The sequence below is a fragment of the Chelonia mydas genome, chromosome 2, assembly GCF_015237465.2.
Source record: "Chelonia mydas isolate rCheMyd1 chromosome 2, rCheMyd1.pri.v2, whole genome shotgun sequence".
In the NCBI taxonomy this organism is placed as follows: Eukaryota; Metazoa; Chordata; order Testudines; family Cheloniidae; genus Chelonia; species Chelonia mydas.
The window spans coordinates 205,203,290-206,356,722 of record NC_057850.1 but is presented as its reverse complement, the minus strand read 5'-3'; the positions used below and the strand labels follow the sequence as shown (position 1 = coordinate 206,356,722).

At 40.9% G+C, this 1,153,433-nt stretch overlaps 4 protein-coding genes and 4 long non-coding RNA genes across 28 annotated transcripts; 2 read left to right on the top strand and 6 right to left on the bottom strand.

Annotated features, from left to right (window-relative positions):
- Nucleotides 1–74,538: 74,538 nt before the first annotated feature.
- SNX13 (sorting nexin 13) lies at nucleotides 74,539–230,156 on the bottom strand. Of its 9 annotated transcripts, XM_043541111.1 has the most exons (27): nucleotides 229,603–229,821; nucleotides 189,359–189,442; nucleotides 186,095–186,207; nucleotides 174,448–174,550; nucleotides 169,826–169,915; nucleotides 161,642–161,763; nucleotides 158,530–158,651; nucleotides 158,250–158,351; nucleotides 152,540–152,628; nucleotides 151,535–151,618; nucleotides 142,118–142,256; nucleotides 141,336–141,424; nucleotides 139,742–139,841; nucleotides 138,164–138,357; nucleotides 129,582–129,686; nucleotides 127,596–127,728; nucleotides 123,173–123,210; nucleotides 117,993–118,062; nucleotides 110,301–110,440; nucleotides 103,473–103,580; nucleotides 101,635–101,745; nucleotides 99,466–99,627; nucleotides 91,093–91,164; nucleotides 87,792–87,937; nucleotides 82,413–82,481; nucleotides 78,774–78,886; nucleotides 74,539–78,200 (listed from the first exon to the last, which is right to left on the bottom strand). In XM_043541111.1, the coding sequence occupies exons 1-27, from the start codon at nucleotides 229,612–229,614 to the stop codon at nucleotides 77,953–77,955; spliced, it is 2,958 nt and encodes a 985-aa protein (XP_043397046.1). In that variant the 5' UTR covers nucleotides 229,615–229,821; the 3' UTR covers nucleotides 74,539–77,952. The 9 variants fall into 9 exon arrangements, 8 of the variants coding, with proteins under 8 accessions (XP_043397046.1, XP_043397050.1, XP_043397047.1 ...); XM_043541115.1 differs by lacking the exons at nucleotides 189,359–189,442; nucleotides 229,603–229,821 and adding an exon at nucleotides 230,103–230,156; XM_043541112.1 differs by lacking the exons at nucleotides 189,359–189,442; nucleotides 229,603–229,821 and adding an exon at nucleotides 229,887–230,115.
- Nucleotides 230,157–308,567: 78,411 nt separating this feature from the next.
- Nucleotides 308,568–994,939, top strand: HDAC9 (histone deacetylase 9). 13 transcript variants are annotated; one of them, XM_043541099.1, is made up of 27 exons: nucleotides 428,995–429,077; nucleotides 447,408–447,542; nucleotides 645,340–645,402; nucleotides 710,256–710,497; nucleotides 711,540–711,702; nucleotides 713,417–713,543; nucleotides 715,899–716,020; nucleotides 736,411–736,542; nucleotides 741,613–741,728; nucleotides 750,801–750,923; nucleotides 753,505–753,715; nucleotides 754,134–754,351; nucleotides 767,972–768,241; nucleotides 811,400–811,577; nucleotides 816,792–816,925; nucleotides 829,552–829,672; nucleotides 835,473–835,522; nucleotides 854,461–854,568; nucleotides 866,728–866,783; nucleotides 867,027–867,114; nucleotides 871,122–871,241; nucleotides 871,555–871,652; nucleotides 918,630–918,748; nucleotides 960,604–960,737; nucleotides 972,710–972,794; nucleotides 978,121–978,274; nucleotides 988,611–994,939. In XM_043541099.1, exons 1-27 carry the CDS (start codon nucleotides 429,053–429,055, stop codon nucleotides 988,648–988,650), a joined length of 3,432 nt encoding a protein of 1,143 aa, XP_043397034.1. In that variant the 5' UTR covers nucleotides 428,995–429,052; the 3' UTR covers nucleotides 988,651–994,939. The 13 variants fall into 13 exon arrangements, with proteins under 13 accessions (XP_043397039.1, XP_043397037.1, XP_043397038.1 ...); XM_043541104.1 differs by lacking the exons at nucleotides 428,995–429,077; nucleotides 447,408–447,542; nucleotides 811,400–811,577; ... (11 more) ...; nucleotides 978,121–978,274; nucleotides 988,611–994,939 and adding exons at nucleotides 308,568–308,909; nucleotides 359,076–359,204 and having other exon boundaries at nucleotides 711,549–711,690; nucleotides 713,417–713,537; nucleotides 767,972–770,575; XM_043541102.1 differs by lacking the exons at nucleotides 428,995–429,077; nucleotides 447,408–447,542; nucleotides 811,400–811,577; ... (11 more) ...; nucleotides 978,121–978,274; nucleotides 988,611–994,939 and adding exons at nucleotides 308,658–308,909; nucleotides 359,076–359,204 and having other exon boundaries at nucleotides 711,540–711,690; nucleotides 767,972–770,575.
- On the top strand, nucleotides 396,805–415,813 carry LOC122464712. Its single transcript, XR_006289004.1, has 3 exons — nucleotides 396,805–396,814; nucleotides 407,309–407,312; nucleotides 414,553–415,813. It is a non-coding gene; the product is annotated as an uncharacterized LOC122464712 (long non-coding RNA).
- LOC122464714 lies at nucleotides 726,250–728,337 on the bottom strand. The gene is made up of 2 exons (XR_006289006.1): nucleotides 728,266–728,337; nucleotides 726,250–727,486 (listed from the first exon to the last, which is right to left on the bottom strand). It is a non-coding gene; the product is annotated as an uncharacterized LOC122464714 (long non-coding RNA).
- On the bottom strand, nucleotides 795,574–806,539 carry LOC122464711. Its single transcript, XR_006289003.1, has 3 exons — nucleotides 806,378–806,539; nucleotides 804,252–804,330; nucleotides 795,574–803,511 (listed from the first exon to the last, which is right to left on the bottom strand). It is a non-coding gene; the product is annotated as an uncharacterized LOC122464711 (long non-coding RNA).
- Nucleotides 983,963–1,007,789, bottom strand: LOC122464713. Its single transcript, XR_006289005.1, has 3 exons — nucleotides 1,007,739–1,007,789; nucleotides 984,515–984,519; nucleotides 983,963–984,063 (listed from the first exon to the last, which is right to left on the bottom strand). It is a non-coding gene; the product is annotated as an uncharacterized LOC122464713 (long non-coding RNA).
- Nucleotides 1,007,790–1,036,389: 28,600 nt separating this feature from the next.
- TWIST1 (twist family bHLH transcription factor 1) lies at nucleotides 1,036,390–1,038,781 on the bottom strand. Its single transcript, XM_007069518.4, has 2 exons — nucleotides 1,037,849–1,038,781; nucleotides 1,036,390–1,037,060 (listed from the first exon to the last, which is right to left on the bottom strand). Exon 1 carries the CDS (start codon nucleotides 1,038,450–1,038,452, stop codon nucleotides 1,037,892–1,037,894), a length of 561 nt encoding a protein of 186 aa, XP_007069580.2. The 5' UTR covers nucleotides 1,038,453–1,038,781; the 3' UTR covers nucleotides 1,036,390–1,037,060; nucleotides 1,037,849–1,037,891.
- A 23,964-nt stretch (nucleotides 1,038,782–1,062,745) lies between these two features.
- FERD3L (Fer3 like bHLH transcription factor) lies at nucleotides 1,062,746–1,063,243 on the bottom strand. The gene has a single exon (XM_007069519.1). It carries the CDS (start codon nucleotides 1,063,241–1,063,243, stop codon nucleotides 1,062,746–1,062,748), a length of 498 nt encoding a protein of 165 aa, XP_007069581.1.
- Between the last annotated feature and the right edge of the window lie 90,190 nt (nucleotides 1,063,244–1,153,433).

Below are 1,153,433 nucleotides of genomic sequence, written 5' to 3'. Positions count from 1 at the left end.
CTGCTGGAGTGAGATCATATGTACTTGTGAGTATGTGCATCTTACCCCTCCCCTCTGCCAGAATGAATCAGAACAGCTCAAGTGGTAAGAACCTCTACTTTTGGAGAGAGAGGATCTGAATTTAATTCCCCACTGTCAGTGTGAAATATTGAGTGGTGATGGCCTGGCATGGAATGACAGAGCTGCGAAGTCCTAAGTAACTGTGGTTCTGCTAAATTATTGCCATGAAATCATTGTGACAAAGTCCTAATTCCACTGGGGGGAGGAGGGGAGAGTTTCTTTCTTGCAGATGCACTGCAGCTACTTTCCAAAGTTAAGCTTCTCAGACACGTTAAAATAACCTGCAGTGTGTTGTGTGAGGCCATTGCTTCTTCACTTACGTGTGGCTCTGGTCTTGATGGAAAAATTTTAGCTCTGGCTCTTAAGTGAATGTCAAGTTAAGAGTATGAGAAAACTAATGCCCACTTTCCTTTCTGTTTATTGCTCAGTGTTTAAAATGCATGAGGATAGTACAAGCACATTACATGGGCTGCTTATGCAAAAACCAGATCTTTCCAACTCCCCAGCAATTGGCTGTGCAACGTGATTTAACCGTATCAGCTGTTGGTTGGCTGGCTGACTGTGAGTTAGCAGTGAGCTCCAAAGAAAACATGTCCAAGAGAGCAGAGTGCTGTGAGAGAAAAGAGAAAACTCCATGTCACAGTGTTTTCTACCTGCTGCCAACTGGTAATGGAATCCAAACATAAGGCACTTCCCATCTGTTTCTTTGGAAGATGATGGGGATAGGTGTGATCCCTGGATGAATTACATGAAAATGCAACTTGGCAAAATTATGCTATGCCAGAACCTGTTGACACATGTAATACAAGAAATAAAGTGGAAGAGTGGCAGATATTTTTAAGTCCAGACCTTGCTATGCTTGGCTGTATACAGTACAGTGCATAGTTGCACCATCAAAAATGTTACAAAATAAGGTTAAGATTTTGGCTTGTATATGCACAGGCAAAGGAAATGTAGAATTAAGGCTAACATTCCATCCACACAGTTATGTCTAGGAGACTGATTTGAAACACTTGGATCTGTCAGTGTAATCTGAAATGTATGGCCCTGATTATGGATAGAGATTCAGCCTGATATCTAAATTTTCCACTCTTTATGGCAAACCCCTAAAATTATTTTAATTTTTTGTATACGACTTACGTTCATGTGGAAAACTTGTAAACTCATTTGTCATTATTAGATTTGTCCCTAGCAGTTGTGTACCAGCATTAATTTTTTAAAATTCATTTTTATATAGCCATTTTATCTTTCAGGAAATCGTTACATGGATGTTGCAAATCAACCTAAAGGAGTTAGTTGAAAGCTGGGCCATTCAGGCTTAACAGTGTCCTTTTCCAGAATAACAATAGGAAAGGTCTGCTAAATTATAGTATATAAAAGATATAGGTAAGCCCTAAAGGGGGTTTTTAAGGGCCTGCTTCTGCTATCAGTTACACTGTGGTAAATCAGTAGTACCAACGTTCAAGCCAATGGTGTAAAACCAATGTAAGTAAAATCAAAATGAGATCCTGAGAGTTCAGGGTCCATTCTTAGGCCATTAATGTCTCATCTCCACACATGATCCAGTTTAAAAATTACTTGTGCTTTTGCTGGATGTACTGTAGTCACTATACCCAGCTAATTAATATCACATCAGAATTCGCATGTTCCCTATGCTTACTATAGGGAAAACTGAGGGGACTAATTACTTGCAAGCAGGAAAATGTCAAACATTTAGTGTCAAACACTTGGCTGCTAGGTGTATTTGTTTGCATCTCAATACTGACAGAAGCACATTTTTCTTGCTTGCAGCTTTCACAACGGTATTGGACTTTAGGAACAAATTGAACAGTATTATGATTTTTTAAAAGTAGCTCCCACAGGTCCCAAATATCACTGGGAACCCGTTGTCCAGATACTGGTAATACACAATGCCAGAGATAGTCCCTGCCCCAAAGAGTTCACAAGCTAAATAGACAAGACACCTGAAGGGTGGAAGAAGAAAGAGAGACACAGGAAAGTGAAGTGATTTAGGGCTGGTCTACACAGGGTGTTATTGTAGAATATTTATTCCTGATTAACTCCCTGGATTTAATCTCTCAGTGGATTAAGCTAACTCAGAATAAGGCACTCTTATTCTGGAGGGGAGGGGAGGGGAAGCATCCACACATGGAGTTATTCAGGAATAGCTATTCCTCTTTAAATTCACACCCTATTTTATAATCCAAACGAACTTCCCTGTGGAGACAAGCCTTTACCATGGCAATATAATGGGGTTGAAATCCTGGTCCCATTGATTTCAAGGAGGAGAGGATTTCTTCAGGATTTCACTGTAGGCCACCAGCAGAGCCAGGAGTAGAATCCAGGTCTCTGACTCCCAGTCCAGTGCTCTATCCACTAGCCCATGCTGCTTCACAATTTCAGCCCAGGTAACAAGGTCCTGTCTGTGGCTGTTGTGACTTTTTGTGTACTGAGAGATTGCTACAGTGGATTGCTGCTGCTTGATTGGATACTTCCGGTTCCAGATGAGGTGTGTGGTTGACTGGTCAGTTAGTAACTCTGAGGTACTACTGTATTTTAAACAGGAAATTAACAAGAAAGATTTTTTTTTAATTATCAAAAGTATTTTTCAATGTCTTTTTAATGAGAGCCTGACTTATTGTCACCTCAAACCACATTATTAAGAGGATCCTTACTGAATTAAAGGAGTAATCTCTCTTTATGTTACCACAGTCATATGTACTTATAATTTACAGGAAGGTTTGACATTTTACTACCATTGTATTTCTTTCACAGCATTAGACCTTCTAAAATCTTCCAAAATGGAAATATTTAATTGTCCCTAATACAGATTTATAAACTAAGACACTAATTCTATGGTCCTGAGGCCTTCATATCTGCCAGAGATGATATCCTGAGCATTATCATTTTAAATTTTTTTTCCAAACCACTGTAGGGAATTAGAGCTATCACCCTCCAGCATTTGTGCGCTCGCACACATACACATCCTCTCTTTATTGCCAAGTCATTCTCTAAATCTGATAACTGAAAGCCTTTTTCTTCCATCAGTGATCAAAGCTTTCACCAAAACTAAATAGCTTATGTCAAATTGGATGAAATGACAATCCAAAGCCACAAGGAAAACAAACTCCAGAAACAAAGTACACACACCAGTAGCTTTGGAAATTTGCTAGTTGACTGGACTCATAGCAGTCTGGTGGATATATTTAACCTGACATCCCTGTACTGCAACTGTAAACTTCTTAATGGAACAACTAGAACTGGGCACTTGGGTCCCATCTCTCCTCTCACACTTATGCAAATCAAAGGCTCCTCTGCCAAGTTCTCTGGTCTCTTATTACATCAGTCTGACACTGATGTTACTCCAATGTTGAGTAAATGTTTCAGTCAATTGCTCAAGTCAATCCAACATGAACTAGATGTAAGGAAAGCAATGCAGCCTTTCCTCTGGGGTAATATTTCTGTTTAAATTATGAACCTTAAAATCAATTAGTTTTCCTGAATGATTCCTCGTTAGATATTGGAAAACATCTTCAGCAAATTTGATAAAGTATTTAAAGATCTCTTGTGCATGGAGAAAAGATATTAAAATGAGCTTTAGGGAAACTCCAGACACTCACTTGCAAAGGAGAAATGGGTCTTTCTGATTAAACATAGAGCATAGCTAGACAGGCCAAAAAAAGAATTTGAAGAGCAACTATTGAAAGACTCCAAAAGTAACAGCAATGTTTTTTAAGTACTTCAGAAGCAGGAAGCCTGCTAAACAAACACTGGGGCCACAGGCCATTGGCAAAGGATGTGAGGAAAATTTCCACACCTGAGCCATTCTTTTTAGATGATATATCTGAGGAAATGTCCCAGACTGAGGTGTTGTGAGAGGTGGTTTTGGAACAAATAGATAAATTGAACAGTAAAAAGTCACCAGGACCAGATGGTATTCACTCAAGAGTTCTGAAGGAACTCAAATGTGAAATTGCAGAACGACTAACAGTGGTATGTAACTTATCATTTAAATCAGCTTCTGTACCAGATGACAGCAGGATAGCTAATGTGACAATTTTTTAAAAAGGCTCTAGAGGGGCTCACATCTGACTGATCTGGGTGAACTAAGCATGGAAAGTAGGTTTCCAGAGCACCATCCTAAGAACCTGATACAGTATCCATCAAGGTCAATGGAAAGTTTCCCTTGACTCCAAGGGCAATGTATCAGGCCTCTAGCCAACAACTTGAAGTCTTGGTTGATGAGAGTGATGGGTCAATAGTCAAAGCAATGATTGAGATTTTTCTCACTTAATGAAAAAAACCTGAACCCTATATTTAACAAATGAGTAATATGTAAAATATGGATTATGTACATCAGCAACTTATCACTAAATAAAGATGTTGCATTCTTCCTCTTCTGGGCTATGTACATAAGTGTTATGGCATTTAAGGCTCATTGATTCCTTCCTATGTGGGCTCACACAACTGTATCTCTTGTAAACTAAACAATCAGCCTTGTGTTATGTCTAGAAGTTGAGTTTAAAATATATAAGGAAAAAGGTGCCAGCATGTCCCATGGCAGGAATGGACCTAAAGTTAGAATTTAGAAATTTACAAAGTCTTATCAGAACAAGGGACTAAATTGCTGGGTCTACACTACCAGTGCTACAGTGGTGCTGCAGCTATGCTGCTGTAGAGTTGTAGCGTAAACACTTATTACAGCGATGGAAGGGGTTTTTCCATCGCTGTAGTAAATCCACCTCCAGGAGAGCCTGTAGCTAGGTTGACAGAAGAATTCTTCTGTAGACCTAGCAGTGTCCACAGTGCAGGTTAGGTTGACCTAACTACATTGCACAGCTAATGAAATTTTTCACAGCCCTGAGCATTGTAGCCAGTCCCACTTAAGTTTCAGATGCAGACAAGGCCACACTAGTAAGAGGATTGGATGCAGAATCTTTCACCTCTATGTCACCAGTCTAAATCAGTCTTTGACTGGTAGTCTGAAAGTCACGTGAAATGAGTTGACCACTTAGTAGTTCAGCTGCTGCTCAGGAAGTTCACTTCACAAAAGCTGCCATCACAGTCGGCACTGATTCTCAGCAATCTCCGCTGAGGCACCAAAGTTTGTGCCAGATTGTACAGAGTCATTTACTCTTGTATCTCGAGAGGTCTCCAGGTTAGGTTTGAAACACATTAGCTGGTTTGTGTGTGTGTTGTCACAGTCCATGTGGTTCCTGCTCTGTGGCTGGAAAAAGGACTTCAGTCCTGAAGGCTTGCAATCCAGCACCTCTTATGAGTACTTAAAACACGTCACTTACTATTTAAAGAAACAAAGTTTTGTTCAAGCTGCAGTACATTTCTCTCACAAAGATGAACCATGAAACAGAAGTACAAGGAAGTTAGAGGAGAAATGTGAAGGAATGGAAAGCTCCTCTGGATCTTAACTAGACACTGTGAAAGATTTCCCTTTCCTTTCTCCTTGAAAAGCCAAATTAAACCAAGCTGTGTAGTTGGCCAAAAGGTGCTAAATCCTCCCTAGATTTACTCATCTGTAGTCCAAGTACAAATTATTGACATTTGGATGAGATTACCTGAGTTCTTACCCCACGGGCAAAGAGTCTGAAACACCCCAGCAACCTGCCAGCAAGGAGGAGAAAAAAAAGATAGGTAAATTAAGATCCATTTTTATAATCTATAGTTTATTTTAATGGAGTTTCAAAATGCCATAATCATTTCCAAAATCATCTGAAAAAGACTTTGCTTCAGTCTCTTTCTGTTCTCCTTCTTTCTGAACAAAAAGAATGTGAACTTGCTGTGTCTGAAATTATTTCTATTCCATCCTAGTCACTTAATGAAAACTGTAATAAATGTCTGCTATTACTGTGACTAACTAAAGGAAAGTAGGAGGTTAGATCACGTCAAAGCTTCCATTGAATTAGACGGGCTTTGGACTGGGTGTCCCAGAAGGAAAAACAGAACAGTTTTTCAAGCTTTCACATTTACCAGTTCTTTTCACAGCTACAGGGTACAGTGATGATCATTCATTTTTACTTCCTCTCATCAAGAACTCTGTTTAAATGCTAAGAATACTTTTCACCCTTAAATGCATATGAACACGGTGTTAAGAGGTTCTTCTCCAGGCCCCCAAAAACTGAGGTTATGTAAAAATAGAAAGGAGATGAGAGTTATATGATTGAATATGATTACAAGAGTGTTTAAAGTTTCTTTTCTTCTTCATGTAAACAATTTTGGGAGGAATTTTACAGTTCTCTGCAGTATTATGTATCCAAACAAAACTGGCCTGATTCTCATTTACACTAAGGCCCCTTTTATATCTCTGTGGCAGTGTACGAGGGGCCTTAATGTAAATGAGAATTAGGCCCAACTTTATTGGACAATGCATGAGAACAAGAAATTGAAAGTCATTGCAAAGCAAAAGTGAAATTAAGGCCTGACCTGCTCTTACAGAAGCCAGTAGCAAAACTACTATTGAATGCTGTTGTGACAATTGGGCTTACTAATTTACCTGAATTGTGCGCTCAACCGTAAAAAACTATATAAACGTTTTTGCAATGTTATAACAACTTATAATAACAAATGTTTATGAGAAAGAGTACAAAAGGAAGACAGAATAACTGAATTAATCTAAACGAAAAGGCTACATTAATATACTTTAAGTACTGTGCTGAAATTGTGCTTGTTAAAAACAAGAAATGTAAAGCCAGAAATTAATAAGCCAAAACTGGTATATTGGATATTAGGCCTAGTTAGTAGACAAAATAATGAGGGAATGAACTATCCCATCCATCACTCCCTTTCATTTTGTGGGGAAAATATGAAAAAACACCACCACTGCCACCAATGGGGAGGACAGAAGCTACTGAAGCAATCTTCACCACCAAGGCTGCAACTCTCACTATTTCCTAAGAGCTGTGCCTTCATCATCCTGATCCTGAGCAGTATCCTGACCAGAATGGGCCAGAGAGAGAGACCCAGATGACACTGCCATTCCTACCAGCCCCAGATGAGTCCCAGGCACCACCTGGAATGCCCCTTTACCACCACCTAAGAGACTGTCAAACAAGGGGGCTTTTCCTTCTAACATTAGACTTTAACAACAGCAGCAATATCACCAGGCCATCTGACCTACTAACTTCTTATCTTTTCCCCAAAAAGATAGTTACCACCTTTGATACCATCTAAAAGACTGTCAAATAAGGGGAGTTTTCCTTCTAAAATTTTCTCACAGCTCAAAGGAAAGGGAATGAAAAAAGTGGTTAAAATAAAAACCTTATTTAATACTTTACCTTTCAAACATTTCCACTGTTTTTCCTTCTTTTCTTCATCTTTATTAAACATTTAAGAGAATTTTTAATAATGTGTTTGCCATGGTTCTAAACAGGCTGAAGTCTCTGTATACCAAGCCCTGGACCTTGTTTAATATTAGATAGCAACTAAGCCCTGGTCTACACTGGGGGGGGGGGGGGTGTGGAGGAGGGATCGACCTAAGATATGCAACTTCAGGTACGAGAATAGTGTAGTTGAAGTCGATGTATCTTAGGTGGACTTACCTCACGTCCTCACGGCGCAGGGTCAACTGCCACCACTCCCCTGTTGACTCCGCTTCTGCCTCTCAGCGCAGTGGAGTACAGGAGTCTATGGCAGAGTGATCAGGGATCGATTTTATCACGTCTACACTAGACGTGATAAATCGATCCCCGATAGATCAATCACTACCCGCCGATCCAGTGGGTAGTATAGATGTACCCTAAGTTATGTTAACAACTTTAGCCCATATATCCCATCTAAATTAATACAACTATGCAGCAGGACAGGATCAAGCCCTTAGTCAGATATTTTCACTACATAAGCTGTTAAATAATGTTAAAAATTAAGCAACATAAATGATGAAATGTAAATTATCTTTTTTAGAATTCCTTCAATGTTAGTTATCTAATGTGTTATTAGTAACTAAGGGTTGGCTATATCTTCTAGAGTAATTTTTTTTCTTCAGAGTATTCCTTTATATGCAGTATAAATGCATATGCATTTGTATATATATCTCTTTCATTTGTGTCTATGCAGAAGGGAGGAGTTTAGATGTAAATGGTCAGGAAACAGAAAGTGTTCTGTTTTCCAAGTTTATCTCTGCCTCCAACCACTACTCTGCCAGATTTTATCAGGAGCACTTGTTATTTTTTTTTTTTTTTAAGTTGCAGCATTTAAATCCCAGATGGCCTCTACAGTGATTGCTATAAAGTTTGTATAAAGAACAGAAAGCGTAACCATGTGTGCCATTTTTGCAGTGATGGGTTAAATTAGAGTAAAACTCTCCATATGCTCTGAAAGTTATAACATGGGCAGCAATGTTTTCAGACCTGGATAGATATTTTCCCATACCTTGTGAGTTTCCTGATTTTTACTTCCACTTCCATAGATTCATAGATTACATGACCAAAAGGTACCATTGTGAATATCTAGTCTGGTCTCCCGTATAACACAGTCCAGGGAACTTCCCCAAAATAATTACTATTAGAACTAAGAGTATATCTTTTAGAGAAACATCTAATCATAATTTAAAACTTCCAGAGATGGAAAATCCACCACAACTCTTGGTAAATTATTCCAATGGTTAATTACCCTCACTATTAAAAATGTCTCTCTTATGCTGGTAGCCTGAATTGTCTAGCTTCAGTTTTCAGCTCGTTATAGGTTTGTCTACTAGACCAAAGAGCTCTCTTATCAAATTTCTGTTCTCTGTGTAGCTACTTATAGACTGTGATCAAATCAACCCTTAACCTTCTTCTGGATAAGCCAATAATATGTGCCATATTGATTTTGTATCATTCTAGTTATCTTAATCAAAATATCATGCAGAACCAAGTCAAATGCCTTATAGAAGTTTACATATATTACACTAACATTATTACCTTTCTCAAACAAACTTTTAATCTCACCCCCCCCCCCCCCAAATCTATTTTCTATAAACTCATGCTCCTGAGCCATCTCTTTGTAGCCTTAGATAACAACAGATTCTTTACTCAGGCAGCTATGTCAGAAACTGTATTGAGCTGAGATTGGTGGAGCACACACAGAGACTTTGTGATGGTTTAGGTGATACAGACAAATATAATTGAAATAATAGAATAATATAGGAAAGCAAGGTAAGTATAAGTACAGTGAAATGATCTCCTGCATACTTACAGCCTTAGGCTGGCACAAGATAAAGCAATTCCCCAGTGTTGACCTATTTACAAACCTGTGCATAGTAACAACTTTATGGAGACTAGTAACAACAAAGATAGAAGGAAAGGTAAGTGGAGCTCACCGCAAGAGGGCTCATTCGTACTCAGACTCCTGGGTCTCAGGCTTCAGTCATCCCTGATGTCCCAATTAGGGATGTGTTTGACCATCTTTTACACACCTTTTTTTCATTCCACCCATATGCATTTGATCAGATATGGTCCCAAGTCTCAGTCCCCTATTCATATTTGGTATTTCAGGAGACCAGTTTTAGGGTTTCGGTTGTCCATATATGTTATTCCAGTTGGTCATAACTACATTTTTGACAGTCCAGTCATTCATGGCAGTCTTTTCCCAATATTTTTGGTATGACAAAGCAGTTCGCTTTTAATGCAAAAAGCCCCTAAGATGCTACCATCTATCATTTGTGGTTTACCTATTTCTCAGAAGATGCAATGCTAAACTATCACAAGATACATATTGCTAACTTCTAGGCCTCACTCTAAACTTTTAATGCTTAATACCTATAGCCAAACCTATTTTTAATACATACATTTTGGTTCTTCTACTTTCTGTTACATCTTCATTAACTTCCATTATTATTTCACCCAAAACTATAGACCCTTCAAGAGCAGTCCAAGTGTCAACATCTTTTTAAAATTCTTGGAGTCATTATAACCTACTGATTTAACAATGTCTAGCTTGAATAGCTCCTGTTTAACAGTCTCCCGAGTTACTGTCAGATTGAAAAGTATTTAATGATCATCATATATGAAATGTATACATCATGTGGCACTTTTCCAAATACAGGACAGAAGTATTTATTGACACTCTTGCCTTTTCTGCATTATTATTGACAACTCTATAATTTCCATTTAGTAATGGAACAATGCCATTGTTAGGATTCCTTTCTTCCCAATAAACAAACTACTTCTCATTGTCCTTAGCTCTGCTGGCCATGGAGTTTTCCTAATGTCCTTTTGTGTCCCTTATCAATTTTCTACAATTACTAGCTTCTAATTTATATTAATTACTATCAACTCTCCCTTTCTTCTACTGATGATATAGACTTTTAAAAAAGTTTACAGCTGCTTTCACTTCCCCTCTATGTCATTTAACCAGTGTGGCATTCTTTCTCTGTTGTGGTTTTTAGGGGGGCAGGAAGGGGGGTTGGGAGGAGAGATCTAGTAAAATGGTCTTAAACAGTTCCAAGTTATAATTTACATTTTTCTGTTTACAGTCTCTCCCAACTGATTTGGCTCAATCATTTTCAGCTTTGTGAAATTGGCCCTTTTAATACATCAACATATGTACGCACATACACACTACTAGTTTGGACTTTATTCTGTTTTCACATAGCAAATGTAATCAAGTCATAATCCCTTGTAACGAAGCTACCACTAATTTTTGGTTCTGTGATCAACTCCTCTTTATCTTTCAAGGTGAGGTCTCATATAGAATTCCCTCATGTTGGATGCAACCTTTTTTGAGTTAGGAAATTGTCATCTATAATATTTAGAAATTCTGAGAATGTTTTAGTACTGGCAGTCTGAGACTTCCAGCATGTATCACTTAGATTAAAGAATGCACCTCACGATAAGGTAGCATTTTTTCTATGCATTATAGATGAGTGCTTAAGGAAAGGGTCATCCTGTTCTCCAGTGTGATTTAGTAGTCTTGTGCTTTGTATGTTAGAACGTTGATCCTAAGCATTCAAAATCACTTGCTTCTGAGTGGTCAATGAATCAGAAATAGATGCCTTTTCAACATAGGGTGCTTTCCCCTACTTCTTTTGCTCACTTGAACCTTTCTAAATAAGTTACAACCACTGATTTTAATATTACATTCATGCAACTCTTCCTACCAGACTTCAGTAATACCTCTCAGGTCGACTTCATGCTTACAAATGAGCAATTCCAATTCCTCTTGCTTATTATCCAGGCTCCCAGAATTGGTTTATAGGCAATTTAAAGGAGCTAAAAAAATTATCGGAAGGGTCACAAATCTGCTTCTTCTAGGGACAGTTGTACACACAATTGGAGTAAACTGTGCACTTAAGAAAACAGACTCCTTTTTTTATCCAATTGAAGGAGCAAATTGAATTGATTGGTCAAGATGTCAAACCTGTAAAGTAAGGTTTAAATAAGAAGACAGAGCTTCTTGGGGAGAATCTAAATATGATTTTCCATCTACATACTGGGTCTACTCACCGGAGTAAGTTGAGCAAGATTTGACTTGTAATTTGTAACTGAGTGTGTATATGCATATTACTCCTGTAAGGGAACTGTAATACTCAGATCTCCTCTAATGAAGTCACATCTATGGTACCGAACATTTTCAAATTCCCCCTGAAACATGGCTGAGTATTGTAATTCTTAATGAATTCTGTGACATGCCATGGAGAGGATTTTAAATGAAAAAAGCAGAAGTTCTAAGGTGTTTTATGTGTGTGAACATGCATGGGTGTATAGATATATATATATCTATATGTATATGCAGAAGTGTATTTATGCACAGGGTGTGATTTTACAAAAGCACTCAGTGTTGGCCTAACTCTGCTCCAATTGAAGTCAATAGGAGTTTTACCATTTACTCTAATAAGAGCAAAATTAGGCCATGCTAAGATCGTTTGAAAATCACAGCCCATAAAGGCAGGCTACATCATCAGACCAAATTAGTCCCTGATGTAATTTCATTTTTCTCAACAGAAATACTCTCGGGAATCAGTTTGTTTATAGAGCCCATCCAACCACTGAACCTTATTCAGTGGTAACAATTTTTTTAAAAAAAACAGCTTCTTTGTGTTCATGACCAAAATTACATAGACTTGAAATTTATGTTAGTTGCTGACCCATTAGACCTCGCACAGCAATTCCTCCCAAGTGTTATATAATTCAATTAGAGACTTTGTTTAGTGATTCAGCATGAGCTTTAGATCATTTTCCAGTGAACTCTTTAACAAATTAATCGCTATTCTCTTCTTAACAGGATTAAAGGATATGTAGGAACTCACGTGAATTACAAGAGAATTAGTTGAACTAATCACTTGAGAATACCAGTGTGGAATAGGTGGAAGTAATTCAGATGCCATGGCTAATTTCCTTATTCTTGTAAAAGAACTGGTGTTTTTAAAACTAAATGACACTGAATTGAAAAATTGTCAAGATTACACTGTTAAACCATTCCAATAAATTAGGCAGGAGAGGTTGTGGAAAATATACCAAAACAAGTAAACTTCAGAGGTATTGGAATACCAAAAATGTTCCCAGGCAACATCTAAGAATATGTTTTAGGCTCCCTTTTGACATGTCAAGTTGATCTGAATTCATGTTTGTATTTTAGCTATTGTGAACCTCTGAGGCGAGAAAATCCGCCAATAAGTGCAGGACCCACCAAGGCAGAGGAGAAACTTTGTCACAACTGGTTTTAGAAGTGGGATTTGGTGTGCACAGCGTGGCGGAAGAAGGAGGGTGTTGTTATTTAAAAAAAGAAAAAAGGAGAGGGGTTTTTTTTTTCCCCACCACAATGGAGGAGGTAGCGTGGGCACTGATACAAGCCATGGCTGCCCAGCAGGAGGCTACCTGTGTCCAGAAAGCCGCCCAACAGGAGGCAAGAGACAAGGCTGCTGATGGACAAGGCTGCTCAAGACCATGTTATGTTGCGGGAACTGGTAAATCAAGTGAAGGCCCTTATGGAGATGAACCACAGTCATACGGGCCATACGGGCCAGCAATTGGCTGCAGAAAATGATGGGGGAGGATGACATAGAAGCATATCTCCTGGCCTTTCAGAGGACAGCCCTACAGGAGGCCTGGTCTCGAGATCACTGGTCTGGCATCCTCGCCCCATTCCTGTGTGGGGAGGCCCAGAAGGCCTACTGTGATCTGCCTGAAGAAGCTGCAGCAGATTACCCCCAGCTGAAAACCAGATCTGGGGTAATGACCACAGTGCAGGCCCAGTGGTATCTCAAGTGGAGGTATCAGGAAAACAAAATCCCGCGGTCCCAATTATACGACCTCATCCATCTCACACGAACGTGGTTGTGAACTGAGTCCCGGAGTCCGGAGGAGATACTAGAGGTTCTGGTCATCGACCGGTACATGAGAGGACTAACGCCAGACCTTCGCACCTGGGTAAGCCAGAACGAACCCTCCACCTATGACGAGGTTGTCGCACTGGTAGAGAGGTGAAGGATGGCGAGGGAGCTGACCCAACCAGTTAAGGAAGAATTACCCTGGGTTAAACTAGCAGCACCAAGCCCTAGACCTTGGGTGACTGGGCCACCAGGAGAGCCCAGGTGGAAAAAGAGAGGGGCTGAAGGCCCACCAGAAGCCACAAAGAGTCGGAGCACTGAGGGGGAAGGGGATCATGATGTGAGACTGCCCAAACCAAGAGACCGGGGAACGCCTAGGGCTCCACACAGATGTTACGCTTGCGGGGAGTGGGGACACATAGCTGCACAGTGTCCCAATGCTGAGGAGCCTATGCAGTGTAACCTGGGGAACTGGGCAGACCCATGCTCCCTAATCTACCTTGTGGGGGTCTCACTAACTCTACATATGTACATCAGACCAGTGAAGCTAAATGGGGTAGAGACCACAGCACTGGTTGATTCGGGGAGTGCTATCACGCTTGTCTCGGGGAAGCTTGTGAAGCATAGTCAGCTGCTGTGGGCTAAGCATGTGGGGATAACATGCATCCATGGGACAGTTGGTTATTACCCCACCATCCCAGTAAAAATCGAGATTCAGGGGAACACTACTGAGGTAGCACCAGGTGTAGACCCTAAACTCCCATACCCGGTATTCATAGGGAGGGACTTCCCAGGGTTTGGAGACTTACTTCCAGTAGGGGAATTGGAGAAATAGGGAAACCCTGAAGTCAGTGAAGCATCCACAGTAGATTGTCAACCCCCAACCTTCTCTGAAATATCCCCACTGTTCTCCACTCCCAGACAGGGTAGAAAGTTGAAAAGGAAAAGGAGGGCAGCTAAGGCCTTGGGAACCCGAATACTGACCCAAAGCCAGAGGGTCGCTCTCGTAGGTAGGCGGACCCAAGCAGCTGAAAAGGAGGCCACCCAAGAGGGAGAAGCACCCGAGTCTGACCCACACCCTAACGCTTCTGAACCAGTAGAGGCAACATAGACTGGCCCCCTAGATCTCAGGCAGATTAGCCCCAGGAGAGGAAATTTTGGACAGGACCAGGCTGAAGACCCAAGGTATGACAACATTAGGAAGGAGGTGACTGAAATAGATGGGGTCCCCGTGGAAGGGAAAACCCAGAGACCAGGACCCTACTTCATAAGGAAGAAGAATCTCTTATACCAGGTTGCACCAGTACAGGGGCAGAAAGTACAGCAGATCCTAGTACCTCAAAAACACCAGAATGCCGTATTAAGTCTTGCCCATAGTCATCTTTTTGGGGGGTATTTGGGGATAGAGAAGACCCTGGCATGGGTCCTGCAACGGTTCTTCTGGCCTGGAGTACATGAAGAAGTGCGGAGGTACTGTGCGTCCTGCCCAGAGTGCCAGCTGCACAGTCCCCATCCCCACTTGAGGGCACCTTTAGTACCCCTTCCCATCATAGAGGTCCCCTTCGAGTGAATAGCCATGGACCTAGTGGAACCCCTGGAGAAGACAGCCCGGGACCACCAATATATACTTGTCATTCTGGATTATGCTACTCGCTACCCAGAAGCCATCCCCCTGCGGAACACGGCCTCTAAAACGATAGCTAAAGAGTTGGTGGGGATCTTTGCCCAAGTGGGGCTAACAAAGGAGATATTAACAGACCAAGGTACCCCATTTATGTTGAAGCTAATGAAGGATCTCTGTACACTGCTCCATATCCATACCCTGAGAACTTCAGTCTATCATCCACAGACCGATGGGCTGGTAGAAAGGTTTAACTGAACCCTCAAGGCAATGATAAGGAAAGTGGTAAGTTGGGACAGGAAGGATTGGGACACCCTACCTTATGTTCGCAATCCGGGAGGTACCTCAGGCCTCAGTTGGGTTTTCCCCCTTTAAGTTATTATACGGACGCCACCCCTGTGGCATACTAGATATTGCAAAAGTAATCTGGGAAGAGGAACCAATGAGAAATATAATTGACCATGTGTTGCAGATACGAGAACGGATAGCCGGGTCACCCCTATTGTACGGGAACATTTGGAAAAGGCGCAGGAGGCCCAGCAAACCCATTACAATTGCCAGGCAAAAGTCCAACAGTTCCAACCAGGGGATCGGGTGATGGTGTTGGTACCCACGGCAGAAAGCAAGCTTTTGGCCCAATGGCAGGGGCCCTATGAGGTGGTTGAACTCGTGGGGGAAGTAACCTACAAGTTGTGGCAGCCAGGGTGCCGGAAACAAGAACAAATTTATCACATTAACCTCTTAAAGCCTTGGCACCAACGAGAGGCGTGTGTACTGGCCCAAGAGACCCTGATCCAGGAAAATAATATGCAGGAGCCGATCAGGATATCCACTGATCTGACACCAAACCAGAAGGAGGAGGTAACTGAGATGATCAGCCGATACCAAGACGTGTTTTCAACCAAACCAGGCTGGACCACTGAAGCATATCATCATATTATCACAGACCCTGGGGCAAAGGTAACTTTAAGGCCCTATCGCGTCCCAGCAGCAAAAAGGGAGGAGATCAAGGCAGAGGTAAAAAGGGTGTTGGAGCTGGGAGCATCGAAGAGTCCCAGAGTCAGTGGTCAAGCCCGATTGTGTTGGTGCTCAAACCCGATGGCACCACTAGGTTTTGTAATGACTTTCGCCAGCTGAATGAGATATCCAAATTCGATGCATACCCCATATTGATGAGTTAGTTGACGGCCTGGGCAATGCCTGATTTTTGACCACCCTTGATTTAACAAAGGGATACTGGCAGATTCCCCTTGCCAAAGATGTGAAAGAAAAGATGGCACTCTCTACACCAGAGGGTCTGTTTCAATATACTGTTCTTCCTTTTGGACTGCATGAGGCACCTGCCACCTTCCAGCGTCTTATGGACGAGCTCCTATGGCCCCATACCAGTTATGCAGCGGCATACCTGGGTGATGTGATTATTCACACCCCCGACTGGGAAACCCACTTGGAAAAGGTGGAAGTGGTTCTGGACACTCTAAGACAGGCTGGCCTCACAGCCAACCCAGCCAACTGTGCTATAGGGCTAGCCGAGGCTAAATACCTTGGCTACATTGTAGGAAGGGGCATGGTTAAGCCCCAGCTAAACAAACTAGAGGCTATCCAAAATTTTACACACAGATGCATCTGAAGTAGGATTGGGAGCTGTCCTATCGCAGATGGTCGGAGATGAAGAACACCCAATCCTCTACCTCAGCAGGAAACTCCTCCCGAGAGAGCAGACGTATGCCATGGTTAAAAAAGAGTGCCTAGCTGTGAAATGGGCCATGGAAACACTACTTTATTACCTTCTGGGATGACCGTTTACCCTTGTGACCGACCATGCACCCCTCCAGTGGATGCAGCGAAATAAAGAGAAGAACGAAGGGTGACCAGATGTCCCCCCAATTCCCTACTTGATACCTGTCCCTACAACATTTCCAATTCACCTGGGCTGGAAATCACCATGGCAATGCAGATGGTTTGTCATGGGTACGCTGCCTGACGTCCCAAGTTGCCCAACCCCATGGTGTTGAGCCGGGGGGGCGGAATATGTGATAGGGACGGGCCAGATGGGTACAGGAGAATGATAGAAGGCAGATATATTAGCCCCAGGTTAAGTAGGTCCCTTTTCCCTGGGTAAGGTAACAGGGAAGGTTCCAGAACAATCAGGAACTTTCTGGAAACAATTAAGGCAGTCAGGCTGATTAGAACACCTGCAGCCAATCAAGAAACCGCTAGAATAAATTAAGGCTGGCTAATCAGGGCACCTGGGTTTAAAAAAGGAACTCATTTCAGTTTGTGGTGCATGCGAGGAGCTGGGAGCAAGAAGCTGAGAGTGAGAAGTCATACTACTGGAAGACTGAGAAGTATAAGCATTATCAGACATCAGGAGGAAGGTCCTGTGGTGAGAATAAAGAAGGTGTTGGGAGGAGGCCATGGAGAAGTAACCCAGGGAGTTGTAGCTGTCACACAGCTGTTACAGAAGCCACTGTAGACAGCTGCAATCCACACGGCCCTGGGCTGGAACCCACAGTAGAGGGCGGGCCCAGGTTACCCCCATCCCTCTGTCCCCCCAATTCCCTACTTGATACTGGAGGAGTTGAACTGGACAGTGGGTTCCACCCGAGGGGAAGGTCTCTGGCCTGTTCCCCGGTCAACTAGGTGGATCGGCAGAGACTGTGGGGATTGTTGTTCTTCCTTTCCCCAGGCTGGCCAGTGATGAGACTGAGTGAACGGCAGATTTGAGCTACGAAAGTGGCCAAACTGAGGGCTGCTGTGAACCTCTGAGGTGAGAAAATCTGCCAGTAAGCACAGGACCCACCAAGGCAGAGGACTATCTCACCCTATCTTGATGCCATCTCATTATTTAGTGCACCCCAATCTGCAATAATATATAGTTGATGACATTTTTGCAGTATGTGGATGGAGGAGTATTATATTTTCAAGTTCCAAATTTATAAGTATATTAATGGTTTTGTTTAACCTTGTCAGTACTTACCTGAAAGAACCACTAAGGAAGAGGCAGTCTAGCTTACTTGCTAGATATAGGCTCAAATTGTTGAGGTATTTAAGCATTGCCCTGCTCAGTGGTTCAATGCCTATGTGATTTAGATGGCTAAATCCCATTTCCAAAAATTATTTTGTCACTTAGGCACCTAAGTGTCATTGAAAGTGCATGGGATTTAGACGGCTAAATCCCTTAGGACTTGCACTGCTGAGCAGCGCAATGCCTAACTGCCTTCAAAAATCTGGTTCTGAGCTGGTGAGTGGACCAGAAACCTAGGCTTGTGAGGAAGATAGAGGAACAGGACGTCTTGAAGAGCTGGACTCTGGGGACCAGGTCTGTCCTATAGGACAGCAGCTATATGGCATAGGGAGAGAGAAAGAGATACTGTCTGAGTGACAGAAGGAAGAGGAGACAAATTGGGAAGGCAGAGGGAGAGAAAGATGGGGAAACCAATGGAATGGAGAAAGAGAGATGTGGGCTGAAAGTGAGGAAGAGGAGTGAAATAAGAAGAGAACAAAAGAAAGGAAGTACAAAGGGAAATAGTAAGACAACAAAACTGAGATGGAAAAGAACAGAAAAGTGAAATGGAGAGGGAAAAGAAAGGAAGAAGGAAATGGGAGGTGAAAGAAAAATCAGTCACACTAAATAGAAATAATCTGAAAAATATCAACAAAAAGCATTTTTGTCAAAAATACATTTTTTCTGGAAAAACTGTTGATTGTCAAACATTTATTTTTTGTAAAAAACAAAATTAGTGCCTTTTTCTCTATTCCCCCCCCCCAACATTTTAATCAGAAACGTGTTCAAAATTGATATTTCATTTTACATGGAATGAAAGCACAGAATGAAACCCTGGCTCCATTGAAGTCAATGGCAAAACTCCCACTGATTTTAATAGGAAGAGGATTGCACTCCTGGTTCTTTAAAAAGGGACAAATGCATTTTCTGGGCTGATGTAGCCACTAGGAGGTGAAGAGGTGTGACAAAAATTGAAAACAATTAAATGAACTGAAAAATTGAATTTGGGATCGTGGAAGGCTTGTGTCAGTCTTTATTTTTTTCAAAATCATCTCTAATTTACATTTTAAATTGCACTGTATGCATTAATAAATAGTGGTCAAGCGAAAGTAGATCATCTACTCCACATTGTTAAGTGAGCCAGATGGCACTCCAAGAAATTAAACACCAAGAGAAGTTTAGAAGAAGAGACAGTAATTCATGTCTAAATATGACAGCAGTTTCAAAAAGATAGGAAAAATATAAATCATGTTTAAAAAATGTCAGCTACTTCTAAGTGGTAAAAAATATCCGCAAGTCAGAGCAAATGTAGCCAATATAGTTGAGAAAGTGAAGATTTTCATTTGAAAATGCCACCCATCTAATCAAATATGACATATATATTACCTCTTTGCTCCGCCGGCAATGGGTAGAGACAGCAAGGCACTGCATCACATCTATCTCATGTCAACGAGGACAGCAATGCTGTTGAAGACAACAGTATTTCCCTTGATACACAGAGTATCATGTTGCCAGATAAAAAGGAACTGTGTCAATGAACTGATAGTCGTGCTGAGAAACTTTGACAAAGAGAATGAAAAGGAAACAAAAAGTGGAATAGGCAATTTAGGTGAATTCATGGTCCCATTGAAGTCAGCGGCAAAATTCCCATGCCTGCCTATGTCAAGCTGCTTGCTCACACTGACGTTTCAGTATCATTGATCATAACAAAAAACACTCATACTCAGAGACATTTTAATTATCAAGGGGTCTAGTAATTTGTACCATCATTTGGCTTCTTTAACTCAAGATTGGATGTCTTTCTAGAAGATATGCTCTAGCTCCCACAAGTTGTTGGGTTTGATGCACTGGGTGAAATCCATGGCCTTAGTTATGCAGAAGGTCAGACTAGATGCTCATAATGGTCCCTCTGGCCTTAAAAATCTATGAATCTATGTTTATTTCATCCTGAACATGAAGTATAGCCCCACAGTACAGTGGAAATATGTTGAGAACAGCTGGTCAGAAAATCTCCTTTTAGCAATTCCCCCAACTAGGGATTCTCGGTTTCCCGAGGGACACTTCAAATATGTAGAAATTGTCTTTTGTTTATTTCTGTTTTGTTTTCCTCCCATAGTACCTTACTGTTTCCAAACTTCTTCCATTTGGGATACCGCAAGGGAATGTGGGGGAAGTAGGAATATTTTTTTTTGGTTAAAAAAACCCCAAAACGTTCACTTTTAGTACTAAATTAACATATGAAGAAAGTGTGACTTTTTCTCTGAAAGTAACATTTTCAGCACTTCTTTGCCAATTAGCAAAAGTTGGAAAACAGTAAAGTGGGGAAAACTCAATTTCAAAATGAAAATTTGGAAAAAAAATATCATTTTATTTTAAAATTTAATTTCCAACAATTTCAGTTTCCCATCTAATTTTTTTTTTTTTTGGAAAATCGAAGTGTTGGCAAAAATGACACATTCCCATTGAAAAAAAATCTTTTTTGATTAAACCCTATTTCTTGACCAAAAAACAAATTTTAATTGGAAAATTTTGTCTTCTCTAATTCTGGAGCTCACACTGACAGAGAAAGGCAGAAGGAAATCATATAAACCACCAGCACTGGGTTGGTTTACCTAGCATTTGGTTAGCACTGATAGAAATATGCAGCTGTTTCTTTGTCAAATTATTTTGCCCAGAGCAGTACAGTGATCACTGAGAGGAAGCCTATAGCTCCCCTCACACTGACCTCATTACAGCTGTACAGGGAAATGGATGGAGTAGATTAAATATCTTTGGCCCTGTTTCAGCTATGACAAGATGACTTATGGAGGACATATTAGCTGGTAATGGTACTCAGTTTTAAATACAAATCACTTAACCATATATTCAAATGTTTAAGGGAAGTTTAGCAGAACACTAGCAGTAATTCTCACCCCAGTGATAAGGAACTCTCATATGGGAAAGCCTCCGGTCCCATTAAAGTGAAAATTCCATAATGCTCCCCTGTACACAATGCCAAGTACAGTGGGCTCCGGTCACAGAAAGGGCTCTAGATGCTATAATAATACAAGTAATCACCAGTTATTATATAGAATACCCAACCCTATTCAGGATAAAAGTATTAAATACCCTTTCTAACCTACTAATAAAATAACCACAACCAATGAAAGACAGTTTGGGATGCAAGTATTGGATTCTGATTACCCAAGAGTTAACCTAGCTCCTAAATGAATTCCTAGTAGCAATTTCAGAGAACTAAAATCCAGCATGGTTTTTCTACTCTGCTTCCCCCCCACCCCCCGCCCTCGCTGCTGAAGAGACAGTGATTGATGTCCTCTCCCACCCAAAGCATGCTGTGATTATTGCTCCTTATGGTTAGAATTAAACCCAGCAAGACCAACAGCCCAATTCAAACACTCTTCCATTGAAATGAAGTATTTATTAGCCAGGGATCCCTCTGTTCCTACACCACCTCAAAGTTTTTGTGCACGTCACTGAGAAAAACAAAAGGCAGGATTCTGGCATTCAGCTGGAAAACTCAACTACCAAACTCTCTAATAAGGCAAACAGACATAAATTGACTCCTTCAAGCCAGATGTTCAAAAAACACATAAAGCTGCAGAAGAAAATGAGGAGCAGCTGAATTACATAGGAAGGAAGGCAAGATACAGTCACTGTCTGTGATTAAACTACTAGAAGTTTTGAAATCTATACTATGGAATCTATTATAAAACACGTAACTGATTTAAAATGAATAGTCTTAAGGTTTACTTCTCTATTTATGGTATAATGATAAAAGCACTTTATTAGGATCTCACACAGTAACTACATGGATTTTATTAAGTACTGCCCTGTCGAAAACTAAAATTAAAGGGAAAAGGAAATACTTTTTTTTTTAAAATGGCAATTTATTTTCATTAAAAAGCTTTCAGAAACAGAAACTTAGAAACTATAAAGACAATGGGAGGGTTTTTCATTTGCTCAGTAGTTTAGCAGGGAACAGGGAAATGACCCATTTCCAAACGCTGCCACATAAAGCGCCTGCCCACATGTTCAGGACATGCCTGTGGACTCAGAACAAGGTACTAATTTGATTCGGAGTGGATTTGTCAACACATTGGTTAAATCTGATTCAGACTTTTACTGCTAAGAATGCATAGCTGAAATGACCTCTGTGCCCTCCACTCTTCCCCGCCTGTGTCCTTTCTTCCCTCCATCCAACCGTGTGCCAAGTACAATTCCCTGCTCATTCCTGTCAGCCGTTTCCTCCCTCTACCCCATTCCTAGAGCAGAGCCTCCTTTTTTCTTTCCTTTTGGCTAGCTCCCACCTTCCAGCCATCCCTGGGTCCCTCCCTTTTGCCAACCTCTGCCGAGTGGCTAGAAGAATTGTGGATCCAGACTGAGGATCAATGTGCTCAAACTCCAGCCATAGAGATTGGGAATGGCTGTGCCTTAAAACTGAGGGCTTACTTCACTCCCAAATGTACAGGGCAATCCAATAGGTCTTGCCCTGAAAGGTTCCAGAAGAGGAGGGCAGCTTTAAACTCCATCAAAGCTCTGCCAGAGGATGCTGCCTTGGAGAGGTGCCAAATCAGGATGTGCCCCAGTTTCATTGGCCATGTCATCTTGTGATGGACTCCGTCCATATTCTGGGTTGTGCTGCTTGGCTGCTCTAGAGACTTCTGGTGAAGCTGGGGCTGCAGGTAGATTATGGCTCCAGGCTGCTACTTCAGACAGACTTTCTGCTATTGGGGGCCCACAAACTTTGTCTGTCAAGAGTGAATCAGGAATGAACTGGGTCCTCAATATCCACTGGATCCCATTAGCTACTCTTTGGTGCCCAGTGCGTGGCAAATAACGTGGACTTCTCATATCCAGACTTGTGCAAATAATGTAAAATGTGCTCAAACTCCAGCCATAGAGATTGGGAATGGCTGTGCCTTAAAACAGGAATAAATAATGCCATACATTCTTAGTGCCAGTTTTCATAAACTCATAAAAATAACTTTTGTATCAACAACTTCCCTGCCATTTTCTATTTTTTTCAAATTTTCTTTTTATCTGGAATTTTGGCAAAATGTCCTTTTTTCACCCTGAAAATGTGCAAAAGCCTGGGTTTTCTCAGGTTTTTAAATCAAAAGCCTGTTCTAGTTTATAAAAGGCACAATTTCACCAAGACTCAAACTCATTCATACTTAAAAAAAAAAAAAAATCTGCAGAACAATGAAATTTTCCCCAAAACTGACTTTAGTCCACTCACAAATGCAAACCCCCCCAGACATTTTAGCTGTTTTTACTACATTATGAATATTTTGCACGTGTGTGTGAACATCAGCAGAATTGCAGACTAACATTTCCCCATTCAGTGTCAAATTATTTGACTGGTAGTGAAGCAGCAGGTTCTCTGAGCAAGTATATGCTCTTCCAGATGTGCGCTCAGAATTACCATTGATAGGAGTATGAATTATACCTATGCAACCAGAAGAAAATAGGCCTCAAAATAATTTTTATTCATCAACTGTGCAATTTAAGGGCAGGTTCTGCTTTAGCTTTATTCCTATCTCACCACTTGTTCCACCTATTCATTTTTGAACCATCATTCTTAATTTTCCTTGATCTCAGGAAGATTCCACCCTCCATTTACAATATTTGTCTTGGTACTCATTTCTTTTTTGTTTTCTTAGTGATCTTCTCTGAGGAGTACTGTGATCAGTAAGTCTGATTTTTGTCATCGTACTAGCTCAAATGATCCAAATCCTTTGCCCCAACACAGGCAGCTGGTGAAGGACTCCAGTGGATGGCACATTGAAAAAAGTCTTTTCTGTTGGTTGATGAGTTGTTGTTACTCCACCTGACTGTGCTAGTGTCAAAAATAAAAGGAACGATCCAGCACTTACATGTGATTCATTCACTGAATTAAAACATTAGAGAAGAAAGGATAAGTAATACTTCCTGCCAAATGGCATTTTAACTGTCTACGAGCATACTTCATTGACATGTGGGGCATAAGCCTGCAAACCAATCAAATCTTATTGTTTTCTTTAATCCCTACTTCACACACATGTAAAATAAAAATGACTACCTTCCAGTTTGCAGAGTTTGGCTCTGAATTTGCACCTGTGTTTCATTGACACACACTTGCTTTTCAAACACATGCTTATGTGCACAGAGTCCATGCATTAAAAGATTATGCTTTCAAAATGCTCTGTCATTTTGGTGATTTCATTCTCACACCCATTACAATGGAAAATGAGAGGAAGGATTCTGATGGGATCTTATGGGGCCTAAGTAGTCTGTAAATTCAAGTTATTGGAAAACTTTGATGTTCCCATTTTATATTCCCCTTCCAATGTTTTTTATTATTTGTAATTGTTTATATTTTTGGTGTTGATTTATTTGGAGTTAGCTTATCACCATTGCAAGCAAATAAGGGTCATGAAGGCAAAGTCCCTTTTCATGCATTTATTTTGTAGTCTATTAAAGTCTCCCTCAAAAACTTTCTGAACAGCTCTGCCTTACAATGACACCTGCTGGGAAAAGCTGGGAATGGAAAAACAACAAAGTCTACTCAAAGTAGAAACAGAAAACCAATGCGTGCCTATACGCTGATTCTAAAATGCCTGTTTCGAACTGGAAGTTCTGTGTATTTAAAAAAAAAAAATCTCCCTGTATGATTGGCCTGGCCATATTCACTTTTTTACAAGTAGAGAGTGATGTATCACAATACCCTTGACTCACATTGAGAAGTACCTTAAACTACAAGGAGGCCTAGTGAGGTAAAAAACTGACCTGAAATTTTTTTTAATTGGAATCTTAAAAAAAAAAAAAAAAATTCAGATTTTCCCCTCAAAATAATTTTTTAAAAGGAGAACCTCTAGTCAGAGGGTATTAAATGACTTTGTTGGGGAAAAGCAACAGGAATTTGTAGGTTGCAGATCTCAAGTTTTGCTGTTCAGAAGAAACGATCAGATTCTAAGACAAAATATGAAAACACACAATCGGGGGGAGCGCGGAGACTGGCAGGAGACAGGAAAATTCAACTTCTCTCTCTGAGCTACAGTTCAATTGGTAGAAACCCCCCTGGCACAGCATACAGCACACAACATAATTAGTCACTCCATGAACTTGGACCATAATTAGGCTGTTCCAAGCATTTCTAGCTCGCTATTCCGGTCACAACAAATTTTTGCAAGTATAGAATTGTCCTGACTGGCTAAGCTAGACTCTTATTAGAGTTCAAAAAAAAAAAAAAAAAAAAGGACAGAAATGGTTATACAAGAAAGATTTGGGATCTCAACCATGAACCCATCATGGATGGCAACTTCATTAACTAGCAACCCTGAACTGAACAGTACTTTGGGGGATGTTTATTACAAAATCTGGCATGTATAGGTGATACCTAGCAGTTCATAGAGAACTGTGCTACTTATAAACAGAACAATGGGGTATTTATTTTCAGAATTCTAGTCTAAAGTATGTAACTTACAAATAGGAATTCCATTGTTTGTTAAAATTCCTACATATGATCTCATTGATGAATCCAGTTCTATGAGTTTACAGGCACTTGTACAGTAAGAGAATGTGATTTCTCTATCTTAGAATTCTGGGCTAGTTGCTCAGCTGGTGTAAAGTCAATGCATCTGTGCTGATTTATACCAGCTGAGGATGACCCGTTTTTCATGCAGAATGAAGCAAGAAAGGAAGTGGCATTATACCAGAAAGAATCATTACTAACATCAAAATGAAATGCTAGGAAGTTGATCTCAGTACTATTCCCAGAGAACATGATCAAATCCACCAACATAGTTGAGACTAATTGTCAACTGATCTGGCAAGCTGAGCAGAGAGCACAAATATTGAATGGACCATGGAGACCGAGCTATCTCTCAGTGCTAAAAAGTGGCACTTTGCCAGCATATTGTGGCGACACTTGCACTGCTCTGACATATGCTTTATTTGTTCTATGGCTTCAAGGCCTACTTACAGCACCTTTCATGAGTGCTACATTCAACCAAACACAAATAAAAACCTCCAAGAATAAGTTCCTGTGGACTTCAGATAACAAATACATGGCCTTTTAAAATGCTGGGGATTGGGGGTTTCAAGAGTTTCCCCCTTAGTCTCTTTTCAGTGGTCCAGCCTGGTAATGATACTTCTGTTATGTGTGATTCTATAGTGCCCAGAGGTTCCAGTCAGAAGCAGGGCACTGTTCTAGGATCTATACACACATTATAAAATATAGTCCCTTCCCTGAAGAGTTTGTAATTCAGAGTTAGATCCTGCAGCTGGGTGAGGAGGTGCTCTCAAGCAGGCAAGATAGAATAATAGGTGGGGGGAAAAGGATGCAACATGGAAGCGGAGTGATTAGGGAGAGTGACAAGCAACATGTGAGTTCCATGTTTTTAAAATTGTTCTTTTTAGTAGACAAAATAACAGTGTTACTGTGTCGATGAGGTGGATTGCTGGTCCATGGTACATTCACAAACAGCCCTAAAAAGGTGCAGGTTCTCCCTAGTGGGAAGTACCCCTCATCCCAGGAAATAATTCTGAAAGAGTTTGTGGGCATGCCTGTTCTTCCTGCCTGGGAAAGAAAGTGAAATTGTTTGGTTCAGCAACACCTGCTCAAGTAGGGGAGTTGCCTTGGCACCTTCCTCCAGTGACAAACGTATTGCCAACCTCAGTCATTCAAAAATCATGAGTTAGGCCTAAAAAAAATGAGATTTTAAAAATACATTTGATGCTCCTTTTATTTGCTTTCTGGAGTTTGAACCCTTGGGTTAACATCTTCAAGCTGTTCTTTGCCGCCAGAGAGGCTGGGAACTTACTTTTTTTTTTTTTCCAGCTGAAAGCTGAGGTTCTTATGTAATCGATCAGCTAATTGGAGAAGCTGGGGCTTTGAGAAAAACACCCAATATCACAAGATTCCTGATAAAACCATGAGAGAACTGGCAAAACTGTTAGATGGGGATCTGTTTTTACTGGGCTCATGTCTGTGTCATTATTCCAGGGACTCTTCCTACTTGCCCATACCCACTAATAAGGAGACCATGAGATTGTGTAACACGGGGTAGCTATATAAGGGAGGATGGTGTAATGTGGGAAGGGAGAGAGCATGAGTGAATAGAAGTAAGGGGACAGGAAAAGAAAAGAAGGCAAGGGAGGAGATGAGAATAGGGAGAGGAGGAAGGACAGAAAGAATATGTAGTGGAAAGGACTGAGTGCAAGGGTAGAAGCAAACAACCAACCAACCAGCAGAGAGGAAAACATATCAAGAATCAAAATATACTAGATTTTCCTTTTTTAAAATCTGATGTTCAAACGGTCATTTGTCATAAGCTCGTATTTTTTCTATAGACATGCTTCACCACCAATTGCTGTAAGCCACATGCACCCTTGCAGAATACAAGCAAACTCAAGAGTGTACAGAATACCAATTAAAATTGAAAGAGAAAAGGCTCCTGTATGGACAAACAAACTTTTTTTTAAAGGTTAGTTTTTCATTCCATGAAATAAATGAGATTTTGCTGAACATTAAGGGGAAAAAGTTATTCCAAGTGCTCGACAGGGTTTTAGCCCTGTGGTTCCCATTGGCGGGAGGAGAAGTCATGGGGTTAAACTACTAGCTGTTGATTTCAAACTAGATTTAATCTGTTGTCCCTGTAAACCATGAAATTAAAAAGGGAGGGAGGGAGGGATGTGTGTATGTGTTTGAGTGCACATGCAAGTGCTAGCCTGCACTGACTGGAAATGGACAAGGAGCCTTTTGTACTGTATAGTAACTATAAATTCTCCATCCTTTTTTTTTTTTTTTTTTTTTTTTTTTTAAAGTTTCCTTTGATTTCTGAAGCAGCTATCAAAAAGCTTTCTTTTGCTGTAACACTGAAGCCAGATTCATTTACTACTACAACCAGAAGTTGATTTCCCAGTTGGTGTTTTGCTTTTACTATAAAGCTTGAAATGGAAACTGTGGCCTTGATGAAAACAGTAAAATTCCCGTAAATGGGATTAGTCACCCTTTTGTGTGCCCCAGCATTGGATATCAAACAGCGAGCAATGATTCCCTGAGCTAACACGCAGAAGCAAACATTCCTAGGGAAAAAATAAAAAAGCCACAGAGGATGAGTAACATTTGACATTTTCATGTCTGGAATTTCTGTAAATGTCTCTCTCCCAGAGGAGAAATAGCTTCCAAAATATTTGGTTCATTGTGGTATCGCTCTTTGATACAGGAACCATAAAGTCCAGAAGGGGAATACACTTAATGAAAACATCTTTCTATTTAACTCTTTGTAGCCTGGGAACTTTTAAGGCATTTTAAATCAAGACTATGATTTAAAATGCCATCTGCTATCCTAGACAGGAAATGGGAATGGATTTAATTCTAATGGATTCCTGATGGGCTTGGATCCTTCACTACACACTCTCCCTGTCTATGAGTCTTGTGGGGCTTTTAATTTCATTCCCAAGAGATTAATTTCGTCATTACTAAGATCCTATTTTTCATGTGAAAAATTCCTCTCACTCCTGTGTCTGTTATGGCTGATGCAATCCTTATTCTTTCAAAAGTATTAATATCTCATCATTAATGCTGAAGATCATGTTTAGTTTGGAATGGATGATATTTCCCATGAAACCCCTAGAATAACTTTCCTGTTCTTTGAAGTCTGGGTCAGGCCATATAGAGGGCCAAATCCTTTGCAATCCCAGATGGGGTAATGGAATTGCCCAAGTTGTATATTAAGGTGCCAGATCAACAGTTTGGTCTTATTGAGCAAAGCACTTAAGCACATGCCTAACTTCAGGAACATGCAAAGTCCTGTCAAAGCCAATGGGACCTAAACACATGTTTAACTATTAGCATGTGCTTAAGTGCTTTGCTGAATAGAGATGGACTTAAGCACACGCGTCAATGCTTTGCTGAACTAGGGTCCAAGATTTTGGTCTATTGGTAAGTTTTAGCCAATAACATTATCACATTTTTAGTGCTAATTTCACAACTTGTCTAAAAATACATATCAATTGCAAGGGACCCAAATCCTTATGAATACTCAGGGTATAGAATGACCATTCTACTCCCACTAGATGCTATGGATTAAAGAACATATTTTTGCAAGTAATTCCTCATTAGCCTCAGTTAGATCATCTTAGTGATTGGTTTGGAAGAGTCACTGTATTGGAACCACTCGGTACAGAGCCTTTATTGTCCGAGTGCTTTTTTAAGAGGTGTGAAATGAGTTGGTGATCTTAGATGGGTTCTACTAAATTGGGGTCCAGAGCACAAAATCCAGCAGTTCATGCCCTTGTTGGGAGTCTCAGCAGAGAGGCCAGTAAGTTCAATTGTGCAAGAATCTTTGACAGATGACCAACAGACATCGACGGTGCTGAGCCCCTCTCAGGAAATGCTCAGTACACTGCAGAATAGTGGCCTAAAAAGGGCAAAGGAAATGACTTCACCGCTGCAAATCAAAGCTAAGGCACAATGAATGTCTAGGGAACAGAGGGAAGCTTCCACAGCAATGGTCTGAACTGCTCCAATTACGCAGAGGGAAAAGGCGGGGGAGGGGAGAGGGAGAGAGAGCATTTCCGTTTCCAGTGCTGTTTATCTGGCACTTATCTGATTTTTTTTATTTTATTTTATTTTAATAAATAGTAGTCCTGGAAGTGAGACTGCTGGAAGCTAGACTACCCAGACACATAAGTTACAACTTGATAATGTCTTCATATAACTGTTGTATTAACCCAGCAGCAAAGCATTAGCACTGCAGCCACATATCCATTAATACTTCTTGCAACACTCCTCTTCTCTCTTGTATTTTTTTAAGTAGAGCTGGTAAAAGCATACAGCCTGATTCAACCCTTCCAAGCTTAACTGCAGCCTGACTCTGGAATACTAGGAATTTCACACTGCTGCATTTGATGCACTGGGCTTAGGAACACAAATCCAGTAGGTCTTATGTCAGCTCATTAACACCGTTTTGAAATCAGTGTGTTATACTAATGCTCAAACAAATCTCCTATAATATTTACTGCTAAATAGCATTTGTTTCCATGCTGCGAGACAGACTTTGCTTAGACCCTGTACAAATATGAAACAAAATGCCCATTCCCCTGTCCCAAAGAGGTGACAATGTAAAACTCCAGCTGTAGACAAGAAAAGCAATGATTTTCACCTGCTGGCCTTATTCCTGCTTGAAATGGCTAATCTCAACCCATGCAAATCACCTGGTCTATACTTGGTGTAGCCGTACTGGAAGCAAACTCCATTTTCTAGCCAATAATAGCAGAATGGGGGCTAATTCCTAGTACAGCCAAGGCCTACAAACCATTCCCAATCACATGGAACATCTCCCCAGCCTTTCGTGACCACATATGCTTTTTATCATAGTTACAGCACTGCTTGCATGGAATATTAGGAAAGTCTTTTATTTATATATTTTACCTTCACTGTTAATGTCATTTGAAAGCTGGAAGCACAGAGGGGAGCCAGTACAGTGAGACCAACCAATCCTCTGCAGACCAACAGCAAGTGTACTGTGGATCACAGACAACAGGGGAAAACCCCTGTGCTACCGCATTTCATTGTTTGGTTCTTATAAATCTGCATCATGTAGTTGACCTCTACAGGAAGTTTCTGAAAAGGAACAGCAAGCCAGGTGCGGGAAAGTTAAGGCATCCTTCATTCCGTTCATTCAGTTACCGTTGTATATATTTGCTTGTGGAGGAAAAGTCCCTCCTGAGTTGTTTTGAGCGTTAGCTCTGCTGGCACAGCTCATATGGGCTTTTACAGTAAAAGTATGTAAGTAAATATGAAAAAGGTGTGTCCTCAGCACTGACAGGAATTGCCGTGTGAGGGGGAGAGAGCATGAGTGTGCTGCAGAAGGTCAGCAGCTCTCAGTGGGGTAGCAGTCCAGACATGCCACCACAAAACCTCATGCACCATCACAACTCTCAGAGTTAGTCTCTCAAGCTATCGCTGGGTGCCAGTGCCACTCAACAGCTGCATGCAGAAGAAGAGGAGTGAGGGAAACTTTACCCATTTCCCATTTAACAATTTATAGCTGTGCTGCAAATGCATTTTGGAGAACTAATACAGTAAGGAAGGAAATATATGAATGCACCTTTCAACTTTAGGGTTGTTTTTTTTGGGGGGGGGGGGGGGGTGGGGGGGAGTCCTGAAAAAGTTAGCAAAGAGTTGGCACAAATGACAAAGGCATTTATGAACATGATCTGTCTGCACCAAATGAAGATGCCCAGCAGTAACAGCCCAGCGCAGCCCAGCCAGAGCTGTTTGATAGATGAAAAAAGGGTTTGGAGATTAACTACCTTGGAAATATCCTAAAGGAGCTCTTTTTTGAACCCTCAAAAGTGTCTCACCCACTTTTTTTTGGTAAACAGAAATAAAGACAAGAAGCAGGGGACTCATGTCATGAATAAGTGCAGACAGCAGTAGAACTGTATTCATTCATAGTTCTTTGCATGTATCAGCCACCCATGGGAAGATAGGTTTCAGAGTAGCAGCTATGTTAGTCTGTATCTGCAAAAAGAAAAGGAGTACTTGTGGCACCTTAGAGAAATAAATTTGTTAGTCTCTAAGGTGCCACAAGTACTCCTTTCCATGGGAAGATATAATAGCCTATAATATAGCCTACCTAGGGAACGGCTATACTTTAATCCCAGTAAAGCATGGTACATCTCAGGTACATAAGAACATAAAGAATATAGGAACTGCCATACTGAGTCAGATCAATGGTCCATCTAGCCCAGTATCCTGTCTTCTGACAGTGGCCAATGCCAGGCGCTTCAAAGGGAATGAACAGATTGGGGCTACCATCAGGTGATCCATCCCCTGTCACCAGTCCCAGCATCTGGCATTCAGAGGCTAGAGACACCCTGAGGATAGAGTCGAATCCCTGACCATCTTGACTAATAGCCATTGATGAACCTATCCTCCAGGAACTTATCTAGTTCTTTGTTGAACCCAGTTTTGGCCTTCACAACGTCCTCTGGCAACAAGTTCCACAGGTTGACTGAGTTGTATAAAGAAGTACTTCCTTTTGTTTGTTTTAAAACTGCTGCCTATTAATTTCATCGGGTGACCCCTGGTCCCTGTGTTATGTGAAGGGGTAGATACCACTTCCTTATTCACTGTCTCCACATTAGTCATGGACTTCATAGACCTTTATCATATCCCCTCCCCCGCTTCGGTAGACATACCCACGCAAGTACTGTTAAAAATAACAGTGTAGAAGCAGTGGCAAGGGCTTCAGCACAGGCTGGCAAATGTGAGTATGTACCGTAGGGTCCCCAACAGGCTTGTACAACTTGTGCTAAAGCCTGTACTACATCTACGCTACTATTTCTAGCAATGCTGACATGGGTGAAGCTAGAACGGTTATGTCAATCCAAGATGCAATCGCACCTTGGATTGTAGTGTAGCCATAAGTTAAACTGCATTCTAAAGCAGTGTCTCCAGAGACACAATTTCCCTTATAGAAACCTTGGCACTGGAAATATAGACTGGATAGCTCTGACACAGCGGGAACCCCTTCTGCCATAGTAAAATGTAATATTAACTACTCCAGAGTGAAAGATGAACAGTTTCATATTCCCTAAATTGGCTAATAGAGAAATACTAATGGGAAAGACCAATCAGGGAAAAACCTGACCAGCAACTTATTTATTTTTACACACAGCTATTGGACGCAAATTTCATTCCATTTCATTCATTTGTCAGATTCTGATAACTTTACTCATATTGAGTAGGCACCTTATTCCATAGATGTTCCCATTGACTTCAGTGAAACTACTTGAGAAGTTAGTCTCAGATCCACAAAGGTACTTAGGAACCTAACCTCAGAATTAGGCACCTATGTCCCAGTTTTAGACACAACTGTGATCCACAAAACCCCCACTCGGTTGTCACATAACACTAATTCTCTCTCTAAAAGGTCCCTAAGCACCTCTGGGCATGCACACAGCTACCCTCAACTCAAGGCCTATCCCCTGCCTATCCCCCACTCCCTGTTGCAACCCATGAACTGGAAGAAGATAGGTGGACAAGCACCTATCTCACCTGTGGTGCCCAAGCTAGTAGGCATGCTCAGAGGTCACTGTGACAGGACACTCCATATTATTTATAGAAATATGCTTATGATATGAATATGGCATAACTAAGATATATTTTATGCAAGATGGCTCATGTAAGATATCATTGGAAAGGTTATGATAGGGACTAGGGACCGAATGGCTCGGCAGCAGTTCTGCAGAAAAGGACCTAGGGATTACAGTGGACGAGAAGCTGGATATGAGTCAACTGTGTGCCTTTGTTGCCAAGAAGGCCAATGGCATTTTGGTATGTATAAGTAGGGGCATTGCCAGCAGATCAAGGGACGTGATCGTTCCCCTCTATTCGACACTGGTGAGGCCTCATCTGGAGTACTGTGTCCAATTTTGGGCCCCACACTAGAAGAAGGATGTGGAAAAATTGGAAAGAGTCCAGCGGAGGGCAACAAAAATGATTAGGGGACTGAAACACATGAGTTATGAGGAGAGGCTGAGGGAACTGGGGATGTTTAGTCTACGGAAGAGAAGAATGAGGGGGGATTTGATAGCTGCTTTCAACTACCTGAAAGGGGGTTCCAAAGAGGATGGATCTAGACCATGCTCAGTAGTAGCAGATGACAGAACAAGGAGTAATGGTCTCAAGTTGCAGTGGGGGAAATTTAGGTTGGATATTAGGAAAAACTTTTTCACTAGGAGGGTGGTGAAACACTGGAATGCGTTACCTAGGGAGGTGGTGGAATCTCCTTCCTTAGAAGTTTTTAAGGTCAGGTTTGACAAAGCCCTGGCTGGGATGATTTAATTTGGGGTCGGTCCTGCTTTGAGCAGGGGGTTGGACTAGATGACCTCCTTAGGTCCCTTCCAACCCTGATATTCTATGATTCTATGATTTACTAAATGTGATTATCCAATTTGTATGCATTTATCATTTCTATATCTGGAGTTAGGAATATTGACTCTGTAACAATTACAACTGTGGTTATACTTGGAGACGGCCACCAGACAGTAAGCAATCAGCCTTAATGGGCCATTGGGAAAAAGACAATGAGTCTTCGAAGATGTGGATCCCCCATCTTCTGTGGACATGGCAAATAAACCTGGTTTCATGGTTGCTTTGACACTGCAAGGTCAGGTGATAATGTCACCTGGTAAAAAGTACCACCTTGGACACTTCTGGTACTTTTCAACTGGAAAGAAAGGATTCCCATCTTATGTAAATTCTACTTAAGGCTGAGGAGTAAGGCAAACAAGACTCTTCTCCATTACCTTCCTGCCCAAGAAGAAAGACAGCTGAAAGTACCTGAAGAGACAAAGGACCTGAGCTGAGGGAAAGGCAAGGGCTGAGTACAAACTAAGACAGGAGTCTAGTCTGTAATGAGAAATAACTAGAACTCTAAGCTAGAGAAACTCTGCAACTTGGCTAAAAACAACATTGAGGATAAGGAATTACATTTTGTAACCTGTTTCTTGAGTGTATTAAGCCTAGTTTGAGTGTTTTGTTTTATTTGCTCAGTAATCTGCTTTGTTCTGTTTGCTCTCCCTTATAATAACTTAAACTTTACCTTTTATAATTAATAAACTGATTTCTTGTTTATAACATAACACAGTTTGTGCAATTCATATCTGGGGGACGGGGCCAAGAAGCTGTGCATATCTCTCTGCACAGTGCAAGCTCATAAAAATTGCCCTCTCCTTCAATGTGGAAATCTTTCTATACAGCACAAGACAATATTATTTTGGGTTTACTCCCCAAAAGGGATGTACACGTGAGTGCTGGGTGAATCCCCGAGCTGCTTCCTCCCACACATAGCTGAATTCAGTCTGTGTCTGCAGCTGGGTGTGGCCTTACCTGTGTGTGTGCCAGAGAAGGCCTAGCACAGCTAGGACAGAGTGAGGAAACCCAAGCTGGTGGAATGGGTGGAACCATTGGGACCCCAGCACATCTGGTGGCATCCCAGATGGGGGAGGTCCAACCCATCACAGCCACCTGCTGGATCAGGTCCCATTCAAAATCTGTCCAGAAGAGGAGGCGGCAGTGCCCAGCCTGTAACTTTTAGGTCAGTGGTTAGAGTGCTCACCTGGGATGTTGGAGACCCTGGTTCAATACCCCTTTGTGGCTGAGGCGGAGACAGGAACCCCTGGTCAAATCTTACCTCTCAGGAGAGGGCTCCAATCACTGGGCTAAAAGCTATAAAGTGGGCAGCCCCACCACCATCTTATCCAGCCATTGTTCCTTTGATTTTCTAAGCACCCAAAACTGAGGCATTGCATTGCTGAGCGCCACCCCACTGAAGGCCCCACGTGGATCCAGGCCTAAGTTACTGAACAGCATGAGCAAGGGGCTCATAATCTGGCCGTTAACAGGAACATATTGATACATGTTCCACCATGTGGAACAAATTAGACATTAAATATAAAACTTGTTTTTCTTTTTAGAAGTCTGTGTAACTTCACAAAAAACAAAAATCCCACAGACTCTATATCAATCACATTGGCTGATCTCTGGAGAATATTAGTGCACTTTGAAGTCTGTCTGTTGTGCCAAGGCCCTGTCAGTTGAAGGCACACTCTTCCCATCATGCTTCTGGTGTAAAATTGCTTCATCAAAATGAAGCAAGTTTAGGATGGAGGGGAGATGCATTTTTGTATTTGCTTTATCATTGTTGCCTACAGGAGGTCATTGCAAAATGTGATTGGATGATTGATTCCACCTTGAAGTCACTTCCTCCAACAGCTGAATCATCTTTTCCACCCAGTTACCCCCACCCCAAATATTTCAAGAATCATGCTGTAACACAGGAAAAATGTTTCAAAACCACATATCCATCCCATAATATATCACCAGATAGCGGAGCTTCAGACATGAGGCAGTAATTCACCTTTAGGAGGCTATGTTCATAAAAGCACTTGAGATTTGCTTGGTCTCAGCATGTGTAATATATAATTAACATCTCCCCTCCCCCTTAAGTGAGTATCTATTGTGCATCTGAATACAAATCATACATCTCTTTCTATAGGAAAAACTGATTGTTAGAATAAGTGTAAGAAGATGGGTTGATAAAACTGTGCATGACTAGACAACCCTCTAACAGTTCCTGGCTTAAAGTACAATGCCATCTAGCACCTGGGAAAGGGATTAACCCTCTGCAGTTAAGTGGGCTTGTGCTGACCCAAATGCTGTTCAATAAAAGAAAAACAAAATAAAATAAGTTGGTCCAATAAAAGATATTACCTCACCCACCTGGTCTGTCTGCTGTCTATCTAGGCATTTATATGGTCCCTGTATTTGTTGATCCTGAGCAACGCTTGAGAGCCTCACTCTTGAGGCTTGAGAAAATTTCTGAGCCTCTAGCATGAAAATCATTGACTGAAAGTCAGTCAAAACATATCACAGCTTGATAAGGACAAGGTCAGGAAGGTCACGCACTTCGTAAAGGTGCAGGACAGAATCACTCCCTAGAACGGGGACCCTCATCATTTTTTACAACACCAAAGCGACATGAAATTCCCCATTTCCCTTTGGGAATGTTATGAGGTGTGACAAAGTTCCTCCTCTACCTTGGTGGGTCTTGCGCTTATTAGCGGATTTGCTCGCCTTGGAGCTTCACGGCAGCCCTCAGTTTGGCCGTTTTTGTGAACCCACAGTCTAGGTCAACTCCTCCTGTATCTGACCAGAAGTTAGGAGGTTTGGGGGGAACCCGGGCCCACCCTCTACTTCAGGTTCCAGCCCAGGGCCCTGAGGAATGCACTGTCTTGAGTGCCTCCTGGAACAGCTGTGCGACAGCTACAACTCCCTGGGCTATTTCCCCATGGCCTCCTCCCAACACCTTCTTTTTCCTCACCATAGGACCTTCCTCCTAGTTTCTGATGATGCTTGTACTCCTCAGTTCTCCAGCAGTACGCCTTCTCACTCTCAGCTCCTAGTGCCTCTTGCTCCCAGCTCCTCACACGCGCACCACAAACTGAAGTGAGCTCCTTTTTAAACCCAGGTGCCCTGATTAGTCTGCCTTAATTGATTCTAGCAGCTTCTTGATTGGCTGCAGGTGTTCTAATCAGCCTGACTGCCTTAATTGTTTCCAGAAAGTTCCTGATTGTTCTGGAACCTTCCCGGTTACCTTACCCAGGGAAAAGGGACCTACTTAACCTGGGGCTAATATATCTGCCTTCTATCACTCTCCTGTACCCATCTGGCCCGACCCTGTCACAGAGGCAAACAGAAAAACCTGAGTTTAGTGAATTTTTCTTTAGAAAAAATGAAGAAAAAAAATCACATTAATTTAGCCATTATCCCTTTTCACCATTGAACAAATGTGAAAAACTTCTAATCCTTCTCTTCTGCCATCCTAAATACCTACACACATAGTGGAGGAAAAAGGAACCATACAAGGCTCATGCTTACAAAATAAAGAAGTACAGTATGTCACATTACTCACTGTTACATGATCCCATTATGAAAGACCCTGCTTTCGTAACACATGTACAGTATGAACAAAGGGTACTGGTAATGTCACCACATTAACTCTGAATGTGAGTTTAACAGCTAAAATTTAACTGTCAGCAATATGATTTACTGCATTAAACAGAATATTTTCATTAAAAAGGTGCCCACCAGCGCTTCCATTTTTATTTAGTATATAATCATGTACGTGTCTATATATAAACACACACACACAATGTTTATGTTATGTATTCCCTCTATTCATAATGTGTTTGTGTTGCACACTCGTGCCCACACATACACACACACACACACACACACTAAATAGAGGTAAAACGTAAGCATCTCTTTTGAATGGTTCACTTTTTATTCTCACAAAAAAGTTGGTAGTTACTTATCAGGGCTATTATAAAATGTAAAGCTAGCTCTCTGTTGAAGCTGTAAGGGGCATCTCTCCCAGGCAGGGAAAGGATGTTATTTAAAGAGTTCCATTAGTCACCAAAGTATTTTGCTCTACATTGTGCAATTCTGTGACCTCAGAGATCAGTGACAGACTACGCTGCTGCTGTTGTTGGATGGCTTTCCTGGGGATTCACATCTAAATGCTCAGACTGACAGTTCCTTAATTGCATTTCCTTTTAGAATAGTTTACCATGCCCTCATTTGAAAGAGGTTCATAGTGGTTTGTAAGTGCTTTCTGAAGGCATTCAGGGAGTGCAGTACTTCTCTAGTACTGCTGGCTGAGCTGGACTTGCCAAACATAGCGATTACAATTTGTCAAATTCCAATAAAACCAGACAGAGGGATCCTTGCTGAGATGCATAATAGACTATCAAGTCACAGTGGTCTCAGATTAGGGCCCAGATAACATATACAGTGCCATAAGAAAGCATTTCTTTCCACTGTACTACCTGCAAAGGCCAGTGGTTATTTGTGGGGTGAGAGAGTCCCTTACTCCAACCTTTCCTTTTTCTGGTGTTCAGTCAAAAGCCTTATTGCTGTAATTACAGCAGCTGTATCTACTTGCTCTGAGTAGATATGGAAACGTTCCCAGACAAGACAGCAGTATAAAGGCTTGAGTGACTGCAAACAAGTAGTTGCTATTTCAGCACACTAGAGGGAGTATAGGAAGCTGCTAATCGTGTTCAGAAGCTGTTTTGAAGGCACTGCAGAAGTTTTCATTAAGGGCAGACATTCCTGTACATACATTACACCCTTAGTTAGAAGCTGTAAGCTCCTGACCAATCAATGAGAGAAACAAATCTGATAACCATGTTGATCCAACCTTGCCCCACATGAAGATGATAGAGCTACCGGGGTAATCCAGACTGAATCTGTGGGTACAGTTCTCAGTCTCAATGCAGTTTCCAGTAATTTTACAGAAATCAGTGGGATTAAGAGTGAGAAACCACAATAAAGGTGAAATCATAGACTGGTGGCTGGATGCCTTTGAGAGTTTTGTCACATTATTGAACCAAAGAAACCGTGTGAGCCTAACAGTTACAAAAATTGTCAAATTTTCATTTGAAGTTATGTATGTGCTCAACATTGTGGATGCTGAAACAAGTGGTTTTGTGGGACCACTAAATGTTTTATCTAGTTGTCAGTGTAATACCCAGGATGATCCGACGTGAAAACAAAAGACCTTCAATTGTCAAAAGTCCCAAACCCTGTATTTATTTTGTGAGATTTAAATATATATTGTGACAGTGTCAGGCCAGATGGCAACAGGAGATATATTCATTTCAGATTAAGTAGATCCCTTTTCCCTGGGTAAGGTAACAGGGGCAGTTCCAGAACAAGCAGGAACTTCCTGGAATCACTTAAGGCAGGCAGGCTAATTAGGACACCTGGAGCCAATTAAGAAGAAACTGCTAGAATCAATTAGGACAGGCTGGCTAATCAGGGCAACTGAGTTTAAAAAGGGCCTCACTTTAGTTTGTGGCGCGCATGCATGGAGCTGGGAGCAAGAGGCACTAGGAGCTGAGAGTGAGTAGGCATACTGCTGGAGAACTGAGGAGTACAAGCATTATCAGACACCAGGAGGAAGGTCCTACGGTGAGGATAAAGAAGGTGTTGTGAGGAGGCCATGGGGAAGTAGCCCAGGGAGTTGTAAATGTCGCATAGCTGTTCCAGGAGGCACTCTAGACAGCTACAGTCCAAAGGGCGCTGGGCTGGAACCTGAAGTAGAGGGTGGGCCCGGGTTCCCCCCAAACCTCCCAACTCCTGATCAGACACAGGAGGAGTTGACCTGGACTGTGGGGTTCAACCAGAGGGAAAGGTCTCTGGGCTGTTCCCTGACCCACATGGTGGGTCAGCAGAGACTGCGGGGATAGTTCTTCTTCCTTTCCCCATGCTGGCCAGTGACGAGGTTATCTGAGTAAATAGCAGATTTGAGCCATGAAAGTGGCCAAACTGAGGGCTGCCATGAATCTCTGAGGCGAGCAAATCCGCCAATAAGCACAGGACCCACCAAGGTAGAGGGGGAACTTTGTCACTATATATAAAGGAAAACAACAAAATCTCTAGTTAGAGATGTTAGTCTAGCTAGGGTGTGTTATAACTGTACTGTAACGGTTTATCTTCTGCAGCGTTATTCAGTAAAAAAGTGTGAAACTGCTAATATAGAGTGTGTTTGTGTGTGTAACTTTCTTATGATAAAGACTGGTACAGGATTCCTAATAGGGTGAGGGAGAAGGGGACAGTGAATCCTATTTTAATTTCTATCCTTTAGCATTTAGAAAGTTCGTATAGAAAATCCAGCTGTAGTCCCTTGCAAGGTTACAAATTCATGGTCTGTGCAAATACCTTAAGTCAGAATTCTGTAGCACAGAATTGGTAAGTAAATTGCAACCAATACAAACTTAGACTTACCTTTCCTCTATGCAGGTTACATGGGGTAGGGGGGGAGGGAGAGAAAGAAAGAGAAAAGCAGGATGGCAGAAAATAAGCATTACTATCACCAAAAATAGTCAAAAAGAAAAAAAAATACATCTCACCCTGTCTAGTGAACAAAATCATAGAATATTTACTTGCTCCATCGGGTACCCATTTTGGGTTGAAAGACAAATATGTCAGAGAAGGGGGCCAAATATGCAACAGATCAAGTTACTGATGGTAAGTTTCTGTTTTCAATAACTTTTTTCACGTTACATACATGGCTTCCTGTTTCAGATGGTTCGCATACTTTATAAAATCAGACCAACTGTGAACAGATAAATGTTTAAAGAGAAACACAGTGACGTGATTCCCCTCCCCTCTCCAATTTCATCTTACACAGTTAAGAGACCAGCTCATTTGCACAGGTATTCTAAAGCAACCCATCACCAAAGAGCTATTTTCTTTGACAGTCCAGTGAATCAAAAGTTGTTATTGAAAGAGAGAGGGAAAAATTAAGCATCCTGTGTGTGTCCTCTGGCAGTGATCAATACCTGATGCTTCAGAATACAAAACCCCACTATTCACCTAACTGCAATGTAATATAATTGGGACAAAGCGGAGACTGTAAATTCCTTTCTAATGGGCACAGAGTAGCATCTCACAATTAGCAATGATAGACCTTAAGATATCAGGCTGTAAATCTATCACTCTTATAACAATGACTATTGCCGTTTCTGATCTCTAGGTTAATGTCATTTTGGAGATGAGTGGTCAGTGAGGAGGTGATAAATACAACGTAGCCCAGGGAGTGTACATATATTAGGCATACAATTTCTAAAAAAAAACTTGATAAACTATTGGTTGTAATGAATCCTTGTGTCAGGCAGTGAGAACTGTTCTTTTTAAAGTACGCCTGTCCCCTCCTTGAGTTCTGGTATTGGAGAGTGTTCTTGAAGAAGAACAAATGCACATACAGTAGCAGAAAACAGATTTCATAACTAGATTTCATAACTTTTCAAGGATGTAATTCCCATTGACTTCACTGAGAGCCATATGCCTAATGCTCTGATATTTATCTCCTTGATGTACATATCCAAATAGGCAAAGAACCACCCTTTTCTAGGGGCATTGAGTATTGAGTCAGTCATTAGCACTAGTTTAGCTTACTGCCCAGGAAAAAACAACTTTTGAAAAGGTCACAAAGGTGTGATCTTGAATTATAAGGGGGAAGAAATTATCCTAAGAAATGTCAAAATACAGTTTAGTTCAAACGTGTTAATTAATCTCAGCACTCACTAGGTGGCAGTATTAGACTATAAATCACATCCTAGCCAATTTTTAAACACACTTTTTTAATAAAGTTTTCACTTGTAAGTTGCCGTGGCTGTTTGAAATGTGAAGTGAGATTTGATCCATTGTATTTTAATTCTCTCAATATTTTCTCATTTTCTTCTCCTTTCATTAATGAAAAAATGTGCTTGAGTTTCTGTCAAACAACTGCCTGCCAAACTAAGTTACACTGAAGTCGTCCAAACACTTCAGCAAAAGAGCAGCACTTAAAAAAGACCATATAAGTTCAAACAACAAATGTCATATTTATAATCAAGCAGGATATACATCACTTTATCTCATATAAAACAAAGCTTGGTGATACAATTCACACGTCATAAGATCTGACATAGCCAACTGGGGAAACCTTGGCTTTAAGCAGCACACACTACACACGTGTATGTTAAGACAATCCTGAAAAAAAAAATGCCTGCATAACCGTGGCATTTTTATCCCACTGTTGAATGCTCAATTATTCAGAATGAACAATAACAACATGTAATGCCTCTTCTGATAGCAGAAAGCCTACAAGGAATGGAAGATGGCATGGATCAGTAAGGTCAAAAAGTATAGAGATAAAGTGAGAACTGCCAAAAGCCAAGCAGAGTTGGACCTTGCAAGGGAAATTAAAACCAATAGTAAAAGGTTTTAGAACCAACTAAATAAAAAGAAAATCAAGGTAAGAAGTGTGGCCCATTCAGGGACACGATGAATGGAAGACAGAATGTTGCGGCAGCTTTGGCTTGAGCATCTTGAATCTGGAGGATGTTGTTGGGGAGGGAGCAGATGTGTTTGTAAGTATTTATCACTATTCATAGCTAATTGGTGTGTCATGGAAAGAACTGTCAATTTATACACACACACCTCTTTTCAAAAGACAGAGTTTCATGTGCGCTCAACACCCATTAGGTCTGGGAGTATAATGTAGTAAAATCTCACCCCATGGGTGATTTGATTCATAAAAATCTACAGAATCACGATTTCAGTGGTGTCACCCTCTGCAGCATGGCAGAGGGACTCTCCCCCTGGATCCAGGTCCTCTAGTTAGTGGAAATTTTGATAACAGAGTGTCGTTGGGAATCATTTGAAAGCCTTTCCTCCTATGAACACAATGGTACCAAGGACGACAATCATAGAATAATTATGTAGATATATATTCAAGAACATTTTTTAAAAATCAGTGGTTTTTAAAAATGGCCACATAACTTACATCAAAAAGACATTGACATTTGGTAATCCTAGGGAAGTTAGCCTTGGCAAATAGAGATAAATAAACGTTTTCAGTCCCATCTAAGGCACCACCGCTAGATGCATTGTCACACTGAGTCTTGTCTGTGCTGTACTTGCACATCCCGCTACAAGGCTGGCTGCTGGCCAAACATTTACAGGGTGGGGAGCATCTGGTCTTTGCATGTGAGAATTTGATTAGCTGAAGGATTGATTCAGGAGCGCCTGGTATTTCACACGACTAGTGAGATTAATCCATCCAAGACCCATCCGTGCGCAATAGGGGAGGGTAGTTTTGGATGTGCTCGATCATCCCCGAGTCATTCCATTGCTTGGTAATTTGTTAAGTATAAATGCATCCCTTGTTGGTGACATTTTTTTTGTTTATCTGCTAATTAGAAAACATCCACCATAGTAGCTCTCTAAGTGTTGTCATGTCCATCTTCAACTTGGCATATGAACACCTCCTGTGCATTTATAACCTCATCAGGGACTGTCTCAGCCATTCCAAGCATCTTCAGAGCATGAAGAGAGTCTTTAGAGGCTGAATCAAATGCCTTCCAGTAAGATAATTTGTTCTTTCCAGCCGTGTCACACCCTGAAAGGGCATGGAAACCTGGCAATGCAGTGGCTTTTAATAATCAGAGTGATGGGAACTCCTCTGGGATACACAGTAATTCTGTTCCCCAGCAGCAGGCACAAACACAGTCTTGCACAAGTCTTAGGTCTCACAGAGAGCACTAGAGCATCTGTGTCTGGTGCAAAAATCCAGAGTTATTAGCACCTCTCTGCGGCATTGATGGTCTGTGAAATAATTTTAGTGTCAGCCTCCTCGTGGGAACTACAAAGTCATTCCACTGAACAGTGCGAGGTAGCAGCTTCATTACACCGTACAATGACTAAATTGTTTTAAAAAGAAGAGGAGTACTTGTGGCACCTTAGAGACTAACAAATTGATTAGAGCATAAGCTTTTGTGAGCTACAGCTCACTTCATCGGATGCATGCTAATTAGAAAACATCCACCATAGTAGCTCTGTAAGTGTTGTAGCTCACGACAGCTTATGCTCTAATAAATTTGTTAGTCTCTAAGATACCACAAGTACTCCTTTCCTTTTTGCGGATACAGACTAACACGGCTGCTACTCTGTAAATTGTTTTAGCAATTCTTTGCCTGCTGGAACATTTTTTCCTGTGAGTTAACTCAGCCTTCGTGTTAGTATGAGACAGTAGCTTCTTCACCGCGATATTGGAGATGTATGTGGAATCAATGATTTTTGTATTAGACAAGTGCAATACCATGAAGTCTCATCTTTCTAGTAATTTTCTCTCATCTTTTTAGTTGATTCCTCTGCATACATGTCAAAGACAAGACTGGCTTTGCCATAGGGCCAGTATTTTCTCTGTAGCCTCCTAACAAAGTGTTCCGCCAAATCTCAACAGTTAACAATTTCTGCTTTGTTGAGCATTTGTGCCTCAGCCATACCATCTATGCTGAAAGGCCTCTGATGGCATAAGATGCAAGTCACATTGTTAATAGGTGCTGGCTTAGGAAGATCATGCAAGATGTGCATTAGTTTGCTTTTCACCTGGTACAAATGCCGTGTTCCATTGCACTCAAACATTTATCGTGGTATGACAGAAAACTTTTACTTCCCCACAGTCTTATATAGATCCTGGAAGCAGCGACAGCCCCCCCACTCTGGCTCCTACGCATAGGGGCAGCCAGGGAGCTCCGCGCGCTGCCCCCACCCCAAGTGCCAACTCCACAGCTCCTATTGGCCGGGAACCTCAGCCAATGGGAGCTGCAGGGGCAGCACCTGTGGACAGGGCAGCACGCAGAGCTGCCTGGCCATGCCTCTGCATAGGAGCCAGAGGGGGGACATGCTGCTGCTTCTGGGAGCTGCTTGAGGTAAGTACCAGCCAGAGCCTGCACCTCTGACCCCCTCCCATGCCCCAACCTCCTGCCCCAGCCCTGATCCCCCCCTCCCCCCCTCCAAACCCCTTGGTCCCAGCCCGGAGCACCCTCCTACACCCCCAACCTCTCATCCCCAGTTCCACCCCAGCCGGAACCCTCACCACCCCACCCTAACCCCCTGCCCCAGCCCAGAGCCCCCTCCCACACCCTGAACCGCTCATTTCTGGCCCCACCCCAGAACCCACCCCCAGCCAAGGGCCCATACCCCCCTCACACCCCAACCCCCTGACTCAGCCCAGAGCCCCCTCCCATACTCTGAACCCCTTGGCTCCACCCCCTCAGTCTGGGGCCCCCTCCTATACCTTAAGCCCCTCATCCCTGGCCCCAGCCATAGCCCTCACCCCTCCTGCATCCCAACCCACTGCCTCAGCCCAGAGCCCTTCCTGCACCCTGAAATCCTTATTTCTGGACCTACCCTGGAGCCCATACCCCCAGACGGAGCCCTCACTCCCTCCCCCAGCCCAGTGAAAATGAACAAGTGAGTGAGGGTAGCAAGAGTGAGTGATGGGGCGGGGGGGGGCGGGAAGGAGAATGGAATAAGAAGGGGGGGAACCTCGGAGAAGGGGCGGGGCAGAGGAAGGGCAAGGGTTTTTGGTTTTGTGCGAGTAAAAAGTTGGCAATCCTAATGTGCTGTGGTTCATTTCTGTGGATAGATTTGCTAAAAACGATGTCCGTATCCCACAGTTCACCTTCAATAAGTGCTTTAAGAGTCTCTCTGCTATGCTTTTGTCTCTCTTCAATCCCATTCAGAGCAGATATTTCTCTGTAATTACCTTCTGCATCAGCCATTAGTGCCTCTGCTAGGCAAGTTAAGAACTCCAGCTTAGTTGCACTGTTGGAAGTAGTAAAATCAGTATTTTCCTGTTACTTTCACCTTTTGATGCAACACATTATGTACATTCTTGATGTAACACTCAACGTAATACACTGTCGTATGCGTGGACGTCTTTTGCATCAATGCACCTTCTTAACTTTACTTCCATGCAACGTTCTCGCTAAGTGTCAAGGCTAATTTCCCACTCTGACACTTCAAGTGCAGAAGGTGGGGGCCCGCAAGGATTCAGAAAAGTAATACTGGCCACTCCAGGCTTGTATTAAACTCCCAAGGTTGCAGCTTCTCTCTGACCTTGGATGGGTAGATGCTGCCACTACCCAAATGCAAACCCCTTGGAAGGAGTACTTGGGAATTCCTCCCTGTGGGGTACCCTCAAACCCTTTCACCCCTCCCCCCCGGGAAGAGCTGAGAAAGAAAACAAAGGAAATTAGCTGTTGCCCCCCGCTAATTAAACAACATATGCACAAACCTCTTGGGACACCTTAAATCCAATCCTGTTCTTAAAAAAGGTAAATTTTATTAAAAACAAAAAGAAAGAAAATACATCTGGAATTTAGGCTTTTGCTAGATTTTAAAAGAGCAATTCCAAAAATTAAGCACCCAAAATAGCTTCCTTGGGGGTTCAGCTTAAAGGTTACAAGCAAACAAAAGCATCTGGGGTTAACACAGAGGAGTCCACTAGCCATAAGAAAATCAGAAATAAACCTAATCGCATCTTTCTAAACATTCCTGATCTACTTACATATTTGGGTTGTTAAAAGTAGTTCTAGATATGATCTGATTATTTTTATATCGGACTTAAAGCTTCTTACAGCATAACTGCTCCCTGTTCCCCTCTGTCCCGGAGAACCATAACAGACACAAAGGGGAAGTTTTTTCCCCATTTTAAAAAGTTCTAGCCTTCTCATTGGCTTTTTTGGTCAGGTGCCCACTCCCTTTCCTTTACGTGGGGGGACTTTTTTAACCCTTTACAGGTAAAGCGAGCAGAGAACAGCCACCAAGATGGACTTTATAGCTAACTGGCTAGCTGGGTGTCCATAAAAGGGAGCTACCCCTTCCCCCTTCATTTATCACACTAAGTGTGACTGCTTCATACTATTTCTCACCTGTCTCAGATATTGAAATTGCACTTAATGGATGCCTTCAAGCTTCTGGCTTACCACAGAAGAAGCAGGTGTTCTTCTTGAAACACATGCCATGGAACCTTGTAGAAGGCAAGTCTCTCCTCACAGCTGGCACTTGTCCTAGCATCTTCAACTTTTCCTTAATTCTCAATTTACTTCCTCTCCAACTTTACCAAATTCAGTTTATGGGTACACTTCTTATATCGCGTAAAGTGCCATCAAGCATTTCATTTAACCAGGTCCTTGGCAGTGGTATTCTCCAAAGATTCAGCTACTCTTCATCTCCAAATTGATGTCTAAAAACGGTCAAGACCAAAATAAAAAAAAAGAATTTTATAGTAAATTATTTTGTGATTGCAATTATATTATGTTATGTAACTATGTACATACCATTTGGGGATGGATTCTACTAAGTCCTGGCTCGATGCTGAGGTCTTAGCCAGTGCCTCATTACAACTCTTTTGGCATAAGGAACAAAGCTGATAATCAACACCACTGAACCACTTCTTATTTGAAGATGATGGCTACTCATCCTGAAGCACTCCTTCCATTTACGGTAATCTATAACATTAAATAAATTAATCAGGTGTCATGTTCTGAGCATTAACTGCTAACAGAGTACTATCAGTCAGGGGCCACAATTTAACTGGGCAAGGGCTGCCTGTTTGACATGCCTGTGTTAAAGCATGACTTTTAAAAAGTTGATTTTTAAGCACTTTCTCAAATATATAGCTACGTAATTGTTCTTGGTTTGGTACCACTGTGTTCATGGGAGAAAGGGCTTTTGAGTGATACCCAGCTTGACCAATTTCCAATGACACTGTATTTATCATAACTTTCCACAACCAGAGGACCTGAAGTTGGGAACCAGGGAAGGTGTAGATGGGGAGGGGAAAGGGCAGAAGCAAGTCCCCCTGCCACACTGCAGATGGTGACATCACTGAAATCATGATTCTGTAGATTTTGATTCTGTAGATTTTCCCTTACCTTTCTATCATTAATTTGCCTATGGAATTACACGTGGTCCCAGACTGATTATTGTGGCCAGACTTTCATAACGGTTTAGCACAATGGCTGCTGAACACTTCTGAAACTCTGGTCCTTATTTAGGTGATCAAATGGGAACTGAGTAAATCTGGTTCTGAGCTCTTTTAAAAATCTGACCCTAAGAAGGTGTCACAATCTTAGAATATTAGAGATGGAATACCCTCAATAAACCATCCAGTTACTCGCCCTGAAAATGAAGGACTCTATCCTATTGTATATTTCCTAGGGCTTTCCCTGTTATTGATTTTTTTAACAAATTAATATTTCAAGGAACAGGTGCCTTTAAGCACTTCATAAGTTCCTTTAAAATATTTATTGGTATGTGCTTTTTCCAGTTCATTCCTTGCTCACATATCTGAAGTTTAGTAAAAGACACAGAACATCACGGCATTTAGAACTAACTCTTTCAATATTCTCAGTGGAGTCGTAACTCGGCAGGAATGCTAAGCTGCTGGTCTGTGTTAATTAGCTGGCAGCTTTCTCCAAAGCTTCTAAATCCAAAGAAGCAGTAATACTGAGTGAGTCTGCATGTCACAGAAGTTCGTTCTTCAGTCTAACCTAACAAATCCTGGAAAAGGAGAAAAAATCTAATTTAATAGGCATTGATTCACTAATTTAAAGCTCTCCAAGGACAAGGAAGGAAAATCTACCTTTTTGTGATGTGTTTGATACAGATACAAGATGCCAGTAATGACATTTGCAAAGTTGGTTGGGTGGACTCAATCCAGTTCCCAATAGAAAAATGTCTGCAAATTACCAGAAAAGCCTCGTTGGCAGTATATGTAGCGAGGCCAAGGATTCAATAGACATGGAAACTAAACTACTTTTTTTGCCCCTAGAAGTGGTTTGCAGTTGTTCCATGCACTGTTCACAGGCAGCTTGGTTCGACCGTGTCTTTCATGCACTAGCTGTTTGGGATTTGTCACCTAGGGTCACGTGGGATTGTTTCTGCTCCCTTTGGAGATGACAAAACTTTTCAAATAGGAAAATTACTAATAACTAAGGGAAGCTATGTGGTCTAATGGATAGGTCGATGGACTGGGATTTGGGAAACGTGGGATTTATTCCTGGATCTGCCATTGGCCTGCTGGGTGACCTTGGACAGTTCAGTTTACCTCTGTGTCACAGTTTTACTATCAGTAAAATGCAGATAATAATACTTACCTCCTTTGAGATCTGCAGATGAAAGCTCCAAAGTGCTACCACAATAGAAATTTGAAAAAATATTATTGAATAGCTCACAATGTACTTGTAGCATAAACCATCTGTACACTAAAGTCCATTAAATGTTTGCCCACTGGTTACAGACATTTCCTTGAATAAACCAGCAGTCATCTGTAAAACAAAAATTATCCACAAATGAAGGCAGAGCAAATTTGCCACATTAATTGATGAAAATGTTCACAAGTCATTTGTTGTGCTGCTGCACCAGCAATTCTGCACATACCACACTTATCCAGGGACAGCTTGTGACATCCTTATACTTACCCATTTACATCAATAGGCCCACTCAAGGAGTAAGGTGCTACTCAGCAAGAGTCTCAGGGTGTCAGTGTCTGGTCCTTTGTAACGGGCATGTCAGAATCCAAATCTATATGATTTCAGTCTGTGATAAAAACACATTCTACATCTTTTTTAAACTGTGGGGTTTGATTTATACAGTTGAGTTTATTGAAAGACTCAGGGCGTGGGGAGAGACACCATCACCCCAAAGCTGCTAAGTACAGTGGCCAGTTCTCTGGGGTGAGGAAAGGGCCTAAGAGGGAGAAATGTACAAAAATGGGTTTTAAATCATTTCCAGGGTTGTTTTTGTCACTTTCTCCAGCACACATACAGTTACATGCAGACGCTGTGATCAGCTCTGCATGGGAAGGCTCCAGCTAAGGAACTTCCCAGCTACACAGGCACACACACCCCCCCCCGCCCCGGAGCATAAACCCAAAATTATACCATCTTGTGCTGCACAGGGAACTGTACAGCATAAGCTCGTGAAATTCACCCCCTCCCTCAATGTGGAGAGGAATATACAACAGCTTTCTGCCCCGAGCTATGAATCCCACACACTGGTTTTAGACAAAGTAAAAACAAATTTATTATCTACAAAAGATAGATTTTAAGTGATTATAAGGGATAGCAAACAGATCAAAGCAGATTACCTAGCAAATAAACAAAAATGCAAACTAAGCTTAATATACTAAAGAGATTGGATATGAATAGCAAATTCTCACCCTAAGTGATGATACAAGCAGGCTGCAGATTTTTAAGAGGCAAGCTGCACTTGCTTACAGCTTGGAATCCCTAGGTGTTCCATTCATAAGACAAAAATCCCTTTAGCCTGGGTCCAGCACTTCCCCCAGTTCAGTGTTCCTCAGGTGTTTTCAGGAGTCTCTTTGGGTGGGGAGTCAGTGAAGAACCACAATGATGTCACTCCCCAGCCTTATATAGCTTTTGCAAATGGGGGGAACCCTTTGTTTCAAAGCTTGGTTCCCACGCCAATCAATGGAAAAATACTGATATCCCAAGATGGAGTCCAGCACCAAGTGACCTGGTCACATATCCCTGTAGTGTCACAGCAGCCATTATTCAGAGGCTGTCAGCAGCATCCTCGGGAAGGCTCCCTCGGGGTGAGAGAGAAGCTTTTCCTAAGGCCTGTTGTTAATGGTTCATTAACTTGAATGGGCCCTTCCCAGCCAGCCAACTGGACTGAGAGCCTTTTTGTCTAGTGGGCATTCCCCAAGTATAAACACATTTGAACTGCAGAGACATAACCAATATTCCTAACTTCAGATACAAAAATGATACGTACATACAAATAGGATAATCATATTGAGTAAATCATAACCTTTCCAATGACCAATGTTTAACATGTTTTAAAGGCATAGTGCCTGCCTACATTAAGCTGCTAGCACATGTTGCCTACTGTGTGTTAGATTTAGAAGCTGTTAGCTAACACACATTAGCCAGCACATGCCAACAGCTCAGTGTGGACAAGGCATTGGGCCTTTAACACATATTACACATAAACCTTCCAAATCTTACTCTAGATAAGGCCTTCATAGGTGCAGCTACACTGATTGCTGGCTCAAGGCTATCACTGAGCATTGGAAATGTCTAACTCTGTAAAGCTTTATTGTTTTTGTTTCTTTAATAGGTAGAAGATTTATAAGGCCTCCTGGTATTATTTCTGCCTCCACTTTGATGAAGACCCTAAGGAACGTGTTTGTTCAACAGGTTTCTTTCACAAACATGTTCTTTCTTGCTATAATTTTGTATTACTGCATAGCAACATCTTGGCAAGTGTTCATTCTGTATTGTCACATGGGGAATGGTGTGGCTTATTCCTACAGACAGATTTCTCTGAAGAAGTGTTCTCATGTACAATAGCATGGATGTTACATCCTTGCAAGAGAGAGACAAAAAGGTAAATACAACACAAATTAAAATTATCCACCAGTTTTTAGGCACTGGGAATAATGTCACCTACGAAGCTCTATCTGTATGCATAGTGTGAAGTAGCAAAAGCAGCATTCCAAATGAAAATGGAACTGCAGACAATGGTAGCTATAAAAACAGTGCTGGCAAAAAGTTTGGCAATAGGGAAAAAAATTTAAAATGCTTAGGGCAATACAACAGCAGGACAGGGGCCTGTGGAGTTCTACCCTGCTTCCCACCCTTGCACTCACCCTTTCCCTGTTCAAACAAAGTGAGGGGGAAAGATAATCAGCTACAAAGTTACAAGCCATTGGTTGTTCACGCTGTATCAGCAGATACAAATGTGATTTGGTGTGGTTGTTTCGTACACTGGTTTTATTTTAAAAGTATGCTCATGAACATGGAAGATGGTGTAGCCATTGGGCTTCTGGCAAGTTATTCATGGGGCGATCAGTGTGGCAAAAGCCAGACCTGAGTCATTTTATCAAAGCTCCCGTCTGTACACTTGTCAGAAATAAATTTTGTATTAGCACTTAGCTTCAGGGTGTCCTGTCTGTTTGCTAAGATGAATTTTAAAAATATGGCAAAGGGTCCACAGTTGGGTTCTCTACTAACAGAGCCTCTGCTCAGTGCTTTTTAAATGAGATGCAGCTGACTTTGAAACAGCCCCTTCACAAGTTCATCAGGTTAGAAGACATGCTTTATGTGCCGTGGACCTAACTAAGGCCTTTACTCCATTTTGACTCCGGCAAACTCAGAACAAGCATCGAATACAGATGATTGGCAAGAAACATCAGCAATAGTTAAGTTACCGTCTCATTGCTCCTTATGAAAGCTTAAATCTGCTTCTGAATCCTCTTCTACTGAGCCATGTCAGAGTCAGAATACAGACCTATTGGTCCATTGAACTGATCCAGGACTGAAACCATCATCAACCAACCAACCATCCATCATCATCGCAAATCCCAAAGAGATGTGTGCTCCTTGTAAATCGAGCACCTCACCCAGATGAATCCCTGGCAAGGTGCTTCAGTTTGTCTAGTTGTAGAGTCCTTGTCATCATCATTGGCAATCTTGGACTGAAATGACAAAGCCTAACTCTCACTGAAATCACTGGAAATTTTGCCTGAGTCAGGGCTGAAGAGAGATTCCAAGATTGTATCTGCTTCTCTGTAAGATCTTTTTTATTGTCCTTTAGCACTCACCTTTGAGTTGTAACAGCTTCAGAAACAGCCTCTGCTACACTCATCTTCAAGTAGATGGCAAAGATTACATAGATTTTTTTTCTTTTTAACAAATGACCCATTTTGTAGTTATTTATAGGCAAAAATCGGTTGCAAGGTATGTGTCACTGTTTGATTTGCCAAGGCCTATTAAGGAGATGTAACAGACTTTTCTTTTCTTATATCCAAGGGGGATATTTAAGATTTAGCATCTCATTTTCAGTGGGTTTCTAAGAATCCAAGAAAAGCAATACCAACCACAAACAGCAATAGCAAATTACAGTTACCAACAGGCTACAGTTACCAACAATTTTAGGCAGCAATCCTGCAGGGAGCTCCAAATTGGCACAAAGCTGGACTAAAGCAACTGGGTGCCCTGCTCATACCATGATACCGGGACCCCATGGCTCTCCCCTGAGGCTCCACCCCACACTTTTTGGGTTTGTAGAGAAAACTCAGGATCAGTCAGCAACATAAATCAGTAATTAACTAGCAACCAGTGGCACATTAGTGTTTACCAAGATAGCCCAGACCTGAAGAAGAGCTCTGTGTAAGCTCAACAAACACCTGTCAGGGAGGGTTAAGGATGGGTATTTTTGATCTTACCTCAGAACAGGAGGCTGGACTTGATGATTTCTCAAGATTCCTATAAAAACTTGTGTCTTTCTCCAACAGAAGGTGGTCCAGTAAAAGGTATTACCTCACCCACATCATCTACAACATCACTGCATTTTCCAGGAGGTGGCACTCTTGCTTCACAGTTGTGCACATTCATAGTCCAGGTATGTAATCAGTATTATTGTACTAGAGAAAGACTTGGTGTATAGCTTGCAGCTATAGCATAGCAACCCAATCTGTGGAGGAGCGTAGGTGATAATCACTCTCCCACTTGGGTACAGGAAATGGTGGAGTATATATTAGTATTCATTCTCTGAGGGCCAAATCCCAATTCCTCTGTCTGCTAATAGCAGTGGTGAATTTGCACCTTCAGGGCAAAATTCTTATTGAAGTTATATGAGAGGTTTGCCTAAGAAAAACACTTTAGGACTGGACCCCAGGAGAACTGGAAAGAAATAGGCATATATCGCTCACCTATGACGGACCTTGATACTCTTTAATGATCAGCAGGGGTGGGGTGGGGGGGAGGAACAGCTCTTCTGCAGTCACCACCCTCCATAATTAAATATACAATTTTGGAATTGTTCCATAAGCCTGCAGATAGAGTCATGTGAAAGGAGCACCGAACCAGCCAGAAGTGTCATTATCAAACTACCTCTTCTAAGAGTAAAATATCAAAGGAAGGCACTTCTAGGAACATTTAAGTGACATGGACATCATTAGGATAGTTACATTGGTCAGAAGTGAATATTCCCTAGGGATAACTCACAGATTTACCCCATACCTCTTTGCCTATTTATGAGGCACGCTGAATACAAATGAGGTGTCAGCTACAAACTATGGGCCTCTGTATGAAAAAATCCTATTTGAATTCAATAGGAGTTTTGTGTAGAAATCTGTAGGATCAGACCCCATATAAACCTGATTAGAGCTGCTTAAATTGCAGGAGATTAAAATAGGGCATTTAAATTCTAAGGCGAGAAACTATTCTGCCTTTTCACTATACAAGGTATCTTGCTCCTTCTTGTCCTCTTATGCAATAATCAAGGGTTAGTGTAAAGATTTCCCCTAACTGAGTATTCATGCATTTGCAATTAGGGCACAGAGCTGGGAAATCCTAAATGCACTTACTGTCAAGATTTCTGAATGCTAAAGCACGTATCCCTCTGTAATGGTGACAGCTGAAATGAGCTGTTTTCTCTAGATCCTCAGCTGCTGACTCCCAGCAGACTTCTCTGTTGTAGTGCAAATGGGGATTTGCAGAAAATGGAGGCTAAGAGATGCTTTTTAACCATTCAGATTTTTTAAAAAAATCAAATGACACAAATGGAAAATGAGAATCTTGGTCATTTCTAACCAGCAACTCTGCAACAGTCATCATGATTCTAAGCCAGGCTAAACAGGGCAAAGTAGAAAAGTTCTTCTCACCTGCCCCATAAATATCATAGGACTGGATGAATTGTTGGCATTGCCAGCACAGGCTGACATTAGGAAGTCTGCAAGAGTATCAGTCTCTCCTCTATGAGATATTGTTTTTCACATCAGAGTATTGGTATTTTTCACATCAGGGTATTGTTTTCCACATCAGAGCAAGGCAGTCAGATACATGGGACTAAGTTGAGAATGATGTTGATAAATCACACATTCCAGAGTAAAAACTAAATTATATTGCACAGACCAGTTAGCTGCTAGTTTAATGAATTGGGACTGAAGGCCAAGAGACTGAGGGATGTAAATATTCTCTGTCTGCTTCAGATGTCTATTAGTGACCACTTTTAATCATCACAATGTCAGGCCAACATAAATCACTGAGATAAAGGAAGATTTTTCTCCTTAAGAGTGAAAAACACTGGGACATCTGGACTGGAAAAAGATTCAGTTGGATGTGTATTTTGGACATTGCATAGGAAAATATGTGTAAGAAAAGAGAGCGTCTTGTCTTTAAGCAATGATCATTGAGGCACAGGGCATTTCCTGGGGATTAACAACTAGCTGGGAGAGTTAATGACCCAAGGCAAAGCTGAGGGTCATTAAATCCAGCCAGTCATCAATTCATCAGGAAATGCCCTTTGCTTGAGATTGCTATTATTGCTTTCATAACTCCTCTCTCTTTATTAACACAGACAAAAATGAATTGATGATGTGTCTTTCTGCATACCCAGTAGCTTTGACGACAAATACTGCAAGGACACACTTTAGGGGTACTGCCATGATGCCAGACATTTCAAAGATGTCTGCCACAGCAGCCAGGAAAACACCTTCCTTTAAATTGCATGTTCTATCTGGGTTATAACAACAAACCACACGCCTCAGAGTTACAATCTGACAAACAGCTCAGTGGTGCTGGTGAACTCATAAGCTGCCAGAAGCAGATTTTATCAGCACTAAGTACAGCATATTAAAAATATTGCCAGAAGAAATCACATCATCCCTGGCTAATTATGAAATCTATACTAAAAAACAAACAAACAAAACACCACTTGGGAAGAAGAGTCCCTCCATCCCAGCCCAATTTTGTCTGTACCTTAAAAAAAATTAAGGGACTGTGAGACTCAAATTTTGGCCAATTTTAATATCTTATTACTGTCCATTTGAATTTTTGTAAGAAATCCTCAACATTACTTCTCACTTTCCTTCTTGCAGAGCAGAACCCACTCTTAACACCACACAACTTAATTTAAAAAGGGATTCTCTCCACACTTACCAGGTGCTCTCAAATGTAAGGTGCAGTTGGCTGCTGGAATGCATATATGTAGCTGCTCTTGACATTAGTTTATGTATTGGATGATCAAAGGGAAGCCCATGAATTCCAGGTCATTTCAATCGGTGTTCTCACACTAGGATTATGACACACACATGAAATGGAGATCTGAATAGCTGAAGAAGCCCAGGCCTCGTGTGTGACAGAATTGACAAAGAGCTGACCGTGATGCAGATTGTAATGGATCCATCCCTAATTTGATCATCATAAAGGGCATCCAGGCAGGATAAAAACAGAACAGCCTAACACAGTGGTTCTTAACTTTTCCAGACTACTACACCCCTTTCAGGAGTCTGATTTGTCTTGCGTACCCCCAAGTTCCTCCTCACTTAAAAACTTCTTGCTTACAAAATCAGACATAAAAATACAAGTGTCCCAGCACACAGTTACTGAAAAATTGCTTACGTTCATTTTTACCACCTAATTATAAAATAAATCAATTGGAATATAAATATTGTACTTACATTTCAGGGTATAGTATATAGAGCAGTATAAACAAGTCATTGTCTTTAGTTTGTGCTGACATCACTAGTGCTTTTTATGTAGCCTGTTGTAAAACTAGGCAAACATCTAGATAAGCTGATGTACCCCCTAGAAGATCTCTGTGTACCGCCAGGGGTCCGCATACCCCTGGTTGAGAACCACTGGCCTAACACATATGTGGCACTTTATATTTTGTCCAAAGTGCTGGACAAACACCACTCCTTCCCTGTCAGTATATCAACATTGTTAGCCACATTTTAGAGATGGAGAAAGTGAGACAGTGAGATGAACTGCCTGGTTTTCAAAAGTGAGAGTCCCAGTGAATTCAGTGGCATGCATTGAGTTAAGCAAGCACTTAAGTCTTTACAGCAACGGGGCCTTCATCTTTCTTTCCTTCAGTTTCCTCATCTGTAAAATGGCTTAATATTTACTTACCTGACCAGGGCATCTGTCATGACATTGCAGAGCACTTTGAGATACTCAAATGGAAGGACACACTGAGGTACAAAACATTACTATCCCATAATCCTTATTTATTAATAGCACCTTAGCAGGCTGACAGGATTGTACCCTGAAAGTTTCTCTGATCTTTTTGGTCAATAGCAGGGACACAAACTGTATTTTCCTATTTCTCTGTTATTCCTTTTCAAATGTTTCTTTTATAACTTTACTCTGTTTTTAGTTTCCATGTAAACACTGTTGTAAACAAAAAAACCTGGTTTCTGGGTAACCAGCAAGCATGTTGCTGTTTTAAAAGACTCAGAAGCTACTGTTCACCTGAAATATCTGTTTGTGCACTATGCTGGCTTAAAAGGATACAGTTAAAGTGAACATTTCATTTGCATCTGAAAATGTTGTATCCGTCAGAGTTAAAAGTAACATAAGATGATAACTGGCCACTTTGTACTTTAGGTGTAGTCAACTTTCACCATTTAGGGGGATCAGAAAATCCCTTTTTTAAAAATTGGCAATTAAAACTACCAATCAGGACCTACTCTGGAAAAGGTGTTCTGTCAGAAACTGGATTTTTTTTTAAATGCGTCAGATTTTAAAGATTTCAGGTTGACAGTGTCCTTTTCAATGAAGGTCAGAGTGTATTACGGATTTGTATCTTGCTCTGAGCAGATCATGCACGGGCTACAATATGTAAGGCCAGGGCTACATTACAAAGTGTCACTGGCATAGTCACGTTGGCCAGGTGTGTGAAAAAAGCACACACCCCAACCGACATAACTATGCCAGCAAAACTCCCAGTGTAAACACAGTTCACTGTCTCTTTTGCCACTATAGCTGATCTTGTTATGGTGGGTGGGGGGCGGGGGGCCGGGGAAGGGCGGGAGAGGGAAGGAAGTTAACTATACCGGCAAAAGAACTCCTTTAGTCAGTACATGCTGTGTCTGCACTAGGGCCCTTGGCAGCTATATTGGCAAAGCCTTTGTAGTGTAGACTGGACCTAGGACTTCGTTTGCCAAGGCCCAGCCGGTAAAGGAAATGTGACACCTTCTTTCCTTTTCTTACAAACGGGGGATATTTAAAATTAGCATCTTATTTTCAGTGGGTTTTGAAGAAGCCAAAGGCAACACCAGACAAAAACAACAACAACAAGCTACTGCTACCCAACAGGCTTCAAGTAATTAACAATTTTAGGCCTCCGTCCTTCAGGGAGCTCCACGTGGGCACAGGGCTGGATTAAGGCCATTGGGTGCCCTAGGCACACCATAGCACAGGGCTCCCCCCTGCCTCCCATGGCTCCGCCCATTTTTCCTGCATTGTGGCCAGGCCCCACTTGCACTAAAGGTGGCAAGGAGCCTCTCTCTCTCTCAAGGAGGCAGGGGCAGCAGCATAAGTGTTCCTTTTCCTTCTCAGGAGCAGCCACTGCGGGAACCACAGTATATATCCCAGCAGCTGAGGGGAACCAGGTCCACTGCACTCTTCCCCACCCACCATACACAGTCCTCTGTTGGGCTGCTATGGCTAGTGTCTCCCAGAGCTGTGGGGCTTTGTGTTAACAACCCATTGAGACACATGGGCAACTCCCACCTCTTGAGCAGACATCACTGCAGGGATTATGTTCCAGTAATATTCTCAAGCTTTTTTTATTTTTTGGTAAGTAAACATATGGCTGCAGGAGCTGGAGCCCTGGGCAAGGGCATATCCCTGACTATGCACCAGCAGAGCCTCATCAACTTCAGCATGGGTGCAGGGGGCTGCCCGTGAAAGCTCATTTTTGGATCACGGCCTTGGTCTCAAATAAGAGCAGACATTTGCTAACATGTAAAGCAGAATTCCGTGCTACCACTGCCCAGTATGAATAGTTTGACCAATATGAGTATTTAAGTGACATACTGGAAGAAGGTTGATAGCTCAAAGATCTCAGCACATCCATGGGGCCTAGTTATGAAGCAACCACAACTCCCATTGAAGTCACTAGCACTCACGGGGTACATGGCAGCTCTCAGAATGAGGCCAATAGTTTATTCCAGACTAGGAACCTAAGGCAGTTGGTTGGGAAGACAAAACTTCAGTGACACGCAAAAATGTGCAACAAATTACAATGACAAGGTATGAGCATGTGACCTTGGAAAAATGAGATCTCTGCTCAGACCATATCGACAGTGCTACTTTACGCATGCTGAACACGCTAATGTTGGCCCACGGACAGGTGCAGTCGGAAGAGATTACCACAGCACCCACGTCCCTGGTCAACCAGACTGTTTTACAAGCAAACAATGGGAAATACGAAGGGAAGCCGTAAGTATCCAGAACTCAAAACAAGCTCTTTGTGCCCAAGAACAATGAAAGGAAGGTTTGTTTAAAGCTTTTCAGATGTTGATCCTTTTTCTCCCTCCCACACAGGCACAGAAACACAGACCTTATTTTTCCTGCCTCTATCAAAACAATTTTAAAAGATTGATTTTTGTTTTAAAAGAACATGAAAAAGCCTATCTGAGTCACTACTCAAAATACCCTTCAACTGACTGGACATGGGCCCAGTCTGCATGGGCTTTATCTTTACAATGCCTTAGCCTTGAAAAATAGTTACACTGGGACCATTTTTTAAAGATGACCTCCAAAAGGCTTTTAAAAAGGGTATGTGCCCATTTTTGATTCTTTATCAAATATAAAACAGGCTGAAGGCTCATTTATTTTTATAAGGTTTTGTTTTCCAGCCTGTATAACCTAGAAATAGCAGGATTGTCACTTCTGGTCTTCCCCAGTTGTAATGAAAAAATTCAAGGGGTCTCAAAAGAGCATGGGTTTCAAAAAAAAAAAAAGGAGTACTTGTGGCACCTTAGAGACTAACCAGTTTATTTGAGCATGAGCTTTCGTGAGCTACAGCTACGATATGCTATGCATCCGATGAAGTGAGCTGTAGCTCACGAAAGCTCATGCTCAAATAAACTGGTTAGTCTCTAAGGTGCCACAAGTACTCCTTTTCTTTTTACGAATACAGACTAACACGGCTGTTACTCTGAAACCATGGGTTTCAAAGTGTCATATGAAAGAAGTAAGACGGCTGAATTTTATCATAAGCACTCTGTCTCCAAAGCATTCTTTAAGCACTAGAGTTAAATAGAAGTTAAACAAAAGAATTTCAAACTAAAAATCCCTTCCCCTCTCAGTTATTCAATTTTAGTCTCTTACGGTGCCAGAATTTCACTAGTTTTCCAGTTGCCTTCCAGGTACCTAAAACTTGAATTTCTAAAATTTCTAAATGTAAAAAGCTAGCTGGGCTTCCAAACCTACTCTCCTCTATCCCTTCTCCCCCCACCCACCTTAAAATGTATTTTAAAAGGCCTTAAACATTGTTCTCTTTTACAATTCATCTTTAATGTCTCAGTAAGAAAATGGTAGAAAAAAAAATCTTGATTGAGCGCCTTTTTGCATAGATCCCATCACAGGATTGGATTTAAAATCAGATTGTGTGTGACAAAGTAGGTATAATGGGATGGCATAAAGGTTTCATTAGCACTCTTTTGGGGTGACCCACTTAAAACCCATCTGGGGATTGGTCATGATGAGTAACTAGACACTCATGCCAAGAAAACCTAACTCCCCTCAATGTGTTTGCTATCACATGGGTGGGTTTGTACAGAATGAACATTCCATGGGGAAACGCACTTTGAACAAAAATGTAAATAATATAATTTAGAACAAAACCGAAATCATCATCTGACACAGAGAAGGAAATTAACATGCATGCTGCAGGGTCAACAATATATCAAGAAACAATTATATACTCTGTAGTAAGGAAGCAATTCCATTAATCAACGTATCTCATTTTATTTGTTTAGCAATTGGATGGCTTAACCCAGAGCTACCTGAATTATTGGCACCTGGGATGGATGTGTATTTTGTCCCCTGCAAAACCTTGCTGTACCTGCAGGTACTGAAACACCTCTTGTTTACTGTCTGTTTTATTGAACTTGTGACTCCTCCCAAGTGAATGTTTCCTCTCCCACGTTAAAAAGATAGAGCAGTGCTTTGTGCCAGATCCTGCTCTGGCACAACCACAGCAGCCCTTGAAATCATGACCCCTCTGGAAGAAGAATGCCTTTTCGGTGTGCTCAAGGGGTTAGCACTTCCTTTTCCCCACAAAAGTCTTGTAATCAGTTTCTGGCGGTCCCAGTGCTGAACCAGGGTTGAAAGCTTACTCCTTAATTATATGGCTTAATTACAGCCATCTTTGGTTTTAGAAAAATTTAAAAATTGCCAAGCGCTAGAGTGACCTTTGACCCCAGAGCTCCTGTGAGTACTGACTAAACAAATGCATTTTCCCAATGCTTCCCTACCTCCTACCCCCACTTCTAGTGTCTCATCTTTTGTCTTGCTGTGACTCTCTCTTAAACAGCAGCTTCTCCTCCTAAGAGACAAATGTAGGAAAAATTCAGCTGCTTTCATAGATTAAGCACCACATCTACTGGAGTTTTCCCAGACACTTCTGTCATCAGCTGTTGACTACCACAGTATGAGAAATATATAATTAGATCAACTCACAAGCCTTCTTTTTTCGAAGGGATAGGGTCACTGAAAGGATTAATGAGCAGTAGGGGTTGGGGGGGGGGGTGACCCCTCCCAAATTTGGGTCAGCACCTTATGCAAATTTTTTGGCTCTAGAAATCTGACTGGAAATCTTTCAAAAGATGCTGTTCTCATGAGATTCCTGGCTCATGATGGCTGCAATCAGGTTCTTGTGATATTTTGGTACTTTTGCTTCTAGCTGAAACCAGAAATCACAAGTACGAGAAAATATAGGTGAACAAAAGGTTAGCCAAACTTTTTCAAATGCTCCCTTGCCCATTAGTTCTATTTTGTAAATATTCACTGGAATGAGAGGGTTCCTCCTGATTTAAAATTTGCAGGTAATTTTGATTTTTCACTTGAAGCACACAATCAAATAGCTGGGGTCAAATGTGAGACAAGAGGCAGCAGAACAATGAACAGACAATGAGCATGATCATTTGTCACTCCCCAAATCGACCTCAATTGCCTTCATTGCAGTGGATAAGGAACAGACTAGATGATGTGAGTACACCCTATGTCTCTATTAATTATACACGGTTGGATACCCACCCACTCAAGAATTATATAGACTTCTCTTGGTTACCAGAATCCCTAATTCCAGACTTGTTTAGAGAAATGTCTGTTATAAATGTACTGAATTTATGCATGTTCACTCAAAAAAAATATACTTGGAAGATCTGTTACCTGAAAAATCCAATTGTGGTGGTATGCTTTGGGTTTTTTGAGGCCACATATGCCAATGTCTTGGAGACTCAAACACTGCAGTCCTGCATACTGGCTCTCCCAGTAACTTTATTTTTCCCTTTAAGGCTTGACTGGTGGGATGACAAGACAAAAATTACTTTCCAAAAAACAAAAACAGGACTTTTTCCTGGTGCATATTTCCACACTAAGAAAGCCTCCTGTATTCATCATGCTCTGGAAAGACAAGCTGATATTCACATTCCCTTTCTAATTTGAAAGAGGCTTCTGAAAGGTTCTTTGCACATATCAGTACTATGTCCATTAAACACTAGCAGAATGGTGGTGACTTCCCAACACACCCCTACGCTTGGCAGGGGAAGGGTTAGTGGAAAACTAGAATCAAATTTGAAGACTCCTCAACTGAAATGGAGAGAGAAGGGTTTGAAAGATGGACCCTACTCTGTATTAAATTTCAAATTTAGTTCCTTCCCTCGAACATAAACAGGATTCTCGTTTTTTATGGAGGACAAGTTGTTCAGCATTAGAGCTTCCCCACACTACGTGCTTCCTCACCTGGTGGGACTCGTAGCTCAAGTTGTCATGGCCATGCAATCCTTGACTTCTCTGCCGAAAGGGTCAGAAGCGATGGGGTCTGCCTTACAGAAAGCACCACCCATGACTAGGGAATGAACTCAATAGAGCTGCTGCCAAACTGAATGCCTCCTAGAGTTCCCCCATGAAGCCTCTTAACCCTCCATCTCTCCCCCAGTTCATCAGTCCAAGGCCCGATTTCGAAAAGCATGTTCTGTATGCAATGTATCAGCCAAGTGTATATTTTACAAAGGCAAAGAGATTATTTGCTGCTCAGGGGTAATAAATGTAGTGTGTGGGGAATGGGGGAAGTCATGTCAAACACAAGAGGAAAACACTGTACAGGAAGCTTGCATATTAATTTCTATAACAGAAATCTCACAAGTCCCACCCCACTATAAAAGTGACAATAATGTAATGCTGTTTTACAGGCATTTACAGGCATTGACAGGCCCATCACAATGGAAATATCTCGAGCACGTTATTTGGCTGCCGTGACAGAAAGAGTTGTTTGTTTTGAAACAGATTATTTATTTTTGTAATGCAGACAAATTAGCAACCTATTTAATGAACGACTGCTGCTTATAAACTTCATCTCTGAAAAGTCACAGGACTCAGAGCACATCAGAAATGTTGGCTCAGAAAGAGAACAGAGTCAGGCTTGTTTGTCCGGTATTGGCCTGAAGTGCTCTGAACCTCCATAGACAAAGCTTAGGGGATATTGTTGGCTTCTGTAACTTGCAAATTCATGATCTTTCAGTCTTCCAGTCTGTTAACTTCTCCAGACAGTCACACATCTTACTTTGGAAGATAGCTGTGGTAGAGGGGAGGGATTAAGTTATCACATCCTGAGGCCCAAGAAATTAAATTTGCTACTGCTGTGTATCTCACTTTGGGACTGCCTTAAACTTTCCTGGGGAACTAGAGTGGAATGTTCCATTTCACCAGACCTGCAGCTTTTTTTTTGGTTTTGTTTTGATGTGTCAAGTGTAACTCTTACACGCCACACATTTCAACAGTGCTGCTGTAAAGCAGCCTGTTCCTCAGATGAACTATTCTGCAAATACCATTAGGAACCCTTATGTTTAAAAAACAAACTTAAATCAACATTAGCATTGTAATTATTGCAAAGCCACTGAATGGGCCACTTTGTTACCTAAAGTCTTTTTTAATCCCAAAACAACATAGTTAGGATGGGAAAGACTTTCTGGAGGTATTTGAAATATGCTTATTCCATTTCAGATCCTGAGACTCAAGTTACCAGCATGTTGTGAGATAAGGCAGCCAGCGCTGGGACCCCAGGGTTCTATGCAACTTTGGTAATTTGCTTGGCTCAGTACATGGGCCATTTAAGCCCCTGATAACACCAGCTGGAATGTGTGCTCTATAGCCAGGGACAGCTGGGAGGAGAAAAGGTTAGTCACAAATTAAATTAAGAGGTGTAAAATGCTGTGAGAAGAAAAACAAATTGAGATGGTGAAAACAGGTGCCAACTGACATTTACTCAATACTCAGTCACACTTTCCTTTCTCTCTATGTAATTAGCAGCTAAGCTGAATTAGGGCAGATTTCATGCTTCTGTGACCTCCATGAACCACCCCCTCCCCCTCCTGAAAAAAGGAAAAACACCTGCAGCTAGAATATTTTCCATAGGAGTAAAATGAGAAAAATCCCAACTACTGTGGAGCTGGGTTAGTAACAATGAATTCTTTTGAAAAGGATAAAACTGGCTTTATCTGAGGAATTGCTGGTAAAGTCAAATAATTATTTGCCTTATTATTACATTTACCAAAACATAGCAATGCGGTGGTATGCTTTGGAGGGGGGAGGGTTGGAGGAAAAATACTAAAATCAACAAATAATAGGCTGGTAAATATTTAGAGGTCCAATTGAATGGCCAAGAGCACTGTGAAGAAGGAACTCCCAGCTATCTTGTTCATGTCTTCAGCCTTGGATAAGCCACTGACTTCAGAGAGCTTTGGATCAGGCCCATTTGCTCTCTGCTTCCTGGAAAATGAGGATAACATTTTCTTGCCTCTCTTGCAGGGGTGCCAGGGGGACTGAACTAGTTAACACTCAAACTATTTGGAGCTGCAAAACGCTACGTAGTTCTAAACACTATGTTTTAAAGTAGTATTAGACTTGACTCGTAATGATGTGACAGCTCCCTTCCAGTTTAAAGCCAACCTTAAGTCGGGGAATAAAGTGAAGACGGCCAATCAGAACCAACAGTAAGTGACAGTAATGGTTTAAAATCCATGGGTCCAATCCTGCAGCTCTTGCTCATGTGAACAATCTAATTGAAGTAAATAGGCCCAATCATTCCCCTGTAATTCAAAGGGTGTTTCATATGAAGTTCCAGTTTTGACCCATTTCTGTTTTAATTATAATGTTTACACTTTGGTACCTATACATTTCTGAAAAGATTCCCTTTCACAATTGCTTCAATGGCCTCATTGATTAGTTACACCAGGCTAGCTAAACCAGCAACACCCCCGATGGAGAGACAGCTTATACTGACAGTTCTTTTGCTGGCAAACGGACTTTTTGTGAATGTATTCCAGAAAATCCATCATTTTGTGTCATTCCTGATCTCTGTCACCTTCAGACAATAAAATACCATAATTTTATGTATGGTAAAATATAGGGATCTCTTCAAAATTGTTTGTTATATATACATATATATGTGTATTAAATATAGCTTCACCCATATCCATGCCTGAAGAATGAGTGACTAAGACATGCCAAAATAATGTTTTGCTTACGTTATCATTAAAACAGAAGTCACACTATTGAGGATTCATCATGCTGTGTCATTTGACCTAAGAAGTTGTATACAGAGAGGAATGGCTCAGATTGAGGCACAGTCAGAGGGTTGATAGCAAATAAGTCCAACAAGAAATTTTTGAATGATGCCATTAGAGGCAACAGTCTCACGAGGTTAAACTTTGGTGGCAAGGTCAGTGAAAAGATGCCAAATACCACCCCAGTTTTGGGTTGCACACATAAAAATGTGTCCCATATTATGGGGGAATATACAACATCAGTGAGATTACATTTGTCAAGATTGCAAACAAAGGTGTGATTGTAGCACAGGTAGGCATATTAGCATAGGTAGACATAGATTAAATCTAGCACAAATATGGCTACCTGCGCTACAATCACACCTTCACTTGAAGCATAGGTATACCCTTAGATATCCTGTACAGTGCCAGACTCCACCAAAGTAATTCATAGCTTTTAAAAAAAAAAAATTTCAAAGTACCATACTAATACTATTGATTTTTCACTGTGTTCTTGTGAGGTATTGCCCTGATTTTACAGATGGGGAAAACAGGCAGACATATAAGTGGTAAGTGACTAAAGCCAAAGGAGAAGTTGCTATCAGAATCAGGTTTAAAACTTAGGTTGGTTCTACTGTTTGTCAGTCCATTAAATCACTCCTTTCAAAAATAGGTATGGGAAATATTTAACAAGTCTTATTTCTGTCTATTAATGCCACACTTTTTAGTATTTTGATATTACTATTATCTCATAACCAGAGAAATGGTGAGGAACTGCAATTCAGGGAAAGCAAGATAAATGTTTAGGCTGGAATTGTCAAAGGGGCCTAGGGGAGTAGGGAGCTCAGCTCCTTTGAAAATTACGACCTCTGTGTGAAGAGGAATTTGCTAGGAAGGGGGAAAAAACCCTGAATTTGTAGAGCTTGATCAAACAGCTAAGAAGTGCTGTGTGATAATTATCTGAGGGGTGAAAATGCTGGACTAGTCAATTTGTATAAAAAATAATTAAGACAAAATGGCTTCCTGTCAAAAACAAAGCTTCTGTGGAAAAATTCATTTGAGTGTATTTTCTGGTGGGTTTTTTTCAGTTAAAAAGTGAAATCATATTTCTTCATTAAAATTGTTCAGAATTCTGGTTTTCCATTCTAAAGCTGAATTTATTTTAACACAGGAAATGGACAATTTTTTTTTTAAATTTCCCTTGAAAAATAATTGACATTTTTCTACCAGCTCTATTGAACATCAAGGAAGGAGAATAATAGACATGGGTTGAATTTTTTTGACTGTGGAATAGGAGAATGGTAGAAGTCCATCTTTTGAATTATTTGATTGGAAAAAGCAATGGAAAATATACTATAGAGAAAAACTGTATGTTGTCAGAGGCAAAGGCTTAAATGTCTTGCTTACTCTTTACTATCTTAATTTCTCATGAAAAGACAACAACTTTGCTCATCTAAGAAAGCCAAACTGGCTAACTGAGTTGTAATTCTAACCAATCCCCCTCAAGATGATCAACAAGAGAAATAGTGAAAGGTCGTTGGGCCTGAAAACAGATGACAGAATGTTTGAATGGCAAGTGTGTTTAAATATGATGCATCCCAAAATGTGTGTGGCTTGGGTTGGGGGGGGGGGGGCAGAAAGGGGGGTAAAATCAATCAAGAAATACTTCATCTCTAGTATTTTTCTGATGTAGAATATGTCTAACAGAACCATAATAAAATTGCTGAAAAAACAAGGAACTCTATTGACCTAAAATTTCTCTCAGCAGGTGCTAGCCCCAAACACTCAGAAACTCAGCGCTTGTAGACCCTAATTCTGTTTCATATTAGTGATGGGCAAACTTCAAAAGATTTAGAAGTTCAGTAAAGATCCAAAAGTTCAGTAATTTGTCTGACCCATTTCATACTAATTGGAGCTTGTGAATTTAAACTCGAACTCTGTCTCTTATAGGTTTTTCCTGCATTACAGTGTTTCAGCTAGAACAAGGGCAAGCAAAGGCCCCTCCAAGATCATGTTCAACCCCAAGAAAGATCCAGTTTGAATTTGGGTCAAAGGTTTGGGTCCATTATTTCACAAACCCACCGCTATTAACATCTTATTCTGCATGTTCAATCCTCCATCGCATCTACAAAACCTCACAACAGATTTGATTCAGGTTGTGGATAGCCAGGTTAATCTTGACTCTTTACTCAATTGATTCAATTCTTTCCTGTTTTGAGGAAATTTCATGTAATGTTGTAGGTGGATTTGAAATGAACTCTGCACCCATGGGAAGGAGAAAATGCTAAGTTTGCTCTGCTTGAGTTGATCCCAGGGTCCTGGAGACACTGGGAACATCCAGTGCCAGAAACTTCACCTCCACCAAGGGCACCCAACCCATGCATCTATTGGATGTCGAAGGCCAGTGGGAAAGACATAGGTCCATTGTTGGTAGAGACAATAATGACTCTCTTAGAGTGGGTTGGGGCTTTGGCTCAGGAAACTATTGCTTGACCCAAACAGTGCAACCAAACAACATCCAGTATCAAGTCTTCAGTCTTAGTGCTGAGATGAGAATGGTATGGAAATTACACTGGTCACAATGGTGAATGTTCTCTACCTAGCTGCACATTACGGAAGTGGGGGGACATCATCAACCCCCACAAAAAAGTGGGAGGACCTCATCACTACCCACAGCTGCTCATCCCCTTGTCCAGCATTTAATTCTGCCCCAACTGCCAAATCACATCCTTCGCTAAATTCTGCTCCCATACCTATTCTGCTCCTTGCAGCCCCCCCTTTAATTCTGCCTTCTAGACTCACATCTGCTCCTCCTGGGTTTCCTCACCCCTCTCTCCTAGCCTGAGTGGACTGCAGTAGGATCCCCTTTGCCTCTTTCCAGGTTTGGTGTTGCAGGAGAGGGGCAGAGGAGGCTGAGGTCTTTCTCCTCCCCCTTTCCTGCCTCTCATGAGAGTGGGGTCTGCTCCTGAGGGGACGGGGAGAGCACTCTGCATGCTTCCTGCAGCAGCCCTGACTCACTGTTCATCCCCAGGAGGCAAGCAAGCGGGGAAAGAATCTAGAGGGGTTCCCCCCCAGGCTGTACTAAACATATGCACCCCTCAGAAACCCAGGCTGCTCTTTAGAGCTTTTATTTGTTGGGTCTGAGACAGCACATTTTAAACATTGGATGGAGATCAGGGCAAAGTTTTTTAAATGAGCAGCTGCAGTTAGTAATCCATATGTAGGCACCAAAATAAGTGGCTTGATTTTTCTAAATACCAATTTTAGCAGTTAACTTTAGACATCCATTTCTGAAAATCTTAGCCCAACAGTCCATGCCAGTATTAAACCTACCTGTTCCTATTGACAACTGGTCGTGAGATATTGCTGACTTGCTTGCATATCTCAATAGGAATGAATGTATAGGCTTTGGGGCAACTTTGTTCCTTCCTGCTGAGCATCCCCAAAGGGAAGTTTTGTGCAATTATTTTTTCTCCTTAAGGACATTCTCATTTGAGGTTCCATTTGGTCTTCCCTCTTAGCCAGCACATATAGGGCAGCTAGAAGGACTAGTGAGGAAATGTGAGCTATGGGGCCTTCAGTATGCTAAACTTATTATTAATCTGACCTAATCCATCTGATTCACTTAATGTTTTACCATATATATAACTGCAATTGGACATGGCTGGCTATGATCCAGACTGGATAAAAGATCCTGGTCGGATGGAGGGAAACAACTGGAAGTTGGGGTGAGGATTTTAAACGTCCCACTGACATGGGTTGCATGTGTCCACCTTTTGTTACTCGGGTTCCCAGTTGGGGAGCCTGGCTAGATCCCCAGCTGTTGTGAGATGATCAGGTTAGTAGCAGTAGCTAGTTTGAGATTTTTCACCAATCTGTGTCTAGACGGGTGTTTGCAAGTTGTATACAAAGATAACTAGTGTCAATATATTTTTTGTTTGCTCAGCACAGAGTATTGTAGTGAATTATGCGTGGGGCTGCCTCTTTAATCCATTCAGAAGATGAAGCTAGTGCAGAATGTAGCAGCCCATCTGTTTGCAGGTGTTTTCTGTTAGGAATACATGATGCCAGTCCTCTAGTGCTGGCTGCCTGTTGGTTTGGCCTTATACACCCTAAATCACTTGGGTTCTGCCAATGAGTGATTGCCTCTCTCCCTGGGTGATACCTGCAGCAGTTGCCTCCAGCAGAGGTGCTTAGGACTGGAGGCCTCTTGGTTTCTAAGAGGGGGTTAAACACCTCCAGGGCTGGCTTTCTCTGGTTTCACTATTTCAGTTGGTTCAAACAACCAGGACATGCTGCAAAACCCTTCTTCTATTTACCCCTGCTTTCAGGGAGGGAAGGGTGAGATACAGATTGGTACTTGTGTATCAGATGGGCTATTGTTTAGTTCTGAGTTTCAGTTGCTGGTTGGTTATTTCTGTTTCTGCGAATGCTGCTGGTTTTACTGTTTGACAGTTGTGATTCAAATATACGTCATAAGTGCCTAAGTCTTTGTAAGGTGGTTGCGTTATGTTTAGGTCAAAACATCCAATACTTGTTACTGCTTTTGCTAGGAAACCATCTCCTTTAATTAGCATGAGCCTGCTTTTCCTTCATAACAAAGAGTGGGACTTCCCAGTGTTAGAGATGGCATGAATACTCTTCCCTTTCTATTCATTACCTTTTTGTAAGAGACAGATGACATATTATAGAATAGAGTTGGGCACTGAAAAAATAGCCTGCTAATATTCACTGGCCGAATGAATTCGCTTCAGCCATCTCCATGTCCTTTATTCACTTTCCACAAACATTTGTATGATCAAGTTTGACTGCCACGAACGTTCACAAAAGTTTCAAAATGACACGCATGACCATTTGCATTCAATAAGAGAGAAGTATCATGTGACTGATTTCACTGACCACTCAAAACTAACCAAAACAGATACAAGATACAACAGATACAAACAGATACAAAGATCTGTCTGTGATCAATCCATTGTAATAACATTCACAAAACAATCCACCTAATATTGACAGTAATGACTACATTTTAAAAAATAAGGAGCCTCATATTTAACCTCATTCTGCAGGTAGAGGCTAAATTCATATATCGTTTAATATTTGTATTGCTGTAGCACCAAAGGAGATCAAGTGTCAGAATCTCATTGTACAAAGCACTGTGGAGATGTGTAATAAACACTAACTCTCTAGCGCAAGGACTATCTAGGATATGACAACACAGGTGGATGAGACAAACTATGTCAAGCAAATCACACAGAGGTCTCAAATTACTGTCTAGCCAGCTAAATACACTAAGTTAAAATTCTTCCCTCATCTGTATTACAAAATTATTTATAAGGTAACTAAATCAAACTTTTATGTCTGAGTATTAAGAGACTTGGAAGCTATTTCTACATGCTTTCTGTTTGACAAATAATTTGTTAATTCTTTACATCAATCAGTCTTCCGTTTGCCAGATGGTTAGACAAGCAACTGGCAGAACAGATGCCAATGGCAATGACTTCAGCGTATGCCTGGATTAGTTTCTTACATCTAAGCATTCATTATAAGATAGTGGATGGCCAGTTCCGACCTTTCTATCAGGTAGAGAGCCATTTGAAACTAGAAATTGATTCAAACGAAAACATAAGAATAATGTTCATGCTGGGTCAGATCAATGGTTCATCTAGCCCAGTATCCTGCCTTCCAACAGTGGCCAATGCCAGGTGCTCCAGAGGGAACAAACAGAACAGGCCAGTTATTGAGTGATCAATCCCATTAACCAGTCCCAGGGTCTGGCAGTCAGAGGCTTGGTTAAATAGCTGTCTAGCTCTTCAATCTTTGCACTGCCCTGTGCATCTTATGATATTTTCTAAATTAATCTATGCATTAAGCCTATTATGTTTTATGTTTTCTCCAAGAATCTGTTCCTTGAACTATCAGCATTATTTACATAAGTGCATAATGTACCTTTCATACCAAGCAGTCTGTGGATCAATGAACAAACGATTCCATCATTCCACAGGGAAGACGTTCAACTCTCTCCCCCAAACTATTAACTTATCCACATCACAGGGACATTGAGACTTCCATAAAAACCATAAAATGCTCTAATATCTTCAAGTTGAAGACTGCTATAGATGTGCAGAATATTATTAGGAACAGGTTATCTAAGTCACTCTAGCCAAAAAAGGTCTCACAGCTTAAATTCCTGGTTTTATTATGGTTCCCAACTCATTGATTTTACTCTGGGACAATGTGCTGTGACTCCCTAATGAGAATCAAAAAGGGCAATTGAGCAGATACATGGCTGAACCATCTGGCTGGACTCTTAGTTCTTCAAGCACTTGACGTTAAAATACCTTGCTTGCCCCTCACCTCAGGAGTTGTGGGCATTTTCACTGAATTTCTCCCTTTGGCCTTTTAGCAATTTCTCCCAGGCTAAAGAACTGCTGCCTTTAATCTATTCCCAATATGTAACGTGTCTCTGTTGTCTGACTAGTTTAACGGCTCAGGCACTTTTGGAAGTCAGCCATAGTAAAACAGACCCATCTCACACATTTTGTTTCTGGAGGACTCACAGTAACTTTTCCTGGGTAGTCAGCTGCCCTCATTCCCATTCCCCAAATTCTCTTTCACTGGTTGAATTTACCGTTAGCAGGATGTTTGGGACATGATACCTAACAGATCCTCCGGAGGACTGGATAAAATGGAATTCTTAGGATCACTTAACAGCTACTGCCAGATGGTGAGGTTTTTTGTAAAACTTTGTGGTGTGTCTGGGACCCAATTCTCTGTTGCCATATGTACCAGAGTAAAATGGGTGTAAAACACCACCATGTCGGAATGATAGTAGCCTACACCCACCCTGCACTTGTGTAAATAACTACACAAGGTGGAGGGCAACAGAGACTGAAGCCCCTAATTTTTTTCCAAGTTTTTTCTATTGTTTCTACATTAGAAATCGAAGGCATTGTTTATCCTTGCAGGAGTATAGTGGATATAAGACTGCATAAGACCTGAAATCTGAGGGAGGGAGAGGGAGAATGGATTTGTAGACAATGTTTTGCTAAATACATAAATAGGTGTTTTGCTGTGATTTTGCTGTTTTGTTATTTAAGCTCCTGCCACTTAGAATATTCTCTTTTATAAAGATTTTAAACACCTCCATCCCCTTCACCTGATGCTCAGAAAACTTCCACTCCAGTTCACGACTCTTCCAAGGAGCCTTCCAGCTAAAAGGTTTGCCTGAAGTTTGTTTTCCTATGTCTGCATCCTTTAGGGCTTACACAAGGAAAGTTGTGCCAACCAAGAAAAAGTTGTTTTCTCCTATGCTCTCCCCATTTGATACAGCAAAACATGTCGTCATTCACAGTTGAGGGCATGCGTGGGATCAAACCCTTAATGAACATAACAGTGTTGCTAACCCACAATATTATGAATCTCATGATATTTGGGTATTGTCTTGTAGGCCTGGTAATTCTACGAGAATCTCTGCTTTTTTTTTTAAGCAAAGTAAATCTCTAGCTCTCATGGTTGAAATGAAAAGCTTGAAAACATGACCTCAGTGCTCCCTAAAGGCTCAAAAAAATCAGAAGGCCAATACCTCCTCTTGTCAACACATACACTTTAAAAAAAAAAAACACTCATGTTTTTATAGCCAGCTTCCTTATTTATTTTGGGCCAGACCCATGATTTTTTCAGTGCCTTGAATTGGCAATTCTGCATAAACACAGGGATCTAATTGTATAATTAAACCTATCCTTTGGAATTAAATTGTTCCCCATTCAGATCCTAAAACTATGTCAAGTGAAAACTCCAGTTAACCCTTCCTGAAGTAAGGTATCAAAATGATTAACAGAAATTAGTACGTGAAACTGTTGTATGTGAACAATTCCTAACATCAATGGACCATAGGAATTTAAAAAAAGCTTTGCAAGAGAAATAGTTATTGGAGATACTTAAATACTAAAGTATCCAAATATGGTGAATTGGGGAGAAAAACTAAAATAGTACAGATGGAACATTTCATGAAACTAAACCTTAATTAGTTTTGAAATATTTAGTAAAAGTAGAGTCACACTGTTTTCATTACGTAAGTTAATTTTCTTTTCTCTAAGGGATACAGCAAGAAGTTTGAAATTAGAAGAGTCAAGGTAAGTGATGGTTTGTGCATAATATAAATACCAGCTCCCCTCCCCCTTTGCCAGAGATCAAAGACCATATAAATTAGACATAATATGGTATCTTGGAGGGTAAAAACGAAATAAAATACATACATATACCACCTTAATGTAGCAACTAGCAGATGCATAATTTTGTAGATTCAACAGAAGGAATAACTTTTTAAAGAAAACAGTTCTTGGGCAAGTGTTTTTATTTTGAGTAATCTAAAACGATTAAAGTTCTTGTTGTGAAGTCTTACTATCAGTAGTGGTAGCTGAAATAAACATGCATATAAATTGTCAGTGAGCAGCGAATGAAATCCCTGAAGTGTACATTCTGTAACAAAAGTGTAAATTAGCTGAAAATAGCCACAGTAAATAGTTTACAACAGGGTCAAACAAATGATATCTTTGTGGCTCCAAGATCTCAGAACATCTTTATAATGAATGTGGAACAGCTGGAATATATATATATGTATCTCTCTCTCTCAGAGGTAACAATTGTGCTTCCATTGCAGACTCAGCTGCTGTGAAAATAAACCCAAGGGAAAAAGCCAAAGGATAAAGATTTTTTTTCCTAATATAGGTCCAAACATGTAGAATAGTTTGAGGAAGGCCTGCAGTTATTTGTATCTCACATGGCTTTATTGCTTCAATCTTTTTAGAATGTAAGTGCGAATATGAAACTGTGCCATTAACTTTTTTTTAAGAAGTGAATCTGTACCCAGTATTTACCAATGGAAATGACTTTGCAGACTTCTTCAGCACTACCTTTGGCAATTGTAACAAAAATATTCCTTTGGCAGATAGTTACAAATTATTCAAGCTCCTAATGTTACTAGGTAAAGCAGTAGTACTAAGTAGTGAGTTTTCAGACTGACATGTGATATAATGTTCATCTTCTGATGGGAAGGTTATTTTGAAACAAACCAATTACAGACTCAGCAAAAAAATATTGTTAATTCTTTATTAGTGTAATATTTTTTCAGCTTTTCTGTTGGACAGGGCATAATGCAAACTCCAAATAAAAATTTAGAGTCCTTTGCCGTTCAGTAAAAATGACCATAACATTCTGATTCATGTTCGTTCTTTGTTAGTCAAAAGGAGGGGACGGGAATATCATTAGAACAATTAGGCACACAGCTGACACTTACTGTACAATGATATGCACAAGTCATTTATAACAGCTATATTCATAAGATGTGCTCTTTAGATTTTCCCTTGTATTATACGAGCCATGCTCAGTTGAGCAAAGATCACTGATAACAAGAGAGATTACAAGGAGTGTCAAACAAGACTTTTAAAACAAGTCCTTAAATAAACTGATGCAACCACAACAGAATGTAAGTTGTTGGGTTAAGGAGACAACTTAACCTAGACCTCAGAACATTAAAAATGCATTTATTTTACAATTATTCAAATACACATGCGTTAAATGAAAATATTGCACAAAATTAAAATTTAGATTGTGGAATTTTTTATTTTTTTACCTTCTTAAAAAATTTGGTTCACATTCTGGTAGCATTAAAGTTAACTGTTTTGTTCTAGCAAACACCAGCAACACAAGCTTAGAATGAACCAAATGAAATGTTCAACTGTTCATTTTCTCTTAAAATGAATTAAGGCTAAAATAAGTGCATTTGTTGGTCCATGGCACAATTATTTTCAGCGGCTAGTAACAGCACGCAAATGTTAGGAGATAGACCTTCCTAGTTAAGTGCTGTATTTTAACATTCAGTTTTGGGGCATTTACAGGGTAATATATAACACAGATTGGCAGGATTGATTATTTTAAATGGTCAACGTGTAAACCATTTAAACAGCACACAAACATTGATAAAAATTATTTATCTTTGATGGTTCCTGCCTACAGTTAAGAAACCACATTCTGAAATAAAATAGTAGAAGACAAAGCCTTATATATATATATATATATGTATATGCAGTAAATGCATTAAGTGTAATGACTTTATTAAGCCTGGTACACAATGTACAATTCGTGTTCCTGAAGAAGTAATTGTAAAATCTCCTACAATATGAGCATGACCATTGTTCTTCCAGAAGTCTAGCCTGGGTGCCGGTCGAGAAGAGGCATCACAAGTTTCACAGACTACCGTATTATCTTTCTGATTTCAAAGTATATATGTAATTATTAAGTGATTTACAAATTTAACTCAAAAATAGAATTTGGTATGGTTATATAATTATTTTTTAGGTCTCTTTTCTAGTCTGTATTTACATACATCACCTTCCAATAGTTGATGTATTGTGAGGACTACAAAACACAAAGCCTGCATGATATCTTGTCCTTTAGATTTCAAGTGACACATACTGACATGGAAATAAGATTTAGACTGACATGTAAGCAACAGGAATTTCAACGATGGCCATATCTATTACCTTATATAAGAATGTGAGGAAAAATGGTTAATTCCAACAGCAGTGAATTACTATGTTTCTTTAGAACCTCGCAAACTATACATAGATGGGGCAATGGGGAAGGAATCTTCCACATGTGCTGTCTTTGCCTTCCTGAAAATCATAAGGGAAGGGACTTAATTTACAGTATGTAGATCTGCAAAAAAGAAAAACAAGTGCACTTGAGCACATGTATACCATATGACAATGACAGTGATACTCACTACAAGAGAAATACGATGAAAAAAATCTGATTGGAATCTAAAGAGAAAAAAGAAAATCAGTATGGAAACTTGATCTGTTTTGATTCCACACCCAACCCATGAGGGCTTGTTTGGTTCCTCCCCTCAGAACGCTCCCATAAAAGTCCCCTTCCCCATCCCTCAGACAATGGAACCATATTTTGTTCTCATCTGGGCATGAGTTACTACCTGAGGACCTTGGTTCAGTGATCCATTAAATATCCTACTTAGTATTTAGTATTAGTATTTAGAAAATATTTGTAAACATTTTTAAAAATGGAAAATAGACAATGGAGTGTATATGGTTCCCATCCTTTGCCCTAGATGGTGGAGCTCAAGATAGAAGGGGAGTCCAAAAAGTAGGATGCAAACTCTGTCATATACTAAGGTCAAACAAGTGTAATTAATCTTTATTCTTGATCAGACATTAATTTTTATGGAAGTAAATGGATAGACTTGGGGCCTTTGTGTAGAATAGGTTTATTTATTAAAATTTTACATTATGCAAAAAATAAAAAAGATTGTTATTTAAAAAAATATTGTAGTTGTATTTCCTTTTTCTATTTTCATATATACATTGTGATGCATTCAGGAATTTCCAAATGTTTGCACATGACTGTTTAATGAAGTCTAGAGGAATCTTGTGTAAGTCAGGCACCAAGAAATTCTAGCAACTTTTCATGTGAGGGGTACATAGCTATCCTGGGGCTATTTTAAATGAAGTACAACACAGTGGGCTTTTAAAAACAATTCTTAGTTTTACTGGGAAAAGTTGTGTGTAACTTGCTCTTCACTGCAAATTTCTACTCTTTTAGTTTGGTGTCTATCTTGCTTGGAGCATGTATCCCATCCCCTGTCACTGCCAACCTACTTGAGATATGTTTCAATGATAATACCAGTTGCACAATTTCAATAAAATTTGTATGCCCCTTTTCCATTTAAATTGCATGCAAACTGTATGCCATGTGCCATAAGAACAGAAGAGGGCCCTTAAAGCTACAAATTCATCAGAATAAAGGGTCTATTTTCTATTACACCTCTGCCTTGCACCACTGAAAAACAAAACCAACCAAGATATAATGTTAGTTTATTTTTTCAAAATAAACGAAGATGAAGTTAATTGAGGTGTAAAAGCCACGTTATCTCAACCTCTACTTAGTGAGTGTACTCTTGGGGACATACTGTAACATTTTTTTCCAGAAACCAGCTGTTCCAAAGACTTCTATTCCAAAGCTCAACATTTACACAAATGTTGATCAAGACCCACAATCATAATGCAAAACAAACCCCACCTGATTCTCACACATTGCACAATCTCCCAGTGGTAAACTAGTCAAATCCCTCATGGTCACTGTAGTTGTGCTTTGCTTAGCCCTCAGCAAATATAGTCTGGCACTTTTCATTGCTTGCAAACACCAGTTCAGTCAGGAATGGAAGAAACTGACACTCCTTACATAACTGGCCAATATTCTTCTCAATGTTGCATGAAGATGCACCAAATCATTTGAGAGACAAATCCCCTTGTGGTAGTGGTTGCAATATAAGTGAGGATGAGAAGATCCACAGGTCTTATGGATGTATTAATAATCTAATATGTGACACTAAAAGACTGGTGCAGAAACAACAGCAAGTGAGTTTTAAGCCCCAGAGAATATGCCCATGACACTAGTCCTGGACAAACAAACACGAGCTCAATAGTTTGGAGTGTCACCTTTTCTGTAAGGAAGGCGCTTGAGTAGATTGTAGTCTCTGCTTGTATCTCTGCATCTGCTCTGACCGTGAATGCAGTTTGCTGAAGAGCTCATGGAATTTATATTGTGGAAATAAGGTTTCCAGGAAGCCCTCCAGAAAGACATATACCATCCTCTTATTTAGCTGAGTATGCTGAAACATTTCAAAGACGCGAAGAATGCCTTTCCGTGTTGTCTCAGCACCTATGATGTGCTTCAGTTCATCTACACAAATGACAAGAGATATACAAGTAGTTTTATACATATTTTAAGTACATATAGGTTAACTAATAGGAAAGGTAGAACTCCTTGTAAATCAACCATTGCAATATTCAGACAGAACCTTATGGGAAAGGGTTTAAAAGGAATGCAGCTTGGAGGCGAGAAAAAAAGTCGTTCTATTACAGTAGTACAGATCTCTGAATATGACGGTGCACTTTTACTTACTGGTCACACACACATGCAAAACAATGCTGCTATACATTTTACTGTCCCTTGGTATCTACACGCAGTATGCATGTCCAAGACCTAAAAATTAAATCTTTAGTTTAAGTTAATACTGAACTGGTTCTAAGAGAAACCTCAAGCTGTCAGACTGAACCAAAAATATTCAATCTTCTGATAAACTGTTAAAAATATGGGTTCAAATAGATATTTAATTACTCCATGGATATTAATTTCAGTACTTTAGCTTCTTTCACTTTTAAATAAAGATTGAGACCCCCCTACTTCAACTTCAGTAACAATATAAAATCCAGTAATGTACAATATTAGTAAAAATATTCAAAGCTCACTCACCTGGCATTATCTCCAGGAGTTTAGTTTTCCCTGCCACTCTCGTTCGCATTCTAATATCTTTGTCTCTGCGTGGAACAGTTTCTGCTAAAATGCCATTGGGCCAAAAGGCATCTCTGTAACAAATACAAAAACAACTTTCAAAACAAGTTCTTTAAAAAAAATACCTATTTTTTAAACCCTGTGAGCTACCTCATAGCGTAATGTGAACGAACTGAAAGCATTCAGAGATTACATTAACCTGCAAAAATCTTTAATACTCAAAATGCTTTTGTTAATCATTTGAGGTGTAGTTCAGAACAGGTAGAACAAGAAAATAAGAATTTCTTGCTCGTCGATTCTCTTTAAAAGGAACATAACTCAGCAATGTTACTAACAGTTACATACTACTCTCTATGTACTCCAGTATGGGAGTCTGTTGCTTGAGCCTCTTGGGAAAATTTACACACCCACCCCTTCTCTGCCAGAAACATCCAAATACAGCTGAATTTATTAGCTATATGTAACTTGTCTACAAATCACTTTATATCAATGAGTCTCTCTCTCTTTTAGTAACAATTTAGGCTCAAATTTTTTGGTAGTAAGACACGAGACGATGACTTGCTTTGGAATGTTTAATCTGTGTGACAACAGTGCTGCTTGCATTTTTGACTTTTAAAAAGGGTCCAAACCTTGGGCTTCTTTTTATTTCTATTTACAATTAGAGGACATATAGACTCTCAGTATTCTTAATTGGACAATTCAAGGAGAGAAATGAGGAAAATGTAGACAATCCTGCTATCCTATCAATGAAAACTGCCTTAAAATTTTGTCTATTAAGAAAAAAAATTACTTTTAAGCTTGTAAAAAAAGTTAACTTCTTAGTTTCAAAAGTACATTATCTAAGGAAACTTATGGACTGAAAGTTCCAGTCTCTGTAATTGTCTGCCTGCCTAGTCAATCTGACTTTACTCTATCTAGTCTATTTGCAACTGCTCTGTTGGATAAAATGACAAACACTGAAGTTACCTCACACTTGGGTCCATGCTATTTATTAATGACCAGAGTCTGAACAATGTAAAATCCACATTTTGAGCTCTTACATTGCTGGCAAAGCAGTTTCAATTTGGTACATAACTGTATTCATGCACATAAAACATGGATCACAGTCTGGGGATCTATTCTACCTTTGGGGAGAAGCTATGAAATTCACTCTAATTCCAGTGAGAGATGAAACTTCTGCAACATCTTCAAATACAGTCTTGACCATATCTATACAGACTGGAAGAATGTCCAGAAGACTAATAAGAAAAGGAGTACTTGTGGCACCTTAGAGACTAACCAATTTATCTGAGCATAAGCTTTCGTGAGCTACAGCTCACTTCATCGGATGCAGTGAGCTGTAGCTCACGAAAGCTTATGCTCAAATAAATTGGTTAGTCTCTAAGGTGCCATAAGTACTCCTTTTCTTTTTGCGAATACAGACTAACACGGCTGTTACTCTGAAACCTGTCAGAAGACTAATGTCACAGAGCCTTTGTTATGGGGTCTGTTAGTACTGTCCTTTACATCTTTAGGTATTTCTCTCTTCAGATGAAAATACCGGTCAAATATCCATCTTCTTTGCTAAACAGGCAATCTTTGTGAACCACATTTCTGGAGAGCTCATCCTACGTATCTTATGACTATTTTAGCATGTTCTTGAGGCTTCTACAAAGACAGCATTCTAGAAGTGATGTAGTACAAATAGATTCCTTTAGCTCATAATTTTTTTTTAAAACTGATGATTACTCAATGGGCTGAAAGCTCCAAAGGAAAGTTCAAGTGTTATGAATGTATAGACAAATATTAGTAATAACCTGTGGCAAGGTTTTAACTGCAGTAATTGTTGCTGCTCCTGGTATAGCATATTATACACTTGCATGAACACAAACAAGCCACTTCACCCATCAATGGAGTGAAATTTAACTACTGTTTAAAATACACAACAATTATGCAACAGTTTAGAACAGGTAGTGAATAACTTAAAAAAGGAGAATCCAGGGAACTACAGGCCAGTCAGCCTCACCTCACTCCCTGGAAAAATCATGGAGCAGGTCCTCAATGAATCAATTTTGAAGCACTTAGAGGACAGGAAAGTGATCAGGAACAGTCAGCATGGATTCACCAAGGGCCTGACTAACCTAACTGCCTTCCATGACGAGATAACTGGCTCTGTGGATGAGGGGAAAGCAGTGGATGTGTTATTTCTTGACTTTAGCAAAGCTTTTGATACGGAAACACACAGTATTCTTGACAGCAAGTTAAAGAAGTATGGGCTGGATGAATGGACTATAAGGTGGACAGAAAGCTGGCTAGATTGTCAGGCTCAACGGGTAGTGATCAATGGCTCCATGTCTAGTTGGCAGTCGGTATCAAGCGGAGTGCCCTGACGGTCAGTCCTGGGACCGGTTTTGTTCAATATCTTCATTAATGATCTGGAGGACGGCGTGGATTGCACCCTCAGCAAGTTTGCAGAGGACACTAAACTGGGAGAAGTGGTAGATACGCTGGAGGGCAGGGATAGGATGCAGAGGAACCTGACTGGACCAAAAGAAATCTGATGAGGTTCAACAAGGATAAATGCAGAGTCCTGCACTTAGAATTGAAGAATCCCATGCCCTGCTACAGTCTAGGGACAAGTGGCTAGGCAGAAGTTCTGCAGAAAAGGGACCTATGGGTTACAGTGGACGAGAAGCTGGATATGAGTCAACAGTGTGCTCTTATTGCCAAGAAGGCTAACGGCATGTTGGGCTGTATAAGTAGGAGCATTGCCAGCAGATCGAAGGACGTGATCATTCCCCTCTATTCGGCATTGGTGAGGCCTCATCTGCAGTACTGTGTCCAGTTTTGGGCCCCACACTACAAGAAGGATCTGGAAAAATTGGAAAGAGTCCAGCGGAGGGCAACAAAAATGATTAAGGGGCTGGAGCACATGACTTATGAGGAGAGGCTGAGGGAACTGGGATTATTTAGTCTGCAGAAGAGAAGAATGAGGGGGGATTTGATAGCCGCTTTCAACTACCAGAAAGGGGGTTCCAAATAGGATGGATCTAGACTGTTCTCAGTGGTAGCAGATGACAGAACAAGGAGTAATGGTCTCAAGTTGCAGTGGGGGAGGTTTAGGTTGGATATTAGGAAAACCTTTTTCGCTAGAAGGGTGGTGAAGCACTGGAATGGATTACCTAGGGAGGTAGTGGAATCTTCTTCCTCAGAAGTTTTTAAGGTCAGGCTTGACTGGGATGATTTAGTTGGGGACTGGTCCTGCTTTGAGCAGGGGGTTGTACTTTATGACCTCCTGAGGTCCCTTCCAACCCTGTTATTCTATGATTTTATGATACCCCTTTCCAAAAAAGAAAAATTTAAAGAGACTAGCCACAGAATATCCTCTGTTCAAGTAATGAATAATTTATATATCATAAAATCTTTACAAATCAGGATATAAACTACCTATCTGAATCTTGTACAGAGGCAGAATTTCTGGTGTGAAGTGGACTTACTGTCTCTGACAGCTTAAACTGATTCCATTGCTGAGATAGGAGGACAATCATTAAATATTAGTTGGCCTATACCAGTATAAGTTTAATATACTTTTAAAATAAAAAAGGTATCTATAAAACGCACCTGAAGCGTTTCACTGCATCTGCTACTTGGTCAGGAGAAGTCATCGAGTCAACGTGATCAACTATTTTTCTAAAATCAAAGTGAGACAAATCAGTGATTGCTCTCATTTTACTTTTCAAAAGGGCATAAGGAAGCAGAGTTCTTTAAGTAAAGAGTGCTTTGAGGTAGTTAAAACTTCAAACAATATTCAAGAAAAAACAAAAAAGTGCCTCATCTCTCCTTTTCACCATTCCACAGATTACATCAAGTTATCACACGAGAAAGCCTCTTATTCATTCTCAGTCTCACTTAAGGTTTAAATTCACTCATTTTCCTTCCTCATTTTGAGTACTTCTAAAGTTAAATAGGTTTACCCCAACAGAAATAGGAAAGAAAAAGGATGAAGAAGGGTGGAGAAGAGAAGAAGCATACAACCCAGATTGCCATTAGGTAATTTACCCTCTTTCCCATCCTACAAACAGAACATTAGATCATTACATCACATTGATGCAGAAAGCAGAGCAATTAATGAATTTTCAATTTTCAGCCACTTGATATTATACCTTTGTTTGCTAGACTGAAGAGATCATTATCAAATTTCTGTTTCCCATATAGGTGTGTATAGACTGCAATCAAGTCACCCCTTAGCCTTCTACTTGATAAGATTAAATAGATTGAGCTCCTTGAGTCTATTCTTGAATTGTGGACACCACAATGGGACACACTACTCCAGCAGTGCCAAATACAGAGGGTAAAACCTCTCTACTACTACTCAAAATTCCCCTGTTTAGGTATCCAAGGATAACATTAGTCCATTTGGCCACAGCATCTGATTCATGTTCAGCAGATTATCCACCATAACCCCAGAATCTTCTTCAGAGTCACTCCTTCCCAGGATAGAGTTCCCATTATGCAAGCATGGCCTACATTCTTTGTTCCTAGAATTGTTTGCTTGTGCCCAGTTTATGAAACATCCAGATTGCTCTGTATCAGTGACCCATCCTCTTCTTACCAATTCCCCCAATTTTTGTGTCATCTGCAAACTACCAGTGATGATTTTCCATTTTCTTCCAGATCATTGATAAAAAATGTTAAATAGCATAGGGCCAAGAACCACATCCTTTCAATGATCATTCACAATTACACTTTGAGACCTTTCAATTAGCCAGCTTTAAACTAACTTAATTTGTGTTTTATTAATTTTGTATTGTTCTACTTTAATCAAAACGTCATTAAGTACCAAGTCAAATGCTTTACAGAAGTCTATTACATCAGCCAAACTAGTACTCTCACCAAAAAATTATATCAAGTTAGTTTGACAAGTTCTATTTTCCATAAACCCATGTTGATTTGCATTAATTATATTACCCTCCTTTAATTCTTTGTTTATCAAATCCCATATCAGGTGCTTCATTATCTTGCCTGGGACAGACGTCAGACTGACAGGCCTATAAATACCTAGATCATCCCTTTTACTGTTTTTTAAATGATGCCACAACATTAGCTTTCTTCCTGTCTTCTGGATCTTCCTCACTGTTCCAAGACTTACTGAAAATCAGCATTAACCGTCCAGAAAGCTCTTCAGCTAGCTCTTTAAAAACTCTTGGATGCAAGTTACCTGCACCTCCTTATTTATTAAAAAGTGTCTAATTTAGTAGCTGCTGTTTAACATCCTCCTAAGAGAGCAGCGGAATGGGAAGTGTGTTGTTATACAGTATGACTTCATCTGGCTTGTTTCCAGAACAAAAATATGTATTGAACAATTCTGACTCTTCTGCATTAGTTATAATTCTCCCATTTCCGTCTAATAATTGACCTATACCATTGTTAGGAATTTTTTTTGTTCCTAATATACTTAAACTCCTTATCATCCTTAACTCTGGTAGCCATAGATATCTCCTTGTGGTCTTTTACTTACTTTACCAATTTTCTACAATTCCTAGTTTCTGATTTATTTTCATTACTATCAACTTCCCCTTTCTTCCAATTGTTATATATTCTTTTTAATGTTTAAAGCTGCCTTCCTTTCTCAACCTGGTTGGTTTTAACTAATACAGCCTTCTTTTTTTGATTGTAGGACTGTGGCTTTTAAAGTGTTCTTAAATAATTCCCAATCATTAATCACATTTTTCAGGTTAAATTGTTCCTCGCAAATTGATTTGGCTCAACTGTTTTCAGCTTTGCGAAATTGGCCCCTTTAAGCAGTGGTTCTCAACCAGGGATCTGGAGCCCCCTGGAGGGCTGTGACCAGGTTTCAGGGGGGCTCCCAAGCAGGGCCAGTATTACACTCACTAGGGCCCAGGGCAGAAAGCCGAAGCCCTGGCATATGGGGCTGAAGCTGAAGCCTGATCAATATAGCTTTGCAGGGGCCCCTGTGGCACAGGGCCCAGGCAACTGCCCAGCTTGCTACCTCCTAATGCCGACCCCGGTTTTTATATGCAGAAAAACGGTTGTTGTGATGCGGGTAGGCCGTGGAGTTTTTATAGCATGTTGGGGGAAGCTTTCCCTCCCCCCCCACCCCTTACATAGTATAGGCAGGACACAAACAAGTAATACCAGTTTTAATAGACTGTCACTCATCCTTCCCTTTTGCCCACTCAATCCTTTTTAACTAGATTATATTGATTGTTTTTAACATTCCAGTCACGTGAATCATCTTACCAGGTTTCAATAATACCAGCTACACTGAATTTATGCTCACAAATGAGCAACTCCTAGCGCTGGTGCACAAGCAATTAAAAATTTTCTTTTCTTCATGTTCTTTGATTCCTTAGTTAATTTTGTTCTCAGCACCTCGATTTTGTAATGAGTGCTCATATCTCCTCCTTTCTTCTTCACCACACTTCTGAGTTCACTAGAGTCATCTTAGCTGCAAGATATCCTGCAATGCAGTGTCATTAATGCTGATATGAACCATCAGTAATGGATCCTTGCTGGTGAACTTCAAAAGCCTATCCCATCTTAGAGCGACATCTCCTATCTTGGCTCCAGGAATGCAGCACACCATCCTGTAGTCCACCTCTACCTTGCAGAATGTGCTTCCAATTCTTCAGAGTATTGAATCCCCAACAAGGATAATTTGTTTTGCCTTAGATGGTTGGAGATCTCGGTGGGCAAGCTTGATTTTCTTTCAGATTTTCATCCGTGTCCCCCCTCATCTCTCCCCGTTTCCTTGGATTGGCTGGATTTTGAGAGATATATTGCACAGTTTCTACACTGAGCTGGCCACTATGGAATTGGAGAGAGGGGAAAATCATAGAGGAGGTTTGACAGTTTATAACCACCAGAGGGAAGAGGTCAAGGTGGCATGCTATACAGCTGGAGACAGATGAGATGGTAGGCTGTGGCCACCAGAGAGAAGAGGATCAGGAGGAATTCCACACAGCTAGAAGGTTCCAATTGATTCTAGCTATGTGAAATTCCTCCTGATCCTCTTCTCACTGCTTGCCATCCTCATCTATCTGCAGTTGCATAGAATGCCACCTTGACCTCTTACTTCTGGTGGTTATGAACTGCCCAACCTTGTACCTGGGAGCTAACTCATCAGCTTTTCTGATTCTCAGTAGCATTTCTATTTCACCTTCCAATCCAAGAATCTTTTCTTCCATTACAGCCACCAACTTCATACAGAGGAAGTACCTCCTGGCTTCAGGCAGGCAAGAAAATATGGCATGTCTGTTGCAGGTCACCACTATGGTTCCATTGCTGGCCATTGTGGAATCATACATAGACCTGGAACTGGAAGGAAAGCCTCACATGCTCCCTCTCCAAACTCCCTCTGAAACTCTCCTGTTATCCGCCTTTGTTTGCAGCTCTCAAGTTTGCCTAGCAAATGACCTTTTATATTAAGTCTCCCTATTTACCTCAGCTCCACCCCTTACCACCAGGGTACGATTAACCACTCAGACGTCAAACAGCAGGGCTGATCAAAGGTCCAAGGGTCAAAGCACACAGCCCTTACCAAGGCACCAACACACACCTGTCTCAGCTGCTTACTCAGGGGCCCATGCCCAGCTACACAGCCCATTTGCAGAGAACAAACGCATCACTCATCAAGTTCTGCTACCTCCAAGCACATAAAAAATGTTTGGAGATAGCTATAGTCTCCCTGCTTCTAGGATGAAGAGGGTAAGTGAAATTATTCCTTATACAAGATTAATAATTTACAATTTGCTTTGTCTTCTGCTTCTCGGTGGGTGGAGTCATGGAATTATGTAATAGTGTCCTATTAGTGGGATGGGGAAATAGGATTTTAGAATAGTGCTATTTCCCCCCCAACTTTGAAACTATTTGCGAGACAGAATACGGATTAAACAGAACTGAGTTTGTCTCTAAAGTGATTAAGCTTTTTAAAAGAAGTATAACGGTTCATGTACATTTTAACATAATTATAAAACAAAAGTCTTGATGGTCTTAAATAAACCGCTTAAAATGCTGAAGTAGAAAAACTAATACAGTAAGTTCCCATATCATTACTTATTAGAGCTGAGAGGGGAACAGTTTTGCCATCCCACAAAAACTGGACATATCAAAACATTGTCCCATCCCAAATCAGATGAAAAGTCAAAATCTCATACTTTCATGAATGGAAAATCGAACACATTTTCAGTCTGAGCCAAAACATTTTGTTTCTATAATTTCTAAATACAGTACTTCAACCATTTAATTTTTCCCCATATTATTTTTTTTAATGAGCAGCCATTTCAAATGGGAAAACTGGAATTTTTCATTTTGAAAGCATCAAAATGAAATGTTGACATTATGATTTATTTTTCCAAATTATTTTTGAGTCACAAAGTTCATCAAAAACCACCCCCTTCCCATGAAAAGTTTGAGCTTTGACAAATGGGCATTTTCCAACAAAAAACATCTTGTTGACACCAGTTCTAATACATACTGTATAACTATGTACAATACATCCAGTCTGGTAGATTGTAAGGCTTCAGTTTTATGGACATTTGATTGACTCAATTGTTTAATAGTGCAAGAAGTAATAAATCTTATAAACAGTTGCACACTATAAAAAGTAAAGTTTACAAAAAGCTTACACAATGTCAACATTAGTTGATAATATAATGAATTCATACTTCTATAAACATATGCAAGAGCTTACTATTTTCTTGGAAATTACAAATTTTTAGAGAAGTTTAAATAAGACGCATTCCATGTCTTATGCAACAGACACTAAAAATGACCTTTTTAAAAAATCTGCTTCCATCTCATTCCATCTTTAATGATCTGTGTATAATCTCAGAAAGAAAAAACTGCATTCAAGCAGTGAGCTTACATTTGCAGATGCACAATCAGTAGAACATTACAACTAACTAATAAAGGATAATTTTCTAGACATGATTCACAAACTCTCATACAGCAATTGAGCATGAATAAAAAAGCTGGTACCTATTGATCGTGTCTCCATATGTTGCTCTAATAAGCTGTTGAAGTAGATTTTTTATATTTCTTCTTAACCACTGATTTCTCTCCTTTAAATCAAAGACTTCATCCATAAGGAGCAGCATTACTCTAAGAGGAATATTGTCATCCACCTAGATACGTAGAGTAAAAGGCAAAGTATAAACAGAAAACCTCAATTCCAGCTCAGGCAATTAAGGTAGCATCTATCACAATTGTTAAAGTTAAGAGTCTTAGTTCTTCCACACTACATCATACGCACTGTCTTTCTGAAAGAAGTCAATAATTAAAAGAGTTTCCTATGGTCTGAAATCTCTCTTCCCCAGGATGGAATCATGGTTTTTATTTTGAAATTAAACTAGATTTTTAAGTATGGTTTTTTAAAAATATGTCCTAAAAGAAGAATCTGCTGCATTACTGAGGCCAGAATGGTAGAGTTCAGAACCAGTTACAGAAGGTGGCAGCAGTATTACTTAGAGGAGTTTCTTATTCTTCTCTTCTTCAGATAGCAACAGTGCTTCCAAGAGCAGAGCTGATGGGAAACTCAAGGAGTGGCTTTCGTCTGGATACCCTTTCTTTTGAATGTAGCAGTAGCAACAGTGGCTCTGAAAGGAAGGTGCCCAATTGCAGACCACTCTTCCATTGCTACAGAACCCAAACTTTTATTCTTTGAGTTCAATCTGATCTTGATGCAGAAATAAGCTGTCAGTGTCAGATGATTCCACAGGACCTGTGTTTTTAACTTAGTGGTGGGGAGAGAGAAAGGTCTGTTATTTTCAAATGCTTCACTGTGGTTCTGTAGTAAAAACTGTGTTTATTTTTAAAAGTTGCATAGGCTGCTATTTTACAGTGACGCTATATTTACAGAGATATTGCAAAAAGATTTATAGCTCCAAAATACTAGATATTTAACTTAAGAGGCTATTGTGAAATTGCAGTAACTGTCAATCTTTATACTGATGTTTAAAATACATTGTTTTCAATTTTAATCTTAGCATTTTATATTGATATCCATCACTATAGTATCTGATGTCAAAAACAATCTGTAAAATCTGATAATAAATGTCTCTTTATAGGTGAGCAGTAGGATCTATTATCCATGTGCTGTATGTTATATATACCAAAATATAAGTTTACAGATTTACTGACACTATTAGGTAAATAACTTCATTTTTATCAAATACATTTACATGTAAGACAATAACTTATCTAGAGCAGCCATTTCAACATGTGAAGTCAACTCATACTAGATTGTGAGTCAGCCAGAAGTGGTTATTAAAAAACAAAGGAAATCCATGCACAAATATTAACTGAGTTTCTTGGTTTTTATGCCAATTAGTATTGTTTTAACAAACCTGTACCGACATGGAACGTAAGAAAACTTACTGAAAACTTTTCCTTTGTAAATCTCTGACGTAAAGGGTGAATTCACTTTGCTTCAGGCAAAAATTTCAAACTAAGCATACTATTCAGTCACATTTAAATATTTTACAGTTCAGCTTTCCTTTTAAATGGAATTACTTCCTTAACTGATATTACAACATTACTATATTCTACTCCTGCAAAAGTCAATTGCAGAGTCAATACAACTATGGGAAAATTAGTTCACAAGGTTCTAACTGCAGAGACAAACTGTTTTCACCTGTGCAACTCCATTATATTCAATGGGATAGTAAAGGTGTTTCAGAAGGCATAATTTGCCAAGAATGGAGTTGCACAACTATAGTTGAGAGCAGAATTTCCACATGCAATTGGAACTAAAGCCAAGATTTGAAAAATAGTTCCTTATGCTTGAACGGAGCCTAAAGGACTTGGTGCCCAATTTGCACTGAATTTCAGTGGGAGTTGGGCACCTAACTCCCTAAGGAACCCTTGAAAATCCCAGCCTAAATCTATATACTTAAGTAAGTGGCTAGATTTTCAAAAGTGCTCAGGATGCAGCACCAATTACTGAAGTTGGGTGCTCAAAATCTGGCCACATATTCAGGAACCTAAATATAGATTTTGAAGCGTAATTTTAAGTGTCTCTTTGAAAATGTTAGCCTTAGTTCACAATTCTGTAAGTGAGATATAGGCCAACTAAATCTTCCTTATACTATTGATTATTCGCTATGCTAACAGAAGAGAAATGCAGTATTATTATATTATCTAAAGGTTTAACTATGAATTTCCTGGCATTGTGTGAAGTTCAGGAAAAGTTCTAAATGTAAAATATCCTGAAATATGGTGCAAAATTCAAACTTCCAAACACTACTCTTTCAAAATGAAGTTTTAAGACTAAGTAGATGCTATATTTTTTCAGAAAAGTTGAACTGCAGAAAAAGGGAGATACAGTAATTCAAACTTCTGCTCATTTAGTGCTAAAATGGTGTACACGTACTTTCTATGTTAATTTGTTTTGGCTGAGCTCAGTGTTTCAGAATACAAGAATTTCAAAAGTAAACAAAATCTACAGATAAACAATTGTATTAGATGAAATCATTGCAAAACAAAAGAACTGAAGCCTATGTTGCTTGAGCAAAACGTCATTTACCAGAGTCCTGGTAGCAGTTATGCACATGAAGACAAACTGGAATGCTTTGATGTGACAAATAAAAATGTGAAGTGTGGAACAGGTGCAGATTTATAACCATGACAAATCTGCATATAATCACTAGTAATCTTAAGGGCCTTCAGTCCTAGTTACGGATAAAAGATTTTATTCAACTATGTTTCACACATATGATCAGTGTATCAATCAGAACACTGGGAAAATACCATAGCTTATGAGAACATCAAGAGCTTAACATTTTAAACTTCACTATCACGTTTCTAATATTTTTTCCTTTATATATTTCAGGGTCCACAGATTGAACATTTATTGTTTAGGAATTTTTTTTAAAGTTTTCTTTAAAACAATTCTCTCTGATCACCAATATTGACGATGTTTGCTAGTTTTAAAGATCTCAGGATCAGATTTAGCTGAATACTATTCATATTGCAATCCTATTCTATCTTTGAGGATAGTTACAGAAGTAATAATACATAGGTAACATTTACCACATTACCATGCAAACAATTTTGTATTAGAAGAGCTTCTAAACGTTTTAGAATGAAATATGTCAATTTTATTTAAAGTAAAAAATTTAAAATGTTCTGAAAGTACTGTTTCCAGTTTTCCCTCTGGTGTAATTTCTGATGCCAATAAAGTATAGCATAGAGCAAGTAAATAATACAATATGAAACAACACACACATTGGTACTTTAAAATTAAGTAGCTAAACAAATCTAAAATAAAAGTCAGACTCACATTGTCATCAAGCTGTGCTGCAACACGGCAGTGTTCAGGATCTGAATCAGTTTTCTGCATTAAAGGAGGCACCTATACTCAAAATAAAAAAAAGACATGATTATGGGGGAAAAATTAAAGGTCTCAAGGAAACCATCAAAGAGAATCTCTAATTATGACAGAACCAATTTCAAAATTTCGGATACAATTTTCATAACTGACTTACTATCAAGCATTTTGATTCCAAGTTAGTGACATATCAAGATATATCAATGGTTGCATATGGAATTATTTTCCAGCACAGCTTGAAACATTTCCCAATATAGTTATCAAAACTGTATAAATATCCTCAAGAAAAAACCCACATGCACATTTATATTAAAAATTATCACAGAAACTGTCAAACCAGAAGAAACTGATGGTTTGTCTAGTTCTATATCCCCTTTCAGATAGCGGCTAATTCTTCAGAGAAAGATGTAAAACCCATCAATCCATATTGTAGAGCCAACAGTGGACATTTCTTCCTGATCTCAGGCCTGAAGCATGAGGATTCATAATCCTAGATCTCTCTTTGTGAGTATAACTGTGTTATCCTTATTTATGTAATTGGGAAGCTTTCCAAAAAGAGAGGCTCAGGGTGAGGTCCAACCTTTGTTTTTTACAAGTAACAGTTTTGTATTTCATATGACCCCAGACTCAGTCTTGCCATTCCTGTTTTGAGGAAGAAGGGCCCTCACCTCAGCTCTTGCTATAGCTATAGATATATTAGAGGTGAGCTTTACAGACATAAAACCACAAAGTACCTGCTTTGAGGAGCTTACAATCTTAATTATTTGCAAAAAAAAAAAAAAAAAAAAAAAGTGGGAGACTAGAAAGGATAAGGATGCAAGAGGGAAAATAAAATATTTTCATAGGATTTATGGTTGGCATTCATCTTGTTCCACTTTTTATTTATACTTTTAAAAATGTGCTATATTTTAGGGGTATTAGATCAAGTGTGAACAGGAGCAGATAAAGAGCAATTTGCTGGAAAGCAAGATTGCTTGGAAAACTGGGGAAAGAACTGTTCCAACAAAAGCCCTGTAGAAAGTTATAAACTTTCCATATATCTTTAAACAACTGTATTAAACTTAATATAGAATTGTATCTCTGATAGGGTGACCAGATGGCAAGAATAAAATATCAGGACACATGACGCACAGCCCCCACTAGAGCGCACAGCCCAAGGAAGCTGCAGGTCAGGGGTGCACAGCCCCAACATCAGCCCCAGGCCGCGGCACCTGCCACAAGCCATGGGTCGGGGTAGCAGTCCCCGCCGTAAGCAAGGGGTCACGTCACACAGCCTCAACAGCAGCCCCTGGGCCCGGACCCTGACATGGATCGGGGAAGCACAGTCCCGGCTGCAGCCCTGCAGCAAGCCACGGGTCAGTGGGAGATGCAGGGCCCTGGCTCTGGCCCTGCTGCGAGGGGTCTCAGAACTGGGGGAGCGCTGGGGGGGTGGTTCAGGGTGCTGACTCCATGAGGGAGTTTGGGTGCAGGAGTGTATGTGGGCTGATGCTTATCTCAGGCAGCTCCCTGGAACTGGCCACATCTCCCGCTGGGTCCTAGGCGGAGGCATGGCCAGGTGGCTCTGTGCACTCCCTCACCCACAGGTGCCGTCCCCGCAACTCCCACTGGCCAGGAACAGGGGGCAGCACACAGAGCCCCCTGGCCATCCCTTAGCCTAGGACCCAGAGGGAGATGTTACCACTTCCAGGGAGCTGCACGGAGCCAGGTAGGGAGCCTGCCAGCCCCGCGCCAACCGGACACCATCGCCGGGCTACCTTACAATATTGGGACAAATGGCGTCCAAGTCATACATCCGTCGGGACGTGGACACAGAGTAAAATATCGGGATAGTCCCAATTTTATCAGGACGTCTGGTCACCCTAATCTCTGATAAAGTCTCTATATTATTTTTAAGCCACTATACAGTAAGTATCTTTTCATTGTTAAATTCTACAGGTTTGTAGAGTAATTCCTATAGAACCCCATGAAAACATCTAGGAGAGCCTGTTGATTTTATCTCTTTTGAATACTTTTCCATGAGGTTGAAATTACATGGGATTTAGGGTGGAAAACACGATCACTCATCTGTTCCTGCTGGGGCAGCTTGAGCATGCCACTGCTGTGCACTACTGCGTGTAGATATGAAGGGTGGAGCTGGCCCCAACTTCCCTCAATTCCTTCTTGTCAGAAAAGCTCCCAAGCAAAGGGATAGGAGGGCAGGTCATATAATGGCCATATGCAACACATCTCGAAGCACAACAGGTAAGTAACAGTTTTTTCTTGAGTGATTGCATATATGCATTCCACTCTTAGTGACTCAGAAGCCATGAAAGGGATGGGATTGGAGCCTATCTGAACAAAGACTGAAGGACAACTCACCGAAATCTGGCATTATTTCTAGGTTGTTGAGTGATAGCATAATGGGAAGCAAATGTGCACCAAAGACCAAATATCTAGGATAGGAACTTTGCCCAGGAAGGTCACAGAAGTTGCTTGTGATCTTGTCAAATGTGTTGTCACACTGATTGGCGGGATAACATTACCCAAACTGAAGCACAAGAAAATACATGAGAGTATCCAAGATTCTCTCTCTGAGAAAGAACTGGGAGCTGTGTCACACTGTCTTTGACTGCCAAGAAGAGCTGAGAAGGCTGATGGAACTGCTTGGACTTGACAAGCCAACGCTCTCCAAATATCCAGAGTATGCAGCAGCCTTTCCTGATCTTTATTTAAGTGTGGTTTGGGAATGAATGAGGATAGCTAAATCACCTGGTTGATATGGAAGTTAGATACCATTTCCAAGACAAATTTTGCATGAGGATACAGGTAAACTTTGTCTTTAAAGACAACAGTATAACACAGAGCAGACATCAGGGTCTGCAGCTCACTTAGCTTTCTAGCAGAAGCAATGGCCACCAGAACTGCCACCTTCATTGAAAGATGCAGTAAACCGATATATAAAGGCTCAAAAGGAGGACCCATAAGCTTTGACTATACCAAGGTTCGGTCCCATGGAAGAACAGATCTTGTTCCTGAGGGTACAATCTTTCCAGACCTTTCAAAAATCTTACTGATATTTTAATTAGAAAAGATAGACTGTTATCCACCTGAGGATGGAAGGCCGAGATGGTTTCATCAAGATCCACTTAGCAGCTTATGGCCAACTCTTGCAGTTTCAGGTACAAAAGACAGTCCAAGTATGCTGGATTGAAGAATGTAATCAGCAAAACTCCAGACTAATGAGACCAGATAGAGAAATGCTTTCACTTAGAGAAGGAAGTAAACCTAGTAGATAGTTTTCGGTATTCAACAGCACATCTAGAAGCTCTTTTGAACACGACTCCTTCCTAGCTCTAACCATAGAGCATCGACGCCATTAAATGGAGTGCCTTCAGGTTTGGGTGGAGCAGGCAACCAGGCAAAGCATACATCAGATAAGAGGGAAGGACCCCTCATGGATCAGTAACTCATTAAAAAATAGGAAATAAAGGGTAGAAATAAATGGCCAGTTGTTACAATGGACAGATAAATACCAGGATCTGTACTGGAACCTGTGCTGTTCAACGTATTCATAAATGATCTGGAAAAGGGGGGTAAATAGTGAAGTGGCAAAGTTTGCAGATGATACTAAATTACACAACATAAGTACAAAGCTGACTGTGAAGATCTCACAGAAGCGGGTAACTGGGCAACAAAATGACAGATGAAATTCAATGTTGATAAGTGCAAAATAATGCACATTGGAAAACAATCTCAACTATACATACCAAATGATAGGATCTAAATTAGCTGCTACCACTCAAGAAAGATCTTGGAGTCATTGTGGATAGTTCTCTAAAAACATCCGCTCAATGTGCACAGGCAGTCAAAAAAAGCTAACAGAATGTTAGAAACCGCTAGGAAAGGGATAGATAATAAGAGAAAATATCATAATGCCATTACATAAATCCATTGTACACCCACACCTTGAATACTGTGTGAAGTTCTGGTTGCCACATCTCATAAAAGATGCATTAAAATTGGAAACGGTACAGAGAAGGGAAACAAAAATTATTAAGGGCACATAACGTTTCCATATGAGGAGAGATTAAAAAGACTGGACAACAAGAAAGCATCAATTAGGGAACCCAGACTGTGACTTTTTGGGGACCAAAACAGTGGACATTTCCTGCTGCACCTCATTGCAAACAGAGTTACTTGGGAATCCCCCAGACCTGGAAAATGGACCTGGCTACATCTGGATGAAGAGACCACTCCTAATGACTCAAAAATGACCTGCTTAGGTGATCTGACAGCTCTATCTGCATCCCGGGAAGGTAAGAGGCTTTGAGGTCGATTGTGTTGGTAATACAGGAATCCCATAGATAACTGTGTCATAGCAGAACTGGGACGAGTGGGCCCCTCCTTATCTGTTGAGACAGAACATTGACTGTGTGTGGTCTGTAAGAGCGAGCAGGTTTTTTCCCTTGATATCAGTTAGGAAAACCTGGCACGCCAGATGGCTAGCTCTCAACTCTGACATCTACATGAAGAATCATGTCCTTTGTGGACCATAACCCCTATGACTGAAGGGAATCCAGATGAGCCCCCCAGTTCAGGAAAGACATATCCATTACTAACATTAGCGATGGTTGAGGACAAATGGAACTCCTATGCAAATTTGACAGGGTTTGTCCACCAGTCCAGACAATAAAATGTGAGCGGGCACTCTGAGCAGTGTTCAAATGGTGATGGCTCAGCAAAAATACTGAGGCCAGCCAATCTTGTAGAATCCTGAAACACGATCTGGCATACCAGACCACATACTTGCAAGAGACCATATGTTCCAGAAACCTCATACAATTCTGTGCAGTTGTAAGGGTAAACCTTAAAATCTAAAATGATGGATCAAATTGTCGGATGCCTTGACTCTGGAAAGAAACTCTGGCTTGGATACAATCCAGTACTGCTCCTATAAATTCTATCCTCTGAATTGGTGAGAACATAGACTTTTCTGAGTTAATCAACAGACCCAGTGACTTGAAAGCTGACTGAATGAGAGATAGACTGAAGAGTACCTGAACTGTGGAATGGTGCCTCACAAACTAGTCTTCCAGTAGGGACAGACATGTACTCCTAATCTTGTCAGAAAGGCAGCTACCATTGCCATACATTTTGTAATAACCCGGGAAGCTGCCCATGGGCCAAAGGACAACAGTGCAAACTGGTAACGAGATTAATTTACCAGGAACCTGAGATACTTCCTGTGGCCTTGATAAATCATCACATGGAAATAGGGGTCCTTTAAGTCAAGGGCAACATACAAATCTCCAGGATCCAGGGAGAGAATAATGGAAGCCAGCATGACCATGCAAAACTTTATCTATTTTAGATATCTGCTTGCTTTGATGCGGGAGGAAGAAAGGAGGAAGTTTGCCAGAGAGTCTTGATGGGTTCGTTTATTTGCGGTGCCACCCAAGATGGAACAGCACAGGCCAGGATAGCAGGCTTTGAGAAGATTCCCTAACCTCTTCTACCTGAATGTCCAAGGCCGATGTCTCCTGTAATCATCAGAAGGGGCAAAGACACCTCCAAGGAAACTGCTTCATTTGGACCAGATGAAGCTAGCACAGGTTGAGGTAGATGAGTCTCCTCTGTTAGTTGTCCCACTGAATGCTCCTGAACGTCATCTTCCTGCTTGGGATCAGGAGGCGCTCAACAATCTGACTCCCAACTTCTAGCCCAGGGAAACTGAATGCCACTGATGAGGTGAAGATCTGGAAATGGGAAAACCTTCATGGATTGCAGAAGGGTCACTGAATAGACGCTGGAGCCCAATGTCATGCAGCCCACGCATGCAGGCCAGCACTAGACACAGGGTCTCACAATTATCCCAGGAGATAAGATCTAGGAAGGGAGTGACAAGAGACACTGCAGCTGGGAAACATAGGCGGCAACCCCAAGTTAAAAGAAGAATTGCCTTCTCCTGACTATGGAGGAGCCATTCCAGTCAGTGCCAGGGACTGAGAGTCCTGGGAAGAGCAAAGAGAAGCCATCAATGCTGGCTTCTTTCTCAACAGTACTGGAGGGCAGAGCTCCAGGACCCAGGAGGTTGACTCAGTACTGGGCCCTCCACTGGTTCCAAGTGGTTTACCAGTACTGGAGGAATGATCTCCTGCACCGCTGAGGACACTGGCACCAATAAGCTTAGCAAGTCCCTTGCAGCTTGAAATGTGTCTGGCATGGACAGTACCACGAATGTCTCTGACCGGTGTGCAAGAGATTTAGATGGTGCCACAACCATGAAGGCACCTCTTCGGGCCTCAGACTTGATAGTGCCTGCCTCTGTGCAGGAGTCAACGGGTCGACTTAGCTGATGAATAAGTGGAGGAGTGCTTCGATTATGACTGCATTCTACTCACTTTGTCCCCTTTCCTGGCAGACTTTGGGGCTGAAGAGCTGCCTCTCCCAGCAGCGTCTTTGAAAGACTTCTGTTTCTTCCTGGACACAGTGATTCAGTCTGTATCAAAGGCACACATCTCTCAGATGCTGATGTACTTGGTACCCTCTCTGACCAAGAAGGTTCTGAAGGTGGTTTCAGAATGGCTTCCAAAAGAAACTTCAGCCTGGCTTCTCCATCTTCCTTGGTCTGAGGCTTGAAGTCCTTTCATTGATCCCTAATATGTGACTCATCCAAGCATTTCAAGCAACTAGAGTGTGGGTCACTCGCAGGCATGGACTTCGAGCATGCCAGGAAAGATACTTCCAAAGGCATTCTTTGGTACTGATAATGGAACTCCAAATGTGGGAAAAACAGACTAAAACTAACTCAAACACTAACTGACCCTAATAACTACACAAATATATAACTACATATATGAAAAAAAACATGCTGAGAGCACTTGCTAAAGCAAGACCAACATTAGTCACAGGTGATAAGAATGAAAGTGGGGGTGTGAATCATCTGTGCCCTTTATATCTACACACAGCAGTGTGAGGCAGCACAAGGAGCTCAAGCTGCACTGACAGGTACTAGTGAGGGAAAGTTTTCCATCAACTGTGGTTTGGGATGCACACACACCAAGAGTGGAATGCTCACATGCAATCAGTCAAAGAACGAAGTAGAGTTCCCACTCCCTACTTACAACCTTAGATACCTGGTACACTAGGGGTGGGTGAGATCAGGAAAGAAGTTCAAATTATCCAAAGATATAAGCTAGCCAAGGAGAAGAAAGAGAGCCCTGATAGGACCAATGCCAGCAAGCAGGCAATTAAATCACTGTTGAGTTTTCCCACTTCTAGTGCAGGATCAGATGAGTAGAATACTTTCCTCTATTCCTACCCTTTCAGTTGTCAAGGCAGCCCCTCTAAGGAAGAAAAATAATTTGCATGCCCGATGGGAGATTTGGTCAAGAGTGGGTGGTGTACAGAAGACCACCACAGCTTCTTCTTCCCTCCCAGCAACACCATAGACTTGGTGGGGAAGAGAGCAGAGCCAGCAGCTTAGGTGACACCGGCAGGAAGCTATCATAAAACCTGGCAGCAGAAGCAGGAATCCCAGCACTAGACTTAGCTCCTTATCAGTGCTCCCTTGTCTGCTTTCAATGTCTGTGGAGCTTAGGATTTCTTCACCTCTTTCCTGATGCTCAGCTGCCAGATGCAGGGGAGAAAAATGCACAGGATTGCCTATTGCCCTGTAGATTTTCTGTTTGAAGTACTAGCACCTTCCTGCCTCCTCTCTTCAAACAGCAAGTGTTGCTTCCTTGCTGAGGGACTTCATTAGCAATTTCAGCAGGGAGGGGAGTGGGGAAGCGTCTTCCTAGAAATATCAACTTCCTAGAAACATCAAGGAAGCAAGAAAGAGTAAATCAGGGCCATCTAAAAATTGGTTTGGGTCATAAAAGCACTTTTATTTACCTTAAACCTTATTTCGAAGAGAGTGTCAGTAAAAAATGGGATGCCAGTTGTGCGTTGGGTCTACTCCTTTTTCAGATTTTGCGGAGTTGTTGGCCTAAATAAATCATGGGGCAATATGTAATTTTTTGCACAATATTTCCATCAATTTGAAATATGATGCCTTTTAATTTTACCTAATGCCTTCTTTTTTTTTGTAGTTTAAAAGTAACTAGGTGTCTGTTTTATCTTCTCTATATCATTAATTACCTTGTATATTGCTTTCTTTTGGAACTCCAATTACTCTTCAACTTTCCAAAGTAAATAGAACCCTTGCATAATAGTCGTTTCGCTATTCTTAGCCTTTTATATTCAATAGGGTGTTTAACATTTGTTTTTAGATAAGGGGACCCAAACCTGAATGTCATCTCCTGTTAGACTCTACTATATATTACCTCACCAATACATTCTTACCTTGAAAAATGATTGCTTTATGTCTTGTCCCAATCTTTCTGACATTTTGCCCATGTTGTCTGACATTTTGGTCATCCCCTCTGCCAGGCTGTCAGGCAGGGACTTGACTGCATTTGAAACATTTCTCATGGAGTTACGCAGTGGATTTACAAATGTGTCCATCTGAAGGGGAAAACATTTACCACGATTGCATATCCTACGGAGGACACTAGTACAATCATCAAGTAAGAAAAAAGTCACACTGTTCTAGAGAATAAACCGATTTATAGTACAACTCTTACTTTGAATATTAAAATTCAATTGATACATGCACTAGATTAAAAGTATTTTTACTTCAGTATTTTCACTCAGATATACTAGAAACACTATCTAATGTGGACAAAAATTAATTGGCTATCAACGCTTAAAATTTTGGAACAATGTGTTAAACACAGAATAAGGAATTTCACCAGCTGAAATCAGACATCAGACATGTTTTACTGAAAGGTCTTCAAGGTTCTGCCCCAAGACTTATTAGTTAAAATGAATTCTGCATTTATTTTTTACAATCATGTATATTTGAAATGTTTGGGAAATCTATATGCAGTTGTTGGATATCTTTGTATCATATTATCTTAATATATGGACAAGTTTCCCCATGTGCATATCAAAACTATACTTTAAGCAACATTTCTATGTATTGCCACAAAGTGCTGAAGTTTGTTTCCCACTGAGTTCAGAGAAACATTTTAGCTTCAGTCTAATCTATATTAGTTTCCATTTCCTCACATTCCCACTCTAACTGCCTACACCTATCTAATCCTCATTTATTGCTCCTTCTTCAGTCTCAGCTTCATGCCTTCATTCATAGCACTCCCTTATGCTTTGAAGCGTTTTCAATTTTTTTGCCCACTAATTGTCCTTTCTCTCCTCCGAACTCACTTCTTCCAGAAGCGCTACCTCCCTCGTTCTCATCTCATCTCCAACCTGACTCACTGTCCCATATCTTGTCTAAATAGCATCATGGTGATTTGTTAAGTCTAACATGTTCAGCATTAGGCGCACACATTTGAATTATTTTTAGTATAATATTTCATGGAGACTAATTATGAGTGTTCTGGTATTTTCAATGTACACTATTTTTTAAGAACAGTGCAAGTAACAAAAGCACACTACCTAGTGTAATAGTCTACAAAAGGAAAAGATAAGGTTATGAAAGATCCAATACATTTGGAAAGCAGAACACTAAATCTTTATTCTTTTGTGGACATTACATAAAGCTGGATAAATTCAGAATGATGTTTTACAGTCAACTCTACGGACGTAAATTTTTAAAGAATGCAGTTTAAATAACTGAAAAGTAACTTTTTGAATAGTTTAAGACGTTGGACATGCAGGTCACTGGAAATTTGGCAATGACGAGGACCTAATTTGCAAAAGCAGCTGCCCATGCAAAATGGGCAATTGTAAACACAAGTATCTATTTGCAGAGACACCAATTTCACAAACACAACTGAGTTTTTTCCCCCATTATTCTGATGCTGAATTCAGCTGTCTCATTTCTAAGTGACTCACTGAGGAGACTGGTCTCTAAACTTTTTGACTCAACAGGGAACAGTTGTCTGAGAATTTTTTTTTGTGCAGGCTTAACGATGGACACATGACTTTGGTGCTTATCTCCATGTATTCTGTGCTGGCTGAATGTGAAACAGCATTAACAGCCGCCTTAGAAGGTAAACACATTACATATTTTGGGTTGGAGAGCAGAAGTCATGATAGCAGCAGCCATGTGTTCAGTTGGAGGTGGGTAGGAGATTGGGAAAGGAACAGGAGAACAGGAATCTTTGATGGGAAGTTAACTTGTCAACAATAGAATTAAAAGGCCTTCTGCAGCATATTCAACACCCACTCATTTCTTGGAAATTTGGTTTCCTTGACTTACAAATAAACACATTTTAAAAATGGCTAAGTTCTTAATTCTATACTGGTCTTATTTCCTGATATATTATTGTCGCTTTCTGACAACACACATTACAAATACAATGCAAATTCAAAAATTGCTTGCACATGAAATAAAACACTATGGTTTATAACTGTCTGCAGTCAGTTACTGATATGTTCAATTCATTTAATAAGTTATGGCACCAAACGCATCACTAAAATCTGCTAAATATTAAATGCCATTCTTACCTTTCGCGCAAAATCTCCTTTTCCTTTGCTGTAAGCTTTATTCTCCAGAAAGTCATACACACAATGGGCTAAAGCTGGGGAAGCTTTAATCATTTCAGGATTTAACAACAACTAAGAAAGAAAAGATTAATTGTAAACTTTCAGCTTCTTCCAAAATACAATACCATATTTAGAAAAAAGTCATATCATTTCCTTTCATATGATAAAGGTTTTTAATACTGTATGCAGCGACCAAATTTACATATTTGTACAAAGAAGTGTCAGTTTTGAATGTATTTTCTTCATTCTCTCTCTAAACATTACTTAAGATGAGTATTGTTACAGAGAGGGAAATAAGCATTGCATAATTAATTTTTTTTTAAGACGGATCTATCAGTTCCACACTATTTGTAAAAAGCATCTTTTTTGGCTATCTTGAAACTAGAGTCTAAAATCAGTAGTTACACTGTAATCAACACGTGGGAAAAATATTGAAATAAAATAAGGTACCATACATATTACAAATGCAGGTTGTTAGACAATCTAAACAGCTGTTAGATTTCATAGCATTTTGTTTACTCTCACTCCCTCTTAGAATTTTACTTAGGCCTGGTCAACATTAACACTGTAAGTTGACCCAAGGCACACTAGTTAAGTTACGTAACTAATGTAACTTAAGTCGACGTACCTTAGATCAACTTACAGTGGTGTCCACACTACGCTCTCCTGATGACAAAGCTTCCGCCTCTCATTGTGGTGGATTATAGACATTGACGGGAGAGAGCTTTCCCATCGACTTAGCGTCTCTTCACCAGATCCGCTAAATCGACGTTGCTGCTTCAATAGCAGCAGCACCGATTTATCGTGCCAGTAAAGAAGTGCCCGCTGAAACAAAAAAATTTCTCAGACAACCATTCCCTGTTGAGTCAAAAAGTTTAGAGACCAGTCTCCTCAGTGAGTCACTTAGAAATGAGACAACTGAATTCAGCATCAGAATAATGGAAGAAAAGAGTGGTTAAACACTTTTTTAAAAAAATGACCAAAAGACAGGAATATTGTTTCAGTCAAGTGAGCACAATTACCAGGACTGTATCTTCGCTGCAGCTGGAAGTATGATTTGCAGCCCTATGTAGACTTACCTATGCTATATTAAAGCTAGCTAGCTCACTAAAAATAGCAGCGAGGATAGGGTGGCGTGGACTTCCGTGCAGGCAGCACAAGCAAGTATATACCCAGGGGAGTCAGGCAGGCTTGTGCAGCTTGCATTACCATGTCCTCGCTGCTATTTTTAGCAAGATAGGTAAAATAAAGGTAGCATGGGTACATCTACACAAGCTACAAATCACACCCCCAACTGCAGTGTAGATGTAGACTAAGTTTGAAAGTTGAGCTGGGAGTGGGGAAAATGAAGAAGGATGTTGAGCTAACAGGAGGGGAAACTTTAACAGCTAGAATAAAGTTTTACTGTTCTATTTATGGTATAAGAGGAGGGATACTCTTCCTTAAGCAATAAACCACTTTCAGTCATTAGGATAAACTACTTCAGTTAATCCAACTCGAAACTCGGTTATTAACACGTTATAAAACTGAGCATCTGCATCCCCCACTTATACTTCAATTATTTAAGTTCTGGTCACTGAAACACAAATGATCAGAGTTAAATTTAGCATTTACCTTCAGCTGTGACATTTACAACATACTTGCGTTGTTCCAAATCAGGGTATTTTATTAAGACAATCTCATGGTGACTGAATTAACATTTAGTGGAATTTACTGAATTCCTGATGGAGAACTATTAGTTCAGGCAGACAGCCATAACTATGAAGGAAAATTTGAAACTAGACTAGTCAAGAACTTACCTGCAAATATGCATTTAAATCTTTTTTCCTCTTCTCTAAAAATTCTCTGTCCATGTTGTTAAATGTCTTTTTACCAGGAAGCTTCAATATACTTGCTAGGTTTTCGAACTAGGAAAACAAACAAAAAAGGAGGTTAAAATTTTTTTTATTGTGATTTTTTTAAAAAAAAAAAAAGATTGGATGGCCAGAAGGATCCATTATATCATCTATTCTGAACTCCTGCATAACGTGTCAACTTGATGCACCCACTTATTTTTAAATTAGAACTGTACAAAATATTCACATAGAATATTGCACATTGGGAGCATCTGCAAACCCCTTCAAAACGTCCTCCTGCCTCCTCTCCAAGTCAGCCAGCTTGCTGCCATTCTCCACAAGTCCTCAGAGGCCTTGCTTACCACTGTAGTCTTCTGGGGAAGTGGCCTCCTTCCTACTACTGCTGCTTCCATTCTTTAACTGTCTGGACCTATGCCAAGATCTTTTGGGATGTCACATGGCTGACTGCATACCGTATCTTTGGGGGAGCAACACCAGTTAGAAAAGTGAAACACCCCCAGACCTGAAAGTGACCACTGTCACATTAAACGCAGAGCAAGATAGGCACATCACAGCACACTTGCAAAGGAATCCACAGTTTCTCTAGCATTCATATGCTAGGCAATCAAGTCTCAAATTCTTGGCATATGAATTCTGGGAATCAGAGTTACCCTTAGTTATCGCACTAAAACTCAGAGGCCATTATCTGCCCTTGGGCTTAGGGTAGCAGCACATATTGGTCAGGCTAAAGTGCTTTTCTGTCCCACTGCTTTATATGGAGGAGGGGATTTTTAGACCCTCCAGAGAGACCTTGTATTTTAGGGAGATAGTGTCTTCCCATGGCAATACCCTAGAATATGGTTGTAAAAATAGAACCTGAAGACTCAGACAGTGCTCTTCATGCTCAGCAAGCCCGGATTTTCTACTAGAAACATCTAAGAGACTGGTAGGAACCTGTGTCTTCTGAAGGGGTAAGTGGAATTTAGTTAAGAACCACCTGTGGGAGTGAGGGAACGACTGTTCTCAGGATGTGTGAAGTCCAATCAAACAGGGGAGGGTTGGTTCATTTCCAGTTCCTGAAATGTGAACTCCAGGGTTGAGTCTGTGAAGACCACCAAACCCTGCAAGGTTCCCACAGCTCTAAATTAATTACAATGTGTAGGAAGAGCTGTGTAGAACCATTTTCCCTTTTGGCTTTAAGTCTAGTTCACTCTAAAAATGTGTGTCACATAGGAAGACTACTAGAGAGACAGACACAAAATATCCTGTTAAAACTATTCTAATCAGAAGCCCTGGAAGTGGAAGATAGGCTATCAAGCATGGTTAGTTGGTTTCAATGGCACGTCTCAGAATTTATTAAAATACTAACTTCTAGAAACTGGAAGCAACCCTATAGTATTTTCAAGATGCAACACCAAGGTCAGAAAACAAAAAATGCTAACAGAAGCTCAACCTAAAAAAAAGCACTAAAAAGTAAATATCTATACTATCTTATAGTCCGACAAACTGTTTTAAATTAATATCAGAGCTTTAAGCACTTTTTTATAACAAAGACATCTTTATAAATTTGTATCTCATGTACAGCAACTTTCCAATTCACAACTTCTTTACATTTCAAACAGACACAAACTATCATCACAAAAAAAGTCAATTACACAGCTAAAGCGAAGTTCAAGATCACAATCAAGTGCTGAGTTTCTACAATCCTACAAAAGGTAGTGCTAATGTTTAGTTTCTACATCCCTATTGGTCGAAGATGATATTCTTATTAACGCACCCAGAGAAGCTGGTTTCAGTAGCAGAAGAACTTTGAGCTCCCTCTTCCTGTCTTACACAGCCACCCACTACAAATCTTCTGCCCCTTGCTTCTAGGGTGGGTTGCTCAATCTGAAACCAATGCCACAAGCCAGCTTTGTGAAAGTTGAAGAAAAATAAGAGTTACCAAACATCCCAACCCTCCTTTATGAAGGCTCAAATACTTATGACTCATTTCTGGGCTCTTATTTATAATAAAATATTGGGCCTAATTCAAAGCTACCACAGGGAAGTGTAAAGTACCCCTTCCCTGAATCAGCTAAAACCATTGCACTACAGAGGAGATTAACTGTCTCAGGATAATTAAAGCTTTACTTCTTCCTCACTATTAAACCCCAGCTCTGGATGTTATTTGTTTTTAGAGAGTCTCTATTAATAATGTGATGGTTCTTCCTGCTAGCTAAAAATTAAATATAAAAAGGCAAAAACCACAGGACTAGGTTTCCTGAATGTACAAGCTGTGCTTGTGAATCAGGGTGTAGGTGGGCTGCAAGTCACTAGCTATGGATCCTTGATCTAGCATTGGCAGCCCCTGCACAAGTGAGAACACCTGAGGGGCTGCTTTAGCTTATGCCACTGTTGCAAAGTCCTTTAAGAACCTTACACAAGTGTAAGAGGATAGATGTAACAGAACTCTCGTTCAAACACCACTGTCGCATACTCCCATATTGAAGAGCACAGGAGATACATCAACATCATAGGTACTAACAAGTTACTTACCACACAAAGGCATCTAAAATATCTCATTTTTTCCAAATGGCTAGAATAGCAAATCTCACTGTGTGGTAATACATGGTAGTGTTGCTTTTTAAATCTGTAGATTCAAGATTTTAGATCTTGCAAACACCAACAGATAATGCATTATTTATAAAAGGTTAAAAAGTGTATTCAAAAGAAAGGCCACAGTATGCAAATATTTATAGTTTACACAACTGGAAGATATGCAGGTTAATGAAATACTCTGTGAAAGAGCAAGATTTGTTAGCTAACTTTAATACACAATAGCGTTGAACTGAGGTTTACAGCCTGTTCTGTACACACTTCCATAATTACATTTTATGGGTATTTATCTGCAGCTTCAAGAAACTCAATAAAGAATAAATAAAGAATTTGTAAGTGTCAATATTGTTGCTTTAAACTGTAGCACAAACTATGGTGATCTAGAACCTAAGGCAAAACCCACTGAAGTGAATGGAAAGGCTACCACTGACTTCCACAGGGCTTTTAATCTGTGTGTCTATATGTACAAACTACACTTTTCTAGAATACATTTTATCAGCATGGGGCCAACAACAACTACACATCTTTACCCACTGATGTAAGAGACTTAACACAGCTGTTTCACCTTCATGGATTTCAGGGTGTGATATGTCTTTTTTTTTTTAAATAGATATTAATCCTGCAGAGAGGAAGGAGTGCAGAATTGATATACTGAAATATATTATTCTATATCCCCTGCTAGTCAGAGTTGTCCAACTCTGATAATAGTTTTTATAATCTAAAAAAATATTTAACGTGCATATACAAATTATTAAATATAAATGGTATGTGTACAGTATATGTATGTGTATATTAGGGATGTAAATAGCATGTAAAAAAAGTAACTGTGTAACCTATTAAAATTGTATCGGTTAAATATTTAACCAGGGAACTAGAGGTGCGGGGGGCTGCTGCAGCACCCCCATGTTTTACGCGGAGTCCCAGCAGCTGGGACCCCAAGCATGTGGGGCCGGCAGCCGAATTTAATCGTTAACTGAAACCGATAAGCATCAAGCTTATCGGTTGATATATGCTTACTTTTCAAGAAGTTGGCCATTTCCATTTAAAAATGTTATTTTGACCCTATAAGAACATGGTCACAGATAACTCTCAGAGTATTCAAACCTATTTACACTTCTATTACCAAAAAATAGAGTAAACATATGTTACAGAGCAACAGTTTAGAGTAGTTAAAGGATTTATATAGTCAATAATCTCAACCGCTACTAAGATGTGGTTCAAAAGCATTTGACTCCTTTAAAAGCATTGTGTTGTTAACACTTATTCATGTGAACAGGTTCTACTTTGTACCAGCTGGTGAATTACAAGTCTTTGCATTTTTTTCTTTTATTTTATGGGGGTTAAGAGTATGAGAATACAGGCGAAGCAATAAAAGGCAGATTGTCTAATAGTATATAGAACTGCCAACAGCTGTCCCCTTCCTAGACCTCACAGATCCTTAGCATTTCACTTAAAAACCTAAATGGCCCATTTCCCAAGCTCAGTTTTTATTTCTTAAGCTCTGTGACAAATACAACAAATGAACTAAAGAACTGTTCCACACCGACTACACTTCTACTGTGAACATTACTTAACTTTCCATAGAAAAATTAAAACAGGTCAACCAAATCTTTCTGAAGATAATAAATTTTTTTTCATTATTCTTTTGGTGGTTAATTCTAAACACACCTGTAAAAAGCATCTCTTTACTTGACCAAATACAAAGGGTTCAATCACTAATATACAAAAACCTATTTTATTTTTAAAAATATGCAAGTATAAGGCTCAGTGCAAATCTTTCTTCATATTAATCATGAGAAAATGCAGTTATATATTACACAAGAGCACATCAATTCAAATAACGGAAATTCATTATCTAATACAATTTTCAACAGTTTTCAATAGTCCTACTTGATGAACACTTGTTTTGCCTGACAAGCTAGGGAAATGATGTTCATGCTATAGAATAAGTTTTGCAATATGCTACCAACATATTGGGGGGGCATGGATCAGCATTCATGTTGCGCTCCCAATCAGTACCCAGCCCAGGCCGGGGAAGCTAATGGTCTAACCAGCGGACCAAATTCTATGATAAATCCTGGTCACATACATTAAAAAGGAGAACCAGCATATATTGAGGACTGTGATCAATTGCTTTCCATGTCTACTGAAAGCAGGACAAGAATTAATGGGATTAATCTGCAGCAAGAGAGATTTTGGTTATATATTAGGAAAATCTTTCTAATGATAAGGGTAGTTAAGCTCCGGAAGAGGCTTCCAAGGGAGGCTGTGGAATCCCCATGACTGGAAGTTTTTAAGAACCGGTTGGGCAGACACCTATCAGAGACAGTATAGGTTTCTTGGTCCTGTCTTAGCTTAGTGGGCTAGACTAGGGGACTGCTTGAGGTCCTTTCCAGCCCTAAAATTCTACGATTTTATGATATGGTAAGAGGAGAGTTGAAAGCAAGGTGGACTGCGGATTTAATATGCAAATTCCTTCATTTGTGTTCTTTGTTCGTACAGCATCTGGTACATTGGGTCTAGGGCTCCTAGGCCCTACAGTAATCCAAATAATATAATCATCCTAAACTGACCTAACTGTGTAAATCCTAACACAGCATATACACTTTACCAAAACCAAAGCAGACATCTCTGCCCATACTAGACTGATTTTACCGCCCAGGTATGAACAATATTGTCTTAGACCACTCATGGTGATACACTTGATATTGCTTATTCTAATGACCTTTAAAGCACTATCATAACAGGCATAAAAGGGGGAAATTTTCAATCATATCAGTTCATTTGGGTTAATGTAATATTATTGAAAAGTTTCATTAACATGCAGGCTAGCCACATTAGCTGGCTGTTTTTTAGTCTACTGGGAGACTACAGGGTAGAGTTTGCCTTATTTGTAATTTCCACACCGTAGCATGTGGATATGAATCTCTTAAATGAAACCTTAATTCTGAATTTCCTGGGTTTGCAACACTTGGGTTTCAGTTAATTACAGCAACCGTGTAATGTTTTTTGCCCTTAAGTGACTAATACTCTTAACTTTAACTCCATTTTAACAATAGTTTTTTGTCTTGATATTTCCTTTTTAAAAATCATTGTAAGTTTCACGTATGAACATTAAACAAAGAAACAGAATGCTACTCATTAATATGTCTAATGATTTGAACATAAGTACTAACCATCTTAATTTTTTTATTTTATTTTAACTTATGGACAGATTGCTCTCTTCTGGTGCACAGGTCAAATAGCCAAAGTGCACTGGTGAATCTTGCCCTTAATGTGCAACTAATTGGTTTATACAGCTGTTAGTGAAACTGGTGCTATGTGAAAGAATGGCTGGGGGAACACAGTCATTGAGCTATGCACCTTTCTGTGTTCACCCCATGTTTTTGCCTGAATTCCCCCAACAGTGATGCTCCTATACACAAAGGGGTCTGGGGCTTGCCCTGCTCCAGCACTCCAGCTGGGGAGCAGGGTCGGGGGCCGCTCCATGTGGCTCCCAGAAGCAGTGGCATGGCCCCACTCCAGCTCCTACGGGTAGGGGCAGTCAGGGGGCTCCGCTCTGCACGCTTCCCCCCGCCTCAAGCGCCACCCCTGAAGCTCCCATTGGCCAGGAACTGCGGCCAATGGGAGCTGCAGGGGTGGCGCCTGCGGATGGGGCAGAGTGGGAACATGGCCGCTGCTTCAGGGAGCCTCTTGAGGTAAACGCCGCCCAGAGCCTGCACCCCTGAGCCCTTCCCGGACCCCAACCCTCAGCCCTGAGCCCCTTCCTGCCCTCCAAACTCCTCAATCCCAGTCTGGAGGACCCTCCTGAACCCCAACCCCCTCATCCCCAGCCCCACCCCAGAGCCCGCACCGCCAGCCGAAGCCCTCACACACACACCCCCTGCCCACACCCTGAACTCCTCATTTCTGGCCCCACCCCGGAGCCTGCAGCCCCAACCAGAGTCCTCCCCCCCTTCTGCACCCCAACCTCAATTTTATGGGCATTCATGGCCTGTCCATACAATTTCTATTCCCAGATGTGTCCTTTGGGCCAAAAAGTTTGGCCACCCCTGAATTAAGGCCACACAAGTGACAAAGTTATATTAATATAAACTTTTAGTAGCCAATTCTAAACAATGTGATAGCTGCTAAGACACAACCATGCCTTTCAAAGATATACTCATAAGATTAAGCAGTCTCTATAGGATCCGTTACCTGTTCAGTTATCCTCATGTGGAAGTCATGGAAGTCACTGTAGCGACGATACGTTTTCCATATCTCTTCACTAGTTGGATTTCTCCGATGTACAGTGATCGCATACAGTGCATATGTCTTGCCATGGTCGTTGCATACTCCTGCCACAGCATATGGGTTATAATCAGCATAGACTAGTAATTTAAAACAAAAATGAAGAGGGAACACAAACAAGGAGGAAGACGAAAGGACACAAGAGACATGAAATGGAAACATCTGAAATGACAGAGCTGGAGACAAAAATGGATGCAAGCAGAAGAATAAACCCTCTGTAGGTGGCATCCTCCGGATACTCCCATTTTGTGTAAGCATGATTCTTTAGCTTAGAAGAAAATTATACAAGTCTCACTGATGTATGAAATAAAAAATATATATGCCTCAAGGAGTATATAAGGTGGTCAGATCTTTAAATACTGAATATCTTTTTGATTGACAAATATTATTTTAGCCTTGCGGATCCCAGGGAATGGGTGAAGGACTCTACTGTAAATCTAGAAAGAGTACTACTCAGCACTCATGTTCAGGTAGTTTCTTCTCTCTAAACATACCATAAGTTTTTCCTTCTGCCTCTGCAGATTTCTTCTTTTGGGGTACACACAGAGCTAAAATACTACCAAGCAAAACATTTTAAAACTTTTAATAATATTTAATAGTATAGTTATTCTGTTCTTCTTCTTCTATTACAGATTATTATAATTGTTTACACCGAGGATACAGATACCAATATATTTTTGAAGTGTAGGTTCTCTCAAAGTGGTTATAATTCCAATAATCTATTTTGTACCTTTCCTTCCCCCTTTTCCCTTTCCACCCACAGATTTATAGTGTCTAACACCAGGCGGAAACATTAGATCATCTAGTCTGACCTCCTGTATATCACACACCATTAAATTTCATCCTGTTACCCCTGTATTGAGTTCAATAATTTTGAGCCCACTGCGAGAGCCCAAAATGCCAGAGACACAGTTATAGAATTTCCAACTAAAAACATTAACATGGATTTAAAGTGTAAAGACTTATCAATCAGTGGTAAAATCCACAATGTTAAGAAAGCCTAGAAACAATGCCAAGTTTATACTTAAACATACAATAGAAAGAATGCCATGTTAGGACGCCAACAGAACTTTGAGTTCCACATATCACCCTAGAAAACATCAAAAACCTTGGCACATTCATCCTACAAAACTCACAGCTTCATTTAATCAATGACTCCAAAAATTGAGAACACATCTTAACTGACAACTTTACTCAGTTGTGCACTTAAAAATACTTTATCATACCAGTCTTTTCATCACACTAATCCGCTTATTTCCAATTATATACAACCCACAGAAAAAACATGCATGGCAAGGTTTTTAGTTAAAGAGACTATGTTGGGGATAATTGTCCAAGAAACATTGAAGCATGGCATTTTCAGTAGGTAATAAGGCTGGGACCCCCACTTCCAATTTGGAAAAATAGGTAACTTTACGTAGGTCAAGAAACTTGGGCTCTGAAGACTGGTGGGGGGAGTGAATGTGTTAAGCAAGGAAGTTCCAGATTTAAAGATCTTTAACTGAGAACATCCTGCCTCTGTGCCTTAGAACAATAACTAGGAACTATGAGTTTGTTCCCCAGCGGATTTCAACCACTAGGTTAAAACACAGGGAGAGAAGCAGTCTTAAAATTAAATGTCACAACCAATGACTTTCTAGAGGGCAGTGTAAAAGGTTTTAAGTCATAGTAGTTTTCAAAGCATTTTGAAATGAAAATATTGTATTGTAACTTTTTGCCATCAGAATTGAAAGCTGCCATATCTTGAGCTAATAGGAGTCAAGTAGCTCAAGATGAAATGCAATTATAGGCAGGGTGCAGATAGTGATGCCTATAGATAAAGTTGGTTGACACTTTCCATTATAAGACCCTGTTTTCAGTTACTTATAACTTTCCCAAACTTAGATCATCTGGATTGGAACTTTTTTTTTTAAAGTTTCAGCTAAAACAGCTCAGCTGCGTCTGAGAACAAAGTTAGTGAAAAAATATTTTGACCATGTTAAAAAAATATCTTACAACAATTCATCAAGAAGCTCTAACATTGCCATGCCATGGAACAGGGACGTTAAATTTGGCAGGGGGTAGCATTTGTCAGGGAAGGAGTTTTTGTTATCCTCACAAAGATTCACCCAAATTTGGCTATGTCACAAGCCTTTGGAAAAAAATTACAATTTATACATGATCAATAGAAACCTGTTAGAGCTTGAAAGTTAAATTGTATGATTTCATGTGCTCCATCCCCTCATAGCCCCAACAGACCTCGCAGACTGCACATTTATAATTCCCACAGAATACGTGAGTATGCCCCATCCAGGGATAATAGGGGTATGCAGGACTTATCCTGCAATTGCTCCTCCCAGTTGCCAGGACCCATTGTGGCACTGGGCACAGGAACTAAGAGAAGGGACATTGTCTTTCCTGTGCTCTCAGTGAAGGGCGGGGAAGATGGGATGAGGGGTGGGAGGTGGCCAGAAACAGGGCAGCAACTGCCCTGGGGACAGGGGCAAAAGGAGAGAGGGAGAAGCTGGGTGAAGAGGGGATAGAAAAAGGAGCAAAAGATCTACTACTACTAGAGCACACTCCCCTGCAGAATCTGGACTTGAACGTACTATTCCCGAGTCTCAACTTTTTTTTGCTGTCTAGAAAACAGCTGTGAAACCCACTGGAAAATCGTGCATCTCCAGCCCACTTTAGTAACAGGGTACACACATAAAACAGCATTCTACTGCTACAAGTTATTCCATTACCCCCAGTGTTAGAGAACAGTGTGGTGGATCTAAAGATTCCAGCATTGCTGAAGGCCCATATGAGAGTAAATATGTTTCCACATGACATTTTTTAAAATCTTTTTTACAATTTTAGAATTAGAAAATGAGATTAAAAAAAACCATGTAAAAAGAATGTTCAGGTTGCAAAAGGCCAAGCACTCAAAAGCAACAAAATATCAGAATTAAGGTTACCCCTGCAACTTTAATTTGGCCTCCTTATGTATATGTATTATGATATAGTCTTTAATTACATGATCACATTCTATTTATTTCACAGGACTGCTGCCTCATTCAATGAGCAGAAAGGACGTGCTTACTGAATGGAAAACTATTCAATATTTTCTTTTATCCTCATCACTCAGAGTGTAGCATTATTTACTGCATGCTATCCAAACTCTTCTCTGAATATAGAAATATTAATTTCCTCACTGGAAATTCTTTCATCATAATGTCTTAATAAATGTGAATTTATTTTCATTACAACCTTGTGGAATAAGGAGGTATTATTCCTATTTTATACACAGGAAACTGAGGCACTGATATTAAAGCCAATATTGTCAGAAGTATCAACTAATTTTGGGTACCCTATTTGAGAAACCTTATTTGACATTTTATAGAAATTCATATGTTCAGGAAAGAGCTTCTATTGACCTCAGCTGCAGTTATGAGTACTCAGGTTTCAGAAGGTTGAGTTTTGCTGAATGTTCTGAAAGAGCACAACCTATCACCCAGCAACCTTAACTCTGTATTAACAATGTTTTCTGCCATTGAATTTACTAGCTTTTTAAACAGAAAGAGAAATGTTTGTTGGTAGGAGTCAGTGGTCATTTAAGCAGTTGTAGTTCTCACTTAGTTTGCAGCAGATTTGCTACTGTGGCGAGATAATAATAAAAAAGTCTTAGCTTTATCACTACTCCACAGGGAATTCTGTGCCAAAAAAATAAAAATTGGGCACACAATATTTTAAAGTTCTGCAAAATTCTACAAATTTTATTTGAGAATAAATAAATGTGGAGGCTCCAGCATGGCAGTAGGGAGCACAGGCCACTAACTGCACAGAGGTGGGAGATCACCATGCAAACCGGCTGTCCCTCCCCCGCCCCCAGACTTGGACTTGGCAGTGAGGCTGCACCTGACAGTGCAGGACCAGGACTGCCCCAGAAACACCCCAGGGCCCTGTCCCTCCATGCCAAGCACACTAGTCAGGCAGGCTCAGCCCAGCAGGATCCAAGTGTGAAGGGGCTTAGTGTGGGGAGATCCAGGTGTGGTGTGAGAGAGTTCTGTGCAGGGCTATCTGGGTGCAGCTTGGTGGATAGTGCGGGGGGGATCTGGATGAACCTCGTTGGGGGACGGGTTCTGAGTGCAGAAGCAAAGGGACTCTCGGGGAGTCCAGGTGAAGGTGGTTGGGGCTCAGTAGAGGTAGTCTGGGTTTGGAGGGCTCAGCGGTGGGTGGGAGGGTGTCCAGGTGCTGGCACGGTGGGGCTCAGTGGGGTCGGTTGGGGGGTCAAGTCAGGGTGATGCAGGTGGGTTTTGTTGGGGGGGGGGGTTCAAGTGCCGGGGGGGCAGATAGGCAGGGTGATCTGGGCATGAGGTGGGTCCAGATGCATGGGGGTTGGGTGGATAGGGGAGCAGTTCTGTACAGTGACCCCTCCCCCCTATGGCTGAGGAGTGATGGGGACCGGAAGCGGCGGAGGTGGGGGGGGGTACAGAGCTTCCTGCAGCTGGAGAGGTTTCGTAGGGGGTGGGGGGTCTGACTCAGCCCTGGCCACTCCTTGCAGGAGAAGAGGAAGTCCCATCCTCCCCAGCCCAGCTGGGACTAGCACCTGAGCCTGGCACAGGGCAGGAGCCACTGGTCGGGGCGCCCCATCCCATCCCCTCCCCCCAGTGATTTACTTCTCCTCTGGCTGCTCTGGACGCCCAAAACCACACACCTGTGCTGTTGGGAAGTGGTACATGACTGCTTTTGCGGCTTCCTTTGCTTCCCCATCAGAAAATCACGTTTCTGTGGCGAAGCAAAAAAATCTGCAGAGGACATGAATTCTGAGCATGTGCAGTGACGCAGAATTCCCTCAGGAGTAATTTAATATAGTGATTTTCATGAGTACGTCACAAAGAATTTTACATCATTATCCCCATTTTACAGATGGGAAACAAAGGCACAGAGAGGTGAAATGACTTGTCCTACGTCATCCAGCAGGCCAGGGACAAAGCTAGTAATAGTCCCAGTCCACACTGTTGCTATGTGATTCCTCATTGCTCCTCCCCCATCCTGTACATTTTGTTTGAGTGAAAAAGGGATAATGGTTATGCTTTACAATGTGTAATTGTTAACAGGAACAGTGAAACTCATCCACAGTTCATGTCCCAAAACCTTGACAGTTTTATTACATGGCAGTTACAATAACTTTAAGCAACTGAGAGAAGACTGATGTGTGTGTCTCCTTCTGTATCTCCTCCCGCACCATGCAGCCCATCCTCAATTCCAGTTCACCTTTCCGTCTCATTAAGCCAGTAGTTGACACTCTAGAAGCTATTACCATTTAAGAAGTTCCTCCTTGCTGTCTTCTGCCCTATGCTACTGTGTACACTCATTATAGAGAGCAGTTTACTGGAGGGCCACAAACTACCTCGGCTATGTGGCCTGAGTTGCACACTGAGATAGACCCCTCACTCCCACTGCCCACCCTAGCTGGGACACTCCTGCCATTGTTTCTGCCAGGCCTCCCCAGCCATGTGCCAGGCCCTCCCAGTTCACCCCTCCTCCACACGCTCTATCCAGCCCTCCCCACCCCACATAGGGTGGATGTATAGCTTAACTACTCATTTTCTGGAATTCAGATATTTAAATCTGCATGACCTTCAGCCTTTCCCTCCCAAAATATTGGCTTATATAGAGGCAAGGAGAGGGGCTCAGAGATCCACTGAGGGACAGGACCATCTAGACTCCAGCTCACAGAGGTGGGGCAAGGAGAAATGCTGACCCCCACAAGAGATTAAGTCCCCCATATTGGGGATTCTCACTTCCCAGTGTCCCAACCCCTCTCCATAATCCCCCTCTCCTTGCTGCACTCTAAATCCTTTCCCCCCCCATTCCCAAAAACTCTTCCACCCCATCACTTTCCCCTCCCAGAAAACATCTGCATATGTAATTTATTTTTGTTTCAAAAACAGTTTCAGCACCTTCTGAATATTCTGCTGTACTCTGACTACATTTCCTCAAAACAAAACCTTTGATAGAATCAGATGCCTCCTTTAATAATTTCAGATTTCTGCCAATGGTTGGATTTGAACTCTCAGTGCTTGGATGCTTTTCAGGTCTGATGGTTGGAACATTCCCCTTTGAGCCATTCAGTTCCTGTAACTCAGACATTAACAAGCTAATTAGCTTCGCGCTCTCTGCATGCACAGCATAAACTTTGTGGTGTGCCACCAAGCACTTATATAGCTGACATGTCCAAGAACCAAACTCTTTGGGTAATAATGCTGCAATATGATTTTCCCAAAACCGCTAAGTGTGGCATGCACTATGTTAGAGTAACTCAAGTGTTTGGGATGCTGGTGCTATGGAGACTTAGTTTATCTCTATCTGTGCACAAAAAATCACCACCAAAACATGACCACTTTAAGTTGTTCTTTCAGGAGATTGTCCCTCAGGAACTCCCTATTCAAATGGCCTCCAAACTGGATCATTGACCAATCCCCGTTCCCCCCATGAGGCAAACAAAATCTCAAGGCAATATGAGTCACTGTGAGGATTTTAGAGCACTTATAGAAATCAAGATGTAAAAGAAAAAGATATTTTTCTAACTATAGTGGAGCTGGTGTCCTGGTATAATAAAAGGGGAATTTCACTAAAGTCTACATAGGCACACAGAAAAACCTCCCAACCCAATAACCCAATCTAAAGGGCATACAAAAATACACACTTGTCATCTCTGGTTTTAAAGATATCACACTGCAATAGTTTTAGTATCCATATAGTGAAACCGTCAAATGCACTGAGGGAACTGTTGTCTGAAATCATGGCCAAGAAAGAATAAAATACTAACAGTTTTCCCAATAGCACCCTGATACCATGCCAAAAATCAAATATTAGTACTGTAATAAGATCAAATGAAGAAACAATGACAATCTTACCACTGTAGCAAAACATGAAGAGAAGATATGATGCATTTGAGAGCAAAGAGCAATCCTATTGAACACCTAAATTTTAATTGTAACAGCAATTAAACTTTCATTAATTTTTGAAGAGCTGATATGAAAACCATTCTTAACAATTACTGCAGCATAAGATTTAGCCCCTTCTATACCTGTGAAAGTCCGGCTCACTTAATCTTTACAACAAGATTGCTGAAGATGTTAATAGTACAGAAGAGAATACCTGAGAACAGGATTTGCTTGACTGAAAAAGAGACAACAACTGCTAGAAGTGGATAAATTAAATTTTAAAATAAATTCAAACTGAGCATAGTAAGGTATTGTGCATTAGTCAAGTGAATTAAAATTAATGGATGGTCATCTAATTATTAGTGGTAGAGAGACTTTGAAATGTATGATATGCTGCACAACTAAGTCTCCTATTTTAGTACATTAGGTGAATTGTCTACAATTACAATATGAATTTGAGGACGCTCTGGATTACAATGATTTCATCAGCAGCAAACATGAAAACAAATGTTTAAGACACAGAAAGGAAAGAGAAAGGATTAAGATTTAAGGGGGCCTATAATTAGTTCACTAACATTAGAACACTAGAATTAATTAAAATAAAAAATGTATATTAAATGGCGGAAGCTCAAAAACGGCAGGGGAAAAAAGACAAGTCAGCCATCACTACAATAAAATCACTTACCAGTATCTGAAATATATGCATGTAGCTGTGCTGACTCTTCAGAAGAGACGTTTGAAAGGTCATCTAAGGACTGGAGGGGAGAAAAAGATCATAGGTATAATCCCTCTAATAGGAAAGAGATTTTTGCTTATTCACCTATTCATTTAATTTTCAAGCTCTTAATTCATAGTTTTGAATGAAATAGTTTTATAAACATAAATAGAATTAAAATTATAAATATTTCCAGTATCTGATAACTATAATTTCTGTTTTTATGTTGAGCCCCTATTTTAGAAGTTTCACTTCTACTAATTTCTATTAGATCTTCGCTATCTTTAAAAAAAAAATTGATGACCCCCCACCCCCACGTTTGTCAAACCTTCATCTACTACCCTTATTCCTGGCCCCCCCCCCCCCCCCCCCAAAAAAAAAAATTAACCCACATTTAGGTTTTCATCTGATTAAGGCTGCGAGTCTCTCATGGAGGCCACGGATTCCGTGTCTTTTTGGGACCTCCATAACTTCTGTAGCTTGCCAATGCGCCTGACTCTAGGGCCAGCCGTACTGCTGCCAGGGCTAGCTGTACTGCCCCTGCCCCAGCAGCAGCAGGCGCTCCAGAGCCATCACCCACAAACATCAGTGGGCACCCAGAAGCATCCAACTCATCACCAGCGGGTGCCCGGACCCCCCAGAACATCCAAGCTTTAGTCATGGATATACAGTACAAATCATGGACAGGTCATGGGGCTGTGAATTTTTGTTTATTGCCCATGACCTGTGACTTTCACTAAAAATACCCATTAAATCTTAGCCTTATATCTGATCTACATGTACGCTCTTTTTATACAGCATTTGCAAATGCAAAATAATAATATTATGGACATAGTAGATATTGGTATCAAGAATTAATAAGTGTTATATACTTTTGCTTCACATGATTGCATTACTCTCTTTTCTACCAAAATAAGTAAAAAATATTACACAAAAGTTGATGAACTGGATGAAAGAACTGCATCATTTTAATTGAACTAAGAGTAGACAGTTTAAAAAAATTCCTCAGCAAGAGATTTTTGTCCTTATGTCATATATAGGAGTATATTGTCCTCGTCTCCCAGTTCACAACTGGTGCGCCCCAAAAGTGCTCATGTGTATTGGGGTATAGACCCCAAACTGGCCCAGCAAGAGCTGGGTGGAGCCAGATGGATCCAAGCTACTAATTAGGCTGCAAGCCAGGAGCTAATTGAGGAGGAATGGGCTCACCTGGGCAGGAACAGGCAGGGTCTGTAGAAAGCCAGATAGCTAGCAAGAGGGTAGAGATTGGCACCTAGGGAAGGGCAGTTATGCTCTGGAAAGGGGGAAGAGTGTATGAGTCTGCAGGAAAGCAGGCTGCACAGATTCTCTGAGAGGAGGGAGTGGAGAAGCTGGTGAACCCAGAGAAAGGGAGAACCAGTTAAGCAGGAAAAAGCCCAGGGAAACAGCAGCAAGGTCAAAGGCAGTTCAGGCCTAGGTTGCACCTTAGCTGGTCCCTGGACTAGAACCCAATGTAGAGGGTGGGCCTGGGTTTCCTTACCAGCCACTGGGTAGTGGCTCAGGGCACTGGAGACACCAGATAGACCGTTGGTCTGGAAAGACTGTGATTTCCCTAGAAGGGGGAGGAAATCGTGACCTGGCTGGAGGACCAAGCCATGGACCTGAAGCGGCAGCACCAAGCGTGAGAGAGGCCACATACAGAGAGAAGACGATGGATGAAGAGACTACTGAGGAGAGCGCAGGACAAGACGGAGCTAACTGTCAGAGTGACCAGCAGGAGGCACCATGAATGGAGAGGGAACCCCATCACACCATGTTTTCAGGATTTTTCTTTAAGAATATATTTTACAGCTATTTGATATTAATAATTACCCAGTTAATGTATTTGTTCTTGTATAGACTTCTAACGAACTAGATTTGGGGCTGCAAATTATCTGCAAGTGCAAAAAGTGTGGGGACAATTGTGTTCACAAAAAGAGAGAATGGAGCTCTAGACATTTTAAGTTTTAATGTTACTGTATTTTTTAAAAATAGGGAAGACAGAAACAGTACGTTAAAGGTATTTACATGTATTGGTATCCTTGCCTCCTTTGGACATTATGTCCAGATTTTCAAATTCCTAACTAATAAATGTGCACATTAGGTGTACATGTGTAAGTGCATATTATTCATCTATACAAACCAATAATCAGTTAAACTTCTGAACAGCTATGTTTGCACAGATATCTAGTTTATGTTCACAACTGTATATGCCTAGCTTTGAAACCTGATTCAGTTCCATTAAGCTAATATTTGTGCAATTTTTATAGGCACAAGAGCATACACTTCTGGAAGAGATATGATGTGAAAAGCCACCACCACCAGTGTAAATTCTATATTATGGACCCATTTAGATAATATCTGTATAACAACTTGAAAAATAGTTATTGTGCATGTACTGCAATGGTTCTGTACATCATCTCAAATCATTAGAATATATTTCAATATATCAGATAAGATTCATCTACAATATAAATCAATTGCAAAAAGTTAAGATACATCAGTATTGTATTTTAAAATTATCTTAAACATAAGGTATAAAAATATACTTTGCTCTAACCATCTAGAATCTAAAACAACTGATTTACAAAAATTAGTTCTTAGGCTGAGACGGTCCTCCAAATAAGTCTGAAATACATTCTTAAGATCAAGTTATAAACTGCTAAAAATGTAGTTTTATAATGGAAATGGTAGCAATCACTTAACTAGATTGGCCACGCTGGGAAGTGCATTGATTAATAAAAGTAAACTGAACACATTATGGTTATTCTATGATTACTTACCACAATACGTAAGAAGGTGTGGGGGTGTTGGGTGGGGTTGTTTGGCTTTTTTTGTTGGAGATATTAGGACATTTAAAATTAGAAGTAGTTTTACATAAAAAAAAATTATACAAATTACATTAGTGAAGCACAAATTAATCCAAATGCAAAAAAATATTTGTCACCAGGACAGTTAATGTATTGCCATGAGCTACAAAATATTGCAAGTCAGCGACCTCAGAAGTAACGTTTTTCCTATTCATAGATTGTTCTGTTTTATGTAACTAAGTGACACAAGGGAGCTGTATTATTTGAGTAGGCATATATTCCACGCATGGAGCTCAGCCAGAAAAAAAAAAAATCCACTAGTATTCAAACACCTGCACAAGCATTGCAAACCAGAAATAGCATTAAATGTTACAAACCCAGCAAAGTAAACAGTTCCTCCACATATGCAGACCTTTCTTATAATAGTGTATCCCACCATAATAAGTCCTTTACACTCTATGAGCAAATCATTTTTACAATAAGGTTATGAAATGTGGTAATCAAAGAGTAAATGATATTTTAAAAGCTTAATACCAAATGCACATACATGCAGATAATACATAATCGTGTAGCTATCAAGGTTTTATACCTGCTTTAGTTTGGGGTGGCCACTAATTATGGTTGGGGAAGCTATGATTAAGTTATGCAGGTAAGCATAAAGACTAATAAATCCACCATTCCTTACCCCTCATCAAGTATTCAGGATTTGCCAATATTAATAAAGTACCACCACCACCACCACACAGGAAAACTATTGCAGAAATGTTTGATTTTTTATTTTTTTTTTTAAGTAAAAGTATAGAAATCATAGTTGTGTGAAATTTTGTAACCTACACTGTACATGCTACAGTAAGATTACTTCAGCTGACCTATTTTCCTCTAGTTTTTATTTTATGTATTTGATGGCACTTTATGTATAGCCCATTTCCTTTTAACAGTTGATTAGTCAGTTTCCCGTTTTTGTGTGTTTTATATAACAGATAAGAAGAAGAGGAAGAAAATGAAAATATGATTGTAAAACCACAAAAATTGGCATGGGAACTCCAAGATATGTATAGAACAATAAACTACTCTCAATTCACTTTTTAAAATTGACTAGCTTTCAAGTTAATTGTGGGGACTAGTGTTTGTATCCCTCTCCCTTTAGAGCCTGGTAACTAGGTTACGATTAATCATACTGTAGAGACTCAGAGAATCCCCTAAAGAACTACCTAGAACATTTGCTAGGCATGAAAATGTAATGCCTTCAAATTCAGATTTCAGGCCTTTCCGGACTTGAGGTAAGGGCTGAGACCCAGTGTACAAGGTTCCCATCTTTTTGAGAACAGAGAGATGGGCTTCAAAGTCACCACACTTATATACAGAAAGCAGTCACAGGAGCGCAGCTGAATTTTGCTTGGGCCTCAGCCAGGTGTAATTTAGGGGGAACACACTGAGAGGAAAAGGAGGAAGCATACTTGGGCAGGCTGATTTTTTTTTTTTTTTTAATGGCTGTGGATTGAAGCTGTGGAATGTGCTTAGGGATTTCGAATGTTAGAATAAGTCCTGTTGGAAAAAATTAGTGGCAAAAGGGCAGGTCAAGTGCTCAAAAGTGTATGATAAACGAGTTTATCATATGACTATTAGCTTCACATACGTGGGAACACATACAAACTTCATAGCTACAAGTATTTATTAAAAATTACAGAGGAGTCAATTGAACTGGTTCTTTGGTTCTGATTAACTATTTTAAAACTTATTCTAAAAGGAATACTGAACTACTGAAATCTGCAAGATTGATATTTATGTATTTTGAACAATTATTTGTATAACTAATGTAAATCAGAATTTAGAATTTCATTTACAAACTACTAAATTTGTTCAAGCCATATCGTGAAAGCTAATAATCTCTGGCAACCTTACAATTTCATAGGTGCATTATTTTTCAAAAAATTATTCCTTTTAGATTTGCATGGTTTCAAGGTACGCCATCAATTTAAGAGCTATTTCATTTTCACCTAAGCTCATACCTATTTAAGAAATCATTTAGGAATGAATGTACGTTTCTACATAAATTAACATAATTGTAGATGAATGTGTCCCATTTCCATGAGAGACAGAATAATAAATTGTTCTTGTTTTAAAACACAGGGAAAGGGCTGAAAAGTAAATCTGTATTCTGTGGATAAATGAACAGTTTTAGGTTTGCTTAATCAGTTCAAAAGGAAGGTATGCTTATGTTTTCAGAAAAGCAACTGCAGTAAAATCAAAACTCTCATGTCTACATACTTTAAACTATTTTAGAAGGCTTCTATAACGTTGAAAAAAGCCCAAGACACTTACCAAATTTATGCTGCTTGTAGGAGACCCATTAAAAGATTCTGCAGGAAAAAAATAAATTTAGAATTCAGAAAATACTTTCTAAACAGTTGCTGCATCTAAGAGTCACGCAATAGAAATAAAATCATCTCAGCTGAAACACAACAAAACATTTAAAAAAATGAATAACTTGTGGCACACACCCAATTCCAAGTGTCTAAGCTCCTAAAGGCTCCAACCACAACATCTAAATGAAAATGCGCGTGCACCTGCAGCTAGAAAAGAACAGAGTATTCATACACTACAGAACAATTTGTGATTTTAGGTTCAGGGTATCACTTTAAGTTGTCTAATTATGGACGCATCATAGATGCTCAAGCGTTAAAAGTGCAGATATGAAAGTGACCTTAAGTTTGACTAAAATCCCTATATATTTTACATTAACTATTGAATTTAGTCTCCAAATATAACATACTAACTTTGCTTCGGACAACAGAGCTGCTTTTCTTTGGTCAAATGTTTACTACCTTGCATAAAAAATGTTTTTTGGTCAGTTCCAGTTGAAGAATCGGTCATTAGAATCTCCAAATATTCCATATACTTTCCTAACATACATCAAATCCAGGCCCCCTTTAAAATTTAAACACAGAAAGAATCATTCCCTTGTTTGATATAACAACCTGATTTCAAGGAAAAGCCAATATTCTGGTGGCTACTACCAGTTCTGCTCAGCAGAGATACTGAGGAGCATGAGATACGAGATGCTTTTGTGGTACCTATTGGTAGGAGGGCACAGAAGCAATGCTCACTGCTGTTGCCTCGGCTCCGAGAAGCACTAGACAAAAGCACCAGGAGTAGCTCTCGTAATACTGAAAATTTCGTGCAGAGGGAAAGAAACTGACTGACTATTTCTCTGGTGCCTCTATCTAGGTTTTCATACAGTCCTTGTTATTGTAGTATCAGAGCGCCTTGCCAGTATTAATGGACATTATTCTCACAAGAGCATAGTGACGTAAGAAGGTATTCCTCTCAATTTGCAGATTGGAAACTGAGGATCAGGGTACCACAGGATGACTAAGACTAAAGGCTTGATCTCTACAAACAGTTAGTGCATGACAAGTTGTGGTGTAAAAGTACCCTGCATTAGCCTGCTGCACGCTAATTGTCCATGTGGACCCTGCTACCACACACTAAAAGTTCTGTTTTGAAATGGCAGTAGATCAAATGGCAGCAGGCTATGGGAGATTTACACCACAGCTAATTGTTTGTGCAGTTAAGCCCTCAGTGACTTGCCCAAGGTCTCAAAAGGAAGTCTGTGGTTGAGCCAGGAACCAAACCTTGGCCTCCCATGTTCCAGTCCAGTTCCCTATACATTACGCCATCATTCTTACAAGGGTAGCACAGAGCAAGGAAACAGGGCTGGGGGGCTGAGCGCTTAGGGATAAGGCTATCCTTTAAGTCCCCAATTTTCTTGACCCATTCCTCCCAACCCGCATCCTCCCATACGCTCACAAACCCACATCAGCTCCCCAGGTACACCATACAACAGCATACAGAGGTACTGGCAGGGGTGGGACTGAGAGGGAAGCTGGGGCTTATAAGGGGAAAAGGAAGATTTGAAGTGGGAGTCTGGGATGGTGATGCAGAGAGAAACTTCGCTCAAATATCCAGTAGTTCCTCAGAACAGGTCTGCACTTACATGTAAGCAGCACAGCTGCATTGCTGTAACACTTCAGTGAAGATGCCACTGTGCCAATAGGAGAGCTTCTCCCATCAGCATAGTTAATCCACCTCTGCAAGAGGCAGTAGCTATGCTGACAGAAGCTTCTCCCATTGATATAGCGCTGTCTACACTGAGGGTTAGGTCGGTATAATTGGATTCCTCATGGGTGTAGATTTTTCACACCGTTGAGCAACACAGTTATACCAATGTAAGTTTGTAGCGTAGACCTGGCCTCAAAATGCAATTCCTCTTTCCCTTTTCATCCTTTAGCTGTCATCCAACACAAAGCACCACTTCCCCCACTTCATACATAAAGCCCAAATTCCCCATTCCTCACTTACCTGCCATTCCCCTTCCCCCCACACACATCATCACACCCTCTCTATAGCCACCCTTTGACATGCACATTTGCGTTTGGTTATATGTTAGAAGTGCCAGGGATTTTATCATGAATGTGAATAGCCAAATGCAGTTGGATCCGGGTGATGTTTGGCTGTTATGGCATGTGTCTGAAAGTTGCATTAACCTGCTATTTACTTCATGTAAAAACTATATTTGCTTAAAGTTTCTCAGTCTACATCCCACCAACAAAGGATTTTGTTTGGGGCTAGCATACACACAAAGGAAGTCCCATGCTACTGTCTACCTGGAAATGTTAACTCTTCTTTACTTTGTTATTGTTGCCTCATCATACAAGGACAAAAAAATCACCTTGTTTGTACCACGAGAAAGCCATGAATTGAAATATCTGGACAGTCTGTTAGCAGCAAAACCAAACTTGATTTGGTGATTCAATGAATGCCAAAACAATATCAGAACATCAGTAAAGGAAATTTCTGAAATCTATTCATCGTTATAGTTTACAAATAAACAAAGATTTTAAAATAAAGAATTTTATTCTGGAACCATAGAAAAAATATAAACATGGTATTGTCCAATTTCTAAATAAAGAGAATAAAATGCTAGCAAAACTGCATTCAATATCAAATTTGGAACTAACAGTTCCTTGTTTATATGGCACTGGTAAGACAACACCTTGAACACTACGTTCATTCGTGGAGCATTTCAATAACAGAAAGATGTCCACACTGAACGGAATTCTGAGGAAACAAAATTATTAATGGAACAGAGTCACTAATATGAATTGTAAGAACTAGATTGTGAAGCTGGGTCAAATAACTAAAACAGATATAATAAACGTGCAAACTCTAAATCACAAGAATGAGTAGATATAAAGGAGTACGTCAAATAGTTTGGGGATGAAGAAGAAAAGTTGACAGAATACCCTGGATTGTGTTTGACTGACATGACCTTCTCAAAGACAGTAGGGAAAGCCCCATCAACTGAGCTATTTAAAACTGGACAAACATTGGACAATATATTGTAGTGAAAAACTATTTTGGCAGAAGTATAAATGACATCATCAAACAGGTCTCCAATTTATTCTTCTATAGACATTGCTATAGAACACCACTAGAGGGCAGAAAAGTACACAACAATTACATTTTTCATCTTTAGCTGTTTCTCTACTTTGTGTATATGTATATAAATTTTAGCATCTAGATTGTTTTTTAAAAAAGCCTCCATTATATTGGTAAGGATAAAATGTGATGTAAGTTTATCTATCCTCAAACCCTGTATCATTTTGTATAAGTCATAAGAGAAACACAGGGCTAAATCTGTATAATCTAGAAAAAGACAACTCAGGAAACAGGATCATAGTCTGAGATAAAAATATAAAATAGAATAAAATAAAATAGGGAGACATTCCCAGGCCAGATGATACAGAGATGAGGAACAATGGCCTGAAACTATAAAAACAAAGTTTTTAACTAGTTATTGAATTAAGAGCTTTATTCCTCAATGGAATCTAGCACTTCCTGTTTAGAAGTGGCTACAGTAGTGATCATTTTTAAATTTTGAGAGAGCCTTCAGAACATTCCACATCGCATGCATTTTCATGACACATTTTATACTCACAAATAAGTGGTACACACACAATGAGTGTATAATCATGTGCACAACAGTGTACACACTTTCTTAAAATGAGCCATATTGCTTAATATGTCAGGACATAATGACATCACAATAGAGGTTGATTTGGTTTGATTTGGTTTGGAAGTGACTTGGCAAACTTCATCACTCCCCTTCACGCAATGTATCTGGAGAAAATCTGAGCTAAAGCCAGATATTTATTTTATCCAGTGCCTCTCGTGGGCAAGCTTTCACTCACCTTTATATAAAATCAGCTAAATCAGGAATCTAAATGTAAAAATCTCAAGCTTCAGTTCATCACAAGGATCACTGATAGCTATTAAATACATAGCACTAACTGGATTACAATTTATCTATAAGTTTGTCATCTGTGACATACTGTATACATTTAATTTAATTTAATAAAATTAATCTAAATACTTTTTAACACCAGTTAATAAAGTTAAATAAAATGTGTAACTCTTTCAGAACTCCACATATAGCAGGAATGCTTGTTTTTCTCTTCCATTCTATCAATTAAAAAACAGGTCCAAGAGAACGAGATCTAACTAGTTCTAAAATCTTGAAGGACATGGTGACCATGTAGAACGGAATGTGGGAAGGCAATACAGCAAACCAATATACATTTATTATTTGAAAAGTCAGACTGAAAATTCTGGTTGCTTGACTGCTTAATATTTAAGTGGAAATACAAAGCTAGAAAGGAAAAGTAACAGTTCATGACCTCACCTCCGTCCCCATCATCTGATCCTCTGAAACTAGGATCCTTCAGCATATCCAGTTCAGCTAACATGCGCACATACAGTGCATTTTGTTTGAATGAAGGGTAAAATCTTTCATCCCGCAGCATCAATTCATACACCTTATTGAATTAAAATACCAAGATTAACGTAAGTTTCTAAATACATATTTTTATTAAAATCTACATGACATTGTTTATGTGCACACAACATCTCTCACACACACTCCCTTTTGGGGGTTTTCTTTAAATCTTGTTACTGTATTATACAAATGTTTTGGTACATGAAGCACAGTTAATAATATACTTTTAAAACAAGGTTTGATATTACTGGTTCTAATAATATTTCCCTTTGAAAGTATAGAGAATATCTGCTCAACCAGACAAAATCTTGTTTACCAGCAAAAAGGTTAAAAAATGTCACCCCCTTTGTTCTATATATATTTTCCCTTGTTAACTGCAGTGCAATTAACTTTTTCACATCTAATATTTTATCAGTATTTCTGGAAGTTATTCATTGCAATAGCAACATCCTTGAAAAAAAAATTGCCTAAAAATTTCCTAGCTCAGGCACAAAAATCTAACCAACCCATCCTTACCTTGATGATATTATTAAAGTAGTGGGACTTAAGCACATGTTTAAATGTGGTCCTCAGTAAGGATGCTTTCCTAAACTGGAGCTTTAACACACAGATATCAATATCACCCTAATTATAACAATGCCAAAAAATTACTATCATACGTACATCTTTTTTCTCCACTTGCTTTTAAAACAATGAACCAGTTATGAGGTCTGTGCACTGGAACTGTAAAACAGCATAGGATGACTACTTTGAATCTTAGATACTTTGGAGTGACTCATTTAATGAAAATTGAAGAAAAGTTTGATTATTGCCAATAGAAGGGCGGGGGAGGTGGAAGGGAATAAAAATTAATATTTTTTTGTATTTAAATTAAATTACAGGCTTATTTAATCAAATAAAGGTATTCAAATTAAATTTGATAGCCTACATTAAGACCTAAATTTATTATAATTATTAAAATCATTTAAATTAAACACAAAAATAAATATTAAGCAGTATGTTTGCTGCCCAGTTGCAAAAAAAGTCAAACCCCTGAACAGGTGGGAGTCACTAGTTAAGCACCTGGAACCAGCCTTTAATGAAGGGCTAACCCAGCTTTTGCAGCAATAGTTTCAGGGGTAGAAAGAATATTTTTTTCATGTCAGATTATTCAACTACTTCAGTTCAATGACTAATCCATTCAAAGTTAAGAAACCAATTGGGATTTGAAAAAGCAGAAATGCTTGTTTTCTTCTTCTTCTTCTTCTATTCTATGAATAAAAAACGAGGTCCAAGAGGATTAAAGCTAACTAGTTCTAAAACTCTGAAGGACACGGTGACCAGAAACAATCAGCTCAATTCACTAACTACGGATAATACTTCTTTTAATATATCAGTTTTTGATACACTTTTATGTATCCAGCATATTTAAGGTAGTTTTATTTAATTCAACAAATTAAAATGCTGTTTGGACAAAAAAAACACAGGAAAAAAAATTAATAAAAACAGATCATTCACCATTTTCTAACAATAAAAAAGTAAAAATTAAGAATTTGAATAAATGTAAGTCAAGCTACATAGCTACTTAAATAAATGAGTATAGATATAGTATATCTTCCTGGTTGGTAACAAGTACCACTGAATTTAGTGTAAAGGCTGTATTCAATTGCAAGTCCATATGTTTTAATGATTACTACAAAGAAGAATCAATGTGGTTTTTTTTTGTTTTTCATCTTAACTAAAAAATACAAATGCAAAACACGATTAACATCAACTATTTAAATCAAGGTTTCCTGCTTGCTGATTTAAATCATTATTAAATTCAGCAATTTAAATCACTTTGATTTAAATCAATCCACCTTGCTGTAATAAGTCTCAATAATTCCTATTAAATAAAGAGTGACTATGTTATACCTTTCTCTGAATGTCATCGAAGATTTCAGGTGTTGGTTCCTCATGGTTCAATGTTTCTGCCAGTTTTGCTACCAAGGAGTCATCAATATTAACTCTTGGAGATGCCTATCACAGAGATCTAAATCAATGTGTGTACTGTTTAACTTAAAAAAACCAACACCACTCCATTTGAAAAAATTAAACCTCAAACTTAATACAAAATAGGGCTATAAATAAGAAACACAAAGTAATGACTCCGCATCAGTGATTGAAATCAAACCTAAAAATACCCTGTGGCATTTTACTCTTTAATGCATGCATACAGCTGCTATTCAGCTAATGAGAGTTATATGAATCAAGGGGACCGCAAAGAGAGGAGTTGAGAGGGAGGTTGGTGGGAGGAAGACATAATATAATTGCTATGGTTAGGAAGGGCTGCATCGCCAGTGCCAGCATTGCTTCTGTCTCCTCCACCTGCACCTGTATCCCGACAGACAGCCTAACCCAGATCCTGGTGTGGCTTTGCACAGACTATGGCCTGCATTTCCCACTCTCAGAAAGCCAGGCTGGGGGCAACCATCCAGTGCGAAAGGTGCCTGCTGGTGGAATCTCTCAGAAAGCAGGAGAGCTACATTAGGAGGTGACTAGGCTGAGGAGCATTCATACCCATGAGCAATTCCTTGAGAGTATTCATATGCAGACATCCAAGGCTGAGCAAGCCATCCAGCTACAAAGGACTGCTTTCACACCACCGGGGGAGGAGGATATGGCTCTGTCACAGGGAGGACACTGGCAGCTGGTTACCTCTGGCAGCAGGCAGTACTCCACCCCTACTCCCAACCCATTCACCATGGTGACGGAAAACTGTTATGATGCCCTAGCAACAAGCAATGAGGAATCACCCCCAAAGGTGGAGGAGAAGCCATGTACTCCCGAGGCTGGGAGGATCACAACCACCATTCCCAGGAGGAAACGTAGGATAGCAGTGGTTGGTGACTCTCTTCTGAGGGGAATGGAGGCACTCATCAGTTGCCCTGACATAGCAGCCCAGGAGACATGCTGCCTGCCATGGGCCCGTATCGGAGACGTACAGAGGGATTGTCAATGATCATCCAGCCCTCTGACTAGAACCCCATGTAACTCATCCATGTGGGCATTAATGATACTGCAAGGTATGACCCTCTGCAGATCACAAGTGACTAAAGGGGTCTGGGACTAAGGGTGAAGGAGTTGGGAGCACAGGGGTGTTCTCTTCGATCCTTCAGGTAAAGGGTAGGGCCCTGGCAGAGACAGATGAATCCTGGAGGTGAATGCCTGGCAGCGTAGATGGTGTTGCCAGGAGGGCTTTGGCTTCCTCGACCATGAGATGCTGTTCCAGGAAGGACTGCTAAGCAGAGATAGGGTCCGCCTACCAAAGAAGGGGAAGAGCATATTTGGATACAGACTGGCTAACTTAGTGAGGAGGGCTTTAAACTAGGTTTGAAGGGGGCAGGTGACCAAAGCCCACAGGTAAGTCAAAAACATGGAGACCTGAGAAAAGGGTTGCAATTTGGGGTGAGCATGGGCTGTTATAGCAGGCATAAGGGGGAGCCAAGACAGAACTCGGGGGGGGGGGGGGGAGGAGGAAGAGAAATCAAATCAGTATCTGAAAGGTCTGTATACTAATGCGAGAAGTATGGGGAATAAGCAGGAAGAACATGAAATACTAGTAAATAAATACAACTATGACTGTTGGCATCTGACTTGGTGGGAGAATATGCATGACTGGAATATTGGTATACAAGGATACAGCTTGCTCAGAAAGGACAGGCAGGGGGAAAAAGGGAGGAGGTGTTGCCTTAGATATCAAAAAAGTACACAATCGGATTGAGGTTGACATGGAAAGAGGAGGCAAACTTGTTGAAACTTCTGGGTAAGAATAAAAGGGGCAAAAGCAAGGGTGATGTCATGGTAGGGGTCTACTACAGACCACCTAACCAGGAAGAAGAGGTGAATGAGGCTTTTTTTTAAACTAGCAAAATCATCCAAAGCACAGGACTTGTTGGTGATGCGGGATTTCAAGGACCCAGACATCTGTTGGGAAAAAAATCACACAGCAGGGCACAGATTATCCAACAAGTTCTTGGAATGTATTGGAGAAAATTATTTATTTCAGAAGATGGAGAAAGCTACTAGGGGAGAGGCTGTTCTAGATTTGATATTGACAAATAGGAAGGAACTGGTTGAGAATTTGAAACTGGAAGTCAGCTTGGGTGAAAGCAATCATGAAATGGCAGAGTTCATGATTCTAAGCAATGGTAGGAGGGAGAACAGCAAAATAAAGATAATGGAAGGCATTCGGGAAGGCAGACGTTAGCAAACTCAGGGAGCTGGTAGGTAAGATCCCATGGAAAGCAAGTTTAAGGGGAAAAACAATGGAAGACAGTTGGCAGTTTTTTCAAAGAGACATTATTAAGGGCACAAGAGCAAATTATCCCACTGTGTAGGAAAACTAAAAAGTATGGCAAGAGACCACCCTGGCTTAACCAGGAAATCTTCAATGATCTAAAACTCAAAAAACTACAAAAAGTGGAAACTGGGTCAAATTACAAAGGATGAATATAAACAAACAACTCAAGTACGTAGGGACAAAATTAGAAAGGCCAAGGCACAAAATGAGATTAAACTAGCTAGAGACATAAAGGGTAACAAGAAAACACTCTACAAACATATTAGAAGCAAGAGGAAGACCAAGGACAGGGTAGGCACATTACTCAATGGGGGGGAGGGGGGAAACAAGAACAGAAAATGTGGAAATGGGAAAGCTGCTTAATGATTCTTTGTTTCAGTTTTCACTATGAACGTTGGTGGTGACTGGACAGCTAACAAAGTGAATGCCAGTGAAAATGAGGTAGGATCAGTGGCTAAAATAGGGAAACAAGTTAAAAATTACTTAAACAAGTTAGATGTCTTCAAGATGTCAGGGCCTGATGAAATTCATTCTAGAATACTCAAGGAGATGACTGAGGAGATATCTGAACCATTAGCGATTATCTATGAAAAGTCACAGAAGACAGGAGAGATTCCAGAAGACTGGAAAAGGGGCAAATATAGTGTCAATCTATAAAAAGGGAAATAAGGACAACCCGGGGAATTACAGACCAGTCAGCTTAACTTCTGTACCTGGAAAGATAATGGAGCAAATAATTAAGAAATCAATTTGCAAAAACCTAGAAGATAATAAGGTGATAAGTAACAGTCAAACATGAATTTGTCAAGAACAAATTGTGTCAAACCAACCTGATATCCTTCTTTGACAGGATAACAAGTCAACGTGGTATATCTTGACTTTAGTAAAGCTTTTGATATGGTCTTCCTAACTGTCTACATAATACTTAGTCCTGCCATGAGTACAGGGGACTGGACTAGATGACCTCTTGAAGTCTCTTCCACTCTTATGAGTCTATGTTTGTAAGGGGAGAACAGACAGTTCAAATTCCTCTCAATATCTTCATTTGTGTATTGTGAAACTTTCTGAAATATTATCCAGTATTAAATGTGGAGAATCATCTCAAGAATGCTTTACTTTTTACAAAAACAGTTTGAAAGTAACACTAAGGCATATTTTTAAAAAAATTTGAAGTACATATTAATTTTCATGTTTTTGAAGTGAATTTGCTATTTGTGAAATATCCCACTTGGAGGATACAGGAAACTGAAGTCTTCTTAATAATTATTGTACAAGATGGTCAACATGAATATAAATATGTCCCATAGAGAAAATGTGTCTCAGGGCAAAGACTAACTGTCTCCAAGTCAATTCAGTCATTGATTCCTACATGGAAGGGTTCTAATTATGACAGAGGTATTTTCTGTGTGTATCCAACCTGGACTACAGCTACCAGTTCATATCTGCCCACCAATTAGCTTCAAAAGGCAACAATTTCTTGTCAGCACCAACCTGGCATGTATTGAAAACAAGTAACTTAGAAGCGAAAGACTCATTATATAACTGAAGGAAAAAATATGCTGATAAAGAAATATTACAGAACAGATTTGGATAGAAATTTGTTGAAGACATCTTGTGGACAGCGGAGTGAATTTTATGAGCACATACGAAGAGTTTACTCATAGAATCATAGGACTGGAAGGGACCCTGACAGGTCATCTAGCATTCATGGTAGGACTAAGTAATATCTAGACCATTCCTGACTGATGTTTGTCTAACCGGCAGCGATAAATGGGGGGGGGGGGGGAGCTCCCTTTTATGGACACCCAGCTAGCCAGTTAGCTATAAAGTCCCTATTGGTGGCTGTTCTCTGCTTGCTTTACCTGTAAAGGGTTAAAGTCCCTCCAGGTAAAGGAAAAGGAGTGGGCGCCTGACCAAAAGAGCCAATGGGAAGGCTAGAAATTTTTAAAATGGGGAAAAAACTTCCCTTTGTCTGGGTGTTGTGGTTCTCCGTAGAGCAGAGACATAGAACAGCTTGTTGAACTCCCTGGCTTTCAAGCACCCAAAAGGAAAAATGTGTCCTTTTAAAATCCTTAGGTCTGTGCTTCTGGTTCAAAATGATCCCACCACTCTGCCACCATGTCAAGGCTGGTTCCCCACTCTGGCACTTCGAGTGCAGAAGGTGGGGGCCCGCAAGGATTTTAAAAATTAATACTTGCAATTCCAGGCTTGTATTCAACTCACAAGGTTACAGTTTCTCTCGGACCTTGGCTTGATAAACGCTGCCACCACCCAAATGCAAAACCCCTTTTGGAACCCAGGAAGATTCACTTGGGAATTCCTTCCTGTGGGATACCCTCAAGCCCTTTCACCATAGTGAAAAGGAACGGGGAACCGCGTCCAATGGGAGCTTCGGGGGAGGTACCGATAGGCAAGTGCAGAGCGCAGAGCTCTCTGCCCCCTCTCCCGCAGGAGCCGCAGGGACTTGGTGCCGGCTGCTTCCCGGAGCAGCCCCGGTGCGTGCCGCTGCCACCCCAGAATCGCTCCAGGTAAGCGGGGCCAGGCCAGAGCCCGAACCCCTCCTGCACCCTATACCCAACTCCCTGCCTTGAGCCCCCTGCAACACCCCTCCTGCTCCCCAGCTCCCTGCTCTGAGCCCCCTGCCACACCCTGCACCCCTCCTGCCCCAACCCCCTGCTGCACTCGCACCCCTCCCTGCACCCCAACCCCCTGCAGCACCCTGCCTCCCTGCCCTAAGCTCCCTGCATGCATCTCAGCTCCCTGCATGCACCCCAACACTCTTCCACTCTGTACCCCAACCCCCTGCCCTGAGCCCTGTCCCTCACTCTGCACCCCTCCCTGCACCACTGCCCTGAGCTCCCTCCCTCACTGTGCACACCCTCCTGCACCCTGTCTTCTCTGGACCTTCTCCAATTTCTCCACATCTTTCCTGAAATGTGGCGCCCAGAACTGGACGCAGTGCTCCAACTGAGGCCTAATCAGCACGGAGTAGAGCGGAAGAATTACTTCTCGTGTCTTGCTTACAATACTCCTGTTAATACATCCGAGAATGATGTTCACTTTTCTTGCAACAGTGTTACACTGTTCACTCATATTTAGCTTGTGGTCCACTATGATCCCCAGATCCCTTTCCACAGTACTCCTTCCTAGGCAGTCATTTCCCATTTTGTATGTGTGCAACTGATTGTTCCTTCCTAAGTGGAGTGCTCTGCATTTCATCCTATTTACTTCAGATAATTTCTCCAGATCATTTTGAATGATAACCCTATCCTCCAAAGGACTTTCAACCCCTCTCAGCTTGGTATCGTCCGCAGACTTTATAAATCTACTCTCTATGCCATTATCTAAATCATTGATGAAGATATTGAATAGAACCGGACCCGGAACTGATCCCTGTGGGACCACACTCATTATGCCCTTCCAGCATGACTATGAACCACTGTAACTTACCCTCTGGGAATGGTTTTCCAACCAGTTTTGCACCCATCTTATAGTAGCTCCATCTAGTTTACATTTCCCTAGTTTGTTTATGAGAAGGTCATGTGAAACAGTATCAAAGCTTTACTAAAGTTAAGATATACCATGTCTACCGCTTCCCCCCATCCACAAGGCTTGTTACCCTGCCAAAGAAAGCTATCAGGTTGGTTTGACACGATTTGTTCTTGACAAATCCATGCTGACTGTTACTTATAACCTTATTATCTTCTAGATGTTTGCAAATTGATTGCTTAATTATTTGCTCCATTATCTTTCTTGGTACAGAAAGTTAACTGTGCAGTAACTGGTTCTTCAAGATGTGTCCTTCTCCCTCCCTCAATGGGTGCTCCACATTAGGTGCCCAGGTGCCTAAAGCCCTTGACTGTAGATTTTCTGCTACCAATGTCCATTCAACCCACGCATGCGCTATATAGAACCTCGTGCCGCACGCCAAGGGTATATAGGGACTGCGTGGGTGAACCACCCTCAGTTCCTTCTCTATCTGAAGATCTAACAAGAACAGTCCAAAGCAGAGGGGAAATAGGGTGGGCAGTGGAGCACCCACAGGGTCAATCATCTTGAAGAACCAGAGTTACAGAACAAGGAGAGTAACCTTTTCTTCTTCAAGTAGAATACCTATGGGTGCTCCATTTCAGGTGACTCCCGAGCTGTATCCTCACAGAAAGGGAGGGAGGAAGGGAGGTTTGGAATCAAGTCCAAAACTAAAGACAGTACAACAAAACCAAGTATTACATCAGAACTGATGGCCTGGACCAAAGTATAGTGCAGGGATCGGCAGCCTTCGGCACGTGGCCCATCAGGGAAATCCGCTGGCGGGCTGGGACGGTTTGTTTACCTGCAATGTCTGCAGGTTCGGCTGATCACAGCTCCCACTGGCCATGGTTCACCGTTTCAGGCCAATGGGGCTGCGGAAAGTGGCGGCCAGCACATCCCTCGGCCCACGCCGCTTCCCGCAGCCCCCATTGGCCTGAAACGGCGAACCATGGCCAGTGGGAACTGCGATCGGTCGAACCTACAGACGCTGCAGGTAAACAAACTGTCCCAGCCAACCAGTGGATTTCCCTGACGGGCTGCGTGCCAAAGATTGCCAATCCCTGGTATAGTGTTTAGAAAAGGTATGCATTGAAGTCCATGTAGTAGGTCTGCATATCTCAGACATGGAAATGTTTTTGAGTAAGGCTGTGGAAGTTGCTTTTGATCTTTCTGCGACGCAGACAAAATTTAGGTGATTTTTTGGTCCTATCCCAATAAAAGGCCAATGCCCAGCCTACATCTAATGTATGAAGGGACGTCTCCTGCTGAGATTTATGTGGGTTAGGAAAAAATACTAGTAGATTAATAGACTGGTTAAGATGGAAATCAAACAGCTTAAGTAAGAACTTTGGATAGGTCATAGGGAGACCTTGTCCTTGAAAAATACAAGTGTGCAGTCTGACATCAAGACTCAATTTCTCCAACCCTGTGGGTTGATGTGATAGCTTCTAGAAAGGGTGTCTTTTTAGATATGTGAAGCAAGAAGTAGGTCTACATAGATACCTTATGGAGCCTCAGTTCGAACCTAAGTACCAGGCTGAGATCAAGTCGATAGTATCCTTAACCTGTGAGTAGAAGATTCCCCAGATCTTACTATGTCTCAAGAACATAGAGTGATCAAAAATAGAAAAAACCCTCTAGTAGGGACTGAAATGCTGATACTGCGGCAAGATGAACCTTAATAGAGCTAACTGATAAACCTGGTTGTTTTTAAGTCCAGCAGATAATCCAAGATGGCAGAGAGCAGAGATGGTGGTGGTGGTGACACCCGTGGTTGAACCTTTTCCATTTCTGAAAGTAATTCAAGTTGACTCCCTTCTAATGTTTAGTAATACTTATTATACTCCTGTCGAGCAGGTGGATTTTATTCCCATGAACCATCTAGGAACCAAGCTTGGAGATGGAGGACCACGAGATTAGGGAAAAGCTCACGACCCCCCTTTGGCATCGAAAGTAGCAGGAGTAAAACTCCTTGCCCCTTAAATGCAGTGGGACTTCTTCGATGGCTTGCACCTCCTGAACGAGCAGATGCTTGTGAGAAGGGTCCCTGAAGAGGGACGGGGAGGGTGGGTGGGAGGGAGGGATAGAAAACTGGAGAGTATATCCCCCTGCTACTGTGCAGATGACCCGCCGGACCAATGTTATAGAAGCCCAGGCAGGGAGGAAGGGGGACAGACGGGTGGAAAACAACAGGGGAGCAGGATCCAGGTCACAGGCTAGGTCACCCTCAAAGCACACCCTCAGAATGCCTGCTTACCACCCAGTTGGTTATAGGTGGAGCTCGAATGAGCAGAGGATGCCAGCTTTTAAGTTTTCAATTTGTTTTTCTTCGTTTAAGTCAACCAACTTTTGAATACCTTATATGCATTGCGTTTTATAGACCTGCTAGCAGGAACTATTTACCCTAAGCTTGATGCAAGTGAAATCATTCAGGTATCAACTGCAACGCATCTGTTTTCTTGTAACAAGTTTTTCACCAAATCTATTTCACAGGAAGTTAGCTTCTGATTGTTCTAAATTCAGCTAAGAGTTCTGACACTGCAGTGTACATTTTAAAACAATATTCCACAAATACTTACCAATTCAAAAATTAGTAAAGTATTTAAAAAAAGAATATTCTTACCTTCTCTGATAAGTACTGCTCATAAATTCCAACTGCAGCTGCTCTTAATAGGCCTTTGGTTTGATTAGTCTGATGTTTTCCATCTCTCTGCCGGCTTAGTAACACCTCCAGCTGTTGCTGTGCTGTAACCCTGTACCCTTCCACAGTCATCCAGAAGAAGAGATGAGCTTGGCCTCCAGTCTGCTGCATGTAATCTACAAAATCAATCATCATTATTGTAATTATACCTGTGAGGATAAAAAAAAATCTTAAGAAATCACACATCCTGATGTAAAAAAACAACTAGGTCAGAAACATTAAATTAGGAATAAGCTTCAGGATTTGATTATGGTTTTGGACAAAACTATAACATTGACACTCACAGAGTCACGGTCAGAAACACCCCCCAGCACGCCTAATAGGATACTCATAAGATTTGATCAACAAGCAAAGTCTGGAGGAAAGTATAGAACTAGGGCTCTGTTTTATATTAAAAAATGAACACATCTTAATTGTAGCCACAGCCATATGAGATGAAACAGGACTGTGTGCATCATGGTAGGAGCCAAGAGGAAATTGAGCCTGGGGTAAAACTGAGTCCCTTCACAGAAGTCTAAAGGTTAACTTTTATTTAATCCTCGCAATGTCAGGGCACAACAGAATAAACTGACACTATGTGGAACCTGTAAATGAACTTCATTCCTTTATCAATGTTGTGATTTAGTGCAGAATCCAACAATCTAAAAACAGACATTCTTATTCTTGCAAATGAATACATTTTAGAGATATTAAAACTCTAATGCTTTTTAAAAGTATTTTTAAACAAAGGACATTTTTTGAGCCTTCTACAAGTCCTGCAATCCTCCAAATTCTGGCATAGTGGATACTACCATAAGTAGTCTCAATAGAACTACCTAGAGTATGAGGCAATGCAGAGGCAACACATGGTGGTGCATGTGGGGTCATGTCCCGTCCTCGCCAGATTTCTGCCAGATTTTGCTGGCTGAGCCCCCTCCATGTGTGGCAGCTCCTGGAGCTGGTGAGCTGCAAGCTGCAGCCGTGGGAAAAGGCAGCAGCAAGACAGCTGGGAACTGCAGGGAGGGGCCACTAAGGGTAAGAGGGGACGTGACTCAAAGTGTTGCGGGGAGAGGGTGGAGAGAACCTTTAAATTGTGCCCCACCACAATCAGCAGGTACTAGTCATCTCTGAAGCAACGTGGTCATAATTAAAAAAATTTGTTCAATTTAAGAGATGTTACTAGCTCCAGCAATATTCCCTACTTAACAGGAAAGAAATCTCTCAGACCGGTAGAATCTCTCAAAAGAAACTTAAGTGACATCACTGTAAACATTCATTGAATCAGTCTTGCAGTTAAATCACTATGTCTGAAAACTCTTTCAAGCTGACTTCAACATAAAGTATGAAGTTAAGAATAATATCAGTTTAACCTACACTCATCGTGGCAAAGACTAAGTTTCAGTTCCCTCCGAAAAGGATCATGTACAGTTATGGCACACGACACAAATTTGTATTAGTTCACAGGCATGTTCTTACTTCACGAAAAATAATCTCCCCCCCCCAAAGTTAGCATTTTCTTACCCATAAAAAATTGTAGTGCAACATTGTCTACCAGAATGTTGTCCAGAGGGACTGTGCAAAGTTTTCCGAAGTTTGCTGCCAGTTTCACAGTATCTATTTCCTGTACAATATGGGATACAGCATTGATAATATATTAACTTTTATATTTTTTAAATTACTACCAAAAAGAAGTGTTTATATAATGTAAACAGATTTACTTTAACTACAGCAACCTGTTCGGTGTTTGTTTGGTTTGGTTTTTAAAATGTTAGTATACAGGATCACTGCTATCTCCACAATTTTTTGTTTGTGTAACTACTTATAACAGTGTTTGTTTACAGCATAGATGATTCATGCCCTCCAGGGAATTGGATTCTATCCCTGCCCCAGAATTCCTGTGTGCAAGTATTTTAAACCTAGCTGTTCACAAGTGGCCACGAAATGGGTAAATAAGAAAACGTTCATCACAACCTTCTGAAATATTTTCTAAAGAAATTATTAGAGCCATCTTAAAAATTACCTGAAACCACCTCAAATTCTGCAGTCAATTCATTAGCACTACATGATATAGAATATGATATAGATCTGTTTCCATTGATATCTGACTTCCATTGTTATTTTATTGATTGTATTACAGTAGTTTTAGGGGCCTCAGCCATGGACCAGAGCCCTACATGTTAGGCACTGTGTTGGTCAATAAGCACAACCCTCATAATCTTTATGCCCCATCCAAGCTTAAAGCTCAACTGATGGAGTTCCAAGAAACAGGACAAAGTCAGATATGCTACGGTAAGAATGTCAGCAGTTTCTCAAACGTAACAAAAAGTAGAGGTTAGAGACTAGATGGCAACTGGAGAGGCTGTTAGAACAGAGGAAGCAAGTCGGACGAATTTCTGACACACAAGAACTTCCAAGCAGTGCAAAATACCATTGGTACTTTTAAACAAGTGACAGTCTGAACAACAAACTGTACTTCAAAAGAGAACACTACTACCAATAAATAGGCAGCAACGTTATAAACTCCTACAGCTGAAAAACAGGGACTTGGTCTAAGGGCCTCCAGACTGAGCTGCGTGTTGCATGAACTTCCTAATCAGAGCCAGGAATTCAGTTGATGATGTAGAGAAGCTGAACTCATGTGTCAGAGAAACTGTTCTCTTAATTCTTAACTTCATTAGTTAGCTATGCAGCTTACTTCAGTTCTTTTCTAATTGGAAGAGTTTAAAACCAAGATCATTTAAAAATATATTCCAGATTTTTAAAGGTTTGAAAATAAATCTGAAATATGCAATAGTAATATGTAGCATAATAGCTATATATTTATAATATATATATAATGGATAACATTTTCTAACAAAAGCTCTGGTAGGTGAATTTTCCATATAAAATTGGAAGTATGAAGGTGCAACTTTAGCTACATAATTACTCAGTATACAGTTCAATATAGTCAGTATATATACTACACAGTATAAACTCAAGGGCTATAGTCATATTTTTCCCTTAATGAACTAGAGAGATCTTATGACAATCGCTAGCAAGTCTTTGACAATTTCACATTATCATTTATGATTAAAACAAACATCAGAAAGAGTATTAATAGAAAAGTATTACTTACTTTTCCTGACTGCAACCTCTGTATTCTTGAATCACATACTTTAACAACATATAATAAGCTGTTTATTTGATTTTTTATCGTATTGATATCTAGAGAAAAAAAACCAATAACTCAGATTAAAGAGGACTGAAGTAGAAACAAACTAGTGATCAAACAATTGATGAAGTATATTATCAATTTAAACACACTTTTAAAAGATACATATCATTTTTTCTTGTTTTGTTCTTATGTAAGGACACCTACCAGAATGAATATCACTGTCAATATTTACAGTGAAGTGGTTTTTTTTTTTTTGTTTTGAATACATTTAATTTCTACTGGAAGAACTGAATTGCATTTAAATAGTCTTTTTCCTTCCGTTCTCAATGTAATTTTCAGTTATTATTTAAAAAGTTGTGAGTAGTCCATCATCAATAGATGAAGTACTACTGAAAGTCAGAACCAGTCAGGCAGGTTTCAACCGGGACATTTGACTTTTATTAAAAGATAGAACAAAATCATAGAAAGTTAGAACAAAACCATCAAGACACATAATTACTGTTAAAACCATGATAACAGCCACCACAGAAAGGGGAATACAGATGGAGGCAATCAGTCTTGGATCTTGCACATCAGAGAAAACTCAGGTTTGAATCTTTCACATAACATTTTTAATAGCACTCACGATTAACACTAGTAAGGTAAGAGTTCACATTTTAACACTCTTCCTGTAATTACAAAAAAAAAAAAATCTTGTTAGCTTTTGCTTATTTTAAATAATTCATTAAAATAAAAATACTAACCATCTCCTGCTGTATCTAAGGATCGAAGATATTGCAGTTCTTCTCCAGCCTTATCTCTTACCGCTTCCAGCTCCCCTACATTGTCACTTAATTTAATAACATTCATGAAGGCCTCATAGTTACAATTGGAATCACGAATCTGAAATAGTCAGAAAATTTACAACCCAAATTATGCAGAAGAGAAAAATCTATGCATAGTGTATGCTTCTTCATGGTGAACTGGAATCGACAATTAAGGGAAAATTGTAAATTTAACATATACTGTATAGTGCCATCACTTTAAAAACATCACAGTTCATGGCAGCCATGAAATTCAAACTGTTTTCTCAGGATTGTGCCGTCTATGGAGAAATAAATCCTTGTGGCAGTTTAAACCTCTAAACCTGGTTTTCAATTAGGAACTTTTTAAATTAAAAGCTACATTTTAAAGAACTTTCTGTTCAGAAGAAACGAAGACCAGATTCTGGGGGCCCACAGTAATTGTGTTCCTGCCATGTTTAAAGCAACAGATTCTGTCATTTTGCTATCAGATACAGATCCACACTTGTATGTTTTGAATTGTTGTTCTTGGCATCAGGAATGATATAAAGACCATGCAGCATTTAAGGATTTCCCCACATTCTATCAAGGAAAAAGATCAGAACTGTAGGAGTGGGGATGTCTACAATTGTTTATTAATACAGGAATGGTCCCATGGACAACCAAGACATATTTCACTTCAGAAGACACACAAATTCTCAAAGTTTAAGACCTCACATTTAAAATCCCCTTCTTAGATATTACAGACTAGAGGTCTCTCTCTACATGTTAAAACAAAAGGTGAGATACTGAGAACTTGCAGTTCAGGGGGAGGGTGAGCTAAGGCACCTTAAGCCACCATGTTAAAAAAGTCTGGTGACGTTTTCTTTGAAAGTCTCTCCTGCCCCCTCCACTTGCTTTGGAGCAGGGGCTTGAAATTCGTAGGGACAGACATTGTTTTAGGGATGTGCCCTGGGTTGTCTCTGTGAAAATCTGCCTTAATTTGACCAAGTTATAAGTCTTGAAAATGAAAGTTTGAGCACACTCGGTAGAGACAACTTGGATTTCAGCAGCTAAAATTCCCAAAGGTTCTGTCTACTTTGCACATGGTCTAGCCTGAGGCTAAGCAGGGCTTTCACTGCAATTGCAGCTCTGGGCTGCTGTGCCAAGTCCAGACATTTGAAATGAGTCGAGGGAGACTCTCTCTCCTGTGCGGTCAATGCTGGCCCCAGACAGTATGCAGAAAGAAGCTGCCTGATTAGAAAGTGGAGGGGACAAGAGCCAGACCTGCAGGAGGATGAGGGGAATGGACTGGGACAAGGAGTCAGAAAGGGTGGGGCATAAAATGACACAGGGAGTCTGGCTGGGCAAGGAGTCTGGGGACAAGGAGCCAAGTATGTGGGGAACTGAGACTGGCTGGACGAGAAGACTGGGATGGGGAGTTCAGTGGGATGATACAATGATGAGACATCTGAAGAGTGGAGACTGGGGCTGGCAAGGTGATGAAAGTGGCACTCACTGGGACAAGAAATGAAGAGAAAAGAGGAGAGTAGAAGAGTGAAGACTGGGGACAGGTTGGGGGGAGCAAAAAGAGTTGAACTTCGAAGGAATGGGCAGAAAAGTCTGTGGCAACACTCCCATCCTGAGCCTGGAATGGAAACTAAGATTCCTGAGTTTCACCATTCCTCTGCTGTGAGCAAACATCTCCAAACCCCATCCCCATCTAGTGCTGTTCCACATAGAAGATGTGGACAACTTACTACTACCACTGTCAGTTACACCATGACCTCAAGTGGCTGAGGATCTTAAAGATCAGAAGGTTCCAATCCTGTTGATTACTTCTGTGAGTGTCAACATGACATGATGGAATTTCTGTTTGACTTTGCTTTTTTAAAATCCTATTATTAAGTTAAGATTTCGTCACGGTTATTTTTAGTAAATGTCATATCTGAGGTAGAAGCGAAACTCGAACAGCTTAATGGGACTAAATCGGGGGGCCCAGATAATCTTCATCCAAGACTCTTAAAGGAATTGGCACATGAAATTGCAAGCCCATTAGCAAGAATTTTTAATGAATCTGTAAACTCAGGGGTTGTACCATATGACTGGAGAATTGCTAACATAGTTCCTGTTTTTAAGAAAAGAAAAAAAAAGTGATCCGGGTAACTACAGGCCTGTTAGTTTGACATCTGTAGTATGCAAGGTCTTGGAAAAAATTTTGAAGGAGAAAGTAGTTAAGGACATTGAGGTCAATGGTAAAAGGGACACAATACAACATGGTTTTACAAAAGGTAGATCGTGCCAAACCAACCTGATCTCCTTCTTTGAGAAAGTAACAACTTTTTTTTAGACAAAGGAAATGCAGTGGATCTAATTTACCTAGATTTCAGGAAGGCGTTTGATACCGTGCTACATGGGGAATTATTAGTTAAATTGGAAAAGATGGGGATCAATACGAAAACTGAAAGGTGGATAAGGAATTGGTTAACAGGGAGATTACAGCGGGTCCTACTGAAAGGTGAACTGTCAGGCTGGAGGGAGGTTACCAGCGGAGTTCCTCAGGGATCGGTTTTGGGACCAATCTTATTTAATCTTTTTATTACTGACCTCGGCACAAAAAGCGGGAGTGTGCTAATACAGTTTGCGGATGATACAAAGCTGGGAGGTATTGCCAATTTAGAGAGAGACCAGGATATCATACAGGAAGATCTGGATGACCTTGTAAACTGGAGTAATAGCAATAGGATGAAATTTAACAGTGAGAAGTGTAAGGTCATGCATTTAGGGATTAATAACAAGAATTTTAGTTATAAGCTGGGAGTAACGGAGGAGGAGAAGGACCTTGGAGCATTGGTTGATCATAGGAGCCGCCAATGTGATATGGCCATGAAAAAAGCTAATGCGGTCTTGGGATGCATCAGCTGAGGTATTTCCAGTAGAGATAAAGAGGTTTTAGTACCGTTATACAAGGCACTGGTGAGACCTCACCTGGAATACTGTGTGCAATTCTGGTCTCCCATGTTTAAGAAGGATGAATTCAAACTGGAACAGGTCCAGAGAAGGGCTACTAGGATGATCCGAGGAATGGAAAACCTGTCTTATGAAAGGAGACTCAAGGAGCTTGGCTTGTTTAGCCTAACTAAAAGAAGGTTGAGGGGAGATATGATTGCTCTCTATAAATATATCAGAGGGATAAATACCGGAGAGGGAGAGGAATTATTTAAGCTCAGTACCAATGTAGACACAAGAACAAATGGATATAAACTGGTCATCGGGAAGTTTAGACTTGAAATTAGACGAAGGTTTCTAACCATTAGAAGAGTGAAGTTTTGGAATAGCCATCCAAGGGAAGCAGTGGGAGCAAAAGATCTATCTGGCTTTAAGATTAAACTCGATAAGTTTATGGAGGAGATGGTATGATGGGATAACAATCAATTAACTGCCAAAATCATGTTAACTATTCATGATAAATAGGCCCAATGGCCTGAGATGGGATGTTAGATGGGGTGGGATCTGAGTTACTACAGAGAATTCTTTCCTGGATGTCTGGCTGGTGAATCTTGCCCATATGCTCAGGGTTCAGCTGATCGCCATATTTGTGGTCGGGAAGGAATTTTCCTCCAGGGCAGACTGAAAGAGGCCCTGGAGGTTTTTCGCCTTCCTCTGTAGCATGGGGCACGGGTCACTTGCTGGAGGATTCTCTGCTCCTTCAAGTCTTTAAACCATGATTTGAGGACTTCAGTAGCTCAGACATAGGTGAGAGATTTATCGCAGGAGCGGTGGGTGAGATTCTGTGGCCTGCATTGTGCAGGAAGTCGGACTAGATGATCATAATGGTCCCTTCTGACCTTAATATCTATGAATCAATGAGGGCTTCCCACCCTCCACAGGTGGCAGCAGGTTCCATCACTTAGTGTCAGGGTGGGACATGAGGGCAAGGAATTGAATGGTATGGAGCATGAGTGCATACAGATGTTCTCTAGGTGCAGTTCACAGACAGACCAGCTGGATAGCCTTCAGACTGCTCAGCTTGTGTACCGGGGAATGAGGGAGGCAACGATAAGCTCCAGAAATCCATGGGTAAGAGAGAAGTACCTTCCCACAGGACCTGCTCAAGAAAAGCAAGAGAAGCAGGGGGCAAGGCTGCCCTCACATCTTGTAGCACACAATGGGGAACATGAAGGATAGGCAACCCCATGTACTGGCTAAGTGCCTTGGAAGGTGTATATTGAATGAAGCAGTGGTGCCCAACTTTATTACACAGGAGGGCCAAATAAACCTAAAAACAACCTTAGCAAACCTAAGCAAAACTGTGTGGGCCAAACAGATTCTATGTATTTTAATAAGATTTAAAGTCACTTGTATTGATTTATATTTTAGGTTCAGCTTGTTCTGTATGTAGACAGATTTCTGTACATAGAAACATTGTCTATTTACACACTTGTGTAAACTAGAATGATGTAAACATGATGACAAAATGCTAATGAATCAGCCATTAGTATATGTTGAAGCAGGCCGTGGGCCTTATGAAATGTTCTGGTGGGTGATGTACAGTCCGCGCACCATAAGTTGAGGAACCCTAAGGTAGGGATGAAAGCAGAGAATGGGCAGTCTAATGCTTACGGCAGTTGACTGCCTTTGAGAAACTGATTCAATCCCTGCCTCTACCACAGGGCTCCTGTGTGATGCTGGGCAAGCCATTTAAACAAACTTTTCACAGGTTGTTACTAACTGTATCGTCTTCATTTTTAAGGTGCCTGACTTGAAAGCCTGGGACCTGATTAGCAGAAGTGCTAAGTACTCATAGCCAAAATTGAAGTCAATGGGAGCTGTGATTTGAACATATAAAGTGCTACATCTTCAGAAGAATCAGGCTGTAGGTGTCTCAAACTGGGCCTCCAAAATTAGTGGATAGTTTTGAGTAGAGTGGATCAAAAAAATTTCAATGGAAGTTGATTATTTTGAAAAAATGCAGTTAGTTTAGATTGAAACATCTTGCGAGACTGAAAATTTTTGTCAAGAAAAAGGCAAAAAATTTGCAACTGACAGTGCTGTTCTAATTTTTTGTTTCAAATTATATTAAAATTATTTTATATTCAAATACTAAATATAATATAGAAAGTCTATACAAAATGACAGTATTGAAAAGTTGCATTTTGACACTAAACAAAATGTTTTGATGGTCCCTAATTGCATTTTTTAATTTTCATTTTGCCAGAAATTTCAGATTTTTGTTCTGAATCAGAATGCGATATCTTTCGAAGTGTCAGAATTCCCATGGGAACCAGAATTTCCATTCCAAGCTATTCTATTTTTGACCTTGATCTCTTTGTGCCGCTACTCCCCATCTATAAAATGGAGATAGTAATACTACCTCATCTCACAAGGGTATCGTGAAAAGAAATGAAATAATGTTTGTGATGCAGGAAATTAATAATTCTGTCTTCAGCACAGGTTTTAAATAGCATGCAGTAAACAAAGCATGGAACCATGAATTGAACAAGGAGTTCAATAATTGAAAAAAATAAAAAGATATTGAATAGCTACATAGGTGTGAATACCATCCATTCTGCGCACTGAGCTATGTGGGGTCCTGTAGAACAATAGTATGTGATCATGAAACTAAACACTGTCATAATTCATATGCAAGCAACCTTAATACTGACATTTCTTAACTTTTCAGTGCGTGACTTTGGAACCTTAATGTAGTGTTGAGTGTGTGTGTAACATATGTGTAGCGTGGAAGACAAGCTCAGGAAGATTTTCATTTAAAGCTGTCTGTCTTCATAGATGACACCTTACTGAGTGAAACAAACATCCATCATGAACTTCCATCATAATCAAGAGTAAAAACATTTTGAAGTTAATAAAATCCCATGGATGGGCTTTCTAACGCTATCAGAAAGTGGGGAGCACAACTTTGGTCTCAGAAATTGGAAATTCATCTTTTTAACCTGATTGGAATCTAAACAAATCAAAATTTCTCAGAAAGCATGCCATTTACTTATTTTTTGGAAATACTTATTTGGAAAGAGTCTGACTTCAGACAATTTATAATACAGGCCTTTCTGCCTAACATCAACTCTGGGCAAGATAATGGAGTGGCAAATACGTTATTCGATTAACAAAGAATTAGAGGAGGAGAATATAATTAATGTCAATCAACACAGGTTTATGGAAAATGGATCTCATCAAACTAACTTGATTTTTTTAATGTGATTATACATGTAGTTGAAAAAGGTAATAGTGTTGACATACTTTGACTTTGTACCACATGACATTTTGATAAAAAACTAGAATGATATAAAATTAACATGGTATACATTTTATGAATTAAAAGTTGACTAACTGATAAGTCTCAAAATGTAATTGTAAACAGGGAAATCATCACCACTGAGCAGATGTTTTCTCAGTTGGGTCCCATAGGGATCAGTTCCTGGCCCTACACTATTTAACTTTTTTATCTATTGCCAGGAAAAAAACAAAAATCATCACTGATAAAGTTTGCAGATAACACAAAAATTGGGGGAGTGCTAAATAACGAAGAGAACAGGTCACTAATGCGGAACACTCTTGATCGCTTGCATCCAGTTTACCAAGCAAACAATGTGTATTTTAATATAGCTAAACGTAAATGCATATATCTAGGAACAAAGAATTCAGGCCATACTTACAGGGTGACAGACTATGTTTTGGGAAGCAGTGCCATTGAAGAAATTTAGTGTCATGGTAGATAAATAAGCTGAACATGAACTCTCCCAGTGTGACGCTGTGGCCAAAATAACTAATACAGTCCTGCGATGCATAAACAGGAGAATCTTGAGTAGGAATAGAGAGTACCCTTGATTTGGAATAGACAGTACCCTTGATTTATATAGTGGCATGATGATATTTTCTGTCTTATCTTTCCCTTTCCAAAAGATTCCAAACATTCTGTTAGCTTTTTTGACTGCTACTTCACACTGAGCAGATGTTTTCACAGAACTATCCACCATAACTGCAAGATTTCTTTCTTGAGTGGTAACAGCTAATTTAGACCTCATCATTTTACATGTATAGCTGGGACTACGTTTTCCAATATGCATTACTTTGCATTTATCAACACTGAATTTCATTGGACATTTTGTTGCCCAGTCACCCAGTTTTGTGAGATCCCTTTGTAACTCATCACAGTCAGCTTTGGACTTAACTATTTTGTGTACTTTTGTATCCTCACCGTTTACCCCTTTTCCACATCTTTTATAAATATGTTGAACAGCACTGATCCCAGTATAGATCCTTGAGGATCTATATATCTAATATCTATGCTATTTATCTCTCTCCATTGTGAAAACTGACCATTTATTCCTATCATTTATTTTCTATCTTTTAACCAGTTACTGATCCTTCCTTCTTATTCCATGACTGCTTACTTTGCTTAAGTATGAAGTGGTGTTGTAGCCATGTTTGTCCCATATTATTAGAGAGACATGGTGAGTGAAGTAATATCTTTTACCATCTTTCAATATCTTTGCTTAAGAGACTTTGATGAGGGACCTTGTCAAAGGCTTTATGAAAGTCCAAGTACACTCTATCAACTGGAGCACCCTTCTCCATGTAAGCTGATACCCTCAAAGAATTCTTATATATTAGTGAGGCATGATTTCCCTTTACAAAAGGGACTCCTTTCGTGACTCTTCTCCAACATGTTGTTTTCATCTATGTACCTGATAATTCTGTTCTTTACTATAGTTTCAACCAATTTCTTAGTACTTAAGTTAGGTTTACCAGCCTGTAATTGCCTAGATGGCCCCTCTAGCGTTCTTTAAAAATCATTGTTACATTAGCTATCCTCCAGTCACCAGGTACAGAGGCTGATTTAAGCAATAGGTTAAATACCACAATCAGTAGTTCCGCAATTTCATATTTGAGTTACTTCTGGTTCTGGTGACTTATTACTGTTTAATTTATCAATTTGTTCCAAAACCACCTTGAACGATATATCAATCTGGGACAGTTCCTCATATGTGTCACCAAAAAAGAACTGCTCAAGTGTGGAAATCTCCATCAAATCTTCTGCAGTGAAGACTGATGCAAAGAATTAATTTAGCTTCGCTGCAACGACCGTCTCCCTTGAGTGCTCCTTTAGCATTTCAATCGTCCAGTGGCCCCACTGATGGTTTTGCAGGCTGACTGCTTCTAATGTACTTAAACTGCTGTTAGTTTTTGTTTCATCTGTCATTCTTAAAGCCCTTAAGAAAACTACTTCATTTGGAGGCATGCTATGAGAATCACTGATAATGTTACTGAATTCATCTTTATCATAGTATTATGATCTAATGTTACTGTTTTTATCTTCCATGTAAGGCTAAAACAATTCCCAAAATTCTTAAAAATATAGTTTTCCACCAACCAAATTCTGTCGCTCCATAAAAAATGTATCTACTCTCATTCCATTAAAAATGATTGAGAACATTAAAGTTGCAGTTAAACACTTAAAAGTCAAGAAACAAAAAGTATAAGGTTGCATATGCACTTTACCTATGCCCTTTTGTGCATAATTTAGGTGACCTCTCTACTGTGAGCCTTAGGAACTGTGCAGCTTTAACCTCACAGCAGGATGCATGTTAAATTATATATCAGCTCACAACTAAATGTTTCACTGTGTTGTGTGCAAGTGCAGACTTCCTTAGCTGTGCATCACGATTAGGAAAGTACTGTGAATGTGCAAAGTGTGATTTAAGATGTGTCATGTCTGTTCCAATCCAAAACTACATTTTTGATGCAACTCTCACAAGCATTTTTTAATTAAGACATTTCCACAAGAAATACTGACTACTGCAGAACTAGACCTCTCAAAACATTTTACCAGGGGTCGACACCACCATGTTGTGCAACGGACACTTGACAAAATTACCGTACTTAGTGACAGACATGGGGTGGGGCGATTATGTCATTCAGTCATTCAATTTTTTTGAAAAATTAACACAGTCCTCAAAAATTTTACCACGGACACTTGTGTCCGTGTACAGACACATTGCTGACCCCTGCACTTCACTATAAAAATCATGAAAAATAAATTCCTGAAGACAAATTACTTTCCTCCTTAGTTTGATTGTACTCAGTTTTTACTCAAACTTTTTTTAAAAGTTCACCAGCAGGTAGAGAGCAAGCTTAGAAACTATCATCCTGAAAAAACAAAGTTTGAGAAAGTTATAAAACCACCAAAGCAGGGGATTAGAATGGGAATTCTTATGCAACATCAACGATAGCATCACTACCACTTTTACTCTAATGATGTACTATTACAAATTGTATTTCCGCTAAACCAACCATGCTTAGAGAGCATAGGAAAAGAGAATAGGAATGTGCTTACAGATGAATATTCTTGAAATACTACTGAAGCACTAAAAAGCTTACCATCCATATGACATACTGATTAATATAATCAGGATCACTGAGCTGGTTTATTAATGGAAGAAGAATTCCTCGGGCGAGGATTTCCTGAAAAATGAAATGTAATACAATTGAAATCTGTCCTCTATATCTAAAAAGTGACAAATAGTTTACTCAAAAAACTATCAAATTTTACTATGAATTCAACGTAAAGCTTCTATTTGAGTAACAGGTGAAATTTCAAGCATATTAAGAACAAACTTAAAAACAAATTCTGAAACAAAAAATTTAGAACATTAGATTTATTTCTCAGAACTCACTCTCCCCACCCAAAGGTAAATTCTTGTGATAAATAAAGAATGTTAGCTCTCTTAGTCTGCTGTGTGCCCAGTACAGAAACTGACCTCAAGGAAGACAACCTAGATATCACAGGTTTCAGAGTGGTAGCCGTGTTAGTCTGTACCAGCAAAAACAATGAGGAGTCCTTGTGGCACCTTAGAGACTAACAAATTTATTTGGGGATAAGCTTTTTTTGGGCTAAGACCCACGCGATAGGATCCTTAGAGAAATACGACAAATGAAACACTCATCCCCATAAGATTTTAAGAACTTTAGTATTAGTCGGACAAGAATACAATGGTGACCACTGAAAAACATTTACCTTCTATAGTATCTACAGTCTCAGTTATTTTCCATTTTAAGTATATCAGAGTTACAGTATCACAAAAACCACTGAGTGATATCAGTAGGTAAATATTGACTTTTTAACAGTGACTATTGCACATCCAAAAGTCACTCATATCTCTAACAAATGTCATCTAGAATTGTTCACCAATGTCATATAAAAAGTCAACACCTCCATATGAAACATGTATCTAACCTATTATGTTGAAAAGTATCATCCGGTATTAATATAATAGCTGATGATTGATTTTATGTGTTGTATAAAATGCAGTGACCTATATCTAAATCTCTTTTATACTATATACGACTGGAAATCTTAGGGTGAAATATAAATCCTAAATTTACCCTGACAAAGTATCGCATGATCTTGTTCTGGAAGTCTCCAGGAGGTAGCAATAAATACAGTAACACCTCACACAGATCCCTTAGGAATCCTAGGGAAAAACAATAACAAAATATCAATCCAATATAGAGTAGTGACAACACTACATGTTCCTTCCCATTATTCTCATGTAACAAAAAAAGCTTTAGTTTATGGACTGAATTTGACAGCATTAAATATACTTTTCAATGATGCTCAAACTTTTAAGTTTTGTTTTTCTATTTTATATAAAGATATGTATCTGTCTTCAAATCTTACAATGCAGTAATTCCTGACTGACTTAATCTAGGCAGTAAATGACTTTACTGATTTTATATATATTGACTAGAATGAATGGATGTGTGCATTCTCTTAACTCTCACAGAAGCAGCTACTCCCCTTCAGTGCATTTTTTTCATACTTACGCATAGAGCACTTCAGGATTTTTTTTCAAACAAAACAGTGTTTTGTTGGAAAAGGCAAGCTAGCTGAAACAAACTCTTCGTAGGAATGAATCAGTTTCCATTAAACTTTTGTTGGGAAGTTTGTCAGGTCCAGGATATGAGAGAAAGACCCAGAATAGCTAATGGTCCGGTGGTCAGGACCACCCATGTGGGGACACCCTGATTCAAACCCCTGCTCTGAATCAGACAGAGCAGAGACGTGAACCTGGAAGAGAATACCTGGCTGCGAGGATGGAGTTGACAGAAGGGCTTAGGCTTCCTTGACCATGAGATGCTGTTCCGGGAAGAAGGACTGCTAAGCGGAGATGGGATCCGCTTATCGAGGAAGGGGAAGAGCATATTTGGATACAGACTGGCTAACCTAGTGAGGAGGGCTTTAAACTAAGTTCGATGGGGGCAGGTGATAAAAACCCACAGGTAAGTCAAAAAACACGGAGACCTGGGAGAAGGGTTGGAATCTGGGAGAGATCATGAGCCATTATAGCAGGGATAAGGGAGAGACAGGAGATAACATCCAGGGAAATCAAATCAGTATCTTAAATGTCTATATACTAATGCAAGAAATATGGGAAATAAGCAGGAAGAATTTGAAATGCTAGTTAATAAACACAGTTTGTTGGATCATATTAAAGAAGTTCTGTATTAAAATCACAAATGAGTTTGATTCCCCATAGTTTAAATTCCAGGGTATTACTAATTAAGAGGTTTCTTGGTTTTTGGTACTGTTTCTCTCCCTCTCTGTGTGAAACTTGCAAGCTGCTAATTGTGTTAGTACATCCTAAGACAGAGTCTGTTCTCAAAGCAATACTTTGTAACAACAGAAACAGCACACAGAGACTCCCCACCCTTTTGTTGTATTTATCTCGCTTTGTTAACAATTGTGATTAAAATAGAGATAGAGGATGTATGTGGATGGATGCTTGGTGTGGATAATAACTGAATGATCAGGGAGGCGCCAGCCTAAGAATCCAGTGTCCATCGGCCAAAGAAGGCGTCAAGTGGAAACAACCAGAGGACCCCCGGAGGGCAGACTGGAATCCACCCAACAGCCTCAAGAATGGGAGAACTGAAGAACAAGATAACATCTGGCAGCACGGAGCAGTCAGGAATGTGCCATCTGCTGATTGATTCAGCAACAGCATGATGAAGCAATTCCCATAGACTGGCATAGGAATAAATTCCTGTAAAAATGGACTCTAGAAACTGAGAACTTTGGGGTCTGATTCTGCAAACCAACCTCCAAGAACGTCAGATGTGCATCTGACAAGGCCCTGCTCCATCCTCGTGTCCAGGCCACCTGACCAGTGGCTTGGCACAAGCAACTCTAAGGCTGGTAACTAGCATAACAACCTTGCAGAACCTGTGTGTGTGTGTGTGTGTGTATGAATGAATGCGTGAATAAATATGAAATTGAATGGAATGTTATAGCTATAACTAACTGCTTACTATGATTCCTTCTGTATTCACAATAAATGTGGCATTTTGCCTTTTCCCCTTTAATAAGATCCTGCTGGTTTTTATTTTACTGGTATAACAAGTTGGCATCACAGATTAATATACATGACTGGAATATTGGTATAGAAGGGTACAGCTTGCTCAGGAAGGACAGGCAGGAAAAAAGGGAGGAGGTGTTCCCTTATATATCAAAAATATACACACTCGGACTGAGTTTGAGATGGAAATAGAAGACAGACTGATTGAAAGTCTCTGGGTAAGGATAAAAGGGGTAAAAAACAAGGGTGATTTCATGGTAGGTGTCTACTACAGACCGCCTAACCAGGAAGAAGAGGTGGATGATTTTTTTTTTAAAAAAAAAACAACTAACAAAATCATCTAAAGCACAGGACTTGGTGTTGATGGGGGACTTCAACTACTCAGAAATCTGTTGGGAAAATAATGCAGCATGGCACAGATCATCCAACAAGTTCCTGGAATGTATTGGAGACATTTTTTTTATTTCAGAAGGTGGAGAAAGCTACTAAGGGAGAGGCTGTTCTAGATTTGATTTTGACAAATAGGGAGGAACTGGTTGAGAATTTGAAAGTGGAAGGCAGCTTGAGTGAAAGCAATCATGAAATGGTAGCATTTACGATTCTAAGTAATGGTATCAGGGAAAACAGAACAATAAAGATAATGGATTTCAAGAAGGCAGACTTGAGCAAACTCAGGGAGTTGGTCATTAAGATCCCATGGGAAGCAAGTCTAAGGGGAAAAACATTTCAAGAGAGTTTGCAGTTTTTCAAAGAGACATTATTAAGGGCAAACTATCCCACTGTATCGGAAAGATAGGAAGTATAGTAAGAGACCACCTGGGCTTAACCAGAAGATATTCAATGATCTGAAACTCAAAAGCGAGTCCTACAAAAAGTAGAAACTAGATCAAATTACAAAGAATGAATATAAACAAACAACACAAGTATGTAGGGACAAAATTAGAAAGCTAAGGCATAAAACAAGATTAAACTACCTAAACACACAAAAGGTAACAAGAAAATATTCTTCAAATACATTAGAAGCAATAGGAAGACCAAGGAAAGGGTAGGCCCCTTACTCAATGTGGGAGGAGATGAGGAGGAAATGGCAAAAGTGCTAAATGACTTTTGTGTTTCAGTTTTCACCAAACAGATTAGTAGCAATTGGACATCTAACAAAGTGAATGCAAGTGAAAATGAGGTAGGATCAGAGGCTAAAACAGGAAAAGTACAAGTTAAAAATTACTTTGACAAGTTAGAGGTCTTGAAGTCACCAGGGCCCGATGAAATACACCCTAGAATACTCAAGGAGATGACTGAGGAGGTATCTGAACCTAGAGATTATCTTCAAAAAGTCTTGGAAGACGGGAGAGATTACAGAGGACTGGAAAATGGGAAAAAGTACTGCCAATCTACTAAAAGGGAAATAAGGACAACTCAAGGAATTACAAACCAGTCATCTTAACTTCTGTACCCAGAAAGATAATGGGGCAAATAATTAAGCAATCAGTTTGCAAACACTAGAATATAATAAGGTGATAAGTAACAGCCAGCATGGATTTGTCAAGAGAAAAAACCATGTCAAACCAACCTGATAGCTTTCTTTGACAGGGTAACAAGTCTTGTTGCCGGGGGGGAAGGGGAGAGAGAGCAGTAGATGTGGTATATCTTGACTTTAGTAAGGCTTTTGATACAGTCTCTCAAGACCATCTCATAAACAAACTAAGGAAATACAACCTAGATCAGAGGTCCCCAAAGTGTGGGGCACGCACCCCCTTGGGGGGCAGGGAGCAATGCCCATAGGTGCACGGCGGGGAGGGAGCACCACCCAGCCTCTCTACATTTGCAGCCGCATTCCCGCCTCCCAACCTCACACCCAAACGCAGCCCGGCCCCACGCCAGCTCCCAACCTCCGCCACTGGCCACGGCTCCATTCCCAGCCCAGGACCAAGGCTGGAGGCAAGGCCAGGAGTGGAGCTGCACCTGACCGCAGCCCCGGCCTCAGACCCACTCCCAGCTGCAGCCCCCTTACCCCCATCCCCCTCACTCCACCCCAGCTGCAGCCCCACTCCCGGCCCCAGCTCTGGGGAGATGCGACCCTCAAAAGTTTGGGGACGGTTGACCTAGATGGAACTACTCATAACTGGTTGGAAAACCATTCCCAGAGAGTAGTTATCAGTGGTTCACAGCCAATCTGGAAGGGCATATAGAGCGGGGTTCCACAAGGATCAGTTCTGGGTCCAGTTCAACATCTTCATCAATGATTTATATAACAGCATAGAGAGAGTACACCTACTACGCTTGTGGATGATACAAAACTGCTTTAGAGGATAGGATTAAAATTCAAAATGATCTGGACAAACTGGAGAAATGGTCTGAAGTAAATAGGACAAATGCAAAGTACTCCACTTAGGAAGGAACAATCAGTTGCACACATACGAAATGGAAAATCACTGCCTATGAAGGAGTACTGCAGAAAGGGATCTGGGGGTCACAGTGGATCACAAGCTAAATACAGGTCAACAGTGTAACACTGTTGCAAAAAAAAGCAAACATTCTGGGATGTATTAGCAGGAGTGTTGTAAGCAAGACACAAGAATCTATTCAATGCTGATATAGCCTCAACTGGAGTATTGTGCCCAGTTCTGGGTGCCACATTTCTGGAAAGATGTGGGGAATCTGGAGAAAGTCCAGAGAAGAGCAACAAAAATGATTACAAGTCCAGAAACACAACCTAGGAGGAAAAATTTTAAAAACTGGTTTCATTTAGACAGGAGAACAGAAGACTGAGGGCAGGACATGATAACAGTTTTCAAGTACATAAAGGGTTGTTACAAGGAGGAGGGAGGTAAATTGTTCTTGTTAACCTCTGAGGATAGCACAAGAAGCAATGGGCTTAAATTGCAGCAAGGGAGGCTTAGGTTGGACATTAGGAAAAACTTCCTAATTGTCAGGATAGTTAAGCACTGGAATAAATTGCCCAGGGAGATTGCAGAATCTCCGTCATTGGAGATTTTTAAGAGCAGGTTATACAAACACCTGTCAGGGATGGTCTAGATAATACTTAGTCCTGCCATGAGAGCAGGGGACTGGACTAGATGACTGCTCATGGCCCCTTCCACTGCAACGATTCTCTGATTCCTACAACCCAAAAGTACCTTAATCACTGGGCTACACAGTCAAACTCTCTCTCTCTCTCTCGTTCTAACCCAATGGATAATTATTTACTCAAAGTGGAATGGTTCCAACAGGAGAGAGAGACCCACCCCAGAAAAGCCAATAGCATGACATTTAGGGCACTCATGTGAGAGACCCAGATTCAAGTCCCTGCTCTGAATCAGGCAGTAACTGTACTATTAATGGCATAAAATTTCTTGAAACTATTATTCATTTTTTATTTTTTTTAAACAAAACAGATCCTTGTTTCCTCAACCTGATGATGGTCTGATATTAGATGTAGAATTAACTAGCCTCTCCCTCCTCCCACCACCACCTATAAAGGGATACCATGAACTTGAATACAGTCACATTTCCGTCAAATTCTTTCAGCCCTCATTACATATATTGTCACTGCCACTAAAAGTATAATACTGATATGCACCAATCAAGAAATATATGAAATATCATGTCATAACTGGTTGCAATAAAGTTACCGGCTTAGCTTTGAATCTCTTCCATGTTATTGGCTGATGCTGTAACTAACATTTCTAACATAACTTAATGTAGCAACACAACATTTAGAAAATCATTAGAAAAACCTTCTTCATCTTTGGAAGAAGTGCAGACCAGATCACGACAGACTTCCTTCTCCATTTCAACTTCAACCTTAAAGAATGTATCTACAAGGTCTTCTGCTGTACCTACATAAAAGACATTAGAAGATATTTGTGTACATGAAAGACTCTTTTGTAAGTCACTAGTAATTGAACACAAATAAAAAAAGTGTTTGGATGAAGTGAATAGAGAAATAGAATAGAGAAATTTGCTATGCAGGGTCAACAACAAAAAAGTCAAATGCATTTTAAATTATGGCAATACCTTTCATTTGATCATCTTTTTCTGTTATCCTTTGTTGAGCTTTTCTGAATACTCGAAGATGAGTGGCAAAATCATCAACAAGTCGTGTGGTGAAATAAGGCTGCCAGTCCATTTCTTTTGACCTTACAGAAAACAGAGTATACATCAACAAAAATGTTTAAAGCAGAATAAAACACTAATTTATTTTAATGCTATTGTAAACAGTAGTTATCTAAGGACATGAGAATTATAATTTGGTATTACATTTCTGAAAGCCTATACAATTACTATATGAACAATCAACAGTATGGTCCTGCTGTAACTTATCAGCTCAGGAAGGTCTACAGAAGGCTACACACTCAAATATGTTTCCATGTTTAGATGGATTGATTGTACAACACTAGAAAGCTTTATATCAACAAAAACACCACACACGGAGGACAAGAAAAACCTTAAATGATGTATGATTTCTTACATGCTATAAATGAATTTACAAAATCAACTATAACGTATATTGTACAACAGTAATTTCAACATTTGCATCAAAACTTTAAAAATGAGCATATTTGCATTTTTCATAAATTGTACTAAGCATAAGAAAACAAAGGTTGAACATTTGTACTGTGTCTCAATATAATACTAATAGACCTCTCAGACAGATCTGTGACATTGTGAAAAATGTTGCCAAATTATTTTCTTCTCACACCTTGCAATATGTAATCATATTAGAAATCACATTAGCTATAAGCAAGTTCAATATTATAAACAAGCAATCATTTAAAAAAAATCACATGAACTGTGAGGGAGCCAGTTATATTGATGACATATTATACATTTGGTAAAATAGCAGCCACCATTTTATGATATTTATGTATTAACATTTCATTAGTGCTCTTAGGGGAAAAAACGCTTTCTAATTGTGTAGACTGAAGGAAGTTCCTCCCTTTTGCTTTTAGTAAAGCAGGAGGTAGGCAATCACAGCTCCTCCTCGCTAGGCATTCCCAGTATGGGTTCTTTCTTAACTGAAAGAGCAAGAGTAAACTACTTTGGTACCTACTCTGCCTAAAAGGGCCCCACTACAATACTCTTAAGTAAAACCACCTTGGTTTCTGAACAGCTTTCCCACCAAGATAGGCAAGAAACTTTACAAATGGTTGAGCCTACAGCAAAGTCTAGTCTAAAAGTATGAACTGGGGGGAAAAGATGAATAGAAAGCATTATACCTTGAAGAGTATAACAAAGCTATGACTCAGCAGCCAAATTGTTCACTTGTAGTAAGTACCTAATAATCATACAAAGAACATTAGGTGGCAGCCTTACCTAATTCCTCTGACAAGCATCTCCCAAGAAGAAAAAGAATTCTGCCAAAAAATCATCCACCTACCTACAGAACAGCTGTATACCAAGCTATAACCACTGTAACAAACTTGAGCAGCCTTTTTTTTTTTTTTTGAGTTACAGCCTATTGATGGCTTTGCACCAATTCTATGAAATAAAGTTCTTAAAGATAAGAAACGAATAAATGCAATCTTCTCAATCTTACAAGGACAGCAAGTTCTACTTTAACGTCAAAGCAGGTCAATCTAGTTATAACTAATTAATTAGCACTCCTATAAGCTGTTACATTTTTTGCCTATACCCAAATAGCGCTCAAAAATCTGTGAATTTCTTCCCTCCCTGTAAAAATAAACCAATTAAGTAATTGCACAGAATCATAGTAGTTAAAAGATGGAAGCAAACAGCAATCCATCTCCTGCAAATGCAGGATTATTTCCCACAGTACACAGCCTCCCGTGTTGTTTAGTCTGGTTTTAAGTGTCCCAAGTGACAGCATTTGCAAGTTTCCACTATCTTATAGCCTAACAGATTTCAATGGTAAGACGTCTTCTTGATATTAAGACTAATTTTCCGCATCTATTTCACCCATTATTCTAGTTCCATCCCACTTTAACCCTACATTATTTTTCACCTCCATTGGCTACTCCTTGGAGCATTCTGTGCCAAAAAAATTAAAAATTCTGCGCACAATATTTTAAAATTCTGCAAATTTTGACAAAATAACATTACATAATCATGCCAGTTTCAATTATTTTGATAATTTATTTAAAAATACCTGTCAGCAAGTATGTCTGTAACAATACAGACACACTCAAAATTTCCCCCACGAGTAGAGAGTTAAAGAAATCCCTATGACAACCCAGTTCCTGTTTCTCTTCCCCCTTCTTCCCCCAACAGCCCAGCCGTGGGGGCAGACACATACAACCCCACCCCCGCAAAGCCCACCTGAACCCCCAGTACACCCGAACCACCTCCTCCCCAGAGTCCAACTGCTGGGATTCCCCAGCCGAGATACCTGCACCCCTCCTCCGCAAAGCCCAGCTGTGGGCCCCCCCACCCTTGCCCAGACACCCATTCCCCTCCCCCTCAGAGCCCAGAGATCCAGAGGGAGAAATAGCCTGATGCTCGGTCCCAGGCTTACACAGTTTCCTACGCACCACCCTGTCCTTCCCTCAGGGCATGCTGTGAACTACAGCAGCCAGGAACCCTCTAGCTCCCTCTCCCTCCCCACAGCAGTGTCTTCTATATGAAAGCTGGGCTCTGCTGAGTCCACTGGCCCCAATGGTGGCTAGCAGCACTGCAGCCCATTTCTGTGGGGGAAAGGAAATTCTGCATGCACAATGTAAAATTCTGCATTGTGCAATGGCGCAGAATTCCCCCAGGAGTAACTGGCAATAAAACCCTTACTTTTGAAATATAGGCAAATTAAATACAGTTATTAATCTTTCCTCAAATCACTGTCACTACCACTTGATTCTTTATATCACTGTTATCTGACCTTGCTCCAGCTTGATATCTACCCAGTATCTTTCTGGTAATGACATTGCTAAATTTAACAACATTCCACTCGATTTACTCAGATTAGAGGATGGCCAAATGGCTGAAGCTGTCTTGAACTATTATTTTTAAAAGCTATTGGCTCTTTCCACAAAATTCAGACACTCCTTTTTATATTATGCTTAAGAATTTTTGAAGTTTAAAAAAAATATATAAACTCCAGCTGTTATACTGCAATCTACAGATGATATTTTGTACTTGCTTAAACATATGTTTATAGAAACACAAATTGTCTTACCTAGTAGAAAACTGAATGAGTGCATTTTGAAGAGCCTGCCTGATTTCAAGAAGAAAGGATTCATCATCACTTAGTGTATAATACCAGTACTGGACATAGTCCCTCAGTGAAAACTGGATTACCTAAAATTTAAAAAAAGGATACAAAATATCTTTTAGCGTGTGAAGATGCAACAGCTGTGTCATTTAAAGTTCATATGATAAAGAATGCTCTCTCATATCCTTTACATTACGGTGATTGAGACACTGCTATACAGATAACTAAACCTCAACATTGTTTATGTTTAACTCAGTCTCTCTACTGTTGACTAACATTCACCCTTCTCTATTGTTACAATGGTGAAAACTCCAAGGCATCTTTCAAAACATACAGAGACAAGGCTGAGCATCAAAAAACAATCCCTGAAATCTTTGCTTTTACCAATATATTGTTATGCTTATACAGACATGAAACATACCTTAGACTATGCAAATTTACTCACAACTACCTGAAATTCTCAGACTTCCTGCAGTTGTGGAAGGCCCCAAACACAGTGAAACACCATTATACTGCTTGGCTTGGGGGAATGATAAGCAGAGAAGCTATGCAGAGGGACTCTGCAGTTCCTTGCAACTAAAATGCTACTCTCTCCATATTATTTGAGCAATGGGGTGTTGAGATGTTCCCACAGTGGATTTACCAACTACAGAGATCTACTGCCCACAAAAAGGAAGGATGTGCAAACCACAGCCTCTACTCATCACTATTACAGCTGTGGCTCAGACATATAAGTACCATGCCCCATGGTTGCAGAAAGGTGGAGAAATATTTCATCTGCAAATCATAACCCTTGTTCTCTATGACCTGTGTGTTGTAGACATGGTTAAAGGCATGGTGTGATGCTGGCAGATGAGGCTCTTGCCAAGACTGCAGGCATTAGCTAAGAACTGAAAAACTCATAGCTGGAGACCAGACCAGTTCAGCTCTATGTTAGTTTTGCTTAAAATAGGTATTAGGCTTATAAGAATCATAGAATCATAGAATAACAGAGTTGGAAGGGACCTCTGGAGGCCATCTAATCCAACCCCCTGCCCAGAGCAGGACCAATCCCAACTAAATCATCCCAGCCAGGGCTTTGTCAAGCCTGACCTTAAAAACTTCTAAGGAAGGGGATTCCACCACCTCCCTAGGTAACGCATTCCAGTGTTTCACCACCCTCCTAGTGAAAAAGTTTTTCCTAATATCCAACCTAAACCTCCCCCATTGCAACTTGAGACCATTATTCCTTGTCCTGTCATCTCCTATCACTGAGAATAGTCTAGATCCATCCTCTTTGGATCCACCTTTCAAGTAGTTAAAAGCAGCTATCAAATCCCCCCTCATTCTTCTCTTCCGTAGACTAAACAATCCCAGTTCCCTCAGCCTCTCCTCATAACTCATGTGTTCCAGTCTCCTAATCATTTTTGTTGCCCTTCGCTGGACTCGCTCCAATTTTTCCACATCCTTCTTGTAGTGTGGGGCCCAAAACTGGACACAGTACTCCAGATGAGGCCTCACCAATGTCGAATAGTGGGGAACGATCACATCCCTCGATCTGCTGGCAATGCCCCTACTTAAACATCCCAAAATGCCATTGGCTTTCTTGGCAACAACGGCACACTGTCGACTCATATCCAGCTTCTCGTCCACTGTCACCCCTAGGTCCTTCTCTGCAGAACTGCTGCCTAGCCATTCGGTCCCTAGTCTGTAGCGGTGCATTGGATTCTTCCGTCCTAAGTGCAGGACTCTGCACTTGTCCTTGTTGAACCTCATCAGATTTCTTTTGGCCCAAACCTCCAATTTGTCTAGGTCCCTCTGTATCCTATCCCTACCCTCCAGTGTATCTACCGCTCCTCCCAGTTTAGTGTCATCCGCAAACTTGCTGAGGGTGCAATCCACACCATCCTCCAGATCATTAATGAAGATATTGAACAAAACCGGCCCCAGGACTGACCCTTGGGGCACTCCGCTAGATACCGGATGCCAACTAGACATGGAACCATTGATCACTACCCGTTGAGCCCGACAATCTAGCCAACTTTCTACCCATCTTGTAGTGCATCCATCCAGCCCATACTTCTTTAACTTGCTGACAAGAATACTGTGGGAGACCGTGTCAAAAGCTTTGCTAAAGTCGAGGAATAACACGTCCACTGCTTTCCCTTCATCCACAGAACCAGTTATCTCATCATAGAAGGCAGTTAGATTAGTCAGGCATGACTTTCCCTTGGTGAATCCATGATGACTCTTCCTGATCACTTTCCTCTCCTCTAAGTGCTTCAGAATTGATTCCTTGAGGACATGCTCCATGATTTTTCCGGGGACTGAGGTGAGGCTGACTGGCCTGTAGTTCCCAGGATCATCCTTCTTCTCTTTTTTAAAGATGGGCACTACATTAGCCTTTTTCCAATCTTCTGGGACTTCCCCCGATCGCCATGAGTTTTCAAAGATAATGGCCAACGGCTCTGCAATCACATCTGCCAATTCCTTTAGCACTCTCGGATGCAACGCATCCGGCCCCATGGACTTGTGTACGTCCAGTTTTTCTAAATAGTCCCGAACCACTTCTTCCTTCACAGAGGGCTGGCCACCTCCTCCCCATGCTGTGCTGCCCAGTGCAGTAGTCTGGGAGCTGACCTTGTTCGTGAAGACAGAGGCAAAAAAAGCATTGAGTACATTAGCTTTTTCCACATCCTCTGTCACTAGGTTGCCTCCCTCATTTAATAAGGGGCCCACACTTTCCTTGGCTTTCTTCTTATTGCCAACATACCTGAATTAAATGTATTTAATGTTTAGATTATTAAATGCTTGTAAATTGCTGCATGCATTAATCTTACTTCTAATGTCCACATTCCATGCAATAAGAAAATATGTAAGTTTTACTTTATAGCTCTCTAAATGTTTGCTCTGAACTTGTGAACCCAAGCATGGGAATTCCATCCCCCAACTGCCCACGAAGGACAACAATCAAAATTTAACTGAGCTATTAAAAAGCTTTCCTCCACCATGGAGAAGTACATGCAGAAGGACTCATCCCATTGCTTTCAATGCTGGAGGAGGGAAATAAAAATAGCTGATGTGAAGATTTTTCATTTCTGCAGTTTGAACACTCACATGGCCGGAGACACCAAACTGCAGCCAGAGATCCCCAGGGGCTGCCCCTGGGTTTGCCCTGAATGACACTTTGAATTGACAGATCACTACAACTCTGCCACTCTTAGAATTTAGATTGCAACTCATTTGTGCATATTTGCTTGCTTTGTGTGTATATATATATATATACACACACATATATACACACACACACCTCTTATTTCTCTTCCCTAGTTAATAAAACTTCAGACTGTTTACTACAGGATTGGCTACAAGCTTTGTCTTTGGTGTAATATCTATGGTACCATTTGATCTGGGGTAAGTGACTGGTCTCTTGAGATTGGAAGCAACTGAAATGTTGTGTGATTTTTTGGTGTAAGTGACCATTTATCAGTAAGTTGAGTTTGTCTTGGTGGCAAGATAGACTCTCCAGTTTAAGAAGTGACTCCACAGTCTATCACTGTGACTCCATGAAGAAAAGGAGTACTTGTGGCACCTTAGAGACTAACAAATTTATTTGAGCATAAGCTTTCGTGAGCTACAGCTCACTTCATCGGATGCATTCAGTGGAAAATACAGTGGGGAGATTTATATACATAGAGAACATGAAACAATGGGTGTTACCATACATACTGTAACGAGAGTGATCACTTAAGGTGAGCTATTACCGACAGGAGAGGAAAAAAAACACCTTTTGTAGTGATAATCAAAGTGGGCCATTTCCAGCAGTTGACAAGAACGTCTGAGGAACGGGGGGGGGGGGAAGGGGGGGGGAATAAACATGGGGAAATAGTTTTACTTTGTGTAATGACCCATCCACTCCCAGTCTCTATTAAAGCCTAAGTTAATTGTATCCAGTTTGCAAACTAATTCCAATTCAGCAGTCTCTCGTTGGAGTCTGTTTTTGAAGGTTTTTTGTTGAAGAATTGCCACTTTTAGGTCTGTAATCCAGTGACCAAGGAGATTGAAGTGTTCTCCGACTGGGTGTTCCCCACCCCCCACTGTTCCTCAGACGTTCTTGTCAACTGCTGGAAATGGCCCACCTTGATTATCACTACAAAAGGTTCCCCCTTCCCCCCCCTCGCTGGTAATAGCTCACCTTAAGTGATCACTCTCGTTACAGCATGTATGGTTTCATATTTTCTATGTATATAAATCTCCCCACTGTATTTTATACTGAATGCATCCAATGAAGTGAGGTGTAGCTCACGAAAGCTTATGCTCAAATAAATTGGTTAGTCTCTAAGGTGCCACAAGTACTCCTTTTCTTTTTGCAAATACAGACTAACACGGCTGTTACTCTGAAACCTGTGACTCCATGGTAAGACTGATATAGTGATCCAAGAGTTCACATTTGTTACTGGCTTGGTAAAATCTAATTATAGAACATACCACCAGTTTGTGGCGTCTGCCCGGAGGTAAGCACTTATGGTTGTGAGCCACTACAGACAATGTGACATACTGTAATCTTTAAATCTTCATATAATGCTTAGCAGGAGTACTTGGCAAGTGCACAAGATTTAACATGTACTAAAGTGTATGATTTTGCCCTGCATCATCATAGCAAAAATTGTGTCAATGGGGAGAATATCAATTTCAACAAGAAATTTCAAGAGTGAAAAACTGGCAAGTTTCCTCTTTTTATACTATCAGCTCTGCACTCATAGCAAGTAATGGATTTTGCATGAAAAAACTCAGTAACAAAGGTGGCAATCCATTTGTCTCTCTTGCAAAGCTCACACTACTTTACTTATGCTGAGCAGCCGCCATCACTCTTTTTAATGGTCTAGTTCTATACTGTAGTTTATTGACTCCTTGCACTTTTACAAAGGAGAGAGATTGCCAGGAGTCAAACTACATCCATAAACTATAAATAAGGCTGCGATTTAGTCATGGAGGTCACAGAAACCACAGATTCCGTGAGTTCCAAAGACCTCCGAGACTTCAACCACTCCCAGCTGGGAGCTACAGGGTCCCCTGCTGGCAGGCGACCTCCTGCCACTCCCAGAAACTGCGCGCAGCAGGGGGCCCCCAGAGATCTCTGCCACCACAGACGGCAGGGGGACCCCCGGAGCTCTTCGGCAGGAGGGACCCCCGGAGCTCTCAGCCTCCCTGGCGGCAGGGGGAACCCCCGGAGTTGGGAGCTGCCAGCAGAGGGGGACCCTAGAGCTCCCAGCCTACCTGCAGCTGCCCAGGCTCCTCATTTTATCATGGATATTTTTAGTAAACATCAGGGACAGGTCACGGGCTTCTGTGAATTTTTCATTCTTGCCTGAGACCTGTCCATGACTTTTACGAAAAATATCCGTGACAAAATCTTAGCCTTAACTATAAATACAAATATTATGAAATATACAAGTATAATTTTTAATAAATGCATCATCATTAAAGAACTATTTTCATAGCCTCAACAATCACATTCTGAAACCTATTTTACATGTATAAAAATACAGCAAGCTGGCAATAAATACCATTTCAAAATGAGTATTCCAGGGTCACAACTAATCTTATAAAACCTTCTCCCCCCCACCCCCCCACACTCACTCTCTCTCTCACAAACACACACAGACACTTTTAGCAGGGTTTAATATAGATATAAAAACATATCTCAGACAAACAATGGAAAGGGGAAGTGAAGACAGCCTTGAGCCTGGGCTCAACATTTGAGAACTGTTAGGTACATGTGAGGGTGGTAATAGCTCTCACTTAAATTTTCCCTTCTAAGCAGCTTTCTGAATTACTGAAGAGTGCTTCAACTGCAATTTGCTTAGTCTGAATTTTGCAAGGAGATCAGAGAGAGGAGGCAGAAGGATATACAATTTATCTGTTGCACACAATCCTTGCTGTCTATGGAAAGCTAAGCATTGGGAATAGAATTCTGAGAGTACTTAGTGATTTGGCATACAACGAATCCAAGCTGTGAATTTTTCCTGACTGTGCTTTGTTGCAAGTGAACTTCTCCATGGTCAGTCAACAGCTGAGAAAGATAGGGATTAAGTTTCATTTATCAGCTCCTATAAAGGATATAGGGGAATGAAGGTGAACTAAGTAAATTTACAAAGAATTTGAGCTTTTTTTTTAAAAAATGAAAAAGTTTCTAAGCCTACATAGTTGCAAAGATAACTTCCAAATAGAACATAGTGTAAACAGATTAAGTGCTGCCTTCCTGAATCTGAAGACAAACAACTCTAGTGCCTGTTCTGTGGTTCAGAAGACTTCCCAAGCAATAAAAAAAAAAAAAAATGAAGATTCTGAGCAGGACTGAAACACACAATAGTATCAAATTCACTTTTTCTGTATGAGATGACTATGAGCCGAAGTAGAGGTAAGTCCTGGAGATATTCACAGAGAAGGAACATTTTTTTAAAAAAAAAAGGCAATTTGGAAGGAGCACCATAGGTCATCCCTCCAGAATCAAAAGTATTCTTCTGGAGGCAGGGATTGATGGGGAAACAAGGAGTTAGAGAAAATGCTCCACACCCTGGCTGAAAGCTAGATAGAAAGAAATCATGGAATTTGAGGACTCCAAATGATTCCAAAGTTGCCCCCTCACTTTCTCAACCTTCTGCAAAAAAGGCAAAATTAGAGACACGCTCAGAAATTGTATAGTTGATTTGATAGAGATCAGGATGACAATTTTAACTGCATCTTGTAACATACTAGTTTGGTACTATACATAATACCCAATTTGTACTAATTTAGATAGAGAATGGTGAGTTGTAGAGTACCATTAAAAGATGCGTTTTAGGGAGGAATGGATATAGATAAAGTAAGTACTCTCTAAGAATTATTTGCTGTACAGAGTTTGATAGCTAGTTCTGGGGTTTGAAAACCAGTTATAACTTTTTTGAAGAGTAAAAACTAAACTTTTAATCAGGCACCTTTTTTCCTGTGTTGCTACTACTCAATATTAAGCACAGGATCCAAAACTTTTGAAGAGCTGTATGTTATACCTAGGCTATGTCAGCTATCATTACATTTACTTTGGGAGAACAAACATTTTTAAAATAAGTCACCTTAAATTAAAAAAAAAAAAAAAAACCTCCTGAAAATGACATTGTTAATTATGTAGGTAGCACCAAAGGTATGCTAGAGGCTTAATCTTATTCTGAGTATTTAACATATTGCTACAGAACAACTATTTCACTAGATTGTCTGGGTTTGTAGCAGAGAGTTTGTATTCAGAATTCAAGATATTTGCAATCTGATGCCTGAAGGATAGCCTGTGCATCTCAGGTTTATTATAGCAAGTATATTTTCTAAATATGTCCAGCATTTTTGAGGGCAGAAAACAATGCTTTAGCTAAGCTCTAAAAAGTGAAATGTACATAATTCGGTAACATTTTATAATAAGTCACTTTAAATGCCGTTTATGACAGTTATAAACTTATAATTAACTCTTTGCTTTCTTCACTAAAAAGACCAAGATTAGATTACTTATGGTGATTGAATGAACTCTTTTCAACCTTTAGTCTTTCGTCTTAGGGTAGAGGCATATAGGCAAGGCAATGTAGGGAAATTTACAATGCCACTGCCCGTGTCATATTTGTTCTATAAGTAAACGAAAATGTCAAAGGAGGCTCAACCGAACACCTCTTAGACTTGTTTCTTGTTAAATATTGTGAATAATGTTCTATCTGCAAGTCATTATTGTGTTGACTATAACCACTACTCAAAAGACAAACTGAAAATGCTGCATTTGTCCACATTAATCATTTCGAATAAAATCTGCCAAATAAGTAACACAGTTCAAGTAAAAATTAAGGATTTAACAACACATTCTGCCACCATGTAAGTATAAAATTTAATTCAGGTCTTCCACACAGAAAATGTTTGATATTTTAAAAGTGAGCTCTCCAACCTGTAAATGAGACAGGAATTGTTAGAGTTATTTAGAATGGTCTTCAAGTGGGTTTAGCACTGTGCAATTTATATTAAAGTAGTATTCAATTATTGCAATTCATATGCAGTTACCCGTTTTGTGGATCATGTAAATATTTTAGTCATGAAGGCCACAAAAATACCACACCCAATACAAGAAAAAAAATTCAAATATTTTATATTAAAACTCACTTGTTGCAAAGGTTCATCAATTATATTGGCACCTGTCAATCTTCTGTCAATCTTAATAGGCCTGGCTTCACATTTCATTTCTTCTGTACACTTAAAAATAGATTAGGACAATTTTACTAACCCGATCTTCACTATGAATAAAAATTGTTGCATCTACTGTTCACAGTATATGAATATTTCTTAAGAAAAAATCCTATACTACAGTATTTCACTTATAATCATTAGTTATATAGTACATAAAATCATTTGAAAATATGTATCTTATGTATGTGTATATTTACACACACACACACACACACACACAGCCCTCCCACCCCTTGTACTATGTATTGAAATGAGCTGAGGGACTAATATTAGAAAAACTCTGCCCATATGGTGAAAAAATTGGTTCCTTTGAAATGTCATAATAGTCAAAGGAGACAGGATAGCCTGTGATTAAGACAGGACTGACAGTAAAGACCTGGGACTTGCACCTGACCATTAGAAACTGCAATCTTGAGCAAATCACTTCACCCTCTGTGTTGTGTTGAGCACACAAAATTAAACTTATTTGGAAAATGACTTAAAAGAATGTTGAACTATTATATAATAAACTCCAGAAAGCCTGTAAATCAAAAATAAAGATTTCTTTGTTAAATAGGGTACTATAAAAATGCATATAAACGTTGCACAACAAAATTTCAGTACACAGACCAGTTAACAGTTTAAAAGAGGACACACATGCACAAGCAACCAATATACAAACCAGTAGTAAAAGCATCAGGGAAGGTTGTGAGGACTGAGCTGTAGCTCACAAAAGCTTATGCTCAAATAAATTTGTTAGTCTCTAAGGTGCCACAAGTACTCCTGTTCTTTTTGAGGACACAGACTAACATGGCTGCTACTCTGAAACCAGTCATAGAAATGTCATTTATAAGGGGGGGAAAGTGCTCTACAAGTCAGGTTAGTCCACACATAAATTGATCAAAGTAGCAATTTAAACAAAAAACTGAGGGTGAGATCAGAGAAGGCAGAGTTTCTCAAAAATCTGCTCACAGAGCCAGATTAAGAGAAGCAGAGGTATTGCTTACGCAATACCATACACTGTATGCACTGAAGACTAGACAGCAACTCTGCACCCTCAAACATTAGAACTTTCCTTTTTTCAGTCTATGGTAGTAAAAACATGAAATTTCTATTGATTGACTGTGTCACTAATTTGCTGATTTGTCCTTCAGCAACAGCAGCAACTAAAAATAAAACCTTATGGTTTAACATTCTCATGGAAACTAAACAGAGGCTAAAAAAGGAGGCACACACAGAGCTCTGAGTACTAGGCTCATACCTCAGGCTAAGATGATACCCCCATAGGTTTAAATAACTTTGCCACAAGAGGATAAGTAACCAACTGGCCAACGACCCAGCTTCTGAAGATAAGAGAAGTTTATACCCTTAAAACACAGACCTGCTAGAACCCCACAACTAGTTTTTTATTTTTAAAATGTGCAATCTTGATAGCCATGGAATAAGCTTGTGCCTTCACTGAAGCATTGGGAATGAGGGAGGACAAGTCAAAGAGGAACAAGGAGAAAGCAACGGTCTCAGATTTCTTAGTGTACGCGCAACATGCCTCAGGTGGTACATAACAAGGATTCATTACTGAATTTGGTCCGCTGGTTGGCTCATTAGCTCCGCGGCCCAGTCACTGATAGGGAGTGAACGCTGATCCATTTCCCTGTCTCAGACTGAGGAGTTAGAACTAAACACAGGTTGTTTAAATTTGGCTGGAGGCCTTTGGGCCACCAAGGATCTTCTCTGTCTTGAAGTGCACACAATCAACAGGCTGAGATTCGTTTAGACATCTGAACCGATGAGACCAATGGCTTTAAGCATTATGAGGCAAGAAATACTTAATATTTGCACTATATGAGTGCCATTTACAATATTTTCTGTTTTGCTTCTCATTATTTGCATTACAGAAGCATGCAGAGGCTTCATTCAGACTGAGTTTCCATTGTGCTGGATACCATACAAACACCTACTAAGGGAGAGCTCCTGTCCCACAAAGTTTGGTTTAGAGACAAAACAGAACAAATGCATGTACCAGAAAGAAAAAAATAATAGGAAAAGGGAGGATGAGGGTAATAGTGATGGGCACACCTGATATCACAATCCACTCATGTGCACATTTTTCTGGTTTCTTTATTTTTAGAGATATAAACAAACGAGCAGTAATCCCTGCTGGCCATCTGCCTAAAAAATTCTGAAAGGAAAGAAGAAAAGCAACTCCTGCTGTAAACCCTATAAAATGCATGGAAAACATTATTCTGAGGGGAAAGAAGATGGATAGGGTTGTATAGATTGGAACCGTAACATTCTGCAATTTCATCAACACTCCCCTTTCTTTGTTGTGTGGGCTTCTCTATTTTAAAACATAAACATACCTCAACACACAGACACACAAGAGCCCAGAGTTTTGACTAACCTGTATTTAATGAATAGACAAAATTAACCTGAATGTGCAATGTGTGTTTACAACACCAAAAGTCGGCAAGCACCTCCAAAGAAAGAAAATTTGGCGTAACTAAGTATTAGAGCAGTAGAAGGACTTTTGAAAGTATAGAAGTGACCCAGCGATACTTAAGGCAAATTTTTAGTAGCTAATTTGTTTTCTGTGGCTCCATCAAGACAGCAAAGACTCTGGGGTTCCTCTTCCTCATTCCTGCTGATAAACAGGACAACAACTAACCACTACCCAGGATTCTCAGGCTCCCTCATCACTCTCTCTAGTTTGATTCCTTCTGACCCAAAAGGCATCTGTCTGCTCTACCTCCTTAACAAAGGAGAATCTATTGTTGAAGCCTGGCTTTGGAAGGCCTGGTATGGTGGAAGCCTTCACTCCCTTGCCAGAGTCACAAAAAGCAAGTTGGCTGATAAGTTAGTATATAATACTTTCTGTGGGTCAGTTTGCAATAGAAAACCATGAGCTTCACGGCTGAATTAGACATAAGAGCCTGAGGAGAAGAAAATGGCAACCTCTAGTCCCATACCCCACTCCCTTCAAAGGAATGTTAAACTGATGCCCAGTTCTAAGCACTCATCCATTGTAGAATAGCACTTGTAGGTGCCTGCACATTCAAATAGTAACTAGTAAAAGCATGGAATAACAGGTATCAGTTTTGCAAGGCTTCCCCAGTGATACTTGTCCCTCTTCAGCCCAGAGCCACAGCTCTGACTCTAATGGAATGGTCTCTCTAAACCTCATGAGACAATGAACTTCCTTCTGTGGCCTTACAAACCTTCATCTGGCCATGATGTATACAGAAGCATAGATGCCTCTCCTTGAAACCTGGAAGAGGATCCAGTCCCCTGAAGGCTGCAGATATATTTAAACACATTTTCAGGCCCAGGCTTCAACATTCCTCACTTAAGGAACAAAACTCTGAAATCTTTGTTAGGTGGACAGGATCTTAGTTTTTAACAAAGACAAGTGTAAAGGAACACTTATCACTATAGAACAGTGGTTCCTAAACTTGTTCCGCCGCTCGTGCAGGGAAAGCCCCTGCCGGGCTGGGCCCATTTGTTTACCTGCCGCATCTCATTGGCCTGGAGCAGCGAACCGCGGCCAGTGGGAGCCACAATCAGCCAAACCTGCGGATGCGGCAGGTAAACAAACCAGCCCGGCCCGGCCGGGGCTTTCCCTGCACAAGCGGTGGAACAAGTTTGGGAACCACTGCTATAGAAGATCAAATATGGAGACCTACTTGAGAGCCTGAAATACCTCTTCCATTGTCCATTGTATTTGTTACATTACCTTTAAGGTAAGGAGATGCAAAAAAATCTACCCAGTGAAGAGTCTTGAAAGGAGGCTCACACAACCAGAAGACCAGGTTGTTAAACAGAGCAAAGAAAGGTCACTAGCTTCAGAAAACATGACAGCTGAGGAGATGGTTTCACAGTTTCCCTAGCTGTAACTCATTTACCTGTTTGCTTTCTATGACTTGGCCAAGACAGACTCTCATCCTATCAAGCTTTCCAGACCCAATCTTCAATAATCTTTCTCAACTAAGTTAGGCAAGAAAAGTAAGCTAACAGATACTCTTCTGATCAGAGGGAATCAAACTGAAGATGCAGAGAGGAAGATCCTAGGAATGGAAAAAATACCGAACAGCAATGCTGATCCTGTCAGAGTGAGTGAGGAGCCCCAGTCTCTGCGGACTAAGACACAAACATTTATTAAATGAATACATAGGAAATTATAAAAGTTAATCAGAGAAAAAACTATACAGATTGCACATAGGAAGAAACTCCTTAGTATATACGTTATTCTGCTTCTCACACTGTAGCCAGAAAAATATAATCAAAATAAGCTGTTTCTTTAAAGTAGCGCACACTTCATAAAAATGTGTTTTTGAAAGGCCAGCGCAGAGTTTGTCCATTTATTATATTTCTTTGTAGCAGAAGAAAACCTGGCTCGAACTCCGAGAATATAAATGTTTATCTTGAGAAATATGCACTTAAACTGATACATTTCAATTTTTTGATAGTACAACATACTGAAAGACTCAAGTGGCAAAGTCTGAAATGTATGGATTCTGATCTTGAAGCTATAATGCTTTGTAAATTTTCCTTATGTTGCTTACCTTAAAAACCCCAACAGACGTAGGAGGAAGAAATGAGTGTTCACACTGTTCAAGGTACTTTTCTGAATTTGTTTTTCCAAATAAGAGAGTAACCACAAAACCCCTAAAAAAAGATACAAAATAAAATAATCAGCTTCCATGTTCTAAATGTTCAACTTAGATGTTCAACCTAAAACTTAAAAATTCAAAGGCATCTGGTAAGCAATATTTTCTAGCAAAAGTTTACACACATTGTGTAACGCTTGCCAAAGGTGACTGTTGTTCACCATATACAAAGCTGAATCTCTATATTTTTCAAGAAATATTTTTTTTAAAAAGAACCATGAAAACTCTACTTCTGTGTAACATCCCGTTTAATGTCACCAGTGTACTTTGTACTGGTAAAATCGTTAGCCCCTATCCAGCACTGGGATATGTTTTGATTCATTCCACATGGGGATTCTGCACAGGGCCGATGTCTATACTAGTGGATCCTGATGCAGGATCAGAACTAAAGATGGTAAATTTACCCACAGTATTTATGTTCACACAGAGATGTTAGCAAAATGAAGTAGGTTTAGAGGCAGTCGAGCCATTATAAATAAATACATATATTATGTATACATTTTCTTTAAACTCTACAAAGCACTAATCTCTTTAGAAATGCACTCAAACCGCAACATGAAAGTGTAAGACATGGACACACTAACATTTAAATGTATGAAAATAACTCTTTGTAGAATAACTTTTACCAGGAAGAAACTATATTATGTTATAGTAACACTGAACTCATTACTTAAATTAGCATAATGAGAGCTGAAACAGGAAGGGAGCAGTAAGTTAAGATGTAAGGTCAAACTAGTAGACTCATCGGGTAGCTTGGATAAGAAAAGAAAGCTAAGTTAAAAGCTTGAGGTGATGATGATAGAGCTTAGTAAGCAAGTGGTTTTATTACTATTTTTTTTATTTAAATATACAATTTAATCAATGAAAGGAACATTGTAAAGCTTTTTTATGGGTTGGCAGAAAATGAGGTTTTATCAGAAATTAACTTTTGGCTCTTCTTGAGCTTCTACAACAGGGGTGGGCAAACTACAGCCCGCGAGCCGGATCCAGCCCTCGAGCTGTTTTAAGCTGGCCCCCGCTCCGGTGAGGGCACAGGGTCAGGGCCACACCACGCGGCCTGGCTCCGGCCAGGGCGCTGAGTCGGGGCCGCACCATGCGGCCTGGCCCCGCACCGGCGCTCCAGATGGGGCACAGGGTCAGGATCGCAACATGCGGTTCCCGGAAGCAGTGGTATGGCCTCATTTTGGCTCCTACGCGCTCCAGTGGGCGCTGCAGGGGCGGTGCCTGCAGATGGGACAGCATGAAGAGCCACCTGGAAGAGTCTCCGTGTAGGAGCCAGAGAAGAGACATGCCACTGCATCTGGGAGCCACTTGAAGTAAGCGCCACTTGGAGCCTGCATCCCCTGAGCCTCTCCCCACGCCCCAAACCCCTGCTCTAGCCCTGATCCCCCTCCCGCTCTCCAAACCCCTCGATCCCAGCCCAGAGCATCCTCCTACACTCCAAACTCCTCATCCCCAGCCCCACCCCAGAGCCCGCACCCAAACCCCAATTTTGTGACCATTCATAACCCATACAACCGCCATACAATTTCTATTCTCCAATGTGGCTCTTGGGCCAAAAAGTTTGCCCACCCCTGTTCTACAATGATAAGATGAATAAAAGTGCAAGTAATTTTATTATTGCACATTATTATCCTGGTAAAAATGAAGATGGCAGGAAAAAAAAATAATGGTTTCAGTTGTGATGATGACAAATTCAATTGCTTTTTATGACGAATCAACTACTTAACCCTGGTGGATGACAGCAGAAAGACAAACACTGCTGCTTTTGATAGGAAGTGGATGAAACCCAAAAAGCTGTATTGTATGTTCTCTTTCTACTTCAGAATGGGTGAAATCAAAAAAGCACACACACACACACAAATCCACTCTCAGTTACACTTGTGAAAAGTCATGGAGGACAACACAGTTGCACAGCATAACTATGGATATTTGGCAATGCAGAACCTTTATTACTGTAGATGATGCAAGGGCTGGGGGGCAGAACTTAGCTTGATTTATACATCCCAGGTGGAGTTTGCAGTATTGGCAGTTAGAACATATCTTTTCACTCCCAAAGTAAGCATATTTGATATGGAAATCATTGAGGGCCAATAAAAAAACCTGAGCTCTACAGTGTCTTGCTCTCTGCAAGCAGAGCTGGTTTAAGAGAACTGTACTTTACAGCCACTGTCAATGACAATTAGCATAATTAACAGTTGAAATATCTTTCTTAGAACCTTCCCAAATTTGTTAGACTATATTAAAACAATTTCCCCAAAATAAATTTCACAGCATAATTGAAACGGTGACTATATAAACAGACAACTTTTGCCAATCATGATCATCAGTTATCCATTATCAATCCTCTCTCCAAAAGGCAAATTTGCAGATATGAATTTTAAAGCAACATTTTATAAAGGAAGGGAACCAACTATGTTTTAAAAGATGATGCATATAAGTTTTTATGCATGATAAACTAGTTTTAACTTGAAAAATAACCAATTTCAAAATTTCTCTATTATACTCTATCAAAAGAGAATCAAAATTAACAGTTTTCTATGCATGGAGGTAACAGACAAACTACATACATTATAGCTCTGTTTCAAATCTGTTAGAAAATCCAAGATGACACATTAAAGTAAGTTACTAAAATCATATGACTACCATGATATTTTCAAACCGAAAAAAGTGTTAATACGATTTTATAATTAAAAATATCCTCTGAACAACTTTTTAATGTTACCATAAATAGTAATTTTGAAACCCAGAAATACAACATGTTTTAGCAGGGTAGATTAATTTAAATCAAAGTGATTGTAATCATGATTTAAATCAGCAAGTAGAAAACCTTGATTTAATAACTGAATTTAATCTTGTTTTTCATTGTACTTTTTAGTTATTTTCCTAAACAAAGACTGGATTCTCACTGGCTGGTATAATTTGGTATTACTTTTTGTTGCCAGTAAGAATCCAATCTTTGTTTAGGAAAATAACTAAAAAGTACAATGAAAAACAAGATTAAATTCAGTTATTAAATCAAGGTTTTCTACTTGCTGATTTATATATTTTATATATATATACACACACACACACACATATATATATATACACACACACACACACACTTATTTAAACAATTATATAGCTTGATTTATACTTATTCAAATTCTTAATTTTTATTAAGTTAGAAATGGCGAATGACGCATTTATCAATCTTTTATTTGTAATTTGTATCGATATTGGAATTCAATTCAAATGCACAAAAACAGCATTTTAACATTAGTTTTATTTATTAAAACTACCAGAAATGTGCTGGGATACATAAGGGAGAAAAAAGTTAAATGCAAAACAGTTTTTGTATTTAAAGCTAACTGGTTTATTAAAACAAGGGAAGTATTTAGTAAATTGAACTGGCTGTTTCTGGTCACCATGTCCTTCAAGATATTAGAACTAGTAGATGATATCTCTCACAAAGTTTTTATTCATACATTAGAAAAGGAAAACAAGCTTTCCTGTTTTTTTCTATTCCAAACAGTTTCTCAACTTTGAATGAACTTGTCACTGAACTAGCTGAATAAACTGAAATGAAGAACATGTTCTCTATGCACTTGTACAAGAGGCAACTGTTGTCAAAAACTGGTTTAGCACTTCAGGAAACTCTGATTCCCTGTGCTTGGCCATTGAATTCTATCAGTTCAGTGGCCTTCCTTTCTTTAAAAACTTGAGCAGCAAATATAGACTGCATGAATATTTCTGAATTTACAGGCACCTAAGGATAATAATTATAGACTTTTGTAATGGAATTTTGAGATCCTCACAGATGAAAGCTGATATATACACAGAGTCTCATAATCCCTCTTTTTTTTTATACTGATCTTCAGGTAAATTTGTCTTGTTTCTTTTTCTCAGAAGTTGCACTGCTTTAGAGAATTTGGCCCTACATGCTGTACTGGAAGGAGGATGCAGTAGACTGCAGTTACTCATCCAAACATATACGCTTATCACTCATTTCTAGAAGTTAATAGAATATATATAGCTAAAATCTTAAACTTCAGGAAAATGAGAAAGAATTGGAAAGAAATCCTGTCTACTCACACCTACATAAAGTGTTGGACAAATTGATTAGGTGCACACAGATATGCATTCTTATCTCTTTCTGATGCATCAGGTATTGGCAACTGTCAACAGACTATGCAGATCACTGGCCTGATCCAATAAGACAACTCCTATGTGACTAAGTTGAATGCGCTTCCCAGTTAAAAACTTCAAGCATGAGAGAGGCATGTGGGCAATAGACTGGCAAATAAGGAGTATGAAAAAGCATTTGTACCACAAACTATTGCTAACTGCTGTTTTTGTCTTCTCTTTTCAATATCAATATGCCATAAACAGAGAAGGGAACTCATCCATTCCACAGCAGTTTGAAGCTTAACAGCAAAGGTAGAGGTTCACATGCCCACCTAGTGGGGACAGCAAATGGTGTCCAAAAGTGCCCACACTGTGTTACTAGAGATGCAGAGTGATAATTTCAGCCTTTTATCAATATGAAGCAGCCACCGTTTTACATAAGTTAAAAAGGACACTGACGCACTGTAAAAAGTAACGTTTGCCTCAACTCCTTATCAGACACCACAGAAAACACATTGATGAATACAAATGGGGAGACCCTACGGTTTGTTTACACTCAAAAGTATTAGAGAGCTGTAACCCTGCCATAAAGGAAACTGCAAGACTAGCTCTTCAGGAAAAATGTTTAAAACAGAATAGTGATGGGAGCTGAAATTCTCATCCATCTAGCTCCAGATTTATCTGGACTATTCTCTCCCTTAAGGAATTATAGCCCTAAAGGTGATAATAAATTAAGACTATTTAAGGATCAAAGGCAGCTTCAGCATCATTCCCAATTTGGGCTGCATCTAAAAACATAGGCAAACAACAGTTTTAATTTAAGATCCCAGCAACAAAAAGGGACACATTGATAAGATATTGATAGGTAGGCCTAATGGGCCACAAGACATTCCCTGCAGCCACAAAGTAAGAGTCAGATGGTCTAAGCACGTGAGCAAAAGAAATCCAAGATGTTAACTTCAAAGCCTATTGTCACGGAGTCCCCGGGCGATGCTCTGGAACTGCTCTCTATGAAGCCAGTCAGGACTCTGGGGAAGTCTCCTTTCTTTGAGCAGACTGTCTTCAGGACACACAGCTCACACAACTTCCACCTTCCTGGGTCTGACCTCGGAGCATTCAGCATCCTCTGCCCCTCCATGCACTTCCCACAGCGAGTCCGCCCAGGCGAGCTCCTGGGGAAGCCAGAGAATCCTGCACCCCAACTTTGCAGTCAGACGTGACTCTCAGCCAGCCAGTAAAACAGAAGGTTAGATGACAGGAACACAGTCTAAAACAGAGCTTGTAGGTGCAGAGAACAGGACCCCTCTGCCGGGTCCATTTCGGGGGCAGTGAGCCAGACCACCACATCTTCACTTTGCTCCTTGTCCCCAGCCAGTCCAAAAACTGAAACTCTCTCCAGCCCCTCCTCCTCTGGGCTTTGTCCCTTTCCCGGGCCAGGAGGTCACCTGATCCCTTTATTCTCCAACCCTTTAGCTCTCACCTTGCAGGGGGGAAGGGCTCAGGCCATCAGTGGCCAGGAAACAGGGTGTTGGCCATTCTCTGTGTCCAGACCCCTGCACACACCTGCCCTCTAGGGCTCTTCAACAATCATACACCCTTATCCCACCACTTAGATACTTAAGAACTATATAGGGGAAACTGAGGCACCCCCACACTATTCAGAGGAAACATTAAGAACAGTCCCGCTTCGTCACATCTATTCTCTATGTCTACACAATTAAAATTCAATTCCAGCGAATAACTGCCATTTTGCCTAGCACCACTTAGGATCCAAAGGAAAAAACTGAGGAAAGATGTTACTCCTGGGGAAATTCTGCACCAAAAAGTTAAAATTGTGTGCACAATATTTTAAAATTCTGCATATTTTATTTGTCAACACAACAACATAATCACACCAATTTCAATTATTTTGGTAATTTATTTCAACATACCTGTCAGCAAGTATGTCCAATAATACAGACAACAAAAAAGATTCAGGAAATGTTTTTTTGATAAACAAATTTCTTACTAGGCATACTAGTATTAATACTAAGTAATACTGAGTATTAATTTATATAAACTACAAGACAGAAATGTATTTCTTGCACCTCTCAGAAGCAGTCCAAAGGATTGCAAGAGTCAGGGGCAATGGAGGAACTGAGTGAGAGGAAAGTAATAGCTGGGAAGGAGCCTGGGAGTGAACCAGGAGGGCTGTTGGGTGTGGGTGGCAGAAGTATGGGACAGGTTTTATTTGGGGGGGGGGGCAGGGAGAGATTGTTAGGGAGCTGGGGAGCCTCTCCCATGCAGACCCTGGCTGACCTCAGCCTTTCCCATTCAGTCAGGCACATCTGCACATATCCCCATGTAGCCCTGCACCCTCCCCCCACTTCTATTAAGCCTCTGGCTCAGTGTTGTCACCCCACTAGCTCATATGCCCCCTCCCCAGTCTGTCATCCCCCCACTAGCCCTTCTGAAGCCCAGTCTGTGACTCCCCAGCAACCCCATGTGCCCCGCTCTGTTCATCCTCCCCATATCCTGTGCCTCCTCACCTCAATCTGAGAAAGGTAGCCTCTGCCCCCTTCCCCTCCTCAGCTGGCTGCTGCAGCCCCTGAGCCAGCTGCTCACTTGCTCTCTCTCTCTTCTGGTACCACATCAGCCCCGGTGGGCAAAAGGTTTAATTACAGCATGACCCCTCTCACAGCTTCCCTTTACCTACCCATCAGAATCAATTATTCTGCGGGGGGGGGGGGGGAAATCTGCAGGGACATTAATTCTGTGTTTGTGCAGTGGCACACAATTCCCCCAGGAGTAAAGATGTTCACATGTTGTTCGAAGAAAGGGGAGGTGGTAGAATTAGGGTCCAGCACATAGGTCAAAGGAGTTATCAATACTTGAAGTAGAGGCAAAAAATATTTCATGGAAACTGAGATGTTCTATGGTTTTATGTTATGTAACTTGCATAAATGATACCAATATTTTGCCTCTTGCTTCTGGAAATGCTAAATTTCCTAATGTGATAGCTTACCTGATCCTGAATTGATGAAGAGATGTACTACAAAAAAAAGCTAAATGTTTGTAAATCAGTCTGCAAATAAAAAAAAATAAATATCAAGCAGAAAAGGACTTCAGACTTATAGCATTTGTATAAAAACAAGAGTTCCAATATCATTCCACAAATGTGCTGAAGAACAACGGTTGTAACCTGACTACAGCATACTAAAATAAAATAAAATGTGCAGTTAGCTAGAGTATATCACATTTAAAAGGAAACTATTGCCATATGATTTAACAAAGTATTTTTATTTAACTAGAATATACAAAGAAGAAATAGACAAAGATTGATACTGTTCTGACATCAACATTGAAGGGACATGAATACATAAAATAAATAATGGTACTGCTTAAGTAGATAGGCTTTGAAATACTTGTGAGGAAAAAACTATACAAACTGGTAAGACTGTGCACGCCAAATAGGAAAAAACAGAGATATAAATATATACAGGAATCAAGCAAAGATCCATACCCAAAATTGTTGTGTGCTATGTGTTTTGTTCAGGATGATAAAGATGAATTGGGTGTAGGGAAACCTCCCAAAGTATTAAGGTTTGTTTCTTTCTGGTATAAAGGTAGATATACTACACAGCATATTATTTAATTACTAAGTATAGATGAGTAATTTACCTTAAACAACAGCTTAAAACTTTGTTTACTTTAATGAATCATGACAAGTACTTACATACCTTTGTACCAGAGGAAGAGTATTTGGAATCTTACATAATTTGGATCAGATTAATGTGACAAACCAATTAGTGAAGAAAATGCAGACAGGAACAATTCAGATACAACCTAGCTTCAACTGTTCCATACGCATAGCTCTGTTCCTCACACATTGATACAGTTTAATTTAAGCAAGTATCCTCCTCCTGAAAAGATTAACAACACTAAGTAAGGATAGGTAGAAAGAAAGGCAGGAAACCTCGTGCACAGAAAATTCAAAGTAATAACATTCCACTTGAGGTCTGAGATTTAACACCTACCAACATCAATAAATAAGTACCAGGAGGATGGCTGGAAAAATCTGCTATAACAGCATAGAGTATTCAGAGTAGCAGCCATGTTAGTCTGTATCCGCAAAAAGAAAAGGAGTACTTGTGGCACCTTAGAGACTAACAAATTTATTTGAGCATAAGCTTTCGTGAGCTACAGCTCACTTCATCGGATATTACCATAAAATGAAATTAGCTTTAAGGCGGATATTGATGAGGCTTGGTGAAATGTACAAGATGTAGCAGCCAAGCTACCTACAATAATGAATAATCAAAGATGGTAAATTGACTACGTGAGGAGTTGTCTTTGGTTCCTCAGTCTGATAGGTTTGACAAGCCAAGCAATTCAGCTTGGGAGCTGAAACTGAACACAAACTAGGGATTAGTGCAGTTTCCATTTCTGAGAATTTCTCAGACTACATTGTAATAAGGAAGTGGTAATAAATGAAGGAAATGAAGGAAAACATTTTTACATGCTGCAAATAGATTTTTTAAATGAACTAGTTTACACATTTTGTGCTCAGTGCCCCAAATATCAGTGGTAAGGGGGAAGCCGACACATACATGATTTCAAACTTTCAAAGATAAAGTTGTCAAAAGCAAAAACATGCTGCCTCAAAATATTGATAAGCTACTCAAGTGAAGAAGCCATACAGCACTTGGTGTGCTATCCTGTGGGCCAGTACTTCTTACTCAGTGGACCAACATCCTTAATACTGATAAGACAATAGATTTAAGATACTCACCGCACCTTTAAAGGGGGAGGATGTTGTCCAGCTGGCCGAAGGAAAGGGAACAGTGCTCTACGGGGGCAGCGGATGGGAGAGGTCAGAAGCTACTGCAACAGGGGGAAATGGGTCAATGTGGCCACGCTCACTCATCCCCTGGGACTGGAAGAGTTGAAAAGAGGAAGCCCGGGCGAGTTGAAAAGAGGAAGCCCGGGCAGAAAAAGCCTTTTCCACAGAGCAGGAGAAGCAGCATTCCCCTCCTTCCCCCTTAGGTAGCAATATACCAGGACCTGCTGTGGGCATTACTCTAGCCACCCCTTTTTTTGGAAGGGCTGGGAAGGAATTTTTCTTTCACCACCAGATTGGTCTGGGGGAGAGCGGGGTTTCGCCTTCCCCACAGCAGGTTCAGGGAGGGCTTTGCTGATGTGAGGCATGAAGGGAGTTAGGCTATATGTCACAACTTATTATATAAGCACGGAGCAAATATTCAGTGCAGGTACTCCATAAGAAAGGTATACAATGAGCGGACAAATGCCTTGGTAAAGGACTTAAAAAGCAGGAGTTGGATAAAGGAATGGAATGGGGGGAGGCTCGGGGCTCCTATGAATGTGTGAAAATAGAATGAATTATATTGAAATTATAATTCATTAAAGAAATGCTACTTGAAGGGTTTGTTGAAATATAGTTGTCAGGAAGAGAAACATTAAGGAGTGTGAGACAATGGGTCCTCAAACTAATTAACTTAGAGCTCCTACTGAGCTAGGAGATTGGTAAATGTTAGTATGCAAATAAGATATGTATGTATATTTGGTCAGTTTCTGCTTCCTTTTGTCTCTTATGTTAAATTGGCTTTGGCTTAGCTGTATAAATAAGTTAGCTTGAGCCTCAGAGAGGGGCTCACATATCTGGGTGCATTGGCAAAGCGCTTTGCTAATAAACAGAGTGGTCTGACAAATTATGTGAGTCCTGAATCTGACTTTGACAATTGGTACAGCAAGGAGCCAACCCTCCTTCCTTACAGCCTACCTTAAACTTGGGGGATGGTAAGGTCCCAGCCATGGGTTGGCTGGGGGACCTGGATGGAAAAAGAGGGGGGGCTGGCAGAAGCTCCCCAGGTAGATATTGAATGAACATGGGGTACACTTTTATCTACCAGTTTGTCCCAGATATCTAACAGTAGAGTTGAGGCTTCATTAAAACCATATAAAGTGTCTCCTGTCCTTCTTTCAGTATAGCTGGACAAAACTTTTCAGATCATCTTACGCATTGAGCAGTGAACCCATAACAAAACTTAAAAATATTAGTTTCTTTATATCAGCGCTCAACTGGAAGTACCAATAAAAAAATACTCTAGCCATACATGTCTAAAAGCCCACTCCTTCTAGGTAAGTGTTTTCTGGGAATAATTCAGTTTTAACCAGGTTGTACAACTCCATAAAACTGACCCTTATGTGCTCTCAAAGGGTCTAGACTCCAAAACGGTTAGGAGAAATACTGTGCCCTACTTTTAATTACTCTAGCCACTAAGCACCCTATCAGAAGCTACTACACCTGTCAATATAACCTACTGCCAAAACATCCTGCAGAAAGACTACTACAGTTGATAATATGCTAAGCAGACTAAAACTCAATACGTATTGAAACACACACAAAAAATATATAGCACTAATGCAACATCATAAATTGAAAAAGGAAGGGGGAATTTCCTGGTTGTTTACAACAGACAGGGTTACTACCACAACACGTATTATATAGTTTAGGATATACATTAACAAAATATATAATTTTGGTTTACATACAAGTATAGAAATAAAAACAAATTGCAACCTTAATTATATCACATGCTGTAATGCCCACTATAACACTGGAGCTAAACACAACTAAAATATCACCAGCTCTTTCCTCAGACAAAATTACACTCTCGTTCCATCTCTTTGGATATGCAGCTGAAAGTGTGGTTGCCAAGGAAGACTGCCATTCAAATAGGAGTTGCTGAGTTAACTAGCATATAGATAAAAAACTGGGGAAATAGGATTTTGATAAGGGAAATGGACAAAGTACAGTTATCTCATGGTTCTTGGCCAAGTAATCAGTACAGTAATTGAAGGTAATGATCAACTGAAGATAGTAAAGTCAGTCATTGCATGCCTATTTATTTTCAGTTTATTGCTAAAATGTAAGAAATCAATATGACATGTCATGAGTCAGAAAGAAATGGTTACTACTCAAACTTGGGTGAAGATATTGTAATAAGCACCATTCAGTGGAAAATAAAGTTCTGTTTGTTTTATTTCCAGTTTCCCTTTTTATTTCATAATAGTTTGTACATAAATTTTCAAGAAGGGAAATAAATATCTTAAGTAAAAATTTATCAGCTATGTAAAATACTGTAATGAAGTAAATAAGAAAGCAGTAAGCAGAGGATAATTTTATTTTCTTCATTTATTTAATACGAGAAGTAGGATACTTTTTCCATTAGCCAAAGAAAAAATGATAGATTAATGTACTCCACTGTGAACACGTGAAGCATCTGAGAAAATGTAGGATATGCTTCATGTCTTGATAGCTTCCTATTGGTGTATTTCTACCCTTTTCCTCAGTTTTAGTTCTCATGTGTTCTTTTTAAATGGTAAATTAAACTTACAAAATACACTATAATCCACAATAGAGTATACTTACCCACCCACAAAGCAGAGGATATAAAACGCAAAGTAAAATATAGCAAAGGGTCCAAAAGTTACTAGAAAGAGCACAACACCAAGGCTTCCCCATCCCCATATGGAAAGACTGGTCTGAAATAAAAAACAGAACAAGAATAATTAATACAATATTTGTACATTTTGGAGAATTTTTAGTAGATTAAATTTAATGTATTTGAAATGTCTTAAAAGATTTCATAATGACTGCCCATTTCCATTTAGTTTTCAGAGTTTTAGTTTTACTTGACATAAAGAGAAGAGGTTCCAAAGTACCAGAAAGGACGTTTTTATCACTGAATATTTTTCGGCTAACAATCCAATTTAGCCAACAATCCGACTGCATGATTCTTTTTCCCTTCCATGCAAAAATTAATTACATGTCCTTCCCTCCTTTACACACTGTGTCACCCCTACTCTGATTATGCATTTGTGCACTTCTCTTCCTTGGGTCCTCTTATTTTCATGTAACTTTCTACTTCTTCCTCCTCTGTTACAGTCTGTACACCTCTTTTGATGTGTTTCAGACTTTCTGGAGAAGGCAAGCGTGATGGTTCTCAGGTAACCCAGGATTGCGAGTCACCCGCTGCCTCCAGCAAGAGGAAGCCTTGGCCATTGTGGCTGGGTTTTAGCCACTCATGCACTCTCCTCTGAGCTATACCAGCTTTGTCTTCATCTTGCAGATTAAAAATAGGGGCACTCCAGCCCCTGAGTCCCTTTGAAGTGTTCTTCTGTGATCTCCAGCCCAACACTAGCTACTCAGAAATCCCAGATCCTCTGCCCCCAAAGGAGCAGCGTGCACCATAGTTTTCCGTAAATCACTGCTTCTGTAAAATCATATAGCACTTATAATAAAACAAGAGTAGGTTTATTTAAGAAAGAATTGCGAGTTAATTGGAAACAAGAGAGTGCAGTGGAAACAAATGGTCATAATACAAATACAAATCATAAAATGCAAACCTGGGTCTACATTTATTAATAGTTAATTTTCCCATCCCCTCCCCCCCAAACACACACACAGTGCAATCTGTTGCAGAACTGGCTGGCTTCACAGGAACCAGGATCCAAACTCATGAGAAAAACCACTTGTGACATCCTGGCAACCCAATATTCACCACTGTCATGTAATTAGGATATGTTTTGTACAAAGTATGCCTTGTATCATTCTAAAAGTCTTGATCTGCTAGACATTAATATCTCATTGGATTGTATGTGCTATCATTGTATGTGAAGTTCTGAAGTTTGGCTGTGTATGTGTTACTGAAAAATGTGAGGTTGAAAAACACCCACAAGGAGCCTTTCAGGTGCAACAGTAAAAAGGCAAAACAATGTTAATAGCTCATTGAGAAAATACACACAAGCACACGGATTACGCCAGGAACTTTGTACAATAGAAACCTCTCAGAGATAACACTACCCCCTCCCACACCCAAACTCTCCTGCTGCTGGGGGGAGGGGGAAGGCACAGAGCAGGTAGAGAGCCCCCCCAGCACCCATGGGGCCCCAGTGCAGTCCCTCCCCTCCCCCCCCCCCCCCCCCCCCAAGTTTTATTCACCAGTATTTTTAGTAAAAGTCATGGACAGGTCACAGCTGTGAATTTTTGTTTACTGACAGTGACCTGTCCATGACTTTTACTAAAAATACCCGGAAAAAAACGTAGCCTCACTTATAATCACTTAAAAATCTATCTTTTTTGGTTAATAAACTTCTTTTGTTTGGTCTAAAACCAGTGTGTGTGGAAATTATAACTTGGGGAAGAAATCTGTTGTATATCTCTCCACATTGAGGGAGGGGGCAAATTTCATGAGTTTATGCTGTACAGTTCTCTGTGCAGCCAAGATGGTAGAATTTTGGGTTTATACTCAGGGGAGGGGGGGTGCACTTGAGTGACTGGGCAGTTCCTTAGCTGAGCCTTCCCATGCAGAGCTGATCTCAGCATCTGTTGTAGAACTGTAGCTGGGTGTGTCCCTACCTGTATGTGTGCTTGTAAAGTGCAGTCTGAAGCCTGAGGGAGGGCTTGACTGGCTTGCCTCAGCAATACAGTGTAAAGGGAGCCCAGGCTGGTGGATCAGGCAGGCTCAGTGGTACCTCATTCCCAGGTGGCACCCCGAAGGGAACCCGTCACACAACCTCAATACACAAGATGTTTCTTCGGTGAATGGATACAGAGTGCCTTTCCTCATCCTGTGTTACGCTGAAACAGTATCTTGTCTTTATTCATAGGCAGGGTGATTCTCTGTCTGTTGCAGAGTTCCTTTTTTACCTCCACGTGATTTCGACTGTTTGCAGTTTCTCTGGTGGTGTTCCATTGAAAGTCTTGGGATGGAACAATGCTAGATAATTGAGCCTTGCATTATATCATCAATTAACCAGGACAGGGTGAAAACTCCTTCCTCCTTGAATAGGCAATCACCAAGACAAATTATCCTGGAGACTAACTTTTACTCCATGTCCGTAAAGTATACTTTCACTATAAATACATTATTCCTTAAATATTACCCTCCATACATCTTACAATGATTATGAATCCTGACAAGTTACAAGCTTTCTGTAGATACCTTATGGATACATATTCCGCAAGATATGTTTGGCTGAGTAAGTTTGTCAGGTCTCAGGTAAAAGTCCTTTGCCAAGGAGTCTGTGTCACAGAAATTTCAGAGTAACAGCCATGTTAGTCTGTATTAGTGTTAGTCTCTAAGGTGCCAAAAGTACTCCTTTTCTTTTTGTGTCACAGAAAGTATATGCTCAGGTCACACAATAACTATCTTTCGACTTGTGCACTACCTTCCATAGCCAACAAGCGCTACTCCTTCATTTAGGCAGAAGGAATTATATTAAACTAGGGACCAACACAAAATGGTCCATCCTCCACTAATACCACTGCATTGGCCAAGAGCTGCATCAAACATTCTGTTGAAGGCTTATTTGGAGGGCTAAGTTAATTGTGTGTGTCAAGTTCTCAATGACAGGATCATAGAATTTAAGGACAGATCTAGTCTGTATATCAAAGGCCACCAATACCACCCACACAGAAGTCCATTACAAGCAATCTATGTTGCTCCACAATATGCTCTCCTCAGATCACTTTACAGTCTCACATTTTTAGACGTCCTCCTCTTGTCAGGAAGTAATAAATCTGGGACCTGATGGTACCACTTTTGTATGTAATTAGGTGCTCCTCCCTCTTTATGAGGTATATATTGGCAACAAACAGGCCTTGGGCTGGTTAACCCGAACATATCCTCACCAGCTTCATTTCTGGTTCCAAAGGCTCGTCCTTCATGACAACTGTCATAGCCCTCACTGTGTTCTCCCACATGCCTGTTGAAATCTGCTAAAACAATCAAGTAATTAGTTTACGGTACTTCACTTATAACTTGGTTTAACGCTATCTGGAATTCCTCATCCTCCCTCAATCACACAACAAACCTGCAGCACCATATCTGCATATAACATTAAATATTTGTTCTCTGCTCAGTGCTATTTTAACTTTCACCAGCAAATCACTCTTCCTCTGGATGTCCACAACCTTATCCTGTAATATTTCTGATACGATTATTCCTACTCTATTCCTCCTTGATGCAGAGCCATGATACATCTTGTAACCCACCCTTATGTTCATGGATTTTGATCCTTCCATTTTGTCTCTTGTATGCAGAAAACATGCACTCTCCTTTTCAAATCTCATCTACTTCTCTTCATTTCCCAGGCATCATTCCCACGTTCAGGGAAGCCATATATAGTTGGTGGGCTCACTTCTTTAGCTGAATGCACCTGGAATGCAGTAGCATCTTCCCATTTCCCCAGACATCAGACAAAGCGATTATGCATCATTTCTGGCGGATGCCCTCACTTTGTACTGATACTCCCTGAATATGAAGACCCACAGGTTATGTCTACACTGCCTATGGAAGAAAGCCTCTTAGCTTGGATCAATAGACTTGGGCTAGTGAGGCTCACACTAGTGTTCTACAAATAGCAGTGTATACAGGGCTTTGAAGCTACAGCTCTGGCTGGAGCTTGGCCTTTGAAACCTACCCTCCTCCCTAAGCTTCAGAGACCAAGGTCCAACCTGAGCAGCAACTTCAAAGCACTGTCTACACAGCTATTTTTAAGAACATTAGCATGAGCCCCGCTAGCCCAAGTCTGCTGACATGGGCTGGGAGGCTTGTTTCCACAGGCTGTGTAGACATACCCATAGAGCATGTGTGATTGGCACAACTTTTGCAAATCCGTTGGCCAGGCCTGATGTTCTCCGATTTCAAATCAAGTTCCTTCACCCAGGTGGACTGCCTACGACAGCTTATGAGCCCCATCTGTCTGGAGCAGTCTGGTTATAAGGTGCCAGACACTCGCCTTTCCCACCCCCACCTCCCCCCACTTTCAATTAAGAATGACTCTGCCACAAAAAGGAAAGTGGTAGCAGCTTATCTGTCAGAGGATATATATATTATACCAGCTGCAGGAGGCATTTTCTAGGGCGTGAAACCCACCTCGACCACGAAAACTCTTTTGGGGGGTGGGGAATATATAGAACTATGGAAAGGAATATATAGATTAGCCAAGATCAGGCAAAGAAGCACAAAAGATTTGGGAGCTGTGAAGTATGTCAAAGATAAAAAGAGGAGAGTACCGGTGGAAGACAGTGAGGTCATTTAGAAGTGGCAGCAGTTTTATGAGAAACTGCTCAATAAATAGAATGTGAATAAAACACTGAGGGACGTATGTTTCAACCACCACCTCACAAGACCCGTCACTATAGCAGAGACTCAGTCAGTGGCAAGTGTGGCCGGGCGGAGGGTCCCAGAGCCCAGGATCCACCCCAAGTCCAAATGCTGTCCTGCAATCCAAGCTCTGAGGGTCCGAAGACTCTGAATCAGGCCAGCCACAGGTGTCTAACTGCTGTGTAGACATACCCTACATATTACTATGTTACACTGCTTGTGTTCCAATGTGAACACTCAGGAGATAGAGTAGCATATGATAGAAAACAGACAGAAAATTTTAATTCTTGCTCAAATCTTTTGCTGACAGCATTGTAAGATGAAGCCTAGTATATTAGTCTAATGAGCATTTGAGGAGTAAATTAATTCTAGACTTTACATAGTTCAATGGACAATTCTTCACCTTTTGCTGCTCATGAAGAAATTGCCAGAATAGTGGAATGAGATTTACGTTGTCACAATGCTCAATTAGTATTTACACTGTAATTTGTAATAGGTACCCAGGGTCCCCCAGCAACAAAGTAGCCCCCACATACAGTTTTAAAAGTTCAGTATAACAGTGGAGATAGGACCAAACAGTAGAACCCTAAAAATCTGAAGATACATGCTTTATATGCACAGACCATTTTTGCAGCTCACACCTTGGATGCGGATACAATTATCCACGCAGGGTTCTGTGGCACACACTCACAAGAACAGAGAGGTTGTCACCCAGCCCTGAAGCTGCAGCTCTGCTTTCTGAATCACACATCAGCAGCAACAGCTACCTGAGCATTCTGGGTGTTATAGTCCCCAGCTTGCTCAAATGGAGAAGGTAAATGACAACTCCCAAAAGAGAGCACGACTGCGTGCTCCTGCACAGTGAGCCAAGCACTGTGTGTGTTAGAGCTACTGAGCACCCTGTGGGATGGTGGTGCTGCACACATCAGGATGTAGCCTCCCTGTTGCATGGTGACTTGGGGAGCTCTTATGTAGAGCCCTGCAAATCTGCAGCTATCTGCAGCCAATTTATGCTGATCAGATGTGGATACAAATTTTTGTATCCACACAAGGCTCTACAAACTTTACTACACTAGTCACGACTTTTGCAATGCTGCAACATGGCCTATGAACATAGTTAAAGCATAGTTCAGTCCAGTCTACAGCCGAATATGGAAAGCATGCTTTAACCTGATCCCAAGCATTAAATAAAATTAATAAGGCAAGAATTTAGAGGCTTTCCAAGAGTTCTGCAATACTAAGGGGTTCTCAAACTTTTTCTGGGTGTGGATACATCTCAGAGTGTGTGTAATTTACCACCTCTTCTACTAGTAATTAAATGACATCCCTGTGGGAATTTGAGCAATTGCCTACGGGGAAGACTAACATTAAGTATTTACAAAAAGAAAAGGAGTACTTGTGGCACCTTAGAGACTAACCAATTTATTTGAGCATAAGCTTTCGTGAGCTACAGCTCACTTCATCGGATGCATCCGATGAAGTGAGCTGTAGCTCACGAAAGCTTATGCTCAAATAAATTGGTTAGTCTCTAAGGTGCCACAAGTACTCCTTTTCTTTTTGCAAATACAGACTAACACGGCTGTTACTCTGAAACCTGTCATTAAGTATTTAATGTACTTGTCTTCTAATGTGGTTTGACAGTGGTAAAACAAAAGGAGATCCAGCACTATGTTGTCAGCCGGCTCTCCTCAAAGAATGATGAAAAGTCTACCTTTAATTCTTATTCTCTGAAAAGAGTGATTAGAATATTCAGAGTTTACACACTTTGGCTTCGACTTTATGCATGCAAGTCAGAAAGCTCACTTTCTAGAAAAGGCATTTAGACCCTTAGGAGAGTCAAAAGCCATATAACCCAAGGGAACAGATATAATAAAGTGACCTCTGTGCCTTTCTGGAGGAAAAAAGAAAAAATTTCCACCACTCAGGATAGATTGCTGGGTGAGTAGGTATCTCAATCTATTATAAGATATAAAGAATTATATGTGATTCTAAATCCTATTGGAATGTTAAGAGTGAAGTTCTGCTTTCCTATTGGTTAAAATTACTTGTTTCTTCCTAAGAGAGAGACTAGTCCCCTAAATAAGTGTCCCAGTATTTATGGTAAGATGCAGTCATTTGCAGAAGGAAGGGCGGGGGGCGGAGGGGTGCTCAAGAGTTGGAAGACACATTTTTCCTTCTAACATCAGAAATTTTTATAGATAAATATTAATTAAAACATTAATACAATTCAAAATCTAGTAGCTGAAAATTGAAACCTCTACAGATTTTTTTTGGTTGTGAACTGCTTTGACCTTACTAGATAGATTTATTCTTGTCACAGAAAATGACAAGCTATTTTATCTCTCATTCTCCCCTTGATCTTCAGACCATACATGCATCTTTCTATCATGAAAAATCCACAATTCCAGCTCCCAGTCTCCTTCCAGGTAGATCAACCTGGTGGGGGGCGAGGGGGGGTTCAATAAGCATGCGGACAAAGGAGATCCAGTGGATATAGCGTATTTAGATTTTCAGAAAGCCTTTGACAAGATCCTTCACCAAAGACTCTTAAGCAAAATAAGCAGTCATGGGATAAGAGGGAAGGTTCCCTCATGGATTGGTAACTAGTTAAAAGATAGGAAACAAAGGCTAGGAATAAATGGTCAGTTTTCAGAGAGGTAAATAGTGGTGTCAAGCAGGGATCTGTACTGGGCCCAGTCCTATTTAACATATTCATAAATGATCTGGAAAAAGGGGTAAACAAGTGAGGTGGCAAAATTTGCAGATGATAGAAAACTACTCAAGATAGTTAAGTCCCAGACAGACCGTGAAGAGCTACAAAAGGATCTCACAATTGGGTGACTGGGCAACAAAATGGCAGATGAAATTTAATGTTGATGCAAATGCAATGCACATTGGAAAACATAATTCTAATTTTATTTATACACACACGCACAATGATGGGGTCTAAATTAGCTGCTACCACTAAAGAAAGAGACCTTGGAGTCATTGTGGATAGTTCCCTGAAATCATCCACTCAATGTGCAGCGGCAGTCAAAAAAGTGAACAGAATGTTGGGAATCATCAAGAAAGGGATAGATAATAAGACAGAAAATATCATATTGCCTCTATATAAATCCATGGTACGCCCATACCTTGAATACTGCATCAGGATGTGGTTGCCCCATCTCAAAAAAGATATATTGGAATTGGAAAAGGTTCAGAAAAGGGCAACAAAAATGATTAGGGGTATAGAACGGCTTCCATGTGAGGAGCGATTAATAAGACTGGGACTTTTCAGCTTGGAAAAGAGGCGACTAAGGGGGGATATGATAGAGGTCTATAAAATCATGAGTGATATAGAGAAAGTAAATAAGGAAGTGTAATTTATTCCTTCTCATAATACAAGGACAGGGGGCCACAAAATGAAATTAATAAGTAGCAGGTTTAAAACAAACAAAAGGAAGTATTTTTTCATGCAATGCACTGTCAACCTCTGGAACTCCTTGCCAGAGGGTGTTGTGAAGGCCAATACTATAACGGGGTTCAAAAGGGAACTAGACAGATTCATGGAAAATAGGTCCATCAATGGCTATTAGCCAGGATGGGCAGGAATGGTGTCCCTAACCTCTGTTTGCCAGAAGCTGGGATTGGGTGACAGGGCATGGATCACTTGATAACCTGTCTGTTCATTCCCTTTGAGACACCTGCCATTGGCTACTATCAGAGGACAGGATACTGGGCTTGATGGACCTTTGGTATGACCCAATTCGGCCGTTCTTTATGTTCTAACTTTAATAACCAGAAAAAAGTTATATTTCATCTACAATTTCAAAACCACTGTTTTTTCCCCAACGTTTTCTAATGAAAAAACAGATTCTTCAATTCTTCTTTCTGCCATCAAATTATCCAAAATGATATGCTTGGCTATGTTGACTTAACTTGTCATCACAAGGCGTAAAAACTAACCCCCACTGAAAAGAATATGGCAGTTCTCATTTTGCAGCATGTCTTGTGTCAGGAGACTAGAATCTTTTACAAAAGCTTAAATTCTGCAGAAAATACCAGAAATAGCAAAGATCTCTGCCACCCTAAAAGTTGGCATTTCCAGTGGCCCTTATTGTAAGCAAGCTCCTGTGTGCACCATAGCAAGGTGGACCAAAATTTTGTATCACATACACAGCAGTCTGGAAATTTTACAACAGCTTCATTGAATTAAAAAAAAGAGAGGTTTGTTAATCAATTTCTTTTGTATTACTTTCACTTATGTTAAATTCTATTTTACACTATCATCATATTTCAGTACACCACATATTTCTGTATGGAAGTTGCCACGTTTTGGAATTGGGGCCTTTGGCAGCTGAACAGAGAGTTTGGGATTGTGGGATAAAAACACTGGCCAATATTGTCACCTTTAGTCACCTAGAGATTTGAGGATTTGGTTGCCTCTTCTACTCATATTATTCCTGTACAGATTATTCTGGTATATCTTCCTGTATGTGTTTTCAGTAGTATCATCATAACTAGGGTTAGATATTTCAAAAAAATATGACAGTTCAAATTTTGAAGAACAGTTCTGTGACAAGAAATACATTTCCTGGTCACATAATACATAGGGCACTGATGCTAACTAATCATGGAATCTTCTAGCCAATTCAGTTCAAGATATAACTGTTTTCTCTTTGAGCAGAACACTATGGCCTAGCAGCAAAGTCAGAAATAAAAGTCTTAAAAATAAGAACACAAAAACAAAAGTTTCCATTACACAATATGACAAAACAAGGTTTCTCCAATTCTAGGTGCTCCCCAAATTTACAGAAAAGAAAATGCATTCACTGTGCCCTCAAAAGTGTGCTAGGTGCCATAACTAGAAAACAGACATGGGCCCTACTCCAAATAGTTTACAGCCTAAGCAACAACAAGAGAGGCCAAGGGAAGACATGACAGACAGAAGTCAGGGTATATGGGGACCAAAATTTATAAATACAAAATCAGACTAGATTTTCTCTATAATTTTTGAAGTCATACAGAGTGCTTATACTGAGGCTTTATTAAACATGGATTGCAAGATCTAATCTTAGAAGTCTGGGGGAAAACTTCACATTGAGAAGATATGAGACTTTCTCTATAATTATCAAATACACCTCCCTCAAAACTTTCTGGGTAGCCAGAACAGTGAACTTCTCTACCCCATATCATTTTTTGTAATGTAGCATACAGCTGCCAAGAGTCAAATCTCATTAGGCATTTTAATCGGATTTCTTAAGACTAAAATTTAACTGACCCAATTGTATAGCTCTCTCACTACTAGGTACCACTGTATTAATTTTAGCTGAGATTTTCACCCAAATTCTTCTATGCTTTACGAAATGGTACATAATCTTATTGTTTTCTAGCTACTCAAAAAAGCTAATCTTTAGAAAGGTACTATTTAGGCTTCTTGATAATGGAATTCCCAAGAACAATTTTAAATAAAGTTTGCAGCATTAAGACTCACAGCTACATCTGTTTCTTTAAAATTTATCTATCAGCTATTGAAATTATAAAAGACTTAATGCAAGGAAAGTCCATAACTCTACTGGGCTAGCATAAGGAGTCACTCCAGGAGAATTTGCTACAAACACATAATACCAGCTTAGTAGAAAATGCTGCAGAATTATTTACTTTAGCGTAAGCAGCTAATATTCAAATGCCAATATTTTTCAACTCCCACCCAAATGCTGAAGATGGACATTACTGCTAATGTTGCTGTAAATCACTGTAATTTACAATTCTGCAGATTTTTCAAGTATTTCTAGTTCTACTATATTTATTTTAAAGAGAAAACTATTCATTCTAGAGGGACCTGTGAACTGATTCCCTCAGGAAAGGAGGTTATGCTTTGGTTGTTAGATGGAGGCATTTCTCTAGGACTCTCGGGGTACATCTACACTGCAAAAAACCCTGCAGCAGCAGATCTCAGAGCCCGGGTAAACTGTCACGGGCTCATGATACAGGGCTAAAAATAGCAGTGTAGACATTCCTATGCAGGCTGGAACCTAGGCTTCCCTTCTCACCAGGTCTCAGAGCCTGGACTCCAGCCCAAATGAGAACATCTACAAGGCTTTATTAGCTCCATAGTCATTTGACCCAGGCTCTGAGACTCACTGCTGTAGGGTTGTTGTTTTTTTTGCAGTGTAGGCATACCCTCAATCTCAATGACTGAGAAGTTTTACTGTACCTTTTTTGTTGACATGTATACACATCCTGTATATACATGCATAGACATCCTATAGAAAGCTACTTAGATTCCAGCATATAATATAGGCCTCAGTCCTGAAAAGACTTAAACACACTTAATTTAAGCAGTTCAGTGGGATTATTCACTTGCAATTAAGCATGCAAATGCGGCTGCGGGAGTGAAACCTAAATTGAAAAAATTATGAAAAATTATGAAAAAAAAATAATCACAGCTACCCAGAAAGGGGGTTTCCATAAACATTATTTCTGTCACATAGCTCAGAGTTTCACAGAATTCTGTATTGTTCTATAGTTTGTTCTTTTTCTGGGTCCCAATTTAAGAACATAGCATGATCCAGCTCTCCAGGGAAGGAAGATGGGTCAGTGTGCAATTATAGATAAGTAATTCCTTTCTAAAAGTACAGAAGACATACACATCCTGCCACTGGCTGCATCAGCAATTTGTAAGGGAGGGGAAACAAGAAATTATGTTTTTCCCCCTACTTCCCTCACCTCCACATACCTGCTTCCTCTCCACGTAGTGGATAGACTAAATAAGGGTAAAGTTGCTATAAACATGAGAAGGGAAGGGCCAGGTTAATGGCTGGCACAGACAGAGCTGATAGGACAGTGCTGTTTAGAGGCACTCCTTGATCGTTCAGCTCTGTCTCCTGGTCAGATTACTCCATGTTTCTTTTTTAAGGACAAGAATGGTGACTGCTACCACTTTCTCCTAGTATGAAACTAAGATACTCACTGAGAGGTTAGAGGGTATGGAGGGCTGTGCTTTTTATGCTGGGTAGAAAGCCTAGGAGAAGGAAAGCATGTGATATACAGGTGCAAGTCTTGTGAAACTGATTAAGCGGGGGTTGTGCCCAGTTCCCTTTTTAACAATAATAGCAGAGCTTGTTTATGGATTTCCTCCTGCCCATGAAAGGCTTGTATGGTTTGCATCCTGCCTGGGGTGTCATTTAAGTGAAAAGATATTCCAATTTCTTACTAGAAGGTTGTGGCCTTCTCTCTTGCTACCATAATTCATTCCTTTGTCACCACAAAATTGGATTGCTGCAATGCACTCTATTGGGAGCTACATTTTAAATTCATTTGGAAACAGACTAGGCTGGTGCATTCTCTACCATTTGTTAAGCAAAGTCTCTCACCATGAACTTGTTATTAAAAAGGGCACTGTAATTTGCATTGGCTGTCTGCAGGTTTCCAGGTGGAATTTAAGTTGATGGTATGACCTATGGTATGAAGCCCGTAATGACCTCGGGCACACCTTCTTAAGAAACTATCTTTTCCTGTGCCAGAATGCCAGAGTGAAACCAGCAGAGGTACGCAAGCCAGACTCCCTTAATATAAAGGGAAGAAGATGCTAGCATGATGGACCCATAAATTCAGAAACTGCTCCAAAACAGCCCGTATTTGTTGATTTTCATAGCATAATGCAAAATACACCTTTTAACATAGTCTTTTGGGTAGGGAGTTTTGCAGTGTTGCTCAAGACAATATTTAGTAGATGTAATGTCTCAATTTTTCACTGTTAAGTTTAGTTATTGCTTTACACAGAGTTTGCTCCTGGATTCATCTTTAAGTTTTAAAAAATTTGGAAGGACAATGGGCACCTAGGATAAAGTGCCTTTTTACTGTTTTGTTCTCATAAAAGCAGAACAAAATACTCACATTAAGACCTTGTTCTACACCCCTGCAGCAAAGTGATAGACTTCATTTCTCAGAAACCTCCAAAAAGCTAGATTGCAAAGAAGGATATTTTAAAAGTTTAGGGTTATTAAGGGAAATGCACCAAACTTTTTAAAAAGGTACATTGTGAAAATTATATTCCTTGTATTAGAAGCTGAATGTAAGAATTTCTGGTTTTGCAGAATGATTCATGTTACAAATTACTAGTAAAAATCAACAATTTTGTTTTTTCTGCAACATACCAGCTTTCCACATTTTTGAACTAGCAAGTTCAGAGGCATACCAAAAGATATTTTAAGATGTACATGTAAAAATAGAATTTTTTGTTACATTTTTAGAATGGCATAAATCCCATAACAGGAGTTTTTATTTTTCCATATCTGTCGGAGTAGGTAATTCTGAAACTGAAAAACACAAAAATGGCAGACTAGGTTACTGAATATTTTGCTTCTGTAAGAATCTATTCTGTATTAAGTGAGAAGTGCAGGTTGAAATGGAACTTTCCTCCCTTTAAATAACTGAACAAAGATTAACACAAGGAGCATATAAAGCAGCGATTCTGAAACTGTTTTACAAGTTACATATTTTTAAATTACATAAATTCAGTTGGACCTGTAGCTTTGTAGGAAAGCCCTGCTTTTTTCAGGAGAGAAAGACTCGGCATGATCAGCTATTTGTTCCAGCTCTCAAATTCCACTAGTTCCATATTCTGAGGGTAGAGACAGTCTTGTTTGGAAAGTGTGGAAAGAAATAGGTAAGTGGATAGGGAGTTAGCCGTATTCAAAACGAGCCAAATAGTTAACAGTGTTGCGAACTCACAAATAATGTGATTTTGGACCCTGCCCCAACTGGTCTTGGGAAGACTGCAAAAGCTTCAGCCTTCACATGATTTTGTGATGCTCACGCTTTTACATCCCAATCTCCACAGACAACCTTCACAGGAGAATAGTTACATTAGCTATGCTGCCTAGCTCCTAACACCACAGTCTACTCTTAGACCCAGGTAAAAAAAGACCAAGAATCCTGACACCCAGAGTGTCAGGATCCTGACAAAGGCGGCTGGGACCAAGAGTCAGAACAGGGTGAAACCTGAGGCCAAGAGTAGCGGACAAGTTTGTAGTCAAGTTCCAACCCGGGATCAATACCAAAGATCAGAGTCCAAGTTAGAATGCAAGGTCCAAACCAAGCTTAGGTCAGAGCCCAGAGTTCAAGAGCATAAAGCAGGAATGGACGTGGCAACTACAGGACACCTATGCTGTTGACCAGATACTTCCTGGAACACCCTTTGGGTTTATATAGGGCGGGGAGCCAATAAGGAGCCATGAGGTTACTTTTTTTGTCTGTCAGACTCCTTGAGAAGGGACTTCCCGTAGACTGTCCACAGCAGGTCATGGGTAATGGAGCAAGGGTTGGTTACTGCTGCTGATAGATGGCAGAGTGGAGGTGTTTGTTGCAGGCCTTACACAGAGTATACTGCTGTGTCACAAATACAGCTGAGTGAATAATTTTTACAGTTTTGGTTTTGTAGCTGAACCAAAAAAAAAAAAAAAAATCCAAAAAAGAATCCAGCTCATTTTGAACAGACACTGAACTTTTGGTTTTTCCTCATCGAAATGAAAAACTGAAAAAACGTTGCTTCGAAGTGACACATTTCAACATTTCCAAAATATTATTTATTCAGGGTTTTTTTGACTGAAACTAAATGCATTTTTCAGTGTATTTATTGTGTTTTAGTTAATTGGAGCTATCCTTTTAAGAATAGGGTGTGGCACCATTCTAGAGTGTATTTGAGATGCAAAGCACTGTGAGAGACATTTTGCCTATGTCCAGAGAATGGAAGACTCTGCATGTGTAAGCTCCAAGAAGTTCAGATTGTGATTCAATAAACTTGTTTTTCCAAACAGCAAGTCTCAAAGATGTAACAGTAATGCTTATGAGGGACCAAAAATCACATTGCCAAAGGGAGAGTAGGCAACTAGGTGCCCCATATAGCAGTTTGAGATGGCCATCTTCATACTAAAATAGGAAATGAGGAAGTGAAACCACTTACATAGAAAGAACTGTCAGATGCACAGTGAAAGTGGAAAAGAAAATCCCTGATATTGTCATTTTAAATAACCCACGCATTACTTATAATAAAGAGTAAAAAAAATATTATCAGACAGAAGCATGAACTTTGTTGACAGCGTTTCTAAGTTGTTGTTTTTTTTATAAAGGGAAACAAAAATCTAATGGAAGTTGGTATAAAGATTCAGCTCCAGAATCATTTACCTGAACCTCAAGACTTCAAGAATGGGTTACCCCCATTACAGCTGTGGTAACTTAAGACTTATCCTACCACCACCAAGAAACAGACTGATTCACATAATTCTCCTTCCCACGCAGTGGAGTTGAGAGAGAGTGCAGGAAGGACGTATCTACTCACTACAGCATGGTGGCAGCAAGGGTTTCTTTGAAACACCTACATGACAATCATTTATTTTGAATAAACAGCTCTATTATAATATTTAAATTAAATTCCATTTAGGCAATGGTTTTATTTAGTGTAGTTTATGTGTAGCTACTATAGAGCAATGGCAAAACTATTCAGTTTGCACAAAGAATTATCAAATCAGTGTATTAGTTTTTAAATAAGAAATACAGTGCTTAATTTTGCCTAATATATTTAGCATCACTGCTGGAGTGACAGAAAACTCTGTCAATGGATGGGTAAGTTATAGCACATACAGTAGTTATCAGACATTGTATGACAACTAACCTACACGTTTGAGTTTAAATATTTAATTCCGAACACATCTGCCTTTTAAGTTTTGGTTTCCAATTCCGAGAGCAATAGAAATTTGTTCATGTATACACCTTTATATAATTAGGGTAGAGGTCATTTTCGTGATTAAAACAATTATTTGGGAATTTAAATTACTTCAGCTAGCATGGATGGACATGGTTGGACAACTAGAATCTGGAACATTGTAGGCGAAACTAGAACTCTGATTTACACAGCATATATCTTTAAAAAAACGTCAGTGAGGCACAACAATCATAACACGTGAAATAAACTGCTGAAGTCTTTACACCTCGATGACTTAAGGTCTTGACAACAAAGTGAAACTGTTGTCAGGTGGAGCTTTGCAGAGTCACAGCTCTGCAAATTACTTATTCCCAACTTCTTAGTAGCATAGAGAGGTGAGTAACTGTGCTAAACTGTAGTAATATAACAACACAACTATCAAGATTTAACAATTTGTCTTTTTAAAAGTCACTTCTGTGATCCATTCTCATCCTAGGAAGCTATAAGGCTATGAAAAATTACAGCAAGGCATGCACAGTAACCCAATTCTCTCATTACCTTTCCCATATTGCAAAGGAAAATCGACCAGGGGAGAATCTATACACAAAGTGACATCAGGTAAAGAGATTTAACTAATTCCCTTTGATCTTTCAAGTTACAATCATTTTAGGTGTTACAACAGTAGGAAAAATGTTTCAGACACTAATGATACTGAGTTGACTGTGTCCCTTTAAACACTGATTTTTTCCAGTAGAAGTATCAAGATTATAAAATAAATTAGACCCATCTACTTTCGCAGATCCTTTTAAATCCATTATAATCTGAGAAGAGACTAAAAGTAGTATAATGGGTTCTATGTTTACTATCCTAATAGCTTTAGACTGCAAGCTCCTCAGGACAAGGAATGTCTCTTTTCTATTCCAAAAGGAACACAAACATTGGTGGTAGTATCAAAAATATTAAATAATGTCCATATCAATTCTACTAGCTTGTAAGAAAAAAACAACTCCCCCTCGCCCCCCCCCCACACTTTTATTGTCAACTGAACCTAGGATCTGAGAGTCAAACTTTGTTCTTTTTGACACATGCATCGTCCTCAGTAAGAGAAACAATGCAAAAATGGCACCTTTTCACTTAAAGCAAATATTCCTTGCATATGGAGTATGTATGTTGAGCCATATTAATTTTATTTTCTAATAAATAAGATATTAAATGATATGATGAAGCAGAACCAACAGTATGGGAAAGAGATCTTGGATTTTGTTATGCCTTAAATTAGCAGAATACTTATTCATGTTCCAATAGAAAAATCTCTTTTCTGATCACAAACTGCACTATGTCCCTGATTCAGGAAAGCATCCTTATGTACAAAAGAGCTTGAAGATATGCTAAGTCCCACTGAAAACAATGGGATATAAGCATATGTTCAAAGTTAAGCACTTGCCCAAATGCTTCCCTGAATTTGGGCATAGGAGACCAACTTGTAACCCATTCAAAAAATGGTATTTTCCAGCTCTATAGCACCAAATGTTAAAAAACTAACCTAAATGTAAAAAGGCTGGATAAAAAAAACTGACAATTTTTTAAAAAAAATCTTTTTTTTAATTCAAATTGAATTTTTTATTGTTATTTAAATTATGTTTTTCTTTTCAAAGATATATTCATTTAAAATGAAACCTGAATGTAATACAAAATATGTTAAGGCTTAAACTTATTATAATCTCTTAAAACATTTACATAAAAAAAAATATGCTGACTTCATGAGCCTCTAACAAAAACTGAATTAGAGAGGCTACTTTTCTAGATAAAGAAAGAATCAGGGGGAAAAGCCACCTAACTTTTGAAGTCAAGCTTTATAAATATGGCACAACAGGTCATGTACTGTATTAAGGACAGGTTTCCTGTGGGAGATCCAGGGGCTCTGCTACTGGCATAGTCATGACTAAGGCTCTGTGTTTGTCAAAGAGGTCACAGAAGTCACGGACTCCGTGAACTCCATGACTTCTGCAGCAGCTCCATGCAGCTGGTCCAGGAGCCGCCTGAGAAACTCGGGAAACTGCCGGGTCAGTCACACTGGCTGCTGCTGGAGCAGTCTCAGGGTCCCCCCAGAAGCAGGAATTGGGGGGAGGTAAGGGGCTGAGGGCTTGGGCCACTGCTTACCTGGGAGGAGGGCGGGGAGTTTCTCTCCCTCAGCTCCCCTAGCTCCACATGCTGCCTCTGCCGGCAGCCGGCACCGTCCCTGCAGCTCCCATTGGCCACAGTTCCCAGCCAATGGGAGCTGCAGAACTAGGGCTTGGGACAGAGCAGAGGTAGCACATGGAGCTAGGGAGTTGGGGCCGCCGCTTCCCAGGAGGTGGGTAAGGAGCCCACCCCAGCTTCCCGGCACTCCCCAAGTTCCCTACCGTTTTAGTCAGCGGTATTTTTAGTAAAATAAGTCACAGGCCCGTAAATTTTGTTTACTGCCATGACCTGTCCATGACTTTTACTAAAAATACCCGTGACTAAAACGTAGCCTTAGCCATGACAGACATTGGGGCCCAGCCTCTGACTCCAGGAGACATCATGATGTATCTCAACAGGATCATCTGCTGAGCCTAACTGGGTGGTCTCAGATTCCTACTTTATCTCTTCTCCCTACCTGAGCTCTGATCATCCCAAATGATTAATATTTTTTACTTCACCAAGCATGGAAACGTACACTCCAACTCATGGAAAAACACTGATCTGCCCTGTTACTACAAGCCCTCGCTTCTGGACGGTTCTGAGCACTTCAAGGAAATGGCCTTGCTTTGTCTCCTTGCAGAGATACAAAAACAGAAATCCATTAATTTCTCAACTTCCTCCCCTCTCTGTCTCAAAACAAATAAAATGATATAGTGCAAAAGGCATGAGAATTACACAAGCAGAAGTTTTGGATTGCTGTTAGCTTTTTTGTTTTTCTGGAGGTGTGGTTAGGGCGGTGGAGTTACATAACAAGGGAGAAAAAGCAGAGTGTGAAACCAGAAATGAACAACACTGGTGTCAAAGCAGGACACTGTAGGATGAAACAATATTATGAAAAACGCCCTTTGGATGGCAATAACTTTGACAATGATGATGATGTGGACATGTCTGAACAATGTGGATAGTAAACTTATTTTTGCACCACTCTTATGGGCTGCCACTGTGTCTTTTTACGCTAGTAAATTATAACTTACATCATCAGAGATTCATGTTGTGGGTGGATTACTTATGAATTTCAAAATGACGGTGTTCAAAATATAATTGCTATGTTAATTTGTCAGAGTACAAATATAATTGATAAATTTTCCTATTGTTGCTGGACTTCTGAAATTATTTTTTATTGCTTAATATAATCAGACATTCCAGGTGAAGACTTCCTGTTTAAAAGTAAAGCGTTATTAGCCATTTATGAATTGTAACATTTAAAAAAAGGTTTTCCTCCCATGCTGTTTGGTATGTTGCTAAAGATCAGGTTTAAAATAGATTTAGATACTCTTTATGATTTCTTATTTTCCCTATTAAACTGAGTTTAGCAGTAAAAGTTATAACAAACTGAACAAAAATTCAAATTTCAAGCGTTGTCACACAAAATGCTGCACATGTAGCAAGGATAAGAAGAAATCGAGAAGAAGATAATGAAGGGAACCTGAAACTAACAACATCGGGTTGCAGTGATCATTTAATGCATCTTTTAGCCAAAGGGTTAAGTACAACTCCAAGAATAAAGGGAAAATGTTGTTTAAATTGGAAAATACTTTAACAACCACTTTGCTTCAGCTTCACTGAAGAGAGCAGGATGAAACTAATTCTCCCAAAGATGTACACTAGAATTCAGTAGTTGACAGTTTTGAGCTGTTTATTAAAAACTGGCCTATTCTGATGACAATTTGTGAAGAAATCATGATAAAATATATGAAACTATCAAAGCCAAAGTACTCAACATCGGATAAAGAAAAATGTAGAAGATATGGTGAATATACTAAAATCTATTTCCATATACTTGGACAAACTGCAGAAAGTTTGCTGCTGCTGTATTTTTTATGAAATTTGGAAAGAACTTCAAGAGACATTCCAAGGAATACCCAACAACAAAGTTAAACTGCAGGTGGTAAAGAAGCAGACTGATCAACTACTGTACTGCACCTTACTTTCCTGCCAATATTCTCAATGCAAAGTACCAAGGTAGATGCTTAACTGCTGCACATGGGCATCTAATAATCACCCTTCAACCATTCTAACTATAATAAATCTCAGGGCTGGAAATGAACCATTCAAGCAGAACATATTTGCTGATGTTTTAAAAGAAAGTCAGACCACCTAACTGGTGGAAGTCACTAGCTAAGCACCTGGAACCAGAGTTTGGTGAAGTGCTAAACCAGCCTTTGAAAGCAGTTAACTCTTCTGCAGACACAGAAGGAATATTTTTTTCATTTGAACTAATTCACTCAATGTTGAGAAATGAACTGGGTGTTGAAAAAACAGGAAAACTTGTCTCTCCCTTCCAGTCTGGGAATAAAAATGTGGAGGAAGGGGATCTACTACTAGTTTTCAAAGATTGAAAGACAACCTAAGTAACTTAGGTGACAGTCTCATTTTCAAGAGACTTTGGCAAGTAGGAACTTAAGCTCCAGTCACTTTCACGTAGGCATATTTGAAAGTTTTCCCAGGCTGACCTCAAATCAGTTTAATTCACTGTCTACAGTTTTTCCCACTGTTTAATAAATCATTTAGTTATAAATGAGAAACATTTTGAATCAGAAAAATATATATATCCAAAACATTTAAGGTTGTTTTGTTTAATAAAAATAAATTTTGCATGCTGTTGTACGCATTTAATTCAATTCCAGTTACCATCCTAATGCAGCTTTGACACAAATCATGAGCAAAATTTAATTAATAAATAAGCAATATATCATTCACCATTTTCTAACATACTAAAATGTACAATTAATATAAGTCTGAAAATATTAAACTATATAACTGCTTAAATAAATGTATATAGTTATAGTCATACCCTCGTAGGGAGAAAAAAAAAAGATAACAAATCTATTGTAAAGGCTCTGTTAGCTGTAAATCAATGTTTCAACCACTGAGAATGCAACTCTCTTTAACTGAAGTACAAATGGAAAAAGTTTATTAAAATTGATTATTTAAATCAAGACTTTCCACTTGGTGATTTAAATCAGAAAGGTGCAAACAGGAAGGAAATAAGTAAAACTAAAGGGGGTATAAAGAGTCAGACAAGTACTTTGAACCACACTAGCATAGGGAAAGTTTACCTACCCACTCAGTGTAGGATAACAGTGATCCTTCCACCTCAAGACTGAGTTCACACCAATGGAATAAACTTGTACTATTGCTGAACTATCCTGTATTTGACCTTTGGATAAACAAATTACATCTATTTCCCGGTTCTGCACTGAAACAGAATTCTCAAAACATTTCTCTTCAAGTAAATATAATACTATGGCTATATTTTACATTTCCTACAACAAAAACACAAAAAAAACCACATCTGCCAACATTAAGCTTTGTTCTGCTTAAAAAGCAACTATATGTTTGAAGCTCTACTGTTTTCATGTTGCAATAATATTGCAATTCTGTATTAATTACTTAATGGTTTATTTCACCTATATTTTCTTAACCAGTCCTGACAGTCTGGGATAGTCTGAACCACTTAAACTTCCTCCAGCTTCTAACATACAATTCAGCACCAATTCATTAGGTCAGCCTTCATTTACAAAAATCATTTCTAGTAGACTATTTGTATTCTACCAGGTTTAAAACTTGAGTGCTAAGCTCAGTCAGAACTATCACAGCACCGGCAAGATGACTTACAACTGTAACAAACTTTTCTTCGTAATTTAGTAGCTGTACTTCTTGAAGATGAAAAGTGGTATTGTAAAACAAATGGTGGTTATGTTTGTGTTAATGTGCCCTGAGGCTGGAATGCCAACAGCAAACTAGCTCATTCCCCTATAACACACCTGCACTGCACATTTCATTTACCCTTCTGCTTAATAGCAATAGCCACCTGCTCCTTGAACCCATTTCTACAGCATACTGCCCTGTCAGTCTGCACTCTCCCTGAGAAGTTATTAGATATATGAGAATCAGTTGGGTACAGCATATGGCCAACTCCTGGGGCGGGGGGGGGGGGGGGGGGGGACGGGACTGATGGTTGGCAGGTCCCCTTAAACTTGAATTTTTCTAAGCTTACAGACTATTTCTCCTTTAGAAAGAAAAATTTACAATTCCATAAGATATTCCTTATGTTGGCATAGCACACAAGCTGCCTAACTCCAATGCAACAACCTTGATGCTTTGCTTTCTCACAGCGTGAACCAGATTTTATCAGTTTCCAGCACAACTACTGAAATGGTGATAAAGAAGCAGGTGACCAAGGAGGAGGAGACTTGACTTAACTGCTATTCAAACAAGCCAAGCCAGATGATTCGTAAAAGTTGATAAGCTGCACCACAAAAGTGAAAATCTAGTCCTCTTATTGATATTTAACATGCTGTTTACCAAATCAACAGTGATGTACTGATTTCATCTAAAATATCCTATACACTGTGACAGTGATATGATGATTTATAAATTGCTTCAACAGTGTATGCTACTTGCTAGCAACAGTGTAGCTAGTGCAGATGACTCCAAATGCTTTTAAGAAGGTAAATAGTCTTAGCTACTATACGCAAGTTGTTACATAAATTCCCAGGTACGAATAATTTTATCTTATTTCTACATAATGATAGGCACAGTCAATAGTTTAATCTATGCCAACAATATACACTTTACATGCCTCAAAGGACACGCGATGTATTGAGAGCTGTATTGTCTCAGGAATAAGTGGTATTTCCAATGTGTAAACATGATTATTTTGCTATAGCTTACTTTCCTTTGGATGATAAAGAGATGACAATCTCTCTTTAAACCAAAAAAAAAAAAAATCCTCCACCAGGGCTTAACAATCCCCATCCCCATCTTGAGGAGCATAAAGCCTAAACCTGCCTCTGTAGAATTTAAAATATTATTTAAAGTAAAATTGGGCTTCTAGGCAGTAGAGTTGCACATTTAGAATTTTAATCCAATATAACCCAGTGTTTTTCTCCACATGTGCAAGTACTCCAGTTCTTTGCAGCCAGTTATAGCTTTGCTATTTAGAATACCAGGCACTGATTTCCCCCCCCCCCCACACACACACCTGTGCTTCTCTTGTACCTGATGTTCAGTTAGGATTTTTTGGTTTTGACTGGTTTCACATAGATAGTTACAATCTATGCTACGGAAACATCCCTCACAACCACCTGTACGCCAGTCAAGTAAGCCAATGAGAATAGTATTTAATGATTTCACTTTCTTAAGACTTTACATTACAAAATTTCCCATTTTTTAAAGAAAAGGGGAATCATTAAGCTGACATGATATTTTCTTTACAAAACTCCTAAAATCTTAGAAAGTGACAGTCCCACAAAGTCAGACAGTGAATTGTGACAAATTAGCTGAGTTTTTTAAGCAAATAAGGAAGTCAATGACAGGGACACTGAAGTACCATAAAGTTTCCATTCTTAGTAAAATTATGGAAATTTGAAAATTTCATACAGCACAAGAGAAGTGTATTGTATCTTTTTTTTTTATCATACATGAAGATACAATGCTCCAGAATACCTGTCATGTTTAATTCAGTGATTATTTATTCAAATCAAATTTTACATAAATTTGAGAACATTAAAATTTAAGACATTTCATTCTCTCTCAATTAATTTGTAGGTTTGTGAGTAAGATTCTTTTAACATACAACTCTCTTAAACTGTTTACAAGAGGCTTCTCTTTTAAATATTAGATTGACAAATCACCAAAATCTAAAGCCAGATCTACAGTTTCTTATGGCCAAGAAACACTTCTGTGGATACGAACAGAGCCCCCCACGCAAATGCTGCTACTACAATATCTTTAGTTTTTAAGATGGCAAGCTGCAAAAAGTTTGTGCAGGAATTACATCTATTCCTTTAGCAAGTGTCTTGGTTTTAATTACTGGTTAACTTTATACTACATTATGTGAAAGTCCTGTTTTATTTCTTTAGTATCCAATTTGCTTGTTACTGAAAGAAGCAATTACCAGAATTACAACATAATTATCAAATGAAAACTGAATTACTGAGGTATTCATTTATTATCGCATCCACCTGCATAGCTGACTTAACTGGTGCTTAGTTGTGGTAACTGCAGACTTCACATTTAAAAAAATATCTTTGAGTTCATTCACCTATGAAAATACATTCAAGCTATCATAGTTCTATGATAGGATGTTTGATGATATGTTTTAACAGTTCAATTAATTTTGTGCTCCATTACATAGATGAGCAAGGGTACAGTCCTACAACCATTTACTTTGCACAGTAAAGTGGTTCAATGCCATTGTTTAGACAAGAAAAAGAGATACTTTCTAAAATCATGTTAGCCAGCATGTCTTTGAAACAACCCTTAACACTTAGGATAGACATAGTTTAACACCTTTACAATGGTGTTATTTGGTCAAGCTGTAGCCTAGGTGTTAAGGGGTTCAAGTCATGTTAGCTAAATCAATCTTTTTTAAAAAGCACTGCCCAACTGTATATCTTGACATACCCAATGACACTAACACTAGTAAACACTGTAGTTGGTAATAAAAGTTTGTGGGATCAGACCCTACTACAGCAAGCAAGAGGTTTTGCTCCAGAATGAAATTTTTAGAATCCCAAGTCAAACATAACTAAGTATTCAATGTCTTAAATTCAAGCACAAATTGTCCAGATGATCACACTATGGAAAACTAAGTACCAGGTAGCATCTGTATGGTCACTTTTAGTACTATGAATCCTGTCTCATTGTGGGGACTTGTTTGCAAGGTTTTTTTATGCTCCTTTTCCCCCAAAAAAGTTCATTGAAAGTTCAACAGGCACTATTTACACAGTGGTGCATCACTTTACAGTGGGTAATAAACCAATAAAGGGGAAGGCCTAAAAATATATTTAACTAAACACCAAGCTAAACAACATATATTCATTTAAGTCGAATGGAAATTCAGAGTACCCACATACAAAAGACAAAGGATAACCAGAAACAAACATAAGTAAGAAAGCCATGAACCTTCTGACATAAATGTAAAGGGATGCAGTTAACTTTAAAAAATTAAGTGAGATATTATATCTATTGCTAAAAATACTACATAAGACTCCTCTAGCTGAGAGAGTAAAGGAAAATACCTATTTCTTCAAAGATCACCATGTCCATATGACACCACTTTGTGTATTGTCATTTTCACTCTATAGCAGGGGCAGGCAAACTTTTTGGCCTGTGGGCCACATCAGGTTTCCAAAATTGTACGGAGGGCTGGTTAGGGGAGGCTGTGCCTCCCCAAACAGCCAGGCGTGGCCAGCCCCCCCGCCCCATCCAAACTCCCTTGCTTCTCACCCCCTGACAGCCCCCCTGCCCCATCCACCCCTCCCTGTCCCCTGACCATTCCTGGACCCCCCGCCCCTGACTGCCCCATCCAACCCCTCCTCTCCGTCCTGACTCCTCCTCCCCCCCTGCAGATCCCTGCCCAATGCAACCACCCCTTCTCCCTGACTGCCCCCAGAACCCCTGCCCGCCCCTCCCCCATTGCCCATCGAACCCCCCACCACCACCTTCCTGCCCCCCAGGATCCCTGCCCCCATTCAACCCCCCGTTCCCCACCCTCTGACCACCCCGACCCCTATCCACACCCCCGCCCCCAAACTCCCCTGCCCTCTATCCAACCCCCCGCTCCCTGCCCCCTTACCACGCTGCCTGGAGCACTGGAGCCAGCCACGCACCGTGCAGCTCAGAGCACCGGGTCAGGCCATGCTCTGCACCTTTGCTGCCCCAGGAGCTCACTGCCCCACCGTGCAAAGCATTGCGCAAGCAGCGCAGCGAGGTGAGGCTGCAGGGAAGGGAAACAACGGGGGAGGGGCCGGGGGCTAGCCTCCCAGGCCAAGAGCTCAGGGGCCGGACAGGAGGGTCCCGTGGGCCAGATATGGCCCGCGGGCCATAGTTTGCCCTCCTCTCCTCTATACCCTCTGTAGCTCATTACCTAGTCCAGTTTTCTATTTATACTAATCATTCCCAGAGAGAAAAAGCAATTCATCATTGTGCACTTGACTATTCCTTCCTAAATGATGTACTGTGCACTTGTCTTCAACAAGATGAAATCAACAAAGACAAATGCAAAATACTTCACTTAGGAAGGAAAAAATCAAATGCACAAATACAAAAGTACAAAATAGGGAGTAACTAGCTAGGTGGTAGTACTGCTGAAAAGGATCAGGGTGTTATAGTGAATCACAAATTGAATATGAATCAGTGTGATGCAGTTGAAAAAAAGGCTAATCCCATTCTGGGGTATATTAAGAGGAGTGTCGTGTAAGACATGGGGGGTAGCTGTCCCACTCTACTCAGCATTGGCGAGGCCTCAGCTGGAGTACTGTGTCCAATTCCAGGCACCACATTTTAGGAAAGATGTGGACAAATTGAAGAGTCCAGAGAAGAACAACAAAAATGATAAAAGGTTTAGAAAATCTGACCTATAAGGAAAGGTTAAAAATGCTGTGTATGTTAAGTCTTGAGAAAAGACAACTGACAGGGGAACTGATAAGTCTTCAAATTTGTTAAAGGCTGTTATAAAGAGGATTCTGATCAACTGTTCTCCATGTCCACTGAAAGTAGTACAAGTAGTAATGCACTTAATCTGCAGCAAGGAAAATTTAGGTTAGATATTAAGAAAAGCTTAAGTACCAGGGTAATTAAGCTCCAGAACAGGCTTCTGAGGTCCATGTTGTAGAATGAAGACTTCAGCCATCTGTGTCATAATTTGACAACATGCCTTAGGATACAGCCCTTTTAAATATTAAGTCTTACTAGAATATTTACTTTAATATTACCAATTGACTAAGATCACACACATTAAGATTTAATGATGTCTGAAATTTCTGTCATTAGTTGCAATGAGCACACATTCTACATGCCATAGGACAACAAATAACAGGAGGCAACAAGAAAAGAAAAAGATTCAAAAATTGCAGAATAATGATGTTCAACTGGAGAATATTGTACTATGGAAATACAGAAGACAAATTTACTGAATTCCAGTCGTCTCTGGGAACTTGTTAAATTTATTAAGAGAGAATGCTCTATACTTGTTACTTTATTCATTAAAAAAATACATCAAAGTGGGGAAATGAAGTAATAGTGTATGTTAATGAAGCTATAACACTAACAAAAACTGTATCTTAAAACAACAAATAAAGACAAGTCAGGAAGACTTCAAAACTGAGGGGTAGGGAATATACCTCTTAGTTTCAGGATCAGTAAAGATGTTTGTGTGACTCGTTAAATGATGTTGCTGCTTAGCTATGCGTATGTAATACCATTTTAAAGTAGATACTGCAAAAATCAATTTAAAGGCAAACAGTTTTTAAAAGCTATTTTATTTTAAGTGTAAGAGGGCTTTTAAACACTTTGTAAACTATCCTCACACTTTTCAGTTCTGAAGTTCAGATTATGTATTTAGCCAACTCCCACTCTGTGGGAGCACCCAAGACAGACTGCTTTTGATATCAGACAGCCCTACCACCCTCCACTGCAAGAGCTAAAAGATGTGCCCACAAGACAATGGCTGGCTTCACCACGTGTGTCAAAACATCAACAATGACTGATTTTCAGAGATGTACCAATTCAAAGGGGGCAGTCACTTTCAAGGCTTTAAATGTTCAATTTCTAGTGAAAATTTCTTTGGTTATATCTACACTTTAAGTAAAAATCTGTAGAGAAAACATTTCAAGGAAACATCCCAATATCCCACAACTTTTCAAAGAAAAATAAAGCACATATTAAGTAACACATCAATTGTAGTCTATTATCTTCACCCACCCCATGTTAAGGTACAGATGGTCATTGTATACATCACTGTCTCCTAGAAAGAAGCATTTTTTATTCCTTCTTCCCAAATCCTTCTGACTGACCTCTTGAAACAGCTCAGCAAGAACTTATGTAGACAGCAGCCCTCCAGCAGCATTCTCCTTCTGCCATAATGACTTGTGCTCTGACTAATAAGGTTCTTAATCAGTAGGGCCACTGACTTTAATGGGACTACTCACATGCTTAAGAAACTTGATAAATCAGGGTCTTCATTAGGATACACTTTAAAAGGGTGGGGGCAGTGCACAGTGGAGAGGAAGAGAGTATGTTGGATTGCAACACATTTCTCTCCTTAAAGTATCCCAGTGATTCTCCACAATATGCATATTATGTTTGTTTGTCACCAAACATTTCCCTGTACCTCCTCTCAAAAACATCAAAAATTTACTAATTCAGTGAATTTTTTTTATTTTAAATTTATATCAAGAATCCTACTTTTCCCTCATGGATCACAAAGAAATCCCATTAATGTTAACCAATAGGATGCACCTACTTTTAAGAATTTATCTCGGTTCCTAGCTGTCATCAGCTTCGCTTTACTGAAGTTAAATACTTAATTACAAAGGTGGCAATGCATGTGCCACTTATGTACGTCATGTTTCCTAATCATATGAGGCATCAATGTAGCACATTCACTTAATATTGAAGCAAGAAACTCTTACCTCTTCTTGTGCTTCAAGCAGAAAATCCTAGTTGAAATAAATTGAGCAAATAGTAACAAATGTTACACTGGGCATATTGTTAAAGAATGACAACAAGGTCATCTTTATGAATAGAACTAACCACTGCTCCTACACTGCCAGGCACCAATATTATCTGACAAACAGAACTCCTACCTCCCCTCTTTTTTATGAGAGGGCTAGACTAAGGGCCCCAAAGCTTAGGAGTAACATTACACAGGTGAGCAGTCCCAGTTAACTCAATGGAACGAACTACTCATGCTGTGTAAGTGTTCATAGGATCTGGGCCTCATACCTCTCCCAAGGATTTAGATTCAGTCAAAGATCATGAATACTGCATTTTCCCGTGCCACCTGCAGTCAAGCGTTATGCCCATGATGCTGCTTCTGTTTAGGGACACAAACTGAGATTTTCAAACCTACCTAAGGTATATGGGATCTCGTTGTCCTTAAAATTAAAGGGAAAGTGTGTGGACAGCCCGTTCACAGAGTATTTTTGAAAATCTCAACCACAGTGTTTGCCCAGCAATGTTTCTAGTTAGTTTCATTCAGAACTCTACAGGCATAGTAACCTGAAGGAGTGGCAGAGTCAAACAGGAAATTTCCTACAACTGCTGGGACACTCAAAGAGATACTTCACTCTGCCACTCTGCTCATCCTGCTGTGCTAAAGAAAACTGACTAAACAGAGCAGAAGATTTCACTCTGCAACTTGTCCTGCCATACTCCTGGGTGAGGGAAAGGAAAGAAGAAGAAAAAAACACAAGAGAAAAGAAAAAACATCTGTGGGGCGGTGAGAGATGCACAAACAGAAAAGCTACACCATCAGCAGAGTGGAAGCAACCACCAGTATGGAACTAATGCAGCCCCGATTCTGTGGGTCAGCATGGTAGAGTCAATTCATTCTGTTCCTAGAGTGAGAGGTGGGACATCTTGCATCACTAATGATCCATACGCTCTGGGGAACTAAAGGAGCAGTATTTAGATTTCTAGTAACAAATTCAACCCAGAAGTCTGAGTCACTAAATCATAGCCAGTGGGTCATCTGAAACAAGTCTGATAATGAACTTCTGAGCATTTTCTGCAGTCGATCCATGTCTGTGAGAGTCAACAGGAAGAATGGAAATGTAGAATATCCTAAAGGATGTGTAGCAACTTCAAACTTCCTGTTGAAGCTCATTCCTTTACAGCAAAAATAATAGGAGTACTTGTGGCACCTGAGAGACTAACAAATTTATTTGAGCATAAGCTTTTGTGGGCTACAGCCCACTTCATCAGATGCATGCAGTGGAAAATACAGTAGGACGATTTTATATACACAGAGAACATGAAAGAAGGGTGTTACCATGCACACTATAAAGAGAGTGATCAGTTAAGGTGAGCTATTACCATCTTAATTATCACTACAAAAGGTTTTTTTTCTCTCCCGCTGGTAACAACTCACCTTAACTGATCACTCTCGTTATAGTGTGCATGGTAACACCCATTGTTTCATGTCCTCTGTGTATATAAAATCGTCCTACTGTATTTTCCACTGCATGCATCCCATGAAGTGGGCTGTAGCCCACGGAAGGTTATGCTCAAATAAATTTGTTAGTGTCTAAGGTGCCACAACTACTCCTGTTCTTTTTGCGGTTACAGACTAACATGGCTGCTACTCTGAAACCTGGCAAAAACAATGGCCTTGCTAACGTGGAATGGCCTTAAGGTACCAGCAAAAATCTTTAATACAGCTCATTCCTTAAAACTAGAGGGATATACTGCACAGTCTGAAATGGATGGAATTTAAAAGAATACTGGCATGATTATGAACACAAATATATTATAATCAGAGCTTATCCTAAAACATACTCCAGTAAAGCCTTACTCCCATAATCATGGAAAAATGCAAAAGCCAAACCTGTCCACAGCATTTCCTAATAGTCATTAAATAGTCACAAGCTCAGAAATGCTCTTAGAAAGCAAAAATTTTGAGTATAGCTTCCTTACCCACTGATGCAAAAATCTACAGTTAACTATAAACATGTGGAAGTAAAATAAGTGTTTTAAGAATCTAATGTCATAGCCAATATTGATGTAAAGAACATTTAACAGAGTTATTACCCAGTATTATCCATCACTTTCACTATTAACTCTGAATCAACCCTAGCTAGCTGTTGAACAAATGTAAAAAGCACTACACCAACAGCAGTTACGCATTTGTCCTGAAGTACATAAGTCATCTGAAAAAACTCATGTTTACATATACACAAGATGAAGCAACTCCTGATGATCCCCAACAATTCTACATATCAGAAACGGTTCTAATGCTCTTCTCAAGCCATGTCACATACTTCCTTTGTGAAGTATGACAAAATTGATGGTGATGGTATAGTCAGACAATCCTGTAGTTTCCAATATGAGGAACTAATAGTCTAATCACTATGGCCTGATCCTATAACACGTTCTGCGTGGATTGATCACTACACCTGTGCAAAACCCCATTAAGGCTCAGTTTGAATGGAACAGTTGTTTGCAGCTCTTTGGGGGAAAGGGCCTGTCTTTATTTCATATTAGCATAATGCCTAAGTGCCTGTATACATGTCAATAATGCAAAAAACAGTAACAACTTTGGGGCCTATATTTGGTCAGGTTATTTGAACTGTAGCATTGAGGTGACATTTCAACCACAATAAAAAACATGCAGCTGATTAACACAAACCGTACAGGCCTTGGTGTTGCCATGCAGCAACATACTTGGGAATTTTAGTCAACGGCTACACAAAACATGAAGAAAAACAAGACAACTGATTCACAGATATCCTTCAATGCTCATATGCATGGTACAAAAAAGCTCTGAAAATTATCCTAAGCACAAAGATTTAGTTACAGAAAAAGGCAACTCAGCCCAACATGCCTACCAATCTATGCTACCTCACACTGCCTAGTTTTGGTATGTATTTGCAAGTACTGAATTTTATCCGTAAGAAGATCACAGTTATGCCATTGAAATAGTGGTCATTTTAAAACTGTCAAGTGTGTTTATATGATTAAATTTAACAACTATGTGAGAGCATCCATAGCCCTGCCAAGATAAATTTTCAAAATGTTTTCAAAGTGGGACAGCATCCCAACACTGAAGATAGGGATCAAAATATTGAAAAGATTCAGACACCAATTGCTTTACCACTACCAGAGGTGAGGTGATTCAACCCGACTTTATGACCCCTTCTACGTCACCACATCTGACCTGACTTTTGTAGAGGCAGTGCTTCGAACCGATGACCTACAAATAAAATGTTTCCAACCAGAACCAGTGCTTTTTGGGACTCTATCACTCCTATTTTCTCTCTCTTTCCTCTTCTACTTTTTGATCTCTCTATCATACCAACCTTGCAACCTCCACCCAAGCAACAGTGTGAGATGCTAGAAGTACTTTAATTAGCCAATGCTTTAAGTGTTACCAGCAATATAGTTACTACTAGTATGTTGTGTCTAAAGCTAAAGCGAATGCTAGCAGCTCTCCTCATGGTCTCTGCTAGTACAGCATGCTATGTCATCTTTGTGTGGGGAGGGGAAAAGAGGAGCAAAAACTAGGATCAAAGGCATAAGGTCTCTGTTAGGAGCCAGTTCAGTGCTACAGACCACCTGGAATCATGGTTCAGACAGCTTTATCTATTTGCTCACATCTGACTGAACCACCATTTTAATCCACTTCTCACAATTTTTACATTTGCTTTTTCTTCAAGCTATACATACAGGTTGCTCTTCTACACCAGTCACCTCAGAATCTGAAAACATCAAAACACCATGTTTACTGTATAGCTTATAAGCTATTTTGAATGCACTTAGTTCATCTGGGTTGTCCAATAAGGCCAAGTACAAAAGTCTACAGCAAGGTGGCTACGCTACAACCAAATTATTTTAAGGCCCACTATATATTCTAGGCTATTCTTTTGGAGATTTCAATATTGTCCTTTAATACAGCTGTAAAATATTTTTAATATATTGTGTGGCAAAGATGTAAATTACGTTGGACACGTAAAACTCTACTTTTCTTAAAACTGTCTAAGAAATGTTAGAACAAATAGGACTGTAGAATGCAGTGGCAGCTTACAGAAGATAAAATCATTAAATCCTTGCTAAGGTAGTGCCCAGGAGCCCCTATCAGGAACAGAGTTCCACTGTGCTAAGCCTGGTACAAACATTCATGGAAAGAAACTCCCTTCCCCGAAGAGCTTACAAACTAACGCCTTGGTTCTGTAATCATATCTCCACAAGTGGATCCTGAACATGCACAAAGTCCCAGTGAAGTCACTGAAATTCCACAGAGGGTCATTCTTCCTATAACTTCAGGATCACAGCCTAATTGACTTATTTTCATATTCTAAGATATCTCTATTGTTGGGGTCTTGGGGTTTCCCCAAGACTTCTTCCACTCAGTTCATCAAGAACTCTGTTCGACTTCAGTCTCATCATTTAGAGTCCTTTATTTGGCATACAGCAAAGCTATGCTGAGTTGATCAGATGCAAGTGTAGGATAGCGGTATAGGACATATCATACATCCATATTACACAGCAAATCTCTTCTTTTACATACATTTACACATTACATTGCACTTACTACACACTGCATCATGTTTTGGGATTAGCTTAGTTACTTTGTAGGGACCAATCCCTGCACAGCATGCTCTGTCCATGTACTCTTTACCTCATCTTTACATTCCTAACTTATCTTATCCATTGTTATCTTGTCCATTGTAAATGATCTTAGCTAATACAGACATTCTATTTCCAACCTGCTGATTCATTTACCTCCCTAACTCAGACTCCCAAGAAATGAGGCCTCACCCACTTCCAATTACTCATGTCAAGCCAGGCCTACATTCCACTGCTTTTGTTTTTCTTTTCTATATTAGAATGGGTTTTATTTTCAGTATATCTGTTTTTCTGTGCTTTCTTTTTTAAGTTCATTGCCCTGCAACACATTCTCAAGATCACAGTTGTTGTAATTATTTGAACCACCACCGATATTAGGCTTAAAGTACAAACTGGGGGGTACAAGCTTATCTCTTATGGTATAGCCCGCCAGGGTATAATTCCCCATTATAAGCGTGCAGTGCCTTTAAAGCATCCTTCTATAATTTTAACTTTGTTTTTATATGTTGTAAAAAAGGCTAAAAATATAATCTTTTCATTTTCTAGAGGCAATTTAGGTGTGAAAGAAACCATAGGCCAATTAAAATAACATTCCCTTGGTCCATACCAGAAGTGGCCCTCTTCAGACACTACAGAATACTTATCACCAGCATATGCAATGTTTATTTTACAAACATCCAGTATCTCAACTGTACTGTACAATTTGGAGACTGTTCCCCCAGCGTGAACCCACTTGCCAGCATCTCTGTCTGTAAGACATTACACCTGCACATGTAAGTGTCCACCAGGTGCAAATGGCAGTACAAGGCTGAGGCTTTCCAGACCTTGCATTATCTTGGAACCGTATCTGAGGAGAAATAAACTTCTTCCACATCATATGGGTTTCACATTTAACGTCATGGTACTGGACCCTTGTTAATTTTCCTACCTTGCACCAACTGGCATTACCGTTCTTATACCAAAGTTTTAACTTTTCTGTGGTGATAAAAGGCAAGGTTTTTTGCTCCATAGAACTTGGCCTCTTTTACTTTCTATAGCACGTATCTCCTACATGCTACACAATATTCCTATTAGAACATATTGATTTAATGTTTCCATATGAGGAGAAATTAATAAGACTGGGACTTTTCAGCTTGGAAAAGAGACGACTAACAGGGGATATGACAGAGGTCTATAAAATCATGACTGGTGTGGCGAAAGTAAATAAGGAAGTGTTATTTACTCCTCCTCCTCCTAACACAAGAACTAGGGGTCACCATATGAAATTAATAGGCAGCAGAGTTAAAGCAAACAAAAGGAAGAATTTTTTCACACAATGCATAGTCAACCTGTGAAACTCCTTGCCAGAGGATGCTGTGAAGGCCAACACTATAAAAGGGTTCAAAAAAGAACTAGATAAGTTCATGGAGGATAGCTCCATCAATGGCTACTAGCCAGCATCGGTAGGGATGGTGTCCCTAGCCTCAGTTTGTCAGAAGCTGGGAATGGGCGACAGGGAATGGATCACTTGATGTTTACCTGTTCTGTTCATTCCCTCAGGGGCACCTGGCATTGGCCACTGTCAGAAGACAGGATACTGGGCTAGCTGGACCTTGGTCTGACCCAGTATGCCTGTTATATTATGTTCTTATGTTAATGTTATACTTTTGTAAAGCAATTACAATGTTATGTTTATTATATATATAGTTAAAGCTTTATTAATGAGTCCTTGGTTTTGCTCATTCAATTGATGCTCTACTTTTGTCGCTATCTTCTGTTGAAATGCATGGTTATGTTCCCACAGCATTTCTACGTCAGTTTGGTTTTACAATGAGATGCTGGTTTTAAACGAACAGTTTAGTTTTGTGCCAATCCTATTAAGTTTATTTTAATGTACCCATCCCCCAACTCTACCAGTCTTATGCATTTTTAAACATTTTGGTTTACAAAGTTTTTAAAAAACAGTTTTTAACTATATTTTACTAACTTTTAGTGGGCACAATTTTTTAGGTAAGTGCAGACTGGTAAAATTTAATAACAGTGACATATTTGTGCAATATTTCCTTTATCTTAACTCCTAAAGACATTCTGTTTCCAGACTGCTGATCAATTTAACTCCCTAATGTTGTCTCCCAAAAAAATAAGGCTTCACCCATGTCCAGTTACTCATGTCAAGCCAGGCCTACATCTACCAGCAATTTATAACCCAACCATGATGTCAAACTTCAAAAACACCTTTGGAAAACCTAGTCTTCAACTTTTCATAGCTGCAAATCAAGGAATAGACAAAAGAAATTAAACAAGTCTGTATGTTAAACTTGTTCCTGAATATTTCTGAATCGAGCTAGTATTATAGCAATGAGGTGGTAAACTGCAACATATTAATAAAGGTGATTATTTCAAAGCAAGTTAATAGCCAATAAGGCTGGTTGCTTGCCATAGCAAAAAATGGCTGACGTGCTAAATATTGCAAAAACACACATTTATGGGGAAAAGTCCCACAGTAATTATTTTCAGTTCAAAATCAATTATTTCACAATAAAAATGTAAAGCCATCAAAATACCAGGATCAAAATCCTATACTCCATTACACAGGAGCCAACTATAAATGATCCTAAGACTTTTTACAACTTTTCCTCCATAAATCTGTGGTTTAGCAAGGACAGTCCTTTTTTACCATATTTGGAGAATTGATAAAACTACTGTGCTTCTTTAACTTTGGCGTTTCTTGATCTGAACACTTAATTTTGTAAGCTTAACATTTACTTAATATAGATTTTACTTAATATAGTGTAATATAGGGACTTCTGAGGTTTTTTGTTTATTTTTTAAGGACATATCCATAGAATCATAGAATATCAGGGTCAGAAGGGACCTCAGGAGGTCATCTAGTCCAACCCCCTGCTCAAAGCAGGACCAATCCCCAATTTTTGCCGCGGATCCCTAAATGGCACCCTCAAGGATTGAACTTACACCCTGGGTTTAGCAGGCAAATGCTCAAACCATTGAGCTATTCCTCCCCCGCCATAAAAATGAGATTCACTCCCTTACATACAGCAAAGTTGGCTTTAAAGAATATTCTGGAAGTTTTGACTTGTTGCAATGGGAACTCTCTCACATACTAAAGAGGTCCACAGAAGTCCCCTTCTACTTACAAGCTGCATAACTGGGAATGGTGCATTGCTCTATTGTGAAACTCGCAAGGTGCTTCAGAGCAGCAGTTCTAGCAGATCCCTTTGCACCTCCAGTACACTTTTACCTAAATAACTAAGGGCTTCGCTTTAGCTTAATTCACTTAGGGCTTGTCTACACTGGCAACATTAAAGCGCTGCCACAGCAGCACTTTAACATGGCTTGTGTAGTCACAGCACAGCGCTGGGAGAGAGCTCTGCCAGCACTCTTAAAAAAAAACATCTCCACAAGGGCATAGCTCGCAGCGCTGGTGCACTGTCTACACTAGCGCTTTACAGCGCTGAAACTTACTGCACTCAGGGGAGTGTTTTTGCACACCCCTGAGCAAGAAAGTTGCAGCACTCTAAAGTGCCAGTTGTGGACAAACCCTTAGTGAACTAAGGCCACTTTACTTCTAAATGAGATCATCCACTCAGGAGTTTAATGTACTTTAACTAACACACTTTGAAGTCACATCTTTAAGCCTGGTCTATATTAAATTTTAAGTTGACATAGCTATTGTGCTTAGGTGCATGAAAAATCCTCACCTCTGAGCACCATAGCTATGCTGACCTAGCCCCTGGTGTGCATGCAACTAGGTCAACAGAAGAATGCTTCCGTTGACCTAGCTACCATCACTCAGGGATGTGGTGTTCTTACAGCAATGGAAAAGCCAGTTCCGTCGCTGTAGGCTGCATCTTCACTACAGGGATATGCCAGCATAGCTAGGGCACCCTAACAATGCCACTATAATCCCATAGTGTAGATACTGCCTTAGTTAATTTGGCTTAACTTCATGTGTAGATAGGCCCTAAGGATATATCTACACTGCAATGCAATGCAATCCGAGAGTTAGTAGAATAGCAGCTACACTCATTCGTAACCCCAAGTTAAGAATTGTTAAACCCTTGGTCCCTACCTGGGATTCTAGCACCTACACTGCATGGCCCACGTCCAGTCACCCATATCCCAGATTTCCGAGGGCCCTCCCAAATGTGGCAACTAGCTCTTTGTTCATGGCACCGTGTGGGAAAACTCGACTGTTTACAAACTTGACTCTCCAGAGGACAAAGAAATTCAGACCTTAGGATGGTGGGATGCTTTTGGCACACTCCCAGAGCATGAGTCCAGTGTGGCTGTGTCTACAGTGAAAAGCAATAGGGCTTGAACCATGGGTCCCGCTTGAGTCAGGCTTAGACAAGCCCCCTCTGGGGCCCTGGGTCAGTGTTGTGTTTGGATGGGAAGTGGGTTAGGCTTGAGCCTGAGTTTAAACCCTGGTCTTACACTGCAGCATAGACATATACATATCCACCATAGACTTCCATAACCGCTTACTTCACAGGCTTAGTAAGAAACCATGCGCAAAATGTGAAGCACGCAAGGAAGCACGCAATTTTCTTAGAGTCATAATTCAGTCAAATCAAACCTAATCTTCACCAGAAAACTCAAAAACACTTCTCAGAAAGCACTATTTCCAGCCATGTTTCAATTTTCTATGCCCAGGTGTTTCAGCTGAAGTGCTGTTCAAAAATTATTTAGCAAGAATTTGTAACGTCCAACTCCACATATGCCCACACTCTTTTCACAACTCAATAAACAGCTCATCTGTTTTTGCACAAACTTTAAAAAAAGAATCCCTTTTTAGCAGAACCCAAGCCTGGAAAATTTCATCCTAAAATAATGAAGAGTTTCAGAAAGTTGTAAGAAACTATAAAGGAGACTGGAATGGAAACCACTGCAGTCCTCTAACTGTCAAAACTTATGTACATGCTTCACTTTATTCAGTATAAGTAGTCCCAATTAAGACAAAGGGGCTACTCACAGTACAGAAATTTAAACATATGAAAGTCTTTGTAGGATTTGGAGCCACTCTAGTCACTGTTGCTCTCACTACAGCACTTACAAATTATATAGTGCTTTGCAAACATTAAATACGTTTTAAGATATCTGCAGCACAGATTTAATAGAAAGAAAAAATGAGCTACCGCATTTAAATCTACATCATTTAGATTCCAAGGCTAAGAAGGACCACTGTGATAATCTTGTCTGCCCTCCTGTATAACAGTCCATAGAACTTTCCCAAAATAATTCCTACAGCATATCTTTTAGAAAAGCATCCAATCTTGATTTAAAATTGCCAGTGATGAAGAATCCACCACAATCCATAGTAAATTGTTCCAATGGTTAATTACTCTCACTGTTAAAAATTTATGCCTTATTTTCAGTCTGAATGTGCCTAGCTTCAATTTCCAGCCATTGGATTGTGTTATAACTTTCTCTGCTAGACTGAAGAGCCAATTATTAAATATTTTACACTGTAATCAAGTCACCCCTTAACTTTCTCTTTTATCAGATAAACAGTTTGAGCTCCAAGACTCTTACTATAAAGCATGTTTTCTAATCCTTCAATTGTTGTCTTGACTCCTCTCTGAACCCTTTCCAATTTATCAATATCCTTCTTGAACTGTGGACACCAGAACTGGTCACGGTATTCCAGTAGCAGTTGAACCAATGGCAAATATAACCTCTCTACTCCCACTCAATATTTCCCTGTTTATGCATCCAAGGATCTCATTAGTCCTTTTGGCCACAGTGTCACACTGGGAGCTCATGTTCAACTTATTATGCACCATGACCACAAATCTTTTTCAGAGTCTGCTGGCACAGTTGAGAGCAACTGCACCTGTATTTCCCCTCAGTGGACCAGCCAGGGAACCCACTCTCAGGCTTCCAGCTCCACAGCTGTTGCCTCTCTTGAGTGGAGACACGCATCCCTCTCCCTTGTCACCAGAGTGTTTCCAGGCTGCCCAGCCTCCTCCTTCATCATGTATTTCCCTGCACATGTTTCCCAGGGATGCCTGCTTGCTTTCTCTTCAGAGATGGTTAGCAGTTGTACTCTCTACAGTGATAAGGTAACCACACAGCACTTCCTAGGAAAGCCGATTTTATTAAGTTAAAAAGCTTTACCGAGAAAACATATTAAAACATTAAAAGAATGCATGCTAATAACCTTACCAGAATTAACCCCAACGCTAACATACTCTGACAGGAGATAGGATGACCATATTTCCCAAAGGGAAAATGGGACATCACGGAATGCTGGTCCAAAGGCACCCCCCACCCCACATGGGGCTAGCCCAGGTTCCGCTTCCCACCCCCGCAACCCATAAGGCTGGGGCTGGCGTCGCTGCTTACATGAGCCCTGCCTCTCCCTCTGCACAGGGTTGGCATGGCTGCTCATCCCCCTCCCACACATTCCTCCACACTGCACTCCACCTTTGGTTTTGTTTGTTTGTTTTTTTAAAGTGGTCATTTGTCCCATTTGCTCTTGCCAACTGATCAAGTCAGCAAGAGCAAACAGGACAAATACCCATTTCTGCCAAAAAAGTGGGGACGGCCAGGACCGAGCTTAAAAAAGGGACTGTCCCAGGCAAAACGGGACATATGGTCACCCTAGCAGGAGCAGTCCTTCAACTCCACTATCTAATGGGATTCCTTCCAGTTACCACTTCATCACAGATTCATCTGAAAACAAGCACTCAATCTCCTGAACCTCAATAGTCCCAGTCCTCCAATCCTACCCTAAGCACTGTGGTCTTCTGTGGATAAGGGGTCCTGTCTGATCAGGAAGAAGGCCATGAACCAGTTTAAATCCAAGCTATTTATCCAAAAACGTTTTTGGTGTCTGTTGGTGCCTGGAGAATCCAGTTTGAACTAGTATATGCATACCTTTCAGGAAGTGTGGGGCAGATGTAAAGGTCTCTTCTCTGAAGATATTACCACATCTCCTCTTAATCTCCCCCTGCTGTTCTTTTTATCCTTCCATGGAAACACAGACAATTGCACAATAACACAGACAATTGCATTTTTAATAATTCAACAAAGTTCATTCAGGATACTGCAGGAAGTTGTCAGTCTGCCACAACTGTTTCAGGATAGAGTTCTCCCATCCTGTAAGTATGGCCTACATTCTTTGTTCCTGGATGTATACATTTAGAGGTAATAGTATTAAAATACATATGGTTTGGTTGCACCCAGTTTACCAAGTAATCAAAATTGCTCTGTATCAGTGATCTGTCTTCTTCATTGCTTACCACTCCCCCAATTTTTGGGTCATCTGCAAACTTCATCAGTAATGATTTTGTTTTCTTCCACATTATTAATAAAAATGTAAAATAGCAGAGGGCCAATAACCAATCCCTGTGGGACTCCACTAAAAATACCCATTCTATGATGATTTCCCATTTACATTTAAATTTTGAGGCCTACCAGTTAGCCAGTTTTTAATCTATTTAATGTGTGCCATGTTAATTTTATATCTTTCTAGGGTTTTTTTTTAATCAAAATGAGCTGTAGTATCAAGTCGAATACCTTACAGAAGCATGACTATATTTGTCATTACTAGGCCAAACTATATAGAATATTTGTTTTCCCAAAAGAAAAGGCATATGGGTACATGACTGCCTAAATAGCATCCACATGAAACACATTTTATAAAGTGGAATCTAGTGTCTGCTTAAGGAGAGATATACTATACTTGGGCCACATAAAAAATTATATTTTTAGAGTAGCATCTATAAAAAGCATCATGAATGTAGCAACATAATCCCGGAAAAGTTAAGGAAATGAAAGAGCAACACTAACCATTTAAAGTGGGTCCGTTCGGGGGAAATATGAGGGAGAAGAGGGTGCTCACTGACAAGCTGGTAATACTTAATAAGAATAATAGAAAACTATTTAAGAACATGAGTATATGAATGCAAATTGAGCCTTCAAAGTGTTTTTATTATTTTGATTAAATGTAAGTAACTATGGATTATTGAAATTGAAGGAGGAATGATGCTTCTTTAAAAAACCCAAAAACCAACAATCCAAGATCAAGAAGAATCATCTACATCAGTGGTTCTCCAAGCCGGTCCACTGTTTGTTCAGGGAAAGCCCCTGGCGGGCCAGACCGATTTGTTTACCTGCCGCGTCCGCAGGTTCGGCCGATCGCGGCTCCCACTGGTTGCGGTTCGCTGCTCCAGGCCAATGGGGGCTGTGCGCAGGCCAAGGGACGTGCTGGCCGCCCTTCCTACAGCCCCCATTGGCCTGGAGCAGCGAACTGCAACCAGTGGGAGCCGCGATCGGCCGAACCTGCGGACGCGGCAGGTAAACAAACTGGTCTGGCCCACCAGGGGCTTTCCCTGAACAAGGGGCAGACCGGCTTTGAGAACCACTGATCTACATGGCACTTACAAATATCTCCTTCTGACCCCAACATCAAGTCATATGTTTGGTTCAAAGGTTATGTTTTGCTTACTTAGCAAAGTAATTTATACTATTTAATTTTACACACTAACTTCACGTAAGGTGGGCTACTCTTAAAGTTCCCAGTTTTTGATACCGCCTGAAAATTTTAGGGAGTTTCTTTTGGCAAATAAAAAGGCACAACACATTTCTGTCACTTATTGATTTCCTCTCCAGTTAGACGTCTTCAGCAATGGCCTCTTTATGAAACTGATTATGAGCAGCATAAAGCGGACAGTAGGGAAACCTGGAGCTGTATGAATCTCTTTAGTATTAATTTTAGGATATAGTATTTGTGGATAACTCTGTTTTGCTGGTAGGATTTTAATCAGTAAATCAAATTTAAACCCAAAGTTTGAAAAACTGGTAATCTTTATTCGTTTGGGGTAGCATTCTTCACTTCACAACTCAAATTTGGAAAATATTATAAGCAACTATTAGTATGAATTCTGATGATGTACCTTGAAATATCACCAAGAGATATCATAAAAATCAGCAGAAGTTTCAACCTCAAAGCAGCTCACTGCCTCAGTAAACCCTTTTAGATATAAAGCCCCTTGGATATAAGAACATGCTAAATATGAACTTTGTACTAATCATTCACCCAAGATTGTATTTACTTTAATTTAGCATAGATTTTAAAAATCTATGGTAATATGGTTTTACTGCTGAAATACTGCACATAAAGCATTACATATACAAATCACTTATTGACCATTACTCAAAGTAGTCCATTTACTCCAAACAACAAAATACCACCACATAGCTCACGTTCAAACTAGGATTTTTATTTTACACGTATTATTTAGTCTGCAAGTTCTTGTCCTGTTACATTAACATGAACACTTCCCACAAATACTGCACTGCACCTTCCCCACTCAGGAACTTACATCTCAATGAGATAAAAGGATATGCAAATCAGAACTTAAAATATCTGTTTGCCTTCACGGCCAATAAAAATCAGATGCTTCAGCTGCCAAAAGGCAGTGTCACTTCCCTTTAATGCCATTTTCCTACACATAAGAACACGTGACAAAATTTAACTATATATTATTTAGAGGAATTAGCCTCTATCCCTTCCTTGCAGGTAGGTGGACCTAAATGACAGACCAGAATATGAACAGGGACAATGGAGAGGGATCATGCCTTATAAATGTTTGTACACTAGGCACACTTCTAGCATTCAGATAATCAATAATCCTTTAAAGAAAGGAAACTTACAAACGTATGAAACCCCTGTCACTTAAAGCATTTGATAAACTATGTCAGACATCACATTGCACTCCCAGCCTCTTGGTGCAGCAATCGTATCTTTTCTATGTTTTACACAACACCAAGCACACTTATGACACTCAGGCCTTGTCTGCACTTAAAACTCTAGAGCAGCATGGCTCCACGGTAGCTTCAGCATAGGCACTACCTACATATAGGTAATCCACCTTCCTGCAAGGTGGTAGTTAGCTGATAGAAGAATTCTTCCGTTGACCTAGCGCTGTCTACATGGGGATTTAGAGTAGTTTAACTATGCTGCTTAGGGATATGGATTTTTCATATCCCTGAGTGACGTAGTTATGCTGACCTAATTTTCTAGTGTAGACTGGGCACCAGATACTTTGGATTTACATTATATTTTATGTGCTATTACCTTAAACGTTACCTTAAGCATCAAAACACACTTGTAAGGAAGGCAAAACTCCCCAAATTGTCATGGGGAAACTGAGGCAAACACGTCTCAGGAAGTGTCTACAGCCATGCACCAAGACAACAGCAGAGCAAGACTGGAACACAGGAATTCCTGCTTCTCAGCCCTTTACCCCAATCAGCCTCGATGTCCAATTAATAAATACAAAAGTAAGTAAGGCAAAGCCTGTGCTAAGCCAGTGCACCAGGGATCCCACACAGGGTGCTTAACAGAGATGGGGTCCTATGGAAGCTGAAGCCCAATCGTGTGGGGCTGGGGGAGGCACTTTGACCTCTGGACAGGCTAGGCTGAGGGACCTCGGCCTCTTGAATGACTAAAGCCCAAAGCAGGGGCCACTGCACTTCATAACAACGTAACACCCCAGGCCAGGGCGGGGCCGGCCCAGCGGCTCCTCCAAGAGCCCCCCGCAGCCGTTAGGGAGGCAGGGACGAATCGCCGGTCCTGGTTACCGAGGTGATTAACGATGTGGACGGGCTGAGGGGCCCAGCTCCCGTGTCGGGCAGCTCAAGGGGACGGGAGCCGCTGGCTGCTGTCTGGGATGGGCTCAGCCCAGCCCGGAGGTGGGAAGGGGGCCAAGGCCCTGGGAAGACCCACACAGCGGGAGATTGGGGCTGCTCCTCCCGGCCTCGGTGGGCTCTTACCTCTGCTAACATTATTGCCCCGCTGCGGACTCCCCCGGCCCTAGCCCCGCTGCATGGTGCCCGCAGCAGCCCGGGAAAGACTCCCCCGCTCCGCTGCGGGCGGCTGCCGGCTCCCTGCCGACCTCCTCAGCAGCCGTTTGCTGCCCTCAGCCTCGCCGCCGCCGCCGCCGCAGCTCGGTCCGGAGCGGCGGCCATCTTGGGCGGGCGACGTGAGCCGCCGCCGCCGGCGCGCCAGCCCATTGGGGCCGCAGCATGCGGAGAGACGGGGAGGGAGCCGCCCCCACCTGGCCTGTCTCCGTCCCGGGCCTGGCCCTGGCCCTGCGCTCCCCACCTAGGCATGGGCGCGACGTGACCAGAGCGGCAGCCACCATAGGGGTCGCCCCCGTGCGGGGCAGCCTGAGCTCGTCAGTCAGGGCAATGGCCAGTGGCCCTGAGGCTACAGCGGGAGCCGGGGAATTTAGGACCCAGCGTGGAGCCAGGGCCTGGGCTGGGAAATGCACCTCAATGAGCCGCACCGCCTTCGCCCAGCCCAGGGGTTGAATACAAACAACTTCGGGGATGAGGATGGTATGTGGGGGAGGGGTCTTGAAATGTCCCACGTGTCAGCAGCGGGGCGGGGGTGGTTTGACTGGGAGCTTGCTCTCGCTCCAGAAAGTTGGTCTTTGTTTTACTTAGCTGGCTCCTTTTGAGTTTTGGGTTTGGTCCTGTTCCTGCTGAGTTTCGCTTGCTCGCTTACCTGGCTGCTGCCTGCAGGTGCAGCTGGACCTGAGAAACGCCTAGGACAACAGATCTCCTATGGGCTTAACTGCTCTCTGGCATCAGTTTTTAAGGCAGCAAGTATTTTCTTAGACGATTAGCACACTTCGGGAGGGGGGGGAGTAAATTGTGTAAAACTTCCGCAGATTTTCCTGCACTTTTAGGAAAGCAAAACTATAAACGTATAAAAGTATTTATATCCTGCTCTTGCAAAAACACACACATGTTTAACTTGGCCCACGTTAACAGTCCCACGGAAGTCTGTAGGAATGATAATCCCCAGTTAAGTGCACCAGTCTTTGCAGGATCAGGACCTTAAATTTCAAACAAGGACAGCATATCCCTATTTTCAGGAGAATCTGTCTTGACAGTTCAGTATTCGTCCAGTTTTATATGTACTAAAATTAAATTATTAAAGCCTTCAGTTTGTACTGAAAGCAAAATTCCATGATCTCTGGCAGATCTTCAAGGTATGTGAAATTAGGCATGGGTAAGTAAAGTGTAGGGGGGAGTGGATAAAGGGATATTGCATCACAGGTCTCGTGATGTGCATGAAGGGAAAAGTAGTAGTAGAAGTTAGAGAAAGCCTGGAACCAGAAATGGAAGAGCTTAGCAGACTTTATATTTGGTCTAGTTTGGACTTGGGAAGGGGAGAAAACCTGTTTTCTTTGTAGTAGAGGGGTGAGTGGGAGTGGGTAAAGGACAATTCCACTAGGACTACTGAGTTCTAGAATGACAGGTTTCAGAGTAGCAGCTGTGTTAGTCTGTATTCGCAAAAAGAAAAGGAGTACTTGTGGCACCTTAAAGACTAACCAATTTATTTGAGCATAGGTATTCCACTGCATCAGGCATTTGGATTTTCTTTACATGTTATAAAAAAGAACATAAAAGAATTTATCATAGCATCCGATGAAGTGAGCTGTAGCTCACGAATGCTTATGCTCAAATAAATTGGTTAGTCTCTAAGGTGCCACTAGTACTCCTTTTCTTTTTGCGAATACAGACTAACACGGCTGCTACTCTGAAACCTATCATAGCTTAATTTTCTTTCACACAAAGGATATTTGTTTGGCAGAACTAAAAAATTATGCATAGCAGTAAGTCTGCATTCACAACATTCAAGTCTTCATCACATATGTAATTGCACTCAGCCAATTAGCTGCACTGTGCTTAGAGACAGCTCTAAAGGGGGCAATAGTATACCAGAATGCTTGGTAAACCATCAGTTGTGTAATTATGCAAAAACAGAGTGTGAGCACATAGTCACATAGCTATTTTTATATTGGTTGTACCCAAATTAGGTAACATCCACAGGCTGACATTAGTGTGTTCTCTGTTCGTGAGGTATAGAACTATCCAAATGATAAGATAAATTACTGTATATAAAATGTAGGGAGAAATCATGAGCGAAACAGGAAGTGCAACTGTAGGGATTAAGTGAACATATATAGAGAAAGGGTCATTGTGTTTTGCTGTAATTGAATCATAGATGGTGTTCTAGTAAAATGGATACTTTGTGATTACAATCAAATTTCTCCTCTTTCTGCATCTTGAGTGCCCTTAAGAGCATAGAGTGGGATTTTAAAAAAAAAACAAATGAATTAGGAGCACAAGTCCTACTGAAGAAGAAAAAACACTTTTGAGAACCCCACCCTAATTTCTTAAGTGTGCTATGTGCAGAAAGAAGGGACACTTGGTTCTTATAAAACAAAACATCCATTTGAAAGTCAACAGAACTTGTGCTTCTAACTCATTTAAGCACTTTTGAAAATCCCAACTGTCAATGTTACAAGAGTAGAATATTAGGCTGGGCAACTGTACATGCTACTGTGTCAGATGTCCCAAATTCTGGAACAGTATCCTTAACCTCAAACTTTGGGGGGGGGGGGGGAGGGAGTGGGGAGGAGCAAAAACAGCCCTTACCTTATGGTAAGATCTTTTTTTCTCCCCTCTTAAATGTGTATATATTATGATATGCTATGCACACACAGGAAAATCTACTTCAGAGATTGTCAGTGACATAATAATCTTGGCTTAGTTGAACAAACAAACTCACTCCTCTTCCTTCTCGTAGTACAAGTAGCACTTCCTTACTGAGCTCAGTGCAGATGGGAAGCTTAAATTGGCCTCAATGCAACATGTATCATTTTCAAATTATTGAACCAGAGTTTAGTTATATAAATATATAGATATTTTTTCTTTTCATTAAAAACAAATCCTAACTAATACTTTATGCCTGACATCTTCAAACCTATTCCTTCTTCTGCCTGACAGTTGGCAATGGCAAACAACATGCTGTGCAGGGAACCACCTAGCATTCCTGTACTGGTGCAATGAAGCTACTGAATAGTGTATTCACTACTGTTCTTTATCCCTATATCAACAAGGATTCCGTGGACGTGAAACATCAATATTGATGCAAAAATTATCATCTATGAAAGTTATAGTATTCTAACTTTAGGTTATCAGTAGTTTGACTTCAGAAGGCAAGAATACTGTGGCTGCAAACCGCAGGAAGGAGGGTGCAAGGGAGGGCAGGACCACAAAGGCATTTACACCGTGGAACAGAAGACCCCCTAGCAGAGGAGTTATTAACATGGGGCAGCAGTGGGAGTGTGCGGTGGGGAAGAGAAATGAAGGTCTGGGAGGGGAGTAGAAATTGAGGAATTAGGAGAGGAAGGCCTGCTGAGATTAGAATTGAAGTGTAAGCAAGGGAGAGAACTGCATTTGCGTGGGTCATTGGTGGATTATGAGAAGTTGTGCAGTGAGGTTCTACTGCAATGCAGAAATTTACATTTGCACATCTTATGCACATTTTTTCTGGCTTTTTCCTGTGGCAGTATAAGACAGTCTGCAAACAAGGCCATTCACACTAGATAAATGGATGACAATATGGATGGTCCCTTCAACAAAACTACCAAAGATAAGCTCAAGCCCTGTCCCGTAAAACCCAAGGACCAAACACTTATTTGCTCTTCAACAGGAACCAGCTTCAAGGAACAATCCTGATACTAGGCTTGAGGAATCATTCACAAAATGCCAAGATCACCTGTGTGATCTCTCCAACTCATGGTACACTTTGCATATCACCAAAAGGGTTTGGTGTACCACACAAGATCATCCACAGCTTTTCCTGATCCAAGCTTGCCCGAAGGGCAGTCCCTGATTTTCTTGAACTCCTGTCCTGCGGCACTGAGACTCTGCAAAGCAATATTTAATGTATTCCTTGGTGAACTTTGCTTTTAAGCCTGCAGCCTACACACACACCACCAGGGGATGGAGCAGAAAAGAGAATCTGAGAGTCCTGCAGTTCTGTTCCTTTAGATCTGTTGTGCACCCCTGGGTACACTGTGAAATTTACCAATGATTCTAGTAAATTACAGTTGGTGAAAACATTGAATTTATCTGCCCCTCAACAAAGTTCAGATATGGGCAGGAGGACACAAGAAAGACCAAAGGAAGGAAGAAAGATGATAGAAGAACAGGGTGGAGTGTAAAGAAAGAGATCAAACAGAAAAGATGCAGCAGTAGAGGGAAGAGATGCTGCTCTGACCTGAAAATGAGACAACAGAAGGGAAAGTATTAATTTTTCAGAGACTAAAAGGAGGACAGTGGTGGTTGCAGAGCTGTCAACCCACCTGGAAGGCAAAACCCAACAAACTCAGCAAATCACTGGTCATCTGCATTTGGAGAGGGCATATACTCCAGCTCCATCCCAGAAACTCCGAATTACAGGAGAGAAGACCAAGGGGAAGGGGAAAGATCTGAAGATGGAGGAGACAGGAGAAGAAAAACACTAAATGCAAGAGGTGGAGACGGCCAGTCCAAAGAAAAAGGTCTACAAAAGAAAAGTGGAGAATAGGAAAAGAAGAGGAGACAACGTTTGTTCTATACGGCTCTTTGCTTTAATAGTGATTAGGCTTTTTCTAATTAGAACAAAAATCATCAAAAACAAAATCTGAAATTTCCCACTTTTCTAGGTAGGAGAACCTCTCCCTACTTTTACATATTATTGATCAGCCTCACTTTTTATTTTGACAGATTGATTAGTTTAGGAATGGATAGATCCAAGTTTGACTTGATTCAATTATTCAGCCACCTTTGTTGTTTTTGTGACCCTTTCTGGCAGTCTGTTTGGAAAATGTCCATCTATACATAGCAAATCAAATGCCTTATGTGATGGAATAGCTGTTGATGTGAGACAGTTTTCAAGATTTGATACTGTTGCTAATACCTGATTGCCTAAAGTGACTGTGCTTTTCTTTTAACAGAGGACCCAGAGGGTTGTGATGCTACTTATATCTCAGGGCACTCATATTCCAAATCTCACAGGATTCCCTCCTACCACTTATTCCTGCTTAGTGTGCATGGAAGGCCATTAGAGAAGACTGGAGGATGTTTTGGGCTCCTGTGCCATCAGTATGCTAGTGAGAATCAGCACTACAGCTTATTGAATAGAGATACCTCCCTCTCCTTGGTTTCCCACTGTTTAGCTGAGAAAAGGTATAAGATGAAAACTAACTGGTGTAACACAAGAGGTCATGACTGAAAGGATCAATCCAGACAAGGTTGATATCGGCAGTGAGAGGAAAGGATCTTGAGGAGGGGTTCTCAAACTGGGGGTTGGGATCCCTCAGGGGGTCGTGAGGTTATTACATGGGGGGTCACAAGCTGTCAGCCTCCACCCCAAACCCCGCTTTGCCTCCAGCATTTATAATGGTGTTAAATATATAAAAAAGTGTTTTTAATTTATAAGGGGGGGTCGCATGCAGAGGCTTGCTAAGTAAAAGGGGTCACCAGTACAAAAGTTTGAGAACTACTGATCTTGAGGAAATGACAGGTGTTATCATTGCTTCTTACGTTGTAAGGGGGATGCGATGCCCACCCTTCCTGTCAATATTTTAGCAGTTTTCTTGGAATTATCATTGCTCCTTGTGGGCTGAAGTGCCTTTCATCATGTTTGGCCTTTCCTCCCTGATCTAGATCTCACTACAGTTACACATACGTTTGTCAGCTCCGTTATGCTACGCTGGTCTACTCCAATGAGCCCAAAGGTTCTAGATTTTCTTTACTATTTTTACTTATTTGGAGCATTCAGGAGCTAGATTGTACTTCTGCATTTAGAAAAATGAATTTATTTTTATGGAGACAGCATAATTTAGAGATTAAATCGTTTCATTAGTCTATAATGACCGTGACTAAGATCATTTCAGAACAATGACGCAAGCATCAGTCACTCAGCTTCTGGCCATTCATTATCTGAAGAGCATGCAAACAGAGTGTTTCCTGCGCCACTTACCACGCTGTTGCTGCTATGGCAACAAGTAAATGAAAGAGAGTAGACAGCATGATTGGGAAAATAGGGATTTTAACTGGCCTGTTTTCATTAGTATTTTTTTCTTTAAATGGACTTTTAAAAGATCATTTTTTATTGCTTGTTTTCATTTTAAAGTGAAATCCTTCTTGAAGCCAGACACTTCAGTTAGTATGGAATATGTGGCCACATGTCACAGAAGTGGGTCAGGAGTTACAGGCATACATCTCTGTGCTCTGCAAATGCTCCCTGTCCCTATCAAGGTATTGGGTATTACCTATACAAATCTAAGTGACCTTTGACCTGGATGTCTGAGCGATGTCTCTCCTATGCCCTCTTGTGAAATGTTTGAATGCTCTTCCTCTTTGTCCTAAAGTCTGAACTCCTCCTGCCGGTGGCTGACAGGTTATTGTGGGTGAAGGGCCAACAGCTGTGAAATTTGCTTCCTCTTGAGCTCCATTTGACCATGACCATTTTTAGAACACACTGTAGCCTATATTTGTTTGCCCAGGCTATTTCTTTTGTCAGTGATCAGAGGAGCTAAAGACAGGGATGGGCTTTATTTGTTCCAGTGGTTAGCAAGCAGGATTTGTTTGAATCTTTGTAACATGCACGCATCTCCTTATGAAGATATGGACAATACCATTTATTAAAATAAAGTATGGGGCCAGAGTACGCATGTCAGCAGGTCATGAAATTGGTGGTGGGGTGGTGGTATGGAAGGAGTATCTAGTGATCCTCTATATGACAGAGAGAGCACAGGTGACAGGTCACACACAAAGATGCTGTAATCTAGTGCTTTGTAGGTAGGGATTACCCAGGATTTCTAAAGGAACTGGGAGATTCTTGGGTGGGAATGAAAGACTGAATCAATGCAATAAATTTGACAAAGAAAGGAAGAGAGAGTCACATTAATGACCCAAGGATAGAGGGAGCCAAAAGAAAAGGTGTCTTAAACTAAGTCTACACTAGAGAGTTTACAGTGGCACAGCTGTACCAATGCAGCTGCACCTCTGTAAGATCTCTCATGTAGCCTCTCTATGCTAATAGAAGAGAGCTCTCATGTCGACATAATTAAATCATCCCCAACAAGCGACAGTAGTTATGTCGGCAGAAGAGGTTCTCCCTCCAACATAGTGCTGTGCACACTACCTCTTATGTCACTCAGGGGGCTGGGGGATTCACACCCCTAACCGATATAAGTTTTGCTGACATAAGTGATAGTGTAGACATAGCCTCGCTCTGAGAGACACATCAATAAGTTGGTAAAACATATAACCACCCCAAATATTTTATTTTATCATTTTAAAAGGAAAACACTGGATTCTTAGTAGAAAGGGAAAAGAGGAAAGACCCGAGAACAGAGGAACTGGTTGTATTCTGGAGGCAGCTTAAATAAGAGTATATGTTGATAGTCATGTAAGCTTTTTGGATGACAAAATCCAAATCAGGGTATCTGTATTCTTATGCCAAACTATTATTAAAATTGAAATATTGCTTAGGAACAGCTGTAAAAAATAGCAGTGGTTGCTAAAGGTTTAACAATGGGGGACCAGTGGGAAAAAAAGACCGTGAAGAACCAAGCCATTCATTATGTGTTAAGAGAAGGAAATGGAGAATGGGGAGCATGATTCACCCCTGTAGTCCTGACTATGCCGGGAAAGGGACAAGGTCCTTGTTATGCAAGATCAGCTGTAAACACCATCCTGAAAACTGTTAGAACTGTAAGGAAAAATTAATCTCAGTGCTTTGACACTTCATCAGAGAAAGTGTTCTTAATTAGGAAACATGTTAAAAATGAGTTTAAGAAAGGCTGATTGGAGGATTAGCTCCTTGAACATAAATTCATCATCCTGGAAAAGGAAAATATTAATCCATACCAGTGACTTTCAAGATTTCTTATACTGTGGGTCACCTCCTGTCCCAAACTCCTAATCTAGAATCCACAGTTTTCCTGTGGCAACTAGCCTGCCTCCTGTGTACAAGAAAATGTATTATTAGGACAGTATTAAGTAGACAAGACGAAAAAACTTTCTAACCATAGCATTACCAAATCCAAGCATTCACAGATCATTAGTCAGGTCTTAACATTTATTTTTTTTAATCTCTTTTTTTTTTTTTTTACTTCTTTTTATTTGCCTTGTGGTTTTTGAACCTCTTAGGGTTCACTCAAGTCACATTTTCAAGCTTTTCTCCACAACCGTGAGGGCTAGAAACTTAGTTCTGGCTTTCATTTAAAGGAAAAAATATCTCCTAATTACATGACTCCAGGATCTGAAATTTTAAGAAAATACACCAAATACTGTGAGGGTTGCAATAAACTTGGGAGAACTAGCAGCACTAGTTGTTATGACTATAGCTGGTTGGTTGTAAGCCTCTCTTAATGTGTCTCTCTACTATTTATTTTCTGTCTCCGAGTAGAGAAGTTTATTATTTGTAATGTATCTTCCCTTATTGCCTCAAGCCCCCCACTGCTCCACTCTTTTCAGGACACTTTGCAATTTGGTTCTGTTTTCCCATGGGTTTGATACCCCTCCCGTTTGGCACTATTAGCAAAAATTGATCAAGGTTGAATTTATGCCAAAAAATCACAATGAAGACAGACAAAATAATAACATAAGGTCAGAGTTGTTTGTATGTTTTTAAGTTTAGTCATCAAAACCTCTGGAAATCCTAAGAGACAAATCTGGAACTGGGTGACAGTTTGCAATAAATTAGGGAAAAGACTGTCCTGCAACGATAGTCACTGACCTATCTGAAAGGAAATAACTTGTAAATTGTTTACTCAGACCTAAGCAGTATCCACGGCTTTGTCTGCACTAGAGGGTTTACAAGTCGTGCTGATCACCTTATTTCAATTTTTATCTATTTAAATTTTCACAGTTGTGCAAAATTATAGGGTTTAAGCATTTTTTATTTTTATCTGTTTACATTTTCAGTTGTGGGGAATTATAGGGGACAAGGGAGCAGACAATAATTTAGTGACAGTAGACACAGATTCAAAAAGTTGAAGCTTTATAACTGTTAAAACACAAATTGTCAATGTCACATCAAAATATACAAAGTAAATATCCTTAAGTGAAACTCTAAGAATTTCTCAAGAAACATTTTTCTTTGCTTATCTGTAAATTTCATTATTGATGGAAATATTTTTGTTGGTTTGTGTGTGTTTGGTGAAATCAATGTTTACTGACATTTACTGATAAAAATCTAATCCTTCCAAGCCTACTGATCATCCACTCCTGTAGTGTCTTCCTACAATTTTCTCTATGTACCCAGAAGGGCAGACAAGTTCTCCCACAATTTTTTGGTAAAGAATCACAGAGCTGCTCAGTTTACTGCAGCATAAAGAACCATGGGATATGCCCCAGAGGTGGTAACTCAGACAGAGGAACACAGCACTACTGAGGACAGAATAACTCAGGTAGGGCTTTGAAGTGTGGCTGCTCACACTCTGTAGTGAAGACTTACCCTAAAATAGCATTATAGGATTCAGTGTTAGTGTCCTGCTGCTCCTATATCAAATCCATTCATTTTAATAATAAACCGAAGTTCTTCTGTAATTACCAACCCAGCAAACTTAGTCTGAAATCTTTACTTGTTACCCATCATTACAAGAAATAAAGATGCTGCAGTCAAATGATATCCTCACTTACACCTTTGCAATCACACTGCTGACATCATTTGGAGACAATGGAATTGCTCAGGATTAAGTGAAGATGACATTCGGCCTGCAGTAGAATTCTTCTGGATTCTGAATGCCCAGAGTGAGTTTGCATAGCTTCAAACTAAACATGTTTCTTCTGGTATGACTTAGATACCTAGATACAATAAACACCGAACCCTCTTACATTCTACTCCTGTTCTGGTCCCCTTCCTCAGTCACTGCACTTTTGTGTTCCATCTTTGTCCCCCCAATAGGGCAAGCTATCTCCCTTTCCCCTCACAGAAGTACCTCTCTTCCCTTGGATTGGGAAGGGACTCTGGCTAGTGTCTCCACTCTTTCTTCCCCAGTAGGGTGCAGGCTCTGTGGGGGAAGCATGCTCTCAGAAGGCAGAGGAGACTTGCTTTCTATCACCCACTGCTGGCTGAGGAGAGGTCTCATTTCCAGGGATAAGGGAGTGCCCCTGCAAGAACCCCTTCTGCCTCTGACCTTTCTCCCATTCCCTCTAATTCAAGGGGAAGTACTATTGTCTCTGTCAGGGTTCCTTCCCCACTCTGAACTCTAGGGTACAGATGTGGGGACCCACATGAAAGACCCCCTAAGCTTATTCTTACCATCTTAGGTTAAAAACTTTCCCAAGGTACAAACTTTGCCTTGTCCTTGAACAGTATGCTGCCACCACCAAGCATTTTAAACAAAGAACAGGGAAAGAGACCACTTGGAGACGTCTTCCCCCAAAATATCCCCCCAAACCCTACACCCCCTTTCCTGGGGAAGGTTTGATAATAATCCTCACCAATTTGTACAGGTGAACACAGACCCAAACTCTTGGATCTTAAGAACAATGAAAAATCAATCAGGTTCTTAAAAGAAGAATTTTAATTAAAGAAAAGGTAAAAGAATCACCTCTGTAAAATCAGGATTGAAAATACTTTACAGGGTATTCAGATTCAAAACACAGAGGATTCCCCCTTTGGGCAAAACCTTAAAATTACAGAAAACAGGAATAAACCTCCCTCTGAACACAGGGAAAATTCACATAAAACAAAAGATAAACTAACCTGCCTTGCCTGGCTTACCTATACTGATTGCAATATTGGAGACTTGGATTAGGATGGGTTGGAGAAGATGGATTTCTGTCTGGCCTCTCTCAGTCCCAAGAGAGAACAAACGTGTAAACAAAGAGCACAAACAAAAGCCTTTCCCCCCCAAGATTTGAAAGTATCTTGTTCCCTTATTGGTCATTTGGGTGAGATGCCAGCCAGGTTAGCTGAGCTTCTTAACCCTTTACAGGTAACAGGATGTTGCCTCTGGCCAGAAGGGATTTTATAGCACTGTATACAGAAAGGTGGGTACCCTTCCCTTTATATTTGACAGTCTCCCTCTGCTCAAATTGAGAGAGGAAATGTCCTCCCTGCTCCTTCCAAAACTATCCAGTGTTGCCAACTCACATCGTAGCAAGTCTTGTGATATTTTTTCTTATTTTCTTAAAGCTCCAGCTCATTATGTCATGTGATTATTTGAGATTCTCAGCTTCAATTTGTTTGTTATCCCTCATGGCTGCAGAGAAGAGCTTAAAAATGTGAATTCTAAAGGCTTAAAAACCAGAAGGCAAATAAAAGGACCCAAAACTTATTTTTGAATAATGTTGTGACTTTTAAGCCAATCTTGTGTTTTTAGGGGCTGATCCATGATTTCTGAACACTGGGGGTTGGCAGTACTGAAGCTCTTCTGTACTGATTTGAGCAGGGTCAGAAAGACCCCTGGATTCAACAGCTATGTATCTCTGTTAGTCAATAGCGTCTAGATCCTGAAAACACTTATGAGAATGCTTAATTTTACTATCCCAGTGACTGCTGAAGTGATTTATTTTTGAGACTATATAAAGAAAAATACTCTTTTCTTACCTGAGGTAGGTAAAAAATGTTGTAAGTGAAATCCTGGTTTTACATTATTCGCCATTTAGCTGGTTACACACTAGCTGTCTTTATCTTTGTAAGTGCATTCAGAATCTTTACTGTCATGCCCACAAAGGCTTGATGCTATAAATACTCATGCCTGTGAGTAGCCTGCATATACTGTCTGAATAAATGTCTGGCCTCAACTCTGCAAACAGTAAGGATATGTAAATTCTGCTATTATGATAAAATATTTTCTGTCCTTTTTGCAGTCAACATTCTTATCACATTGAGGAGTTCAGGTGTCGATTAAAAGATTGCAGAGTGGAGAGCTAGAAGCAGCATTTTTGTGAACAAGCAGAGTGAACTAGGTCCTTTGAGTGGCACTTTGTGGAGGGCTTTTTCCAATTAGAAATTTAATTTTAACAGTTTTAAGTTAATAGCTTGGTGGTTCAGATTCAGGTGTGTTTTACTAGTACTATAATTACATAAAGTAATTTGCAGGATTTTAGAATGTGAGAAAGCCTAAGAATCTTTGACTTCCTGTACTATTTTAAAGGCTTCAGTAATAATGTTTATTTTCTGCTGAGCGCAATAAAAAAATGAAGTCATTCTGGTTTTATTTTTATTCTCTTCTTTCTAGAGTATGAGGTAAACTGTGGGTTTTGGCTTGCCATTGATTTTGGTATGCTTTGGATTTGGCCCTAAAGTAAGATGAAGATCAAGGGAAAATACAACTTCCATGGGCTTGTACATGATTGTAATTTGTCTCCAAAAGATCACTTTCAAGATCTTTAGGTATAAACATTGACTTGACAATTTTTCCATCTTGTTAATCTTACTTCAGAATTTTAAAGGTATATTTTTGTTGTAATTATTTTGAGCACCCAAAAGTACACTAAATGCTTCACAGAAATAGAAAGAAAATTTATAGTAATTGTGTTATTTAGTCATTGTTGTCTGTTTGACAGATGCTAACTCAGTTATGTATAGACTTTGTTGCTTTTAAATAATTTTACAGATGCATGCACCTATTACTAACTTCCTCGTTTGATTGTATAGATTTTTATTTTTAATTTGTAGTCATTTCTTAAACTGAGCAGTGAGAGTAGAGTCATGTTATGGAGGATTTAATACCCCAAATTAGCTCCCTACGGGCTTACACAGGAAAGGGGAAAAAAAGATAATGTGACTAATAAAGGAAGTTCAGACAGAGTATTGTACAAGTTGGCAAAATGAAGAAGCCTGATATATCACTATACTAATGTTGGAAGCATGGGAAAGCAGCAAGAACGACTACAGGTTTTCATACATGAAAGCAATTACAGTTCAATTGACAGAGACAAAGTTGGATAAGTCACATCATTGCAATGCATATATCATTCCATGCTCCAGTCCTCCCTATACACAGGACAGCTGTGCCAGGGACGTGGCTGACCGACTACGCTACATGGAAAAGATCTGCACACAGTGGGCTGCCTATGTGGCTAGATCGTGAGTATTTCAGTAGGCTGTGCATTGTGTTAGAAACGTTTGCTCAGAGCCTTATCCTGCAAGGGGCTGAACACCTGGCCTTTTTTTGGTATCACATACTTTTGTACAGGTCAGGATTATCTAACTAGCCTATTAATGCTACAGAAGCCAGTGTTCCTTCCCACAAAATTTGGTCCTTAAATGCCAGAATATTTTCCTTGCATATTCAAAACATTATGAAAACAGTGGAATAGAAGAATTACAAGTGATCTGCAAATAATTTATTTTAATTGGGCTTCTGTCCTTTTTTACCACTTCATGATGCAAATGAAGGCTTGCAAGTATTTGGGGTATTTGGCTAGGTTTTTTAACCTTAGGAATGTCAACTTTTTGTGGGTGTGTGACAGAGTGCTGGGAAGCAACAGTTGAGCCAGCACTCTGATCACTTAAACACCAATTAAGTCCCTCCAGTGTGAACCTCGCTGTGCCTAATTAATGGCTTAGATTGTGCTGGGCAGGACTAAAGAGCTAATTAGCCCATCAACACAGCGGATAGAAGGCAGCAGAGGAAGAAGGTGTAGGCTAGCAGAGTCAGCACTATGGAAGGCTTTCTTGGTGGTGAGATCTCTCCCTTCCTTGGCAGAGGAGAAACTGATGCTGTAGATGATGTGGTATATAGATCAGTTAAGGTGGTGGGAAGAGCAATGTAAATAAGCTACACAGTGGTGTCTTAACCATGGAGGATCTCTGAACGGTCTGCGTAGACAGAGCAAGAAGACAGGAGTGGGATCGTGCCCTTACCCAGGAGAGCTCAGCTGTTTTGAGATCTTAACTGAAGGAGCAGGGTACTGAATCTTTGACAAAGGTAACCTTTCTCTTATGGATTCTTTAGACATTGGAGTTAAACTGATCTTTATCTCAAACAAAAAATAATTTGAGCATGAATCCCTTCTCCTCTCACTTACTCATCTTTGCCTCCTTTCTTTCTTATATTGTAATTTCACTAGAGGCCTGGATCCAAAGATCTTTAAGCTAGGCTCTGATTCCCTGATCACCAAGAGTATTCCACAGTAGATCTGAATGTCTAATGTAAACATTTTTTTTAAAAAACCAACAAGCCTCAAATCCTTCTCCTCTTTTTTTTTTTTTTTTGAGGGGTACTGGGGCTACCTGGGTTCTGTTGTGATTCAGCTGTGTGGCTCAGGGGAAAGGTTGTGAGTGGGTAGTGTCCCTGGTCCTAGGGGGTGGAGGATCAAGAGACCAAGGGAGAGCTGAGGAGACAGATTGGGAGCGGGTTCCTGAAGGAAGGTTGTGGAGGGTGGATGGGAAGCGGGTGCTTGGCACTGGGGATGGAGAAGGAGGAGGCCAGGGGAGGTTGTGGAGGCTGGGGAGTTCTGCAGGACAGGATGGGAAGCAGCTTCTGATCAAAAGTATTCTTTTTACTCTGTTAGAATGTGTTTCTCCTAATTAGGCTAGATTCACTGGTGCACTCTAGCTCCTATGCAGTATTTTACAATGGAAAATGATTATCAACCTGCTCTGATCAAATTAACCCAGCTAAATTGGGTTTATAGAGTACCCCAAAAAGGAGCTGGAACATGCAGTGACTCTTGCTCCTTATGGGGTAGGATCAAACCCTATCCACCTAGTGTAACTCAGAAGATGTTACAGATGTTGGTGAGAACTGGCTTTTTATCTAGGTCACGTAACATTTTTATTACATGGAATCACACATAGCATAACTTAGCTAGTAATGTAAAATGGACTAGCTATCAGGATCTTTGAAAGGTGCTGAGGATGTAGTTGTTTTAAGAGAGTGTTGGGGTTTTATTTTATTTTATTTTTAATTCGCTGGCAGTATGGATCCTTGTTTGGTTTGTGAGACAGAGAATGTACTATTGAGAATGGTCTGGATATTTGTGACACTTGTTTGCATTTGGTGCCCAGCCACATGATTGGTAAATGCAAAGCAAATTGCAAGTTTTTCCCTGGGCAAAACTGTGTGTTCAGGTGTAAAGACTGGGGCTTGAGTCTCCCTTCTTACAGTGATGCAACTTCATTCATTTACTTCCAGTAGAGTTGCATCAACTTGAAAGGCTCATTGGAAGTGATGTAGTGCTAAATTTTATAGTGCAGGAACCCCACAGAAATAATCCCCAAATGGTAATTCTGTTACGTGAGACAGTCGACAACAGTGGTGGGCAACCTGCGGCCTGTGCCGCTTCCTGCAGCTTCCATTGGCCAGGAACGGCAAACTGCGGCTACTGGGAGCTGCAGGCAGCTATGCAAATGTAAACAAATGGTCTGGCGGCCTGCCAGTGGCTTGCCCTGATGGGCCACATGCAGCCCATGGGCTGCAGTTTGCCCACCAATGGTCTACAAAATCTATTATGTGTGCGATGCCATCAAAAGATTTTGGAGACTATTGTATGCAACAGAACTACCAACTTGAGAGAGAGTTTTTGTTTTGGGCTGTTTTATTTTTTTTTTCTTTCTTTCTTTAGGCATAACTGTTTTTGTAATACTATACAAACAAGTGATTAAATATATCTATATAAAAATTCCTATGTTAATTCCTTCACTATGATCATTCACGGTGTCTTTCTAATACTGGATATATATTCCTTGTTCCATTCTGATCTTTTTAGCTGAAAATATTAAAAATTTCATTTGCAAAGTGTCTTGACAACTCACTTCATTGAAAGCTCAGTGGTCAAAATATAGCCAATATTTTAATAATATGTAACATATCATTTCCTGTTTATTGCACCTAACAGTTTGTTTACAATGGGGTGCACAGAAACAAAGAACTACTTAACAATGTCCCAATCATACCAACATTATGCATGGGAGTCAAGTTATTCACAAGTAAGTGCTGGACTGAGCCCTTATATTGCAGACTATTAGGTGCAGAGACCATATCTTTATTTTCTGTTTAACAATTATTCTCCTTTATGTATTTCTAGAATTACTTGGCACAAATAGAGCTTTGGGTTTCATCAGCATCTCTTGAAGGACAAAACTCACAGCCCATCCTAAAATGTAAAGAGCAACTAACATCTGAGATGAAGAGTTCTTTCTTCATGCTCATTGTCCCAGGTTGCCCTGGTAATGGTTACAAATGTATACAAGTGTCCAGTTATCTTTTTAGGAAATTGTCAGAAATTCTCTGAGGTTCTCTTACTGACAGCATGTCAGAGGCAAGATGGCTCTTTAATTATACCAGCTGAGGCTTTCATCACAATACTTCTGAGTTTTGTTCCATGTGTCTCCCTACACTCCCACTGGGCTGGGGACTGTGCTATTTACAGGACTTCCTCTAATTCTAGGGCCACACTAACTCCCTCTGTGCATCCCCTGGATGAGAACAGATAGCTCATGGCTCAGCCTCTGGAACACCTTTAAACTTTATTTTAAAACCTCTTTTGGGGAGCCTGAAGGGGGGTTATAGCCTTCATGATGTTGGAGAGATGGCAAGTTTCCATCCTGGATTGCTTTGTATATGTATGTGGGGGAAAGGAGGGTGTTTCTTTGATCATCTTATTTTGGAAAGGTAGAGGGAGACCTTTGGCTGCGATGCCCCTTCTCTAGCAAGGAACTGTCAGGCAGGGAGATCCCAGTTAATTTGATCTGTGATGCCTTTATAAGTCTTTCCCAGCTGAGTGATAGCCATAGTAGAGCCCATTCTTAATGATGTTAGATAAATTGCTGAGCATAATTCTTAAGAGCCTTGTTACCAGATATACTGAGCAAGCTGGGTAATGTCTTCTCCAAGGATTGGAGGGCTAGCATAATGCTCTATAGCAGTGGTTCCTAAACTTGTTCTGCTGCTTGTGCAGGGAAAGCCCCTGCCGGGCCGGGCCGGTTTGTTTACCTGCCGCGTCTGCAGGTTCGGCCGATCGTGGCTCCCAGTGGCCGCGGTTCGCTGCTCCAGGCCAATGGAAGCTGCTGGAAGTGGGGCCGAGGGACGTACTGGCCGTCCTTCCTGCAGCCCCCATTGGCCTGGAGCAGCGAACCGCGGCCAGTGGGAGCCATGATCAGCTGAACCTGCAGACGCGGCAGGTAAACAAATCGGCCCAGCCGGCAGGGTCTTTCCCTGCACAAGCGGCGGAACAAGTTTGGGAACCACTGCTCTATAGAACCACTTGTATTATGCAGGAAGCCACAAAGGCTCAGCTTGGACTGATCAGTCACTTGAAGACCCTTGCGGCTAAGCAGACCTCAAAGCAGACCTCCCCTCTTATCTTATCTAAAGTAAAATCCTGTACCATTGACTTCAATGGGAGCAGAGTTAGGCTGATTCTGAGCGCTTTTGAAAAACCCACACAACATTTTTCCTGCTACAAAGTACACTTCCCAATACAAATAAAAGATATGATTCCTGTCCCAAGGAGCTTCCAAACTAAGGGCAGATCTACACTACAAATTTACATCAGCGCAGCTGCACCACTGTGGCATGTCTGGTGAAGATGCTCTAAGCCGATGGGAAAGACCTCTTGCATCAGCTTAACAACCCCGCCTCTGTGAGAGGCGGTAGTTATGTAGGCGGCAGAAGCTTTCACGATGACATAGCACTGTTGACACAGGGGGTTAAGGTTGGTATAACTGCATCGCTCAGGGGCGTGGATTTTTCACACCCCTGAGTGACATAGTTATACCAAAGTAAGTTTGTAGTGTGGACCAAGCCTAAGTTCTGACATGCTCTAAATGAGGACAATAACAAAACAGAAGGGAAGAAGAAGGACAGAGGTACCAGTAAAATAACAGTGACTCACTGAGAGCTAGTGCAGAGCAAGGTGAATCAAAGGTATTATGTAGATGTTTATTTTTAACAAAGTCTTAGATGGCTAATTTCTTGTAGGCTTCACAGAAAAAGTTGGCCTTAATAGGGGCTATGAATTATAATGACATCTAATCTATTTACTGTGTGCAATTCAGCAAAAAGTAACCAATTTAATAAGGTATTGAAGAAATGTAGTTCCTCAGTGTATAATAATCCATTTTGGAATGTGCCAAAACATAAGACTTGTCTTCCTTCTTTAATACAACAATACAGATAATTAAATCTAATTATACATTTTTCAGACTAGTTTCCCCTGCCTCCTGCAGAAGTGCCAAATAAATTGTGGGTTAGCAAAATTAATGTTATCATAGAATTGTTTTATAATAAGATGTAATGTACAAGTTAACAATTTATCTCCATTGTTTCCAGATTTGACAAATTACAATAACACAAAAATATGTTCATACATTCTGAAGATTTCTTCCTGTTATGACATTTTGGACAGAATCACTTATCCTAATCTCTCCACTTTGGGGCTAAATTCTGCCCTATTCAGCATTGGTGCAAAAGGGGGTGTAATCAGAAGCCTTAGAAGGCCATTTTTTCACCACTTTCCTCCTCACCCACCCATCCACAAATAGTTAGTCAGGATTGTGTGAAAATTACAGTTAACTAATAAAGCATCTCCCCATCTGTCAATGACAAGGTATATCTACTTACCCTTCCTGCATCTGGTTAGTCTATATGCAACTTGATACCAGGTACTGTATAGGCTTTGTTTGCTTATGTGGAACTTGTAGGCAGCAGCTCTGCTCCTACTAAATGATTCAGTCAGAGGGATGAAGGCAGGGAGAACCAACTGGCAATATGCTGAGCTTCCAATAAAGAATTTCATTACTACTAAGCAGTTGCTCCAAAACCTAACAACCTATGCAGTCAAACAACATGTAGGATAATCTGTAAGAGCACCATATAGTTACTTTCAGTGTTACACTGCTTCATCAGTTTCTGGAGTACATCTTCCTGTTAAGAGGGACAAAAAAGTGTGCCATGTGGAAATGGAAAGACCCCCATTTTAATCAGGCCTGTGGTGCATTTTCCTGGTCCGTCTTGTGGAAATCTTGTCTTGTACCATCAGGATTACACATCAAGTAGCATCTAATTTCTCCCATTCTGTGCCAGTCAGAGGATGGTTTATCTAAATTACTCATTACAGTTAAATAGTTTATTTTATTTAAAGGCTTAAGTAAGAACTCCAACAAAATTTTAATATTATTATTAATTGATAACATTGTACTACTTTATGCTTGGTAAAACAGATCCTGTCCTGCCTTGTGCAGTTAGATACAAAAGCTTCTTTGCTTGGCCCCTTAAGAAAGGGTTTATTTAAACAAACTAATTGTACTTTTTTTTCAGTGTTTTAAATAGACTTTTGAAATTCTAAAGCAGAAGTATGTGTTAGTACAGTGGGTACCTTGTTCTTCCCAATAAAGCAGAGAGTTTTTCTTTGGCATTTAAATTATTAAGACTATATAAATTTAGCACCAGGCATCTGAGCCTGCTATTGACTTCAGCCTGCAGCTTGTCTGTTACGCTGTGTAGTAACAATCTAGAGTCCCAGATTCCAATATGGAGGGAAATTTATTGACCTTTGTAGCCACACCTTGTATCCATACTATACAATAAAATCTCTTCCACACAGGGCCATCTCTGAAGTCACATTGATTTTGTGGGAGATAAATGATGAAGTTGGCCCAATATGTGAAGTTTAGTAACACAGTAATTGTTTTAGGGTACTGTAACATATGGCTAGGGTTTTTATTTATAAGCTATCAAAATTAGCAGGAATAGATGTTCTTGTCTGTGATGAAACTTCTCTTTGTAATGTTTCCCTTTCATTTGTTGAACTTTGCAGTAAATACTCAGGGATGTATATTGACTTTTATGCCTTAATTGCACATGCATGTTTGCTTTCTGCCAGGCTCTTGCTTGCAACGAAAAGTTCATAGACAAGTAAGCATCAGCCTGTGTGTTTGACAGATAGAGGGACACATTTTCAGTTAAAATGGTGTGTAAGTCCATAAGAATTTCATATCTTCAGCAGAGTTGCACTAAACTTACACCGGCATAACTACTAGAACTGTACAAAATTTGGAATTTTAATCCCACAGGACATTCTGATATTTCAACATTTGTCTTTATCCTGAAACGGAACAAAAAGTTGAAATGTAGAAATTTTCTGCAGAACAGAAATTCAAAAAAAATCTGCACAGAAATGCTGGAATGTTTTGTTTTGACATTTTCAAACAAAATTAAATATTTAGATATTCCCAAAACTGAAATGTTTTGTTTCAGTTTGCTGAAGTGATCCAAAAAACTTTGTTTAGATTCATGTCAACATTACAGGCTGTATTTCCTTATGGTGGTGCATTTGCCTTATCAGAACTGTCATTCGAGACCTTGATGCCCCCATTCGTCCTTATGGCCCAGTCTCCCTGGCAGTACTGCATTTCCCATAATGCATCCAAAGTCATGTGACTCCTATTACATACCACACAGCTTGGTCAGAGTGAAATCAGTGAACATTGCCTTAGGGAGACGTAATCCTCCAGGAGCTCAGCCCATTTCAGAGAACAGGGATCAGAACTACAACCATAAGGCAATGTACCCTGATAGAAAAATTCAGTTTAACATTTTGTTGAGCTAATTTGAAATTAAACAGGTCAGTTAAAAAACCCTAAATATTCCAGTTCATGTCAAACAGACTCAAAATGAAATGTTTCATTAGATTGAAAATTTTCAGCAAAATTAAAATTCTGATTTTGGGTCAACTTCATTTCCCACTGGAAAATTCCTGACCAGCTCTAAGCATAATTGATTGTAAAATTTAACCCTGTGTGTTTATCAGTTCTACTTCTCCCCCCCCCCCCCAGTCTCTCTGGAAGCAGATTTAATGTACACTTTCAATTTTTCTGAGTTCAAAAAACTTAGAGAATGAGCCAAATTTTCCTTCCATTGACACTACTGTAGCTCCATTAAAGTAAGCAGTGTTGCTGGAGTGTGACTGGAAGGAGATAGTGGCCCTATATGACTTGGTCATTTGAATCTGTTTACCCTTTGAATCCTTATTTACTTCCTTCTCTTCCCTTTTAAAATGAACATCTATACTTATGCACACCCAGCAATTTCTCAGGAAGTTTATGGGACCAACACCATCTGGCTCATCAGTAGGAACTGAACCCAGATCCTACATAGCTAAAAAGATGAGAGTCTGTTATGTGAGCTAATGGACTTAGGGCCAGATTTTTAAAAGTATTTAGGCACCTAAATATGCAAATAGGCACCTAGTGGAATCTTCAAAAGTGTCTAGGCACCTACTGCCAATGAAAATCCAACTGGGAACCTATCTGCATTTTTAGGTGCCTAAATATCTTTAAAAATCTGGCCCTAGTCCTTCAGGTGGAAGCCATAGCAAAATAAAAAAATTTATATGGACCAGCCACTAGAAGAGGACAAAGATCCACAGTCTCCTTGTGTGGCTTATATATTTCCCTAGCCGGGGATGTTTGTTCCAAGTATCTGAGGTCTACTAGACTTCAGCATCCACACTGAGCATAACTTTTGTAACTGAGGGCTATGACGGTTAGCGGGAAACACATTATGTGGACCAGACATTAGAGGGGACAAAGACCCACATGCTCCTAGTCTGGGTTAAATATACATAATTCTTAAAAGGAGAATACCTTATAGAACAGTGGCTTTCAAACTGTGGGTCACGACCCAGTACTGGGCCGTGGCGGCTCTGGTCAGCACCGCCGACGAGGCCATTAAAAGTCCCGTTGGCGGTGCTGCCCGGCTAAGGCAGGCTAGTTCCTACCTGTTCTGACACCGTGCTGTGCGCCGGAAGCGGCCGGCAGCAGGTCCAGCTCCTAGGCCCGGGGGGGAGGATGGCAAAGGGTTCCCCACACTGCCCCCACCCTGAGCACAGCTCCGCACTCCGGTTCCCAGACCATGGGAGCTGGGGCGGGCGGGGACTGTGGGCGAGAGCCGCTTGTGCACCTCCACCTAGGAGCCGGACCTGCTGCTGGCCGCTTCCAGGGTACAGCGTGGTCTGTGGTGCCAGAACAGGCAGGAAGCATGCCTGAGCACCCCCACTGCACCACTGTCCGGGAGCCACCCAAGGAAAGCCCATGCCCCAACCCCATGCTCCAGCCTCAGCCCCACCAAAATCCTGAGCCCCTTCCTGCGCTCCAAACCCCTCATCCCCAGCTCAGAGCCTTGACCATCTACTATACCCCAATCCCCAGCCCTGAGCCCCCCCAAACCCGGAGCCTCCTCCTGCATCCCAAACCACTCATGCCTGGCCCCACTCCAGAGCCTGAACCCCAGCCCAGAGTTCTGACCCCCCCACACCCCAACCACCTGCCCCAGCTCAGAGCCCTTTCCCACACCCTGAACCTCTCACCCCCTCCTGCACCCCAACCCTCTGCCCCAGCCCTGAGCCCCTCCCACACCCCAAATCCCTTATCCCCAGCTCCCTTGAGTCACAGCTGTAGTGGGGCAATTGCCCCACTCCAGTAAAACGGGTTAAAAGCAGCCAAGGTAGGCTGATTGGGGAAGCAGCCACAGCTGTGGCCAGCTTAATTAGGGCCCAGCTGGCTCTTATAAGAGGGTTGGGGGCCAGAAGCTAAAAGAGTTTCACTCTAGCCTTGGAGTGGGAAGGGCTAGCTGCCCAGGGGCAGGGCAGGGCAGGGCAGGGCAGGGCAAGGCAAGGCAAGGCAAGGCAAGGCAAGGCAAGGCAAGGCAAGGCAAGGCAGCTGGGGGGCTCCAGCCTGGTAACCCCCCAGGCTGCAGGCCTTGAGGAAGGCCTATGAAAAGGTACTGGGGCTGCAGAGGGGCAGCCTGAGGATAGGCAAAGGCAGCAGGTCCTAACCCCTTGCCAATGAAGAGTGGCTATTACAGATTGTAGTCTGCCCCAGTGGGTGGGGGCTAGATGATGACTGGCAGTAGCCACTGAGGCAAGGTGGGTTTAGAGGGGAGGGAGTTTCCTGGGAGGGGAGACCCAGAGAGTGGGGGTACTGCTGGGGCAGCATCCCTGAGGTAAAGGGCACCGGGGTCCAGGAGGGACACGGGGCCAGCGGCAGGCGAGACACTGGCCTGCAGAGGGTGCTCTGTATGGTGGAAAAGAGCTAATTCCCAAGATGACCAGCAGGAGGCACCGTGCCAGTGAGTTGTTGCCTTGCTACAGTGGGCATCAACAATTTTCTTCAACTGGGTCACCAGAAAAAAGTTTGAAAACCACTGTTATAACATTTAAATTATGCCAGCCTTTAAGGTGCACAGGTACAATTAACGGGCAGAATAGAGCCTTAAACTAATCATTAAAAAGACAGAAGAAACATTCCCTTATAATACTACTACCACTTTTAAAAAATGTGCTATTGATAAGCAATGAAACCTGACAAACATTTCCAAATGTATGAGATGTTGTTATCTGCCAACAGCTTTTCAAATCTCTTTTTGATGTCACCAGGTTATATAAAATTAAAGGGAGTACAAGAATATGTAGTGTGTATGTGCGTGGGAGAGGGAAGAAACACAGACTGAAAAGTATAGTAGAAGAGTTCAGTAAAAGTAAGGAAGCCATCATTTGTCACTGTTATGTATAGCTATCAAATGCAGAATAATTATATTTGATGTAAAGTGAACTGCAATGTGTCTTCCCACACAGTGAGCTGTCAATACTTTTATTTCAAAAAGAGCTACAACTCTCTGAGGTGATTAATTCTGTCCAAAAAGTAATTTACTGCTTGGATGAGCATGACATCATAAGCCTACACAAACCGTGATCACTGATCTATAGCAACATCCTGTCTTCCTCTACAGATGGTTTTTTTTATATAGTAACTTGCTGAATGCTTCAAAATGGCACTATTCTTTCTAACTGAAATGCTTTAGAGACAACTAGATAGTGTGGTTATAACATGTTAATTGCAGTTTAACTGTAGATTACTGCATAGCAGATGTGTATTACTTCTAAAATACCATAACCGAGGAATTTGTTTGAATAACAGTTTTCAAACTTTGAGTTGAGCCGCCGCCCCCTCCCCCCCTTAAGTTACAATTTTTGGTTGTGCCCTCCCCCTAATACCGGCCCCTCCCCCTCCAGTTTTCAGGGTTGGGGAAGGTGTGTGCGATGGTCTCTGGGGGCAGAGCGAGCACTGGGGGCGGAGGCTGCCGGGGGCAGAAATCAGCACAGCCGTGGCAGATTTTGGCATTGACCCACAGGCAGGGTGGCCCGCTGAGGTGAGTTGAGGTGGAGGTGGAGCTCCCTCCCTGAGCAGGGCTGGCCCAAGCTGCCTGGTGTCACCACTTACCCCACTCCCTGCCCCTGGAATGTTCCTCCACGCCCGCTAAGTGGGTTTCCCCACAGGTTGGAAATCTCTGTGTTTGAATAATTCTAACTCCAGCCAAGTTCTGTTGCTTTACAAGGATACAAGACAATGGAATTACTCCAGATTTACACCAGTGTAACAAACCCCCTTGCAGGGGGTCACTGCGAGTATTGTGGTGTACTAGTCCCTTACATGTTTGGTAGCATGTTTGCTATAACACAAGCTCAAAGGCAAAAGCTGTAGATATTCCAGGCACGAGGCTCTACAGGCTGTAGTTCCTGCAGTGGGTTCCTAAAAGATTCAGAGTGTGTGATGAAACAACAAAGAATTTCTTAGCTAGGGCTGCCCAAAAGAGGAGGTGCAAATACCCTGGGCACAATTGCTTTAAGAATGATAAAGAGATGAACTGACAGTTTCTAACCCAGCCCTTAGACACAGACCTTTAGACCCTGTTACTGGAAACAGTGTTATAACCTCTTCATTCAATCTTCCAGTCAGCAGGCCATAGCCCTGTGGTCTTCTGTTGTGTCTAGTACCGGTCTCGTGCCCTCACCCTCCCTCAAACACTGGGTCTAGGAAGGGAGGATGGGGTGCAGGGCTCCTGGAGCTGCCTTGAGGAGGGAGAGAGGGGGTAGAGAGCCCTGCAGCTGCTCCCCAGCCCTGGAAAGACAAGAAGTGAACCCTCTTCAGGTGCCCCCCAGACCTGCAGGGCCCCAAGAGAAGCAGAGGTAGGGCTGGTGAGAATGGGACAAAAAGATGCGGCACCTATGAGGTAGAATTGATACAGAGGCAGAACTGATGGAGGAGGGGGGTTGGGAATAGAGGCAGAATAATTGATGTGGATGCTGGGGGACCAGAATTAATTGCTGGCTGGAGGATAGGCAGGTGTCAGGTGGGGAAGACACACAATTAATTAAAATTATAAAGTTTAGGGATAAGCTGGCAGCCAGTAAGAGCTCCAGCAGCAGGAGACAAATTCACTTCACTCAATACAATTAGAAGTGCTGACAGCACTAATACACACACGCACTCATACAAACACACACAGGGGATGGGCAGGGGGAGTTCAAAAGTCAAAAAACAACCAAAACCACACTATGGTCTTCTTTTTAAAAAGCTCTGATTGAGACAATCATAATTTTTTGATGGTCTAACTCATGGGTTGGAGCTCTGGGGGTCAGTCAGTCCCATAGTTTGCATTACTATCTTGCTACTCGACTCTTGCACTCAGAAATGCAAGATAAGTAGCAAAAGGTATTTTTGACTCTAAAGAGGTAGTGTATAATACGTATGTTAGATGCAAATTGGATACTTTACTCTTTATACAAACCTCTGGATTTGCTTTAATGCTTGCAGTTATCTAGTGGCTTTTCACAAGCATCTGAGTATTTAGGAGTACAAGTTCTACTGAAAAGCAATAGAGCACTGGAGGACTGCACTTCATCTGAGTGCAGAGTAGCTGCCAGTGTTACATCAGGATGTGGGGTATGACTACAGAGACCAAACTCCATTCTATATCATGGAAGGCAGAGAGCTGCAAGATGCAGTCAACACAGCCTGTTGTATTAGCATTATGCAATCTATAAATAAAAAAATAATCTAAGTGTTAAATACAAACTCTCCATAGGTAACATGCCCCTGGGTGGGTTGTTGGCAGTGGGGCGTGTACCTGAGACCTTTGGCTCAAAAAGCATGAGGCTTTATGTGCCTGACTGAAAAGGTTCAGCCCTGTTAGCCAAGACTGTGGGAGGCCCATCAACCTCTTTAGATGGCTCAGCTAACACTACAGTGCTACACTGCTTGGTTGTAGGTTATACACTCACCGTAGCACGGTAAGCTCATTTTGAGCTTCAGAGGTTCACTCAGCTCAATTCCCTGTACAGGCCAAAGAATATCACAAACTCCTTCATAAGAACATAACTTGTGTTCCCTTGACCTTTAGGCAGAAAATTATAAAGCCCTTGAGACAGGACCATGTCATCCTATATGTTTGTGCAGCAACTAGCACAATAGGGCAACCATCTGGATTGGGGTCTCTAGATGTTACTACAATAAAAAATTTTAAAGAATGATAAATAATGGGTCCAAGAGTCAAAATATTCAAAAATTTGTAAACATTTAACAACATCTTAGATCAGTGGTTTTCAACCTGTGGGGTCCACAGACTATGTCAAAAGGTCCATGAAAGATTGTCATTAACCACTTCTCTATGGTTTCAACCTGCTATGTCTAAGATTTCCAAAGGGGTCAGCCACGTCATTTGAAATTTTGTAGGTGTCCGCAACTGAAAAAATTTGGAAACTACTGCCTTAGATTATTTAAACATCAATCATTTGAAAAATTCAAACTTCCTTATAGTATATATTGTTTATTTTTTGCATTTGGACAATGAACGTAAGGCTAAGGTCAGTGAATTTACATACACCAAAGTGAAAGTAGAATTTGGCCCAGAATGCTCAATTACGCTCTGGTTTACAGTCAGTTCACATGGTAGATCTATGTATTAGATCAATGTTGCTGATTTAAAAAATTCAATAAGAACAGTTTGATTCTTGTTTTGAAAATACAAGAAAGAACGTTTAAAGAATCATGTGAACATTTCTGTTCATTTCAGGCTTGGTAAAATGATAGGGACATGCACAAAAATTTAAATGTTAATCCCCAAAAGACACTCATTGACAATATCTGAAAAAGTAAGAATATTGGTTTGGGAGAAAGATGACACAGGTATAAACAGTTTACTATACAATGCCTGAAGCCAGTGTGGGTCTGATATTGTAGTGTTTACATCGATGACAGTTAATGGGAGCTTTGTTTGACTTAGAATGGCTGGATCAGGCCCTAGATTTGTGTTAACTGATTATTGTAAGTACAACTGAGACTAAAGCTAAATAGGAGGCATTACTGTTTATCATAACAATAGTATACTGGGACACTAAACAAGGATGACAATCTGATAGATTGCCTTTATCTTTGTGAGCTCATTCTGTATAGTTTTCCTTTATAATTTAGTTCTCTAAATAAAATAAAAAGTTCCACAACAGTTTTGTGTAAATATGCAAGCAAAGCACATTGCCCCCGCAAAAGTATACAAAGAATAGTTGTTTCAGAATGCCCCTTTTGACCCATGCACAAATAATCACCCTTCCAACTCACAGGCCAAAGTCTAAGGGCATACACACTTCTAGTCATCATTAACGACCTGTCAGAGGGGACTCCTAGAGCACCAGTGTACTCTTTGGTATCCTCGTTGGCCTTTGATTACAAGACTTACAGAGGACTACAAATTCTCTTTTAGCTCAATAACTAGTCCTGTGTTTGGTGCAAAGGTCCCTGGTTCATTTCCTTGCTGGCATGACTTCTTTACAAATACTTTTTCACTAGATTTCACACACTTGGTTATTATATACCATGCACACCAAACTGTGATTTGTATGTACTCTTGGTAGAATATGATTATGAATTAGGCTGTTTTGAATTTTTTAATTGGTAAGTGATACAGTCCAAAGCTGCTGTTTGATAAAATGGCAAAAGAATTAAAAGCCATTTTTTTACTTATAATGGTGTCCATAATAAACTTATTGTATTTGGCAGGAAAGGCAGCTTGTTCTGGTAGGTAGAGCAGAGAAGGGGGATTTAGGAAACTTGAGTTCTGTTTCCCACTTTACCATAGACTTGCTGTATGACCTTGGGCAAGTCTCTTAACCACTCTGTCTCCCTTTCCCCAAATGCAAATAATACTGGTCCATCTTTGTAAAACACCTTTGTTTAAAATGGGCAAAGTATCTCATGCATATAAGTTCTAGAACATTTCAAAGAAATGTATCTATAATCTTTTCTTGCTACTATGAATGGAAGGCAGCTGTGGCTTGCTCCACTTCAGCATGGTCCAGTTTAAGAAGAGGACCCCATCTGCCCTCTCCCAGGAGTTCTGGCCTGAGGCCCCAAAAAGGGATTAAATGTAACACTGACAGACCCCGGTCATAAGTGGCCAGGACTGAACAAGAGACCTGTGGAGCTAAATGCATGCGCTAAAAGCCTTGTGTCTCTTAGCTAAGGCTGTAACAGACTCAATCTCTAGCTCACTAAGTGCCACTAGAGGGGGACAGAGCACCACACCAATCAGGCATGGGTTACACAAACACCCAGGCCAAGCATCAAGCTCACTTTGAATATTTAATCATTTTGCCTGTGATAATAGTCCAAAAAGCTGGGGTTCAGGAGGTAGCCAGATGCTCCCATTACTTGAAGATTGTGTGTATTCTGGTGACTTTCCCAAATTTATAAAGCACTTTCCAACAGCAATAAATTGTCAACCTGTGTGGGCTGCAGGGAACACTTATAATCCCCCTCCTTTAGCATCATAATTAATGTCTCATTTACATATGAATGCATATATTCAGATTTCTTATTTAGTAGATTTAGAAGCCCGTAGGACTATCTCTGCTTCAGAATTCACCTATGGGGAAAAAAACAAGCAGCTGATGAAATTGTCAGGTCGTGACATATGTGTACGTCCAATCCCACTAGACTGAAATTTACAGCATCAAGAAATGCAAAATGACTGCCTGTTTTTAAAATATTGGTTCATTTTGCTGATCAGCTGTTACATTTGGAATCCAAACTGTTTGAGAAATATAGATTCTAAAAAATAATTCCCGATCCTGTTGTCTTTGAAACAGATTGACATCAGTCAAGAAATTATTCACATCAGACTCACATTTATTTGTGCTCAGTACCAAATTTCTAATCCTTTACCAATATTCAAAGCCTAGTGCTGACTAGTGGCACATAGCTCCTAAAATATCGTAATGCTGGAGTAGTCATAACACATAATACTAGTATCATCCTAGGCCTCAACTCTAGGTGGCAGCTTATTCCATTGCTTTTGTGAAACAAATATTGGCTGCAGAATATTGACTCACAAGCTTTTGCATTACAATGTAAATGTTTAAAAAGAAAACTAGACTCTTACACCGATTTGCTATCTTGATTTTATAGCTGAATGGCTAAATTCATCTCTGGTGTAATGTTTTGGATGCGAATGGGTTACAGGAGGAATGGATTTGGCTCAGAAATGTGATTTTAATTTAAGATGAATATTTTCTATAAACTCAAGTTTTCTTTGGTTAATCTAGAAAAAGGGTCACATGTAAGGCACCCAAATGTTATTTTAAGCATTATGAGATTTTAATATCATGGTGCATATCCAAGACAACCACAAGACAATTCTTGTACCATAATTGTATATTATTGAACTAAATTATTTAAGTTTGTGTCCTCCAGTGTCTTCATTTGCAGATAATGTAAATAAAGTAATTTAAAACCTCATATTAACTTTTATAGCATACACTAAAGAAGTGTAGGTCAGGTATTCTTATAGGATGCACAGAATAGGGGCTACTTTTACAGAAGGGACTTTCTGGAGGTGTAAGTTGCACCTGATGCTACTAGCAAGGCCCCTAGTCCCCCACAGAGATTCACTGCAGGTATCTACTAGCTGCCCTTCTTTGGTAGATCCTCTTGGCTTCCAAAAGAGCACTGCTGATAGAAGCTGCTCAGGGAATGCACTGAACCAGCACATCCCCTGACTGGTCTATTTACACCAGTGGTCCCCAACTTGTGGGGTATACCCCGCTGGCAGTGCTGGCCCCACTCCTGTTCATGGTCCTGCTCCTGACTGGTATGGACCAGGTAAGCATAAAAGTTTGGGGACAACTGGTCTACACTCTTCTTGGCCAGGTCCATCCAATCTTTGGTTGTATTGGCTCTCGTCAGGTAGTGGGGCAGCTACGGCTGCTTTTAGCTGCTGTACCCTGTTTGTTTCTATTGCTGCACCACCTATTTCTATTGGTGGTTTTTATGCTCTTGTCTGTAGTAGATGGGACAGGTTGTGTTTCACTGCAGTATCTTTATACTACTGGAGTAAGCAAAAATGGTGGAAAAAACCCTTACGAAACACTGTTGACATGAAGGAGTTGCCTGGGCATTGTAGAGATGCTGGAATAGTTGTGTTGCCCTTCTGACTCCTGCATGTCATTCCACCCCTTACAGTCCCCTGTGCAGGGCACATACTGGAGAAGGAAGGGGTCATAGTCAGACTACATTGCACTAGACCAGTGGTTCCCAAACTTTAACAACCCATGAACCCCTTTCACAAAAATGTCAGACCTCGCAAACCCCCTTCTAAAAATGAATATTTCCAGGGATTTTCTCCCTTACCCAAGCATAAATTATAAAAGCAGTGATCTTGGAAATATAAAATTTGTTTTTTATGACACGCTTATTACACACTTATTTATCATTACAGTATTCATTTTATTACATTATGAAAACGGCAACACTCTTACAAGCTACCAAAGTGAAATCTTGGATCACTTTGATTAAGCCTGTTATAGGACAAGGCTCCTATGTTTCATCAAGGAGTATCAGATGTGAAACAGCATGAAGGTATTTAGGAAACAAACTCAAATAAAGAGTTCCTCCAACACAAGCATTCAGGTCTTGAGGAGTCCAGGCAAACAACGAACGATTACAACAAAGCTTAAACTTGTTCTTCATAATTTTAAAATACTAGTAGACTATAATTTTAAAACACCAAAAATATCCCTTTCCTTTTCTCATAAGGAGCCTTGAAGTTTAAATCTCCTCCATGTGATGGATGCGCTTGCTTTGATCTGCATAGGTCTTGGAAGTCCAGAAGCACTGGAGAAAGATAAAGTCTCAGGTCTGGTTTGGCATTGAGTCTGCTTCGATATTTGGTTTTCAAATGTGCATTCAAGGAAAATACTTTCTTGCAAAAGTATGTTGTTGAAAACAGTAACAAAACTGTATAGCTTTTTGTGCCAGAAGGGGATACTAATTTCTTAAAATCAGCCTAAAGTTGATCAATGACAGATTTCTAAAACTACTTTTCAGTTCGTAATCACAGGAGATCTCTATCAATTTCTCTTTTTCCTCAGTGCTCAATAACTGCGTTGAGAAAGTGGTATCATCAAAGGGTTGCAAATCCAGTCATTATCCCCTGACATAGCTGGAGAGTATTCACTGGATGTTGTACAAAGTTTTTAGGTGTGCAGTTATATTGGTTTTAGTGCACTGATCCAACTGAAGTTTATGTTCTGCCAGGAAGTCATGAAGAGTACTGAAACACTCAGTTTGATTGTTTTCCAAACACCTTTCCCCGAACTGCAACTTCTTTATCATGGATTCAACTCAGCCTTGCACATTGAAAACTGTTATATTGAGGTCTTGAAGAGAGAAATTTAGGTAATTAATCCTCGAGAAAATGTCTGCTAAATAAGCTAGGCTCTGGAGCCAGACATGATTTTCCATACAGCTGACAAGGTAGAAAGAGTGACTGTTGGAAAAAAAAACTTGGATTTCCATTCTAAGCTCAAACAAGCACACAGGGATTTTGCCCCGTGAGAGCCATCTAACTTCTGTATGGGTCAACAGACAATTGTGTATACTACCCATTTCTTTACAAAGTATGTAAAATATTCTGGAATTTGTTGGCCATGATTTTATGACACTCACCATTTTCACTGCATTGTCCAGCACTTTCTTCAGTCCCTCAGGCATGCGTTTTGCCACGAGGGCTTGTCCATGGATACTGCAATGAGTCCAAGAGACATCTGATGCAACTTTTTTCGTCTGAGCTAAAAATCCGGTATACTTCCCCAACATTGATGTGGCCCCATCAGTGCAAGTGCCTAGGCAATGAGACCAATCTATTTCCTTGTCTTGAAAATATGCATTAGTCAGACTGAAGATATCTTATCCAGTTGTACATTCTTTCTGTGGTCAACAAAACACCAAGTCGTCTTCAACCATACCTTCATTCACATAACATACAAACAGTAGCAACATCAGTTGATTTATTCAACTGTATAGCATAATAGTGACTATTTTTCACTCTGTGTACAACTGTGGTCTCTACATTACTTGATGTCATTAATTCTCTGCGACAATGTATTGTTGGACAAAGGTACTATCTTTTTTGCAGACTTTTTTCTCCGAACATGCAATGAACTACGTCTTTTATACATAGACCAATCAAGATCTTTGCTACAGTATGGGCTTCTGATGATTTTGCTACTCAGTACAACTCTTCAAGTGCATTTTCATTATCAGTACTTGCTTTGGATACAAAACTGGTAATGTCACTTTTCCACTCGGCTAATTTTCACTTGAAAAAAATCAATAGGCTTCTTGAGTTGTGCGGGGTGCCTAGTTTCTAAGTGGTGTCGAAGTAGAGAAGGTTTAAGGCTGCTGTTTGCTAGAACATCACCACAAATTACGCACTGTGGTTTTGGATGCTCTTGATCACCAATGCATGTAAAGCCATATTTTATATAATTGTAGTAATTTTTTTTCTTCATAAGCAACTTTCCAGGTCCATCATGATCATTTGACTTAGATTTTCTACACTTTGGACATGATGAAACACTAGCTGAAGTCGAACGTTTGTTTTTTAGTGTCTTTACACTTTGCATTTTCAGCCACTTGTCCATTATTGGGTGTACAACAGTTCAAATAAAAGCAGACTGAGAATGCTAACAAATGAACAAACTAGTAAATGAGAAGATTCACTCACCTCTCACTGGAGCAAAACAGCACTCCACAGTGAATGACTGAGTATCGACTAACTGAGGGACATTACCGCCACTACATTGGCTACAATGACCTTGGTTGTGACTGGTTTGATGCGCAACCACTTTTTCTTCCTCCATCACGGCTGTCTCTAGAGGGGTGCAAGACCAGGGATGGCCCCCCAGGTACAGCGTGGCTCCCCCTCCCGCTCTGCTCCTCATGCCACCCGATTTCCCCCGCTGGCCCTGTCTGGGGTCCCGAGGGACAGCTCTGTCTGCCATTATGGATTTTTTTCCGAGAACCTCTTGTAACATGTGCAAACCCTCAAGGGTTCATGAACCACAGTTGAGGAACCACTGCACTAGACTCAGCTGTAGAACAGCCCTGAGATGGCTACTTGTGTGTAAATTACTTTACAGTGTAAGTGTTTGCAGAATTTGCACCTATAAGTTTGTGGCACAATTGGCAAAGTTCAGGGAGTAAGCATCATTGACAGAGTCAATGTGACCTGAGGTGCCTAGGGTATCCCACACTGAAAAATGCCAAGGTCAGAGCAGGCTGCAAAAAAGAGCAGATTCTCCCAGAACTGATGGTTGACACTATAATTAGATTCACCAGCCAGTCACAAACTGTGCTCCTAATAACCAGGGAGGAGGGGGATCAGGGAGGAGGGGATCAAGAAGCTTAAAAAAAAACCACACAGCCCCCTTATTGCATTTCATTCTGTGGCTCCCAATCAAATAGGTCCAGTAAAGTGAGAAGTTACTTAAAACTCTAAGGCTTAGAAGAATATTTTGTAATGTGAATAAAGGACCAGCCACATTACCAGATCAGTATTAATTTGGATCTTACCCAAAATACCATGCTGCCAGCCAATCCTTTAGTATCTAAAAGGAAAGGTTTATTAGACAAGAACAAAGAAGAGAATTAAATGATGAAAGCAATCAGATACATACATATGACTTCAGAGTCCATATATCAGGTTCTTAGCAGTAGTGGTGCATTTGCTGACTTGTAAAGTCATGCTGGAGCACATCCAAAGCCTGGATGGGTCTACTAGGCATTTGTTCAAAGCTTCCGTCTGTAAAAAATTTACTCCAGGAGGTGAGAAGTAAGATTGAAGACAAAATGAAGATGCAGCTTCCTTCTTATATCCTTTGCCATGTGGCTTGTGCATCCTTTGTCCCAAAACAAACTCACAGTACATGGGTCACAGCTGACATATAGGTGTATCCCCTAGCTTCTCTCAATGAGTTCACTGTACATCCGATTCCCCTTGATGGGCCATCAAGCAGGCTGGATAGTGCTGATGCCAATCTGGGGGTATCAGCCAGATGCATAGCACAAGTTTGAGATATCAGTATACCATACATTTATAACTCATGATACAAAGATGATACATACATATAAACAAGCTTATCATATTTAGCAAATCATACCTTTTCCAATACCTTATATGGCAATTCTGGTATAGGATTTATTACAGTTTTGTAACATTGGTATCGATAATATAAGTGGTCCCCCATATTCCATATGTCACAGTCAGTGTGAATAAATTCCTGCTTATGTCAATCCCCTCTTTGTACTTTCTGCACCTGTGCAAAGAGACAAAATCCAGGAGCACTAGAGGAAATTCCTAACCAGCGTGGCTGGACATTCACACAGTGTCTACTAGATGCATGGTTTCAGGAAAAAGGAATAGAGCTAAGCTAAAATCCTGTGATCACATATGCTGCCATGATTATAGTGAGCATGTTGCTCCTGACTTTGGAAGCAGTACTGTACACAAGCCTTGAACATCTGAGCATTTTTGCAAGACCAGGCTCCGCCTGTGGTATCCTGGATGTTTCTGGTATTGGACATGCTTTATGCTTATACAGCTGCATGGCTGCTGCCCACTCTGCAGGATTTTGGCCATAAGATTTGCCTCTACGTGGGGATATTTGGATGAAAACTGACTAACTAGAGCTACTTACTAATCCTTCATTGGCATAAGAATCAAATGCACAAATATTTCTGAAAAAATCTAAATAAAATTATACCACAGACAAGTCATTTTGGGGAAGGAAAAAAAGTGAAAAGAGCTAACATTTTAAAAATACCAAACGTGGGCTCTCATTTGAAATCTCTAATTTCCCTAAGAATTCTCAAGTGAAGAATATATGAATTGAGGATCAGCAATAAAAGACATCAAGAGGTTATAAACAGACAAACCGACCCACAGGAAAGACAACCTGGCACAGAGAAAATCAGGGCATGGCTACATTTGCAGATGTAGAGTTAAACTCACCTTCGTAGAGCGCAGTAGGGAAAGCGCTGCAGTCTGTCCATGCTGACAGCTGCAAGCGCACTGGCATGGCCACATTTGCAGCACTTGCCGCGGCATTGGGAGCGGTGCATTACGGGCAGCTATCCCACAGAGCACCTCTTCCCATTCTGGCACTGTGGCTGGTGGGAAGGGGGCGGGAAGTGCGGGGCATTTTGGTCCTGTCCCAACACCCCATGATCCATCTGTTCGCATCCCAGCATCCCCTTTGCTTCCGTCCACATTTGGCACCATCTTTCAATGTTTTTAGTACTGCGCCCTCTGTCTTCCCTTTTGGTCTGCGGGAATGGAGCCTGAATTGCTGAGGAGTATGCTGAGGAGTCTTGCCAGCACATCATGTTTGGCAGTCAAGTTATTCCTCAATGTGACAGTGAGGGCGCCGACGATGATATCGACTCGAGTAACGGATATGATGCGAGTTTGCTTGTGGCATTCACGGACATGCTCACCACCGTGGAACACCGCTTTTGGGCTCAGGAAACAAGCACTGAGTGGTGGGATCACATCATCATGCAACTCTGGGATGACGAGCAGTGACTGCAGAACTTTTGGATGAGAAAAACCACTTTCATGGGACTGTGTGAGGAGCTCGCACCCACCCTGCGGCGCAAGGACATGAGATTGAGAGTTGCCCTGATGGTGGAGAAGTGAGTGGCTATTGCAATCTAGAAGTTGGCAACTCCAGACAGCTACTGACTGGTTGCTAACCAGTTTGGAGTGCGGAAGCGGACCGTTGGAATCATGTTGATGCAAGTTTGCAGAGCCATTAATCGTATCCTGCTCAGAAGAACCGTGATTCTTGGTAATGTGCATGACATTGTGACTGGCTTTGCACAAATGGATTTCCCTAACTGCGGAGGGGCGATAAATGGCACGCATATTCCAATTCTGGCACCAGCCCACCTAGCCTCCGAGTACATTAATCGGAAGGGGTATTTCTCGATGGTTCTCCGGACGCTTGTGGATCACCATGGGCATTTCATTGACATTAACGCAGGCTGGCCTGGAAAGGTGCATGACGCACGCATCTTTCAGAACACTCGCCTGTTCAGGAAGCTGCAAGCCAGGACTTTTTTCCCAGACCAGAAGAACACCGTAGGGGAAGTTGAAATGCCCATTGTGATCCTTGAAGACCCCGCTTACCCTTTAATGCCGTGGCTCATGAAACCCTGTACAGGGAGCCTTGACAGCAGCAAGAAGTGGTTCAACAACAGGCTGAGCCAGTGCAGAATGACTGTGGAGTGTGCTTTTGGCCGTTTAAAGGGCCGCTGGTGCTCTCTGTATGGGAAGCTGGACCTGGCTGATGTCAGCATCCCCACGGTTATATCCACGTGCTGTACCTTCCATAACGTTTGTGAAGGGAAGGATGAAAGATTCACTCAGGCATGGAACTCAGAGGTTCAACACCTGGAGTCTGCATTTGAACAGCTGGAGAGTAGGGCTATTAGAGGCGCCCAGCTCACGGCTGCAAGGATTAGGGATGCCTTGAGGGAGCAATTTGAGGCTGAAAGCCACCAGTAGTGTCTAGTGCCCTGCACAGGAGTGAAGTGCCGTGGTTCCAATGTTAGTAGGAATTTCTGTTTGCTACGCTAACTTGCAGTGCCCGTTTCTTTCCTGGCTAAGGTATCTTTTACTTTATGCATAATAAAGAATGTTTTCAAAACCAAAAAATCCATTTATTGAAAAGAGACACAACTGCTTGGGAAACAGAAAGGGCAAGGGGGTGGGGAACAGTACAATCACAGATTTGCCTATGTCCTTTCTGGAGTGCTGTGCAATGAGTGCTGCAGTTCAGGATGGCTATACTGCATGGTGATGGGGTTGAGTGCAATGGGTAAGGGTCATAGTTTTCAGGGCTGGGTGGTGAAGCTACAGGTGTTGGAGGCAGCTGGTGGTGGCAAGAACCTGGATGTTGGGGAAAGTGGCTTGGAGGTGACATGGGGGCACAAGGGAAAGAGTTTTGGGACAAGGGCTGCAGGGGAAGCGGGCATGGTAGTGCTCCACCTGCATTGCTACGAGTGCCTGTATCGAGTCCACTTGGCGTTCCATGATGGTTAGCAGCCGCTTCGTGCTTTGGTGCTGGCGATCCGCATTCTGCTGGTGGACCCTCCTTTCACTCTCCCGCCACTCCTGCACTTTTTGATTTTCATTACTTGAATGCTGCATTACTTCATGCAACATGTCTTCCTTGCTTCTACGTGGCCTCTTTCTGATTCTTTGGTGTCTTTTAGCCGGTGATAACACAGACGGCTGAGATCTCAAGGTTACATCTGTAAAGGCAAAATGCAACACTTAACAGAGGCAGCATTGTTCACACCAGACAGAGTAATGATTCTCCCTTACTTAAGGGCAAGCACAGTCTACACAATAGCATAATTTGCCCGTCCCAAAGTGAGTGCACATAACCCACGGGAGCCCCAAAATGGTGAGTAAGCACAGGGTCAAGCGTGACTGATGGTTTCACGGCTGTACTGTCCTCTGGGTTTCTGTGCCTTGGGGAGAGCCAACAGCGGCAGGGGGCCCCTATACTGAATACTGTCCCCACATTTTCCACAGGAGTTCGTCCTGGAAGATATCTCGCTGACCTGGGAAGCAAGGGAGGGTCTTCTACTGCAATGCGGCTTCCGCCATGGCCCATATGCAGCTTGCCCGTGTGCAGCAATGGTCCCCCTGCCCCTCATGGCACAGTGGCGCGGACAAGTTAGCCTGACTGGGACAAGGATCACAGTGGTTCTCCCGAGAAACCTGCGCAAGTGCATTGTCCAAGTTCTGGATGAGACCTTTGAAGAGATCACTGAGGCCAGTTACCGCAATGTGAGAGAGCACATCAACACCCTATTCCACATCTAGTCATGCATGCAGCCCAAACCTTCCTTGCCCCAAGAGCCTGCACCGAATAATTTCCTTCCCAAAATAAAAGCCACTTACCAGGAATCTCCTCTGGTGTTTGTCCTTCCCCAAGCACTGGCCACCACGACTGGCTACCTTCCTCCTGGCTTGAGAACAGCTCCTGGCTGCATGCATCTGGGGATTCTGGGGTGTCTTCCTCCACCTCAGCACCCTCGCTCCCGCTTTGCTGCTCCTCCTCCTGCCTTTTTGCACTGGGCTCTGAAGTGTCCATGGTGGTCCCTGGAGTGGAGGTGGGGTCGCCCCCAAGTATCAGATCCAGCTCTTTGTAGAAATGGCAGGTCGCGGGGGCAGCGCTGGAGCGGCGGTTTGCCTCGCAGGCTTTGTGGTAGGCATTCCGCAGCTCCTTCACTTTAATCCTGCACTGCAGTGTGTCCCAGTCATGGCCCCTTGCCATCATGTCCCTTGATATCTGCCTGAAGGTATCATAATTCCTATGGCTGGAGCACAGCTGGGACTGGACAGCTTCTTCCCCGCAAACACTGATGAGGTTCAGCAACTCGCCATTGCTCCATACTTGGGATCGCCTGGCACATGGAAGCATGGTCACCTGGAAAGGTTCGCTGAGAGCACTCCACGCCTGGCTGAGCAAACAGGAAGGGGATTTTCAAAATTCCCCAGAGAATTTAAAGGATGGGTCTGACAGTTAGCCACCTGAGGGCAGGGCAGTAGAGTTCAAAGTGATGACTACAGTGGCTAGAACAGGCATCGTGGGATACTTCTGGAGGCCGATAAGAGCGCAGTAACAGACCAGGGCATCCACACTGGCATTGCGGCACTCCAGCAGGGGCGCAGCAGAAGTTATTCCACTCGCCAAGGTGGAGTACCAGGAGCGCTGTAGCCACGGAGTCAGACCGCTCTACGTGCCTTGCCAGTGTGGACGGATAGTGAGCTAGTGTGCCCGGGGTCCTTTATTGCACTGTAACTCTCAAGTGTAGTCAAGGCCTCAGTGAGGGAAATGCCTACAATATTTACTGTAGATGGCCCACACCCTAAGAAATTTTAAACTAGATATTTAATACAAAATGAAATTAAGACCAACTAATGTTAAACAATTTGGTTACCCCTAATGTAGAGCAAATGTTTCATGACAGACAACTGAAGAATAAATTATATAATCATAGAATATCAGGGTTGGAAGGGACCTCAGGAGGTCATCTAGTCCAACCCCCTATTCAAAGCAGGACCAGTCCCTAATTTTTGCCCCAGATCCCTAAATGGCCCTCTCAAGGATTGAACTCACAACCCTGGGTTTAGCAGGCCAATGCTCAAACCACTGAGCTATCTCCCCTTCCTTTGGGGTTGAAAAAAAAAAACTATGAATTAGTCTGAATCTGATTACTCAGCTTTGTGCCATAGGCAAAAAGCAAATGTAGAGCATGACACTCTTAAGCACTGAGCATATTGTTAGAACTGAGATGGGTCAACTGGGACTGTTCTCTCTGGGTGTGAAACTGTGGATGATCCAACAGCCCTATCAAAACTGGCTTTTAATGGAACAATGACTTTGTACTTGGTGCTGTATGTATGTAGATATGGTTGCTGTTCATGAGAGGTAATATTCTAAATTGGATTTTCATTACAGTTTAGACATACAAAGCCAGAACCTAAGTCTAGGAGCTGGCTGGAAAGATATGAAATGACTAGTTGGGAGGGTGGTTTAGGAAGTACTTAGGTAGTAGGTTGATGGAAAGAGGAAGCTAGAAGAAAGGTTTCAAGAAGGGAGTAACATGATCTGAATGCCAGGAGAGAAAGAGGCTTTTAACAGCAGCATTCTGTAGTCTGGTTTGTTTTGCTTTTAGCGAACTACTTACTAAACAGACCAGTCCTGTTCCAATCGAAGGAAGTGGCAAAACCTATACTGACTTCAATAGAAACAGGATCAGGCCTACAAATGATGTCAGATGGGAATGTGTGCTTCACCTTATCCATTTGCAGGCTGTACCATATGCTAATTGCTTGCTTTAGAGTTGATTGGGATGAATCCACAGCATAGACTTAAGCATTGGTTTTTTTGCTTACTATTCTTTGTATAATAGTATCTCCTCTCCATAAGCTTGTGTTTTTATCCTTTGCGCTAAAGCAGAAATTCTGAATCAATAGTTCATGCAACCCCAGACAGTCATTTTTGGGTAATGTGTTTTTTCACTGGATTACCTGAGAGTATTTTTGGTACCCATGCTGTTTTCCTGAAGATAAGGCAGTGCTCTGTTCAGTAGCTAGCAAAACACCCATATCTAACTGACAGAGAGGCTAATAAATGCAGGTTTTGCTCTTTCAGTAGCTAATAAAAAAGTGTTCACAAAGGGTGAGAAATCAATGTCCAAATTTTCATGACAACATAAAAGCTTAGTTCAGTATCACAACACATAATTACAATGCTCGAAAGAAAGTTTGTCAGATTCTACGCATGCAGAGGAAAATGCTTAAACCAAGATAATATTCTGTTGCAAAGTGGAACATTTGTAACTTATATAAGGGCACTGAAGAATTTCTCATGGGACAATAATTCAGACCTAATGTATTTTGTCAGTGGCCTGTAATTCTCAAGTTTGTTTAGTTTTGAAGTGAAGATTCTAAAAGTTGTAATTTGTTAGTACACATGAATATTCTGTTATGACAATTTTTACTGTAAGAGTAATTTACTTTTTGCAGCTGTCATGTCTAGAGCTCCAAAAATGCAGAGTTATTATTTCTTTATTCATAAAGATCTAGCCCACTATCTGTGTCAAATTGAAATTAAATACAAATAATCTAAGAAATAAAGTAGATATAGGGCTAGTCTGAGGGAATACAAGCTACAAGTCTGTGCTATTTACATACCTATCTTTTATTATATAGGGTGGTGGGGTTAGGCACATCTCTCAGGGGTGTGAATTTTTCACACTCTTGAGTGGCATAGCTAGGTTGGCCTAAGTTTTAGGTGTAGACCAGGTCTTAGTCTCTGTGATGCTCAAGGAAGTCTTTAAAGAGTGCTGATGTCTTATGGAAAGCTTTGAAAAAAACACTTTCTGCTTTCTTCCCTTTTGTACTCTGTTGCTAAGATCATTTGCATGAAAGCAGAATCATATCATCTGTTCCTACTGTTTATTCCATACATGAGGTCATTAATCTCCCCCCCACCCCGCCCCAATTCAATCCTTTTCCACTGCAACCAACTGGAATGGCAGAAACAGAGGATTATGGCCAGTTATGGAAGGCCTGAGTGCTTAATTTGTAATGGAAGAGATGCCAGGGCTCAAGCAATTTTTTTACATTCATAACTAATGCAGCAAGCTCAGAAGTGCCAGGGCTATGAACTGCCAAACCTAGAGATGTCAGGACTCAGCCCTGGCACAAATTAAGCCCCGGAATGCCTGATTCCGCTCCCATTGAACCCAATGAGAGTTTAGTTGCATAAAACTTTAAAAATCCCAGGTTTGTACATTTTGGCTTGAATGCTTTCAGAGTTTTCCATAGGGTGGGACACAATGATTGTTCCTTTTCTTGCTTTCTCTATTTAAAAAACTCTCCCACCCCCTACACTCTTATAAATAATGTATCTTTTAATTAGGGAGAACTGATGAAACACTAACTCTGGTATTCACCCCCAGGTCGCTTAAATACATGCACATGTGCTGGAAAATAAAAAGATCAAGATGATTTGAACAAGACTGTGGTATAGTGGACTGAGCACAGGCTTGAAGCCAGGAGACCAAGGTTCCATTCCTGACCCTCTGATTTTGGCTAAATCACCGATGCAAACATTTCCATTAACTTTGGATTTCTTCTTTTTTGTGCCCCCAACTAATTCACTTGATTTTGAGAGCTGCTAATGACATGCAGCTCCTATCAACTTTAATTGGAATTGAAGATTCTTAGCAACCTCTGAAAATCTGACCCTACAGTAGGTTTCTGAAGTTGAGTGCTCAAAATCATAGGCACCTAGAGTTTATGGATACTTGCATCTGAATATTCAGACCTTAACTTTGTGCCACATTTTCCCCATCTGTAATATGGACATAATGTTTACACACCGCTGTGAAGCACTTTGAGATCTACAGATGAAAATTGTTATAAATATTAATATTAAATTGCTAAGATTGCCTCACCATTTCAGTGCCATAGTGGGTGCCTTTGCTTGAAGCAATTTAAAACTTTCTATTTACTCAGCTTTTGAAAAGAATGGTGCAAGTTCAAAATACCACATGTAGAAGACAGCAAATTTTAAAATGAGGGGATGGTCAACCAGGGTTCAGATCTCCATAGAAAAGTTCATTTTAAATATACATGGCAATTCAAAATTATCTTGTGTCTAAGTTTCTATCTATCTTGTTTTTCCTGATGTGTCTCATCACCATGTTATCTCTATGCCTGCACTATAGAATTTGAGCACCAGCTGGATGAGTGTGTTTCAGAACTGACATCTATATAGAAGCATCCAGGCAAATAAAATAATTTACTTCAAGTATCACAGTACCTTTTTCCATAGTGTGAAGTCTCTCAGAAAGTGCAGATCCCCAAGCTTATATCCAGATGTCTTAGTAAAATATCCCATTCCTCTAATAGCCTCATAGTCCATGGTTCTAAAAGAAGTTTGGAAAAAACACATTTGATAATAAGAGAATAAAGAAGTTCATAACCTGAAGGACTCTTTGCTTACACCTCAGTACAGAAACACTAGACTGAGAAACAATTATCTTCTACCTAGATCAGTATTCTTAGTCTGAGGCTATCCATTGCAGTTAATCCTGTACTCTGTTATGGAAACAAGACTATTTAGCGGACCTAATCAGGCCATTGGATGAAAATGTTCTATATCTGAAATGATTAATTTTCATCTTTTTGCTGTTTTGTTTCTTGTGTATTTTTTTTGTAAATGTCATATTTACAAGTCCTTTATGTTCTATCCAACTGCCGTGTGTTATTGGACCTGATCCTGCATCCTTCACAACCCCATAACTCCCAGTGGTTTCAATGGGGGCTTTGAACGTGCAAAAACCTAAGATGTATGATATTATTAGTTATGCAAATTGATTCAAAGATGTCCTCAAGAGAGGAACTACAGCCAAACAGCCGCAGAGAGGCACATATGACCTCTCACTAAGGGCCTGATCCAAAATTCATTAATATCAATTAATATTAAATAAATAAACAATATTTATTAATTTATTAACTACTAAAATAACTACAAACAAAAGTTATGAGCCAACAGTAACAATGCAGAGCTATGAAAAAAACACAAGAAACCCCATTTTAAAAAGTGGGTCAAATTGCAAGGTCACTTATGCTAGTATAAATCTGGAGTAACTCCACTGACTTCAGATGATGATTTTTCTAGAGCTAATGGCAGCAGAATTTTTGGCTGGAAATTTAAAAGGAGCCATAGGCATCCAAATCTTACTAAATTTCAATAGGAGTCAGGCACCAAACTGCCATAGACTTCACTGGAAACCCCTGCCTTAAATTAACGTCACAAGGACTTAGAAAGGGTTTCTCTTACTGAAATATAGTACAGATTATGATCATGGACATATGATCATAATATTATCCTGCTAACTCTCTAAAATGAGCCTTTCTCCCTGGTAAAATGAGCAGTTATCTACATCACAGGAACATTGTGATGCATGGTTTATGTAAAACTATTTGTATGATCGGTTCTGTAGTGGTGCACAGTATTACTATAGCATAAGAAATAGCTTTTCATTTTTGTCTATCAAACAGTTTAAGTTTGCTTCACCCTGGTGAGAAATTCCAGTACAGGCTCACTCTGAAGCAGTGAATGCACATTGACAGTTGTGACAAGATGATGTTGTTGTGCTTATGTTATATCCCCCCCAAAATTCACTGAGACCATCAGCTCATTTCACTTCTTACTTAGCAAGCCCGGACTACAAAAGCTTGTTGCTAGTTCATTTCTCACTGTGCCACTTAGACATTCAGGTGTGTGAAATACAATCTTTAGACAGAGATCTAATGACTTATGGAAAGTTAGCCCTGAATTACTGGGCAATGTTACTACTAGACTAGTGTCATGTTAATTCCAGAACATGTTTATTTGAGTAAGTTTAAATATCCTCAACTGTTCTTTAGTTCATGGAGCTGAACGTATACAGAATAAGCTTTTCAAGAAAAACAACAATGAATAGCCCCATTTACACAAATGGTTTGTTTTATCTTTGTTTTGCCAAGTCACATTTCATTGTCCTCCTTGATGGTGCAAAACTAATTGACTCTTATCACAGTTACATTACCTCTAAAGGCAGATAAAATTAATGCATGAAGTGGGTATTCACCCATGAAAGCTTATGCTCCAATACGTCTGTTAGTCTATAAGGTGCCACAGGACTCTTTGCCGCTTTTACAGATCCAGACTAACACGGCTACCCTTCTGATCTCTGATCATGGTGATCCTATCTGGTTAAAAGGGAAATAGGTTTGCATAACATTGCTGCAGAAGCCCACAGCAGACTCTTGCAGAATAATAAATCAAGAAGTTCTCCAGGTTATCACATTGTGCTCTAGTTCATTATTTTGTATAATTTGTTTTAACCTTGGGTTGTCCCTAATACATCTGCTTTGCAGTGATTAATACTGCTGATGGAAATAAATTGTTGAAGGGCCGTGCTGTAGTGCATGACTAATTAGCCTGTCAAGTTGTGTTCACAAATTTAAAAAAAGATTGTTTCTATTCATATAAACACATCAAAGCTTGCTAATCCCTCATGTGTGGAGTTCTATCACCTGCTGATGTGACCTCTCCAAGGGGGTCCTTCACTTTCAGAAAGTGTGGGCTTGTATACACTACAAAATTAAGTCTACTTTATCTAATTTGACCCTGAGCCCCTGAATTAATGAAATAGATTGTGCATGGCCACACTATGCTTGTTGTCTCAATGGAGTGCATCCTCACTAGCAGTGCCTGCATCGATGCAAGCTATCCTAAAGTGCAACTTGCCGCAGTGTGTTTTGGGAAGTTTGTGCAGGGCCCCATGGGACCAACACATTGTCGCAGGGGAGAATGGGAACATTGCGTCAGCATCCCATGATGCCCTTTGCTCCCTCCCTTACATCAATGGCAAACAACCCAGTGGTTTTCGCGCCTTAAAACCGCTGTGTTTTTGTATGTCATAACCTCAGAAGCATGGAGCCTGCTCAGTTCTGTTCTCTTGCTGTGAGCATCTCAAACACCGCATGCCTTCTCCTGAAGTATTTCCAGAGCCAAAGTAGGGTCTGCCACGAGGAACATAGCAATGTCCTGCAAGCAGCCCTGGTGCAAGCCCATGCCAAGCACAGTAAAGGCACATTAGCGGCCATGTGGTTTGGCGATCCAGAATGAGAGTGTGTGTGTGTGTGGGGGGGGGTCTACATGCCCTTTTTTCCCCTATGTAAGAGCACTTTTAATGAGAACTTCCCCCGTTTCCCCTAGGCGACCCTATGTGATATCAGTCTCCTGAGGGTAACAGAGTCGGAAAGGAAGGAGATGCTGCAAGCGTCTGGGTATAGACCCAGTCCTTAGGCTGCTACACTGTGTACCATAATGATGCCAGCAGAATTAATTCAGGAGTTGTGTGGAAAAAAAGTGTCCTACCATGGTGGAAGAAATAAGTCTGCCCTGCCGAGAAACCTTCTGCAAAGGATTGCAGAGTACCTCCACAAAAGTTTCCTAGAGATATCCATGGAGGATTCATAGAATATCAGCGTTGGAAGGAACCTCAGGAGGTCATCTAGTCCAACCCCCTACTGAAAGCAGGACCAATTCCCAACTAAATCATCCCAGCCAGGGCTTTGTCAAGCCTGACCTTAAAAACTTCTAAGGAAGGAGATTCCACCACCTCCCTAGGTAACACATTCCAGTGTTTCACCACCCTTCTAGCGAAAAAGGTTTTCCTAATATCCAACCTAAACCTCCCCCACTGCAACTTGAGACCATTACTCCTCATTCTGTCATCTGCTACCACTGAGAACAGTCTAGATCCATCCTCTTTGGAACCCCCTTTCAGGTAGTTGAAAGCAGCTATCAAATCCCCCCCTCATTCTTCTCTTCCGCAGACTAAACAATCCCAGTTCCCTCAGCCTCTCCTCATAACTCATGTGTTCCAGTCTCCTAATCATTTTTGTTGCCCTCTGCTGGATGTTTTCCAAATTTTCCACATCCTTCTTGTAGTGTGGGCCCAAAACTGGACACAGTACTCCAGATGAGGCCTCACCAATGTCGAATAGAGGGGAACGATCACGTCCCTCGATCTGCTGGCAATGCCCCTACTTAAACATCCCAAAATGCCGTTGGCCTTCTTGGCAACAACAGCACACTGTTGACTCATATCCAGCTTCTCGTCCACTGTAACCCCTCAGTCATTTTCTGCAGAACTGCTGCCTAGCCATTCGGTCCCTAGTCTGTAGCGGTGCATGGCATTCTTCCATCCTAAGTACAGGACTCTGCACTTGTCCTTGTTGAACCTCATCAGATTTCTTTTGGCCCAATCCTCTAATTTGTCTAGGTCCCTACCCTCCAGTGTATCTACCTCTCCTCCCAGTTTAGTGTCATCTGCAAACTTGATGAGGGTGCAATCTACACCATCTTCCAGATCATTAATGAAGATATTGAACAAAACCAGCCCGAGGACTGACCCTTGGGGCACTCCACTTGATACCGGCTGCCAACTAGACATGGAGCCATTGATCACTACCCGTTGAGCCCGACAATCTAGCCAGCTTTCTATCCACCTTATAGTCCATTCATCCAGCCCATACTTCTTTAACTTGCTGGCAAGAATACTGTGGGAGACCGTGTCAAAAGCTTTGCTAAAGTCAAGGAACAACACATCCATTGCTTTCCCCTCCTCCACAGAGCCAGTTATCTCATCATAGAAGGCAATTAGATTAGTCAGGCATGACTTTTCCTTGGTGAATCCATGCTGACTGTTCCTGATCACTTTCCTCTCCTCTAAGTGCTTCAGAATTGATTCCTTGAGGACCTGCTCCATGATTTTTCCAGGGACTGAGGTGAGGCTGACTGGCCTGTAGTTCCCAGGATCCTCCTGGGCTATCCCAGTCCACATAAACAGTCTTTTCTGGGGGCCACTCTCTGCCTAGCTGGAGTGGTCTCTTGTAAGCAGAGAACCACAGCACCTCGCTTTTTCTTCACAGTAAACATGCAATACCACCAAATGTGTGTACCTGCTAAAGTTTAACTGGACTTTCATTTTAACTGTATACTTACCAAGGGTGCTTCCCCAGCATCACGGTTGGCCACCATGATGTCCTGTGGGGCTCCAGGGTTAAAAATATTTCCTGGTTCTCAGGGAGAATGGATCCACCACTCACCTGTCTTCTATTATCCTCCTCATCCACCATATAATTCTCCCTGTTGTCCCTAGACTCACACACCTTTGAGGTGTCCACGTTGCTGGTGGGGGTGCTGGTAGGGTCACCCTTGAGAATTGCATGCAGCTCGCTGTAGAACCAGCATGTGTGGGGTTCAGCACAAGAATGACTGTTTGCTTCTGTTGCCTTCTGGTACGCCTGGTGAAGTTTTTATTTTCACACAGCACTGCTGTGTGTTCCTCGTGTAGTCCTTCTCCCCCATTCCACAAGCGATCTTCGCATAGATGTCAGCATTTCTTCTGCTGGATCGGAGCTCTCCCTGCACAGACTCTTCTCCCCACACAGCGATGAGATCCGCCACCTACTGTGCAGACTAGGCTGGAGCGCATTTGGGGCATCTAGTTTCCATGATCAGCTGTCCTCAAGGTGGCACGCTCCCAATGCTGATCAAACAGGAAATGGGAAATCAAAAGTTCCTGGGGCTTTAGCAGGGGAGGGGCTGTTTCCTGTGTACCTGGCTGTAGTGCAGCAGAGTTGAGAATGATCTCCAGAGTGGTCACAGATGTGCATTGTGGGACACCACCTGGAGGCCAATTAAGTCAAATTACACAATGCTGTGTCTGCACTACCTCGCAGTTGGCCCATGAAAATCAAACTAAGTGCTACGCCTCTCAGAGATGTGGATTACAGAAGTATACATCAGAGGTGACGTAGCTCAACATAAAGGACCCGATAGTGTAGACACATACATTAACAGGTCGACTTAAGGCAGCTTTCTTTGACCTAACTCTGTAGGGAAAACAATTCCATTCTAAACACAGGCCTGGTCTACCCACTTTAATTTCCCTCCATTCAGCCCCTGTATCATTTGCCATCTTTCCAGGAGGCTACCCTTTGGAATCTGACAGTGCCATTATTTCCTTGCCCAGAGGCTTCACTATTGAGCAAAGCTAGGTAGTAAATTCCTTTCAGGAAATCTCTCCTGTCCTAGAGAACAAATATCAGGATTGAGTCTGAATGGAGTACGCAGCATTATCACTGCGTAGTCAGGATGGCCATTAACTGAGGAATTAAAAAAAAATAAATACCAGTGGTATTTTTTACTCTTCAGAAATCAGGCATAAAACTAAAACCACCAACAAAAATATTGTATTTAAGATAAAAAAAAAAGCTATTCCTCAGTGGCAGGCATTTCCATGAAGCGAAAGCAATCAAACTGTTCTACAGAGATCAGCATGAAAAGATGGCATATTTGAAATCTGGTTTAAGGTAAATTTACCTTAAACTTTAATTCAAAACCACATTTACTAACTAAATTCACTGGTTCCAGTTCCTTTAAAGGCAAAATGTGTCTGGGAGTTTAGATTCCAAATGGGGAGGGGGAAGTCCATAGCTGTTTGCTTTTAAAATATACTGTAACTAAATGAGAGACACTTATTAACAGACCACGAAGCTTATTACCGTTTCAATGGGGGTGAAGTGTGGGAGAGCAGAGATTTTGAATGCTTTGTTAAAAACACACCACAGAATTCTTCATCAGAGACTAAACCGCACATGTGGAATTTTATGGAATATCTATTTTGTCATACTGCCATGGTAGCAGAGAACCCAATGAAGGTGTAGGGAATATGGAGCAATGCATTCTGAAGAGTGCAGAAAAGGGGAAAAGAGGTTAGAGAAAACCTGGGCTCAGGATGGGGAAAAGGGCAATATTATCTGTCTTCAGATGTAACTTCCACATTCAACTGCTCTAGAAAAGTCCAAAAAGAAAAGGTAGTTTGCTAGAGGAGGGTCGTATGTTGAAACTATCCATTGCTATATAAGAGAGCGATAACTTTAACTATAGTTGAACTAAGACCAGCTTCCTGTTTAAAATGTGATGCTTCCAAGTGCTCTAAAATCCATTTGGTTACTTGGATTGCCTTGAAATGTGGCATGCCTTGTGGGAGCGTGAGGTACTGTCAATGATCCAGATTTGGGAGTCTGTAACAGGGTGGCTTGCCTTGGGAGTTGGAGAGTCTGGGCTAAACCAACCTGATTACAGAATAAGCCCCACCTGTAAGGGTGGTTTTGCCCAGCAGGCTGAGCTGAAAACATGCTGAGGAAGAGCCCCAGAGAGTGCAGAAGGAATTTTGTTTCTGTTAAAGATACTCTTGGACTTTTAGTTTGGGGCAATTTTGACCTTAAAGAGGGTAGACTAAAGTCCCAGCTCAATGGCTGAGTTACCAAGCAAAACCAAAACAAACAAAACCACATACACCACAGTGCCATACAGATCATTGGCGGGGGGGGGGGGGACTAGCCCTGTGAGAGCTACTATGCCACACAAGGTCATGAGGGGGCATCTAGTGCTGAGTGCACTCTGTTAAAGGGCCATTTGATCAAGGGATTTCTGAGATACAGCCCCCTCCCAAAACAGCTTTTTTTTAAAATGTGGGCACATTCTGGCAACCTTTTTTGTGCCCAGGTAGAATTCAAAGTGGGGCTCTAATCATTGCATCAAGGTCTCAGAAGCTGGAGCGTTACCCCCAAAAGAATGCACATCACCCACCAAGCCCTTTGCGGGAAACTAAATTAAAATGTTATTTGAAAAAGAGTTTACTTCTATGGTAAGGTGTGCGCTGAGCAGCTCTAAGGCTCAGTCTTATTTGTACACTTAGTGGATTATACTGTACATGTGCAGAGAGAGAGAGGCTAACTATCTGGAAAAGTACTCTGATATCCCAGGAGGTGTGTGGCTCTGAGATATGTCATGGCATTGACTCCACCCACCCCAAACACTGAATTCAAATTCAACTCAGGGAAGAAATCTGAAATAAAAAACCCCACATATTCCTCCAAGCTGCCTGTCTGAGGGGGGTTTTATTTTGGGGAGAGGTAATCAGTACAACAGAATATTCAAAAGGTGCTGAAACTATTTTTTGAAAACAAAATAGATTACACAAATGCTCACTGGGAGGAAAGTATGATTGGGTTGGAACAGCTAGTGGGAATGAGGGAGAAGGGTTGTGAGATCAGGTGATGGGGACTAGGGGCAGTGGGAAGGAAAGATGGGACAGAGGTATATGGGAGTGAATGACAGGGGATCTGGAGGAAAATAGGGCAGGGGCACTTGTTGGAGCCACTTTCTCCTCCTGTCTCATCTCCAGGGGTGTGGTCCCTCATGTGATCCAGGTTAAGGGGGCTTGCCTGTCGGAGGGAGGTCTGAATCCCTCCCCTTACCCCTACTATGTGAGTTGGGAGTAGGAGTCTCTGTCCCCCTTGTTCCAGGCTATGTGGGGCTGCCTATCTGAGGTAGTCTGAGCTGCTATCCCTGCCCCACCCTGATGTGAGACAAGTGGGAGCCCTTGTTTTTCTGGAGGTGTCTGAGACCACCCTCTGTGCCCCCTCTCCCCACTATCCCCTGGGAGGGCCCCAGGATCTGGGGAAGCCCTGGCCCTCTGAGTGGGAAGCTTAGAACAGGCATGCCCAGAGCATGCACTGCTGAGGGAGGTGGGGAGCTGAGAATGGGCATGTCAGAAACTCTACAGTCCTGGGGAGGGGAGAAGAGAAAGGCCACTGACTTGAATGGAGCAATTCATATCTCAGATCTAGTGTTTCATGCTATTTTCATCTCCACTGGGTATTCACTTTCAAATGAGAATATCCCATTGAGATGACTGGGACACTTCACACCTCTCTAAGTCTGCTAAGCTGCTGATGGATGTGTAGAGACCCTCTGCTCCATTCTCCTTTTAGTTTCATACAGTAGTATAATGAGGCTTGGAAGGATTAGGTTTTTATGAGTTAGTGTCCATAAACATCAATCTCACTGTACACACAAATGGAGGACAAATATTTCCATCAGTAGTAATCAAAAATTACAGATGGACAAAGAAAGGAAAATGCTGCTTGAGAATTTAGAGTTTGATTTAAGGATATTTTCTCTGTATTTTGACATGTGTTGTTGATCATTTGTATTTTAACAGTTACAAAGCTTTAACTTTTTGAATCTCAAGATCTATTATATAAATTGTCTGACTCTCCTAGAGGTTCCCATAACAGAATTTAAATTTATAGAAAAATTTAACATTTAACAGAATTCTGCCAAGCATAATTATAAAAGAGCACCAGTTTTGCTCTAGCTAAGGTGGGGAAGCCTTTCCTGCTTGAAGGACAACGCTAATCTAAGAGCTGTGTTTAAATGGATTGTCTTGACATTTGCTATGCCACCTGAGAGTTTAGGGTAGGGTTAGTGATCCAAATGTGGGGTCATTTGAGTAAGGGGTTCCAGAGATACAGCTCTGAGAACAGGTTCATTAAGTGCACCCTGACATTAGCAACTTTGAAGTTTGAAACCTGCCTTGGGCCTCTTCATATTGTGATGTTGGGTGTGTTTTTTAAAGCAATCTAATCTGAGTACAGCAGAATATTCAGAAGACTCAAACTGTTTTTGAAAACAATTACGCATGTGAATGCTCACTGGGAGGGGAAGGATAATTAGGGATTCAAGAGTAGCTAGTAATTGGGAATGAGGGGTTTGGGTCTGCAGCAAACGGCGGAGTATTTGGGGAAGTGCATAAATGGGAATGGGTGATAGGGGAGGAAAGAAGGGTTGGCGGGGAATCAGGTAAGAGCAGGGGTCATGACCCCTCAGGGGGTCATGAGGATATTATGTGGGGGTTGCAAATCCTGCTTTATGACTATTATAAATGCTGGAGACAAATTTAAAACTTTTATATTTAAGGGGGGTGTCACTCAGAGGCTGGCTATGTGAAGGGGGTAAGCAATGCAAAAGTTTTAGAATCACAAGGTAAGAGGAAGGGGTAGGGATTGGGAATGGAGAAGATGGGGGAGGTTGGAGAATGTGAGGGGTAGCAGAGGAAGTTGGGGGATTGGGAGGGGCTGAATTCTCCCCTTCCCTGTGTGCTGGGATCTGGGGAGCCCTATCCCTCTGCAAGGGTCTGAGTCCCTTTCCCTGCTTGCTGTGTGTTCTGGAATCTAGGGACCTTGCTCCTCATGGGGTGTCTGAGCCCCTCTCCCCATGTGAGCTGGGATCTGGGGTGGTGAGTGAAGGTAACACAAATTTAAACATTTGAAATCCAGAAAGTGAGTAGGTAAGATCTACACACACCCAGGGGTGATGTGTTAGTGGTGGTGGGGCTAGTTAGTGGAGGGGGAGGGACAGATTGGGTGGGCACAGGGGACATCTGGTTGAAACCAGGGCAGGAGTCCCAGCTCAGGGTGGGTAGGTGGAATAAGGGGCCCATTTCAGGCTACATAACCAAGGTAGCATGCAGCCCTCCAGTAAGCTGCTGCCTGTGATGTGTGTACTCAGTAGCATAGGACAAAAAGAAAAGGAGGACTTGTGGCACCTTAGAGACTAACCAATTTATTTGAGCATGAGCTTTCGTGAGCTACAGCTCACTTCATCGGATGCATGCTGTGGAAATCGCACAAGACATTTTATACACAGACACCATGAAACAATGCCTCCTCCCACCCCACTCTCCTGCTGGTGGGAGGAGGCATTGTTTCATGGTGTCTGTGTATAAAATGTCTTGTGCGATTTCCACAGCATGCATCCGATGAAGTGAGCTGTAGCTCACGAAAGCTCATGCTCAAATAAATTGGTTAGTCTCTAAGGTGCCACAAGTCCTCCTTTTCTTTTTGCGAATACAGACTAACACGGCTGTTACTCTGAAACCTAGCATAGGACAGGAGACAGCAAGGAGCAGCTACTTACATGTAGAGCTCCGCACAGATACAAAAATGTGTATCCACATCCGATCCGCAATAATAGTGTGTGGATATCCCTAGGTGCAGACTGTGATGCTTTATGGAATCTGGGGGACACCTGAGGATATCATAAATATCAATATTGTAAAATTGCAATGAGTTGTGCCAGATATGTCACGTAAGGTATCTGCAAAGATGTTATAATTTGCCAGCTACGATAATCTTGTTATATGTTTGTATCACCTTTGTATTGCAAGTTATATGTATGGTATCTCTAGTTCCAAACTTGTGCTGTGCATTTGGGTGGCACCCTCAGACTGATGGCAATTAGCACTGCCTACCCTGCTTGACAGCTCATCAAGGGATGTCAGCTACACAACTGACCCCTCGAGAGAAGGCAAGGGATACACCTTACGACTCAGCAAGGCATGCACGGACAGAACTCTAAGGCTTCCAGGCCATGTGCTGGGCAGCTTGTGTTTGAAACCAAGGAAATCAAGCTGCATGGCAAAAGACTATAAAAGGCAGCTGCATCTCCTGCTTCTTGTCTTCAGGCCTGCTTCTTGCCTCTGGAGTAACCTTTCCACAAACAAAGCTCTGATCAAAGGACTGAATGACCCATCCAAGCTGTGTGGATGTGTTCCAGAGGGACTTTCAAGCCAGCAAACTCTCCCATACTGCCAGGAACCTGATATGAGGACTTTGAAGTCATTGTATGTATGTGATTGTTTTACCATTTAACAACTCTCTTGTTCTTTCTTTATAATAAACCTTTAGTTTCAGACACTTAAAGATTGGCTGGAAGCATGGTATTTTGGGCAAGATCGAAACCTGTTCTGCCCTGGTATGTGGCTGGCCCTTTGGGGGTCAGAAGAACATTTTGTATATGTGAGCAGAGTTTAAATAATTTCTCACTGTGCTGGATCTAGGTGCTGATTGGGAGCCAGATAACTGGAATGCATTGCGGGTGGGGGTGGGGTGATTTCTCTTTTTGCTTCTTGATAACCAGTGGAAGGGATCAGAAGAACAGTTTGTGACTGGTTGGGGAGTTTAACTTCAGGGTTACTCACCAGTCTGACGCTTCTAAGACTGGTGAGTAACCCTGAAGTTAAACTCCCCAACCGTGGCATTTCCAGTGAGGGCTGCCCCAGACACACCAGGTCACGTGGATGTCTGTGGATTTGGAGGGCTCTATTTACAGTGGCTGGGCTGGGCTGGGCTGAGGCGCTGAGGCACACCCCCATGCACCAAAGCTAGGTTGGGGAGAGCTATGCAGGCAGCTGTGGGAAGCCATCATGGACCCAGGCAGGGAGTCTTGGGGGCAGGGATGCTGCCAGGGTCTGCTTTCAGCCCCTCCTCACCCACCTCACAGGCAGATGGAGGGTCTGCTGCAGCTTCCCACAGCTCCCCATCTGGGTTCCAGGTGGCCTGGCTGAGGGGGAGGGGGGGAGAGAGAAGAAGAGGGGAAGGGATCCACTCTTGTGAAGAGTGGACAGGCAAGGGCCCCCCTGACCCCTGTTCTGGCACCACAGGTCACTGCTGTGCAGGCCCCCCAGCCAGGGCAGGTGGAGGGTCCACCATGGCTCCCCACAGCTGCCCGCTCACCCAGCTCTCATCATGGCCAGACTGTAGCTCCAAGACCTTCCCCCCCCCCAGCCAGGTCAGGGAGAGCTGGGCAGGCAGGTGTGGGGAGCCATGGCGACCCTTCACCTGGCCTGGGCGGGGGTCCCCCGAGTAGCCCCCGGCCCATGTCCCTGCCAAGCGGCTATCCACAAAAATGGTCCACGGATATCCGCATCTACAGATGTGGCTATCCATGGATATGAAGTGATTATCCACAGATTTGTAGGGCTCTACTTACATGTTAATGGCATCTACTGTGCCAAATAATGGCTTAATGGGTCAGGGGAGCTGGAAATGTTGGCAGGAAATGTTCCCTACAAGTTGCAGGGAATGATGGGGCAGGGGATGGAGAAGGAAAGACACACACCAGTCTTCTCGCTCATGCTTCAAGTAACTGTAATAACCTTGTAATAAAGGCATCAAGATTTGGGGATATAGACCACAGATGAGATTTCTCTCCCCAGGCCTGTTAGCAACCACACATTGCAAACATTTCAAAGCACAACCATATCCCCATTGTACTATAACAAAACATACAGGAGCTGAGGGAGGAGCATCAAGGAAACACATAGCAACCACAGGGCATACTGGAAAGACCCCTGGCCTGGGATTATTCATAGTTCTGGCTGACCTTGAGCAAGTCACTTCACCTTTCTGTGCCTCAGTTTCCCATCTGTAAAAGGGGGATAATGATGTAAAATTCTTTGAGATCTAGGGATGAAAAGCACTGTATAAAAGCTAGGGCTTGGTCTATACTAAAAAGCTAGGTGGACATAGCTACATCAGTCAAGGGTGTGGAATACACATAAAACACTGACTAACACAGCGATGCTGACCTAACCCTTTATGTAGATGCAGCAATGTCAGTGGAAGAATGCTCCCATCAATGTAGCTGTTTGCTTGGGGAGGTGGTGTTCCTACACCAAGAGAAACCCCGCTTCAATTGTGTAGGATATGTCTATACCAGTGGCTCTCATCCTTTCCCAACTGCTGTGTCCTGTTCAGGAGTCTGATTGGTCTTGCATACCCCACGTTTCACCTCACTTAAATTATTAGCTTACAAAAATCAGACATAAAAATACCAGTGTCCCAGCACACTATTACTGAAAAATTGCTTATTTTCTAATTTTTACCATATAATTATATAATAAATCAATTGGAATATAAATATTGTGCTTATGTTTCAGTGTATATAGAGCAATATAAACAAATCATGGAATGACATTTTAGTTTGTATGGACTTTACTAATGCTTTTTATGTAGCTTGTTGAAAAACTAGGCAACTATCTAAATGAGTTGATGGCAGACTTCTACATGTACCCCTGGTTGAGAACCACTGATCTGTACTACAGGTTATGCCTGAATAGCTATGCCAACATAGCTATGCTGGTTGTCAGGTAACCAGGATGAGGGTGGTCTATCCTAGTGGTCAGAGCAGGAACCAAGTATCAGAACCAGGGACTAGGGTCAGAACCAAAGTCAGTAGTCAAGAGACCAGAGCCATGGCTCAAACTACAGCGCAGGAACTGAATACCAGAACTGAAGGTCCAGCCAGAGGCAGTAGTTAAAAGCCAGAGCCATGGGTCAAAGTGGAGATCTTGCACTGGAGCCGCAGGGTAGCGGGTAAAGAGTGATTCAAGGCAGGGGCAGAACCAAAGCAAGGCTGAGTACAATATAGGAGCAGCAGGAACAAGGTAACACAGGAGCAGTTACAGTGGTGGGTATGAGCAATGAACAGGCAGTGAGCTCCTGCTGGCTTAAGAGCCAGTCTGCTGGCCCCCTTGGCCAGTCAGGCAGCCTGCAGCAGGCCAGCTGTACTGACAAGGTTGCTTGGACACTAGCTCTTTTGCAGGCCCTGCTTCTTGACAATGGTATAATCTCTGCAGTGTAGACATAGAATAGGTCTTTTGATTATTATCAATAATAATCCCATTCCTCTCTTTCAGACACATCCCCTCTTGTCTGGGGCTCTCTCTCTTCCCCACCATTGATCTAAGCCTAACACTTCCTCATTCTTTCACCTGACCAGACTTGTGCATTTTCTTCCCCCCAACACCAGGGATGCCATTTAGGGAGGAAAGGGGAAAGGCTTCATACTGGAGGTCTGCTTGTGACACATGCCCCAGCTCTTACCTGGCAGCACCATCAGACCTCCAGGAGTCATGGTTCTCCAGCTGTCATGGTTCTCCAGCTATGGCTCCCATGGTCAGTTTCCTCCATTGTGCTAGCTCACCCACCCTGCCCCCTCATTTGCCTCCCCCAGTCAGCAGCTGAGAGGGTACAGAATGACTTAACTGGCCTGGTGTAAAGAGAAGGGGGTCACCCCCTTTTACAAAACTATGATAGATTTTGCAAGGTATCATTTGAAAACTCAATTTGCTGATCATTATTGTCATGGTAAAAATCTGTGGCAACATTGTATGTAAGGTTAAGATTCTATTGTAGGATATTACTAAGACATGTTCCACATCTGGAGAGCAATCACAAACCAGTTCACCAGAGACAAAAGGCTAACCAATGCCTCCGTCAGGTGCCAATGAAATCAAATGGACCATCACCTTGTTAAGTGGCCACTCCCTAGCAGGAAAGAGGTATGGGTGGGAAAAAAAAATCTACACCTGGAGAAACAGGTTGGCATTCCCACACACAGACTGTCTCCTGAACCTCAGCTGGAGATGATTCTCAAAGAGAGAGCTATAAGAAGGTTGAGCAAATGCCCCAAATTATGTCTCCCTTTCTCTCTCCCCACAGCATTCACAACACCTGAAGAACAAAGGCAACAGCTCTGGACTGGGGAAGAAATCCAGACTGAGAGATTCAGCCAGAAAGATTGCTGAAACATTTAGAGAGAGAGAGAGAGAAACCTTTGCTTTGAATTCACTTAGCTTGTTAAGTTAGTTGCAATTTACTTTTATTTTCTTGTAACCAATTTTGACTTTTATGCCTCATTACTGGTAATCACTTAATCTATCTTTCTGTAGTTAATAAACTTGTTTTACTGATTTTTCTGTTTGGATGGAAGAGTTTGGAAAACTCCATTGGGGATAACAGGATTTGTGCAAATCATTTTCTATTAATGACATGATGGACTTTATATGAGCTTGAATTGTCCTGGAGAGAGCAAGACAGTACAAGACGTACATTTCTGGGGAAAGTCTGGGGCTGGGTATTTGTTGGGGTTGCTCTGCAGTGTAATTCAGGAGTGGCTGACTATAGCACTCATACAGCATAGCTGGGAATAAAACTTACATCCTAGAGGTTGTGTATGAGGAGGCCCAGGAGTAGCTGCTCTCACAGCGAAGCAGTGCAAAAGGCACTCCAGGTTGGAGAACGGAGGAGACACAGCTATTCATTGGTCCAGATTGTGTGACAGATTTCTGTTACCAATCTGCCTGAAGCGTCAGGTGATCAGTCTGAGGCCACAGGATTGTTAAGGGAGGAGATAACGGAACACACCAAATGTCTGAGTTTTAAAGCTTTATTGATAAAATAATAAAATAACATCACTCACAGGAAGGAAGAAAGCATTAGTGCCCCAAGCCTAACCCACTTTCATACTCACACACGAACTACCCGAGGCTGGCCAGGCCCAGGTGTAACGTAAGAAGAAGAGGGGGGAAAGGTGGATGGGAGTTCTGTCCTGGGCCCAGGTCGTCCGGGGTCCACTGTGATCTCCAAGTTGCTCCAGCTCTCAGGAGGGTTTTAAGTCCTGGGCTCCTTGTGGGAGGGAGGGTGCTTTGTTCAGGGACCTCTGCTCCTGGTGCCCTCTGTGCCAGTCCAAACCGCCTTTCCATGTTGTCTTCAGTTTTCTCAAAACACCCCAGCTCCAGGGACGCAAGGCTTGGCTCCCCCTCTTGCCGTCTCGCCGGTATTTTTAATCTCTGCAGTCTTAGACCTTGTTTCCTTCTTTACTGGCCTTGCTGCCTTGCAGGTCTGTACAGTTGGGTTTTTCTCTCTCATGGCTGCTCCAGCACATTCACGCCCCCCGTCTTTCTCGGCTGTCAGCCAAGTCTCGGCTGTGAGCAGTGTCCTTGGGCTGGGGCCAGCGTCTTATCATTGGACTGAGCTTGCTAGCTACAGTGTTGAGTTAACCCGTTCTCTGCTCTCTTTCTCCTTCCCCCTTTGGTCTCTTGCAGCCCGCAAAAGAATCTTTCACTCTTCACTAACACCTTTGACCCTCCCCAAAATGCTTTGCGATGCTTGCAACAGTGTTAGCAACGTGCAGTGCTGATCTGCCTTCCCCAGGGGAACCCCTGAGGTTGTGACAATTGTACCCTGAGTAATGTAACAGTGAGTTCGGCAAGGAAGGGATCAGTCGGGGTTGGGGGGAGAGCACAGGAGCCCCAGAGGGGAAGGAAGACAAGAGGGTCCCTGGTGGTTGGGGGAGCAGAGGAAATACAGGGCCCCCTATGATGGCAGTGGGAAGAGGGGGGCACAGGGCACTAGTGGCAGGGCAGTTGTTGGAGTCTGGGGGGATAGTGGGTTGGGAAAGGGAAGTCAGTCCCCAGGGGAAGAGAGAGATGGCATAGGGCTGTGCCCTGAGGGAGGGGCAGTGAATGTGGGAGAAGCAGCTGAGGGGGAACAATCCCTGGGGCAAAGATCTGGAGGGAGCAAGAGCTGAAGAAGGGTGGGGGCTAGGAGGCACTAAGAGGGACTTGGGGTCCATTTGTCTTCTGAAAAGCAGGGAGCACCCTCACCTCTCCCTGGGAAGAGACGGGGACAGACCCTTCTAGTCCAGAGCCATCATGTGCACTAGTGGTTGCGGCTTCAAGGACAGGTTTGTACCCATCCTCTGCTGCAAATTCTGCCAGCAAGTGCTGAGCTCGCAGGGGAGGAGGGCTGTGCTGCAGCTGCTGGCCAACACAGATCAACCTGTATGCCACTGATATCCCACTCACCAGGCAAGTCCCTTCAGCTACCATCGGGCACTCAACAGCTGACTAATGTTCTAGTAGTGCTCAAAGACCTTAATCAATAGGAGTCCCCCATTGTGCTAGGCACCATATAAATCATTAAGATGGCTCAGTTCCTGCCTGTAACAACATCAGCACTTGCCTCTCATGAGCACCCCCTCTCTGGCTGATATGTGCCTGCAATCACTCAGTTTTGAGTGAGGTGGCACCAACCTTTTGCAGGCACCCCCTTTCTTGGTGGATTGTGAGCCTGTTTTTTCCCAGTTCTTACAACACAGTGCCACCTGCCTCTCATGAGTGCCTGCCCACACCCCAGCCAATAGTTCTTTTGGCAGGTCTTCAGTGACTCAACCCTCTGGCTGAGTCACACACACTGTCCCCCATTGCGGGGCATATAGTCTCTAGTTCTTGCTCACAACCCTCATATGAGGCCATAGTTCTAAGGCTTCCTCCCCAGAGGCAGTGCCTTCTTTAATCACTCAACAGGGGCCCCATCTTAGTACCCTCAGTTGATGTCAATTTAGCAGCCCGAACCTGGGCTCAGTCTTCAGCCAGACCATCAGGGCCCATTAGAGTACCCTCGCCCAGTCTGGCTAGGTTCTGGGCTCAGTCCCCTGGGCTTAGCCTACCCACATTGACTTGTCCATGGTCCTGCAGCTCTTCCAGCTAGCCAGTCTTCAGTAGCCTTCCCTGGGCTCAGTCCTGCTTGCAGTGAGCTGTCCACAGTCCTGCTGCTCTTCCAGCCACCCAGGTGCATAGTTCTACCTTTTCAAGTTCCAGACAGCAACTAACTACACAGCCTCTGCTACCCCTTTTTATAAGATTCTTCTGGCCCCTGATTGGCTGCTCCAGCAACCCCTCTGATTGGCTGCTCCCCTGCAGCCACTCTAGGCTGCCTGGAGGACTTCCCCTCTGCTCTTTTCTGAGGCAGGGTGAGGCAAGGCCATGAAGCCTCCAGCAGGGGGCCTCTGGACCTAATCCACCCTGTCACACTGCCCAACAGATCTCAATCTAATCCTTATAATTCCAGATGGCAGGCAGGAAAGTATTATTATTCCATTTTACAACAGTGGGAACTGAGACACAGTGTCCAAACACAGAATGGTACTTTAAAGAAACATATATACAAACTTTAAATAATAAACAATTTTTTTCCATTTTTTTCTCAACTTTAAAATGTGGAATTTTCTTGATGTTTGGTTTTAAATATTCTCCTGTGAGAACTGCAACTCAGTCATTCTAGTGTTGTGTTTAAGAGCCTTCTGGAAAGTGACTAGCCTTTAAACAGAAGTGAAAGTGACTTGAAAGTGTCAGTTTCACTTCTGTTTAAAGTCAGTTTCTAGTCTATTATTATTTGTAGTAGGGTAACACCCTCTAGAGCCCTGGCAGGTGCAGTATAAACTCATGGGGCCTTGCCCTAGTAGGATGTTTCCAAAAGTTAAATGATCTATTCCAAGCTTGGTGAACTGCAAAAAGTAAGCAGCCTAAATGATAAAAAGTAATCTAGATTTTTCTGCAATTGTTGTATTCAAGAGCTAGTAACAAAGTAAAACTATACATTAAAATTTAAGCCTAAGCAGTGTCACTTAAGTGACTTGCCACCAGGTGTCAGAGCATGTTAGTATTAAAGCTAGAAATGTATCTCAGCCCTGATTCCCATTCTGCTACTCTACCCTCAAAACCGCACACTCTCCTAGTTAATGATCTAGCCGTAGTTACAAGCACCATGAACTGTCTATTAAGGCACAGCAGGAGATAGGCCAGAAGGTACTTGAGCTAAGTAGATTGTGTGAAACTCGCTGGTCGTGCCAGTATAACTTCCTCTGAAAACTGCATGCAAGATATGGCATTGTAGTGGAAACACTGGAACCCATTATAGTTCAGAAAGCTGATGGACCATGAGCTAGCACTGCAAAGGTCTTGATGGCAAGGATAAAGAGCTATTCCTTTCTGTTGAGGCTCTTGGTTTTGTAAAGAATATTTGAGATTTTGAATAGTGCTTCAGAAGAATTGCAAAATGAAAACCTGAACTTGTCAAGTGCCATGGAATTAGTAGCAAGAAATGTTGTTGCTCTTAAAGAAATGAGAGCATCTGAAAGCAAATGGAAGGAGCTATGTGGTGAAGCTGAAATCATTGCCAAAGAACTTGAAATTGCTATTCCAGGTCAGGCGGTCACAACTGCTAAGCACAGCAATAAAACCTTACAAAATATCCTCCAAGCTGGCCTTGTTTTTTTGTTTCTAGTACACTGGGTCGGTCATCTACACATGATGTTCTCAAGAGCACTCAAGAATTTTTAAAGTCTGGTGTCTACTACCCTGTTATGAAAAGAGGTCTTGCTGAGGAATTAGACACAGTGTTCCTGTCAGCTAATTTCTAAGTTATTATCTGCAAAAAACAAACAAACAAACAAACAAAAAACCCTTGAGTTTTCAGGTGCCTAAGTATCCCCTGGAATGAAAGTTAAAGTTGTCCCCCACATAAATCTGAAATGTGCCTTTGCCCAACCCCTAACATTCCCCATAAATGAGACCATAGTCTACTTCCTTTCCTGTTCCCCTACCTGCAAGGTACGCTCCAGATCACATCTTCTCCACCCTTGAGATCCACCTAGATTCCATTTTCCCCTCCTTCACATCCTTCAGTACCCTACTCTCCTATAAAGACCCATCAGATCCCATCTCCCCTCTCTCTATAACTTTCTTTTCAATAGACCCCCATGGACTTCCTCTCTGAGAGATCTCCAGATCAGTCTTTGCAACCTCCTTGTCTAAATACAACCCATATCCCCTTCTCTCCTCCCTATGAAACCACCATATCCTAGCCTCCCATCCCCCCAAAACTTCCCTACCATATACCATCTTCTCTTGGAAGGGAAAGGAAAGAGAGAAATTATCCAAATTCAACTAATAGCTGAACTGAACCCTGACATCATGTAGCATCAGAACAGTGGATGCTCCAAATGCTACCAAGTGAGGCCATCACAAAGGCCACAAAAACCCTTATCTGCACATAAGAAAAGCATTTTAGCCATCAGGAAAAGAATCAGTGTTGTAGTTCAGCAAGCTGTTTGTCTTTTTAAAAAAGTCTATTTTTTCCCCATTGTTGTATGAGTGAGCTGCTATTTGAAACCAGGATTACCTTCTGTTTAGCCATTTCACATCAGAGAATGCAGCTGAGGTTGCTTATTCTTAAATACAGGGGAGCTGGGATTTTGTGACTATAAAAAGATGACTTTACAAAATGTTGGCACCAAATTTGCTTTGAACTTCACCTCTGCAGTTGATATATGTAAGGTGAAACATTGCATTTCATTGGAAAAATAGCCTCATGGATAAGTACAGTTCATATTTAACACAAGGTCCTATTTTAAACCTGATAAGTTAGATCCATTTCTCTCTCTTCTTGTCCACAAGAATATTTGTTATTGCTGCATATAGCCTTGCTTTTAATGGCTTTGAGCTACATTATACCTTCTACTGAAGAGGGGCAGGCCCTCCCCCCCCCCAGATCCCAGAACACACATGGGGCACTGAGAGAGAGGCTCAGACCCTACATAAGGGCAGGCCCCCAAACTTGGCTCACACAGAGGGGAGGGAATGGGGCTCAGCCCCCCCGCCCTCAACTGGCAGGGCCCTCCTAGATCCCAGCACTCACACAAGAGGAGAGAATGTTGGGCTCACAAGTCCCTACCCCTAATCCCCTGCTCCTACTTCCCCTGCCACTCACCCTCATGTCCCTTCTCCGTGTCCTTCGTATACCCCCATCCCCTCCCCTTGGCCTCCCCACAATTGCTCCCACTCCCCTACCATCCATCCCCTTTTATGCAACTTGCCACAGCCCCAAACCTCTCTCCCCCTAGGCCAGTGGTGAGCAACCTGCAGTCCATGGGCCGCACACAGGCCATTAGGATAATCCACTGGCGGGCTGCAGGGACATGCTGGCTGTCACTTCCCACAGCTCCCATTGGGCTGGAATGGTGAACCGTGGCCACTGAGAGCTGCGAGCCACCATGCCTGCGGATGGTCAATGTAAACAAACTGTATTGCAGCCCACCAGTGGATTCCCCTGACAGGCCGCGTATGGCCTTGGGCCGCAGGTTGCACACCACTGCCCTAGACCCTGCCTCTCCTTGGCCTCTAAATCTCTCCTCCCTGTACTATCCCAACTTTCACACCCACAGCGCTTCTCTCTCACACACACTCATTTCCCCCTCACTGCTTTGGTCCCCCATATTCCCCAGATCTCCACCAAAAAAGTTATAAAAATCTAAAAGTTTTCTGAGTACCTCAGAGGACTGTATATTAGGAACCCCTTGACCATAAACGCACTCAATCCCGTTGCTCAGGAAACATGATTACATTATCCTGTCTTTCATCTGTCCTATAGATAACGCTGACTCCAGGTGGAAAAGTATCAACATGCCCAGCATCATTCTCATATATCTGCCCAGTGCATGTGTAATTTATTATTTTTCAGAAAACAGCACTCTCTAAATTATCAGGGCACATTTAAAAAAAAAAGAAAACAAACAAACAAACAAAACCCAACAACATAACAGAGGCAGATAATAGCAACATGCCTACAGATTTCTGCTGAGGGTAAGGTTCAGATTTACTGTGCATGGATGTAGCTCAGATTCAATGATAACATATCCCATTGAGCCATCCAGTTACTATGCTGATGGGCTGCTTAAAAATCTTCTTACCTAGTCTTGCTACACATGTACATTTCGATCTCTTTGGTGCATGAGTGTTTGGCAGATAACTTTCTTGAGAGCCACACACTTCCTTTAATAACACTTTCAATATTGCTTCCCGAAAGGAGCAGTGAGTGCCATGCACTACATGAGGTAAAGGTCAACTGACTGAGATCAGTTGTAGGGACAATCAAAGCCAGAGTTTGAAACCCAGGAGTGTGCAGTTAAAAAATTAAGGATTTGTTGATTTTGTAAAATGCTGTTTTTTGTAAGGCAGTATCTCAGGAACCCATTGCTCAAATGAACCCAGATTTGCACCTCTAACACTACTAATGAGGAAAATCAAATGTCAAGACAATCTAAGTAAGCATGCATATTTAGAGCACTTAGAAAAAATGTTCTTTAAAAGACTTAACTCTAACAATAGCAGAGCTGGTGCTCTGCTATAATACTTCGGAGGGAATGAAAGTTTATCAGCTTTAGATTAATAGAAGTTTCATCTATGCAGAAAATTACTGCATGAGAGGAACATCACACAGTTCCTTTAGCAGGAACATCATGCCTCCTGCAATGACAACTTTCAACCCTGTAGCAATGAATGTATATATAGAATAACTCTACACATTTAAGTAAAACTTATATAACAGTACTATAATCTACTGGTAAGTGGGGGGGGAACACCAAACCCTGCCCCAAACCCGCATGGGTTTGCTACATAACTGTCGGTCAAGTGTATCAAAATGTCAAACACTGAGACATTATTTCCCCATTCTCACCCTTGCTCCTGTGATAGACAGCATAGTACCTGCCTAAATCAGCTTCTCAGGTCAAAAAACACTAATTAACTCTCAGAAGTACCAGTATCTTTGTAGAAGTACCTTTTAAATTGTTTTAATTGACATTACATTTTGCTCATTTTGGATTCCTCTTTTAAAAGTTCCAACTTCCTTCACTGGAAAAGTAGTGCAACGAAAAAAAAACCTGACTTGCAACCACTAATCAGAAGAAAAAAAATTGTCATCTTCCAGGAAGGAAAAAAAATTGGGGTGTGTGTGTGTTTAAGTGAAATAAATGCTTTCCCTAACTATGATCGCAGTTGACAAAATGCTGGATGTTTAGGTAGCAATTATAGCTCTTTCAGAAACTGTCAAATCTTGTCACAACATGTATTATAAACAAGGACAGATTTAGACATCCTTTATGACAGTTATGTGTAGGATGTGGATGGTTGGCAGTTAAATTTCATATGCAGGGAAATTTTCCTTACAATGTGTTGCTTGTTTATTAAGAGGGAGTTACTTTGTGCATTGAATCTTGCATCTACCATGTGCAACTCCTGATACTTACAGCATTTGATGTTTCACTTTAATGTTCTTCATGACAGTCATCTGAGTATAGTCTGAAGTAAAAGTAACCTACAGTGCTCTGGAGATGTATGAAAGTTTTAAAGCTCTGAGTGTTTTCATACTGAGATTACAGTTGAAAATATGTCATATTATGCATGGATGGGTAGACAGCAGGAAAGCAAATAACAGTGAGTGAAACAGCAAAAAGAGAAGGAGGAAGCTTCGTGATGTACACAGATGCTGGAATAATATATTAAGCCCCATATATCATGTCAGATCTGTAACTATACATAATAATAATAATTAATTAATTAATAATAACCATGTGCATCATATAGCATTTTTCATCTGACAATATCAAACTGTTTGAGAAGATTACAGACCAGATGATGGATTTTAAACCATTGCCTATGCTAAAAAGTCAACGGATGGCAGGGAGAAGGATGTGAAGAGGAGTGTGGAGCAGGAGGGAAATATCTGTGGTACTGTTTATGAGTATGATATGTTCTTCAGTTTAACTGTTTGATATTATCCTGCCTGGCTACTTAGAGTTAAATCAAAGGAGGCTGTTGGGGGCTGTTGAGGAAGGTGAGGAAGCAAACAGGAAATTAAACAAAGACACAGAGAAGACTCCCTAAGGGAATAATGGGGGGAACTATTAATTGGAAAATGTTCCTGCCTGTCTCCAACCAGGCTGGGAAGGTTTACTGTTCCTAGGCCTGGTCAAAAGGCATGTTAAAATCGTAAAGATTATTTTTACCCTTTGCTCTGCTTGCTATGTACCTCTGGGTGAATAAATAATGCTGTGTTTTGAAGAAGTTGTTTCTGAGTCACTTTAATCAGCTGCTGTGGCATGCTCCTGGAGGAAAAGGGCTTACACGTGCCAAACATATTTGGGCCTTTCAGGTTAACATGATTGGGAAACAAGAAACTGCAGCCTAGAGATCCCATATAAAAGTAGTCGGAACAGGTGGTTCCACCCAGCAAGGTGGCAAAATTTAACTCCAAAGGACTGCACTCGAGAAGGACTAAAAGGGGTCTAAAGTGCATGTCTCCCTGTAACCGTGACGAGGGGATCACATTGTTGTGGAACCCCAGAAAGAATTTTGGCTGAGTCAGCTTGAATTGTCATTGAGACTCTTGGGGAGCAAATACTGGAGCAACATCACCGCTCCAGTTTAAATGAGTGTAGCACATGCCTGCCCACCTGCACCAGTCCAGTTCTGTTATCCAGTGCCGGAAGAGTGGGTGGAGCCCTGCAATCACCCCACCTCCTTTTTTCTAAAGCTAGAGTCACCACTACTTATAAAAAGTGCTAACAATACTCCCTAACACCTGAATTATTCCTGGACAGGTCCCTGAACAGGGATGGGCAGGGAGAAGTATCCTTACCATACTTTTCCCAATCTTTGCACAATTCATGTATGATTGGCCGCAGTCTAGTACGAATGAATTTTGTTCCACAACAACCCAGTGAAATAGATAGTTAAGTGTAATTCAACCATTTACCAGACATCGGGAAATAGGGAGGTCATCGATGATATATAGCATCAAGGTCTCACAATGTGGTCCTACTATTTAGCTGAAGTATTTATATCAGACATTTTAAAAATAGCTAAATAGTTAAAAGTAGTTGGTTACATCCTGAAAAGTAGGAAAATAGTTTGGGGGCCAGGTTGCATTGATGTCAATGGGACAACTTAAGTGCTTAAAATTAAGTGGGTGCCTAAGTCCTTTGCTGGATCAAGGCTAAAGTGCTCTGTGCATTGGAGAATTGAGCCCCAAAACTGGAACATTGTGGGCAGTTATACTATGCTTTTTGTAGCATTGAAGTTTTGTACTTTCTACTGTCATAGAAGTGATAGTGTTATATAATTATGAAAGGGATGCACTCATGCTCATTCCTAAAGATCATAAAACATTTAGAAATATTTATGAAGTTCTATCTTGGCTCAGACAACTAAAGCCCTTGAATTTTGAAGGGAGGGATTTTGGGGGATTTTTTTCATTTTGTTTTGGTTACAGACCATTCACTTAGCCCTAATTACATGCATACAATTAAACGCTTACCACTTCACAAATGTGAAAACAAATGTACTGTTTCTATTTTTCTCAAGACATCAGCATTTATTGCCTCATTTGGGGAAACAACAGACAGTTCATTTATACTCTACTCAAATACTGTTTTGAAACATGGACTGACATCTTGCACCTTGGAGTTTCCTTACAAAGGCTGACCGTGGGGTTATATGCCCTCAGCCATCCTCCTTTCAATCAATTCACTTGTACAAAGGAATATTTAAGGGGAAGAAGACCACAAACCTCTTGAGAAATATACAAATCAACCTATGTACAAACTGCTAAAATCGACAACATGCTAATCTCTTCTGATTTGCTCAGCTGATCAAACTGATTTATAGCACGTTCCCTTTGTCTGTTATTGACTTCAGAAGTTTATTTAATGTTCAACCACCCTGTGTGTAAATAAATTCTGCTTGATATTCTGTTTCCTTTTTAACCATTCAATCTATGAGTTCTTGTTATAAATAATTTATTACAAAATGTTTGCTCTCCTGAGAAACCTCCTCTGTGTCTGTTTAAAACAAACAAAAAAGATTAATGACTTCAGAAGTAGTTATAGAGATTATAGATTTGGCACTGGCGTATTTATCGGCTAATTCTACACTCTAAGCCGCAGTGTTCAACAAATATTATTGTGATGTGACTGTGAGGAAAGACAAAATCTCTTTTCAGTTTCAGCCCCATTTATTGGTAGATTCAAAAGGGGACTTAGCCCAGGTCTACACTGCAAACTTACATTGGTACAACTGCATTGCTTAGGGGTATGAAAAATCCATGGCCCTGAGTGAGGTAGATATACTGATCTAACCCCCAGTGTAGACAGCACTATGTTGAGAGGAGAGTTATGTTGATGGGACATAGCTACTGCCTCTCCCAGACATCGATTAACTATGCTGACAGGAGAAGCTCTCCTTCACTAAAGCCCTTAAGTGTTGCAATGCTGAGTACTGCAGTGTCAATCTTTCAGGCACCCTTCCTCCCAATGGAATTCACAATCCTGACTTATGCACCCAGGATCCCTATATAATGCAGTGGGAAAGTTAGCTGCCTAAAAAGGAATTATTTGGTTTTCCTGTTGACTCAATATGCAAATACAGTTCCCATTATCTCTGGCTAACCTTGCTCCATGTACATTTAAGATTTGGGCAGACAGACAAGTCAACATTCCTTTGTCTGGGAAACCTTTGCTTATCAACCCTCCTTGGTTTGCTAGGTTTAAACATATATTCAGTATAAACACACAACTATTTAATTGTTGTCTGTACATACATCACACAATTATCATGATGACCAACATGATACAGGTATTTGTTTGATACCGTACACAATATTCTTTGTAGATAAATACCATGACAGCGGTGTTAGGTATAGTGAGTTGGTCAGGCCAGATAGACATTGCTGTTACATAGCAGCGAACTCTTTGCCAGTTGGCATTGAGGGGCTCTTAGGCTCACACGTGGTCATTCAGCATAAACAAGATTTAATTAAGTTATACAGATGCAGAGGTATCCAAACTCTACAAAATCCAAAAGCCCCACCTCACTGTTCTTAAATTGGAAAGATGTATTTGTTCTGGAAGCAGGCACCCACTCCCCACTGCAGAGAAGGGGGCTATAATTCCCTGCACTATCCCCGCTCCCCAGGGTCAGGTTGTTGGTAGAGGCCATCTGGAGCCAACCCGTGCTCTCCCCTGGGCAGAGGAAATGTAAAAAACATCCCTTCTCCAGGCTCTCTGACATCACCTCTGTGGCATGTGAGGTCATTTGGAGGCTGCCCTACCATTGGGGGAGGGGAGCGTATACCACCCCACCCTCCCTTAACCTTTGTCTCCTTGACGTCAGCTCTTGAGAGGGTAGAATCCAGGCAGGGGCCCTCTGGAACCAGGAGCTGCTCTTCATTGAGTTGAGCTCTAATTCTACTTTTGGGCACCTATATACAAGTGGCTTGATTTTAGAGATGCTGAGCACTCATAGCTCCTACTGAAGTTAAAAGGAACTATGAAGTCACCAGCTGGGACAGACGATGTTTATTTAGTAATGTAGTAATGTAGATTTACGGCCTAATTCTATCTGCCTATAGTTTAAAGTATTGGCATAAGCACCCAGCACTAGTACTACATCTCCACTGGTTGTCTGAGTTGATTATTTTTGCCTTCAGTGTCTCCTAAAAGGAAAATTGACTTATACTGTTACATTAGGATTTTGAATCAGATAGATCCCTGCCCCCTATATTAGTGAAGGCTTTATATATGTTCTTATTAATATCTTTCCATAGGACATTGTTAAAGGTAATTTATAATTCCAAGCCCTCTTCCGTTAATTTTTTATGGAATTATGGCCTCTTTGGCACAAAACTTGGACACATAATAGTTTTCAGTAGTGTTGTTTTTTTTTTAAATGTCACAAGTTTTAGGGAAAATGTAATTGGAGTATTCTCCCACCATCACGCTGACAACTCACAGCTTGAATTTGAAGGTTGCTTCATATGGTTGTTTCCAAAAATCAAGGGTCACAATAACAATATTGGAGGAAAGGAGAGGCCTTGCCTTTTGCCTCTAGTTAACTTCAAAGAATTTGAAATAGCTGAACTGGGTTTGGATTCCTGTTGGTTATTGTACAGTGTTTGGACACACACAATAAAATTGGCATAAAATCCATTTTTTCTAGTATTGTATTAAATGTGCATATTTCTATACAGTGTATTAAAAAGATGATTCAATTCAACACTATCAAACGCTTTAGTCATTGAGAGGTAAAGCAATGCATGAGAACAGCTCCTTTCTAACCAATGGGGTTCTAATGCAGTCAGCTTCAAATATTTTCATTATTAATCCTGTTTACTCTTGAGGAGTTATAGTGCCTATATCTTTTTGTAGTCTGCTCACAAGTATTTTTGACAGTATCTTACAATCAGGTTGAGAAAGTGAGATCAGTATTAAGAAAGTCTTTGCTAGGTTTTAGCAATAGGGGTAAAATGTGCCATGTTAGCAGAATGGGCAACTGATCTTTCATCAGAAACACAATTGGAATCTATGTGCCAAGACTTGTTTATTGGGGTGGGAGAGTGAGTTAAGGACCAGAGAACTTTTATTTTATATATGTGCTGGTGAATATTTATCTGTCAGGATGGGATAGGCACACTTTTATGTTGTGTTATTATTTGTGTATATATTTTTTTATATACATTTTTAACATATGGGATGAACATTCAATGCATAGATGGATGTCTAAAGAGGCTTTTATAAATGCAAACAAAAAGAAACATCAATATCAATAAACCTATATTTTCTCTAAAAGCTCACCAGTGAATCCATCTGAGATTTATTTAAAGTCAGCTTTTGAGTTTTTAGTCTCGTTTGTATTTCTTATGAATAGAGTAATATACACTTGTTTCATCTGAACAGACTATGTACAGGGAAAATGTGAGTTTAACAACCCATTTGCTTATTTACTGGTATTTATTTTTCCTTAATGAACTCCCTTCTGAAGAACTTACATTTGTACTCAGGCACCCCCTCAATAGAATTATTTCCTGAATAAAGAACATCGAGATTGGGTTCATAGTTCAGCTGCCTGACAAGAAAAAGACAGGGATACAGAGAGAATGGATTCTCTATTCTCTCATATTCTCCTATAATTCTAGTAGTTTAATTCAGTGCAACGGAAAAAGTTTAAAATCTCTTAGACACCAAAGATTACTCACAAGGTGAATTTCCATTTAACCCTAACCTCCTCTTCTAGGAATTTTAATAATTGTTGAGATAAAATCTCACACACATGCACACGCGCACACAAAGCAGCTATCAGCTGCACACAGGATAGGTATATGAAACAGTATTATAACATTTTATTTTATAACCTTCAATGTATAATACAGTGTTACTCAAGGGTTAGCATGAACAAAGACATAATTCTGAATCTGCCTCTTTCTCTCATACACATACACACACTGAATGTTTTACTCCAGCTGAATAGGTTGTATTCAATGGGCATATATATTTTAATCTAAAGTGCCTATTACATTTTGTGAAATCTTTCAGAAAGTGGGCACTCGTGCAGTACAATGAGGATGTGTGACCTCTACACCATTATTCAGTTTAGTGTAGAAGATATTGTACACAGAAGGCTGATAAAAGCTGAAGCAGAGGTTGTTGTCCAGGAATATTCACTGAATTGAAAATGGAATTCTTAGGGCAGAGAGATACTAATTGTGACAAAAAGCACAAAACTACCCAGTGAACCACACAAAGTTATGCAATATTTAAATAGTTCAAATATCAATGAGATTTCTGTCAAAGTAAAAGACATCCTTTGTTAATTTTGATCTTGAACTTTCTTTTGAAAGTCTTTAGTTTTTTGTCCTCCTCTCAGGTGTTTGTGCCTGCTTTTGTCAGACATCTTCAACATTTTTTTTATGTTGGGTCTCTAAGAATTGTCTGTAGCCTGCTTTTTACTGTAGCTTTGAGTTTGTGATGCATTGCACTTTAAACTACTGGTGCTATTAAACATAGAACCCGTTTGATGGCAATGTATGTTTTAGCATTTATTGGTATTAGCTTTTGGAACTTAGGAACTACTTAAGGGTAGGCCTGTTTCTACTACAGACTAAAAAGGTGTTCTTGTTTTTCTTGTCTGATGAATTTCCTCTTTAAAACTTCACGTAATAAAAATGAATCTGGTAAGGAGTTAAAGGAAGCAGACACCTTTTGGTCACTGTATGAACAATCTGAAAGTGGTGTTTTGTACCTTCATTAGAATGGTGGCACAATGCAACATAAAAAGGAACTCTTTTTCAACATACATTTGAAAACTGAGAGGTTGATGATGCAAGGTGCTGAGGTCCATAACTCCCACTAGATTCAGTGAGAGATGATGGTGCTTAGTACATCCTTTGATTAGGCCGCTAAGATATATTGCCCAGTCCTTCATGTGTTGAGTGCTTCCTGTGAGCTGTTCAGAATTCTCAAGTCTTACTGAAGTTGTTGGATTGGGCCCTTAGCAAGCTTGTGAGACTACAAAGATTGAGTTGCACTATTTATACTCTAACAACATATGCATACTGTACTATTAGTACTAATATTTTTATGAGAATATTTTTGAAAAGTAAAAAGTGACAAGATTTGTGGGCAGTAATCACAAAAAACAGAGATGATGGCTTGTTCCCTCTCTCACTCGCTGTCACACAAACATTTTCTTTTCAAGGTAAAATGTAAATGGAATTGATTATTTTCCGTAAATAATATTATGTTGTTGATGGTAGGTGAGTTCCAAAAGGGAGCTGAAATTTTTCAAACAGAACCCAATCACATGACAATATTTTATTCCAATTACTTCATTTTCATTATCCACATCAACTTATAATAATATATATGAATTTGTAAAATACTAGTGTTCATACCAAATTGCCCTACAAACTGAAGCCATATGTGGGGAGCTGTTTAAAGAAGCTGAGAACTCTAATGCTACTTAGTAGGGCTGGCTGGAAAACAAGAATTTCACAATTTTTTTGAGGTTTCAAAATGTGTGGCTCTACATCAGAAGGAAAGCAAGACTTTTTGAAAATGAGGTCAAGAGAGACCCAGGAATAGCCAATAGCTCAGTGGGTAGGGCACTCACCTGGGTTGTGGGAGACCCTGATTCAGAGCAGCAACTTGAACTTGGGTCTCACATTTGCCATCTGAGTGCCCCATCCACCAGCCTGAAGAGTCAATCTCTTACGTTGGAGCTATTCCACTTGAATAAGTAATTAAATACTCACTGGGATACAACAAAACTGACTCCATAGCCTAGTAGTCAGGTCACTCAGCTGACATGAAGGAGGCCCAGGTTACAGTCCCTGCACCTAATTAGGCAAATCAGGGACTTGATCCTGGGTCTCCCATAGCCCAGGTGAATGCCCTTACCATAGGGTTGGGTCTCTTGCTCACATGAAAGTTTATCTTAGATCTGATAAATCTTCTCATGAAAGGCTTGTCAAAAGCAATATTTTTCAGTGACAAGTTTGTTCTTACAAATCAGTTTTGTCAGAAAATTTCCAGCTGGCTCTACTCCTGAGAAGCATCCTGCAGTCCTTACCCAGGCACCGCTACCAAGCCAATGGAAGTTGTGCCTGAGCCAGCAGGAGCAATGACAAACAGCTGCAGCAGTTAACAGCTCCAACTTGGGAGGGGGAGCCAAGACCAAGCTGGGGATACCCCTCGCTCTAAGACACTGAATTATGCAGGGGAGAGTCCCTCTACAGGGACACCATGCCCCATATGGACCCACCTCTCCTCCCAGCCATGTGATCTCATGGACGAAAAAATTCTGGAAGAGGCCTTCTTGACACTGAGCCAGCAGGAGCAGAGCGAAGGAGTCACGCAGGGACCTGCAGACACTGATTATGTCAGCAGTGCCTGACTGCTTTTTACAGGAGTTACTCTGGCCATTCTCTCCCCTGCCGATTAACTGTTGGGTCCAACTCCCTCCTATCCCCTGCTGCATAGTCTTTTCAGCATCACTCCACCTATCTCCATGCTCCCTTCTATCATTTTTTTCTTTTCCCCTATCTTCCTTGTCCCTACTTCTTAGTCTCACTGTTCAGCTAATACCCCTCCCAAGCCCCTTCCCCCAATAAATAAATAAACACAAACAAAACAAGAACACTGAAAGAAAGCAATAACAGAAACTCTGGAACTATCATGACATTTGCATTTGTTCACTCTGTTATATACCTTCCCCCTTAATTCCTTGTCTGTTGTGTCTATTTTCAAATAAGGTCAGGCATGTAAGCCTGCTACTGGTACCACGTAACCCAGTACAACTTGCCATGGATCAGACACTTGGCAACTAAACCATGAATCCCCTACCAGATACCCATTGGAATGAAAAACAATATCCACAAAGGAATGCTGCCATCTGGTGCTGCTGCCTTACAGCAGGTAGTTCTTGGCTGAACAAAGGCTAGGGGAGAAAATCCTGAATCAAATCCACTGCAGAGAAAATGTCAGGTATTTGGCACTGCAACTCAGCTCTGTCCTCCAGCATCTCCTGCAGCCATGCAGACTTCCAAATGTCTTGGTCTCCAAGCTTTTGGGGTAAGTCGGTACCACAAAAGGGAAGGCTTTGATCCTAAGGCAAGCATCTGGCTCCTTATTTTTTCTGCCTGGGCGTACATGCCAAAGGTTTGTATACATTGGTCTCCCTCTTCGAAGCTGCTCGTTGGAATATGAAGACAATGTTCACCGGTATGTCAAATTATCTAGAGGAGGTCAATAACTCTAGAAAGTCTGTCAACATTGATAGAGAGATGGAGAAGTTAGACATGTATGTAACCACTCTCTCCGAAACCTGACTAGCTGACACAGGCTCTATACACAAGATGCATTGTACTTTTTTCTGGCATGGAGAAAGACCACTGTGAACACAGAGTGCATTTTGCATTCAAAACCACTCATTAACACTCATGTTCTAATGTTCTGTTGCAACATCAGAACATATCATGTCACTAAAAATATTTACTACAGATGGCTTTGCCAATATCATCAGTGCATATTCCCCACCACTTTCCTTTGTCTCTGAAGAGAAGGACTTGTTCTATTAGCAACTTGTCAGCATTATCAATAAGCTACCATTGAGTGAGCAACTATATCTACTAGGAGCTTTCAATGCTAGAGTTGGCTCAGATCATGAGATGTGGCCACCATGGAGGTGGAAAAATGAACAACAATGGGCAAAGGCTACTGGAATGCTGCACTCCGCAAGGACTGTGCATTACCAATACCTATTCCAAGGCTTTCATCGCTGGAAGGTCTCATGGAGACAGCGCAGATCTGGACACTGGCACCAACTGGATTTAATTGCCACCCGCAGAAAACACAGGATCTTCTCCATACTCTTCATTTTCACAGTGCAGACTGTGACACAGACCACACACTTGTATGCTAAAAACTAAAATCAGAAATCCCCCGCAAAACCCAGAAATCCCATAATGTCAAACAAAGCTGTCGCCCACACATTAACATCAACAACACAAAAGATAAAGGAAGATGTCTCCAATTCACTATGAATCTCAGGGAAGCTATGTCATCGACTGTACCTCCCCTGAATTCCAGTGCAGCATGGAACACACTCAGAATGAATATCCACACAGCTGCAACCTTAGCTTTTAGTAAAAAGACTGTAGAAGATACAGACTGGTTTGCAGCATACTCTGAATATATGCTTCCAGTAGCTGAAGCAAAACGCACAGAATATCTCCACCACAACATGAACCCCTTTCCTGAGGCATTTGCTAACCTCAGCATGGGCAAGAGCACATTGCAATGAAAAGCAAAGGAATATGCTGAGTCATACTGTCTCTATCTGTGCGAGAAGATACAAACATCCTTTGAGATTGGAGGTATGTAAGAGGTATGTAAAATGAAATCAAGAAAGCAACAGGTCCTTCAGTCAAGGAGACTGCTCCTCTCAGATCTTTTAATGGAGACGTCATAACTGATGGGAAGCAAATAGATGAAATGCTAGGGGGAACACTATCACTATCTGTTCATGTGAAACCACTGCTGAATTTTGAATAAAAGACTCAGGCCATGTCTACACTGCACTTTCGTCGGTAAAACTTTTGTCAGTCAAAGATGTGGAAAAAACACTCCCTTGACTGACAAAAGTTGTACTGATGAAAAGCACTGGTATGGACAGCACTTTGTCAGTGGGAGATGCTCTCCCGCCAACAAAGCTATCGCCCCTTGTTGGGGGTGGTTTTAATTTGTTGGCAGGAGAGCTCTCTCCTGCCAACAAAGAGAGGCTACACTGCATATCTTACACTGGCACAGCTGTGCTGCTGCAAGGTGTGCAGTGTAGACATAGCCTCAGTTACCCCAGATGAGGTTGAACTTCCTGAAGCAATTTGACTTGAGGGCTAAGTCACATCTACAGCGAAAGTGGGCTGAGGACCATGTGGGGAAGCTGAGGCAGAGAGCTGCTATATTGCTACGGCCCTCTATGAAAGGGTGTGCTGGAATGGCACCTTTTACAAGCCAGCTCTTGACTTAGGATCTGGGCAGATGGACTAGTGCTTAATTTGTGCCAGGGCTTGCCAGGACTGAACCCCAGCCCCTCTGTGCTTGGCAGTTCATAGCCCCAGCACATATGGGCTTGCTGCGCCAATTAATGTAAAAAAATTGCTTGAGCTCTGGCACCTAATTGCTTGAGCTCCAGCACCTCTTTCACCCCGACTGTGGGGATCTCAACTCTCAGAAGGGGTTGCTAGAAGAGGATCTGTACACTGAGAGTCTGTCTAGGGACCCAGAGTGAGAGACAGTGGCCCCTGCTCAGGAAGTTAAAAGAGCATACAGAACGCAGCTGAGTTTGGCCCCAGCCTGCTGAGTGTTCAGAGAGGGGAGCTCCACCGCAGGGTTGTGTGTATGTGATGGACATTCATGCCAAAAAGCTCCAATTCCCCTTCTCTACAACTAGCGGTTACCTGAACCAATTCTCAGGCAGAGTCAGAGACAAAAACAAGAATAAGGCATAGCAAGAAGCTTTTAACGTTTTTGTCACATAAAGAAAAAAAACTGAAAACAAGCTACAAGAAAACAAGTAAGAATCAAATAGAAACAACCAGAATAGATGAAACTTCTCTTCTAATCATCAACATAAATATGTAGATAAAATGTTTTTCCCAGGAACTTGAGAATTCCTCAGTAAAATAAACCAAACAAATATAAATCCAAATTAAAATTCTAAAGCCTGTATCCAGGCTGAGGCTAGTGAAAAATTTGAGGAGCTTTTGGATTGTTCAAATTTTTGAGGACCAAACTGCTTTGAGGCTATCCTCCTTCTGCAAGGGAAGAAATAAAAAGTAGAAGCTTGCTTTTTTTCTAAGCAAAAGGGAGGCTAAGATATAAACATAAATAAAACACATTCCCTCCCCTGAAGAGCTCCTAGTGCATATAAAACAATATATAGGACAATATTTTAGGAGAGGGAGGCTGTGGGGATTATTAATTATTAGAAAAGGAGAGATTTAAGAAAAGTTTTTGAGGAAGAGGGGCATCTTGTGGATGAAAATAGTAAGACTGTTCCAAACATACCACTCTGGCAGAAAGAATAAAGTTGAGCCTGAGAAAAGGAGGCAAAATTGGGAGGTGAAAAGGTCTGCAGGCATAAAGGCCCAAGGGAGTGAAGTTATCTACTCTGTAGTGGAAGGCAAAGTAGCTGGCTAAAATGGGTGCTTCTTCCAGAACTAGAAAGTCAGAGACGGATAGAACCAATGGAAGATGCCACCCAGGAGGTGACTTCTTCTTTGGCAACTGGTGTCTTCATTACACTCTATCCCTAAAACGTCCCACTGTCGCAGCTCCACCGGTTGCAGCACTGGTCAAAGTGCTAATGGGGGCCAGCTGCAGCGTTGCAAATCATCCCATGTAATCCTGCAAAGTGCAGGTCGACATAAGGCAGTAGGGGAAAGCAGGGAGGCTGCTGGTGCCTACTTTACATTAGCGCTCTCACGGTGGGTACCACCACCAAGACATACATGAAGAGAAAGCGCAGCATAGACAAAGCCAGCGGGTAATGGAGCGACAGACTTCACCAAAGAGAGGGTCGGGTTTAAAAAAACACCACAACAAAAAGCCAAGGTAAATCAGGTTCCCAGGGGAGGTCAATGAGAACTTTGTGGCACTTGAGTCAGCGCCCTCCCTTTCCGTTACAGGGTCTAGTGGGAAGGAAGATGGGATGATATCCCAAAGGAGGGGCTCCACTCCCAGTGCACCTGCCCTCAGCCAGGCCGCTTTCCTTAGGTACCCGTGGCTGTCCCCTGGGCGCTGCAAAGCGCAGGGCCAGTCAGGCCCAAACCCTAGGGGCTATGGGAGGGACGGGGCACTGTACTTGGGGAGCAGCCTGCTACACTGGGCTGTGCCTCCAGCCAAGGACCCCTGCAGAACAAGCTCCTCCCCCGCCCCCAACTCCAGGGCTTTAGCCAGGGCTGCACGACCCGGGGACCCAGCTCCCGTGGCAAGAAAGCCAGGCGCCGGGCAGCCGCCCCCTCTGCATAGCCCTAGCCCCCGAGGGCGCCTCTTCCCTCCCCCCGCTCTTGGACCATCACCTCCGGGCCGGGCTCCCCGACCTCTCCCCCTCCCCTCCCCGTCCGTGCGCTCGCCCCCCCAGCGGCGGGGCGGGTTGGCTCAGCCCGCCGGCCTCTCCTCCTCCCGGTAGCGAGGGGCTATTTTTAGCAAATCCTCCTTGTGTCGCCACGGGCTGTGCTCGCGTCGCTCAGCCCCTCGCTGGTTGCAGCCGCGGCTGCCTCCCTCCCTCCCTCCCTCCCTCGCCGCGCGCTGCCGCCCCTCAGCCCAGCACACACAGAGCCACCCCGGCTGCTGCCTGCGCGCCGCCCGGGCCATGGCCAGCTAGCCTCCAGCAGCCGCGGCAACTTTCCCTTCCCCTCCCGCGCCCTTGGAAGATGGCAGTTTGGGGAAGGGCTGGAAGTTGGAGCCCGGGAGCGGAGCGGTAAGAGGCAGCGGCAGGGAAGGTGAGTGGCATCAATGCCAGGGAGCGGCGGCGACTCAGTGCTGGGTGGCTCCTGTTAGCCAGGTTGCAAAAGCCTCTGATCCACCAGTCTTGCGAGCCAAGGGCTAGCTCTTCCCTGGGGCCCCCTCTCCATCCGTGCCCGGGCAGGCGGTCCCTTGGCTCTCCCACGCCAGCTGGATTTTTAGGACCATTTCACTGGGCTGTCAGAACTTCAGCTCTTGGTTGGGTCAAGCCTGGTGGGCTAGTTGCATGGCTCTTTAATGTTAGGGTGGTGCTGATGGTGTGGAGGGAGGGGTGTGTGTATGTGTGTGTGTGTGCGTGCAGGGCATGAGGATCTGTTGCTGGAGACGATTATTCCCCAACGCATTTTTATTTCTTTGGAGAGCAGATACATAATGAGAAGTTTCTTTTAATAATATAACTTGTACTGGGAGGGAAATCTTCCTGACTGCCTCCCTTCGTCTCCAGCAGCGGCTGTCACTGTGCTTTGCAGTGCTCTATCCAGCGACAATGTTAATAAAACAGCGAGGTTTTCATGAAAGTTCAAGAGCTGACAAAAATAATTTCTAGGCCGGTGGAAGGTGAATAGGAAATTATATGCTCGTTAAGGTTAACTGGGTAATTAAAACCTACACTGGGGTGTCACAGTGGGAGATGTTTTGCTACCCACTGCACAGGTGGAAGAGCTCATGTCTGTATCCACAGTATTAAGTGGTTTTTTCAGTCATTGTAACCTGTAGGGATTTTGTTTTAAGGTGTGCTTTCCTGGTGTAATAAGACATTTGGTTAAATAATAGGAATGGGCCAGATGTAGCTATTTTAGAAGTATTTGGATGATGCAGTGATAGGAAAACTAAAGATGCATTTCCTGATGCTAATTTGAATCCTCATATGAGACTCTTATACCCCTAATTTCGGGAAGATGTGAGTTTTTATTTTTTTATGACTAAGTGGTTGAGTGACTTCGACTCCCAAAAGCTTGTAAGACACTGAAATAAGCCTAGAATGACTGACTAGTTTTGGCTCTTTAGAATAAGGTAAAATTGTTTTGATATTTTGCAAACAGTGTAAATGTGCCTAAATTTCCTGTATATTACTGTACAATCTGAAATAGATGATAACGGTAATACTTGATGATTTATACTTCAAGTTACTTTAGAAAAATAGGATTTATGATTGTGAATACTGCAGAAAATGTATCCACCCTTGAAAGATTTACATTCATCATGATGGAGTTTGTAGTTTTAAGAGCCATGCAGCAGTTTCAAAACTTAAAGGTGTTATTAAAATATACAAGAATGAAATGAATTTATGGAAGGAATATTTAAAACAAGCCTAAAACAGGCTTAATGAGGTGTGTTTTGGGAACCTTTTGACATTTGAAAAGGTCTTAGCGTTCTTTTCTAATGCAATAGCTGTTATGATTCTTTGTCATAAACAACACAGAATAAGCACAGATAAAAATTATAATGTAAATCAAGCAATTCATATATATTTTTGCCTGTCTACTTTATGACACTTTTAGTTTAATGAAATGATAGAAGTAAGAACAGTTTTGGGACAAGCACGTAAAGCAGTTTTAATACATTTGTGAAGTACAAGGGCTTGCAAGCCTTACCATAAACTCTATGAGCAATAGAGGAAAAGCAATTCATATTAAGGCTTTCCCAACTCTTTCCTCTCAGCACCATCTTCCTTGATCTGCCTGAGTTGTAAAACTCTTGATTTTCACCCTGTTTTGTTTTCTAAATTTTCTGTGACAAGCCTACCCATTCCTTTCGGAAGGGCCCAGTCCCACATTTGCTTCGTACCCCAAACTCCTATTTAGTTCAGAATCATGCTCTAACGCAGTACCAAAGTAGTATTGGAAGGCAATTCCCTGCCCTCACGCAGAAAAGTTGTATCATTTTACAGATGTACATTATACAGTTCACAAGTGTATATATAACTCAATCAACACATTTGTAAAATTAATGTTACAACAATACACCATTTTCACACCTCCTTTTGACTATATCAGCAAACAGACCTGTTCCAACCTCTAGAAAAAACATGCCTTTACCCCAGCTGTATTGTGCCTGCCATTGGTGCTAGCCCCCTCATGTACACATTGAAATATCTCTGCTCTATGAGTGCATCTACACTGCACCCTTCTTTTGGCAGTGTGTAGCGTACATACATATATAGTCTACCTAGCATGGATATAAATAGCAGCAAAGACAGTGAGGTGCAGCTTAGGTGAGTAAAGGCATGCCTGAAGGTTGTGGGTCTGTACTCGAGTACATAACCTACATGCTTCTCTATTTGCCCAATCTGTGCATCCCTGTCTACACTGCTCTTCTTAGCAGTGTAGTGTCCCACTGTCTTCCCACTGCTGGAGCCTTTCCTCACCACAGAAAAAGACTCTGGTAGTGGGGAAAATCTCTGTCAGCAGGCAAGCTGCTGGGAAAGTCTCCGGCAGCTCCCTGATACTAGGCCCCTTCCAATACTCCCGCAGTGAGGAAAGGCTCTGTCAGCTCCCCATTGCTGGAACCTTTCCCCTCAGCAGGGAAAGGCTCTGGCAGAGGGGAGGCACTGGGAAAGGGTCAGACTTTTCCCTCTGCCTCCTGCCTGCCAGAGTCTTTCCTCCCTGCAGTGAAAGGCTCCAGCAGCAGGGAAAAGCACTCCATTCTACCTCTGCTGCTGTCAAGGTACTCTTACTTACAGCACTAAAGGTTGAGTAAGGTTAACCTTACTCAAAACACTGTTCTCTGTCTCATATTCCATTTCATTCTGATCATTTAAAAATGCACATAGAGATGCAGGTTTTCATCCAGACTAAAATACCAATTTTAGTATTTGGAAACAATGGTTCCTGGCCTCCTGTTCACCTTTACTTATCCACAAATGAGTAGCAGGATTTAGTGAAAACTCCACTAAAGACTGGAGGAACAGTAATTCCTGTTAAGTTGCTTTTAACTTACTACCACCACCTTTCTTCATCTGTCACGAAGATTCTAAAACAAAAGTGAACTAGTGATTTGACTTTATATGTTTGAGACAGATGTTTCTTTTGGAGTTGTAAATGAAAAAAAATAATTAAATATGAAAAACAAAATGAAAAGTCTTAATGTCAAATATCTAAAACATTTCAAATTTCTGAGGGGGAATAATATAAAAAAGGTCATTTTAAAAGAAAATGTCTAAATATTAGGACATCAGAAACATTCTAATAATGAGAAATAATTATCATTTACTTATCCCAGCACCCTAATTAATTTAAATGGAAGGTTTCCGGTATTGCTAAAGGATATAATTCACATGCAGAGAACCACGATCAAATTCAAGCACTTATAGTAGTGTGAATGGTTAATAGTCATTTATAATAATATGATCATTGCAAGCGAATAAAAATGTTAGGAGTTAAACTACTGGGTTAAGCTAAACAGGAAAAGACACTCATTTTGTGGAATAGGAGTGTTAACACATGGAGTTAAGTAGGAACAGTTAATCAGGAACAACTCCATGTGTAGACATGCAGTGTTTACTACCACCATGGTTGGGCCCACTGAATCAGTGGTACTGCTTGAGTTTACACTAGAGGATTAAGTGCTAGTAGGCAAATGCTGACTACCTTCCCTGTGGCCATGAAAGGCCTTGAATACTTGTGTCTGCTTGTGTGAGGTTCAGGAGCACCACACAGGGACTACAGCGGCAAGCTGTACTCCCCTGTGCCACCACATGCAAGGGGATTTCAAGGAGCAGCAGCAGCTACAGGGCTGGTGGATCCATGACTACACCGATTCACCTGCTTCTCCTCTGGTTTCTTCTGCCTTGAGGTTGCAATATTGGCCACTAGCCCTAGAGCTGCTCATCTGTTGCTCTGTTGTCTTTGGTGGGAGGAGTCTAGCAGGGTACTCAGGGTCCCCATCACAATGTGGCCTGATTACCCAGGCTGGGCAGTGGCAAGAGGATTTGCATGAGAGTGCACTCCTTACCCAGGCAAAGTTCTCATTTAAGTCAGTGCATTCAGAGTGCAGCGTGGAGCATTTTGCAGAAAGAAACAAAATCTTCCTCTTGTTTGCTAATAAACTGTGTGCAAGGGTGACTGGCCCTTTTAAGTTCAACCTATGACTAGTTAGTTGCTTTGCAGTGGGCTCTGATAGAGGGCACCTGGCTTCTGTAAAGAATCAGGCAGCAGTTGAGAAAGGGGAGTAGGGAGAAACTGTAGGGAGTTGCCTGTATAACACCTGAGAGAGCAGAAGTTGAGGTAACAGTGTAGAGAGCTAATAGGAGAGTGCTGTGGTTGAGAGCCGTTTGAGAGAATTGGACTGTTGGGGGAACCTACTAAGTAGAAGGCTCATGTCTCCCTCTGGGCAAAGTGGGAGAATCAGCCCAGTTGGGCCAGGCTGAGCCCAGAAAAAAGAGGGTTATATTTTTGTAGAGGGAGGTTCTTATGAGAAACTGCTCAGCAAAGGTAGTACTTGCAGGCAATGGAGGCCTGGAGGTGTAACATTGTGGGGAGCCCTCTTGCAGAAGCCTTGAATTGTGAACTATGGAAAAAGAGTCACAAGAAACATGAAGAACTGCCATAGGTGTGGAGGCTCTGGAACTGGGGCACAGGAATTGAAGAGGAATGATTGTTAACTCACAGGTAGATGGCATGGAGTTTGGGACTGGAACCGTAATAGAGGAATTGGACTCCAAGAGTATGTCTGCACTAAAAATAGTACAGAAGCACAGGGGGTTCTTCTATTGCTGTAGTAAATCCACTTCTCCAAGAGATGGTAGCTAGGTTGATGGAAGAATTGTTCCGTTGACCTAGTGGTGTCTGCAGTGGGACTTAGGTTGGCTTAATTACATTGTAAAGGGCACAACATTTTTCAAAGTCTTGATTGATGTAGTTAAACTGACCTACCTCTGGAGCGTAGACCAGCATGAGAAGGACAACATTGTTTTCCTGGCAGGGGAGGTAACCATCAGTCTGATCTGTGGAGGAGAAAATGGTCAACTTCCATCTGTAGGTAAAAACTGGAAGGAGTCACCTGTATCATTGCAGAAGGGTGTCTTCGCATGAGAAAGCTCTGTTTCACTGAAATGACAGTCAAAATAAAATAGATATATATCTTGGCTCATTCAAAATGAGGTACTTTGATTTATGTTGTTTGTTTTTCAACTCACTGAGTTTGTTCAGTGAAACTAGACTGGGCTGGTTAGTCAGTTCAACTTTCTGATTCCTATATGCTAACAGTCAGTGGCTCTGAAATTGCAGTCCATGGAGCACTTGCTGGTGGTCTGGGGAGAGCAAATATGTCACATGGTGCTGTCTTTTTATCCAGCTGCTAAATCATACTTAAAGACAGATAGAATACATTGCTGCTTCATATTACTTACATAGAAAAGTAACTGTCAGTGTTTGTGAAAGGTTATGGAGGCAGTTCACTGGAAAATCTCTATGCAGATGTGGTCCACACTATGAAAATAAGTGTAAGAACCTCTGCATAGCAAAATCCCATTGTTTCTGGAAGTCCAGTACTGCAGGAGTAACAGTTAAATTTAAAAACCAGCAGACTGGTTTTCATTGGAATTCTCAGAACTATGCAAAAATACAGTTTTTAAAAAACTGAACCCAAACTTTAGCTTAAAGTTACACTGTCCCTTTGCCATTTGTGAATAACCCTCACAGAAGTAAAGAAAAACAAATTACAGCAATAGAGAATAATGGACTGTATACTGACTAGGATAGGGAGGAGAATATAAAACAACTAATGAAAATATCTTGCATGCATATGTTGTTCTGGTGAATCTTCCAACTTCTGCTTTGAGTCCCCTGCGAATAATCTGTGTACTCTTGAGTGAAGAAGACCATCCCTAGTGTTAGCCTGTTTGTATGTAAAAGGTATATGTCTACACTAGGCAAAAAGGTATATTTTTAAACATGAGTTAACATATGCTAAAGTCCTAATGAAGAAAAGGCAATCATAGTTTTAACATGTCAGCTGGTCAAGGTAAAACTTATGGGGGAGTCTAGAATTTATCTTGACCAGATAACACCTTTTAGCACTACAACTGTCTTGTCTTCATTGGGACTTTAATACGTTGGGCTTATCTATGCTGGGAAAAAATACACCTTTTTTCCCAGCATAGATAAGCCCACAGCACACACAGTTCTCATGCAACATAACACATTTTAGAATGTTTTTGAAAAATTTCTATCAAGTACTATGATAAAAATTGTATTATTTTTAAAGGACAAGAATGTTGAGAAATTGCATGAAGATATGGATGATCTCTCAACTGCACAAATCTATAGGAGAAAAATTGTAATAATTGATTACTTATTATCTGTACCTCCTTGAAGGTACAATAGATGACTCACAAAACAAACAGACAAAGGCACTGACCTGAAGATCTTACAATCTAAAAAGACAAGAAATGGAAGGATAAGGGAAAGGAATATTTTATATAAGCAAAACGATGAGCGTGATCACTGGCAAAATTTTGGTAATTCCGTTTAAAAAATTTATTATGACAAAGTATCTACAATTTCCACTCTACTTGGCTATTGTTAGTTCCATTTTTAAAAATATAAACTCTACCTAGTTGACCTTGTTGCTACCACTGTAACCATGACTTGTCAATTCCTTATGGTAACCCGGGATAAAGGTTCCCTCTTACATCATCTCTTGTCCTCCTGCCTTCCTGCTCCCACAGTTACCTCCTGCTTAACCTGGGGCAAGGAAAGAAGGAAAACAAAAGAAACACTTTGTGAAGGAATGTACTACCCCTTTAAGGGACAGGCCGGAACACTCTGGGGTGTAATCAAGGATGCTGTGCCCTACCCTAGAGCTGAGCTATTTAAACAGGAAGAGCACTCGGTATGCTTAAGAAGCTGGGATCTAGAACCTAGGTCTGAAGAGCCTACAGTGGTTGATATTCCCCCAGTGCCACCAGAATGCCGAACAGGAAGCTGAGCGAGTGAGAGGGGAGTAGAGGCCATGCAAGGTGCAGTGAATGGTGATTTCTCTCTGTTTCCAGGAGACTTGCCTAATCACACTCAGGGATTTTGTTTTGTGGACTTTAAGTCTGGGAGCTCTGAACCAGGGTCCTGAGGTGAGGACCCGATGAAGTATTTATTGTCATTGCTCCTCTCCTGAAATCTTATTAAAACAGGATAGGCTGTTTTGTTAATGTGTGTTGGCTTCGCCTTACCCTGGACTGTTCAAGTGAACCTATTACTGCCCCAACTGAGAGAAATTAAGGCAGGGCATGTCCACATTCCCAGACTGGGCTGCAAAAGGGGTGCGAGGGGATGACATATGCTGTTACATACTCAAATGTTCAAAATTTCCATTATCTGAAGGTTCTTTCTGGTGCTGACCAGAGGCAGGAGGGAGTAACTTACCCAAGAGTAAATAGCCTGTCTCAGGTCTCTCCTGTCTGCTCAGTTCATCATAGACTTTCACACAAGAAGAGTTGCTTGAGATTGGATTTGCTGCTGTGAGCTTTTGACAGCTGAGCCTTGTCTACACAAGAAATCATAATTCCTAGCTCTTATAGAGTGTTTTTTATAAGTAGGTCTGAAAACAAAGGAGATAAGTATTATCTGTATTTCAAATATGGGAGGAAAACTGAGGCACAGAAAGGGAAATGACATGCCCAATGGTACCCAGTCACAGAACTATGAACGAAACTCAGGTTTCCAGAGTCCCAGTCTAGTGCTCTATCCAGGTTACACTGCCTGTTGAAAGAAAGTTGAGAATTCGTTTAACTTGTGATTTTAAAAAAAAAATTATTTTTTATTAAAGATTCAGTTAAAGCAGTATAGACACTCATTTCAGTCTGAACCCAGCTTACTTTGGTTCATTGTAAATTGATTAAGAGTTGGTTTATTTTGAGTCATCTTATTTCTATTTTTAGAAAGGGGTAAGAGTGCCCACATCAGGGGTTTCACTGGTTTCACTAAATTGTTTTAAATAATGATTTTAGGCCCGGTCTACACTTAAACTTTTGCCCCCATATCTATGTTAGTCAGAGGTGCAATTCCCTCCCATCCCCTGACATGGTTGTGCTGGCAAAAGCCCTAGTCTTGATGCAGTTATATTGACAAAAAAGTCCTTTTTGCTGTATGGCATACTCTGTTAGGGTAATTATGAGGGTTCTGGGTGGGCAAGTACATCCCATGGTGAAATAGCAGCAGCAGACTTCGGTGCTCCAGTATCTGTGTTAGCTAGATTAAAGCTAGCTCATGTATATCTATATGAGCTGCGATTGCTGTGTAGGTATATTGCTGTGTATGTAGTTCAAATGTCTTTTTGCAGGATGGCCATTCTCTTTTTAACTTGAGAGGAGTTTTCTCTGCAGTGAAGGCATAGCCTAAATGTCCTAACTGCACAACCGTGGGTTACTCTGCAAGTGTACATGCTGTTCATTTTTGAGGTGTTTTCTCCAATTAATATTTTAATCTTAATTTTTTTTAGGAAGTGGCCGATGGAAGGTTAGCACTAGGGGACTGATCTAAAGCCCAATGGATTTTGGATCAGACAAGTCTCTTCAGTCACTCCAAACTGAAAGTCTAATTTTCCTGATTTATACTTTCTTCTGTCTAGAGCTGAGTGAATAATGGATTTTCAGTTCTGGGACCAAATACGAAAAAAAAAAAAACATCTAGTTTGTTTCAAACCAAAACTTTCTATTTTAAATTTAAAAATTTGGTTCCACGTCAACTGAAATGTTTTGGGTCAATTTGAAACACAATTTTTTTTTTCAGTATTTTTATTCATTTTGGGTTGACCAAAATGTTTTGGTGAATTTGGCCATTTTCAGGTGTCTTCCACCGTGTGTGTGGGGTGGGTTAATTGGCCAGACTTGAATTCAAAATACTATTTTGAAAAAGGAAAAAGTCAAAATGAAACAATTGCTGAAATGAAATGTTTTGACTTTCAGGTTTTTTTTCTTGGCTCAAAACATATGTCGAATTTGACCTGAATTTATGAATAGTTTTGGAACCCTGAAAAATGCATTTTTTTGCTGAAAAATGTTTGTCGAAAAATTGCTTTGCTCTACTTCTGTTGCCTTTCAGCACTCTATACATGAACTATACATTTAAAATAAAAAATCCTGTACACATTCCTTCCTTACACTTCAGCACAGCACGTCACTTTGATGAATATGACAAGTAGTAAATAGATTAATAATTTGGTACAAGATAATGCACCATTATGGCATTGATCAAAACCACAACTCCTTGAAACCCATAAAGTTGATTTTAAAAGTTCATAATAAATTCCACTGGAGAACTTGTTTGTGCATCTTATCTACAGGAAACTCAAATGCACTGATAATTTTTGGCATGCAAAGGTTCCTTAATCATTTTACCTTGTAATATGAGGTGGTGTGACATAGGAATTTTATTTTGAAGCTCCTTACATATAGTACTATGACTCCTTTATAAAAGTTGAACAGGAAAGTTGCATAACACAAACATTGCAGTAAGCCTTGGTGTTTAACTGAACAAAACCCTAATTGTTCAGGGTTTTTTTTGACATCTATCATTAGGCCTCGAAGAGGCAAAGCTGTTAAACTCAGGCTTTGTTTTCAAGAGAGATGGATTAGCTTGAGGCAAGAGTATAATATTTCTAAGAAGGAGGGGGAAAAATACTGGAGGTATAAATCCCAAATAGAAAGCAAACCTTGGAGTTAAACAGCTATAAATATGGCTCATGTGGCATGCACAAACCAACTGCACTAAATAAATAATAAATGGGTGTGAAATGACTGACTGGTATTTAATTTGTTTGATTCACTTGAAGTAACACTTGAAATCAAGTAACACTTGAAAACAGTTGTCAGTGTATGCACAGAAAATTTGAACCTTTTCAGTCCTACACTCCTCCTCTGGCCTGTCTACATCTAAAATTTAGGTTGATCTAGCTACATCTCTCAGGGCTGTGAAAAATTTCATACCCTCTGCTGTGTAGTTGGGTTTACCCCCGTTATAGCTGCAACTAGGTCAGCGAAAGAATTCTTCTGTTGACCTAGTTACTGCCTCTCAGAGAGGTGGATTACCTACATTGACAGAAAACTCCCATCCACTGATATAGGAAATGTCTACACTTCAGCATCACAGCAGAAGTGCCATAGGTACGCTGCTGTAGTGTAGACGTACCCTTAATAAAGTCTGCTCTGTTTAATTATGTTTTCTCCAGAGGCTCTATATGCTATTCTGATTTAAAAGAAATGTTTAATATTCCAAAGTATTTGTTCCCTGACAGTATGCTGTAGGTATAATTACTTCTTTAACGTTACAGCTATCCCTATTCTATAGATCGTACAACCACCATGAATTAACAAACCAGATTATGCATTCCTTAAACTGAAAGCTAGGTATTCTACACTGAAACTGAAACTACCATTTTCTTTTTATATTTACAGTATAGACACATTAAATAAACTTTGAAAAGATGGTATGAATGAAAGGATCAGTGAATCTAAATGGAAATAATAGTTGAGTAGTGACTTTTGATTTGTTTTTTTTACTGATTAGCTTTTACCTAAGAGAATGTTTTTAAACCTCCACAAAACAGGGGCCCTATGAGATGGCAGGTATAAGACAGAGGTAGGCAAACCTTAAGGTCTGGGCCGGGGAGGCTAGCTCTGGCCCCTCCCCCGCAGTCATGCTGCTGTGCGGGCAGCGGAGTTGTGCGCTCCTGCCGCTCTGAGCAGCATGGTAAGGGGGCGGTGGCGGCGGCGCATGTGCGGCGGTGCAGGGGTTGGGTAGGGAGTCCCGGGGGGCAGTCAGGGGACAGGGGGCAGTTGGATGGGGCAGAGATTCTGGGGCGGTCAGGGGCTGGGGAACAGGGGGGGTTGGATAGGGCATGGGAGTCCCGGGGGGGCCTGTCAAGGAGGGGTGGATGGGGTCGGGGCAGTCAAGGGACTGGGAGCAGGGGGGCTGGATGGGGGGTTTGGGGCAGGGGGTCCTCGGAGGGGGCGGTCAGGGGACAAGGAGCAGGGAGGGTTGGATGGGTCGGGGGTTTTGAGGGGGGCAGGCAGGGGGCGGGAAGTGGGAGGGGGTAGATGGGGGGGGCAGGTTGTATGGGGGGCACAGACTTCATTACCCGGTCTCCATACAGTTTCGCACCCCGATGTGGCCCTCAGGCCAAAAGGTTTGCCCACCCCTGGTATAAGAGAAGCAGCTGCAAATTGTCTACATATTGTACTTTCCAATTTTCTGAAACATGGAGACTGTCTAGTCTACATCAGAGTATAGATGCCTATAATAGAAGCTGATTGGAGCATATAGTCATTCTGTATCATTTAAAGGGGATTTGTAGAGTGGATTGCAAAGAGTCTTAGTTGTCAGAATATAGCTAGTATAATCCTCCCTCCCTACTCATTCCCAAAATATTTCTTTTTAAACAATTATGTTTAATTAATGTTTCTAGATTGCATATTGCATTAGTGCAAACAGCAAGGAAATAAACATTTAAGTCATGCTGCACCCCATCTTTCATAACTATGTGGCTCCTCTTCCCGTAGTATCTGAGTGCCTCACAGTTCTGCTGTGAGGTAGGGAAGTATTATTGTCTGCATTTTACAGGTTTGGAAACTGAGGGTCAGAGTGTCTAAGTGACTTACCCAGTGTCACGTAGAAAGCCTGTGGTGGAGCAGGAAATTGAACCTGGATCTCCATAGCCTAGGCTGGTGCCCCTAACCAGTGGGCCATCCTTCTTCTTCCATCTGAACATGGTTCTATCTAAAACAAACAGTAGAAATAAATGGTGTGTTCATCATGGCAAAAACATTGGGGTGCCCCATTGTTAGACAAGTGAATGAAACCTTGCTTAGTGTGCATTGGTGATCAAAAACTGAAAGAAAATGTTAGGATATGTTCGGATTGAAGATGGGGATAGAAAATAATACAAATAATATTATAATACTATTGTTTAAATCAATAGCATGTCCTCACCTGGAAAATAGTGTTCAGTTCTAGTCAACCTGTGTATGTGTAGTAGAAACAGGAAGAGGTTCAAAAATCAGTAATAAAAATGGTTAGAGCCAAGGAGAGACTTCTTTATGATGACAGATTGGAGCGTTTAGGTAGAGACAAGACAAAAAAGATGGGACATTTACCCTTTGTCATAATACAATAACGGGAGGCATTCAATGACAGTGAAAGGCAATGAATATAAAATTAATAAACAAAAATACTTCTATATACAACATATACTTAACCTGTGGAACTCATTTCTACAAGATATTGAATTGCCTAACAGGACTTACAAATAACCTGGAGATTTATAGGGATAATAAGGATATTCAGTTACATTAAATAGGATACAAAGATTTTTTTTAAGGGATATAAATCCTTAGACTTCAAGATATAAGACAACTACTAATGGATAGGGTTAGGAATAAACTTTCCCTATGGTAGTGGTTCCCAATCTTTTTACAGGCACGACCCCTGCCAAACTTTTGGTTTGTTTTCACCAAAAATAACAACCAGAAACAACCAAAACATTTTTTCTTTAATAATAATAATAAAAAGTTTAAAAGTTTCAGTTTTTGAAAATGAACATTTTTGCCAAAACCCAAATGTTTTTGTGTTTCAAAAATGCATTTTTATTTTTTCTCTGAAAAAACTAAATATCTTTATGGGAAATTTATGTTTTCCCCTTGTTACAACATGCAAATGAAGTCAGGCTAACTTTTAAATTATCCCATCTCCCACTTGTAGCAAAGAGAAGAGAAGAAGTTGTTTTGGGTCCTCCTAATTAGGGTAATAGCTCATAATGTAGCCATCTGTTTGTCCTCCATCACAAACACAGCTCAGGTGTGCTGTGGTTCATGAATCATTCAGTCAATGTAGGTCAAGCTGGCTAAATTTGAAACCAGTTTAAGTGAACTACACCCCAGATTCAGTCTACTGTCTCCCTTCTGTGGGATGATTTTCACTTTTGCATGCCAACAGAAACTCCCCTTAAATCTGAATGTTTTCAAGTGACCTGGGGTGACTCCAGGCTTCAGCCTTCCTTAGATGAGTGTGCTGCCTCTCTGCTTAACCCCATCTAACAGCTGTGGGGATCCTTCTTCCCCTGTCTGAAGTGCTCCTTATCGCATTCTGGTAAGTCCTACAGAGCCTTATACTGTCCTTGATTTATATGTGGATTACTGGGGATAGAATATGCTGCTTTGTCAGCTGACTTCACTTTCAGTTCTCACCGACAGACACTACAATAATTCAGTCTTAGAGAAACTAATTTAGTTTTCTTTTTAAAACAAATGTTTAATTGTAGTTTGGCTAAAGTAAGGTAGTAGACCTAGTCACTTTAAACTTTGGATTATTACTGCAATACAAATAATAAATAGTATCACTTAAGAGTCCCCAGTTGGGATCAGGGCTCTGTTGTACTAAGAACTGTAAATGCAGATAGTGATTGTACTTTGAGAAAAGATGCAACAAGTGTGTGTATGACAGACATAAGGAGAAAACGGGGAAGAGGGATGAGGATAACAAAATAAGTTCACATAGCTCTACAAAGTTAGCTATATGCACAGCTAAAAGGGGCTTGATGGTTTCAAGTGAGTATGTTTGTAATTTTAAATGTTTCTCCAGCTGAAGTACAACCAAACCATTATTGGTTGGATGTTTTTGTATGTGTCACTGAAGAAGAGGGTTTTGAGGAATGATTTGAAGGAAGAGAAGGTATAAGGTTTATGGTTTAACTCAGGGAGGATGTTTCAGGCATCAGAGCCAGTGTGCAAGAAGGCATGAAGGTGATTGTGGAAGAATTGACAAATAGAGCCAATGTAATATTTGACTAAAGTGCAGTTAATCCCTGCAGTCCTTAAACTATTGATATCAAAGAGAGATTTATTGATATCAAAGAGAGATTTTCCAGGTAAATAACTGCCATTTAACTACATACATCAAAAAAACCCCAACAACCATGAATCAGATAAAGTCAGCCATTGAGCTAGTGTAAACCACACACCTCCTGGGTGTGGTGCTCTGTCCGATCTAGTGGCACCAAGACCACTTAGAGAGAGATTAATGGTAATCTCTACAGCCTTTGGTAAGGGCCATATGACTTTTAGCTCATGCAGTAGTGGCTCATGCACTAAGCTTCAGAGGCCCCAGGTTCAATCCCAACAGATGGTGTTACACTAGCAGTACAAATGCTAGTGAAGTTTGGTGAGCAAGTCAGTCTAAATTACTGAAAGCCATAATCACTTTTTAATGCTATCTCAGGGTATCCTTCAGTTAAGTCATCTAATGTACTCCATTTTATAAGCAGGGTCTGGCTTGCATGAGCGTGTTCCTAGTTTAGGGTGGATGCTTTGTGCATAACACACAGCACCGTTTGATATGAAGTAACACAAAAATTCAGTATAGTGTTTAGGCATGTTAATTCCAACTATTGAAAATATGTTAGCCTCATGTTAGCAAGAGCTTTAAATCAAGGAACAACTAGAGGAAAAAACTCTTCTTTAAGACCAGATTAATATGTAAATAGTCAGATGGAGGAGCACAGAGTTTCTGCACTTGGACTTTACTTTTAATCATTCCTTCACCACCAGTGTTCACTAAATATACCCTTTTTCCCCCACTGAAAGAATAGCAGTATCACCAGATATTAAACTATCACTACATTTCAATATGCTTCAGTTATCATGCAACAATAAGATTCAAACATCCTTAAGTTGGGAAATAAAGTTATCAGTGATATTTGGACCAGTAGGCTTTCATTAGGAACTGTTGGTACAGAAAGAGATGTGGAGCTGGTGTGATTCATCACTGCATTACTGTAGCTTTATACTCCATGGATTTCAGTGGAATTGCATTGCGATAAAACAGGAGCACCACCAGTGGTGAATTGGACCCATAGCTGTGATAAGATTTGTTCCACTGTTGTTCAAATAACTGATATACCTTTTCTCTCTTTTTGTCAGCCTAATGTATGTTGTTGGCACAGTTTTTTCAGATAGGTAAATAAGTTACAGAGGAAGGTGATAAGGTGAGAAATCTGTATGTGAGTTAATGTGAGCAGTTTATATTCTATAAAATACTCTGATTACAGTGTGTTTAGTAACTTGCTACCCAGTACATTGTTTTAAACAGTATAGTACTAATGTTGAGACGGTGACAAATGCGATCCCGGATTTCTGCCGGGTGTTCTACCATTGACTTAAAGGGGGTGAAATCCTCCTTGTCGTCTGGCTCCTTTATGCCAGGAAAAAGAAACTGGAGTGGTGAAATTTGGATTGTAGTTTAGGCTTTACAAACAGAAATGACAGGTTAGAGCAGGGGTGGGCAAACTTTCTGGCCCAAGGGCCGCATCGGCGTTGAGCAACTGTATGGAGGGCCAGGTAGGGAAGGTTGTGCCTCCCCAAACAGCCTGGCCCCCACCCCCTATACACACCCTCTCCCACTTCCCACTACCCTCAGAATCCCCGACCCATACAACCTCCCCTGCTCCTTGATCCCGACCACCCCCTCTCCAGACCCCCCCCCCCATCCAACCGCCCCCTGGGACCCTGCCCCCATCCAACCCCTCTGCTCCCCGTTCCCTGACTCCTCCCCCCCCGCCCAAACCTCCACCCCATCCAACTGCCCCCTGTCGCCTGACTGCCCCTGGGGACCCCCTGCCCCTTATCCAACCCCCCCACTCCCCGCCCCCTTACCATGCTGGAGCCAGGCACGCCGCCGCCACGCCTGACAGGAGAGGCGGGCCAGAGTGCTGCCCGCACAGCGGCGTGGCTGCGGGGGAGGAGGGACAGCAGGGGAGGGGTTGGGAGCTAGCCTCCCTGGCCGGGAGCTCAGGGACCAGGCAGGACGGTCCCGCAGACCATAGTTTGCCCACTTCTGGGTTAGAGCAATAGAAATGTTTCCATGAATTTAAAAAAAAATCTGTATGCTCTGATGTGTTTGCAATCCAAATACTGCAGCACTGAGAACGTAAAAGTCTATTTTCACATGGCTGAGGCTGACAGAAATATAAATGGCAAACAAGTGAAAAGTAAATTAGATTTTTAAAACCTCTTTCGGGGGCAAGTTCTCCTTGCTTATTCTGGTGAAAGCCCATTTTCTTGCATAAAATTGGTTAGCTTTAAGATATTGAGTTATTTATTAAAATATCAGATGATTCTGTCTTTCAGATATTTTTATGGTGCCTATTCCTGTGGTTTCTAGAATATAATTTTATACTAATGCATTTTGAGAAAGAGAATACTATGTAACTACCCACCTTCTTGATCCAGACATGTAAAACAGAAGATATTAAGGGCCAAATTCTGTCATCAGATAAGTGTATTTTTATACATTGAAGTCAATGGGAGCTCTAAGCACATATCTAAGGACAGAGTTGAGTTTTAAACTGTTTATCTTACTCTAAACTCCTTGGGAAATCAAATGTGATTCATGCCAAAGGGCAGTAGGATGGAGTCAAATCCACAACTCCCTCACCCATCATGGGTGCATAGTCTTTGATCCTTAAAACACTTACGCACATGAGTAATTTTACTGCATGGGACTTATATATGCATAAAGTTACTCGTGTCCCCTGACTTTTGGGGGGGTGGGGTGGGGGCTAACATTGCTGGTATTGTTAATCGTCCCCTGGTGTCACTGCATCATCTCCATTTTGTTTTCATTCTTGCTTATGTTCCGTTCTCTTGTATCCAAGCTATGGAATATTTGGCCATACGTTGTCTAACTCATCAGAAAATGTAAGATGAAATTTTCAAAGTTGCCTATAGAAATTCAGCATACAAATGCCCTTACTTTTAATGGGAACTGGGTTTCTAAATCCCATAGGCAGCATTTGAAAATCTCAGCCATAATGTAAATTTCTATTGAATTAAAAGCAAAGCCCTGTTTGTTTAGACAGACTAAATCAGCATTACCTGACACATAGCTGCATGTTTACTAGGGCAGTGGACTGCTAGCTGTGAGTATCCTTATGGCTAAATGTTGCTGTATTGCTCCAGAGGTACTCCAGATTAATTCTGCTGTGTTATATCAGGGTGAGTCTTGGCTACCACACAGCATAATGTTGTGTTCTCCTCTCCTGCAAAATTCAGCTAGAGGAAATAATTCTCTCGGAATTCAAGTGGGTCTAACTCTCTGCCAGGGGTCACTTGTTTGGGGCCAAAGTTTGATACTCTGAATGTATGCAAGAATCATTGAAGTTAAGTCTCAAACACCACTTGTAACCACTTATATTTCTCTTAGTTTCCATCTTGGAAAAATGTGTGTGTTTGGTTTTTTATACTGAGAAATCTGATGCCATTTAAAACAGAGATAAGTATGAGAGGAGAATGTAAAAGATAATTCCTAACTGGAATAGGTTTGGAAGCACTTAGGGCCACAAACTGCATGTTAGTACAGCACCTAGCACAATGGGATCTCATTTCCTAATAATACCTTTAGAAGCCTTAATGCTGATATTTCAAAGTAAGTTAATTGATTCCCTTTTACAACATAGGGATATTAATAGCGACTATTAGCATTTTCTTGCAGTACTATAGCATAAGAGAGAAAGTGTGACTGCTATTCAAAGAACTGTTTGCAGAATAATAAAAGCTGCAAAACACCTCATTACAAGAGCAACCAAAAAGAAAACTAAATGTTCCAAAAGATGGGGGAGGAGGAAAACAAAAACTAGAGGCTTTGCATTTGATCACTATCATCTAAAGCCTGTGGCCAGTGCAGTCTGGGTAATTGGGTTGGAGATGGCTGGGGAATGCACAATCAGTCTGCATTGATACCACATTAGTTTTTGCTTTTCCTGCACTCCAAGAAATAATAGCTAGTGGTTCTGTGTAATCAGATCCACCTGTCCCTGCTTCTAAACCCATTTTGATAGGATTTAGAGAACCACTGCAAACCTGTTCTCTGGTGTATGGGGAAATAGCCCTGCTCATAGGGTTTCCAAATCTTACCACTCTTCCTTGGGGAATTCCTGGGGAGTTAGGATCCTCCATGCTGTAGAAGGGAAAAATAACTGTTGTTCTATAACACATCGGTGAGATGTTCAGGCAACTAATGATGAATATACTGGCAAAAAGCCATAGTGTGTATGAGAACTGATGGCATTCTCATCCTGCTGTAAATAGAGAACACAAGTCGTATAAAGCCTTTACCTTTCCTGGAGTGGAAATTCCATAAAACTCCTGTTCTTGGACCAGGTCCTGGACTACTGTACCCTGTGTATCAACCCAGCAGATCTGACTGAGTTCTGGTATTCTTTCCTTCGTGAATCAGTGACCAGTGATTTCAGAGGTTTCAGAGTAGCAGCCGTGTTAGTCTGTATCCGCAAAAAGAAAAGGAGGACTTGTGGCACCTTAGAGACTAACAAATTTGAGCATAAGCTTTCGTGAGCTACAGCTCACTTCATCCGATGAAGTGAGCCACAAGTCCTCCTTTTCTTCTTTCAGCGGTATACAGACAGCCTTCTCAAACCAAAGTATTATTTGTTTTAACAGGGAACAAAGCATTTAGCAAAAAGGATTTTGAAACAGACTTATACACATGTCTGTCTTATCTAAAGGCTTACCATCCCCTGATGGTAACACCAGTAGGCCTAACTTCTTCAGACGCCCTCAGCGAGTCCCTGTGCTCTGTCTGGTTCTTGAGAGAGAGTTCCTCTTGAACCTTGCTGCTGTTGTTGTTTTGTTTTTTTTCCGCTCCGTTCTCCTGCTTTGGTCCTTCTGGACCGAAACAGTCCTGAATGCTCAGGAGGAGATCAGGCCAAGTCCTCAGAGCCAATGGTTCTGCCACTGGCACTTAACAACCCTAATGTGTATACTAAGGCTTGGCTTGAGCTTTTTTCCCCCTTCCTGCTTGTTTTTCCAACAGCCCCTAATTAAACTAAACTAATATATTTGTACAGTAAACAGGCCAATAACCATGTCAACATATGGTATTCATGAATTATTACAGAGAAGCTCCAAATGCATCACAGGTCCATTAATTTCATCACAATATCTAGTTTCTAACACATAGTATGCCACAATGCCCCAAGACATTATTTCTAAAAATCACCAATAGCAGTGCAACTTCTCTCTAGGTCTAGCAAGAAGTATGAAAATATCCCATGGTACCAGAAGAATTTGATTCTGTGTCCATAGGCCACACAGTATGGATGTGATTACCATGGTTTCAGAAATTCATGCATGGGTTCCATTCAGAAGCAGTGCAAAAAACTGTGGGAGTCAGGGTAATGGAGGAGCTGAGGGAGAGAGAAGTAATTGCTGGGGAGGAGCTTGGGAGTGAACCTGGAGGGTTGATGGGTTTGGGTAGCAGAAGTATGGAACATTTTTTTTTTGGAGGGCAGAGGAATGGATAGGTAAGGACCCTGGCTGATCCCTAGCCTCTCCCATTCAGTCAGGCACATCTGCTCGTGTCCCTGCACCCCCACCTCCCTGTCCCCATGTAGCCCTGCACTTTCAGCCAGACATAGCTGCCCCTCTGTCCATGTGTCCCTGCACCCTCACTCAGCCACTCCCCATCCCCATGTGTCCCTACATCCCCACTCCTATTTAGCCTCTGGCTCAATGTTGTCATCCCACTAGCTCCTATGACCCCTCCAGTGTATCCCGCCACTAGCCTTTCTGAACTGCAGTTAGTGTGACCACCCCCAGCAGCCCTGTATGCCCTGCTCTGTCTTTCCCATGCCTCCTCACATGACCCCATGGGCAGGGTACTGTGAAGAAGGCAGCCTCTGCCCCTCCCTCTCCGCATTTGGGTGCTCCAGCCTGTGAGCTAGCTGCTCTCTTTTCTGGTGCCACATCAGCCCCTGATGTGTGAAAGGTGTATTTGAAGCTTCCCATTGCCTCGCAGTCCGAATCAATTATTCTGGAGCGGAGGAATCTGTGGAGGACCTTAATTCTGTGCTTGCACAGTGGCGCAGGATTTCCGCAGGAGTAAATTGTAAAATATGTCTGTGACCAGTCATATACACCATTGATGGTGTAGAGTTACTCTGTGTATCTATATGGTTATGATTAAAGATTAAATCAGAACCCTATAGATATGCAGAGTAACTATACACCAGAAATGGTGTATATTTCCTGTCTCAGACATATTTTTAATCTTCGTCTCCGTTCGAAGTCTAAAGTCCTCAGGGTGTCCATTACTGATCTTCAGTATGCTGATGACTGTGCCATCCTTGCACACACTGAGAATGCCCTTCAGTCCACACTGGATTTTTTTGCACAAGCTTACAGAAGCCTAGGATTCTCACTTGATATTGAGAAGACTAAAGTGCTTTATCAGCCTGCTTCAGGCCTTGCACATGACCCACCACAAATCACCGTCAAGGGACAGACTTTGGGGATGGTTGAGCACTTCTGCTTCCTTGGTAGCCAACTTTCTCAAAACACAAAAATCAACAGTGAGATCCAGTGCACAAGTGCTTCCTTTGGGAAATTGCTCTGACGCGTTTTCATGGACCATGACCTATGGCAGGACACCGAGATCCAGGTCTATAAGACAACTGTTATCCTTACACTCCTTTATGGATGTGAAACCTGGGTGACCCATCAACAGCACATCAAGAGTCTGGAGAGGTATCACCAACGGTCAAGTGGGAAGATCACTGCACTAACGCCAGAATCCTCACTGAAGCCAATGTCACCAGCAATGAAGCAATGATCCTCATGCACCAACTCTGCTGGGCTGGACATTGTGTGTGGATGCCAGACTCTCTCCTCCCAGAACAAGTCCTTTACTCTGAGCTCACCCATGGTCAGAGATCCTGTGTTGGTTAGAGGAAACGCTACAAAGACACACTGAAAGCATATCTCAAGAAAACTGACATAGACATCACAAGCTGGGAGGAGCAAGCCACCAACCAACCCCAATGATGCCACATCTTCCATTAGGCAGTGGCCCACTTTGAGGTGAAGTGCCTTGCCCACAAAGCTAGAGAAAGAGAGAAGGAAGGAAAAAGAGAGAAATTTCTCCCAGCAGGCATCTGGCCTGCCAGGAACTGTCTGTACCTACTGCAGGTGGATCTATGGTTCCAGGATCGGACTCCTGAGTCATCTCAGGACTCATATGTAAATCCATGGTAGCGATCATCCTCAAATCAAAGGATCGCATATTATGATGATATTGTTCTACATCTTTCCTTCTTGTCTGTAGATTGATTTTTTTCTTTGTTGTTTAGCACCACTTCTTTCTTCCTTTTTCAAGTCTGATTATGAGATAAGTGGGGCTATGCGCAAGAGATCAACAATTATCGGATTTATTTAAGTCAAGCTTGCTTTCCATGGTTTCCTGGGAAATAGAACTGTAGTTAGAGCCTTACTAGGCTACGAAAAGCCCAGATGCTGGATACTGCAGACCTAGGCAGTCTCTGGTAGGAATCATGGGATGAAAATGGGGGTAGGGGGTGTCAGGTAGGAGTTGCATCTGTGGGGCAAAAGTGCTTCAAGGAGAATATGTTTTAAATTATTCTCTTCCTTGACCAGTAGGGATTTATAGGTGTTAAGGAGGCACTGTGAATGGCAAATAGGATCCAAGTGAGGGTTTGTCTGGGAGATCATATCTAGTTTATATTTGGATTCAGCATCAACCTGAATCCAGTCTAATGTTTTCATCCTGAAAACTTGTGGATAAAACCCCATTGGCGGGGTGGGGAGGCGTATTTGTACTTCAATACATAGCACAGTGACCTGTACTGAGTACACTAATACAATAAGTGAAGCTTGTTCAAAATGCATAGTAACCATTACAGCTGCTATTTTTTTGTTCTTCTACAAACAGGCTGAATGGACAAAATCAGGGCACAGCAAAATAAATGCACAACTTACATAAAGGAAAGATAGCACACTGCTAACAGAACAGAGGGAATCTAAGTGCACCATAAAAATATCTTGCAGTGGGAAAGTAGAAACAAAATGAACTAAAATTAAAGCCCACTTGAGAACACACTCAAACATAACATAGAAAGTTAACACTGAGTAGAACCTTCCGAGAGGAAAGCAGAGCCTCTTACTCAGTAGAGCAGTCAAGCTGTCCAAAAAGAAATGAGTACAAACATTCAATTTAGTCATTTTTAAAACATTAAGAGCACAAAGGGCCACACCTTTAGAGCAGTGATACTGAGACTGGCTTGCAAGATGCAAGTGATTTTTTTTTTTTTGTGTGTGTCTCCTGTGACTGAGTAGCCCATGATATTAAAGCATTGTGTGATTTTTTTTTTTTAATTATTAACCAATTAGGATGCATTTACTTAATGTTAACTGTTTGTAGTTGATAAAATAATACATTATATCTATATAGTATAGTAATATAAATAGTAAATGAAGCAACAAATTCACGTTACACTGGCTCTCTTGGGTAATGTTGATCACTGATTTGGCTCCGGAATTAGAGATCTGAGTATCACTGCTTTAGAGGCTTCTACCAGCAGCAGTGGAGGATTTCTTACTTGCTGTTCCCCGTCACACTCTGACGTGGATGTGAAGTCAGGCTTATAAGTGCCTGAAGTTTTTCCCATCCAAAACCGAGCACCTTTATATATCCTGTCTTTATGCACACAGATTCCATGGACTTCAGTGGGAGTTTGTATTCACTTAAGGATAGCAGCACTGAATTATTGTTGAATCGTAATAGTCTATTCCAGAAGAAAAGAATCTTGTGCATAGAAACCAGTTGGGACCACAGACAGTACCCACATTAGTTTTGAGGATATATACCATACCATCTTCTGCACAGTATACTGAAAGTAAATTATATTAATATCAAGGGAGTGGAGACTCTAGTTGTACTTTAAAACTGAAGTAGCAAGATCATGTTGGCAGCAATTTCCTTTCAGGCCTGCTATCAAGATTTAGCTATATTAAAGTTTGTAACTAACACAGAGAAAAGCACACCGAAGATGTCTGAAACAATATCGTCTGGTGAAGCAAGCACATGGAATTTTGGGCCCAAATCCAATTATGGGTTGGGTAATCAGTAGTATTTTCATTGACATTGGTCAAGTTTTGTTCTAGGGGCCTGGGCACTGGGGTTGCTCAGAACCTCACAGGATCAGGCGTAAGGACAGAAATTAAGCAACACCAATGACAATAAAAGTGATTGCTCATAACGTTACTGATAGCAGCTATTTCACCTCCATTTTCAAGCTTTACTTGGTCTAACAAAACGGCTTTATATAGTTTTACTGCCATAATATATATATTTTCCATTCTCAGTTTAAAACAAGCTAACACTTTCCTTCCCTCCCCTCTTCTTCACAGGGCTGAAGTAGGAGGCACTATATAAGAGCAAAGAGATAGTAGTATGCAATTTTAATTTTTTATTAATGATCTCAGTCCTGTTCTGAGTGGCTAATGCTGCACATCACAAAACCAACATCATATTCAGCACCAGTTAGCATTTACAGCCTGAATCACCATGGAGACTAAACTAGCTTCTTACCAGTTACCCATCAGGTTAGGTTTGAGGCACGTTGTCAGGGCAGTGCAGAGACGCTTGCACTGATATTGTCCCTGTTGTGTAAAAATAAGCAGTTTCTGTCCTTGGGATTGTCAATCCCATTATCTTTAATATACAGTAAAACTACTTAAAAATAATTGGGGGGAGAGGTGCTGTCAAGGGGTCTTTAAATTAAACTGCTGTTGGTGGGCGTTTCAAAAGCACTTCAGCATTTAGCTTAATTCAGGTCCCACTGAAGCAGCAGTTAGGCCAAGGCTGAGTGCTTATGAAAATCCAACTCTGTGGTCATTTAGCCGGAATCCATCCCTGAGAATGTAAAAGTAAGGTGGCTGAATCAAAAGCTAGAGGCTTCAAGTAACTTTCTAGTAGATTCAGGATGCTGGAAGAAGTCCACGAGTTGAGGTTGTAACACAGGTATGGGATAGGTGAGGAATATCCAAAAGATTGGGAGCAACTGCGGGGGAGAGGTGTGTGGAAATCATGAGGTTGGAAAACCAGTAAATAAGCAGTTGAGTGCTTTGGTGTGTGGGTTGGAAGGAAGAATATGCCACTGAAGGAAAATTATTTAATAAAACTTCCTAAACAGTGTAGGACAAGATCTGGCCAGTATTTTCTTGTCATGGCTTAATCCTCCCCTCTATATTACTCACTTCTTATAGCAACCTTATTTTTAGGCATTGAAAAATTCTTTCCAATAGTTAATATAATAATTAAAAAAGGTTATTGGCAGGCCCTTTAATTGCCTCCTTCAAATGTATGAGTACAATCACTTAGCCCATGCATGTTGGGTAATTGAGAATGCAAATCAACATTTGTGTTTTCAGGTATGTATTCTGTACTTATAATGGCTGTACTTGGATATTTTGCGGGTGCAATTCTTCAAGTGCCAGGCCCTCTGGGTATTCACTGTGGGGTACGCATGTGCTCTGTGTACCCAGTACTGGAAATTTTTCAATGCCAGTGTTCATTGGTCTGCATCTGCATGCTATGCTGCTTTGTGCTGCAATCTGAAAGCATAAGTGGCAGTATGGACTGCCCACCTCTCTTCAGTTCCTCTTCTATCGCTTGCGGGCTGGGATGGAATCCTCTTGTGTCCATACTCTCCAGCTTGTTCAAAACTCTACTCCCTATAAATATTGTAAATTGTTTAAATTAGCACTTTTTAATATCTTACTGTAGTTAGTGGGGTTTGGAGGGTTCTCGCCATCAAAGCCAGGGCACTTATGCCCATGGTCTCTAGCTTCAAGCCTTGTCTTGCCCGCCCCTGGGTCTTCCTGGTAAGCAACCTGGACAAAAACTGCCTCAGGGAATCACACATCTCATTGAACTGTAAGTTCTGGTGCTCTTTCCCCCTTTGCATTAGGCAGTCTCAGGAGTTCAGACTCTGCTGACACCTAATGGAGCTTGCTATGAAACCTTTCTCAGATCTGAGACCCACCTCATCAGCCGGAGCTGCTGAGCAATGCCCTGCCGGCATTGCTGAAATCCTCTAGCAGACCCAAAGATTCCATGAAATGGAAGCATGATGATAGTAAGGAGAGGCACCCTTGTAAGAGGTCAGACAAATCCTATTAATGATGGGTGGCTTTCCCCTTTCCCTCAGGACTGAACAAGACTCCACACTCTGGAGCTGGTGTGCCTGGAGCTCACAGGGAATGGGGGAAGGCATCGACAATAACAGGAGCTTCCTGTGCTCCAAGATTAATGTCCTTGCATGCTTTGGCTGGCAAACACCACTCAGCCCCTGCATCACCAGCAGTACCACACTGTGCTCCCAAGCCTGCACCGAAGGATCCCAGACTGACTCTACCTGTTCTCCTCTAGCTAAACATTGGCATGCCCTGCTCAAGGACCCAGCAATATACAGATCCAGAGTCTCCAATCCTGACAGACCTGGTGTTAGTGAGGGACGTCACTTCACCATCCACATGCTACTCAACTGGTATCGAGCTCTAGCAGAGCTATGGATGCTCGATCCCTCCAGGGCACGACTCTTTAGAGCCTACGTCAGGCCACGTGGCCTTAACATAGCTGGTGTCAACGGCTGAACAGTTCCAGTATTTTTTTTAAATTTCTCTTCATGGAAGCTGTTCAGTACCCTTAATCATTTTTGTTAGAGGTAGAACAGGAAGCAGCGAATATTGGATTGAAAGTAAATGCAGAGAAAACTGAGATAATGAAGGTAGGAAACTGGACAACAGATGCAAAGGATGGAAAAGAAATCAAACACGAAGAAGAGATGCTGTCTGGGGAGTGGTGACATTTGAAGGTGGCTATGATAAAGAGATTCATACAAGATTGGGAAAAGCAAACACTACTTTTGCTGGTGAACATCTGGTGAAACAGAAGTGTCTATACCAAACTAACCATCAGATTATACCATGTGATTGAAAGGAAACAGAGGCACTGGGAGCCAGGGTAAAGAGACCCCAGAAAAGAACACAGAGATGATACCAGAATGACCAAGACTTCAGGTAACAGCTGGGACAGTGCTAATGAGAGTTGGACAAGGTTAACACTGCATGAGGGAAAATTGTTGGCCAGCTGGTCAGGGTAGAACATGAGTTGGCCTGAGGACAGGTGGAAGCTGAGGGGCAAAGAAAACGACGCTTGGCTTTACAGGAAGCATTGGCCCAGGCCCAGTGGGAGAAAACTCAGAGGGCTACAACAGAGAGCCAGACAGATTTCCGAGTTCCAGCAGGATACTGGGGGACCCCAGGCTAAAATACCCATTTTGCTAACGAGCACAGAGGCCCAGACAGAATCTTTCCAACAGGGAGAGTTGAAATAGAAGGGCTGGAGTAGAAAACAGAATATTAGGACAGGGAAGAGTAGTGCAGGCAGGTTTTATAAGCTCCCTCCTAAGGGGTGATGGCTTGGCAAAATGACGTGAGGCAGCAGAGAGGGAATTAAAGGATCTCAAGCTCCAGAAGGAACAGCTGGCCGAAAATTTCGAGTTAACTGAGGATGAAAAACAGCACTTGCTCTATGCGGTATATGATTTTGAGACACAGCTAGAGGCTCAGCATAGAGAGACCCCCAAATCCAGGAGAAGAAAGTGAGTCAAGGGACTTCAGACATGCTCTCCAGGTAAGAAAGGCCTGGGAGAGTGGACCCTGAGAGACCAGGGCAAAGACTAGTCTGTGGGAGAGAGCTCTGATTAAAAAGGGGGCAAGGACTAAGATGAACTCTCAAGGTGGAGAGTCCTCAGAGAAAAAGGACCCTGCTTGAAAAGGGCATAGAAACTATGAATAGCTCTCCAGATAGAGATAGGGAGGGAGAAGACCCTACTAGAGTGGGGCACTGGGTAAGAAGGGACATTACCTGCAGCAGAATCAGCACCCTGATCCTGTGTGAGGGGGGAGGTGTGTGACAGGGTGTTGGAGGCCTCAGTGTCCTACCACACCTTGTCCAGAAAGGAGATGTGGAGCTAAATCCTCCAAACGACCTAAAGGGGCTGTTGTGGGGGGGAGCCAATTGGAGGGAGGCTGCAGGGAGCAGCCAATCAGAGCCCAGGAGGGCTATGTAAAAGGAGCTGCAGAGCTACAGATACCTAGTTCCTTGCTGGAGTTAGAGGAGTGCAGATGGTGCTCCTGGCTGACCCAAGGGAGGTACAGATGCAGAGAAGTGCTGGCAGAGACCGGGGGAGCAAAAAGGAGCTCTTGGCTGGCTTCTGGGACTGAAGATAGACAAGCCCTGGTTGGGGATGCAGGGAAGTGGCCAAGGGAAATGTAGAAGCATCGTGAGTGGTCAAAAGGATGCAGGGGACAGCTGCTATTCATATGGTCCCTGGGCTGGACCTGGAGTAGTGGGTGCGGCTGGGTCCCCCCATTAGTCACTTGGGAAGTAGTCTGAATATTGGACTTTGACACCCCCTAAGAAGGGGATCTGACCTGTGGGTGGCCTAGCTGGGGCCAGAAGGGCCCAGAAAGGGTGAAATCATTGCCTCCTGGGGGCATAGCCCCACACCAGGGCTGGGACTCTGTAAAGACTTAGAGGCTTTGTGGTAGGCCCTGTGGACTGTTGATCCTGGAAGGGGTCCGTTTTGTTTGTTTCACACAGATTGTGACTTGGCCAAAGGGCTCAGTCACTGAAACCACCTGAGAAACTACAGATAGCTGTTAGGGGGCTTATTCCTTCACCCACTTACTTCCCTGGTTCTTCTCACATGAACAGAGAGCAACAATTCCCGAAGTCCAAAGGTGCAAATAATTCGATGTTTATTGGGGTGAACTTCCAGCAAGCATGATTCCAGTTTCCTTCCTTAGTGTCCCCCTTCCCAGCGCGGACACCACAGAGCCTTACCTGTGTCCCTGTTCCCATTCCCCCCCTTAGCAAAACATGATTCCAATATCCCCACCCCCATTCCCTCCCACTCACACACTTCCTGATTGACTGCAGACTATATAGTAAAACGTGAGTTCTGCTTAGCTATACCTTAACCAATCATTTTCCTGAAATTTAAATAACCAATCCTAACTTATTGTAACATGATTATGTAACCAATTATATCCCACCACCTTAATTAGTTTACACCCAGCAAAATTAATTATACAGCAGACAGAAACAATCACAGAACCAGACTGAGATTATACAGACAAACAATAGCAAAGTGGGAACTATAATGACAAAACAATACAGAAGTGAGGATTTCACATCCCAGCTATTGATAAGTGAGTTCTTGCCAGACAGAATGCTATCAAACTAAGTTTCCTTTTACATTTTCTAGGCACTTCCCTTTCTCTGGAGGCGATAGGCATTATCAAGACAGGACTGTATTCCTAACAGCCCAATAGCACCTTCTTTCAATGTGACTAGTTTGGAATGTGAGGATGTGACCATTCACTTCCCAGCTTATGGCTGCCTCTGTTGCTTAGCCAAAAATCTTAGCCTAAGCACAGGGCCTCAGACTGTCACAGTAAGAGAAGGACCTTACACCGGCAGACAGTGATTTTGATTCTCTCTTTTATACCTCTATAACTAGCTAAGTGATAAGAATACACCTAAATTCTTAGAGTAGAGGCCTTTACAGACAAGCCTGAATATGTATATCCTAACAATAGCTATCACCACAGACTGCCAGAGGTGCAGACACACACCTGGGCAGGGGGTGCTCGGAAGAGGAGTGCCACCATGTTATACAGTGGCTAACAAAGAGGTTGGAGGCTGCCCATCACAGATGGCTGAAGATGATATTACACATGTCATGGAAAGACCAAATAATAACTGTGAGAGTAAGGTTGCTGACAGAGTGGGACATATTAAAAAATATCATCAGAGAAAGAAGGCTCAGGTATTTTGGGACATGTACACTGTATGGAAGATGGGAGGCATGTTAAGCAAGTATTGAATTGGGCATCTGAAAGAGGAAAGAGAAAATGAGGAAGGCCAAGGGAAGAACTGGTGAAAGACTGTGACAGAGGATCATGAATGTGTTATCTTCACTTGGGAAGAAGTATCACAACTAGAGAGAGAGACCATAATCAGTGGAGGAACTGGACTACTCAACATGTCAGTGGCACAGGAGGAGAACTAAGGTCTAAAGTGAAGGTGTTGGATCAGACCCATAATCTAGTAACCTGATTTACAGCTGGTGGTGATCTGCATCACCTGGTGTTTTAAAGGGGTGTGTGTTTCACAGCTAAATCAGCCATTGTACCAGGTCTCTGACTTCTAGGGACATTATAGTGGTCAGGGTGCTAACCTGGAACTTACAGAACCCTGATTTCCTGCTCCACCTGCTTGTGTGTTCTTAGGTAAGCTACTTTGTCTGCCTTAGTTCCCCATTTGTAAAATAGGAATAATAGTATTTCCTTTGCTCACAGGGGTGTTGTGAGGATAAATACAAATTGTGAGGCAATCAGAAACTACAGTGATGTAGTAGGCAGATAGGGTTTTCTAGTTCTGGTCTGCCTCATGTTTCCCAACTCTCAAGAGAATTTAGTAATTCCTGTTTCACATAGGTGTTGGGCTAAATTAATGTTAAAATGTTTTAAGATCCTCTAATGAAATATTATAAAAGATAAAAATATTTATTTCTTACGCTAATTGGTATCCAAAGCACTAGTGAAGAAAATTCCAATTGGAGGTGTTAAATCTGGAATCTATAGTATAATTATTGTAAGCTATTGACTTAGCTGATCTCATTTTCTGAAAACAGAGTTGTAGCTTTGCCTCTTTATCTGAACCCAGGTTTAGCTTCGGCAGGGAAACAATAATAGAAGGTGTTTTTCATCAAAGCAGCTGCTATAGTTTCATGCCTTTTTTTCTGGCAGACACTTATATTTAATTGTGACTTCCATTGCTAAATATAGGTCACTAAATTTTCTCCAGCTTGTGAGAAAGGTGTCTTGCTTATTGGCAGAGATTTAACAAGCTATTTCTGAGTTACAGAAGACTTACTATTTTAGATTAATCATTTATTATTTTTGCTTCTGGACCTTTAATTGAATTCTTTTGTTATATGTAGTTTTTCTAGTGCATCTGGAAAAGTTGTTTTAAATATAAGTTCTCAGTATCTGTTGTGTTTATTTATGTATCTTTTTCCTGGCGCAATCCTAATTATTCACTAGACTGCCAAACCAAAGAACACATGAGATTCTCTCTCTCTCGGTTTGTTGGCTTTTTCAATTGTAAGTACCTCTCCATAAAGACTTTTATTTTACTAATGGCAGGGTGGGGGGTGTTGGAGAAAACAAGGGGACAAAAACTCTTACTTTCTCTTTATTCATAATGGGGTAATCCTTTCTTGTAATACCTCATGTTTAATGAAACAGTTGGATAAAGCAAATAGTACACGTTCCTTATTGTCCATAATTATTATGTCAGTTAACACTTAATGTTATGAAACTAGAAGTAATCACACAATTTGGTTACACGGTAACTTGTGCAATTTCTTTTATATTTATGCTATTGTATACATGACTTATTAGTTAATCACTGAAGTGTCTTTATTCCCCCTCCTGCCCTTACCAAGTGTGTCACTTTACCTGTATTAGCTGGGGTGTGGAGGTGGTACTGCTTTAAGTATACTAATATACTAAAAATGGTACCATATCTCCAATCCCTACACCCCAATTTTTTCCTTTTGTGGAGAAAGCAAGACAATGTCTGTTTGCAACATTGCACTAGGGGCACACAACTTGTAGCCAAAGCTCTTATAGACTGTATTTGTTGCCAAATGGAGATCTGAAATTTGGAATGCTTTTCAGCTGTAAGTGTTCATAATCAGGACATTATAAAAGGAATATTCTCAGAACAAACTTGGTTCAAAACTTAGGTTTTGTGAAAATAAGATTTTTATAAAATCTAAGGCCAACTGAAATATTTCCATTAATTTAAAAAATTCTATTGCAAACAATTTTTTAAACATTCTTCTGCATGCAGTATTTGCAACTCACAAGCTTCAGCTTTGTGTGAGAGAAGCTGAAAATGAAATTAACTCCTCTGTTTTCATTGTTCAAGTTGGGAGAAATGAGCAGCATTAAAAAACGGTAAATTGTTTTTATAAAAAGAAAAGGAGTACTTGTGGCACCTTCGAGACTAACCAATTTATTTGAGCATGAGCTTTCGTGAGCTACAGCTCAGCTCACGAAAGCTCATGCTCAAATAAATTGGTTAGTCTCTAAGGTGCCACAAGTACTCCTTTTCTTTTTGCGAATACAGACTAACATGGCTGTTACTCTGAAACCTATGTTTTTATAGTCCCTGGTTCTAATCTAATTTTTTCATGTGCTTCAGTGTATGTTGAAGCATTAAGCACTATGGGCTGTAACATTTATCTTGAGAGAGTTTCAAGTTATGACTTCAGAGAAGCCACTGATTTACATTTTATGTCTTTTTTTTCCCTCCCAAATCCCTTATCTTTTGGCTATTATTTGTCCAGTTCCATGAATTCAGTTTCAGCTGCTGGTGTTTGGGGAGATAGTGGGGCAACTGAAGATCACCATCCACTGGGATTATAGTTGGCTCAGCTCCTTATCTTCTAAACTCTGTAGACTGTGAGGTCCAAACGGCTCTTACTGCTTAAGGCTCTGATCTGCACCACTGAGGTCATAGGAGCTTTGCCATTAGTTTCAATAGGCATAGGATGAAGCTTTAATACATTAACAGATTGACCTGTTCTACTTCTGCTTTCCCTGAAAACACTTTTTCTCCAATCTTCCCATCGATGAACACTGAGACATTGGCTGTATTGTTCCATTTAACATCAGAAAGGTGCAGGACACCATGCATGCTTTGATTCACTTACTGTACAAATTGCCATGAACCCTTTTCACTAATTTCCTCCACTTGTGAAGATCCTCTAATCTGTGAATGAAAATTCATGTTTGAAACCTTTAAAGTCTTACTCCCTGCTTCTCTACCTTGTCCTCTTACATTATCACTGTCATTGACTGTCTCAGCTGGAGGCCTGTCTCAGAATACAGTTGAGAACTGTCCTTCTGTTTTTGAACTCTCTCCATGGACTTACTCTAGTGAATTTTTTTGACCTTGTATCCACCTACTTTCCTGCCCATTTGCTCTGTTTCTGCAACTTTGACCTCATCTCTCCTCTTGACTGTCCACAATTGGAACTTTTTCCTGTTTTAAAAAAGATCATACTACTTCTCTTTACGAATGGTTCCCACCAAACTCTTGTGATGCCATATAAAGTGCATTTGTGTATGTGAGCCTTGGGAGGATCTTTTGTGCCTTTGATATAGGTTTGTTTCTATTTTCTGTATTTCTTGGAATATCTAGAGTGATGTATACTACTGTTCAGTTTATTATTTATTTATTCAATAATAGTGTTATGGAAGCAACAGGAAGGCCAATGGGGGATCACAAGATCATTATGCTAGGCACTGTGGCCCTGATCCTGCACCATTAACTCATTGACGTCAATGAGCTTAGGATCAAGCTCTAGAAACATATGTAGTAGTATTCACACACCTTCTATAAAAGTTAGATATGTGATTTTTAGGGTATTTCTGAGTCTCTCCTTTAAGCTTCTCTCTGAAATTCACAAACATCGTTTATTCCTGACAAAGTCTGTGATAATTTGAGAGAATTAAAGTGTGTGTGTGTGTTTTAAATCAGTTAGAAGGTAGACTATTACAATCAATATGCCTGGCCACTGCTCTCTCCTGGAAGTCCATCTTTACTTAGAGATCCCTACAAATTAGAGTTTCTTGGTGCTTGGTTTTGAGTCTGATTTTTTTCATTGAGATTTAACCATTATTCAACATTTCAGAGTGGGTTTCTTAAATAGATTGAGATTCCCAGAAGTGAGATGAGGCCAACAAATTCATTTCATGCAGGACCTTCAGGCATACATAGAGGTTGGGAAACAGGTTTTATTGAAGAATCATGCAACCATTTCAAACTGTAGGACAGTTTAACTGCTTATTCTGCAGTCACCTTTAATTTTTTGTGTGCATAGCTTTAATTCTGTTTCCCTAATAAACAAATAGGGTTAAAGTAAAGTCAGTAGAGGGTTGGAGTTCTGATGGTCTTTGTTTTCTGTGTTTGATTACATGATGGTGTCTTGCAGTTAATGTTTTTGTGTCTATTTCATATTTGAATTTTTCATTCATTGTGACTTGTTAATTTAAGGCATTTCCTGTGGTGTAATAAAAATTAGGGCTGCAAAGTGATTAAAAAAATGAATTGCAATTAATTGCACTGTTAAACAATACTACTATTTAAATATTTTTGGATTTTTTTCTACATTTTCAAATATTGATTTCTATTACAACAGAATACAAAGTGCACAGTGCTCACTTTATATTTTACAAATATTCGCACTGTAAAAATTTTTAATTCACCTCATACAAGTACTGTAGTACAATCTCTTTATCATGAAAGCGTAACTTATAAATGTAGGGTTTTGTTACATTGTTTTGTTTGAGTGCAGTTATGTAAAACTTTAGAGCCTACAGGTCCACTCGGTCCTACTTCTTCTTCAGCCAGTTGCTAAGACAAACATATTTATTTACATTTATGGGAGATACTGCTGACTGCTTCTTATTTACAGTGTCACTTGCCATGCGAACACCTGTTCTCACTTTCACTTTTGTAGCTGGCTTTGCAAGGTATTTGTGCCAGATGTGCTAAAGATTCATATGTCCTTTCATGCTTCAACCACCAGAAGACATGCTTCCATGCTGATGATAGTTTAAAAAAATGCATTAATTAAATTTGTGACCAAACTCCTTGGGGGAGAATTGTATGTCTCCTGTTTTATTTTACGTGCATTCTGCCATATATTTCATGTTATAGCAGTCTGGGATGATGACCCAGCACATGTTCATTTTAATACTTTCACAGCAGATTTGACAAAAACACAAAGAAGGTACCAATGTGAGATTTCTAAGGACAGATACAGCACTTGACCTAAGGTTTAAGAATCTGAAGTGCCTTCTAAAATCTGTGAGAGGGATGAGGTGTGGAGCATGCTTTCAGATATCTTAAGAGCAACACTCCAATGCGGAAACTACACAACCTGAGCCACCAAAAAAAAAAAAAAAAAAAAAAAAAATCAACCGCCTGCTGGTGGCATCTGACTCAGGTGATGAAAATGAACATGCTCTGCTTTGGATCATTCTCGAGCAGAACCCATCATCAGCATGGATGCATGTCTTCTGGAATGGTGGTTGGAGCATGAAGGGACGTAGGAATCTTTAGCGCATCTGGCATGTAAATGTCTTGCAACACCAGCTACAACAGTGCCATGTGAATGCCTGTTCTCACTTTCAGGTGACATTGTAAGAAGCAGTCAGCAGTATCTCTCATAAATGTAAACAAACTTGTTTGTCTTAGCAATTGGCTGAACAAGAAGTAGGACCGAGTGGACTTGTAGGCACTAAAGTTTTACATTGTTTTGTTTGAGTGCAGTTATGTAACAAAAACCCCCTACATTTGTAAGTTATACTTTCACGATAAAGAGACTGAACTACAGTACTTGAAGCCCACAAATGTTGTAGGGCTGGGTTGTTGCCCTTTGAAAACTTCATCCTATATATTCAAGGCACCAGCTGTGGTAATGATTATAGTTTGCTAATTACATTCAATATTTACATTTGGACATATGAAATGCCACTTCCAGTACTTGAACAGTTTCTTACTGGATGCAACACTGTCTAAAGGGATAGTCCCTGACTATAAGTCAGGAGGCTGGGTTTATTCCCAGTTGTACCATTAATTCACTGAGTGACTATGGGCAAATCAATTAACTTCCTGTGCCTCTGTCTATCAATCTATAAAATGCTTTACAAAACAAACTGGTTCAAAAAGGAAAGCAAATATGCTGTCATTAGGAACCAAAAAGAATATATAGTTAATATGGTTCCCTCATAACCTGAGAATTACTTATTACCATGTATTTAATACCAATATTTAACTCCTTCAATATTGGTTTTACGTTCTGAGCTATGGTCATTCACATTAATGGAATTACTCGGAATTCACACTGAAGTGATTAAGATCAGAATGTAATAGTCAGAATGGAGCTAATAGATTGTATATGTGTAGTTAACATGTCAATTGTCAACTTGTCAGTTTTTTAGGGTTTTTTTTGAGATTTTGTGGTTTATTAACCTTTAATTAAATTTTGGGGGAGGGGGAACAAGCCCACAGATAAAAACTGAAATAATTGTGCAGACTGCTATTTTCACAGGCCTAGTCAAAACTGGAAGGGAAACTGAGTCAGTGCCAAAATATGTCTGTCATTTGAAATAGGAAGAGGAATAGCCCAGCATTTTTCATATTTGTGGACTGAGATGCAGGAATCCTTACTACAGGCAAGACTCCTCATTTATAGGATGTGAAATTGTGTCCGGTTGATGGTTACAATTTTGTGGGCACAGCTTAATTGAGCTTTGCCTCCGGGGCTAGGACTTGAGATAATACTTCCATTTTAAGTATTCTTATAAAACCACTGGTTTGTATTTCTTGGATGAACAGCTGTATTCAGGGAAAAACTATTCAGACTACACCACACGATCCATTGTCTACAGCCAAGCTCTACGATACAACCGCATTTGCTCCAACCCCTCAGACAAACACCTACAAGATCTCTATCAAGCATTCTTACAACTACAATACCCACCTGATGAAATGAAGAAACAGATTGACAGAGCCAGAAGAGTACCCAGAAGTTACCTACTACAGGACAGGCCCATCAAAGAAAATAACAGAACGCCACTAGCCATCACCTTCGGCCCCCAACTAAAACCTCTCCAGTGCATCATCAAGGATCTACAACCTATCCTGAAGGATGACCCATTACTCTCATAGATCTTGGGAGACAGGCCAGTCCTTGCTTACAGACAGCCCCCCAACCTGAAGCAAATACTCACCAGCAACCACACTAAACCAGGAACCTATCCTTGCAACAAAGCCCATTGCCAACTGTGTCCACATATCTATTCAGGGGACACCACCATAGGGCCTAATCACATCAGCCACATTATCAGAGGCTCGTTCACCGGCACATCTACCAATGTGATGTGCCAGCAGTGCCCCTCTGCCACGTACATTGGCCAAACTGGACAGTCTCTACATAAAAGAATAAATGGACACAAATCAGACGTCAAGAATTATAACATTCAAAAACCAGTCAGAACACTTCAGTCTCTCTGGTCACTCGATTACAGACCTAAAAGTCGCAATTCTTCAACAAAAAAACTTCAAAAACAGACTCCAATGAGAGACTGCTGAATTGGAATTAATTTGCAAACTGGACACTATTAACTTAGGCTCAAATAAAGACTGGGAGTGGATGTGTCATTACACAAAGTAAAACTATTTCCCCATGTTTATTCCCCCTCTCCCCCCACACTGTACTGTTCCTCAGACATTCTTGTCAACTGCTGGAAATGGCCCATCTTGATTATCACTACAAAAGATTTTTTCCTCTCCTGCCGGTAATAGCTCACCTTACCTGATCACTCGTTACAGTGTGTATGGTAACACCCATTGTTTCATGTTCTCTGTATATAAAATCTCCCCACTGTATTTTCCACTGTATGCATCCGATGAAGTGAGCTGTAGCTCATGAAAGCTTATGTTCAAATAAATTTGTTAGTCTCTCAGGTGCCACAAGTACTCCTTTTCTTTTTGCGGATATAGACTAACACAGCTGATACTCAAAAAGAATTTAGAGTCTCTGTATTCCAGGGCATATTTCCCAATTCTGTAGGCATGGTGGGTCTGCATTCTCTGTTCTTAGATGTTAAAAAAAATATTTGAATGGATCCTGGTTAACAAGTGATCCAAGACTGTTCTGTCAATTATTTACCACTCTGCCAATCTGTGTCATCCACGTATATGCTGATCAGCAGTGATTTTGTAATTACTTCCAGATCATTGAATGTCAAGCCTAGTATGAATCCTTATAAAAACCCTATTAGAAACACCCCCATTTAGAGATGATTCCCTATTGACAACTACTTTTTAAGATCCATCAGCCAATTCTTAATTCACTTAACATGTGTGGTACTGACATTGTATAGTGCTACTTTCTTAATCAGGCTATCATGTGGTACTAAGTCTAAATATATAACTTTTGCAATTACATTTACCAACTTGTGATGGGGGTACCAGGCCCTTCGAGGCCCCCAGCTGGAGGCCCTATTATACCTCACCCCAGAAAAGGACAAGTGAAGGTGGGTCCTCCAGGCCTGCCTTGAGATGCTGCAGGGAAGCAGCCAATTAGTGTAGCAGGTTCACTTAAGTGGAGCTGCAGGGGCTGAGCAGATCTGACCCTTACTACCAGAGGAGTAAGGAAGGTTGCTCCTTGATGGTGGTTGGAGCTCAAGGGAGAACCAGAAGATGGTGACACTCTTATTCCATGAGGAAGGAGCAAGAACTTCAGCCCTGAAATAAGGGTGAAGAGGAAGGAGCTATGTGGGAAGTGGCTCAGGGAATAGCAGTAGCAGCTATTACATGAAGCAGCACATAGTTGCTATTTGTAGGATCCCTGAATCAGGACCTGGAGTAGAGGGTAGGCCTGAATCCTCCCACCAGCCACTGGGGAGGTGGCCTAAGCCCCAAGAAGGATATAAATTTTGTTTAGAGGCCCAAGTAAAGGGCAAGACTTAAAGGGACACTAGAGAACTGGTAAAGGTCTAAAGTCTCCAGGGAGAAAGCCCTGGGGGCACTACACTATACCAGGGCAGGCATAGACTTAAAGCTAGGCCAGAACGGGGCTAAGGCTTGAGCCCACAGGCAGGGCTAAAGATAGTAAGAAGGGTACAGGGATAGGCCCTGTTAGACCTTTGGCCCCAGAAGCAGTTCTTTCATGTGTTGAGATTGTGTGACTTAGCCAGAGGTCTGAGCCACTGACCCGCCCAACAAGGGCAACAGCGAGCATAGAGTGCAGGTTCACACACAACGAACAGGAGATGCTCACAAGAGGTGAGTGCACACTGACAACACCAAAATTATAATCTTATCAAAAAATCAGCTTTGACAGTTTTCCATAAAACCATGTTTACTGGCATTATATTCCTGTTTAATTTTTTTTATTGAATCCAATGTCTGCTTTTGTTGTTTTGCCCTACTCTAGGAATGCTGCCAAAGCACCCTTTTGCACTTGTGGCAGAGGCACAGGATTTTTCATTTAAGTTCTGCTCAGTTGTTGGATCCAGCACCCATTGAAGTCAAAAGGAGTCTTCTGATTGAGCCTGATACTGTACCCATTAGAGTCAATGAATGCTGACTGAAGGCTACCTTATCTGCAATATTCCAGAACTAACTTGTAAATTATGAGAAAATATTGAAATCCCAAATGTTATTAATATGCACAGGGGTGAATTCACAGAAATTTCCTTCTGTATTGAAAGTATTATTCCAGATCTCTCAGTGAAATCAGTTTCACTACCTGCTGCTGGAATTTAGATTTTCTTTGCTTCTGTTCCATGGCTGGCATGCCAAAGCATTGATTGAATCTTCCTGTGTTACTTAATGCCTGCCAAAGTAGCCATTAGCATACAGTAAATTTATTAGAATCATGGGGAGAGTGTGAACGGCCAGCTGGGGGAGGCTAGGCCCCAGCTGCACCCCTTCTGCCTGAGGGCCCACCCCTTCTGCATGCCCCCTGCTGGGGAGCCCATCGTCCCCCCACACCGCAGCTGCTGCTGGCCCCTGCCCCAGGCTATTGCCCGGAGCACCAGGAGGGTGGGCAGTGCAGCCCCTAGACCTCGGAGCTCTGGGAGGGTGGGCAGCATGGCCCCCAGCCTTGGAGTGCCAGGAGGGCGGGTGAAGCAGCCTCCAGTCCTAGCTGGGACCATGGCACAGGGGAACTGACAGGAGGGGGCCCGAGGGTGGACGGGGCCATACCTGGCTGTTTGAGGAGGCACAGTCTCCCCCAGCCTATACTTGTGTCCCATGATTAGATTATTATAGTTCGGACACAAGCCAACTACTGCAGAGAAACCCACAATTAAAGGGGTATTAATTTATATTTACTCCATAACTTAAATTTTGAGAGACCAAGGTTTATTTTAAATAAGACCAATAGATGTGTTTCTACAATTAAACAAATTGAATGCAAATAGTTGTGTTTACACCACAACTATTTATAAGTTTTAATCTTTCCTTTGCAAATTTGGGTTTCAAACACTGCAGCACTGAGAATCCAAAAGTGAAAATGACTATAAATAAAAGCTGACAAAGCTTTTCATCCTCCCAGTTTAGAGAAATTAAACGCAGTCTAATGACAAGTGGTTGAATTTTTAAAAATTTAAACTGTTCTTAATCCGAGGCATTTCTAATAAATCGGGATGGAAAATGTCTCTCCCCAATAAACTTCTACTTTGTCAAAAAAACAAATGTCATTTCCAGGAACCAAAAACCACACAGTTTCAGCCAAAAACTGTTGAAAACCAAAAATTTGGGAGTAATCTTTGCTTTCCTCAAAAACAACCAAAAAACAAAACACCCCCCCCCCCCACTTTCTTGTGAAAATTGTCATTTAGTCAAAAACCCAATTTTCCATTAAATAAAAGCATCCATGGGAAATATTTTGACTAGTAGCTATTGATTGTTTACAGCATATGAAACATTCCTCTAAGATTGAAAATTGGGACAAAATTTCACTTATGGGTTACTGGTATGTAACTCCTGTTGAAGTCAATGGGAATTGTATGTGCCTGTAGTTTGGGGGCAGAATTTAGCTCCTTAACAGTTTCTCATATCTTTCTCCCTCTATTAAATGTCCATCTTCTCCTTTTGACTTAACCCATCTCTTACTTTTCTCCCCATGTTTTTTTTTTTAAATAAGCACACATTATGAACAAAACAAAGTCAACATTTAAAAAACTTATGCATTTAAGATGACATTTGACAGCAATCACCGATTGTTTTTTGTTGTTGTATCCCTTTTTCACACCCTTTGTCTGTCTAGTCTATTTAGGTTGTAAGCTCTTTTGGGCAGGGGCTCCCTGTCCTATGTGTTTGTACAGCACCCGATACAATGGAGGCCCTGATAACAGTTGAGGCGGCTACATGCTATTGTAATATGAAAATAAAAGTAATTGGCCATTCACTCCTTGGTAAACATTTTGAGACATGACAACTTGTACCAGACTATTCTTTCTTAGTTCACGTTGTATCTATCTGTGCAAGCAGTTTCTGCCCCGTAGCCACATCAGCTTCTTTAATTCCATCGTTTTCTCAGAGTCCCACAGGACTCTGTTCTGAGTCCTTTGCTTTCTTTTATGTCAAACTATTTTCCTGAGTTTTTAAATATGATATAAATCTTAGATAGGAATTCTCGCATTCAGTATGAAAAGAACAAAATGCAGTGAATCATAAATCCAAATACTCATTGTCAGTTTGGATTTTACAGCATATCAATATTATGTTCTGTTTTCTTTGAAACAGCAGCAGTAATATCCAGCTGAAATAAGTGCCCCTCTAGCTTTCCAGAAGCCAGAAAGAAACAATCATACCAAACTAAATTAGGTTAAATTTGAAAAATCTTGTTCTATACTGTGGAAGGGATGCTGTGTCTAGGACTGGAGATAGTTCCTTTTAATGGGGAGGCAGGGCAGTTTGAAACATTTGCTAAGGGTGAGTCTCAACTTACTTTGCCTTTCTGCTTCTGAAAACTATTCCTCAGTCCTCAGACAGCAGACCCGCAGTGTACGACCATGTATTATAAAATGAAATTTCCCCTTCATGACATTTCATATTGATTTAGAGAGAGAAAAGGTAGCCTTGTGATTTCCACGTCCTTTAGCTGGTTTACACTGTCAGCTTTTTGGGGCAGAAATGATCTCTTAGAAAAGGGCTCAAATCTTGGTGGGGCATTCTTGGCACTACTTTAATAGAAATAACTGTTTCATTCAAACAATGAGTAGCTTGGTGGTGTATCATGGTTTCAGACAAAAACTGTGTAAACCGTGGCAGATGTGCTTGTTTCACATTGTTCTGCAGTTCAATTAAACTCCAAATTCAAAGCAAAACTTAGGTGTGAATGCACATGAATCTACTAACCTGTCCGAAAATATTAAACCCTTTGCATATCAAGACCACTGAATTTAGCACAGCTCTGTAAATAGTTATATTAAAAACAAAACCAAAAAACCCCCAGACACTTACCTGGTGTTGTAGAGAGATTTGTAGACGATCATAATTTAGAGATGCTCCCTCATAAGGGACAGTATTATGAACATAGGTATTTGGAGATGCAAATGGAGGCAGGAGTTGGGAACGCCGCCTGGCTCTGTGCAAGCAGTTCACCAAAGATGTTCTCTAGTTTGTTTTGTTGAAGTTTTATTCCTCTCTCATTCATTGGTTTGTTATTTAATGAACTCCAAGATCATTACAGTTGTTGCACTGAAATTAGAGAAATATATTTATTTTTATGCTTCTAGCATGGGATTTTCAGAAGCCATCAGCCTTGGTCCAACTCTGCTCCTATTGAAGACAGCAGTAAAACTTCTGTTGACTTCATAAGGAGCAGAGTTAGGCCAAACCTGAGCACTTCTGAAAAATCAATGTAAATGGAAGCACTGAAAATTCTGTATTAAATTTAACAACACAGGAGGGAACAGGGATAGTATGCGGGGGCAGGGGGAGAAGGCACTCTTGATAGCAATGAAGCCTAAAGCAAGATAACACTAAAGATTATTACACATGAGGAAGAACTACTAAAAAACCAACAATTGGAACCATTATTGACTCTCTCTCAAAGATAATTGTTGTTCATAATCCTTCTTGAAGTGCTCAGGCAGAGTACAATGTAATAAAATACATAATTAAAAAACTACCTCTTAAGTCAAAAGGGATAAAACGAATAAGGAGATCATGAAATTAAAATCATGTCACCTCAATATCCTCATCCTTCTTCCTGGGCTCTATGTTAGCTGCTCACACTGCTCATCGAGGTTCATTATCATGGCCCACCTTGATTATCACTACAAAAGGTTTTTTTCTCTCCTGCTGGCAATAGCTCACCTTACCTGATCACTCTCGTTACAGTGTGTATGGTAACACCCATTGTTTCATGTTCTCTGTGTATAAAAAATCTCCCCACTGTATTTTCCACTGCATGCATCCGATGAAGTGAGCTGTAGCTCACAAAAGCTTATGCTCAAATAAATTTGTTGGTCTCTAAGGTGCTACAAGTCCTCCTTTTCTTTTTAATCTAAAAAATCTGTTTCAATTCTTTTTTTTAAAAAAAAGCTTCTAAGCTTTTGATATAAAAGATGAGCCAAGGGTAAAACACTGTTGTGTGTCTGTTGCTATCTATTAGACTGTTCCAAAGAGTTCAATTTGCCTATCCATTTCCAGTTCCTTACAACTACCATTTTTTGCTAGCGCTCTAGACCAGTGGTTCTCAAAGCCGGTCCGCCGCTTGTTCAGGGAAAGCCCCTGGCGGGCCAGACCGGTTTGTTTACCTGCCGCGTCTGCAGGTTCGGCCGATCACGGCTCCCACTGATTTTTTGGGAGCAAGTAGTTTTTAAGTGAGGTAACTTGGGGGGTATGCAAGACAAACCGGACACCTGAAAGGGGTATAGTTGTCAGAAATGTTGAGAGCCACTGCTCTAAACAGATACTGTTGTTGGGCTTTTATTCAGTTTGTGTAAATCCTTAACAATGTTATGGTCTAAGACCCTACATTTTTAGGCATAGGGAATTATATCCCTTTCCCCTCCATTGTGTCTGTCTTGCCTATTTAGAGAGTAAGCTCTTTGGGGAAGGGGTTGTCAACTACTTTATTTGTACAATGGGATCCTGATCTTGGTTCATTCCTAGGCACTATTGTAATAAACACAATATCAGTGTTTAAATGATGTTTAGTTTCCTTTTAATTTTTCAGAAATCCTATGTTTTTAGGGCAATGGGCAAACTCCAAGACAAAGGAGAGGATAATTAGGTTGAACTCAGCATGAGTGTAAGCAGATGAGCTCTGTTGATATAGGTGGAGTTGTGTTCCTTGGACTTCAGTCCAGACTTGGTGCAATGTGCTTGCTTTGCCCGATTCCTGGAAAAGCAAAGCGGGGAAAGAAAAAAGATACATAGAGTTCTTCATACCAGAAATTCTTTCAAAATAATCTATTTGTAAAATATTATTGAGTTCAGTAGCCAACTCTGCCCTACCTCTTCTTCCTCCTTGGTGTGAAACTCAAGGAAGGGAACTACAGCAGAGAACATCTCTTCCAAGGTTCAGCTTGCATAAGTTTCTTCCTGATCGTTGTGTCAGGAGACCGGGGTGCCTCCATTTGGGAACATGCTGTGGGGACTGCCCACAAATCCTGTGGGATCTTCTGGATGTTGTGTGTCTCCCCCCCTCTCCCCACGCTGGCACCCTCCCCACTGTCTAATGTGTCTAGGCCCCTGTTCAGACAGGTGCTGAAACACAAGCTTAAATTAAGCATGTATTAGGAAGAGAGGGTGAAATAATGCTGTCAAACAGGGATAGATTCCTCTATATATTTTAGAAGCTAAAAGTCAAGCTGAGGAGATGGAAATCAAATACTTTCCCCACTTATGATTGGGCGAGTAGGTTGTTCAAATAGTAATAACTCACTGGTGCGACACCTCCTGCAGGTCATCTGGGAATTAGCTCTTTTCCAGCTTATAGAGCACCATCTGTAGGCCAACATCTCGCTTGCCACTGGCCCCGTGTCCCTCCCAGACCCCGGTGCCCTTTACCCTGGGGTTCTGCCCCAGCAGTATCCCCACACTCTGGGTCTCCCCTCCCTGGGGAACCCCCAACCCTCTAAACCCACCTTGCCTCAGTGGCTACTGCCAGTCATCATCTAGCCCCCACGCACTGGGGCAGACTGTAGTGTAATGGCCACTCATCACTGGCAAGGGATTAGGACCTGCTGCCTTTGCCTATCCTCAGGCTGCCCCAGTACCTTTGTAGGCCTTCACCAAGGCCTGCACCTGAGGTTTATCAGGCTGGAGTCCCCCGCCCCCAGCTCTTCTTGCCCTTTTCCCTAGCACTGCTCCACTTCAGGTACCTTACTCTCAGGCAGCTAACCCTTCCTACTCCAGAGCTAGAGTGAGACTCCTTTTACCTCTGGCCCACAGCCCTCTTATAAGGGCCAGCTGGGCCCTGATTGAGCTGGATATAGCTGCGGTCAGCTACACAGTCAGCTTCCCCCAGCTGTTCTCACTCCTCTCATTACCAGCCACAGCCTTCTCCAGGGCTGCTTTTACTATTGGCTGTCCCAGGGAAGCTCTCTCCCAGGGCTGTTTTAACCCCTTCGGGGCCGGAACGGGGTGACCACCCTGCTACAGTCCTCAATCCTACAATGACTAAGGTGCAGGTGCAAGAATCTGATTGCCCAGAGGTCATTGCAGAATTTGGGCCATAGTTTGTTTTTTAGAGCTAGAAATAAATGCATATTGCACTCTATGAACAGGCCTCATGCCTAATGGCTTTACACATACTTCATTCTTATCTTACTGTATCAATTTTGTTAATATATAAATGTAAAATATACTAAACCAAAATAAACACAGGTGTTTTTTAAAGCCAATTTGTTTCAGTTTCACGTATGCATTTCTTTAGACTCCTGACCTCTACCCTGGAACTGTTTGTCTCCATGCCCTTATACCATCTTATTTCCTAGTCTAATTTTTATGGTTTATGCAGGACTTGAGTGGTGTGGATTTGGAGTGCTGTCTGTCTGCACAGGGGTCAGTTTACCGCTATCTAAGTTTCAAAGTTTGCTGTAACCTGAATTGTAGTCTTTCTGTTGCTATACAATGTTGCAGTCAGTTTGATCCATCTTCAATAGATTTTCACTGTATCAGAGTATTTTATGAGCAGGTTCCACCATATATGACATTGATACCTCTTCATAATTATGGTGTTAACTTCCATAATTTGGAATAAGTCCGTTTTTATATTGAAGAAGCCTGTTCTTGCTGCCCTGTAGGGATAGTTGTTGTTGAAGGTGATAAGAGGGTAGGGTTTATTTTTGAAGCCATAGAATTTTTTAATACTGTATTTCCAACTATAGCACACTGCAAAACCCATTATATTATTGGACAATAGGGACTCTACCAGTACTAACAAAGGATTTGGGTCTAAAAAATTCATATACAACAGCTTTAGGAGGAAGGGTATTTTCTGTGCTACTTGAGGTCAAAGGGCCAGAGAATTTGTGGTCAAAATAAAAGAGAACTTTTGCAGCAAGTGATAAACAGAAGCTACTCTTGTAAAAGGAAAAAGAAAAGCAAAAATAGCTGGAAAGAGATTCTGATTACTTAACATATTATTAGGGATGCCAACCTGTTTATAATTTCAGGGAGTACAGCATGCCGTATTTTTTTTTTTTTTGTAAAATCTATGCATAATTTCCTCATGCACTTTTCAAAGGGAAGTATTTTAGAGAAAGGTGTAAAATCCTTCTGGAGGGGGCTCTGGAGATTTCCTCCTTAAGAAATTATTTCAAAAGTATATGCCACTGGGTGCATTTTGAAAATGTGCACACACACATGTTCATCTGCTTGGGGTGGGAGGGAATGGAAATAGATACATCTATTTTATCTAAATTCTGTTAATTTCTATTCAGTGCATCCTATTTTAGAAACCATATTATCTCAAATTTTGCAATATAGGCACAACATAAAGAATGGGAGTGAGTGAGTGGTCTGGGGAATTGGGGTGAAAGAAGAGGACAGTGCTTAAAGGAACAACGTTAACTTGAAATTCACATTTCTGTCTAAAAATGTTGTACCTAGTTACAGTCACAAGAAGCATCTAAGCTTTATGGTGACCATAGGGACAGGAAATCTATCACCTCTGAGGCTGGTCAGGATGGCACTAACCTTTGCAGCACCTGCTCCGCTGTCTTCCCTCTATGAAGGAAATGGCTGGTGAATCCACTGGGCCTACATTGAGCTGTCCTTCACCACCACCCACCATCCTGGGGCATGTGGAGTGCAGATCTGTATAGGATCCTAGCATCCTGAACCACTCCTTGCACATGGAACACTAATGGTTCTGCTGGGGTCAGGACCTTTGCACCTCTACTTGTGGGTGCGGAGGAGTTGGGGAGATGGAATTACCCTTCAAGGAGAATTAGAGTGCCCCACATAAAATGTTGACCTAATGCCAGCACTATTCTGATTCTCTTCAGTTCAAACACAACACTAAAATACATCTGGGACTGCACTTTATACTGTAGTTCACAATATGATATTCCCTCCAGTATTTCTCTGCACATACCATCTCACTAAGAGAAATGAAGTATACCCGCTTTTAAAATGTAAGTGTATTTGAATGAGAGTGATTGGATTGCATCTCTACTTCTGTAAGTGATGGTCTGGTATTTTTCATGGGACTAAATGGGAGCTCTGAAAACATGAATCTTGTTGTCCGGGTTTGATTTTAACAACTCTTCAAACCAAATATTGTACTATATTAGAAATAAAAACTCTGTATTTGAAAGAAAGAAATGGAAATATACTGTCTCTTTAAGCAGGATGCCAGTTGTCATTTTGTAAAATATATTACCAGTGGAGAGGAATTTATAAAAGACTTCTATGCAGGTATTTTATAAGGATCCTAGCAAAATACTTAGTTATACAAGAGTTATTTTCAGCAAATCTATCCTCCAACAAATATTCAGTGCTGATTCTCTTTATCGGTATCTTGGAATTCAAGGGTTTTCCATTTCATATCAAGGATCTAAAAAGAAGCAGTTTAATAATGAACATCGATGAAATGACATCCACAATGCAGATAACCACAATTGTTAACTTTTATTGATGAAGCACTGAATGTTAACTAAATACTTAAACAATTGGGTGTCGCAAAGTACATGTAAATTGCCACTAATGGTAAAACTCTCTCAAATACAAAAAGTAGTTTAACCTTTTTTTGGGGAAAAAGTCAAACACCTTTTGGTTTTGCCTCTAATATTAGATGCAGTTGATTCAACCCATCAGATCCATCATTCTGAAGTGATGGGCATTTTTCTCCCAGCTGGTGATAACCAAAATGGTGTCTGGATCTCTGGTAAACTTTTTTTCCTCTTTGGATGGGTTTTTTCTTTCAGTAGTTCAGTGGACATTCCTTGTAAACAAGGTGGAGTTGTCACTTGCTGAATTAAAAACATGACTTCTGGCAGCCTTCTCCCAAGTGTTAAGCAGGATCAGGACAGCACATCATATAAAATTTAACATATTAGCCCTAGATATGGTGGCTGAAATAGTGCTTTTGTAACATTTGGAGCAAATTAAAAGACCCCAATTGTTTTGTTTTATTTCATTTCAAAGCATGATTTAAAACCCCTCCTTGAAAACACTACAAAAGCACTATTTCAGCCACCATATCTAGGACTCCTTTGATAATGCCCACAGTAAATGAGTCATTACAATATATTATTTTATACCATTATGGTAGTTATTTCAAGGAACCCTCCCCCCAAAGAGAGAAACTTTATCTAAACTACTAAGAGATGCATGCACTTAAAATGAATCATTATGTAACCATAATTAGGGCTGTGATTCTTTCATGGCATGTGATGTTCCATGACTTCTGTGAATCATAGAATATCAGGGTTGGAAGGGACCTCAGGAGGTCATCTAGTCCAACCCCCTTGCTCAAAGCAGGACCAATCCCCAATTTTTGCCCTGATCCCTAAATGGCCCCCTCAAGGACTGAGCTCACAACCCTGGGTTTAGCAGGCCAATGCTCAAACCACTGAGCTATCCCTCCCCGCCTGGGGGAAGGTTGGAGCAGCTGCTAGTCCTGGGGCTTCTGGAACAGCTGACTGGCGCAGTGGCTGGGGGTCAGCCCCCTGTCGCAGGGGCAGCGGTGGACTGGAGCAGCTGCAAACCCTGGCAGGACTTTCTTTGTGTTCCTCCCTCCCCTGAGTATTTTTAGTAAAAGTCAGGGACAGGTTGTGGGCATCTGTGAATTTTTGTTTATTGCCTGTGACCTGTCCCTGACTTTTACTAAAAATACCTGTGACAGACTCTTGACCATAAGTGCTGTAAGACTCATTCATTCTTGTTCTATCCCCTCCTTGTTTGTCTGAAATTTAGGGCCTAATGTTCTGTGCATGTTACTTTAGCTATCTAAGCAGTTGTATTGAAGTCAATAGGAGTATTTGCTGTAGGAGTTCATATCTGAGTGTTTGCAGAATTTTGTGCTTAACTTTGTTAGTTTTCTGAGGCAGGAATTGTATTTTTATTTCTTTGCTATGGAGCCACTAGCACACTTGTTAGCTCTATGAATTGAATAATAGTTGTTCTGATCCAAGATACTGCCTTTTTGTTTTGTGTGAAACCTTCTATCTTGGATAGTACAGTGATTCCCCACAGTAGCATTTACTCTAGCCTTGTAAATGGAGAAAAAATACACAGCGCAGACTAATCTTAGGAACTATTCAGGTTTAGTAGCAGCCTTCATTGAGTTGAGGACACTTGTCTCTTGATGTGACTCATGGTAAAGAATTTTGATTCAGATATAATTTTGTAAAGTTTTAGCTTTTCATAACGTTCTGCTGCACTCTCCCCACCACCACCTTATCTGAATATTAGATATCTGAATGCCAGGTATATCCAAGTATCAGATCTGTGTGAATTATGTCTTTAATGGTGACACTAATACAGGTTCTTCATCTAAACAAGTGAGACTCTCTCTCCCTGCATAGCTAATGTTGATAATGCAAAATTACCAAATTTTGTCATTCTAATTTATTAGCTGAAATTCATCTCAGCTCTACTTGAAACCCCTTAGTGTCTAAAAAAACATTTTGACAAAAACTGCTACGATACAGCATTAAAATATCTTCAGACACATCTACAGCACTGATTGAATAAGGTAGTCACAGTTACAAAGCACTGCAACTGGAGATAGAAGGTTGTGCATTATGCTATTTGTATCATGGTGGAATGAAAATATACCTCTGAAAGTGTAATATATCTGCAACTTTCAGTTTTTAGTAGGTAAAGTATTACAAAAGCTTTGCTTCTTTTTGCTTTTGCTCTGACTGTAATATTCTGGAAGGGTATGAAAAAATTCAGTCTAACAGCAGAACTGTGTCCAATTTTGGGCGCCACAATACAAGAAGGATGTGGAAAAATTGGAAAACGTCCAGCGGAGGGCAACAAAAATGAGTAGGGGACTGGAACACATGATTTATGAGGAGAAGCTGAGGGAACTGGGATTGTTTAGTCTGCGGAAGAGAAGAATGAGGGGGGATTTGATAGCTGCTTTCGACTACCTGAAAGGGGGTTCCATAGAGGATGGATCTAGACTGTTCTCAGTGGTAGCAGATGACAGAACGAGGAGTAATGGTCTCAAGTTGCAGTGGGGGAGGTTTAGTTGGATATTAGGAAAACCTTTTTCACTAGGAGGGTGGTAAAACACTGGAATGCGTTACCTAGGGAGGTGGTGGAATCTCCTTCCTTAGAAGTTTTTAAGGTCAGGCTTGACAAAGCCATGGCTGGGATGATTTAGTTGGGGATTAGTCCTGCTTTGAGCAGGGGTTGGACTTGATGACCTCCTGAGGTCCCTTCCAACCCTGATATTCTATGATTCTATGACAGGTTTCAGAGTAACAGCCGTGTTAGTCTGTATTCGTAAAAAGAAAAGGAGTACTTGTGGCACCTTAGAGACTAACCAGTCAAATAAACTGGTTAGTCTCTAAGGTGCCACAAGTACTCCTTTTCTTTTTATGATTCTATGAACTTTCTTGACCTACTCTCAAGCCAGCCCACCCTACTAGCGGCATTCCCCTGACGGTGTCATAGATGTCATTAGTTAGTAGTAAGAGATCCATTCAGTGATGCTACACATTTCAACAAGGAAATTTGTCTATTTCTAAACAAGGTAAACATTAGAAATTAAGACTGTATATTTGCTGGAAAGAGTTCCCAATGTGAAACTGTTTCAGAAACCGAAAGCCTAAATTAGGAAACAGATTGTGAATTAGCCATTGTTTAACTGAAAGATAGTAATCCACCTACTTTATCCTCAGGCCTTTCAGTTTCCACAGTTAATCCTCTGACCTCATGGTAAGAGAAATCATGCCTTTGACTTTTTTTTTCCAAGCTAATTTTGAAACTAGAGATGGGCCTAAGCTGCAAATTTAGATCTGAATTTGAACTTTCCTAAAGTTTGAGGATGTTTAGTTTTAAAGTTTTGTTTTTTGGGGCCATAGCTACTTGAACCTACAGAGCATGATTGTAGACGAAATTTTGTTTAGAAGAATTGGCTAAAGTATGCACGGATAGTATATTGTTAATGCACAGATCTATGTTTTTCATCTTTAGATTTCATCTTCAGATTCACCTCATCTTGGCCAGAACATTCCAGCCTGGTCTACTGCCGCCGAGATTTGGGCTCAATCTGTTAACAATTTATCGTTTCATCAGCAACAATGAGCTCCACAACACAGCCAGGTCAGTTTTTTCAGATGTCACAGAATATTAATTTTGCAGAATTCTTCATTCTGTGTCTGTGTTCAAAGCCGAACTAGAGATGGCAAGTGACCCATATGCCAGTTTCATCTAATTAAGATTTGACTGTCATATAAAATGAAATACAGGAGTATGCATGAAGAACTTATATTGTGTGGATATCTTATCTCAGTTGGATTACAAACTGAATGATTCTGTAATTCTTGTGTAATGTTTTCCATATGACTTGTTTAGGAGCCAAATAATCATAATGAAACACAAATAGACATATTTAACATATTTTTATTCTTTCTTAATATTTGTATACTTGTGCATTAAATTACTGTGCACCTTTACATTATAGCCGTGTTTGAACAGTCTGAGTTTGAGCTTCATTGCTCTGTCCCTTCCATCATATCCCTGTGGTGGAAGGATACTTGCCCACACTGTCATCCTCTGCTATGTTTTTCTTTGTAGGCACATGCTTAGTTAATATAAGTCTGAGCACCTGCTTTATCTGATGTCAGTAGAATGAGCTAGTTCTGGTTCAGCTGGCAGGAGATGAACTGTGAGCGGTACAGCCAATACCCATCGTTCTAGAGAAAGAAAAGTTACATATGGAACACGCCTACTCTCCACGGCTTTGAGGAGTGAGAATCAAATCTGCACAATGTCCCATATAGCCCACACTCCAATTCACCTCCACTTTAAAAACATAACACTGTACAGGTGATTTTATTTATGTCTGCTTTTGGCTTTTGTGAAAATAGTTAGCATAAAACATCAAGAAAGAAATTGTAATAATAAGCAGGGCTCTTAACTGAATTTTTTGTGGGGGATATCATGCAGCTCAATTTAGGAATGTTTTTCAGTTAAGATTTTTTTTTTAAAAGCAATATCAGAGATATTGTGATGGAAATGAGGAATAACGGTATCCACATTAGTGCCTCAAAAAGTGGCCTGAATTTCAAACTTGGCCTCCATTTTTGCAAACACAATTTTGCATCTGCAATAATTGTCAGGAAAAAGCTTGAATGACCTGCGGTCAAAACTGATGGACGTAATTTATTGTGGATACAAAATATGCCTCTGATAATGGAGGACTGATTTAAAAATCAAGTCCCTATTGTTCTGGGTCTGAGCAGAATAAATTTTGTAGAAGAGGACTAGATGATCTGAACGTTAAGGCTGTTGTTGACTTCTCCTTCTGCTTTCTTGAAGGAGTCGTGCTCTGCTTTTTGGCTCTGTAGTCTCATGGTTTTGTATGTGTCCCCTTGGCAACAAATATGAAATGTATTACTGTGCTTTTCTCATATACCGTACATGTTACAGCCCTCCACTTTGCATGGTGCTTTTCTAATGTATATTGCTGATCTTTAGTTGAATTTATTCCTGGTGTAACTCTCTACTCCAGTTGGAGATGATTTGGCTCTTAATGCAAGGTGTCAAATTGACCCTCGTTACTAGGAGGAAGAGGATTATGGGTGCCCATTGAAGTTTCTACTGTCATTCCAAATGCCATAAAGGAGACCTCTTCAGTTTGATGAGCAGGGTAGTAGTGATATGAGTTCTGTATGTAGGGTCTGTTCCTGCTAGGTGCACAGTACTCAACTCCCAATGGGTCTTTATCTGACTTCCATTAACGTTAAGAGTTGTGTGTTTATGACCGTGCCTCATGCTGAATATTTACCCCTAATAGACTAAAACTGGAACTCTGATTTATTAAAAGAATTAGCCATTGTTGGGTGGTGGTTGGTGTTTGTGTCCACCCCTAATATAAAGAAATCTTTCCATTCTGTGTAGAGGTTGTTTTTTTTTTTTTATAAAAAATTGAATGTGAAGTCACCGTATGGTAATCTAGTGTCTCTAACTATTTGTAATTAGGTCATTCAGTAAAATTGTTTTGTGGCAAAAACGGCTATCTGTAAAATGGAATCACTGTTGAATTTAAAACAGCACTAATCTTACTACAGTAATCTTACTACAGCACTAATCTTACTTAGTACAGTACGAGGCTATAATGAACCTGTCGGGACCCAAGCCTTTTGTTCATTACAGCAAAAGGACAATCAAAATGAGTGGGTGGTAGAGCTGGGGCTGGGGCTTCAGGCTGTCAGCCCTGGATGGCTGGGCCTGGGACTTTAGCTTCAGCCCTGGGAAGTGAGGGAGACGGGCTCAAGGGCAGAAACTAAGGAGTTGGCCCTAGCCCCAGCGTATGAGGCTAGATAAAAATTTTGCATGCGTGTGCAACATATTTATATTTATTTATTTAACATTACAGAATTGTACTGCAGTAGGGATCCAGGGACCAGGTTCGTTATAGCTGAAGTTTTGTAATAATGAAGGGTGTTATAGCAAGGGTGTACTGTACAAGCATTGTAGAGTACCCAAAAGGCACGGTCTGGTTTTCAAAAGTTGTGGATGACTTATTGAAACTACCAGTCATGCTCCACTGCCCACAGTTATAGCATTCAATTGGAAAGTGGAAAAATTGAAAAGTTTCATATCTAACAATTATTACAACCCCAAGTTGCATAGCTTCCTTCCTTCTCCTGATGGGCTACACAATCAAAGGATGAGTGGGGGAAAGAAACCAAAACACTGCAAAATCTTGGGAGTAACAGACTGGATTGTATCTGGTTTGAATGAACAATTAGTGCCTCTCTCAGTTGACTTCTTCAAGAAATACGGTATGAACTATTCAGTGCACTTGACCTGTGTATAAATGGATTATCTCTTCAGTGGTTTCAGTTCTTATTCCAAATGGATAATAGAAAATGGTTAATTCTTTCTTACCTTCATATATATGGAGCATTTGTAAATTGTGTTAATCCATTCTAATCTTCATCTTTGTACATTGTAAATCTGCAGATCACATTGTTTTTACCTTATGTACAATACTGTAAAATTACATGGAGGCAAGATTGATCCATGGTATTTCTAAGGTACATGTCACCTTAATGTATCCGTGCCTCATCCACGGGAAAGCTCTTGTGCTTTAACCAAGATTGTATTGAGATTACACTGGGTGAAATCCTAGGTCCATTGAAGTTAGTGGCAAAACTCCCATTGACTACAATGAAGCCAGGATTTCATTCAGTAGCTTTTTAATGCCATGGGGTTTCACATTGAACAACAAGGAGAAAACAAAATATTGAATAGCTGCTTATTAAGTAATCACTGTTAATTCTGTACACTGAATGAGGCTGGGGTCCTGTGGAAAAAATAGCATGTGATCATGTAATTAAAGACTCCTTCATATGCATATGCACCAGGGGGCTGAATTAAGGTTGACTAGGCAGCCTTAATTGTGGCATTTAGTAACTTTTGAATGCTTTATTTGCAAACTTAATGTTCTTTTAACATAGGTTTTTTGAGTGTATGTAATTTCCTAGGTTTTTAAAAAAACAAACTGGAACACCCCCTTACCCCGAAATTCCACATGAGACACTGTATTGATACCCACATGAGTCATCAGCAGGGTTGGAACCTTTTGATCCACGACACAGACTTCTGCCGCTTGAGCTAACAGAGTAACTGATAGCTGTAGTAAGTTATCATCTTCAGTGTAGACTAGCTATAGAGGGGGATAAAACATGCTTTGCCACTGTGTTTCAAAAATATTTATTGATAGCAGAGGAATTGTGAGACTTGGGAATCTTGGGTTTAGGGTTGTCAACTTGCACCACCCCTCCTCCAAGGCCCTGCGCAGGCCCCACCCCTGCTCAGTCCATCCCCCCCCCGTCGCTCGCTCTCCCCACCCTCACTCACTCGCTTATTTGGGGTGTGAGGGCTTTGGCTAGGGATGCGGACTCTGATGTGGGGCTAGGGATGAGAGATTTGGGGTGTAGGAGGGGGCTCTGGGATGGGTCAGGGGATTGGGGTGCAGGCTCCAGCTGCTGGTGCGTGCTCTGATGTGGGGCGGGGGATGAGGGGTTTGAGGTGTAGGAGGGTTCTCCTGGCTGGGACCAAGGGGTTCGGAGGGCGGGAGATGGATCAGGGTTGGGGCAGGGGGTTGGGGCATTGGTGGGGGTGAGGGCTCTGGCTAGGGGTGCAGGATCTGCGGTGGGCTGGGGATGAGGGGTTTGGGGTGCAGGAAGGTGTTCCGGGCTGGGACCAAGGGGTTCGGAGGGCGGGAGGGGGATCAGGGCTGGGGCTGGGGTTGGGATGCGGGGGGACCTCAGAGGTGCAGGCTCCAGGCGGCACTTACCTCAAGCAGCTCCTGGAAGCAGCAGCATGTCCCCCTCCTGTTCCTATGCATAGGCGTGGCTAGGCGGCTATGTGGTTCCCGGCCAATGGGAGCTCTGGGGGCAGCACTTGGGGTGGGAGCAGCATGCGGAGACCCCTGGCTGCCCCTACACTTAGGCGCCAGAGAGGTGCCATGCTGGCTGCTTCCCGGGGGCCACGCGGCACAGAGGGTAGCAGGGAGCCTGCCAGCCCCACTGCGTGGTGCCACCAACCAGACAGTTAATGGCCCGGTAAGCAGTACTGGGCAGAGCCACCAGGATCCCTTTCTAACCAGGTGTTCCTGTTGAAAATCGGACACCTGGTCACCCTACTTGGGTTACATTCCAGACTCTGAGGGTCTCTGCTCTAATGGATAGACTCTTCTGCCCATATCCCCAAGCTTAACTTCCTTTGTGCTGTCCCCTCCCCATTCTGTCCCTCTTCCCCTTTCCTGGTCTCTGTCCCAACTATCATTCTCTGCATCCCAGTCGGTCCCAGTTTCTATTCCACAGACTTCTCAACCTAGTCCCAGTCTCCTTGTCCAGTCATTCCTATTTCTCCCTAGCTCCTTGTCCCCAGTTTTGTTTAGGGGTTTTTTCATGCAGGTCCCCACATCTGTACCCTAGAGTTCAGAGTGGGGAAGGAACCTTGACAACAGCAGAAACAGTCTGCTTGCTCTCAGTTCTGGTGTCCACCCTGGTCTTGCCTGCAGCAGCCCAGAGCTGCAGTTGCAGGAAAATCCTATTTAGCCCCAGGCTGGAGCATGCCCAGTGCAGATCGAATCTTTGGGGAATTTAGCTGTGAGACTTTGGTAAGTCTCTACTGAGCATGTGTGAACTGAGATTTTTTTTCCAAAGGCTTGTAACTTGTATTTTCACAGGAACAGCAAAAGGCACATATCTGACAGAAAGACATCCCTGGCAAATTTCAATCCATGCTCCAGAATGCGGGGGTGCTAGAGCTGTTCAAAGAAAAAGTCACTAGAATTTTTTTAATGTGGGCAAAAATATTTCCCCTCCCCTGCCTCATTCTTGAAACAGCTAGATTGTTTGCTGATTTCTTCCCCCTCCCCATAAAAATTCAGCTTGAGGCAGAGACACAGTGTGTAAGATTTCATCCCAACTGGTTAAAGATTGGCAAAGTTACAATGGGAAGTATCAGGCAACTTTAATAATGGCAGAACTACTAGCCCTGCCTATAATACACTTTTAAGTGTACATAATTCATTTGTCCCAAATTGTCACCCTGGAGATGGGTCAGGAAATATCAGTTTCTTAATTCAGAGAGAAAAAGGGAGAGAGTGAACGATGGTGCTATTACATTTTACTGCGTGTGTGTTAGTGGATTGGGATGTTTACTGACATCATAAAAACCTTCTGGCCTTGGTGCTGGAGACCTAAATGGGTATCTTTTTATGGCACTGCTTTGTGCTGCCACTAGACTGCCAAGTTATCCTATGGAACTATTGTTAATAAAAATATCCACAGGCCTCACTTTTCAGAATTGCACATGCATAGTATCTAATCCAACTTCCGTTGAGGTCATTGGAAAGACTCTTGTTGACTTTGATGGGAGTTGGATTATAAATTATTTCTATTACTGGTTATATTACAATAGTACCTAGGGTCTCCAATCCAGTTCAGGGCCATATTTGTGCTAGATGGTGTATAACAACATAGATCTTGCAGTCTAAATAGTCAAAATGGACAAGGGGCGGGGGGGAAGGGGAGAGAGAATGCCAAGGAGTGAAATGGCTTATCTGAGTTCATGCAGCAGGTCAATGATGGCAGATCCGAGAACAGAACCCAGATGTCCTAGCTCCTAAACACATGCTCAAGTTGCCTCTTAGTCTACACTTGATGTCCCTGATAGGTGAAGGCATGCCACATGTTCACTGGACGATGCTGGATGAGGTGTGATTCCTCCTAGTGTGCTCAGGCCTATAGTGAGAACTTGCTGCTCCTTAGGTAGATACAATGCTGCATGGCTGACCAGCTCTGACCTTTGTGTGGTAACTCTCCCTGAGGGGCCTTAGGAGGGAGTTTATTTGCACCTGTCTCTGTGCAAGGAGATGGAGGAGTAGAGGTAGGGGAAAGGGAAAGGAAAGCAGCCTACCTTTACTGCTCCCACCCTTTCTACCACCTACATGGCAGACCAGCCACAAACTGGCCCAACATGTGTCCATGCAGTTCTGGACTCTGGGCAATAATTGCTATGCAGGTATCATTCTTCCTGTACTGTGAATATGTGATCAGATTCCAGATCTAGACAATACAGGGGCACTGACTTCTTTAGGTCAAATATTTTGTATTTTTTTTTATTGGCGGAGCTCCTGGAGGTCAGGGCCCCACTATACAAGGCACTATACAAATATATAACAGAAAGATGGTCCCTGCCCAAAGGAGCATACAGGCTGAGTTTTAAGATGATAGACAGCAGGTGGATACAAAAGACAGGTGGAGGAGTGGGAGTATAAGGTAACAGTGAGAGCTCTAGGCCAGAGGTTCGCAAACTGTGGTCCACGAGCTCCATTCAGGTGGTCCACTGATAGTTCCCTCTAAGGTGTACATCTGGATGGCCGCACACTAAAGAATGAAGGGTCACCCACCTAATTAGTGGAGCCGCGCAGGTGTGGCTTCACTAATTAGGTGCCTGGACCCTGGAGAAGATACACATGTAAGGTGAGGTGGTGGCTTTGGGGGGGGGGAATAGCGGGTAGGTGGGAGGGGGCAGTGAGGTGAGAAGAGGGGGCGGGGTGAATTTGGGACATGCAGGGCTGCAGCGGTCAGAGAAAGAGGCGACTTTCCCCAGCTCCAGTGCTGTGGCTGCCAGGGAGAGATGGCCCTCCTTCCCAGTCTCAGCTCTGTGGCTGCTGTGACGGTGGAGAGACCCTCCTCCTTCCCAGCCCCAGCTCGGGGGCTGCTGCGGCAGGGGAGAGAGGGCACATCCATCGCATTAGAAAGGTAAAACTACTGATATTAAAATATGAGTTGTGTGCTTTTATTTGTAGAACAAAAAAAATTAATTATTGACGCTTTTTTATACAGCACTTTTATCTAAAGCGCTTTACAATAGTTAGCTAATGGTACAAACAACATTTGGAAAGATCATTAAGTGATCTGCTGAAACCCTCAGCAATTTTCAAGTGGTCCGTGAAAAAAAATGTGTGAGAACCACTGCTCCAGACAGTGTAACAAGCAACAATTACAGATAATATGGTAATGACTATGATATGACACAAAAGTATAAAATAGTTGGTCAGTGTTTCATGGGACCAGTTCTTTTACAATTTGACAAATGAAATAATTAAAAAAAAAAGGAGCTCTTAAAATAAACTGCTGACCTGATCCCAGCTTTCAATAGGGCCCGGCCTGTGACCAGGCTGCTTTTTACTATTTAGAGGTAGGTCTACACTTAACGGTGGCATTTTGAGTACAGACACTGCATCCCCAGCTAGCACAAGTATAAGTAGCAGTGTAGGTGATGAGATGTGGCTTAGGTGAGTAGAGTGCCCTAATCACCTGAACCCCCTAGTGTTTATACCCCACATGTCTCCTTACATGCCCAAGCCGTGCCTCCCACATCTACCCTATTGTTTTTAGCAGTGTAGGGTCTTGGTGACTCCATGCTGCTGCAGCCTTTCCCCTCTGCAGTGAAAGTTTCTGGCAGGGGACAGGCAGTGTGGAAGAAAATTAAGAAGGCTACAATGGATAGTTTTTTAAGACTCATTCTTGGTTTTAATTTAAAAAATGTTTCTCATCTCGAGGGAAACATGACTCCAACTGATGGTGGAAGTGACAGCTTTGTAACTTTCAGTAATTGTGCCTATGGCTGTGTTGCAGTATTAAGTTCCGCTTGAGTTAATTTTTTTTTTTTAACAAATAGAGTGTATATGTTTAGAATGACCTGTCTGCAGGTGGAAAGCAATTTATAACCTGTAGCTGCTCCAGCACCACGCAGGGTATCAGCAAAAATCTAAGAAAGTTCATATAAAAAGAAAGTGTGCTTTTAGAAACATAATTCCTGTACTATATATCAAACATAAGAGAATGAGAATGTAAATTTAAATGCTGCAAATAGATAACTTGTGATCTGCTGATTTATGCTGTTATTCCTGAAGGCTAAAATCTGCTCCTCCCAAATAAAGTCCCTATGATCAGGCTCTTGTTAGGCTGGAATGCAGAGAAGTTAGGAAGGTTAAATCTACCATGCCCCATGCCAGTATTAGTTCTGATTGAAAATCCCCACCTTCCCCATGACTGCTACCTCTTCCCATTCTTAGTTGCTGTTCCAGCCAGTGGGCTGGAATAACAACCTTGACCCCACTGCATGAGTTACCCCTGGGTTTTCAGTCCTTTTGCTTACGTGGATCCTTTGAACCTTCCTTTCCTGGCCTACTCTTGGTTTGCCTACGTCCCTCTAGGCTTTGTGCAGAAATAGTTTCCATGGCGTATAGGCAGTCCTGTGCATCCACTCCAACTTCTGTTCCCCATGTGTGGTATAGAGGACCTTGTGCTGGACTTCTGCCTACCCATAGCGTACAGTTATCTGTCATCTGTATGTGATGTTGAACTCATGGATTTGTATAGTGTATTCACTTAGTACTAAAAAACAGGAACTCTGTGTTAATAAGCATACTTGCTTGCACACATTGTCGTCAACCCTTGCAAATTTTCCTGCTTTTCATAAAATCCCGGGTCTTGGAGTCACGTGAACATGAAAGAACCTCAGCTTTCATTTAAAAAAAAGAAAAGGGGGAAAAAAGGAAGCTTCATGGTTGTGGAGAAAAGCTTGAAAACACCAACCCTAGAGGCTTAAGGGTCACAAGATAAATCAGATTAAGTCAATTTTGTGATGAGGGGGCCTGATTTGTGATTTTTGAATGGCTTGTGGTTGGCAACATTGGGATTCAAAGTGGAAGGAGCATACATCTTTTTCGTTACAGATGGTACTGCATACATAAACGGCATCCCCTTCTACCAGTGGGTGCAGCTATACTGGCAGCAGAATCCATCCCTGGGCATGGCCAGCAGTAGTACTACTGGTTCCCTCCCTTGGCAGTTGCACCTTGAGGAAGCCACTTTTAAGTTCTGTCAGGGGCTCCAGAGCTGCCTGACTGGCGGAGGCTCACAGGAGGCGTGTTGAATCGGGCTACAGTAGGCTAGCACAGGGCTTGCGGGTAGCTTGCCCCATTGCACTACCACTCCCGGTGGCCTTGATGCTTCCAGGGGCCCACGTCTGACCCAGGAAAGGCTATTCTGAAATAGAGTCAGAAGTTGAGAAGGATTTTAAATCACTTTTCAGTAGGGAATGATTGTTGGACTTAATCTGTACTGTTGTTTTTCCCTTGTGAAGGAATGGAATGCTCCCTCATTTGAAAACAAACCCACCATGAGGGGGCCATTTAGGGATCTGGGGCAAAAATTAGGGATTGGTCCTGCTTTGAGCAGGGGTTTGGACTAGATGACCTCCTGAGGTCCCTTCCAACCCTGATATTCTATGATTTTATGATTCTACACACATGGTTAGAAAGAACTGCAGGAATGCTATTGGCATTGGTGGTGGTTTGAGCCACTGGTGTAGATGTAGAGAAAAGTTGCCGATAACCCTTTTGAGTTTACATTTTATCTTTTATATAAAAATAATAACACACATGCTATTTACATAGAAGGTGACAGCAATAATAAGTGAAATATCAGTTTGTCACTTTGGTGTCATTTATGCATTTAAGTGGTACTGGTATGTAAGTGAATGTTTCATGCTGATCCATTTTATAGATGGGATACTCATTATTTATTAATCTTCTTTTAACATCTTTTCAGATTTTGTTCAAGTGTAAAATGTTCTGCTAAACTCATTTATAATTTCAGAACATGAGCTGTGGAAGTGTTCTGGGCGTTGGTATTGCTAGAAACTTTGAGGGCTGGAGCAATAAGAGGAGGAAATAGTTACTTTCTTTAGACGAGCTGGATTTTAACAGGCTTCCCTTTATATTGAGTTTGTAAACTCATTGTCCAACAAAACCATTGAAAGAACAGATGTGGACCAAGCAAGAGTTGTACATGTTTTATCCAGATGATATCCAAGGAACCTCTTTGGGTAGGCTTTGTTTCCAGAACCAATACACATAATAAATATTTCCTTACACTGCATGATGCAATAAATAGGCCTCCTGTGTAGCAACGTCTACTTACAACAACACCATAACCCAATAAGTTGAAAGCAGCTCTGTGAACCTTTAGGGACCAGGCCCTGGCTAAATGAGTGGCTAATTCATGTAGCTATAAAGTAAATGCTGAATCCCAGTAGGGGGTAAAATGCCTGTGTTTGATTGTTTGCTTTGCTTGTTATAAACTGTAAGATCATTAAGGAAGTGTTTACATCCTGTTGCTGTTACATGTTCTTAACCAATCCATGTACATAAAAGTGTTGGGGGGAAAAAAAGAAAATATTTGCTCTTAAAGGGTGTGGTTAACTTGGTATTGTTTGTGGAAAACTTTTCCTCCTTTGTTTGCTTGCCAAGAGTGGTTAAATAAGCAAAACCCCCAGTAGTGGATTAATATATACATGGATGTTTTTCATGGCGAGAGATGCTTAATGGTGTTTGTGTTTACTTCATAATACATAGTCATCAGCTGAGAGCTGGCTCTTCTTTTTTTTTTTTTTTTTAAATAATAATCCATAGTTATGTGGCTGGTTTTGTCTACATCAGATGAATGCCAGTTCTGTTTCTGATGGTTCTATCTCTTGCCAACATGCTGTTTTTATAAGTCTCAGGAGAACAGTTTAATAAAATTGGGTGACAATGAAAGGTAGTTATTTTATGTTAAAGGCAGTTGTCCAGACTTTCAAGGGAAAGAAATATGTGCACACCTGCAAAAAGGAACATACTTCTAATATGTCTGCAAAAAGCAGGGTTATGTAAAAACACTGGGTTTTCCCCCCAGTAGGTTTTATTGTTGTCCCCCATTTTTTTTGAACCAGTATGTCACTCAAAAAGTTCTTACATCAGCAGAATGTATTATTTGAAAGTTTTATGATATTAAAAATAGTGGCCCTAATTTCCATCTGTGAATGAAAACTTTATTCTGAAAGAAGGAAAGTGATGAAAACATCAGTTTTATGATGTTTTAAAAAAAAATCATAAAAAAAAACTAAAAAAAAAAAAAAAGGGTTTGGAGCTGTTTCGAGGCCAGGAGAAGAAGGGGATAGGATGGAGTCACTTGTGGTTGGAGAGAGCAGTGTGACTAATGTCATTACATGTTGAAGACAGGGAAATGGGTGGATTCTGAACTGTCAAGGGTCTTGATCTTCTAGAAATTACCAACTTCTGAAAAGTGGGCAAGGTGTCTCATAGCACAATTCAATATAAAGCTGACTACTTCTTATCCAATTTCACAGTAAATTTACTAAGCAGGTTTTTTTTATTCTCACTGTAGCACATGTGAAAGCTACTGATCAATACATAAAAGGGATGATTAGTAAGAGTTTTTCTACACCCCCAGAACCATGCCCCTTTTCCAAAAGCCTGTGAGCAAATGCTGAAAAGCTAGGGACACTTCAGAACATGGTTTTGCATCCCTGTCTATCCTGGCTAATAGCCATTGATGGACCTATTCTCCATGAGCTTATCTAGTTCTTTTTTTAAGCCCTGTTATAGTCTTGGTCTTCACAACATCCTCTGGCAAAGAGTTCCACAGGTTGACTATGTGTTGTGTGAAGAAATACTTCCTTGTGTTCATTTTAAAACTGATGCCTATTAATTGTGCAGTCTCAATGTTCCATTAACATAGTTTTTGTATTTAATCAGAAATAACCTGAACACCCTTCCTTTATGCACAGAGATGCTGGTTTATCCAGAGTTACATGAAAGGTTATTGTCATTGCCACCATGTGTTATTAATAGGTAATGCCCCCAGTTATATTTCAAATCTGCTTAATCAGGTTAGAGGGGGGGAAAGGAAATTTGAAATATGGGAAGAGAGGCCTCTTGAACAGTTTTAGATGGCTTCTTTTTATAGGAAGCAATTCCGTTCTTATGTCCATTCAAAATCCATTACATTTATCTCTGGCTGTGTGCAGGCTTCCTCCCCTCCAGTACAAACCCACCCCAGGCACAGCCCAGCCCACAGTTAGTGTGGCAGTCCCAGGCTGTTTTCCATGCTTTTGTTACAAATAGGCTTTGACCTTAACTGCTGCATTTTCTGCATCATCAGTTCACCAGTCTGGAGGCAGTGATTGTTCTCCACTTTAGGCAAGGGTCTATGAGAGTAAGCGGACTTTCCCCCTATCTGTGTACTATTCAGCTTGTTTTCTCCATCTCTTTCCTCACTGAAAGGCAGTAGCCTTAATAACATTCATGTGTGTTCAGGGGTGAAAGTAAGTTAGAGGACTTACTGGTACGCCGGAATCCTGAGCAGGGGGCGTGGCCTCAACCGGAAGAGGCATGGCCTCAATGGGAAGAGGCAGGGCCTTAAATTCCCGGGCCCTTTAAATCTTGATTTAAAGGACCAGGGCTCCAGCTGCGGTAGTGGCGGGGCTGGGAGCCTGGGGCCCTTTAAATCACCCCCGAGCTACCAGCTGCAGAGGCGGCTGGGAACCGTGGGGCTCGGGGGCGATTTAAAGGGCCCAGGGCTCCAGCTGCCGCTACTGCAGTGGAGCCCTGGGCCCTTTAAATCACTGAGGAGCCCTGGGCTGCCACCACTACCCCAGGGCTCTGGGCTCTGGCAGAGCTTTAAAGGGTCTGGGGCTCTGCTGTGGTAGTGGCTGCTGGAGCTCTGAGCCCTTTAAAACCCCGCTTGAGCTCTGCTGCCCGAGCCCTGGGGTTGCTGTGGCTGGACTCCATCGGGGATTTAAAGGGCCCCGGGGCTCCAGCCGCCGCTATCGCCCCGGCCCTTTAAATGCCCGCCGGCGCCCCACTGCCACTATCCCAGGGCTTTGGCAGCAGGGCTCCGGCGGGGATTTAAAGGGCCGAGGCAGTAGGGGTGGCTGGAGCTCCAGGGCTCTTTAAATCCTCATCAGAGCCCCCCACCCCAGGGCTCGGGTAGCAGGGCTCAGGCGGGGATTTAAAGGGCTTGGGGCTCCAGCTGCCGCTACTGCCCTGGCCCTTTAAATCCCCTCTGGAGCCCCGCTGCTGCTACCCCAGGGCTTCGGCAGCAAGGCTCAGGCGGGGATTTAAACGGCCCCGGAGCAGTAGTGGCGGCTGGAGCTCCGGGGCCCTTTAAATCCCGGCCTGAGCCCTGCTGCCCGAGCCCTGGGGTAGCGGTGGCGGGGCTCTGGTGGGGATTTAAAGGGCCCTGGAGCTCCAGCCGCTGCTACTGCCCCAGGGCCCTTTAAATCCCTGCCTGAGCCTGCCGCCGCTACCCCAGGGCTTTAAATTGCCCTCTCTGAGAGCTGGTCCTGGTACGGCGCATTGGCTCTTACCGGTACGCTGTACCGGGGCGTACCGGCTTACTTTCACCTCTGTGTGTGTTGCTTTTCTGTTCTCCATTTTATTTTTTCTAAGTTATAGCAAAACTCGTCTATTCCCTATTTAGCTTGCTAGTTTAGATTCCTTTTTGGTTACGGAAGCCACAACAACAGGGAACAGTCCACAGGTGGCATAAAGAATCTGGCTTCTATAGTGATGCCTGTTGGCTTAGCAGCAGAGTACAGGACAATGATTTTTTTTTTTCCCAAGCAAATCTAGGAAGTGGCAATTATACTTCTCACTCAGGCCAAACTTACTGATCACACTATTCTTTGGCTGTGGGGCCTGCTTCTAGTAGGCCAAATTAAAGTACATTTAAAATGCAGGTGGTGGGGTTTTTTTCCCCTTCAGATAATGCTTCCACATCATTTTGTTTATATGATCATCTTGTTCTTTTATATTTGTCCCACCTACACTTTCGGGGTCCTTTTCAGTTCCTGATTCCTGGCTTCGTTCTTTGTGACTGTTCTTTTCTCTCTCTCTCTCTCCTTCCCCCTACTTCCTTTCACTTTCTCATTCTCTAACTTAATGAGATGTCAGTAGCTATTTAAACAGTGAAAGTAAATTTTCTACAAAATAAAATTCCCCATGACTCAAACTACAAACTGTTGAAACACATGGTTTCTCATTGACCAAAGTCTCATGTTTCTGTGATTTTTGTGTGTGTTGTATTCCAGGTTTGGTATGGAAGGACTTATGACAAGGGTGTTTTACAGTGACACCCCTTGGAGGAAAAACATTGGGAACAACATGTAGAAGTCCCTGTTGGCTGGCTAGGATTTCTTCGTCTTTCCTCCTCTTTAGTGCTTTTGTCCACACTTCCTGCCTGGTCTCCAGTAACAGTGTTAACCTTTCAAAGGCTTTTGTACATTGCAAGAGCTTCTTGTTGTTACAAGAGTTCATCAGAATCTGACTTTTTCTTGATGGACTATGAAAACAGACAGAAGGCCTCTGTTGAATTGTTCCTCTTCCCACTTCTGCAGCTCCTCTGTGCCACCTTGCTCTTTTGCTTTGGTGGCAGTCTTGATTCTTAATGTTCCTGTCGTAGAATAGCTTGACTTGATCTCCTCCTCATAGTGCCCACTCCCATGTTTTTCAGTTGTTGACTCTTCCTTCTTGTTCTGATTTGCTTTTATTTTTAAAATCTTTTCTGTGGTCCCTACATGTGTAGAAAATGTACCTTAATCTAGTGTTAACATTCACCAGTAGAGGAAGGAAAACATCCCACTAGTAGAGGTGTGTAACCCCAGCCTGCTGATGCTATCAGACCCAGCAACAAACACCATGGACGGATGAAACCAGAGGAAGTTTGAGGGACAGACTGCATATGGCCACTTTTTAATATATCATCCCCCCCAGGTAATCATCTTCACTCATTTTGGAAAATATTTCAGAGAATTTAGTGCTCACAAAAGATGCTTGATGGATGGAACTGAAGAATGTCTTCTGTTAATACGCAGAACATATATAGCACAATTGCATATGTGCTGTAAGTTCCATTGCAGTCAATATAACTGATGCATGTGCTTGAGCAGTTTCTTGAATTGGGGCCTAACTGCACATTGAGGGAATCAAATGGGTTTGTGGTTTGCCATGATTTTTCATTTTGAGGTGGAATGCAAAAGTATCTTTGAATAAAACCTGAGCCAAACTTAGTCCTAGTGTAAGACCAGTGAGCTCAAGGGAGTTGCAGTGATTTACACCAGTGCTGAATTTGGCCCAGTAATTATCCAAATGAATAGATGCTTATTATGGCTTAACAGAATTCATGTCTGGCTTGCTATTGCATCTGCACTGTATATTAAAAGAAAATAAGTTCTGTAAGCTCCTGCAGATTGAACTAGGTTAAAGGAAGATTCATTTTTTAACTTTAAATGCAATGCACAAACTCAAGTGTTTTGACCTTTCAAATCTCCTTACAGACATCCAAAATAGCCTTAGTCTGACTGTGCAACCTGACTTGTCCCTTGGTGAGGTCTGAAAGAAGTTGCTGTTTATAGAGTATATATCTTTCTTTTTCTCTCATAGTGGGTTGAACCCTGAAGTCCTTACTCAGACAGTGTGGGAGTTTGCCTGAATAACAACTTGAGTATGAATTAAAGATTTGGTTGAAGATGTTGCATTTTTTTTATGTCTGTTCAGCTGCTTTTTCCCTTCAGTTCCCATAGAAATATTTTAGCAGCTTTCAAACAGGTGACTAGAAGTCTGCTTACCTAATACATGCATGCACACATATTATCAATAGTTATTTAATTGACCTTTTAATTCATTTACATTTCTCTTTCCATATGGAAACAATTCACACATTTTTTCACAGAAAACAAATAATCAAACAGTAAGATTCTCCTACTCCTTGCCCTTATTGTGCAGTTCTTTTGGTGCATGCTTATAGATTCCTTACCGTTGATTTCCATGCTCATTTTTCAGTTTTTAAATGCGTACTTAGTGCATGACAGTGTCTTGGAGGCTAGATTGCTGTGGGACATAGAATGAAACAATTCAAGGTTGGTGGTGTTCACGGGGGAGATGGTGGAGCGCTGGTTCTCAGCCCGAGAAACAAGCACTGACTGGTGGGATTGCATTGTCCTGCAGGTTTGGCATGATGAGTAGTGGCTGCAGAACTTTCAGATGTGCAAGGCCACCTTCCTTGATCTGTGTGCCAAACTCGCCCCAGCCCTCCAGCACAGAGACGCCAAAATGAAAGCAGCCCTGAAAGTTGAGAAGTAAGTGGCAGTTGCACTGTGGAAACTTGCAATGCCACCGGTCAGTCAGAATTCATTTTGGAGCTGGCAAATCCACTGCAGGGGCTGTTGTCATGCAAGTATGCAGAGCCATTCATCACCCCCTGCTATGCAGGATGTGTCTCTGGGCAATGTGTAGAATGTAGCGGATGGTTTTGTAGCAGTGGGGTTTCCAAACTGCGGCAGGGCAATAGATGGCACGCATATTCTTATTTTAGCAGCAGACTGCCTTGCCACAGAGTACATCAACAGAAAAGGGTACTTTTCTATGGTTATGCAAGTGCTGGGGGATCACCAGGGATGCTTAACATCAGTGTGGGCTGATCAGAGAAGGTGCATGATGTACACATCTTTAAGAGCACAGGACTGTTCAGAAAGCTGCAATTGGTGACATTGAAATGCCAGTAGTGATCCTGGGCAGCCCAGCCTATCCCTTGCTCCCATGGCTCATGAAACCATACATCAACCTCAGCAGCAGCAAGAAGCACTTCAGCTACAGGTTCAGCAAGTGCAGAACAACAGTTGAATGTGCCTTTGGTTATTTAAAGGGTCTCTGACATTGTTTACTTACAAGATTGGACTTCAGTGGAAAAAAATACCGCAATGGTTATAGCTGCCTGCTGTGTCTTGGGTAATATCTAGGAAGCAAAAGGGGAAAAGCTTCCACCAGGGCAGAGGTAGAGTGTCTGTCTGCTGAATTTGAACAGCCAGACACAAGGGCTATAAGAAGAGCTCAGTACAGAACTATATGGCTCAAGGAGGCATTGAAGGGCCCTTTTAATAGTGAGCCATAGTGGTTTGTGTTGATGTAGTATGCTCTATCTGGCCTTGCTCTTTTGGGAAGCAGAATGAATCTTGTAGTGATTGCTATGTATGTAGGCATATAACATTGTCAATGAACCTTTTAATATTGTTTGTGAATGAGGTTGTGGGTTCTCTGACACTGCACTAACAGGAAATTGATCACTATCAGATCTGCTCATCAACAGCCAGCATATGTTGTGAACTAATAAAGACAAATTTATGTTCCAAAAAAATAGAATTGTATTCTGTAACATGAACCAGGCAATTAAAAAGACATTTAGAACTTTCCATACACATACACCAACCCTGTTTTTCTCAGGTCGGTGTATAAGAAGCTGAGATTATCTTTAATGTCCCCCTGGATGGAGTGAAAGGGGTAATGCACCGACCTTTGATGCCACATGGAATGTTGAGGGGCATATATAGGAAGGTCCCAATATAGAGTTCTTTATGGGCTGCAGAGGGAGACAAGCATGGGATTGTTGAACCTGCAGGATCACCAGAATGTTTGGCATTTTTGTTTGCTGTCTGAGAAGCACAAGCATCTTGTGCACGTCCCTCTCCTTTTCCTGCCCCTTTCTCCTCTCCACTCTGCCCTTGTCCATGCTGTCTGCAAGGGTGATCCTCCAGGCTCTGCTCAGTCTCTGATGCACCACATCAGAGTATCTCCTGGAACTTTTCATCCAAAGTCCTCTTTCTGTTCTTTTTCTGGTTCAGGCATTCTGTGGGTGTGGAGGGGGAGACCCTGAAGGCCACAATGGCAGCAACTGCAGATAAAACACAGAGGTACCATTGTCAGTGTATTCATGATGGAAATCAAAACTTAAGATGCTGAACTGACTCCCCTTGTGCCCCAAAAGTTGTAAGCACCATTCTCATTTCTGCTTGAGATTGATAGAGCATGGTGCCAGTCACAGCAGCCATGGTGAGTATGGCCCTCAGGGGGTTTGGGACATGAGGAGGGACTAGGTCGCTTGCATTATTCGAGTTGTATAGGCAATAGAACTGGCACCATTTTCCACAGGTAGTGGTGATTTTAGCTGATATCTCACTCCTGCGGGTAACCGAGGCAAAGAGAGCACAGCTTCTGTTGGCATCCCAATTCTTCCTGCGCCTGTATGCTGCTAGTGTGTGTACTGTAATGGTGCCTGCTGAAGTAATTGCTGAGTGGCTTGGGAAAATGTCCTACTGTGGATGAAGAAATAAGTCAGCCCTCCCCAGAAACCTTCAGTGGTGGATTGCAGAGTACCTGCTTGAAAGTTGATCTCTACAGAGGATTCACAGGACATCCTGGTGCACATAAACAACTGCTCCACATGACCCCTACTGCCTAACTTTGGAAGGGAATGAAAAGCAGAGCAACTCAACCTCTCTTGGTTGTTCCAGTACTTCTTCTAGCAAATGTAAAAATAAATAAATCAAAAGATGTCCTGCTACTTTGGGGGTAGCTCCTTGGCCTTCTGGTTTGCCTACCACAGCTCATTGGCTTTCACTTGACACTGCTGCTGGTCCCTGTTTGTAGCCCTTTTTCTGCACCCTCTGAGCAACGTGCTTGTAGATGTCCACGTTCCTACATCTGGATCAGAGCTGTGCCTGCACAGCCTCTTCTCTCCATAGGCACAGGAGATCCAATACCTCCTGTCTATTCCACGCAGGAGTGTGTCTGGAGCATGTAGTCATCATGTTGCAAACAACAATGGAGAGTTGCTGGGTGGGCTTGCCAAGCCGGGAAACCAGGAAAAGAAATTTAAAAAATTTGTGGGACTTCGAAGGGGAGGGGCGGCTTCCTGTCTTCCTGACCTCTGATAGCTGAGTTCACAACAGTGACCAGAGTGGTCACTGGGGAGCATAGTGGGACAGCTCCTGGAGGCCAGTAACAGTTGATATAAGTAATGTAGTGTCAACATTAATATTGTCGATCTAATTACACTGACCCTGACTCTACGCTGCTTGGGGAGGTGGTGTTATTAAATTGTCACAGAGAGGCATTTACCAGGCATAATCACCAGGAGCCAGATTAAGCGAAGAGACTTCCACAGCTAGGTTGACGTAAGCTGCCATCCCTCGACCTAACAGTGTAGGGAAACCAGGCCTTAGTCACAATAAGGCATGTTTTCTAATCCTTTTTCATTCTTGTGGCTTCTCTTAACCCTTTCCAATTTATCAACGTCCTCCTTGAATTGTGGACATGAGAACTGGACACAGTATTTAAAACTGCTGGATGTAAATTATCCAGACTTGCTGATTTAAAAATGTCTAACTTTAGTAGTTGCTGTTTAACACTCTTCTAAGATACTAACGGAATGGAAAGAGTGTTATCATTATGTGATCTGACTACAACACCGTTTCCCCCCCCCCCTTCTGCCCTCCAAGCATGGAACAAATATTTATTGAACACATTCTACATTATTACTGATAATCCTACCATTTCTATCAAATGGTGCACCAATACCTTTGTTAGGATTCTTTTTGTTCATTATACACTTTTTTAAAAACATTCTTGTTCTTAACTCTGCTGGCTGTAGACTTCTCTTAGTGTCCCTTCCTTAGCCTCCCTTATCAATTTTCTGCAATTCCTAGCTTTTGATTTGTATTCGCTACTATCACCTTCCCTATTTCCCCCCACTTGTTATATATTATTTTTTATAGCTGCCTTAACTTCCCCTCTAAACCAAGTCTTTTTTTAACCAATATAGCCTTCTTCCTCTACTGTAAAACTGTGGGTTTTGGGGCATGTTTAAACTTATTTTAACTGAAGGGAGAGTTCACACCCACCAACCTCAGGGGAGTTTTAACCCCCCCCCCCAGACAAATTTTCACCCAGCTCATCACAATATATTAGTGGTCTGGACTGAATTCTGTTTGAACATTATATATCTGGTCAAGTCATGATCGCTTGTACATCAGGTATCAATTTTTAGTTCTGTGACCAGTTCCTCTTTATCTGTCAAGATGAAATCTGATGTAGAATTCCCTCATGTTGGATGTAACACTTTTTGAGTTAGGAAATTATCTGCTATATTTGGAAATTCCAAGGATGTTTTAGTACTAGCAGCATCAGACCTCAGTATCACTCAAATTGAAGTCCCCCATGATCACGGAGCTTTTTCTACTACATATTATAAATGGGGACTGATTGTCCTATTCCCTGGTGTGATTTTGGTTTAACAGATCAACCAATACCCCATCATGTACTTTATCTGCTAGGATATTAATCCATAGGCATTCAAGTTAATTTTCTTCTGAGTTGGAAACATTTTTTGACGTAGAGTGCTGCTTCCCTTTGCCTTTTTCCCATTCAATCCTTCCTAAATAGACTATAGCCATTTATTTTTAACCTTCCAGTCATGTGAATCATCCCACCAGGTTTCAGTAATACAACTAGATGTGGCATATTTCAATATAATAGTGTGATGGAATTCACTCACCAGAGCGGCACCTCCTGCTGGCCTTCTTGGGGACTAGCTCTTTCAGCTGACGCGCCCGCTCCTGGTGGTGCCTCTCTCCCTGCCTTCTCTTGTAGACTCTCCTCAGTCCAGGAACCGCAGCTTCCTTTTCATAACTCAGCCCTCCGGCCGTGCCACCAACTGTATTTTCCCCCTTCTGGGGGAAAAGTATCTCCCAGTTCTATAGTCCAGCCACTTCCCCAGTGGCAAATGGGAGGAACCTGGGCCCGCCTACTACTCCAGATCTTGGCCTAGGGACCCTATAGATAGCAGCTCCTGCTGCCTCTCCTTAACTTCTCCACAAGTGCTGCTTCAATTCCCGGGGACACTTCCCCGTGGCTCTAGCACCTTCTTTACCCTCTTCCCAGGGCCTCCAGCCATTGGGTCCCAGCAGCCAGCCAGGAGTTCTCTTCTGCTCCATTGGTCTATGCCAGCAGCTGCTCTGTCCAAGGTGCTATCTTCATGCAGCCCACTAGGAACACCATTCTCTCTCATTGGGCTCCCTGCAGCAACTGACCCTGCTCTGCCCTGCAGCTCCCTTTTATGTGAGCCCAATGAGCCCTGATTGGTTGCTCCATGCAGCCTCTCTCTGGTTGGCCGTCCCCTGTGTAGCCTCCCTAAGCTGCTTTTAACCTTTTCCTTTCTGGTGTGGGGTGAACACCCCCTTCACAAATAATCTTTTGAAGACATCATGCTTCCCAGGTCTGATATCTGTCACAGGTAAAATAATTAATGCCAATCAACATGGTTTTATGGAAAGCAAGTCTTGTGAAAGATGTTATCTTTTATTGATGAGATCACAAATTTGTTAAAGGTAATTGTGTTGATATAATATACTTACCTTTCTGTAAGGAATTTGATGTACTTCCACATGACATTCTGCTTATAAAACCCCAACATACTAAAGAAAATCAATAGCCCATGTTACATAGATTAAAAACTGGTTAACTGATAGATCTTAAAGTAATTGTATATGGTGAGCTGTCAGCCACTGGAGGTGTTTTTAGTGTGGTCCAGCAAGGATCTCTTCTCTGCTAATGTTGTTAACATCTTGAATGTTAATGATCTGGAAGAAAATTAATTCACTAAATTTTGTAGGTGACAAATTGGTGGTCTGGTAAAAAAAAATAATGGCCCGGGTCAATTATCCAGGGCAACTTGGTTTGCTCGATAAGATGGGATCATTTGAACAACTTCATTTTTAATACAGCCAATGTAAAATCATACATCTATGAACAAAGTGCATAGGTCACACTTACAAGACTGAATCCTGGAACGCAGTGACAATAATTACAGGTGTGAATAGATAACCAATAGCAAATGAGCTCCCAGTCTGATGCTGTAGCTAAGAGAATGGATGTGATCCTCGGCTGTCTGAGCAGGAGAATATCAAGTAAGAGTAGGGAGGTAATTTTACCTCTGGGTACTTCATTAGTGAGAACATTACTGAAATATTCTGTCCAGATTTTCATAAATTCATATGAAATAGCTAGAGGGTTCTGGTGTCCACACTTCAAAAAGGGTGCTGTAAAACTGGAAAGGGCTCAGAAAAGAGCTGCAAGAATGATTTGAGGGCCGGAAACCATGCCTTTATAGTAAGAAACTTAAGAAGCCCAATCTATTTAATTTATCCAAGAGAAAATTAAGAGCTGACTTGATCATAATTTAAAAACACCTGCATGGAGAAGAGATTTCTGATAGTAGATGGCACTTTAATCTAGGAGAAAAAGGCATAACCAGATCCAATTGTTGGAACCTGAATCTAGACAGTCAGACTAGAAATTGTGTGTAATTTTTTAAGGGTAGGGGTAATTAGCCACTGGAACAACTTACCTAGGGATGCAATGGATTCAACACCAGTTTTAAGTCCTTTAAAGTGGAGTGGATGTCTTTCTAAAAGATATGGTATACTCAAAGAGGGCTTGATGTAGAGCTCACTGGGTGAGGTTTTTTAGCCTGTGCTATATATAAGGTCAAAATTGTCTTAATGATCTCATCTGAACTTCAAATCCGAGTCCTGTCAGGGAACTGGAAACTGCTTCAACTGGGTTTTAATATCTGACAAAAATACATCAACCCCTGTGCTAGCCAGATGGATACCAGCATGCTACAACAAATTTGGCGAGCTATATAGGTAGAGTCCTGTGAAATTAATATCTTCTATCATTTTTCTTTTTATTTTCAGGAATTAATTTTATTTTGTTTTATCCCTCTGGGGGTGGGGGAAATAAAATGAAATAAAATGAAATTCCTGAAAAATTCCCAGGGAGGAGGGCAGCTTCTAGCTGTAGATGATGCCCTTATGCTTGATGACCTGTCTCCCAACAAATACTTAGTGAAAAAGTGAAGACAGAAGTAGCTGTCTCATGCAATTCTGGCCAATATTGTGTTGCTGTTCAAATTGGGAGAGTCTTGTTCTATTCCAGAAGAGAGTCACTACCACTGCATGACATCCCATTTGATCTTCAGCTAAAAAGCCTAGCCTTATTACAAGAAGCCATGGCTCTGATAACTGTATCATTTTTCCCTCAGTGAACAGTCAGGATCTAAGAGTGATCCAAGCTAGCAAAATGATCCCACAACATTTTATAATCCTAGTACGTGTCACACACATAATGAGCTATGATCCAATCCTCTTGTTGGGCCCAATGGATGGTGCTGTGGCTACTACCATCCAGTGAATTTTCTGTTTGTTCTAGCAGGACCTTCACATATGACTAATGTTCAGAATGTATCCTGCAAGACTGATCTTAATGAGCTACTAGGGTGTCCAACTTGATTAAACAGTGCATCCCAAAGTCTTTGAGGTTCAACCCACTAAAATCAATAGCTCTTTGTGGTACTGCAGTTAATCGCACCTTGGTCAGGAAATTGCCATGTCCACGAAGAAGCCTGACCAAGTCAGGAGACTGGAAAGGTGACTTCTCTGAGCCTTACCAGGGCATGCTTTCTCTCTGCACACTCCCATAGTACTGCATTCACCCAGTTTCATTCTGATTGATCTTAGAGAGAGGATGTACTCATTGGCTCCCTGAAGGTTATTTCAAAGAAGATCCTGGCACCAAAGTTGTCACATGATTATGCAGGTACTCAGTCTCCAATCCAGAAGTCCTCCCAGAAGCATTCAGACTTGCTAGATAATCCATTGCTGAATGCGGCAAGCAAGAGCTTAAAGGTTTGTGAGGTAATAGGCTGATACAGGTCCTTCCATAAGAATGCAACATATACCCAACTTTCTCCATGCCAGTGGATAGGAGAACCCCTACAGGGAATGGGGGAGCCGGTTGTGCAGGTGTAAGAGAAACTACCAGCAAGGCATGCTAGCATAATGGATGGTGATGACCGCATATTCACAATTGTTTTAATTCTGGAATTTAAAAAATTTCAGCCAGCTCCAATTGTGCCATGTTATTTCTCACACACTTTTAAAATTTTAAATTTATAAATATTACTTCTGATTCCCAGCAATCTGACTCTTACACACATGGGCGCACACATGCACAGCAAATTTATAGGGATTTTTTTTAAGCAAAAACATTTTTGCTTTGTTGAAACAATCACCTTGTGTTAATAAGATTAAGAAAATGTTAATTACCCATACAACTTTACCTTGTAACTAACCAAAAAAAAATCCTTATGTTTGTCCTTTAAAAATCTCACTTGAATTTTTTTTTCAGAACAACTACATTTCTTTTCCTAAATGCTTCCTTCTTTTTATTGTCTGCTGGTCCAGGATGTCTTGGGTCTAATACTACCCCTCTGGTATTTGGTCCCTGGTTGGCTCACTGGAATAAATGTCCTCTGTATTCTGTCTCACCCCTCCCCTGGCCCCAAGGTTTGTGCTAACTTATGGCTCCTGCTCTTCGTATCTGTGGATGGCTTTACAACCTCTGGGCAGGTTCCAGCATGTCCTTTGGATCTTGGAGCAATGATTTTGCAAACCATAATGGAGCCCATTAGAGTTTTTGTGGTACTGAAACTCCCCTGAAGTAGCTACACCTCTCTCTGGTGATTCTTGGCTACTCTGGGCTGGTTTGGTTGCTATAGCTCTACTGTGGCTTCTGTCCATTTCTGTCCATGTCCCTGGGTAGTGTTTCTCTGTTTTCCACTACAGCACCATAATAGGCTCTCCAAGACCCTTTTTATTTTTTTTTTAACCTTAAGGGACAGTCTCTATGGGACAGTCTCTAAGCTACAGCTCAGTCTTCCCAAGCTGTACAAAGTTAACTTGATAGTTCAACTGCCCACCTGTCCTCTGTACTTGTTGGGCTTGACATCTGCCCTTGGAGGAGCTGCTTTTTCAGTACCCAGCTTCCAAGGACTCTCCCAGGTCAGTGCTGATCCTATTTTCTATCTAATTGGGAAGATTTTTTGTCAGCCAGTGGAGCCAAGTCCAGGGACCTGGCAATGAGGCTTGGGTATTGCTAACTTTCTCTGTGAGGTTTCTTGCAACCAGGAAAGAGAGAACTAGGAATTGCCCAACATTACAAAGCCCCTATCCCAGACAGGCTGTGAACTACCAGGAATGAATATTGCCTTGCCTGGATCATGGCGGATGGTGGAAAAAGGAAACACTTCTTTGGCAAGTTGTTTAAAAGAAAAAGCAGGAGCCAGTTGCTTGATGCTGCTCAGAGTGCTGGCATGTCACAGGTAATCCTAATGGGCAAGGTGCACATGAAGTGTATTATATCTTTACATCCTTTTAAGCCAATCATGCCCTTTTAACTAACTACAAAGTCTTTTCATGGATGAGACTAACAGCAAGAAAACACAGTAACAACAAAAAAGTGTCATATGGCCCAGTATGTGGGTCTTTATGTACAAACTACATCATTCATTCTTGGGTTCCCTCTCCAACAACAATTGCAGCGGCTACCAAACGACAAGTCCTTTGAACTCTGCTACACAGAATGTTCTAGACCCCACACACATCCCGCAAGGTTCATAAAGCTTCAGTCACCACAAAACTGCTAAAGGTATGTGCAGAATGCATTTTTTTTCCTTTATCACCGGGACTTACAGTTCAGCACCTGGATGTCATAAACACATAGTCAGTGTACGTATATTTCTACAGATACACAGATAATTGCAGAAATAAGATGTTTTAAACAGAAAATTTCATAAAACACCCTAAATAAATACAAAGTAAAAAGTGTTATAGCGTCGCAAACTTTTTCTGTAGTTTCTGAATTCACTAGATTAGCTGCATAAATATCAGGAGAAATAATTGGAATAACAGATTAAGTTGAACAACCAAAGAAAGTATGTTTGAGAACTTTTAATTTTTTTCTACCCGCACACCACTTCTTAAGTTTGTCTCTGGCAGCCCAGATGTGTCTGCAGAATAAGTGATTCTGTAATGATAATGAGAATACTTATAACAGGTAATTTGCAGATTAACTCTCACAAAGTGGGGCTATTTTGTAGCACCTTGATGTGGAAGTTGGTGCAATTTTAAAACTGTACAGCACAGTGTAAAAGGATACAATGTATTGAGCATCATATTCTAGAAGGTGACACGAATGCTGGCTTATTAGTTAATTTTAAGCATGCTACCTCGCAACTGTTACTCATAACTAGTTTTAGACACAGATTTTATCTTTGTCCAAGTCGCCTCATGCCATAAATGGTGAAACATTAAACTTGTTACAGAAGGTTCTTTATGCGAAGGAAAGTAAGGAAAATAATTTCACACTCTTGTAAGATCTTTGCATTACCATGTCTGTCAAAAGCACATTTTGATGTTTTGTGTTCTCATATGGCTTTATGGAATCTTGTGTGTTGTGTAGGAAGTTATCAATGAAAATAATTAACATATACACATCCATCACCTGTTTTTTTTTTTTATTTTTTAACTGGGTTAAATGTTGGTCCATTTTCCAGGTGCACTCGTTGCCTGAGCTCGGGACTTGAACTGTTTTTCATCACTCACAAAGCGTTGGGGAAAGGTAATAGTTGAAGCAGAATTTCAATTTCACAGAAAGTATAAATGCACAGAAGTAAAACTACAGAGGTAGCTATTCATTAATATTATGCGTGTTTAAGAACACTATATTTGCGACCATGAGTATAAGATTTATGAATGACTAATGCTGGGGAAAGTGATGTGGCAAAGACATGCTGCATTTTCTGTAGATGCACAGTCCTGTTACTCATCCTGTTGCCTCTGTGTTCTGTGAATCAGTCATGCGAATCAAAAAAGAAATATTAACTATTACAGGAAACAACAAGCTCACTAACTTCTGGGACTACATTAGTAGTCCTTTTTCCTCCCAAGAATGTTCGGCAAATCCTGTTGATTTTACTCAGCTACAACCTGCATGGAGCACAGTGGGACTTGTGCCTGAATAAAGACTCCAGGGCTGTAGTTCATTGGAGATATTCAGTGTGACTAAGGGTGACAAATCTGATGGTTATTAAGCTGTATTTAGTTAATTCATATTAACTTCAATCAACCCAAGATTTCACCCTAAAACCTTACCTCTCAGAAATTCTGATTGAGTTCTTTTTTGTTTTTACACAAATATTTATCACAGCTTCCTCTAGAGGGCATATGGGTGGTGGTTGTCCCACTAGCCTGAGGGTATATCTACACTACGAAACAAGGTCGAATTTATAGAAGTCAATTTTTTTAGAACGAGTTTACACAGTCGATTGTGTGTGTCCCCACTTAAGACCATTAAGTCGGTGGAGTGTGTCCACAGTACCGAGGCTAGTGTTGACTTCTGGAGCCTTGCACTGTGGGTAGCTATCCCACAGTTCCCGCAGTCTCCGCTGCCCATTAGAATTCTGGGTTGAGATCCCAATGCCTGGTGGGGCAAAAAACATTGTCGCGGGTGGTTCTGGGTAAATGTCGTCAGGCCCCCCCATCCCTCCCTCCCTTCGTGAAAGCAATGGCAGACAGTCGTTTCACACCTTTTTTCCTGGGTTACCCGTGCAGACGCCATACCATGGCAAGCATGGAGCCCGCTCAGCTCGCCATCACCATACGTCTCCTGGCAGATGTGGGACTGCATTGCTACACAGCAGCAGCTCATTGCCTTGTGACAGCAGATGGTGCAGTACAACTGGTATCTGTCCTCGTCGTCTCCTGGATGCTCTTGGCCGGCCTCGGTGAGGTCGGTCGGGGCACCTGGGCAGACATCGTGCTCCTGGCAGACCTCAGTAAGGTCTGTCAGGGGTGCCTGGACATAAATGGGAGTGACTCAGGTCATTCTCTTCTTTAAGTTTTGTCTAATGGAGATTCAGTCCTGCCTGGAATATTGGCAGAGGGATAGCTCAGTGGTTTGAGCATTGGTCTGCTAAACCTAGGGTTGTGAGTTCAATCCTTGAGGAGGCCATTCTGCCTCAGGCTGCTCTTCCAGCCAGCAGCACCGTAAGCACCCAGGAGACAGTGACCGCTAGCAATCATACTGCACAGTGTGCTGCCAGCCTACCCCTTGCTCCCTCTATGAAAGCAATGGCAGACAATCGTTTCGCGCCTTTTTCTGTGCAGGCACCATATTGCTGTCAGCATCGTCATCCACCCGCTGCTTCTGCTGCCACTCTGCTCTCCTGCTCACGCCATACCGTGGCAAGCATGGAGCCCGCTCAGATCACCGCGGCAGTTGTGGCTGCTCTAAACGCCATTTGCCTTATCCAGCAGTATATGCAGAACCAGAATCAGAACCTGCAAAAGCAGGAGAGTAGGTGACGGCAGCGTGGTGAGGAGAGTGATGAGGACATGGACACAGACTTCTCTCAAAGTACAGGCCCCGGCAATTTGGCCATCCTGGTGGCAATGGGGCAGGCTCATGCCAGGGAACGCTGATTCTGGGCCCGGGAAACAAGCACAGACTGGTGGGACTACATAGTGTTGCAGGTCTGGGACGATTCCAAATGGCTGTGAAACTTTGGCATGCAAAAGGGCACTTTCATGGAACTTTGTGACTTGCTTTCCCCTGCCCTGAAGTGCCAGAATACCAAGATGAGAGCAGCCTACACAGTGCACAAGCGAGTGGTGATAGCCCTTTGGAAGCTTGCAACACCAGACAGCTACCAGTCAGTTGGGAATCAATTTGGAATGGGCAAATCTACTGTGTGGGCTGCGGTGATGCAAGTAGCCAACGCTATCACTGAACTGCTGATATCAAGGGTAGTGACTCTGGGAAATGTGCAGGTCATAGTGGATGGCTTTGCTGCAATGGGATTCCCTAACTGTGGTGGAGCGATAGACGGAACACATATCCCTATCTTGGGACTGGACCACCAAGGCAGCAAGTACATAAACCGAAAGAGGTACTTTTCAATGGTGTTGCAAACACTGGTGGATCACAAGGGACATTTCACCAACATCAACGTGGGATGGCCGGGAAAGGTACATGACGCTCGCATCTTCAGGAACTCTGGTCTGTTTCAACAGCTGCAGCAAGGGACTTACTTTCCAGACCAGAAGATAACTGTTGGGGATGTTGAAATGCCTACAGTTATGCTTGGGGACCCAGCCTACCCCTTAATGCCATGGCTCATGAAGCCATTCACAGACAGTCTGGACAGTAGTCAGGAACAGTTCAGCTATAGGCTGAGCAAGTGCAGAATGGTGGTAGAATGTGTATTTGGATGTTTAAAAGCGCGCTGGCGCAGTTTACTGACTTGCTTAGACCTCAGTGAAACCATTATTCCCATTGTTATTACTGCTTGCTATGTGCTCCACAATATCTGTGAGAGTAAGGGGGAGACATTTATGGCTGGGTGGGAGGTTGAGGCAAATCATCTGGCCACTGATTACACGCAGCCAGACACCAGGGTGGTTAGAAGAGCACAGCAGGGCGCGCTGCGCATCAGAAAAGCTTTGAAAACCAGTTTCATGACTGGCCAGGCTACGGTGTGAAAGTTCTATTTGTTTCTCCTTGATGAAAACTCACCCCCTTGGTTCACTCTACTTCCCTGTAAGGCAACTCTCTTCCCCTCCCCCCTTTGATCACTGCTTTCAGAGGCAATAAAGTCATTGTTGTTTCAAATTCATGCATTCTTTATTAATTCATCACACAAATAGGGGGATAACTGCCAAGGTAGCCCGGGAGGGGTGGGGGAGAAGGGAAGCACCGGGTGGGGTGGCGGAGGAGGGGAGGATGGAAGGACAAGGCCACACTGCACTTCAAAACTTGTTGAATGCCAGCTTTCTGTTGCTTGGGCAGTCCTCTGGGATGGAGTGGTTGGGTGCCTGGAGGTCCCCCCACCGCGTTCTTAGGCGTCTGGGTGAGGAGGCTATAGAACTTGGGGAGGAGGGTGGTTGGTTACACAGGGGCTGCAGTGGCGGTCTGTGCTCCTGCTGCCTTTCCTGCACCTCAACCATACACTGGAGCATATCAGTTTGATCCTCCAGTAGCCTCAGCATTGCATCCTGCCTCCTCTGGCATTGCTGCTGCCACCTCTCCTCTCGCTCGTCCCTCCTCTCCTCTCCTCGCATTCATTTTGTGCTTTTCTGGGCTCTGACATTGTCTCCCTCCATCCATTGGGCTGGGCTCTTTCAGCATGGGATGACTGCATGAGTTCAGAGAACATTTCATCGCGAATGCGTTTTTTTTGGCTTCTAATCTTTGATAGCCTCTGGGCCAGAGATGATACGTGGAACAATGAAACATTTGCAGCTGCGGGAGGAAAAAAAGGGAGATTAGTCTTTAAAAAGAGACTTTTAGAGAACAATGGGTAGACTCTTTCACAGTGAACCAAGCTGTTAACATTACATAGCACGTGTGATTTCTTTACAAGGTCACATTTTGCCTCATATATTGAGGGCCTGCTGGTATGGTGTAAGAGATCACACACGCAGGGCTGGTGGGCAACAGAATTCAGCTTGCAGGCAGCCATGGGAAGCCACAGTGTTTTGGCTTCTTTAACCTTCATAACATGTGGGAATCGTTTCAAACAGCAGCACCCTTATTTTACATACCAAGTACCCATTGGGTTGGCCCTTTAAAATGGGTTGGTCCTTTAAAAGAGAGGCTGCAGTTTTCAGGTTAATGTGCAGCACAAACCCAACTAACCACCCCCCCCCCCCCCACAATTCTCTGGGATGATCACTTCACCCCTCCCCACACTGCCTGGCTAACAGCGGGGATGATTTCTGTTCAGCCACAGGCAAACATCCCAACAGGAACGGCCACCTCTGACTGTCCCCTTAATAAAATTCCCCTATTTCAACCAGGTGACCATGAATGATATCACTCTCCTGAGGATAACACAGAGAGATAAAGAACAGATGTTGCTTGAATGCCAGCAAACACCGGGACCATACGCTGCCATGCTTTAACTATACTAGTATAATAAAGTGGTACAACACCCCTTCTCCCTCCCAAGTAGCAGAGTTATACTGGCATGGCTTATTCTCATATGAGAACATAGTTGCTGGAACAGGGGGTGCTGCTGTAATGGAAGTGGTTTCCATTATATACAGGGTTTACCGTTTGGTTCAATGGCTCTCAGCACCCCCACTATACAAATTGTTTCAGTCCCACTGTATGAGAAGGGAAATAAGCTGTACTGGCATAAGCCACATTTATGCTGGCATAACTGTGTCAGCAGTAGGGGATGTGCTGGTATAATGATCTTGGTTTTAAAAAAAATCACACCCTAACCAAAATAGTTATATTGGTGCAAAATCTGTGTGTCGACCAGGCCTAAGAGGCAGACAGAAACAGCAAAGAAATATAGGGAGGAATGGGAGAAAGCAGGGGAGGGGGAAGAGGAGGAAAACTCAGGTATGAAACAGAAAACAAGAGGAGATGACAAATGAAAGAGACTGGAAAAAATAGAATGAGGGAGGAGTGTGGGGAAGATGAAAAAGAAATAGATGAAGAGAGAGAGGAAGATGAGAGATGGACGATACTGAAATACCCACATAGGCAAGAGTAATAATAATTTTAAAAAAGATATGGGTAGGCCCTACCAAATTCACAGTCCATTTTGGTCAATTTCATGGTCAAAGAATATTATAAATCAGAAATTTCATGATTTCAGCTATTTAAATCTGAAATTTCATGATTTTAGCTATTTAAATCTGAAATTTCATGATGGTGTAATTGTAGGGTTCCTGAGCCAAAAAGGACTTTGCGGGAAGGTTGCGGTACTGCTACCCTTACACTGCCTTCAGAGCTGGGCAGCTGGAGAGCAGCGGCTGCTGACCGGGAGCCCAGGTCTGAGGGCAGAGCCGCTGCCAGCAGCAGCACAGAAGTAAGGGTGGCATGGTATGATATTGCCACCCTTCTGTGCTGCTGCTGGCAGGGCGCTGCCTTCAGAGCTGGGCGCCCGGCCAACAGCCGCTGCTCTCCAGCTGCCCAGCTCTGAAGGCAGTGCAGAAGTAAGGGTAGCAATACTATGACCCCCCCCCCTAAAATAACCTTCTGACCCCCCTGCAACTCCCTTTTTGGAGACCCCCAATTTGAGAAACACTGGTCTCCCCTGTGAAAGCTGTATAGTATAGTGTAAAAGTACACAAAAGACCAGATTTCCCAGGGGGAGGCCAGATTTCATGGCCCGTGATGAGGTTTTCATGGCCATGAATTTGGTAGGGCCCTAATTATGGGGAAATGCCTCAAGCTCCCTCAGATATTGATGTCATGAGAAGTCCTGGACCAGATTCTCTCATGTGCGAAGACCCACCCTATGCTGTGTCAGGGAGCAGTGTGGGAGCTGGGTATGCTGACTTTATGCCAACTCAGAGCTTCTCTGCTGGACGAATTCTCAGGTGGCCCAATGTAGCTAGCTTCTAGATCTTTTTTGTTTCTGGGGCAGCTCAAAAGGACTAGGTTGGGTGAGACAATCTTAGCAGCTATTTAATAAAGAACTTTCTGATTTTTGTATATGCTGTATATTTTATTGCAACTGAGATGGCATTTAGATGTACACTAAAATGATGAGGTTCTTGGAAGGGATAAAAATCTCAGGTTCCAGATATTAAAACAATCACTAACTATTAGAGATTAGGATGAGACTTTCATGGAGGGCAAATTATCCCAGTTCTATGGGGTTTCTTACACGTTCCTATGAAGCATCTGGTGCCGGCCACTGTTGGAGAGAGGATACTGGATTAAATGGACCATAGGTCTGATCAAGTATGGCCACTCCTATGTTCCTTGGTTCTTAAAAGCAGATTTGCCATCCAGATGAGAGGAGGGATTTTGTGTGTGTGGGGGGGGTTTGGTTTGTTTTTGTTTTTTTAAATTATAGTCTAGATGTTTGCTAGGTAGTTTGCAGGATGTTCCATGCAGAACAGGTTTAGGAAAACAGTTTTCTTACAGACTTTGAGAATCTTTCAAATGCAAACACACCCTTGCAGCAGTTATGACCTTGTTCTTGCCATATCCTGTGAAACATATTTTAAACATCTGGATTTTAACATGCATTGTTCAAGCGAGCAATACAGCACAAATCATAGATTGGTTGGTAAACTACCTAGCTCTCATCCCAACCCCAAAATACCAGTTCCTGATATTTGTCTCCAAAAATATCCATATTTGACTCCTTAATGGTAAAATGTGACAAAAATAATATATATTTTTAATCAAGAACACCTCTATTCTTTAGAAATAGTGTACTCTAATGCTAAACATGGTTGGTATTCTTAAGCAATGTGCATAACTTGCAATATATATGTAAATATTTCATTTGTTGCGTGATGCTGAAAAGCATGAAGATCTTTATTCATCTCAGAAGTATAATAAACCCTGGAAGTGTCTTATCATTCTGACACTGGATCTCCAAGTAAAATAAGGTTAAAATACTAAACTTGTGCATTCACTGGGATCATGAACAGTGACATGGATATGACATTGCCAAACATTAAGAGAGCTTAATTTGTGTCCAGAGTTCTGAAACCGTTGCCTAATAGTTATTACGGAGTATCCTTACATCACTGACTGTAGTGGTCAAAAATCTGTTGTCATAAATAAGGAAATCAGTGAGGGCATCAGAGTAACCAAGTAGCTCACATTCCTAGAAGAGCAGCACACAGTGTGAAAGCTGACCCCAGTGAAGTCAAAAACTGATTAGTGATTCAGATTGCTCCCCTACCTAGGTGTACTATAAATAGTTAACTTATAACTGTATTGAAGACCATAGAAAGATCAAGGTATTCTGATGGCACCTTCTCAGTCAGGAGTGGGAAGCCATATTCAGCTTTCAGTTTCCATGCTGCAGCACTTCTTAGATTGGCTATTCTTCCGTGCAGTGGCAGCAACCATTAGTGGGTATCAGGAGCACTCTGTCTCATGGTGCAACAGCTGGCAAATGGAATGTGAGTCAGCTCTGATCCCAGAAGACAGGTGCTGGGTTGTGGTAGCATGGGTTAGGCTTGTTTTCTGAAGAGGAGGCAAGGAAAGAGAATAAAGCCCCAAACACTTTTCAGGCTAATATGGGGTCCAGCTGAGATCTGAGTTGAAATGAGGGACTCAAAGCTGGTGCAATTTACACCTTCATCTGGAAATCTCAGCATCAATTAAGATTCCCTTAGGCACAGACAGCCCAATGTGGGTGCCATTTTGGTGACTTTATTATAGCTCAGCTCCAATGACTGGCTTCTAGCAAATATCTTCAGAGCTGGGGCAGTGCTGCCCACCCGTGTGCCCCCGCCCATCACAGCCCCTTGCATGGCAGTGTGACTGGGGGCCAGAGTGGGAGTGGCCAGAATGCTCTGTGCGCCATCAGTTCTGGATTGCAGAGCAGCCCATTGGTAGCTGTGGACAGCCCCATAAATTAGAGTAGTTCCTGATGTGGCGCTAACCAACGATCCCAAACTACTTTGTCCCGTTTGTCTCCTTTCAAAGGAAAACAATCTCTTTCCACATGAGAGGTTTTCTGTGCCGCAGATCATACTGTTGCCCATATCTAATTCCGCAATATCTTTTTTGAGGTGGAGTGTGTACTGCACAGTGTATTCCAATACTGCACAGTGTATTCTAGATGAGGCCGCACCATTGATTTATATAATAACATTATAACAATGCACATCAAAGGGATAGAAGGGAATGATGTATTAGGGAAGGCACTTACCAGTAGAGTGGAAGTACATGAAAGTTAAAGTGAGGTGCGTCTAACGGGAATAAGCTGCTTGCTTGATTTGGTTCAGTTGCATAATATACAGCATGACTAGCACTGTCTACCTTATATTATTCTTTGAATTGCTTAATGCATAAAGGACAATACAACTTCTAGATGTTAATTCTCTAATTTAGGGGTATAGTTGAGTATGCCATACCAACACTTCTCAATTATACATTTTTAAAAAAAGGTTTAAAATAGGGGAGAAAAAGCATAAATGTGAACGTGCTGTTTCACTTTTCCCTGAGTTGAAAGCTGAAATAAACCCAATTAGAGGGGCAGATTTAAGAAATTAATTTTTCTAAAACAAAGCTATTCGGATTGAAGATTTCTGGAGGCACTCTGGCAAGTTGGGCTTCAGAATTCATGTTTGTTGTGGTAGGGACTTTTCACTCCACCTCAACAGTTCGTGTTGTACAGGGCTGTTTACCACTTCCATTGGATGTTCATTCCAGAACTGAAACTGATTGGAATTTAAAATCCAAGGCAGACTGAAGTACTAAAAGATTAAATTCAGTTTTACTCTTTATGTATTGGAAGGAAATAAATCACGATTAAGGTTCTACTTCACTTGCGATATTGCAGAAATGGTGGATTCCACAATGTTAGGCTTCTTTGCACAGCCCACAATTTTGCATACATTTTTTTCCTCATTAGAGCACACACACTTTTTTCCTCATTAGAACATTAAATGATCTTGGAGAGTTTTGGGATTCACCTTCAGTTCTACAACATTTTCCAGAGTTAGGAGAGACAGCAAAGCAACCACTATCGATATTAATTCTGTGGATTCTGAGTGTGCAGTATCTCGGTACGGACAAATCTTCACAAAGCAAAGACAGGGCATGAAGGAGACCATTGTAGTAGGGTGTACTGCACTAACATTCAATGCCTGTAAAATGTAAATGGCTAAAGTGACTAGACTCTATTTCTACAGCAGTTGTGTTTAGACTTTTAGTCTTCTGAATTTTATAATTAAGCTGTCTTTTTCTTTTTAAATTAATGTGATCTAGTTGCACCAGATTTTCTGGTTATCAAAAAATTTGCAGGCATAGCATAATAGTTGAGTGTTTATATCATTCTAGCAATTTTTTCTTAAACCAGTAGGTCTACTGTGGCTTTTCCAAATTACTGCTATTAAGAAAGGTCCATTATTAATTTTCTGCAATTTTCCATGTCTTGTCCAAAACTCAGCCACAATTATTTGAAGATCATACTGTGATTCAGGTCAGGTCTTAATTGTGATGACTTATTTCTATTTGTTTTGCTCATTCTCCCATCATGTACTGTTCTTAAGGAAACAAATATTGCAATATAATATTGCATACGCAGAGATGCTGGTTGACTTTAGTTCTTGCTGCATTTTATTATAGCTACGTGTCTGCTTGATTTTTTGAATATATAATGATGAGGTCAGTTTGTATGTCTGTATTATACAGTAATAAATACGTAATTCAATGTCCTGGCTTGAATGTTTGGCTTCTGCATGCATTTGGTATGTGTGAAAATTAAGGCTTGATAATATTGGAAAGCCTTAAATTTAACAGGTCTCTGCATATTGGTCTGCTAATGCAAGTAAAGATTGAGGAGTAACACCCTTGCCCTTACAGTTCTGGGGTTTGTCTTGAACAGAGACTGCCAATCATTCTGAACTGTACAGTAGTTTTTTGCTTGGTACCAATGTCCTAAGGAGACAAAGATCAACCAAATCAATTTTCACTACGGAGGTAAACTATATGAATAAAGATCTTCATGGGAAAAAAAGGCTTTAATAGAGTTATCTAACTCAGGTTTTTTCATGAGTGTTTTGCTTCCTTCGTTGTTCAATTCTCCAGTCACTCCTTGCAATTTTGTAAAGAGCCAGGGAACAGACAGGTCTTCTAATTGGGCCACAAGCTATTTTATTCAGCCTTCTATCCATCTTGAACAGTTCCTGTTCCACAAGAATTGCACAAACTTCTTAACTGTAGGCGGTTGTTCATTTATTAATGTAAACACCATGTGCCTTGGATGTGTGAGCCCTAAAAATAAACTTAGAGATAAAAATAGATCTCTGAGAGTTTTGAGATGCTGCTTAATCAGAACCAGCTGCAAGCTGTCTAGAAAATGTAAGTTATATGAGCCAGATGGCTTTTGCCCTTTTTGCTTTAGACAGCATGTAATTTGGGTAACTGCAGCTATAGTAATATATTTTGCCAGTCAAACTGTTTGATAAACATATTTGTTTAGAACAGACACTACCAATTAGAGAGCCAGTAAAAATGTTAATTTATTTTAATATTTCCCCACATGGGTAAGTCAAAGAATGGTTTCATAATGCTAAATTCATAGGAACATACCATATATGTTCACAAGAAAAGCCCTATTTGAAATGTGCCAAATTTGCACATTTAGAATAATTTACTCCATGAATAGTCCCAATGAAGTCACTGCTTGTGGAGTAAGGTATTCAGGGACTGCTTGTGGAGTAAGGTATTAAGGGTAAAGTACTATTCAACATGAGTAGGGGTATCAGAATCTTGCCTAAGATAATTACTAATATTTATATTAGCATAGTGCCCAAAAACCCTAATCAAGATCGGGTCCCCATTGTAACAGGTATAGGTAGTTGGAACATTTTTGCTGAAATGTTTCACAGAGACTTAGCAATTTCCAGGAGACTTTTGTTGGGAAGGTTTCTGGGTCCAGGTCAACAGAAAGAGTGTGAGAGAGACTCAGTTGGGTGAGTGGGTAATGGCCTGTGATGTGGAAGATTAATATTGAAGTCCCTGATTTGGAGTGATCTGGGAAGGTAATCTCATTATGAATCAGGCAGAGCATGGACTTCAACCTGGTTCTCTCACATCACAGGTTGTTATCCAAACCACCCACCTGTAGTCACACTCTCCTGCTCTGTACCCATCCCAAAGACTTTCCCAATGAAAATATTGTGGAAAGCCCAGGCCAGCACTCTAAGACCACCCAGGTATAGTATCTCTTTCTCTCACACGCTCTCCTCTCTCTTGTTTTCATTTTCACAGATGTGGAATGAAAACCGATTTCAAAAGTTGCTGGGAAATAGAATTGTCATCTGGTGGTCAACTCAAATAATAGGTGCCATACATACGCAAGTTCTCTGTTTCAAAGAGCTTAAACATGTTTCAGTACGCCTCTGCGGCTAATCCTAACGCTGTATTATATCAGATGTTCCTCTGTGTAGAATCTGAGCATCTCATTATAATTGTACTTGCAGGTACAGATTTGAATATTTTCTGCCTTATCACACACAGAACTAACTGTCAAAGAACTCATGGTAATATACATCATAAGAACTGTATAAAATGCATTAAAATAAAAGCCAAATCAAAGTCTGACAAATATAATGAATCAAACAGGTCCCAGTATAGGAAAAGAAAAAGTGAAATACTATAGAGCCAAGAACGGTCAAAGTAAGAATAACCTCTACAATAAACAGTTGGTTTTTTTAACTACAGCGAGAGAAATGTAATAAGACAAATTCCTGGGGAGAAGCAAGTGAGCTTATTGTAGGAGCCATAATGGCAACAGCCAAACTGTGCACTTGCTTGAAACATGGTAGCAGGATCTGAAAACATTGATAGTATCTGAACACGGATACCCTTTATGTCCAAGTCTCAAAGAGAGGGGTCTTAAATAAAGTGAAGTTCCATACCCTTGTCCCATCATTTCCTTCCATTTTCTTTGACAGTTTGTTTTGTTAGAGCATTAAGATTTTTCTTAAATCTCATGTTCAGTTTCCTTTTACTTTTGATGTTTGGAATGCAATTTCTGCCCTAACTTTTGCTATTTGCTTTAATTAATTTTAGCTGTTGCATTTTACTTCATTGAGAAGACCTAAATACTCCTTTCCCCTACTTTAAAACTGTTTTCTGTGCCTCTCTGTGTTCAGCAAGCAGCATCTTTACTCCTTCCTTCTACTCCACACCCTCACTCAAAAGACTAACCGTGCCACAACTACAGTTTCTACCACACAAGTAGATTGAAATCAGAGGCACTGCGTCGGGGGGAGGGGGGGCGCTTTACAGGGTCACGTGCCCCCCCAGAGTTGCTGCTTGATTTATACTGAGCATGCGCACATGGACTGAGCATGCTCAGTAACATCTGTTGAATCTGCCACCCTCATTCTGCCTGCCCCTCCCCCTCCCCCCCCCACTGTCAGCAGGTACTGGTCATCTCTGATGAAACTGCCATTCTCTCCTCGACATGTAATTCTTCTGCATCCATCACAAGTGATGGGTTTGTTTTTTTTGTGAAATGCAGAAGAATCACATTAATCAGTCTTTATCGGGCCTGTAATTTTTTGTACTAACTGATACTAAGCAGAATTTTACAATTTCCAAAAGCTTTTGGAAGCATTTCAATATAAAAGCATGAAAATAACTTTCAAAAGTGACTTAGAAGTGGATGAATTTGTTTTTTTTTTAAAGAATTTTTTTTTTATCTTTGGTTGAAACAAGTGATTTAAGAACTTGCAGGTCTGACATCTCCTGCATGTGATTGCATGTTCCACTTACAAGTGGATCTTAAAATAGTATCACTTGTAGTCAAGTTCTAAGATGTCTTAGGGGGAAATCAAACTGAGTGTTTATTAGTTTTTGACAGGAGCAGCGATAAAGCTACGCAGATGTAATTTTTAAAGTAGATATATACATGGTTGCACAACATGGGGTCTTAAACAGATGAGTTTCCAGATTTAGATCACCCCAGCTGTAGGAGCAGTTCCGTGATTAGTATGATTGCTCCAGTTTTTTTAATTTAAATATTTAGTCAGTCAGTGATATACAAATGGTTTCCAGTCCATTTACTAAGGGATGATTGTGGCCCCATTCCCTAAACGGACATACAGGGGAGTAAGGCCCCCTGATGATCCTTGCATGGCCTTCATTCTGGCTGCAGGTGGAGGAGGGAGAGTAGGGGTTGAAGAGCTAGCATTCTACCTAACCCACTAAGCAGATAGGTAGAAGGGGGTAGAGAGGGGCTGGTTTTGGACAGAGCACTGGTTTTACTCGAGATGGGTTGGCCTACAAACCTGAGCCAGTACAAGGAGGGAAGTAGGCTGCACTCAGTAATTACAGCAAGTTACTTCATCCGCCCAGGAGCAGGGGGGTAATAGGGAATGTTACAACTAACAATTTCCTGCTCAGTGTTACATCTAACATGGGGGAATTCAATGTTAGACTTCAACTTGGCAGACAAAAAAGGAACTGCACACAGAACTAAAAATTAATGATAGGTTAGGTACAAGTGATCAAAAATGGGAATGATAAATGGGAATTATATAAAAACACTTTACTAAATGCCCACCAAAGCCACAATCCCATAATTGAGTAACACAAATTGTCAGGTTTAGAGGACAAGTGAAGGCAACTATTAAAAAAAAAAGGCAAATGGAAGAAAGGGGATAGAAAAATAAGGAAAGCAAAGGAATATAAGGAGAAATCTATGGCCAGCAGAGTTAAGGACAATAAGGAGTTTTTACAGTTATTAGGAACAGAAAGAATCCTAACAATGGTCTTGGCCCATTACTAGATGGAAATGGTAAAATTCTCAATAATGCAGAAAAGGCAGATAAAAATACAACTACATCCGTAGTTTTTTTCCAAATACAGAATAGAAATATTTATTATAACATTCTTTTCATTCCACTAGTATCTAAGAAGGATGTTAAACAGCAGCTACTTGGGTTAGACATATTTGAATCAGCAGGTCTGGAGAACTTACATCCAAGAGTTTTAAAAGAGCTGGCTGGATCAGTAACGTTGATTTTCAATAAGTTTTGGAACACCAGAGAAGTTGTGGAAGAAAAGAAAGCTAATGTTCTGTCAGTATTTACAAAAGGTAAATATGATGTCCCACCTAATTTATAGGCCTGTCAGTCTGACATTGATACTGGGCAAGATAATGGAGCAGCAGATACGACATCAATTAATAAAGATTTAAAGGAGGCTAATATAATACATGCCAATCAACATGGGTTTCTGGAAAATAGATCCTGCCAAACTAACTTGATATCTCTCTTTTTCTAATGAGATAAAGATACTAGTATTAATGTAATATATTTAGACTTCTGTAAGGCATTTGACTTGCACAACATTTTGATTAAAAAACTAGAAAGATGTAAAATTAAGATGGCACATATTAATTGATCAATAAATGGTTTGACAAAGTTCCTCCTCTGCCATGGTGGGTCCTGCGCTTTTTGGCTGATTTGTTCACCTCAGAGGTTCACGGCAGCTCTCAGTTAGGCCGCTTCTGCTAGAGGCTCAAACCTGCCGTACGCTCGGCTAACCTCATCACTGGCCAGCATGGGGGAAAATGGAGAACAATCTCCACAGCCTGTTGTCCCACCTAATAGGTCGGGGACAGGCCAGATCCCTTTCCAAATTAGACCTTACCTTCTGGTGTTGCTCACAGACCAGGTCAACTCCTCCTGTGTCCAATCAGGAGTTGGGGGAATGGGGGAAACCCGGGCCCACGCTCTACACTGGGTTCCAGCCCAGGGCCCTGTGGATAGCAGCTGTCTACATCTCCTGTATCAGCCGCATTACAGCTACAACTCCCTGGGCTACTTCCCCATGGCCTCCTCCCAACACCTTCTTTATCCTCACTGCAGGATCTTCCTCCTGAAGACTGATCACGCTTGTACTCCTCAGTCCTCCAGCAGATGCCTTCTCACTCCCTGCTTCTTGCATGCCCTCCACTAACGGTTGGTCCTTTTTAAACCAGGTGTCCTGATTAGTCTGCCTGCCATAATTGATTCTAGTATGTTCTTAATTGGCTCCAGGTGTCTTAATTAGCTTGCCTGTCTTAATTGGTTCTAGCAGGTTCCTGATTGCTCTAGTGCAGCCCCTACTCTGGTCACTCAGGGAACAGAAAACTATTGATCCAGTGGCCAGTATATTTGCCTTCTACCAGACTCCTGTACCCCACTGGTCTGGGTCTGTCAAATATCCTTCCCCCTTGCTCAACACCAAGGGGTTGGACAGTTTGGGACACCAGACAGTGCACACCTGACAAGTCATCGGCATTGCTGTGACGGCTCCCTGCTCTGTGTTGCACACGGAACTGGAAAGGTTGGAGGGATAAGAACCACCTGGTCACCCTTGCGTTCTTCTCCTTGTTCTGCTGCATCCATTGAAGAGGGGCATGGTCGGTCATGAGGACAAATCTATGCCCAAGCAGGTAGTAGCGCAATGTTTCCATCGCCCATTTTACGGTGAGGCACTCTCTTTCCACCACTGCATATTTTTATTCCCTCGGAAGGAGTTTCCCCCCCATTTGTGATAGAACGGTCCCCAACCCTACTTCCGATGCATCTGTCTGCAGGATAAATTCCTTGGTGAAATCTGGGGCTATCAGTATAGGGTTACTGCAGAGGGCAGCCTGTAGGTCTGTGAACGCTCTCTCTGCTGCATCAGACCATCTCACCAGATCAGGTCCACAGGCCTTCACTAGGTCTGCCAGGGGACTTGCCCTTGTGGCAAAGTGGGGGATAAATAGTCTGTAATACCCCACCACACCTTGGAATGCCCGGACTTGTTTCTTGCGACTTGGTTGGGGCCAATTTTGGATGGCATCTAACTTATTCAGTTGGGGTTTTACCAGACCTTTTCCCACAATGTAGCCAAGATATTTGGCCTCCGTAAACCCTACAGTGCACTTGGCAGGGTTTGCTGTAAGGCCAGCTCCCCTGAAGGTATCGAGGACTACCTTCTCCTTCTATGGTTAGGTTCCCAGTCTGGGGTATGGATGACCACATCGTCCAGGTAGGCAGCAGCATAATTGTTATGGGGGCGTAATAGCTTGTCCATGAGATGCTGGAAGGTAGCTGGGGCCCCATGTAGTCCAAAAGGGAGGACGGTATATTGGAAATGACCCTCTGGTGTAGAGAATGCAGTCTTTTCCTTTGCATCTTCAGCAAAGGGAGTTTGCCAGTACCCCTTTATCAAGTCTAGGTTAGTCAAGTACCAGGCATTGCCCAGACAGTCCACTAGCTCATCTATGCAAGTTATGGGGTACATGTCAAACTGGGATACCTCATTTAGTTGCCAGAAGTCATTGCAAAATCTTGTGGTGCCATCAGGTTTGGGCACCAGCACAATTGGGCTGGACCACGGACTGTGGGATTCTTTGATCCCCAACTCCAGCATTTTTTTTTTTACTTCCACTTTTATTTCCTCCCTTTTGGCCGCTGGCATCTGGTAGGGCCTCATTGTTACTCTGGCCCCAGGGTTCGTGACGATGTGGTGATATGTCTCAGTGGTTCGACCCAGTTTTGTCGAGAACACATCTTCGTTCCGGAAGATCGTCTCAGACACTTCATTTTTCTAGTCTGGCGTTAAATTGGGAGACACTGTCACCTGTTCGGAAGGTTTGTTTTCCTGCGGTAGGTCTTTTCGAACAGCTGCGCATGGCTTTTGTGCATGCCAGGGTTTCAGAAGGTTGATGTGATATATTTGCTCTTGTTTCCAACGTCCCGGTTGTCACACCTTGTAATTTACCTCCCTACGGGTTCAACTATTTCATAGGGTCCTTGCCACTGGGCCAAAAGTTTACTCTCTGTTGTGGGTACCAACACCATGACTCGGTCTCTGGGCTGGAACTGCTGAACTTTGGCCTGGCAATTGTACTGAGCTCGTTCGGCCTCTTGGGCCTTCTCTAGGTGTTCCTGCACAATGGGAGTGACCCGCGCTATCTGGTCCCTCATTTGTAACATGTGCTCGATTACATTCTTCCCCTCATTGGGCTCCTCCTCCCCAATTTCCTTAGCTATGTCCAAGATGCCCCAGAGGTGGCACCCATATAATAGCTCAAAGGGAGAAAACCCAGTTAAGGCCTGAGGTACCTCCTGGATGGCAAAAATAAGGTATGGTAGTAGGGTGTCCCAATCCTTCCCGTCTCAACTTACCACCTTCCTTATCACAGCCTTCAGGATTCAGTTGAACCTTTCTACCAGCACATCGGTCTGTGGATGATAGACCGAAGTCCTCAGGTATATATGTGGAGTAGGACACATAGGTCCCTCATTAGTTTTGACATAAATGGGGTTCCTTGGTCCGTCAGTATCTCCTTTGGTAGCCCCACACAGGCAAAGAACCCCACTAGCTCTTTGGCTATTGTTTTAGAAGCTGTGTTCCACAGGGGGATGGCTTCTGGATACCGTGTAGCATAGTCCAGAATGACATGTATATATTGGTGGCCCCAGATAGTCTTCTCTAGGGGTTCCACTAGGTCCATGGCTATTTGCTCAAACGGGACCTCTGTGATGGGAAGAGGTATCAAAGGTGTCCTCAAGTGGGGATGGGGACGGTGCAGCTGACACTCTGGGCAGGAAGCGCAGTATCTCCGCACTTCTTCGTGCATCCCGGGCCAGAAGAACCTTCGTAGGATCCTTGCCAGGGTCTTCCCTACCCCTAAATGCCCCCCCAAAAGATGACTATGCGCGGGGCTTAATACAGCCATCTGGTGTTTGTGAGGCAGTCGGAGCTGCTTTACCTTCTGTCCCTGTCCTGGTGCAACCCGGTACAGGAGATCCTTCTTTATGATTTCCCTTCCATGGGGTCCCTGTGTTTTCCCTTCCACAGGGACCCCATCTATTTCTGTTACCTCCTTCCTAATGTTGTCATACCTTGGATCTTTGGCTTGGTCCCATCCGAAATTTTTCCTCCTGGGGCTGGTCTGCCCAAGTTCTAGGGGACTGGTCTGTATTGCTTCTGCTGGTTCGGAGGCATTAGGGTCTGGCTCAGGTGCTTTTCCCTCCTTGGCAGCCTCCTTTTCAGCTGCCCGGTTCCACCTACTTACAAGGGTGACCCTCTGGCTTTGGGTCAGTATTCGGGTTCTCAAGGCCTTAGCTGCCCTTCTTTCCCTTTTTCTCTTTCTGCCCCGCCTGGGAGTGGAGAAAAAAATCTGGGGAAATTTCAGAGAAAATTGGGGGTTGACATTCTACCGTGGACGCCTCACTAGCTTCAGGGTCCTCCCCTTTCTCTAATTCACCTACTGGCAGTAAATCATCCAATCCTGGGAAGTCCCTCCCTATGAGCACCAGGTAAGGGAGTTTAGGCACTACACCGGCTGCTACCTCTGTAGCAGTTCCCCTGGATTTCAATTTTTGGTGGGGATGGTGGGGTAATAACTAACTGTCCCATGGACGCATGTCACCCCTGTAGTAACTGACTGTTTCATGAGCTTTCCTGAGATGAGCGTGATGGTGCTCCCTGAATCTATCAGTGCTGTGATCTCTACTCCATTTAACCTCCAGTGGCCTGATATATTTGTGTGGAGTTAGTGCAACCCCCACAATGTGAATTAGGGAGCATGGGTTTTCCCAGTTGCCTAGGTTACGTTGCACAGACTCCTCAGCATTGGGGCACTGTGCAGCTATGTGTCCCCACTCCCCGCAGGCGTAACATCTGTATGGGGCCCTAGGCTTTCCTCGGCCTCTTGGTTTGGGCAGTCTAACATCACAATCCTCTTCACCCTCAGTGCTCTGACTTTTAGTGGCCTCTGGTGGGCCTTCAGACCCTTTCTTTTTCCACCTGGGCCTTCCTGGGGGCTCAGTTGCCTGAGCTCTGGGGGTTGGTGCCACTAGTTTAATCTGGGGTGCCTCTTCCTTAACTGGTCGGGTCAGTTCCCTTGCCGTCCTACACCTCTCTACCAGGGCGGCGACCTCGTTGTAGGTGGAGGGGTCATTCTGGCTTATCTGGGTGCAAAGGTCTGGCGGTAGTCCTCACATGTACCGGTCGATGACCAGAACCTCTAGTATCTCTTCTGGATTCTGAGACTCTGTTTGTAACCGCTTTCGTGCGAGATGGATGAGGTCATATAATTGGGACCACGGGGTTTTGTTTTCCTGGTACCTCGACTCGTGATACCTTTGGGCCCTCACTGCAGTCATTACCCCAGATCTGGCCAGGATCTCTGTGTTCAGCTGGGGTTAGTCTGCCACAGCCTTTTCAGACATATCATAATACGCCTTCTGGGCCGCCCCACACAGGAATGGAGCGAGGATGCCAGATCTTGGGGCAAAGCCTCCTGTAGGGCTGTCCTCTCAAAGGCTAGGAGGTATGCTTCTACATCATCCTCCTGCATCATTTTCTGCAGCCAATTGCTGGCCCGTATGACCCATGTCCGATCATGGCTGTGGTTCAGCTCTGTAAAGGCCTTCACTTGATTTACCAGTTCCCACAATATAGCACTGTCTTGAGCGGCCTGGTCCTTCAACAGGTGATTGGTCTCTTGCTGCAGCCGCCCTGCCTCCTGTTGGGCGCCTGCCTGGACATGGGTAGCCTCCTGCAGAGCAGCTGTGGCTTGTATCAGTGCCTGCACTACGTCCTCCACTGTGGTGAAGAAAAATAATAAACCCTCTTTAAACAAACAAACCAAACACCTCCTTCTTCCACCACACTGTGCACCCAAACCCAAGCCTGCCACCAGTGTGACAAAGTTCCTCCTCTGCCTTGATGTGTCCTTTGCTTTTTGGCAGATTTGTTCACCTCAGAGGTTCATGGCAGCCCTCAGTTTGGCCAGTTCTGCTAGAGGCTCAAACCTGCCATTCGCTCAGCTAACCTCATCACTGGCTAGCATGGGGGAAATGAAGAACAAGCTCCGCAGTCTCTGTTGTCCCACCTAGTGGGTCGGGGACAGGCCAGATCCCTTTCTAAATTAGACCTTCCCTTCTGGTGTTGCTCACAGACCAGGTCAACTCCTCCTGTGTCCAATCAGGAGTTGGGGGGAACCAGGGCCTGCCCTCTACACCGGGTTCCAGCCCAGGGTCTTGTGGATAGCAGCTGTCTACATCACCTCTATCAGCTGCATGACAGCTACAGCTACAACTCCCTGGGCTACTTTCCCATGGCCTCCCCCCAGCACCTTCTTTATCCTCACCACAGGATCTTCCTCCTGAAGCCTGATCACGCTTGTACTCCTCAGTCCTCCAGCAGCATGCCTTCTTACTCCCTGCTCCTTGCATGCCCTCCACTAACTGATGGGAGGTCCTTTTTAAACCAGGTGTCCTGATTAGTCTGCCTGCCATAATTGATTCTAGTATGTTCTTAGTTGGCTCCAGGTGTCTTAATTAGCTTGCCTGTCTTAACTGATTCTAGCAGGTTCCTGATTGCTCTAGTGCAGCCCCTGCTCTGGTCACTCAGGGAACAGAAAACTATTCATCCAATGGCCAATATATTTGCCTTCTGCCTGACTCCTGTACCCCACTGGTCTGGGTCTGTCACACTGGTTAACTGATAGGTCTCAAAATATAACTGAACAAGAAAATGCCATTGAGCAGCTGTTTCTGGTGAGGTCCTGCAGGGATCGGTTCTTGGCCCTGCGCTATTTAAGATTTTTATCAATGACCTGGAAGTAAACAAAATAATCACTGATAAAGTTTGAAGATGACACAAAATAGGGGGAATGATAAATAATGAAGAATACAGGTCACTGTTATAGAGCGATCTGGAATACTTGGAAAACTTGGCGGAAGCAAACAATATGTATTTTAATGTGGCTAAATGAATACATCTAGAAACAAAAAATGTAGGCCATACTTACTGGATGGGGGCGCAGAGGGAGACACTCTATCCTGGGAAACAGGGACTCTGAAAAGGATTTGGTGGTTGAGGTGGATAATCAGCAGAATAGGAGCTCCAGAGTGACACTGTGGCCAAAACAGCTAATTCAAAACCCTGGATAAATAAACAGGGGAATCTTGAGTAGGAGTAGAGAGGTTATTTTACCTTTGTGTTTGGCACTGAAGTGACTGCTGCTGGGCTACCATTATCCACAATTCAGGAAGGGTGTTCATAAATTAGAGAGGGTTCAGAGAAGCCACAAGAATGATTGAAAGGTTAGTAAACATGCCTTATTGTGATTGAGCTCTTTGAGTCTCTATTTAGCTTAACAAAAAGAAGGTTAAAGGGTGACTTGATTACAGACTATAAGTACCCACACTGGAAACAAATGGGTGATAACAGTCTTCAGTCTAACAGAGAAAAGTATAACAGCATCCAGTGGCTTGAAGCTGAAGCTAGACAAATTCAGACTGGAAATATAAGTTATAAATTTTTAACAGTGAGGGTAATTAACCATTGGAACAATATACGAAGAGTCACGATGGATTTTCCATCACTGGCAATTTTAAAATCAAGATTGGCTGTTTTTCTAAAAGATTCTGTAGGAATAATTTTTGGGAAGTTATATGGCCTGTGGTATACAGGTGGTCAGACCAGATGATCATAATTGTCCCTTCTGGGAATCTATGCATCTATGAATAGGGAAGGAATTGTGACTCTGACCCCATTATTAAATGGCAGCATGCCAAACTGCGGTAAGCCAGGTTTAAATTGATAAAGGCGTGTCCACACAGTTGCCCCTATTTAACTAAATCAGTGTAACATCAGGCTTTAAGACATATGGTCTTGATCGCACTGGAGTTGAGGGTATCCAGCACCTTGCAGGAGTTCTCAGAATCGAGCACTACCCCTCAACTCAGACTCCCTCCCAATCCCTGGTGCATCTCTGCCTTCTCACTGGTGATTTTTTTTGCTACACAGAGTCTTAGGAACTATTATGAACTATACCTTCTGGAGGTTCTTGCAGGTAGCAGATCAGCTTAGTATTTTACAGCTTGCCCAAGTTTGCAAATGGAACTGAAGTATTTCTGTGTTGTACGTGTCTGACGCTAGTTTACACGCTTATCTAGACAAGGAAAGAAGTTAAACGCTGTGGAAGTTCCAAGATGACCACAGATTTCACACTTGCACTACCTCTTTTTCTGCAGCTAAATTTAGACTTTTCAACAGAAACACAGATTTCTATATTTCTCACATAAAAATAAGTGTCCAAGCACTTCTGCATATTGAATATTTTAACTGATTTTAGAATGAGCAGGAAATCCTCCTTCTAGTGATGAACAGAAAAGGAAATATGAAACTGGTAGAATGAAATTACTTTTATTATTCTACCAGGAGTGCATCTTTGTCTCCCTTTTAGTACAAACAAACACTGCTCTCTTTCTAAAAATATGATTAGTTTTAATTAAAATGTCCTGCTTCTAAAAAATATCAAGTTTTGCAGTAATTTGGGACAAATTCTGAGGACTCTAAACATGAAAGCAGAGATACTAAATATTTGTGCTCCTAAAACCACCCAGGATTTTCTCCCATGATCCCATTTCCCAGAATCATTTGCAATATGTCAGTCAAGATTTCTAAAAGTGCTATAATACATAACATGCTAGATATTTTAAGCTCATTGTGCCATGCATCGCTCAAGTAGGTACAGACATGCAGGGAGCCAAATTCAGCATTCATTTACAGTTCTGGAAATCCAGAGTAATCCCATTACAGCCAATGGAATTACTCTGAATGTGAAGCTTTGTAGCTGTGTGCAGAACTGGTCCTCTGCATTTAATGTTGATATTTTATTTACAGTATATGGGGAAAAGAGTATAAATTATGCGGCAGATTGTGATCACACAGAAAGGGACTCCTCAGTCCTTGCTCTTCCTTCTCTTGTCCCAAATTTAACCAAAAAGGAGGCAGAGAGAAGGTAAGGCAGCGGTCCCATGTGTCCTCCACATTGGCGTGCACAGTGAGACCAATGTACCGGGGGGGGCAATTTTCATCATCCCCGTGTACACTGAACAGTCTTAGGAGTAACTGCAGCTGAGGCACAATCACTGTTGAGGCTCCCTGAGGTGTGGTGCACCTCCTTGACATTCCCCTTCCCCATACAGAAGGCTTTGTCCAAATGGCACAGATTCACCCTGTATATTTTGGTTGAAAATATTTTGCACATTCGCCAATCTGGTACATCCAATTATCTCAGTTCTCTTTGGAAGTTTATCTTTGAAACCAGGTGGGGTAGGTTAGGAACATCCTATTACAAATCATTTCAAGTTATAACATTTTTGCACCTGCCCTATCCACCCAGAAAACAGTTTCATAACTCATCTTGGAGTTGCAGCCCCAAGTCTGAGAACAGCTGCACTGTTTTTTTTTTGTTTTTTTTAAACACCTGGCCCCTCCTAAACATCAACTGCACTTACACATTTCGCAGTTATTTAGATTCCTCCTCTTGCAGATTTACCAGTTGTCATTAGCAATAATTTTCACACAGGTTTGCTTCCAGCCCTTAAATTTAGACAAGGATAATGACTGAACAAATGGAATATTGTGATGTACATTTATAACTTTCTTCTATCTTTTCACTATAATCTGATGGATTTAGGGCTTTCAGAGGTCCATTTTCATATAAAATCCAATATTGTATTTCTTATTAAACATCACTAGGAATTAATGACCCTTTCAGATTTAGGGGATTGGTAATACTGGAATATGGTCTGTCTTTTCATATCTAGCTCTCTACTTTGATTTGAGCCAATGTTGGTATGGGTACAGTGTCATTGTCATCTGCTGCCTTTTGGTGACCTATAAGAAATAAACTGGGGGTGTCAGTCCCTTTTCTAGTGAACTATTGACATTTTATATAATTTATAATAAGAGATGTCCATAGAGTTACCTTGTGTTCAATATCTATGTACATGGATAGGTATTTGCGGGATTTTGTTTCTGGGCCTCTGTAAGGTCTTTAAAGTGACTGCTAGTATTATAATGTGGCTTCCCATAATTTTTGTTCTTATCTCTTTATGTTAGAAGTGATGTTGATCTTATGGCTGAGTTCATTGATGAGGGATACTGCAGTTGCCCTGTTACATTGAATTGGGCATACAGAAATTAGACAAAAACTCAGATTAAAATTTAACAACAAAGCAATTTTAGTATAAATTAAATCAGGTAAGTGGGTAGTAATTAGGATTCAGAATACCTAATACTGCATTATGTGGGCAAATTTCTCTTAAAATAATTTGAGTCGAAGTCTGATGAGACTTTCAAATATACTTTTCCTAAGTAATTTGGAATTTATTTCCTCCGTACACCTTGTTAATAGTAAGGTGTGGAATTCCTGGGACAAAACTATTTTTATGTTTTAATAAATAACAAAATGTCACCTTGATGGGAAATAGTCTACGTTATTTCCTTTGTTATTTCTGGGATCTTTTTATTCTAATGACCGAAGACTCTTGTGCTGGTAGATGCAGAAGAGGAAAGGGTCAGCTTTTTCTGCCTTTTCCTTGACATATTAGGTGTTTAAATCTTCTGTAGGCATATTCCGGTTAAAACTCAACTGATCTTCACTGGTCCTTTTGATGACTGGCATGAACATTTCCACAGTATACTATGCTGCAGTTTTACCTCTCTCTCTGAAAATAAGCTGTATATAAAGGTCAAAATATTTGAATAGCTTATCATTATCGCAGTTCCTCCCAGGTGGAAGTAAAATGCCTAATTCATCTGATAAAACAGTCTCCCAAATTTACATGAGAAAAGCACTTTTTTTTTTAAAAAAGGAAGATGATAAGGCTGTCCCACCCAGCCCCAAACCTGCTCAGCATCAAGTAACGATAAGACATGCTGCTTACTGTCACCTTGTCTCCATTAAAAATATTATGAACTTTTTTTTTACTATCCTACATTTTTGCATGTCAGGCTTCTATGTTAGAGTTCTATTGTTTCTCTTGGATTTCTGATTGTAGTTTGAAAACTACTGCTGGTACTCTTTGATTTGGTGGCAATGTGACCCGTGTCAGTGCTTATCTGATGAATTGCATGCTTTGAATGTTTCTTTTCTAAGCTGCCATGCTAATACTTTTCTCAATTTTCTCCCCTCATGTCAGAATAATTATATTTAAGTCTCAGGGCAATCTTCTGTGCTCGGTATGTGTTCAAAAGATTTATTTGCATTTCTATCCTGAATAAATTAAAATGATTTTGTTGGAAATAGCTTCATAGGAATTGAGTTTCCATATCTTTCAATTCCTGTTCAGGTTTTCTAATCTGGTGGAAATGTTAACAATTTAGAGGAAAAAGAAATGCAAATACCTTGTAGGCATTCATTCAGCAAGTCCCGGGGGTGCTCAGAGAGATAAGATTACTTATTAATTTCCAAGAATTTACTAATATTGCTAATCCCAGTTTCAAATTCTGGATTTTACTTCGCTATTTTATTTCACCTTCATTGATAGGAAATGGGGATTTTTAAAAATCCTAGCGTGTAGTAACACGATTAATTGTATTGATCAGATACTGTGTAACAATACGCTGAGTGTAGCAAACTTGTTAAAATACTTTAACTTTCCAGAAATTAGACAAGAAATTCTAGTGTGTGATGTGCAAATATACAAGTAAAATGAGTAGGCTCACCTTTTACATATAATTTCCAAATACTGTATTATACTGAATATCTTGCAAGGTTGATTACTTGCAACTGCTAGTGAGATTTTTCCTCTCCCATGGCAGGCCTTAAGTATCCATCTTTTCCATAAGCATTTGAATATATACAAGTACTGTATAGTTATTCATATTTCCTTGCATTTCAAACTAGATGACTTCCAAATTTTCCAGAATAGAGTCAATATTGATGGTATTATAAATAGGAAATTTTTCATAGTTGACTAATCTTTTGGTTTAACTGCTAGTTTAAAACACACATGCGCGCGCACACACACCCCCACCATGTTTTCAATATCAGTAAGATTTTAGGATTGCAACAGTTTTCTCAGTTCAGAACCCTCTGATATGCACTATTGTACATGGTATTGTCTCCTTCTTTCTGATTCTCTTTTCTATCCTACTTCATAATTAGCACACCATTCTGAAATCATTTTTGAAACTAGTTTATTTTTAGTGCAGATGCAAACAGGGCTGCAATGTTGGTAGAAGTTGCATGTCTGATAAATGGACTATAATGATGATGTTGTTTGTTACTACAAGCACTTATTTGTTGCCCATTACCATGGTATCCTTAAATGTAAAGACAATCCAGCAATATCCTTGAACTTGAATTAATATACTAAAATATGACCTAGTTTATGAAATTAAATGCTCATACATAATATGCTTTTTATATACAGATTTGCAGTCCGATGACACTAGAAATGCTTACAATAGTATGCTTCAATCATTTAAACTTTCAGTGTCATACTACAAATGTAGGATCACTGAGCAAGGTTCCTTTGAGGGTGGCTATATTTATTTTCTTAAATAGTTTTTGTTAATATATATGTAAAATATTGTAATGTGTCATATTCAGATTTAAAAAAATGGGATAACATATATAACTACAAAGGTTAAGTCCAGGTCATATCCCTATATCACATACATAGTTAATTAGCTAATACAATAAAGATTCTTGTCTAAAAAGAGAGATGTTTTATTTTTATAGCACAGTGGGTCAAATGGTAAACTACGTTTGATGAAAACTGACAAGTTGTCTTGTTAGGATCCACAAAAGTTGGCCTGGTGGCTTTCACTTTGTGTAGTGCCACCTGAATACAATTATAAAATCAAAGGCATTCCAGTGAAGGATGGACAACAAATTCAGTGGGGGCAAGGAACAAGGGGAATTCAGACACATCTTTCTTACACTGAACAATGATTAAAACATTAACATATAAGTAGTCCTCCACTTCTGAGAATTCCAAGAAGCAGGATTGGCTGGCTTTCCGGACCTCTACCACTACAGTTTTAGCCAAATTAATGTCCCAGAAGACAAGAGTCAGATTATTAGCTGGTATGAATCAGCATAGCAACACTGTCTGCAACAGAGCTATGCTGATTTACACCAGCTGAGAACTTGGCGCTAAGAATTTTTCTTTCTGGATAACCCAGGATTTTTCAGGGAATAATATAGCTGTTTGCACTTCTGGATGTTCACATGCCAATTTCCGAGGTGCACGCTCTTTCGGATATGCTTCTGTGATGGTGCTCAGGTAAGGGAAAAACAGTAACTTGAACTTTATAAATGGCTATTCCTAAGGTGCTTCCAGAATTTGTTCCCTGCCACTTGTGTTGGACAAGGTTGCAGTAAGAGTGCTGCTGCTATTGTTCTCTTGTTTTGTTTTTGAGTGTAGGGATTTTATAATTCCTCTCCACAGTACAGTGTGCAATTTTAGGAGTTGGAATGGAGTTTTCTATGGCATGGACTCAAGATCAACATCATGTAGAATTCCCAGGATATGGCTGTCTTGAACCTTGACTTGGTTCTCAGATGCTTTCAGTTTTAATTAGCAAATTGTTATTTTTAATAAGTAATCTTGCAAGTTTGTTTCTTTAAGATCAGATTCTATATGGCCTATTCTCCGCTAATTTCTGGAAACACTTGAATATAAGGCTATCAGCATGCCAGAACTTGACCCCCTTTCTCCTCTACGGAAGAAACAGAGTTTTAGCATCTATATGAAGAACTAAAATAGCTTGTTTAAAAGATCTTTCAGAGATCCTTTCTCTTCAGCCAGTATTTCAGAGGGGCAAGATGCTGCTGGTGAACTTTAATGTGGCCTAGTCTTTCTGTTGGTTTCATTGTGCTTTGGATCAGGCCCACAGAACTCCAGAGTAGAATTTGACTAGTTAGAAAAAGGCTACGATTTAGCTAATTAAACAATCACCAGCCCTGGGAAACCTAGATCAAGTGCAGCAGAGATTCAGATGAGCAGTTTGATAAAACTGCACCTCCAGCTCAGTATCTTTGCTCTTGCACTAAATTGTATTTGCGGTTCTAATATCTTTGAACAGTCGGGTGTAAATAATCTAATCGTTAATTGTTTGCATCCTCCAGAACTATTAGGGAGATGAGGGACCGTCTCCTGAGGCAGATTACTGGCTTCTGTGTAGCTCACATTCATCACAGTGTGCACTCAGTCTTGCAGGTGCTAATAAATTACAGATCACTGGATTTTTCTCTTTGCTAGGCTCGCAGACATACAGGGTAGTGTAAAAGGAAGAGATCTTAGAGGGAATCACACGAGAATACAGAAAATGCTATATCAGCATCTACTCATATGGTTAAAGAGATGCTTGTACCTTAAATTTAGGAGTTTACCTTTTTATTCTCTGGATGTGTCAAACCATTTCATTATTGAAACAGCACCCTCTGGAGTAAAACCCTGAAGAGACTCCCTCTTGCCTCCTTTTCTAAGCATGTAGATTCAATTAATTTTGTGTGCTAAAATCAGAGAGGCAGAGTCCACTTTTGGTTATACCTGGGCAGTAACATTTAAGTTTATATGTAATTTAGGACAGAATTTGGTCCAGAAGAAAGTTTTTTTTTTTTGTAAACAGAAAGAACGGTTGGTAAAGTAGGTATAGAAATAAAAATGAAGGACCGTAATAAACCACGTGTAAGTGAAAGTTACAAGAATGATTGTTTTTTCCAAGTTGTTCAGTGTTATTTATTTGTATTATAGTGGTGTCCGTAGGCTACCATAAGGATTGGGGGGGTCCCACAGTACTATATGCTGAACAAACACATAGTATAAAACAATCCCTACCCTGAACAGCAATTTGTAAGGCATGCAGAGTTTGATTTTCAGAGCTGCTGAATGTCCACAACTCCATTGAATTTAATGTGAGCTGAAGCTCTGAAAAGCAGTTTGGTTTTGCACAGTTTTATCCTGATGTACTGAACTCTGGTTAATGAAAACTCATGATTAATCGAAGGTTGGTTCTGTCTCCAAGGTACACACTTCAAACCCTGTTCCTGTGGATCTTACTGTTCTTCACAGGAGCAGAGCTACAGAGAAAGAAAGTCATCCATCTTCCACATGGCCAACTTGCTCAGCATAACCTGTATGCATAACAGTGTAAAATCAGAGCTCAGCTGTATTCAGTAAATTACTTGAGTCAAAATTCTTCACTAAGCATTACCAGATATTTCTAGCTCTTAAACTATTTCTAGGCCTAAATAATAAAGGCTTGATTCTGTAATCCTTACTCACATTGTGTAGAATTTGTGAACGGTCCCCTCGAACTAATAAGGTTTTTTTTGTACGAGTATGAATTACTCTATGTAAGGATTGCACGATATGGCCCAAAGTAACTATGTAAATAAAGAAGTGCATAGTTGGTAAGAAATGTGTAAATATTCCTGTATTTGCTATTTAGAATATTTTAGAAGAGAAAAGAAGAAAAATATTATTGTACAGGATGGTACTTGTAGATAATCTGTGTTTCCATGCATTTCTTTATCAGTATATATCTACTGATCTAAATCAATCTAAATCAGTACATGATCTAAATCAGTCATGATAGTTGTAAGTGGCACTATGCAGGATGTCTGTCAGTCTGAGTTCACAACTCCTATTTATTTCAATGAGATTTTCACATGCAGGCCATTTTTATCAAAAGAGACTCATGTTGAGAACCTGAACGGAAGACAAGTTAGTATCTCCTGTAAAGAACAGTGGAAATATATAGCTACTACTGCTTCTATAAGATGTGTAGGGCAGTCTTAAACAAAAAAAAATAGCATCACAAAAGAAGAATGCTATCAGGCTGCAAATATTTATTTTGTGAGATTTGGGGAGCTCAACATACACCTTGGCTTTCTTTTTGGCATTGCCATAGTGTTATATGTCACACCATGATACTTGTGAATGAGTAAATAAAATGTTTCATTGACTGTGAAGGTTGCTGTTCAAAGTTTCTGTGGATCCTAAACCTCGGAGAGCGTGTATGTTTGTTAAAGTAGCACTAGCTGACTTCTTGGTGTTCAAATGCTGTATGGTCACTGAATTAAATTTGAAGTATTTTTAAAATAATTCAAGTTGCTCCAGCTAAATGCATGACAGAAAAATCAACTGGGGAACACAGATTTAGAAAAATGTTTGTCAGAACTTTACACTAACAATTTTGTTAGGAGATCTAACTCTTTCTTAGCACTCTTTTAAATTGCTTCTTAGGGCAGGATAATATTGTTATTGGGAACGCTACCATCCTATGTCCAGAAAACATTATGCATTGCAATAAAAGGTAGCCAGATGAGTGGTTTTGATGTTGGATTTGTTTTCACCCAAGAATTTCCATTAGGGGGAAAATGCACATAAAACTCACATTTTGCATAAGCTCTTCTGAGGACTGACAAAGAAATCAGTTCTTGATTCTTTCTTAGTTCAAGTAATGGTGGAGGGTGTACCGGAAACAAGCCTCCTTAAATTAATCTTCTTGTAAGTAAAGTTGGTATAAAGTAATATGGAAACTAGCCAAAAACCCAATAAGTTTATCTGAAGTAACACTTGCAGCTTTGTGGAAGTATGTGGCTGAGTGATGATATAAAAATAGCAAGTTATTTTGAGGAAGAACTTATGTTCTGTAATAATGAGAAACTGGTATACAGATAAAATAAATTGCTTATCTAAATATATATTTCTGATGAGAAGGATCAGTAGCTTAGTGTTCTAAGTTCTGTGCTAGAAGCAGTCATTAAATGTTGTCTCAGCTTAAAAAATGGGGGGATTTAAAGATGCACTATCATTGTAAGATATTGCGTTGCTTTAGAGATACATACTTGATAGCCTGCCATTGCATTAAAATGAATGGCTCTCTCCTTAGATTTGGCAATACAGTGGTAATTGCATAGTTTTCATTTACAGAACTGTACAAAAGTTGCTTTGTGGAACACTCTATTTGCCTCATGTTCAGATCATGTCATCAAATGCAACTGTGCATCTCTTATGCCTAGGGTTGCCAACCCTCCAGGATTAGCCTGGAGTCTCCAGGAATTAACGATTAATCTTTAATTAAAGATTATGTCATGTGATGAAATCTCCAGGAATACAGCCAACCAAAATTGGCAACCCTACTTGTGTTCCAGTTCAAGAAAGCACTTAAGCATGTGTTTAATATGCTTTCCTGAACAGGGTTAGATTATAGCATCCTATTGAAATAGAGGGGATTTAGGAATGGCTTAAGTGCTTTTCTGAATGTGGATGCTTTTCTGAAATGAGGACACAGAAGAAAGTCTACCATAATATAATTTATTCTGATTTGGAGTGAAATACTTCTTACTGAATGTCAGAACTGAGCATTTAACAGTTTAGCTGGGAATCAATCAAGGAAAAAAATTGAGGAGCTCTGAGTAGAACCATTTTCACATTATTTAATGATTATAAAGTGATTTAGTCAGAGTGTGTGTGTGTGTGTATATATATATAATATTCAGTTTTCCATTGTGAAATTGGACTTTGGCTATAATTTATTTGCCAATAAGAGAGGTAGTTGTATAGGTCTGAGAGCTCAATCAAAGGAGGGCCAGGACAGGAAGGGGAAGGTTTAAAAGAAATGTTTATCACAGAGAGTCTGGTGATTTAGAACAGTGGTTCTCTACCTTTTTGGGCCCAGGACCCATTTGTAAGTGTTTATGGCCTGTCACAACCCAGTAAATAGTCTGAGGGTGGAGATCCTGGAGAGGTTTTAGTTGGGTTCTGCCTGGCACTTACCCCAGAGTAGTCACTCCTGCAGCTCCTCTGCTGTGGGGCTGGCTGGGCTTGGCCCTTGGCTCTGGGTGTTGCAATCTCTGGGGTTGCAGTAATGCTCAGGTTTGGCCCTGCCCCTCTGACTGGACCAAATTTGTGACTGTGAAGTTGTGACCATAGGATTGCAGTGCCACTCATTCAAATTTGGCCTACCTGTCATCATGATGACTCGGCCAAACCTGCGTGGGGCAGGGACCCCAGAGGTAGCAGTACCTGGAGCCAGGAGGTGAACCCAGCCAGTCCTGTGAGACAGGAGCCACAGGAGCTGCCACGTGACCCTTTGAAACATTCTGGTGACCCAGTTATGGGTCCCAACCCACAGGCTGAGAAACCCTGGTTTTTGAAGATAAAACACTCCCTGGTTTTTGAAGATAAAACACTCCCTGGTTTTTGAAGATAAAACACTTGTGAGACCCAGCTCAAAGGGAGTGTGCACTTCAGTGGATGAGAGATCACTGAATGCAGCAAAATTGCTCTTGTTACAATAAAGTTGAGGATTAAAGCAGTGTTTTGAGGATTAAAACACTTCTTTCCGTGGAGTGCCATAGAAAGTACTCTACTTCATGGCTGGTTTCAGCAAAGTTCTAGCACACTGTAACTCTGGGATTCTCTTGCTCTGGGAGTAAATAAGGGACAAATAGCCACCAATCCCTTTATCCATTTAGCCATCATGAACGTGCACATTCTGCTCTAAAAATCCTTATGTTTAACTGATCAGTGATCCTTTTAAGCCTCTTACAGAGCATACCCAGTTAAAGAGCTGGTTTACATATGTCTTATGCCAGAGCAATACAGTCACAGAAGATATCAAATTACAATCAGAATTGTTATAACTAGAATTGCTTAAAATCTAAAACCCCTGTAAATGAGATTCAGCTACAGACTGCTCTGCTTTTTAAGGTCTGATCATTCAGCATAAAGCCCTGTCTGATGCTCCCAAAGTTTTAATAACAGTAGAAGTTGTATAAAATAAAATATGCACCGACTGTGCAGTTTTTATAATGTGCTTTTCAGAGGATTTTAGTGCCAGGTTGAAAAATTTGAATGTTTTGGTGGGACAGCTTTTTGCCAATTTTCATTTGGGTTTGGGAGGAGGGAAATTTCTCTGTTTTCCTGTACCCTATGCATCCCAAAAATTGAAATTCCACTTGCTGTGTCATCAGTTCTCAATCTGTATGACATGGATCAGAGGTTCTCAAACTGTGGTGTGCGAGCTCCATTCAGGTGGTCTGTGAATAGTTCCCTCTAAGGTTTGTGCCTGGTGGCCGCATACAAAAATGAAGGGTCACCCACCTAATTAGTGGTGCCGTGCAGGTGTGGCTCCACTAATTAGGTGCCTGGACCCTGGAGAAGATGTACATGTAAGGTGAGGTGGTGGCCTTGGGGGGACTAGGGAGTAGGTGGGAGGGCACAGTGGGGTAAGAAGAGGGGGTGGGGGAAAATTTGGGACGTGGAGGGCTGCAGCGGCCAGAGAAAGAGGTGACTTTCCTCAGCTCTGGGGCTGCGGTTGCAAGGGGAGATGGCCCTCCTTCCCAGCCTCAGCTCTGTGGCTCTGCTCGGGGGAGAGACCCCTACCCCCTCTTTCCCAGTCCCAGCTCAGGGACTGCTGCAGCGGGAAAGAGAGGGCACATCCATCACATTAGAAAGGTAAGACTACTGATATTAAAATATGAGTTGTGTGCTTTTTTGTAGAACAAAAAAACATTAATTATTAAGGTTTTTTTAATACAGCGCTTTTATCCAAATGCTTTACAATAGTTAGCTAATGGTACAAACGACATTTGGAAAGATCATTAAGTGGCCTGCTGAGACCCTCAGCAATTTTCAAGTGGTCCGCAAAAAAAAAGTTTGAGAACCACTGACCTATATGATCATGCAGGTCTCATGTACCATAACTGGGGAGATGTTGGCAAGAGATAGTGGTCATGTGGGTATCTGAAGAAAATCTGGGGGGAGAAAATTCAGTTGACAAGTGTCATAAAATCCCCAATCTGCCTTTTGTGTTTTTATTTTTGCTAAAATCCTTGAGGCTAGAACTTATATGGTAGCTGGTGTAAACCACGTGTGTTGCTGCTATTTGGCAGGATTGTAGTAAGGAACAGAGAGGGGAAGAGAAGAAAAGTTCCACAAAATCAGACTGGAGAATGTTTGAGAAGTTAGGAGAGAGTGGAGGGAAAATATACCCACCAGGAAATCCCCCCAAAAGTTTTCTCTGTAAAGAGAAAAAAGCAGGAGGCAAGTGTGACAAAGTTCTTCCTCTGCCTTGTTGGGTCCTGCGCTTATTGGCAGATTTGCTCGCCTCAGAGATTCACGGCAGCCCTCAGTTTGGCCACTTTTGGTAGTGGCTCAAACCTGCCATCCACTCAGCTAACCTCATCACTGGCCAGCATGGGGAAAAGGAAGGAGAACAATCCTCGCAGTCTCTGCTGATCCACCTAGCGGTCAGGGGACAGGCCAGGGACCTTCCATTCTGGTGGGACCCACAGTTCAGGCCAACTCCTCTTATATCCAATAGTGGGGAGGGGAATGGGGGAACCCAGGCCCACCCTCTACTCCAGGTTCCAGCCCAGGGCCCTGTGGATCACAGCTGTCTACTGTGTTTCTTGTAACAGCTGTGTGACAGCTACAACTCCCTGGGCTACTTCCCCATGGCCGCCTTCTAACACCTTCTTTATCCTCACCACAGGACCTTCCTCCTGATGCCAGATAGCGTTTGTACTCCTCAGACTTCCAGCAGCACACTCTCTCACTCTCAGCTCCTTGCACACCCCTTGCTGCCTGAAGTGAGGTCCTTTTTAAACCAGGTGCCCTGATTAGCCTGCCTGTCTTAATTGATTCTAGCAGCTTCTTAATTGGCTCCAGGTGTCCTAATTAGCCTGCCTGCCTTAATTGGTTCCAGCAAGTTCCTGATTGTTCTGGAACCGCCCCTGTTACCTTACCTAGGGAAAAGGGACCTGCTTAATCTGGGGCTAATATATCTGCCTTCCATCACTTTCCTGTAGCCCTGTCACACAAGTAACAACAGCAGCTCCTTTGTTTATGATTTCCTGAGAAAGGGACGTCTGGTTCTCTTGTATTAAGTACTGCCAAAGAAGAACATACAGGAGATAAGTGGAATACCTTATTTATGTCTATTAATGCTTTGGAATGGGGGCACACTGGTCTGTCAGCATCTGGTACACTTTTGGTGCTTTCTGTTAATCAGAAGAGGTACAGTAGTAGTGTTTAAGGTGAATTTAGTGACCTTACTGGATTCCCAAGAACTTTTAGCATTTTCATATTTGCTGTATTATGCATTCATTTTTTGTATAGCCTTGTTGAGAGAAAAATAAGCCTTAAAAATCAAAATGAAAATTAAGTACACTTCTACCCCGATATAACGTGACCCGATATAACACGAATTTGGATATAACACGGTAAAGCAGTGCTCCGTGCGGGCAGGGCTGCACGCTCCAGTGGAGCAGAGCAAGTTCAATATGACGCGGTTTTACCTATAATATGGTAAGATTTTTTGGCTCCTGAGGACAGCGTTATATCAGGGTAGAGGTGTATTTGTTTTTAAGGAAAAAATGATTCATTTACACAACCTATTTAGTTATGGTTGGGCAGTTGCCTTTAATGCTGGTGGCCTGGGTTTGATTTTGGTCCTGATTTTTTCTTCCCCCCAGCTTTGGAGGCCTTGATTTCAGCTCCTAAATGACATTTATGTAGCATCTTTCATCTAAGCACTAATGAAGCCTCACACACTTCTGAGAGGTAAGTGTTCTCCAGAATGGGAAATTGAGGCACTGAGCAGTTATGTGATTTACCTGCGGCTGTACTGTGAGTTATTGGCAGAGCTAGCAATAAAACCCAGGAACTCCACTTTCCATCTCTCACCACTAGACAACACTGCCCAATAGTGACCTCTGGACAGTTAAAGAGCAAAACTGATTAGATCCAAGGGTGGTTCCATGCAGTGCAGTCCTCCTCGGATAAAATGAGCCATTTTGGGTACTGGATATGGACAAAAAGTGGAGGATCCTTGGGTCTGTCTAGTATGCAGAGGGCCCCCCATAGGAGTGATCACAGTGTCTGATATTTCTTCCACAGAGAAGTTTCCAATTTCTACGGTGTTGCACTTTTTTTTTCTAATATGCTTTATTTCATTTATTTAATTAATTAATTTTAGATTTAAAAAAGTTCCATCCCAAAGACCACTCATCCTGAGCCCCGAGCCCCCTTGACTTACATTAAAAGTACGATCAAGAAAAGTTTATGCAGTCAATCAAAGCAGCAGCAGCACTTGTCCTTCCCCACCCACATCTCATACTAAAAAGCAGACCCAATCTGAATTAAAACTCCCACCCCACACTCTTTATTTTATGACTATATGTTCCCAAATATACTGGACTAGTATATTTGGGAACGTATAGTCCCAACGCTAGTGATTTTCAGTGCCTTGAATTTTGGGTGCTCAACTTGAGGCACTTGCAAAGGGCTGAGCACCCTCCCTCTAAACATCAGACTCCTGTAAAGCATCTCAGGTGGGGCACCCCAAATTACTAGTAACTTTTGAAAATATTGGCCACTTGTACATACCACGTTTTAGATTTGCTGTCCAATGTGCCACTTTTCATACTTCACCTCAAATTCAATTTACTTTCTAAAAGCTAAAGGAAAGTTTAAAGGCCCATTGGCAACCTATCTTAGCCTGCTGTTTGACCTTGTTTAAAGTTCTTATCCTTTGGTGGGAAATGCTTTCCAGATCTGACTTACAAATATAGCTATTTTGATTTTGGCCCATTTCCACTCTTGGCCCTTTTTAATTCTGAGATCTCTAAGATGGGGGAGAGCCAGAGAGTTCATCCTCGAGGTTCTAGTAATTTTTAAACTTTCACCCCAGGCAGCCTCCAACAGTCATTTTAGTAATGGAATTATACACAGTCTTTAGTGTTCAACCTGTCTTCTTCCATACCGAGAGTATTGAAAATAGAGAGAAAGTAGTATAGAGGGTACGTGGACAAGAAAGAGGTGCTGCAAAAGATCTTATTATCATTTCAGGCTCAGATGCCTGTGGAAAACTCTGAAGCTGAGGCTTTTCGTTACACAAACGTTCCTGTAAATGAGAGAGCACTGCACAGCAGATAGGAAAACCATTAAACTTTAGCCATCAATGGGCTGGCCTTGCGCACGAGATGCTGATCTCAGTGGGTTTTGACAGGTCTATGTGCAGAATCTTAATTTACAGAAAAAGTGGACTAGCGTCACCCTGATAGTACGTAGCACTTGAAGAGTTTTACTGAAATGTGCAACCTTTCATAATAGTTTGACATTTAGTGCTGAACTCATCTCCAGTTTCTAAATCCAGCTGTGGAGTTTGGACCAGATCACACAGGGAAATGCAGAGATGTTAGATAATGAGAAAAGACATTTGCTGAGAAAATTAAGGTGTCTGCAAAGATTTGAGATCCTCATTGCCTTTTCCAACACATTCAGTCCATGTTATAGGAACATAGAACTGGGAAATGTGGTCTCTACTCAATCCTTAGAGGCAGCAATAACAGCATAATGTGATTACTGGGGGAGTGGGGAGCAGTGTTGAATGCTCATGAAGAGGCTCCACCCAGGCCACTAGCACTGACCCAGAGACTGGGTGTTTTATTTTTGTAACCTTTGGAACTTTTTTTCTTTAAACTTCACTAAAATTTGAACCTGCTAGAAAACTGTAAAGTGAAAGAACAAAAATGGGGAGTGTTGATCCTCGTCTGCAGCAGTGGCCCTTTATACCACAGCCCTCACTCTGGCCCCTTTATGTGTTAAAGAGTTGGAGTGTCATAAAGAGGCTTTAAAAGCCCCATGTCTGGCTGGGTAGGATTTTCCTGGTGTAGTTCCTGTGGAAGAGAGCTGTAAGGCTGCACTCTGAGGATACCCTTGAAAACCTGTTCATGCCAGGTGCAGGGCTGCAGAGATTCTGGGCAGCTAAGGAATCTCCCATAGCATAGACAGCCTTCCCCCGCACCCCACCCTCGAGCTATCTAAATTACACTGAAAGCCTCTCTAGCCCCCAGAGCAGCTCAGTGGCTACAAAGGTGGCTTAAAGCCTTCCCAGGCTGCCCCACAGATGGCAGAGCTTCCTGGAATCTCTTAGTGCTGTGGTCTTGTCCATGTCCAGACTCTAGAGGCACAGCACAGAATCTCACCCAGGCTTTAAGGCCCCTTTGTGTTGCCAGAGTGGAGTAAAAGGGCTTTGGTGTAAATGAGAATCAGGCTCAAAATATCTTTTCCCACAAAATACAATGAAGACAACTAAAGCAGTCTCTCTGGTACAATTGTTTATGGAGGGTGTACAAATTCTATAGGATCTTACAAAAACTCCCCGATTTTGTAATAGGGGCAAGTGCAAAATACTGCAGGAATTGTTATAGTAATTTTTAGCCATCTCAGCCGTAAGTTGATACGTAATGGGAAAAGGGGAGTTCTGCCTGCTTATTGGATCAGGCCCATTAATATTACCTTGATAATTGTATATAGGTTTGGCAGAATTTGATTTTTTAAAAAATAATTTCCATGGATAATATCAATTTTCATTTTTAAGGGTTTCAAAAACAGTGTTATCCATTTTATTTTTCACAGTTGTGCAGAATTATGGGGTTTGATTTTTTCCAATTTTTATCAATTTAAATGTTCACAGATGCGGAAGTTATAGGGATGGGATCAGACAATAGGGAGGTCAGACAATAAATTAATTATTGTGGACATTGCAATTCAAAAAGTTAAAACTTTATAACTGTTAAAATACACGTCAACATCACACGTCAAAATATACAAAGTAAACATCCTTAAGTCAGACTTCAAGTTCTCAAGAAACATTTTTCTTTCTTTGCTTATCTGTAAATTTTGATTAGATATTATTTTCCATTGGTTTGCAAGTGTATTGTGAAATTGCTGTTTACCAACATTACTGATTAAAAAAATCTAATCCTTCCAAGTCAATTCTGTATTGGTTAGGATGGTCAGATCCTTCCAATCAGTTAGAACATTCTTTTCACTCACATTGAAAGCACTGCTTCTCAGGAGCAACTAAAAGCCTAGACTGTGCAGGCCTTTCTGTGCTGACCATTGGGACATGGAAACACTGAGGCTTTCAGGTAAAGGCATTTTGATGTCATGAAAAATTTAGTAAGTGTTTCAACTGTAAAAATAAAACTCATTTTCCTCTATAATGCCTGAGGGAAGTCATTTTATAGAGCCAGATTGTGGCCTTTCCTCTGTCACCTTTCAGGGGAATTTTTTAGGGGTGTAAGGTGCTTTCTTACTTCCTTGTGCCATCTACTCAATCTCTGTGGGGTGACTCTGTCGCCTCTGTACATGTGGGTGGATGGAGTGTGAATTAGAAGGAGTAGCTCCACTTCCCTCCCCACAATTCACCAACCAACAGGGCGGCAGTGGGAGATGTGCACTGTCCCAGATATAGGTGCTGTGGCACAGTGTGTTATGCCAAGCAGAGGAAAACCAGGAGGTAGATTGTGACTCTCACAATCTGTTTCCTGGTCTGCTTCTGGAGCAACACAGCTGCTTGCTGCCCCATACGTGGAACAGATTGTAAAATAATTTTGCTCGTAAAAACCATGGAACCTTCTCCCGGTACATTAGAAAGCAAGACACTAAAATAGGATGGTGATTATCTCTTTCCCCATAATTGTTTTATAGTAGTTTGATTTACTAGTAATATTTAAAAGTCAGTTTTAAAAAGACAGTGTATGTTGTGTGAACATGGCCGTTTGTCTCTTGAAAAAAATTGTTTTTTCCTTAGGCAAAGATATTAAAAAGAAACAGCGTGGGGAAATGAAACAAGCTGTCCAAACTTCTGAAAGTTGCACTTCCTCAAGGAATTTCAGCAATGCATAACTGGTCTAAAAGGGGATTGGAGCAGTTGAGATATTTTTATTTTCTTTATTTTTATTTTTTTAAATAGGAAGGAGCATGTAATGATTTCTCAAGAGAGCAGATGAAGCAATGTTATATCTGTCTTGAAATCATAGGGTTATATGTTACTTATGTCAGCACAGCAAACAATTATTTATCTACTAAAAAATAAACAGCCCTAAAATAGCAAACATATTTATTTTTCACTGGGTTTTATTTTCAATTTAAAAAGTCTGGAAATCTTTTCTGTTACATTGTTATTAACTGAACAGAAACAGTTGAATAAATGCAGCTGTGTGTGTATTTTGAGTGGTATGGATAGGGGATGGATATAAACATTGTGATACTAATGTGAACATGAACTTTCTGGTGGATGTTGAGATATTGACCCTAAATTGTATATTGAAGAAGAAGAAATGATAGTCATTATGCTATCCCAGTACCCCGAAATGAGTGGAATATATACATAGTTTGTTTCAAAGTTGCTGCAACTAAGTATATTGTATTCCTAGGTTTTCCTGAATGTTGGGATTTCAGCTGGTGTTGAGGACTTTTTATTTTCTCCTGTTAAGAAGCAGGTAGCAGCCAGTTTATGTGGACGCAGACCTGGAACATTATTAACTGTGTTTTAGTTGCCTTCAGGTTGGATTATTTTCATGCTCTGGGTCTTGCTTTTCTCTTTGGTTCAAAAGAGCCCAGATTTGGCAATCTTCAAGATGCTCTGAAAGAGTCTCAGGTTTTTCATGATGAGAGGGTTTGATGGGGATTATTTTGGTGTGGATGCTGAAGAGGAATTTATTTAATGGCTGGGGAGCTGACCTGAGGGCTATTTATATTCTGTGGGGGATAGCTGGGGTTAATGGGTTGCTGGGTCTTTTTCATTTTACATTTGGGGAAATATTTTGAGAGAACCTCTTAACTGACCTTTTGAAAGGTTTAATAGGGTATATATGCCTTGCAGTGGCACTTGCAGGATGGTGATATTGCCACAGCAGTTAATATGCTGGTAGATAGTTCTGTTGAAGTGCAGCTGGGGAGTAATGATGTAAAAAGTATTGTGCTTCCATGATGTTCACCTCCACCTAAGTCATGTTTACTTTTAGATTAAGTCTTAGACTGTGCAAATTTTACACTGAACAGTGGTCAATTCACTGTTCAGTCTTAACCTATTTTACATACCCCTGTGAAATATTAGGATTGATCTTGTGTAAGTCAGTGCAGTTCCATTGAAGTCATGAAGATTTACATCAGCTCAGGATCTGGCCCATTGAGTTTAAGTGACTTTGGACTTCTTTTTATCCCACACAACAGCTGAAGTCCTGGTCTATTGCTAAACATGGAAGGAAAGTAAATAAGGCCGGATAATTTCCTGACATAGATAACTCCTGATATGATTGACTCTGTGTTCATATATAATATATATAAAAGCATTGCACCAGATTTATTCCATTGAAGAAAAGGCAGGTGTAGGATTGTTCTGGCTATACTGTACATCTTAACAGTCAAATTACCTTAGCTTTTGTTTAACTGTATTCTAAACACCTTCCTATCTAACCATCACCTTGTGCAATACTCGGTATTTTTAGCCTTTTAAGCATAGATCAAGCACTGTATTTAAACATTTGTCTTGAAGACTAAAATTTGCTCAGTGTGAATAACAGATACTCAGAAAATAGCAATTCAAGATGTCCTGAATTTGTTATTATTCTGTCTTTTTCTCTAGGTATAACTTATGTAATGTGCCATGTCTTGGAAATTTTGTATATAAGAACACATAATTAAAATCAAATGTATCTCTAAATGGCAGTTGTTTGTATGAGATTTTAATGGACCAGCAGTTATTTGGATTCAGTAAACATAAGAACCTGAAAATATATTGTGAAAAGTCACATGGCAAAAAATATAAAAAGAGAGCAAAAAACAGAGGCCCAGTTTCTGCTTTACATTACGCATGCAAAAAGCCTCATTGACCACCTCCATCTGAAAGCAGAAAGGAGCATAGGGTTTTCTTGGAGGATGATTGTTTCATAAACGGTCGATGTGGCACCTAGACGTGACAGCAATGGTGCTTTATACATTGACGGAGACTCGCAGTGTGCACCACTGCTATAATTTGTTTAGAAATGAACATCTTAAAAAAATGAGCAACCTGTTAAAAGAACAAACTTTCTTGGGGCCCGTGTCCTGGCTAAGGGCTGGCTTATAAACTCTGTGTTTTGCTGCAGAAGCAATGAAAGTCATGGAAGACCCTCTAAAACAGTCCCAAATCTATCAGGCTCAGCTCCCTTCCTTCAGAGTGCCACCATTTCACCATTCCTGCTACTCTGTGGAAGTCCGTGCTCACAGTCTCCACATAAGAGCCCTGTGAGTTCAGTGGGCGGCACAGCTGGGCAGGGAAAGGGCGTGGATGAGGGAGAATTGCACTGTATGATATTATCTGGTGAGTATATAGTCTAAGAATTAATGCCATAAAATGATCTAATGGAACGCTGCATATTAATCCTTAAAGTGCATTTGCTAAGATATAGTGGGCAAGATTATTGGCTGAAGCCAAGGAGAATACAGTGCAGCTCAGGAAAGGTGTGTGCAAAGGTGGCTTTCAGAAACCTTTGAAAAATGTTCTGTTCAGAAATAATTTTGTTTGTGCATCTTCTGAGCCAACCCTGCCTTGCCTTGCACTTACAGTACTCATTTATACCTGTGTTAACGTGGGTGTAAAATGCATTTTGCACTCACTTTGCATACATGTAAATGGCTGCATTAAGTGCAAGGCAGGGGAGAGTCACACTTTCTATTCTGAGTAAGAAACTTCTGCTTCTTAGAAATCGAACTGCTCACGCTTTTTATTCTTTGCTTTAACTGATAATCCTCTTTGTCATTTTGATTTCATAATAACATTGTCAGCAACTGATCGTTAAGATTGCAAAGGATTATGACTTTGCGTGAGGAGAATTTGTGAGATTCTGCAGGAAATGATGGAAAATCTGCTTTACAATACACTGTTTCCTGCTAAAAATGATCCCCATCTTCTTAAAGCTCTCAGCAGAAAACACACATATCAGTATTCCCCATGGTAATATGAATATGCAGCTGGACAGAGAGTTATGTTCTTGTTTCAAAATGCTGACCTGCATGTGTAAAAGGAAGATATTTACATAGCTGAACCTGATCCTTGGAGTTCAGTATTGTCCTCTGAGGCATCAGCAATCCCTGATTTTCTCCATGCTACAGCACACAATGTTGTGCGATATATATGTTGAAAATGGGGTCATGCCTGGGTTCCTGCTTGTTGGAGGGTCTTTAAATTTTGTATTGACTCCCAAGTTTGAACAGTAATAAATAATACACAACACCACATTCTTCCACCCCCAAAGTGGTCCATATTTTATTGGCATAAATTCTAAGCAGCAAAGAGGGTGGATACTGTTAGGGATAACTCTATAAATTGGTACTTTAACAGATAAATTTACGAGCTTACATCCTGGGAAACTGAAGCTTTGTACTGCTTGGACAGTCTGTATCTAGTTTCTTCTGCCATATCGTGGCCATAGTCGTGTAACACCTGCACTGAATACAACCCCCTGAAAACTAGTTATATTTTAAAACAACCAAAAGGAGGAACTTGGTTGGAAAGTTGAATGATGTGTCTATGGCAGGTACTGTTACAGTGGGAGGGAGTAGTAATAAAAACAGCTAGTTGACTAACCACTTCCCTTCATTGTTACTTGTAATTTTTTATGTCAGTTATAATATTAGCAGAGCCCTGCTAGTTTTCAAAACCACTGTGAGCTATATAAATGAGACAAATGTACACTCGGATCGGTAAGTTAATTTTATTTAAGATCTAAGGTGAAGGTTAAAGTGGAAATTAAGTGCAATGTTAAAAACTTTGTTTTACAAGTTGCAGCCTTTGGATAATCATTTGAAATACAGTATAACGGATTGTATTATGCAGAAAAATGCAGATCACATAGACACAGGTGCTAAAATAACAAGTTGACTTAAAGGGAGGTCATGCTGTCTGCCTAGGTCCCCCTTCCCTTGATGAGGAAATGTATATTTAACTAGTGATTCTTGTTAATGCTGTTTATTCTTCAAAGTATTAAGAGCACACAAAAAAAAGGTGGGGAGGGGGTTGGGGGACAATCCTGAGTTGGGGAGAGTAGAAGATGATAAAGAGATTAATTGATTAGTTAATCTTTTTGCAGTGAGTTGAAAATGTAGATCCGTATGTAAATGTTAAGTATTAGTACTTTATTGTGTGCAGCCCTTTGCCCCCATGTCACTTGGTTGAATGCAGCCTCATTTATTCCTGTAACCATTTGGTGGCTGTTTGCTAGGTCTAATTTGGTGGTCTCAATCCAGTTCCTAGTAAATAAGTGTTCATGTATCAGGGAACATCATCACAGTTGATGCTACAGTGGAAATTCATCGTTACGAACCTCAGGAATGGAGGTTGTTCATAACTCTGAAATATTTGTAACTCTGAACAAAATGTTATGGTTCTTTCAAAAGTTTACAACTGAACACTGACTTAATATAGCTTTGAAACTTTACTATGCAGAAGAAAGATGCTGTTTTTAACATCTTAATTTAAATGAAACACCACAGAAACAATTTCCTTACCTTATCAAAGCTTTTTTTAAACTTTCCCCTTATTTTGTTTAGTAGTTTGTTTAACACAGTACTGTATTGCATTTCCTTTTTTTTTGGTCTCTGCTTCTGCTTGATTGTCTACTTCTGGTTCCAAATGAGGTGTGTGGTTGACCGGTCAGTTCGTAACTCTGGTGTTTGTAAGTCTGAGGTTCTATTGTAATTTGAAAACTTGTAGCTTGTCTAAGCAGTGGCCACGGAATGGATATTGAACCATCCTCTTACCCCATCTGTGGTGGAGATATATCACACTAGTACTGCTTCTGCCTGGTGTGTACCTTGTTGATGAGGATTTCATTCTCGGGGGGTATGATTACACGGCAGTTGGGAGCATGCTTCCCAGCATGGGTAGACAGATGGGTGCTAAAAATACCAGTGTAGCAGGGGGTAGCATGGGTAGCAGCTCAGGTTAGCTGCTTGAGTGCAACCCACCTGGATTCCCTGGGTACATACTTGGGTGGCTAACCCAAGCTGCCACCCATCCTGCCCCCAGCTACAATGGTATTTTTAGCATGCTAACTTGAACAGCGCTAGTGTATGTCTGTCTGTCTGTCTACTAAAGCTGGGAGGGTGAGACCAGCACTAAATAACCTGAACTGAAGTAATGTTATTTTAGACTTATATAATAAAGGCTGAAACTCTAATCTTAACTTACCTCATTAGGCTTACCCACTATTTGGAGACCATTGCAATTTAAGGCCCTGATCCTACATTTAATTGGTTTAAGTGGGAGTTGGATTGGATCCTAAATACACAAGGACAAGTATTGACAAGGGAGTTTCAGCTGTTTTTTTTTTTTAATACAGCACCTGTGATCTGAGTATCTAAGCCCCAAACAAAACTATAAAAAAGCAAACAAATTCAAAATAAATGGCATGTTCTGTCCTGGGCTGCTAGTTTACAGGGATGGGTCAATTTATATGATCAATTATTTTTATTTAATTATGAGTGTTGTTCCTGGGGAAAGCTTTTTCAAAAATGTGTGACAAAAAATAAACTGATGGCTTTTTAGGAGTCATCATCCACAGTAATGCCATCCTGGAGTCACTTCAGTTGGTATGTGAGCACAGATGTTAAGCTCTATAGTCAGTGTGGTTACTTCATCACCCTCTCAGATTCCTACTTTTTTTTTTCAAAGTAGTTTCTTCCTTTTGCGAGTGATCACTTTAAAAAAAACAAAAACTGACTGGATTATACTTGGCTTTTTTGTTTTAAATAGTGAAAGCACTCCACTAAATCACCTGGAAACTTAATGAAAACAAACAGATGTAGTACAGGAAGGTAAAACAGCATCTGAAACCACTAAACATGCTTGCTTTGCCTGCTGCTCTCTCACTGAAAAATTGTGGAAATAATTTAAACAGGTTAGTTTAAGGTTAGTCCAAGAAAAAACGTGGGCACCTGTGTATCAAGTTTCAGCCAAGAGCAAAATGTTATATGCCAGCTATAGAATAATGGGCTCTTATATTGTAATAAACCAATATTTTATTACAGAAGTTTAATCATAAAGTATCTATAACATTAATGGCACTAGAGGGCACTGCCATAAAGAAGCACATTTTAAATCCAGTAGGTAAGGGAACAAAACAATGTGATAACAATTCTTACAGTGAACAAGTTATGCAGTAGCAGGGGCTGCAGAATGCATTACTGTTTAAGGTCATCGGTCTCAGTCATCTGAGTGAAGTGGAGAGCCATACAGTCTTGTCATAAAATAATTTAACACTGAGCTATCACACAAATCAAAACTGGCTGGCTCATCTGGCCTGTTTTCAGGGGAGATTGATACACCCAATGTGCATTACCTTGTGCGTATCTACATTGAATTTCTTTATTATTCTTTTGCCCAGTTATCTACTTCTGTTAGTTCCTTCTGGAAATCTTCATGGTTCTCCCTAATCCCTCAAAATATTATGTGTGTCATAAATAGATTTTGACTCTTCATTCTTCAGTGTTGCAACTACTGCAATATTTGGGGTCAGAGCCTTAGATGCTGTAAATTGTCATAGTTTCATTAACTTCAGTTGAGTTATGATGATTTACCCAAGTTAAGGATCTGGGTGTTGCTGTTTTTTCCCAAAGCCGCAGCTGGAATCATTTGAGTATCTGAGTTTTTAGTTTAAATAATAATAATAATAAAAAGTTTTCTAGCCCTCATGGTTGGGGTTGGCAATACTGTATGCACCCTCCACTTCAGCATCATTAATACATCAATTGAGCAGCACTGAACCTAGTATTGTTCCTTAAGGCAGCTCACTATTAATCTCTTTTGGAATATAGGAATTGCCGTACTGGATCAGAGCCAATGTCCTATCTCTGACAGTGTCTAGTACCAGGAGCTTCAGAGAAAGGCATCAGAACTGTTAGTAAGGTTGTCTGCCCCATGCATTAGATCCTATCCTGATCTCTAATAGTTAGGTATTAGCTTAATCCCTGAAGCATGAGGTATAATATCCCTTTCAGATTTTTTGTTATTAATTATAACTCTGGATATTCGTGTTATCCATATAAACATAATTTCCCTTTCTGAATCTTACCAAGTTCTTGGTATGCTTTTGCTTCTGAGATATGGAAAATCTATTTTTCCAAGCCCAGATATGGGGCCTGCTTTTCAGACTTGGCCTTCATTTTGACAGGTACAAGTTTGTGACCACGATTCATTCTTTTTCCCTTGCAACTAATTGTGAGTGTAAGGCTGCATGCAAGTGTCACATACACAAATTATGTGTATCTTAGTGTAAATGTAATTTTTTTTTTGGAGGGTAAGAACTGAAGGGAGTGCCTGAGCTATATTTTCCAGTGTCATTTCCCTAAGTGTTTTATAGTATGTAGAGTGGCAGCTTAGAAAAGATATTTTGCATATTGCAGCTTTTCTGAACACTTCTACAGCTGGAAGCAAGCTTCCAGAGAATCAAGGTGATTTCAACAGAGTAATCTGGCAATATACATTCAAAGAGCCAGTAGAGAGAGTTAAATACATTGGGGATTGACTAGCATGATTGACCAAATAAATTTCATTTTTGGGTCACTTTCTCTACCCAATTCTAGGGAAACAAAAGGTGTGCTGTACAATAAACCAATCCTGAGATGTGTGAATCATGGGAGCGGTTGTGTGTGTGTTTGTGTTTTTAAATACCTACTTGAGGTTGCTCTAGAGTGGAGGCTTCAATGTTTTTATCCTGTTACTTGAACTCCTCTCCAGAACAGTATCACTCATGAAATATCAGTGTTGGCTAATCACTTTAATCCCATTCCTGATTCTTTTGTGCAAGTATTGTACTTCTGGGAATGATGATTCCCAAATTTTGTGTATCTCCAGTCAAAATTAGATAGAGCAGGCAATATACTGCATATAACTTAGTCAGAAAGCTTTAAGCAGCTTTGTATTTGGGGACAGATTTCTTTTAATCTTGCAATGAAACAGCAGATGCTGATAGTCATTTTCACTCTTCCTATCCTTTAGTGCTGTTGAAATCTTCAAATTGTGCTTAGCTTTGTTACTCATTTAATATTCTTAAGCAAGCCTGCCACTGGAGCTCTTGTTATTTCATTTTCATGATTACTTTTGGCTTCAGAAGTGAAATTAATCCTGCTACTTTGTAATTTACCATCCTGTTACTGTAGTTTATTATTTAGTCTTAATTTTATTTTTCTTTTAAAAATGATCAAATCATAGATATCCAAGTGATTATTATTACTGTTGTTAACTTAGGAGACTGCTAAGGTTGTATAACCCAAAGGGCCACTACTTTGTTCACACCACCCCAGTTTGCAAATTCTATGCAATTCTTTACAAATATATAGATAAGAATAAGTGAAACAAAAGCTTCAGGGCTCAGTAGAGCTGATCTAATACTTTAAAAAATCATCAAATAAATCATTTGAAGAAAAACAGCAAAGTTTGCTGAATAATGTTTATCAATAATATTCAATCATTTCTAGTGCTTGGTGCCAAGATTTGTGCGTGTGTGTCTGTTTATCCAAAGCCTCAGAGATGCCTATCGCTGGAGATGGGACACTGGATGGGATGGGCCAGTGCTCTGAGGTTGCACAGAATGTTCTGCCTCTCAGGTGGTAGGCTGGCTGGTTCTTTCTCACATGCTCAAGATCAAACTGATTGCCATATGTAGGGTTGGGAAGGAATTCCTTTCTTCAGACTGACAGTGACGTTGGGGTTTTACCCCCTTCCTCTGCAGTGTGTGGTGTGGGTCACTTGTCAGGATTGTCTGGGTATATCTCACTGAATCATTTCCCTACTGTTGTAGGGGCCTTGGACATTGGTGCACCTCAGACTCTCCTATTTTTTGCCAGTGGAACATAATAGTTTAGTTTCCTGAGGGCTGCAGTGCTTTAATTTAATTTAATTTAATTTAATGCTCTAATTTCAGTTGTTGGGTTTAGTGTGTGGTGCTGGGTGGTGGTGGTGGTCTGTGATGAACAGGAGGCTAGACTACATGACCTGGTGGTCTCTTCTGGCCTTAAACTCTATGACAATGCAGGATTGGGGATGTTTTTCCTGGACTCCCTGAAGCCAATGGCAGTTTTGTCACTGACTCATTTTAGTGGGGGCAGGATTTTGTGGTGATGCTTTCCCTGGTTAATGATAAGGCATTTGACTGTGTAAAGTGGAATTATCCTTTTATCTAGTCAGTTGGTTTGGATTAACAGTTAAATTTAGACATGTACAAATAGTATCATTATGTAACAGTCCTTTAGCAAGAATTTGAATTAATTGCATCCTCTCCAAGTCCATTTTTCCCCATGGAGGAACAAAGCACATCTTATGAAAATTCTTCTTTGTGTATGATCAAGTCTTCATCCATCTCTTTCTAATACGTGATGCATATCTATTAGGAGATTTTAGTGTAGAGATTAAATTAAGAGACCAATCCTGCTCCTGGTGAAGTCAATGACAAAACTTGGGGTATATCTACCCCAGACTTTTTTTACCTCTAGGTAGTAAGAGCTTGGGCAAAGGGCAAAAACATGTAGCAGTGCAGCTGTAGTGCTTCAGTGCAGACACTACCTACGCTGATGGGAGGGGTTCTCCCACCAGTGGATGTACGACACCTCCCCAAGAGGCAGTAGCTACGTGATGGGAGAATTCTTCTGTTGACCTAGTGCTGTCTACTTGGGGGGGCTGAATTGACACAGCTACATCTCTCAGGGGTGTGGATGTTGCCAGTGTAAGTTCCCAGTGTAGACCAGCTCTTAGTTGTCAATTTGTAGCCCAGATTAAAGACATGCGAAGTGTCCACATTAGCACTATGCAAAATATGTTAAATGGCAATCAATTAACTTGAGGTAAAAAAAATTTTTTCTCTCTCTCTCTTCAAACCAGCCCCTACTTCAGAAGAACCAGACTCGAACTCTACATTAGCATTATAGACTGAAAATGTGTTACTTTTCCTGATCATTTTCCTTTTACCTCTGTTTTTGGCACTGGTGCGATGGCTGCTGGACTACTGTGTCCTGTTCTGGTGCCCACAATCCAAGAAGGATGTTGATAAATTGGAGAGGGCTCAGAGAAGAGCAACAAGAATTATTCAAGAATTCGAAAACATGCCTTACAGTGTTAGGCTATGTCTACACTATGAAATTAGGTTGAATTTATAGAAGTCGGTTTTGTATAAAGCGTTTTTATACAGTCGACTGTGTGTGTCCCCACACAAATGCTCTAAGTGCACTTAGACGGCGGAGTGTGTCGACTTCCGGAGTGTTGCACTATGGGTAGCTATCCCACAGTTCCCGCAGTCTCCGCCGCCCATTTGTATTCTGGGTAGAAATCCCAATGTCTGATGGGGCAAAAACATTGTTGCGGGTGGTTCTGGGTTCATATCACCAGGCCTCCCCCTTCCCTCCCTCCCTCCCTCCATGAAAGCAATGGCAGACAATCATTTCGCACCTTTTTTCCTGGGTTATCCCTGCAGACACCATACCACGGCAAGCATGGAGCCCGCTCAGCTCACCGTCACCATATGTCTCCTGGGTGCTGGCAGATGCGGTACTGCATTGCTACACAGCAGCAGCTCATTGCCTTTTGGCAGCAGACAGTGTAGTATGACTGGTAGCCATCGTCACCGTACTCCAGGGTGCTCTTTTAGCCAACCTCGGTGAGGTTGGTCGGGGCGCCTGGGCAAACATGGGAGTGACTCAGCCAGGTCATTTCCCTTTTAAGTTTCATCTCATGGTGATTCAGTCCTGCCAGCAGTCGTACTGCACCGTCTTCTAATGAGCAGCCAGGAGATGATGATGGCCAGCAGTCATACTGCACCGTCTGCTGCCAGCAAGATGTATAAAGATAGATGAAGTGGATCAAAATAAGAAATAGATCAGATTTGTTTTGTATTCATTTTCTCCCCTTCCTCCCTCCCTCCGTGAAATCAATGGCCTGCTAAACCCAGGGGTTTGAGTTCTATCCTTGAGGGGGCCATTCTGTTTCTCCTTGATGCAAAGCCACCCCCTTTGTTGATTTTAATTCCCTGTAAGCCAACCCTGTAAGCCATGTTGTCAGCACCCCTGCCTCCATCAGAGCAATGGCAGACAATTGTTTCACGCCTTTTTTCAGCGCAGACACCATAGCACTGGGAACATGGAGGCCGCTCAGATCACCGCAGCAATTATGAGCACTATAAATACCGCGCACATTATCCAGCAGGATATGCAGAACCATAACCTGCAAGAAAAGTGAAACCAGGTGACAAGGAGGCGACTGCAGGATGGTGACAAGAGTGATGAGGACGTGGACATAGACTTCTCACAAAGTACGGGCCCCTGCAATGTACACATCATGGTGTCAATTGGGCAGGTTCATGGAGTGGAACGTCGATTCTGGGCCCGGGAAACAAGCACAGGGTGGTGGGACTGCATAGTGTTGCAGGTCTGGGACGATTCCCAGTGGCTGCGAAACTTTCGCATTCATAAGGGCACTTTCATGGAACTTTGTGACTTGCTTTCCCCTGCCCTGAAGCGCAAGAATACCAAGATGAGAGCATCCCTCACAGTTGAGAAGTGAGTGGTGATAGCCCTCTGGAAGCTTGCAACGCCAGAAAGCTACCAGTCAGTCGGGAATCAATTTGGAGTGGGCAAATCTTGCTGTGATGCAAGTAGCCAACGCTATCACTGAACTGCTGATATCAAGGGTAGTGACTCTGGGAAATGTGCAGGTCATAGTGGATGGCTTTGCTGCAATGGGATTCCCTAACTGTGGTGGGGCGATAGACGGAACCCATATCCCTATCTTGGCACCGGAGCACCAAGGTAGTGAGTACATAAACCGAAAGAGGTACTTTTCAATGGTGCTGCAAGCACTGGTGGATCACAAGGGACGTTTCACCAACATCAACGTGGGATGGCCGGGAAAGGTACATGATGCTCGCATCTTCAGGAACTCTGGTCTGTTTCAACAGCTGCAGCAAGGGACTTACTTTCCAGACCAGAAAATAACTGTTGGGGATGTTGAAATGCCTACAGTTATCCTTGGGGACCCAGCCTACCCGTTAATGCCATGGCTCATGAAGCCATACACAGGCAGCCTGGACAGTAGTCAGGAGCTGTTCAACTATAGGCTGAGCAAGTGCAGAATGATGGTAGAATGTGCATTTAGGCATTTAAAAGCACGCTGGCACAGTTTACTGACTTGCTTAGACCTCAGCGAAACCAATATTCCCACTGTTAATACTGCTTGCTGTGCGCTCCACAATATCTGTGAGAGTAAGGGGAAGACATTTATGGTGGGGTGGTAGGTTGAGGCAAATCGCCTGGCCGCTGATTATGCGCAGCCAGACACCAGGTTGGATATTAGGAAAAACTTTTTCACGAGGAGGGTGGTGAAACACTGGAATGCGTTACCTAGGGAGGTGGTGGAATCTCCTTCCTTAGATATTTTTAAGGTCAGGCTTGACAAAGCCCTGGCTGGGATGATTTAGTTGGGGATTGGTCCTGCTCTGAGCAGGGGGTTGGACTAGATGACCTCCTGAGGTCCCTTCCAACCCTGATACTCTATGATTCTATGACCAAGGCGGTTAGAAGAGTACAGGAGGGCACGGTGTGCATCAGAGAAGCTTTGAAAACCAGTTTCAGGAATGGCCAGGCTACAGTGTGAAAGTTCTGTTTGTTTCTCCTTGATGAAACACCCCCCCTTGGTTCACTCTACTTCCCTGTAAGCTAACCACCCTCCCCTCCCCACCTTCAATCACCACTTGCAGAGGCAATAAAGTCATTGTTGCTTCACATTCATGCATTCTTTATTTATTCATCACATAAATAGGGGGATAACTGCCAAGGTAGCCCGGGAGCGGGGGAGGAGGGAAGGACAAGGCGACACAGCACTTTAAAACTTTAAAACTTACAGAATGCCAGCCTTCTGTTGCTTGGGCAATCCTCTGGAGTGGAGTGGCTGGGTGGCCGGAGGCCCCCCCACCGCGTTCTTGGGCGCCTGGATGAGGAGGTTATGGAACTTGGGGAGGAGGGCGGTTGGTTACACAGGGGCTGTAGCGGCGGTCTGTGCTCCTGCTGCCTTTCCTGCAGCTTAACCATACGCTGGAGCATATGAGTTTGATCCTCCAACAGCCTGAGCATTGACTCCTGCCTTCTTTCAGCAAGCTGACGCCACCTACCATCTTCAGCCCGCCATCTCTCCTCGTGATCATATTGTGTTTTCCTGCACTCTGAGATTGTCTGCCTCCACATATTTTTCTGTGCTCTGTCAGTGTGGGAGGACAGCATGAGGTCAGAGAAGATTTCATTGTGAGTGCGTTTTTTTGCCTTCTAATCTTCGCTAGCCTCTGGGAAGGAGAAACACATGCAGCTGGTGGAGGAAAAAAAAAGGGAGAGTGGTAGTTAAAAAGACACATTTTATAGAACAATGGGTACACTCTTTCACGGTAAATCTTGCTGTTAACATTACATAACACATGTGCTTTCATTACAAGGTCGCATTTTGCCTCTTATTGAGGGTGTGCTGGTTTGGTGTGAGAGATCACTCACGCAGGGCCGGGCAACAGAATTCGGCTTGCAGGCAGCCATGGTAAGCCACAGTCTTTTGGCTTCTTTAACCTTCATGTGCGAATGGTTTCAAACAGCAGCGCCCTCATTTCCCATACGATGTAGCCATTGGGTTGGCCATAAAAATGCGTTGGCAATTTAAAAGGAGGGGCTGCAGTTTCCGGGTTCACGTGCAGCAGAAACCCAATTAACCCTTCCCCCCCCAACAATTCTCTGGGATGATGGCTTCACCCCTCCCCCCACCGCGTGGCTAACAGCGGGGAAGATTTCTGTTCAGCCACAGGCAAACAGCCCAGCAGGAGCAGGCACCTCTGAATGCCTGCTTACTAAAACCACCCTATTTCAACCAGGTGACCATGAATTATCACTCTCCTGAGGGTAACACAGAGAGATAAAGAACTGATGTTGTTTGAATGCAAGCAAACACTGGGACCATACGCTGCAATGCTTTGTTCTACAATGATTCCCAACTACGTGCTACTGGCCTGGCGTGGTAAAATGTCCTACCATGGAGGACGGAGTAAGGCTGCCCTCCCCAGAAACCTTTTGCAAAGGCTTTGGGAGTACATCCAAGGGAGCTTTGCGGAGATGTCCCTGGAGGATTTCCGCTCCATCCCCAGACACGTTAACAGACTTTTCCAGTAGCTGTACTGGCCGTGAATGTCAGGGCAAATTAATCATTAAACACGCTTGCTTTTAAACCATGTATAATATTTACAAAGGTACACTCACCAGAGGTCCCTTCTCCGCCTTCAGGGTCCGGGAGCCCGCCTTGGGTGGGTTCGGGGGCTACTGGGTCCAGATCCAGGGTGATAAATAGATCCTGGCTGTTGGGGAAACCGGTTTCTCTGCTTCCTTGCTGTGAGCTATCTACAACCTCCTCATCATTATCATCTTCCTCGCTCCTAAAACCCGTGTCTATGTTGCCTCCCATTCCTTGGACAGAGTCAAAGCACAGGGTTGGGGTAGTGGTGGCTGCACCCCGTAGAATGGCATGCAGCTCATCATGTCTGGGGCTCTGAACCGGAGAGGCCGTTTGCCTCTCTGGTTTTTTGGTAGGCTTGCCTGAGTTCCTTAATTTTCACGAGGCACTGCTGCAGGTCCCTGTTATAGCCTCTGTCCTTCATGCCATTGGAGATTTTTTTTTCAAATATTATGGCATTTCATCTTTTTGAATGGAGTTCTGCCAGCACGGATTCGTCTCCCCATACAGCTCCCGTACCTCCCGTTCGGTCCATGCTGGAGCTCTTCGGCAATTCTGGGACTGCATGGTCTCCTGTGATGATGAGCTCTGCATGGTGACCTGTGCAGGTGAGCTCGCCATGCTGGCCAAACAGAAAATGAAATTCAAAAGTTCACGGGCCTTTTTCTGGATACCTGGCCAGTGCATCTGAGTTGAGAGCGCTGTCCAGAGCGGTCACAACTGAGCACTCTGGGATAGCTCCTAGAGGCCAATACCTTCGAATTGCGTCCACAGTACCCCAAATTCAACCAGGCAAGGCCGATTTCAGTGCTAATCCCATCGTCAGGGGTGGAGTAAAGAAATCAATTTTAAGATCCCTTTAAGTAAAAAAAAAAAAAAAAAAAAAAAAGGGCTTCGTTGTGTGGACGTGTGCAGGGTTAAATTGAGATAACGCTGCTAAATTCAACCTAAACTCGTAGGGTAGACAAGGCCTTAGATTCAAGGAGCTTAGTCTATCTTAACAAAAAGCATGTTAAGGGCTGACTTGATTACTGTCTTTAAGTACCCTCTTGAAGGGGAACAATATTTAATAATGGGCTCTTTAAATCTAGCAGAGAGAGGTATAACACATTGGCTGGATGTTGAAGCTAGTCAAATACAGATCGAAATAAGGCATATTTTTTAATGGTGATAGTAATTAACCACTGGAACAATTTACCAAGGGTCATGGTGGATTCTCAATCACTGACAATTTTTAAATCAAGGTTGGTTGTTTTTCTAAAAGATCTGCTGTAGGGATTATTTTGGAGAAGTTCTATTGTTCCCATTCCTTTTTTTGCTAAATATTTCCTGAATTGCTAACCACAAGGGATTGGGATCTCAGTTCTCCCACCCTGTCCAATATTAAAGTATACACTGACAGTGTTAAGGCTATCACTTCCCACTGCTCCCTTCGAAATCTCATATGGTACAGGGACATAGACACTAGAACTGTTCCTGTGCTTCATCTCGCCTACACTCTCAGTATGCTGCCTCCTTCTTTCCATCAAATTTCTCTGAAAATAAGTCTTGTCTCACCTAAGTAACTGACTGTTTTCAGAACTGATTTAGCTGTACCCACTGCTGACCCCTGTCTATGCTAGTGAAGTTTATAGTCATAATCCAGCACCGGTGGAGTCCCACCAATAGTAGCTGTAATATAGATAGGACTCATGGGGGCAAGGCCGGAGGTTAACACTGCATCTTGTAAGGACTTAATTCTACTTTAATTGAAGTAAATGGCAAACTTTTCATTGACTTCTATGCTGCAGGATCAGAGCCTGAATGTATTGCGCCAGTGGTGAATTATGGCTCTGAAATTGGTTAATGTAGACAGGCCATGTTGTTAGCAATGGGTAAATTTCCTGGTGTTGACCAGGCATTGGAATGATGGCCCTTACGATGTTCTTATGAAGAGATTGGCATGCGTCTGGGTTTGCGCAGTACTCTGTGTGCAAGTGCCATCTGAATGGAACCTGAAGCTAGAGCTGTGTTTTCTGGAGCTCTGGCAGTGGTGCTGCTTCTGTCTCAGTTTTGTTGCTAGTTTTACTGCTTTGTCCATCTTTGTTTAACAGGAACAATGTGCATATGGTACATAAAAATAAGCAAGGCAGCAATATCTTGAATCTAAAGTACACTTATTACTTTCCCACCAAAGAACTAAACTAGTCCCAACACCCAAACCCTTTGTGACTATTTGGGAAAGGGGGCAATTGGATGACAGAAAATATGCATGTCAGACATCAAATCAGTCCTTTGTGAAGTGCAAGAAATATAAATGAATAAAACAATGGAGTTAATTAAAACTCAGTTGGTTATTAAACACTAAATTAAAATGACAGTGAAAGAACAGCCTTAGGTGTGTGACTATGCATTTCAAAGCGTTACATTTAATGTTTATGCAAAAGTAAGTCTTTTTATATTTTAAAAAGTGATTAGCACCTTGGTAGTACAGCTCTCAAGATTTTTTTTTTCTTGGTAACACTGCATAAGATTTTAAGGTTTTGTTTTAAAATTTGACCTACTTTAAAAAAAAAAGTTCTGCTTAACACCAGCATAATATATTCCCTCTGTTTTGCAAGTACCTTTGGGTAATGTAGAGAAAAGTAATCTCATCTAGGAGTGTAAATGGACCTTATCACATTTAAAGATTTAGTTTATTCACTACTTCTGCCTAATTTAGCCCTTGGATACAGACCTGTGTTTAATGATACTAAATTTTAATAATACTACATTCTATCAACTGGAGGTACCTTACCAGCAAACTTTGGCTGATTAAAAAAAAAGGCCTTCCCTTGAAGTCAGATGGCATGACTTAGTAAAGCTTAATCAGTCTCTTTTTGTTACAAAGACAAGTTTTCACTTACTTTTTTAGGAGGTCATAACACAGTGTAGTTAGCTGAGTATCGATGTTTAAGGCCTAGGGTTGCCAACTTTCTGATTGCAGAAAACTGAACACCCATGCCCCATCCCTTGCCCCTTCCCTGAGGCCCCACCCCGCCCCTTCTCCGAGGTCCCATCCCTGATCATTCCATCCCCCCTCCCTCCGTTGCTCACTCTCCCCCACCCTTGCTCACTCGCTCATTTTCACCGGACTGGGACAGGGGGTTGAGGGGCAGGAGGGAGTGAGGGCTCTGGCTGGGGGTGCGGGCTCTGGGGTGGGGCCAGGGATGAGGGGTTTGGAGTGCAGGAGGGGGCTACGGACTGGGGCTGAGGGGTTTGGAGTGCAGGAGGGGGCTCAGGGCTGGGGAAGAGGGTTGGGATATGGGAGGGAGAGTGGGTGCAGGCTCCGGGCAGCGCTTACCTTGGGCAGCTCCCTGGAAGCAGCCAGTACGTCTCTGCGGCTCCTAGGCAAAGGCATGGCCAGACATCTCTGCGCACTGCCCCTGCCTGCAGGTGCTGCCCCTGCAGCTCCCATTGGCCATGATTCCTGGCCAATGGGAGCTGTGGAGCCAGCACTCGGGGCGGTGACAGCGCACAGGGCTCCCTGGCTTTCCCAGAGCCTAGGAGCCAGAGTGGGGACATGCCACCAGCTCTGCGAGCTGCGTAGAGCCAGGGAAGGCATGGAGCCTGCCTTAGGCCCACTGCGCAGCTGACTGGACTTTTAGCGGCCCAGTCACAGGTGCTGACTGGAGCCGCCAGGGTCCCTTTTCGATCGGGCGTTTCAGGTGAAAACCAGATGCCCAGCAACACTAGTAGGGCCCCAGAAGGCCAAAATTAGTACCTCTGCCTCTGTGTGGGTTAACCTATCCATTTGCAAACTCTGCCTGCCACAAAAGGTAAAATCAACACCACACAGCTTCACATCAGTGGGCTGCAAAGGTGCTTGGAAAAGGAGATCTCATAAGCGAACACCATTGAGCATAAAAATCAATTTTTTAATTTAAATTGGATCTTTATTTTATTTAAATAAAAAAATTAAACAAATTGTATAGGTTTATTTTTAATAATCTGTTTTAAATTACTTTTGACAACCCATTTTAAGGCCTAAATAATTTAAATTAAATACAAAAAGTAATATTAAGCAGTACATATTTTCTGCCAAGTTTTAAAGAAAGTCAGACCACCGAACTACTGGAAGTCACTGACTAAGAACCTGGAAACAGAGTTTGCTGAAGTGTTAAACCAGCTTTTGACATCAGTACGCTCTTCTGCAGAGATCTTCTTCAGCTCTGGAAAACATTCTGCATGTGACTGCTGAATACAAGGTGGAGCAGATTGTTTAACAAACTCCCCCCAGCTGCCTCCCGCTCTCACTTTTATTCCCCCCCGCCCCCTTTGACTGGAGTGGTGTTAATGGGGCACTTCACCTTGAACGGGCTCTTGAAATATGTGTTAAGTACTTAGGCTAAACAATCTGTTCCATCTTGTATTTAGCTGTGACACTATGAGCCCTGGTCAATGCTACAAGGTTAGGTCGACGCAAGGCAGTTTACATCAACCTAATTCTAAGGCTGTGTCTACACTGCACACCTTACAATGGTGCAGTGGGCCACCACAGCTGCACCATTGTACGATAGGCAGTGTAGCCACTCTTTGTTGCCAGGAGAGAGCTCTCCTGATGACAAAATAAAATCACCCCAACAAGGGGCTGTCCACACGGGTGCTTTTTATCGTTAAAACTTTTGTCTTTCAGGGGGTGTTTTTTTCACTCCCAAGTGACAAAAGTTTTAACGACAAAAGTGCAGTGTAGACATAGCCTAAGTGTCTACATTAAAATTTCACTCCAGTATAATTCGCCCATGACACTGACTTAATAACTCCACCTCCATGAGAGGTGTAGAGTCAATGTCAATGTACTTAGGTCGACTCAGTGTCTATATAGACACTGTGTTGCTTACATTGACTGTAGCTGGCTTTCAGAATCAATCCCATGATGTCTGACACTGACAGTTCAATTGGTGCAAGCGCTCCTGGTAAGGATGTACATCACTGACAGAAGGAGGTAGTCATGGGGGAATTCTGCACCAAAAACTTTAAAGTTCTGTGCACAATATTTTAAAATTCTGCAAAATTCTGCATACTTTATTTGTCAAAATAACACAATATAATCACACCAGTTTCAGTTAATTTGGTAATTTATTTCAGATACCTATCAGCAAGTATGTCTGTAACAATACAGACAACAAAAGATTCTCCCCGGCATAGAGAGTTAAAGAAACCCCTATGACAATCCAGTTCCTGTTTCTCTGTTATGCTTTTGTTGGATGCCTCAGTCTGGTTGTGTCACATGTCAGCTGTGTATGTTTTGGAGAGAACTCTGCCCCTCTGCTATCAAACACCTGCACTCCATACTCCCCAGGGCCCAGCTGTGCCCCTGCCCCCCGAGCCCAGACACATCCACCCCCATTCCGGACATCGGCACATCCATCCCCCCAAAGAGCCCAGCTGCAGGGCACCCCCCGCCCCAGCCCAGACACCCACATCTCCTGCCCCCTCTATCCAGAACCTAGGGATCCAGAGAAAGAAACAGCCTGATGCTGGATCCAAGGCTTGAACAGCATTTCCTGCACATTGCCTCCTTCCTTCAGGATGTGCCTGGAACCACAGCTGCAGCTCCCCCTCCCCCTCTCCTGGACAGTGTCCTGGCTCTGCTGGGTCCAGCGGCCCCTGGTGGTGGCCAGCAGCTCTGCAGCACCAATTCTGTGGAGAAAAATGAAATTCTGCACACAGTACATTAATTCTGTGCAAATTCTGCATTGCGCAGTGGCATGCAATTCCCTCAGGAGTACAAAGTATAGACACACACAAGTAATGTAACTACTGCTGTAGCTGTATGCTGATGTAAGTTATGTTGACTTAATTTTGTAGTGTAGATATGTCCTGAGTATGTTTTCCAGACCTAAAGAAGAGCTCCGTATAAGCTCGAAAGCTTGTCTCTCTTACCAGGAGTAAAAAGAAAAGGAGTACTTGTGGCACCTTAGAGACTAACCAGTTTATTTGAGTCTCTAAGGTGCCACAAGTACTCCTTTTTACGAATACAGACTAACACGGCTGTTACTCTGAAACCTGTCATTACCAGGAGTAGTTGGTCTGATAAAAGAATTTGCCTCATCCACCCTGTCTCTCTAATTCTGTTTCTAAATTTTCAGCTGTGAAGAGCCTGAGGACCTTTTAAAATTTCTTCCATATCAAAGCAGCCAAGGAAGAATTGTATTAGTTATTGCATTGTGGTAGACCTACCAATCACCAGTATAATTCAAATAAATCTGTATTGGCCTAGGTAGATTCTAGGCTATACTGTACACTTAAAATGCTACAGAGGCACAGCTGCAGCTGTGTTGAGGTAGTGTTGTAAGCATAGGGACTTACTACAGTGACGGGAGGGGTTCTCCTGTTGCTGTATGTAATTCACCTCCTCAAGAGGTGGTAGCTAGGCTGAAGGAAAAATTATTCTGTCAACCTACTGCTGCCAACACTGGGGGTTAGGTTAGTTTAACTATATCCCTCAGGGGTATGGATATTTCAGAACCCTGAGAGATGTAGCTATGCAGATGTCACTGTTCATTGTAAACCAGCTCTGTGACTCCACTCCTGGGTTGAAAGGTGTAAGGAAGTCTGGTCTGGCTTTGCATATTTGCTGCCAAGAGAGATACCGCTTGGAACCAAAAGCAACCTCCCGGGCTTCTTGACCTTAGATGCTTATGAAGCAGCAAAAGGCAAACTATCATTTCCATTAAGAGGCACATAAACCTCATAGTTTAGTTTAGCTTTTTTGACTGTACGAATAAAAATATCAGTCTTGCTTATAGTGGCAGCCTTTTTTATAGTGAATGGTTATCATACTTGACATCAAGTCTGAAGTTTTAATGCCTGATTGAATAAAACAAGAAAGCAAAATTAATGAAGAAAAGGCCAATACTTCCCTCTTAGGACAGTCATGTAAATCTAATAATTAGGTGTAATTAAAGTAATATGCCTGTTGTTTTCAGCATCCGTTTAAATAGTGGTATTTCCTCGCTACAGTTGGAAAAGACAAAAAAGATGTCAACACTACAGCTTATGTCAGCATAATTTATGTTGCGCAGGTTGTGAATAAACCACCCCCCAAGCGATATAAATTACACCGAGATAAGCACCGGTGTGGACAGCACTGTGTTCGCAGGAGAGCTTCTCCCACCGACATACCTACTGCCTCTTGCAGAGGTGGTTTTATTATGCCAACGGGAGAGCTCTCTCCCATTGGTGTAGAGTGTCTTCACCTGCATCAGTGCAGCTGCTCAAGTTGCCAATCCTCCAGGATTAGAGATTAATCGTGAATTAAAGATTATGTCATGTGATTAAATCTCCAGGAATATGTCCAAAACTGGGAACCTTAGCAGCTGCACCACTGCAGCGTTCTATGTATAGACAAGTCCTACTTTTCCTCGTAGGTGTTTTCTGAAATGATTTTTATGACAAGAAATACTATTTTGACAAGGATATCGCTTCTAATTTGTAGTAAGTAATTAAAATAAACGCTAAGATCTATCACAGTATTATTTTCCATTGTGGAATATGGTTAAAATGATCATTTTCTCTCTTGAGCTGAAAGTCACAAGACTGAATTTTGTGGTTGTATTTTGTATAGCCATTGTTAGCATATCCACTATTTTGCATAATAGCTCTTGTTTCTTATGGATTTATGTGCGAGGCTGCTACATTTAAAATGCTTTTGGGGGGAACATAATGTCAACTGTTCATTCAGGGTAGAGAAAGTTGACTATAATCAAAATTGTGTTTCATGTTCCTGTACTTAGTGTTTTTCTTACTTTGCACTAAAATGGATTTAGATGGAAAATGTTTGGGATGCATTACAGAAGCCTCTTATGAGAAGCATCTTAACTACCCAGAACGATTTGGACGCCTGCAGAGGGGTCATTCTACGGTATCCCCCGCCATGTATTGGAATAGACTTTGGGGCTATGGTAAGTAATGTAAATACATTTTAACACAGGGCACAAGTGTTTGACAAATATATTTTTTCTCTTTGCATTGGATTTTCTCCTCTGAGACCAAGATATGGTATTCTAAGATCATTCATCCATACTGTAAAGCAATTTCATGCTCAGTAATGAGAAAGAATGAAGCAAGTTTAAAAAAATTAGTCCAGTGTTGATGGTTTTTAATTTTCTGTTGCTTGTTTTTACTATATTTTAAAATAGTAATATAGCTGTCACTACTAACATTTTATTTTCGCAAGCTAATTGCTTAGAATGAGACGGGAATCTTATAAATTAATGTTTTTTGCTCACAAATACCACAGAGAGTAACAAAGAGGGCTTCTAGATTAGGCAGAAGTAAATGTTCAGATATGAGTGAGTTTTCCAAATGTGACCAGCTAATTTTGGATATGTAGGAAAACTTATTCTGGACAACAGATTTGTTGTGTTTCACTTGAGGGAATAAGTTGTCATTACATAAGGATGCTGAGGCTATATCAAAGTTGGCAGCTACACAATTCTCCGGCAACAACTTCAAAGTGTGAGATTGCTGTTCTAGAGTATACCTGCAGTATTATCAAATTATACCGTCACTCTTGTCAAGACAAACTCGTGCGAAATGCAGTAAGTTCAGGGGAAATACTTGACACATTATTAAATGTTTGGCTTAATTTTTGATAGGACTTTCCCATTCTTATTGTGGGAAATTATTCAGGAGTGCAACTAAAAATGAGATTTTTTTTTTTTGGGCTGACCAGTAGCACAGTCCAGTTAAATTAGGGCCCTATTCTGCAAGGTGCTAAGCACCATCACCCTATCATTCTGCTCAGTGGGAGTTTTGGCAGAGCCAGGAATGTAGGATCAGGCCTACGATGGATATGTCTGAGAGGGTTTGTATTTACATGGCACATTTTCATAGTTACTTGGACTGCAAGATAATATATCAAATTTCAGACTGTCTGAGAACAATAGACATGAGTAAAGTTTTTGTATGATTGTGCGCACTAGGATGATATATGTTGGGAATAATTTACTGTTTCTGTGTTGTTGTAATGTTTTATTTTTGATTACTTATTCTTAGGTATTTTTGTGAATTTTTTTTTGTATTTTGTGATTGACTTCTGAATTTTTAACAAATGTGTTGTATTATAAATTACCTGAAAATATTTTCTCAGTCCATTCACAAGCAAATATATTGCTCAGTAACTTGATTTGTATTGCTTGGAGTACACCTCAGTAATTCCTAATTCCTTACCAATAAAATTCACTTATGCTCTTCAATAGCTGGAAACACCCAAGGGCCACCCATTTATAGATATTTTTTCATTTGGCCATGCAGTTGTTTTTATGTTATTAAGCATCATCCTCTGAAACTGTTTGGGTATAATTGTTGATACAAAATTATCCATGTTGTGCTTACCTTTTTTGGTCAGTGTGGTCCACAATGTCAATAATAACTAGTAACACATTCGTGTTTCTCCCCAGCTTGCTAAGGACTCAAGAAAAACACAATTCCTCAACTCACCCTGGGCCACAGCTCCCAGGGTTTTCCCCTCCTTTAGTTCTCAGGTTACTTCCGACTCCCCTGCTGAGGCACTCTGGCAGTCCTGCTTCTCTGCCTCCCTTCCCAGGGACTCTGGCAGCCCTGCTCTACAGGTCTCCCTATTCCTTTTCTGACCAGCTGTCAGCCTGACTCACCTAGGCTCCCCCTCTCAGGGTCTCTCTCACTTGGTCTCCTCCCTCTAAGCTCAGGTGCCCCCTTTTGAAGTTCAGCTGGGGTCTTCTGGCCACTCATAGGTGCACTGGCCCTACTCCCTCAAGGGTCAGCCTGTGACAATGCTATAAAACAGATGGGTTTGAAAAGTGTAAGGAAACATTCATTAAACAAAACAAATATACTACATTGACAAATAAATTAGGCAGTTGCATAGCTAATTTGTATGTAGAATTGTGTACACAAAATATTAATCCACTATCCTTCACAATTACTTGTTTTATTTGTTCAGTCATGTTAACTGCACATGCAAGGTGTGGTCCAGATCTTGCAACAGATAGCAGCACACAAATGGACTTCAGTGGGCCTCTCAGTGGATGCAACAATTTGCCTGTATGCTATCAATTGCAAGATCAGATCCTAAGTGTGCAATTGGGCAAGTTTTTTTTATGCCCAACTGCCTACTTAAATTACTTGACGTGTATATTAAATTACTTTAGGTTCATGTACAATGGGATTTTTTTTTCAGATAGCATGGAGATCTGAGTGTGGAATGGACAGGAAGAGGAGCCCAGTTGATTAGTTTTGTTGGACATGTTGGTTGTATTGTTGACACTCTGCCTTGGCCTCCTGGCTGGATGTATAGTCCCTGATAGCAGTGGCAGCTACAGTATTTTAAGAGTAGTTGAAATACATGTGACTCATTGACATTTCAGGTGCATCTGAAGCTATGTAAACACAAATCACAGAGTTAGAAGATTCCATGTCTCTGCTAATTTATGGCTGGAGAACCACCACCAGGATAAAACAAGGAGGAGAACAAAAAATGAGAGTTACAGAGTGGCATTATATATATATATATATAAAAATATATATAATTGTGTGTGTGTGTGTGTGTGTGTGTGTGTGTGTACACACACATACTATTCATTATTTACTATAGAAAAGTAGTGCATGTGGCTTTTTTTTAGCTCAATAAAGGGTTAGGCACATAATATAATAGTAGTTGCATCATAGCATATTGTAGGTGTTCTGAAAACATAAGCATTTTCACAATAGATCAGGCCCATGTTTTCATGTGCTCAGTGCTCACAATTGGGAACAAAATTTCAAAACTGCTAGAAGAGCCAGCAGCTCCCATTGTGCCATGTAGAGCTAGATTTTCAAAAAAGCAGAGCGCTCAACATGCTGACGACTTTTGAAAATCTGGCCAGTTATGTAAGTGCCTAAGTAATGGAAGCTCCTTTGAAAGTCTAGCCTCGCTTCTGTATACGTTTGTTTTCCAAATATACAGCTTTACGCAGCTTTTCTGAGAGCTTAAAAAATTTAACCCGTTGGCATAAATGCTGCTTTTCAATCCGGTTATAAAAGCACATACAAATTTGGCTATCTGAAAATAGAGTGAGAGAGAAGTCTAGAAGAAAAACAGCATTTGTCTAACACTCTATATACCTAAGCAAGGAAGTAAAAATTTAGCTCTATTCAGAAGGTCATGCAACTGTAGTCATTGTTATAGACCAGGGATATTTTACTAGTACTGAAAATGTCACCTAGTGGAAACTATCTATTAAAATGATACATGGCGATAGTACTAGCTAAAATGTAGCTTCCATGGATTATGGGCCTAATCCTGTTCTTAGTGAAGTCTCTGGCAAATCCCCACTGACGATGCCCTGTACAGGCTACAGGAGCTCTCTTTGTGCACACCTGATCGCTATAATACTGCTGTGCACTTACATAGTGCTTTCACTCCAATGATCTCAAAGCATTTTATCAACATGAATGAGTTAAGCCTTCCACACCTTTGTTAAACAGTTGAGGAAAATGAGGCACAAAGAGATTAAGGGCTAGAGTTTACCTTTAGGTACTGTCCTGAACAAAGGATAGTGTATAAACCCCAAGAGTAGCACTGGTAGTCACTGGGCCTCAGAGATGTAACTGGATCACATTTGCTCCCAGGGGATATTAATTTTCTGCTGAACTGTACCAGTAATTAATTACCATCCTCTCTGTGTTGGCTCAACTACAATGGCCAGCAGATTAGAGGCATTGAACCAAAACTGTACTTCATCCCCCCCCATTCTTTGTCCCTTCCCGACCACTTTCTACTCTGGGAAAGGAGTAAGCAGACAGACAGCTCCACCTACACCTGTGCACTTGGACCTAATGAGTGGGATCCTCCCTCCTGTTCTAGCCACTTTTTGCCATGTAAAAGGGCCTAAAAAGCCCTGGTCCAATGTGGGGAGGAGTCCCGTGGTGAAGATACTGCAGTAGGGAGCCATAAATCTGCCTTCCAAGGACTCCTTTGGAAGTTCCAGTTTAAAGGCTGTCCCAGGAGTGGGGCTGGGAAATGGGGGATGGGGGGGTGTCGGGGCTGGACTGCAGCATGTATGGTGTGTAGATTCTGGGCAGTACTGACGCTCATCAGACAGCCTGAGAAGACTGCTGGAACTCAGACAGCCCTGGGAGGCCTGTCTAAATTATGCAAGGGGCTTCTCCAGCCCCCAGAGCAGGAGGGTGCAAAGGTGGATTAAACCACATTAGCCTCTCCTGCCTCAGGGCTGCAAGTTCCATACTGCGCCTCTTAGAGGCACAGCTCAGAATTTTGCCTGAGGTCTGGATAGCATCAGTAGGGGCCTATGGGAGATTGTTATCCTTCTTGCTTCTTTTGTGCAGTTACATATACTTTGAATCATAGTTTAGTTCTAAGTTACTTGGCTAAAGACACACAACGTTTGTCTTGTGGCCTTGACTCCTGACTCCCAATCTTTTGTCTTAACCATAGGGCAGTCTTGCATTTCTCAGGAGGGCCTTTCATTTGAACTGAAATTCTGAAGTCTGACACACTCCAGCACCACAATCCTTTCCAAATTTTTGTTTGTTTGTTTGCAGACAATATTCTTCCTAGTAATTACTAGCCCATCTGTAGATCTGCTGAAGCAACTGAAGTGGTCCTGTTCCTTTGGAAAGGGTTTGGAGGAGTTGAAAGCTAGCCTGGGTAAAGGGGATGATGTGCTAGCCATTATTCACTCCAGAAGAATGGAATATGAAGGTGTAATGTTACTAGATTTGCTGGTACATCAAGTCACATTGGAGTTGGATCAGTCCCATCGAAGTCAATGAGCATCCTTCTATTGTCTTTAAAGGGAGTTGCATTAGGATTATAGAGAGAGCGACTTTACAGTGCGGTGTGTAACAATACTTGCATGAAAAATGGTGTGTTCTTGCAGGATTACAAAGGAATTCATTTCTTTCTCAATGTATATAACACAAGTGTTAATGAGAGTTGGACATGTAAATCTGCCCCTTGTTTAAGGAAAAAAAAAGAAGAAGAAGAAGAAAGCATGGATTTCCAATCTATTCTTACTAGAATATTGTCTAAGAGGAAAAAGTAGACACTGATTTCGTGACTGGAAGGTAAGGAACAATCTGATAGTAATGTTTTTGCTGTTACTATTATTTTTTATTGCGCACCACCTATGTGATTACACTGTGGAAATGTAGAGGAAGGCACTGTCCCCTTCCCACAAGGATCTTACAGTTGAATGACACAGACAATGTATTCAGACAGGTTACATATAAACTCTCTCTTTCGCATGTGCAAGGCAGGGCTGGTAGCACTGTCTATTATTAAAGTTGCCCAACACTTCCCATGTTTTCAGTTGCTTGTAACTTTGACAAACTTGTAATCATTGGGCTGAAATTATCCGTGCTAGTGTAATGCCTCAGGCTCGATATTGTGGGGAGGGGGAGAATAATTACCAAAATATAGTTCAGCTGTTTCAGAGAACAAGGATAAGGAAAACGACTTCATTTTGCCCAGGTAAAAAATTCTGGCAACCATTTCTTTGAAAAACTCAAACACCTCCATGCTTTGCAGCAGGGATTTTAAATTTGGCAGGGGTGGCCTTTGTGTCAGTGTTGTGTCTCTTGTTGTCCCCATGAAAAATCTACTAAAATTTGGCCAAGTGATAAGCCTTTGAAACAAGTCTTTAACAGCTAAATTCCCTGAAGGCTCCATCCGCACTGGGCATGCTCTAGTGTGGGGCTGAGAAGGGTTTTTCCTGCAGTTGAAGCTCTCGACTGCTGTGTGCGCTGTGCCAGGTCTCGGCACCTGAGCTGAGAGCAGTGTGCCTCTTTCTCCTGCACTCTTAATGGACCAGGTAGTATGGAGGAGGAAACTGCCAGATTAGATTGCAGAGGGGATAAGAGTCGGAGGCTAACAGAGGGGAGGGAAACTTGGACTGGCTGGGCCAGGAGACTGGGACAGAGAGTTGGGGGAGACTGATAATGGCTAGACAAGCAGATTGGAACTGATAACCACGAGGGTTGGGGGAGAGAGGGAAGACAGACCTAATGGTGGGGGGCTGGGATGTTGGGGGAGAAGTAGAACTGGCTGGGCAAAGAGACTGGGACAAGTTAGCTGGGAAGGGGCACACTGAGATAGGACAAGGAGATTGGGACTGGGGGAAAGACAGGTAGGATGAGGATTCCAGAGGGGTGAGACTAGGACTTGCTGGCCAAGAACACTGGGACTGGAATCAGAAGCCTGAGGAGTGGAGACTGGGACTGGGAGTTACTGGCAAGAGAAAGGAGAGACAGATGGGAGGGGAGAAATTGGACTGGCTGGGTAAAGAGGTCAGAACTGAATGTGGGGAGTAGGTGAGACTGGGGGTGAGAAAAGGGATTGGGACCATAGAAAGCCCAGAGGGGGAGACCAAGACTGCGATGAGAAGCCTGAGTACTAAAGAATATGCGTGGGAACAAGGGATGGGGAAGAGACAGATCTTGGACAGCAGCATGTCGGAGGGGACTGGAAAGAAGGGGTCCAGTTTGGGGGCAACAGGTAAATGAGTCTGTGCCCACTAGAAAACACTTCCCTCCAGAGCCTGCAATGGAACCCAAGATATGAATTTCAATATTCCTCTGCTATCAGCAAATACCTGGAAACCCACTGGCAAAAAGTGTATCCCACCTCCTCTAGTGCAGGTCCACCAAGAGGATGACCGTCTGCTATTGCTGTGAGTTACTTGGTTAGCTCAGGTGGTAAGTATGGTGGATCAAAAGGTTCCAACCCTGCTGATGACCTGTGTGGATGTCAATATAATGCCAGATGATCAAAAAAAATTCCAATTTGCTTTTTTAAAAACCTAGGGAATTGCACACTTAAAAACTATGTTAAAATATGATCAAGGTTACATAACTGAGCACTCAAAAGTTCGAAAATGCCCGAATTAAGATTGCCTGTGCAACCTTAAATCAGTCCCCCCCGCCATATGCATTATGCTAGAGTCTTTAATTACATTATCACGTTCTATTTTTTCCATCAGACCCCTGACTCATTCAGTGCACAGGATGGATGGTGCTCAGGAAACGAATGATACCAATAGAATGAATGTTGTCTGTAGGACCCGTAACTCATTTGTTGCAGAAGCTGGAAGGTGTTCAGTGAATGGACCTGGGCTTGTAGGAAGACAGAGGATGTTCTGATGGTTAAGGCAGTTGAATGCTGACTTGGAGAATTGGATTCTATCCCTTCTTCTGACACAGAGTTCCTGTGTAGTGCTGGGCAAGTTACTTAAACCAAACTTTTCAGAGGTGGTCACTAATTGCGTGTTCATAATTTTTTGAGTACCTGAATTAGTACCCTGTGGCATGCACTACAGTAGTTCTGCGTGATCACAGCTGGGACTAAAGTCAGTGGGAGTTGTTCTTTGAACATATAAATTGCTACAGAATGCTAAGTACTCTGAAAAAACAAGTCCTAGATATGCCAAAATGAGTGGAAAGTTTTGTCCTTAATCTCTCTGTGCCTCAACTTTTTTACAGTGGGAATAATACCTTACTCCTTAACCTCACGGGGCTTCTGGAGATAAGAACTGTTTGTAAAGCACAGTCATACTATATTGATGAGCACCACAGAGAAGCCCATGAGGAAATTAATAATTCTGTCATCCAAACAGTGTTTTGAATAGTGTACAATAAATAAGATATGGAGCCACACACTGAAAAATGAGGAGAAACAAAATATTGAATAACTGATAGGGCTGTCATTAATCTCAGTTAACTCATGCAATTAACGCAAAAAAAATTTGCAATTAAAAAAATTAATCACGATTAATTACACTTATAACAATAGAATACCAATTGAAATTTATTAAATATTTTTGGATGTTTTTCTACATTTTCAATATTGATTTCAGTTACAACACAGAATACAAAGTGCACAGCGCTCACTTTATATTATTTTTTATTACAAATATATGCAGTGTAAAAATGATAAAGTGAGCTGTAGCTCATGAAAGCTCATGCTCAAATAAATTGGTTAGTCTCTAAGGTGCCACAAGTACTCCTTTTCTTTTTGCAAAAGAAATAGTATTTTTCAATTCACCTCATACAAGTCCTGAAGAGCAATCTCTTTATCTTGAAAGTGTAATTTACAAAGGCAGATTTTGTTTGGTTACATAACTGCACTCAAAAACAAAACAGTGTAAAACTTTAGCGCCTACAAGTCCACTCAGTCCTACTTCTTATTCTGCCAATCACTAAGACAAACATGTTTGTTTACATTGACAGGAGATACTGCTGCCTGCTTCTTATTTACAATGTCATCTGAAAGTGAGAACACGAGTTTGCATGGCACTTTTGTAGCCAGCATTGTAAGGTATTTACATGCCAGATATTCTAAACATTTGTATGCCCCTTCATGCTTCAGCCACCATTCCCGAGGACATGCTTCCATGCTGATGATGCTTATTTAAAAAAAAAAGTTTCAGTTAAATTTGTGACTATATTCCTTGGGGGGAGAATTGTATGTCTCCTGCTCTGTTTTACCCACATTCTGCATATATTTCATGTTATAGCAGTCTTGGATGATGACCCAGCACATGTTCATTTGAAGAACACTTTCACAGCAGATTTGACAAAACACAAAGAAGGTACCTATGTGAGATTTTTAAAAATAGCGACAGCACTCAACCCAAGGTTTAATAATCCGAAGTGCCGTCCAAAATCTGAGAGGGACAAGGTATGGAGCATGCTTTTAGAAGTCTTAAAAGAGTAACCAGAGCTGATCCAGAGAATAGAAGGGTGTGCTGTCTTCCAGGTGCTAAGATACGGGATGTAGACCTGAGGTTGTAAAGGGAGCAGGAAAGAATCTCCTAATTATCCTTCATGTGGGAACAAATGATAAGGCTAGATTCTCGCTGGAAAGTATTAAGGGAGATTATTCTAGGCTGGAGAAGACGCTTAAGGAAATCGAGGCTCAGGTGATCTTTAGTGGGATTCTGCCTGTTCCTAGAAAAGGGCAATAAAGGTGTGACAAGATTATGACTATCAACAGATGGCTTAGGCAGTGGTGCTATAAGGAGGGCTTTGGAATGTATGGCCACTGGGAGGCATTCATGGAAGAGGACAGTTCTCTCGGGATGGACTTCATCTGAGTAGAGAAGGAAATAGACTTCTAGGATGGAGGCTGGCACAACTGATTAAGAGAGCTTTAAACTAGGAATTTGGGGGAGATGGTTGGGAGATGTCCAGGTAATCTCCACGCCGGATTTTAGCATTGTGAGGGAAGAAAACGAAGTAAGAAAGGATACAGCCATGGACAGGAGAATGTATATAAGGAGGAAGGGCAGTGTGGATTCCAGTCTAATAGGTTATACTGGCTGTAGAATGACCGTGCCTAATAGGGTACAGAATGTGAGCGAGGCCAAACAGCAAAAATTAAGATGTTTGTACACCAATGTGAGGAGCCTAGGTAACAAAATGGAGGAACTAGAGCTACTGGTGCAGGAAGTGAAACCAGATATTATAGGGATAACAGAAACATGATGGAATAGTAGTCATGACTGGACTACAGGTATTGAAGGGTATGTGCTGTTTAGGAAAGACAGAAATAAAGGCAAAGGTGGTGGAGTAGCATTGTATATCAATGATGAAGTAGAATGTAAAGAAGTAAGAAGCGATGGAATGGATAAGACAGAGTCTGTCTGGGTAAAAATTACATTGGGGAAGAAAACTACTAGAGCCTCCCCTGTGATCATGCTTGGGGTGTGCTATAGACCGCCAGGATCTAATTTGGATAGGGATAGAGCCCTCTTTAATGTTTTTAATGAAGTAAATACTAATGGAAACTGCGTGATCATGGGAGATTTTAACTTCCCAGATATAGACTGGAGGATGAGTGCTAGTAATAATAATAGGGCTCAGATTTTCCTAGATGCAATAGCTGATGGATTCCTTCATCAAGTAGTTGCTGAACCGAGTAGAGGGGATGCCATTTTAGATTTGGTTTTGGTGAGTAGTGAGGACCTCATAGAAGACATGGTTGTAGGGGACAATCTTGGTTCGAGCGATCATGAGCTAATTCAGTTCAAACTGAACGGAAGGATTAACAAAAATAAATCTGCAACTAGGGTTTTTGATTTCAAAAGGGCTGACTTTCAAAAATTAAGGAAATTAGTTAGGGAAGTGGATTGGACTGAAGAACTTATGGATCTAAAGGCAGAGGAGGCCTGGGATTACTTTAAATCAAAGCTGCAGAAGCTATCGGAAGCCTGCATCCCAAGAAAGGGGAAAAAATTCATAGGCAGGAGTTGTAGACCAAGCTGGATGAGCAAGCATCTCAGAGAGGTGATTAAGAAAAAGCAGGAAGCATACAGGGAGTGGAAGATGGGAGGGATCAACAAGGAAAGTACCTTATTGAGAACATGTAGGGATAAAGTGAGACAGGCTAAAAGTCAAGTAGAGTTGGACCTTACAAAGGGCATGAAAACCAATAGTAAAAAGTTCTATAGCCATATAAATAAGAAAAAAACAAAGAAAGAAGAAGTGGGACCGCTAAACACTGAGGATGGAGCGGAGGTCAAGGATAATCTAGGCATGGCCCAATATCTAAACAAATACTTTGCCTCAGTCTTTAATAAGGCTAAAGAGGATTTTAGGGATAATGGTAGCATGACAAATGGGAATGAGGATATGGAGGTAGATATTACCATATCTGAGGTAGAAGCGAAACTCAAACAGCTTAATGGGACTAAATCGGGGGGCCCAGATAATCTTCATCCAAGACTATTAAAGGAATTGGCACATGAAATTGCAAGCCCATTAGCAAGAATTTTTAATGAATCTGTAAACTCAGGGGTTGTACCCTATGACTGGAGAAATGCTAACATAGTTCCTATTTTTAAGTAAGGAAAAAAAAAATGAGCTGGGTAACTACAGGTCTGTTTGACATCTGTAGTATGCAAGGTCTTGGAAAAAATTTTGAAGGAGAAAGTAGTTAAGGACATTGAGGTCAATGGTAAATGGGACACAATACCACATGGTTTTACAAAAGGTAGATCATGCCAAACCAGCCTGATCTCCTTCTTTGAGAAAGTAACAGCATTTTTAGACAAAGGAAGCGCAGTGGATCTAATTTACCTAGATTTCAGTAAGGTGTTTGATACCGTGCCACATGAGGAATTATTAGTTAAATTGGAAAAGATGGGGATCAATATGAAAATTGAAAGGTGGATAAGGAATTGGTTAACAGGGAGATTACAGCGGGTCCTACTGAAAGGTGAACTGTCAGGCTGGAGGGAGGTTACCAGTGGAGTTCCTCAGGGATCAGTTTTGGGACCAATCTTATTTAATCTTTTTATTACTGACCTCGGCACAAAAAGTGGGAGTGTGCTAATACAGTTTGCGGATGATACAAAGCTAGGAGGTATTGCCAATTTAGAGAAGGCCTGGGAAATCATAGAGGAAGATTTGGATGACCTTGTAAACTGGAGTAATAGCAATAGGATGAAATTTAACAGTGAGAAGTGTAAGGTCATGCATTTAGGGATTAATAACAAGAATTTTAGTTATAAGCTGGGGACACATCAATTAGAAGTAACGGAGGAGGAGAAGGACCTCGGAGTATTGGTTGATCATAGGATGACTATGAGCCGCCAATGTGATATGGCCGTGAAAAAAGCTAATGCGGTCTTGGGATGCATCAGCTGAGGTATTTCCAGTAGAGATAAGGAGGTGTTAGTACCGTTATACAAGGTACTGGTGAGACCTCACCTGGAATACTGTGTGCAATTCTGGTCTCCCATGTTTAAGAAGGATGAATTCAAACTGGAACAGGTCCAGAGAAGGGCTACTAGGATGATCCGAGGAATGGAAAACCTGTCTTATGAAAGGTGGCTCGAGGAGCTTGGCTTGTTTAGCCTAACTAAAAGAAGGTTGAGGGGAGATATGATTGCTCTCTATAAATATATCAGAGAGATAAATACCGGAGAGGGAGAGAAATTATTTAAGCTCAGTACCAATGTGGACACAAGAACAAATGGATATAAACTGGTCATTGGGAAGTTTAGACTTGAAATTAGACGAAGGTTTCTAACCATCAGAGGAGTGAAATTTTGGAATAGCCTTCCAAGGGAAGCCGTGGGGGCGAAAGACCTATCTGGCTTTAAGATTAAACTCGATAAGTTTATGGAGGAGATGGTATGATGGGATAACATGATTTTGATAATTAATTGATCTTTAACTATTCATGATAAATAGGCCCAATGGCCTGAGATGGGATGTTAGATGGGGTGGGATCTGAGTTACTACAGAAAATTCTTTCCTGGGTATCTGGCTGGTGAATCTTGCCCATATGCTCAGGGTTTAGCTGATCGCCATATCTGGGGTCAGGAAGGAATTTTCCTTCAGGGCAGATTGGAAGAGGCCCTGGATGTTTTTCGCCTTCCTCTGTAGCATGGGGCACGGGTCACTTGCTGGAGGATTCTCTGCTCCTTGAAGTCTTTAAACCATGATTTGAGGACTTCAATAGCTCAGACATAGGTGAGAGGTTTTTTGCAGGAGTGGGTGGGTGAGATTCTGTGGTCTGTGTTGTGCAGGAGGTCGGACTAGATGATCGTAATGGTCCCTTCTGACCTTAGTATCTATGAAAAAACACTCTGATGCAGAAACTATAGAACCCAAACCACCAAAAAAGAAAATCAACCTTCTGCTGGTGGCATCTAACTCAAATGATGAAAATGAACATGCGTCAATCCTCGCTGCTTTGGATCGTTATCAGGCAGAACCCATCATCAACATGGATGCGTGTCCTCCGGAATGGTGGTTGAAGCATGAAGGGACATATGAATCTTTAGCTCCTCTCGCATGTAAATATCTTGCAACATCAGCTACAACAGTGCCGTGCAAATGCCTGTTCTCACTTTCAGGTGACATTATAAACAAGAAGCAAGTAGCATTATCTCCTGCAAATTGTAACCAACGTTGTTTGTCTGAGTGATTGGCTGACCAAGAAGTAGGACTGAGTGAACTTGTAGGCTCTAAAGTTTTCTATTGTTTTATTTTTGAATGCAGGTTTTTTTGTACATAATTCTACATTTGTAAGTTGAACTTTCGTGATAAAGAGGTTGCACTATGGTACTTGTATGAAGTGAATAGAAAAATACATTTTTTTTGTTTTTTACAGTGCAAATATTTGTAATAAAAATAAATATAAAGTGAGCACTGTACACTTTGTATTCTGTGTTGTAATTGAAATTAATATATTTTAAAATGTATTTAACCTCCAAAAAATATTTTAAATAAATGGTATTCTATTGTTGTTTAACAGCATGATTAATCACAATAAATTACACAGAAGGGAGGAAAATTAAGGTTGTCCAGGCAACTTTAATTCTGGCATTTTCTTAACTTTTGAGTGCTTGACTTTTAACACATTTTTTGTGTGTTTATAAAATACATATAAAATCAGTAGGTTGAAAGTAGAGCCATGAAACTGCATTTTTGATGGTTTTGCTTTATTTTATTTCTGGTGGGTGTTTTTGAAAGTCTTCGTGGAAGAAGAAGATTTGATTTTTAAATGAAGGATTTGAAAGCAGAAAGGAAGCTCATCTGGTGATACATATCCATCCCCCTAAGCATTTCTCCAGTAAGGTTCATTATCTAATGTATATATGGTGATCTAGAGCCCGGAACCTCCAGGCAGAAAATGAAGCCCAGCATTCACTCTGTATACATTTTACTACTCTCATCAGTCTTCCAGTCAATTTAAATAACCTCATTAGTTATACAGCAAAATCCTGCAAACTTTTCTAAAAATGCTTTGTTTCTTTGTCAGCGTATTCATTTTAAATAGTTCAGGGAGCTGCTTGCTTAATTTTAGATACTATAAGCAATTAAATATTTTGACAAATTACCACCAGCTTTATTCTACTTAAAATATTTTGACAGATGGGAAAATGTTTCAATCTCAGTTCAAAATTATTTTGAGCAAGGAAAAAATTGGAAAGAGGTAGATTTGATCTTATCTTTGAAAACATCACATTCAGATGCTTCTCTGATACAGTGGAATGCATGGGACTTAGGGCTTGTTTTGGTCATTGACTGTTGTGTTTGCTGCATATCTTTTATAGTCACAATATTTTGACAAGAGAAGATGATCTTGAGGGTTATTGCTCTATATGCAAAGGACGTATGGATCCATAAGCAAGAAAAAATATTCTCACTTCTTTGTTATTTAAAAAAAAATATATTTTGTTACTTGTTCTTGAAGCCATAATAGTGGATGTATTTTTCCACGCTCCAATAAGCACTGAAAGGCCAGATTCTGCCCAAGTCCATTGACTTCCATATGGGAGTAAAGTTAAGCCAAGGCAGAATTTGTCCCAATGAGTAGAGCTGGTTGGGAATGTTTCAATGAAATGTTTTTCATCAGAAAATCTGATTTATTGAGATGGGTTCTAAGGTCCAGGATAGAATTTCTGGTCAAAATGAAAGACAGAGAGCCCCCAGGATAGTCAGTAGCCCAGGGCAGAGCACTCAGCCATCCCCATGAAGAATTTGGGAGACACACGTTCAAGTTCACATGCCAAGTGAGTGCCCTAACTACTGGGCTATAGAGTCAGTATCTTGTTGGCCCAATGAATATTTAATTACTTATACAAAGTAGAACAGCTCCAAGAAGAGAGATTGAGAAACTGACTCTTTAGCCCAGTGGTTTGGGCATTTGCCAATCAGGAAAAGCAGGGACTTGAACCTGGGTCAGCCCCATCCCAGGTGAATAAACTAACCCCCAGGTGGTATGTGTGTATCCCTCCCTCTTTTGCTTTGTTGTTGCTGTTGTTTTGGCCCAAATTTTCAAAAAAGCTTTTTTTTTCTTCTTTTTTTTCCAGTGCGGTTCAGAAACCTATTTAGAAACTTCAAAACTTTTTTGTGAAACAGAGTTCTTGTTTTCCAGCCAATCCTACCCAATTAGTGCTATTTTGATTTAACCAAGAGAGTTTACAGTAATTAGTTCAAAACACTCGACCAAATTCTGCCTATTCATACAACCTCACTGGCATTTGTGAAGTTGCAAGGGGAACAATGAAGAACCCAATGTTGAATGAATTTTAACAAATGTCATTTTCTCTTGTAGCTATAACTGATCAATTATCTTGTGGTTAAGATGTGTGACTGGGAGTCAAAATTCTGTTCCTAGCTCTGCCACAGATGTCCTGTGTGACCTTGGGCAAGCCATTTAACCTCAGTTTCCCAATTGGTATAATGGGATTAATTATACCCACCCTGGGGTTTGTGTGTGTGTGTATCATAGATATGTTGTGATGCTCAGCTTGTTAATTTTTGATCAGTGCTCACACACTGTAATAATACACCGTAAAACAGAAAATTTTGCTCTCAGATTTAAAATAAGTGAGGATTAAGGGCCTAATACAACAATACCCATTGAAGTCAATGGGTATCTTTCTATTGATTTCAGTGGGCTTTGGATCAGACCCTGCATGGAAAAGAAGGTAGAACTTATGCCTGTGTTATAAAATGATCACTGATACACTATTTCTGAGGAAGTTACTATAGTTTTGGTATTTGTAAGTGAAGTAGGTGCTTTCTTAACGTTGGGCATAAATTCAGACAAAATATTTAGTGTCAGGTTTGTTTTTATGGTAATAGATTGAAATGGTATCCACCCAGACCACAGTAGAGATTCCTAACAGTACCTGAAGCCTGCAGGTGGTGTAGAGGCAGGTGAAAGTATAGTACTGTTTTTTCCCCCCCAATGAAAAAAAGGGAAGAGGATGCTAATCTCTAGATACTGCACACATGCATATGCACATATCCTCTCACACGCACACGTACGCACACACCTAGTAAAGGCTAAAAGTACCTTTGTTAAATAGATTGAGAAGTTGACTTTCAGTGTTGGACTCCAAGGGTTGATGGCCTAACGCAAGTAGCTATCCACCACAAGTCACTGCCAGGACAGCACTCTATCATTACCTGGACTATGCACATTACTGTATAAAATATTCTTATAAATGTCAGCTGTCTGATCGTAACTGAAGTGGTGATAAGTACTCCTCATCTGTGCCTCTTTCTAATGCACCCAAATCTAGAACCTAGATGAGCTACTAATGGCAAATGCTTAGGAATTCTTTAAAAGGTCTCTAATACCATCTTATCATGGACCTTTTATTTTATACGTATGGATGTATCTTATCTGTGGAGCTCCTATATACTCTGAAATAGTCTGAGGAAGTAGTTTGAATAAACAAGGATAATAAGCTCATCCTAACTTTGCATTCCTGTGGTATGTTTTTCAGCTTTGATGTACACAAAACAGATGTTTAACACTTAAAAATAAAATGGTCTAAAACAATTTGACCTGCTGAAAAGTCAGGGCCAAATTTAACCTAGGATGACTCCATTAGCTCTGTTGGAATTACAGTGGAGATGAATTTGGCCCATGATATTCAGTGTTTGTTAATGAACTATGCAATGAAGTCAATAGTTTTTAATGACCAATCCTTTTTTACTGAGAGGATTTTCCAGTTTGAAGAAGTACAATTTACTTAATCAGCTATATTTCAGAGTCCAAATACTGCTTTGTATGTGATAGGGCTCATCACTTAAGAGCAGAAGGCTGTCATGGAAATCAGCGTTATGTAAATCCTGTCACTTTAATGTATCTTTAACAGAATTTCCATTTTCCTCCATTGCTCTTTTGCAGTTTTTTCCTAACCATTAAGCAGTGCTTTGAGTTAGCTAGAATGTTTCAAGGCAGTGAAGCATCTGATGCGACCGTTTGAAGTTTGATTGCATGCACAGACGTGTAGCAGAAATTTCTAATGTTCTTAACAAAATGGATAAAATAGCTGAAAAAGATTGTGTCAAATAAAAACGGCTTGGGCTACTGACAGAATACATCCTATACAATGTATGACTTTCAAGTAAACATTGATTAAGGGAACAAGTTCCTTTAAGATGGATTTACATCTCAAAATGTAGAAACATCTCAAAATGAATTAAACGTTGTTGCTCTTATAGTTCATATAATTGTCTGTTTTATCCTTCAAGAGGTAATTATTTATGCTAAGTGTATGTAAACAGAAGCATGCTCCTGTATAACCTTCCTCTACCTTTTCATATCAGAGTCATAATTTTTTACTTGAATTTTCTCAATGTGGAATAGGCAAGTGGGAGGACAAAACAAAGCATAAGGTCTTCTCTGCATCCACATATCTCAAATACAATAAAAAGTATCAGTTCTGAACAGAAAACAATAATAAGCCTTTTGAAATGCAGATGATTTAAATGTGCATGGTATATATTTTTTTATCTTATTAATGCTAAATGGGAAAGTCCATTTTAATGAAAAAATTATACTTTGACCCCTGATTGTCACATGTTAAGGCTGTTTAATTTCTCAGGTCTTGTTAATGTGAACCCTATATTCAATGCACATCTCAAACAGGTTCTTGATAAAAGTCAGCATCCTGTAATTGTAACAGGGTCACACAACGGAAGGCTGTCTGTTGTCAGTCTTCTGAGATCGCAGTGTTTTGCTCTTTGAATGGTAGGCATAGGTAGAAACTACTTTAGAAAAACAGACATAATGATGATGGGTTTTAATATTAAAAGGGGTGCTTATCACCATCAAGATTTGCAGGCTCCTGATAGTACAGCATTTTTATTAGCTGTTTTATGATAGTAATTCCTTGGGGAAGAGAGATACTGTGCCAAATAGTATTTAAAATGCCAAATACTTAATCTACAGTCCATCCACTAAAACTTTAGTTTTCATTAGCCGGTGATGTTGAGCTTGACAATTTTTACTGTCATTCCACTGTGAGTTATATATTTGAAAACCAATTGTACTGTGATCTGAGATGTTGGCAAAAATTGCTGTTGTCCACCATCCAGTGCACTTTCAGGACACCTCTTTAGTGTGGTTGGAGGCATTATTAAAGGTAAAAGGAGCCAGTGTTCAGTGTGGAGAATAAAAGAAGTATCAGTACAGAGATTAGTCTCGTCTAGACATTTTAGAAATGTCATATTTACATAACCAATTCACATGATTATTTATTTATTATTTATATGGCACTAGCAGTGGGTTAGGTACTTTACAGGAAGTTATGAATATATTTGGTCAGGCCAGCAAAGGTGTTAACTGAGATCAATGGACACCAATTTACACCACTTCAGAATCTGGCCCAAGGTATTCTCCTCAAAGAGCTCACCATCTGAATAATCTATGTAGAAACTACTAAGGGATGTTGTTGAAAAGATGTGGGGTTTAGTTGTGGCGATTTCCTCTTTCTTTCTGTCCTGCTTTCAGAGAGAGAGCGGGAGAGAGAAATTCCTATCATTAATTTAACACTTCTGTCCGAGGAGGGTTAGGATTTGGATTAGGCCTTTTGGCAGAAATGCTTTTTCGGAAGGGAGTTGGAGTAGTCTAATGACAGGTTGCAGAGTAACAGCCGTGTTAGTTTGTATTCGCAAAAAGAAAAGGAGTACTTGTGGCACCTTAGAGACTGACCAATTTATTCGAGCATAAGCTTTCGTGAGCTACAGCTCACTTCATCGGATGCATACTGTGGAAAATACAGAAGATGTTTGTTTTTATACACACAAATCATGAAAAAATGGGTGTTTATCACTACAAAAGATTTTCTCTTCCCCCACCCCACTCTCCTGCTGGTAATAGGTTATCTAAAGTGATCACTCTCCTTACAATGTGTATGATAATCAAGGTGGGCCATTTCCAGCACAAATCCAGGTTCCCCCCCGCCCCCCCCCCACACAAACCCACTCTCCTGTTGGTAATAGCTTATCTAAAGTGATCACTCTCCTTACAATGTGTATGATAATCAAGGTGGGCCATTTCCAGCACAAATCCAGGGTTTAATAAGAACGTCTGAGGAAGGGGCGGGGCGGGGGGGGGGGGGGGGTTGGGTTAGGAAAACAAGGGGAAATAGGTTACCTTGCATAATGACTTAGCCACTCCCAGTCTCAATTCAAGCCGAAGTTAATTGTATCCAATTTGCAAATGAATTCCAATTCAGCAGTCTCTCGCTGGAGTCTGGATTTGAAGTTTTTCTGTTGTAATATCGCAACTTTCATGTCTGTAATCACGTGACCAGAGAGATTGAAGTGTTCTCCGACTGGTTTATGAATGATATAATTCTTGACATCTGATTTGTGTCCATTTATTCTTTTACGTAGAGACTGTCCAGTTTGACCAATGTACATGGCAGAGGGTCATTGCTGACACATGATGGCATATATCACATTGGTAGATGTGCAGGTGAACGAGCCTCTGATAGTGTGGCTGATGTTATTAGGCCCTGTGATGGTGTCCCCTGAATAGATATGTGGGCACAGCTGGCAACGGGCTTTGTTGCAAGGATAGGTTCCTGGGTTAGTGGTTCTGTTGTGTGGTATGTGGTTGCTGGTGAGTATTCGCTTCAGGTTGAATACTAAGCTATTCTTTTCATGATTTGTGTGTATAAAAACAAACATCTTCTGTATTTTCCACAGTATGCATCCGATGTAGCTCACGAAAGCTTATGCTCAAATAAATTGGTTAGTCTCTAAGGTGCCACAAGTACTCCTTTTCTTTTTGGAGTAGTCTAAGTGAATCAACATGGTGATTCAACACAGGAGTAGGCATGGTGAATCAACAGAGGAGGAGGGTTCCAGGTACTGGGGGAGTGAACGCTGGGAAAAAGACAAAGAGGTGGAGATAGAGTAGTAGGGTGGGGGCTCTGAGTTTCTTTTTCTGGCAGTTCTTTCTGAGTTTTCTTTAGCTGCCACTGTTTCAGCTTAGTTATGTTTCATTCTCTATTACTTTTAACAGCTATGGGGACATGCCAAGAGGTTGCATTAGACTGCATTCTGTACACTGGAAAAAATGAATAAATTGGAATGTTGTGCAAGTCTTGAAATTGTATTGTCCTTAAAACCAGTGGTCTTATTAGTGTTATTATTTCTGTCAAGTTATGTGAAGTGTTCTATGGCATTGTGTAGCTGCTCTTTGAAACTGAAGGAAGTCCTGCATCATAGGTTTTGAAGTGGAATCTTTGTACTTTTTGCTAAATAATTTCAAAGCATTATGAAAATGTCTCTCATGACACACAAAATCTAAGCAAGGAAAAGGGAAGTCTTGCGCTTGGTTTTCCTTCACTTGTTTTTCATTTGTCATAGCACTTGATGGCTCTGCATGTTAGTCCCCTTCATTGGTTTGCATGTAAACTAAAGTCCTTCAAACTGGCTTGACAACTAAACTCTGCACAATACAGTAGGTCTGATTAGAGCAGACAGAGATCTGAAATTTTATCTGTAGAAAGAGAGAGAGATTATCTATTCAGCTGAAGCTTTAAAACTCTGTACTTTCCTATTTATGATTACCCTCTACAGTTAATCACAGGGCAAACAAATATTTAACCTACCTTAGAAACACAGTGTGCCAACTGTTAAAGTAGCAACAAACCCAAACGAGGGGAATTTATCTTGCAACTCAGTGTTTATATTTGTTACAATTTATATGTATATAGTGCTAATGTCTGCTAGATGCTTAACAGACTTTTATTTGGGAGTGGAAGTGGAGAAAAGGCAGAGGGGAAGACACAGTTGCAAAGGTAGTCATGAAGGAGGAGGTGGTAGCATAGGGGAGTGGGACCAGGAGAGAGTTATGAGCACAGGGTGTGACTCTGCATGGAATAGGAGATAGTGAGAGGAGGACCTGAAGGGTGGAGGGATTTGTGTGGCTTGGACAGAACAGAGTGGTGAAATAGGAGGCAGAGTACAATAGTCTGGATTTAGCTCTCGTCCATTCCACTCTAAGAGAATTAACCTAGACAGAAGGTAGGTGGTATTGCTGCCATCTGTCCTTCCTCTGGGTTTCCACCATGGGTAGCGTTTTAAGTTGCTGTCCAGATTCCAAAGGAGCCTAGTTGGAGGCTTCTGAGGGGGATGTGCTGACGCTGTATGTTCTCCAGTTAACCCTGTGCCTTCCCTATAGTGGAGCTGCCGGCTTTTTGGACCAAGCTTGCTCTCCTGCTGGAGGGGAAATATCAGCTAATTTCAGCTATTTTCTGCTACCACAGCCTGTTCTCGCAGATTGTCCACCCTGGGAACCTGCCCCTTGGGATAATCCTAGAAAAATCTGACATAACCTTGTCCTGAGTCTGGGCCTATGATGTTGAGACATCCCCTTGAAGACTTTCTTAAAAATAAATACAATTAGTCACATTTTCATGTTTCTATTGAACTCTGAGGGCTAAATCAGGATTGAGGTACAGTGATGGGGTGTTCTCTCCAGACACATAGAGGAAGACTACATCCATCTTGAAGAGCTTAGACTAAGAAAGAACTTAAAATCCTCGTTTAGTCTGTGTTAACTAAGAAATATATCTGGAAATGAATTTGCCTTCATTATTGGAGGCTTTAGACTTTGGGGATGAAAAAGCTGGGTGCTCTCAAACTTCTTGCAAGAGTATACAGCACAATGGAAATTTTTCATCCAAGAGGTGAGGTCTTTCACCAATATGTGACAGGCATGCTAGGGAGGTGGTAGACTTGTCTCCCGTTTTTTGACTGTGTACTGACGACGACTATCAACTCTCCAAACCCATGAAGCATTGTACAGCCTGTGTAGCATGCTTTTCACTTGCACACACACCACAAGCATTCATTAGCCGTAGCTTTTATGCAAATCCTGACGACTTAGTTACAGTAAACATGAACTGCACAAGTGTTACATGATAGTTGACCTGTTTATGTTAACACATTCCCTCATGGAACTGTTTTTAGATTGATCTTTGGGATCCTGGTCTTTCAGCACAATTGTAAATGGGAGTGTGAGAGAACGCACAGATACTGATGTCAAAGTCACAGACAAGAACAGAAAGAGGCAATAAAAAGCCAAGCAGAAGCCTGGAAGCACAGTGTGACGCCAGAGGTTGGCACCACCATGTTGTGCGACGGACACTTGACCAAATTACTGTACTTAATAATGGGCCTTGGGAGGGTTATGTCATTCAGCCATTCAATGTTTCTTAAAAAATTGCCACGGACCACAACATTTTTACCACAGACAGTTGTGTCAGTGTACTGACACATTGCTGACCCCTATGTGATGCTGGAAAAAAAGCTAGAGAGAGGCTTGGGGACTGGTAAGCTAAGAAACTGCTCATTTTTGTTCTTGGTTCCTTCTACTTTCAGAGACACAGGACTTTGTACATTTGTTGTAAGTAAACAAGATTGCATCAAACTAAAAATACGTGGCTACCACCAATTTCTATTCTCAACTGAAACACACACACAGACTCAAATTTTGACAAGCTGTTCAGGTCAAAAAGCGCCAATGCCCCCAAAATTCAGTCTGTCACCTAATTTGAGACTAGCTACTAACACCCACCAAGTCAGAAATAGACTGCTCCAACAATCAGATTTACATGCTATAATATTTGCTGCAGAAGTTGTTAAACATTTGGTTCTGCTGAGGAGTTAGTGGGGAGGGACTGCAATTCTAGACAGCTTTGGTCTTTTTCTTTTGTTTCCTTTGGCTACTCATATCCTTCTGAGATAAAATGCATCCTAAGGAAAGATCTGTTTTATAATCTGAGTTCACTGGAATGTCCTAATCTTCTAATGAGGGCTTTAGAACTGCAGTATGGTAACTACAGGAGGAACTGCCAATTTGCTAAAAGTGGTGCTGCCCTGATTATATAGAGATCTGCCAAAAATTTGGAGTTAAGTGTGAGACTCTCCCAGATGGTAGTATTCCCTTTTAGAAAATTGTTCCATTTAAATAAACAAACAAAGAAATCATAATGGAAGGGACAATTAATGGAAACTATATTTTCCATTTTAAGGAAGATTGTAGAATGAAAAATGAGTGAGTGGTAGAGGAATAGCAAATGTAACATGCACAGGGGTCTCACTCCATTGACCCCCTTTAATCTCATTTTGGTTTGTGCTGCTAGGTCCCTACTCACCTTGTTGAAAGCCAACCTGTTTTTTTCTTTCTGTTATAGTGAACAGTGGATGGAATTTTAAAGCCTGCCTTTGCTCCCCTAGCACCCCTCTACAGGAAAGGGTGTAGAGCAGTGGTCCCCAAACAGTGGGGCATGTCCCCCTAGGGTGCGGGGAGTAACGTTCAAGGCGGGATGTGGAGGAACCAGGGCCAGCCCACATGGGGGGCAGGGAGAGAGTGCCACCCCGCCTCGCTCTGCCCCCAGCTCTAGCCCCACCCATAGTCACAGCTGTAACCCCGGATTTTGCGCCCAGCCCCAGCCGAGGCCCACAGCTCCTGGCCCTGGCTGAGGTCCCACTCCCTGCTACAGCTCCGGCCCCCACCTCAGTCCCTGGCTCCCAACTGTGGCCACAGCTCCTGGGGGAGGAGGTGTAGACAGATTCCATTAAAGGTAAGGGACATGACAGAAAAAGTTTGGGGAACACTGGTGTAGAGACTGCCCATATCTCTCTAGTGTGGGGGAGTCCTGAGCAGATGTAGAGCTGATGTAGCCAGCTCCTATTCCTTCCTTCCTGCAGCCACTAGTGGAGAGGGCACGCTGGGACAGAAAGATCAAAGTCATGGTTTGGAGGAGGAACTGCCAGAAGTTGATGTGCTCCAAGTATCCCGCAATTGTGGATGATCCCTGTGATGTTATGCACGTTTCTTCATAGAAATATTGTTATGATATGAATATGGCATAACTAAGATATACTTTATGCAAGATGGCTCATGTAAGATATCATTGGAAAGGTTATGAATTACTGATGTGATTATCCAATTTGTATGTATGTATCATTTCTTTATCTAAAGTTAGGAATATTGACTATGTAACAACTGAACTCTGTGTATACTTGGAGGGAATGCCCACCAGAGAGTAGGCAATCCTCCTGAGATGCTTCATTGACACTGCAAAGTCAGGTGATGATGTCACCTCTTGGACACTACTGATACTTTTCCACTGTAGGGGGCTGGGGATCAAACAAAGGATTCCCGCCTTAGGTAAATCCTTTTTTAAGGACTGGGGAGGGGGTTGATCTGGACTCTTCTCCATTGCCTACCCAAGAAGAAGGAATCATAGAATCATAGAATATCAGGGTTGGAAGGGACCTCAGGAGGTCATCTAGTCCAACCCCCTGCTCAAAGCAGGACCAATCCCCAACTAAATCATCCCAGCCAGGGCTTTGTCAAGCCTGACCTTAAAAATATCTAAGGAAGGAGATTCCACCACCGCCCTAGGTAAAGCATTCCACCCTCCTAGTGAAAAAGTTTTTCCTAATATCCAACCTAAACCTCCCCCACTGCAACTTGAGACCATTACTCCTTGTTCTGTCATCAGCTACCACTGAGACTGCTGAAAGAACCTGAAGGGACAAAGGTACTAACCTGAAGTGAAAGGCAGGGGTGAGTCCAGGCTGAGACAGGGATCCAGTCTGTAAGAAGAAATAACTGGAACTCGAAGCTACTGAAACTCTGCAACTTACCTAAAATAACATTTAGGGTGGGAAATTGCTTCTTGAAACCAGTTTCTTTAAGATCCCAAGCTTAGTATGCGTGTTTTGTTTTATTTCCTTGGTAATCTGCTTTGTTCGGTTTGCTATCCCTTATAATCACTTAAAATCTACCTTTTATAGTTAATAAACTTGTTTTTCTTTATTATTAAACCCAGTTTGTGCAATCCATATCTGTGAGGGAAAGAAGCTGTGCATATCTCTCTTCACATTGAGGGAGAGGGCAAATTTTTATGAGCTTGTGTTGTGCAGTTCTTTCTATACAGTGAAAGACAATATACCTTTGAGTCTGCAATCCAAGGGAGGTGGGCACCTGAGTGCTGGGGCAAGTCCCTTCAGCTGAGTCTGCCTTAGGCCTTGTCCTCACTTGGAAAAAAAAGATATGTTTTTAATTCCAGTTAGCTAACTTGAGGTAAATCCTAGTGAAGACAAGGCCGTTTGCAGTTTTCACACGAGTTAGCAGATCTTTCACTCAACCTTCTAACTTGTGCGACAACTGCAGATGGCCTTGTCTTCACTAGGACCTTATCTCGAGTTAGCTAGCACACCTTTTTTCCTAAGGGATTGTGACGGGTTGCCGCCCTTTAAAGTGCCACCTGATGTACTGGGACACCACTGAACCCTCCTGTTCTGCCAGGCTGGGACCCTTTTACCCAATCTTGCTGAGTCAGGCTCTTAAGCCTCCTCTAGCACATACACAGGCAGGGCCACACCCAGCTGCAGAAAGACAGACACTCAGCAGAAGGGGCTGTTGCCAGAAGACACATATTAGAGCAGCTCCCAGTAGTGCGGCTAGGTCTGGGGAGAGAATCAGGTAGCTGTAGCCAGCTCTCCAGCAGCCCATCTCTGATGCTTGCAGAGGATCTAGCTCTAGGTTTTGATAGGTTTGATAAGCTGAAAAAAATCAATAAAAGAATGGAGCACTGATTTCAGGGTGATGTAGAAGAAGTATTTATCCCTGGCAGACTTGGAAAAAATAGTCGAATATTTGGTAACTGTATTGTTTGGTTAGCTTTACAATCAGCAAGATACTCAATGGTATTTTGCTAGTTGCTGTAAGTGCCAGATCTGTTTTCTCAGAGAACCACTTTATTAAACCACATACTAAAAACACTGTTGAGAAAAGGCAAGAAGTCTGTATCTATTTGTGGAACTGTTGTTTAAAGACAGAGTGAACTTCCTGCCTGTGGCAAGGTAGATGGTATGAGACCTTGCTGCATATCACACACCTCTCTTCAACTCTTTATCTTATTGCCTGGCCACTGCTTCACAGCTTTGTTTGCCATACGCAAACAGAAGACTTTTAAAACATCCAGTTTTGCTCAGGAGTTGGTTTGGGAAGGGCTGAACTACTCAAGAGTGTTAGTATATTTCATTAACTTAGACCCCTTTTTAAGATAACACTTTTAAATTTTTTTTAATGAGGAAAGACCTGGTTTTGTAGTGTGCATTCTGTGCAATTCAGTAGGCTCCAAAGGGCATTGTAGTCAATGGGGGTCTTTCCATTGACTTTAATGAGCTTTAGATCAGATCCCTAAAAAGGACCTGAGAACCGAAGTAAGATAAACAGGCCAGCCACCATCAGAATACGTTTTAGTATTTGTTTGGACCAATGCCTGTCATAAATGATGTCAATGTTACATTGGATTTTAGCTGTTGGTTAGGTTGCAAAGAGAGATTATATTTTGAGATCAGTTCAGTAAGAATATTGAGAAGTCCAGGTTTCATAACCTCTTTCCCCTACACATATGGATCCTTCTTGAAGACCCATATTTGTCTTTTGTGACCTACTTCTACTGCCTTTTGTTGCGACTGTTTGCATTCCAGGTCATGTAAAAATGAACCAGATAAAGTGCTGCAAAGCAGCAATATTAGAGGGACTGACTACAATGAAAAATATTGGCAATCTGACTTCAGGGCATTCCTGTTTATAAAAAATTAATGCATTCAGGTTGAGAGTGACCTGAATGCTTATTTAAACTGTCTTGGTAATTGTCTTTTCTTTGTAAGCGTGATGATTTTGATGTGACCTGTAGTTTGCATGCTGCATCCTTCTCCTCTCTTGTACTAAAGGTCATCAGGACTCTCCACATCACCTGCCTGTTTAAAGGATTTCCTTTTCTTTGCTCTCTTTGATTCTGAGTGTTGCGTCCAAAGACAGAATGAAATATTTATTGCACTTGCTGTGTATGACAGTTGAGCCCGTTTCTAAATGCTCTCAGACTTTGTATAGAAATGGACCCTGAAATGAAACTGAACCAACAAGTATTAGCTCATAATGGTGTTATCCAAAAGCCACTCTTTATAATAAACTTTGCTGTAACATTATTATGCACACTTCAAAGAGATGAGAATTGGCAGAGCTTCTGAAGTAGGATTAATGTAAGGTGAACCGACTCTGACTCAGCCTATTTGTATCTAAGGTAGATTTTTTTTTTGATTGTGCCCACCATTGTAATGGCCAAGTTCTGGCTGCTTCTGGAGCGAAGTCTGTTGGTAGGGAATTATTTGGCAGGGGCTATGTCTACACCATCGATGATGTGATTTCTCCTTGATTAGACCATATAGTAGCAGTACCTGCACCTACAAATTGATTTCATTTACTGGACAGAAGACTGGGTTTTCCTCTCAAATGCAGACCTCGCACAGTTTTCATTATTACTGATCATGTGCATTATGGTAGTGTCTAAGGACGAACTAAGAACGATGCCCCATTATGCTAGGCACTGTAGAAACAGAGTAGCAGATAGAAAGTTGTGAATATATGACACCTGTGTTCACGTCTCTGCTTTGGCTACCTTTTCATTTCTGCAGACAGTTCAGTGCTGGTGATGATTTTCAAAGCCCTGAACAGCCCAGGAATCAGTTAACTGACAGATCTTCTTCTCACTCTACCACAGCACTGAAGATTAAGTACTTGCTATCAGTAAGTTTGAAAGAATGTCTTCCAGTGCTTTCTTAATTGAGGTCCTGCCCTCCCCCGTCTATAGTTTTTGCTTCCCTAGGCAGCTCAACAAAGCTGTAGCCTTGCCGGGCTCTGGGCATGATGCAAAGCATTTTGTTTAGTTTTTGGTTAATTGTTTCTCTTTTGTTCTGTTAGACGCTACAGAAATTAGTAAAATTACACGAGTATGTCTAAATTCCATGGAATACTCTGATAAACTGTGCTTTTCAAATGAAATGGTCCTCTTAAAGCACTTTTCGTGTGCTTCCTATTACTGAGCACCAAATATAAATATACGAACATGCAGCATTAATGGCTCCAAGACTGTGTAATCTTGAAACTGTCGCACCACAGACAGTATGAACAGCATCAGGCTAAAGACAGAAATAAACCAAGCATACACTCCAGCCAGGTAGAAATACATATATATGGCTTGACTGCTCTTCATGTTGTTAGCTGCTGGTACTTTTAAAAACAAACAAAAAAAAGTACATAACCTGTTATAGTTTGCCTTCTTGACTGATCAGGATGAAATGAGAAAAGGTCGTGTTGGGTTTTTGTTTTTTTTCCCCCATTGTAGGCCAAGTTCTGATAACCTTCTTGGTGCTGAATAACACCTTACTCCAAAAGCTGTTCCTTGACGTCAGTGGAATGATTCATACAGTAAGGTGCTACTTCACATGAATAAGGGTATCAGAATCTGGTCCTGTGCATCTAGAATCTATTTTATTTAATCTGATAGTAATTGTTCTCAGTTGGCAGTTTTTGAAATGTGAGTTGCCTGTATCCTTGACAGCCTGGTCTACTAGCGTGAAGTGGTCTTTACCGAAATTCTGTTCACTGTAACAATAGTATAAGTAGATGTCAGTGGAATTACTGATTTACTCCAGTGCAAGTGAAGTAGAATCTGGACGTTTCTCTTGAAAAGGATTTCAGAATCAGGGGAAGAAGAGTTACCACTGCTATCAAAAGCATAATCTATGTATTAAATAATCTGCCTGCGTGTAGAACAAATCAGTGACTGAGTAGGATATTTTTCTAAAAATGTTTTGCATAATATTTCTTATAATTAATTTTATTAAGAGATTAAAAACTTCACAACATAGAACCATGTCACTTATATCAGATTTAACAATAAATAATAAATAATAATAATAATAATAAATTGATCACATTTTAGGGTGTTCGTTAGGTGGCTTTGGGTTTGTTTTTTTTTGCTGTGGGGTTATGGAGTGAAGGATGGGTTTGTGAGTGATCCAAAAATACATGTTTGATCACAAGTTGAGTTCCTCATGGCTCATTTCCTTCTACTAAGCTGGTCTTTGCTTACCTCGGGATATCTGAATTTGGCCCCCTGTAATTAATAGTTAATTCCCATGTCTATGGGTTCTGATATCACAGACATTGTTTTCTGTCTTCAGTGCAGGATTAGATTGAAGGTGGGGCAGGACTGGGTGAGAGATCATGCTGAACAAACACTAAGACCTGAAATACTGAAAAATTAAATTTAAAAAAAATGTTGGTTGATTAAACTGCTTTTTGTGTAAATGTTTCTGTCCCTTCTGTTCCCCAAAATTCACTCAGCTTTGAAAGTGGCTCCATAAAATATGTCTTCCAGTGTAGCTATTTGCCTTCTGCTTTCAGTGTATATTCCTCAATAGAGCCACTCTACCTCCCTTTCCCTGCCAGGTGGAGCTATCGTTATTTTGGGAGGTGCCATTACATTGTCTTATAGGGAGCTGCAGAAATCATCATGGCTTTAATCACACACCCCCAAGGGCAGCAAAATGTTCCCAGACTGTGCAGGCTGACAGTGTAGTGTACTGGCTTTGTGAATAAGTGAGTGATATTGCCCCTGGAGGCAGGTCCACAAAAGGGATAGAGGACCTACTGCTAGGAGCTATAGCAGTTACTCTGCTCAGGAGTGGCAGAACTCTGTGCTTCTGTTGCAGAAGTACGAGGAGTCTAGTCCTGGGTCCGAGCTTTACATGTTCATTAGATTTTATAATGATTGTTATCAGTTGTCTGTAGCATGTGAACTTGTTATAGTGGGTGCAGACCGTTCCTGGCTTGCCTATGGCAGCAGAGCCCCGAGAGCTGATCCAGACAGGAAGTCCTACAATATTGTGACAGTGGTTGAGTGATACAGATATGCTAAATGAGGGATGAACGTTTCAGGAGCACTGCTGTTTTACAGATGTCAGGCATGCACACTCCAAAAACCGGGTACATGATCCTGAACTAAACCAGCTTCTCTACTTTTGAACGAGCAAATGCAGGGAAAGAGAGCTGCCTTCAAAACCTCATGACCGCAGATTTTAATACAAGCCCCTTACTTTGTTAACTGGAAGTTTGTTGGTATAGAGGTCTAGGGTAAGCATATTTTTGCAGTTTTGAGTCTCTTATTTGGGATTCATCCCAAAAGTAGGGCATAGATTTAAATACTTCTGCTTGCAATGGGTAGCCTAGTTCTTAAAGAGGAGTTTAACATTTCCAGCTGGTGAGATAATTTCTTTCCTTTTCAGTGCCTACTATATCTTTTGGTTCCTAGTTGAAAACAGCATGTAACTACCTTCCTATGAATCAAGGAATCATGAAGCACCCATCTGGATTTCATCCCTGAAACTTAGACTAAACCAAGATTTGTTTTCCAGGTAGCAACACGATAAAAACAGACTAAACATCTTCAAAAGCCAGCACAGTAGTAGCTCCCCAGCTTCTTTTCTGCATTGGTCTGCCTTAATGGAATTAACACAGGTGCAAGTGGTGGTGGTTGTTGTTATTTGTAGTGTAGTAGAGCCTAGGAGCCTTAGCCATGGACCAGGATCCCATTGTGCTAGGTGCTGTACAGACACAGAACAAAAAGAGCAGTGATTCCAAAATGGTGTGTTCCATGGTCCACTAGTGGACCACATAGATCTTGCTGGTGGCCTGTGGGGATAGTCACAGTATCAGCTCTCCTCCTTATTTCCAGCTGTTAAGTCACAGTAAAAGAATCACAAGGTGAATCAAATACTATCCTAATATTACTTTGCCATATAGGTAATTGCTGTATTTGCCATAGGGATGCTAGGTCACTTCCCTTCTGATCTGTGTTTGAAAGTGTGATCAGACATTGGACAGGAGATATCCAAGAGAAAATGACCCAAATTAATTATTCTGCTAAGGCCAGTTTATGCTTCACATTCATGTTGTACAAAGTAGCCTTAAACTGGCTGAAGTTTTCCAGCAGAGCTTTCCCCTGCTAGGGTAGAGGACCCCACACTCCACTCCATGTAAGAAAGAGCACTGTCATGTGCGGGCTGAGGGTGTGTCAGGAGCAGGGAGGTGTGAGAGAGCTGAGCTTCTTATCCTTACACCAGCACTGTAAATTAAAGTAGGATTCCTCCTGCTCTAAATTGTGAGAAGCCGGGGCAGCCCCAAGGCAGGGAACCACAACCAGCTACATGCATCCCTGCTTGCTCAAGAATCAAGGCTAATATCTTTGTTTTATGATATGGCCATATTCTGAATACATTTGAGTACCCTGGGGCTGCAACACTGGTTACAAGAGCATATCACCTTTACTGTACTAGACAATAGCAGCATAATGGCTCATGTGGGCTTCATCTTAGCCTGTGTGCATACACTATGACAGGTGCATAACCCTTTAGTTACCGGATTAAATAATTGTGTAAAGGACATATGGAGTGAGTGTGTGTATCTGTTCCTGAGTTTGAAAATTGAACCCTCTTGTTCTGAGGAAGAAGAGACAAGAAATTACCAAAGGCAGTAATTTATGATTAAACTAACATGGAAAACACGGAAACAAAACAGGATGAAGGCAAATAATCTGGGATGTCACCAACCTATATTTATTGTAGTACTTGAGTATTGCAGTGTTTGAGAAACTGGAGTGTTACTCAGGCTTGGTCTACACTTAAAACTTAAATTGATGTAGCTACATTGGTCAAGGGTATGAAAAAAACACACATCTGACTGACATAGCTATGCCAACAAAATCCCCACGGGTGCAGCTTTGTCAATGGAAGATTGCTTACATCAGCAGCATAGCTAATATTGTGTGGAGTGGTGGTGTTCCCACACCAGCCGAAAAACTCCTTCTGTTGGTGTAGGCTGCATCTACGCTATGGGGCTATGCCACTATAGCTATGCTGGCATAGGCTGTAGTGTAGATATAGCTTCAGCATATCTTCCACACGTTTCTATCTGGGAGAGAAGGTGCAGTTCTAAGTTCTGTATATCTAAATTGCCTCTTGCACTTTTAACTGGATTCTTCACTTTTGTCTTGAACTGTTAGGCGGTATTGCTATGAACTGTGAAGGAACTCTCACCTTTCACTCAGAAGGTAAATACTTTGTGCAACAGTGAAATGCAACCCTTATACGTAGTTGCAAATCAGTTTTTGAACTCTGAGTTAAAGATTCTGTAAGTTGTATTGTTTTATCATTAGTATAAGTCTGGGAAGAAAATATCTAACTTGCCAATCCTCTTATATATTAGGGATGTACTTTGGACCATTAGGGGATAGAGACCATATGTTTTTGAGTGTGATTTCATTGAAGATAGTGGCAGTTTTGCCATTGATATGAGTAGAAACAGAATTGGGTCCCTAATCTTTGTAAGAAAGATGAACTTGTTGATATGTAAACTTCTATATCTATTTATATGTGCTTGGTGCTGTACAAATACAGTCATTGCCAATGTAGTCATTGCTCCAAGGAGCTGACCATATAAGTATTACACAGACCATTCCACATATAAAGCTGCAAACACATACATACATACAGGCCAGACGTATATAAAGCATGGATGATATGTAAGTGGAATAGCATGCTTTTGTTGCTGCTGTTTATATAGATCTGTCTATCTCAGTGGTTCTCAACCAGTGGCCTGCAGGATGCTTGCGGCCCAATCAGCACACACCTGCAGCCTACATGATATCCTCAGGGTCATATGGGTAGAGTATATATATTGTGTGGATGCGGCCCACATAACACATAGAGAGCTGCATATGCGACCTACAGTGGTAAATAGGTTGAGAACCACTGGTCTGTCTCGATCATATTAGTTTATCCATGTGTCTTGGTACTTAGCTCTTGTCATTAGAGGGCTTTGCCATACTGCATGAATGTTAACTGTGTTCTGTGAATAGTCAGATAATGTGGATAACACATGAGCCTGGGACACTTTCTTTGAGGTTATTGGTCACTTCCCAACTCCTTTGTCCTGAGGTAACCAAGAGAACTTCTAGCCCCAGATTTAAGACCTGGGGGGAAGAGAAGGGGAGTCTCATATTTTTAGTTGTAGTGCTACTGTGATCTTGAACTTCTTTTGTTTGAGATTCAGATACTATTTTAGTATACAAGATGATGCTTAAGAAACATCTGTTTTCTCTGTCATATCTAATGGGGGTTTGTCGGCTTTTGTTAAAAATTATAAAGTGCCTTGGGATTGTAATGTGACAGACTTCACTTGTGTTGTAGTACATTAAAACAGTGTTAACAGTCACATTTTGTTCCAGCTCTATTTGGACAGCTTTTTAGCTGAAAGCAGACTTGAGCTTTCTTAATTTTATATACAGGATTTGAGAGTCATAATTTGTAAATACTCAATGCTTGTGAGAAAGAGAGAGAGACATTCCTAGGAACTGTGAAATCTAGCCAGTCTCCCTCATACATATAGACTAGAGAAGTATATTAGAATAAGTGTTGAAGGAGGAGGAGAGATGTCTATAAACCATTGGCCAGGAACGGCAAACCGCAGCCACTGGGAGCTGTGGGAAGTGGCGGCCAGCATGCCCCTGCAGCCTGCTGCTTTCCGCAGCTCCCATTGGCCAGGAACGGCAAACCGCAGCCACTGGGAGCTGTGGGGGGCTGTGCCTACGGACGGTAAACATTAGCAAAATGTCTCACAGCCCGCAATCAGATTACCCTGATGGGCCGCATGCAGCCTGCAGGCCGCTGGTTGCCCACCACTGCTATAAAGAGTTGTAAATTGAAGAGTAGAACATAAAAAAACCCAGCAAAACAAATATAAAATAGCAAACAAAATATCCTTAATTTACAAGCTTTCAAACTAAATCAGCTGCCCCAAAACTTTTTAAAATCTTTTGGGAAAAAGTTCTTGTTTTATTTTATTATTTTGGTACTGTTTCATAGGGAAAGAAGTCTTGGAACTGGTTTTATTTAATCCCTGGTTTCTTTCAGAATATACAGTGTATTTTATGGCAAGGCACTTTAAGATTGCCCCAAAACTATACATGGTAGTTTGCTGTAGATCATTCAGCATCAGTACTATTATAAAAATATGATCATTCTACGTTGAATTGGGATGCTCAGTTCTCTAATGTTCGGAACTATTCTGCCATAACTGTAGTTATTTGCTAAACTCGTAATATTGGAAAACAAACAGCTAACTTGCTATGCTTAAGTTATAAACAAACAAAACAAGGACTTAACTTTCAGGAAAAACAAAATAAACCCTGTAACAAACTTTTATATCTCCAGCTACCAATGAGGTATCTGTCATCACCACTACATTTAAATCAGCTTTAACTAACCAAGACCATTAAACAATACTGAACTGTTATGGTTTTTAGATCCAAATAGCCTTATAATTGTAATAATTTGATAATTAAAAATCAGGGAATTTTACCTAACTACTTTTAATTTTTAATTTGACAATTCATTGCTGAAATATGGGGGCAGGGCAGCAACCCAGTGTAGCCACTCATTCTATAGACCATACCAAAACATACATTTTTTTTCTCTGCAACAGAAGTTAATGAATGAACTTTGTCCAAGAGATCAGCTCATTTGGAGATGTCTGAACCCAAACATCTTTGGACACTATAACAAGCTGTACAGGTTATGAAGGCCTAGCCTTAAATGACTCAGATATTTGGTTTGACTAAACATTCAAAAAGCTTATTCAAATTTATCAGACCTCTTTGGTCAATAAATGAAACTGGAACCCCTAGAAAATAGCTTTTTCTCTTTCTTTCTTTCTTTCTTTCTTTCTTTCTTTCTTTCTTTCTTTCTTTCTTTCTTTCTTTCTTTCTTTTGTAAGATGTTTTGGAATTGAGGTTGAAAGTACCAGGAGGGTAGAAATATTCCGCCCCCCCAAGTATCTCTGATACTTCTATTTTTATCTTTGGCTGAAATCAGAAAGTGCGAGTGCATGGGGAACTTTAAACAACAACACAAACAACAAATACAATATTTTTAACCTACAGTAAAACTGCTGCTTCTTCTTCGAGCGCTTGCACATGTCCATTCCATCTTAGGTGTGCACGTGCCGTGTGCATAGTCGCCAGAATTTTTTTCCTTTGGTGGTATCCCTCTGGTGCTGTGCTCTCATGCGTCAACATAAGGATTCTGCCTGACCCCGTACCCATTCAGTTTCTTCTTACCACCTGTGACAGTTGCTGGAATGGCTCAAGTGGTCTTAGATTACTACCTTTCCCTTTGTTTCTTTCATCCCAGTTCTTTATTTCTCATTTGGACTGTTGTCAATTTGTTGTCTATAGTTGGCATTTTTTTGCTGTGTAAGCGGAGACTTCATCTGCTCCTGGTGCAGGGCATGCCTTGGTCTCTGGGTTTTGAGCCCTGTGCCTCCTGCGGCAAGCCTATGCCTGTGAGCAACCTGCACTGCAGTTGTCTGAAGTGCCTGAGAGAGACTTGTATCAGGGATTGTTGGAAAATCTGCCAGGACTTCAACCCCTGCACTAAGAAGGACCAGGAGGCCAGGCTGAAATCCCTCCTGATGGAGGCAGTGCTCCAACCCTCATTGGAACCAAGCCAGTTAGACTTGGCACCGAGTACCTTGGCATGATGTGGAGAGCTCCTCCCACCAGAGTGTCGTCTCTTGGCACTGTTCCCCTTCACTGGTGCCGAGGAAAAAACATAAGAAGCAGCTGGCTGAGAGGGGGTGTTGCCCGACTCTAAAGAAAGCCAAATATGGGGAACACAGTGGAGTATGACCTGAATCTGGCCACCCTTCTGCCCCTGCTCCGAGGGCAGTACTGTTAACTTTGTCCTGTATGCAGGCTCTGTTGAGTCTGGTCCCAGACCAACCTTTGACACCGGAGGGACAATGTGGCACCAGTGGGATCGCGGTTCCATCTACCCTGGAAGCATTTGTTATGGCAAGGAACTTGCTGGTGCTTTCGGTACAGCCGTCGCCGGCAATACAAGAGTTAGCAGCGTCTGTGCCAGTGAGCAGAAGGGAGCATATCTTGATACTGTCTAGAGGGAGACTGGCTCTGCTGGTCTCGATACAGGTCCCCTCTTGGTACTGTTCCCCGGCACCGATGGGTCTCCAGAGGAAGGCTTGTCATCGGACTTGGAAGTGGCGTCGTATCCCCAGCCAGTACCCCACCCCTCCCAGTCAACTCTATCTGGTTGTGGATCTGGGTGCAGGGATACCCCCGAGTACTTGGCAAAGTACAGTCCACATGATGGCCAACAGAAGTCCAGCAGAGAAAACGGATGCAAAGCTCCATGGCCTGAAAGACTCCAGAGTCACCTTCAAGCCCCTGGGTCTCTACACCCCAGCACCTTTGTGGAAGTACTTCAGGCTCCAGCACTCCACCCATTTCTCAGCTCTGCTGCCCCATCAAAGGCGCTCTCCCTACATATATATGTCAAGAAGTAAAGAACGCCTGGCTGTCAGGTGTTCTTACCCCACATTGCAAACAAGAACATGCTAGTGCTCATGGACAATATGCCATATTTTACCTCAACAGGGGCAAGGAAGGGCTTTCCCTTCCTTCCTGTACCAGGAAGCTATTTGCTTTTGGGAGTTCTACATAATGCACTCTATCCATCTCACCTTTCGGGGGCCCGGAATGAGCTGGCAGATCCCCTCAGCAGGTATTTCTCCAGTCTAATGGTCCCTGTAGTAAGAGTAGTTTGCCATCAGTGGGGGATTCCCCAGTTAGACCTCTTTGCAACCAGGCAGAATAGGGAATGTCACCAGTTTGCTCCCTGTGAGGCCATAGCCTGGGCTCGCTCACAGATGCTTTCCTGCTCCCTTGGATGAGGCTCCTGTTCTACTGCTTCCCCCATTCCTCTCGTGCGCAAGGTTCTGCTGAAGAGCAAGCAGGACAGAATGTGAGTCATTTTTGTAGCCCCAGCCTGGCCTCGCCAGCACTGGTTTGCCACAATGCTAGGTCTTTCAGTAGCAACTCCAATGACGCTCCCTCTCCTCCCAGACCTGATATTGCAGGACCATGGTCGAATGCTCCGCCCAAACCTCAGCACCCTCCACTTGATAGCTTGGGAATGATATGGTTAAATGCCAAGGAGCTGACGTGTTCGGAGCAAGTCTGCCAGGTTCTGCTAGGTAGCAGGAAGCCTTCTACCAGAGCCTACACACATTGCCAAGTGGAAGCGCTTTTCCATTTGGTCTTTCAGGCAAGGTCTCTCACCCACTCGGTTGTTACTGCAAACCATTCTGAAGTAGTTGGGACATCTGAAACAGCAAGGTCTGGCAATTTTCATTAGTTAAAGTACACCTGGCAGTGATTCATTAGTTAAAGTACACCTGGGAGCTCTCCCATTCAAGTGGATGGCCGATTGGTTTTCTTGCATGAGATGACCATTCGTTTTATCAAGGGCCTAGAAAGACTGTACTCACAGATTCAGGAACCCATTCCCCCGTGGGACCTAAACGTGTCAAAACTCACAGGCCTTCCGTTAGAGCCACTGGCAACATGCCCCTTGTACCTTTCCTGGAAGGCAGCGTTTCTGGTAGCTATCACTTCAGCCAGGAGGGTCTCAGAGATCAGGGCCCTTACGTCAGAACCCCGATACATGGTCATCTTTAAGGACAAGGTATAGCTTCATCCTCACCCTGCATTCCTCCCAAAGGTGGTTTCGCAATTTCACAGTAATCAGACTATTTGCCTGCCGGGTTTCTTCCTGAAACCACATGAGAGCAGGAACAATATCTCTACACACTAGCCTTCCTATTTCAGAGGATTTCATCCTGGATCACATCGTGCATCCATATATGCAATGAGCAGGCATTGGGTTCCACCACTGGCTATATTGATGGCCCATTGTACGAGGGCATAAGCTTCCTCAGTGGTGTTCCTGGCCCAGGTCCTGATTCAGGACATCTGTAGAGCCGCGATTTGGTCGTTGGTATGTATATTTTCATCCCACTACGCCATCACATAGTAAGGTTTTGGCCGGTTTTGGTCAAGCTATGTTGCGGTCAGCATGTCTATGAACTCCAATCCCACCTCCTGTGGTACTGCTTGGGAGTCACCTAACATGGAATGGACATGTGTAAGCACTCAAAGACCAAAAAACAGTTACTAACTTTTCCATAACTGCTGTTCTTCAAAATGTGTTGCACATGTCTATTCCACGAACCACCCTCCAACCCCTCTGTCAGAGTTACTGGCAAGGAGGAGATGAGCAGGTGTGGGGTTGGCGAGACCCCTTATATCAGCTCATGAGTTCACGGCACCAGAGGCTGCTAGAGCTGACCCAACAGATACTACTGAGGGAAGAAATTTCTGGCTACTGTGCATGTGGCATGTGCACACTTAAAGTGGAATGGACATGTGCAATACGTCTCAAAGAACAACAGTTACAGAAAGATTAGTAGCCGTTTTTTCTTATTTTACCCAGGTTAGTCACCAGTCCTTGTTTCTGTGGAAGCTGAAGTCATGGGGCTAGTTCAATTAAACAGTTGCATCAAACACTACCATTGTCAGTGTCCTCTTCATCCATTTCCTCCTCCTGTCTGTGCCTTTTTAAACACAGTCCTCCCCAACCCTATTTGCTAACCCTGAGCCCTTCATTCAAATCCCTAAAAACTCACTTCTTTGTTGTGTGAAAAGTGCATTAAGACATTATATTTCATGAATGGTGTGGAAAAAATGAATAGAGAAGTGTTGTTTACCCTTTCCCAGAATACAGAAACAAGGGGTCACCTAATTAATGTAATAGGCATCAGGTTTAATACAAACAAGAGTAAATACTTTTGTACACAATGCAGTTAACCTGTGGAACTCATTGCTATGTGATGTCATGATGGCCAAAAGTATAACTGGGTTAAAAAAAGAATTGGGTAAGTTCATGGAGGTTAGGTCCATTAATGGCTATTAGCCAAGGTAATCAGGGAGATATCCCAAGTTCTTGTATGTAAATAAACTAAAACATCCCAGAAGCCTCAAGATGTGTATGTGCCTTAACCAAGTAACCACATGATTTTATTGTTACCGTTGTCCTCCCTCTTCCCTCCCTCTTCATGGTTTGTCTTTTAGCCATTGTCTTTTGTTGTATCACATTAGAACTTAGGTCTTGGTCCTGCAAAGGTTTACGCCTGTGAGTAATGTTATGCCCATGAGTATTCCCAGTGACTTCAATAGAACTACTCAGGAGTGTCAGTGTTTTCAGGATCAGATCTTAGAGTTTAGCTTTTTGGGGGCAGAGATGTTTCTCTAAAGTCCATAGCACAATTCTGAGCACTCGGAAATAATTTATAATGAAAATTCCATCCCCCTTCAAAATACAGGGAAAATGATGTCTCCAGTTAGAAAAGCAGAAAATCAGAGGTGAAAGAAAGCTTAGTTTTCAAACTATTTTAAGGCTCTTACTAACAATGAGAATATAAATGATAAAACTGAAACTTCATAAAAAAGTTATTGGTCCCTTTAAATACCCAAATGAAAAGAAATTACCTTACAATAGTTGTAGTTTAACATTAAAGATCTAATTAAAACCCATAAAGGTGAGAACATTTGAAATTAAGGTAAAAATATACCATGTGTCCTCCAGAATTAAGGCATACTGAATGTAGTGCGTGGATATTGTGCCTTGATGTAAGAGAACATTTAATTTCAACCTTAACTTGACTCTTTTTGCCATTTTTGGGGTTTCACTTGGATCTTACTTCTAACTTAATGCAGTTTTTATATAAAAACAAACACTGAAAAGTCAGAAATTTTTGTCATTATCTCTGACTGGTGATGATGATTTATGAAGCAGAGTGAACGCAGCTGCAGTTTCTTCCGCTGTGTTAAGCCTTGGTTGCTGAGAATAGCAAAAACATTACTGAGTAGATAAAATGGACAAACATTGTAGAGATAACTGGAGTGGAAGTGGATGTGTTCAAGGTTACATTTTTTAATTATAATTATGCCCATGTGCATTTTTATACTGGGGGATCCGTGACTTGTTTGCATTATAATCTTTATTTTTAAATGGTTTACAATACAGTTGTTATAACTTTCACTGAGCTGACATTAGGAGTGCAGTTTACATGTCAACTGCTCAACTGTAATTGTATTTCGTGTTTTAACTAATATCTCATTCAGTTTGTTTGCTTCAGTTAAATCAGCAGCATATATTTTTGCACATACAGTCACGGTAACTGTGTGTAAAAATACAGGTTTTGCACATTTGTGCACAGACCTGCGGCCTCCTTTTTAAAAGACTCTAGAAGAAACAGACTCTTATCCTACAGTGAGCTCCCAGGCAGACCCCTCTGGTCAGTGCTTTGGGGGTTCCACACAAGCACAGGAACTGGCCTGCATTTAGCTCATTGCAAGTTCAAGGCCTAAATTCTGTATGAAGATGCAACTCCATCTTCAACTCTTTGTTGTTCTAGTTATTATAGCACCTGTGGCAGGAAGAATCCATCCATTGCTCTGGGATCCCTGGTAGGGTTTTCAGCTTTCTAATTGCACAAAATGAAACATCCTTGCCCCTTCCCTGAGGCCCTGCCCCCCCACATCAGTTGCTCATTCTCCCCCACATTTCACTGGGATGGGACAGGGGATTGGGGTGCGGAGGGGGTGAAGGCTCCAGCTGAGGGTGCAGCCTCCAGGATGGGGCCAGAAATTAGGGGTTCAGGGTGTAGAAGAGGGTTCCGGGCTGGGGCAGGAGGTTGGGGTGTGGGAGGGGGTGAGGACTCTGGCTGCGGGTGCAGGCTCTGGAGTGGGGCTGGGATGAGGGGCTTGGGGTACACGAGGGGGCTCTGGACTGGGGCCAAGGGGTTTGGAGTGCGGAAGTGGGCTCAAGGCTGGGGCAGGGGGTTGGGGTGCAGGAGCGGGTATGGGGTCCAGGCTGGGGTAGAGGTGTGGGAGGGGATGCAGGCTCCGGGACGGGGCTCAGGGCTGGGGCAGAGGGTTGGGGTGTGGGGCCTGGGAGAGAGTTAGGGTTTGGGAAGGGGTTCCGACTTGGGGCAGGGGGTTGGGGCGCAGGTGGGTGTGCGGGGTTTTGGGTCTGGGAGGGAGTTAGGATGCAGGAGGGGGTTCCGACCTGGGGCAGTGGGTTGGAGCGTGGGAGGAGGCCCAGGGTGCAGGCTCCGGCTGGGCAGCGCTTACCTCAGGTGGTTCCCGGTCGGCACCGCAGCAGGGCTAAGGCAGGCTCCCTGGCTGCTCTGGCTCAGTGCTGCTCCTGGAAGCTGCCAGCATGTCTAGCCCCTCAGCAGAGGCACGGCGAGGCGGCTCTGTGCATTGCACGCTGCCCGTGCCCGCAGGTGCAGCCCCGCAGCTCCCATTGGCTGTGGTTCCTGGCCAATGGGAGCTGCGGAGCTGGGAGCAGGGACAGCACGCAGATCTTCTCTGATTGCCCCTGCATCTAGGGGCTGCAGAGATATGCCGGCCACTTCTGGGAGCTGTGCGAAGCCAGGGTAGCCCGGGAACCTGCCTTAGCTCCACTGAGCTGCCAACCGGACTTTTAAGGGCCCAGTCAGCAATGCTGACCAGAGCTGCCAGGTCCCTTGGTCAAAAAACGGACTCCTGGCAACCCTAATCCCTGGACTGCCTACGCACACTGTGGTTGACTAAGGATGGAATGGGGTGGGTGTATTTATATATTTTTTTAAAACTTCCTTTGTGCTATTGACATGCAGGGATGGTTTCTTCAGCATTTCTCTATAGCATTTCCAGTCAGTGGCCTTACCAGGTTGCATTCACTTTCCAACCATTTGATCCTGCACCATGCCTGGTGCATGTCAACACTGCAGCTGGGAGTGAGCTGCCCAGCCTGGGTAGACAGACTTGTGTTAGCAGGGCCCATGTAGCCTGCAAAAAAAAATAGCTGTACGTACATTGCAGCACTGGTGGTGGTTTGAACTATCCACCTGTGCTTGGACCCGGGGGTAAGGTGGGCTTGAGCCCAGGTGGCTATCTGAAGCCTTCACAGGTGTCACAACGTCCACATGGCTATTTTAGTGTGTTGGCACAAGCCCTGCTAGCATGAGTTTGTCTACCTGGCTGGTAGGCTCGCTCCCAGGTGCAGTGCAGACATACCCTAAGAGCTTTACCAGTGGCTGCACTTTTGCCTGTACTATACTGTTTAAATGCATCATGTTAGAAAACAAGCTAACACGTTTTAAGTAGCACTATGTTAAGTGTGATGTTACCCTTAGGGTTAACCATGACTAGCTAACATGTTTGTAAACATGGCTGTTTTTGTCCAGATGAAGAGCAAAGATGTGTTTAACATTCCGTTTACTAAAGCATGTTACCATGATGCAAAGTTTCAATATAAACAAGGCTTTTGGGTGATACAAGTGAGGCATCCATAAAGTACCTCATTTTGCAGCCTTCCTTAGAATTTTGTGTATTTTGGAGAAATTTAGAAGTCAGTTTTTACCTTGAAAAGTTCATTGTAAAATATTCCTGAAATTTAAATGAATCCTTTATTTCCTCTTTCTAATATGCATATTAATTACTAAATCTAATGATAAATAATATGCATATGAGAAAGTGGTATTACAGGATTTATTGTAATTGACATTATCTAGATGCCTGTTGTAAAATCAGTTTGGTTAAGCGGTGGTACATTTGGTTGCTTTGTATTAAATTACTGAATGTGGACAAAAATAGAGCTATTTTAATTACTCAGTAGCTGCAAAGATATATTTCTCTTGAGTCAGGTATATAACGTTGGAAACAACAACAAAAATTGTAAAGCGAGTAGAGCTTACTTTCTGGTACGAAGTATCAAAACTCTTTGTGAACAAAATAAATTGTTGACTTCCTGCCCTCAAATCGCAGAATCTCTAGCAAGGAGGAAATCCCACCAAACAGCTCATTTATGGTACAAAGTAAAGGAAGAACGCATTCTTACTGAGGAAAAACCTGCCAATAAAACCTAACAACACCAAAGCTTAGAAACAAACAGTACAAAAGTATGCATACACAAGGGAAGAAAGTCACACACATATAAACTTACGTTAAAATAGTATTTAAAGATCTGGCTTAAACTGAGAGAAGCCAGAAACACTAAAACCCTTTTCCTTAATGTGTCATTGCTGCCAGCATATATAAAATTACCTACTCCTCAGAGGATCATATAAGCTTCATTAACTGGCCCCAGCAGAGTAGGATGACGAGAATGTCAATCTTAACTGCACTTCCTGGCTTATATTTATTTAAACCAAGCCCTTAAAGTTATTTGAACCTATTTTTACTACATTTTCCCCATTTTTTTGTAACATTAGTTAAAACGATGGAATAAAAATATTTGCTTATAGATTGTTGAGACCACTTTTTGGCAGGATATCAGCAACATAAAAATCATATTTTAAAACAGATGATTAAAACAGAAAGAATTGTAAAAATCTCATTTACTTTTTTACCCTTTATGCTTTTTTGTTTGCTCTTCACACTTCCCTCAACTTGGACAGGGAAACAAGCCTGTTCTGTTCAAGAATATTTACTTTCTCTTTTGCTTCAGTTTCGCTTCCCAGTTTTCATGCATTAGTGCAGAGCTGATGAGTTCACATTCACCATGTACAGAGGAATGTTTCACTTTTTTTTTAATATTTAAAGTTTTTCAAAATGTTCTGAAAATATTTCTACATATTAGGTTTTGTACAGCCTTCCTTTAGAAATACAAACCTCCCCAAAACCAAAACAAAAGACCTAAATAACTGACACCCCAGTTTCAAACCGAACTGTTTATTTCCTGAGATTTTGAAGGGGGGTGATTTGAAGGTTGGGGGCTCATTTCAAGGGTTTACAGTGTCATTTATTCTTTGGGGATTAGGATCTTGTTATATGGGTAGGGTTTTTGTTGTTGTTGTTACGTTTTGATTGTGTGGATATTAAGGGTTTTTTCCCCGTCAATTTTCAGAGGTGCTGAGATCCTCAAAGCTCCGGTGTATGATCTGTGTGCTTGCCCTGCTCTTGCACAGGAAAAAAACACATGCACTGTCTCTTCCTCTTCCCCCATCCCCCTACAGTTTGGCTTTCGTACAAGGTATCTCAAAAACAAAACAAGCCCAAGCCTCTTCCCCAGGCCCTAGCTCCTTTTCCCAGAGGGCTACTTCCAACTTCCCTTATATCCATGGTGGCATTAACGATCCACATTTACCCAGTAAGTCAGGAAGAATCACCGTACAGTGAGAAAAAGGATGATCTAGTGGTTAGAGAGCTAACCTGGAACTTGGAAGACATTAATTCAATGCCCTGCTCCACCACAGACTTTGTTTGGCTTTGGGCAAGGCTAATAGAACTTCCCTACCTCACTGGGTGTTTAATGAATACTCTTAAAGGTTGTGAGCCACTCAGATCATACAGTAATGGTGGCCATATGATCGAAGATTGAGTCTGCAGCCCCTTCCAGGGTTAAAACTGAGTGGGACAACCACTCTACTGACAGTGATCCTGCCACCCTTTTAGAGTCTCATTGATCTTAATAGGAATTGGAAGTGCCAGCATCTCTGAAAATAGCAAGTGATTAGGATGGGCAGAGAGAACTGAAATAACTTACTAAATTATATGTAATATATAAAGAGTATAGCGCTCCTATTCTAATTAGGCAAAAAATAGTGATGGCTTCTCCCATATGCTTGTCTGGCATGACGTCCTACACATAGGTGATAGCTACTTTTTCCTAAGTGTAACAGCTCATTCATTATTCATTTGTGCATGAATGCCCCAGAACCTAAAGATACAAATCCACAGAAGTACACAAATGCAAGCCTAACGAAAACCCAGATTTGAGTTATACAAATGCTCCAGAAACCACCACTTCCTATTTTTATTTTGCATTCCTATAGCTTAAGAATAGCCCAACTGATTTTCCCTTGACATTTTGTAAAATTAATTTTCTCTAAGGCATTACCTGATGGTGTATGCCAGATCGTAGCTTAGGGAGCATTATTGTATGCAAACTGTAACCCTCAAAAGCAGATGCCACGGACACCTCTTTATGTTCATTTGTACTGGCAAATGCTTCAGTAATACAGCCATATGGAAAAAATCCCCTAAAAATACAACTATGTAAAATAGAGTATATAGGAAGATTACTCAGAAGTAAAGGACTCAATATAAGATCAGCATATCCATTGTGGTTCATGGATTTTTCAGAAATATGACAAACAGTTCTGACAGGAAGCACAAGAGAAATTAAGATCAAAGCCTAGAGATAAATAAAAAACAAATTATATAGTTTGTGCTGACTAATTAACAGTGTGCTTTGCTTTTGGCCTGTAATGATAAACCAAATAGGAAATCAGATTAGGCCACTTTTATAATCAGAAATAGAAATGGCACTTCAGGCTAAAAAGAGAAAAATCATTGCATTTATCTTCACATTGTTTTTATTTGTTCTTTCATTGTTGTTTCTCATCAGTCATATTCAGATTAGTTGCCTAATTTTAGTCAGGCAACCAAGTGTGTAATAAATGCATGAATTCCATTTGGTTAAAATATCCTTGTTTAATTATCTTGTGCTTTTGTTATTAATCTCAACTGTTAGCATAATGGCAAGAAGAGTTTTTAGTAATTAAATAGTTAGCAGAATTATTGTAAGGGACTTTGACGGACCAAAACCATTTAATTATAACTATTAATAGTGCCTAATGGCTCTTGGTAGGGTGGGACTGAGTATTAAGAGAGGAGCAGTTTAATTGTACATTTCCTGTCCTGGGTGTGTAGTTGGAAATATCTTATTTATGACTTCTGCATTGTTTGCCATTTTTTTTTAACAGGGTGTTTAGCTTTTCTTCCTCTAAATTTCATCAGCTTCACATAGCTGCTGAAGAATAATACAGTACTGCTGAAAATCACTTTCCTATAAAACTGAAAGCATTCTTATTTGCTCTTGGGAACCACAGCTACAGTGTTCTCAGTGGGCTGGGATCATGTGATGATGGTTTGTTCCAGGTGAGAAGAGTTCCGTGGAGAGCAGAGGCAGGAGGTTACCCAACGATTCATAGATTCCGAGGCCAGAAGGGCCCCCTGTGATCAATGATCATCTACTCTGACATCCTGTATAACACAGGCCATAGAACTTCCCCCAAATAAAATCTTGATTTAAAAATTACCAGTGATGGAGAATCCACCACGACCCTTGGTAAATTGCTCCAATGGTTAATTACCGTCCCCAGTAAAAATTTATGCCTGATTTCCAATCTGAATGTGTCTGGGTTCATTTTCCAGCCATTGGATCATGCTATATACCCTTCTCTACTAGAATGAAGAGTCTATTATTAAGTATTTGTTCCCCCATGTAGGTACTTTCAGTCTGTAATCGAGTCACCCTTTAGCTTTCTCTTTGTTAAGCTAAGTTGATTGTGCTCCTTGCTTCTGTCACTGTAAAGCAAGTTTTCTAATCTTTCATTCATTCTTGTGGCTCTTATCTGAACCCTCTCCAATTTATCAATGTAATTCTTGAATTGTGGACACCAGAACTAAATACATTATTTCAGCACTGGCTTTTTGGCACAGCATCTCACTAGGACCTCATGTTCAGCTGTTTATCTGCTATCATCCCCAAATCTTTTTCAGTTATTGCTTCTCAGGATAGAGTCCAACATCCAGTAAATATGGCCTACATTCTTTGTTCCTAGATATAGACATTTAGCTATATTAAAATATATTGTTTGCTTGCATCCAGTTTACCAAGCGATCAAGATCATTCTGTATCAGTGACCTGTCCTTTTAATTATTTACCACTCCCCATACTTCTGGGTCATCTGCAAATTTTATATCTGTGATGACTTTGTTTTCTTCCAGGTCATGATAAAAATGTTAAATAGTGTAGAGCTAAGAACTGATCTCTGCAGGACCCCACTAGAAACTGATTTGTTTGATGATGAAGAGGGGAGCAAATGTGGAAAAAATATAAGTAAGGCCAGTGCGGTTTGTGAATGAGATTTGTGGAGTTAGACCCCAGTACAAGCTGCCGGGTTCCACTTCTCCAGCAGCAGAAAAGTATGGTAGCGGTCCAAAAATCATTCTGTATTAAAAATAAGTCTTTGGGTTTCTTAAAGGGAACAGATGTGATAAAGAACTATCTCTGGCTTTTCTGTAAATCCTAAGGTGGCACTAGGATAACTCAGAGAGGTGGTTCTGTTGCTTTTGCAAAACTGTGTTCCTTATGAAAGAAGTTAACTAAAATCCCACTCCAGTTCTGGCTCAGACCCAAAGGGAGAAATATTGGATACATAATAGTAATAATAAACAGATAGAGACATTCTCAGATCCAGTATCAAAATAAATATTGCATATACAAAAGTTTTGAAGTAGAGCTGGTAAAAAAAGGGATGGGGAATGAGAAGAAATATACATATATTTTTAACATTTAAAGTTAAAAAATTCTAAGCACTACACTGGAAGTGAATAGTGGGTATTCAAGCACAGTTATTTTTAAAATATAGTGGGCCTTTGAAATTGTCTTCAATATTTTGGACTTAAATAGCTTTTGAACGCAAAATTTATTGACAGAAATGTTGTTGAATCATGCAGTATCACTTTAAGAAAATTGAGGGCCATATTTTGAAAAGTTGACACCTAAGGGGTACCTGCAAAATATGTGTGCATGCTCATTGAACTGGCATTTTTGTGAAGACTGGCATTTGCACCTACAACTAGGTCATTGTATGCATCAAGTATATATTTTCACAGGCACATACAGGGATTGCTGGCACAATATAACCTTGGAAAAACTGTCACTTTAGGAAGTTCAGTTTGGCATAAATCAGTGTACGTTTCAGAAATGGCAGGCAAATGAAATTTTCAAGATAAAGGCCAAGACTACACTAGAAACGTTTGACAGTAATGTTGGTTTGGGGTCTCATGGTTTTATTTTTTATATTTGTATACCTGCAAATGCCCTAGTGTACATACTGTTATACCAGCCAAAAAGTGCTTCTGCCAATATAGCTTATTTCATTTGGGGAACTGGTATAACCTGTTCCGACACACTTCTGAACATTGAAGATGCATCTACAATAGGAGGATTTGCCGGTAAAGCTATGTTAGTAAAGCTATGCTGTCAGAACCTAAGGGCTGGTCTTCATGGAGAGAATGCACGACCAGCCAGTGTGTGAATCTACAGCATACTAGCTTACTGGCCATTTGGATCCTGTTACGGCACACTAAATGTTCCGTAGTCCACTTTGGCATACTGCTGTTTCAAATGGAAGTACGTCAAAAGGCATAGAACTTTTTGTCAGAGGCAGCAGGGTCCACACGGCCAGTTAGTCTATTGTAGATTCACACTATGGTTTGCCACACACTAACTTTCCGTGTAGACAAGCCCTTCGTTTCAAGGAAGATGACTAGATATTTCTGCCAATGAATATTGACAAAGGAATCAGCTGAGGTCTAATGGATAGTAAACATGGCTTGGGAGCCAGGAGACATAGGACTTACAGCTCACTGCCTCTGATGTGCTATATGACCATAGTCAAGTCACTTACCTCTTCTTGACTCAGTTCCCTCTAAAATGGGAGTAAAAATGCTTTTCCATTTGTAAAACGTTTTGAGATCTAGTCAAGAAAAGCACTATACTAAGTGTTAAATATTTGATAAGGCCAAACTAATAATCAGGGTGGCTATTAAATTATTCAAGTAATTACCATATTTATTTTTTTTGAAAATCCATTTACTCTGATTCTGTTGTAATGTCAAGGTGTACAGGATTAACATCAACATAGTGTTCAGACAGCAAACCAAAGCAATGTGATAAAAAGACTAGCTGTTATGTTAGCATTATATATATATAAATAATTTTAGACTTTTTTCCACATTACATTTTGTGGATTTTTAAAGAGGAACTGAAAACCCAGCCAACTTTCAAGTGTCCCTTTTCCATACTTCTGCAATTTATTTATAACAAAATGTGACCTTCCTTTACTTGTTCTTTCCCTCTGAAGGGGGAGTTACACTGAAATTGGCTTAAAGCACCTTTGAGCCCTTTTCCAATATGTTGTAATTGTGCTGGCCTCTGTCTTTAGAGGACACAGTGGTTATTTTTCTAGTGTAAATTGATTGCATAGTTCTGGGACACATGAATACTTAGTTCTATAAAAAGAACATAGTGTGCTGTAGTGGATAACATCTGATGCAGTGTTTAAAATAAATTGTAAAGCTATGGCTGCTCTATCTTGGTTTATGTATGAGCCCACGGGAATTAAGGGTATTGAATTCGGTTATAGGATTCAGTGTATTTGTTGGATAAGTGTTTATATTTCAGCTGTTTGGGGTTTTTTAATTATTTGATAAGATTCTCAAAGGGTTGCAGCACTTTTTGTTGGTGATTCAGTTCTTTGATAGCAGGCTCTTCTCCTTTCTAGGCCCACTCTGCCACCTTCAGCTACCTTTCCCTGTACTATCTTTGATTTTGGTCTTCTCTTCCCAGCCCCCTAAGAAGCATTCCCAACTCCCACTAAAAAGCATGGGGGATCAAGGGAGCCCTGAACCTCACCTCCTTTTAATACTGCAGAGTGTAAGTGACATCATCATTTCCAGCTTGATAAACTACTTTTGAATGACTGAATTCCTCCTATAATCTTTGATGGCTATCCATGAATAAAATATTGCACCAGTCTCTGAATATCTGATAAGGAAATTAATGTCTATTCAACCATTAGCAATAATCACAGCTATAGAGATAAATCCACTGCTGTCATTTTAAAACTAACAGTTTATTGGTAGAAAACTGAGGCACTGAGGGTTTTTTTGAAATCCATTTCTGTCCTGTAACATGCAGCATTTAGGAAATCACAAGAAGAGAGAATCTTTTTTTCCCCCCGATTCTTCACAATAATATCCATACAGATAGTCCAAAGGTGTATCTTGAAGGATTTGGGTGAAAAATCCTCTGAGCAGAGTGATTTAGTTTCAAATGTTTAAAATAAAATTTTCCAATAGAGTACTTAAAATATGCATTTAACTTGTGTGCATTTTGTTAGTTATTGCAAAAATCTACATCAAAACATTTTGATGGCATTTCTTAAGCCTCTTAAGAATGAGCTAGATGATGTTTACTAGCGAGGATCTCTCCTGCTTAGCTTTAAGCCAAGGATGCAGAGTAATCACAGATATAATTTCTTTTTTGATATGGTAAACTAAACAACTCTTATTTTTTTCCTCTCCTCAGTCATTTTTCTCTTCTCAAGTAGCTTTTATATCCTATTTAAATTTTGGTTTCATCCAAAATGACTACAGCGAGAGATAAGCTCTTCCTGTATCTCATATTGCTTTGTTTAAAAGAGCTCAATATGTGAAAAAGAAAAGGGGGAAGGAGCCCTAGCTTGTCTTGAGGGCCCTTTCAACTCTTTTAAATCCCCTTGTAAAATAAAGTCATAATATGATAGCAATAAAATAAGGAAATGCCTGTCCTTTGTGGCACTGTATCTCTTTCAGCATATTTACATTTGAAATGTTTGCTGCATTAATGTTTTGTTGAAAGGAAAATTAGCTCCCCAGCTTCTCCCAGATCAGCTCATTGAAACCTACTGTTACTAACACAGATTTTTTTTTTAGCAGTTTCAGCTCTTTGGCTTTCAGAAGTGTTCCTTTTAGCTGTTATGATCTGTGGTTATCACAAAGCTAACCACGTTCCAGAAACAAATGCTTTCTTTGTGTGAGACTTGGGTTGAGAAGTGAATTTAGGAGTCAAGCCTCCAGGCCAGTGGGGCGGGGGGAAATCAGGTGTTGCAGAAGTAACCTGCTCAATCTAAGCAAAGAAGGAGAGAATACAAGGGTGGAGATGGCATTATTTGGTGCCTTGGAGGTATGGAACTTGGGAAAATTAATTCTTGGGAAGAAATTGATAGGTCCTACTGACTATTCCACAAAAACAACGAGGAGTCCGGTGGCATCTTTAAGACTAACAGATTTGTTTGGGCATAAGCTTTCATGGGTAAAAAAACCCCACTTCTTCAGATACATGGAGTGAAAATTACGGATACAGGCATAAATATACTGAAACATGTACCTTACAAGTGGAGAACCAGTGTTAACAAGGCAAATTCAGTCAGGGTGGATGTGGTCCACTCCCAGTAACTGATGGGGTGTCAATACCAAGAGAGGGGAAATTGCTTTTTTAGTGAGCCAGCCACTCCCAGTCCCTATTCAAGCTCCGCAGTTTCTCTTTGAAGTCTGTTTTTGAAGTTTTTTTGTTGAAGGATGGCTACTTTTAAATCTGTTATTGAATGTCCAGAGAGATTGAAGTGTTCTCCTACTGGCTTTTGTATGTTACCATTCCTGATGTCTGATTTGTGTCCATTTATTCTTTTATGTAGAGACTGTCCGGTTTGGCCAATGTACATGGCAGAGGGGCATTGCTGGCACACGATGGCATATATCACATTAGTAGATGTGCAGGTGAATGAGCCCCTGATGGTGTGGCTGATGTGGTTGGGTCCTCTGATGGTGTCGCTAGAGTAGATATGGGGACAGAATAGGCAATGGGGTTTGTTACAGGGATTGGTTCCTGGGTTAGTGTTTCTGTGGTGTGGTGTGTAGTTGCTGGTGAATATTTGCTTCAGGTTGGGGGGCTATCTGTAAGCGAGGACTGGCCTGCCTCCCAAGGTTTGTGAAAGTGAGGGATCATTTTCTAGGATAGGTTGTAGATCATTGATGTGCAGGAGAGGTTTTAGCTGGGGGCTGTATGTGATGGCCCGTGGCATTCTGTTACTTCCTCTGTTGGGCCTGTCCTGGAGTAGGTGACTTCTGGGTATTCTTCTGGCTCTGTCAATCTGTTTCTTCACTTCAGCAGGTGGGTATTGTAGTTTTTAAGAAGGCTTGATAGAGATCTTGTAGGTGTTTGTCTCTGTTTGAGGGATTGGAGCAAATGTGTTTGTATCTTAGGGCTTGGCTGTAGACAATGGATCGTGTGATGTGTCCTGGATGGAAGCTGGAGGCATGTAGGTAAGTATAGTGGTCAGTAGATTGCCAGTAGAGGGTGGTGTTTATGTGACCATCACTTATTTGCACTGTAGTGTCCAGGAAGTGGATCTCTTGTGTGGACTGGTCCAGGCTGAGGTTGAATGTGGGGTGGAAATTGTTGAAATCCAGGTGGAATTCTTCAAGAACCTCCTTTCAGTGGGTCAATATAACGATGTCATCAATGTGGTGCAAGTAGAGGAGGGGCGCTAGGGGACGAGAGCTGAGGAAGCGTTGTTCTAAGTTAGTCATAAAAATGTTGACATACTGTGGGGCCATGTGGGTACCCATAGCAGTGTCGCTGACTTGAAGGTATAAGTTGTCCCCACATCTGAAATGGTTGTCGGTGAGAACAAAGTCACAAAGTTCAGCCACCAGGTGTGCCATGACCTCATCGGGGATACTGTTCCAGACAGCTTGTAGTCCATCCTCATGTGAAATATTGGTGTAAAGAGCTTCTACATCCATGGTGGCCAGGATGGTGTTTTCCACTAGTCCACCATCTTTAATTCCTACATAGTTGTCTTTGCCCAATATCTTTCTGACTTCTTCAAGAAGGCTGACAAGATGAAACATGTCCTTTGCCCAAGCCCCATCCTTGCCTCACACCTCTTCCTTCTCCCTCTCATCCATATATTACTTTCTCCTTTATCTCAGTCACTTTGAGATATCTTTCCTATTCTCACCTTCAATCCTCCACCTGCATCCTGAACTTCATCTCCTCCTGGTTACTGCCTTCTCTATACCTTACACTCATTCCAGCCCTCCTATTTCCTTTCACCTTCTTATCGTCAAGTGCCTTTACATATGTATACAAGCATGACCTGGTGTCTCCACCCTAAAATCAAGAAAATATGAATATCCCCTACCCAAAAATCTTGAACCCACTTGTCTCTCCAGCAGCTATCCCATTTTCCTTCTCCCTTTGCCTGTAAGTGTACGTATACACTGCAATATGAGCCCAGAGTTTGAACTGAGGCTCAAGTCTAACCCTCCTTTCGCCTACACACAAATTGCACTAACCAAGGGCTTGGACCCAGGTCCCAGGACCCCACAGAGGTGGAGCGTCCGAGCTTGAGCCAAGCCGGGATCCAGGATTCAACCCTATTGCTTTGCAGTGTAGACTAGGTCCCACTGGACTTGTGCTTTGGGAGTCCATCAGAAGTATCCCACAATCTTACAGGCTGACTTTCTTTGTCCTCTGGACAGTCACATTTGGTGAACAGTCAAGTTTTCCCACACTGCACCAAGAAAAAAGGGCTAGAGTGTCCACATTTAGGGAGGGCACGAGGAAGTCTGGGATATGAGTCATTGGACTCAGGTCTCTGTATTGCAGTGTGGATGCCAGAGCCCTGGTTTTGGGCTCAGGTTAGAAAATTCTTAACCTAGGGTTGACAATCGTAGATGTTCAAGCCCTGGGTTCTTGAACCCAGGCTCCGCTAACTTGAGTTCCACTAACCTAGGCTTACATTGAAGTGTAGACATACCCAGTGCTGCTTAAATGGGGTAATTCCAACAACTGCGATGAGCTGGTCTCTTCTAACTCCCTCTTAAATCCACTCCAGTCTGGCTTCCATCCTCTCCAATGAGCTATTCCTAGCCACGGCTCCTCATCCTCCTTCACACTGTCAGAGTACTCTCCTTAGTCCTACCTATCTAGAAAACTGTCTTAGTAAAGGGGGAGCAGGCTCCAGTTCCTCTGAGGTTGTTTGGTATGTTATTGACACTTTGTTTTGGATGATGCTGGGGTCTTTGGGGAGTTCATTCATGTCCCGTTTTTATTAAATATTTTTCTTTCCTAGTTCTTTTAAAACCTCTTTTTTTATTCCCATGTGTTGTGTGAATTGGATTACCATGATTACCATTGTCATGGGGTGCAGCCCTCACTTCCAGACTGGTGCCTCCTCCTGGTCATGCTGGGGATTAGCTCAAGGCCAGCACCCATGCCTGTGGTCTGCACATGGGCACTCTGTCTCTGCTTGTGCCTATGGCTCCTCTCTCAGCTCCTAGAACAGCAGCATCCTCTTTGCGACTCAGCCCTCTGGCTACATTGTCGTCTGTGTTTCACCCTTCCGGGGGAGAGGGCATCTCTGTCCAACAGTCCAGCCACTTCCCCAGTGGCAAGTGGGGGGACAGGACCAAGGCCTGCCCACTACTCTGGCGCCCAGCCCAGGGACCCTGTAAATAGCAACTTCCTGATGGTCCTCTGAAGCCTCTGTCAATGTTGCTATATTTCCCTGGGCCACTTCCCCATCGTCCCAGCACTTTCTTTGTCCTTACCTCAGGGCACTCAGCTGTTCAGCTAGGAGCTCCCTCTCGCTCCCCCAGTCCCTGCTAGCAGCTGCTCTCCAAGGTGATTCGTTCTCTCAGCCCTCCAGGGATACCATCCTTATTCCCTGTGCTCCAAGCAGCAACTGACCCTACTCTGTCCTACAGCTCCCTTTTTATCTGAGCCAGCTGTGTCCTGATTGGTTGCTCCCTGCAACTCCCCCCGATTGGGTGTACTTCATGTAGCTCCTCTGGGCCTTGAAAGACTCACCTCCATCACTCCTTCCAGGTCAGAGCATGATTAACCCCATCTATGCCTGTGTGGGGTAGACACCCCAGCACAACCATCCCTTTGCCACAACCAACCCTGGCCTTTACTGAGTCTCCTCCAAGATTAAAAGTGGAAAATGCATCTACAGACCTGTGGAATCACAGAAGTGATATTGAATGTAAGTGCTTCAGCTGTTGGAATTCATGTTAGGGAGTGAACACTGAGTGGGAAACTGTCCCCCTCTACTGTGACAGCAGCGGAGCATTGGAGCACGCTCTGTAGTAGTGTCCATGCCCATTGTGATCCCTTCGCAAGTACACACTGTGACAGGGTCGGACCAGATGGCTACAGGAGAGTGATCCTATTGGGATCCGGGAAATGGGCGGGCGAAGCCGGCTACAGGAGAGTGATAGAAGGCAGGCAGGCTAATTAGGACACGTGGAGCCAATTGAGAAGCTGCTAGAGTCCATTAAGACAGGCAGGCTAATCAGGGCACCTGGTTTAAAAAGGACCTCACTTCAGTCAGTGAGGGGTGCGCAAGGAGCTGAGAGTGCGAGGGTGTGCTGCTGGAGGTCTGAGGGGTACAAACGCTATATGGCACCAGGAGGAAGGTCTGGTGGTGAGGATAAAGAAGGTTTTGGGAGGAGGCCATGGGGAAGTAGCCTAGGGAGTTGTAGCTGTCACACAGTTGTTACACAAAACACTGTAAACAGCTGTGATCCACAGGGCCCTGGATGGAACCTGGAGTAGAGGGCGGGCCCGGGTTCCCCCATCCGCCCAACTCCTTATTGGATGCAGGAGGAGTTGACCTGGACTGTGGGTCCCACCAGAGTGGAAGGTCCCTGGCCTGTCCCCCCCGACCCACTAGGTGGATCAGCAGACTGCAGGAATTGTTCTCCTTCCTTTCCCCCATGCTGGCCAGTGATGAGGTTAGCTGAGTGAATGGCAGGTTTGAGCCACTAGCAAAAGGGGCCAAACTGAGGGCTGCCATGAATCTGTGAGGCAAGCAAATCCACCAATAAGCACAGGATCCACCAAGGCAGAGGAGGAACTTTGTCACAACACATACATAGGACTTTAGAACACTCTTGGCTGGTAGATCTGCTTAACTTTGGAACAGCTAGCCCTGCTCTGTGCCTCTGCTCTGCCCTAACCTTCCTGCTGCTGCTACAGAGTGTGATGCCACAGAATGCAAATGGGGACATGGTTCAGCTAGATCAGATTAACACTGCTCATTTACCTAACAGTATAAACTGTTGAGGACATATTAAAACTTATCTCTGGAGTCTCCAGTGGCTTGTGAGTGCAGTTCAGGGTTTTGATTATGATTTATCAAGTCCTATTTGGTGTGGGTCTCGGACCAACTGTCACCCTGTGTGGCAGCTTAGTTCAGCCAGTGCATTTCATCTAACAGTCCACAGATTTGCATGCTGTAGTCTTGGAGATGGGGCATCCTCCATGGATAGCCTTCATCTCTGTGAATCACTCAGTTCTGCCACCCCAATTGCTCAAAAGTCACGAGTCAGGACCCCAGAATGATGAGATTAGTTTAGAAATTCTGAGATTTTTAATTTTTTTGTTTTTATTTGCCTCTTTTAAAGCCATTAAGAGCCATGTTTTCAAGCTTTTCTCCAGGAGGGCTTACTTTTTTCTTTTTTTAAATGAAATCTGAAATTCTTACAACACAACATGACTCCAGAACTTTGAGGCTTTAAGAGAAAGATCAAATATCCTGAAACTCATGATTAAAATTGCAGGAGCTGGCAACAGTTAGGCCCTGATACTTTGGCTGAGGCCTTTGCTTAGGAACGGTGATTGTGGGTTCATGATTGTGATGTCTTCATGTGTTCATGTTGGCTGATACATGGCTTTGGTTTTTAAATTGAGTTTATACCTACATCTAGAGGCATGAGAGGGGGCACAGTTTTATAAATGGTAATATAATTAAATTAAAAAAAAATTCAAAGGCATACTCTTAAGTGATTCACAGAGATGAGGCCATCCATGGAGGATGCCCCATCTTCAAGATTACAGCATGTTTACATGTTACAGCATTTGTTTGCCTTGTTGACTAGGGATGTAGTAATTTCTGTGCATTTAGGCCCAGATCTAGGAAAATACTTCCTCTCTTTCCCTACCCCACAAAAACCCCAATTAAATCTCTAGAGAAGATAATCTTTCCTGCATGGACATAAATATAAATGGGTAATCTTCTGAAATGTTATGGCTTTTATGCAGTGTTTTCTTAACAAAATCCTATTGCTGTCTAGTATGTCCTTGCTTTTGTCATGTCTTGTGTCAATATACATAGGTCAGATTCTTAGCTGGTATAAACTGTCATAGCTCAGTAGATCTGGTCCATAGTGCTTAGAAGATGGGAGAATCACTAGTAACGCTGTTGTGAGGGACTAAATCTTGTAAACTTTGACTTCTCCTTTAGGCCACTGTCGTGGTGCAAGCCAGCTAAGTAGACTGCATGTGCAGCAAGTACCAAAAACATTTCCAAACCAATGCAGAGAAAAAAAACCTTCTGGGGCTGAGGTTTTTCTCCAATATAAAGTGTCTGCCCATTATGCAGATGGACAAAAAAGAAAGAAGTAAAAGTAAGAAGGAGCTTGTTAGCACTCTTTGGCTACATCTACACAAGTTGCAATACCAAGCTAGCAGTGAAGCCGTGGCAGCATGGCCTTCAGTGCAAGCTGTACAAGTCCACCTGGAGCCCTGGGTAATTACTCAGATCACACTGAAGCCCAGCCTGCTGTGCCTTCACTCCTCTGATACCTGAACTAGCGAGATTAAAGCTATCTCGGTTGTGTCTGTATGAGCTGCAGTCACAGCCTATGATTGCAGTGTTGACATACCTTCTGTAATATTCCCAGGTAAGGAAAAGCTGAGAGAAATGAGTGTCTTGGATATGAATACAAGCCTGAATCAGAGCTTTGACAATCTCTGACTGTGAAATCATCCTCAGCAATAATGTTATGATGCTAAAAGTGGTAAACACACTAAAATTAGTTTAATATAAGATCTGAGATAAGTCACAGAACAGAGTTAGAAAAATCTACTTGCCAGTGGCAAATGGGAAGCTTTCCCAGGTGAATGTGGGGGCTTAAGATACCAGTTTTTGCAGAACATAACCTTTCGTTTTAAAAAAGAAATCTATCCATTGTGGTTATAAAGAACCCTTTCTACTGTGACAGGAATATAAACAGATTCAATATTATTTTGCTGTATCTTCAGACAGGTAGATCCCATGCCACAGCTTCTACTGCAACAGAGTGAAATTTACAAGACTGCTCAGTTTCAGTCCTGCTATTCAAAACCCTGTGAGTGGCTTGAAACTTTAATAATCCTGTTAGCTTCATGCTGCTGCTGCTGACTGGCAGACATATGAGCGACAGCAGAGGCAGGCACAGGAGTTATAGGAAGATTCAGGTTTATTTAAAACCTATCTGCTCTTTTCCTCCTGCAGTTTTCTGGTGACAAAATGCATCTTACACAATTCAGGACCATATTCATATACACAATTCAGGACTTAAAACAAGGGCGTTAGTTACTGAACAAAAGGAAGGGGTTGTAACTCTGGGGTCTGGGTGGTTAGTATGTACCTAAGTTTTTGCTGATTGGTCCCGTTGAATAGGAGAAGTGTTAGTGAACATTTCCTTTGCCATATCTTTAGACATGTATGCAATCAAGATAAGTCTTTCTGTATCTTCTGGCGGGCTCCTAAGAGATCTTTTTGTTTTTCTTTGTAATTAAGGTAACACAGAAGAAGGAGCTTGAGAAGAGAAGGGTTAATTGACCTTCATTAAGGTTTATTTGTACACTGTGATCAGTCATTGACTGAGTGTTGGGAGTGGGCTAATGAGGAAAGTGATGAACTGAACTAGCTCATTGACTACCTCCATCTACTTAATTATGCATTCTGCTAGAATTAAAGATGTGATAGAGAGCCTAAAATTTAAAGAAGAAGTGGACTCTCTACTCCAGCTAGCAGCAGTACAACCAGTTCCTTCCCCTCATGGGCAGGGGGTTCAACGCAAAGTATTTCTTAGTACTAAAGAAGGATGGAAATTGGAGGCAGATCTTAGATCTAAGACTGTTGAACAAGTTCGTAAAGCCTCAAAAGTTCAGGATGGTTACCCTGGCAACTATAATTCCTTTAATAGAGAAAGAGGGTTGATTTCGGCCCTCAACTTACAAGGTGCCTAGTTCCGTATAACTGTACACCCATCACACAGGAAATACTTACCGCATGTTTCACCAGAGGCCAAGATTATTTCCAGGACCGAGTGCTCCCCTTTGGCCTATCCTCTGCCCCAAGGGTGTTTTGAGAAGGATCTAGTGGTAATGGCAGCTTACTTTGGCAGGAAATGATCCTGGTCTTCCTGTACCTAGACAACTAGCTACTCAAGGGCTGCTCCTTCAAGACAGCGCTCGCTGTTTTCCAGGAGTTTGGCCTACAGTTGAATGTAAAGAAATCCACACTGGTACTAGTACAAAGGATAAAGATAGGGGTGTACTTGGACTCCTTGACAACCAGAGCATATCTCACTTTAGACAGATTTGTGACATTGTCAGTAGGGACAATTCAAGGAAGCCTTCGGATCATAGTAAGGAACGGTCTTCAACTCTTGAGCCATATGGCAGCTTGCACCTTTGTAGCCAATCACTCAAGACTATGCCTCCACTGCTTCCAGGGTTGGCTCAGAACAACCTACTCTCTGAGCAGGGTCAACTTGGACAGGCAGGTAACGAGCCCCTTGCACATAAAGAACTTCCTAAACTGGTGGAAGGAGCAACTCAGACATCCCTTTCTGTCGCCCAAACCCATCAGTGACTCTGACTACTGATGCATCCCTGTTAGGATGGGGAGCCCATCTTGGTTCAGGACAGATGGACAGTTCACAAAGCCAGTCTGCACATCAATCTGTTGGAGCTTAGGACAGTCAGGAATGCTTGTCCCCATTTCCTGCACCTCATTAGGAGCAAGGCAATCGGGGTCATGATGGACAACATGTTCTGCATGTTCTACATCCATTAAAGCTTTGGAACTAGTGTATAGCACAACAAGATTTCAGCGGTCTACCTTCCAGGCATCCAGAACACAACAGCCAATACGCTCAGCAGACACTTCTCCCATGACTCTGAATGGGAGCTGGACACTTAGGTTCTCCACAGCATATTCCAGAGATGGGGACAGCCAGAGATTGATCTTTTTTTGCCACCTCTGAGAACAGGAAGTGCCCTCTCTTCTGTTCAAGGAGGAGCTGGGTCATTGTTTCCTGGGGGGGGATGTCTGGAGAGAAGAGTCTGTTCTCTGCCTTTTCTCCAACACCCCTGATTCTAAGGGTGCTGAGTAAGATCAGACAGGACAAGGCCAGAGTTATCCTCATAGTACCTCATAGACAAGCTTGGTACCCTTTCCTGCTTCAGATTTGTGTCCAAATTTTGATCAAACTCTCGACCCTTCCTCATCTCCTGTCTCAGGATGTGGGTCTCATGGTTCACTCCAATCTAATGATTCTGCATCTCAGGGCATGGCTCCTGGGTGATTTTCGGGAATGAAGGCTTGCTGCTCAGCAGATATACAGCAGGTGTTATTAAACAGTAGAAAAAATATCAACCCACACTACTTACCTGCAGAAATGGAAGAGATTCTGTCATTGGTGCAGTCGTAGATACCTCTGGCCTGAATTGGTTCCCATTTCCCTGGTCCTAGATTACCTGCTAGATCTGAAGACATCCAGGTTATCCATCAATTCAGTCAAGGTGTACTCAGCTGCCATGTCAGCCTTTCATTCCCCAGTTGAGGGTTGCTCCATTTCTGCTCACCCAGTATTGTCCCGATTTATTAAGAGTCTGCATAATCTCTTCCCCCTCATCAGACACCACACCCCATCTTGGGACCTCAACCTGGTCCTCAATCACCCTCACGAGACCTCTAATTGAACCAATGGCAACCTGCTCCCTACTTCACTTATCTATGAAGACTGTCTTCTTGTTGCTGTCATGTTAGCCTATAGGATCGGAGAGATTGGAGCCTTGATGGCAGATCCTCCCTTTACAGTGTCCTTTAATGATAAGGTATCTTTATGTTCACATTCTAAAGTCCTATAGAAGATGACATTGGATTTTAATCTTAATCAATCTAGCCATCTAGCAGATTTTTTCCCAAAACCTCGTAGTTCTCAGTAGGAATCTTATTTCCATACCCTGGACTTTAGAAGGGCCTTAGCCTTCAACCTGAATAGGACTAAGCAGTTTACGAGATCACCTAGACTCTTAGTCTCCTTCGCAGATCGATCTTGAGGGGCTCGTGTCTCTTTTCAAAGACTTTCCAAATGGGTATTGGGTTTTTATCTCTACCTGTTATGAGTCTGCATGTGCTCAGCCCCTCAAGGGGTGAGAGCACATTCAGCCAGATTGTAGGCAACGTCTGCTGCATTTTTGAAGAATATATCAGTATCTGATATATATAGAGCCACTACTTGGACTTCAGTTCATACATTTTCAAAGAATTATGCCTTGCTCCATGCCGTCAGATCCGATGCTGCAATTAGCTCTGCAGTACTATCTTCAGTTCTGGACTCTGTTCCAAAGCTCTCTCCTCTTTTGGAGGGGTATGGCTTGGACGTCTCCTGAGGTGGAGCACCTGTAGGAGCACTACTTGAGAAAGAAGGAAGGATTACTCACCCTGTGCAGTAACTGGAGTTCTTTGAGGTGTGTCCCTATGGGTGCTCTTCTTCCCCTCTACTTTGATTGTTCCTGAGAGGATGCCTGGGTAGAGAAAGAGGGTGTTTCACCTGCACACTCCTATATAGCCTCGATGTCTGCAACAAGGAGTCTTAGGATGTGTGCACAGGCCAAAGGGACACTGCTAGCTAGAAATCTCTGATCAAGGGAGCACCCATAGGGAGACCCATTTCGAAGAATTACAGTTTCTACACAACTTCCTTTTCTTTTCCTGGTAGTCTTCTTATGAACTTAATATATTGCTCTCGTTCAAGACCACCAGTTGTGGATTCTTTTTTGGGGGGGTTTCTGTTGATTTATTGCAGTATCCTTCTATTACTCTTCTTCAGTATTTTGGTTCAAGGACACTACATAATAAATAAAATGTAATGTAAAAAAGGAGAATTTTATGTCACTTCTGGGGACTGCATATGATACCACTGAGTCCCTCATTGCTCTAGATTTGTGAAGATCTGTGAAATATGAAGCAGAGACTGTATGCATTAGACTAAACATTATTTAGTTAACATCTCTGAGGATTCAGGTATTTTATTTTGGTGATGAATTGGTTCTCATATTTTTCTGTTAGTGCAACAAAATAGAAGAAGGTCATGCTTCCAGCTGGCCTGTGAAGTTGCTGGGATCATCAAATGGTGAGGTGCACATTTACCTGATTTGTGCATAATTATCCTCTTATATGTGAGTCTTGTTGATCCTAATTATTAGGGCTTTAGTGTTGCAAATTGAAAAAGGAAATCATGCAATAATGCAGCACAATGGTTTAGTTAGAATAGTGCAAATTAAAAACTGGTGCAATAATTGTACAGAGTGCTTTGCACAAAGTGTGTCTGAGTAAGGTAATCACAAATAAAAAAATACCATATATATAACCCTGGATTACATTATTGATTATAATGAATGAATGAATCTTTCATGAAAGATTAAATATAACATGGAGTATTGTCAGAAATGTCCCTCCTCTACTCACCAAGAACTTTTTGCTGGCTTGAGCCAATAGATGGGTTTGGCAGTCTTATTTCCCATGTATTGCTTTTTCTTTAGTCTCCAGCATCCTGAAAAGCCACAGGTAGGTTATATTGGGAGGAGGACTCCAGGCTGCCACACCCAACCCTGCAGTTGTGAGGTTGACATTTAGTCCAGCCCCTCATCTACACGGGATATGGGGTTGAGAGATGCATCAGAAAGACTTAACTGTGATAGCAAAGCATTTTTAATGATGTAGCTAGTTACAACTACAGGTTTCTGTTACTCCATCAAACAGTGTTTATGCTGCGTCACAACTCCCAAGCTAGTTTAGCCTAGTGACTGAACTGTTGCCTATCAGATGTTATCAGATGGGGAAGATCTCTCCCAACTCTAAAAAATAATTTGAAAGTCCTCACCCCATAAAGAGCTTGAGAGGAGGAATGGCATGTGGAATGTGAACTGAAGCAGGAGGGGAGGTTTGTAACATACTGAATAACCTCTCCAGAAGAGGTTGTGTCGGACATATCTGTATCCTGGGGTATTGGCTGAAGGTCTCTTAGAAAGGACTGAGGGGTTGTATAGTGTAATAACTGCTTCTAGATGCCTGAACATTACCCAAATGAATCCAAATATCATCTGAACGTTATACTATTCACTTATTCTGCAGCTGGACTAGTTATTTTTGCATTATGGCTCCCCCTGCTGACCACATTATTGAATGTTTTCCAAATAATATGCTTGAGTATGTCTTCAAAGCAGCCTCCTCTGTAGTATCATTTATGCTACAGATGTGATAAAAGTGAACAGCAAAGTTTAATATTATAGTGTATAATATACTAATGTATTCATAAGATTTCACTGCTTCTGATACTGCTAGAAATTCTTTGTTAATTTAAGAGGAAAAAATAGATCAAAGCTGTTCTAAATGAGTAAGTGCTGGAGGTGGCTTTATATTAAAAGGTATTAAAGCTATATTTAAATACTTTTGTGTGCTCGGTTAAGAGGGAGATCTCTTTTCTCAGTGCGGTGTAATTTGTTCTACATTGTTTAGAAAAAATCATTTTTAAAAAAAGCACAAAATTCAATGAAGTCTTCAGAATTGTTTGTTTAATAAGTGTGTGTGTGATTATATATATTTATATGCATACAGGCATGCATATCTATACATACACAACCCAGAAGAATCATCTATTTCCATTGACACTGTAATTAAAATTTAGACACGAAGAATTGAAGGCACCGAGAATTTTGCTGTTCCTAGCATTACTCCCCACTCCATCCTTTGCTACCTTCTTTTATACTGGTAGCTATTTCATGGGATTACATTTCATTTAAAGATTAAATGTTTTTCATTTTCTGCTTCTAGGCCCATGTTGCCTCCTATGTGGTTTAAAAAAAAAAAGGGTTGTAGTGCCATAAGCTTCACAAGCTTCAATTTATGAAGTTTCATGTACATTTCTTTTCCAGCAGGCTGGATTGTCTCCTCCCTTTCTGTAGCTGAACAGACAGATGGCAATATCCGACAATCCACAGGTTTTTCTGGACGTAGTCTAAGAAGGGTCTGAGGTCCTAGAACCTAAATTCCATAACTATATTTAGTTAATATTTAGCTTTACTTGTGGGAACGGAGATCATGTCAAATGTGCATCTTTAACTTCACTAATCTATCTATGGAGCTTACTCAACAAAGCAGGTTAAAACTAGAAGCTCTTTCCAGAACATGTGTTAATAGTATTCTAATTTGATTTTAACTTTGCATCAGGTTTAACTTAATGCTTCACATATTGTGAAAAACCCAGGTTCCAATGAACACTTTAAGTGCCGAAACACTAAACAAGCACAGACATTAGAGACGGAAAAGATGTATTACGTCATCTAAGTAATTTATCTGGGAATGCGGGATTACTCCCTGCAGTATATGTTGTTGTTGTTTTATATTATAGATTTACTGAGGGGTGTTGCATAAAAAAAGTCCCAGATCCCAGCACTAAGAGGTTCATGTGGGAAAGACTGAAACACACTATGTATTGTTTTGACTTGAGTGAGGAGGTACTGTAAATCAAAGCATTAATGCCAGCTTTTTTGTAGCATACAACCTAGTCTTATGGACACCCTGGGGCCTTAGCATTTGTGTAAGGGTTTAATGTTCTTATCCCCCTGCTCTCATTTCAGACAACCCTAATGAAACTGGCCCTCTTCATTTTTATCAATAAAACTACTACAGGAATAAATTACTACAGTTGCTGAGCTCCAATAAAATTTGTTTGTGCCTGAGGATGGATTGGAATTTTGAAGGGTGTCAGATGTTGCTCTGGTTTTCACAGAAGACCTATGTTAAACTCGCGCATTGGAGGTGTCAAGCAAGACATTTATTCAGTCAATTTCAGAGGAATTTTTGAAGGGAAAACAAAGCCTGTAACCCGTTTATGCTTCTGCTTGTTTAAAAATGGATTTTAGTGCTTCAGTGAAAGGAACCATTTTAATCCAAGATCACAGAATTGTAGGACTGGAATGGACCTTGAGAGGTCTTCTAATCCAGTCCCTGGCACTCAAGGCAGGACTAAGTATGATCTAGACCATCCCTGACAGGTGATCGTCTAACCTGCTCTTAAAAATCTCCACAACCTCTCTGGGCAATTTATTCCAGTCCTTCACCACCCTGACAGTTAGGAAGTTTTTTCCTAACGTCCAACCTAAACCTCCCTTGCTGCAATTTAAGCCTATTGCTTCTTGTGCTATCCTCAGAACAAGAACAATTTACCTCCCTCCTCCTTGTAACAATCTTTTATGTACTTGAAAACTGTTATCATGGCCCCCTCAGTCTTCTGTTTTCCAAAATAAACAGATCCAATTTTTCCTCATAGGGCATATTTTCTAGATTTTTAATCATTTTGATTGCTCTTCTCTGGACTTCCTCCAATTTGTCCACATCTTTCCAGAAATGTGGCACCCAGAACTGGACACAATACTCCAGCTGAGGCTATCTCAGCATGGAGTAGACAGGAAGAATCACTTACTGTGTCTTGCATACAACACTCCTGCGTATGAGCCAGGTTGCCAGGTGTCTGTTTTTTGACCGGTATGCCCGGTTGAAAAGGGACCCAGGCGACCATTAAAAGTCCGGTCGGCAGTGCAGCTGGGCTAAGGCAGGCTCCCTGCCTGCCGTGGCTCTGCATGGCTTCTGGAAGCAGTGGCATGTGTCCCTTTCGGCTCCTCATGTGTCCCCACCCCAAGTGCAGGTAAGCACCGCCCAGAGCCTGCACCCGACCCCCTTCTGTGCCCCAACCCCCTGCCCCAGCCCAGATCCCACTCCTGCCATCCGAACCCCTCGGTCCCAGCCCAGAGCCCCCTCCTGCACCCCAAACCCTCATCCCTGGCCCCACCCCAGAGTCCTCAACCCCTCCCACATCCCAACCCCCTGAGGAAGCCCAGTGAAAATGAGCAAGTTAGTGAGTGGGGAGAGTGAGTGACAGAGGGAGGGGGGATGGAGTGAGTGAAGAGTGGGGCCTTGGAGAAGGGGTGAGGTGGAGTGGGGCTCCTGGAGGAGGGGCAGGGCAGGTATTGTCCGCAAACTTTTTATAATTTTACTCTGCCTGCCATTATCTAAATGATTGATGAAGATATTGAACAGAACGGGACCCAGAACCGATCTCTGCTGGACCCCACTTGGTATGCCCTTCCAGCTTGACTGTGAACTGCAGATAACTACTCACTGGGAATGGTTTTCCAACCAGTTATGCACCCATCTTATAGTAGCTCTATCTAGGTTTTATTTCCCTAATTTTCTAATTAGAAAGTCATGTAAGGACTCTCTTTTGAGTTTCATATCATTGAAGATCTCCTGGTTAAGCCTGGGTGGACTCTAGCCATACTTCCGATCTTTCATATTTAGTGGGGTAGTTTTGCTCTTGTGCCCTTGATAATGTCTCTTTGAAAAACTGCCAACTCTCTTTTACTGTTTTTCCCCTTAGACTTGCTTCCCATGGGATGTTAACTACCAGCTCCCTTGTACCATTCCTTAGACCTATGGACGCTACCATTTCATGATTACTTTCACTCAAGTTGCCTTCCACTTTCAAATTCTCAACCAGTTCCTCCCTATTTGTCAAAATCAAATCTAGAACAGCCTCTCCCTGAGTGGCTTCCTCCATCTTCTGAAATAAAAAAATGTCTGCAATGCATTCCAAAAAATCTGTTGGATAATCTGTGCTTTGCTGTGCGATTTTCCCAACAGATATCTAGGTAGTTGAAGTCCCCCATCACCACCAAGTCCTGTGCTTTGGATGATTTTGTTAGTTGGTTTTAAAAAGCCTCATCTACCTCTTCTTCCTGTTTAGGTGGTCTGTAGTAGACCCCTACCATGCCATCACCCTTGTTTTTTTACCTCTTTTATCCTTACTCAGAGACTTTCAACAAGTCTACCTCCTATTTCCATCTCAACCTCAGTCCCAGTGTAGACATCTTTGATATATAAAGCAACACCTCCTCCCTTTTTTCCCTGCCTGCCCGCCCTTCCTGAGCACATTGTACCCTTCCATACCAATATTCCAGTTATGTACATTATCCCATCAATCTCTGTAATGCCAACTATGTCATAGTTGTGTTTATTAACTAGCATTTCTGGTTCTTCCTGCTTACTCCCCATACTTCTCGCATACAGACATCTAAGATACTGATTTGATTTCCTCTCTGTGTTCCCTCTCTTCTCTCCCTTATCCCTGCTACAACAGCCCATGCTCCCCTCAAATTCCGACCCTTCCCCCAGGTCTCCATGTTTTTTGAATTACCTGTGGGCTTTTGTCTCCTGCCCCCATCAAACCTAGTTTAAAGCCCTCCTAACTAGGTTAGCCAGTCTGTATCCAAAGATACTCTTTCCCCTTCCTTAATAGGTGGACTCCGTCTCTGCTCAGCAGTCCTTCATATTTTTACTATCCAGTGTTGATTTACACCATAAACTAGAGGGAGGAGAAATGGTCTTGTGGTTAAGACACTGGACCGGGATTCAGAAGTCTGCGTGATATTCCCAGATCTGCCACAAGGTTTAAGTCCGATCCTAGGCCACTCACTGGACCTCTCTGTGGCTCAATTCCCAGTAGTCTACTTGCATGTTTTCCCCTTGTTCCCTCCCTTTGTCTGATTTGTCTATTTGGAATAAAAACCCAAGGCAGGGATGACTTTTTCTATATGTTTGTACAGGTTGGACAGGACTTTTACTATGTGTTTGTCGCACGGTGGAGCCCTGCTATTGGCTTGGCACTAGGTGCACCTGTAATACAAATAGAAAATAATACATTAGAACTATAGAGATACAGTTTTTATTAGCTATTCATTAACCCAGTACCAAGAAAAATACTCCCTAGTCTTTGCTGTCTTGGGAGGCAGAATATTTTATATCTCGTGGCCCCACCATGATCAGCCTTAATCCTAATTTACCTTGAACATTTAAAGAACAGCACATATTTTTCTGTGTGTATTTAGCTGTTATTGATTTAGGTTAACTTGCATATTATCTGTTCTTTGCCCATTTATCCTACTGTTTCTGTTGTTTGGTGTCAAAATGAAAGTAGATTCCTGTTCCATTTCTGACTGATTTGCATTTTTATAAACTGGCCTTGTTGTGAAAGGTCAGAAATGCAAGTATTACTCCCAGTAGGGGGTTAGGGTCCATTTATGCAGTTGTTTTGTGCACAGAAGTCCTATGAAGTCAGTGAGCTTTTCTGTATGTGGTGCAGCTATTAGATCAGGTCCATATTAAAACACATATTTCCCTCGTAGTCCTAGAGAATTTGGGAGATCAGTCTTCTTGTTACATGTGAAAAACAAGGCAACGAGGCTCTGTCAGTATCTTGGAATGCAAATGAAACTGATACCAGCCTAGGGACTTGCTATATTGAATTCCTCAGCAGTGCCAAAAAAAAAAAGTTCTGTTTATGCCAAGGGACCAGTGACATTTTGGACATTGGGTATGTCATAAATAATCAAGGCAAGAAATGACTATTATCTACCTCTGGAAAACTGTAGATCTCATCTTTCAGCAGTCAATTACAGTTGTTTCCAGACCAAAAAGCTTGAGTTAAGATGATAAAACCATACCATTCTGATTGCATTCTTGCGTCTTCATTCCTACATTTCAATTCAAATATAATTTTAGAAGGTACTGTCAACAGAACTGCTAAAACTAGAAAACAGTGCTTTTGTAATATACAATTTAAAATCTTTCAAGTCACAAAAAGACTAAGGAAGTGATTTTTGAACAAATCAGGTGTATAAATCATGTTGCATGCACAAGTAAGAATTAATATAGCTATTCATGTGTGTGGTTCACCAACTTGTTCATGATTTGTTTAAAAAAAACAATATTTTAGTCTCTAAATGTAGCAATTCATCAGATACTGACTACTTAAAATCATGTTGGGATTGGAGGTTAGAAGAAAGCAGCATGATCAGAATTATGTTATTTTTTTTAGATTATGAGTATTTCATGACCTATCATGGGCAGATATACTTTGAGGGATCATTTTTTGCCCAGGACCTAAAAACAATATGGTACTGATTCTGGGAAGTCATCAGAAAAGAAAAATTTTCATCCTTGATAACCATTATTTCCATATAGTAATATGAATGTCATACAAACACACTGTTTAGTTGTGATTTATGAGCTGCTGCTGAGAAATAATTGACCGAATCTTCTATTTTTGCAAACAAAATTTACAAGTTCTTCATCTGTATACTTTGTGGCTGAGGCCTATTACCCACTAGTTAAAATCTGGATTTGAATTTCAATTCAACTATGCTCATGGGTGTCTGGGTATATTTAATCCATTACTAAAACAGGAGTTAGGGTGAAATTCACATCCAGGTCTGGCTTCATAACCTGAACCTAGATCAAAGGCAGAAGGCCCTTGCTATCCAGCATTATAATTTTGGCTTGTATATTATATCATTATTTGACATATCAAAAATATTCAAACAGTTTAAACAGGTGGACAGCATAGTTTTCTCTTTATTTCTGAATACAGTACATGCAGAGTGAACCATATATTTCTTTTTGAATTTTCTGATTTTATGCTCTTAGATTTTTCTCCTTCTTAAAAAAACAAAACAAAACAAACCCCAACCCCCTCCGAGCAAAAAAAAAAAGGATGGTGGGAGCTTTGAATTTCCATTCTACTTGAACAATAAGGAGAAGCCCTGCCACAAGGGGTTCGTTTGGAATAGTCCATTGCCATAAAGATAAACTACACAAGTTTCCCAGGAATACAGGTCAGTAACACACACAGCTATTTTCTATTTGCTTTTAAAACAGAAGGAATATAATTTATGCAGGATATTAACTAATATCACAGTGTCAAGCTTTGCAGGTGCAGCCATGGGATCCTGACCCACCACTAATCCCCATAAGTACTATGACCATGCATGCAGTAGCTTTGTTGTTGGCGTGTTTCTTCTTAACCTGTTTTTCAGCTTTGAGCTGCAGTGGTTTGGAGAGGACTGGACTGTCTTCCAAGCTTTACCATTGTGTAGAAATCTGATTAAAACTAAACAAATCATGTACGTTTGCCAGTAAAAAGTGTCATTAGAATAATGAGAACCAGTGTTTTTAATCATGCTGAAAATACTTGCTGACTTGTCCTTTTCTTGGAGAACACAGGGGAGCCTGAGTGATTCTACTGTACAATGAGGCAGGAGCTAGGAGATCCACACAAATGGTCCACGCTCAGTGCCGCAGTGCCCAGTATGCAGGAAAAATGTAGGGACCAGGCTAGTGGATACGTACTGTATACATCAATACCACTTTGACATGAGAGGGCAATGGCTTTCCCCAGATTGTGCTCTAAGAACAGGATTTGGCCCTTACATTTTTAAAACTGATGTAAATGTAAATGGCTTGATGCCCCATCTCATTTTCATGCTGTGATACGCAAAACAGTAAGGCCTTGATCCAAAGCCCTTTGAAGTCAATGGAAAGAATCATTCACTTCAAAGGCCTTTGCATCAGGCTCTGTTAACTTGTTTTATAGCGGTTAGAACAATATGGTGATGTGACAGTTATTTTTGCTAGCACAAACATTACTTTGACTGCATCTCTCTCCTGATATTCTTCTAACAGTCTCATACGCCTAAAAATGTGAAATCAATAAGCATTTGAAACCTAGCTTAGTGCATCTGAAATCCTTCTCCCTTATCAGGGAATAGAACTTAAATCAACGTAAATGGAAAGAAGGCAGACTACAAGCTAGAAGCCTCTAGGGGGAGCTAAAGTCTTATTATTACCATTTTTTGCAGGGAGGGGGGTAGCTTTGCTTTTACTTGAGACACTTTTACAGAGAATTGAAACTAATTTCTGGAATAAGTTAGTGTGTGTTCTTCTGGGATGGTATTTTTGCTAATTTTTTTATTTTGAGATTTAAACATACCGTATTTAAATACATTTTTCAATTGTACCAACAAGTTACAGACTGAAGTATACATTGCTGATCACGACCATGTTTTAACTCCTTGAAATGTAATGGCGATTAACATCCTTAATGCCCTTAAATTTTCTAAAAGTTAATGAAAATTAAAAAAGGTTAAATGTAACAACACTAAAAATGTTTCTCAAGGTGCCCAGCAAAGGGAAAGCCCAACACAATCTTTCCAGTTTCTGCAAATAGGCAGAGATGTGAAATCAGAGACGAAAAGTAGCTGTTTTTCATTTTTTTCCCTTTCTTTCAGCAGCCCCTGTGTCTTCACGTCTGTTTGTTCTGCCAGTGTACCCTTAGCTTCCCCAAAGTGAAAACTTTCATCTCCTAAGCAAATTTGTTGACAGCCTCACTATATTCTATATGCCTTTCAATGTAGGTCAGGCTCCACAGTCAGCAAAATGTCTACCAATACCTTAGCGAATCAGCAAAATATTTTCAGAAATGCTGTATTTCTATGAACCAAATGCCCTGATGGTTATTGGATTTGTCACAGTATATAAGGTTTCTTCTCTAGCCATACTGACCTTCACGCGCTATTGTGTTACAAAACTAGCTCTTTATGTAATCAAATCAGGGTAAGAATGCTTAATTAGAAATAAATGACCCCATATTCAAAAACAAGTAATACAATAAATAATTGTATCCATCATTCGATACATACTTACAAACTCTGGTACTTAGAATTTTTAACCCAGAGACTTAGAATCCTTGCAGTACATACAACTATTTTTTGGAATGGAAAGGCTATCTGATAGCTTTCAGCAGGACACCACATTTATGAGTGGACTTAGATCTCATAACTCTAAAGTGCCACAGAAATGAGCAGGTTATGAAAGGCTTTTCTTGTGAGCAAAATAAATGTGCTATTCAACCATAAATCATGACATATTCTTGTTATACCTCAAAGAATTAAAGAATGCTAAGTAAATGACTTTTTCGCCCCCTTCCCCTGTGCTTTTGAGCCTCGTTATAAATGCTGGATTCTGTTGTCAAGTGATCCAAAAGCTACTGTCGCAACCTTGTATTCCCAGGGAGCAAATTAATCCTTTGTAAGGAAATTGATGACATTATTTGCTGTATCTTGGGTATCAACAAGCATGCAAGTGAAAATGGAGCATAAAAACAGTCAACTTTCGAAACCACTTTTGCATGTTAGCAGAAATTTAAGCGATTACTTACTTCACACACATTATTGTATGCAGTAATATACTTCTAAATATTTTGGGATGTTTTCTTCATGATTATACAATGTGTTGTTATTTTGTGTGGGAGCAAATATCTATATTGTAATGAGAAGTTTGTCCTAGCTATGGCTGGCATATAGAATTCATCGTTTAGAAATGATGGAGAGAAATATAAATTAAATAAAATTGTATGTACTTGGTTTTAAATATACTGTAAAACACCTACAGCTTTTTCAATCTGGAGGAACTTGTCTGGAATGCCATTCTCAATAGTGTTTTGTCTTCATAAGGACCCTCAATGATCAGACATGGCCCCCATGAATAAATGGATCAATGTTTGAATGGCCAGCTGAGTTCTGCCCTTCCACAACCATAAACACGAACACTTGATGTGGAGGTTAAAGGGGAAAGTAAAAGAATCTGGCATATAGAAATGATATGTTAATCTTGTATTCTAGATATACAGTTATTGTACATATAATAGTATATACATGCATACATTTTGCTTGGAAGTACTGTATAACAATACATTTTGTGAAGAAAATTTGATAAAAATTCAAAAACAATCATAGTATTTTCTCAAATGTATTCTTTCTAGCTACATTCCTTCCCGTTACATGTGCTAACCACTTCTTCTTGACCTTGAATTGACCTTGAAGTTTATGGGCTAAAGGTAACAATTATGCAAGAGCTGAAATATGCAGACAGGGCTTTACCGCCTAGAAAGAATTGCTGTCTTGTATTTTGTTTGAATTAACACACTTCACTGTTTATGAAACTTCACTTCACACTATTAGAAAGTGGGAGAAAAAGACTGACGGTAGCTAATGTGCAGACGTGAATTCTAAAGGCAGAGGCGGGGGCTAGTGCAGAAGGGTGCCAGATGCATCATGCTAGATGAATGTCTATTGGAACAGTTGATGGTTCTCTTGGTTTTGGTTGGGGAGGGTGCTGCTTGATGATGCATCCATCTGCAGATTTAATGCCGAAAAAGGTTAGTCACAGTATAAATACATGGAGAAAATGAAAAGAAACCTTGTCTTCTAAAATACTGAGTCAAAGTAAAGTGGCTAATAAGCTACACCCTTGTTTAGCTTATTAGCTTGATTTCATTATGCATTATAACCCACAAGATGCCAAGTAGCTTTATACCTTTCATACACAATTACACGATACAGTAATGCAGCCATGTTACCATTGCTCTACGTTGCTGTTCATTATGAGTAGAGACGGAACTTGAGTGTGATTATAGAGTATGTGGTATCTGACCTTGGTAGTGTTCATGAATCTCCTTCAGATTTTAAAATGAATTTTGTTACCTGTTCATAAACAAAGGTGGTCATCTGTAGTAAAATACCTTTTGAATTAATCTTCTATCCCATCATCCTGTGTAATGGCTGATAAATCCCAGTGCCCAATGACCGTTTGAAAATGGAGATATCTAGATATTCAGGTAAAGAATAAAATAGAAGTAGATTTGGCAGAGGACATTTTTGATGTCTAGGTACTTCAAGGCATTGGATGCAATTAGTTACATACTTGCAGTACAGTGACTGTGTAGGCAAATGAGACAGCAGTTGTGCCCTCACCATATTTTGGGCTTTAGAGCCTATTTACCTGTCAGGGTTAGCCTAGACACTGGAATTATCCTCTCTTTTTCCTGAAAGTGCTGTAAGACCTGTAGTTTTCATCTTGACTGTCACTTGCTTTCTCTCCACGACCTTGGGGAAAGTCACAAACTCTCCACCTCCTATCTCTAGGTGTAAAATGGGGTTAATACTTACCTACCTCACATAAGTGTTATGAGAAGTAACTAGTTAATGTTTGTAAAGTGTTTTGAAAAGGAAGAATGCTGCAGCCTTAAGGACTGTTGTTCTAGCCCAGAGGCAAATGTGTCACCAACTGAGCCATAGTAACTCTGGAATGAGAGAGACTGAGGCCTGGGCTACACTGAGGGGGTGGGGGGGTGGCTACGAACTAAGCTATTCACGTAGCTGAAGTCGAAGTATCTTAGTTCAAGTTACCTGGCCGTCCTCATGGCGGCGAGTCGACCACGGCGTCTCCCCTGTCGACTCCGCTTATTCCTCCTGCCGAGGTGGAATACAGGCGTCGATTTGGGGATCGATTTATTGCATCTAGACGAGACACGATAAATCGATCCCTGATAAGTCGATCACTACCCGCCAAGCCAGTGGGTAGTGAAGACGTACCCTGAGAGATTCTAACTGATGAGACTTTAGGGAATTACATTGCACAATGGGTGTGTCTTTTCTAAATGGCTGTCTTTGCTGCCACAACTGGAAATGGACCAAACCTCTGGATCCAAGTACACGCTTCCCAATTTAGGAGACATTCAAATCCAAACGTTGTGGCTTAGATCTGGCTTATTTGTATCTGCAACACCATCATCATAAAAAAATCAATTACAAATAAAATGTCCTTTAAATGCTTTTTCAAAACATAGAGCAGGGTAATGATAAATATAAATGTCAGATGAAAACGGGATACTACGTGGAGCATATTTTCCTTGAGGATTATCTGTTGCATATGTGTTGCAAGCACCATTGACCATGTAACTTCAGCTTTTAATAAATTAAAATATAAACAAATTTTAGCCAGCATCAGATCATTGAGTTTACATTCAGAGACAATTTTGTGTTATCTTTCTATTGCTATTATTTCTGCTTATATTAGGAGATTACCAAAGAGGGCAAAATCCTGTAGGGAGAGTTGGAAAACACCAGTGATTTACCAGTCTAATACTCAAAGACTTAAAGAATAAATGTGATTTTATTTATTTTGGTGAATTTCCAACAGATTGAGCCCTTTTGCCAGGTTACCTCTAGAGGGAAATGCACTGTTTTTTATTAGGAGGAATAATAGGGATCGTAGAATTTGCAATGTGAAATAAGCTAGCTATAAGGACAAATATTAAAGAAACATTATACTCTTTTGTTAAAGCCCTCAATGCCCTTTAAAGTAAAAACTTACACCTCAAATTTGATTGCTTTTCACAATTCCTTTAAAACTGTCTATGGCTACAAAAAACTAACTTAGAGTAAATATGTATAGAGTAAATATGTCAGTGAAACTAGTGCTAAGTGACCATTTCAATAGACTTTGCATGAGGCCCTTGTAAATGAAATGTGTTTTAGCACCCAGAAGTTGAGATGCTTTTTACCTAAAGTATATCCAATTGGTGTGGAGACTCCTTGCTTAGCTTATGTGACCCTAAATCCACTCCCATCCACCTTCGGGGATCTGTTGAGGTACTTCTTATGTACCTGAGTTCACCACCTGGGGGATATTGCCACTGGTAGTAAAGAATAACAGAACATTATTGCCTTTTTGATTAAGGATTACCTTTTAAAATCAGATAAGCAATTGGCTAGTGAGTGTAACGTAACACATCTTGAATTAAAGAGAGGAAAGAATAGCTTATGCTCAACTTTACATACTCCTCAAAAGGAAGTTTAATGTATAAATAGGCCATTTCTCCATTAACCTGCGTGATCTGCAGTCATTTACACCAGAGCCAAGTGGACGTAAATACTACTAAATGAAAATGGCAGCCTTCTACACTCACTTTGCACTGGTGTGAATGATAACATATGGGGTACGCTAATGGAGAATCAGTCCCATTGTTTTTCTTTTAGCTGAGTGCTTATAGAAGTAAAAGGCACAATAAAAGGCAAAGAACTGCACGGCAGACTAAATTAATGGCATCACTTACAGTACCTATGTGATTTGGAGAGTAGATTGTTCCTAATCTAATGGAAAGTTTAACAAGCCAACTGGCTCCTCGGTCACTGGAAAGAAGGGTTGGAATCAGACAAGCTGTCATGGTAGGACCTGGCATTACTGAGCTTGGATCGCTAGTGAAAGTTTAACCAGAAGCATTGAACATTGAGTTTATGCCTGTCAACTGTTTTTCCTTTTTTTAAATAACAGCTGCAAATTTAAACTGCATCTTTAAATCAAATTCAAGCATGAGAATCCTCAGGCTATACCTTTTGCAAACTCTTAACTCAAATTCCTCTGATCCGGGAAGAGGAAATCACATGTTGTTTCTGGCCTAGCCTACCTAGCGGTGTTCAAAAGGAGGTAAGTGAACTCAAGATCCAAAGAATCGTATAGATTTGCGTGGCTTAGGGACCCGTGTCTTGTTTTTCAGCTTAACTTTCTCTGTTAACAGAGCAGAAGAGTTAAGTTCAAGCCAATTGAAGAAATGTGCCTTCAAGGTTTTTTAAAAATATCTGGTTTACAAAGGCAATTTAATGTGGCATTGTCGTTTCTACTTCACACAGAGAGAGGATTTTTTTTGCCAGTCCTTTACTGACAGAGGCAAAAAACTTGCAGCCAATTTTTTGGTTGTTGTTCTTGAGAGATTCTCTCCCTTCCTCTTCTACTTTGGTCCAAATGCAAGTGCTAATTCAGCATTGGCTAGCTCTTTAGTTAGCTGGAGCACATTCCTGCTTTTACAGGAGTCGACATCAGTCGACCAACTAGAGCTCCAGGCAAAGTCCCAAAGGATCTATAGTTCTTCTAGTTTGATGCACTTTGGTTGCAAGAGAATAGTCTGATTTGTTAAACTGCTGCACAATCTAACCTTTTAATTTGGGCTACTTAGCCCCCCAGTGTTTTGTTGTGCACCAGACCAGCATACGTGCCTCCTGTGACTCTCGGGAACTGGGTGAATGATTGATCTTGTTAGAGAGTCATAGAGTGTTAGAGTTTAAGGACAGAAGGGACCAGCAGATCAACTGGTCTGATCTTCTGTATATCACAGGCCGCCAACACCACCCAGTGCCCCACACAAAACCCCAAACCGAAATTAGATCAAAGTATTCCATCCCTCAGGAGACTAGAGTATTGTGTGCCACAGGCAGAGACTAGGAGGGACTGAGGTGCACCGGTGTGTGAGGCCCTGCAATGGCCGGGAAATGGTTAAGTGAGATATAACAGATAATCCTGACAAATGACCTGCACTGCCACCCTGCAGATGAAGGCGACAACCCCCTTAGGTCATTGCCAGTCTGACCTGGGAGAAAATTCCTTCCCGACCCCACATATGGCAATCAGTTAGATACTGAACGTGTGAGCAAGAACCAGCCAGCCTAGCACTTGAGAGGGAGAATGCTCAGTGCCACCTCACAGCACTGGCCCTCCCCATCCAATGGCCCATCTCCAGCCATGCCACCTTTGATGCTTCAGAGGAAAGAGATTAAAACAAACCCTCTCAGAATACATTCCGGGGGGAGGGAGGGCGGAATTCTTTCCTGACCCCTGTAGGTGGCCAGCTCAAGCCCTGAAGAATGAGCTTTTAGGAATATTCAACATAAACTGGAAGTGAGCCCTGTTGAGTCCTACCCCCTAATATCAGAAGCAACCCCATAATACAGTTGGACTCCTAAATTTGTCCAGCTGTTTCTTAAAACTAATTAAGTTGTTTGACCCCCCCCCCACAGCTCCTATTGGGAGGCTAGTCCAGAACCTCACCTCTCTGATGAGAGGGGAGGGATAGCTCAGTGGTTTGAGCATTGGCTTGCTAAACCCAGGGCTGTAAGTTCAATGCTTGAGGAGGTCACTTAGGGATCTGGGCCAAAAATTGGGGATTGGTCCAGCTTTGAGCAGGGGGTTGGACTAGATGACCTCCTGAGGTCCCTTCTAACCCTGATATTCTATGAAGGTTAGAAACCTTCTATTTTCTAGCCTGAATTTGTAGTACTGCATCTAATGCTTTACTTACATCCAAGTATATTAAGCCTGGTCTACAGTAGGAAATTAAGTCAATATAACTGCGTCACTCAGGGGTGTGAAATAGCTGCACCTCTGAGTAATGCGGTTAACCCAAGCTAATCCCCGGTGTGGACAGTTTACCTACGTTGACGGGAGTGTAGGTAAACTGTCTGTTCCTGAAGTACTACAAAATGCTGCTGCAGCGTTTTAAGTATAGACAGGGCCATAGATCTACTGCACATCCCTAATCTAAAAAGTCGGTTATTTTCTCAAAGACAGAAATCACATTAATTTGGCATGATCTACCTTATTTGCATTACATCCCCTTTACTGTTTACCTCCATTAATTTAATTATTCTTTCCTTCACAGTTTGTTTTAAAACCTTACATACTACTGAGGTCAGATTAGCTGGTCTGGCTTACTTTTTTCCCCTTTTCTAAATATAGATATGATGTAAACAGAAACAATCTGTTACTGGTGTGCACAAAACTAGGTTTATTCTATCGCTCTTCATTAGGTGTTTCTTCCTGCACAGTGAAGGGTTTTTTACAATTTATAAATTGGAGAACCTTTGTCATTTTCAAAACAGGAACATGAATCATTGTAAATTAGTTAAACTTAATGATGGTTTTGTATAGTAATAGAATTCTCAGATAAACTTTGCTTTCATGAATTTGAGGGCTACTTCTGGACTAATTTGGTCTAAAAATGTGGGAAAAGTAGAATAAATACCAGGGTATGCTACTGATAAAAGTAATTGAATGGACCAACATTTTACTTTAGAAAATTAAAATCCTGTGCATGCAGTTTGACTTTGCACTGAAGAATGATCCTGAACTGTTAGGACTGCTGTTGACTTATTCTATTGAATGATGAACTGAGTCCTGTATGATCCTACCAAATTACATGTTGATGTTACATTAAATTACAATTTATCATGTTCTCTCAGTGTTCTTCCTAGATTTTACAGCAACAAAAAGTTTTCACTTACCAGAGTATTAAAGGATAATATACAATGAAAGGATACGATTTTGGGCAAGTTTAATGTGTATTATGTTTTACACAAAATATTAAAACATGTTATTTTTGTATGCCTCTAGGCAGTTGTGCATACTGTAACTGATGAGTCACAGAGAGGTTAAAAAAACCAGGTAATGCACCCAGCCAAATATGAAATGAGCAAGATATTCCTACCTAACCTCAGATGGCAATTAGTTTATGCCTTGAAGCATGAGGACTGATATTGCTTATGTTTTAATGTAGCTAGAACAACATCAAATGCTGTTCCTTATTCATATATATGTATAATCCTTTTCTCAATCTGACTAAATAACTAGCATCAATAGTATCCTGTGGCAGTTCATTCTACAGGGTAATTATATGATCCATAAAAAGTATGCTAAGTTATCAACATAAGTAGTGCAGCTAGCATCTCTCATACTAGTAACAGAATTATGGTAATATCACATGAAGTAATTAAATGGTGTTTGCATCCATTCTTTCTTGGGCCTGGTCTACAGTACGCGGTTATTTTGGAATTAGCTGTGTAACCTCGAAATAAAACTGGTTCCATCCACACGACCAAACCAGTTTTTTCGATTTAAAGGGCTCTTTACTCCGATTTCTGTACTCCACCTCGGCAAGTGGAGTAGCGCTAAAATCAAGATCGCAGTTCCGGGTTACAGGTACTGTGGACGCAATTCGATTATATTGGCCTCCAGGAGTTATCCCAGAATGCTCCCTTGTGACCACTCTGGACAACACTCTGAATGCCGATGCACTAGCCAGGTAGGCAGTAAAAGCCCTGGGAACTTTTGAATTTCCTGTTTGGTCACCACCATCACAGGTGACCATCAGCACAGTCCACCATCACAGGTGACCACGTAGATTCGCAGACGAGCTCCAACATGATCCAAAAGGGAGGTACTGGATCTCATGGCATGTTGGGGAGATGAATATGTTATGGCAGAACTACGTTCCAAAAAAAGGAACGCAAATACGTATGCTAAAGTCTCCAGGGCCATGACGGAAAGAGGCTATTCCAGGGACACAGAACAGTGTCATACAAAAATCAAGGAGCTCAGGCAAGTGTACCAAAAAGCCAGGGAGGCGAACGGGCGCTCTGGGTCACAACCCCTAACATGCCGCTTCTACCGTGAGCTGCATGCAATTATGGGGAGTGATGACACCACTACCCCACCACTGTCCGTGGACACCTGCAAGGGGGGAGTAGCATGGAGTGAGGAGGATGAGTTTTTGGAAGACGAAGAGGAAGAGGAGAAGGACAGTGCACAGGCGGCAAGTGGGGAATCTGTTTTCCCCCCTAGCCAGGAACTATTCTTAACGCTGGAGCCAATAGCCTCCCCCTACTCCCAAAGCATGCTCCCGGACCATGACCCTGGAGAAGGCACTTCTGGTGAGTGAGAGCTTGATCGGAGCCACACGGTGGGGGGAAACAGCTGGGCTGTTCGCGTTTAGTTTAAAGGGCTCATCCCTTCTCAGAGCCTCATCGGAGCTGCGCTAGGCTGTTCGCATTTAGTTTAAAGGGCTCATCCCTGCTCAGAGCCTCATCGGAGCCCCACAGTTTGGGGATGGGGGGCGGGGAAGGGTGTTGTGTGAAGCTATCATCCCAGAGAGCCCGCAGGCTGCCTGCAAGATGAATTCTGTTGCCTGGCCTCTGCCTGCAAGCTGAATTCTGTTCCCTGGCCGCATGTGATGGCTTACTCACACCAAAGTGGGAGGCACTTCAGTATAAGAAGCAAAATGTGACCTTGTACAGAAAGAACATGTGCTGTGTACTATGAATTGCCTGTTTCACTGAGAAAGAGTGTCCCCTTTGTTCTCTAAAATGTATCTTTAAAATACTAATCTCCCTTTTTCTCCTTCTGCAGCAGGTGCAAACATTTCAATGTGGCCCCTATCTACTCTGTCCCAGAGGCTGGTCCAGATTAGAAGGCGGAAAAAACGAACTCGGAACAACATGTTTGCTGAGCTCATGCAGTCCTCCCACACTGATAGGGCCTAGTTGAATGCATGGAGGCAAACAATTATGGAGTCCCATAAAGCGTTACATGAATACGAAGAGCGGAGGGACGTGTGCGATGAGAGCAGGCAGGATGCTATGGTCAAGCTCATGGGGGAGCAAACTGACATGCTCCACTGTTTGGTGGATCTAATGTGGGAAAGGCAGCAAGACCACAGACTGCCGCTGCAGCCCCTGAATAACCACCCTCTCTCCTCCCCAAGTTCCATAGCCTCCTCACCCAGACGCCCAAGAACACGGAGAGGGAGGCTACAGGGACCCACACAGTCAACCCCAGAGGATTGCACAAGCAGCAGAAAGCTGGCATATCCTAAATTTTGATTTGGTTTCTGGACTTGTCCTTCCCTCCTCCTCCACCCCCCCAACCCAATACCCCCACTCCTCCGTCTAGCTTCTGATTTCTCTCAATGTTTTGTGCAACAAATAATACAGAACTGTTTTTAAACAATTGTGACTTTACTTCCTTTAATATATATATAGGGGGCGGGTAACTTTAAGAGTAACAAACACAACTCTCACACCATACCCTGGCCAGACATGAAACTGGCTTTCAAAGCTTCTCTGATGTGCAGTGTACCCTGCTGCACTCTTCTAAGCGCCCTGTTGTCTGGCTGTGTGAAACTGGCCACCAGGTGAGTTGCCTTAACCTCCCACCCCGCCATAAATGTCTACCCCTTACTCTGACAGATATTGTGGAGCACACAACAAGCAGCAATTACAATTGGAATATTGGTTGTGCTGAGATCTAACTGAGTTAGTAAACTGCACCAGCGCGCTTTCAAACATCCAAACGCACATTCTACCACCATTCTGCACTTGCTCAGCCTATAGTTCAACTGCTCCTTACTACTGCCCAGGGTGCCTGTGTACGGCTTCATGAGCCATGGCATTAAGGGGTAGGCTGGGTCCCCAAGGATAACTATATGCATTTCAACATCCCCAACAGTAATTTTCTGTTCTGGGAAGTAAGTTCCTTCCTGCAGCTGTTCAAACAGACCAGAGTTCCTGAAGATGCGAGCGTTCATGAACCTTTCCCAGCCATCCCACATTGATGTCGATGAAATGTCCCTTGTGATCCACCAGTGCTTGCAGCACCATGGAAAAGTACCCCTTGCGGTTTATGTACTGGCCACCCCCGTGTTCTGGGGCCAAGATAGGGATATGCGTTCCATCTATCGCCCCGCCGCAGTTAGGGAACCCCAGTGCATTAAAGCCATCCACAATGGTCTGCACATTTCCCAAAGTCACTACCCTTGATAGCAGCTGGTCAATGATTGTGTTGGCTACTTGTAGCACAGCAGCCCCCACAGTAGATTTCCCCACTCCAAATTGATTCTCGACTGACCGGTAGCTGTCGGGCGTTGCAAGCTTCCACAGGGCTATGGCCACTCGCTTCTCAACTGTGAGGGCTGCTCTCATTTTGGTGTCTTTGTGCTTCAGGGTAGGGGACAGCAAGTCACAAAGTTCCATGAAAGTGGCCCTACACATACAAAAGTTTCTCAGCCACTGGGAAACCATGTGGTCCCACCAGTCTGTGCTTGTTTCCCAGGCCCAGAATCGCCGTTCCACAGCATGAACCTGGCCCAACAGCAGCATGATCTCCCAATCACCACATGCCGTGCGGTCTGTGTCCATGTCCTCATCACTATAGTAATTGCGCTGTCGTCGCTTCCTTGCCCGCTTTTGCAGGTACTGCACATACTGCTGGATAACGCGTGAGGTATTTACAATGGTCAAAACTGCAGCGGAGAGCTGATTGGGCTCCATGGCTATGGCGCCTGCACAGGCAATCCTGGAAAAAGGACGTGAAATGTAGGAGAGCAGAGTGGCAGTGGAAGCTGTGCTGTTTGGTTCACGGTAGCCGAACAAAGGCTGAAAATGGTTGTCTTCTGTGGCTTTCACGGAGGTGGGACCCCAGGACAGACAACATGGAGAAGCTTGGAAGCATGGCAATAGCGGGAGAGGAGAGTTGGCGGCGGAAGCTGTGCTGCTCGGTTCACGATGGCTGAGCAAAGTTGAGTTGGAGAGGTGGATTCATAGTAGCAGGAGAGCAGCGGTGCACCGTCTGCTGAAAGAAGTATGGCATCTGCACGCCAAAAAGGCGCAAAACAATTGTCTGCCATAGGTTTCTGACAACACACACCCAGAAACACCCATGAGAATGTTTTTGCCCCATCATGCACTGGGAGCTTAACCCAGAATTCCAATGGGCGGCGGGGACTGTGGGAACTGTGGGATAGCTACCCACAGTGCACCGCTCCGACATTCGATGCTAGCCTTGGTACTGTGGATGCAATCTGCCGAATTCACGCGCTTTAGTGGGGACACAGAAGACCAAATGTATAAAATAACTTCCAAAAATTTGAATAGAATAATTTCGAAATAATTTCATACTGTAGACGTACCCTTGGTTTCAAACCCTGACAACATGGCTTCTCCAGGACAAAAATCTTAATACTGATGGAAATAATATTTTAATTTTACAACATATAGCACCTTTTATCCTGAAGCTGCCGAAAGTGCTTTTCAGGTTCTGGGCAATCCTTAGTTGTGCCAGTCATGCTTGACACAACTCCTGGGGAGGCATATGTGCCTCTAAGCTGATTTTCTGCCTTGCTAGTTAGAGCAGCCTAAGAGTTGCTCTAATTTATGTTTTACATCAGTGAAGCTTGCTGGAGCACAGCTTGGAAGAGACTGTAAGGTGGTTGCAGTTGACAAAATATATAACTTTAATGGCTTTGTAGTTGGACACAAGGGCAGAGATGTAAGCAGGGGTGGCCCCGGGCAGAGTCTTGAAGGAGAGTGTGCTTTTGATGTGACAGAGGGTCAGATTTCCTGCCATGGCTGTGGAGCAGTCAGTGCAGCTAGGAGGGATTTATGCAGAGATGCCTGGGGCTGCTCTGTGTTGGTTCAGCTTCCTAAGGGAGCCTGGGAGTAGGGGAGTCCTGGCAATTACCTCTTCATCCTGGCAACAGCCCCTGCACTGGCATCCTCTGCACAGGGGCCTGATCCACCAAGCTGAGGGCTTCCCTGTGCCAATGAAGCAGCTGGAATGTGGCCCCAAGATCAAACCCAGAACTGGAAATGTGTTGTATGGTCACTTCAGTTTAACACTGGTGTTTGGAACTGGCATTCTGCCATTTTTCCTTTAATTCTCTTACTATAGAGATTCACAGAGCTTAAGGCCAGATGGGACCATTAGATCATCTAGTCTGTATAGCACAGACCATTACATTTCACCCACTTACCCCTATATTGAGCCGAATAACTTGTGTTTGACTAAAGCATAACTTATGTTTGGCTAAAGTATATCTGCCAGAAAGGCATCCAGTCTTGATTTGGAGACATTAAGAGATGAAAAGTCTGCCACTTCCCTTGTCAGTTTGTTCCAGTGGTTAATCACCCTCACTGTTAAAAACGTGTGCCTGATCTTTATTTTGAATTTGTCTGGCTTCAGCTTCCAGCCGTTGGTTTGTGTTATGCCTTTCTTTTCTAGATTAAAAAATGTTTTAATACCAGTATTTTCTCCCCAGGATGGTACTTTTATATTCTGTAATCAAGTTGCCTCTCAGCCCTCCTTTTGAAAAGCTAAACAGATTCTTTAAGTCTCTCATTGAAAGGCATTTTTTCCAGTCCTCAAATAATATTTGTGGCTTTTGTTTTCAGCACGCTCTCCAAATTTTCATCATCCTTTTTAAAATGTGGACACCAGAGCTATATTCAGGATTCCAGTGTACTCACCAACGGTGTATACAGAGGTAAAAGCATACTTCTGCTCCAGCAAAAGATCACATCAGCCCTTTTTGACATAGTATTGCTCTGGGAGCTCATGTTCAGTTGCTTGTCCACTATAACCTCTAAATCCTGCTAACATAGTAAAATGTTACCCACAATGACAAAATAGCAATAAAAAAAAATTAGAAATGAGAAATGCCAACAAGGACATCTAGTGCAACAGTTTGCAGACTATGCGAACTTCTAGACTAGAATGCAAACTGGGCTCTCTGGCGCACTCGCTGGCATTCATCATGGTACTGATTATCCTCCTTGCTTCCAGTTGTTAAATGGCATTTAAAGGATCTAAAAATACATTATTGTTCATATATTCCCTTTCCAAGTAAGCAATTGCTATTCTTGCCATGGAGGCTGTGACTGTGAGTGAGAAGGAATGTGGTCTCTGTGTTTGCAAACAGGCAACAAACTCTCTATTAACATGTTATCCACCTTATGGAGAAAAAATATGGGGAATCACTGAGCTAGTCCATCTTCCTGCCATTGCAGGGTTGCTCCCTATCACTTATGCTTTTTCATTTCTAAGGGAGGGAATTTTAGCTTTAGAGGAGACCTTCTGCTTTTCTGAGAAATGTGCAGTGGAGTTCCTAGCATGAAAAAGAAATGTGCAACTGTTTGGAAGGCACCTGTGAACAAGTTCAAGAAACTCTAGCTCTCCCCCTCCCCCCACCCCACTATCTCTATATTCCAGCACTCTAGGATTTGCCAGCTGTGTGGATAGCTTTCTTCCTGTAATCATCAGCAAATCAGTGAGTGTAGCTCCACTTAGAATCTCATAAATCACACTTTTAATTAATTACATATCCTTTCAGACTGCCATTGAAAGAGAAACCTTGGCCAGGTTTTTGCTGTCATGGCATGCTCTAAAGTCCGTCTTACGGTCTACAACGTTGCTGAAAACATTAATTTAGATGGTGGGCTGAACACACTGAGCTTCAGCAAACAAAACAAATCATTGGTTTATTCCTTATTCACATCACAAAGAAAGCTTCAGAGGTGAAAGCAGCACTCCCAATCTCACTCTCTGTATCTGGGATATGCGTTATAAAACACGTTTGTGTTTGGCAAGCAGAACACTATGTCAATAAATCATAAACATGGGCCGGTTGGGTGATTGGGCTATACAAAGAGCGCACTCCATTATAGCTAATTTAACTTGTTTGACTTTTATTTAGCCCTATTTGGCAATACACTTGAATGTTGTGTGGAATGTTGTGCATAAAGGTTGTATTAACAGTTTTTCTAATGAACTGTTTGTCCTCTGCTAGATGACATCTAAGTGCTTAAAACCTGTAATGAGATGTGAGGTGAATTGCATTGATTGGCACTGATGGACGGGCTTGCTGAAATACTGCAGGAGCTCTCCTACAGGGGCAGTACTGTAAAATTGTTGTTTACAGCATCATATCCCCTAGGCACCCAAGCTGTAATTACATAAACAGAGCCACTTCAGCCAGCCCAATGTGTCATCATGAATTTTCCAGCTAATCTATCCATTCATCTTAATGGTCCAGAACTTGTGCTTCATGTCACCCTCTGCCTTTGTTCCACTCTTTGATCTCTTGAAATGTCTGTCACGAAGAAAGTGTTTATCTTGAATTATGTGTCAAAGAAGGTTAGGGTGCACACTTCTAAAGCTCGGGCATGAAATTTCTTAAGCAAACCTTGCCAGTTGCTTCACGGACATAACTGAAGTATGGATTTCAGTTTAACATTATGTATTAATATTTTTGGAAGCCGTTTAAAATAATAGTCCTTTTAATGAATACTGAACAAAAAAATCCCATTGAAGTACACTTGGCATCTTCATTATTAACAAATGAGTTTATCTGTCATAATTAATATTACTACAATAAACATATAATAATGAATAATGGTTAGACTATTATTGTAAAGATTTTCTCATTCAAACATTTACTTGTATTGCATTTCAACCTAATACAAGGAAAGGTTTCAACAACCACTTTATTTCTTGGATGTGCTTTGCATTGGGCTAATGCTGGTATCATATTGCTCTACAAACGCATGTAGAAAATAGGTGTATGAGGATGGGTAAAAGAGTATGTTAAGGATAAAGGACCTGTAGGAGGTTGAGGTACAAAAAGAAACAAGTTAGGAGCTGCAGAAAGAGGCTGGCTAACATGGATTTCAGGGTCCAGAACAGGACGATTTGTGATTTTAATTGCAGACTGCTTTAGCCACACTCTCTGTTCCTCTTTCCAGAGGATACTTTTAATTTAAGTCAGTACCCTCTCCTCACCCCTCAATAAGAGAAGGAATCTGTCTGAGTGTATCCTACTTTTTAGTATTTGCATGCCTTAGGACAAATTGCCTAGAATGTATTCAATCTGTGCTAAACACTGTTTGTAGATATTCTTTGCAAAGGTGCCTGGAGGTTTGGTATGAGGAATTAAAAATAATCAGATGTACTAGTAAGAGTAAAAATATGTTCAAGAAACTTCAGTATTAAAAAAAATGTTAAAGAAAAACATTCACTGCACAGGAACAAATAAATAAACCAGAACAGATGCATCCCGAATGATTATAGGACTTGCAGATTGAGGCACCTAGGTTATCTGACTCCCTTGCTCATATAAAAATGTGGGTGTCTGTTTGCATTTTGGTCCAAATACATATTAAGCAATTTACATAAACGGGTCAAACTTTAAGCTTCTGAATAGTCCTATACAAGTCAATGCGACTACTCACTTGTTAGGCATGTGCTTATTTATCTTGCTTCACTGGGGCCTAAAATAGGTAAGGAATACACCCCACCCCACTCCCAAACATTTTGTGTATCCATTCTAGAATTGCTTGTCTCAACGAGTTGTCAGTTTTTGCTAAACAGAGAGCTGATAAGCAAGGGCATAATATTGGCATCAACTGGATTGGGGTACCTAATGGTGGAGCCCCTTCCTGGCTGGTGTGACGGAGGGGCGACTGGGTCAAATTTGCATGACGTTGTTATTCCTTAGACCAGCTTAATCCTCACCCCGCCCCCCACATACTTTTGTAGATCTTCCAGCATCCATTGGCACCAGGCACTCCCAGCCATCAAGGAGAAGCAGAGCATGAGGCACCAGGAACCCCCAGTTCTCAGGAGGAAGGGAGGGTTGGATCCGGGCTTTTGCTGCTTCTTGGGGAAGCAGACACACAGAAGGAGAATGGTGTCTGAGGCTCCCAGAACTGCTTGGCCCCTGGTGGAGATGGTGAGCCTCAGCCTGGCCATCTGTGATGGCGTGGTGGTCCACCCTGGTGTTCCCCCTTTCAGTCAGGAAAGGTAATGCTTGTGAGTCCTGCCTCACTTCCCTTCACCCAAGTTATAAACAAGTCCAGGCAGATCTTTTTATCAAAGAGTGCCCCCTTCCAAGAGTCTCCTTTATTTACAAGAGCCATGAGTGTAAGTACAAGCGCTCTCAGCTACACCTGGGGCATTCATCGTCTCAGGCCTCATACAACTACCGGTCTTCCTTCAAGAGACTCTTCTTTCCTGGGCATGTAAACACTCTGTTTCTGGAACCCTTTTTACTTCTTTCTCTGGGTTACTTCTGTCTGTCCTTCCTTAAGCAGGAATTCCGAGCTCTCCTGTCTGGAACTGAGCTATATTAGTTAGTCCCGCACTTTTTTCCGACTCAGGAGTCACCCAAGTTCTCTTAATTAGATTCTCTTGATGTTGTGAAGGCCAAGACTATAACAGGATTTAAAAAAGAACTAGATAAGTTCATGGAGGATAGGTCCATCAATGGCTGTTAGCCAGGATGGGCAGGGATGGTGTCCCTAGCCTCTGTTTGCCAGAAGCTAGGAATGGGCTACTTGATTACCTGTTCTGTTCATTCCCTGTGGGGCGCCTGGCATTGGCCACTGTTGGAAGACAGGATATTGGGCTAGATGGACCTTTGGTCTGACCCAATAGGGCTGTTCTTATGTTCTAGTCTCTCCTAAGCAGGAGCCCTTAGCTCTCCCCTCTCCTCTCTGAAGCTGAGTTGTGGATTAGCCAGCCGTGCGGCCTTAACCGGCTTCTCCCCCAGCTGGCCCCTTTTCTTAGGCTTCAGGCTGCTCAGCAGGCCAGCTTTCCCTGCTGGTATCCACTCTGAGTGCGGAGGCAGCCTTTATGATAAGGCTTCCCCAGGTTATCCCCAGTTGGTAGGGAAGAGAGGGGGAGCCTTGCCCTGCCCTCTCTGCAAGGCTTCTGGCCCCGGCGCCCTTTAAGAAATAGTAATGGGATTTCCTCCTAAACACTTCTTACTCCCAGGACCGCTTCCTCTCTCCCAGTGTCTCCTGGGTCCTCATGTATAATCAGACTTTTCAAACCCTTAGCAGCCATGCCATGCCACATGATGTGGTGGGCTGACCATTATGCCTCTAAGGGGCAAACTGTCCTGTCACATCACCTCTCTGGGTAAGAGATCTGATTTGGGTGTGGGAAGGAAAGCCCACACGACTGGGTGCGGGGAGGAGAGCTCGGAGCTGGGTGCAGGGCAATGTGTGTCTGTGCGGGGGAAGAGCATAAGACACGGTGTGCGACAGCAGGAGGGGAGTGTGTGTGGACCTGGGTGGAGTGGGGGGAGAGTGGGTCTGAGTGTGGGGTAGCAGGGAGGGGAGTGAGTGTGGGTGTAGGAGGGAGAGCTCCGGGCTGGGTACAGTGACAGTAGGTAGGGGGAAGTGTGGGGTGCTGGGTGGAGGGCAGCAGAGGGAGAGCTCTATGAAAATTCTGGTTGCCCTTCTGCTGCTCAGAAATAACATAAGGCATATCATGATAGATGTAATACCAGAAATGCAACGTGCTGTATCCAAATAATGTAATTAGACATGGGAGAGATTCATTGTATTAGTATTTCCAATTTAGAACCCAGGTGAAAATTTGCTCTCAAATAACACCATGCAGCACTATTAACATTAATGGGGTTGAATGGATGTCTCTGAGAATAAAACTGTTTTCTTTTTGAGTCCATTATCTTACCTGACGGTGTATAAGGAGCTAGTTGGTACCGCACCTGTGTATAAGGCATTCATGTCAGGTCTGTACTCCACCTGCTTTCAGTATCTTAAAGCTGTTAGAAAACACTGCTGCTAAAGATGAACATTAGCTAAAATCCTTAGATCTGAGCAGCCCTCAGTTCTGAGAAGTTCAGACTCTGTTCCAAACATTGCAGCTTGGAACCGTCTGTACTTAGATTATTCAGATTAGGCACTAAAATAACAACTATTTTACATATTTTATTGATTCTTCAGATTCATGTGACTCACATACAGTACTTCTGAAATAGATAATTAAATGAAAGGACAGAAGAAATTCTCCTGGATATGGCAAAATAGACCTTAATATTTTAAAGTATCAATTTAAAAAGGAAATTAAAAGGAACGTTTTGAGGAAGATGATAGAATCAGACCAGTTGTCCTTAACAGTTAGCTAATGGTTAACTAACAGCAGGGTGTCAATATCTAGATGTAGTTAAGAAAGGCATTCTAACTTTCTATCTGTGTAGCTGCAGACATAATTATGTGTTTGTGTCAGACTGGGAGTCTCAGACTTGCATAGATTTTTATAGATCTTGCTCGTTTACATTATGGATGATAGAAGGGTGGAAACAGATGCTTCATCGGTTACTCAAGCCCTAGTACTGCTGTCAGTAAACCTTAAAGCAAGATTAAAATTGGCACCGAAATTCTTAGAGTTTATCTACTGTCTTTCATTCTGCTACAGGTTCTTGACTGTGAGTTCCTTTTCTCGGAAAAGCAATGCCTTTTGTAGTTTTGTGGCAAATGAATGCAATGTCATGCTATTGAAATGTCATTGTGTTATACCAGTCCTTCCAGAAGCAAAGTGTAAGTGAAACAAAATTAGCTCTGCAAGGAACATATATTTAATACCACTCTCCAACTTTGAACCTGTGAGGTAAATCTTCTTTATTGATCATTAACATTCTTCAGCTGTTCCTTGAAATTTCAGTTATCTATGGATGAGGTTATGATGGTGTATATATTCTTTGCTTTAAGATCATGACACTTCTTGTAAGTAATTGAACTTCTTTTAAAACAAATTTTTAGCCTTGGTATTGTTGTATTCTTCCAAAACCTACCAACCTGTGTTTTGCGGTGCAACATGTTTTCCTTTTAAAAATATATGTGAAAACCATTACACTGGAATTTAAGACATTTAACTCATTAGTCTTTTTCTCATCTTGTTGAATATAAAAACTATGCTAAAAAGCTTCAAAGGTGTGACTTAAAATTTTCCATAAAACCGAAGACATCCAGAATTAAAGATGACAGCTTAAGTCCTCTACTGAAAGAGTCTCATAATTCACTTCCATCTTAGCTCACTCAGTTATGTCATTGTATTGCAGCTCCTATGTGCGAAACTCTTCCTGCCTCTGCAGTTGGCTATTGAATTTGAGCTACATTATGACAATTGATCAATGTTGTTAATTATTAGGCTTGATTCTCCATTCTGTTACACTGGTTTTACACCAGCATAGCACTCATAGACTTCAAAACCAGTGTTAAGGAACAGAGTATTAGCCCCACTACTTTGACCTAGGGAACAAATAGGCAAGTAGTCATACAAAGTGAAATCCTGTCTCCATTAAAGTCAATGGGACTTTGCCATTGACTTCAGTGGATGGCTTTAAATGGCCAGGATTTCACCCGCGGTGATTTATTATATAATAAATTCTGTTATTTATCTATTTATCTATCTATTTATTTATTTATTTATAATGTATTCAGTATAGTAGATGTGCCTGGTGCTTTACAGATAAATGACAGATCTCTAGCACTGGGGAGCGGTACAATGAAAGTGCTAGATCATGTGGCCCTGACTTGTAAAAGTAGGTCTTACACATTCAAAGAGTCCTGTTGAAACCAAATGAGGGTTGTGTGATTACATCCTAATTTAATTAATAGAACTCATTTTTTACATGGGGGTTCTGACATTGAAATTGGTAATGCACAAATATGCTGCTGCGCCCATGCAGAACCCCAGCGACTGTATCCGGACTCGGTGGTACAGTGGGACGTCTGCAGGTATGGCCTGTAATTGAATTACATTGAATATGTTCATCCTTGAGAATATGAAAATTCTGTAGACTTGATACTCATGTTAGTGTGACCTGAAATAATATAAATGATAATACATAGATAGATATTCTATGACGGGATATACACACCTGCCCAACATTCACTGCAGCTGTGAAATTTTATGATATCATGCCCACAAAATTGTGTTCTTATAAAATTTCACAAATTTCACAAAATGGAATTTTGGCACCAAAATATGCAAACATTCAATTTTGGGCACATGTTTTTGAAAAGAAAATGGATCATTTTCTGAATTGAATTAAACTATCATGAGGTTTTTTCTTTAAAATTAGGCCATTTTTGAGTAGTATGATTACATTTTTGTTAGTTATCCTATTCTTCATTTAAAACTTTTTGTGTGTGTGAAATTGGACCATTTTGGGGAAAACCTCAAATTTTGACTTTCATTAATTTCTTATGACAGGTTTCAGAGTAACAGCCGTGTTAGTCTGTATTCGTAAAAAGAAAAGGAGTACTTGTGGCACCTTAGAGACTAACCAGTTTATTTGAGCATGAGCTTTCGTGAGCTACAGCTCACTTCATCGGATGCATAGCATCCGATGAAGTGAGCTGTAGCTCACGAAAGCTCATGCTCAAATAAACTGGTTAGTCTCTAAGGCGCCACAAGTACTCCTTTTTTTTAATTAATTTCTTAGTGAATATTTTACACTAAACTATCAATCATTGTAATTAGAAACATGTGTGTAGCTCTCTGAGTGTACTACTGAAAAGATATACTGATGGATTTAAGATAAAAAACAGATAAGAATAACAATATGTTCTTTTTTCCTTACCTGCCAAGATCTGCATTTTTACAAGTGTAAAGCTTCTTACTTCCTTGTTGTGTAATTCAGTTTTAAAGACTATGGAATGCTAGTGTGGTGAAGCTTTATCCTGTTGCTTTTGTTGGTAAGAGATGAAGAGTTATCCACAGACAGGCTAAAGGAAATGGTTCATTTTTCACACCTCTTGAAAAATATTTAACCTCTCATTCCAGGAAACCTAAAGGAGATCTCAGATTCCTCAGTAGTTAGAACGGAAACTCCTAAAGCCCAAAGACTTAATAGATATGAGTTTAAATGATCAGTCAGCAAAAATGAAACAACTAATATCTAAGCATTAGGAAAAATAGAGACCAAAGCTAGCTTTGGAATAGTTGATGTTTGTAGGGTTTTGAGTGTTTATTCTATGGCTGGTTCATATTTAGTGACTGGAAGCTAGGGCATTGTAAATGAGACTGTATAGTTAAAGACAGTTTGTTTTTGATATGGTTAATATATTACAGTAACTTGCAGGTGACTAATAAAGAATTTTGGTATGTCCCTAGAGTTAGATTTATGCAATATTATGAAAGCAAACATAGATTTCCTCTTTGCCAGTATACTGATGCTCAAAGGATTGTGTACAGGATTCCTGAGATGATTAAATAAGCATGTAGACTTTCTATATAAATAGTAGTGCATATACAGTAATATATGTGTATATAGTATTGCTTTTTTCCCCCTTTAATTCCTGCATGGATTTAATGAAAGAAAGATTCTTACATAATGCAAATGTCAGATTCATACCTTTTGAACTTAGGTTAAGGACACACTAAGAAGGATTAGAATAAAGAGGAGTCTACAGCTGGGTGAATTTTAATAACCTTTTTTTCTGTTGAAGTTTTCAAAAAGGTAACGTAAATTGCATATATCACTTTTGCAGTCAACAACTAGTGAAATCATAAAAATAAGGATCCCACAATGATCTATTATAAATAATTTGAAACATTTGGTTGAAGTACCCAAGCAATATAAGAGCATAAATCAAATAGCAATGAGATTTGTCCAGTATCTGTTGTGTCTGGAAGATCTGAATATAGACATCTATTCATGATTCACTTCCATTTGCTTATCTGCTCATTGAGATTTTCACAGCAGTGCAGGGGATTTAACCATTCATTTTCTATAAAAACTTTGGAAGAGTTGAGTTGAAAAGTTGAATAGTTATAATTTGAATAGATATAATTTGAAAAGTTTCTAGCATAAAAATTCACTCGATGAGTATTTTGTCCACAATTAAAAAATAAGATCCATTCATCTGTACTTAGTTTATTAGAGTGCACATGTTAAAAATGTGTATGCGTTACACATATGTATGTGTGTATAAATACACACTCATTTGGAGATAATATCCATGTGATAAATTACACAGCCATGTGATAGATAAATGTGCGTGTGTGTGCGCGTTTGTATTTGAACACACATGGTATGTATGTGTACTATATTATAAAACCCCATCCCTTTGCACTTGTGGTTTATTGTTGTTGAAAGCTTTTCACAATGTTGTGAATAGAACAAGAACAACAACAATCCTTTGCTCTCAGATGTGTTCATTGAGCTCCCTTTGAAGTTAATGGTGGCCTTGTACATGCAGGCAAGGCAGAATTTATCTTTCATTTTATATCACAAAATGTGAAAAATGAATAATGTGTGTTAAAATTAATTTTAAAATGAGTAGAATATTTTAAATAGTGGCTTTGGGGCACGTGCAGCAGCACCCTTGCTGTCCACTGATCAGCTATATTATGAGGTGCCGTGTCACTGTCACCACGCTTTAGAGGCTGTTGCCGGTTTTGAATATGAGTTTTTGCACTTCTGTAGAGCTGTTGCTGTTGTTGGTGGAAAAAATTTTTTTTTTACACCTGGTGCTTTTCAATTCAAAAACCATTTCACTTTCTGCCATTTCAGTTTTTTTGAACTTCTTTTGACTTTGCTGGTAGAGAGAGCTGCAGGTTGGAGTTGTGCCCATCTGGTTAAACAATTCATCCATAAACACAGACCTTTCATTATTCAGTGGATGGGACTGCCTGTATAAATGGTTGCAGAGCTCCAGGGGAAAGACCAGTTTCCCCAGTCACTGCATTCAGAAAATGCCCTTTTGGGTACAGAAAAAGGAGAAATCTGGAAATGTGAGCCCTGTATTGCGTCAACAATCCACTTGGAGAACTGTTTTTAAAAGTAGGTGTTAATTTAAAATTGTAATGGCTCTTTTTAACAACTCAAATACTGTATTCATAAATGGCACATGTCCTTGAAGGGATACCTGCATTATCCTCATTGTACAGCTCATAAAATCTGCAGGGTTGCATATTCAGCATTAGGTTACTTTTGTTTTTGGGACTTGTGCACTGTTACGATATCCAGAGGGTATTTGATTTGGCTGAATATTCCCATAATATTCCATCTCACTCCCATTGTGATCCAGTTCCTGCTTTTTCTCCTTTCCATTCCCCTGCTAAAAACTGTCCTTCACATTCCTTGCTGAGCTAGGGGAGGGAATGACAGAAATATTTCTTCCCATGGGGTTAGCAGAGAAAGCAGTCAGATGTGTCTGTCAAAGAGAGAAGTTAGTGTAAGGGATAATCCTTAGAGTACTAGTTCCCAAACCATAGTCCATGGACCACTGCAGCTATGTAGAGGCTGGCTGCTCAAGTGATGGTATCTCCTCCTCCTCATTTCCAGCTGCTTCTTCAGGTATCCAGGATCTTAATCGCAAAGAAGAGACTGGAGATCTGTAAAAGTAGCTGAAAAGAAGATTACTTTTTTTTAAAATATACACACCCCTCTTCAGAATTGGTAATATAAAACTCTCCTTCACACAGATTCTGTAGGCATTGAAAGCAAGGGTAACTGTGAACACCTGTTCATTAGGGACAAGACGGAGGCAAACAACTAAGCTGACAAAGGCAATTAACAGCCCCTGAAGTGCTTTGTCACAACCAGCCAATGCTGCATTCAACCCAGTGACTTAGGACCTAGAGCAGTAGTTTTCAAACTTTTTTTTTCTGGAGACCCAGTTGAAGAAAATTGTAGATGCCTGTGACCCAAAGGAGCTGGGGATGAAGGGTTTGGGGTGTGGGAGTGAGGGTTGTGGCGTGGGGCTGGGAATGAGGGGTTCAGGGTGTAAAAGCAGGCTCTGGGCTGGGGCAGGGGGTTAGGGTGCAAGAGGCGGTCAGGGCTTTGGGCTGGGGGGTGCAGGCTCTGGGCTGGGGCCGGGCATGAGGGGCTTGGGGTGCAGGAGGGCTCCGGGTTTGGGGGAGATCAGGGTGGGGCAGAGGGTTGGGGTGTGAGAGAGGGTCAGGGCTCTGGGGTGGGGGATGCAGGCTCTGGGGTGGGGCCACGGATGAGGGGTTTGGGGTGCAGAAGGGGGTCAGGGTTTGGGGGGGCTGGGACAGGGGATTGAGGAGCAGGGTTGGGGCATGGACTTACCTCCAGCAGCTCCTGGTCAGCGGCACAGCCCGCATGCAGAGGCAGGCTTCTCGCCTGTCCTGGCCCTGCGGACGGCGCTGTGCCTGAAGTGGCCAGCAGCAGGTCCAGCTCCTAGGTGGAGGCATGCAAGCGGCTCTGCGTGGCTCTCGCCCATGGAACTGGCCAATGGGAGTGCAGAGCCAGTGCTCAGTGTGGGGGCAGCACACGGAACCCTGTGGCCCTCCTGCCTAGAAGCTGGACCTATTGCTGGTTGCTTCCATGGTGCAGTGCGGTGTCGGAACAGGTAGGCACTAGCCTGCCTTAGCTGGGCAGCACCGCCCAGGGCACTTGTAACATCCCAATTGACGATGCTGACCAGAGCGACCCAGTGTCTTACGTGCCGTGACCCAGTACTAGGTTGCCACCCAAACTTCGAAAAATGCTGACCTAGAGGACAAAGACTCTATAATGTGGCTCTTTCCTGCAAAGATTGAGTTTACAACTAAAACTAGACATAGTCATTCCATTTTTTTTTGGTTGGGTTGTGACCAGTTGTCCCTACCACTCACTGTGGTGAAGGTGTCTGTCTGCAGTGTCTCCCTCCTATCTCATGTTGTAAAGGTAATAGCAGAGAGAGATTTATTTAAGGGTCTGGGAGAAAGGATGACTTCAGGGATAGTGAGTGTATATACTTCTATTCTATACTTCATTGGTAGAGAAGTGAGAGGCGGAGAGGTAATAAGGAGAAATTAGATACAACAAGGGAGAGAGCTGAAGAAAGTTAAGACAGCAGGGAAGACGAGTTGGAAGGGAAGAAATACTGGAGGTGTGAAAAGATTGGTCAAGCTTTTTTTAGGTTAAAAGGACTCCTCTGTGTCCAGAAGATTTTGTCTTAATTTCAATTTTACTGCATAGGTAATAGCCAGGAATCATCCTCTTAATTTTATCCATTTATCAGACAACAGAGGAGTACCCAATTTTGCACTGGTGTCCTAGCTGGACAGAATGATCTGAAAAAGGGTTTTGTTAGCCTTAATTTTCTTCTTTCTCCCACATGATTACACTTTAACTCCTTTAGAGGGAGCTAGAGTAGAAGATTTCACTGTATCTCTGCTGTTTTACCTTTGACTGTTGAAAAGATTTGGGCTGGGTACAGTTGAGGCCTTTTCTATTTCTATTTCCTCCATTTGGAACGTTGACTCTTTGCTTGCAGATAATCTTTTGATCCTTCTTTGTCTGGCCCACAAACTTGTAAATCATGTCATTCATGTCCTCATGGTTGCCAACTGTATTAACATTTAAAAATAAAGAAAGCCAGTATATTTTCTTATGGCAGACATCCTGGAGCCCTCTGTTTTGGATGTTATTGGCATCATGCTACACAAGGGCCAACATGAAAAATTCCTGAGAATAAAGTGATGGAAACAAATATATATAAAAGATCTCCAGTTAAAAAAATAAAGGCTTTGCAAATTAGGAAACATTTTGGGACAGCAGATTTTCAAATAAATGGCCATGATTCAAGCAAAACTGCATTGACTCATAATCATATCAGTCTAACATTTCTCTCTCCCACTGGGTTGCTGTTTTGGCTTTTCCAACTCACTAATAACGGTGTATGACAATCCTTTTTTATTTCTGATACGGTATTTATGGATTTCCAGAAATTTTTTAAAATACAGCCGTGGTACTATCCTGGAGCTCATGGGATTCAGGCCCCATTGGCTAAATCTTTTCTTGTTTTTTAACTTGTAAAAATTAAATTGAAAATGATCTAAATGACTTTAGGTTGTTTAAAAGAGGGGAAGATATTTAGAATCACTGGGGCAAAACTCTGGATGTAAGACTGTTGTTTGGTAGTGGTTTGTTGACGAGACTGTGTTTCTTCTGAAGTTGCCATCAGAAACATCCCAACTCAGCATGGGGAGAGGGATAGCTCAGTGGTTTGAGCATTGGCCTGCTAAGCCCAGGGTTGTGAGTTCAAACCTTGAGGGGGCTGTTTAGGGATCTGGGGTAAAAATTGGGGTTTGGTCCTGCTTTGAGCAGGGGGTTGGACTAGATGATCTCCTAAGGTCCCTTCTAACCTTGATATTCTATGATGTACACATGTCTATATTGTGTGTGTGTATATATACACACACATAATTATAGAGGGAGCTGGTAGAAAACCGCTATAGTTAAATTACCTAATACTTTCCATTATAAAAGATTCTTGCAACCTTCTTTTGAGAAGTTCTTGTTTGCAGCAGGCCTTTGAAATTCAGCAGGGACAAAGCCCTCTGGTTAGAGATGTGCCTTTTTGTTTATCCCATGAATTTCTATTCAGGTTTATCTAAAATATAAATAGTTTAAAAATGGCCATTTCCTTCCTGATGCATGCACCGAACAAGAACATTCTAAAGAGCTGGCATCTGCGGTGCCCAAGCAGCAGCAGCAGTTGGCTGGTGGGAATGCTCGGGAGCTGCCAGAGCAGCTGTATCAGTGGTGGAGGTGAGAGAGAGAGAGAGAGAGGCAGGCAGGACTCCCCCTCTGTCTAACCCCTAAACCCAGCACATGTACCCAGCGACCCAGTCCCCCTGGAGTGTCTCATGGGACAGGAGCGACCCAATTCCTGTGGCGGGGCAGTCAACAGGCAGACCACAGGCCAAATCTGGACCACCAGATGCTTTTGAATGGACCACAAAATCTTTTTATTTACTTATTATCATTATTGAGTTTTTTATTATTTTTTCTGAAGTCTGGACCTTGATTATGCCTTGACCAAAAAATTTGGACCTTGACAAAAAATTATGTATTACCCCTGTTGTGGGGTAGTGAGGGGAGAGCTGAACTAGGCTCCCACGACCATCCCTGCAGCCTCAGCACATGACCTCAGTGACCCATCCTCCCACCCCATGTAATAACTGCCTTCTGTTGTTCCCAGTTAATGTCTTTAGTCCTTCAGTTCATGTGATAGAAGTGTGGGTTGCAGTGCTGAAGGTGCTAGGTTCAAATGCTGATGCATGATGTGGGGGTTGTTATGGTTGTACAGAATAGGATTTGATTTTTACCCTTTTCTTAAAAACAATGCTCCCATCGCACCCCCACATCCCTAGGAAATTATATACAAAACATTAAACAAAAAAGACCATGGTTTAGATTGAAGTTAAAAAATGTCAGATTTCCGTTGCCCATCGGTCCTTAATTCTGTCTCCTTGTGCATATGTATTATGTATACAGTCTTTAATTACATGATTACGGGTGCTTTGCCTCATTCAGAACAAAGAATGGTGCATGAAGGCAACTTAAATAAATCTTACAATGTAGTGATTTTGTATGTAATTATATATGGGGTGTGTGTGTGTGTGTGTTTAGGGACTCATAATTAATGAGACAGACTTTCAAACATGTTCACATACACAAATACATATTTGCACACCGAGCTCACTGAATATGCAGTTGCCCCAGTTGTACAATATGCACAATATGGAGTGCACTAATTGTGCCTGCCTTTGAAAATGTATTCCAAAGAGTCAAGTTTTAGAATACCTTTCAAACTGACACATTTAACTAACGCTATAACAGTGTCAGGGTGAATATGGCTCAGTACTGGAATGACCAAGGATGAATGTTAAAAACTAGACAATCCAACTAGCTTTTCAGTAGACCACACAAATATTTGTGATGTTTTAAAACAGACAGCACAAAACAGTACGCCATGTGGATTATAAAAAACATTTTCTTAACACATAGCAATTATTACTGTCGTAGTGTATAGTTTGAATATGACTCAGTCTGCAATATACTGATCAGATCTGAAGTCCTCTGTCTCTAGGGATGTTTTTAAACAGCTGTACAATGGCCTTTTCCTGAAATGCCAAACTACTGTGACACTTTGGTATTATGTTTTCTTAAAGATTGGGAGAAAAGAAGGTGATAGCTTACAATGTTTTAATTGAATCAGTAGCACATACCAGGCTGATAGCATAGGGACTGATTTTGCTTCACAGATTTAGAACAGTTCAGGGAAGGATGAGTCTGGGTCCTTCTGTGCAACTGGAGAGCAAATCATTTTGTTCAACAGACTATTGGTGGGCATTGTAGATCTGTTTTGGCCAGTGATCTATCTCCCATTTAGATTTTAAAACAAAAATCAGTCGTACAAGTTATTCCACACAGACGGATTCCTTTACTTGCACGGTGCCCCATTAGCTTCATGAGTTTTCCTACACAGAACAACTTGCAGAAGAGGAAACTTATGCTCTCTCACTCTTTTATTTTAAAAAAGAAAATAACTTCATTTGAATTCATAGAGAAGGATGGTCTTCTGTTGAAGGCACTAGCTGGGACTTGGGCTTTCTGAGGTCTGTACACAACTTTTCCACTGACTGTCCATGTGACTTTGGACAATTCACTTAATCTCTTTAGTGTTTCAGTTCTCTCTCTGTAAAATAGGGATAATACTCCGTTTCTCACACTCTTTGTTTTCCTCGTCGATTTAGATTGAAAGCTATTCAGGGCAGAGACTGTCTCTTACTGAGTGTTTGAACAGTGCCTAGAACAATGTGGCCCTGATGTCAGATGGGCCCTCTGGGCACTGCCATAAACAATAAATAATATTTTAAAACCACAGTCCCAATACAATATAAGGGCCTCTAGAAATATATGTCCACCCTACAGTAAAGAAAAAGATCCTGGCTGTGCTAGTTCAACTGACTCATAAAAGTTTAATAGAAATTTACAGAAATAACCAAAGCCCCATATGTTCTGAGGCAAGTCTGTTGCAAGTTCATTGGATTAATCAGTATTCGAGTGGAAATTCTGTAAATACTTGTAGCGGATTCAAATTCTTAAAAAATCAGTATTATAAATTATATATGAAAATGTGCTAACCTGATCAATGCATTACATTCAGTTTATTTTTTCACTGTCTCTGCAATGTCAGTTTTCAGTGGGCCATTGTTTTTGTATTGACAACACATAACCACATCATAAAAGTTGTCATCAGCAAGCTGGAGGTTTTGGCTGCTGTGCAGAGGATACGTGGGGCTTTTGTCACCAGGTGAGGTATGGTTGGGATCACAGGAGCACTATCCCTAGCAGGATGTTTGTGAGGAAAATTAGCAGTAAAGAAATGATTAAGTGTTGACATCAGTGTTGCAATCATTAGGTTTCAGAGCTATCACCTTTAAGATGAGTGAGACAGCTCATAGCTCTCATCTCATTTGTTGCTGGCTGTCTGCAGACTCAAAAACAAAGCACTGCTTCATTTAACTTTGAAAATATAAGCCCATTGTTTTCTTTGCAACCATGAAGGCCAGAAACATTTTTAAATAACAGCTTGGATTCTGTAGAACGTTCTGTGGCACAGTGTGACTTCTGCAGCACTTCCAGCACTATTGTACAATAACTATCATAACTTAATTTAAATGTCTTATGTGTATATAAAGTTATATTTTTAGTTTACTCTGTTTGAACTGGTCTAACAAGTAAGGAACTCTACCCATAACTAATGCTATGCCTAAAAGAATAAAAACCAATGGGCCTGATCACCCCCTCCTGCAATAAAAGTTGCTGGAGGGGACTAAAGGGCATGAAATCTGAGGTTTGTCTCTGATCATTACACTGTAGGTGAGGAAGGTATGCTGCTTCTGCCTCCCCCAAACAACAGAATGTGACCCACAAACTGCACGGATCACTAGTGATCAGCAGGAAGCCAGGAGCATTTGTGCTGAGACCATGTTCCCTGGACAGATACTGCATTCCCTGCTGTTGCAGTTCAAATAGAGCCAGGCTCCATGGCTTCTGCAGCTGTTGTGGAGATCTCTCCCCCCCACAAATCCATCATCGGAGCTGATTTATTTTTCCCCTTAATGTGGAATCCCCAAAGCCTGGGGCCATATGATCTTTCTCTGTAATTTCTGTGTGCCACTTGGGCCTGCCATCAGCTCCCCTCTCCTTTGTGAGATTTCCTCCCCTTCCACAGACCCTTTAGAGAGCCCTATGAACACTAGAAACACTGCTGTTGAGGTGGTAGTGGCCAGTTTCCACTCAAGATAACTGAAATCTGCAAACAAAGGATTAGGGGAGGAGGGACTCATGGAGCAAACAGCATTTAAAAAAAGCTGTAGCTTTTCAAACTACAATTTTTCTCTAAAATATGAGCATGGTTCATAAAATAAATATCTAGTGCCCAACTTCGATTACTTCAGTAGGGCTAGTCTCGTGACCAGAGATTGCTTTTGCAAGCGGTGCAGTGTAGATGGTGAGACCCTCGCATGCCTGAACCCTCTGGGGCTATGTACCCTACAAGATCTCTTCTCACCCAAGTGCCACCCCTGTTTACACTGCTATTTTTAGCTGCAGGGAAAAGCTCCAACCACAGGGAAAGATTCTGGCTGCCCCCTGCAGCTGGAGCCTTTCACAGCCACAGGGAAATGCTGGAACCTTTCACCACCTCAGGAAATTGCCAGAGCCTTTCCCCCAGGGCTGGCCTTATGGGTGGGCAATGTGGGCGACTGCCCAGGGCTTCATGGTCAGGGGGGTGCTGTGGTCAAGAGGCAAGGAGCGGGATTGACCTGGGGTGTGAGGCCATGGAAGGGAGCTTGGGGCAATGGCGGGGAAACAATGGGTGTGTGGGGAGCCCAAGGAGGCAGCAGGAGAGATGGGGAAATAGGTCGGGGGGCGCGTGGGGAGATGGGCAGGGGGCTGGGGGAGGCAGCGAGGGCCAGGAGCCATGGGAGGATGGGTGGGTAGCCCTGGAAGGCAGTTGGGGACAGGGGCATCATAATACAAGTTCTCCCAGGGCGCCATTTTCCCTAAGTCTAGCCCTGCTTCCCCACTTCCTCCCGCAGTGGAAGACTGGCAGGGAGAGACAGTGGGGAAAGACGCCAGCAACTTTCCACTGTTAAACTTTTCTGTGCCATCTCCCCTGCCAGAGCCTTCTACTGACATTGCATCCACTGCAGCATGGACGCAACCTGCTTTTCACTGCAGTGTGTAGCTACACATACCGTACACACCACGGCACAAGGTGTACAGTACAGCAGAAGCCTGAGAGAGAGACACACACAGATTTGTGTGTTATGTGCAAGTGTCCCTGTGTCAGATTAACTTTGTTTGCCACTGACATCTCCTGTAGAGAACCAGATGCACACTCTGCAGGCTTCCCCAGTTACAATCCCAAATTTAAGGAACGTAAATGTAAGGTTAGATATGTAAGATAGACAGAGCAACTTCCAGCTGAGACCTGTTTTCACAGCTCCTACTGACCTGGCGGAGGGAGGCTTCATTTTGGCTCACCCGGCAGAAATGCTGCCTATGTACCACTAGGGACCCAGTTTGAGTCTCATTAGAAGTAACAATAATTCATCCACAGAATGGTGGTGGTGACTCAGTTAATTAGCTAGCTCAATTCTATTTTCTGGATACAAGGTGGCACAGACTATAATGTTCCCTTCTAGTGCATGCTAGAAAACTAGAGTGCTGTTTTGTCTTCTTGGCAAACTTTTTTTTTAGTGTCATAAATTTGTGAGTGTGCGCATGTACTTTCTCTTTTATTCTCTATGGATTATTTCCCGAAGCCGCGCTCTCCTCCCACCCCCCCGCATTTGGGCCTCCAGGCTTCAGCTCAGGGGCAGGGGGTCTTCGGGCTTTGAGGGGGAGCAGTCAGGACTCCTCGGGGCTTTAGCTCCACGGGGGAGGAGAGCAGGGGCGGTGTCAGGGCTTGGGGCTTTATCTGCACCATGGCGGGGGGAAGGTGCTGCCAGGGCTTCTGCCCCACAGGTTTTGAAAATATTTACTGGAGCTCTGCTCCGGGCAGCTCTGGCTGAATTTAAGCTCTGATTTTGGGTCTAATTCTGATCTTATTTATGCTAGGGTAAATCAAATGTAACTTCAGTGAAGTCACTTGATTTACATTGGTAAAAAAAAAACAGCGTGAGATCAGAATCAGGCCCTTGTTCATTAGTATCTGAAAATAAATTACTAGGACAGTGAATAACTTAGTCAAAGATAGCTACAAAAATATTTCATTTTTAACCTGAAGATCTTTTCTTTCTTAAAAAAAAATCCCACATTCGGCTCTCATCATTCCAGGCCTCACTAATCAATTATCAGCTGTATTAAAATGTATAATGCTTTTAAGATCTGCCATAGGTGTCTTATGCCTAGATGGACTATGACCTATAGACAAAATCAATTTTCTTAATCTACAGTGAAACTTATCCCTGATTACCATAGATGCACACCGCTAATGAAAATTTCTGCTGCATACCATAACACACGACTCCCCTCTGCCCCCCAACTCATTACTGTCCCCCTCAGCTGGCGTAATAGAATTTAAAAAAGGACATTGCGGGGATGAAAATCATATGGGCCAAATCATGGGCTTTTGTGCCACCTTACTGGTCAAAGTGACTTTAAAGCTGCCTTAAATGGGCAGGCAAGGAATCTCACTGAGGGGGAATCCTCAGCTGATGGGTGCTGAGGTGTGCTGGCTCATATAACCTTTGCAGGGCAGCCACAGAACAGGAGGGCAGGTGGAAAAGTAACTGGAAACTTAGACATCTCATTATGGACTGTTTGATGCGGCAGAGAATTCAGCCCCTATATGTTTAAAGAACAAAATTCTTTCCATGCAACAAAATAGCACCCTCAGTTATTAAAGTGAAAGTATTTTGTAAATCTAATTTGTTACTGATTTTACCTTTTGCATTTTTCTTCGCTTGAACAACAGAAGCCATCTGGCCCAGCAATACTTAGCATTTACCTAGAGCTATACATATTCAAACCATAGTACACATAGTAACTAATTTAACCCTCCCATGCTGCTGTGAATTTAGTGTTACGAGACAGAGAGGTAAAGTGAGTCAGTGGCAGAGCTGTGATTAGAACTCGGTACTTCCTGACTTCCAGCCCAGTGCCTGCTGCCCCAGCCCAGGCAGGTTTCTGATAGAATGGAACATTCATCACTTTTGTTGCTGTTGCCTCACGTGACTTAAAACTTGGAGAAGGCCACTAGGGAAGGGAGGCCTCAGTCAGCAGTGATGCAAACCTCTGTACAGGAAGCCCTTCACTTTGGGCACTGGATTACAAAGCCATCAGAGCTACTACTGGCAAAGGTTGGGGTTGGCTAGTATGCAAACTAAGCCTTCAGATGGAACTTCTGTTAGATTTTTTTCAGCAGTTTTTGGCAATGTGGCAGTTGTCATTGTGTTCAAGCAGAAACTATTTATCCCATGAAAAGTTCACAGTTGACACTGGTTACCTTTGCAGCTTGCTGTAAATTGCAGTCACTTGTGACAATGGGCCCCAAAGCTGAGCAAAATTGTACATTCCATCTACCACCCGGAAACACGAAGGTCCCCCATATTAGAGTCCCCTTTTTATGCATGTCTTGGCACACCATTTCACAGCTTGATAGGATGGAGGCTGTTCATGATACACTGGGTAGGGGAGGCACACTCTTTCCCTGTGTTCTGCATGGCACAGGATAAGGCAGCTTGTTCTCACTTGGATAGGGCATGTGAGGCAAATGACCCTAGCTTCTTTTGACCCTTTGCTTTTTAGCTAACTTTTAATGCTGTGTTAATCAACATGCTGTCTGAATGCCATGTGGGGCAATGTGCACCCGTCGGATCCCGAGGAGAGAGCAACTCTGTCCTTCTCTGAGCACATTGTTCCAGGCTTCTGTGTAGGGTGCGAAAGGGCAGAGAAGTCCCCATGTGCACTTGACCAAGGACCAGGGACAGTGTAGCCCAAAGAGAGGCAAGAGTTTTCATTGGTAATATACAAGATGGTGTGACTTCCTGAGGATACAGTGTAAGGAAGGGTATCGTGTAATATTCATTTATGTACATTAGAATTTTAGGCCTGATCTTGCAATCTTACTCAGATGAGTATCTACGCTGAATGTGGATACTCTTTTAAACCTCCCTAGAACACACAGGCTTACTGAATGGGGATACTCATTTAAGTAAGGATTATATGCATGAGTAACAGTTAAAGAAGGGTTAGAGAACCACATACAGCAAATGTGTTTTACTGTGCAATCAGGTATTTTCCAAGCTGTGTTACAATGTTTAGAGGCGTAAGAAAGGGGCCTCAAAGCAAGACCCTCCCCTCCCCCCAAAAAGTGAATGCCTAAATGGAGACACTAGGGAATTAGAAGGGATGTAAGATAGTTTAAAGAGCTGAAACAACAAAGCATTTTCCTTGAACAAGTGGAGTGACCTCTGACCCTTAACCTAAAATTGGAGGCGAACAGGAAGTTGAGCTTGTTTTATATATACAAATGGTTTTAAAATTTATAACTACACTTTCCTACAAGGTAACACAAACGTATCAGCAGTACAAAAACCCTCGTGCTTTAGTTTCAGGGTTTGCAAGGTGAACAAATCGTGTTTTCAGTTTTGTACATTTTCCTGTTAGCTCTCAGGCTTGAGGAGAGCCAGGGCTTCTTCCAACTCCACATTTTCTATGTACATGCAGATCCCAGAAAACCCTGAACAAATAATTATCATTCATCCTTTTGCATAGGATCTGTTCACCAAACTAATAAATTAATGGTTTCCCCCAGCATGTTGAACCAAAGCAGAATAATAATAAATAACAATTATGTAGCACTGTGTCTCAAAAAGTGCTGAGTAGACATTAGCCAGAGATGAGTAGTTCAGATCTGGATCTTAACTTTGTGGTTTAGGCCCATTTATCTTCTTAATAGATTAAAGGAATAGTAAAGCAAACCCTATGACTGGTTGTATCACAGAAAACATTCATACTAATTATGAATCAGTAGTCTTCATATTCCGTGTTTCCTGACTGGACCTCATTTCAGTGGCTTTGTACTTAAAAGCACTTTACTGTATTTAATGCCAACCCACTATGTTATTAAGCGTCTGAGACGTACAAACAGTTTGAGGGGTTCTTTTTAAGGAGGGAGAATTTAAGCTATTGTTTTATTATAATTTTTCTTGTGTCTTCAGTGGAGAAACACTTTTTCATCCAGTGTTTTTGGAGACCAGCCTGAGAAGGCTACAACCTTAGTTAAAAACCTGGATTGATTTCAGGTGCATGAGTAGCTACAACAGAAAGCAGTGCACAGATCTCCTCTCTTATGCCACTTCTCAAAGAATGAGTCAAAACGACTGGCATATTTCCTGCCCATTGCGGCTTGGCACAGTATCACCAAAATCAGTATCCCAAGACCACTCTCACTCAGTCTAACCTTAATTCCCAACCCTGCCCCCCCAATGATTAATGTGCCTTCTTCCTAGTCCTTATAACAAAAGAACACGTTTTGACAGCCTTACCCTTGTTGAGCAGTACCTTTCTCTGCAAGTAGTTGGATTGAATTCAGTGGGACTATATGTGTAATAAGTAGGGCTCCATGTCTGTCATGGAGGTCATGGAAGTCACGGATTCCATGACTTTCCGCTACTTCCGTGGCTTCTGCCGCAGCCAGTATGGCTGACCCCAGGGCTGCCCAAGCAGCTGGCTCCAGGGCTGCTGCTTGGGTGGCCCCAGGGACAGCCACACCTGCCACTGTTGGAGCAACTCTGCAGCCAGCTGCTCGGGTGGCCCCACAGCCAGCCGCACTGGCTGCCGCTGGAGCTGCCCCGGGACTACCCAAGCAATGGTCCCTGGGGCGGCCAGAGCAGCTGCTGCTCAGCAGCCCTGGGCTGCCGGAGCAGCCTCTACTCAGTGGCCCCCAGCAGCTGATGCTGCTGGCCCCGCGGCACCCTCCCTCCCCCAGCAGTGGCCCCTGGGGCGCACCATCCCCAGCAGCGCACTTCAAGATTTTTTCAGGGGTGTTTATGGTATAAGCCAAGTCACAGGGCCGTGAATTTTTGTTTATTGCCCCTGACCTGCCCATGACTTTTACTAAAAATGCCTGTGATGAAGTCGTAGCCTTATTAATCAGATAATACACTTGAGTAATGGTGGCAGAGTCTCACCCGAAGAATTTGAACAATTTTTATTGTGGGAAGTTCTTGAATTTTTAAAAAATTGCTTTTGTTTTGTGAAAAGCAAGGATTTTGGAGAAAATGTATTTTCATTATAACATTTTGTTAAGAGTATTTTTCCCAGCACTAGTAAGTACTGGTCTAGGTCAGTAACTTGCACAATGGAAGTCAGAGCTTTTCCAAATTTGACAGTAACATTACAAAGGGACATCATTTTCTCTTACAATGATATTTCCATTTCACTGCTTTCCACTGACATGTTCCTTATGGAAACTTTTCTTGTTCCTACAATTCTGATCATACTGCTCTGATTTCTTTAGGTCGGGCATTATTAATAAGCTGGATAATGCTAAAAGATTTGACAATTGATTTTAGACAGTGATTTTGAATAAGAATCATTCTTGTTTTATGTTGACTGATATCTCATAAAAAATCTATTAACAATGTCAATTTCCAGTGTAAATGTAACCAGAACACGAAACCACAGATAACCGGACTGATACAAAGCAGTATGCATTTTGAGGAAGTGCTTGTTTTTATTTTTACTTCATACACATGTTTCACTCAAGTTCAAATTATCCCTTCAATCTGTTAATTGAAACCTAGACTTTTTCTTTTCTTTATTAAAGCCTAATCTAGACTAGATTTCAAAAACTAAATAAACAGTCTGCTTGTCCATTAAAAATGAGTGTGTCGGGTTTCTGTGTATTTAAGTCTTTAAATAATCTCCACTTAGCTTTTCACAAGGGGCCTTAAAACCTTTAGGAAGAGGATACCTGAAATCACATTTTGACTGTGAATGGGGTGTTTATGTTGAGGGAATGGGAAGAATCTTCCTATTATGACTACTATAGCACAAAGTTTTATGTGGCTTGTGTAGTCTTGCATAATCACAATATACTCTGTGTGTACATGTGTGTGTTCATTCTGACAGTTAATTAATAGTGAACATTGTGGCCCTGATCCTCAGCTCTGATTGAGGAATACATGGGTGACCCAGGATGGGAAAATGCAAAGGAAGCTTTAAGCCAGGGCTACGCTGTGCCAGGTCAGCACTATGCAGGAGCTCGAGCAGCTTGATGGTACTGTAGCACTAACAAAGAGGGGCAAAGCTGCCCTCACACTGTGTAGAATCTAGCCCAATATGTTTCAATTTGTACTAAAGGAAAATGTCTTTTGAGATACTACTTAGAAAACATTGAGAGCAAGGTCTTGTCTACACTGGCTTTTTAGCTGTCACTGCAGCTGTACCACTGCATACCTTTGGTGTGGAGATGATTTGTACTTGTGCAGTGCCTTGTGAACATATGGTTCCAAACTGGATTAAGCTGCACCAGCACAAATCGTGTCTACACTAGGTATTTACCTTAGATGCATGTGGCTAAAACTCCAGGATATACAAAGTATAAGTGATATTTGTATTACACTATGCAATCTATTAGAGCCTCTCAGTTGGAACACTTTGCTATTTAGATTGTATCAAGGCTTGCAACCATAATAACTCACAGAAACATCATATGGAACTTATTGTGTCTAAAATCCATAAATAGAAACGGTTACCTTGTATGTCCTTCATTTCCACAAAGTGGAGGCCTCATACCCAGCATCAATGGCTTACAGAAGAAATAAACATGCAGTTTTTGTAAATTGTCACCTGAAGCTAGTATACACATAAAAGCATTTAAGCAGTCCCACGCACAATCTGATAGAAATTGCTGATTACCTGGGAAGGAAAGGCCAGAGTTCAAATTTATAATTTTTCTTAAATTCAGTGGACCAAAATTAATAAATGTACTAAATTTCAAGACACTAGCTCCATGGGACCATAGAAAATAATTGTCAGTCATTCACTCAGTGACCTGTTACAAGCATGTGCTTTATATTACACACACATTGACATTTATGCATTCACATACATTGAAATGTTAGTGTGTGTATATTATATATGTACATCTGTATAATTATTAATATGAATATAGATACTTTTCACTTTCAACTTCCTAGCAAAATTATTGGGGAGGAGAAAAGAAAAGATAATTTTTAATAGAATTTTATCAAAGGCGGCAGAGCTGGTAGCACTTTCCAATATAAGGCCCTGTTTTCAGTTACTTATAACTTAGCCAAACTTTAACTGTTTGATGTGAATTTTTCCATGCTGAGTATCCGCCTCAGGCTGTTTTTTCCTCCCTCAGCCAAAACAGTTCAGTTGTTTCCAAGAATGAGGCTAGGGAAAAATTGTTTTGCCCATGTTAAAAAAAAATTCAAACGTCTTCATTGAAAAGCTCTAGTGTCCTCATGCTTTGGAGCAGGGACTATAAATTTGGCAGAGATGGCCTTACATTCAGGGATGTGACTTATTCTATCCCCATGAAAATCCACCCAAATTTGGCAAAGTTATAAGCATTTGAAAAATTGCAGTTTGCACATGCTCAGTAGAGACTTCTTAGATTTTAGCAGCCAAATTCCCTGATGATTCCATCCACACTGAATGTGCTCCAGCCCAGGGTTAAGCAGGACTTTCCCTCAGCTGCAGCCTTGGGCTACTACTGGCTGCACCACATCCAGGTCTGGGCACCTGAACTGAGAGCAGGGAACCTATCTCTCCTGTGCTCTTTCTCTGACCCCCTGTTGGCCCCAGATAGCAGGGATAAGGAAGCTGCTTTATTCAAATGTAGAGGGGATGAGAGCCCGACCTGCAGGGAAGGAGACTACTGTCAGTTGGACCCTCTCCCTCAATTATTGCAGAAGCTGGAAAGTGTGTAGTAAATGAGGCAGAGGATTGCAAGGAGAGGAAGGAGGGTCTCTTGGTTAAGGCAGTTGAATGTTGCCCTGGAGATTGGATTCTATCCCTGTCTCTGCTTGAAAGTTCCTATCCGATGATGGGAAAGCCGCTTAAAACAAACTTTTCACTGGTCACTAATTGTGTTCCTTATTTTCTGGGTTCCTGATTTCATACCTGGGTTCTGACTTGCTGTCAGAAGTGCTGAGCACTCATAGCCACAAATGAAGTCAATGGAAGCTGTAACTTGAACATATAAAGTGTTATATAATGCCAAGTACTCTGCAAAATCAGGACGTAGACATCTCAAATTGGGCCCTCCAAATTACTGGATACTTTTGAGTTTAATCTCTCTGTGCTTCAATTCCCCATCTGTAATATCGGGATAATACGAGCCGCTCATCTCACAGAGGTGTTGTGAAAATAAATAAATGTTTGTAATGCACTCAGATATTCTAGTAATGAGTGTCCTAGAAAAGTCCATGAGAAAATTAATAATTCTGTCTTCAGAGCAGAGTTTGACTAGTGTGCAGTAATTAAGGCATGTGGCTACACATAGAACAATGAGGAAAAAACAAACGAGGAGCAGCTATTCAAATTAACATAGTCCATTCTGTGTACTAAATTAGGCTTGGTCCTGTGGGGAAAATAGTGTATGTTCATGTAATTAAAGACTGTATCTTAATGTATGTGCACAAAAAGGCCAAATTAAAGTTTTACAGGCAACTTTAATTCTCACATTTCCAGCTTTTGAGTGCTTAACCTTGCAATCTTAATAATGTTCTTTTAACATAATTGGGTTTTGTGTCTACAATGAGGACTACAGTGGCTCCGAATAATATGTACTTCATGTGCTAAAAATAAATAATCTTATTTCAATCAAGAATAACCAGAGAAATTTCAGCTCAAAATCTTCTTTCCAGAAATTTATATGAGATGAAAATTCTGGGATTATAATGCAATCGGTCTTGTCATCTTTAGTCTAGCAATGCAAGAGTAGTGCAACTGCATCATAAAGTTCTTGCCCTATTAACTTCTAGGACTCTAATGCATAATAAAATACCCCTCTACAGGAGACACTTTATTTTTTTCCCCATAGTATTAAAAGTGATAAAATCAAATTTTGGGTTAGTTGCCTGTTTGACACTGAAGTTATATTTGAGTGATACAAATGCAAAATAAAATAAAATAATACTTATTTAAAAAGAAATTGGAAAGAGGGGATCCTTTTCCTTTCTTGAACATCTGCCACCATGCTGAAGAACGCCAGACATGATGTTCCTCCTGCTAGCCTCTGGACTTGATTCTGCACCACTGAAGTCAATGCCAATGTTGCCATTGACTCCAGTGGGTGCAGGCTCAGGCAGTAGAAAGTCTGGACAGAACTACTAGCATGTTAGGTGGAGTAATTCGCTTGTGACTGACATAAGGTGAATAAACAAATACATCCTCTGAGCTATCCTCTGTCATCCTTAGGATCTTAGTAGCATACTTTGGATCCCAATTCAGATCCTTGCTTGTATGGAATTGTTGACGCTTGTCTGATTTAAAAATAGCTAAACTGAAGTTTTCTTTTCTTTCTTTTCTTTTGTTTTAAATTCAGTGCAAAAAAACGAGAGAGGGAAGAAAAAAGAAATTGTTGTTGAGCTGTCTTTACATACCATATTTCAGCCCCAAGCAGATTTTTATGGTTGAGTAATAAATCCCTGGAAATAAGCATTTATAATGGAAAATGCAAGTTAATCTTAACTAGAGCAGCACCTTACAATAACACATTTGGAACCTACAAAATCCTTTCCACCCTTCCCCCCCCCTCGGGTGGTGTCATAGAGAGGAAGCAGTGTAATAACAGTTTAATTTACCATAAATACATAACATATTTTATGATGATTTGATTGTGTTGAAAAATTTCACCTTATAGGTTTTAATAAAGCAACCTACTGGTAAACTTATTGCAGTTGGCTTTCTTTTCCTTTGACTAGTGGTCTCAATGGAGTGAAGTACAGAGCTTTTATAAATGGCTTTAGTTTTAGAAGCTGGCTAATAAAAATAGATTTCCTTTCCTTTTGACTTGTTTATGAAGCTGAAAAATGACTAGGCAGGTCACTGGTGTGTGACAAAGCTAATTTCTGTAGCATTGAGTAAAACAATATGGTATGATGCATTGATCCATTTTCCTCTGCAATCATGAAATTAAAAAGGGCATTCTCAGAGGCAGCAAACAGGAAAATCTCCTATGACCCTCAGAACTAAAAAGCCAGATAAATCAACTGCAGAATCAAAACTGCAGCATGTGGAAGAATCCAGCTGATTATAGATTTTGAATATCAGTGTGAAACAAAATGTTATAACAATATGAAAAGGAGCTGTTATTTGACACTGTTATTTTGATGCCTAATTTGTCTTCTTGTGTAAGTAATATAAACTGGATGGGATTATTATAGCAACAAGGGAACTATTTATCTGGCCCAAATTTCCTTCCATGGGTTTTGTGGACTCTGGAGCTATTGAAACTGCTACCTCTTGTCCATTGCCAAAGTCTGTGTGATGCCAAAATTGGCCACCTAAGATGATGCCTGATTTAGGGGCGGATTCAAAGGGGCGGAGCCTTAGCTTGCGTAAATTGTCTTAGTTTCAATCACTGGACTTCAGTGGAGGAACGAGAGTTTATGCCAGCTGAGGAGCTGTCCCAGACCCTGACCAATATAATTATTACTCTTGGAAACGACACCAGAGAATACTGAAGGTATCCAAAAATTGGCAGAGTTCCTAGGGAGACTTTTTACCCCACCTCCTCCCCCAGTAATAGATTTAACATGTGTGGAATCTTGTTGGGGAAAATGGGGATGTTAAATTGTGTAACATTTGCCTACATTCCCTTCATGTATGTTGTAATGTAGAAACACAGAGGCTGCTGCTGAATGTCATTTTATTATTACTTATTGTTACGTGTAGCACATCTCACATGTATTAAGCTGGTATTACACAAATAATTATAATGTTGATTTAGATTTTATTGATGGATTTTTGGCGGTTACAAAATGCAAACTGTAAAATTTCACATTTTTAGATTATGTGGACTGCAAGCTTCTCTAGCTAGGACCTTTCTTCCACATATAAGCACACACCATACTGGTCACGCTATATATACATAATAAAAAAAGAATGTTTCAAATGAAATTTGATGGTGCTTTAATTACAGCTGAAGTCTAAATATACTACAGGATACCGGGGCATTAAAATGCAGGGAGAAACTATAACAAATGTGTTGAACATGTGTTACTATGTCTTTGCATTGTGTCCAGCACAGTGGATTTGGTGCTACCAAAGTATGAAGATACCATTTAAGCTCCTGACTGTAGATTCAGAGTTGAGAAAGAGAAAACCTCAGCTGCATTCTGGGGAGTGGGTTTTATGTAACCTATTATTATTGGGGCAGTGCCCAAAGCCTCCAATCGGGTGTTCTGCTAACACATAGTCATTGCCCCGAAGAGTTTACTGTCTAAAAAGATAAAAGTGGAAGGGGGGGGAAGGAGAGAGGAAGGGATATGACCTTGGTCTGAAATTAACCAGATGAAAATCAGTAAAGACGTGTGCAAAGTACTTCACTTGGGAAGCAAAAATAAAATGTAGAACCACAAAATGGGGAATAAGTGGCTATGTGGTAGTACTGCTGTATAGGGTCTGAGGTTTATAGTGGATCACAAACTGAATATAAGTCAACAATGTGATGCAGTTGCACAAAAGGCTAATATTCTGGAGTATATTAACAGGAGAGTCATCAGTAAGACATGGAAGGTGTTCCACTCTTCTCGGCACTGGTGAGGCCTCAGCTGGAGTACTTTTTCCGATTCTGGGCACCACTCTTTAGGAAAGATGGGGAGAAATTGGAGAGAGTCCAGAGGAGAGCAACAAAAATGGTAACAGCTTTTAAAAAATCTGACCATGGGCATGAAGTCTGAGTGGGGAACCTGATAAGTCTTCAAATATGTTAAGGGCTGTTATGAAGAAGACAGTGATCAATTTTTCTCCAGGTCCATTGAATGTAGGACAAGAAGTAATGGTCTTAATCTGCAGCAAGGGAGATTTAGGTTAGATATTAGGAAAGCTTTCTAACTATAAGGGCAGTTAAGCTCTGGAATAGGCTTCCAAGGGAGGTTGTGGAATCACCCTCATTGGAGGTTTTGAAGAACAGGTTGGAGAAACACCTGTCAGGGATGGTCTAGGTTTACTTGGTCCTGCCTCAGCACAAGGGGCTGGATTAGATGACTTCTTGAGGTCCCTTCCAACACTACATGTCTATGATTGTAAAGTCTGAACATACTAAATATCAGACTATATTTAGTACAGGACATATTGTAGGCCCTTTTCATGATCATAGAATCATAGAATATCAGGGTTGGAAGGGACCTCAGGAGGTCATCTAGTCCAACCCCCTACTCAAAGCAGGACCAATCCCCAGTTTTTGCCCCAGTTCCCTAAATGGCCCCCTCAAGGATTGAACTCACAACCCTGGGTTTAGCAGGCCAATGCTCAAACCACTGAGCTTGGTGCATTGGTACTCTTGAACAGTGTTTGTGTAATGCTATCTAATAAGCAAGGTGGCTATATTTGCTGTACAGCATAATTTGTGCTTTGCTTATGTTGATTCCATTGACTAGTTCCATTGATTTCAACAGAGCTATGCCAGTTTATGTCAGCTGAGGATGTAGCCCCGGGTTTCTAATACTGTGTGTCTTTGCAATAATAAAATCTGAGGACTGACAAGTGAAGTTGCTAACTTTTCTCTGCGCTATACAATGGTTACACTTTCTTCCCTGGGTGTGGGAAGTCTTAAATGGAGTATGTCTGATGATTTGACTGGCTCCCCAGGCTCATTACCTGTCTAGACCCTCAGCCAGCCTCCAAATTCCCACACCCCAAAAATAACTTTTAATTATGGTTATATGCATTTTTTCACCACAGCATAATCAATAAAGAGCATAGCCCTTCTAATTCCAGATATTGCAAGGTCTGTGGGGAAATCCCACACATCTCAGGATGCTGAAAATCCCGGACATTTGCATGGAGGCCCAGTGCCCATCCACCAATCCTGCACCATGGTTGTCTCGGCAGTCATGCTCCCAGCTTCCCTGAGTCCTCTGATGGTACTTTCCTTAGAATTGAGAGGGCCCTACCTATGGCTTTATTCTGGCAAAAATTTGCACTCATGGTAAGCTTTTTAATGGGACTGCTCACAGTACATCAAGTTAAGCATGTGTTTAGTCTTTCAGGATTGAGGCCTAATTTTGGAACATGTTCCTACAGTATGGTGTAGTGTGAACAAGAAGATGGTATTCTTTTGTAATCCATTGAATTGGGGTGGAATGGATTCCCTAGTAATATGGTAACTTCTGTTATATTATTGGGGGGGAGGGGGGAACTTGAATCAAAATAATCCAGAAACTGATGAGAGATTTTAAGCAAATGAGAAATAGGAAGAGACAAAAATGACATGGAATCAAAATGATTTTAGTCAGGCTGTACAGCCTGTACCTAATGTTAGAGTTTAGCCTATGGATTTTACTACTAGGTTTTTTTGTTTTTGTTTACTCCTGTATTGCAAAAACAACAACAGCACACTGAGAAATGTTGGTTTCATTCCGCTGCTCATAAGGCAAGAAAGGGATACAAAACACATTATGAAATCTGTGTGTGCAGGAAAAAGCCAGACAGTTGGTTAATAAAATGATGGAGGAATATTTGAAAGTGTCATGAAGTGCACTGCTGTTTGTTCACTCAATTTATGGCCTGATAAGAGAGCACAAGTTGTGGTCACTCCTTACATTTGTGTTATTTCCCTTCATGAGGTGTCAAATAGTAATGGTAGTTCACTGCAAGCTGAAAGCATAGTAGTGTTTTCTGAGAAAACATTTTTTAAGAGAGATTTTAATGAAAGCGCAGAGTACACACAATTTTGATCTTGCCAACCCCTAACATAGAAAAATCAAATACATTTTGGGTCTTTCTATTTCCCTTTATGGTTCATGTTTTTTAGCCATTCTCCAAACAAGGAAGGCTAGAAACTTAATTTAAAAAAAAAATGAAAGCCAAGATTCTGATGTAGTAGAGAGCCTCAGTTTTGGAGTCAATCAGAAAAGAAGCAATTCTTGCGAGACTTGTGATAAAATGTTGAGAGTTAGCAGCACTGAAATTTACTCTTGTGTAAATTTTATTATTTCCTTCATCAGTAAAAATAGTGTAAAATAAAACCTCTCTGATGGGGTGAAATTGACTCTTTTCTCTGCAAAGTCTAAATGGCGGGGCGGGGGGGGGGTGGATTGAAATGCACCCCAGCCTGCCGGCAGAGTGTGTAGGGCACCTCCATAGCTATTAATCCATCTTCAGGTAACCTGCATACAGCTCTCCATATTGGAGTTTTTGACGCCTGAATCCAAGTAATTGTTGATCTAAGGGCAAAGCAGAGTTGCACCAGAGTTCAGCTTCATTGTGTCTAGGACATATGGCTAATATTTATCATAGTATAGCTATCTTATGCTTTGCAGGCTGCTGTGGGAAGGTGAGAGATTGGACTATGAGTTTTTACCCTCTCAGTACCCCTAGAGACCAGGTCCCATTGTGCTAGGTACTGTTTAAGCACACAGGAAGAAACAGTCTGTGCTCTGAAGGTCTTACCCTAACCAGATAAAAGGGAAAACATAGGCAGAGAGAAGTGAAATTAGATGCCCATGGTCACACTGCAGGTTAGCAGCACAGCCAGGATTAGAATCAGGAATCCTGATTTCCCCGTCCTGAGCCCAATTGGCTAGATTACATTTACTGATATGTTCCTGAACACAGTTTGAGATCTGTAATTTCTTATCCAACTCTAAAACACATTTCATGTCACATGAAAACTGACATGGTTTTAACTGACGAAACAGGACTAAGACAATTATTAGGAACTCAATTTATCCTCCATTCTTTCTAGTGTCTGTATATGTACTGTATATCTATAACAATAGCATGAGAAGCATTTTACAGTACTTCACATCATGATTAACAGAGATCTCTAACATCTGAACACTATCCATTCTTTGTGTATGCCACTTACAGGAAATATTTGAACGAAAGTTCCTGCTATATAAAAAAGGCAATTTTCTATCTACTGTTAGGTTTGCTGCTTCTATGATCCACTGCCCTGTTCTTTTTTTTTTTTTTTTTTTTTTGAACTAGATCAGATCAAAACTTTGGCTGATGGTTTGAAGGGAATCTTTGCTATATCTGTGACTAGCTCTAGGAATCAATCAAAATGTACAAGGCTGGAACGTTACCTAGCTGTTAATTGGCAGGTTAAACTTTTATGGGTTTCTGGTACCCTGGCGATACATGACTATTAAAAATTGCAGGTGGTTCGGGGGAGGGGAAGGTGAGTTCCCATGCTAGTAATATATCATAAAACTGTATATTTCATGTGCCTGTTGTGAAAGTGGAGACTCTAATACTCCTTCACAATATATGCTGATAAAGGAATCTTTATGGATCTCATTAACTAAAGGTTTTCTCTGGGAACACTGAAAAGTGTAATGCTTATGGACAGAAACACAGAAAAATAATTAGCCTCAGTGGTACCTCTTTTGGCCTAACAAAAGCAGTGTGGTACCTAACTGCACCCATCAGTTCAGAGCTTAAATTTCTGTTGTTTTGTCCATAATTTTGTCCATAATTTTGAAGGCCCCCTTGCTTTCTGCTGGCAGAGGTGAGCAAAAGGAAGTGGAAATTTAGTCTGGGACTGTCTACAACCCCACACCCACAGAAGCACAGCAAATACAGACGTATGTCTCCTCTGCAACATTGACTACCATGACACATCAGCCCTGTCTTCCATTCTACACTTGCTTCCCATAAAATATCAGCTCAAGCTCAAGGTCTTGGTCCTTATCTTCAAGATGCTCCATAGCCTGGGCCCAGGATATATAAAAGATCACCTACTGCTCTGTGATGAGGACTGTGGTCAACAACTCTGCTCCTCAAGCACAATGGAATGTCCTACCATAAATGTAAAATGTATCTGTACAGGAGACAGAGCTTTCTTGAGAGCCAATCTAGGACTATGGAACAGACTCTCACAGGAAATAACTCACTGCCTTCTGCTCCAAATGCAAGCCTCCTTTAACATTAACACAACAGTGTTTATACTTCAAAAAACAAACCAACCAACCTCAAAACCAAAATCCTAGCAAAACATAGCATTGCACTGCAAGCACAGTTCTCCCCTGGGTTGAACACAGTTCTTGGTTAGATGGTAGTCACATGACTTGCTGCATTAATGTTTGCTGTGTTGTTGCAGCTGTATTGGTCCCAGGATATTAGAGGGATAAAGTAGGTGGGATATCTTTTATTGAACCAACTTCTTTTGGTGAAAGAGACAAGCAAAGAAGTGCTCTGTGTAGCTAGAAAGCTTATCTCTTTCGCTAACAGAAGTTGGTCCAACAAAAGACATTACCTCACCCAACTTGTCTCTTTAATGCATTAATGGAAGGCACTGATATACTAGGGCAGTGGTTCTCAAACTTCATTGCACCGCGACCCCCTTCTGACAACAAAAATTACTACCTTACCCCAGGAGGGGGTACCAAAGCCTGAACCCACCTAAGTTGGGGGGGGCAAAGCCCAAGGGCTTTAGCCCTCGGCGGGGGGCCTGTAACCTGAGCCCAGCTGCCCAGGACTGAAGATCTCAGGCTTCAGCTTCAGCCCCAGGCGATGGGGCTCGGGCTTCGGCCCTAGGCCCCAGCAAGTCTAACGGCAGCCCTGGCCCGCACTTTGGGGTCCTGACCCACAGTTTGAGAACCGCTGTACTGGGGTGATGAAGGTGGTATAACAACTTAGGGAGAATATAATTGAAGCCCTTGCAGGCACACTGCTCAGCTAGGGGATGCTCTGGTTGGTTGCTTCTGGATCCCTGAGGGATACCGTCTGGTTTCCTCACAGAATTCTTGAAGGGAGCTTTGTGAGGCTCCTCCTGCAGAGGTTGCAGAATATTTTTTGTCTCTGGTAGACTTTTCCACAAAAAGGGACAATTGAACTGTATGGCCTGGGTTTGAAAATGTGCCCTCTTCATGTATATTCTTTAAATGTCAGTAATTATTGTTAGAGAGAAATGTGTGCATTCGGTTCACTAAGCCGGTATTTATTTTGATCAATCATAGCAACTTTAAAAGATGGACAGTGATGTCCATTATATTTTTTCCCAGGAGTAATTATACTTATCTGATCACATACATAAGTGGAATAGGGATCATCCTCAGTTGAATCCTAAACCTGTGTTTTGAATGGGATAATAGAGAGAGAGTTGCCTGTGAATTTACACTGATATTTTAGAAGATCATTTTTCTCCCAACTTTCAGAGTAACAGCCGTGTTAGTCTGTATTCGCAAAAAGAAAAGGAGTGCTTGTGGCACCTTAGAGACTAACCAATTTATTTGAGCATAAGCTTTCATGAGCTAGCTGTAGCTCACGAAAGCTTATGCTCAAATAAATTGATTAGTCTCTAAGGTGCCACAAGTACTCCTTTTCTTTCTCCCGTTTGCTAAATGAAATGTGTCTTAGTGAATGCAGAGCTGTCTAGATGTTACTGTCTTAAAATGTCTTCTTAAACTCCTTCTCTGTGTAGACATACTGTGTTCCCAAGTGCATATATGATTGATTTTGTTGATTCTTGTTAGAATTCTGTCTGGCTTCTGAACTCGGACTCCATTCATGGCTATTGGCTCTTTTTTTATTTCATAAGGCAAACAGCCCTTTGTATCTTTACATTTCAAAAATCCAGCTCCCTTCCCTGCACTAAAACCAACAATTGAAATCTTGGAAGGCTTTTCTTGAAAATGTTACAAAGCAGTTTTTGTGAAGTTTTTTTAAAATTGTATTGAATTAGAAACATTCTTAAAAACGTCCTTCCCCCAATACAAATCTGGTGGCTGCATTTTTATTTAATTAATTGAGAAGTCTCTAAATGAGATTAACTTGTTTGTTTTTAACTAGTGAGGTAATGTCTCTTGGCCTTTGTTTTCTGTCCAGTCATAGCACCACATTCAATGTAAATTAACAGAGTAGCAGGTATCAGACAGAAGATAATGACCTAGGCCCATATCATCCCCTTTTTTTTATGTAACCGGAAGAGATCCAACGTAGGCAAAATGCCCCTTTAGGGTATGGCAGAGAAAGAATGCTTCATTCATGATATTGTCACTCCATTCCTAGAACCTCCTGGAAGTCCCTCCATGAGATATTTTGTGGAGTCATGCTACAGAGCCCTAGAGCAGGTATCAACAGAGATCATGGCAGGGAAGGGGTGACACCAGTCACTCTTCACGGCATCTCTCCCAACTGGGCCCACGGGATACACCTTTTGGCATTAATGCTGACTCAGGCATCATTGCTTCCTGTGAGGTCCCCTACGCTGCAGCTAGGACAATCAACCAATGACAATGTGGGCCCTGCTGGAACCATGCTGCCTGCAGGGGGGAGTAATAGTATGGAGAAGTGGCCCCTCTGTATGGCCAGTCATGCATCTGTTAATCCTCCTCCCCATGGGTTCCCAGGATTTGTGATACTAGCAAGCTGGGCCCCAAAACTACTCCTGCTACAGAGGAGAATGTGGCAAGACTCTTAAGACTTCCAGTGTATTTTTCCACAGGAAGGAATGATTCAGTCATTAGTATTCTTTACACCATAAATAATATGGCTTATTGCATCCATCATTTACATATTTCAGAGTCATGACAAACTTAAATTACTTGAGAAAAAACTAAAGAAACCAAGAAACTTCCTCCATTTCTTTCTTCTTAAAGTTCCTGGGTAGCTAAGCTGTCATCTGATGTTTCGGGGTCGATGAAACATGTTTGCCGAAAATGAATGTCATCTCAGTAATGATTATAATACCAGCAATCATATGCAAAACATGCCTTAAACTGCTGAAGCAAAAGCTGAATGGGTCATTTCTTTTGTCTCAACCATATCTAAATAAGATGCCTGAACATAAATCTTAAAAGGGCCTTGCCACAGAAAAATATAATACCATATCACATTTGTTTTCTACACCACAAAAGTGTTTTTTCAGTAGCATAGCAAGCATGAACGTTTGGGGCCAGTATAGTTTTTGTAGGCAGGAGATAACATCTACAAATAGTTATAGCCCATAATACTCATTGTTTTCAACACCGTATATGTTGTGAAGCAAATAAATAGGCCACTTCTAGCTGTGGTTTTGGTTTCAGATGTATAAAAAGGACAGAACGCACTTTTGTTTTTTCTTGGTGAGAAATAGCTCCTTGATGCATTTATCTGATTGAGATCTCACTAAGCTGTACAAATAATAAGTGTGTGTGTAAATCCCCAAAAGGGTCAGAGTTAGGCAGACCGGGGACAACGAGCCTGAAAAGGGGAATGTCCATCCATCCAAGAGAACATCTGTGATATATTATATGGCACAAAGGGTTTAATCTGAGGAAGAATAGTTCAAGTTATGTGTATCCTTCTAGTAGAACAGTGACCCTGAATGAGGCGGCAGTTAAACACTGTTTATTTGTTCATGAAAAGCATCCATTTGTCTTGTCTCTTCTCTTTATATTAAACTATTTATGTATTTTGTATTATTGAAGCAGCCAATCAATATTTGGACCTTTAAAGGCCGATGTTACACTCTCTTGTGTGTGTGCTCACTAACTGAGCTGCCAGGTTTGCAGGTGTTCTCTCTTAAAATGTTGGAAAAAACACAATAAAGCAATATACATCCAAGAATTCTTGATCAAACAACACGAGAGACCCTCCCCAATGTGTACTAATAAATGTCAGACCCACTGCTAATTATTGAAATTTGCATATTAGTGAATAAGAACCAAATCCATCAGACCTTACTCAGAGTTACTGTAGATTCAAAGAGTATTTTGTATGAATTTTGCTGGCTAGAGCCCAGAAAAGACAATTGGAGTTCTTCCATTGGCTTAAATAGGCTTTAGATCAGGCCCAAGTAGATAAATATTGAAAAAACAAGGATAAGGCATCACAAAACATACCATTTATCAAGACACCTGTGCAGTAGTCTATTATAATTTTAACCACTTATAATGCTACATAATATATTAGTAAATGTATTGTAGTGCAAATAATTAAGGCTTAGTAATGCTACACTTCACTACATCATTATTCTATTAAATCTTTTCTGAGAAGTCCTCTGTGTGTGTGTGTGTGAGAGAGAGAGAGAATTATAAAGTGTATGATTAGCAAAGTACAGCTTGGCAAGCTCTAGTACGCTAACAAGTAACACATGGCTGCTAAGATCCTGCCCCTAGACATCATTAATGCTCTTACAGCTCTAATGGAAGACTCCAAGCATAGAACACCTTACAAATATCTAGTGCACATAGCACATACAATGAAATGTTCTCTGGTATCTCCCATTTCTTTGTTGCAAATGTTTTTGGCTCAATATACAATTGGCCAGCTGAGTCAGCAAATACTTGGGACGTGTTTAAGACAGCAGAATAATGTCCTAATGCTCAGAGCTACTGTTCATATCTGAAAGTTGATGCTGTCTTCAGCAAGTGCAGGGTAAAATCTAAGGCTAAAGCAGAGATTTAGGATTCTTTCAACACAAATTCTTGAGGTAATCTTGCAATAAATAGTCTTTGGTTTCTGGCTTGCCAGTAAGACAAGATACTAAGGTCTAACAATTTGGTTATGCAGTTCATCTTTGCAGATATAGAGCATGACAATTTATCAAAAACTGTTTCAAAGATAGCAGGCATTCACACATTTAAAAAAACAAATACAAATAAAATTAGTAATTTCTCTACATTTTAATCTTCTTGCAACATCAAGAATACTTAAATTCAGAATTATTGCCTTATTTTCCATATTATCCATCTGTTTTTAGTTCTTTAGTCTATTCAGTGAAGATAGTTACATCTTTGAGATCAAAGAGGTGTTTTAAATAGATCAATCCTCCATGCCTTTGTTGCTGGTGTTTGGAGCAGTAGCTTCAACTCTTTTGTAATACAAATAATCTCAGACAGACTCTATCCTTTTATGCATCACCTCCATGCTACTAAAAATACCACGCTCAGTTTTCTGTGAGAGTTTCTTTTAGCTTCTAAGCATAATTCAGCTAACAGTGGTGGAAAAATTAGTACAAGAAAGGGGCTGGAAAGAGATGTAGGGGTGTGTCCAATGGTTTGGAGCATCTTCACTAAAATTAGGTTTGTTTGGCTAATGCTAGCCAAACCTCTTCAAAGGAAGTATATTTGAAATTCTTCTTCCAAAGAAACATCACCCAAGGCAGTTTAAATAAAACAAACCTGGAGTAGCAAAAAAGACAGCTTTGTTTTGGTTGCTGGCATTGCATGTCCCCAATTCCCTTTTGTATATCTCTTATACAACCACTATGAGCACATTCTTTGCCTTTATAGAAATTTTATTGGTCATGCTTGTCAAAGTAGAGCACCTTTTACACGTATTGTCAGATGACTACATACCATGCTAATCTCTGGTATCTCTTACCCAGAAATACAGCACTTAAGAATTAATTGTGCTCAGACTTGCAGAACAACAGATTTAGGTTTTTTTATGAAAACATCTGAAGCCTCTTGGGGTCTCTCTCTCTCTCTCTCTCCCCTCCTGCTCTTCCTGAAGAACATGAATATAACTCTCTGCATTCAGCTTTTTCACTATTGGTAATAGTGTCTTTCACTGGGTCTCTTCATTAATGTGTAGTTACCATTTTATATAAGAACGAGCCATTATTGTGAAAGCACCTCACCAACTGACAAGGTTAAGCCAAAGCAAATCTCGATTTTATATCTACTAGGTAAATTCATCCATCCTCACAGTTCTATTGAATAAAATCTATTATCTGTGAAGTTCTCAAGTCTGAAGAGTCAGTGAGGATAGACATGCCTGACCTACTCTTGCTAACCCAGTTTACCAGGTAATAGCTCTGACCATGGAATATGGGGATCCCATTCTACCTTTTGAGGCTTTTGGCGATCTTTCACAGCTACTGTAAAACTGACAGACAGAAGCCTTGGACAAGAACTTTAGGAAAGCTCTTCCTTACCCATTTAGATCAGTAGTCAGGTCTTTGGGTAGCGACATTTTTGATCATTGTCCATTGGTGGCTGCAAAGTTTAAGACCATATGCTGCCCTTAATTCACAGTAGATCTCCTGAGGGTGAGGGTGGGAGACTTGCACAAAGACTGAAGGATAGGCTGCAGCCCTTCTGCAGTTGCTCACCGTTATGGCCTGATTCTGTCTTTCTACTTTTGGAATAAGGTATTATTCAGCTTGAGTAAGTGTCCTAAATTAGCGCTGGCCTCTAAATTTAATAAAACTGTTATTACAGCCAGCTTCATACAGTTGGGGGGAAAAATGATGGAGAGCTCTTTTAAGATGTCTGTCTTTTGTTTATTTGGCCCCTGGCCCTTAATACGTGTACAGCTTAAGCATGCAATTGCATACTAAGATCATTTGAAAATATGAGTTTTGAATATCCTTATTAGGCATCGGAATTAGCACCCCAATAAGATGTGCAGGGGTAGTTCACATATATCGTAGAACTATTTTTCAGATTGCTTCAATAGTATTGCGTCAGTTCAAATTTAGAAAGTTAACTTCACGACCATAAGGAATATTATATATCAAAATCACAAGGAATATTTTATATTTATAATATTTCTTATGATTGTGAAGATAAATTAATATATAATTACATCTCTATCAAACAAGGCTGTATTCAACAGAATCTGAATATTTCTTGGAGGCCAGCTAAAATACAATAAATAGGCCAGGAGTTTGACACCCTGATATAGATTATCCTGAGTGGCTGAGTTTTTTTATTCAGTAGTATTTGGAAGGGGCCTGAGCCACACACATTGGATTCAGATGCAAATTTCACCTAAGTGCCCAGGTGCTCAGATCCATTGTTTTAGTTCAGCTTCATCTTCAATTATCAGTTGAGTTATTAGGTATTGTGACGTTGCCATTTGGTTCCTATGAAAAAAATTAAATTATCAGGAGATATTTTGAGATTATTCAGTAGATCCACAGCAACTCCTGCTATACGTGGTGCAATTACAGTGTGTCAAAACTATGTCTTCCTGTCAGTGATGTGTCATTTTTCTTTGTCAAGCTAGAAATGACTCTCATTCTTTGCTCTGCATGTTTTGGGTGCCAAACACAGACATTTGCCCACTGTGTAAAGATATGGATTTAACCTGGTTGTGGAGAATGTGTGTGTTTCCATCTAGATATGACTTGTATGCTGATATCTGCAGTGATAAAGTCACCATAGTGATACGCTCATGGACTCAGACTTTAAGGCAAGAAGGGACCATCGGGATCATCTAGTCTGACTTGCTGCACACTGCAGCCCACAGAACCTCCCCTCCCACCCATGCTCCTGTAATAGACCCATAAACTCTGACTGAGTTACTGAAGTCCTCAAATCATGATTTAAAGGCTTCAAGTTACAGAGAATCCACCATTTACACTAGTTTGAACCTGCAAGTAACCCCATTCCCCATGCTGCAGAGGAAGGTGAACCTCCCCTACCCACCAGGCTCTCTCCCAATTTGATCCGGGGGAAATTCCTTCCCAACCCCAAATATGGTGATCAGTTAGATCCTGAGCATGTGAGCAAGACCTGTCAGAATTCTCTGTCGTAACTCGGCGCCCCTGGGGAGGGCTCTATTTGGAGAGAACAGGAGGGACATCTGCCCTTCCGCCTTGCAAGTTTGGTACCACATCTGGGTGAAGTTTGCAGCAGGAGGGAAGATGCTGCCCCACCTCCCCCCACTGCCCTGCTAGGGTTGCCAAGCCTCCAGGATTGTCCTGGAGTCTCCAGGAATTAAAGATTAATCTTCAAATTAAAGACTATGTGATGTGATGAAACCTCCAGGAATATGTCCAACCAAAACTGGCAACCCTATACCCTGCTCCGCTGCTATCTGCAGCTGCTGCGCTGCCCCGCCCCTCCCGCCACCATGAAGCTGCTGCTGGCCATGCTGCCTGGGACTGGGAGCCTGCCTCCTGATCTGCTGCGCAGAGCTGGGTGGGGAAGGGTGATGCAATAACCATACGCTTATGATCAAGGTTTTTTAGGGTTTGTGTTCCCAGATTAGATTAAACTAATTTTTCCAAACACATTTGATTTTTTTCATTTCTTTTTCCTTCCCTAGGGAACTTCTACAGGACAGAGTTAAGGTTGTCTGGGTACCCTAACCGTGCATTTCAGTAGCATAACATGTCTGAATTTCTTTTAGGTTTAACTCTGAATTTCCTGGATTTATAATGTTTGTTTCTGGAATAATTACAACAGCCCTGTGTTACATACTACCTTAAATTACTGACAATGACTGTCAAGTTCTCTGAAAACATCCACCTAGTGTAAGCAGCAGTCAAAAATGCTAACAGAAGATTGGAAATCGTTAAGAAAGGAATAGATAATAAGACAGAAAACATCGTATTGCCTCTATATAAATCCATCTTGAATACTGTATGCAGATGTGGTTGCCCCATCTCAAAAATTGTGTATCAGAAAAGGGCAACAAAAATGATTAGGGGTATGGAATGGCTGCCATATGAGGAGAGATTAATAAGACTTGGACTTTTCAGCTTGGAAAAGAGACAATTAAAGGGGGATATGATAGAGGTCTATAAAATCATGACAGGTGTGAAGAAAGTAAATTAGGAAGTGTTATTTACTCCTTTTCAAAACACAAGAACTAGGGGTCACCAAATGAAATTAATAGGCAGCAGGTTTAAAACAAAAGGAAGTATTTCTTCACACAACACACACACAGTCAACTTGTGGAACTCCTCGCCAGAGGATGTTCTGAAGGCCAAGACTGTAGCAGGGTTCAAAAAAGAACTAGATAAATTCATGAAGGATAGGTCCATCAATGGCTATTAGCCAGGATGGGCAGGGATGGTGTCCCTAATCTCTGTTTGCCAGAAACTGGGAATGGGAGACAGGGGATGGATCACTTGATGGTCCTGCTTTGAGGTCTCTTCCAACCCTAATATTCTATGATTTTATGATTACCTGTTGTGTTCATTCTCTCTGGGGCACCTGGGATTGGCCACTGTCGGAAGACAAGATACTGGGTTAGATGGACCCTTGGTCTGACCCAGTATGACCATTCTTATGTTCTTAACTCTAACTTCATTTTAACATATTTTTTGTCTAGAAATATGTACAAAACCTGTTTCTCCTCTCACTTATACAGGTTTTACATAGGTATAACTCCCTTGATTGCAATAGAATTACTCCTGGTTTATACTGCTGTAGCTGAAAGCAGGATCAGGCCAGTGGTATTTTTAGTTGTGACCAATTTTTATTTCCTACTTCAATAATTCTAAAAAAGTTACATGACGTTGAATGTTACCAGCATTTGGGGATAAATTACCTTAATCTGACTATGCAAAATAGTATAATTAGGCTTGGAAGGATTAGATATTTGTCGGTAAATATTGATTTTACTGTACACACACAAACCAATGGGGAAAAAAATTTCCATTGAAAGTAATCAACATTTACAAATAGGAAAAGTATAAAAAGGCTGCTTGAGAATTTAGAGCTTGATTTAAAGATATTTATTTTCTGTATTTTGACACGTGCTGGAGATTTTAACCTTACACTGTAAAATAATTTAAACAAATCCTCATAAGTCCTATTCCTCATATGTTCAGAAAATGGCCTATTTCAGAACTGTGGTGGGGTATATAAATCCCCCTTCTGGGATAGGAGTTAAAGAGCAGTTTTGGTCGTCATACCTGCGGAGTGTTCTCCGGCTGGAGGAGGAGTTTAAAAGAGAGCCAGACAGCTCAGAAAGATGGAGAATAGCAGATAGGTCCATCTCCCTACCCTATCTTGAGAGTTCCTGAGTAAGGGCACAGCAGGATTCCTTACTGCTGGAAAGAGGGAAGAGGGGAGGGGAGGGGAGGGGCTCCACAAGCAGCAGTTACCCCAGGCTCCGGAACAGTGAGTAGCTTGTCTTTAAAGATTAAGGAAACTAAGGTGCATCTAAATTAGATGTTTGCATGGGCTTAACTGAATGGATTTTAAATGTTTTTTTTTATATAATCAAGGAATTTATTTGTAAAACATGTTGCTAGATGATGCAGGAATGTTTGATACTCCCTGTATTCTCATTTCAATGAATAAATGAACAAAGCAAAAACCTTGGCTTTTCCGGATATCTGATGTTGAAAAGGGAGGGTTAACTCATATAATCAGGATCCACATTCCCTAAACACTTTCATTTTGAATAGTAAAATCAGTCATTTGGTCTCTGTTTGAATTATGCTTCCTGATTGGCAGACCAAACAAATTCCTACTTCCTCCTTTCAGCTAGGACTTTTCATCTTGTTGTCGTTCAGCTTCCCTTTGGCATCACCATTATATTTCTAATGGTACATAAAACAAGTGAGGCGCTTCAAGTGAATTCTTATGCAAGGGCAATGACATCTGTGTTAATATAAAATAAATTCATTATTAGGAGCAAGCCCCAAATACATTTGTAATGAAAGAGCAATGAACGTCCTACCACTCATCAATTGATCCTGGCTTGTTGCCCTGATTGTTTGGTTTGCTGTTTAAATTTACTACATCTTTTTTAAAAAAACACATTGTTTCCTACTTGTGTCCTTGTACTCCTGTGAAAACAGCTGCTGGGATTGACCATCACAACATCCATCTTATTGCCATATCTCTAAAACCACCAAATCCAGAGCTCCTTTCTTGGATTTTATTTGATACAGCTCCCATGGAAGCAATGGAGTTTGCCTGAGTAAAAATTGAGGGCCTAATCACCATGGGAAGGGAGAGAAAATTTAGTAAGGTTTTCCTGGCCAATATGCATCTCCATTGTTACATCTTGGGCGCGGGGTGGGGAGGAGGGCAGGATTTTCACACTCATGGGTCAGGCTGTGGGACCCAACAGCAAACCCTCCCAGATCATTCAGGAGACTAGGGATACATTTTTCTAGATGTCTTGTGCCTCCATTTTGTCTCTGTACTCCCAATAGATCCCAAGCAGCCAGCCGCTTCCTATAGGCCCCCATTAACAAGGGAATCTGCACTGTGGAGCTGTATTAACTTTATAGCTTGGAGCTGTATTAACTTTTTTTTTTTTTTAAATGGGGAACTATACAGGGCCACTGGGGGTGGATGCATGTCATCTGCAGCCTGGGCCACTCCCTAACCCTTTCTCACTTTGTGAATCACTGATCACTGTCACAGTGATTTAGTACCAATTAACTGGGCTAATTGAAGTAGTCTTTCGGGGAAACACCTCCTTTCAGATGACAGTTCTCACTTTTAGGGTAGCATACGGGACAGATTCCTTTCCCACAGTAGGGTCCACAGCACAACAGCTCCTTTACTTCTATCCTTCTTGGCATTGAGCAGTACCCATCAGGCCCTGTCAAAACCTCTCTATGGATAAAAGTCACTATATAAGAGTTAATTTTTATTATTATCCTCCTAGGGTTGCTCTCACGTACTTTTAAAGAAACTGATCTTTTTTTTTTTTACCTCAGTAGACACTGCTTCTCGTGTCACTTCATTCTTCGTCCAGTGAGGAACACAACTGAGGATTATTTATTTATATTGTGCCCTGACACCATATCTGGGCATTTCAAAGAATGTAAAGAATAATTATAATTAACATAAAGCTGGGCCTGGTAGCCCAGAAAGAAATAGCCACTCTGCCAAATATTCGGAGAAAGAAAGCAATAACCAAGAAAAGACAAACTAATTTTTAACCCTAATTCTGCGAGTGACTATTCAATACTCCATCCATGGTCCAATTAGGCTGCATCAGTGAAAAACCTCACTAACTTATGAGGTGTGAAACTTAGTGATAGATTTATGGAGATAATCATCATCCTTGTGAAATAATTATAAGGTTTACGCAAATTGTTTTCTCATGGATGTGGCATGGTTTTCTTTACCATGAGGTCTGCACTTCCTTTTGTTCCTTTGTCCATGAACAAACACTTATTGAAGCTAGTGCAAGGAAAACCAGATTTCAAACAAAACCAAAACCAAAACAACATACCTTTTATTTCCTCTGTGATCTTCATATACTATCCCCAAAGTACAAGGTCCTGTTTCATGCTTATGACAGTTTCATTCTGTACATTTCCCGGGGAGGTCACTGGCTGTAATAGTCTTCCATTTAATACCGGGTTCAACACATTTTTTCAAAGTGGGGAGGGAGTTGTCTTCTGTTGGAGTACAGGGAGAAAGGACAAAAGGTCTGTTGTATTTCAAATAGTGCTTTTTCCCCATTCCTCTTCAGGTTTGTGGCACTGAGAATCCTCCAAGTGGAAAGATCCTCTTCAGGGACACACCAACTGCCACAGCTGTTCAAATCACTCAGTGTTGAGACTCCACAATCGGCAGGATCCTTCCTGTGAACTTAATGGTGGCAGTCCTAGTAGTACCCAGCATCTTTTTAAACCTTAAAGGCCACCACCTCTATGTTGGCACCCCTAAGCAATTATGTCTTTAGCTTGTTGAGAATCAGGGAAAAGGCAAGTTCTCAGATAAATCAATATCTCTACCCCATTAAGAAAAAAATCATTGTTTGGCTAGGGGCATAGGTACATGTTCTCAGTGGGTTTTTCTGTTTTATTGTCCTGAATTAACTCACCCATCTTTAACTGATATTAATAATTCCAGCATCTCTCTGCAGGACTATTTGTGGGATCAAAAAGAATTTCAGCATTAATGGAGATTGCCACAAATTCAGCCACAAATACATCGGTATTAGATCCAAAGTAACTTTATAGCACAGCATTAGTGGGTGGGTATACTGTATTTTACTAAATCACAACAGGCTTAAACTGATGGAACATTTTTATTAATACTCATATTTGTTTTTACAGTCCAGTTACCTCAGAACACAGCAGTTTATTCAAAACAGGTATCTTGGATTTCTTTTCTAAAAATATTTTGATATGTTTTATGAACTTTTAAAACCAAAAAGCTCTCTGGGTTAAAAACAATACATAGACATTTTATGACAAGGACTTTTTGTCACACATTAAGAGTGTGCTAATTGTGCCAGATCCAAAAATGAAGGCAGTTCTGGTTAGGAATAAGAGACTTAACTTATTCAACATCAGTGGGGCACAGTCTTTGGCAGCACCAATGGTCATGTAGACAACTTGTCAGGACCTCAAGCATTGCCCCTAATTTGCATAAAATATACATAGATTTGTGTAAATGTATGCAGCTGAAGGCAAAATAAAATGAAATGTTAAAAACAAAACAAAGAACCAAATGGCAACAGCCAGAGCCCCTTGGACTGTGATCTTTTTAGATCTCATAAGCAGGCTTGGGCATGCTTGTCCAGTGCCCCAGGTGCTGGAAGAATTATTATTGGCTGTTCAATAGACGGCCCTTTTCCCTTTGAGTCAACACTAAACCAATGGCCAGCCACAACATTATGCCTCACAGTTGTGCTAGAGAGTCTTTCAGATCTAAAACCAAAGTCCTGACTATATGGGATCATTAAACTATCTCATAGGTGAAATCCCAACTGCTGAAAAAACTAGCAGAACTCGCAGTGACTTCAATGGGGTCAGGATTTCACTCACCCATGTACTTTTCTCAAGAGTAACGACATTTAACCCTGGTTCTTTTATAGCTTCTATTGGAAAAGAAGGTATGCTGTACTTCCTGTTATTAACTGTTTTCTAGCATTATTCATGCACTGTTCATGGCTTTGAACATCCTTCGACTGAGTGCCAAGGTTGTGCGTTTCAAATATGGGTGAAGTGGTCTCAGTATGTGTTGTCATCAGCTTCTTGAGTGCTTTGGGATTTTTAGATGAAATGTCTCAAATATATCAGGGTTTTCTTTGTTCATTATTTAACATATTTTTAGAAGTCTAGAATTGCTATGAAGCTTGTGTATGTACATAGAGAGTCTGAACTTATACAGGACACTTTTTTAATCGAATTCTAATATGTCTTTATTTCAAGAGTAGTTGTACACTTTATGAATCCACAAATTATTGCCTTTATTGAAAGGTTTGTGTGTTATTCAAGATGACTTGTAAACTTTGGACCTAATACTGATATCAAAAACAAAAATATTCACAAGGACAATTATTAAGTTTGTCACCTAATCTCAAGTCTGGAAACTCATTTACTGTCTAAAGAAGGTTTATGTTACTGGACACTGTGAGTAACTAAAATCATAACAAACAAAAATCCAACCATTGCTTTTTTATTTGCCGCCCTTGTCTTTATTTCAAGAGTAGTTGTACACTTTATGAATCCACAAATTATTGCCTTTATTGAAAGGTTTGTGTGTTATTCAAGATGACTTGTAAACTTTACTCAATCTTCCCTAGCAAGGGAAACAGGAAATACCAGAGAACACTAGACTCAGTAAACCTATAAAATTTGAGAATGCAGCCCATTATTTCTAGTGACTTTTCACATAACACTTTGGGAAGCAATGACTAATTAGTTTTTGGCTTTAACAATAACAGTTTCAGGGGCTTTTTTTGTTTTGTTTTTATAGCTTTCATATTAGGTAGAGGAGGGAAGGTGGCCCTGAATGATGAAATATTGGCAGTATATACACTTGCTTCTCAGTAGGAGCTCAACTCTTTGATCCCCAGTACAATTACATTCATTGCCCAAGCTTTATTGCCATGCCGGAAAGCTAACAAGCAGCCTCTACAGCCATGACAGCATCCTAATAGACTTTTGTTTAGTAGGTAATAGAATATTTAAAATTAATGTCTAAAATTCCATGGATTTTTGGCAATAATTGAATATTCATAACGTCTTGTCGACTACTCCACACAAGTATGATGCATGAAATCAGATATTCTTGTCAGACTCATACAATGCATTGTCACACTCACAGTAGCTGGAGTAAAATATTACCTTTTCTATTCTTTCCTATGTGAATACAATAAAGAGCACATTTATATCCTGGATTCATAAAAGGACAGAATTGTTAATGGGTAGAGGGATTTGAGCTGATTCCACAGCCTCTTGATGAGTTTGTCAATCAATTTGCAGTGTAATTTCATATCATATAAATGGATTGGTTACCAAAACAGCTCTAATGAAATTTTTAAAAGTTGGTCCTATGTATTACTAAGAGTATAGTTTACCAGTTGCCTTGCCCACTCTATTTTGTATCCACCGTCCTCACGAAGCTTATCTTGTAAATGCTATCTGACTATTATAGCTGATCAACAGAAAAGCTGATGTTTAACCATTCAACTAATAATACATAGAATTTACTGTACATAACACTTTCCACTAGGGCCATCCTTAGGATTTATGGGGCCCTACGCAGTATTATTAAACTGGTGCCCCTACACCTGCAGATTCGGCTCTGTGAATACGGGTGTCCCCATACTGCCCCTATACTGGTGCCCCTATGCTGGCGCATTCAGCTCTGTGAATATGGCCCCTGCTTTCTGCCTAGTAAGGAGACTGCATCATGTGCTGGGTGTGCGGGAGCCGACCCTTTCTTAACTGCTGTTCCGGTCATAGGCACAGACTCCGTGGATGGGTGCTCCGGGACTGGAGCACTCCCAGGGAAAATGTAGTGGGTGCAGAGCACCCACCAGCACCAAGCTTCCCCCTCCGCTCCCCTCTCCCTGTGCCTCTCGCACGCCGGCAGCCCCACGCTTACCAACTCCTTCCCTTCCCTCCCAGCGCTTCCAGAGTGCAGCAAACAGCTGATTGGCGGCATTCAAGCTCCGGGAGGGAGGGGGATGAGCGGAGATGGGGCACGCTCAGGGGAGCAGGTGGGGAAGAGGTGGGGCGGGGGTGGGGTAGGAGCAGGAAGAGGTGGGGTGGGGGCTTGGGAGAATGGGAGAATGGGATCGGGGCCTGGAGCAGAGTTGGGGGGTCAAGCACCCCCTCACAAGATGAGAAATCATCACTTATGGTCCCAGTGGTGCCCCAAATTTTTGGGTGCCCTAAGCAGCCTGGTTTCCACCTTCAACCTTCGGAGGCAATGTGGTCCACTAGGTCGAACATTAGACTAGTACTCAGGAGACTGGGGTGGTATTCCCAGCTTTGCCATCGATCCGCTAAGTGACTTTGGGCAAGCCATCTTACTTCTCCGTGCCTCAGTTTCCTTTCTTCTTTTTGTCTATTCAGACTGTGAGCTCTTCGGTGGAGAATCTCTCTCTCACTCTGTGTTTGCAGAGTCTAGCGCTAATGGATCTTGATCTCAGTTGGGGCCTCTAGGCAGGACCATAGTTCTGCTAATAAAATCAGTTTACAGGGATCTATTGACATATAACTGCACATCCAAGTATATATTAAAAAGTTTCAACTATTTATTTTATTTTACTTGGTCATTTAATTGGATAGCACAAAATGTTGGTTGTGAACTAGACTATAAACAAATACTGATGAAAAATAAGTGACCGGGCCAAAATATGCCCAGATGTACCCTTGTTTCCCATTGAAGCCTACATTATTAGGTGGAAGAATTTGGACCACTGGCTATACTTTGGGCCTCTGGCATTGTGTTCCAGTAGGAAAGAGTAGGAAATTTGAAAACAAAATCTTAAATTAACGCAAACAAATTTTTTTTAATAGTAGTAGATTTTAACCCCCTCCACAAACACTCATCTATTCTTCTGCTCATGTTCAGCAGGTTTTAGAGAGACAACCTTACTCTTCCTGAGGACATCTTCATGTTCAGTGGTAACTGGCTTGCTGACAAGTCTTGCTTCTGCCCGTCCCTTAATTGTCACAGGACGATTCAAGAAAGCAGCAAAATCTCCTTTCCCAGGTATATAGTGGGTTTCCCAAATATAGACTGTTTCTCTCAAGAAATACAGAGAAATTGGGTTATGTTAACAAAGAAATTATGGAACAAATTCACAGGATTTCTACGTGTCCATAAGAGAGGGTTCCGTAGAGTCTATGTTGGTGTAACTTCCAAGAGAAGGGGCCACAAGACATGTATCTAGTAGCAATTGAGAGGTTTAAGATAGTGCCGCCTCATCCCTCAAGTTTAACTTTTACTCTGAAACCTGTCATTATACCTTCCTGTCACTTCTAGCCCCTCGGTATATAAGATTAGCCAACAAAGTGTTCCTTACAAATCTAACTAATGTTCCTTATTGATGTGTAACTTACACCATTCTACCCAGCACCTCTGAATTTGGCCTATTATCTGCTGAACATTTCTGAATTTATTGATCATAGTTGCAGAAGTAATTCCATACTATTGGACTGAATAATAGGTTCATTCTTCAGAGAGAACACAACGGTGTGGCATGGAGAATGACATGCAGCACTGACAAGATCACAAACACTGTTTTATATTTAGATACACCTTTTATCCCCAAAGATCCCAAAACACTTTATAAGCTCTACACATTCACCACCACCGAACTACAGCTATCTTTGGTGTTGAGCCTGGCAAGCAGCTAGTACAGGACGGGGGCATTTTGACCAAGGACTTCTGTGCAAACCTCTACTCATATGAAAAATGCCATGGGATCTTTAAGATAATTGCAGAGAAAAGCTAGAAACAAGCGGTAAGGTCAAGTTTTTCAGACTTTGGTTTCTACTGATAAGTAGCTAAATCTATATTTGTGCAACTAAATAAGAGTGGCTTTCACTGTAGATGTGCTCTGCACTATAGTTGGGCAAAATTTTGGGGCAAAAAAATGCAGATTCGGGTTGACCAAAACATTTTGTGATTTAGTGTCAAATTCACCAAACTGTTTCAGTTAAAAAAAACCAAAAAAACAAATCCGCAAAACATTCCACTGTGACATTTGTGAACTAAAATGTTTCTATTTTTTAATTCAAAATGACTTTTTGTTTAGAAATATCCTTCAATTTTATTTTAAAAAGACTTTAAAGCATAAAAAGCCCACAATAAAAACAAAATGTTTTCTTCAATCCCAAACTATTTTTCCATAACTTCCAGCAAACCAAAAAAATAAGTTATCTGCACAACTCTACACATCACTCACGACACCGACTGAAATCAAAGGAAGCTCTGTGTACGCAGGACCTGTGAAAATTAAGCCTCTTATGTAGGTGTCTAAATATTGATTTAGGTGCCTAAATATTGATTTAGGTGCCTAACTAGAGACACTCAAATCTGAAAATTTTGGACTAGGTTTTTAGGGTCTCAACACATAGTCCATATCCAGTAAACTGCATTTCACAGCGTATCTGCCAATTAAGGTTTAGCTGACCCCCTCAGAACCTGAACCTATGATTCCCAAGAGTCTAGCTATTTTAAACATGATGGTTAATACTGTGCTGCAGAAGTGGTAACTATGTGTTCACTGTTACAGTGGTTTTCAGATTATCTCAGTGAGTGAGACTAGTTCTGTGTTCATTTCAAAGCACAGAACAATTCCTTCTAAAATAACAAATGTAGGACCAGATTCTGAATTTCTTTCTCAGTCCCACTCAGGAAAAAATCCTTCTGAAGTGAAATAATAGATTTCTCTGCATAGCATTTGACCCAAAACTGAGAGCTTGGTAGAGGTGCTGGGGGAAAGATAGAGAAGATGCAAGGAACCTTCTTCCTTCTTGCACCTGTGCATAGGGGCCATCCATAGTTCAGCTGGTAGCAGACTTACTGTGCCATGTTACCACTAGTGGCTGTGCTAGGCCACTAACATGGGACTAAGGGGAGGGACTCGTCATGTGGCTTGGGTAAAAGTGAGAAGAGCAGGGGCTACATGCCTGATACTCTTTCCAGGAGCAGTTGAGGGGAAACACTGAAAAATAGAAAATGCTGAAAAGTAGTGTCAGAATTTACTCCCCCTGCCTGGCCTCCTCAGACCAATGAAGAAACAGGAGGGTTTGTGACTGGGTCATAGTCCTTGAAGCTCCTCCTGGATGGTGCAGCTGGATGTTGCCCCTTACTCAGAGCTGAGTCTAATGATACAACCTAGCCCTTAATTTGGTGTGTCTGAAGATAAAATAAACTGGTCCATTTAGTTTAAGTAAAGTGTGTTCAATTACTTTTGGGGGACTGGTGTATCATTGTCATGTTCAGCTAAATAATTAACATTTACCTTCTATTTGTTGCATCCTGTGATTTTTCCCATTTTTTCAAAATTCAGTTTAGTTGAAAATCAAGCGCAGCAGTTGCAACAAAATTAAGATTCTTCTTGATTCGTGTGAACTTGAGCATGGCAATTCTGGAGTTCCAGGTGGCTTTGAAATATCTTGAAAATTCAAAATGGGACTTCACATTCTGGAAAATACAGAACAAATAACTTTTGGTAACAAACATATTCTTACTTGGGATATTGGCAAAGACATTAGATTCTGTCAATGAGAAGTTCTCCCCATAGAAGGGCTGTGGGGTCCCTGCTGAGTATTTTGGGTCAAAAAGTGAGCCAGGAAAGCAATTTAAGAATAGTTCTTGTAAGAATTCCATCTGTCCTGATAAATAGTTGTAGCTCTATATTTATCTGATGGAATTATAGCAACGAGAGAAAAGAGTACTTTGATTTTAAAAGTAAACTTTTTCTTGAAGTTCTTTGCATTTGGAAGGTTGAAATATCCCATATCCCGACAGTAAGTCTCTCTTGTAAATCAGAATACCAATGGATTATTTGCTCCATATATGCCTTCTAAAAGAAACTTTGTATTTGTTATATAAACCTTTGCTGAAATGCAATCTTTTATTATGAAACCTGTTGTATATCTAAAGTAGTTAACTAAGGAAACTACCAGGAGTGGGTTGTGGTATTTATTTTTCTGGAAGGGTGAGAGGTAAAGCTGATGCGATGGAAATGACTGACTCCCCAGTGCTGAAACTCTAGACCAGTTTGAGCTAATTCATTGATGTATGTGCCTAAACACATTAATAAGGCTAAAATAGACAGAGGCATCTAATGATGCATACTGGGCTGGGGATAATGGAATAGCAGAGGGGTTTAGGGAGGATCTATTCCACTGGAAACAGAGACTTTATATCCTAATTAAAGCCCTGTAAACCTCCATTTAGCACTGGAAATCCAGTATCAGGTTTACTGAGCTGATTTTAATTAAAGCTGATGTTAGCCCCAATTCCATTTGGATTTCTGACTAAAATAATCTTTGGTAAGTAGTGTGCGTGTGTGTGTGTACATACACACTTCTGTTTAAGTCTTTTATAATTAAAACAGATTACCTTTGAGTTTAGAAAAGGTAATTTTCTTTATTTGAGGGGAATAATTACTTTTTTTTTTTGGTGTTATCTATCATTTTAAATCTGAAATCGGGAGAGGACTCTAACACCCTCATGCCAAAAAACCTTGTGCTTCCCCCATCTATAAATAGGGCTAACCTTCTGTGCCTAATTGGCTCGGAATGAGATGTAATGATGCACCTCTCTACATAAATAGAACTTTAATATCCTAACTGAGGAAATTAGGATTTTTGCTTTTGTTTGTTTTTAGAAACTTGGTATAAATACCATAAATAGGCTTAAGAGCATAAATATAAACTAATCAGGTAGAAATAGAGGAAATATATAAAATACATTTAATTATTATGACTTTATACATACATAAGATGTAACAAAAATAATACATTTAATTATTACATTTAATTATTCTGACTTTATACATACATAAGATGTAACAAAAATATTAAAACATTAAAATTGCTGTGCAATCTAATTCTCCCCTCTTGAGCGTATGTATTATGTACCAGTCAATTACATAATCCCATACTATTTTTTCCACAGGGTCTCTGCCTAAACAGTGCACAGGATGGACATTGCTAGTGCATAGGTTGCTATTCAATATTTCTTTTTACTCTACTCATTCAGTATGTGGCCCCAGGCTGCCTTATTGCACACCATCTAAATCCTGCATTGAACACAGAATTATTTTTTTTATGATGCTGATGACCAGGGTATCTAAATGTTTCACAAAGGTTAGTTAATTTATTTTCACAACATCCTTGAAAGGTGAGATGACACCCCCATGTTATAAATGGGGAACTGAGACACATAGATTAAAGCCAAAATTATCAAGTGACTACGAATTTGGGATGACCAACTTTAGAAGCCTACAGTCTGATATTGCAGAGTACTTAGCACTTTGTATATTCATAGAACCATGCACTCAACTTCAGATGCAATTCGGAGGGCTGAGCACTTCTGCAAATCAGAACCCCAAGTATCTCAAGTCATTCACTCAGAAAATGAGGAATATGCTGTGGCCACTTGTGAAAACATTGTTTTAAATGACTTGTCCAACAACATAGAGGAACTTTGCGGCAAAGGCAAGGACAGAATCCAGTTTTCCAGTGCAGTATTCTATTGCCTTAGCCAGGAGACCATCTTTTCTCTTCCTGCACTCTCTTTTCTCATTCACTACACACCTTCCAACTTCTGCAATAAATGAGGTAGGGGTTCTACAGCAACATTCACTTCACGACTGTTTCATTTCCTGAGCACCATCCATCCTGTGCACTGAATGAGACAGGAATCCTGTGGAAAAAATAGTATGTGATCTTGTAAATTAAAGACTGTATTGTCATCATGCATACACACCAGGGGACCAAGTTAAGGTTACACAGGCAATTTTCTAATGTTTTAGTGCATGAGCTTGCAACCTTAACATTCTTTTAAAATGATTTCTTGCCTGTAATTTCCTAAATTTTTAAACACAAATTGGAAAAAAATCTATCACATGAATTGATTTTGTCCTTCCACATAGAGAGTACAGGACAGACAGTCATTTAGCTCATAGGTCTAGTGCCATGGAAAGTCCTTGCAGCCCAAAGGTGCAATTGCAAGAAAAGTCTTTCTCAGCCCTGGCCTGGAGTGTGCATGCTCAGTGCACTCTGTGAGGGTGGAACATGCTCAGTAGAAACAAAATGCTCAGGAAACTTCACTGCCAGCTTCTGCCTGCTGACTAGCCTCTATGCAGCATGTCCAAATAGTGATTTTTTAAGTGATTTTTTAGATTCAGGTGAACTTTCACTGGGAATGGCAAAAGGCCTATTTCTGACCATAGGGTAACTCCCCAGCCAAATTTTAAGTCCCTGTTCCAAAGCTTGGAGGTACTCAAGCTTCTCAATGAAAGTGCTATGAGAATTTTTTAACAAAGGAAAAAATACGTCGTTTTGCCCAACTTCCTTCTCAGGAAGAGCTGAACTGTTTTAGCTGCAACTTTTCCCAAAAATTCAGTCTGAGGCAGACACATAGGATGGAAAATTACAGCCCAAATAGTTAAACTTTGGCAAAATTATAATCAAATGAAAAAAACCATGGTCATATAATGAAAAGTTTGGGGCAACCTTAACTATAGTCTTCGCTACTTGCGCCATCTATAATATCCCAGAAACTTGGGAATGCAGGTTCAAAGGGTCACACACAAAAGTCCCCATACTGTGAGGCGGTCAGCATCCCCAACATCCATTTAAGACCCTGGTAACTTGTAATGTTCAGAACAAGAATCTAGGCCCTTACTCCATGGAGGAGACACCTGCCTGGCCCAAAAGCAGTAAAAAGGATATCCTTCTTGGTTGTCTTGGGAGTAAGCATCGCCGACATGGGTCCAGAAATGTCTCCTCTCATCTTACAGCGAGGAGGTAAGCTTTGCGTAAGGAGGTCTCGTTGCTTTGGTTAAGGAAGTCTAGTAGCCTAACTAAAATTGTTGTCCATCCTTGCAGTTTACAATATGCAGCCTGCCCTGGTAATGATAATTCAGAAGTGAGTCTGGCCTTTCATGAGGACTGACACATTGGTACATTTGGCAAAGGAAAGAAGTTTCTTTCAATTTACAGTGAGATATGGCATGTCTGGAAATACTATACCTAAATTTGTCTCTGAAAAGATATTTGCATGCTTGTCTAATATATACAGACCCCTTTTACAGGTTCCTAAAAGGCACATGTCTTTTACAGGTTCCTACAATATGTGACTCTCATGCTCTAAATATTTTGGCACTCAGGTTGTTTTAAAAATTTACAGGAAAATAATGTGACAAAGTCTGGAATCAATTACAATCAGATATATCCAGAGTAACTCAGCTGACAACAAGAGAGTTACTCTGGATATGCCCCCTTGTACCTAAGACTGCAATTTGGCCCTGTAGCTTTTACTGTGATATTCAGTACACCATTTATGAGGCACATGAAAAATTTCATGATTTTGGATGCTGACCTAACTGTTGCATCAGATCAAAGGAGAGATAAAAGTGAGATCACTATACTAGGTCATCAGAATGAATGACAATAGCTTACACCATTCTTCACCCTTTTCTGATGTATATTTACTTATACTAATAGTAGTAAGATTGTTTATGATTTATTTTTGGAAGTTCAGGCAGATTTTGAAGAGTTAATATGTAGGGCTCCAGCAGGTGGCAGATGAGACAGGCTTGCGAACAGGTGAAGTTTTCAGGTACTTGCTTAAATTAGCAAAGGAAAATTAGTTGTTTGGACTTAGGGAAACTGGTCAGTTTCACTTCAGGCAGTTTTACTGAACTCAGATCAGTGCATGCAGTTGGCAGGAGTTCATGTCCTCTACATGTTTCTTTGGAATGTTGTGTTTGCCTAAAATCCCAGTTGAAACTTGAATGAATTCTGATAGAACTTGCCCATCTTGGGAGTTTAGTCAGAAAAGATTATAAAGTTCTTTTCCCCCTGTAAATTCAGTTGTAGACCGCAGACCAATATATGTGCCCTACGGGAAGGAAACCACAATAACAGCCTTGCACTCTGAAGTTATAATACATAGTAAAAGGGACACAAACAAAGGGGTTCTGATTATTTACACTTAGAGAGCCTGAGCTCGATCCTCAATTATACGACTATAAATCTGAAGTAATATGATTGAAATATTCCATTCATACTGGCATGATTGAAATACTCCATTTACATTCAGTGTGAGACAGGAGCTGTATAATCCTACTGTATATTCAGTAAACCAGCTGCAGAAAATTCTAGATAATAAATAAACTCTACATAAAAAATAACTGCACAGCACTGAATAAACCATAAAAAGCAGGCATATTGGGCCAGATGTCCTTTCCCTGTTTTTTAAATGTCTTGCTGTGTGCTCCTATGTACACATGAATGAAGATCACTAGCCTCTTATAGGGTTGCCAGATGTCCAGTTTTGGACTGGAATACCTGGTTGAAAACGGACCCTGGTGGCTCTGGTCAGCACCGCCAACCGGGCCGTTAAAAGTCCGGTCAGCGGCACAGCAGGGGCCCGGGACTAAGGCAGACTTCCTACCTGCCTTGGCTCCAGGTGGCTCCCAGGAGCAGCCACCAGATCCCTGCGGCCACTAGGTGCAGGGAGGCAACATGCGCTGCCTGAGTGCCAGATCCACAACTCCCATTGGCTGGGAACCACGACCAATGGGAGCTGCGGGGGAGGTGCCTGGGGGCGTGAGGGCAGCACGCCGTGCTGTGGAGCCTCTCTGGCCACTTCCTGGGAGCTGCGGTAAGCGCTGCCAGGACCCCACACCCCATTCCACACCCCAACCCCCTGCCCCAGCCCGGAATCCCCTCCCGCTCCCAAACCCCCTCCCAGAGCCCGTACCCGCCCCCCAGCCATAAGCTGTCTCCCACACCCCAAATCCCTCATTCCCGGCCCCACCCAGAGCATGTCCCCACAGCCAGAGCCCTCATTTTCCTGCCCCTGCACCCCAACCCCCTGCCCCAGCCCGGTGAAAGTGAGTGAGGGTGGGGGAGAGCAAGCGACGGGGGGGGAGGGGATGAAGCGAGTGGGGGTGTGGCTCAGAGAAGGGGCGGGGCATGGGCATGGCCTCTGGGAAGGAGCAGGGCATGGGGTGGGATAGGGGTGTTCAGTTTAGTGCTGTTAGAAAGTTGGCAACCCTAGCCTTTTAGCAACACACACACACACAGACACAAGCATATGTGTGAGCATATAGAATATGAACTGTGGAACAGATTCACTAAAGCCTGCGGGGGAGGGCAGGCTGCATTGCCACCATTATCTTCCTCATGTTTTCTACCACAAAATATATTTAATTTATGACTACAGCTCCATTGGATCCCCATCAGCAAAGTCTGCTGAGGGGATGTGCTGCCTCAGTATGGCTGCTGTCCACCCTGCCCAAGCCTGTTCCAAATAGAGCTGGTGGGAAACAGTTTTGCCATCCTGAAAAATTTGAGATTTAAAATAAAATTCCCATTGTACATTGGGACAAAATCTTTTAAAAAAACTGTTACAAACAAACCACACACCCAGATCCACCCCAGAGTAGTCAGTTGCCTGGTGGTTAGAGCACTCACTTGGGAGTGGGGGGTCCTAGCTTTAAGTCCCTGCTCTATCTGATTCAGAGTAGGAACTTGAACCCTGGTATCCTACATCCCTGGTGAGTGCCCTAATCACTGAGCTATTGGCTGTTCTGGCATCTTGCTGTTTCTCTGTGGTGTTGATCAGAAATTCCATTCTGGACCTGAGGAACTTTTCCTGACAATCTGACAATTTTCCTGAAAATCCTGAAAATCTGGATTTTCCAACCAAAAAAGTTTGTTGACAAATTTCCAACCAGCTACATGCACTTCGGGGCTATGCTGGCCTGCTGTGACCCCCTTGGAAATGTGGATGCTGCAAATTCTCCATTAGGGACTTCCCACTGCCAAGGCCCTACACCTGAATTTACTTTAGGGGGAGGATCTCTGGCCTTCAGAAATTCAGTGTTCTAGTAAGAGGCTATAAAAACAGCTTTTCCATCACAGTGATCTTCATGTTCCCACTGTGACCCATTCAGATACCAAATTCAGTCTTTGGTGAGAGTAGGCACAACTTCACTGACTTACATAGAGAGCTGACATTGACTTTATGCTACATAAATATACAAAGGGTATCCCAAAATCAGCCAGTTACTGCAAATGGACAGACAGGAAACTAACAGGCTCTAAGAGGAACATTTTTCTGCAACAAACTACAAAATCAAATCAGCAAGTGCTCATCACTAGCCATGAAAAAATCACCCAGAACATCAGTCTGATGACATTTTTACTAGACCCTCACCAACAGGGACAATCAGTTACTTTAAGAATAATTAAAAAGGCCTGTCATTCACTGTATAATGAAGAAGTGTGTATGGAGGGTGGGGAATTTTACTAAAAAACCTGAATACAACAAAACGGAATCATTCCCGGTTTTCGGAACGTCTCAAGTCTTTTTCAGTTTTCAAGCGGTCGTGGACAAAGACATGATTGTCAAATTTCATGCTTGAATTTGTTAGTATACAATGAAGATTCTTTTAATATACATTCTTTATAGGCTCAGTGTATAGAGAACAGGCATTACGCTTACGAATTTTCAATGAGATTTCATTTACTGTGTCTTTCAAAAGAGAAATATATGGGAGAGAGAGGGGTGTCTATATGATTGTTTTCCAATTTATTTTATTTTGACTTTGCAGTTTTAGAATGTAAATTTCGGGCCAACTTCTCACCCTTGTTATACTGAATGCAACTATTGAAGATGGAGGAATTTAGGGAGTTTTGGCCCCCCTTCTCTAAATACAAGTACATGTTACTACCATTCACCTATTCCAGGATGATACTAGCTAACTAATCACAACAACACTCAAATAGATGTATATAGCAACATGTGTGTTAAATGGGGAAAACACCGGGGCCAGCTCCCCTTACTCATGTTGAGTCAATGGGACCATTTGTGGCATATGGTACTATTCAGTGTGAGTCAGGGTATCAGAATCTGGCCTTATAGGATATTTCTTTGTCAACCCCACAGAATTACTATAAATATCCCAAACTGACTTTTGTATTGTCCTGCCATGACCTTGTTCATGTAGCTAGGACTGAGTGGGAATAGGGTCTGAATGAAGAGGGATATGTGGGTGGATAATTTCAATATCATTTTATTCACTGGGCCCTTTTGGAACCAAAGTATCTATCAGCTCAAGGATAAGAGTTTTATAACTTTTATTTTTATTTCTTGTGTTCAGATAGAATTATTTACTGGGAACTTCCAGACACCTGAATCTGCTGAATTGCTCTCTCTCCCTACCTCTGAGAACATATGCCCTGAAACTGAAGATGTTCCTCACATCTCAGGATCAGGTCCATAATGAATAGGACCAATATTTTTTTGAAATCTCTGATCAGCAATTAATTTCTCAAATTGTAGAAGAGCGTAAGTGATCATCTTATAATCCAAAGGTCCCCCATAATATATGGGTTACAGAATAGCTTGCAGTGTGCTGAGCATTTCTGTTAGAAAGAAAATTGCAGCTGCAGAAAAATGAATAATGTAGTTTTTAAGACAACAGTCATGTCACAGCCAACAGATTATGTACTTAATCAACTGTAATCAGCTTGCACTGATCACGGAAGGTAAAATTAGTTATTAGTGTCAAGTCAAAACTTTCTTTAAGTAGTAGCCTAAATCTAATTAGAGTAAGTTACTTTAATTTTGCCACTTAATACCTCATTGTTGTCCACTGAAGGTTTTGCTGAACCGGGGACCATTTATAGACAAGTTAATGTTATTTTGTTCTTCAGTAGCAGTTTTTAGGTTTGTGTCATTGGGTTGAACTGACTTTGTGTTTCTCACTCGAGGATAGCCTGCTTGCTTGATTAATGTTAAACATTTCAAGCCAGATCCTCAGCTTCTGTAAACTGGTATAACTCCATGAGCTTCAGGATCTGGCTATATAGCTATTTCTATTTAGACCAAGGTTAGAAAAAAAAATTGAATTTATTCTCCAAATTCCTTTTAAAAAAAAATTAATAAAGTTTTAAATCAGTTTAAATTTTATCAGTGCTAGCAGTTTTCAAAACTATTAAGGGTGCCATTTTCAAAAATGCTCTGGCCTAAACTGGGCTCCCCTTGAATTAGATTTGACTTCAGAGGAAGCAGAGTTAGACCAATGCTGAACACTTTCAAAAATTCCATCCTAAAAACCTGTAGGCCACAGGATGCCCTCCTTTGCATTGTGAAAACCCTAGTGAAAACGTATAGGGTTGCAATGCTATCACTGAACACACAGTTTGCCTCTGTGTATTACAAAACGTTCAGTCCTACGGCTATTTTCAACCTCCAACCATGGATAAATGGTTGTACTAGAACGGGTAGGAAAATGATAAATATTTTCCACAAAAAGTTTAGAAAGAAAGAAATGTGTCTTGTTTTGCTTCTTAAAAAAATCTACAGACGCAGCAGGATGAAGGCCAAAATTGTCAGCTCTTTGTAAAATAAAGGAAAGTTCAAAAAGAAAGTTTCCTCAAAATATTTCATTTTGCAAAAAAGGTCATTTTGCATCAAAACAATTTCTCAAGTGAATATTTTTGATCAGCTATAATTTATGTTGTTTAACAGTTGAAAATCATAGGTAAGGCTGCAAGTCCATCATGGAGGTCACAGAAGTCACGGATTCTGTGACTTTCTGGGACCTCCGTGACTTCCGCAGTGGCCACCACCGCGCCCTCCTGTGCACCAGCAGAGGACCTGGGCTCCGCCTACCCACCCGCCCCCCACCCCCCAACAGCAGCAGCGGGGATCCCCAGCTGCATGCTGCCACCAGCACCCCCCCCCAGCAGCAGCGGGGGGTGCCAGGCTGCACACTGCCGCCTCCCCCCACCCCAGAGCACCCAAGATTTAGTCAGGGTGATATATAGTACAAGTTATGGACAGGTCACGGCCGTGAATTTTTGTTTACTGCCCATGACCTGTCCAGGACTTTTACTAAAACTGAGGATTAATAGTATTTTTGAGGCAAGAAAACCATGTTATTTGGGCCTGTCCAGTAGTTTATTCCCTGAATAGGGAGGGGTTTTGTAAGAGTCCACTCACACTGTGCCTGGCCAGGAGGGGTGCATAGTAGTAGCAGTGCCTCACTGTCCTAGTGCCTCCTGTTGATGGTCACTCCAGCTCTGTGTTGGTTTCTCTGTGTGACATTACCCAGGATACAATCTGGACTGTTAAACAGCTGTGTATTGTCAACTCTCCAACCTGGGGTGCCTTTTACACGGCTTCTCTGTGAGAACAACCACTCCTGCTCTTTTCACCCACATGCAAAAAATGGACCAAGTGGAATGATATGAGTGCCAGTCACGCCTGAATTATATTACAGAGAGACATCAGCAAGTTCTCAGTGCTAGACTTGTCCCCAGAATTGTGCATCTTGCACTGTCCTGCACCCTCCTGGACAATACAAGCTCATAGAAAATCCATCATTTCATTAATAGAAAATGATGTGCCCAAACCCACTTCCTGCAGCTCCCATTGGCCAGGAATGGCAAACCGCGGCCCCTGGAAGCTGCAGGCAGCCATGCCTGCAGATGGTCGATGTAAACAAACTGTCTTGCAGCCTGCCAGCAGATTACCCTGACGGGCTGCGTGCAGGCCGCAGATTGCCCACCACTGGTCCAAAGTGAAGTTCAAAACTCTTTAACAGAAACAAAAGGCTTCCACCCACTCTGGGCTTTTCTTCTGCTAGGTCATGTTCAGTCTGTAGCCCCTTTGCTGAGCTCAATTCATCTTGTGAAGGATTTGTATGGCCCCTCTTTGGGGCCAGTAGGGGAACGCCATCCCACTCTTGACTCTAGGTTCCAGCCCAGGTCCCTGTACTGCACAACTAGTCAAATCCTCTACCCACATGGCAGTTTTCCCTGGGCCACTTCCCACCTGATCACTCAGGGTATGTCTACACTGCAATAAAGCACCCACAGCTGGCCCATGACAGATGACTTGAACTCATGGGGCTCAGACTGCAGGGCTGTAAAATTGCTGTGTAGACATTCAGGCTGTGGGTGAAGCTTGGGCTGTGGGACCCTCCCCGTTATGGGGTCCCAGAGCCAGAACATCTACACTGCACTTTTATAGCTGAGTCAGCTGGCACAGGCCAGCCGCGGGTGTTTTATTGCAATGTAGACATACCCATGGGACCATTCAGGAGCCTCCCTGCTCCCTGCAGTCTTTTCATAGAATCATAGACTTTAAGGTCAGAAGGGACCATTATGATTGTCTAGTCTGACCTCCTGCACAACGCGGGCCACGGAATCTCACCCACCAACTCCTGTAACAAACTCCTAACTTATGTCTGAGCTATTGAAGTCCTCAAATCATGGTTTAAAGACTTCAAGGTGCAGAGAATCCTCCAGCAAGTGACCCGTGCCCCACACTGCAGAGGAAGGCGAAAAACCCCCAGGGTCTCTGCCAATCTGCCCTGGGGGAAAATTCCTTCCCAACCGCAAATATGGCGATCAGCTAAACCCTGAGCATGTGGGAAGACCCACCAGCCAGACACCCAGGAAAGAATTCTCTGTTGTAATTAAGATCCCACCCCATCTAGCATCCCATCACAGGTCATTGGGCATATCTACCGCTAGTAGTTGAAGATCAATTAATTGCCAAAATTAGGCTATCCCCTCATATCATCTCCTCCATAAACTTATCAAGCTTTGTTTTGAAGCCAGATATGTCTTTTGCCCCCACTGCTTCCCTTGAAAGGCTGTTCCAGAACTTCACTCCTCTGATGGTTAGAAACTTTTGTCTAATTTCAAGTCTAAACTTCCTGATGGCCAGTTTATATCCATTTGTTCTTGTGTCCACACTGGTACTGAGTTTAAATAATTCTTCTCCCTCCATTGTATTTATCTCTCTGATATATTTCTAGGTAGGAATCATATCTCCTCTCAGCTTTCTTTTAGTTAGGCTAAACAAGCCAAGCTCATTGAGTCTCCTTTCATAAGACAGGTTTTCCATTCCTCGGATCATCCTAGTAGCTCTTCTCTGTGCCTGTTCCAGTTTGAATTCATCCTTCTTAAACATGGGAGGCCAGAACTGCACACAGTATTCCAGATGAGGTCTCACCAGTGCCTTATATAACGGTACTAACACCTTATCTCTACTGGAAATACCTCGCCTGATGCATCCCAAGACCACATTAGCTTTTTTCACGGTCATAACACACTGGCAGCTCATAATCATCTTGTGATCAACCAATACTCCGAGGTCCTTCTCCTCCTCTGTTTATTCCAAGTAATGTGTCACCAGTTTATAACAGAAATTCTTGTTATTAATCCCTAAATGCATGACCTTGCACTTTTCACTATTAAATTTCATCCTGTTACTATTACTCCAGTTTACAAGGTCATCCAGATCTTCCTGTATGATATCCCAGTCCTTCTCTGTATTGGCAATACCTCCCAGTTTTGTGTCATCCACAAACTTTATTAGCACAGTCCCGCTTTTTGTGCCAAGGTCAGTAATAAAAAGATTAAATAAGATTGGTCCCATTACCCATGGGACCATTCAGGAGCCTCCCTGCTCCCTGCAGTCTTTTCCCTCTAGCTTTTCCCCACCTTGGCCCTCTCAGCACTTAAATCTGGCTCCTTTTATACAAGAAATACCTGATTTCTCTCAGGTAGAGTCCAGACTGTAATCAGGGCTGGCTGAGCCCCAGGCTCTCCAGTCCATGGAGCAAGCCAGCTGGTTACAGGTTTTCTTATCCCTTTTCAGAATTTGTGCTTTTGAATAGTTTAGGCAAACTAGCAATCCCTCTATTGATTAATCAAAATAGGCCAGGTCTTCAGCTGGCATAAATCAGTTTAGCTCCATGGAAATCAAACAGTGTTTGTTCACACAAGGAAATGGCACTGATTCAATTTACAATATGATTTTAAACCACTTTACTTAAACTAGGTCTAACCCCTGCATGGACATTCACATTAAATTAGTCTTATTTTGGTTTAGCATAAGTCTAAAAAAAAAAAGTCTAAAAGTCTAAAAATCTGGGACAGATTTTAACTAGACCAAAATAAGTGACTCTTAAATAGAATTAAAGTAAAGGTGGTCACAGACACTTGCTCCAGGTTAACTAAATCAGTTTAAAAACCCATTTAAATTAAACCATTGTAATTCCTACATGCGAGTGAGGTCTTGATCCAGTACCATGATGTGTGCAGATGGACTGCTGTACACATGGAGTTCCATGTAAATTGCTGGGTCTCCACCTGGGAACAAGTGTCCAACCATGCGCACTGCATACAAGATTCAGGCTTAGTGTGTTCTGACTTCTGAAGGAGAGCTCTGGGCACAAAGTATCCCTTACTTTTAGCCTTATTTTTCAACAGTTGTAAATGATTGTGCCATATAAGCAGTTATTTAAAAGGGCATGAATTTAGGGTGATTTCTGTACATATTTATTGATATTTTTAAAGGAGCAATAGCTTTTAGCAGTTTATTTTTATATGGTGTTGTCTACATTTTGCAGAAACATTTCCTAAAGTCATTGCCAAAAATCTGGTTTACGATATTAACCTCAATTTTGTTGCTACTGCATTCTACATGCTGTCTATGATCATTCTCACTCCAGCTCATTTGCCTGCATTGCAGAAGTGGTACAAAAGCACTGATAATCCCTATCATTTTAGACATATTGCAGTGAATTTCCAGAACTACGTTTCTGTGCTGCAAAATGTATTCCTGCCCATTATTTGCTGTCCATGTTAACATGTGGCACATCTTTTTTTAAATCTCAAAAGAAAGCTAAAAAAAATTCAGTATGAAAAAAGCCCTCACGGTTTCAATAAGCAAATAGCATAATAAAAAGAAGGAACAAATGCGATCTAATGATATAAAAGTATACCCAGTCCCCCCATATATATATATACACACGCACATGTATGGTTGAAATCATGATGATAGTCTGCATGAAAAGATTTTGTGATTTTTCTTGGTGAAAATTTTCCATGTGTAACAGTAGCATAGAAAAAAGTACAGAGGTGCTGGTGGAGAAGTGGGCAGGAGCTGATGGCTTGATAAACTAGTTGCTTTGATAAGTAGGGTGGTTCTAAATGGTGAAGGGCCTTAAAAACAAAGACAAGGAGCTTGTGTTTGATGTGGTGAAGGATGAGGAACCAGTGGAGGGATAAAAAGAAAGGGGTGATAAGGTCAGAATAATAAACTAGGAAGATGATCTTAGCAGCAGAATTTATTCAAGGAGGACAAATATGGCTGACATGAAGGCCAGAGAGGAAGGGTTTACGGTAGCTAACTGTCATCATATGTAGTGAAAATGAGAAGGCAGACGTTATTTGTCCTGCTAATAGAGTTGAAATGCAAAGAGGTTTTGAGCTCTTCTTAGTGGTTTTCATAGATGTGTATGAAAAACTGCAACTGATATCTATGGGGAATTAAAGGAGATTTGGAAAAGAAAAGGTGTATATTTAAATTAAATTACATCTTGGCCCTAGCGTAATTAAAACTGAGCTTTTACTTGCTGCTGATTTTCTTCTTAGTTAAAGAGGCAGAGAAAGAAGGAGGCAGTAGAAACCGTGTTACAATCTCCAGCAAATTATATACAATAGCATAAATTGGAGAGGATACATATGTAAATAAAGGGGAGATAGAGGCACATCTCTGTGCAGTTACCAGCACAAAACTATTTCCCAGAGTTGATTGAAATTCTGGTGATAAGTTGCTTGAAAATTTGGGAACCTCAGGGAAGAAATCAAACAGTATTTTGATTTGCATTTAGTAATGTGAAGCTGAGCAACTCTGCTGGATGAGTCATAACTAGTGGAGGCATGCACCGCACAGATACACTTATCTACAAACTTAGGTAGATAGGTAAGAATGTGCCCTGTAGTTGAGTCAGTGTCTTATCGGTGTGGGTGTTCCAGACACTGTTAACTGTTGGAAGAAGCTCCTTGTTACCGACCACTGGGTAATTAACATGGACAAATATGTTTTTGCTCAAGCTTTGCTTGACGGACCAAAATTTATTGTTGTTTTTTTTAAATGCATAAGCTATGTTACTTGGGGAGCTGTTACTTGGGGAACCGAAAGGGGAAGTAAACTTTCCTCCCTAAGGCTCTAGAGTATTATCTGTTGTCTGATTTTTTTAAATGATTTTGTTTTGGCTGGCCCTATGCTTCATGACTTCTTTGTTTTGGTTTTCACCAAGAAGGTTGGTGGTGATTGGACCTCTAACATAGTGAATGCCAGTGAAGGTAGGATCAGAAGAGGCTAAAATATGGAAAGAACAGGTTAAAAATTACTTGGACAAATTAGATGTCTTCAAGTCACCAGGGCCTGATGAAATGCATCCTAGAATATTCAAGGAGCTGTCTGAGGAGATATCTGAGCCATTAGTGATTATCTTTGAGAGGTCATGGAAGACGGGAGAAATTCCAGAAGACTGGAAAAGGGCAAATATAGTGCCCATCTATAAAAAGGGAAATAAGGACAATCCAGGGAATTACAGACCAGTCAGCTTCACTTCTGTACCCAGAAAGATAATGGAGCAAATAATTAAGTAATCAATTTGCAAACATCTAGATGATAATAAGGTGATAAGTAACAGTCAGCATGGATTTGTCAAAAACAAATAGTGTCAAACCAACCTGATAGCTTTCTTTGACAGGGTAACAAGCCTTGTGGATAGGGGGGAAGCGGTAGACATAGTATATCTTGACGTTAGTAAAGCTTTTGATGCTGTCCCACATGACCTTCTCATAAATAAACTAGGGAAATGCAACCTAGATGAAGCTATAAGGTGGGTGAAAAACTGGTTGGAAAACCGTTCTCAGAGAATAACAGTCAGTGGTTCACAGTCATGCTGGAAGGACATAATGAGTGGGGTCCCGCAGGGGTCAGTTCTGGGTCCGGTTCTGTTCAATATCTTCATCAATGATTTAGATAATGGCATACAGAGTACACTTACAAAGTTTGTGGATGATATCAAGCTGGGAGGGGTTGCAACTGCTTTGGAGGATAGGATTAAAATTCAAAATGCTCTGGACAAATTGGAGAAATGGTCTGAAGTAAATAGGATGAAATTCAATAAGGACAACTGCAAAGTACTCCACTTAGGAAGGAACAATCAGTTGCACACATACAAAATGAGAAATGACTGCCTAGGAAGGAGTACTGTGGAAAGGAACCTGCGGGTCATAGTGGCCCACAAGCTAAATATGAGTCAACAGTGTAATGCTGTTGCAAAAAAAGCGAACATCCTTCTGGGATGTATTAGCAGGAGTGTTGTAAGCAAGACACAAGTAATTCTTCCGCTCTGCTCCTCGCTGATTAGGCCTCAACTGGAGTATTGTGTTCAGTTCTGGGCACCACATTTCAGGAAGGATGTGCACAGATTGGTGAGAGTCCAGAGAAGATCAACAAAAATGATTAAAGGTCTAGAAAACATGACCTATAAGGGAAGATTGAAAAAATTGGGTTTGTTTAGTCTGGAAAAGAGAAGACTGAGAGGGGACATAACTGTTTTCAAGCATGTAAAAGGCTGTTACAAGGAGGAGGAAGAAACATTGTTTTTCTTAACCTCTGAGGATAGGACAAGAAGCAACGGGCTTAAATTGCAGCAAGGGAGGTTTAGGTTGGACATTAGGAAAAAGTTCCTAACTGTCAGGGTGGTTAAGCACTGGAATAAATTGCCTAGGGAGGTTGTAGAATCTCGATTATTGGAGATTTTTAAGAGCAGGTTAGACAAACCCCTGTCAGGAATTGGTGTAGTTAATTAGTCCTGCCATAAGTGCAGGGGACTGGACTAGATGACCTCTCGAAGTCCCTTCCAGTTCTATGATTCTGTGGCCTTATTGGCCAGACCTGCACTGCTGTGCAGGAGAAATGAGTCCAATTTCCAGGCCTGTCCTCTCCTCTCATTCCTGGGAGGAGGTACATGTGGATGTCTCATGTTACTCAGCTATGACTTTGTTGTCCAGTTAAGGCATATTATTACTGGGCAATGATGCTATATTACCAGCCTCAGTGTTGCCAAATGCTTTTGATTGGCTTAAAAATTGAGAGTTGAAAAAATAATTTAAAATATCATTTATTTTTTAAAATACATTTTGGGTTCTGTTTATTTGCCTTCTGATTTCTGTTTTTAGGATACACTTGGGTCACATTTTCAAGCTTTCCTTTGTGACCTTGAGGGCTAGAAACTTTTTTTAAAAATAAAAGCTGAGATTTCACCTAATCAAATGCATTCAGGAGGCAGAGCTTGAAGGGAAAAACACCAAATATCACAAGACTCATGATAAAATTGTGAGAGTTGGCAAGGATGTGTGATGGGAGCCCCATCTAGTCATTCTTAGACCAAAAGAGGGTAGTTAAGATGTATTTTTGTTAACCTGGGGATTACCTGTGAGGAAAATACCCTAGGGGATTATCTTTGTATCCATTGCAGATTCAGTGGTACAGACAGTGATTTCAGTGCTTAACAACAATTAAGTACAATTTTCTGGACTATGGTCTTTTCTCCTGAGAACTAGCTTTACTTGCATAGAATTTGATTACACTTGATTATTTGCAGGCACATACTACCTTTACAAATGCACTTGCACAACATTAAGCAGAATATAAACTACACTGAAAAGATTCTCTCTCTCTCTCTCTCCCCCACCCCCTTTCTCTCCTCCCCCCGCCCTTAATACCAAAACCATGGTGGCATATGTGCAAAGTTTAAAAACAATTCACAAGGCATACAAAAAATATGTAAATACAAATTTAAATAAAAAATTAATTCAGCGGAAATCTTGAATGTCCATGAATTTAATGTAAGTGATTATAAAGCTTTTAGTATTATGTTTTTACTCAGTCTTTCCTGGGGTTCTCTGAGATCATTTTATAACAGGTGTGAACATCCCTGCTACCAGGCAACCACTTCCCTGGTTAAAACTATAAATATGCAATTCATTGTCCCTGAGGGGACTTGGTAACTATAGGGTTCTCAAGGTATCAGCGTTAGTTGTTAGTATAATATTATGGGGACAGTTTTTCTTTCACTGACTGGCGATGCTAGGAAATAAGTGGGGATGGGCTGTGCTGCAGTGTGTTACTCCCAGGCATTAGTCTAGTGCATCTTAATCTCAGATTGTCTGTAGGACAGGATGGTAGGTTCTTGATTGAAATCTTCTCAGTGGCTTCATTTTATTCACGAGTGGTTGTTTTAACCTCTTGGAGACTGAAAAATATTCTGTGTGCACATTTCCTTAACCATTCTGAACATGTTTTTTCAGGTTTATAAAATATGGTATGATTACATATTATTATTCCTCTATATGCAATATATGTATGAGACTGGAACTGACTGGTTTTTGCAATGACATCACACTGCAAGATCATTTTTACTGTGCTATCGCCTACCCATCACCTATGAGTCTTTTTTGGTTGTCCCTCTGCCTTTATTTGTATTATTCATTTCCTCTCCCCAGATATTGGACTTTGTATGATTGTTACTGAATCTCATCTATTTCACCCAGTCCTGTTACCTACCGTATCTTACCTAGGTTTCCTCTGTGTCTTGCATCCAGTTGTCACTCTGACAGAGACTTTTCCATTCAATCAGAAACTTCACTTATACAATTTCAAGTTTATGAATATAAGTTTTGCACAAGAGAAATCTTATGATCCCCATCTCTGGGTTTTACCAGCCCTTCTTTGGTAAACTGATAGTATTGATACTGGGTTTGCATATCTATGAAATATTACAGATAGCTGAAACAGGAACTTCAAATCTCCATCCCTGTTGAATTTCAGGTGGTTCAGATTTTTTGGATTCCAGGTGACATCCAAAAAAGAAAAAATTCGTATCTTTTGGATTCGAGGTGAAATCCAAAAGAGAAAAAGACTTTCCTTGTGCTGGCGATGATATAGATGAAAACTCAGAACATCATGCAGGTTGTGAAATCCTGGCTCCATTGATGTGAGTGACAAAACTCCCACTGATTTAAAATGTGGCCAGGATTTCACCCAAGATGGCAAAAGTGTTGTGATCGCTACTGTTTGTACTGGCAGAAATCTCACTAGGTTATCTGATTTTACAAGATTCTGCCATTTGGGGATAAAATCTTGCAAGAATGTCATTAGATTTTGGTATCAAATCCAAACCTGAACCCTAACTTTGATTAACTGTCGAATACACATTCCAAAACATTTAGCATACCAAAGTGACATCCAGGCACCATTTTCCTGGCTAACTCTGATTGAAATATTTGCAATACAAAATGAGAACAAACAATAAAACTGAAATGACAATAATAGGAAAAAATGGAGTTCCCCATCTCAGAAAAAGATATAATATGATTGATGAAATTCTTGAGGTCCTCAGTCAAATCTGACACCTTTTTGCAAGTCCATGAAAAAATACCTCTGAAATTATATATGGCCCATCTCTTCATACTAGTGTAGTTCACACTTGATCACTCTGAACATCCAAAATTATATACACTTAGGGTCTAATCCAAAGCCCATTGAATCCAGTCAAGAGTCTTTGACTTCAATGGCCTTTGGATCAGGGTGTCTGAGTTTGTTGCTTACTCATCTGATAAATAGCATCAGACTTGTGCACACACATTAACAAGATACATTATAAAATGCTAAATCTAAATAACATGAACCTTCAAAAACATTGCATTAGGAAATATACTACTACAGTATTGTATGTGAACTTCTTCACAAACCATCATAATTTACAGCACTGTTTAGTATCCTGTTTCTGCTTCAGTTGTGCTTATCCTTTAACTTAAATACAGTGTATTTTTTTAAAAAAAGAAATCAACATTGTTGCTTTTGGCAGCAGTCTCACTAGATTTCAATTCAGGTCAGACAATTCCTATCTGAAGTCACATGTAATTTTGGAGAGTTATGACACATCAGAGATCAGGCTGTGTTTGCAAAAATCACAGCTTTTTATATTTAACAGTTTATAATATCTTTACATTGTGCACTTCAACAAGGGATTTCCCTACAATGAAACTGTTCATATGCATAAGTTCCAATAGGACATTTTTATGAGACCCTTATATGAATGCAGTGAAAGATGGATTTATTTTAACAATAGTCAAAACAGTCCAATGCTAACTCCTTGCTAGCACTTGCAGCTACACTGCTTGTTATGCCAGACTGAGAAAATAAACAAGAGTTACAAAAAATGCTAGAAATAGAATATTAGATTAGGGTGATAGAAAAATTACAGCAAAATTAGATTACTTTTAGTAAAAACATTGTTGCGTCTATTCAGTAAACAATGCAAATGGTTTGTTTTGTCAAGAGGAAAAGGTAAAAAATACGGTTGGTTGAAAAGATTGAAATATACTCATCAGGGTGATTTAAAATTACTTTACTAACTGATTACAACTGATATGAAGGTCAAGAGTGTAAATTCAAGACTAATTCCCTAGCATGTAGCTAACATTTCTCAATACAGCTGACATTGACATTGGTGTTTCAGTGTGACTTGGGGAAAAAGTGTTGAAAATTGTGATCTGTCTCTTAAGAAAATAAAATGTATTTGTGAAAAGACTTGTTTCACCCACTAACAGAGGAGTATTGTTGTTCGCATTTGTCAGTATTTTCTAGTAATAAGAAAAGGATTATACCTGACAAAAACAGCTGTTTCCACCTAAATACATGCTTTCTCCATAGATTCGTTTGTGGGATTCTAACATTAAATATGTATGTTATAAATCAGGTTTGTACATGTTTTTCTGTTAGTTGTGATAATAAGTTATCTAGCCACTGCATTCTTGTGTTGTTTTTATTACAACAAACTTGGCCTTTAGTGGCTTGATAAGCCTTTAAAACAGTAATAGGCAGTGCACCTGTTTTTTATTACAGGCCTATTTATAGTGACATTCTGAAAAAAGCACTAATTTTGTTAACAATTGTATTGTCAGCTCTTATCTCCAGGTGGGAAAACAAAACATTTGGATTGGACATAGATTTCATTGCTTTACAGTTTGGAGATTTTTTATTCATAACCTTTCAAAGGAAATAAAGTTTATTTCTTTTCCTATTTTTTTCAGCCAATCCAGTCCACCCTGTGGGATCAGTTTCACTCTATTTTTGGAGCTTATCAGTTGTAGGCAACTGTAAGCAATTTCCTATGAGTTACCTAGAGACCATATAAAGTCTTATTGTACATCAGATTGTGATGGGGGGAAAAGAAACCTATGTGAAGAATTTACCTTTTCATGTTTGGGAAGTTGTAGTACTCATAGCCTGAGCCTTCCAGGTGCCCCGCCACCTCCACTTCTCCCACCTTTCCCAGAAAGCAATAGAAATAAACGGACATTATCACCTGAATATCCAAGCAGCCCAGGGGTCTAAGTAACAGCCAGGAAATTGATCACAGTCCTGTCAGTTTCAGTCTCATTGTGCTTGGGACCAATGATGCAGCAGCAGATGCTTGGGAATGTCCTTTTTTCTATAGGCTCAGGAAGACAGCACTACAGCAATTCACATATATAAGGGTATCTTCCTACCATAAGTGCTGGAAATGTAATTATTTGTAATGAGAGCTCAAACTCTACAGAAATTGATGGCCCCACTCTCCAGTGAACACTGCTTGCTACTGGTAAGTTGGCTAGTAGAGTTTTAAAGTCCTCCTATAAAAAACGTTGGAACAGGTATCTTTATTCTGCACGTTTAAAGGTTAATACCTATATTAAAGTACAATACATAATCAGAATGTCTACATACCTTTTTGCAGCACCTTATGCTGTTAGATAAGTGTGTGCGTTTCACACAGCTATAGTATTCCTTGTTATTTGGATTGTAGGCTCCTTAGGGCAGGATCCAGGGATGCAATCCAGGCCCTTCTGAAGTCAATGGCAAACTCTCATTGATTTCAATGGAGCAGGATTTCACCCCAGGTATTTAACATGTTGATGAAGTCTGATACGCATTTATAGCATTTCACAATCCTTCTTTGGAGTCAGGTGTTTTGAGTAGTAGCAATCTAGAATTCAGTAGCTTTTTCCAGGCTATCTGAGAGGATTACATTGAATATAGTTTGTTTATTTTTAAACAAAACAGCTGTTGAAACAATCAAGGTAGCAAAGTTGATCAAGCAACTACTTGGCATTGCTATAGCACACCCTCAACTCTAGGATGCCCCCTCATGCCTGGACACAGCAGTGCAGTACCATGTGTTGACCACTTCCTCACCTCTGTTTCTTTCCCTGGGCGTGCCGGGGCTGGACCATCTGTATGGCTACAGCTGTACTATAGGCTAGGAGTGTGATGTCCCTGCTCATGTGCACACACTTGCACTAGCTCTCATCAAGCTAGCGCAAGTATCAATAGCAGTGTAGCCACAGTAGCATGGTTAGCAGGTGCACAGACATGGCTTAGTCATGCGAAGTATGTACCCCGTTTCAGGGAGGGTTGTACTCAGCACAGCTAAGCCATGCCTGTGGTGCTGCTATCTTCGTTCCACTACTATTTATCCTTGCGCTAGCTTGATGAGAGCTATCATAAGTATGTGTACACAATCATGGGAAATCACACCCCCTAGCTTGTAATGTAGGCATAGGTTATGAGTCTGTGGAGAAGGGGGCAGTGTTGGGTAAGAAACAGCTTGGGAGGGCCAGGTCACAGATAACACTGTGATAACACTCGGATAAGGTACGTTTACACTTTGAGCTGTGTGATTCCTAGCTTGAGAAGACATGCTTGAGCTAGCTCTCATTGAGCTGGTGAATTAACAAACAGAATGTGACCACCACAGTACAAATTCAGGAAGGAGTAACCACCTCAAGCCGGTGTCCATCCAAGACCCTGGGTATGTCCTCAGGGTAGCTAGACCTCCCACAGCTCAGACTGCTGCAACCACATTCTATTTTTATCATACTAGTTCAATGAGAGCTAGTACAAGTATGTCTACTTCAGCTGGGAATCACTCCCACCCCCCAGGGGCAGACGTACCCTATCTGAGCACTATATGGCTTAGCCCTCCTAAGCTGTCTCTTACTCAACCAGTTCCCCATGGATCCTTCCCCAGGTATTCCAGCAGTTTACATCAGTGACCTCCTTGTTCTTTGCAGGTCCTAGCTCAGAGCTTGAGCCCTGTGAGTCTCTTCCAGCCTGGCTTCCTTGGCCCTTCCTAAAAACTGTGTTCACAGCACAGTTTTAGTAGTTCATTCTCTCTCTCTCTGATCACTCATAGTTGGGGTCAGCCATTATAACTGTATCCATCATCTTCAGCTGCGGCATAGCTGTCTGCTCACAGGTGAGGCTGAGTCTGGCTTGCCTTAAAGGCAAAGTAACCTGCATCCAATCGCGAGAAAACTTATCTAAGTCATAATGACTCTATTGACCAGATATCTTTTCTAAAGAAGTTTCATCTCTCATACTACAGCAGTGCCACTTCCCTTCTGCCTCGTTTTAATCTAATGTGTATTCTAAAATCCATCGAAGATTAAATAACAATGTACAAAAATGAATAATGTTAAAACATGCCTTGAAATAAATTTACAGTTAAATACCAGATTTCTTCCTTAACATACACCATCATCACCATCATCATCAATTATCACTTTTTATTTAATTAGTTATTATTTATATAGCACTCAGAGCATATTAGTTGATTTACAGATGGGTATGTAGACAAGGATGCTGCCCTCTAAACAGAAGCAGAGAGAAAAAGGATGTAAAGTGGAATGGGCCAAAAAGCAAGGTGACCAGGGGGTGAGGTTTAACAAATGTCTTGTTAGTTCCACAAGTTTTCTTTAGAAGGTTTTTTCCCCTTCATTTTCTAACATCTTGGAGTAATGTTCACATTTTGCATTTTGAATAGGTGTTGATCTCACATACTATGGGTCAAGAGAGAGCCCTATAATTTAGGTCAGGTTTACCTTAGTACCAGCCACTGAGAACTTGTGATAGTTGCCTGAACAAGTTGCCTTGGACAAGTGTGTGCTACATATAAATAGATAGCACTCTATAGTGCAACTCTGTAATGCGCCTCAGCAATGGGGCATTCTAAATCCTCTTTCATTCTACAAGGTCTCTCATTTTGCTGTTGTTTTTTGATCAACCATTCAGCCAAATCCTGTAAGTGCTGAGCACCCTCAAATCCCATCGTTTTGTATTCCCATTGAAGATGATGTGATTTGAGGGTGCCTCAACACCTCTCCAGAGGAGCTCAGCACTTCTCAATGTTTGGCTCAGTGTTTGAAACACCATAGCTGTAACGTGTTTCTAATTTAGATATGCCACTTCATCCTTTGTGAGTGTCTAAATTGTGTGTGGAGAGAGGGAGGGGGCTAATCGTGATCATATCTTTAGCTATATATTTAATATAAGAACAATAAGGGTGAGTATACCTTGGGAAGGTGAAGTCTGCTGTATTAACTTGTCATAAATATAAAGGGAAGGGCAAACACTTTTAAAATCCCTCCTGGCCAGAGGAAAAATCCTTTCACCTGTAAAGGGTTAAGAAGCTAGGATAACCTCGCTGGCAAACTGACCAAAATGACCAATGAGGAGACAAGATACTTTCAAAAGCTGGGGGGAGGGAGAAAACAAATCTCTCTCTGTCTGTGTGATGCTTTTGCCGGGGACAGAACAGGAATGGAGTCTTACAACTTAGTAAGTAATCTAGCTAGATATGCGTTAGATGATGATTTCTTTAAGTGGCTGAGAAAATAAGCTGTGCTGAATAGAATGGATATTCCTGTCTGTGTGTCTTTTTGTAACTTAAGGTTTTGCCTAGAGGGATTCTCTATGTTTTGAATCTAATTACCCTGTAAGGTATTTACCATCCTGATTTTACAGAGGTGATTCTTTTTATTGTTACTTCTATTAAAATTCTTCTTTTCAAGAACTGAATGCTTTTTTTATTGTTCTTAAGATCCAAGGGTTTGGGTCTGTGGTCACCTATGCAAATTGGTGAGGATTTTTACCAAACCTTCCCCAGGAAGTGGGGTGCAAGGGTTGGGAGGCTTCTGGGGGGAAAGACATTTCCAAACGGGCTTTTTCCTAATAAAATAAACCCGGTCAGACGTTTGGTGGTGGCAGTGGAAGTCCAAGGGCAAAGGGTAAAGTAGTTTGTACCTTGGGGAAGTTTTAACCTAAGCTGGTAAAAGTAAGCTTAGGAGGTATTCATGCAGGTCCCCACATCTGTACCCTAGAGTTCAGAGTGGGGAAGGAACCTTGACATAACTGAACTCCATTCCCACATGGCTAAACAGAAGAAATCAGTCACGTGTTTGATATAATCTGCCTTAACATAAACATCAGAATTTTCTATAAAACAAGAAAGAAAGAGGAAATTGTAGCAATATTTATCACATATTGAAAGCAAAAGGTTGTGAGAGATTCCTGACTTGATGTTATAGTTATTGCTGACTCTCTTCTTTACATCTTTACCAGCACATTTATAGAGCTCAGCAAAGGAGTTGCCAGAGCTCAAGGCAATAAGATACTGTAGATGTGACTTAACCAAGTGCATTGCATAAGCTCATGATGCTTATTTTAAACTCATCTTTTAATATAACCTAGTAATTTCTTTGCTATTTTTGCTAAACTGGCAGAAGGCACCTGTAAACACTAGTGTTACACATTTTAGTAGAATGATAGACCTCACACATATTTGTTATTGTTACTTCAATAAAGTTTGGCTTATCGTAAACATAGACTGAGCCACTGAGATGAGTGCTGATTTTTATTTTTTTTTACTTTTTAATTTGTGAGCTATTGATTCTCCTTCCTTCATGCTTTCTGACATGCTAAATGGTGCATAGCATTATTTGATAAATAACAAATGGGCATACTGGACTCAGTGTTGCAAACACATATGCGTGTGCTTAACTTTATGCACTGAACAGTCCCATTACATTCTGTGTATGTAAAGTTAAGCCTGTCTTAAGTGTTTGGAGGATCAGGGCCATTGTTATTTGTATGGTACCACAGTTGTGCCTGGCTCTTTACAGACACAAATAAGATGTGGGCCCTGTCCTGAGGAGTTACATTGGAAATGACGCAATGGGGGGTTGTGTAGACATTTGTCACTGTGAATCAACTAGCAAATAATGGGAGTGTGAAATGTATGGATGATCAGCATGCACCTTCAACATGAGGCAGGCAGCGGGCATACCAGAGAACAGAGAGAGAGGTAGTGAAAGGGTAATGGAAAGTGAAGTTGCAGATGCTGCCCTGTTGACAGCCAGAGGATCTGCTCAATCAGGCAACTGAGCAGTATTACTTGTGCTTCTGCTGCTTTTCCTGAGCACCTTTTAAGCAAGGTTCAGCTGAACCATGAACACATCCATAGAAAGCGAGCAAAATACTGAAAGAGTGTGTGTGTGAGAGAGAGAGAGAGAGAGAGAGAGCTTTTAAACTAATTAACAATTGGATTTGCAGAGTCTCACTTTATGTTTTGCAAGCTTATCGCTAAGATCCATGATGAGTGTTGTCTGGTAACGCTGATCATATGCTATGAAACCACCATATTTAGGTCCATCTTAGTTTTTTTCCTGAAGTGCCACATTTGTTTGTTTTCCTAGCAAGCTGCTCTGGGTTTCTTAAAAGTTTCCCATCTCTGTTACCTCATCACTCCTTCTTCTTTGTTACGCATTCAGCAGCTTCCTGTCCCTTCTCTTAGCCAGTCTTTCCCAGAGTACAGAGTGTGTCCTCTTTCATTAAAAAAAGCCTAAGTTAGTGTGATTTCCATTAAAAACAGTGCTTTCACACCCATTTGTTTCCCAAATGGCATGGAATGAAACTGGCTAAAAAGTGATGACCACAAACTATGGAAATCAAGTACACAAAGCTCCTGTTATGTTCTCAGTGTATTTTAGCCTCTGACATGTTGAGTCCTCAGAATCATAACAATTTGGTGCCCTTTGGGTGTTTTCTATTTCTCTTGTCTGGTCATTGGATTTACATTGGCTTGGGAAATAAAATTGTTCAACTCAGCAGACGTTGCCTTTGTTCTTTGAGTAGATGACAAATGGGTCAAGATCTCTCAGACCCTTTGAGTTGCATATGAAGGACCACATTTTCTCAGAGAAGGATGAGAGACAAAATTGTAGCTTCTACAAAATCAAAAATGAAATTATCTGAATCTATAACACGTCACAATTCCCCTCCCGCCAGTCATGTACTGGGGTGCAATCCACACCAGTGAGGGGTTGTGTTCATTGCTTGTCCTGTAATCTTGGGTGCCTCACAATGCTTTGTGTTGTAGATCCCAAGCTGGACTACTCAGAACCAGCTGCCAGTAGGCAGGTCAAACCCTGAGAGTCTGTGTGCTAGACAGCCCTGGGTCAGCAGCTCTGACCTAAGCAGCTTATCTACAACCCCAGAGCCCCCATTCTAGCTTCCTCCAGACTTGGTTACTACTTGTAGGGTGATCCCCCCCCAACACACTCCCAGTCCTGGTTTTTTATCCAAAACTGTGTGCTCTGCAATCTCCAGCCCTCTCCTGGACAGTTTAGAGACATAATATGGCTTGTTTGCTACTTGAAGGAGACAAAACATACCAGTTTGGCACATTAACTGGAGCTGACATTCACTTTAGTACCAACACAGTACTATTGGTTTAGATTGAGAGTAAAACAAGCATATTAACAAACGCAGATGGGATTGTAACTGAATTCAGATATAAGATAGAAAGTTAGATACAAGCAAATGAACATTAAAACATGCATCTAAAACAGGGGTGGGCAAACTTTTTGGCCCAAGGGCCACATTGGGGTTGCGCAATTGTGTGGAGGGCTGGGTAGGAAGGCTGTGCCTCCCCAAACAGCCTGGCCCCCGCCTCCTATCCACCCCCTCCCACTTCCCACCCCCCTCAGAACCCCTGACCCATCAACCCCCCCTGCTCCTTGACCCCTGACCGCCCCCTCCTAGGACCCCCCACCCCTAACCGCAACCCGGAACCCCAGCACTTATCCAACTCCCCCTGCTCCCTGTCCCCGGACTGTCCCCCCCCAGAACCTCCGCCCCATCAAACTGCTCCCTGCTCCCTGTCCCCTGACTGCCCCTTGGGACCCCCTGCTCCTTATCCAACCCCCTCCTGCTCCCTTCCCCCTTACCATGCCAGAGCCAGCCACGCCACCACGTTGCCTGACAGGAGCAGCGGGCCAGAGCACTGCCTGCGCGGCGGCGTGATTGCAGGGGATGGGGGACAGCGGGGGAGGTGCCGGGCGCTAGCCTCCCCGGTGGAGAGCTCAGGGGCTGGGCAGGACGGTCCCATGGGCCGGATGTGGCCTGCGGGCTGCAGTTTGCCCACCTCTGATCTAAAAGTCTAAAATTGAATCTAGTAAATTTTGGCTTAAGGATTTGTTCAAAATTGCCTTTCTCATCTACAGTCTTCCAGCAAGAAGGTGATTAACCCTGTCCTCTGTCAGGATCTCTTGCAGACGCCCAATGGTGCTGGTGCCTCTGTCTTCTTAGGTGAAAGAGATAACTGGGGTTTTCTGTCCTGTTCTTTTATAGTCCAGTGAACCTTTGAAATGGATTCTTCTGGAGGTTACCCCTCCAAGCAAAGTCTATTCAAGTAGGGAGGAAGAAGACATGGAGTTGTGGTGAAGGAGACTCCATGCTCTTTTTTTCCCCAGCTTGTGTTTGCTGAAATGCAAATTGTTCTGTTCCCTGCCATCTCCTCCCCTTGCTGTCTTGATGACCCTGTTTACCACTCATATGTAAACTGAGGTAAACACACATTCCTTTGCTTAGGATAGACCCTTTTAACAACATTTGCATAGGCAGGACTGTCTGTTTTGAACAAGTAACATCATACAGGGAGAATTCATAACTTTACAGATAATGTTGCTACAAACATTTCACCATGATATTATCGACCTGCGATTTATTAGTTTTCAAATGATATCTCACAAGCATATTTTGTACAAAGATAATTAAAGTAATGTGTAGGGTGTGACTCCAAGGGTGCTTTTGGGTCATACACCCTGCCAAAAACAAGGAAGAAAGAGGATTAGAAGTGTTTTTTGACTGTGACTGAAGTCTTCTTTTGGCTGGGGAACTCAAAGGAGGCGTATCAGTAGGTGGAAAAGACATTGAGTCATAGAGAAGCATGTACGTAGTATAAGGAAAGATGAAAGTCTGTGAGTACAACATGGAAACAAGTGGGTGAGGGAAGTGTTTTTGAATAGTACAACATGAAAAATTATTCAGGATGTATACATGAAGAACAAAGGGACCGGGGGTAAGATACGAATTAATGGATCAAAGAGTAAAATCTGTTCTGAAATATGTGATAATTTTAGGCAGCTAAGAAGATTAGAATTGAGAAGTGTTAATCATAGTTTTTGGGAGGGGGATTCTGAAGAACTTTATGGAAAATGGAGCAAATATGAAAAAATAGAGAAAGCAAGCATCAGAGAAAAAAGAGCTGTGAAAAGTGAAAGGAAAATCTGTGGGAAATATGTTTATTTATCAGGAACAATGGGAGTCTAGACAAATATATTTGGTGTCAGCTGTTCCTTGATAGATGCCCTGGATTTATTACTGAAGTTCAACACAGACAGGGATCATGGAAGTCTCAATTATGTGAAACAGTGAACAATAGGTTGGGAACAAATGCCATTTCTAATTACTGCAAGGTGCTCCCCAAACCTATTTGGGATTCATCCAAATGAGCATTTCCTACAAAAAAAATGCAGTTGATGGTATTCTTGGGAGTAGCAGAAATTTTGGATTAACAACAAAGTAGTACTGAAGCTGCAGTGATCAGAATGGAGTTATAATTAGGGCTATAGAGCCATGATCCCTAAATTCATGTCTGTTAAGGGGCCACTTTATGTTGATAACCATAATAAAAAAATTGTTGCAAAATCTACCTTCTTTTCCACTAGCATAAACCTAGTGCACATATAGTCTAATCAGCTTCAGACTTTTGGCCTACCACATTCTCTTAATAAAATAAAGTTAACAAACTAACCAAATAAATAAACTTGGATACATCCCTGAGTAGAGGAGTGAAAACTGATTTGCCACAGCAAATTTTGATACCCTCGTGGTTTCCAACCCATAATAAGTGTAAAAACTTTTGTGATAACTCAGTTCAAAAGGTGGAGTTCTTCAGAGGTTTGTTAATCTATGTTTTGAGACAATACATGATTCTGTGATGGAATCCTGTTGTGTGAGTCAGAGATAATAGAGCAAGAAAAGGTTTCATTTTATTTTAAGGACGGGCTGTTCTGTTTGTTTGATGGGAATAACAACACATTTACTCAGTCTGTGCATGGCCAACAGTTTCTTTATAATGACTATCTGTATCAAAGTGGGGGGGTCTCCACACTCCAAGCAGTGCCCCTGATGCTCTAATTGGGTATACTGCTGGATGGCAGACTGTACCATTAGTAAGAAAGCCCAGATGAATGGAGTAAAGGAACTATTCACGTCATTTTAGGTTCTAGGAGATTCCAGATGTGACAATGCCTTCTTGGCGGATCCTGGGATTGAACCAAACACCTACAGAGCTAAAAGTGTGAGTTTCTACAACTTGAGCTAAAGAGCCATGGCTGTAACAGACTCACATTTTCTATGTATCAGGAACAGATGGCTACAAATAATACACCTCGACCATTATTACTATTATTTATTAATACTGCAGAAGTGGCTAGGAGCATTTGTCATGGACCATTGTACTAGACGCTGTACAAATACAGAACTAAAAGATAGCTTTTAAATTCTTTGAGGCAGGGACTAGGTAGAAGACAAGAGATTACAGATGGACACAGAAAGATAGATGGGGAAACAATGAGACAGCACTGGCTGACATGACAGACAGTGGTCTCAGCACACCAGCAGTGTAGCACTTGTCAAGTTTTTTTTAGGCATCATGACAAAGGACAGTTTTGAGGAGGGATTTGATGGTGGATAATGAGGTGGCTTTGTGGATGTTTATGGGGGGCTCCTCCCAACTTTGAAGGGCAGCATGGAGGAAGGAAGCACTAAGGTGATTGCTTGACAGTTTAAGAAGTAGGTGATGGAGGCTGGCATCATGGGCTGACTGATATCAGGAATCTCTCATTTTGATACTGAATGAGAGATAATAGGCAAGACTGTGAAAGGCCTTAAAAGTGAAGACAAGCAGTTTGTTTAATGTTATAGAGAAAGGGGAGCCAGTGGAGCAATGCAAACAGAGGAGTGAGGTGATCAAAGTGATAGGCTAGGAAAATGACCTTCGGAATTGCATTCTGAGTGGATATTAGCAGAGGAATATTACATTTGCTAAAGCAGAGAAAAGGATGTTGTAGTAATTGAGACATCAGATGATGAGGGCCTGGGTGAGAATTTTAGCTATGTGGATGAATAGGAAAGGCCATGTCTTAAAGACGTTATGCAAAAAGAATCTGTAAGATGTAGATATAACCTGGCTGTAAAGATTTAGAGAGAGAGGTCTGAGTCAGAGATGTCGTGATTGAGGTCGTGATCGAGAAAAGAGGTAGTGGGAAGGCTTGCGGGGGGGGGGGGTGGAATTCAGAGCTCTGATTTAGCTATGTTGAGCTTGATCTGATGGCTGGGCATCCAGGAAGAGATGTCAGAGAGAAAGGCTGAGATTTTAGTTTGGACAGAAAGAGACATGTCTGGAGTAGGGAAGTGGATCTGTGAGTCTTCAACACAGAGATGGCGCTTTAATTTGTGTTTGTGGATGAAGTTAAGAACATAAGAACAGTCATACTGGGTCAGAACAATGGTCTATCTAGCCCAATATACTATCTTCTGACAGTGGATCTGCTGGTGGATTTTTGTTTTGATATAGAACAGGGCAATTTTGAGAGATCCATCCCCCGTTGTACAGTCCCAGCTTCTGCAGGTTGGAGGTTTAGGGACACCAGGAGCCTCCAGCCATGCAAAAATATTTTCCATGGACAGCTGAAAAATCCTTGGAAATAAGTACCCTGATATGGATAGATCTCTTGTGGTTCCAGAGTCAGGGGTGCTATGGATGGAGGTTGGCCAGACAGCTATGTAGTGAAGATGCAGTTCATCATTGTCTATCATTGTTGAAGTATCCTCAGCCCAAAATGGAAGAAAAACTAGCTGTCCATGCCTGGCCCATGTTGGAGATGAAGTGAGCAGAGCAGGTGCATATGACCACAAAGGAAGCTACAGCTGAATGTCATAAAAGTGACTCCTCCATTCAATCTCAACAAGTCATTATGTGATGCAGATTTAAAGACGAAGATATTTACCCCCATGTTGAAAAATAATGTGTCATTTCCACCTAAGATATAAAAAGGGTTGGTTTTTTATTTTGTTTTTGCATTTTAGGTATTTAATATGCACATTAGCTGGATTCATTTCCTGCTAAGAGTTTTTACTGAAGGCATCCTCTCAGTCATGTTGTTCCCCTTTATGAATGGGGGGATTGCTAATAGGAAAACTGGGGAGCTAGAGAGACAGAGGGAAAGAAGGCTTCTCTGCTTGACCATCACTTCTGAAAGCTACTTTCAGGACATCATATAGTGCTGCGAGGTGGAGGCAGTTGGCTTGAGTTCCCTAGCAGCCCATGGGCAATCCCCAACATTGTACCCTAAAACCCGTCATCCAACCTCAAGAAATAATGTGCTGGACTATTGAAATGCCCAAGATGCCCTCTAGCTCTGCGTCTCCCTTTTCAAACCTGAAAGGGCCGAAAAGACAAGAGGAGACCTGTCTCTCCCACTTATACAAACAAAATGGTGCCTCATGGAATGCAGCTGATGGCCACAGTACTGTTGAAATTAAATCTACATTTTCCACCCTATAGACAACTGTGACTATGAGTGGGAGTGCACTACAAGCTCTATCCGGATGGATGGGTGAAACAGAAGGCAGAATTTCTGAAGTGAAAGATGATCTCAAAGAGAGCAAATTACAGGTTATGAAGAACTATAATGATATCAAGACTAGTAAGATCAAGCTAATTGATCTAGAACGGTGGTTTTCAACCTGTGGTCTGCGGACCTGTGGGGATCCGCAATCTATGTCTAAGGCATATGCAAAAGGTTGTTATTATCATAGAACAGTGGTTTTCAACCTGTGGTCCACGGACCCTAGGGGTCCACAGACTGTGTACGATTTCCAAAGGAGTCCGCACCTCCATTTGAAATTTTTTAGGGGTCCACTAATGAAAAGAGGTTGAAAACCACTGATCTAGAAGGCTACTCAAGATGACATAACATCAGGATTGTGGATGTCCCTGAGGGAACATAGAAAGGTAAATTCTCTGAATTTGTTCCTAAACTGGTAACTAAGTTGTTGGATCTGCCAGTGGATTTTTGTTTTGATATAGAACTGGCACAATGGGCTCTTGCCCCCAAGCCAGCTCCAGGAGGTTGTTCTGGACCATTGATTGTGAAGTTCTTGAAGTTTACCACTAAGGAGCTTATATTGCAGAAATCCAGAGAAGAAAAAGGAGCTGTTATAGAGAAAACCAGCAACGAAAATACTGCTCCTTCAAGGTTATCCCTGTGATATGGTTGCAATCAGCAAAACAACTGGCCAGGAAGATGGACTTGAAGTATTGTATTAAATACTCGGCAACACTCCACATTAAGAATGATGAGAAGATAGTATCATTCAGTTCTCCTCAGGAGGCAGAAAAATTACTCAAAAATCTCCATCTCCTCTCTTGCAACAGGAGACACCTAGGAATCATCCAACCATATGGAATTTATGTATTGCTCTCTGAGATCTGATATGGCTGCTCTAAACAAATTGATGGGTGCTAGTTGATATTGATACGTTAGTTCCTTTTCTTTTCCTTTTTCTCTCTCATTGCGGTTGAAGGATTAAAGTGTTATTTTCAATTTACTTCCTATTGCCTTAATTCATGGAAAAGAAGCATTGAAGTAAAACCTATAATTTGATTGATAATTATATCTCTCTGTGTGTGTGTGTGTGTGTATGTATATATATATATATATATATATATATATATATATATACACATACATATATATATATATATATAGTGACGGGTCAGGCCAGATGGCTACAGGAGAGTGATAGAAGGTAGATATATTAGCCCCAGATTAAGCAGGTCCCTTGTCCCTGAGTAGGTGAATGGGCTGTTCCAGAACAATCAGGAAGTTTCTGGAACCAATTAAGGCATGGTAATTAGGATACCTGGAGCCAATTAAAAACCAGAATCAATTAGGACAGGCAGGCTAATCAGGGCATCTGGTTTTAAGAAGGACCTCACTTCAGTTAGTAAGGTGCGTGCGAGCAGCTGGGAGCAAGAGGTGCAAGAAGCTGAGAGTGAGTAGGCATACTGCTGGAGGACTGCAAAGTACAAGTGTTACCAGACATCAGGAGGAAGGTACTGAGGTGAGGATAAAGAAGGTGTTGGGAGGAGGCCATGGGGAAGTAGCCCAGGGAGTTGTAGCTGTCATGCAGCTGTTACAAGAGAAACTGTAGACAGCTGCAATCCACAGGGCCCTGGATGGAACCAGGAGTAGAGGGCAGGCCAGGGTTCCCCCCATCCCTCCATCCCCCCAACTCCCTATTGGATATAGGAGGCGTTGACTTGGACTGTGGGTCCCACCAGAGTGGAAGGTCCCTGGCCTGTTCCCCTACCCACTAGGTGGATCAGCAGACTGCAGGGATTATTCTCCTTCCTTTCCCCCATGCTGGCCAGTGATGAAGTTAGCTGAGTGAATGGCAGGTTTGAGCCACTAGCAAAAGTGGCCAAACTGAGGGCTGCTGTGAATCTCTGAGGCAAGCAAATCCACCAATAAGTGCAGGACCCACCAAGGCAGAGGAGGAACTTTATATATATATATATATAAAATCATTGCTTTATTAGATGGCGTTTCCTTATGGACTAATGTATGAAGGTTCTATTGGTAATATGTGATTACTATAGTTGTAATGTTTGGGGCCTCAACAGCAGTAAGGATCTCTAATCCAGCCACCTGATCTGGGTGCCAAGTGTGTAGTTTTGAACTAAAAGAAAAGGAGTGCTTGTGGCACCTTAGAGACTAAGCAATTTATTTGAGCATAAGCTTTCGTGAGCTACAGCTCACTTCATCGGATGCATACTGTGGAAAGTGTAGAAGATCTTTTATGCACACAAAGCATGAAAAAATACCTCCCCCCTCCCCACTCTCCTGCTGGCAATAGCTTATCTAAAGTGATCACTCTCCTTACAATGTGAATGATAATCAAGTTGGGCCATTTCCAGCCCAAATCCAGGTTTTCTCACACCCCCCCCGCCACACACAAACTCACTCTCCTGCTGGTAATAGCTTATCTAAAGTGACCACTCTCCTTACAATGTGTATGATAATCAAGGTGGGCCATTTCCAGCACAAATCCAGGGTTTAACAAGAACGTCTTGGGGGGGGGGGGGAGGTTTAGAAAAAAACAAGGAGAAATAGGTTACCTTGCATAATGACTTAGCCACTCCCAGTAAACTTTCTAAACTACTACATGCCACAAGGGGCCACAGCAATGGTTCCCTCAACCCACCCAGCAATATTGTTAACCTATCCAACTATACTCTCAGCCCAGCAGAAGCAGCTGTCCTATCTCGGGGCCTCTCCTTCTGCCCCTCCACCCCCATGAACATGATACAGTTCTGTGGTGACCTAGAATCCTATTTTCGACGTCTCCGACTCAAGGAATATTTCCAACATACCTCTGAACAACATACTAATCCACAGAGACCTCCCTACCAACACTACAAAAAGAAGGATTCTAGGTGGACTCCTCCTGAAGGTCGAAACAGCAGACTGGACTTCTACATAGAGTGCTTCCGCCGACGCGCACGGGCTGAAATTGTGGAAAAGCAGCATCACTTGCCCCATAACCTCAGCCGTGCGGAACACAATGCCATCCACAGCCTCAGAAACAACTCTGACATCATAATCAAAAAGGCTGACAAAGGAGGTTCTGTTGTCATCATGAATAGGTCGGAATATGAACAAGAGGCTGCTCGGCAGCTCTCCAACACCACTTTCTACAAGCCATTACCCTCTGATCCCACTGAGAGTTACCAAAAGAAACTACAGCATTTGCTCAAGAAACTCCCTGAAAAAGCACAAGATCAAATCCGCACAGACACACCCCTGGAACCCCGACCTGGGATATTCTATCTACTACCCAAGATCCATAAACCTGGAAATCCTGGGCGCCCCATCATCTCAGGCATTGGCACCTGACAGCAGGATCGTCTGGCTATGTAGACTCCCTCCTCAGGCCCTACGCAACCAGCACTCCCAGCTACCTTCGAGACACCACTGACTTCCTGAGGAAACTACAATCCATCGGTGATCTTCCTGATAACACCATCCTGGCCACTATGGATGTAGAAGCCCTCTACACCAACATTCCACACAAAGATGGACTACAAGCCGTCAAGAACACTATCCCCGATAATGTCACGGCTAACCTGGTGGCTGAACTTTGTGACTTCGTCCTTACCCATAACTCTTTTACATTTGGGGACAATGTATACCTTCAGATCAGCGGCACTGGTATGGGTACCCGCATGGCCCCACAGCATGCCAACATTTTTATGGCTGACTTAGAACAACGCTTCCTCAGCTCTCGTCCCCTAACGCCCCCACTCTACTTGCGCTATATTGATGACATCTTCATCATCTGGACCCATGGAAAAGAAGCTCTTGAGGAATTCCACCATGATTTCAACAATTTCCATCCCACCATCAACCTCAGCCTGGTCCAGTCCACACAAGAGATCCACTTCCTGGACACTACAGTGCTAATAAACGATGGTCACATCAACACCACCCTATACCGGAAACCTACTGACCGCTATTCCTACCTACATGCCTCCAGCTTTCACCCTGACCACACCACACGATCCATCATCTACAGCCAAGCTCTGCGATACAGCCGCATTTGCTCCAACCCTTCAGACAGAGACAAATACCTACAAGATCTATATCAAGCATTCTTACAACTACAATACCCACCTGCGGAAGTGAAGAAACAGATTGATAGAGCCAGAAGAGTTCCCAGAAGTCACCTACTACAGGACAGGCCTAACAAAGAAAATAACAGAACGCCACTAGCCGTCACCTTCAGCCCCCAACTAAAACCCCTCCAACGCATTATTAAGGGTCTACAACCTATCCTGAAGGATGACCCAACACTCTCGCAAATCCTGGGAGACAGGCCAGTCCTTGCCTACAGACAGTCCCCCAACCTGAAGCAAATACTCACCAGCAACCACATACCACACAACAGAACCACTAACCCAGGAACCTATCCTTGCAACAAAGCCCGTTGCCAACTGTGCCCACATATCTATTCAGGGGACACCATCACAGGGCCTAATAACATCAGCCACACTATCAGAGGCTCGTTCACCTGCACATCCACCAATGTGATATATGCCATCATGTGCCAGCAATGCCCCTCTGCCATGTACGTTGGGCAAACTGGACAGTCTCTACGTAAAAGAATAAATGGACACAAATCAGATGTCAAGAATTATAACATTCATAAACCAGTCGGAGAACACTTCAATCTCTCTTGTCACGCGATTACAGACATGAAAGTTGCAATATTACAACAAAAAAACTTCAAATCCAGATTCCAGTGAGAGACTGTTGAATTGGAATTCATTTGCAAATTGGATACAATTAACTTAGGCTTGAATAGAGACTGGGAGTGGCTAAGTCATTATGCAAGGTAACCTATTTCCCCTTGTTTTTTCCTACCCCTTCCCCCCTCAGACGTTCTTGTTAAACCCTGGATTTGTCCTGGAAATGGCCCACCTTGATTATCATACACATTGTAAGGAGAGCGGTCACTTTAGATAAGCTATTAACAGCAGGAGAGTGGGTTTGTGTGTTTGTGTGTGCGGGGGGGTGTGTGAGAAAACCTGGATTTGGGCTGGAAATGGCCCAACTTGATTATCATTCACATTGTAAGGAGAGTGATCACTTTAGATAAGCTATTGCCAGCAGGACAGTGGGGTGGGGGGAGGTATTTTTTCATGCTTTGTGTGTATAAAAGATCTTCTACACTTTCCACAGTATGCATCCGATGAAGTGAGCTGTAGCTCACGAAAGCTTATGCTCAAATAAATTGGTTAGTCTCTAAGGTGCCACAAGTACTCCTTTTCTTTTTGCGAATACAGACTAACACGGCTGTTACTCTGAAACCTATTTTTGAACTGTTTAAACAGATTCTTCCTTTTCATTGTATGGTACTAATGTATATTTCTCTCTACTATCTTTGCTGTTTCATTTTTTTCACTTATTTAACTCCTCTTTCTGTCCCCCTCCTGTTACTGTCCCACTCTGGGAATTTTCTTTCCACTCCCATAGAATATGTACTGGGAAGCAATACCCTACTCCTAGATTATATAAATTTTGCTACTGAGATGTGCAAGAACTGTGTGTTGCTCAGGAAAATTTGCAATTTCTCATTTATTCACAAAGTGATTTTATATTTTATCCAGTATATATTAACAACAATGGTTCCAATAATTAAGTATCTGTCCTGGAATATAGAGGATTTTAATAACCCTAATAAAAGAAACAAATATATTCAATGTTTAAAAAAGAGAATATTGGTATTGCCATCTGCCAAGAGATGCATCTGACAGAACTTGAAGTTTGTAAACTGAATAGAGATTGGGTAGGCCTTGTTTTCTAGTTACTTTAATTTTAAAGCAAGGGGCATTGAAACACCTACTCCTGGGGGCATTCTGCATCAAAAAATTAAAAATTCTGTGCACAATATTTTAAATTTCTGCAAATTTTGTCTAAATAACACTACATAATCACTCCAGTTTCAATTATTTTGATAAATTATTTCAAAATCACCTTTGTCACATTTATCCAGCTTGTCCTCGTCCGTCCACCATTCCATTTTGTTGTGAAAACATTCTTTCCATTACTGGCCAAAGAGTTTCATCATGGGATCAGCCCAGCACATTTTTGGTCTGCCCATCAGTCGCCTGTGGTCTCTGTGGATCCAGTCCCTGATGGGGGTTGTCCACGAATTGTCTTGCCTGTGGACTACATGACCTGCCCATCTTCACTTTGCATCGTACATTGCCTGCACTACATCGGTCACCTCTGTACGCCTTCTGATCTCCTCATTTGGTATATGATCATGGAACGATATCTTACACATTTGCCTTTCCATTGCTCTCTGGGTGACAGCGAATTTTTCTTCCTCCACTTTCATCATGTTTTTCAAAATACCTGTCAGCAAGTATGTCTGTAACCTACAGAGAGACACAAAAATTCCCCCAGGAGTTATTGAATATGTTCAATGAGGCCAAGAATGAGCAAACTCTCCTGCCTACTTTAATAGAAACTGTAATTTCAGTTATTCCTAAACCTGGGGAAGACCTTGGACTATGTAGTAATTACAGGCCAGTTTCTTTAATCAATTGTGATGCTAAGAGTTTAGCTAAAGCTCTTACTATGGAGAGTGGAGCCCCATGGAGAGGTGGGGACAATCGGCTTTGAACCACGTAAGGTGCCCCCTTAACCCCCCCATCTCCACCCAGGTTGGGAGGTAAAGCTGCAAATAAACTTTCGAACTCTGGCGCTGCACTGACCAGGGACAGAGACTTTTGGGTTGTTGGACTTTTGGGACTTTGGGGTGACTTTGGGTTGCTGGACTCAAGAACCAAAGGGAAAGGACATGCCCCAATTTGCTTGGGGTGGGTTTTTGCTCATTGGCTGTGTTCTGAATCCTGTTGGTGGTGTTTCCCCAACATAATGCCACATTGTTTCTCTCTGTTATTAAAAGGCTTTTGCTACACTCAGACTTTGTGCTTGCGAGAGGGGAAGTATTGCCTCTTGGAGGCTCCCAGCGGGAGTGGTATATATTTGTCCCAGGTCACTGGGTGGGGGATCAAGCCGGTTTTGCATTGTGTTATTGGAATGGAACCCCTAGATACTGAACCCGGCCCTTGTTGCTGCCAACTCTGACAGGCAAAAGGGTTATACACACACACACATCAAGTAGGCTTCCTTTGTAATAGATGTGGTTCGGATTGTTTGAGTCAGCTGATTGATATTATTGCCACTTGCGAGATTATAAAGGACTCACAGCTGTCATTTCTTTAGATGCCAAAAAGGCCTTTGACATCATAGCCAAGGACTATCTTTTTCATGTGTTAGCAAGATTTGGATTAAGATTTTATACTGTAACCTGAATTCTAGGGTAGTTACCGATGGTATTATTTATTACCGAGAGGTGTGAGGCAGGGCTGCCCCTTTTCTCCTCTTCTGTTTGATTTAGCTCTAGAACCTTTAGCCATTGCCATCTGAGCAAATCAGCAGATTCATGGTGTCAGGGTGGGCCAAGAAGAGCACAAAATTATTCTCTATGCAGATGATGCTCCTATATTTGTATCTAAGGCCAAGGTTACCATTCCTAATCTTTCAACCATTATTAGTAAGTTTGGACTAAGGATCTAAGGATATAAAAGTGATTAGGATAAATCAGAAAATATTAGGCATTGACAAATATGTCCACAAAGGCCTTTTCTTAAATTGGGACTCTTAAAGGCAGTCCTCTTATATGACACTTTTAGGAATACTGATTCCCAAAAATATTCAGGACATCACTACGATAAATATAGAACCAATTATTGCCCATGTGGCTAATGATTTGGGGAGATGGAGTTGTTAACCCTCAGTTTGAGGGGTAAAACTAATATACTGAAAATAAATGTTTTTCCTAAATTTTATATATCCAGAGGGGTCTCCCTATTTTTATTCCTCAAACTTATTTTAAGAAATTCAATAATATTTTCAGAATGTTCCTTTGGAGCACAGGTAAGAAACCTAGACAGGTTCTGAACAAATTACAGCTACCCCTATCTCTGAGAGGATTTTGTTTTCCCAACTTGGAAAATTATCATATCTCCTATTTGTTAAGCCAGGCATCTTTGTGGCTGTTAGATATGACCACACAGACCCCCCACTTTGGGTACAGTTGAATGATAATTTGTGTGCCCTCTCTTCCTTCCAGGTACTGTGGGATCAAATTATTATCGATTTGATGATTAAAGAGCTCCTACAATCATGGCTGTGAGACAAACTTGGTCAAATGTGGCTAAATAGTTCTGCTTCCATCCATTCTTCCATGTAAAAGCAATAGTATGGCGCAATCCTATCGTTAAAACCTTTATGTGGAGGGATTGGCTGGAGAGAGGAATTATGACTGTGTTGAAGCTAATTTGCCAATGATAAATTTAAACCATTTGTAGATTTTCAACAACAATTTGGCTTGCCCTGCTCCGGAGCATGGAAATATCTCCAGTTAAAGCATTTACTTGTGAATGTATTTGGACTGGATGCATTGGGAGCTCGAGAACCTCAAGAACTTTTATTATTTTGGAGGAACTTCCAGGATTTTCTCAGCCAGCAGTATCCTATTATGATTTTCTGGCCTGAAAAACTGTGCCAAAGATTGATAATTTGAGAGTTGCTTGGAATAGAAATTTGGATACACAAATATTTCCGACCCAGGGAATACAATCGTATCTAATGTTAAAAAAAAAAACAACCTACTATAGAGCTGAGAAAATGGCTTATTCACCAAAAGACACTTTTTGGAATATCCCAGTCACCACTTAGCCTAATGTTAATTGGCCTCATAAATGCTGACAACTCTTCAAAATCTAATTCTCTTCATGCTACATTAGCTCGTATGTTTTGGGAATGCTTCTGATTCAAGAATATTTGGTATGAGGTGGGTCAAAGGACCAACTTGATATTGGATGGTAAGTTGTAGCCCTCCTCCTTGAGTTTCATTCTTGGATATATATTCCTGATACCTGGAGGTCACCTGGTAACAAGGTAGTGTGGTTCCAAAGTGCATCTTTGGTTACTAAAAAATTAATCTTGCAAAAATGGAAAAATTGATTCCCACCAAATATTGATGCCTGGCTCAGTGATATGACTGATCTTGCAGCTAACAAATCACCAGCATTCCACAGAAAGCAACTGCCCAAAAAATGTAAAGCAATTTATGCTGACTCTTTAGAGGTCTATGTTTAACGGAGGCCCTGAAGATAGATAGGTCACTTCCCCTTTCCTCCCTTTGTCCTAACCTCTTTATTTACTTTGTGTATTATGATGAATCTTATATTTTGGTATATTTTTTGTATTTGGGAAATTAATTTAAAATCTTTTTAAAAAGCTACTTTAGAATTGATGCTCAAGCAGAGAAGCTTCTTTCTCCTCAGTGTTTCTACTAGATATTTTCCCATTCATAAAGTGGAACAACATGACTTCAAATGTTCTGAAGGGTGGGAGGTTGGATTAAGTATAACATAAGGACAACATTTTTTTAAAAAGGAAAGCTTGTGTAGGCTGTTTGTGCCTTCTTTATGTTGTTTAAGTAGAAGCCACCTAGCTCAGTGGTACTGGGAGACCATGTAGGGTTGTCTTTTCAACAGTGATTGTACCTCCCGACAATGCAAATAAATAAAAGACTACAGTAGACTCCTGCAGTTTGCCAATTTTAGGTGGCAAAAATGAAGCTTACAAATTATTATAAATAGATAAAAGGTGCTATAGAGATGTTAATGCTTTATACTCTAATCTAAGGAATGTATATGGCCCCCATTACCACAATGTTTGAGTGTCCCTCAATTTCTAATATATTTGCCATCACAAACCCGCTGAGAGGTAGGGAAGTGCTATTATCCTCATTTTAGAGATAGAGAACTGATGTACAAGACTAACTTGCCCCGGAATTCCATGGCAGATCAGGGAATTGATCCCACGTCTTCCAGGTCCTAAGTTAATGCCCTAACCACTGCATCATCCTTCCTCTCTTGGACTGTTTTTCTCTCATATTAAGTATTATAATTAATATATTAAATAGCCATTAACAGTGCCCTCCAAATAGGGGCTTCGCGGATAGTTACAGTATCTTATTAACATACAAAAATTGTTGTTGCTATGTATGTTCTTTACCTGTGTTACTCAAGAAAAATGGAAGCTTGCAAACTTAAAAATAACCAGTCATTTACTAGTGGATATTTGCCCTCCAGTATATGAATGGAACTCAAGGTTCCTTTCTGGCACAGCCAAAACGCAACTGCTGCACGCCGCACTTGCTGTCATAGTACAGAATGTCATTTCTTCAGGTGAAGTAACTAATGTTACCTTGTCGCTAGCTTGCAGAATAGAGCATTGGCTCAGGATAATAGTGGGGAGAATGAGTCACATTCAGGCTGGTTTGTTCAGCTTGCAAAAACAAGCCTTTGAAAAGACATCATGGATGCAGGTCAATATCTTTCAAATCAGACTGAATGCTGCCATATCTGTATCTAAAATTAAAATTTAAAAATTCTAGACTCCTTCATTAATCTGAAGATCGACAACTCTGGTTAATTTCACATTTATGTACAGCTGTTACTTATAGTAAAACCACTTGTTTACCCACTTTTTCCTGCACAGTTACTAAAAAGAAAAAAATCAATATAAAGCTCAGCAAACAAAGCAGCCAAATTGTATGGATTGTTTATCAGCCTTTCCAGTGACGTCAGCACGGTCTGAAATGTCACTCTGTCCTCTCACTGCACAAATGGTACGCTCCCATTGTTCTCTCTTGTAGGACACAGGACAGGAAAATTACAGGCTGCAGAGAAGCATGTGTATATGTGCGTGTATGCAGCAAGAATGGGAACAAGAGAAAGATCTGTGAGCTAGTGCAGTGAAAATCAGCTCAGTTTGAAATTATAGAAAGGAAAGGCTGAAGTTGGTAAAAATCCAGTGGAAATGGTTTCACCCTACGTTCTGTTTTCCATACACCTGGAATAGGATGATATGCAGAGTTATGATGTATAGAGCTGGGTCCTATGTAAGAAATGTTTAATGAACTGAAGAGAAAATTTCAATGTTAAAAAAATAATTGGTCCATGATTATGCATAAAAATAATTTAATTTAGACCTGTGCTGTCAAAACTGACCATGATTATAATTTTGGGGGATTATTAGAGGTTTTGATTTTCAAATGCTTTGCAACCTGTGTCCTAAATATATTTCATAACTTTTAAAACAAGACTGATATTTGCCTTGTATACGCCAAGAGTTATAATCTTTAAGGGATGTTTGTTATACTATCATGGGACTCTCACACATATAGATTGTCTAGAAAGAATGTCATCCTCTTAGAGCCTCCTAAAGATAACTTCAGTAGAACAGTTTAATACAATATGAAAGATAATTAGAACTTCTGTCACTGTAATTCTAATGCTAATAAGTAGAACAACAATGAGTCACTGAGGCAGTAGTTATAAGTTTAATGCTGGCTGAGCCTTGAGACCAAAGGGAATGATGCTGAAAGTCCTAAAATTCTTCTCCAGAAAGAAGCAGTGTCACACACAACAGAAAGGACAGTCCCAAAATGCAGTCATTAGATACTGCAAAGAATTTGGAGTTTCCACAAACTGTGTTTTTGTAATAATACGAGAGCAAGATGCGTTGGAGCCAGGGCTACCTTCTGATTCAGGAGTCATCCATACAATTTATTTCATGCCCTTCCTGGAAATACTGCATTCCAAAGTGACACTTAAATGGATAACTCCACAGGAAAAGATTTTGATGGATATTTCTGTTGGCAGCAATTCCAAGAATATTGCTAGTCTGTGGGGTCTTCTAGTAGGTAATGTGTTTTGGAACCTTGTTTGGAGGCTAGATAGTTGATATTTGCCAGCTGTTTCATTTCTACATGAGACATAAAACAGCAAAATGGCCTGCTGGTCAGTGGCTCTCTGCTGTATTTGGAAGTGTCTGAAAATTTATGAAAGAAGAGTACCTGTGAATTCTTTAACAAAACTGATTGTAATGTTTTAGGCCCCAATTCGGCAAAGTATTTAAGCACTCACATGCTTAAAGCTGAGCACGTGGTTAAGTACCTTGCTAAATCCAGGCCTTAATACACTCTCATTTCATGTGTCTGTATAGGAACTTCAGGGTCTTGGAATGCCAGTGGCTAAAAATGCATGGTTTGCGTGGTGTACGTGAACATGTACTGTGCAGTGTGTGCGGGAGAGAGATTTTTATCCTTAATGGTATGTGGATACGTACTCATATAAAGACTGTGACATGATTCAAAAGTTTAAATATAGCACTTTATTTGAATTTGACCAAATAAACCTGGCCCTCTTATCTTATTGCAGACAATAGCTGTGAAATCTAAGATCTGTCTTGTTTTATGCACACAACTTGAAAATAGAGAAAGAAATGGACTGGGGATGGTAGGAAAATGTACTGTGAAGTATAACAATGCTATTTTTTAGAAGAATTCATATGAACTATGCTGTGAAAAACAACTTTTGCAGGTTTATTCCAATTTCATAGCAGTTGGTTATTTGCTTGTGTGGTTTTCAGCCTTGTTGATGTTCTGAACACATTTATTTTTAGTCAGGGTGGTGACCAGTTTTGCTACCCCAATCAGACTAAACAAAGGTAGAACCATGGACATCTTTTGGGCATGTTCACTTATCTCCCAAGACAGAGAAGACTTCCTCACCCATTCCAAACAAACATTTTTCAAGACACATTTTCTTAATGTTACAATCTTTGTTTCTTGATTTGCTGTGAATCAAGCCCATGGTGAATCCTGACAGCACTAGGGGCAACAGTAAGGAGGACTCAGGAAATCCATGAGCACACTAGGCCATGTCTTCTCTAGGAAAAACAGGTGTGTTTTCATAATGATATACATGACAGCAAACACATTGCACATTCCTCTGAGGTTCACTTCAGCCAGCAACACTGAGGTAAAATTGCAACTTGCCCTGTCTGTGCTAGGATTTTACAGTGTCATAGCTAGTGCATGTGAGCTATCTCATTGCAAAACACACCTATTTTTCCAAGTGTAGACATGGTCTAAGGGTAAGCGGATGGGTTTTAGGAGCTGGTAAAACAGTGAGCAATAGTCAGAAGCTTAGGACGGAAAGTTTTATGCTGGACCTTAGGAAAATGTTCCAAGCAGTGTGGCAGTGGAATAGGCTGGTGAGGGAAGAAGTTGAGGTAGAGAATTCAGAAGCAGGCTAGCTCAGACATTACTGAATGTGTGATCTGAGCATTTAAGAGCTCTGACTGGTTGGCCTAAGAGGTGTTTTTTCCTGACAGTATTGTCAATATCTTCCCACCTGCTTTTACCAAGTACCAGTGTTTATGATACACTGAGGCCTGCATTACTATTAGAGGTAGGGACAAGCCACAAAGTTCTGATCCAGATTTTGACCACCGTGAGGTTCAAGCCCATGTCTGATACACTAACTGCTGTGAATTATGGGTTTAAGGCTTTGCTCTTCTATAAAAAAAAATAGCTCTTTTCCTGGACTCCCCTTTACATGGTGGCCTGAGTTTTGCCAACTTCCTCCTTCAGCATCCTCACTGAGAATATTTAAAGCGTAATGGGTCAAATCCTGGTCTTATTGAAGTCAATGAGAGTGTTCCCATTGACTTCAATGGGGCAAGATTTCACCCATTGTGGGTACTATGTCAGCTTTCATGAATGCAAAAACACATATAAAAGTGAACTGCAAAGAGTTAATGTGTCTGTCAACTGCTGAAAAGTTCATAAGGAAGAAATATGTTGCCCCCTTACTAACATTCAGTGGGGGTGTTTTGGTTGGCTAGCTCCCAGTACTAAAAGGGGGAAGGGTCTATGGGAAACCAGGACCCTGAGACTGCCAGTCCCAGGAACAATGGGGAGAGGCCAATGCTCCAGGTCAGCCTGAATGACAGGGTGGGCAGGCTAATCAGGGAGTCAGGAGGCCAGGGAGGTCCCGTCCTCCCTGAGAGCTGGATTTGCCTGGGTCAGACAATAGTGGGGCAGAGCTAAGGAGAAAGCAGGGGCCCAAGCTGAGCTGGGGAGCAGAGCTGTGCCAGATCCAGAGGGACCAGAAAAGCAGCCCAGAGAGAGCAGACCCTGTCCTGGGAGCAGAGCTGCAGCCCCACAGCCAGAGGCACAGCCCAGAGAGAGCAGACTTGCCCTGGGAGCAGAGCTGCAGCAACCAGAGCCAGAGGGGCCAGAAAAGCAGCCCGGGAAGCAGGTCAGTGCTGGGAGCAGAGTCACAGAAGCAGCCTGCAGAGCAGACCTGTCCTGGGAGCAGAGCTGTAGCAACCAGAGCGGCCAGAGAAGCAGCCCAGGGAGCTGGAGGCAGAGCAGCAGCGGCAGCAGCAGTGCAGAGACCGAGTGGTGCAGCTGGGGCTGGAGCAGTCTGGAGCTGGGTGTGATAAGCAGTTAAGAAGAGCGAGGGGGACCCTAGGCAGCGGGCCCAGCACAGGGAGACACCTCAGCCAAGAGGCTCTGCAGGCCACTTGTTAAAGGAAGTGGGAGCGAGGACTCAGATCCTTTCGCTAGCCCATTTCACTGGAGTAGTGCAGAAGCCAGGAAAGTTCCCCACAATAGTGGGACTATTCCCCCGCTTATATATAGCTGACTTAAATGGGAGTGTTGTCTGAACAAGGACAATACAGTGCATGTAATTCATTATTTTCCATAGTCCCTTGTAATTCTCAGTTCTCTGTATTTTTCCAGGTACTGCATTATAAGGCCTGCTATTGTTTAGTTTTAAAATGTTGAATACAAATGTTTAAAAAATCAAGAAGCCGCTCCAAGCTGTGATTTGGTAGTGCCAAAATTTGGTCTTCAGCATGTTACAAGTAAAAGTAATTTTTTTCTGTGTAGCCTGCACATTTAATGATTTATTTGCAGGGGGGAAAACAAGCAACCTTTGCCCTAGTTTTATCTAGAATTTGGAAAGCTCAGTGATTTGTGTTTACTTTTATTTTGCTTTATTTGTGGGTTTCAGCCTTTTTGTTTGAGGTTTGAATAAGAAAAGTTAAATTTACTGAACTCCTCAGGAGAAATCTAACCTCTGCTGATTTGCATTTATTTCATGAGGATTTCACCTCTCATGTTTTGCCTGGTTTTCAATGAAACAGTAAGGGTAGATGCTCAACTGTCCATGTAGCTATGAAAATTTATGCCAGTTGAAAGAAAAGGAGTACTTGTGGCACCTTAGAGACTAACAAATTTATTTGAGCATAAGCTTTCGTGAGCTACAGCTCACTTCATCGGATGCAATGTATATTCCTGTTTTTGTGTCTTTTTGTAACTTAAGGTTTTGCCTAGAGGATTTTCTATATTTTGAATCTGATCGACTTGTAAGGTATTTACCATCCTGATTTTACAGAGGTGATTCTCTTACCTTTTCTTTAATTAAAATTCTTCTTTTAAGAACCTGATTGATTTGTCATTGTTCTTAAGATTGAAGGGTTTGGGTCTGTGTTCACCTGTACAAATTGGTGAGGATTTTTACCAACCCTTCCCCAGGAAAGGGGGTGTAGGGCTTGGAGGGATATTTTGGGGGAAGATGTCTCCAAGTGGGCTCTTTCCCTGTTCTTTGTTTAACACACTTGGTGGTGGCAGCATAGGGTTCAAGGACAAGGCAAAGTTTGTACCTTGGGGAAGTTTTTAACCTAACCTGGTCAGAATAAGCTTAGGGGGTCTTTCATGCAGGTTCCCACATCTGTACCCTCGAGTTCAGAGTGGGGAAGGAACCTTGATCTGCCCCTGAATCTCTTTTTAGAACCCATGAGGAGGGACAAGATTAGCTCAAAAATGAATCCAGGTTTACTAAAACATTTTGAGAAATACAGCAAACTTACAGAGTACCCAAGCCAAGTTTCAGGTTTCCATCAATATCCAAAACCAGAGGGATTTCCTGGGGTCCCATAATGAAAGTATTGAAAGGTTCTAGATGTGACTTTTTAATAATAGAGCAGTGAGTGCTAAGTTTGTCTCTGCTATCAGAGGTATGTTTGCATGTGTAATATTATTTCTCTGTTCTAGTCTGCTCTGCAATAAATACAGTTTGTAGAATAATGAAAGCAGAAAAGACGATCAGAGAGCAGAACATCACAGCAGGGAAAAGTGGCATGTGAATGCATGTAACTACAATCTGAAATACAGTTGGTACAATAGGTCACATTGTTGGTCTACCAATTTAAACAGTGCCTCTTTCAAAGTTTTATGTTAACCATTTGCCATGGGTTAATCTTTCAGCTGGGTTGTTGTTGTATTTCCTAACAAGATATATTTTGTTTTTTGTTTGCTGTTTTTAATCATTATTATTAAATAGAAAACACACTCTGGTTTATTTAAAAATTTAGCAGTGCAAGTGAAAAGCCTTAGCCATTATTTAAGCATCAAATTATCTCGTTTAAAAAGATTGTCCTGTGATTTTCAAGCACTTTATCATCAGTCCAGTAAATATATTGATAACACTGATTTTTATTTTTGTTGTGAGGTTGATTTGACATGATTGTTCAAAAATTAACAGATATTTTCAAGAAAGTTACAAAAAGCCCCAGTGTGCTATTTTATTCAAAATGATACAATCTTATAACAAGACAACAGTATTAAAAGACTCTATATTATTATACAGGGGACTGGTAGAGGCCCCTATACCTAGGTTATCTAACACTTTCCACTACAAAGGATCCTTGCAACGCTTTCTTGGAGAAGCTCTCACACCTCCACTGTTTGCAGCAGACTTCCTATGCAGCCCCCTGAGGCTACAGAACTACCTTTTCTTTGTCCCAGGACATTCCATTCAAATATGATTGAGATAAAAAATGTTACAAATCACAATTTTCCTTCTCTCACTTGTAAGAAATTACCAACATCCCAGAATTACAGAACACCTTGTGAGTGGGCTCATCGCAATGTCAAAGAATAGCAGCAGCACACAGTGCATTGGGACACCAGTGAGCTGCTGGAGCAGCTGTAGTGGAAAGAAGAATGGGGGAATTGTTGAACTGCCCCCACATGTAAACTCCCAAACCCAGCATATGGCCCACACCCATTTACACTTCCCCAGGTGCACTATGTGGGGAAGGAGCTCCCCTAACTCCAGGGGCGGCGGAGCAGGAGGAGAAAGAGATCGCACCAAGACAACTGGGCTTCCCCGACCCAGTAACCCATCCACCCCTCTGGGAAAACAACTTTCTCTTGCTGCAAGCCAATGTAGTTAATCTTAATGTAGCTTAGGTGGTAGCTGCAATGCTGAAGGTGCTAGGTTCACACCCTGCAAATGGTTTGTAACAGGGTGCGGAGGCGTTAAAGTTAGATAGAATTTATGATAGAATTTTTAAAACTTTTTTCTTTAAAAAAAAGAGTCCTAGAAAATTACACACAAAAGAACTATATTAAAAGAAGGTTAGTTAGGTTGCAAAGTTGAGTACTCAAAAGTTAGGAAATGCCAGATTTTATGGTTGCCCCTTGTCCATATTCATTATGATACAGTCTTTAATTCCATGATCACATACTCTGTTTTCTCCAGAACTGCTGCCTCATTCCTCTGCAAAGGAAGGACACATAAGAGGACCAAATTAAGGTTACATGGGCAACCATAAACCTGACATTTCCTAACTTCCGAGGGCATGACATTGCAACCTAAATAGCAGTCTTTTAACTTCATTTTTTAAATGTAATATCCATATGCTGTGAAACTTACATTAATGGAACATCAAGGCGGAGATGTCTAGCACTCACAAGCATGGAAATTCCAAAAGTTAAGGCTTCACTGAAACAGTAATTAAGCCATCTTAAAAAATAGCATGTATATTGAATAGTGCAGATTAAAAAACAACCAGTAATTGTTTGCATTTAACAAAGAAATCAGGAATAAAAAATTACTACTTAATTACAACGTGGCTGAGTTATTCATGCAGTAGAAACCTTAACACTTCCTTATTTTTGAGTGCTTGATTTATCAACATTAATATGGCATTAATGCTGTTTTTTAATGTAATTTACTTGTATTTATTTATTTATTTCAAGTTAGGGGGCAAAGAGAGAACAACATTGTGAAATCACTGTAATGAGATCTCAGTGCTGCTAGAGTGCTTTGGAGTTTCTTCAGTGTTGCTGAATGTCTTGCCACCTCATCACTATTATGTCACTTCAAGAGTGTACTCTTAAGACTAGTGTCATTAAAGTTCTCTAGGTTACATGCCTGGGGGGAAAAATGAATAGAAAACTCATGTTCCTGCATGAAAAGGCAGATTGAAACATGCATAGATTTAGAAATATGAAACAGATTTTCCTCTTTATCCTTCCCCTTTGGGGGCTATAAAAGATGTATATAAAATGATGTGATCACAGTGTAGTTAAAGATTGTATTATAAGCGCTGATTGAGCAATGCATTTAAGCATGTGTTTAAATCCCATTGAGATTAATAGGATTTAAGCATATGCTTAAATGTTTGCTGAAAAGGGATGGATTTACACACATGCTTAAAGTTAAGCATTTATTTATTTAAGTTGCAGATGGTACCAAGTTACGAGGGGTTACAAGTGCTTTGGAGGATATGATTAAAATTCAAAATGATCTGGACAAGCTGGAGAAATGGTCTGAAGTAAACAGGATGAAATTCAAAAAGGATAAATGCAAAGTACTCCAGTTAGAAAGGAACAATCAATTGCAAATATACAAAATGGGAAATGACTGCATAGCAAGGAGTACTGCAGAAAGGGATCTGGGGTTTACAGTGGATAACAAGCTAAATATGAGTCAACAGGGCCGCTTGGAAATAGCATTTAGCATTCCTGTGGTGGGAAGAACACCTCAACAGCCCAACACTGTGGCATGTAATTTCAGAAAGGGGAACTATGCAAAAATGAGGAGAATAGTTAAACAGAAATTAAAAGGTACAGTGACTCGAGTGAAATCCCTGCAAGCTGCATGGACACTTTTCAAAGACACCATAATAGAGGCTCAACTTAAATGTATACCCCAAATTAAAAAACACAGTAAAAGAATTTAAAAAGAGCCACCGTGTCTGAATAACTATGTAAAAGAAGCAGTGAGAGATAAAAAGGCATATTTTAAAAAGTGGAAGTCAAATCCTAGTGAGGTAAATAGAAAGGAGCATAAACACCACCAAATTAAATGTAAAAATGTAATAAGAAAAGCCAAAAAGGAGTTTGAAGAACAGCTAGCCAAAAACTCAAAAGGTAATAACAAAATGTTTTTTAAGTACATCAGAAGCAGGAAGCCTGCTAAACAACCATTGGGCCCCCTGGACTATCGAAATACAAAAGGAGCACTTAAAGATGATAAAGTCATTGCAGAGAAACTAAATGAATTCTTTGCTTCAGTCTTCACGGCTGAGGATGTTAGGGAGATTCCCAAACCTGAGCCATCTTTTGTAGGTGACAGATCTAAAGAATTGTCACAGATTGAAGTGTCACTAGAGGAGGTTTTGGAATTAATTGAGAAACTTAACAGTAACAAGTCACCGGGACCAGATGGCATTCACCCAAGAGTTCTGAAAGAACTCAAATGTGAAATTGCGGAACTATTAACTATGGTTTGTAACCTGTCCTTTAAATCAGCTACTGTACCCAATGACTGGAAGATAGCTAATGTAATGCCAATATTTAAGAAGGGCTCTAGAGGTGATCCTGGCAATTATTGACCGGTAAGTCTAACGTCAGTACTGGGCAAATTAGTTGAAACAATAGTAAAGAACAAAATTGTCAGACACATAGAAGAACATAAATTGTTGCGCAAAAGTCAATATGGTTTCTATAAAGGGAGATCATGTCTTACTAATCTATTAGAGTTCTTTGGGGGGGTCAACAAACATGTGGACGAGGGGGATCCAGTGGACATAGTGTACTTAGATTTCCATAAAGCCTTTGACAAGGTCCCTCACCAAAGGCTCTTATGTAAATTAAGTTGCCATGGGATAAGAGGGAAGATCCTTTCATGGCTTGAGAACTGGTTAAAAGACAGGGAACAAAGGGTAGGAATAAATGGTAAATTTTCAGAATGGAGAGGGGTATCTAGTGGTGTTCCCCAAGGGTCAGTCCTAGGACCAATCCTATTCAACGTATTCATAAATGATCTGGAGAAAGGGGTAAACAGTGAGGTGGTAAGTTTGCAGATGATACTAAACTGCTCAAGATAGTTAAGACCAAAGCAGACTGTGAAGAACTTCAAAAAGATCTCACAAAACTAAGTGACTGGGCAACAAAATGGCAAATGAAATTTAATGTGGATAAATGTAAAGTAATGCACATTGGAAAAAATAACCCCAACTATACATACAATATGATGGGGGCTAATTTAGCGACAACTAATCAGGAGAAAGATCTTGGAGTCATCGTGGATAGTTCTCTGAAGACGTCCACGCAGTGTGCAGCGGCAGTCAAGAAAGCAAACAGGATGTTAGGAATCATTAAAAAAGGGATACAGAATAAGACAGAGAATATCTTATTGCCCTTATATAAATCCATGGTATGCCCACATCTTGAATACTGCATACAGATGTGGTCCTCTCATCTCAAAAAAGATATACTGGCATTAGAAAAGGTTCAGAAAAGGGCAACTAAAATGATTAGAGGTTTGGAATGGGTCCCATATGAGGAGAGTTTAAAGAGGCTAGGACTTTTCAGCTTGGAAAAGAGGAGACTAAGGGGGGATATGATAGAGATATATAAAATCATGAGTGGTGTGGAGAAAGTGAGTAAGGAAAAGTTATTTATTTATTCCCATAATATAAGAACTAGGCGCCACCAAATGAAATTAATGGGTAGCAGGTTTAAAACCAATAAAATAAATTTCTTCTTCACTCAGTGCACAGTCAACCTGTGGAACTCCTTGCCTGAGGAGGTTGTGAAGGCTAGGACAATAACAGGGTTTAAAAGAGAACTGGATAAATTCATGGAGATTAAGTCCATTAATGGCTGTTAGCTTGGATAGGTAAGGAATGGTGTCCCTAGCCTCAGAGGGAGGAGATGGATGGCAGGAGAGAGATCACTAGATCATTACCTGTTAGGTTCACTCCCTCTGGGGCACCTGCCATTGGTCACTGTCCGTGGACAGGATACCGGGCTGGATGGACCTTTGATCTGACCCAGTATGGCCGTTCTTATGTTCTTATGTTCTAATAGTGTAACACTGTTGCAAAAAAAAAAAAAAAAGTGAACCTCATTCTGGGGCGTATTAGGAGGCATGTTGTAAGCATGACACAAGAAATAATTCTTCCACTCTACTCTGCACTGGTAAGGCCTCAGCTGGAGTATTGTGTCCAGTTCCGGGTGCCACATCTCAGGAAAGATGTGGACAAATTGAAGAAAGTCCAGAGGAGAGCAACAAAAATGATTAAAGGTCTAGAAAACATGACCTATGAGGGAAGATTGGAAAAAAAATGGGTTTAGTCTGGAGAAAAGAAGACTGTAGGGGGGACATGATAACCGTTTTCAAGTACATAAAAAGTTGTTACAAGGAGGAGGATGAAAAATTGTTCTCATTAATCTCTGAGGATAGGACAAGAAGCAATGTGCTTAAATTGTCGCAAGAGAGGTTTAGGTTGGACATTAGGAAAAACTTCCTAACCATGAGGGTAGTTAAGCACTGGAACAAATTGCCTAGGGATGTTGTGGAATCTCCATCATAGGAGGTTTTTAAGAATAGGTTAGACAAACACCTGTCAGGAATGGTCTTGTTATTATGTCATCCTGCCTTCAGTGTAGGGGACTAGACTAGATGACTTGTTGAGGTCCTTTTCAGTCCTACACTTCTGTGATTCTTCGCTTTGTTTAATCACAGCCATAATGCATGTGCACAAAGGGGAAGAATCAAAGTTGCAAAAGTCCTAACTTATTCCTTGATTTTGCAAAAAAAAATTTGACTTTGCAATAAATAACATTATTTTAATGTAGTTTTATATATAAAATTTAAAATGTGTGTTCTTATATATGCTCAGATACAACACTGATGATCGCTGGTATAATAATTTAGATAGTATAGTATGTTTATGTTTTTATATATGTATGCTAAAAATTAAGGTTGCCTCAAGTTAGGCACTCAAGTGCATATTTATACTCCTACAAAATATTCCGATTTTCCCTAACTAAGCCTCCCTAACTTCTGTTTGAAGTCAAGTGGACCTGTGAATGCCCAGCACCACTGAAAATCAGTCCACTTATTTAGGAGCCTAAATATGAATTTAGGCAGCTAGATTTGAAAGTTATGAACATTCTATACTGTATACCGTTTTTAACTTACCCTTTAGGTGGTATTCTGTAACACAGGATTTGTTGATTTGAGGCACTGAATTAGGAAACTGAGCCACACACTCTGAGTGGCTCAAAGGCTTTGTGACATACATATGTGTGACAAAAGCTTTTTCTACACTAGAGAAATTTTCTATTCTAAGTAATGTTGGTTTCCCAACCCCACTTGTCAGTCACCTCACACCCACACACAAACGTGCTCCATACATCATTTTGCGCGTGTTCCACAAAAAAATGGATTATTCTTGCTTTCCACAAGTCTTGAGAATCATTGCTCTCTCAACTGTCAGTTTGCACTGCTCTTTTCCAGTGTAGTCTGGCAACTTAATGCATGTTTTTGGCAGTATCTTGTTTTAGTGTCCATACAATGTTTTTGTGCATTATGGATTTCAAGACCCTGAATTCAAAGAAATTCTCTTCTCTGACACTTTGTCACTGGAATATGAACACCACCGCCTCCTGATTCACAAGCCAGATGTCAGTGAAATTACTTTAATTAAATTTCAATTATTTTATTGAACACTTCATACTAATATTTTGTTGTGGAACAGAATTAACTAGGAGGTACAGATGATATATCTGTATTAGTGTCTGTATAAACTGTATAGCTTATTAGTACTTTCCTCTTATCCCCCCAAACCAAGACATCATTATATAGGTAAGAGCAGAAAGAAAAGGAAATGGGCCACTGCATCTAGAAGCTGTGAAACTGATGCTGCTTTGTATCTTTGTAGTTGGACATGTCAATTACTTGCAATCCAAGGAATCCATGTCAGGTAACATCTTAGAGTGGTCTATGAAGGGTAAACATGTCATGCACCAAGTTCCAGGAATATGAAATGGCAGATGGAGTGACATGTACATTGAAACTACCTTCATGTGTTATGGCCACAGCCATAGTGGCATCATTTGGATCACCCTGAAGACTTAGATTCATAGCCTCCACATATGCAGCTGGCTGGTAGAAGACATTGCAGACATAAAGAGCACCAATGAGGCACAAATACAAGAGCTCTACAAAGAAGAAATGAAGTCAAGGATAGCTGCAGATGTGGGGACAGAGAAGCCACTAGTAAGAAACTGGAGCTGTGCATCAATCCTTTACACCCCACTAAGCACCCAAAGTCAATGGTAAACATTGTCAGTGGTGGAATGACACCACCATCCATCAATGTACATGACACACTTAAAATTGGAATTCGCCAAATGCAAGAATTTGAACATGGCTGACCAAAGAGTTCTATGACACAATACTAAGGATAACAGAGAAACTGGCAGTGACAAAAAAGCATGTGCAGATTGGTCCAACAAAGATATTTGATACTAACCTTATCTGTTCAAGAGGCTTACAAGACACTTACTGGGGTGAGCATCAAGAATATTTTGTCATGTGAGTTGGCTCCTGTATCAACCTCAATGTTCACTGGCTCTGGTGACATAAGGATTACCCATGCTATGTCTAACCTATAGAAGCAGCTGCAGGCAGAGGTGTCAACTATGCATACTTCACAAGAGGTCACCTGCACAATTATTGACAGTTCCGTAGTTCTTTGGCTAATACACTAGCCAGCAAGAGGTATCATCAACGACTTGTGACCAGTTTCAGAGATTACATTAAACACAAGGCAGCAGTAGGTGATGTATACCTTGTCTTTGACAGGTACAAAGACTTCAGCACAAGATTTAGCAGAGCTACAGAAACAAGCAGAGTGTGTCAGTTGAGTACAAGTACACAGCTTCCTCCACAGAAAGGTTACTTGACAGTAACTGAAAATAAGACACAGATGATTGGCATAGTTTGTACCGAACTCATTCAAGACAAGAAATTTCACCAGTGACACACATTAAAGCACAAGCTAGTCATCACAGGCAGTGACAACACTGCAGCTGAAATAAACCAGGGAGATGTAGTGATCAATGGAGAGTATATGGCCACCTCTCATAAGGAAGCCAACAACATCCTTGCACAACAAAGAGTGATGGTTGCAAAACATTAATCTGTTGGTAATATCATTATTATCAGATGACACTGATGTATTTGTCTTATTTTTGCACCACTACCTTGAACAGAGTCTAACCTCTTCTGTGATTTTGGAACCCCAGCTACCAGAGAGAGCTGTAATAGACATCCGTGCTCCTGCAGAGCAACACCAGAACATTGTACCAGGACTGTTAACTGCCCATGCACTCTCAGGTGATACAGTAGTTTCCTATTCCGGCCTCGGCAAAAGCACTATGTTTGAGTTTCTGTGAGCTGGATGCTCCCTCCCTCTTCTGGATGACTCAGTGCAGCAATGCCTGATGTCATTGAAATTCATGGCTGCATGCTACGGACAATCAAATTGTGCCACCATGTCGGAAGCATGGTAGAAATCAGTAGCAAAAAATGGCAAATGTCAACACCAAATCTCAGTTTCCTACCACTAACAACTGAAGCATTTATAGTAAATGTAAAATGAGTACATTTTCAAGCATGTGTGTGGAAAAGTGCTTTGAATCCAGAGACACCGGCACTTGATCCACTGCAGTATGGATGGATGCACAATGACAGTTCCAAGTCTCTGTTTTCAAAAACTGTACCAGACAATGTCATGCTTGCTTATAACAGGGTTAGAAAAAGAACTAGATAAATTCATGGAGGACAGGTCTATCAATGGCTATTAGCCAAGATGGGCAGGGATGGTGTCCCTAGCCTCTGTTTGCCAGAAGCTGGGAATGAGCAACAGGGAATGGATCACTTGATGATTACCTGTTCATTCCCTCTGGGGCACCTGGCGTAGGCCACTGTCAGAAGGCAGGATATTGGGCTATGTGGACCTTTGGTCTGACCCAGTGTGGCCATTCTTATGTTCTCCTCCATATATTTTGGAGTTAATCAAGTACTCTTGTGAGAGTGATATGCCTTGTAAGTCTATGAGATGTAGATGTAACCGTCCCAGTCATATTGTGTGCATGCCAAGGAGGTGTTCTGTGTTGCAATGATTTAAAAAAATCAGCATTAGCATTTGCAGATGAAAACTACAATGACAAGTAGTCAGTGGTATTACTCATATGCGGACACTCAACTGTAGTTTGAATGAGAGAGAACACTAGTAATCATTTATAATGATTCCATATGTTGTTATTCTTTTGTTGATATATATAATGTGTTGAATATTTTTTACATTAAAAAGAGTGGTCACTATATAAAATGATAATTGAGGTCCATGCTATCCCCTAATTTTCATCCTCATGTACACCTATTACTCAAATATTATTGTTATTGATGATATTGCACATGTTAAATACCTGCATTTCACTTATTAGAATTCTTCTGCCTTGATTTTCTTTGCCCCAAATCATGCAAACTCTTTTAATGATTATGGGGGGTGGTGAAGGTGGAATGAGAAGTCAGTATTTCAATATGCTCAACAGTGGTAGAGGGTCATCATCAGATTCTTAAAATGTATGGTCTTGAGATACAGAATCCACACAAAAAACCTTGTATGGACCCTAAAGCAAGGTTGATCAGAACGGCAGCCAGACTGTGGATGCAGGATTAAATTGTTCCAGCAGGCCTTCCGCTACTGACCAGCAGTGCATCCATGGTCTGTATAAATGTCCCAGAAACCACTTCTGGGAGCAGTGTGGGGAACTACAGGATGGTTACCCATAGGGCATTGCAACTGAAACATTTAGAACAATGCTAGTGTGAATCTGTGGTTACAACTATAATGGTCTTTAGACCGAATCAGCATGACTAGTGTGGATGCATTGAACTGTCTGTGCTGAAACTAGTTCTATCCTGTCAGTTCAGTGACAAACAATTCAGTTCTCTACACTTGACCTAAAAGCAGAATTGAATCCATAGTTCAGCTTAGTAACCTTGCACCTCCAAGAGAGAAAAGAGGTATGATTGAAATGGCTCAGAGATTAGTTGAGTCTCATAAGGACAATTGAACATGTGCATCTGCTGCCTTATTTGACTTTCTAGTAGCGTAATTACTAACCTGCTGTGGTTGCCTTCCCCTTCTCAGAACTGGAATACTCTGATGTACCTCTTGAGAGGTTTGTGGCTAGTTTATACTCTTTATATGGTCTATTAAAAAGCTGATATGGTTTGGCTAGAACAATGGTGCACTATTTGCGTACACATAGCAAACTCTATATAGCAATACTGAACCAAAAGAAACCAGGTGTATCATCTGTAACATTGACTTACATATCTACTTCTGTGTGTGCAGGAAAAAGACCTTTGTACTTAATTAGCAAATATAATCTGCACCTACCTGCCTTTTAAAATGCAAATAAACAGTTCTTGGGAGTAAGGGGAGAAGGGAGTAGGCAACAGCTACACTTGACATTGCATCACACAGTAGCTTGCAAGATGCACAGCAACACGTAGTTTTAACGTTTCTATGAAAGTCTAAAAGCTGCTATTTTGAGTCCACGTTTCCTTTTAAACTCAGATAACTGCAGTAAAAATTGTTTAGAGCTGAAGCTGTGAGAGAGGCAGACTAGTGCAGCTTTTGTCCAAAGACTAATAAATCACTGGAATAGCGCATCTCTAATATGCGGTACTGCAGTTGAAAACAGACATTAGGACTATATCAATCATCCTAAAAATGAACAAACTGCTTATAATGAAAGTGAAAAAATGGATCCCTCATTAACATGCCTCCCACCCACCGCAGTCTGATTGGTTTCAGAAGCCACTGCTTCTGAGCGTACTGTAGGACCTGAAACTAAAAGACAGCAGCAAGATTCTAGTGCTACAGCCAAGTGCAGCGTAGCCAGAGAAACAGGCAACAAAAATAGAATGCCTGGATTGCTGTGCGTGGGTGAGGCAGAAACCACATTATGAGCAAAAGCTTCCAGTATTATTTTAGAACCAATCCAGAGCCCTTCTCATTTTGTTCTCTTTTCACAAAATACCCATGGGGAGGATCGGAGGAGAAAGAAAGAAATCAAAGACATCTAGAATTTTAATTTATAGTTCCCGTCTTGTTTTCTTGCTTGAAAAGCTGCTCAGAAACATACATTTGTGCACAAATAAGTTTGACAGTGGGAAAGGGTTAATTACTTTTGAGGATTGGCAAGAGAATTGCAGTTTGAAAGACAGAGACTGGACAGCTGTGTTTGCTGTGGTATTTTTAAGTGCATTAATGCAGGCTCCAATCACTGGGCCATGCTTGACCTATTTTTGGCTCAGGCTGGCCATTGTTCTATTTCTGTTGCCTGTGGGCCACACTGTTGTTGATTCATATGCAAATGAGTTATCACTAGCTTCAGCCAACTTTGCAGAGACACAGAGAAAGGGAGATAGAGAGAGAGAGGAGAGACGGAAGAGGAGAGAGAGAAAGGAGGAGGGCACAGAGACAGAAACACTTGTCAAGGCTGAGGGTAATTGAAACTAAGCCCTTAGGGGCTGAAGTCCCTGGAAACGGTGCTTATTTGGTTTTATTTTTTAAAGTGGCTTTATTCTCCCCACCACCACCCCACAAGAAAGCCTGAAGCACAAATACATTTCTTCATCCACCTGCTGTTGGCTTCCAGAACACAACTATTCCAACTCAGAGGTGCATAGTCCACTGAGTCCTCCTTATTATTTTGCAGCAGACTGGGGCAGAGTAAAAATGGATTGTTCTTTTGTTTTTTAAATAGATATTTATTCAAATGCTTAAATATTGTTAATTACCAAAGTCTATTATTTCTCCCACCCCCCTGTGAAGGAGGTAGGATTAGAGAGGGTAGCTCCTGACGCCCCTGTATACAGTGATGAATCTTTCATGTAGCTGAAGTACAGACTGATTGGAATATGCTGCAGACAATTTACGAGAGCGAATCGTGTTTTTCCTCAGATGGAGTTTCTGGACGTGAACAGCTCTTTGCTCAGCAAAGAATGCACAGTATGATCAGCTCAGGTAAGAGGCAGTTCAATAACTAAGGCTTCTCTGTCTGGAGGGTGACTTTCTCAGGAAATACAAACTGTCACAGTAAAGCACTTCTGCTTTAAGGAGTTGGTTCTATTTCAAGTTCTTTTATTCTGCTGTTTATTAAATGATTATCTCTACAACAATATTATGTGAACACTTGCTGCTGCTGTTGTGGTTTTCTTTTAAGCCTGCTGCTTCCAAGCAGAAAGAAAACTAGCAAGTAAAATGCAGTGCGGGGTTTTTTTCTCTCTTTTTCTGTGATGGCAAAATGGGGCTTGCAATGATTGCAGGCTCAGTCAGAATGAGACTCCATCAAACAAGACCGTATCAGCAGGCTGCAATTCATATAACTCATATTAGTCAGTTTTGTTCATATATCATTTTGTAAGCAGGAATAGGTCAATTTGTAAGTTTCTTTTTCTCAATTTACAGACAGAGTTTTCTGTAAAAGTCCTTTTCTGTTTTCATAATGCTGTCATTTTTGGTTATTCTAAAGTAAATCTGTGTCTTTCTTACATAGGGCTCCCATAACTTTAAACATATTACTTTACTTTAAACCTGTTTGTACCTTTAAACATATTTGGGAACCTTGGCAGTGCCAGTCAGATGTGATGACTCACTGAAAATGTAAGTTGGATGTGTTTTTAAAGCAGGTGTTTTAAAGCTGCAGTTACAGAATAACAGATATTATCTCACAGTTTTGAAGACCTTGTATTTTCTAGTTTCTGTAGTATCTGTGTTTTAGACCTTGCAAATGATGCACTGAAACTGAATTAAGTTGCAAGAGTTTAACAAGATAACTTAGTAAAAGAACCCAGAGTGCAAGTCAAATTTGGTCTCTCTCTGGTTAACACTGTGAGGTTCTGGCTTTGGTTTTACAGTGCTTAACTTTATTATGTTTGGGGACACAATGTTATCTGCTTTATGCACTTTCAACTCCTTGTTTCTGGTTCTCCTTTATTACAGTAGTTTGTAAAGTTGGCTTTGCATAAGACTTGCATGTGAAATTTGCTGTGAATTGCTCACATAGACTTCAATCTTAGTTAACCCCCCTGAAACAGTCACAAAACTTGGCAGTGCTTCCCACTTTCTGAAGTGTGAGCATGTCTGAAAAAACCCTTTTGCTGCTTCGCAACATGCCTGTTCTAATGGTCATATCCTTGGTCCACCTGTTGAACCTTCTATGATTAGTATATATATTTGATATGTACTTCCTTTCCTGTTTTGTGGACAGGGATAAGCTGAGAGTTGTATTTGTTTCATACTGGGGTGGAACTGAGAAGCAGAATATTGGTTTCAGATATTAAAATAAATTGTAATGTTGTGAGAGTTTGTCAACTGGGAATGCCTGCCTTTTCATCCAAGATATATACATGTCTTAACAGCACAGTAAATGATTTCCGTTGCAGAAAACCCAGGCCACCTAGGAATAATTATACATTGAGAGAAGTGATGAAAAACTGAAGAACTGCTTAAATGCAATCTTAAGCCTGGAGATAATGGAATGGGAGAGGGAACTTTTGACCAGTACTGCTTAGTATTGTCCGTTTTCTCTGTTGTAAAGCTTTTTTCCCCTCCCATTGTGACTCAGTTTTTGGTCTCCTCTTCAAGAATTTCCAAAGCTGTTTCTTTGTGTTTTGGGAATAGGTTTTGTACCACTCGTGCCAGGTTCCTTGTTTAAAAAAAAATCTGGGGGTAAATTTGTTCATAAGTGTAAAGGTTTAAGCCACGGCACAGACTGAGGCTAGGCTCCGAAATTTCTGTCAAGCTTTCTCACAATTCTGCCAAGCCACCTAAGCATAGACCTGTTGTTATAATCACTGGCCTACTGTGCACAGATTAATAGTTGTATGGTGGTTTTGTAATAGGCACCGACATAACCCAGAAATCAGACTAGGACCACTCTTTTCGTTTTCATTTGCAAAAAAGCCAATTTTGAACACAGTTTTACAGAGGTGGAAAGTTAGTGCATAGCCCATCGTGCTGCCTTGAACTACCAGTCAGTGCCATTTGAATAACAGCAGTTATCTGATTTGGAACCCGAGAAAAGCTGGTACTTTTCTGTGAGATTATAGCTCTATTTTCCTTCCTTGGAGACAAGAATGTCAGATAACATCTGACTTTTATCTGGTATTGTTAGATCCATGTAACATATAAAACTTCTTCTAAATCAATAGATAATGTTTTAATGGCTTCCTTTCTTAATTGGGAGACAAAAGACTTTTCCAGCTGAAGGCTTTAAACAGTTTAAAAGTTACTTTGTTTAAAACAAAAAACATTTTTCAGTATTTATGCTGACCTTTAAAATACACAAATAAAATACAACTAGTTGACATTTTACATAGTCTGCAGTTTAATCCATCACATGTCTTACTAGAGGGTCCAGTGTTATATGTTGACTGATGTTGTACAGAACTTATGAAAAATGTCACATCAATCGATGAAATCTAATAAAACACGAAGGATCCTTATATTTCTGAACTGGAAAGGCGCCTCCCATTTGTTCTATAATATTTTATCACACTGTTATGCAACAAATAATAAATGAGATGCTGCTGTACCTTAATGTGATTTAAAATGAAAACACCCTCACCCCCCACGTTTCTGAAATTTGTGAAAGTCATCTGTGTCAGCAGAACCTGCTCTACTGCTTATAGGAGAGAGAGTTGCTCCTCTAAGGCTGCTAGGGTGCTATATGGCTGTGTTAGACAGGGTGGCTAAATTGTCAGCTAATTGTAGTGGTTTTTTGTGGGTGTACACTAATAGCTTAGTGGTCTGTTTTCTCATGTAGACATGTGTAACTTCCATTCCTATTAATGCACTATGCATATTTATCATAAGAGACTAGACCTCTAAATATTTACACTGTGCACCCTTAATCCTTCAGAAATCTAGGAATTAGCACAAATTTAGCACTCAGTTAATGGATTTTTAGATTTGCAAATCTCTAGATTCACTGTGCACGCATTCCTCAGCTCTATTTTTAAGATAGATGGAGTCAACCCCAAAGGAGACACTTCCAATGGGCATCTGATATGTATTCGCAAACCAAACTGTCTGAGGAATTTCTAAGAATACCAGGCATATGAAATACTCCTGTCATGTGAAACAGCACTTCTGGTATTCCCTTAATTACTGCTTTGCCTGCCTGCCTCCATCTCAGCTTGTAAATCACATTATGAATGGGATGATCTGGATAAGTACCAATCAAAGTATAATCATGAATGGGACAATCCAGATAGGCACCAAATCAAGAAGCTATATAATTACAAACACCTACACCCTATGTCAGACAATAAGAATATCAGTGATCTTGAAAAAGACTGTACTATATGTTAATGTATGGTACTATTTGCTCTGAAATGCACTACCACGTACTCGGCAGGTTTCTTCAACAAGACAATACTGATTAAAATTATGGTATCAAATATGTACTTTAGACATAAGAAAGTGAACTTCTCTCTTTCTCTCTCTTTCTCTCTAAGGAAAAAATACTTTGTCTTGTTAATTTCCCCACTGAAAATGGGGAAAGTGTGTTGGGTCAAACTGATCTCTAGTGAAAGGCCAGTAAGCTTAACAGAGCAAGGCAAATAATTTGCCCAGAACAATAATAATTGATGTTTAATACTACTAAGCTTTTTTAGAGCAGGGCAAAAAATTTGCACTGAACAATAATAATTGGATTAAATGGAGCTTAACCAGTGATGAATTTGGCCTTTGTGTAGAGGGGAGACGTAGATTTACCGTGCTGTGAGAACTGAGGATACATGGCTTTGAGAAGTAAACCCAAGATCATGAATCCTTTTATTCATTAAATATTCCTTGCCATTTTTTAAGAAGGGTAGGGATGTTGGTCCTGCTTTCCTGGCCATATTCCAACATGGATTCCTGCATTCTTCCTCCTTGCACTCTACCTGCATTTTTATTTGGATAAAGAATTCTTCTCTTCTGATCCTATACTGTTGTGTTGTGCTTACAAGCCTGGTCAAAGCTCAAGAAAGAGCTTGAGTTCTAAGCCTAAATGTGCCGTTGACTTGCTGGCCCTGGGCAAGTTACATAACTTGGTACATCTCAGTTTTTCCCGTAAAATCAGGAAAATAATTCTTACTTATCAGGCTCACAAGGATGTTCCCCGTGAAGTAAAATAATTCAGAATGACGTATTTGATTAACGCAGCCTCTCTACCTGCTTCCAAAATATCTGCAATTTCCTGAAATCTAGTCAGTGCATGTATTTTCAAATATTTTACTCTGTGGTTTGATCAAGAAATTCAAGTTGCATTGCTTAGAGGTGAGTGGAATAAATCATGTTTGATGTTTCTGTTCTGTGGTTAGATAAGTATGTGAATGGTCGACTGCAAATACTAGCATGTGTGACTTTGAAATCCACTTCCCAAGGCCAAGGAAACTCAGTTGCTCAAATGTTCTTGTATAGTGAATGCAAAATGATCATAAGGATGGCTGAATCCAATTCATTTGAAGATTTGCTCTAATACAATGGTTCTCAACCAGAGGTCTGGGGCTCCCGGGGGGGCTGCAAGCAGGTTTCAGGGGGTCCACCAAGCAGGGCCAACATTACATTCGCTGGGACACAGGGCAGGAACCCGAAGCCCCACCACATGGGGCTGAAGCCTGGGGCTCTGAGCCCTGCCATCTGGGGCTGAAGCTTGAGAAATGTAGCTTTGTGGGGGTCCTGTGGTGTTGGGCCCCAGGCAGTTGCACTGCTTGCTATCCCCTAACACTGGCCCTGGCTTTTATATGCAGAAAAACAGTTGTTGTGGCACAGGTGGGCTGGGGAGTTTTTATAGCATGTTGGGGGTGGGGGGCGGAGGCTCAGAAAGGAAAAGGTTGAGAACCCCATCTCTAATATTCATGAAAAACTTGAATTATTTGTCCATTTCAGTTAGATACCATATAGCATTTTACATTGGTAAGGGGCTGTATGGATCTTGTGATCTTGAGGTAATGGCACTGTGGCTGTTAAAACACTATTGTGACAGAGAACGCTTGATGTTTCCCTGAACTTGTGCTTTTTGGCTCTCTCTAGAGCTCTGGAAAGAGGATAAGCAGAAAAGCTGAGCATTAAGAATGTTCCAAGAAACAGAGAATATTTTGCTGCTGTAGATATGAAACCCAGAAACTCGCTCAGAACAGGGCCAATCTAGCAGGTGATTTCTGTCCCACAGACTCAAAGGGAGAAAGTAGGATCTATTCAGTGTTACGGCTGTTTAAATTCTGAGGCTTGCCATCACCTTTAATGGAATTAGAAGAGCCAAAGTACTATGGATACTGCAGTCCTCATGCAGTGAAAACTCCATTGACTTCAGTGGAAGTTTTGCTTGCTCTAGGGCTGCAAGACTGGACATTGATACTACAATGAGCTGTGTGAACAGCCAAGGGGAACAGAAAGCACCTGCTAGCTTGGCCCTGTTCTGAGCGACACTGCTTTTGGACTTTACCTTTCCTAAAAGAGGGCATGGAATTGGCCAATTCTCATTTCATCATGTGTCTTGTGATATTTGATATTTTTCTTAAAGCCTTAGCTCCTGGATACCTGAGATTATGTGAAAATCTCAGCTTTCCTTAAATTTCTAGTTCTCACGGTTATGGAGAAAAGTGTGAAAATACAAACGCTTAAAGGCACAACCCCCCACCCCCCCGCCCAATTCAGATAAAAACAATCCAATATGTAATATTTTTAAAAAACTTTTAAGCCAGTCTCTTGATTTCTGAATGCTTGGCATTGAAAGTACTGCAGCTGCTCCTTGACTGAATTGCAGGTACTCTCTGATACCAGCAACAACTCTGTAGCGTACAGTGCATGATAACTTTCAATAGGGGAGGACTTAAACTCTTTCTGGTTTTTTCGTTATATTATTTTAGCCACATGTATTCAAATCTTCAGCTCTACTCCATAGATTGCTATGTATTGCACTTAAAAGCAGATAGTATGAACCAAATTCTGTCATAATTTATACCTCTGTATGAACCCATTGATTTCATGCACTGAGTGCAAGGAGAGAATTCACCCCATTTAATATACAATTTGCATTGTCATAGCTTTAATCAAACTTCCATTTCTGCATTAACCATTCTTTCCCTTTCTCTTGCACAGTGTTTGTGGAGAAAGCAAAAGCTGTGAGAAGGCAGAATGACTGATCATGTAGTATATAAACATTAATACACATCTGCGTGTGTGTATGTGTTTGCCATGTGAGGTTTCAGATGGCATTACATGGTAACCCAGTATAAACTAATACAGTTTCTTTTGATTAAAAACACAAAATAACCCAAAAGCATTCTGAGGAAAGAAGATGACAGATTACTGTTAAATCTATGAAAATCTAACATGCCCTATATTGTGGATCTCTTCAGCAGGCTGACTCCAATGGGTCAGTTATTCTTAGCCTAGTTATTTTCATCTTGTGGCATTACAGGTCTAAGATTAGCCTGCTAGGCGTTATCATTCCATCTGAGTTACCTCCTAATATAACTCTACACCGGAATGATTATTTATAGACAGAGCATTCTGTCATTTTTGGGTTATTTCTAGTAGTTTAAATAAAGAAGAGCAACATTCAAGAAAAACCACAGATTCCTTCCTGCTGCCAAAACAACATGATAACAGCCTGCTAAGGGGCGATGATATCGTTTAAAATGTGTGCTTGTAGCAGATGCAACATCCCTTTTATCTCTACTACTTCAACTAAAAAGAGATGCCTTAGGATAGCGCTCTCTTCTCCACAGGCAGAGAAAGTGGTCCAAATTAACACACCATGTCACAGGGATCACAAGATTTCGGTTGACAAAGACAACAAGGGTCATTCAGGTTCTATTTTTAGGGGCAAGCACTGTCAAGCTCGGTGTTCAGTGCGAACATGTCACACATATACAGCTCCTCCAGCTTCGACCCTTCTAGTGAAAACTCATTAACCACAATAGAAACGTCTTCAATTCATCTACATGCCAATGTGCACTGTAATTCTCTATGCAAAGACACAATCAGCAACTCCAGTTCTTTGACACATTTTAGCAAACCCCTTCCGACTGCCCCTAAAACATGCATGCTTACCTGTACAGCTTCAAATCCTACATAGAGAGCTATAGGTCATAACTATGATGGGCTAAATTCTCCCCTTGCTTACACCCATACTGAAGTTAGTGTGGTTGCACAGGTGAAATGAAGGGCAGTAGTAGGCTCAGTGTAGCTTTTGTAGGCAATGTAAGAAGAAAGAATGAAGATAATGTGACAGATCTATAGGTACGTGTTGCTCAGGGAGCTGGTGAAATATACTGCAGTAATATCATAACAGTCTAACAAACTTTCCCCCAAATTAAACAGCTTATTGTGACCTCTGTGCACATTCCTGACTAAACAAAATGTCCCTGGGTTATATCCACTTTGGAATGCAAGTGTTTAAAAATACTTGAAAAAATGGCAGCATCCATGATATGGTGTGGCAGTGCTGCATTAATGCTTAATTCATATAATATATGATAAGCAATAGTTTGTTTCTGTCAGATATGCAGTTTTATACACTACTTTAAGGCTACTTTGGCATTATCATCTGAACATAGCTGATACATCTGCTTTAGTTGTTTTTGTCTCCTGATTATAAACCACTTACTGCTTCGGGAAGCATATAAACATGACAAGAGCTTCAAGAATTCAGGCCCTTTGTTGATGAGGGTGCTTGAAATGCAGGATGGTTCATTCTAATGATAGCACATTCCTTCTGGTATTGAGACTGAGTATAATCAAAATGAGACAAGACCAAGCACAAAATGAATTCTTTCAAAATGCCAATTTTCAAAATCATGTTTTTACAATCAAAGGTTATTGTTCTCTCCCAGGGTGCATGCAGCTGGAGGTATGCATACCCCAGGGAGGAATGATAGCTATTCAATTTATGTGCAGCCTGGAATGGAATAATGAGAAAGCTTAATGTTAATTTAATAATTTCCCCCATTTGTTCTGTTCTTAATCCAAGTTTCCTTTTTCTTTCTCTGTGCCCGAGGCCATCGCCCTGTTGGTGTTGAGCAGTAACAATACTGCAGGGATGAGGGAATATAGCCTCTAAATGCCAAATGTTATGCAGTAACTGTGTTTGGTTTGTGCTTCTTCTGCATGCAACCACAGTAAATATGTTAGCAATTGACTTTATTACTTAGTCCTTCATAACTCTACTGTCTACTGAGAATATTTTTTTAGTCCTCTTAATCCACCTGTGTGATCCTTAGTTCATCAGTCATTTTGAAAGGCATGGCTTTTTCCTTGAACTGGATCAACACTATATTTTCATGGGTCTAAAAGAATCTAAACAACCAATCCCAATCTTCTAGACTGTTGTTTTTGACAGTCAAATTTGAATCGGTTAGAAATGACCTTGAAACTGTTTAAAATGCATGCGGAAAATGTATGAATTACAACAACAACAAAAAAGATGAAATACATTTAAACACAGGCTTTTGGGGAGTTTATTCTGAGATGAATAATTTAATGTCAGAGAGATTTAATATCTTGACGCACAAGAAAAAATGTATGAGGTAGAAAGAAAAGATTGCCAGTATATGTCTTTATTAATAAAAGTAGCAAGACAGGTGTATAGTATATTTTCCTTAAGGGTTTATGCCATTATTTCTTGTCATTGTTTCTTTAAGACATTTTTCATCCAATGACTTTTTTCAGAGAAAGGACAACAATGTACATTTTTAAAGATTGAGAATTGAAATAATTTCAGCCTCAGTAATAATATTTAACTCTCATGTATATTTCTTCAGGTAGTATGATAGATTAAGACCCCAGATGGAAAGTGGTTGGAAAAGGATGAGAGAGGTTAAGAAACATAGTACTGGGAGCAAAAAGGTTAACATTGTAGGTGCACCTCCAGAAAATGTTAAATGTTGCTGCCAGGGAGATTGGTGAAAGAACTGAAAATGAAAGGGAATTGCATAGGAAGTGGAAAAGGGAGATTGAAATACACATTAGCCAGCTAGGAAAGTGAACCTAAAATAAGAAAGGGGAAAACTATTCTGAAATAGCCACGTTTAACTGAAAGAATAGAGGATCTATATAAAAAAAGGAAAATAATGAAGAACACATGGAAAAAATGAGAACATTATGAAATAAGCAAAAGTTGTAAGGGCCAAATTCAGACACACGTTGATTTTCTCCCAAACAGTTGTACATTAAAGGCTGCAAAAGCAATTAGTTCTGAGCCAATATTCAGGCATCCCTCTCCCCACCACATATGGTGTTTTGGCAGAACAACACCGGCTTATCTACATGAACAGTTAGTGCGCAGCAAGCTGGGATGTAAATCTACTTTGCGTAAATATGTGGACACTAACTGTCCGTGTGGTCCCTACTACCATGCACTAAAAGTTCCGTAATGTGGTTTGATCTACTCTGTTTTGAAACAAGAGTAGATGACTTATACCCCAGCTTACCATGAACCTATTTGTTCATCTAGACAAGCCCTTAGTTACCCGTCTAGTGTGGGGTGCATAGGACTATGGGCACGTTACATGTGTCACAGTGTGTGGGATACATCCCTAGGCTCCTTCTTGGAATGCACCTTGGCATTCATAGAGCACTTACAGAGCAGATTCTGCATAGGTTTGTGGGGACATAGAATTAGACCAGAACACTTACACTCATTTCTCCTCCCCTTCATCTTTTTGGCCAATTAGAATTTTGCACCCATTTGCTATTTTTATGCTGATTTCAATACATAAAGGCTAATACTGAGGCAATTGGAAAACTTTATGCAGGAAGCAAGGAAATTGCAAGTGACAACAGTAGAAAAGCCATGAGCAAAGTGGAAACGGAGACAAGGAAAGCTACTGTAACTAAGATTAATAGAGTGACACTGCAGATGACAGGTTTCAGAGTAGCAGCCGTGTTAGTCTGTATTCGCAAAAAGAAAAGGAGTACTTGTGGCACCTTAGAGACTAACAAATTTATTTGAGCATAAGCTTTCGTGAGCTACAGCTCACTTCATCGGATGAAGTCCACTGAATGCATCCGATGAAGTGAGCTGTAGCTCACGAAAGCTTATGCTCAAATAAATTTGTTAGTCTCTAAGGTGCCACAAGTACTCCTTTTCTTCTTACTGCAGATGAATAAATGGTAGTAATACTGACCTTACAAAGGTTCATGGAAATGCAAGAGACTCTGGGGGGTACATCTACACCACAGTAGTCAGGGGTGTGGTTTGCACCTTGTATTGATGTACCCATGCTCACTTTAATCTAGCTAGCTCTCTAAAAATAGAAGTGAGGACATAGCAGCATGCACTTCATTGTGGGCTGCACAAGTGGTTATGTACCCTGGGGGGTAAGGCAGGCTTGTGCAGACTGTGCTGCCACATCGTGACTGCTCTTTTTATTGAGCTAACTAGATTAAAGTTATTATGGGTACATCTACATGGGCTGCAAATCACATCCTTGGTTCAGTGCAAATGTAGCCTAAGGCTCAAGGGTTAGGTGAGCTCAAACAAGCTTGCTAAGGCTTGTGAGTGGGGCCAATGATTCTCCTAAGGTTATTTGGTAGTTCTCCCATTCTGCAGGCTTCAGTAGGTCAACAGGAAGAGGGGAAGCGCCATAAACCTACTGTTCTGTCCCATCACCCTCCACTTGCACATATTCTTAGGTCTGCAGCAGTGATGGATTCTCCATTACTGGCAATGTTTAAATCACAATTTGATGTCTGTGTAGTTCAAACAGGAATTAATTCAGAAAAGTCCTATGGCCTGTGTTATATGGGAAGTCAGACAAGACATTCACAGTGGTCCCTTCTGACCTTACAGTCTATGACTCTATGAAAGGCTTCCTTCATAAGGATCTCAAGGAGTTTGGCCTAATTTGTTTTCTTCGAGGGGTGGTGGTGGTGCTGATAATTATTTTTATTTGTTTTACCATAGCAACTAGGAGCCCCAGTCATGGACCAGGACCCCATTGTGCTTAGGTGCTATACAAACACAGATTAATAAATAATATACTACATTTTATTGCTATGCCAAACTTCAGTAGCAGGAGTTCAGTAAATTTAATATTTATTTCTTTTCTACTTTCTCCTTTTTTCCCCTTTTTTGCTACAGAGTGATTTATTTAGGGTGTCATAACAATCCTCGGCCAACTCTTTTCAAATTTGGTAGAAAAATTCCACTTCATTTCCCAGTCTAGCTTCCCAATTTGGAAGTCAGGGTTTGGGATTTTTTTAAATTTTATTTTATTTTATAGGAGAAACAAAATTGATGGCAATATACAGTAGCGACACACTCTACTCAGCTGTGAAACTCCATCATCTGCTGGCTACATTTATGTCTAAGATTTTGTTTGCTTCAACCGAGAAGGATTTGTATTAAGAAACTCCTTTGTATTCAACTAGGACTTTACAACTTGCTTTCTCTTTGAGGAATGGTCCCTTTGGAAGATCTCACTGAGTCACCTGAACTCTGCTGCCCTTGACCAAGGTTGCTCTTGACTGAGGTCTAGTCTACACTAGAAAATTAAGTTGGCTTAACTATGTTACTCAGGGGTGTGAAAAATCAAAACCCTGGAATAGCATAGTTAAACCGACCTAACCCCCATTGTAGACAGTGCTAGGTTGATTGAAGAATTCTTCCATCGACCTAGCTACTGCCTCTTAGGTAGGTGGATTATGGAGTTAGTATCTACACTGAAGTGCTACAGTGTCATAGCGCTGTAGCATTTCAAGTGTAGACAAGCCCTGAGTGCCTAGAAAAAGCACCTCTCAAACTTTAATTAGTAATTTGTATATGAAAAGACCAGAGCTTAGTATTTCACACCTAATTAACACTGTATTAAACACCACTTAATTACATAGCACTTCCCCATTAAGTGGAATGTGTGCTAATACTGTCCTGATTAAAGAGGCACCATTACCGTTCATTGTCCATAGGCTAAATTTCAGGATGTCCCAGTAAAAAGAAAAGACTATAGTAATACCTTACTTTTATATAGCCCACTTGACCCTGAAGTGATGGTTACATCAGCAGCCCACATATCAGCAAACACAAGTCAAAAGGGCCATATGACTGTAGTGCACCATTTGTTGGAGCTGAATACTGGGTCAAATTTTATGCCCAAATCTTGATTTTCAAGGCTGTCAGTCAATTGTGCCTAAACTACCTTTACTAACCACACTGCTTTCTTTACCAAGACCTCCCAAGACAATTATATTCATCCCTGCGAAACTCTCAGCAGAGTGTGTTAAACTGGTCAGAGCTGGAGATGGAGCCTTTTTTTGTGGCTGGCCCATTGTGGTGGAACCCTTTCCACACGAGCTGAGGATAATCACAGTCAGGGCAAAATGCAAGACGCACTTCTTTGTCTTAGATTTCCCAAAGCTCTAATGGGAAACATAGACATATAAAACTAATAATAACAATAACCATTTTGCCTGCTTATGGAATTGGGTGAGAGAAGAATTGAAACACAAACTTAGTGATATGCTCAAAAATTCATCCTGCTGTAGGAAAGAGCTCAGTTTCCTCTTTACTCCCACTCTTTTTTAAAGTGTGGTGCCCAAAACTGGACACAGTACTCCAGCTGGGGCCTCACCAGTGCTGAGTACAGAGGAATAGTTACCTCCCACATTTACATTTGATATTCCTATTAGTACACTCCAGAATAGCCTTTTTGCAACCACAGCACATTGTTGGCTTATATTCAATGTGTGATCCACTCTAACCCCCAGATGCTTTTCCTAATTTATTCTAATTATTCCTCATTTTGATTTGTGCATTTGATTTTTCCTTCCTAAGTATAGAATTTTGCACTTATTTTTATTGAATTTCTTGTTTTACTTGTTGATTTCAGACTAATTCTCCAATTCATCAAGGTCATTTTGAATTCCAAATTTCTTACAACCCGTCCCAGCTTGATGCCATCTGCAAATTTTATAAGCATACTCCACTCCATTACCCAAGTCATTAATGAAAATATTGAATAGTACCGGAGCCAGGACATGCCCCTGGAGGACCCCACTAGATACATCTTCCTATTTTGACAGCAAACAATTAATAACTACCCTTTGAGTATGATTTGTCAACCAGTTGTACACCCACTTTATAGTAAGTTCGTCTAGACCACATTTCCCTAGTTTGCCTATGAGAATGTCATGTGGGACAGTGTCTAAAGGTTAACTAAAATCAAGATCTATTACATCTACAATATCACCCCTATCCAGAAGGCCATTAATCCTGTCAAAGAAGGAAATTAAGTTGGTTTGGCATAATTTGTTCTTGACAAATCCATGTCACTCTTTTATCCTCTTACAAATTGATTGTTTAATCATTTGTTCCAGTGTCTTTCCAGGTATCAAAGTTAGGCTCCTGGTCTGTAATTCCCTGGGTCCTTTTTGTTTCCCTTTTTAAAGATGGCTACTATGTTTGCCCTGTCCCAGGCCTCTGGGATTTCACTTATCCTCTAGGAGTTCTTGAAGATACTCACTGATGGTTCTGAGATTGCTTCAGCTAGTTCCTGAAGTACCTAGGGTGAATTTTGTCAGGCCTTGCTGATTCGAATACATCTAACTTATCTAAGTAGTCTTTAACCTGTTCTTTCCATATTCTGTCTTGTACGCCTTCCTCCTTGTTGTTAATATTAATTGTGTTAAACATCTGGTCACAATTAATGTTTTTAGAAAACGCTGTAGCAAAACAGGCATTAAACACCTCAAGTCTTCTTTATGTTATCTGTAATTAGCATATCTTCCCTGCTAAGTAGTGGACCAACAACTTCCTTCGATTTTCTTATACTCCTGATGTATTTATAGAACTACTTCTTATTGTTTTATATCCCTTGCATGGTATAACTCATTTGTGCCTTAGTCTTTTTGATTTTGTCCCTACATGCCTGTGCTATTCTTTGTATTTATTCTTAGCAATTTGTCCTGTTTCCACTTTTGGTAGGATTCCTTTTTGATTCCCAGGTTATTAAAGAGCTCCTGATGCAGCCATATTGGCCTCTTACTGTTCTTATGTTTATTCCCAGTTTAAGGCCCCTTTACAGTGCCACAGTACTGTGTAAATGACAATCAGATTTACACTTTTTTCACTCTTTCTTCATCTGGAAGTTTTTCCATATCTCTGATAATTTTTTCATCCAATTTATGCCTTTTTTTAATTTTTGCTCTCTTTTTTGAGTTGGGATTACAAGAACTGAACACAGTATTCCTAGCAAAAATGCTCCATCGATATACATGGAACTGCTCTATTCCTAGTGTATTCTATACCATTCTTTATACTTTCCAGTTTTGTTTTGTTTTTTCTTCAAATTCTGGCTGCTGCACATTGACCTGCTGTTTACATTGACTTGTCCACAATGCCACCCAGGTCTTGTTTAAAGGTAATATAGAGCCCAGCAAGGTGTAGTTCAAATTATGCCTTTGTTTTGGGTCCAGTCAAGCACCCTCTCTTGGTCACTGCCGTGAGGGGGCCCAGATGCTGGATCCCCAGGTATTTTAAGTCTCCAGAGCCAGAATGGAACACAGGCACTGGCCCCATTTTAGGGTCCCTGGGCTCACTCTTGAGTCACGGATCCTCTGCCTAGCGGAGAATTCTGAGAATTGGAACCTGTTGTCCAGCTGCTTAGCCCCTGGACTCAGTGCTGACCCCTCAGACATCCCTGTAACATAAGCACATCCTGTCCCAGAACTCCACTCAAAGGTGTGAACCTTCTGGTCACCTCTTGAAGGAGTATGTGGTAGATGTAAACACTTAACACACAGAGGTAGAAACACTTTTCATAGGATTCTAGCACCATTGCTCTTCCATCACACAGAAGGTACAGATAATGTAGAACACAGTAAACATTCTAAATGCAATGCCTGTCACTAGCTCATCCTTCCGTTAGGAGACTGCCTGTGTTCAGGAGGGTGGGCAGGGTCCCCTGACTCATTTGAATCCTATATGCTATGTTGCTTTGCCCTCCTCTTGAGCAGGAGAAAAATGGCCCTGAAGAAGACCAGTTTGTTCCTGCCCTTTTATTGCTTTTAGCCCCCTGCTGTCAGGGATGTCCTGATCAGCTTTCTCAGGTACCTTTGGCAGGTGACTTCGTGAACTCTCCCCTGACAATCCAGTTCTCCTGGTTGGGAGCTTGTCTATTGTTTAGAGCTATTCCATTTCAAAGGAACAGCACTTAATATCAAAGACCCTCTTTTGCTATTCTTTTGCCACTAGCCTTTGGAATTTCATGAAGTCCAGTGGCCAACAGAGAAGGCAAAGGAGCAGAACATTCAAAATGGGGATTGCAGGTTGGTAAAGATACATACAGAGAGTTCATAATCTCACACAGTATTCATAGACTGTACTGAACGTTCCCCAGGTAGTCACAGCCTCCCAATAGGAAGTTTCTTGCACATGACAACAGTGAATTTAATCTGCCAATGAGCTACCCAATCACATAGCTGTGTTAGGACCCCTAGAGTTCCTCACAGTCTTCCCTTGACTATCCTAAATAATATTTTTCACTTACAGTTTTATCCAGATCACTGTTCCTCCTCCCATTTTTTGACATCATTAATAAATATATTAAAGCACAATACTGTTGCAGAACTTTGTGGCTTGCCACTGTCTACCTTGTACCATGTTTTACCATGGTTTATTCTTACTCTCTTTTTTTAAAACTCTAAAATAGTTTCTGATCCCAGATAAAACTTTAACTCTCAGCCTATGACTAAGTGAAGCCTGATCCAAAGAAGTTAACAGGTGCCCAGTCCTTAGTTTCCTTAATAACCTCTTGTGATGGATCTTGTGAAAGGGTTTTTGAAAGTCCAGATACATTTTTTGGAAGCAGGTTGAAGTCAATGGAGCTATGACAATTTTTCTAGCTGAGGCTCTGCTCCTGTCTCCTTTAGACCTATTTCGTTGATCCATTGCCTCAAATGCCCCAAAGTTTGTATAACAAACATGTATAGCAAAAATTCAAAGCTTATTACTGCAGAACTACAGAACCAGTTTCCTTCAAACTTGAATTGTTCTGTAAATGTCAATAAGATCAAAACAAGCCATGTTTAAACAAAATTGATTTAGCTGTTGGGTTATGTGGGGGATAAAGTTTGAGGAACATATGGTGAAAGGGCATCTCTCTCTCTCTCTCAATTTGCACACATACATAATTCAAAAATGGTTGAATGTATTTTGCTGAAACTTTACAAGATTAATCTCTGTATTGAAACAAAACATGGGAAATTTTAGCCTCAAAGCAATTTGTTTTAGAAAGAGCAACTGAAAAAGGGAAAGTAGTTAAAACAGAAACTGTATTTTGACTTTAATTGTAGTGGTCAAAACTATAGTGGTATAGCTTTTAAAACTAGTGAGGTAATTATGTCACTGCACAGTTGCAGAGCTTGAGTCTCAACAGTTGAAAAGCTAGAGAAACATAAAGAAGAGTAACAAAACTGATGCAAAGTTGGGAGGATAAAACATATGAAGCGGGATTAAGGGAGCTATATTTATAGCCTATAAAGGAGAAAACTCAGGAGGCCCTGGGCACAAGCTATAAATAACTTCAAGGTAACAATATAAATGAAGGGAGGGAATTATTTGTTCTCAGACGGTGGTGAAACAAGAAATGATGGCCTGAAGCAGAGGGGATGGGGAATTTTAGGCTGATGAAAGATGCAAGAACTTTTTCCTAACAGTAAGAGCAATTGAGAGTAGTGACATAGATAACCAGCCAAGGGAGGAAGCTGAAAAACCATCAACGCAGGTATTCACCAAGAGATCAGGATTAAGTGGAGTAACATAGGGAGAAGAGTTGCAGAATTGAGGGGGGTTAGAAGGGTGACATTAATATATTTTTCTAGCCTTATCTATGATTTTATGTTAACTAGAATATAGCATATAATAGCACTAAAATGCCTACAGGAATGGGTGCAAAACTGATAACTTCCAGTGGGACAACAGTGCTGTTTACTCACTCTGTCACTTAATTTCCCCACTGCTGCTTTCTGCCTCTGTCTAATACTTTTTCTGCAACAGAGGCACTGAGGCATTTTATTTTGCACATTACTTACCCAGGAAAGCTGAATGATGGCAACTATTTCTTCCATGGCATGTAGCAGACTGCAGCAGTAATGGGGAGAGACTAGGGGCAAGCACTGGTGGCCTATCATCTCTCCCTGAGAGGAAGGCCAGAGGGACGCCACACCTCCTGGAGTAATTTGCCCCACTTCCCTCCCCTATATTATGGATACTGAATCTCAGAGGGAGGTGCTGCAGTAAGTAGTGCTGTGTGCTGGTGATTCACTAGGTGGTACTGTTACCTCCTAGTCTAACGCACAAGTGCCCAGCATGATGTTAGAAGGAACTGTGCTGAGGAAGGTGCTGCCTGTCAGATGAGACCATATGTGCCTACAGTAGACCATCAAGAAACCAGACATCTAATTTGCATAAAATGTACATTTGCATGCTTGCAGCCTATAGAAAAATTGAGTGTTTCTGGGTTTCTCTTCCTGCTTCTTTTTGGAAGATCAGTTAGGTATTCTCCAGAGCATGTTTGTTCTCCTCTTCTGGCTTCCCTGAGCCACTCTACTGCCAGGAGAATTCAAGGACCAATCTGCTAGCTCCACAATGATCCCACTTACCTTGTGTGACTCAGGAAAGTAAGAAGGTTTTGTAACTTGCCTTGGGATCTTTAGGCATGAATGGTGCAAAATAAATTCAAGGTACAATTTTATTACTGTTGTTGCCCTTGTGTATTAAAAAATAACAAAATCTACAGTAGATAGCCCTGGCTTTTTTCCCCCTTGATACTAATGAGAATTGGCCACTAAATCAAACTGATACCAAAATTATTCATTTCCCAACTATCTTAAGAGGGCCTTGTCACCATTGTGATGTTTCTTTTTTAGATAAAGGGATCTAAAATCCAACAGGTTTCAAATAAGTGAAAATGGCATGAATATGAAAATCTAATTTTCTGGCATGTTGTTTGGCACATTTCATCATTTAATATTTATTACATTTTGAATGAGCTGTCCATAAATGTTTTCATATATTTTCTCTGCCAAGAGGCAGCTGTCTCATACTGTAAAAGTCTTTATCATTTTGTTTATTCATGTTCTTGATTGACAGTATCCTTGTTTCATATAGATCTTCCCAAAGTTAAAGAAGTGATACTCAATTTTTTTATTAATATTTCTCCTTTGCAGTTTTTTTCCTTTTTCATTTTCTGCTCACCCAGAGCTGGGGATTTAATTACATTTTCTGAATGCCTGAATTCTGTTTTGTTGCATGTTATAAAATCTGTCCTTGGGAGAAGCGGGTGGGGGAACCAACCAAACAAGCTGTTTTTAAATAATTTAAAACTTGAAAAATATGAGTCATGACTTGTTTGCATTTTATGTAGATATGCAGTTTTTAGAATCAGCTCAAATTGCACAGATCACCTATACAGCTAATAGTCAATTTCAGATTTCTGCCAGACTTCCCAAGGACATGTTTAGTTGCTTGAAAAATGTGTAGATACACTCTTCCCCCCCCCCCCCCTTTTCTGGGCCTCAGTTCCAGTCCACTATATTTGTTTTTATTGTTATATTCTTCTTCAGTAGTACCCTGAATTCTTAAGTAATGATGGACATTAAGAAACCTAATTAGCATTTAACACTGATGTGACTGTGTTCCACTTGCCCAAAATAATCTGAAAAATGTTTTTTTGTTTCTACAAAATGAAAATCTATACACTGTGTGTTAATGGCTGAAATTATATGGTACTGGGGTTAAAGGAGGCACCTTCATTCTAATCCCTATTTTCATGTGCCAATAACTTTCCTGAAAAAATACTTTTTGGCTTCAAACTTCACATCCTTGTTTTGTGCACGTGTGTGTAAAAGCAAGTTGTCCAATATTTAGTTGCCAGAACGTGAATAAAATCATGTATTAAGATGTTCTTCAGACTTTTGGAGAGTTTGGAGATAACTCAAAAATGCCTATATTTTAAAAAACTAGGGTCCAATGTTTCAAAGAGCTATGCACTGCTGACCCCAGTTCTGATGCAGATCTACGTATTCCATAGGAATTAATGTGGGCTGAGCCCTGTCCCGTGCAGAGCTACCTATTCCATTGTAGTTAATGTGGGCTCAATGAAGGCGCTGGGGTCAACCTGTGCAGAGTTCATTGAAGGGTCAGTGTCCTGACTTGTAGGTGGAATGAATGGTTAACGCAAGTTTCATAAGAATTGGTTGAGAAATAAGTGAGGAGTGAAACAGTGTTTTGTGCATGTTTGGTACATCATGGGAAATATCCTGCTGAGTAGTCTAGCCCTGATCCTGCAAAGAGACTACTCTTGTGCTTAACGTTAGTCATGTGTTTAAGTACGTTACTGGACTGGGGCCAGAGCATTCAGCACTTTGCAGAGTCAAACCCCATATCCCTTACTGATTTGAAATGGCAACCACTGCAACAGTAACTTGACCACACTGCATAATTATATTATGGCAGAAATCTTTTTGTCTTTCAGTTGTAAGCTCTTCAGGTCAGGAGATAGCTCTTTATGTTGTGAAAATTTAAAGTGCTGCATAGTTGTTTTGTAATAATAATTTGCTAACAGAGTATTTACAGTTACTATGGTAAAGTTATAAAAGTAATTATTTTCTATTAACCTAGTGGATATGTCCCCAGATATGTCCTTTGACTCTGGAAATACTTGGGATCTAATGGTAAGTATTCATGACACAGATACTAGTTAGGTTTTCAAAAATAGATATATACTCCCCATTGACTTCACTGGAAGTTGGATGAAGCCTTAAAGTTGCCTCTTTCCTTGGACTGAACATAAGACACCAAATGGAAGCAAAGAGACCCCTTCCTATAAAAATAAAGAACCATTTCTGACTTTATCTCAGTTGATTCCTCTTATGGAAAAGACTTGTTTAAATGAATAGTCCTATAGAAAAGTCAGTGAGTTCCATAGAAACTACTCTAGAGAATGAGATATTTGCTGTAGGTTTTTGAACCATGGTATCAAAGATATGATTTTCTGTTAAATTGTAGGACAGTTCAGAAACCTATAGCAAGTTTACAATATTTTATTAAATTCTGTGGAACTTTTCCACTAGGGTCAGCTGACTTACGTGAGTTTCTTTCTTCCTTTGAAAAGCAGTATGTAATAATGCTGTTTTGTTCATATTGCTTTAATTAAAATAATTTGTCTTAAAACAGAAATTAATATTTTGAAGTGGCACCTGTTGCATGGTGAGAAATTAATTAATACATTCTCTCATCCCTGGTTTCATTTTGACACAGAATTTGTAGGTGAAGTGAATTGAGAATTTGTTTAGATAGGAGTGAATCTTGCCAGACCATGTGTAACCTTGAATCAGGTATTTGGATAGACTATAATATTCTACTACATCACACATCCAGAATCTTCGTACAAGGGTAATTATTATTATTATTACACACAGTCGTACATATAAAGTGCCTAGTCCAGGACAACGAACAGTGCTATATTGTAACTTGCAGGAGTGGCAACTTGCAGGAGTGGCCCTTTTATGAGCTTGGGACTTCAGAAATGCATAGCTATCAATTACCTGGAATTACATTATTCAAGCCCTTTAGTTAGGAAGGTAAAGAGTAATTTAGGATGCCTCTGAAATCAAGGTGGAAAGATTATCAAGTCCAATTGCTGACATCATCTATTTCCCCCAAGTTTTAGCTAGCAGTTAACAGGAAGAGATCCAGTATGATATTTCATTCATCTGCTGTGGCTATTTCATTCCTTCAGTGCAGTGTATTTGCATGTTGTCTGTTGCCCTTGGATTAAGGCCATACCTTTCATACCAGGTCTAAGTGGAATACCCAGTCATAACTGTGGTTCAACACACTTCAGTTTCCTTGTAAACAGCACTGTATGGGAGACCCCATTCATCAGGGGAGCATGTGGTTGCAGAGAGAAGAGGGACTGGATAACCCTTTGTTTTATTATTTAAACAGAAATTAATCAGAAACTTTCTCATGACCAATGAGGCAACATCATTTGTTAAAAAAACTTATATTAAATATATTTCATGGAAATGTTTATACTTTGTTCCTGAAAAATATGCTGAGTATATTATTACTATAATACAGCATAGTGATCAATGTATAAACAGAAGGAGGCATGCGTGCAAACTGGTGTGGGGGCTGGGGGAGATTTGGGAAAACACACAGGACAAACCTTTTCTGGGGTTGAATCAAAATTGTATTATGAAGGAGTTTATTGTCCATAGGACCCCTGCTTCATTTGCTCCAGACGGGATCTTGTGGGGGAAAATAGTATTTGATCAGGTAATTAAAGACTGTGTCATAATGCATACACACAAGGGAGCTGAATTAAGATTGCACAGACAACCTTGATTCAGGCATTTCCTGACTTTTGAGTGCTTAGCTTTGCAACCTTAATAATGTTCTTTTAATGTAGGTTTTTGTTATACTATATATTGAATTTGTTTTGATTTATTTTAAAGACAAAATATCTGTTCTTCATGCATATTTTTCTAAGGCCATGTAGTATTTAGCCATCTCCAGAGTGGAGTGTCCTTGATTAACAGCAGAGAATATTACCCCACTTTTCTGTTCAAGTAGGCAAAAATGTTGTGTGGTTCCTGGGAGTCATAAATATCCCTTCCAGCATATCATTGGTTTGGATCTTGTTACAGTGTGTTTAGATACGAAGTCACAAAAGACAGAGACAGCGAGAGCAGAGAAACCAAATGCAGAAGATAATAGGATATGGGGACTTATGTCAGTACCTGTTGAACTATTATTATTATTTATTTGTTTCTGGTAGCATTTCTGCAAAATGGAAGTTTCCTGACCTGCTGCTCTGATCTCAGAAAAACTTCTGCAAACAAAGCACATCTCTTTTTCTCTGCCAAAGCGTTTTGTGTTGTTTTAGGTAATTTTCTGCCTTACTACTCAGTTGTTTACTCATTTATTTAACGACTGCATCCAAAGTTAGCCATCAGTAGTAATACACACACAAAAACTACATTAAAAGAACATAATTAAGATTGCAAAGTCAAGCACTCAACCATTAGGAAATGTCAAAACTAAGGTTGCTTGTGCAGCTCTTCATATGCAACTTTTCATAAACTCTAGCACAGTATCCAGGGACTTCTCACAGGTTCCCTTGTCTCTAGGTCTAGAGATTATGCACTGGGAAGGAAAGCCTTCTAATTTCTAAAACGCAATTGTTGGAGAACCTCCAAGCATTCTTTAGTTACTAAGCAAGACCTTAAAAGGCACTTAATGCCAATGAGCTCAGTTCAGAGCTGCTACTGCAAGAGTGGGAGGGATGAGAAGGAAGTCCTCCCTCTCTTGGTACTCTTGGGGGTGCTCAGAATACTTTTTAGTCTCCCTGGAAGACCCCTGGAATTGTGGAATAGTGGCCGTGCCTGGTGACCCCTGAAGATAGGAGAGTGGGGCAATCAGGCATGCTAGAAATCCAGGATAGGATCTCCCTGACCCCTAAGTCCACTGAGGAGAATAATGGAAGGTAGGGTAATTCCAGGGGTTGATTGATGTCGAGTTGAGGAGAAAGAAATTGTCTCTTAGAAACCAACGTTTACGGCCTTGAACCACCAAGTGAACATGAAGGGATTGGTTTACTGGCACCCCGACAAACCTAATTGCAGAATTCAGCATGTAAACCTTCCTGTGTTCCAAACCCTTCAGGGTTCACCTAGCTCTTAATCATGAATACTGCTGAATTATTGGTTCTTTAAGAGTACACAGTATTGACAGATACAATAGTTTTTTGCTGTTCTTCAGTAAATTGTCTAATACAGTGGTTCTCAAAGCTGGTCTGCCGCTTGTTCAGGGAAAGCCCCTGGTGGGCTGGACCGGTTTGTTTACCTGCTGCATCCACAGGTTTGGCTGATCGCGGCTCCCACTGGCCGCAGTTTGCCGCTCCAAGCCAATGGGGGCTGCGGGAAGCGGCGCAGGCCAAAGGACATGCTGGCCACCCTTCCCACAGCCCCCATTGGCCTGGAGCGGCAAACCACCGCCAGGGTCTTGCCCTGAACAAGCGGCGGACCAGCTTTGAGAACCACTGGTCTTAACAGGCAACTTGCTTTATTGTAAAGGGGAAACATAAATGTTATTTCTGCACCTTTATTTCAAACCCACACTGAATCAGATATGTAAACCTCGTCTGGATCTTGTATTATATTGAGCAGTAATTTTACAGCTTTAATTTTGAGCATGAGAAAGCTGGAGGGATTCAAAATGTTCCAGCATGTCTTTAAGACTCTTAATGGTCAGCCACAGAGGTCCCCAGAGTGACTTTATGCTATTGACCTATGGGCTTCTAACATGTAGAAATTAAAGACAAGAAAGAAAAGACAATTTCATCCTTAGTTTGCTCAGCTGCTCCATTGAAAAATTACCTTAGTTTAGTACTGTGGTATAAACTCTCTCTTTACTATTTGTGTAGAGGGCAGAAATGGCCTGTTTGCTCATTGCCTTTGATGATTATCTTCCCGGGCAATACATTCAGGTTTTACCTAGACCCAGAAATATTGCCATTTGTGTCAGGCCTTGCGTCAATGGAAACTGAATGAAATATTTGCTATTGTTTACTAAAGATCAGGTCAGATGATGATGTTTTCTTTTGGTCAGGGATAGCAGTCTTCTGTATTGTTTGTTATTCAGAATTGGTTTACTTTCTGAATGGAGATGGTGCAGCAGTTGACATGCAACTAATTCCCCATGTCTGGGGTTGATACGGTATCCCTTTAAATTCATTGTTCATTTCACAAATTTTTTAGTCAAACTCAGCAAGAAATATCTGATTTAACCAAATGTGTGGTATAGTGATGCCTCTGAGCATTACAGTGGCCCTTTCTTGTGTCCTGATCTTCCTAAAAACATTTAAACAAACCAATGGTAAATATCGCTATTATAAAGGTGACATATAAAATACGTAGCTATTCCAGGTAATTAAGGCCTCAAGCATGTACCTCACTTTAAACATATGAGTAGTCCCACTGAAGCCTGTGTGTATGTACCTTGATGAACTGGGGTCTAATAGATTGGCCTATGAAGGATTTCTCATAGGCAGGGCTAGATTAATTCTTTGTGGGCCTGGCACCAAATATATATTTGGGCCCCCATGGGGGCAGTCGAGGAAGGCGCAGGGAGGTCAGTCCCCAGAGTGAGGTACCGGCCAGGGGCAATGGAGCTTGGCATGGCAGGAGTGGCCCTGCTCCGCCCCAGCCCAGTGCAAGGGCACTGTTTACAAACCTGAGTTACCAGAAACACACTGGCCTGCCCGGCCTTGTGTACCAGCATGTCCCTTCCCCTCAGGGGCAGGCCCATGCCGCACCACACAGCCCTCCCTCCACCCCCCGCCCAACACCCCCCGACTCCCTATGTCCAGCGCTCCTGGACCCACTATGCCCAGCGCCCCTCCCCACCAGACTCCCACAAATGCACAGTGCCCTGCGCACCACCACCCCTGCCCAGTGCCCCCCCATCCAATACCCCACCACAACTGCCCAGGACCACCCACAGCACCCCCACTCCTACCACCCCAGCACAGACAGATCTTGTCCACTGCCCAGCGCCTCCCCAACAGACACCCACTTCCTAGTACCCCAAAACATACAAACCTCCCCCATTGCCCAGCACCCCCTGCTCCCTCACAGCCCAGCACCACTCCACAGACCCTCAGAGACCCACTTCCCCATGCCCTGCCCCCCTGGCCGCACTCACCGGTCCTGCTGGGGGGTGACTGTGTCTGCTGGGCTGAGAGGGCAGTGCGGCCAGGGCCGGTCCCAGTCCCTGGTGGGGAATCATTCTGGTCCTTCAGGAGCAGCACAATCGGCCAGGCCAAGGCCTGACCCCACCCAAACCAGGGTCCCTCAGGACCCTTTTGCCTGGAGGGGCCCAGCCAAGCCCCACACACTGGCCCCTCCCCTCCACACTGGCTGAGACTGGCCAAAGCCAGAGCCACACTGGGGTCCGGTCAGGGGCGGAGAGGAGCGAGCAGTGGGCAGCGGAGAGGAGCCAGGAGGCTGGCAGGGCCTCGGGGTGCAGCACAAGTGGAGCGGGCTGGGACCCTTCTGAGTGTGGGCCTGGCGCCATGGCAGGTGACATTGTATATCCGGTACTGCTCCTAGGATTGGAGTGTTTCTTCATTATGTGAAATACTGTACGTTTAAGATTTGTTGACTTTTACACAGATTTGGAGGAACTGTATAAGTGGATTGGAATCAGACATGTCCTTTGTAGTACCTTGTACCAGCATTTCTTACATGAAAAGAAACTGCAGGTTTAATATTTTCATTTTTAAAAGTCTCTAAACTTTACAGTAATGGAGAAAACGTTTCAGATGTGACAACTGCAATTTAAAATTTGAACTGCACATGGGAGGTAAGGATGGTGTAGGGGGAGAGAGCTCTGTTCTACTTTTCTCTGTCCCTTGTGCACTCAGGTAAGTCCCAGGTATGGTCGAGCCCTTCCTCTGTAAAGCTTTATACAATCCCTGTTAATGATAGTTGTATAAGTGGATGATATTATTATTCAGAATAGGCCAGACAAACCAACAAGAGTTGTTGACGAATCTAAAATGTTTGATTAATTGGGAAAAAATATGTAATTTGAAAGGAAGAAAATACAATCTCTTTCCTGGGGAACTTACAGGGTAAATAGAAAGATAGGCAAAAACATCCTAGAGGACCCAGTTGAAGGTTCTGCTTTAGAACAACATTTCTACTGGTGGGAAGGCAAAAGGTGATTCGTGGTACTTTTGTTAATCTGGGTTAGTGTTTGTGTACTTCCCAGTGAGTTCTGAGGATGGATTTGAATGAAAAAAAGAGAGAGAGAACTCAGTGCACTGTAACAGGAGGGAGCATAAAAGAAATGAAGAAAAGACAAAGAGGATAAATAGAGCGTGGTGAGATGAGATTCATTTGTGGAGTGAAATGAGAAAGGTGGAGAAATGGGAAGAAAGAAGAGCAATGAAGTAGGTAATCTAATGAAAATGTAGGCAGTTGGGTAATCCCAGAGGCATTGGTCAAAAGTTTTCTTTATCTGGGACTTCTATCTGTATCTTTTTTTTTGGGGGGGGGGGGGAGATAGAGGGGTTGAGCAAATACAGGGGTTACATAGGCTATGAACAGCAAAATAATAAAAAGTAAGAGTTAATTAAATTATATCCTAGCAGCAGAAAATCAGATGCAAGCTGACATTTTAGCTGCAAGGCCTTCTTTAGGCTGTTGAAAAATAGTGTAGTACTAATCATGTTCTATTTTTTCCACAGCCCCAAGAAGACCTCGTAGCTGCAGTGTCACAGCTAATTTGCTTTTACAATTCATTGCACTTTGATTTGATTTTCTTTTTTTTTTTAAAGTTTGTTGTATTTCTTTTGAGTGTTGTAGTTAGATGTACTTGCTCGCTGAAAGTAGATGGCTCTTAAGGATGATTATACCTGTTATGAAGTGATGCTATACACTATTAATATAACTATTTACAGCATGATTAGTGTCTTAGCATGAACAGGATGCCTTAGTAGAATTAATTCTATAACTTACTAGAATTATAATGAAACAAATACCAATAACAATGAGCAAGAACTAAGTGGAATTGAATAGTTTGAGTTTACTGTTCCACGGTTTCAGGGTACATCTCTGTTACTATGGCTCTTCTAATTCCCTTGTGTACAGGATTGTTCTTCAAAGTTTTAAAAAATGAATAGAAGAGACAAAGGCAGTGGCCATGTTGGGCCTATTTCACTTCTAGAGTAGTGACTTGTAAGCAGATTGTACTACCCTTAATGTCTTGCTCCATGAATAGAAAGCTATCTGATACTAGGTAGCATAGTGCATCTTTTGGGGGACTAGTCTAATACCAATGTTAGGTTTTATGTAAGAAGATAGCCTATAAAACTGGAGCCCAGCTTGGCTGCGTCAATGTGTCTGGAGCGCACAATAAAATTGAGTTTCCTGCTTTAGCCATAGCTGGGTCTTAAAATAACCTGAAGAAATTATAGTTCTGATTACATAGAAAGTGAAGGACTTAGAACATTTTCCTAATAAAGACATGGGATGACACAAGGCTTAGTCATCTGCAGTCTTTCTTTAACAGGCATTTTCAGAGAGGAAAATAGAGCTTTGAAATTGGATAATTTGATTTGCAATCAGGCCTAATTATTTTAAGAACACAGCAAACCTTTCTTTTTGGCAAAAATAATGATGTGGAATCCAATTAGGAGAGAACAAGCCATTTGAACAATAATGGATACCATGCAGTTATAAGAAAAGGACTACTTGTGGCACCTTAGAGACTAACCAATGCAGTTATAGGAAAACTGATGTCTTATGAGGAAAAGGCAATGTTTAGAATAGTGTCATCCTCTCTAATTTTCCTCATTGAGAGGCAATCCATTTCTTTCTGAAATAATGTATTATTTCCTTAGTCTATCACTCGTGATGATGACTGAAATGGTTTTGTTCAGAAATGTGCATAAAGCCAACTTCTGATGAATGCCAGCATGATGGGCCTGATGGTTGTGTAACAATGGCTTTACACTAGCATAACTCCACTGTCTGCAACTGAGTTGCTCCCAGTTGCAGGGCCGGCTCTAGGTTTTTTACCACCCCAAGCACAAAAAAAAAAAAAGCCGCACTACCGCCAAAGCAAAAAAAAAAAAAAAAAAAGGGCCAGAGCGCCACCCGTTGAAAAGTCCGCCCCAAGCACGTGCTTGGTTTGCTGGTGCCTAGAGCCAGCCCTGCCCAGTTGGCACTAGTATGAGTAAGATAAGAATCACTTGTTTACATAATGCTAAAATGCACAAAAGGCCCAAGACAATGACAGTAAAGTCTACCACTCACTGGAGCCTTTTCATTTGGTCTTTTATTTTTCACAGCAGTGTGAATTAAGGGATGAATATAAGTCACAGCTCCTTCCATCCTCTTCATAGTATTATGTAACTTTTCAAGGGGAAGAAAATGTTTTGAGAAAGTAGTAATGAACTAACAAAGGAAAACCAGTGGCCTTCCACGTCAAAACATAGTTTTAAGAGCACTACTAATAAAATAAAAAGCTTGCATAACATAGTTGCGTAATACTGCCTGAATTAAAATATTATCCAAAGCTCCTTCAGCTCCTCCCATCACCTCTCCTGTCACTTTCTGTTAATTTAGGACCTTTATGGATCTCTAAGGGTATATGTAGACTAGAACAAAGGCATTTGTATTTTAGCACATGCTAGCTGGTTGAGTTGAAGCCTAGAGGGAAACCTCTATAAATCTTAGGAGGAAGCTGACTGATACACTGGTTTGGTCTGATACAATTATTCTGTCCAAAATTTGCCACTGATTAGGGCCCCAAGGATCCGAACATGCGGGAGAGTCAGTGGATTCACTGTAAGCCTAAGGGTCCACAGCCTGGATCTCTTTGCAGGATTAGGGCCTAGAGGACATGTTATTTGCACAGTAAAAATGATTTGCCCATTTGCCTCACTTAGTGAAGATTGTAAAAATATATCTATTTGGGTTTTTCTGTATAAATGCAAAAATCACTTACAAATACCTAGTTAACGTATTTATAATATGACTCCGGTTGTGCTAACTTTTCTATTGACAAATTGCCTTTAAGTACAGTAACTACATCAATTGTGTTACATAATGTTAACTAGCTATAGATGGCCATAAACTAAATAGCACAGCTGTGACTTATATTCATCCCTTTATTCACACTGTTGTGAAAAATAAAAGACCTAGCAAATGAAAAGGCTCCAGTGCGTGATAGACTTTACTATCATTGTCCTGGGCCTTTTGTGTGTTTTAGCATTATGTAAACAAGTGATGATTCTTATCCTACTCACACTTGTGCCAACTGGGAGCAACTCAGTTGCAGACAGTGGAGTTATGTTAGTGTAAAGCCATTGTGACACAACCATCAGGCCCATCATGTTTTGCATTTAATTTCATTCTTTTAATTATTTTTTCTCTGGTAGGTGTTTATAAACTGAATAATATTTATTCACATAAATATCTGATGCGCTTTTATTAAAAGGTATTCCTATGGTACCCAATGCAGGGGTCTGGGATGTCCAAGTGTGGGAAAGCTATAGTTCCCATCGCCCTCTTATACCCATAGTTAACTCTATGGCCTGTGCCTACTGCAGAAGAGCAATAATGCCTCCAAAAATCTCCCAAGTTTGTGTCCAAGAAGTTATGGACCGCTCAGGTCCGGGGGAGGGTGAAAGGAGAGCTCACATAAAAATATCCATAAACTCCCATACACTTCACCTCTCTGTTAGATCAGCCCCCCCCCCCCCCCAACACTCACCCCCACAAATCCCCTGATAGCGCAGCACAGTCCATAAGAGATGTTAGTCTTAGGGCTGGAGTTATACCTTTGCGTAGTGCCAAGAAGGAGAGAAGCATGCATACCAGGGAGATGGGGAGAGACCTCAGCTCTTCCTCACTTACCTTCTGCTGTAGTGGCTCCCTTTTCTCCTTGTCTCTTGGAAACTTCTAAGACCCATAGCTACAGAGGCAAATTTGGGTTAGTTAAAGCCCCATTATTACTTATTGCATATCCTTACTGAGTCCTGTTTCAATAAATAGGCTCGGCTTCATCAGTCTTGCACAGCCTTCCTGATACAGATGTAATATTGTTCTGTAATCCTTAGGATATTTTTGTGGGAGGCAATCAATGCATATTCTAAATGGAATATCTCAGTCATTTATAATTTGTGCTTTTTTTCACCCTTTAATTACTGAAAGGCAGCACTGCTCTTAATGGTTTAATGGCTTGGAAAAAATATTTCCAGAGACAAAGCCATTACTGAACCATAGGAGCAGAAGAAATTTATTTTAGAAAATATAAAACAGCAATGTTTGTAAAGAGCCCCCACTTTATTTCCTTCTTCAAGTTTGGTAAAAAATTATATTAAATTTAGGGCTGAGACCTTTGCACTAAATTTCACTTAGGGGCAAAATGGTACAGTAGCATAAGTTATGAAACTCTGAAAATGGGATGGATATAGAATGAGTCTAAGTTACAGCAGTGGAAGGCCAAGCAAAAAGAACACAGCCTAGAGGATGAGCAACATAACTGGGAGTCAAGAGACCCTGGTTTTGTTCCCAGTTCTGCCACTGACTTGTTGTGTGACCTTGGGTAAGTCACTTAACCTCTTTGTGTCTCTTTTTTTCTTATCTAATGGGGATGATGATGCTTCCTCCTATTTGAAAGACACCTAACTCCTATTGGAGCTTTTGAAAATCCCACTAAGCATCTATCTGCACATTTAGTCAGCTAAATACCTTTAAAAAATCTGACCTAGAATGGTTATATATCTTGTTTATGTTGCTCTGACTATTGAGGTGGAATTCTCATTTTGGAGAATCAAAATGGTTCTACCAGTATGTATATACTAATAAAGTTATAGCTCTAGCCAGTGGAGTGCTAGACAGTAACTGCTGTAATGCACTAAAGTGCTGGGTGGGTAAAACCACTGCTTACTATTGCATCACAAAACTTACTATAAAAAATTATTGCCCATAATGGGGTCAGAGGAAATTGAAGTCGCCTTTGGCTCTGTATTATAGGAACTCTCTCTGAAGTTTCAAACGACAGAGTAACAAGCTAAATTCAGCAGCAGGGAAGCCTTCAATTAACTATATCAGTTCTATTTGTAGTACAAAGGATATGAATGGCCTACATAGCGTAAAAGAAAGGAGGCTAACTGGAACTTAAAGAGGTATGCTGCATATAGCACCCTGAAAGGAAAGCAATGGGATCACTGTCAGTCAGCAGTTTGAGACAGTAACTAATTCAAAGGCCTGGACTGAATTTAGGTGTAGTGTCTATCCAATAAGACATGCAGGCAGAATGTCTTTAGAAGAGGTTGAGAGAGACAAAATAGGTGAGATAATATCTTTTATTGGACCAGCTTCTGCTGGTGGAAGGCACAAGCCTTTGAGCTATACAGAACTCTTCTTCAGGTCTGGAGAAGGAAATCAGAGTGTCTGAGCCAAATACAAGTTGGGACAGATTGTTAAGCAGAAGAGGTAATGCAGTTGGAGGCAGTTACTTGAAATGAAGTGGGCAATTGGGGGTTAGATTGTTATCCATAAAGGGTTTGAAGTGCACAATTAAGGCTAGCAGGCAATGTGATGTATTACAAATTGTTGTAATGAGCCATAAAACCAGTGTCCCTGTTAAGTCCGTGGTTTTCGGTGTCCAACAGAGTTATAAATTGAAGTTCCCAGGTTTGCATTTGGAAAGTGTTTGCACAGGTTTCCTTTGAAAGATCAGTTATGGAGTGATCATTCCGTGAATACTGTTTGCCCACAGGTGTTTTTGTCTTTTATCATTTTCCTGTGTGAGTTCATATAAGAGCATAGTGATTGTCTGGTTTCACCCACATAGTTGTTATTGGGGTATATGATGCACTGCAGGTGGTACGCCACATGTGATAGGCACATATAGAACCCATGGATCTTGAAAGGTGTGTTGTGGAAGGTGTGGATCATTGTAGCAGTGGAGACATGTCCACAAGTTTTGCATCTGTTGTTGTGTGCTAGTCTGTGAGGAGCTTGGTTCTAATGATGAGCTTGGCAAAGTTGGGGGGGGTTATTTGAAGGCCAGAAGAGGGGGTTTGGGAAAGATTTTTTCAGGATGTGGTCCCCAATAAGTATTAGTCATAACTCTTTGATAATCCTCTGTATGTGTTCCTGTGTGGGGTAGCAGTTGACAAGTAGGGCTGTTTCTCACCCCCCACCCCACTGAAGTAGGTTCTCCCAGGGTATTTAGGTGGCCCATTCCATGATGCAATCTGCTTCTCTGGTGGAGTGTCTCTTTATGGTATCTGAGTGCTTGGCTATAGAGAGCAGATTTTTTATTTTTTTAGTGTCTGGGGTAGTTACTGAATCTGTGGAGGTAAGCGTGCTGATCAGTATTAAAAGAAAATGAGGAGAGAAATGGAAGGTGCAACCAGTTGATGTTGGCATCACTTGAATATATATAGTCACAAAGAAACCTGAAACCTTACATCAGCATTGTTCTTCACATTAAAGCTAAGCATCCAGAGATGCTTAACTTTACAGGACCAAGTCCTGGAACCAGTATGCAACCAAAATGGGTGGGATCTGCAGTGGAGAGCCCTGCAGAGTTGGAGTGAAAGAACCCTTCTCCCACATGGAACACAACCTCCACTACAGGCTTAGGGAACAGAGGAGAATATCCCACCCATAAGCGCATACTCCTCCAACCTTCTGTGCAATAAAGCATAAGGAGCCTCTGTGGAGCAGGGCTCTGTAGCCTGGTCCATAGATTAATTAATTATATTGATTACCTAAGGATTCCCATTTATCACTTTGAGTGTTGACAGATTCTCGTCCCAAGATCAGGCCTGGTATTGTTAAAATTACTATATAGTTGGGAACCCCGATGTGCACAATTGCAGTACTCACACTATAGGAACTCTTCTATATTTCCAAAGAGTTTATTAATACATTTAGCAAAGACACAAACACTCTAACTCAGTAAGGTAGATAGAGAGACTACAGAATGTATATTTGCACATCCATATACTTATCCATCCATTGCAGGATGACCTAAAATGTTAGCCATTATCTTGCTCATCACCATCACCTTCTTCCTTATAACCAGTGACCGTCATTCTGGCCTCTTCCAAGGGCTACATCTCTCTCTCTAAAAAAGAAAAGGAGGACTTGTGGCACCTTAGAGACTAACCAATTTATTTGAGCATGAGCTTTCGTGAGCTACAGCTCACTTCATCGGATGCATACTGTGGAAATCGCAGAAGACATTATATACACAGACACCATGAAACAATACCTCCTCCCACCCCACTCTCCTGCTGGTAATAGCTTATCTAAAGTGATCATCAAGTTGGGCCATTTCCAGCACAAATCCAGGTTTTCTCACCCTCCGCCCTCCCACAAACAAACTCACTCTCTTGCTGGTAATAGCCCATCCAAAGTGACCACTGTCTTCACAATGCGTATGATAATCAAGGTGGGCCATTTCCTGCAGAAATCCAGGTTCTCTCACCCCCTCACCCCCCTCCAAAAACCACACACACAAACTCACTCTCCTGCTGGTAATAGCCTATCCAAAGTGACCACTCTCCTTACAACCTGCATGAAAATCAAAGTGGGCCATTTCCAGCACAAATCCAGGTTTTCTCACTCCCCCACCCCCGTACTCACACAAACTCACTCTCCTGCTGGTAATAGCTCATCCGAAGTGACCACTCCCCCTACAATGTGCATGATAATCAAGGTGGGCCGTTTCCAGCACAAATCCAGGTTTTCTCCCCCCCCCCCCCCCCCCCCCCCCCGCTTTCCTATCTCCACAGGCTGGGATGCAACTTTTATACTATGTGACACTGATGCCATTGTATCTAATGCATATTCAGTAGGGATTTTTCTCTTTTTCCTTATTTGTATTTCATCATCCTATTAATGTTGAGGGGTCCTCCTTCTATAGGTTAGTATACTGATACATGTACATACCATTTCAGGTCATACCCATCACCCCTTGCTTAAACTTTGCAGTTAATACTTCCATGTTCCTTGCAATAGCACTTACTGGAACATTCTACCTGCTACCATTGAGCAAGCCCTCCTTAGTTCCTAAAATCTAAATGTACCTGTTGACCTGTGCCAAGTGTTATGGCCTACTTAACCACACTTATGCTAACTTGTGCTTCAGCTAATATCTTACAGGATACTGTAGGTTTCTTACGTTACAGCTGAATATAATAAAACCAGCCAAATATAATGAAGGCAAGGCTGTGAATATAGTAAAGGCAAGCCTGTGAGCTACAGCTCCATGGCATGCAGTGGATGTCAACCTTCTGCATAAGGTCTCCATATCCTGCCTTCTGATTTTGCTGCAGAATGGTACTATTTCTGCTTAGTCAGGGTCCTCTGTGGTTGCAAAGTAAGGGGCAGGATTTGGCCTGGTCCAGCAGTACCCACTGAAATCAGTGGAAAGACTCTCAGGATTGAATCAGGCCCCTTAAGTCTCCAAAGAGGGATTTCTGAACTTGTTTCCTGGAACTCGTGTGTCAGTTACATTTAACGTCAAAATTATTGAGCTACCATTCTGAGACTGTGGAAGAAGGGATTTTTCACTAGTCAAAGACACTTAGAAATGGTAAAGACAAGAATGTCAGAGAAGAATAGAGGTGACCTTACTTGTGTGATTAGGCACCAAAAAGGAGCAAGGCTAATGTGAAATTTCAACAAGATTTCTTAATCTGAAGTGCTACCTATCTGTCACTTTATCCAACGGGTAGTCTCTCTTGGACATCCTTTAGATATTTGTAATAGTAAAATTGATTATAATCTTACCTTTATTCTCCAGTTGTACAGTAAAACATTTGTAAGAGGTTTTATTTAAGGAGAAGCATCATTTACCAAGTGGGGATGCCAGAAGGATTTAATTGAATTCTGCAGTAATATAAAAGAGATAATTTATAAGAACTGAACACTGAAATGACAAAAACAGTGACATTGGTTTGGTTTCATTGTCCAACATGTTTGCACAAACATAAACATTTGCCATGAACTCTAAAATTATTTATATTCATGGGGATTCTAGGAATTTTGTAAGTCAAACTTTCATCTGGACCAATCTAAATTACCTCCATGCACTAAAGGCCAAATTTTGAAAAGCATTTACTACATTTTGGGATGCAGTTTTTCATGTTACTTGCATTTTTCTCCCAAGTAGGGCATTTTACTCTTGTTCTGACACTGGTTAATCTTTGCTCTCACTCTGTCTTCCAGCCCACGGTTTATCACATTTCTTCCCCTCTGTAGAGATTTAACTGCTTGTAGTGCAGAGGTGGGCAAACTACGGCCCGTGGGACCGTCTTGCCCGGCCCCTGAGTTCCTGGCCAGGGAGGCTAGCCCCTGGCCCTTCCCCCACTGTCCCTCCTCCCCTGCAGCCACGCCACCGCGCAGGCAGCTCTCTGGGAGGCGGGGCTGTGTGCTCCTGCAGGGCAAAGCAGCAGCGTGTGTAGCTGTGGCCGGTAGGTGGCTTGGCTCCCAGACATGCTGCTCTGAGCAGCATGGTAAGGGGGCCGTGGCTGGGGGGTTGGGTAAGGGGCAGGGAGTCCTGGGGGGCAGTCAAGGGGCCGTTGGATGGGACGGAGGTTCAGGGGGGTGATTGGGGGGGGAACAGAGGGCGGTTGAATAGGGTGGAGGTTCTGGGGGGGGTTGGATGGGGGCGTTCTGGGGAGTGGTTAGGGGCAAGGGTTCCGGGAGGGGGTGGTCAGGGAACAAGGAGCAGGGGGGGTTGGATGGGTTGGAGGTTCTGAGGGGGGCAGTCAGGGGGCGGGAAGTGGGAAGGGGTGGATAGGGGGTGGGGGCCAGGCTGTTTGGGGAGGCACAGCCTTCCCTACCCAGCCCTCCATCCAGTTTCACACCCCGATGTGGCCCTCGGGCTAAAAAGTTTGCCCACCCCTCTTGTAGTGCAACACAGGCTTGACAACACACTAACCTTCGTCCTTCCACTACCATCCCCTCTACCTTGAACTGTTATGATAGCTAAGCTATATTCTCCTCTCAGTTATTCTGAGCTTCCAAAGTTCTTGCATTCGTTTCCTGTTTATACACCTTCTGCTTAGCCAAAGACTCATTCACAACACTTCACTTGCCAGATTCAGGAATACTATTAACTCAAAATGATCATAGAGCTAAATAAATTATGACAAACAACCCTCCTGTGGTGATGAAACTGTATGCCATGGGTATAGAATAGATAACTTATGAGACTTTTCCAGCTCAAAGTTCTTTAACACCTGACCTGTCTCTTGTTTTGCAGGATGATCAGAAATCTCCTTCTTTTTTTAAATAGCATATAGGAAGCCCTTAGCAATTTTGGTTCAGTGTAGCTCATATAAGTACACTGGTAATTTTCTAGTTTATTATTCTCTGCAATCATACTTCACCAGTTAAAGGTTATTGTAATACAGAGTTTGTTTAATGAATCTCCTTCCTTGATTAATCTTAAGATTTGTCCTGCACTTGACACCTGACCCAGACCCAGCACCATTGACGTTAATGAAACTTTTGCCATTGATTTAAATAAGAGGAAGAGCAGACCCAGGATGATGAAATCACTGGAAGAATTTTGAGCCTGATTTTTCAAAACAATGTAGTCTAGAAATTAAATTTGGCTGTATTGAAGTCAATGGGAGTTTTGCCATTGATTTCAGTGGGGCCAGGATTTAACGCTAGGTGTATATGGGGGTTGGTTTAGGTTGTCTGACATTTCCCATTATAAGACCCTGTTTTCAGTTACTGATAGATAGCTTTGCCAAACTTTAACCATTTGAGCTGAAATTTTACATGCCAAGTGGCTGCCTCAGGCAGAGACGATCCGTGCTTGCTGATAGTGGCGGGGGGGGGGGGCACAATCCGGAATAGCTCGAGTCATGTCCCCCCTCCCGGAAAGGAGCAGCCCCTCCCTGCAGCTCCCAGCTGTTGCTCCTGCCTCTGCCCAGCTCAGCTGCCCTGCAGGGAGGGGGCCTGGCCACACCATGTGATGGAGCAATCTGGAGAGGCATGTGAACCCCCATCCTCCCCATGTGTTGCCTCAGGCTGATTAGTTTTCTTGGTGTTTTTTCTTTTAGTTTCAGCCAAAACAGTTGAGCCATTTCCGATAAGAAGGCTAGGGAAAACACATTGTTTTGCCAATGTTAAATTCTGTCAGCTTTTTCAATAAGATGATGTATTCCCCCCACCCCATGCTTTAGAGCAGGGACTTGAAATTTGGCAGGGGTGGCCTTTGTGTCAGGATATGCCGTTCACTGTTCCCGTGAAAATCCACCCAAATTTGGCCTTTAAAAAAAAATCACACATGCTCAAGACAGACTTGCTAGAACTGTGTAATTTAGTTCCCTGAAGATTCCAACTGCACTGGGCATACTCCAGCCCAAGGTTGCCCAGGATTTTCCCTGCCATTGCAGTTCCTGGATAGCCTGAGCTATGCTGAGTCTGGGCAGTGGAACTGAGAGCAGGCAGCCTCTCTCTCCTGTACTCTCAAAGCCTCCCTACTGATCCTCAGGCAGTGAGGAGGAGGAAGCTACCTGACTCAAATGCAGAGGGCAGAAGAGTTGGAACTTTAGGGGGTTCGTAGATTGGGACAAGGAATTAGGGGAGGAGTGGGACTGGAGACTGGTGGGTTTGAGAAAGAACTGGGTGTGAAGGGGGGAGAATGGGACTGGGAGGCTGGGCAGGAGACTTGGACTGGCTGGGCAAGGAGATTGGGATTGGGAGCCAAGGAGGAAATGATGGGGGAGAGGCTGGGAGCTAGCTGGGGGAAGAGAGGACAGGAGGCAGGGGTCCCGAGGAAAAAATAGTTTTTGATCATGTAACTAAAGACTGTATCATAATGCATATGCATAGGCAACATCAATTCTGACATTTCCTAACTTTTTTGAGTGTTTAACTTTGCAACCTTAATAATGTTCTTTAACATAACTTATGTGTGTGTGTGTGTATGTAATGAGTCCCCAAAATTTGATATTTTGAAATTTTGTTGTTCAGGTTCTGCAGTCCTGTTGGCTTCTCATGGAATTCTCATGGCTTCTCAAGGGCTACAGAATCAGATTCTGTGTAGCTTTAGTCTAAATGAATTGATGTGTTGCAAAAATAAATAAAAAGTAACCCATAATATGTTGCATTAAGTAGACGGCTTTAAATAGTTTTAGACAGCTAAGAAATCTGATTTTATGGAAAATGGCTTAGAAAGTGTAGCAGGTGCCGCTGATTTGATTTAGAAATTTCTTTTTCATGAAGTAAATTGACTGTGAAATGATTTTCCATTGGCATCTGATCGCTTGCTAATGTGTATGGAGTCGTGCCTTCCACTGTGTGCCAGGAGAGGACGCCCTTGGCAGCATGGCACGCTGGTCAAGGTCCTAAAACAGTAGAAGGACCCCCTCAGTTCTTGAAATAAGTCTTTAAACAGTCAAGTCTTCATGATTCTCTTTACATATGTTTGTGTGTGTATATATTCATATATATATACGTATATTCATATATATATATATATATATATATATATCTCAAAAAACCTTGAGCTGATTTTAATTGTCTAACTGCAGATTTATTTTTGTATTAAAGCAAATATGCTTTGGCTATAAATAACAGTTCATAGTTCTTTGTGAGGATGCATTTGAATAGCATTGTTGCAAAGCTACGTGAATCCTTGAGGCTCTGTACATGTTATCATTTTCTTATTAGAAAGCAGAGAGGGAAATTGAACCTCACTCTCTTGAGGCTAGTCGTAAGTGCCTGGACTAGAAGACTATCCTTCCTTTCTCTTTTTCTTAAGGGAAAAATACCACTCCTATCAATGTTCTTGGAAGACAAATAGAAAGGATGGCAAATTCCATTCAAGCAAGTTGTTTTTTTTCAAATTACCATTCGCGGTTACGTGCTACAGAACATGACAGCCACAGAGGGACTTGCCCTGCAGTGTGACAAGAGCAAGTTAAGCCACCCGGAGTTGATCATGCTCAGGACCTTGTACGACTGGATCCAAAAATGACCACAAAAATGTCAGGCTGTGAAATAAGTCAGGGAGAAGAAAATTGGAGAATGAAAAAAAGTAGTTCAAATCAAGATGCCTCTGTTTATTTAGCTCCATAATCCAGTCTCTTGCTTCAGAGTCTCTTACTGACATGTTGCTTTCTGAATGTGCCTGTCACTCAGAGGGTTTCTACACTGTCTTGTTCTCACAGAGTCCCCCTTCCCCAGATGGTTTCTTATCCTCCCCTGGGTCTCCTTTCCCACATGAAAATCTCTTCTTGGCCTTCAAACATAGATGCTGAAGAATTAAAGTTGGATAGAGAGGTGTCTTGCTCTCAAGTGAAGCACCCTGCAGCCTCTTGTGTGCTTTCCTTATGCTTGTTGCTCCTTCGCTCCTGTGCTGTGGAGGACAGAAAGGGAGAGTGGAAGCAGTGAGGAATCAGCTTCTGACTGTGAACAGGAACTCAACCAGTTGGTTCACAGGAGTAAGGTTTTAATACATGTTTTCTTTGCTAACAGACCCAGGTAGGAGAAGTGGGAGGAATCCCCTCGTGGTGACATTTTAATAAGTAGCTCCAGCTTGCTCCCTGCAGCACATCACTGCTGTTCCATGTTATTGAGCCATAATGTCTTCTATCTGCCTTCAAAAAGCATGGAAAGACTAGAGTGATAGTATGGGTTCATTTTCATATCTGCTGATTTTGGGCTCTTTGTCAGACTTACTGCAAAGAAATGAGCGAGTGACACAAGACTAAAGGCTGTGCCCCATGCATCTGTGGGATGGGGCAGAAAGCAAGGTGCATGAGTTGTTCATATCTTGGGTGCATATTGGGAAAGTGATTGAGACTTCTGAAAAAAGGTGTGGTCATGGCCAAAGGAATTCTGCTGTGTACTCCCCTCCAGAAATGGTGTAAATAAGTGAGTAAAGGTTGCAAAACTGAAAGCTCTCAAAAGCAGCCGTACAATTCTCCTTTTCACCTGACACATGAGAGTGTAGCTGTAAGCAGTGCTGCTGTGGAGTTATTACTCTTTGGGGGCACTAAGCACTTCCATATCCTGTTCAGTGTTTAGTTTCGATTTAGTAAGTGCTGAGCCATTGAGACTGATTCTCCTAATAATGGGAAATCTATCTCTTCTGTGTGATTTGTGTCTGTATTCCGTAGCTGTTACCTGTGATGATCAGTACTAAGCAGTCTTATCTGGTTGTAGACACACATCACAAATCTATCTTTCACATTCCACATTCAAAATGTTCATATTTCCTGACTCTTTCCTCCCTCGAGACATGGTAATATGTCGCATGAGACAACAGACCAACATCAAGGATTTGTGCTGTGCTCTGAAGTGACATGAATTACTAAGTGGTGATGACAGCTGATTTATATTGGTAGAGACTTCCTATGTGTCGAATATGGACATAATCTGCACTTGTACCAGAGATAGGTGATTCCCACCTGCACAATGCTGCTTGTTCCTAACCCAGGTGAACTATTTTAAAAATCTTTGTCTTTATTGTTGTTCACATGCAGTATTTATAGGGGGGAAAATACATGGTTCGCCAATAGAACTGAAATAGTAGAGGATGATTCTTTGGATGACTTTCTCAAATCTTTCCATTTTATGATATGTTCTTAAAGAGTACTACAGATATTTGTTCATATATTCTTATTAGGTACCTGGAGAGGGAAATGTATCCTGTCTTGGATGATCATTTCCCTCTGAAGGACAGTTGTATCCAACATATCATTCGTGCTTGTATTATATGTATACTACTCTGAGCAGGTATTATCTGCTGTCTTTTATTATATCTGTATGTTCGTGGTAGACCCGATTGCTGTGTTACCTGTGTTCTACCTTCATAACTGCTAGCACAAATGTGATGAACAAATATGGCAGTGTTTTCAGATGAAAGTGTTTATAAATAAACAACACATGAAATTAGACTTTCAGATTTCAGGCTGTGTTTTTAGTTTTAGGAAGATCTGTAATAAATATGTTACTAAGTTACATATAAATTGTGCTGAAGTTACTATGGCCCAGCTTTTGCTAGCAGCATAACAAATAGTGAATGATCAACTTTAATCCAGTGAAACATTACTTAGTATGATGTCAATACCAAATCACAAGGCAGTCCTTACAAGAGAGCTATCATTGTATGATATCAGTCTTGCAAAAAAAATACTATTGCATTGTAGCTATTGGAATGTCAAAGAATCATACGATGTCCACAAAAACTGTCAGTGTGACAAAGTAATAAATGCCATGAGTTGTTTAAAGATGCAGTGCAAAACCAAGAGATACATTTAAAAGAAAAGGAGTACTTGTGGCACCTTAGAGACTAACCAATTTATTTGAGCATAAGCTTTCGTGAGCTACAGCTCAGTCCACTGAATGCATCCGATGAAGTGAGCTGTAGCTCACGAAAGCTTATGCTCAAATAAATTGGTTAGTCTCTAAGGTGCCTCAAGTACTCCTTTTCCTTTTGCGAATACAGACTAACACGGCTGCTACTCTGAAACCTGTCATTTAAAAGAAAGTGTGCTCTCTGTACATGCCAATTTATTATTCACTTACCAAGTAATGTATTAAGCTGTCGTAATGGTGATATTTCCAAGGGCTTAATCGGGTTTTGGTTTATGCATGTGCAAACTTCTGTGTCTCTATTTTTTCAACTCTAGACGCACAGGTGAGAGATTCCAAAACTTGGACATGTGAGTGCTGCCTGCAAATCCCCTAGAGGAGTGGTGGAAGTAGGAAGGGGGGCCAGCTGTAAGCAGTAAGGTGCTGGCCGCATGACTTCAAATAGAGCCCTAGTGCCAAGAGCATGAGGGGAGGGGAGGATCAGGGAGTAGCATGGAAAGCCCAACATGCTTTTCAAATGTCAAGCCGTGCATGAATACTGTGAGGTTCATGGGATTTTCTTGCAGATCTTGACACATCGGTTGGGTTGTAGGCCCAGCCTCCTGCTCACCTGAAAAAGGTAAACTCAGAACTATTTTTTAACATCTTTTTCTCCCCTGTGGGATTTTCTGTGAGTATCTGGCCTAGAAAATGTTCACTTTTCCAAGCAGCATTCCTGGATGTGTGCTCAGAGGTCATAAAGCAAAATAGTGTGCAGTGGCTATTGGACTGATAAGATAAGTCAGTTTGACTGGCCAAATACTTTTACATAGGTTAATGGCTGTTGTAAGCAAGCCAGGGGCTGGGAACTAAAAATCTCACTAATCACAAGTGAAGGCTAGTGTGAATAAATTCAGTTCCAGTCTTTGTACATACTTATGGGCTGGGGGAGATTTAAAGCCCATAGGTCCCACTCAAATCTCTTCCTGCCAAGTCATTAGGATTTTTTGTATATGGTATTGGCTCTCCTTCCTTGTTTGCCATAGTCTCATGTACATTGAGGCAAGGGAAGCAGCTGCTTGAAGCAGCAGCAGACTGTCTTGTTCTCTCTTTTAGGCAGCCTCGGCTGCCCTCCCTAGATGGAAAAACAGCCCTTGTTACATTAGCTCTTCCATTTATTTAAAAAAAAAAGTAAAAAGAAGTCCAGTATCTGCCCTGGTGGAGATCACATGCCGTGTCATGCTGAAGATTGGAGCATCAATCACAGGCCACTTCTCTCAGACCTTCCCAGTACTCTGAAGCCTGCTCTACCATTCTGGCAGTCTGCAGGCCCAGCCACCCTTTCCTAGCACTTTGCAGCTTTCTCCTACCTCTCTGCAATCCCAGCTGTCCCTCTTGCCTTATCTCCTTCCTTCCTCTCTGTCCCTCCCCTCCACTGTGCACTTCTACTACCTCTTTCTTACAGGCTAAAGATCATGAGACGTTTTATGTACTCCCTCTTTCTGGGGTTCCTACCTCATTCACACACCCTTATTGAGTGTGTTGAGGTGGGAGGCTATTGGGTTCTGTTTAGGTCTGCGCTGGCTCCCTGAATACCCGCCAGTCTCTTCCTGGCTAGATTTACCTGCTCCCTGCTTTGCAGGCACATCCAGCAGGGAATGGAAAAAGAGAGGGGACTGTAGTGTCTCAACAGGGAGACAGAGACCTGTCTGGCAGTGAAGGAAGGGAAGTGACATTTGATATCACTTCCCCAGTGATGGACCCCATGTGGCAGCCAGGCTCAATAAAGCAGTTTAACTTCCCCCTGCACGGTGAGTGCGAATTCTGTCCATGTCTGTATCCCTTTTAACTAAGGATCCTTGCCCCCGTCCATACTGGGAAACATCCACGCACTTTGTGGCCCCATCTTCCAGTACGCACGATGGTGGTCTATGAAACGGCTCGCAGTGTCATTGTGTAGCAGCCATCAGCCTTTATGATGTGCCACCCCCTGCGCTGAAGTGTGTGTCACTGCTGTGCTATGTCAGATCTCTGCCAAATGTAGAAAGGATTAGATCATTCCTGAATGCAAGAGCTCCCAAGCCAGTAGACCAGCCAACTTCTTAGGTTTTAAGATAGCATCAATATGGTTTTAAGTAGTTGGTGCTAAATACAGAACTACAGTAGGTAGTTGCTAATGTATTTGTAGCCAAGCAAAGCATACAATGATCAAAATTCATGCCTGAGGAAATTCTAATCCCTCTATGTTTTGCGTGCACACAGCTCCCATTTACTTCATAATATTGGGGCCTAACTTTCTAAGGCCCTGATGCTACACTGGGATGCATGGGGGAAGTTCACCTCTCTCAGAGGCGTTGTTTCAGGCTCTCTTCAGACTCAGGCAGATGCTACTGCATTGTTTATACTTAGGTCACATTTTTGACCTTTCCTTCACAACGTGAGGCTAGAAAGTTACATAAGAAAGAGAAAGAATGCAAGTTTAGATTCTGGCGTAATCACATAGCCCTCAGAGCTGCAGCCCTGGGCATGGAACCTGTAGTCCCTGTGCCGTAATCCAGCTCTGTTTCATATATGTTTAACTTTACATTCAGTGGGACCACTCACATGTATAATTGTGAACATGTGTAAGGGTTTGCAGGATTGAAGTCTTAGAAAGTTTTTGGTAAGTCTAGGTAGCTGAGCTGAGGCTGCTTTCCTCTTCAGCATCTCCCATCCCAGACTGACTGTTTTATGATAGCACTGAAACCCAATGCTTCTGCAGCTTTAGCTCAGAACTGTGTTTATTTGCTTGTGGCAGGTTTTATTACAAAATAAAGATTTCAAGAATCCTACTTTCAGGGTGCTTTTTTCCCAAAGAAGATTATAGTCACTCTGAAGACTAAATGACCAAGTTTTAATGGCATGTAAAGATCCAGTGCAATATAAATCATGGCAATCGTGTATTTCAAAAAGAAACCTTAAGTGGGCTTTTTTTTTTAACAGCAATGCAAGCTACAGATTCCAAAAAGCCTAGTAAAACCATTAGGAACAAGCGGTGCTAGAAAATACAGGTATTTGGATACATTAATCATTTTACTCAGCAACTGAAGAAGTGTGTTAATACTTCTTTACTCCAGAGACTGTGGTTCAGTCCTTGGTGCCCATAGTCGGGAACCACAGTCATTTAGCAGGAAGTTTATACTGGTCTCGAATGTACCTTGCAATGTTGTGTAGCCGATTGTGGAAAAGGAAACCACAGAAAGAAGGAGTTACAGCATCTCTGCACTCCTTCCAAGGCCAATAAATACCACTAGATCAATGGCTAGTCTCAATAAGGTTCCACAATCAGATTAGTAGCTGGAGATGTTGCTTACATGCCATTCTGATCCCACAGATTTAGAGAGAGCATGATATGGAAGGAAACTTTTATAATAGTTTTTTTTTTTAAATTATCCAATACATTGCAGTTAAATTTGGTGTCCATTTAAGTCCTTGTTTATTGCCACTCCTTTGGCACTGTCTGTGTTGCGATCCTCTGTGTTTTGTCAGTCAGATTGTTTATTTGCATACATTGCTGCTCCCGATATTGCTGTATGAGATAGGACATATGTTGTTTAGCTTGTGTAGAAAATAGTATTCATCCATAATAAGAGATGGGTAATAGCTGTATACTGAGTGGACTTATTGGCACTATGCATTCTGACCTGTGTGTGTCATTTATTATGTGTGTATATATATATAAAATCATCAATCATAATTACTGTAACATATACCAGTGGGTTTTTTTTGTAACCCAATGTGACATTAATGCATGAAACAAAGGTCCAGTACTCTATCAGAGAATAAATAGCTACAAATATGCTTTCCAGAAAAGTGTATCTCCTGATGTTGTTTTAAAGCAGGCAGAGTATAGGTAAGAAATTACTTGTAAAGTAATGCACACAATCATTGCTACTGTTTCACTGCATCTTATTTTTTATCTTTGATTTTTGCAAGGTCACAAGCATGTTCAGTAGTTTTTGCGAGCCTAAATGCATTGCCGTCTATCCCTGGAACCCGCCGAACCAACACTGTGCGTATAAATAAATGAAACCTACTTTCATAAGAGATTGAGTACATTTTATTGCATTGTGCCTGTGTACTCTGTGTCAATATGATTCTCGTGTAGAAACAAGAGCTGTGAGATGTGCTGGGGAATAAATAGATATCTTCTAAAAAAACCTGTTGTCTTGAAATACCAAAGGAAGTGAATCATGCAAGTCCTTAGAATTGAGCAACATCAATTATATAAAAATGTGTTTTACTTCTTGGGTCAGACTGACATTTGCTTCAGAATGAATAATGGTTATTTGGTTTTTCTTTCTCATAATGATAATGGGGAATTTGTGATGGAAAAACGTTTCAGCCGAATTGCACTAGGAAGTTGTGGAAGGCAGTTTGATAGACCATTTTAGCTTATTAAGACTCTTGACGTCACAACTGGAAAAGCCAGCGGAGCTTTAAGTTTGGTGGACCAGGAGCTGAGCCCGACTGTCATTATCAAGATATATGATGTGATTGTTATGACAGTAGATAGAGCCCAGAAACCCTTGGAATTTGACACACAAAGAAGAGAGGAAATATAAATTGGATTTTTTTGAGCAGAAGATTCTATTTATTAGATTGGAAGATGGTGTGAGTAATTCTACATTCAATAAATGACCATGAGAGTGCAGTAATATGGGCTTGGGTATTGTCATCCAATATTACTACTATAGAGAGGAAAACTGATGCACAGTTTAAAGTAACACTAACTAAAACTAGCAATAGCTTATGATCTCAGCCTAAGAATGATTATACCTAAGTAGTCATACGAGTAGCTTGACTGGTAAAGTTCCTCCATAGTCTAAATATCTATTTTTAAATAAATATAAATCTAATATTAGCAATATATAATTTTAAAATAATCCGATAAAGCATAGCCATTGTTACTGTGGATTCCACAATGAACTATTTTAATTTTGTTTTTAATGTCTTTAATATTATTCAGTTTTAATATTGCTTTGGGATTGTTACAGTAAGTGTAAGCTACTGAAGAGTACTTCGCTGTATGTTTTTAAACAGCAATGCTCAAAATCAGTAGATTAATATCATCGGGAAAAATGTTTAAAAGTTGGGTGAGGTGTGTGGAGGGTGAACAGGTAGCAAGTGTGAAAAATCGAGTCACTTTTTTTCAGAGGATGGGGGTTATAGTTGCATATATAAGACAAATCCCCTAATATTGGGACATTCCCAATAATATCAAGATGACTGGTCACCTTAGGTATCTGGCATGCATGACAAGGAAGCTCCAGAGCCAGTTTCTTTCTTTCTTTACTCAAGCAGTTTCTTGCTGTAGTGTGTTTATTTACTGAATTGCTTGATGATGGAATTTGAACAGATAAATATGCCTGAGGGAAAACCAGCTCCTCTTAAATAACAGCAGTTTCACTTTAGGCCATGTTTGTCAAAAGAATCCGTGTGATCAGTGGGCAATGACTTTTTGGCTGGAAAACTAACTTTAGTTTCCAGAAGTTATCAAACATGACTGCTTGTTGAAATGAGGTGAAGACTGAAGGATTAGATGCCTGTAGGTTTTTGACTGTTCACCCAAAATTCAAAATCTGTTTTGCTAAACTTTCCAAAATGGACAGTGAAGATTTCAAATTCAAATCTAACATCTTTTGGCTGTGGAATGTTGTTTTAATATGAGCTAACTAAGGAAAGCACATTTCTGAAAAATAAAATTAATATAACTGCAAATAATATGATATAAAATGCCCACTTGAAGTTCTAGAAACATTTATCCCCAAAGAGCCGATCACGATCACCCACCTTGTCTCGCTAATATCCTAATATCTAATATTCTGGGATCAATATAGTTACAACAGTGCTCAAGGTCATTCTCAGTGTATTCCCCGTGCAATTCAGTTTTATCATATATCTATTGAATAGCGGCCCAGTTCACCTCTCATTGAAGTCAAGGGGAGTTTTATCATTGACTTCAGTTAGAGCAAGATCAGGTCCTGCGTAATCATAGGACTGGAAGGGACCTTGAGAAGTCATCTAGTCCAGTCCCCTGCACTCGTGGCAGGACTAAGTATTATATAGACCATTCCTGACAGGTGTTTGTCGAACCTGCTCTTAAAAATCTCCAATGATGGAGATTCCACCACCTCCCTAGGCAATTTATTCCAATGCTTAACCACCCTGAAGTTTTTCCTAATGTCAAATCTAAACCTCCCTTGCTGCAATTTAAGCCCATTGCTTCTTGTCCTATCATCAGAGGTTAATGAGAACAATTTTCTCCCTTCTCCTTGTAACAATCTTTTTTGTATTAGAAAACTGTTATGTCCCCTATCAGCCTTCTCTTTTAGGGAAAGAGGTTCTTTGGTGGAATTGAATTTGGTTTCTCTAAAGGATTTTCAAAGTTGTCAGAAATCTCCTTTAGCAAGCTCTAAAACCAGGTTTTACATATTCTACTTGCACTAATGAATCAAAGGAAGGCTTCTGGAGATGTAAGGCAGTGATTGAGAGATTAAGGTTTGACTATGCTTGTTTTATTTGTGGTGTATTTTTAGGGTAATTTATATGATGGCTAGTAAACATCAAAAGGGCTAGAGATTTAATTAGATAAGCATCTGAAGTGTATATATCTTAGGGTTTTATACTTCTTCCCATCAATCTAGTATCTAAACCCTGACTTCCCTGGAGCTCTGCACCCTCTTCTCTTCTTCGTCAATCCATTTAATCTGTAATCAGTCCCCTCAATTCCATTCCCTCTTTCACCACTCCCCAATGAACCTTCCATCTCACGGACTCTCAATCCTGGCTCACAGCCCATATCTTCTGCTCCTATTCTCATCCTTCTGAATGCCTCTGGAAACAATCCAAGGACCTCCTCCACCACAGATGTATCCTCTCCTCCTTTATGACTATCATCTTTCTCACAAAGCACTTGAATTTCCCCTCCCCAGAACTATTGCCTCTACAGGTTGTTCACCATCTTTGATTCCTTCCTGAAAACGTCTGGAAACGTGGCATGATCCCCTTGGCAACCCATATGGCTTCCAAAATATCTAGGCGGTCTTGTCCTCTCCTCCCTGGATGCTTTCTCTAAGCACTATCAGCTAGTTTTACAATCAAGATTTAATGTGATCTCAAAAAAGGTTTTGAGTGTATCTTTGCTGACTGATGGGATTTCACTAATAAACACAATTTTAGAGATACTACCTCACCCACAATTTTACAGCTCAGCCCTCTAGTTTAAATGCGAACTCACCATCAATCCACCCATCTCAAAGTTGTCCCTTTAATGTAATGGCTGGGTTTGTATCTGAGGTACTTATAGGCCCTATTATTGTAGTATTGGAGTGCATCAAAATCTTTAATGTATTTATTCTTACCATATACCTGTGAGTATATTTTGCCAGAAGCTGGGAATGGGCAACAGGGAATGGATCACTTGATGATTACCTGTTCTGTTCGTTCCCTCTGGAGCACCTGGCATTGGCCATTGTTGGAAGACAGGATACTGGGCTAGATGGACCTTTGGTCTGACCCAGTATGGCCACTCTTATGTTCTTATTATCTTCATTCTACATATGGGGAACAGAGGCTAAGCAATGTGCCCAAGGTCACGCAGGAAGTCTGGGGCAGAGTAGAATAGAACCCAGGTCTCAAGTCCTAAATTATCACCCTAATCACTGAACCATCCTTCCTCTTGCTTAATTGCAGCCCAGCCATTAATTGTGACCCCCGCGTAGGCCCATCCTTTTTAAAGTTTTCCTTCATGTCTGCCAGCATGACTATTGTTTAGAGCAGTTACTCCCACTTAGTTCTTCACCTCGCTCTTGGTGTACCATATCAGGTGCAATAATTCCATAAGGGATTGTGAGTCAGGTCCCATGAGTTGTAGAGGATGTCCTGAGAGAGCAGAAATAGAAATTCTTACCTGGTCATAGTCTTTATGTATCACAATATGACCCCTTCAATTAGGTTACAATTTCAGTTAACACCATTCAATTTTTTTCACAATGAACTATGTTAAGATGGTCTCACGTAACTATTAGTTCAGACCAGAAACAACCTAGAAATACTAGTTTTAATGTGGTAAATAGTTCTTTCAGTGTCTGGTTGATTAGGCTGGGATCCTTGAATTTTAATTAGACTCATTTGAAAATTCCAACCTGAGTGTTTATACTGGGTCTGATCCAAAGCCTACTAAAATCAATGGAAGTCCCTTACGGTCAGGCCTACTGCAGTCTTACAGCTATGGAAAATCTTGCTGGGGAAAAGAATCTTTTGTGAGAATATGAGGAAAATGTACCAAAAATCCTCTTACTGGAGTGACTCCTTACCTGTCAGATACGAGGAAAAGAGAAGCAACCCACTATATATAGATTGATGTGCATAGATGCAGAAAACCAATTAATGGGTTATAATTTCTGTCTCAGTTTCTCTGAATCAGATGTGATACTTTGCTTTACTTATTATTTCCTAGCAGAATTGTACAAACTTGTTCTGTGTAGTTACTTCATCTAATGGTCCTATTTCTGTATATATTTAGAAGTGATTCATTTGTCTAGGCAATTAGGTTATAGAGTATTATGGAACATACAAACATTTTTCTGTGATTTTTCAGAATAAGAGTCGTTTCCCTATCTAATGCAGCAGTACCTGGAAAGTTGCCATCACAAAAAAATCCTATAGTTTGTTTGCTTGGTGATTAAAAATTATAAAGGCAAACGTTTGTCTAAATGAAGGCAAATTCTAATTTCTTTCTCACCCAGCATCTTAAAAACCATAACTGTGCTTGCTCACAAGATGACTTAATCAGAAGTAAATTGGAGACAATCTGCTGTGTTTACAGTTGTTAGTTGAGCCAGCGCATGTCTAAAACAGTTGGACTAAGACTCATGGAAGTGACTTGAAGACAAATAAGGAAAGAACACTAATCTGAATGGAAATCTGGGGTGTTGTCCTGACAATGGGAATATTAGAACATCATTCTAGATCAACCTGATCACTCTACAGTCATACATGAAAGATTATATTAAGAGAAATTCTATTCATGGAAAACATTTCTCATAACAATTCAGGATTATTCTTCATTTTTGATAAAGTAAAGACCACACTAAATTCAACCTGATTTTAATTAAATTGCCCATTCATATATGTCTTGATAGAAACCAGGGAGTCTGTTTGCATTCTCTTTCCCTTGTATTTTCTTTTCTTTTAATTCTAAATGTGTTTTTATTGACTTAAAAATAGACTCCCTCTGGTGGCTAAAATAATAGCTTTACATTCCAGTGGATGTTATCCATAGATCTATTTGGTATAGGGAATGTTGAGTATGCCTAATAACGTACAGTATTTTTGGATTTCATTGTTAAAAAGATCTTAATATCTGTGTTCTCTCTGAGTGTAGGATGGATCATATTTTTAGTGCTCATTATGTCTATCATAACAATATTCTAAATTGGATAAGAAAAATTAAACAACTTTGTGTTAAAGAAGCAAAATGGACCCTTAGCAAAATAAATAAATATATGAGCAAAGTCAGATCTAAACAGACAATCCAGGAAGTTTTTGGAAAATGTAGGGGACAATTTCCTGGTGCAAGTACTGGAGGAACCAACTAGGGGCAGAGCTCTTCTTGACCTGCTGCTCACAAACCGGGAAGAATTAGTAGGGGAAGCAAAAGTGGATGGGAACCTGGGAGGCAGTGACCATGAGATGGTCAAGTTCAGGATCCTGACACAAGGAAGAAAGGAAAGCAGCAGAATACAGACCCTGGACTTCAGAAAAGCAGACTTTGACTCCCTCAGGGAGCTGATGGGCAAGATCCCCTGGGAGAATAACATGAGGGGGAAAGGAGTCCAGGAGAGCTGGCTGTATTTTAAAGAATCCTTATTGAGGTTACAGGGACAAACCATCTTGATGTGTAGAAAGAATAGTAAATATGGCAGGCGACCGGCTTGGCTTAACAGTGAAATCCTTGCTGATCTTAAATACAAAAAAGAAGCTTACAAGAAGTGGAAGATTGGACAAATGACCAGGGATGAGTATAAAAATATTGCTCGGGCATGCAGGAGTGAAATCAGGAAGGCCAAATCACACCTGGAGTTGCAGCTAGCAAGAGATGTTAAGAGTAACAAGAAGGGTTTCTTCAGGTATGTTAGCAACAAGAAGAAAGTCAAGGAAAGTGTGGGCCCCTTACTGAATGAGGGAGGCAACCTAGTGACAGAGGATGTGGAAAAAGCTAATGTACTCAATGCTTTTTTTGCCTCTGTCTTCATGAACAAGGTCAGCTCCCAGACTACTGCACTGGGCAGCACAGCATGGGGAGGAGGTGACCAGCCCTCTGTGGACAAAGAAGTGGTTCGGGACTATTTAGAAAAGCTGGACGTGCACAAGTCCATGGGGCCGGATGCGTTGCATCCGAGAGTGCTAAAGGAGTTGGCGAATGTGATTGCAGAGCCATTGGCCATTATCTTTGAAAACTCATGGCGATCGGGGGAGGTCCCAGACGACTGGAAAAAGGCTAATGTAGTGCCCATCTTTAAAAAAGGGAAGAAGGAGGATCCTGGGAACTACAGGCCAGTCAGCCTCACCTCAGTCCCTGGAAAAATCATGGAGCAGGTCCTCAAGGAATCAATTCTGAAGCACTTAGAGGAGAGGAAAGTGATCAGGAACAGTCAGCATGGATTCACCAAGGAAAAGTCATGCCTGACTAATCTAATTGCCTTCTATGATGAGATAACTAGCTCTGTGGATGAAGGGAAAGCAGTGGACGTGTTGTTCCTTGACTTTAGCAAAGCTTTTGACACGGTCTCCCACAGTATTCTTGCCAGCAAGTTAAAGAAGTATGGGCTGGATGAATGGACTATAAGGTGGATAGAAAGCTGGCTAGGTTGTCGGGCTCAACGGGTAGTGATCAATGGCTCCATGTTAATTGGCAGCTGGTATCAAGTGGAGTGCCCCAAGGGTCGGTCCTGGGGCCGGTTTTGTTCAATATCTTCATAAATGATCTGGAGGATGGTGTGGATTGCACCCTCAGCAAGTTTGCAGATGACACTAAACTGGGAGGAGAGGTAAATACACTGGAGGGTAGGGATAGGATACAGAGGGACCTAGACAAATTGGAGGATTGGGCCAAAAGAAATCTGATGTAGTTCAACAAGGACAAGTGCAGAGTCCTGCACTTAGGATGGAAGAATCCAATGCACCCCTACAGACTAGGGACCGAATGGCTCAGCAGCAGTTCTGCAGAAAAGGACCTAGGGATTACAGTGGACGAGAAGCTGGATATGAGTCAACAGTGTGCCCTTGTTGCCAAGAAGGCCAATGGCATTTTGGGATGTATAAGTAGGGGCATTGCCAGCAGATCGAGGGACGTTATCGTTCCCCTCTATTCGACACTGGTGAGGCCTCATCTGGAGTACTGTGTCCAGTTTTGGGCCCCACACTACAAGAAGGATGTGGAAAAATTGGAAAGAGTCCAGCGGAGGGCAACAAAAATGATTAGGGGACTGGAACACATGAGTTATGAGGAGAGGCTGAGGGAACTGGGGATGTTTAGTCTTCAGAAGAGAAGAATGAGAGGAGATTTGATAGCTGCTTTCAACTATCCGAAAGGGGGTTCCAAAGAGGATGGCTCTAGACTGTTCTCAGTGGTAGCAGATGACAGAACAAGGAGTAATGGTCTCAAGTTGCAGTGGGGGAGCTTTAGGTTGGATATTAGGAAAAACTTTTTCACTAGGAGGGTGGTGAAACACTGGAATGCGTTACCTAGGGAGGTGGTGGAATCTCCTTCCTTAGAAGTTTTTAAGGTCAGGCTTGGCAAAGCCCTGGCTGGGATGATTTAATTGGGGATCGGTCCTGCTTTGAGCAGGGGGTTGGACTAGATGACCTCCTGAGGTCCCTTCCAACCCTGATATTCTATGATTCTATGATTAAACCATTTCATGTGTTCAAAGAAGCCAAATTAGAAAAAGAAGTGTTCAAATACACAGTATAATAGATTAGGGAAGCTAGATAAGTCACATAATTGTGTGAACTAAATATTAGATCTCTCAGCAGCTTAATTTTGTTTTCAGCTCAAGAATGTAATCTGATATTCGAAGAAAACCCACAAAGTATGACTTTGCCAAGTAGACATCACTGTTTACAGTGGAAAGAGTCCTATAAAATGTTGGTTGAGTAGAACTGTGAATATGTGTTGTTTCTCTTCTTCTCTACCTTAAGCAATCCCCATACTCATTCTTAATAACAGAGGGGAAAAAAGGCTGACTTGGGATTATTTTCTGTAAATTGCTGTGGTTTGAATTTGGATGCTGTAAAACCAAAATGTCTTCATGTTTGGGAGGCAGTGGCATGCTCTAAGTGTTCATGACGATTGATGGGTACTTCCTTGATTTCCTTTTTTACTTTCTGTTGTGTGTCATTTTGTGTAATCCCTCACACTGAAGCTCCTCTCTTATAAGCATAAACACCAGCGGTGGAAAAGATCTGTTGATTTATATATAGTCCATCCCAAAGCCAATCCAGGATTGTTTTCCAAAGTATACACCAGCTGCAGGAGAGGGTGCAGTGGGTATATCAGGGCCATCCAGTCCTCTATAATCCTCTCACCAGACCTAGAGGGGCCCTCCCAGGAAGTAAGTCCCAATAGTTTCCCCATCCCTTCTTCATGGGAAACTGAAGCAGTAGCTGCCTTCTAATATCAAAATCATCTCAGCTCTGCATCTTGAGCCCTGTATAATTTTTCCATTGGTTGTTTGTCCCCATCATCCCACTCCACTCCTAAAACTGCAGCTCTTCATCGTACCAAGCCTCATGCTGCCTGCTCATTGTGCTTTCCCCCCTTCTTCTGAGCCCCTGTAGTCAGCTGACCCTCCGCTTTGGCTCAGCTATAGTGTCTTGAGTCTCTTGCCCTTGGGTCCCCTACAGGAGCCGCCCTTTCCTGAGCAATCTTATTATTCACAGCAGGAGTTCAAGTCATTCCTGGGGTCTTTTTTGAGTCCAATTTACAGTCCCCTAGAATCTATCCCCTGGTGGCATTTCCCAGAACCCACCACAGGTTGCTGGCTAGAAGCAGCTCTCCAGGGCCTTCGCTCAGATTGAGTTTATTGTGTTAGATTGCCCCAAACAGGGTGGTTGAAGGAAAAGTTTTTAGTAACTGCCTTTGAGCTGCCCTTGCTACCGAATATCACAAGCAGTCCTTGGCAGCCTCTCTACTCCTAGGAAAACTGCCCCCCGGCACCCCTTCTGTGACTAATCTCGCCCTTCTAAACTCCACTTCTCCAGGTAAAGCATGTTCTGCAGGTGTGCCTAACTGGTGCTGCCTGACTGCAGGAGGCCTTTCCATCAGTCATCCCCTTTCATTTCCCCCTTCAGTCTACCCCTAAATTTTCCTGTCCCTTTATCCACTCACCTCATTTGCTTCAACAATGCGTTCGTCTTCCCTGTGTCAACTACACTACCAGACACACACAAAAATATGGAACTGGCATGGCATGTGTCTGCTATCATCGTGGTCTCTTTGCATTTATGTTGTATCCCTTTGTGTTCTAGTAGTACCCAAAATATTCTAGGTATGGCATGTGTACACATGCGTGCGCACACCCACTCCTTTCCCCCCACCTCCCCACACACACAGTCCCTGGCCTGAATAGCATGCAGTCTAAGAAAACAAGGAACATATTAAAGGTAGAGGAAGAGAGAGATAAAATATACAATGAAATATATCATTTTTTACTAATAAATATAAACAGCAATTAACAACCTTGTATGTACAGGATCTTTACTCTTTGGGTAGCAGTTCAGGTTTCAATATGTATCTCATTACCAGTTTATCCAGTCCCCCATTGCAAAAGACTTCTAAAGAGATATTATTATCTTCCTTTCGGGATTTTTGTTTCTCCTCTGTAGGAAGGTTCAGTTCAGTGCCTCCCCTTTTCTGTTTCTGTGATTAGAAACCATGTTTAGCCCCCTGCTTGTCAAAGACCAGGGTGTTCCAAAAACATTGATTAAAGGCATTGAAATAATCAAGTGTCTTTTTTTTAATTTCCTGGGTATAATGGCTTCTCAAGAGGTTGTGAGCTCAGTGAGTTGTGGCACATTAAGTTACACTATGCAATGTGATAAAACCTGGGCATTCTCATATCTCAACAACTTACATGTAGCTGTAGAAATTCAAAAGGCTGAGGCTTTCTAAGTATGCCTTTAGAAATGTAAATTCTAGGGTCTTTGGTTTTTATATACTTTTTCTAGATTATGTTATCTGCTGTCCTCTGACAGGTTTGCACTGAGTTGACTGCCTGACATAGCCCTCACTCATATTTTCATGGGCAATGGGTAGCCCATGTTTGAGCTTTATTTGTGGACAGTTTACTTGCACATGTCTGCCTACTGTATGAGCTGCATTTGGTAGCAAATGGTATTAGGGGACACAGCTACCAGCCCACTCAAGTGATACTTCTTTTGGGATCTCAGCGATAGGAGAAAATTCTTGGCCCCTTTCCTATGCTTTTGTGATTTGATGGAAACTGGTTTTATCCCCACTGCGGGAGATTGGTCAACTGATAGAAAGCCATTATAGCCACCAGCCTTCCTACAGTCTCCAGCGCAAGAGAATGGTGGAGTGAGGAGGAGGAGTCAGAACATAGTGCGCTCTGGCTAAGTTTTATTGGCAGACAGTCCCTTGGGCGTGTTGGCAGCTAGCACTGGTTACAGGAGCCCTGAGAGCCATCAGAGCCAGGTGGCAGAATCAGGGATCCGTAATCAGCTATGTAACCCTCCCGCACCCCTGTCTCCCACAACCATCCCTTTGTTTTCCGAGCCTATTCAGAGTAAACCAGGGAATCTGGCCCATGATATTTTAACTATTCAATCTCAGTGACTGGGAGTAAAAATGACCTTTTAGGAATTACGTTACACTCATTGACAGTTTCAAAGTGGTGTTTGCTAAAATCCTTCTTTGTTAGATTTTGAACAAAAGTCATTGAGAGTTTTTTTGCCTTCTTTGATTACATGCAGTAGTTTGAGATGGGAACCGCAGGATTGCTGAAATCACAGTCTAGGTTTTTATTTTTTTGAAAGAAAGGAGGATGGGGAAAGCATGTGGCCAGTGTATGACAGCTATCCTTTACTTTTTGCAAATATGACAGGATATGTGCGTGCATGTCTGAACACCAAGGATTCATTCAGATCAGTGTTTGTGGCTGCGTATATACATAGACACACAGCCAGTGATATGCTCCTGTCTAATTCACACTTTAGAACTCTGTTGCTTATGTCACATGGATTGAAAACTGGCTACATGATCTTAAACAAGGGTATTGATAAACTGTATTGAGTTGGGGATACATGTGTATTGAGTGCTGCAGACAATGGTGTCACATTAGATCCAGTCTTCAGTAATGATCAAGAAAAGACAGGAAAACAGGGCTACTGTGTCTGGTCATTGCATGGGGGACATAAGGGTTGAGGAATGCTTGAATAAAGTAAACTGAGAGGAGATCTGATAACAGTCTTCAAATATGTTAAGGGTCATTATAAAGAGGACTGCAATCAGTTGTTCCCCAGGTTCACTGGAGGTAGGACAAGAAGTAACGGGCTTAATCTGTAGCAAGGGAGATTTAAGTTAGATATTAGGAAAAGCTTTGTAAGGATAGGTAAGCACTGAAATAGACTTCCAGGGAGGTGGTGGAATCCTTGTCATTGGAGGTTTTTAAGAACAGGTTGGACAAACACCTCTCAGGGATGGTCTAGATTTACTTGGTTCTGCCTCAGCGAAAGGGGCTGGATTAGATGACTTTTCAAAGTCCGTTCCAGTCCTACATTTCTAGGATTCTATTATTCCATTTGCATTCTCACCTTCCCTTTCTTGCATACATATGCAGTGGTCAGGCACAATCTGGCCAGGTAGATACAGATATGGCGTGTCTACACATAGCATTTATAGTGTGTGTATATTATATTATCATTAATTAGTTGTCACCATGGGTGTAGCATGGACATTGGAGCTGTGAAGGAAGTTCAAAGGTTGGGGAGAGAGTCTGCATTTTAAAATATATCTACATTTATCTTTGGCATATTTTTATCTTGCTGGCAGGAGAAGTATCTAGAATTAAGACCATTCAGATTCCCTGTAAGAAAAGGGCAGTTTCTGAAAAATGAACAGTCCCATATGTCAGCAGGTGTAGAGAATCTGTGGGTAAGAACAGTACTGGCAGAAGCATAAATAGAGCAACATGGAAATCCAAATATAGCCCAGGTCTGACTTTGATAACATATCATCATGGTTTTGGTTTTAACAGATTTTGAATTTGTTTCAGATTTTAATGTAACATCTTGTGTTCATTTGCCTGTAATCCTCTGACCCCTGCTAGTTAACAGCAAGATGTTGGCTTGATGTTTGCAAGAAAACTGGAAAGCTTATAAATGGAGCTTTTTGCTAAGTACTCACTAGTGAAGTAATAGCAAACACTACAACATTTAAGAACTTCTTGGGTATTACAAATTATGTGGAATTCATGTTTGTATTATGGTTTGTTATGACTGTTTAACTCAAAAACATATTTGCAGAGAAAGAGTCTGAATTTAGTAAATCAATATAATACAGTCTTTGATTTTTAAAACAGCCAGCCAGCTAGCTTTTATTTCAGTGTTGGTATTTCAAGGCCTCTCACTGATATTTTAGAAGTTTGTGGTTGTCTGAGCTTCCTTTTCAGGCCCTTGGGAAATAAGAGAATGGTAAATCAAAGCCCAGAACGCTGTTTGCATTTATTTTACTTCTCATTTATGACATGTATGCAAATGCTTAAAAGAAAGAGAGAAAAGGTATAATCATGGTAAGATCCCTTATGAAGAACAAGGGGGGAATACATTTCTAGTCCAATCTATTACTCTACTCCTGGGTACTGTAACATTAGATGAGTGTCTCATCAGGTTTGGTAATTCATTTATATTTCCAGTTCACAATGGTCCTTTAAGAGTGATCTAAGTATAAATTTATGTTCTGGAAGAAAATAACTGTTGTTTAATTTCTTGTGCTTTCCCTTCCAGGCCAATACAAAGGAGGAGAGAATTTCAAAGGCACAAATGGGCACCTAACTCCCATTGAAAGTCATTGTGCCATTTATGCTTTGAAAATCTCCCTGTGTGTATACTATCGTTTTTTCTACACTTCCATTTTTTCTTTGATGTCCAGAGGACAGACTATGATAGAGAAAATGTAATTCATGTAAACTGCTTAGAGAAAATATTACAGTGAAATCTGTTAAGTGACCACTCCATGATCTACAGCGCAAGTGCCTTCACTTGCCAGTTGTGATGGTAGGGAATCATTCCTACTGGTCATACATTTTGTAAAACCCTTTTTTACAAAACCTAAATTTTAGTCCTAAATGAGGATGCTGGTGTCCCTGGAAGGATAATTAAAATGAGATTCTCTCCAGGCCGTCTTGACTCGTGTCATTCTGGTACTAGTGGCTAAGGTCTTGGGGCCAGATTCTCAGCTGGGGTAAATCAGCTTTGCTCCATTGAAGCTGAGAATCTGGTCCTGGGCATCCCTTTCAATTTGACATATCTCATTGCTCATGGACTGTCTGGCTTTATGTATTCAATACTTTTAAAAATCAAAACTTCTAGCCCCCTTCGGCAATGTATGGGTCCAATCCTGAGAGTCATTGAACACAAATAGCTCCTTCTGAAGCGAATGACAGTTGTGAGCACTCAGCTTCTCTCAGGAACATGTCCAAAATGATGAATTATTGTGTAACTATTTCACATTGGACCATTTCAATAATTTTCTTGCCAGACTCCATGTTTCCTCTATCCCTGGCTGTTCAAAACCATGTTGCTCTCTTAATTTTCCAGTATTCTCACTACTGACACATCACTCCATTATTTGTTTATTTACATTGGCTGCGTGGTCCTGCCACACCACTTTATCCGCATGCCAGAACTGCTCTTAGATTACAGGGTATGCAATGTTCCTGTAATTCTGTTGCCCAACAGGGAGAAATTTCTTCCTCAACTGGCTCTGAGCTCCTGACCTCCTCTCCCTATATTCTGTCTCTGGATGATTGCAAAGATCTCCCTGCATGGGCAGATCTTCTTCAGCCTGCACCCTCTCCCAGTGGCCTTGCCTCACCCTACTTCTCTTACTCAGTCCCCACATGCCTGTCCTGCACTGTCCCATAGTTCTACCAACTCCCACTTGTGGCCCACTACTTCTATACCTTCCCCCACTGTTCCCCTATATCTCATTTCTGCAACCCCCTAGCACTCCATTTCTCCAACCCTTCCACACACTGCTTCAGGACATCACAGCACTGGGGGAATTCCATGCCCCAAAATTAAAAATTCTGCACACAATATTTTAAATTCTGTATATTTTATTTGTTAAAATAACACTACATAATCACACCAGTTTCAATTATTTTGGAACTTTATTTCAAAATACTTGTCAGAAAGTATGTCTGTAACAATACAGACAACAAAAGAGATTCCCCCAGGAGTAGAGCATTAAAGAAAACCATATGACAACCCAGTTCCTGTTTATCTTTATGCTTTTGTTGGGCACCTCAGTCTGGATGTGTCACATGTGCCAGCTGGGCACATCTTGGGGGAAAACTCTGCCCCTCCAGTCTCAGACGTTCCCCAGAACTCAACCATGGGGAGCCCACGCAGCTCAGACACCCACACCCCCAACCCACCAGAGCCCTGCTGTGTCATGCCCCCCAGCCCAGACACCCATCCCCCTACACTCTAGAGCCCAGGGATCCAGAGAAAGAAACAGCCTGATGCTGGGTCCCAGGCTTGTATGGAGTTTCCTGCACGCTGCCTCCTTCCTTCAGGACATGCTGGGAACTACAGCTCCCGGGAACCCTCCAGCTCCCCTTCCCCTCCTTTTTCCCCCCGGGCAGTGTCCTTTATTTGTGAGCTGGAGAACTGGGCTCTGCTGGGTCCAGTGGCCCCTAGTGGTGGCCAGCAACTCTGCAGCACCAATTCTGCAGGGGAAAAATAAAGTTCTGCACAGAATATTAATTCTGCATGAATTCTGCATTCCGCAGTGGTGCAGAAATCCCTGAGGAGAAAACACCCCCAGCCTTTACCTCAGTGATTCCTCCCGACTCCTGGATTTTCTGCACGTAAATCCCAAAGTTCAGGGGTTAAAGTAAGAAGTAAGTTCAAAGCATTGTAACTGATTTTTTTAAGCTTTCCCACCACACCACACTCTTACCATTTTAAACTAATTTCTGTGGGTTCTCCAGCACTTTGGTTATGGACATGTGATGATTTGTTGCTGGTCAACCGATCCTTTCTATTTCCACATTGAAAAATATTAATTTTGTACATTAATTTCTCCTCTACTTTTGACTCTTAATTTAAGACTTCTATCTTCTCTGAATGTTCGTAACTCTTTATTATGTTCTAGTTTGTTTTTGTTTTCATTTTATGAAGTGAAGATAATGCTTGTGGATGGTGCTGCACAACTTAGTAATAATTTCAAGATTTACTTGTTTTGGAGAATATAATTAAAAAGAGTAGCACTAACATTTTCCCAATGATGCCCTATAGAAAGGATTGTCTATTTTTTATACCTTGTGTCTCAAAGTTGGGCTGACACTTTGAATAGTTTGTGTCCCTTTCTTTGAAGTTTGTTTCTTTGGGATTTTAATAAATCTTACAAGTTTTCAGAAATCCTCCTTTACCTTTTAACATTAAAATTGCTAGCTTTAGGAAAAGGACGGTTACCTGTTGTCTTTCACATATTCCCTGTTGCAATGTGTCATTTAATTTTAGCTCACCAACTTCTGCAGCCCTCCTTCTCCCCACAGAAGAAGAGCCACTCCTCCAAACTCTAAAATGCTTCAGCTACCCTCTCCCCGGCAAAAAAACTTGACCTGATCTTAGCTTCTTTAACCTGTCTGCCACCCGTTCCCATCTGAACAACTCAACCTGCTGCCCAGGAAATTCAGTGATGAAGGGGTTAACTTGAATTTCTACACTGCCAATGAATGCACTTACACAGTTCCTCTAGCCTCAGAACTGTAAATGCATCAAACAGGTTACGGTAAGCAAACCTATTAGAATTCTTCATTAAATTTCAAATAAAGAATAGCAGACAAATGGTAACCTGATCAGCAGATTACAGCATCTCTTGTGAAAGTTCCTGTATTTAAAAATGACATAATTGTGTACCAAGGAAGGTAATTGACAAAGGATGGGACGATTGTCCCTTTTGTGAGAAAATGGTGGTCAATGCCACTGATTGATATTTTTTCCTGATGTTTTCTTACAAAAATGGTGAGTAAGACCCTGATCTTTGAATAGGCCAGTCAGCGGAAATTTAAACTATGAGTCACTGGAAACAGCTTGAAATGGCATCCTTCAACAAAGGAGCTGTGCTCCTCCACTGATGCCCATGTGTAAGAGTGGCTTCAAGAACCAAAGCCTCAGTCAGTTAAAATCAGACCGTCTGTATTGTTATACATGGATATGCAAGCTCCACGTGGACCATACTGTTTTGCAGGTGTTGCTAATATTTGCCTTAGTGTTTCAAAAACATTGCCATAAGGCCCATATACTGAATGCAGCCTGTATAGAGACCCTTTTGTGACCCTTGTGCTGTTATATTTTAAGATTAAGGCAAAAGAAGTTCTTAAGGGAAAAAAATATACTTGTTTTTGCAACTTGCTGAGTGTTTGTTCCTCTAACATTTTGGCATAGTTCCTGAATCGCTGGAGCTTAGAGTAACATCTTTAGTTGTCTCATCAGCAGACAGCAGGATGTCAAAGCTTACTGTTTTCTTTATGCTCATCCTCCCACTGCTTCAGCCAATGATTTTGATAAGTCCTCAGATGGGAGACCTGAACCCATTGTTTCTTGGGATGTTTAAAAATTCCCACTCCTAGTTCAGCTGTGCACATGTTGCAAACACTGAAAATTAAGACACCTTGTGTGCACTTGAAAAACACACGTGTTCTACTGTGATGTGGCTGTGCATAACACATGAAGTGTGATCAGAATAAACATTTTTGTGCCTTCTTTGATCTTTCTAAAATGAAAATGGTGGGGGGAAAGGAACCTCAACCATAATATGTCAAAGCTCTTATACACTCTGACTTTGACTTTGAACTCCATTATTCCACTTTTACATTGATTGGCTCCCTCTATGTCATCCTCATGAATTGGTAGGAAATAACCATAATGAAAATGGCCCAGGACTGTACAACAGCCAGCACCATAGCAGTCTGTTTAATTAATGGTTTTATGTACATTTTGTTCAGAATCATTTCTGAGGTTTTGGTTGATGAGGTTAGCTGTTACCAGGGATGCGGTCTCAGTACAGTGGTTGCCATTAAAAAGTCAATATCACTGTACCAATAGTTACTGCACAGTAGTATCTGAGATAACACAATTGCTACCAATACTTTTGACAGGAAATATCTGCATTGTCTCCAGGATCATGCGAATTTATAGGAAAATATTGACTCTTTAACAATGACCACTGTAAATATTGTATACTGATTTACACAGTCTCTATTTCTGAATACCCACTCGTTGATTTTCTCCCCACTAGTGAGGGTGGTAAGTTGAACTTGCTGAAATGGAGCTACCAGTATGCAGCTAATATTAGAGCTGTGTGAATTCTTTGCAGCAAGAATTTGAATCCCTTCAAAGTGAGCGTGAGTTTCAGGTTTGCTACATTTTGCTGATTGAGAGAGGGAAGTTTCCATTGTTAGAAAATCTATTCACTTTCTCACCCTAACCAGATAGGGGTTTTCTGGGGATAGAGAGGTGGGATGCTTCTGGGAGGTACGATTTATAACCAGTCTTGAATCACCAGGCAAACATGCAGGGGTTGGTTTGTAGCCAGTGCCTGCAAACCAAACTGCAGGGTTCAGTTTGCAAACACTATTGCAAACTGAACCCCGCAGGGTTTCCACAGCTCTAGTTACTATTATTGCTCCTGGTGAGGCTTATTATCCTGTCACAGAAGATGTAAGAAAATCCATCTCTCCACTTTAAACATCATAAGCCTTTGTCACCTACAACACAATTAATGTTAAAAATAGAACAGTGCCTATGATAAGATTGTGACTTGCAGGCGATGAGCCATTGTCCAAGTAACAGGGTCTTATCTGGAGGGCCAGTCAACCTACACAGAACTGTCAGTTTGCTGATTGCCATTTCTCTCTGAGTTTGATGAAATATTCATGTCTCTGCTCTGCTCTCTGGAAGCACTATTGATTTCTTGTATAAACGCTGCTATATTTAGTCTAGACAAATGGAATGTGGATTGCAGCTGAATAATTTGGATGAAAGGCTGGGTTCTTGACTGCTGCTTTCTCTTGGTCTGGGGCAATTATTTATAATCAAGAGTAGTTTTTGTAAGTTAAGGGTGATTTTTTACAATTTAGTGATTAGTCTCAGAACAAAAGCAAGCAGTTAGGCATAATCATTCTGTTGGGATAGCAGGTTAAGAAGTCAAATTATACTTTGAGGTTTACAAGCACTGTTTCAAGGAGTAAAACTAAATGTTTGATGTTACCAGTTTATTGACAGAAAGAGAATATAATAAAAAGGGAAAGATTTGGTGTCTCATGTCTTGTTTTAAAAAAAAAAGTTTATTTTTTATTTCGCATATGTCAGATGCCAGAGTATACCCAACAGATTTTAGCATATGCTTAGAACTCAGCTGAAGATGTTGGCTGTGAGTTTTAGCTGTCACAGCCAGCATGCTACTACTATGTGTTGGAATGTTTCTACTGTATTCTGTCCTCTTCTTTGTTTTGAACCGAGGGAACAATAAAAGTAAATAAAACATGAGAGAAAATATGTATAGAAGTATGTGCAGCTCGTCATTTTGAGACACTGTATTTATATCCACTAAATTTTTTTTCAGTAGAAATAGTTGCAGTGAACTAGTGTGTTTGTGTATAATTCCCCTTTAGTGAATCAAAATGCTGCTCAGACTCTGCTCAGTGAGAACTGCTCAGACCCTATACTGCTAACTACCAATGGAGATTCTCTTTTAGCACAAGTGGTGGGTGCTTCTGTCTTTTTGGAACAGATAGATCTGTGTTCTACTCCCCTCAGTTGGTATGAAAACCCAAATGGCTCTGCTGTGTAGCATAGTGAAAATCATTAAGTTTGTATATATCCTTGGATTGAATTCAGGGAATGAAAGATCAAGGGATTCTTCATTACCTGGTTCAATGTTGTGTTAGCAGTTTATTCCATTACTGAGGATGAATTAAAACAGTCTTTTTAGCAAGATCTTTTCATTCTATGATGAGTAATGCATTGTATGTGCCACATTCTATCTCCTATAAGCATGTGAGTGTTCATTATTTAAAACTTTAAAAATTTATTTTTCCCAGTATTGTCCCATATAATCCTGTGTGTCTTCCTCTGTGCATAGCACATTTATGGCTCTCACTGCATAATGCAGAATATCTGTAAGGGTGTAAAATCGTATGCAGTCAGTCTGAATGTAAGCTTTCTCCACTGAAAATAAGAACTCTTACAACTCCAGGGCTTTCAACTTATTCCAAACACCACAAGTATACTAAATGTGTATTGTTACACAACACTGCATACCCAGTAATATCTCATCAATTAAACTAAATAATGCTAAGTTAGCAAACTGGCAAGTTCTGACCTGTTGTGCAATGTTTTGTAGGAGCTGGGGTTCTCATTATTCCTCGGGGAGATTTCTTTAAAAAATGGGAGGAAAGTAATAGGATGGTGTGTGAATGTGTTAGATTGCTAGTGGAAATGACTAGATTTTACATATGGCTTACAATGACAGGCATTTTGCTAACTTGATAGATTGAAGGAATTTGGGGTGAAATTAAATTATTTCTCCCCAATATGCAGCATAAATTCATTTTTATCTGCATTCATTCATATATTTTCCTTTTGTTGTTGTTATTTTATAGTGGATGTAAAGTCAGAGGTTCCTGTGGGATTGGAGCCCATCACACCACTGGACTTGCGAACAGATCTCAGGATGATGGTTCCCATGGTGGACCCAATTATGCGTGAAAAGCAGCTCCAGCAGGAGCTACTTCTGATCCAGCAGCAGCAGCAAATTCAGAAGCAACTTCTGATTGCGGAGTTTCAGAAACAGCATGAAAACTTGACCCGACAACACCAGGCCCAGCTCCAGGAGCACATAAAGGTAGCAAAATCTTTCATTTATCTTGGGGCTCCTCCACAGTAAGCTAAATATTCTCAGCTGAATACTGGAAAGGGTGTGCTCCTCTCCTGGAAGTTTTACTGTGATTTAAAGATGTAGTTTGAGTGATTATTGTTGTCCATGTGCATAGTATAGAGAAGTGATGGAAACCCACACTGGATTTGATGGTGATAACATTTGGCTATTAAAAAAAGATTGTCAAGCATAATTGGTAGAGGCTATTGCAGTGTTGTACTATACAGGCAGAAAATCAAGGCACTCTGAATTAGAATAGAATACTCTGTCTCATTCAGATGAGACCTTCTCAGTCAATCAAAGTCCACATTTTTAACCAAATTTTCAGTCAGGCCTCCATATGGCTGCCTTTTTTGTAGGAGCGATTTTGATCTGCCTAGTAAATGTGGCTGGTTTGTTTTTTTTTTTGCACCTGCTTGAGTCTGTGTCCGCAAATCACATAGACAGGCCTCCTGCCTTTTGATATTTGCAAAAATGGGGACAGGTGCTGCAAATTTGGCACTTTGCCCTTCTCCAGGCTACCTCACAGAATATGAAAGAAACTGACTTATGGGATTAAACCTGTCATGGAAGAAACACTGAAGTAGATTTTTTGACTGAGAGATTATGGTCTTGTTTTTTTTCTTTTTCTTTCTGAAATATCTTAGACTGCTGCTCTGCTAATGTGGTGAGCCCTTCTATGATGCGACTGACAAATCCAGTTGAGAATAGCATCTCGAGTCTGATGCTGCATTGGTAGAGAGTGACAATAATGTGCAGGTTATACCCACATTTGGCAAAAGAAAAAGAAGCAAAACCAATGCAGCTAGCTACTTTGTGATATTAGAGCTGATTTTAGTGGCAGCTGATAACACAGTATTCTACTTGAAAGAATAGAAAAGTGGGTTACGGAGTAATATGAGCACAGATGAAAGCTCTTATATCAGCTATTGAAGTGGGTTATTTTGGCCAACACTGACCTGGACAGCGGTGCAGACTGCATTTGCTCATGTCTTTTATTCTTTGCAAGTTACAACAGGAACTCCTTGCCATTAAACAACAGCAAGAACTCCTTGAAAAGGAGCAGAAACTGGAGCAGCAGAGGCAAGAGCAGGAACTAGAGAGACATCGCAGGGAACAGCAACTTCCTCCCCTCAGAGGCAAAGAGAGAGGCCGAGAAAGTAAGAGCCACGGTACCAGGACTCAGGATAAAAAGATTATATGTCCTTCCCCCGCCCCCTGCAATGGGTAATGGCCAGGAGCAAGGCTAATAAGTGTGGTCCTATTCAACGTTTAATATTCAGCCACAGGAGTAAGTGGTGTGCCTGCAAAATGCAGATTCACCTGTTACACCGGCTCAGCCACACTGTTAGTTTATGCAGATGTGGGGGGTTGCACCATGGTTGTATATCTTCCTCTCAGATACCTAACTTGCCTTTTTAAAAATATAATGTTATGTAGTTTGAAAGCACAAAGCTTCGTTTGAGATCTTCTATCTCAGATAGTTTCTTTATTACCTCATGCGGAGTGCACTACCAAAGAGCAGGGTGCTTGCTGGCAAAGAAATTCATTTGAACATTATTTCAAGATGGAAAACTTAATATAGCATTTAAGAGTATTTCAAGTGAGCACATCTGGTCTAGCTACATCACTAGTTCTTTTCAGACGGGCATATCAGTGTTGCTGACGCAGCTTCCTGAGATGTACCCAAGAATTCTGTTTCCAGCTCCAGTGTGGCTTTAAGGCAAATGATAGAAAGAACATTGCTGGAATGTGATGCTCACTAGAGGGAGACAGATACAAATAATTCCCTCAGTAAGGTCAGTTTAAAACCAGATTATTCCAGGGTATCAAAAATGTAAAGTGATTCAAAATTGAATTGCTCCGAGAAGATATTACTACTGGTGCAGCTGAAGGAGCACAAAGAGCAAACCAGAAGAGATCTGCATACCATGCCCACAGGATTTACATTCCTCAGCCTTTTTTAGTTATAAGGAAAATAGTACCAGTTTAGCAGGAGCATCTATAATATGTTTTTGGTTTTAAAAACTAAAGACTCATTGGAACTCCCATCGCGTTAGTGGAAACTGCACACAAGTGTTTGAAGGCAAAATTTGACTCTGAAATTGTGTTTTCAAAAGATTTCCTCTGTTCTATTCAGGCTCTTATTTTTCAGGTTGAAAAAGTATGGCTTGCACTTGAAATGGAACGTGATGGGTGAGGTTTAAGGTGGTTCCCATATCCTGTGGCAGTTCGTTCTGCTGTCCCAACTGGCCCATAAGAAGCTGTCTCCAGCACAAATGAGCTTCACTCTTACTGTGGAAAGTTCCATTGTGTCAAGAGCAAAATGGTCAACCACAGTCCTTATCATTAGGTGATCTTTTAGGATCGCAAGCCTAGGTCAGTAAGTGCCTTGAAAATAAAGACTTAGCTCTGAGGCGTCATGCAGCATTCTGTTAGGGGTCAGTGTAGTAGGCAGAGGACAGGTTTGAGGGGCTATTAGCATTGCTTTCAGTGAAGATATTATCTGTGGGTAACTCAAACTCAAAGGGACTCAGACCATATTTTATTTCTGTCAGCATTTCTTTTTCCTAATGATTTGGGGATATTTAAGAGTTGGTTCTGTACCTGGAAAGGATTCACAGGAGAAAGGGCCTGATTCAAAGCCCACTGAAGTCAACTTAAATGCTCCCATTAACTTCAATGGGCTTTTGGATCAAGCCCTGAAAGAGAAGTCTCCTGCAGAGTGAACATTTAATTTAGACTCTGTCCCATTTTGACTATGATTTCCACCAGGGCTCCTACTATTTTCCATCACTTTCCACAAGATGTTGGCTCTTTTTTGTTTTTGTTTTCCCCCCGGTGTTGTGGAGAATGGGAAGAGCTTTCAATCTTTATCTGTTTTAGGGGCAGTGGCAAGCACAGAAGTGAAGCAGAAACTTCAAGAGTTCCTGTTGAGTAAATCAGCAACAAAAGACTCTCCAACTAATGGGAAGAATCATTCCACGAGCCGCCACCCCAAGCTCTGGTACACGTATGTTCTATGTTAAGATGTGTTCATGTCTCACCGATATACTTGCTAAGGGTGGGCACCCGAATTCCTCCCCAACAGGGATATTGAGAACCTGTCTCCAGGCCAAAGTAAAAATTCTCCCAAGAACATTAATAAAGAAACAAAATAAAAACACTTCTTACTGAATGGAGTAGTACTGAGAGCCTGTACTCAAAGTGATGTACTTAGAGCTTTTCAAAACAAAGTGGTTTCAGTTCACAGGAGTTTGTATTTTTTTTTCCTATTTCAAGTCCCAAGTGTCTCACCTTGAGTTTCACATTCAAACCATCCCCTATCAGACTCAAAGCAGAGCTCAGCCAAAACTGTCACATTTGGAGACAGAATATGTGAATGCATCCGTTTTCCACCCACACCCATAATTTTCCCAGGTTCACTCAAAAGCTGACTCAGCTGGCTAAAAAGCTTGTGAACCTGGGCCAAGTTTAGTGTTTATAATGATGCTAGGCAATTTTTGTCTGGCTTTAGACCTGGTTATGAAAGTTTGCTGTGGCCTTGTGGTTCACCTGCTCATGGAGAACATGGATAACAGATTGATAGACTCAGGGTGAGCCATCCCATTTCCAGAAAGAGAAGCTGATGTAATTTGAGGATCTAGGAGGGGTGGAGATTTCTTTTCAACTTTTCTGAAGTTTTAATTGTCTGTAATCTCTTCTGCTATATCATTTATATAAAATCTCAAGCGATCTTGCAAATCTGACCTATTTTTCCATTGGGAATGGCTTTGTGCTTGAGTCTATCAGATTAAGACTCAGACAATGAAACAGCCTCCTTTTAGCCTCAGGTATAATGCAAAGCCATGATATTGTAGAAGATGAAGTTAACAGATATTGTAGAATGCTGCTCTCCGGTCCAATGTGTTGTGTGGGATTTTAGAAATAATTCTCTAGCATACTGAGAAGTGGTAAAAGATCTCTAAGCTTTTTTCACCATTCTTTTTGAAATTGTTGGCCCTAGGTATCCAAGAATGCACACTGATCTCAGAGAGAGACCTTGACGATGAGGTTCTCAGGTTACTGAGATAGTGATGCTGCTAAGCATTGCAATGGCTGGAAGATAGCCTAAGGGTTTACACTCTTACATTCCTCTGGTCCACTTTTTTCACTATTTCAGTCCAGTCTTTTCTGCCATCCTTATCATAGCAGTTGTACCAATATAAAACAATCCTGCAAACAGGATAGTGGACATGTTTCCAAGAGACTTCAACACCATTCCTGAGTCTGCCTGGATAGAGCGAAATATATGGAGCATGCTGGTCTCACCTCCTTCCCAAGAGAGGCTTAGAGACCTGAGGAGCAAACCCAAGATTCCTACCAAGATAGTCTGTTGTGCAATCTACCAAGACACCTAGATGTCCCTTGATTAAACATTTTGATCTGGAGTTAGTTTTTTTAAATAGTTATTAAAGATTTCCCTCTGGGGTTTTCACTGTATTGTACACTTTGAGAATCCTGGTAACATGTTTTAATATGTAATTACATTGTTTCCAATGGCGGTACTGTACTTAATAGTTTGTGCTATATAATGTGCACTATTCTACTAACTGTAAAATTTCTGGCCCAGCAGCCAAGAGGACAGGAATAAAATGGGTAGATATGAGGTTCCACGAAGGGCCCCACAAGAAAAAAGCTCTGTAAATTATGTTGTCCTTGAGCCAAATGATGCAATTCCCTTGGGCATTTATGGTTTGAAAGAGCTGCCCACAATTTTTCTTGCATTGCCCAGGTGTCAGAAAGAGCTCTCCAGTATGGGACTTTACTGCTGACACTAACTTTACGTGCTGCAAAGTACTGCAGTTATGAAGTTTCATTTGCTGCCCAATCTAAAGACAAGGTTTTGCTTTCTCCTTTACAACTCCTGGCAAACTCATCTATATTTTTCCAGCGGAGTAACACCTCCTCTTCAAAATATTGGGTAATTGCCCTACAAAAAGTGACAACTGCAGAGTAAAGGCCACTTTAAATTTATATTTGTATTTAATAAACAGGAATCAAATGGCTTTGTTTCAGCTGGTACAGTTTAAAAAAATGCAACAACCTAAAATGTTCAATTCCCTGATCTGGTACGGATCCCTGTGGGGCAACATGACTCTTATCCTTTGTGACTTTTATGATAAGTGCAAAAATGGCATTCTTGGGAATCCTGAGCAGTTCCATAACTTACTGTAAAAGTGAAATTGGTTACATGAGCCTGTGGTTTGTGCACACTTGGAGGAGTAAGAACATAAACACAGCTGAGACATGTGGACAACATGTGTAGATGGTTACTGTTGGTCACCTCACTTACTGCTAATTCGTGACCTCTCTGTGTCTGCTTCAGGGCTGCCCACCATACCTCACTGGATCAAAGCTCTCCACCCCTGAGCGGGGCCTCTCCATCATACAAATACACTTTACCAGGAGCACAGGATGCCAAGGATGATTTTCCACTTCGAAAAACTGGTGAGTCAGAGAAGTTTGTTCTAATCTCCTACCCCACAATTCTGCCTCACTTGGTTGTTAATCAGGCTGTCGCTTAGCAAGGTATATATTATAACCCGAAAAGCCTATTCAGCTGCATGATTCATTGGAAAGGTTCAAAGGTGCTAAGTGTATAGTTTTCCAATTTAGATTGACCCTGTGGTGTCAAGAACCAGTATCTCCCAATGCTAGCAGTCCTGATATATGTACTTGTTAATATTTCACAATATCAGGGGAACTTGTGCAGTATTATTAATAAACCTAATATTAATTCTGAGTTTAATTTGACAATCATGGCTCTCTCTCTCTCACATACAGTATATACTGCATTTACATTAAGGTCTTCAGAGTTCTTTTTCTTTTGGGAGGAGATAGATAATTATTATATCAGACCATTTTCTTTGGGTGGTTGCCAAGGTTAAATATATCTATTTTAAAATCCTTCAAATAAAAATGTGAAATGTTTTAAAAGAAAGTGTTCACTTAGAAAACAAGCTTTAGCTGAACCTCTTTTCCTGACAATCGGTGAAGTGTAGACTTGACTTTGTCTACACCATAGAGTGTGTTAAGGGGCTAGTGATGGAGACTTGGTGCCTCTTGCCCCAGGTTGTTGGTGAGGTGACTGGCATCCAAGAATGCAGGGAGACACTAAGGGGGTGAGGGAGAAGAGAAAAGAAAACATTAGATCCCTTATTGCATGAGGCTGCTGTTGAGTGATATAGTTACATTCTGAGAGAAAGTCTACTCCCCTGCTGTGCTAACTGCCTTTGAATGTGCTTCAATCACTGGGAGATTGAAAACTAACTGCAGAACTGGTACTGACATAGAAGAGATGTGGCATTTGAAACCAGTAAGCATCCAGAAAGAAAATCCAATCTACATCTAATTCTTCAGGACAGACACTCAGAGCTCATGTTATATCCCCTAATGTTTTCACAAGAATAGTTTAGTGCTTGTTTTTGTAAAGAATGAAAAACAAACTGCTAATTTATTCCGTCTGAATTATTTAGTCTGCTTTTGGTACACCATGGTGGCAATACAAGGATCCTATAAAAAGCTTGCTCAGGCTATTCTGTCATAATAAGCCCTATGCAGTTCTTTGCTTAATGGCATTGTACAAGATGTATTTTCTGTGCCAACATGCTATATGTTTACATTGGTTTGGAAAACAAAAGAATACAGTCTGCACCTTCTAAAATGCTGTGAATGTTTCTGCATTTTCAAAATGCAGGTTTTAATTTTCCTTCCATTTTTACATATTTTAGATAGTATGATTGATATTTATGATGTGTCAGACTGTTGATCTGTAAAACAAAACATTTTCAAACACTGTAACACTAAAGTTCTTGTGCAGCTGTTAATACTTTTATATCTCTGTGGGGGTTTCAAAATATTCCTTAATTCAATTCCCATTGTCTGTATAAGAGGACTATAATATAATTAAATGCAGATGTTTTCCATACATTATTCCAAATATTTGGGCATGCAGTGCATCAGTTACAAATAGAACTCATAAGTATAATTCTCTTTAAAAAATACACACAACATAAATAGACAAATAATGATATGATATATTCATTAGCGTAGCAGTCTTTTTGTCACTTCAGTGTTTGATACTTTTACTTCAACATTCTACTATGTAAACAGAGATGATATGTTCAGTATGTCATTTCTTAGACAAGAACTCTATTTGATAGCTAGCTATATCTGTTAATATAGCAACTCTTATAAATATCTTGTTTACCTATTAAATACTCCCAATAGCAGAAGAGTCTTAATTTAAACCTTCAGCAACAGCTCCACAAAGGTTCCAATGATTGTTCCCCAGGTTCAGAGTAAAATCAACAGGAACTGGAACAACACAAGTCAAATGACCCCAAACTGATCTGGGTGGCTATAGGGCCATCCCTTAGGCAGAGGGGACATTGTGGAGCCTGTGTCATCCTCATGGGACCATATCAGACAAAGATGTCCCAGGAACATTCATATATATAGACAGGCTCTCTGCCTGCAGAAATCTGACCTTTGCCATCAGGGTGAGCCTTTTCCTGGGGCTATGAATGCTTATTGCCACTGGCTTCTAGCAGAATTCTGTGATTCTGAACCTGCATGCAGTCAGCAATTGCTATGAAAACGAACCTTTATGTTCTGTTGAACATTAAGAAAGGGATACCTAAAACCCAAATTAAGGGTTAGTTTTTAATAATAGTTCTGATTTGTTTCCCCAGTTCTTATTGATGCTCTTAACATAAAATCAAGAGGTGTCTTTCTCTTCTCTACATTTACATGGTGCCCTCAAAGGATACTTTTGATTATATTTAGTTAGTTTAGATTCAGCATATAGGAATGAGAAGCAAAGCTGAAAAATGCTATCCCAACAGCTAAACTGTGAACAAGAAACACAGTGTTAGGAAAGAAACATACATAAGTCATGAGGTTTTCCTCCTTTTTGTTTCAGCAGAATGTTTCCCCAACCTTCCCTTCCCCATCCCACCATTGTCATCATGGAGAAATGGTGTCTTGCTACTAAATCTGTTCAACTGTATTCAAAAGTCAGACTGTAAAAGGGAGAACTACTCTACTCAAATTCTGTCTACAAGCCACAAAAATCCGGAATAACTGGATATTGTAGCTAATTAGTTAGCAGTCTTGATATTTACATGCTTATCATTAGATTCCAGAGTAATCACCCCACTGCAGTGACTGTGAGCCCAGGTATTGTTCCTTCCCCAGCGGATGTAGAGGGACCTGTGTGTAGTAAAATTGGTGCAGTTCTAGTGCACAGTGGTTTGACACTAGTTTGCGGTCTTTAGGACAAGGATTGCAGCTCCTTGCACAGTGGCATTCACATTTGTTGTTTGCAGTGTTGTTGTAGCCATATTGGTCGCAAGTGGGTGACGTGATATCTTTCATTTGACCAACTTCTGTTGATGGAAAGGACAAGCTTTTGAGTTTCACAGGGCTCTTCCTCAGGTCTAGAGAAGGGAACCGTAATGTCCAGGCCAAATACAAGCTGAGACAGATTATTAAGCATAAGTGGTTCAAATATGTTGTAGGAAACAACTTAAAATGACATGGGCAATTATCACTACTGCAGTGATAGGACAAAGGAGGATAGAAAGCAGCAGGGTGCGTTACAAATTGTTGTAATGAGCCATGAAACCAGTGTCTCTGTTTAGACCATGGCTTTTGGTGTCCAGAATTATGAATTTAAGTTTCCAGGCTCATCTTTTGAAGGTGATGTGCAGGTTTCCTGTAATAACGAGGACTGGGAGGTCAGATATGGAGTGATCACTTTGTGATAGGCTTTTTGTTGACAGGCTCTTGAAGGAGCTGAGCAGGAGGAGGACTGGGGAAGCCATCGCTTTGTTAGATACATGGATTTAGATTTACCATGTAGAGGAGTCACACCTGTGTAATTGAGAGCAGAATTTGGCCTACAATATGTAGGGTCAGATTTTTAAAAGTGCTCAGCGCCCAGGAGCTCCCATTAAGATTAGTGTGGCAATTCTCAAAAGCACCTAGATGACTTAGCAGCACAAGTCCCATTGATTTCCAATGGGACTTGTGCTCCTAAATCACTCAGGTGTTTTTGAAAATTCCACTCAATGGAAGCTGCTCAATATTAAACACTTTTGAAAGTCAGGTAATTTTTAGGAGGCCTAAAGGGAACTGATCTCTTTTGAAAATCTGGTCACATATTTAGATGTCTAGATGAGAGCCATTTGGTGTTGAACACCATAATTCTTTGTGTGTCTAACTGGGAAGATGTTATCTTTAGACTAGGCTCCTTTAAAATGAATAAGAGTAAAAAATATAACAAACCAGATGGATTTCATGGGGGAGGAGTTGTTCTCTACAAAACTTACTTTTCACCTTGTTGAAACAATACAAAATATTCTGGCATAAAGCCAGAATGTTTGCATTTTCTTGGAACTGTAACATTTCACTTTCTATGCTCTGGTATTGATGCAAACCAGTAAAAACCAGTAAATTCCAAATGAAGATTAGCCCACTGTTTTAACTAAAACCATGTGTCTTTTTTAAACGTTGCTTATAGATGGAGCCTCTGCCTTCATTTTGCATCATTTCTTGGCGTTCGTTGGAAGAAATTCCAGAGAACACCACCATGGGTTGGAGTCCTAATCTGGCAATCAAAAGACTAGACTTTTGAATACCTTTTATATTGCAACATTCTAATAGGAGCTTCTTATCCTTTCTGCATGTTACTTTCATATTTAAATTGTGTTTTGCTCTTATAAACTGTTAGTTATGGTGCTATCCTGGAAATTGTTACTGAGGATAATGTTTTCATTTTTCTAGAGTTATAGATTGTGTTTCACCTGAGTGCTAGCTAGTGCTAACGACTAATGTTTTGGAGGTTATTTTCCTCACACTGAGCATAAATTGCAAGTTAATAGCTCTACAGCGGTGGTTCTCCACAGCCCTGGGGATCCGCAAACTATATCTAAGAGGTCCATGAAAGGTTGTCATTACCACAAAACAGTGGTTTTCAACCTGTGGTCCACAGACCCCTGAGCGTCTGTAGACTATGTCTAAGATTTCCAAAGGGGTCTGCACCTCCATTCAATATTTTTTAGGGGTCTGCAAATGAAAAAAGGTTGAAAACTACTGCACAACAGCACAAATGCCTGAAGCAGACATTGAAAACCAGTGCTACTGATCAACACTTCTATTTCTGTAAGGAGCTCTCTAGATTTTGTGTCTTTAGTGCCTTACTTTGTTATGGACTCAACTGCAGACTTTCATCTGTGGTTTAGTACGATCTAAGAAAATTGTTTGCGGCTTACTAGCCAAATATTGGAAGTGTGTACAGATGAAACTCAGAACAGTATGTTTAGTAGTAATAGCACAAGGTGCTGTTTTGATGCTAGGTTATATTATTTCAGACTGGAAAATAAAAACCTAGTGTAAGCAAAGAGTTAATTTGTGGTAAAGGAGAGGAGAGGTGTGCTGTGTACAGTGAAGCTCCAAACACAAAAACAATGGGACCACGCTGGACTAGCCTAATTAGGTAGCATACTAACAACACAGTTTTAGCAGGTAATCTGGCTTTATTATGGTGGGGTAGAAGATTCTTGTATCAGAATTCAGCAGATGTATTTTTTAAAGAAAGTAATTAAACTTGTTCCTTACTATGGTTTCTGCTATGCTTATGGATTCACTAATCTGCAGGAGTGACTGCAGTTGAGAAGAAAAACATTTTGTATGAGAAAGTCTTTTCTTCCTCTCCTTCCTGACCCACACCCCCACCTCATTCTGCCTCTGTCTACATTTTCCAGGACACCCCCCGCCCCTCCCGCATGAAGTAATAGTATAGGAAAAGACTGCATTTGTAGGTTTCTTCTGGGTCTCCTAATTGCAAATCTTCCATTTAAAAAGTCTAGAAAGGGCCCAAATCTTCAATTACCAGATTTCCAGAAGGGAGTTATTTTCAGGTTCTTTGGGCATATACATAAACTTTTAAAGGTTAGGACAGTGTACACTGTTATTAAATAGCAAGGGCATATTTGTTGTTAAAACAGTGAAAATTCAGCAAAGAAAACATACTTCTCCTTATTTGTGATCTGACTTTGAGGTGCTGACAATCCAGGGCTCCCCAAAACTGGTTGCCAAATTTAGTAGACACTCTTGAGAATTTTGCCCTAACTGATTTGCCCAAGGAGACACAGGAAATCTTTGGCAGAGCTGGGAATAAAAGTCAAATCTCCTGATTCCCAGGCCATTTGCTTTGAGACTCTTCTTCTCCTGTAACAGCTAATTACTAGGTGGAATTTTTAGCCTTGTTAAAGTCTCTATTGATAAGTTTGGAGGGCATAATTAGTAATAATAGGTTTGAGAAACAGAGGAGACTTTCACTTTTGATTAACGAATGAATCTGAAGCAAACTGACGTTAACAGCTTCTTCCGGATTTATATAATGAACAGACTAGAGGAAAGTTGCAATCAATTTGTACTGGAGCCCAATAGCTCTGAAGAAATCTAATACTGTTGCAATCTACTTGGTACTATTAATGTTCTGTAGCTACCTGAGTTAGAGTTGTAAACGTTGTGTTGCTGCAGTTTAGTCTGTGAAGCACTGCAAAATAATCGAACACAAAAATAACAATATGCTAAAATAAACCTAAAGACAGCGTCACAGAAAGGACCCACCCTATTAGGATTTGATCCATACTTAAAGTCCAGCAGGATGAAACCCTTAGTTCATCCCCCTGTCTGCAGAAGATTGTTTTTGTAATGTATTTTATTCACACACTCTACTTTTCAGTGTGTCAAACAAAAGGGTTCCCTTTAAATGACTATTCTAGCTCACTTTCAGGATGCTTCTCCCTTCCCCCCAGTATATTTTAATGTGAATGTTCTTTTCTTAATTTAGTCCCATTACTTGTAGTTACATCACCTTGTATTACACTATATAATTCCTCTGCCTCCTTAGTGGATAGATGATTACTGTGTCCCCAATTAGTCATCATTTAGCCAAACTATGCAAAGTTAGTCCAATTACTGTCTTGTTAATGCTCCCTTTGTCTCCTTCATTTTCTGAGTTGTGAGTGCTGCAGAGTTTTTTGATGATTGGATGGCAAGTCTTATGAATGGAGACTGGCTTGGATATTACTTTGGTGATTTTAAGTGATTGAGTTGCTAGGAAATACACATGAGGAACTTGAATTCTCAGTTAACAATGTATTTTGAGTGATATCTAATGTAAGCTCTGGTGCAGGATCAACACTTATGCTTACCTTTAATCACATAACCACTGATGCCAATTGGACTTCTCATGACTAAAAATGGCACAGCCATAAGCCTCAGCAAGATCAGGTCCTTAAATTGTAAGTTCCTCAGCAAAGGAAACTGTGTTACCACATCTCTAAAGACCCATACTTACAGATGGCAATATATTCATAATCATTTCTTCTTACATCAGTCCTCCCAGCCCTGTTATCATTTGTATTACTCTTCTCTGAGCTCACACTAATTTGTTTACTAAGTAGAAAAATAGTCAAAACTGCACCCTATGTATTTTACATTTGTGAATTGTTTAACATGATACATGCAGATTTTGTTACACAGAAAGCTTTCCAAAAAGGCTTTCAAATATGAACATACTCTGCATCAAAAAGCAAACAGCAGACATTGGGTCACTTTCTCTACATGCTCTACTCAGGCAAAGATCCCTTTGAAGCCAAGGGAAACTTGCCTGAGTATAGAATAGATCACATAATACATACATATAGATGAAGATTTTCCAAAGAGCCTTAGGAGCACAAATCCCATTTAAGGTGAGTGAGATATGAGCTCCTAAATCTTTTGCGGGGCTTTTGAAAATCTCTCCCCTACAAATAAGAGAGTTCCCAGAGAGTCAAAATATGAGGGGTGAAATACTGATCACATTAAAGTCAATGGCGTGGAGCCAGGATTTCACCACTACTGTACCAGTGGCAGGGAAAAGTTGAAAACTGGGGAAAACAAATCAAAGCATATAGAAAGGTGACAAAAGAGAGAGAGGTGAATACTGGAAGTCACATGACATCAGCCCCTCCAAAATAGAATATGCTGGTTAGTAAAGATTATACTTCTTTAAACTCCTACAAAACATAGTTTCAATGAAAATCTGTTCAAACCCACAACTCTAATTAAAGGGTTTAGCTGCCAAATAACATGTTCTGGCTAAAGCCAAATAAGTATTACAGAGTTGTTCATGAATAACGGCACAAGCTTTGTACTTTGCTGTTGATTTTCTCATGGGAAAGTAATATAAATGAGAGTGATACCTCCCTGTTGGCTTTAACTGTTAGAAATGCAAAGCATGCTGAAATTGTACATAATTCTCTTCCAAAGGAAAGGAAATAGCATTTCAATGCTTTTCCTCAGTGTCTCGTTGAGTTATGGTGGTGTACAATTATTCCAGCTAAATTACTCTACCAGATGGAAGGTTACATTGTATATTTAGCTAATTAAGTTTTAGAGGACTGGAATTATATCCCAGAACAAAAAGAGCATATCTGAAAGTAAACTTGTTTTAATTAAGTTCATTGTGGATGTGCAGTATCTATGCCTAATTAAGAGTTTAAACAGGTGGTTTTCTCTCCCCTCCCTTTGATTAACATGACAGTTCCTTTTACAAAATCAACCTTCATACCTACAGAATCATAGGAATTATTGAAACATATGTTTAACAAATATTCAGGGCCAAATTCAGCCTCCACTGACTTCAATGGAGTTGCACTTTCTTATACCAGAGCTGAATTTGGCCCAGAGTTATCCATTCTGAAATCAAGATATATTGCTTTTTGTGTTTAGTTTTCTTGGCATCATGTACTGCTATAGCAAAGTCCCTACATGCTGACATTCTGTCTTACCTTTGCACCATACTTAAGCAGTATGCCTAGATAGTGTAGACTTCCTGAGCTTTCATCTACTGAGGAAATTAATATCCTTTTAAATTTGGGGAGAAGGTGGTGATGTTTAATACTGGGCTTCTGCAGGCTGGCGAAATACAGTGTTGTAGTTTGTTGCCTGCCATCAGATGAGTTATCACTGTTGGATTTTCTCCTAGATTAATATCCCTGGGATTTAATCATCACATTAAATAATTCCTTCTTGTGTGGGGACTAGAGGAAGTGAGCATGAATGTTCTGCAGTCTACAAGTCGAGCATCTAAGGGTCAAATTGTGGCCCTGCAAAAGCTTGGAGTGCCAGGGTAAGGGGATTAGCTCTGGCACTTCTTCAATGGAGAGAGTCATTTTGCTTGTGTAAAGTGTAATGACTCCATGGATGTTAGGGGGAGTGCAATGGGGAGTGGGACTAGCTAGTTACACTCACACAAAGTGTAGCTTTGTGTAGTTTCCCAGCTAGCACTGTTGGGTATACTGGGGTGAAAGAGGGGATGATGCTAATCCAATGCAGGGATATCTCCTTTAAACCAAGCACTGCCAGCCATGAGCCTGACCAGTGATGAGCTGCCAAAATCTTAACAACCGGTTCCCTCGTCACCCCACAAGGGGGTCGTAGCCTGCCCCCCCCCCCCAGGACCCCTGCCCAAACAACCCCCCTCCCCTGACTGCCCCCGGAACCGGGCAGGAGGGTCTCGTGGACCACCGTAGTGGGTGCCCACTCTGCCCCGCCCCTAAGAGCCAGAGAGACCTGCCGGGGGGCGAAGTGGGGAGTCCCAGTGGTGCTTACCTGGGGCGGCTCTGGCCCTTAGGGCTGGGGTGGCAAAACTAGAGTGGGAGCAGGGGGAGCAGCCGGTCTGCCCACTGTTCACATCAAAAGTGGCGGCTTAGGCGCCGACTCCATGGGTGCTCCGGGGCTGGAGGGCTGAGACGCAAGCGGCAGCTTCGCGATCAGGCCCAGGGAGGCGGAGGCGAGCTGGGGTGGGGAGTGGTTCCCCTGCGCGCCCCCTGTGTTACCTGCAGGCGGCCCTCCTCGCGCTCCCCTGCCCCAGCTCACCTCTGCTCCGCCTCCCTGGGCCTGAGCGCAAAGCTGCTACCTGCTTCTCAGCCCTCCCAGGCTTTCCGCAGAGTGGAGTGGAGGTGAGCTGGGGGCCGGGTGGGATGGGGAGCTGCCAGTGGGTGCTCTGCACCCACCAAATTTTCCCCGTGGGTGCTCCAGCCCCGGAGCACCCACGGAGTTGGCGCCTAAGGCGCCACTTTTGACCAGTTGTTAAATTTAGAAGCCTTTTTAGAACCAGTTGTCTCTCGCGGGACAACTGGTTCTAAAAGGGCTTCTAAATTTAACAATCGGTTCCAGCGAACCAGTGCAAACTGGCTCCAGCTCACCACTGAGCCTGACCCAACCCCTAACTAACCAAATCAGGGCTGTCCCTCACACAGGTGTACTGAGAGGTACTTGACTTCCTGCACCTTTTTCCTCCCATAATGTTAAAGTGGGGTCAAAATTTCTAAATTTGAGGGGTAAGGGAGTGGGGAAGTTCACTATGAAGTATTCACGATCTCCTCCCCCCCCCACCATATTACAAGACTGTTTTTTTAATTTATCTATTATTCCTCTGTTTCTTATAGCAGACAGGATCCTCTTTTAAAATAATCTGGCTTTCCCTGTGATGCCACGGGAAAATTTAGGACAAGCCAGTAAGTCACAGACTTACACCATAACTTAATATAACAAACTTTTCTGTAGGCTAACACCAAAATTATGGGTCTGATCAGGGAAACACTTCATGCACATAGTTCTTATTGAAATTGACTTTTATTGGAGGCCAGTACATGGAGTGGTTACATACAAACTTATGTGAAAGCAATGTGAATAAATAGCTCCATTGCATAAACTACATAGTTATCTCATCCCATTAATGTACGTAAGCCATGAGCTGAAATATATCCAAATTATGAATGGTATGGAGGGGAAAGAAAGAGACACCTCAGTTTTGGCAAGGGCAGTTAATGACCTGGAGCTAGGTATGCACGTCTAAGACTCCAGGAAACCCCAAACAAAATGTGGTCTATGCGTCCTACATAATATGTATAAAAGCTCTATAGGTAAAATCCCAGGCCCCATTGAAGTCAATGGGAGTTTTGTCAAGGCAGATGCAGGGCCCAGATCTGGCATATACACACATGGCAAGAGCTCCCCATAGCCAGGGAATTCTCTTCTGGCAGATGGCAGCCAGAATCTGTTGCCTTTGCTTCCCAAGTGACACAAAGAGGCCAAATGTCAATAGAGAATCCAACCCAGTGTTCATCATTTGCTCCACCTCCCTAGATTTAAAAGGCACCTAATTCTCCGCAAGAGGATATGGTACAATATAAAATATATATACCTAAATCAGCAAAGACTTAATGAGCCAAACTTAATGCTTCCTGGGATGGCCAATGAAACAGGTTTTACATTAATATGTAGACTATAGAGAAAAACAGGGAGGGAGATTCTAAAATGCATAGTAGAAATTTACAAATGGGCTTGAGGGAAGATTTCAGTTCTGAACCTTCTTTAGGCTACAGACAAAAAACAACTAACCTTGTTAAATCTGCTTCCATAGCCCGAAGAAAGCTAAAGGGCTGAAATATCCCTCTAATCTAATTAGCTGTTTTTAACATGTGTTTCACTAACCCTGTTTTTTTATTTAGGGGTTGAATATTTACCTTAGCCTGAGTAAATAAAGCATTTTACCTTTTACAAAACTAAAATAAAGCAAAGGGCTAAAAGGTTTCACATGTGATCAACATTCCCTTTAAACCAAGCGGCTGATCAGGAAACAGTTTCTGTGCATGCTGAAAACACATTAGGTGATGCAAGCCAGAAAAATAAAGCATCTTCATCCTTCACCACAGTACATGATGCTCTAGGCTTGTTGGGACCACCCAACAGTCAGGCCCATCCGAATGGATGCTCCGTGTAGTTCTTGGAAAAGCTTTAGAGGAAATGGTGCAAATGGCTCTCTCTCTCTCTCATAAATCTAACTTTAACCTGAAATGGCATTTTAAAATATCAGAATTAAATATCAGAATATCAGAATTAAAGAACCTTTTAGTATAGTGTGCTGGCATTTTCCAGAGCGCCAGCCATGAGAGATGCCCGTAGTATCCAAAGAGTTAACTCCCCATTACTGGATCTTGTTGGAAAGTGACGTTATAAGCACAGAGGTCACTTAGTGAATCACAGGGTTGGGAGAGCTAAATGGCATATCTTGGCCTTTAATAAATACAAATATTCTGAGGTAGCTGAAGAGGCTGGGGCAGCTTAAAATAGCAGCAGCCAGAAACCACCAGGCAGAACAGTGAGTATTTATGCCTCTCCCAGAACCTAGTGCACCCTGGGATGAAGTTGAGATCCTCACACACCTCCAGTAAAGTAAGGGCTACTGGTAGCTCTCCAGCAAGTCACTGAGGGAGCAGGAAGTCAAAGCTGGCAACCCTCCTCTCTGAACCCCTTTCCCTCAGCTCTCTGCCATCTTTGGAAGGGTCCTGGGCATCCCAGAAGCTTCAGGAGGGAGCCTACAGCAGCGTCAACTACTCCTTGCTAATGGAGGTAGGGTAATCTTGTGCCCTCTATGCTGTCTAGGTTATTGGGAAGGACTTGGGAGCTTCTGGTCCCTCTTACCTCAGAGGTGTTTGTGTATGAGTGTATTTCTCCTGAGCCCTCTTTCCACCCCTGCCTGCCCAGACTCTTGGGAAGCAAATATGCTCCTCTTTCTTCAGCTGTCTTCACTGGAATGGCATGCTGATGAGGTGAAATGAGGCACTCACCTTAGCCTCAGATTCTTGGCACAGGTATTCCTCCCTCAGCTGCCTTTATTGGGGAAGTGTGTATGTGTGTCCTTCCCCCAGATCCTTTGGGGAAAGAAAAGGACAAAGATGCTTACCCACAGTAGTTTTTTGATTGCTGCTCTTTGAAATAGGAGCAGTCCCCTCTCTTCAGCAGCCTCAGTTTCCCCAAGTATTGCTGTGGCTGCCCCGCCCATATTGATGTACAAACATACCTAAGTCAGGATGCAGGCTCAGGCTTCTGGAAACAAAGAATTAGGAGAAGAATTGGGGGCCCTCAGTATAAAAAATTATATATATTTTTAAAAGACTGTCCATTTATCTTCCCTGACCTTCACTTTTATAGAATATACCAGAGGTACATGTTATCCCTTTTTATTATATATGTTAAACCACTCTGTTTTAGGGATGAGAGTATATTAAAACCAGTTTTGTATTATGTTAAGGTTTCTTTTTTATTTCAGTAATTGACTGGTAAATTGCTCCAGTCTAAAGCATCATCCTGCTTATTGAAAATCAGCCCTTGAAAATGTTATTGCCTTTATTGATACTTCTACGATATAACACTGTAAGTTTAAAAACAATTTAAATTATTAGAAATACAACTACTAGTCATGTCAGCAATTTTATTTCTTTGTCAATACAATATATTATGGTAATACCACATAATATATTCAAAATAAAATATGACCCTCCATGCCCCAAATAAAATGGCCATCTGTACCCAAAAATAAAGAGAAAATACCAACAATTTTTTAAAATTACTAAATAGTTTGCTAATTCTTTATCTTTGTTGTATTTCTCTTTGTGGACTTAAACACATCACAACATTCCTTATTATTATTTCTCTAAATGAACTCAGGAATAGTGATTTTAGCATGAGCTATAGGGAACAAATTTGACATTCTTACATGGGATGCAACAAATCTTGGAAACATACAGAAGTTGCTGCCTGTTAAATTTTAAAAAAAATAAACAGTCACTATTGCCAAAGTTAGTGTCAACTACCTCTGCTTCCCTACGATTTTCTAAAACCAGGCTATGAGCTCATAAAAGGAAATGCTTTCACTATAGATCCATCCTAAGCCTTGACAAAAGCTCACTTTCTGCTCCTCAGGTTTCCTATATATGGTTTTAGCCTCAAGATGAGGACCGGCTCACTATACCCCTATCCCATCCCCCATTTCCTGCCTTGGTTCATTAAATGCTGATTTGAAATTGGCACATACTTTTCTAATACAAAAGTACTACTGTTTTCCAGGCACCATCAGAAAGCAGTGTACTATTATCTGTTAAACACCCTTTCTTTATAAGGCTTCCCCCCTTCAGTGTTAGGTGTTTTGATTCCTCCAACAGGATTCTTAAATATCTGAGTATGTTCAATTAAAGAAATAGACAAGGTAATCCTATCCAAGAAATCTCAGCCTTGTTTTCACATTGGGGAGTGATCCAGTTCTTGGACTGCATTCTTTAATGCCAGTATCTGTACATTGCAAGTAATTAAGAACACTGTAATATGTGACATGATTTCAGTGTATTACTTTTCTGTCTCCCATGCTTGTGTTACATCATCACACTATTCATGAGAGACTGTCCCTACTTGGAATATCATACAGTTGAGTAAGAGGGGTGATCTCAGTGAAATCATCTGTACTTATGTACAGTGTCATATTTTCTTTCTAATGTCAACAGTATAGGATTGCTGCTCTTTGCTGCAGTACTGTCTCCCTACAGGTACTGGCTACCTAAGTGTGAACTGTTGTATGTCTCACCCAACCATTAAGTAAATTTCCACTTGCCCTAGAGAGCAACTTGCAATGGTGTAAGGGGTGGGTGTCACAAAGTTTTAACCTACCATTTGGTTGAGTCCACCCCATTGCAACTGGCTTCCTTGCTAATGGTTCATACAGCTCTATAGCAGGGAGTAGTAACATCATCTCCTGCAAGGGCACTCAACATCACCTACCTCAAAATTCCAAAAATTCATTCTGACGTAACCCACCCTCCTTCCTCTGGGACCACAAACATCAGCTCTGCAGAACTACCTTCCTCTCTCAGCTGAAGGAACTCAAGCACTCTTGCTATTGCTCTCAGCTGACCTCCTGAGTTGCCTATAATTCTTATGTGCTGGTTTAAATTAAAAACATGTGTTGTATGATTTCTAGGTGTAGCCCATTTAGAATAGATTGGAGAAATAATATCAAATGATATTATGGTCAGCATTTCAGTAGACATTAAGCAAACTGATAACGATGGGATGCTAAACTGCCAACATTACTGAAATGGCCCATAACATTTTAGATCTGAACACACACTGCAAATGAGAGTTACATGTGCAGAATGATTCTCTAGTGCATTGACACTCCACCAACTGTCTACCACCAACCTTCTCTTTTTGCTTCCTTTTATCCAAAGCAAACTTGAATAATACATTTTCCCTTCCTTAAATTGGGGAGATACCAGCAAAACTAGACACAAAGGGCTAGATCCACAAATGGAGTTAGGTGTTGCAACTCCTAGCTGCCCTTCTGCCCAGTAGAATTCACAGCCCCAAACTGAGTGCCTAGGCTCCATGCATTGTATGGGAAAAGTTAGGCACCTAAGAAAGGGATTCACAGAAGCCAGCAAGGAAGCCACTTAAACTAGCCAAGAATGTGGGAGATCTGTTTTCAAATCCCTGCTCTGGAGCAGGGACTTAAATCCAGGGCCTGCCACTTCCCAAGAGAGTGCCCAAATCACCATGCTGTTGGGTATTCAGAGACGAGTCTCTCTATCTCTCTTGTTGAAACTGTTCCACTTGGCATAAATAATTAAATATCCCCAGTAGTTAGGGGAACTCACCTGGGATGTGGGAAAGTCAGGTTCAAGTCATTGCTCCAATGAATAGTTAATTATTTATACCAAGTGGAACAGCTTAAAAGGGAGAGATTGAGAAACGCACCCTAAAATACTCATTAGCATGGTGGCTAGGGCACACAGTTGGGATCTGGGTTCATATTTCTGCTCCAAATCAGGCAGGGTTGGAGTTCAGATCTAGGTTTCCCACAGCCCAGGGTTGTGCTCTAACCAATGGGCTGTTGGGTATAATGGGAAATACACAGCCAGCCCCACAAAGTCTCATACCCAGCTGTCTTTTGTGAGGGTTAGTCATGCTCAGAGCATTCCTACCAGACTGGCCCCTACATGTGAGACAGTCAGGGAACACCTAGTTTGAGAATCCTGCCATAGCTTAGGAATGAGGTAGGCACCGAATGACTCAGCAGTATCTGAATGTAGGTGGTTTTGCACATGCCCACTTGCAGAAACTTAGGCACATAGGGGACTTTAGTGGCAGAAATTTAGGCACCCACAGGCTAGGCAGCAAGACAGTGAAGGTTTTGTGAATACCAGTGGCACCTAAATGTTGACATTAGGTACCTAAAGAGGCATGTAGGCACCTAAGTCCCTTTGTGGATCTAGCTCAAAGTGCTGTGTTGACTGGCAATCCAAAAGCTTGATGGAGCTGAGAGCCAGATGCAAATTTCTTTACAAGCTATGAGCTAGATTCATCTCTGGTTTATGCTGGCTTCTTAGTCAGAGTAATCCCACTTCTGCCTCTGCCACGAGGGATGCTATGGAGGCCCTGACAGAAACTTAAGTTGCCCTGTCCCTGTATAGCTTCCCCAATGAAGGGCAATTGCGGAAACACCTCCTGCCCTGATTTAGGGATGCATCCTCCTTGGCATGTAAGGGACTGCTGGTTCAGGAAGGTGGAATTTGCGCCATCCTGTACCAGCCAGGCTGAATCTAGCTGTAGACTCTTGTTAATGGGACTACTCATTTGCTTAAAGTTAGGCACATGCTTAAATACCATGCTGAATCAGGGTCTTAGTGCATCAATGAACCACTATATGGAGTCATAAAAGTCTTTTTTGACTGATAATGGGACATAACAAAAGTTACTTCTAAGAACCAATAGTTAAACCATCATACCAAATACTCATTTAAAACCTACTACTGAATAAGTTTGATATTCTTTAGCATCTTTATCCAAGGATCTCCAAGCACTTTATAAACATTAATTAAATAAAGGGATAATGAAATGTTAAAAATTATGTAGTATGAATTACTAATAAAAAAGCTTGAATATCAGAAGTGAAATAATGTAAAGATATAATTTACTTTTCCCTATTTTTTATTTTAGTTTACTTGTTAGCATTTCACTCAGTTTAAACAATGAACATTTTAATTCTACAAATTATTTATATGAATACTGAACTATGATAAATCTTTTTTAAGAACAAAGACTATATTTGGAGTCTAAACTACCTGACTGTATCTTTTTAACGCTGACAAAACAGCTGATAGATGCCTGTTGTTACAATCTTTTGATACCAGAATAAACTGAGGCCTGTGGAGATTGTGGGTGAAATCCTGACCTGTTGAAGTCAATGAGCATTTTTTCATGACTTCAGCAGGGCTAGGATTTTACCCTGTGGGCTTTTCCAAGGTAACAGATCAAATTGATATCTCAGCCAGGATTAGAACCCAGGAGTGTTTCCTCAACCCTATACTCTAACCATCAGCCCTAACACCCTCTTCTTGCTGTATTAAAATCTGAGTTTTCACCTCTTATCATCAAGAGTCTTGTCTGGCATAGTGCTCTGAGTTTGCTGCATTTCACAACAGATATTCAAGAAAGTCTTTTTCTGAACCTCATACTCTTTAAAGCTTTAATTTTTATCTTTTATTTGGAATATTTAAAAACTGGGTTGTTTTCTTCCTCTTCATTTGAAAATTTATTGTTTTCATTTAAATAATGATATTCCTCTTTTATGCAAGGGTTTTCTTCTCAGCTGGCGCATAAACTCAGATATCCACATAAAAAGACTGCCATCTCTGTTTATGTGATTGATTGAAATGCAGAGTGTGATGGCAACATGGTTAAAAATAGAAAGGCAATCAGTGTGACTGGGCATGAAATACATTCATATACAAGTGGAACTTCTCCCCAGTGAACGCTGAAGAGCTCTTTCTCTGGACCCAGAGGATTTACATCACATTAGTTAGTCACTGGTATGGAAATCATCTCCTGCAGCTTGGGAGTTTGGAGAATTATAAATAGAATGAACCCTAACCGCAAACTGAGTCAGCACAATATATGAGTTACTTTACTTCCAAATGCAATTATAACTAGATGAGATTCATGGTCTGAGCACACATAGATATGTTCCTAGTACACCAATGTAATCTTATCACACGTTAATTTGTAAGTTGACAGTTCTGTATCAAAACCATATCTTTCTAAAGAAATAAATCAGATTTGCTTTCCTGTGGATGAGTCATATAGTGACTGATAAAGTGTAAAATCAAAGTTAAATTTAAAGTTTTCTTCAAAGATTTCTAGTTTTGTATCAGGGTGCTATATAGTTCCCCTGAAAGCAGCACACACTGTAGACCACACAGGAGGCAGTGTTCTCTCAGGAACTATTTAGCACCATTAGAAGAGGTATGACAAATATTGGCTAGAGATATTGCAAATCCAACTAGTCCTGAGTTTACTAAACATTTTGTACCACTCTTGAGCAGGCGAAATGGCACCCCCATTGATCTATCTCAGGCATTTTGAATGTGCTCATCACTTTAGAAGCTCATGGAACAACAGGAAACAAATGCCTTCACAGTGCACGTGAGAAGAGAGCTGGAATTAGAAATCCAGGCCCCACTGAAGTCAATGGCAAAACTCTACTGACTTCAATGTAGCCAGGATTTCATCTCTTCTTTTCTTCCTCCATTTCTAACTCTGTGTGAGTGTGTGCGCATGTGCACACACACACACACACAGGAGAGAGAGCATGTGAGAGATAGTTAGAGAGTGTGTGTGTGTGTGTGTTTGTTAGAGAGAGAGAGAGAGAGAAAACTGATCCTATTTTCTAACCCTCTACGTGTTAAGATATTGATGAGCCAAGATGCATGGCCAGACAATGAAACATAAACAAATTCTACCCTAAATTTACCTGCCAGGTGGCTGCACTAATCCTTAGCAGTCTGTTTGTTACAGGCTTACTTAGAAGAGCAGATAAATGGGTACATGAAACATTTTTTCATATTAGAGATGCCACAAATTAATAAACACCACAAAACCTGGTCTCTAGCATTCATATTCAAAGACTTGTCCATTCAGTAAAGGAAAAAGGTGGAAGAACTTGCCAGAATTCATTACATATAATCCCTAGGATTCCTGGCATTTGATCTTACTTCTTCCTTTTCAGACTGAGTTTATATTTTCATGTATCAATATTCTCAGAGTATGGCAGTAAATGCAGTTGTTTTGGTGCAGTTATTCAGAAAATACTGAAGGTTTCGGGCTCAGAACTGCTCACTAAGAAATGCTCTCCCAATGGGCTTTGATGTAAATTATATGCCTATAAGAAATCAAAAGGCCTCAGCAGAAGCTTTTTGCTATTTCTACCATCAGACCAAAGTCTAAACCCAGAAGGGGATTCCCAACGAGACTGTTACCAGTTTTCACCTACAGTAGGAATGTAGTAAAATGAAGCTTTCCTTGGCCTCTGGATAATTTTAATAATAAAACTGCATATTAATAACCCACATTTCTGCTGTTTGTTAACTGCTATAGAAAACTTTGTCTATCCTTATGTTGAGATACTTTTCTTTTTATCACAGCTGGGATGAGAGAGAGAGAGAGAGAGAGAGAAATAGCAGGGATTTCGCTAAGGACTGGAAACAAAAATAAACTCAGTGGCTGACTAGTGAAATTTCTTTCTTTTTCTTTAACATACCCACCAAAATGCCACTCTTATTATAAATATCTTTGACAGTGTGGTAGGTCTGTGCTCCATTAAAGAGAGGGAGAAGTATATGGGGAATATATCTGTTTAGAGACAATTTCAAAAGAACTTAAGGGTTTTAGGAGTACAGGTCTCACTGACTTTTAATGGGCTCTGTGCTGCTAAATCTTTCAAACACATCTCGACCTAATACATTAGGTACATATATACTGTGACAAAGTTCCTGCTCTATCTTGGTGGGTTTTGCGCTTATTGGCGGATTTGCTTGCCTTGGAGCTTTATGGCAGCCCTCAGCTTGGCCATTTTTCTGAATTCACAGTCCAGGTCGACTCCTCCTGTGTCTGACCAGGAGTTGGGAGGATTTGGGGGAAACCCGGGCCCGCCTTCTACTCCGGGTTCCAGCCCAGGGCCCTGTTTAATGCAGCTGTCTAGAGTGCCTCCTGGAACAGCTGTGCAACAGCTACAACTCCCTGGGCTACTTCCCCATGGCCTCCTCCCAACACCTTCTTTATCCTCACCGTAGTACCTTCCTCCTGGTGTCTGATAATGCTTGTACACCTCAGTCCTCCAACAGTCCGCATTCTCACTCTCAGCTCCTCACACGCACACCACAAACTGAAGTGAGCTCCTTTTTAAAACCCAGGTGCCCTGATTAGCCTGCCTTAATTGATTCTAGCAACTTCTTGATTGGCTGCAGGTGTTCTAATCAGCCTGTCTTAATTGTCTCCAGAAGGTTCCTGATTGCTCTGGAACCTTCCCTGTTACCTTACCGAGGGAAAAGGGACCTACTTAGCCTGGGGCTAATATATCTGCCTTCTATTACTCTCCTATAGCCATCTGGCCCGACCCTGTCACAATACCATTCAAGTACTGTAGAATAATAACCACAGAAATTTATAAAACAAAGAGATTCCGTGATTTTGCTTAGAAGAAAAAAAGGAAATAAAAATAAAGTACTTTCTCTGCTGTCTCCTACCGTTGGCTCAGGGCTGGGGTAGGGGGCGGCTAAGGGGGCTTTCTAGAGTGGCACCATTTCTGGGAAGAGCATATTTTAAGCTTCTCCTTCCTCCTCTGATCTGCTTAGAGGTTAGGTCCGACCTTAGGTATGAAGTGGTAACAGTAGTGGGAGCACCAGCTTTGCAACTGCCTCAGTCCTCCTCCCATCCACCATCTTAGGGTTACGGCCATTTGAGGGGGCTGAGGAGCTGTAATTAAATTGCTCTCTCTTCTCTGATTAGGTGGGGGCTGAGCGAGCGGTATTTCAAGGATAGGAAGCACTGCTTGGTGAAACAGCTTTTTAATTTTAAATTATCCATTTTCTTCTCTTAATTCCCAGCCTCAGAGCCCAACTTGAAGGTGCGTTCCAGGTTAAAACAGAAGGTGACAGAAAGGAGAAGCAGCCCCTTACTCAGGCGGAAGGATGGAAATGTTGTCAGTTCATTCAAGAAGAGACTGTTTGAAGTGACAGGTAATATAAGCACTGGAGAGATTCTGCCGAAACTACTATGCTAGTTTAGAAGACCTGAAAAATAGTTTAATGGAAATGTAATTGTATATTGAACATAGGTGTGGAGAGAGATTTCTCTGTCAGAAACGCAACCGTACTTAAGGTACAATTGCATACAGTAATTTGCTTTATTCACTTGTGAGAAGGGCACTGTCAACTTAAAAATCACACTTCCATCAGGACACTTTTTCTTACTTATAATAATAAGTACAAAAACAAGGAACCCATAGAATTGTTGGAATAAAAAGAGATTAGAAGGAAAAAGATTCTCTATTGTTCCTGTTTGTTTCGTGTGTGGGTTGGTAGCACTTTGTGTGTAGTCAGTGTCACTGGTTCATTGCTGGTCTCGCATCGCTCTCCTGTACTGCTCTGTGGAGAGTGTACAAGTTCTTCCTCAGGCTCTGTAAGAGGCTGTTTAGTAGTAGCAGCAGCAAAGCTGAAATGTAAACTGAAAAGGCAGCTGTATGTACAGAGTGGAAGAGGAAGGAGGGAGGCAGGAGCAGTCCATGCCCCTCCCAAAAGACAGCAAGGGCACAGAAAAGCCAATATAATGCTTTAAAGGGATAAAAAAAATGCTTTTAAAATACTAATATATACTATGTAAAGGTTGCACTATCAGAAAAATAGATTAACAATACTTAATATAAACAAAATTCCTGTCCCTTTAATTTGAACAAGAAATGAATGAATAGCTCTCATCATACTCCCAGCTAAAAAGGGAATACTAAATCCAAATTAATCTCTTCGAGAAAAGCAGACCTTTAGGAATGTAGAGAATGAACAGTACACAGATTTTAACAAATCAAAGCAGTAGTTTAACAGGCTTGCGAACAGCTCTGAAGCCAATACAATTTAAGGTCCTGATTCAGGAAAGTACTTATGCACATGCTTAAATCCTATTAACTTCAATGGGACTTGGGCACATACCTAAATAATGTCCTGAATAAGTATATTCTCTCAAACTAAAACAGGACAGAGCATTATTTGCAACACTCTTATGTGTGTGTGCGTTCACTTGTTCTTGGGCTCTTCTAACCAAGAGGAGCGGAGCCGGATAACAGTATTCTAATTAATGCATGGGTAATAGACACAGATTTAATTTATCTATAGTTGCTCAACTAAAGACTATGCAAAGCATACTCACGTCTTGAGCACACATGGTTAATCATCCATTAAGTCAAGAGGAGGGCTGGTCCCCTGTTGCAACCTGAAGTAACCAGCTGCAGCTCTCCCCATTGTCAAATGCCAGCTGCATGCACTCAGAGCTAGAATGATTGAGAAGCATCTGGCAGCTGACAGTGCTGGAGAGGATGCTCTACTGCAGTGGTTCTCAAAGCCGGTCCGCCTCTTGTTCAGGGAAAGCCCCTGGCGCGCCGGACCGGTTTGTTTACCTGCCGTGTCCGCAGGTTCGGCCGATCGCGGCTCCCACTGGCCGCGGTTCGCCGCTCCAGGCCAATGGGGGCTGCGGGAAGTGGTGGCCAGCATGTCCTTTGGCCCGCGCCGCTTCCCGTAGCCCCCATTGGCCTGGAGCGGCGAACCGCGGCCAGTGGGAGCCGCGATCGGCCGAACCTGCGGACACGTCAGGTAAACAAACCGGTCCGGCGCGCCAGGGGCTTTCCCTGAACAAGCGGCGGACCGGCTTTGAGAACTACTGCTCTACTGTGCTCTTGGCTCTCAGCAGCAGCCCCTAGTGGAGGGAGGGAGGCAGTACAGTGGCAGCCACTGAAGGAACTCTGGAGCTCAGTCGCCAGAGGATGCTGCTGGAGACCTAATGATCTTCATGGGACCTCTGAAGTGTAGGGACCCACAAACCATATGAAGCTTTCTGGATGGGAATGCATGTGTCTATATACAACTCCACTGAAGTAATTGAAATTCCACCTGCTTTTTGGCTTTGTGTGTTTTCCCAGAGAACCGAGATATGCTGTGTGAGAGAACTTGTACTCTTTTTTTATAGAGGGAAATGTTCCATAATATTCAATAGCCCTCAGTGACACTATTATGTCTTATGTATCTGCCAGCTTAGTTTATAGTGGGGTGATCTGACAGTTTAGTTTCTTTTGGAGTGTGCAGGTTACAAATTCAACCTAAGTCTTTGGGATGTCTTTCCCTGTGTTAGGCTTTCTCTGAATTGAGTGATCTCCCAGGGTTAAAGAAATGTCTGAACATTTTGAACAAGATGGGCAAAATAAGAAATATCATTTTGATGATTTTTCCAAACACGGCGGAGGATACCTGATTCCTTAGAAGTGTTACTTGGATTAACAATTTTGATGAGTGAGAGCTGATGTTTTCAAAAGAAAGAACTTGAAATGAGGGCAACTCTTCACAACCTTTTTGAAATCATATGTTTGACCACTCCTCCTGGTTCCCTTTGTTTGAAAATGTCAGCCTTAATTGTTTTTGATTTTAAGAACTCACCAAGGTATTATGTGACTTGAAGTATTTACAGACCTGTTTAAATATTCATTGGCACATTTTTCAGTCATAGCAGATGGTGCTGCTAGTAATTAGAAGGGATTTTTTTAGCAGTTATAACATAAAAGTTTTGCACCTTAGGGAGAAAAGTTGCAGAGAGGAAAAAAAAATGCAAAGTGAAAGATTTTAGGTTAATTAAAATTGGTTTTGAATTCCTTTCCACACATTTGAACTAAGTAAATGAAGAGGCCAGTTATCTTTGGATAATAAAGTATACTTTTGCATATTATGTATGCTCATAAAGTGGTTATATATGTTTAGCGTTAGTGTACCATTATCATATATGTTATCTTGGAAAATTATGGCTGAACTTTTCTTTGAAATGTCCCCTCTGCAAGCACATTGGAATCCAGACTCCTGAACATGCAGACATAGGATGCTCTCAGGGCCTGGCCCATTAATCTGAATAGAATAGGAGAATCTACAATGTCTGGGCCTGATTCCGATGTCACTTGCTCTTGTTTGACACCACTGCAACTCCTCTGGATGAGACCTGGTTTACACTTGTTTCGATGTGATGAGACTTAGGCCTTGTGTATATAAGGGTGCTTGATTACTCTTCAGCTGGTTATATATATCAGCATCCATTAGTCAAGGAAGGGTTTAATTAAATCAGTGCATCTCACTGATTTTACATCACCATGTCGATATGACACAATGTAAACAAATTAAGTTCCCTGTCCAATAAGTGCAGTTTTCAGGACAGCTTTTCACAGGGTTTATTACAGACTATGGGATTGTGACATGGGTGCAAATGTAAAAAAAATCACTCTCCTGTTGTTAATCTCCAGGGAGCAGCTGAATACAGAGCTTTCCATAATATTGCTGTCTGACCAAGATATTCCCAATTAATTTCACAAACACTGTTGTTAAGTGTAATTGCTGAATTTGTTGGGGATCTAAGGGTTGGCATCTTATTGCTGATTCTCTCTTTACTGACACTCTTTCCATATATTTCTAGAGTGGCCCATTCCTTTGTGATACATATATTTTCAAGTGAGTTTCAAAGTAGAACATTAATGATTTTAGTATACAGCATTACCTATAGTCATAGTTAAAGTACATGACTGGGTGTTGGCACGTTTCTATTCTAATCTTGACTCTGTGACTGACTTATTATCAATGATTGCTTATATTCCTGAAATTATATTCCCAGGACTCACTTTTTACAAGGTTGCCATTGACTTGTTTGTGATTTTTTTCCCCATCATACTTTATATAACCCCCTATCGGCTAAAAGTACAGCTGATCAAACATTTTTTAGAAAGAAAATGGCTTTTTGACTAAAGTAAAATTGATACAAAAAACCCCAATGATCATAAAGTTGTTAGAATCTGAAAAGCGAGAATTATGAGTTTGTGGTTTCATTTAAAAAAAAAATTAAAACCTGAAATATTTTTGAGCAAAAACATTTCCTGACCAGACCTATATTATTAGTTTATTGATGGGACAGTGAATTGCAGAAATGTACTCTAGCTGGGAGTAGGAATGGTTCCTTAACGTCACTAGCAAAACTTCCGTTTTCTTCAGTGACAAGAGGAGTGGGGACCTAACAAACTGACCCCAAAAAGAGAGCAAAGATTTGGTGATAGCCATAAATTGATAGCTCGCTAATTAAAGAAATTCTCTAAATTATCTTAATTTTCTTGAGATAGTTTGTATGAAAGATGTTCTATAAAATATTCTTATTTCTGCTAACACCATACAATTCTCATTTTAGTTATTTATATTCTTTCCTTGTTCTGTACAAAAAACTCTCGTCATCAGTATAGGATTTATAACAGTAAGATGTGATGAAGATCAACTAGATCATTAAGTCCATTCCTTTACAAGTGCAGAATACCTTCCCATGGTATACATCACCGATAGCAGATGTATCATTTCCTAAACTGATATTACCTTTCGTCTTAACCAAAACTCCTGGGAGTTTTTTCACCAAGCCCGCGTAAATTATAGCCCTCAAAATGCTATTTTAAGATTTTGTATGCTGCAAACAGTCCCTCATACCTTGCTGACAGAGATGTATTGCAAATGGTGTATTATTTTTTATTGGTTACTCATATAGAGGTTAGTTCACAACTAAATACTCCGGAGCCCTTCCCAAACAGCAAGGGAATGACAGTAGGCCTCATGAATTGATGACATGTTATCATGACCTTTGCAAGTCTACTGTTTCTGTCATTTTGATCTCTCACAGAGGCAGAAGAGTATGCAATAAAAAGTACTTCCTTTCCTTTTTCCTCATTAGGAGTTCTGTTTGTACATCTCTGCCTGCCACTGAGTAACTTGCCATCTTTGCAGGAAACAAGTAATAAATTCCCTCTTTGTGCAGAAGGGATCAAGAGGAGAAAAGAATGAAACTATCTATCTTTTTAAGATTGCAAACAAATTGGGACTGAGAGAAAATCCTTAAGACAGTAAAAAGTCCATTCATACAGGAAAACTATTCTTCAGCAAAAGAAAGGCTATGCCATAAGCAATATATTGTTCATTATAATCGCAGCTGGATTTCTGTGTTACTTGTAAATTCATGTGTGCTTAATCTTTTTTCAGAGTCATCAGTTAGTAGCAGTTCTCCAGGAACAGGGCCCAGCTCACCAAGCAATGGCCCTACTGGAAGTGTGACAGAAAATGAAACCTCACTTTTGCCATCTAATTCTCAAGCTGAGGTAAGAATAATACACTCAATCCTTTTATTGACCAGGTAATTGCTTAGCTTTTTAAAGTTGGAAAGATTCCAAACAGCACCTTAAAGACCATAGTTGCTCTCTGATTTCCTTCCTTCACCTGGAAGTCACAGTAACTGTGTGTGAAAGAGAAACTGTCTTGTATTTCAGATGGCAGTGGAAACTGGTCTACGGCAGAGATATGATGGTGCTGAGATACATTGTGGAATGACTGTTTTGATATATCATAATGAATATTGGCATCTTAGAAATAATGAAATCCCATGAAATAACACCATTGTTTATAAATATTAACATAAACAACTGATACGCAGGATACTGCAAAGTACTTTGCTTTGGAATCTTATTTGGAGCAAATGATACTCCAGCAAAATGCTTTATGCTCTCACACATGTATAAATGTAGGGCTAAATTTTATCTGCTTTAGGGCTTGTCTACCCATGGAATTATTCCTGAGTGACTATCTCTGATTAACTCCAGGTGTGTACAATCCGAAATAATTCCATGTGTAGACAAGCTCTTACTCATGCTGAGTAGTACCTTGCTCTGTAAGTAGTCTTTTACAGTTTATGCTAGCTAAGGTCCGACCCATTCCTGTTCTGAGTTCCAGTCTGGAACAGAGGAATTCTGGAAGTTGTAGCTCCCTGAGGAACAAGGGAACTGTAGGCTGGTACAAAATATGCTGGGAAAGGGGCCAGGGATATAAAAGATCTCATTTTTGCTTGCTGTGCAGGGTACAACTAGCTGGGGAGGTTCTTCAGTGTCCAGGTTTTGAAGACCAGTGGTGGTACACCCAGAAGAGGAGTCAGAGAAGGAGCCCGGGGGAGCCGTACTGTAGAATAAAGGGAAAGGAGTTGTGGGGGCAAGACAAATATAGGAGGCGGCTTTGAGGGGAAAGTGAAGCAATGACCATTGAATTTGGAGTGGGCAGTCACCTTCACTCTTTGGGTTTCTAGGGCCAAAGCATGAGCTCCCCTGTGGCACTAAGGTGCCAGCTAGAAGGGCTTGGTTATGCTCCTCAAAGGAAGGAGGGTTACACAGGGTTACACAGACCGCAAAAAGAGGGCTATACCTAGAGTCACTGACTTGTATTGTGGACTTCTCGTTTACACAGTAGGGTATTTTCGGTTTAGCCAAAGGGCTAAACTCATTAAACCGTGAAAGGGAGGCTCTGAGGAAACTGAGGCGGCAGCAGCCGTACCTGTGTCAGAGTGGTGAGACACTGTTACATAGTCCCATTAATGTTAATGGGAATGCTCATACAATAAGGCACTACTCACTGTCAATAAAGTGGCACAGTGAAGTTATGATGGTTTCCAGTGAAAACATAAACCAGAAGAGTGAAGCATAGCTCATCAGAACTGTGAATAAAGAAATACAGCCTTACAATATGCACACTTCAGGTGTATTGCTTCTTGTTTAATGTGGGCAGACCAACAGAAAGCACAGATACGTAACGTAAACTCCCCAAGTAATATATAGTAATTGACAACATTTACTATTTTTCTTATGACTTATGTATTTGTTTGTTCTCCTACATATGTTTCTCAGAGGTAGTAAAATAATAAATTTAGTTGTTTTGTTGCAGTGTACTCCAGTAACTGAATTAAAAAACAAAAACAAAAGAGAGATGCTGTAATCTGTTGATAGCATAGCTGTGAAATAGCTTTATATCATAGTTGTAACTAGCTGGCCAGGTGAGTTTTGCTTTGTTAATTAAATAGAGATATACATTCAAATATATGTTCTTGCAGTATGTTTAGAAATTCCTTTCACAAGATAATGTATTTTGTTTATTTTCAGATATGACACACACACCACAACACATCCAGTAAGGCATAATTGGTCGTAGCATCCCTCCAACTGCTGACAAATGTATTAGAAATCAAAGAGCAGATTGTACGAGCTAGACACAAGGGCTAATAGCTTTATTAATGGAGAGAGCGTTCTCATCGATTCCATAATGTATATTAAACCTTTACTATTTCCTCCACTTATAAGGCATCCTGAACTGTAACTTTCTACTTCTTCCTGTCCCTGCCCTGTCCCAGCCTCTATTATAAACAAAGGGCAAGGAGAGGAAGAGGAGACTTGCAGCTTAAGATCCTGCAGGAATGATGCTAGAGGGGCAGTTTCTTCCTCTGGGTTGTGCTTCCTGTGCATCTGCAGAGTGGAACCGCTATCTAGCAGACCTGAGCAGGTCTGTCAGATTTCCACTGCAAAAGGTTAAAATCTCCAGTAAGACACTATGGGGAGGGGAAATGGAGTGAGGCACAAAAAGGTTGCTGCATATACCCGGGTGTTTGTGGGGACCCTGGACCTTTAGCTTCAAGGACCACACAACACGTAAAAAGTTGCAAAAGGGGCTCATTTTAAATTTCCTATGTAAAAATTAGCAAATACTTTACCAAAAATAAATAAATAAAATTAATAATAATAATTATGGAAAATCCACTTGTCATCTGAAAACTCACTGTGCTATTTAGAAACAAAATTCTCAGTGAAATAGAAGGATTTTAATCCTGCTTCAAGTATATATCTCAACATAACCTTAATAATGGAGTCACTGTTGACACCTCCAGAATGTGGTATTGACAACCATGTGACAAACTGTATTTATCATCATTGACTGCCTCACCTGCACTCTGCCCACTAATCCATTGTCCCAGGACTGCTTTTAACATTCCAAAACTCTCAGGAATGTCAAGCATCTGGCGTTATTTTAAAAATAAACTTTCTAGGGAAGTGGTTCCCTGTCCCTCAAAATGTGAATATTCTCCCTTCCCCCACCTCCAATTATGTTGGCCTAAGACCCAAATGGATATTAATCACTCCAGATGGGTGTAGAGTCCAATATCTTGTTACCTGTCAGAACAACAAATAGAAGTTCAGTGCTGTAGGATAGTGGAGTTTCCTAGTTTCCCCAGGGGCCAACCAGCATATACCTCTAGCCCTGGAAAGTCTTGAGGGATTAGACAGAAATGTCCTGACATTTTTTATTTATAAACATGATTTTGTCATTTTTTGAATTATTTTGAATTTTAGTCATTTTTCTCTCATGCTGAGTATCGTGCAGTTAGGCAGAGGGTATTCAAGGCCCTTACTCAGCAAAGCACTTACATCCAAGTTAACCTTAAGCATGTGAGTAGTCTAATTGATCTCTGATTGATTTGGATGCTTAAAATTAAGCATGTGCGTAAGTGGTCTGCTGAATGCGGGCCCTAATGACCTGGCTTTAAAGGGATAAAAAAATAGCTCCCAGCACACTACATATGTATACACCCCCCCCCCACCCCCCCAAGACATTTGGAAAACATGCTAACTTGTGGTAAGCAAAGTCCTGCCTTACTGCATTATTGAATAATCTATTAGTTATCAGTTATTATTAAATGAAGGATGTGTGGCTAAAGCATAGGGCTGGAAGTCAGGAGTCTTATCCTCAGAGACATCATGTGTGCCCTTAGGCAAGTCACTCAGTCTCTCTGTGCCTCGTTTTCCCTATCTGTATAATAATTCCCTAACATAACAAAGGTGTGAGGAGGGTTCATTACTGTTTTGTAAAGCTCTCTGAGGTTTTTAGATGGAAGGCACAATACAGGTACTAATTATTTATTATTTTCCTCCCTCATACAATATTTGCAATGTACATGCCAAAGACAGTTTTTCCCTATTAATGCCAATACATGCAAAAGGACATCTCATTCAATGCTAAGATTTGTATTCCACCCTATCTTCTGCAGCTAATGTCCATAATCATAACTACTTTGATGGCCTAGCTTGCTGTTAATTGTTTTATATTATCTACTGATTAAACAAAAGAGCATGCGGAAATGTGACTTACCAGAGTTTGGGCTAATGGAGCTATTTCTCCAGGTCAGTGGCAGGACATTCACCTCAAAAAAACTGGATTGGCTAGTTCAACCTCCAGCAGGGACTCTTCCCCATAATGAATTAATTGTGTGTGTGAACTATGATCCAGAGGGCAGGTAGGTGACCTCTGCACACTGATTAGTAGCCTCTCTGTGGCACAGAGAAAACAAAAAAGTTACATTGATGGCTAACATGTGGTTTTGCCTCATAGCCCCCGTATGGGATTGTAAAGAAATTCAGATTATGTATTGCAAAATATAAAAAAGTTCAGACCACAGACTAGTCAGTACAGTGGGATTAAAATAGTGTATTTTCACCTTGGGAAGCACAACTTCAAATAGGGGTATAATAGGGGTGTTAATGCTATATTAGATGGAAAATCATATGGAATTGGATACTACAGCTACTTGAATACTTTGCCATTAATGCTAACACCACAAAATACAAAAGGGAATAATGATGCTTATTTGGGCTTATTTACGGTGTTTGGTACTCTGAATATTCTAGCTCCTAGACACTTGTTCACATCATTAAACCACCACAGACACAGTTTACAATCTGGTAGTCTCCTTAGCGGATGCGGAACTTCCAAAGCCAATTTGCGGCAGCTTCATCAGTGAAGAGCAGAGCCCTCTGACCACAACCAAAACTGGCCAGTCAGGTGTGATGGGTAGTCTCTGTTCAGGAGAGGTTTGGAAAGACTGAAGCTCTAGGACCATTAGGACTGTATTCTGTGCATTGCTAGAACACTACATTGCAAAATCATCTTCCCTTGCTGTGCCAGGCAATGGTGGTATTAGTCTCTTACTAACATGAGGGCTGAAATGAGCCTAAAAAGCTATTTTAAAAGCTGAGCTCTATGTGCTGGAGCCACTCACTTAGCTCTTTGGCAGAACACTTGGAAGCTGAAACCACTGGCTTCCATTTCTAGCTCCAGTCAGAGACTTCTTTACCTCACTGGTTACTTGATTGTTAATTTTGTGGTCCTGTGGGTGCAAACATTTTTCCATAGATCTCAACATCAGTACATTTTGATTTTATTTGATAGTTTATTAGTAACCAAACAGCTGAATATTTCTTCTGTAGTTGAACATTAGCTGCCAGCTCTCGAATGATCTTTATCTAATCAATTTTTTGTCAGACACACAAAGTACAGGGGTTTCTAATAATAGGTTGTGTTCTAAAATCATGCAAAATGTCACTTGTTTTGCCGTAACCCTGCATGACTCACTCTGCTGTTGTTTCCTAATAGTTATTGTGACATTTGCAGTAAGTGTTGTATTCACATCCGAGTGGGCGTATGGCCGTGGTATTCATGGCGGCAAATGAACACTTTTTGCTGGGGAAAAACAGGTTGTGATGACAGAAGAATCATTTACCAGTAAAAATCTGAGTCAATACTGTAAATGATCACACTTTAGTGACTAGAGCAATATCAGTAATGAAATGTTGATTCTTTTAAAACATTTCTGCCTTAATCATTTAAATAGCAATCCCTTAAGTGTCTTAACCCACAGCGGGCAGTGTGGTAACCATTTATTTAAATTTTCTGAAAGCACAGAAGAGCACTGTGAGTAAGAAACCTTGCAGATAAATCCCTTGCTATCAATTTCTCTAATAGTGATTTCAGTAACCAGTCTGTTAAAAGACTTTCTGTCATTATATGAGCCTTAAAAGTTAAAAACAACTTTTATGTATAAGGTGCAATTATAAGTTTATTAGACCTAGGTTTTGTCTCTGATGGTTCAAGATTCACTGCGGTAACTATTTGTCTGTTGGAGCAAACCATATATTTTCAAATGGACATGCTGTGCATGGCTAAATCCTGCCTGCCTTTCTCATGCAAGGATTCCCTATGACTTCATTGGGACAGCTTGCCTCACTAAGGCACCATTCAAACATACGTGCTAACTCTAAGCAGAGAGAGGGCCTGAGGCAAAGCCCAATGAAATCCCATTCATCCCATTCATCTCAATGGGCTTTAATTCAGGCCCATACAGAATCCACTTACATTTGGTGTACAGAACTTTTGGAGACTGGTATATTGAAGGTAATAGGAGAAACTGAACTGCCTGATTATATGGAGGACATAAATAAACACACATGGTATAAATGTCTCTTAAACCCATCTTGCATAATATTAGTTTATGAACCTCAGCTTTGAGAAGCACACTTAGTAGGTCTTCAACGGTAAAACTTTTAAGTCTCTAGCCAGCATTATGAAATTGAAATTCAATCCAAACATGAAAAAGGAATCTACTTAATTTTTAAAACTAACGAAAAGAATAGAAGTATAAAATAAAAGAAAGTTCTTACTTCTGAGTGCCACTTATTCTGACTGTTCAAAGCAATGGTAACTTCAGACACTGTGTCTGCAACTTGGAAGATTTAAAGCCAAAAGAAAATAGTCCCTTTTCCTCCAATAACATGTGTGTGTGTGTGTGGGAGAGGGAGAGAGAAGTTGATATTAGACAGTAAAGCCACACACTGCTACATCTAATTACTGTACTTACATTTTAAGAATTAAGTGAACCTGACTGATAGGACTGTTTCTTTTAAAACACTGGCAAGCTGGAAATTCTGCCTCAACAAATGGATGTTGTCGGGGACAGGACTATGCTCCATCAGCTTAGGCTATGTCTACACTGGCAATTGAAAGACAAAATTTTTGTCGTCAGAGGCGTTAAACACCGTCCCCCCTTCCACCGTCCTCCGAAAAGACAAAAGTTTTGCCGCGACAAGTGCCAGTGTGAACAGGGCAAATGCTGCTCATTGGCGGTAGAAGTTTTTTTGTCGGCAGGAGAGCCAACAAACAGCAGCTACACACACTGCACAACTTTTAGTAAATGCATGGCACAGCAGCCTTAGTAAATTGTCTCTAGAGTAACACTTACAGTTGCTCAAAGACAGACATAGGCCCTGATTCCACAGTAACCTCCATGCAAGTGGCCCCCTGAGTCAGCATAAAGCTCATTTCAGGATACGGGTCTCAATATGGGCTTAATCTTAATGAGGGTTGTAAAACAAATACCAGTTGATTGTTAAAAGAAAATGACTATGTTGTAGAGGCATATTCATGCTGTTAAATTTCAGTGCAAATGTTATTAATAATCAATTTTTTTAACACAGCTGTCTTATTACATATGCTTAACAGAACAGATTAGGAGAGATTCAGTTTTAACAGCCATGGCAATGCCTTTTAGTTGCTTGACTTATTCCTTAAATCCTATCATTTCACTCTTGTTCCTCAATTCACACCTTGGAATTTAACAGTGGCATATCATAAAACCAAAAAGGAAACATATTTTTTTTAAATGCAGCACCATATAGATGCTGCAACTAGTACAAGTCTGATGATGTCCTAAAAAGAGGATTACATGTTTACAGCATCTCTTTGGGTAAGACCTTTATAGCATTTCACACTAGTTTTGTGTATTTTGGACATACTTCATTTTAATAATGTATATATTTGGATGTTATCAAGCAAGTGCAATTTTAATGGGAAATTAATGTAATATACAAATGAAGCAGTTTCTTTACACTTGCGTTCCATACAGTCCATATCTCTTCTCTTTCATATACTGTCTTCTAGCATTCCCAAGATACCAAGAGAAAATTGCACATCGAGACTTCTACTGTTATTGTCTCAGTGATAGGTCTTATTTCCAAACAAACTATGAGGAAGGTTATGTTTTGGAATAACATCCTGTGTTTTTTGTGCAGCACTAGTTTTCAGTGACAGTCTGAAGTTGCATTGTATTAGCACAAGGTATTTTCAAAGTTAATTGATATCCCAGGTTTGTCCAGAGGAAAATCTACTGCTCCCCACAACATGCTTGACAAGTTATTATATTTACTTTAGTCAAAGCCCGAGTGTGCAGTATCCCTCTTGGAGGTGGTCTATTATTGGAGCCCCATATGCTTTTTGTTTGGGAAGAAAGCAGTCACTGTGTCATACTGTTACACAGGGTATTCTTTTTCAGGGATGTTGTTCCCTTGGGGACCATATCCTGCCAGAGTTCCTAAGCCTAATAAGACCTTTGTAGCTCTTATTGTGTAAAAGTTCTGGGAGGGAAGTAAGAGTTAAACAGAAAATGTAATTCAAGCAACTATACTAGACCACATGTTGAAAAACATGACCATTAAAGCAGAATGGCAGAGGCTTCAAAAAGATTCCTCTTGCAGTAAGCATGTGATAATGTAACCTTTTTATGCTTCTTCCCACTGAATGTAAAATGGGTGCTTATGGGGGATCTTTTCAGAATACCTGTTTCTCTGTGCAGGGTGATTTAAAAAATCATATCAGAAATTATATGTCCTCTTCATAAATGGTTTTATCATATAGTTTCAAAACAAGTATGGGGACTGTGCAGCAAGGTGTTGAAATTGGAGGGAGTTAAGGAGGCTAAGCACTTCACGGGGCAGCTCAGCACCCAACAGCAATGGGGGCCATGTTTTTTAACATTATTTTTTTTTAAATGGCATTTGCTTCCTAAATCACTTTTTACTCAAACTTTCTCCGTCCATATTAAACACTGTAGCCTAATGGTAATTTAGTGGCAAGGGGATAAGATACTCAGAATGAATAGTGTTGAATTACATTGGGTGAAGTTTTGCAGCAAGGCATATGAATTATACTCCTTTAGAACTTTTTCTTCCATTTTAATGAAAATCTCATTTAGGTTATCTGCTCTAGTTCTAGCAAGGAGGATATCCCTCAGCATATCCAAATGATATCCAATACAGCTATATATGTGTCCTTACATCCATTAAGAGGTGAATCATCAGTGTTCCATAAGACATATTATGCAATCCTTCCTGAATATTTACTCAAGCAAAACTCGCATTGACCCTATAGCAATGAATGTGTGGTTGGTGGGAGAAGAGGTAATGGAGCAGGGAATCCTTAATGTTTTGGTTCGGCATAGGAATTTAACTGATTAACCAAGGCAGCATGGTAGGCAGGTGAATATTTGTCTCCATTTCAGGAAAAGAATCTCAGAGCTATCCTGGGGAAATATTAGTAGGCCCCAATACTCAGTATATCAGGAAATGAAGTACTTTTCCCCAATATTTGGCATCTTAGGCACACTAACAAAGATAACTAACTAACTGGCTTTTGTTGCCGAAGGGTAATAGAAATAGGTGTTACAGATCTGGAGGTGATTTTTTTTCTTGTTTCAGCACTTGGTTTCTCAACAACGTATTCTGATTCGTGAAGAATCGATGAACCTGTTGAGTTTGTATACGTCTCCTTCTTTGCCCAACATTACCTTGGGACTTCCAGCAGTACAATCCCAGCTCAGTGTAAGTGATCACTTTAAAAGGGTGTCCTTTTTCTATCATGTTTTTTTCTTTGAGACCAACCTCCCTTATCCCTGCTTTCACCACCCCCTCCTCTTCAACTTTTCACTCTTCTGTCGACTTTCTATCACAATACAAGAATACTCTGGTCTCTTTTCTCCTCAAAAAGCCATCTCCATCTCTGTTTTGTCTTTTTGGAGTGTAAGCAATTCAGGGCAAGACCCATGACTTCATTTGTGTTATACAGGACCTGATACACTGTGGGCACTACTTGAAACAATAAATAATCACACTGAATAATAATGAATAAACAAACGTAAGCATAACGCTCCATACAGTGATGTACCAAACACAGTTTCTGAATTATAGGTACAAATTCTTGAAGCCACAGAAGTGGTGAGAGATACCTGGGTGGGTCATACAATTTGACCTTTTGAACTACTTTTGTACCGGTGACTACTATCGTCAATAAAATTTCTTCCAGGAATACCCTTCCAAAGCCAATAGTCTTTAAGATGACATTCTAAAACTGACTCAGGCTGAGTTGGAGCTAATATATTTGGAGAAGTCCCTTGTATTTAAATTTCTTTGTATTTAAATGTTAAAATAAGTGCATGACTATGTAGACACAGTAGTCTATTAATGAATGACATTTCATGTTTACTCATAAAGAGAATATCAGGTTGAGAAAAAGTCACAGAACTCTAGGGGTGAAATTCTGGCCACGTTCAAGTAAATTAAAGTTTTGCCATTGAGTTCAGTGGGGTCCAAATTTTACCCTAGGACTTCTTAGTTCAGTTTGACTGCCAATAAGGATTTAAAATAGGTTTTATGATGACTCTGTACAATAATATGCAATATTATTAAGAAATCTCTGCAATTTAAGATTTAATTTATGACACAGTGGTATGACTTATGAATTTGGTAGAATTTATATAAATTCTACATGTATAAATGAGTATGTGTCACTTTATAATATGCAAGTTTCATTTAAAATATGCACTTTATTATGGTTTTCAGTAAGGTAGTACTTAATTTGAATGCTAAATCTAGTTCAAGTTTTATATCATACCTGTTTCTTTTTTCCAGTACAATATAATGTCATTATCTCTGATATATTGTTGTTACTTAGTTCATTTCTGAGGGAAAATATTGTACTATTTTCTAACAACAGACACCTGGAGAAGTTTGCAAAAGAAAATTTTGCAACTCTAAATACATTCTCTAGGAATCTTGCATCAGACACTTGTAAGCAAATGATTCTAGTTAAGATACTGGTCATAAGTAACGGTGAGTAACATTCCAAAATGCACTACTTATAAATAATTTTTCCTTTCTGCAAAAATGTCTTGTCCAGTTGAGAACAGGTACTAAGTAATGTCAGAGTAATTTATTACGTGAAATTAAAAGCTATTCTCTTTAAAAAACACATACACACACACACACACATCATATAAGCTTGTATTGAGATCAGTTAATACTAAATGCTACTTTTGGAAATTGAACAAACAGGGTATTTGATTTTTGCAAGGTAATGTTTATGCAATTGCTAGAATAAGATAGTGTAATTTAAATTGAATGTAGCCCACCATGGTATTTTTTCAGGAGAGAATGGCAGAGGCAGAATGTGAAGTAAAAAGTATGTACAAGAAACTTAATGAAAAAGGTTAGGGTTTGCCTGACTAGAACATCTGGAATTCAGATAATCCGGGAATAGCTTTTTTTTTACTATTACAAACTGAATGGTAACCATGTACAACCTGGGAAGACTCAATTGGATATTTATTATTGCTATTTATTATTTTTTATCAACACTTTTAAAAAATCTAGTTTATATTTTTCAATGAAAATGTAAGCATTCATTAACTGGAACACAGATGTCTGAAGTAGATTTGCAATGGTAATTGGTCAAGATTTTCTGAAATGGATGCCTAAATTTAGGTCCTATAGTCTGTATGTAGGCAATTAAATCAGGGGGCTTTAAAGTGCTAATTGCCCAGCAGCTCCCATTGACTCCTGGAATCAAGATTGTTACTTTATAATCCACCCTGAGTAAGGAGGCAGTGTATAATTGTGCTGCCCCAGGAGTAGCCAGAGAAGGAATTGCTTTGGGGGAAATAACATTCACCAGGTCTATACCAGCTGTAGTTAACATTCCATCTCACTTTGGCTCAGTATTGCTGATTGATCTATTGTGTGAGATGTGTGGAAAGCCAAAGCTCACCTGCTTCCCACTGAATTCAAGGCACCTGTTACCCCTGTTGCTCTCCTTCCCCCTGTACAGAAAGTGTTGATTTGAGTGAGTTATGCAGGGCACTAGGGAAGGCCACACTTCCTTACACACTATTGTAAGGAAAGGTCACAGTCTTGCCCTTCGAGAACAACCTCTTTATTTCTGGTTCCCTGTGCATTGATGCCACTGTGTTAAAATAACTGGCATGTTTTCCATTTTCAGTCAATAGACACAGGGTAAAATGGGGATTTTCTTTTAAATTATAGTATAAATAGCTCAGCTAATTATGTGGAGACCTAATGGACCAAGTATTTGAAAAGCAGCTAACATTTCTGATGTGTCTTAACACAGGCTTCATCTTCACTCAAAGAAAAACAGAAGTGTGAGACCCAGACCCTGAGGCAGGGAGTGGCTCTTCCTGGACTGTATGCGGGAAACATGCCTCCCTCTTCAGCTCAGCCTCATATTGCTCTAGAGGGAAAACCTAACAGTAGCCATCAGGCTCTCCTGCAACATTTGTTACTGAAGGAGCAAATGAGACAGCAAAAGCTTCTAGTGACTGGTAATTATCAAAGGCTTCACTGGAGTGTCCTTTAGAGCTTTTTTTTAAACTGGAGTTTTACAAGAGAGCGACTTCATTTTTAAATGAAATGCAATTCATGAATGCTACAGTGCTCAGCCATTTGTGGGGGAGGGGGAAGCAGTGTGGTGTTTGATTTTTTTCTCCTGCTTCCAGTGAGATCTGCTCCAATCTCTTGCTCCTGCCTCCAAGGGTAAAATGATCGCAGAAAATGTAGTAGCTTTCTCTTGGGGCTGTCAAACTTCCTGTTGTTGCTGGGCATGTGCTAGGAATATCATTTTATTGATACTACTGCAAAGTTCTTCAGTACCCCAGCGACCCTGAAGCTCTCCCTGACTTTTATGTTTTCTTAGTTTTACTGATCCTCATATTTGATGAGCGAAATGTCATTGTTTTGCAGGAGGGGTTCCTCTCCATCCACAGTCTCCATTAGCAACAAAGGAAAGAGTCTCACCTGGCATCAGAGTTGCCCACAAGTTGCCTCGTCATAGGCCCCTGAATCGAACCCAGTCAGCTCCACTGCCTCAGAGCACCTTGGCCCAGCTGGTCATTCAGCAGCAGCACCAGCAGTTCCTGGAGAAGCAGAAACAGTACCAGCAACAGATTCACATGAACAAAGTGAGCTCCCAAACTAAAGCCTTTCCAATACATGCAGAGAATGAAAAACTAACAAGATAGTGTGGATATCTGGTACAATGCTGTACTTGAGCAGCATGGAAGTCCCTGCTACACGTGTACATTATATATACATAGGCATGTCAGGTTTGGGTGTGAGTGTTAATGTTAGACTACATATCCATTTTCTGTCATTCCTAAAGATTGTTCAAAGTTGGTTCTCTGGGCATCAGCATTAGGAAGAATATAATTAAATGAAACAGCAACCAGATTCTCTCAAAGTTTTAAATTACCATTTTAAGTCAGTTTCCTGTCGTATTGATAAATGATTCCTCAAAAGATTATTGGATTTATTTTTGACTTATTTTACTTCCCATTTCTCTGTTGGGAGGCAATTCTGTGTTGCTACCTGTGATTCATATTTTAAGCTTACTTGATTAATGGTGAGCAATACATTGGTACTTCTTCAAAATCCACCTCCTTTTCCATCTAGAGGCTTTACTGATCAGCCAAAGCAACTTTTTTATAACCTTCCATCAAGACACTGCTTTCCATATAAAATTGACAAGTAATAAAAAGTTCATTGCCTGCCTGTCAGGATAAAAGATTAGTATATCAGAGGAGAACCAACTATTGCTACTAATAAACTTGGGGCTCAATTCTACTACTTTCTTATATAAAGTAATACCTTATTCTATTCATAGCAGAGACAATATAGTTTTATAAAAGAGGTAAGTTATAGCCATGAACAATGCCACACTCCAATACTGAGATATGTGAGTAATTAAATGATCTAATCCCAGGAAAACCTTTTTAGTGCACACCCTTCCGTCTTACTCATTGTACTATACTCATTTTTGAGTTGAAGTTAAATGTGTGTTTGCCAGACTGCTTTGAATAATTAACACGTGAATCAATGCATCTTCCCTTTTTCTATCTTATCAGAGAATTATTTGATGGGTATCTATGAAAGTCAGTCACATGGGAGAAAATAAGATGAAAAGCAGGCATGTTGGCCTTGTACATCGGAGAAAGGATCAACCCATCTCACTGGTGAACTTCTCTCATGGGGTGCTGATTCCTTGGAATCTGTTAGGAATTCCCAACAAAATTAGAAACAAACCCAGAGTTTAAGTACATAGTTTGTACAGTGGTTTGGTTATTAAATCTTGTCTTAATTAGGAAAAATGAAGACCAGAAAACTTCAAAGTTCAGAGCTGATCCTTGCATGTTAACCCCTCTCAGCTAGGGTGTTTTGATTACTCAACTAGGACTCCAGTTGGCTTTTCTTCGAGTATGCGTTCCATATGTTTAATCAAGATGGCATATGTACATCTTGTAGCCTCCAGGTTTTGAAAATATTTCACCTGCCCTCAATTGTCTGAAAAAAAGAGAACTTTTTATTAGCGGGTAAAGGACTGAGTCTTCGCATTGTTAAAAGGTATCCACAGCAAACAATGATCATGCTTTTTTTTCACAAAATGAAGAATCAAACCTGTATTTGTATGAAAGATAAACCTCTATTGTAAGACAGTCTGTAGCTTTTAGGGATAAATAATACGAGCTTTAGAGATGTCTATCCTAAATGTGTCTAATGAAACTTGAGTCAAACAACATCAGAATGGAATGATACTGAAGTAGTAATTACTAATCTTTTAATTTTATCCAGGCACACATTTCACCCAATAGGAACTGGACTGTAAAGGCTGTATTTAGTCTGTGGTTCCATTGTGAAGTTTTTTTTCTTGGTTAAAATGTAATTCTAAGAAAAGAAACAAAAATTTGTGGGACTAATCACGTCTTGAGACACATACACTTAATTAGTTAGTTAATCATTGGCATTGGAGAATAAATGCTTCTGAAATGCTGCTCTTATTTATTGTGGGTAAACTTAACTGTGCCATGTTCAGCCAGTCAGCAGCATCTAACTACTGATTTACATCTATGGTAGAAATTAGCAAGGACCATAGTATTCAGTGGCCCAATATTTCCTGGAAATACTTTGTCACGCTCGTTTTTACTGGTCTTCTGATCACGAGATTGTGGCCATGATTTCTGGGCCAGCATCCGATGAAGTGGGCTGTAGCCCACGAAAGCTTATGCTCTAATAAATTTGTAAGTCTCTAAGGTGCCACGAGTACTCCTGTTCTTTTTGCGGATACTCTGAAACCATTCTTGTAACTGTACATCTTAGAGAGATTACTGAAAAATGCTGCTGTTCTGATTATGTAGCTGTTCTCTGCAAACCTACACAAAGCAAGAGGTGATCTTCATATATCTAAAGGGAGAACCTGTATAAATACATTAAATTTAAAGAACAGCCACCATGAGGCTATAGAAGAGAGTGATGACTGAACAACTGAGAAGGCGGGTGATCATCTTGAGTACTGTGGTAACTTAAAATGTTATATGAATGAGAGTGAAACATACAATTGTGTTATTAAATTATTGCTTGAGATTGAACAGCCCTTCACTTACAATAAGCTTTTGATGTTTACCTGAACTATGAAATTATTCACCACAGAGTGTACTGTGTTCACTCTTAAAATTTTGCAAAAAAGAAATAATTCAAAACTGTCTTTTCATCTCCAGGTGGTCCGCTTGTTTTGGATTAAAACATTTGTAAAGGCATTAATCAACTGTATAGGATAGGGTTGATCAGCTAAAAGTTTGCTCTACTTGAAGTTAAAGTTATCTGTTCATAATATCCTACTAATGACTTTAGTTTGTGGGGCTATTTAAAATAAAATAAAAACGGCTGCAAAGCTGGATTATTTGGTTCTTAAACAATACAGTGCAGCGTCTTTCCATGTCCCAAGCATATATGTGCATCTAATGTTTTCCCACTGGTCCTATTGCCCATTGCATTTCTGTAAGAAGGCAGTAAAGTGAAGTGTGCAAAAATCTATCATTCTATTTCCTAAATTTTGTTTATGAAAAGGTGCACTTTATTTAATAAATCAGATACTCTGAAGCATTTTCTTAGCAGTTTTAACTTGGAAAGCCAGGAAAGCAATTTTTGAGATGGCAAGACTCTCGAAATAAAATAACACTCAGTTGTTATGAGCTCAGGACAAGATACTATCCCTTTCCCCTGCATCTTCTTACTCTGCCCTTCTGGAAATTACTGGCATTTCATGACATTTATTTTTAAAACTTTAAATCAATACTTTTTTAATAATGCAAATGGAAATGCTATATTTGATGTTTCAGCTTGGAATATTTTTTTATGGCATGATATAAACCCCTGAACGTCAAGGAATCTCTTTTTATGGCAATTGGGAAAATTGAGCTATAGCAGTGACAAGGGAAAAACAGTGGCTATACAGCTAAACTCATGATTTGTAAAGCATTATAGTTTGCAAAACTACAGGCATAAAATATGGTTCCTTTTCTTGGTAAGGGAAATATACTTCCAGCCACAAGCCAAGGCTGTGATTAGAGTGATAAAAAACAAAACCTAACACAGGCCAGAGGTAAAGATTTCCCTGGATCATTTCCACTCTAAAAAGAAACAAATCATTGAGCCAAGAGGTGTGCTTCTATCCTTAGTAACAAAGAGAAGATTCCCCTGTGGACTACTTCTGGTCAATTGTCAGATGGCAGGTTTTTGATGTGGGAAATAGTACACCTCCTCACTAGAGTCTGACTTTATACCTACGGGATCTAGTACACTGACCTTTTCAAAACATTCTAGCTGAAATGCAAATTTTGACATCCCATCCAGAAGTAGGTGGAAAGCCTTGCCCTTGCTTTTGAAAAATCAAATGTGTGGAAACCTGAACTGGGCTTTTCTTTTGGAAGATAGGCTTTGCTGTTGTCAGATTTAATACACTTCTGTCCAAATGACAGCTTGTTTCCTTGTGGAGTCCTTTGATCAGCATTTTAGAACTTCATTTTACCCAATAAAAGGAATAGCATGTCTATGAACCCAGTTAAACTTATTGTAGCAGGTACCAAAATACTGACATTGCAACAAAAATCTTACTGTTTCGCTCCTTATGTTATTTGGGTATCTAAAGAACCTTGACCTTACTACTTAAAAGATGTGATTTCTGCATAATTAATATAAACACAAGGCCATTGGCAGATGTCTGAATTTAGGAAAACCTCAGAAATTAAAGCAGTGAGGGAATTAAGTGAACATGCTCTGTTCCTTTAGAAGTGGTTTATATCAGTGCAGACTGTGGGTGAAATCCTGGCCCCAGTAAAGCTGATGGCAAAACTCCCAAAGATTTTGATGGGACTAGGACTTTACCCCATCAGTGTAGGAGCACTTCCACATATTGTCATTACATAACATATTTATATTGTACTAAGTGTTCAGTGTTACTTTGTAATGATGAAACGTTGTACTGGAGAGGGAAATTAAACAGTCAAGTTATGGGACAGTTTGCAATACACATTATAATTCCCAATGCTGCTTTCATAACTTAAAGATAAAAGAAGGAGGGCTTGACCTTCAGTTTTCACTTCAGGCTGTTAATCTGTTCATAAAGTCTTTTACTTGGATGAGAAAACAATGGTTAGGCATGACTGTGAGGTGAGAAAAGGAGAAAGAAAAATACATGGGGAAATGAAATGAGAGTACTTTAGATTATAGCTCAGTGGTTTGAGCATTGGCCTGCTAAACTCAGGGTTTTGAGTTCAATCCTTGAGGGGGCCATTTAGGGATCTGGGGCAAAAATTGGGGATTGGTCCTGCTTTGAGCAGGGGGTTGGACTAGATGACCTCCTGAGGTCCCTTCCTACCCTGATATTCTATGTTTCTATGATTATAATAACTGAGATAAAGCATATAAAGAGAGGGAAAATAATTTAGAGGTTTCTAGTTCTTGACATGAGTTTGTTGACAGAAAAAACTGAGTTTTTCAATAGGAACTTTTAATGTGGTCAACTAATTCTCGGCAACTAAAGCAATAAATGAACAGCTGTTTAGCAAAATGCTAAAACTGGGTCTGGGCCAGATCTTCTGTGGGTGTGAGTTGGCATACCTCCATTGAGCTCACTCCAGCTCAGGATCTGGCTCTCCATCATATCCTTATGTGTGATCACCATGTCCAGCAAGTAGTAGGGTGGAGGAGGGAACCCCAAACACACTTCCTGGTTTAAAAATTCTAATCACACTTTTTCGGACAAGGCTTTCGCAACAATAAATGAATAATGCATTGCCATAGACAGATTATTTATTGAGAACTAGAACCAGTGCTTACTTTGGAAAATAATTTTGAATGAACAGCTGACTCATTAGTTTCTTATGTACATGCTCAATACAAAATTTCTATCTTCAAACAGGCCAATACACTGGTTATGCAAGCATAGCTGGTTACAAGCATAGCTCGCTAAGTGCATGGATATGTTGATTCAAAAAACGTATATGCTTATGGAAAATTGTTTTTCCCTCCTCTTCCAATGTTTATTTGATTAATAAATAAGATGACTGAGTTCTGATGGAAATAAATGTAAGTGGCTGTTGCTGCAGGTTCACTCTTAGTGCTTTGTACCTCGTATGTTTGTAGAGACATTTCATTTAAATAAAAAGAAAAGGAGGACTTGTGGCACCTTAGAGATGAACAAATTTATTTGACCATAAGCTTTCGTGAGCTACAGCTCACTTCATCGGATGCATTCAGTGGAAAATACAGTGGGGAGATTTATATACACAGAGAACATGAAACAATGGGTGTTACCATACACACTGTAATGAGAGTGATAAGGTAAGGTGAGCTATTACCAGCAGGAGAGTGAGGGCAGAGGAAACCTTTTGTAGTGATAATCAAGGTGGGCCATTTCCAGCAGTTAACAAGAATGTCTGAGGAACAGCGGGGGGAGGGTGGGAGAGGAATAAACATGGGGAAATAGTTTTACTTTGTGTAATGACCCATCCACTCCCAGTCTTTATTCAAGCCTAAGTTGATTGTATTCAGTTTGCAAATTAATTCCAGTTCAGCAGTCTCTTTTTGGAGTCTGTTTTCGAAGTTTTTTTGTTGAAGAATTGCCACTTTTAGGTCTGTAATTGAGTGACCAAAGAGGTTGAAGTGTTCTCCGACTGGTTTTTGAATGTTATAATTCTTGACGTCTGATTTGTGTCCATTTATTCTTTTACGTAGAGACTGTCCAGTTTGGCCAATGTACATGGCAGAGGGGCATTGCTGGCACATGATGGCATATATCACATTGGTAGATGTGCAGGTGAATGAGCCTCTGATAGTGTGGAAGAGTACCCAGAAGTTACCTACTACAGGACAGGCCCAACAAAGAAAATAACAGAACGCCACTAGCCATCACCTTCAGCCCCCAACTAAAACCTCTCTAACGCATCATCAAGGATCTACAACCTATCCTGAAGGACGACCCATCACTCTCACAGATCTTGGGAGACAGGCCAGTCCTTGCTTACAGACAGCCCCCCAACTTGAAGCAAATACTCACCAGCAACCACACAACAGAACGACTAACCCAGGAACTTATCCTTGCAACAAAGCCCGTTGCCAACTGTGTCCACATATCTATTCAGGGGACACCATCATAGGCCTAATCACATCAGCCACACTATCAGAGGCTCGTTCACCTGCACATCTACCAATGTCATATATGCCATCATGTGCCAGCAATGCCCCTCTGCCATGTACATTGGCCAAACTGGACAGTCTCTACATAAAGAATAAATGGACACAAATCAGACGTCAAGAATTATAACATTCAAAAACCAGTCGGAGAACACTTCAATCTCTTTGGTCACTCGATTACAGACCTAAAAGTGGCAATTCTTCAACAAAAAAAACTTCAGAAACAGACTCCAAAAAGAGACTGCTGAACTGGAATTAATTTGCAAACTGGATACAATTAACTTAGGCTTGAATAAAGACTGGGAGTGGATGGGTCATTACACAAAGTAAAACTATTTCCCCATGTTTATTCCTCCCCCCCACTGTTCCTCAGACATTCTTGTCAACTGCTGGAAATGGCCCACCTTGATTATCACTACAAAAGGTTTTTTCCTCTCAGCTCTCCTGCTGGTAATAGCTCACCTTACCTGATCACTCTCCTTACAGTGTGTATGGTAACACCCATTGTTTCATGTTCTTTGTGTATATAAATCTCCCCATTGTATTTTCCACTGAATGCATCCGATGAAGTGAGCTGGAGCTCACGAAAGTTTATGCTCACATAAATTTGTTAGTCTCTAAGGTGCCACAAGTCCTCCTTTTCTTTTTGCGGATACAGACTAACACAGCTGCTACTCTGAAACCTTTCATTTAAATAGTATCAGGAAATTATGGATTTTACAACAGTTCATTCATTGTAAAGGATACATGTATGCCATGGAAAGAGCTATAAAAGGCCTGTGTTCAATGGCCAGATTATTTACGCACTCTCCCCGTTTTCCTGTAGAGCTAAGCAGCCACAATTGTCTCTTAATGTCTTTTCTGGTTGGACTCTTGTAATTAAAAAATGCTTATGCATATTCCTTACAGCTTAATTTCCTTAAAACAAAAAAATGAAACAATATGGATTACAGTAGCTTGAGGTCATTCTCTAAGCTGCTGTCTCAATTTGAATAACTCTAAAATGTATGCATGTTGTTTTGGAGAAGTCCAGTTTGTACAATTCTAATTTAGAACTTTAACTGAAACATGGCTTTATCATTATTTTAAAGTATAGTCTCATTAGAGCTCAAATTAAGGACTCCTCTTTCCAAAACTATTACTAAATATTCATGCTTGCAAACAACATTCATTTTCAGTATCCAAATCTATGTATTTAACTATAGATTCAGAAACAAAATGATCAGACAAGTTGAAGGAGTAATATCAGGAAGTAAAGTGTAAACTGATGTTTTTAACATATCGAATCATAGAAGATTAGGGTTGGAAGAGACCTCAGGAGGTCATCTAGTCCAACCCCTTGCTCAAAGCAGGACCAACCCCCAACTAAATCATCCCAGCCAGGGATTTGTCAAGCCAGGCCTTAAAAACCTGTAAGGATTGGATTCTACCACCTTCCTAGTAACACATTCCAGCGCTTCACCACCCTCCTTGTGAAATAGTTTTTCCTAATATCCAACCTAGACCTCCCCCATTGCAGTTTGAGACCATTACTCCTTGTTCTGTCATCTGCTACCACTGAGAACAGCTTAGCTCCATCCTCTTTGGAACCCCCCTTCAGGTAGTTGAAGGCTGCTATCAAATCCCCCCTCATTCTTCTCTTCTGCAGACTAAATAAGCCCAGTTCCCTCAGCCTCTCCTTGCAAGTCATGTGCCCCAGCCCCCTAATCATTATTGTTGCCCTCCACTGGACTCTCTCCAATTTGAACACATCCTTTCTGTAGTGGGGGCCCAAAAACTGAACGCAATACTCCAGATGTGGCCTCACCAGTCTGAATAGAGGGGAATAATCACCTCCTTCAGTCTGCTGGCAATGCTCCTACTAATGCAGCCCAATATGCCATTTGCCTTCTTGGCAACAAGGGCACACTGTTGACTCATATCCATCTTCTCGTCCACTGATGATCCCCAGGTCCTTTTCTGCAGAACTGCCGCTTAGCCAGTCGGTCCCCAGCCTGTAGCAGTGCATGGGATTCTTTCATCCTAAGTGCAGGACTCCGCACTTGTCCTTGTTGAACCTCATCAGATTTCTTTTGGCCCAATCTCCAATTTGTCTAAGTCACTCTGGACCCTAGCCCTACCCTCCAGCATATCTACCTCTCCTCCCAGCTTAGTGTCATCTGCAAACTTGCTGAGGGTGCAATCCATCCCATCATCCAGATCATTAATGATGAATATATATGACTAGAAGAGCTGTGTGGTATCAGGTATATTTGGCAATATAATATGATAGTGCCAAGCTCTCTTTTAAACCACATAAACAAAATGAAAGTTCAAGGAGGGAGGGGAAGTAGCTGTAGACTCATGGACTAAACATGGCTGGGACTCAAGGAAACTCAAGGTTCCATCTTCTAATCTGCCATGTGGTCTTGGGAAAGTTATTGCCTTGTTTTTATTTCTCCAGAAATAGGGACAATGTATACTCACCTGGTTAAGCACTTTGAGATCTATGAAACAAGGCACACATTTATTACTTACAAAGGCCTTGATCCCAGTGAAGTCTTTAGCAAATATCCAGTTTGATTTCAGTAATTCAGGATCAGGCCCTAACACAGCAATATTGCAGATTTAAATGCATGCCACCAGTAAATGTAGTCTAAGAATAAATATATATATTTATACCCCTCCTATAGGTGCTTGCATCACTCTACTCATTAGGTCATCCAAAAATGCATTTGAGCACGTGCCATACTTAGGTGAATTTCCCCAAATGACACAATGGGGTTGCATCAGTAGCCTCATCAGCTTTCAGGAACAGTGCCATACAGTAGCATGAAAGGCGAGCAAGCCCACATAAAAGTGAGAAAGCACAGAAGAAAGGAGAGCAATAAGGAAATGAAATATGCTCCCTAACTGTGCTGTGGACTAGCTCTCAGTCTCTCTTGGATTCTCCTACCGAGTAACCCACCTGATGTCAGACAACTGGCATATGGAATGTTTTACAGATGGATCAGCGTCAGTGACTCATGCTAGCTGTATATGATTATCTGTCACACAGATGTTTTAGCTTGTGTTTGCTTGCTAGCCAGCCAGCAGCCAGACTCTTTTTAATTTTATTTTGCTGCAGGATCACCAACAGATGTTTAACAAAAAGACAGATAATAGTCTACTATTCTGCATACATGTAGTTAGCTCCACTGCCTTCTTGGGCAGCATCAGCCCCTGAGAAATAACTGGAAGACATTTACTGGTATGATCTGAGAAATTTTCCAGATTCTTCTTTATAAGGAGTCAGTTAGCGTTAGTTGCACCAGCAGGGATTCCTCTGCTTATAACGATGCCACCTGCAGCACTGAAGATGCATTTGAAGTGATAGATGAATACTAGAGTAACAGAGAGATTTTTTAAGTGGGCTGCTGTGGCCCTCAGTACCAGTGTCCGAAAGGGTTCTCTCTCTTGCCTGAAGACTTTCATCATGGACATATTTTTTTAAAATAGCTGAACTATTCGACGTAAGCGCTGAGCTTGCCAATGCAGCTGCACAAGTGGGTGCACGCATCTGCTTTTAGGCTCAGCACCTTCAATGGCCTGGGTAATCCTGTCCCACTATGGGGGAATGACCAGAACCCCAATTATCCCTGTAACACACACAACTTGTTCAGGATCAACAATGGTAAAGTAACTTTTTTTAATTATTATTATTATTTTGCTGCTGCAGGCTCTGGTTAGTGTTAATGATTAGTGCCTAGGAGATGTAGCTCTTTGTTTCAATTACATCGCGTCGGTGCTTCCTAATGTTTATGGAAAACAGTCTGACTGATGTGTTGTAGATGATCTGCATGTGGGATCTAGCAATAGAATAGAAGATGATTTTATGGCCTCCAGCACTATGCTCATAAATCCTATGTCTACATGGGTGAAAGTGGGGTGTTAATTCTGCCCTTGCCTCAATCAGTGACCATCATAAATCCTTCTCTTTCACACCGGCCCATGATTCTGGAGGTGGACCACAGCCTAAAAGGGATGTTTTGCATTTATAAAAAAACCACTAATCCCAAATTTTAGGCATCTGCACATTATTTGTTAATTTTTTAAACATCATACAAAATGCTATTGGATAAATATCTCAAACTACCATAAATCCCCTCTTCCCAATCCACTCATACCCCATTAAGCCTTCCCTATGAGGCAAAAAAACAAACCCTTGGAAAATAAATATTACATCTGGGCTCTGCTGCACCAAAAGGAGAATAAGTTCCAGAGTAGAGGGACTCTTCACTGAAAATTTTCTGCCAACTTCTATTCAAGCCAGTGCAGATCTGAAAATATTTTACATTTTGTCCCCAAAGACACGACTCTGCTACCACAGAAGACTTCTCTATGATAAATCTTGGGCTTGATCCTGTAAACTCTTATTCACTTCAAATCAGTATGCTCACATGAATAATGACTAGTCCTGTGATTAGGCATTTGCAGGTTCAGGCCCAGTTGCATCTTTTCCAGCAAGTTAGAGGTGCAGTTACTGGACCACATTCCAGAAACTCACACAAGGAAGTGCAAAACACACCTTCCTGCATCAGAAAGTCCTCTTACATTGCAGCAGATATTTAAGCAAGCAGATGGCTGACTGTTTTCACTAATGCCTGTGCTCTGTGGTTGCTGCTGAGAGGATTCGCTATAATTTCAACAGGGAGTTCCATGTGAGCTGCACAGACAGGAAGGCCCGGATCCACAAAGAGACTTAGGCATTGTGATGGTGAGCGTTGCAAGGGCTAACTTTCCAGAACCTAGAAAACTGCAGGAATAACAAAGCAATTCACAAAGCTTGAGTTAAGTGCTTAGGCTCCCTATACAATGAATGGGGAGAGATAGGTGCCTAAGAATGCTCTCCACAAAAGCCAGCATGCTAAGCAAGGAGCTACCTAAGCTAGCCAATGGGACCCTCTCATGGAGATAAATACCTAAGTCTGAACTGCTGGGAGGCACCTATCTCTGCTTGTGATCCACAGCCAGGAACTACCCCCTTTTGGAGACAGGTGGCTTGGGTGCTTAAGTTATTTCTTGTGAGAAAGAGCTAGGGGCCAGTTTCGCACAACACAAAATGGCTGGAGGAGGTGGTGGGGCTGGTGGTTCCAGTGTCCACCTTAACAATTTTAGCCCAGTGGTTAGAACACTCGCCTGTGGGAGACCCAGGTTCTGTTTTCATCCTCCTACAAGAGGGAGAGAAAGGGTTTGAACAGGAGTCTCCCTGTTCAGGTGAGTGCCCTAAGCGCTGAACTGTGAGATAGTCTGATGGTGGGGCCCCTTCAATCTCTCCTGTTGAAGTTGTTCCACGGTGGATAATTAATTAGAGTGATTGGGACAGAGAGAGACTCTGTAGCCTGGAAATGGGGAGACCGGAGGTCCTGTCCCCCTGCTACAATGACCCCTTATTTATACACAGTGAAACAGCTTCAATAGGAGAAACGGAGGGAGCCCCCACATCAGAATATTCCATAGCTTAGTGGTTGGAGTATTCACCTGAGAGGTGGGAGAGCCCTATTCCAATTATATTCCCCAGCAGGCAGAGGAAGGAACTAAATAAACCAGGGCCTCCCACATCCCAGGTAAGTGCTGTAACCATTGGATTGAAAGTTATGGAATGCCCCCCTCCCCCCACCCCTTTTCCAGTAGGCAGTCTCTGAGCACTCCTACTGGATTGGGCCCAATAGGGGGCGGAGCACCTATCTTCCCCCCACTTCATGGATCGTACCGATGCTTAGGCAGGAGATAGGCAGATGCCTAGAGTGGGGTAGCAGTGTCCATACTCAGAAGCAGAAACAGAGACACCAAGGGAACTCTTGCAGTGAACACTTAGGGTTAGGCAGCCTTTTGAGGATCACAAGGGTTCCTAAAACTGGGAGTTAGACATCTAAGTCTGGGGTTTGGGTGCCTAAATACCTTTGTGAATCTGGGACAAAGTGCATATCCTGGCCAGTGCTATTCACTGTTTGAAATTCATTGATTCTCTGTGTCCTGGTAGACACCTTCTTGCACCACCTCCTCTTCCCTTCTAATAGATTCTTCACTTTGGGGTTCTGTACCAGAATTCACACAAGATTTAGCATGTATCACATTTTGCAAATTAATTTTGCCACTACATAAAATTTTCTTTTCATTATTAGGGCAGCTTCAATGTGGCTACTTATTTGAGTTAAAGTAAATCATGATCTCTTTTCTTTCTATCATCAGTAAACATGTTTCAATACTGATAATATTTTAACAAAAAGATCTGCTAAAAGCTAACTGCCACTTAAAATAAAGGCCCTAGAGCCTTCCCTGGTGTAAATTGGCATAGCTCCATCAATGACAGGAAAGAGGGAAACCCAGCAAAGCACAGAATCTAACAAAAGCAGAAGTTTCTGTGCTTTGCAGAAGATAAATGGGGAAATGTTTACCACAAAATTTAGTTCCACAGGTGCAGACTAAATTAGTTAGATAGGGAAAATATATTAACCTTTCAGCTGCTGAAATTTTGAATATCACAGAAACCCTGTTTTTCAACCTTCCAGTATTTGCAAGCTATACATGGAAAATGAGCTTTTAATGACTCAATTCTCCCCTTTTTATATTTTTGTGTATTGTTAATTCTGTTAAGCTTGTTAGAAGTTCAATGCAAACTATATTATGTAAAATGTACTGAACTGCAAGTCAAATATTTGAATTAAAACATATTTATGTTTGACTGCTAAGGTATTTTAGGAAGAACATCATTTTTTAAAATGTCTATATGGAAGTATTTATAAACACATCTGTTAACTATGTTGCTGTATTGTTATTATTATTAAATTTAATATTACTATAAAATGCTATATTTGTACATAGCATCTTCTAAATTGAAAGACAATAGGATCCTGTTAGTGAGGAGCTTACATTCTTCATTCTGATAAACTTCTGCTGCAAAGTTGTATCTTAACTAGTTTTGCCAGGAGAGTTTTGACTCACTTGTAAATACTAATATAGTAATCCTTAGCGTGTGGCATCTGTGGAGAAATATTGGCAGTAACTTTAAATTTCTCTCTCTCTCTCTCTTTCAGCTGCTCTCTAAATCCATTGAACAGCTAAAGCAGCCTGGCAATCATCTCGAAGAAGCTGAAGAAGAGCTTCATGGAGATCATGCTATGCAGGAAGAAAGAGCTCCCTCTAGTGGTAACAGCATTAGGGACGACAGCTGCAGCGTTTGTGTGGATGACAGAATAGGACAGCATGTGGGGGCTGTGAAAGTGAAAGAGGAGCCACTGGACACTGATGACGATAATCAAACCCAGCAAATGGAATCTGGGGAGCAGGCTGCTTTTATGCAACAGGTAATAGGCAAAGATTTAGCTCCAGGATTTGTAATTAAAGTTATTATTTGAACATCTAATGCATTTTTAGGGCTTGAATAAGAGATTGACTGTCTTTTGATTCATGGATCTAGCTAATTTCATTTTAGAGTTCAGAGAATCTAACAAAGGTGGGTGCATTTGTGTGCACTCTTAAAACATAGTGACGCTCATTTTAAAGGCCACTAATTGAGAAAATACTTGCTGCACTCAATTATTCTACAAAAGTCAGTGCATAATACAGAGAACTTGTTTTCGCTCTCGACTTCATCACATCAGTTAGTTCTAGGGAAACAGAACTCACTGTTGTTTAACTAATTTGTTGAGATCAGTAGTTGCTGGAGTCCGTTTCCAGAACTGATCAATGAAACATTCTTTCTCTGTTTTTGAATTCTTCTGATGTCTTGACTTTTTCCTTTCACCTATATGTATATAATGTATCATGCTGTAGTCTTGAACACTGTTAAGAGTAGGATTGTTTTCTCCATTAGGCAGATATTGGTTGCAATACCAGAGGCCCTAGGTTTGTGTACAGAGTATGATTATGGAGATATTGGGAGTGCAAAGTGGAAGTAAACATACAAGGCAAGGCACTATTTAAAAGGTTTTTCCTTTTGCACTTCTTAGTGTATTTTTCATTCTTCCCTATTTGATTATGTTGTCTACAAAGGCATGATCAAATGAAGCAGATTCAAATATTGGCAAGGAATGATATGCAACATTGTGTTCCAATCAGATATTAGGGTATATCTGTAATTGTAGAAAAAACACAGATCATCTGATAGTCAATACTTTTTTAATAAAGACTAATCATATAATATTGTATAACCTTTACCATTAGGGTCTCACTGAAGTGCTAATTTAATGACATAGTGTGTAAGACACCAATGTGGCAAAAGGTCACTTTTTACCAAATTAAATATTTTAACAATTGCTAAATGATAAATGCACTTATACAGACGGTACTTTCAGAATGCTGGTGTCCTTTTTTTGCTATAAAATCAGAACAACTCTGAATGCAATAGAAGGCACTGTTTATTTAAGTCAGTACTTTGTCAGGTCCCTGCTGTTCTCCTGAAGAAAAGTGATTCTGTGGGGGTGAACAGGAAATGCCTTATGGAAACAGGAAGTCCAAGTGATTCATGTACTGAGGAATGTAAGGGGGTGGGGGAAGGAATGGGGGGATGGATAGTGTTTTACTCTGTTTTTAAAGGGCACTCTATGAATTGATTTATTGTCAAAGAAAATAACAAAGCAAGTAGGGAAATTGTTAAGGAAGCTTTCCAGTGAAACATTTCCTTCATATTCCCTTTTGATATGTTTACCTTGTTTTATAGGTTTACTTTTGTTAAGCTAGTTAAAGATTCATTGTATTAAGATCTCTTTAATATGGATAATCCAAAACTGACCTGGAGTCCCTGTCAGTTTTTTTTTTCTATTCAAAATATTTATATTTCTAAAGCTAAGGTATTTTAAGGTGCAGTATCCTGTTTCAAAAGAGATAGCTGTTTTGCCAAATGTAGAAGTTGTTCTAATATATGTTATTAGTATGTGTTGTTTACATTTTGCTCTAATATTATAAAAGTCCCTTATAAAATGTTGCGACTTCTAAAGATACATTACCCTTTTCCATAAAAAGTCTCCAAACAAATTAAATTACTTAAATAGTTGCTGTAAAAGAAAGGCCTCCTGAAACATTAATATCAGCTTTGATAGGAAAGACTTGTTAATTGACAATATATGGTTTTTGCTTAAATATATCCCCCCGTCCTCCGCGCTTAAATACAAAGGGGGAAAATAACATGCACATTCAACATAATGAAGCAGATAAAGAGGAAAATTTGTATTTTCCCATTCTGTTTATATTTCATTTCCTACCAAGCCTAATTTTAGCCTCACCAAAAAGGGATAGTCAATCTTTTCAAATACATTTTATTTACAGAGGAACTTGCAAATGAGAAGACTTTTGTACAATATCATTTCAAAGAAGTGTAACAAACAACAAAAGATATTTTTATAGTGTCATTCAGGAAAGTTACCCCAGTAAAGCCAGTGGACTTTAATTCTATTCAAATTTGATAGCCTCTGAATTGAATCAAGAAACTACCTGGAACCAGTGAAAAGGAAAACTGGGTTAAATAACCATATTTCTAATTGATAAATGTCTCTTACATTTTAAATCTACTGTATTTATTATAATCTACACCTTTGGAGGTGATCTCTTGTTTTGTGTTGTAAATATATTCTGTTTGTATGTTCCCTTTCTTGCCTTCTGATATAAGTCTATTTCTTTCTCAAATAAAGCTTTTTTTAAAAGATCCCCTTTCATATATCTGGCTTTGTGTAAAGTTGATAATTTTAGTTGGTGCTCTGTTTTTTGTATAACCAAATCTGCTGGCTACGCATTGTTGAAAAAATCCATTAAAGCTTTTAGGAGCAAGATTTTTTATTACACTATTTTTACAATGATTACACAAAGTCTATTTTGGTCTGTTATTTGATCCTACATCAGCCATTATAAACTGTAAAACAAATGGAAATAATATCTATGCATGCTCATTTTCCCATCATGGCATTTGTCTTGGACATGTGATTATCAATGGTACCATACAGAACAAATAAAATACAGATAAACCCAAATTTTCTGACCCCTGATTAGCCAATATGTGGGCTATTTGAAAATCATTTCCATTCCTATTTCCAAAACTCATATATAACCTACAATTTGTTGATCTGAAACTGACGAAAGTTTTGGATGTCTCTTGAAACCTTGATTAAAACAAAGTTTACCTATAAATATAAATCTGGAGAGAGAACTTCAGACTAATTATAGGGTGGTTTTCAACACTGATTCTGAAAAGCACTATAACGATATGCTTAAGTGCTTTGCTGAATGGTGGGTGATGCTTTCTTGAGTTGGACCCTAACATTGCTTTAACTTTAACGAAGATATATTGGAATCATATTTCAATATACATAACTACTTTCATTGTTAGGAGTCTCTGAAATTTTGCTACAAAGAATGTGTGAAGGGCAAATAAAGCATCCAGAAAATCAGATATTGAAAAGGTGGCCTGGCAGAATTATTATCCATCTTCTCTAACTCTGCAATGGTTAGGTTCTTAATGCTTTCACTTCCAGTGGTTCTTGCACCAAGATAAATGGTTTCTAAAATAAATAGATATGAATAAACATGTTTCCATAAATACAGTTTTACATTACAGTTAATTGTATGAGCACTACTTTTCCATGATCTGAGTGATATACTCAAAATACTTACTAGCTAAAAAGAATAATGGTAAAAGGCTTAATTTGAAAAAGTTAAACAGGTTAATTAGCATTAACCATACTGCTGTAACAACTTACCATATTGATCTCCTATTTATAAACTAAAGTCCTTAAGTAGAGAATACTGCTGACAAAAAATTTTGAAATGAGGCCTGTTATTTTAATAAACATGTCAGAATAGCAGTTTTAAACATTTTCCATCTATAACCCAAGAGCTTATTTTACAGCATTCATTTTCTGAGTGTAGCTAAAAGATTTCTTTATTTGCCATGTTTCCAAGCAAGTTGCGATGAAACAAAAGTTATAATCAAATAAATACCACATGTAATTTTTTTGGGAGGTAAGGTGTCTCTTCTTTGGAACAATAGGTACGTATGCTGTCCTGTTGTCAAAAATAAAGCCTGTATATGTAGCATTTGTGAACAATCACTTTGAAATTAGTAAAAATGCTTCATATAAGTTATGTACTCTGAGAAAACAAACTCTATTCAGCCATTCACTGCTGTTATACAGTTCTTTTCCCTTTAATATCTGTTCATTGTTTGTTGTTAACAAAATAGTATTAAAAGCTGAATCTCTGAGCAGCGAAGAAGTAATCTGAGGAGTGCTGACATATCTCTACCATTCAGAAATTCAGTCATGCACCTTTTATCATTACCATATCATCTTCAGGATCGCTGAGATTTACTCTGCGTATCCATCCTGAGCAATCCAGCTGTACCCTGTTTTTATTTCACTAGCATTCTGAGGTAAACATTTTTGTGAACATTACTCCCAAAACGCTAGGCTATGAACTCTCCACAATTTGCAGCCAGAATTAGTGAGAAAATTAACTTTGCTGTATTATGTTCTGTCCGAGTAGCAGCCTGGCCTACTTATCCATTTAAAAGATGTTGTTTGCTTGTCATTTATTTGTTTACTTTCTGATTTCCTTATGCAATTCCCATCATCTAGGTGGCAGAGCTTTTTCAGTACCTCATTTGCTTGCCGGAGGATCATAGTTTTGAGCATTATACTGTACACTGACTGAAGTCCTCCTAAGGCAAAAGAGAAGTTCACCATGGGTAAAATTATCCTCTCATTTATTCTGGTACAATCCCGTTGACTGTAACAGGCTTGCATCAGTGTATTTGGTTGTGTATTGTCCCTTGTGCCTTTCATCTTCAGTATAATTCAGCCCAACTTGATTTTTATTTTGCTTTTTATTCTAACTCTGTCAGATCTAAATGCATAGCCAAGGTAGAGTATATCAGTCTGTATTTTTCCCAGTAGCTCTACAGTGTTCCTACCTGTGCTGCTCTAGCTTTATGCCATATGTTTATAGAGCATATATTTATTTTTAGCCCTGTTTTCTGGCATTTATGGTATACTTCAATTCTTAGGAGCGGCATCTGTTTTCTGTTCTATATCACAAAACTGAATGGTTCTTATATTTCTAAAAGCACAGTACAATACAACGGCCAGTTTCTTATCTATGACACAGTAGTGCCTAGAAGCCCAGTCAAGCTCAGAACCCCATTGTGCTGGGTGCTGTACAAATTAATGAGATGCCCTTCTTAGGAGGGGATGGGAAGAGTGTGGAACCAAGCATCACTTATAATGGCAAACTCTAGCCATAAATCAGAGCAGGTAGATGTGCCTGTCACAATGATGTGTGCAGACACAGTTAACAATGCTAAGATTTTTAAGTGTTGCTACTGGGCTTCAGAGTCAACATTCAAAGGGGGGCAGTCCACAACTCCTGAGACCAAATGTTCATTTACCCCACATGGAGTGTGAATAAAGAGCTTTTCATGGAGGCTCTACGAAGGGCTGGGGAATGATCTTCCACAACCAAGTGGCTGGCTTGGAGCAAGCAGCTCTTCACAGGCTCCCAGTCCTAGGCCAGTTGTTTTAACCCCATGAATTCACTTCGCACTGAATCTCCTCATCACTCCCCTTCACAGCCCCCAGCGACACCACCAGAAAGCCCTGCAAGAAAGGTCCCCCTTCAAAGTCTCCACTTGCACAGTGTAACCATACTGGGTTGGGCCAATTTAGAGCCTTCTGTGTCTTTTGCAAGGGACAGCATTTTGGCCTTAGAGATGTGGCACTGCCGTTCATGTTCAGAATAATATTGTCACAACAAGAAGGGATGGAGGCCTAATTCTGTTTCTGAATGTATTTAGAATTCTAGAGAAAATGTTGTGTCACCAGAAGAGTGTAGGTACAAAACTCCAGTGCATACCAGCTCAACTCAATGCCTTCAGCAATGATGAGATTACTCTTCTTTCTAGGCCAGCTCCTTAAGTCTGTGTCACACAGGATCCAGGAGGCGGGGAGGCTGCCATTACACTAATCTTCTGCCCCTTCAGTCCTGGGAGCAGTTCAGCCTCAGGTGCTACTTAGAGCAGCTCAAAGCTGCTCTGAATATTGTAATCTGGTAACGGCCCGTTAGGGCCCATTATGCATCCAGGGATTGGAGGAGTGTAGGGCATTCCAAGCATGTCTTCAGAACCCCCCTGCACCATGAGGGGGAGCTAGAGCGGGGATGTTTTGGTTACACATCCGACAACACAGTTAGATCATTGTCAATCTTCTGAAGTGACACAACTTGTGCGCTGCAGTGACTCCCAGTGCTTGTTCTTTTATTCTTTATGTTATCATTTAAAATGTGTGTTTTCAGGATGAGATTCCGTCAGACTCTGAGCAAAACTGAAAGGGGAGCTTCCTCATGCTGCTCTGCGATAAACCTCAGACCTGACTATGGGGGACCTCTTCTAGCGCCTCTTCAGGACTGTTCAGTCTTTAGCCAGTCCCCCCTCTGCTGAGAATGCCTGTAAGATTGACAGTTAACATTAATTATGCGGCTGAGTTCTTTATTTATCTGGTCACCCATCTCTTAGCAACCAGATTCTGCCAACTCATTTCACAGACACCACCAAACAGCAGCCAGCAGGACCATCTTTTGGATATATCAGGCTTGATCCATGGCTGAAACAGTGATTTAGACATGAAAAACTCCCTATCAGCAATCCTTCTAAACCTCCTCTTTTTTCCAAGATGGTTACTTTTGGTCTTCTAGCATTTTATCTAACAGTCTCTTATAGTTCTTCTTCTCTCTTATCTGTATAGTTTCCTTTTGTCTCAAAATGGAAAATTGCTCAAGTTTTATCTCCTGTGGAGTAGTGTGATGGATTGTCTTATGGATATTTTTAAATGTGCTGAATTCTTGACCATATGCTTATATCTTCAATACAATTTCTTTTGTAGTTTTGATAGAAGAAGAAAATAACACTAAATATGATCTCTATTCATCACCACCTTGCTCATTCCATTTACATTTCACTTCATCAAGTAGTTCAAATCTATTCATTTCTAAGGAAGAATTTGCATCATATGCGTTTAAGGCAGGGGTGGGCAAACTTTTTGGCCTGAGAGCCACATCTGGATATGGAAATTGTATGGCAGGCCATGAATGCTCACTAAATTGGGGGTTGGAGTGCAGGAGGGGGTGAGGGCTTTGACTGGGGGTGCAGGCTTTGGGGTAGGGTTGGTGATGAAGGGTTGGGGTGCAGGAGGGTTCTCTGGGCTGGGACCGAAGGGTTCGGAGGGGGATCAGGGCTGGGGCAAGGGTGCAGGTTCTGAGCGGCGCTTACCTCAAGCAGCTTCCAGAAGCAGTGGCATGTTCTCCCTCCAGCTCCCAGGCAGAGGTGCAGCCCCATCCACAGGCGCTGCCCCAGCAGCTCCCATTGGCTGTGGGTGCCAGCTAATGGGAACTGTGGGAGCAGTGTGCGGAGCCCCCTGGCTGCCCCTATGCATAGGAGGTGGAACGGGGACATGCTGCTGCTTCCGGGAGCCGAGCAAAGCCCTGGCATGCATGGAGCAGGGCAAGCCCCTGACCCCGGTCCCCAGCTGGAGCTCAAGGGCCGTATTAAAATGTCTGAAGGGCCAGATGTGGCCCCCGGGCTGTAGTTTGCCCACCCCTGCCTTAAGGCAAGCAATTTGGACTATATCAACTTGCACAAACCCCTTTGCTAACAGAAATGTCCTTTGTGCCCCATGAAGGACACTCTAAGTTTTCATTATAGTCTTTTTTTTTTATATTAGTTCTAGCGATTTTCTTTGCACAGAGAGCCTTGGAAACCAATGCAAACCAAGTATTAGGGTTGGAAGGAAGAGCAGTGGAACACCATTTCTGCAGCAGGAGGGGATGGTGAATACTGCACACAACACAACCACACTCTTTATGTAAAATAAACTTGTTAAATTTGAGGGATATCCCACAGAATCAACCCTTGGATGTGTTATGAAGGTGGACTGGAATCCATTACATTTGGATTTAAGGGCAGGATAATATTGTTTTGCAGCCTGCCCAAAAACGACTCTGCATCTTGTAACTTTCAGCCCTCTCTGGGACTGCACCAATTGCTGCTCTTGATCTCTCTAGTTATGTGCTCATATGGTCTCCCGCCCTTACAGTATTTGAATCCGCTTGCATATTTAGAAATAAGGATGTCTCCTTTACGCCAACCTTTCAAAGAAATAACTCTGTTAGTTTAGTTATTTCACTTTAGAGATATGGGGGTGGGGGGGCAGGTAGAGAAACCTTCGTCAAAGAAATATGTTTTGTATCTTGCTCTCAATGCACTGAGGCCAGTGCTTATTCTCATCTCATCTGGCAGTGAATTCCACAGTCTAGATGCTGCTCTGAGGAAAGTTCTGTCTCCTGCACTCTCAAACTTCCCACTGTTGACTGGCAGTTTCACTCTTCCAGTGGAACATGGCTGTATAGCAGGTCATTGTCCTGGGGAAAGCACAACTGCTCAGGTAGCTAGGTCCAGTTCACAAAGGACTTTCAGTATCAGAACAAAGAGCTTGAACTGGACTTTTTTCTGTGGGATGCCAGAGCTATGGGAAGGAGTACTTGTGGCACCTTAGAGACTAACCAATTTATTTGAGCATAAACTTTCGTGAGCTACAGCTCACTTCATCGGATGCATACTGTGGAAAATACAGAAGATGTTTTTATACACACAGACTGTGAAAAAATGGGTGTTTATCACTACAAAAGGTTTTCTCTCCCCCCACCCCGCTCTCCTGCTGGTAATAGCTTATCTAAAGTGATCACTCTCCTTACAATGTGTATGATAATCAAGGTGGGCCATTTCCAGCACAAATCCAGGGTTTAACAAGAACATCTGAGGAACAGTGGGGTGGAGGGGGGGAATAAACAAGGGGAAATAGGCTTGAATAGAGACTGGGAATGGTTGATTCATTATAAAAAGTAACCTAAGTTAATTGTATCCAATTTGCAAATTAATTCCAATTCAGCAGTCTCTCGTTGAAGTCTGTTTTCGAAGATTTTTGTTGAAGGATAGTCACTTTGAGATCAGAAATCGAGTGACCAGAGAGATTGAAGTGTTCTCCGACTGGTTTATGAATGTTATAATTCTTGACATCTGATTTGTGTCCATTTATTCTTTTACGTAGAGACTGTCCAGTTTGCCCAACGTACATGGCAGAGGGGCATTGCTGGCACATGATGGCATATATCACATTGGTAGATGTGCAGGTGAACGAGCCTCTGATAGTGTGGCTGAAGTTATTAGGCCCTGTGATGGTGTCCCCTGAATAGATATGTGGGCACAGTTGGCAACGGGCTTTGTTGCAAGGATAGGTTCCTGGATTAGTGGTTCTGTTGTGTGGTATGTGGTTGCTGGTGAGTATTCGCTTCAGGTTGGGGGACTGTCTGTAGGCAAGGACTGGCCTGTCTCCCAAGATTTGTGAGACTGTTGGGTCGTCCTTCAGGATAGGTTGTAGATCCTTGATAATGCGTTGGAGGGGTTTTAGTTGGGGGCTGAAGGTGACGGCTAGTGGCGTTCTGTTATTTTCTTTGTTAGGCCTGTCCTGTAGTAGGTGACTTCTGGGAACTCTTCTGGCTCTATCAATCTGTTTCTTCACTTCCACAGGTGGGTATTGTAGTTGTAAGAATGCTTGATAGAGATCTTGTAGGTGTTTGTCTCTGTCTGAGGGGTTGGAGCAAATGCGGTTGTATCGCAGAGCTTGGCTGTAGACAATGGATTGTGTGGTGTGGTCAGGGTGAAAGCTGGAGGCATGTAGGTAGGAATAGCGGTCAGTAGGTTTCCGGTATAGGGTGGTGTTTATGTGACCATTGTTTATTAGTACTGTAGTGTCCAGGAAATGGATCTCTTGTGTGGACTGGACCAGGCTGAGGTTGATGGTGGGATGGAAATTGTTGAAATCATGGTGGAATTCCTCAAGGGCTTCTTTTCCATGGGTCCAGATGATGAAGATGTCATCAATATAGCACAAGTAGAGTAGGGGCGTTAGGGGACGAGAGCTGAGGAAGCGTTGTTTTAAGTCAGCCATAAAGATGTTGGCATACTGTGGGGCCATGTGGGTACCCATAGCAGTGCCGCTGATTTGAAGGTATACATTGTCCCCAAATGTAAAATAGTTATGGGTAAGGACAAAGTCACAAAGTTCAGCCACCAGGTTAGCCGTGACATTATCCAGGATAGTGTTCTTGACAGCTTGTAATTCATCTTTGTGATGGAATGTTGGTGTAGAGGGCTTCTACATCCATAGTGGCCAGGATGGTGTTATCAGGAAGATCACCGATGGATTGTAGTTTCCTCAGGAAGTCAGTGGTGTCTCGAAGGTAGCTGGGAGTGCTGGTAGCGTATGTACTGTTGATACTTCAACCCTTGTTATCTGACCCACTGCAGCAATATTTTGGTATAGATGTTGAATAATATCGATGAGACTGAACTTTGTAGGACTCTGCAGGTAAGGGCTCTGGACTCAGTCTGAGAGGAAGGACACAAGCCATTTTGGGCTGATTGTATTCAATCTGCAGGACGAACAGGAGTTTTTGTTGATCAACAGCATCAAATGCTTCAGAGGGGTCAAGAAGGAGTATAGCTGTACTTCACATATCTATGCAAGGAGAAGGCCATCCACCAGAACAAGTGTTGGGGCCTGACACCTATCTGAGAGGATTCAAGACACTAGCAGATGACCGGTGTGCCTGGAGATATTTTCTTTTAGTAGCTTATCGACCAGCAGGTGTTCGCTCCCAAGTTAGCTGCCCAGCCCACCATCAGAGAAGACCCACTCCCCATCTGACAATGCACACCACAGCCAGAGGCCATAGTACAAACCATCTTCCACCATTGCTACAAAGAGAGGTCACAATACAGCCACCTATCACAACTGCTGCTGCTGTGAGGAACAGCTGTCAGGTAGGGGAGTCTTCTGGAGGAGCTTTTGGGGGAAATGTGGTGGGTCAAAGAAGTGTTTGGCTAGGGGAATAGGGATGGGTGATTTGGATTGGGTATATAGTGTCTCAGGTTAAAGGATCGATAAGATTTTGAGTGGGAAAACCAGAGAGAATATCATGTATCACAGACCAAGGGAGAGAGGTTTTGAGGGAACTTCCTTTTTAAATATTGGCTGCAGTAGTAAAGTTACCTACAGGCGGGAGATAAAACAGCAAGGAAACTCCACAAAATGTTCTTCAAACTGTCCTTTTGGACAATTGTGTGGGGTTCACTGTGGAACTGGCTTAGCGTTCCTCAGAGAAAGCAGCATGAGTTCCTCAGCGTTACGGTGATAAAGAGCACAATAATTACAGGAACATTTGCTTTCTAACATTTGCTTTTCTAACTTTATCAGAATAAAGAGAACAATCTTATCCCTAAAGTTATTATGTTTCCCTCTGCTTCACTGAAGAGCTTTGGCCTAGAAACTTCCCTAGCCCACCCCTTCCTGGCTTCCTGCTATGGTTTTAGTGGAACAATTCATATATCCTCACAAGTCCCCAGATGTATCAGACCCACCACAGTGTTCCTTGGGCCTTCTGCCTCCTGGGTGCATGGTCATTGGAAGGCATGTGCTGTTGCACAAAGGAAACCCTCTCTAGAAGGGTTACGAGCATAGAGCCCTAGTTACTGCTGCTTCACACAGTGTTAATTTAGGTCCCAGGTACCTGAGTGGATAATTATGACTTCTGTGGGAAGGTAAACAGAGGACAACAGCACCTGCTGCCATCTCCAAGCCCACCCATAAGTTCTTCAGGAAAGAAGAAAGGAATGAGACAGAGGAAGATGGCACAGGAGCAGCACCCTCCCCCCCCTTCTAGCCCCGTCTGCATCCCCTCTCGTTCAACTGGATGGCGGGTTTTGTCCCTTTGTACCTACTGATTTGTAGCACCTCCGCCCCTTCCTCATAACATCACTGCTTCAATGGGAAGTTCTGGAATAGATAAAGACTGAGGATCCTGGAACTACATGCAATAGTTTAGAGAACTATTTATCACAGCTGTTTTTTTTTTAAGTACAATTTTGTGATTTTTTTCTATTTTTTTCTGTTTTCCCAAAAAAATCTAATAATTTGGACCAGCTCTATAGCTGGTTGAATAAATAAAACACAGATTTTCACTGAATTTTTTCAGGGAGTCAATTCATGAAGCTTGAGAATTTTTGTTTAAAAAAGTTTAAATTCAAAAATTTTCTACCAACTATACTATTTATAGCTACCTAGCATGACACCCAAATTGATTGTTGCATTTCTATTCTTTGTGACTCCTTCAATGATGTTAGATTTATTGTTAAACAAGAATTTTCTTGGTCTAGTAACGGAGATTATAATCAGTAAGCACAGGATTAAAAAAGTAGAGAAAAAAAAACCTATCCTCTGTTCTAGTCTCTATACTTGTTACATCTAAATCTCAATTTAACAATTTGAGTGCATATTATAATAACCAGAGGCAGAGCCAAGAGTATCAACCTCTTGTCATCTCTGTTATACCATTTATGAAATACAAATTTACACTATTATTTTTCCAGCTGGAAGACTGTATCCTGATTTCATTATATCATTATCAATTATTAAGACTAACATGTTAATACAGTGCCCGCCCTGAAATCTAAACCTCTTCAAATATCTGCTGAGGCTATGACCAACTGCTACAGAAACACATTAGGGGTAAAAATATTAGCAAAAATACACAATAAATACTTAACCAAAAAGATATTGGGCACATTTTTCTTCTTGTTTCATTAACATTATTTTAAAAGACAGGTCTTGATGTGCCAAGTAGGATTTTCCCAGATTTTTAATCCTCTTTATGTTAAAAACACTTTATAATTTCGAGAATATCATCTATGGGAAATGGTTTACCTGTCATTAGTCATCTCCTAGAAATCTCAGTGACTGGACATTTAAACCACAGTGACAATCATTCATTAATAGTGCCTTCCATTCCTGTTTTCAGTCTTGGCCCTGTGGTGCAAAAAACTGTACCAGTGATCTAATCTGACATCCTCATCTATTTAAAAGCTACTCCTAGATATTAGTTCCAAACTAGCATTCTAGATAGTGCTAATAACAGTGCCAACCAAAAACAAGAGTGACAAATTCCACCCACGTGCAATTCATCTGGATATATGAAGGTGTAGATAAATGTGCTGTATCCTTCAGACAAGTTGTCACAAAATATGAAATTTAAGTTCACGTCATTACTAAAAGTCTGAAAAGGGATTTATCTTTCAGTTCTGAAGTATTTGTTGAGCTCTGGATTAGGATAAAATGCTGTCAGAAATGTGTTAGCACCTTGATTTCAGGCAATACCTGAAATTCCCCTTGACTTCAGTGTGGAGATTTCTTTTTTCTTTAACCTGTTTTCAGCTTGTCTTAATGAACATTCCTGAGTTTTCACATACCCTTAGCAGTTTGAGCCGCACCTTTAAAAATAAATAACTGACTTAACATTTGAGGACAATGACCAAAGACAGGGAACTTGCAGAACATGCTGCTATTCTCACTTTAACATTATTTTTGTGGGCACCGTGCACTTCTAAAATGGTTACGCTTTCCCCCCAACCGTTGTTATATAAAAGATTTACTGTTACAGTTTGTGTGTGGCCAGGCAATGGCATATGGAAAACATGTTTCCTGCTATTTAATTTAATTACTCCAATCACGTGCCAGCCTCGGGCATGTCATTCTGGACCTCTGAGGCTCTTTGTCTGTCAAAGAGATGGACAATATCTTGGCTTTGTTTAGCTGCTCTGGAGGCTGCAGATAAAACCACTGAAATACTGACTGTTTGTTTAACCAAAACTTTGCATTTTTACCATTTGGCTTTGATTTTTTGTTTTACAAAAAAGATGACATTTTGGCCTTGGTGAGCTGAAAAGGAAATAGTAAGGATATGAAGAAGAACTGTCACTTTTGGAGGTTTAATATACAAAAAAAAAAAAAAAGAATACTCTAGCTTCCTGGTCAGAAATAAGCTTTGTTAGCAGAAACTTAAAGCATGTATCATTGTGTTATTTCAGACTTGGCTGTTAGGACTTTTCCAGCCCCACACTATGTATAACTGTTCCATCATAATGCATTTAGTTCTTGTCTGACATGGTGCAGGTTTCAGTTTTTCTTTTTAAAAGATGAAATTATAAAAGCAAAACTAAGCGTGACTGCATTGCAAGTCATCACACAAGTAGCCTGATAAGGGCTAACTTTATAAAACACCTTTAGTAATTCAGAAGTTATATGAAATATATGTAACAAACTTTAACAGAAATCTGTGTGGTAAATCCTAGAATTTGGTAAAATGACATTTACGGTGCTGAACATTATAAGCCCCAATTCAGGAAAGCACTTAAGAGTGCTTAACTTTTAAGCATGTGCTTAAGTTCCATTGGCTTCAATACGATCTGAGCTCATGCTTCAGTGCTATCCTGAATGGGTGTTTTCTTGAATTAAGGCCACAGATGGTAAATGCTATTAAGTAATATTTAAAGACCGGAAAACCACTTGTAATACATACTTGAGCCTTTTGGGGCTATATCTTTCATGACAGAGAATAAAGAAAGCAAACTTTCACAGTGTCAGTTCCACGAAGCATCTTTAATCAAGGTGAATTCCTTGATTTAAGAAACTACTATATGTGGAAAGCCTTTTTATTTTACATTTTTTCAGAGCTGAACAAGTTAAGTGTGACTGTGGACAACACTTAATAGCTTTGTAGTCAGTTTAAGTTACAGACTTCACTTTCATATATATTTGAGTATGGTACTGCACCTATGTCCTAGCGTATTCAGGTGGAATTTGCTTACAAATGAAATCAAACTGGTTTCTCCAAAGGCACAAAGTAAAGTAATTCCCAGAGTAATGTGTCAGTAGCTCATTCTGAATCAGAGCTCTGGATCTACTTGGCTCTCAGGTTTTGAGAACCACAAGCTGACACCACTTCCCACAATATTAACAGGTGTTTCTCTCTGTTTTCCATTTACCTAGAAACACACATTGATATGCTGTGAAACCATGTCATTGCAAATCGATTATAGAGGTACTGTGCTGACAACTGTACATAGGTGTGTGCATATACCTACACATTGATCTAGTGTCTGTGTGTGGGTGAGAGTGTGCAAGCAGACAGGAGTCGGGTATAAAACAAAATAATATGTGATTGTAATCTGCATGACTGCGTTGTGGTGTAATGATGTGGAGTTTGAGCCTGATTCAGTAAAATGAAACCAGTGAAGTGATTCAAGGGAGAGGTGATGCAACTGGAGCTTGGGGAGGGAGACAGCAGAGACGATTGCTTTTGCTGCGTCATATTGGAACGAATAGGTGGTGGGAAAGAGGAGAGGCAGAGAGGCCAGGCAGGAAAAGCTTACATTAATCAAGTCAAGAGTTGACATATCTGTGAGCAATAGGTCAAAAATGTGGTTGTGCTGTCGGGCATATCCGGGGAGTCCCTGCTGTGTTTTGTTTTTTGTTGTTTTTTTTTAAAACTGGAGACAAGGGACCTTCCTGGGGACATGTGGGCATAATAAACAAGTGACAGATATTCAGGGCCTGATTTTCAAAATTCTTGCAATTCCAGATCATTTGAAAATAAAGTGCCTACATTTGCACGCACAAGTACCATAACTGCATATGCAAGTCAGGCACTTGCACGATGGTTTGCCTCTGCAGTTGTGGTAACTGTATAAACAGGTATGGAGTTGTCTTTGCGCACATCTTTGTACATGGTCTTATATGCCTGACTTCTTAAAAATCTGGCCATCGGTGTATTAACCTGTTCTCACATTCAGTATTTAACCTATTTAGAAATTACAATATATGTTTACTTGTATTTAACGGTCTGTGTGATATGCCTGTGTTTAAAAATGTATCTCTAATCCATCTACCAGCTAGCCTAATTTTTCATACTAAAAGCAAGTGAAATAATTCTTTTTGATTTAGTAATCTGAACTAGACGTATTTCATGTTAAATACGAGACTGTTATGCAGTCACACCCTGTTTCAAGTCCTGGCCCTCCATTATGTGGTAATACAGGTTATGTAAATCCCCTGTTGTTGCTCAAACCCATGTCCCACCAACCAATTTATTCTGAGTATCATGGCTTGCTGCAGAAAGGAATTTGCATGGAAGCAATCCTCCACTTAAACTGCCTCTCTTGCTTTTCATTCTCGCATAAGCTACTGTTTCAGCTTTGCTTGTACCCCTCTAATGGCTGGGCAACCGAAGAGGAGACTGTGCTACTTCAGCAAGCTAACAGAGACACTCCTGTAGCTTAGGTGGTAGAGACCTCTGCTTTTACAGCTGATGGTCTAGGGTTCATTCCCCCCTGAAAACCTATGCTAGTGGCTTCTTAGACGAAGTTGCAGAAAGTACTGTAAACCTAAAAATATAAAAATAAATAGTAGCTTTTGTGTTGGACAACAGGTGATCTTTCTCCCTCTTCCTGCCTGTTCATCACAGACCAATTACCTCATAATCTCTCCTAACAGCTCTAAATCAAAAGGTCTGAGACTCCAAAGTGGGTGTTTTAGGGATGTGAAGCACCTTGAAAGTTATTGGAAACCTGCCTTCCCCATCAGTCTTTAGAGGCACTGGGCATGTTCAGCACTTTCCTAAAATCCACTAGTTCCTACGGGGAAGGAGCCATGGACTCCACCTATGGCAAAAAGGAGAAGTTGGTTGCCTGCATGAATACTGTGAACCTTAGTGATGGTACTTTCACTCACCTAGAGAATTGCTCCATAGCTGTAGGGAGAACCTCACAAATTTAATATGTTCTGCACCATGGAGCCACTACATTTGCTACATGACTCAAAAGCAGTAAATAACACATTACCACATTCATGCTATTGTCAGACAGATATGCCTTAAAGAGACACATGCTAAAGTCCTTAACTTGCTGGACAACCTTAGAACACCATCGTTCATTAATTGCACCAATTCTGCTTCTCTAGTTCTATCAGTTGGTGATGTCATATATTTGCTGTAGTTCTGATGAAGGATTGAGAATACTTATTCATAGGCTGAATTCATTCCATACACTGGTGTAGCAGAATTAAGCCCTGTAAGTCCACAGTTGTTACCTTACACACCAGTGTGACAGCAGAATTTGGCCCATACAGGATTGCCTTCAACTGTCTGTTTACTTCAGCTCTTATTTAAGTAGTCCTGGGTGGACAGTGAGGTGATTTTGTCATGACTTTGGGCTAGATTTTTGAGCTATAAATTGTAAGCACAGATAATCTATTACTTTTGAAACTCTGTTGGTGAACATTATCCACTTTTTGGGCCTCGTGGTTTTGTTGTGTTTTGTTGCTGTTTGTGAACAGTCTTACAAATGGATGTTATTTTTTAAAACACTTGCATGTGGAGGAATGGCGGTATGAAGGCACATTTTTGTATATGAACAAGAGCATCCTACACGTATGAGGGTATTTATTCTTTACTCTGTTATTCTATTTCAAAAGTTCCAGCCGTCTAAGCAGAGAACAGAATCAATATCAGGTGATTTTACATGGACAATTATATGCCAAAGAACAATAAACGAGCCACTAGTTCTGAAATGTTATTAAAAGTTCTCTCTAATATTTAGTCTAAACAAATGTAATTTGTTTTCAGAATTTAGTTTCTTCTGTAAAATTTTTTATTGTGTGTTTTGCTTTAAGCATAATGGCTGCGAGGGTTGCTTTTCTTTCTTTGAGTTCCGACAGTTTTTATTTTTTAAATGCAATATGATTGAATGTCCCTTTGAAGATTGTTTATGGAGAGCAAACAGATCTCCACCCTGTTTGTGGTTCACCACAACCTCACAGAAGGTTAGCTGGAGAACTCTTAAACAAAATGGTCATGGGAAGCCGCACATCTTCAGACTTGGAATCTGCTGCTGTGTATTTTCTGTGAAAATGTCCTCTGAGTGTGTTTCTGCATGTAGTACATATAATCGGGACAAAGTCCATGCACATTTATACTGTGTCTGCACACAGGGTGAGGTTTTGTGCAGCAACTGATAGACATAGCCCAAGGGGAAGGAGGCTAAGGTAGCTTTAAGCCACCTTAGTATCCTCTCAATTCTGCCCTGCTGTGGGTGCCCAATGTAACCTATGTTATGTAGCTCAAGCCAAACTGCCTATACGGATAGCACCACATCTAATCACTGTAGTGAAGTCTTTCATAAGCCTGATCCCTTCCACGCCTGGCCCATCCCCTGCAGCCAATAGCACCATTGGCTTGTGGAGTGGGCATTTTAAGACTTGCTGGCTCTTTTACTCAGTTCCTTGTGCTGAAGGAGTTCTCTTTTGGCTGGATCTGGGACCATGGTTGGAGGAAATATCCCTCCCAGAATAACTTGCTAAATTAAGTGGAGTTACTCCAATTTTCCCCCACTGTACTAGACATGAGAGCAGAACTTAGGTCACTCAGTATAATAGGTTTCAGAGTGGTAGCCGTGTTAGTCTGTATCAGCAAAAACAATGAGAAGTCTTTGTGACACCTTAGAGATTAACAAATTTATTTAGGCATAAGCTTTCATGGGCTAGAATCCACTTCATCAGATGCATGGAGTGGAAAATACAGTAGCAGGTATAAATACTCAGCACATCAACAGATGGGAGTTGCCTTACCAAGTAGGAGGTCAGTCTAACAAGACAATTCAATTAACAGCAGGATACCAAGGGAGGAAAAATTACTTTTGAAATGGTAATGAGAGTGGCCCATTTCAAACAGTTGACAAGAAGGTGTGAGTAACAGGAGGGGGAAATTAGTATGGGGAAAATTAGGTTTTGTAATGACCCAACCACTCCCAGTCTTTATTCAGGCCTAATTTAATGGTGTCCAGTTTGCAAATTAATTCCAGTTCTGCAGTTTCATGTTGGAGTCTGTTTTCAACAAAAAAAATGTCAAAGAATTGCCACTTTTAGGTCTGTTATTGAGTTGCAGACAACAACCCAGGAACCAAACCCTGCAACAAACCCCGGTGCCAACTCTGTCCACATACCTATTCAAGGGACACCATCATAGGACCTAACCACGTCAGCCACACCATCAGGGGCTCGTTCACCTGCACATCTACCAATGTGATATGTGCCAGCAATGCTCCTCTGCCATGTACATTTGCCAAACCAGACAGTCTCTACGCAAAAGAATAAATGGACACAAGTCTTACATCAGGAATTATAACATTAAAAAGCCAGTAGGAGAACACTTCAATCTTCCTGGTTATTCAATAACAGACCTAAAAGTGGGAGTGGTTGGGTCATTACAAAACCTAATTTTCCACATACTAATTTCCCCTTACTGTTACTCACACCTTCTTGTCAACTATTTGAAATGGGCCACTCTCATTACCACTTCAAAAGTAATTTTTCCTCCCTTGGTAACCTACTGTTAATTGAATTGTCTTGTTAGACTGACCTCCTACTTGGTACGGCAACTCCCATCTGTTGATGTGCTGTGTATTTATACTTGCTACTGTATTTTCCACTCCATGCATCTGATTAAGTGGGTTTTAGCCCACGAAAGCTTATGCCCAAATAAATTTGTTAGTCTCTAAGGTGTCACAAGGACTCCTCGTTGTTTTTTTCAGTATAATAGCTCACTCGGAAGAAGACTTGGTGAAAAATAAATACACTGCACTGAAGATGACAACAAAGCATTTGTAACCATAAACATATTAGAGGATTAAGGAAACTTTCCACATATACAGTAGTTACCATTTACAAGTTGGCTTTTACCAAGAATTACAAAGCATTGCAAGGGACAACTGTGGTAATGGTCGGGAAATACTAATTTTAATTGTTTTTCTGTAGCTATGGTCTTCTACCTATGTTCCATTCATGATTTTCACCTTCTTTTGTTCCTAAGCACACCTCTGTAAAGCAGTTGCATATTCCATTCACAACTTTCAGTTATCCTCAATGGGATACATGAAGTCAATGAGCTTTGGATCAGGCCCTGAATGGGCAAACTAACTTTCTCCAAAATTATCACCACTCTAGCCATTCAGAATAATTAGTATAGAGTTTCTTACCACAAGCACTGTATCTGAACCAGTGTTAGTATTTTGAGCTTCTGCCACTGGTACTGGAATGGCCATCATTTTGACAGGTCCTTCCCACTGCAATCTCTGTGACTCAAACCCTCGTTTAGTGCAACATGCCAAGTTCTGTTACAGGTTGTAGCATGCATAAGTGAGTGGGAGATAGGACTGGTGGTAAACTGAGCTTCAGATCTGAGGTGGACCCAAAGTTTATCAGTGAAGTAGGGAAGGAAGGAGTCTGCTGTCTGGTGATAAAGATGCGAAGGAACTTTCTGGGTAGTACAGCTTAATTGCCTAACTTTTCAGGAAATCATACCTGAGGAGATCATCTCTTTCCTGCCATTTTTCCCCTCCAGTATGACGAAGAATTCAGTTTACACCAACCTGGGCAAACAGGTTCTAATCTAGACCAATTCAACTCTGGCATGATTAAATACATTCAACGGACGTCTGCTCTGAATGGGACCTGAATTTGGTTCAGAGTTTAACAAATCTGTATCTCACCTATGGCAGTGACAGTGGTGTTCTTTCCTAAAGCAGAAACTTGTACCATGGTTGCTGGTAGCATACGGATGATAAGCTATGTCACTGAGGTCAACAATAATAGCAACAGAGGAGGAGAGAGGTCATAGAGGAAAAAATTACTGTCAAAAGAAAGGGGCCTGACTAGAAAGCATAAGCAAATTTAACAATAAAAGGAATGTAGCAGTAGACCCCAAAAAGTATAGTTTGAAATCTTCTGGAGAACAGCATTCGAAGCATTTTGGGAAAGAGAAAAAAAAACTATATGAGACAAACCCTGTGAAATGTTACACCTTCAGTACAATCCCTTTCTAGCAGCTGATCATTTTACTAAAATCATCATAATAACTAGTTTTACACAGTTGAGGTAGCAAGATGAAAGATTTATAGTTTGCACTGGATTTAATGGTATGAGAGGAATTGGTTGCCAAATGGGGCTGTGCTTTGAATAGGGCGCCTTTGGTTTGGTTGGTGTGTTTGTTCTGTGGCTAGAGTTCACTAAAAGAAGTCTTTTGATGTGATGGCCAACAATAACTATCTGGGGAGGAGGAGAAATCCAAATCCTCCATGTTTTAGAGAGAGAACAGAATGAAATACTTGGGTATGTAGAAAAAAATAGGACAACAGATTCCATGGTGGTGTGAGGTAGATCAATTCATAGGGTGCTTATGTGATTTGTCACCTTAAAAAAAGATTTATTGACACCAAATCATGATAGTTAAAAGAACTAACTCGACCTGCTTTTGAAGACAAGGCTGCTTGAGAAGAGGGGACAGTAAGTTTGGAACAGAGTCCTGAGCTTTAGAAACAACACTGCTGGTTTGGCTTAGTTTCCAATATTGTTGCCTACTTTTAAATCCTTTCAGCAGGACCTCACTCCATTCTGATGACCAGTGAGAATTCCTGTGGAGTAGATTAACCCAACATTTCTCCAACTGCCTAATCTGATTTCAAAGTGAATTTTTAGCATTAGAATATAAACAGAAGCAAAACATTTAATATAATCATGAATCTAGGCTGCAATTCCACATATTGTAGCTTTAAAAGTATCTTGAACTCTACAGCATAACTGAAATAAGACTTACAGTTCTTAGAAAGACCTGACATTTCTGCTCTAACCTAGCGCTGTATCTTTGAACTTTAACTGTGACTCTTGACTTGCCTGTGAGAATGGAGTTATCCATGTAACATCTTATCCTGTAAATCATTTGCTTAATGGACTCCCCCATTTGGGCTCTTTTTTTATTGCTGGGGATGAGTCTTCAGAAAGAATGTGTCTGTATTCCCTCTCTCTCGCTTGGCATTCTCTCTACTTCTTTGACACTCCTTCTGACATTGAGAAACACCTTTGCACATCATATCTAGCTTGAATTCTTGCAAAGCATAGATGATTCAAAGACTCTGGTTGAAAGTCTAGGCATCACTTTGCATGTCTTTTTAGGTATGGGAGACAGACAAGTCAAAAGTTTATTGCTATTTAACGTTGAATTAATGAGATCAAATGATTCTGTAGCTGTCCTTTATTTTCACTTGATTTCACCAACAAAAGATATCAAGTGCCTTCTCTGATTCAAAAATTTAAAGCAAACAAGAAATATGTTTTTGTAAACATTTGTGGCACATGGGGTGAATGTTTAGTACAATGCATTAGGTTTAATCCACATAATCCCCACTAGGGGACATGGCAACAGGACACTTCAAGTTATTGATACTACATGATTGGCCCATGGGAGCACAACAGTAAAAGTTGTTCTGGAAAATGCTAGTACACTAATTGTAGTAAGGAAGGTGGCTAAGTTAGGTATTTTTTACATGGTGTGGTGGTTTAAACAAGTTTAGTTTGTTAGCCATTTCCACATGTACAAACCTCTGTACAGTCATTTTATGGTTAAGGTAAAAACCACTAATGTGTTTTAGGCACCTATTAGGGATATGGCTATATGCCTGTACGTATGTGGGTCACTTCCTAGAGGGCCCAGAATATAATGCAAATGTTCTTTGCCATGCAATGAAAACACATGTGTATTTACTTAATACTTCCATGTGCATCAGCTCTGTTTTATGGGTGAATAAGGCTCATATAATTAATGATGTAGGCAGAGAGGGAGGTACGGGACATGGCAGAAATTCAGAATTATTTTATACACTCTCAAGCTTACTTCATATTTCTCTGAATATTAGAAGATGAGGTATAGGGGGTGGGGGTGGGGGGTAAAATCAGAATACTCCACAGCCCTCTGTAATCTGAGGGATGAAGTAAGGGTGCTTTAAAAATTACACAAGAAAGTCCTTAAAGTATTTGAAATATATTAAAAAATAAAGTGTGCATAGATGTGCGTATGTCACTTTGTTGCCTTTTCTAGTATTACAGTTAGTTCAGAACTAAAAAAATACAGGGACTCTAGTAAGTAGCATAATATAAAATTATATGTTGATTTTTCCATGGGCTATTAATATCTTCTTACTGTGAGACTGTGATGGTTGGTGGTTTCTGGCTTAGTGGTACTTGGCTTGTAGGTAAAGGGGGAAAAAAGAACTAGACCTCCTCCAACATGAATACTGACCTCCAACTGCTATTTAACATAAATTATTTTTGGTTATTTCCAAATTTATCTTTCAATAGAAGATTAAGATATTATGTCTTCCCAGCCTTATTCTGTTTAAGTTTATATATCCTGAAATACTTTAATCATGCTTACCAAGATCACGATCAAGTCAGTGTTAACCTTTGGATGCTGGATGGAATTCAGACTCTCATTCTTTGTGGCATTATAGTAGAAGATTTAGAACTGCCAGTAAGGAAGACAGAAGAACTCTTGCCAATGGTCAGTCATATGAGACAGTGGGAACAGCAGCACAGGACCAGTGGATAGTGTGTTCCACTAGTACAGTACGTCTTATCCTTAGACATTTTTAAGTACATTTCATCCTAATCCAGCCCTTGCTTTTCTTTTATTATTATTCTTCCCCCATTTCAATAAGGAACAATGGTATTATTAAACATCAATGAGGTTCCATTGTTTGGAATAGAAGTTCCCTCCAAGTTTTAGAGTCTAGTGCAAGATTGAATTTCACTTTCCTTTTGAACTTATGAGGAATCAGGACCATTGAAAACATTGCCGTGTAGCCTGTGAATGTTAATGGTATTTAGTTATTGAAATAAAAACTATACGAGGGACTGCATGTCTGAGGGGGTTGGTAATTGAATACAGAGCCTTTCGCCTTTGCGTCAGTGGTTCAAATCGGTCTCTTGTGGATCGTGACCGTGATCGGTTATAACCTAACTGTGCAGTGGCCTATATAAAATGAATGCATAGAAACTATCCCCCTGCCAGTGAAGAATTGTTCTCTGTGGTACGGTTTTCTAGTTAGTAGTTTGTAGTGGATAGTTGTCCACATTAAAAACCACTAGAGCTGGCACTAACTGGCACCTAAGAAACCGTGCCTTCAAGATACAGACATTTTGTGGAGTGGAGCTGCATCATTCAAATGAGTGCTTTAGAAGGAACTCTGCACACAGTGGAAATAGCCTTGCTGATCCACCACTTCAGGGGTGTTGGGAGGTAAAATATACTCCCCTCACTGCTGGCCTCAGTTCCTTCCCACTCCTTATGGGGTGTCTTGTAGCCCAAAAGGTTCACAGAGGGAGTAATTCATGGCTATGAACACTTAATTTCTCACTCCTAAAAGTCTCCACAATATTGTTTCCTTAGCTAAATGCCCGTGAGAAAATTTCATGGCATCATTATGACATTTGGGGGTGTTCAGATCTGGGGGTTTGGTTCAGGTCATTATAGACAGAAGGGCTATATATTAGTTCAGATATTGACTGGATTCAAATTCTCCCAAAGTTCAGAATAGCTCCATGTACAGGGGCTTAGTTTGGGCATCTCTCTAAAATGTAGGCATTTCAGTCAATGGGAGATTTCCCATGGACTTGGATGAAAGTAGATTAAGCCTTATCTTTTACAATGGCCATTTGTAAGTAATTAATTGTATTATATAGTGCCCTATACTAAGTGTGGAGAATTGCATACATATACACACACACACCCACACACGAAGGCCCAGGCAATATTAAAGGTAGCTTTGTTGGGAATTTAATGGCTGTCATTGGCTGTTGTGCCATAGATGGGTGTGGTTTCTACAGACTAAAAAACACATGACAGTGGCCAATTTCAGAAGTAATGCAAAAGGCAGTATAAATTAGACCAGTTTTCTCTTTGTGATCAGGAGTTTAAGTGGGTGTAAGGAGGGGGCTACTTTAAATCACACATTGAGCTCCCCGGCCTGTAAATGACACCACTTAGATAGTTTATCACAGGGTACAGTGGGTGAAAGGGAGTCTGAGTGTAAGGAGGAATTATGCATGGATTTCTGAATTGGGCCTGTCCTGCCCCATAGATTTTATAATCTAATGTTTCCTATTAAAGATGTTGAAAATGCAAATCTGTCATGTCTTTGAAGTGATTTAAAGTAAATTCCCCTCCCTTGCAGTTTCAGTTTCATATAAACTAAACTTCCACTGAGAAAGCCCCCTCTGAAGCTAGTACCAGGACACCACCGTGTAGTGTCCAGCAGGTGTTGCTGTAAGAACAGCATGGCCTGCACTCTTTTCCAAGAGAAGCAAGTACAATCAGTGGGACTCCCAAGTCTTCTGTAAAATGCAGGTCTCTCTGTTGGCAGTGCAACTGACTGCTGCTGTGTTACTGAAGTGAACCCACTTCTGATATTCACTGTGCTAAAAACTTTAGTAGATGAGAAATTAAACTGATGATAGGGAAGAGTCTTTTGATTTGAGAGTCGTCAGAATCCTAATGGCTTCTAAAAACAAAACAACCAATCACACAGTACACAGTTTGCAGTGCATTAGCAAAGGGAACACACCACTATTTCTTCCAAACAAAATCAAAGTGTTAAACTGTTTTTTAAATGCAGATTGAGAGAAGTGAAATTATGGGCAATAAGCTAGTAGCCAAAAAAAGCAAGAGAGGCTAGAATGTTGGTAACCAATTGCAAGCACAGAATCCAAGCAAAACATCTTGAATTGCTAGTACTGTAATAAATTACAGTTTTCACTTTTGTATTTTGTAAGTGAAAACAGCACTAAGTCAAGCTTGAGAAACGCAGAATAAATGATGACCTTTTTATTTACCTGCACCCATTACAAGTCCGAAGAACTACAGAGTGGAGCAATAAATGAAACAGCTGAAGCAGAGTTAAAGACAATCAAAAGAATAGCTGCATTAAGGGACAGATCCATCTCTAATGAAGGAGGGTTCCTGTGCGGCTGAAGAGTTAATTGTCAGGTAGCAATAGATGAAAGCCAAACAGTCTGTAGGATGGTCTGCTACAATGGCTGTTATCTCATTTTCTTCCATGGATTAATTTTCCCTCTTTAACTTTAATGAGATAAAAGTCTAAGGGTAGGAGGTGGCCCTGGAGTGTTCAAAGGGCAAGAAGTGGTCAAGAGCTGGTTTATCTCAAACTTTGATTAGCCTATTTGATAAGTGATACTAAGCACCCTGATTGGTGACTGATTGGGAAACTTGGCCTCCCCCAGCAGGATAGTGAACATGTAAACTCTCTCCTTTAGTTAGTATCTACCTTGGATAGGGGCAAGAGTGATTTATTTCCTGGCCAGGTCCTGGAGTGTATCTACTTTGATTGGCTCCCTTGATCTTGACATCAGTCATTTGGTTTTCAGAGAGAGGGGAACACAGAAGATAATGAAAGCTACATTAGAGAGGGTCTTACAGTTTTTGCAAATGGTATTTTATCTTCAAAGGCAAGTATCTTTCAACAGTAAAGGAGAATTTATTTCCTATTTAAAGAATGTTAGCATGAAATACATTACTATTTTTTCCTTTGCTTTTACAACTTTTCTGCAGATTTTTCCTTCACTAGAACTGTAGTTAGTCTTGTTTAAAAGGGGAAAAAAGTGGCATGAAGTACTGCCCTCAAATACTGAATAAGACACGTTATGGTACTTTCCATACAGGTGCCCACAGGCAGCAGCTTGATGTAGAAGCTACCAGTCTAGCTTCTCCCAGAGTGTGTAGCCTAGGTTAAGTCTACACTAGGAATGAAAGACGAAACGAGGAGAGTGTAAGGAGCCTAGGAAAATAAGAGCAGAGATGAAGACAAGACAATTTGCAAGTCACACACATTACTGACTCTTAGTGTGTAACTTTCATACAAGAATTCATGGCAGTAAAAACCTTAACAGTTAAATAAAACTAAACTATACCCCAGATTTGGGCTTTGGCAAATATCACCAGCATAGTGAACCTCCCCAGGATGGCTCTATGCCAGCCCCTTCTTGACTTTCAGAGTAAGGGACAAACCTGGGGTGTACTGAGGAAGAGAATAGCTGCACACTGCTATTCTCAGCAGGACAGCCCACAGAGCACAACTGTAGCCACAGTGTAAGTTAAAGCAGCCCAATGAGCATACAGGGACCAAAACAGGTGACTTATACAATGGAGAACTGGGAGCATGTTATCTTCCCCAGATTACTATAAAATGCACAAACTCCTAAAAAACTGAAATGCACTTTAACATTATTAATTCTAACACAACAAAACTTCACTTAAATATGTCCTGTCAAACTCTTGGAAAATCCTTCAGCTGTTCTCCAAAATTAGCAAAAGTAATTCACGCTAGCTCCAGAGTGAAGCACTTTTCTGCTTTCTCTTTGTTAAGCCACCCACCTGCTGATCTCCCTTGCTCAAAACCAAAAAACTGACACTTACCTATATCCTCCAAGATAAACAATTTCAAATATGCCTCCACTGAGTCAAAAAACCCACCAGTTGCACTTTCTGAAAGTAATGGACTTAAACTCTATAGTTAACTGAAGTGTTCCATACTTTTCTCATTTCCGTTTTATTAGTGATTAAGTACAGTTCAATGTATTTTAAAAGTGAAGGACTTACAATCAAGACATTACCATATAATTGTAACTTAATATGTCAAGGGTAAATAGTACAACACCAGAGTTACAAACTGACTGGTTAACCATACACCTCATTTGGGACCAGAAGTACGCAATCAGGCAACAGCAGAGACAAAACAAAACAAAAAAAGCAAATACAGTACAGTACTGTGTTAAATGTAAACTACTAAAAAAATAAAAGGGAAAGCTTAAAAAAGATTTGGCAAGGTAAGGAATGTGTTTTTGTGCTTGTTTCTTTTAAATTAACATGGTTAAAAGAAGCATTTTTCTTCTGCATGGTAAAGTTTCAAAGCTGTATTAAGTCAATGTTCAGTTGTAAACTTTTGAAAGAACAACCATAAAATTTTGTTCAGAGTTATGAACAATCTCCATTCCCAAGGAGTAATACTGAGGTTCTACTCTAGCTACAATATCTAAATTTGGATAAAATAGTTTGAAAACATTTCTCATTAGTGCCCTTTTATTAATCAGTATCTTTCCAGGCAGTGGGCGTAGTAGGAATTAATATGCTGACTAAATCTTGCATGGAGATATTGATAACCAGGAGTCAAAGCATTTGCATTTCTAAGTGGAATACAACCCTCTGTCTGGAAGAACTAATCACGGAGATGTTGCCTGCATAGTCAGGATATTCCTAATATAATCATATTTTCACTGGAGAGGAATTACATAAGTAGTTAGGACACACTATACAGCAAAAAAATAAAACATCTCCCAAACAACCACCCCCAGCAAAGTACATGTCCTCTTCTGAGAGGATTCTTTTCCAGCCCTGAATGAGGATTGTAGTGATCCAAAAGAGATCACTGTTACAATACAACAATTTCCCCCAAAGCACTGTACTGATCATGCCAGGTACTGAGCACTCCATACAAAGTACTGAAATAGCTCATCTTCCATTGAGGTGAATGAGAATGAAGGAGCTCAGCATCTCTCAAGATCAGACTCTAATTGGCCATCAAAGCAAAACTAATATTCTGCACCCTGTACTTCTGCTTACAGTGATGAAGCTGGGGAGGGTGTGTAAATTTACAGACAGGCAGAGAAGGGAGGCACCCGTGAGCAGGCAACACCAGTGAATGAACACAAAGGTACCAAAAATCTTACACAAAAGTGAGGTGAACAAGCTACTTCCAGGATCCTTTAACTTGTGGCCATAACAATTCTATAGCCAGTAAGCAAAGCTTTGTCAACACTGCAAGGTCAGTCTTTATGTTAAAAAAAAAAAAAAACTGCTCTTGGACAGTGTCTCCAATGTATTAGAGAGAGAGTATTCTTCACCATAAGGTATGTATGGCTTTTGGGGTTCCAGCTTTCCCCCCCTTGTGTACACAGTTATTGTGGTCAATCCAAGGAAAATCTGACCATTCATTGAAGTCTGTGATTCCCTTGTATCCCTGCTGTGATATCCTAGAACAGTGATTCAAGAGATAATCCATATACAAAATTCCTTGTTTGCTTTATTGGCTTCCTCTTTAAAACAAACCAACTCTGGTCCAGTATAGGAGCTGGTAATCTGTGGGATAACCACCTTTCCTGAGAGTTCAATCTTTTGGCTATAGCAGTTAATCTCAATTTAGTGACTAACAATCCAGAATTTTAATATCACCAGTTGAGGATTTGCAGTGGCACCAACAGCAGAAAACACGCTGGCAGCAAGAGTGGCACAGCTGGGAGTATCAGCATGAAGCAGATGGGATGGAGATAGAACCCCTACACTGTGCGTTGAATGCAACCAGATTTTGTGCACAACCTTGTAAGGGACTACTTCTTATTCTCCAAGTACCGTGAACAGCGTTCAATCAGTGTTTGCCAGCACAATCCAAAAAGAAGGATCTCCTTCCTCAGACATGCTCCACCAAACTGCAATTCCATTTTCGAGGTCCTTTTTACTTGTTATAAGTCCCCATCAGCAGACATGCAGAAGAGCCACTGGACAAAGAAATGAAAAAATACTATTGTATGCAAGTATATAAAATTAGAAGAGAGCTATAGCTATGCATAAAATCCTTCATAAGAGTAAATGCATTAATGTATTGGCAGATACTAGTGTACATTTGATGATAAATCATGACTTGGTTTCTCTCTTCTCCCTTTCCCCTCCCCCTCCCAACAAAATGACTAAAAGCTTTCCCTCATTCCACCACCCTTTTTTAAAAAAAAAAAGTTAAAAGAGCCTTTTAAAAATTCCTCATTCTTAATGCTCTGAAATGCATGGGTTCATAAAATTAAATTACAATATTTTATCTGTTTGGGATCAGTACTGTTTCCTCCTTCGCCTCGTGTTTACTTTCCTGCAGTAGCTGACATCAAAATGTTTTCTGGAATGCTGGGACTAAATAAGTTATGCTTAACTCAATATCTAATGCAAATAGCCCTGGGGAAGCTTCAGCAACACAATCATAAAAGCTACAGTTTCTTTTAATAGCTTGCCACACTTTGCTGATATAGTATTTCTCTAATCACCAATCTTTACGTGCCTTCCTGACCTTGGAGCTCTCTGCCCAAATGACTTTGTGGTATCAAAGGCCTGTGTCATTGGAAGAGTGAATGGCTTTCATTTTTCCTCCTGAAACTTCCGGTTCCTGGCATCTGCAAAGAATTATTCCAAGTACTGTTTTGCTGCCTTGCGGCCAGTGCCCTATATTGGCCTGACTGATGGAAGTGACTTTTCCCAAAAAGGTTATTGTGGTCAGCAATAGGTGGAAGCTGCAGTCAGCATGGAATCAGATCTGCTTTCTCAGCTGATTCTGTTTGACTATTAATTGTCACAGTGTCATTATGTTTGTGGTAGTTTAATTACCATCTCTTTTTAGCAGACTTCAAATAAACCAGCTCTTTACCATGTTATATAGGTTTGCTATATCAGAACAGGGGCTTTGAAAAAAGCCAGCCGCAGATTCAGAAAGCATCATGTTGCAATGAACAAGACTATTCAATTCAGTTGCATCTGAAGAAGTGTTATTTTTACCCACGAAAGCTTATGCCCAAATAAATCTGTTAGTCTTTAAGGTGCCCCCGGACTCCTTGTTGTTTTTGTGGATACAGACTAATACTTACGGCCATTCAATGTCTATGTTTGAAGATTTGTGTAGCACTTGTTGAAGTGAGGCAGAGGGGCTATTCTTCAGAACACTTTATATAGTACGTGGAGGCCAAAAATTCATACATGGATGTGCAGTGACATTTATTAAAATGTTCACTGACTTTTCAGGTAGATGGTTACAGAAGGGACAAGCCCTTGAATTTAAAGAAAAAGAAAAGCCCTTGAATACTCTCTCTATTCAGGAAGTCAAATGTTTCTCACTCATAGCTGAAAATAAAACAAGTAATTCTGGGAACCCTGCACATCAGCATTGGGTTAAAGGATGATTTCCAAGTCACATGAGATAGACAGACCAGTTGGATTCAGATTCTCAGCAATGGGACCTACATTGAATATTGCAGTCAGACCCATACTAAGCGAACAATCTAACTTCTCTTCCACCAGTCCCCTTGCTCCTCAGTTCCATCTCGCTGGGTTTTTTAACTCTTATCTAGATAACCCCAGATAATTCTTGTGGGAGGGCCAACAAATTGTGAGAAATGCACCATTTTTTTTTTTGGTGGTGGGTTCAACAATAAAAAGATCCCTTTTTCATTATTTTATTATTTGTATTACAAGAGCATGTAGAGACCCCAACTGAGGTCAGGAGCTCACTTTGTTACACACTGAACAATTGCACAGTAAAAGACATTCCATGCCTTGATAAATTTACAGTCTAAATTGACAGCACAGATGAAGGGGAAACAAAGGCACAGAGAAGTTAAATGATATGCCCAGGGTCACACAGCTGGTCAGTGACAGCTGCAAACAGAACCCAGGTTTTAGGATTCCCAATCTAGTGCTCTGTTCACTGGGCCACCCGCCCCAGGAATATTTTATTTATTTAAATTCTCAGACTCAAGTCTAGACACAAAACAAATACAAATGGACTCCAATCTGAATCCTCCCCTGCCCTGCAAAGAAGCACCAGGGCTTTGAACCATTCACCCAAGTAAACATTTCCTCGGCATCTCTCTACCACCTTTGTTTGGAACACAGCAGCTCCTTTTATTAAGAATGAGATCCACCTGCTTCTCTCCTTGTCTGCATCCTGGCACTCAGTGGTGCCTTCTCCCTTTCCATAACCAGAGGAAAGGAGGTAGCCACTGTGCCTGGTTATTTCCTGCAGGTTGTTTCCTTCGCGCCCACCTCCCACCATTGTCATTAAAAAAAACACGCAGGTTTTGGTCCCAGAGGTCTCCTCGTCCACTCCTTTAGATTCCCAATGGACCTGTATACCACATACACACAAAACCAGCTGACAGGTGATAACTTTCTAAGGGCCATTATCCCAATGACATTGGCATTAGCGTCATGGAAAACAGATAAGGCGTAAAACTGAAGAGCCAGCTACCATGGTATGTGATCTTGGGATTGGAGTCCTCATGGCCTAACGCCAGTGCAGAGATGCATGATCAGTTGCAGAATGACTGAGTTCCCAAATAAACAATACATTGCAGTGAATGTTCACTATATCCTGGATTCCAAACCTGTATGGACAGAGATCATCACTAAGATCCAGAGAGCCTCATCCATTGATACAATAGTAGAGGCACACATTTCGGAATAATCACACTCTAACTTTGGGCAGAACTGATTAATACTGTGTGTGCTGGTCAGATGCTGGTAACAGACCCCATGGCAATCAGGCTGATCCTTTTTTGTTCCCTTAATTTTCATGGGCAAGTGTCCAGTGACTGCAATCACAGGTGAAGGTCTGAGCTTAGCATCCTAGATACACACCATGAGTCCTTGTCCTCCTGACTACCTGGTTTGAGTTCCCTTATCCCATCACACTATCCACAGCGATTCCTTAGCCTGCTTGGCTATCTGTCCCAGCACTCAGGACTTCAGATATGGGCATGGTGGCTTCTCAGGACACTCAGCACTAGGTACTCTTCAGTCCACTATGAGGCATTAGCCAGCAGGGTCTGCTGGTACCAGTACCAGAAAACCAGCTCTTCACTTTCACAGGCAGAACATCCAAGTACAATACAAATACCATAGAATACAATAATGCCCAGTCTAGCCATCACTGTTTGAATCTCTGGTTTGAGCCCATGGACTGCAGCATGCCAGTAGTTATACAGGTACATTTTTATTAGGAAACATATAGTCCAGGTGAAATTATTGAACAGCTAAATCCTAAATACAGAACAGGAAAATCAAAAAGGGATTAAGAAATATAATAGAACAATGCCAATAAACAGGTAAACATCTGTTGGGAGGAATAAGCAAGCACAACCCTGTTTTTCAGCATCTCAGGATTTACTTTTTATGATTTTTTTAAATGTTCTGCATAAACTATATGATTTAGTTTTGCAAAAAGAAAAGGAGGACTTGTGGCACCTTAGAGACTAACAAATTTATTTGAGCATAAGCTTTCGTGAGCTACAGCCCACTTCATCGGATGATTTAGTTTGTCACTGGTCCCAAATCAAGAACACTTGGGGACAACTGTAACATAACGCTGAGTGAACACAGGGCCAACATAATTAGGAATAAAGACGTGAGATGCGAGGGGAAATCGTCTGCATAATTTCACTTGGTAAACACCCCCATGGAAAGTGGCATGTAGGAAATCTGCATACTAACAAACCTGTCACAAATCAAGGACAACTAAATAGAACAATTAGAATTAACATTTTGCTTTGACTGGTTTTTAAGGCTCTTTTCACTTTTACTATACGCAGTTAAAATTGTGGTTTTTCACTTAAGGCAACATTCTCTATTACATTTTTCCTCTAACTTGTTTGGGCTTTAGAAATACTCTCTCTTTTCTTTTCTGGGATTTGTTTTGAAGAATAGCTGGTAAAGGCCAAATTCTGCACTTCCTTATCCTAATGTAAATCCAGGGTAACTCTAGTGGCTTCAGTGGAATTAATCTAGATTTACACCAGCGTACATGATAACACAATTTGGCCTCAAAACCAAATCACAATGATGAATTATGTTTTGTGAATCTTAATTCTAGTAGCCAGTTGAGTTAGGTGACTTCCTTCATTGACTATATCACTGTTTTCCTCTCTAAGATAACTAGGTAACAAAAGCAACCTAATTTCATGAAATATAAAGGCCTATGTTTTCAAAAGTGACCAGTGATTTTAAAAAAATCAGTCCCTTCCCTCTCCCCCAAAAGCTAGATTGGAGAAAGGTGGGTGTGTTTGTATATTTTAAAATATTTTTAAAAAATATATTCTGTTCCTTCTTCTCTAGTTTGTTCCTTTTCAGCTTTTCTAATGGTTGCCAATTCTTGTGATTTTAATGAAAGTTTTGTGATATGTGAAGATTTACTAAAGTCCCACCTTTCTGAGAAGCCTGATTATGTGAGAAACTCAGCTTCCATTTACATAAAAAGTAAGTTTCTTTTCCCCATGGTGTTAGAAGAAAAGTCTGAAAATGTGACCCAAATGCACGCTAAAGACTCAAAAAACAGAAGGCAAATAAAAAGAAATCCAAATATATTAATTTTAAAACATCTCTTGATTTTTAAGCTAATCTCATTATTTTGCCCCCCCCCCCTTTTTTTTTTTTTAAATGTTTGGAGTTGGCAATACTGCTCTCACTGGTTCACTTCAACCCCTAGTCTTTTTTTTAAGTCTTGTCCTAAGTGGAATATGCATCGACTAATGTTTAATAGAGTCAAACATGTTATATTTGTGTGAGATCAAAGTTCAAACAAGTTCACCCATCCTTACCATGCAACATAATAAATATTATGATTATTTCTGAAATGTACTGTGCCTTCCTTGGTCCAAGATCCGTTGGAGAGTCGAGAAATTGGAGACTACACTTTATTTTGCAGTCTGTAATATAGTATGTGCTGACACAGCACTATTTTCCAATTTTTTTATCCTCTACTTTTTCCTAGATCAGCAAGTATAGATTTCCCCCCTCTCCCCCAATCAATTAACCCCCTCTGGTAGTGTTTTATTTTTCTTCATATTAAATACAGTGAAACCTGAGGATTCTACTTGTAACAGACAATCCTGGTCTTTAGTGAACATTTTAAACTCTCCCCAAGGTTTCCAGTACAATTTTGTTCTCACTTCAGTTAAACATCCACTCTACCCCTCAACTGATACTTGCTGGTGGTTGGTTACAAGTGAGAAAAAAAAAGGGGGGGCGGGCGGGCTTGTGTTCTTTCTTGATTCATAATGATGTATAGAGAAGGTCTGGAAAGCTTTCAGTTTTATTTTCTTAAGGGTCTTTTTCTCCCCTGTATATTTATATTAGGAAAAAAATCAGGTCTTGTGTCCTGGAAGACTTTATGACGACTGAAGAACTAGTGAAGTGATGACATCACAAAAGCCAAGGAGGTGAAAGTTGAGCTCTTGAGAGGGGAAGCGATTTTGAGTCAGACTGTTTAAAATTCTCCTTGTGGGGTGGGGGGGAGGAGGATTGTGTGTGTTTTTGTTTTTATTAACCCCCTGTTAAACTCCAATGACTAATATTTTGGAGAAAGGAAGTCTGTCAAGGATTCCAATCCCACTATAAGTAGGGCATGAGAACTAACAATATGCATCTCTGAAACCCGCAAAAAGTCCTCCAACAAAACAAGGTAAGACCAGATATTGACATCTCTGATATTTCTAAGGTTAAACATCCATGTTAAAAAAAAAAAAGACAGCCCTTCTTTATTATTCACAGAAAACAATTGTGTACAGATGATTGCAGCCCTAAAGGCTGGCTGAGTTTGTGCTCCAGTTGCAGTGACCTATATGGCCCATGGCCAGGGCACAGGATTGCTGAGCTGTAAAAATGTGTTGACCACAGTTATCTCTCTCCAGAATGCCCTCTGAGCAGAGGGCTCCTACTGAGGAGATGCAGTCCTGGCATAGCAGTCTTCTGCACAGGACAGAAGAGAATCTTTGCTAGGGGGCTTATGCTTCCCTTAAGGCAACTATGAATCTGGTCCTTTGTGCGTTCATATGTATGCTGGCAGTATATTGAACAAAGAGTTCCCAGCATTTCCTTCATACAATGGGGCTTGAGACTTCTCCTGTTTGTACCACAAGAAATCTTGAAGCCAGTGGAGTTACACCTGTATAAAAGCAATGAAGTAAAAGTAGAATCAGGCCATGTATGTTATCAGAGCACATGGCCTATTGCTGAATTTAGTCCATACACTGTACTTTCTGCACAGAATGAGGGCCAAATATTTTTATTTTTAAAAAAATAAATGGTGCTCATTGTTAAAACATATTTATAATACCAAAAATGAATTAACTGAGCAAAAACAAAAATGAAAGGGCTTTAGGCTTATGATCAGGGATGAAGTGATTCAGATAAAATAACCCATTCATACTGGTTTGACAGGGTTTTTGGAGAGCATTGAGAATACAAGCTTCCTACAACTATGAATGGGTGGACAAGAGGCTTTTGTAGATGGTTAGCTAACCAGATTCTTATCTGAATTTTTTAAATGCTGCTGGGGTTCTGTGGCAATATTATTTATGTACTAGTACATGTAGAGCCTTGTATATGCATCGTAAATATGTATTTTCTTCTAGTTTGAATTGAATGTAAAATATGGGGATACATTAGTTTCTAGAAGAGTTCACTTTTGTGCATCTCTGCATATCTTGTTTCTGGTATTGAAGCATCAAAATACTGAGAGAGATCCTTGTGCTATATATAGCCTGAGAAGGTACCAGAAATCTTGTACAACTTTTTTTTATTCATGAGATTTCCACTCTGTTTTGTTTTTTACCTCCAACGTGTTGAAACAGTTATGAGAAGGTTGAGTCAGGAATCCAACCTTAGACGAAGTACCATATTTACCAGAGTGTGTGGTGCGTTCAGTTTCCGTAAAGCTGGTATTCTGGTAAAGATGACAGAAGTCAAATACTTGCAGCTACACCTGTGGGGAAAAGTCAGGTCTTACACAGAGCAGGAAGCAAAAACAGCACCCAGGTGGCTTTGGAGCCATCTTACCACAGTATCTCTCTGTCACTCCCAGACACCACTTTCCACTGTGGCTTTCCTCTTCATTCCTGTCTGCCTTCAGCCTAGTGACTGTCTTAGTCCCACTCTTTCCTGCTGCCTCCTTTTTTCACACAGTCAGGGCCACACACCTGTTTCCTCCATTTCTACCAAGTACTGCCTCTCTTGGGTTAAGGTACCAGAGATTCCTGTTCTTTACTTCTCCCACAAGCCTGACTTCTTCACATCCATCAGGTCAGGGCCCCAATCTTGTTCTGTCCCTCCTTTTGTGAATGTGGTATTTACTTATTTTTAAATTATGTGTAGTTTGCTATACATATATTTTAAATGGTTAATTCCTGAGGTTTTCTTTAAAATGATGGAAATTTGCAGTTTTGTATTTGTTTTCTTTTTTTTACAATGGGATTGCTGCGGTTTTGCAGTTTTATATGTGGTTTTTCAAATGATAGGACAACTAAAAAATGTAACCTTAAGATCTACATTATTAAAGGCTCCTGGCAGGTTTCCACTTGTATGTAGTTTTGCATTGACAAGTCACTTGTGTGAAGAATGTTTATGCACTCTTGCTTGTGAATGTATATGTGCTTATTTATGTGCAAAAAACCTATTTTTGCAAGATTTCTAAGTGCAAATAGGATTTTGGGTTTATTTTTTGTTTTTTTTTTAAATAAACCTTCTTGTTCAGGAGTGTCTGCATCTAGAACTTTCTTCTGGAAAGACAAAGATAGGGCTCAGCTGTGAAATTTGGATCCAAGTCCTGGATTGTAACCTGACTCCAAACTTCTAATAGTTGTTCAAAGTTTGGGGTTGTTCAGATCTGGGATTTTGGCTCAGGTCCACAAAGGGGCCTGTGTAAGAGAAGATAATAATTCCTTGCTCTTACAAAGCGCTTTTCATCAGTAGATCTGAAAATCAGCTTACAAAGTCTCATTCTTCCCATTTTATGGGAAAGGAAACTGAGGCATGGGCCAGTGAAGTGACTTCAGTATCACAGCATGTCAGCAGCAGAGCAGAGAACAGACCCCATGTCTTCTGAGTCCCAGTCTGGTGCTCTCTCCTGCAAGCAATAATGTCTCCCCTACTCAATAACGCAGATTTCTCAGCTGATTTAAATCAGTAACTTGTTCCATTCCTACTTATAGGAAACACAACTAGGCAGGAACATAAAAATCTCAAAAAGGAGATGGACAGGACAAGTTTCCTGCTCTTCTCACTCTGAATCCAAAGCAGAAAAAAGAAGTTGTCACTCCCTTATTAGAAAAATACAAGGAGTACTTGTGGCACCTTAGAGACTAACCAGTTTATTTGAGCATGAGCTTTCGTGAGCTACAGCTCACTTCATCGGATGCATAGCATATCGTGGAAACTGCAGAAGACATTATATACACACAGAGACCATGAAACAAAACTTCCTCCCACCTCACTCCCCCGCTGGCAACAGATAAGCTGTTGCCAGCGGGGGAGTGAGGTGGGAGGAAGTTTTGTTTCATGGTCTCTGTGTGTATATAATGTCTTCTGCAGTTTCCACGATATGCTATGCATCCGATGAAGTGAGCTGTAGCTCACGAAAGCTCATGCTCAAATAAACTGGTTAGTCTCTAAGGTGCCACAAGTACTCCTTTTCTTTTTACGAATACAGACTAACACGGCTGTTACTCTGAAACCTAGAAAAATACAGTCTTCTAGTCACCCGTCCTTCCCTGGGAAACCTGGGCATAAAGTTCCTCCTATTCAGAGAGCCTGGAGAGAAAAGGACTCTTCTCCTTACTAAATACAGGTGCACCACACCAAGGTCCCTAGCAGTAGGAGTGGAAAGAGCCACCCCCCAAGGTGCTCCCTACATTGCCCAGGCTGGCTGGGGGAGTGCGTGCCCTGAACTCCACAGCCGGGGCGCGGGACACCGCCAAGGCGGAGACGAAGACTCAGCACCACGTAAGCTCTGACCTGGTGGTGGTAAAACTCACCAGGACAGACAGGGTGGCTGGAGAGAGCCCAGCCCGGCAGCAGGGATTAGGCCCGGCTCCCCCATGCACACCCTTTGCACCGGGCTGGCCCTCCCTGGGCGCCCGAGCACGAACTGGCTAGACATCGCTCCCTGGGCTGGTCCCACACCACCCCGCTGCCCGCAGGAGCCTAGCCCGGCTGCTCCATGGCGGCCTTGCCACCCCCTCGTCCTACTGCCTTCCGCGCCTCCCCCGCTCACTCCGGAGCGCGTCGACCTGCCTCCGCCGGCCGCTCAGGGGTCCGGGCTGAACCGACACCGGTGCTGCAGTTCCGCCTTCCGCCGCCAGATGCTGCTCTTGGCAGCCTGAGCTGGGGGGCGGCCGGCGGCAGAGGCTTCGCGTGCTGCGGAGCGCGCGGCCGGTGCGGAGCGTGGGCCAGCTGCCGCTAGCAGCCTCCTTGCTCCCATGCGCTGAGGAGGCGCGGGGTGGCGGAGAAGAGCCTCCCTTCACCAGCACCCCCCTCCTGCGCCGCTCCGGGCGCAGCGTGCAGGGGGGAGGCAGCCGGCAGCGGGGCTCCAGGGCAGAGAGAGGAGAGGGCGCTGAGCAGAGATCAGGAACAGCCTTCAGGGCTGGGGGAAGGTGCCTGGCCTCGCCTGCAGCAGGGGAGGCAGGGTCATCATCCGCCCGCAGAAGTGAGAGGAGAAGGAGGAGGAGGGCCCCACCCTGTGCATGTATTTATTTTTGTGCGTTTCCAGGTGGTTTCTGGAAGTCCGAGCGCACAAAAAGGGGCAGTTTCCACAGAGTTAAAACCATGTTTATGCCGTTCACATGCGTTTTGAACTTGCAGGGCTGGCAATACTGACGCCATCGCATTTTTAAAAGGGCTAACATGATGAATGGACATTACGCATGTTAGGGCTCTGAGCACCATGTGCTAGAACAGTGGTTTGCAGCTTAGTCTGTGCACCCCCAAGGGTCCACGGAACAATGTCTAAGATTTCCAAAGGGGTCCCTGCCTCCATTTGAAGGTCCCGCAGATGGAAAAAGGTTGAAAACAACTGTGTTAGAAGCACCTCAGTAGAAGGTGCTGTAGATGATTATAAAGCATAAGCAAAGGCATAAGCAACCTGTTTCACGTGCTTGACTTATGACAACAATTCATTTACACGGATTTCAATCTTAGGAAATACGAATTTTGAACATTTTATAGGGATAGAAATAAAAAAGTTTTCCCTGAAAATCAATGAAGAAATAATCCTGTGCAAAGCCTGAAAAGTAGTTTTCAGAATAAAATAATTATATCAGAAAACAAACAAAATATTGGAAAGAGAAATTTGAGCTCATTGTTGTGTTATTTCTAAATGTACAAGGGGAGGTACTCAAATCTGTAGACTAAAACTATCATGATAAATTGAACAGATAAAATAGTACAGAAACTACATAACTGTTTAGAAAAAGGGCAAGTAGACTGGTAGGGTTCCACGTGAAGAAACAACAACCTTCCAGAAGAGCATGAATGCACCTATTTTTTACTAGGCGCAGAACAAAATAATCAACGGAGCAGAAGAAATTACTGCAGGTGGTACTAAACCTTATATCAGCTTTACAGTGAACAGAAGGAACCCCTGATCTCATATTGAAAATTATAACTTCCTGACAACAACAAAATTGACTTACCTTGCTAAACATCCGGTAGCGACTCTCAGACCCATTGGAAACAAAGGAAATAGCTCTCATTAAATTCCATAGTCTATACAAAGCATTAGGTTGATGGATATGAATCACATTTGTTTATAACCTTCCTAGGAAAAAAATACATAAGCCCCTACAGGGAGCACTCACATCAAGTCTAAACTGAGATCGATTCCCTACAAGCAACGCTTATTATGGTAATACTGGAAGAACAACAAGAATTTAACTTACATACCTCCAAAAGACCCATCTCCTTTTTAGATACGGCTTTGAAAATCCTCCTCAAAATAATTACTAAGGGGCTGATCCAATGTCAAGAGAATTTAATGGATATCTTTTCACTGCCTTGGATAGTTGTTGGATCAGGCCCTAATTGCCTAACTCCTCTAATGAACTAATCTCATGCACCTGGAACAAACAGGCTTCATGCAGGGAGGACAAGGCTCAGATAACCTAAGAAATGTTCCAGATATATTCACACAAATCACTAACTACAGATGTGCAGACAGTTCTCTTGTCCTGTCACTGGACACATGGACGTATGTTCGCAATGCTACAGCACAGGGAATCCAAGGATGAATTCATAGTATTGAGTTAAGCATCATCCTTCCAAGTCCAGGTGCACTTTCTGGGAAACCAGATAAGGCTGTTAATTAACCCTGCTACTCTATACATTAGCAATTAAACCCCTAACTAGTGTGATACAGCATTATTCACAGATACAGGGCATAAATATATAGGAGGGGGAATTTCTGAATGCACTGCTATTTATCAAAAAATCAAAGAGCTCACTGGCTGTGCTCTTTAACCTAATTCTGCAATTCAGCCTAAATCTCTGGATCAAAACGAATCAAACCTAAAACAGAAGCAATGATGATAAGAGGACATCCGCTTGGTATCTAAAATCTTGATTCTTAAAGTAAAAGGGGCTTTGTGATATCTTGAAAGAATAATCCACCCCAAAATGAATTCCCATTATACAAATTACTACAAGTTATTTTAACAAATTTTAGAAGATATGCCCAGATTATTAGTTCTAGTGTTAACCTAGCAGTAGAGCAGTGGCTATTAAAATAAATATCCTACCACGATTCCTCTTTCTAAACTGGTTATGTCAAATAGGCTTGTTGCAATTTCTAGATGCTTGTATAGGTTTATGTGGGAACAGAGTTTGGTAGGATAAGAAACCCAGGAATTAGCTCCTCTCTCGGTCTTCAGCAAATTTTATCAGAAACTCTTGCTAAAATATCTGCTAAACAAGTTGTTAGATACAATACACGCAGCTTAATACACGTGTTAAAATCAGTCCTTCTGGCTACAGTTGAAAACAGTACCCTTTATAGATACCATGTAGATCAAACACAAATATAGAGTGCAGTGAGGTCAAAAGTAGTGTAACTATTTAAAAGCACATAAAAAATATTGGATGTCCAATGTCTCTCTCCTCTTGAATTCACATATCCAGGTTCTTAGACTTTGCTCCTGCTTTCTTCCAGGAAACCACAGCTAGATATGAACAGAATAAACTCACTTAGATCGACTCTGCCTCTGTCCTCCACAGATAGAATGTTTCCTGTTTATGCTGCCAATGCACAACTATTCCTTCCCTTCGATGACCACTTCACACAGCTATGGCTACAAAAGACACATTCAATCTGGTATACAACACATATCTTCACTAACCCATAATGCAACTTCAGCAGATGTGTTAAAACAACATACTATTAAGCATTTTTGGCAAGGGGGATTCTTTTGTGTGTCTGGTACCTGTGATATGTTCATGAAGGAGTGGGGTGCAGTGATTTCTTGAGCTATTACCAAGTAACTCTGGGAATTTATAACACCCTATGCCACCACCACTGAAAGAAGAAAAGAAAGAAAAAAAATAGTTCATGACCTAAAACCAAGCAACTTTCTGTAAAAGCTCTTTTTATTTATTTGCATTTTCTTTCTGTGTTGAGTCATTTTATGGCAATAAAACTAGGCAGTTTATCCTCTCTGTGACTCAACATCATCTCACTGAAGTGGTGACTCTGGGTATTAATGTGGGTGAGGGGGCTTTCATGTCTTTTAACTGTTGGTTCCCATTTCATCTCATGTTGAATACTACTCTTTTGAGCATCTGTCCCTTGGAAAAGCTTTAATTCCCTCTCCCACAGGACCACCACTTACACTTCACAGGATCTTGGATTAATTCTATAGCTAGCTAGGGGAAATAGTGTACTCCCGCCTGCTTTTGTGTACAAACTGAACTCTGCTTCCACTCTCTGAACATTGAAAAATACCTTCCATGGCAGGCCAGGCCTTTGGCAAACTGAACTTGCTATTGCACACAGGTCTGCAGCAGTACTAAATGAGCCAATGCATTGATTATATGTTGCTTAGTTCCAAAGAAAATCGGTAAACATAAATGCCTGGAAAAGAAAAATGCAGCATATAGCCCTAAAATGGAAGTCTATATTTCAGTTATTTTTAGAGCTAAATATTTTTGTAAAAATCTCAGTTTTGCACCATCAGTTTTGCATCAGCAATCAGTTGTGGGCCTAAGACTGTGCATAAAAAATTAAGACTAGGGACAAAATTCTGTCTATATTGAAGTCAATGACAAAACTCACATTGACTTCGGTAAGGCTAGAATTTCACCCAAGAGTGCACTGAAAAATTTTGCATTTCCACATTTTTTGACAAACAAAAAAAAAGGGATACATCTACCTTCCCTTATCTTCCCACATCTGTCTACTGTGTGGTACTTCCACTTTCCTCTGATGCATCTGGTACTGTCAGCAACAGGTTACTGGACTATATGGACCTGGCAATTCCTATGTTCCTAAATTTTTCACAAAAATTTCTGTTAAAATGTTACTCATTTTCCAGCCATCTTGATGAAAATTAGATTGAGGCCTTTGTAAAATTTCGCCCACTAGATTCAACACATTTTAAGTGCAAGTGCTCCGAATCCTTCTCTTAGAATGAGGTACTAAAGGAAGATTTTTTTTTCTCCCTCACATAGTCTTATAACAGTACACAGCCTGCTTAATATTATGTTATCAACTTATTAGAAAAGTCTTCAGTCAAATGTTACTCTTTGTGGGTAGAGCTGTTTCTTTCCATCAGTGAGAATTGAGAGATTGCCTGCCATCACATACTATTCAGCAATGCGGGCAGCCCCTCAGTGTCAGTGTGAAAACATCTGTTGAATGGATTTATTGACGAGGTCTTAGGTGGGGTTTTTTTTCACACTGTTTATTACAGCCCTGACCTAATGAACTTAATTTGTTGACATGTTTCTCTCAGTGTCTTACTTGATCCCTTCTCACATTTCTTTCTACTGTGCTGTTTTCTTGGCAACAGCAGATCCTGGAGCATCAACGTATCCACCAGTTGCAAATGTACCAGGCTCAGATGGCTACAGTTGGCATGGCAGGATTAGATAAACATCGGCCTGTTTCCAGGACCCATTCTTCCCCTGCTGCTTCCACATTACCTCATCCAGCAATGGACCGGCCCATCCAGCCTGTCTACATGACTGGTAGGACTCCCTAAGGACCTCTTTTAATAGGCAGAGTAAATGCACTGTTCATTTGGGGTCAACTGATTTAAATGCCTTGAATATCTCCTGTAACAATGCATTCATTTTTAATCTCACCATTACTGAGTTTTATGATGCTTTATTGGCATTAAATCAACCAATGCAGCTGATAAATCACACGGTTAATATTCACACAGTCATAAATTATTATTGTCCACTGGCTCTGGCAGTGTAGCAACAGGTGCATTTTTGGTGTCTTTAAGTCATTTACAATTTTTTTCTTTCATTTCCCCATCCTCTGCCTCTCTTCTTCATGTTCTTTTTGCAAAGAGACCACCAATGCATTGAAAAGAGACCACCAATAAGTGTCAAGGCTGGCATATGATTCTCAACATCTTCATTTGATTCCAGTGGGAATGTCACTCAGTCCTGCAGGGGTACTGCTGTTCACTGTGAAAAACAAAGTCCTGGCAGCACAAATGAGGTGATCAGTCACGGGACAGTGATGTCAGCTACAGGCTTGAAGTCTTTTAACAGTTTTGTGTGAAAGCTATCAATGGAGAGGTTTTGCTGGGCAGTCACCATCTATTCCAGACATTCAATGAGCAGCTCATATGTATATGATCCATAGAAAGACTGAGGGGCCTGAAAGTCTCCAACGATAGGAAGAAAATGCCTTAAACAGAAAGCCTGGTTCCCCAATTGCAGCTAATCAGAAGAAATAGAATCTAGCCTATAGGAATATAGGTCTTGGCCTAAAAATACAGTGTGTGCCTATAAGTGGGAGATAAATCATGCTTTGCTTATTCTGATACGAAGAAAGGGAAAATGACTTATAAATTTGCTTCTCTTAAAATATTATTTCTTAGATTTCTCTCTTGGGTCTTAGCTCCTTAGCATGAGACTGGCAGAGCTACCCTAGCTCTTAAAGTTTATAATTCTTGAGAGCAGGGTAGTGGAATAGAGTGCGAGCCAGACCCCTTAATGGCCACCACTGATCAGCCTGTCAAGTGTAGTCACTGCCCTCCAAATATTTCATTTACTTGACTATGCAGGAAATAAAGTTTACAGAGAGAAATGACACTTGGAGGTGATCCGCATGATATAGAAAAATGTGCCTCAGAGAAAAAATGAAAAAGATGCAAAAGAAAAAACACCTGAAGAAGGTAACCTGTAAACACGAAGGGGAAGAGGGTGAGTGGGTTAATGACTGCAAGACAACATCCTCAGAGAAACGAGATAACAATTTAAGCATTTTTTCCTTCTCCAAAGATATCCTTGGTGTAGGATTCTCACGCTTGGAGAGTAAGAAGCTTGTAGATGTCCCAAAAGAAATGCGTATAAACCTGCAATGAGCAGCAGCAATAAGGCAAATGCCAATAGTGTGAGGAGGGAGTTGTTATTATAGTAATGCTGGGAGTGCTATAAGTGTGATAGGTGATAGTGTTATAGGTGGTGCTGCTAGGCATGGAGTCTGGGATAATACATACACACAAGAGAGCTGAATTCAGGTTGCAGAATCAACCTTAATTTTGGCATTTCCAAACCTTTGAATGCTTGACTTAAAACTGCCATTGGTCTGTGAGATGTGGGAGAGAACGCTATTAGCAAAATCCTGGGATTCAGAATACTGTCATGCAAGCTCTGCAGTATTTAGGCACACGACTGTGAGCTAAAGATGGAGAATGACGGCATTGTCTGATGTATATTCATTTGGTCAGTTTATATCAGACTTCTGACATTTTTTATTTTAGATTGTTATGCTGTTTAATTTATTAGAACCCCTTCTCTTGAGCTTTGCTGAAGGTATTATTGTTCTCAATGACTTTTTATGGCTGCAGCTTCATAGAAAACATTGTTATCAAGATATTTGTTAGCCACAATTTTAGGTGTCCCCCCATTGTTTCAAATGGTATTTAAAAAGTTCTTCCAGATAAGGAATTTTGGAATAGAATGAGATTTATGCAATCCTGACTAGGAGCAACTCACTTTTTCTGACACAAATGAAAGATAGATTTCTTTGGTCCCTTATCTTTCATTGCATGGTTGAGTGAGGTCACCATTCCATTCCGTCACCAAGGGCCAGATGCTAACTTCAGTTACACTGGTGTAAATCCTGAATAACTCTACTGGCCTCAGTGGATTTACACAAAGGCATATGAGATCAGAATCTGGCCCGAGGCATTTCTTCTAGAAAGACAGAGTAACCGTCTTTTGCTAATGATCCACAGCAGCCTGCAATTGAAAACAGTTGTCTCTTCCTCTGTGGGGGTGGGGAGATTGTTGGCTGAATCCTGTTGGGGAAATCCTACAGGCTATTTTTAGCAGTGAGCGCTGCTGCTGCATTGTGGTATTGTACCAAACACATGTGCTTTGTGTCACTGAATTAGTTGCACATCCTAAATCAATTTAGATGCTTTCAGTAAATGAAAATGTGTATTTCAGTCTCTTTTTAAACCAAATAATCCTATTTAGAAGTAAATTATGCACTTGGTGGTGTGAATATCTTACCATTTAAAATTTGGGGGTGGATGTTTCCATCGCAAAATTATAGGAGTGACCCATTACCTCATCCAAACTGAACTGATTTTTTGATTTGGAGAAAATAACTCAATTACCATAAAATTATATTTTTGTTTTATTCTGTATTAGGGAACATGCTAATGGAACATTATTGCCACCTCTAAAAATGTAATGTTTGCATGGTTATCTGCATTGCTAGGCATCATCAACCCAATAGCCTCAAAATTGTCAAAGCCACATATGTCTATATAATTTCCAAAAAAGTTACTATTACACAGCACCTTTTAATTTATTTTAATAGTATTTTTATTTCTGTTGATTAGAACTGGGGTTACTCTGGGAGACCCTCTTGGGAACTAGCATAATCAGGACAAATCCCAGGGGGAGGGAGGGATACGTTTTATATGCCCTGATCCTGTAAAGACTTTGCAGATGCTTAACTTTAGCAGAACCACTGTGAGCAGAACCACTGAAATCAATGGGACTTAGGCACCTAACTTGCTTCGGTGATTTTTAAAAATCTCATTAGGTACCTACTTGCATCTTTAGGTGTCTAAATACCTTTTGAAAATCTGGCCATAGTACTTACCAGAGACATATGGTTTTAGTTAGTTTGAAAAAAATTGTGCTTTATTTAACCAAGTAATGCCCACTGGGCTGTACACTGAGCATAAAAAATAAAGCTATATGGGCACAGAAGAGAGATGCATAGCATGTGAGTATGCAACTACATGAGTGTGCATTTGTTGATTCTGAGAATTTAAAAGCCCCGATGACGAAGCAGGAAAGCTTGTTAACTGTGAAATGCAAATAGTTGTAGAGAAAGGAAATTCTAAACTGTATCGGCAATGCCAGCAGAGCTTTTAAGCCATATTAGATGATTACCTCCAGATTTTGTTTTTTCCTTTTTTTTCCTTTAAAAGAAAACAAACCAGGTAAGTCAATGCAAAAAATTAGCATTAACGCACTTTTAAGTTTGTTAGATCAAGGATGCTCAATCAACATGAACTTTGCTATGTTGCATATAGGTCGTTTTTCTTGCTCCTGTTATATGTAAACTTTACTAGCGTATTATCATTTTGTAGTGCAATCCTACATTCATACCCACTGAAGTGAATAGAAGATCTTCCAGCACAGGATCAGGTTTAAAGTGCACAGGATTGGTAATACAGAAGAATTAAGGTATCAGAAGCACCATAATTTGGAATGCTCTACCTTTTAAATACAACCTTAACTTTGCATTGCCCATAGTGCAAACAGGCCCCGATTCAGCAAACCACTTAAGCTTGTGCTTAATTTACACGTGCTGAATGATGTGTTTGAGTGCTTTGTTGAATCTGAACTTTAATTTTATATTTTCCTCCCTGGCTGACTGTTCAGAAACAGCAGGCTAATACTATTTTACCAGAAATGTGTTGGCATCCTCAGTGATCACAGAATATCAGGGTTTGGAAGGGACCTCAGGAGGTCACCTAGTCCAACCCCCTGCTCAAAACAGGACCGATCCCCAATTTTTGTCTCAGATCCCTAAATAGCCCCCTCAAGGATTGAACTCACAACCCTGGGTTTAGCAGGCCAATGCTCAAACCACCTAGCTATCCCTCCCCTGATGTTGGTGCATAAGAGGGAGGTTTTAAGCCTTGAATTGTGTAATTTACCGAAGTTGTTAATTTCAGTCCCATCCAAATGCAAGGGGGAAAAAATCCAAAGTTTTTCCAAATGAAAAAGATCCAAAGTGGTTAGGAACATATTTTTTATTTCAGTCATTTCTGAGGGAAATACAAACACCAGAGTTAAAATAAATAAATAAAAATGACTTGTCAGTGTCTTAGACTTGGTTTTAAATCATGCCTTGAAATGAAAGGCTAGCACTGAGCCCAATGACCAAAATACCCTAAAAGCTTCTTGCTCCCAAGATACAACTAAAATTGACATGACACTGAGAGTTGTTTGGTACTAAATTGTTCTGGCCTTGGATGTATGAGTAAACCAAATTCAAAGGGAGCCTTGCATTTGGACCTGACAGCAAAATTTGGTCATAAATTCATGCAGGGTATAACTCTTTTCTTTGATGAAAGAAGGGTTTTGGCTCCAGCTGCTGTGTTTGTACCACTCACTTAAATGTCATACACAGCATGTTTAAAATCTACATTTTATTTTCTATTATTTTCAACACATTGAATCAAACTTTTAGGAGCTGTGTGAGTGATTTCCCCATAATCTGCAATAAATATATGCCCTTCCCATGCCACAAAAAATACCAATTGAATAAACTGTAAATAAATGATTCAGTAATTCAATTGAATTATGCTACCTACTCAAAACTGTTCACAAGGTACTTTTCAATATAATTCTTTGCAGATTACGTGGTCTGGTAGCATTATTTCTCAGTGATTCTACTTTTATCTTCTATGCTGGGACACGACATTCTGTGTGTGTACAGTGTCTAGCACAATGGGAGCGTGGTCCATGACTGGGGACCTAGGTACTGTCATAATAATTAATATGCACATTTGGGATCCATATTTTGATATGCCCAAAGTTAAGGGATGTTCAGATCTGGGAATTTGGTTTTGGTCAATTTGGGTATTAAATAAAATCTGTTCATGATGGAAGCACTATGTATAGAATATTATAACTTGTATTTCAGTTTTACTTCTATTTTCTTGTTGTATTGTCTTTATGCTGAAGGTGTTGTCTATGACAGTCTAATGCTGAAGCACCAATGCATGTGTGGCAACTACACCAACCATCCCGAGCATGCTGGAAGAATACAAAGCATCTGGTCGAGGCTGCAAGAAACTGGGTTGCTAAACAAGTGCGAGGTAATAAAGACCAGGTAGCTTCAAACGGCAAAATAATAAATCCTAAATCTCTGTCACTTCTGTAATAATAGAATACATTGTCTCTATAATGATTGGTTGACATTACTAAAATATTGCACATTCTGATGCCTCCTTTCCTCTCCTAAAATGGGATCTGCACACTGACATTAATTTTTCCACCTGTAGTTGTGTAAATTTCTTCTACTTGTAATACCATAACATGAAATCTAGACTTCAGCGGTGTTCTCCACCTGGGGATACAGAGAGAGAGATAATGTAAAGGATGGAAGGGATGGATGGATGGATGGATAGATAGATAGCGATCAAAAGGGAGTTACAATCTTTCCAATAGGATCATTGTTTCTTCAGACAGCTAACAATTTCACTTTTGTAACAGCATAAGAACATTTGTGTTATTTATTAATCATCTCCATTGTCTTCATAATTGCATGCTTCACCTTGTCATGTTTCTGCATATAAAACTTGCTTTTATAGGCTTTTCTTATTGTCCCAGGAGTGAGATGGACATTGGGTCAGAAAATCAAGACACTTGAAGCCCAATTCTCCAGACAATATCTGGGCAACTTTGGCATTTAATGTATTTATATTTTAATTTCCTTTACATTTACAACATTGTTCAATATAAGAGAAGCTAAGCTCTGGAACAGGCTTCCAACAGAGGTTGTGGAATCCTTATTATAGGAGATTTTTAAGAACAGGTTGAACAAACATCTGTCAGGGATGATCTAGGTTTACTTGGTTCTGTTTCCACACAGGGGTTGGGCTAGATGACATCTCAAGGTCCCTTCCAGCCCTACATTACTATGATTTTATGATTGTGTATTAGTGCATAATAAGTTAATTAAAAGTGGACTGAAAACAGCCTACAGTCATCATTTTGCAAATCCTGGAAACACGCACAAGGGGCTCAATCTTGAAAGGCATTTTAATGCCTCTTGAGAGGTGCTGAACATGCTCACATCTTATTGAAGTCCCTGGGAGTTGTGGGTGCTCACTGATTCTCAGGAGCAGGCCCTAGCGGAGCTCAGTGCACACTACTCCCATAAGTAAAGTTAGCAGGTGCTTACGTTTTGCAGGATCAAGTCATTTCCTCGGCTCACATACTCTGTTTTGCACATTACAATTGTGTTGTTTACTAATATTTTTGCAAATCCACATGAACTAGCACTGTAGGTCACTTCTTCAGGAAACACTAACTATTCACAGAGATTTTTTGCTCTGTAGAGAACCGAGCACATAGAACTATGAAGTAACAAGCACTGTAATGGATTTGTTATATACACTAATTTAACAAAATGGCAACACTCTAACAGGCTGTTTTTTTCATTTGCTGTCATTTTTTTAATGTTTTAGTAGGCCGTGACTCAGCAAGGTCCTCAAGCACATGTGTAACTTCTAGCAGGAGTTGTTCCATCGATTACAATGGGTCATGAACACATGCTTAGTTAAGTGCTTTGCTACATTTGAGGCCTAATTACTTTGCTGACTCAGGATCATAGTGAACACAAAAGAACATAAGTAAGATGCAGTGTGGATTTTCGTTACATAATCTCTGCAGTAAAGAAGCTGACATTACTAATCAGTAAACCGTCGAATCTTGGAAAGGCAGCACCTATAATGTGGTATAAATTGATTCTTAGGTATAAGTGTCACATGCCTGAGGTACATTATAGTTCTGTAGTCCAGTAGTTTTCTGGAACCCATGAAGGTCCAACGGCATATCTCATTACAACAGCATATCATGGAGTCTGCTTTTACTCTTCATATTACAGATGTACCTAAACTGAAACCCTGAATCCTGACACTCCCAGTCTTTGGGAAAGTTGGATTTATGTAAGCGGGGGAATAGTCCCGCTATTGTGGGGAACTGCACTACCCCGGTGAACTGGGCTAGCGAAAGGATCTGAGTCCTCGCTCCCACTTCCTTTATCCAGTGGCCTCCCTGCCTTTGAGGACTCCCCTTCCACTCTCCTGTCTGGCAGAGTCCTCGTAACCTCGACAAGGCTGGGCCCAGGATTCCTGGGGGGCTCGACCCCCAACTCTGCTGCAGTCACCTAGGACAGGGGCTAGGGTGTCCCCACTCCAGGGTACTCTCTGCACTGGGCACTTCTCTGACCCACTGATTATTACAAACAATTTGAAGCAAACGCACGTTATTTAATCAACAATTAATTTTAAAAAGAATAAGGGGAAATGGGAAAGGCTAAAGGAAACACATCAACCTGCTCTGTGGCAGGGAACATCACAAACAGTGTCTCTGGAATGTCAGGGCAGTTCACAGTCTGTTCCTTGTAAGTCCCAGGCCTTCTTCTCAGGCCCTGGCTGTGCTGCAGGGATGCTGCGGGTTGGACACTCGCTCTGGTGGTGGCCACAGGCTCTAGGTGGCAGGGCCCTTCTTCCCAGCGTTGTCCCTGCCCTGTCAGGGTTACCAATCCCCCTTCAAGTCTGGCCTGCAGAGCCTCCTGGCTGAGGTGTCTCCCTGTGTTGGGCCCACTGCCCAGGGTCCCCCCTCGCTCTCCACAGCTGCTCACGACACCCGGCTCCGGACTGCTGCAATCCCAGCTCCAGCTCCACTCTGTCTTAGCTACAGCTCCATTCTGCCGCAGCACGGCTGCTGCTCTGCCTCCAGCTCCCTGGGCTGCTTCTCTGGCCCCTCTGGCTCTGGTTGCTGCAGCTCTTCTCCCAGGACAGGTCTGCTCTGCAGGCTGCTTCTGTGACTCTGCTCCCAGCACTGACCTGCTTCATGGGCTGCTTTTCTGGCCCCTCTGGCTCTGGTTGCTGCAGCTCTGCTCCCAGGGCAAGTCTGCTCTCTCTGGGCTGTGCCTCTGACTGTGGGGCTTCAGCTCTGCTCCCAGGACAGGGTCTGCTCTCTCTGGGCTGCTTTTCTGGTCCCTCTGGATCTAGCACAGCTCTGCTCCCCCGCTCAGCTTGGGCCCCTGCTTTCTCCTTAGCTCAGCCCCACTCTGTCTGACCCAGGCAAATCCAGCTCACACGGAGGACGGGACCTCCCTGGCCTCCTGACTCCCTGATTAGCCTGCCCGCCCTGTCATTCAGCCTGACCTGGAGCATTGGCCTTTCCATACTGTTTCTGGGGACTGGCAGTCTCAGGGTCCTGAATCCCCATGGACCCTTCCCCTTTGAGTACTGGGAGTTAGCAACTAAAACACCCCCACTGAATGTTAGTAAGGGGGCAACAGTCCCTTTACATTTGGATAGAAATGTTATGAGTGGCCCCCTATCTACCTTTGTGATGAGCCAATCCCAAACCTTGGATCTGAACACTTCTAAAACTTTGGGAAATTTGGATCTGGAACTTTGTGGTTCAGACCCATACTGGAAAATGTACAGAATAATGCAACTGGCATGTTAACAGGTTACGTGAAGCTGCAACAAGCAGCGTGTAAAAAATAATCAGAGAGACATCTAAAAGAAAAAAGCCTTATTGTTTACAAACACTATCAAAGCAGCTGCCATAATAGTTGTCTGGTCATGGGTGGTCTGCATGGTTTCCTTTCTTTTGTATACACTGTTATGTAAATCATTAAGGGCCAGATTCAGATGCCCTTACTCTGATCTTATAGCACTTTACTTCACAAATCATCCCACTGATTAGTACTCAATGTTAGCAAGGGTGATATAATGGGACCCCAAACATTTTATAGGTCTGAATACAATTAAAGGTAAAAAAAATGTTATGTTTTTGTTATGTGTAATATTAGGCGAAAATAACCTTTTTCATATTAAATATTTAAGATTTCCCCCTACAATTTAGTTATTTTAGAAATTAAAATGTAGCCTTTCAGATCTTGTAGGATCTTGTAAGTTTGCAGGAGCTTTGAGGAAACAAAGCACTTTAACTCAAGCTGCATTCAACTAATTTGGTCCCCCTATGTGTTTCAAAAAAAGCATTTTGTGAAAGCTTACTTACGTTTTACAAATGACATTTCATAGCTTGTTGTATATTCATGTTTAATTATTTGAAGGAAAATGGCTTCTTTGTTGAAACTATTCAGAAATTACTATTTTAATGGTTCCAGTGTAAAAATAGCCTTTTCATCCAATAAAGTGAAATCTGAGGGGATATAAATTTGAGGCGCTTTGATAGGGAGATGAAGGGAAGTGCACATTGCAGGTGTTTGTCTTGAACTTGTTCTCTGGCTAAAGAGAGGATTTCATTTGACAGTCCAGTCTGTCTTTTACTTTTCATGAACTCTAAGGCCCAGTTTCAGCAAAGCATCTTAAGGACATACTTAACATTAAGCATATGTCTAACCTTATTTAACAAACCATTTGCAGCATTGGGCTACCCGTAGACATTTTAGCTGTTCATATAAAGATTTGCAAAAAAAAATGTATTGAATGGAGCAGGTGTTTGTTTGTTTTTTACTCCTTCCCCTTTGCTTTTACTCCAAAATGCCTGGATCATTTCCCCATCAACTTAAAGAAAAGTAAGAATTCCCATTCAGCCCATGACCAAACCATGAAAATTTTAGTTTGAATGGTGAGTTTTAGAAAGTTATTAGTGACTGAAAACAGAGGGTTAGAATGGAATAATTTATACAGCATTTGCAATACTGGGGACTTTAATTTGTGTGTAAAACATTGACATATTTTCATGTAAGATGAGCTGTTGCTTGTGCATTTATTGATGCACCTACTCTGCCTGACAAAGGTCTATGGACATAGGATAACTGAGTAAGTGTCATGTGATACATCAGAACTGAGCAACTGAAAGTTGCAGAGTGCTACCTAGCTGCTAGATTGGACTTTGCAATGTATCCTAAGTAAGGAGTGTTTTGATAATTGGGCCTACAGATTTACCCTAATTATTAGCTCAACTATGAGAAGTGACTGAAAGTTTATAAAATGACACAATAGCCTATAGCAATAAATGTTGATGGGAAAATGTGCAAATGGGAGACAAAAAGACTGAATTAGTCTTTCTCCCTTTTGGGATCTCAAAAGAAAAGACTTGGGGGGGGCGAAATGAAGAAGTTGTCTGCCAGCAACTACTGCAGCAAGTTTCAACATCATGGCTGCCACCTGCACTATCTCGTGGGACACTGGGATCTTCTTTAACACTGCTGGGCCTCTGTCATTCTGATCCTGAAAGATGGCCTGACCAGGCTGGGCCAGAGAGGGGAAACCAGAAGACATCATCACCTCCACCGGCTTTGGCTAAACCTGAACCACACCTGGGATGTGAAACTTTGTCATTGCCGCGCTTCATGTGTCGTTTTTCTTCCCCACTGTGAACCTAGGTCCCCATGTATTCACATACTACACACTACAGCAAGGATATTTATACAGAATATGCCCTGTGAGGTATCATTTGAAAACTAATAACACACTGGTCAGTAATATCATTATAAAATGAATGTAACCACATCATATGTAAAGTTATGAATGGTCTCTGTGTAATGTTAGTAGAACATCTTTAAAACCAGACGGCTTAACCCAGGTAAAAGTGATAAACAGGTTTGTCATAAACAAAGGAATGTGGGTTGACCTCAGTTCATATATTAGCAAAAACAAAGCCATCAAGCTAAATGAGCAGGGGTTATCCTGAAACTGTACCCGAGAGACAGAGAATGAACGTGGCTCCTGCATCCCAGAGAGACACAGGAGACTGACTCACCAGGAGACCTTCCTGACTTTTAGGACAAAGACAATTCCTTTGGAACATAAGGGTCAAAGAGAGGCTCCATCTTTATCTGACACCTGAGGAGACAAAGAAACCTAGTGCTTTGTGGTCCCTGTGTTGGGTCCTGGCCAGAGCATCTGGTCAGCCATGTTAAGTTAGGTCTTAGTCATTAGAAAGTGTATTTTTACTTTTGTTCATTTGTTCACCCATTCTAGCTTCAATCCCTTCTATTTGGTATCACTTAACCTATGTTAATAAACTTGCTTTATTTTTACTATAATCCAGCTCAGTGCCCTGTTTGAATTGAAGAGATTGTTCACTCCAGTTAAAATGATAAACTGCACTTTTATCTCTTTTAAGGCTCAATGAACCTTACTACTTCTCTGAGTGTTCCAGGAGAGGGCTCAAGACTTCCGGGCAGATGGAAATTTGGGAGTTGAAGTGTACAGCAAGTAGTCACCGAGGCTGCTGGAGGCCAGGGTAGGGCTGTTGTATTGTAGGCAGCCAGCTGGGGTCAGAGTGCTGAATCAGTGTTGCACAGCACACACAGAGACACAGGGAACTATATGCTTGTCTGCTGGCTGCTGCGTACAGGCTGTGAGCACAGCAGCAGAGCATTTAAGGCACCTGGGTTTACAGAGCAGGCGGTTCCACAACCTCTCACTGGTCTGGGTTGCACCCCAAAATATTACACCCACCTTATTTGTTCTCTTTTCATTCCTTCTCCATTTGTCTTCTGCCTAGTAAGAGTCTGACTCAGTCAGACAAGACTGTATATATTGCAACACTGCTGTAAGCCTGCAATCAAAGAGGCAGTTAAAAGCAATTCCCTAAACAGCCTGATGTTGGCACAAATTTGCTAATTTTCAGAGTGACTAATACAACTGTGTGCCATGCACGTGTTTATTCCAGCAGCGAGGTTGCAAGTGAATATCAACACAAGAGACAGAAGCTGCATCTTTTATCTTTGCTATTCTTTTCTTTCGCCTTTTGTGTGTGTTTGTCTTGTTTTGTCTTCTAGGAAATAGGTTTGGATTTTAACAACTCCAACCCATCTCAACTAACTTTTTCTCTTTTTCCCCAAAGGACAATTACTACCATCTAAGAGGCTGTCAGACTAGGGTTATTTCCTTCCAAAGACTCTAAAAAGTTAAGGAGATTTTTAATAGTGTACTTGCCACGGCGCTAAGCAGACTAAGAGCTCTACACACCAAACCCCGAACCTTATTTAAAACTATTTAAAGTTGGACAGTGCAAGGGTCATGTTGACACCTTTAACTCTTTGTCCCCATATAGTCCATCAAAATTAATACCATCAGGGCAGTGCAGAATTGTGCTGCCTCAGGAGCCAGAACAGTGACTGAATTGTGGCTCACAAATAACAGTCTGATTACTGCCTCCCACTTGCTCCAGTGTGGGGAATAAGTTGTACCAACTCTTTTGCTGGCACAGAAGAGTACATCCCCAAATGTACTGGCTCAGCTACACTGGCTGGCACATGGGGGGAAGAGAGCAGAGACAAGGCTGCAGCTATTCCCCCCCTCCCTAGCATGAGATGGGAAGTAGCGACCCAGCCATAGGTGGCACATACCTCTTGTGTTTTGGGGAGGCTGGCACGAGTGCTGGAAGCTCCCTAAAAGTGGGAGGGCCACCGGTGCCTGGACTGTGGCCCCGCCCCCCTCTCTAGCCCAGGGCCTTGCCCTCTCTTGGCCTCCTCCCCCGAGGCACCACCCCCACTTTGCCCTGAGGACCCTCTCCCTCCTCCCCCAAGGCCCCCCTGCCTGCTCCTCCCTCCCCTGAGCCCCCCCACTCCTCTCCTCCCCTCCCCCGAGGCCTCCCCACCCACTGCTTGCTCCTCTCTCCCCCATCCTGCCTTAAGGTTGAGCAATGGGGGAGAGGCGGTGGAAAGGTGCAGCCTGGAAAGGGAGGGCCTCAGGGGAAGAGACAGAGTGGGGGCAGGAAGAGGCAGAGCAAGGGCGAGGCCTCAGCGGGAAGAGGTGCAGTGCGGATGGGGCCATGAGGGAAGAGACTGAGCAGGAGAGGGACCTCGGGGCGGAACCCCGGTCTGGGTGCCGGTGGTTCGCATGCACTTCTCAGGAGCTTCCGGCAGTGGCACTCCAAAGGCAGCAGGACTGCACACCTCCAAAGGGAGTTTGCCACATCTGGCATTTCTTGCCCCATTTAGGGAGGCTTAGCCTCCTCACACCTCTTATACACGCTGCCCATGGACCCGGTCCTGGCTGCTCTCTCAGCTCACAATGTGACCTGCAGTGCTTTCACAGGGGATTAAGGAGATGTTTTATGCTGTCGAGGTCGGTACTACTGCCTTACTACATGGCTGCATTGGCCAGTTCATGAGCTTTAACTTTCTGGGGGAGGAGAAGAAGTTTTGTTAAAGAAGTCTGAGACTCCTGGATTATTTTTATTATTGAACTTTGAAATAAAGATTCCTTCTTCATAATCTCACTTTAACTCTAAAGGAGACACAAAAGGCAAGGGTGCAGGTAGGAGAGTGATAGGGCATCAGGAGGGAAAGCTGTATGGGCACTTTAAAAACATTATTTTTTAATGATAAACACATTCACATTAGATACTGAAAGACCAGGAAAGACGAAGGTATGTACAGAGCAACAAGAACATGTCTTTGTGTGCATTTGTTTTTAAGAGAAAGATACGCACATATGAGAGCGAGAGAGAGAGACCCTGATCTGCTAACTGGGCAACAGGTCATTTTAGTGTGTGTGTTTTAAGGACCTGAGAGAGAATTTAACCACTGTGAAAAATCCCAAGAAAGATGATAAAACTATGAATACCATTAGTTTGTTTGTTTGTTTATTTGTATGTTTGCAGACTAGAGAACCTAGTGGAATTTTAGAGGAAGCAGATCCCTCCATGTCGCTGTGATGAAGGAACTGCTTATACTGAGAGACTTGAGTGATAAATATTGTTTAATCCATGTTATCAATTATTTTTAGTTTAATACAATGGAGAAGATGTAGGCCCCTCCAATTCTGGCAGGTATAGCTGGCTGATTCTAGGGTGGACATTTCCCATTACCCAACTTCAATATTCTACTCCCTTGACATATGCATACCTCCAAGCTGATGTCAGTGAGGGAACCAGCCATGATGGGGAAGCAGAATATTGTGGAGTTCAGAGAAGAGAAGTTTGCCCTTGCTGTGGATCTACCCCAAAATGAGCCCTTTCAAGTTCTCCATAATACAAAACCAATGCAATCCATCTGTTCTGCTACATTATTGCTAATTCCTTAACAAAAGTGTACTTTATCATGATTTTATGTCTTTTACTGTATTTTACTAAAGGTTGAGATACCTTCAGGGCCAATCAGAACTAATTAAGATATTACATTGGCCATATTTCAGACCTTGAAAGTATTAGGGGACACAGATAAAGCAGTTCACATCTCTCTGTTTATCCCCCAACAAATAAATTATATTTGTGTATACTTAAAGATACAGAAATGCCTATATTATGCTGTCTGACATCTTGTGGCCTATGCGGACTTAAAACAGGAACTTTGCACCATTGGAAAAACTGAGACTCCAAATTTTATAATGGGGTTACAGCATTTACTTATATAACCCTGGTAGGTCTTGACATATTGGATCTCAAAAACTTGACATTATTCTGACCTGAGTCCTGAGTAGTTGGAGTTTTGGTACTATAGAAATTGGCTTTACAGGAAAAAGGTTATAACAATTAATAGCAGTTAAAAAAAAAAACCTAACCCTCTTAAATATTTCTAAAATAGTTTTTCTGTAATCTGTGGGCTTGTCTACATGAACATTTAGTTAGCAGCAAGCTGGGGTATAAATCTACCCTGCACTAGCTTGCCGCACATTAACTATGTGGAATCTTCTGACACTCACTAACAGTTCTTTAGTGCACTGTGGTCTAGTCCCATTTCAAAGTGAAGTAGATCAAAGTGCATTAGGGGCTAGTCTAAAGTACTATGGTAAATAGATCTAACTTACGCAACTTCGGTTACATGAATAACATAACTGAAGTCGACGTAGTTAGATGCACTTACCGCGGTGGCTACACTGAGCTGTGTCGACGGGAGAATGTCTCCCAGCGACTTCCCTTACGTTTCTCAGGGAGGTGGAGTACTCAGATCGATGGGAGATTGCTGTCCCATTGATTTAGTGTGTCTTCACTAAATCCGCTAAATCAACACTCGCTGCATCGATTGCAGCAGTGCCGATCTACCGGTCAGTGTAGACATGCCCTAAGGAACCGTTAGTGTGTGGCAGCAGTATTCACTTGGACAGTTGTTGCATGGCAGACTGATGTGGGGTGGATTTATACCCAGACTTGCTGCAAACTGAATGGGCATGTGGACAAGCCCTCTATGTGATCTAAGTGTATGAACATGCAGTGTAAATGGTATATGGGCAGCTAGTTGAGATGACCCGCTTATTGCACTTGGGCTTTTGCCACTTGTGACTAATGCAGCCATTCCAACTCATTCTGATAAAACATGGACACCACATCTGTTTATCTATCTGATTATAAAACATTTTTAGCTGACCTAAGAACTATCCTTCCCTCCCTATCTCTGTAGAGAATTGTGTACATATGTTGTGAAACAATTGATTGAAATATATACAATTTTTAGAGAGAATGGATGAATGGACAAATCTTACCAGTCACCACGCTTGTGAAGAAAAAATATTTTTACCATTGACTCCACGCAGAAACATAATGTGCTGATTTGGATTGTAGAACAGTGTGTCAAAAGGATGTGAAGGTGCTTCTACAAAGTCTCACGTGAGACTGGAGAGGCCTGGAGAACTTGGAGATGAAAAAAGAGCTGATGTCATTTAGTCCATGGATTGTTCCCTAAATTTTATTTTCCATTGCTGTGTCCAGTCTAGTTTTAAATTATGCACCAAATAGGATTTCCACCATTTCCTTTGGGAGACTATTCCACAGTCCCCTAGATCTAGTTTTTAGGGATATTTTTCTGATTATTCAGAAAAATTTGCCTCTGCTTAACTTAGTATAAATTATGCCCAGTCTGGTTGGACCACCCTAGACACCTCTTTTCCCTCAAAACTTGCTCTCTTCAAATATATGTAGGGCCCTACCCAATTCATGGTCCAGTTTGGTCAATTTCATGGTCATAGGATTTTAAAAATTGTAAATTTCATGATTTCAGATATTTAAATCTGAAATTTCATGGTGTTGTAACTGTAGGGGTCCTGACTCAATGCTGAAGGCAGCAGCACAGAAGTAAGGGTGGGATGGTATTGCCAGAAGAAGGCATGGGATGGTATTGCCATCTTTATTTCTGCACTGCTGCTGGCCCGGTGCTGCCTTCAGAGTTTGGCGCCTGGCCAGCAGCCACTGCTCTCCAGCCTCCTAGCTCTTAAAACAGCACAGAAGTAAGGGTGGCAATACTGCAACCCCACTACAATAACCTTGCAACACCCTGTATGATCCTCTTTTGGGTTGGGACCCCAGTTTGAGAAACGCTGGTCTCCCCCGTGAAATCTGAACTTTTGTGTACTTTTATCCTATACTATACAGATTTCACAGGGAGACCAGATTTCACAGTCTGTCACACGTTTTTCATGGCCGTGAATTTGGTAGGACACTAAATATATGTAATTGTTGCATTTGTGCCCTGGTGAAGAGAAGAGTTTAGTGTTTTGCAATGTGTGGGGTGGGGGGTGGTTATATAATACTGAGTGCTAGAAATTTACCTCCAGGAAAAGAAAAAGTTCCGAAATGGAAATTATCCAAAAGAAGAGTCATCCAAAGCGTGGAAAAACATACTTTGAAAAATGACTCCATGAAAATAGCATGGGGGTTACATGTGTATTGTCCCTCAGTAAATTTCATATCTATTTACTTACATACAGAACATATTTGATGGATGTAGATCCTCCGCCTGAGTTATGACAGTGTGCACCAGCTGAGGATTTGACCCATGCTGTTTCCAAATGTCAACACTGCAAATAAAACCGGGGATTTTTAAGTTGAGCTGTTTTCTTTCTGCTTCTACAGTAATAAAGATATTGTGATCAGAACTTGCTGCTGATTATGCATGAACGAGAATAAAATCCATTTCACTCTGCTGTAGCTGTATCAACTGTGTGCAGTACTAACAGGAGAAGAAAGTAGTAAATGCTTATTTATGTCACTGTAGTAAGCAAATATAACTAAATACACACAGGGAGCAGCTCTGTTGAGTAAGCAAGTGTCATTTTTACAGTTTTTTTAACTGACTGTACTTTAATGGAGCTAGAAGAATAGTCCTTGAAGTTTAACATAGCTGTACGGGAAGGGTAACAGCTGGGTAAGTATTTAAAGGGCCAAACTCCAGTTACAATATGCAAGGAAGCAATACAAATAAAAAAGAGGCAGCAAATGAATCTGAGTCTGGCAGAATGAAACTCTATGGAGACCAACCCTAAATTCAAGAAAAAAAGTACTTTTAGCTTCCTTTAAATGTATGACTTTTATATTTTCCTTTCTAGAAGAATAAATTGATACTGTGGTAAGTAATAGTGGCCCTAGAAAAACACAGTGATCTTTATTTCAAAATTCATCTGTGGCTGCCAGGTGTGAATACACTGTTTTCTTTAATACACAGATATTCAAAGTGGATTGGGTGCTATAGAAAACACATTTATATTTGTTTTCTAACACTTATTGGCTTGTAAGAAAGAGACAGAGAGAGACTTCTATTTTTTGTTATGTGAAATACTGTATCTTGCCAACTATAAGTTAAGACTCAAGCACAGCATTTGTGATAAACCACACATGCATTTGTTTTTCATCTACTATACTTTAATAAACAAATCAGTGTCACATTCCTGCATGACGCAATTTCAACCCATTATTAATCATACTAAATGTTATTTTGGACCTTTACTTTCCCCCCCTAAATATTGTCAGTGGAATATTGTAGGCCTCTGCTGTTTTCTTTCAGCGAATTCGAGGTCGAAAAGCCAGTCTGGAGGAAATACAGCTGGTTCACTCTGAACATCATTCACTGCTATATGGCACCAGCCCCCTGAACAGACAGAAGCTGGACCCCAGGAAACTCCTAGGTCTGTACAGGCCTCTATTCTATTGAGAACAGCACATTCCAGCACTGTCATTAGTCATAGCTGGTGTCAGTTTAAAATACTTGGCAAGCAGTGTGACAAAAATTCACTTTTTCCAAATGCATTGCTAAGTGAAATGAGAATGTTACAGTGGAAGCCAATATACGTTAGTAAAATGCACTGGCTGGAAAACAACAATGGAAGTTTCTCCACATTTGCTTTTACATCATTTTAATATTAACCCTTTAAGTCATTTCCGCCAGAAGTCAGTAACTATGGAAATTTGGAATGCAATAGATCTTCTATTTCTTTATGTCCTTGATCTAAAAATAAGAGTTAAAAATACACTTGCTTGTCAAAACTGTTCTTCTGCTGTTCTCATTCATTTTATTTATTTTAATCTTTATTTCGGTCGGGTTGAATATAGATACCATTCATCAGATTTTGCTGATAATTGAACTTTGTGTAATTGTGCAGTATGCAGTGTATAGTATCTTTGAGTAACATAAAATCATATTTAAAGTTTTAAATGGTTTTAATGGATATGTAAAAATAAAAACAAGCTATCAGCACTGATGTGTCTCAAGAATTATATTCGGATGCATGGTCAGTGCTGAGCATATACTTTAATTTTAGGAACGGTAGGGTTAGATTCTAATCTCAGATAGGTAGTGCACAAGGCAAAGTATCTTGACAAACCTACAATAGTGAATGTTGCACTCTACACTTTAGAGTTCTTAGCTACTATTATTTCACCCAGTATAAGACATGGAGCTTTATATTTATAACATGCCCTTCCCCTCAAAAGCTTTTTTTCCCCCAGAGATTCATTATAACTATTTCTACAACTACATTAAAATAGAATAGTTATTTTGGTATGGAAATGGTGATGCTAATACTTTCTTCAGGTATAATGATAAACTGCTTCTGCAGTGAGGCACTAGAATAGATAAAGAAAAACACAATGATCTTTTTTATGAATGTTTATATTTTTATTAGGCCAGGTCTATGGGATATCAAAAATAAAAAACTACACAACAATTTGGTTCAGCTGGTCAAGAACTGGAATTTGTGATAATGGAAATTTTGACTTTTAGGAAAAAAAATTGGTCCAAATTGGAATAAAATTGAAAATTTTGAAATTTCATACAAAACAAAAATTCCAAAAAAAAAATCACTTCTAGACCACTGAAGATTTGAAATATTTCATTGAGACTTTATCATTTTGATCAGTTTTGTTTTGACTTTTGTACTGTATTAATTGTAATATGTTATATACACACAATATTAAACATTATATGTAATTAGTTTTGGCAGAATTTGAATTTTTTTTATAATTTTGAGGGATAATAGTGTTTATTTTTAAGCTTCTTTATTTTTATTGATTTAAATTTTCAGAGTTGCGGGAAATTATGGGGAAAGTCACACAATGTGGGTCAGACAATAATTATTTAATGTCAGTACATGTTGAGATTAAAAATGTTAAAGCTTTATTACTGTTAAAACACAAATTGTCATCATCACGTCAAAATATACAAAGTAAATATCCTTAAATCAAATTCTAATAAATTCTCAATCATCGTTTTTCTTACTTTACCTAGCTGTAAATATCAATTATTATTGATGGAAATATTTTTTCATTGATTTGTGTGATACAGTGTAAATCAGTGCTTATTAACATTCACTGATAAAAATGTACGCCTTCCAAGCCTTAATGTAATGTAATATAATGAATTAATATATAAATGTCAAAGCAAAATAAATTGAGATTATAAAGTCTACGTGAAATATTTCCCATTGAAAATTTCATGAAATCAATAAGTTCCTGCAAAGCATTTCAATTTCAACAAAACTGCATTTTTTTGACAGAAAACTGTTCTGTTGAAATATTTTTGACTAGCTCTACCATTTGGCTTCATGTGCTAACTCGAAGGAAAGATGATGCTTGACAAAATCATACACTCCTTTGTTCCCCACCCTCATCGACCGTTCACACAGTCATGCACAGTAGCCACTTTTCAGTGGAACACCGCAGACCGTAGGCCTGGTGGAAACAACAGATTTATATGGCATTAAACTGTTTCATATTCAGAAATATCCAAACCTTTCTCTGTAGCTTAAAAATAAAAAAAGATACCGCTTAGGGCACTACTGTTAAAAGTGACTTACAGGAGATGGGGTAAATCTAGCATGAGAAATGGAGTACTAGCTAATTAAGTGCGTGTTTTACAAATTACATATTAAATCCCTGATTCAGGAAAACATCTATCTTCAAAAAGGGTGCTTAGCCACATACTTAAGTCCTGATAAATCAATGGGATTTAAGCACACGGTTATAGTTAAGCAGGTGCTTAAGTGCTTTCCTGAAGAGGGATGGATTTATCCACGTGGTTACATTTTTTCTGAATCAGGCCTAAGAGTTCAGTTATTACAAATGACCATTTTACAATTTGTGTAACTTTTTTAGAAATTATGTAACTTTGCACTATTCAGACGTTAAGCTTTTGATTACTCATGTTTCACTACAGTGTGTTAAACAACATGGCATGTTGCATTACATCTTGATGTGATGCAAATTAATACAGGAGATAATGTGTCATATTATGTTATGGTTTAATGTGACAGGAAACACCATTTCAAACCTCTTTTAACATGCAGAACAACCAGTCATTTCCATGTAGATCCCGCAAGTTCAGTGTGAATTTTTTCTCTCCTGCCGTCATTATGAAAATGTTTCTAAAAAAGTAAAGTTTCCAATTACCACAAATTTGTAAATGTGAAAAATTTGCTGTCAGCTCATATGCTTCATTTTAAGTGGAACAAAAACATACATTTAGACAGCATATGTAAGTATGTTACAATTTTTGTGCATTCCTATGTGATCACTTAGCAATACCCTCTTCAATCTGAGGGTTGATATTGGAAAACAGTTCAGGTCCCCAAACCTCCCTTGTGTTCTGCAAGCTTTCATACAGTATTACTAGATTGTCCATCTTTCCACAAAGTCATGTTTTGCTGCTGCCTCTTCTTTTGCTCACCAAAGCCTCAATCCTGCATTGTGAATCACTCACACAGACTACAGCATCCATGTGGATTGTTGACCTGGCGCTTAACTTTGCATCATAACCCTCTCCTCCAAACAGTTTCCTTTATATGAGAGTTCATCAGAGAATCCTTTCCTTTGTGGTCTTACATATCAGAAAAGGGAATCTTTGTGATTCTCCTATTTTAATATTCCTTTATTTGTGCTCTATATTGTATCCGTGACTAATGGAGTAGGCCGCTGAAACACCATATCCCTCAGATCTTCTCCTGATGGTCATTTTCTTCAAGTGTTTGGCTCTCAATCTTACAAGACCTGTCCTGATGCAAGACTGAAGAACTTATTGTGAAATTTTCACTCTCCTTCCACCTTATCTGGTATATTCAAATCCTTTTTTTTTCTTTGGTACATTTTGTGAAAAATCAAGCAGTAGGCATTTGCCAAGTACTTCTGAATCTTTCCAAATATCATTAGGACCTCTTGAATTGTCTCATTTTGAACATTTTTACTGCTGGTTTGGGGTTGCTTTTTTTGGTGTGTCTTTTTGTTTTGTCAACAAAGCTGGAGGTTCTTTCATTGCAATGAGGATCATTAGGTGACCGTCCTATTCCCTCTAAGCAAAACCTTTTCATACTGTTCTTTCAAAGAGATCTTGATGTTTTTCCTGTTCTGTTATCACTTTGCTATCTGCTTCTCTGACAATTGTGCAATAGGGAATGAGTGTTTCTGGTAAATTTCTTGATGTGTTGAAAAGTCTTTGTACATATTTTCCCCTGTGTCAATACTTCAGTGTTGAATACTGTCTGTTGATGGATTTCTACATCTTGCTTCACCATCTGCTCTCTTTTCGTGACAATTCCTATATGCATCTAGGATTAAGATATCTGGGAATTCATCTTTCCTCTCTTACGTTCCATCAGTTAGCCACTGGATTTCTTGAAAAAAATTCTAGTTATACAATGTTTTCAAAATATCATCCTTTATCTCACATGAAACTTTAGTCACCCCCTCCTAATACTTTGACCGCACCTCAAACCTGTTATTTTTAATTATGTATTTTAGTGCCCTTTCCCAGACTTTTCCATCATCTCCTCAGAAAAATGTGAAAAAGTGCCATCCACTTCAGCCACTGGATCTGCATTGCAAGTGACCTGATGACCCCCTTCCATATCCCCTTTCTTGCATGCCCCAGAGCATCTACCTACCCTGGTATATCTGGGGTAATCATCCCTCTATGGCATACTGTAAGAGAATATTCTGTACAGCTACTGCATGTGCAATCCCCTTGCATAGTCACATGGGAGCTCTTAAATTGGTGCAGATGGCTTTGTTTAGTCCCTCTTTACCTGTATGATTTTCACCCTATGTTAATTGATCAATATGCCCTGTTCTGCTGATTAGAAATAGCTGCAAATTCAGTGTGTCTTGGATTTTACTATCAGACTAAGGTACTTTCTTCCAACTTTCCAATCTGGTCTCTCAGTGCTGAAAGACTATAGTTTATAATCTTCATTATACACTTCATTTATACTGGTTAAACACAAGTAACTCTAGCCTTTGCCTCTTCCTCAGCAATGGATTGCTACTTCCTAGGCAGCTTGAATTGATCCACCATCTAGCATTCCCTCTGTGTTGAAGTTACAAAACTAATTCAGTGGTACAGTGGGGGAAATCTATGTTCTCTTCCACAACTGCCCTGGAAAGATTTGCCTAGAGCCAAATTACATACTACAACAGTGAATGGGTCAAATTCTAAAATTCTTACCTAGTTTTAACATAGTCCTCAATAAGTCAAACACTAAGTTCAAAAAAAGAAAAGGAGTACTTGTGGCACCTTAGAGACTAACACATTTATTTGAGCATAAGCTTTCGTGAGCTAGAGCTCACTTCATCTCACGAAAGCTTATGCGCAAATAAATTGGTTAGTCTCTAAGGTACCACAAGTACTCCTTTTCTTTTTGCGAATACAGACTAACACGGCTGCTACTCTGAAACTAAGTTCAAAGGTAGTAAAAACTGAATATAGGACTGACTTAAAACTAAGTAACAACTGCAGGATCCAGTGAGTCATCATATTGTGTAAGTTAAGGAAAGTAATACATTAGACTGTATTATCTGTATGTTCTTTGTCTAAGTTTCATTTGGTACAGTAATGCTATCAATTCATATAGTACTGCTGAAGTATACAGTTATCTATGTTAATTATAAGCTATTAAAATACTGATATAATTACACTTTAAATGAGCTCATAGTATAATTTTCTGGACCATTAAAAGTACCGGCATTCACATTGACTTTCAGTGAGGTTTCATGCCTAACCCCCATTCCTTTGGAAATCCCAGCCTAACCAGTTTAACAGCTTTATTAGTGTTTCAAAATTTAACCCCAAAATCCAAAGACTGATTCTGATCTTTTTAGTACTAATCACAGTGTTACTCTAAAGTTATAGTATTTTTGTTTAACTTCTGTGGGTGAAGAAGACAACTTTCGAGCGCCACAGATTTCTTCTGCAGGAAGACCTGAAAAAGAGCTCTGAGGAGCTTGGAAGCTTGTCTCTTTCACCTACGGAAGTTGGTCCAATAAAAGATATTACCTCCCCCATCTTGTCTCTCTCAAGCATGGACCAGCATGGCTACAGCAACACTGCAAACTGTATTTTAGTTGACTAGTTATTGAGAGAGATTAATAAATTAGGATTGAATTAATGAAGATTATTTTTCAGTTTTATGCTTATTGTTGTCTTTTCTCTTTAACATATAGGCAGCGTGTCTCAAAAAATCTTTTCCTTGTTGCCTTGTGGGGGACTTGGGGTAAGTAGAGGCTGTTCCAATGTAATCTGTACAGCATAAATAGATTTTTAAAGTTATTGGTCATCTTCAGGCTCATGTTCAGTGGGTCCTACACTTGAGGAGCTAATATACAATGACAGAAAATAAAAATGAAGCTTTTGTCGTACTGCCATACTGATTTTTTTCTAGATACTGTGCATTGTAATATATTCATAATCTGAGATTGCAGTATCACAGGGCAATATTTTTGTCCTGATAGGAGGTATGTTACTTGTCTGTCACTGGACATATTTTCTTTTGTGCGTTGGTTTTTGAGAAAAGTAATGTGATAATTAGAGGGGCTGTATTGTAGTGAAATGTTCTTAGCTATAGCGAAAGCCTGATAAAGAGTCCTGAATAGTTAATCCAGCACTATGTTCCACTGAAAGGAAAAAAATAAAGTACACACAAATAGCACTTTGCATAATGGGCATTGTTTACTAACTGTCAGGGCATAATTTTTGTTAATAAAATATTAAATAGAATTTTTGACCAACCTTTTTAATACCAAATTATGGAAACTATTTATTCTGCTACATTTTGAGCCAGTGGGTCCAGATTTCTAGGAGAAACTGTTCCAATATTAGGAAAAGAATCAAAATTAAAAAAAAAAATCCCCCACAGAAGAGAGCTCTATCAACATTTGTTACCATTCTCCTGTTATTTGCTGTTGAAGGTCGTTAACAGTTAGAAACAATTTTCCATCTACAATTTTCTTCACTGGTGCTTTCTTTAGCTACCCTATGTTCTGTGGTCTAAATGGAACTGTAAACGATCACTGTCAGTAAAATTAAGGTGCAATGCTTAGATTATTGGCCACTGATATGCTGGCTGAGAGTTGCACATTTGTTCTAGCTCCCTTTCACTGTTTTTGTCTTCAGGAGTGAAACCACAGTCTCTAGAGTGCAATTGGAGCTAGAGGCCAACTTCCATTGAAATACTACAAGTTTGCTTTTTCTCTACTGAAGCTTGCCAACACATTGTATATGCTTTTGTCCCCCACATAGGATAATTTCCATTCCACTGTAATCTTTGCTGTGGGTTTTTCTTATTATGAGATATTATCGTGAAGCTTGAACCTGACAAAAAGCATATCCAGGCTACCAGGCTTTAACAAACAATCAATTTCTCTTTATAATTGTTGTTATTATTTGGTAATTTCTAAAGATTTCACTACTAGGAATTAAGGAACAGACTCTCAGAGGATGTAAATCAATGTGGCTATATAAGCTGAGGATTGGGTCCAGTGTTGTAAGCCTAGCGACTAATGGTAATGACATGCTATATATATTCAGGTTGTGTGTATGTGTGTGTGTGTGTGGCCAAATCAGGTCCTACTGAGGCAAAACTGTCATTGAAGTTATTGGGAATTTTGTTTGAGAAAGGACTGAGCAAGAAATGAGGAATAACTTCAGGAGATGTTATCTGCATTTATGAGCAAAAAGTAGTTAATAAGAGGTACCTGATTGCTCAGGAGCATGGGAAAGTAGGTTGCCATGTGCTCACATTGTTTTGGAGGGTACAATTTTGGAAAATCTTACTTCTGAGAAATAGGTCATCAAGATATTGACCACTGTGTGCAATGAGAAAAATCAGTGGAGAGAGAGAGAGAGAGAGGGGCTTTGCAGTGCTTCTAGAAATGGGAGGCATTTGTGCTGTTCTGCACTAACACAGGTCAGGAAATACTCAGCCAACCTTTGTTCTTTCAGATGTTTAGAGGAACCTGCACTTTGTCAAACTCATTTGACTCATTTCTGATTAAGAATCATATAAACAGAAATATATATTGTTGTATTACACCCTCTATTTAGTGTACCGCTAGTTAGTTTGCCTCTTTTTATTTTATTTTCATGTTTGGTTAGGAACTCTTTGTAGAGAGGGAAGGGGGAGGTTATGACCTTTTCCAGAGTAAATGCTCAGTTGAGGAGACCTTTTTTTGGCTGAATTAGTTGTCTCTTATTTAAAATGAGCTCTTTCTATTATAAGGGTGGAAGTAGTGAAGGGTCATTGTTATTTGATAGCTTTTGGGATAAGGGGGGGTTGTACTGCATAATGCAGTAAACCCAGCATACTGCTTGTCTGAATGTTTTATGTGATGGGATGGATGACTTCGAATGTAGTTTTCTCATTTGCTGGTGAGCAGATCTTTGTTTTCTTTTGCTTACTTGTATGAAAATGAAATTCAAGTCTGTATTCTGTAGCAGAGAATATAGTGGGAAAGAATATATGAAAGACTCCCCTTCTTTAAGAAGATCTTCTGAGCCTGTGTGGAGTTCTCTGTTCTGTGTTTGGGGCGTTGATAAATAATCAGAAATGACTTGCAAATGGAAATATCTGGTGCCAGATTGTCAGCTGGCGTCAATTGCAGTAGCTCCATTGAAGTCCATTGACACCAGCTGAGAGTCTAGCTCAGAGAAAGTTCACTCATTCAAAGTATATTATAAACAGTGGTGTTATTCGAAGAAGGTAGCTTTTCCCCTTTCTTTCTGTTATTATTATTATTATTATTTTATTTATTATTTGAGTGTGCACAGGGTGCTTAGCAGGGTTTATGTGATTTTCCTTTCTATGCTACTATAATAATATGGCTAACCTCTTTTTAAGCCTAGTTCCTTGCACAGGGGAAAGAATGATAAGATTTTTTACTTTGACCTCCCCTTGTAGTATTTTTGGAATTTAAGCCCCGATTTTGCAAAGAATTGTGCACATGCTTAAAATTAAGTAGGTGCATCATTTTTGGTAGGCTTGGGGCCTTAGTGGCCAGCTTTATTAAGTTAAATATTGTTTTGGTGCTGGTTCGAAAGAAATTGTTTTTGTGCTGCTTTGCTTATTAAGTCTATGAGTGGGTTATTATAGTTAGTGACTTATAGAAAATTGTCAAGTTGTCTTGATACTTACCAAGTTTATCAACTCCTCTTGCATTAAAATATAGGGAATATATGATGATTTGGTGTACCAAGGTCATCCTAGGGAAAAGCACTGCAACTCAACATAGAATGCTGGGTCTTGACTATGGATACATCTAGTACATTAGAAGAAAACAGTCCAAAGCACTACAGAAAACCAAGTGGTGTAAGCTTAAAAAGTTAGCAGGAAGTTTAAAATGAAAGTGTTGGAGGAGATCTCTTTAGAAGGCTTAAGAGAAAATATGAATTAAAGGTTGATTCATGTTGCAAGCAAAATTCAAGAAAGTGCACAGAGCCCGCTTGGTGAACAGAAGCAAGAACCTTTGTCCCCAGTAAGATCTGGTGGCAGAATGAGAAAGTTTGAGAGGCTGAGAAGGAGAAGAAAAAGTGTTTTAAACTTTGGCAAGCAATGCTCCAACAGCAGGATTTTCAGAAGTATAAAAAAGCCAAAAACAACCAAAAAAAAAAAAAGGCAAAGAAAGAGATAGCAGCAGCTAAGGCTAAAGCCATGGAAGCCCATTTTAAATGCCCATTTTGAAATGAAGGAAGGTGAGAAATAAATATATTCATTGGCAAAGACCTGTGATAAGTGAACTAAAGACAGTAGTGAGATCAAAGTAATTAAAGATGAAAGTGGCTATAATTAATCAAGGAGAACCAGGTTCAGGAACAGTGGAGAAATTACTTTGAAAAGCTAATGAATGGAGAGAAACCAATAGGACCATGCCCTATAATAAAACCAAACCAAGGTCTGGTAGCACCAGACCTAAAAGAAAAAGTTATAAAAGCATTGAGCCACATGAAAAATAAGAAAAATCTCAGCCCTGGTGGCATACCAGCAGAGTACGGAAGTGCCTGGAGCAACAGACATGAACATATTGACATAACTGTTTAATTGTATCATGAGGATTGAGACAATGCCTGATGTCTGGAGAAAGAGCACATTAGTACCAGTATTAAAGAAAAAAGGAGACGTACAAGACTTTGGTAACCACGTTGGCATTAAACTCATGAGCCACATGATGAAGATCTGGAAAAAGTTATTGATAAGATACTACAAACAGAAGTAAAGGTCAGTAACAATTAGTTTGGATTCATACCAGGCAACTCAACATTGGATGCTATCTTTGCATTGAGATTGCTTGTGGAAAAATATAGAGAAAAGAGGAAAACCCTGTATTTGGTATTTATCAATCTTGAGAAGGCTTATGACCACATTCAGAGAGAAGTAATCTGGTGTCTTATGAGACTGGAACAGATACTGGAAGACTGTAAGTATGTCTAAATTTATGGCATCATGTAGAGTACAAACACTGAACACCCAGCTAGCATGGTATAAATAGCATGGCATGCTTAGGTGAAGCAAGGAGAATAAAGTGCCCTACACAACTGAATGCCCAGGGTATATACCCTACATAGGCTCTTTACACACGGAAGCAATGTCTTTTGTGTCTGCACAGCAGTTTTTACCAGTGTAATGTCCCACTGCCTCCTGGCTGCTGAAGCCTTTCCCCACCACAGTGAAAGGCTCTGGCAGTGGGGAAAGGCACTGGTGGGGGGAGGAAGCAGGGAGAGGCTCCAGCAGTGAGGAAAGGTTCTGGCTGGGGGAGACAGCAGGGAAAGGCTCCCCACTGCCAGAACCTTTCCCCACTGCTTCCCCGCAGCAGAACCTAACCCAGCTGTCTCCCCCTGCCAGAGTAGTTCATTGTGACATGTAGCTACACACCACAGTGGCAAGTGTTGATGCAGCCTGCCTTTCAGTATGGCAGGTAACTACACGTGTAGTGCCTGTACACTACATGCTGTCGTAAATGTGGACATAGCCTATACTAGACTTATCCAGGACATGTCCTAGGGTGCTGTTACCACTGTTAGAAGGCCATGTGGAGAAACTAAACAGTTTCTAGTAAGAATTGGAATATATCAATGCTCAGTCCTTAGCCCCTTTTTGTTCACGATGCACTAGCAGAAAACATCCAGAGAGTGGCACCCTGGCACATGCTCTTTCCAGATGATGCTGTGCTATGTGGGACAGCAAAAAGGAAGTGGATGAAAGTTTAGTGAGATGGAGGTGTGTACCTGAAAGAAATGGCATGAAAATTAGCAGCATTGAAAGAGACTATATGGTCTGTAGATTCGATGATACCTTTCAGGAAGACAAAGAATACCATAAGTTTGAGGGATCAGCTACTACTACAGTACAGACGTTTAAGTCTGTAGGTTTGATCGTATGGGATAATGATGAACTCAGAGATGAATTTATAAGCAGAACAGGAAAGACATGGACTAAATGGAGAGAATTGAGTGGCGTGATCTGCAACAGGAGAATTATCTCATTGTAAATTAAGATCTACAAGATGGTAATTACAAAAAGAAAAGGAGTACTTGTGGCACCTTAGAGACTAACAAATTTACTTGAGCATAAGCTTTCGTGAGCTACAGCTCACTTCATCGGATGCATTCAGTGGAAAATACAGTGGGGAGATTTATATACATAGAGAACATGAAACAATGGGTGTTACCATACACACTGTAACGAGAACCTTGTAACGAGAGTGATCACTCTCGTTACAGTGTGTATGGTAACACCCATTGTTTCATGTTCTCTATGTATATAAATCTCCCCCTGTTTTTCCACTGAATGCATCCGATGAAATGAGCTGTCGCTCACGAAAGCTTATGCTCAAGTAAATTTGTTAGTCTCTAAGGTGCCACAAGTACTCCTTTTCTTTTTGCGAATACAGACTAACACGGCTGCTACTCTGAAACCTGTCAAGATGGTAATTAGGCCTTCACTTTTGTATGGCTCTGAATGCTGGGCACTGAGGAAGAGACAGGAGCAGATCTTGAATGCAGTAGAAATGAAGATGTTAGGATGGAGGCTTGGAGTTGCAAGGATGGACCATGGAGTTAATGGATTAGAGGTGATGTGAAGATGGTAGAAAAGTTGAGAGAATCCAGGTTTAGATGGTTTGGGCGTGTGAAAAGAAGATTGGAAAAATATGTAGGAAACAGGGTGTTAAATTTAGAAGTGGAGGGTAAGAGAAGGGGTGGAAGACTCAAACCTAGATGGATGGATGTCATACAAAAGGATATGATTAGCTGCAGACTTTCCAAGGAACTGCTTCAAGACAGACTGGAATGGCGAAGAGTGACTCAAAGAGCTGATGCATATAGATAGGGCTAAGGCTAGAAGTAGTAGTTTGGGGTGGCCTGGATTACTTACAAATGATCCCAAATGAGGGCCAGTACAACCTTCATGACACATTATCCTGTCAAATTCTTATGTGTATTATTACAACACCTAGAGGTCCTAACCAAGATCAGGGACCCTTTGTGCTAGGTACCATGTATAGACATAGCAAGAGACAGGCCCTGTCCCAAAGATCTTATAATCAAAATGGAGGCCAGAATAAATACTGAAGCCCATATTTTCTGTGATTCAGCTTTGCCCTGCACCTTTTGTACAGAAGCAAAATAGGTGTAAAATGCTACCTTTTGTAAGCATTTTATATCCACTTTGACCTCACTTTCCTGTAGTGAAAATGATCATAAAAAGTACAGGTCACTGGTGAATTGGACTCTGTATGTGCCAAATATTTTTCAGAAAAAATATTTTAAAAGTATTTATAGAGTTTTACAAGAAACTGTATTAGAAATAAATCTATTCCTCTTCCTATAAAGTCAGGCTGCCTTATACTATGAGCTGAACTGTACAGGTCTCACAGGGAGAGAGAAATGATGACTAATTCTAACCTCTTAAACTTTGCCTGAAATAGGTTCTTTCACACAAATATTTCAATTTTTAAGGTTTTATATCCAGGGCCCTTCCAGGACTAGCAGTTTGAAACTGTTGAATGGCTGGGAATCTCCCCTTTCCAGTGATATTCCTAATTTTCTTTCTTCAGAAATGCACGTTTTTGGACTTTATACTATTCCTGGACTATTATCAATTCCATACCTCATGCTGTTGTAATTTTTGGGAGAAATTGCACATGTTGGAGAAAGAAAAAGACTGTATTAAGGCCAGTGGTTTTAATAATAAATGATGACTCCCTGAAGTTGATCAGAGGTTTCGGATGTTAGGAGTATCCCAGGAAAAATTAATAAAGTGTTGGTGAGATGGCCAAAAGAGGATTCTAAATGCAAATTATCTTGTGGCTCTGATAGTTATCAAAGGGTTCCACAGTTTTTTAATCACCATCTGAGATCTGATTGATCATTACATGATGCCACCTGAGATGCGATTGATTTATTACAACACCCCCCTATGAACTCTGTTATGAAATTGATAATTATGGGAAGCAGAAACTAATTTTAATGTGGGCAAATTTATCTCTCCCCCCCCCCCCAGTATGTCACTGAAAATAGTGATTGTTTTCCTGCCCATCTGACTTGCTGCTGTGTGAAGAAATCTTGAAATCATTTCTCAGCTATATTTTTTGTCCAGTTGATAGGCAAAAAACCCACAAAAGTAAGGAAGAGCAGGCTTTTATGATAATGTCATCATCGGCTCCCAGCTTCAAAAGCTTCTGCGGCTTTTGAGTTGTCATTTATAACTTGGAACTGAATCAACCCATAGTTCCCTTGATACATTTAGAGAAATTGATAACAGACCACTTCTTTTATGGCTCAGAGGAGGCAACTCCGATCACATCACTATTGGCAGTCAATATTATTTTCTGACATGGTTGTAAAAGTATAAAGAGGCTTATGGCATTTGTTTAGATGAGGAATGGGCTCTCAAGCTGTGCTAGGGTTTATGGGTCCAGATTAGTGAATAGCAAAGGGAATATGATGTTTGCAAACAGGATATGATTTTATTTAAGTTTGGGTTTCATACTTTGATCCCTGGGGACTGCCCTGCAGACAGAAGAGAATTCCACTTTTATCATGAAATAGGGCAGTCATCCAATACCAAGAAAAAACAACCACCCCTACCCTGCGATGTGCAAAGTCAGATCTTTAAATTGGAAGAGGAGGAGCTGTGGAAGAGTCAAAACAATACTCTGAATGAAATCAGACTTACACAGCATCAATGTTGAGAGGACTAACTGAACAGTAGTCCATGTACTAAATATTGATGTAGTTTGATCAGTTTAGCCACTCTCTGCGGTGCACAATGGGTTTGGGGCTATTCTGTATATGCACGGTGAATTCCTTGTAACTTTGCTTTCATATATACGAACCATAGGTAAAAGTATCCGCTGGTGTAAATGGGTGCAGTTTCACTGACTGCAGTGGAGTCCTGCTCATTTACACTAATAGAGAATTTTACCATCTGACTACCCAGAAGAAGAAAGTGTAGATGTGTGTGTTTATATAAATATATTTTTAAAAATGCATGCAGCTTTTCCCCCTAAAGTTACTATCTTTTAAAATACTGAATCAAGTTGGTGAATAATTTATTTGTTTATGTATTGTTCTTTTTTTCTCTGGTTTTAATTAATGTTGTGGTCTGATTGGTATTATCGTATCTCTCAGTGATACAGCTTTACTTCTTGATAGTGGTTTATTAGTGTATCCTTTGGATTGGTAGCTGCAAAATTCTGAAAATCCTGGGTCATGTAAATGGTCCTTACTCACGTGAGTTTGCTTTATTAGGGCAATGGTATTATTTCTGTTAGTGAGGGCGAGTCATATGAGTAATTATTTGCAGGACAGGACTGGACTTGTGCAAATTCAAGCAGTCCACACAGAGGACTACACTCTTCAGGGCTCTCAGGGTAGCATCTTTCTCAAGCATGAAATGTATGTGAAAAAGAAAATAAAAGAACAAAACTGTGTACACATAAGACCTCATTTGGGTAGAGGTGCAAAGAAGGAATCTGGAAGGCACATTATGTAATTGTGATAATGTTGATATTTTTCATGTCCTGAAGCAGCCGTTTGACAAACCTGTGGACATAGACCAAATCTGCTGAGTCCGGGATCTCGCAACTGTTTCTCTTCCCCTTTGAATGGATGGCGCTGAGACTCTACCTTCAGTTCACTGCCCACAGCACAATTCACCAGTCTATACAGATTTAAGAGCAGATACTCTGTTCCATTCTTCTCCCTCTGTAACACTCCTATGCCACCCCCCTCCCCCACAAGCCCCAGCACAGAGTCATGCTGGGGGCAGTGAGAGCTGTCCTGTGTTGTTTAACTAGCAGACAGTCCCTTGGCTTTGTTGCCAATGGGTAAAAGTTAGAAGAGCTTCAATTTGTTCAATCTTGTACAGGCCTCTGATTGGGGACTGGACAGAAAACTGAAGAGGTGTAACCCTTTGCAACGCAACTTTTCTGCCTGGTGTAATCTCGGTAAAGCAAAGAATCTGTCCCTTTAGATCTATTTTGCCTCATTTTTAATACTGAAGCTCTTTCTTCATTGCATTCACTATTTCACAGGTACTAAGACAACCCAAATTATAAAGCACCAGACATCATGTGGAACGCAGAGAATGAATGTGAAGCTGATAAAGTGTCATAAATTCAATCCCTTGAGGATTTTATTTCATTTTGTGACTTCCACAAAAATATCAAGTATCCCAAAGCTTGCAAAGTATAGAGTCGTATTATGTAAAACAGAGACTCCCTCTTTATTTATAAGGGTGGTATTGAACATTATACACGTAAGTTAATTATAAATAATTTTATATTACATTATATATGGTTTACAAACATACATGCAACATACATATTTTCATAGCCCCCAAACAAGCTTACACACGCGCGCACACATGAGATTTTGATAGAAACTCCTTAGCTTTCTGCATTTGTACTTTGAAATTCCACTGTGACATGCTTCAGTGATGGAATTCAGCCTCCAGAATTGGCACAAGAACTTCTTTGTATTTTTCATGTAATTTTTATCATAGTAAATACCAAGACTCCATAATAGCTCCATGGTGACTCCTAACAGAAAGAATATCATCTATGTCCAAGAAGAGGGCTGAAACATGATGCATCCGAAAAATGAACTCTGTAGTAAGAGGTCAAACTTTTCAAAGAGGGGGCCTGAGCTCTACATGTAAGTATCTGCAGTTACTGTGATTGCATGCACAAATGGCTCAATTTGCACATGAACTCATAGGAACTGCATCATCAAATACAGGGAGGCAATTGCGTATGGATTTTTGCACACAAATACATTGAAAACTGAAGCAAATGTAGAGTTAAATTAATAGAATACTTAGGGCGAGGTCTGCAGTAACTTTTTTACCAGCATCTGGTGATATGTGCCACATATCTGAGACTTGAATCTGTGCCGAGCTGTATTATTTATGATCTTTTTCTAAAAATAAATTCTAATCCATCCTTTCCCCAAAAGAAATGATCCTAGCACCACTATCATATCCATCCAAATTTGGGTTCAAGACTTTGTCTTTTTGTGAGGTGTTTGTAATATCTTCAGCTGCTGCAAGAGACACCCAGAACCCTGAACTTGAATCTTTCCAAGAATTTAAGGAGGGTTATTAAGTTCAACTACTTCTTTTAAAGATAACAGTATTTTAATACTTTTCTTGCACTTATATTGATACAGTTTTGTTAGTGATTTGAAAGCCAAAGAAGATCATTTAAAATTAAAAAAATGAAATGTTTTCCAATTGACTGTTAAAGATCTGTTAGCACCGCTGTTACAAACTTGCTTCTTCAGGCCTTTATGGCTCAGAAGTTGAATTCACAATGAAACTTTAAGCCCAATCACCAATGCAACAGGGCAAAATAGGGCCCTTGACGTTCTTTATTTTTCTTCAGCAGGAATATTTTCTCTAAATAAATTTTGGACTGTAGATCATTCATGAGTAGCTAATTATTTGTATTTATTATTCCAAACTTTAGAAGTCTTGATTAGGGAACGCATAGGTAACATGGCATTTTTCTGTTCCTTGTTTGGAGTGGCTTAGCTCCAAATACATATATGTCGTACTCTTATGGTATGTCTCCACTGCAATCAGAGGTGTGACTTTGCGAGCTTGTTTTGATCTAGCTAGCTCAAATAATAACAGCAGTGAAACCAAGACAGAACAGGGGGCAGCATGGACTAGGCACTTGAATACAGACCTAGAGTTCTGGGCGGTGCTGCAATGGCTTCACTGCTGTTGTTATTCAAGCTAGTTAGATCAAAGCTAGCGCAGGTACCTCTAGAGGTGCTGTGGTCACACCTCTGACTGCAGTGTAGACATACCATTATATTCACATTTCTTGTGCAAATAGCTGCCTTTCTAAATTCAAAATTCACTCTCTGGCTATAGTCTCCAATAATACCTGAAGAAGAGCTCTGTGTAAGCTCAAAAGCTTGTCTCTTTCACAAACAGAGGTTGGTCCAATAAAAGATTTTACCTCACCCACCTTGTCTCTCTCATATCCTGGGACCGACACAGCTGTTGCAACACTGCAAACATTTTCCAAAATCTTCTTAAAATTTGCTGTTTCCGTGGACTTTCCAGCCAGTAGACTCATTTATTAGAATATTGTCAGGGAGCAAACACAAATGGGGAGTGAACACAGCCCAAGTGAATTCAGGTTGTTGGCGTGGTTTTTTTAAGTAACTGTGAAAATATTTTGAGGTATTTATCCAGCTCAGATTCTAAAGGTTGCATATTTATTATTTCCCTATAAATCACACTGGAAGTACAAGTACATTCCTGAATAGCTGCTATTCTGAGTACTCGTATATCAGGAAAACCATTATCAAAGCAAAATCTTCGTAAACTGCTGCAGTTTTATAAGTAATTATAATATTATAAGAAACTCAGTATGCCAGTGTTGGAATATATTCTTTCTAAAGTATCCTACTCACACGCTTCAGATAAACAAAATTTATGAAGGAAACACCAGGCCAGGCACACATACTTTCTCTCCTTTGTTCACTATTGAGAGACATGGATGACAGGCCATTTATTAAGGATCGTTTCTAGGTTATGATGTACACACCTTAGCTTCTTTAGTCATGGTGAGATGAAACAGAAGCAGAGAAGCAAGACAGAGGATCTTTTGATTCCTAGTGAAATCATGGATGTGATGAATGATCACTGTGACCAGTGATTCCATATGGATAGGAGACGGGAACTATTAGCATGGCAGCTGGAGTGTAGCACTGGGCATGGATATGAGCACACTGTTGCAGGCTAGTGCATTAACACTCTTTGCCACTAGCTCATTCCAATGATGACAGGCTCGTTGCTGGCAGACATATCAAAATGCCACACACACGTTTTAGAGGCTGTAATGCTTCAGGAAAATATTCAGTTACTACTTACATGCCAGTAACAAAAAACAGTGAAGGAAACATGTTTGCTCTGGCACAAGTGGCAGAGTGTGAGACTCTGAAAACTTTTATACCTGCTAAGGCACATAAATTCACTAAGCAACATACAAATTCCTGTGGATCACATGGTCACATGGGAAATCTGTGATTTCGAGTGTATTTCTTACAGTTTTCTGTTGGTCCATTCCATGAAGGCCATTCCATAACTTAGCTAGTTAATATTACTCTGTTGCATTCCATCTTTATATTTACCGTGTCTGACCACAACATAAAATCAATGTAATGGGTTCTCCAGAGTGTGTGTTAAGCTACCAATTTCCCCTGAAATATATGTTGGTACAACTTCCATCTGAGAATATTTTAGCACAACTCCTAGTGGTTCAATGGATGAGAGGGAAATCCCTTTAAATCGCTCCGAAGAGCTATTACTTTTGAACCACAATTACCCGTTTTTGCTTTTGCCCAAGATACTGTGCATATAATATACAGTAACTGCCATTAAAAGGTCATCTTTTGCCAACAGTTCCCACCAACCGGCATATGATCCTACTGGGGGAGCTGCATACATTTTAATTCAATATGTGTGTGTGTGAGAGATGCATTAGGAGTCAGAGGGTACCAAGCAGATATTCTAGCCCTTTGCATTTGAGATCTAGAGCTTGCCTTCACTGCAGTTTTAGCTCAAGGTGTAACTCAAGTGTTACCCCTAACTGACTCCTAACAGATACACACGAATAGCTCCAGTTAAGTGGCACTTTAAACTCAAGCTAGCTGGCCTGTTCGGGGGTGTGGGTTCAAGCTCAAGAGCTGCTGATGCAGGACCTACTAATTCACTAGGGACTCAGCTACTCTGAACTGCTACTACCATCACTCTGAGCGGCTTGAGTGTTTTTTTGTAGTGTGACTGCTCTCACTAGAGTGAGGCTAACTTAAGAGCTGTTAACTAGAGAGTAGATCATTCAAGCTAACGCTGCAGTTGAGACAAACCCCCCGACCTTAAAATTTGAGTTGAATGCACTCTGATTTTTAAAGGATAATATTCAGTCGCAGTTGTGCCCCTCCAACTCGGACCTGTTTGATTAATCAGAAGAACCTACAGAGCTTGTAAGTGTGGGACCTAAAGAATGGCCCTGATCATTGCCTTTGTCTTGTATTATTTCCCGGTTATTGGTATATGTGAATTTGAGACTGAGCTTAGTTTCAGAGAAGAAGATAAGCTGTAGAACACTCTGCCTGCCTGCCTGTCTCTCTCTCTGATCATTGGAAATGACACACTTATATTGTTATATTATGAACAGAAAATCTGGATCCCAAATGCCCACAGAGTAGAATTGGTGCCAGGATCTTGAAAGGATCCTTCTTAAGGAGGGAGAGAGTTTGGAATAGAGATCAAGGGTGGGGGCTGGGATATGTGACGGGTGAGAGAGAGAGAAGAGAGAAAAGTTGCAAGAAAAATGTTTAACCCATCCCGCAGATAGGATCCAGGCCACCAAAGATAAGCGTATATTTACAGTATTAGGCATATAGTATTTCAGATTTTTGTAATGAAAAAAGCCATTAAGATAAACAGTCCCCCCCACCCACCCGAATGTATCTTCCCTCACCTCTCCACCTCTCCCCACACAATGCATCTGGCAGTAATTTATAGTGGTAACAGCTATTTTCAGCTACTAACCAATCCAGCCTAACACAGAATGTCCCAGTCTTGCTGTTGTAACAAGCACCCTATAAACTGGACTGTTATGTGTTGCTGTGAGGTCTTTTGTTTGTTTGCTTGCTTTTGGAATGTTAAGGTTTTCATTGTTAGGCCTCAAGATATCAGATATAAATTGATCATAAGAAATACATTCCTATCAAGTTCCTTTTGGTAGTATAAGATATAGCATTTCTGCATCCAACACTTGAAACATTAGATGCTTTTAGACAGTATAAATGCTTTTCATTTAAGTCATTCTCTCTTCCTTTTCAATATCGCCACATCTACATCAAGAATAAGTAGTTTAATTTTTATCATTTGCAGCTTTACAGAGTATTAGTGTTGCTATTCATACCAATGGTTGAGCTATGATAGATGTGCTTGAAAGAACCTGCAAAGTACAGTGTTCATTCAGAAAACTCTGAATGAAGTAAATTCATATGGGTCTTAAAAACTTTACTCTTCAGACTGGGGTTGTGTTTTCTGGCTCACAACATTATCACAGATTATTCTTATTCTTTGAAGGTCTGCATAAATGATAAGAACATTGATGCCAAAACACTGAGTATAGTTATATTTTAATACTGAAGTTTTGGTGCTATCAAAATTCTATTAAAACCCCTTTTTGTTTATGTTATGTATATTTTATTCTATCAAGATACTGAATGCTCTAGGTTAATTTTCAAAACATCCAAAGCATATGTTCCTCATGGGAAAAAAACAACCATTAATAGGGATTAAAGTGAAAGGATCCTGTGCTAGAAACCAATTGAATTTAGTATAAAATGCTAAATTTTATATAGGGTTTTATTTAAAACATTCTGTAGGAATATCTAACAGGGATAACATTTTCTATTAAAGTCTATAGGATGGTCCAAAACACCTATGGAAAAGGCATCTCTATTAAATTCTATAGGACTTTTCCATAAAGCAATAATTCAGAAACTATGACATCTTTAGCAAAAATGTTATGCACTAAGTATATAGGTTGTCCATGAGGTGGACCTGAGGTAGGCAGGAAGTAATGATGGACTACACAAAGACTCAAATCCTACTCCACTTATTCATATATGTTGTCCTGTTGCATTCATCTTGTACAAGTAATCCAAACAAAAATTGGTCTTGTATACCTGACTGGACTTTAACACAGCAGTTGTCTTCACATTTCACTGGGGAACACCCAGTAAAATATTTAAATTAAACATCATTTGTGTAGTTTTAAATGTTTCAGGGGATTGCATTTGAGACATTTTCTGAGGAGCTGTTTCCTATTTAATAAATAATCATTTATCTGTAGAGTCGAAATAATTGTAAATATTGCCCTTCAATTTAGTCAGAATTGTTTCTCCTCAAATACCTCTTTCAGACTATGATACATTCAGAAGATACTTAAATCGTGGTATAAGTTACATCCCAGTACATTGGTGTGAGTATATGTAGGTGGCATTAAAACACACAGAAGAGTGGGGTTGGAACAGGAAAAATAAACAAGAGGTGCATAAAAGCAAAAAGAAGCTTCCCATCCTCTTACATTCTGGCTACTTTTTCTACTACAACTTTCTCCTTCCTCTCCAATTTCTTACAGTAGTAACACACATACATTTACATTCAGACACTAGGTTGTTGCTGTGTCCGGCCTATTTATGACACCTCTGAATTTGGCCCATCGTGCGCAATCAAGAAGATACATAGGGCTACCTTCTGCTTTCTTTTACATCCCAGTGTATTGCAATGAAAGAGTGAAATCTAGGACAACTAACAGACATACTTTCACAAGTTTGGCTTTTTATACAGTGGTAGTTCAATAGCATGCTGCTGAATAAACTACTGAGTAAATTGCCTCTAAGAAAATGTCTTAGGCCCAAGCAACTGAGATATTTAAAACTAGTAATAATAGGGAAAGAAACAATTCTGCACTGGCAGAGGGATGAACTAGATCATCTAATAGAGCTCCTCCATTCCTGACATCAGGAGTTGAATTTTATGTGCCAAGATCTTCTTTAGCTGTTTCTCAGGGAAATTTCCCATGGAGTTCAATAGAGATTTGCAGGAGTGTGGACTCCAGAATTTAATTTTTAAGGGGTAAAATGTAATGCTGTATCTCCCCATGTTGATCATCCCTTTTTCGTGTGTGTGTTAATTTTCTTGTACCCTTCTTGCAGCACACACAGTTCCGTAGCTGGAAGTGTGCACCTGCTGCTTTGGGAGATCCAAATGCATGACATGTGCCATCCCCAGTTCATCTGTTAAAGTGCTGAATTTCCCTTATACTCTCTGTTAGTCATATTTGAAAATACCTTGAGACATGGAGTACTTGTGGCAGTTTAGAGACTAACAAATTTATTAGCGCATAAGCTTTCGTGGGCTACAGCCCACTTCATCAGATGCATAGAATGGAACATATAGTAAGAAGAAATATATATACATACAGGTAAGTTGGAAGTTGCCATACAAACTATGAGAGGCTAATTAGGTAAGATGAGCTATTATCAGCAGGAGAAACATGCTGTTTTGTTTTCCAATTTCCCATTATTATCTCAAGTCCCTTTAAAATTAGGCTCTCGTGGGTCAAGAGCTCATAGGGAAATTTCCAGTGGTAAATATTGGGCCTTGTTCCAATTCATTCTCCTCATCCACAGTAGAACACAGAAAATAGTTAACACAATAAACAGTCTGGGCAACAGGGATAGTGCTCAGCTGCTAGCAATCCCTTTCTCATGTTCTAGAGGAGACAACCATTTTGAAGGGCGGATACATTCACAAACTGTGGTTACAATTTTTGACTCAGCAAGCAACTCTGGAAATGAATCATAGCCCCTCCAAGGCTGTAGGTTCCCTGCTTGCTTGTATCTTGGCACGTTGAACTTCAGTTGAATCATTTTCATCAACCACTGCTTTGGTTTTTTAACCTTCATTTGCTAGCCATGCACATGGTAGGAAAGGGCTCCTCTTTAGCCCTTCTCTTAATAAGCATTCAAATTGAATACAATACTGTGTTTATCCTACTCTATTGTGTTTAACAAATATCTTCTATTTTTTTCCATTTTTGACTTAAAATAGATCTTAATGGCAGCTGCTTCATATGAAGCATTAGAGACAAACGCCGCAGGAGTGTTGTCTAATGGCTGAAGCTTCGGGACTTAGTGCTTGTTGGTTTTATTCTGCGATCTACCTATTGACTTACTGTGTATCCTTGGAAAAGCTGTATTTTTTATTTCTTAAAAAATAATATTACCCATCTGTAAGAGAAGCATAATAAATCATTACTTATTTGTGTTGTGAGGCTTAATTCATGTTTGTACAGCACTTTGACATCCTCAGATGAAAATACAAAATATCTTCATTATACTAAGCTTGACAAGCAAATGCAAGTCTTACTATTCAAAGGGCCTAATTCTCCTCTCACACTGATGAGAATGTGGACTAACCCACTTGAAGTCAATTGTGTTATACCAGTGTAACCTGGTGAAAGAGAAAGAGGAATCAGGTGCAATACACTGAAAAATGAGATCATTACGACAGCTTGAAATTTAATAGTAATGTAACATCAATGATGAACACATTTGACAGGTGTATAGAAGATCAAACTTCTTTCTAGTTCTACTGACTAGCCAGAGAATTCCTCAGAAATTCCAGAGTCAAGTAACAGTTGCATCTATTTTCAATTACCTGATTTCGTTTTTGAGAAATTAAGAACAGAAGTTCAAATTAAAACATGTCTCAGTGTATTTGGAAACTTTAAAAAATAGGATCTGCCACCTAGAATCGATATTTCTAAAGCTTTTTTCTTTTCATAGTGGACTTGTGTGATATTTTTCCCATTTAAAGGTACTTCCTATAGAGCATCAAAGAAGGCTGCATATTTGCTAGATTCAAGTATTTCATACTAATGTGTCTGCTTGGTATGAAATCATACGATGTAAATGCAACCCTTCACCATTTTCATTCATTAGTTTTCATTCTGCTTTGCATTCATTACTTTATGCAAGCACATTTAATGGATTATTGAAAACAGAAGTATTTAATAAGTATAACTTTTTAAACATATTTACTAAAGTTCTTAATCTATGCTGTCTCATGTCTGCTGTATTCCCTTATTTTTTTTAATAGCTGGCAGGATCTCATTTAATACTTATGATAGAAAATAATTTGAAGAGTCAGCAATCCTGTTAATCTTTAATTAAATGTTAGTAGCTAAAACATACTGGTCCGAATTCATCCCTGATATAACTGCATCAAATTCAGTGGAATTGCAGCAGAGATTAATTTTTCACATTGTATTTCTTCCTTATTTTGCTCCTATCTCAAGCATGAATCAAATGAATCATAAATGTATAGTTTGCATTCAGAAATCTAACAAACTATTTGATTATATTTCTATTTTCCACTAGGCAAATCCTAGCAAAGTAGCATATAGAAAATAGGATTGGGATTATAAAAATGTGGGATTATCCTGAGGATGCTTTTCTTTATCTGATTTATTATTTTAGTAGTTCTAATTTTTAAATGGCTTTATTGAGTGTTCTCAGTAAATCTAAAATATTCCTTCCATTTATTTAAGGAATATGAACGGTAGCTGTCGTCTTGCGAAGAATATGTGCTACTGATTTCTTAATAACACAAACTTTTGCTTTCCTAATGCCTGTAGTCAAAAATTTCTTTTAAATTCTTTCTTTGTCCTGGCACTTGCAAAACTCATTTTCATGTATAACTAAGGGCCCTCTAAGTAGTAGATATATTGTATCTACTACTGGGGCCTGGTGTCTAACAGGCCTGTAACTAGGCCAGATCCGGCCTATGTAATGCTGTTTGTAATGAGAAATCTAAACAGGGAATGGCAGTGAGGCATGACAGGAATGTGTTTCCATTGGAGAAGTCAGTGTAGAGAAAAAGTATAAGCAAAGCCATGTCCAGAAGGCCTTTTCAGCTGGCCAAGGCGGAAGACTAATGTTATTGTACATTGGCTGTCACCCTGCCAGCCCTCCCTCACTGATTTGTTTTCTCTTATACTCTCTCTCTTTCTTTCTTTCTTTTTTTTTTTCCTTCTCTACTGACTGTTTGCTCAGGTGGACAGTGACACCATTTGGAATGAGCTGCATTCGTCCGGCGCTGCACGCATGGCTGTTGGCTGTGTCATCGAACTGGCTTCCAAAGTAGCCTCTGGAGAGCTGAAGGTGAGGTCTGGGTTGCGTGGTGTGTGGGAAAACGAGGGAAGAAGCTGAAAGAGAGATGTTATTTTTCTGGAGTTGTGGCGAGGGTGGAAGAGGAGAGAGTGGGAAAGATGGTCACTAAGGTGTGGTAATCTAAATACTCTGCTAGGTAGTTGGCAGATTTTATTACTCAAAACCTTCTGTTCACAAGGGAAAGGTTTGCTGTCGGTATACTGTAGTATTTTTTTTTTTAACACAGAGGTGATTAGGGAGCTACAGTCCAAGTTAAAATTACTCATAATATGTACATATCTGGCAAGCTGTACTGGAATTCCCTTTTGAAGTGATTTTTAATATGATTATTGAGTAGTATGTGTAGCCTCAGAATACCACCCAGAGAGAGGAAAGGTAACTAGTGGACTTGCAAGTTATGGAGGAATAGGGAAATTGTTGATTAGGGAAGTAATGATCCAGGGTATACTTTTCCATCAAACAACTTCAGACTGACTATGCTTCATTGTTCTTCCTCTCTCACCTTATTTTTCTCTTTTCTACATGATCTGAACAGAATGATGTACAAAACCCAAATTATTCCCAGTCTAAACAATTTATAAAAGCTCCAGACATGACAGACTTTGACATTTTATTTGGTATTTTAACACCTCTATTTAAGGTACACCATAACTCTTCTTGAATGCAGAGTTACCCCAATAAATATTGCTGGAGCTAACATGGCTTCTTAATGCAACTGCGTATACATTTTCTTGTCCAAATACTGGTGGACTTAGTCCCGTGACCAAAGCCTAGGTAGGAGGTAAATATTTTAGGACCAACAATATACGTTGGAATGAAATTATGGTGAATTTCCTTCATCTCAATTTTACTTCCGTCAGTATTTCAATTATACCCTAGATAGCGTAGTTCAGTTAAGACAGTACCTTTTTAGCTCAATTTCAAACCTGGATGTTGACATTTAGGTGCTTAAATCATGATTATTGTCTGACAGTTTCCTTGTACTCTCCTGTCAGTCTGTCTGTATCCATCTGTTGCCTTTTGTCTTCTACTTAGAGTGGGCAGTGTAAGCTCTTTTGCACTGCGTTTGTACAGCACTTGATTCCTGGTCCATGACTAGGGCTTCTATGTGGTCTGATAATATAAATAAATGAATAAATAATAAGTATTTGTGATTTGAAGCACCAAATGAAGAATTGGGGCACCCAAACATATGGCCATATTGTGGAGCCCTCTACTCAGGTTGAAGAGTAATCCTGCTGACTAAATGTCAGGCCTTTATGCACAGAAGTTTGAAAATTGGGCCCTGTTTAGTACTGTGCATACAGTTACAGTGCATTGTTCCTGGCCAGAGGGACCAATGAGGGACCTGTAGAGATTTTTAGCAAGCTTTTATCTTTGTTGACTGTAGGTTGCCCTGCAGAACTTAACAGAGTTTAAAAGGAGGACTAGATAAGAATAAACAGATATGCTGTATGTGCAGTTGACATGACCAGGATCTGCTGCAAGACCTTTATTGCTTATCTCCACGGATTTATGGGGTCTTGCACACTGTGTGATTCTTCTTGGTTGTTTATCTGTGTGTAATGAGTAGCTGAGAAGAATAAAGTGTAAGCCACTGTAAGACCTCAGTCACCACTGAAGTGGTTGCAGTCTGGAAGTCAATATTTTAAATCTAATGCTAATCTGCTATTTACTTTTTAAATAGTAAATTGAAAATTGAATTTGTCTATAATTCAGATACTCAAAACATTGTCATACATTTGTTTGAGAGACACAAAATGCAATTGTTAGGAGCCCTGCTGATGAAGTCTGCACCTTAGATGTATTGAATCAGCACATTCCCCAGCCAGCCCTGCTGCATCCCCCATTCCTCTCACTGTTCAGCACCATCAACTTTTGGCACTACACTGGCTGACTGTAGACCCCTAGTGGTGGGAAGGTTGTGGAGACTTGTGGCACTACAATACAATTCCTGGTAAACTTTTCTCAGCTATGGACCCTCAACTTGGGTGTATGTAAGCAGAGGCCAGTGTCAAACCTAGGTGAATATTGTTACAGGAGTGCTCTGTAGATGAGGGATGTCTAGGTAAATAATTAATAGATAAGGTTCACTAGATGGTGCTCAGGAATACAGAACATAGTTCATGCGGGTTTTAGGACCAATAGTAGTTGTGCACTACAAATAACTTCTTGTGTATAGCTCTTCGTATGTGTGAGATCTTATCAAATATGGCCCATGGACTTCATTGGTGAATTAGGCTTTTGGGATGAGATCCTCACCCCTGTGCTGGGCCCTTTAAGACAAGTAAAGGGACCAAACATTCCTGTGGAAGAAGACCTTTGTCCTCCAGAGGGAGCATTCCCTCAGTGCAAGCCCTGGTGTAGTGGGAGGGAAGAGGCATGCTGGGAGTGAGTACAAGGCATTGTGGTGTGGGTGGGGTCAGCGTACACAGTGCTACAACCGATACAACCACCCAGGAATGTTGCCGTAATTCAGGATAGGGCTACGTGGCAATCAGAGGTGTGACTGCAGCACATGTGTGCATACCTGGAGTAGCTTTGATCTAGGTAGCTGTAACAAGAATAGTGATGCAGCTGTGGCGCTGCCTAAGTACAAGCCTGCCCGGGATTCTTGTACGTACTCAGGCAGTTAGCCCATGCCACTGCCCATGCTGCCATTGTTATTTGAACTAGCTAGATCAAAGCTAGCTTCGGTATGGCTATGCATACTGCAGTCACAACTCCTGATTGCTGTGTAGAGAGAGGCTCCCAGAGATAGCCTAAGTTATGTCCGGGACTTCACCAGTCCCTGGAGCAGCCCAGCATCAAAAGGGCACACCTTTGCTTTCTTCCTCCAGGTTGTAAGTTCTGTGCTGCACCTCTTAGCGACACAGCACAGAATTTCACCCTTTAATGTTTAATGGAGCCAATAATTGCTTTCTGTGGTAGTGTTTGGGTCTTTGGTATTTCCCTAGTGAGAACCAAATTGTCATTATTAATACTGGTAACTTTTTAAAACCAGATATTTTACTATTATTATTTATTGTCAGTGCTTATTCATGATATTAGTAATGCTTTTAAGGCTCTAAAATTAATTTATAAGTATATAACAATAAGTAAATTAATACTATAATTGGTTATGTTTACACATTGCTCAGTAATATTATTCTTAAAAAATACTTTTTCGATGCTGCAATATTAGTTTTACTGGATAGTATCTTGTGAAAATGCAGTCTCTGAGTATCTTTCCCGGTTATGTAATGTGCCTTGGATTTCTTTGGCTACCCTGTCACACCTTCCCATTGACAGAAAAATTAACAGATGTGAAATGGCTTAATTCTTGAACTAATGTAGCTGAAGAAAGGAGCTGCCTAATTTGGGGACTAATTCTGCAGTGGAGGGCCTTTTGTAATTAAGTACTACTCAATGTGAGTAAGATTGCACAACTGGGCCTTTAGAATCCACAGGAACATTTCTGATACTCTTTTCTGCAGTTTCCAATATCCCTATTAAGTGCTACTATAAGTTGGAGTTAATTATTTTAAGCACAATACTCAAAATAAGGATTTCTCTTCATTTTATTTTTATATTCATTAAATATGTCAACATTGGCAATGGCAACACTCTATTCTGTGCGAGAAACACATAAGCACCATATATTTTTAATTTGACAAATATGAAACAGAAGAGACCTCTGCAAACAACTGTGAAGAACTGGTGGATTTTGTCTGGTTATTCCCTTTTGTTTTAAAAGTTTCCATGGCAATTATGCGCAAGGACACTCAAGAAAAAGGCCAAATCAGTTAAAAGATGACAAGGTCCGATACTATGTTGAGCATCCAGTTAAACTGAACCAAAACAAACACAAGCCCCTTCCCATATCTTCAGGTGTGTGGGTGGGTGTAATTACCCTCTTACTAGACAGGGATCATTTAATTGAATTAAAACAGTTTGAAATTAATATCCTCAGAAACAAAAACTGTATCCTTTTATGGGGTGGTGCTTTGCAATATGTCAGCACGCATCAGGAACAAAATAAATTTGCTGTATTCAGTCATTGTTACTGTGCTGTTTCCCTGCTATTTCTGGGTAACTGGAATTGAACTTGAAATTGTCATTCCAAATAAGTTTGGATACTGATATTGCTCAAGGCTCAAGTCATACAGGGCCAGATCCTGCCTGTCATGCTCATGGAACTAGCACTATAAAATCAATGATATTATTCATGTGAGGAGGGTAAGCACAATTTGTCCCAAAATATTCTCCTTCTTTGTTACTCTTTAAAAGGAGAGGCATATATTTGTTCATTTCCCCCTTCGATAATGCACCTCTTTAAAAAATTTTTTTTAATTGCCCATACCCTCAGTTCAGATGTATTGCTAAAATTCAGTTTAGGCAAGCAGGGAAAAAGTTGGTTCAGACTTTACCATGGGAGAAAGGTATTGAGGCCTGTACATAGCAGAAGACGGCATAGTTATTTATTAGTCAAAAGATGGGCGGAACATGGATTGGAATACGGCTCTGCTTCTGCTTCAAAGCATCTTTATAAAAGTCTGTGAAATCAGTTGAAGAGAAGCACGACAAGAGCTTTACTCCTGATCTCTTAAAAACAATTAGGAAAAAAACTTCTTTAAAAGACTATTCTAGGAACATAGGGACTGATTTAAACTTCATTGGAGACTCCTGTTGACTTCAGTGGGCTTTGAATTAGACCCATATGCTTGAATATGGTGTTGATCTCTGAACCACTGTCTCACCTCAGTCTATAAAGTATACGGTCAAACAAGATTAAGTGCATGAGATGCAAAAAATGTGCCATACAGTTTGTCAGATATTTTTGGCAGCACTGAACTTGGATACCAGCTGATTTGCGGATAGAGTGGGATGTTGTAATGTCCATATTGTTTCAATCATCATGAAAGAGTTGAATTAGTTGTGTTACCTGAATGTGTGTTGGTGTGCATAATAGATACTGGGGAAAACAATTTATTTTTTTTCTTCCCATCTTTGTAATATGACAAGTTATACCATTTGGGTACAAAGAACTATACTATTTCTGCTTGTTACATCACATAAAATGGCTGAGGCATGTTAGTAACATGACATATTAACTTCATCTGTACCAATCTTCCTAATGTGTTACATATACAGTTATATATTGATTATGTAAGGAACTGCTTCATGGTTTATGCTTTACTTTAGCAGGTATTTGTGTGGTACTGTTTTACTGATAAGTAGTTCTATAAGGCAACTTCAGATGTATAGCAAAGGGGGAAATGAAGAACAATGCCCAAATGCATCCCTGTTGAACTACACTGAAGTAAGTAAGAAATATTAAGGTATGAAGCATGAAACAAAATGAGCCAGATTCAACCCCACAGATGCAATTTTCACCTTCTCCTGGGGTAACTGTTCCAGAGGTGATACCACTGCTACTCTGCCCAAGGAGTTCCGCTGGGGAATGGCAGTTTTAAAATTCAATCCCAGCTCCACTGTAACAGAGGCTTTTCAGCAGAGACTGATTTAGTTTAGCCCCTAGTAAACCTGTCTCTGCCTGCTCCTGTGGCCGTGGCCCCACTCACATTTGGGATTCTGCTGGCCAGCTCTGTGGGAGTGCAGCAACACAAGCCACTTATCTGAGAAGGACTTACCGCCACCAGCTCTCATCTTCCTAATGAATGAATTCATGTCCATGGCAGGAGAGATTTCCAAAGGCACAAAGGGCGGTTTGGTGCCCAGTTCCCACTGACACTCAGGGTTAGGTGCTTAGCTGTCATTTCTACCTTTGAAAATCTCTCCCTGTGCCTACTGCAACAGCATCTATGCACACTGAGTTAAAGAGAAAGAAGAAAAAAGACAAACACAGAGTAAATTGCTATCATCAGAATTGCTTTGTTTATAGTTATTGTTATATTGTTTGTATTGTTTTTATAAAAGCTGGCAACTATAATTGCCTAGTATGGCTTTTTAAATAAACACCATTTCCTTTATTTGCTCTACTTTTAGTCTTTTAAAAAATGCATTCAAAAACATCTCTTAGATGTTTTTTCCTAGTAATTATGGCTATGTTCATAGCTAAGTGATTGCTGTTATTTTATACAACAATACAACTTGAATTATTCACTTGAACTTCACAGCAACTGTCCTTCTCTTCCTATTGTTTGTTTGCTTTTTCACTAGGGTAGTTAATATACATGGCTAGACAGGCCAACACAGGTACAGTCATCTTAGACTACAAGTCCCACGTTTCCAGTTTTCTCCAGTGCTGTCATCTTTACAGAATTGTCACGGATGCAGACAAGCAGCTGCGTATTACTCTGTTTCCGTCATACAGTTACATGTTTAATGGCGATTTCTTGTGTTTCTGGCCTCTGCTGGCTTCTTTTGTGAGAAATAATGGCATTCCTGCATGTTCTTTATAGTTTCCTTGGCAAATCTACATGCTGCTTGTACTGCTCTGTTAATATCATGAGTTCTTGTACACAGCATTCTTAGACACCAAGGGCCAGATGTTAGCTCCTGCTCTGGCAAATAGCCTTTAAAGCTACCCTAAAACAGACACCTGAAGATTCCCCTACCTCTTACACTCTTGTTCCCTCCACCATGAGGTATGGCATGCCTTGGGGTCATGCTGAAGCAGGATGATTGGAACACAGTGATTCTCATCCAGGATAACAGCTTCAAAGGGACTATTACAAGCTGGTGGGACTTAGAGCAGCCCTGTGGCTACTCCATGTTGTGCCAGGGAGCTGACAGTGTCAGAGACTGGAGGAGCACAAAGGTGTTTTAAGGCCACCTTTGTCCCCTCCCATCGGCTAGCTGAATGGAACTCCTGCACAGCTGCAAATCTGGCTACAAAATTATTTTTTTTAAATCACATAGGCCAACTATATTAAAAGTAAAGGTATTTAAAGTATGCTACTGTAAAGGATTTTATTTATGAAAGCATGGTGAACTTGTCATATACCCAACTAGTGCAGTCTAAACAGAGAAATGTAGTTGTGTCTTATGTCAACATTGGCCTGATCCAGAAGCCTTGTGCACCCAATTACTATGTAAAAATCCAGAAAATTTGTTAAAACAGAGCTAAAGCCCTCCTATTAAAATCAAAGGGATGTTTTGATGACCAAGAATGGCACTTTGAATATTACTAGTGTTAAGCCTTAGGTCCCAGCATCACACTGTTTTACCTATTTACACAGTCAAAATTAAAGACAAAGAAGGCTAAATTTTCAAAATTAAACAGCCAAGCTGTGTCTTTAAAAAAAACAGGGCTAGCTTTTTTCACACAAGTTGTCCCATTGGGATGCAGCAGCATGCATGACACTGCAAATGACTGGAACACTTTCTGGGGAGCATTTATTTGTCCTGTAGGGTGAAGTCATGTGAAACTCATTTGTAAAGATCCAAAAGGTGCTTTCAGTCAGTGCACAAGTGGGCTTATAAATATCATACAGTACCAGTTTTTTACTGAACTTGAGGATAGCAAAAGAGGATTAGATGTCTTTTTTCCAAAGGAACCCCTGCTTCTTGCCACAATAAATATATTTTACAAATGCTGTACGGTTTTTGTAACAAGACATAATATACTAAATACCATTCATTTTAATACAAAAGTTATATTTGTCAATTAACTAGTCAAAGTTGGCTGGCAGTGGTTTCAACTGCTGAATCAATGTTACCCTCTCAGGGCCTGACTGCAAGTTATTAATCATCCTAAACTCTCTTTGAAGCCAATGAGAGTTGATGGTGCCCAGCACCTCTAGAAGTCATTCCGCACTTTGTAGGAATGTGTCCATAAACAAATGAATCACTGAGTATGGGTACAGGATATTTGAGAAGAACATCAGTAACCATGATCTTGTTCTCACACATTGCTGTGAATGGATAAATTCACATTGTGGCAAAATGCTTCTTAGGCCTATATTACCTCATTATGCTGTGGATCCACCATAGAAGATCAGTGCATACAACCTGTACATAAACAGCAGAGAACCCAATAATGTGATGGAAACTATCCTTGACTGCGCATTTCAGCAGAAACAGGATGGATGTCTGATTGTGCTGTTGCATAGCATAGCATAGCATCAAGGAATTAAGTAAAATACAGAAGAAAAGAATGCTAGCATACATGACTGATCTCCCAGCTACTCTTTGGAAAGTAGGCATCCAGCCACATGTATAGCATTGAAAGGGAGCAGAATACTTACCTTAGTACAGGAAGAGAATGAATTCTCCTTGTTTTTCTCTCCAGTAGCCCGGAGACAGGATCACATAGATCTAAAATGCATCTTCTCTGTGAATTGAAAGTTTGAATATATGTCTCCTCTGTCATTCCTAGTTTGAGCCTGTGTAGACTTTATACCAGTGATTCTCAAACAGGGGTACATGTATGTGTGGGTATGCAGAGATCTTCCGGGGGTACATCAACTCATTGAGATATCTGCCTAGTTTTACAACAGGCTTCATAAAAAGCACTAGCAAAGTCAGTACAAACTAAAATTTCATACAGACAATGACTTGTTTAAACTGCTCTATATGCTATACACTGAAATGTGAGTACAATATTTATATTCTAATTGATTTATTTTATAATTATATGGTAAAAATTAGAAAGTCAGCAATTTTTCAGTAATAGTGTGCTAGGACACTTTTGTATTTTTGCATCTGATTTTGTAAGCAAGTAGTTTTTAAGTGAGGTGAAACTGGAGGTATGCAAAACAAATCAGACTCCCGAAAGGGGTACAGTAGTCTGGAAAGGTTCAGAGCCACTGCTTTATACCATCTTAGTTGCAGGTCTACTCCTTATCTTCAAGTTTAACCAGAGAACTAAGTATATAATGCCACAGACGTGAATCTTTCCTTTAATGTGCATTTATATCAGTCAGTTTACATATAATGGTTTCTGTATCCTAGTATAAATAGGTGTATGTAAAAAATGTTTTGAATTTATGTGTTCACTTCATTTTCAACATATTGTTCTTCGTTACTCTGTCTATCTCTACAGTGTATTTTTGCATTTCTGTCTAATCCTCAGCCAGAGCGGTTCAGAGCTCACAGTTTGGTATTTGAATATTGCCTAAATAAATGAGTTGACATTCAGTTGTGCTAATATAGAGTATGTTTGTGCAAAGCTTGAAGCTAAAGGACATGTGAAGTGTTCTATCAGTTGCATGAATGTTGTTTTTTAATACTGTGTGTTAGCTGATAATCACTGTTCAGTGTTGCTCAATATGGATTAGATTAAATTAACTGCTTGATCACCAGCATAGCGTTTTTTCCTAAGAAAAATGTTTCCCCATATGCCTGTTGTAATGCACTGTATTTCAGTGTAATGTACGGATATATAATGCATGCTCCAGAGGGGTCACATAGGTATTTTGGATGCTCATAGGGGACTGACAGGGTTAACTACCCCAAGATGTCCAAAATTAGCCACTGGTAAGGAAACTAGATCTCCAAACGGATCATTCTAACAATTCTCCTTGCCTTTGTGGATTGCCACAGTAAAGAAACAGAAGAGAGGAGTGTACAATGTATCTGTCATGCTGTCAAAAGCAGGAAAGTGTCCCATATTCTCCCCTTTAGATACCCCCATGATGTACTCTGAGAGATAATCATCTTAATTATATCTATCTTTTGGGAATACTGATAAGGTTAGATAATAATGATCTGTGAACTGAGCAGGGGCAGCTATAATTCTTGCACTGATATTTCCAAATTGTTTTCCAGGATTGAAAGAGCAAAATACACGTCATAACTTGATGAGTGATGCCTCCTTGACTATGTGTTCTCTTGGTTCTTTACCTACATGTACTTGAATGTATATATTATTTAGATTTTCACAAATGATAGAGGGGAGAAACACATCTCAGTATTTGTCTGAATGAGAATGAAATTTGTTACACTCGCCTGTGAAACATATTTTGTGAAAAAAGAGGCCGCAAAAAGTACTAAGATTTTAGCTAGCAGTATTTGGTTTGACAGCTATAGGTTAGCCCATCCTCCTTCTCATTCACTATACTGTATATTAAGTACAATCAGCAGACTAATTACTTTAAACAGCCAATGCTGTTCAGTATTGCCAACCCTAAGTATTCAAAAATCATGAGTTAGAACCCCCATTATCCGTTACATTGGCTTTAAAATGATGAAAATTTTTAAAAATAGTAAATTTGGGGTACTTTTAATTTGCCATCTGGCCTTTGAGCCTTCAAAGGTTACATTTTCAAGTTTTTCTCAGCAATTATGAGGGCTAGAAACCTTTTTTTTTAATCACCTGACTCCAAGATCTGAAGCTTTATGAAAAACAACAAACCCGGTGAGTGTAGGCAATCCTGGATATTCCTCTCTAATGGCTTTGTAGTTGCCTTGGTTTTTGGTTTTCATCGCTGGTGAATTCAATCTACAGGCAATTTCTGTTCAATTGCCAAGGGAGATGTAGCTCAGAACTGACATGTATATCTGACGTGTGTGTCTCTTTTTGATAAAGTATGAACATTTATATGCAAATGAGGAGTATGACAATGAGAGATGCTGCCGAGTGTCCTGAAAATCTCTAAATGAGGGTCAGTGGAACTCCCTTTGCAGCTGCCTTGGGCTCCGTTTAGACTGATAACACAATAGTCTAGACTCTAGAAAATATTGTAGTTGGCTTCTCGAATTGCGTTTAGCAGGTAGGTTATATGAGATGCTATTGTGGGGTTGCTTGGCTGTTAAATTAGCCTTCAGTAAGGCAACTGCTATTTTTACGTTCAATGGCACTTTTGTCTAAGAAAATGGATCTCACATACACCAGTGTAGCTCCCTTAATTTACTTGTAGTTACTCATTATTTACACCTGTGGAAGTGAAAGGACAATCAGGTCCATCGATTCTCATAGTTGTTTTCCTGGATAAGTAAGTACTGCAGCACTGCAACCTAACTAGCCTCTTTAGTTCTAATTAGAATAATTTATCAATAAAAGGCATATGTATTCAACAGTACTCTACAGTGTTTTCTTAAAATCCATTGCTGCATTTTGTATGAGAGATCTGGGGCACTCCTTGTTGACTACTTAAAATATAGGTTTGGCTGCCAGAATTATGCATTGATTAGAACCTCATTTTTTTAAATCTCCATTGGCTATGGTTTTAAAGCAGTAGTTGAACACACAAGAGTCCAACTCTGCTCTCCGTCGCATCTGTGTAAACCAACAGTAAATCTGCTAAAGTAATGGAGTTACACCTGATTCACACTGGTGTAACAGGGAGTGGAATTTGGCCCAGGTTTTGATTAACAGTTTTTTCCTTATGATAGCAAATTATTTTCATGACTATCCAGCCTACATTTTTGAACAGCAGCTGTCCTGCAAGGATTTATAGATCTTTCCTTTACTTCATGTAGGGGGGACTTCATGTTTTTTATTTTACGTGATGCATTGCAGTGAATCTGTAGGTTAAGGAATTCCTTGATCATCACTACTTCTGATAGCTGCTGTGTATGAAAATGTTCTATAAAACTCCAGAATGTGTGTTAGAAATTGACTAAGGGAATTCAATAAAGTTGCAAGCTTTGGCAGGCCTCCAAGCTTAATTTATAGACTGGAGAAGAATGAGATTTTCATTGTCCTCCTTTTCTACTCTTAGGAATTGCCTTTTCTGTGTGCGAGTGTAAATTTATCATTTAGTTTACACAGAAGGTAGAGCCAACATTTCCAAACCATTGTATGTAAATATCAATGCTTTTTTCCTTTCTACTGTTTTATAGTCTGAAATGGATCAACAGGGAGCAATTTAATTTGGATGAAATGTTAATTTGGGTGGATCAGTGATACTTTCTCTCTACCAACTATGAATTCTGGACTTAAATGAATAAATCAGTTATGCTTGTGTCGTACAGAACAATAGCTATTGTGTATATTTGCCATCTATGTGCTGTACAGCTCCAAATTATCCTGGCTATATTAGAGTCTGTCTCTTTGCTTCTCTTTAAGTTATGATCTATATGCAGCTTTGATCACATATATTGTTTCTGCTAATTCTATGAAAGGGTAATGGGGGCAGCAAAACGTGCTCAAGAGCCTCTGGTAGAATCCAATTCTGTTTGCCTGCTGCGCTGTGTTACACAGAGAAACCAGCTTTTTTTCCAAAAAAATCTGATAATTGAAAACCTATCTTGTTCTTACAGAATGGTTTTGCTGTTGTAAGGCCCCCAGGCCATCATGCTGAAGAATCAACAGCCATGTAAGTACCAGGGAATATTGCCCATCTTGGAGCGCTAGGGTTACTGGCAATCACCTGCACTGTGCATGTCTCTGAAGAACTCTAATTGTTAGCAGATGACTGAAAAGGCTTTCTAGGTACTCCCAGAAGCAGATTTATGGCTTCAGAGATCTTATAGGGTTTTTTTTAAATGCCCTGAACATTATTTATAACTGTTTTCCTGACTGATTTGCTTTCTTATTTCTGTTCTTCTCTATTCCACAGGGGGTTCTGCTTTTTTAATTCGGTTGCAATTACTGCCAAATACTTGAGAGACAAGCTAAATATAGGCAAGATATTGATTGTAGATCTGGTATGTATTCTTGGCAAGCATCACACTTTCAGTGCATCTAGATAAAATATAATGAATTTATATTTGTATGTCAGGCTTTCCTGCCTTTAATACTTACAAGAAATAAAGGTGTGTATTTCCTTTGAATTTGGGAACTCATTAAAGCCAGGATGGCAGTACTGAAACTATAAACATCTATGTTTCACTTTAATGGTGTTAACTGCAACTTAATGAGAAGAAGGCACAGATCAGGGCAACATTTATGGTCCTTAAATGAATTGATACTTCCACTGTTAAAATAACCCAACAGAACCCAAGTTTACTTTTCCCTACAGAATACAGACTTTAAATAGTCTGATATGCTTTAAAGAATGCTGTTGCTTTGGTAACCAAATTGGCCACTTCCCCCATCTGCTTGTTGAGTAACACTGATATTATTAAAACAAATCAACAAGTCATTCTCTCTGAAAAGTTTTCAAATCATATATGCCAGCTTTGGATGATTCCCTGCAGGAGAGCAAAATGATTAAAAGTCAACTTCATTGGATTAATCTAGTATTTTAATAGAATGCATTCTTACACAATAGAGTTCTAATTTGTTTAACAGATGGTTTATTTAAATACAGATGACGTTTGGCATGTTGTCTATATTATTTTCATGAATAATGAATTGGAGCTTTGCTTCATACTTAAAGGATCAGCTCAATACACAGCCCAGAGAAAGCTGAATGTTGATTTATGAGCACCATTTTTGTTTTGCCTACAGTTCATGAGGAGGTGTAATAGGTTGTCTGACAAAGCATAGACAGGAAATGAACCCTGGCATCAAAACCTAACCTGTTACATCTGCACTTAATTAATTTTTGCAGGTGATAAAAGATTTAAAGACAAAATATGTTAAAGGTTTTTTGAAGTGCATGGCTTAATAGTCTAAATCTTGTTCATATCTGCTCTCATAATTAAATCTTATTGTGAAGTCATGGCCTTACCATCTAGCACTTTTGTTTACTTAAGTGTGCATACTAGTAGTTAAGGAAAAAGAGAGGGGGGAGGGGAAAGTGTAAGCAAGAGAAATAGCAAATGAAGAAATATATGGTTAAAATAAATATAAAAGTAATATTGATATTCTTGGAATAGTTTTCAAATATTTATCAGAAGTTTTACCCTATGGTTTAGGAATGCACTGATGGAGAGAAAGAACAGTGCAAACATATTTCTGCAGAAACTCATCAGGATTTGTGAACCAATTCACTTCCACTGTATTTTGTGTCCATTTGCTCACTGGGGTTAGTCAGGTGATTGGGATTTACTAGCATGAAGTAAATTTTAAGTTTATAAACTCCTAGCAAACCTATGCAAAGTTTAGATCTGCTTATAAGTGTTACTGTCATCCAGTCCGGGAAGAGAATTATAAACAAGAGGCCTATTTGACCAATCTCCACTAAGAAACCCAGCTTGAATTTTGAATAGCAAGTAATGCTCAGCTCCCCTCTGGCTCTCCTCCACAAACATGTTGAGCTGAGCTGGTACGGAGGGCTGGCACAGATGACTTCACCCCTGGAACAGTCACAGTCTGGTCCCTGATCTCCTCCAAGGTCAATGCAACAACATGTTGCCCCTTCTATGAACATAGAGGCAAAGCCACAATCCAAATGTAACTAATTACCTACGAGAGCACTAATGTCCATTCAAAGCAAAGGAGAACTGCCCTTAGTGGTCTCACCTGAAAGATAACATCGAATCATAGATGTTAGGAGCGTGAAAAATCGACATCCTTGAAAAATGTTACTATGCTGACCTAATCCGCAGTATAGACAGTGCTAGGTTGGTGGAAAAATTCTTCCATCAGCCTAGCTACTGCCTCTTGGGGAGATGAATTAACTACAGCAGTGGGAGAATCCCTTCCATGGATGCAGTCAGGGTCCACACTTACAGAGGCACCGTTGCAGCGCTGCAGCTGTGCCGCTGTAGCATTTCAAGTGTAGATGTACCCTGGGATTTCTAATTGACCTTCCAGGCTGTATGTTTATAGTGGCTAGCACAATTCGGCCCCAAGCTGACTGAGACCTGTAGGGGCTACTACAATAATAATAATAGTAATAATAATAATAATAATAATAATTAATAATATTCAGTCCAGTGCATTCCTTAAAGTTCAGAAATGCTTTTGTATATATAACTTTAACTTCTCTGTTTTTCATTTTGAAACTTTCTACATCTACGCCAGAGGAAAAAAACACCTCCCTTTCTGCTTTCCTTTTTTCATTCCTTCCTATGAATAAATCTCAGTTTTTGGATTGATCCATAGTTTCTGAATAAGTCATACATTTCATCCAAGAAGGATAGGCTCAGAACCCAGTCCATACACAAACCATATAACTGATTAATAGTAGAATACACTATCCTTACCATGCAGATATCTTTGTCTACTCAATGGCATTTCAGGACTATTTTCACTGGCAAAATTTAAGTTTACAATAGGAAATTATTTTTTTGCAGGATAGAAGATGAAGAAGTATATAAAAGGCCCAAGTGTCTATTTTAATTCCTATAATTTAAAAATTGTCGGAACAAGAACATATTAAAAAAATCAAACCCCATGACAGTAGAAGCCAACTTAAGAATGGAGAGCACAGGCCTTTATATCATTTATTTTTATGTTCCTTTAATTTGTATCTGGTGCCCAGAGATCACAGTGAATAGATGAATGATGAACAGATGGCAATTTTGTTGAGAGGTTTTGAATAAAATATTTTCTGAAGACTATATATCAGCCCAGACCCAAGGACACTCGTTTGTAATGAAAATGCAGTCAAAGCATTAGGGTTGCTTTTCAAAATATTTTGTTTACTCTCCTTGCGGTATAGCTTCTTGAAATCTATATTTTTACTCAGATGGAGTAAAGAAGCAGAATCAACATCTGAAATCTTTCAGCCTCTTATAAGGTTCAATGTGGAAGTTTAGAAAAAAACCCCAAAACCTTCAGTTTTCCTCCACCACAGTGCACCTGGGGTTTCCCTTTTCACTTATAAAACCTCATACGTATCTTACCATATACTGTACAATGAGACAATTGTGAAGAAACAAAAAAGAAATTTGAAAAGTTTAAACCATTATCCATTATCATATGCTCATTCTCTAAATATTTTTTAAAATATTTTATTTAAAGAAAGAGATTTCCTGTGCACTGGTGTTCGGGCCGTTATATAATGTTTGAAATACGCAAATTGGCTATGGTCATTCCCTGGTTGTGGAAGGCACCATACTATCAGCTCTTCTCTGCCAGATGATTTAATAGCTAATGAGATCATACTGCTATGTCTTTGACTGTTGCCGTCATGATTTTGCAAAAATGAAGTATGAAGTCCTTCTGCATCTGGCATCTTTTGATGTGGATCTAACTGCTGAGGGACTGCTAACTGAACTGAATGTTTCAAGAAAGCCAATTTACTCAGCTGGTCGCAAAGCCTTTGACCTCAGTAGTGGAACTTGGCAAATCAATGAACGCACTTATGGTTAGTGTTCTGTCAAGAATTGCGAAAATGCTCTGTAAACCATAGATCCTTTTGCAAAATACTAGTTTGTAGTTTAAACATTAGTCTTTCTTCAGAGGCCAGTGAGGCTAGTTAATTAAGCCTGAGGGGTTATGAACTGTTGGCAGTTAATAAGTCATAAAATTCCTCCATAAAACAGGATGCTAGATTCCATCACTGAGGCAAGGAGTACAAAGAGCCGGTGTATAAATATCTAATTGTACAAAAGGACTGGGATTTCTCAATGACTGCTCATCTGGAGTCTCCAGGGCACGCTCACTGTGGTTTCCTGATTTTTAGAAGCCAGTTTAAAAAATGAGTGCATTAAAGAGTAATTTGCCTGAAAGTTCAGGAAGTATAGGGGTGGTGGAGGGAGTGGGAAAGAGAAAAGAGGAGGGAGGGGAAGAGAGAGAGAGAGAGAGAGAGAGAAGAACTTATCTCTGCTCACCGAGTTGGACATTATTGCATTTGTCATCTATTTAATTTCCCCTTTAGGATGTTCACCATGGCAATGGTACACAGCAGGCTTTTTATGCTGACCCCAGCATCCTGTATGTTTCCCTCCATCGCTATGATGAAGGCAACTTCTTCCCTGGCAGTGGAGCCCCAAATGAGGTTAGGTTTATTTCTTTAGAGACCCATTTTTATTTGCATCTTTCAGGTAATTGCTTTGCATGATTACCCCTAATTTTCTCGTCCTTCGCTGGTGCTTTAAATTACACCAGATTACCAAATTGTCCATTGGGACTGGAGGACCAGTAGAGAACAAGTGTATAACCCAGAACAGTCCCTGTCAAACAAGGCTGGGCTGATTTGACATGGTGTTTGATGTTTGTTTCAAAAGCACACATTTGTATGTTTTCTTATTTTTTTCATCTCCCCTTTTCCTGCTCCCCTCCCCCTTTGGCACTTACCCCTGTCTTTTCAGGTTGGAAGAGGCCTTGGCAAAGGATATAATGTAAATATTGCTTGGACAGGTGGCTTGGATCCCCCCATGGGAGATGTAGAGTACCTAACAGCATTCAGGTTGGTACTTGTTTCCTTCTAAAAGTGCCAAAACTGGCAATAGAGTGAAAGCTCACACAAGTAACAACTATAGTAATCCTGAAAGACATAAAAAATGACCCATGGTGGAACTAGTTTAAAATAACTGTTTAAGCAAAATGGCAACAAGACCACTAACTTTTTTACCTCTGACGTCTGTCAAGACTTGCAATTTGAAAAGTTATATCAAGAATATGCAACTTTATACCAGCACTATATAGCTAATATACTACAAAATATATAAAACTAGACTTTTTATAAAATTCATGATTCTTGGAAACATTATAGGTTTTAATAAACAAGCAATTTACTTGTTCTGGCCATCAACTCAAAATATACAAGAAAATGTTTGATAATTTAATCAGTCACTGATAAACATCATTATTATATGATAGCAGTAAACCAACTTTACATCTACCTCCTCACATGTACCACTATTAAAGTTAAATGTAAACAATTTTACCCGGCATGAGAAAAATACATAGTTTTAACTGCATTGTAATTGTATAGAAGTATAGAAAATACCAAGTAAAGTATAATATGGGCCAAATCCTTCACACCTTACTGAGGTAAAACTCCTACTAAGGTTCATGGATTTGGCCAAGAATGGTATCTTCTGTGCAATACAATAAGGTGTTATTTGCTTTAAAATAAGTACTTGTGAAACATCATAATATCAGTGAAATATCTCATTCTAAATGATGAATCACTCTTTCAGCCATGAAGCATTGGCTTTTGATAATCTGTTTTCATGGGGCCAAAGGAGAAAGAACTTATTTAAAACATGCCCTACTGTACTTACTTCCAGCAGCCCTACATTTCATACATCATTTCCTTTCACAGTAAAGCAGAATGCATTTGGTCTTATTGCTGTGGAAGGGCTTGGTGAACAAGTGCCAGTCAAGACTGGGCAAACTGTAACTGCTGGGAAATACCAGGCTTCAATTTGTAATGGCTGCAGTTCAAAAATGGCAGTGAGTCCACTAACTTGTACCTCTGACCCTGTCAAGACTTATAATTTGAAATGGTATATCTAAAATATATAACTCTGAACCTGTACGATAAAGCAAATATACCACAAACATATAAAACTTTTTTTTTCTGTAACACTCTTGGGTGGTCCATGAAGTGGTATGTACAGTATCCAAGAAGGTTTTGTATTTAGACATCACACAACTGAATTCAAAGCCTAAACCCTAAACATAGAAAATCACAATCTGTTACTGTTTTTGTGAAAAGGGTTTTAATTTTACTTACACCATTTGCCTTACTTAAAACAGTCTAACCAAACAGCCAGTTATTTCAAGGGACATTATCAAGGTGGTAGGCCCCAAAATTTGACTCCCTTAAAAGTTTCATTTACTTTGTTGCCAAGGTCAGTCTTGTTCTTTGTTTGAGATTTTATAAAAGCAAGGAGATTGGCTGACTCAGGACTAATACTGGGCTATAGTGCTTCTCACCTCTACGTTCCTGGTTCAACTCCAGCCCAGGTTGGTAGTGAGTGAAATTGTCACCATATTATGGCTTATGTGAAATGAGTTGGTGGTCTCAGCCCTTTTTAATGGGTAGAAGTTTACATCACAGAGACCACTGCCATACTTATCACTGACAGCAGAGACAGGAAATTAATGAGCCAGCCTAAATCTATTCCCCACAGGTCAAGTTTCAGGCACATTCATGAACACTGTGGAAAAGCTTGTTTTGCTCCTGTCCATGCTGTGCTGGTGTCATGACTAAAAAGAGGACTTCAGACTTTGAAAGGCAAATTTTAGAAAAAGAAAAATATTGTTATTTATTAAAGAATAAATAATTTTAGCAAGTCTGCAACCATATAATAACAACTTGTTCCAACTTTGAAAAAAAAACAGACTTTTATAAATTTAATTTTACTACTATGCCTTCACATAAAAATGTAGGCAGCTTAACACATTTTATCTAGCTGTTATGTCAAAATTTGGTAATGCCATTCTAACAGTGCCCCTTTAAAACCCATAGTTGTGTCCAAATAATGTGGATACCACTTCTGCATTGTTCTAAAGTTATTATTATTTTATTTTGAAACTCTTTTTGTGAATGTGATGCTACTAAACAGCATGGGATTGTTTGTAATGGATACTGATGTGCTCCATTTATCTAAAAGAGCAGGTGTAGTCGTAAAAATGTCCCTTCAGTACCACACCCCTTGCCTCAAACCTTCCCTGAATAGAACTCCTTTAAGAATAAGAGGATAATTCAGTCTATTTGCCTCAGTAATCTTTGCCTCTCTTTTGAGACTGCCATCATGAATACAATTAGTACTAATTGTGATGATGGTTTAGCATAGTTGTCAATATAGCAACCTGAATGGAATTTGGAGGGAGGAGCGCAGGTTTCAGGAAGGAGGAGTTTGGAGGAGGCACCATAAAGTTAGTCTGTGTGCTCTTGGCTTGAATGCTAGCTGCAGATACAGCATCTCTGTATATAGTTGTCTTTAAAAAGAGCCAGTTTAGCTCTTCGTTGAGTGCTTGCTCATGTCCATTCCACGTTAGGTGTGTGAACACCTAAGATTATTTGCCAGATTGTTGCCAGAGATTTTTCTCTCAGTGATATTCATTGGGCCAGCTCTGATGCCCTCTGGTGCTGCACGCTTATGCACATGTATAAGGGGCACTGCCAGCTCCACACCCTCTCAGTTCCTTCTTACTGCCCGTGATGGTTGCTAAGCCTACGCCCATGAGCGACCCACACCCCAGTTGTCTGAAGTGTCTGGGAGAATCTCACATGTAAGACCACTGCCAAATTTGTTGGGACTTTAAACCTTGCACAAAGAAGCTCAGAGTGATCAGACTTAAGGATATCCTAATGCAAGCGGCTCTTAGACCAGCTTCAGAACTAAGCCCCTTGGATTCAGCACTTCAGCCTCTGTGCAAAGTCCTCCTCCGCCACTGTGTGCATCCCGGCACTGCTCTCCATCCCTGGTGCCAAGAAAGAAGCACAAAAAGCGGCACACCGATAGAGGGTGCTCGCTGCTGCCAAAGAAAGGTAAGCAAGGGGAAGGTGGTGGAGTGCAACCCACGTTGGGCCATTCCTCCATCCCCGGTCCCATGGTGGCACCATTGATTCTGCTGAGATCATTGAGTCCAGTGTGCTCCATCTGATTCGACGAAGCACTTCAGGCCCCAACAGCTGCCATACTTCTCAGCTCCGCCTCCAAGACAGGAACCTTATCAGAGAAAAGAGAGAGGTTACAAGTGCTGTCAACCATTTCCATCCACCTCAACCTCCCGTCGGGGTCACAAAGGTTCTCTGGTGGGTCCAAGCAGGCCTTTAGAAGGTGCACCCCAGGGTATTATACCACTTCCTGCTTCAGATCCTGCTTCCCCTTTATTTTTGGACTGACTGCCTCACGTCAGCCCAGCATGGTCCTGCATAACATTGAACCACTGGATGCTAAATACTGTGGCAATTTGTTATACTGTGCAATTTTTATCCACCCCTCCCTCCCACCCCTATTCCCGTCCCTCTTCAGGGACCCTTCTCATGAGCAACTCCTTTCCCAGGAGGTGCAGACCCTCCTATGGATGGGGGCTGTGGAGGAGGTACCTCAAAACTTGAGAGGGAAGGTGTTTTACTTCCATTATTTCCTAATCCCAAAGCTAATGGGGGCCTTCATCCCATCCTGGACCTGCATTGCCTCAAGAGATAGCTCAGAAACTGAGGTTCTGCATGCTCTTCCTGGCCTCTGTCATTCCCTCCCTGGATCCGCCCTTGACTTGAAGGACGCTTACTTTTATATTTCTATCTTCTGTGGCCACAGATGATTTGTCAGGTTTATTGTAAACCAGACTCATTACCAATTCACCGCTCTTCCCAATGGCCTGTCCACAGTCCCCTGGGTTTTCATGAAGATATTGTTGCCTGGAATAATGCCTGAAACACTGGAACAGCTGACAAAGGTGCTTGATGAGTGCTGTGACCCCAACAGAATGAGAATGTAGAAAGATTCTGATTTTTTTTACCTGAAACCAAGAAGCAGAAGAGGGGATAAATTCTTAGGTTACAGAGCTGAGAACTGTGGCATCCACATTGGTGATATTAAACATTCCCTAATTAAAGACCCATTCTCAACTTACAGAAATGATTGTTGAGAGAAACAGAGAAATCCCTAGAGAAATGCCTCCAAATAGCAAGGGCAGCTAAATGATCAGGGAAAGGATCAAAACAATAACAACCACTAGTGCAGAACAGGTAAACAGAAACAGTTAAGAGAATGCCAAGTTAAGCGGGTAGTCCACTACAACAAAGCCGAGGACCTGAGGTTGTTACATGCTGGTGAGCAGGTCTGAGTCCAGCGGTCCTATAGTCCAAAAGCAATGGCAAAAGGCAACTGTTCAAGTTGCAGTGGGACAGGTTGTATGAAGTAGCAACAGACTCAGGACACTGATAGAGACAAAACCAAAGACAAAATGTCGGAGTAGCAGCCGTCAGCTGGCACACCCAGACAGATAGGGCCAAAGCCAGGACCAAGAAGATGTAAAAAGAGCATCAGCTGTCAGCTGGTCTGATGTTGAGAAATGAAAAAAATGAGGTATATGAGCTACACAGAGGACCAAGATGATGCCACCCAACATAATGAAGGCAGTGACAAGGTAGAAGCAAATCCCCCTCCGATAGCGGTAATACAAACAGTCCTCAGAGCTCTGGCTTCTTCCCAGAATTTCCGTAGGCACATTTTTTAAAATGTTGGCAACTATGGCGTAGGGTGCCAATTATTGCTTGATTGACACTAATTTCACAACAGAGGCCCTTCTAAACAATAATGGCCATACAAACAGACACCCGCTTTTTTCCCTCTATTAGATTTTTGTTTTATAGTCAGGTATTCGGCCTTCATTGATACTTTCGATGTCATGAATGTAATGCTTTATGTAGATATCTGTTCTTAGGAACCCGCACTCACACGCACACAAATGCACATCTCGTCTGATATGCTGATCTATCACCAGATGAATCCAATTAACATGTCTTATTTGTGCTGAACAAGAGTAAATCTCAGTCTTTTCCCTCTAAAGCAACCTAGGAAAATCCTGTAGTATTCACAGAAGAAGTGAAAACAAACCACCTTCCATGTATAAGAACCCGTGAACCCAGTTGCAGATGAGCTAGAAGCCTAGTACAGAGCAGTCACTTTAAAAGTGTGCTGGATGAGTGGCTCCCATGGGAGTGCTAGGAGAGCTGTGAAAAACCACCATGCTGGCTTGTGGCTGCCATGTTGGTTTCATGCTGTTTTATCACTTCTTTAAACTGACAGACACTCATTTATGTGCAAAACAAAACAAAAACACATTTCAGCACAGATAGAGTTCAGATCACATATTTTTTTCAATACAAACAAAAGTTTTAGATGTATGCAGCCAGCTTGAAAATGTCTCTCTCTATTGTGTAAAAGAAAATGTTTTTCCTTCAGTTTCTTTTGCGTTTCTGCTAAGACTGTGGCTTGTATGGTTATTCATGTTAAGTTTAACACATACTGAAGTGCTTGATTTGTTGACCACAAAGAGATAAGTGGAAAATTTAGCTCGATGCTAAAAGACAGAAGGACAAAGCTTTCTATAACACAAGTAGGAAAGTTGATGTTGAAAATAATTCAGAGTTTTCATTCTGCCAACTAGTTTTTATTTTATGCTTGCTTGTTTTGGCATCACTAAACACAACTGTTAATAATATTGAGGGACAGATCTGGATAAATATGAGGCCTGACACTCTCTCTCATTTATTCAGTTGTACATGCAAATTGGCTAATTGTTTATTAAAATAGTACTTAGATGTCTGTATCCATTCATACATGTAGTTTCTTACTTCATGGCTGACTCATTTTTCCAAAACTACCTAAAAGTATGTGCCCCATGTGTTAAATAATATCAGTAATTTAGTTATGCCCAGAGTTCTCAGGATATTTCACTCATGGGAAGAAGAGAATCTCATTAAGGCAGCATTTTCCAAAAGTATGGAGTGAGGAGTCATGGCAATGCTAGTTTCCTCCATGTTACCCTGCTAACCTAGAAGGATTGAAGTGATTGGTTTCATTTTCCTTAATGAGGAGTGAGGTTCAGCTTTCATGTTTGGGAAATGTTGCTCTAAGTTATTGGTCAGTATGAAGTACATATTATATTTGTATGCTCACTACCTTTTTCAGACCTTTTGGCTGACCAGCACATAGCTGAGTATTACGGAGATGCCATTTGTGGCTTCAGATTTAAGGTTGAGCTGAGTTTTGCACTTAAAGCAGGCACCCATCCTCTTATTTAGATATGAGAAATATAGCATTTCCCCCTAAAAATTCAGCACTTATTCTTTGAGAATAGACTGAATTTTCAGAGAATTTCCAAGTAAATCCATTAATTAGTTTGAGAGTTAAAATTAATTAAATAATGGGTCTTTCAAGAAATTTAGCACCTGATGTCAGACTTTATGTTAACCCTAAATATCTCAGGAATGGAATAATACAGACTCTTCAAACTACCCATATAATTAAAACTTGTCACCCATCTCTGAAGCCCTTCTCTTTCTGCAATGTCATCTTTGAGATCAGAAGTGAACGTAACATGCCACATGATGGCGTACTATTGATTTATATAATGGTTGTATAATATTTTCAATATAATTATGGTACTATTTAATAAGTAGTATGCCCATTCTACAATGCTGCATAAATCTCTAGCTGAGAATTAGTATTTTTCGGATAAAATAAGAAAATAAAATATGAGACAACAGATAATGTTTTCCCTAGCTACACTTAGAAGTAAGTGAACTATTAGGACATTAGTATAGTGACTACATGGAATCAATTCCACTATGGATATCCCTCTGTAGAGGAAATTGCCTCTTCTGAAAATTATTACTAGATATCCTTTAATCAGTAAAAAGAAAAGGAGTACTTGTGGCACCTTAGAGACTAACAAATTTACTTGAGCATAAGCTTTCGTGAGCTACAGCTCACTTCATCGGATGCATTCAGTGGAAAATACAGTGGGGAGATTTATATACACAGAGAACATGAAATAATGGGTGTTACCATACACACTGTAACCAGAGTGATCAGTGTTGTTGTATGTACTTGCCTGGTGACCTCAGTTTGTGCCAGGCATATGGTCCGAGATAGTCTCAATCCTGAATCACTTACAGTATAAATAGATGAGATGCATATGCTGGTTTCTGTGAAAATTGCACAATGTAACCCTAAATTAGAAAGACAATACAGAGGAGTCACAAATAACTCTATAGTCAGATTTCAGAGCGGTAGTCGTGTTAGTCTGTATCAGCAAAAAAAACGAGAAGTACTTGTGGCACCTTAGAGACGAACAATTTTATTTGGGCATAAGCTTTCATGGGAGTGGGATTTAGCCCACGAAGGCTTATGCCCAAATAAATTTGTTAGTCTCTAAGGTGCCACAAGTACTCCTGTTTTTTTTTTTCTATAGTCAGAGTAGTCACACCTCTATTCAGGCTAAAACTATGTAATTTTGTTACTTTGTGGATCATCATACTAAGGCATTGCAGGAGAGAGTTTTGCAGATGAATGTGTGCAAAGGGAAAATAGCCACATAAACAATTTCTCATGTATGTTCTTCTGCCAGAGAAAATGTTTTGGGGAAAATGTAAAGGTAACTGGACAAAGCATCTGTGAGAGAGAAGGTTTTAAAATGCAGAGCTGTTTTGCTATGTAAATGTTTGTTTGGAATGCTCTCTCTCAAAATAGCTTAATATATTAGCTTCTAATGTGGTTTATTCAGTTGTCCTGAATGAGGATTGAGATTTTCTAGTAACATTTTTGAAAGTGTGGGTGGTAAATTTTGGAGCTGTGCTGTTTTCTTTGTTTCCTGACATTCCCTCTGGATCTGAAGAAACCAGAGTGACCAGTGCCATTTCACATTTAGATTTGCATTGGTAGGTAGGGAGAGGTTGTTCTTTTTTTTTTTCTGCTCTGGATAAGGAATCGAGAAGGGAATCATTTGAAACAGTGCAAAAATGGCCTCTCATCATTTTGCTGGACTTCAAAGTTTACCATCAAACTAAAAGTGGCAACAGTGCTTATATCCTGTGACCTCTTGTTCTTCCCTCTTATGTATTTTTATTTGGAACTCCCAACTTCTCACCAAAACACTCTAAATCTTCTTGTCTCCCTAATTGCACCAGCTTTTTAAAATTCAGATGAAGCTCCTTTAACCTACTGGAACTACAGAAATGAAACCTTTCATTATAGAAATTAATTAGTGTCGGCTTACTTTCCTACAGATGCACAGTTTCTTTTATTAACATGGCCTACTAGGGGGTAGGGGAGAAAGGATAATAAAATATGGCATGTGTCAAGTTTATGGGGTTCAGGTTAAAAACTATTTGATTAAAACCCTAAGCCATGCAATGTCCATGGTTTTCAAAGAGCAGGAATGTACCTGAGCTTTTGTAGCATTATTAGTATTTTCCAATTTCTGTCAAGCCAAAAAAATGGAAGACTAGGGATATATGGAGAATGAATTTGCCAACGTTTTGAATACTCTGGTGAAGAGGTAAGAAATATCACCTCATATGTCCTTGAAGAAATTAAATAGAAAAAGTGGTATTAGAGGATTTTTCTTGATAGTCAAAATATCTGTAGTATTTAGGTCAGGCAAAACCTCAGGTCTGAAGGTAAAGTCCTGCATCAACACTGGTTTATTTTGTAGTTGTCCAGCCCTAATTTAAAATTTTGTTTCTTTATAATAACTTATGATAACTATACTATAGCCTATCTATCTATCTATCGCCACATGTTCTCCTCTGGAACAGCTCCAGAGCTCCAGACTGTAACAGAACCACTAGATTGCACCCTAGTGCTTTATGTATTGTTTAATTGTTTTCCTTTGGTGGATATTTTTATTAAAAGCCCATTATCCAGAATCAGACAGAAGTGTTATTTCAAGAACAGCAGCAACAGAGGCCTTTCAGTTACATAGTTCTTTTTCATACCTTCTTTAGTTAGTTTAGCTAATGAGATCACCACCATTTTTTAAATACTCCAAGAAGAAAAAAGAAGTGGAATTAGTATTTGCCTCCATTAAAACATGATTTGGATTGCAGAGAAGTGCGTGCAAGCACCTGTGTCAGTGTGTATGTCAGTGTATGTCCATCTGTGGTGTGTATGTATGTGTACTCATATGTGCACATGGGTGTACTAATGGTTGAGTAGCACAAACTTCTTGGGGTTGTTTTTTTTAATCCTAGAGGAATTGAGTGGTTGTATCATAGATTGTTCATACCATAATTCCGTCCTTTCTCATACAAAATATATTCTACTCAGTACCTATACATGAAAAAGGCAAGGTGAGTGCGGTAATATCTTTTACTGGACCAACTGTTTGGTGAAAGAGAAAAGCTTTAGAGCACCACAGAACTCTTCTTCAGGTCACTACGAACAATGACTGTGCAGTCATTCCAAGGAAGAATAAATCTCTAAGGGCCATATTCTAACACACTGTCTTATGCTGAGAAGCAATTGACTCAGTGTTTCCAATTTTTGTGATTTTTATCCTGAGTCCCATGATATATGGTATTTTTATTAAAAGTCACAGCACCTGGAATCCTGTGATTGTGAGAATTTCAGCTTTTATTTTATTTTTTTTAACATAAATTTGTAGTCTACATGGCTGTGCAGAAAATCTTGAAAACATGATCCCTAAGGGCTCGTAAACAGGCCACAAAAAAGAGAACCCTGTTTTGTTTTAAGTCTCATGTTTTTGGAGCACCTGGCCCATGATTATTGAAATTGGCAATACTGCTTTTATCCACAAACAGCCCCACTGAAGTGAATAGAACTACTTGTAGAGTAAGGTGCTCCTCAGTGTGAGGTAGTGTATTAGAATGAGGTCTTAAAGTTTAATTGCTTTTTTACATATAGTAATAAAAGAATGCTCAGATAGCAAGCTACCATCGTCTATTTTTGATGATGCAAACGTGGGCCTCCGTTTTATCCACACACCTGCAGAATTGTACACACCTGAGGATCAGGGCATAGGACTGAATCAATCAGCTGTATCATAAGAAGGCATTGTTACAGGGTAAATTCTATACGTATATATTCTAAGGACTGAGTTCTGATATTTTTACTCACACTGAATAACAGCTTACTCCAGAAGTAATCTCATTAATGCTAATGAGTGGTGGAACTACTAACAGGGTAAAGATGGTAGAATCTGGCTTTAAATTCGTTATTTTAGCTATGTTTAAACAACTGTTCAAGTAACGACAGTTAAAAAAAAATGCGCAAGCATTCACCTGCATCAACATATGCTGAAATAATTTGCTGTCCTTTTAATTATTTATTTAACTTATATGATTTGCCTATCTGAGTCTCTGTAGACACATTAACAATACATTTAAAAATACAAACATGTCAAAAAAGAATGACAATAAAGAAAATGCATTAGACAGCAGTAGCACTGTAAAGGCTACAAGCTTTGTCTGACTTCTCCATCCTATGCTGAGTGATCCTGAGTTATTGGGCTGATAAGGAACTCTGTGGGTTTATTCACAAATACCCAGCAAGAGGTGTCTGGATGAAGGAACTGTGGCCATGAATATGATAATCTCTTTCCCCTTCCACCACTTCCATTCTCACAAGATAAGGTATCATCATTCCCTAGGGCTTAGGAGCATCAGCACAGCCCTGCCCCCACTCCCCCTCCACTAACTAACTCCCTGGGGAAGAAGAAAAGGAGTACTTGTGGCACCTTAGAGACTAACCAATTTATTTGAGCATAAGCTTTCGTGAGCTACAGCTGATTCAGTTTTTCAAATGACAATCAATATCCATTTATCAGACAATAAATGCTTTTTCTTCAATAAGAAACAAAAAACTAACCAATCACCAATAACCCTGAAAATCAAACAGTTTAAATAAACATTGTTGCTATAATTTTTTTCATATAATCAATGCTAACTCAAAAAAAATAGAGAATTTAGAAGAGCTCGGATACTGTCTAATGACTAACAGTAACTGACAAGGAAGGCAATTATTTCACTCCTACTTTGCACCATCAGATGCACTCTTAGGGAGGATCAGCAAAATGCCAGCTACCATTGAAAGACACCATTCAACAAATGGAGATTCTGGGCCTGATTCTCTGTCATTTACACCATGCAATTGGGTGTAAAATGTTACCAAATAAGAATGGTAGTAAGATGTGCAATCATTTACACCAATCCAAAGCACATGTAAAAGTTGAAGTGAAAGGGAGAATCAAGCCCTCTGGTTTAACATTTATTTTTTCAATATATATGTTGACTATTTAGCTATTTAAATGATTAGAACAAGTCATTTGCATTTTCCTTTAAGCAATGGAAATGTATTTGCTAAGACTCCTCTGCACCCTTTTCCCTTCAAATTTCTTTCTTTACTAGAAGCACTCACTAAATTCTCTGAAACAGCATCTGCTTGCCTTCCTTTCCCTCTTACAACTCTCTTCACCTCCCCTGTCACAAACACAGAAGTTTCTCATCTACTTGCCTCCTCTAAACCATCCACTTGTCCCACTGACTCCATCCCATCCCATCTGATCTCCCTCACATCCACTCTCATCTCCTCCTTTACTCTTCTCCTTAACCTTTCATTCTCCTCTGTCTCTTTCCCCTCACAATACAAGTATACTTTAGTCTCTCCCATCATAAAACTCCTACCTTGGACTCCACTTGCCCTTCCAACTACCGCCCCTTCTCCCTTTCATCTATAAATTCATTGAGTGCGCTGCATATAATCGCTATCTGGAGTTCTTCTCTTCCAATTCCATCCTCGACCCTCATCACTCTGGTGAACAGAATCTGTTAGCTGCCTTTGACACACTTCTTGAAATCTTGTCGTTCCTTTGCTTCCGTGATTCTGTTCTCTTCCTAACTCTCTAATTGCTTTTAATCATGTGTGTTCTTCTGGTGATCCTCCTCATCTCTCGTTCATCTTTCACTGAGGGTTCCACAAGGATTGGTCGTATATACTTTCTCTCTGGGTAAGTGCATCCACAAACACAAATTCAGCTATCATCTCTATGGTATGCTCTTTACTCCAGACCGGTCTCCTTCTGTCCAAACTAAAATCTTGGCTCATCTGACATCTCCTCATGGATGTCTAGCCATCAGCTTAAGCTTAATATAGCTAAAACGGAGCTCTTAATCTTCCCCCCAAGTCTTCCCCATTTTTTCCTTTCTCACTCACTGTGGTTAACACAATCATTCTGCCTGTCATTCAGGCCCCTAACCAATATGTCTTCTTTGACTTGGACCTCCCTCTAGGTCCTTACGTCTAGGATATGTCCACCTTGGAGATTCTTTTTGCATAACCTTTCTAAGAGACGTCCTTTTCTGTCAATGCACACTGCTAAAACTCCAAGCTCTCATCATCTCATATCTCAAGTACTGCCACATCCTTTCCTCTTGTCTTGACAAATGCCACCTTGCCCCTCTCATATGCATTCACAATGCTGCTGTAATGATTATTTTCCTAGCCTGTCACTTTGACCATGTTACCCACCTTTACATCCCTCCACTGACTTCCTGTCTCTTTTGCATCAGACGTAAACTGCTTGTCTTCACTTTCAAAGCCCATCATGGCTTATCCCCATCCTACCTATTGTCTTTAATTCAGTATCAAAATTTCAGCTGAGCAGCCCATGATGTCAGTTTCCATTGCCCACTTGTTACGTTTTCACATGAGCACCTTTGTGCTTTCTCCCACACACAGCCCCTCACGCTTAGGAGGAGTTCCTTGTAAACATCCACAAAACTACCTCATCCTCTTTCAAAGTCCTCCTTAAAGCTTTTCCTTGTGATGCCAACAAAAAAACTTGACCATGGTTAGGCCATTGGCAAGCGGATACCACTGCCTATCATGCTGACCAATATTGTGTTATTGTTTCGTTTACTCCCCCATGTGTCTGTATCCATCTGTTATCTCTTGTTTTATACTTAGATTATAAGCTCTTTGGGGCAGAGACTGTCTTGTTCTGTGTTTGTACATCACTTAGCACAATGGGGTCCTGGTCCACGAGAAGTAGGTGCTATGGTAATACAAGTAATAACAATAATAATAAATAATGGATAAGGTATTCTCAGTCTAGCTTGGCAGATTTTTATGTTTGAATATGGTGTCTTGGGATACAATCCTTCCCAGGCCAGGCTTTGGAACACTGACCCCACCCTCTAGTTACAATTCTAAAGACCACATATGTACCTCAATATCAATTGTAGGATATGTATGATCTCATTAAGTCCCTGAGCCTAGATATCGTGTTGACATTTGAGGAAATATGAGGATCATCAACAAAATGTAAGCCCTGTTATACACTATATCACTTCAAACAGAATAAGGTCATTAGGACTTAATTACATCAGAAACAGTATACATAGTTTGCTCGTTTATAAAATGTCACTTTCAGAAGTTGAGAGGTATAAAAGTTTCCTAAATTTGTATTATAGTCAGATTTCCAGCAGTATTCTCTGACAAACTAAATAAATTACTGAATGTATTGGACCTCCGAGGCTTGGGGCAAAGAATGGAAAAATTATTTACAAAAGCTTGAAAATATTTAATCACTAGAGGCAGGGGGCAACAGTGTTTTAATTAGCAGTTCCTCAGGCCATTGGCTGGCTGGAGGCTTTCTCAAACAACCACACAAACGCACTGAATAGCTGTTTGCCAGCCTTAGGGTCAGGCCTGAGATGAAACAGATAAGATAATTGGCTCTAATGAAATCCAGAAGGCCTTGGCTTTCTTGTTTGAGCTTGGATTTGAAAAGTGCGTGTGGAAGTGAGGCTTAATTCAAACCAGTCCTGAACTAGGTCCGTTTCTCAGTGACTTTGATATTGTTTGAAGTTCTAAAAGTGTTCGCCACACCACTAGCCTGCTGGGCTGGGCCTCCCCGGTCACCTTAATTACTGAGCTTTATTGCTGACTTTACTACACAGGAAAGGAGCCATTATATGTTCCATCAACATCAGCTCTCTTCAGATTGGAGGAAAGGGCAGGGTGAAAGGCCACTGTAGGAAGGCAAAAACTTCACTTTGAGGTAGTCAGATCATTTACCAGTGTTAAATTTCACTCTGTTATGTGTGTACATTCCTAACAACACAGAAGCCCAATTTCCATTTTTTTTAACAAGTGATTACTTTTCAAAACATTTTGTTTGTGCCCGATTTGCAGAAGGGCACATTTATTTTTCGGGCTGCAAAGATGGCAAATTATAACAAATGCCTAATTAATCATCACAGAGGAAAGAAATCTAGTTAAAATCTGTCATAAAGTGAAATTATTTTTAATGCTTCTTTGAAGTGGAAATAAGTGAGGAAACCCCTGTGGTGTGTTTGCAGACCTGACACCCTAAAGAACCAACTCCCTTATATCTGGCCTGATATCTTCAGGGTAACGTGAGTGAATGCAAAGGTGTTCTGCAAAAGCAAAAGGGATCCTGTGAACACCCCTACAGTGAATGCAGAGCACATCTGTGCTTTTAAAAGTGAAATACTGTAGCTCACAGGAACAACTGCAGCATTTCAGCACTGTTAGCTGTGAGTTACTCTTTCAAGGATGGTTGCTTTCAGAGTATGGTCCTAGCCCCATAGCTGCTTCTGCTGCTGGTGCTGCTGGATAAATAAGGATCTGCACTCATGCTAATCAATGAGTGTCCAGATCTTGGCACACCAAAGCAGGGAGTGTTCTAAGGCCCAAGCCCATTGAGGTCAATGGGAAGACAGCATTTAAGAAGCCTGGAATGGACCCTGCAAACACTTAGGCAGTGTGTAACTTTATTTGTGCAAATAGTCCTGTTGGAGTCAATAGGACTACTCACATCAGTAAAATTACACATCTGCATAAACGTTTGCATTATTGGGCCTCTCAAGAAAAAAGTCTTTACTGTTGGCAAATTTGAGCCAGATTTTATATTACCACCACTGGCACGTTATAAAAGCAATATTAATTGGAGGCGGGGTCCAAACTACAAAGCTCAGATCCAGATCCAAACTCCTCCCCTGTCCCCCTCGCCCCCCGCAAAAAAATACACATGCAGAAAAATAAAAATAAAAAAGTTATAAGGGACTGAAGAGTCACTTTTGAGGCATGTATTTTGTTTTTTTAGTGGAGCCTAACAAAGACACATCACCCATGTGACATTGCAGTGATCGTTCTCCCTCTCCAGCCAAATGAGCACCGGGGCTACTGTTAGGAAAACTTGTGCGCAGTGACTGTAAATATCATCATAACACACTCAGAGCCCCTTAAAATAATTGTCTTTCGATAAACAGGAAAGGACAAAATTGTGCATGCAAACTAAACTGTGGATCCCAGAATTTCAAGGTCTCCCTTAGTTATTCCTGGGTTCTTTAATATTCTCAACATTTTTAGATTCCATTGGGGGAAAGAATTGAATCTTTTTTATGTTCTAATGTTACATCTATGAGCTGGGATTTATACATTGCATAGATCCTCTGTTAATCCAGCAATATTATACGCATCAAGACACTGTAATCTGGAATTATGCCATTCTGTGATATACCTCAAATACTCTGCATGCAGCCATGCTACTTGTAACTGAAAAATATTTTACCACAAACGACCCATGTATAAGAAGCATGTTTTTTTCTTTCCCTTTGTACGTTCTATAATTTTAATGCATTTTACTCCGCTGAAATAATAATTTAGTTTTGTAATGCTTTAAAGATAATCAGCATTGTCTGAGTCTAATCAATACCTTACAAGAATTTAGCATGATCAATATATAGGTAGCATTATAGAGAGCTTTTTTATCTTGATGGAGATTTTGTTATCATTCATAAGCAACTTGCATGTAAAACTCTATGCAATAAGATGACAAAATATCCATTTATATAGTGATAATGCAGTAAAATATTCAGAATATAATGATTTCTCTTCTAATACAGTACAATCCAATAATAATAATAATATAATTGATGAGAAAATGTGCTCTATGTGTCATAGAGTGAATGGTTGTAAGTTTCAGGAGATAATATTTCCAGATGGACAGATGTTATGCTTTTTATTAAATAGCAGATTTTATTTGCTCTCATTTTTAGTGGCTAAATTAAAAAAATGCAAGAGACTTCCTCTTTGATCCCATACTTGATATAAGAGATAGTTTAAACTACCACTTCAGTAAACCAACATATTCTGGACTCATATTTGCCCAGGTAAGATGCAGTTTGAATCCCATAACAAAATCAGATAGAAGCCTGATCATACCCGTCCTGTAATGTACTGGTGAAGCAGAAGAATACTTTGATGAATAGAATTGGAATGACTGATCTGCTTGCTGTAATGATATTCGTTTATGAGGAGGCTGCGTGTGTTCAAGTGTATGTAAAATTTGCATTTCTCCACTTTTAACTATATTGACTGTATTTTGTAGCAACTATTGTGATTTTAGGGACTGTGTCTGTGTAGTATTTGTTAATGTCATACTATATCGGACAGTGATCCTTTGAATAGGTGATTTGATTTTATAATCCACTAGTAATTTAATTTGACCTTTGCATTTATTTTTGCAAATTTTATGGGGCAAAGTTAAGGGTGGATGAATGATGTAAGTCAGGTAGAGTGATAATGAAGCATTCCATTGTTCATTCTGTTTATTTCCAGGCTTTACAGCACTTTTTAAAAATGAGTAGAGTGTTCATTATATAAGTGGTAATTTTCTGGTGAATTTTCTCACTTCACTAAGTCATGTTTTCAACCAAAACATTTTTTGTGAAAAAAACATTTTTTTAAGGCTGCAACTTGAAAAGCAAAACACAATAAAAATATTAGTAAAACGGTCTTTCTGTAACACTGTGTATGTTTAAAGCACTGAACAGACCACACAATGAATCACTGGCAGAGACAGGATTAGAAGTATAACCAACTCTATGCTGATTCCTGCAGGCCAAGTAGTTTTCCTGACTACTCTTTATGCTCAGAACATTACTGTTGTTGTTATGTCCTACTTTTCAATAGTTTTAAAAGTGATTAGTAGTAGTAATCCTTTTGTTCCATGTTCACTTTATGTATTGATGTAGCAACCTGTTCCCCTTCTGACTTTTTCTGAATTTAGGGTTTGCTTCTTTCTTTAAATCAGTGTAACTTCACTGACTTCAGTGGAATTATTCTTCTTTTACACCTGCCAGTGACGTTACATGTAAAATGCTTAATTTGTATTTTTGTATATTTTATTATGGTTTATATCTACTTAGAACTTTTTATCTTTGAAGTGCATTACCAACATTTAGTGTGACCCTACCAAATACAGAACTGTCAAAATGTATCCTGTAGTAATTGAATAAGAAAACCACTTAATACACACAGTCTAATTCACCTCTCTAGGTAAGTATAAAACATAATATAATATTCTTTTTTTTTTTAACTGCTGGAGTGTGGATGCTTCAGCTGTTGTTCTAATTCCAAATTACCTTAAAACAACAGTATATTTGTGCTGCTAAGGGAGAATGAAAGAGTTACTATAATGTAAGGAAATTATCTAGCTGATGTATTAAATGTGGCTTTTTTTGGCCGTGATATTTCATTGCTATACTCAGTAATAGCAGTGGGAGTAATTCACTGCAGAAACCGTGCATAGAGGATATTCTAGTTAGGTTATACTTTGGACTCTGGAATTCCATTGGGACACATTTCTCATACCACGGCACATGCTGCAGTCTCAAAGATTACTTTTGTGTGATGTAGGAGATCAAAGAATTGTACTTTTCCTTTCTGACTACAGTAAATGTGAAAAAACAAAAAGGATAATGGGGAACATCACACAAAACAAATGGTAGCTAGTGTGGTTTAAAGAATAGCACGCTTCTTTATTATTTGTAGTGGTGGTGTGAAGACTTACACCTGCTTGTTAACAAGGTCAAAATTGGGATTAAGAAAAAGCATGGGGTGCTTTTTGTTGCCGTGTTTTCTCCTAATGTACTGAGTTGCTTTAATTTAATTCATATGTACAACTGCAGTGATTGATAGGACGGTAATGAAACTCAGGAAAACATCCAGGAATTTAAAGTTTCTTTAAGAAGCTAAAAATGGCAAGAGACTTCCTATTAGATTCCATTTATTATTACACTTAAAAAAATCTTAGCAAATGGGAAATGTTGTTTTTCTATCTTTAATTTAGAGCCATGGTTTATGTTTGTGAGGGGTCCTCTCTTGAGCCTCTGAAAAAAAGAGTGCAATAATTCAGATGAGATTAGCAGTAAATCCAGTTTTTATCTAATAGCTGCTTCAATCATTGAGGCAAGGCCCTATGTTCTACTTAGCATTCTAGACTTAAATTATGTGGCAGAGATCCTTAATTTAAAAGACCACTACTCCATTTCCAGTACAGTGCCCCTAGTGTTGATTATTTACATCACTATGAAATTGTTTACTTGCCCAGATTTACCAATGATTTTTTAACTGAAAATGCATAAATGTAGAAATCATCAGAAGGAAACTAAGGTTCTGGCAGCTGCGTAGGTGACAGATGATGTTACTAGCATTCAGGAAAGCTTGGGAAGTGTTTTTGATTTTTTTTGGCGCCCAGGAACTAGTTGAAGAATTTGATCTGGGGGATGGGATTCACCTCCTCTTTTCCTTTTGCTTTTGGGCAAAGATGACTTTATATTTGGGAAGAGGGATTGAATTCTGCATTGTTCACCCCAGGCAAGCTTCACAGCTACTAAATGCCCCTCTACCTTGAGAGAGGATGGAGTAACAGTTCTGCTTGTTGGTGTCTTGGTATGTCTGTTTGGCTCTGGCCGTTGGACCTTTGATCAACCCTGTGGTTTGAAGTCTCTGAGTGGTTAATCTCTCCCTGGTGTGAGGGGTGGAGCTGAGTTGAGTTAAACAGGGGGGCTTAGTATAAAATGTTATTTGCTAGGCAAACTTGGGAGCTGCAAACAGAGGCACCTAAAAGGGAAGTTTTGGAGGATTTAGCTGCAGACTCAGTGCTTGGAGGTAGCAGGATTTGGGGAGTGGTGCAGTTAGTCCATCTGTGGGATGTTTGTTTGCTATTTGTTAGTTCTCTGTGTATGGGCTGTATGTTGGGCTGTGGGTCCCTAAGTAAGCAGCTGAGACAGGTTGTTTTGTTGGTGTCTTGGTGAAGGCCATGTGGCTTTGACCCTCAGACCGTTGATCAGCTCTGCTGATTGAAATCTCTTAGTGGTTAATTGCTCCCTAGTACTGAGGGGTGGGGCGGAGCTGAACTAAACGGGAAGATTGGGTATAAAAAGGCACTTGCTCGACAAACTCAAGACCCATGAACAGAAGCAGCTAACAGGAGAGTTTTGGAAGGAGTTTGGAGATACGGTATGAGAGACTTTCCCTCCAGGTCCAGCTCTGAGTGTGATTCCACAATGGCCAGCAATGGAATAGTGGTGGTGACCTTCAGCAGATGTGCCATATTTTCTTTCTTGCCTAAAGCCAGAAGGGACTTCCTGTATATGAAGTGCATGTTGGTGGCTGTGCTGGAAGAAAAGATTCTTGGATTGGATAGGCAGATAGAAATGCTACTGAGAATCAGAGAAGTTCCTGGACAGCCAGGTTCAGGAAACATCAATACCCCAAGTTCAAGGAAGAAAGGAATGGGGCACCAAGGAGCCAGAGAGAAAGGAAGTCAGAGAGGAGGTTTGGCAGTTCATAATCTCCAGAGGCAAGAGGCCAAATGGCATTCTATAGAGCTGGAGATAGACAAGGATGGGCAGGCTGTGCCCACCAGAGTAAGAAGGACCAGGAGGAATTTCACACAATTAGGAATTTACACTCAATGCCAGGTCCTCAACATGGAAACTATGGAAGATATCTCTCAAAATCCAGCTGGTCCAAGGGAACGGAGTGATGTATGGGACACACCTGCGGATTGCTGTTTGGCCTGATGTGATGACTCATCTCTGAGTTACCCCTGAGCCTGAGCCTGCCTAACGCTGAGTTATCTCTGAACCTAAGCCTGTTTACGCCAGAGAGTGTGATAAGTCATCAGAGTCCGTTATCTGCTGGTCTTGTGACAGGCCCACACAATTCAACCAGGGTTTAGTCAATCCACAAGAGAGCCAAGGCAGGTTATAGACTCCTAAGAGAAGCCATCTATTCAGTCTACTCAACATCGCTACCTGGATGGGAACACTCCTATTGCCTATAGTTCTGATAGACTGCCATTGATCCTGCTCCTGCAGCAGCCAGCCCTTGCTTTGCTTCTGCTCTAGTCTGTGCCTGTTTCCACACTAGCCAGCCTTTGCTACAGCCTGCATCTGCTTCTGCCTCAGCTGGCTGCCTGGCAATTCTGTCAGCCAACCTGTAAGAAAAGCAAGCTTTCCCACAGAGATCTCCAACCATTTAAGGAAGACAGATGATCCTTGATGTGGATTCTGTACAAAGAAGAATTGAAAGAACATTCTGCAAGGGACAGGCAAAGAACAGGATGGTGTGCTGTCTTTTGGATAAATTCTTTCTTAATCCCAATTCTTTAATGGCCTACATGACAATGCTAGGAGCCCATGGCAACAAAGAAGAGGAACTGGAATTTCTTGTTGCTCTAACTCAGAAAGTGTTGCATCCAATACAGGAGGATTCTATATTAGATCTTGTCTTGACAGATAAAGAGGAGTTGATCACAGACTTAAAATTAATGGTAGTTTAGGTACAAGTGATTATGACTTGATCACATTTGTAATGTGTAAACAGAATAAAGTCCAGACTAGTAGTATGTATCCTTGGTAATTTATAAGGGCCAATTTCGAAGAGCTGAAAACAATTTTCAGCCAGATCAGCTGGGAGGAAGAATTTAGTCAGAAAAAGGTGAATGGTAATTGGGAGTTGTTTAAGGACACTTTACTAAATGCCCAAAAATTCACCATCCAGGAAGAAGGCTGTATGGATTGAAAAATTGATCTCATTTAGAGGGAAGTAAAGACAGCTATTTTATATATAATGATAGTAATGAATATAAATGAGAAGACAGGAATCACAGAAAATTGATAAGGGAAGCCAAGGGACACAAGGGAAAATCTAGAGCTTGCAGAGTACTTAAGGACAATAAGAAGGTGTAGAGAAAGTAGATAAGGAGGTGTTGTTTATTACTTCTCATAACACAAACAAAAAGAACAAAAAGAATCCTAACAATGGCACTATTCCATTACTAGATGGACATAGTAGGATTATCAATAATAATGCAGAAAAAGCAGAAGTGTTCAATAAATGTTTCTGTTCTGGGAAAAAGCCAGATGATGTAGTCATATAATATGATGATGACACTCTTTCCATTCCACTAATATCTTGGGATGAAGTTAAACAGCGGCTACTAAAGTTAGTTGGAATCAGCATGTCTGGACAACTTCCATTCAAGAATTTTAAAAGAGGGGCTGAGAAGTTCACTGGACCATTAATGTCAATTTCCAATAAGTCTTGGAACAGTGGGGAAGTTTTAGAAGACTGAAAGAAAGCTAATGTTGTGCCAATATTTTAAAAATGTAAATCGAATGACCTAGGTAATTATAGGACTGTCAGTCAGACATCGATCCTGGGCAGCTCATACAGGAATCAGTTAATAAAGAATTAAAGAAGGTTAACATAATTAATGCCAATCAACATAGGTTTATTTAAAATAGATCCTGTTAAACTAACTTGATAGCTTTTTTGATAAAATTACAAGTTTGATTGACAATGGTAATAGTGTTGGTGTAATATACTTAGATTTCTGGAATGTTTTTGTGTTGATACCACATGACATTTATTTTAACAAGCTAGAATGATGCAAAATTAACATGGCATGCATTAAAATGGTTAAAAACTGGCTAACTGATAGGTGTCAAAATCTAATTGTAAATGGGAAATCATCAAGCAGGGATTGGCTCTTGGCACTATGCTATTTAACATTTTTATCAATGACCTGAAAGAAAACATAAAATTATCACTGATAAAGTTTGCACTTGACACAAAAATTAGGGGAGTAGTAAATAATAACAAGGACTGGTTACTGATACAAAGCAGTGTGTATCGCTTGGGAAGCTGGGCTCAAGCAAACCATATGTGTTTTAATACAGCTAAATGTAAATGTATACATCTAAGGGCAAAGAATGTAGGCCAAACTTACAGGATGAGGAACTGTATCCTGGGAAGCAATGACTCTTATTTAATGTTTTCATTAATGACCGTGGCACAAAAAGTGGGCGTGTGCGAATAAATTTTGTGGATGCCACAAAGCTGGGAAGTATTGCCAATATGGAGGAGTACTGGAATATTATACAAGAAGATTTGGACAACCTTGAAAACTGGAGTAATAGAAATGGGAAGAAATTCAATAATACAAAGTGCAAGGTCATGCAGTTTGGAACTAAAACAAATAATTTTTGCTATAAGCTGGGGGCGTATCAGTGGGAAGTGACAGAGGAATAGAAAGACCTGGCTCTATTGCTTGATCACAGGATGACTATGAGCCGCTAGTGTGTTGCAGCAACGAAAAAGGGCAATGTAATCCTAGGATGCATCAGGCAAGAAAGATGAATTCAAACTGGAACAGGTGCAGAGAATGGATGATCAGAGGAATGCAGAGTCTACCTTATGAGAGGAAATTTCAGGAGCGTGGATTTTTTAGCATAAAAAAAATGAAGGATGAGGGGAGATATGTTTGCTGTCTATTGATACATCAGAAGGATAAACACCAGGGAGGGACTGGAGTTATTTAAGTGAAGGGTAAACACTGGCTCAAGAACAAATGGATATAAACTGGCCATCAATAAGGTTAGGCTTGAAATTAGATGAAGTGGAGTGAAGTTTTGGAACAGCCTTCCAAGCAGAGTAGTGGGGACAAAAAACCTAATGTGTTTCAAGACTGAGCTTCATAAGTTTATGGAGGGGATAGTATGATAAGGTTGCCTACAAGGCATATGGCTTATCTACATCTGCTACGAGCAGATATATATGGCCAAAGATGAGACACTAGATGGGGAGAGCTCTGAGTTACTACAGAGAATTCTGTCCTAGGTTCTTGGTTGGTGGGTCTTGCCCATATGCTCAAGGTCTAACTGATTGCCATATCTGATATCAGGAATTAATTTTCCCAGGTCAAATTGGCAGAGACTCTGGGGGAGGTTTGCCTTCCTCTGCGACATGGGGCCTGGGTCGCTTGCTGGTTTGAACTAGAGTAAATGGTGGATTCTCTGTAATATGAAGTCTTTGAATCAAGATTTGAGGACTTCAGTAACTCAGGCAGAGGTTATGGGTCAATTACAGGAGTGGGTGGGTGAGGTTCTGTGGCCTACAATGTGCAGGAGGTCAAATTAGATAATCCAAACTAGCCTTCTGGCCTTAAAGTCTATGAGACTATGAAAAAAGATGGGGAGGGGGGGTTGGGGTTGGTGGATAATCAACTGAACATGAGCCCCTGGGGCTACGTTGGGGCCAAAAAGGCTAATGCGATCCTGGGATGCATAAAGAGGGGAATCTCAAAGTAAAGTAGAGAGGTTATTTTACCTCTATATTTGGCACTGGTGTGACTGCTGCTGGGATACTGTGCACAGTTCTGGTGTCCACAATTCAAGAAGGATGTAGATAAATTGAAGAGAATAGCCATGAGAATAATTAAAGAATTTGAAAACATGCCTTATATCAAGGGGCTAAATCTATTTACTTTAACAAAGAGAAGTTTAAAGGGTGATTTGATCATAGTCTATAAGTACCTAGATTGAGAACAAATATTTGATAATGGGCTCTTGAATCTACAGAGAAAAGCATAACACTAATCAAAGTCTGGAAGTTAAAACTAGACAAATTCAGACTGGAAATAAGGTGTAAATTTTCAACAGTGAGAGTAATTAACCATTGGAACAATTTACCAGGGATCGTAGCAGATTCTCTATTACTGCCAATTTTTAAATCAAGATTGGAGGTTTTTTCTCAAAGATGCACTAGCTCAAAAGGAATTATTTTGGGGACGTTCTGTTGCCTGCTATTCCGGAGATTAGAATAGATGATCACAATGGTCCCTTTTGATCGTGGACTCTGTGAATAACAGTGAGCATATTAGCTTGATGTTTCTGCTAAAATGTTCAGTTTGAAATAGTTAACATTGGTGACAGTTAATATGAGATCATTAGGCTTCAGATTGAACACTGTATTTAGGTCCTGATAGAGGAAAACATTTCAACACTTGCTGTAGTCCATCTCTGTTCAGGACAATACTTATGCATATACTTAACTTTGAGCTTGTGCTTAAGTCAAACTTGCTGTCCTGAACAGGGTTACTCCTGAACTGAGGTCTAAGATAATGGGAGTAGTTTACACTTCTCTCAGAGCTAATATTTTAGGCTGTCCATCAGGAGACTTGGGCGGACCTCACTGCATCCAGTTTATATTTGCTCCACATGTTGAAGGTTAACTTCACAGCCAGAATGGCAGGATTCTAGAGCACAATTATCGGATGATTTTTGAAAAGGAGTGCAATTATGCTGCCATTATACACGGGGTCCAACAGGAGAGGCTCAAGAGTAAGCTAGTGTGAAGGTAGGGATGAGGACAGAGCCATCTCCCTTACCTAGACAGGATAACCACTTCAGGTCATTGATGAAGTAAGTAAATGGCGGGACAGGTACTTAGTAAATTCTTTGGGCTCAGGGAATGTCTTTTTGTTAGGTATTTCTATGGCACCTAGCAGAATGGGGCCCTGATCAATGCCTGGGATCACTAGGCACTACCTTAAAACAGCTAATAAACAAAATAAAACTTTGGGGTGAGATTGCATTATAGCCAGTCCTGAGCAGTACCTTCACAAAGGGACTGTACACACAGCTGATAATATTTATATGAGTTTCAGAGCAGCTGAAATAGTGGATAAAGGTCTTTTAAAATAGTTAAACAGCAGCACATTCCTCAGGGAGATAGATGGGATCTGTCAAATGAAGATCTTGCCTTAGTTATACTTCATGTTACTGAGTGAACAAGTCCTTTCCAACAGAACTAAAATCAGCGATCAGTGTGAAATCTTATGAGAAATCATGTGGGATCTTATGATATGTATGAAATAAGCTTGTGTCATGAGCAAAGAGAGAAACAGTCACATACATGTGATGGGTTCTGTAATTGACATTTTCTGAGATCATCTGCAGCTTGACAGAGAGTGTCTTTTTAGTGTGATTTATTCTGTAATACAGTACACTCTGGTGGCTGCCTTCCAAAAATGCTGTCCTGAATAACTGTTTATAAATAGGGTTTTGCCAAATCACTCAGTTTCATGAGTCCAACATTTTATTGCAAGAGGCACTTTCAGATTGTGCCTCGTTGAAAATGTAAAATGCTTGTTACTGCTTCCATTGTCCATAGCTATGCTTACACTGACAATTAGTAGTAGCCCTAGTTTCTACTAAATTCTAATGTTCAGTATAATATGATATGTCATGGAAGATAGAATGAAACAAGTTATCTTTGTTGTGTGGAATTTAGTATGGTCAAACTCTCTTTCCACTGATACCAGTGTAGCTCTTGGAAATTCAGTGGGAGTTGTTGTACATGGGAGAACTTGGCCCATTGTATCCCTGGGGTAAATCTTTGAAAGTTTTCATAATTATGGAATTGTCATAGCAACTCCAGGTTCAAGATAAACAGTTTCCTTTCTAAAACCTATTTGGAAACCCCTGAACATTTTGGAAGCACCCAATGCCTGATAGAACATCCAGGGCAGAGCAGTGGTCATGCTTTCTGAGCTGCCCCTTTTGGCTCAGGAGTGTCTGCAGACTGTGCTCTTTGGATCTGCAGAGCTTGTAAATTCCATATGCGAGTGAGCCAAGGTTCCAGAATCATACAGACTACTGACACCAGAGCAGAGCTTGTGGGTCCCACAAAACAAAAACTGGCTCCTTATATGAAGTATTTTTAGCTGTTGGATATGGCAGGTAGTCTCCTTTGTTGCAGTTAGAAGCTCCACCAGCTGTCGCAGGGGAAGGAGAAAGGAAAGTAGACCATGTTTGACCCTTGGGGAAGGGACTGTCTTTTTGTTCTGTGTTTGTATAGCACCTAGGACAATGGGGTCCTGATCCATAACAAGGACTCCTAGGCACTATGGTAATACAACTAATTTTTAATAATAATAATGTTTGAATCTTACTGTGTTGGTGATAACTTTGTTAAGTGCTCGACTAGAGTGATAATGAGTGAGATATATAAACACATAGGTAATGCTCTGGGAAATCTTTGCTCTAAGTGGAAATGATGGGCCAAATCCTGAGATGCATCCCATCCACTTCAATGGACGCTAGCAAGTTGTAGGTGCTCAAACAATATCTTCAGAATATCATTAGTGAACGCCAGATGTTGTGCACAAATAGCAAATGTTGTGAATCCCTCTCAAGTGGATGGTGATCACATCTGTGCTTCTTAAAGTTCAATATCCTATTTCTACCACTGACAGCTGCAGGATTTTGTAGTGTCAGTTAATAGTTATTCTTTAGAAAGAAAGTGAAAAAATTATAGTGATTTCTAATTTGGGTTTTAGATTGAATTCAGATTAAGGATTATTTCTAGCACATTTATGGTGGGACAGATTCTGCCATCCAAATCACAACATACATGGTGCTGCATCGATGACATATTAAGCAGAATTTGGCCTACAGTGTCAGGTCGCCACCAATAATTTAATATAGATATTTAGGCCCTGATCCAGAAGAGATTTATGCACATGCTTAACTTTACATAGTATGAGTGACTTCAAATGCTTCATTTATACTGAAGCAACAGTCATTAAAAGACAGTCATTGACTGACTGTCATTAAAAGAAGTCAATTGGTGTTGAAAGAACTTAGCACCTTACAGGATTGAGTCCTTCGTCTTCATCCGCTCCAGGATACTTGAAAAGAAAAAAGGGAAACGAAGAGCAAGGAGTGGGGAAACAGTAATGAGCAAAGAGATGAGAGAAAACAGAGGGAGAACATAGATGAGGCAGAGGAAAGGAGAGGAAAAGATGAGAGAAAACAGATGGAGGCAAAAAAAGCCAATGAAGTGAGAGAGACAAGAACACATTGATTTACACAAGGGATGGAAGAACTAGTCTGGATAAAATAAAAACCAAAGCATACCTTCAGTCAGACTTCAAAATGAACCAAATCTTTGACAAGATTTGAAAAAGTTTGGGAAACTTAAAACAAAACTATTGTGAACCTCTTCATCCTGGGACCGGAAAAAGAGATACTGTGAGAGGGATATTCTGATGATATTGGTGACCCCTCATAGATGAGCTTCAGATAAACATCAAAACATTTACGTGTTTATTCAAGCCAAACCTCTTGAGATCTGTCCTTTGCTAATGTACACTTCCTCTTGAAGTTAAGCTGAACCTAAAATTGAACATATGTATAAAATACATAAACACAACCTATTTTTCAAGCAGTTGATCCACAACACCAAATATCTATTTTATCTCTCAACAGTCCAGCCTCATATTTATGTATTTTGAGAATAATTTCCTGCCTCCTAAAAATACATCATAATTTATATTTGCCTGGTGACTTTTAGCCCAAAGAATCCCAAGGACTTTTGTAATCTATCTTTACAATTACTTCTTCATTAAAATGCAGCCACCTCTGGAGTACAGTGCAGCAACTGGTAAAGAGCACACAACAATACTACAGGAAATGTAGGTCAGGAGTTTAACCCAGTTGCACCTAAAGAGGGGAACAAATAGAAGATTCTTTTAAACCTTATGGTTGATGTAACAACATCATGTCACATTCCATTTTCTAAATTTTCATTTGTACTGTATGTCTTTTCACTTTTTAAAACTATAGCACGGTCTCCTAATTCCTTCTAAGCCATTCTTGATAAATGTTCACCAGTACTCAACAATACAGCTAAAAATTGTGCTGCTCAGATCACAGGTGGCAGAGTACTTTTGATTCTGGGGAAATAGTTGGTCTAGTTACCAGATTTTTTTTCCCCACAGTCAGGGCAGAGCACACCTTTAGAGATTCAAAGACATTTTAAGAGAACGGAGAAGAGTCAGGGGGAGGATAAGACCAGTCTTTGCAGGACAGGCTTCTTTTAAAGTATTGTTTGCTTCTTGGTACTCCTCATCACCATTTTTGCCTTGTTAGCTAATGTCATAAATATAAAGGGAAGGCTAACCACCTTTAAATCCCTCCTGGCCAGAGGAAAAACCCTTTCACCTGTAAAGGGTTAAGAAGCTAAGACAACCTCGCTGGCACCTGACCAAAATGACCAATGAGGAGACAAGATACTTTCAAAGCTGGAGGCGGGGGAGGGGAGGGACGACAAAGGGTTCTCTCTGTCTGTGTGATGTTTTTGCCGGGACCAGAGCAGGAATGCAGGTCAGAACTCCTGGAAAGAGTCAGTAAGCAACCTAGTTCAATATGTGTTTGATTCTGTTTTGTTTAAATGGCTGATAAAATAAGTTGTGCTGAATGGGATGTATATTCCTGTTTTTGTCTTTTTGTAACTTAAGGTTTAGCCTAGAGGGATTCTCTGTGTTTTGAATCCGATTACCCTGTAAGGTATTTACCATCCTGATTTTACAGAGGTTTTTCTTTTACTTTTTCTTTAATTAAAATTCTTCTTTTAAGAACCTGATTGCTTTTTCATTGTTCTTAAGATCCAAGGGTTTGGGTCTGTGTTCACCTATGCAAATTGGTGAGGACTTTTATCAAGCCTTCCCCAGGAAAGGGGGTGTAGGTTTTGGGAGGATTTGGGCGGGGTGGGGGGGGGAGAAGGGGAAAGACATTTCCAAGCGGGCTCTTTCCCTGTTATAAATTTGTTAGACGCTTGGTAGTGGCAGCAATAAAGTCCAGGGACAAAAGGTAAAATAGTTTGTACCTTGGGGAAGTTTTAATCTAAGCTAGTAAAAATAAGCTTAGGTGGGTTTTCATGAAGGTCCCCACATCTGTACCCTAGAGTTCAGAGTGGGGAAGGAACCTTGACATGGTGAAAGGGTTTTTTCTCTGACCAGGAGGGATTTAAAGGTGTTTACCCTTCCCTGTATATTTCTGACAGCTAACAAAACAGAGCGGTGAGGTGATGGGACAATTATGCTGATTTTTTCTGTCTTGTAACAAGCAAGCCTCTTCCAGTTTCAGGTTTTCCAAGCAAGTCTCCTCAAAGATAGCCATTTCCTCCCTGACTGTGGGTCTCCAGTTGGTTTGCTAAGTTGCCAGGATTTTGCAAATGTCTTGGAACTAATTGTCTTTGGACTGTGACCTTAAAGTTTAAGCTTTACAGTTTAACAGCACCATTTTTTAATTTGAACTTGAGGTGTACAATAATGTGAAGGGATTGTTAATTACTTAATGAGGACGTACATCAAATGCAAAAAGCAGGTTGCTGCGATGTGAAAGATACATTGAGAAGTTAAAACTGGCCAATAAACATCCAAACTATTCAAAATAATTTAACTAATGGTAGGAACAAATTCATCACATAAATCACTTGATGAATAATATTTGACCTGCTTATGCAGCAGGTTGAATAATGTGAAAACTTATTTGTCAATAATTTAAGAGGAAAAGTGGACCAAATCAACTCTGGATATTATCTGATCAGCTCAAATTTAAATCACAAAAGTCAGAATATGCTAACGTGACCCCTCCAAAAGCAACCTTAACTTGGCCATGTTGTGTATCCTGTTTGTAACCTTTAATCACCTAAGTTTTTGTACTAATGTGCAGGGTCATTTGGTTTTTTAAAATATAATTTCCTGGACTGTTCTTAAAGAAAAATGAAACAAAGAATAAAAAGTGTAAAACAGAACTAAATCCATAGCTATTCATCTTGAACGGCTGACAAATTCTTAGTTCTGGAGGCAGAAGTCCTCAGTCCTTTCCACTGTGTGGGCCATTACCTAGATTATCTCGAGGACTGTCTCCCCATCCATTTGTGATCACATAGAACACCTTCCCACTCATTGTAGTTGCCTAACTTCCCTGTGGCAACTATGGTAACTTTTCATTGAAAAAATCATTTTATTGAAATATATATGGGTTAGATTCTCAGGTGGTGCAAATTGGCAATGCTTCACTTCAGCTGAGGAACTGGTCCAAGACAGGAACTGAATTTTTGCCTATATTTAAATGCATTGTGGCAGGTGGGAAATGAAGAGCTCTCTCTTTCAGCAGCCAGATTTTTCAGAGCAGCAGCAAATACTTTGGGGACTGCTGGTAGTTCGTGAACGACAGTTTGAAAACTACTGTTCTTGAGCACAGTTTACAAGCTTTTCTGGCTATTCCATGGCAAAGGATTTAAAATGGCAAAACTGTGTCAATAAGCAAATGCTTGCTTTTCTCCCGTTTGCTTTAAGCACATTGAAGCCTATAAATACAACTCCTCGTTCAGGATTAATAAATGTTTATGAAGGAGCTTATGTAACTGAAGAGTGTGTGTACACGTAACTCCCCAATTTTATGAAAGTCTTGGAGGACCTCCGGAATATTTGGAAAATCAAAATAAAATAAACCAATAAAACCAAATTTGATTTCGATGAAAATTTCAGACATAAGACCAGATAAAGATTTTGGATAACATGGGCTTCAGATATTCAAACTGGAAAATGAGGATTTAACAGGTATACAACAAGTCTTGTGTAATTAGAATTATACATCCTCCTTACGGTGTTTTCCCAATAGATTATTGGAAGTTTATAGTCATTAACTCATGTATTTAATCTATGTCAGTATGCTATTTTGTCTGTAACTGTGGGAGACAAGTGAGTGAAAAACGTAGGTAAAAGTGGAAATCATGCTTATTTGCATGCACTGCCAATAGTTCCAACATATAATATAAATGTAGCTGCACATTGCATACGGAAATATGCTATTCAATTCATTCTTAAATGTTCTTGAAATTATGATCAGTCTCAGTTCCCAAGGCAACTGACGACACAAAGATGGACCAGCCAATAATGGGAAACAGCTTTAAGTATTTTAACTATAACATATGGTAGAAAAAGTATTTCTTATTTCATGCGACTTAAAAAATGCTCATGAAAGGGGCTACTCAATATATCACTTCAAATGGGAATGAAAAAATGATTGAAAGAGGTGTGAGCAGTTTCGCTTCACAGGAAGAGTGCAGTATCTTGTAAGTGAGTGAATGAATAAAAGACAAATTCAGCAACATCATTTTTAAAGTGACATTGGATGCTAGTGCAAATCCTGCCATGCCCCTTTCCTCTGAACTTGCCCCTACCCTGTATAGGAGAACAAATGCCACCCCATTGCACTATTGTAAACCTCCCAGTGCCAGATGTCTTGGCTTTCTGTCCAGAATCTGCTGGTGGTGCTGCTCAAAGCTTCCCTCTCACAGTACTTCTGGAAGAATTATGTCTGCTCTAGCTTTCACAGGTGTAATGCCACAGGGCCGCGTGCATTAACAATGCATCTCTTACCCCTTTTTGGCAGAGCCTTAATAAAACCCATTTGGTGAAATACTGATGTCATTGAAGTCAACAGCAGTTTAATTAAATACTTATTTAACATCATTTTATTGCCACTTAGCTCTGTTTTTTTGTTTTTTCCCTTTTTGTTTCTTGTATTGACCTCCCCAGTGTATATGTCTATTCCCCATTCCTTCCTGTTAAAAACTGGGGAATATTTATTTAGGCATTCTGCCATTCCTGATTCCTCTGTTATTGCTCTCCATCCTCATTCTTCAGAGGTCCTACTTTGTCTTCAATCTTTCTTCTCTGCTTGATACCTTTGAGAAAAACATTTAGTTTCCATTCATTGCTTTAGTCAACAGGTTTTCATTGATTTTCTTTCAGTGTCTCATAATCTCCCAGTTTATCTCTTGACCTCTATCTTGTTTTCTGCTTTAGATAACAATTTTAAGCAGATCATTTCAGTGACATTGGGCTTTTATGAAACTTCATTTTGGTGACAGTGCTTCTTTTCTATTCTGGATTTCCTTCTGTATGAGATCTCTTTCTTTTATATTTCAGTGATAAAGATTGATTTCTTGGTTTCATTGAAGTCAATGGCAAAATTCCCATTCATTTCAACTATACAAAAACAGGCCGCAAATCTGCCAATGTCTCCCATCCCTCCAGTTACCTTTTTTGACCCCATCCTTTTAGATGGTGAGCACATTGTGTGAGATACAAGGACCACGAACACCTTGCAGGATGGTGTACTTATGTTTTAATATGCCAGCAATCTGATATTGCCCATTGTGATTCGCAGTCTCCTCCTTTTTGAAGTGTAGTGCTTTCCTTTGGCTGTCTGTGATACCACCCCTTCTTAATATACCTGCTTCAGTTGGTTTGTGATCACTGGCACTGAATTTCCCCACTACTTTGGGATCTGTTATAATTTCTTTTATTGTGCTGAGCAAAAAGAGAGAGGGAAAAAGAGAAAATGAGAAAAGCAGGACGACAGTGTTATCCAGAGCCAAAACAGGTCAGATTTCTAGCTGAACAGTGGCTGGAACTTTTACAGAATCAGTAATAGTTTCTAACACTGTGTAGTATCTAGAGGTTGTAGCATTACTATGAGCATTCCGCCTTGTCCCATGAACAAGGGAAAGGGGGTTTATGTAGTGTAACAAACAAGAGGCCAAAAAGTTGTACTGATTACAGCACATCACTGTAAGGACCTGACTTGGGACTCTACTAAATGTCTAATTATGCAGAATTCTGCACAGCCCACATTAGCAGAATTGGTGTTTGCTTTGTGTACTTCATTAATGTCTGTTCTAGCTGTAAGAAGAAAAGGAGTACTTGTGGCACCGTAGAGACTAACTGATTTATTTGAGCATAAGCTTTCGTGAGCTACAGCTCACTTCTAGCTGTAGCACTGTGGGTGTGAAATCCTGCTTCTGTTTAAATGCATGTTTGGAAAAGAATGTAGCGATGTAATGGTTTTTTCTTTGGCAATATTGTGTCATGGTTTCAGTGAAAGGTTCATAGCCCTGCTGAGACAGAGAAGTGCCAACCATCCTGCGTCTCCTAAAAGGGACACTCTCTGTATCATCAACATCATCTTGCTGTAGATCAGAGAGACTCCCACATAGCCTAAGTGTAAGGAAATCTCCATGTCACTTTTCTCAACTCCTTCATCCCGTTCTTGCCAGAAGGGTAGGGGACGGTTGCAAGGGGGAAACAGGATGGGGGGGGGTGTCAAGTGGCAACCTCAGGTTTGGCTTGGTTGGAGCAGGTTATGGCGCACAGAACACAAGCAGGGGAAGGGGGGCCAAGCTGGGGGCGGTGCAATGGACATGGGCACCAATGCCAGATAGGCCAGAGGTTTTAATGGTTCTCCTATGGGATTACCTTAATAAAGCAGATGGGGCATATTTGTGGGGCATTCTGTGGCCAGGCTTGCAGTGTCAACAGTGAAAATAGCCAGGCCACATCATTATATATGAGTTATTAGAGAGATGTAGGAAGACTTGAAGGTGTGGGAACAGTTTCTGAGTCAATTTAATGGGGTGTCATTATGGAGGGAGGAATGGTTATTAGAGGCGGGTTTGAAAATCCATTCAGATGCTTCAGGGGTATGGGTTTTGGGGTGTTTTACCAAAGCAGGTTGTGTTCCCAGAAATGGCCAGCCATCTGGATGCAAAACGGGGTAGTGCATGACATGATTTTCCTGAAATTTGTCTCCATTTTAGTTGCAGTGGTTATCTGGGGACCAGAGTTAGCGAATAAAAGGTTGTGCTTCTGGTGTGACAACATGGCCGTGGTACTACACGTTATCAGTCACCAAACGTCCAGGTCACACAGAATTATGACGTTAGTGAGGGCATTTGTGCTACAATGTTTAAGCCTCAACATCTGTTTTTCTTCCAAGCACGTTCCTGGGGTGGATAATGGCATAGCAGATGCCTTGTCTCATTTTCACTTCCACAGATATCAGGAGCTCGCACCAGGAGCTAGCAACGAACCCGAGCAGATGCCGCTGGCACTATGGAGCCTCGGCGTACGATGTTGCCAGTGCTGTGGAGATCCTTGGCTCCGGGCACATGGCTGAGTTATGAAGGAAATTTTAATGAATTCTTCCAATTTCAGGATCTGAAATGCTAGTCACCGATATGGCCCATCAGAGCGGGGCAGGTGTTGCAGTACATGGTCGTTGGCAATGCAGCTGCTGGTGTCCTTGACAATCCTGGCATCGTGCAAAGGGCAACTGAATTATTTTGTGAGGATGGCGGTTCACCTCTCAGACTTGAGGGCTGGCATGTTTAGATGCTATAAAAGAGGCCATTGGGAGATGTCTGGGAACCCGACTGGGTTTGAGGTGGAGGGGAGCAGCCAAGCTAATTGCTGGCACCTCCTTGTGGCCGGTGTCCAGTGCAAGTACTCTGTTGGGAAGGCATCCAGTGACCAGATAAATGGCCTGGTAAAGGAATAAAAAAATAGGTGCTGGTTAAAGGAACAGAATAGAGAGGGGTAAGGGGGGGTGTTCAGGGCTCCTATGACTGGTATGGCAAGGAGTCAACCCCACTTTCTTATAGCCCACCTTAACCCTCCTACTGGGGGTATGGTAAGGTCCAAGCTATGGGTTGGCTGGGGGACCTGGATGGAAAATGAAGGAGGGCTGATGGAAGTCCTGGGTAGTTATTTGAATGAACATGAACATGGAGTTGCCTGCACTGTACACTTTTATCCACCGGGTAGTCCCAGACATCTAATAATAAAGTTGCAGCCTGGTTAAATTCATATCAAGTGTCTCCTGTCCTTCTTTTGGTATAGCCGGACAACAGCATCATCTTACTGTAGATCAGAGAGACTCCCTCATAGTGAATTTGGCTTGGGTGTAAGGAAATCTCCATGTCACTCTTCTCAATTGCTTCATTTTATACATTAGGACAAAGTAGGAGGAAATAACATATACATACCTCTTCCCTTTGAGGTAATAACTCTTAAGAGTTGACAAAATCAGCTTAAGCACATAAAAGCAACTTCTGAATTCCTTCAGTTCAAGGGAAAAGTGAGCAATGGAATAGGCTGCCCAGAAAAGTTGTGAAATCATTACCACAAGAGCTTTTAAAGACAAGAAAGAAAAAAGCATAGGAACTACATTTTAGAAGCTATGCTAAGTATACTAGGAGCCAGACTAGATAAACTATGAGGACACGTCCAGCTTCACTTCACACAGCTTTCATTACATCTAGGAAAATGAATATGTGAAATATGGGGAAAAAATGTAAAAAGATAACTAAGTTCCATGCATAACACTGTTCCTGACTAGTGGATGTGAAAAGTGATATTTTCACAAATATTCATAAACTTGATCTGGGATTAAGCCTGCTGAGAATCCATGGTAATTACTAGGGCAACTAGCCCGTGCTGCCATGGCTTCATTACTACCGCTACTCAAGCTAGCTAGATTAAAGCTAACTCAGATATGTATACATGAGCTGCAGTTACCACCCATGATTGCAGTGTAGACATACCCTAATACCTTTTGAACTTTGGGGAATTTTAGGCTCTAAATTGTGGCTTGGCCTGTTGCTTTGTATGGTCTCTGCAACAAATAAAGGGTCCATTGGGTCATGAAGGCAGAATGTTTTTTAGTTTATTCCAAGCAGTACCCTTGGCCTTCTTCTCCCTACCCACCTGTTCAATATTCTTCTGGCATGTAAGTTAGCTACTAAATTATCCTTTCTATTTTACCATTCTCAGATTGTTATGTAGTTAGGGAATTCTTGATGTCAAATGCTTTGGAAAGACCACATTAAAAGGTAGTCTCTATTGAAAATAATACAAATTTTTCCATAGAAACAAACAATTCCATAGACAAGCTATCATTTGTTTTGTGCATTCCATAAACCACACTACATTTACTTACCATAAAGTCTGACCTCTCCATTTACTTATTTCTCTTATTATAAATTTTGATTTTTTTTTCTTGTCAGGAACGACCACATTTAGTATGTAATATTTAGGTTTACTGTGGGGATTTTAGTAGTATTGTTGGCTTATTGTGGCAAAGATTTAGGCCAAGTCCATTGATTTGTGTGATAAAATTCTGTTGAAAGAAATGATTTAACGGAAAGACAAAACTGATAGCTATTTAAGCCTAACAAAAAGGATATGCTGTACTGTACCCAGATTTTATAGAAGTGAAATATGAGTGTTAAGCTCCACATTGCACGCCATCCAAATTTTAAAATAGAAAACTCTTTTTTAATCCCTATTATTACTTTTATGTTTTATGTCAGAAAAACTTCTGGGGATTATATATATATATGTGTGTGTGTGTGTGTGTATATATATATATAAAAAATAAAGTAATAACAGATGGGCAGTAAACGAGTTTCCAATAGGCACATGTTACACTACATGCGCTAAATTCTGGCCTAAGGTATTCCTGAGAGCAAAATTTTGTGGGGTATTTGTGTGTGTGCATAATGTATGTTAGTGTGGTTATAAGGTTTCATGTTTATCATCTTTCTACTTCTCCTTAGTCATTGTGTTCAGTTTACAGGTAACACGATGTTGTTGTTTTTTTAACTCCCAGCCTTGCAGAATCTAGAAGTTAAGCTGGATTTCTTGCTTCTTGTGCATCTTCACCAATAATAAAGGTCTTCCAAGGTCAAATTAATCCTGCAGTCACACTTGTCAGTACCATGGTCCGCAGCTGAAAGAAACTTAAATACTTTTGTTTATGATCTATAAGATGGAATGATATCCAACTTGATCAGTTTTTAGCTGTGTTGGTTCTGCAGAGAAGACCAAAAACACTTATTTCTATCACTAAAATACGTAAACACATATGACTATGAATACATGCAGGAGCAGGTTTGTTGAGTAAGCAGGTGCTATTTTACATACTGACCTTTCAGAATAAAACTGCTCTTTAAGGGGGCATACTATTGTATGTGTTCTCTTGGCCTCTTTTCAAATATCGTCCACATATCACTTTGTATCTGTACGCAGATGGGCATCTATGTTCAGTAGCAAATTCTGGATGGGTTTGGACTAAAGCCACATATTTGAACACTGGAGCCTGGCCATGGTTATGGATCTAAACTTCCCTGAAATTTGTCTCCATATTGGGCCAAACTTAAAACCCTATATCTAAACACTGCTAAGCTGTGAATAAACTGAAATCTGAATATAGATATTTGTTCTCATTGTGGATGTCTGTATGTCATAGCTTCTAGAAGTTGGATATTTTCATGTGACAATACCATAATCTCCTTCTTTGTAGTTTCTGAAAATTTCAAAGTAATATTTTTCTAAACTTTCTCCTGTTTGCTAATTTATTTTTCCCATCTTTGGTTATTTTTGAACTGATTCAGTGGATCAGATTTAGGAATGCCATACTCAAATGTAGAAGGGCCCTTGTAATTACATGAAAACCACCTTTGTAAAAAATAATTTTAAAAATGGAAGGATCAACACATATTGTAGTAAATATTCCTTATGTTTTTTGGTTGGTGTTGATGTTGCAATTCCAGTTGTAACAGAACTTAGGAAAATTTCAGGCAGGATGCCTAAATCATTATTCATTTAAAAAGAAACCCATGAATAATCATCTCAGGCTCAAAAATGTAAGCTGCAAAAGCCAAAAATAAATAAATAAATAAAAAGAAAAATAAAAGATGCAAAGCTGAGGGTGCCTTTAAACCTTTTGATTCAATGGAAATTGGTGGGGCTACTCACAGTAATAAAGTTAAGCACTTGGTTAATTGTCGGTAGGATTGGGGTCTAAGAAGGGAAGGTCCCTTAAGTATGCTAGAGATTCATTCCTGTTTTAAAACCCCATTTATTCCGATTTAGTGCCATATCCAAGGTTAGCTAGATTGATTGGGAGAGATAACTGTACTAAATAATACAGAAAAAATTAACCTGAAGTTCTGGGGGGAGGGAATGCAACAGTTTTCTTTTATGTAAGTAGGTAACTTACGTGATATTATATTAAAACATACATGAAAACAATGCGTAAAAGTAATAGATACCATAGGGCACTGTTCCCAACAAGTATTGCATATGCTTTGAAATGCTGGGTATCAACCTCCTGGGCTTCACTGATCTATTCACTGGACCTGGGTTCAGCAACATACTTGAACATATGTAACTTTCAGTCCAGTGATAGTTTTTCTTCAAGATGGGAAATCAAGAGTCTTAGCAGATAGCAGTACATTACTTCAAATTAAGGGAGGGCCCCTCTTGGATCAAAAACGAGGTAGATTAGAACTAATGTGTTATGTATATTCAGCAAAAGGGGCAAGTGGGGAAACTGAATAAGTAATACTTAAAAAGAAAAGGAGGACTTGTGGCACTTTATAGACAAACACATTTATTTGAGCATAAGCTTTCGTGAGCTACAGCTCACTTCATCGGATGCATTCAGTGGAAAATACAGTGGGGAGACTTATATACACAAAGAACATGAAACAATGGGTGTTACCATACACACTGTAACGAGAGTGATCAGGTAAGGTGAGCTATTACCAGCAGGAGAGTCGGGGAGGGGGGAACATTTTGTAGTGATAATCAAGGTGGGCCATTTCCAGCAGTTGACAAGAATGTCTGAGGAACAGCGGGGGGGGGGGGGGAGGGGGGAAGGAGAGTGGAGAATAAACATGGGGAAATAGTTTTACTTTGTGTAATGACCCATCCACTCCCAGTCTTTATTCAAGCCTAAGTTAATTGTATCCAGTTTGCAAATTAATTCCAATTCAGCAGTCTCTTGTTGGAGTCTGTTTTTGAAGTTTTTTTTGTTGAAGAATTGCCACTTTTAGGTCTGTAATCGAGTGATCAAAGAGGTTGAAGTGTTCTCCAACTGGTTTTTGAATGTTATAATTCTTGACGTCTGATTTGTGTCCATTTATTCTTTTACGTAGAGACTGTCCAGTTTGGCCAATGTACATGGCAGAGGGGCATTGCTGGCACATGATGGCATATATCACATTGGTAGATGTGCAGGTGAACGAGCCTCTGATTGTGTGGCTGATGTGATTAGGCCAGAAGTTACCTACTACAGGACAGGCCCAACAAAGAAAATAACAGAACGCCACTAGCCATCACCTTCAGCCCCCAATTAAAACCTCTCTAACGCATCATCGAGGATCTACAACCTATCCTGAAGGATGACCCATCACTCTCATAGATCTTGGGAGACAGGCCAGTCCTTGCTTACAGACAGCCCCCCGACCTGAAGCAAATACTCACCGGCAACCAAACACCACACAACAGAACCACTAACCCAGGAACCGATCCTTGCAAACAAAGCCCGTTGCCAACTGTGTCCACATATCTATTCAGGGGACACCATCATAGGGCCTAATCACATCAGCCACACTATCAGAGGCTCGTTCACCTGCACATCTACCAATGTCATATATGCCATCATGCGCCCCTCTGCCATGTACATTGGCCAAACTGGACAGTCTCTATGTAAAAGAATAAATGGACACAAATCAGACGTCAAGAATTATAACATTCAAAAACCAGTCGGAGAACACTTCAACCTCTTTGGTCACTCGATTACAGACCTACAAGTGGCAATTCTTCAACAAAAAAATTTCAAAAACAGACTCCAACGAGAGACTGCTGAATTGGAATTAATTTGCAAACTGGATACAATTAACTTAGGCTTGAATAAAGACTGGAAGTGGATGTGTCATTACACAAAGTAAAACTATTTCCCCATGTTTATTCCTCCCCCCCACTGTTCCTCAGACGTTCTTGTCAACTGCTGGAAATGGCCCACCTTGATTATCACTACAAAAGGTTTTTTTCCCCCCGCTCTCCTGCTGGTAATAGCTCACCTTACCTGATCACTCTCATTACAGTGTGTATGGTAACACCCATTGTTTCATGTTCTCTGTGTATATAAATCTCCCCACTGTATTTTCCACTGAATGCATCCGATGAAGTGAGCTGTAGCTCACGAAAGCTTATGCTCAAATAAATTTGTTTGTCTCTAAGGTGCCACAAGTCCTCCTTTTTTTTTTGCGGATACAGACTAACACAGCTGCTACTCTGAAATAATACTTAGTGTTGTCTAGTAACTAAAACAGTGGACATGCATTCTTTATTTCTGTTGTCTGTCCAGGTTTTTCCTAATGATCACTGTGTTACTTTAAGCAAGTTAGTTACCTGTCCTCTGCCTCAGTTTATTCATTTGTGAAATGGGTATAATAATGCCTACTTTAAAGGGATGTTAGGCCAGATCATAGCTATGCTAATTTCCACCAGCTGAGGATGTGGATCATTGTGTTCCTTAGTTAACATTTATAAAGTGCTTTGAGAACTGTGGGTGGAAAGTGCTACTTTTTTGTAGTCAGTGTGAATAATTGATGTTACTAAACCACTATGCCCTGTAGGTTCAGAAAAATGTGGATTTGCCCTTCAGTTATACTAATTACCACCCTCAATGTTCTGTGTAGGTTGTCTGTGCTTCCTCTTAAATTATAAACTCTATCGAAGTAGAGTGGCCATTTATGTCAACTTAGCCCTTTCTCTGGATATCTTTGGCTTTATTTGGTGGCACATCCCAATGAATTTCTGGCTTGGGTACTTCTCTGCATGTCTTCTGGGAGAACAAATGTTTGGGAGCATGCTTCCCATGTGCAGTAAAACCACAAAAATAGAATAGAAGAATAAAAGGAATGAGATCAAGTAAATGGTAAAGTCTCTATAATGTCTTGCATCTGATGTTCATACTGTTGGGGACGGGAAAGAACACATGCTTGATGTTTTCTCTAGGACTACACCCAACTGGAAGCTGTCCCATGGCTTCTTTGCAGACAGCAGCATACCCAAATTGAATGCATTAATTCCATGGGGAAATCTCTTTTGTGGAACTAAAATTAATCTCTTCAAATTCCCAGGCACATGCTCCATGCCAGTGCCATCAAACTAAAGGAGGGGCTGCATTGTCTTGAGTCACTCCACTATAGCTGTAAGGCTTAATGGAGTGAAGTAAACTCTGGAGCGAGATAAACCATGACCCGACTGCTCAAGATTTTAAAATGTGACGTGCAATTAGTGGCACAGCAAAAGGAAGAAAAGAGCAGGGAAGTCCCTAAAATCCTTTTCATCTGAATACTTTATATATTCAATAATTACGGCTCTGTATGACACAGGATAACAGAAAATCAGTCTCTCTTTTGGATTTTTTTTCTTTAGCGAGGGAAGGAGGGTATGACTAATAGTTAAAATATAAAACTCAGATGTAGTCAGACAATAGTAGTTCCATCTAAAGTCTCAGAAATATCTTAGTAATAGATTTTGCTTTCTGTTATACTCATGCAGCCCAGCTGGCTTCAATAGGGTTGCACTACTGCATCTGATAGAAGAATTTGGCCCCTACTGCACTATTGCCTGGATCTAATTCTTAATTCCCCTCCAGATAAAATAATAACTATCCTTAGTCTTAATCTTGGATACAGCCTCTATCTACAGAGACTTTTAGAGTATTTTTGTTGGGATTGTAAGAAAGTGTTTTGACATTCATCATAACCAGAACCTGTCAGATGTGATATACTATTGAGCATAGGTATGTCCTGAGGAATTAGGGATGGCTAACAAGATGATTCTTTAGAATACATCCAAATGTAATTTTATTGTTTTTTTTCCTCTGTTATTTTCAGATCCAGACTTATTTTGGCTGAAGTAGGCCAGAGGAGAGTTGCCATGGCATGGGTGAACTCACTCTGGTGCAAACTCAGTGAAGCGGCTTATGGGCCAACTACCCCACCCCACACTGGTGTCATGGGTGTGCCTGAGGGAGGGTAGATCATGATGGAGCTCTCTGTGTGATGCAGATCCTTCACTAACGCAGGGTCCCAGGGCTGCTCTCTCTGATGCTTGGCCAGGCCAGCACAGGATCAGGGAGCTGTAACCTGCTCTCTGACTGTTCCTTCTGCCCGGAGCTAAACAAAACTTGGATTCAGAGAAGAACAGAGCCTCAAGTATGGGCGGGGGAAAGGGATGGATCTTCAAGGGGTCCCCAGCCTCCTGATGAAGTGCAGCCCTGATAAAGTGCAGCTTGAACAGGGCTCTGCATGGTGGTCAACTTCTAAAAGCTTTTGCAAAGGACAGTTGTCCAGACAAGTCAAGGAGGTTGGGGGTCTGTGAGAGCCACTGTGACCACAGGGTTTGGTGTGCATTCTGGTGAAATGCATTATCTATATATTTGAGTCAAACAAATTATTCATGACAGCAACCCCATGGGGTATGAAAGTATCACTGTCTTGGTTTTATAGATGGAGGAATGTAAGCAGAGATGTTCCATCACTTGCCTAGGCCATAGAAGGAGTCATTGTCAGAGCTGGACATAGAGAGGAGTCATCCCTGGCTTTCAGTTCTACATGTAGTCCATTAGACGAGGCGCATTATACCTTCATGATGAACTGCCCCGTCATGTTTAAGACATATTGGTTGTTCAACAGAGTAACCAGCTTAGATTCATGCTGCTAGGTTTGGGGGAGAGAGCGACATTAGTGCTATCAGTAGCAGTTTATGGAGCCCTGGATTCCATTACCATGTGAGTCCTCCCCAAAATCAGTGAACCTGCAGCCATGGTTTTCTTGGAGGCCAAAGACCAGCCTTGGGGTGCTGTAGTGAGAACCATAAACAACTAATGATTTTTAGAAGAAAATAGGGACTAACTTTCTATCCTAGCAATCAAATTATACTTTCCTTAGTATTTTGAAAAGAAAAGAACTATACATGTATTTTTATTATTAAAACATGAAAGATGAATTAGATTAAGCCTGATATTCCAGTTACCTCCAGATTTGGAGGGATGAAAGGGAGGGGAAGCAATGACACAGGTTTTCTGGTCTTCATAGGCCAGCTCTGTGTGCAATATGCTGAATCGTACTAGCAAAAGTCTGCCAGTTTGTAAAGTAACTTCATTGTTTTGTGGAGGGAGTGGCGGTACTGCTCTGGTGTGAAATACATTCATCCAAGTTGATGCTTTACATCTGCATTCTCAAAAGCAGAATTTCTCATTCTTTTTTTTTTTTTTTGCTAATTTTCAGAAAAGCGTTTTGAGGCATTTACTCAACCTTATAGTCTCAGCTATCACTGACAGAACCGTACTAAATGTCACCCCCACCTTTCCAGTTACTATCATTCTAAAAGTCATCTCTTTCTTTTGTCTGGAGGTTTCCATGTATCCTCTCTGGACAGACTTTTTACTACCATTACAGGTAGCGCTAAATAGTGACGCCTGTTAAGTATGGTTGCCTGACATGTTCAATTGTAAGATGCTGCTTTCGTTACTTATAACTTTCCCATAATTTAACCATTTCAGCTGAAATTTCCCATGCTGCATTTTTGCTTCAGTCTGAATTTTTCTGGGACGTTTCAGCTAAAATGCTTGAGCTGTTTCTGAGAACAAGATTAGGGGAAAACATGTTTTGCCTGAGCTAAAAAATTCTTACAACCATTTCACTGAGACACTTTAGTGTCTCCAGGCTTTGGAGCAGGGACTTGAAATTTGGTCAGCGGCAGTGTTCCCTCTAATTTTTGACAGGCTGTGTGCGCAAAAAATTTCTTCTGTGCAAATTTTTGTGCACACGGTGTTTTGCCATGTGCGCGGGGTTTAGGATCTGTGTGCGCGTGCACATGCGAACAGCTTAGAGGGAACAGTGGTCAGCAGATGTGGTGGGATGCCCTGATATCAGGGATAAGCCTATTGGCTGCCCAGGGGAACTGTGACCAAATGTGGTCAAGTTATAATAATAGCCTCAGTTTGCATATGCTCACTAGAAACCTGTTAGAATATGGGAGCTACATTTTCCAAAGATTCAATCTGTAGCGAGCATTCTCCATCCGTTCTCCATCCATTTGATGACCAGGCTGCTCGACTGTAGAGCCCATGATCTTCTTTTTATTTTTTATAATTGTTTTGTTTTAGGAATTTCTTGTTCTTTTATTTTACCCATTAATCCAGGCACCCTCATGCCCTCTTATATATCCCCCCTTGTAACAGGGCGCCTCCGTCAGTACCTGGTGAATCTCGCAGCCTGGCCAGTTCAGATGGTTTCACCATCACAAACATACATACTGGGTTGTTTATCTTTCACCAAGGTGTGCATTTATGTCCCTCTTACAGAACAGTACTTGTGCAATACAGGCTTACAGCATGGTAGGTTCCCCTGCAGCCCTTACTGCCCAGCTCAGGCTGACTCTCTGAGCTTCCTTCTGGGCACCTCTTGAGCTCCCCTGGCTTCCTGTTTCCTCTCCTTATATTCTCCCCAATTACCTTGTTAACCTAGTGATTGTCACCCAGGGGCTCACAATCCCCCATCAGAAAATGCGTAATTGCCCTCAGCTGGGCCTGCAGCCTTCTCCAAGCTACAGCAATGTCAGTGATCAGAATACTACTGCTAACACCTGTCAAACCCCTCTCCTATTGACCTTCAGCCCCCCAATCCCATTAGGCCCAGAAACCCCTTCCCTAGCCCCCTTAAATATTCCACCTCCCCTACTGAGTCCCAGTCCCCCAGATCCCCCATTAGTCCTGAGGACCCCTCACTTATTCCTCCTTATATATTTTCCCTGTCCTCTGGCTGAGGGGGAACCTAGTGAGGGGTTGGGTCCTGCCCGCAGGAGGTGGAAAACTCTGGGGGAAGGGGTCAGGTCTTGCACCTCGGGGTTGGGAGGCCCCAGGGGGTTGCAGATAAAGCCCACCCGCACTCATTCTGCAGCAGTGGCTCCTGTCCTGCAGGTCTAGGCCCAGTTCCCCATGCCAGGCATTGTGACTTGGACATGGGTTCGCAGCATTGCTCAGGTTTGACCCAGCTGCCCCTTCATCAGTGGGGCCCGGGCAAACCTGTGCAGCACTATGATCCCATGTGCCAGGTTGCAACACCCAGAGCAGGGATCTGGATCCAGCCCTGAAGGACAAGAGCTGCAGGAGCTGCCACTGCAGGGTGCATTTTTGTTTTATGCCATTTTTTATGTTCTTTTTCATTTTGTGTTATTTTGCATTTGTGATGAACATGGGGCTTTACTCATGCACCTTCCCCACAGAGGCACGTGCCATCCCAGGACTGCGGGCCTGAGCAGGACTTCCCCTGCAATTGTTCTCTGTTGTGCTCTCAAGGCTGCCCCTGCTGGCATGCTGTCAGCTTGGATAAGGAATATGCAGCCTGTCTGGAATGCAGAGGGGTGAGGAACCAGGGTGGTGGTAGGATGGCAGGAGAGATGCAGTGCTGTAGGTCAGGAGCAGGAGCTGGGAGTATGAGGGAGAAGGGAGTTAGAAGCATTACCTGGGCTGGGACTTCACATCATCCCCGCTTCATTCAGTGCACAGGATGCACAATGCTCTCAGAGTGAATTTGGGGCTGTGCAATGAAGAAGGCTGATGTCTGTAGGGCCCCTGCCTCGTTTGTTGCAGAAGTTGGAAGGTGTGTAGTGAATGAGGCAGTGATCATGGACTTAGATACTGTCTCATAATAAATATGCACAGGGGGGGCTGGATTAAGGCTGCCCAGGCATTTCCTAACTTTTGACTACTTGCTTTACAAACTTAACGTTCTTTCAACATAGCTTTCTTTAAAGGTAATTACATAATAATTGTTCTGTCTTTATGGAATTGTCTGCATACTTGCACTGTAGTGCTTCAGTGCAATCTCAATGGAATAAGCATAACAGACCTGCAGTAAAGCTGAACTCTCCTCTTTTCTGAGCTAACATGACAGCCATTTGATTCTCCAGTGTCCTAATCTTACACTCATTATTTAGATAAAACTCCGACTGACTGCAACTCAAGTGGAGTTTTGTGGGAGTAAAGAGTGCAGGATATGGTCACTAGTGTTAAAAGTACTGTTGAGGAATTTGGAACAAAACAAAGGAAATTAAAATGCAGAAACAAAAATCACACAGAATGGACGAGAACTGTTAACAGTCTAACTTATTTAACATGAAACCTAGATCCTTAACATGCTCTTCTTTCTCCTATGCGCAGTATCAGTAAGGAAATGGACATATGCTTTGAAATAAGGCAGGTGCTATCATAGTTAATATATAAAGATATCCATTTTAAGAAGAATTTCAGTCTGAAGTCTGGAATTCTGGAGTTAGTGAATTTAGATTAGCATCTTAATTGACTTTTAGTATAATTGAAGACCTTCAGAATTAAACTCAGTCAACAATAATAAAGTATCAGTGTTTGAACCTGTAATTTTTAAGTCAACGTATGAGCAGGAATCCTGAAAAGTCAAGTCAAAGAAAATATTTGTGAATCCAGTTTGAGCTTTACCTTTTCTTTAATAAATTTGCTTTAAAGAAATCTTTAAATGCTGATAAAAGCTAAGCTAAACAATAAAAATCCTAACCCAGGATAAAACCTACATGAAGGAAAGGGTTAAAAAAACGAGAACATTTGGGAATGTGAAGCATTGAATTATCTGACTGAAACCAGCAGGGGTTGCTGTCACTATTTTGTGGTTGTCACATTCCTGCTATGCTTGACCTTGGAAAGGCTTGACAATGTAGCCTGGATTTGATTAAGGGAATTTCATGTTTTTCCTTTGCTAGAGTCACCCCCCACCTCGACAAACATTTTAAAATGTTAAGAAAAAATATGTTTGGAAAGCAAACATTTTCCCAAAAGAAATTTATAGTTCAAATTTACACCAAGTTCGCACTCACTGGAGCCGTCCAGGTTTCCACTGAGGCTTTGAATATTCTCTGTAAACCATTAGTCACTCCCCTGGAAGAGACAGCTTTTTATAGGCAGCGGGATAAAACAGGCACAGATGTGTGTGTAATATTAGAGGTTTTCACATGTACCTGTACTTTAAAAAAAACCCTAGAAAATTGGAAAAGAAAAAGAATGAAAGCAGAGATGGGAAAAGTTGGATTTTTTTGACTAAATATAATGATGATGAATTTAGTTAAAGGAAGATATTAATGTTTTTGATGCCCAGACTTTTGTTTTTGTATAGTGGATTTTGGGGATCATGCCAAGCAGTATGCTTAATGAAGGTGTGAGCTGTAGTTTGTAACTGGCTGCCTTTTTATTCTGCAGGACTGTGATTATGCCTATTGCCAATGAGTTTGATCCGGACATTATCCTAGTATCAGCGGGATTTGATGCTGTGGAAGGCCACGATGCTCCATTAGGCGGGTACAAAGTCACAGCTAAATGTATGTATAGTCATAAAGTGGTTATTTTTTTCTGTCCTTCTGGGACAGGTCTTCATTTTAGAACCAAATTTTGCCCTCATTTATACACATATAAAATTGCCCTGGTGTAACTGACAGAAGAATTTGTCCTTTAGTTAATATCCGTGAGTAGCCATAGAACTCGCAGGAACCAGTTGAATGTGATACAAATAAAATTATATCTTAGCTATTCTAGCTCACTCCTTGTTGCAGAGCCTCTTGGCATATTTTTGTATAGGTTTGAAAGCTTTATTTTGCTGGCATTCAAATAACCTTTCAGAGATTTCATGCTTTTTTTCAGCAGGCCTCACTTCCAAATGAAGTAATAAATTAGTCATTTTTAAACTGTGTCGAACATGTTAAATATGGAGGCTTAATTCTGATCTCACATTGTTTTTATATTACTGTAACCCACTAAACGAGTTACTCCTGATTTACACCACTGTTTATGAAAGTCAAGTTTTTCAAAAGAAATTAGTGATGTGCAGTGCCTCAGTTTCTGGATGCCCAGTTTAAGCCCCTCACGCAGTGATTCTCAAAGCCGGTCCGCCGCTTGTTCAGGGAAAGCCCCTGGCACGCCGGACCGGTTTGTTTACCTGCCGTGTCCACAGGTTCGGCCGATCACGGCTCCCACAGGCCGCGGTTCGCCGCTCCAGGCCAATGGGGGCTGCGGGAAGTGGCGCGGCCCGAGGGATGTGCTGATTAAATCAATAAGAAGTAGGTGACATGGTCATTCTGAAAATTACAGTAGGTAGCTGCATCTTTAGGCACCTAAATACCTTTAAAAATCTGGCCCAATAACAATATGTAGAGCAATGTGCAGTGTAGCATTGCAATATATAAGACACTGTTGACATTCTATGCTGGAATACAAAATAGACTTGTTTTCTAATCCAGATTCTTATTTAGTGTAATTTAAAATCACTCCATAGGAGTCAGTGGGAGTTGTGTGTTGGTGTGCAAAGGAGGGAGCACTGTGTAAAGGTTTAGCTCAATGAGTCCTTGCATGCCAATGGGATGTGTTAATCTGCAGTGGGAATGGAGAGGAAACAGGAACATGGCCATGGTGAGGAGCTGACCAGCCACAGAAGCTTAACTGCCATCTCCTTCAAGGTTGGGATGTTATCTCCATTGTGACATGCACGCAGAGTGCAAATAAAAAATGACCTTTAATTTATTATATCTCTAAATTTCTTCTGCAAAGATATGCCCTGGGGGTGAAATCCCTCCTTGGCGGAGGGCTCGTGCAAGTCCCTCCACGCTGCACAGTCCTTATTATTATCCTTTACAAATAAGGGAATAGGTAGAGCTGTGATTGCATGAGCTCAACACTCGCAGTGTGCAGGGCAAGAGGGCTTCACAATGACTCTAAAATTGTTGGTTCGGAGGGATCCTTACTTACCTGAATGTCACAGCTATGAACCCTTGCTCAATGGGCTTGAGAGGTACCACTTGCTGTTCCAGGCAGGATGGGCTGTGCAGCAATTCCACAACCTACCAGTATATTGGAGGATGTATCTTATTCCCCCCCGCAACCCTGAGAAAGAGAATGGAGTGAATTTCACCCTGACAGTGAAGAAAATATTTCTTCATCCACTCTGTGTTCTGAATCCTCTCTACCCTCTTTGCGTAGCACATACAGAACCTGAAATTGTCTTAAAATTTTAGTACAAGAGGCCACACGTACACACCAGTATAAATGTAAACAAAAAGTTGATTTACAGTAAGTGGCTCTTGTTTAAATTAAAGGAAAAGCAAATATAGGCCCAGATAATAATCACGTATCTAAAGGACGAATAAAGTCCTTTGTACAGAGCCAAAGGATTTTATTATTTCCCTCAACCAAAATTCTCAACATTTCACCATACGTTTTTAGAGCATATATCCTGCATATGGTATAGAGAAAAGTGCATACTGCCTATAACAAAAAAATCACCTAACATTTGAGAGACGAACTCCATATTAAAGAAGTACAAAGGTAATCTAAATGTGGATCCATGAAGAAATAGTAATATCATTGGTTACTTCTCAGACTTGTAAAACGTACAATACAAGCAAGTGCACAGAGAAATTCTAACATGTTTTTGCAGGCCAAACTGTAGCTTGTAGCCAAACGATTATTGTCGTTTCATTTATATATTTTTAATGCTTTGAACCCATTGAATACACTGGTCTCCCTGATTTCCAATGACCCAATACAATCTTTGCACTGGATAATTAAGACATTTACATCAAAAAAGGAAAACTGATTCTTTGACTATTTTCCCCACTTGGTAAAGAAGCAATACAGAGACGCTGCACCACTGATGGAGAGCATTTTATGGCCTTCAGTCAGAGCACAGTCACACAGGAATAACTGTAAAGCGTTAACAGAACAGCAAGTCCTGGCTCTGAAGAGCTGGGAGAAAAAGGATGAAGATAGATGATCCAAATGAGAAAATCACTGGGCCAAATACATCCCTGGTGTAACTCAACTGTACTCATGGAATCATATAAATATAGTACTGCAAGGGACCTTAAGAGGTCATCAGGTTCAGCCCCCTGTGCTGAGGCAGAACCATGTAAACCTAGACCATCCGTGACCAGTGTTTGTCTTAAAAACCTCCAATGATGGGTTTTCCCCAACCTCCCTTGGAAGCCTATTCCTGAATTTAACTACCCTTATAGTGCAGAAAGTTTTTCCTAATATCTAATCTAAATCTCTCTTGCTGCAGATTAAGCCCATTGCTTCTTGTCCTATCTTCAGTAGACATGAAGAACAATTGATCACCATCCTCTTTATAAGATCCCTTAATATATTTGAAGAGTTTTATCGGGTCTCCCCTCAATCTTCTTTTCTCAAGACTAAATATGCCCAGTTTTTTAACCTTTCTTCAGAGGTCAGGTTTTCTAAACCTTTTATCCTAACCCTAACCTTTTATCATTTTTATTGCTTTCCTCTGGATGCTTTCCAATTTATCTACATCTTTCCTAAAGTGTGGCACCCAGAAATGGACACTGTATTCTAGCTGAGTCCTCACCAGTGCTGAACAGAGCAGAACAATTGTCTTACATGCAACACTCCTGTTAACAAATGCTAGAATGATATTAGCCTTTTTTGCAACTGCATCAAATTGTTGGCTCATATTCAATTTGTGATCCACTATAATACCCAGAACCTTTTATGCAGTACTACTGCCTAGCCAATTATTCCCAATTTTGTAGTTGTGCATGTGATTTTTGCTTCCTCAGTGAAGTACTTTACCTTTGTCTTTATTGAATGTCATCTTGTTGATTTCAGACCAGTTCTTCAATTTGTCAAGGTAATTTTGAATTCTTATCCTGTCCTACAAAGTGCTTGCACCCCCTCCCAGCTTGGTGTCATCTGCAAATTTTATAAGCCTACTCTCCACTCCATCATTCCAGTCATTAATGAAAATATTGACAGGTTTCAGAGTAACAGCCGTGTTAGTCTGTATTTGCAAAAAGAAAAGGAGTACTTGTGGCACCTTAGAGACTAACCAATTTATTTGAGCATAAGCTTTCGTGAGCTACAGCTCACTTCATCGGATGCATACTGTGGAAAGTGTAGAAGATCTTTTTATACACACAAAGCATGAAAAAATGCCTCCCCCCACCCCACTCTCCTGCTGGTAATAGCTTATCTAAAGTGATCACTCTCCTTACAATGTGTATGATAATCAAGGTGGGCCATTTCCAGCACAAATCCAGGGTTTAACAAGAACGTCTGGGGGGGGGGGTAAGAAAAAACAAGGGGAAATAGGTTACCTTGCATAATGACTTAGCATTGTGCAAGGTACCAGAGAGATTGGTCACGCGATTACAGACATGAAAGTTGCGATATTACAACAAAAAAACTTCAAAACCAGACTCCAGCGAGAGACTGTTGAATTGGAATTCATTTGCAAATTGGATACAATTAACTTAGGCTTGAATAGAGACTGGGAGTGGCTAAGTCATTATGCAAGGTAACCTATTTCCCCTTGTTTTTTCCTACCCCCTCCCCCCCCCCCCCCCCCCCAGACGTTCTTGTTAAACCCTGGATTTGTGCTGGAAATGGCCCACCTTGATTATCATACACATTGTAAGGAGAGTGGTCACTTTAGATAAGCTATTACCAGCAGGAGAGTGGGGTGGGGGGAGATATTTTTTCATGCTTTGTGTGTATAAAAAGATCTTCTACCCTTTCCACAGTATGCATCCGATGAAGTAAGCAGTAGCTCCCGAAAGCTTATGCTCAAATAAATTGGTTAGTCTCTAAGGTGCCACAAGTACTCCTTTCCTTTTTTTTTGAAAATATTGAGTTGTACTATACCTAGGACTAACCTCTGCAAGACCCCAGTAGATATGCTCTCCCAGTTTGACAGCAAACAATTGATATCTTACTCTGAGTACGGTCTTTCAACCAACTGTGCACTCACCTTATAGTAATTTCTTCTAGGCCAAGGGTTCATCTAGACCAGGTGTCTGAGCCACCACTTCCCACAGCTCCCATTGTCTGGGAATGGCGAACCGCGGCCACTGGGATGCTCAGGTGAACAAAACGTCTCCCCCAAGGGCTTACCCTGAACAAGCTGCAAACCAAGTTTGGGAACCCCTGATCTAGACCATATTTCCTTAGTTTGCTTATGAGACTGTGAAGTGAGGCTGTGTCAGAAGCTTTACTAAAATCTAGATATATCACATCTATAGCTTTCCCCCATCCACTAGGTTAGTAACTTTGTCACTGAAGGAAATTGGGTTGGTTTGGCATGATTTGTTCATGACAAACCCATGCTGGCTATTCCTTCTCACCCTATTATTCTTTATGTGCTTACAAATTGATTATTTCATTATTTGTTCCAGTGTCTTTCCAGGTATTGAAGTTAGGCTTACTGGTCAGTAATTCCCTGGATCTTCTTTGTGTCTTTCTCCAGCCCTCTGGGACCTCACCTGTCTTCCATGAGTTCAGAAAGATAATTGCTAATGGTTCCAAGATTGTTTCAGCTAGTTCCTTAAGTAGTATAGGATAGTATAGGATGAATTTCATTAGGCCCTGCTGATTTGACTACATCTAACTTATCTAAAAAGATTTTAAGCTCTGCTTTTCCTATTTTGTCTTGCATTCCTTCCTTCTTCTTGTCAATATTAATTGGTGTGGATTATTTGGTCACCTTTTTATTGAAGACTGAAGCAAAATAAGCATTAAACACCTCAGCCTTCTTGATGTTGTCAGTTATTAACTCTCCTTTCCTGCTAAGTAGAGGACCCACACTTTCCTACATCTTTCTCTTGCTCCAAATATATTTAAAGAATCTCTTGTTATTGGCTTTTATGTCCCTTGCTAGGTTTAACTCATTTTGTGCCTTAGCCTTTCTGATTTGTACCAGCATAGTTGTGCTATTCTTTTGCATTCTTCCTTAGCAATTGGTCCATGTTTCCACTCTGTAGGATTTTTTTTTTATTATTTTAAGGTAATTAAAGAGCTTCAGATGGAGCCATATTGGCCGGTTACTATTCTTCCTACCTTTTCCTCACATTAGGATAGTTTAAGTTGTGTCTTTAATACTGCTTTCTTGAGAAACTGCCAGTTCTTCCGAACTCCTTCCCTTAGATTTTCTTCTTAGGCAGCAATACCTATCAGTTCTCTGGGTTTTTTAAAGTCTGTTTTTTTTAACCATTGTTCCTGCTGATCTCAATCCTTCCTTTCCTTAGAATCATGAAATCTATCATTATATGATCACTTTCACCCAAATTGCCTTCCACCTTCAGATTCATAACCCATTCTCGTGTGCTGGTCAGAATAAAATCTAAAATGACTGTCCTGTTGTCCTTATGTCTTCCAATTTCTGAAACAAAAAGTTGTCCACAATACAATCCAAGGATTTATTGGAAATTTTGTGTTTTGCCATATTACTTTCCCAGCAGACATCTTAAATTCCCCCACTACTACCAGTCTTATGTTTTGCATATTTCTATTATTTGTTCTAAAAACACCTCATCCACCTCCTGTTCTTGATTTCATTGTCTATAGTATACCCCCACCATGATATCATCTCTATTTTCCCTCCTTTTATCTTTACACAGAGACTTTCAAGTGGTCTGCCCCTCACCTCCTTCCTTGGACCTCAGAACAAATGTATATATTCTTGATATATAATGTAACACCTCCTCCCTTTTTTCCCCTTCCTGTCCATCCTGAACAAGATATACCCCTCTATATGAATATTCCAGCATGATATTTCCCAAGTCACTGTGATGCTAATTAAGTCATAATTTGGCTTATGCACTAATACGTCCAGTTCCTCCTGTTTATTACCCATACTCCTTGAATTTGTGTATAGACTAAGATATTGAGCAGATTCCCCCACTGATTTCTATCTTTTTGCTCCTATGACCCTACTGTAATTTTCCATGTTCCCCACAACATCTAGCTGTCAAGGTTGCATTTTTATGCCTATCTGTAGGCTTTTGTCACCTGTCCTCTTTGAACCTAGTATAAAGTCCTCCTCACTAGGTTAGTCAGTTGATGGGCAAAGATGCTCTTCCTTTTCTTTGATGGACCCCATCTCCTCCCAGCGGCCCTCCTTTCCAGAACAGCATCTCATGGTCAAGGAAGCCTAATCTCTCCTACTGACACCATTTGTGCAGCCATGTATTTGTCTCCAGGATGTGTGCGTCTCTGCCTTGGCTTTTACCCTAACTCAGAGGATGGACAAGAACACAACCTGCAACCCCAACTCCTTTGCCATCACTCTCAGAGCGTTGTAGTCACTGCTGATCTGCTCAGGGCCATATTGTTAGTGCCTGCATGAATGAGTAGCATGAGGTAGTGATCAGAGGGATAGCGAGCCTCAACAACCTTTCTTTATGTGTCAGATATGGGCTCTATGCAGGCAGCACACTTCCTGGGGCATCATGACAGGTCAGATTGATGGATATCTCCATCCCCCTCAGAAGGGAGTCCCCAGCCATCAGCACGCCTCCTATTAGGTGGTGTGGCCGTGAGCCTCCCACTCTTCATGGCAAATGGCTCCTTCTCCTCTGTTATTGGCATCACGTCCTGTTGCCAGTACAGCATACTGGTTCTTGACCACGTTGGAAATGAGACCTGCGTGGAGGATGGAGCACTGTGTCCTACCCTAGGTGGCAGGCAGCCAATCTCCTCCACACAGAGCAGCCAGTTCTCTTTCCTCCTTTGGTGTTGCTGTAGTCATCTGTAGTTGGCTACCATCCTTCATCCCAGATGTTTCCATTTGCATCCTGTCAATGTAGTCCTCATGCTCCCAGATATTACACAAATTAGCCACCTCCTCCTTCAGCTCTCTTACCTCCTTCTTGAAGGACTCCACCAAGACACCTCTCACACCAGGTGGTTTCCCTTGCCTGGCTTTCATTGGCTCAGACATGAAGGCTGCATTCCAAGCAAGTCAAAAACAGGATCTTGGTAGAAGGCTCCAGGGTCAAGATGCTTGTCTGACTAGGTACCCCCCAGGTGCAGGAAAAGAAGGAGCTAGCAGTGGCGTTGGCAACACACCATTTTCCTCCCATTGTGGGTTCTTCCTTTTGGAGTTACCTGCAAGTTAATGAAAGGGGGGAAAAACAAAACAAAATAAAAAAAACCTTCCTCCACTGGTGAACTCAGCTGGTTAACTCCCTTAGACTCCCAGCTGCTTTCGTCTCACCAGCTATGTGTCCAATGACTGTGGTCTGTTATTTTGGGAAGCATGTTTAATTTATAGCCTGCATTAATGCAATCACACATTTTTGCCTGTTACTTTATTTAAAATAAGTGTAGTCTGGGCCACTGCCCGGTCTCAGCTTCCGAACAGTAAATGAATACATCAGCAGCAAACGACTACTCCATACCCTTTCAGCTGGCTCCCATTCAATACCAGGCATGGCCCGTGAAACAGAGTCTTTCCCTGATATTCCCCTGGGGTGGTGGTGCTCCTTGCCGTGCCTAATAGAGCACTGCAGTTTAAAGGCACAGTTGAGTCCTCTGATGATAGTAATGCTGGTGCTGGAGGATCTGTCACCAGACTAACTTATTGCACAGTCCACAGCTAGAGCTATTCCTTCTTTGGTTAGCTTACCAAGTATTTATGAGACAAATCCAGCAGTCTGTTGAAAGGTTGTGGAAGGAGTCAAAGGTGTCAAAGGAGTCAAACTGCACAGTTGCAGTTCATGGGGGGTCTGAGTCATGGAGAAGCCGTACCATGAAGTGGAGTTCTATAGAAGGGCTTTGAAGGCAATAAGGGAGAGAGGTGGCATGACCAGTGGGCCATGTGGATCCACTGCCTAAAACACCCTATGAAGAGGATTCAGAGGGACCACAGGTATTTCTGCAGTTTTGAGGCTGCAGTTGTGGCCCCAGTTAATCTTGCCAGCTGCTGAAGGGAGGATTCCTTCACCCACCACTCCTCCTAGAGCTACACCACCTCCAGCGTAAGGAAAAGAAGGGGGTGGTTCAGTTATGTGACATAACAGGAGGGAGCCTGGTCAAGGGGAAGCCGTGGTGCCTGATCCTCCACTGGCATAGGGCCTGTTATGGATCTTGTGTTAGCAGTAGAAGTTAGAGTAGGCCACATAGTTCTCTAGCTTCTATTGGGACCCACACCCTGCTCCCTGCAGCTGACACTTGTTACTATCTCCGAGCTGAATCCACATATAGCAGAGAATTGAAGCCTTAAACTTAAATGTAATACATACGTATGTGCTTAAGTGCTCTCCTGAACAGGGATGAGCTTACACACATGCATTAGTACCTTCCTGAACCGGGGTACATGTGAACACTACTCTCATGCTGAAGTTACTAAAAGCTTGTCTGCACACAGTTTTGTACTAATTCAACTAAATTGATAGAAAAACCAGTTGGTTAAATCAGTGAAACCCCATAATGTTTCTGCAGAGAGTTTACAAAACACCTTTGTACTGGTATAACTATATCCACACTGGTGCGTTAAATCAATTACAAAAACTGTTTGTGGAGAGGACCTGTGCAACGGGAGGCTCTCTCTCTGTATTGCTGTTCTTTCAGCAAGCTATCATGATCCAGATAGAATGGCATTCCTGTGCAGCTGACAGCCTCTACTGGCTTAGCAGGCATTATTTCCTTAATGATGCTACTTGTAAATATATGTGCAAACATCTAAGGGCACCATCCTCAGCTGGGGTGAAATGGTATATCCCCAGGTCAGTGGCACTATGCCAGTTTTCCTCAGCTGAGGATCTGGCCCAAAAGCTTAAATAGAGGTGAGATGGTAACCGGGTACATGCCCTAAACACATGCCAATCAAATCTGTACACCACACCATCAAGTATGTATGTGTGTATTTATTATTGGGTTGAAGAAAAGTAATATTGAAGCCTGACTCTAAATTAATTTGTTGCACAATACACAGTTGTATGAAAAATGCAAAACAAACATATAGATTGTCTATTCAGCTTGTATAAACTTATACATGTTATCTAACAATCGGAGCATTTTCTATAGCACCTTTCATCACACAATGTACTACTATGGATATTCCATTGGCCATTTACTGTAGCACTCAATAAAAGATTTACCAAAATTAGGACCATATACTGCTGCCTTTGATCTTCATACAGAGCAACTATTGATATTACTGGAAGTTCTTTGTGTGGATCAAGTTCAGTATATGAATGTTCATTTTAATACAATCCAAAAACATTTAAGGGGAAAGCCCATATCAGTTACTGAATAATCTTAGTATTTCTCTTTTATGGCTAACCTTTTATTAAACTTTCAATAATGTAACATAAAAAATTCAGTATAATATATAGTATATTATAAAAAATATATGAGCATAAAATACCATTTTTGATATTGGAGTAATGAAAAAATCTCCATTAAGGATGAAAGGGAGGAAGGAGAAATGATGTTGAGAGTATGGTATTCTAAGATTTTGGGTTCGCTTGCTGAGCCTTATCTGGAACGCTGAGATGTAGCTGGTATGTCCTGTACTTTGTTTTATAGTTAATTTCTATAGCCTATGCGAGGTCATATTTTTATGCCATTTGATGTACTCTGCACACAGATCTAAGAAAGGACTGCCAGATCTGGCCATAAATTTGCAGTTTCTTGGATCTAGTAAAAGCAACAATTTCAAATTTAGCGATTATAAATAGAGAATTTCTCCCTGTAATATTATCCTTATGTGAATTGCTTTCTTTTTGTCTTATAGTATAGTCCTTAGCATACTGTCTGCAGTAAAGTCCCTTATATCATTTTCCCACTTAAGTAAGGATTATTGGCAATTGGTCATTAAATGGTGATCATTCCATAAAAACTGTAAACAGAGAAGTGTCAAGCAAGACGTAAGATGTTTTGGGGTCTGTTATCTTCTTTGACAACTGCATTTCATTAAGAGCTATAATGATTTGCTGAAGTTTTCCTGTCCTTTTACTCTCTTATCCCAGGGAGACTATTTGACACCAGGGTGCAAAATGAGATCAACAATTAGCAGTAGGAAAAGACGCCACTGCAGGCATTTAAAGAGTAAATCATTCAGTGTCAGGTTGGATACCTACTTACTGCTGTGTCAAATTAGTGACGCACGGTTGCTCAAGTATATGGAATCCATGGGTTCCAACTCACTCTAAGTTAATGTGCTGCAGGCCCATTATATTGCCCATGATGTGTTGGTTTGCTATCCTCGTGCTTTTTTCTTGAAGAAAGTCAAATTGACTTCTCTAAGCTTGTTGAAATAAATATTGCATTATCGAATACTTTGAATGGTGACTAATAAAATCAGTTGTAAAGCACTGAACGCATCCCACCATTCACAGCACAGGGAATGGGGCACCCTCCCATCACAGCACAGGGAATGGGGCACCCTCTCATCACAGCACAGGGCCTGTCTCATTAATCACAGCACAGGATTCACTAACATCCTAAGCAGCAATATTTTCCCGAGAGACATATTGCCTTCTGCTTGTAAAACTTAATGTGCAAATTAGGGTTGCTCTGCAGCTCCCATTTCTTGGATTAGCTGTGCTCACATCCTGTAGATCAAGCCCTCATGCTTTTTGGGTCCTGGTGGTTCTTCTCAGAACTCAGAGGGAGAATGGGCAATTTGAACCCTAGTTTCTGTTCTGCTCTTCAGATATTTGATCACAGTGTACATGCTTTACATGGGAAAATATGTCTGCCAGTAGAGGGGTCTTTAATCTAAAATCGAATGTTTGAAGTTGACAAATTCAGACTAGAAATAAGACCCATGTTTTGAAGCAGCTTATCTAGTATGATAGCTCCATCATTACGTGAACCCTTCAATCAAGATTATATGTGTTTTTAAAAGGTGTGCTCTAGCTCATCCAGGAGTTATGGACTTGCTCTAGGAATTACTTGGTGAAATTCTACGGTGCATATGTTATGCAGGAAGCCAGACTAAATCATAATGGTCCCTTCTGACATTAGAAACTATGAAGTCTCAGGGAGTAGTAAATAATATTTTTATGCTCTTTTTTGGGTGCTCATTATGGCTGCTGTCTTACATCAAAATAAATTATTTGGTTCTTTCTCTGTGTCTCTTCAGTCATGTGTGACCTCCTGAAGCTTTTTCCCAGGTTCAAAGTTGCTACATCATCTCATGAAGTTCTCTTCAGTTTGTCTGTGGCATTAGATTTGTAATATGTTTAAAAGGGGTGGATCTGAACTAAAGCCCTTAATCTTTGGGGGACGTTTGATCTGGAGCTAAACTTAGTGACTTAGGCTTGTCTCTATAAGCATGACTTTGCTACTTGCTTTCACTAGGATTGATAAATTGTTCTCAGTAACTATTTGGCTATTCCAATAACTGATCCTCTGTGGTCTTTTGACGTACTTTGCATTGTCCAGAGGGCTCACAAGAGAATGTTGTACAGTCTGATACAGAGTACCTTAGATAGATTGTAAACTCTTTAGGTCAAGGGCCATGTGTTCCTCTGTGTTCCTATGTACCTAGCATAACAGAGTTCCAATCCTGGTTGGGTCTTCTAGGAGTTACTGTAATATACAGATAACATAATATTATTATAAAGGAGACAGGCAAGGGAAGCCCATATAAATATATGATAGATAGCATATAAAATGAATGTTGGTTTGGTATCTTTTTAAGTGGAGTTCTAGTTTACAAAAATTTGTAAATTGTAGGGTTTCAGGGTCATTGTATCTCACTGATGCCATATCAAATTTCCTCTCTCTACAAGCAAACAGCCAGCCCAACAAAATATGAGCTTTGAGAGTTCAGCATTACCTAATTTTTTCTGGATTCCCTGTTAGCCTGCTGCTTTTCATCCAAAGGGTGAGTTGGGTTGGAAAGCAGATAATGCTGTTTACTTTTGATGTACAGGAGATGTGGAACTCTGCAGGTGACAGCTTGGAGGTGGAGGAACAGTTGTCCATAATGTGAATATCAATCTCAGAGGAAGGTGGCTGTGCCAGGGAATTTCCATTCACTCCTGCTGCCTCTTGGAGTCGGGTCAGGAGTACTTGGTAACTGATGGTATTAAAGGCTCCACAGAGGCCCACCTGGATGACTTGGATGTACTTCCCCTGTTACAGACAGGAGAAGGTTATCTACCAAAGCAACAAGTGTTGGTTCCTTTACTATACCCAGACTTGCTCAAGGGAGATACAGGATAATTGCAGTATTGGCTTCTTCTCCATTAGCTTGCTTAGGAAAGGGATGTTAAACAATGGGAGTTTGTGAGATCTCTTGCAGTGATTTCTTTAATACTGGTTGAATTATTGCATGCTATAGAGTGGGTGGTAGATTCTCCTCATCAAAGCAGTTGCCAAGCTTGTTGGCAGCATTCCATCAGTCATCCACATCTTCCATTTCTAATGCCTGAATTTACATCACTGAAATCAGTTACAGCTTTGTTGTTGATTTCCGTGAGTGTAGGATCAGACACGTAATCTGCATTTCTAGTGTAATACATCTGAAATATAGACGATTCCAAAACTATATCTGCATCAGAACAGAGAAACATATTCTGTTAGATGTTTTAGAGGTGGAACTGATATATGAGTTAGCTGTATACTAGATCAGTGGTTCTCTAACTTATTTGACCGGGGCCCTCTTTTTTTGTGTCTGTAGTCATTTACAGCCCCACACCCCCTAAGTACATATATCGCCACGCAGCTCTGAAGGCAGAGCAGAGAGCAGCAGCTGCTGGTCGGGTGCCCAGCTCTGAAGGCAGAGTGGAGAGCAGTGGCTGCTGGTTGGGCCCCCAGCTCTGAAGGCAGAGCTGTGCCAGGAGCAGCACAGAAGTAAGGGTGGCAATGTGAAAAGTTTCAGCGTAGCAGCCATGTTAGTCTGTATCCGCAAAAAGAAAAGGAGGACTTGTGGTACCTTAGAGACTAACAAATTTATTTGAGCATAAGCTTTCCTGAGCTACAGCTCACTTCATCGGTTGCATCCGATGAATTGAGCTGTAGCTCACGAAAGCTTATGCTCAAATAAATTTGTTAGTCTCTAATGTGAAAAGTGATATTCAGCAATATCACTTTTCACAGCAGACTTAGTGCCCCATTGGCACCCTTACTTCTGCACTGCTGCTACCACCTCGGGGCTGACAGCCGGAGCCCGCCACTTCCAGGTGAGGAATTGGGGTTGGGGGAGAGGTGAGCTCAGATGGCGGGGCTCCAGCTCTCCCCTTTATCCCCACCTTCCAGGTGTCCATGGTCCTTCAGCACAAGCCCCAGCCACCGAGGGCTGACAGCCAGAGCTCTTTCTGAATATTTTACCTACTATGCCAAGGTGAGAGAAATCCTCAGGTAAAGGAAGTAAACAATTGGCTAGAACTAGGGAAGGGAGAACTTCATAAATTGGTGGTTTTACTACATGCCCCTAACTGGATACTTATCCAAAGCATATCTGAACTATACAGAACTCTTCTTAGCACTGATTTTTTTGTGTCCACATTTTCAAAAATTCATCTGGCTATCTAATGTATTTAGATTTTATCGCTGCAACTGTCACTTACTCCTTCCAGGAAGAGTCTGCCTAAGGAGGAAGTGAAGACAACTAAACGTATTAATAGATAAACACTCAATGGATCTACTCCTTCACTTACTCTTACTTTTTGTGAATCATCCAGGAGATATTTTCCTTTCCAAGTGCCGCACCCCCCCAAAAGAAGATGTGTCTTCTAGCTAGTTAACTAACAAGCACAAGTGAAAAACCACCTGTATACTGTGTTCCAGATATACAGTGCTGACCCATCTGCAGAATACATCAGGTGCCAGTTACTTGATTTAAGGTAGTTTGCTGGTGACAGGGAGGAGGATAGATTACAATGGAAAGAGAACCCACTGCACCGTTAAGAAACATTTTTCCCTCTCACTGCTCTTCCTTTATCTCTTTTCCCACTCACATTATTTTTCCCTTTGTGCTATGATAGAGGCACTGAATGATGATGAGATAATAACTAATACAACCCATGCAATAAATATTTTGGTGGTGTATTATCTAGATTCTGCAACTTAAACTCAGTCAATCCACACTTTTGCCTGATATCAAAAAGGTTTGGGTAATCCATTGTAAGAGGGAGGGAGATGGAGAAGGATTTTGTTCCAGTCAGGATATTTTAAACTTGACAAAATTGTGAGGCAAAGAAAACCAATAATAATTAAGTTTTAGGGCCTATTTGAAGGGTGTTGAGGGTGCTCAGCAACTTACATGAGTTTCTTGGCATTTGTCTGAGAGGAGAATGTTGAAATCAGTCTCCAAAATGTGAATTTCTACATAAAAGGAAGGGTCTGATCTTTTGCAGCATTGGTGCATTGGGAATTCAGCTTCTCTTTGGGAATTTGTAAAGCCTTTATTAGAAGAGCATGACTTATGTCTTAGAATTGAAGTATTCTTTGTAATAAATAGAAATGTGCCACAAGTATTTACTTGGCTGTGTCATGGGAACATTTCTTAACATATTGTCCAAAGCTTCAAAAAACTACAACGCAAGCCATTTAATTTGGGGGCAGAGCTATCCTTTGTGATTTTTGACCACTATTTTTGATTAATATTCAAAAAAAGAATTAGTGGCCAAAATGTTTACATCTCATTAGGCAGAGAAGGAGAGAGCACACACAATTTTGATTATGAGCTTGGATGGTTCATTTCTTGGGCTTCATATCCCCACTACTTAAGGCAGATTGTAACTTTAAGATGCTATCGCTTGGCTGCACAAATAAACAGCCAGTTATGCTTTTTATGGTGGGTAGTTCTGAAACCAACAGGGGATTAGAAGATATTAGCTTGAGTTTGTGGTTCCCTACTGGACTATGAAGGGTTCCGTGGATTCTTGTCCTGAAAATTTCACAAAGCAAACACCTCTTATCTGTGGTGATATTCTCACACTGGCCTCTTGGCCATGGACTTCAAAAGCTGATCACAGGGAGGGCTAGAGAGGCAATAACCCTTAATATAACAGATCCTATCCTGATAGGGACAGACAGGGTAAAGGTAAAGGCATCTCTGAAGTTTGCTGCTGTGTGTTTAGCCTCAGGGGGTGATAAGGGGCCATCTGTTTTCTGGTCTGAAAACTCATCTCTTTCACACTGTCCCAGTATCAAGTACACTTCATGCTTGACTGGTGTCAGCAACAGGGATCCCTCAATTGTCTAATGATATTTTCTAGACTCATTTACATTTGATCCAAACAATTGTCTTGTTTTCTGTTATTTTTGTAAAACATTCAAAATCAAACAGATATCAAATTTAAAACAAAGGTGTAGGAGTTTTTTGTATCCATTTAGAGATTCAATAAAAAAGAAAAACCCATGGAATTATAATTGGAGTTGTTTTGGTTGAACATTCGCTGATCGGGCCCAATCCTGCAATCCTACCCAGGACAGTATAGTTGCAGAAATCTACTTTATGTGCAATATTGTGCATTATGCTTGAATTTTAACTAATAACTAAAATAGAACATTAGTATTGCTAATCCAAAAGTTAAAAAATCTTGAGTCAAGTCCCCCAAAATCATTAGATATATTAAAAATAAGAAATTTGGCGGCAGGTTTTTTTTTGTTTGCTTGTTTGTGAACTCTTCACATATGCTTGCTCCAATTTTCAGGCTTTTCTCTGCAACCATGAGAACTCGAAACTTTCTGGTTAAGGAAAGCTGAGATTCTCATGCCATTTCTTGATTCCAGCAGTTGGAGATTAATACAAGTACCAAATTTGATGCGATTTGCAACAAAATACGAAAGTTGGCAATATCAGAACATGATAAAAATTATTACTTTTTATCAATATTTAAAAGATATTTTGTCAAAAGGAAATGGTTCGTGCTTCTATCAATGAACGACCGTAAACTGCCAGAAGTGCTAGAATGTAGGGCCAGATTCCACAAATCCTTATTCACTTGAGTAGTCCTGCTGACTTAAGTGGGACTACTCTACTAGCATGATTAAGATTTACTGAAATGAGTACTCTAATAATTTTGGGAACAGGCACCAGGTTTGTAAGTGTTAATATAATATATAAATATTCACTATAGGAGGAAAACTTCACATTCCTTTTCACATGAGAAATCACATGAGAAATATTAAAATGATTTAATATTTCCCTCAGTTTCATGGAGATAACTTGGAAGAAGCTGAAGCAGTTTTCCTAATAAAAAGCAGTGTACTTTAAAATGCATAAAAAAGAAGCACATTTTTAGATTCTGTTTTTCCCATTGATTGAGGTTCAAACAACATGCACAAATATGTCCAAAAGGCAGATTGCTGAAAGATTGTTCAGTAAAGTAAGAGCAAGCCAAGAATAATTTACTGTACAAAAACAACTAAATATTGCCAATCCATCACAGTTCTCTTCCATTCTGGTTGCTCATATTTACTAATTATTGATATCTATTGAGTTTTTCTCTGTCTCTTTTATCATGTAGCCTTCTCAGCCTCATCCCCTATATACATCCTGGAAGGATGGCTCTTTGGCTGCACTGCCAAAAACTTCCAAAACAAACATCTGCCTATACACCATCCTTTGGGTAGTGCAAATTGATGGTAATGCATGGGTTTGTGAAGCAGCCTCAGTTCTACTTGTACTTGCTTCGCAATCTTAAAAAACACACAAGACTTTACCATTAAAAAATGGGGCGGGGGGCGGATATTCAGATATTTTAAGGGCTGTTCTAAAGAGGAGGACAGAGATCAATTGTTCTCAATGTCCACTGAAGGTAGGACAAAAAGTCATTGGCTTAATCAGCATCAAGAGAGATGTAGGTGAGATATTAGGAAAAACTGTAAGACTAGCTAAGTACTATAGTAGGTTACCAAGGGAGTTTATGAAATCTCAATCATTGGAGGTTAAGAACAGTCTAGACAAACACCTGTCAGGAGTGGTCTAGGTTTATTTGGTCCTGCCTCAAGCTTGGAAGGCTGGACTATATGAGCTCTTGAGGTGCCTTCCAGTCCTACATTTATATGATTTCCTTGTACATAAAGTGTCTGGTTTTTAAAAGTGGTAGGTGCACAATTGCATGCCTAATCTGCACATGTCATTACTGTGTTTGGGTATGAATCAGATAATCACTTGTATACATACTATAACCCAATTTGTGCCTGCAGTCATGCACATTACATGTGTGATTGCACAGACGATGTATGTGTGCAGTTCTGCATCGACTCTTCTTTAAAAAGTCCAGTTCTAAGGCTCTTTTTCTCTATGTCAAATCAGGTTTAAAGCATGGAAAAAACCCTAACTTAAAATCTTCTGCATGGGATTCTCATGCTGCCAGTAGATCCAGTTGAAATTTTTCATCCAGAACTTTTTTCAGTAAAAAATGGCCTTTTCTCCAATCAAAGATGTTCATGGAAAATTTTAGTTCTTTTTAAATATTTTTATTTTTCAGTGAAAAAAAACAAAACCCTTTTGATTTTTCCATCAAAAGACATGGAAAATTTCCACAAAAAAAACTTGAAAAAATGAGCAATTTTTGTTTCTTTCAAGATTTTTCACACTTTCCAGCTTCTGGCATGCTAACTATTGATGTTACTAATGCTATCTTTTTTTCTTTCCTTTAGTAAGATAGCCATTACCTATAGTCTTAGATATGAGACTTGTAAATTAAATCCTTTATTTTCAAATACCATTCATAATTTACTCCAAATGAGAACTTTTGAACTTCCATATACTGGAGAAATAGCTTAAGAACAAGTTATTTGTTTGAACGTGATTCCTGTAAATGCTAACAAGTTCAGTAAGATTTGAAAAAAGCAGCGTCTGGGGCAGCTTTAACATGTACGTACCCATTTTCTTCAATATTTCAGAACACTTAGTGTAAGAAATAAAAGTGGTACATAGTATTTAATCTCGCATTTAGTATATACCGTAAAAATTAACACAAAAAGATGCATTTAATATTTTCTTATTAAACTAAACATAAATAAGTGAGCAAGTTTGCTAAAGCTACACAGTATTAATCAGGTCCTGGGAACAGAATGAAGTAAATCTGTGAATCGAATGATAACATATTGATTCAAATCTCATAATTTAATGTAAATAGATCAAAGGAAGAGTGTATAAAATTGTGATGTTTCTATACCTTCTGAAGAGAAAGTGACCGTTTTGTAAAACTTTGTTTTTCTAGCTGTATCAGCTACCACTAATGGTTGTTTTAAAAGAGCACTTTAGAGGAGAGGGTAAGTGTACTGACACATACCCTTTTTTTAGTTTGACTCTTCTTGGATGTGTTCATTCCTGCATGCAACACACATCTCTGGCAAATTTCCCAGCATGCCTACCTACATCTTGGTGTAGAGGCATCAGGGTCACAACGTTTGAACCAAAATGCTTAGAGGTCTATGGAAAACAATAATAGAATAGAAATGGGAGTATCCATCAAGAGTTTCTGACCTTCCATTTCACTGATGGTTACTGATCTTTTTTAATCATGTTGCAAATTTGAAAATTATCTAGGCTGACATTGGATTTTATAATGGTTCGTGTTATTGATGAGGAGTAAAGAAGATTACCTTAAAAATACACTTAAGGAGGCCTGGGCAGTTTTAATAGCTTGAGTGAAACAAAACACCAAACAGGATGTCTTGGTCCCCTTTGAACTTGAGGCATCACATGGACATGAAGCTACTGAATTCTCTGATTAGTTATGTGGTGCCAGACTCCCAGTGGCACTTAATGAAGATAAGTTTTTACCTAGTGCTTTTAAAGAGAACGGGAAATTAAATCTGCTGGACCACATTTAATGCTTTATCGCAGACATAGTAAAGTTTGGGGGGAAATACACACACATACACACTGAAAACATACAATGAATCACCCATTTGTCTTCTAAACAATGTACTAAAGATCAAGTAGATCCCCCGAGAGTATCATGTAGTCTGACTTTCATGGTTAAAAATAGAAATCAATAGTAAATAAAGAAAAAATATTGATAAGCTGCATCTTTTGTTCTGAAAGCTTTCAAAGTGCTTTACAGATCACTGACCTGACTTCTTTTTTTTTTTTTTTTTTTTTGCATTAAAGCAATGGGAGTTTTGCAACTGACTTCAATGAAAACAGGACTGGGCATATCAGATAATACACAGAGAGCATTTGGCTACTTTTGTAAAGCAACCTCCTCTGTGGGGGTACATGTCAACCAGTCTGTATTTGCCACACTGCACATTATTTTAAAGAGGGGAAATGAGGAGTAATTTCTCCAATTTAAAATGGTATTACCATTAAAATGGATACCAAGGTAAATACAAACTTACTTTAAGCAAAAACTGGGAGGAGATATTTTCAATGCTTTAATAGTCAGGGCTTTTGTTATATCTCATCCAGAAGATAACAGCTCCTCCAGCACACCTTTGGCATTAAATCAATACTGATTCAGAGGGAAGAGTGCCACAGACTAAATCACCTACCCTACTTCCTGAATAACCCACTTTTTCCTTGGAAGTCTGGTTTTTCATCCTGTTGACCTGACTCAACTCTACTTAGTTTATGACAATGAATAACACTGTCAGCATGTTACGGTTGCAGGTGCACTGTACCTTATCAAATTTACAGTGGGAGGGCCATACCACATGTGATTTGGGTTGTGCTCAGGTTTTCGCATCACTCTTTAAGAAAAACTCATGTTTGTAAGAGGCTGCTTCGGAGAAGAACCATAAATAATGACATAATCAAAGAAGTCAGAGATGGAAAAGATCTGTTCTGCTAGTGCAGGATTATTCCCTCCTCTATATACCATATTACTGAATGCCTTTTCCATTCTCATTTTACATTATTTTATGCTTGTACAACTTTTATTTTATGCTTGTACAACTGAAATACAGCTTGTGTTTTATGCTTGTATAACTTTCTTTGGGAGAGTGGTCCACTTAAACTTAACTAATATTTATTCTGAATTTGCTCCTGGTTATATCTCCATAGATATTCCTTAAACAATAATTCCTCTCCCTTTGAAATTTTCAGCCTTCAGAGGCACATAGATTATTATTATGTAGATATGCTTCAAAGCCATATAGATGGCATCATTAAGCCAGCACCAATAACACCGAATAGCTATAAATATCAGCTTTCATGCACAGCCTTGGAAAATGCCATTGCTAGGTAACTTGACCAAGAAGACCGAGTACACTATTTTTTCATTCAACTACCCCGCAAATTCAGTCAGGACACAGTACAGGGAGTACAGTAAACACTGACACAATAAGGGTTTGACATGTGCAGACGCTGCAGATTTTCTACTCCCTTTTTGTCTTCAGAAAACTACAATAAACTGTTTTCAGTGAACTAAAATAAAAGCAGAATGACTCAGAGAGGAAAAAAGAAGAGAACTAAGTTTAGAAGAGAAGGATTTGATGTAGAAAGATATATCAGTGACTTTTCCTATGAAAGATTATTGGGAATAAAGGTGTGGTGTTTTTATTTTATTTAATTTATTTGTTTGTTTATTTACAAACATGAGATAATAACAGCTTGTAAATCAAGAGCACGAAAGCCCAGTTTTATAATATGTGTTGTACTTTAATTTCTCTATATCTTTTTTTGCCACTGTTAAAAAAGCAGCCAAAACTTCAAAGGGAAATTGCATGTGTTCTGAATCAGGCCTTCAGTGCTGATGTGTGACAGCACAAAAATTAGATGTAAATAAATGTGCTGTTTAAACTCCCATGTGGCCCCCAAATTGTTTTTTTATGCATTCAGTTCCTTTAAGGGTGTGTATTTTGTTTTTTTTGTAAATCAGCTGTATTGGTTTGATCTTAGTTTACCAAACATGGCATTTTCACCATGGTAAAGACCAAAAAAATAGAGAAAGAGACGTTGTCAGAATATGTCTAAACACCGGTATCTGGCTGTTTTGAAGTTTGGCAGGAACATAAGGAAGAAAATGAAGCTTTTCAGTGATTTGTCTGATTGTGAATATGAACAAAAATCACAGTTTGCCAAGGTTTTGTTTGACAGCCAGGGTAAAGAATTGAAATAAAAAATGGAAGTGCAGCAATGAAGTTAAAAACAAGGTTTTAAATATGTTTTCCAGGCTGATAGATTTGAATAAAAAAATGGGATAAGTTGTTCACAAAAATGTTTGTGTAAATTTTCTGGTGTTGTATAAAAAAAACCCAGCCTTCAAATTTTGAAACATTTTGACCAGCCCTAGTTACAGATGCATTTTCTGTTACTCTCTTTGTAACCTATCCTGCAGTTTGTTGTTCTCAAAGGAAATGACATATCTGCCTGTCTCCGCCTTGAAGGGCTCCATGTGGGTGTACCAGTCCATCTGCATGTATCAAATCACAATGTTGGGGCCTTTGGTGTGTCCTTCATTAAACAGTACTTACTTGTAGAATTATCATTTGCTGTTCTTCTGCCAAGTCGTCTTTACTTTTATCAGCACATTCTTTATGTTTCATCAGGTAGTGGATTGAAATGGAGGCTAGTGACACGGGTTAATGTTAAAGCTGGTTGAATGTGAGTGCTCTTTTTTCAGTCAGCAAACATGTGTTTGAATTTCAAACCTCTGCCCCTTCCAGCCATCTTCTTCCCCTTTTTTATTTCCTATTCAAGAATAGTTTCAAGCACAAGCTTTTGTTCCCTTTAATGTGTGAGGAGCAGCTGTTCCTTGTATGACTACCTGGGTATGTGTGTGGACAGGAATATTTGTATTTATTACTCTGTCTTGTCTAGTCAGTATTCTGCTGTGTGTAAAGCCCCACTCAAGGAGCACAAACAATACCATGTAAGTTTGGTGATCACCCATGTGCCATGAATAACTACTGGTGAATGGTCAAAGCGAACAGTTAGCAAACAATCTATAGTTTGAAGTTTGTTGAACAGATTATTTGGCAAATACTAACAAAAGCATTCACAAACGATTTATGAACATAAATCAGAGCTAAATGTGTTAGATAATTTATTTGCAAATGAATCATGTAATCAGCTGTAATCATTTAAGGCTTGATCCTGCTCTCATTGAGTCGATGGGAAAAAACTACCACTGACTTCCAAGAGAGCAGGATTGGGCCCTTAAACAGCATGCAGCTCGTATTGCACAAAAGCCTGTCAGGCTGGGGACCATTTGTAGCATATCTCAAGGTGAATTGCAGACTTTGAGATATTTACGATGTGGTAGCTAATTTTTCTCTCCTCTCCCATGTAAAACCCCCTGGACAACCCAAGATTCTCTTTGGTCCTGGACCGTTAGAGATTTTTGGTGGGCACTATTGATCTAGCAGCTACATTTTTATTCATGGTAAATTTTCTAGTAAGGGTTAACCCAAACAGAGAGGTCTATCACTGCTTCAGTGCACTTGCGCAACTTCTAGCAATGTAATGAAAGTGATGTTCTTGCACTGAGGAAAGAAAAGATTTTAAAGATTAATTGAAATACTGCTTTAAAAAGAATAAATACAATTATTTGTGTTCTTATATAAATACCATAATTAGAGGAAGAGCTGCAGCAACCTCTTTATTTAGGTTGCCTAATGCTTTCCATTATAAAGGATTCCTCTGATCTTTTCTTTGAGAAGCTCTCACACCTCTATTATTTGCAGCAGACTTTTGATATGTGGCAGCAAAAACACCCTCAGTCTAGGGAAATGCCTTTTGTTTGTCCCATAAAATTCTGTACAGCTTTTGCTGAGATCTGCTTGTGGATCCATTAAGCTAAGACAATATATACCAGATGAGATATAACTTAAAAATTGGCATTTCCCTTTTCCCACTTTCATTCTTCAGTAAAATTTTAGCAGCTGGGCAAAATAAACCCATGAACATCCTAAAGCTAGACCCATGCCACCACTAAAACAGCAACTGCAGACACTGCATTGGGAGTTGCCAGACCAGCTGGACTTGGCTGGGAGAAATTGCTAAGCTAGGCTCCCTCAGAAAGTGACACGTTTGCCCCAGTGGCCCATGCCCCCGCTTCTCTGGGGACACCATGTGGGGCTGGAGTTCCCTCAATTCCCAGTGGAGGGGAGAGAGAGAATGAATGCTGGGCCGGCTTCCCCCCCAGCAACCAGCAGACCCAGCATGGGCCCCAGCAGTCCTTCTACCCTATGAGGGCATCTAATGGGGCAGGAGTTCCTCCATCTCTCAGGTGGGGGGAGAGAGAGCTGGGTTGGATTCCTCCACAACCAGCACCAGGACTTTGTATCAATGGGCCTTTCCCTCCCCTAGGATAACAGCCTTCTCCTATTAGCAGCTATTATAGTTAGTAGTGCTTTTGTGGGGCTTGCCAGGTTAACTGTGTGCATAATTTGAAGACAGTTTAATTGCACGCATATCAGTGAGGTGATAACCTGAAGGTGAAAGTAGGGCTGCACAGGTGGCCTTGCCAATGTACTTTAGTTAAAAATATTTGATAATGTGCAAGGCAAAAAATAACTCAGTTCACTCTCCCAGACCTGTGCTAGTCCTGCAGGGCTGACAATATTCAAATCAAAGAGAAAAATTCTATCTGGGCCTTATCCCGGTGCAAAATAGGGCAAGGATAGGAGGTAATGAGGTGATATCCACAGCACAGAGTGCATAAGAACCAGGAAGAAATTCAGCCCCCTCCTCTTCAAAGAGCACAGGCACTGCTGCTTCCCTGCTTCCTTGAGTACATAGAGTATCCCAAAGGGGGCAGGGAGGAAACAGGGCCACAGATCCTCACTACACACGCACACACACTCAGCCACCCAGCTAACCAGTGGTGCTGTCTGGCTGGGGTAGTGTGCTGTACCCTGTAAAGGGGTGTGAGCTCCTGCGAAGATGATGTGGCCCCAGTGAGGGGCTGTGCCTACAAGGTTAAAAGGTTAAAAAAATCCCCAACAAGTTACACATGCCCTCCCCTGTGCTCTACAGGCTTCTGTTTTCATCCTCTTACAGTCCCTCTCCCTTTTTATGTTGCTCCCACTCATGACTCCTTACTATTCGCTTCACCTCATATTGGCCCTGCACCTCCTGCCCTGTTGCCCTCAACACTTGGACAAACCATCAGAACAAAATACAATATGTAAAAACATACATGATGACAAGTTTGAAAGAGCAGCTGCCCTACAGAACTGTAGGACCAAAGTTTGGATGCTATTAAGTACTGTCTAGTTTAGGTGTAATTACAGAAGCTTATGAAAATCTTTAATGCCTTGTGATTGCTATAGTCTGTATTCTGCTTCCCAAACATGCATCTCTGTCCTTTTGGCTTGAACGTAGATGTTACACACAATTTCTAGGGTTATTTTTGTGATGATTAAAGAATGGGGAAGATATTGCAATTATTGGGCTAAATTCTGCCCGCTGTTACACAGGTATAACTCTATTGTAGTCAATGGGATTACTTCAGATTTACATTGGCTCCCACTGACTAACATGACTGAAGCAATGATACTAAACGTAGCTGAAGCAGTGACAAGGGGTGAGATCTCCTCTTGAGCCACATGCTTTTTGTCAAGGGCCTGGCTATTAGGCTATGGCTTCACCGCAGCCTCTTCCTCAGGTGTTCTCCTCAACCCGCCTCCTATCTACACAGACTAACCCCTCACCTGCGTTAAGAGATGCTTTGAACCAGGTCTAGTTGGCACAGCTGGGGGTGTGGGTTAGAGTTCAGGTTCCACTTTCACTTGGGCTGGTAACTTGCCCAGTCTGCAGTGAGGATGCAGGCTGAGCTGCTTGAGTGTTGATAGTCCAGTCCTCCAAATCCCCCCATGTGCCCAGAACGACAGACGAGTTCTCCCAAAATTCACGGACAAAGAGAGCAACTCAGCTTACTGCAGCACACAGAACCATGGACAATGGCCCCAGTAGTGCTGCCAAATCACACAGAAGATCACTCAGCACCGGTGAGGACACAGTGACTCAGGTATGACTTTGCAGTCTGGCTGTTCAGACACAGGCCAGGCTAACCTGGTTGCCTGGTGCTGATCGCCCGGCCTAACCCTGCAGTAAAGACGTACCCTTAAAGACTTAATGGATGTATCTGATCAGGACTTTTCTCACACTTGGTCAAAGACAGCATGAGCCAAGCCCTGGGTCCAGGAGCGCTCCCCACACTGGATGGGATATCAAGGAGAGTTGAGCAAACAACTGATAACAATGACTGATACCAACTCACCTCTCCAAAGTGAATAAGAAAAATGGTCAATAAATTCTGCTGTGTAAAATCAGAAGCCGACCTACATATTTGGCATAAAAGTTTTAGAAATGATCCACTGCTGCTTATTTTTTCTCTTTTTTTCATCAGCCTTTCACAGGAACGTCCTCCTTGATTACATTGAAGGTTATATTGGAATTGTCTTCATAGGAGGTGGGATTTGCGCTTCCCATGGAACTGGCTGGGGGTTTGGCCCCTAAACACATCCTCCGAGATCCACAGGAGCACCATACTTCAACACTGACCTCAAGGCTCTATGGCAGCACAGCTCCATGGACTTCCCTGCTGATTGTTGCCCCTGAATTCTCCCTCAGAAAGTGTGATTTACTGTGTAGTGATCTACACTGTCAAGACAGTGCTGGATTGGGTCAGCATTATCCTGCTTTGGGATGCTGCATGGGCCTGTGAGATCTAATGTTGCAGAAAGCATCACTCATGACCCCTTCCCAGGTTCCATCACCTCCTTCTCCAGCCCACCTCCTGTAACACATTACTCAGTCCATGTGAAGCACCTACAAAGGAGCTACCAAAGCATCTCCCCTTATTCATCCCCCTGGGGAGATTCTCTGGCTCTAGGTCCCCTCTGTTTGTAGAGGGAAGTGATTTATCTCTAAGCCCTCACTGCTCTCTCCTCCTTCCAAATCTCATGATGGGATATACAGTACAGGAAAATACAATTTGTCATCATTCTGGCCCCATACATACATTCATTTCTACTGTTGCTCACCCACACAGGAACTCAGATATCTAGTCTTCTCCCTTACATGCTTATACTGTCTCTTTGGCACAAACACACACGCTTATTCATTGTCATACTCATTCACTGACACACCACACACACTTATCCCTTTTCTGACACACCCACATCCTCTCTGTCTTACACTAGGGTCCAGCTGTGACATTTGGATCTGAATAGCCGAGTGGTGTTTAGATCTGGAATTTTGGTTCTTGCCTATCTCTCTCATAAAAAACTAAGGAGTTCTGCCAAAACTGAGAAGGGAAAAATAATTTCCCCGCATGCAGTAGAACATCTGAAAAGGTGTGATCTGTGGAACTGCTCCAGTTTTAGAACAATTCACTTGATCTTGTCTGTTTGTACCTAGTGAGAGAGTCAAAGACTTTTTGCTGTCAGGAATTTTGGAGTTGCTTTGCAAATAGGACTGCTTAGCTTTGGATTGAGCTTTCAGCCTCTGTGGCTGCAGAGCTGTGTCTGTTGGGGGGACAAATGCAGTCTTCTTTGCTGCAGTTCAGTATATGCTGTTCAAGAAGGTCCTGGAGTTGTTGGAGACCTTCAGGATCTGTGAGCTAGGTCCTTGTCCCTCCTAGTTAGTAAAAGTCAGGAGAGACACAGTGGCTATTATTGTAATTGATTGCCGGAGACAAGATGCTTTCTTCCCTTAAGGAAGCTATTGTTATTGTTGCTGAAGAAACCATCTCTTAACACAGAGAAACTCTCCGTTTATTGCCCCATCTTGAATCTTCTGCTCTAAGGAAGAATTACTGAGAAGACTATGGGGTTGCAGCTGCAGCAATATCTAGATTCCTCAGGTCACCTCAGTACCAATCTGTTTGGGTTTAGGGCTGGGTATGGTACAGAAACTGCACTGTTGATTGATCCTTCTGCTGATGAATGAAGATTAGGCATCCCACTGATTTCTTTTTAGAGATCTGTCAGCTGCCTGTGATGCTACTCCAATACTATGGTGACAGGGGCCTAGATAGCTAGAGGCCATTAACCTATCTGCAGAGCCTAGTGGGGAAGATGCAGCAACTCAAGTGGCGAGACCCAGAGGGTAGCATCAGACAATTGCTGATCTGCCTCAAGGCCTTTCTCATGCGGGTGTCCTGTGGGGATATGTAACTGGATGCCAGCACTATTTCAAAGTTTCCCTTTGGAAAACCAGAAAACTAATGGATGAGGATTTCCAGACAAAGCTCTAAATACTGAAAATAGCAGTCCTCAAACTGTGGTCCCTGGAGCCACTGGTTTTCAGTAGTGCACAGAATGAAACATTTGAGCACCATATATTGGGGGGTGGGAGAGGGATGTTCTGTGGAGGAATTTTATTCTCATGTACATGTCTGCTGAATGAAATAGCAAGAAAACCCTTGCTCTAGATTTTCTAAAATCCAAAGCATCTGAGGTGATGCAGTCACATGTTTTACTTCAGGAAGTAGCAAGAAAGAACTTACCCATGAAAGCTTATGCTCAAATAAATCTGTTCGTCTTTAAGGTGCCACTGGACTTGTTGGTTTTATGGGTACAGACTAACACAGCTACCCCCCTGATACTTAACACCATGCAAGACACTAAATTTAGCCGTATGGAGTGGAAATCCATCAACCTCAAAACGTACTCACACAGATACAGACAGACATCATCTTACTCTCCAAGTGCAAACAGATGGACATCATACCAAATGGACTGAAGGTAAAAAATCCATTGCGATCGACATACTACACTGACTATGGTGAGAGACTGTGCCGCACACTCTCAAAGAAACTGAGGAACCATCTGATCAGCATCCTGTACAGCAGAACGGAGAAGATCGAGAATGAGCTCTCAAAACTGGAGACTCCCATACAAAACCAACCTTCCACACAAACTTCCACGTGGCTGGACTTTACAACAACAAGACAAGCCATTTACAACGCACTCTTCACTTCTCTACAGAGGACTAAGGACAGTAAACTATCTAAACTCCTACATGCCACAGGGGGCTACAACAGTGGTACCCTCAATTCACCTAACAATATTATTAATCTATCCAACATACACTTAGCCCAGCGGAAGAGTCTGTCCTATCTCGGGGACTCTCTTTCTGCCCCACCACCCCCGCGAACATGATACAGTTCTGCGGTGATCTGGAAGCCTATTTTCATTGTCTCCAAGTTAAGGAATATTTTCAACACACCACTGAACAGTGACCCAAAGGAACCCTCCTACCAACACTACAAGAAGAAGAATTCTACATGGACTCCTCCTGATAGTCAAAATGACAGACTGGACTTCTACATAGAATGCTTCCGCAGACATGAAATTGTGATCAAACAGCATCACTTGCCCCATAACCTCAGCCGTACAGAACGCAATGCCATCCACAGCCTCAGAAACCACTCTGACATTATAATCAAAGGGGCTGACAAAGGAGGTTCTGTAGTTATAATGAACACGTCAGATTATGAACAGGAGGCTGCCAGGCAACTCTCCAACACCACATTCTACAGGCCACTATCCTCTGACCCCACTGAGGAGTACCAGAAGAAACTACACCATCTGCTCAAGAAACTCCCTGCTGCAGCACTGGAACAAATCTACACCGACACACTCCCCAGAGCCCCGACCAGGGGTATTCTATCTGCTACCCAAGATCCATAAACTTGGAAACCCTGGACGCCCCATCATCTCAGGCATCAGCACTCTTACAGCAGGATTATCTGGCTATTTGGACTGTCTCCTCAGACCCTACGCTACCAGCACTCCTAGCTATCTTTGAGACACCACCAACTTTCTGAGGCAACTACAATGCATTGGTGATCTTCCTGAAAACACCATCCTGACCACCATGGATGTAGAAGCTCTTTATGCCAATATTCCACATGAGGATGGACTACAAGCTGTCAAGAACAGTATCCCTGATGAGGCCACAGCACACCTGGTGGCTGAGCTTTGTGACTTTGTCCTCACCCACAACCATTTCAGATTTGGAGACAACCTATACATTCAAGTCAGTGGCACTGCTATTGGTACCCGCATGGGCCCACAGTATGCCAACATTTTATTGGCTGACTTAGAACCACTCTTCCTCAGCTCTCGTCCCCTAGCGCCCCCCTCTACTTGCACTACATTGATGATATCTTCATCATATGGACCTATGGGAGGGAGGCCCTTGCAGAATTCCACCTGGATTTCAACAATTTCCACCCCACCATCAACCTCAGCCTGGACCAGTCCACACAAGAGATCCACTTCCTGAACACTACAGTGCAAATAAGTGATGGTCACATAAACACCACCCTATACCAGAAACCTACTGACCGCTATGCCTACCTTCATGCCTCCAGCTTCCATCCAGGACACATCACACAATCCATTGTCTCCAGCCAAGCCCTAAGATACCCCTGAATTTGCTCCAATCCCTCAGACAGAGACAAGCACCTACAAGATCTTTATCAAGCATTCTTAAAACTAGAATACGCATCTGGGGAAGTGAGGAAACAGATTGACAGAGCGAGACAGGTACCCAGAAATTACCTACTACAGGACAGGCCCAACAAGGAAAATAACAGAACACCACTGGCCAGCATGTACAGCCCGCAGCTAAAACCTCTCCAGCACATTATCAACGATCTACAACCTATCCTGAAGGACGACCCATCACTCTCACAGATCTTGGGAAACAGGACAGTCCTTTCTTAAAGACAGCCCCCCAACCTGAAGCAAATACTCACCAGCAACTACACACCACACCACAGAAACACTAACCCAGGAACCAATCCCTGTAGCAATCCTTGTTGCCTACTCTGTCCCCATATCTACTCTAGTGACACCATCAGAGGACCCAACCACATCAGCCACTCCATCAGAGGCTCATTCACCTGCACGTCTACTAATGTGATATATGCCGTCATGTGCCAGCAATGCCCCTCTGCCAAGTACATTGGCCAAACCGGACGGTCCCTATGTAAAAGAATAAATGGACACAAATCGGACATCAGGAATGGTAACATACAAAAGCCAGTAGGAGAACACCTGATCACTCTTGTTACAGTGTGTATGGTAACACCCATTGTTTCATGTTCTCTGTGTATATAAATCTCCCCACTGTATTTTCCACTGAATGCATCCGATGAAGTGAGCTGTAGCTCACGAAAGCTTATGCTCAGATAAATTTGTTAGTCTCTAAGGTGCCACAAGTCCTCCTTTTCTTTTTGCGGATACAGACTAACACAGCTGCTACTCTGAAACCTGTCAATCTTCCTGGACATTCTATAACAGATTTGAAAGTAGCTATACTTGAACAAAAAAACTTCAGAAACAGACTTCAAAGAGAAATAGCAGAAGTAAAATTCATTTGCAAATTTAACACCATTAATTTGGGCTTGAATAGGGACTGGGAGTGGCTGGCTCATCACAAAAGCAGCTTTGGCTCTCCTGGAATGGACACCTCCTCATCTATTATTGGGAGTGGACTACATCCACTCTGATCGAATTGGCCCTGTCAACACTGGTTCTCCAATTGTGAGGTAACTCCCTTCTCTTCATGTGTCAGTATATTTATGTCTGCATCTGTAATTTTCACTCCATGCATCTGAAGAAATGGGGTTTTTACCCACGAAAGCTTATGCTCAGATAAATCTGTTAGTCTTTAAGGTGCCACCAGACTCCTTGTCATTTTCTACTATGTTTACCTGACTGTGAATCACAATAAAGTGAAGTAAATTCTGAACCTTGGTCCCAGTTCTTCGGACTTGCTCTGTGGGGCAAAGGTCCTCTGTTGGAGCCCAGATGGCTGTATGCCACCTTTGTGTGTTCCCTGGGGCAGCTGAGAACTGGTTTTGCCTCTGGCATAAGTTAGACCAGCCTCAGGACTCTTTCTCCCTCTGCTGTCTGATAACAATGTACCTGACAAGACCCTAACATGATTCCTACATTAGGGGAGCTGGGAGGTGGTGGTATAGATCCAGCTATGTCATTCATATGCCATCCATGATTTTCCTCACACCGGGGGAATCCTTACCTGCCCTTTCAGAGCATCCTTACAGCCCCTTTGAACCCTCAGGGAGGCAGAAAGTGCTGTCTTATGAGGCAGAATCTGACCCTTCATTCTCATATATCTTTTTAACAGACTACAGCAGAATGGTGCTCAGTGTATTTAATTTGGAAATTACGATTAATCAAACCCAAACCCAGTTTCAACACAGTTTCCTCTCTTTTGCTGAATTTTACACACTACTTCTGCAATAATAAATGACAGGCAGTGCATTTTTGGGTTATTATAACATGTGTCAGGTGGTGTTTGAAGGCATAAAGCCAGAGACAAAGTGACTAACTACCCAGTAATCCCTTAGAAATGCACTTCCTTGAGTTCCTCTTGCTAGTAGGAAATCGAGTTTATTAAACATAAGGGACCAACTCATAGGAAATGCAAAGCACCCACAACTCATGTTGACTTCACTGGTAGAGTGGGTGCCAATTTGAACCAGGAAATTCAACATTAACCCTGAAGCTACGTGATCATTGAAAACCCATCCTTGCTGTACCCATTGTAGGTATTGCCGTAATCTCGGCATGGTGCATTATTTTACATATGGGGGCCAGATCCTCAGCTGCTGTTCATCGGCATGTGCTGCTTTACACAAGCTGAGGATTTGTCCCTGAATTTAATGATTATGTAGGTGTGATTGGGTAAATACATGACAAAGTGAGAGCCTTAGTTCACAGAATGATAGATCTGCACATTGTGAAAAGGTCAGACCGGAGATATCTAGTCCATTCTGCCTTTTTGGCAGAATTCTGTAGACCTTCTCCAGTCAGCACCAATCCGTTCTGAATTTCTGAGCTGTGGGCTTAAGTCAGAATCTTTGGGGAGCACCATGGAAAAAAATTAGCAGGTGCTTAGATAAGGCACTAGGATTTTCCTTGTCTCCTGAGGATCTCTGTGAGAGCAGCCCCTGAGAACCATCGACAGCTGATGCAGATGGGAGCAGCCTTGAAGCTCATCTGATTTACACTGGAGACTGATCCCAGGCTCTGGGGCTGTCAAGTTGGCTTCAAGTCACCTTTTGCCCTCCACTTCACAAGTCCTGCCCCAAGCACCATTCAGCCTAACTGGAGGATCTGGCCCTCTGTATTTTACTTAATTTTCATACATAAGAACGGCCATACTGTGTCAGACCAATGGTCCATCTAGTCCAATATCCTCTTTCCACAGTGCTCAGTGCCAGGTGCTTCAGAGGGAATGAACAGAACAGGGCAATCACCAAGTGATCCATCCCCTAACATCCAGTCATAGCTTTTGGCAAACAGAGGCTAGGGAAACTCATAGCATAGGATTGCACCCTTGGCTAATTGCCATTGATGGACCTATCCTTCATGAATTTATCTAGTTCTTTTTTTAACCCAGTTATAGTTTTGGCCCTCACAACATCCTCTGGCATCGAGTTGACTGTGCATTGTGTGAAGAAGTACTTCCCTTTCTTTGTTTTAAATCTGCTGACTATTAATTTCATTGGGTGACCCCTAGTTCTTGTGTTATGCGAAGGAATAAATAACACTTCCTTATTCACTTTCACCACACCAGTCACAACTTTATAGACCTGCTGATTTAAATGATAGGTTACGTACCACAGTTAGTTGTTCTGCAATTTCACAATAGAAATGCATTCTAAGGGACAGATTTTCTGGTATGGTGTGGCTGTTTTGTGCCACACACCCAGCAGAATGTGGCCCTAATCTAGCTCCACTGTGGAGAATCACTACTGGGAAAAGGTGATTTCTTGTGTAAGGCTCTTATCCTTGCCCTGGAATAGCAGGCCAAGAGAGGCATGGGCAAAGGAAAGGGTTTGGCCAGAATACCTTGTGCAATGCCAATCCTAGACTGGGTTTCAGCCCAGTCGAGCTGTTTGCAGATGGCATAAATTAGAGCAGCCCTCAAGATGCTCTAATTCAGAGGTTGGCAACCTTCAGCATGCGGCCCATCAGGATAATCCACTGCCGTGAGACATTTTGTTTGCATTGACTGTCCGCAGGCACAGGCCCCTGCAGCTCCCAGTGGCTGCAGTCCACCGTTCCCGGCTAATGGGAGCTGCGGAAAGTGGCAGCCAGCATGTTCCTGTGGTCTGTGCCCTGCTCTAATTTGATGTAAGTGGATTAACCCTGCACAAAGATGACACTACGGTAAGAAGAGTGCAAGCCAAGTGTTATGCACCCCCCCATGACTGGCTCTCTATGGAAAACAGCTGTATCTCAGGATCTGGCCCTTAATCTTTCTAACAGAAATTATAACATGATGAAAATCCCAATCAGTTCAGAAACCACAAAATCCTCTAAAATGGATTTTAATCCAACATCTAAAATTTACATTTCATTTCTCATTTCCAATTGGGTAAAATCTATTTCCAGGTAAATCAGGGCTGTGACATCAAATTCTTTTAAATTTATTCCTAAAATTTATGATTGCTGATTTAAATGATAGGTTACATACCACAGCTAGTAATTCTGCAATTTCATATTTTAATTACTTCAGAACCTAGGGTGAATACCATCTGGTCCTGGTGACTTATTACTGTTTAATTTATCAGTTTGTTCCAAAACCTCCTCTACTGACACTTCAGTCTGGAACAGTTCCTCAATTTGTGACCAAAAAAGAATGGCTCAGATGTGGGAATCTCTTTCACATCCTCTGCTGTGATGACTGATGCAAAGAATTCATGTAGCTTCTCCACAGTGGCCTTATCTTCACTGAACGCTCCTTTAGCACCTTGATTATCCAGTGGCCTCACTGATTGTTTGGCCAGTTTCCTGCTTATGATGTACTTAAAATATTTTTGCTTTCGTTTTTGAGTCTTTGGCTAGTTGCTCTTCTGGATTGCCTAATTATGCTTTCATATTTGACTTGCTGGAGTTTATTCTTCTTTCTATTTTCCTCAGTATGATTTCACTTCCAATTTTTAAAGATGCCTTTTTGCCTCTAACTGCTCCTTGATCATAATAGTCTGCAATTCTAGTTTAAATAAGTGGGTGCTGAGGTCCCTTGGCAAGTCACAGGGGATATATAACACCTTGCAGGATTAGACCAGTAATTTGGGTGAGCCAAATCCTCTGCTAGTGTAAATTGATGTAGTTCCATTGACATCACTCATGTTTCCCCATGAGAAGCAACTCACCTGAGAAGGGGCCGGGAAGAAGCCCAGCCTTTAAGCCAATTCACTGGGTGGAGCAATCTGTGCCAGCCTAATGACTTTACTTAGTGTGCCTGCCTCTCTCCTGGGCTGGTGTGGCTCTGAACATCCCCCTACACATAGCTTTCAGAGTAACAGCCGTGTTAGTCTGTATTCGCAAAAAGAAAAGGAGTACTTGTGGCACCTTAGAGGCTAATCAATTTATTTGAGCATAAGCTTTCGTGAGCTACAGCATCCAATGAAGTGAGCTGTAGCTCACGAAAGCTTATGCTCAAATAAATTGGTTAGTCTCTAAGGTGCCACAAGTACTTGTTTTCTTTCTACACATAGCTGTGGCATAAAATCCAAGATCTAGCCCAAAGCTTTATTGACCTCAGTGACAAAGCCAAGTTTTCTGGTATTTAGACCCTCTCCATTTATCCCTTCCACTCTACCTCTCTGACTTCATAGCCACTTCCAGTACTTTCCTATAAATTTCTCCAGTCCTGGCAACTCTTTCCCCTCCTTGTGAATGTGGACCCTTGTTCATTGTTCAGAGGTCACTCCCTCTTGTTCTGGCTGATCCTCCTAGAACTCTCTTTCTCTTTTAGCCACTGAGGCAATTGCTCTTTAAACACTTTCTTAAAACCTTCATTTTCTCTTTAGCCCTATAAATATGTCTGTGAAAGTTGTAGCCATACTCTGTATTTTGGATACTACATAACGATAAAATGCATTGCATTATTCCACTGTATTTAGTTACAAACGTAATGTTATAACAGCACTAAAAGTGAATAGTTCCCTTATCTTGTACCTTTCCATTAATTTTATCTATGAATTACAGTCATAGAGATAGACAGTGCAAAAGATAATTGAAGGAAGAGGTGGGGGGAACTGCTTCTTCCCTCATGCACTACCTTTGCCTCTTGGAGAGAAGTTGGCTGACATGTCTGCACTACCCAAAAGGGGCCGCCTTGTGGTAGAGGTGCACAAGTTGCTTCTTACGGAAGGAGTAGTAAGGAGGCATTCAGGGGATGTGGGCCACTGTCGAAGTACTTAGAAAGACGGGGGCATTGCAGTGCACATGGCTTCTGAAGCCCGAGCCATTGTGCCCAATGGGGAAGGCTAGCTCCTGCACTCTCCACTTTTCTCCCTCATTCCAGCACATATTTGGTGAGACGGGTCAATATTACTTGGCTTTCAGTTAGGTGTCTTGTGTCTCCTCAAGTATGTACGCCATAGAGGTTTGATAACGTAAGATAGGTACACGGTAGCAGTTAAAAACCAATTAATTATGAAAAACATACTACTGTAGGACTAACAACTGTGTAGGAAAACATCTATTATAGAAATTGTTAATCCTCAAAAAATGCATTTCTGAGAATGCTGGTATTTCTGAGAATGCTGGTATTTATTTAATGAACAATTACTGTCTAATTTAATCTAAATTAAATGCCTGCATGAGACATGCAATTTAAAGCTGAGCTTCTTTCTGTAGTATTAAAACCATGAAGTTACCAGCTCTGCCTGGAGGTCAAATATTCGTCTTGTAAACTCAGGTATTTTAGTACTGGCATTAAGAACTTCTGCCATTTGGAAAGTGCCTTTCATAAGAATGTATTTGGCATTAAATGGAGAATCCCTCTCCCTCATTCACTCAAAGTCCAGATCCTACTGACTCAGGCAAAACTCTGATGGACTTCAAAGGAAGTTTTGCTTGAGAAAAAGTAAGGCTTAAACCCTAAAAGAATAACTTGTTCTCCAAACAGAGGACAAGCTTTGCAAAGTGCTTTAGCTGTAGCCCAGCACTGGAAGGGTCAACTGTCATTTGACTCCTGTGTGGACATATTTATTTAGGACACGTAGCCTGATGACTCAGGAAGTTATGTAAAAACTGACCCACTTAATTTTAGATGCGATTGTTGGAAGAATATCAATGAAAAATAATCAAATAGTCATGAAAGAACCGCAAGGATAGAGTGCAGAACACTGGTGGGTAGATTCTTGGCAGTGACCATCACAAAAGTTTTAATGAGAGGAAAACACATTCTCAAGTAAATTAGAGAGTAATGACATGATTAAATGGTAAATAATAGTTAAATGCATGCCTGTAGGTCCAGGACAGAGACTGTGGAGTTTTTGTGTTTTGGGAGTATTTCTTTCTGTACTGTGCTGAATAGCCAGAGGAGATCACCAGCTGTCTGCTAGTAATTTAGGGTCAGATTGTGGCTTTTAAGATACTGACTATGCTGGCGGGGGTGGGGAGCACAGGGGGGGAGAGAAAGGGGGGAGGTGCACAAAGACCCTGCTGCAGCGGAGCTCTCGGGAGGTTTTCTGGGTAACTTAGCAGCTCCACCACCCTTTCAGGGGCTGCACTGTCCCCTCCTCTTTCCACCAACCACCTCCTCAGGAAAGGCGGGGGACCATGTCTCTGATCTCACCCCACCTTTTTACCCAGCTAGCAGGAAGCAATGCCTGTAGAAGATAGGACTGGCTTCCTTGTATACAGTAGAGGTGCTATGCTCCCAGATGTAAGCACAGCTCCCATTAATTTTTTAAAAAGTGTATTAGTATACAAAAGAATCCTGACAATGGTACCTCCCTCGGCCCCCACCACTTCCTGCAGCCCCCATTGGCCTGGAACGGGGAACTGCAGCCCATGGGAGCTGCGATCGGCCGAACCTGCGGACGCTGCCGATAAACAAACCGTCCCGGCCCGCCAGTGGATTTCCCTGATGATCACAATGGTTCCTTCTGGCCTTGGGACCAAGAGCCTATTGAGTACAAGTTTTGCACGTGCATTGATGAGAGAATAGAGACTATGCATGTTACAGTTTATGGAAAACATAAGTAGCACAATACTGGCCTGGAGCAGCCCCTCCACATGTGACTCTCCCATCTGCTTGGAGAGAGGAGCACTGAACACAGTGTATTAACAAGTGTTCCTTATGGTCTCTTCCATGGTTACCATTTATGATACAATATATTCTTGAATATTTCATTCTCAGAGTGACTATAGGAGAGATTTTACTTTAAGGCATCTAGGAATACAAAATATGTGATTTATCCTATGGATGGGTTAACATTAGGAAATGACTTATCTTTTTGCTCCCTACTACCAGCTCATTACATCAGAGTGCTTTGAGGGTGACCACCAGGTAGCTAGCTCACTTGTGCAAGTCTCCGCTCCAAGGGTTAACTTTGCATACTCTGCTTTTGACCTTCATCATGGAGCAGTACGGCAGGCTGTTCACCCCAGCCTAGGATTGTATGCTGTCTGGTGCAGTAGAATCCAGCACCCCTTAACAGGGCCCACTTTAAAATATAAAGCTTGGGGGGGGAAAGGGAAAATAATTTGTGATTTTTTTTTATTTGGAATTTTGTTAAAATTCCAACCAGCACTATATTTAATCAGAAAATGAGGGACGGGAAGGGAGAGAGGGAATGGGGGAGTAATATGGACATTTAGTTCAAGTCAATGGGGCCACTTGTAGTGTGTGAAGTTAAACATGTGCATCAGTCATTGCAGGCGTGGGTCTGTAGTTAAGAATACCCATCAAGTGCATAGCCTTGATGTATGTTGCTAACCGTATATTTCAGTGTCAAATTTACAATTTGCTGTTTACACCATTGCTGTTCAGTTCCACTACTCAACATTTTTATAATTTCTACAGATTCCAAAGAAAAAAATTTGGTTTATAAAGTCTGATTTTCAACCTGGCCATAAACTGTCCTTCCTTTTTGAGCCTAGAGATTGTGGCACAGTTTGGCACCCACGATTTTTTGTTGGCAAAATTTAAGGCAGTTAGGAGGCAGGCTCCTCGAAACTGCTCCGCACCATCCTGACTCTGGTCCCATTGAAGTCAATGGAAGTTTTATCATTGAATACAATAGGCTCATAATTAGCCAATGCTGGGCACTTTTGCAAACCACCCCCTGGATATCTAAGTACTGCATTTGAGAGGGAAACAGGTACTTCAATGTATGAATTATAAACAGGGTGCCTGAAAATAATTGTTGACACAAAACCATGCTCACAGTCTCCTGGCACAAAAAAAAATGGCTATTCTAAAAAATCTGGCTACTGGTGTGTAAGTATTAAGAAATGTACTGATGCAGCACATTCACAGTAGCATTTGGGAAATACCAGCCTGTGTTTAATCTTTTCCTTATTATTTATCCACTTGAAACAATCAATTGTTAACATCCATAGGGCTGGATGTTTTCAAAATGACATCCTCTTTTTATACCCTCAGTCATGGGTACAAGTATTTGTGGGCACAATTAAGCCATTTACGCGTCTAAGTAATGGACTGCACTCACCAATTAATGTACGTAGATGTCTAAATGGCCTGAGTTGTCCTTGCAATTATTTCTGTCCACCAAATTGCAGGCTCAAAAAGGGATGCCCATTTCAGGCTAAGCTGCAAATCAAGCTCTTAGTGTTTTTAATATGACTTTCCATTTTAAACCTCTGTCGGAACCTGTTCTGTTCGCATAAAATGCTACCATACTATACATCTTATACACCGCAGCAAAAGCAGACCCTTTTACAGTAGGGCAAGGCCAAACTGAAACTGTTTTTTGAAGCCACGATCACAACTGGCACCATTGTCAGCAATGTCAGGAGAGAGGCCAAGAATTGAATCTGCCACTGGTTTTTAAGGATTTGGGTGAGTCTGAAGGTTTAGGATTAAAAATTGGATTGTCTGACCCCTTCCTTGCCCCAGTCACCCCAGTTCTGGTCACTTGGGAATTTAGAGACATGCTCAGTCTCCTTATACCAGGAGAGATGACTGCTTCTTTTCACAGTGCTTGTTTCCCTTTCCCCCCCATACCTCTTAATTATTTGACATTATTTGACAATATTGTAACATTGATATTTGCTAGTAGTTTGAGGAAAGCAAGCAAATGAAATAACCTGGTAATGATCTCTGTCACAAGTACTGAGTATGATTTTCAAAAAGAAGAAAAATCTATTGGGAGAGACTCTGAATTTATTGCCAGAAAATTATAGTGTGGCTGCACTGACCCTTGTGTTCGTATATTGTTTTCAAACTGTGCAGGGTATTGGATTCAGTAGAACTTTCCCTTCCTGACAGAAACTGTGTGAAGTGAGGGATAATCGCATCTCAAAGTCCTGTTGCACTTCCCACAAAGCTGAAGGGAGAGTTACACAGCATGTGGATGTGGGGAGCCCAGGAACTATTCATTCTTCTTCATTTCCTTTGAATGCTATGTGTTCATCTCATGGTACCACTGCTGGCACTGTCTTGATATGAGTCTGAAGATCCCGTGTGTAGTCTGCAGACAGAAATAAATCCTCTAGGTAAAAGAAAGTGGAAACTGGCTAATGATCAAAGGTTATCCTCATTCCACTTCTTCCTTCACTTTTATTATCCTACTAAATTTGGTCTTTTGCAAAGCTTTTTTTTTTTCCCCCGACTGTGAGTGAAGGTTGAGCTTAAATGAGATATTTAAATTTTTGCATGTTTTTCAAACCATGTGTAATTTGAAGCACAGTGTAGTGGCTTCTGTAGAGTCAACACTGCAGTTCTTAGAGAGCTACGCTAGGTTGTGAAACGGTTTAAAGAATTAACATTTCACTTCAAGTGTTCTGGGATCAGCCCTGGGACAAGCGGCAAGTAGAATTTTGTGAACAATTAGGCAAAATGTGGAATAATTAAGGACCCGATCCTGCAAACAGTTATAGCCATGCTTAACTATATGTCCCATTGAAGTAAATGGGGTTACTTGTGTGCTTACTTCTTAAGCATCTGTGTAAATGCTTACAGGGTCAGGGCTTCAGGCTGTGCCTCAGAACATTTCTCCAGAATATTTTTTTCATTTATTGCAATGTCGAATTTCTACATTCCTTTCTCACTGGAGCACAGTAAAAATGTCTTTCTGGAGCCCTAGACCCCTGGGTGTCTTTCCAATCTGTTTATTAAACCTAGGGGACATGAGGTGCTCTGGAGATGGTAGGGACCACTGGCAGAAGAGCAACTAGAACCGAGTGGATAGAAGTGTGAGACCCAGGCTGCAAGTGTGTTTTGAATTTAGCTTAAAAAGTCTCAAGGCCTAACCTGCCATTAACCATTGGAAGGGAGGTCAAGCAAAAGCAAAAACTGCCCTTGGAAATTACACAACCATTTTCAAAATTTTCCTCCCCAAATTATCTATCTTTTTATCAAATTTGATTAAACAAAAATAAAAGAATTTCACCGAACTTTAATCTCAGATGAAATTTAAGTGGTGGTGTTACCTGAGTTGAATACCCTCATAAAGCTGGATACAATGGAACTCCATTGGGAGCCTCTGGTTGTGATACAGGGATACAGAGTGTTCTGGATCAGTACTGAGGAACACTAGCAGAGCTGTCTGGTAAACCTTGCACAGTTTCAGCCTGCACTAAGCCTGATTCCAGAGATTGTTGTTAGTGCCCTGGCTTTAACAAACACCAAAATGTAACGTATAGTATTATTTATTTTTTACACTGTGGTAGTGCATTAAGATCAGGGCCCATTGTGCTGGTCCCTGTACAAAGTGAAAAAATGCATCTAAGAGTCTAAAACTTAATTTCGCAAGATACAGTCTTTGTTCAAGATAGTTTCTCTTACCCACAGGCTCATTTTCAGCTTTTACTAGCCTGCCTGGCCAGGATCCATCACAGAGCTCAAATCACTTGTTGTTGGTTTTGTTTTTGTCTCCTATGGTGAAGGATAAAGATGGATTCTCTCTTTGTTCCTTATACCCCAAAGGAATGTCTATGTCTTGCAGGTTAGGAAGGCCTCCTGGGGATTTAGTCTACTGTGTTCTCCGGGATACAGGAATCATGTTAAATCTCTACCTCTTGAGTTCAGGATCAGGATAAATGCCACTGGTTTAGCTTCATGGTTTTGTTTACTGCTAATATGTAAACTGGGGTAAATCTGCAATGTCTTTTCTAGGACAGACCTGTTCATCACCTTTACCTAGGCTAGCCTGTCTGGTCGTAAACATGTTCTAGTAACGTCACACAGTGGGAATTCATAGCTTCACATGTAACTATGTGAATGTGTATCATTTTATAATGATATTAATAACCAGTGTGTTATTAGCTTTCATATGATACCTCACAAGGCATATTTTGTACAAATCTCATTGCAGTAGGGTGTGAATACAGAGGTGCCTAGGGTCAGAGTTACACTTTCTTCTGTAGCATTTAGGGCTGACCAATGTTGGAGCCAGGTTACTGAAATAGATGGACCATGGTCCTGATCTTATATTTTTGTGCAATAGCCTCATGTTTCCTACTTTCTGATACAACAGATGCAAAATATGTCATTAATATTTGTTCTGCTTTAATAATTTGCACTACTGTCTTTGCATGCTAGGTTTTGGTCACCTAACAAAGCAGTTGCTGAAGCTAGCAGCTGGTCGTGTGGTGCTGGCACTGGAGGGAGGACATGACCTTACTGCCATCTGTGATGCATCTGAAGCCTGTGTAAATGCCCTTCTAGGAAATGAGGTAAAAGACAAGTCCTAGAGTTTCAGAGGACAATCCATGTTTTCGAACAGTTCTGTCTTTTTGCTTTCTTTTAATTTTCCCTGTGTGTACAACTAAGTGCCTTTTGCACGTGTCTTAGTAATGAGCAAAATGCAAAAGAGTTGGAAGTTATTTTGGTTTTGATAAGCACCCCACCATCAGATGTTTATATGAATCTCTAGGGTTTGCAAAACTATTCTTGATCCTGAGAAGGACTCAATATGCTGTGCTGAGAACCTGCTGAGAACCTGCGTTGACATCAGTGGGGTCACTGATGCTCATCATTGATCAAGTCTTCGAGTGAGCTATCATGGAAAAACAGGCTCTTCTTGCAAGATCGCTGGTAATTTCTTGGACTGAAAATAGCAAAAGCACATTTTCATGCCTGTTTTGATATTCACTGGCAAATCTCTGCTCTCTGCATATGCTCACTCTGTGGTGAAAATGATAAAGGGTAAATCTGCTAAAGGCACATACAAGAATCAAATACATAAAGGCAATATATCTTTACCTTAAATTGTGGCCCTGTCACGTGTTCTCATGCCGTGGTCTGTGAAATCTTGTTGTGGGGAGCAGTATTGCAAGTCATTATTTTTACTGGAAACTGAGACAGCTACAATAATCAGTATTCTTTAGAGTACCTACTCACTTACTAGTCTCCTAATTCCTTTTCAGGGCACCATTTTATGCCTATTAGATTGGTGTGAAGTGCTGTTTCTTATAGTGGAAATTGCTTATAACCTGTAAGATCACCTATGAAGGACTTTGTAAAGACCTTTGTGCCCTTTTTTGTTTTGTTTTTTATGATGCATACAGAATGCCTGAAAGGGTTTTTTTCTGCTTGTGTTTTACTTTATAGATAACAAAAATGTCACATGAGGCCTTCCCTAGTTTTTCTGGAGAACCTATTGAGCATCTCAGAGATGTGTATTGGGAGCTCTCAAACCTAAATCAAAAGGGTAATACTAATGAACCTTTAACAAAGATATCTTTTCTCTCAAATGTTCTTCAAGCATTTGAGTTGAATATATGTTAAAAAAAACAATTTTAAACAATTTGTGTAAAAATCCTTTCCCCCTTTCAGCTGCTCAGTTTTCTATCTGTTGGCTCTGGTGAAGTTTCAATTTCATCAATTCTCCAGTATCCATAGAAACTTCCAAAGTAGAAAAGACATGAATTTGTAGTGTTAAAACAAGCAGAAACCCCCCGTATCCTAAGCCTTTTTCCCCCTACTTTGAACCAAAACCTTTCAGGCTTTCTTTATGTATCACAAAGAAGCAATAAAGGACACAAGCTCATAATTTTTTTCCTTTGCAGGTTAAGGAAAATTTACTATATGCCAAGTCTTGAACTTGGTTTACATGTCAACATAGTATGCCCCAACAGGCTGCATATGCTAGCTCTGCACCACAGTGGCCTGTTTTGAGAACAAGTAGACTGATTCAGAAGGTACAAGGCACCTCTTCCAGGAAAAGGAACTATAGAGCTTCTTGGGAACAGGAAATTAATGCAAAGAAGCTCTTCTGAGCAAGCCCAAACAGTTCCTCAGCCTTCTTCCTTGCAGGCACCAGAGACAGTGTAGGAATTAATACATTAAGGGAGTGCCACCATGGAGGGGTGAGCAAAGAAAAATGATGCCTTGTGTGAAGGTGGTTGGGGTTGCTGGTTGGGGTTGGGGTAGCTGGAAAGGTCTCTCCTCTCCCCATCCCGTTGCGTTCTGTGGGAACAGGCATGCCATAACAGAACATTCAGCCCTATTTGAGTTCCATGCTGGGTGACCTATGATATGGCCCATAAAGAAAAGCTTTCAAAAGTGCTGAACATCCAGTGTCTTCTTTTGAGATGGATGATCAACACTTTTGAATGTCAGGCCTCTTATTTGGGTGCTGAAATATGAATTTAGAAGCCTGACTTCAGGCACCTCTGTTTGAAAATCTTATTCATAAGGTTTTGTTGCCCCTCCTGATCAGCCTGCCCTCCTGCCCATCCTCACCCACACCATCATTCATGAACTTCATATCCGTACACAGCAGTTTCCTGTGGTGGTGATGGTGGCACATCCTCTGAATCCTTCTCCTCCAAAATCAGCCACAACAACAATGTTCTCATGGTGCAATCTTGCCCAGCTTTAGACTGGAGATGTGTCAGCCTGATTTATGCTTGGCTGTGGTTAGCTTGGACACATTTAAGGTAATATCTCTCTGAGGTTTGCAGCCTCGTGGGGAGACAAATAATGCTAATGAAACTATGCTCCCACCACTATGCCAGGGGCCTGACTCTCTACAGCCAACGATGACCATTTGGTGACTTTGCTTCTTTGTGAGAAAGGCCTCATTTTGTTTTCATGTTGGATCACCCCTGCTACTGCTTCTACAGCTGCTGACCCTCTGCATTCTCAGAAAAATATCTACGCTTGGAAACAGACATGAAATGTATTTCACTGTGAGTTATGTGTGAGTGTGCTGAAATATTGACCTAACTCTATTGGCACTTAAGGGAGACCAGTAATCTGAGGCCAATAAAGTAGGCTGGGTGATTCAATGGGTTTATCTGTTTGCAAAATATAGCGTAATAAATGAAGGAAGGACTTTTAATAATGGAAGATGAAGACAAGTGTGAGTGCATGTGCATTATAATTCACTTGAGGAAAGACATGAACATTAAGATCTTGAAACCTCTCACACAAGAAATATTCTTCTCATGTACACTTACATTATGATTTATAATACAAGCATGCTTATTTTCCAAGTATTAAATCTAACTAGGGACATGCAGGAAACAGGCAGACACATATCTCCGAACCAAAACTGAACAACGTTACAGGAAGGAGAGAGTAGATACTGCTCCTGCTAATTTTGGAGTTGGAAGATTCAGAAACTATGTCATTATCACCACCATAAGAAACTGCTCACAGAAAATCTGTGACTAAAGTTATTGATGAGATGGGTAGGCTGATAAGGAAGGGCATATAGATATAGGGCATATAGATATAGGGCCTTGTGTAAATTGGCACAGATCTATCGACTTCCATGGAGTTATGCCAATCAATACTAGATGAGGATATGGACCATAGCATATATATGATGTACACTGCCTCATTTCAACAGAATACTTGTAGATTTGCCCAGCTAACTACAAAGTCTCCTCCAGTCAAGGACAGAAAAAATCGGTTCCTTTAAGTCACCAATTATTGTAATTTGAAGATGCATTCTTCCTTGAACGCAATTATTTACAGGTGATTAATAGGGTAATTATAACTTATTATCTGGCACTTCACTTTTACAAATAATGATAGGTATTGCAACCGTAGTTTAAAAACATTGGCAAGACCAACTTTGGCTTCTAAACACTGCACATGCAATTGAACTCAAATTAGAAAGGTCAGGAAAGGCCTTTGTAAGGTACTCTGCAGTTTGTCGGTTGTATTTATTCATGTGCTGAGGATTAGAATTCATAAACATTTTGCAGGGTTTTTTTAAATTCTTTTTTCGTTGCCTATGTTGTTCTTGGCCAGGACCTGTCAGTAGAGCAATACGCTGCTACGTATGTCTTCTTATCAGCAGAATAACTTTTAACAAAAAGAGTAACCGTAAAATTAGCAGTAACTTCCAGCTTTCGTGAGGAGCCAGTCAGACATGCAGATGAAACAACAGACTTACAGACTAGAAGTGCTTGCTTTAACTCATTTGTGTCTGATTCTCTGCAAGAAAAACACGTTGACACCCCAAAAAGACAAAACCAAAAGAAATCCCTCAACTCCAAACCCAAACCCAAACTTGCTTTTAATTACATGTGGCCTTCATGAAAGTGATCTGTTTAGGAAGATAGCTTTTACTTTTCCCTTAATAATTATGAGTTGGGTCAATATGAAAATAATATGCTATTGAATTAACCTTTGTTAAATAATTTGAGCATGGTAAAGGAAAGTCCTTCGTGCAAATGTTGACTTTGAAGACTCACCAAAAAATCCATTTCAGAAGGTCTCTTTTTCTTGGAAGACCTCAACATTTAAATGAGTTATCAGCACAATCAATGGGTCATGAATACTTTTGAACTTCTCCACAGAAGTGTTGTGACCATTAATTTTGGAAATTCCACAGAAACATATATGGAACTCTACAAAATAAACACCATTGGCTTTTTTTTTTAATCAGAAAGACTTAGCGTAGCAGTTGTTTATTTGTACAGACAATAAATGAAGCAAAAATTAAACAATGTAGACATAATTGTAGACATAAATATATCTAGATTTCAGTTTTTATCATTCAGCTTTTTGTATACAAAAAGAAAAACCTGAATTTCTTTTAAGGACAATTTACTGAACTAAATGCAAAGCTAATTAGAAGCACCCTGGGTTGCCTCCTAGGAAGGAAATCTTCCCAAGAGGCGAGAAGTGATTAAGCAATTGGATTCCCCTGAAATCCAAAATCAAAACAGTGAAATCCTTCCTGCAGGTACAGAAAGAAGGATGTGGTTAAGTTGCTGTAAAATGTCCTAGACGTCTTCTGTTAGTGGTTTTAGATCACATCCATTACATGGGCACCTGTCAAAACAAGAGAAAAGATGGTTTCAGCTAATTAGAAAAGAGAAATTACTTTTAAACCAGGAAGCTGTTGAGATGCTGATACCTTACACTGAAAATTCAGCTCCCGCATTTTCTGTGAACAGTGCTTTTCCCCTGTTGGCTTCCGTTACTAGCTGAGTGGTGCCCAATCTTATTACACAGGAGAGCCACACAAACCCAAGCACAAACCTTGTGTGGGCCAAACACATTCTACATATTTTAATAAGATTTAAAGTCACCTGTATCGATTTATATTTTAAGTTCCTCTTGTTTTGTATGTATTTAGATAGGTTGTCTCTATGTACAGTAGTGTCTGTATACACACTTGTGTAAACTAAAATGATGTTAACATGAGGACAAAACACTGATGAATCAGCTGTTAGTGTACTGTGTTGAAGCAGGCCATGGGCCTTATGAAATGCTCTGGTGTGCCATGTATGGTCCACAGGCTGTAGGTTGGGCACCCCTGGATTAATCCATATTTTTCCATCACAGATTAAGTGTATTACTTCACTATATATATATTTGGAGTGGGTGTTGGGCATCTCTGTGAGGGTGGTAGTGGTGAGAATCTTATGCCCAGGCTGGGGAGTAAAAGTGGTCCCAAACCATGGCTTCGACTCCAGTCATTGGGCTAGAATAGCCTCTCTGGCCCTTACATCACCATGCCCTGGTAGGTGATGGCTAATAATATATCAGTGCAGTGACAGATTTTCTAAACCTTTTTTCCCCAGACTACTTTGGTTTGAAGTCATAGGCTTAATTCTTCTCTCCACAACAACCTTTCCAACCCCCATTGTAAACAGCCATACAGGATCTCCCCATAGCTCACAGTCAAACCAATATGAACCCTGTCACACAAAAGAAATGGTCTCTGGGTTAACTATTAGCCCCATGGTCTGGAGCAAGTGCTAACTTGTACCCTATGCAACTTGTCCCCAAGAAGAAATGGTCTATGGCTTAGGGAGGTATCTAGTAGCCAGCCCCGTATGCTGTAGCAAGTGTCCCAGAGTCTGTAGCAAGTGCTAACCAGTACCAGATGTCCTCCCGCTCAGAGGGAGCAGCAAAGTGTAGTCCATGGTGCATTCCACCCAGCGGGATCCTTGTAGCAGAGGACACACCAGGAAGTGTGTCTGCTCTTTCTTACTGTGCTGGCCAAGGCTGGATTTGGCCCAAAGTAGGAAAACATTTTAAAATGGCTAAATTTAACATCTTCTAGTAAATATTCTTCCTGCTTGAATTATTCTTCTGAAGCGTAATCTGACAAAACATCGTGATTGGTTGGCTACCACGTGCATTTAAAAATCTGTACTGGACACTGTTGTTGTAAAGTGTGAAATTTGTGCTGCTTTCTTACAATTAGTGGATCTTGGGTTTGGGTGTGTGTGGCCATTTAAATGGAAAACTAGTGCTCTGCAGCTTTCATTCAGATGATGAAAAGTTGGCATTTCCCCATTTTTGTGGAATTTGGTGCGAATCTGGGGAAGCTTGCCAGCTATGCAAAGAGCTCTGCTAAGAATGCAGACACGGCATTGAAAAAAAGGAGGGGTGGGGGGGGGAAGTGTGATTTGCCAGAATAGGTAAGTGCTTCTCTCTCTAAAATGGAAATATTTCCCAAATAGCATACATATAAGTGAAAATTGCCGGAGATCAACTTTAAATTGAAAGTTAAGCCTGGTCACAGCTCATATCTTCATTGTTAATCTGAGTTTGTCATTATTGCCAAATAATTAATACAGTTACAATCATTGGTTCACCTGAGGTTTATGTCAACTCTGGCTGGCATAAACCTGGGAGAAGGGGCCCAAAAATGAAAAGTCGGCTGTGGGAGGAGTCTACAATAGTGCAAAGTATGTGCCAATAGGGTGACATTATAGTCCCAGAAGTGGCCAGTGCTAGCCAGGAGATGGCTTGGCCAAGCAGACTGAAGAGGAACTGGTTCAAAAGTGATATATTACTAGTGAGAGATTTTCCAATGCACAAATGGGAGTTATATGCCTAACTCCCATTGACTGTCCTTGGGCATTAGGTTCCTAACCACCCTTAAGACCTTTAAAATATACTCCCTAATGAAAATGGATTTATTCATGTTGTACATAACAGTTATGGATCACTGAAAAATTTCCACCCAAAAATAGTTCTATATAAACCTAAAATATAGAAATATTCAGAAAATTCCTAACATTCAAAACAAGAAGGATATATGACTCCTAAATGAAATCTCTCCTAGATTGAAAGACTAGATGGAACAGCATTGTTCCAATTCTGATACAACCTGGGGATACCTACAGCTATCATCATGGCACAGCTTTATGTCGACATACTTATTACATAGCGTGGCTCCTAACAGGGATTTTCTAATATTTAAAAAGCTGGTTCAAGCAAAGGAAGGTATCCAAATAAAGAGTAGTATAAGGAACAGGACCTCAAATGGAAGCTTTGAGCCGTTTTAGAGGAAGAAAGAGGGGAGATTAAGAGTCAGACTCTAAAAAAAAATGTGTGGGTATAAGCCTTCTATATTTGAAAGGGGATGAATTTCAAGTGTGTTTATTCTCACTGCAGATATTGTACTCAGTTCTGTTATCACCTCCCCTATATTTAGGGGCTAAATGATCAAAAGTGCAAAATTATGATCACTGGAATATTGTCAGAGGTCAAAATCTGCACAGGATGGAATAGGAGCTGTGCTGGGTCAAAGATCTTTCTCATGAACCTACTGTTGGTCAGGTCTGCCCCTAGGGAAGTCAATATAATTACTAAAACTCCTGGGAATTGCTAACAGAACTGTTGAATGGAGTTGGAGGCAGCAAACAGCCTGCTATTGTGACTTACCCAGAACAATGGTGACTTTGACCACCTCAAGTAGCAGAGGAGTAGCCAGGTTAGTCTGCATCTGTAAAAGCGGCAAAGAGTCCTGTGGCACATTATAGACTAACACAGCAAAGAGTCCTGTGGCACCTTATAGACTAACAGACGTATTGGAGCATAAGCTTTCGTGGGTGAATACCCACTTCGTCAGATGCATGTAGGCTACATGCATCTGAAGAAGTGGGTATTCACCCACAAAAGCTTATGCTCCAATACGTCTGTTAGTCTATAAGGTGCCACAGGACTCTTTGCCACTTTGACCACCTCAGTCATGGCTCCTATGTGTGTGAGTCTCCACATACCCTTCTGGCTCCTCTTCACAGAGCTGTAAAATGGTTATCAAGTCAAACCTGTACTAAAGAAAAATCCCGTCTCCAGTAAATCTATAAACCCCCCATGGCCTGTAGACCCACTTTGAAGTGTATGGTTGACTCTCAGGCATCCATGGGATCTGTGGAGCCCGTATCTATTACCATCACCATCTTCTTCTCCAGAACCCTTGCTTTTATCCTCAGATTGCCTAAAATGTTCCTGGGTGTCATTTTTTCTCTAAACAAATTCACCAACACCCATGAATAAATCTAGCTTCTGCTCCTTAAAACATGGCAGGGCTAAGGAGGCAGTGCAGTCAGGTACCAAGTCTGGGCTGCTCATCCAGTGCAGATGACAGTTGTCTCAAATTCTGACAAACTGCTTACACTCTTACCATCACTTACGCCACCTTCCAAGCATGTGAAAATTTGATAGGCGGTGTATTTTTATGCCACTTGCTGATAGGAGCACAATTCAGTTGTGGCAACTTTTGACTACCCAAAGAATGTGGTGCACAAGTTGCTTTTTTCCTTTGAAAATGTTTATTGGACACACTTTCCATTACATTCCCTTGGGCACAAAAAAGCCCAACTTAGTGGTGCAAACCCTTTGAAAATTTTGCCTTCTGTAAATGATCCAAGCTCTCCCTTAAGTGGCTTTGTTGGTCCTGCACTGATCTGAGTCATTCCTCTCTGAAAGATTCTGTTCTGCAAATATATTTCCAGTGCTCTTTACGACTTCTATTCTCTTCGGCTCCAGTTCTAATAAACTGCATGATTTGAATGCCAAGAAGTGTAGGAGTGAAGGTGATGGTGCTATGACTGTCAGGTGTAGAGTGATTTCTTTTGTTCATTGTTGGGTCTGTGTCCTGATATTTTCCAGGGACACCCCTATGTCTATGTAGCTATATCCAAAAAGTGGATCACTGCCAACTGAAATTATTCTCCCTGATGCAGAAGGCCCTGTTCCAAAGGAGTATAGAAATAGCTGTAATAATCCACTGTCTTTATTTTTACAGTGTTTTTGTAACAATAGTGCATCAGGGTTGAACAGGGTATACAGTGTAATGAACTTATGTCTGGAGTCTGATGTGGTTTTATTGATATGGAACAGGATCCAGCATTCTGCTTGGCTACTGCAAAGAATATGGAGACAGAGCACATTTCTACAGTTGAAACCAAGCTGGAATAGTTACAGGGAGGGTTTTTTTTTTAATTTATTTTTTGGGTGGGGTGGGGAAGAAGTTTAGATAACAAACACTGAAAATCCATGTCAGCTACAGGTCTGTTACAAAAGCTGACCAAAATGTTCATCTTGCATAATAATGATTGCGAATTTGGCCCTTTTTTCTGTTTGCGGTTGATTCATGAACCTAACCTGATTTTTGTGCATGTATTTGGTATTCATAAGTATTGAGCAGACATTTTAGATGAGTTAGCCTATGAGTTATTTGTGAACTCGTCACTTTAATTGTTCATTGCTGGTTAATTAAGGTGTGTGATTGGCCTCCTAAATAACACAAGGACATATCATTGGACCCCAGTCCAACCAATTTATGAAAGTTGCCTGACGAGATTCCCTTTGATTAGGAGAAACACTGGTTGGCATAGAGCTACAATAGCTATGTCTACATCACCAACTCCTATCCAAGAGAAGGAGTTTGCAGGGGAACAGGAAGGATATGTTGAAGATGGAGCAAGGCACAGCTGGAGCATCTTGCACTATGACAATTCCACAGCCTGTGCGATGGCTCCCAGAGGTGCAGGTTAGAGTAGCCTTGAATCTGTTCTAACTTACTCCAGAGGCTAAATTGGGTCCCAGTAGCCATAAGGATTGGAAGAATGTAAGAATGTGGCTTTAAGCCACCTTTGTTCTCCTGCCTGTGGACCTGTGCTGAGCTCAGCCCAGCTGGTCCTGAGCATTGGGCCCATAGTATTTTTTCTGCTTCCTGGTTGGATGCCTGAAACATTTTAAATAGAGAATAATGTATGACAAAAATGAATAACAGTTATTAACAAATACCTGACTTCCGGTATGAATTTTCAGATGAATAATCACTTGTGCTAAAATTTGTGAAATTAGTGATTTGTGAACATTTTCACAAATACTCAGCTTTCATCCAAGCGCTTGCAAATAACCGAATACTAGGACCTATGAAGACCAGTGAAGCAAAGTTGACTTGTTAATTGCAAATATATCACTTACTTTGATTTTTATTATTCAACTAGCTCTAATCCTAAAGCTGGATTGGCATGTCTTAATGCATCATTTAAAATAGCGGCAATCCACCATTACAATCTGGCATCCTCAGTGGTTTTTTGGAGTTAGTACAGGCTGATATTTGTACCATCCTTTTTCTGGCAGTCCTGTTGAATTCCAGAGAATTTAAACATTTATATTACCTTAATATAAATTATGTTGCTAATTCTTATGGTTTCAAAGAAAATCTTCCAGGTAGATTCCCAATGCAGGACTACAGGCAGATAAAAACAAGATGTATGAATAGCGCCATTCATCTCATGAGAATTAACCCAAAAGCCTGATGATAATTGGAATTTCATCAGCATTAAACTATTTCTCTGCTGATCATTTTACCTGAATCCCAGCAATTCTGAGACTTTGCGTAAATTTGCTTAGTTTGTCACCTCTTTATAATCCAGGCTAAAAACTCCTTGAGTTAATGACTAGAGCTGATCTAATCATTGACAATGAATAAGTGAGACAATTTTGCCTCTTTTTCTGCCCACGTAATATCCATATAAGTTTGAAATTCTCTCCAGAGTATTCATCATACAAATTTATTCAACAAATATATTTTTGAATTTGTTTACTTAGTTTACAAATATTCAAAAGAAGAGCTAGTTTCTTAGTCATGATTGGGCAGATGACTCACATGATGTTATTCCAGCCCTTTGATTGTATGGGTATGCAAATACTTCTGCCATCAATATCTATGTGTACAAATTTCAGCTGCTGTTTCTATGAGAACTCACACAGATGGCTGTGAGTATTTGTGCCAGTAAAACTTAATTGTCCTAATATGTGTAGAATGGAAGGTATACAGAAAGGGGCATAAGCACAGCTGAATTCATTTAAAAATTGAAATGAATGTACGTGGAACATGATTTGCCTTTTTTGCTTAGCTCTTGTGATGATATATCATCATGCATCATGATACAATGTCATCATGTCAGTGCTCAATATCATGACATGTTGATATTTCACAAGTCCCAGTGTTTAATTTAGGATCCATTCATGTCTGATATATTAGGTTCTCTATCCAAGGTACTAATTAGCCCTCCACCCCCATTTCAGTATGAAATAGAGCAGTACTATTATTCCCATTTTACAGATGGGGAACCAAGGCAGCAAGACACTAAGTGATTTGCTTAAGGTCATACAGGAAATCTGTTGGTTTATGGGGGACTTGAACCCAGGTTTATAAAGGCTTTGGTTAAGCCCCTAACCACTGCACTAGCTCTCCTTTCAGAATAGTTAGTGCCATTGAAAATGGAATTATAGGGAAAACAACATATAAGTGTTGGCATTTTGTTTCATGCATGTGCACACTCAAACATATAAACAAACTAAAGGGTATTGAAAATAAATGTAGCCAGTTAAAAGTACAGTGGAGCCCAAATAAAATTTATATGACTTTTATTGTTGATATGCTTAAGCATTTTGTCTACTATTTTACTTGAAATTAACGCAAGGCTACTAAAAGCAGCTGTGTTTTATAGTTTTCCACGGTAAAATGTTGAAATGTGTAAGATGGTTAGATGTAATAACACTAGAAAAATAAAGATAATAGAGTGCACACTTTAGTCCCAATGCGGCTTCAGCAAGGTTTTGTTTGGAGTGCCCAGCTGCACATACAGACGCAATGGAATTTGGTTTGTGAAGAACCTACAAAAATTACACAAATAACTAACATTTTTTTAATGAATAATACACAGACATGCACCTGCTTCAGAGACTCCATAGATTAGTCTTGCAGCCAATAGAAAAGCCCCTTGGAATTCAATTACATGGCTGAAAAACAAAAAACAAAATTGTGGCTATACTTTTAGAAGTGATACCAGCAAAATGTTAACTAGTTCTTGGGCTGAGCTTCTCTTGAGGATTAGGCTGTTTCAGTTTGGTTTATTTCCATGTGTCTTATTGCAAATTCATAATATTCTGCTCATATTATTCTGTTCTATTCTTGCAGCTGGAGCCTCTCCCAGAAGATATGCTGCACCAAACCCCTAATATGAATGCAATGGCTTCTTTACAAAAGACCACTGAAATTCAAAGTATGTTTCAGTGTTTTTTCTCATTATTAATTAATGTCAGAGAAAACTGATTAAACTTTTGCTACAGAGTAAAGACTAAGCAAAAATATGATATCTGAGCATATTCACGATACATGTTTATAACATGTATGCTTGTGCTCTTGTTTCTTTGGCACATCTTTTGTTTCATTGATGATTTAACACTTAAAATGCTGAGTTGTTAACGTTAATCAAAGCGTTCCTATTCCCATATAGTTGAAAATCTTTCATTTGCACAACTCTCATTTCAAGCATTTTAGTCTTGCAATCCAGTGAGAGAAATATGTGTGTGTGTGTGTGTAGATATATGGTGGGTATATTAGGGATATGACATTCTCTCTTTGGATTCAATTTGTAGACAAATACCTTTTCAATGTATTCATGTTGAGATGGACGTGAGTTTAAAACTACAGTACACCCGGATATTTAAAATGGCTGCTGCCACATGGGATAGTCATGGAAAATATTCAGTGCTTCCCTCCCACCACCCCTTCCCTATGCATATCACTTATGCATCTCCACACCAGTCCTGAACCTTCCCCACATAAACTCTCTGTGGCCCTCTACTGCCACCCAGTTTTTGTTGCTAAGTTTTCCACCTGCACCTTCCTACCTTGCCCTGCTCCCAGTTGCCTCAACTCAGCTATAGAGACCTTCCTCCACTTGCCACCATGTGCTACCTCAAGCCATGCTAAGTGGGAGGGTGGGGGAGACTTCCTGTTTCCTACCTATCATTTGCCAGTGCTTTCTCATCACCCTCTGGTGCCATTTAGATTTAGATTTGGTTTGAATACCAGATGTTCTGCTAGTATTAGGTGAATAAAAAAAAAGCAGATTCACCATATTTTAAAATGTGCATAATACAGAATTATTGGTCAGTTCTTTATATATTTCTTCACGTGTGAAGAGACACTGGAAAACTCATGTGAAGCTACATAACTGATAAGTTTACCCTGCTCCCACTTATGCACTCAGGTAAATAAATGTCACAATTAAATCAGCTTTCTTCAGGAATTCATGATAAATGTCAGTGTCAGGTTTGAGGAGATATGTGTAGTGGAGTACTGCAGGAGCTGGTGCTAGGTTCAATCTTCTTTAATATCTTCTGCTAATGATCTGGAGGAGACAGTAAGCAGCTTGTTAATGAAAATCACATACCATACAAAATTGGGTAAGCTGCAAATGCTAATGAGGGCAGAGAAATAATACGTAGAGAGCTAGAGAGATTAGAAACCTAGACAAAAAATAACAAAAACACAATTCAATTTGAGAGAAAAAATATTTGAGAAAAAGAAAACAGTTGAATGGAAAGAGAAATCTGGAATGCAGTTATGCTGAAAGAGACCTAGAGATAATAGTGGACAAAAATGAGACATGCATGTACAAGGTAATATGGCAGCAAAAATATCAGAACAACTTAGGTGCCATATTCATCACAGAGCACAAAGGCAATAGTCTTTTTCTATAGATCTCTGATGTGACCTGAATCTTGCATTTAGTTCTGTACAACTTATAACGAGAAAAATCTTGACAAAATGGAGGGCGTTCCGAGAAGAGCCATATTAATGATGGAAGTGATTGGAGGAATTGACTTAAAAGAGCCAAATCTGCATAATTTGGCTAAGAGATGACTGAGAGGATATAACAGTCTACTAATATTTGAAAGGAGTAAACACTAGTGAAGGAGAGGAACTAATATGAATTTTAGTTAGTTCAGTAGGAACAACTGGATGAAATTAAAAGAAGGAAAATATAGGCTGAATATCAGGGACAACTTTTGGGGGTGAAATGTGTTAAACTGTAGAATTATAACCTGGGGAAATCCATCACATATAACATTTAAAACTAGACAGGACAAAATACTGACAAATTCTGCTTTGGCATGTGCATTACTTAATGCTTATGTTTCTGTGATACAGCTCTGATGTCAAGTATTTAAATGTTACAACCTCTGATGAGTGTTTTAGTCCAAGGATTGCCTTTGCTCCATCTCTGTTTCAAAAACAGGCTGGAAATTGCAGATTTTAGATCAGACAAAGAGAAAACCCAAATTGTTTCTAAGTAGAATGGAATTTGTATAAACTTCTTTGTTTGTGACAATGGTATCATGTATTTATGGGAATATGATACAATTGGAAGTAGTATTCCCCACAACCATACAATATGTATTTCTAAATAAGTTGTTCTCACTTGCTTAGGCACCACCCCGGAACCGAGCTCTTTATACATGGAAAATGTCATCCTAAGCCACATACAACATTCCCACATATTTAAAGGAAGTTTGAGATGTCTGTAACCAAACTACATGATATAAACATTCACTGTTACTATTTCCTTTGTGAATGGGAAATGTTCCCATTGCCTTATTGGAGACTTGAGCACTTTTTCATGCATCAAACAAAAGCATACCTAGATTACTTATTTGGTTTCATAGTTTATTCTTAGAAGTAATCTATGCCACAAGCTGGGCATGTATGGGACCGGCAACCCACTTCATTCCTCTTCATGAACTCCAAAATGTTCTTATTAGAAAATATAACAAGATTAGGGGGATTTCACATTTCTGCCTTGGAAAGTGAAAATGTCAGTTTGTCAGTTGTGAGCTGTTTGTCCCTGGTGCTTTTGTTTCAGACAGAGCTGATTTTAATATTGATTTGGGCTGCTAGCAAAAGCAGTTGTGCAATTGCCTCTACTATGCATATACAATTGCTGAGACTGTTCATGCAAATCGGGTGTCAAAAATACACAAAGGCCCAATTTGTACATTCAGTTGTAGTTGTGCGTGAAAAATAGGTGATAAATTACACATGCCTTTTGTGCACAGTGTTGGTCAACCCATTGTTATAAAAACAATCCTACAACCCTCATTTTCCAAAGAGAATCATCTTGGCATAGGATACAGCTTTGTGTTTTTAAGAAATTTATCTCATATTTTCTTGTAAGTATCAGGCAGCACTTAGTCCATGAGCCTGTTTAGTGTACCCTCTGCTAACTGGATGCTGTCCCTAATGGGGACTACTTCAGAATTGCCTCCCCAAACATTGCTCATTCCATCCCCCAGATATCGATACCTAGATGCGATGACCACTACCTGGATACTGCCACCTGCTTCCTGTCCCTGCTCTGCAATTCCCCTCCACCTCCAAACCCCCTCTCACAATGTTAATTGAGTGTAGGGAAAGGGAAGGGGAAAGGGTAATGAATGATCACATGGGGTGGAAGGTAAAATGGATACTCAGTGCCAACAGATATGCTTGAATTTGGTTGTTAGTTTCAGTGTTAGAAGAAAGTCAGGGGCAGGGGGCAGCTGCTGTGTGTGTGGGTGTGTGTGTGTGCGTGTATTTGATGTAGCAGTCCTTTCCGATGCTGTTTTATTGTTGCTGCAGGAAAGCAGCACAGTAGTGGCTGGTTACTACTATTTTATTTTATGAATAGGAGCCCTTGAAAACTCCAGCAGTGAACATGGGTTCATTTCTTTTACGGGCAAAACTGTGTATTATTCCCATGCCAACAGATCTGATTTTCTTGCACATCTGTTTCTGCAACAAAAACCCTGCCCACTTGTGAACATTTAGCCCATAAATTATGCCGTGTGTATTGCACAGTCTGATTTTACATATAACTGCTGTGAGAACATTGGGGAATGCCTAAATAACTTTTTTATTTTTTTATTTTAAAGACTAGAGAATATGGTCTCCATAGAATATTTTTGTCTTGTTTTTATAGAATTTGCCAGGCCTCAGCCATTTGGTTTAGTGTTATGTGCATAGTTTTTTAGCCATGGCTCTCATGTATCTGGAGGAAAATCCAGCTTCTAACACTTAATCTTAACTTTGTAGTATACTTAATACACTTTAGATTTTATTCCCCATCCCCCAATCCCTATTATTTAAAGATCCTGCTAACTATTCAAACATGCACAGTACTAGGGTTCAAAGGAACACCCGTCTTCCATGCTGCCTATCGATCATGGAGATTGACTCATGCTTTCATCTTTTGAGTATATTTTAAATAAGGTTATTGCTATCTTGATTGACTGCTGCTGTCTCATTTGACTAAAAACACTCATCTTTTGAAAAGCCTGGAATGGTGTTATATGCCATGTTATCAAAGAAGGAATTTTTAACACTCAGTCCAGAATACACAGCAGTACAATTGGCCCTGCCTGCCAGTTGTTGAAACCCTCCAGCTATCCCACAGCTAAGCACCTTGACCCAACCCACCTCCCAACTGCCAAATCTTCCTCCTACTCCTTGGAAAAGATCCCCTACTTGAGCCCCCCTCTGTCACAGCTGTTGAAACCCTTCCACTAATTCCCAAATAAGTGCTCTGACCCTGCCGCTGGCCCAGCGGCTGGAAGCCTCTTGCTAACCACTGGATAAGTGCTGGTCCCAAACTCCCTTCCAGCCCCCTTCTAGCTCCTACTTTCCAGGTGGCATCCACCTGGAATTTAGTAAGAATTCTATGGATTATTATACTATGAGGAATATGTATGCAAGTTTTAAGTTGTTCACCTGGTTACCACTAATTGACCCCAGTTCTTGAATAACATATTATTGAGTGATTATTTTTCATTCCTACTCACCTACACTTTATTTTTTGCTTCACTTGGGAAGTTTTTCAAAGTCTTTTTTGTTTCAGGCAGAAGGCTGACTACTCTCTCACACTTTTATTCCACTGGTGTGTTTTTACCCCCAAAACCAGAAAAATGTCTTTCTTATAATACCTAGTAGCATTCCAACAAAAGCCAGTGCATATATGAATGTTTTAAATAAATTATTGTTCTAGTACACACCCTGAGGTTGGACGAGAAAGAACATCCAGGACTAACAAACCTGATTGTTCTGGCAACATAACGGCAGGCCATGCTGGCATTCGTGACTCCACCCCCCACCCCCTCAAGTCAGTGCTATGTGAGCACTTTGTACAATTATTTTCCTTTTTCTATTCCCATTTGTTGCAAATGCACCTCTTGCCCAGCACTATCATACCTATCTGCTGTGAACTTCCTTCTCCTACCATAGATATAGCCAACAGTCTGACTGATAATATGAGTTCGTTAGGCTGTGTGTTACTCCTTTAGTTTATTACCTTCTGGGGAAGGGTGTGACACAGTCCTTGGAATGAGAGCACTTTCCAATTTGGCATTCTTAGATCCGTGGCAGCTTGAAATCCCAATTACAACTGCTTACAGTACAGATTTTAACTTATAATCACTCTGCGCTGGACCGAAGTGATTACTGTGCTTATACCACCATGCTAGCTAAAATTCCCATAAATTATTATGTGTGGTTTTTTTTTTTTTTAGGCAAGTACTGGAAGTCAGTGAAGCCGTATCCTGTGCTAGTGGGTTGTGCTCTGGCTGAGACTCAGAAACGAGAGAGAGAGGAGACGGAGACTGTCTCTGCGATGGCCTCACTGTCAGTGGGTGCTGAACAGTCTTTTTCTCGGGAAGGCAACAGGTAAGTGGACGTTGTTGGAAACCCAGATGGCAAGATTTTGTACCCTGGTGTTGTAAGAACCAGAACCCAGATTTTGAAAAGCATTTGATAATTTTGGGTGCTTTGGGTTTTGACTCCCCAGCTTGAGACCATTAGGAAAGTATATTGAGTTGGGCATCCAAAAAAACAGAGTCACCCTATATGAGGGATCACCTTTGAAAATGTGTGTATAAATATTTATTAAGATCCACAGTTACTAAATTCACCCCTTCCCCCCTCAAAAACTAAATTAAAAAGCAAAATACTGATGTGAAAAAAGCATGAATTGCCAAAGCATAGACCATTGATCATGGTCTTCTCCTGAGAGGCCATTCAGACCTATTTTAGATTTGACTTTATAAAAATGCATTTAAACTGCTTTCAGACAGACTTAGTCATGATAGACTGAAATCACCACCGTGTTACTTCAGTTTTACACTAATGTAATTCCACTGAATTCAGTGTGTGACATGATGTAAAACTGGAGTAAGACGGTGGAGAATCAGGCCTACTGTATTTAGTGTACCACGATGAAGATAGGTCATCAAATAAAGAGTGCTGATTTTCCCTTCCTGTCAGCTGACATTTCACACTGATCCAGTAAGACCGACTTGGATGTGAATGTAACAATTCTATAAAATGGAACAATAACTGCCAGTGCACTTTTGTCAATACTGTGTTTCAAAATGAAGCACTGATGTCTATTGAATAGGGCCATATGCAGTACAATGTTTCTTTAAGGAATTGTTGGAGTCAGAAATGTCGCTTTATAAAAATTACATTATGGAGTTTCCTATTTATTCTCCTTCACCGCCAAATGCGCCTGGCCTCTCTGCAGTGGAGAGAGACCCAAAAATGCAGTGGAACCTTCTGATTCCACTGGACAAGAGGAAAAAGGGGCAGGAGATAGGGAGGCCCTACAAGGGGACTCCTCAGCTCCCTGTGCACTGTGAAGCTGTGCTCCATGACAGCTCTCTCCACAGGAGCATCGAAGAGAGCAGAGAGTTGTGGGTGGGCCAAAGGAGCAGTGGGAGTGTAGCCAATGGATCCATGACTTATGTGAATATACTGGCAGTTGCTGCCTGTGGGCTGAGTGGTAAGGTTCTAGTCCCTTCAAAACCTGCACTGGCTGTTTTAATCTGAATTCAGCTGACAATTTAACTGATGATGCACAAGGGGGATAACTATAGAACTCAGCAGAATATTGTAGAATCTTCTGTAGTTGTATCGGCTCTCACAAGAGTAAAAACTTGGGTTTTTCAGTAAAGTAAGCAGCTGTGACTCAAAGACACAGATCTAGTGATCTGCACTTGAATAATAGATTATGATTATTGTTTCAGAGAAGCTGCCGTGTTAGTCTGTATTCGCAAAAAGAAAAGGAGTACGTGTGGCACCTTAGAGAATGCATCCGATGAAGTGAGCTGTAGCTCACGAAAGCTTATGCTCAAATAAATTGGTTAGTCTCTAAGGTGCCACACGTACTCCTTTTCTTTTTATGATTATTGTTGTTATTATTATTACAAATACATAAATGCATAGGAAGGAACCGTTTTTTTCTCTCAGTGACAGACAGTTGGTCCATATGAGCGATCTTATTTTTGATCCACAACATTATCAATTAACCCTCAGCTAAGGAATGAACCCAAATGTTTATAATCTAAGTGTGTGGTAATTAGTGCTCTCGTTTGTTAGCCAAGGATGTAAAAACCTTTTCCACATATGAGTGAGGGGCTAATGTAAAGGGACTATAATTTACGGTTTGGTAACTAATTAATATGATGAAATAAAGCCAAGTTTTAGGCTCTCTTAAATAAAATGTAATTAATTTTGCATATAAAATTACATAGGTTAGAATAATCAGTAATTAAAAGTCATGTTACAAACCTATATTAATCTAAAACTATAGCTACTTCACAGTAATTGATTCTATAGTCACTTCAATAAAGCAGTATTTCTGCTAACAACGTATATTCTTAATGCTATGTAAATATACCACTTGACTACTGATAACCTGTGGCAATTTCCACCCCTTCTTGACATGGAATGAATTGAGAGTGCAGCTGAAGGGACTGTGAGAAAAGCGGATGTACTGATATGTATACAAATGGAATTCATTTGGCTGCCAGGTTCACTACACTTCATCAGTTCTGGACGGTAATAGGAATGAATCTGTCATGAATTGTTCTGTGGAAAAATGGCTCCACTTGAAATATCGTTTGTGGTGCTGTAGAGGTTTTTCAGCAGCACAATAAAACCTTTGCATGCCTGCATTGCTGATTACACTACCACATTCATAACCTGGACAGTGGTCACTCAAAACCAGCCTTTCCATAAGTGAATGACAGGGGCACCTTTGGACCTGTCCTGTTGGACCAAACTGATAGCCAGGCTCTCCAGTAGCTTTGGCCACCATGTTTCCTTCCCCCCACCCCCACCTTCCTGTTAACAGAGACAAACAAAAATAGTTACTTCTAAAATCTGCTTTCTAGGGCCTGATTTCTTTGAGATGCTGGGAACCTCCTGAGAGGAATTGTGTGTGCTTAGCACAGGCATGGAGGAACTCTAAAGCAGCATTAGAAACAAAGGGCCTGATTTACCACTGCATTACTCCAATTTTACCCCATCTTAACTCCCTTAAGTTCTGTGAAGTACAGCAGCATAAAACTGAAGGAGCACGGCAGTGAGACAGACCCATACAGGACATAACACATATAACAATTACAGACCAAGTAAGAGAGCCTCACCCCTGCTCCAGGCCGTTTATGCCAGATGTAGAGGGCCCCTCTAATCTCTGGTTTCAGCTGAGTGAGCATTGCACTGGAACTGGCACTAAAGATGAGAACTGTAAGGCTGCCATCAGAGGATCCCCTGGCAAGCCCTGGTACACAGGGTATGCCAGGTCATGCTGAAGGTAGGTCCAAAGCACACAGTGCTGCAGTCCACATGACAGTCTAGGAAGGGTGCTGTAACTTAGACAGGCCCCCAGAACTGTATGTTATGCTAAGAGCCTTTCCACAGCTCAGAGCAACCGGAGAGGATGCAAAGGTGGTTTAAATCCCCTCCCTCTCTCCCTCCCTCCACGTACACAGGCATCTGGCCTACAGCTTCTTTGCTGTGCTTCTAGGAGGGGCATCCTAAGGACTCAATCCTGCTTCACTGAATCAATGGTAAAGATCCCACTGACTTCAGCTGTGTAGAATCAGGCTCCCAGATGAAGAGAGCAATAGCAGGAGAGTCTCTTTGTAGGAAACTCTTGCCAGTTATGTTGGAGGATATATTGGTGTTTGGAGTGAGATGACTCATTTTAAACTCAGATTTTGGGTAAAGCAGCTCTTTTTCTGGCCAACTCATATCTGACTCATTTACCACTGATGAATAAAGGATAAAATGCTCCTGGCTAAGAACCATTCTAAGTATTTTTTTTCATTTTCTTTCTTTCTTTCCCTTTTATTTTATTTTATTTTATTTTATTTTTGCGGGGGTAAATGACAACACAAAGTAGACAGTTGTTTCAATTTGATTGACCCTGACATGCTGAGTGAAACAGACTTTATGAAAAGCTATTTTTGTTCTTGGTGTTTTTTTGTTAAAATACTCCATGCATTTTAATATACATTTGAAACGAAATTGTAGACTTCAGGAGAGAATAGATAAGGGAGAAGTGATTTATGGATAGGACAGAAGGGAAAATATGAATGATGCAAATACAAATTTAAATACAGAGACAATTAAATAAACAGCCATGGTCCTATAAACATGTTTAACCACAACACATTGTTTGTGTTGATAACTACTTGTTACCTAAATGAGATACACATTTGACTGATTAGAGCTTTGTAGTGGCCAACAGTTGTTTCACAAATCTTTTGTTTTGAAAAAGTGCAGTACAATAGTCTCCTTGATTCTTTTACTTCTTTTTTTTTTTTAAGGAGCAAAGGCTATCTGGTACTTAATTGTTTTACAGCAAGTCATTATAAATTTTAGGAATACATTTAAAAGAATTTAAATTCATGGCCCTGGTTTACCTGGATATAGATTTTACCCAATTAGAAATGAGATATGAAATGTAATTCCGAGATGTTGGATTAAAATCCATTTTAGAGGATTCTGTGGTTTCTGAACTAAGGATTGGGATTTTCATCATGTTATAATTTCTGTTGGAAAGATTAAGGACCAGATCCTGAGATGCAACTGTTTTTCATAGACTGCCAGTCATGGTGGGGGGTGTATGTGCAGAGGTGCATAATGCTGGTTTTTGCACTCCTCTGACCCTAGTGTCATCTCTGCACAGGACTAATCCACCTGCATCAAATTAGAATATCGTGAGGGCTGCTTTAATTTATGCCAACTGTAAACAGCGCGAGTGGGAGGAAACCACACTCTAGGATTGGCATGGCACAAGGTATTCTGGCCAAACCCTTTCCTTTCTTGCCTATCTTGTCCTGCTATTCCAGGGCAAGGATAAGAGCCTTATACCAGAAATCACCTTTACACAGTAGTGATCCTCCACAGCTGAGCTAAACGAGGGCCACATTCTGCTGGGCACTGAAACAGCCACACCACACCAGAAAACCTGTTCCTAAGAATGCATTTCTATTGGGAAATTGCAGAACTACTAACTGTAGTCTGTAACCTATCATTTAAATCAGCTTCTGTACCAAATGACTGGAGGATAGCTAATGTGATGCCCATTATTTAAAAAGGCTCCAGCAGCGATCCCAGCAATTACAACCCAGTAAGCCTAAATTCAGTACCAGGCAGATTGGCTGAAATGATAGTTAAGAACAGAATTATCAGACACATAGATGAGCAAGATTTGTTGGGGAAGAGTCATCATGGTTTTTGTAAAGGGAAATCATGCCTGACCAATCTACTAGAATTCTTTGAGGGGGTCAGCAAGGATGTGGGCATAGGGGATCCAGTGGATATAGTGTACTTAGATTTTCAGAACGCCTTTGACAAGGTCCCTCACCCAAGGCTCTTAAGCAAACTAAGGTGTCATGGGATAAGAGGGAAGGTCCTCTAATGGATTGGTAACTGGTTAAAAGATAGGAAACAAAGAGTAGGAATAAATGGTCAGTTTTCAGAATGGAGAGAGCTAAATAGTGGTGTCCCTGAGGGGTCTGTACTGGGACCAGTCCTATTCAACATATTCATAAATGATCTGGAAAAAGGGGTAAACAGTGAGGTGGCAAAATTTGCAGATGATACAAAACTACTCAAGATAGTTAAGTCCAAAGCAGATTGAAAAGAGTTAAAAAGGGATCTCATAAAACTGGGTGACTGGACAACAAAATGGCAGATGAAATTCAATGTTGATAAATGCAAGTAATGTACATTGGAAAACATAATCCCAACTATACATACCAAATGAAGATCTTGGAGTCATTGTGAATAGTTCTCTGAAAACATCCACGCAATGTGCAGTGGAAGTCAAAAAAGCTTACGGAATGTTGGGAATCATTAAGAAAGGGATAGATAATAAGACAGAAAATATCATATTGCCTCTGTATAAATCCCTGGTACTCCCACAACTTGAATACTGTGTTCAGATCTGGTCACCCCATCTCAAAAAAATATATTTTGGAATTGGAAAAGGTATAGAAAAGGGCAACAAAAATGATTAGGGGTATGGAACAGCTTCCATATGGGGAGAGATTAATAAGACTGGGAATTTTCAACTTGGAAAAGAGATGAATATAATATGATAGAGGTCTATAAATTCATGACTGGTGTGGAGAAAGTAAATAAGGAAGTGTTATTTACTCCTTCTCGTAACACAAGAACTAGGGATCACCAAATGAAATTAATAGGCAGCAGGTTTAAAACAAACACAAGGACGTATTTCTTCACACAACTCACAGTCAACCTGTGGAACTTTTTGCCAGAGGATGTTGTGAAGGCCAAGACTATAACAGCATTAAAAAACCCAGATAAGTTCATGAAGGATAGGTCCATCAATGGCTATTAGCCAGGATAGGCAGGGATGCAAAACCATGCTCTGAAGTGTCCCTAGCCTCCGTTTGCCAGAAGCTGGGATTAGGCGATAGGGGATGGATCACTTGATGATTACCTGTTCTGTTCATTCCCTCTGAAGCACCTGTATTGGCCACTGTTGGAAGAGAGGATAGTGGGCTAGATGGGCCAATAATCTGACACAGTATGGCTATTCTTATGTTGTTACGCTATTTGAGCATTTGACAGTCCTCTGTTGCTTAGAACCATACCTTGTACTTTTATTTTTAATCTCAGTGTGATGATGTTGAGCTGAGAAATCTGTGTAATTCCAATTTCTAAAATGAGGAAAACACTTTTTCGGTGACATATAATTTTTTTCTCCTGTATTCTTAACAGTGAATGAAACAAATATAGAAACAAATCATTTTAAACAGTATTCCAAATAAATGTTTTAATTCCAGATTTGGGATCAGAAGGAGGATTTTTTTTTCAGCAGGCTGATTTTTGAAAACCAGACTGTTCATTAAGGGCAGAATAACAAAGTATCTGAAAGATCATAAGATGTTAGGATCTAACCAGCCTGAATTCTGCAAAGGAAAATCATGTCTCACTAATCGCTTAGAATTCTTTGAACATGTCAGTAGAGTAGTGGATAAGGAAGAACAGCTGGCACAATTGGTTTAGACTTTCAAAAGGGCTTTGACTGCTACTAAAGATATTAAATAGTCATGGGGTGAGAGGCAAAGTGCCGTAATGCATCAAATGCTGGCTCAGAGACAGAAAGTAAAGAGTAATTTTTATCATGGCAAAGGTTAACAAAGGGTGCCTCAAAGGTGCGTAGTAGGTTCAGTGTTATTTAATATGTTTATTAATGATCTGGAAAGTGGGGTGAATAATGAGTAGCAAAATTTGACTCAAAGTTATTTAGGTTAGTTATCACCAGAGAGGACTGAGTGGAACTTCAGGGAGAATTAAACAAGCTATGTGAATGAGCAACTTGATGGGAACTGAAGTTCAATGCTGATAAAGTGCACATTGGAGGGAAAAAGTTGAACTACTCATACATTTTTCAGGGATCTAAATGAATGGTATCAGCTCAAGAAAGAAATATGGGGATCATTGTAGACAGCTTAATGAAGACCTCTGCTCTGTGTGCAGCTATAGTATACTCTAGTTCTGTAATTGCTTTTTGAAGATGGGGTGATCAGCACAGCACACAGTATATAAATCAATGGTGCATCCTTATCTGCAGCACTGTGTGCTGTGCTGATCACCCCATCTTCAAAAAGCAATTACAGAACTAGAGGGGACTCAGAGAACGGTGATGAGTGAGCAAGGGCACAGAAAAATACTCACATGAAAAGAGATTGAAAAGATTAGGACTCTTGACCTTAGATGGAGACGAGTAAGAGGGAACATGATAAAGCATATAAAACAATGATGGTATGGAGAAGATACATCAGGATCTTTAGTTCTCCTTGTTAAAATACAAGAACAAAGACAAAAATTGAAAACTTCTGTCACCTTCTTGGAGGGATCTACTACCAGTCACGCTCAGAAACAGAACACTGGACTAGATGGGTTTCAAGTCCGATTCCGTATGTCAGTTCCTAGATTGTGATGTGAGAATGAATTCAAAGGAAGATGGATTAGTGAGCAGAGAAACCAGGTGAAGTGATCAAAGTTGCAAGATAATATATTTAAGAATCCATGGATTTTCAATTTGGCATGTGGGTATCACTTCTACATAGGTGGTTGTGTGTGTGTGTGTGTGTAATGATATATATACACAGACACATATATTATATATATATATATATATGTAAAATATGGCCAATTTCTGCTTTTAGATTAATCCTTGCAATCCTATTGAAGTCAATGGTTTGCATGAATATAAATGAAAGAAAACGGTCTGTTAAAATCAACACAATTGTCGAAATCCCTAAAAACTATTCTCTAATAACTTTTCTATACATAAAAATAGCATGACTTTATAGTCTGATATTTTGTGATCTTCCAGGGCTCTAAGTGGATTTAGGGAAAAGATGGGACTCTCCCCTTGGAACTGGTGGGAAGCTCTGAAGGATAGGAAGCTAATGGACCTGTAGCTAATGTCACTGGTATAGGACCTAATCCTTCCAGATGGGGGATAAATTAGAATATGGGAGAATTCACATTGTGGGAAAGATGGCTGTGTTTATCCAGCCTGTTGTCTATAGCACAAAATGGCAGCTATTTGAAACTGCTCAGAAGTTTGAAATATTAGATGCATCCTCTGGGGAGATGGATTAGCAGAGTTGAGGTGAGACAGTCAAGAATCACAGAATCATAGAAAAGCCAATACATCAAGTATAGAATCATAGGAATGCTATGATAAGCCTTGTGGAGAGGTTATGCTAGGAGGCTCTCTCTTCACCTCCAGTGGTAGCAGATAGGCAGAACCTAGTAGCTTCTATTCTGGGACCCATTTCTGTTGACAATGATGTGCATTTTTGGGGGCAAATGCTATGAAAACCCTATGTTATACAACACATCCCTACTCTCTCACACAAATCAACCATCCTAAGATAATTTGTCTATCTGTAGCTTGATTTTTGTACATTTTCTCTGTTAGCCTTAATATACATGTTGTATATGCAGCGATGACTCACTTCGAGATGTTGTGATGAGTGCATATTTACCACAGAGTCAGTGGGGCATTTATACCCTATCACTGGAATTCAGTGCACCACACTGAGTAGTGGGCCATGTGTTAGTGATCTCAAGAGGGGACTGGGACGCCTTCATCAGGCCACAGAATGGCTGCGTAGCTCATTGAAGCATTTAAAAAATACCAGTGAAAAATTTAACCTACTTTTTCCCTTATGCCCCCTTCCATGTGTGGCAATAGTCTGTCTGGAAATAAACACACCAATCCTATCCAGCCCTGCTCCTGCCACATTTTCAAACATACCTTCACAGAACTGTATGCATGGGAGTACACTTCTGTAGAGCTCCCATAAATTCCATTCCCTTTCAGCTCCCAGGAGCAGCAGAACGTGAGTGGTTACTTTGCATATGAGACCCTCCACAGCGTGGTGAAGGGGGAAGGATTTGTGCTTTATGGATTAATAATCCAAACACATTGTAAAAATCTTTATGGAAAGTAGTTAGTTACAAGATATTTGCTTTTTCATATTACACTTGTTTTATTTTATTTTTTTCAAAATACCAGAAGTGATTAGTGATTGGATTAATAACCTGTATAAATTCCTTTAAAGAGACACTGCTGAATTTTCATTGGAGGAGCCTTAAATAAAGTCCAGATTCAGTTAAAGTTCTTTGGCTTCCTTGCTGCAGAAACCCATGTAAGACTATGCAAGCCCTAAATAATTAATTTTCTAGGGCTTGCATGAGAGCTTCCACTTCCTGGGGGAGGTTTTATTGAATCCAAACGTTAAGTGAGATTTACTGGTGAATGCCTCTTTTGGTTTAGCCTTCCTCTCATGTAAAAAATGGCTTGAACTGCCTTTTTTGTTTTTCAGTTGAAGTTCCAAGCTTAGATATTGTTTGTCAAATTATTTCTTAGGAAAAAAAAATGGTCATGTCCAAATTCTTAAGATCTTCAACAATGAGGTTTCTAATATAATCTTTGACAATCCCTTATATAGTGGATGCTGATACTGGGGCAGATCCTCCGCTGGCATAACTTGTCGTAGAGCTATGACAGTTTATACCAGCTGTACATCTTTAACAGTTGATTTTGGTTTTGCCTGAGTGGAATGTCTCCCAGATGATTTCTAATAAAGGATAGGTGTCTAATCTGATTATAAATTATTAATAGATGCCTGCTGTATGGCAGTGATCTGCTAATCAAATTCAGAATTTGATCTTAGAAATTTTAGGAAGGCGTGCAACCAACCACTGTAGTTACGAAAGTGCAGAAGGAAAAATCAGAGGACTGGCATGTCAGCTAACTACATGGTAACTATTTGGTTTTAATGGTATGGTCCCAGTTGAAGAAGGGTAATTAATTTTTAGTTGCAAATGCTTGAAAAATAAAAGTATCCCAGCTGATTTTTTCATTAAATTAATTGACTCTGCTGACACAACGCATGTACATTTCTGAACCTGACGTTATAAAATATTCTGACATATTTTAATATAAACAGGAACATTTGCAGTGATTGCTTAGATCTAAAATGTTTTTCCACTTGACATTTGTTTATACTTCCTAAGAAAGAAACTCTATTTATGGATAGCTGAATAACACAAATAAACATCAGAGAGAGTTGAAAAATCAGCTTTGATTATGCATGAAAATCTACAATGTCATTGTGTACTCTTGCGCTGTATTCTGATTGCCTGTTTATTTTTACAGAGCTGCTGGCGAGCCCATGGAAGAAGAACCAGCCTTGTGAAGTGCCAAGTCCTCCCTGATATTTCCTGTGTGTGACATCATTGTGTATCCCCCCAAAGCACCCTCAGACATGTCTTGTCTGCTGCTTGGGTGGCACAGATCAGATGGAACATAAACACTGGGCACAAAACTCTGAACAGCAGCTTCACTTGTTCTTTGGATGGACTTGAAAGGGCCCTAAAGATTCCTTAAATGTAACCGCTACAATTCTAAAGTTACAATAAATTAGGCTTGAGAGAAAGAGCCTAGTGCATGCTTTTAATATGCTGTGTGACCCACTCACTGACATAAATTGTGAAATAGAAATATTAAAATATTTTACATGATAGATTACTGATAGCTACAAAAATTGCAACATCCAGCAAAATTCTGGGGAAACTCCATGAATCACTCTTTCTGACATTCTGAAAAACTTTTTACTGGGTAATCGTTTTCACACTGTGTTAAATTGTTAATAGAACTTGTTGTCCGTGCTTCGTGTAATGAAATAATGGATAGTTCCTAAACCGTGTCTTTTTGAAGGCAATGTATTGAATTCTTGTCTGGATAAATTAAAGACGTGTAAATTAGGATGAGAGAATTTTAGCTAAAAAGAAAGCACTGCTTGCTGGACTTTATGTCCCCCAAAGTACTGTGCTTAGTGGTGTGTTGTTTTATTTTCTCTCTTTCTAGAATTATATCCATGTTTAATGTATAATTTTATATCAATGACACCATAATCAAGGTTCTCTACAATGAGTGATCTTCTGCCTTTTTAAAAATGCTGCACTCTGCAGAGTTGACAGTAGCTTTCAGCATATGTGCATTAGAGACTCAAATAGTCTCTGAAAAATGGATGACTTTTCAAAAGTTGTTTTAGTTTGTTTTGCATCCTGACTCTAAGAAGAGAAAGCTTAAGTATTTGTGTGGAGCTCATTGGAAGCTCAGGTGTTTCTGCAGTGATAATTTGTTGAGAGGTTTTTTTACACGTCACCATCTGAATGCAAACAGATTATTTTCATTACTGCAGACTCACAGAAGTTAGTGTTGCTTAAAAAGTTTCAAAGGGTTTAGCCTATATTTTAGATCCTTAAAAGTAGCAAAATGTCCTTGAAAAGTGACTTTAACTCCTTAAATTAATGTTTGAGAGTGTAACATAGAACTGTGCCTTTAGCAGATAATGAACACTTAAACTATTACACATGTTGCCTTATTGTCAGAGAAGGTAAAAGGGAACAGAGCATTTATGTAGAATACTTTAAATGAACACAAATTGTGATACAGCAAGTTTAGTTTTGTTTACAATGTCCCCCGACCCCCACCCCCGGTGAACCCTGGGAGCTGTTTTACTTACCTTGAAGAATTCTACTTGCAGTATTTGAAAGCTGGCTTTGCTTTTGAAAGTAAGTGATGTTCATTTTTTATATATTTTCCAAACTCAAAGGATATATTAAAGCCATAAGTGAAGACTGTCATGCTTTTTATTCAGAAATCTGAAAGAAACCTTAATTAAAACAAGATTTTGGGGAATGCCATGATATGAAAGATATGGAACAATATGGTTTCAGTTATAGGGGACTCAAACCTGTAAATCAAAGATGAAAGATTTCACTCAAATAGAATTATATAATTCTCTTTTGTTATGCAGTCAGACTATATTTTTCATGCATTTGGGTTTGTTTACAATTAGCATTTTAATTTTAAAGACTTTTATTACTTATACAAAAACTCTCTTGGAAATCTTGGAAATTTGAGGCACTCTTTGAAATAGGAAATCTGAAAGGAATGTAATTTCCTATAACATGAAGTAGACTTCTATTTTGAAAGAGTTATGTTAAAATGGATATATACCATTCATTAATTTTTAAAATAAAATGAAATTCTACCCACACTTTTATGAGCTAATTCCTGCTTGTTTTACTAATGCAAATAGTCCCAACAGGCTAAATTCATTCGGGTGTAATTCTCTCCCATGGAATTACACCAAAGCTAAATATGGTCCATTGACTTGAATGGGACTATTCAGATGAATAAAGCAATCAGGATTTGGTCCTGTATTATCAAAGGAGCTAGTTATGACAATCTTACCTATCAGTTATTGCAATTTTCTAGTAATCATCAAAGAAACTGTGCTCCAAGGAAACCAAGAACCATGGCTGATGGATTGGGTATTTTAAAATGGTTGTCCTGATTTAAAACAACGTGATGTAATATTTTATTTGGATACATAATTGGGAGGATTTAAAAATAACCTAAAAACCTATTTGCATTTTCTAGCATATATGCAAATAAGAATGACTGATCTACACTAATTTAACTCTGTATTTATGGGGGGAAATGTGCAGGCATCAGCTAAGTCAGTCTTGGTAATTGGAATCATTTTACAATTTCCAAGACCATTTGGATTAAAAATACATTATTAAAGCAATCACACATTCATGCTTTCCTATAGACAGACATTCATATATGAGACTGTACACTGTTGGTTCCAGTTAGAATCATTTGGAGAAGCAAATGTGCAGATAAACTACACATAGGATTAATGACATGACCGTGTGCCTGCTCTTGTTCCCAGTGAAGTCAATAACAAAACTCTCATCGATTTCAATGGAAGGAAGATTGGGCCCTGTATTTGCAAGTTCAGAGCACCATTGCTTTTTGATTATACCATTACAAGATACAGCATAGCCCTGTGGGACATGACTGAAGCTTATGGAGAATATCAACACTCTCTTTAAAACAAACCAGTGCTTTCTGAGAGGGCAGTTTCACTTGCTGCTGTTTTATTTTCATTGTTTTTTTTTTAATTTTGATTACCAACAATAGCTCCCCATGGGATGCTGTTAGACTCTCTCCCATTTAAGCACAGATTTTAGCCATATCTCTTGGTCAATAATCACACCCACCCACTTAAAAATGCTTGTTTTTAATTGAAATCAAGCCCAAATTTCCAAAAGTGTTCACTAATTTTAGGTGTCTCCATTTTTCAGTTTCCAAGTTTAGACATGTAAGAATTGACTTACAGAGGAATGGCAGACTTGTAGCATCCATTGACTTAAACTTGAGTTGGACATGACTGGCACTTCTGAAAATTAAGTCCCCGGTGTCTAAAGTTGGCCACCAAAAAAATGAGGCTCACAAAATTAGATTACTTCTGAAAATGTGGGCCTAAATATTCATACAATGGGACATTCGTATGGGAGCCATTATGTCATGGAGAAGGTGGAGTCAAAGGAGGTATACAGAGGCCTGGGACCTCCATGTGCTTCTCTTACCTACTATGGAAGTCAGAACCTCAGCCAGTTTTGGGGACAATCACTCCCCTGTCATTTCTATCGGTGTTCATGGTTCAGGTGGGAGACCTTGTAGGAAATTCAGAATCGAAACTCATAGTGATTCCAAGCCCCTGTATCTGATAAACCAGATGGAGATAGCATGTAGCGTAATATCAAGACCAACTTGTTTTTCTGCACTATAATACCTTTACTGGACTGGGGTGGAAATAACGATGAATATTCAACTGCTAATAACTCAATGTATGCTGTGGTTCATTTTCTAACTTTTCTTGTGGGAATCATATGTGTACTAATTTGTTTTAGTACAAGGTGCAGCAATTATGGGCCTGATTCTGTGGTTCTTACTTCCCACAAAAGTAATCCAAGCCCACAGAAGTCTAGCCAATGTGAAGACAGCAGGATGGGTCCTTTGCTTGCATACCTACTTAATTTTACTTACCATGAAAGTGAGGAAACTAGTTTGAGGAAATCAAACCTGAAAAATCCACTAACCTCTCTTATATAAAACTAATAAAATAACTAGAGAATAAAAATAACTCTTATATAAGCAAAGATTACTTTGTCTTTTATATTAAAAAAACCCCAACAAAGCACAGCTAAGGATAAGGTGGCAAAATTATTCTCTGACTGGAATATCTTGGGGTTTTTTTTCCTGCAGATATCTTGTCTGAGTACAGACTCCCTTAGAAGCTAGGAAGCATAATTGGAGATGAAATATTAGAAAGGTTGTGCTGCAGCCAACTCCAGAGGTACTGCAGAGACCAAGAACTGGAGACAGACTAGTTTGTGTAGACATACAGCTAAACACTTCCAGGGCAATCTGTCTGGAACGAGGAACCCAGGGGAAGATTGCCACAGCCACAAATGGCAATTAGGCACCTAACTCCCATTAACTTGTAGCGCAAAGTGCCTAACTGCCATCTACACCTCTGAAAATTCCTCTCCCCTTCCAAAAAAAAAAAGGAAAAAAAGAATAGCGACAATTAGGTGCCCTGCCCTTAAAATGTGCTCCATGTAGTCATCCCTCTTACCTAAAATGCACAAGCCTGGAGGAGAGATGCTGTCTAACATGAGAACTATAGAGAAATAGAAGGTTCTGCTCCAGTGGTCCTTCCAAGGGCCTAAATAACAGTGCACAGTTGTTTTATTTTAAAAGGTCGCCCATAGGACCTGGTGAACCACTGTAAAGTGTGTGTGGGGAGGGGGGAGGGGTCGTTTTGGTTATTTTTTTTCAGACTCCATATGAAAGTAAAAGAGAATAAATATGTTGATAGGGGAAACCTGCTGGGAAAGAATTTCTCTTAACTCTGCTACCTGGAATTGGAAGGGTTTGGGGATTTCATTGTTTCTTTAGCTTTTACTTTTTCACTTCACTTATTATGTGTTTCATTTTAACTATGCTTTTTTTTGCAGAGTACAAAATCTGTTAGTTCTGACAGAAGCCTCTATGCTTGATGTGGGAATAAGAATAACTTATCTCCGTCACTTCTCACAGAATAAACAGTCTTCTTTATTTGCAATTAAATGCTTAGTTTTGTAACAGATCCAAACTGGAGTCAGTATTTTATTAGTTCGATTTCACTGTCTGTCTGCTGATTGTTGTGACTTTGAAACTAACATTCCTTTCTAACCTCAAAAATGGCCCATTTGGGGACTAGCAATGTAATATTTTCATTTGGTCCGAAAGGGGGATTTTTGTTCCATGGCATCTTGCTACCAGCTCAGCAGAAGCAAAGTTTTAGGCACTAGTAACTAGCACACCACAAGAGAAAAGCTAAAAACAAAAAGAACTTTCCAGCTGGTACTGCATATACTGTATGTACTCTCCAGTCCCTCCTCACAGAGCTGGATTCTGCAGCTCTGCATTTTATGACCATTTATAAAGTATTCTGCATATGAGGCTGCTTGGTTTTAAAAGCTGAATGTGAATGATTAAGCTGTAACACTGTAGGTCCAGTCATGTAGTACGTGGAGTGTGCATAAGGTCCGCAGAAATATGAACCATAAACCTTAGGAGCTCTGTCACTATATTATGTGAGAGGTGATTCTTCTTTGCTAAATCTCCAAATGCTTTTCCTGAATTTTAAGGCACTCCCCAGGGTATTTCTGGATATTCGCTGCCTGTAGGCACATCTGCAAAGGCAAAGTTGCATGGAGCCTGATCCAAAATCCACTGAAGACAATGGAACATCCCCCATTGACTTCAATGTGCTTTGGATGAGGTCCATTAAGCAGCACTGGATCCAGACCTAAACTCTGGATCCAAACATGCCTGAACATGCACATCTGCCCAAGCGAAAAAAAAAAAAAAAAAGGGCGGGGGAGAGGGCCGGAATTGTGCCGCCCCAAGCACGTGCTTGCTTTGCTGGTGCCTAGAGCCAGTCCTGCTCTGCAGACCCCTCACCCTTGCTACTTTATTTATTGCCGTGTTAAACTACCGGTTAGGTTTAACATTTTAAAATAAGGATGCAGTAGAACAACAAAAAGCAACACCTGGTACATTTGTTGTTAAATCTTTCAGAACAAGCTTGTTGCTGTGTATGTCAACAATGCTGCTTTTTTCCTCTGGTCTAAAGATGCACAGTTGAAATGTCAATTTTTAGTTTAAATTGTTGTTTGCTATCTGTTTCTATAATAAAAGCGATACGTTGGGTTCTCTGCATTAAAAGTTTCATTGATCATTTATCTTTCCAGCTTCATTAACGTAGGAGCTGCTGAGAAAAATTTAAATTGCCAAACCTGTTTGGAAAGCAGTGGGGTCATCCCAAATGTGCAAAACTCTTCTAGAATAAAAGGTTAATATTAATATTGCTGTGCAACTAAGAGGAGCCAGTGGATCATTATGAGTCCTGATACGTTTTTGTATCTGAAAGCATCCATTGGGTGACTTTGAGTAGTGTTGTGCTCCAAAAATTTGTTGGTTGTAGATATATAGGCGTTGGACTGGTGTAAGTAGATTTCAATCGAGTTGTGAAAATTCCTTTTGTCTTGCGTTTTGTATAATTATTTGACTATTAATCTTGTTCTAGTGTGAATAAAGGCTATTTGAAATAAGATTGTTTCATACTCTGCTCTGGTTTTGCGGTTTTTTTTCTGTTATTAAAAATCTGGATTAAATAGACGTTCAGCATCTGAACTTGCCACCCTGGTTGAATCAGAGGAATTTGACTAATAAAACATAAAGGGTTGAGTGTGATGAAGCTGGAGTGCATAAAAAACTGAACCACAAACGTTAATGTAAAAGTAATGTTATATGTCCAACTAAAACCCACATAAGGCAAAAAAGACTCAGAATTAAGGCTGAAAACCCAAGCTCATATTCTGTACTTAATTTCGCTCATTGTTCTGAGGCACTGCGGAATTTGCAGTGGGCCCAATCCTCCCCCTATTGAAATATGTATTATCACACACCCTGTTTTGAAAGCTCTTCAGAACCTACTCCTTTTGGGGAAGAAATATACAGTATACCACAGTAATAGTACAAACACTACAGTGTACTACCGTATTACTATAATTTGGGGGCTTACTATTGTGTGATAGCATACTAGTTTTCATTAAGAGCTAAAGACCAGGGTGGAATAAATAAAAAATGTCATATTTAACTTGGAATAAATTTTCATCATATTCACATAATCCAAAGAGGCCTCTGAATTTAGGCCTATGAAATCTGCTCCTGTGTGTGGTATTTTGTGCTCACAGAATTGGAAAATCTAGCATGCAAATGGCTAGTTGGGTGCACAAGTATCTGATTTGCAAAGGAAAATCCCTGTTTGCCTACACAAGTGGGGATTTTGCAGGCACTATTTCAGAGGCCGTTTAAAAAAAAGCAAAAAAAAAAGCCTTATTTCAGTTTAAATTAGTTCTCCAGAATTCAATGTCTTTTTACTTCTTAATCATCCTGATGAGGGAGGGTGGGGGAAATCTGCCTTGTACAACATATTGTGATTATATAACATTTATATTTGTAGCCATATAATTTACATGGAATATTAAAAAAATGTTCCATGCCCCCAAACAGCTTATATGTCTCATCTATCTGCTTCTCTGGTTGTCTGTAGTTAGTGATATCCATATGAAAAACTGCAGAGCTATGTGATAAATTACACTCATCAGTCTCCTTTTGCAGCCTCACCTGCACACTGTGCATTAGACCATCTCCCCATGGACTAGTTCTAACATTCCAAACTTCTGAGAAACTTCAAACAGACACCAATTCTGTTTTAAAACCAACCTGCCACAGAAATGCTCCTCTGTCTGAAAAACGGAGGTGCTCTGGTGGACTGGCAGAGGTAAAGACACTCCTGAGATCTTTCTGCCATTGGGAATGAGTTCCTCCCTACCTCCTCTTGGATTCCTCCTAGCTGGGGAGAGGTTTTCTTCTCAACAATCACAGCCCACCAGCTGCTTTGAAAGGGGTAGAGGGAACTGTTTGGCCCCTTTCTTCTCCTCAGAGGAGATAAATAGCCCTTCAAGGGTTGGAGTGTATGTCCACATTGCGCATTCATGTTTGATACCTTGCTTTTCCCCTCCCCTCCAAACAGAGTAAGGTGACACCAAATTTCTGAGGATGCTGTGAGTATTATGCCAATCATCATTGTGTGTGTGTGGTGGGGGAAAGGAAAGGGTGCTGAGAAGGACTTTTTCCCCTCACTAGACACTATGGGTCATTTTGCCTTCCCCACAGGTAGCCTGGATGCTTGAAGTGAGAGATATGTAGGATCCATGTGTGACATTCCATGCTTATTGCACTTTGTCTGGGGACAATGTGGGGGTTGGCTTTGCATGGGGGCCAGTTTCTGAGTAAACCCAATTACAAGGCTAGGATGAGATTCCATGTGTGGCAGAGCTAGCTATTGGTGCCAGTGTTTTGTGCAGCTATCACCCTATTTGCCCTTAGACTGTGAGCTCTCTGAGGCAGGGACTCTCTCTTCTAAGAAGTGTGCAAACACCCATCACATGGTGAGCACTACCATAACTAAATTAATAATGATCAACTATTAATAACTAACTACAACAACTTTTAATGAATGATGTTTTTACTTACAGAAAACACCATTTTAGGAACATTAATTTTAAGTTACTTGCAGCAGGTGTGACATCCCAGGGTACAATGCAGACCAGGAAAGGGGTATGTCACCCCTACGCTGCAACCTTTGATTCCTTACAATGCCTTGCTGCAGTAGCTCCCACCTCAGCCCCTCACAAACACCCTTGCAGCATGCCACCACACCCTGAGTGTCTGTGTGTAACTGCAACCTGCCAGCCACACTTGGTTTACACTTTGGCTTTTACCAGCCTGGGTTACACTGCAAGGTGACCCCCAACACACTCCAAGTCCTGGATTTCCCTCCCAAAAAATGTGTCTTGCACGGCCCAGCCCTGTCCTGGACAGTCCAAATATATTAAGTCCATTATTCCTTTAAGGGAATAACATACACCAGCTTATTATCTTAAATAGAGTTACCCAGACACTTTAACTTAAACACACTGGATTAGCTAAAACAATACAACTACTATTAACTACAAAGAGAGAGATTTTAAGTGAGTACAAGCAAAGAGGCATATGAGTCAGAAATGGTTACAAGAAAAATAAAGATAACACATTTTCTAGCACCTAACTTAGCAAACTATATTAGATTCAAGGCAAAGTTTCTCACCACAAACTTCCAACAGCATTACTAACCAAACTCTTCAGGTCAGGACCCATTCCCCAGAGTCCAATAGCTGCTTCTTTTGTCAGGTGCAAAGAGTGAGCTGAACAGGGAGGGAGAGGTGTCTTTGGGTGTTTGGCCCTCTTTTTTATAGTTTCAGTTCCCCCTCCTCAAAAACATTTCCAGCTGAGAACGTAAGGGACTTTGGATTAGACCCATACTGAGGCATAATAGTTCCAACCATGGGAGCAGCAGCAGTGCAATCTGTAAGAAGGGAGCAGGTGGAGAGGACAACTTCAGAAATAGTGCTGCACTCCAGTTGTCTTTTAGCATGTCCAGACACATCACTCCTTGACTGGCATTAGTGCAGTGATAGACTCTTGTCTAAAATGTAAGTTTTGGAGCCTTTAAGGGACATTCTGGTGCACATATGATGCCAAGGAAGAAAACTACACCTTCGTAGGCCTAATCTGAAGCTGATACTATCTCCTTTGAGGCCTGCACTGTAGTTGGGCTGTGGATCTAAGGTGATGTCGGTCAAGTCCTGCTGAATCCTCTTGGTGTCGGTAGACAGGCAGTTGGGGTATTTATTCACGATGGCATCCCTTTCTTTTGCTTAGGAGTGTCTCTTTCTATGTCTGTCAATTTGTTGATGCAGATAAAGCGTAGTTGAATCATCATCCACCACACACCTCAAACCTCCCCATTCAGGTCTTGACGCTCTTCTTTAGTGTAGCTAAACATGGCCAAAAGGGATGCGTAAGGGTTTTACCAAACCTCTAAATGGGCCCCAAGTGGCAAAGGGCATCCAAGCAAGTACATTGCTGTATGGAGACAACATTCCTTTTGATTCCTAGAAGGAAAGGTCACAGACTAAGAGCTTCAAATGTTTTTTAAAGGTTGTTATTTAGTACAGTATTCACCACCACGCTTTGCCCTGTTCACCTAACAGTGGCGCTATAGTGTCAGCATGACTGAGAAGTGACAGAATAAGTCCAACGACCCACACTTACACCTACTTCTATTCAGCCCCGCTGACAGGAAATTTTGGTGCCAGTGGAGCTACATAGGTGTAAATGAGGGCAGACTTTGGCCTTTGGGAGGGAGTCCCAGTCCCTCTTGCAGCTCCCTCTGCCATAATCCCCCTCTACACATGGGCCACTTTTATTCCCTCATTTTATTAGCTCATGTAGCAAAACAGACATTTTCCGATGGCAGTGTGCACCAGCTCTCAACTGGTGTTCAACACCAGTAGGAGTTGCTTAGTTTCATATTCCCTGTAGTTTGCTTTCTTTTGAATAACACAACAGCCATGGTGTCACAATTACATTTGCTCTTATTGGGCAAAAGTTATTGGACCATATTGATCTATTTATATGCCCCTCGTCTCTGTAGTATCCGAGGCCCAGATCCTCAAAGGTATTTAGGCACCTACCTCCAATTGCTTTCAATGTGAGTTAGGTACCTAATTCTGGTGAGGATCTCGGCCCAAGTGCCTCACAATCATTAATAGATTTTTATCCTCACAACACCCATGAGGAGGGGAAGTATTAGCCTCATTTTACAGATGGGGAATAGGGTGAGTTAAGGGACTTGTCCAAGGTCAGTCTGTGGCTGATCCAGGAAGCTCCTGAGTCCCAATCCTGAAACCTAATCTAATGCCCAATTAAGCCACTAGACCATCCTTCCACCCCAATATATTCATATGGGTCTTTAGATGTGTTTCTTTAGTTACTGAATGTTCCTCTTCCTCTAATTTTAGCACCCCCTTTTGAGCCCCCTTGGTCTCTAGTATGTGTAAAGCCAGGGTAGCCAACTGCTAACTAGAACATTGAAAATAAAGCTTTTGTTCTCGAGTAAAGAAGAATTTAAGAGCTTATAGGGAAGATGTAGCAGTTATATAAATCATATCCTGTAGTTTTCTTGTTTTTTCTAACTACCACCTTTTTAAATGATCTCCAGGAAAACCAAAAAAGAACTATTTGGGCTGTGTACGAAATGCAGGAATAACTGAATTAAATATACTGAATTAGATAATTCCATCAGTTTATTAGATAAACTGTTAGGAATAGTTTGAATTTTTGTTATGAAGAACAAACACATATCATTAAATACTGCCTTTGTTTTTAATCATGGCAACCAAACTACTTCGGGTCTCCTATAATGCTGCTGCCAGTGCACATGGGGATTTGAAAGGAAATTGGATCAACAGCATCCTTTCAGGTGTACATATAATTAGAGAATAGGGCAAGACTGTCACTTGCCTTACTCCCCCTCTCCTGCTTTCCCACATGGTGGGTCACAGCATGAGGGATGGAGGGGAGGGGGAAGCAGCCTCTGTATGGCCTCTCTACTTGCATCTACATAGGTGGGCAAACCCCAAGCATTCAAAAGTCATGATTCAGAAAAAAATCCCGCCCCCCAAAAAATCTCAAGAGTGGCTTAAAAATAAAATGTTTAAAATGATTTATTTATTTGGCCTTCTGTTTTTTGAACTTTCAAAGTTCACATCTTCAATCTTTTCCTTGCAGCCATTGCAGACAGTAGCTTTTTTTCTTTAAAAAAAAAAAAGAAATCTGAGATTCTCACTTTATAACATGGCTCCAGGAGCTTGGGCTCAAATATATGCTAAATATTACAAGACTATAGTCCTTCAGTCTCAAAGGGCCTTTATTTTACACTGAGAGCAAGAAGATCATCTTGAATGGTTTTATGGGGAATGCCCCTGCAGACAGGTGGGAGCGGGGGAGGGGCGGGGCAAGGGTGCTCTTTACTCTTAAAGATGCAGTACACAGACACAAGTCATAACAGATACAAACTACATGCACCTTCACAACATAGTAGAAGGTAGTGCAAGGCCCTAGGGATGAGTGTTGATTCTGGAAATTAGATCAGGCCTTAGGAGCTTTATAAAACTCTGTCTCTCTGTAGGAAACTGATTTCTCAGAATTCCCTCCGCATGCCTGTTTCTGATTGTTTCGCCTTCCTTTGCGTTGTGTATTTCTGAGGATGCCATTTGTTTAAGCCGCCCATATTATGTACAAGCTGGCTCCTCAGACCAAACCTCTCCAAAGGGAATATCTTGCTGTCTTGTGGTAAAACACTTGGGTTGAGAATTGGAGAGTCCAGGAAATTCTGTAAAGTTCATCTTGCAGTATTTTCTTGGAATGATCCCCTAGTAGAGGAGGCATGTGGGGGAATCTATGGGAAAAGGAAGATGCTGTGCCAGCTCCAATCAGGAATGAATCATTAACCCTGTGTGTGGATAGCAGATTGGCATCAAAGCAGTCCAGAGGGAACCATGGACTGTTGTTCAAGCAGATGGTGCTTCCTGACCAGCTGAGCTCCAAGCCCAGGTACATGGGGTAAAAGGGTTCCTGAAGGCCAAGAGAAAAGGGGAAGCATAGCCAAGTTATAGGACTAAAAATAAGGCTGCAAACCATACATACGATGACATTGTCTTCTCTCCATAATATGCATGTGGTTTAGGAAAGGACAATATAGGAGCGAATAATTAATAATAATACAAAATAATTAATCACAATGACTATGTCAATAATGCCAACGGACAACACTCTGACACCACCTACTACAAAGAACTCAGGGAAGACCCCTCACTGCAGGTCACACGGGAATTTAAATATACCATCAAATCCAATGCCACAAAAAACTCTATCGCCTCATCCCACTTGAATCCAGGCCAGGGACTTTCTATATGCTTCTCAAGATACATGAACAAGGGAACCCAGGCAGCCCCATCATAGCTGGGCCATGGCACTGAGAGAATATCGGCACTTATAGAAACCATCCTCAAACAACTCACTACATAAAGGGCTTCCTTCAGCTTCCTGAATACACTACCGCAACTTCACCAACTTCCCCCTTCCCCTCTGAACACTACCCTTACCACCATGGCATCACTGTCTGTCTCAAATACCTACAAGATAATGTACAATGCTTGGAAATCCACCCTAAACACATTGCCAAACTCATCTATGTCATCCTCATCCACAACAACTTCACATTTAACAACAAACACTTTCTGCAAGCCATGGGTATTAGGACGGTGCCTCAAAATACCAACCTCTTCACAGGCCACTTCAAGGAAGAATTTCTTGGGGGGAAAAATGCACCACAAAATTACCACTATAGCTGGGATATATCAATGATATTTTCATCCTCTAGAATTCCCTCATAAATTTTCACCACAACTTCAACCACCGCCACCCATCCATCAAACTCTCTAGAACACTCCCACGCCAGCATCAAATTCCTGGACACCATGATCAGCTTCAGCAATGGAACCCTACAACTGAGTATATACAGTAAACCCACAGATCAACACACTTTACCGCCACAGATCCAGCAACCACCCCTGACATACAAAGAAATCTGTTAACTACAGCCAGGCATCCAATTATCCATCTGCTTTCTCCTGCCCACACATCTTTTGTCACATTTCAGTACAATGAATGATGATCCCAAGCATAAAGTTGAATGAGAGACAAAGTCTTATGTGCCCTGAAAGGGCAAACATGTATAATAAACCTTGTGAAGTCAACAGACGACATCATTTAACAAGCAGATGCCCTTAAACAGTTAATTGAGGTTACGAATGAAAATAAAGGGCATGTTGACTGAAATTTGTCCTTTTAGCTGTAGTTTATTCCCATTTGATTTAGTTTATTTTTCCACCAAAACTTTTGGCTTGTTTGAGCTATTGTTTCCCACAATAAAATATGTTAACAGACTGGTAAAGCTTTCCAAAAGGGTTCCCCCCCACCCCACAACTTACTTTGGGAAAGTTGTTATGTGTAAACTGCTGTATGAATGCAGGCAACGGGTGTGCACTAAACCTGATACGTTTATTTTATCATTTGTAGCTCAAGAGATGTAATTATTTAAGTGGGTGTAATTTAATGTTATGGCAGCCCTCAAATTGCAGTACTAAAATGGCTTAGAGCTAGGCTTTGGCTGGGGAAATGCATGAGACCTTTAAGAGCGCACCAAAAAAAACCCAGTAGAGAGCTCCAGAGAAGTCCAAGTGACATCTTTTCAGGAAGCCGTTGTATAAGTACTATTTACAAGGCTCACTTTTATGTCTATTTACCTTTTCAAGTAACTCTTTACCAGCTCATCATGCTAGATTAATTTGCCAACAGGCTGCATGTTTATAAAACACTAACTGGGAACTCTATGAAACTATGTTGGACACTGGGGCTTCTATTGGCTGTGTAAAGTGCTGCATAGTGCTGCCATTCAGAATCTCAGCCCCATCATTTCAGTGAGAAAGCTACAGTGAAAAGTACTGTACTGTATGTGTGTTTTTGCAGGTACAGCCTTAACAAAGCTTCCCTAACTAAAATTAGAAACACTTAGTTTACCAGTTTCTACCAGTCTTTATGTCTGGCGACATCTTGATAGCAACAGCAGCAAAAATATGTTCAAATGATTCCCGCAATTCACTATATGCAACCTCTTAAAATACTGTACAATTTTGCAACAGTAAAAAGGAGTCTCAGGACTGCTTTCTAGCAACCACTATTCACAGTGAAAATCATTGTGAGTGCCTAAAAGGGTAGCTTGTTAAGAATCCTTGGTTTATGAACTGGGTGTGGTATCCTGTTTTTTTTTAATGACTTAAGCACAATTTGAACTATGTAGACTGTGTCTAGTACTTTTGCTAGAATGGAAATACCAAAGTCAGCTCTTATTATTACGGGAATCTCTTCTATGGAGAGCCATCACAAACAGAAGGTTGTCATATCTGGTGCTAAAATAAATTTAGTTTCCTAACAACTACATAGTGATGTTGGGCCAACTCCTATTCCCGTTGAAGTCAGCAGGGATTTGGCTGCATTTCATCTAAGATAATTCCAAAATTGGGGAACTATAGTTTCAGTTAGGCATTATGCCTTTTGCCTCAACTTAGCACCAAGTTAAAATTACTTCTTTTAATACACCAAAGTATTGTATTTCCCTTTCATTCCATCTCCTTCTGCCACACATGAAGACTAGGAGACTTGCCTGCGTTTTTTGTGTGTTTATGAGTAACTTTCTTTTCTCATTGTGGATGACTTTATCAGCTGCTCCATCTCCTGATCTCTCAGGGAAAGAGCCAACTCTGAGGCCTTACAGAGACAGAAGTAGGATGGTTTGCACCTTCCCAGTCATGATGCAGTGGAGGGCTGTTTTGGCTGCTAGGCTGAAATCAAGACGCTAGGAGGGAGGGCTGTTTTGGATGCTACGATGAACTCCCTAGAAACACCTAACGCAAACCCTGCTCAGCCTGATTTGCCTTGAGACATCTCCTGTGCTAGGAGCTTCTCCAAGGTGGGCAGGACCAACTCTGTGCCTGGTGGAGAGATCTCCTGCACCAATAGTCACTGGGAAAGGTCCTTACACTTGCTTTCCAGCCCTTTAGCATCAATGATAGCTGATGCTAAGGGACCTTAAGGCAAAAATGAATCAGACGCTGTGACTGTAAATTATACAAATGGGTAAAGTACTGATGCAGTTATCCCGTTGCACATTTTACCAACAGATACATAAATTGGTGAAGAAAACACCTACTTTTTATCTTTATCAATCAACATAAGCAATTTACACTTATCCTTACTTTGCTAGCTACATGCCACAGAAATGAAGGTAAGCTAGAACATACTCCCTGTGGGTGCCACCCCACACTAGGAGGCCCTGACACTAAAACCTCTCTTCCTGATGATCCAGCACTGCACATCACTTCCACTTCTACTGCTTGAGGTGATACTAGAGCTATAAAACCACACACATGGCACAGCGCTTTGGTGACTTAGGCCCAGACCTTCAAAGCTATTTAGGTACCTAATTTTGTTGCCTGTCCATGAGTTTGTTTTGTGCTTGCTTGCCATGCGCCTCCTTGATTGAAGTTTGTATTCTGGACTGTTTTGGCGGCTGTGTGCTGAGCCTAGTGACCTGCTAGGCAAGGCTGAGAGTTTCCTAATGAGGCTCTAGCCCGCTATGATTTGATCCCTAATTCCTTTAGGATCCCTTGACAAGGGAGCGGGTCTAACTCAGAGAGAACGGGTTTAATAAAAGCCAGCTCCTAAGCAATCAGAGGAGCAGCAAACAGGGCAGTTTTGCAAGGACGTTCTCCAAGTGAATGAGAAGCAACCACATGACCCTCCGGGTGACTTTGTTGTCTGTTAGATTGTTTGTTGTGTGCTGCCTCGTTTGCTGTGCAAAGCAAGCAAACAGCAACAGCAATCAGGGGAGTTTTGTGAGAGAGTTCAGAGAGGGAGCATGAGCCAGATACACCTAACAAACATACTCTAAACTTAGGCCAATAACCCCACCCCCCACCCCCCAAAAAAATCCCAAAGAACAAACAAACAAAAAGAACCCTACAAGAATCAAAATCATGGAGGCAGAAGTCCAACAGCAGAGTGGAGGCTATCCAGTGTACTGTGCTGAATGCAGCATGTATGATTACCTGCCTTGTGGGCAGGTGGCATATTTGTGCATTTGGTGCAAGCAGCTCATGGCCCTCAGAGAGTGAGTACGGGCTCTTGAGACCAGAGTGGCTGAACTTGCAGAACTAAGGGAGACAGAGATACATAGATGAGACTTTCCAGGACATAGCAGAGCAGTCCCACCCTATTCTGACAGCCTTTGTGTTCTTGAGGAGTATGAAAGTCTTGGGGAAGCAGAACATCAAGCTGGAGCAAAGAGAAACCCTCCTTCCAGATGACATGATGATATCCTCTAAGGAACCACAGTTATAAGGAAAAGACAGGTAATGGGGAATTTGATTATTATAAATATAGATAATTGAGTTTGTGATCACTGGGAGAACCGCATGGTGAATTGTCCATTGGGTGTGAAGATTGCAGACCTCTTGAAACATCTAAACAGTATTGAGGAGGAACTGGTGGCTGTGGTACATGTAGGTACCAATAACATAGGGAAAGGGAGGAGAGAGGCCACATTTAGACTGGTAGGCAAACAATTAAAGTCCAGGAGCTCCATGGTAGCATTCTTTGAAATGCTTCCAGTTTCCACATGCAGGATGAGTTAGACAGGAAAAACTGCAGGGTCTCAATGTGTGGATGAGATGATGATATTTGGGGGAGGGCTTTAGATTCATTAGGAACTAGGGAACCATTTGGGAAAAGAGGAGTCTATTCAGGAAGATGGGCTCCACCTAAACAAAATCGGAAGCAGACTGCTGGCATGTAAAATTAAAAAGTTTGTAGAGATGTTTTTAAACTAAGGGCTGGGGGGAATGCCAACAGGTGCAGAGGAGCATGTGGCTCAGACAGACACTTCCCTTATGGGAGGATTTATTAAAATGGATCCTCAACATCCTAGTAAAGAGGAGAGTATAGAAATTGATAAAGTACAGGTAGGAGCAGAACAGAAATAGTCAAAGGAAAAAGAATCCCATTCAATTACATCACAGGAAGGCAGAGAACTAAATATTGACAAATTTTATAAGTGCTTGTATACAATGCTAGAAGTCTAAATGCTAAGGTGGGTGAACTTGAGTGCCTGGTATTAAATGGGGAGATTGATACAGAAGGCATCACAGAAACTTGGGGAAATGATGATAATCAATGAGACGTGGTACTACTAGGATACAAAATATATAGGAATGACAGACAGGTCATGCTGCTGGGGGAGTGGCATTATATATGAAAGAAAGCATCGAGTCAAATAAAATAAAAATCTTAATCAAACTGTACCATAGAATCTCTGTGGGTAGAAATTCCATGACTGAATAATAAGAGCCCAGCAGTAGGAATATACTACCGACCACCTGACCAGGATAGTGTCAGTGCTCATGAATTACTCAGGGAGACTAGAGAGGCTACAAAAACAGAAAATCCAATAATAATGGGGGATTTCAGCTATCCCCACATTGACTCCTGACCTGAGGTGGCAGGTACCCATTCAGAGATAAAATATTTAGATACCTTTAATGACTGCTTCTTGGAGCAACTAGTTCTGGAACCCACAAGGGAGAGGCAATTCTTGATTTAGTCCTAAGCGGAGCACAAGATCTGGCCCAAGAGGTGAACATAGCTGAACCGCTCAGTAACAGTGACCATAATATAATTAAATTTAACATCCTTGTAGGGGGGACAATACCAAAGAAACCCACCACAATAGCTGTTAACTTCAAAAATGGAAACTACGCAAAAAATGAGTAAATGGAAATTAAAAGGAACAGTCACAAGAATGAAATGCCTGAAAGCTGCATGGAAACCATTTAAAAACACCATAACAAAAGCTCAAACTAAATGTATACCCCAAATTAAAAAAACAATTGGAGGACTGAAAAAAATGCCATCCTGCCTAAGCAACAGAATAAAAGCTGAAGTTAGAGACAAAAAGGCAGCCTTTAAAAACTGGAAGACAAATCTTACTGAGGAAAATAGAAAGGAGCATAAACTCTGGCAAATCAAGTGTAAAAGTATAATTAGGTAGTCCAAAAAAAGAATTTGAAAGCAACTGGCAAAACACGCAAACACTAACAACGAAATATTTTTAAGTACATCAGAAGCAGGATGATACAAAACTACTCAAGATAATTAAGTCCAAAGTGGACTGTGAAGAGTTACAAAGGGACCTCACAAAATTGGGTGACTGGACAACAAAATGACAGATGAAATTCAGTGTTGATAAATGTGACATAATGCACATTGGAAAACATAATCCCCAGTATATATACAAAATGATGGGGTCTAAATTAGCTGTTACCACTCAAGAAAGAGCTCTTGGCATCATTGTGAATAGTTCTTGGAAAACATCTGCTCAATGTGCAGTGGCAGCTTAAAAAGCTAACAGAATGTTGGGAATCACTGGGACAGGGATAGATAATAAGACAGAGAATATCATAATGCCTCTATATAAACCCATGGTCTGCCCACACCTTGAATAGTTTATGTAGTTCTGGTCACCTCATCACAAAAAAGATACGTTAGAACTGGAAAAAGTAGAGAAAGGGGCAACAAAAATGATTATGGGCATAGAACAACTTCCACATGAAGAGCGATTAAAAAGGCTGGGGGTGATCAGCTTAGAAAAGAGAGTGCTAAGCGGGGGTAGGGTGAATGGAGGTCTATAAAATCATGAATGGTGCAGAGAAAGTGAATAGGGAAGGGTTATTTACCTTTTCCCACAACACAAGAATCAGATGTCACCCAATGAAATTAATAGGCGGCAGGTTTCAAAGAAACGTAAGGAAATACTTCTTCACACACCACAGAGTCAAACTGTGGAGCTTGTGGCCAGGAGATGTTGGGGTGGCCAAAAGTATAGCTGGGTTCAAAAAACAATTAGCTCAGTTCCTGGAGCGTAGGTCCATCAATGGCTATTAGCCAACATAGTCAGGGACACAATGCTATGCTCTGGGTGTCTCTAAACCTCCAACTGCCAGAAGCTGGACTGGGTGATGGGCTGGATCACTCAATAATTGCCCTGTTTTGTTCATTCTCTCTGAAGCATTTGGCGCAGCCACAGTCGGAAGACAGGATACTGGGCTAGATGGCCCATTGGTCTGACCCGCGTAACCATTCTTATGTTCTTACTTAAGTTACTTTGACATCAATGGGAGTGAGGCATCTAAATATCTTTGAGGATCTGGGCAGTAGCAACACAGTCTTCATACAACCCATAGCAATTTACAGCTTGCTCTGTATTTGAACAAGGAAATGTATCTTGATCCTGAACTCCACCCATTCACATCACTACTGGTGACAAGGCAGATAAGCCAACACAGGGAACAGGAAGTGGGCATCTGCATAAAAAATTTTTCAAAATGGTTGCCGCAGACACAAGGATCAGTTAAGTCAAAACAAGTAAGGAGAAAAGAGAGAAAAGGGTGTTTAAGAGTATTGCTTTTACCCGTAACACTAGCACATATCTGTAACCAACATTATTCTTATTATGTATTTATTCATTTCTTGAATGCAGTCAGTGTGACTGACAGAAACTTCCTTGCTCATACAAACAATCTCAGAGACTTCAACATGGCTACATGCCAGAGTAAGAGCTTGCAGAATTACTGTTAGAGAGACAGTACACAGTATTGCCAAGGGCCTCATCCAAAGCACACTGAAGTTAATGAGAGTCTTATTCCAATTACTTCAGTGGGCTTTGGATCAGGCCCCAAATGATCGGAGGGTTGCGTCTCCAAATGCTGCAGATAGCTATCTTTTCCATGGCTATTGAAAGACTTAAGAACTACTGAATGCAGCTGTCAATGAAATTTAACATATTATATATTTTGCTGAGTAATTTCCTAAGGTGCCTAATGTGATGTCTATTTGTATCTACAAGGAGGTGAGTTATTTGTGCACGTAAGAGGAGAAAGTGTATTCTCTTAATATGTACAATGTGAGTTTCTATGGGGATGTAACAATATGAACTGTGGTATTTCTGGTTTCAGAGTAGCAGCCGTGTTAGTCTGTATTCGCAAAAAGAAAAGGAGTACTTGTGGCATCTTAGAGACTAACAAATTTATTTGAGCATAAGCTTTCGTGAGCTACAGCTCACTTCATCGGATGTGGTATTTCTATATATGTTGTTATCCATTGCCCTATTTCTGTCACGGTATCACTTGCATTATACACTCTGTCTCAGCATCATCGTTTTTATCTCAGTTTGCTGTCTGCTTTCTTCATCAGGTCTACTTAGAGTGTGCCCTCTATAATATGATATTCCCAGATGTGCCAGATTTGTGTTTTTATTGTTTATATCTCCATGCATTATTTTGCCTCAAGACGTACTGTGGTTGGCTGCGGTAATGTATTGCAGTAAATCTGAAGAGCAGACATTAGTCTCGACCCATTTTCCATTTGTACAAATGTTGCTTCACAAAGGAATTAACATGAATCATTTTTAAAAGTGTAAACTGAAGGTGAGGATGTTAAGTGTGTTATGAGGTGAGTAGAGAGTGTGGGGATAATAGAATAGAAATCCACCTGGATGTTCTGTAGAAACTGTTGTACCTTAAAAAAAAATACAGTTTTTAATCCTTTCTGATTATGGAACCAGTCTGAAGTGTTCTGAAGGGAAACTGTGTTTGCTGAATTAGTTTTAAAGTGCTATTCTACTCTGAAAAATATGTATTCCTGTCGGCCCTGGAGAAGCAACACATCTGTGGGAGACAGAACTATGTTCTACACTGCTTCAAGCATCATAGACAAAATTGTTACCTTAGGGCCAGATTGTGAATGCCTTATTCCCACTGATCAGCAGCCCACAAGCAATCTTATTGAAGTCAGTGGGATAACTCATGGGAGTAACTCCTCACTAGTAGAAGTAAAGGGGTCACAATTTAGCTCTGCCTTTCTGTTGCTGACTCTTTATTACAGTTACATATAATTCATGTGAGAGAACTAACAGCTTGACTTTCGGATCCAAAATTAAGTTTGCAGGTCTGGCAGTTAGAAAAAAAAATTTTTTCTCTTGGAAATGAAGCAAATTAACTGGGGAATTATTGGATAAATGCCAGACCACCCTGGGCACATTTAGGTTAGCTACCCACATTCATGACAATTTATTTGGGACCCAGAGTGCTAAAATATTCTATGTAAGTCTACCTGTGTCTAGCTGCACATACTGCATCAATGACTGTGCTATCTGGACCATTGCAGTATCTAAACAATAGGGGGTAGATCCTCAGCTGGAGTGAATTGTCATAGCTTCATCAGAGTCAAAGCCAGCTAAGGATCGACCCTCATAGGCAGACTTACATGACATTGAATTTTGCCTGATTTCAGTGGGACCAGGTCTTCATCCTTTGTCATTCCGTTTTTTGCATCTATTATAAATATGACTGCAGAGCAGTTCACTGTATGAAGTGGAATATTCTAATATCATGGAGTATTCTGTTAAATTTATATTCCACAGAACTGTGCTGAGAAATTTCTCCAGGTTTTATCAGCATTTCCTATAGATTCCAATTGGCCCAGAGATTATCTTTACTTAGGGTACAATTTAAAAAACCTGAATTTAATACCTCAAATATCTGAAATCTTTCTGTCTTGTATTGATTTCTGATATTAGTGAGACCAACAAGAATGGGAATTAAAAAGAAGAAAGAAAATTGCCCATGGAAATTTCAAAGCTTGAGGATAAGTAGAAGAGAACTCTCCAACATTTGTGCCAAAATATCACTCAGAAAATTTGACCAAATTCCCATAAGTGTCTGTTTTCTCTGGCAATGGGTGGTGATTTTACTTGTTGCTAACTTTAATGAATATCCTATAAAGTAGCAATTTTAATTAAATAAATACAGTGGCTATGGTGTGAGATGATGCTAAGTGTTGTGACCAAGCTTATTGTGTTACTTAAATTTGGCCAAGAAAAACTTTATCTGATGAAAACAATAGTTCCCAGAATGCCCTCCTTTTTAGTGCAAATTAATTCTTTTCAACTCTATTTTCCAAAATAAACATACGAGACTATGTTCAATTTACTTACACAAATTCATAAGGACAGGCTAACAAAGCTATGGCCCAAATCAAGATAGCTCAAGATTGTATGCTGCCCCTTAGCTCTGGAGCGTCATAATAATTGCTCACTAGTTTCACTTCTGCTTCAAATCCATCCATATGGATTTTGGTGTGTAAATACAAAATAGTCTGGGATAGAGCTTTTTAAAATATTTTTTTGGAAAATAGAGATGGAAAGAATGTTTTTCACAAAATGGAGCAGATTCCATGAGTGATGGTTTTCAGTTTGAGTTATGAATCCAAAAGGGATTCCTACCTCCCACTGAATAGAACCCAGAATTTATATACTTTCTTTGGCCAACGTCTGGATCTACTTTGAAAGCCAGATATTAGAAACAAAGTGTGCTGGATCGTTTGCTTTCTTCTCTCAAGCTTTTGCCCTAGGCACATATATTTTGGGAACGTTTTCAGAGGGGAAAATACGTGCAATTTGTTCATGTTGACAACTTCCCCCCCCTTTATATGTCATCGCTGACCTCTATTCACTATCCACACTCCCTTCATGTGACTTCCAAGCTTCTTGGAATGCATGCCACATGGCAAAAAGGCAATAAGCCTTTATATGATCTGAATAAGAGATCCAGGCAGTTTTTTTTATCCAAATCACATGAAAATCCCTAGAGACAAAACCACTCCCCCCCAAAAACTTACAGCAAAAATCCCTTCTTATTGTAAGGTTAAAGTAGATATTTTAAACACAAATATCTCAATTTTCTGGTTTGGCAGAGCTCTGTTTGGTGCAGGGCACAAAGAATGGTGTGATAAAGGCTGTGGTATGTGGGCTTTGTTTACCTACAAATTCTAGAGCCAGTTTGGCCCCCAACACAAGTCAGAGCAACCTCAGAGATACTCTAACTTACACGCAGCTATAATGGCCACAGAATGCAGCCCCTTCTCCTGAACTATCCCATATACTGGAGGCCAGGAGAAGGTAGCCTTAAATCAGCTAATCCAGGGATTTCCCCTATGTTGGAGGAACCCTTGAAGTGCCAGCTAAGCCAAACCCCAAGCAGCTGCAACAAGGGGCCAGGACCTGTCCCCAAAAGAGCATGACATTTCTAGTTAAAGCTCCAAAGCCAGCCTTAATTCAAACACATTGCTTATATGCCATCTAATTCTGTATTCCACCATATGATGCTATAGTCTTCACCCACCCTTCCAGCAAATAGAGGAGGGTGATCTGGTGTTAGATCTGCACTGCAGTCCATATCACATATCAAGTTCTCCTGCACAGATCTCTGTGCACACGTATTCATTTCTCTCCTGCTGTCACACATCCAGTGGAGTAATCTGACCGAATCACCCACAGCCAGTAACAGCACCATAGCAGCATGACATAGCCTCAGCAAATTGTCAGTGACACGTTGTGGAAGATCCAGCAGTGGGTTACAGTAATCTGTCCTTGAAAGGATGAATGTCTCACATAACATTTCACATCTTTCCTGTTTAGACTGCGGCTCAGTCTGGCAATGTTCTGAAGGTGATTAAATGATGGCTTGATAACAGAAACACAGCCAGATTCACTCCAGGGGTTGCATGGCTCCAAGCCAGAGGTAACCACGTTCTGGGCTCTCAGTGACAGAAAATCCACCTAGAGCAGAAGCACAATGATGTAAACTACTCACCACACTAGCTCTGCTAGAGGGCTTGTGGCTGACTTGCATAGTATCACAATGGGTTGGAGATGGCAGAGGACTGGTGAAACCTAGGCCAGCTGGGACGGGAGATGCTCTCACTCCATGCCACTCCCAAGCAGCCTCCGTGGGAAGGGCCCCTAAAGAGCCCAGGCTAGAATTTACAGCTCTCCTCCCCCAACAGAAGCCCAGGGGAAGAGCAATAATAGCTTCATGATTTGCTCTCACCTGGAATGAATCCCTTCTCTAGTGCAGCTGCTCCATGGGTGTGGGGGGGGGGGGGGAAGGGGCAGGAACATAAATTGCAACCCCTGTGTCTGGGAGAGTGAATCTGGCCTGCTAAATATAGATCAAATGATAGCTTTGAACAGAGTGTAACACTCAGGGTTACTGTAGCTGAAGCTAAGATGATTGTGCTATTATCAAACTGAATTCCCGGAGAAAGAGCCTTTCCCAGCAAACAGCTGGGATGGGCCAAGAAACTTTCAGGCCAGCTAGAGATCAATTAATAAAAATTCTGCCATGCAAGCAATTGATCAAAAAAGTAACAGCTCTGCTGCAAAATATGCAGTGACGTGTCTCCCAAAGGAGGCCAAGTGAAAAAGAAAGTGTTCCGACAGAATCCGGTACAGGGGCCATGCTTTCTAGGCCAGCTGCAATTTTGAGGAAAGCTTTCAGCTGCTTCTGCCCACATTGAAAATAAGTCCTTAAAAAAGTTCTAAACACCCTTATATGCTAAACACACACACACACACACACACACGCAAATCTAAATACTCATAGATGCTGTGTACGCTAGCCTGGATCACGCCAGGTGCGCACTGCTCCATGCTGGTTAGAAGTCTAACATAGTTAGGCTGTCATGCCACCCTTTAAAAAAGGTGCACTGTACACGCCCCTCTGCAGCTGGCATATGCAGAGGTGGGGGTTGGACTGTGACCCTGCCTCTTTCGTGCCTCCTTAAAACAACTAGAGCCAGTAACAGCGTTACCCTTGTTCAGGTGAGTCTCAGGACTCTGATCATTACTCAGCTCTAGTGCAGGAGTAAAAGGGAGGCCCCCTTCTTGTGCATCCGCACAATCTAGCACCATTGTATGCATATACAGTAGTTAAATTACCTTGAAACAGGAGGGGGAGGTGTACCGTTAGCAGCAAGAAGGGGAGTTATGAGGGATCACTGTTTACTCAAGCGCAGGAGAAGAAAGGAAGCTTATAGCAGAGGATGGGATCTGTGCTGCCCTAAAGCCCCCTTAGTTTAACCCTTGTATATATATTAGCCACAAGCAAAAAGAGACACTTCTTCATTGCACTACTTGTTTGGGAGGGAAATATTAAAAGACAACAAAATAACCAGCCTGCAGGCAACAACCAACACGAAAATGAATCTAGAATTGTGTTATTCCATGTTTGGATCCCGCTTTCCCAGACAAGGTTACAGGGATCTAAGTTGTCATGTAAAATGATTCACCCTCAACACCTGTTTTACCCGAGAGATCCCTTTCCTTAAACGGAGTTTCCAGGAAGTTTCTAGCATCTCTAACATCAAGGGCGGAAACAAATTATTACCTTCCAAATTTAGCTGGATGCATGATAGATGTAGCGCTCAAAAAAAGCAGTTAGAGAAGCACTTTTGGCAGCTGACAGAGAGCTGGGGAAGGTGTAAATGTTTGTTTACCCTTTCCCTGCTGCATTTCCCTTTTATTTTGTTTATTGCATTCATATAGAACAAGACTTTGTCATCTGAAGTGGATTTATAAATAACTTCACAGCTGACCACCAGTGATATCCCAGATTCAGAAGCTAAAGTTGAAGATGAGTTCTTCAGCAAGTGCTGCTTTTTCATTTGTTTCTTTCGGGGGGTGGGTTCCTGTCAGGATTTGTCAGTCCCTACAAACAACACTTCCCTTACAAACAAGTAGCCTGGTGCTTGGGTACATCTATCTATATCGCCACCAGCAGAAGTCCTAGAACTAACTATTGGGCCAGATTTCCATACACATGTAGTAGCTTAGTTCATGAGTGATAAATCAATTGGATTAAATGTGGAGTAAGAAACTACTCAATGTGATCAAGGGTATCAGACTCTGAAGCTTAATATTTTCACATCTGGCTGTGAGAAGCCTGAGGGAGGGTTGCCTAGCTAGGGAAGATGTGCTCTCTCTCTCTCTCTCTCCCTCTCAGCACAAGGTGTGTCCTCCACCAACCACAGCTTTGGAGCTAGCAGGAGAGGGGTTGGCAGACCCATATAGGTTTTTATTCTTTTGGTTCTTTAAAATTCAAGACATTTCCTTTGTTATCATTTGGTAAAGGTCAGAATGGAACCTTCCCCAATATTACAGATGGATCCCCTCAGAAAAAACAATGCCACAGAACCAATAGATGCAGGCTAGGAAGTCTGAGGTTATACAGGCCCCAGTTCAGAAGAACAATGTCCACCACAAGTAATAGGTATAAATGTTTTTAAAGCTACTGAGGTGGGGGGGGGAGGGGGTTTGCCATCAGCTAGTCCAGGGCTAGCACTAGCATCAGCAGTACAGGGGGCGCTGTGCGGCCGTAAGACTGTAACTAAAAACACTTCATCCCATGTTTTTAGGACAGACACATTCACTCCATGTGTGCACAAGTACATTGACCCGGGTTCCCTTTATATGACTGCAGATTTGATGGGCTTGTCCCAGCTGTCTCTAGGAAGCCTTCTAGCTGGGAGCTCAGATAGGAACCCTGGACCTGTGTACCCATTTCTGTGAACTGGGAAATGTCACTCACTCATATATATTTTGACTCCCATCAGAAATAAGGCCCTGATGCAGCAACCCCTCTGAACATAACTTTAAACATGTTAGTAGTCTCAATGAGCCAGTAAAATCAATGGACTTGCTCACATGCTTACAATTAAATGCTTTACTGGAGTGGGAGCTTAACTGCATAAGAACAGTTATTTTTAATGTTTAATTATTTTTAATATTTAAAAGTTTGCAGTCCCAGCTAACAGCAGCCAGTTCTGGCATCCAGCATATGAAGAATCTCTTCTTAGGCCCTGTCACATCCCTTTCCACCCAAACACAACCATTTTTTTCCCTGCTCCGCAGGCAGACTTGAGAAAGGGATAGGATGGACTGTGCAAACCAGTGCCATGTACAGGGTAGCCACTGGTACACTGAATATGCATCCCTGTGTACCAGCAGGTGTGTACAAGTGGACTTTTACAAAGTTAAGCCCTTGTGATTCTATGAGGAAGGATGGTCTAGTGGTTTGAGTACAAGGGCAGCACATAGACAAACTGTGTTCAAATCCTTGCTTTGCTACAGGTGTCCTGTGTGACTTCAGGTAAGTCACTTAGGGCCAGGTATTTAGGTGCCTAAATGTGTACCTCGTGGGAGTTTCAAAAGCTCCTGAACAGATTGGGTCCCTAACTTATTTTAGTGCTTTTGAAAATCCTACTAAGCATCCATCTGCCTTTTTAGGTGCCTAAATAACTTTTAAAAGTCCAGTCCAGTTGTGCCTCAGTTTCCCATTTGTGAAAGGGGGATAATAGCACTTCCCTAGCTCACAAAGTTGTTTTCAAGATAAATGCATCAAAGATTGTGAGGTGTTCACATAAATACCTAACATACATAGAATATGCAACTACAGGTCCAATGTGGGTGATAATCAGTTCATCAGATGTAGCGAGAAATTAAGATGCTTTCCCAGAACTACAGAGAGACAAGGGAATTGATCTGATTTGCTAAGAATTTCCAGAAAAATGCAATAAAGATTACAAAGAAAATGACCTCACCGCTGGAGAGATGCAGCAGAATTATTACCTACAAAACAGCAATCATACAATCTAACAAAAACTTCTCAGGAGGCTCAAGAAATAGTGAATAATATTTCAAATATGAAATAACCCCTTTTAAGTCTAAGAACAAATGTAAATTTAACAATGTGGGCCTGCCAAATAGCCTTCAGCAACAGAGACATTTAAATACATCTCTCTTAGGATAACAAAAAAAAATCAAGCTGTTTTACTCCTTCCTCCCCACCAATAGGAAACACAACATTATTTCTTTTCAACTATTTCTCCTTTCTCTTGGCGTTGATGGCAGGATATAGAGATGCTACAGCTCTGACACTAAATGTGCCTTTCCCATGGACCACAGGAATTTTTTGCTGATCATTCCTGAAACCAAATGCAGATGAAGTCAAGGTAACGCATTTCCAAAAGACAATTTTTTTCCCTCAGCTTTGAAGGTAGGGCTTCAAGTTGCACACAGTGTTGTTTATGGGTCTGATCCTGCTTGTATTGAAATCAATGGCAAAACTCCCACTACTGTCAATGGGATTGGGTCCCATAGTGGTGGTTACACTGGGAGTTGGGGAATGAGGGCCATTTGAAAGAGACGGCCTATTATACGCTGTTGAAATTTTCTTAAGAAACAATCCCCAAAACCCAGCAAACACAGAAAAGTAAAGCCAAGGAGAACCCCACACATGAATGATGCTTGAAAAATACCATGTAGCTGAAAAGTCTTTCCATGTCATGCTTTCTGTTCCTAAATGTTTACAGCAGTGTATAGCCATCATAGCAAACAATTATTTATTGGTTCTGCAAAAAGCAGAGCTATTGTTATCCCTTCAGTTCGCGCTGATTACATGTTGCTGGGATGGAGCCAAGTGAAGTCAATGGAGCTGTACCCATTCATGCCAGGGCTAAGTTTGGCCCATCTTTTTTAGTGAAGGAAAACAAGAGCCAGACTGGGCTAGCCAGGGAATCTTTCCTCTTCCATTTTCCTTTTTCAGCACGAGAAGAGGGAGAGCCTGAGTGAGATCTGCTTCACTGAAGGGCAATGAGAGAGGGCCCTGTGAAAGACACTTTTCTTGTCCCCGGCTAAGTAGGAACAGGAATGGCAGAGATTCCCCTCCTACTAAGGACTGAGCCAGAAAAAGATGTCTCCATGTCTGCATCCAGCACCATCCAAGAGTAAAATACTACTCAGTGTGGATAAGAGTGGTAAAACTAGGCCCATTATTACTCCTTTATTTGTACTATCGTGGTATCCCCGTGTGCTTGATGCTGTCCAGACACAGAGTGAAACCCCGGCCCCTGTGAAGTCAAGGGGAGTTTTGCCACTTACTCAACAGGACTTCAGTGCCATTGAGTTGACCCGTAGCCTGCCATGAAAAGCTCACGGATTCAGAAGACAAAGAATGGGATGGAGAAGATGAATAAAACATGAGGTAAAAATGTATTCATTTCAAACATTAAAGAAACATCAACATTCTCCAAGTGCCCCTCAACCCAAGCCAGTGCTAGTTGGCTAACTTCTTGCAGGAAACCTGGAAGAAGTGGGTCCTGAAGAGAGGTAGGAGAGAAAAGTGGCCTTACAGATCAGTTCAGGGAGGGCACATCATTCATAAGGGACAGCATGGAAGAAATGCACCAAGAAATGTATGACAGGGAGAGGCAGACAAGGCAGACAAACAGGGAAGGCAAGGCTGTTGTCGCTGGCAGAGCCTATCTCCATGTGATCATGCAAAGAATTTGTTCTCCAAACTGCACATCTTTGTCAAGCAGGTAATATTTTCAGACAGCATCAGCTCTCAGTGTTCTCACTGGATTTTTTTTCTTATTTGTAATTTAAATGAGAGCAGAGATACCACTCTACCAATGCAGTACATTCCTTGAAAGGTTCCACTCCACATCTGTTGCCTCTACTTAAATCCATCAGCTAAATTATTGGCTGAAGTTCAACAGCATCCATAAGTTTCCTCAATTAATCCATCAGTTAGCAATTCCCAATTGGTGACCCTAATGTGCCTTGTGGATTAAAAGCCCCCAAGTCCTTTTTTTAGCTGAGACAGAACAAAAATCTATGTTAATAATCTTTCAGCGGTGAATGACCATACATTTGTAGTACAGCGCTGTGAATATGATCCCTTTGCAATTATACAGCACTGTATGTAACTAGTTTAAGGTTCTATGGGTACAGATGTACTCTAATGCACCGGCCAATTAGTCATAATCCACAATTAATACTCCTTTTTCCCTATCACCTATTTAGCATAGAATGAGGCCGGTGTGTACTTGAATCCTCATGTGAGTCTTGATTGCATTGCAGAATATGATCAAAAGGCTCCAGCTGAACGTGCATGATTGTGTTGCTTGCTGCACTCAATGGCAATTTATTTAAACATGATACTCTGCAGGAGAACTCGGGCAACGTAAAGGCACAACAGGCTGTTTATCATTTCCATGCGAGGTATTTAGGATTTTTGCTTCTCAAAAGCTTTAAAAAAAAAAAAAAAAAAAACCCCTCACAGGATACTGCTAGTGGGAGGAGTTAAAATCCTGATATGTTCATAAGGCCTTTTGTCTGTGTACAGCACAAGTTAGACCCCAGAGATTCAACAGCTCGGTGGCTTCTCTGTAGCAGAGATCAACTTTCCACACTGAGGAGGAGCAGAGGTAACATTATCAGTGGCCTAATGTATTATAGAAGATAACGCATCTGGGGGTAGAACATGCTGTAATTTTAAATATTCAGTATTGATTACATACCTTACTAGCCCTCCCGCTCCACTCATTTCGGGAACGAAATATCCATCATTAGCACTAGGGCATTATAAAATTCTACTGAGCTGGCCCAAGCCTGCTCCCACCGAAGGGAATTTTGCCATTGACCTTACTGGAAGCAGGATTGGGAGCATACAGGTGCCTTTTGGATAACCCTGTTTGAGAGGATGAAACCTGTGTAAAAGACTAGTGGGGTTCAATCTTTTTCATAACAGAACCCCTTCAAACCACCTTTCTACCTAGCTAGTCTACCCAGGATTTCTCTCCCATTTAGCAACATGGGAAAGGGAGGGTGAGCAACTTGTGAGCCCTGTTCATGACCCCATGTTGAGAACCCCTGTAGCAGGCCACTCTGAATTGCACTCTAAATGTTCGGGACGATCTGGTGCTTTCAGGCATGGCCTTGAACAAGGGTTGGTGTGTAAGCTGCATGACCCCAGAAGTAGACCAAGAGATTGTAGTTCTCAGACACTCCCCTCTGGCACAATTCTTCCCTTTGCACCTTGAAAGGGTGCAACTTAGTCCCCGCTTTCTTCCTCCCCAGCTACTCTGGCCAGTGAGTTGGGGGGAGAACAAAAAGCAAAGCTCCACCCACCCACGGGCTCTCTCCATCCTGTCCCTACCCACTGGCTCATATGGCAGTGTATCCAGACAGCAGGAGCTGAGGACCAAGAGCCCAGTAGGACAAGCAAGGGAGGGGCTACTCAGCTAAGTAAGATGAGCACCAGTCTAGCTTTCCTTCCCAAAGCTGCCCCCAGGGCAGAGCAGTTCCATGCCACTTCTTACATGAGCTTTGCCTAATGGCTCAGTCTAGCAAATCACAAATGCAATAAGAGACTAACTAACAATCAACCAGAATCCGGCCATTTGTTGTCATTTTGATGGGCTAATGATGTAGATTAGGGTGTAGGAAATGCAGCTGTCCTGGAAAAGCAAAGCAGGTGACAAGCCACAGAGGGATCCGTCCTTCCCCTTTATCAATAACTGTCCTGTCAGTAAGCTAGAGACCCTTGTGTGAGAATTTTCTCAGGCATGGAAGGGTTGTAGAACATCCAAAATGCAGTGAAAGCAGCACAGGACAGAACAAGGCATGGGCAGACCATGTAGGGGGATTGCTGACTCCCTGGGTGCAATGAAGCAAAGCTCTCTGGGCATGAGCTGCAAATCTCTGAGTATCTCGCAGAGGTAGGATTTGGAATGGAAGCCTGTGAACCTGCAAATGGGCAGATCTGCTGGCCAAAACCAGGTTGCAGGCTAAGGATGCTAGTGCTGCTCGTAATGGAATTAACAGTGGCTTCAGGGAGTGCGTGCTTCACATTCTTACTCCAGAGTATACGTGGGTTATGAAGAGTAAATATTTATTTAACTTATCCTGTCGTGTTTAGGTGTTGCAGAAGATACAGGGTATGCTACACGACAACAGTCACTCACTGGCTTGAGACGCCAGCTGTACCTAGGCATGATGAGGTAAATTAAGGCTGGAGTATCTGAGCAGCGTTTCAGCTTTAACTCTCAATTTCCTGGCTTTTTGTGGGTTTTAGGCAGACCCTTAACGTTACTTTAATGTAGGGTTTTTTTTTTTTTTGTGGTTTAATATTTCTAAGGGCAGTAAATTATTTCCAGCATATGTAAAAAAGACAAATTTCTCCTGTGGTTAGTGACCACAAAGCAAAACAAGAAACAGAAATACTCGAGAGTGCGCTTCTCAAGAAAAGGTTATAGTGCTTTAAACCTCGACTTTGATGTTACACATAGGAAAGGAAAGTTCAGTATGGAGCTGATGGCTGATACCTTTATGAAGCATAGCTGCAAATAAACATTACCAAATACATCATCTCTGCCTGTCGGTGCAAAAGCTTTTTGTCTCCTGCTGCACATACATGCAAACAATCGGAGACACTGCTCTCCTCCCATACATACACACGATAAAAACGAGCTGCTGAGTAACAGATGTATCCTGACTAGTGAGGATAAGTCCTATTACTGTCAAGTGATGAAGAAAAGACAGAACTGAGAAGGCTCCTATTGCTGTTTGGTTCTACCGCTAATTAAATATCCGTATTTTGTCAGTCCCATGGAAGGGAAACAGAACAAGATTGATAATTGGTATTGCAATAGTGTTTTTACTAGAGCTGAGTGAATGGAGTTTTCAAAGAGCTAATTGATATTATTGGGTGAAACCTACTCCACCTGCAGAGAGCCAAACTCTATGTGGGTGAAGCCCGGGGAGTTGAAGAGGTGAAATCTATCTCCCCAACCAAGGACCAGCCTTCTGCAGCTGCTGTTTCAACCGCTGGGCTAAAATAATGACCTCAGCCCCTGTATGCCAACTGAACAAGTTATTGGACCTGTATAAATGTGGATCAATAGCTCCTCTTCCTACCTGCCCCCACCTACAACTGGTCTGTCAGCCTGTGCGGAACTAATGCATTCTCTTTCCATGCTGCATAGAGGGTGGGCAGATATCCCTGCTGCAATCACTGTCAGCAGACTGTCCACATATGCTGAAAATGGGGCTTTGTAGTAGTGGTAGAGAGAATCTTGTTTGGGCCCTCCACACCCTAGGTGAATTTCACCCATTGTGCATAAAGCCCAATAATTCACTTTGTTGGTGCCTTATTTGCAAACATTTGGGAGAAGGAGTGTTTGTTCACAAGACTGTTTTCAGGAAGCAAAAACAGCGGGGAAAACTAGCCCAGCTAAATCTGCATCAAGGTGTTTACACTGGGCTTGTTCTCATGGCCATTTTGAAAAGCTCCTTTTGTTATTCACATCATAGATTTGCTGAGCAATTAGAAACATTCACTGTTAATTTGTGACCAGAAAGAGAAGCTTCCTGTTTATAAAGCGTATATCATCGAATCACTGACTTCAAGGAGCTCCACTAGGCGTCAGAGTCCACCCACAGTGATCCAGAGGCAAGATCAGAGCTTAGTTTTTAATCCAAAATATGTCCGGGAAGCAATCTGGGAAACCACAGAACCGTGGGCTGGCTGAACTGTCTGGTGGACTGGGTTCAGGAGCAACGTTCAGCTTCCTCACTCCATGCAGGAATGAGTGAAGGAGCAGGAAGATATGGGCATGAAGAGGATGGTCACATTCATTGTTTTTTCATATTTCCTTACAGTGTATGACAATGAAGTAATACTGCAGGTTAGAAGAGTCTGCCTAACTTCATGGTCTCAAGGCAAGAGGAGGGACTACAATTGCTCTAAGACACACAAACAAAGAGTGCCTACATGCCTTTGAGCTTCTGGGCCATCTACATCTGCAAAGCAAAATTCACTTTAGGCCATGAGCCTGTGTGATGTCCAGCCTAAACAAGTTATACAAACACCACTTCCTTGAATTAGCAATGTTTTCCCAGGAGAAATGAATAAGTTAATTAGAAATATTAACAGTTCATTTTAAAATAATGACATGTGAGCTTGTTCCAATATTCCTAGCTGAAGCCGAACTCCCATAATTATTCTTTTACTTCTGTTGGAAAGAATGTAAAAAGGTCATCGTTCCCCCTGCCACCCCTCTGTTTGCAAGAATTATTCACTTTATGCTACAAGATCATTACTGTGACTGGAAGACATGTTATTACTGGCAAGGTGATGCACAAAAATCACTCCACCAGTCACATTCTACTTTGTGAATCTATTTTTTCCCTCTTGCATTGGAAACCTATTCTGACTTGCCAAAAGCCCTCAATAAATGCGAATTTTTGCCATTTCTTGTGGATCTTAATTCTTTTTCTAAAAAATAGAAGCAAGAAATTCTAAGGGCCAGATTCCAAGACCTCTGCCCATGTGGAATTATTATTTGTTTATTTAGTTGCATTACTGTAGCAAGTAGTAGCCTTAGTAATGGATCAGGCTCCCATCACGCTATATGCTGTACAAATACAGAACCAAAAGACAGTCCTAATACCTGACTCCATGAATAGCTCAACTGGCTTCAGTAGGCCTATTTATGGAGTGAGGTGCTACTCAATGTGAGTAAAGGGGTCACTGCAGGGTCCAGTAAGTATAACATGCTGCATGACTGGCTACATAAAATAACCAGAGAAACACCCCCCTACTGCCCTCTCGTACCTTATGTTATATTTTGCTTACAGCAAATACAGATAAAGGTAACATCAACACAGGCTGTTTGGTTCAGCTTGAACTAGATTTCATTTCAGTTTAGGAAAGGAGAAAGAATGAAACAAACCAGGAGTTTAGGAAGAAAATAAAAATATTTAATGTAACACAAGCATGCTATATAATAGAGGGGGGCATAAAGGGAAGTACTCAGAATGGCATAGTCATCTTCTGTTGTGAATCTTCATAATAGCTGAATGCTTTAAATTAGCTAAATATCTACAAATGGGTACATAACCCATAGGTTATAAAACCTATAGATTATGTTCCCACTGGTGTAGTATATATTGAGACAGAGAATAGTAAAATAATACCTTGCACTGACAGCATCTTCCGGCTGAGGACCTCAAAGCACTTTGCAAATATTAATGAATTAAGCCTTGCATCAGTCTTTGAGATTAATCAGTACTAATTAATCAGTATTGCCCCCAATAACTTGCTTGTGTTATGCAGGAAATCTATGGCAGAACTAGAGGGGGGAAAACATATCCCATGATTCCTAACTCTCTCCCTTAAGTACCAGATTAGCCTTTCTCTTTGTCCATACAATACATGATGCCATGGTACAGTATAAAGATTCTATTGGCATGAATCTGGGATGGCTGCATTACTCAGGCATGGTGAATCTATGCATGACTCGTGCAGGGCTTCACAATGGGCATCAATAAAACCTTTATATCATACCAGACCATCATGTATCCTTAATTCCACATGTTTGGAATAAAAACAATATTTTAGAGTGTTTTCAACACTGGGGGGGGGGTCTATTTTTCATATTCCTGGCAATTAAGGCAGCTCCTGTGAAGCCAGGCTGCCTTAATTACCATGAATCCAACTGTACAGGTCTCCAAGGAAGAGAAAGGTGATAGCTAATAAATGTTAGAAACCTCGACACAATAAATAAAATAACTTTTTTCATACATAATGTCACAATTTGTCCACTATTTCAGGACCTGCCAGGTTAGAAGCAAGTGCTGTATTCTACTGTAAAGCTGGAAACTGTGTTTTTCAGTGATATCAGACTATAAACCTGCCTTTGCTCCAGGCCTAATTATTTCCTGAACTGTACCTCACTCCATTGTTTTGGATTGGTTTTAGATGTCATCTTTGTGGGATTGGAGGGGGACAGTGAGGGAAAGCGTAATTCCAAATTTGTCTGGCAGTGTTTTGTTTTTCTTTTGCTTGTAGTGATGCCTATTTGAAGCTGCTCAGATATTTGGCATATTGAAAACAGCCCCAGTGTAGACAGATTATTGGGCAGAGTGCAGGTGAGACGATCAAAGAAACATGATTAAAAACAATTTGTCACACAGCTTTGCAATTTAACACATAGATGTCTCCACCACATGATGAAAGGGGAAAAGGGTTGTGTTGGTGCAAATTTATATGTTGTAACAGTTGTGATATTACTATTTCCCGCTTTACTTGCAGTCTATTAAAATACAGGAGTTAAAACAGTGACAGAAGTGATGTGTATGTAGTGTTATTCCTGCAAATTCTGGCATGTATAATCTGATTGCAATCTTAAATTTGAAAGAGTGACTCTTTAGAATTGAAATGGCTCTGAAGAATATGGCAGACCCAGGAGCCATATAAGAATTCACCGATGAAAATGTTGAGAAGGCCTTCTCAAACTATTTTATCTCAACCTCCTGCATTAAGCCAGAAGAACTTTACACAACTCTTTCCTTTATTCAACGCCTTGTCTTAGCTATGCCATAGTCACTCTCCAGGGGCCTGATCCAACACCCACAGAAGTCAGTGGAAGACTCCAACAGCCGTCAGATCCAGCCCTTGGAAAACAATCCCCTGCTTGACAATACCTTTGAAAAATCATTATGTTGAAACTATTTCTAAGTTTAAAATTTGGGCCTTCCTTTTTATTCCACTATGAAACGATTGTCTCCTAGTTCCACTTTCTTCCTAGGCCCACATACACAAAGCAGATAACTCATTTCAGACAGCAAGAATCTCACCCATGCAAATATTCTTTTCCTATTGACTATACTAATAAATGCTAAACACATGTTGTTCTCTGCACATAGATGTTCAGCATCCATTTATCATGAAGCTGCATGCAGGTAACCCCCATGGTCACTGATCTATCTTTAGTACTAGCTTTAGAGGCCCTGTCAGGATTAATTACAATTTCAGTGGCTTGTGTTGCCTTTTGGGGGGACAGGGTCTTGACCAGCAAATATGAAAGTATATTGTTGAGTTTCCTCCCAGTATCAATACTTACTATCACGGGTTTGGTCTTGTAAGTGCTCCCATATGTTTCAGAAATAATTAAATTGTTATTGACATTTTGGCCTACCTCCTAAAGATGAATATCCTTCAGCTGCTAAACATTCGATAGGTTTGAAGTTTAGGGGAGTTTCTTTTAATTTTCTTGAAAATATACATGCAGCAGGACAAAAGTGATCCAAGCCATTTGATCTGGTTGGCAAACATGGGGATGGGGGTGGGGAGAAGCAGCCTTTTTCTTTAAGGCCAGACACCATTTTTAGTTACATTTACTTGGCTTTTGTCCTGTGATTAAGGTTTTTACACTAAGGAGCTGTTAGCCGCAAACCAGTAAAAGCTGACTCAGTCCCGCAATCATCCTCCAGGTGAAAAAACAGGTCCATCTGCATACTAGAGAAAAATTAAATCTATATAGAGTGTTTTTCCCCCTCTCCCAACTAACCTGTTCTCTACCTTCTACCCAGTAAAACTTTATCTGTGAATCTGTAGATAAACTAAGAGCAGGTAAACTGACATGGGCTACATTACACGGGCTTGTAATATAGGTTTGGAACGCTATAATCAAATGTAGTTGTATCTATCTAGGGGCCTGGACAGCTATCTTTTGTAGCATTAAGCTTTGTAATAATTTGATGATACCAGCGTGAGACGTTAGATCATCTGGTAACCTTTTTATTTAATCCCATTAGCAAAATCTCCATTGACTTCAATGGGGGAAGGCTCAGGCCCCAGAACTTCCATTACAAATACTGACAGGTTTCAGAGTAGCAGCCGTGTTAGTCTGTATTTGCAAAAAGAAAAGGAGTACTTGTGGCACCTTAGAGACTAATCAATTTATTTGAGCATAAGCTTTCATGAGCTACAGCTCTGATGAAGTGAGCTGTAGCTCACGAAAGCTTACGCTCAAATAAATTGGTTAGTCTCTAAGGTGCCACAAGTACTCCTTTTCTTATTACAAATCCTAACTGTCAGTGTCTGTATATTGCTATTACTGTCCTCCTGGGCTATTCTTCTCAACACTCAGGGCTCCTTGTTGTCTCTGATCTATTCAGGGTTGGTAGTATGCATAACATTTCAGACGGAAGAATTTCTTCCTCTTTGAGAGAAGTCAAGGAGTGGGTGGCAACTGTCTTCTCCCACCTTTTCACCGCTACAAGAAATCCGATGCAGCTTCCAAATATTGAGCCAGATTCTGATGTCCTTTACTCTTAGTGAGTTTTTTTCCCTTGCTTCACTCCCATTGATATCAATGGGAATTTGGGCTGAACAAGGAATGCAGCTGCTGCTCATTGTCTTTGTGAAGTGCATTAGAGCAGGACTGCTGCAGTGTTTTACTGTGGATGTTCATCTGACCCATTTCACTGCAATTGGACAAACCTATTAAACTAGTGGGTCATCAGTAATTCAACCACAATCGATTTCTCCTGGGATTCCAGTGCAGTACTAGCTTTCCTACATGCCTCATGTTGCCTGGTGCCTTCTGAATGCATGTGGGTCCCCTTCAGCTCCTTTGCCCAGGTTGACACTGACTAGATTGCCTCAGGGATTGCTGGGCAGAGAATGCCTGGGTTTGCCTCGCTTGGGAGCTCCTGTGGTAATGGGATCATGGGGTTCGAATTCTTTAAAGTAGACAACTCATAAATGCACAACCAGGCCCCAGAGAGGGCTGTGAACTGCCCAGAACAAAGTGTTAGGGAAAGTCACCCTATGCGAGAAGGGGCCGTCCTCTTTCATGGCTCCATGAGGACAGGTTCAGTTCTGTGGGTGTTAACCGAAGAGACACCAACCAAGCACGTGCATGTTTGGAAGACACTATTAGGACCACTCTTGCTAGTGATCTGTTGCAGAGCTGGTGCCCCTCCTGTTAACCCAGCCCAGCTACTGAAGGAGCAGCCACCACTCGCCCTGGCTATTGGAAACAGGTTTTCACACAAACACACACACACACACCCGCCCCCGATTCCTGCAAGGTAAGAGGTTTGGCATCTGGAGGTGTCAGGAAGGAGCCTTTAGCCATAAATCACCCTGAGAAGCATTCAAGTCAGACAAACGCCTTGAGACCCCTAAGAGGTTCACCTCCAAATGCCTAGATCAAAGAGCATCCCCTCCAGCCATAAACACCTATTATATGCAAAGGCCGACTTACCGAGAGGGTGCATGGAATAAAGAGGGGGAGGGAGGTTGATACAGACTAATAGGGCTACCCCTCTGAAACCTACAGCCGCAGAACCCCACAGCTAGGAAACGCCACGAGCCGGCGAACGCCCAGAACAGACCTTGCAGCGAACTTGCCTTCGCCTTGCAGGGACCTTGGTGGTAAGAAGGTGCTGCGCGTTTACTCAGCAGAGGTATACGCTTCGCCCTCGGCCACCTCCCACCCTATGCTCAGATTCGAGCTGGGCGAGGAGACCACCCTGACGGTCAGAGGAGCCACGTTTTAAAGATGCCTTAGATTTCCACCCCTCCGGGAGAATCAAAAAGCCCTGGGGCAGAACAAGCCTTCCATGGGGCAAGAGAAAATTATTCTATGTTGTGTGCGTTGGGGGGTGGCGGGGGGGCTGTCAACAAAGCTGACAAAGCTGCTTCAGCACAGGGGTTTACACATGTTCAATGTAATCCAAATACATGGCCCTATTCTCCTGAGAAAGAATTATATCAGATATTTCAGGGCGCAGGTATTAATTCTAAGGGACCAGGGAATTAGGTTTCTGCGTATTTTCTTCCTTGGCTATCAGTATTGTTATCTTCTATCCAAAAGCCAACAGTGCCAGTTTTAGGTTCTTTCTTTCTTTCTTTCTTTCTTTCTTTCTTTCTTTCTTTCTTTCTTTCTTTCCCACAAAACTTCCTTGTGCACAGGGTCTTATTATCACTAGTGATCAGGAAGGTTTCCCATTCTTGCTGCTGTTTTTTAAACAAACAAACACAACAAAAACCAGCGCCATAAATCCACTCTCGAAATGAGAAGCATTGAGGGCAGTGTAAGTTAAAGACGCAGTGTCCAAAAGGCGCAGACCAAAGCCTGATCCCGGGTCCTAATCACACAGACAAAATGCCTCTTTCCAATCCATTTCTTCTGGTGATTTATGCAGCCCTTTGATCAGAAAAGAGTTTTAATTGTCTTAACCGCAGGAGCAGACATATGCTTCATAAAAACCAAACCTAACCCTCTTTCCCACGTCCCCCTTTAATTCCCCTCCCATTGAAGCCTGATTAGATTTTATTAATGCCCCATATTCTTAAAATCATCTTTCAGAGTAACTCTAGACATTGATTGCCAGGTTTAAAAAAATGCCCTCTCGGTCTAAAGTGCCCCTTTCAGCCACAGAGCTAACTCCCACACTGCGCCAAGATGAGCTCAAGGTGCAGCCCCTTGGAAATGAAAAATGAGTCTAGTAATGAAGAGGGAACACGAGGCCTCAGAGGAGGATTTCTGATGGGAACGAAATGAGGGAATGATCAGAGAAACGCACCGTTACACGCATTCCAAGGAGCGGAATATTTATAGAGAGGAAGAGGGCAAACCAAATACGTATTTTATCATAATTTGGGGGCTGGGAAGAAAGTGGAGTTGCCGAAGCAGGCATTGTCAGGTATTAATAGGACAATTTTCATTAAAACCATATCCTTGAACAAAGGATTTTCTTTCATGTTTTCTCTTTATTACTCTGACAGGTCTCCTAAAATCAGGGATTTTCCAAATCAAAGGCACAAAAGTTGTCTTATTTTTGTGGCTCCCCCTAATCCAACGGCCCCCTCCCCCAGCTTTTACTGTCATTATGCCCGATACAGATTCCTGTTTAAATTCTTGGTTCAAGCCGGAGGACATTTAATAGCTGACTGGATTAAATATTGCAGACTCCAGCTTCGATTCTCTTTGAAAGTACAGGTCGAGCACTATGCCTAAATTCGTTGGATGAAAACTGATCTATGATATATGTTTTAAGTTTAGATCTGAAGGGGGTGGGGAAAGTCTCTGTTTTGGATCTGGTTTATATTGGTGTAAAAAAATTAAAGTTGAAAGGTGCTCCAAGATGCATGAAAACAGAAAGAAAGAAAGAAAGAAAGAAAGAAAGAAAGAAAGAAAGAAAGAAAGAAAGAGCCAACACAACCGCAAAATTAAATAATTAACCATGTAACTATCCACGTGGGAAAAGGATATATTTTCCATCGACAGAAATTAAATTTGAAGCACATCAACACATATTGAAAGTGCTGAGGTTCCATGGAAGAATTAGCCGCCTGTTTGAAATTAACACTAATTTAGCTCCTACATCAACAACCCCTTTATAGACAGCACATCACTCTGTCACTAAACGTGTTTGATAGCTCCAGGGTCCAAGAGAGAGAAAGAGGGAGAGTGCACGGTACATACGCACGAAGAAAGATCTTAGTTCTTTGTCAAATTGAAAGGCAAAAGAAAAAAAGCTTCTCGGCCATATTTTTGTCAAGTATATAATGTATTGTAAGGAAAGTTGGCTTTCGCGGAAAGGAGTAGTGTCACTGCATAATTGAAGTGCATCATTTATATTATGAGGTGGATAACAGGGAAGAAAGACCCCAGAGTTAATCTTTTGTTTTCAAAATCTTGTATGTGCGTTCGCTTAAAACTTTTTACGAGATCATGTGAGAGGGACTCAAAGGCAATAAATCTAGATTAAGAATCCCGAGGGATTTTTAGACTGATGCTATAGACTATAAACAGTGCATAGCAAAGCAGACTATTCATCTGGTATTATACATACCTAAATTGTCATCCCTAAAGCTAATGTGATCAATTACTTTTTTTTTTTATCGTTCAAAAGACACAGTAAATCTGGGCGCATTTATGACTACCTCTGTAGACTCCCGATGTCGAAGTTCAACCAAAGAACTATTTAATAGAGACACTCATTATACAGAGCGTCTGTCCCCAAATACAGAAGACAGAAGATAGACTCGCTCTGGATACTCGCCTGAGTATATGAATATATGTGCAGAAATAAATAAGGAGTATGGACAGTTCGTTGCCATTTTCTGCAACTCGCCAAAAGGATAAGCCGTGGCTGTACCAGACCTATGGAAGACACACACATCTAGGGAATGATTCCTTTCCTGGGCTGGAATTGATATTGACGCCTCGTTTAGGCTTTGCAGGTTGTTAGCTTTTTAAAGCGACAACTGAAAAACTGCGGTTTCCCCCCATCTATAAGATGTAATAAGCCCTGTGAAATTACACGGACAGTGCCTGTTTAACAGGACTTTCTCCTTTACACTAAAATAGACCTGGATTTTTTAACGTTAGAATTCTGCCTAGAACGAAGGATTTGTGCATTTGTCCTTTAACTTCTTTCAAGTGACAAAGAAAGATAGTGCCCTGCTGAAGTGTCAGCCTTTGGGCAGCTTTTGACTTCCTGCATAGTCGTGGCGTTACTTCTTTTGTCCCAGACCTGCCGTTCACTCACGCCAGATATTCATCTGCTCCTGGCAAGCAGATCGCAGGCAGTGGCAGCCAGGCGAAACGCGCGACAGAATGGGCAGAGCTCCGCAGCCTGGAAGTAGCATACCAGCCTGTCTTCCCTTCCAGCCCGGAGTCTCCTCCCTGGAGTTTGAAATTTAGGCTCTGTCCGGAGAGGCATTCCTCCACTCTTCTTATCAGCCGCTACCCACCTTCGAAACAAAAATTGATTAGTCTCAGCTTTTTCCCAACCGAGATCCGATACTTTTCTCAGGATCAAACGATTCTGAAAGGGGCTTGGGGGGGGGGGGGGGGGAAGTGGGAGAGAAAATAACACACACACAACCAAACCCCAAACCCCAACAACAACAAAGAGGGAAGGTGGAGTTTAAAAGACTCCTAATCTTCAGACAGAGGGCCCCTGGATCACACATGGGCGTCCTCCATTCCGCAAACAAACAAAAATTAATGTTTAAATAAAGCCCATTTATAAAGGGGGAAAAAGGCAAGACTGATTTATGCTCGATTTTCCTTCCGTGTAGTTAGAAGGCGTGGCTCCATTTGCGAGTTGTACATCTGTTCCCTTCACGTGACGTTTTCCTAAAAGCTCCAACATCTGGTCAAAATAAACCTCTTTCAGGTACCTGCTTAACTTTTCACATGTCAAAAGCCCTCCACCTCTGAAGCTCCCCTTTCCCCCACGGCTGCTTTGTGCGCTGCTTTCGCCCGATGCTTTGTTTCTTTCCTCACAGTGCAAAAAATAAAATAAAATACAAAAATAAAATAAAATAAAATAAAATAAAATAAATCCTAGCCCTAAAATATTAAAGTGCCAATACTTTCGCTCCCCCCCCCCGCTTTGACCCCCAACAATTCCAACTTTTGCTTGGATTACCAAAGGTAACATCTCACACCATCCCAGTGCAATCCTCGTACGTTGGTTTCTGCTCCGGACCAAATAACGGAATTCGAAACAAAACACACCCCTGCAATTCTGGCGTATGCTAATATCTTCCCTGCGCTCTTCCTTATAGGAAACACTCCGCAGGCCAGGTGTTGATAGCTTAATCGGCTAAATCCGAAAGCGAGACACTTTTATTCTGTTATTAATGATAATGTTTTCGACTTGTTTTGCAACGAGATGGTTTGGGAATGAAACTCAACCCCAGTCTCTTGTAGGTGTTCTCAGAGAGCGCGAGTTCAACTGATTCAGTTCCTTTAAGTTTCAGATCACATTATAAAAGTCATTACCGACGTGTTGGTTACTATATACGACAAAGCGATGGAAATAAAAACGGTATAATCCTAGCAAGGAGGGCATTAGACACAGGCAGGGCAGGGTCTCACTGCAGTTTTCCCACTGGGCTGTTCCAAACTATTTTACTATTTCTTTTGGGGTTTTAAAACGTGTGTTACTATTTGTAGCTCTTTATTATTCCTACTTTGTAAACGTGTGCAAAGTCTTCCAGGATTCTTATCACTTGGCCCTTTTAAAGGGTAGACTTTTAAAAACAGGGCAAGGGGGGAATTTGTGCAAGTGATTTTAACCTGCTCCACCTTCAAGTGACCTGCCAAATGCTCTTTCTTATTTTATAGACATCTGGGAATTCCATACATGCCTTAAACTCCAATTACACACCTTCTTCAAAGGACACGTGCTTTGATTTGCTAAGAACATTAAGCGGACTGAAGTCTAAAGAAACTGGTGCAGAAGTTAATGTAAAATGCACCCTGTGCAATGTTTACTGCGGGCAGATTGTGTGTTATTCAGCAAATAAAACAAGTTCTGGCTCGAGCTAAATGTGTGCGCCTTCTTTGCTCTTAGCCACATGCATCCCATGGCAGTTGATTCGGATCATTTCCCCCCGACTTCCAAAAGATACTAATTTATGGCAAAGCCCGCTTTTCACAAGGGGTCTGCTCCCAGCTTGCAGGGATGCAGGTGAAGTGACTGATCGTGTGAACAAGGGCACACAGGACTCTGGAGAATGGCCCCAAAGTCGCTTCCGCCTCCGTTTCCTTACATTTCTCTTTCGATACATTCTGAGGGTTCAGGGACCGATCCTGCTCCCCGTAGACGCTCTTTGACGGCAAAGGGACCAGGATCCTTCCCCATCTTTTACAATCTTTTATCCTGTATCTACTGGTCTCTTCTTTTAACGAGAGCTGTCGCAGCTACAGCATCGGTTGCTAACTGCGGTTCCCATGTGGGAGGGATCGGCACTGTATTTACCCGCCAGGTCCTCCCTATCCACACGCAGGGGCAATGCTGTTTACCCACACCGCAGGTGAACCCCTTTTCTCTACTGAATTTTGTTTGGATTTCCGTCACATTTGTTCCCCACACGTTTGTTTGTTTTTCTTAAAATTACAGATGCAGGGAAAACCGCCTGACATCATGAGAGCGGGACAAACGCTCACTTTGAAGGATTCCTGGGCAGGACTTCAAGTGAAATCATATGCCTGAGAAGAATTTGATACTGGACTAGAGAAAATCGCTAGTTCTGAGCTTGCCAAACCGTGGAATGTGCAAAATGTTTAACTCTCTTGCACAAGGCCGAGGGTAGCGTCCTAAGAATCTCCATGGAACCTCAAAATTGCAAAGCCGTGAGGTTGTTGCGTGGGGCAGAGAGATACAAGCTATACATCTGGGCCCGAATCCTGGAACCTTTACTCGCTCTATTAGCCTACAGGCGTGAGTAAAAGCTCCAGGATCCGGCCCCTTGTTCCCTGGCTTTCCTTGTAACAGGCATTGGGTTTGTTAGCCTGCACAACTGTCCATGGATTGCCAACAGAACACGTTTAGTCTGTTCATAGCTAGTGTAACAAAACACGGGAACATTCTGCATGGGAACCTCATCTATGCTACATTTTGTTCTGGAAATAAACTGTCCAGCTTTGTGCCTTGCAAAAAGAATCAATCAGAAATCAAAACTTTCAAAGACAGAGTCAGTTTTTGATTGCAGCAGTGCTTAACATTCCCAGAAGAGGAATTCATGTTTTTCTTCAATAAGGCTGAATCTGAGTTAATAGCTCTTGACTCAAGTGTAGGGGGCCACACAGTAACAAAGTACCCGGGAAAGGTCACGTTTGTAGTTTTAAATCAGGATCATCTCCTGTTATTTTTTAAAAAATAAAGATAACGATTGATACTAGACAAATAAAACAGACCCCTTTTGTAATGGGAACAATAAAAATATTGGGTATATGGTATTTGCCACCTTTTTATAGTGATCACTGCAAAATACAGATTAAATTTCCTCCTAGGCAAGGTACAAGGCAAGTAAGGATAGTATATGCAGTAATTAAAAATGTTGGAAGTGACTTGATCCCCCGCCCCCCCTCAGCTTATTGTAAGTTGCTGGAAAGAGTTGATGTAGATTGGGCCAAATTCTGCATTCACTTATGATGGTGTCAATCAGGACAAACGACATCCAACTCAGCTGATTTAGTCTGGATTTTTCACCAGTAAAATGGGAGCAGAATTTGCTCTTCCCCCCTCCTCCCCCATGTTATTATCCACTGGTCTGCTTTTTTATATTTAGTAATATAATAATCTGTTCGGTAAATTCCCCTTTCCTTCAGAATTACCCAGCAGTTAGTTACCTATTTCTCTCTTTTGCAAATTTAGGACAAATTATTCTTTAGCATTTGTCATGATACTGAACACATTTTCTGGTGAGCCTTCCCCTCTCTAAGAGAAAACCAGCAAAAGGTACAAGACATTCCTCTTTTCACCATCTCTTTACGTAAGCAAAGGTAGCAGAGATAAGCATTACCTTCTCCTTGATGGTGGGCTCTCATCATTGCTGGAGCTTTTCAAGAAATCTGAATATCAAGCGATCAGACCTTGATGGAGAGAGTCAGAAATCCACTTGGTAGGACCACCAAAAATAGCGAATCCCTCTCTAGCACACACACACAAATTTCACCCTTCTGTCCGATGCTTAGTGCTGGGACCACCACAACCCAAATCCAATTTTCAAAGTCCTCGCTAATCCTTTAATATAAACAAACGCTGCAGGCTTTCTACTGTAAACATTGCGCACTGGTCTAAAATATGCACGATATTAAATTCATAATACTGTTATGTCAGCAATATATGGTAATATGTGGATATGGAAACAAAAACAGTCAGGCAATAAAGTAAACTCAACCTGGGCTAAGCAAACATGACTTGTTTTGAGTAAACACACCATCTTATTTACCCTAGACATTGACTGAATCTGTTCAGCAAAAGGAACTTATAGTTTGCAACCCACACGCCTTTTGTGAGTTACTACAATTTGATTTAGAGTCTTATTTAGGAGCTAAGCAGTGACCGCCCACTTTCCTGTTAGTATTAGCATATTGATCACAACCTGTAATTTACAAAATAAAATAAACGAAGCATTGTTTGTCAGTTTTGTGGTTTGCTTGAAATAAAAACAACAGCTATAGCTAGCTGTATATATTAATCGGTGGAATACAATACGAATACAATGGTACCGATGACTATACTAGAGAGACTGGCTATTTTTAGTATTTTAAATAGCTGCCCCTTCCACAATTACTTTGATCATTGAAGCCAGAAGATATTTACAATTGTAGTTTTACCCTACATTAGATTTTAAACCATAAAAGCGGAGAAAAATAGAGACAAAAATGCTTCCTAAATGGCGAAGCCCTCCTGTTTATAGTTAGAAAAGGAAACCAGCGTGAGGTTATTGTATCCCACCCCCTTTTACAACCAAAAATAAGGCTTGTAAGCCTTGCAATTCAAATATTAAAACAACACCTTCTTCATAAAACCCAAATATCCATTTGGTTTCTTACTCCAGCCTCTCTTTGCCTTAGCCTTGTCTGTTTATAGGCCTCTTTAAAACGGATGCGCTCTCTGTCCTCGACTCTTTTTTAGCTAAATCAATATAATTTGCTGTGCACAGAGCGATGGGAGGGGGCATATGCCATCTTTCTGGCTTACATGTCGGAGGCAAATGGTCTGGAAAAAGAATGCCATTACTTTAGATCGGTGGCTAAAACAATTCCGTTCTTCACTTATTGTAACATTATTTGGAGTTCTGATTAAAATAAAGAGACACAGAGAATTTCCGACCCCAAAGTCCAATGAGCACTAAAGTAGAATAATAAAGCTGTCTCTATAAATAACTTGCCGGTGTCTGCCAGTAGCTAGTTTATTTGCGTTTTTCGCCCCGTTTGTTTATATTAGTGCCCCCTCTCTCTTGGGTGTCTTTACAGCTCTACAAGCAGGTATTTATCTCCGGCTTCAACCCAGCGTTTTCATATAGACCAAACTTTAAGGTTCTTAAAATTTCAATCATATTTATTTATTGCAGAAAAATAATATACAATGATATTTACAAAACAACCATAAAAATATGAATGCATTTAGACACCGGATCTATTTGCATTTTAACATGGGTCATCAATAAATAAATAAAATGTTTATTTTTTTTCTCAGAGGAAAAAATAATAATAAAAAAGTAGGAACCGGGTAGGTTTGTGTATAACAGTTTGAGCCCAGTTTGTTTTCCCCCTAAAAAGTGTTCGTCTCTAACGTTTGTTTTGTTTTTCATTATGACCATTCAAGAACGGCGAAAGTCCACAATAATGTATTTTCCTTTTCTCAATGGATCATAGGCCCGACCTCTTGGGAATGCATGCATGCAAAAAAAAAAATTAAATTCCAACATTCTTCGTCAAAATTAAAAAAAAAAAAACCAAACCACTGTTCAGACTTCTATCAGAATGCAGAGAGGTGTGGATTGTGCAGATGCCTATCTGGGTGGTCACTGTCCAAGCACCCTTGCCTCTTTCTTTCTTTAAGTGCTCCCCACGCCCTGCTTTGAATTTGGTTATAGCTCTTCTAATTTCCAAGAAAATCCTTGGCATATTTTTTTTTTATTATTTTTTTAAAAAAATGGTATCCAACTTCAGAGTCTCTAGACTGTCCATTTTCTCCTTCTTTGGAAACAATGTCATCTGCAAAAACCCAGAGAGGGGGAGGAAAGGTTTGTTACTGATTCTTTTTATTAAAAAAAATGTATGCAGAAGGGGAAAGAGAGCGAGCGAGCTGTGCTGTTTTGCATGCGACACAACTGCCCGTGATCCACCACGCAAAACAATCAGGAGGAATTAAAGCACCCGGCGGTGGGGGTGGGGTAGGGGGGACCATAGCAGGGGGGAAAGGAATTGGGAAACGCACACTGGGAAGTGTACCAGAGACACCGATTCCTCTGTTTAAAAAGCGAATTTACAATGAAGGTTTGGTGGACTAATAATCTCTCTCTCTCTCTCTCTCTCTCTCTCTCTCTCTCACACACACACACACACACACACACACAGAGCAAGGACAGGAAACCATCCGAACCCCCACCTTCGCTCATGCAACGTTGGCCGAAGCGACCGCGTCCCCCCCCTCCCCGCCCCGCGCACGGGAAGCCGTCTGTATGTTACACCCGCCCACGCGTTGCAAATGTACCGAGTGGTTCTGGTGCCCGGCTCGAGCCCTCTCCCAGGGACCTGGCCCGGGGGCGCTTGGCTGGGCACCGGCTGAACAGCAGGCCCCTTCCAGACGTCTCCCGCTGGGCACCCAGCAAGCGGAGCCCTCTCCGCTCACTAGCGTTGGGCTCCCTCGGTGCAGGCCCAAGCCCTGATATTTCCCAGCTCTGCCCCACGGCTCCATCCCCCCACGCTCTCCGCCCCCCCCCCAACCTCCCAGCCCCACGCGCGCAGGGATGGGCTCGCCCCCGTGCCGCGTCCTCCCTTACCTAGGTCTCCTTCCCTGGGGGTGCGGGTGGGGGCCCCTCCCTGCTAGTGGGATGCGGACATGGACCAGGCGCCCTCCATCCTCCACACGGAGAAGGCGTAGCTGAGCCGCTCGTGGGCCACATAGCTGCAGCTGGCCATCTTGGAGTCCAGCTCGTCGCTCTGTAAGACCTGGTAGAGGAAGTCGATGTACCTGGCCGCCAGCTTGAGGGTCTGGATCTTGCTGAGCTTGTCCGAGGGCAGGGTGGGGATGATCTTCCGCAGGGCGGCGAAGGCTTCGTTCAGGGACTGGGTGCGCTGGCGCTCCCGCACGTTGGCCATGACCCGCTGGGTCTGCAGCTCCTCGTAGGACTGGGGGCTGCCGCCGCCGCTGCTGCTGCCGCCGCCTCCCCCGGCGCCGGACTTCTTGCCTCGCTTGCCTTGGGCCGGGCTGCACGGCTCGTCCCCGGCTCCGACGGCCGCTCCTGTGCTGCGCCGGCTGGATCTCCGCTTGCGCCCCCCTCGCTTGCCGCTGGGCTGCTGCTGCCGGTCGGGCTCCTCTTCGCTGTTGCTCAGGCTGTCGTCGGCCGGGGAGACTGGAGAGCTCGATTCGTCCTGCTGCATCATCTCTGGGGGGGACACACGACGCGGGCCCGGAGGGGGGCAGGGAGAAGAGGGGGGCACCTAACCCGCCAGCTCCCCCTGGATCGCGGCTTGCGGGCCTGCGAGGAGGAGGAGGAGAGGGAGGAGGACCTCAGTTCGGGGGGTGGGGGGATGGCATCAGGATCCAAGAGAAAAAAAAACCCCACCACAACCCACCCCTCCCGATCCCTCCTTGGAGCCCCTTCGAGGTGTCTGGGATTGGGAGAAAGTTGCAGACTTGGAGGCTCTTATAGCTCCTGCTGGCGGAAAGTTTGGGGCAGCGGCGGTGTCATCGGCCTGACGTGGAGAGGAGGGACTTTGCTGAGCTTTATAGGGACGTTTCCGCTCCCCCCCTCCCCCAATTATGTTTCCAAACCATTCACAAGAGATCTACCCCCCTCCCTCGTCCATCCCTCCCGCTCGGGCTCTTCCCGTTTACACGACCGCTTTGGGGGGCGGGGGGGGGGCTTTGCCACTGCGCCCTGAGCCCCGTTAATAATTGGGAGCACGGCCCTTATGGTTCGGGCTGCACAGGGCGGGTCGTCCCAGCAGCAGCAGCACGAGCAGCTGGGGCAGTCTGCCCCTCTCCCAAGTTCCCCGTGCGATGGGCAACGGCTTGCAGAACTAAGGGAGGGAGAAGAAATTAACAAGAAGACGCAGTGTGTGGTGCTAGCACACACACCGCTCGCTCCCATCACCTCTGGTGCATGGGCTGCATTTCCGGGGGAGCCAAGGGTTTCTTGGGCGGTCTGTCCTATTGGGGTGATGTAATCTGCAAGGGGGAAGCCTTCTTCTATGTAAATATGGAGAAATGCTGATATTAGCTCATTTCACGCATATCCTGGAGTTCTTCTTCTGCTTTGGAAACCCCCCACCCCTCACATATTTGACATAGTACTGACAATCCAACACTTCGCATACAGGGGGAAGTAAGTGAGGAGACTGTGTTGTATAACTCCTCACTGCTGAGATTTCATTACTGGTGCTCAGGCAGTAAGTTTTCCCTCACTCAGATGTGTTTTGGGGGGGGGGGGACATAGCGCCAATCTGTTTTACATTTGGTTTTTTAGGTTTGCATACACCGCTCTTGGTCCTCCCCTCCCAGTTCCCTACCAGAAAAGGGCAGGTGCTGTGCATTTTTCACAACATCTCAGCTGCAAACCATAGAAAGCCTGAGTTCGAAGGCGAGGAGTTGCAATGCGGCCGGTCAATATTTTAGATCACGGTATCTGGAGAGCGCAAGGCTTTAATGCAGGGTTTACACAACACTTTGGTAGCTCTCGCTTCTCAACCTTTTGAGTGTCTGTCTGGGTACCTTGTCGAAAGCCAAAGCACGGGACAGTACAGTTATAGTCCCGAATTTACGTTGCTCTGTTCCCCGCACGTATTGGGTTAGAAGAAGAAAAGAAAGATGAAATATACAGATTGAAGGAATCCAGAATACTAATACGGCTGTTCTAAACAGGAAAGATGGATGGGGGAAAATCCCAAGAAAGGGGAAAAGCTCACACTTTTGAAGACAACGGTGACTTGTTTTATTAATGACTTAATTTAGCTTTATTTCCCCCCCTCCCAGTCTCAGACTGTTTACTATGAAGAAACACAGAGAGCCTCAGCAGATCCCCAAATGGTGTAAATTGTCATAGTCCCTTTGACTTCAGTGGAGCTGGGGCAATTGACCCCAGCTGAGGATCTGATCCTGGGTATGTTGAGGCCGTTTGCGATGGAAGCTTTCATTGATAAAAATCGGCATCCCAGCCCTGATTTCTTTATGCATGGCTTGAATCTTCATCGTTGGCATGCATACTAGATACTATTCTAGTTGGCGTTTCGAAATAACTGTGCAAACTGGCTACTTCGTTGTTGTTTTATTATTATAGTTACGAACAATGAGGTTGGTCTCCTGGTTGCATTTCCCCCACTGATTTAAACAAAAAATTGCTCGATCCTTTATCGATGGGGTGTGAAAAGCAGATGGGTTACTCACTGAGAAGCGATAAAGGCGCCACCCAGCTCCAAGCGCTGCCCCGCACACATTGGCAAGGTGCAGGTGCAAAGCGCTAGTTGTCATAATGCCAGTGGCTTTGCGCGTGTGTCACTTTCCAGTGACCAACAGGCCTTTCCCCTTTGACATGGCCACCCTCCCTTAGAATGAGGGCTTGCCTGGGTGGCGCCATTTTATCATTTGTTCCCAAAGGAGGATCTGCCCAACTCCCAGTAGTAATCTAGTACTTCTGCTTTGCTGGCAGCTGGCAATGCAAGCGTAACCTTTGCTAGGATGACAATAACATCTTTCTTTCTTTCTTTCTTTCTTTCTTTCTTTCTTTCACTATGATGCAGGCAGTAAAACTGTAAAATGCGTGGTATCGGAGGGCAAAATGTAACCTAAATATTATCTAGCCAGGAAAAAATGGTGAAGGAAGGTGGTGGGGAGGGGCACAGAGTCCACAGTAAGCTAGTCAAAGAGTAAAAGGCTTTAGCCTAAAAGGATACAATCAAAACAGCCTTGCCCGCGGAATCGCTGATCCCGGGGGCGTGGTGCTAAAAGAAGTAGCACCCTTCCTTCACCAGAGCACTGAACGTCGAGCGCGCTTCGTAGCGCGTGGCGGTGGCGGATGGGGCGGGAGAGTCTAGTCTGCGTGTTATTGGTTAATCGACAGAACGCGGTGAGAGGAAAATCCATGCGAGGAGCCTAAACAAACGTTCTTTCTTTCCCACCTCAAAGAAAAGGGAAACAGTGGCTGGGGAGAAAGTGATCTTTGTGGATGGATGGACTTTAGAGTCACTCTTCTCTACCTAATGAAAAACTCAGGGCAAGCAAATGGCCATAGCTAGCAGAATAAATGTTAAACATGGTCAAGAAAAGAAAAGAAAGAAAATCTCCTAACTATGGGGTTGCTGACGTCTGCCAAGCTCCGTTATTTTCTTATTGCAACTGGGGTGAAATGCCCTGTTTTCTTAACTGCACACGGGATTGTCAGCCAACAGTTGCATTATCTGTAATTTATACCCTCCGATCTGCTATAACCACCCAACAATCGACATCAGATTGATTTTTAATAAGCCACAAATCAGTTGCTAGAAAGAGAATTAAGCTAAGTCCCTTCAGGTACTGCCAGCACAAGAAGAAGTCTGGAAATCGAATGTGTACTTCTCACAGCATGCGAACGTATTGTAAGGGAGCTGCTAGGCAGACAAGTTAAAACTGGGAAGGACTTTCCATTCCAAACCCTTCTTTTCAGCTGGTCTGAACGTTTTCAGAAATAGCCTTTTGAAGTTTGAAAGCTCTCTTGATTTCAGCCCAAAGGTGAGAGGTTCCTTTGTGTGTGTGTGTGTAAAGTTCAAAGAGAATCAGTTCAGTATTTTCGAATTATGCAACTGCGGGGGGTTTTCCACTCAAAAAGATATCTTGGTCATTTTGTGTGCTCAGATAACATGAAACTATCTTTATTTAAAATCTGCCAACTGGGATTCAGCAGCGTGTGGTTTCGATGGGAGGTTTGCCTGAGCAAGGACTGAAGGAGACAGTTCCTTGGCATTTATGAGATTGGATCTCAGACAGAGAGAACACTGCTTAGCACACAGCAGCAAAATGACTTCCTTATTGAGCCGTAGTTTATAAAGCTGTAATATTAAAATATATATTACAGATGTATAAGTGCATATTGAAATGAATAAATGATGGGGCTCATAGGAAGCTGAGTTTGCAGCAACTAGATGGTTGAAAGATCAGGTCTGTGCTGGTCAGTATGACCTTGATCTTATTTGGGTTTTAAAAACTGTCATGGGTGGTCATGGCTAGTATTTGGATGGAAGGCCTCAAAAGGAACAGAGTCTGTGAAACGTGTACAATTTAGGCACCATCCAGTATAGGACTACCCCAGACTGAAAAATAAAATCAGATTCTCCTTAGCTTAATAGATAACCCCACTACTTTTAGGTGTAGTGGCTCAGTGTTCAGTTACAAGTTATGGAACCATGAGAATTCTAGTTTACATTTTTTTAAATCAATGAAATTCAATGAGAAAGCATACAAATTGAAACACACAGTCAATGAATTAGAAAGGTAATGTTTCTACCAGTGTTAACTCATTACACACACATGCAAGCACAGATTTAACAGGATGTCCAGTAATGCAACATATGACACACATACAAGGTGGCTGCATTGATGATGTGAAAAGCCTTACATTTAGAATCTCCTGATATTTTGTACGTTTAGGGCCTGAACCAAAGCCAATTAAAATCAGGAGAAATCTTTCCACTGGTTTCTATGGACTGTGGTCAATCCTATACATTCTAATCCTAAAGACAGAGAGTGAAATTGTGGTTCTTTGAAGTCAATAGCAAAAGTCCCCTGACTTCAATAGGGCCTGGATTTCACCCATATACTTTCATATTGAATACTATTTTCAAAGCGTGTAGAGAGAAAATGTGCATAAATTCTATAATGCTACAGTACAGACAGATTCAGAGGAGCACAAACCAGAGGGATATGGTAAAGTATAAGTGAACAGGACAGATCCAATTTTTCAGTTTCTTTTTCCTTTCTTCTTTTACCCTGTGTCACCTTTCAATCTTTCCATTGTTATTGTTGTTGTTGTTCAGAAACTATCGCTATATAAACTTTAAAATTCAGGTAGTCTAGTGATTGCTCTGGAGGAGCAAAGATTCATGAGTTCAACTTCTGTTCACTTGGGACACTGTCTCCAAAGTGTGTGATTTTTTTTATCCAGTCGTAAGTATACATTACTTGCAAAGGTATTGTGTTGTAATGCTAATACCACAAGAGGGCACAATTTCCTATAGAACCCCGTTTTAAATAAAGGTAGCTCAGGAAGAGCTTAACTAGGACATCAGTGGAGGAAATGTTAATAATTTACCTCTCTTTCCTACTTAAAATGTTGGTACAAAAATATGCAAAAATATACTTATTTGCTGTTGAGTAAATCCGGAGTAACTCCACTGATTTCATTGGAGTTACATAGGATTTACACAGGTGTGTCTGAGGGCAGAGTTAGAGCCTGTATTTTTCCTTTCTAGTAACATTGGGCTTGAAGAACATCAAAATCTCAGGGGTACAGTAAGTCAGAGTGGGTATATTTTAATTCACCACCACCATTTCTTCTTAGTCCCACAAACTCACTACCACCCTCTTCAAATGCAAATTTGCTTTTTCTTACAAGTACCAATGAGTGATGCCATGAGCTAGACTTTAGTGATTGCTTATGAGGCATTTCCAAGCTGTTCATCTATGTTCGGACACTTCTACATGGACATGAAACCACTGACATTTCTAATATTTTTCTTACGCTTAAAGTCATTTTTTACCTGTTGAAAATTTGAAGGAAATCAAGTCATTTAATTTAGTTAACTGCCAAAAGAAACAAAACAGGACTTAAAAAAAAAATGGAATTCTGCTATCTGTTTTTTGAGTCACTAAAATTCTGACTGGCTGTGGATTCATTGTACAGAATAGAATGTTACTGCACCTTTGATTCTCCTGCTTTGAACAGAAATCATTTCATTTCAACATGTGCTTACCTTTTACAGTGTTTATTTCACTTTCACTCCCCTTCCATTTTGATCTCTATTTTTCTCTGGGACTTTGATTTTTTTTAAAAAGCCAATCACTGTATTTTCAGAACCAGATTTTTGTTGGGCTCTGCTTTCCCTACGGGTGAAGACATCCTGCTTTAAAACACTGTTGTAGCTTCTTTTAGCTGGACCCCCACCCCCAAATGTTGGTTTGTCATTTTTCTCAGAGTATATCGTAGTAGATTGCCTCTGTTTTTATTTGCTGATAGCAGGTAGCCAGGATAATGGGCTGTTTGTTGACCATCAGTCCTGATTTATGTTCCACGTACAGGACTCAGCTGTGGCATTGAGCCATATCCAGCAGGAGGGGGGGTGCAGCTCCAGGAGGCATCAGGATTCAAGGCTACAGGAGCCTTGGGGGAGCGTGCACTCCCACATGTCCTCTGCTCTCTGAGGAAGAAAGCCCTAGTGTGCAACAGCATCTGCGTATTCTCCCCTTTACAGCTTCTCACTCTCATCCCTCTCTCTCTTGCAAGCTCATGTAGGGCCAGGCACAATTAAGCCCACAGTCCTGTGACAATGGTTCTTACACTGGGGCAGAACTCCTAATTATAGTTGTGAACCTTATGTATGTGGTTTTATGTCTAAATTTTAGTAGAGTATCAATTAAAAACTGGCTTAATTGCTGAGAGTTTATATATTCCAGAGGAAAATGGTTATTTATGTTAATAATGCATCTTATTTGCTATTTTAATCTTTTTGTTTTTTTCCCTTCCACCGCTGTTAAACCATATATTTCCTTTTCTGTATTCTGACTGTTCTCACATTTTACTCAGATTTCTAGGCCCCATCCTTCAGTGTTGTGGGCTCATGGAACACCCTGAGACTCCTGGTCTTTTCAGCCACCGAAGCTACTTTCTTGTCCAAGGAGGAAAATAGCCTCTCTTTTTTAGGCACAGATGATGGATATACCATGGCACAAATGCTCTCCTTTTAAGATGTGGATTCTGTGACTCACCCCAGAGCCCATGGGATTCATGTTAGAATCATACAAATCGTGAGGGTGAGAGTCTCTTCCCTTGCTAAGACAACAGTAGCCACCTGCGGGAGAACATCAAGAACTTGCTGCCCAAAGGGTCTCTCTGTCTGGCTGATAGCTGCACGGAGGGAGATACGGAGATGAAGAAAGGAGGCATAAAAGAAAGGACAGTGACTGGGAAGACTCTGCAGCAGATCACCAGTCTGTGGAGTCACCACCTCTGCTAAAGCAGACAGCAAAAGTGGGTGTGAGTGAGATGGAATGGAAGGTTGTCCCACCATACATGTATGTTCTCCTAGGTCAATAGCAGTGTTCTCCTGATTGGAAGTCTGGCTGACTGGAAGCCAGGTTGGATACCATCCATCTCCTCCTCCCACCCAGGAACCACAAAAGGAGATTACAATAGCCCTGTGGATAAGAGGAGTTGATTAGGGGAAGTCAAAGCTTATGTAAATGAACATGTACCTCATACTTTCCCTAGTTATCCTGGTTCTCAGGACAGTCTGATTCCTTTCTAGGGCCGGAATAGCTCTAGGGAAGGGGTTTTGTTTTTGCATCTGTGTCAGGTTATCCTTTCTTTTAGGTCTATCTGGGACAGTAGTGCCAGGATCAACAGGTTTCTGTAGATGGAAAGATCATGAATATTTTGTGCTGCGTAGGGCATTCTGCTTTGACACCTTGAGGCTCTACAATGGAGCATAACTTCTAAATGCAACCCAATTATCACTTTATGGTCCTGGATCTCATTTGCCTGCCTCTGGATAGCGCGTTGAATTGGGTGACCAAAGTGTAACCTCCTGCTCTCCTGTGTCCTGTGCAACCCTGCCACACTGCTCAGTGCTGCAGTGGAAATGTCCAAATGTGATGCCCAGGAGTTTCCTCATAGTTCAGCAGTGGAATGTGCAGCCACTTGTTTCCTTTTGCTGTTGCCACCAATTTAAAGGGACACAGAAAGGAGATGTTTACATTACTACTGTTGCTGCCTTAGCATGCTGATATCTTAATCAATCAAATGGTGGTAAAAGAGTGTTCTGAATGGAGTATACGGAACCCGATTAAATCTGTTTGAACCACCAGGGCACTGTAGAATATAAACCATGGTAATAAGTGAATACAGAATTAATGTCCAAGAGTCTTGGACAATTGAAGGACAGAGACTAAGTTTATAACAGCTGTAGTCCAAATGCTAACAAAACATAGCACCTCGCTTTAAAATAGAGGAGTGGTAATCAAATGTTCTGTGAGTAAATAATTACCACTAATCAAGTATGAAATCTTATTTATTAATGTAAAAACTTAGAGGATAGCTCGCTAGCTAGAGTGCTAACAATTGCCATCGCTATGTAATGTTGCACCTTGAATCCAAGGATCTGTAAGTGCTTTACAGACAGGAATGAATTTAATCTCACAACCTTCAGTGAGGTGGGTTAATAATATTATTATCCCCATGTTACAGATAGCGGCAGAGAGATTAAGTAACTTGCCCAAAGCCAGCCAAGAAGCCTAGTGTAGGTCAGTTACAGAATCCGTGTTACCCAGCTCCCTGTGCAGTGCGCTAGCCACAAGATCATCCTTCCTTTCAAGGGGGTCAATCCCAAAGGGTGCTAAGTAGCTTTTGTGACTAGCTCAGTGCTCACAGATCCCACTGAAATCAATGGGAGTAAGCATGCTCAGTCCCTGGAAGGATCAGGTCCTAATCATTAGTTGAACACAGATTTTTTTTTTAAACCATGATACATTAGTGCCCAATCCCGCAGCCTCTTTACATACAAGATTGCTATTGATTCCAGTGGGAGATCTGCACAAGGAATAACTACAGTACTTAGTTATGGGATCACAATCTACCTTCCTCTAGTATTCTAGGACCAATAGTACAGAGTTCACCTCCACGAGCCAACTCATGTCAAAATACAACCTGCCCGTCTACACTAGGGTTTTAAATTGTGGGTAAATGTGTTCGGTAACAGGCTATTTAACATACCCCTTTTATGCCAGGGTAGACATATCCTTTCTGGAAAGGAGAAGCTATAAAGTCTCTGTAGATGGGAGAGTGCAACTCTGTCATTGTCCAAGCCATCACAGAATACTAACTGCTACCCCTCAATGCAGTATGATTTTCACAGTGTCTGACAGGGTGGGAAGAAAAAGGAGTCTGACTTAAATCCCACTCTAGCCTCAAAAGAGTGGTTCATATGCCTTGTGTTGGCCGTCTGCACAGAGGTGAATTTAACCCTAAGTGTTTATGATGATGTACGCAACTAGAAGACAAGAGGTGAAACCCTGCCCTGGCTCTGGCCCATTTACACTGTCTGAAAGGTCTGGAATGGCATTAAGAGACCCTGAAAGTCTGCTATGCAGTGAGGGGAGGATCCCACTATAAGATGCACTGCAGGAGACAGCTGTAGGCTGCCTACCCCTGACCCTCACACATCCCGGCGTAGGGGATGTGCTGGGGAGTGAGAAAGGTATGTCAGTGTTGGGGCCACAGCATGCAGTACTGTGGAGATCCTGGGCAGTGCTGTGACCACAGGACAGCCAGGGAAGGCTGCTGTAACTTAGACAGGCCTCAAGGGCTTTCTAAGATAAGGCCAGGGGCCTTTCCAGCCCCCCTAGGAGTTTAGGACTGAAGGTACAGAGATCGCTTTAAAAAGACCCTTACCCCCCTGGCTGTGAGTTCTGCGCTGCACATCTTAGAGGCACAAACACAAACATTATTTCATGCTGAAAACCTACTTCCTTCCACAGGGTCCTTGAAAGATACTCAGCCAGGGAACCTTCTTTGCATATGGAACTTGTTTATGACTATGGCTTAATTCTGGGCATAAATAATATATTCTATTTATTTTATATCGGAGTTATGAATCCACAGCGATTTATTTTGAGATACCATCTTTCACTAACTCACAGTTCGACAGGAATTAAAAGAAAATGTTTTCTAGAAGGGCTAGTGGCATATTAGCATTATATATATGTGATGCTGGCATACCATGTGCCATCTCTGGCCAAGGCTTTTTAGGCCGCAGCTGAGCGCTGACAAATTTATTGTTGGAAACCAGTCTAGCTGACCTATGTGTTAGCATAGTTAGGATGGAGACTGGACTTAAAACAATGTTGTTAGTGTTTAGATTTTATGAAATGCTTGAAATGTCTGTACCCCATGCTGTCAGGTAATGCTTAAGTGTTTACTCCATAACTGTAAAATGTTTGTTCCAAACTATGTAACTCACTAACACAAAACATTGAATATTTACAACAAGTGTTCTCTCCAGCTCATCAGGAAGGACTATTGAATCCAAATTGGCCATAGTGTTACATTACAATATGAAGGCTTTGTTAATTGCCCCATCACACCCATCACACCTGCAAGAAAGCTTGTCCCATCAGCTTGAATTCTGAAAGAAGGAAATAAAGATAGCTGACATGAAAATTTTCCATCTTTTAGGCTGTCTGGACTCTGATGGCAACAATTCCTAAACATATGCAAGAAATCCCCATGCTGTTTGGCATGGGTTAGCCCTAAAAGACATTTTGGTGCTGACAGATTACTACAACTCTGTCATCTTTTGGAACCATAGACTGTAACTCATTTGTGTATATATGTTGCCTGCTTTAACCTGTAAATAACTCTCAAATTCCTTTTTCCTAGTTAATAAATCCTTAGTTAGGATTGGTTACAATCCTAAGATTGGCTACAAGCATTGTCTTTGGTGTGAGATCTAAGGTACAGATGATCTGGGGTGAGTGACTGGTCTCTTAGGACTGGGAGCTACCTGAATATTTTGTGTTTTTTGGTGCAAGTGACAATTTGTCACTAAATCCGTCTTGCCTGGGTGGTAAGATAGATTGGAGTAGATATATCCACCATCTGTGATTCCACAGTAAGACTGTTATAGTGCATCAGGAGTTCACATTTGTTACTGAGTTGATGAAATCTAGCAATTATAGAACATGCAACTACGATGGGGTCTCTGCTCTGCTTTTTGACAGTCTGCCCTGAGGTTCACACTCATGGTTGTGAACCACTCCAGACAACATGACTATATATATAGCATATTAATACAGATTCTACCCTGAAATTTGTCTACTGTACTGAACATACTTTCATATCCGAGTCCATTATTCAACCTTGCTGCACTAAAAATAATTACCATCAGGAGCAGAGAAATATTTGTTTCTTCTTTTAAGACATTTGCGGTCAGTGATCATAACGGGCCTGATCCACAGTCCACTGAAGTTAGTGAGAGTGTTTCCAATAGCTTCAAAGGGCTTTAGGTCAGGCCCTACCATGTGTAAATTAAAATGACATGTGGCCTGGATCAGTCAGGGAAACAGGGGCTTTCCTGGGGCTCATAGAAGGTGACTGATGCTGGTGAAAAAATGTTTGGAGAGGTCCCTTTTGGAGCACAGGGCGCAAATTAGTCCATCCAGTACTCACTCATTGTTCATTAATATTTATTTTAATTTTAGTTAAAGTGAGTTGATGAAATTTCTAGGAGTGAACAAAATGTTTCATTTGATCAGAATTCTGGCTCAATTGCACTCTTGAGAACTTGAAAGTTCCTTAGTGCTTTAAAACTTTGTTTTCAAAGTGTGTTGGTCAAGTAAGTGCAAAGGGTGTGTTATTTTAATAATATGTGTATGGGCTGGGTCCTAAATTGTAAGATATGACCTAGATTGCCAGAGGTGGAGCAGGGACTTCATTCCAAAATATTCTCCTGCCACTGAAATATTTCCAAGTTTATGTCTGTGTTCATACTCAGACAGGTTATGAAGTTTTCTAGTGTCTGTTTTTCTTTGCTGTTACACATTTTGCAAATGGGCTAATGCAGCCCTCGGTGATAGCAAATGTTGTAAATAATTAGAAGGTAAATAATCTATAATGGAATGTACTAAGAGTTCCAGAATGAAGCAGAGTGAAGTTTATGTCATCTCTTGGGTCAGTAATCCTTTCCCCCCAGCGACACATAGGGGATAGCAATACACATATTAAAAGAAAACCATTATAAATCCAAATTCCAACCTCCCAACACTTACCCCATTGTGTCCCATGTCCAGACTGAGGGTCATAATGTTGGTTGTTTTTACTCCTTATCCCAAAAGTTTGGGTAATTTGAAAGAAACATGTCTCCTGGAGTTTCTGCTGAACATTGATTATTCAATGAAAGTCATAACAAATAAGAGTCAGTCCTGGGTCTGGTACTATTCCATCTTTTTGTGGAGAGTATGAGTCTAAATTTTGTAGATGATACTAAGATGGGAGGTGTTACAAGCACTTTGGGGAGGACAGGATTAGAATTCAAAAGTACTTGGATAAATTGGAGAATTGGTCTGAAATCAACAAGATGAAATTCAGTAAAGACAAATGTAAAGTACTACACTTAGGAAGGAAAAATCAAATGCACAAATACAAAATGGGGAAATAACTGGCTAAGTGGTAGTACTGCAAAAAGGGATCTTGGATTTATAGTGGATCATAAATTGAGTATGAGCTAAGAATGTGATGCAGTTACAAAAAAGACTAATATCTCTCTCGGGTTTACTAAAGGGACTGTTATATGTATTACGTCATATGTATGACATGGGAGGTAATTGTTCCTTTTTACTTGGATTGGTGAGGCCATAACTGCAGTCCTGTGTCCAGTTTTGGGCACCACACTTTGAGAAAGATATGGACAAATTGGAGAGAGTGCAGAGAAGGACACAAAATGATAAAAAAAATTAGAAAACCTGATCTATCAGGAAATCTTTTAAAAACTATGTATGTTTGGCATTGAGAAAAGAAGACTGAGGAGGGAGCTGATAACCATCCTCCCATATGGTAAGGGCTGTTATAAAGAGGATGCTGATCAACTGTTCTCCATATTCCGTGAAGATAGGACAAGAAGTAATTGATTTAATTTGAAGCAAGGGATATTTAGGTTAGATATTAGGAACCATAAGGACAGTTAAACACTGGAATAGGTTACCAAGGGAGGTTGTGGAATCCCCTTTATTGATTTTTAAGAAAGTACCTGTCAGGGATGGTCTAGGTATACCTGGTACTGCCACAGTGCAGGAGGATGGACTAGATGACATCTCTTTTGAGATCCCTCCCAGCCCTGCATTTCTATGATGCTATGGTCATTCATTACAGATAAATATGTGTCTGGTCAAATAGCTTTCCATGGCCTGCAGCCATACAAACTCATGTTGTTATCTTGTTGGATCAGAAAAGCTAATGAGGGTTAGGACTGATCTCTACTTAGATGGGTGACCTCTAGCAAAAATCCACAGGACTTGAGGAAGTGGAACAGATGATACAGTAGATGCGGCATTTCCTCTCTGAGTCAGTGCTGATTCAATGTCCTCATATGATATTAGAATATATGGTGGTGGAGGTGCCACTGATGATGATTATATATTATTTGCATTATAGCAGAGTGCACAGCTAGGTGCTGTCTGCATCAGAGGAAGACCTTACAGTCTAAAAAGGAAAGTAGCATATGAAGAGTGAGGAAGTGGGATAAAATATACAATCCCATTTAAAATGCCCCTCAACCCAGCCATTATCAGTCAAGATCTTAAACTGAGGAGCAGACTTCTTTTGGTCATTGAAAATCATAGAGCAGCCTTGAAAGAGTAAAGGTGTTAACCCCAATGTCTTGGCCAAATTCTATTATGGATAATACAGCTTGTCTATTTAAATTTAACATCAATAGTTGCCCAGCTATGGTATGGTCCAATTGGCTTACATTTCAAACAACCGTGGTAATTTTCTATACTTCCTGTCCTAAATTACTGTGTAGTGTTGCAGTGCATGGTGAAGCATCTCCTGGAATCTCCTCTGGAGGTGGATGCATTTTAGTGGAGGCTGAATTTGGCTTCCAATTTGGAAGCAGAATCTTTCAACCCTAAATAATTGTGCCTGGCTTTTTTTCGTTTCTTTTCTTTTCTTTTTTTTGCCTGCAATTAATTGCAGGAACAAATGATTCCATCTAGATGTCAAAGTACTTGATTTGTTGAGGAAGTCAGCTAGTTAAATGTCTAGATGTTTCCATTTGAACCAACAATAAATTGTGCACAGAAATTTTCATTTAAGGGGAAAAAAATGGAGGAGGGGAAATGGTGTTTGAAACACAGTTTAATTGTGTTTAGAAAATTATGGGTTAGGTCAGTAGTTTTCAACCTTTTTCATCTGTGGACTCCTAAAACATTTCAAATGGAGGTGAAGACCCCTTTGGAAATCTTAGACAGAATCTGTGTACCCCCGGTCCTTAGACCACAGGCTGAAAACTACTGTCACAACTTTTCATGGACCCTTAGACATAGTCTTCAGTCACCCAGGGGTCTGCCAACCACAGGTTGAAAACCACTGAGCTAGATAGTCCCTAACCCTAGTTTAATTGTGCAAGGAAGGGGGAAGGCCCTTCATACTCACCTAAACATTCTGTGCAAACACCTGGGGCAATCCGAGTGCAAATCCACCACACCCCCATGGGATGCAGATGAGTGGGTCCGTAACCAATTCAGCCAAACAGTTCTGCAGGCCATACCCTTTACCTCGGATGTGCAAAGCTGACCATCTGCAGAGGCTCACTGTAAAGGGGGAGCAGGCTGAGTCATTCTAAAGGATAGTGCAGCACATGCTTTCCCTGTGTAGTCCCCAAAGCTACAGGAGTAGAGTATTTCTTCAGACATTGTTCTAGAGCAAAGAGGTTTGACATTGCCTCTAACTCAGGTTTGTAGCTAAATGACTATATAGCTAAAAAGTTGCAAGTAAAACTTGCAAGTAAAAAACAGTTTAAAATGTGAGGTTGAGGTCAAGATTGGACTAAACACCATTAAAAAATCCTCATGGTTCAGGGGAACTAATACATGCCTGACATGACACTATCATAGCACTGGAATGCTAGAAGGACACAGAAGCCAAAGTAGCTCACACTCTCACTGCATTAGTTAGAAAATCTTCCCAATACAAGCAGTAGGTTTACTCTGTATGGATTGCATCTAATAGAAATGTTAAACCTCTCTATGCGGAACAACTCTTGTTCAAATAAATGGAGAAAAACAGAGCAAGTGACATTTATAAAATGTAAAAGACAGGAATATGGGCACAAATCCTTCCACCCTTACCTATACAGAGGTCCAAGACTCAGTGGAACCACTGTGATTATGCTGGGTGCTAGTGCGGGGTAGGGCGTGGGGCTATGTGTCAGGAGCCCTTCCCTATTCAGATGTCCCTGAGAGGACAACTCTAATCATATTCACAAATAGTGGCCCTGTGGAGGTTGTGAAGAGTTTGTAGGGCCTGCTTCTCAGTACTTCCCCTGCCCCTGCTTCTAACTATCCGCTTTGGCTCTACAGCTTGGAGAGAAGACTTCTAACCCTTGTCCCCAAAGAAACCCCTAGTCAACTACTTGGGTTATGCACTGGGGAGGGGATTTGAGCCCTTGCATATGAGACTTGTATGTGGATAACACTTTAATGTTTTTAGCCATGTTCAAGAAAGATATGCTAAACCTCCACAATACCTGTGGAGGCACTTTCAAATCTGTAAGTGTATTGCCAGTAATATGGGGCCAGATCAAGCCCTCCTGCAGAAAAACTCGCAAAGGCAATACTCAGAAACTTCATGCATTTAAACTTGTGGCGTTTCCAAGGTACCATGTTGTCAGGGTGTGGGGTTTGCCCACTTGTTGAGCTGGCAATCAATGTGGCCTTCATAAAGCCTGTTAGTTACTTATGGTATCAAACATATAATTGTGAGAACTGACCCACTGTTTGGGGAAGCATGTACAGCTAGTATGGTAAAATAATAGACAGAGTAGTGGGGAAAATACCCCTAGATCTAATAGCTTGATATTGTTACTAATGTTAAGGGTTTGAACTATCTTTTGCATCTAACCAAGGCTTGCTCTTGCAATACGAGGCATGAAGGGCACATTGTTAGGCTGATGGAGAAATCCACCTCCACCCACAATTAAGAATTGGAGTCTATGTATGGATAGGACAGCATTTTATGAAGAGCTAAAATATCAACTTAATGGCAATGCTTCAAGATATCTGAGAAGACTTGGAAATTAAAAACAAACTCAAACATAGGATAAAATTAATTCAGAGCTTCCCTTAGTACAACAAGGGAAGACCTCTGAAAAATATTGTTTTCATTGTCTCTCAGTCACTTTATTTTTTTTCCTTCCTGTTATTCACCCTCCTCCAACTTCTCTTGGATTTAATGATTCTCATTGTAAGGTTGAAGGATACTGTGGAATCATTTCATTAATGCTATTCATACATATTCTAACACATCTTTTAAAATGGGGATTTAAAGGTTCCTCAACTTTTCTGTATATTCAATGAATATCTGCTCTGCTGTTATGGCTCTTTACTTTTTTCTTTTGTATATATAATTACAATAATCTTTTTAAGCCAATCAGTGTAAACCATTTATACATTTAAGAACTCCCAAGTGTTCCAGGGAATAGTCCTGAGTCTTAGATCTCACATTAGGATCTCTGAATCAGCTTAAAGATACTTAAAAAGTATGTATTCAGCAGCTCCATTAGCTACACAGATCAGTTGTATACATTATTTGTAAAGACGTCATTTGTAACTTAGGTGGCCAAGACTGGGTCCAAACACTCCTTGAAAACATAATAATCTATGAAGTACTTCAGCATTTGGATAATTCCAGCCATTTGGGGCCAACACCCACTTCTCTTTGGAAATCCACTTCCCTGCATGGAAGCAGACAACAGATGGATCTCTGCATTTTAGAAGATGTCTGATTTCTGGCAGATAGTCAGCTAAATGAATGGGCTAATTTCAGATCATCACTTGTTTGGCTTATGGGGGGGCGGGGGAAATGGAGTTACATAGTGTGGGCTGAGTGGCAGCATGTGGGCACTCATGCCAGTTTGCACAGAAATCTGACCCCTGTTGCAACATGAGATCTCATGCATTGTTACTGGATTTAGTCTTAAGGGGTTTCATGTTTATTTTAAAAGATTTCTTTTAATTAATGCTAGTCACCCTTCAAGGGCTCTATGCTCCCCTCTGCTGACAGTGTAAAGAGGAGTGAAGCAGTGACGAAAAAAATTCAAAGAGCCTCTTGCCCTGGAAGAGGGGAGACTATGCTGTATGAGTCCCCTGAGCTTGCAGAAGCCTCCCCTTCCCCACGGTAAATAGTGTCTGGCCAAGGTTCTGTTTCATTGTGTTGGGTTGTGGGTGAGGCGGTGGAGCTTGGGAGCAACTACTCAGGATGGAATGTTCCATTTCAAATCACTCCAGGTCACTAGTTCTAGGAGCCATGTGGCCATTGGCTCTTCCCCACCCTACACATACCCCATGCTTGCTCCCTCCCTGATCTCCAGAGGAGGTAGAAGGGTTAGTTAATGTAGTTCATTAGGGCAAGGTAAAATACATGCTGGCATTCCATCCACTTTGAACATGTTTGTTAATTGAACAGCAAACGTTGGGAATGGTGACAGTGAGTGAAGAAGAAATGATAACCTTTAATCCAGTGGAGCAAAAATATCTATGATTGATGGCTCCTATGACCAGATTCCATAGAATCTTTGTTGTACAAGGCAGAAATTTACATCAGCTCCAGTATGCACAGATTCTGAGCCCCACACTTTCCAGTGTGTTTGCACACTTCAGCATTTGCCTGACTTACACAAATGCACTAGGCATTTCACACACACATACAGAAGTGTACAATTGCACTTGCACACATCCATTTGAGCCTGAGTGTAGAAGGGTGTTCATTATTTGGAATAAAGGCCAACATTTTCTTAAGTGACTAGTGCCCAATTTGGGACTTTTTAAGGGGTCCTGATTTTCAAGTAGTGCTGAGCACTCATCCTCTGAAAATCAGGACTTTTGTAAGGTATCTCAAGTTGGGCATGCAAAAATGGAGGTCGCCCAAAATCACTGGTCACCTTTGAAAATTTTGACTATTTTTTTTTTATCTAATGAGAAAGAATCATCTGCAACATTAGGGATGAATCAGAATTGTTGGATAAGCTCTGGTGGGGCTTGGCTTCAAGATTTTGAGATTATATATTTACATTACAGTCATCATTAATAAGAAATATTGTCCCCCTTTCCCTCTGACCTATGGAATTCCAGATTTAAAAAATAAAGCCATTAATGAAGTGAAGGATGCTACAGTAAGTAACATGTAGTAGAAAAAATATATATCAAAGTTTGGATCATCAGCTCCTGATCTGTGCATGGAAAAGGACCATCTACACACAGGTCTCCCCCTTGCCATGTAGACATCTGTGAAAGGTCAGCTGCCTTTGTAGCATCACTCCCCACCTTTGGGGTCCTGGGTTCATGCAGGGTTAGGGGGAAGAGACTAGGTGGCTCAGAAAAGGGAGTGGACACACATGGTCTCCTTCTGGCCCCATGAGCTGAGGTGAGAAAGGTGATACAGCATGAAGCTCTACTCTATCTTCTGTGGAGTTCTGGAAGGAGGGAGAATATGCAGGTGACAGAGCTGGTGCAGAGGCATGAATGGCCCTGGCCTCCCATGGATTCCTGAGAACCATCCATCCTCGGATCATTCAGATTTGGCATTAAACCCCCTGGTCTACTCCTCGGCAGTGAGGTCCATACTCCTGCAATGGGAAGGAATTCCATGAAGGGATCTTTGTAGAAATTTCCTCCTCCTAAATGCTTTGCCATGGGAGAAGATGATCCGAATGCCAGAATGTTACAATTAAAGCCATTAAAATGTATGTAAATAATTCTAAGTTAAGATAATATACATAAAGATTTGAATACCTTTACAGTTCATATGTTCTCTTACAAGTATATATACACATGTAAATATTAACATTATACATCCCAAAACTAAGGATCACCCCTTTAACTTTGAATTCTTTGGTTAAATCAATGGGAATTTCAAATGGCCAAGGACTGTTGGACTGGACTCTCACTATTCTTACCTCCAGTGGAGCAACAGTGGAAAATTTTAGAGGATAAAAGCCTGCTGTAGACCAGACCTGAGAGTCACCTCTGAAATTAGGGGAGAAAAAGGTGAGAAACAAAAGTATTTGTAAAGAGGTTCAGACAACATTTAAGATCATATGTTATTCAGCTGAATCACATTCTAAGGTCTATCGTGTTAACATAAAGACCTACCTGAGGAATTTTTATCAACCAGGTCTATATTCCATTAAGGATTCCATCCTACAGTCCTTAAACAGACAAAGTCTTGAAGGCAATTGCAGTTGAATTCTTGATCCCATTGAAGTCACTGGTAGTTTTACCTGGGCATACTGTCAATTGTTGAGGCTGTTTGGGATCAGTCTGTTCTTTTGCATCAAGGCCTAAATGAGAATGCTTCAGATGTAGCAATTCTTTAAAAAGTTTTGTGTAGAACTGTTAACAACCTTTTCAGCCTACCCAACAGCCTTGGCAACTGTTATGGTGTATGCATACTAGCAAAAGCATGGTTTGCCCTATTAGATTACAACTGTCCTTCTCGAAAGATGATGGTACAAGCGCCAAAGCAGTTACAATGGCCTGATCTACACTACAGACTTATATCGGTATAACTACGTTGCTGAGGGCTGTGAAAAATCCACACCCCTGAGTGATGCAGTTATACTGAGATAGCCCCCAACGTAGACAATGCTGTGTTGATGGGAGAGCTTCTCCTGTTGACACAGCTCCTGCTTCTCGGGGAGGTGGATTAACTACAGTGATGGGAGAAGCTCTCCCGTCGGCATAGTAGCATCTTCACTAAAGCGCTACAGTGGTGCAGCTGCACCAGTACAGCAGTGCTGCTATAGGGCTGTACGTGATGACAAGCCCGGTATCATGCTGAAGCATTACAAGTGGCTAAAAAGTCCTATTCTCGAATGGCAGTCTGTGCCACCAACGGTGCAGGCATACTGCACAGGGCTAGTATATGAAACCGGTGCTCTTGAGGCCTGCTGCACTTTCATTATTATGGATCACTAGTATCAACGCACAGAAAAAGATCCTTATGAAAACCGGTCCTACATATATGGAGCAGTCACCCTTTAAACCTCATTATCTCAGCTATTTGCAATTTTTAAAAAAATATCAAAGGGTTCAAGTTCATATTAAGAAGCAAAATAGCTGCAGAGAAAATCATCTTAAGAAACGCAGCTGATCTGAAGTTAAAGAAGTACCAAAAAAAAAAAAAAAGTCTAAGCCTCCACCCCATCTATTCTGCTTAGTACCCCTGTGACTTTAAAACCTAATTTCTTTTAAATTTTGCAAAAGAAAAAAAAAAAGAGTTGTTGGGCAAGTCCTCACTTATCAAGTTTCATCCTGGAGGGAATTTTTATAGCTGAGTTATAAACCCTCCACACTAGTGTGTTTATAATGGAAATGCTGACAAATGTGATAATAAACACCAATCATGGGGCCTTAGTAGCTAGTCAGAATGTGGATGCAGGAGTTTTCAATGCTATCATAATATTTTGTTCTGTTTCCAGCACTAATTTGCTTAAATCTGCTTTCAGGTTGGGCAGTTGTAAAACAAGATCAGCCTGACTATAGATTGTAAAGTCTTTTGATTATTTTTCCTTCTCTTGGAAAGCTTGGTAATGTCTTTCAAATATGATTTCATTTAGACTTATTTTTTGGTTTACATGTCTGAATACTAAGAGTAACCTGATAGCTATGAGGGAACTCAGCTTTATACCAAAAGGCAGCCTTCAGTGAGCAAAGAGAATATAAACAAACCCGCCTCAGAGCAAGATCTAAAAATGGTATTTGTTCAAACAGCTCTAAGACTTAAAAAACCCCATTATTATCTTTTCCCAGGAATAATTGACACCATCAGTTTTTCTTTTTAATGCGGTGATAAAGGCATGGTCCTTTAGGAGAACCAATAGCTGTGATTAGCTTGTGCATTGGAGGCTGCTGTGTTTTGGAGACCTTTAAATATACTGGGTAAAATCCTACCCCACTGAAATTAATAGGAGTTTAGCCATTTACTTCAATAGGGCCAGGATTTCACTGGATCCCATTCTGATCCCAGATATACCAGATTTATACTACTCCATTGACTTTAGTGGTGTTACCCCTGAATCAGACCAGGGTAAGTGAGATGAGAATCAGGTCAATTGTACATTTGATTGCAATGAGAAGGGATTATACTGCAGCTGGAAACCTGCCCAGTATGGTTCCAAAATGTGTTAAAATGTCTGGCACACCATGGCCCCAGTATTGCAACTGGATCAACAGGGGCAGATGGATGGGCCCATATGGAATCCCACTGCCTTCAGTGGAGTCCCACAGGGGTGAAGGGGTCTGCCTGAACAGATCTAGTTACTGTGGTTGATGGGAGCCCAAGAGAGTACTGAACTAAGGATGTGATTGCATCAGATCATGCTTTTTTTAATAAAGTCATCCAAGTCAGTGATAAATCAATTGAAGCAAGCAAAGCCAGACACTTGCACTTGATAGTTGGTTTGTAGGAAGACATTTGTCAGCTCCTCCCCACATGTAAATCAACACAGAATTGGAGGAGCTCCCTTGAAGGCAATAGTGCGATAGCAATTTACACCAGTGGAGGTCCTTGACATTTGCCCTGAGCTGTTTATACATTTTCTCCTCTGGCATAAACTGCAGTGGCATTTTTTTCTTCAAAATCAATGATTCAAACAGGAATTTCACTATAGCTCTGATTTACCATTGTCAAATTTCCAGTGAATTCTTTAATAATAATTAATTATAAAGGATCAGGATTTTGGGTCACACATAAATAATAAAACACAGACTTTGCTTTCTGCTTTTTCCTAATTGTTAACACAAGTATGAAAACAATTTGGATCTTGAAATGTTCCAATGTTTTGTTATTAAGCCAAAAAAAGGGAAAACCAATAATTTCTGAATTATCTGACACAGACATGTTTACATTTTGAAGCTCTTAGCTTAAAATTAAATGGGTTATAGAGACCTAATTTTATCCAGTGACACAGAAATGAACACTCATGAAGAGATACACAGCCTTTCTATGGAGAGCACAGTTATATAAAAATTATAATATAGAGTAGTTTTAAGAAATGAAAATCTAATTGCACACTCCATTGTCCTTAAAGAACCTGTCTTCATGTTGATGCTTTATACAGTGGTAATAACAATATACAACTGGACCATTTGTTGATTTACGGGGTTTAATCTTCACTTCTAGTTAAATTTTTCATTTTTAGCAGAATATATTCTAATACAGGAAGCACCCCAGTTTTATAGTGAGGTTTGGCCTGTATTAGCCAGCCCACCCTCTCTTAGAAAAGATATTTCAACAACTCAGAAAGCAGATATATTGCAAAGCAACTGATATCTGAATTAGGACGGTCAGCACAGGTAAGGAATAAGCATCTGGCAATGCAAATGTTAATAGCAATATTAATAGTAAATAATAAACATAATGAGAAACAGCAATAACAATCCTTATGGGAGTTAACAAAACCATGGACTATAAATCATAGATACTTCGGCCAGATTCTGATCTCGGTTATATTGGCAAAAATCCAGAGACACTCTTTTGATTCGCACTGTTGCAGATTTATACCACTTAATTCAAAGGGAGTTCTGGCACTGGCTTCAGTGAGGGCACACTCAGACCCTAACCTGTTTATTAAGATGCTTTTGATGTAAGGTCAGGGTAAATAAACCTGTTTTATTTATCTCACTGGAGAAGAAGTAACAATGGATCCATTGACGGAAAACCATGAGAAATGAAGGCGAGAGGGAGCAGGAACACTAGAATGTATGTGGAGAGAGAGAGAGAGAGAGAGAGAGAGAGAGAGAGAGAAATTTGTCGGCAATGTAGATATAGATGTTCCAGATTTAGATTACAGGTGTTTGGAATTTTCTGAATTGCAACATTCTGAAATTTTTAAAAATTAGGGGGAAATGAAATGAAAATTTTACGATTTTTTTTTCTGTTTTCAGATCACCTTTAGGGCTAGCCAATTTTTAAGAAACTTTTCAAAATCTCAAATTTATTTTTAGACAAGTCAAATTTTCATTCCCGGGGCCCCAATTCGCCCACCCTCCTTTCCCCAGACCAGATGCAATCCCAGTGATATACTAATAGAGGAGGCAGATTCCTAGAGTCCAAGGCCAGAAGGGACCATTGTGATCATCTAGTCTGACCTCCTGCATAACTCAGGCCAAAATAATTCCTACACAGATCTTTTACAAACACATCCAGGATGGATGTAAAAATGGCCAGGGGTGACTAATCTCGGTCAGTTTCTCCATTGCTTTGGCAGAGGAGCTGGAAAGCACATAAGGCGCGAGAGCCAGGCCAGACCTGAGCTCAGAAAGCACTCAGGAGCCCCTGCAGGGGACTCAGTTTGCAGGGCAAAGGCCAGAGCTATTGCCGGGGAAAGCAGCCCCGAGTCAAGGGCAGATAAGGGTGGGAGCAGCTGGGAGGACAGGGGGTGTTCCCCTTCGCTGCTCATCTCGTCACTCGCCGCTGGCTCTTGCCACAGGTCCCGGGCACATGGGAACGGGTGACCTCGGCGGCGCTCTCGGATAATGCCAAAATAATTAAACTCGCCCCTCGCCGGGCCTGCAGTGAGCGCCCGCCCGCCCCCACCTGCAGGCGGAGAGACGGCAGCGAGCGGGCTAGCGCAAGCCAGTTAGCCTGGGCTGGGCCGAGGGGGCACAACGGAGGACGCGCCGGGCTTTCTAGGGGCGCCCGGCCGCTGCGCCCAGCTATGTGCCCGCGGGAGGCGAACGGAGCCGGCCTCTGCAGCCGAGCCAGAGACGGGGGGAGCAGGGACCCCTCCAGGATCCCTCTGGCCTGCCTCGCTCGCTGGCTGCCAGGCCGGCTCCTTCATCGCAGTGCCTCAGCGGCGGTTAGCCCAGGGAGGCCGGCTGATTGACGCCAGCCGGGGATCGGGCCCAGGGGCGTGTGTTTCCCTGCTCACCCGGAGCACGGATCGCTCCTAGGGCACGTTCTTCCCGGGAGCCATTGGCTTCCCCCCCCCCCCCCCGCCCTTGTCTCTTCCTTTCCTTCGGGGACTTTTCAACATCGCCTGGACGCGGCTGGACTCTCTCCCAGACCTTACCCCCGCCCCGTCCTTTCCCAGCACTCCTTTCCCATGAAACTGTGCTGGGCTTGCTGGAAGCCCCCGTGCCAATTCCCAGCTCTGTTCAAATGGTCCATTCGACGCGTGAGTTGTCATGTGATGCATTAGATGGCCCTTTCCGGCTAGAAGAAAAGAGTAGGGACTTTCGACAGGCGAACCCCGCTAACATGAACGGAGCAAATAGGCAGCACGTGGAAAGCATTTACTCCTCGTCACTGTAAGGCAGGGATGCCTCCAAGGAAAACCCCTTTGAAAGCCACCAGGTCTATGTCAGCGGGGGAGCCTCAGACCTTTCCCCCAAAGGCAGCAGGTTGCAAAAGTCTGAAGTAAAAAGAAACAAACAAAAATCATCGTCGCTTTTTTTCTTGCCAAAAGTCCCATTAGATATCGACGCATGTACAGATGGTGGCGCTTTCCTCCCTGCCCCGCCCTCCCGGAGTGCCCCTTGATTTGATCTTATCCCATCGTCCCCTGAACCCTCTGCGTGAGCCCGGACACTCGCCAGAGCGCCAGGAGCACTGCCCGTGCTAACCTGCGCCCCCCGTCCTTTCTCCTCCCCCTGCCCGGGCTGGGATGCTGCTGTCCGCCTCCATCCCTGGATGGAGAAGCCCTGCGTCCTCGGCTCTCTAGCTCGCCTCCTTCTTGTTGCAGCTGTCCAAGAGCTCAGTCATAAAGGAGATGTAGACTATGGCCAGGCGTAAGGTCTCTATCCGGGAGAGCCGCTTCTCGTAGGCGAAGGTGGGCACCTTCTTCCTCAGCTGATCAAACGCTTCGTTGAGGTTGAACATCCTCTTCCTCTCCCGTATGTTGGCAGCCTGGCGCTGGGCATAGGTGATGACTCGCTTTCTCTTGGGTCGGTCCAGCAGAGACGTGCCCCTCATTCTCTCCTCCTCCTCTTCCTCCTCTTCTTCCTCGGGGTCTCCATCATCAAAGGGGGCCAGAGGCAGCCCCCTGGCCATGCCCTCTCGGAGAGCCAGGGCTCTCTCCCCAAACGGAGGTGCGGAGGAGAAATCGTACAGGTCCAGGCTGGGCACCCCTCGGGGGTGGCACTCAGGAGACCCCAGGGAGAGATCGGCCACGAAGTCCAGCACCGAGGCGCCCACCGGCCCTTCCTGATACGCCATTTGCTGGGCTCGGCTGGGTATTTCATCGATTCTCCCAGGGCGTGTGCGGGCTGGGAAGAGGCTGATATCTCACTCCACAGAGGGCTTGGCTGGTACCATCCCCAGCCGAACGGCGCGAGGGCATTAATATTTATAACCCAGCAGATAACCGGATTAGCTGGACCAAAGAGGAAGGCTATGAACTCTTTCCCCTCGATGCTGATGAGAGGAGACAGGCAGCCCCTCGGGGACGCGTGGATGTTCCAGTGAGAGAGGTCCCCAGGGCTTCAATCCTGTCACAGCGATCAGGGGCAGTTCCTTCTTGGCAACCGTCCCTAGCTCTTACCTGCTGCGCGCTTTTGTCTCTTCCGACACCCCCGCCACCAAGCGATTTTCAGCCTCTTTCAAGCCCGAGCGGCCAAGATTGTTCTCCCCTGGGCTAGCTTCCCTGCTCGCTGCACGGATCTCTGCACCTTGAGACCGTGCCTGACAATTGATGTCAGACAAGTGCATGTAGGCTTTTAATGATGTCCCGAAGAGGGGACCTGCATGCAAAGGGTCACCGGGGAAATGTTTACCCTGTATCCCAGTGCAAGGATTGCTGAATGGCAGGACCTCCATTAGCCTAAGCAAGCATTGTAGGGGACCCCATATTGCATTCCCAATAGTAACTGTTGGAATCGGCTCCCTCCTCCCCCCCCCTTTCAACTAGAGTTCAAACATCTATCCAGCGGGGCAGTAAAACACTGGCTTGTAAAGCCCATTTTGTTTCAGCCAGTCTCAAAGCACTTGATGTGAAACTCTTTCTTCCCGCATTTGAGAAGAATATAGGCTTTAATCCCAATCAACGCCTGGGCATATTCGAAACCAGCTAAAGTCACGCAATGAGAACAATACGATTTTTTAAATCGGAATCCTGCTGACTACCTTTGACTTGCCGAGTTAGCGATTTTAGGGGGCAGGAGGGTTGTATTTTTCAGTTCAGACACCACCTACTGTATTTAGATATGCACACTAGCCCTAGAGGTATAATCATTTGTGAGACCCACCACTCTTTAATTGGAATTGCATCTCTTTATCGATTTCCTACTGTACATCGTTGGTACACGGGGTACCTTTTGTCCTTGACTGGAGTTTATTTCTGAAAAGCAAACGTATCGGTAATTTCTTTAATGCTTATCATGCATCATCAGCACACCACGTCCGCTTTGGGGCTATTTAGCCTTTAATTTTCTGCGGGGATTTCAAACCCCATCACACCTCCCCTGAAAAAAAAATCCCCAGAAACAAACAAACAAACAAACAAACAAACAAACAAACAAACAAACAAACAAACCAACCAACCAACCAACCATCCGGGAAAATCCTTCCTGTTTGGCTACAGGACTGCAAACATTGCCAGTCGATGGCAAAGCTCTCCTCCTATTTCCAACACACTGAGCAGCTGTTGCAAACCAAATATCTTTTTCTGTGAAGGATGAGGCTGGAACTATGTCTCCTACATGACTCTCTCACTCTTCCTTACATATATTTTATATGAAGCAATTCAGGGCTTCCAAAGACAAATGGAAAGAGCTATTCCGCACAGTTAGATGTGATCAGGAGAGAACAGAGGAGTCTGGTACATCACCTAGTCTGGGACACCACCCTGAAGGTAAACCGACAAGGAGAGAGGTACATTGGACAGCTCCCGGAACTCAGGAGCGTTCATGAGTGACCCAACAGGTAAGCAATATTTCTGCAAGTACTCACCGTCTGAGTGCCAATTAGTATGAAATAGAGGCAAAATGCGCCATTTTCAAATCAATTAGTGCTTTTTTATCCTGCCCTTTTACTCACAACTTAAAGTGCCCCTTTCTTCAGCATCTTATTACACCCGCATGATTAGTAGTGTTATTTCAAAGTTTAGTGGCTTTTTGTGCATTTAAATTACTTAACTAAATATCTAATAATAAAGAAAGAGAAACAACGCTGAGATTCAGTTCACTCTCACTAATGTGGTTAGGAGGTTTACATTAAAAAGGAGAGAGCATACCACGACAGTGTGGTATTTATTGTGCATATGTTGAAGTAAACATTTGCTGTAAACCAAGAGCGTCACAGAGCACTATGGGAACTGTAACACAAGAAGTTGAAGAGTTCAAATTGTTCAGGAGTGTCTGAAGAGCGAAGATGAGCAATCAAACGCATAGGGCGATTTATCTGAAAAGGAACTAAACATGCTCTCTTTCATTTTACATCGTTTCAAATCTGTTTTGTTTAAAGATATACAGCTAAAAATAGTTTAAAGTTGTTTGGCAAGGGGGATAGCTGACAACAAATTATTTCCATTGCAAACTTCCTTATCAGGAATATATTTACGTTAGAAAATGAAACCAACCGGGATGGGGATTGAAAATCTTCAACTATATACATCTCCTCAACATTTCCACTGACGTATGAAGCTAAAATAGATCGGAAGAAGTATCAGATGATTAGCCTCGGCTCCTGAAACACTGATTGGTGTTCTTGGAGGTTTTTGTTGGTTTCTGGTCCAAATTTTGAATTAAAAATTTTAGGAGACAAAACACAAAGAGCAAAGCAAGCAAGAAAGCAACCAAACCCCTATGCTTGCATCACAATGGGTACAGAATACAGTAACATACACAGGGAAAGATTATTACAGAGTCCACCTGCTATTAAGGTTTGAATAAGAACATAGTATTCTGATTGGACAAATGAGAAGTTCTAATGGAAAAGGTACATGGGTATAATCCAAGGGGATCCTGTTGTCAAATTCTGTTCAGCTGTAAGATTGTTTTTAGCTCTTTCCAAAGAACATAAGCTAAAATATTAATTTTCTTCTTATCTCAAAGATGCATAAAGTAAATTCAGTGAGCTATCATTTCAGACATATTTTAACACATTTTGAATGCAGCAGATTGTAACAGCTTGAGAGAAATGGAGGGGATGAAATATATAATGTCCATGCAAAACTTTTGTATAGAGGTTTTCCATTTCAGTGGAAATAATCTGGGGGGAGGAAGACACTTTTCTGTAAGAAGCTGCTTTGAAACCTTCCCAGAACAGCTCTGGGGTTGATGAAACTGTAGATTATTATGTTCTATGTTTGTTTGAACCAGACAAAGTAATTGCTCAGTGATCATTTAAACTAGTACTCTGAAATTTTGTCAGTGCTTCACATTAATTTTTGAACCTCAGCTTGTTGTGTGTCAAAGGTTAGGTTTTTTTCAGTCACAGACACCACATAGTTTAAAAACAACATCTAGAACTTGTAGATAGATGGTTTACATCTTCAAAGAACCGTGCAAACATTTAGTTATTCAGATTTCTTTAAAATCACCTACACCACAAGTCCAGGTGCTTGTATGAATCATTGAAAATATGCAGGATTAAAACCCACAAAAAATGGCTTGCCTGACCAACCCATCCCAACCTACAAAAAATATAGCTTCCCAACAAAATAATTATAACTTTCTCACTCAGACAGCAAATCTGGTGTCTCTTAAACCAAAATAAATGGGGTGGATGAGTTCTAGAGCTCAAGGCACTGGTATGGAAATACCCCCGCTGCCTCCCTCTTAAACCAGGATGCTGACAGTCAGCCATTTTGCTGATCACAACTGGCACAGTGTGGCACCAGGAGAAAGGGGTCATTCAGAGAGCCAGGTCTCAAATGATTATGGGATTTATAGCTATAAACCAACACCTTCAATTATACCTGGAAACTAATTGCAAGTCAGTGTCGATCCCAAAGTTCTCATGTAACCTGCACTCTTTGTGAAATGCTATTTAATAGACAGGCAGCTGCATTCTGCAGTACCTTAAGTTTCTGAAGGTGCAGTACTGTACAGAATGCATTACAACAGTCTAATCTTAAAGTGAGAAAGACATGGATAAATGTAGGTAGCTCTGCATCCAAACAAAAGGCCCCACCCTTCTTCCTAAACTCACATGGAGAAAAGTAGCCTTGGCTACACTTGATCTAGGATCTGCCAAAGGTCTCACACAACTCTCAATCTGTTACCCTGAATATCAAATGTCAGGGGCGCTCTTGGAATCTGGGAGGGCTGATGTAGATATTCCAGTTGCTTTCTCCAGTGTTACCTCTGTCTTGTCTATTGTTGTTGAACATTACAGTAGTACTCATGAACCCTATCAAGAATTGAGGCCCCATTGTGCTGGGTGATGTACAAATAAACAAGACAGCCCCTATTCCAGACAGTCTGCAGTTCACATGTCAGACAGAATGCAACATACAGACAGAACAGCCAAGAAGGGTGGGTGTGGGTTAGAGATTACAATAAAATGATGAATAGCGTCTAGCAGAACTCTCAGCTCGTCACACACCTTACAAATGGCAGATGGGAGTGATTTGTAGGGATCACCACAGAGTAGGCATTAAGATGTAAATGAGGATAGAAGGCAGCTTTACAGATTTTAACAGAACTTTTCTTGTGTATAGAGGGCAGGATGGAGAAAATCAGGCGATTGGGGCTGGCATTCCTGGAAGAATGAAGGAGAGGGCTGATGTCTTCATAAGTTAGTAGATCTGATAGTTAGGGAGTGGCTAAATGATGAAGGATCATAAAGGCGAAGACAAAGAGCTTGTGTTTGATCCAGTGGTGGAGTGGAAGCCAAGAGTGACCAAAAGCTTCAGGTGATGTGGGCAGAGCAATGAGTCAGGAAGATGAGCCTAATAGCAGTGTTTTGAATGGATTTGAAGGAGACAATGTAGCTTGCATAAAGACCAGAGAAGAGGAGAATATAGAAGTCAGTATGCAAGATGATGGAGGCCCTTGACAATCTAGAGAGCCAGAAAAGGCCTTTGAAATGTTATGGAAATAGAAGCACACAGGCTAGAGACACAGCCTAAAGACAGGGTCTAGAGAGAGAGCTGAGTTGCCTGGGCTGGGCCTCAAGCAACTAGCTCTCTGGAAGCTGCCACCACACACCAAGTGCGTTGCTTGACTACACCATCTGGGGAAGACAAAATAGAGACACAGAGCTGGGAGTTTGTGTGTAAGCATTACAACTTATTGAAAAAAATAAAAGCAACCATTTCAGAGTTTTTGTTGAACTGGATTGATTGGAACTTGGAATCTGTAAGAGACCTCTTGAAATCCCAAGATTCAGATTAGCTTTCTGCAAAAGCTTGACCCTAACATGCAGTATAAATTCCTTGTGTTGATGACATATCTTTTCAGCACCATCTGTTTTCAGAGTTAGTGAATTATTGGAGTTGCAGCCCAGGAGACAGATTCTGATCTCTGCCTAAATCCAGAATAACTTCATTGAAGTTAAAGGAGTTAACACTTTTATTGACATCAGAGTCTGGTCCCTGAGACCATTTTAGGCACTTATCCCACAATCCCGATGGCGGATGGACCACCACATTCCAGTGTGACGTCAGTAGGACTCTATAAGGGTATATAGGCATCTGCTTGAACAGATCAGATTGCAGGATTCATGAGATATGTGACATTCACTACAGTGCAGCTCCCTGACGTAGGAAGCCAGGGGCAAAATGTGCATTCTGGGCAAAAGAAATTAAAGCAGGGAGCATTCTGCCAGTAATGTTCAATTCATTTCTATTTACAATTCTATTACACAGCATTTGGAAGGTTTTAAGAAAATACTTCTTGATATTTCCCCAGAAGAGACTGAACGACCAAGAATGAATGTCAAAAGTTCAGTTTTGGGTAAATCATAGACAAATTAAATGTATAGCTGAGGTTGGGGTGTGATGTGATTCATCATGTGTGCACAGTTTTATGAATGACACTTTATTCTTTAGTCCGTAACCTGGGGCTGAGGGAAATGAGAACAGGGCATGTATTATTGAATTTCCTGGCTTTTTATCAGGTTGTGTGAAAACTGTGATGTAATTTAAACATAGCTTCATTCATCTTGATTTCTCTATATTGTTATTTGTGGAAACTGAAATGTAATATAAACATATATTGTTTACCTAGGAGAGTGGAATGTTTTTCCCCATGTCATTATTATAATCATTAATTTTATTATGATATAAATGATTATTTCTTTATAGTTTTTTTCTCCCCTCACCTTTGAAAGAATGTGAGGGTAATGCCAGATTGAATGCTCTGGAGATGGAAGTCCTTTGTTTATCTATCATCAGATCAGGTACAGCATAAATACTGGCAGAGAAAGATTCACCAACCAACCCTACCAATGTGCCTTAACCTTGCTCAGGTAGGACCATCTCTAGGCTGAATGGGTAACCGGGTCTTTACACCTGCTTAATTTCTGGTCATTCTTTGGAGACTGTCCTTGCACATATGACAATTACAATATTATTGTTTTGGTGTGATATGGAGACTTCTCCACGGAGAACTGGAGGGAGGAAGACCACAAGCTTGTTTCTTATACGGCACAGATCATCCATCACATGGCATTTACTTTCTGCCACTAACAAAGTAGGCTGGGATTTGAACTGATTTGACACAAAGATTCTGTCTCCTTTGCGAAACCACTGAGCCAGCCAGTTGTCTCACTCACCATTGTTTTTGATACCCTCTTAGAAGTTTGGAAATATTTTTTCCATGCCCATCTTGCTTCTTTCCCTTCTGCAATAAAATAATAGTAGGAAAACTTAACACTTTCCATCTTCAAAGCAGTGTGCAGACATTAACTAATTATCACTTAATCTTAAAAAATGTCTGGGAGGTAGGTAGATAAACACATATCATCATCTTACTGATGGGAGGCTCAGACATGGAGAGGTTAGGGATCCTACAACGTTACTCATTTGAATAAGCCTTGTCCAAGGTCACATAGCAAGTTAGTATCAGAGCAATAATTAGAATCAGAGGGTTTGATTGTCCCATCAGTTGTGCATGTGCAATTCCTAATGAAGTATATGTTCAGTCCACTAAATCACAGTTACCGCCTCAGAGTGGAGTTTTCCTTGTGCTTTGAATGGAGCAGAAACTGACATCTGTTATTGGTTGACATCCCATTTGGTTTAGTCACCACCTAATCATCCCAAACAATCCATGCACAACAGCACCATCAGCAATTTTCACCCTGCTTTGGGAACAGTATTAGCCTTTTGAAGCAGCAGCAGTAGAGGATCACCGGAACCCTGGTTTCTGTAGGGCCTAAAAAACAAGAGACTGTTTATGTTTTGGTGTTTTTATTTCTTCACAGTGGACCAGTAGACTTGTTTTTTCAAAGAAAAATATTTTGTATGAGGAGAACCTTTATGATTCATTTGTAGCAATGAAGCTAGCTTAAATTCTCTGCCTAAAGCTTGAAAGCATCTCTTGAAACACACACACACACACACATAAAAACATAACCCCACTCCCAAGTCCCCCCCCCAAAATAACCTATGCTAAAAGAATATAATTAAGATTGTAAAGTCAAGCACTCAAAACCATGAAATGCCAGAATTAAGGATGTCTGTGCAACCTTAACTTGGTCCCCTGGTGAATATACATTATGATATAGACTTTAATTACATGATCACATACTGTTTTTTCCACTAGACTATGCCTCATTCCAGTGCACAGAATGGACAGTGCTCACTTAATGAGCAGCTATTCAATATTTTGTTGTATCCTTATTACTCAGTATGTGGGCCCATTTATTGCACACTATTAAAATACTGCTCTGAAGACAGAATTATTAAATTTCTAGTGGGTTTTTCCGTGGCACTCATCACTATAGCTTCTGAGTACTGCACAGATGTTAATTAATTTCTTTTCACAACACGCCTCTGAGATGGAGGGGTATTATTATTCCCATTTTACAGATGGGGAACTGAGGCTTCAAGAGATTGTCAAAACTATCCACTAATTTTGGGTGCCCAATCTGACACATCTAGGACTTGACTTTTCAGAGTACTTAGAAGCTCTTTATACGTTTAATGCACAGCTCCCATTAACTTCAATTATAGTTGTGAGCGATCTGCACTTCTGAAATCAAAGCCCAGTGCCTCAAGTCAGGCACTCAGAAAATGAGGAACACACAATTACTGACCACCTGTGAAAACTGACTTGCCCAGTGTCACATAAGAACTCTGTGGCAGGGCCAGGGAAAGAATCTAATTCTCCAGGGCAGCATTCAATAACCTTAACCATGAGGTTGTTCTTTCTCTCCCTACATATCCCCTGCTTCATTCACTACACACCTTCCAGCTTCTGCAGCAAATAAGGCAGGGATCCTATAGACAATGGCCTCTTTCATCACACAACCCTGATTCATCCCCAGAACAAGTTCATCCTGTGCACTGAATCAAGCAAGGGCCTTGTGGAAAAAATAGTATGTGATCATGTAATTAAAGACAGTATCATAATGCATATGCACAAAGGGGAAGGGGGACTGAATTAAGGTTACACAAGCAACCTTAATTATGGCGTTTCTTAACTTTTGAATATTTAACTTTGCAACATTGAGACTGTCTTTTAATATAGTTTTGTGTGTATGCAATTTCCTAGGTTTTTAAAAAGCAAACTAAGCCCCCACCCCGAAGTTCCATTATGTGACATCAGATTGACACCCACACGGGTCATCAACAGGAGCCATTAGATCCACTATACAGACCTCTGCCACGTGAGCTAATGAAATAAATGAGAGTAATAGTAGGTTGTTATTCTCTAAGTGGACCAGCTGTAGAGGGGGATGGGACACTTTGTCAGTGAGCTTCACAAGCATTTACTGACAGCACAGGAATGGCGAGAATCAGAAATCTTGGGTTCCATTCTGAAGTCTGGAGGTGACTGTGTTCTCGTGGGCACAGGGTCTTCTACTCATTCCCTCCAAGCTCGCCTCCTTCTGTCTTGCCCCACCAACCTTTCCCTGTCCCAATCCTGCCTCTTCCCCATGCATGGCTCTTCATCCCAGTCCCATTCACCTCACCTCATTAGTCCTAGTCTCCGCTCCTCAGACTTCTCATTCCAGTCCCAGTAGCCTCGTCCACAAGTCCTAGTCTCACCACCTCTGCAGAGTCCCAGTCTGGAGCAAGGGAATCGGAACCCCATATCCCAGGTGGATGCTCTGACCATTGGGATATACATTCATTCTCAAAGGCCTAATGCATTTTTGTTTTTTTGTACATGGTGCAACAGCTTCAACATGAGAGTTTAAGAGCAACCTATCACAGAATATCCCATAGCCCAGTGGTTAAGGCAGTATTCTGAGAGGGGGGAGACTAAGATCTTCTCTACATCAGACAGAGGGGGGAAATCTAACCCAGGTCTCCCATATGCCAGGTGAGTGCTCTAGCCGCTGGGCTAAAACTTATAAGAAGAGGCACCACTACCTCTTCTTCTGGTATTTTTTGCAAGGAACTGCTTAGCTACCTAATTCCAGGAGAGGGTTCACAGCTAGGAATCCCAAGCAAAGATAGGCACCTCCCTCCATCTTGGATTTAGGTGATTAAGTCCCTTTGAGGGGTAGAGCTATTGGCTTGCTTAACCAGCTCCCTGCTCAGTGTGCTGGCTTTTGTAGCTCCCATTCTTAGGTGCCTAATTGTCCCCATGTGTTGTATAGAAAGCCTCAGCGCCTAACATGGGGCTCTGGATTTCACTATGTGGCTAGACACGTAGAAGTTAGGTATTGCAATGCTCAGCCTTACAGTGCCTAAGTCCCTTTATGGATTTAGCCCCCAGCTCTTGGAGTCATGGGAATCTCAGCTTTCTTTTTTTTTTAAAGTAAGTTTCTAGCCCTCATTACTGCATAGAAAAACTGGAAAATGTTATCCAAGTGCACCCTACAGGCTCAGAAACCAGATGATAAATGACAAGAACCCCCAAATGTGTTGTTTAAAAAAAATATAATGATATTTAAGCCAACTGCACAATTTTGAGAGGCCTGACTGATTCATAATATTTGACTGGCTTGGGTTGGCAATACTGAAATCACCATGGAAATATAGTTAATTTTGTATGTATGTAATTCAGCTTGTACTGCACTCAACAGCATTTAAGAAATATATTATTTTTTGTACTGGATTTATCTTTTATCAAATAATAATTACTTTCTGACCTTGTAGTTTTCTGAATATTTGACTAATCAATGCTACATTTATATCATCGTTAGTCTCCACAGACCCCATCCAAAGCCTTGGTGAATCTTTTCCACTGATTTCAGTGGACTTTTGGATTAGACCCCACATACTAATATATTCTGATTATAAAAATATTTTGTCTGTAAGGTTAAAAGGTATTTAGAAGGAGTTGAGTGTAACAGCTGGGAAGAACACAGAAAACAAGTTATAGGTACCTGCCAGTATTTTACAACAAGTTTTTAAATAAAATGCGCTTAATATATCTGGATTAGCCAAGAAAAGCCATTTCCTTGATAAAGAATATAAATTGAAATGTGTTCATTTTAACTGGACCTGTCAATAATAAAAAAAGAAGTACTGAATCCCAGCCAAAGTAGAAGCATTAGATTTTGGGTGCATAATCTTTTCTGCAACTTGATTAGAATTAGCGAGTGGACAAGAGACAAGGTGTTCTGTTAAATGGTTTACAAAATAAGTATGTGAAGATCCCAAGGATAGTTCATTGTGACATGTTTCGACACCTTTAATTGTGTGACAAATCCTTCCACAAAAAAGACATGTTGGGTGAATTTGATGTCAGTAGTAAAGACACCTTTCTGTTGGTTTGTTTTGTGTGGCAATCCAAAGAAGGAAAAGTTCACTTTAATTTTTATGGGATGCCATTTGGATCTCTATTATTCTAGAAGAACAACAGGGGAAAAAATCCTTGTGTATGGCTAAGATTGTGTACTTCCTTATTGTGAGATGGTCTCATTTCTATTTCAGATTTATTTGTTCTACTGGCCTGCCCCGTAGGTGGCAACAGTGTATGAATTCTGCAAAATGCTCAATCTTCAAGGATTCAAGTACCTAATGGCTGCACCCAGGATCAGTCTCAGTAAGCGTGGGTCACCCTCACTTCTGGTATTGCTACTGGTTCTGAAGACCAAAAGAGGTGTTTGATCAAATTCTCTCCCATGCTCAGTGCAGGAAGGGAGGGTTTAGGGATTGTCAGGGAGCTGGTTACAGCTTCCTGATCTGAAGGCCAGCAGCAGCCTTGATATCACTCAGAGGTATTTGCTTGTGAAAACAGACTGAATTCTTCTCGTGAGAGTAGTCTCGACTTTCAAATGCAGGTGCAGGGGCTCTGCTGGTTGTACTACTCTGGGGGCTGAACTCTGTGCTGTTGGGCAAGAGTTCCATTTCATGGCTTCACAGGCTACCTTGTCATTGCCATTTGTCACACATTCTTTAGTGCATTCTCAATCTCACTACAGTCTCATCCCCTAGCCTCAATGTTATACTACCCTCAGGAAAGCTATGACCATGTTCTAAGATCCTGTGTGAGTCTCTTCATATTGAACAATGAAGGCTAATAACACACAGAGAGCTTGAGTCTGCCCTGTCTGAGACAGAGTATTATGAACCTCTTAATGGATGCTCTGTAGTATTTTCTGAGTCCAGCTGAGCTGCCTTTATTCCTCCTGAGGCACAGAATGAGATTGAGTAGATCCAGCCGAGATCCCAGACTTGTTGGTTTTCATGTGAGCCATTCATCCCCACTGACTTGATTGGACAGTCCCACTTTGGTGCATGGTTAAGGGAGGGATGTACATTGGGACCACATTCCAAACCAGCAGTGATGGACAAGGAAGAGGGAAAACATGTCGGGAGAGGGGAGCATCAGGCTTTTTAAAATTCTGGCCTGGGCTCACCTTACCCCATTACATGATTCATTATCTCTTGGTGAATTTACGTATAGACTTTCACATGTTTACATCTCTCATGATCTCCCTTTGCCTTCTTTCCCCTACAAATGCACTGCCAGCTAATTTGGAGGCCCTGTGGTTGCATTATTTATTCAGCAAAGGAAAATGTATGGAACTGCCTCCAAATCACCTGATTGTAATCCACACAGTACAGTGTCTAATCTGTTTTAATTTTCCTCTGTTTTAGGTGATATGGTTTCTTGTGGGCATAGTGCATGGGATATGAATTCCTCATTTTCCTCGCACCGGCAATTCTTCCAAGCAACTAGCTGTCCTACCACACCTGCCCCAAAATATGCCATTACATCAAACAATGATGGATTAGCACCCTAGTCTGATATTTTTGTTAAAATGACCTGCATTGAAATAGTTAATGGTGGCATTTAAATTGGCATTTTAAACTTCAGTCTGAATGCCCATTGAGATACAAAAGGCATCTGAAAATTCATATGCCTTGCTTATCACTCTGACCATATTAGTCCCCTCTTTGATTCTACCCTCTAGCTCCTTGTTTCCCTGTGTGGCAAATTTCGTGACCTTCATCTTCAAGACCCTTCACATCTTTGCTCCGCCCCGACCAATTTATCCGCTGTTGTCGCTTTAGGCCTGACCCAAAGCCCACTGAAGTGAATGGGCACCTCAATGGACCAGGCCCATTTTGTGTTGCCCCGTCCCCTGCAGTCCTCTAATGATGCCAGTCTTGGCTACCCATTATTATCTTTGTGCTTTCTCCCAAGATTCCTACACATGGAACATTCTCCCTGAACTGGCTAATAAACTCACTACACCCTTCTTCTTCACTAGCTACCCCCTAGCTCTTCACTTCTGCTGCGACGCCTACAAGAAATCAGACAGCTAGTAATGGATGGACTGAGAGGCAGCTGATATTTAATTGAGTATTATTTATTTATTTAAATGGACCACCAAGCTGCACAGATATCTCACCAGTGTAACCGCTTGAACTTAATACTATTAGCCTTGTCCTCCCTCCATCTTGCCTCTTGTCTGTCTTAATCCCTTGTTGCTTCTTGTTTTGCACTGGATTATATCATCGCCTAGGCAGGGACCATCTCTTCCCATGTGTTTGTACAGAGTTAGCAAAATGGGCTGCCCCATTATTTGATTGAGCCAGTTGAGAATTGCCATAATACTAACAGTTCACACTTCTCTCAGGGCTATTGTTTCAGGCCATTTGCAGGCTCAGGCAGAGATAGCTGCATCAGTGTACATTCAGCTCACAGTTCAAAAGTTCTCTCTGCACCCACAAGGGCTAGAGATTTAGGGTGGGATTGCGTGCTATCCCTTTAAGAGACATAGCACACATAGACAGCCAAGGGAAGGGCAAGCAAAGGTGGCATTAATGTAGCTTTAGGATCTCCAGATTCTGGGCTGGTTGGGGGCCAAAATGGTCCCTGGTGTAAGTTATGCAGTCCATGTGCTGCTCTAAGTTATGGCAGCCTCCCTTGTGCTGCCTATGAGCAGTTCCAAAACCCAGAGCTGTCCCAGAATCTAGTACTTTATATGCATTCCCTCCCATCCTGGACATGCTCCTCCTGCTCTAGACCCACCCCAGCACACTCCCCACCCCAGAGTTTGTGGGGTTTTGTGTAAAACAACCTATAGCTGTTCTATGCAGTGCTCGCACTGCAGGGATTTTCTCCCGGCCAGCTAAGAGGCGCTCTGGTCCTCGTACACTGGCATACAGGGATCATAATGGGAGGAAAAATCCAGCCCTTATATGTTTTTAAAAATTGTCAATGCCATGCAGCAGTTTAAAAATAACCTGCAGTTACACATTAGTTTACATGATCCTGGAATACACGGGGCCTTAATGACAGCATAGGAATCTTTTGGTTATGACTGGTATAAAAATAGTTACATAGCTTAATAATATTACATTACTTTGCACTTTTGTAGGGTCTTTCATTCAAACATCTAAACTGACCTCATAGGCCACAATGCCTCTGAGTAATACCTAAATATATTGTTGATATATATATATATATATTGATACATTTTACAAAGTGGTAAACTGAGGCCCAGAAAGGTTAAATGATGCCTTACATCAACCAAATGAGTTAGTTGCAAAGTTGAGAACAGAATCACTAGCTGCTGAATATCAGTTTGCTGCTTTAATCACTAGGCAATGCTACTTCCCAACTGCAGTGGAAATCAGTAACTTGTACCTTTGAGGTACTAAATCTCAGCAGGATTATGTGATTTGGGAAGCGAGGTCAGATCCAGTCAAAAAGAAATTGGGGATGAGATGTCCCATTTTATTTGGTGCTCCAGAAAGACTGCAAAAAATGGACATATTTATTTCAGGGTTCAGGGAAACAGAAAAGAAAGAAATAGAAATCCATTTTGCTTAGTTCAGGTACATTTATAAAACCAGCCCTGTGAATTAAGCTACTGACATACAGTACATACTGTTTATTGAAACGGAGCATCTTAGGACATTAGAGATTAGCCACGGCGGTTATGGTTTAGTCTTTAGTGTCATGAGAGATTTTTTTCCAGGATTTCTTGACTCATTCCCTTAAGCCTGTGTTGAAAGGGAGTTTCTTAATGCATTCAGAAGCAATCCATATCAGTTGTGAGGTTTTCCTCTCATCTTTAGTGCTAGAAGAAACTTCTTTAGGACGTTTTAACTAATGCACTCGTTTTTCCTAATTACATCATGTATTTGGTTAAAAGTATTAATTTAATGTTATTGTTATTGCAAGTCACACACCCAGCGAGTATTTAAAAAAAAAGTCTGTGGAACAAAGGGTCCTCGTCAAAAGCTATTTAATACTCAAATCAATAATCCCATCACTAATTAAGTTAAAAACTAATGAATGGAGGAAAACAAAACAACTTCATTCCCAAACCTAGGAAGTTGCGTACTATTATTAAACAGATTCCCCATGACACATTTTGGCTAATATCAGTGGATACAGGATACTTTCCCATGACAGATCCCAAGGTCACATATTAGGACTTTTTGCAACTGAGAATATGTCTACACTTAAATTGCTGCAGCTGTACTGCTGTAGTCCTTCAGTGTAGACACCACCTACTCTGACATGGGGGGTTCTCCTGTCAGCATAGGTAATCCACTTCCCTGAAAGGTGGTAGCTAGGTCAACAGAAGAATTCTTCTATCAACCTAGTGCTGGCTACACCAGGGTTAGGCTGGCATAGCTGCATCTCTCAGGGGTGTGAATTTTTCACACCCCTGAGAGATGTAGCTGTGCCAATGTAAGTTCCTAGTATACACCAGCCCTGATTTTTTATGTGCACAGGGATAAAAACACCTGCATTAAAATCATATCCTGCTATATTTTCCAAGTCATAGATAAAATTCAGTACAAAGTTTTCTGGCCAAGATATTCAAAGATGGGTAGCTCATTTTAGACTCCCACTTTTGAAATTGCTGGACTCAAAATGTAGGGGCAAGAGAAGTTCTGATTTAAACCAGCAGAAGCTAAGTGTTCACAGTTACAACAGAAAGTTTTCCAACAGTGATAGAGGAAGGGAGGGAGGGTTGTCCAGTGGTTAGGGCACTAACTGAGCATTAAAAGGAAACTCCACGTGGTGAACCTTGAGGCGTTTGCCAGCCTTTTTGTCTCCCTCCCCTGGGTTAGTCACTGGGTGGAGATGGTCTGGCTCTTTGTGCCTAGGTATTGGTGGAAATTCTGAACTCTGAATGTTTATATATACATCTATTATGGGGCCGCTGGAAGCCAAGAACTCCTGGGTTCTAATCCTGACCGGCTTTGACACTGATTAAAATTATGTGCCTGCTACTTTACTAGCACAGATTCAAAACCAGCAGTTTGGTCCCAATACAGCAAAACACTTATTCACGTGCTTAACTATAGACAGATGAGTAATCCCATTAACTTCAAGTCCCATAACAGTTTTCAGTTAAGCATGTGCATAAGTGATTTGCCTTACTCCTTCTTTAAAATGTTTCTCTCTCTCGTGTGTTCTCTATGGGGGCCGGGGCTGAATGTTCAAAGCTCATGAGTAAAAGTAAATAAATCAGTCAAATCAATAATGATTTAAGCAAGTCATTTGGGAGACAAAAAGTCTCCAGATACTGACTGAGATGACTTGTTTGCCAAACATTTCAACCACCCAAGCCAGAATCTCTTTAGTGTCCAGATCATTACTTTAGGTGCCAGTATGGACACAGGTTCCATAGTGAAATAAGGAGTATCAGAAATACAAAATTAAAACAACACATCCGCTTGGAGTACACTTAATGACTAGATGATATATTACCTACAAAACACACTGGAAACTCACTAATGCATACCATGCTGCAGCAGGTACTTCATAGGTCATATATTTTTCCTTTCTGCTTCAGAAAGGAACAAATCTTCAGATACAACTACTATTTTCTTTCCATACCTTGTAATGTGCAACCCTTTTAAAATCATATGCAAGATTCCACCCATTTGCAGGCTGGATTTCATAGTACTATAAATAACTGAAGTAGAAAATGTCTGTATTGGTGGTCAGTTTTAGTTCATTTTGAGTTGATGTGCAAATTATTGAATTTTCACCAGGTTTTCACAGAACTCCCAAATAGGGTTATCAATCATAAAAAAATAACGTTCCTTTATTTGTTTCCATAAGGCTGTGCTGTAAGATATCTTGTGATGGCAAAAAGGCAAAAGAAAAATACATCTTATCCCTTTCAGATATCTGTTAAATGATTGTTTTACTCTGTTCCAAACACTTTTTTTTTTTTCGGTCATTTTGAAGTTCTCTTTGGAAATAGGTGATAAATGAATGTATTCACAGAGATAATAATTTTTGTCTGTTGAAAACTAAAGCAGAGATCCTGTCTGAAAATTATTGCCTTATTTCTCGTCAGCTGAATCATCCAGAAGATTTGTGGAATTTTAAGAACGGAATATGTTTTTCCAATCGTAAAAAAATATTTTGCTTGCAGGAATCTCTTTCTCTTTTACATGCACAGACCACAGACATACAGAGGACTATCTCCTTTTACACTATGAAATATATAAAATATAATTTACTTGTGTGTGTGCACACACACACAAACATAGGCCTATTCCCTTTTACATTGTGTAATATATGAAGAAATGTAATTTACATCCTCTTGAAGACTACTTTATACTGCTGGAACAGCATAAAGTGGCCTTAGTTTAAATGAGAATTGGGTCCATAGATGTTTATGTGTATAAATAAATGTGTTTGCTATTTTATTTAATAGAGAGGAACGGTTTGTCCCATATATGGGACATTGTCCAAATGAATTATAATTATGTAATAATTAATGTATATAAGTGAATAAATACACATACATACTTTATATCCATTTGATCACTGCCGTCTCTCTACCTTGTTATCATTCATGATCTATCTATACAAGACAATCTCTATCTAGCCATCCACCCAGACGGTTGATGTTACATATGATTGTATGAAAGCTCTGATATGAAATGCCTATGGTTTACTGGATTACCCTCTGCCCACATGTTTTAAATTAATGATAATAAAAACATAAAGAGCCAGTGCAATCCTGCAACAAAAGAACAAGACTTTATTGTATAACAGGACTGCAGATGTGGAAAGGTGCTCATAATAAAGTTGGACTATTTTTGTTTCATTGTGCATCTGGAATGCCAAAGGATCGCTAAGTCACCAGGAACTAATGCTAGACAGTCTTGGTTTTGTGCTTAATATAACATTCAGAGAAATTATTCTTTTTTCAAACTCTCTGCCATTCATCATCATATTGCCATTGCTGTAATCCCAAAATGATTTACAAAGTCAAGATTTTTTTTCTAATTTCTGAAACAATTTTAAGACATCAAAGAGTTGCAGAAACCAACATCAAAGAGCAGCCCAAATCAGAGATTTCTGGCTAAGACAGTTTAGTTCATTTAATATCCTCTGGTTTTCTAAGGATTAAATTACAGCATATAAAATTCTTGGAATCTGGCTACAGAAGCAGTACTGTATATTTATTATTTATTACAGCCTGGTTCTTTGGTGGGGCAAAGGACTTTGTGGTAAAGAAGATGCCATCTTTTCAATTTATCAAACCAGCAGTGAAATATTAGAGGTACAGTGATCTAATCCTAGTGGGAATTGGGATATGTGTTAACTGAGGAAATATTTGCACATGAGAGTTCAGGATGAAATTCAGTGAGAAGCACTTGGTTCTTTCTTTGTAACCAACACATTACAGTGAGCTTCTGACATGTATCCAACAAGAATACTGTGGAGAGAAGACAGAGAGAGCACAAGAATGAACTGGCTTTTTCACAGGAGCAATACTTTCAGTTGCCATAGTTTCATATGGCATTAATGGGCCAGGATTCTGATATCAGCTATGATCTCAATGGAATTACTCCAGATTTACAGCAATGTGAGAGCACAGAAACTGGCCTAATGAATCCTGGGTACTGCATGCCACCCTGGCACAGTGTGCAAAACCATACTACACATCACTCTGACTGTTGGGAAGATGAATTACATCTTTACAGTAACTGAAGAGAACAAATTCACAAAGCACAGAGAGTATAACGTTGCTCTGCTAAAGTAGTGGCTCTGTAAGATAAGTGCTTTATTCCCTCTGGAAGAGAAGGAAAAAAGGAACTATGCTGGAAACAACAGAGGATGGGGGTATTATGTAATTGGCTGACCCAGGTAGAAGGGAAGGGCCTGTGTGGGAGATGACTTTTGTGACATGAAAGGAAGGGGACTCCATATGGAGTCTGTTCCTATAGGTTAAGAATTTGTAATTCTGGATGCTTATCCCAATCAAACTCATACTCTTGACCTTTTGATAGTGGCCCATCAATATTTAAAAGAATTGAACTACAGAGATTTGGGTCCCAGGCAAAAATGTAACAGGTTTTTGTCCTTAAGGTTTCTGCTGTGATGTGCACACAAACAAACTGGGTTAGATCCAAGATAGTTTAAAAACAAACAAAACAACAAAAAACAGGTTTCTGTGACAGAAAACAACATTTCTTGTATTTCCATGTCTTGGTTTCTGGCTCAGAAGCATAATAAAATCACATGTAGAAAAGGTTCTCACTTCAGATCTTGAAAACAGAACTACTAATTTGAGATAAAGATGTGGATGAAAGGTTTCTATAGCTATTCATTAGGAAGGAATGAACAGTATATTTGACTTGAAGACAAAATTCTAACCTCTCAGATTTTTCACTCAAAAATTTGTAGTTTTAATGGGTTGTAGATCTGCTTGAAGGGCTGTGGTTGTTAAGTGTTTCTTAAAAGGAGGAGTTATAATTTAGTAAATCATTGCGGTAGGTTGGAATTTGTAATTACTAGTTTGGCTAGATTTTTGGTACCTATCTTAACTTTTTAAGCAAATAACATTTTTGTTCACATAATTATTCATTATTCATGTTTTTCTTCAGAATATTATTCGACAAGTAACAGCACTGGAAATTATCATAGATTTTATGCTGTTTGGGGCAGAGACTGTCTCTTGTGTGTTTGTACAATACCTTAGATGTGGGGCTCAGATTCTGCCTCTGGGCACTACTGAAGTATATGTTACATAAAAACAATAACATCAGATTTATTGCATCCCAATGAAGGAGAGGAGCACTATTGGAGGACTAACAGTGATGTGTTTTCGCCATTTAACAGGGTCACCAATGTATTCATTCCTATGGTGCCCATCACCCACAATATCTGAGCTCCCTATTCAGTAACGGAGATTCATAATTACTATATGAGCTTTTTATCCACCTCTGTTGGTGATTCAGGATATTAATTGCTTTACAGTTTTGTCACAAGAACTTTATAGGCTTGCAGTGGCCATGTGTGATTTCTTGAGAGTCTGTTCTGGCATGTTCTTTATTCTGGATTTTAATTTATTGTCAAAAATAGTGGCAATGATATTCCTTATCAGCAACGTTTCTAGCAATGTTTGGCATCAGAAACAATAAAAAAGATGTACTTAAAGCATGGAGCCATAACACATGCAACCTGTATAACCTTGTTTAGATGCCACATGACATCAAAGTGGTAAAATAAAGTGGGTTCAGTTTCAGAGTATTTATTAATTTTTTTTGACAATGTCAGTGCTTAGGTATGCATTCAAAGCACTCATAAATGGTAACACAGAAGTCCTTACTTGACCTGCACCTTTTCCTCTTAATTGCTCAGTTGATGAGCCTACCAACTACTGCTGCATCAACATTTTGTTGCGTAAGCAACAGTAGCTTCCTCAGCACTAGAGATGAGCCAAACCAAACACTTTGAAACTTGATTCAGTGGGGGTTTGGGTTTGAATCCCTAGATCTGAACTTGCCCTTACGGTTTTGGTTCTGGGTTTGATCCCAGACCATACAAACCAAAAAGCTTATTGTCTGGTTCTAGCATGGATGCAGTTTCCAGGATGCAGTAATCTCATGGAAACAGCTCATGCAATTTCCCCAATTCAAGACAGCAGAAACCGCACATGCTCAGCTGGTGGAATGAGATTTCTGCAGTTTGATGCCAAAATCTTGTGAAACCAGCTCTGAAATGTCAACATCTCCAATGGCTGGACTAGCCTTCATAAGCCTTTCCATGGCTTCTCTGTGGGGCAGAAGATCAGAGGGTCTCTGTAGCAGGGGCTTGTGTGGCATCACCTATTTCATGCCTTCATGCTTCTTCTCAAGGGGCTTGCATAGAGCAGAGGCTCACACTGCACGGGATGAGCACTACTACATCCAGCCCCCTCTCTATGCATTGACACTGCCCCAGTCCGAGGAGCCTCCACAGTGGACTGGGGCTGGATTTGCCCCTGATAGAGCTCTTGGAAAGTCAAGTGTTCTCTGCTATAATCTTTAAATAGGCTTTAAAGAACGAAACAGCTCATGTGGATGTTGCTATATATTCTGATATGGTCAAAGGGCTGAGTCCTGCGAGGTGCTGAGTGCCCTCAACTTCAGTAGAAGTTATGGGCAATAAGCACCTTTCAGGAGGTGCTCAACTTCTCATGGATCCAAGCCCATATATACTCAAAATACTGGGTCAGATCTTCAGCTGGTATAAATTGGCATAAACCAATTTTCACCAGCTGAGGATTTGGCCTAATACATCAAGTCTTTGTGGCTCAAAAGCCTGTGTAAGCTTGGAATCATAAAATCAGGGCTTCAGAGGGGCACAAACAGACTCCACATGTTTTACTGAATTGGACACTTGATGCTTGAATTATAACTTAAAGGAGTTCATGTTCATGCTAGTTTGTCTCTGTCAGTATGTTCTCTTCAAGATTCGGTTCTTTTGAAGATGGTTAGGCTACTCTAGTACATGCCAGATGCTCACCACCACTCCTCCCTTTAATTGCTGTCATTTCAAATAGGTTAACAAACAAAAGTGATGGATATGCATGATGATAATGTTAAGTTTCACATTTCAGTAGTCGGGCTGTTCACTCTTCATGTCTTGAAAGTCCTGGAAATTTAGTCCCCCAAAGACGTAGGCTCTTAACTCTAGGACTTTCTTTTAGATCATGTATCATGTAAGTACAAACTTCATTATATCACTGCTTGTAAAGTCTGTGCCAAATTGCAAAACTTTTAACTTACAGAAAGGATTTACCAATGCTTTCTGCTTCTATTATTTTCTTGTCTCAATGACTCTGCAGGGATTGCTGTGGTTTCATTATTTGTGAGACATGATACAGTTTGGGACATGATAAAAAAAAATATAAGGAGCCCCTTGATAATTGTCCTAGGCAACACTATCTGCTTGTCAGACAGTTCATATGGTAAATGTGTTTATGTGAGCTCACTCTGGTACTATAAATCTCATGTCTTGTACTGTAGGGGGGCTTTAAGGTGTTTTAGGCTAGCTTTTTCTGCTGCTACTCTTTTGACATTATATTCATATAAATAAAAATGGTTTATAATACCCTGGCAAAAATGATGCCTGCAAATGAATGTCGAAAGACCACAACAAAGATGTAGCATTCCAGCTGTAACATAAAATATGTCTTTTTATAATTCGATGCCAAATAAGTAATTTTAAATAGTGCGCCACATAAAACAAATTTATAGCTGCATCTGAGCAGTTTCAGGATTTCACAAGACAAGGATGATATTTCTTACCTAGTGGCACCTATGTTGTGCCTTGCTGAGACTGGTAAATATAAATATGGAAATATACATGCATACTAATAAATAGTATTGCTTTAAGAGCCTATAAATCTCTCCTAATAAAAATTTCTAGGGAAATTAGCATGTAACTTGAATAAAACATTATTTGGAAGCCAAACTAGGTTTTGAAGGAGTACTTCCCTGATTTCTGTAAACAGTGGAAAAATATTTCTCAGCCCAGCAACTGTACCCTAATTACAGCCTGAGATACTAAGAAATAAGATAATGATGGAGATTGTCAGGCATAACACTTTCTGGCGAGCCACTGCAGCTATTTTTTTCAACGATATGGTTGACATCCTTCCTTTAACCCTTCTGTCCCTTAACTTTCACATATGCTGGCAAGTCTGGCCCTGCAAGTATTTGAACGACCATTTTTTAGTTGTTAAGCGTTAGGAGACAATAAGCCATGGGAATCTTGCACAATAATTTCTATAACATTCTTTGAGGCTTTCTATTTGCACGAATAAAGAGTGGAACGTTTAGGTCATCCATTGGCATTACTGGGATTTAATGTGCTTGGGATTTAAGTTGCCAGCATCTACTAAGTGACAGCTCAACATTTTAACAGGATTGCGTGATTTCATTCTGAAAAGGCTTAAACACTAAGGTTCATATTCACCATTAATGTAACCAAGTGCGCAACTCCATTGATGTCACTAGATCGTTCCCACATAGACCACTGATTAATCTGGCCCTGAATTTCCATTCTTGAATGCAAGACACTTTATAAGGTAAAAGTATTCTTCTTAGAAAAAGGAAAACGGAGATTCTGGACAATCTGAATACGTCATATGGGCCACATAAAACAATTGAGATGGATCCAGCCCACAGGCTGTATGTTTGACATCTCTAATCTTGCCCTTGATATTGCTTCTGCTTGATATTGTCTGACTAGGTAACTGAAACATTTGAAGGAACAGGAGAGTAGTGTGTGTGGCGGGGAGGGGGGGAGGGGAGAGCATGGAAATAAACAACGTGCTTATGGTATGACTTTTCAGATAATCATTCATGCTGAAATTCTTGAAAATTTTGGATTCATGAACATTTTCAAAAGTGCTCAGAGGCTGTCTGACTATTTACAAATAATATCACCACAAGAATCATAGTTAACCGAATTTAGTAATTGTAGTCTCAAAAATATTTGTAGTTTTTAAAAAAACTATCCAACCAGTTTTAACCCATATTATTACTGATTATTATTCCTTGATTAAGTGAAGCATAAATGATTGCTCTGATTTTTGATCAGTTCACATTTAAACATTTTTCTTCACAGCTTTTAGGGCTAGAATCTTTCCTTTTTTTAAGAAAAAAAAGCTTTAGAGCATGTCTACACTGCCTTGCAGCTCAGTTGACTGGGGCGTGAACTGCAGTGCACACTAAAGTGCCACTCTGTAACTCTCCCGTGTGGACACTGCAGGTGCTAACTTAAAGCTTCCTAGTTCACATTAATGCAGCCTTCTTCAAATAGGACTACATTAGTGTAAACTAGTTTAAGTTTGCACCTGCAGCATCCACACAGAGAAACAACAGATTCTGTAATCTTAGATTCTATAGAATCTGAATCTGTCATAAGATCCAGATAAATACTTCAAGCAAAACACAGGCAGTCCACAGCTCATTAGAATGTTCACCTGAATAAGTGCTGCTTAATGTGACAAAAAGTTGTAAAATCATGTCCTTAAAACACAGACAAAATGAAACTGAAATCTATTTTATCCCCATGTAAGTTGTGGCTCATTGCATAAGAACCACCTCAAGGTTCTTACTAAGTTTTTTCTCACTCCAACCCACATTGACTTAAGTGGAGATGTGATTTTGCACTTGTGTAACAGATCAGAAACTGGCCCTGGCAATAAGGACTTGGACTTATGCATGATGATTATCCGAGAGAATTTGCATACTGTGCACACTGGCTGGGTGTGTTAGCAATGCATGTGCTCCACAGTGATTAGCACTGAAGAAGACACAAAGTAAAATTAATGTCCAAAGTCACGTGTACTAGATTTTATTAGCTTCTGACTTAACTACATTGCCTGGAGTGCACTGTGGACATGACAAGCATATAAGGACCAGAATGTGTGTGGTGCATGCAGTGATGCATATGGGAATGTGCGTGATCATTAAACAGTGGGGTTTCCATTATTTCCACAACTGCATCTGTCTGCAAATTGCTGAAAAGGTTGGAAATATCTATTTCAGGAATGGCCTTTCTTTAAAGGAATTCTTTAGCCTCCCACCATATTGGGCCAGTCAACTATTCTCTCTCACAACATTGACCATGTCAGTCCCGTGCCGCTAACCTTCTGCTATGTTCTTATCTTTTTGTGTATTAAATTCAGTCTCTTCCTTCTCAACATTGTTTCACACAGCTCCCCCTCTGCCTCTCTCTCTGCCCTGGTCTTCTCCTCCTGTGTCTCACATGTCTGGCCCCACCTTTATTCAAACATGCAACTTCACTGCTTCTGTTTTCTCCTTTTCCACTTTTGGATTAAGGTCTTTGCTGGAATAATGCCATTGATTTCAATGGGGTTACCCCAGCAGAGAATGTGACTTTTTGTGTCTTTTCCCCATGCTGCTCCCCCATGCTTAGAACATCTCTTGTTTTCTGTGTTATGCTAAACTGCATTCTGTACTATTTTGGCCTTTGTCCCTGTAAAGTGGGGGGCTAGAGTAGGCCAAAATTCCTTGCTTATCAGTCTCAATTGATAGACAGATACTAGATTATCCCTTAGCTCAACAGGCAGAGCGACTATGCCAGGTGCTGGGTCAAGTTTTGGACAAAGTAACCAAATCCATAACTCTTATACATAGGCCCTAGATAACGCTTTTCATCCTGCACCTTCTGGCACCTGAGTATGAGGTGTGGAGTGCTTGGAATGCCCACTAAAGTCAATGGAGCTGTGGGGGTTCAGCATCTCGAAAAATTGGGCCACTAGAAACTAATTGGAGCTTGAGTCTCCTGACCCCATTGAAGTCCAAGTAAGTTTTGCCAGTAATTTCAAAAGAGAACAGGATCATGCCCTTCATCTTCCCAATGCTGTCAGGTACACTAGACAAGGCAGTGAAAGTGAGGAAGGGTAAAAGTGGCTTGCCCAAGGTTACTGAAGGAATCTGCACCAGTGTTAAAACTCAAAGGTTCCCAGGACCTAGGCTTGGGCTCAGACCTTCAGCTTATGCCTCGGTCTCAAGAGACGAAGTATCAAATGAGGAAATGGGGACAATCCCTCATGGGACATTTTTTATAGGTAATTATAGTGTTGGAAAATAAAGATAATCCTTAATTTGATGTTTAACTCACTGGGTTGCCTTAACACACCTTACCACTCCTCTCTACTCTGGCCTTGGAGACTGGCCAACCACAGAGAAAGGAACAGGCTGCACCTTCCCTAGGCTATTTTAATTCATCGAATTGATTTTGATCACAGTGGAATTTCACACCTAGTTATGTCTGTGACATTAATTTTTTAAATGCTAGCTATAAAAAAGCAAAACAGTTGCACTGCTACAAAGATGGCCAATTAGGGATATGGTACATAGAGGCACCGTAGATAAGCCCAATCCTGCATCCATTGAAACCAATGGAAGTTTGGCCATTAAATTCAACACGATGTAACCCTTTAAGAGGGTTCCCAACGTTGCTGCTATTGCATAAGCATACTGACCATTCCTTAGCAGAAGGAAAAGCTGTGCGCTCTATAAGGGGGCATGTAGCTCTACTGTGAACACTTAGGCCTGGTCTACACTGGGATGGCAGGAAATCGATCTAAGATACATAGCTTCAGCTACGAGAATAGCCTAGCTGAAGTCGACGTATCTTAGATCGACTTAGAATCACTTACTTCATGTCCTCGCGGTGCAGGATCGACGGCTGCCGTTCCCCTGTTGACTCTGCTTCTGCCTCTCACTGTGGTGGAGTTCCGGAGTCGACGGCAGACTAATCAGGGATCGATTTATCACGTCTACACTAGACACGATAAATCGATCCCCAATAGATCGATCACTACCCGCCGATCCGGCGGGTAGTGTAGACGTGGCCTTAGAGAATGTCTACCCTGCAATTAGACACGTGCGGCTGGCCCACGGCAGCTGACTCAGGCTCACAGGGCTCAGGCTAAGAGGCTGCTTAATTGTGTTGTAGACATTCGGGCTTGAACTGCAGCCTGAGCTCTGGGACTCTTCCACCTCCCAGGGAGCTAGAGCCCTGGCTTCCCAAGCTCAAATGTCTGTATTGTAATTAAACAGCCCCTTAGCACAAGCCCCGCATGTGCAAGTCAGTGGGACCAGCTGATGGTTTTTAATTGCAATGCAGATATACCCTTAGGAAGATATCAGTCTCGTTCCTCTCTCCTATTGCCTTTCTTCTGCTTTGCTTGCTCTCTTATCTTTTCCTTCTCCTCTCTCACCATTTTGCATTTTCTTTTCTTAAAATGAAATTACAACTAAGGAAATTCAGCCCCAAATGCTACATGGATGGAATATTAAGAGTGAGATCTAACCCTGAAGAGGTCAGGAAATTCAAAGATAAGATTTCTCCTCTCTCCTTGGTCTCCCACCATCAGTATTCTTACATCTCCCTTCCCACATCTCCTTTATCTTGGATCCCTTGTGAATATATATTAAGATAGGCCTGTTGATAGGGAACCTCTCAGATGTCAATTTACCTGTATAATCTGATAACATACTGAAATTAGTGTAGGAAATGTGTCTTTGTTCTTGGCCTAGCTAACGAATATTTGTAAAATAAACATTTGTCCCACTGACCAGTGCTACATGGTAATGTAATCAAAGCTCCTAAGCATGAAGAATGGTGATAAGGAGCTGTGTAAAGGAATAGAATTTCATATGCTTAAGATTTTTGCTTCAGAACCAAAGAAGAGTGGAGGAAGGTCTAGAGGCAGGGACAGCTGAAGCTTGCTGGGTATATTCTACTCACTGTGTCATTTTTTTGTGAACCGGACTCCACTTTCAATGGGACTGTTTACAAGAGGTAGGAGGATAGAAGAGATCTTGGTAGTGTGGGATGCATGAAAGATCCCCACTATGTTCTATTCAAGGGTATTAGAAAAACAAAACTAGAAACACTGAAGAAGTCACTCTAGGCTTTACCTAAATTCCAGTGCATGCTCGGAGACAATACTCTGGGAGTTTTACTTATTGAACAAGGAGATAGAGCTTCCATAGAGCAAGGAGTAGTTAATAAAGCTGATCCTTCTGTATTACTCCTGTGATTTACTCGCTGCTCTACCACTGACTCACTGTGTGCACTTGGGTAAATCAGATCAGCTCCCTGCCTCAATTTCTCCATCTAAAAATGTAGGTAAGAACATTTACCCCAAAGGGGTGTTGTGAGGTTTAACTGATGTTTGTATGCCATTTTGGAGATATAGATTAATTGCCAGTTATTTATTATTCACCAAAGTTTTAGAAAGTTGATATCTAGTTAAAGATACATCTGCAGAGTATGGGCCTGATCCTGCTTTCACTGAAATCAATTAGAGGTTTTTGTCATTGACTTCAATGGGAACAGAATCATACCTTGCATGTCCCCCTTGCACTAGCATCAACTTCCTGGACACCACAATCAGCTTCAACCCTCCAGAAAACTATATACAAGAAACACACAAATCTCCACACCTACCTTCACAGATCCAGTAACCACCCCAAACACACCAAGAAATCTGTTACCTACAGCCAGGCACTCAGATACATGGAATATGCTCCAAGGAGACAGTCAGAGATACACACCTTAACACACTTAAAACCACCTTCACCAAACAAGGACACTCCACTAGAGAAGTAGATTGCATCATGGAACCGAGCACCCAAGTACCCCAAGAGAACCTGCTTCAATACAGAACCTCCCACCCTCAGTCCAGCTGCACACCCCTAGTTGTCACCAACATTCTCACTGGAAACAATATGGGGTATCATCAAACAACTATAGCCCATACTTGATGGGGACCACATCCTGAAAGAAAGCTTTCCTGAACGCCCTATTCTGGCCTTCAAACAACCCCCCAAACTCACCAAGCTCATAATCAGAAACAAGCTGCTCCCCCCAGCCCCACCCTCAGCCGGTGTCCCAAAACTCTTTCCCTTGTGCCCCTATGTCACCTCCAACCCACTTTCCCCAACATCCAGGTTCTTATTGCCACCAGCTGCCTCCAACACCGGTAGCTTCACCATCCAGCCCTGAAAACTATGATCCTTACCCACTGCACTGAACCCCCATCACCATGCAGTATAGCCATCCTGAAGCGCAGCACTTATTGCACAGCACTCCAGACAGGAAGACTGAGTATGATAACAGGACACACGCAAATCTGTGATTGTACCATTCCTCACCCCACCCCCTTGCCCTTTCTGTTTCCCAGGCAGTTGTGTTTCTTTTCAATAAATGGATTTTTTGGCTTTGAAAACATTCTTTATTATTGCATAAAGTAAAAGATACCTTAGCCCAGAAAAGCAACAGGCACTGCAAGTCAGCGTTGCAAACACAGATTCCTACTAACATTGGAACCACTGCACTTCACTCCCGTGCAGGGCACCAAACATTACTGGTGGCTTTCAGCCTCAAATTGCTCCCTCAAGGCAACCCTAATCCTTGCAGCCCTGCGCTGGGCCCCTCTAAGAGCCCTGCTCTCTGGCTGTTCAAATTCAGCCTCCAGGTGTTGAACCTCCAAGTTCCATGCTTGAGTGAATCGTTCACCCTTCCCTTCGCAAATATTATGGAGGGTACAGCACGCGGATATAACCGCGGGGATGTTGTCATCAGCCAGGTCCAGCTTCCCATCCAAAGAGAGCACCGGCGGCCCTTAATTGGCCAAAAGCAGACTCCACAGTCATTCTGCACTGGCTCAACCTGTTGTTGAACCGCTCCTTGCTGCTGTCAAGGCTCCCAGTGTAGGGTTTCATGAGCCATGGCATTAAAGGATAAGCAGGGTCTCCAAGGATCACAATGGGCATTTCGACTTCCCCTATGGTGATCTTCTGGTCTGGAAAAAAAGTCCCAGCTTGCAGCTTCCTGAACAGGCCAGTGTTCCGAAAGATGTGTGCATCATGCATGATTCCGGACCAGCCTGTGCTAATGTCAATGAAATGCCCATGTTGATCCACAAGCACCTGGAGAACTATATAGAGAAACACCCCTTCCAAATAATGTACTCAGAGGCTAGGTGGGCTGGTGCCAGCATTGGAATATGCGCCCCATCTCTCGCCCCTTCACAGTTAGGGAAACCCATTTAGGGAAATTTGTGCAAAGCCAGCCACAATGTCATGCATGTTACCCAGAGTCATGGTTCTTCTGAGCAGGATGCGATTAATGGCCCTGCAAACTTGCATCAACTCGATTCCAACGGTTGATTTTCCCACTCCAAACTGGTTAGCGACCAATCAGTAGCTGTCTGGAGTTGCCAGCTTCCAGATTGCAATAGCCACCCATTTCTTCACCATCAGGGCAGCTCTCAATCTTGTGTCCTTGCGCCGCAGGGTGGAGGCGAACTCATCACGCAGTCCCATGAAAATGGCTTTTCTCATCCGAAAGTTCTGCAGCCACTGCTCATCATCCCAGACTTGCATGACAATGGGATCCCACCATTCAGTGCTTGTTTCCTGAGCTCAAAAGCGGCGTTCCACTGTGGTGAGCATGTCCGTGAATGCCACAAGCAGTCTCGTGTAGTATGCATTACTGGAGTCAATATCACCGTCGGAGTCCTCACTGTCAGTTTGGATCTAAAGGAGTAACTCGACCGCCAAACGTGATGTGCTGGCAAGACTTGTCAGCATATTCCTCAGCACTTCGGGCTCCATTCCCACAGACCAAAAGGGAAGACAGAGCACACAGTACAAAAAACAGTGAAAGATGGTGCCAAATGTGGACAGGAATTGCTGGGATGCGAACCGATGCATCACGGGGCATTGGGACAGGACCCAGAATCCCTCCCCCATCCCCTTCCCACAAGCCACAGCACCAGAATGGGAAGACGTGCTCTGTGGGATAGCTGCCCATAATACACCGCTCCCAATGCCGCTGCAAGTGCCGCAAATGTGGCCACGCCAGCGCGCTTGCAGCTGTCAGTGTGGACAGATTGCAGCGCTTTCCCTACTGGACTCTCCAAAGGCTGGTTTAACTCAAAGCGCTCTACATCTGCAAATGTAGTCATGCCCTTAATAAAGACACTGGATTTATGGTTTATTACAACAATCTGTAACCCACTAATCTGCCTTTTTTGTCCAGTGACTACAGGGGTGTTAACAGGCCACTTCACCTTGAATGGTTCCTAAGAATAGGTATTAACTGCACATGCTAAACAATCTGTTCCAACTTGTATTTAGCTGTGACACTCTGAGTACCTTTCCCAGATCTGAAGAAGTGCTCTGTTATGTAAAGACTTGTCTTTCTCACCAACAGAAGTTGGTCTAATGAAAGATATTAACTCACCCACCTTGTCTCTCTGAAAATTAAGAGACATAGTATGATTTTTTCCCCCTGAACTAAGATCTTATACATTACAAAACAAATTCTTCAAACATTCTTGGGAACCAAGTTAAAGAGTGATTAGAATCAGTGTATGGTTGGCAGTACTTTAGGCATCATAGGTAATTAAGTCCCATATGATAGGTTTGTTATAGAGTGCAGAGTTATCTGATCCAGCTGACTTAGTACTCAATACTGTGGCTGGCTTCCCTCTTTCATTTATTTGCTGGCATGGATATGTAAATACTTACCCACTTGAACTATGGGGAAAGTAAATTCTTTCCCACCTTATTTGCAATTTGTAATGGTTACATGGTCCAGCAGTGACAAAAAAAAATATTAATTAACAATGGCCCCACAAGACCAGATTCTGATTTCATTTACACCAACATAAATGCAAAGTAATGCCATTGAAGTTAATGGAGTAAATAAGATCTGAATTTAGCCTTGTGTGTGTGTGTCTTGGCCCTGCTCCTCACCCTGTCTGTCCCAACCTTTTTGAATGAAGACATGATATGCCAAGCAAATGGATGTAATTTTAATAACTCTTTTCTATTCTTCCTGTCAGCAAAGGGTAGGGGTCTAGTAAGCTGTCACCTGGAATTAAGCATGATTCTGTGTTGTTTACTTTCATATAGTAGTTATAAATTAAAAGATCTAAAGTCTGCTGCCATTGAAGTCAATGGGAGGGGGAGGGGGTGGAATATATAATTTTGTTTCCCTTATCAATGTTGTGGCTTTGAGCGAGTTGTAGGTGCTGTTGTAAGTAATCCATAAAATATTTGCCCCACACCCAAACATTTATTATGAATTATTATCAATTAATATGTATGTATTTGAATTGCAACAGTGCCAAAGGATCTGAGCCCTATGGTGCTAGTAAGAGACATAGTAAAAGACAGTCCCTTTCCAGAAAAATTTGACAGTCTAAGAGCTACTGAACATTGTGCTGCCCTGCATATTTGATTGCCTTGATAGCTTTCTGTTTGGTATGTATGGTAAAGCCAACGCTGATATGACTGAGATGGGCCTGAAACAAATCTCTGGATCCAAACAGCCCCAATCTATGGGGAAGTTTGGATCTGGATGCAGATCTGACTTGTGGAGATGCCCTAATCCTGTAATTGACCATACCAACCCCCTGGATCCAAATAATCCTTGAACTTTGAGGAAGTTGCAAGTGCTGTGACCAGTTTTGCAGCTCAGGCCCATCTCTATATATGGCCAAGTGATGCTAAATGTAATGGTGTTTTCTCCACATTTCTTCAAGCAGCCCAAGTCAGGTTCATCAAATGGACACACGATTTTCAGATTGTTAACAGATGTCATTGCTGATTATTAAAATTCAAAACTAAATAAATAACCAGTGTTACTCTGTCCTCTCTAGTGGCACTGAACCACTTAGAGATTAATGAGTCTGCTACAACCTTAGCTAATGGCCCCTTGTCTTTTAACTCATTCAGTAGAGGCTCATGCATTTAGCATCAGAGGTTCCCAGGTTCAATCCCACCCGCCGTGTTACAAATGGGGGCTTGCCCAGGATTTCAACTGGGAAGTCTCTGAAGCTCAGGACATGCTTCCTCAGCTAGGGGGAAGTATGTAACCCACACACCTCCTGGGTGTGGTGTTCTGTCCCACACCGAGACCACTTAGAGATAAATGAGTCTGCTACAGCCTTAGCTAAGAGCTCTGTGTCTTTTAGCTCATGCAGTAGAGGCTCAAGCATTTAGCTCCAGAGGTCCGATCCTACCTCCTGACGACTGGGGTCTGTCGGTGTTACATTTTGTGTTCCTAGGGGATTGGTATCCCCTGTGCTACAATGTCAGCATTTACTGTGTCCAAGGCCTGGTTTCAAATTCGAGCCCATGACCTTGTCAGTCCAAAGAGAAGAGTGATATTAGCTGAGCCATGCTAACAACAGAGATGTGATCATTAGTTTATCTCTGTTTTCAAATGCAAAGTATGAACAATATCTCCTCTGTCCAACTAATAACAAACTTGACACTACTATTTGTTTGACCTTGACATTAAATACATGCACAGCAAAGGCAACACAAAGGAAGAAGTAAAGCACCATTGATTTATCAATACACTTTACTTATAGGGTTTTTTAGTCATATGGCACTACAACAACAAAATGTGATTGACCCTAGAGGACTATCCAAAGCCAAATCCTACCAGCTCCAGGCCTTCAAGCTATTTCAATTCCTTCCACCTCACTTTTTGGCATGATCCAAAAGATATGATTATTGGCTCAGCGGGAAAAAAGCTCTATTCTTCTTGTGAGATTTTTCTATCCTAAAAAAGACAAGGGCCAAGATTTTCAAAGTGAATAGTGATTTTGGGTGCCTCAGTTTTTGGAGGCTAAACTTGATTGCCCACCCTCTGAAATTCAGTTCCCTTTTAGGTTTTTTTAAATTGGACACCTAAAGATTGAGGAACCCAAAAATAACTAGTCACTTCTGAAAAGCCAATAGTTCTTTTCCATACAAACTCTGTAAACTAATCTTGGCTGATGTTTACATGATAAACCTAGCTGAATTTCTATTTTGAGGGCACGATAGAATATGCCATGTGTTGTAGCTGACTTACTGCCTGTTAGAATAACAAAGTACTCAGAAGTCATTCTTGTATTCCACATAACCATGCAACTTTAAATTCTTAATTACAGTCATTTATAAAGGCATTTATCTGTCTCCTGGTGGTAGTTGCTACTTTAACTTCACTTATTTTCCTAACAGAAAAGCAAACACAATGCTTGCATTCCTAGCGTTGCTATAGTGATGGCAAGAAACTGCAGCGGTAGACCTGAAGGAAAAGACGGAGGTAATTTCAGGCCCCAGAGACTTGGTAAATATGAACTGTAAAAAAGCAAACTAAAATAAAGTAACCAAAAATATACTTCATTATAATGATGAGTTAGTCAAGGGCCAAAAAAAGTTAGATTAACTGTGACGTGTAAATACTTTTTATGGGGTTTCATGAATTTATATGATGACAATGATTTCTCCCCCACCCCTCTGCCCCAAGTTTAAACACTTAATTTCATATTCAGATTGTCTGAGTCCTGACCTCTAAACATAAAAGTTTCTGGTCAGCACCACACAGTTACGGCTAGGACAGGCAGTTAACGGACAACCCTGCATTGCTATAGTGCAGAACCACCCAAATACAAGGGAAGCACAATCATTCCCCGGGGTGCACAGGGGATGAGTAGAGGTCACTATGCTTTAGTGTAGTGCAGCCTGTTCTAGGAGCCAGCGTAAAGGAGGGTGAGGTTGTGTCCACATCTCCTTCCCATGACATTAGGGGTGCTGGGGACTACTGGGAGTGAATTGGTTAAAGCAGCTCATGCACTCCCCTGAGCACAGAGACTTCAGCTGCAGCTGGCCCCTGTCCAGGCTCCTTATGCCAGCCTCCCCACACAGCTGTGTAAGGGGCAGCCACCATCTGCCCTCAGTGTCTGAGCCCCTCACAATGTCTGAGCCCCTCACAATCAACAGTAGATTTAACAATTTCATCTCCTGACACCCCTGTGTGGAAGAGAAGGATTTATATCCCAGTTACACAGAGTAGGAGCCTAGGCACAGGGTTTGTTAAGTGATTTCCACCAGGTCACACAGGAAGTCAGTGGCTGAGCTGGTATTTGAACCCAAGTCTTCCCAGGCCAACCCCAGCACTTTTTCAAGTAGACCTTAAGGTTTTCTGGCAAAACACATATTTTTGTGAAAACACTGGGGTTTGCCAAAGCAGGAGATCTTTTCCACTCCCCACCTAAGTTGGAAGAACTTTCAGAACCAGATCTAATGGAGCTTCGTCTGTCTTTTGTATTTTTATCCTATTACTCACGCAGCTCTATTCATCCAAAATTAATGGAGGAAAGTAGCAGAACTCTTATTGGAAGGAGATTAAAAGGCCACCAGACCTCCCCGTCCAGATGACAAGTTACAGCAAGTAAGCAGGTCTTGACATGGTAACGGAAAGAGAGATCTGATGAACAGGAGACTGGACAGTGGCTTGGGCCCCTTTGGAGGAGAAAGGAAGTCTACATGTTTCCTAAATGCTACTAGGGCCCTTCAATACAAATTACACCCAAAACAGCTATGTTAAAAGAATATTATTAAGATAGCAAAACCAAGCACTGAAAAGTAGAGATGGGCGGAGAGATGTATTCTGTTTTGTGGAGTATTTTGCTATTTCAAAATATGGTTTTGTTCTGATTTGGAATTAAACCCCAAAATTTTGAAATCTCCTGCGAAAGAGGGTGGTGTCCCAGGTCTGGGGCTGTCTGCATGGTTGGCTGCCCTGGAGCCATGACCCTGCATGGGGGTCCCTGGCCTGAGGCAGTCAACCTGGTATGCTGTCCTGGTCCTGCAGCTCCTGGATGCCCTAGGGTCTCTGAGTCAGAGGCAGCTCAGCTGATGGGTTGCCTCAGAGCTGTGGACCTGGAAGCCCTGGGGTATCTGCTGCCTAGAAGTTGGGGTGAGCAAACTGGCAATAAACCAGGCAGGTTTTTGTTGGAACTGAGGGTAAATTGAAGGACAAAATTCAGGGTAGAGAAATAAGGCAAGAACAGTAATAATGGCCTGAAATTAAACAGGCATGAGGATTATATGGAATAATATACCCAGGGAAGTCATCAAGGCACTAACACTTGCGGAGTCCAAGGGGAAATCAGAAGAACAGGACAGATGAATGCTTGAGTATGGAGGTGGACTGAGTGTCCCAGGAAATCTCTCCCGCTTAAGATCTGTGAACCTTTGTGATATGGTTAGCAAATGATTAGACTCCACTAATTTGCAGATTAAATGTCAGGGTGAAGATTCTTTCTGAGTTTCTTTCAGAACTACTGTATGTAGGATTCTGAGAACAATTCACATGTAGATTTTTAAGTAGGCAATAAGGAATTCGGGTAGAGGATTAGACATTACATATTTCTGAAAGTCCTTACTTGTCTCTATATGCAGACATATTTCTCTACGAAAACACAGCTAAAGGAGCACTGGAAAAGTAATATAAATCACTTGAAAAAGAGGAACTGAATTAACTGAGTTATGTACTGTCATGTTCACTAAGAGACACAGACATTAAAAGAAATGCATAAGCATGAGCTAATATTTCAAAAGCGCTTAAGTGATTTAGAATCCTAAGTTCCATTTTCAAAAGTGACTGAGGGATTTAGAAGCCAAACTCTCACTGACTTTCAATGAGACTTAAGTGACTTAGGAACCTAAGTGCTTTTGAAAAACTTAACCATAGCACCTATGCTTTATAAGGGACAAATGAACAATCATCATGTGTTCTGATTTATTTCCAGATTTACTGAATTCTCTAATTCTGAAATATAATAAAATAAAGTTTATTAAATTAAACAAAGTCACCTCCCTGTATGCCTTTAACAAACAGGTTTGTCTCAGGCTTTTACTTGGCGTATTTTCCCGAGCACAATAGTATTTTTTTTGTAAAGGCAAGCAACAATAATTAACTAAATCATCCGAAAGGAATATGCATTCTTTGTACCCTCATCCCCCAAAAGGAGACTAAACAGAGATGAAAGGTTGGTAGAGTGGTTGTCATCACCAGAGGCATGGTGACCCTGCTTATAGTAAAGTCAATGTCAAGACTCCTATTGACTTCAGTAGGAGCGGGAGTAGGTTTCAGTTATGTGTCTGACAGTGTGCAGCCTTGTAGCAAACTTTGAATCCATCCCCAACTCCTCCAGATACAATCAGAATGAAAAGCAAACTTTCATTTCAAAATGAATTCTTAGTTATCTTTTCTGGGCTCACCTACTTGTGTAGGACTTTCATTCTTAGTTATCATGGCATTTCTTTCTCCCCTCATGCCACAGTGACCCAGAAGCAGACCTCCCATTTCCTGATTCAGCCTTCAGAATGTTTTAAAGAAAGAATTATGTGAAAGCCATTATTATTATCATCATCATTTTGCCATTTGAAACAATGAAGGCAAAGTGCTGGCAAAGAAATACAGCAAATTAAAGCTAAAAAGGTGGGCATCTCAAAACATTCCACTGTTTTGTGATTAATAATGCATTTGGCTGTTGTAGAACTTCAATACTGAAAACTGAACCATAGCAAAAAGCAAAAGCAAAACCAACCCCCAACCCCAATAACATCAACACCAAAAATCTTTTATTCAAATTTGCACTATGTAGGAAAATAAGGAAGTCCCTTTCCATCAAGTATTTAACTGTCCTTGATAAAATACATACCAGTGAAAGTCCTGATACAACAAAGCACATGGGTGTAACTTTAAGCAAATTGGGTGACTTTTGTAATTCGCTTCAGGACTCTTAGTCAATGGAACAATTTGTATAGTGGAGGTGCTGCGAGCCATTGAACCAAACTGAAACCCTGTATATAATGACAGGTTTCAGAGTAGCAGCCGTGTTAGTCTGTATCCGCAAAAAGAAAAGGAGGACTTGTTAGTCTCTAAGGTGCCACAAGTACTCCTTTTCTTTTTCCTGTATATAATGGAATCCACTTCAAGCCAGGGGGTGGTGGTGCAGCATCCACCACAACCTAGTTTCAGCACCTATGTTCCTAGATTAGGGTCATAGTAAACAAACAAATAACCCAATCTTTTATTGACAAGATAATGGAACAGATAACTTAGTGGGCTGAGTTTAAAGAAATATGTATCTAAGGTGCACATGCAAAAGATCCAACTTCACATACAGAATATTTAGCTCCTCAATCTACACTTTTTTATTGTGGAATTTGTCACTGGCTTCCCAATTGTTTCCTTCTGCACACCAAATTGCCTGTTTTGCATGCCCAAATTCGTATCATGTATTTGTACAGTTAGCCCAGTAGGTCCTTTCCACTTTAATACTTTTTTGAAAATTGTTAAAATGAATATTTGCTCCAAAATGCATTTTCAACTAATTTTATAACCAAGTTGCTTCCACAAAAATAATATAATCTCTGAGTGTTGTGTCAGGATGACTTACTGAATAAATTAACACTTTCCCTTATATCTCAGAATGCACCAGTTTAATATGTAGCATTTTTTGGTCTGAGAAGAGTTGGCTAGTCACATGATAGAATTCCTTAAAGTGGGCTGATTTTCAGAGAATAGGTACACAGCACTTTCTGAAAACAAGGCCCCTTTAAACTGACTCAAGTTGGGGACCTACAATATGAGGCAACTAAGGTCACTAATCACTTTGGAAAATCTTGATCCCTTTTCTTAAGGGATTTCCACCTAAATAAAAGGGTTGAACTTACTTTTGGGATACGGAGACATAAACTTTCTAGGTATACCTCTCTTCTTGGGCCTGTCTCTCATAAATTGCCCATCAGTTTTCATAATCCCCACAGAGCTACTCCAGCTTTCTTGACAAAGGAACACTCTTCTTTAAGGCACAGTGAAATAGAGAAACAGTCAGCCAAGAGGAGATGGCACCCTTATTACAAAAGGACTTCACAAATAACTACCCTTTTCATTTTGTTGAGGAGGGAAGGACATGAAATTTAGTTGCCTTCTGGTCATCTTGATGGAGACTGAAAGGAGAACCCTAAGGCTTGCACACTGCTAGTCCAAAAACACAAGTCTCTTTATTGCTGTTAATTGAACTACTGTATTTTGTAATTGCTTAACCTCCCCCACCCAATCCCCTTCACCAAAAATAAAAGACCTTTATCCTTTCTTCAGTAAGATACCAAGACAGAAACATATTCAGGATGAGACAGAATCATTGCTATCAACAGAGAACTACAGATAATGGAAAATGAAATATCCAATACTTTCAGGCATTTCTGCAGGGCTTTAACCTTAACTGGTGATAGGCATGACACATTTTCCGCCTGCAACAAAGAGCCATCTCAAGGCAATGATAAATGTATGTGTGGGTGTGAGAAGTGTAGGTGACTGACCATGAGATAAAATTCTAAAAAGCCTATTTTTAAAATGCAGGCATTGATAAGAAAAAAATTAAGTACAGAATAAAATGTTTATGCTGAAAAAAATGCTTATCATAAATCTACTGACTGTAACAACAAAGTCCACATTACAGATTTGCAGACATGAACTCAGAACCTACCTTTACCTACTGAAAAAAACATGCTATATCAAAACCAAAAAAGAAAGCTTCTATAAACACAAATATACCCAGCAGACTCCTGGGACTTCACAAAACAGTAAATCAATTGACTACCACTTTTAACTTCTAAAGATACCTGAGGGGTGTTCAAGCCAATCAATTGGTTTCCAAGAATAATATTATGATTTGATATTTAGATTTATACTGAAGATTAATAGGATTCCTTGACATCCATCTATGTAGGATTTTAAATTGTGATAAATATTGTTAATTAGTTAAATGAAAAATAAAACTAAGCATTGACATATAAGCTGAGTACCTCATAATGTAAAACAGTTTCCACTGACTTCTGCTTTCTGATATACCAACATGGGGTACATTCAGATTCCTATGTAACCATTCCTCTTTTTGATTATGTTGAATACAATACAAGAAAGTAATGAATTAATTAAACAAAAATAAAAAATGCAGCTACAAAATCAATTAGTTGATCAAATCCAGAGAATCATGGGTGAACGATGCAGCCTCTGACATCAAGAAAACTGTTAGAGACTGTAAAAATGGGTTGCCAGGAGTACCGGGGTTGGGTGAGGGCCTTTAAAACTCTGTGATGGGTAGGGTGGTATAGGAGGCAGCTGGAAGAGGCCTTGTGATGGTGGAGCCTGCTAAGACTGTAGTTGCATTAGTGCTGATCCTGCTGCTCATATGTCAATATTGAAAAACACTGCAATACAATGAACTAAAGGAGGAGTGAGGTGAGGAAAAGGACTGTCTGTGACTGGGCTGTGCATGAAAAATGTATCCTTCCTGGTACTGAACCTGCTCTCACTGAAGTCAATGGGAGTTTTTCTCTTAAATTCAGTGGCAGCAAGACTGAGCCCCTTTATCTTCGTGGTGATGTATTCTATTTTATTATAGAACATGTAGATTGTAATATGTGTATTTTGTGATCCTTTTGTGCTGTTGAATTATATTTTTGGGACACAACTGAAAAAAAGTTACATTGATTTTCTTGCACGTTTTCAAAAAAATTCTTCAGAATCTGAAGAAAAACCCCAAGCCCCCAAATTTTGCAGGATTTGACAAATTTCCCATAGATTTTGAGCAACCATTACAGATATCCTTTTTATACTGTATATTTACTATATAATAACCTATTTCTGTATGTGTGCAGTTAAGATATGACACACATACAGAGGCGCATAGATGTATACACACAGCATGTAGTTGTATTTTCCACTCGGACTCAATTTGCCCTTTTGGTAATGAGGCTAGGAAATACTACATTACACCAAACATTTTACTCCTAATAAAAGTAACTCCTTCTGTGACTGCTCTCTGTGCACATTTTGGACCACCAGGTCTTTTAATTAATTTCCACTCTCATTTGTAATGGAACACCATGATGTAGAGGGTAATGGTAACATGGCTGCATAAGTACAGTACTCCTTCCCAGGACTACACTGGAGTGCATTGTCTTATGTCGTGCATTCTGATAACCTAGCTAGTAGAATCCGACATGTTACAGCTACACTTTAGAAACTCCCTGTTATGTCATCCATGCTGGTCGTGCTTGTGTTCTGCACCCCAGCTGCATCGCTTCATAACTTGCCGTGGCTCACATTTGCTCCAGCCTGTAGCTTTAAATGCACACATACGGATGAGAGGGAGACAAAAAGCAAGTGACCATAAGAGAACGATATGCCTAGCAAATACATAATGGTGTCATGTGGTATAAAAGCTTTATTGATATGAGTTTGGAATGGTCAAATTCCTTATGAGTAGAAAAACCATGAGTTAATTATTCTAGTCATCCCAAATGAGTACCAATAAAACCTTTCAACCTCACTACTCTATTCTGTATACACCATAATGCTGGCAAAAAGTGTCTTTAAAAATATTTTTAAATATCTAAAAATTTTGGGGGGCTACAGTAATGCTATGTGCCTTCATTACTATAAAGTCCAACTATACAAGGGTCAGAGGCTGAAACAAAAATCTATAAAATAAGACCCAAAATAGCTTTTTTCTAGATACATTTTTTCATACCAGGGCTAGAGTGCTGGATCCCATCCAGAATCTGGGAGTTTTCCTTTCCCAATATTAAAAAGCTCTTATTTCTACCCAGGTAGGGCCACAAAACTGTGGAAGCAAAGTAGTGGCATAGAAACATAGAAATGTAGGGCTTGAAGGGAACTTGAGAGGTCCTCTAGCTCAGCCTGCCGTGCTAAGGCAGGACCAAGTGGTTCTCAAACTTTAGCAACCTGAGGACCCCTCCCATTTGGATTTAAAATTTTTCAGGGACCCCCCCGCCCTACCCCTTCACAGAGGCCACACCCCTTCTCCAAGCCCCCACTCTCCCCCACCCTCACTCACTTTCACCAAGCTGGGGCAGGGAGATAGGATGCAGGAGGGCTCTGCCTGGGGGTGCGGGTTCTGGGGTGGGGCTGAAGATGAGGGATTTGGGTTGTGTGAGGGGACTCTGGGCTGAGAGGTGGGGTTGGGGTTGGGGAGGTATAGGCTCCAGGAGGAGACTCTGGGCTGGGGCAGGGAGTTAAGGTGCAGGGGGATGAAAAGTGTGGGGTCCTGTGGCTTACGCGGCTCCCAGAAAGCGGCCACCAGGTCCCTGTGGCCCCTAGGCGGAGGCGCAGCCAGTGAGGCTCTGGGCACTGCCCCCGTGCCCGCAGGCTCCACCCCTGCTGCTTCCATTGGTTGCGGTTCCCAGTCAATGGGAGCTGCGGAACCGGCACTCAGGCGGGGATAGCCCGCGGAGCCTCCTGGGTGCGCCTGTGCCTAGAGCTACAGGGATCTGGCAGCTGCTTCTGGGAGCTGTGCAGAACCAGGGCAGGTAGGGAGCTTGCCTGGGAGGGAAAGGGTTAAACAGTGGGGTCTGCGGACTCCCTGGAGTTCCCTCATGGACCCTCAGGGGTCCATGGACCCCAGTTTGAGAAACGCTGACCTAGACCATCCCTGACAGGTGTTGGTCTAATCTATTCTTGAAAACCTCCAGTGACAAGAATTCCACAACCTCCCTTGGAAGCCTATTCCAGTCCTTAGCTACCCTTATAGTTAGAAAGTTTTCCTGCATAGCTAACCTAAATCTCCCTTGCTGCAGATTAAGTGGATTATTTTTTGTCCTACCTTCAATGGACATGGAGAAAAATTGATCACCATCCCCTTTATAACAGCCCTTAAATATATTTGAAAACGGTTATTAGGTTCCCCCTCAGTCTTCTTTTCTCAAGACTAAACATGCCCCCTTTTTTTAAAAAAAAAACCCAATTCCTCATAGATCAGGTTTTCTAAATCTTTTATCATTTTTGTTGCTCTCCTCTTGACTCTCTTCAAAATCTGTCCACGTCTTTCTTAAAGTGTGTCACAGAACAGGATCCAGTATTCCAGCTAAGATCTCACCACTGCCAAGTAGAGTAGGACAATTACCTCCTGTGTCTTACATGTGACACTCCTGTTAATACACCACAAAATGATATTAGTCTTTTTTTGCTACTTTTTTTGCTGGTTCATATTCAATTTATGATCCACTATCACCCCTAGATATTTTTAATCAGTATTACTGCCTAACCAGTTATTCCCCAATTTGTAATTGTGCATTTGATTTTTCTTTCTTAAGCGGAGTACTCTGCAGTTGTCCTTATTGATTTTCATCTTGTTGAATTCAGACCAATTTTCCAATTTGTCAAGATTATTTTGAATTTTAATCCTGTCCTCCGAAGTGCTAGCAACCCTTCCCACGTTGATGTCATCTGCAAATTTTACTCCATTCCAGTGTCCAAGTCATTAGTGAAAATGTTGAATAGTACCAGACTCAGGACAGACGACTGCAGGACCCCACCAGCTATGTATACACATATCACAGTGAACCACTGATAACTAATAATTGAATATCGTTTTTCAACCAGCTTTGCACTCATAGTGATTTAATCTAGACCACATTTCCCTAGTTTGCTTATGAGAACATCATGTGGGACTGTGTCAAAAGCCTTACTAAAATTAAGATCTATCACATCTATTGCTTCCCCCCCATCCACTAGGCATTTCTTGGGGGCCAGAACTGAATCTTGCATGAGCCATATCTACTGTGAGTAGAAATATACTTTTGAGTAACTCTGGAGGACTTTGGACTCGGATAGAGTTGATACATTGGACTCTCTTGCTGATTTTCTCGTATTCTCAAAGTGATAGAACTTTGAAATCCCTCCTTACCTATATTTCTTTTTCCCACTTCTACAAAAGCCACTAGGACTGCTGCTAGCTCGCCAACACAATTTCTGTTCGGTTTCTGGTAACCGTGTCAAATTTTTTATATTTGCCTGTGTTTCCCAGATAAGTTGTCAATTGAATATGAATTGTCATATTGCGACACTATGAATTTTTCAGACCATCTGAAGAAAAGAGATTCGGGAGCACGTCGATCCTCACCAATGCGAGCAGTGTTGTCAAAACAAGTTTGTAACCCACAATTACATGTTTGCTACATAATGATGGACTGGTCATCTTACAGAATGCCATTGCTAGTGGGAACATTATACAGATGGTCAGCTTCTGGATTTATAGTCATATGAATGAGAGGCCTTTTGTATTATTTAAGAGTCTCAAAATGCATCTTAAGGTTCTCTGCTGTAAACTAGCTACCACAAATGTTATATTTGTAAGATCTTTCACCGACATGGAAATTAAGATTTACCTCTGAAGCACTATCCTTGCCAAAAGCATTCCACAAAACTTGCATCTCTGTTTAAATAAGGACTCCAGTGTGCTTGGCTTAAAGTCATAAACAACAGCTACTTGACTTAAGCTGAGGCTATGTGTTGTACCATGCTATCATGAGACTGGGTGCTAGCAGCCCTATTTTTGGCACTAAAATCTCTATCAATCAAAGGGCTGTGCATGAAGAATTGGTGATGGAGGCACGAAATATCGACCTATATACAGCCAATTTCCATCTAAATTTTTATTCCCTCTAGTTTCTGAAGAACTTTTGAATTTGAACTTTTCTTTTTCTTGTACATTTTCCTGCAGACTCTCACTTGCCTTTTTTATACTTGAAACAGGTGATCTCACACAGCTCCTTCCCATAACCACCTTAGAGGTGTGTTTGATAGGATTATAATTGTGGCATAATTCATTCTTATTACTTAAAACTTCAATATAATGGAACTCTGTAGATTTATGTAATCTTTGCCATTATATGAAGACCCTTTGCACATGAGTCTGCTTCTTCCCAAAGACCCAGGAGAGGCATCTTTCCCCTCTGTCTCCCAGCACAGATCCCTCCAGGAAGTCTGAGGGAGAGCAGAGAAGGGTAGCAACCAACACACCCACCAACAGTCATGTTTCAGTCAGGGCAGTCCTGGGTTTTGAAAACCCATCCTGGGAAACCACTGTCTTAGCCAAATACCTCTTGTTACATCTACACTGCATGGGTTCCAACCCAAGCCCAAACAGCTACACTGCAATTTTATAGCTCCGGAGTCCTAACCCTAGGAGCGCAAGTCAGCTGACATGGACCAACTGCAGGTGTTTTATTGCATCGTAGACGTATCAGTGAGCCTCATAAAAGTTGTAAAGTGGCTATGAGGCTCATATGAGTACTCATTTGAGTCCTAGAGCTACCTACATTCCATGATACAAATTTGGTGTCCCCTCAATTTCATTGCTGAAATTATTTACAGCAGAAATGAAGACTCCTGCATTGGCGGGTACAGAAAGCACTATCTGTAGGAAGGAATTAATCTGACAGCACACCAAGCTTCCTACATGGATACTTTGTACGTGTTCCTCATTTTGGGTCTTTGTTGTATACTGGATCCCACATTTAGGCCCTGGCAGGGTGAAGGTTATGCCCAGCCAATGCTCTGGGAATGTGCAGAAGGCAGGTGCTCAGCAGCCCCTTCCTCCACTCCCTGATGTCTGCTTTTGTCAGCTTTGATCCCCTTCAATTACCCCTAAAGCCAGGCTCAGCATGCAGTAGACAGCAGCAGCCTGCAAGGAGCTGGGGGGGTTGCACACTCTGTGGGAGCTAAAAGAAGCCCAGGCAAGAGGAGAGAGATGGGGCAAATGGTGGGGAGCAGCCCTTGGTGGGAAAATAGGCTGGAAAAAGAGAATCTACTGGGAGTAAGGGAATCTGCATTGGTAGCACAGAGGGGAACTATGTTTTTTTTCCAGGGATGATTTTTCAGATCAGCCAGAGCCACTAGAAGTTGTGGCTTCTGGGAGTTTTGGGTGACATTTTACTGCCTTTCCCTTCATTAGGGAGAAAAAACCAACACACACACACACACACACACAGAGCAACCACAACCACCATCACCACCTAAGCAACCAAACAAAACCCCACCAACTGAAACTCAGCAGAATACCAAAGAGCTGAATGTTGCATTGGGGCCTGGCAGCCCATAGGCCCTCTGCTTATTAGAAAAGTTTTCCCTGCCAAATCGCTCACAGGTTGCCACCTAGGCACGGGAGAGAAAAAAGGAAAACAAGTCCAGGACACTGATTGAGGGAAGGGGGGAACAGAATGGAGGGAGAGAGTGAAGGGGGAAGAGAGCGAAAGAGACTTGTCTCATGACAAATCTAGAAACATTCCTCCCAGATTTCCTGGGCAATGGTAGTGGCAGCATTTCAGGAACCAAGGTGGCACAAGGAAACAGTGAGACCTTATCCAGCAACTGAAGTGATTCTGTTGCAGGTACCAGGGAAGTATTGGGAGGAAGGGAAAGTCCAGCAATCAGCATTGGGATGATGATCAAATGAGACAGTTTGGGAGAAGGTTTGAGCTAATCTGTGGATACGTCTATTTGTGCTGAGTGGGAAGGGGATTCTGACACGTAGCCTTGCACTCAGCGTTTGTGAATATTAGGGGTAGGATGCCCCAAAGCACACAGCATCAGCTTAGCTCTCCTCTCACTGACTTCAATGGGAGCAGAGTTGCTCAATCCTGAGTGCTTTGGAAAATCCCTCCCAAGGCTGGTAGCCATGCACCAGTGTAGTGAAGTGCTTTATTTAAAGATATCCTATTGTCCAATGTCTTATCCCTTTAAGACAAGTACCCTTGTTTCTTGAGTTTTTTGTGCGAGTATGAACTTTTTTTTCTTTTTTTTACACAGTATGTCCAACAAGATTCTGGACCTATAGTGAACAATTTCCCTTATGTATATATATTCTCATTTCAGCAGCTGTGTAGAATAGCTTTTCAGTACTATGAATGGTATGCAAGTCATGCAAAAGATGTAAGATTTCTATAAAATGAGTGCTTACAAGGCCTGTATCTTTTCAGTTTATCTCAGCTTTACCTCTCTACTTTGTCAGTGACTCCTTTATTCTCTTTTCTCTTCATAAAAGTGTCTAGATGTCTCAGACTCATTTAACTATTTATTTCAATGGTTTTACTTGCCAATATAGTCCATATATTTACTATTCTTTGAGTGAAATATTTCTGACTAAAATCCTTCTTTACTCTTATATTAAGCTTCTACCTCTGGGGTTTGAACTGTTCTTTAATGATGATAGTTTACTATATTTCCCTATGTCAACTGCAATCTAATTTCCTTATGGCATTTTGCATTCACTTCATCCATCCTAAAATATTCATGCTTCCTATTTATTAAAGCTTCAACTCTAGTGGTTATGGACTAAATCCTGAGCTTCCTACTTGCTTTTTATTGAATCCTTACAGGGCAAACTCCCACTGAACTCAAATTGAAAATCAAACTGAATCTTACATCTTATCTTCTTATACATTGCTAGGTCACCATGCACACTTTATAAAGTGAAGCTTCCTGTACGTAACTGATGTGAAATGTTGCTATGCACAGCTGCAGCATTCTACCCCAGTAGTGGCTGCATTATAATTCCTAGTTGGTAAAACACTTCGAGTTCTTTTGGATGTTTCTAGGGATAGTTCAAAGATATGCATAGTTTCTGGTGAATTTCCCTTTCCCTTTCTTTCCTCTAAATGTGAGCGGCAAGAATGCTCTTTACCAGTCTGTTCTCTTACAAAGCCCTCTAGGTAGCCATACTATAATTAAATATGGAAGAGGATTAACAAACCAAAATTGGTAGGTTTTAGGGTAAACCATGTTTTGAGACGTCAATTACCTAGACAGTTGGCATTCCTTTTTGCTTTATAAGGCAATTTTTTTTACCATATTTTTCAGCTGAGTGCTGTATAGTCACATGGTGTGACAAAATGCTAGCTTATGTGATATCTGGCATTTTGGAGCACATCAGAAAAAGACTTTCAAGCTTGTTCTGTCAGTGGTTTTCTATAAACCTCCTTTACTGGGAGTCACAGCTGGGAAACTGGAGCTAAGTCAATAGCCAACACTTTAAGTTAGTTCCATATACCTAAAATGAGCCTCAAAACCAAGCTACAGAAACTCTAGTCCTTGTGAATACTTGGTCTCTCAGAACATTCAGCCATAAAATATTATTTCCCAGCAAAACAAAGCACAACACTCCGCAGTTTGGAACATTTTTGCCTTTTTATGAAACTGCAATAGGCTTGTTTTTTTCCCATTTTATACACAATGTGGTTTTACTAATAACATGTATTTTGCACCAACAGTTAAGCAAAAATCATTTAATGGCTTAGTGGGAATAAAATAGTAATAAAGGAGAAGAAAATGGAGAAGCTGCTTGCTGGTAAGCACCCCACTATTATTAATTGTGAACCATGTGATCTGGCAACCCTTTGATTTACCAGCACAGTCCACTCCCTTGTAAATTCTAGTTGGCTTTCCCATACATTATTATGTGGATTCCTTGCAACCACTTCCCTTTCTGATTTTCCAGAGACAGAGTATAAAGTTTCCTCAAATGCCAATAAAATGTGAAATCCTATCCCACTCTAAGTTTGCTTTGTGCAGTCATCTTCTAAAATAAGAATGGGCAAAAATGTTAAACATTGCTCTTTTCTATTTTTAAGCTCATTCAATAGTTGCTATTCTTCATAAACATCACAGTTTTTGTTTTAACATCTGCATTTTTTGTTGTTTTGATTGTTTAGGTTTGTTGTTTTTTTACTGCTGGCTCTAATACGAGAGCAATTGTAAGTATTTCCTTATTTCTCTTTTTAAAAAAAGTTTAGGTTTCCCTAAAATGAATGAGCATGTTTCCCTCCTCATATTAGTTTGGCTTATAGTTATGTTATTCCATGCAACAGATGACCATAGGTGAATGAAGTTTGAGTGAACACATTAATTAACCACATCCAACGTGTCATTTTATATGTTAGAATAATCCTAAAGCAAAGTAGTGGCCTTGTATGTAATTTGCTTTATACCTGAAGTGTCATGCAATCTGCCTTTCAGACGACTCGGACACTACTGTTGACTGGAGTAGTTAAAGCATCAGGTACTTCATTGTAACGTTTGTTGACAAGTTTTTTGGGGAGGTGGGTGGGTGGGTGGCTGCGGGTGGTAGGCAGCAGCCTTCATCATCTATATTTTTTAATTTGGGAGGAAAGCCTTTTTTTTTTTTGCAGGACAGTGACCTGTGAAAGTCTGAACATACTTACACACCATTACATCATTTCTGTTCAATTATTTCATGCTCTTGGGAAGCTATTCTCATTAGCATTTGGACTCAGGTAGTTGGAAGAATAAAAGGCAACATACACAAATCTCTAAAGCTTCAACAGGAAAAAATAAAAATAAAAAATTCATGCCTCATGAGAGACTAGAAGTGGCAGAAGGAAAACAGTGGGACTGAAACAGGCATAAGCCAATCTCTAACTAATGGAAGGCTAGGAAGAAACTGTAGTGTGGGCAGGTTGTTCGGTGCTTGCCTATAGGTAGGCACTGGCCACTGTTGGGGACTAGATACTGGAATAGACAGGACACTGGTCTGATCCAGTATGGGAGTGCCTATATTCCTAGAAATGTAGGAGCCGAGCTACTCTTCACTCCTCAAAAAAAGAGAGAAATAAAACTAAATACAAAGTTAGAGAGACAGCATGCTCCAGAGAACAGTTTTTAAAGGTTAAACAAACATTTTAAGAGACCAATTAATAATGCAGGAAGGCACAGCTTATTTAAGAAGAGTGGCAGCTACATCACAGTTATATTTGAAGATGTGTAAAGCATGTGTTAAGGGGTCCAGGTAAGTCCCACAAAAATGCTTCTTGAGGCTCTAAATATCCTCCAGCAATTTCTCCTTCAACCCCACCCCCCTCTGTAGCATTGCAAATTCCCACCTTGCCTCACTATCCTTCTCTCCATTACTGTAACTCTGAAGGGGCTACCCACAATTTCTTGCGCTCTGCACTACTGCAGCCATAACTAGTGGGGAGCTTTTGGCACTGGAAGTTGTAGCTGGTCAAGTCAGCCCGCCCAGCTGACTTCCTTTCCACTCACACAGAGCTCCAGCTGCTGTGCTCTCTGCTCTTGCAATTTTCAGTAGATGGCAGACTTCTGCAGGGCAGAGAGTAGAGCTAAAAGGAGACAGCACATACAAAGTAAGGAAGCATCTCACAGCTTGGGAGTATGGCAGTGAGACAAAAGCTCAGGAGATGTCATGAGAAGGTCAAAAGCTTGGGAGATCACAGTCAAAATAAGACTAAGAAGGTGTACAGCCAGCTATATGCCTTCATTACACAAAAGAGATCAAATACATGTACAATACCACCCTGATTGACCTATGGTGTCCAGGAGCTCTAGAAACTTTCAGACAGTAGGGATTCAGAAGGTTAGGGGCGGTACCCTGTTGATTTCAGAGGGTTCTGGTCAGTTTTAAAAGGGCTGTATTCCAGCTAGTACAGCTGCTTTAAAGTTGGCCAGTCTGCAAAGCAACTATCTTCACTGCTTTCCAGATGGGAGGAACAGGGAACAGAGGCTTACTGGCTGGCTGGACTGGAATCTTCACTCTGCTCTGGGCCCGGGTAATCTGGAACGCAGGCTTTCTTTGCTGGCTGGCTGGCTTTCTAATTCTTCACTTTGCTCTGGGCTTGGAAAATGTAGAAGTGAGTGAAGAGTTCAATATGACCCTTGGGGGCATTACAAAGCTTTGGTTAACTGGGAGTTCCACTTAACAAGTGTTCAGTAAATCATGGTTACATGGTATTAATGTACAGCATGCAGCTCTTCTGACTTAGTGTAAAGACCTCTGCATGGATCATTTTCACCTCTTGTGTTTATTGTGTTTTTTCTTCATCTAGTTCCTGCTCTTTTCCACATCTGCATACCTAGAGCTGGGATAAATATGCCTGTGCAAACATTTTATTTGGTTTCACACTCCTAAGTTTGGGGTTTGAACAATCTAAAAACTGCAATGCAAAACTTAGTCAAAACTGCTGAATTTCTATCAATACCATGTTTCAGAGTAGCAGCTGTGTTAGTCTGTATTCGCAAAAAGAAAAGGAGGACTTGTGGCACCATAAATTTGTTAGTCTCTAAGGTGCCACAAGTACTCCTTTTCTTTTTATCAGTACCATGTGAACCAGCAGATTTTCCTTGACTTCAATACAAAACCAAAAATTGGCCCCATGTTTGCTCAAAAGGTTTGTGAACCTGGTTTACATTTTGAGCAGTTGCAGTAATAAGATCGAAAACAAATGAGTTTCATATACTGTTGGGTTTCACTGTGAACATTTTAGTGCAGTTTTTACTGACATGAGGGCAATAATGTATGGCTGAATCATCAGTGATAATTCACACAGCGGATTACAAACGTCAATGTAGATGCTGTTCTCTACACATGTGTTTTAAAGGTCTAATGGGATTTAGGTTGGCTTAGGTTCAGAAGCTCATTTTTATTACAGCTATCCTCTGGCTTGATATTAATATTCAAGCTTCTTAATTTTTCTAGCAGATTATTGGGCAGCTATAAAGATGACACAAAATTTACTAAGTGTACAAATAAATGAGTATCAGTGGCTCTGACAATCCTTTTGATATCAATGGCAGTTTCTCACATGGATAAAGGATAATATAGGGCAGTCAGACATCATCAGAATTAAAGTTAAAGCAAACTGTTAGAAATTTGATCTTTGGCAAATAAGCCCTTTTCACTTCCTCCGATAGCCTTAGAAATGTATTGCTATTCAGTGGTTAGATTGAAGAAAGCTGCATCTATCATACTGAGAGAATACCTGATCCCCATAAGTTTGTGATGACCTCATTATTCACTCGTGAATAATGGAGGGCTTCCCAAACAAGTTGCAATACACATTTGATACCATAACACCCTCTCACATTTTGTTTAGTCCACATATTTGTCCCTTTTTGTAGGTTTAAAATTCTCTAAGCATTTTTTCTATTTAAAGTACAATAATTACTATGAAAACCATGACATCCTTGGTGTAGGTGGAGCTTAGTGAACTCCACAAGGGCAGAATATGGGTAAGGAAATATCACACTAATGTATAGATCATATAGAATGCATATAAATATAACAGATAGAATAATAGATAGAAATTATTTTCACCTATAAAAGTATACTATATAAACCAGTCCATGTTTATGCTAATGTAGGATTATTCCATGCAGCATATTTTGTCCCTTTTTTTCAATGTAGTTTTAAAAGTCCCAATAAATTGGGCTTCCCCTGCTTCCCTATGGAGACTACTGTACTGTCCTCGGACATTTCACTGTCAGGAAGTTTTTCTTTATGTTTAGCCTAAATTTGCCTTTTTTATTTAGTTTCATCCCATTAGTCCTAGTTGTACCTCTCTCTATCACACTAAAAACAAATCCCTTCTTCCCTCCTTGATATTTACATTGAAAATATCTGTAAGATGCCCTTAACTGTAGATCTGCCAAGCCACACGCATTTAATACTTTTAATATTTCCTCAAGTCCTTTGCCACTATTAGCTGATTTCCCTCTGGTTTGTTTACATCTTTCCAGTCACATGGAGCCCACAATTACATGGAATTTTATAGGTGATATCATATGAGAGCAGTCTGAGATATAAATTGGAGCCACTAAACTGAACTAAAATTAAAGTTTGTAGTAGAATATTACTGCCCCCCCCCACAAGTTGTGAGATACATATAAATGTTCCAAGCACAGGGCTTTTTTGCCCTTCTCTGCTTTGGGACACAGGTTCATGTAACTCTCTCAGCCAATGGCTTGACAATAAATAGTTTTTGACACTAAAATCTTTTGACCAGGTGAGAACGCTAATGTAAAACTATTGTGTGTCATACCTTGCTTTCACAATCTGACTGATCAAGCTAGAGGGAAGCAGTGAAAAATTGCTTTCGACAATACAGCTAATCAGTTTCAAATGTAAGAAATCTATTATTAGCCATTGGCTCAAGAAACTGTGTTAGCTAAACAGCATAACAGTTTGAATCCCCTATCCTTTCTCCTCCTTTTGGGGTTACTATCACTTCAGAGTTCCTGCTGCAGTGGGTTGATCTTTGCTGCTCTCCCAAATAAAGGTCATAGAATACTAGGGTTGGAAGGGACCTCAGCAGGTCATCTAGTTCAACCCCCTGCTCAAAGCAGGACCAATCCCCAATTGGCCCCCTCAAGGATTGAACTTACAACCCTGGGTTTGGCAGGCCAGTGCTCAAACCACAGAGCTATCCCTCGCCCCAATGTGTTTTTGGAAATTCTGATTAACCAGCAACACACACACACGGTAAATTGTACATTAAAAGAGCTTTGTTTTGCTTTTTCTTGGACATTTCTGCATTGATTTAAATTAAGCCCTTCCTAGGCAACTCTACTCAGAAGTCTCATCAGCACTGAATGTGAGTGGAATTAATGAGTGGTTTTGGTGAGGGAGGGGAATCAGTGAAAGCTCAGTTCAGCTGGGGATACTAATGTTAGTAAACTGTTAAGAAAGAACAAAGAACCCTAAGAAACAAGCTTTAAATTAGGGCCACACAGCTTTGTATAGCAAGCTTACTGCTAATTGAAAATTAGGCAGAATTGTGGTTTGTTTAATGACGAGGCTAGAGAGTACACATTGGGCTGATGGCAAAGAGACCAAAATGCAAAGACAGACAAGCTCTGCTTGATTATAGTGATTACATCATGGTCATTAGAATTTAAACTAACTAACCCAAACACAGACATCATATCTGCATTTGATAGCTGCAGTCTAGTAAATAGTGGGAAAGGATGTTACGTAGGGATTAGGCTTGTTGAAATGAAAACAGACATTCTTTTTGAACCTGTCTGGCATTGAAAATGAAAACTTCAAACTCAGGCAGTAAAGTGAACTTATAAAGCCAACGGCCTTTGATTGTGCAGGATCTGCAGAGTGTTTTTAACCATTCTGTGTTTTACAGGAAAGCCACTTCAGCAACCGGGTATGAGGCATCCTTGCAGAGTCTGTAGTTATGTAAGATGTTGACTCTCCAGCTGTGGGAACACATGAAGATTAGCAATGTTCCCCTGTCGGTTCCAGGGTTAGAATTCTCTCCTTTCTATTTTATGAGTCATTGTCAGCTACTTATGTCCTTACTGAGCACTGCTTGGACTCGCAATGATATTCAAGCTATGAAGTAGGTGAGGTGATGGAATAAGCAATCAGCACCTGAGTACAGTGCATAACAGTATTTTATGCATATTAACCATTTAGCATTACAGCTAGGGCACTAACTGTTCTATTGAATCAACAGTATAAATATTCTTGGGAATCCAAATTCAAAGCTATGCCCTGCATTTCTGTCTAATATTTGTATATTTGCCAACAGTGCACAGTAAATTGCCAAAGGCAAGACCATTCTCAAAGATAGTTTGGGCCAGATTCTCAGCTGATGTAAATCATCATCACTCCACCGATTTCCCTCAACACCAATAAGAGGAGATAGGAAAAGTTAAAAGGGGAGTAAACCCTTCAGGGCTTTGTACAGCACCCAGTCCCCACTAGGCCTTTTGATGCTTTCATAATATAAACATTTACTACTAATAGTAATAGTTACTACTCTGTGTAATGAGGTATGCACCATCCCCATCCCCTGATGTCCTAGGAACCTCTCAGGTTCTGTCAGTAGGTAGCAACTTTATTTATATTCCCATCACTAACACCAATACAGTAACATGCAGCTAAGTATTTACAGTGTTTCTGCCCATTAGCCTTTTTCCACAGGCCCAGAGGTTTCCCTTGCTTGAGATCTCAGTGCATACTAGGCCCAGCTAACCCAAGTTCCCCATGCAGCCTGTATCTTCTTTTATACCCCTCAGCTGATGGCTGATTGGTTCATCAGCCCTCGCAGGCTAATTAACTGCGTAGTCCCAATCAGCCATCTCCAGCAGAACTGACTGGTGCCTAAATGATTAGAATGCTGGTTCACCTGTTATCTTCCAGCACTCGGTCACACTTTGAGAGATGAACACTTACAATAATGTAACAACAGGTTGCTAAAAATGAAAGTAATAAAAAGCCATTATACCCTCTATGGACAAACACACTGAGCCAAACTCCGCCTTGACCTCAGTAGGAGCGTCTCTCATTGCCATCAACACCACAACTAACTGAATCATCACAAAGTTCTAAAACTAAAGACCAAATCCCACCAAATTCATCCTCCTTCTCTTTCAAATAGCACAAAGTCCCCGCTATACCAGTTTGCTATTTAGACCTCTAGCAAAGTTTTTCTCTTCTGATAAGTTGCAGTTAGCAACTGGAGATTGTGAGGAATGAAAGAGCAGAAAGTCAGGAGAAAAGGACAACAAAGGGTTCATCATTACTTGCTAGCTGGGAAGGAGGCCTTTGAAACCTGCATCAGTCAGAGGGATTAGGGTTGCAGCTGGTTATCTGTCCCAGGTCCCTGCAGGAGAGCATCCCAGCCAATCTCTCACTTCCACTTCCCTACGTATTTTATTGGGTAGATTAACATGAAGGGCTCCACAGACCACTGGTGATGCCCTTTTGAAGAACCAATGGCACATACTAGTATGGGTCTTGACTGAATGAACAAAATGATCTCAGCGCATACAGCAAGGGAAACCTCTGGCCCTGTGGGAAAGATCAGAACAAAAGGAGATGAACCTGTATTTTAAAAATTGAAACGTTTGAAAAGGGTAGAGTTCATGACACGCACAGGAACAATTGCAACCATTCATATAGGGCAGACTGGCAACTCTGTCCAAGTAAGAGGCAGTATGAAGCTGTGCTATGTCTGGAGCAGAAGAGAACAGAAACCTCCTTGCCCAATGAGAGAAGTAAATTGCACCACCCTTTTTCCTAGGGCAGCTTACTTCCTCTCTGCACTGGCTCAGCTATCCTGGCTGATGCGCTAAGAGGGCAAGTTAGGCCACTCATGACTGAACCCACAGTATGACAACACAGTAACACAGAATATTTTTGTAATAGTTAATTCAACTCAGCTCACTTTAGGGGTGAAATCCTGGCCACACTAAAGACAATGGCAAAATTCCCATTTTTTAATGGAGTCAGGATTTCATTGTAGACACTTCCATTTGGCTACGCAAAACTTTGGGCCACACCCTCACTTATGTGGTCAAAACTATGTGTGCAGAAATGGAGGCCTGGCTGACACCCATTAAAATGTGGCCCTTCATTTTGTTATTTTGTTCACCACAGGGGCCACAATAATATGAATCTGAAATTGCCCAAAGCCCAGTTGCCTTCGGTACAATTTATTAAAAATAAGTAATAAATAAAAGAAGTAGGACAGCTAAAAAGTGACAAGTTTTTAAAGTGCTTATATACAAATGCTAGAAGTCTAAATAATAAGATTGGTGAACTAGAGTGCCTCGTATTAAATGAGGATATTGATATAACAGGCATCACAGAAACTTGATGGAATGAGGATAACCAATGGGACACAGTAATACCAGGGTACAAAATATATTGGAAGGACAGAACAGGTCATGCTGGTGGGGGAGTGGCATTATATGTGAAAGAAAGCGTAGAATCACATGAAGTAAAAATCTAAAATGAACCAAACTGTACCATAGAATCTCTATGGATAATAATTCAATGCTCGAATAATAAGAATATAGCAGTAGCGATATATTACCGACCACCTGACCAGGATGGTGATAGTGACTGTGAAATGCTCAGGGAGATTAGAGAGGCTATAAAAATAAAATACTCAGTAATAATGGGGGATTTCAACTATCCCCATATTGACTGGGTACATGTCACCTCAGGACGGGATGCAGAAATAAAGTTTCTTGACACCTTAAATGATTCCTTCTTGGAACAGCTAGTCCTGGAACCCACAAGGGGAGAGGCAATTCTTGATTTAGTCCTAAGTGCTGCACAGGATCTGGTCCAAGAGGTGAATATAGCTGGACTGCTTGGTAACAGTGACCATAATATAATTAAATTCAACATCCCTGTGGTGGGGAAAACACTACAGCAGCCCAACACTGTAGCATTTCATTTCAGAAAGGGAGACTACACAAAAACAAAGAAGCTAGTTAAAAGTACCAGTGCCAGAAGTGAAATCCCTGCAAGCTGTGTGGTAACCATTTGTAAACAATGTCTTTAATGGTGACTCTGAAAACATCCATTCAATGTGCAGTGGCAGTCAAAAAAGCAAACAGAATGTTTGGAATCATTAAGAAAGGGATAGATAATAAGACAGAAAATATCATATTGCCTCTATATAAATCCATGGTATGTCCAGATCTTGAATACTGACTGCAGATGTGGTTGCCCCATCTCAAAAAAGATAAAAAGGTTCAGAAAAGGGCAACAAAAATGATTAGGGGTATGGAACAGCTTCTGTATGAGGAGCGATTAATAAGACGGGGACTCTTCAGTCTGGAAAAGAGATGACTAAGGGGGGATATGATGGGTCTATAAAACCATGACTGGTGTGGAGAAAGTAAATAAGGAAGTATTATTTACTCCTTCTCATAACATAAGAACTAGGGGTCACCAAATGAAATTAAGAGGCAGCAGGTTTAAAACAAACTAAAGGAAGTATTTTTTCACACAATGCACAGTCAACCTGTGGAACTCCTTGCCAGAGGATGTTGTGAAGGCCAAGACTGTAACAGGGTTCAAAAAAGAACTAGATAAATTCATGGAGGATAGGTCCATCAATGGCTATTAGCCAGAATGGGCAGGGATGGTGTCCCTAGCCTCTGTTTGCCAGAAGCTGGGACTGGGCGACCAGGGATGGATCACTTGATGATTTCCTGTTCTGTTCGTTCCCTCTGGGGCACCTGGCATTGGCCACTCTCAGAAGACAGGATACTAGGTTAGATGGACCTTTGGTCTGACCCAGTATGGCCATTCTTAAGTTGTTATGTTCTTGCTGTGGCCTCTATTGTATTTAAGACTACCAGAAAGAGGTCCTAAATCTGCTCATTCAGCATGTGTTCATTCACAGAGGCTGAGGAGTGACTGAAAATTTCACACATGGAAAGTAGCATGTGCAGGTATGAGTCAGAATGTAGTGGCAAAGCTCAGTAATGGAAGCAATTACATCCCATCCCACAAATGTTAAACCAATGCAGTCATAACCTTCCCTGCTCCCCCTCCCATCAAATAAAATGTGCTACTCTGACAAGATTGGTTCCAGAGTAGCAGCCATGTTAGTCTGTATTCGCAAAAAGAAAAGGAGTACTTGTGGCACCTTAGAGACTAACCAATTTATTTGAGCATAAGCTTTCGTGAGCTACAGCTCACTTCATCTGATGCATCACTGAAGTTGAAAGCTTATGCTCAAATAAATTGGTTAGTCTCTAAGGTGCCACAAGTACTCCTTTTCTTTCTGGCAAGATTGGTAAATCACTTTCATTGCTACAATATGTAGAGAACTCCATTTCTAATGTTTCCTTCTTTATCTTCTCTCCATTTCTTGTTTATTGCTATGTATCAGTTATAAAAATATAAAACATTAAACGTTACCTAAATCTGTAATTAATTTCAAATCACATATCAGTAAGCTAGTGTCTGAGCATCACGATAAAAATAAGCTAAGCAAGCTATTACTAAAAAACACCTTGTCCTGCATGTTCATTTATGGGAATAAGGGGGGAAAAGCAGATTTTTGTATATATGCTGTGTAATTCATCCAACACCAAATGCAGCCTCCTCTAGGATGAAATACAGCAGAATGAGTACAATTGTTTGACACATTATCATTTAGGTTTCCGCTACACTCACGTGCATCCAGATAACACAAAATTAAACAGAGAGAATGTACTTCAGTGGGGTATTTTTTGTTCTGTTCACATTATCTTTTTTGTGTACAGGACCATATATGTAGGATTGGCAGAATTCTATTTTTTATTTGCTTATATTTTTGACTGATAATATAACTGTTTATTTTAAAGTATTTTTTACAATTTTTATCAATTTAAATTTACCTATTTAAATTTTCAATTTATCAATTTAAATTTTAACAGTTGTGGGAAATTATGTGTGGGGCAGTCAGACAATAGTTATTTAAGGAGAGTTGACGTTAAGATTAAAAAAAAATAAAACTTTATAGCCATTAAAACACAAATTGTCAACATCACATATCAAAATATACAAAGCAACACATCCTTAAATCAATCTCTAATAAATTCTCAAGAAGCATTTTTTTTACTTTGCATATCTACACATTTTGGTTATTATCAACAGAATTTTCTTCTTCTGTTTGTGAGTGGTGACACTGATGTTACCAACATTTACAGATAAAAATCTAATCCTTCCAAGTCTTCATATATGAAACCCAATTTGATGCTGACTCATCAGTCTGGTTGATGAGTTGACCTTCAATCCCTAGTCTGATTGAATAATAAGATTAGATTGATAATACATCAAATGGGTCTCTGAAATACTTGATATCAGGAATTTCAACTCCTACACTTTTAATATCACCAGATTAAATTTTGAAGTACTACAGCCTTGTAATAGCTTTGGAGCTTTCATTCTTTGTACTGAATAAGTGAGTATGAGAACTAGAATCGTCCCCAGGGAATCCTCTCATAAGATTCTCAGAAGCGGGTATTTTAGAAAGTGCCTAAGAAGGCACAAGACATTATAAGACAATTTATATAGTACAAACAGATGCAAAATTGGAATCCATACTCTAGTTCAGTCCCTCAAGTTTGTGTCAGTAAATCTTCACATATAAAAAGAAAACAAACCGTTCATATAAAGAAAGGAATAAAAAAGGGTTAAGCACATAACCATATCATACGCCTTAGTACTTGACAGTAAGCAGCGGTTCTCAAACTGTGGGTCAGGACCCCAAAGTGGGTCGCAACTTTGTTTTAATGTGGTTGCCAGGGCTGGTGTTAAACTTGCTGGGGCTTGGGGCCGAAGCCCAGGCCCCAGCCCCACCGTCTCAGCCCAGGGTGGCAGGGCTCAGGTTACAAGCCCCCTGCCTGAGGCTGAAGAAGCCCTTGGTCTTTGGCCCCCGTGCCCGGGACGGTGGGGCTTGGGCTCTGGCCTCGCCCACCCAGGGCGGCAGGGCTTCGGTGGGGTCAGGCTTCAGTCACAGCTCCTGGGGTCATGTAGTAATTGTAGTTGTCAGAAGGGGATTGCAGTGCAGTGAAGTTTGAAGACCGCTGCAGTAAAAGATTAAGCAGTTGAATGTATATATTATTACCGCAACTGAGCGAACTAGTAGGCGCTAGATGACTTGCCACTGAATCATATTTACGCGGATACTCATTCACTTGGGATCCATTCCCATTTATCCTGTTGCCTATTACCCACAGCAGTATTCCTTTAATGGGAAGGGCAGATGACAGGCCAGCACAGCTGCTGTGGCTGCTATGACTCTGAGCAGACACTGCAAGTCTGGGTGCTCTTCCTGTACTTTTCAGCTCAAAAAGCAGTCTCCGCTGGCATTAGGAATTTTGATATTTAAATGCAATTTATAGTTAAATGCTAAGTTATGGATTTATTTAGAGCTAGCTGGAGCTGAACGTTGTTAGAGCTTTTAGCAGGGAGCATGACACCTCAGAGACTGATTTAGACCAAGGCAATGAGTTATGGTGGCAAATTATCAATTACAAAATATTTAATAACCCCCCATCATACAAGTCACATCTTTCGTATATTTGTCTATGTTCTAAGCTAACTGCCTTGAGTACCAATGCTAGAGTCCTGTGAAAATCAGCATTTTTGCATCACACAGGATTCATTTGCACTTTTTCCATGGTTTTGCTCTTTGCAGGTTTTCACCTTCTTTCCATTCCCTCAAGTTTCAGGCATGAGAGACCCCTGCTTGCCATTCATACCATGCAACTGGTCACATTTCCTGCTCTCTGTTTGGGATTAATTATATTTTTTAGAGGGAGAATAGAGAGGAAATAATGAACGCCACCACATTCCTCGCACCTGTTCATGAAACTTTGGGGATTCATCAAGCTTTTTATGGATACTGTACCAGCAGGAGCACAGTCTGAATATTTGGTAATACCAAATAACAAGAACCCCAAAGAGAAGCAAACTGATTTTGAGTATTTTATTCATGACTATATTTGCAAATCTTTTTTCGTTATTTGACCAGCTCTAGTAAATGGGCAATTCTTCATTTTTTTTAAATTGGAAACAAGTTCTATTAACATAATCTATTAGTGGAACCCAGATAGCAGTGAAACAGTTTTGTCATTGGCTTAAGAGGTTTGCAACGTATTGTAATGCCACCTATCATCAAAAGCCTCACAGCTACATTTTTTTGCAACCCATAGACAGCCCATAGCTTATCTGTATGAGGACTGTTACTTCTTCAGGCACAAATGCTCTTCTTGGTGCACAACTTTAATACAGCGCCTGTGTGCTAAGAAGGTCCCTGGGAGCTGGTGGTGGTGCGGGTTGTCCCTATCTCAAGAGGCAGCAACAGAATGTCTCCACAGCAGCTACTACAGCCTCAGGGTTGTAACACCCTTCTGACCATCGCTAAGGGTGAATCTGTGTAGTCTCAGAACTAGCAGTCTAGCATCTTCTTGAGAACTTGCCACTGCCTTTATGCACAAGGGCAGAAAACCTTCGGAAAAGCAAAGCCTAGCCCCTCCACTACAGATGATAAACCTAATTGCGCCCTTGTAGTTATGGTTCTGAGCCTTCCACTCCAGTTGGGAAAGACAGGACTTGCCCCTGAGTTTTGCAGAGAAAAGATGTAAGCGCAATTGCCAATGATTACATCAAAGCAAGAATATCTGAGGTCACCCATTATCATCGCTCTGATCGGAATTTAGCATCTATACATCCTGAAAAATCTATAATGAAATCGGAACAATGTTTTAAGTAAGGCTTCATATGCACACACCCTTCCCTGCCCCCAATATCTGAGGACCAGTAGTGGACATCATTGCCAAACCTGGTAGTCTTGGGGGCAGACAGCTGATATAGCCTGAGAATGGAGGTGGTTAGAGGGGCATGTCTTAAAAATGATCCTCCATGTAAATTCCCATTGTTTGGTTGTTTTGGCAGAGTTTCTATAAATGCCTTGCCTTTTGTTCCCTAATTTTTTTGACAGGAGCAGTGGGTACAAGAAGAATGCAACTTTGGCCTTTAAATATCTATATAAACAGTGTTGAAGGGAGACTAGAAGCTGATATTTATCTCTTAAATCCAAACCATCAGATACTCAGAAAAAAAATCCCAGATTCTATTTTTAAGAGTAATGTGATCCCTGGCATGGATAGCTCAGAATAAATGCCTAGAAACTGTTCTGCCAGGAAAAAAAAAAATCAATTTGAAACCAAAACGATAACTTCACTGTCAGCGTGCCTTAAATGAGAAAGTTTGTGAATAGTAATTTCTCTGAAAAGCAGTTCAAGACTGGTAAGACTGAAGCCTTTAAATTTTCCAGGCTTTCATTTGTCTTTGCGTGTGGAAGTCGGACTTTTCATACAAGCAAAGAAAATAACCTGAGTCAGAAAAGGTTGGGAGGAGGAGGTCCAGCTGAAAAGACAAATAAATTAGAAGCAAATATCTTTATTTATATCTTTGTTAATAAATATAATACATATATGTTACATGGTATTTTCCAAAAAATATAACACTTTCTGTAAAGCTGCACAGACCACAGCTCTGTTAAATTCTAACTACAGACTATTAGTTTGAGGTACTAATACTCTCTTTCATTTTGTTTGGAAAACACTGGACATGATGATACAAATCCAAAAGGCTTTTTAAAAAGAGGCTTTTCCACCTTTAAAAATATCTTGTAGCCATTTTGAGTCGTGCTGGTCTGGAAAGAAAATAGATTAGAATGTTTGATAATCGAGGAAGGAAATATTATTATCACAGCTTGAAATCTGTTAACAGGGCTTTCCAAATGGGGCAAACATTGAAGTCAAATACAAACTCAATTACAAGAAGATTTTCAACTTGTCAAAAATAATTGCATTAATGTCAACAATGCTGAAGGTCTAAAACAAGGAAACTATTGTATGATGTCTCCAGAAAGAAAGATGAAAGGAATGCATGGTGTAGTTGTAGCAAAGGGTCCAAAAATGCTCACATTTATTTTGGTTTTAGTACGGAGGCCAACGACCACAATACTGCATAAAACTGAAACATGAATCTGTAACTTTCAGACAGTTGTTACATCATATATTGACCATGAAATAGTAATTAAGATGAACCATTTAGTTATCTGGCTTGTCTAGAACCTAAAGTTGGATTAAACACAGTGGGAGAGAAGGGCAGGCGCTTTGGGAGATATAAGTTACCAGCTGCCTGAAAGCTGACTATTATTCCCATGACATGATGTTCTACATTTTGCTGGTAGCGCTTCAGCTAGGGAAAGTGTATTTAGGAAAATCTGGTGACTACTAGAGAAATTACATGTCATTATAGTCCCTTATTGATTTAAATGGCAGATTTTATCAACATTCTACTTCTGTTCTAATCATGTTGAGAAGTAAATACAGAACATATGGTACCCGGGGGCCAAGTTCTGCTCTTACTTAGACTGGAGTAATTCCACTGACTTTAACAGAATTAATCCAGATTTAGTATAGTTGAAATAAGAGCAGGATGTAGCCCAATATCTTCCTTCTTTAGGCAGAGTTAGCTACATAGCTATCTTTATAGCTTCTCAGCAATGTAAGACCAGTGGAGTCTTCTCTTTTGGCTCATAAAGCACAGAATTGTGGATCTGCTAGGAGTAGTGGTTTTGGGGCAGATTTTCATGGGCATTAGGCATCAAGGCACTATTAAAAATCCCATTAGGCGCCTATGTAGGTGCCTAAATGCCTTTGAAAGTCTGGCCCTTAGATCCTAAAACATGGTACCCACAGATTCCAACAAAGAAATGGGGGAACATCAGCATTCTTTTATCTTAGTCATGGCTGATGTAATCTAGAGCTAGCTTCGGCTCGCTGTTACACCAGTTCGAGTACCCAGAGTAGCTCCGTTCAACTTTTGGGGTTCTAATATAACAGAAAATTTTTAAAAACACAAGGCCTGATTTTCATTTTCACTAAAGTCTCTTTAAACTTCTCTGGGACCACTTTAAGGCCCCTTTACACTGTCAGAGTGATGTCAATGAGACTTAGTATAAATGAGAATGAAGCTCATAATCTCTAAATCTAGGGGTACATTAGAATGTTGTCTAGTAAAAACAGGCTGAAATTGAAGAAAGGGAAAAAAGATGGTATTAAGAATGAATACAGTATTCTTTAAGCATGGATGCAGAGGAGACGTGCGAGGGGGCATGCAGAGTCACCTGACCCTCCCTCCCCATTTGCTGCTTGTGTAAGCGGGGGAATAGTCCTGCTATGGTGGGGAACTTTCCTGGCTTCTGCACTATTCCGGTGAAGTGGGCTAGCGAAAGGATTCTTGCTCCCACTTCCTTTACCCAGTGGCCTCCCTGCCCTTGAGGACTTTCCTTCCACTCTCCTGTCTGGCAGAGTCCTCGTAACCCCAACAAGGCTGGACCCAGGATTCCTGGGGGGCTCGACCCCCAACCCTGCTGTGGTCACCTAGGACGGGGCTAGGGTGTCCCCACTCCGGGGTACTCTCTCTGCACTGGGCACTTCTCTGACCCACTGACCATTACATACAAGTTAAAGAAAATGCAAGTTATTTAATTAATTTTAAAAAGAATAAGGAAAAATGGGAAAGGTTAAAGGAAACACATTAACCCGCTCTGTGGCAGGGAACATCACAAACAGTGTCTCTGGAATGTCAGGGCAGTTCACAGTCTGTTCCTTGTAAGTCCCAGGCCTGGCTGTGCTGCAGGGATGCTGTGGGTTGGACACTTGCTCTGGTGGTGGCCACATGCTCTCAGGCTCTAAGTGGTAGGACCCTTCTTCCCAGTGTCGCCCTCACCCTGTCGGGGTTACGATCCAAGCCTGGCCTGCAGAGCCTCTTGGCTGAGGTGTCTCCCTGTGCTGGGCCCGCTGCCCAGGGTCCCCCTCGCTCTCCTTAACTGCTTATCGCACCCAGCTCCGGACTGCTCCAGCCCCAGCTGCACCACTTGGTCTCTGCACTGCTGCTGCCGCTGCTGCTCTGCCTCCAGCTCCCTGGGCTGCTTCTCTGGCCGCTCTGGTTGCTACAGCTCTGCTCCCAGGACAGGTCTGCTCTGCGGGCTGCTTCTGTGACTCTGCTCCCAGCACTGACCGGCTTCCTGGGCTGCTTTTCTGGCCCCTCTGGCTGTGGTTGCTGCAGCTCTGCTCCCAGGACAGGGTCTGCTCTCTCTGGGCTGCTTTTCTGGTCCCTCTGGATCTGGCACAGCTCTGCTCCCCAGCTCAGCTTGGGCCCCTGCTTTCTCCTTAGCTCGGCCCCACTCTGTCTGACCCAGGCAAATCCAGCTCACACAGAGGATGGGACCTCCCTGGCCTCCTGACTCCCTGATTAGCCTGCCCACCCTGTCATTCAGGCTGACCTGGAGCATTGGCCTCTCCCCATTGTTCCTGGGGGCTGTCAGTCTCAGGGTCCTGATTCCCCATCGACCCTTCCCCCTTCTTAGTACTGGGAGCTAGACAACCAAAACACCCCCACTGAATGTTAGTAAGGGGGCAACAGTCCCCTTACACTTGGCTTGTAGTGAGCATGCTCATATGGACTGATCATGCTCAGTAACACTGCTGAAGCCAGCTGCTCTCACTCTGCGACTCCCCCCTATCAGCAGGCATGGGTCATTGCATGGATGTCACAAATTTATTAAAATACTTTCGCTGTGTTATTGACTGTTTGGGAGTTCATTTGAATAGGAACTAAAACTTTAATAGTTTCAGGAGTCCTACCATCTTACTCCAGATTTACACATCTGTTTTCTTTGGTAAAATGTTCAAAAGCACCTAAGGGATGCATTTTAAAAAGTATTTAGGCAGCTAAAGATGCAGGTTAGTATCTAATGGATTTTCAAAAGTGTCTAAGCAAGTTAGGTGCCTAACTCCCATTGGTTTCAATTGGATTTATGTACCTAAACTTCTTAAGTATTTCTGAAAATTCCGCTGGGGCTTATTTGCATCTCTTGGCACCCACATACCTTTAAAAATCTGCCTTAAGTACTCAAGTCACTTTTGAAACTGGAACAAAGTCTCCTAAGTCACTTAGGTACTTTTGCAAATTTTACCCTAAATCTGATAGTTTCTCCACTTAACTTTACTGGTCCTGGTAAATTCTCTTTTTGGCAGAAACAGGAACTAATTATGATGTCAGCAACAGCATGTGACTCAGACAGTTTTGCTGGGAGGGAGACTCATTGAGGAGGTACAAATGTTAATTTTCTTTTAGGTTTTGTGAACTATTGAAGTTGAACATAGTTAACACTCAATAACACATGCAAATATTTTAATAAACTACCTGACTCCCACACTTTAAGATCCAGTATTTTGCTAACTGTCAGGGGTAGTAACACTTTGGCAGGGCAGTCCAAACACATTTTTCTAAGCCTACTTCATAGACTGATGATGAGAAGGAGAAATGTTCAGCTCCTGCCATTATTTGTTTAAAAGTGCAGTCAAAAAAGTAGATTCATTTCCTTTTATATAGTCTTTTCACCTTGAAAATCTGCTCCTATCCTTAGCACTAAATCTGCTTCCAAATACTTTACATTGTCAAAAAGCTGTGATATTTTTGAAGTTATACAACGAATGTATATAATGCCAAATATTCCCTGGGTATATATTTGCTGTTTATTTTATATTCATTCCATAAAGAAGTTAGCAGATCAATTTTTCATGCAGCAGGAGAATGTGTATGTTCATGTTAAAAGTCAGATTGAATGTTTACTTGGTCTTGAGTAAGGGTGTGGTGCATAACTGCCCAAGGACTTATGATTTAGACAGCTCTTAAGAGTGACAATTCCTCTGGGTCTCTTGTTGCACAAGCAGGGGAATATGCTGTGTAGATCCGCTACCAGATGCGGCACATGATCCCTTTAAATCCAGTGAGCTCTGCTGTCTGGCACATTAACGAGACAAGTAGGGATGGAGCCATTACGTGGAGAGTAGGGAACATTTAGGCACAGATTTTTAAAGGTATTTAGGCATTGCTGCACTCAGAGTTGCAATACCAGAAGTCTTATTTTCAAAAGGGATTTCGGCACCAGTGACAATGGGATTTAGACTTCTAGATGACTACATCATTTTTGAAAATGAGACTTAGGCATTGCAATGCTGAACAAAGCAATGCCTAAATACCTTTGAAAGTCTGGACCTTAGCCCCTGGTCTCTTCCCGTACCCTGACTGAAGAGCAGGGTGGGCTGTGGTGCAGAGGTTTGTAGTCTAGTCTAATGGCATTTTCCTTTCATGTGCAGTTTCATAGGACTGCTTCATAACCTAGGCCTAAATGAGCAAAATCCCTCATTTGCCTGTGTAGCTTGATGTTTGTGTGGGTAAATCAGGCAACTACACGTGCAAATGGCTGTTTATATGTGAAAGTGTGGGATTTTGCCTACATGGTGGGTGCACATAAATTTTGCATGGTCCTTTGAAAACCATGGCCCTGTATGAGTCAGCTGGTAGCATATTCACCCAACCTCAGAGACATGGTACCACATCAGAAATCAAGTTCAGTATGCTGAGGGCTGGCTCTTTAATTTTTCATTTGTGCCATCAAAACTGCCAGAAATGTCAGACTTCCGTGATCAGGACAAGCAGTCATGATCCTTCCCAGCAAGAAGTTCAGGGTGAGCTAAAAACTCTGTTTTAAAAAATGGTAATAACTGCAGGGAAGATTCAGGCCCATTTATCTGCTATTTGAGTCTTGCTATGGCTAATTAGCTGTCCCACTCACTACAGATCTGCATCCCCTGCCATCCATATCAGAAATACACCATATGTAATTTAATCTCTTGATTGTATTGCTAATGTGCTGTGATAAAGCAGTAACAATATTGAACGATACAGAGGTTGTGCTGTTAAAACAGATGCTACTGTCATATTCTCCTGAGTGAACTGCACAGGAAACTGATTGGAAGACAGTCTTATATCTTCACTTAGTGTAAGAGAGAACTTCCAGTACATTTCCAGACTGCAATTTAGCAAGGGCTTTTTCAGAATTTTGATAATGGATTAAATTGTTTTGAGCACAAAAATATAAAGCATCTCCTCCTACTGACTAAAATTTATAGCTGTGGCTTACATAGTAGCTTAGTAGTTCACATATGGCTTATGTCAATGGCAGAAACCATGTTATTTTCTAAATCACATTGATTTGTTATGTGGTACTGAAAGATCTTAAACAGAATCATTGGCTATAAATTACAGCATCTAGTCTTCTATGTTCTTATCTGTGTTTCAGATCCATCAAAATGAGCCCAGGACTCAAGTCTTCTATGTACACAATGCTACTAGTCAAAGAATCAGAACTAAGACCATTCAATTTCCTCCCTTTTTGGAGTCAGGCCAGGCTGACATTTTCCTTTCTGTTAGTTTTGGCAAAGAGGAAAGAGAGGGGAAACTTTACTGCTCTGCTACGGATGGATTTTTTATTTTGTTTTTATTAAAAATGTTGAAACATGGGCCCTATGTCAAAATTATTTTATTATTGAAGGCTGGGTGGGGTGAATGAACTGGCAACAGTTCAGAAAGCCATTAACAGTGCTGATAACGGAGAATCCTATTCAGCCTCTACAGTGCAGCAACGTTTAATTGCAATAAATTTTACTACAATCTGGTGACTGATATGCACAGTTAATGAATCGGTACAGATTCAAAGGTTAATCTGCTGGGAGGTAACAAGCTCTGCCCATCTGATACTGTAACCAAAATATGATATTTGTTAGTTACATGATGATATTTTTTGGGCATGAAACAGAAAGAATGAGTTTTTGTTGGCTGCAGATTTGTTAGGTCTCCAAGACCAAAACACTGAAAAAGCAACAACCCTAACAGTGATTCTTGAACCACGTACAAAACTTAAGTATATTAGAGGTGAAACGTGATCCCCTGAATAAAATGGATTGTTCAGCATCAAAGAACTTACATGAGAAACAGAGTGTTCCATGAATAAAGCTTGCACACGTGTCAGAAAGCCCTCACACCCCAACCAGCCTTTCTTAGTGCTAGTCCCCTAGCCAGTTATAAACAAGAAATGGGCAGAATTTTCTTAGGGACCACAGGGGCAAACTAGACAAGTGAACTTGAAAATGTGAAACTATTAATGTTAAGACCTCCTTTACTGATTAGCAGTATTATAACCAGACATGCCATACCCATGAAAAAACCTCAAAAATTGGGCTTGTTTTTGGCTTAATTGGCTTGTGAGTTGCTTGTTGGCTAGTTTTTGGCTTGTAGATTGTTGTAGCTTGTTGCTTCTTTTTTTTTTTATCAGATCCTGGCAAGCAGGGACAAGGGGCAAGTAGGGGCAAGGGGGAGAGAGAGTCAAGAGTGTACAGGGGTCCCACCATAGTCCCAGACAGGGGTGATCTAGTCACATAGAGTGTTGGGGTTCTTAGGGATTGGCTTGTTTTGGCCTTGTTTTGAAATGGGATTAGCTTGATTTTTGGCTTACTGTGAAAGTCGGAGTGCTTATTTACCACGTGAAAGTTGGCAACTGTGATTATAACCCACTCACGCACCCCTTCAAACCCAACATTTGAGAGCAATGGTGAAAAGCAAGGAAAGTGATTGAAAAAAGAGGAAGGATGGCTCAGGAGTTAGGTTGTTATTCTCAGATGCTGGAGACCTGCATTTAATTCCCTGCTCTGCCACACACTTCTTGTGTGACCTTTGGCACGTCTCTTAGCCTCCCTGTGTCTCTGTTCTCCATCTGTAAAATGGGGATGATAGCTCTTCCCTGCCTCACCAGGGTGTTCTGAAGGTAAACACATTAACGATTATGAGACCTGCAGACACATTGACCATATAGGTACCTATGATAGAGAGACAATGTGCTATTGGAAGCATTCTCATTGTTTGTTTGTTTTTAACAATAAGGCCTCAGTTCTGCATTGAGACCCATAAGGCCAACGCCCCTCCCTCCCCACACACTGAAATTTTGCACAATTCTCAGTGCAGGATCAGGGCCTACATAGCTGATACCATCGGAAGCAAGGGGTGAGTCGTTGAGAATAAAGGATAAAAGCTAGTGGTGGCAGCATGGGCTGGTCACATGAGCACTGGACTGTAAATCAGGCAAACCCAAGCTCTAACACCAGCTCTGCGACTCACTTGTGGTGTGGTGTGGCCTTTTGCAAATCACTTCATTTCTTTGCCACCATTTGCCCAACTGTCTAACAGGCATAGTAATGTGTATTGACCTACCACCCAGCAGCGTTCTGAGGATTCATTTGTTAATAGTCATAGCACACTCTGAACAGTTGGTGGTGTGCCGGTCTTGCTGAGTAACCACACCATGACACTGTTGCTACCTTTGTCTTTCCTGTCCCCTTCCCCAACTCTATGGTTATAATCCACTTGTGAATGTCAGGTTAAATTTAGACTGACATTCTTCAAGGTGGGGATGATGTTCTTACATGGCTTGAGGGGGCATTCTAGGCACTCAAAAAAAGAGATGATGAATAATATAATAATGTAATAAAGAATAATAGTAATAATTGTCTATAAGTGTATTAGTAATGTGAACTTCTCCATGGCAAAACCAAGAAGATATTGTAGTTTGATATTTATGCAACTCTGAGGAGGGGTTAATAGCTCTTACATAGAGTTTTGCAGCAGTATAGCTCCAAGTAAAGTACTTGACAAAGAAGGTGTCATTATCTCCATTTTAAAGACAGGGAGACTGGGATATTAAGTGACTTGCCCAAGGTCATCCTGGAGGCCAATAGCAGAGTCACAAATAGAACCCATATCTCTGGAGTCCCGCTCCAGTGTGCGATCCACTAGGCCATACTGCCTCTCCTTAAGACATAAATCTTCCTCCTCTCTGTAGATGTGTGAGTTGGATATAGAAAAAGGAAATTAGGCCATATTCATTCTGACTGAAGCAAGGAGGTGGAGCCTGCATCTCAGTGTACCAGTGTGGACTGTTGCACTTCAGGAACAAACACTGTTTGCTTTCCCTCACAGGTTATGTCAAGAAAAGGCAACTTTAGCTCATACCAGGAGCCCCACCAATGGAGGCTGTCAAAGAGATGCTCAGAATAAGCACATTACTGGCCACCTTTTGGGACATTTTTCACTAAGTGAAAGGGCATTTTTCACTAAGTGAAACCCATAGCACAGTGGGACCCCAGTGTCATTTGGGTCCTCTAAGTCCAACTGCAATATTTTTTATTGTTATTACTCTATCCCCGATGGACCAACAGCTGCCACTGGTACCCGCAGCTACTAGCATAAACCAGAGGTGAGTCCCATCTGCAATGTATGAAGTTTCGCAGCCAACACCAAGAATCCTCCCTTTAGCACTGTAACTTGTGAAAGGAAAAAAGGAATTAATGTCAAGAGCCCGGACCTTGGATCTGAACAGCTCCAAACATTGAAGGGGTCATTATCCAGATCCAAACCCCAGTATTTCACTTCTGGCTGATCTCTATCAGTTAAAGTATTTATTTTGCCCGGGGAAAGTCTCTTCCTTCTGTGCCCTTGTGAGACCCATTTCTGTGACAAATAGATGGTAATTAAGGTAACTGAAAAAGGTTAATCAAATTACAGATATTTAGATATTTTTTATCTAAAAATCTGGGCCAGATTTTTAAAGGTATTTAGATGCCTAAAGACGCAGATGGCACTTTTGAAAATCCTACAAGGTGCATTGAATTTTAAAATTACATGAGTCCATCTTTCATGTGTCTTTTGTGCCTTTTGCTAGGAAAAAATATTTGGTCAAGATTTTCAAAAGTAACTGGTGACTCTAGGTACCTCAAATTTTTGGGTGCCAAATTTGAGACATTTCGAGGGGCATCAGAAAGTGCTGAACGCCCGTCATTTGAAATATCGCCCCCTTTTAAAGATGTCTCAAATTAGCCACCCAGGTATGGAGGTATCCATACTCACTAGTTGCTTTTATGGATCTTCGGCATTTTGTATTTAAATAAAAGTCTTCTCTCTCACCATCAATCTTCTGTGGTAGCACTGACATGAGTCCTCATAATGCTGGATTTGTGGTGAAATCACAATAATTTCTTTAAAAGAAAAGGAGTACTTGTGGCACCTTAGAGACTAACCAATTTATTTGAGCACCTGAAGGATGACCCAACACTCTCACAAATCTTGGGAGACAGGCCAGTCCTTGCCTACAGACAGCCCCCCAACCTGAAGCAAATACTCACCAGCAACCACATATCACACAACAGAACCACTAACCCAGGAACCTATCCTTGCAACAAAGCCCGTTGCCAACTGTGCCCACATATCTATTCAGGGGACACCATCACAGGGCCTAATAACATCAGCCACACTATCAGAGGCTCGTTCACCTGCACATCCACCAATGTGATATATGCCATCATGTGCCAGCAATGCCCCTCTGCCATGTACATTGGTCAAACTGGACAGTCTCTACGTAAAAGAATAAATGGACACAAATCAGATGTCAAGAATTATAACATTCATAAACCAGTCGGAGAACACTTCAATCTCTCTGGTCACGCGATTACAGACGTGAAAGTTGCGATATTACAACAAAAAAACTTCAAATCCAGACTCCAGCGAGAAACTGTTGAATTGGAATTCATTTGCAAATTGGATACAATTAACTTAGGCTTGAATAGAGACTGGGAGTGGCTAAGTCATTATGCAAGGTAACCTATTTCCCCTTGTTTTTTCCTACCCCCCCCCTCCCCCCAGACGTTCTTGTTAAACCCTGGATTTGTGCTGGAAATGGCCCACCTTGATTATCATACACATTGTAAGGAGAGTGGTCACTTTAGATAAGCTGTTACCAGCAGGAGAGTGGGTTTGTGGGGGGGGGGGGGGGTGAGAAAACCTGGATTTGTGCTGGAAATGGCCCAACTTGATTATCATACACATTGTAAGGAGAGTGATCACTTTAGATAAGCTATTACCAGCAGGAGAGTGGGGTGGGGGGAGGTATTTTTTCATGCTTTGTGTGTATAAAAAGATCTTCTACACTTTCCACAGTATGCATCCGATGAAGTGAGCTGTAGCTCACGAAAGCTTATGCTCAAATAAATTGGTTAGTTTCTAAGGTGCCACAAGTACTCCTTTTCTTTTTGCAAATACAGACTAACACAGCTGTTACTCTGAAACCAATAATTTCTTTGTAACACAACATGATACCATAAACAAAGAAGCATAACATCAGGATCACACAGTGGAGACAAGGTGTGATATATCCGTATCGATCTATCTCTATCTCTATCTTTAAAATAAGAAAGAGAACACAAAATTACTGGCAAAATAAATTGCTTTTTGTACAGATGTTATTTTATGTTGTTTGCTTTAGAGTGTATCTCTGAGTTTGCGTTTGCTGTGATAAGACATTAGCTGTTTTCAGCAGGCAGGGATAAGTTTGTACTAGAGAGGGTATGAATTTGTCTAGGATACAGATACAGTCCCTTTGGTACTTATCTACCACTGTGCAAAACAAAATTAGGTCTGCTTCTTTGGCACAAGAAACAGGTGCAATGTTTCTTCTTTGTCTTTGTCTGACATGAAAGATCCTAGCACCTCTGTACTCCACAGTCTGTGTCCTTTGGAGTAAAGCTCCTTCCGTTGGTTCTCCGCACATACTGGCAGATGGTCAACTTCTTTCCTTGGCTTTGCCAATGACAATACTCTGTGCTTCATTGTTTCCTTTGTGTATTTGTGTCTGACACGATTTTCCTTGAACACAGAGAAAAGTACACAGTCCTCTGGTACGAGTAAAACAAGTTGCCTGCAGACATTATGCAAGCTAATGTTGCAGTAGAGACTGACTCGGGGATGTCACAATTCACTTTGTTAAATCCAGGATTGTCTTTCTCTTTTGTCAGGATCTCTTGAACAAGGGAAGGAGGACAAAACTCTCAAATTATGATTGGATGCTTGCATCAACCACAATGTGCCCCTACATATTTGACAGAACCCTGATACCAGTTATTTCACAGATTGATGCTGTCCTGATCTCTCTGCCTTTTATGTGTCTTTATGTCCTGCTAGTTCTCCAACTGGTTAACAAGCACGTGTTCTTTCCCACAAAAGACAACAGCGAGTGACATGCATACCTCTGTTTGATTTGACTCTTTCCACATTGATGGTAGCATCTCATGAAAAGATAGCCTACTGACCAGAAGCGGCATCACTCTGGAAAGAAAAAAGCAAATTTATCTATGATGAGAGAGACTTTTTAGCTCATTACATGCTAAATGAGCTGAAATCTGAAAATCTGACCCTGCCTAGAGAAATCAAATGCACTATAGAATGGACATCAAGTGTCATATTTTTAGCACAAATGTCCCATAGTTAGTACAGCCAAGATTTTCAAAAAGTGATGAGATTTTAGGTCCCTCCATTTTTGGTTACTCAACCTGTGACACTTTGAAATGGCTTGATTTTCAGGAATTGTTGAGCATTCCAATTGGCCTATATATCAGATAATATTGTGTTAAGTAGAAAGTTTGGGATAATTTCAAATATTATCTAATGTCTCCAGAACTCATCCGACAGAAAAAAAAAGAATATTTCACATGGATGTAATATTAGCTATGCTAATAACAGGCTTACATTTTCTTTGCCAGAACATGTAATGCTGTCCTGTGTTGGTACTGATGATATAAGATAAAGTTCATAGCTTGTAAAGTTCATCATGTCAGTTTCACCTATAGAAGAACTTGTGACAGTGAAAAGTCATGTATGGCATTATAGATTTGTTTTATACCACACATTCAGATTTTTTTATTGGCCTTGAGTTTAGAGAAAATCTACACAGGAAACCAAAGTGCAAAACTAACACAACCAGATCGGACATAAAATGTAGATTGAAATAGTTCTGTGATCTCAGTTTACCAGAAATTCTAATGAAGATATCAAAACAGGACAAGAGGAGGGAAATAAAGAGAAAACTTTAGCATGATCAAATTGCAGCTCTGGTCAAAGATTTGCCTGTGCAGTACAATAAGTTCTTACTGTCTATGGAACTTCAGAGAACTCAGTATCCTTTGCCTGCTCTTTGAAGTCACCAAGACACCATTGCCTGTGATAAAAGAGTTTATTTATAACTTGCTTGGTTTATGTCTTTTCCCACTAAACCAGCAGGCTTTCCAAGGTTTGGGGATATAATTTCAAGGCCTGTTAAACCTCTGTCAAAGTTTTGTTGCTCCCCTAAGGAGCCCGACTATCCAACATTCTGTTTGCTGTGACAGTGCTTCATGTGAAAGCATTCAGAAAACTGACAGCTTGAAGTACTAGAGTTTTTGTAACTCAAAGTGGCATTTAATCTGAAAAATAACATTAGCAAATCAGCATATAATTGGCTTTTTACTTCCTGTCCTCCTCACCTCCCATGCCCCCTTTGCTTTCCTAAGAGATAAGTCAAAGCATGATGCAGTAAGTTCCTGATCTCTGTGGAAGGATGATACTTTTACCTAACCCAGCAAAGCTTAATATGCAGCAATCGAGGATTATATTATGGTTTCACGTGCTACAGAAAACCACTAACATCGATTATAGTAACAATATATTAGGATAATACAAATGAGAGATCCTGTCTAATAAATGTTTCTCACTGTGCATATTTTTATGACTCTGTCACGGTTGTGATGTTGGTATTAATCAACAAATACTTCTCTCTTATTTTTATATGCAGTGCAATTGTAGGCATATCAGTCCCAGGATATTAGAGAGACAAGGTGAATGAGGTAATATCCTTTATTGGACCAGAAATTGTTTCAATAAAATATATTACTTCACCTACTTTGCCTCTCTCTTATTGTTAGACATTCATGTCCTGTAATGTCTTTACAGAAATTGCTTCACTGATGCCACTAGCTAATTTGTACCTTCAATTAGAAATATCCAGACTAAAAATGCATTCAAAGAACAAACTGCTGTTCTCAGGTCCACAGAGTAGATCCCAACTGGTAGTCTGCTGTCCAACATGCACAGAATCCCAGTGATGTGCATTTGAAGTTTTGAAAGCAGAATATTAGAGTTCAGAACTGTCATCTTGATTTGAGGGCAGAATTTTGAATGTGTTATTTGTTCCTTCAGGTCTCACCAATGAATGACAGCAGTGAGCTTGGTGGACATTGTTCTGGCCAGTTTATAAACTACTGTAATGACAGAAGAATGTAAAAAATTGGAAAATGGTTTTGGTTCAAATAAGCACCCAAAATTTCACATGAATAACTAAACCACCAGGCCTCCAAAACCAAGCTCAAAATCTCATGAGAACAGGCTAATGTGCAATTCTCAGTAATTCCTTATCTTGGTGAGGCAAGAACTGCCACTCTCATTATATTTCAGAATTTTATGTTCTTGTATGGAGAAGCGTAAAAATGAAAAATAATGTAACTGAATATTTCAATTGGTTTAAAATGGGTTTGGCTTTAGAAAGGGATTATTAGCTAAGTGGGGGGGCTTTCTTTTTTATTCCAAACTACTGTAGTTCACTCATTCATATTATAACTCTTAAAAATGGGAATTCAGGGAACACTATTAGATTGCTTATAGCTAATGGTCAAACAACCACGTAGTAATTAAATCCAACAGAGAAGATATCAACCATCCTAGCAGTGTAAGAAAGAAACTTAGAAAGAGAAGAGAGATATATGGTCAACAATCTGCCAGTTTTACCAAATCCAAGCATTCAAAAATCACAACTCAAGTCACATAAAATCTTGAGATTTGCTTAAAACTCATGCGATTTTAAAATAACATTACATTTGGGGTTCCTTTTATTTGCCTTTGGGTTTTTGAGCCTTTAGGGTTCATGTTTCCAAGCTTTTCTCTGCACCAATAAGGGCTGGAAATGTGGGTGGGAGGGATGAAAGAGCAGGGAGCTGAGTTTCTCACATAGTCGCTTGATTTCAGGAGTTGGGCCTTTAAGAAAAACACCAAATGTCATGAGATTCATTATAAAAACATGAAAGCTGGCAACACACGTCTAGAGATAGTTGGATACATGTTTAATATTGTGAGGCCCTTAGATAATAAGATGATTAGTGACACAGATATGTCAACAACTAACTAAATACAGGTAACCAAATAGCAAAACAACTAAATGCAATGCAACCTTAAGAGCAGTAGAGAAAATACAGAGAAGGAATCAGAAAGAGAAGAGTAGACATTAATAAGATGATAGAGATGTTACATTTGAATCCGTTTGAAACATGCTAACTACTTGCTTCAGTTATAAAATAATCTTAATAACACTGATGCCTATAATGTCACTGTAGCCATAAAAATAGCTAATCAATAAATAATGTAATGGTCATATACTTTGAGCTCAATCCATAGCCTAACGAAAATCTTTCCATTGAGATCTGTAGGCTTTTGATCAGGTCCTTTGTGGACGTGAGAGTAGGAGAAAGTTTTAATCCTGGCTCTGCCGCTGATATGCCATATGGAACTGAGTAAGCCACATCACCTCTCCATGAGGCCAATTCTCAGCTGGTGCCACAGCTCTGCTGAAGTCAATCAAGCTGTGACAACTGACACCAACCTTAGATCTGCCCTCATGTCTCTGTTTCTCCATCTCTAAGATACTACTTATCTGCAGCACAGGAGTATTGTGTGAGGCAATATTTGTAAAGCGCTTCGTGATCATTGGATGAAAAGTGCTATAAAAGGCCAAGTATTGTTATATGTGCTCAGTGTTAGTATTATTAACTAATAATCTCTCCATATTACCCAAACTGTTAAATCACAATGTGAAGTATTTTGCTTTGTGCCAGTGTATTGACAAAAAATGTATTGACTATTTCCTGCTTTGATGTCACAGTGCCTGAAACATATTATTTTGGAAAATAAATACTCTGTCACCATGGCTGTATCTGTTTGTATTGTGTATCTATTCAAATAAGGAATTGCTTTTGCCATGTGGTTGCACCCATGGCTGACTTAGGTAATGACAGCTTTGGAAGTCCATTTATATTTTAATCAGGAAATGACTCAGTATTTTTGAAGTTTTACTTCAAAGCCCATTCCCTTACAATTTGCTAAAAATGACATCATATCTTTAGAATGTTAAACAATTGCGCTGAGGCCAGAACTTTCTGCTGAGTGTGCGCTTTACCTGTTCAGTTTTAAACTGATATTTTTCATGCCATTTGTAAACATGTCCCATGCTGCTATTTGTCATACCCTGGAAATTAGGAACTAGAGTGATATACATGTTTCCCAGGTCGGTGAAACCTTTTCCAAGAATGCATAGCATACTACTTTATGTTCCAGTACATATAATTTGCCTGTAGTGTCTTAGAATTAGTGGAGTTACGGTTTTATGAATCTCTTGATACTGTGTCCCAGTATTGTGTTAGCTGGAACGGAATCCCTTCAAGCAAAGGTGGTAATAAAAAAAGATGTCAACCAATCAAAATCGTTTCAACAAATGGTCAAATGACAATGGAAAGGGAAATACTTGAACAAAGCAAAGTTAATATAGCCCAGAACCAATGCAAATGCAGTCCCTGGGGAAGACTATCTGTGGAAACATACTATATTTTTGGCATACTGCACTTTATTGCATGCTCCACACCTTTTTTTCACAAAGCCACTGTATATTTCGGTTTGAAAATCTAAAATGTAAAGTCTTATAGCAGCAGTTGAAAAAATACAGGAGATTTAAAACAGCAAGAGTTCTGCTGTATGCGTACAGATTTTTTTAAATTTTTTTTGGGGGGGGGCAATTGTATGTGATGCACAGGATCCATCACAGAAAGAAAAAAGGCAGATAGTGCATGCACTTTCTAGGTTGGATAATATGAAATTACTGGATTTTTTAATAACTGGAGCATACTATGTTTGTAGGTGCTATTGTAACAAATAAATAGTAATGATCATCAGATACATTCGTACTGTGAACAACTTCGACATCACAACGCATGGATCTTGGGGAAATCATTGGACTCCCTGAGCTGAGCCCCCACGCACATTCCATTGTCCCTTTAGAAGAATGATCTGGAAAAATCTGCAAGAGGAGACTCTCAGGTGAGACTCATAGTGTAAGCATGGTTTCTGTGACTGGTAGCATAGATATTGTAGAACATGGATCTATGGTGGTTCATAGTACAAATACCTAAACCAGATAGATGGCTTGTTGCAGCAGCACATTTAAGCAACTCTAATCATATTAATCCCTCCCTGCCTCTTGACCTGTAAAATAGAGTATTGATTTTAAACCTGCACTGCCTGTCCCTGGCAAGCAGCAATGTGGAGATTCTTGGAAGTGCTGGAACCCATAAGACAGCACTGAGAGGCTTCTATAATTTAAATAGGTGGTTAGGGCTGTTTAAATTACAGCAGGGGGCTTCTCCAACTCCTAGCACAATCCAGATTGGAAGAGTGCAAAAGGTGGCTTAAAGCCACTTTAGCTATCTCTCCCTCTGGGTTGCAAGTTTTGTGCTGCCCCTTCCTTAGAGGTGCAGCAGAGACGCTCAACCTAGATATTTACCTGATCACACATTACTACCAGGGAGCCAAAGGTAATTCTGCCATAGATAGAAAAGGAGTACTTGTGGCACCTTAGAGACTAACCAATTTATTTGAGCATAAGCTTTCGTGAGCTACAGCTCACTTCATCGGATGCATACTGTGGAAAGTGTAGAAGATCTTTTTATACACACAAAGCATGAAAAAATACCTCCCCCGACCCCACTCTCCTGCTGGTACTAGCTTATCTAAAGTGATCACTCTCCTTACACTGTGTATGATAATCAAGTTGGGCCATTTCCAGCACAAATCCAGGTTTTCTCTCCCCCCCCAACACACAAACCCACTCTCCTGTTGGTAATAGCTTATCTAAAGTGACCACTCTCCTTACAATGAGTATGATAATCAAGGTGGGCCATTTCCAGCACAAATCCAGGGTTTAACAAGAACGCCTTTGGGGGGGGGGGAAGGGGGGTAGGAAAAAACAAGGGGAAATAGGCTTGAATAGAGACTGGGAGTGGCTAAGTCATTATGCAAGGTAACCTATTTCCTCTTGTTTTTTCCTACCCCCCCCCCCCCCCAAAGACGTTCTTGTTAAACCCTGGATTTGTGCTGGAAATGGCCCACCTTGATTATCATACACATTGTAAGGAGAGTGGTCACTTTAGATAAGCTATTACCAACAGGAGAGTGGGTTTGTGGGGGGGGCGGGGGGAGAGAAAACCTGGATTTGTGCTGGAAATGGCCCAACTTGATTATCATACACATTGTAAGGAGAGTGATCACTTTAGATAAGCTATTACCAGCAGAAGAGTGGGGTGGGGGGAGGTATTTTTTCATGCTTTGAGTGTATAAAAAGATCTTCTACACTTTCCACAGTATGCATCCGATGAAGCGAGCTGTAGCTCACGTAAGCTTATGCTCAAATAAATTGGTTAGTCTCTAAGGTGCCACAAGTACTCCTTTTCTTTTTGCGAATACAGACTAACACGGCTGTTACTCTGAAATCTTCCATAGATGTGGGAAGAATACACAGGGACTACTGAAAGATGAATCAGGTCACGAGCTTCTTCATCAAAAGAAAAACAGAACACAAAACGGTGAGGGCTGAGCCTCAAAAGATTTGGCAGCTGGATATCCCCACTCGTTGGATTATTTTAGATTTGAAAATTGGGCTGCAATTGTTGTGAGATCAGGTTTTCTGTTAAGGTTTCCAGAAATGGTTAGTTTCTGCAGGCTGCAGATACTTCAGGAACAGACTTTTAAGCAGCGTTTCAGCACTTCAGCTTCCAGAAGAAATGAGGAAATTCCGAGTTGTGCCAAAATTTTAAAATAAATATAACTTTTTCAAATCAGTTATTTCTGAGTTTTGGATCCAGGGTCAGCTCTCTTCTTACTTTATCCAAACTCACTCTGAATTGAACCAGGATTCAGTTCTGGACTATGCCTATCCTTGTTTGCTCAGCTGATACCTCTATGGGGCCTAGCTCTACAGACCTTTCTCAGACATAACTCCCATTGATTTCAAGGCTTTTATTGTCTCAATCATTTGTTTGATTTTTGCCCCAATATATTTCTTTTCTAAATCATTCCATTTCCTTGACACTAGTAAGCTGGATGTCCTGTATGCTGCTTTGTCCATTAGTAAGATGCATATACTCTCGCAGAGGTGGAGTACAGAAGTTGACTTTGCAGGCCACCGAGGTTGGTGGAAGGGACTCGGTAATGTAGACACATACATTATTAGATCGACTTAACATGGCTTATGTCAACCGAAATTTGTAGTGTAAACCAGGCCTTACAGATTGCAAGATTACACACAATTGTGCTACTCTGAACTAACTGTTGGTGGATAAGTGGTACCTTCCTTATCTGTGGACACAGCAAAGTTAATACATCATGTTTTAAAATACTTCATGAAGAATCAGCACATTGTTGATGACTCCATGTTATTGTATCAGCATTTCTGGTATTAAAACACCTTTCTCACCAATACTCCTTTGCATAGATGGTTGTTTCACAATTGCAAGAGGCATGAGGAGAAATTAGCAACACAGTAGAGGAGTCGGGAATAAAGTTCTGCACTAACTTCAACCCAAGGTGATCCTTATGTCACATGTTCAGATCCTCAGATCTATAGAAAGGGAATCATAGCATCTTTACATACTATTATGGGCCCCGATTTTCCTCTCATTTACTCAGAGTTTTCTTTCTTTCTTTCTTTCTTTCTTTCTTTCTTTCTTTCTTTCTTTCTTTCTTTCTTTCTTTCCCTTCACCCTCGGATACACAAGGTGTCCACCAGTTTCTGCCATTTATTTCAGACTTGCGCTGGTCTTTTCAGGCTGCTGAGTGTCAGCTCATAGTTTTATATCACTATAACTCCACTGACTTCACTGTAATTACTCCAGATTTATTTCAGTATGAGAGGAGAATTAAGCCTCTAATATTTTTCCTGGTGTTTGTCTTTGTTTCTATATGGAGCTATTTATATGACATGCTAGTAAAGAGCTCTTTGCAGTAAACTCTCCTTAGCTACCCTCTAGCAGGCAGCAGATACTGTGCTCCCCAAAGGGATTCTGGCTTGCCCTGGGCAGCAGTACAAGAGAAGGAAGTTCTTGTCCTCTCCCATACTTCCATGCCCACAGCCAGAATTTGGCTTGTAGTATAGTGGGGGGGATCTTGTTCTATTAATTTTACAGCTTTTTAATGATTAAACTGAATTCTTCTGATTTTGGATTTTACCAGTCTATTTCCAGGACATCAAAAAACCTGGTCAAACAAATGAGGTTCAGATCATTTGGGGAAGAGTTGAGAAAGATACTTACATTGTGGTTTGCGGAGCACTTTTCTGTGACTTGGTAAAGAAAGAGTCTTACTTAAGTAGGACTTGTACAAATAGGGTTGTACTATATGTTGTATTCATTTGTTCTGTCAGCACATTTCTGAACAGGTTACCAAGAGAAAGCATCATTTTACATTCTCATCTTTTATTAGAATTCTGAATGATCTCAAAAAGGCTTGGGGACCCCACATAATCTAGTCATGGTGAAACATCAAAGTAGGCAGGAGATTAACAGTGTAGACAGGCACATGGATCTCAGGGAGAACTTCAAACAGCATAAGTGATTTGGTCCAGCTAAAGTTCCCCAAGAAAAACATCACTTCTTATATGAAACTTGACCCTTGAAAAACGTTAATATATTTTTAATGTGCTCACCTCACTATCTGTTCTTTCACAGCACTTTTAGGGGTCTTATTCATCATTTCTATAAACATAGTTACTTCCTGTCTTTATTCAATTGCTTAGAAAGAATGAAGCATGACAGTTGCTATATTTGATTCCAGTACAGTAGCTTGGGAAAGGCTTTAAAAGTGGAGAGCCCCCATTTTCCTGGGGACGCTAAAAGCAGTAGCTATTTTTTTGTCACTTATCTTTAAGGGACTCTCGAGTTAAAAAAAATCTCTATTTTACTGTCTTTATCCATACTGTTAATAATTCTCTATATTACTAAACACTGAAATAATTTGAAAAATAGTATGTTTCACAAGATCTGGATAAATATTGCCATCAAGTATTTTTTAATACTCATTAGATTTAAAACCACAAATTTGCTTCAATATATTCACAACCCCCTTTATTAGTTTTTATGAATATTCATATCACTGAATTTTCCTATTTCAAGAGTTTTCTCAAGGGGTGAAATTTGTGTGCATAAGACAACAAAAGGGCTATGTGCCACTAAAGTGAACCCTATTTTGGATGGCATCATGGCATGGCAGTAGGGTATATGTATAGAAATGGTGTGTGTATTTTTTTCCAGGGATCTCAAGTCATCTGCACAGAGCACTGTCAGCATTAAGCACTTTGTACTCCACCCCAAGCAACTCTGGAGCATGATTAGTAACTAGCATATTCATCTGTCCTTGTGTTGGATCATATTAAAGAAATTCTGTATTAAAATCACAAATGAGTTTGATTCCCCATAGTTTAAATTCCAGAGTATTACTAATTAAGAGGTCTCTTGGTTTTTGGTACTGTTTCTATCCCTCTATGTGTGAAACTTGCAAGCTGCTAATTGCGTTAGTACATTCTAAGACAGAGTCTGTTCTCAAAGCAATTCACACAGAGAGAGACTCAAAGCAATACTCTGTAACAACAGAAACAGCACCCAGAAACTCCCTGCCCCTTTGTTGTATTAACAATTGTGATTAAAATAGAGATAGAGGATGTATGTGGATGGATGCTTGGTGTGAATAATAATTGAATGATCAGGGAGGTGCCAGCCTAAGAATCCAGTGTCCATCTTCTGAAGAAGGCGTCAAGTGGAAATAACCAGAGGACCCCTGGAGGGCGGACTGGAATCCACCCAACAGCCTCAAGAATGGGAGAACCAAAGAACAAGATAACATCTGGCAGCACGGAGCCGTCAGGAATGTGCTATCTGCTGATTGATTCAGCAACAGCATGATGAAGCAATTCCCATAGACTGGCATAGGAAAAAACTCCTATAAAAATGGACTCTAGAAAGTGAGAACTTAGGGGTCTGATTCTGCAAACCAACTTCCAGAAGCATCAGATGAGCATCTGACAAGGCCCTGCTCCCTCCTCATGTCCAGGCCACCTGGCCAGTGGCTTGGCATGAGCAACTCTAAGGCTGGTAACTATGATGACAACCTTGCAGAACCTGTGTGTGTGTGTTTGTAGGAATGAATGTGTAAATAAATATGAGATTGAATGGACTGTTATAACTATAACTAACTGCTTACTATGATTCTTTCTGTATTCACAATAAATGTGGTATTTTACCTTTTTCCCTTTAATAAGATCCTGCTGGTTTTTAATTTATTGGTATAACACTTGGTGGGCTGGATTCCCCCATAGCCTGGGGACCTTCAGTGGCTGCATGTGTGGCAGCAGTGTTCACACCAGCCCTAGAACCAGAGCCACTGCTAGGCCTCAGGTAAAGTCCTAGTCCTACTGCAGTCAATGAGAATTTTGCCTTTGACTTCAATGGGATCAGAATTTCATCCCTTGTCTTCCAGACTAGGTGTAAGATTTATCTTTGGGACGTTGATTGGCACAAGCATGTTCTGTGCCACCACGTTATACCTACAGTAAGTTATTTCATATTTTAAAAAAGAGTTATTGGTTTCGTGCAGTAGAGAAAAGCAAATGGGAAAGGGATAATCCACCCTCATTAGAACTTTGTTTCTTCAGATTAGCAGATAGCATTGATTTTCATCAGCAGATCAGACGGTTTTGTTGGATAATACTTGATAACATTCTACAGAAAGGAATGGAAACAATGGTGGCATAAGTAGCATTACAGCTTTGTAACTGCACTTTGGGCTGACGTTTTTGAACCTGCCTTTTGAAAAGGAAACTATAGCCTAATGTTATCGTTATTTGATACTTCTTCATTATATATATCAGCAGACTATAGAGATGAGGCTTCACTAACATAGCATACAAAGTGAAAAATTGTGCATGCAGACCTATGCAGGAAATGTACAAAATGTCCTTAATTTCTTGCCTACTTTACCCAGCCAACACATTTGGAACAGGGACTCAGTGCTTCATATAGGCACTTTAGCTAACTTCAGAAGGAGAGATTAAAAAAGACTGGGGCTTTTCAGCTTGGAAAAGAGACAGCTAAGGGGGGATATGATAGAGGTCTATAAAATCATGACTGGTGTAGAAAAAGTGAATAAGAAAGTGGATGACAGGGGACAGATCACTCAATGATTGCTTATTCTGTTCATTCCCTCTGAAGCACCTGGCGTTGACCACAGTCGGAAGACAGGATACGGGGCTAGATGGACCATTAACCTAGCCCAAAATGGCCATTCTTATGTTCCAAAGACTCAGCCATAAAAACCTACTATGATTTAGGGGCCAATCCTAAGAATTGCTCAGTGCTCCCAGTTGGAACTGAGGCCCCAATTCAAGAAAGTATATAAGCACCTGCCTAACTTAAGCATAGGAGTCATTTCACTAAAGTCAGTGGGACTGCTCATGTGCCTACAGTTTCTTGCTGAATCAGGGCCAGAATCACTTGGCATACCAGGTTTATTTCCTGAATGGCATTTAATTTAGCTTAAATGGTTTAAGCTGTTACCTTGCACAATTTCATATTTCAACTATGTTTATAATAACCATTCTGCTAGCAAGCCAGCAGTTGCTCCTAATGTTGCACAAGCTTCCAATGGACGATGTTCTGAAAAGACAAAAATATTTCTAGTGTGATTAAAGAAAGGATGTGACTTTGCCATCAGCAAATTTTCTTATAATGAAATTACTGCCTGCAGAAGAGCACACAGTTTTGTGTTGCTGTGCTGTACTGTGGACGAACAATGATGAGACTAGAGAACAGCAGAGATGGAAAAATGCACTGTATCCAGTGCATTCAAAAAACTAATAAAAATCTCAAGTCATTGCCTCTAAAACCAAAATCATTAATAAATCAAGTTAAGATTTTTCATTTTAATTTATCTTCTTCATTCCTTTAACACCTAAAGAGAAGACGGTCTTTACATCAGAAAGGAAAGAAAAAGAAAAAAATATATTTGACAAATAAAAGTTATCCCAATATACAGTAACTCTGTCCTCAAATTTCACAGCTTCATAGTTCTGGCTCCTTTTGCTGCTTCGAGTTGGTTACACAGCAGCTGTCTTGATTGTGGCACCTACTGCATGTCAAATAGACAAAGGGATTTACAATAGCTACAGTTGAGATCCCATGCCAAATGTACCACTAGCTACCTCTTTTCATTTTTTTCCAGCTATGACACCCTTTCCCATTCAATACACAAAGCAGAGTTACAGTCAGAAACCTGCTAAACAGATACAACTGATGGTGAGGATCATTTTCATCTGAGGTCATCTGGAGGAATGTCGTGTAATCTTCAGAAAAAGCACAGAGCAGTGATCCATGTAGTCCTGAGTTCTCATCCCAATATAAAAGTTATCACCATTTTAGTTGATTTTTTAATTATTTGTGTTACTACATTTCTTAGGGCACAGTCTAGTTTTTACATATATTTATTTATTTGGATATATGAGGCAGCTATCTCATGTACTAGTCACCCTTAAGAATGGTTAAAAACCAATCAATTTCAACAGAATTTCCTTCTGACTCTAAATGTGGTGAGCCCCTACATTCTGTGAATGTGAGCCCGAACTGCCATAGTTCAGTAGTTAATTCCACTCACAGTTTAAGATGACCAGTGGAGACCAGCCAGCTGTCTTTTTTCTATATTAATCCGAGAAAGTATATTTTGACAGTACCTCCAGAGATAAGGAATTCCTTTATTTACGTTGCAGGTGCGTATAGTTTTGTGAGGACACTGACTTTTATAAGACCAGGATTTTATCCAGTCTCTATCCTGCCTACAATTTACACTTGCAGAAAAAATTTTGTGGGGGAAATTAATTGTGGCTAAAGCAAAGAGTATATACTTGTTTAACTGTCTAACCACACCACAAAACAGATATACACACACACACAGAGTAGCACACACAATTATTTTGGATTTTAAAGAAAGAGAAAGTGCAGAAAACCCTTTAGAAACAATGTTCTGGCCTTTTATTTGATTGTTTCTCCTTTAGAGCCAATTCTGCAAACCCCGTGCATGTGGAATGACAATTGAAGTCATTAGCTTACAAAACAGGGAGCTAGAGAGCTTGATGACTGTAGTAGACTGATTTGTCAGCCATACAAGACCTTTGGTGTTTAGGCAGTAAAGCTAGAAATGCCTGCAGTGTGCTCTATAGCAAACACAGAATTAACAGTGCTTTAACTGAGGGTTCCATCATCTGAAAGCATAAAAAGCAGCAGCTCTAAATTATGGAGGAATAACACCACTGATGGGGTGATGTTAAAAACCATATGAGAAAAACTCCGGTAGTTTCTGTAGCAAGTGCACCAGAATCCTGAGATGAAATTCCAGCCCCATAATTCACCATTTGCTAGACTTTTTATTTCATACAATGTATGAATTAACATTTTAAAAAATCCCTCTTTCTCCCTCATTCTCTACTATCCATTCCCTTCTCACCTCTTCTTCCAGAGCCTGCAGTGGGCTCCACTGAAATACCTCCACTTCTTTGAATGCCACCAGAACGACATGTCTTTGAACACTGCTAGGGTGGCTTTACTTCAAATGCTGTCACTGCAGCAACAGTGTCTGATGAGGATTAGCACCTTCCTGTAACTGGTGGATTTCAGTCATTTACGAGGGTGACATTACTCCCATTGGTCTCATTGACTTTGCTTCATAAATCCCAGGTGTGATGTTATCCCCCTATATTTTGAAGGTTTTGTATTGGAGTGGGATGTGGAGGGAGGATATATGGGGAAGACTGCATGGCTTGCAATGTTTTAATACTCCACTCCATGTGTTTTATTTTAACTTTCTTTAAGTTTAGACTGGCCAATTTTCATCTTAAGCTTTGTTTGTTTCACTTCCCATTACTTTATTTAGCTTCCTTCAGTTTTTCACATGTTATCCTTGCTTTCTACCATCTAACTCTGCTGTGTGTTTGGAGGTGCTTGGACTCAGTCTTAAAGGAGGTCATGCAGAGTTCAGAAATGTTTGGAAAAGGGGGAAAAAAGCCTGAGAAAGTAAAAAAAAAAAACAAAAAACCAACAACCACCCTATGTGTGTGTGGGGGGGGGGGGCTGGGGGGGTAGTTATGTGACTTCTACTGTAGTTGTCATTCTGTAGTTGTCAGGCTGTACTCTGTCATGGCATATACATTCACAATAGTGTGCAGTGAGTAACAATGTTGCTTCCCTACACTAAATTGTAACTGCAGACTAGAGCTATTTCAGGGGGCTATCAGTCCATTTCAGATCAGGTGATGTTAGAATTTTCTTGCTACTAAATGTGACGACATACCAACCTAGTCCTCAGTACCAGCTGCTGGATGTCCATATTACCTTTCTATAAACTTCTGATAACTGCTGGCCCAGCGTCAGTTTGTGTAATTTATCACATACCCTTTAAAACTCTGAATTCATTTGAATGAGTCACTGAGTTATTAGTTCCTCTACTCTCCCCCTTCCCCTGCTGGGTAGATAATCAGCAATTCAGAGGGTTATTTAAAGCACCAAAATATAGTACATAAAAATTATCTAGCCAGGACATTAGAGTGTGTTGGTTTTTTTTTTAAAGAGAACCAATAACCATTGGCTGGGTAAAACATTTACACATAACTTCTGGCTTTCTCTCAGGCAGAGCTTTTGCAAGGGATTTGAAGGTCAGATAGGCTCAGCAGTTTCAGCCGATTGCCCACCCTACCTTAACAAAGCTTGCATGTGTTTGTACAGCTGTGCTTGTAGCTGTGGGAGTCCCAGGGATCCCAGAAGCCTTCAGTTCCTCTACCTCCCCTTCACCATTGACCAGCACACAAATGCACACAGAATGAAACTGTAGAAAAACTGTCTGACAAACAGGTTAAAGGCCCAGAATTCAAGCCCTGTTTATTTTCTTTCCTTGATTTCCTGCTGCTACAGTGAGTAAATGGTCTTTTCCCCCCTCACATTTTTACCTGTTTATCTATCTCTAGCTGGCTGAGAATGAAAGAAACCATCTCCTTGAGGGTCTCTTATAAGGACTTTAAGGGACATATATGTGCTGTTCTGGGCCTCTAGTGTTTTGCCCTAGTTTGGGTGTGGGAGCTCAGAAGACAGACATCACATCTAGATCTCTTATAACTCCACACTGAGAAAAGGAGTTATTTTAATTAATATTAAACCAATGCACAATTAAGTCCAGTGAATGATGTGATGCTAAGCAGTATGCAGGCAGTTAATATACCTTTTTGAATTGGTGCCATGAATTACAAAGTCTGCTATCAGGGGAGGCATTACATTTGAAATTAAAAGAGAGAGAGAGAGTTAAGACATTTCTGAAAACTAGCAAATAAATTCCAGTCAATCTAATGTTCATTTGGGTTTGTTAAACAGCAAAGCAAAACAGGGGAAAATATTTTAAAATTATATCTATTAACCTAATGAAGTGAACAAATGCAGAATTTCAATTAAACATTAGATTAGCCAGTGATTTTAGAAGAAAACCTATTTATACTCAAGTACTATTGTTCCCAGAGTCAGATGCCAATTTCATAAAATCAGAAAAGTATCAAACTCAACTAACAAACTAAATTAAAAACTGTTACATTTTTTCAAGGGATCCTGTTACTTAATTTGTGGAGACATTTCTAATTAGGGAACTGCGAGGAATGATGTTCATTACCAACTGATATCTCAGTAACTTGCCAAGATTTTTCTTTTCCACAGGCATTTAGGCCCCGATTCTGCTTTGAGATCTATACATACAGACCCAGATACCCAGGCTGAACCACGTGGGTTTGCAGGATTGCAGCTCTATTTACTTGCAAGTCCTCTGCTGTTCCGATCACTGGGCCTTGTTTTATTTCACAACACAATCAAGGAAAGGAAATCAGAATACTGAGTTGTCTTTAGCCTCAATAAATCAAAGGACAATTTTCATCTGATATGCTTAAAAGCAGCCCCTCTGTAGGAAGAACAGATGGGAGGTTTATTAGTAAAACAAAAGAAGTAATTCTATTGGCATATTGGAAAAAATAAAAATATATATATTGACCATTTTAATGGTGATCCAGAGTTAGCTGCTAAAGTAGAAAGATCATGGTCTTATTTCAAAACTCCCTTCAAAATGCCTTATTCAGTAAAGAAAATAGGACATGATAAGTTAGGCCCCATATTTGCCCTCAGAGTGGGGAGTGAGATACTAGTCCCCATAAAATTCATATGAAGTATTAAATTAAAGTAAAAGGTCCTTTCTGAGCACCAACTTTTTGTGGGGTGCCGTATTCCACAGTGCCAGGCCCACTACATAAATATAACTCTGTTTTCCTTTCCCTCTCTGGCACTTTCTCCTTGAGACAAGGTCCCATTGCCTAAATAATAGGAAAGGGAAACATAACTGGCACTTGCCAGCTTGGAGGAAAGAAGAAAGGAAGAGAGAAAGAGAGCGAACACAAACAGCAGTGGCAAAATGGCCACCTTACAGATGCAGTTGCTTGGTTCTGCCAAATTTAGCCGCCCAGTCGCAGAAAGACTTGATGGGAAAGTTTCTAGAAGAGAACAACACTGCACTGAGAAGTGTCAGTAGGGACCAAGAAATCCCCAAGCCAGGTGCTCTTGAGAAATGTGCTGCAAGACTGACAAACCCAAGTGTTCAAAAATCATGAGCCAGGCCTCCCAAAACAATCAGATTGATTTAAAATCATAACGTTTTGAAAAACACTAATGTTGGAGTTCTTTTTATCGGCCAGGGTTTCTGAGCCTCTAGGGGTCTCAATTTCAAACTTTTACTGCACAGGGCTGGAAAATTACATGCTTTTAAAAAAAATGAAATTCTCATGTCACCCATGTTGCGTCCCACCTCTGGGCCTTCGTGAGTTGAGAGGTGTGTCTCTTGCCATGGTGAATCAAAGATAGAGGCATTGCTGCTGGAGCTAATTTTTCCAGTCGAATACATACAAAGGACCTTTGAGGCTCCCTTCCAGAAACACAGACAACACACTTGACTCCTGACTCACCAGGGATGTGTATGTCCCTGAAGCATAGACACATTGGCAAAGTGAAGGCTGGGAATGGAATTGCTGCAAAAAGTGGGAAATGGATAATCAAACAGCAGCATAGAGACAGGCAAAATAACAAACCTTCCCTACGTTTACACTATGGAAGTGTGATAAAATGTAGCCATTGTTGAAAAATAAATAACTATTAGGCTGAAAGAGAGGGCAGATCAGCTGTTTTGGTTTATGAGGAGAGCGAGGCCATTAGCAGTGAGTACAGGAAGGCAATGGAGGGACTGGAAGGGTAGACTCTTTTCCCTTAAGGTATATTTGGAAAGAGATCTGTGGGAGTGCTGAGGGGGG

What these genes read in the sequence shown, in the direction of transcription:
- FERD3L (XM_007069519.1), bottom strand. Translation starts at nt 1,063,243, where the DNA reads ATGGCGTATCAGGAAGGGCCGGTGGGCGCCTCGGTGCTGGACTTCGTG.
- SNX13 (XM_043541111.1), bottom strand. An exon ending in TTCTTCCAAAGATGAAGAAG is followed by an intron (nt 152,629 to 158,249) that starts GTTTTTCTAATG and finishes GTTTTTCCCTAG; the next exon opens with GATTCCTAAGGGATCTGTGT. An exon ending in ACTCCTGGAGATAATGCCAG is followed by an intron (nt 78,201 to 78,773) that starts GTGAGTGAGCTT and finishes TCATTTGTGTAG; the next exon opens with ATGAACTGAAGCACATCATA.
- HDAC9 (XM_043541099.1), top strand. Translation starts at nt 429,053, where the DNA reads ATGAGACAAATGTACACTCGGATCG. An exon ending in GCACAGTATGATCAGCTCAG is followed by an intron (nt 645,403 to 710,255) that starts GTAAGAGGCAGT and finishes GTTATTTTATAG; the next exon opens with TGGATGTAAAGTCAGAGGTT. An exon ending in TAGCCTCTGGAGAGCTGAAG is followed by an intron (nt 854,569 to 866,727) that starts GTGAGGTCTGGG and finishes TTGTTCTTACAG; the next exon opens with AATGGTTTTGCTGTTGTAAG.
- TWIST1 (XM_007069518.4), bottom strand. Translation starts at nt 1,038,452, where the DNA reads ATGATGCAGCAGGACGAATCGAGCTCTCCAGTCTCCCCGGCCGACGAC.